At 35.6% G+C, this 1,153,433-nt stretch overlaps 1 protein-coding gene and 1 long non-coding RNA gene across 2 annotated transcripts; one reads left to right on the forward strand and one right to left on the reverse strand.

Moving 5' to 3' along the window:
• Positions 1 to 189,666: 189,666 nt before the first annotated feature.
• On the reverse strand, positions 189,667 to 191,947 carry LOC116790676. Its single transcript, XR_004358455.1, has 3 exons — positions 191,863 to 191,947; positions 190,498 to 190,606; positions 189,667 to 190,111 (listed from the first exon to the last, which is right to left on the reverse strand). It is a non-coding gene; the product is annotated as an uncharacterized LOC116790676 (long non-coding RNA).
• Positions 191,948 to 330,690: 138,743 nt separating this feature from the next.
• On the forward strand, positions 330,691 to 936,605 carry CSMD3 (CUB and Sushi multiple domains 3). Its single transcript, XM_032696902.1, is given in 78 exon segments — positions 330,691 to 331,565; positions 407,423 to 407,645; positions 435,904 to 436,016; positions 478,476 to 478,670; positions 514,919 to 515,126; positions 554,804 to 554,916; positions 579,154 to 579,459; positions 589,961 to 590,038; positions 594,838 to 594,925; positions 603,070 to 603,194; positions 609,384 to 609,505; positions 628,968 to 629,071; positions 635,000 to 635,112; positions 679,926 to 680,108; positions 681,216 to 681,542; positions 686,921 to 687,115; positions 694,170 to 694,308; positions 699,191 to 699,378; positions 701,244 to 701,432; positions 709,619 to 709,735; positions 714,500 to 714,715; positions 715,337 to 715,525; positions 724,167 to 724,336; positions 732,432 to 732,588; positions 735,432 to 735,623; positions 736,352 to 736,478; positions 737,160 to 737,362; positions 749,516 to 749,707; positions 756,745 to 756,883; positions 759,036 to 759,223; positions 762,878 to 763,072; positions 787,665 to 787,781; positions 810,348 to 810,461; positions 811,188 to 811,283; positions 812,165 to 812,368; positions 815,595 to 815,719; positions 820,211 to 820,307; positions 821,228 to 821,332; positions 823,472 to 823,590; positions 825,617 to 825,686; positions 827,668 to 827,784; positions 833,871 to 834,080; positions 835,069 to 835,257; positions 838,646 to 838,823; positions 840,373 to 840,518; positions 843,403 to 843,483; positions 844,655 to 844,768; positions 848,450 to 848,638; positions 849,045 to 849,191; positions 851,704 to 851,892; positions 859,432 to 859,617; positions 860,902 to 861,096; positions 862,762 to 862,935; positions 875,333 to 875,506; positions 876,895 to 876,994; positions 876,996 to 877,063; positions 878,769 to 878,954; positions 882,059 to 882,232; positions 887,672 to 887,695; positions 887,698 to 887,832; positions 887,835 to 887,852; positions 890,396 to 890,572; positions 898,872 to 898,899; positions 898,901 to 899,049; positions 902,594 to 902,767; positions 908,122 to 908,295; positions 908,554 to 908,627; positions 916,861 to 916,972; positions 918,270 to 918,298; positions 918,301 to 918,372; positions 918,374 to 918,452; positions 919,476 to 919,493; positions 922,090 to 922,137; positions 924,206 to 924,364; positions 929,756 to 929,868; positions 931,796 to 931,883; positions 932,940 to 933,075; positions 934,461 to 936,605. Coding segments are annotated over 78 exon segments (11,103 nt in total). The 5' UTR covers positions 330,691 to 331,387; the 3' UTR covers positions 934,621 to 936,605.
• Positions 936,606 to 1,153,433: the final 216,828 nt, after the last annotated feature.

Below are 1,153,433 nucleotides of genomic sequence, written 5' to 3' on the forward strand. Positions count from 1 at the left end.
AACTTTTTACCACTCTTACAATTCTATTTGGCATTATAAGCTGATTGTCTGTCTTTTTTCTTAAGCTAAGGAGCCAATGCCATTGATGTCAAATGCATTGAGGTAATTATTCCCAGATTCTTACATCTGATACTTGTCTTAATACATCCCAGGAAAAGTTTTTTTCTGCAATAACACTTCAATGATAAATCACATTTAATCCCTTTGCCCACCATAGTATAAGCTCTTTTTCTGAACAATATCATTACACATTAATTTAATCTCCTTTTCATATTTGTTAACAACTTTTTTTTCCACAAAATCTTCATTGAACTGAATAATTCTGGCAGACCACCTCCTGTTATGTTTTGCAATTTGAGAGAAATATATTGTCACTCATTTTAAAGTAAGTTTTATGAACTGACTTGGTAGTATATATGTGAAGATTTTATTTTACTCTGCCTTTCATAATGTTATTTATCAGAAGTCTAATAAAATAAAGATATTTCACACTGGTTTCTTTTCTGTCCAGTGAGACATGTACTTGTCAGTGAAGTAAATTTCATTCAATTGATTTCAAATTATCCTTATTGACTAAGAGGCTGTATAAAAGTATAACACTTGAATACATCATAGAACTCTTCTTTTGTTTGTGTATAGCCTGTTTAATGCAGAATTATAGCCCTTTATCAACTGAAAATTTGGAAGTGATGAACAAAATATTGTTATAAAATTTAGATTAATTTTGAAAAATTGTCCATAGAAATGTATTACTATTGGTTGAGTTTCTCAGCCAATGCTCAATCTGTGCTATTTTGGCCATTCTTCTGAAAGATCTTTGTTTTAACACTAGTGAAGATAATGGGTCTATAGAAACCACCATCATGATAGGAGTTTTACCTTATCTTCAGTCTCCTCATTGATTTCCCTACCAAGACAAATAAAGTGGTCATGAAATTTAGGTAATGTATATTATTTTTTATTTAACCAGGAGATTTACAACAAATTCTACCTGGTGGATTCTGTTAGTTTATGTGATTAAATGTTATTTTTGCCCAGAGGAACCTCTTTACTCTGGGTAAGAGACATGAGGCCTTGCTCCCGCTACGGCTATCCCAGGAAAGTATCATGAGCCCTACGGGCTTGGTGAGACACAGCAGTAAGAATCCACAGGGGTAGCTCTCTGGGGCACCAAAAGGCATGGAGTCCCGATATGGGGAATGGCACTAAGAAGGATTTCCGTGACTGCACAAGACTTGTATGAAATGTCTAGGGAGGAGCCAGAGATCAGCAAGGGAGGAATCGAGGTAAGTTGAAAATTGTGGGAAAACAGAAGTAGTATAAGGGATTAAAAATGGGTGGATCTTGTTTAAGAAAGGATCTTTGCTTATCTAGCCATGGTCTTTTCCTGGTCAATGAAGTCAGTCTGTGTTCACAATAAAACTGCCTTTCTATCTGCTTTCCTGAGTGAGGGGATTCTATGGGGCATGTGCACACATGGATGCCCAAGTGCAGCCTGAAGTGGTCAGAGATCTTTGTATCTGTGGAGCCAGAACTGTACAGGAGTGCATGTGACGCATGTAATTTCCTAGAGAACTTCAGGTTGGATTAGACAAGGAATGGAATAAAAAGGGTGGGAATCAGCTATCAGAGATACCATAAATTTACAAATGTTTGAAGAGTTCAGAGGGTTGAGACTGACTATTGGAGAGATAGCTGACCCAACCTGGCTCTTGAGAAACCAGGGTAACCAGGGAGGGCTACTATAGGTCGCAGATATGAACCACATACTTGGACTTCCATTTTTGCACGTGTGCATATCTGGGTATGAGGCAAATAGGCATGCAGGGATCCATGTTCCAGCTAGATGGAGTGTAAAGGTTTGTTACTGGGGGAAGTAGGGGCTGTGCATCTCTTCATACATGTGAGTGGGGTTTGTGTGTATGTCTGGGTATCAGCAACTGGAATGGGGCTGTGAGCATTAGGGGTTTTGTGTTATCTGCTAGCCAAGCACTAGCCTAGGATCCAGACCCAGATACCATATACATGTGTATAATTTCTACAGTTGTTTCCTTCTTTATCAGCCAAGAGGGGAACAGGATCAGGCCATTTGTGCTATTTGGTGTTTGAGTGAGTATGATGTGTTTTGTATCTGTATTGATCTACCTGTGTTGGTCAACCATGCAAATATCCCCACAGAGGGGGAGAGTATACATACTGAGAATACAAGCTCAGCCTCCACTGTTGACTGGATCTATGTTTATCAAGTTGGAACAGCCTTGCCTCTGTTGGACTACCAAACTTGGCAGTTTCTAAAATACCACCTTTACACAGTGAGATAAACAGTGTTACAATCAGCATGAACAAATATAGCTGATTACTCAGCAGCACAAAGTAAACTTCATTGGTAGAAGAGGCTATTAATTCTTGTTGCAGATTTATACCAGAGAGCATCAATAAAAAAAAAAAAAAAATTAAAAAGGTGTTTATTAAGGTTTTCAGTCTTGAATATGCAAGATCTCAGCTGGAGATCTTGCAGTGGCAAATGCTGAATGCAGTAATTCTAGCTCCATTGAATACTATTTTTGGGATATTTTGTTTCGGTGCTGGATAATTGCCTACATGCATATTGACCGGGCATTTTCTGGAATATCTCAGCTTTGAAATGTGTAAGAAGTTCAATAAGTAGAAATGCAAAAAGTAAAAAGGGCTATGTAGAAAATTCCATAAAAAGATGATTCAAAATACTCTGAAGGAGTAGAAACCAATTGAAAGTAAGTTGCAAAATGATCAAACTATGGAGGTCATGGGAATTAAACTACACTTAAGAAACTAAGTATTTAACTCTACTAATATAAAAGCAAACTCAGTCCAGATTTGTTAAAAGGTCATGAACCATTGAACTGGACTTCTGCTTGATACAAACTAAGCTTTTGAAAAACTCTATATCTTCCCGGGGGTAGGGAAAGAGGATTGCATTAGCTTTGGTATTCTTTACTTGCTATCAGCAGGGATTGGTAGGGTCTCGGTAGTTTTGCTTTGAATTTCTCATTTGCTTACATGCTTCCAAAGGAACTAAAATTCCCATTTTTCCTTTTCATAAAGATTTATCATGTTCTCGTGTAAAGCTTGGATAATTGATATCAAAAGGTTTAATCTTCTCTGAGAAGTTGCCATAGATAAACCTTTGGCACTACAAGCTCCAGCATCTGGCTACTTCTTTTTGAAATAGCACAATGACAAAGCCAGTGTAAGAAACAAAGCAGCAAACCTCCATATTCTGTAGAAATAAAAAAAAAATTGCATTTAAAAAGAAGTTGGACTGATATGTATCTAAGAAGAACCTTGGAAACTGAAAGTATCTCAAGATACCACTTTAATGAGAATATTGAAACATATAGGCAAGGAGGTTGTCTGTCTGCTAGCTTGGATAAAGCAGTTCTATGTATAACAGGTAATATGTGCAAATTTCTTCAAGACTGAGACTTTAATAACAAACAATATAGAAAATGGCAATTATCTTCAGTTCATACATTTACACAAAAGCTACAGCTGTAGCTACTCCTCAAAAGTTGGTAACACTGCAAATACCAAAACTGGGAAAAGATTTCAGAGTAAATGGAACTAGGAAGAGACAACTCCCCCTAATTATAAGGAAATAATGAAAAATTCATCAATTACAGAATACTAAAAATTTATAATATTATGAATTCCTTAAAATTTCAAATAAAAACTGGAAATTTATTCCAAATCTGGGAAAAAAATTGCAAATACAACAATAATTTAAACTTCAGATGTGTTTCAGGTATATGTCTGAGTTTCGTCTGTGATGAATCAGCTGTCATATTATGGAAAATGACTTGAAGTAAAGCCAAGAATACAACAATTCACTCAGCCAAGCTGAATGTCACTGTTTTCCTAAGTGGGAACATGATAAATTACTTCAGTACTGATAGTAGCCAATGCTGCGAGTGAGCATAGTTGTAATCCTGTGTGACATTTTATAACTTGGTTTAATCCACATTGGGAAATTAAACCCATTTAATTATGGCCTTTTTTTCACTTAAATCTTACAGATGGCTCAGAATTTCCATTCCAAGATACCCCAGACACACATTATTATTGGAAAGTTTCCAGTTTTATGTATTAATTTATTAATTTTGCTTTTTCTAAATAATGAAATTAAATATAATTAATTTTTGCTGCTTCTTAATTCATACACATAATAAAACTGGGAAAAAAATAGATATGACATGGGAAAAAAAAATTTCAATGTAACCTAGGTAGCCAAATGATAAAAAGCCAGTCACTAAAGCACTAGAAAGTGCCACTCCACCATATCATACACACTGGCCCACCTGAACCACTGTCCACCTTACACACATGTAATTTTTGGATTGCTGTGGTTGCTGTGCTCGAGGCATGTACTACAGGGTTCTCTATAAACTTTGCCCTGAGAAGAGACCTTCCAGGAAGCTGCTGAGCTCTCAGACAAGCTAGATCTGCTCAGAGCAAGCTGCTTATGTGGACAACACCTCTAAATCTGTTTTAGATCTCCTAAAACTAAACCCATATAGGCCTTTAAAATGTAGCCAGGAATTGTGGCAAAGAAGCCTTCTCATACATAGTATAACAAAGACACTGATTAAACCAAATCATGTGAATAGTGTTGGATGTGATTATACTGTAATTTATTATTATTTCTGTAATCTTTTTTAAAAATTATTTTCAATCCCAAAAAGTCACTATATTCAGAACTGGCTTGCAGGTTGTTGTGTTTGCTCAGCACTAGAGTTAAAATGCTGAGGTATAAAATAGTTTCATGTTCAAATTCAACTTATGAACTTTCTAGAAAGTTTCATACCAGTTCTTTATAGATACTCTGGAATCTTTGGAATGAAGTTGAGATTTTTAGTTAGTGGTCTTCTGCATCATGTCAAGGGTTTTCAATGGTGTTTAAACCATTTGTCCATTCACATACTCATAGGCATGCACACAGTACAAGGTAAGAAACTATATTTCCCGTTTTTTTCTAGAAAGAATCCTGAAAACGATTATGTGGCAACTGTGTTACCTCATTCCTTACTCAGGAGCTATGTTTTCTCACTTTTCTTCTTCTGTGTCCAGGTCTCTGGTTCCACTCCTCAAGGTTTCCTTATCATGACTATGTATACTTAATATATTAAAATATATTAGAGAAGTTTCAGCTGTCATATTTGTTAAGCATTAGTTTAAGGCTAGAACTCCTGAGATTTGGATTTTCTCCTTTACACATAGAAAGTGAGAAACAATTTTGTGAGTCAGTACCCATCAGTACTACCCAATCTCAGGCTATTACAGCACTACATCTGGCTTAGTTTTTAATCTGTGCACTGACTGGCAGCATGATTTCAGTATTTTAAACTGTTTTCAAAACATATGTTAGTTCTACTCCTGCCTCCTGTAAGTGCACCTCTGATCTTGCTGAACTTTTTCTTTCTTCTCCTCTCTAGAAGTTATTTTTTTCTTGTTCATTTTACATTTGTGAAAGTGAAAAAGGCAAGGCACTAAGGTGGTATATTAAATGGACATCACAAAAAAATAATGGGGCAATTTAAATGAAATCATCTAATTGGAACCTGGAGAATAAAGATTATAAAAATTTAGAAATCTAATTTAAACTTAAAATTATGTATACAATTAAACATTTTGTTGTTGACTATGATCCTGAACAAAAAAAAATAAGAAAGAGAGGTTTTATCCTAAGAATGAAAAAATATTTCATTCAACAATCCAGTTTCATTAAAAAACAAGTATTTTTTGACCATCTTTCATTTTTACACTTAAATTTTTAACATGATTATACTATAACAAATATATTCTGGAAATATATTTCATCTGCTATCATTCTACTTATTTTTCTCTCCAAAATTCAACAAAAGTTGTTCTTATTATTCCTTAGAGTTTTCTAATTATGATTCAACAAAATAGTACCAAGATGATTCCTAAAAACTTGTTTACATAAGCAGTGTTAATAGCTATTTCCAATTATTTTATACATTTTGTGCAAACTTTCTGTTCATTAACTGCTTATGGAATTTAAATAAGTAGACAATAATCTGATGGTTGTGTTGACAATCATAGTTCACCAAATAGATCTTTGGAAGGAAGCACTTCCTCATGTAATTTTATTGTCAGAATGCTCAAAAATAAAGTGCATCTGAAGACAACAATTTCCCAGGAAAGACAAGATCACGAATATGAAATGACAGGCTTGTTTTTGGCTTGTTGCCCTCACTCTCTTTAACATCTTAAATCAGCCTCCAGTTTTTCTTTCTGACTAAAAGTTTCAGTTTGCTCTTCTTTCTTTCCCTCCCCCCCCCCCCCCCCCCATGTTGGAAACTAGTTATTCATGATCTTTTTTGAGCTTTAATTCGAATATAGGCAGATAGTCTCTTTCTTCAGGCAAGAACTGTAATTAAGATTAAAGGGTTTGCAATGAATGTAATCTCAGTTCCACCAGAAACCTAGAGCTCAGTCCTACAGAGGACTTTGATACCACAAATATAATGCAGGTGGAATTGAGCTGCCTATATTTAAACTTGTTATATTAAAAGCTTGGAGCCCCGCATCTTAGCCTACTCAAAGGGAAGGAAGGAGGTGTACTTTTGTTTAACGCCACTGTGGGGGCTGAGCTGCTCCTCAACTCTTCAGTACCTTGACAGGTTCCGAATGGAATGACAGCCTATTTTAGCAAAATGGTGCTGATGTTACAATCCTCCTTTTAAATAACTGTCTCAGGTCTAAAGTAAGATTTTAAAGCAGGCATTAAGGACCAGTATCCTTCTCAGTTTAATAAGCCCTGTGAAAAAGACTGGAGAGTAGTTCTATATTCTGGAAGACTGACCTGCTCAGCAGGTATTTTTAAGTATGTGAAGCACCCAACTCCTGACAAAACTGTGCAGCAAAAAAACCCCCCAAATTATGCAAAATTGATCAGCCCTTACATTGTCAGAAATGTAAATCCTGGGATTTTACTCTGGAGATTGTGATCCCTGATACAGACCTGTTTGTGCATCTCATCAAATGGATGTACATCAGAGAAGAACGTTCCTAAGTGAGGTGGAAACCCAGAACCTTTCCCTTCATAAGTGCAGAAGACACAATGTTAAAGAATAACATATCCTCTGACCTAGAGAAGAAAATATCAATTATCTAAAAATGTTTGGATTCTTTACTGTACAGTGAAAAAGCTACAACAGAGGGAATAAAGAGTTGTCCCTACTTCTGACACTAGTCAGTTCATTTGAACGTAGTCATTGATAAGAGTAGATTTGAGTTTCAATGTTCATTTTACACATTTCAATTATCAACTTGCCTTCAGTGCAGCTCCATTCTGAGTCTAATTCTTAACCATGTACCTGACTTGATGCAGAAAAGTTATGCCATTTAGTCTCAACTACAATTCCAGTTTGGGAAGTAAAGTGGAATGAATCACAACCTATAACTGGCTGTGAGCTGACTGTTTAACCCCCCATTATATTTTTTTTTTTAGGTCTTGCAAAACATAATAGAGGGGTCAAAGGAGAAGCACGAAAGTGGCAGAGTTCTCACACTCAAGTAAAACCTATGTCTTGATAGAAAAAAAAAAAAAGACTTACAGTGTTAGGTTTGGCCATTTGAAATGAAAATAAATGCCTAGTATATTCTTTGCTATTAACCAGAAATTCTATAGTCATTATCACTACAAGACTTTTATCTTTACTATGAGTACTCAGAACTATTTTCTTTATAGCTTCTTATTTCTTACAGTTGTTTCCTTGTCTTATGAAGACACAGATTGAGAATATTCATCCAATGTGAGAATTGTTTTTAATGAATGTCTATTGAAATGAAATTTTTATTATATGTACTATTTGTCAGAAAGTGCATGTTTGTTTTGTTTTACTTGCCACCACCTATCTTATTTTAAAGAGACATCTCTATAATTTTCTTTCAAACTAGGTTTTAAATGACTTTATATAGGATTTGTCTTGTAACAAATCAATTACATCTGAATGCCTTACTGATTATTTGGAAGCACATGTGACTTCAATTACCTTAAGATCTATCTGTTTACCTTAAAATATATCTTAGGATCTAGAACTGTTTCTCTGTGATCTAGAGTTGAGGAAACAGATGTATTTATTATTCAACAGAAAAGCCCTTTCACTGAGCAGTAACTTGCAGCTGAAAGCTGTATTTATTTGCTTGACAGAGGAACTGAACTTTTGAACAATACCACCTCATCTACTATAAGGTTCATTTAGAAGTTGTTTTCCTATGTGCATCTGTGGCATACTTTTCAACATACAGAGGTGGGGAGCTCTCTAATCTGTGTCATGGTTCATTTGTATTGCTACAACTGCAGTGTACAGCTCTGCTAAGAGAAAAGCTCTTTGCAAGACCTGTTCTATCTTTCAGTGAGTACTACTCTCCTAGTTTCACTATTCCTCTTGGTTGAAATAGAATTATGGCAGCAGTAGTAAAAAGTCAATGCATGGCCAAGAACTAAAAGGTTAATAACTAATATCATGATCACTGCAATTATGGCAGTGACAGAATTCAAAGCAGTAATTAAAGGATAATAATTAGGAAAGCAGCACACACAACCTGATATATTTTTCACTTATATAATATGTATCATATTTTGCATATTTTTTCATGGTCATTATACTTTCACCAAGTAAATATATCTGTGAAATAAAAAAAAAAAAAAACAAAACTTTTCTATGGGAAATTCTACCATGCATTTGCAAAATAGTAAATGATGTTGCACATACTTTTGCATGAGAGGCTAAGGAGGAGGTAGGTAGGGTTGTGAATGGTTCTCAGTTCTAATTTTTATCAAGTGTAATATATGAGGTGGGACAGAAAAAAATAGTTACTACATTTATTGTTGTCATTGTTTTTCAGTTGGATTTTTTTTTTAACACTTGACTGCAATAATTCTATTGACTTGAAACTCAACTCTGAGCAGTCAGCTGAGTTTATGTTGCTCTATCATAGCATGATTTTCATCAGAGGAAAAACTAATGTTTCTGTAATCAAAACCCATTCTGACACTCGCTGAAGAGACCACATGAAAGGGATGTTTTACTCTGAAGTAGCCTTTTTTCTCTGTAAATGGAGATAACACTCCAAACAATGAACACAGACCAGCAAATGGAATACTGAGACACTGTGCTTTAAGTCTGTTTTTGGGTTGGCTTTTTTGTCAAGTTTTTTTGTGTTTTTTGTTTGTTTGTTTGTTTGTTTGTTTTGTGGTTTTTTTTCTTTCTCTTGTTGTAAAGCAGAAGGATGTTTTTAAACTGTAACATTTAGAGTTCATTTTTAATACTTATGTTTCTCTCTGGGGGAGTTGGGTAGATAAGTTACTCTTTGACTGCTTCTTTCCTCTCTACTGATTGTTCATTAAGCTCCCCTGAGTCTGAGCTGTTCTGAAGTTTTCAGTAAGCAGTATTTAAGAGTTTACAGGTAAGATCTGAGAACATATTTAATATGAACACATGCTGACACATCTGTCTTCAGTTTTATTTGTGCAAATAAGTGAAATATGAATGATAAACCACTAAAATATGCATTTGTGTATTTTATATACACCAACTTTACTTTTAGTGTGAAGCATTTGGGGCACAGGTATGTAAAAACTAAACTTGCTTAAAAATACCCCCTAGTTAGAGCACTTTCTCATATAAAGTATAGTGCTATTTCATTGTCATTGAAATAAAAGTTCACTTTTCATTGCTCAGACAGTTGAAAAATCTATTGCAACCTCAGGTACCCAGATTTACACAAGTTGACATTTACATTTGCCATATCTTGGTTAATAAATTTCAGATTCTGACTTTCCTGACATTTTCTCACACAAAGTTACTTTCCTTACCTAGGAGTTTAGCAGGTGTGCATTCAAGTCTAAGAAACTGTAGGTGTCAAGTTTGGGGGGTGAGGTGTAGAAAAGAGGGAGTGAAGACAAAACAGAGAGAAAAACTTCTTGTACAAACATAAATTAATAAAATGAGAAGTGGATTGTCAGGGAGTTTATCTTTGAAGAACCATAGTTACACTTCAAGCTTATTTTAAAAAAGTAATGAAAAGACAGAAAAAAGTTCTTTGCAACTTTATTTGTTTTGTTAAAATTATAAATCTACTGATGAGATTTAAAACTCTTGGGTTGTTTGTACTTGTGCAATCAAGAGCAGTCTGAGTCAAACGATGTTTTATATAGTCTAACAAAGAAAGTTCAAAGACACTTCTGAAGTTATTGTTAGCACAGGGTCTAACTTAGGTTGTCATATTGATTATGCCTCCACTGTGAAATATACCCACAAGCAATTGTATGTGTTTTAGCTGATGATTCATTTTTTAAACATGTGTTTTGTTGCATAAATATTCACTTTACTGCTTTGATCTCACTTGACTCATTTTCTGTCTTGTTGAAAACATCATGCATTTCAAATTCTTAAAACCATCTCTTTTGAGGGTCTTAGAGCAATAAGACACTGTGTGACCACATTTAGTTTGCCAGTGTTCATTGTAAGATGCGTAAACTGCAGACAGAGTATTTCCATATTCACTTGAATTCTCATATTAATTAGTGCTTGCCAACCTTTAGGTCCAAAATGTGTCTGTGCTTTTATAGGCAACAGCTTATTCAATTCCAGTTACAGTTTCAGAATTCCTTTGTATTCAAATGCTAAAAATGCAGGATCTGATTGCAATCTTGCGTCTCCATGGTTCTTTAACTTAAACATACCTAAGTATTTATATCTAAAGGTAGTTATGAAAATAAAATCAACAGCTATTTTCCTGACAACACTAGTTACTGTTAAACTAAAGATTTCATTTTTAGCACACTATTTTCTCTCATTGAAAGCATTTTCTCTCTAGGTACAATTCTGTAGGCATCCTAATGCTAATAGGCACTTATAAATCTCATGGTTTCAACATGAGCTTTCATGGTCATACTAAAAAAATATATGGCTCCATATTGTGCTACAAACTGTAATTGCTCTTTAAACATTCTGTGAGTGACTTTGGAAATGTCTGTGCAAGGTCTACTTCTTCTGAAGAAACTTTCTGCCTCTCATAACAGATTCCCTGCCGTCATCATCACCAGTTACCTTCGTCTACCTGAGTTTTTTGACATTTCTATTGTGGCTTGCAATCAATTTTCAAGGTCATGTAGCTCTCTAATGGAATATTAACACCCTGAGAGTAGACTTGTCAGCAGGAGGTGTGTCAGAGCAATTTGACAAACAGTACTTTGAAGGACTATGACCTTGGAAGCCTCTAGCAGGACAATCTATGAGTTTGGAGTAGCTGTCAGATTGAATTGTAAAAGGAGGCATGTTAACGCACAGGATTACAATGAAGACTCATTCATAAACACCGACATCCTGCCAAAGAATGGATCACACAGAAGTTTAATAGAGTATCTTTTATTATGAACATATAAAACCCCCAAATGATCTATTTGCATTCTTGGAGCATCACAAATTGTACCACAGTTTTCAAGTCCTTACTTTTTACAATTAAGCATTTTCCTTGTAACATTCCAAATCGCTCCACAACTGGGCACTGGCACAGGTCCCACTGATTTAGCAGAGGTAGCCACGCCTTCAAAAGACAGTTATAATGATGCTCATGTTAAAATTGGGAACCACAACACAATCTTTTAGGCCACAGCTAAACATCTGAAATTAGATTTTTAAATCCATATTGTTACTTCTGCATAAATTTGGCCTGCATTTTAAAGATGGTCGATGTCAAAGACTGTGGCCGTGAATCAACTGAAAAGACCTAGAGGAAAGAAAGTTAGATCTTATTTATCTATGAGTATTAATAAGGATTTAAAGCCTTAACTGCAGACATCCAGGTTTGGAAATCTTGGCCTGTGGTTGCAGCTCAAACATCTCCAGTGTTTTCTGGGAATGATTAGACAATTATGCAGCAAAGACCATTTGCAGCACTGTTGACTATGGCATAATTAAAAAGAGAAAATAAAGCACTGAGTGCTCAACTTAAAAAATATTGTAAAATTACATGTAACCACTGAACAGATTGGTTTTAGATTCTGTTGAAGAAAAACCTTCTCCAAGAACTAAAACTACAGAAATAAAATATAAATTATAATTACTCAGCCTAAGTATACATTTGTGAGGAACTATTGTCAGTAATTTTGCATTTATGAGCATCATTTAAAAGTCAAATTCAAACAGCAGTGAATTCTCAGCTACAAAAAGAAGCTTCCCTTTTGCAAATAGAAATGTGCTGCTGCTAGACAGAAGTACTTATGTTCTCCATGCTCAACATTACAGTTTATCTCCTTATTAAGTGTTCAGAAAATTTGAAAATGCTAATCCTACTAGCTTGCACTGCTACTCAGTGTAGCATAGTAAGAATTTGAGCCGGTATTGTCTGCAAAAAAACCCCCAGAGCAGTCTAGTGTGTGTAATTGGTGTAAAGAGAGATCTCCTTTTAGCTATTGTCCGAGTTCAGTGCAACATGTCCTGTCAGCACAAGCAAGTCACGCAATTCTGAAACTGTATCCACAGACTGAAGCAATAACCATCCTAAACCTGATCCGAGGCCAGACCAAATGAAAAGGCACCATCTTATTGCTTTCATTGGCTTTTGGATCATGTAATCCTTGACAAATATACACTCCACTACACCTTGACATAATCCTCGTATCACACAAGGCAGTTGGACACAACAAGTACTAAGATATCAGCAGGTATAAGATTTATTTCTTCAAGAAAGTTATTGAATTATGTCCTCTGCATGTCAAGGTTGATTCCCAGCCAAATGTGGATATCTTGCTTATTATTTGTCATATGTCCACTTTCAGTAGAAAAAAATAAGTCCTCTTGAATTAGAATGTTGACTCCACTAATAATTTAAATTTTTTTAAATTTTTTATTCCTCCAGAGTTTGTTTCTCACCATTCTGTAAACACTGGTGTAAAACCACATAGGGGCAGAGGCAGCAGTGCCAGATTACTTGCCCTTCATGATTCTTCACTGGCAATATAAAATTGTTTTCCTTTGCTGTGTTTTTTTCAACTCTGTCTGTCTGTCTCTCTTCAAATTCATATGCTATAAACTGAACATATACAACTTATGATGAACTTTCTTGTGAAATTGTGGTTCTATGTGCTGGCATGAAGGCTCTGCTATTACCCTCAGCTTTTCAACACAATAATGATGAGCTGTGTAGACAGTTCTGGGCTAGCATTAGAACATCATTGCTCATAACTTCAAAAAGCGGAGCCAAGATACTTTTTCCTGCCACCACACCAGTTTGTGTTCTTATAAACTATACACAGTAGGAGCTATTTTTATTAGATTATAACTCAATAGGTGACACACTCCAGTCAGTGAAGAACAATTTTCTAAAATAATGTTAAATAATGACGTATTAAAAAAAAACTTTACCTGTTCCATTTGTAAGCATATAGCCCTCAGATAAAATACACCATCATGAAATAGGGTGGAAAGAGTGAAACAAAAAGAAAAATGTTGCATCTTTCACTGGCCTTGAGTCATATGTTCTGCAGCAGATTTATGCTTCACTGCACCTCTACTCCTTATGCTGGAGGTTTATTTGAAAATAAAGCCAAAGATAACCCAAATAAGAATTGGAACCAGAATTATAGTGAGAGTAGCTATTTAAATAGACTGAACAGAAGGTTGTGGGGGATAAAGGACAGTGAGGCAACAGAGAGGAGTGTGGAGGAGGTGGCTTATTTTCCATCACACTATCTGAATATTCAGGTAGTTGGCACAAATCACTGTGAACTGTAGCCACATTATTATGCCTAACAAAATGTATTCAGCAGATTATAAACATGGAAATGGAGTACCTGACTGTTTTTTTGAGATACAGCTGGGAATTTTACTCCCTGACTGGAGTTACGCATTCAAGTTATAATATTAAAAAAAAAAAAAATAGGGTTTGGTTGTTGTTGGGTTTTTTCTGTATGTAATGGGCTACTCCAGCGGAGTCTCTGTTAACACAGAAACCTATTTCAATGCCCAGTTTATTTCTTGTAATAGCACTGTAGTTTGCATTATGTACCTTTTCTCCCTCACTGTTTATTAGTTCTCATTTTGGTCACCTTGGTGTGGAGAATAGCCTGATAAACTTACAAAGAAATGACTGGCTTGCTGGGTGAGTGGACAGCAGTCAAGATTGTCTACCTAGACTTCGGTAAAGTTTTCTACACTGTCTCCCATAAGATCCTCAGAGAAGCTGATGAGCTGCTCCAGAGAAGTTGGATAGGCAGGCAGTGAGGTGGACTGAAAATTGGCTGAATGACTGAGCCCAGAGTGGGATGATCTACAGCATGAAATCTAATTGGAGGTCTGTTGCCAGTGCATACTGACAGTGCTGGCTGTGATCCTCTTTTTTATCTTCATTATTTATCTGGATAATGGGGAAGAGTGTATCCTCAGCAAGTTTACTCATGGTACAAAACTGATACACCAGAGGGTCATGATGCAGTTCCAGAGAGACACCATTAGGTTGGAGAAATGGGTCCACAGCAATCTCATTAGATTCAATATGGGAAGGTACAAAGTCCTGCATCTAGGGAAGAACAACCCCATTCACAGAATACACTGGGGGCCACTCAGCTGGAAAGCAGCTTTGTAGAAAAGGACCTCAGTGTCCTGGTGGACATCAAGTTCACCATGTTAGCCAGCAATGTGACCTTGCAACAAAGACAGCTAAAGATAACATGGGATGAGTATGAGAGAGGAGATCTTTACCCTCTATTCAACACTGGTGATGCTGCACCTGGGCTACCCAGTATAAGAGAGACATGGAAGAGTTCAGTCTTGAAGGACCACGAAGATTAAGAGACCAGAGCATCTCTCATATAAGGATAGTTTAAGAAAACTATGACTATTTAGACTGAAAAGAAGGCTCAGGGCAAGTATCTTAAAAAAACCGAAAATATCTGAATGAAGGGTGCAAAGAAGGCAGAACCAGGCTCCTTTCACTGATTTCCAGTAGCAGAAAAAGAAACAAAGGACACAAACACAGGAGCTTCTCTCTGGACATTGGGTGTAGCAGGATAGACCCTCCCTGATAAGACTTAAAATCCAATCAAGCTATTATGCAACCTATCAGGCAGGATCAACTGTTGGAGCCGGGGTGTCCTCTTGGTGTTAATTATGCTAAAACCACCCTGGTTCATCAAACTTTGAATACACATCCTGCTTTTTGAAGTCTCATTTGACAGATAAGCCGATAGGTGGCCTGTAAAGATGTGACTAGCAGTCAATCACTTTATAATAAGAGTCCAGTCTCCTCTTATGCAGTCAGGTTCTTCTAACATAACCCTTCTTAGACTGTATGTATGGAGATTCCTCCCTTGGGCTGTGGATGCCCCCCCAGGATACTCCTCGATGTTGAGAGAAAGACATCTCCCCACGAGCATTGGTGTGGGTGAGTTACATCAGATCTCTACTTAATAACTATTTCTTTTTGCTAGCTTTAATATAACTTCTTCAATAATTGCAGCAGCTAGAGTGTTGCAGTGTAACTGCTTGTTACAGTGCACTGTGCTACTTTATGCAACACATTTTTAGTGTTTATATTGTGTAGTAAATAGTTCTGATTAAGACCTTTTGTTTGATCATTTGTATATAATAAATTATTTATTTTATAGAAATAGTCTCATTTTGCCAATCATTAAAACCTGCAGGGCAAAAGTTGGTCAATCATACCTCTATAATTCCTTAAATTTAAACCATGAACATATTCCAAAGCTAAGATTGGGTTTAGCCACACCTAGACTCCTCTCTGAGAAGGGATTTAGAAAGCAAGGGAGTCCTTTCTGTACCTCGAGACTTATCGGCAAGGGTTAGCTTTTTAATAACTTTGTCTAAGCCTTCCACTCTCCCATGACATTGGGAAACACTTCTTTATGCATATATATTCAAAAGACAAGGACATGGGCATGGGTAGCCTCTTCTAGATGGCCCTGTTTGTGCAGACGTGTTGGACCAGTTGGCTTCCAGAGATCTCTCCTGACCTAAACCAGTCTGTGATTGTGTGAGCAACTTTTATCTAATTTTTAGAGTTTATAAAGTCAAGAGTGAATCTGTACCAGCATTTTAGTTCAGATATACCCTTGAAATGAATCTCTTCATTGTTTCCAAAGTACATGAAAAGGACGTCTTCTAGAGTACAAACCCACCTGACGCACCCTCAAAAGCTAATTTCTTTCTTGCCAAGTAAGAGCAACCTTGAAGTAAAACTTTTCAAACATTGGTAATGTGGACATTGGGTCCTCAGCAACATTTTCTTCTACAAATCAAATCCAGTTGGGATCTACTGGATTAACATATAGTTTTAAATCATCAGATGAAAATTCTTGTTTATGTTCTCTCTTATGCCCTAGAAATAATAGAATCATAGAATTGTTTGGGGTTGGAAGGAGCCTCAAGGATCGTCTAGTTCCAACTTCCTCACCAGGCGCAGGAATGCCACTCACTAGACAAGTTTGCTCAAGTCCCATCCAGTCTGGCCTTGAAAACTTCCAGGGATGAAGCAAGCGCAACCTCTTTGGACAGCCTCCTCTGGTGCCTCAACACCCTTACAGTGAAGAATTTCTTCCTATTATCTAATTTAACCCTATCCTCTTTCCATTTAAAGCCATTATCCCTTGTCCTATCACTACATGCTCTTTTAAAAAGTCTGTCCCCATCTTTCTTGTAGGCTCCCTTTAGGTACTGAAAGGCTGTTATAAGATATCCCCAGAACCATCTCTTCTCCAGACTAGAGAACCCTGACTCTCTCAACCTGTCTTAATAGGAGAGGTTTTCCATCCCTCTAAATCATCTTAGTGATCTTTCTTATACTGGGGACCCCAGAGCTGGGTGCAGTACTCCAGGCTGCGTCTCACAAGGGCAGAGTAGGTGAGAATCACTTCTCTTAACCTGCTGGTCATATTTCTTTTGATGAGGCCCAGGATAGTTGACTTTCTGTATCACAAGCGCACATTGCCAGGTCATGCTGAGCTTCTCATCTAACAATCCACCACAGCCTTCTGTTCAGGGATGCTTTCAATCCATTCTGCACCCAACCTCTGTTTGTTCTTGGGATTGCCCCAATGCAGGTGCAGGACCAAGCACTCGGCCTTGTTGAACTTCAGGAGGTTTGCAAAGGCCCATCTCTCAAGTTTGTTAAGGTCCCTCTGGATGGCATTCCTTCCTTCCAGCATGTCAACTGCACTACACAGCTTGATGTCATTGACAGACTTTCTAAGGGAGCACTTGATCCTATTGTTCATGTCACTGACAAAAATTTAAACAGTGCCAGCCCCAGCTCTGATCCCTGAGGAATGGCACACATCGCTGCTTTCCACTTGGATGTAGAGCTGTTGACTGCAACTGAGTGCAGTCATTCAGCCAATTCTTTATCCACCAAGTGATCCATCTGTTAAATCCGTGTGTTTCCAGTTTAGAGACAAGGATGTTATGTGGGACAGTGTCAGATGTTTTGCACAAGTCCAGGTAGATTATAACAGTTGCTCTTCCCTTACCAATAAGCCCTGTAACCCCATCATGGAAGGCCATCAAATTTTTCAGGCACAATTTGCCCTTAGTAAAGCCATATTGGCTGTCACCAATCATTTCTAAGTGATATAAAATAGGCATACATTCCTTTTTGATTATGAGTCTATTTGTATGTCCACAGGGGACAGACTAACCTTATGACATACATTTACTATCAACACCCTTTGGGCAACAACACATATTATGATACTGTTTCAGTCTGCAGCCAAAAATATCTACCAAATGCAATCAGATTTCTTTTCTCTTTCCTTTCACTTCTGTCTTCAATACATTTTTGCTATCACTCACATATTCCTTAAATAAATCAGGGTGCAGACTTTCCATTTAAACACATCTCTTGTGATCCTGTCAAGGTCAGCCTCACTTTTGTTAGGTACAGCTCATTAGGGGTACTAGAGAAGTTCAAGTCCTAAGAATAAAAATGTAAGAAGGTAAGTTACCTTCCAGTTATCTAAAATTTAATGATTAATTTGTTGCAAAATCCAAGTACCAAATGCTTATATGAAGAAACATTTCCTTACATTATTTAGTACCATGCTGCACATATAGTCTAATGCCTTAAGTAATTCACTGCAACAATTTCCAAGTCTTATCCAAGGCTGTCTCATGGTAGCTCTCACTGATAGCCTGTATAAAACATCAAGGTCATGAAGACAGCCTGCTCTGTCACTATAGCATAACTTGTCTGTCACAGGAAATATGCACAAAGCATCAGGATCATAAAAATCTCAGACAGAGTCTGCTTATTTGTATCTCCTGTGAGGACAAGAAAATCATGTTTTCTGAACAGTAGAAGTGTCTTACAAAAATCAGAAGCCTACAAAGAGAGACAAAACAATTATTTATTTTAAAGTAATAACATTAGGTTCCTAAGTGAAGCTTATATTGAGAAATTTGTTAAGAAGAAGAATGGAATCCCTTTGTGTATAATTAGAGTGTATTATATGTCGAATTTTTGGAACTGCTGAAGCACATCCTGTTTCAAATGCAATTGCGACAGACCAGTTGTGATACCAGACATTAGAAATTTCCTATGACCAATAGAGTAACTTTTTTTCAGCCTTTTTAAAGGAACACATTATTACAAAAGTATTTATGAGAATTACAGCAATATGAATTTCCAAAATAATTGTATTTTACAAATATTTACAAATATGAAGCCTCAATGTGCTTTCATTGAAGTTGTTCATTGTTAGATGAACACAACTAAAGGTATGTTTCCTCTCCTATCCCTGGTGTGCATACAGACATTTGCTGACAAGAGAGCTGAAGTGGTGTGGAGCCTCAGGAAAACACATCTAACCGAGAGTCTACTTCCTGGTTCTGAATCTGTTCTTGTTTCTTTTTCTTAAGTATTTTGGCTTCTTTAGTAAAGTGCTCAGTAGTATCACAGGTTTAGGTATGTTTAGGGGTTTTTATTCCTTTTTCCATGAAATTTGTAGTGGCTAAATGGAATAGTTCACGTTTGGGCAACCATTCTTTTGCCTCTCAATACATACACATTTAGATTTCTAAAGCACAGATTGGCCTTTATGAGTAGATTGGATATTCAGTCTGTTAGCTTTTTACCTTCCTTCTCATCTCTTCTCTCATGAATCCCTTCTCATGCTTTCCAGATAATGCATCTTAGACTTTTCCTGTTTTTCAGTTCAGCATGTGCATGCCTCGGGTGTCAGTTCACACAACAAATTAGGTATGATCCTGATGAAGCCAATAAAAGTTATGCAATAAATTCATTGAAGTCAGCACGTCAATTGATGTCTTGAAGTTGTTTAAAAAAAACCAAACACAACAAAAAACTGAACAAAAAAACCCCTTAGTTTTCTTTTTTCAGTTTCAATGGGACAGCACAGTACAAAAGGGCATAAAAGAGAGACTAACATTACTGTTTTCCTCAGCACCCTTGTGGCTGGATGGAAGTATTCTATATTCCCTATGGTTTAGGAAATATGGTCTCATAAATTTGTATAAGAAATTGATTTTTTAGGGGAAGACTTTATGATTGAACCAAAGGTTGATACACTTTCTGAGATCCTGTAAGGTAGTGTTTTCCCCTCAGTTTCAGTGTTAGCACTTCACATTCAATCTTTGGGCTCAGCATATAAAGAGTCATTAAATTCACCATCAACCATCTATCGTTTGAGACCATTCATGTCAAATGACTGCAGCATCAAGGTACAGAAGTTCTCTTTCTTCCTCTTCACATGATCATTAACTAAGAATACAAGAAAAGTCCTGGGGAACCAGCTCATGTGGTCTCCCAGTATGATGTTGAGCTCTCACTGCTCCAAAAAAGTAATGATCATTAAGTTGTCTCTGGTACAACTCCTTACCTTTCTCTAAATGATGTCCTTTTGCAACAAGAAGTAAACTTAAACTACATATGAGTACTTTCTCAGTCCACTCTGATTGCTAAATGATTATACTTTTTTGCTTTTTGATTGTTTGTTTATTTGAGAAAAAAAAAAAAACAACCAAAAAAAAAACCTGAACAAGGCATGAGAAAATTCTAACAAGGATCTAAAAATAATCTACTCTCTTTTCAGTAAATATCTGGTTATCAGTTCGAAAGCAAAAAACAATACAAGGTCTATGAGAATCAACACTGTTTTCTAGCCTTCTAAATTGTCTAAAGTTTAATATCCAACAGACAATATCAAAGCAAGTTTTAGTTATAGTTCAAGAAAATGGCATGACAATGGCAGACATACACTGCAGGCCTGATTATCATGATTAAGTGATGACATAATGAAAGTCTGGCCTGAAGTTTCCAGCTTCACGGTGGTTAGGGTAGCCTTAAGCTTACCACCATGTTGCCCACTGTGTAAATTGGATATGAGTAATGGGCCTTTCTTTATGCTAAGGGGTTTAGAATCTATGACAAATCTGGTGCTTCAGATAAATTACATATGCACTGAAGGAGTTATCAGGTTGATAACAGCACTAACCTGTATTATAATTACATCCATACTATAAATTGATGGCATCATAACAGCTGCTAGGGAGCTGATACAATATCAGTGCAATTAAATTGGGATTTTGTTGGCTCATCATTTTAATGTGAAGTATCTGTCCTGGACAAAACCCTGTCCAGGAAAAAGTGGCCATTCTTGCATTATTCTCTTTGAACAGGAATAAGGAAAAAATAATATGGCTAAGTCCTTCAAGCAAGAAAAATGGGGTTACTGAGAAATATTTCTGGAGAAACTAAAAAACAAGTTCCTTGGCAACAGGTAATAGCATTTCTGAAGAACCCACCATGGCTCAGATGTTCCCACAGAAGGTTTAACTTCATTTATGATTTCTAATGACCACAAAGTTTTGCTTATGCTCTCACTTGTGATGTTGTTTACAACACAAGACTTTTTAGTCACAATGTATATTCATGTGTGTATATACATATATGCTTACAAGTGTATGCACATACGTACATAGAGACAGTTTCTTTTATTGCTGTTACTTTATATTGAATTTCTAACACAAAAATAAGAAAAATTCTGATAACGTGAATCATACTTTTTATTGTTCCTAAACTCATCTCTGCCAACCAGTGCAGAATTCTAGTATCTGTGTGATTCTGGTCCTTTAATAATCTATTGTACATTCAGAAACAATTGAAGCCCTTTTTTGTTTATAACCTTTTCAAAGCTTGACCACAATCCTATTTTCAACCTGTGTTTTACTTCCAAGGCTTTCTGCTAGCAGGTATAACAATTTTCTAGCCCTCTGCTTCTCTCTTTGATTGAAGATAATGCTTCTAACACCTTTTTTGAAACAGAAATTTTGGATCCAAACTTTTGGTCAAATTTTTTTTTATGTCCTTCTTTGAATAAACAATAACAACAACAACAATAACATAACAATAAATACAGCACAGATCATAGAGGTAAGCTTAGATATGAATGAGAGTTTGTGTTTAAAAGTTCCAATAGACTATTTTTCCAAGAGGTATTAAAGACTATTTTTCTCTCAAGACCATCCAGAAAATTTAACATAATTTGCTACAATCACTTTGATGGATAAATCATAGCATCTGTTTTATAAATGAGAGCTTTCCATGGAAGTCATTGTAAAAGTGAGAAGAGACTAATGTCTCAAACAGGTTCAATTAATTAATAATCTTGAGTTCTTCTTACAGATGGTATCACTGTGATTAAACGGTGGTATCCATCGTCAAATTGAAATACAGTCTAAGAATGAAACATTTTAGAGAGGAAAAAATTAATTCAACCAAAGGTGACAACTCTTATCCAAAAGATTTAGTTCTTTTTTTTAATACCACATAAATCGTTAATTATTAAAAATTATATAGAAAAAAAATATACCGCAAACCCACTGATTGGATTGTCTGTGAAAAATTAGACTGGCTTTATGCACAGTGTCACTGATCTTTGATTTTAGACCATATTCTTCTCACTAAATTTTTGGAGCATTTATTCTGTAGAATCCTCAGCGTCTTTGTTATTACTATATAAGGAGTCTTTTACAAATGACTGTCTCAACACTATAAATAGCCCCACTGTGTTACAGTTTTCCCTTGAGTATCCTCACTATTGAGTAAATTGACCTTATAGAGGATAAGTCACTCACGACTGGGAACCTTAAACTACAGAATAAGATTTGGAATCACTCAGTTCCTAACTAGACACTGTTTAGCTTCACCATAACCATAAATATGCTGTATAAAGTATCCAGCTGAGATCCTAATTCAATTAGTCTCCTAGTCAAATCTGTATTTCATGTATTCCACTAAACTGCACTTCCATAAATGCACTCTCAATGTGGAAAAAAATACTGGCAGAAGACATGCCCTGAAGTGTAATCTTTCTAAGTAGAATCAAGTGGTATTTTATAAAGGCTTCTTCACAGTTTTAGTAATGGACCTAAAGTTCGTGGAAAGGTCTTGTTCTAGTAAGAGCTTAAAAATAAGCACAGTTTATTTCATCTGTATTTTAAGAGAACAAAGAAAGTTAGGAAAGTAGTTCATTCTCCAAATTCTAGTGAAAAGTCTGGTGAGAATTCTAGTTGCACAGCAACTTTGTGATATGTGCTTAGCTTGAAAGTCCTGGTCTTGACAAGGACTTAAGTTACTTACACACTGGGTCAGTACCATCCTGAGAAAGGATGGCTGTAGGGATGGAAAAGGGTCATTGAGCTGTTTCTAGACCACAAAATATAAAAATCATCTTGCTGAGTGTGACTTTATGACTATTTAGATTTAGAATTGATCTTGCTAAATGAGAAAGATTAAAAAAAGAGTGATTATCTTCAGTATTATCTTATGTACTCCAAATCCTCATCTCCCCCTTTGCCCTTGATATAACACAACCAAATCACTAGTAAATTATGCCACTGCATATAATCATCCACAAATAATTCATTCTTCAGGCTCTGCTAGGCAAGATACTTAAAAATAACCCATAGGGATAGAATCTTTCATTGTAAAATAGATCTGAATCCATTTTAGTGCATGTGGCTCTATAGGCAGCTTTATTAACTCAGACAACATTAAAGTGCTTGGTGGAACACTTTCTTAGAAGGAAAATGAGGTTCCAGCTCCTTTATTTGAAGAACCACAGTTATTTTGCTGGACACTGCTGACTATGGAGATACAGCAATGTTGGTGTAACTGCTCTGTGCCTCAGGTCTCTTCTCCTTCCTTTGTTCGAGAACTGAAAATGAAAAACACAAAGTACTGTTCAGAATAAAATGCAGCCACTTGAGGGATAGCTGAAAATGCTCGATACACATCTCAGGGTCAGTTTAATGCCCTTCAGTGATATAGGAAGAACTGCATTTTTCTGCCCTGGGTGTCAAGAATGGAGTAAAAGAGAATAGACTAAAGTCAAGAGTCAAGCACAGGTAAAGAACTGGGAGAGAGAATATACTGCTGGAGTTTCTTCTACTGGGGAGATGGATGTAGAGAAAGGACTTTCCAATGAAATAGGAATTACCCCCCTGAAATGGCTACCCTCCTCCAAACTGAGCTCTAGAACTGGTTCATCTATGTATTTCCAGACCATCTGAGAGACCGAATGCAATGTCCTCCCTTCCCTTGCTTTAGACTAAAAGAACCATCACAATGATATCGTTATAAGCATCTTCTATTTTGGTCATTCTGTTCTGAGATATGAAGCACAGACTGGTCGAAGACTATATTTAGCCCATGCTATCCCAATATATTTGTTTCTCCTCTATCTCAAAACAACCCATATAAACCAGAAGGAAAAGCAATAATTCCTGTCACAAAATTCCCAACCTAACTTTCCCTAAACTGCCAGAACAATCTGAGTCTGATATAAAGTTCACTCTAAATAAATTTTAACCAATTTATGGTGTGATAGGTAATGAGGACTTCTCAAGAAAAGTTAAAAGGTGAGCAAGCGGATGGGTGGCGGGATGGATGAGTAGACTGATGGATAGAATAAACAGAAATAAATATTCAAAGTAAGTAAATGAGGTTGGCAAATTTCAGTTGTGCACCAATTATGCCAGTTCTGCTTGCAGGCAAAATTAGTCTGGATACATAACAGGGTGGACCTTGCAGGAGTGTTACCATCTTTTTTTTCCTGTATTTAAACCCTTTTCTTAATGTAAGGAGGGCTATAGTAACTGAGCAAAATAATAGACCTTCCCATACTCTAACTTCTCTAAACCCAGATCTTGTCACTTCTTTTCACTTCTGTTTCAAATTCTCTTGCTACCCACCAGAAATCTCTCTCTTCCATTAAATTTGGACTAATATTTCTGTTTGTATCTGCTATAGAGCACCAGCTGCAGTGGAGATGAGAAGGAAAAAACAAGAAAGGATTCAGAAATACACTGGCCCATATAGAGACCTGACACTGTTACAGGGGTCTGGATTCCTGAACTGCTGGTGGTAGTGTCTAGACCTAACAGGTTCTCCTGATCTCATTTGGAAAAAAATTATGAGATGGAAGCTTCTCCAAGCCCAACTTGTGCAACACTGTTTCATCTGAATTCTAAGCTTCAAGTCAAGTACATCTTCTCTTCTGTGCAAGCTGTTAAACGTTCAAAGCACATCTCATTCTCTCCTTCTTCTGGAATAAGAGACTGAGAAAAGGGGAGTGAGTAATCATCACAAGAAAGCTGGATCTTGAGGCTTTAGGATCAGGTAACCTTCTCCTGGAGCAAAGTCTTGAGAGAGTAGAGGAGACAATCAGAAACAAAACTCTGACCATTAGCATCCGCTGATTCTGCTTAGAGTTTGAATGTTTGGAGTATGTCATTGCCTTTTCAGAGTTGTTTCCATCTCTTTACTCAGAGGAATGAACTCTACATTGACCACTATAATAATGTAGATAAATTCACCACTAGTCTTGATACTGTACTCTTAGCAATGCGTAAAAGGTGAGGGGGCTGTGAGTATTTTCCATGTTATAAAAGGACACTTTCCCTGTGTGCAAGATTTATTGGCCTCAAAAAATAGAAAAGAGAGCCAGAATTAGCTTGTGTGCGTCTCATCCCTAAAACCTCCCTTTGCAAATTGACCAGAATTTTGACCCTAATGTTTGAAATCAACATCATACTAATGGCTCTAGAGAAAGTATAATATCACCTGCACCAGATGAAGTACAGAGTTACTCCGTGGAAAGTAATTTAAATCAATATACAAAATACCTCAGAATTCTCAGGGAGACTTTGCCTTCCTACCTGCTCTCTCCTTTATTGATGTACTGCTAAACGAAACTAAGTAGTACATCAATACACCGTTTTAATTAGGATACCGGGGCTTGAGGAGACGACTGAAATTTTTTTCGTGGGAGAAGAAACCATCAAATTTAGCAAAGAGTAAAACAGAGCTAAAGGAAAAATCAGTGTCAAGGGAATAACAAAAAAAGCTAACAAAATCACCAGAGCTTGAACAAAGAAATAGAAGATAGTACAGGTGGAGATCAACGTCTCAAAGTAAACAGAAGGGAAAATATAGACTGATGCTATTGACAACAATAAAATTTCATGGCTCTTGTTATTTTCTAGGTCTGTTGTAATTTTTTATAACACAAATGCAAATATAGATTTAAAAACAGAAAGAAAATAATGTTAGTTGGAAGAATAGAGGTTTTTTCCCTTAGGTCTGTGGGATAAGTTTTCCTCAGGGAATTGTATTCGAGTTCATTATGTACTTTTGGATAGTAGATTTTTCTGCTGTGGTAAAGATGACTGGAATAAAAAGAGAAAGAAAACAAGTCTCAAAGCAAGCAGGTAACAAATAGTATAACCCAAGCTAGTTACTAAATTATCATTAAGATTTACAAACTACATTTAGTGAAAAAAAAGTACCCAAGATCTCTTTGTGTGTGACCACAAGCATGCTGTGGATGTTACCACTGTTATGTTGTCTTTAGAAATAGTATTCAAAGAGAAATAAAGATATTGAATTTTTATGAATAAGTACAAGAGACAGTTTAAAACACCACTAACAACTGTAAAATGTGTACATGTATATATTTTAAAAGACAGTTTCTTTTCAACAAGAAAATATTACTTAAATACTTTCTGAAATAATATGCTTTTAGATTAGTAGATATTATAGATAGCAACACATTAAATCAAGAGGTGTAAGGATATAGATTCACACTAATGCAGTTTTGGTGACTTAAAAACAATTTTACTTCAATCAGCCTGAATGCTATGATTAAGTAGAATCAGAAAAAAGGTTTTCAGTTTTATGAAATAAAAACTATGGGGAGAAGTATTTTTTGTTTATGTTTGTTTGTTTGTTTGTTTGTTTAACAACAATTCTGTAAAAAAGACTAATTTCCTTGTGTTCTTTTCTGAGACTTAAATTTCTGGGGTGACTCCTCCCCTATGACACTTGACTTACACAATGAACAAACTCAAAGACATTTTATTCCTGGAAGTAGTGTAGAATGAAGTCAAGTCATTCAATATTTTAATGAGATGAAATTCCTAAGCCTTTTATTTGAGGAAAAAACCAATAACAATAAGAAACAACAAAAAGTAATCAAATTTGAAATTCATTTTTTATTTTAAAGGTATGAAGTCTTTTTCTTTTAAATTTACATAGCTTCAGAAATCCATTAATTTTATGTTACGTTTGATGTTTAAATCAGGATTTCAGAATATTTCAGAGAAGATGTTAAGTTGTTAGATATTTCAGATTCCTCAGATATGATAGGGATATAAGGATGAAGACATATTTTGAGAGTCCATAAAGAAACAGAACAGCAAGCACGTAGCATTTTAATTGTGAATTGTGTGGAGAAAATACAGATTAAAATATCAAGGTTATGTTTTGTGACAGATTGTCAGGCATGCAAGAATTCTACAGCAGGATAAATAATATCACTGAATGATCATCCTGAAATTATGGTTATTCATTCCTCGTTGACTACTAAAGCAAGATACTTTTCAAGGACTGTTTCAGTTGGAATGTGTGAGGCTTTCCAAATATTGACAATTTCCTTATATAGAGTTTAAAAGGTTTGTAAAATGAATTTTTAACTCTGGTATGTGAATTTCTGTTATGAAGATCTTGAGATGATGGGTTTTTTGTTGCTTTTTAGTTTTAGTTGTTTGGGATTTTTTTTCTTTTTATTGTGGTTTTTGTTATTGTATTGTGGTTTTTTTTTTTAAACAAACATGTTTCAGTATTTTTCTCACCAGGATCACCGTACATTTAATAAATTATGTAAGTTAAGTTTAAAAAATATATTCATCACCTGCCTAATTCTATTCCTATGAGAGTATTTAATAAAATTTCTTTAGCTTCAGGAGGAACATTAGGGTAAGGATTTACCTATTCTTTTAAAAGTATCCCTCTTGGTTTCCACATTTACCAGTAGAAGAAAAAACAGTAGGAAATACAGCAGGAGCAGAAAAAGCAGAATTAGAAACATAAGTAAGATTGAGGCTTTTTTTTAAAGTCTTGTTCTTATTCTTTAGTAAATCTACAGTAAGGATGAATAGATTTGTTAGACAAATGAATGACATAATATAAAGAGATCTATCTCATCAAACCTGGATGGGTTTCCTATGTAATTTTGGACAGTTTTTTAAGCATTCTTTCTCCAACCTCTCTTAGGAGAAAAAAAAAAGAACAAGCAAAAAAATAAACCCAAAACCTCAAACACAAATGAAATATCAAAACCTCCTAAGAGTTATTATAATCTCTAATAAAATGGAGCAGTTCTAATGAGATCCATTAGTGTCTTTAACACTCTTGGATTCTATTGCCATAAAGAAAATTCAAGCATGGTATACAGGATGTAGTCCCCAAACAAACCACAGCAAATACTGCGTTCCTTTAATTTCCAAAATTCTGTTCAGCAATTAATCACTCACACAGTTAAGGATTTGAAGACAATTGCTCTTAGGTGTTGTCACAATTTATTGCATTGACTGCAATTGCTTATTGGTTAAACTGGAGATAGATCCAGTGATCTTCTAACGTTCAGTTTAACAGGGTTATAAGACCCAAGAACACAGTTCAGTTTAGTTTGAACACCATCAAACCATTTTGTCGTTAAAGGCTCATCCAGTGCAGGTCTACAACTGTAGTTGGTATGTGTTTAATAATTGATGAAATTTGTATGTAATCCTTTATCAGTGTAAGAAAAGGAGAAAGAAATGCTATCTATACTACGGAGACAGTGATTTTATTCTGGAGGCTGATTCAAAGTCTCATTTTTTTCAACTATTCTCTGTCACTAAATGTCTCTTCAGAATCTTGTTTACAAGTTGCACTTACTTGCTAAACATATGGCTGTATAAATTTGAATTAAGGTAAAAAATCATTTCCTTTTCCTATTCAGTTGCCTTTCATGTGCTATTTTCTTACTTCCTTTTATTTTTTCCCCCGAAGTTAAAATACTTACTTTGCAGACAAGACTATCCTGTGTTGCTATTAGACTTCTGCTCAGAGTAAGACTTAGTAAGTGTACAGGTTTGGAGGATGAGGAATACAGTAGGAAAGCTAGAATAGCTCCCAATTAAAATGAAAATCCACAAAGGAATAATAGCTATACATATAGTTCTATTTTAAGCAATATATAATAAATACATTGGCTTAGTTGCAGTGGTGATTAAGGAAAGAATAACATCATGTCTTTAAAGTTTCTCCCATTGAGTAAAACCTAAGAACAACTAACCCCCCAGCCCACTCCCCACCCCTAAAACCTTAAAGGAATTAACATACTGAAATAGCAAGCAAAATATCAGACATATACATTTTCCTTTACATTCACATTTACAGAAATGCTGGAAACTGTTTCAAATCCATTTAGCAAACGAAAGCCTAACTGGGCTGTAATCAGATTTTACACATATCCACTCACGTTTTCCTACATGTTTTATATATTTGATGGTTACTCCAGGTTTTAGATGGAGAAGCAGAAAATCCTTAGCTATTTTTCCTTTGTTTCTTGGTCCTTCCTCTTCTGTCCTGCTTTACTGAGTGTTCTATAAGGCTGCTTTTTGGATCTTACTTTTCTTTTATTTAAGCACCACCAAGGCCCTCCTTCAAAACAGTTAACGATTTCCTCAGAACTATTTCACAGGCTGACCATCCAGGGAAGAATTAGTTGCAGGTAACAGCAAATTCTTTTCCCAGAATCACAGAATCTGCTGAGTTGGAAGGGATCCACAAGGATCATTGAGTCCAACTCCTGGCCCTGCACAGGATAATACCTGAGAGTCACACCATATACCTGAGAGAATTGTCCGAGAACTTGAACTCTGTCAGGCTGGTGCTGTGATCACTGCCCTGGGGAGCCTCTTCCAGTGCCCAACAACCCTCTGGGTGACAAGCCTTTTTCTAATACTCAACATAAATCTCCCCTGTTTTATTGATAGTGTTTTATTTCTTGGAATAGGAAAAATCAATTGGAAATTAATGGGCTACCATAACACAAGGTCTTCTTAGCTTTGACTGATCAAGAGACTGGGAGATATCTCCACCCAACAACATCTTTCTTAGCACCAAATTACCCTTTCTTTTTTGTCATTCTTTTTGCAACTCATTGTATTTTTGACCCAGGGAAGCTACATTGTTTACAGTAGTGGATATTCTATGGAACTGGACTGCCTGAATTTTGATAGCTTGAATACCTGCATACAATCTTGGGAGATTCAATTAAATAATAGGGTTGCATTTAATCAAATGAGTCTTCAACTATCTAATGACTTTTTCTTTTCTGTCTCTTTTCCAGGTGCATCAGAAACACCAGGAAATATTTATCACATACACAGCAACAATCTTTTTATATCTGTTGGTGCTAAAAGTATGGATATGTAGAATTTTACTAAGAGGAAACTCAGTAACTCAATTCAGTTTCCTGATAAATAATGTTGACAGATTTATTTTTTTTAATAAAAGATGGACATATTTATGAACAGACAAAAAGCAATTAGCTTTGTGCAAAAATTAATTAAAAATTGAGCTATTTTAGCTGGAAAAGGTGTTATTTCTATGACAAACAAGGTTTACCAATGTGAATTCTGTTGATGTGAATGATGAATAAAAACTGAAACCTGAGCTGTAATTGGATTTTACCATAATAACATAACATAATTAAATGGAACCAGTGCTGTTTTGCCCGCTTTTCTTTTCAGAAAGTGTCAGAATCATTACTAGTAAATGTTTTTAATTAAAAACATCATTTTTATGCCAGAGTTAATCAAACATGGCATTGTTTGAAAGATCCAAAGGAGTATTCATGCCTGATGTGGAGGAGTGTGTCCCCATATCTCAGACATGACTCAATAATGAGTGTGATGAAGAATTGAGGGAGAAGCTGCCCCATGAGGGGATCAAGCCCGGTGCTGAAGGTGACCCCTGGTAACAGGGTCCATTGGCAGCTGCTGACAAGGCAAGTGATGAACCAGGTCTGTGATCCTTTCAGGAGCCAAGCTGGGGGCAAAGGAGAAGTGGCCTGGAGAGGAGCCTACAGTGCAGGTTCAAGAGGTCCTTCCTGGGGACAGGAGCAGTCACACTCATAGTGTTGATGGGGCAGAGTAGGGGGAGTCTCCAGGTGAGGCTGGACAGGGCCAGGGAGGTTTGTTAGCATCCTTAGGACCCTGAGAAATTTGGCCAGTGTGCACCTATCATTGTCACATTGCAGGATCAGCCCTATCAGCCTTTCAGGTATAAATACAGTAAAGATGGTGTTAATATGGAAGGTATCTATTCCCCAAACCCACAGGGTTTTTCATTGGAACACTATAAAACAACCTCTGTTTAAAGTCGGGGCACATGGACCATATTTTGTGGCCTCAATTCCCTTGCTAGCTAATGGATTTGTATTCAATTAATACAAATTCAATTAATACAATGGATGAGGAGGGAAAGCCAAAGAGCACCACAGTATTTCAGTTTTCAATGTACTCTTTAAAAATATTGTAATAAAAATCTCAGGTACTTAAGACCATTTGGTTGTTAAAAGAATTAATAAAGATAATTACTTAGAGCAGTGGCTTGCCTGTTATTACTCTGAAGATACAGAGCTTCTTTCTGTTGTCTTATTGTTCCATAGACATAAAAGACTGGCTCCAGCTTCCTGCTCCATTGGCATTAAAGGACTGGTTTTCAGGCTTGACCGAATAAGATGCAAGTAAGCAAATCCCCAAATTAGTGCTTAAAATGATATTTAGGTGACTAAATAAGGATATATGTCCAAAATATTTATGCTAGACTGCCTAAAATTAGGAAGGGTAAATAAATCCCTAGTTAAGAGGCAGTTACTCAAGCAGAAGTGGATTGATCTTCAAAGCTGGAAAAAACCCCAGTGAATGTCCCTGGAAGGGTTCAGATATGCATGCACTTTGCAGGATTAGACCTTCAGAAAATGAAAAATTTTGTTGTACTGCCTGCATTTGACTCCTAATATTATCTTACCTCAGGTATTTTTTGAAAACAGTAGCACAAAAGATACAAATGCTGAAATAGGGAAGTAATATGAGGTTGCTATAATGCGATATTTTAGTTATTTTCTCATGACATGTAAGCATATATGAATTCAGATTCATCTGTGGGTGGGATTCATTTCACTCAAGCCCATGTATCGTAACGCAGGCTCGTTTGGATTTAGTTGCCTAGTTTCCATTATAGATAACAGAGGTCTAATCAACATATTCACTGGAGTTTAGTCTAAAGTCCATTGCCTGATTGTAGAGGTTTAATTTAGAAAGAGGTGAATTATACCTTAGCTTTCACACTGATCAGCTCTTTGCCAACAGTGAGGGACCGCAGGTGATTTTAACACTGCAGTCACCATCATTTAACCAGATTAAACCAGTCAAAGCATAATACTTACAGCTTAAAGGAGTTATTGCTCAGTGACAATGGATGAGAAAAGAAATTATAGTTCTTTGTACATATATAATGTAATACTGGATCTTTTCCTCTTTATTTTATAACAGTTTTTTGAAATGAAGTTCTAAAAGAAATCAACTTATGAATTTCACTTTTTCATTTTTTTACCCAAGTGTATTCTCAACAAGTGCTGAGCATATTTGATTTTAAGAGGAACTTGAAAAAAATCAATATTAATTTGTTCAGATGTTTTTCTGATTTTTAACAGCTTTGTGATGTAGTCAGCATACTAGACAGAGATAATTTTTTATTCATCACTGCACAATTGTTTGAATGTTGGACCTTGCCATACCAGGAATTAACTACTAGATTCAGGCTTGAAAATTGCATTTATTTTTCCTGTATCCAATAATATAATGGTAAAATGGTGTGATCTAGGACAGTGATGAGTGATATCTATGAGGATAAAATAGCTTGCAGTCATTTTTATCTTGGCATTTGATTTGCAGAGAGGAGAACGTGAGCTCTGGAGAGAATTTATGCCATCTGGCATTAGTTTACAGGTAAAATAACTTCATCTTGTGCACATTAATGGTTTTCTATGGTCCAGTTTTCATTTGAGGATTATCAGTTTTTTCTACTGGTTGGGCTGTGCATATCATCATGCTGATATACTGCATACAATTTATTTTTTTTCAATCACAAGACATGGAGTAGAGACATATTTGCAGTCCCTAGACTCCACGATAAGCTCAGAGTTTCCTTTTCTGCTGGATACAGTGGCAGTATTCCAACAGGACAAATACCAGTGATCAAGATTTTCTGCTTCAAGAAACATGTTTTATTCACCAGTTGTCAAGGAACTTTCTGAAGGCAAAATATAGAAGAAAGGCACTGTAAGGAGCCTTGTTAGCAAATCCAGGTCTTTCAAAATCTGGAAAAATTTTTATGATGTCTTACATTAACAGCAGAGCTGCTGGAAGGATATGTTTTCTCACATTGAGGTTTGCAGCCTGCTTATGACAGTCATGGAATACTTGGTTGTCAGACAAAGCATCCCATCCCATGTCATAAGTTGCTAAACACTGAGAAACACACTGAACAACATTATCTGCCAACACCAGAGGGTAGTTTTTAAGACCTTAAAATCTCAGCACAAAAGTAAACAGTGAGTGCTCATATAGTATTTTAATTTTAGATAAGGACAAATCCAACATGACATATTAAAAACGCTCCTTAGAACTGTAGGTGTAAAAACCGTAAAAAAATCAACCTCATTGTTTGGCTACAAGCTGTCTGAAGAAGATACCTTATTTGCAGTCAGATGATTGAATTGCATAAGAACTATAGGACACTACACTAAACACTACACACTACACTTTTGTCCACGTCTGAGAGACAGACCAGACGACTGCCTTCATACTCATCTGCAATGATCTTATCATTTGAGGATGATTCCTATTACAGTTACTCATGAGAAACAGGTGGTCTTTGCAGTGCAATACTTCTGCCTCAATTTAGACATCAGCAACAAAATGAGAAGAATGTGACTGTAAATGGGCCAATTCCTCTTCATGTGCTAAGAAAGGAGTCTTGAAAACTGGCTCAGCTCTAGATATCTACAATGTAGGGATGGATCATAAAATATTTCCTAGCAGAGGGTAGACCAGGCCACAGATTATCTGACATCATGTACCACAATTCTATTTCCCTCAGATATCCATGTGTGACTATTTCACTAGCTCATTTCATGACCATTTTGTTTGCTAGTTAATATTTTGAATGCAATAATAATAAAAAAGTAGAAATATAAGCAAAAAGACATTTGAAGCAGAGATTCAGGTTTCATTGTCACAATATTTGTGTGATTAACCTGTGTAAATGGTACTCCATTCATGTTTATGCTATGTAAACCAGATTTTCCCAATTAAGACTGCATTAAGAAATAGTGCATCAGAGTTTTTACTTTTTCATCAGTTTCTTTCTTACTTTTGACCAAGAACTTTCCTATTAAAGGAATAAACTTTTTAAAAACCCCATTCTTACTGGTAGTTAGTTACTATAAACTGCTATTTTAATTCATCATTTTCTAGTTCAATGCCTAAAAGCTGAGAGTTTTCAGCAATAATAACCTAGATGAATCTGGATGTGTGGAACTGAAGTCCAAAGCCCACAAGAGACGGACCCAGTGACTGCTCTTTGTGTTGATAGAAAGTTACAAAGAATTACAGTACCCTCTAGGCTTCAAAGTTATGCACTGAATTTGCTAGCATTTTTAACTGAAGTCTGGCACAGGTTTGAAGGGAACATGGGAAGCATCTCTATTCCAGTTTTGTAAACCACAATGGTTACAGCAGGTCTTCTCTGACTTAAACGCTTTAGCTCTGTGGCTGCAGGTGGCCAAGAACTGGACCATGCTCTTTGTGACCATCTGTGCTACCCTCTAAACTACTGTTAAAGGGGTAGGGAGCAAGCCTTCCTGTTTTTAATAAAAATAATTTTGACTATTGTTAATGCTGCCAGAAAGTAATACGTATGAAAAGAATGTGCACATCAGCTTTGCTCTGTTGGGGTCTGAAGCCAGTGACAGCGGTTCTGTGAACCATGAACAACTGAAGGCTGGATGGAGTCCTGATCTGCTTGGTTCAGTCAGGGTGGCAGATTCTCCAAATAAGTACATTGCTAAACTTTGGACATCAACATTTTTTCTGGCACAACTTAGGTGCCCAAAAGCTTTCATGCAACCAAAGTAATTAGGTGAGAACTGCTTATCAGATTTTTGGACTTTAACATATAGACAATTATTTTACTTTTTGTCATATAAATGGGTTTATTTGATCTCTCCCTGAGCTCTTCAGAAGATAAGAAATTTTTTTTTGTGCAATCATTCAGTAGAGTAACTTACTGCAAAGAAAAAAAAGGGAGAACAGTAAATTTTTTATGTAATAGTTTCTCATTTTTGTTTGTCAGTGGTTTAGAACTGGAAAAAACACCCTGTGGGGGATTGAGTTCTCTGCCTATTGCAGACATCTGCTTCATATAATTTTATTTTAAGATGTATTAAATATTATTATAAAATTAAAATGTTTGATCCTTTTTTTTTAATGTATAAAATTATGCATGTGACCAATATGTACATCTGCTATTTCCAATTTTCAAAACCAGGTTATAAGCTCTGCACTGGAAACTGTTCACAAAGACAAAAACAATTAAAAAAAATCAGCAGGCAAACATATTTTTAAAGTTTTTATCCCAAGGGAAATCAGACACCTTCTTGAATTACAAAATCTTGACAGTGCTAGTGATGTTTAGATAGTTTCAAAGTATCTGACACTCTAAACCAATTGAATTATTCTATTTCTTTTGGATTATGCATTAAGAATTGCAGTGTTCTATTGGAAGAAAAGCTCTTAGAATTTAATAAGATTTAATTCAGTGATTCATATCCACTGTTGTTTTGTGCTGATGATTAACAGAAGAACTTATCTTGGCTGAACTGCCTCTCCTGAAAGGAAATTATTTGATGCTACAGTGCTTTCATGGTAAAGAAGGAAAAAAAAAAAGCTTTAAAAGGTTTAATAGTTAAACTTTTTAAGAACAGGCACTGTTTTAAATTTATGTACTCAAATGTGAGTAATTTTTTCCATTAGCAGAAGATTTCCCAAATAAGGCACATCATTCCAATACAAAAAAGTAAGTTAACTGAGATGTTGCAAGAGGATTTTCTCTTTGTAGATGTCAGACAAAGAATACATTAAATTGTATCATGGGCATTAAATTTGTACAAACGTACATGCATCAATTTTTCCCACAACAGAGAAGCTTAGAGTTTAAAATAAATTCATGGGCAGAGAAGCTCTCATAAAAGTTTTGAGCAGGATGTCTTTTCCTACAATATCTGGACAACTTGGCAATGGGTAATGATTGATCAAGACATAGAAAAAAAGCAAGATGGCAACTTACAAAAGTTACCTATGTATTTTTAACGTCAGTACCAATTTACCAATAAAGGTAGAGTCTTAAAAACATACTGTTGCAGATTCTAGACTCTGAGGATGAAAACGCGAGAAAAATGAAAAAGAATTATTGCTTTAAAATAGCATTGCAGTGCTCTCTGGAAGTTTTGAAGTTGAGAGCCTTTTGATGAGCTACTTACTTTTCTGCAATCAGTGCTAGAATATCTACCAATGTGGTAGATATTGGTGCAAATTAACCAAATGTTAAAATCAAAATATCCTTGATAAATATTTATTTATTGACAGGGGTTATTTTGCATTGCAAGAATCATATTTGAGAAGGGTAAATTCTTTCTTTAGTTATTCCTGCCCACCACCATTTCAATAACAATGATCGGCTCCATATACTTTTTGTGTCTCTATAGATTTCTATAATGATCACATGAATTACCATGTCATATATTCTGATTTCATAAACTACCAGTCCATGAATTTCTGTTATAGACCCACAATAGTAGATCTTTTCATGTTGAAATGTGAAAAAATTGAGACCATTCAGAGTCTAATGGATATTTATTAAGCTTGACAGAAAATTGTTTTCTTTTTACATGGCAAAATTTGAGACTTTCCATTTAGTCACATTTTTAAATGGAACACAAAGTAAACCAAAAACATTTTTAAATGGAACACAAAGTAAACCAAAAAATCTCTTTCATAAGTAAAAGAAGAAGGAAAAAATATATTTCACTGGAGATAGTACATAAAACTTTGGTTATATTGTTGTTTTCTAATTTTCTTATCAATTGTAAAGTTAAATTAGTTCTTGTAACATTCAATAAAATTTTGAATGTTTAATTAATTTTATTTTCCCCTTTTTATAATATTCAGATATTGTTAAAGCTATTTCTATGAAAAAGATAAAAATGGTACATTTATAATGAAACAATTATAATCAAAGGTATTATTATTATACAAATAAAGATATAGGTACATTTAGAATCAGGAAATGAAGCTCCCATTTTCCCACTGGATACCAGGGGTAATGGAAACTTGATTTCCCATTTTATCTCTGATGTAGACTTTTCATATAGCATTATTTAAGCTACATAATCTCTTAGATACACTGCAAGTGCAGTGAAAATTAATGAGCTACTACTTGCTAAGGGTAGGAGGTTGAAAGCCTTTTAAGAGCAGGACTACATTTGGGTTTGGATAAAATATTAATCTTTCCTAATTTGTCTACAACAGTAACTGGCCTAAAGATGTCTTTTGGATTTTGTTTACTAAGAGTATATTCTGGGCTCAACCTGGGAGAGAGTAAATTACTCAGAGGTTTATGAGAAACTGTTGAGAACCAGAGTGGAATTCTGCTCAGTTCTCCTCTGTGAACCACAGGAGTAAATTAATTCCTTCCTCTGACAGCACATCACAATTTTTAATCCATGGGTTCTTTTTTTTCAGTTCAAGACCTACTAGGTGTGCTCCCTCCCTATCTTCCTTCCTTCCTTCCTCCCTTCCTTCCTTACTTCTTTCCTCCTTTCTTTTTTTTCTTCCTTTCTCATGTTCTCAGAACATTACCAGGCCATGCATTCTCTGTATATTAAGAGTGAGCAAAGGTTGAAAAGCTTATTCTGTGTATGAGCAACAAATGAAGAGTAGAAAGGCAGAGGATTTAGGAAACTATATTTTCTCTTTTTAGTTCCTCCCTATCTAGACAAAAGAGTACTCCAATTATTTAGGCTTTATATAAGATGAAAGTCCACCAGACGTTGGACTTTCACGAGTTTTTAAATCAGGATCAGCATAACATTTAAAGTGTTTGGATTTCTACTGGTGTAAACAAGAGAACTTTCACCAGTTTTCTTACTTCAGGTCTCTGGATTCCAAATTTTTAATACATGGTGCTTTGGTGGAATACTGATAAATTTGGTCAACAGTGAACTCTCCTCTTGACAAACTAGATTCAGAGTTGGGAACTCATCTGTTTTTATTTTAGACTGTATGAATTTATTTTTTTTAAAGGATGTTCTCTGTCAGAAAGTTAAACCTTTATTCATGACCTGATTTAACAGTACACAAAACAAACTGCACCCATTAAAAGCAAATCAAGCACAATTTATAACATGAACATCTTCTGCAACAAGCCATTTGTATGGAAGTTTGGAGCCAATTTGCACAATATACAATTCAAAACAACCATAGGAAAGCCAGTCCTAGTTAAATTTTGACAATTGTTGAAGAATTATCATTACCTTACCTTGCTTTTAAAACTGTGTAATTGCATCAAATTAAAGAATAAACAAAAGAGATAGCAAAGAGCAGTAAGTTGTACTTAACATTTCAGGTATTTATTAAAATTTCAGCACTATTTATTAATATACAATGTGATTTACAGACAAATACAGGAGCAGTAAGGAGAAAAAATGTAAAACAGACAGAAGCAATATACACAGTATTTTTAAGTGAACATAAGTTAGCTTAAAAATTCTCCATCTCTAACGAAAACTAAGTTTCTGAGCAAGAATTCTAGAAGTTAGTATGAGTGGTTTTATTGGCTATAGAAGTATTTTTAACATGACCATATTATTATTTAGTTCTTGTATCCAGGTAGTGCCTAAGGGAGCAGCTAGAATCACTGATTTCCATTGTGTTAAGTATTTTACGGATAAGACGGAAAACACGGTTCCTATCTTAAGAACCTGACAACTCACTTTTATATTCAGTTAAAATTCTGCATAATTTACAATGACATTGAATACAACAGGAAACAAATTTTAAGCCTAGGGTTGCATATTTTATCCTACTCTGGCTGAAATTAATGAAGCTTCTGCAAATTTGTCCAGGGTGAAGTATAATGAAAAACTGTTACATAAAGAAGAAGCCACATCTGTTTCTAAGAAAAATGAGACAGGAATAAACACTGCCTACAACAGAAATCCAGAATGTTGCACAGAACTCCCCAAATTTAAGCAGAGTTAGACAAAGTCTATTGTGCTCTGGTTTTGCTGGAAGTATGATTCACTCTAAAAGGAAGTTAGTTTGGGAAGTGTCCCAGAGGGAGTAAGGAAAGGGAATCTTTGCAATTGTACTGTTTCATGTACTGGTGGCCATATTTTCCTCCTGGGCACATAAATATAGAGAAAATGCATTGTGGGACTTCAACTGGAGAGAAACAAATACTTTCTGTCTGTGGCACAGTGCGATATCTCTCCTGCTCTGAAAATTTCGATGCCTGTGTAGCTGATCAGGTGATTGATCTCTTGCATCTCACACTACATGCTAAAAGGCTAGAGAAAAACTGCAGCATTGTAATGGGAATGTAGGAGCTGGCAGAAGCACAGCAAAGAGACAAGAGGGTAATGCCTGCAGGAAACCTTGGAGTAACACGGCATCCAAGAACAGTTGCAAGTGTCTTTCTGTCCTCATACTGCTATCACTTTCCTAGCCACGGAAGCCTGAGAAACACTGAGGCCACCAGCCTCTTGGATCACAGCTGTGGTACATGACACTTTCATCATCCCAGAACATGCTGGCAGCAAAGGCTGCTTTAAAAGCTATTCATATTATGATATATTCTTGCTTGTTGCACGTAAATTTTGCATGATGGAAAGCATGCTGTGGAGGCATTCCTCAGTTCTCCAAGGATATCTACTTCTCTTCCTTTTAACTCTGTCTGCTTGGCAAGCTTGCCTTTGTAAATAAGAAGCAATATTGAAAAATACCTATAGAACCCATGACAAGTGATTTGTTTTTCCCTTAGTTATTTCTAACTTGAATTTATTTCTCATTGTAGTTTTACTCTCTTTTAACTAGGCAAATGTATGTATGCATTTTTCACTTTTTATACAAGATGTAGAAGAAAATAAGCAACAATCTGAATAAACACATTGAGCTAAAACACCTAAAACATTTGGACTGAGCCCAGGAATCAGGCTCAGCGCTACTGTAGACTAGAAATACATTTTTGATGTTAGCATGCCAAAGGGCATATGGCTGGATTTTAGTGATGTATAAGAATTCTTTGGGGTATTTCAGTCCCTAAAAATACAGCTGTTAATACTGCAGCAGGCTTTCTCAGGACAAATCTATACTCACATATGTGTTTCACTATTGTACAGAAAATTGGCTTAATCTAGTTAAAGCTCATTTTTTGAATCAAGAAAACAGGACAAAATAGGAAAAAAATTCTGTATCTTGGGCTAAGAAGCACATAATTTTTCTGTTTTTAATCTTAAGACTTTGAGTAACATGATCAGTGTGAATTCTCATTTATAATACATATAACTATAGCCTCTTTCCCTTCTCTGACAGAAGCTGCCCTTGATTTTCCATTTCTTGAGAAGTAGCACTGTGAATTTTTCCATGTCTTCTTAGAAGAATTCACAGTTCATGTAAGCAGATATCCAAAGAAGTGTTAGGCTGTTCCCCTTTAAATCTCTTTGCAATAGACTTGTGATATAGCCAAAAAACAACTGTCCATTGCTATGGATTCAGTAAAACTGAGCATAAAACTTATTTTGAAGATCTGATTGTATGATACTCATCATCTGTCTTAGCTATTCATTGCTTGCTGTCTAAAGAGTAGGGAATTAGTTGTTCTCTGCAAGAGATATTTTTCTTACAGTTTTAAGTAATGTTTTGTACAAAAAAAACCCCACCATATTTTCTGGTACAACAGGATTGTGCACAGTCAGACTTATATTACTGTTCCATTCCTAATGATAACCAGTATGTCAGTGACAATAAGTACTCATTTTAATCAAAAAGCTTCATGCATAAAGACAAAAATATATTTGAAACAATTTATTTTGCTTCCATTGGTTCCCACAGGCTTAGCCACAGAGTTCTCAGAAAGACTGGCAAATGAAATCCTACCATAGCAAAGATCAGAAGGAAAAAAAAAAAAAAAGCTATTCTTGGATAGTTCTTGCTCTTGCTACTCCTTCTGCTATGCATTCTTCTCTTTCCCCCATCTGGTCCTTGCTTTCCCTCCAAAATCTATATTCTCTTCACTCCTACAGCATAGGACTTTCTTTGAGGTACCATACCAAAGTAGTTGGACAGTGAACAAATCCATAGCCCTGGTTTGGAGGACCAATACCTAAGACTTTTTATACAGGGTGGTGCTGGGACCTTCAGTTGATGTGAAAAAACAAAAATACAGAACACTAAAATTTATGTGAATTACAAAGGCGCCATCCTGAATAACTAGGGATTGTAACTCTATACTATCTTAAATTGTATCAGATCAGCTTTATACTATCCATTAGGATTAAACTATAATTAAATAATTAATATGTGCATAATTTTACATATATATGCACGTATATGTATCTACACAGATACATATGAACACATATATACATAAACATAAAGAACTGTGAAAAATACTTTGTGTCCACTGGTCCAAGTAAAGACCATATTCTACCTTTTTTCTTGCCTGTTATTGAGATTTTAAAATTATGCCCCTGGAAAAATAGTTGTTTCTAGGTTTATAGCAAGATGAAAGTTTCAGTGATGGTGTAATGTGGAAATTCTACACACAAAATATAAACATCTCGTGTCTTAGGAGGGCTGATTTCACCAAATAATTCTGGAAAAGAAAGACATTTTGTCGAAGTGTTTGGTTTTATAGTTAAAAAAATATATCAATCATTGTTTTTAGTTCCACCATCTTATAATTATTGCAGTCAATGTTCAGCAACAGATAGCATCAGAGACATATTTCCACTCATGTCTATAGTAACGGGTTATCAGCTACTTCTTACGTAAGTAAATTATTCATGTTCCCTATTTATAGGATACCATTGTACCAAGGTGGATGAACTCAGCAAATGCCTTTATCTCAGCATCAGTACTTGCACTGGGCTTCTGCATCAATGTGCCCTTGAAGTATAAAGCCTTCATGTTTCAGCTCAGTTTTCCAAATGAGATGATTTGGTCTTACATCGACACAAACTTAAAGTATTTTGTCAGGGGAAAAGTGCAGAAAGGGGAATAATTTTCACAGTACATAAATAATAATAGTGATTATTTATAAAAATATCTTGGAAAAAACAAATGCATTACTTTCTCTTCCTTTCTTCTTTTGGTTAGTAATAATGAAATTTATTCCAGGTTTGGCATCTGGATTATTGGCATATTTAATTAGAGAATTTTGTAATTTCCATAGGTTATTCATATATTTCTAACCATTCCCATTTCCATTTGAATTTATTGAGCCAGATACTCTTTCAGCAATGAATTCTCTATCTAAAGCCAGCTGAGTTCAGTGGAAAGTGTACTTCTGACTTCTGTATTGGAATCAAGTCCCATAAACCTTACAAATCACTCTTGCAGGCAGTAGGGCAATCTTCTAATTGAGCTTAGCCATCAGCTGGTGAACAGAAACAGTTCTGTTGAAACCACCAACTGCATCTCGCTATAAAGAGCAAGCAGGTAAGACAGGACAGTTTTAAAAAGTTAAGTTGGCTGAGAGAGATCTATACATATGGTATCTATCATCCAAATCTGGTACAGCAATTCTCTATTCAGTGTGAGAATATAACGATGTGTAAATATTTCATTAATTCAGCAACATGTTTTTAGTTGATTTTACTGCATGAGGTGTTATTATTTGGATTTGAAATTTTGGAAAGTGCTGTCTGTCTGTGTATCTTCCATATTAATTAGAGCTGTCTAGATAATAGGAATTCTTCATAATAGAAAAATAATAAAATAAAATAAACCCCAAACCAAACTTCAGGTGTCACAGAAAATTATTTAAGATTTTTTTTTTAATGACATCCCAAAAAACAATCAAGCCAATGAGACTGCCTCCTCCACACCTCTTTCTTCTTTTCTTCTCAGAAGAAGGTGGATGTGTGGTTAAGCCATTTTTCTGGCATATTACAGACCAAATTTAAAGCCCCTCCAAAAGGAATGCATCTACCAGAGGTGCCCACATCTGCAGTGTGGAGGGTTACGTAGCTGTATGCTCCACAGTCAGTACTGAGACGTGAGGAATAAATTGCCTCTTTATCCCCGTCTGTGTAATGTGAGATGGGTGGGAACGCAGTGCTGCAGCTTCTTTCCTGCTTCGAGGACAGTGCACCAGGGGAAAAGCAGAGCTGCTGTGAGCTGTCGGTGATAAACAGGGCAGAAGTCTCATGCCCACACCCACACAAATGCACTCATGCAAGTTGTGATCATTAGGGTACTTCTTCCAGAGTAATGAATCTCATCTCCTCTCTTTCTGACTCCAGACTTGGGAAGTATTCTAGTGAAATTTTTGTGAAAACAGACATGTTGCCACTAAAAGCTACAGTTGATGTATCATTGCTATTTAATGGAATTCTTTTTTCTTTTTAAATTCCATTCTGCTTTCATATCACAGTTTTTAACTGTTAGAGGAAGTGGTGGGTGTAGAGGGACAGCAATCTCAGCAAATGCTCAGAGGAAAATCAGTGAAATTAGCTGTGACCCCAAGAAAAATCATGAGCAAGTAAGGGAGGTTTTTCAAAAATAAACAATAGGAAGTCAGTGTGACTTCTGCTCCTAAATATTTTAGTCTGCTTGATACTACCATCTTAAATCTTTCTGCTGATCAGCTTTCTGTCATCTGAATGTTTACACTATCGATGATGGTTTCACTTCACTAGGAAATATTATTCTGTTGCTAGGAAGTAAATGTGGTAACCAGGATAAACTAGGAGTTTATAATAATTTTCTTAAAGCAGGATATTCACATAGTTAATATTGTATGCTCACATGGCAAGTCTGTAATCATTTGGTAATGGAAAAGCCTGAGAAATTTCTCTCCTGAAATGAGAAACTGCAATATTTTCTTGCAAAATGATTACAAAAGAAGAAACATCTGAGACATTGGCAGGCACATTAATGTGCTGGCTTGCATAGTAGGTGATTCTGAGAATGAAGTGGGTGGTATGCAGCAGAAACTTTTGGAGAACAAAGAAAAAACCTGTGGAAATAATCCGTATTATAAGTATAAAGATTCTAATTCAGGTACTGTACTTCCTTAAAAATCTGATTTAGTGTCCCTCTACAGACAGAAAACAACTGCATGGTTGTTTGACACTTCTGTCTCTTACGCTTTGTCCAGTAACCATATGAATCAACAATAAAAAATCCTTGAGTTGGAATGGAAACTTTTCCACTACCACTCTGCAGAAATGTCAGTAACTTCACAGGTACAAGGCAAGCAAAACCTCACATGCAACTTCTGAGTCTGACTTCTGTGGGAAAATTGTAATTTTTTCTGGCTAGAATCTTGCATGGTCCTAAGGGAGAGCCAAGACTATTTACGTTTTAAGCTTTATTAGTATAAGATGTAGGATTATTATTTTCCTGGAAGAATCTTGGGGTAGGGCTTTGTGGTTGTTTGCTGTTAAGTGGAATGTCTAAATAAAAGTATAGTGGTTAGACAGAAATAATGGAACGTGATATTTGTCGTATAAGGATTTCTTTTTTTCTCTTTCCTTTTCAATAGTATTGTAGCTAAATTTCCACTTTTGTGTTTGTATTTCCAAATCTGTAATTACTTGAGGGCTAATTTTATCATAGATTTGAGTCTAATTACTTTTTTTGTGGGTCCAATCTGGTATTTAGACATCTAGATGCTTGAGAACAATCACAATTATTTAAAAGCATAATTAATTGCAATATCAAAAAGGCAAGAAAAAAGTGAAATTCTCTTTGGAAATTAGCACTTCTATATTATCTATTTTTTTATAAAATACACACAACAGGACATTCACTTTTGAAAAGACAAAGTGGAATTCTAGGAAAATCACAAGTCACTCTTTCTCTTTCCTCACTGATGATGTAAGAAGCAGTCAAAAAGAAATGTTTAGAGCAGGCAATACTGCAATGCGTTTATGTATCACAAAAAATCATTATACACAGAAGTATTGAAGATGATATTTAAGTTCTAGACCTTTTTTCTGAATGTTTGGCATATATGAAATTTTCATAGAGAAATTAATAGAAAAATCTTACTAAGTGTTCTTGCAGAGTGGACTGTGAGGAAAAAAGAAATTTTTGCGGATATTCCTTTAACTATCCCATAGAAATTGAACACACAGTTATATATATTTAAGCAGACCTTTTTTTCATAGTTCAGCAATTGCCTCTGAAATTGCTTTGTCATATATTGAATTTTATCTATTTTTTATTGTATTAAAGAGCAGCTTTCCTATTTTACATATAATGACTTCCATTTAATCCACTTATTGGTAATTTGATCTGCTGTCCAAATATCTGGAACTGCATCATGAGAAAATAAATATTTTTATCTATGTTAGCTTTAAGCAAATATTTCTAGAAAAATTAAGAATACTCACCAGATTTGAATTTGTTTTTAAGGGAAAAAAAAGAGAAAATACTATTGCAGACACAAAAGAAAAATAGCTAATGCAAAATAAATGACTATTTAAAATAAATTATTATGCAGAACATTATGATCCCTTGGATAACAAGATCAGCTGTTTATTTCAGCTTAAGGAGCAAGAACAGACTTAATATAAACAAGAGACAGGTCATCCTACAGATGCATTATTGTTGTACTAATTCTGTAGAAATTACTGCTAATTGAACTTAGACAAATATTACTGCATATTATTCTTTGTTTTTAATAGAGAGATTTGATATCCTGGCATATAACTGGGTCACTCAGAATGGGGACAACAGCAAATTAGTCGTGTCTCAGAAATATGTCTGAGGAATTAACAGGGGAGTAAAGATAGGAAAAACTATCTAAGAGTTTTCAGGGTGCAACAAAATGTCAGAGAGAATTAGACGCATTGTGTACATCTTGAACATGCAGGTGACAAATATGAGTCCTACATTTCCTCCAGAGCAAAACTCAGATTCACGTTTTCATCATAGGTTCTGAATATCTGGACATTTACACCATTTGCACTTGCATCAGTCTCTTTTATTATGGACATACAATTCCCTGTGAAGAAATCAGAAATTACCCAGGAGCATTTCAGAGGATAACCATCCAGTACTTTCCATACCAATTATGTGTCAAATTCATCAAGGTCTGATATTTTAGTCTACCTATCTTGAGCCAAGAAAAATTTTTAATTTATACTGTCATTGCTATCTTCACAAGATGGAAAGGTAGGATAATCAAACATAAATTTTAATCATTATAAGCATTTACAAGCTTTTACTTGTTAGTTGACCATCTAAGCTATGGAAGAACAGCCAGAATTTAGCCCCCATTCACCACTCATTCTTTACTGGAAAGCAATTTAAGAAAAGAAACACAATAAAGTTTCCGCCTATATCGGTCTGACAGTCTCAATCTTCTATTGAAAAAAAACCACCCAAGCCATGCATTAGATGGGGCAAATTTGAACTATAGAGGGGGAAAAAAAAATCTTTAAATGCTTGAATTCTCTTACCCAGTATCTCCCTATAAGGCACACTGAATAATCACTGCCTAAGGAATACTGAGGAATATCTTTCTGGCAGAATATATTATTGACTGGGTCATTTTAAGTCCTGAAATGTATTAAATGGTCACCCAACAGGCATGAATGAGAACCAATCCACATATGGGGTGTTAGGGCCCAATATGAAATGTGAGAAGAACTTATTCTGAAACCCTGTTTCAAGTTGAAGAGAAAATGGGTTTAAATCATGACCTTCTTCCACTTCTGAGAATGACCTAATTTTTGAGTTATGTTATTGTTATCTACTTTTGTTGAACCAGGATATTGACCAAAGCTGGTGTAAAGGTGAGTTTAGAAAGATTTTGGACCATTGCTCTGTCAGAGACAAGAAAGTAAAGTAGGAACTGAATTAGACCAGGCCATATTCTGGTTTTAGGTACTAGAATTGTCTTTGAAACCTTTAACACCTCCCAAAGAATTTTCATGTCATATTCAGTTTTTTCTCCTCTGTGAATCTTGAGTGACAGCATGATGCTGGAGGTTTTGCACTATTTCCTTGAGACTATTTCTCTCAGGAGAAGAAAAGTCTTCTTACTGCATCTGGTTAAGAAGTGAACAGACTGCAGTAGACAAAAATCAACATTAAATAACGAAGTATTATCTCTTAGTATGTTAAAAGAAATTATTTTAACAATAGCAATTCTTCAGTCAAATATATTTCTAAGAAGTATCTCATGGAAGCAGAAATAAGACTAGGAACATCAAATAATAGTAGCATAAATTTGTGATTGCCATAGCTTGCTTGGGTATGAAAATTCCTTTTCCCAAGCCACTACTGGCCCAAGAGATGTTATCAGCTAATAATTGTTTGTTCCCTAGAGTTGTGGTAACTAGTGCTGCATGACTCTAAAGGAGCATAGGTCCAAAACAGTCATTAAGCATTCCTTTTAAGTAAAAAAATGGATACTTGTTTTAAAATAGGTACTCGGGGAATATTTATGCTTGACTGAAAAATAGAGCCAAAGTAACTGACAGATATAAGAATAAATCCTCTTCGTGGTTGACTCACATAATGTTCAGGTTTGATTTAAGATTCATTTTGAGAACACAAAGAGTTTCAATTTCATCTTCTCTGCCTCCAGACCACACATTATTGCATGATATGAGACATCACCTTCAGATTTACATATTTTAAAGTATGGGTGGGAATCCTTTAGTATGTGACAACATGTAGGTTTAAATTTAATCTGAATAGTAGCAGAAATGCTAAGATTAGGCACAGCTGTTGTATAAGTTTATTTGCTAGGTTTCCTAGGTTTCACTGCCTAGCAGGCAACAATACATACTTTCTAATTTCACTATACTAGTGCACCGATTTTTTTTCTTTCTTCCTTCTTTTCTTCTTTGTTTGTTTGTTCCCTCTCTGCATCCTTGAGTAGTTCATCACTTAAAATGTCTGAAAGAAAAAGGAGTGGCTGCTTGTCTTTCACAGCTGCTGAAACTGATTGTCTTTTGCAGCCCAGGCTTTCTCTTTTTGGTGACCTGACTGCTTTGGTATGGACTTCCTTGAATAATTAGCTAAAGATTGCATACTTCACAGGAATGCACTAGGGACATTGGATGTATTTGATAAAGTTCAGTCAAATAATCCATTAGAATGATAATGGCTTCCAAAAATGCTTGCTATGCTTCTGAGCTCAGCTCTGCTCCCTGCCTCCAAGCCTAATACACTTGGTTGTCATCTCTCACTGTCACAAGTTTCCTCCAGCTTTTTGCTAATACAGCATGTAGGAAAGATGTCCAAGTGACAGCCTTATAAGACAAGGAAAGGAGGAAAAAAGGAATTCCATGAGTTCCTTTACCTCTAGGAAATCTGCAGCTGGTTCCTTCTTTTCTCCTTCTGACTAAATATATAGAAATCTATTATCAAGTCAAATCTTGCTTCTGGCATGTTAAAAATATACACTGCAATTAGACAGCAGTGAGTAAAACTGATCTAAACAGAATGGAGTCAGTTTCAAATCTTATGTAGTTTGGAGTGATATTGGGATGACCTGACATCCTTGCCTAAGGTATCTATTAAGTTTGGCATGAACAATTTTGGGCATCGCAACATTTTTACCATATTATTTTAGGACTTAAATTGCATGACTGCACACAATGCCTGAAAGACCTTAGAGCCAAGGAGGAAAACTGAGTGAGGCAGTTAAGACCTTTACAGGTGAATGTTTTACTATTTTCATCTGAAGGGGACTGTCCCAAATGTGGCTGTTAACAAATGGCTGGTAATCTAATCAGTGTGTAGTCGTGGCTGTGGTTAATTCTCCCCATGTGCAGAACTCTGTATTTCCCCTTGCTGAATTTTATGTGATTCATCTCTGTCTGTTTTTCAAATCTATTGAGCAGGTTGCTGCTCTATATGGCAGCATACCAGCCAGGAACAAGCTGGTGTACCAGCCAGTTCCCTCAGTTCTGTATTATTTTTGAAACTGCTGAGGGTGCAGTCCGTCTCCTCCTCCAGGTCTTAAGTTTCAATAGTACTGGTCCCAGTATCGACCCCTGGGGTATACCACCAGTGACTGGCCTCCAACTGAACCTTCACTGCTGTTCATACCTCTCTGGACCTGGTTGTTCAGTGAGCTTTCACTGCCTCCTTGTCTTTGTCAACTTCTCTACGAGGATTTTATTAGAAACATGACAAAAGTTTTACCAAGTTGAGGTAAATAGCATGAACTGCTCTCCCTGTGTCTATCAAACCAGTCGTCTCACTGAGGTCGTTAAAGTATGATTTTTCCTTCATAAATCCATGCTGACTACTATTGATCAGTCACCTCACTGAGGTAGGTGAAGTATGATTTATCCTTCATAAATCCATACTGACTACTCTTGACCACCCTCTTGTCATTCAAGTGTTAGGAATTAGATCCCAGGCAGATTTTCTCTCACATTCCCAAGGAATGAGATTAAGCTATCACCTCTTAGGATCCAGAACACCATGAGGTCATATCTAATTCTTCTTGCTCAGGAGATCTATATTGGATAGTGACTACAATAGCACCCATGTTGGTCTGCCCACTAGTTTTTATCCATAAGCTCTTGACTGATTCCCGGATGCATCATGGAGGCAGACCTTTATGGATTCCAGCTGTTCCACATAAAGGGCAACTCCTGCTTCTCACCTTCCCAGCCATTCCTCCTAAAAAGCCTGCATCCCTCCATTGAAGTGCCAACCCATGTGCACCTTTCCACATGTTCGTGCAGCGTCCATGTATTACAATAACAGAGTTGTAAAGAAGAGGAAGATTGGAGGGAAATGGTTGCTTTAGCGACAAGAAAGAAAACCAACCTGGCTTAAGGCAATCTTTTGCTTTACTTATTTATATGATCAAAATAAGATTTCAAAAATGGAAACAGCTAGTACCTGTTTTGTATTAGTATGACAGGTTTAAGATGTAGGGAGTGCAAGAATTTGGCTCAAAACTGACTAGCTGATTAAATTTTATAGCCTTGTAATAGAATTGTATAAGACTTAGTAGAGGTGTATAGAATTGTGTAGAGGTATAGAATTGTGACTGCATGTTGAATAAGCTTTTAGCCCTCTCTTTTCAAAATACCAATGCTGTGCAAGCCAGGCTCTGAAGTGTATTCCTTAACTAAAGGATTTGCTATATTTTATTTATGCAGAGGGATAAGAACATGGGAAATACCAGACTTTTCAGTTATTTGAACCAAATTAACTAATAAAATGTGCACTTTGCGGACTGTACAGATGCTTGTGTCCTGTCTTTTGAAAATTGCTTAGAAGAGCTGAACTGCTTCCCACTTTCTTCTTTTTATCAGCAGTACTGTCTTACTCCAGTGTTGCTAAGCATAAATCAAGTTAGCTTTTGCCAATCAAAGTTTACTTAGAGGATATTTCAGCTACAGAGGTAAAAGACTAAACTGAGGTTAATCCAATCACTTCTGAAAGAGATACATGACATTTACAAAATTATTTTCTGTAGGTATAAGACAACTCTTTTTTGCTTTTTTAAATCTAATATTTCTCCTCTATTTCAGACAGATTTTGCTATAGAGGAGAACTCAAAAAGGAACAAAAAGGAACTCAGTTTTTGATAACATGGTTTTTATAGCAACATATTATTGTGATGAGCATCTTAGTTTGACAATTAGGGACAGTGAAAGAGATACTTTGAGTGACTGTGTAATATATTCAAATATAAACAAAATACAAAATACTGTAATACAAAAAATCTATTCCTGATCAATATAGGCTGCTATGTGTTTTGCAATACTAGAAAATTTAAGATGCAAATAGAGTAATAGTAATAGAAAGCAAAACTGACATACTTTCTATTTAGATATTCCCACAAAGAAAAGAATTTAGAAAAAAATACTTGTATATGAAATTAATCTTCATCAAAACTACTAATAGGAGCAGTGTATTCCATGAAGAACAGAACAATTCATATTGAAAGATCTAGTAGAGAGAACCCTGATTCACCTGGACATTTTTCTTTTTACAAATTGGTATAAATTTAGTATAGGAATGCACACATGCGTCAACATTTCTCTTACTGGAATAGTTAATTAAAACCAGGATACTGTAACCCAACACTTTTTCCGTCACTTGAACATTTTATAAACTTCCACTGTGCTATATATATTTAGCCAAATTTGAAGACAATGACAAAACCCCATTTACAACAATGGGGAAATCAAGGGGGAGGAAGCCAGATTTTGAGAATATTTAGAGAATATAGGATTCGTATGTATCATGAAGAACCAAAATAATGTTCTACAGCAAATGTTCTTGTCATGTACAAAGTCAGTTGTAGCTTTACACAATCAACTATTTTTCATTGTCTGGTTTTAGAGTCATAGCATAGGAAAATCATGGTGGGAACTGAAAATGGGAGTCATTACTTACAAAGAGCATACTGGTAGAAGCTCAGGGATATTACTAAAGCTCTAAATTTCCCTACTTTATGGTAAAACAGAGAAAGGCATTATGGGAAGGGTTGAATAAACTCAAATGGCAGTGAAAGCAATTTCTGTTGTTAAGTTTTGACTTCACTTTGTTTAGATACTTGTACTATTAGTTCTTACTAGTGTAAAGGGATATGAGTTTTGCAATGAAAAGCCATTTTTAAAGATACTGTATGTTTCTTGGCCTTCAGTAATGTGACATGTACCATACCTGCAGAAGAGTTTATCGCAAAAATAAGGACAAAAATCTTTGAGATACTAGATCACTAATCTGAAAAGAAGTCAAAATGACAATCAGAGACACTGAATAATAAATTGAAATAAAGGATCATGATGTCTCTTCTTAACCATCTGCAAATTAATCACTTTGAACTTCAACAGACTATTGACCATTTCTGGTAAAGATGTGTTTCCACTCCTCCCTGGAGTTTTGCCAATGTGGAACATTTTATTTGAAGGCTGAAAGTTTTGCAATGAGTACTTAGCTTTCCATGATATACAGAAGTCATATGTGTCAGAACTTTTTTAAGTCTTGATTACAAGATGCACCAGTTACCAAATGCCTACCCAGTTGCTCTCTCACTCATCCTCCTCAAGAGGACAAGGAGAGAAAATAAGATTAAAATGTCATTGGTTTCAAGATAAAGTTAGAGAGATTAGTGACCAATTACTATCCCTGGCAACACAGACTTGGTTTAGGGGAATTAATGTAATTCATTGTCAACTAAAATATAGATGCATGGTGAAAAATAAAGGCAAATTAAAACAACACCTTACCCCTGCACCCACATTTTTATTAAGCTTCACATCACTCCTTCACTCCCAACTCATCTTTACCCTTCCCACAGCTCAAGCAACACAAAGGGGATGGGAATACAGTCAGTTTGCAACTGTTCGTCTCTGCTACTCCTTCTTCTTCACACTTTTTCCTGTTCCACTCTAAGTCCTTCCCATGTCCTTCAGGATAAATCTACTGCAGAGTGGACTTTCCACCAGATGCAGTTCTTGCAATATCTACCTGCTTCTGCATGCAGTCCTTCACAGAGTGGATACTAGTCAGCCATGGACTTGGCCATGGTCTGCAGGGAAACACTTGTTCCACAATGGTTTCTCTTTCAGGCTCCATGGCCATCTCTGCTCCTGTGCCTGGAGCACCTCCCCCCACTTCACTGACCTTGGTGTTTTTACTGTTCTCTCTAACACTTCCTTTCCTCTCTACTCTCTGGTGTTTTGGCCCTTTCTTAAATGTGTTATCATTAGAGGGACCACTAGTCTGGCCTATGGGTTTACCTCTATCCTGCATTGGGTCCGTTGGAGCTGGCTGCAACCAGCTGTGTCTGGCATTGGGGAGCTTGTCTCAGAGAGACCACTGCAGCATTCCCGCTGCCCAGACCTGGACATGAACATACAATGTACACAAACAAAATGTTTGCTAAAAAGTCTTTAAACTTCCACTATAATTTTGTACTTGCACTTGAATGGCTTCAGTAATATCTCAAACTGAACAGTCGGCAGTAAAACTAAAGGCATCTGAGTTTGTTAAAGGCATGTTATTTAAGAGGCTGTGATGGCAGAATATCAAACCACAGCGGTGAGCCAGAGCCTCCTGCTGTGTTTATTGCAAAGACTACACCCAACCTATGACTGTTGAACTGCTGGGGTAAGGAAAAAGACCCCAAAGTTGCCAAGTGTGAATACTGTTCCCTTCTGTGACCTTGGCTTCAGACCCTGCTGTGTTTTAGCAATGTTACCTAATGATCTCTGCAGGTTCAAGAAAGAATGGCTATTGCTTATTAGAAACAAAAAATAAATAAGTTTTTCAGGTAGTTTAAAAACATCTGCCAATCACTTTTAAAATGTTGCTCCCATGTGTACAAATACCACATATTTCACAAGGGGTTGTGTGCATGGGAGAAGCTAATTAAGCAGTGGCTTTGATTATTACTTGCTTATAGGTTTTTGTATATCCTTCCTGGTAAATCTGTTTCCCTGAGACCTTAGGCTAAATTTCAAGGGCTTCATAAAATAAAATAAAATAAAATAAAATAAAATAAAATAAAATAAAATAAAATAAAATAAAATAAAATAATTCACTACCCTAACCCGTACCCAACTATTTCTTCTCTCTGTACTGTGGAAAGACTCACAGAGAACAGCATTCGCAATCACAGTATTGGGTCCCACTGCAAGGGTAAAACTCCTGTTTTTCCAGGACATAAAGGTCATGGCTAATTATTATGAGTTTGAAGCTTCGGCCTGTCACTGGTCTATTGCTACTGCTCTCCTGAGCTTGCAGATAGAGTGGCAGTAATTCCTTATCAGAGGGGAAACAGGAGGGTAAAGAGAAAACTAGTACATATATAAAAGAAATTAAAGGTAAAAATTGTTAGGTATATTCCATTGCCTTCTGGTACATTCAATTAATTTCTAAGTAATTTTCTTAGTGTAACTTTTCACAGAGATTTGATTAGGAGGGTTTGGGGAGTTTCTGAATATGACTGACCAAGATGAAGAGAAAAATATGAAAAAAATTAAACATTTTTAAAAAGGAAATTGTTATGCCAATATGTTGGGAGGGTGTGGTTTTTTGCTTGTTCGTTTTCAAGAAAACAAGCAAATACACAATAAACAAAATACACAATAAATAGCTCCAGAAGAAATTGAAATATTTTGTGTTTTGTGTTCCATCATCAACTTGAAAACCTCAGACCATGATTTGAAACCGAAGTGCCAGCCTTCTGACCAACGTCAGATATGATTAAGTATTTCAGAAATGAAACATACAGTAGAACATAGTGTTTAGCATGGTTTTATAACACGTAACATACACAACAATTGTTTTCACAGTGAATGTCATAGATGTACTCATAAACAGCAGCACCATTCTTTCTGTCCTTCCATTCCATTTCCATGATTTCTGTTCTTTCTTAATTCCTTTCCTCCTTCCTTCTTTTACAAGTTTTGGATGGAAATCCTAAAAAATGTATCCCAAGTTTCTCACATCAATCAAGAACAATTTCTACATAAACCCCAAATAAACATGGACAAAAATAATGAAAACATGGAATTAATGTCTTGCAAAATTAGTCTTGGAACCTTCCAGTGCAGCTGGTTTATTTTGATTCATTTCTGATTGCCTGGTTACTTTTTCCTTGGGAAAGTGAAATCCATCCCTAGCATGACATTATAACCCTTGGTGAAATCTTTCTTAATCTGATTTCCGTCCTGCACTAAGCAGAGAAAACTCAAATGCCAGCCCCAATCTTGGCAACACATACACAAAGAGAAAGTACATTCTGAACCAGGAAAGATATTGCCAGCTGAGATTTCCACCAGCTGGAAAGCAGTGGAGCTGCCACAGCGCAATCAGTACTGGAGAGTTAAACAAGTTTATTGATCATTAGAGGAATTTTACTGCTATATCTCAAATAAATTATAAGCCATTAGAATGTACAAAAAAGAAAACCCAAAAATATGTTGTGTGGATACACATGAACATGTTATGCAAATATAGAATAAATGTTGTTGAAAGATAATATAATAATTATATATGCAATTTACTGCATATGCAATTTATCATATAGCAATATACCTTATAAAAATATACATTATAAACATGTTCTACATTTATATTTATTATTTTTGTGAATATTATATGTTCTTACATGCACTTCTAGAGAAAATAGAAACATCTTCTGAAAGATATGAGCTTGGTGAGAATTCACCAGAGGTTGGAATGGGTTGGATTTGCATCAACTCTAGATCAGTCTATTCAACTGATTCAGTTTAGTCTCTTTAATTTACATATCCTTAGCTAAGGGTTTAGTCTCTTTAATTTATATATCTTTAGCTAAGTATTTATTTTTTCTGTATGTTACTATTCTCTTTTACCATGGATCCCATGGAAAAACTTCTTCAGTCAGTTCCTGTGATTTTTATTATGTGCATTCAGGTCAGTGACTGTTATTTTGTTTATTATATAGATTCTGCTTGTGAGTAAAAAGACCAAGTTGTTTTTTATATTTCCCATTAACTTCCTACCCTCAGCTCTATTTCACAAGAAATTCTAAAACTCCCAAGGTATTATAAAATCTAGGTAAGATCTTACTCTTATAGTTATCATGTATTTAATATACTTTCTTTTATTCTGACATAAAGAGGTGATCTTGCGAAAATCGAGTCCACTGGCAGCACATTATGTATGCTGAAAATAAAATAATTTTTCTTTCCTTATATAAGCCCATAATGTATCAACATGTCGAATAGAAAATGTTCTGATTATTTCCTCTCCCAGGATCACCCAAGGACAGAGAGACAATGCAAAGAGGGTAAGTTAGTTAGCTGGAAGTCTAGGATAAGTAAAAATTAAGTTATGATTAAATGGGGCAGCCTGAAAATAAAATAAATGAGTAAAAAGTGAGATGTGAAGCTGATCTCAAAATCAAGAAGGTTATAAATAATTTGAATCAGCAACAATCAGTATTTCATCAAATGCAAGAATCAGCATACACACAATGAAATTTATAGAAGAAATAAAAAGGCACATTTCATGTGTTTCATATCCTTGTAGTGTCCTAAGTCTAAAAAATGGAAATGAAATTGGAAGATAATTAATGGGAAAGAGGTACAACAAGATTATTGAGCATGGTGAGTGCTTATTGCAAGTGGTTAAAGGATACAGTGGGGCATGTATCCCTTTATATTTACCCTCTTACACTTTTTAAGAAATACATCTGTTGGTGCTCTTGGAGAAAGGAAACAAGGTTAAATCTTTGGCCTGACTTGGCGGTTCCATCCTTTCAAATTCTTATACAGAGCCATCACAGACTATTTTCATTAACTGAAAAAGTGTTGATCAATGATGATGTAATTAGAAGGCTTGAAAAGGTCTGTAAGCATTTTTTTGAATATGAGAGCTTAAATAAAAGATCAGACTGAACCCGTATAAGCCCGAAATTAATTTTTTTGTTTTATGCATGCATGTTATTCTGTAGTATTATAAGTATTCACATATTTAAAAAGTCAATGATATTTAGGAAAATGAAAGGAAACTGAAGGAAAATAAACAAGCAAACCAACAATTTTTAATGGGTTACTGATGTCTTGAGCTTGCTTTTCTAGAACACACAGAGGAAAAATAACCACTAACTACTGGTGAATCACTGGGAGAGTTGGGCTTTCTTAAAAGTAGATCTCTTGTTATGGTTTGCTGTTTCTCTGGACTTTCCTGGATGGTGTACTTGTTCGTTCTTTGATGCTCATATGTCCAAGATTCACATGTTAATGCTTTTAAAAAGCAGTTACCATTTTCCTGAGGCATAACAGGAGAAAAGTTGTTTTTAACAGTTTATATCTCAGCAAAAATCCATACAAGTGACAGTACAAGTAAGGATATTTATTTTCTCTAAACATCCATTAGTGCTATAGGTTTTATTTTGCATACATTCTATCACATCATACCTAAAAACCTTAATCTCATATGCAGTGTTTTATCATCCATCCACTCTGAAGGTTTTAAAATAGAACTGGAATCAGGACTCAAGTGCTTGTGGCAGCTCACAGTTTTACCTACTACACATTTTTTCTGATCAATGACAGAGTCAAGATAATTGGTCTGGTGGACATTAGATCTGATACTATAGCTACTACATCTTTATTTGTGTTAGGCTGAGCACGTGGGAATTCCAGGCAGTAACAGTGATGTTATTTGTCACTTTCAGTTAAGGAAGGTGCAGACAGGATGGTTCAGCTTGACGCTGTTTTTCCCGCATTCTCAGCAGAAAGACTGAGATGGAGAGTGACCTGAGACAGGCCCTGGTCTAAGACAAATTCTTTATACTTCCCATTAGCCCTACTTGTGCAAACACATATCTATGTGTCTTCTAATTAAAATATAAATAGATTAACTAAAAGTACCTGTGATTAAAATTTGATGTTGGACTGCAGGAGGGGAACAATTACTCTTCATATGACCAGTAGCAATCTTTGGCAACCCAATGAAAGGTTAGTCCAGTGCCTGCCAACACTTCCTGCCAACTTTAAGTCAAGAAAGTCAAGCAAGTGTGCTGACACCCTTTTCAAGGCCAGATTTTGCCTACGATTTCATTCATCTACCTCTCTAGGCTCCTTGTGATATTGATTTGGTAATACCTTTGTACAACTCGAGCTCTACGTGGTTTAGACTTTCCACACTTGCATAGTTAAATCCCAAAATCACTTTCTCCCCACCCCTCCCTTCTTGAGCTCAACTTCATTCCTGACTTCTCCACCTCCTCCCATCTGAGTGGTGCACAGAATGGGGGTTGTGATGAGTTCATTGGATGTCTTTACTGTTCCTCCTCATTCTCTTCTTCCACTCCAGTGTGGGATTCCCTCCCACGGGGGACAGTCCCCCATGAATTTCTCCAATGTGAATCTCTCCCATGGGCTGCAGTTCTTCACAAACTGCTCCAGTGCAGGTTCCTTCCATGAGGGTCAGTCCTTCAGGACCAGGCTGCTCCAGGACGGGCACCCTACAGAGTCAGAAGTCCTGACAGCAAACCCGCTCCTGTGTGAGCGCCTTTCTCTGTGGGTCCACAGGTCCTTGCCAAGAATCTGATCCATCATGGGCTTCCCAGGGGGCCACAGCCTCCTTTGGACAAATCCACCTGTTCTGATGTGGAGTCCTTCAGTGGATCTCTGCTCCACCATGAACATCCATGAGCTGCAGGGGCACAGCTGCCTCACCTTAGTCTTCACATTGGGCTGCAGGGGAATCTCGGCTCCAGTGCCTGAATCAGCTCATCCCCCTCCTTCCTCACTGGCCTTAGTTGTCTGCAGGGCTGTTTCTCTCACATATTCTCAGTCCTATCTCCCAGCTGCCATTGTGCAGCACCTTTTTCCCTCTCCTTAATTGTATTACCCTAGAGGTGCTACCACTGTCACTGATGGGTTCTTCCTTGGCCAGCAGCAGGTCTGTCCTGTAGCCAGCTGGCATTGGCTCTGTTATACACAGGGAAAGCTTCTGGTAGCTTCTTGTGGCAGACAACCCTGTAGACAGCCCTCTACCAAGACCTTGACATGCAAATCTGCTACAGATACAGAGAGCTACTTGTCACTCCAATTTTGTCGTATGCCTCTACTGTGACACAGTTAACTCTACATTAATCACAGGCAGAATCATTATGCTACATGGTTCAGTATGACAACATACATGGTAGATACAAAAAAAAAAAAGGGAATTCTCAACTTGCAGGAAAGAAATGTTTCTGATCATAGGTAATGGAGAGCTAAACTATGATTTCTTTTCAATTTTTCCTTCAATGCTTTTGTCTTTAGCAGATCCTCCATAGTTATATTTGAAGGAATTTCTTCAGAATTAATACATCTCTGTGTTTTAATAGCTTTACGGACTACAATGAGGCTTCTATTTCAAATTTTTTTTCTTTATGTCCTTTTTTCCTTGTAGTATGAATACCATGTGTGGTTCTCCTTGTATTGTGCTGGAATAGTGTGCAAGTCCAGAGTGATTGTATTACCTCTTTCAAGGAGTTCCTTTCTCTATCCTGTGCTTTTGTGAACCTAATCTTTATTTTGTTCTTCAAAAAAGCAAGCAAGCAAAACAAATATATAAGTATGGGCACCCTAAATTAGACTTTTCGGCTATTGTATAAACATTGCATTCTATCAGCAGTCCTGTTCCAGAATTTTTCTGCTGCAGGATAGATACCAGAGAGTCTGGCACACATGCAGTGCTTGGCATTAATTATTCGTTCAACTCCTGAATGTTTATTAATGTTTCTTGACTGAATGATTAATAACACTGAGTCTGTTCCAGTATGAAGTTTAAACTGTTTATGATTTATTTCCTTTATACCCACTCAGCTTTAAGCTAGTCTACTTTTACATCATATTCTCACCAGCTTAGAGTGTAGGAGCAAAAGTACAACTTGACCTGGGAAATCTAACTCCTTCACTTTCTCATTATAAAGGTTTCATGGACAAGAAAAAACTTTAGGAGGTAGAATTATCAGCATATGAAGGGAGTCCAATAATAGCCTTGGTACAGCTCAGTGAATAAATACTGGCTATTCCTCAAAGGATGAAGATCAAAAAGTGATTTTCTCTTTAAAAAATGTAAAAATGCATACATTTTTAGGTAACTAGGAGAGCAATACATTAATCTTGTCATTGATCAGAAAAACATTGGACTGATTTGTGAAATTTACATCTGTATTCCCATCTGCAAGGTACTCTTATTCCAAGCTTGCCTAAGTCTTGGAAACAAACTAATCATTATCCACTGTAATTACTCTATCAGAAAGAGCATATCAGATGATAAAGTACAAACATCTTAAGACATAACAAACATACAGTCATAAACCAAGTAATTAAAATGTAAGTTTCATTTCTTGGGGATGAGTGGTAGAAAGTGCTCAGATACTCAAAGTATGTTTTTATGAGATTCAATTCTACACTTTAAATTGTGTAAAATTTGATAGGATAAAAAGTTAAGTCTTTTGTGTGAAACAAAGAGCTTGATAGGACTAATTTACATTAGTGTATTCAATAACCCTTATCTGTCATACACATAACAAAATTAATTATCTGGCTCGTGTTTCAGAAAAACATAGATAAAAAACTATGAAGTAACTGAGTGTAGTGTCAGGTGGAAGAGAAGAGAAGGAGAAGAAGGAAAATAAGAAAGAAAAGTGGATTAGGATGAGAGGGCATGTAGGATACAATAGCAAAAATAAGGTTATTTGGGAAAAGAGAAGAAGCTTACAGGGTTACTGTCTTTTGATTTACTGTCATACATGACAGAAGAACATGTAGGGTTAACTAAGGTTATGCAACATCTGAAACCACAATACATCACACTATACTATTGTAAGCATATTTTTCAAACATTAAAAAGCCACAAACCTAAAACACATTGTGTGTGTGAAACTGAAACTGTTTTACAGTTTGCAATACAAGAAGAAGTACATCATTCCAACTAACATTTGGACTAGCAGTCAACCAGAAAGCTCTTCGTATCAGTTGCAGTATATTGGATCATCCTTTATTGGCTGCACCCAGGGTGATAAAATTTATAAGCAACAGCACTAAGAATATGCTTCTGTATTTTCTGACCAATTTGATATCAGAAAATATCCTGAAGGAGGTGACTAGAATTTACTAGCTTGTATCACAAAAATTTGTTCAGAATTTGGAAGTTGCTGTCAAATCTGTGTGCATATGTGATATAGCCATATCAACTGCTTTAACTTACTCAAGCTTCCTCGAAGAAAAGAAGCATTTCATGCTCTTTTTATCGGTACCACTATCTATCTAGTCACCACAAGTTAAAAATTACACTAGGACAGATAGAAAAGAAATAAACTTATGTGACAATATTTCCCTAACCACTGCAATTGGTCTTTAATATATCAAAGAACTTTCATTATATAAAACTGATAGTTGTAATGAGATTTGTAGAGTTGTAAATGGACAGTGCTGCAATTATAGAACTTTTCACAGAAACCTCAACATAAGGTCACAGTTTAGAGAACTTTAATTTAGTGTTGCCTTAACCTTTGTTGACCTGAATTCTGGAAGACCAAAAAGTTTTCTCTTTATCTAAAAGGTGTATCAGATATGATTTTGAAGAGATCACTCCAAAATTCTATATCTAGAAACCTAAGTTGCATAAAAATATTTAAATAAATGCTTTTCTTCTACTAAATGCATTCTGTCACCATCATGTTTTAAGAGATGTTTTCACAAACATTTGGAATAAAATGTTGTTTTCTATGTATTTGTTTTCTGCTTTATTTCAGATGTCTCTGCCACACCCAGGACCTGAAGTAAGACATGAAGTTGCTTTATATATTTTTTTTAGTATTTTCTGATCTCAGTGCCTACCAATGCCTATTCATTAAGTTATTTAATTTGGTATCTAACTCTTAGATTACAAACTCTATAGATGAGACTTTTTTCCATTCTGACTGTTATTTCTCTGTAACATAGGTCTAGCTACTAGTGTATGTATGCAATAATAAAGGTTCTGTATCTGATTACTAGTCCACATTCTACTCCCTATACCATCCCCTTTTATAAAGATAGCTGGCTATTATTATAGTCATACTGCAATTCTATGTGCCATATGGTTTGTTAGTATATTCTTACAACTTGAAAACAAATATTAGGAGAAAAAGTAAAGAAGTAGACTCCTATGTGATTAATAGTTCTTATTCAGCTTTGTAGAGATTCTCTGAGAGTGACCTCTAGGCTGTCCTAAATTATTGTTGGTAGCAGTGCATGTCAGACAGAATAAATGCTTTATGTGTGTGCCTGAGGATTTGTCTTGAACATTTTTACACCAATAATTTTCTACAGAGTTGAAATACTTTTATTATTTTCAGAAAAATCAATGAATAAACAAAAACTTTTTACCATTCTTTCCTTTATTAATTCTCAAGCAATATGAATACTTGAATTATGAAGGGATTTAGGGTTTATTTAATACAGTATTTTTGTCTGATTAAAAAAACCAAAATGTTGTTTCTCTGTACATGGATGACTAAACTGAGTATCTGAACTTTTGAGGAAATTTAGATTTAGGATAAAGCATGTGAAGTTTCTTCAAGCTGGCTGTTACTACAATGTGACTGAAGACTAACATCAAAGCTAAAGAAGTGCTCAGAAAATTTGAAAATGGTGATACATGGACTGTGTCTGAAAGATTGTCATGGGAAGAAGCTTTGTGGATCTCCTTCTCATTGCTTTCCCTTCAACTCCGATCAATCAGTGCTTAAACAAAATCTTACTGAGAGAGATTTTCAGGATTTGATTTTCAATAATAAGAAGAGAATACTAGTGGCAATTTTTCATGTTTCTTGGACTAGTTAGTTCAATACTATATGTTAAAATAAATCTCTAGTTGACTTGGAACATAACTGAATCTTTATAGTTTGTCTTTTTTCCCTGCGAGGTAGATTGAAGCAGTTTCTTACATGTAACCCCAGTCAATACTGTGGGATACTTCCACTGCCTGGCTGATAGGAGTTGTTAAAACAGGTATATGAATAGGGCTGTGAAAGGGACATCCTAAACTTCCTGAGAGTACTTTTGCCCAAACTGATCAATCTAAAGATGAAGATGACTATCAGACATTTTAGAGTAGTCTGGCTATTACAATGAGACTTTCAAAATGAAGAGTGATTGAGCTGGAAAAGAAATATAAAAGAAGCACGAGAATTTGCAAAATTTTAAGTTGTAAAATTTGTGAGGGAACAACCTAGAAATGCAAACAGCAGTTATCAAAATCTGTTCATGCAGTGGTAGAAATCTCTCAATGACATCAGGACCTCTGACTTGGTTATCCAGAGCCATTGGATGCTGTGACGTATCCGTGGGTGGATATGGCCTCACTGGGGGGCAGCCCAGGTACACATAAGGGTGGAACAGCCCCATCACCCACAGAAGGTGTATGGAAGTGGGAGAACCCATACAGCCAGGAAAGAGGGCATGTGCTTTAGCCTACTATAGTGGTTTAGTCTAGGCCTTCCTGGCAACTGTGTTGAAACTAGGGAACTGGCCATATACCAGTATTCCATTCTATTTCTTTATGTAAGCAAAAGTATTAATACAAGGAGGAAGGAAGTTAGAGGTCAGACCTCTTCCATTGGGGTTGGAGAGGAGAGTGTAGCTTCGCTGAGCTCCTGGTATCAGAGTGTAGGCCTTGGGAGGTGGCGGTAGCAGCAGTGGCGCGGTTCTGCTTTCTCAAGGAAAGAATGAAGATTATTTTGTTTGCTAGCTCTCTATTAGCTGTGTATATCTCTGTATATCATTGTTGGGTTTTTTCCCTGTTTTGGGTTTGGGGTGTTGGGATTTTTCCCTTTGTTATATATAAATGGTGGTTTTTTTCAATTGTAAATAAGTTTAAATATATATATATATACTGCTTTAGTTCAGTTTATTTCAGGTCTTTTGCTATTTTTTTCACCCCTCTTCCCTTTCCTTTGTATAAGGGGAGGGGGCTTTCAGTGTGGATTCGGGGACTTGGTGGGGAGCCAGGTCCAAACTCTGACACCTACACCGCCTGTGAGACGATGTATATGCAATTCGATGCGCACACATGTGCATGGGTGTGAGGTTACATTTTGGAATTGGTTATAAGGAGTGTTTCTTAGTATTTTGTAAGTTTCTAATACAGAGATTTATATATTGTATTGCTGATATTGATCCTGAATGAATCACTGATTGACTGTTAACTAAGCATTATTCATAAATCAATAAATCATTTTGACATTGATTTGGTTTAAAACACATTTAAAACACATTTTCCTTATGAAAATTTTCATTATGCTGGTTGCATCAATGCTTCAATAACTTCGTGTACTCATTACAAAAATGTATATGTATTTTTATATATAATATAGTCCATCAGTTTTATGGATGATCCTTTGTGGAAGGATCAAAAGTTATGCAACAGTCCTCTCTTTGCTTTACATTTGATTCGCAAAAGGAATAAATGCCTTAAACAAAAGAAAACCAAGATACATGGTGACACTTAATTGTGTCCTAGTTTAACTGTTAGGTTTTATTTTATCCTAGCAGCTGCTGGAAGTACATTTCCTTATTAAATTTGTAAACTCTTTGAGACAAAGGTGCTTTCTTTCTGTTTGATTGTTGGTTTTTCTTGTTTGGGATTTTTAATTTTGTTTTTAGGGCACTGCCCAATATTCTGAGGGAAGTATACTGCAATTTTAGGCATTCCTACATTACAAATAAACAGCAATAAAAATATTAATTCTAGAAATATATATAAAGTGTAATGAAGTTTAATCCCAAATTTGGTAACTTTTAAGTCAAAAGGTTAATTGAAGTCCAAATCTAATCAACTTAGGCAGTACTGATTTTCATGACCCAAGTGAAAATTTTGTGTAGATAACAGAATTAAATTCTCCATTTGCTGTAAATGCTGATAAAGTTCACTAATATTTTAAAATATTTCTGAAGGTAGCTCAAATCATCAAGAATTGGAGTAACTGTACACCTGTTCTATAGGTCCCCCGAGAGTGTCTTGTTTACATACAGGCCAGAAGGGGTAAAATGTATCCCATTCTTGTCATGAGAAATCATAGAATCATAAAATATCATGTATTGAAAAGGACTCACAAAGATCATCTATGTAGAGCTGCTGGTCCTGCACAAGACCACCCCCAGAATCACACTATGTACCTAAAAGTGTTGTCCAAACGCTTGAACTCTGGCAGTTTGGTGCCATGAATACATACCTGAGGAACCTGTTCCAGTATCCAACAACACTCTGGGTGTAGAAACTTTACCTAATATCCAACCTAAACCTTCCCTGACACAACTTCATGCCATTCTCTTGGGTCCTATCGCTGGTCCCCAGAGAGAAGAGATCAATGCCTGCCCCTGCACTTCCCTTCATCAGGAAGATGTGGACCGCTATGAGGCCTCCCCTCAGTGTCCTCTTCTGTAGGCTGAACATGCCAAGTACGGCTTCACCACAAGGCCCTTCACCATCTTCACAGCCCTTCTTTGGATGTTCTCTGGTAGCTTAATATCTTTCTCCTATTGTGACATTCAAAACTGGACACAGTGCTAGAGGGGAGGCCACAGCAGTGCAGAGCAGAGGGGGTCAATCACTTGCCTTGATCAGCTACCAATACTTTGCCTGATGCCTCCCAGGACACAGTTGGCCCTCCTGGTTGCCAGGGCACTGCTGACTCATATTCAACTTGTCATTGATCAGGACCCCCAGGTCCCTTTCTATGCTGCTGTTCTCCAGTATCTTATTCCCAACTCTGTACAAAACAAAACCAAACAAAAACCAAAAGCAAAACAAAAAACCCAACCAAACCAGATCAAACCCAAACAAACCCAAACAAAACTAAAATAAATAAACAAACAATTTATCCAAAATAATGGATCCTTAAAATTTCTCTTTTTTCCTTTTCAAATCAGAAGAGTTAATTTTATAAAATCTTTCCTCAGTTTGAAGCATCCTTTTTCACTGGTTCATTCCAATGGGTTCATCTTTCTCACCTTTGAACAATTTCTAAAATTTTATTGAATTAAATCTACTGAAGGCAAGAGATTCTGTGGTTCTAAAATAATTATCTTTTTATGTTATCTGTGAGGCAGTAATAGGAAATATATTTTGGATCTTTGTGAAAAAATTGTGGAACTATAAGCATATACCTGACTTCATTTCACAAGGGTTTGTTTCATAGTTTGGTTTCTTCTTTACTTGCCTCTGTTCTGTTTGTGTCAATTGTTGTATTTGGCTAAATTGTTTTATGTATAGCAAATATATAGTACATAGGGAAAAAGGAGAAAAATAATAGTTAGCCCTTCTTTCTCAAACTTCCCAAGAAATAAAAGTTTCACAGGTACAATGTATCTTTATATTTCTGTACTTTCTTAGAGTAACTTATATGGCTTAACACTAGGCATCAGATATTTTACTATCTCTGAAATGTGATTCTAGCTTTGAAAACACGTGTGTTAGCAGACATCTCATCATATGACAAAACATACTGCAAATTTAGTGTTACTTTCCCTGATATAGCATGTCCACTGTACAAAGTGTTAGCTTGTATTTTGCCAGGTGTAATCTCCTAATATTTTTATAAAGGTACTTATGAGGACATGTTAGGAACTTAAACCAGGCTTCAGACTGACAACAGTGAAACTAGTCACGGAAGAGTCTACCATATTTAGGATATGATGAACATTAGCGTTAATTGTGATTTAGAGATTCTGTGTCTTGGAAACAGAACGAAATAAAATATCACTTTCATTCTACTTGTTGATAAGGTTTCTTTGCATATTTTCTGGAATGATACTATTGCATGCAATAGGAAAAAGCTCTGGGGAACTTGGCCTTCACTGAAAGTTTTAGCAGTTTCTTTCTTCCCTTAAGATGAGAAGTAACTGATGAACCATTTGTTGATTTACACTAATCACATTTTGAAGATGTCTTTTTTTGATAGTACAATTAAAAAAGCATTGTACTTTACAGAGCGCTTTTGTTTCATTCTTACACAAACCAGATCATTGTTTTTATGTTAATCACTAACCTTTTAGTGGAGAATAATGGAAGAGAAAGGGAAGAAAAAAGGAAGAAAGACAACAAATAATTCTCTCAGATGCTGACACTGAGTATATTAATATATGAATGTTATATACATATATTGATGTATATGAACATTCAGTATTTAATTGAATATATTGAAAAATATACTCAATGTTGTGGTAGGAAAACTGAATCAAACTAGTTGCAGAATTTTCTTAGAAGTGAAAATATCACTTGGAAGTGAGAAACTAGCTCACTTGAGAAGAGAGCTTCCACCTTGGAAGATCCAGACTGAAAAGGACAAAACTTTTTGGCCCTTAGAATAATTGAGTTTCTAGAAAAATTCAGAATGTGTAACTGATTGGCCAAATACAAAATAACTGTATTTATTCATAAGAAAAAACAGCTATTAAACATATTTGCACTTCTACCTACTGTCAAAATGAACACAGGGTCTTAGAGTTTTCTTGCACATGTTAAAAATATTCCTACCCACATAGTACAAAGGCCACAAAGCACAATGTTGATATATTCTTATGATTTCTTGAATGTAGCTGTTATTTTCTTATAAATCTTATAAATATCTTGTTTGTATATAGCCATATACCTTATTCTTCTCTTACTCACGCATTTAATATAAATCGCTTATATTTATAATTTATTTTCTTAAGGGAAAAGGAATTTTTTCTTTTTTTATTTTTTTTGCTGTTTTTTTTTTTTTTTTTAGGGAACTTCAGTTCCACTGCAGTACTTCTTCACAGTACACTTGTTTTCTGCACTTTGAATGACATACTGGATGATTCCTCTAGGTCAGTAAATGAATTCTGAATATACCATCATCTAATTCTAAGTTTCCTGGCAATTACAGAGTAGAAAAAACTTTGCGAGGAAAATGAACCCTAGAAAGAATGTGTAGGAGGACTGACACACAGTAAAAAGACCATAAGATCACAGCTGGTAGGGAGAGGGAAGTACTACATTAGCATTAAGTGATTAACTTGCAGCAGATTAAAATGACTAATATGACATTAGCAAAGAAAACACTGTTCTGTCATTTATATTGAATGAAAATGTGCTTGATGCCTCAGAGATGATTCTTATAAAGGAGGCTTAGTGACTTATGCCAGATATTATGCTGTTATATATCATTAGGACAGGAAATACAGCATAAGTTTCTCACTAATTGTTTTTGATTGAGAAACTGTGGAAAAGAAGAAAATGGTGTCTTTCTCAAAAGTTAGCTGAATCAAACTGGTAGAGGTGTAAAAAGACCAGTTATAATATTGAGAGGTTTTGTAGAATCTTGATATTTAAGAAGGATTAAGGGATAAAATTTTGATAACATTAACTCATTGGGAACCTGTGGTGTAATCCAGAAAGATAATGAGGATGACAAGAGGGTAAAGCCAAAGAGATTACTAATTTTTTTTAAAGTAATGACCTACATTGTCCTTATATTCATTTTGTATCCCTGCGCTGAGAAGGAGACAAATCGAATTTCTAAAAGTAAAGCAGAATCCATTTTTTTTGAATTATAAAAAATAAAAAATATAGTTTTAAATTTATTTCTTCTGCTGAATTTCATACCATCTTATGGTCTCATGTTTGCAATCAATATGAAAATGCTCTGTGAATGAAATGGTGATGCTTTTGAGGGAGAAGATACTACTAAAAATTTACTCAGGTTACTGTTATTTCTTTTTGTAATTCTAGCATTTGAGTTTGAGTTTGGCTTATCAGTTTCTCATTCATTGTGGTGGGTTGACATCAGCTCCCACCTACATGCTCACCTAGCTCCTCTCTGACTCCTCTTCCTAACAGGATAGGAGGAGAAAATAAAATTAAAAAGCTCATGGGTCAAGATGAAGACAGGGAGATCACTTAACAATTACTGCTGTGGGAAAAACAGACTCAACTTAGGGCAAAATAATTTATCGCAAAGTATAGTATGGTGAGAAACAAGAAGAAAAACTAAAACATCTTTCCTCCACTCTCCTCTTTTGTCAGACTCAACTTCACCCCTTCATTCTGACTCCCACTCTGAATGGCACTGGGGAGGTCTGAGGAATGAAAATTGTGGTCAGAGGCAGTTGGAAGACTCTGGCACCCTACTTGTCCTATGATTTTGTTGTATGATGATCTGTTGTATTGTATGATTGTTGTTATTTGATGGTGTAATTGTGTTCTGTATTCCACCATGATGTTACTGAAGTAGGCTTTTTTAGTTGAAAAGTAGGTTCAGGAAATATATTACAGAGTTCCTATGTATTCATGTATCTGTCAGTAACCTTCAGTGAAGATTTTGCAAGCTATCCTCAGGCTTGCATGGATAAGCTGTGACATCTTGTATTGAGGGTAAAAAGATTCACACAGGAGCAAGCTAAAAAGTCTTTTGGAATTTTTTACTTTTTTTTCTTCTGTTTCCCAATGTATAACTACTAAATATTCTTTTATTGTTAGTATTGTCTTGATGTTGAATAGTTAATAATGATCTTTTGAGGTAAGCTATTATTCTTTGAAACCTGTGTTGCATTGAAGACACTTCTCTTTATCTGCTGAGGAAACAAATTTACATGATACATAAAATTTGTATGATTCATAAATACTGTCGTTCACACCGAATGATGACTCTATACTAAAACTAACAAAGCATTGTCAGAACCCTCTATAATCAAAGGAGGAAAAATGTAAGTTATCATACTTCAGCCTACTGTAATGAAATTCTACCAAAAGATAAGTACTGTTTTGTAAGCAGCTGCAGAAATATTCAACATATGTGATAGTCATTAAGAGGATAACTGAACAACCTGAATTGTCTCAATACCATTCCATACCTAGTGCTGAGATACATTTGAGAAAGCCTAGGATCAGTGATTAATAATATGAGAAAGAATTTATTTTAATTTTCTGCTTATTACAGGCTCTATAATTTTGACAAGTGATTCTAACAACAGTTCCACGACTCTGGCAGAAAAATACACAGACACTAAAACAGTAAATGAATATTATGAAAAATCCAGTATAACCCTAGCAAAACTGTTTCATTAGTTAACACCATCATGGCTGGGCTTCGCGAACGAAGATTTGGGAGGCTTTATCCACATTTGTTACAGGCACGTTGGTGACTTATGAGGCCAATACGTGACAGACATATCCGGTTGCAAAAAGCACAACAGAAAGACTCCTTAGATGAAGTATTCAGCAAGACACGGTTCTTCCTGCGTTGCCTTTTCTCCTCGAGAGAGATCCTGCGTGTGTTCTCAAAGGCTTCCGCAGCGTTATAGATGCTGTGTCTCCAAGCCTCCCGATTTGAGGCCAGAGTGGACCAATTATGGTGATCAATATGGCCAAGGCTGAGATGTTGTTTCAGGGAGTCCTTGAATCTTTTCTTCGGTGTGGAAAACCTAAATCTCACTGTACCACTTCTCATGAGTAATGTCCTTTTGGGGTTTTCCTTTTTTTTTCTTTCTTTTTTTTTCACCTTAACTTCACCTTCCAGCTAATTTTTAAATCTTTTTTTGTTTCATCAGAATATTAGAGAATTTTTCCATGTCATCCATAGTGTATTGACTCCAGCTGGTAGCTAACCCCCTATCCAGTCTCTTATTCACTTCACAGCAGTTGAGATTGAGATAGGAATACATCAATAACAAAAGGGAAAGAAAAGAAATAAAAAACCCTCACAAATAATGCAAAGGCAATCACTCATCCTCTTTAATTGGCAAACTAATGTCCAGTCAGTCCCCAAGCAACAGCTACTTTGGAAAAAAAATACATTAACCTAAGTTTGACACAGATTTATTGTTTATCATTGTGTTATATATCATAGAACATCCCTCTGGTTAGTTTGGGTCAGTGTTCCCTCTTGCTCTGGGGGCAGAGAGAGAAACAGGTTAAAAATCTAAATCACACAGCCCCATATGGGCTACTGTGAAAAAAATTAACTCCATCTGAACCAGATATAATATAAACTTTCCAAAATATATACTTGCTAAACTGATTGAACTGACCATGTAAGAGGTCATAAATGGCAAGTTGGGCTGCTGAAGAAGACAAAGGGTATTGTAGTCCATTCTCCTGTTCCCATCGAGTTGCAGTTTTACTGAATAGCCCCACTGGATCAATCCTACAAACCGATCTTTGATACTGCCTGTAATCTCACTAGGAAAGATAATACAGGGCAACCAGTGAATTGCTCCTTCAAGTTTTCTTGCTCGATGTTACACTGATTATTTTACTGAATATGAAGATGCCCCTGTAAGACTCATTTATTTGGTTTGTTGGTAGAGAAAGAAAAAAAACCAACACCCCCAAACTTCTGCTTTTTGTATGCTGCTCTAACTTCACACTGAAGTTGCTCTGTAACTTCCTTAAATATAACTTATGAATATTAAATTTAATAAATTATGTTTGTATTTTCACGTGTTCTGTCTGAAAGGTTGTTCTTTAAATGAGCGTATTGTCTTGTGTATGACTCCATGTGTAAATTTATATATGCATAAATATATATATATACATAAATATATATAGAGAGAGTATCATTACAGGACCCATGCTCACAGCTATTTTTAGGCTTTCTACATCATACAATTGAAGAATGTCTGCAAATTAATAGCACAAAAATCTAAACAAGAAAATGAAAGACATTTTAAAATCAATTTACTAATTGGATCATAAAAGTTAAAATTTTATCAGTACTTGTGAACAGAAAAATAGCTACTCAAAATCTTTTCTATTAGAATTCAATGTTTGCAGTGTATTACTCACTCTTTAATATCTATTCTGACTGTTCTCAAATTGATTTCTGTTGTTTTCTGCCTAAGTTGTTCCAGGGTTGATAGACGGCCCTCTGATGAGCAATTTGAAAGTCTTCCAAATAAAGACTTGACTTAACCAATGTTATCTTTCATAAAATTATTTACCATATCATGGCTTTAATAAGATTAAGAAATTCAATATAGCTGATTTACATTTCCAGGTTCAGGTTTTATTTTTTTGAGAATGGCGTTTCAGAGAGAAGGAACAGATAAGAGAGAAAAGAGAAAATGGAGACTTATCAGTCTGCTATTTACCATAGAAACTGAAGAGTCTTTTCAAAAATTAATATTAATAAACATACCTGCATGGCATTGTAGAAAATGGCTTATGCAAGTAAATTAACAATAGTTATACCTTTAATTATGTGGAAAAAATTCAAACTCCAGTATACAAAAAATGTACCTGAGGCTTTTCAGTATTAAGCAGTTTAAAAACAATAGGAAGAAAGAAGAAAATTGAACAAATGACAATTTATGCTTTGTGGGTTTCTTAAAAGCAAGAAAAAAACTACCAAATGTGAACTTAACTTGTTTCACATTGATGAGGAAGGCTTCTGGTAAATTGAAGTGGTTGACATCAACAATAAAGTCAGAATCTTTTCAGTATTTTTAATTTTTTTTTTTGGTCATTAATTTGGAAAAGGTTTCATCTAGATAGATATTACTGAATTTTTATTTGCATGAATAGCTGAAAATAGTGTTTTTCCTGAGTGCAAACAAGGTCTTAGAAACAGTTCTGTGCTGAAGGTAGACTATACTTTTTGTATAGTCATTAAAAAAGGAAAGGCATTCATGAGATTGACAAACATCATAATATGCCAGCACCTCTGAGAGTTCACAAAGGTCTTATGATTGAGGGATCACACAGAGGTGCAGAAATGGGATTATCTGTAATCTCTGCCGCAGTCTTTATGATCTTGAATGAGTCACTCAAGGTGCCTGTGCATTAAGCAGTAACAAGTCATATTTCATATTTCATTTGCTTGAAAAGTAAAATTGACATAGCTGTAAGGATCATGCTAGTAATTAGCTGTAACAAGTGTTGCAGTGTACAGCTACATTAGCTAACATCTCTGCACAGAAATACTGTTTGTTGTGTGAACTCATCCAGTGATGAATTTACCATGACTAAGGCCATTCTCCATACATGCGCTCCTACACCACTCTTTGAACAGCAGTCACACCACTAGACACTTTTTCCTCTACTCCTCATTTAAGTTTAAATAGCTAATTTACTACTAACTAACCCATCACTAACAGGGGACTGTGATGCGAGATGTGGACAGAAATAGTCACTCTGTTCCTTAACTGTAACAGTGGGAACACACCGACTTTCTTATTCTTCTCTCTTTCTGTCCTTTCTATGCTAATTGTAAATTGATTGAACCGTAATTTCTACAAATTGACTTTTATTATACAAAAAGCTGTGGATCTAATCTGCAGCATAGCTGGTCTACTGTGAGTGTGACAATGTATACTAGAAAAGATATGAAGACAGAAGTGGATATAAAATGTCCAGCTGGGAAAAAAGATAGCAAGAGTTTTCTAGATTGAAATAGCTCTGGTATAATTTTGCTTTGAAGATTTGGTATTGAATGTGCACCCAAATAAAGAATTTCTTTTTCTTTTTTTCCTAGGAGGTTTTCGTATTCTTTACAAATTAATTACTTCAGCAGTACAGGTATGACATCACAAATTTGCATATTGTCTAAGAATAGAAAATAATTACTTTATGTTCATCACATAAACACTAAGAATTATGAAATGTGTCTGAAATATCTGCATAGGGAATAGGAATAATCTTATCAAAGATTACCTAAACAAAACCAGGATAGATGACTCTCCAGAGTTCCCCACACCATCATGTAGATAGTACTTGCTTAAACCAGATGTCTACATTTTAAATGGATCAGATTGGATGAGATTAATCTCATCTTATTGTACTCTATGTCAGACTGAGAATTAGTAGTAAAAATGTTTAAAAAAAAATTAATCCTAGATTAGTTAAACAGGATGATATAAATTTCTTTCATACTTCATCTCCAGAAAACCATTTCTGTATGGGCAATTTCTATCAATCTCTTATCTCCTACTTATTCTGTTTTACAAGAATTTTCCTTTCAGTCACTTTTTACTATAATCGTTTCTCAATTACTTTTTTACTTTTTAAAAGAGGACCCTTCCTCTAGATCATACTGCATTCACTCCAATTTTGAGTGTACCTGATTTTTTTATCTGCATTCTCATTCGAGTAAATAATGGAGGTTCCTTGGACCACTTCTTTTTCTCCACCTCCCCTCATCTTTTTCTTCTATTTGATTCTTTCACTCTTTTTTTTTTTCTTTTTCTGACCATATTCTAGCTTTTCTACAGATAAAATTCATATCCCTGAGCTTTAAGAGCTAGGGTGGAATTTAGCTATTTACTTAGAGCTGTAAGTGTAGTTTAAGTTAATAGGCTAAATAGTTGATAAAGGTAAATAAAAATCTTCAGAAGGAGATTTTTTCCACTATTAATTTTCTCAATCTTTAGTAAATGGGTAAATTCTACTCAGATGCATGTGTCTGCTAGTAATAGGTACCTAGACCTTTAACTTTAAATAGGTGTTTAGACAGCTTCTTCTCTCATGACTCACTGTCAGGCTAACAGATGGGCACTTTAGTGCCCCTTAACAGAGAGTCAGACAATACCAGCATTCATCCTTTCCTTTAACAGTATCTGCTATATGCTGCTGTTCTCCTTGCACACCCTTATCATGGGGTGTGCCATGATAATAGTCATATAATAACCTATAGCTATTAAAGCTTCATACCTGGTTTTGGCTGTGGTGCCAGAAGGTGACCCTCCTGCTCTTGAAGGTCACCAAGGTGCCTCATTTTCTGTGGTGTCCCCCACAGAAGTGTGGTTCAAAAACCACCCATCTATCTCCATCTTGGGTCCCCTAGTACTTCACAGCCTTTTAACTGTTTCATACGACTCAGCCCCCTGACATAACAGGTCATCAATCTGTGCACGTCTTATGCAGGAACTCACCTTTTCTCCAGAAAAAGGGTCTATGCACTCACTACAATTTACTGCCTGGACTGAGATCCTTCTTTAGCAGTTCCATCTGTGTGGAAATATGAGGCATCTCAGGGCTTTCCTTGAAGAAACACTGATAACTCTGAGGTGGGATTCAATGCGATGTCATCGTTCCTGGCAATGACCAGGCTGTGTCAGCCTCCCACAAGAGCCGCTGGCTACTGGCAGGGTTCTCAGCTCTTGTTCAGGTTTCCCTGGCTCTGAAAACCCCCCTGTCCACCTGGATCTAGTGCTCAGCCACAGAATTTACCTCTGCCGCTACCGTTTACCTCACTGACTGAGTGCTGCTTTTGTGCTTTAAAGTACTGTTTTATGTGTGCATCTGCATATACCTACATTGAAATACTATGCCAATAGTATTTAAATAGTATGTAAACATTCCATATTTACATTTCCAAGTACATTTATAGATATATATCTATATAAATATTTGAATTATCTACAATCAAACTAGTCCAAATTTCAGTTCTTTATAACTTAACTGATATTTCAAATTCCTTGAGTATAAGGAAAATTAATCTTAATAATAATTACTGATAGGAGCATCAATTTAGTAATTCAGAACATCCATGCCAGTTATCTTATTACCATATTGTTATATTACTTTATTGTGTTATTGTCAATTACTGCAATTATATTACTGAGTAGAGCTGATGTTGCTCAGAAGAATTTAAAAGAATTTGGTTTAACATATAAACATTTATCATTAGCACCTTATTAGGAAGTTTTATGTAAGAATTAAAATACACACAGAGTTTTATATATAAAAACCTCAAGCAAATAAATATTTAAACTTTTTTATATGTATGACATTTTTTTCAGAAATGATTGGATAGAGTGTTGCTGGAATATTTATTGAAGGATTTGGTAATTATTCCAAAGAGTTTCTAATGCTTATGACCCCTAGCTACTAGTTACTGGTGAAATTTAAAGTTTTTGAGGGCTGGCTTGTAGATGTCCTTGGCACCCACACTCCACATTTACCTAACAGTACAAGCAGGTGCTTTTTGTCAGTTCCTGTGAGCTCAGAGTGGAAATTTACCTCTGAATTTAGTATTACCTCTTGTGTGTTTTTTCACGCTTCGACTTTCCAGTGGTTTTGGTCACTGTAACTGAAGTAGGTAGGAGAGACTGATATGTCCTCACTCTTTTGTAACAATCAAGCTGGAGTAAAGTGAAAGGATAGTTACTAGAATGGTCAGTTAAATAAACAATTTATTTTTTTGAAGAACATTAAAAGAAAGCTTAGGAAAAGAAGATCAAGAGTAGGTACAGTTGAATTGTTCCTTGGGGGTTCTCCAGGAATAAAACCAGAAAGAACAAAAAAATCTCAAGAGATAAATATGTAAAAAACAATGAGGTTGAAATTTAAGATGGAATTCAGAAGATATTTCACCAGCAAGGTGACACTCTAGGACAGCATTCTACGAGGAACAGAAAGAATGAAAATACTGCAGGATCAGATTTGATCTGCAAAAGAGATGATATGTAAATATTTGCTACCATAGTAGAGAAATGAGCTTGGCATGGTCCACCATCTCTTGAATTAATTTTCTTCAGTTATACTATTGAAATATTTTCAATTTCAGCAAATTTGTTTCTTATTGATGTCAGCAAAAGGTAAATTCACATGCAATATTCTTCTTGTACTTGTACAAGCACAAGGAAAGAAGCTGATGCAGGCTTTCCTTCATCTTTCAGCTTGCCTACCCCACTGTCAGGATTCCTTCTATGAAAATTTTATAAATAATATAGTTTTATGCCTTGACCTGAGCAATCATGTAGAATACCTGGACTGGTAAAATATTGATGTTTAAACAATGGCATTACCATAATTGCTGAAAAGTGAATAGGAAGTTTAAACACTTCCCTCCTGCTCACTTATGAACTAAACAAAATTCTAGAAGTTATAAAAAATATACTCAAAACCCAAATATTTTCATAATTTTATAAAATATTATTTTATTGTGTCAAAGATAACCGTGTGGCTCAACTTTTTTCCTCTAGCTATGCTGCCTTCTGCTCTGAAATTGGTCTGCAGAGGAGGAATTCTCTAAAGTTAAGAATAATAATATCTGCTCAAGCTAGTGTGTTGGTAGGTGCTTCTTTATCTTTTACCAGTGACAGTCCTAGCTAAAGAAGGTTTTGAAATGCTAAGATATGAATGTGAACTGGCAAGAACACAACATTTTGGAGACAGGAAAGCCAAAAGTTCATTTTCCTATGTTTAATGAAAATTGAGTATAAGTAGATAAGAAGAAATACAGCAGTAAAAAAACGAACTGAACCAAAACAAAAACAAAATACCAAAAAACCCCACCAAAATAAACAAACAAAAAGACCCTAAAAACCAACAGATGAACAAAGGGAAAAAGAGGGAGCAGGGGAAGACTAATGTGGAATGTCAGGGAGGAATGAGTTTGTATGTAAGTTGATACAGTAAACTTAACACCTAGGGACATGACATGAAGCAGACTCTGTTGGCCTCGTCAAACATATAATTTAACCAGCTTTATCTGCATTCCTACTGGGAGCATAAGTGCCTGCTTTTTAAACTATGCAAATTAGATATAATACATTTATTATAGCCACATTTATCCATAGACCCATACATTGAATTGATATGCCATTTATTTGATTTAGGTAAACATAGTTCTCAGTCAATGAAAAAAGATTAGATTAATAATTATTTTCTAAATTTTTATTTGCTTTTTCCTTAAGCTACAAATCTTGACAAGCTTCCCTAAAACTTCACAAAGAAACCAGTAACTCCTCTTTGAAGTCATCTTATTCTCTTGTCCGCTGTCAATGTTTAGCCTTCTAGCAAAATCATAGAATCATAGAATCATTTAGGTTGGAAAAGACCTTTAAGAACATGATTCACTCCTGGCAAGATTTCTCTGTGAAGGCTGGTTCGTGACCTGTATTTAAGAACGGTACTTTTCTGGCAATCAGCACAGATTGCTCAGTGCTTCTCTGCTTCCAGATTCAGGTCTTGAAATCTCTGAGGTTTCCAAGATATAATTTCCTGTGTTTGGAGGGTCAAGTAGTGAGTTACTAATATGCTACAATACTGAAAAACAGGCTGGAGCACAAAACATATTAAGCAGCTACAATTTTCAAGGAGCTATTGATTTTCCACTGAGCAGTTCATTTGTCAGTACATTTTGTTGTATGGTTTCCTTTAGCTAGTACATGTGGGTCATATTCAGTAGTGGGTGAAACTTCAGAACAGATTTTATTTTATCCAAATTGTTAATACATCTTTCTACCTACAATTATCAAAACAGATGCTAGATATCCCGATATCATGCAATATGAAAACCTGATAGAAATGCAGGATTTGCAGACCACTTAACACATGTATTTAATAACAAAATGATAATATTTTCCTTTTAAAAATAAAATTTTAAAACTGAAATATTTTTTTTGAGTTTTCAACATGTATCAATCAGGAGGTAAATAAATAAAAGCTTTTAAATCCAGAAGAATATAAGTAAACATTTGAGGTACATTTCAGGTTTCAGTAAAATCTGTGTCCTTCCATTAAAAGTATTCTAGCTTCTGGGAAAGATATTACAGGAACAATTAATTTTTCAATTAAGAAAATAAAAACACAAACTGCTTTTCTTTACAATCTTTACTGAGCTTGGACATGCTGGGTGTGGAAAGTAACACAAGAATGGTGCCTAAAAAATATATTCTGCCTTATGAATATGAATTGCATGTTATCAGGCTTCTTATTCTTTATAAATATAATAATCCAACCCAAAAAAACCTATAAAAAGATTATTTTTCTCTTCTTGAGAACTACACAGTCTAAAAACCCCATAAAACTCAACTGGGTTTGGCTCAAAATATCCAGGTAAATCAGAGTTGTTGATAATCCATATGATAAAATTCTTGATTCCATTGATCATAGAACATGCACACAGCAACAACCTCTAATAACTAAACATCAGATTTAAAGAAACAGAGACATTAGGAAAGCAATTATATTTGACATACAACCTAAATTACAAGCTACATTAACTGTTTGACATTTTCCTATAATGACTTCTGCTTTTTGAACAGGTTTCTACTCTGGCCCCATCAATATTCAAGCTAATACAGCATGTCCTTATTCCTAGTTCTGAGATAATCTGCGTGAACAACTCCTACGAGAAAAAAAATTGAATTTTCTTTTTGATGAAGAAGCTGTCCATCAAGAAAAGCTGTTTTATCTAAAACTTACTTTTTTGAGAAAATATGTCAAATTTTGACAACATGATTTACAGGAAAATAATTACATGATATATAGCTCATAGATTATATGAACAAAATCAAAATATTTTACTCCAATGTTGTTAGAACTTTTCACTGCAATTTATTTTCCAATTCCACTGACTTATACTGCATTATATTTAACAAAATAAAGACATTTCAGATTTTGCAACAACCTTAGAATATATTGTGATCTCTTCTGACATATCAAGAGTTTTTTTGCTGTTTTGTTAGTGTAAGCAAAAGACAAAGCAGAAAATAATTTTGTGAGGTGAAATTAAAGGAAACACTTTTTTCAGATCATTAGTACTTTCCTCTATTCATATTCTCTTTCCTTGATTTGTTAAACTTTCAGTTCTTCAGCTATGAACCTGCTTTACAATTGAAGAGCCTAAATCAGACAACCGCCCAATCATAGAATTAAAGAGTGGTTTGAATTGGAAGGGATATGAAAGATCATATAGTTCCAAGGCCCCTGCCATAGGCAGGGACATCTTCCACTAGGACAAATTACTTAGGGCCCCATCCAACCTGACTTCAAAAACTTTCAGGGATGGTGAATCCACAGCTTCTCTGGGAGCCCTGTTTCAGTGCCCCACCACCCTCACAGTAAGGAATTTCTTCCTAATATCTAGTCTAAATCTACTTTCTTTCAATTTAAAGCCATAATGCCTTGTCCTATCAAATATCCTGTAAAAAGTACATCTTCAGCTTTTCTGTAGGCCCCATGTAGGGGCTGGAGTCCTGCTATAAGATCTCTCCAGAGCCTTCACTTCTCTAGCCTCAACAACCCCAACTTTTTCAGCCTGTCTTCATAGGAGAGGTGCTCCAGCCCTCTGATCATCTTTGTGGCCCTTCTCTGGACTCACACCAACATCCGTGTCCACAGAGCTGGATGAAGATAGGGTCTCAGGAGAGTGCTGTAGAGTGCAATCACATATTTGGACTTGCTGCCCACGCTTCTTTAGATTCAGCCTAAAATAGAATTAGCTTTCTAGGCTACACATGGGCATTGTTGAGTCACATTGAGTTTCTCATCCACCAACACGCTCACATCCTTCTCTTCAGGTCTGCTCTCAATCCATTCCTCTTCCAGACTGTGTCTGTGCTAGGTGTTACCCTGACCCAGGTGCAGGACCTTTCGCTTGGCCTTGTTGAACTTCAAAAGGTTTGCACAGGCCTACCCCTCGAACGTGTAAGACAACCTTGTAAGACAAAATTTGATTCCATCTCTCATAGCTGGTACATAACTTGTTTGTCTTTTGCCCTTTGTGTCTTGTTTATTCCCCACCTCCCCACAACTAAAAATTGCACCACCCCTGAAAAATAGAATATAGACACATCACCAAAATCAAACCGGACAGAAAACACACCCATCATTTTTACTCATATGTTGCTTTTCTACTATTTGATAACCTTTCTTCAGCCCTCTTGTTGCTGAAACTGTTAGTTTAGACATGTTACTCAAACCCTGATTATCCCACTTCAGCTGGGACTTGTTAGTATTTAGTCTTGATAACTGTATGGGCATTCAGGTCTTTGCCATGAGCTAATAGTACTCTTTTTTACAGGAAACGTCTCAATTTTTGTGCTTTATGAAAGACAGCAGTGAGGATATTAGCTATCTGAGAGATTGTTGGAGCCCATGAGGTTAGGCTGCAACTAAGTGGTAATTTTTGAAATGTGGATGTCTCATAGATGCTGGATAATGGAACCTAAAGGATTTCAATTCTAGGAACAAAGTCCTCAGAACTCTATTTATATTGTAATTTCTTACTACTTAAAATCATCAGGAAAATAAGTATACCAAACCAAAAACAATTCTAAGCATTAAAAAAAATAATAAAAAGAAATTATTTTTATTTCCACATCTTTTGGGGTTTTTTTAAGTGAATACATTCAGTGAAGAACTCTTCAACTGTTACATATATAAAAATATGCAAACATTTTAGATAGTCAAGACTCAAAGAATAATTCTATCTAGCTTAGAGCTGGGAATATGCATGACAGGAAGAAATACCAATTGTCTAATCAAAATTAAATTTATCAGATAAAACTCTATGAATCACAGAAAGCTAACAAATAGGTAAGGGCAGTCACAGATTATATTGACCTTTGTTCCTCAGCCTTTAAGAGACAAACCTGGGACCACATTTGGGGATTCATTTCTAATAATGTCTCTTCCAGTGACTGTGCTCTCCAGACTCCTTCAGAGCACTTACTCTGAAGCAGGGATGTGACAGGGTTGAGCTGCCGTTTGTAATTTATTCGTGAAAGTAAATAGGATATGTTAGGTGGAGATATGCAGAACATGCAGAGACAGATAATGATCCGTCAGTCAGCTGTAGTCTGTGGAGGGAACGAGGGCATCATTGTTCCCCTGAACGTGTGCACCGTGCTCTATAAAGATCTGGCCAGAGGTAGGAGGGAGAATGGATCTACTGTCAGTCCCTCTGCAGAGTACTCCCAGCTGAAGGTACCATTGGAAGGAAAGAGTCTCAGGCAACCTTTGGATTTAATAAATCAAAGACTCTGAAAATGCTGTCACTGGCCTTAGGGAATGTAGCACAAGATATTTTTTTTTCCCCTGCAGCAAGAAGCAACCTATCTACCAAATAAAGTAAGAAGTATGTAATCAGTCTCCAGATGTTTCTGCTTCAACTAGATCTTCCCAGTTATGCCTGTGGTTTGTGCAGTCATTCCCCTGTGTTAGTACCTTACCTATTCAGCATGTGATGAACTTTGTATTCGAATTTTGAATTTGAATGGGATTTTTTCTTTCTTTTACTGTATTTCCTGACAGAAAGATTCAAACCTCTTCTTTGTTATAAATTAATTATATAAACAAATGTTATATACATATAATCATAAGTACTTTCGTTTTGAAAAAATATTTATATATCCATTTTTAGCAGTAGTTAAAAAACTAAATGTTTTGCATATTGCAATAAGTCTTCAGTAAGACTATGTGAAAATCCTTAGTTATAATAGATTACTGAAGTTACTTTAAATATTTACAACCATTGCAAACATAATTAAAGCGAAACACCAACATGCATAATATTGAATTCTTGATAGTTTGCAAAATATTTCAACAGTTTTTATAAATAGGCAGACTTTAGATTGCTTTGTAGTAGACCCTTGCTAGTTTGCTCATAGTACCTAAACAGTTCTACATCTTTATATAAAAGATATGAAACAAAGTAATAAAGTCAAGATATTATCAGTAATACTGTTATTTTTAATTTTATTAACCTCACGGTTTCACAGAGAGCACAATATACCCAGTGATAGCTACAGAATATATAAATTAATTACTGTTAGACCTCTACCCTCAACTTTTTCTGACCTCTTTACTTAAGTCAAAATTAATAATTTTGGAAATTTCAACCTCATATTTTGATGACTGTGCAATGAATTTGATCAAGACAATGTTATGTTGTTTCTCTGAAAGAAATATTCATATATAACATAATAAATATTGGGGTATTTTTGGATGGTGCATTCACTGTAATTCGAAGACTAAAATATATCTTTAGTTCAGTTTAGTAGATGGTATGTCAAGCTTTTCAGCAGCAAGAAAGGTTGGAGAGTATGAGGATAAGTAGATTTAAGAAATAGAAGTAATTTGGACAGGAAAAATTTTCTATATCTGTGTGGACTAAACTAAGGAGATGTCTGTGGGGCTTTTATTCTCGCTAATGTGATCCTACAAAGTTCTGGAGGGTACAGTGGGCTTGAAATATCTGGGTACAAGTCAGATTCAGTCTGGAAGAAATATAGCTTCATTCACGCAACCCTGCACCAAAACAATAAATCTTTTCTCTCCAGACTGCAGTGGTTTTGGAGCTATACTGGCTCTCATCTCTGCAAGCCTTGGAAACTACATTGTGTTCCACTGTATGGTCTAAATTTACCCTAAACATTTAACTGCAGGGTGATTGTAAGTACCATCATTTTCAGTACATTTCAAAGACAGAAGGTATGTATATATTGCTTATTGTGTCAGGGGCATTTACTAAAAATGAAAAAATTAGGCAGCAATACTTTCTTTGACTGAACTTGTTTTCAAAAACCTGCATTCTAATGAACCGAACTTTAGTGGCACACCACAAGACATCACCTTTGTTGAGCTGCAATTCAGCATTAATGAAGCACCAGTAATTTTCATTTCCAGTTAATTTCTTCAAGGATTTTTGTTTGATTTAGCTTTTATTTAATTGAGACATTTTTGTTGTAGGAGGATATTGAGGTCCTGGAGTAGGTTCAGAGGAGGGCAACAAGGCTGGTGAAGAGACTGGAGCACAAGTCCTATGAGGAGAGGCTGAGGGAACTGGGGCTGTTCAGCCTGGAGAAGAGGAGGCTCAGGGGAGACCTCATCACTCTCTACAACTCCCTGAAAGGAGGTTGTAGCCAGGTGGGGGTTGGTCTCTTTTCCCAGGCAACTATCAGCAAGACAAGAGGGCATGGTCTCAAGTTTGCCAGGGGAGGTTTAGGTTAGATATTAGAAAGAATTTCTTTACAGAGAGGGTGATCAGACATTGGAATGGGCTGCCCAGGGAAGTAGTGGATTCTCCATCCCTGGAGATTTTTTAAAAGAGACTGGATGTGGCACTTAGTGCCGTGGCCTAGTAACCGCAGTGGTAGTGGATCAAGGGTTGGACTTGATGATCTCGGAGGTCCCTTCCAACCCAGCTGATTCTATGATTCTATGATAGCTGTTTACATGATTAATGTTACTAGCTAGCCGGAAGTTGAGATATAGCCATAGCTAGAGTCTTAGACTCCTAAATGCTTTCTCCTAACTTGAACACATAGGTATAAAAGACTTTGTTATTTATGGTAGAAATGAGCCAGCAATGGGCCCTTGCTTCAAAGATGGCTGATGGTTGCATCAGACCCAGCACTGTCAGCAGATTGAGGGAGGTGGTCCTTCCACTCTACTCAGCACTGGTGAGGCCACACTAAATGTACTTTTGCCAGTTCTAGGATCTTCAGTGCAAGCGAGACAGCTACATATTGGAGACAGTCCAGCAAAAGGACATGACAATGGCCTGGGTGATCACTAAGTGTGCACAGTTTAACAAAAACAAGTGATGGATTCTACACCTGGACAGGGACAACCCTGGATGTACGTTCAGTCTGGGGAATGAGGTGCTGGAAAGCAGTGCCGCAGAAAGGGACGTGGGAGTCCTGGTCGATGGCAAGTTGAATATGAATCAGCAGTGCCCTGGCAGCCAGGAGGGCCAACCGTGCCCTGAGGGGCATCAAGCAAAGCATTGCCAGCTGGTCAAGGGAGGGGATTGTCCCTCTCTGCTCTGCACTGCAGCAGCCTCGCCTTGAATATCGTGTGCAGTTTTGGGCACCACAATATAAGAAAGAAATAAAGCTATTAGAAAGCATCTAAAGAAGGGCAATGAAAATGAGGAAGAGTCTAGAGGGGAAGTGACTGAGGTCGCTTAGATTATTCAACCTAGAGAAGAGGAGTTTAAGCAGAGACCTCATTCCCAGTTTGCAGCTTCCTCATTAGGGGAAGTGGAGAGGTAGATGCTGATCTCTTCTCTGTGGTGACCACTGATAGGATTCAAAGGAATGGCATGAAGTTGTGTCAGGGGAGGTTTAGGTGGTATATTGGAAAGAGGTTCTTCACCCAGAGGGTGGTTGTATCGGTGGAGGGGCACAGATAGACTGCTCATAGGACAATTTGGTCGGCAATATGTCGGTTTATTACAAGAAGAACACACTTTATACACTGCTTATTACACCCAGATGCGTGATTCTTCTTCACACAGCATTGCATACATAAGGAAAACATACTTTCTTGTCCACTGCTAATTGGACCACAACAGGTGTCCATATGAGCTGAGGGCACACGTTCACCCTCTTGAAACTCCAACTTAATCTTAACCTTGGCAGGGAGCCTCCTTTGTTCTAACTTCAGTGTCTGTAGCCATATCAGCTAAGCAGTTCTTTTACTGTCTGCACTCAGCCATGCCAAGGCAAGGCCTACAGAAATGCAAAGGAAATTGTTCGCATAAGATCTCTATACTCCCAACAGTGGCTGGGCACTGGAACAGGCTCCTCAGGGAATTGGTCACATCACCAAGCCTGAAAGAGTTCGAGAAGTGTTTGGCCAATGCTCTCAGGCACATGTTATGGTTCTTGGAGTGGTCCTGTGGAGAGCCAGGAATGGGACTTGGACTATCCTCATGAGTCCCTTCCGAGTCAGAATATTCTATGATTCTACGATCCTATTATTATCAGTCTGGAGCATCTCTCCTATGAGGAAAGGCTGAAAGAGTGGAGAGTGTTGAGCCTTACTAACGCGTATAGGTACCTGATGGGAGGATGCAAAGAGGAGAGAGCCAATCTCTTTTCGGTGGTGCCCAGTGACAGGACAAGAGGCAACAGACACAAACTGCAACACAGGATGTTACATCTGAAAAAGAAGAAACACTTCTTCACTGTAAGGGTGAATGAGCACTGACATAGGTTGCCCAGGGAGATTGTGGAATCTCCCTCCTTGGAGATATCCAAAGTTGTTTGGACCTGGTCTTGGACAACTGGCTCTATGTAGCCCTACTTGAGCCAATAACCTTTAGAGGTTCTACCCAATCTCAACCATTCTGTGATAATATGAAATCTCTGGTTCTATTTCTATTACTTACTGATAGAATGCAAAGAGGAAATTATCATGATTATGTTTGCTATGATCTGTTATGACTCCGAGGCTTTATTTCCACATTGTATGTTTAGATGGAACGAGTCTTCCACCAGGTGCTACTTCTGGTCATTCACGATTTATGCAGAGAGCCAGCTGCTGGAAGTCCTTGGGTCTGCTTTGCCAGGAGGTGCTCTGGATGTGCACCATTGAATGACTTTTGACCAGGACACTGAATGCCTTGCAAGTGTTCCTGAATGTGTACTACAGGACAGCCAAACATAGACAAAAGGCAAGTTCATGCCAAAAAGGACCTGTTCCACTAATTTGTTAATGTGGAGCACCCAGGGAGCTTAATCTGGGTGGAAGTGGTTACAATCAATTATGAATGTGAATTAAGACAGATCTGTTTATTTTTTTTCCATTTGTCCATCCCTGAAAATCAAACCTTATTCGTCAACTTGTCCAATTCTTTCTAATTTTATTTATTCTGATGACTCAGCAAGTCAATATACTTAAAATAACACAAGCGTATGAAGAAGAGAGTTGCTCTTTGCTTCATGACACCCTTTCTGCTCTGTAATCTTGTTAGAAACAGGAACATGTTACATGTTAGTGTAGGTCTTAGATGCTGCAGTACTCCTCAAGACTTTCTGTTATGAGCTTAATCTAGCTGGACTTCCGAACTTTACTGCAGCTGGACCTTCACAGCTAGGCTTAGGTCTTATTCTCTCAGTTCCTGTGCTGGTCCCCTACCCTCAACCAGTTCCCCCACTCTGTATGAATCACACGTCTCCGCTTTACATTTGAATGTTTAGGCCTTTCAGAATTCCAATCAGTCACGACCTAGTCATTGCCTTTTCAGAGACAAAGAATTTCTCAGACCCACTCCAAATGGTAGCCCTCTACAAGCCCCTTGTTTGACTTACAAAATTTAGGAAAAGAAGAAAAGGCCCACATTCTTGGAGTCCATAAGGAAATCCAGCTTGTGCGACATGAAGGAAAAGCAGTTTGGCTACAGTCAGGGAATCCCTTTTTCTCCCACAAACCCCTATGTTTAGGCTGGTGCTTGCCTAAACAGTCTGAATCTTTTCTGTGGTGACATGTTAAAAATTTCGCCAATGGAAAAACTAATGACCAGAACACACCAAGATAACTGTCTTGTGGCAAGTATTTGTGGGTAGTCCAGTCAGTGACATGGACTGAATTAACAGCATCAATCACTGCTGACCTTAAGAAGCACCACATATCCAGAGTCATGTGTCAAATAATCTGGTTTGGATACTTAATTTTATCTTATTCATGAAATACATCAAATTACAGTCAACTCCAAATAAAATCTCTATTACTACAATAGAGAACTCAATAAGATTTTCAGCTCAAGAAAATCATTCCAGAGAGATGAAGATGCTCTGAAATACAGGTCTGAAATATGTGACATCATCTGTACTATTTTGTGTGCTCCCTACATTCTCTGAGAACATACATTCACTTATCACACAGAGGTTCAGGACTTACAAGGTAGATAGAGAGGGAAGATCAAACCCCTAACATTGAAAAATATTGAAAAAAAAAACAAAACAACGACAAACTCTTCCAGAGGGCATATATACCTTCCAGTTTCTCTTGTCCTACTGCATTCTCCACCCTCACCTGTAGGAAGAAGCCTATTCCGGAAGAAGTCTGAAGGAACTGCAGGAAAAATGCATCCCTTGAATTCTTGAAAAGGGCCAGGTTTTGTCCTTAATGTACCTAACATTTTCAGTTGCTAGGAGTCTTGGTAGTTCAAAATTATTTCTGCAAATCAGTCCCTCCTTGCACAGTGTAATCCATCTGATGTGTAAGAGCATACGTGCACACAGCAAGAGAGCTGTGCTTTGCTTTTCCAAGGCTACAATTTTAAATTCCACTTTCTCAGAAAAATAGTGGTGCTATGCAAAAGCCACTGATCTCAAATAGTGTTAGCTTAAAGTCTGAGGAAGAATCTGTTGACCTCTAAAAGGCTACTTATTTTTCTCTACCTAAATTCCTGTATTTCAGGAACCTTTTATCTATACTTAATGTATTGAATCTGTGAGCTCTTAACTTTCAAAACAACCCAAACAAATGTATGGGATTTTGAGCATAAGACAACCTTGACAATGAAAGTACTCAGCCCTCACTGTGGGAGACTGATAAGCCACTGTCACAGAGAGAAAGATCACCAACACAAATCTAGCAAGACTGAGGTGGTTGAAATGGCTGAAGGATGACCAGTACTAGACAAATATCCTCATGGTTTACGTGCAAATATACTGAGATGACCCAAACTTGGAGAGAAGACCTTTCGAGACTCCACTAGGTGGAGCTAAAAAACTAGCCCTTATGTCGCAGGGGAGTGGGGCTCTCTCTGCTCCTGCTCGTTACAGATGTGCAGGAGCTTTTTTTCTTTGGAACCCACCTCAAGGACAGCAAGGCGGTTTCTTAGCTAACCCAGCTATGCTGCCTGAGTACACAACACATCCAGCCTAGAATTTTTTCAGAGGTCTAGGTCTGGTCAGAAAGTTTAATGATTTTTTTTCTGTTCATTTTGAAGGAGTAGAAAACCCCACCTCATTTACTTACATAAATGACACAGGATTAACTTTTAGGGGAAAACAGAGAATAATATCTAGAGAAAATTCCCAGGAAAACTATACTTTAAAAATGATGAAACTGAGGGTCATGTAGTTTGTCTATAGTTAACATTGTATTCTCTGTCATAAATATTGTAATTGCTGTAGACATACTTGCCCAGATTGTGAACTTACTGTAAGTATAAGCAGGAACTGGTCACTGCATAGAATGAATATACTTTGGAAAACAATTTTCTTTTTTCTTTGGGTTACAAAGTGTCAGAAAATTCTAATAGAGTGATATATTTAGGTGAGACAGCAGTGTTTTAAGAAATATTGTTGGCATGGAACACACATCACATCTGAGAACCCATTGGTGTTATTGTATCATCTACTGATTGTGCTGCTACTTCAGAAAACAATGCATGAAGTCTGGTTAAATTGTTTTTGAAATATCATCTTGGAGGCAGTTTTCCTGTCTTAAGACCCCAAGTGGCAAAAGCAATTGAAGGAAATATAACACAATTGAATAGAAGTAATATAAAGGCAAATAGGCAGGAGAACTGATAGTTTTCTCTCCAAAACAGCAGGAGATGGTAAAAGATTACAGAAAAGGAAGAAAAAGAAGTGAAATACAGGTGCAATAAAAGGTCATGGATCCAGTGATATAACTTGTAATTGCAAATTATAGACCAGTAGGACAAAATCAAGGACCAATTTTCCAGAAACCAAGGGACGAAACTGTTTTGTCATTTTCCAGTACTCTTTTAAATAGGTAGAACATGAAAAAAAATTTAATGGAGTGATATTTTTGAAGTTTATAACTCACTCGGGACCATAGTTTCTGCTGAAAATTACTGTGATATATACTCTCAAAATTAAAAATATTGGACATTCAACTATTTTTAATACTCAAGTGTGTGGGACATTTATTACATACTGTTACTTTCCCTTCATATCTTGTTTTCCTTCACTCTTTTTAATTCCTTTTTTTTCTTCTATCAGTCTTCTCTTGAATGTTTTCATTATTTTTTTTCTTCATACACTTTCGTTGACTGTATTCAGCAAAAGAAGAAAGAACATTTCTTTTGGGAGTTCTTTTTAAATGTTTTCTCTTTTTATGTATAATACTGATTTGGGCATTTTGTATGCCAGTTTCTTACATAAGCATTGACTACTATGGCTAATAGGTAATAAGTGTAGGCTACACCCTTTGGAAAGAATACAGTTTTTATGAATAACATGTGGCACATAATTTTTTTAAAAAAATAATGTAGATGAATACAAATTAAAGTAAGAATGAGCAGTAAACTTAACAGCCAAAATGGGTCAATATTCCCTGCAATCCTTGTTTCTGAAACATCATCATAAAAATTGTGAAATTTGACCATAAGAAGCAGTATTTTCCAAACAAATTTCCAGTTTCATCCACGCTGGTTCTAGCTATTACATTAACGACTTAGAGACCTGATCTGTTTTCTTTGGAATCAATGGAAAGCTGATTTTAATGGGCAACAGAATACTTCTCAAAATTCAGATACTACTCCAGTGCTTGACTGAAAACTTTGTTTATTGTGCAAACATCTGTCAGTGACAACAAAAATTAAATCAGAAGAAAATTCACGTTACCCTAAATGAATACGAAAAAATCAAATCTTCTGTATTGTAGGTAGCAGCTGCTCTTACTCATTTACCTCACGGCTAAAAGGAAGAATATACTTGCATTAGCAAGTGTTCTTCATCATACTGATGATCCTTTCCATTTGTAGAGGAAGCGATTATTTGGGAGTTATTTATTCCACTTTTACCCAGATTTCTATAGCATGACAGTGATATCAGCTCGTAAGCACTGAACATGCTACCTAATTACATTCCAGATTTCTTTTTTTCTGTCTGCTCAAAGCTCATTCTGTTTTTTTGGGGAGTGGTGCAACCACAGAGCAATATTTTCTCCTTGAAGTGACAAAGCTGCAGAGAGTTGAAGGGTGAAAAGTTTGAGAATAGCAAAGTGAAAATCAGCCATTTTTTATTACTGCCCTACAATGTCAGTTCTTAATGACAAGAAGTTATTGTCAATTTTGCTAAAAGAAATCAAGGAAGAAGAGAAAGCAGGCTGTGAAGTTAAGAGTGCTAGAGACAAACTGTTCAGCTCTAGAGAATAACGTGACAAACACAAGGTCTGTGGAAAAATGACTTTGCCAGACACTGTGATCACAACTGCTGCCCAGGGAAGCTTGAAAGTTACAATGCTAACTAGGCAAGAAATTGTACTGACCTTTTCACTGTATCACAAGCATAACATTACAACATAAGTGATTGCTACTGAAATTGATTTTGGTAGCAACACAGAAGACTCATTTTTGTTGTTCATTGTGCATTTGTCTTTTTAACAGTTTAAACTCATCTTAGCGCCATGTAACAATATACCTTTCCTAAAGCTGATTAAACTATATTGATTAATCATGACCTTAAACCAAACAAAAATAATCCCTCCTGAAAAAATGATTCAAGGTTCGTATGCTCGCTGCTGCTTGTGCTGTTTTCCCACTGCAATCTTACCTTCCACCATATGCTCTTCACCAACAAAATAGCAAAATGCCTCAGTGTAATATTCATAACATCATTTTTTTTAAATGATCATGTAATTCTGAAAATAAAACAAATAAAGAAGGATTATGTTAAAGTCATTTCAAACAGCTCTAAGTATAATGTTAACTGAAAATTATGCAGAGTCAACTTATCATACAAGCAACTATTGAAACAAGCAATCTCCCTGTCCTGATGGGAGCTGGCATTATGCTAAATGTAATTGTTGTATGTAGTTCTACTATGTGTGATAGCCTGGTGACCTACTACTTTACTTTGTATTTGTAAAGATAAGCAGAATCCCTTTATAATGTGATTTTTTTTTGTCTTTCTAATATACATAACAATAAAGTAAAAATAGTGATGAAATTTAATTCGGCAGCTGAGTGCATCCATGTTTTCATATTTTTTGTGTAACATAATGAAGTACAAAATATGGTGGGGAAACCCCTTGGAAGTTTCACATTTTAAACCCTGTTCATGAGAAAATTCACATCTCCAAATGAAAAAGATCTCTCAGACTCATTCATAACCTCCTACTCCAGCCACCACTACCCTGATGGATCCTCAAAAATAGAACAACTATTTAGTCTTTTTATCTTAAGACCACCTACAGAAGCCTGAGGACTAAAATAAAGTAAGTGTTAACCTTTTTTGCATTATTAAGAGATGAAGTGTAACAAGCTATTGAATGAGTATTTCTGAGACTGTTGTTATTTGCCTTATTTAGTGTAACTATACCAGATTATGATGTATTCACTGTGGATTCATCTATTATCATATATACTTAATTCATGGTGTTACAGTCAGGAAGAAAAATAATTCAGTTTACAAAGCTGAATACTGCAGCATAATAGTAGCTCAAGATAAAACCTACATATGGATTTTGCCATTAGCAGAAGAGATAAATTCTTATACTGTGAGACTAATGGTCTTGGTTCTAGTATTATACTGAATGAACAGCATTACATGATGGCTAATAAATTTTACAAGGCTTTAAACTACCCTGGGCGTTGTTAAGATATTCACATATCAGGAGATACCTGGAGTACTTCCACAAAGAGAAATATAACTGCCTATGCAAACACAGCTATGTGGCAAAACAGAAAAAGGTATTGGGAGGAATGAAGAAAGTTTTTTGTGACCTTGTAAAAATTATAAAATAATATTAATTTTTGTTGTTACTTTTCACTCAGATCTTGCCTGTTACTGTCTCTATAACTATTTGATTTGACAAGGAAAGTTGTCATTGTCCCAAATTACAATAACAGAATGGGCAGATTGGGCATTACTGACATAATAATTTATGAATCAAATAAGAGCTCATAAGCAAGTACTGCCAACACTACTTCATTTGCAGCGATGGAAACCAAGAGCTGATGACAGCTGCTGCCTCAACTATAGGGTGAAATTCCCTACAGCATTCTTTTAGGAAGCACTAGGGGAAAAAATGCTTGTAAAAAGAAAATAACAAAGGATTTGATCCTCCTTTCCACCAGAAAAAAAATCTTCTCATTAATTGCAACAGAAATCATAAATGTGCTCTTCAGATAGCTATTGTTGATGTTTTAGACTAGGATAAAAAAATTCAAAATCACAATTTATAAATGTGATTTATTAATGGGGATAATATATTAACTCAAAAGACTCCATGGAACCTAAATTATATGGTATGTGATTTAAATATTTTATAGCCAAACACTTGGCTTGCATTAAGAAGTTTTATATAATTGACATATGACTCTCTACAGACTAAGGAAGAACATTTCAAAATTCATACTTTGCCCATGAAGAAGTATTTGCTTATTCTGAGCACGTTAAGTTCATATAGTAACTGTAACTCAATTTAACACTTTAACTGTGACCCTACAGTAATGATTAATAAATTGCTCTGGTTTAATTACTTTCAAATTCATGAAAGTCTTCAGCATACATAGGTCAACTTTCATCTCCAAAGATTCAACAGAGAACAACAACAGTTGAAGTTGTTTCATTCTTTTGCTCTTCAGTTGATCATGTCTGGCTGAAAAAAATCAAAAACCAGAATTCTCAACACCAGATGATTTCTTTTTTTGTGTTCTCATCTTCTTTCCTGCTTGAGCCAATTCGGAATAGTTTTATTTAGATTTAGAATCACAGTATTAAAATATTAATGATTTTTAAATTAAAAAATTAATACAAAAATCTGCCAATTTCAAAGAAATAGTTATGTTCAGGTAAAGATTTTTTTTATTTCTAAGAAATAGTTGATTCAATCAAAATGGTGGTAAGCAGAAAAGTAGTTTCATTAACGTAGGAAAAAACATAGTGAGAACACCATGATTTCCTCCTAATTCATCAGCATAATGGTTTGTATCCATATTTAGGTTGTGGAAAACTGTTGCTTTTCTCTTATGTCTGAAGGGATTTGAAGGAATTCATACCACTTTGAAGACTGTTGTGCATCTGCATATTGCTCTTTCGAGAAGTGATTCTCTCAGTTCCTCCTGATAAAGAGGATTTAGTCTCTGATTTAGTCTCTGATTTTTAAATATTCATGTAGTGAGCAAAATAAAGAAACCAAAGCCTGTAGTTACGTTGGGGCAGTCACTTGCTCCAATGGGAACTTCAATTTGAAACCTAAAACTGATGATGGAAAAGTCTGTTTTCTACAGCCAGGATAATGGCCAACTCAGTGAAACAGACTTAATTTTTAGTAAAATAGAAGATTCAGTTATTTTCTTTTTTTTTTTTCCAAAAAAATAACTAGGATAGATACGTAACAAAAAAAAAACCCAAAAAGGCAACAAGCTACTTCTGAGTATGGACTAGGTCTTCTAATATAGGAAGACACAGAAGTCAGTCAGTTGCCAGTTTCCTCTTTTCTTTGCTTGTTTTGAATCATTAAAAGATATTATATCACTTTTGACACTTAAAAAAATACAATAATTGATTGAAAGTCCTCTCTGCCCGAGATATATTTCCAACAATTATTGACTATGATAATTTCATTATAAGAAGATAATTTCATATAAGAATGTTGCCTGTGAATCCCAGTTCAGCATAAAATTTACATTCTCTACTAGTTCACAAAAAATTAAAAAGCAACAGAGTGGTTGAAGTACACAAGCACTTATCCCCAAGAGCTTTTCCTTGATGAGTATCAAGCACAGCATTTCTTAAAGAAGACTTAGGATCATCTTAATGGTTAATAAATTCAGGGGACTGTAAGAAATGAAGGTAAAAGAAGAGATTTTATTTCTAGTGCTGAAGGCAGGTATGATTGGAATCCAGTAGTGGTAAAACCTTGGGAAAAATTAACATACTGGAAAACAAAGTATGTGAATAGAAATACTTTGTTTTGAAACTCTGACACAGCGTTACACATTTCTTGTTCTTGCTTTGTGAGTACCTCTGGTATGCAGAAGAAACCAGATTTCATGCTATGGGCCCAAAATACATTGCTGGTATACATTTCCCAGTACATGCTCCAATTACTTGATGACATTTCTCAGCACAAGAGTGTAACTGAAAAGTAATTCAGTAAAGAAACAAGACTTTTATTAAACTCATTCAAATATGCATCTACAGTCATTGATGTAAATGAGATGAATAAACTCAGGTAGAAATAATCAGGCTCAGTGCAATGTTAAATATGAACACTAAAAATTTGTCTTTATTGACATCCATAATTTTCAAACTACTGATAGCTTTTTTATTTTTTCCCCATCTTGGTCAGAAACTCTTAATTAAGCTAGAATTCATTGTAGATACATTTAAATTAATTCAAGGCAGAATTAGAAAGTCAAAAGTATACAAGTACCTAAAATTTAGGACATTTGAAAATCCTCATCACTTTCTGTTTCTGGTAGACTGCTACAGACGGTTAGAAGTAGTCTTATATTCAAAGGCACTGGTCTCCATCCTATAAAACTGAGAAAAATAATATATTAAAGTAAGATTTATTTTACAAAACCAAATAAATCAAATAGATCAATTAAAACTCCATCAACATTTGAATACAGATTTGTAATCTCAGATGAAATTCCTGCTAATCAGAATGCACAATCACTCATCCAGTAAGGCAAGGCCTCTCAACTTAAAGGAATTACCTGAGCTGGTGACCTGAGCCAAGGGGAGAGTCCTCAGCTGCAGGCACACTTCTCCAAGGAGGACTGACTCAACTGATCCTCCTGCAGGACTCCATTTATAGTTCATTCAAACGAGATCTGTAGTCAAATATCATCACTTTAGCCCTCACTGGCCAGGTTCTTACCTGCCCCCACAACAGTCACTATGCAAATGTGGTGGAGGTTGAGCTGTACGGGGCCAATTAGTGCCACATACCCGAAGCCAGCCAAGACATGACTGAGGTCGGTCGCAGGTCACTGTCTGGAAAACCTGCTGGGCTGGGTGCACCTGCTACAGGAAAGATGTTCTACTGGATCTTATGCTCATGACATAATCCCATTGCTGCATCACTGTTAAAATGTGACTTCAATTTAAATCTGGACAAACTATTGCTTAGTCAGCAAAATGAGCAGTTTCTTGTCTGCTTTTTCATATATGACAATTACTGAAAGAAATATTAAGCACTTGTTTTCTCTACCTTAAGACTAAATAGGGAGAAGAGATCACTCATGTTTCTAATATAGGTTGCAACAAAGCAGGACCTTGGCACCAGTTCATTCCTCTCATAAATGCAGTTTGGCTGCACCACTAAATTCAGAAAAAAAAAATCCATTTCTTAATTAAACCATCAAATAAACAAATCTTTCTCCTTTTCCTTCCTGACCTTATGGTTCCTCCAACTCTCACTTCTTTTCCTCAATCAGGGAAGTAAAAAGTACTCTCATAAAACTATTTAGGAGACAGAAAGCAACATAGTTAGAGCTTAATGTCATTCATCAGTGTTAGTTTTGAACTTCACAGTGATTTTGTGCCTCTTTTAATAGGTTCCTGAACTTCTGTGTATAAATCAATTAATGTGTGGAAGCTTATTAGCAGGCATATTTCAGATTTCTATACAAGACACAGACGGTGAAGCAGATGCTATGGGCAACCCTTGAGATCTGAAAAGTACAAAGGTAGATTAAACAAAAGTGGGAGACAACATATACACAGCAGTTTAGTTGCATTCATTTAATTTTCAGTTCATTTTATCAGGAGTCCACATATGCTTTGAAGTACAAACAATGACCCCAGTTCAATAGAGAACTTAGCCATCTGCTATGCTTTCAGCACTCTTTGATTTTAAAGGAAATACAGAAGTGCTAAAGTTAAAGAGAGGTTTGAGTACTTTGTTGATGAGTTCTCTGGTGCTTTTAAGATCTCATAGTGTCTGTGTGGTTGCGTATTGAACTGATTTTCCCTTAAAAATGGGGTTTGACATACATTATTACCCACTAAAAAAAAATTACAGTTTTTTGGTATATTGTGTTCAGCCAGAGGACTTTATTGGCTGACACTTACTGACTATGAAAATATTTTCCTTTTTTACTGCTCTCTCTTAGAGATCTCTACATGTCCTTCCTGGATACATTTTATGACGGAGGATAGATATACCATTTTTTTTTCAGATTTTGGCAAATTATTTGAGTTGCCAGCATTCAGTGTAAAGAAAGACATTTAGCAAAATTATGATTCAAACACAAGTTAAGATACTGAAAACAGGTGAGTACTTGTGCAGTGAATGTTTAAAACTTAGCTCTTGTCAATAGAGATATGGACAGTGCAGCCAAAAGAGCCTGGAGAGCAATTTTGCTCAACAAATTATCCATCCAGAGACTTAGACCTCCAAGTACTGTTGACTCCATTGTCTAAAACCAAGATTTTTGGAAATCTGACACACATAAATTTAAGGTTCTTCACCTTCAACTGAGTCTCACTTTTAATTTTGCTGAGATGAATCCCACTCTAAATCTGTCTGTATAAACACAAAACTCAGTAATATGCTCTGCCCACAGAAATTTAAGTATTTACAGTGTCTATAAAGGGAAGCTAAGCAAATTCAGCCCAATAATAGCACTTTTAAATTTAAATTATGATATAATTATCTACCAGAGTAGCTTAATTTAATTTAATTTTGCATCAAACACAATAATAAAAATTAGAGAGGTTGTTTCTCTAGTTCACATTAGCACTTGAGAATACTAATCCTAGATTTTACTGCAGGTCACATTTGGTATCCCTTCTGGCATTATAATCTATGATATTTGATTTATCACAAGACTCACAGATTTACCTCAGCAGAATTTAAAGACCAGCACTGGTTCTTAATGCCCAGTCATAACCCAGTTTGCAAAAGGGTGTTACTTGTTTTGTTTTGGTTTTATTTTTAAAATACATTCAATTTACACTTTAAGGTTTAAAATACAGACTTATTGCCTTAGAAAGAACAACCCATGCAAACTACAAATGTCTATTTCGAGCAATCCACCAGGTGCTCATTCACAGCATTTCTGACAACAGGACTACAAGTTTAAGCATAGATCAGAGTCGTTAGTGTAGTTCTGAGTCAAGACTTAATGTCATTAAATGATCAATCAATTGTAGGAGCTTCTAGCAGTCATGAAGGGAACTATTATATGAATAAATCTGAGCAGTCAAACCCAACTCTTTCCCTATATTTTTTGTTCAGTTGGATAGTAGCCTGCTTTTTTTTTTTCCTTTCTGCTTTTCAGAGGTGATTGATGCTCTGAAGAAGGAGAATTGAGAAAGGCTATCAGACTGACTGTCAGAACATTAGAAAGGTCAGAGTTGCTTAGTTTGTACCAATCACTTCCAGATTATATGGAACATTATAACTGGGCTCTCTCTTCTTTTTCTAATGACTGTGTCAAGAGAAATAAATAGCTCAACCTAAATAGCACAGACTATGGTAAGGAAAATAAAACATACCTGTGTAACAGTTTTCATGAATCCCATCCAATAACTACAGATTTTTTTTTCCAAACTTTGTATGATTCCATGTTTTTTCACTTTTCACATCAATCTTTTTTTCTATATTCTTATGCTAATAATGATCACTAAAGACCACTGTTTTTCTCTGACTTTGAGAAGCAGGAGTGGCCATATTCTTGACTCTGACATTGTTCTGAGAAATAATTTGTATTTTTCCACTGGCAGATAAATGTTGCAACATTGCCTGCAAATTAAGTGAGAATCATAGAAGAATGCAGATTGGAAAGGACTGCTGGGTCTCATTTGCTTCAAGCCTCCAGGTAGAGCAAGATCAACTTACATCAGGTTGCTCAGAGCCTTGTACCATTTGGTTTTAATTACCTTGAAAGACTGAGGTTCTGCAACCTCTCTGATGACACATTCTGATGTTTTATGATCCTCATGTAAATTTTTACCCTAAATTTGTTCCTAATCAGAATTTTCCTTGTTGCAAGTTGTTCCTATTGCTTACTAGAATTTTACTTTGTATCTTTTAAAAGTCTGTCAGTTCTCTACAACCTCTCATTAACATAGTTGGAGATCATGATAAGTCTCCACTAGTGTTCCCTTCTTGAAAAAACACCAGTTCTCTTACACTTTCTTTTGTGGTATGGGTTCCAGATGCCAAAATACTTTGGTCCTCCACTGAACAGATTTCAGTCTTTCAACATCTTCCACCTACAACTTCAAAGGTCCTAAGAGAGAGGACAAGAAAGGCTTCATACCACCTAGCTACATCCAAATGAGGAGACAAACTATTTTGGGGAAGTTCACCCTGTTATGTTATCACTGAAACCTTGTTCTCCCATCCGTTCCTTTTAATATGCCAAAGAGTGATTCTGTCAGACACCAGTATATATTGTCATACTCTGCAGTGTTCTACAGAAGTAACTCATATGAAAAGCTTACTAGGAGCCATCACGTCAGCTATGGACAATGGATAACTACCAAATTTAATATCTGAACATTTTGTTCCCTGGCTGAAAACTAAAAGAATCCAAACATGGAGCATTATAAAATACATTAATAGTTTGACTCACACGCATACACTAGACTGTGTTTTTCACTGCACGCTGTCCCCTGCCTGGTAGATGGAAGTTGGTCCCATTTTAACGATGATGAATGTGTTTGCAAGAGTAATACAACTGGGTGTGGCTTGTATGGGGCGTGTTTTGGATTTGTGCTGAAAATAGTGTTGATAACACAAGGATGTTTTTGGTGTTGCTGAGCACTGGTCACACAGGGTCAAGACCTTTTCTGCCTCTCACTCCACCCCACCCCACCAGCAAGGAAGCTGGGAGTACGCAATAAGCTGGGAGGGGATGCAGCTGGGACACCTGATCCCAATTGACTCAAGGGATATTTTTCACTTACAGCATCATGCTCAGCACATAAAGCCAGGAGAAGAAGAAGGAAGGGGTGATATTAAGAGTGATGGTATTTGATCTTCCCAATTTACTGTTATGTGTGATGGATCCCTGCCTTCCCTGGGATGGCTGAACACCTACCTGTCTGTGGGAAGTGGGGAATTAATTCATTGCTTTGCTTTGGTTGTGTGTACAGCTTTTACTTTACTTCTTACACTGTCTTTGCCTTAGTGCATGAGCTTTCTCCTTTTTACCCTTCTTATTCTTTCCCCCATCCTACTGGGGGAGAGTGACTGAGTTGCTCTGTGGGGCTTAGTTGCCTGCTGTGCTTAAACAATAGTTTTGTACAACATCTTCCCTACAAACTCAGAATTCATATTTTATGAACATAAATTTGTAGGCTTTGTTCATGGTTTAGGGAGAGTCACATATGAGAAAATATAGTTTGCTCTGTATCTCCTTTTCATACCTGAAAACTCTTGGAGGAAAATATTGTCTAACACTGACTACTGGTTATGTATTTAATGAAAAAGATACTTTCCCTTCTCAAGGTATCCTAAAAATTAAATGTATGGGTGATTCTGTAAATTGCTTATGTTCAATAATTTTCCAAAAACAGAGAGGCAGGGAGGAAGAGAATTAAGGAGATAGAAAAGCATAAGAAATACTATATTTTAGTAGAAAATTCTCTGTGTGGCCAATGCTTTGGCTATGTACTGCCATTAATCTTTGTGTACTAAACATCAAAAAGTTTATCTGTAATGGAATAAAATTAATTTTAAACTTACTCTTAGGGGTGGGACTAATGTCAGTTTTAATGGCAATGAATGCTAGCACAGTGAAAATAGATGGTAAAATTTGTAGCATGTTAGAACTTGTCAGTTTAGTTTAAATGTTATCACATTATTTATTGTAGTACTGAACTTATAGGACTTGGTCTGAATTCTCAAATCTATTGTAAAAACTTTGTATGAATTTAATAAAATTTGTTCCAAATGCTTATTCTCTCCACAAAATGGTAATTTTTTTTTTTTATATCTATCTGAAATCATCAGTTCTACTTCAATGTTACCAATGGTTTGAAGGGCATAAATCTGGGAGTGGGGGTGTCAGAACCGATAAATGTGGGTTTTATTACTCTTTTAAGATGTGGTATTTCCTATTAAATTATTAGGGGCTGTAAAGAAAGCCCAGATTCTACAATTAATGTACATACTACAAGAAGCAAAACAGATTTTCATGACAGTTAACAACAGCTTCAAAAACAGGCAAGTCCATGACTACCATCACAATAACACCTGGGAAACTAAAAAACATGAATACACTTGCCACCACAGTAACCAGTAAAAACCATCAAAACCATTGCATTCTACGCTTAGAAACTGATTATCACACAAATATGTGAAATTTCAAGAAAATAATAAAATATAAATTTGACCTATGTCTCCTAATCTTTGCCATAGAGTTTTAGAGATATATGTGTTTTCCTGTGCTGTATGACAGCGTTCACTGCACTTTGGTGGACCTGGGAAAATTCTGTTCTGGTTCCTATATTTGGTATATTTTTGGTTGCATGAAGATATTTCTAAAATAAAGTCACGATGCAATGAGGCACCAGATGAAGGATAATACTGTGGAGCAGTATTTCTGCAGGATTTAGATTACAATAATGAAAGTAAACAAATAAATTTCATAAAAGCCTCAATATAACTGTTACTTCTTTTCAGAAACACATTCTCTGATACAGGGCATGTACTCTGAAGAACTACTTTTGAAAGGAAATTTGTTATATTTAACTCTTCAGGATTCATACTCTCTGCTTATTCTTTCTGGTAAACATTTATCCTAATTTTTTTATGTTACCGCTCTTTATTTTTTTCTCTCCATCTTTTCCTTATTTATTGTTTGGTTTCTTTTTTACTATTATAGTCATATCTTAAGCCTAGAATATCTGCTCCTGCTAAGTAATGTTTTACTAAAGAAGTTGGATGCATGGAAACTCAACCTAAACCTCTATTATTTTTTCTGTTACTTCCACTTATCTGAAATGAGGAAGGGATGCTGGAGGCAATCTGTCCCATAAGACAGACACACACATATGACCCAAAAGAAATTAAAAGCAATTTATACATTCCTTTATGCAACCATTTTCAGGTAGGGAATAAAGTAATAAAACGCTCTGGATTCAGAATGTCAAGCTTTTGTACTATTTGTGTGTGATGACTAAGGCACAGACTACAGGATGTTTAGGAAAAACCCCAAACAGTAAAATAGTAATAAACACAAAAAATTATTTCAGTATGGTCCCTGAGACCACAAGTAACAACTTTCCTGACATGATACTTTGCCACTCATCCAGTGTGGAAAGAGTTTTGAGCTTTGATTTCACTTTACCCTGAAGTGGTAGCTAGAACATCTACTTTGAATTTTTCAGAGCATACAGTAAATTACAGGAAGAAATTGCCTGGTGCAAATTACCTACCATTTTGATCTGTTCATTTTCTTTCACATTTCATTTCACATTCTATTCCTGTGTACAGGAATTATTATATTCTGTTTCTAACTCAGAGTTGCCTGGGTCATTCTGACCCAAGGAATTTTATTTGGATTTTCTAAACTGAAGAACCCCATGCTTTAGAAATCTAGATATAACGAGAAGGAGTTGGCCTTTTAGTGGTTTCTTGTTTGTTTGTTTTTCATTTATCACACTCATAAACACTGTGGTCACAAAGCCTGATCTATCCTGTGCTGTTTCCTGTTCTTATTACAATCTTTGTCAGCGAAATGAAACATCAGAGAATTTGAATACCCAGTACAATCTCTGAAGACAGTAATATACTGTGTAACTCTGACCTTTTCAGTGTTCTATAATTTGATTGGCAGGAAGCCTTTCTTGTTTTCTGTTACATTTCTGGCAACCTAAATCTCAAAAGAGAGGCTGTATGGACAACCAGTCAAAATGCAAAGTGTGTCAGATGCAATGAGGCTCAGTAATGTAATTTACAGATTACATTAGACACCACTGAGAAATTAAATTCTTGTCACCAGTCAATTATTGTATGATAATAGTGTTGATAAACAGCCAAAAGCATAAAACAATTCACATTTTTTTAAAAAAGGGGTCAAAAATGTTTTTTTTCTTTTAATGCTGATGAAAAGGATGGTGTTACCAGGATCAATAAAGAGAGTGCAGTAAAACCCATATGGACAAAAAAGATATATAAAACAATATCATCTTATCATTTTATAAATACTTTTGATCCTTCTTTGTTCTGACATTAAAGGAAAGTAAAGGGGAAAAAAAGAAAAAAAAATGCTGTGAAAGTTAATTGCAAAAGAAAGAAGAGCAACTATTCTCTTGCTAATGATTATTACAGGAAACAAAGATAGCAAAGTCTAAAATCCAAAGACTTCATATTCTCTGACAGCAAATCAAAGTCGCTATCTGGAATTTAAAAGATAGAAACAGATAGAAAAGAAGACGTTTAAAATCTTGGCATTTAAGACTGAGCTGGTCACTCCCAGGTCTCCGTCTAATCAAGGTAACATTCACTTCAGCTCGCTCTTAGACAGGTCAGACGCATTTCCTTCTAAAGGTGCCTACTTTCATCCACTGTTTATAAAGTGAAGCCCAGTGAGACAAGAAAGAGATTAGATATTTGGCTTTCAGCAAGGTTTGTTGACCTTGTCTGGATGCCAGATGTCCACTCAGCTTCTTTTCTCAACAGCACAGGGCAAAAAAAGTAAAAGGAAAGAGCTTGTAGGTCTAGATAAAGACAAGGAGATCACTTACCAATTACTATCATGGGAAAAACAGACTTACTTGGTGCAAATTAATTTAATTAATTGTCAATTAAAATAGATTCAGATCTTAAGAAATAAAGATAAAAATCAAAATACCTCCCACTAAACTTTTTTTCCCAGTCTCAATGCCATTCCTTCATTCCTGATTCGTCCATGTCCCTGGACACTGAGCAGTGCATTGTGGATGGGAAGTAGGAGATTGCAGTCAGTCTATAAAACTTCTTCCTCAAACTTTTCTCCAGCTCCAATGTGATTCTTTCCCATGGGCTGCCTTCAAGAAGTGCCCCTGCCTGCAACCTCTCCATAGGCTACAGTCCTTTAGGACAAACCTGATCCAGAGTGAGCTTTCCACCAGTTGCAGTTCCTGTTAGGAGAAGCTGCTCCAGCATGGGCTCTTCACAAGCTGCAGATTTCTTCAGGAGATATCCACCTACTCTGTTATGGTTCTCTCCATTGTCTGCAGGGAGATACCTGCTCTGCTGTGGTCTCCTCCACAAGCTGCAGGGGAGCACCTGGAGCACCTTTACCTCCCCTTCTACTCTGATCTTGGTGTCTGCAGGGCTGTTTCTCATCCTTTCTCCCTTCATTCCTCTGTCTCTCACACTGCTGTGCAGTGTTTTGACCTGTGGTTTTGTTGGGGTTTTTTTGCTGATGTGGTCAGCTTTGTCCTGGGGTGAATCTGTTGCAGAGATGGCTGGAACTGGCTGCATCCAGCATGGTCAACATATGTGAATCTGACAGCATATGTGAATTAAATGTGGTTTATCACTATTAATTGTGTCTTTCAGCTGTGAAAGAATCACATTAATCTTTTATGCAAATAGTTATACCTACAGTAAAGACAAAGATCCTTCTGTACTTCTTAGACACAAGAAGAGGGAAGGCAGATTTGCTTTGCTCATGAAAAAGGACATTTTGTTCATGTTAGAGGACACCAAACATTCCCTTTTTCCTTCTCCTCTTCCCCCATTTCAATTATGTTTGTATCATGTTTCATTGCTGGATAGTTCCCTGTATACAACTACAAGACACCCACTCCAAATGGCAGTGACAGGGAAGGAGCCCAAGGCTCTGTCCTTCTGTCCTGACAAGCACACATGCTGTACCTCCCCGAACAGTATTAATCAGCACAGCCCCAGTGCCTGCATGTTACTTTTTACAGTAGTAGAAACTGACAGTGGTAATAGCAGAGAAAACTGAAAGCTGCCTGTCCTCTTGCCTTTGTTAAATGAGCAATGACTTATCTCACTGGCATCGGTACATCTACTTGTCAGCCTGGTTAAATGGAGGAAGCATTTAGAACAACATACAGGTGGAAAGCGGCTGAAAAAATTAAAGTCACTCTCTCAAACCAGAGTTCAATAAAACATCTGGGAAGAAGTTCAGAATAAGTTTCCTGGAGCTGTATAAAATATGTAGGAGCTGTATCACTTGTATTCTCGCCGTGTAATAGTGTATGTTTGTAAGCGAAAAGATGCCAAAGGCAACAGGGAATCAGAAGAAATGAAAGATTGATGAGGACCCAAACAACTGTGGACTAGTGCTTGTATTAGCTGAAAAGACAGGTTAGAAAACTGAGAATGTGCAAATTGATTCCTCTGATTAGATAAGACCATTTGACTTGATTGTGAAAATCAACAAAACTGAACCCAAACTAACTAAGCTCCATTAGTAGTTTTTCTTACCAATGGAAGCAACCCACAAGTCCCAGACTATTGCCTACCTGCTCAAGGAAAAAAAAATAAATTGCACCCCCCCCCCAAACCAAACAAACCAAAACCCCACAAGTTTATTTAGCTTATTTAAAAAAAAAAAAAAAAAAAAAAAAGGAATAACATGCTATATCCTTCCCCAAAATTATTTTGAGTATGTGTTGTAAAAAGAAGCTACATACTTTCCTCTAAATGCTGCTTTCTCCAATGATAAGAATTTCTTACTGCTGCAGTCACTGCTATATATTCCCAGTTCTCCTCTCCTTTCCCCGAAGCTGTCTGCTATAAGCTAGGAAAAAAAATATCTCAAACATATCTTCAAGGAAAATTTGCCTTGGTGATAGTCTGGTAGGGGAAGAGGCTGTTTCTATACAAAAATATCTCAAAAATCTTAAATATTATAATTAATCTGACTTTGAAATTAACATTTTAGTGAGACTGACATTATCTTCATTTTTTTAAATTTGTTTCAACATTTCAGTCAGCTAGAAAACACTTGTTTTTTCCAGCATACTACAAAAAAATCACAAATATTTCTGAAGCATTGAGGATTGATAGAAAATCTGCAAAAACCTCCTACTGAGTCATAACAAAATCATACCAGTTGTATTCCTCATACAATAGAGATCTTCTTCATCTCTTGGATTTATAAAATATTGTTAAATTGTGCATTATGGGAGTTGGATGAAAGACTACAGTGCTATAACTGTATTTCCTTTATAACATTCAAACTGAAAATTTCAAGTAATCAGGGAAATAACACAGAAGGAAAAAAAATTGAAATGCAAAATTAACCAATCTAGAAATTGTAGCTGTGGGCTTTTCCTTTTGACCATTTTTTGTTTTACTTTACCCTGCTGCATTGTTTAGTTTTCATATGTATGTAATGACCACATAAAGAATCTCCTCAACATTGATGCTTACAAATTCTTGACCCACATAACTTTCTGTATATCACATCATAATTCTTACTCATTGCTCCTGAAACTTCCATGCCAGTGAAATCACAGAATACACCAGGAACATGACAGTGTGTTTGTGCCCAAAGGCTCTGTGGCCTCTCAAAGTGAGGTAAATGTCAGCAAACACCAAATCTTATGATTATTTAATCAGGAATTAACAATCTGGATAATACAGACTTGCTATTTCCTAGATTAAAAGTATTCAATCAGAGTAGATTTAAAGCAATAGGGAAGGAAACAGTCAATAGAAAATCTGAACTTGTTTAACAGAAGACAGATTTAAAAGTCTGTCCCAGAATCTGGGATCTAACGTTTTTCTTTTTTCCATTTTATTTCCACTTCTTTTTTCAAAATATAATGACTCCTGTTAAAAACTGTGTTGGACTTGCAGAGCCAGGTTTTACTACAGGGGTGGCTTCTTTGAGAATCTGCTGGAAGCTTCCTCCATGTTCAGTAGAGCCAATGCCAGCCATCTCCAGGATGGACTCACCACTGGCCAAGGCCAAGCTAATCAGAAATGATAGTAATGCCTCTGTGATAGCATATTTAGGAAGGAAAAAAAGTTACTGCTCAGATGTAATTGTGACCAGAGAAGAACTGAGTGAGAATACATGAGAGCAACAACTATGCAGATGACACAGTCTTATACTGTGTCATGGGAGTTTTAGGTTAGATGCTAGGAAGAAATTCTACACAGAAGGAATGACTGAGAACTAAAATGGGTTCCCCAGGGAGTCACTGTGTCTGGAGGTGTTTAAGAAGAGACTGGATGTGGCACTTAGTGTCATGGTGTGGTTGACAAGGCAGTGTTCATAGGTTACACTAGATGATCTCAGAGGTCTTTTCCAACCTGGTTGATTCCGTGATTCTGTGATACCAAGGTCAGTGGAGAAGGATGGGGAAGAGGTTCTCCAGGCACCAGAGCTGGGATTCCCCTGCAGCCCATGATGAAGACCATGGTGAAGTAGATGTGCCCCTGCAGCCCATGGAGGTCTATCGGGGTGCAGAGATCCACCTGCAGCCCATGGAGGGGACCCATGCCAGAGCAGGTGGATGCCTGAAAGGAGACTGTGATCCTGGGGGAAGCCCATGCTAGAGCAGGCTCCTGGCAGGGACATGATGATCTGTGGAGAGAGAAGCCCACAGTAGAGCAGATTTACTGCTAGGACTAGTGACCCTGTGGGGGACCCACTCTGGAGCAGTTTGTTCCTGAAGAACTGCACCCTGTGGAGAATTTACCCACATTGGAGCAGTCCGTGGAGAACTGTTGCCCATGGGATGGACTCACATTAGAGAAGTTCATGAAGGACTGTCTTCTGTGGGAAGACCCCCATGCTGGAGCAGGGGAAGGACTTTTCTCCCTGGGTGTGATGACCTGACTTTAATCCCCACTCCTCATCTCCCTGTGCCACTGTGGGGGAGGAGGTAGAGCAGGGAAGGAAGGAGAGGTTGGTGGAAGGTGTTTTAAGTTTTGTTTTTACTTCTCATTATCCTGTTCTGACTTTGTTAGTAATAAATTCTATTAATGTCTCCAGGTTGAATCTGTTTTTCCCATGAGGGTAACCAGTGACTGATCTCTCCCTGTCCTTGACTTATGAACCTTGTGCTGTGTTTTCTCTCCCCTGTCCAGATGCAAAGGGGAATGATAGAGTGGCTTTGGCATCCAACCAGAGTCAACACATCTCAAAAGCATTGGAGAAGTTTCTTTTCTTCCTTTGTCTGATACTTTCTTTTCTGTTATCACTCTTATGGGCTTAGACTCGACATGGATTCACCAATGAGAAATCATGTTTAACTGACTTGACTACCTTCTATGATGGGAAAACTGTCTGGACAGATGAGGGGAGAGGAGTAGCTATCGTCTACTTGGACTTCAGCAAGGCTTTGACAGCATCTCCCATGATATCCTCGTAGGAAATCTCAGGAATTGTGGACTACATAAGTGGATGGTGAGGTGGATTGAGAATCACAGAATCTCTTAGGTTGGACCTCTGAGATCATCAAGTCCAATCTTTGACCAAACATCACTTTGTCAACTAGACCACAGCACAAAGTGTCATGTCTAGTTTTTTCTTGAACATCTTCAGGAGTGGTGACTCCACCACCTCCCTGGACAGTCCATTCCAAAGTTTAACAACTCTTTATGTGAAGAAGTTCCTCCTGATGATTCTGAGCCTCTCCTGGTGGAGCTTGAGTCTATTTCCTCTTCTGTCTAATTGCCTGGGAGAAGAGACCAACCCTCATCTTGCTACAACCTCCTTTCAGGTAACTGTAGAGAGCAATAGGGTCACCACTGAACCTCCTTTCCTCCAGCCTCTTTTTCTCCAAACTCAGCTCCCTCAGTTGCTCCTCATAGGACTTTCCCTCTAGATACTTCATCATCTTCGTTCCCCTTCTCCAGATTCACTCCAGCACCTTGATGTCTTTCCTGAGTTGAGGGGCCCAGAACTGGACACAGTATTCAAGGTGCTGCCTCACCAGTACGGAGTACAGGGAAAGAATCACTTCCCTAGTCCTGCTGGCCACACTATTCTTGATAAAAGCCAGGATTCCATTGGCCTTCTTGGCCACCTGGACACACCACTGGCTTGTGTTTAGCCACCTGTCAAACAGCATCCCCAGGTCCTTTTACACTGGGTAGCTTTTCAGCCACTATTCCCTGAGCCTGTAGTGCTGCTTGGGATTGTTGTGACCCAAAAGCAGGACCTGGCACTTGGCCGTGTTGAACCTCATACCATCAGTTTCAGCCCATCAATCCAGCCTGTCCAGATTCCCCTGCAGAGCCTTTCTACCCTCCAGCAGATCAACACTCCCATCCAACTTGGTATAATCCACTAACTTACTGGGGGTACACTTGATCCCCTCATCCAGATCACCAATAGAGATGTTAAACAGAACTGGACCCAACAGTGATCCCTGAGGGACACCAGGAGTGACCGGCTGCCAACTGGACAAGGTTCATTTCACCACCACTCTTGGCGCCTGGCCATCAACCAGTTCTTAACCCGGAGAAGAGTGTACTTGTCTGAGCCATGGGCTGCCACAATTTTATGCAGAATGCTGTGGGAAACACTATCAAAAGCTACCAGTATCAAAGAAATGGTTGAATGGAAGAACTCAATGGGCTGTGATCAGTGGCACAAGGTCTAGTTGAAGACCTGCAACAAGGTGTGATACTAAGAGTTGCTAGTGCGTTCAATGACTTGGATGAAGGGGGAGATGCCTCCTCATCAAGTTCACTGATGACACAAAGCTGGGAGAAGTGGCTGATACCCCAGAGTGCTGTGCAGCCCTCCAGAAGGGCTCAACAGGTTGAAGAGATGGGGAGAGAAGAATTGTCTGAAATTCAACAAAGGAAAGTGCAGGAAGAATAACCCCATGCACCAGTATGGGCTGAGGGGCCAGCCTGCTGGAAAACAGCCCTGTGGAGATAGACCTGGGGGTCCTGTAGGACTACAAGCTGCCCATGAACCAGCAGTGTGTCCTTGTGGCCCAGAATGGCAATGGTGTCCTGGGAAGCATTACCAGTAGGTTGAGGGAGGTGATACTGCCCCTTTACTCAGCCCTAGTGAGGCCATATCTGTCGTGCTGTGTCCAGTTCTGGGCTGTTCAGTACAAGGGAGACATGGAGACCCTGGACCAGGTCTAGTGGAGGGTGACAAAGGTGATTAGGGGACTGGAACATCTCTCTTATGAGGAGAGGCTGATGGAGCTGGACCTGTTCAGCCTTGAGAAGAGACAACTGAGAAGGGACCTCATCAATGTCTGTGAGTAACTGAAGGGAGGATGTCAAGAGGATGAATCCAGGCCCTTCTCAGTGGAGCAAAGTAATAGGACAAGATGCAATGGGCAGAAACCGATGCACAGGAAGTTCCATCTGAACATGAGGAAGAATTTTATTGTATGAGTGACTGCACACTGGAACAGATTGCCCAGAGATTGTATGAAGTCTCCTTCTCTGGAGATATTCAATAGCAATCTGGACGCAATCTTGAGTAGTGTGCTCTAGGACAACCCTGCTTGATGAGGGAGGTTAGACTAGATGACCTCCAGTAATTCCTTCCAATCTTACCCATTCTGTTTCTGTGAGTCAGAAAATTAGAGGGAAAAAAAATTCTCCTTTTTTCCACCTTAGTAAGGGACAAGGTGTTTGAGACTGAAGCATGGGAAATGTCATGTTATATGAGGTGTCTGGTAGCTGTTAGATAACACCTTGCATTTATCTGTTGTTATGTAATTAAATATTTCAGACTATTTTCTCTTCTTGGCTTCTGTCCCAGTTACACAGGACATGTTTATTACGTTATCATTTAAACAAACTTGCTAACTTTTACTCTACAAATAGTATAATTACATTTATGTAAAATGTGCTATATTTCTTTTTTTCTATCTACATATTTCAATACTGAGAGCAAGAAACCATGTTTTTTATCAGTTTCTAGAGGGACATGCCCGAAAGATTACACTGCTATAGAATGCAATACAAGAACCTGAAAAAATCTTTTATAATGGAGGTGTAGTGGTATGAATGGAGTCATCACACATATCATGTCAAAACATCTTCACTTTGACACAAAGTTCTTTCCATTAGCTGAGAGTCCTTTACCCACTGAAGCCATTTGAACTGGTTCTTTGATCCTTGAAAAAATTGTATCTGGTACATTCTCTCCTAGAGTTATTCAGGCTCTAGGAGAGAATCACAAACAAAACCCTTTTTTTTTTAAAAAAATCATGTCACTGGTCTAAAGTCTAAAGTAAAATGACCTATCTTCTTTGATTTTCTACAGTTATAATTGGCCAACAAATATAATTTTTTCTTAAGAGAAAGAGTCATTAGTAGAAATATAAAGGTTTAGGAAAATATCTGTAATCCAGCTATACCCTTCTTCTAAAAGGTTCAAATAACCTTTTAAGGCCTGAGTCAAATCGGAAGGCATTTTGTAGGCTGAAAAAGCCCTTGATATTTGCAAATTCCTAATAGATATCAACAGATTTTAATCAACAGTTGATTTGAAAAAGAAAAAGAAGATTCCAAATACTTCTGGATATTTTCATACAGTGATTAGTTACAGTATTTTGGAAAATTTATATCATGCATCTTATCTCTGAGTATTTTAAGTTTATAGGTTTCAAGGGTCCATTTAGGAATAAGAAAGCCCATAAAAGTTATATTTTTATGTGTCAAGGGTGTTACAGCATATAATATTAGTACTGAAATTTAATGCCAATATGAAGGTTGGCCAACCAAGCTACATTTAACCGAGGAAACCTGAAAAAAAGAGTCACAGAGAATTTAAAAACAAACCAAGCAGAGCACATTTTAAACCATTTACATCTGTGAGGGAGAACCTCTTCTTAAGATACTCTGACAAATGCGGAAAATGTTTCAGGAAATCAGGTTTTTACCTGTAAGGAAAGAGCTCAGTATAGCACAGGCTGTTGGATCAAAACCTTTTAGAGACCTGAGTTATTTCATGCTTTTTCAAGGAGCTCTATTCTCTCTTTCCCGTGCTTTTCTTTCTCCACAACACTTCTGCTTTGTCATTTTGCAATATGAGTAACAACTCAAACATACAGAGAAAACAGTTTAATTAAAAAAAAAGTAAGGCATCAAGCAAGACTAAACATGCAACATGATGTATCCTCTGTGTGTTTTTCATATTCCATAGAAACTCTGTTGGACTCAGAGGTTCTGTCAAACAGAATTAAGTCATAATAGTATGTAGTTACATAATCTAGCACTTTACAATTTTCAGGCTAACATATACAGTTGTAAAATATGTGGCTTGTTTTATACAGTTTCCCACACTGTATTTTGATAATACTAAAATACTTTTAATTGTATAACTGAATGGGAGACAGGAAAGAATACTAGAAAACAAACAACAAAATCAAACAAACAAAAAATAAAGAGAGAGAAAGGGGGAAAAGGATCAAAAGGAGATCTAAAACTTTAAAGGTAAGAAAATCAGAAAGAAGAACAACGATTAATACTTTTTGGGACTGATTATAATTTACCTCAAGTCAGTCATAAACCTGAGAATGAATATAGCAGGAATCAAGTCAGACCTTAAGTAAAATAAGTGACTGGTTCTGAGTTCACTGGGATTTTTTTAGTTCTCTGTAGGCACTAACAGGCTACCAACCTTGGTCTGTAAAATTACTGTAACTCCACGTTTCAAAAAACTGTAAAACTACTTACTATTCTCTGAGGATTTGACCTATTGTTTAGAAATTCCACAGTTACAGAATTAAAGATGATGGAAAAACAAACAGAAAAACCTGAATCACTCTGAATTTCCACTATGTCACTGAACTGTCTCTTTGAAAATCCCAGGAAGAGTTAGACAAACAAGCTTAGTAAGGGATCCCAGTGGAACACTCTCCCTAGCAACAATAGTCATATAAAATGAGTTTCTGAATCCTCTTCTTGTTCATGTAGCTATTCCTGATTTAGAAACATTCAAATGCTACAGTCAAAGTAATTTTTGAGTCAATTGGTATCTGTAAAGATACAAATGAGAAAAAAAAAGTTACACAATACTGTGCTGTCTTATAATGTGTACATGAAAAAAAGAGTTTGTGTCACTCTGCACATTGGAATTGTCTGTATTTTTAATATTACCATCATAGCAGTTTGTATTTTTATATTTTGTTACAACATTAAAGATTAGAAAACTATATATGTTGTTATTGAAAACTATATATTTTGCTTATTTTGTAATAAGCCCCCACTTATTAGGGGCGGTTTCAGGTCAAGTTTCTGTCGAGTTGAATTCCCACTTACACATGGGTGAGGGCATGTTTCTATTATAATACATGCCTATGGCATTTGTTTCTTTCAGTTTAGTCAGCCCTAAAATCTAAATAAATGCACTCTCTGTTCTACCAAATTCAGGCTGTTATGAAGTACTTAGATCTTGCAGTCAGTGTATGTATGGTAAGGAGAGCCAGTGGCATCCACAGTGGGTGAATGTGACTAGTGGCAACAGCTGAATGGCAAGATGTCAGAGATGGTAAGAGTATGAAAACGACTCCATCCTGGACTAAAAGTTTCCAGAATAAAGTATCTTGGAATTCACTTTCAATAAAAGGTTATTTTTCTTATTCTATTCTATTTCTTGATCTATTTGCTTACCAAAACATGCAGGAATAAGTTCTACAAAGTTATATTGCACCATGTGAAAAAAAATCTATTTGCTTTAAAACTAATATTTTTTTAATTAAATTCACTCTTTTTTTTTATTCATGATTTTAAATGGAGCACATTTTTCCAATTTTAAATCTTGTTTGGTCTTGTATACTTTTGATCTCTTGCAGCCTACACTAGAACATTTTCCAGTTCCACTATTGTTTCATCTTCTTGAGACAGTTTGATGTAAACTATGAACAATGTTTAAGCAACACTAAATTGGACTAATCACATTTTCATTTTCATTTCCATCCCTAGAATTTCTTAGCTTGTCATTTTGGTTTTTTTCACATATTGACAGACTTTACTCCCTTTTTGACAGAGCCATGTCATTTCTGGTACATGCAGGAAAACATGCATAATATACAGAATAACTTTCCAGAGTATTAGCTTATTCTCACATCCCAATACTCAAGTCCCCGTAACATCTGCTATAGACACTTAGGTGCATTTGGCTGTGGATCCTTCAAGATGTTTTTTAATGACCTGAGATCTGCCTGAAGCCCAAAGGCGAGGAAAATAGAATTATTCCATATTGAAGAATGCAACCAGGAGCTACTTTCCTGAATCTTATCTATACTTGTTTGTATCTAGAAAATGATATCATCTTTATTTTCCTAAATGCTGCTTTTCAAGGTTCTTAAAAACCAGTCCAGTTTGTTTGCATTGTGGGCTACTGCACTGGATAATAGTATTTAAGGATCAATGACCCACATATACATTTAATTACTTCATTAAATATTGGTCCCTGATTTCCGGTTATTCCTGCACCTCACTCCTTTTGTGTTACCTGAATATTATCAGGCTTTAATTGATTTTTGTAAAGTAAATTTCTGACCTCCTCTCCTCTGGCCTGGGTATATTTGTAATGGCCCTCAGAACCTTAAAGGAGTTTTTCAGAATCAAAAGACACCTGAAGAAGGCATAAGAAGGTCTTTTCAGGTTCATCTTGACCTAAAATGCTTTCTGAAAAGTTGCTTAATGCAGTTGCATCTCCACACCATTGTTAAGGTTTGCATCTTTAACTTCTTTGGTAAGAATATCATCTGCTAGAATCAAGATCCTTGTACTTCCCTTCAAAGCCTAGTTTATTTTATGTCAGTATTGACTTGCAGGCCCTTTCATACCCAAAGCCCTTTGTACCCAACAATACTTGTCAAGAGGCATGAGAAATATTGCCAAGCTGTTCCAATGACACTGATACTTTGCATGTAAAAATACACACAGTCAGCAGTTTAATCTGGTAAATCATCTAGAGTGTCCTCAATAGCTGGCAAAAATTAGTAATTCTTTTTCATTGCATTGTTGGGTGGCCTTGCATGAATTAATCTGAATATTTTCTCACAGTACAAAATTTTTATTTTTATCTATGCTAGTTTGGGTTGGGATGTTGGAGGTTTCTTGGTTTAGTATTATTTGTTTGTTTATTTTTAGAGGTTTTTCAGATCTTTTTCATGACAAAAATCTTCATTTTGTATATGATATTTTGTGTGTCGATACTTTCTATTTTGCCATAATTGTATCTACAATGCCTAATGAGTGTTTTCCTTCCTTTCTCATTCTGAGGATATCTTCAAATTATTCTCTGGTCGTATCTATATATGGCACCACTTAGTTGCCCAGCAACTCTATCTCACAGTACAACATTCTTGTGTTCGCTTCATACCGGACATTTTATATTTGCAAGATTTGTCTTCACTATTGTCATGGTTTGAGATAGCCCAAATTCCAATTCCCTAGCTCCATCCCCCCTCCCACATCTCAACTCAATGTGAGATGGGTTTTTTTCCAGACAAAACACAACCAGACTCAGAATGGGGAAAGGGAATATATTACAATGACTATACAAATAAATACTACAATACATTATACACACGACTACAACTATCTCTACCATGACATAAGTATTTACAATGGATCAGATCTCTTCTCCCCTCCAAATAAAAGTCCAGGAGGGAAAGAAGGACAGATCCCTTCCAGTCCCTCAGAGCAGCAGCTTCTTCAGAGTAGCAGTCACTAAGCAGCAGCATCTTCTAAGGCAGCAGGCTCTCTCTCTCTCTCCTGTTTCTTGTAGCAGCAGATAGCTGGATCTCTGCCAGCACACACGAGGGGGTATCCCCCTCGGCCACTCCTCTCTCCAAACGAGTGGTCTTCCATGGGCTTCGTCACCCCAGACAAAGGTCGTATCACCACGTCATATCACGAAGCACAGGGGGTCTTCGTGACGGTCTGGTATCTTCAGGAGATTCAAGCTCCTTGCAGGGCCTCTGTGCCCTGTCTCAGGCTGCGAGCTTCTTTGTAGCTTGCAGCAAGGGAGGGCCTCAAGGCCAACCTCCCACACTCCGTCCTGGCTGAGCTCTCAGGACGTCTGAGCTTCTCAGCTCCTCTCTGCAGTGCATGTTGCACTTCAAGGCTCTTTCAAGTAAGAGTCTATCAACTTCCTCCTTCCAGGACGTCTCAAAGGAGTTATGGGGGGTCTGGTATCAGTTCTTACCCCCAAGAACTCTGTAGAACTCAGCTGCTGACTCTCTTTCCCTCAGGTCTCCTTCCAGGAGTCCCTTCTCTGGTGCTGCATGTCTTTGTTGCTTCTTCGGTTCAGTTCTTATCTGTCCTGGCTCTCTGCCACCGTTTCTCCGGTCAGTGCTGGCTGCTGCTCTGCGTCCATGGAGAAAAACATCTCCCAGCATAACTATAGGCACCTAGCCCAGCATTATGCTGTTCCAGGTCCCCACAGGCCCCAGCTGGGGCTGGGGGCCAAAGCCCCCCTGTGGGGCTCAGAGCCCCTTCCTCGTGGCTCACAACATGGCCACCTTCTTCTCCCTCAAACTACAACTCTTCTCTTCCGGTCTGGTTGTGATATGTTTACATTTTTTGCAGGAGCGCTCATTGGACAGAAATTCAAAACTTCCAGGGGTTTCCACCCCTTGGGGTCTACCACTTTTCTTATCCTCTGGGGGAAAACAAAGTCCAAACCACTACAACTATTAAAGTCATTATGAGACATCGCAAACCTTTTTTCCTCCTTTTTGTTCAAATTACTATTACCGGGTTTCAGCACTGCTTGGATTAGAGGTATTCCTGAATAAGCCACCAATATGATAGCCTAGCTACAGATACAGCATTTTAGTGGTCTTTGCAATATGTGTTCTGAGGATCTCTGGATAGAGTCTTAGTAGGCCTATATAGTCTCTTCTCCACCAGAGCTCTGAAGCTATTCAGGCGATACCTGGACTGCAGATGACCAAGTGACAGTAGACACAGATGAGACTGAGATCACTAAACACCTTCTCTTTGTCTAAGTCTTCACCAGTGGGAACTCTAAGGCCCCTGTGATCAGTGAAAGGGTTCAAGGCTGGGAACTACCAGCAGTGGATAATAGCTGAGTCAGGGATTACTTGAAAGGATTGAACCCATACAAGTATTCAGAAATAAAAATCTGCATGCACTAGCTCTGGGAGATCTGACTGGTCTCGTCTTTAACAGGTCTTGGAGATAGTGGCAATATTTCCAGTAACTGGAGAAATGCAAATATCGCACTCATCTTCCAAGAAGTCCAAAAGAATAATATAGGGAATTACAAGCCAGTCACAGTTTACTCCTCGTGGAAATCATGAAACAAGTCATGTTGGAACAAATTTATGGCCATACAAAAAAAGGTGATTGGGAGTAGTCAGCATGGATTTCCAAATGCTAGATCGCACTTGACCAGCCTGATCACCTCCTATGATAAAGAGAGCATTGAATCTCATCTAGTTCGATCAGTAGAGCTTTCAACATTGTTTCCCATACTATTCTTGAAACTTTATGGTCTAGATGGGTGGATAACCAGATGAGTTAACTGATTGCATGTTCAGGCTCAGAAGTTAATGACTACTGGGTCATACTCTTCCTCAAGGTAGGTAACATAGAACAACATAAGAGTCTATCCTGGATCATTTCTTGTTTGACATCATTATCAATGACCAGGAGGAGGCACTTTCATCAGTTTTGCATAGGACACTAAACTGAGGTCAACATTTAATACTACTCAAAGCAAAAATGTCATTCAGAGAGATGTCATCCTGGAGGAGTAAACCAACAGAAGTCTCATTAAACTTGTCAAAGACAAATGCAAAGTCCTGCAACTAGGGAAAAAACAACAACAACAACAACAACAAAGAAATCAGACAAAAACCGAAACAAGCCCTTGCAAAAAAATTTGGGCACTGATTGGCTGGAAAGCAGCCCTGCTGAAGTGACCCGGGGGTCTTGGCTGGCAGCAGGACCAGCATAAGTCAGAAGTGTGCCTTGAAAGCAAAGGCTACCAGTGCATTCTGGGCTGTATTGGCAGAGGAATTTCTGGAGATTATGGCACTGACTCAACATTAAGAAAAATTTCTAATACTTCATCCAGTTCTGAACCCACTGTATGGTAAAGACTGCAGTAAATGCAGCAGATAAGGAGGGAGGTGGCAGGGAGGTACAGGTCTTGGTCTGTGAGGAAAGATTGAAGGATTAGAGCTTGTTCAGCCTGGAGAGGACTTGGCTTCAGAGGAACCTTCCCATATTACTTAAGAGGTCATCAAGAAGACAGTCAGTCTTTTGAGGTCTCATCGCACCAGAATTTTCCCTTGATCTTATGAAACTCATGGGGTAGCTGCCATATTGAGATATCAGACAGTTTAGTTTCAGTTTACCCAGTGATTGGACAATTGTTTTTTCTTACTCTGCTATATGTACTCTTAGACTGTAGACACTGGACAAGAAAGCTCACAGTCTTTGTCCTTTCTCTGGTTTTCTTTTGCCTAAACCTGCATTTAGTGTTGCAGTAGGAATAATTGTTTGAGTTAAAAAAACTATTTTAAGCAAATTAAAATACTTGAAGTTCCTTTTATACAAATATATATTTTTAAAATACAATTATAAAAATATAAATAATTCTTATTATAATTTTATTATATAAAAAAGTTTTTACAACTTGAATGATTTTCTATGTGACCCCTTCATTTCATCTTTCTTTAGAGACTCTGTTCAACTTCAATCACACCTTTAGGTTTAGTTCACTGTAGTGAACTGTAGTTTAGCTGTACCTGTATGGTCCTTTATTTTCCCTCTACCTTCTAAAGTTATTCTTTGCCTTTCTGTGGATCACTACTTCTAATGAATCACAAGAGATTCCATGGATACATCCACAAGACATAAGTTAGCTACAAATATTCACTTATATCTACATGAAATAACATAGCAGTTGTGGAAGAACTATTTCAGATTATCACTTATCTCAAGCCTGGTTTCTCAGCAAGATTACTGATTACTCAGTTGATGTAAGCTCTGTACTAACTCAGCTGTAGCATATATAGTTATGCAACTATCTCATATACAACTAATTTAATGTATCTGAATAGTTGCTATGCTACTTGGAGCAAATATTACCAACATTTCTAAAACTAAACTGGTTTATAGGTTTTACATAAAACCAGATCAAACAAACAGTCTTAAGGAGAGTTCAAATCATGCAAAGAGCATCCAAATCACAGTAGATAATATAGATAGTTTTAGAAAAGTAAAGCAAGAAGTGAAATAACCATACACTTTCATCACTTATTGTAAAGATGTATGGTTCAAATTTTTAAAAATAATAAAATATATCACTACTTGATGAGAGGAGCATTTAAAAATATACTCCATTCTGTTCCCTACTCTATGCCTTCATTCCTGTGTTAAACCCATTTTACTGTTTTCCAGTGAATTCATAAATCTTGAATTGAAACAATAAGGAGAACCATGTATACAAAAAACCAGAAATTTCTGTATGAAGTAAGTCAAAAAATCTAGCTCACAGTGTGGGGTCTCTGTTTTTTGTTTTCTCATGACTACTACCACTTTCCCCCAAGGAACTGTATAAATAAAATGTAACAGAATAGCAAGAAAGGTTTCAAAATGTACAGTAATTAATTGAAAGCAGGCAAGTCCTTCAATATTTAGGCTGGGAGTCAAGATGTTTCCATGTTCCAGTTTCAGCTATGGCAGTGATTGACTTTGGACAACTTTGCTGACGTTTTCTCCTTGTTCCTTATTCATTTCAGCTGCACAGCTGAGTAAAAAGCAAGTTACAGTGACAGCCAGCTGCCGTGCTTAACCCAAACTCTCTGGGGAAATAAATCAAAAAGGAATAGGGAGGGAAGAGAACACACTAAACCACCCACCATTTCAAAACAGATAATTACAGGTAGCAAAGAAGTGTCTAAATAATGTGCACATTCTGAAAGTCCATAGTGAGCATCACCACGATTCTTATTGAAGAGGTTTTTAGTCTCATAAAAAAAGCTGTTGCTGACATTTTATTGTGAGATGACAAAGCACTGTTTAATACCTGGCACTTGCATTCTACCTTCTCCACACCCTGTTTTCTGCTTATGATAATAAACATGTTTTATTCAAAATTGTATCAGGGCAACATTAAACTTTGCTAGTGCTTGTCAGCCTTATGTTCAGTCAATAAGCTGTGAGCAGTAAAAGTTTGTAACAATGTAAAATCTTGCTAAAGTTCACACCATCTCTCTAAACAGAATTGATTAAAACACTGGGAGTGAGAGCAGTTTCAATGCTCCATCACCGAACAATGTCAGGATTGAGACATACTGGCACAGCAGTGTGGAAAACACGCTAGTGCTGATCTCCCTTTTATAGCAGACACCATTTCAACTTCGATAACATATCATCAGATTGGCCTCATGAACAGTGACAGCTTGTGTGTTTGGCAATGGGATTAATAACACCTATTTTGGGTTCTGTGCAGAATGAGGAGGAAGTGTAGCCTGCTGTTGGAAATTTTGTATATACATATAACTTCAAGCAAACAAATGGAGTTACATGCCTAAAATTAGGCATCTGAATTACTAGTTGATAAGTGACTACACAGTGTGATGCTGTGCTGCTCCAAGACAAGGTAAAACCCCTAAATCTGTTACAAAAAGCAAGAAATCAATTTTTTTGTGTTTTACTTGGTACAGTTTATTTCCCAGTCCATGAGGAGTCTGTTCAGTGAAGAGGCCAACCATAAGGTCCCCATGAATAAAGGGTAGTAGGCAGTCTTTCTCATAGTGTGCCCTGCAAATGTTCATAGATTTCACGCTCCTCTTAGTCTTTAGGTTAGTCACAAATGACAGGTCACAACCGTAAGGACATCTGTACTTCAGCTTGGTCCCTAGATCAATCCTCTTTTTTTTTTTTTGAGTACCAGCAGTTTAATTCTGGGATTTTGCCCAAACACAAAATGTTTGTTTACAAAATAGTTTTTGGAATAACCAAGGTAAGTAACACACTTGCCCTTTATCTCAAACTGCTTCACAGCACTAAACATAATTCTGAAGTTTATTGCAGAATTATTAGTCTTACACACTTAAGACATCAGAAGACAACATATTGCAGTGAGGCATCTTGCCAGAGACTGGTGATTTAAATGCTCTGATGCCAACAAATTTTAAAGCACACAGTTTAAGTACCATTGTTATCTAACTCTTATTTATGTCTTTTACACCCAGGTACAGAACAGAACTCTGCACATCACACAGGTACAGCGGAAAATATAACACAGCCCAAGTATTGTCATTTCTGAATGAGCTAGAAACCTGATTTATTAAAGGTGCTCTATCAGTTTTACCAGGAATGGAGTGGTTACAGAATCCTTTTCATTGTAAGAATGTATAATTATGATTCCTCCTTAAGAAGAAAGAGAATTTTTTTACAAAATACTTAGTGTTTTTCAACATGCTGGGCTGTGTAAAACTGATAATGAGTTGAAAATTAAGACTGTCAGCGGTACATTTTACAAAAGAGCACATAAACCAGTCAAATCCAGAAGTTATAATGAACTTTTTATTTGGATTCTTCTGGAGAGGATAAGGAATGAGCTGGGTGGTTTGGGATTGGGGTTTTTTTCCCTTGTTTGGGAGGAGGAGTAAGGAAGTGAAGAACATGAGGAAAGGAAATTGATTCATTCATTACAGCTTTAGAAAACATCCCTAAAATTACTGTGACAGAAATAAAAATATGCTCTGCCATTTTCTTACAATTTAAACTAGTATCATAAACATCAATATTCAAAAGACAGAAATCTAAAGCCCTTCATCAGCACCAATTCCCAATGAATTCAATGGTAATCTTGCATTTGTAAGGCAGAGGGTGACATACACCTCTCTCTGAAGGAAGCAAACACAAATTTTATGCAGAGATAAAATCTATCATGAATGTTGTTTAGAAGGCTTACGTCCAATTTTTTAATCTCAACTTGCAGAATTTGCTTAGAAATTATTGTTGCCTTGGAGGTTTTTTTTCATTTTTAAATTTTTGTAGATTTTAGAAGTAGCTGTATTTATTATATCCCTCACCCTTCAGCACAGTAGTTATGTATACCCAACCCTATTACCCCATTCCATACCAATTCCCCCTAAGTTCCAGTAGCATATTTAGTCTCTTTTTCAAGGTACACCTTCATTCCATTTAAGAACATCTGCACCCTGACCTGGACAACAAGATATCACCCAGGCAAAACAACCTTCAAATCCAGAACTTTGGAAAGCCTCCAAGGACTGTACGTGTTCCAAGGAAGATGAAGATGAGGAAAAGGGGGTTTTAAAAACTCCCCCAGACTCAATTCCCGAGGGGTGTGGGGGGGTGTGAATGGGACAAAGGCCAGGGGGTGGATGAACAGGGATTGGATGGACATCGTTATAAAAATTGCAACACCTGGGTCAGGGGGCGTGCGCGTGGTTTGTACTCCCAGCGCCTGAGAGGCTTCATTAAAACCTTCCCTTGTCTTACCTCCTACTCAATTTGCCCTGGAGTTTTTTTTTCCTTAGTCTTTTAAGCAACATTATGCTTACCTCTCATATTATAGTAATCATCACCTTTTCATAGGTATTTAGTTAGCATTGCAGCATTGCGTCACGTGTGTCTCACTTTTCTGGTGATAGCAGTCTCCTTAGACATAACTTACTAATTTAGCATTTAAATCACTTGTGCTATGTTAATGTAAAACAGGGAGGAGAACAAAAATTTTGATAGGATAGTTATATGAATGATCAGTGAAAGATTTCACCAATTCATTCATTAATAATAATAAAATGCAAACCAGTTTTACAGAGACAACTGCAACAAGATAAATGTTCTTGATATTAAACACAGATGTCCAACTACTTTATGAGAAAAGAAGTCTTAAAGTTTTTTTTTAGATCCATCTGCAAGTGTAAATTATCTTAACGCTCATGTTCGTTATTTTCAGTTTTTAGTTACTCAAATATTTATCAAATATTTTCTTTGAAATTGGCAGCATGTTTTACTGCGGTCATGTTCTGTTTCACTTATTCACAGTTTCTGGATATATTCTCTTTGCTTACTTTATTTGCATTGAGCTGGACATCTTGAGGAGTAAGACACTATTCAATGAAATGAATAAGTTGCCAGAACATGTCTCCAAATGCTCAGGTAATTTGACGTTTGGTCATGGTTTAGCAGAAAACATTTTCAGAGAGATGATAAATAATCATGGCACTCACATTTTACACTTTTATTTATGTCAGATGCAGAGCATTATTCTGAGAGAAGTCAGGGGATTAGTAGGAAAAGAGAACTAAGTATCTAAGGTAAGAAAAAAAACACCATCCACCTACAAAGGATAGGAATATTAGGACTGGACTAATGAATAAACAATACCTGCCTTTTGATTTAACCTGTAAATGATTAATATATACTATCAGGGAGATAAGTAGAAGCAATGTTGTAACATGGACAGGAAATCTGAACTGATGTGAACTGGACAGATGAATAGACTAAAAGGTTTTGGTAGTAGTTGCATGTGAATATTTTTTGTTTTCAGAGATATGGAAAGAATCACAAAGACTGCTGTGTAAGTGGGAAAATTAAATAAAAATGTACAAAGAATATTTTGAAAACTTGAAAGATCTGAGAATTGAATCAATATGGGAGAGTCACTATGGAGAAGAATACATGGAAAAAGATTACCAATAAGAAAATACTTGCACCAAAAGGTCAGGCAAAGTATGTAGCAAAGGTCTTAACTGCTGTACCACCCTATTACCCAGGATATTCATACGAGATGGAAAAAACAAAATTCAGTGAACAATTTATATGTGTAAGCATATGCAAGAAAAATGCTCACTCTTACCTACTTAATATTTCTAAATCCAAAAACTAGAAAGATCTCTAAATCGAGTATATAAGAGAACTATGAGTGCATCTGGGATTCAATGCATTATGTCCACATACATCCCACAATAACTTTTTTTAGTCTTATTCAGTGCTTCAGATGCTGTCATATATGTTGTAATCATAGTATGACAGACACCCGTGTAGTGATCAAAAATAAATAAGTTTGTTAAAACACACAGGGGAGTTTCTTATCTTTTATATCAGTGTGCATGTTTGTCAAAATGACAAGTTAAAAAATTACATTAGAAATAAAGATATTAGAATAAAGAAATCATCAAGAGGACAGGAAAAACAAACAATAGAGAGAAGTCTAATACATTCAAAATTAAAGACTGAAACGGATGAAAGTGATCTTTGGATGTTAGACATGTGTGAGGCTTATGTTGCTTTGGTGGAAATGTTACCCCCCAGTCCCTTGAAGTTCTAACACTTTATAGAGGAGAATGATATTCATATTTTGGTTTTTAGTCCACTATAACTTTGGTAATCTCTGAACACTTGGGTTTGTCTTCAGTGGGACATATACAATAAGATGCAAATGAAATAATATTGAACTGAGGGACTAGATAAACACATATGACAAAGCATATGGTTGGCGTAATATTAGTGTATCACACCATGGAAATATTAGATCCATTTCATTCAATAACCCAAATAATTTATGATGAAACTTTCTGTTGCTCGTTCAGCCAGAACATATTTTTGTTTTGCTTATTTAACACTGTAAATTGTGAAAGTATAGAGAATTCGTAGAATGGAGATCATTGACAAAAAATGTTACCAACTTTCAAATGGAGCATGTAGAAATAAGCATTATGCTGGTGCTTATGAAGAACTTCATACGCTTTTTCTGAGGTAAACACCACAACAGAGTTCACAGTTGCACAGAGATCATAATTTTCACCTCTGACCCTGCCTCCACAGCTCAAAGCTGTGAGCACTTCATGTGGTTACCTTTCTGAAATCAAATGGAATTTAGGAACCAGGTATATTTCCAGCTTTTATTTCAACATACTTAAGGTGAATTCTTTTAAGATTTTAGTTCTGAGTCCCTTAAGTATGCATTTACAGCATACCATGATTTAGAAGAGCTACAAAATATGAAATAAAGCTGCTTATGACAGAAGTGTAAGTCAACCTGCAAGTATAAAACGTATTGGAACTGATAGCCTTTGAATCTTTTTTCAGTTTAGTGATTTATTCATTTCTGTACACACCTGTTTTTGTAACCTCGTATGAATAAATATATGGGCATACTACTATCCCTGAAGCTTATTCGAAGCTTTTTGAAGCTTATTAATAATGGGATTTGTAGAGAAGCATCTCTGTTGCTTGTTGTTAAAGAGTAGATTGATCAAAATATATATGTTTCAAGGAGAAGACACACATATAAATCCTTCTTTTTACTTGCATGCAGATACTATTAGTGGAAGAGATGCATCTCATCACTATTAATCCTTGCTCTTATAATATAAAATTATAAACAGTTCTATCTATATTATACAGATAGGGGATATTTTTTTTTTTTAATGGTAACCAAGACAGACATTGAATCAAGTTTCAAACAATTTACACTGAAAAAGACAACCATCTCTTAGGACAGTCTTCTGACAAAACCTAGAGAATTTAAGCTACAGCCGGGGAAGTAGCAGGTTATCTGGGTTGTGCCTGTGTATGCTCTCACTGCTCTTAGTCATTAATTTCCTGTATGATCTAGGAGCTTCCAACTTTTTCTGCATAGAAGAGACAACAAACTGGCTTGAGACAAAGACTCGCAACAACCTGAGATTCAGGCAGCCACGAAGATTCACCAGGCAGTTCCTGCTGCACCTGAACCAACCAACAGGTGCTATTTTCGTGGTTGCTGTGTTGATTAACCCTCTGGATGGAGAATGTGGCCAGAGGTAGCCCCAGGCCATTCCTGATATAAAACTGATAAAAAATGTACCTAAAAAAATTCTTGTAAATAACCAGTGGAAACTGTTCTTGCAGATGCAAAATTTCACAATCCTTCGTGAAAAAGATGAGATGGTTTAAAGATGTTTTGTACACAGTTTAATACAAATAACAGAAGTGAATCATGCATATGCTGAGGAGGTCGTGTGGGACCATGGCCCAGCTGGACATAAGAATTGAGCAGATCAGCAGTTCAAGGAGCCCCATTCAATCCAACTGGATGTAATCTCAAGGACTCTCGCAACAAAGACTCCCATCATCCTCTGGGCTGTGACCAACCCTCCTGTCACAGAAAGTCAATTCCCATTACAGTATTCAAAAGATTGCAATAAATTAGTTTTTGTTTGTTGGTTGGTTCTAGTTTTGTGGGTTTTTTTTAAATAGGTATTCTGACCATGAGTGCAATTCAAGTCTCTGAAAAATGTAAAAAGCAGAACACTTATGCAATACACACTCATAGACATGTAAATTCCTGTACAACCTTTTTTTATGCCAACACATTTTCCACTTCACTTCCTACCTGTGCTCAAATTGTTAAAGTAAATAGCAAACAATGGACAGCAGGTAAAAAAAAAGTATGAAATTAGGAACAACCATTCCTAAAGTGTAACATCTAACTGTGACAATTCAAAATTTGGATACCAGAAAAAAAAACTGCTGGACCTCAGCAGAAAGTCTTAGCTGGGGAAAAAACCTGCATTTAAGGACTAGACAGGATGTCACCTTTTTGGAATGTCCTGCCAAGACACAGAGGCACGGTGTTGTGGTGTTATCAAGCCTCTGCATAAAATCCATTGTTGTATTCCCCCTCCCCGTGTATCCTGTGTATTCTATAAACATTGGATATCCCTCCTCCATGTAAATCCCCAAAAATGTAATCCTAAAATAAGTGTTTTTTCCCCATGATGTAAGTGCTAAACCCAAAAGGTGTAACTTGGGTTTTTCCCTTACCTCATCCTTGTAAAATGCTCTGTTTGTAATAGGTCAGCCCCCCTATGAATATGTAGACCCTAGACTCTTAAAATATCAACCTACACGTCCAATAAACCATTCCAGATTCTGCCTCCAACTGGGATCGTGTTAGTTTATTGACCCTTACAATTTAACATAATTTTTAAAAAGAGCTGTACTTCTCTCTTTTTTCCTTTTATGAGGAAAAAAGTAGTGATTATTTGTGCATTCAAATTAGCAGATTTTTTGCAGCAAACTTTATGTAAATAGCTAGTGCTGTCATAGGTCTTTATGATGACTCCTTTAGAAAGAATACAGATGAAAAATTCAGCACATAGGAAAGTGAGATAAGACCAAGTGCTGGGTCCTCCACTTTGGCCATAACAACCCCATGCAGCGCTACAGGCTGGGCACAGAGTGGCTGGAGAGCAGCCAGGTAGAAAGGGACCTGAGAGTTTGGATTGACAGGAAGCTGAGCAGGAGCCAGCAGTGTGCCCAGGTGGCCAAGAGGGCCAATGGCATCCTGGCCTGTATCAGGAACAGTGTGGCCAGCAGGACCAGGGAAGTGATTCTGCCCCTGTACTCAGCGCTGGTGAGTACTGTGTCCAGTTCTGGGCTTATCAGTTTAGGAATGACATTGAGGTGCTGGAGCAGGTCCAGTAGGCTGGTGAAGGGACTGGAGCACAAGCCCTATGAGGAGAGGCTGAGGGAGCTGGCGTTGTTCAGCCTGGAGGAGTCCCAGGGGAGACCTCATCACTCTCTACAACTCCCTGAAAGGAGGTCGTAGCCAAGTGGGAGTTGGTCTTTTCTCCCAGGCAGCTATCAGTAAGACAAGAGGGCATGGTCTTAAGCTGTTTCAGGGGAGGTTTAGGTTAGATATTAGGAAGAAATTCTTTACAGAGAGGGTAATCAGGCATTGGACTGGGCTGCTCAGGGAGGTAGTGAATTCACCGTCCCTGGAGGTTTTTAAGATGAGACTGGATGCGGCACTTAGTGCCTTGGTCTAGTAACCACAGCGATGTTGGATCAAGGGTAGGACTTGATGATCTCAGAGGTTTTTTCCAACCCAGTTGATTCTATAATTATGTGATTCTATTTCAAACTAAAGTTCAATAAAATAACGACCAGTATTCCAGAAAATATATCCATACATTTTTGGAATAAGTTATGAACGTTACTCAAGAACTAGTCACACTTCAATGTGAAGTTGAAAAATCATACCACAGTCTTATGTAGTACGATTATCTATCAGACTATAAGAAATAGACTGATAAAATCACCACGTCACAAAATTATCCACTGGTTAATTCATTGCATCTATATTTTTTCTGTTTCTCCTTTTTTAAGGTCTTCATAGCATACAAAAATAAATGAAAAGTAGTATTTCAGACTCCTTCATTTTTATTTAATATAGTACATTAAATTGTATTTTTTACCACTGAGAAAATTCCAGTAAAACGAGGGATTTGAATGGATCCAGTAATTTTATAACATAACCTTATATATCATAGGTTGCAGTTATAGATATGCAGTCCAAGAGATGCAAAATTTCTCTTTTCTTGTAGACAATTTTTGATCTGAAGAACAACCCAAAATAAAACTTAGATTATTTTGCTTTTGCAGGATGGCTGGAATTTTTTGGTTGTGGTGCAGTACATCCTAGGGAAAAAACTTACAGCTGTCAAGCTTTTTATCCTAAAATTTCTACATTGAATTTGAAAAGCACTTTTCATTTTGTGAGTGCAAGTGTGGGCAAAGAGGACCCCAAACCCTTGTAATTTTTATTGTTGTTATCTTTATATCAAGAGGAGAGAGAGAGAAAGAGAATAAAAATTATTAAAACTCAAATTGAATTACTGATTTAAAAAAATGAGAAGGGGGGAGTGGGGGTGTTCCAGTTCAATATCCTGGTCATAAAACGAATGTGAATGCTTCAGGGATGAAATATTCTTGAACATACAGAGAGGTTAGAAGTGGAACTTACAGTCACGTTTGGACTTAAATTTATTATTCACACCTGGAATCTCCATCCTCTATTTTACTTTCTAAGCACCTATGAACGGTACAACACACTAACCAAAGGAGCTCTTGGTTTCACATGTACACAGTTTCTCATCCAGCTGCTGTTGGCACCTGGGGGGTCATATCTGTAACAGCTTGATATGCAACACCTTGGTGTATTTCTCTATTACTTCATCAACAAGGTATCTTTAAATTTTTACTCTTTCTCTGTGTCTATCAATTCATCAATAAATTGATTTAGTTTACTGACTGGGTGTAATCATTTGGTACAATTTGTGGATTTCATAATTTCTTTGCCATCTTGTGTCATTTTGTTACATTGAGTTACCTGTTACTCTCTATTTGGGTTTTTTGTTAAACATTCCATTTATGCTAGTGTTAGTGTACCCCTTTCTTTCAAAATCTCATTTCCTTGTCTACAGAGTCTTTGCTTAGACTTCTATTTTTCTAAATTATACAGGCAAACCTTTATTTGTAATTCAGACTTGTAGACCTGAATCATTTCGTCTGCCCTATGTTGTACCTTTTCAATCTCAACAATGTACTTCTTCTATTGAGAAGAATAAAATTACGTATGATAAAAAAAATAATCAATTCAATCTTTAAACCGCTGTCTGGGGACCAACACAAAGTGCATTATGAGCAGTGTATTTTTTCTTTGAAATCAGAATCTATTGTTAGATGAATTTAGGTCTCCCTGACTGCAGTAAAAATAAATGGAATATAATGGACCAAGGTGTTATACAGTATAAGTTTTTCAAGCTAAATTTTATCTCACTGTCAAGTGAGCCTGACACGTTACTACAGACATTAGTATTTGTAAGATTTATAGTCAATGCAAACTCCAATAAGAGATAGAATGCCAAAACAAAAGAATTGTGCACACCTGAAATAATTCATTAGATATCTACTATGGTCACCAGCTGCAGGTATGTGTCATCATTAACAGTAGGTTTTAAAGGTTTCACAGAACAAATTAAGCCAGGAAACTTTAAATTTTTTGAAGTCTTTGACTTCAATTATACAGACCCTTGGAGCTGAAATTTATGTTACGCATTAGATTGAAGTAACATTCAGAAATGTAGAAAAGGGTGGCAATTTAAACGAGAAGAGAAAAGGATGATGAAGGAAAAGACAGTGAGATTATCCTACCACTATTCTTATTTCATTTTCATATTGTAGTCTTTTTGTTTCACTAAAGTAGCAGATGATTAATTATTCCAATGAAAAAACAATATGAAGACTGGATCGCCTCATGTCTACCCTGCTCTACTAGCTGAACTAATTGATGGCTGTATTCCAACATAGTGATGTAATTCGTTTGTATCTTGAAATCTTCAGTATGACCCACACTGTTGGGTTTTTTTTCATCTGAGACAACAGTACCATTAGATGGCACTCTGGGTAAAGTGGAAAAATTACTTTGTAAGGCTCATGTATTTAATCAAAGCATAGTAAAAGAGAGGATAGCAAATGTCTCATAAAATGAAAATATATTTCTATTTGTTATGCTTTTAACAGTCTATAATGAATGTCAAAGAATTATTTAGATATTACATTTGAAATCAATATTTTGTACATTTTTTTTTTTAGTTCAAAGTTAGTGAATGTTTCCTATAAAGAAGAAATACTAATTTGTTCCCTTTTAGTACTATTTTCATATTTCTATAGGAGATATTAAAGGCAAAGGAAAGAATGTCAGTATCTAATAATGTAAGGCAAGTATCTCACGATATGAATGCTTCACAGTATTTGAAAAAGCAAGTTACCTTTTAGTTATGTGTGATTATCTCATACATATTTTATCTGAAAGTGAAAGCCTGAAAAATTTTTACTAACATCAAGTTTGGCTTTCCTTACTTTGTATGTGTAAGTATTAGAGTGCAATAAAAACATGCTTTTGAAGGACATTCCAAGATGTTTTGGTTTTGGTTTTGTTTTGTTTATTTGTTTGGGGTTTTTTGTTGTTTGTTTGTTTGTTTGTTTGTTTGTTTTTTATTGACAGGGAAAGTTTCTATGTGAAAAAGAAGCAAGAAAAATTTCTGAAACTCAAAGCAGTCAATTATTTGAGGGGAAAATACTGCTCCTAGAACTTCTAGACCAATCTACCTTTTTGTCTGTGTCTACCTCTAGAAACATCCTAAAATCCAGTGGAAACAAACCCAATAGAATGTTTAAGTGATGATACACAAAATGAATATTTTAAAAAATGACCTTTAACTCCAAAATTTCCCTGAGTTGGACTCAAGCAACCGTAAACCCTGTGGAACCCCATACAGTTGCAAAAGTACACTAATGCAGAGTGGGGTGAAGGCCTTAATAATAAATTATTACCTGGCTTGTTTCCTATGCAAATTTAGATTACCACAGTTAGAAAAACTTACACTTCAGATGTTCAATTTTATTTTCAAACTGTACAATAACTTGTTTTCACCCACTATTCCAAAATGTTCCAACAGCTGTAGATTTAATCTCTAGACACCTCTATCCCAAATAAAGCATCAAGTATATTTCAAGCAAGTGCTGTGAATTCCAAATTAGACTTTTTATTGTCAACACTAGCTAATGTGCTTTACTCTGCTCTATGTTGTAAAGAAGAGCAAATGAAAGTTAAAGGGCTGGGAATGTCCTTCAATATGCATTTGGGGAGCAAAACATTCTCAGTAGTCTTCTTCTGCTTCAACCATGTGAAGCTAAGTTACTAGAAAATCACATTTTGGAAGCTGTCCAAATTTTTAGGGTCAATTTGTCAAATAATTTATGCCATGTGGATTTCTGTGTGCTGAGGAGTTCCTTAGGAAATTTTACATGGTTGATGATGAGAAGTGACACTGTCTCCCTAACATAAGATGAGGAAAAAATTAACATGTATTAGTATCCATTAGTAGCATGTGTTTAGTATTAATATCCACTCACAGCATGACATATAACAACCCACTCATGGCTAGGCTTCGCGAACGAAGATTTGGGAAGGCACTATCCACTTTTGTTACAGGCATGCTGGTGGCTTATGAGGCCAATACGTGACAGACATATCCGATTGCAAAAGGCGCAGCAGAAAGACTCCTTAGATGGTGTGTTTTGCAAGATACGGTTCTTTCTGCGTTGCCTTTTTTCCTCGAGAGTGATCCTGCGTGTGTTCTCGAAGGTGACAGCTGCATTATAGATGGTGTGTCTCCAGGCCTCCCGATTTGAGGCCAGAGTAGACCAGTTATGGTGATCAATATGGCCAAGGCTGAGATGTTGTTTCAGGGAGTCCTTGAATCTTTTCTTCGGGGCTCCTCTCATGCGGCAGCCAGTGGCAAGTTCACCATAGAGCAGGATCTTAGGAAGGCGGTGGTCCTTCATCCTTGAGACGTGCCCTGCCCATCGCAGCTGCGTTCTCAGTATCATGGCCTCAATACTAGTGACAGCTGCTTGTTCTAGTACAGATGTATTGGTCACATAATCTGACCAGTGGATGTTAACGATTGTACGGAGGCAGCGCTGATGGAAGCGTTCTAGGAGACGCAGGTGGTGCCGGTAGATGACCCATGATTCGGAACCATATAGGAGAGTAGACAACACTATGGCTTTGTAAACACCGATCTTGGTGCTTTTTTTCAAGTGTTTATTACGCCAGCATGACATATAACAACCAATCTAATATTAAAGGAAGATCTATTGAGCCCTGCATTTTATACCTTCTTTCTATCCCCACTTTTGGTAAATGTTAATTTCTTCTCCTTCTTACCCACTAGTACATTGTCACGAGAAGTCCCATTCTCCAGGAATGTTGGTCTTACTTGATATTCAGACACAGGTGTGAAGCTGCCCTTCCATGGGAAATCATCACAAATTATGTTCCATTCAATTCTCTATATAGGGGGCAATTTCATAATTCTGCCTCCACTAGGGCACTATATACTAGACCCAAGTCTTTAGTCATTCCCAGGTAATGCAGCCAAGCTCTATAGTGTTGTTATTCACTTTTCAAGTCTGTATTAAAAAAGATAGGTAGTAGATAAATTAAACTACAGAAGTATTTCAAGGGAAAAGCTTTTAAAATTGGAGAATTTTCATTCACCTCACAGAATTGTTTTCTGCATTTTGGTTATAAACTAGTAAGATATATCTTCTCAGAGAATTTTTTATTCTTCCTTTGCAATAATCTTTTTGACGTCTTTTGTGAGGACCTCTTCTTTTCTTGCCCTTACACACACTCGCAGGTCTACCATCTTATTGGCATCATGGAGATGTGGTGGAACGACTCCTATGACTGGAATGAAGGAATGGAAGGATACAGGAAGGACAGGCAGGGGGGATGAGGAGGGGATGTTGCTCAACATGATGGAGAAACATGGCAGGAAGCTTGGAACTAGATCATCTTTAATATCCCTTCCAACCCAAACTATTCTAATAATGGTAGAACACTACGAGCTAAATGTCTGCTACAGAAGATCCTCAAAGAAAGGGAGCAGTAGGAAGACAGCTGCACCACAGTCTTACATGAAAATATAACAGAAAGCAATTGACTTTCATGGAGTGTAAAAAAAAGAAGTTATCCTAATGTGACAGACAAATCATACTTAACTGTGAAATACTCCAAAGGTCTTTTACCTGGTGCCTACCTCTTTCATGCACCTCATACAACTGAATATCCATCTGTGTTTGCTGAACAAATAACATTATTGTGTCTTTATGTTCATATCTTTCCCTTATCCTTTTTCTTTTACCCACAGTAGACCAATATGGCTATGCAGAAAGACTTGGAATGGAAGTATCAAAAAGTCTTCTAATGCCCTTAACCCTTCTGCATCACCTCCAGCAACTCACTGAGTAGAGCAGCAAACATATCAGGAATGCTTTTTTACAAAACTCACAAAACCCCACATGTATATTGGTACAAGGGTAAATTAGAAGCTTTTCTTACGTTGCATAAATGAAAATGCAGAGATATTAGCTTACTTAGACTAAGTAGAGCTTAAAATGACCAACAGGAATCAGATGGCACCTTGTCTTTGTTTTTGAGGTGGAGTTTGTGTATAGTTTATAATATACAGCTGAGTAGCTTGCAACATATGCACTTCTAACTACTGACTGATGCTTAAAAAAAAATTTAAAAATCTGCTTTTGTTCTCCTGTTTTTAGTTCAAGCATTGACTCTTTTTTTTTCCCAGGCTGATCCACATATTAGAGAAAGCAATTAACATGCTAAACAATCCCCTCTAGTATCTCAAAAAAAAGGGCAACATTTTATTATGTCTAATCATATAGAATGAACTGCAAACTGACAAACTATCTGGGGTTGTCACAAATCTGTACACCTAAATTGCACAGGAGTTCAAATACTGTAGCTTTTTACTGTGTACTTTTATAATCAGTGAATATAGCAGTGAGTTGTCAGCACTTGTTAAGGTAAATATATTTCATTATCTTTTTCAAAATCTTCACTGAAACTATATGCCAATTGTCAAGTCTTGATAGACATTTACTGTTTAACAATTTTTCTTAGGCAGGTGGCGTAATCACCATCATTATTACATAGTCATTGGGATTTTTATGTAATAAACTGTATTTCTGTTGTACCTGTGACTAGACTCCCTCAAAAGCAAGAATTTTATTCCATAAAAAAAGTCAAGGTTTGGAACAAATTTTCATTTTACATTGGGAGAAAACAAACCAACCAAAAAAGCCCATATACAAACAAAACCAACGAAAACAACAAAATCCCCACCAAAAATAAAAAAAATCCAACCAAGCTAACAAACTTCTACGAAACAAAACGTGAGAGAAATGCAAAAGGAGTCCAAAATGACAAAAAGACTAAGGAATTAATACACCTACAAACAAGCAGCTGGGATAGTACTGATGTTACTTATCACGTAATACAGCGTTCCATCTAACTCCTACAATACATCTTGTCCATTTCTTTTTCCTACATTGCCACAAACAGGAAAAAGCTGTAGAAACAGTAGCAGTGACATGAGTTTATAACTGGAAAAAAGTACAGATACTACTTTCTCTCGCTGCTATCTCCTCTCAAAGTAGTTACAATATGTTGATTATCCAGCCAGCTGGAAGGAATATTGATTATGTTTGGTTAATCAGAGACTTATGCAAATCCTGGTTGAATGACCAGAAAGAATACACGGGGGGATGGACCAGCCAACTTAGAGGTCTGAGCTGTGTCCAACCTGCTAAACAGTCTCAACAGCATATATGATCTCCTAGTTATCAGTGGACCCAGAAATAACTAGTAAACTGTATCCATGCACAGAATTATGCAACATAGAGACTATTCCTCTATCCAATAACTGGAATGATGGAAACAGATGTTAAGGGACTGGGTGAAAAGAACAGAGGGAGAAGAAAACAAAACCTTAGGATATGTCTATATTAGAGTTTAGTTTGGCCCTTGAGCAAAAGATCTATACAACAAAACAAATGGTGCTCAAGATCCAATATTAAACATCTGCTTTTCAGGGGGCTTCTTCAGATTATCTGTTTTCTGATCCTAAGAGATGAATGTTCATTAATGCCAAGAATGTATTAGTTGTGCTCCTGGGGTGCATTATCGTGTTTAGTTTCATCTAAGAGGAATCTGGTTTGTGAGCTCCAAGCCTGCACTGTGACACAATCCAAAATCCAATGGCTGGGAACAATAAGCAGAGTTAGTTTTCACTCTTAACCTAAAAGAATTGTAACCACACTTCTAGGCATTAGAAATTACTTATTCCTTTCTCTGTCTTTTATCCAGTGCTTGTAGACCATGTATAAATAGTACATTGACTGTCAATGAGTATTTAGAGTATCAGTAGGACTAATGGAAATATTTTAATTCAAGGTAGATTCATTAAGAATTAACTTAGTAATTAATTTTTCATCCTATGACTAAAAAACTGGTAGATGATAACTCTCTACTTCTTGCTTCAAAGATCCAGGTTGTGAAAGAGCAACTAAAATGTTCATTTAGCATCATTACCATTTGTCTCCTTGTGATACATGGAGAAATGTGAAGGATGTGTTCATATCCTCTTAGTTCACTGTATTTTTTCAGTGTGGGTATTCCCTCCCACATAGACTAAGTTTTGCTAACTAGGTCTGAAATTCACAATATGTGATCAGCTTGTTGAAGTTATCTGAAATGATCTGAAGAGTGTTCAACCCTAAATTTCTTGAAATACTGTAACAGTTCAGAACTAAGCAAGTGAATATGGTGAGAATTGGTTACCAACCATATTTTATAATGGTAGAAATATGATTTTATTTTATCTTATTGAAGAAAATAAATCTATGTCAACATGTTTGAAACTTTCACTGAATTGGCCCTGACATGAGCGTCAGAGGTCAGTGCTTTGTTGTGAGACTGTAACTCCTTGAAATATTTTGCAAGAGGAGCGATAGAAAGCTCCAAGAGGATCTTTAAGTTCACAAGCACAGGATTCATAAACAACTTTAGAGATTCTGAAGATGAACAGTGAGTGCTTCTCAAGTATTTGCAGTGAAAAAGATTTTCCATTTAACAACACAAGAGTATGCAGCTTCAGAAATTTTTATTAAGGATTACTGGAAACTTCTTAAACCTAGTTAACAAAGAGATTTAAAAATAAGCAATGTGATATTTTTTAATGTTCAAAAAATCTTTTTACATTAATAAGAAGAAGATCATCACCAATACAGAATATACTCCCTTGAGCATTTTACTGTATAAAAAACTATTATCCCCACACTAATAGTGCAGGAATATATACAGAGAAGCTAAGTGACTTCTTTATGTGCAAAATGAGAAGATAGAAGCAGATAGATCATACTTAAATGTATTCTTACTTTGTTAATTACACTATGTCTTTTGGAATTAAAATGTCAGGTTGAGTTGCACAAAGTTAACAAAGTCCTCAAAACATTGCCTAAGATTTGAGCCTTAACAAATGAAACATATTGAGACTTGGAATAGCTCCTTGCTGGAAAATTATATTTTCTCAAACAAACAGAAAAAAAAATCAGAAAAGGACAGAAGTCGACAAAATTACAATCTGATGTTTTCTGTATTTATCCATTCTTTGGTATTAAACTGGTCTTGGAAGTTTAATTGATAAATATGTTTTCAAAATATCATATTAAAGAATTCTAATCAATTCATCCTCTCCAATGCTTAGGAAAGTCTTCTCCTTACAAAGATAGAAAAAATAACCAAATGAGAAATTCTTCTCAGAAATTCATCAAAATGAGGAAGAGAAAGAAAATAATCTAAAAGAATAGGGGGAAAAGTGAACAAGTCAAGGACAGTATTTGATTTCTTATCTGTAAATGTTTATACTCTATATTCGGTATTTTCATTTAAGAAATACAGTACCAGAGACATATATAAGCAAAATGTGACACAGACAACAGCTTAAAGCTACTTGCAGTGTAGAATGCTATATTCAAAAAAGTAAGATAACTCTTATGTAACCAGACTGATCTGCTCTTCTACCACATCAGAACATACTCTAGATTTTTACCAAGAGAAACACATACAGGAGAAACACATTTTCAGGAGAGTGAATCAGGCAGAACATAGACCACAAAGGACCTGTAGAAAAAAAGTAAAACAAGAGTATAGGATGTTGAGGTTACAGGTGAATGAAGATGAAGACATGAAGATCTTTGTAAGCCATACCTCGTATATCCCTTCCTTCTAACTTTGTCAAACAGATGTGAGTTCCTAAATTTCCCTCTCAGATTTAGTCTCCAGCACCAGTTCTAAATACTCTCTACTCATTCTCCCCATCTGAAAATTCTCATTAAGGGTGTTAATTTAATGAGATAAGTATAAGAAAAACTATGCACTTTAATTTAAATATATTTGAAAGAACTGTAAACAAAGTAACTGTATAAGAATTACTCTGGATGTATCAGTGAAGTAGGTGTGAACAGTAGCACAACCAAATAGGGTTTTTTTCTTTTTTTTTTATCTTAATAATTTATCTTTAACACTAGCCTCTCTATAGTACATGGCATATTCCATATAAACACAGCACTGAGGTGTTGGACCCAGAGGCACAGACCTTTTTTCCTTACAAGGATGTCCAAGATCACTCACAGGCAGGACTTAATTACTGAAATAAATCTGGTAGAATCTAGTAGTACACACTTTAAGTACTGGTTATATAAAATTAGCAATATACATACATATTGCAGACAAGATGATATGTGTCTCAATTTTAATTTTAAAGGAACTTAAAATTCTAGTGAAATAATAATAAGTAATAATTTTTAGGTAGCCACACAAAGATAGGTGGTGCTAATACTCACTGAAATACTTTATTTCATTCAAAAGGTTTTCATGAACAGTACAATACTCACACGGTTATGACAGCTTCCCTTTTCACACATGGTGTTATAAATCAATTTTCATTCAATATTCAAAATATCTTGAATAAACATTAACAGATATTCAAGAATTGTTTTGACTTTTGTGTATGAGATGATAGCTGGAAAAGGAGCAATCCAGAAGGTATCTCCAGAAGGAGATATGCTAGAGTTATACCCGGGATGGGGCAATCCCTGTTGTGTGTATAGACTAGGGAATGAGAGGCTGGAGAGCAGTGGAGAGGGATGTGGGAGTCCTGGTCAAAGGCAAATTGAATATGAGTCAGCAGTGCCCTGGCAGCCAGGAGGGCCAACTGTGTCCAGGGGGGCATCAGGCACAGCATTGCTCTGTTCTGCACTGGGGTGGCCTCACCTTGAATATTGTGTGCAGTTTTGGGCTCCACAATATAAAAGAGACATTAATGTATTAGAGAGCATCCAAAGGAAGGCAACAAGAATGGTGAAGGGTGTGGAGGGGAAGCCGTATGAGAAGTGGCTGAAGTCAGTTGGTCTATTCAGGCTGGAGAAGAGGAGACTGTGGGGATACCTCACTGCAGTCTTCAACATCCTCCTGAGGGGAAGAGGAGGGGCATTACCTGCTTCTCATCTACATTTGTTAGACAGCAACATCTAAGACTGTTATATCTGTGTGATATAACATTTCTTGTTCTATGTAGCAGATAACTAACAAGATTAAAATTCATGAAGGAAGCAAAGTAAAGGTTAATTAGGATTATTTTTATCAATAAGTTTACTATTTTATATAGTTAATAATTTCTTCAGTATTATTTGGCAAAGTTTTTCATTTAGGATACAATACCTATATTCTTAATAATACTAGAAGCCTATATTTTAAATAATTAATTTATTTTTACTCAGGTTATTTTATATTCTATTTTTTTAAATGTAGGTAATTTCTATTTTGTGCTAACTAATTAGCATAGAAAACTAATTTGGTAGGAATGCATAAGACTTTTTCCAAGGTCATTTAAGTTCAACATATATGGATTTAGTGTAAACAACAGATAATTGCATTGCCTTGAACTTGACTGGGAATGTAGAAAGCAGAAATTTTACATCCAAAAGCCTATTTCTCTGTTGTTTATATTTGTGTTATTTAATAGCAATAGTCATTGCAAAGATTGCTGCCGTGAGCAAAGTGAATTTGATTCAACTGGTGCTAATGTTGTACAAACACAAACCTACTAATTGAAAAGCTAATTATGATGATGGAGTGATGAGAAGCACGTTGGGCAGGATGACGTAAAACCCATGAAACATCTATTATAAGCCAGCTGGTATTCTTTGAAGATAGAAGTATTATAGATTGCTTTCTTGAGTTAAAACAGGGATATTAATGTTATTACTTGTACAGTTGGCCATTTTTTAGAATCCAGAACTCTCAATAACCACAAAGTGGACTTTAAGCAGCCAGAATAGTCTGTAATAATAATGTATAGGTCAGTTTTATCAGTGTTGATTTTAATAGAAATGTTGAATAAACAGGAAAATGGGAGGCATACGAAGCACTGATAAATATGACAAATGAGAAGACATCAAGCAAGAACTCTATATTTGCTTCAGTTATTGAATTTTTGGCAAGATGCTGGTTTATATTTGAACATTACTGTATAGGAAGGTCAAATGAAGAAGGATTTGAATTCTTTTCTATTCAGATGTTTGAAAAAGTGCTTACTAGGTTACAGTGGAAGTCTGTGCTAAAGAAGCACCTACTTGCGAATTTTCTGACTTGGTGGGGTAGTTATTGGATGAGCCTTTTTCCCACAACATACCACCTAATTGTCTAAGTACCTCCATAGTACTATAAATCAGTGAAAGAATAGAAATAGAGATCAGGTTCTTTTTCTTTAAATATTCTAATGAAAATAAAAAAGGCTTTATAATTTAGATGTTATAAATAAACAACTGTAAATTATATTTATTAAAAAAATAAGCTTTTAACTCTGGTAAAATTAATAGTAAAAAAAAAATAAGCTGCATAAGTAGCCATGTTAAAGACTAAATTTTAGGTATATAATCTGAACTGAACAGTGAGTATTACTTCTTGGTATAGCTCTGCTGAATTTTCACCAAAAATTTATTTAGACTGTCTTATCTGGAAAAAAACCCTTGTTAAATCTTTTAACATCATCAAGTAAAGTCTTTCTGTTTGAGGGGTCACTGAGGTTACTTACACATACTCTGCCACAAGAAGAAACATTACTGTTGTGGATATTCTCATAAAGCCACAAATATTCTTCATTTTCAATATATTAAGCATTTTTATTGGAAAAAAACTTTGTCTGAAAAACTTAGTAAGAAAATATTTACCAGAAATTATTGCAACGTCATATGAAAAAATTGTGACTAATAAACATCTAGACAGAAATGAGAAAATGCAATTAAAACACCTGCGGAAAGATTTCAGGCTTTGAATACCAAAGCACATCATATTTTCCTATGCAGACCCAGATCTCACTTAAATCAGCATAAAGTTGTAATTCAGTAGCTACTGGTAGTAACATGTTTAATAGAATTAAGAAATGTGTAACAGAAAGCATAAGCTAAACCAGAATCAAACCCGAAATTCAGTGTCTTCTTTAGTTTTATACCATTTGCTAATGCAATTAGCAGTTACCTCAATTTATATTACAATGTAAGAGTTTCTCTGAAATAAAATATGTAATTATGAGAGGCATTCAGCTTTTCTGATAAAAGCAGTCCAGTTTTACCTAGTTTACATGCAATATTTTAACACCCATGTCTGGAGTGCTGTGTCCAGTTCCGGGTTCCTCAGTACAAGAGAGACATGGAGCTCTGGGACCAGGTTCAGTGGAGGGCAACATAGATGACCGGGGGACTGGAGCATTTGTCTTCCAAGGTCAGGCTGTTCCAAGGTCAGGACTGAGAAGGGACCTCATCAATGTCTGTAAGTTCCTAAAGGGAGGGTGTCAACAGGATAGATTCAGGCTCTTCTCAGTGGTGCCAAGCAATAGGACAAGAAGCAAGAGGCAGAAAGTGATGCACAGGATGTTTCACCTGAACATGAGGAAGAACTTCTCTACTGTATGGGTGACCGTGCACTGGAATAGGTTGCCCAGAGAGAGAGTGGAGTCTCCCTTACTGCAGATATTCAAGAACTGTCTGGTTGCAACTCTGTGCAATGTGATCTGAGATGACCCTGCTTGAGCAGGTGGAAGCACTGTGGTCCCTTCCAACTTACCCATCCTGTGATTCTGTGACCCCATGTTTTAGTAATAACAACTATTAGTTTACCAGAACTATGAATTATGGAGTCCGAGAACATACATCTGAGTGCAACTTCTGCAATTCCATTGCCCAATTCTATGATTTTATATTTAAGGTTCAAAATGTGTATTTCCAAATCACCATGAGAACAGTTCTGTACAATACTATCCATGAAATATATTTTATAAAAACATTTGTGCATATGCCCTCCCTTTTATCCACAGATTTTTGCAAGAAGGACTGAACTTCAGATGTACAACTTGAACTCTTCCAATCTGTGTGATGTGATTTCAATCATTTCCCTGGTACGGAGAAGCTAACTCAGATCAAGTAGGTCAAAATCATTGAGAATTGTCTCCTTCACCCAGCCTCCATAAGGATGAAGGTTTCTAAGTATGAAGGAAACCTTCAGGGCTGACAGATAATTTCCTATATCTGTTTTACTCTCATACAGAAAGCATTTTTAGGAGATCGGTGGTAAAACTAATCAGACCTACAAGCTATCACCTGATTCTCAAGGAACTAGAAAGTCTGATGGACAGATTTTGATGGGAGTAGTTCACTTAGTCCTTTTGAAAGAATCAATATTTAATTTTGCATATCAAAAAAAAATTCAGAAATTTTGATTACATGTATCATATTTTACTTCTCTGAATTCTCTGTGAATGTTTGACAGCTGTACAGGGCAAAGAAAATTTTGTGGATGTACATCTCTAAAAGAAATTGAATATTCAAACTTACTGATAGTAGACCATAAAAATCCAGTTTCCTAAGAAAACCCCTTTTAACCTATCAAATTTCATGAGATTACATGTTCTGTACTGGTATATTTATACTTAGAACTCTTTATCAAACTTTTTCCAAATATATCTGTTGTTCTGTCCTTGATGAAGGCACAAGACTGCCTGAGTCTAATGAAATTTGATTGAACTTTGATTAAATTAATTGCATAGGGCTCTGAAATGCTAGCCTTGATAAAAGGACTGGATCTATTACCTTCAGTGGTCTCTAGATTAGTAAATATTTGTTCAAAATAACTTCAAAACAAAAAGGAGAAAAGGAAAACTATAGCCTCATTCTCTGGGGAACAAAAAAAAAAAAAAATCAAATGCAGAGTTTTTTGTCCAGAAGCAGTTTCTAAATAAAATAACATCAAAAACATTCATTTCATAAGAGACAGATCTGCTGAACTCTGTTCAGCGACACCATAAGAGAAGTCAAGAAGATTGGTGAGAAAATGGAATTTCTGTCTTATATTTCATAATGTTCCACTATTTCTGTAGAAATCAATGAATTATTAGTGCTATGCTAGTAGGGTCAGTTGGGTCATCTGAACAGTTGGGTCATGTGACCAATCTACTTGCTATGTAATAAACAATATAATAAATGAGTAAATTTCATTTATTTAGCTAGCTGGTAATTAACTGATATCTAGGCAAGTAATAAGGACTGTGCTGCACAGCCAAAAATACATGAAAACTACCAATGTAAATTCTTTAGGGAGAAAATAAGGGAAAAAGATTTCTAATCAGTGGCATTCTGAAACAGTCTTTTAAAATAATAGGATAAAAAAAAGAACACAAAGAAACAAAACCTGACTACTTTTAAGATATAAATTTACCAGTCTGTATAAAGAAATACTAAAATATCGTCTAAAGTCCTCCTTGTTCTACAGTTTTCAGGTTTTTATTCAATATATTCTTAAAAATCAAAGACGTCAGTGTATTCTCAACTGTTACTGAATAGAATTCTACTGTACTCTGTTAGAATCTGTTACCGAATAGAAGTTATTCTTTAATAATGTAATTTCTACAAACATATATTCTTCCTGAAATTGCAAAGAGATAAGGTACAAAAAGACGTAAAAGGTGACCCATGATATTACAGTACTCAGAAGAAATGTCACTTTTCCATTGTTTTTGTACAAAATATTCAGGTTTTTACAGTTACCTGAAAAAAATCCCTTAAAGTAGTATTTAAGTTCTGCTTTTAGCCAATTGCTAGTAACTAATAGAACTATGGTACTCTACTGTAACTTCCAAGTTAAAGTTGGGTGGTGGATGCCACATTAAATTTCCTTTGGAGGTTTTCTTCTAGAGAAGGGTTATTTATTTCATGTATGTAACATTCTCCAACCTTGTTTGCAAGGTTGCAAACTCTCCAGTCCCTTCATTGCAGGGACTGGAGAGTTCCTGAAATGCAGAGTTTTAGCCAAGGAGAGCTTTCTGTCTTCTTCATCTCTGAAGTAGGTCAATAATTGAGTAAGGCAGCAATTACACTGGAGGTTTCAAGTTGCTCTGCCACTTCTGAGGATGCATTTGCTGTAAGCAATTACAGTCATCACAGATTACAATTTTCACTTTGCTTTTCACAGGTAGGTACAATATTGCTGTTTTGAGAAGGTGGTTTCTGAATATTGAATGAGAAATATTCCCCAAACAGTTTTTCTTTCATCAAGCCAGAAGTAAGCTGAAAGAAATACATATCACTGTCAATACCCAAAGCTTCACTTTGACAACATGACAGGAGTATACAATCCCTACAACAATCTTTCCAATGAATGAAGAACAGAAAACAATAATATGGCTTATTTTTTGCTATTCTGAGTATACATTTTTCTATTATCTGGCAACGGCAATAGTAGTAATGTCAAAGCAAAAAAAAAAGGGTGAAAATTCAATTATAAATAAGGTTATGAAATAGTATCTTTTTTTTCCTCTATTTTTCCGGATGAATACTTTCTAGATATCATTGTACTTGCACATTCCTATATGTATCACTTTGTAAGCCCTAAAGAGATAGTAGCATCATTATATGCTGGTATATTTTGTAAGAGTAACAGAATTCGGGGGAAAAAAATGTTCTTTTACAGATAAAATACGATTACAGTGTGTAAGGAATACAATAGAGAGATAATCAGTATTCCAGGCCAAGGTTTATTATGTAATTAGTCCAAAGTAGAAATGATCACCATCTCACAAGGAAAATTTTCCTCATGCATTTGTGGTGGGAAACATGAGCAAGAACCAGCTGAAGTTACGTGCACATTCCACCCCTCTCCTGTTGAAGTTCAGTTCTTTTTTTGCAGCCTTGAATACCCTCTGATTCATCATACCTCCCAGGAAAAAATCACAGAATTGCAAATTCAGGTGGAACTTACTGCTGATCTCAAGGCCCCGCCAAGAGTATAGCGGGGATGAAACAATCTTTTTGCAACATGTATATTGTATTTTTGAATCGTCACTGAAATTCCTATGACACCTGGAAAGGGCTGTGTGAATTAGCAGAGGTTTTCTGAAGAATGCAACCTGTGTTGTAGAAGAAAACTAGAATCTGGAGGGCACAAGTAAAAAGGAACGTATACCGATGGTCCTATGAAAATTATTTAATATTTTTTTAATCTGGTTTAAAATATTACAGAATTTTAATACCTTTCTTTTTTTCCTGGTAATGACTTGTCAACATTGATTTTATCCTTCCCTGACACTTTCTATTTTGGTATAACAAAAGTCTTGCAGTACATCAATCTCTGTACACTCAGAGCAAGCACATATATGTTCAAACTCTCTCGGTTTCCTTAAAAAATGCAAGAGCTCTGTGCGAGAAGGGGATTTCTAGTTAATTGCTGCAACACGATGTTCTACTGGAAGAAAGGTGTGGATGAAAAAATAATTTGATTTGCCATGTTTATTTTTTTAATTTTAGTCTGCATTTTCTTTTCTCTGATGTTGTCAATGTTGATGATGATTCGGTTTGCAAAGTGCACTTGAGAAACACCCAGTTCCAGTTAGATTTATGTGCATCAGCTCGGTACTACCTCAATCCACAAAGACAAATGAGAGAATGTTACAGCTGCCTTCTTTCACCACTGCTGAAAGTTAAGGTCCCACATCCTGGTTTTGATCCATTAGCTATGTCACCTTTGCTAACTATGGCACCAGATACTAATTATCCTTTGTGTTGTCCAAGACTTCACCCTTCTGAAGTCTTAAATATGCATCTAGGCCAACTTGAGCATGTCTTTCCACTGAAGATGCAGAGTGAGAGAGTGAGCAGTTACTGCCTGTCTGTGTTAACAGGTTATTGCCCTCAGATCTGGCACAAGAGTTCAGTCTGGTTTGCCTTCTTTTCTTTCTAATCCTTACAAGCAGTTAATGTCCTCTCAGACAATTTATTCAATCTTCTTTTGATGTGCACAAGAATGTGAGAAGGATGAGAGAAGGGAAGATTAATTTACTGCTCTGTGTTTGAAGTAGATTTAAAGATAGGTCTTCTTCCAAATTCAAATGCACATATATATATATACATATGTATATGCTTTCCAATATTAGTTTCTGCTTGTGTACTGTCATGCACATCTACTTTGTCCTAACAAAACTTCTAATTAATATTGGAAATGCATGAGCCACTCATTACTGACCGTGATTCACATTACTTGTAAGTATTTACCCAGTTTTAACTGTACATATTTCTTTTGATTAAATTTCTACCAAAATAATAAGAAGCAATGGCTCAACAGAAATATTTCTGATTAACAAAATCCAGCTACAGGAAGGACAAACACTAGAGGTTAATAGGGTTTTTATTGTTTGGATTGATTGAAAATGTCTCCCAGGTTTTTTCAAATTCAATCAGGGTTGTGGGACCATGTTTATTGCAGTAGACTTCTGTGTTGTCTTATTCTTACGAATTCATTTAATACTTGATAGTAAAGCAACACTAGACTTACTAAGCCTGACATGTACCCTCTTTCTTTGGTAAAAGATGTTTTAAAATAGCAGGCATACTGAAAGTCTAATGCAATAAAGAAGTCTACAGACGAGTAAATTCACAGTACTGATGATGAATGCAGATAAAATGAGCAGAGATTGAAATGCAGCCAAAACAGTGAAACAAAAATTGAAATTTTCTTTGAAAATTCTCTTAAGATCTATTCATGTTTATCATCATATGTCTCATTGAACAGAAGCGTTTTCTATCTCAGACTTCATGCCTATGGAAGAAAATATTGCTTTTCTATTGTTAGTCCTGAAAAAAACCCTAAAATGAATAATTACCAATAGAGAAAGTAGTTTAATTTCTAGATTATCAGTGAGAGAAACATAAGCAGCTTAAATCTGTCTCAGTCACCAAGTCAATCAAAGTGTAAATGAAATCTGATGCTATCATGGATAGCTATGGGGTTGTTTTTTAAAATATATAATGTTAACTATTGTCACATTATCTACATAAATATATCTAGGAACAATCACCTTGAGATATTATAATTATGACTCTCTAAACAATCCTTGAAAAAGCAGTTAGTGTTTTTCAAATGTGCATATAAAGATAATGCATTATTCAAAATGTAAAAGGGTATTTTATTTCATTGTGTTCATTCTATTAGTCTGAAAGTAAAGATAGCACACAATTTAAAATTCAAGGATTGTAAAATTATGTAAACACTAGGAAGGTTGCAAAGTTTCAAATGTCTCACATGGTGTGCAAAATTTTCAGCTATTATTGGCATTTTCAAAGGTGACTGATTATATTAGTTGAATTTGTAATGGGCACCACTATAGGATCAGATGTTACTAATTAGGAAAAAGTCAAGATGAATCAGACTCTGAAAGTGTGCTTTAAGATCAGATCATAATTAGTATACAGCCATGATTATTATGGTAAAGGGTGACAGATTCTGCTCTCTCACACTATGCAAATCTAGTATCATTGCATTTTTGGTAATGCAGACCTTTATTTTCTCATGAGCATGGAAGAAAACAGGATACTGACCAAGAAAAATTAACTGAAAGAGGGAATATAAAGTAAATATGCCTCAAAGTGAGAATGACCAATATTATAAAAGACAATGAAATATTAACTAGGCAAGGAAATAAAAAAATGGTTCTTTGAATTCAATATCCAGAAAATAAAATATACTGTAGGAACTGACAAAGTGAAAGACCACAGTTTAATAAGCAGGTGTTTCACAAAACTCAACAGAACAAAGTGATCCCAGGTGGAAAAACTCAAAATGTTTCAAATATTAAATAAAAATAATACAGATCCTACACTGAATGCAAATTACAGAAAATACAGCATTCAAATGACGGTCAGGGTGAAGTGATAGAGCATGCCTTGAGAGGATCTGGCCATTTATTTTCAAAAGGATGTCAGAGAGATAGGGAAGCCACAGAAAGGGACATACACTGGAAAATTAAAATCTTCAAGAAGACTGGAGAAAGCAGGCTTTATTTTTAACTTTAAGAAGGCAGCTAAGTTGGGATCTCACTCTAGACAGCTGTCTAATGCCGGGTGTACTGTATGTGTTATAGAATCATGGAATGGTTTAGGTAGAAGGGACCTTTAAATATCATTTAGTCCAACTTCCCCTGCTGTGACAGGTACAAGTTCCACTAGATTATGTTGCTCAAGACCCCATCCAGCACTTCAATGATTAAGGGGCATCCCTAAGTTCTCTGGACAGTCTGTTCCGGTGTCTCACCGCCCTTATCACAAAAGATTTCTTCCTCATGTTCAACTAAACTCCATCCTTTTTTAGTTTAAATCCATTGCTCCTTGCCTTGTCACTACCAGCCCTGGTAGATGTCTTCCTCCAAATTACTTATAAGGCCATTTTAAGTATTGAAAGGCCACAACAGGGTCTCCCTGGGACCTTCTCCTTTCCAGTCTACACAACCCCAACTTCCTCAGACTTTTCTTATAGTATAGGTGATCCTCTGATCATTTTTGTGGCCCTCCTCTGACCCCATTCTAATCAGTCCCTTCATGGATGTTTTCTATGAAAGGACAAAACCCAATAACAAAAGTTATCAAAACAGATACTCAGGAAAAATTATTCACTGTGAGGTTGTCCAGTGAGGCTGTGGAATCCCCTTCTTTGAAGATATTCAAAATTGACTGCCCAAGGCCAAGTGGAATCTCCTCTGATTTGACCCTGCTTTGAGCTGAGACTTGGACTAGGTGATTTTCAGACAGCCCTTTCGACCTGTCTTTTTCTGTGAGTGAATGGAACTGAGAAATGGGTGTGTCAAAAGAAGTGGTCAGATTCTTCTACAAGAATATTTCCTTGTTCAATGACCACCCAAAAACAAGAAGAAAGTTGGTAGAGCCCAAAGTTTTACAATGCTAAGCTCTGAAATCCAAAACTACTCCTCAAACTAGAAAGCATGATTAAAGATCTTACTGCTCATGTGGGAAATTGGCCACATTAAGTATTTCTCATGATGACTTCAAAATGTCTGAGTTACGCTTTTGAACCTGAACAATATTTTCTTGAGGATATTTATAAAATGAGCCAAGTTCAAGTTTCTTGCTGCAACAATATTTCAGTTTTCTGAATGCAATTTTCTAAAGTAAAAGAAAAGCATTTTTGATGTCAGAGAAACTTAAAAATTATTACTGTTTTGCTGAAAATTTTCAAAAAGAGAATCCATTTTTATCATTGTTAGTTTGAACTTAATAAAATTTTATGGTAGTATACTTAATATCAACAGTTCTTGTCCTGTTAACAAAAATAGAAAATGAGATGGAGTATGTTCTGATGGATACAGCTTTATTCTGGCTGTCACATCATCCTGACTTGTAAATTTATAGATTTTTCTCTACACACTTGATTTTTCACCTTTTGTTTGTTTTGTTCCTAGTATAATAGAGCTTCTGTGGTTGGAACATCTAAAAAATGCTGTAATGAAAATTAGCAAACAAGAATAATGTCACAATCTCAGATATTTTTCAAGCACTTGCACAAACTCCGTTTATCAAGTAAATGTAGCACAATAAAATTGTCCTGTGAAAAGAGCTTTTGATTTATGTCACTGCATTACCTGAACTCTTCAGCCAAATAAAAGAACTGTTTAAAATTTTCTGTTGCAACTGTTGTTAGAGTTCTCAATTTGTTGTTTAGGCACTATACAGACACGTAACAAGACTATATGCCTGAATAACAAGATCTCTGAAGAGCCTGATGTCTAAGTGAATTAGGCAGATAATATTTAAGAGGAGTCAAATACAAAATTAATAGATGAGGAGTGGAAGAACACAAAAAAAAAAAGGTCAGATCTAAAAGACACTGAAGTCAACGATCCAACATCCCATGCAAAATAGACTTTGGATCAGATTTTTAATCAGCAGAGAAGAAAATCTGGCTCTCCCACATCCCATTCACTAATGAGTATGTCTCCCTTGGAAATTCTAAAATAATTTTATAGGATACAAATATATTGAAATAATCCTGGTTGGTCCATAAATTGAAAATACAAGGAAAATATATATTTCTTAGGAGACTGAGCAATGAATAAATTTATGAGCAGGCAGTCGTAAGTGTAGCAGAAGCATAGAAAGTCCTCCATGATGTCCTCTCCCATGTTCCCAGTTTCCTCTACCCACTACTGAGATAAGCTGTCAGTCAAAGACTTTCAGGTTTCAGTGAATTGGTCACCAGTTTGTCTTTATAATATGTCTGCAATGATCTATATCTGCCAGCAAATACAAGAAACAACACTAGACCTCTGCATCTAAGTGTTTTGGAATACGTACATGTCAGTATCACTCTCTTTCTTTAGCAGAACTGATTTTCTTAAAAGGATTTCTACAGCTTACAAATTCTTTTGAAACCTCTTATTACCGTGTATGGCATTTTTTCCCCCATAGTGTTTAGGTGAATTTATGTGATCACTTTGAAAAGCAGGATATTGGCTTAAGATGTAACTTCATTCTCACACCTACAGCTCTGTTGTGGTAACTGATTTTAAGATCACCCTTAATCCCTCGGTACAAAGCAGGTTTTTACAGCTTTATGGTACAGTTGTTGTATATTTTCTTGGATGGTTAAGCTCATATGTGAATTCCTGGACCTCTCTTCCCCTAGCTTTCCTTTCTAGTTTCATTCTGCAGTTCCTTATTTCTTTAGACAGTCTGATAAAATTTGTGAAGTGCCTCTGAAAAGCTTGTTGCTGATATATTTTGGGTAAAATTTTCATAGTGATTGTGTGATGACACATTTAGATTATTATAATTTTTATGGTGTGATTTTTTTTCATTTATAGATAAAATTGCTTGGTAACTTTTCTAAGCACTAACTTACATTGTGCTTTTGCCCTGAAAACACACCTGCAAAAAGGCACTTTGGAAGTTGAAAAGAGGCAATTTGATCAGGTAACAAAAATGTTCTGTAAAACTCCTAAAGCACAATTTTCAGTAATAATATAGCCAACTAATTTGCTTGATTACTCCAAAGGGACATCTGAGTGGGTGGAAGTGGCTTTCTGAAAAATCTTGCTTCAGAGGAGCTCTCCTGTTACTATGAGGATGCTCTGTGAGGTTGTCTCTTAGGGTATGTAGTAAATTAAGGAGGTCTCTATTTGTGTGTCTCTTTAGAAACTCAGTCACATTCTTCTGTCCCAGAGACTTACCCAGTTATAAATTTTTATTTCAATGATTGTGATCTGTGCTGACTTTATTTTTTTATTTTATTTTTTAATATTTTATTTTATCCCTGTTACAGAAAAGACTTACGTGGTTTGTATGGAACATATGAAAGGTTTAGGTGTGGAAACAGATATGGCAAAGCTGGAAAGCAGACAGCGGGAGGCTGACAGCTGCCAGTGTGAAAGGAGCAGAGAAGACAACAAGAGCTGCACTAAGCAGTGCAGATCTCTAGGGTCCAGGAATCTTAAGGACATTCAGGCCCTGAAAAAGTGTGAGGGATTTTATATAGCGGGATTGAGGTGTTTGCAGTCCTGGAGTACAAGAACGTCCAAAAATTCTGGGGCATGAAGAAGCAAGGTGTCACCATGACCCTTTACCCTTCCCTTCTCAGAACATTTCTAATAGCTCAGTCTGGGACACATATGTAAGTCACTATTGCCACATTCTCTCTCACACTGATCCTCATTCAGGTATCAATATGATGATTAAAAATATTCAACTGTTCCATTTTTTTACAAATTTATTTTCTATAATGCCTAAGGTCTGTCATATATTTTATTGGAGAGGCCAAGAGCATAGATGCTTAAAATATTTAAAGTGAGCTAAACTTTATACGAAATTGTAATGAATTGTGTTGTTACACCACATATATACAAACACACTGTTACAGGACAGGTCTCTGCATACTAAAGTGAAGCTTATTCTTTGTTCTCTCTGCAGAAGGGGAACCCAGACCTGAAATAGCAGTAACCATAATTTTATGTGGAGATGAAGATGGATACATACTTCATCCTACAATTTTTATGCTGTGTAAGAGGTTAGTCATTTGTTTGTTACCTTTGTTGGTTTTGTTGTAGCATTGTACAAAGAACTTTTCACATTTAGTATCTACCAGAATGATAGTAAAATCTGTTCCCTTATCTATCAGATAATCGAAATCTGCTATATTCTATGGTGGTCTCATTGACATAGTCCCATCTTAATAATATGTTTGAATCTTGCACAGAAATTCTGATTTTTCACACAAATAGTAATTAAAGATTCCATATAAATGCTCTAAATGCACGTAGATACAGTTTTATGCACATATGTGTCCATGCAATAGAATAGTAACACTTAGAATAAACTCATAATGCTATAAGCACTTTCCCATTCCTGAAACGGATTTCCACATTTCAATTGAAAAAAAAAATAAAAAAAAAAATTAAAAAAAGTTAAAAACTGAATTGACTTCCTATAGGACTAAACATTTTAAGCTTTGAAGAAGAGGAGTAGGCACTGATCTGTTCTGTCTGGTGTCTAGTGACAGGACCCAAGGAAATGGCCTGATGTTGCGTCAGGGAAGGTTTAGGTTGGGTATTAGAAAGAGGTTCTTCACTCAGAGGGTGGTTGGGCACTGGAACAGGCTCCCCAGGGAAGTGGTCTCAGCATCAAGCCTGACAGAGTTCAAGAACCATTTGGACAATACTCTGGGCACATGATGTGACTCCTGGGTATGGTCCTGTGCAGCGCCAGGAGTTGAGCTCAATGATCCTCATGGGTCCCTTCCAACTTGATATTTTCTGTAATTCTGTGATTTTTTTTTTTTCCCCTGTAGAATATAAGAGAAGAAGAGATGACTCAAGCTGTTAAGTTTCACATAAATCTCGTCATTCAGTATATATTACATCTGGAAGTAGCCAATTATTTTTATTCTTCATAGTCACGTTGTGATACTGATTCCCAGAAACTGTTACAGATTGTAAACCTAGACCAAAGATCTCAAGAACCACAAAATTCCACAGGGGTAGAATAGCACATATTCAGAATCCCAGTGTCCTTGCAGTAGCAGAGCGTGTCTTAGTTAAGAAGACCAAAAGGCATGGAAGAAAGATTTTATGGAAAAAGGGAATAAACTTACCAAAAAAATAAAATCTTCCGGGAACCAAGTTTTATATTCTTATTCCAAATTAAAGCATGTGAACAACAGTCAGTTAGGCATAGGAATGATTTCTCAACAGTGTTCATTGTACGTGACAGGGTTTTCTACTTCATTTCTTACCTGCAGCTATGGAACATGGCCTTGATATATGGCCTTGAAAAGAAATGTAATATATTTTCAACTCAGTTTTCTATTAGGAATTAATTACGAATCAAAATAGTTCAGCAAAATCTCTCATGTTCCCAAGACAGGTAAAAGGAAATCCCCAAAGCTTTTTTCCTTTTTCCAAAAAACATCTTCCTGGGGACTGCGTATAATCAAAACAAGTATGGAAGCATTGACTCAGAAACTGAACTTTTATGTTGACATAGAATTCTGAAGTTTCATTCATAAACATTATAGATATAATCATATCTATGATTTTCTTTATATTCTAAGACATTGTTAAAGATAAGTTTGTGTTTCTAGGAAAAACAGCAGGAAACTATTTGCTTATTAAATCTGTTAACTTATTGTGTATTTCACAGTATTGCTGATATGAGCAAAAAGACAATTCATCATTCAGTTAAAATAAATAGATATTTGTTCAACAAAGGATATTCAGTAGTCTGACTGTCTAAATCTGCTGCTGTCTAAATTCAGTGAACCAAATATGAACATTAAACTTGATTTCGGATGTATGGTTAATCCTAGCAGTATACAATTGCACTCAGATCACAGAATCACAGAATGGGTAAGGTTGGAAGGGACCACAGTGGGTCATCTGATCCACCTTCCTGCACAGGATTGTGCCCAGATGGTTCTTGAATATCTATGGAGAGAGAGACTTCACAACCTCTCTGGACCATCTGCTTCAGTGCACGGTCACCCACACAATAAAGTTCTTCCTGATGTTCTGGTGGAACTTCCTGCACATTAGTTTCAGCCTCTTGTCCTGTTGCTTGGTACCGAGAAGAGCCTGACTGCATTCTCCTGACACCCTCCCTTCACATGCTTGTGTACATTGATGAGGTCCCCTCTCACTCAATTCTTCTCAAGGCTGAACAAAGTGCCTCAGCCTGTCCTCATAAAAGAGATGCTCCAGTCCCTTAATCATCTTTATGTCTCTGCATTGGAACTGCTCCAGGAGCTCAGATACTCCAAGTTTTTCAGCATTCATTTGCTTTTAATTTAAAATTTTCATCCCCTAAGAAATCCACTAAATAAATAAAATCACCTAAATAAATAAAATGTTCCTTTGCTTCTTAACACTTACAATGACTTTCTAATCAACTGAACTGTTGTCTTAATTAAGAATTGAAGAGTATGTACACCTGTTTAATATAAGAAAAAAATTATTGAAAATAAAAGGAAAAAAATCCCTACTGGTGTATTGGCAAGATATTTAGGTAGCAAGGTGGATACATACATAAATTTCTTACCCTGTTGCTCACAATCTTATATACTGGCTACTAGCATAATGCCTAATTCTATTGATTTCAGTTGGAGGGAGAGTATTTTTAAAGATGTCAGATGTTAATCTATTAATATGCACAATTAAAAACCTTAAGATATACCTGTAAGTACATTTTAAAAGATAGCATTAAAAATTATTATTTTTTCATTCTTTGGCTTAGGAATTATATATGACGTAGTTTGGATTTTTACCAAAGAAAGTCACAGACTAGCTTTTTTTTTGTGAACTTTCCATCCTTAGTTGCTTTCAATCTACCAAGAGAATGTTGGCAGTGACTTTTTTTTAGCTTACTCATCAGTCTCCATAAACAAGTTTCTGTAACTAACTTATTTTAGTGACAATTATCACGTTAATTAGTAAGCCTCTGCAACACTTAAATTAAAAGAAAAGAGGAAAAAACAAAAACATTGTGTCTTTTACTTGTGTCTATATCTACCTCAAAGGGATAAGACCAAAATAAGATTCTATCATAGGTACAACACTTGGGAAATAAAAGTAAGTTTGCTGTTAATCTTTCTTCCTTCTCTTTTCCACTATGTATTAAACATACAAAAAACAATGAGTTTTCATCTACAAATTTTGTACACATGCAACTAGCTGCAAATGACAGCAGTAAGAGTTGCACTCTAGAGCATAAAATAGGAGCATGACAGTCAAGAATGTTTTATTTTCTTCATAAAAATGAAATTTATCCCAGGTTGCACCTAATTTGCTTTGGTCTTACTTGCATTTGAGAAGCTTTAGGAAACGAAGACCACGAAATATTAGGGAAACATGAAAAAAACAAACACAAAGAATGCAATAATCATTCATGTATGTTCGCATTCTCTGCAACAAAAAGTAATACCAAGCAATATTAAAACAGAGCCATTGTAACCTTTTTCATCAGCTGTCACTCCAGAAATCCCCACCCAATTGCAATCCCAGTTTCAAACACATAGACACAGCAAGAGTTTCTGCACAGCCCTCTTTAGCCACTTCGAACCCACATGCAGATGTCTGAGCAGCCAGGAGCCATTGCTCTACAGGAGTTTATGTGTCAGGAAGGGCCTGTTCTGATATATAGTTATTTGATCCAGTTATTTGATATAAACTCTGAAATCTCACAGTCATGTCATGTTTAGCTCTACAATCACATATGTTGTATATTTACTTACAATGTTAGATAAGATGAATAGGCAAAAATCCTTGGAGTTTTTTACTGAAACATGCATTTCTTAGTATTTATTGGCTCATGGCAGAACCAATGAAAGAAGTCTCTGCTTTTTAATGAATATTTGGTGACTGGAATAGTTTGTGTATGAAAAGAAAAGAGAAGAGGGGAGGGGAGGGAAAGAGAGGGGAGGGGAGGGGAAGGGAGAAGACACATACATAGCACAATTGTTTTCCTATGGAATAAGATCCCCCTTCACCCTTCTCTTTCCTAGGCTGAACAATCCCAGTGCTCTCAGCCTCTCCTTATAGGGCAGAAGCTCCAGTTCCTCAATCATTTAAGTAGCCCTTCACTCAATGCACACTTTTACATCCGTGTCTTTCCTGTTGGGGAACTCAGGCCTGTTTACACACATTTGAGTGCTGTGTCCACACAGCACCTAAATGCATGTAACAGGGCTGAGCAGAGGGGAAGGATCTCTGCAGTCAACCTGCTGGCAAAGTTCTGCCTAATGCAGCACAGGAGACCACTGGCCTTCTTTGCTTCAAGGACATATTTCTGGCTCACAGTCAGCTCTTTGTCCATCAGTACCCCAATGTTGTTCTCTACTAAGTTGCTTTCTAGATGATTAGACACAATGTGTATGATAGCATGGGGTTATTCTTCCCAGTTTCATGAGGTTCTTATTGGCTTATTATTCCATCCTGCCCACGTCCCTCTAAATGGTAGCACAACCCTAAACGTACCAGCCACTCCTCCCAGGTTTGTCTAATCTGCAAATTTACTGAGGATCTGCTTGGTCATACCATTGCTGTCATTAATGAAGATGTTAAGAAGTACTGGCCCCAATATTTTTCTCTGGTATATTCCAGCTAGACTTTATGCTACTGATCACAATCCTATTTGTGTTGGTTTTCAGTACACTGAAACTTTGAGATTTTCAAAAGATTGGTTGAAGACAGGAGGAAATGAGAAAAAAAAGAATGGCAACTTTTGATTTTGAAATTTTAGCTCATTTATTTAGTAAGGAAGGAAAAATGTCAACAATCTTTAAATTTAGCTGTTCAAATCAAAACAAATAATTCTGAGTGTTTAAATAAATATTTTTTTACTAGTTTTAGTGTGATATATTAATTATATGATAGCTTCTATTAGTACCAATATATTAAAATTTCCACAGAACTAAACACTTATTTTCCTTTAAATACAGAAAAGGGTGGGTTTGAAGCATGCTTACTTCCCTTCTTACTGGTATCTATCTTATTATAAAGATTTATGAACAGAGGTAATTTAGGAACTGAGATAATCTTGTTCTATAAAGTTTATAATTTAAAATAATAATAATGGCCCTACAGTGACACATGCAGTTCTTGTTAAAACTTGGAACTGAAAACAAGCACTCTGCAGAATGAGATCTTTTAAAGTAAACAAGTGAAACCAGGGAGCTTCATTACTTTTAAATCCTGTTTTCTCATTAGGACTACAAGTCCTTGCCAGCTGGAAGTGATAAGAGTCTAAGAAATGAATTTGTTCTTCTACTACTTTAATTTTTATTTGTCAGCTTGCCAAGACTTACCTCTGACTGCAGCCACAGACCTGAGAACAGATAGGACTTGGCCCTGGCTACCGTAGTAAAGAATACCTCTTGTCAAGACTTCTTGAAAAAATTTAGTGCCAGAAGAATTTGCCAGGGAGCAGCTCATGCCCTTTTCTTGATTTTCTTTGTTTAAGTTTCCTACTATTTTCATCCTAGGAGAACAATGAAGAAAATAAACCTTTCCAAAAGTATGATGAGAAAGGCAAGACCAAATACAACAATCAGCTTAGGAACTTACCCAGTTGATCAGAGGACAAGAGTCTTATTTTATAAAAATTCTGAAGTATTGCAATTTGTTTTTATGTCACTTGAAGTAAAGCAGAGACATTTATCCTTTTTCACCAGGGAAAAACAAAGAAAAATTAAGGAGCAAAGAGTACACACCAGAACAGCAGACCTCAAATTGGTATACCGAGAAGACTAGTTGTTTCTGCAACTACATTTTGATGTATGAATTAAACTGTGATAGAAATTGAAATTTGGATCTCTTACCTCTCAGTGAAGTGCTTTTTTTTGGCCTTTTGTGAGAAGGAATATTGAGCAATGAAAGCACTGCCATAAATTACCTATGTCTCTCCCTGTAGAAGGAGAATTAAGCCACAATCCCCATGCTAGGTTCAGTTTCGCAATACGTATGATTTGTCTCCTTCAGCTATAAAAAGAATCACTGGATCTGCTTTAGGATTAACTGCTTTAACAGCTCCTTCTGCCAAGGCATAGGATGCATGAAAACGGATAGATACGCGTGGCTAGCACACTGACAAATGAGGTCACACCCTACTGCCAGAATAGCCAATTGGTTTGGGAACATATAGGATAATATGCCAGGAACCCAGTACCCATCTGTAAGCCATGCAATTCAGAGGCATGAAAAAACTAAACCTGTTTTTGTGAACTGTTTGTCTGGCACATAGATTAGCTGGCCCTGAGAAACTAGCTTTTCTCTCCATAGGAAATATATTTGTCCCAGCTTTGCTGGCATTTTTTTCTATTCCCATGGTACCAACTTTCTGTTCACAATTTTATTCAGATCTTAATCAGGAACACATGATTGTTGTTGTTGTTGGTTAACACGCTATGACAGATAATGTCTAGCAGCTATGGTGAATAACAACCTGAAGTCTCACAATCTTTTAGGATATCGCTACAGTTAAGTGATTGTTCTCTCACATTCTTTACCTTATCCACTTCTTATGGTTTGCCACTACTATGACTGTGTTCATTGCTGATCCAGAAAAATGTGCAATACAAAAGTCTGAGCTAACCAAAATGATGTTAATATTAAATGTATATTTATGTGCAACAGGTTTTTCACCTATAAATATCACTTAATTAATAATTAGTGGCTAATAATAATATAATCAAAAATAATAATTTTAACCCTCCCACCTCAACAGATGATATATATATAAATTGATATAATTTGTTAGACCAGTTGACTTAGTTAAAATATATAAAATCGAAAGCTAAAAGGACCTTTTATTTGTAATACATTTGTAGAATTGTAAGTGTTGTTAGCACTTATGACAGTGATTATACTGGAATTAGACCAGGGATAAGCTATCCAAAATACAAAACTTTCCAATTCTCCTGCCTGACTGTCTAGGCATTTCAATCTTTAGTTGGCATGCCCTGTATATTACAGATCCATACATCTTGAGGATGAGTTCTGACAACTTTGATGGAAATATAAAATACATCTTATTCCAAATATCTAGTATGTCATATATCAAATTTCCCTAAAAAAGGCAGTCAGCCAAACTACTGTACAATGTCCAGCTTTGTGAGTTCTAAACTTGAAGGCAGAAGTCATTGAAGGCAGAGGGTGAGGAAGAGAGTAAAAAGTTTACCTAAGTATGTACTGGGAAGAAAATGGACTGTGCAGCCAGGTCTGGGAATGTACTTTTGAAAGACTTTTGGTCTTCACTATGGTTAGGACAATTAGGTGTAAACTGCTTCTACAAAGCAAATGTGCCAGTTGGGAGGACATAGTCGAGAATTTCAGAGTGAATGGTTACTTGGATGATGGTGAAAATAGAATGAGAGCTTTCATGGTATTTAATACAGAAAGTAGAATTTTATAACAATAATAATAATTTTTAAAAGTCTGATTATATACGTAAAAACTTAGTGCATTTATTTGAAAACTGTTATAATGGATCCGTCTAAAACAAATCTGGAATAAATTTTAAAAGTATAATAAAAGAACATTCAGCCAAAAGATGAGTTCAGTATACTATACAGTCACAAAGATTAAAAATATGATTGCAAATGTTTACTACAAGCTCTGAGAGAAAAAATCAAATGAGGCATAAAGATATAACAATACCCAGAAGCCAATTAGTAGCAGTGGAGGAAAGCTAAAATAGGCTCATGTGCCGCTCAGCGGAGAAGGAAAGCTATCGATAGTTGATGCCAAAGATATGAACTAATTTTCCCATTATTTTTTATTTAAAGGCTAACTGAACTCAGTTATGACAATTATTCTCAGTTGAAGAAGAAGACTAGAAAAAAAAATAAAATCAGAACAGGTTAGAGATGTTAGTTAGATAAGTTCAATATATTCCAGTGGACTAACCATTTCATTGTAGGATGTTTAAGTGTCTGGCTGATGAAATTGAGGAAGGCATGGCCAGAAGAGGACCACAGAGATGGTTCAAAATGTGGAAAACATGACCAATGAGAAATAACTGGAAGGGTTAGGTCTTTTCTTTCTAGAGAAGAGAAGGTTCAGAACTGACCTAATTATGACATTCCAGTTCTTAAAGAGCAGCTACAAAGAGGATGGAGGCTCCCTCTTCCCCAGGAGTCACACAGAGAGGAGGGGGGGCAACATGTAAAAGTTGCATAGGGAAAGGTTTCGTCCCTACATAAAAGTTATTTTTTATGATAAGAACAATCGTTCAGTGAAATGGCACAGAGTCCCTATTACTGGAGTTTTCAAGATGTGATTGAACAGGGTGCTGGATCATCTCATCTAGGCTTCATTTCCCATGAAAAGCTTGATCAGATAATACCAGGTTACCTCCAGCCTGGTCTGTTCTACAATGTTATAATACTTTGATTCTGTGGTCTTATGAATCTCAATTTACCAGTGATTTTCTTTACAAAATTATGAAGGACAGGTGAATTTCCAGAGAACTTGGAAAAAAGTCATAAAGTAGTGTCTTTAAAAAAAAATAGCATGAACAGACCACTGATATTAATTTAAATTTTGAAAGAAACACTAGATAGCATTTTTTAATTAGAAACAAGTTAGCAAACAAACAAATAAACAAAACAAAAAGCCACTCATCTTTAAATATTTCATATGGGACAAGGAACTAAGGAAAAGAAAATAGAGATCTATTAAGAACAAGGTTGGTCAAATCCTGATTGCTTTACATAAGAGAGTAACAGCACTACACAGGAGGAGGAATGCAGGGGTGGGGGGAGATAAAAACCAAAACCAAGACCAAACACAATGATTCATGTACTAGATTATGTTATTCAATAGAAAGAAAAATTCAAGATATTACATGTAGGGGGGGAAGACTCTGAGCAAACACAAGGTGGTGAAAAATTAGCGAAGTATAATCCAGTGGTTAGAGCATATCGTATCTGTAAACAAGCTGACAAATGAAATTATGTTGCTGAAAAGGAAGAAGTGCTGGGTTTTGTAAACAACAGTACAGCATGCATGAACATAAAGTAATATTTCTATTTTGCTCAACATTAGTAAGACTCAAATAAAGTAGTTTAGAAAGATGTAGATTTACTAATCAAATTGTACAAGAGATTGAAAAAAATGATCAAAACATACTGTCTGAAAATTGTTATCCTAAAGAAGATCAAGGAAGGATATGATAACTATTCCAAATCATGTAAAAAGTGCCTCTGAATGGTTTATTTTTTGATGTTTACAGTGGAAAAGAAAAAATAGAGATTTAAACTACAGAAAAAATCCCTATAAATTAAACTTTAGGGAATAAAACTTTTTAGTGGAAATGCCGGTGAGACTTAAAAAGGGATTGCCTGGGAGGCTGTATAGTCCTCATTATGGGAGATCTCTAAGAACACATTAAACAAACATCAGTTAGAAACAGCAGACGTGTTTGATCCTTTTTTGTGTTGGAGGCAAAGCCTTTTCTGTTGTCTTGAATGACACTGAAACTCAAAAAGTCATCCAAATCCTTCAGTCTAAGTACATCTATGCATGCTATTGAAATTGGAAAAGAACTACTCACTAACGTAAAATTCTGATAGCTTCAAAGGATGATATTCTTTGCTACACTGCATGTACTTTGTTGCTATCTTGATAGATCTTTATAGGGACTGAAAATACTAACGTGAAACTGTAGTGTAAGACTGAACTGTTAATTTGGAAGTGACAAAGTTCTTCTTTGATTCCTTTGAGTATGTTGCATTTAGTTTTCACAGAGCTGGTGGAAGTTGTGGTCACATGTTATACTAGTATGAATGTCCTGCTGCTGTTCCTAAATCCGTAAAGATAGATAAAAGAAATTTATTAGGTGACATAGTATTCAGGAATTTTGATATAACTCCATGCTCCAGAGAAAATCCAGTTGCTTATGCATTGTTCAACAGATCTAAGAAGAGTAAAGGAAGTCTACATATCAGCAAAATAGCCAGCCATTTTGGAAAGACCATGATCCTTATCTCAGAAAGGAGAAATAACAAAGATGAATTGGAAAGGACTTAGGTATGCAACTGGGTCATTTGGGGAATATTCCCTCATCTGAGCGCCTTAGTATTTCTCTTTGTTCTAAGGGGTACTCTTATTTTCTTCTTTTTATTTTGCTCTTTCCTGACCCCCCAAAACCAAACTACATTCCCCGAAAATCACAAATCATAATTGTAGGAATGAAGATAAGAGTGACACATATTAACTCCAATATCTATTTCTAGAAGTATATTGGGGCAATAACTCCCACATATTAGTAAAACTCTGATTTGAAATTCTCATCACATATCAAAACAATAGAGCAACACAGGAAGTTTAAAGTTCTGTGCTAAACTTCTCTCAAAGCTCTAACTAAACAACACCCCCTCCAAAGTGTGGAAGAAAAATACTTCTGAACATTTCTTTCAGTATTGAGTCATTTGAAATCTGAGCTATTCAGAAACACTGTACTTTATTAGATGAGTTGAATGGTTGGGATTTTTCTGTGTGTTTTAGTTGTGTGTTTTGTCTTTTTGGTACTGCTTTCCAATGCTTTCTACCAGTTCTGCTCTTTCCACTACCCAAACTCCAAATTTTACCTTCACTTCCCTGTCCTACCTGAAACACTGTTATTAAAAGAAAACAAACAAACAAAACCAAAACACACCCAAACCCCAAACCCACACACATATTAGTTATTGGGCAAACAGTTCTGTCTCTTCTCAGTAGAATCTCAGGAAAAGTGGAAAATCCTTGAATTTCCCTATGTGCTACCTTTTAAAATGGATTTTATAAGTGTCATGGTATAGGAATAGTATCCCCCACTAAAAAGACCACACACTGCTCCCCTCTCCCCTCTAATGAGAGGTGTAAAAGGTGGAGATCCTGGGTTAAGAAAACTGTACTGGAAATAGCAACGAGATAAGAAAATTAACAGTAATAGCAACAATAGTAATAACAACAAAGAAACTATTTACACAGAAAAAAACCTGACAAGGTAGCCTGAGATTAGCTCAGTTGGTTCAAACAAGGTACTAAAGGAGTCAGAGCATGGTGCCAAGGATGTGGGTTCAATCCCCATATGAGCCATTCATTTAGGAGCTGGGCTTTCCTTGTGGGTCCCTTCCAACTTAGAATATTCTGTGATTTGATAAAAATAAATACTGGAGTGTTCTGCCTGCCATCTTTCTCCACCAAAAGGAATACCCTTCCCCCTGGAATGAGAGAGAATACCTTTCCTTCGCCCCCGGCAATGACATGAGGTGGTATCAAATAACATTAGGATTCTTGCCGTGCCCCCTCCTGGCTGTTGTAAAAAAATTAACCTGTTTTGACTGAAACCAGGACAATGGTTTACTGCAGTTGTAGCTGCAGTAAATGTGGATTTTGTGCAAAGTGAGCAATAAAATTCCATCAATAAAATCTCATTAAGTTGTTCTCTATCTGTTTGTGATTAAATTCCTGTTGCAGTCTGAAGCTACTGTCGCTGCTGTCTGCCTTCAGATATTTACAAAGGATAATGTGAACCATTTGTTAATAAAGTAATACAGTTAAGATAAGCTTTCCCCAAATTTAAAAATTATTATCCATCTCAAACATGTAATATCCAGACTTGGCTTTATGGAGCTGGATTAAAAGTGATAATCCCAAACATGCACATTATTTCAAACACTTGTGCCTCATATCTGAGTTTTCTTGTATGTCAATTGAATAATAAGTACTATAACATGTGAAATCATACTTGCTTCTTACATTCATACAAGATTTCAAAGCTTTATTGAACAATATGATAATTCAGTCCAAAACTGAGTTTCTTGCTGCAATGAAAATATCTTTCACAAGTGAACATTTAAATATGTATATGCCTTTGTTATCATTTTATAAGACTTCTTTCTAGGAGGTTCCAAATACTTTCCCCTTTAATCCAAGGAAATATGTGATGCACAATTCAATATTGTGTTAATCCTAACATATAGGTAATGCTGACTGAAAGACTTAAAATAAGGTTTATATTTATGTGATTTGTTGCACTGAACTAAACCCCTAATGCCTCAAAAGATAGTGTTCTCAGTAAATTATTTCTCAGAGTGTCAAAGGTTGGAGGACTGGTATTGGAATATACTGATAATGATGGAAGTTTGGTCAATAATTCATACTTTTGTTGATATTAAGAACATTCCCAGCTGAAAGAAATCAAAAACTAAATTTGGCTTAAGACGATAAGTCTTCCAAGGCTTTCTATACTCCTTAGAGAGACATTCCCTCAGAGAAAAACTCAAAGCCCCCACATCAGTTTTGCATTTTGAATCACTCTCCCAAATAACAGATTCTTTCTATCTGTATTGTCTAGCAGTTCAACTCTTTTAGGCTAAAAATAGTTTCTGTGCACACCGTGATGCCAGTTGTAGAAGAAAATTACTGAATATTGCAACTGTTGAAATAATTTTGCATATATTTTTTTTCCTGTTGAATTTTTACAAGATGTTAGATCAAATGTAGTAAAACAATTTCTTTTCCCTTTTCATCTACAACTACCCAAAATGCTGAGGAGAAAAAGATTGGACCAGTGTCAGGCACTTCTCTAACCTGATTTCTCCTTTAAGATCTTTGTTTCTTTCCATGTCCAGTGGTTAAAGTTTGGACCCTAAGAGTCTGGACTGCATTATGTAAATACTTTTCAATGCATCAAAATATTGCTAAACAGAAATGGCAGTGGTAAAACTCTTTATGCAGTGTGACAAGTTTTTTGCTTGCTTGTTTAGTTTCTCTCCTCTCAAAATGGAGAAAAGACTCATTGAGAATACAGGTAGAGATAGGACATTTTATTACCTAGAATTTTTTGGGCACTGGGATTGACCCACATGTGAGGAACCTTTTGAAAACAAGGAACTTTGTGAGAAATCACCATTCACACAAAACTGAACTGCAGAATTTTTTTTCAGCAATATTTAAAATATTATAGTTCATTCAGTTAAAAAATTATTATTCCTTCAACATTTTTTATTACTACTTTTCCTTCATTTTTCCTATAAAGTTCCTCAAAATATGAGGAATATTAATTCATATTTTTACTTGATAACAGAAATTTCTCCTCTTCCTATGTTAAAAATGTCTCAGTGCTGGTTTCTTTATTCAGGGGTTCACTCAGAGCAGAAACAGTATCGGAATCCAGCCATCACTTCAGCATTTATGTACATCATGGTAAATTCCCACCTAAATACTGAAACTCAAGATAACAAAAATCACTCATTTTTTGAAGATTTTCCCAATGTAATTTAATCCCACTCTGCCTGCACTAGTTAGCCTGTGTGTCCAAACTATCAATAGGTCTGTAATTTCCATCTAAGTTGCATTATATTTTTTCTCCTTTTAATGTGCTTTTTAAATTTACTTCCTTTTAATTTTTATTCTATGTGTTAAACTCTTGATTTCCTTACAGGATCTTAAGATTCCTTTCTTTCACTTGTTCTTTTAACACTAAAATTAGTGATAACTCTTTTTAACTGGCATCCTGAGAATTCACTAGCAAATTTACAGGTTTTGATCTGAAGCTTTGAATCTCTCTTTTGACCTTCAGAGAAAGAGATTTGCTCAGCAGTTCCTGAAAAATAAGCTAGCAAAAAAAACTATAAAAAAAAAAAGGTGATGGTGTGTGGATTTACCACAGGTTCATCCAAAATAATTAGTCACTTTTTAAAATCTTGATACAGGAATCTTATCTGAGTTATCCAGATGATTGAGTCTACTACTATGTGAGAGATGTTAAGCAAGATAAACATCTTCCATTCTAAGTACCTTGACTATCAGCAGAATCACCAGCAGTCACAATTCAGCTGTCAGGCAATGACCATAGATATAAAGATTCTATGTTCATGAAATAATTGATCAATATAGCAAATTTTCTTTTTTAATTTACTACAGCTGTCATTTAGGTGAAAAACCAGATACATTACAAGTAATTTCAACCTCAAATGCTTGTCTTCAGAGGACTTGTCCTTGAAAAGACAACAGTTCAAAATTTTTTTATCACAGTACTATTTGTTAATTGTAGTGTGCAAATCACTTTGTTACAGTCACTGGCTTTCAGAAGCCATTTAGAATTATCCAGTATTTGATATAGAAACTTCTCTGGCTTCCACCAACTTATCAACACAGTCAGAAACAAAACAAAAAAATCCTCTGAGAAGTGTTGAGGTCAATTGTTGTGAGCAACAGTTCCACTTCAGTTAATTCAAGCTGTCATCAAGAACACTTCAGTTTGATCCCTGAGTAAACAAGGCAAAAAAACCCCATAGAGCCTTTCATGAAATATGAAAAACTTCATCCGGAATTTTAGTAGGAAATTATTATTTTGCAAAAAAAAAATACTTTTAAATTTGAAAAGTAACTGTGAATTTTCACAAAATTCAACAAGAGACTAAGGAAGATCAGAAGAACATCCTGTGACAAAGCACCCTGGATTGTAATATTAGTTTTACGTTAATGGTCAGGTCTTAATTTTTACAAAGGTATAGTCACTTAAATAAATTAATAGTGAAATGCAGAGAGGTAGATACCATTTCTTACAGTTTCAAATATTCTCATAAAACCATAAGAATGACCTCACGTTTACATAACACTTTTCATTCAAAAGATTCCTGAAGCTTTTATCCAGTGTTTTCAGAAAATAGCTAAAAATTTATATTCTTGACTGAATGCACGTTGAATACTCAAAACATCTAACTCATAGTAACAGCAATTAATGGATAAAGAAGAAATCAACAACGTACACAATTTCATCGTACAGGACACAAAGGTCTATTTGCACAGTAAGTGCATAACATTATTTGAAGGGTAATAGTTTCTTAACAGTGTCTTTTACTGCAATCCACTGAAAAACTTAAGGATTTTCTGAGCCATCCTATCAGTGACCAAAAATCTTGTCCCCTAGAAGTGAAAGGGTTGCAACTACTATTTATGCCCATGTTACAAGATAGAACAGGAGTTGGGGCAGCTATCTGTCCCTGAGGCTGAATGGCATCCAGTGTTGTGGCAAAATCTACAACACTCTTTTGCCCTGGGCCACCACTGTGTCATGAGTGACACAATTGTAACCCGAAGGCAAAATCCTCTTGGTTCAAAAAGTCTGAACGTTCTGGTTTTCACAGAACAGAAATAATGCTGTTGCATGATCCAAAGACAAACAATTGAGCATTTATAAAGGGTACAAACCTCATTAGGATAGCATTTGACACTGAATAGCCAAACTAAGCCCAGACCTGTCCCCGCAACATCATGGAAACAGTCTGTGATTGGATTCCCCAAACACTGCATTGGCACCATCACTTAAATCCTCATGTTTTTGTGAATTTTAGAATGCTAGTAATTGTAGAGGTGTGGCTAAAGGCACAGAGGATGTGCCCAGGTACAGAGCCAAGAGAGCATGCCCCAGAGTTAGTAAACTGATTGGTTAAGAAAGTCACGTGGTATGTAGGGATATAAGGACCGGGAAATTTGAAATAAAGTCTCTTTGTCCACACCACCGCACGAAGAGCGTCTTATTCCTTGTTATACAAGGACCCTGCCGCTACAAGTAATAAGTGAGATATAAGAATAAGATTGAAATTTATCCTGTAATTACACTGTCATTCGGTATGAGGGTATCATGGATATCAGACTGCGTGCACAGTGCATTTCATTCCAAAAGTAGTTTATGAACTCCTTATCTTGTCTATGAAAAGATGAGACAATGAACTAATTTGGCAAAAGGGACTCACCCAGGACAAGGTAATTACCTAAACTCCCAGCTACCCTCTCAGCAAAGCATTTGATGTGTTGATTAACCTCCTGGGTGAAGAATTTATCAATCCCAGGAATTTATTGTTTCTGCAGACTCTTGTTGATGAAAATTTCCTTTGTTTCTTCTTCTTTTGATGTCTCTCTTTTTTTTTGCCAAACTTTGAGTAAAAGACTTACAAGACATAATATCTCTAAATTATACAGGCTTTTTAAAATACCTCTAAATATCTATCATTATCAACAACAGTTTATAGTAATATTGATATTCATCAACAGAAACACTTGTGTTGTAATATTAATTAATTAATTAATCAACATAATATTAATAAACTAATACAAGAATAATACTCATTATATATAGTAGCATAATATTTATAATAACCAATAGTCAAAAGTAATATAAATAAACATAAACATTATGATCTAGAGAATGCATTTGGTGTTCGACCCATGATGTTTAATTTTGCAGTCCATTCTCTAGTGTGGTTGTGACTAGAATTAATTTACCTTTCAGATGATATTTAAATTTGGAATATGAGCTAAGAAAAATTATCTTTTACTAGCATTCTAAAATTTACAAAAGCATGAGGATTAAGAATCTTTTATTTCTATGAAATGTATAAGATGTTAGTTAACTATTCCTTTCAGGTAATAGCTATGCTTTTTAAATTAATCTGATGAGTTCTATCTATGTTTTTGATAAAGCGCTTTTAAACTTAGTTGTATGGATTCCTTTATTTTGGACCAGGTTCCTTACACTGTCTGGAACTCACTTTTGGTAGCCAAATTAATTTGGCTATACAGATTACAGACTATAATAGTCATCTCAAAAGAATATTACAAGAGTATTTTCCTTTTCTGGCTATTCAAGGGAAACATTGAAGTCATAATGTATAATTAGATTTGATATATGTAATGTACATCAATTTTGCTGCTCTTCTAGTAAATTACATCCCGAGGACTGATCAAGCATTTTGGCTTCTCTGATGAGACAACTGCCACAATGGAAGAGGGAAGTACTGGGTATGTTATTCATCTTGATTATAGAAAGGGTTTCCACTTAGTATCTTGGAATGGAAGGTTCTGGAAGGTTCTGGAAGGGAAGGGAAGGGAAATAATCAGAATTACCTCTTTTGTATGTGTATGGGCAAAGCAACATATTTTTTGCTATCCCTTTTTGGAAACAGCTGAACTATTTTATCTGAAACATCTCCAAAAATAGTTAACCTGAGGGAGACATACACCATGTAAAACATCAGCCAAATGGTTAGAGATTGGCAAAGATACAAGCAGTTGTATGAATGGTCTGGGTTTTAAAACAGACTATTAAGAATAATGGAGTGGGGAAAAATATCTAACAGTTTTTGAGAAGAACTTGATAAATGTGGAATTGTTGAGTTATGATATAGCTTCTTGCAAAAGCTAAGCCCTGATTTTGAAGAGCCACTGAGGTCTGGTCAGCTATTAAGTCACATTTCAGTGTGTAGTTATAGAAAGTTTTTGAAAACCATAGACATTGGTAACAATTACCAGCTCCCTTCATAAACAGTATAGAATATCAATGTTCTCATTTGAATATATAGAGCTGTCAGGGAACACTTGGAGGAAATTTGAAAAAAACCCAAGCATATCAAAACACACACAAAAAAAGGCAAAACCAAATTATGTCTTGAGATGTAGAAATTAGGAAATTACCACAATTATGATTCTGGCCTTTCAATTGCTTGTGGAAAAGCATTAAGCAGCAGATTGAACTGTTTGTTTTCTATTATTTTATAGATTTTAAAAGATGGTCAGTTTTTGGGCCACATAAAAAGCACTAAACACCTGAAATACCATAGGAACTATCAAACAACATTTATTTATTTATTTATTTTTACAATAAATTGGAAAGTCAAGATTTCTAAAGTGCTAGCTAGAATGGTAGTAAAACAAAGTTTCTTCTAGGTACTTGTGCACCAAATGATATATATGGGATTCAATGAAAATAAAAGTATTTTGTTCATTTTTTGAAATCTCTATCTTTAGCCTCGACCTGAAAGAGATAAATATATATTCAAAGCACATTCTAAACAAAACGTGATGAATTTTTTTTTCCCCATTTGAAAAAATGAAGCCTTTTATATTAATGCTTAGGAATTACTAGTAAATAATATTGTCTACTTTCATTATTTCTTTTGCTTAAGTGTGAGTACGGCCCATATTAGCCTGAGATAACTAAAGAGAGTAGCTGAAAATTTGGCATTACTGATCTTGTAAGGAACACATCAGCAATATTACTTCTTTTTCTCCAGTTAGCACAGTTGTCATTGTACGTTGTCACAGAGATTTAAATGTATTTCCTTCCATTCTTAAAAAATACTTAGGAAGAATTTATTGTGTGTTGTTGTATAATAGTTTTTCATTTTTACTTCTGTCAACAGATGCTATTCTAAGGATCCGACTACAAGGGCTTAGTACGCTCCAGCTACATTGAGACGAAACTTGTTTACCTGATAACACTGTAACTACTGACCCGTAAAATTCCTGACCAGAACAATATCAGCAGCATCTATATACAAGTTACTAAACTAGTTTTAAGAATCCAGTACTAATTATGATTTCCTATTCTACACATAAATAAATAATAAGTAAAATATTTCCTCGTCATTTTCAGCTAACAACATCACACACGTAATCTTGTAACAAATTATTTTTGTTTGCTGCTGAGTATAATCTCTTTAATATCTGAAATGTGATGTCTTTTTATGTGCACTGGGAAAAATTATTTACAATACTAAACAAACAAATAAATTGGCAGACTAGCAAAAGCTGGGTGCATTCTTTTCAATGCAGATGATGTTTAAGGCACTCTAATTTTCATTCCTCACCCCTTCCCTCCCCATTTAAAAAAAAAACAAAAACAACCGCCAAAAGTACTTGTCTAACACCAAATTCAATTGTCTCCCCTCACAGACTTTAGAAAATGGTCTAATATTTCTGTATTGATATTTTCCATTAACATTTTTCTTGTACCTTGCTACTATTGATTCCTGTAATAAATCATTCTTTCAATTAGCAGCCAGTAGCGTTCTTGCCTTCTTATTTAATGATATTTAGTTTTATATCACCAGATATTAAACAAAGCATTCCCTTGGCATAGTCAAATACATCTTAGTAGTTTGTGGTTTGATCAGCATTTTGAAAAGTAAAATTAAAGTTGGCATCTGGAATTTTTCTTTTATTCTAGATAAAACTAATAGATGATGTTCTGGAAAAGTATCTTAGACAATCATAAAACACTATCTACTCCAGGGTTTAGTTTTCAAAATACTGAGCAGAAGATGATGGTATCCTAGTTGTTCTCTTCTTGTATATTGCAGTGCTGTCAACATTGTAGTCAAAGCCCTGAAAAATTGCTAAGGCTTAAAAAAGAAACAGAGGAAAATTTCAGATTTGAAACGGGGACCCTTTTACCAATAAAATACAGCTCCTTGACAACAATGCTGTACATTGAAAGATTGATAGCTTTCTTAGACTGAATTCACATCAAAGTGTAGATCTACTTAATTAAAAGAATGTTGTTTTAAAAAGCCAAAGTCAAACCATGGCATATTTGATGCTACAGGGTACTGACACCTTTCTATAGACCCCGAATATCTCAAATTCAAATAAAAAAGCTTGCAAAAACAGTTCAGAAAAATTGAATTGCAGATACTTATGAAATAATCATCAGTTACCTTAGTGTTTAGTCAGAATCAGGTAGAAGTATACTCTGAATTCTGATCTATAAAGCAGACAAAATAATTACATTCATTAATTCTTGCACCACGACCCTAATTTCTGGTACAGTTATAGTATGGTACTTAAGAACGCAACTAATCTTCAACCAATTTCAGTTTTAAAATTTCACTTAATTAAACGTCCTCTAACTCTCCAGGTACACTACCCAAAGGTTAATTATATTCTTTGTTAAAGTATACACTGTATTTCTCAATTGAATTAGTTTCTCTTCCATTTCTACTCATTCACCCTGTTATGTTGTTGCACATATTCAAAAGCATATTAATATTCAGTTTATGTTCTGCACCATTTTTATGTTTTGTTTGTATTATATGTATGTACTCCTGACTACATTTGATGGAATCATCTTAAATATGAGGCTGAGAACAGCATCCAAGATAGCTTGCACAGTTTTAATTAAGAACTAGTAAACCAATTTTGAATACAAAGAATAATATTTTCTTGTCCTAACAATCACAAAGCTAGAATTTAAGGAGACAAAATTATTTCTTCACTCATCCTTTTTTGTAATTTGTTGAAATAGGATATGTTCATGATAACAAAACTTTTCCCCTTGTGTCTTCATGAGTATATCAGAATGTATCATATGACCACTACATAAAAATACCATGTTACAGGTCAGTGGATTTCCCTCAGTTCATAAGCTAAAACTGTGGATTGGAAATCTGGAATTACTTTTATAGTTTTTATTTTTTTAAAAAAGGCAAAAGTTGGTAATAATTCTTCCTCTTAAGGCTAACCTTATGACAAAGCCTGAATTTCTCTTAATAGTAAAATAATGATTGCTTAGAAACCACCTGAAAGAGACCTCTGTCTATGTCATTGATGAAGATATTGGAGAGTGCCAGCCCCAAGAAAAAGCTCCATGGGACACCACTCATCACCAGCCTCTATCTGGATGTAGAACCATTGACCACAGCCCTCTCACTGCATCCAGCCAGCCAATTCCTTACCCACTGAATAGTCTATCTGTCAAATTGATGTCTTTCCAGTTTGGAGGTTGTTATTTAGAAGAGTCATTTATTTACACTAAAAAGGAAGAAGGTAAGAAGAAAACATGACCTATCTGGGCCTGTTTGCTGGATATATCAATTTGAACTCACTGCACAGAGAAATAAAGGAATTTTTTTACTGCCCCTGCAGAATGAACAACGGTAGTTAGGGACGAACCATATATTGGCACCACCAGACAGATGCTTCCAGCAAACAGTAGAGAGGGTCAATAACATATGTTCAGAAAATGATTTTTCTTTTTTTTAAAAAAGATTTTTTTATCTTTTTTTCTTTGAAATGTCTAAAAATAAGAACTTCAAAATAAATTTGACTCCATCTCAACCTGAGATTAGACCAAATATCATGTAGCCTATCCAACTCATATAAAAAAAACCAGTAATCAAATGTGTGCAGTTTCTTGCTTTTTAAACAAAATCCTGATTTTAAAAGTAAAACCTTTGCTATCATTCCCAGAACAGAAATAGGAAAAAAATTAAACATTTTATTCAGCAGTATTTCTGCTGGGTTTGAACTGTTTAAAAGGAAAAACAAAAAACGAAAAAAGAAAGTTTAATTTTTATGAAGTATCTTCATTTTATAGGAAATTACTTTTTATTTAAATGATAAATTCTTACCTACTTTTACTATCCCTACTTAATTTATTTTTAAATGCTAATGTTTCAACTTACATTTAGATGAGATACTTAAGTCTTATTGTGCAATCTACTCATCAATCACACAGCATTTGTAACAGTGATGCTCTGAAGCATACATTTCTAAAGTAATAAATGGAAACCTCAACAACTGAAAACACCACAGAACTTGTAGTTTTATTTGAGTAATAAAAACAATTTAAAACCACAAGTTTCACGTATCTTAAATGAATTTCAATTTTCACGGTAATGAGGCTTGACATAAACAATGACTAAAGATGTAATTATTACCTACTACCAAATAAAGTCTTTCCACATATTAACTACATGTTGGGAGTTTTCACAGAAGCTCTCAAAAATTCAGTACTTTAATTGAGTTTAGATCCTTTCCCTAAAGTATGATTATTAACAGCACAGAAACCCTTTCCCTTGCACACCACTGTCCACGACTCTGGAAGGTTTCCCCTCTACCCCTCTATGGCAGAAAAGAAGTATACAGTATAACACACCTATTCTGGATTCTGTTGCAAAAGTGCATCTTCTTTCCACATCTTACTTCCTGCTAATGTCTAAACTGCAAATACTAAACACCTCATTCGTTCACAGTTTCAGGAGAGAAAACAGATGATTTTTCAAAGGGGGTAGACTGAATACCATTACAGAAGAGTTATTTCTAAAATATATAGTAAGAATCTGTCCCAAAATATGTATCTTTTGCATATTTCTTCTTTTCTTCCTTTTTGAGGAAAATATTGTGTTCTATTCCTTAGGTTATTAAAAAAAAAAATCTAGGTTTACTGCAAAAGATACACTTGGTTTAATATTTATGAAACTATCTTTGGGAAGAAAATAAAGGAAACTTACAATTAAAATTAATGATCTTAATGATAATTAAAATAAGATGTTTAAATCATGATTAAAAATAGTATATTTAAAATTAAAAAATTAAATTCTAGACTGGCACAAAACAGTTTTGTTCTACATAGAAGTCTCACACATAGCTAAGCTCAAATTAATTAAAATTATTCGAGCTAGAAAACTCATCCTCAAAGAACTGTAAGTTTCAAACATCCCCACTCGAAATTATGATAACCAGAGCAATAAAAAGAAGTAAATATTCTGGTGGGCAATGGAAGAAGACTTTAGTTTATGTTCTCTTCACTAACGTTTTCTTCAGTCCTTCAGCAAAAGAAGCTATCTTCAGATTTTACACACAGAGGTGGAATTTGGAGTGCGAAGATTTATTGCATTGAAGTCATAACTGAGACAAACTTCGCTGCCTTTTTCAGATATTTAAACATAGTATGCTAGCCTAAAGACACATCCACTTAAGGATTATAGACCTGAACCTGTTCCTGTGTAACCTGCTCTAGGTAGCCCTGCCTTGGCAGGGGTGTTGGACTAGATGATCTCCAGAGGTCCCTGTGATGACCCACTCTTAAGGAGAAGGAAGTACTTCCCTTCCAATCCCAACTATTCTGTAATGCTGTGATTCTGTGAGCTTGATGACATTTTACCTTTTCATATTGATTTTTGTCTTTGAAATGCAGAATATCTTTGGAGTTTTGTTAAAATAGACAACCTAAAACAACGTGAACCATCTTTTAATCGGTTCCTGTTGACGAGTCTCATGTTTTGAATAGTTCCTAGCTTAAAACTTTTATCACTGGTGAAGGATACACAAAATCAATGCTCAGAGTGGTAAGATTTTTGCTCTATCTGCCCAGTCCTAACTCATTCATATGTTTAGGTATTTGCTGGAAAAATAAAGTACAGAAAATAGTTATGGGAAAGTTTCATCCAAAGTTCTGTAGTGTACATCTGCTTTACTTCAGTTGTGGAAGTTATGGATGCCCCACGCCTGGAAGTGTTCAAGGCCAGATTAAATGGGGCCCTGAGCAACCTGATCTAGTGGAAGGTATCTGAGCACATGGCAGGAGATTTGAAACTACATGATCTTTAAGGTGTCTTCCAACCCAAATCATTCTTTTATTCCATGTACTATTGAGTACCTTACCAGATGCAACATGTTATTCCCTTGAATTGACAGTACTGCTCACAGTTGGACCTTGACATGTGTTTGCTCTGTACAGTGAGTGTGACACACATGCATGTGTTTTGTAGAGCAGAAGTGAAACCCCAGCTAGTATATCTCCCATTCGGAAAGCAAATTTTGAGAATTTTTTTGTTAATGACTGCTGTGCTCCTGTTCTTGAGGTTTCCTCACTCCTAAACTCCCCCAGGGGAAACAAAAACCTATGAGTTATTTGCACTATTCACTCAAAAAAACAGAGCAAAGTTTCTGAAGCAGTCTCAGAAGGGTGTTTCTACATGCACACATTTTGGTATCCCTTGATGGCACAAGAGAATGCACATAGCTTTCGTTAATGAAACTGCCCCTCTTGCTGCCCAGTTCAAGTCTGTGATAACAGTTATAAGCTTATATGTTACTTTAAACATATAATAATTAGCTTAACATTGCTATCTACATACTTTTAAGAAATTTATGAGTTGAATTAGAATTTATTGTCTGTGTCAAATGCAGGGTAGCAGGAACACAGCAGGAGTCTTCAAGAACACAGGAAAAAGAATTAAATGAAGATGCTTGAGACACAATCAGATGCTAACATCTCCTCATTCAGCAGCAGTAAAAGAGAGAGATTGCTTCTCATTTTAAAGGTCAGCCTGTTTACCAGGGAAATAAAAACATTACTTTTCATTGGTGTTTGATTTTCCAAATTATTAAATACTTGGTTAAATTGGGACAGTTTATGTTTACTGTGAAATTAAAACAATCAGTGTGCCTATAAATAGTTCTTACATTAACACATAACAGTGTGACTCTTCTAAGGACTCTCTAGCACTTGAATGATTAATGTGCCTTTTACATATTAAAAATGTAGTTATGCTTTGTGTAAATTATAAGCTTTCATTTAAGTGCAAGTGTGCCAAGGAAATTTTTTATAGTTTAATCTTCAGTTTCCAATTATTTATTTTCAGTATACAGCTAACAGGGTTCAAATATCTCTTCAGAATTTATGTAGATATTTGTTCTGAACTAGTAAAGTTGTTTGTGTCCTAAACCAAATAACCTTTTTGCAGTGTTGTATATTTGTTACTATGATTCTCTTCACACATTATTCATTTGAATTTTAAAGTTCTCATTACCTTCCAAATGATAAATCACATTGTGTTCTTGGCTTTTCAAACAGATCTGCATTGGCATATATTGTTTCTCTTATTCTCTTTATTTAGATTTGATTAAAGACAGTTTTGCATGAATAAGATCATAGAGAAAGTGTGCTCTCATGTGTATTTATGACTTTGGGGTACTGGTCTTTTATATTAGAACTGATGAAACAAAATACAGAATTATGATTTACTATTTTTATATTTTAGTAGAAATGACACCAAAATTAAGACAAGATTGAGGGTTTCTTGGAGACAGATAAACACCTTAACAGCAGGAGCAAATAAGTGAAAGAAAAACAAACCAAAACCAAAAAGCCTACCAAAAAAAACAGTCAAAAACCCAAAACAAACAAAGCAAATACCCAAACAAGTGAAAACCCAAAACAAAATGCATTAACTTCAGAAAATCTGAAATATTTTTTCTGTTTTATAAAATGTTACCTATTCTGTCTCTGGAACTGTGATCTGGTATGGTCAAATGATTGGCTCGATTTGGAAAAACAGGTGATTAGATATGATTAGATTAAGTCTCATAATAATCACAAAAATATTTTAGTAGTAAATTCCTATTGACTGAATTTCAAACAAAAGGATGTCATTGTATGTCTCCACACAAGTGGACTTCTTTTTCTTTTGTCTCTCACAAATCACAGGGAACTCTTCCATGCTCTAAGTTATGTGAAGATGAAGACTTTCTGAGTAGCAGTCCTGAAACTCCATTTAAGGGGAATTAGCCTGTATATGAGAAGCAAAATAGTGTATATGGACATATATAGATATATAGATATATAGATATAGCATGCTGAAAATTATGAGGCAATTATCTTGGCATATGAACTATATAAGCAGCCAAAGTGGTAAAGAGTAAAGAAATACTTCTGACTTTCTACATAATTTCTGCTCTTGTCCTGAATCCTGGACCTTTTATTTTGGAGTTAGGCAACAGTCGCAGATAACTCATCAAGCTGACAACAGAGAGTATTTTACAGAAACCACTCAACCTATCGACTCTGCTGGGTACAGTCCATTTTGATTTAGAAAAGGAGATGTGAAACTTTGACATACAAGAGTTACTTTCCACAGAGTAAGAAAGGTTAATTTTTGTCTGCCTAGAAAAAAGAGATACAGAGCACCTGTGGCTTCAAAGGATATCTTGATGAGTTGGTTCATTGTGTAATGGTATCTCTGCTTGAAGGTTTTGGAAACTGAGAAAGCAGAGTCTTCCTCTCTTACCCCCCTCTCAAAACTAGTAGATGTCGACAGGACAGGGACAGCTTGGATAAGTGAGAAGACAGCACCAGAATCCACTGTCCTGGGAAAGACAACAACTGTTCCTAACTCACCAGATATACAGAGCTACCAAAAGACAATCTAAATTTAGACAGTACAGAAAGTTGCTTTCTTTCTTCATGAGATTCTGCCTTTGCTCAAGAAGTTTAAAGTGAGTGTTTTTGGTAACCCACTCCTTGTTAGTTAAAAAATTAATGCTGAGCTGAGCTAAAATGTGGTAAATATGTGAACATCTGTGATTTTTACAAAATTGCACAGCATTATAACTTCTGATACACTAGGAGTCAGCCTAAGTGGCTGCTATTGCTTTATTGTTTCTATCTCTCACCATCAGCTGTTTAATTCCTTACACCAAGGTTATCAGATATTTAGAGGCAAGTTTGCAAATTTCATGCCAATTTTATTGAATAATTCTCAAGCGTTGTAATGCGAAGTATTATTGTTGCAACTGGTGTTTAATGTTAAATACATATTTTATACTTACAGTTTGTCATGAGTGCTTTTATCCCATTGACTTTCAGAAATAAAATTGCATCTTTCATGTTTTTTATAATACATGTATCTGCTGGTATCACAGTAGGTTAATCAGCCTAAAACATCTGCATAACCCATGGAGGACACAAAGAATTCTTCTCCTTTTAAAAATGATACCTAAAATACGTCAGATATGTGTACTCTGAAAGTTTGTATATTTCTCTCTACTGATTTTGAGAGACTCTAGGAAGAACAGCTTAGTCACTGTTGAGATCTGAGGGTAGGTAGAATAAAGCCTACCTACATGATGGAGATTGTGATATCGAATTTCTCCTGTGTTGTCATTAGCCTTGTTGTAGGACACTGATAATATTTGTTTTTTAAAAGGAACATGATTTTTGGGTAGTCAATGATCATTGCTTTGAAAGCTAATTTAGTCATTAATTTATTTGCAATATTTTTCTGAGTAATGTCTTAGTAATTTTTCTACTTCTCTACCAAATAAATGAGCACCTGAAGAAAGACTATCTTTTATCATCTAATTGCCTTAATAAAACACATTAGGCACATTCTTTAGGTAACTTTCTACTTTAGGCATCTCTCGTATTGGTCATCTTTTAAATCAGCTTAAAAGATGATATGTTCTCAGCACAGAGGCTGAGTCAGTTCCTTCTGTGTTCAAGACGTACTCAGATTCTTCGATGCTGTGGGATAATGGGAGTTAAAACAGAAACAAGATCCTACAATAGAAATTATGCTCTTTTTTTGCCTTTTTGTTACAAAAATAGTATCATGTTACAAAGAATATTCATATCAAATTAACGTACGTGCTCTGTTACATGATATTTTTAGAAAAAGAATTCTACTGTACAAATGTTTATAATATAATACTGAAGAAAATATTTAAAGCCATCAAAAATAATCTTTCATTTCTAATGTAATATTTAGAAATTTTACCCTCAAGGTATAGTAGAGATGTTAATAGAAATGTTTTATTTGAGACTTCAGAGGGACAAGGTTGCAAAAGACAAATGCAAAAAGCATTTCTTAACCACTGAAAGAACACTTTAAAAATATTTAATGCATGACTGAGTACTCTAATATTAAAAAATATTTGTATATGTAAAAGTACATACACATATGTTTCACTGTATTAGCATTTATAAATTGAAGTAGAAGTTTTAATAAGCGTAGAATGTAAAAATATAAACCGGAAAGATATGCCATAAAAATGGTTTGTTCAGCCCATGGATGATGCATTAGTCATCAAAACTGCTGTGGGGCAAGTGAAGTCTCACAGCTAAAGTATTAAGAAAAGAAACTGGTGTAAATTGGCTTAACTGTTTTGACTTCAATGTTTGAATTCAGAAAATAGTTACTGATGAACAAAGATCAGTAAAGGAAAGTCTTGTGAAGTCCAGTAGAACATTTCAAAGATGTAACTTTTATGATTGGTCATCATAAACACTTCGTTCTTTCCAAGCACTAGTCAGACAAAACTGTTACAAATTGTTTTGAATATGGTAAAGAATAGGATTCAATACTATAGTATCTGTACTGCACATTTTCCTCTATTGGATTTAAGAAAAACTTTGTTATAGAAATGTTTTTTATTACCAGTTGAGTCACAGAAGAGGGTAGGAAATTTCACAGGATTTTGCAGCAAGACAACAGAAAACAAGGATATTAATTCAGATTTTCTACATTCCAGACAATTGTACTACTAAAATGACAAACTTGTACTGCAACTAGAGCACACATAATTGGAGATACTGTCCATTTATCTTCCTGGAAAAATGTTTCTTAAACTAGACTAAATAAACCTATCTGATATTTCATTTCCTTTGACTCAGTCTTTAGTATCAAAACCAGTTGTCCTCAGGATATTCAGCCCCCAAAGCTAGAAGTTAGAAACAGGGAGATAAGCGAAGCCCCCATCATCCAGGAGGAGATGGTTAGTGACCTGCTATGCCAATTAGGCACCCACAAGTCTATGGGCCCTGGTGAGATCCACCCCAGAGTAATGACAGAACTGGCAAAAGAACTTGCCAAACCACTCACAATCATCTACCAGCAGTCCTGGTTAACTGGAGAAGTTCCAGCTGACTGGAAATGAGTGAATATAAAATCCATCTACAAGAGGGGTCGGAAGGATGATCCGGAGAACTACAGGCCTGTCAGCCTAACTTCAGTTCTGGACGAGGTTATAGAAAAGATTACCATTAGTGAGATTATATGGCACATGCAGGACAACCAGGGGATCAAGCCCAACCAATATGGATTTATGAGAGGCAGGTTCTGCTTGACCAACCTGATCTCCTTCTACAACAAAGTGATCTGCTTCGGAGATGAGGCAAAGGCTGTGGATGTAGTCTATCTAGACTTCAGTAAAGCATTTGACACTATCTTTCACAGCATCTTCCTAGAAAAACTGCTTGTGATTTGGATTGATGGACTCTTCAATGGGTAAAAAACTGACTGGATGACTAGGCCCAGCAAGTTGTGGTTAAAAGGGCTAAGCCTAGCTGGCGGTCAGTCTCGGGTGTTGTTCCCCAGGGTTCAGTATTGGGGCCAGTCGTGTTTAGTGTCTTTATTGGTGATCTGGATCTGGGGATTGAGTGCACCCTCAGTAAATTTGCAGATGACACTAAGTTGGGTGAGAGAATGAATCTGCTCTACAGAGAGATCTGAACATATTCAATCAGTGGACTAAGGACAACTGCATGTGGTACAATAAGGCAAATTGCCTTGGTGCACATGGGTTACAACAACCCCATCCAGTGCTACAGGGTGGGGTGTACTGACTTGAGAGCTGCTTGGTAGAAGGGGACTTCAGTGTGCTGGTTGACAGCCAGGTCCATATAAGCCAGCAGTGTGCCCAGGTGGTCAAGAAGGCCAATGACATCTTAGCCTGTCTCAAGAATAGCTTAAGAGCAGGACTAAGGAAGTGATCACCACCCTGCACTCAGCATTAATGAGGCTGCACCTTAAGTACTGTGCTCAGTTCTGCGCCCCTCACTTTAAAAAGAACATTGAGGTGCTGGAGTGTGTTCAGAGAAGGGCAAAAAGGACCACTCGTGAAGGGTCTAGAAAATCTTCTTATGAGGAATGGTTGATGGAGCTGTGTTTGTTTAGTCTAGAGAAGAGGAGGCTCAGGGGGGACCTCATTACTTTCTATAACTACCTGAAAGGAGGTAGCAGTGAGGTGGGGGTCAGTCTCTTCTACCAGGCTTGAAGTGAGGAGACCAGACAAAATAGCCTTAACTGAGACAGGAGAGGTTCAGACTAGATATTAGAAAAAAACCTTTCACTGTTAAGGTGGCCAGGCATTGGAATAATAGTCCAGGGAGGTGGTGGAGTCACCATCCCTGGAGGTGTCTGGATCTGGTGCTGTGTAATGTGGTTTAGTGGTTTAGGGGTTGCAGTGGTAGTGCTGGATTTGTGGTTGGACTGGATGATCTTGTAGGTCTATTCCAACCTTGATGATTCTGTGATTCTATATCTGCATATTTGTGTAAGCTCTCATGTGTAATTTAGACTCATGTTTTCTTTGTTTCCCAGAAACCTTTTTTTGTAATGTGGAGGTTTTTTTACTACATTTTAATTTTACCTCTTCTGCCTCCTTATTCTTGCATATATTTGGTAGTCTAATAAAGAATAACATTAAGGGCAGGGTTCTGAAGATGAAAGCTTTTCCATCTGTGCAACTGATGGAAACCCATGAAGTTTTCTATATTGCAGCAGGACATAGAAAAGGATCTACAGTAAGAGTTTCAAACACAAAGCAAACTCGAGTTTTGCTACTGAGAAGTGTCAGTTATCATAGGCATGTTGGTGTATATGTTGGTAGACTTGCCACCCTCTTCTTTTTCCCACTTTCTCCTTTGATTCTTCTACACTAGTTCTGGGATTTGGACTTTTCTTTGAAAGACATTTTAGTCATTAACTTACTTATTTTTCATATTTTTTCTGAGTAACGTCTTAGTAGTCTTCCTACTACTCTGCCAAATAAATGAGAATCTGAAGACAGACTGTCTTTTGTCACTTAATTGCACCAATAAAACAGGTTAGGCACATTCTGCAAGTAACTTTCTATTTTGGACATCTCTCATATTGGCATATTCTTCACTATAAACTTGTGAAGAACAAAGAGAATAAGCAATAAGTAGAGATGAGTTTACAGATATAGTTTGTCTCTCCTATCTCAAAAATATTCTTTGGCTACCTTTGTATTAATAACCACAAGAAGTGAATATACTTCAGACAGTTAAAACATTCTCTATCCTCCAGTGAAATTTTGTACTCAGAATAGACAAGGATTTTCATTTTTCTTTGTCTTAACATTTAATTGTTTTATTGACTGTAACAGTCAAGAAGATATTTTTTATATGTGGTTGCAATGACCAGCGGAAAACTGCTGAGGACATAACTTACTGGAAGCAAAGCCCATAATAAAATAGAATTCCTTCCCATTTCAGCAGCAGTTGCATAATATCCTTAATTCTTGCATAGTTGCATTTATTTAAATTTATGCCATTATTTTGCCAAGATGTTTGTGCTGGTTTTGTTACTTATGGTCTGAAGCTTACTGACAGCTGATCCTGTAATACTTTTAAGCTTGCTTTAGTACCACGATTGACCCCAAAACACAGAGATATTTTTTCATGTGAAAAAGTCACTTATATTTGTGAGAAGAGTTTAATTTGACATCATAGCCTAAAAAAACCTCACAATCTGAACTTCCATGTAGATGTAGCTACTTAAGTTTCCTTTTTTTTTTCCCTTTTCTTACCTTTTTCTTTTTGTTTTTTAAGTTTAAAAAACTTCTATAAAATGCAAAAGGTATCAAGATGTTTTCTTTAGGAAGGTTTTTAGAGAGAACATAAAAATAAGCTATCCCTGTACATGGAATGCCACTAGGGCAAAGCGCTGTGTCAAAGACTTTTATTTGCCCAATTCAACCTGATCATGGATGAGAAGGTCTGCCCTAGATAAGTCAGGAAAGATATTGAAATAAGAGGATACAATTCTGGATCAGTAAAAGTATCCCCCAGCCTAAAGCTGAACACAGGCCACTTACATTTTCCAGACGCAACAGCTCAGAGTTCAGTCAAAATTTTTCACAAAATTCCATTTTTCTGAGAACACTGTTTCCAGGAAGGTATTCTCATTGTTCTACTGTGGAAAAAAAAATAAATCAATACATTTCAAAACCCAAAAACTTGCTTCAGAATGACATTGATTCTCAAGTCAGTTCTGGGTGCAGCACATGTTCTGTAGCAGAAAGTTTGGGGGAACTTACAGTTGTTGTCACACCAAATACAAGGCTTTGAAAATCATAAGCCAAGTCTCTAAATTCATTGAATGTTTACATGTCATCAAGTTTTTACTAAATTATTTCCTGAGCTGTGATTTTTGTGTTTTCTGGTTATTTTGTACATTGCAACATGTTTTTGAATAATTACTAGAAACTTCAGGAAATATTTTAACCTTTAAGGGGAGATTTCTTAGAGAGAAGATGACATTATAATTTGGAAACTGTCCTTACAGACTCACAGACATTTTGGTAAAATCCTAAGTCCAATTACAGCAAAATACTTAAATAAAAATTTCCTTTTCAGTATCATCGACAGCTGTGAGTATCAGATATAGACTTTTTATCCTGGTCCCTTTTGCTGTACTTTAGGAATTGGAGGTGGTAAGGCACAGACAGGCTGTGTGGTCCATCCTGGGAGTGTGGCCGCAAAAAGGTATCTCCAGAACTGGGAATGACCTAAAGTGAACTTTTAGCTCCAGTGCACTGAGGATAAAAAATTAGCCACAAAAATTCACCTCATCCTGCATCTTATTTCTATTGATTGAAATTCATGGCATAGTTGTTCTCTATACATGTTTTCCTCTGAACATGTAAAGTTGTATTTGATTTTAGTCTCTAAGAGAAGGCATTTATAAGAGGTCTCAAAACCACTCACCCCTTTGGTTGTGTCAATAAACATAATACATAAGTTAATTTGCACATGTATAACTTCATTATTTACTTTGGAGAAACTTAAAAGTTTGACTGTACAAATATAAACCAAGGCAATGATTGTGTAACTAAAACAACTACATCTTAAAGACTTCAAATGCTGATGAAAACAGTCATGAGTTTTTTAAAAATTATCTTAATCTCTATCAGATGATTGATCTACAAAGTAATAAAAGGTTCATTTTACAAAGGTTAAAGGAGTTAGAACCCCGCTCCACATTTTGAGTTATCATGCAATTCTTATTTCATTACTAAGAATATAAGGATGCACTCTTTAGTTAGTTTGAATTTATAAAAAGGAAAATAAGAAGTGTAAGGAGATAATCAATTTCAGAGATAATGGAAGGCAGTAAAGATAAGATCATTTGTTACAACTGATAAAACTACAATGATTCTATAAAGTGTTCCTCTTCCCAGCTGACAAGTATGTAAAATAAAATAAACATGTGGACCGTAATTATGGCTATAAACCAGCTGAGAGTGTGGTATGATTCACGACTCTTGTTGCATAATCAAGGCAAGGCCAGATGTAGTTACAATAACCATATAGATACTATATAACCACAATGATATCATCGATCCAAGCATGTGGAAGCACTGAAAGCTGGTGCTAATTAATATTTAAACTATCACATCCCCCCGAAGACACGCAGGGGAATAGTTATTCTACTCTGCCCCTTCAGGTATGAAAAATGGTACAATACTTGATATCCATAGGTGCCAGCCCCAGTAGTAACTCTCCTACATATATGGAGGAAGTAGAAAACATTCACTGCCTCCTCGTCTGTGATAATAGACTAAAGTCCAACATAGTTCCTGACTTTGTCAGCCATCTGTATATTGGGACCCTGCACATGTATCCTTATTCCACTTGTATAGAAAATAACTCATCTGTCTTTCCCCACATACCTCTACATGCTGTACCATAGCTCCCATTTACTTTTGCTCACTAACACCATATCTGTTATCTCAATTTGCCTTAGATGTGTTGGTGCATCCTTAGCAGGGCAAGTACCCTGTAGAAGACATTGAATCAGTGAATCCACAGGTGGAGGATGGAGGAAAATGATGTCTAGAGCCTACTCCAGAAGGATAGAAGTCTTTCCTACAGCAATCATATGCATGTTATGAATTCTTAACATTCGAGTTTTAACATTGTGGATGCCTCAGCAATTCTCTTAGAATCTCTTATGTAACTCAGTCATTACACTACACAGATATGAAACTCAGTCAGCCAAATTCGTGAACTGGTTCAAAAAAAACAACCTCTGAAAAAAACCTGGATTCCTGCAGATGAAGCACTAGGGAGAGATCTGAATGAAATTAAATTTATGGTGCACCCACATGAGTATGAAAATGAGCTATGGCAGAGTTTGCTAGGACCTTTGCACTTCTCTCTCCTCTAGCACAGAGTTGAAAAACATTCTTTCTGTAGCAAATGTTTTGTCATGCAAAAATCAAACTTGTCAAACAGAAGTTCCTGTGGAGCCACAAGCAATCCCCTTGAAATACTGAGCCCTAAATAACTGTTTTTATTTCCCAAGCGAGAGTTTTTGTTATTTTCTTATCTTTTATTTCCATCCAGCGGACAATGCAGTGCTCCCACTAAAAGAGGTGGTGAGAATGGAGATAAATATGGAAATAAATTACAATGGATACACATATCTTCCCCCAACTTTTAGAATGGGGAAGATATGTGTGTGTATGTGTGAGCCCTAGTGTATTCTTCCACTTAAAAAGGAGGTGGGAAGTGAAAAAAAGAGATTTAGTGTATTATAAATCATACTTAATAATAATAATTTTAAAAAAATAGCTTCTAGCTCTAAGTTTTAGGTAATTTGAAAAAATACAAATTAGAAAATGGTAATATTAACCACATTTCTACTCTTAGAGGCTCTACTTACCATATTATTATTTCACATAGAAATCACTAAATAGGCACTATCAATACAAAACAGAAGAGCTCAGAAAGTCTAGATGGTTAACACCTGCACGTGTTCTACACTACCATCTGTGAAAAACAGTACAGCCATTCCAGGACTATGGCAGAAAGGAGTTATCTGAGTTGGCTATCTGAGACAAGAAAAGAGAAATGGGGTACTTCAGAAGGATCTGACATCAAGGGAAACTCCATGAGGATTGCTGCTTACAGCAAATATGATATCTACTTGAAAAGATTGCGCTATGGAACTATAGAATCATGGCTTGGAAGGACCTTAAAGATCATCTGATTCTCCCCCCTCCTGCCATGGGCAGAGGTAAATGTCATGAACTGGAGTGCTGTAGGGGGTCTTCAAAGTTTGTTTTTATTTGTGGAAAAAAAATCATAGAATCACAGAATCATTTAGGTTGGAAAAGACCTTTAAGACCATTGACTCCAACTGTTAACTCAGCACTGCCAAGTCGACCTCTAAACCATGTCCTTAAGTGACACATCTACACAACTTTTAAATACCTCCGGAGATGGTGAATCCAACACCTCCCTGGGCAGCCTGTTCAAATGCTTGACAACCCCTTCAAGGAAGAAATTTTTCCTAATATCAAATGTAAACCTCCCCTGGCACAACTCGAGGCCATTTCTTCTTGTCCTATCACTTGTTATTTGGGAGAAGGTACCAACCCTCACCTTGCTACCTTGAAGTAGTTGTAGAGAGCTCTAGGGTCACTCCTGAGCCTTCTTTTCTCCAGTTTAAAGAACTCCAGCTCCCTCAGTGCTCCTCATTAGACTTGGACTTCAGAATCTTCACAAGCTTCATAGCCCTTTTCTAGACTGATTTGAGCCCCTCAACATCTTTCTTGTAGTAGAGGCCCAGAACTGAACACAGGATTCAAGGTACAGCCTCACTAGTACTGACAGGGGGATGATCACTGCCCTAATCCTGCTGACCACACTAATCACTATTGATGAACAATTAATAACTCCTTGACTGCACTTATCACCCACTTCAGAGCAAAATGTAAAGAGAATCTGTGATTCTTTCATCCTTCCTCATAAAGAAAATAGATTAGGTTGTAGATTAGACTTCCCAATAAAGAGAAAGAGAAAGAGTGAGCTTTCAGGTGAGTGTTCAAGAGAATACATTGTATTAGCAAAACAAAGAAAGTTAAGTTTCTCATTTGAAAGAAAATTATATACCAGTCTTCTCCAAACTGTGATCTTGATGGAAACAAGAAACAGTGTGATACTTTCCATTCTCTCTGCTTTTGTCTCCGTATTTTTCTCCTATTCATATGACAAGTAGACAAAGTTAATTTTTGCAAAATGAATCTTCATACACTAGTAAATGATTAGTAGACCACATCAATATGCAAACTTTGTGTAAAACTCTTCAATGAAAGGTAAAGGAAGATGAGACAATGAAATTTTAAAAGTAAACCAATTAGACCTAGATACAGTGTAGGATTTCTGGGTTTGTGACCTCTGTTTAAATAAATTCCAATTTTCTTTGCCACTCATCTATGAACGTATGCTACTGTTTATGTTGCTTACAGACAGATGGACTATGCATTTGGCTACAGGAATGGACATATAATAAGAAAAACTGCTCCTGAAACCTGTACAGATTCAGGATTTCTTTTCAGAACTTTTTATTTCAACACCATCCAGAAACATTAATTAGGTCACTGGGCTGGATTCTGTACTAAATGTGGACAGAATATATTCAGTGAACAGCTCTATCCATGAATTTACAGTACAATAATGACTACATTTTTTATATACTTTTGAAAATCTATCCATATATATAAATTTACAAGCTGAGGAGAGGTCAAGAAAAGTATCTCTATAGCTAACTTTCTACATTATTATTATTATACTGTGTGAATAAAATAGCTCATATTTTCATGAAAATACTGATGAGTCACTAGACATGAAATTCAAACTTAGAGAATCAAATCCAAAACTCTTGACTGTTCTGGAAAACTGTTGTCAGAGCAAAGTACAGTCAGATAAAGTAATCCAGCAGACTGATTAGCATTAATCAAGTAAAAGTTTGAAAATTTGTGTGATTGAAACAGTACAAACAAGATATGAAGTCTTGTTCAAGGGTCTTTTGTTTCCAGATTATGTATAACCACATCTCTGGCAATGCCTCCTCCAGATACAAGTGCTGACAAGGCAGGAATCCATCACTATGTCCAGCCAATTCAATAAGCCAGAATCACTAATGGTGGATGAATGCATATGTTATGCTTTTCTTAAAGCCAAGATTTCCAAAGCTAGCTGCCTAAAGTTTTGCTTAGATATTTGTTTTCAGGTGCTGTTTAACTCAACTCACATTAATACCAATAAGTAATCAGAAACTCAATTTATGCATGCTGTTTTTAAAAGCTTGGGTCTCTCATTTTTGCTTCTTTGTGTGGATGCTAATATAGGAAAAATATATGCTTTTCCTATAAAAAAATTGAAAGTTTGTTTCCTGTGCAAAATAAGAATACTATGGAGATTTACGGTTTTGTTCTCTTCTACACATTTTTAACATGAGCTTAAATTATCTTCACAGCTACGTTAGCATTATTGTGTTTTATCTAACTAAAAATTATAAAGCACATGAAAGAAAAAAATAAAAAATTGCATACATATGAAATGGCTATAAAGACAAGATTAGGTAGGAAAATTGAGTGAATTGCAATTCCGCTTGCAGTGTTCTGTATCTTGACTGAACCTGACTAATTCCCTGCTTTTGGCCAGAGGCTCCAGATTTCCATCCCCACCTTCAGGCTTGCCAAGTCTCGTTCATCTGGCAGCTCTGCCATGCATCCTTCTGCCCAGCCGAGGTATCGCGTGTCCCGCTGACAAAACAGCAATTGCAGCCATTTTTTGCCAAGGGCCTCGATGGCACCTGCTCAGCCTGCAGCCGTCTGACCTCCTTTCCCACTGTCCCCAATCCCCTCCAGCAAACCCCACAGAGCCTCAGAGTGGGTTTAAGGCTGTCCAAGATTCTGATTCCGTTGGTGCAGTCTTATTTCCAGGCAGTAGGTTATATATCAGTTAGCCAGCCTCGCAGCAGCCCTGTCAACCCCTTTTTTGTCTTACCAGGGCTCTGTTTTCCCCACAGCTTCCAGTTCACCTGATACAGAGTGTGCCTGCTGAAATAGCACTGTGTGCACAAGTTGCTCAGCCCTGTTGTCAGGTTCACATCAGTCACAAGTTTCAGTCTCTGAAAACAACCATACAACAGCTTCAGTTCCTAGTGGATTGTCAAAAGTAATTTGTCAGTCTGTTATTTTTCATTTGGATTGCAATGCTTTTGAACCTAAAATTTTTGCATTTACTTGATTTCTGATTTCTAGATGTCCAACCTCAAGTTCTTTTCTTGTTCTTATTTTAATTGGGATTCTCAGATAAATTCCAATCCAAACTACTTCACATTTAATAGCAGGAGAAATCATTCTTTCCATTTATTGTATGACAGTGGGTACTATGTTTAAACTAGCGGCAATTACTTCTCCATCATCATACAGAATTAAGAAAGAAAACTTCTTCCCAGTGAAAAAAATGCCAAGTAACCCACCTAGAAATGAAAGCTTTTCTATTCCTGTGAAGGAAGATATTGATTATAGAGACACGAACACCAGCCACATGCCTGCAGCTGTGTCATATGATGCAGAAGGGCATGTATTACCCCGGCTGAAGGATGGGGACTCCCTCTGCAACTTGATAAATCTGAGTCTGATTGATGGTACCTGAAGCATTCTTCTGTATGTGATCTCATGCCAGTGTACTGATCACTGCTACAACTAGCTCTTATTATTGACCAGAGGTAGTGCTAAAATCCTTGATTCAGCAATAGCTTCATTTACAGGTTTTCATTTGGCTTTACGCCAAATGAAGAATGGGAGAGGGTTAAAGATTGGTTTAAAATGTCTTCATGTTTCACATGTAAATAATTGTTAATTAACCAAAACTCCATTAGGAAGTTAATAGTGGACAATTAATTTAAATGGAAATGTTCTCGCTACTTCTCAGTTTTGTCAAGGCGCAGTACAGGCAGCATGTTAAATCACCACATTTTTCCAACAAGCTATTTGAAATCTATGGCAGCCGGATTTGATTGATGCAGTGTACCAGAGAGCATAAGTATTGCAGAAAATGCTATTTCAGAGTTCAAAGCAGTTGAAAAATTGCTGTTTAATAATTTAGCAGTGAAATGAAAATAATGTAAAGAAGATTACCCATGGTCTTTTATTGGGTGTTATTCATAGTAACATTCTCATTTCTAGACCTGTTTTTTTTCAAATTATATTTTTAATCAAATTCTTTGAATGAAAGCTTTGTTCTTTTTAGAGAGAGTGAGGCCAGAGGGGGGACCTCTTCTAAAAGAACAAACTATCTTTTGTTCAGCAATATGGCAGAACTAAAATTTGCTCTGTGTATCTGACTTTCCTTTTGTTTCTGTCACAATGATACACAAACAATTCAGCAGAAATCTCTGTCCCTCTGGAAGCTATTGTTTTCTTTGTGTGAACTCTTCAAAAGCACTTGCAAACATTCAGCTGCATCCTGTTTTAATATAGCACAGATGAGAAGTGGAGTACTAGGATAACTATTACATTTCAGTGTTTCTCCTGTGCCCAGGGCTTCCTTTACACTCCAGATGAGTTGCTTTGCCAGAGTACACAATGTCTCTTACACATGCCCATTTCCACCCAGTTACAGTTCTCCTTCCAGAAATCCTGAAGAATAGGAATCCCAGGACATTTGAAATATAGTAAATTCAGGCTGCAAACCCTTATATTGGACACATAAAGTAATAGATTCTTGTGTCAATAATATTCAAATCTCATATTTCCAGGAAGATCTAAAAATAATTTAAATGCATATCTTTGAAGAAGAAAAACATAGTATTATCTGTTTGCAGTTTTTTTCTGTACAACTGCCTCCACTAAAATAAATATTCAAAGCTTATCAGGTGGTTGGACAATCTGGTGAAATATCAGTTCTAAGAATTTCCACAATTGTTCAGCAAATTGTTCAGTTTCAAATGTTGATTAATCTATTTGAATATCCTGGCTAATGGAAATCCAGTTTTCAATAGAGATTATTTGCTAAATCCTCTCTATATCTGAGAATACAAACACAGGTTGCAAATGTATTTGGGTCATTGTCTCATCCTATAATTTTTCCAGCATTCAGCATACCTGGCCTGATCCTTTTGCTTTCTATCTAAGCACAAAAGAACAATTTCCATAAGAGTAATAATTCGTGTCAGAGTGTTTTTAAATTTGAACTGGTGAAAACATTCTGTACATTAATTCAGACATTATTTTACTTGACAACAGGTTTATTGATGAAACTGATATATATTGCTGGAATTCCAAACACAGCTGTAACAATGGAGATTTTTTTGCTGCAGTGTATATCCCCTATTGTGCAAAAACGTCCACTAAGACATTACAAAATTAAGCCAGTCTAGAGCTGTTGTTTAAAGAAAATCACCAGCAGTCACTGCTTTTTTTACAGAGTCTGGAACAGCATTATCTAGCAACCTCTAGTACTTTGATGCTGCTCAGAGATTGGAGGGCCCCATTCGTTACATCACTCGTTCTAGATTCATCTTTTGGCTCATTGTGCTCTCTGATTCCAGAATCTTCCAATTTCTAAAAATCTTCCAGTTTCTAAATACATTTTCAGTAGGTTTTCAAAAAATTTTCAAAGAGCTGTTTTTTTTTTCTTAGTTCCCATGTTCTGTCTTCCTACATACTGCAGATTTACTTCTGTAAAATAAAATTAAGAATACAATTTTATATATATTGTTTACGTATGGAAGGTTATATTTGAAGAAACCATTTTGCTTTCTGTTTTATAATGAAATAAAAGAATAAACCTTCTTTCCAGTCAAAATACAAGATATCCAACATATAAATTGCAAAGCTGTTTCCTCAGTTCTGTAAGCAGCAATGTATACAGGTAAAGCAGTGCACGTGTAGCAGTCTGAAAATATCAAGCTGCAGAGGACCTCGTATGTTAATCTGACATAAAGTGAAATCAAACAGCAACCAGCAAATACTTATTCTTATCACAGATGCTATAGCATATCTTACAGTTGCTAACAAACAGCTTACATTTTCTTGTAAAAGAAACAGGGAGAAAACACGCTGACCTTTTTAACAGACAACAGAATCACCTTCTGCTGGGAATATTCACACATTTAAATTTACCAAGGCATTTAGTTGCTGTCCTGGAACCTTGTCAGCATGTCTAGCTTCTTTCTGTATTAAGTACATTGGAAACACTGCCCCAGAAATTACTTAATTTTTAAAAAGAGATGAAAACAAACTTAAGGAATTCTAAATAGAGGTTGTCAAAGGGCATATACCACCTTGTGTTTCTTAGTCATGTATGAGAAAACACTGAGAAACATGATCAAGGAACAGACATCAATTTAAAAGAATCACTGATTTAAATGAACAAGAAATACTATCCACAGTATTACCCACCATAGGAAATTATTTAAGATTTTAATTAAGAATAAGTCTTATAGGAAATGAATCAGAGAATATAAAAACAGTTGTTCATAAATCACATTTTTTTGCATTGAATTTCTTAAAGAATTACATGCTGGATTTTTTAACATCAATTCTTGGAATCCCAAAACAGTAATAAAGTTCATTTTTGAAGAATTCAATTTGTCATTTTCCCTATATAAACTCTACTAAGCATTCCCATAATGTGAACTCCTTCTTATTTAATTAATGTCTGTTTAAATCAAAAGGAATTACTAGTTTGGGATTTGGGAAGAAAAATAAAAAATAGTTTATGTAGACAAAGATAACTGTACTGTGCAGAAAACAGATGCAAAGTATTTTATTCTGATTTTTATTAAGACAATACATCAAGGTTTTGTAAACCTATGCCTACTAAATGGGCCTTTTGAAGCTGAGACTAGGTAAAGACACTGAAATGTGAATTAGCATGGGAATTTAATCACTGCTGTGGTATATGTGGGCATGTGTTCTTCAGAAAGCTCGGAAGAACTTTTAAATGCCACAGATTTTACATCTGCAGAAATAAGCGCTGATTTACTAAATTACTGATAGTTGTGAAATATTCAGTTAATGGAAGAGAATTACAAAATTTCGTTTTCATGGCCAGTCTTCGCGAACGAAGATTTGGGAAAGGTCTTTACCCTTCGATCCTGCGCAGTGGATTTTTTAGGTGAGACACAGTGTGCGCTGAGCTGAGCCCACCCTTTAATCCTAAAGTTCATCTGCCGGGGCCGAGCAAGCTTGGACAGTGGCAGTGGGGTCCTCAGGACGTGGGTTTGTTTAGAGTGACCTTCTCTTAGACGGATGACCTTACAGGGCTGATGAGCTCCATCTGCCCGGAGGAGTTCCCTGACCGGGAATCGAACCCAGGCCGCGGCAGTGAGAGCACCGCATCCTAACCACTAGACCACCAGGGGGAATTACAAAATAACTTTGAAATTACAGTATAATTTGTTTTGAAAGCATCCTGTTGAGCTTACCCAGACCAACCAACCTGCTCGAGCAGGGTCAGTTATAGCAGATTGCCTCAGATTTTGTTCAGGCTTTGAATATCTCCACAGATGGACACCTCTCAACCATTCTGGTCAACATGTGCCAGTGTTGTACCAACCTCACAGTTGATTTTCTTGGATTCAGATTAAACTGCCTATTTTTTAATTTGTGTCCATTGTCTCTCCTGCCACTGCGTAGAAGTGAGAGGAGTCTGCCTACTACATCTTCAATTCTCCCATCAGGTGATTATAAGCATGGGTGATAACCAGGTCAAAGAGTCCCACCTCACTCAACCTGTCTACTCCAGTATCCTAATAATTTCTGTGGCCGTTCATTGGGTGTGCTCCATAAAAGTCCACATCCTTCTTGTACTGAGAAGTGCAGAAGTGGCGCTGCACTCCAGACATGTTTCATCAGGGCTGAGCAGAAGAAAAGGACGACCCTCCTCAGCTGCTGGCAACAGCCCAGCAGGCAGGTTGTTGGATTTTTTTTTTCTTCACAGGAACATTGCTGGCTCAAGGTCACCCTGTTGTCCACCAGGACCCCAAGTTTCATCTCTGCAAATCTGCTTTACAGGTAGCATAAAGTATGTATTAGTGCACGGGGTTATTCCTTCCCAGGTGCAGGATTTTACTTTTCCCTTTGTTGAGCTTCATAAGATTCCTGTTGATCCATTTCTCCAGCCTGTCTAAATCTATGTGAATGGCAACACAACCTTCTGGTGTCATCATACATACAGCTTATCTCACTTTTTAAACCTCTGGGATTTAAGGGATACATCTCTGAGACATTACTATTTACCTAACTTGGAAGATAGTCAAGTTTTTGGACTACTAATCCAAGGCAGTAATCTATGTTACAATTGTTAAAGTTGTATTGTTTTAATCTTATTCAATGTCCTTGTCTGTATGCAGAAGCTCTGAACTCTTCCCTTACCTAAATCAAGATTACTGAGCCTAGCATAAAGCAGAGCTTCAGCTGTGTTTCAAGACATTGTGGGGGGCAAGAACAAGCCTGCCAAAAAAAAGAGCTGACTTTTGTATTAGTCTGGAAATTACAGTAATCACCCAGAAAATGGAGAGGTCTGGTCTCTTGACCTTTTCACTCCAAAATGATTTATACCAGCATTTCTCCTTCTTCAGGCAGTCTCATGTTTTCCAATAAAACCTTGACCAAATAAAAAAAATACAAATCAAGAAAGAAACTTAGCAGTAGAGCTGAGGTCTGTCCTTTTTTGATTTTTTTTAACAGATTTCAGCCTCTAACTAGATATTTCTCTTCTCTTTCCATGATAAATGAACTCTCAATGGTTACTTGATAAGCTATTATTTAGGAAACACTCTAGAAAAATGGTTTGGCTGCTTTTAAAATGAGACAGGCCTATAACTAGTCTTCATTAAATGACATTTGAGTACTACAGAAGTGATACCTCCTGGAAACCATACTTAAATCCTACTCAATATATGCACTTGCAGAGAATTACTTCAGCAGTATGTTCCAAGGGGATGAGCATATTCATCTTGAAAACACCATAAACTTTCAAGGAAGCCAACCTTTAACTTCCAAAATTGAATTCAACAGTACTGATATAGATAGCCCTGCATTTGGCCTTTCCTATTGATTAATGCTAGGTCAGCCCTTCCACAGTGTATTCATCTTTTTGGGTTGCACTTTGGAAGCAATGCATGTTTCTAAATGATTGTGTGGGGAGCACAGAGGTCTAACCCTGACTTTCTTGGAGCATTACTCAGAGGAGAATGTCGAATTAGTCTCTGTGGATTTCACCTGGAGTTCAAATTTATCAGATGCAACTCTTTACCTTCTTACCTTGGGATTTAGGCCATTGTCAATATTTAACATCACTTTTAAATGTAAGGAGAAAAAAAAAATCATTATATATATCACAAGCCAAGCAAATAAGAAATGTCCAGAATACTAAAATAGTAATTATTTTCTGATTCAGAACATAACCTTGTAGCACTTACCTAATAGTTTTGACCTTTCTTATACTAGTATGATCACTATTGTTTTTATAACCAGAAGTTTCACAGTGCCAAATTTCATGGTTTTTTCATGATGCATTTATGTTAAGTTCACTATTAAGTTGAAGCAAATAAAATGTAAAGGTATATCAAAGAACACTGAGGGAAATAATGGCAATTTATACGATAGGAGTAAATAAATCTGTGCCATGAACACGTCTAAATAGCCAGGTCTTCTCTTCATAAACCTGCATGCTCAGGATGAAGTCCTGCAACAGTAGAACTTCAAATATATTAAAAATTAAATTTAATCTTAAATGTTGCAGAATTGTTTTGGATCTCTAGTTTATCACTGTATAAGTCTGTATTCATACATGTTCATACTTCTTGAAAAGGTACATGAAAATTGTGGGAAAGCTTGTCCTTCTCATGGAACGCTGTCAAGAACTAAGAAAGTTCTGGAGACTGCAGAATGTAGTTGGGTGACGAAGAGCCCTAGCGCAGTGCTGAAACCCATGTCTGAAATGATGGAACATCTTGCCAACCCACGGGGCCTTAACAGAGTTTGCTGCTACTCAGGAAAATTACTAAAGCTATGATGACTTGGAGACAGCATGCCCATCTGAAAGGACATGGATAAAGCAGGAGACATTGTGTGCCAACCTTTTGTTCTGTTCTGTCTTCCCCGGTTGCAGAAAGTGGTAAACACTTATAGCAGGTAAGTCAACAATTTACAACTGCAAGCTTTAGCCAGAAATTGTATTTCAGTCAATGCTCTTTGTTATCACCCATCTCTGATGACTTTTTTCATTTTCCCAAGCAGACTCTGATACATGGAATGACCTGCCAGGACTAGGTTTGCCTATGCCAAGAATTCTCATATCTCTACCTGTGCTCCTTTCACTGCAATACTCACATAAAAGCAATCAACTTTTAATAACAAAACCAGCTGAATTGGGCTTATAATTTTAATTATTTGTAAATGTGAAAAAAGTTTTCAAATTATTCAAAACAATGAATTTTTGCACATAGCTAATCAGTGTAACTAAATACTAGTACTACAGTCACTGTCATCTGCTTTCTTTCCTTCCTATCTCCTGTGTTCAAAGGGCACATTTCAAATTAGGTGGTAATTCCTCATGGAAACTTTTCCTCATGTACAAGTCTTCACCTTCAAAGGGTCAATATGTTCTGTATAGGCAGAAGCTATGTTTTTAAATGCAGAAGCAAGTCTTTCAGGATCAGAGAATAAAGAAGAGAGACATGAACATATTTTTTCCTGTAATGATAATTCAGTGCTGATTCCAGAAGAATATACTAGATACTTATCCTTACAGTATCAGCTCTTCCTATTAGCAAAGATTTTGCTTTGGCTTTAAAATTTGAAGTTGTAAATATTTTTTGGACTATACATATTTATGATATGTCAGTGGAAAAACTATTCACATGGTAAAAATAATTTTCATAAAAAGGGTTGAATAATAACTTTGGTTGAAGTCTCAGAAGTATGTATAGGAGCCTCACTTCCTATTCCTTTTATCCTTCACAGAATGACTCCACGTAAGACAATTTCCTGATGTCTTTGTGTGTACTCTCCTCAAAGAAGCCAACCAGTCTTTGTTATGCCAAAATCCTACTCACATTTATCTATCTCATTCCCATGAGATGAAAGTATTGTTTACTTCCACAGTAAAACAATGTATATGTAATTTATGGCACTCTCTACACTACATTTCCAGTAACATAGTCAGTGTATAAACTCTCTTTCTAAACCTTCCTGGATTTTTATGACTGTATCAATAGATTCATACCCTAGCATCTATTTAAGGAAGATCTGCAGTCGGGGATAGATCTTAAATTCTAATTCTGTCTGCAGCTTGGTGTCTACCTCGGCAGTTCTTGAAGGTATAGAACAGCCATTTACTCATCACTTCCTGAAATCAATAGTTTGTTACCTGAAAATAAAAATAAAAAAACAATGTCAGATTGCCAGCACAAGGAGAAATGTTCATGAATCTATCTCTGAAAAATACCACAGGGGCAGCTACTTTCATCTTTACCCACCTCTCCATCCTTCTCCAATCTAGCAGGTCCAAACTCAGAATAGGTAATTGGGTTGTAACGTAGCTGGATTAACATTTTCTGTGCCTAACGGAAATCAAAATAATTTTTTTTCTATAGGAATGTTTGGAATAGGTTTTGTTCTAACTGATCAACAGAAAACCTAAATGATAATAGAAAATAGGCTACATGAGAGAAAACAGCCTGTGACATTCACAGTTTACCATGTGCACTGATGTAATTTTATTATATGCCACATAGAAGCAGCTGTCCCTGACATGACTAAGTGAAATCTTTTAATCTTCGATATTTAAAGATGTCAGCCAGATGCAGGGTATCAAGCCATGCTACAGAAAGGCTGAGTGCTCACAAAGAATCTTGTTCGGAATAATTAGATCTTGATTCATTAAGGTAGACACTAAGTAAAGTAGAGCTGTAGACAGTAAGAATCATGTTTTATGTCAAAAAGTTTGACTAGACTTCTCAGTACATGTTACAAGAAGAGAAATGTCTTGAAACATGGATATTAGTAAAGCTTTACGTGGTTTGTGATGTTCATGATAGTTGGAAGCCAAATAACTTCCCTTATGTTATCCACTTCCTAGTATATGTATTTATTTACGCACACATACATGCACACACGTATATATATACACGCAGATGCATTTGTGTCTTTCTAAGGTCTGAGCAGAGGTAGCACATATAACCCTTTTAGACAAGATCTACTTTCCAGCAAATAAAATTACAGAAACGTAGCAATGAAGCAGATTTTAGTCTTATGTCCAAATTCTTTGATACCTAGCAAACTGATGCCTAACGAATTCAGGAGCACAAATCCCATTTGTTTAACCCAAAGTTTATAGAATTTCAGAAAGAAACCACTGTCAGGAATCAGGGATACAACTCAAGCTTGACTGTCAACAGGAAAAAATAAGTGAATGGAAAAGAATGGCCTCCTGGGGAAAAAAAAAGTGTAGAGAAGTTCAGCAAAAAGTGAGTCAAATGAACACGAAGGTTGTAGACAACTGTTTCAAAAGTTCACTCAGGACAAAATGAACCTTCCAAATTAATTGTAATAATTCTTGTGATAATATCAATTGAAATTTTCAGAAAGGACAAATTTGAACATTTGAATAGAGTTTGATTTTCTGAGTATTCATGTATCATCTACTGATTCCCCCCCAAGACAAAAAATAAATAAATTCTTGAGATATCTCAAAAACACACAAAAATCAAATAATTAAATATTCATGAAAATCTTTGTCATACTTTTGCATTTTCTGAGTGAGCTACAGTACCAGACCTCCAAAGAACATGATTTAGATTGATTATTATTATAGTAGCTTCCATGCTAACACAGATCAGACTGAAAAAACCTCTCTTTCTTACCTGTCCATCCTAAAGGCTGGAATGTTTTTACATGGTGTACCTAGTATTCCAAAATCTATTCTGATTCATGGACTGTCCAAATGTTACTCTGTGAGTGACATAGCTATTTTCTGAAGTTTTATCACAGTAAAGTCTTAGAAATATATGTGAATGGATAGATGAAAGTAATTCACTGCAAATACAAAAGTTGCCTTTCTCTTTAAAGAAAGGTTACTGAAATCAATACATCTTTTGTCCATGTACTTCTCCACAGATAACACTGGGAATTCAGCTCATTATAATACATGACTTTGGCTCAGGTAAAGGGTAGATCGTGGTGTGTGACAGGTAAAAACGTGGCATTAGAGCACAGTGAACACAGGTCAACATCTTATCTGTGGAGCACTTGCATCTGCAAATCAAAATATCTGTTGGACTTCTCTTATAAGTGGAAAATGGAAGTAAGATAGAAAAATATTTTAAATCAGACTTCCCGTCATAAATTCAAAGTAAGCTTATTTTTAAAACTCTTCCTAGGGTTGATGCTCTGAGCCTGAGATGCAGTGCTTGCAAGTATCTCCACCAATTCTGTAAAAATGCTGTGAAAACTCTCCATTCACACTTGATAATGCTTTCCATTTACTTGTGAAAAAATTTCAAAGTTTATTCACACATTTACACATCATCGTTGCTTTTTTGATGAAAGAAACACCATTCATAAAGTTGCAGAATAAATATTTGGGCAATTTTTTTAGTTGTCTCAGACCCACATATAAAGTAAATGTTTCTCTAAAATAAAATTTATAAACTTCTTTTTCACTGTTCTTTTGAAACCTTTGGAAGTATTATTTCTAATAACAACTGTATTGATCAGAAAAATATAATGAAGTTCTTTGGTCTCCGCTTCTACTTTTTGGTCTTAGTTGCCTTTATAAGCTTAGAGGTATTCAGTCTTTCTCTCTCACTAGGCTTCAAAGTAGAAAGAAAAACTACAGTCAAAGACAGTATCTGGAGAGTGTTTCCATTTCCAGCTAATGCAGATAAAATAAGTACTTCCGAAAGTACATCTAAAACTATTTCTTTTGGAGCAATGATTTATACTGGAATAAAAGGGAAAGTCTCCAGTAGAACTTTACTGGTAAAGGTCAAGTCATGGCAGTTGGAACACTCTGTAGATGAAGATAATGTACATAATGAAATACACATAGATAAATATATGTATATACATACACACAATCATGTTTATAATAAAAACTTTTTTATTATCTACTTATAATTAATAAAATGAAATTTATCAAATTTTTATTTCAGAATTTTTTTTCTTTTAAAGTGTATTTATCATAGATTCATAGAATCAGATAGATGTTCTATCTAATGCATAAAAAGAATGACTGTCCAGACAAAAACAAACACACAAAAATAACCCCAAAAAAATCAACAATAAAAACAAATCTCAAAACAAACAAAAAAAGCAGATCAAGGCAATAATTGGGAAAGGGAAAAATGGCATAAATCCATGAACTGTTAGGAAGAAAGACAGAGAATACAATGCTGGTTCAATTCTGATTTTTCCCATCAGAGAGCTGCCACACATGACCACCTTGACTGGTGACTAAGAGCCACCAAGGCTCTTAGGACCACAGTCATCAATTCTCGATGAATGGCATCAGCTGTGGGATGTTTCACTATCACAACTAAAATAGGATATGATTCCAAAAGAATAATACTTTTGTACCAATAGCGATGATGTTCAATAGAACTAAAAACTATGAACTGACAAAGTATGCTGCTAAGGAATTAATTCAATAACATTTAGTTATAAACTGGACTGATTTTTCAGTCATTCCCACTCAAATGACTTCTAATTTCTTAACTGCCATATAGATAAATTCGTATATATGTATACATACATTTACTTGCAATACCGGGGAAATACATATAAGTACAGAGGAGTTTGGTGACAAATGGACTGACTTAGTGTGTAAAATTTATTTTTACTCTTTTTGTCATTTTTCCATGGTACTTTACATTCTTGGAATAGATTCCTAAAGTAAGGCATGCCTTACTCCCTTCCTACATTTTATTAATACATTATTAAATAATATAAGCTCAATGCACTTTTATAATACTTCATTCATGGGCTCTAAAAGGTAATCAAAATTGATACATGAAGAAACACAAAAAGAAACAATCAGAAAACAGATATTTTGAGTATAGATTCCCGTTCGCTGCAAATGACTGACTGATAAGCATTGATCTCTTGCTTCCTCACATTCTGTATTGAATGTCTTGCTTGCAAATCATGTACAACTGTGTATAAACTGTATGACAGTTGATTCTTGGTCCTGCTAAAGTATTTATTCCACTGGGAGAAAAAAGTCAGTCCTGAACTCATTTCTGGCGCTTTTCACCTGAACCATTTCACAATTTCATGGAAGGATGATATCAAAAGCTAACATATTATGACAATGACTAACTTAGAAAAAGTTAACATATGTGTTGGGTATGCATGGCAAGGTTTAGGTAGCAGGGAGACTAAAGGGGAGACTTCTGTGAGAAGCTGCTGGAAGCCTTCCCTATATCCAACAGAGCCAACACCAGCTGGCTCCAAGAAACGCTGGCCACTGACCAAGGCTCAGCCATTCAGCCACAGTGGTAGTACATGTGGGATAATGTATTTAAGAAGGGTGAAAACAAACAAACAAACAAAAAACCCAAACTAAACCAAACCTGCACAAAAGCACTTGCAGCTATAGAGAGGAGTGAGAATATGTGAGGGAAACAACTCCACAGACACCTATACCAGTGAAGAAGGGGAGGAGGTGCTCCAGGTGTTGGAGCAGAAATTCCCCTGCAGCCCATTGTGAAGACTATGGTCTTGGAGGTTAAGATTAGAGCAGATACCCATGGAAGACCCCACACTGGAGTAGATGGATTTGTCTGAAGAAGACTGTGACCCTCTGAGGTTGCTGGTAGGACCTGTGTATCCATGGAGAGAGGAGCCCACACTGCAGAGGTTCCTGGCAGGACTTATGGGGGAACTACACTGGAGCAGTTTGTTCCTGAAGGACTGCACCCCATAGGGGACCCATGCTGGAGCACTTTGTGAAGAACTGTAGCCCATGGCAAGGACTCACATTGGAGAAGTTTGTGGAAGACTGTCTCCCATAGGAGGGACCCTACACTGGAGCAGGGGAAGAGTGTGAGGAGGCCTCCCCCCGAGGAGAAAGGAGTAGCAGAGACAACATGTGATGAACTGACTGCAGCCCCATTCCCATCTCCATGTGCCACTGGGTCAAAAGGATGTAGGGAATTTGAAATTAAGCCCAGGAAGAAGCGAGAGGTCAGGGGAAGATGTTTTACAATTTGAGTTTTTTTCTCCTGCTCTAATATTGTTTGACAATAAATTAAATTAATTTCCCCAAGTCAAGTCTATTTCTTTTGTGACAGAAATTGTTGAGTGATCTCTCCCTGCCATTATACGGACTCACAAACCTTTTGTTACATCTTCTCTCCCCATCCAGCTGAGGAGAGGAGTGATAGAGTGGCATTGGTGGGTACCTGGCAACCAGACAGGGTCAACCATACACTGTATAATTTCCAATTGCAAGCACACTAAACTAGTGAGGAACTGACCTCTCATGTTCCAGCTTCACTATCATTTCCAGTATAGGGTTAAAAGTCAGAGTTAACCATGACAAAGTCTTCTGGATTCTGGAATGAGATATAAATGTTCTTTGCATTTTGCTGCATCTCAAATATTTCCCTCCAAAGTGTAATCCACTACCTGGATTATACATGCTAACTCCACAGAGTTTATGCTATAGAAATAAGCTTCTCTCATTTTGTTTTATGCCTTTTTGGAATGAGGTGCAGAAGACCTTATTTTGCAACAGATAGATGTCAAAATTGGCACTATTTGCCCTTATATCCATTATCTGAATGCTCATCCAAGACCTGGATCAGGTGCCAACAACTCCCTGATGAAATAAAAGTCACATCTACTATCCATCAGAAGCCTGACCTAACTACAGTGGTGCAGGTTACCCTAGACTGCTTGGGAAGATGATCCACCTTCTCTAACATAACTAAATAGCTTTCAGAAAGTGTGACACTGGAGAGATACTCGTTACTCAATGAGTAATTGGTGGAGTCACCATCCCTGGAGGTGTTTATAGAAAGAGTGGATGTGGCACTCAGTGCCATGGTCTAATTACATGGTGTTGTTCAGCTGTAGGTTGGACTCGATGATCTCAAAGGCCTTTTCCAACCTAATTGATTATGTGATTCTGTGAATTAATGGCTTGATCCACAAATGAGCCACAGCATTTCTAATCATCTTTATGACAATTTTGATGGCAAAAATAAATAAGTGACAAACATCTTTTGAAGTAACAGAGATCTTATTTGTTAGTTAAGTAGTCCAAGCAAAGTTGATAGACCCTGGTTAGTGATTGACAGGTATATTTTTGTAAGTGGTAAAACATATATAAAACTATAGATACACTAAACTTGAGGAGGTATTTTGAATACTAGACAATTGTAGTGGGGGAAAACAGTTTTCCCCCCTGAAGTTATAAAATGGCAAAACCCCAGGGGGTGGTGACCCTTGAGGTTTTTACCCAATGAGCGCTTTTGCAAAATATAAACATATGACAACTAGAAGGGAAGAGAAGGTTGTTGTAGTGGTGGTAGAAGAAGTAGCCATGTTGTAGAGCCACAAGGAGAGAGAGTAGGAGCCCCCCTGGGGGGGCTCTGGCCCCCCAGCCCCCAGCTGGGGGCTACAGGGACTTGGAACAGTGTTAGACTGGGCTAGGTGCCTGTAACTAGAAAGCTGAAAGAAGTTTTCTCCACCGTGAGTGAGCAGCGGCAGAGACAGCAGTGAACAGAGGCTATGGTTGAAAGCCAACAGATAAGAACTGAACTGGAAAAGCAGCAGAAACAAACATGCAGCTGAGCAAGGAAGACACAGTGTTGTCTGAGAGAGCTGAGAGAGACCCAGCAGCAGAGAGAGAATTCAGAGAGAGAGGGGAAGTTGGGGTAAGAACTGAAATAAAACCCCATACCCCTCTGAGACCTCCGAGAAAGGAGGAGGATGATGGACTCCTATTTGAAAGAGTCTTAAAGTGCTACAGCACTTGCAGAAAGGAGCTGAAAAGCTCCAAGAAGGAATGCGGAGGGGGTGACCTTGGCCCCCCCCGCTGCTTGAGACAGAGCACAGAGCTCTGCAAAGGGGACTTGAATCCCCTGAAGATACAGACCGTCATGGAGACCCCCATGCTTCGTGGTATGACCGTGGTGACGCGACCGCTGTCTGGGTGAACGCAGCCCATGGAAGAAGACCCTCACTTGAAGATGATGGGCCGAGGGGCTTGGATACTCCCGTATGTATTGGCAAGAGATCCAGCTGCAGCTGCTGCATGAGAAGAAGAGAACCTGCTGCCTTAGAGACATTGTTACTCTGAGAGTAGAAAGGGATCTTTTCCTTCTTCCCGCCTGGACTTTTATTTGGAGAGGAGAAGAGATTTGATCCATTGTAAATACTTATGTCATGGTAGATATAATTAAGATTGTATATAATGTATTGTAGTATTTATTCATACAGTCATTGTAATATATTCCCTTTCCCCCATTTGAGTCTCGTGTGGTGTCTGGAAAACCACCTCAGACTGGGCTGAGATGTGGGAGGGGGTTTGGACTAGGGAATTGGATTTTGAGGCTCTCAAACCATGACAATAATTTATATTTAATTAAAAATAAATTTGATGCAGACTGAAGATGATTGACTGGGAAGTTTGATTTCATAGGCCTGACTGAATGAAGGCTAACATAGGTGATGCTGGTGCAGGTGTTTACTACAGGCCACTTGGTCAGGAAGAAGTCGATGAGGTCTTTCACAGACATCTGGATTTAGCCTCATGATCACAGGTCCTGGTTCTCATAGAGTACTTCAACCACTCTGATATCTGCTGGAAAGACAGTGTGGTTGGGCACCTCCAGGAGGTTCCTGCAAGCATTGACCATAGCTTCTTGACACAGGTGGTTAAGGAGCCGACAAGGAGAAGTGTTCTGTTCGACCTTGTACTAACAAAGAAGGACTGGTTCGGGATGTGAAGGCTGGGGGACAGCCTTGGTTGCATTGACCATGAGAGGGTGGAGTTTAGGATCCTGCATGGAGGAAACAGGGTAATAAGTAGGATTACTAACCTGGACTTCAGGAGAAGTAACTTTGGCCTCCTCAGAGACGTATTTGGAGGGATCCCATGGGTTAGAACTCTAGAAGGGAGTCCAAAAAAGCTGTTTAATATTCAAGCATCACTTCCTCCAAAAAATTGAGAAAAAAGGGAAGGAAATCTGTACGGATAAGCAAAGAACTTCTGAAAAAACTGAAACAGAAGAAGAAAGTGTATGGAATGAAGAAAAAGAGACAGGTAACTTGGAAGGAATATAAAAACATTGTCAGAGCATGTAGGGATAGAAAGAAGAAAGGTTGAGGGAGCTGGGCCTGTTTACTCTGGAGAAGAGATTGTTTTAAAGGGATCTTATCAATGTATACAAATATCTTAAGGGTGAGTATCAAGACAATGGGGTCTCTTTTCAGTGATGCCCAGCAACAAGATAAGGGACAGTAGGTACAAACTGAAACACAGGAAATTCTGAATGTGAGGGAAAACTTGTTTACATTGAGGGTAACAGGGTACCAGAACAGGCTGTCCAGAGACGTTTTAGTGTCTCCTGCTCTGGAGATATTCAAAACCCACCAGGGCTCAATCCTCTGCAACCTGTTGTGGAGGACCCTGCTTTGGCAGGAGGGTTGGACTAAATGATCTCCAGAGGTCCCTGTCAAACCCAACCGCTCTGTGATTCTCTAATGGTGTGACAAGTGGAAAGAAAGCAAAATATTTTCTGTCCAGTAGCTGATTGTTTGGCTGAGGGAGGAAAACAGGTAATATTTATATTTTATGCTACCTCGGTTATTTATGGCAAAAGAAAACTTCTTTCTTTAAATCTGTAGAGGGATAAGAAGGACATCTTTCCATATGATGCCTGTAGCTGATGTTAAAGAAAAACTCCGAAGCAGTTAATTGAGGGTGAGATAAGAAAAGGGTTTAATTTGTGCCTAGGCGTACATGTTACAGATATGTGCACAGGTTGTACCTGAGATGTTACACTTTATAACATCTTTATAACTTTATATCTGTCCAATCCCTTGTGTTTCCACCCCGTAGCCTTTGCTCTGGTCCACCCCAGGCCCACACCCTGGAACTGGGTCTGGGGACCTTTTGGGACCACTTCTTCATCACCATCACCATCTTCAGAGCACAAAGGGTACACGGTCACCCAGTTTTTGACTGTGTTCTGTTGTTCAGGCCAAGATATGAGTGTTCTCTAAACAGTATAGGCCTTGCCTTGACAAAAGAGTAAACATTTCTACTGAATTCAGGGGTAGAATTTATATGGGGAGCATGGAACGGGGTAAGAGGGTTGAGGAATGTGTAAACTGCTTGTGCTATAGGGTGAGGGAATAATATAGTTGCTGCTTCTAAAATCTAATTCTACTACTTATAAAAGTTATAAAGCTTACAAAATTAGAAAAATAAGAAACTAAAAGGGTCTTAAGGCATCACATAGGTTCAGTAGAAAGTTTTCAGAGCTATGTATGCAGTGTGGTTTTTGTTCTATTAGATAAACTGTATTGTATGCTTAAAAGAATTCCAGAGAATTTTGTTCTTGCTGTTATAAATTAAATACAGAGTAACTCTTCAAAAGCTGATGATACTTGGTGTCTGTCACTTACCATACAAGTACAGCAAGTAGTTAGTGAAACTTGGTATCAATATCATAGAGAGAAGGAAGAGTATGAATGTTTTCATAAAACTGTATACAATCTTAGAAAGAAAATTACTAATTCTACCTACATTTTTGAAAAAGTTAATAATTTGGAAAAAAAAAGTCACAAGCAGAAGTCCAGAATTAAAATATCATGCAGGAATTAATGTATAGGAAAAAAGTGATTTTTTAAAGGAAGACTCGAATAAACAGTGGAATGAATACAGACTTTAATACAGCAAATGTCTAGAAAAAAGATGTAACAATTACAAAACTATCTTTTTGCAGTGTAAATGTCTAGAAATTACTTATGTTTATCAGTTGAACACAATACAGAGTTTAATGATCAAAGTTTTCTATTTTATCTTGCTGGTATAACTTTTTTTTTTTTTACCCTTCAGGTAAAAGTTTGGAAAGGTACAAAATTGCTATAAACAAGACTTCTTAGTTGTTCCTAGAAAATCTCTTTCCTTGATGGCCCCAAAACCCCCCTGTAATCCTGAAAAGAGTGTGATAGGAACTGTTTGACTTGATCTCATAGAACTGATTGGATTTTGTGGTTTTACTGTGTTTTAAACTCACTACAATTAAAAAAAATGTGTGTGAGTTTGGTTTTATGTATGTGTGAGTTTGCTTTTACATATGTGTGAGAAATTCAAACTACAGTAAGTGATGTAGTATTTTCTATTAGTTCGGTTTTCTAGCTTTTTTAATTGTGATTATTACATGTTATCACTTAGCTTACTGAGCAATTGTAGCATATGGTCAGCTCTTTATGCAGATCTGCACTGGTTTATGTATATGTTTTGAAATTTCTGAATCAATAACAGTAAATTAAAAAAAAATGCAACAACCACAATACCATAAAGCATCTTCCCCTTTATTATTTTTACATTCGTTCTCTGAAAGTTTTCTAGAAAGTAAACTTTTCCAATCATTCAGTCCCAAGTGTAAAGTAAAACCAATGAGTATATTAACATCAAGTTGGCATTTAATCTCTCAGAAGCATGGTAGACTAGTTTGCAACTGTGAAAGCTTAGCAAGCTCACCTGGCAAATGATTTCTCCTTTAAATAGTTAGAACATCTTAAGCTGTCCAAAATCATGAGCCAATTGAGAGATTAACAATGTTTGTGTCTGTTGTTTTCAAATATTCATTAAATATATTAAAAGCTTTTCAGTCTTATTCACTGTGGGAGTGTTGTTTGTTTTCCTCTGGATGATACAAACAATGTTCTGCTATATTAATTGGAAAAAAATAATATATATGATGTGAGTCATCTTCTACTGTAAAATAGCAAAGGCTCCTGTTATTGTTCAACTGCCAAAATGTTTATAGAAAATGCCTGATGCACATTTACGAATCTATCACTCATTCTGAAGTAGGTATGCTGAATCATTATCAATCTTTAATCAATGTAACATTTTGAGATGTCAGAATCCAGTACAACTTGGAAATATATTAAAACACATTCAAGGAAGGAATTCTAGGGCAAAACTAGGTTTTAATAAGAGTTCTATCACTGAATTTTGTTGATCCTTGTTTTCCTCTTCCAAAAGAATGTAAAATATATGAATTGTAAATTTATGGACCGATGAAATAGGTGACAGGTCAATATTATGGCAAAAGTATTTATCAGAGAATACAGTTTTGAAAAAGGTATGATAGTTGCTGGTGGCCACTTAAGTTTATGAAGATAATGTTAGTCTTCTTCATTGTCTAGAGGTAATTACCAATGACAATGAACTGAGAAGCTTAATATAAAAAATTAAACATTACTGTAGAAGTGGACTGCATAAAATTGAGTGTCTTGAGAAACAAGAGATTTCCTTATGCAAGTACACCTGAGTTATAAATCACTAGATACTTGAATTTTTCACTGTAGTTGGAATCCAGCTTGGGCATTCAAGGTAATGTTGAAACATAGTTATGTTCCTATCACACTGTGCAGAAAAATGAAATGTCTACCTACTGTCATAGTTGGAAGTAGAGGACTAACTATTGTGCACGCAGCCAATGGTTCACTCACCGATTTTCTTGAATACTGAAGGTCATAACACGATCAGAGCTAACAAAGGTGGTGCTGTGAGGGTGGAGAGACACTGACACAGGGTGTCCACAGAAGCTGTGAGTGACCCATCCCTGTAATTCTTCCAAGGCCAGGTGGGAGGGAGTTTTGTGCATCTTGGTCTAGTGGAAGGTGTCTCTGACCATGGCAGGGGGATTGGAACTATGAGCTCCCATGGCATGATCTTTAAGATCCCTTCCAACACAAACCAGTCTTGAGGTTGCTCAGTCTAGAAAAGAAAAGGCTTAGGGGTGACCTAATTGCTGCCTTCCAGTACCTGAAGGGAGCCTACAAGAAAGATGGAGAGGGACTTTTTACAAGAGCAGCTAGGGACAGGACAAGGAGGGAATGGCTTCAGACTGAAAGAGAGTAGGTTTAGATGAGGAAGAAATTTTTTGCTGTGAGGCTGATGAGGCAGAAATTCTTTACTGTGAGGGTGATGAGGCACTGGAACAGGTTGCCCAGAGAATTGTGGATGCCGCATCCCTTGACGTGTTTAAAGTCAGATTGGATGGAGCCCTGAGCAGCCTGGTCTGGTGAAAGGTGTCTTGGTCCATGGTAGAGGAGTTGGAATTACATGATCTTTAAGGTCCCTTTAAGCCCAAACCATTTTATGATTCTTTGATTCTATGATTCCATGCTATGAAAATATCTAGGATTCTGTGAAAAATAGTAGCAAGGGGAACAATGTAGTAAACTTTTTTTTTTTAATTTAGACTGTTTTTAAAAGTTTACTGGTTAATTTCATGCAATTTAGAATTCAACAATCAAGTTCACCCTAAGTTATTTGAATGAAACTAGTCTACTGTACAAACATTAATGTTTTATGCTAGTTTGTGTCTTCCAAATAAGGAGTTAAATCACAGATTTCTGAAAGAGTCTTAGCGCTCCCTAGGTTTGTCGTGTTGCTCCTGAAGGTGTTCTTCAATCAAAGCACTCATCAGTTTATATAGCAAAATGTTTACTAAGCCATACCCTGTCCTGTGCAGATCCATGAACATGTTGGTTCATGGATAAGCATTGGCTTTCCTAAGTGCATACCCATCTTGTGCTATCTAAACCTGAATTAATTATGTAGTGTTCTTAAGAAAAAAATATTGGGCCAGATACAACAGCCCAAGAAAGGTGTCAATTGCCTCATTTCCATCACTCCTGGTTAAATAAGTGATGAGGCTGAAAATGTATTCCCAGAAGACATACGCAACAGAGCACATGGACATACCACATCCATACCCTATACACATGGCTGGCCACACAGATAATGAATAGACACATGGAGTGTTTGCACAAACACAGACAGCATCAATGACCTCATACTTCTGTCTCTTGTTAAGCAGATGGAGACCTACTAGTGAGAAAACATAGACATATGTACAATTTGTACCCCTCCCAAAGCAGCTGCTGGAACCCAGGCCTCCCTTGCTTCAGTTCCTGACACCATAGACACATGGGCCCCTATGGCCTAGTGAACCACTCCAATTGCTGCCACTTGCATCCACTCTCTTCAGTCTCTCCAGCTGCTGGCACTGCAAGTACACTGACACTCTGACTCACAGCCCAACTCCAGTTGTAACACTGATATCCCCATACATACACATGCACCTAGAATAGAGAGTCCCTCAGCAAGGAAGGAGTTAGAAAATAATTCAGTGAGAAGACGGGACAGATGGTGTATATCAGGTATGATCAGACAAGCGTATTGACCACTGAATTCCTTATATGTGTCTTGACCTTTTTACTCCCTTATCTTCTCTTTTCCCATACTTGTTTTCCTCCAAATCAGCTGATTCTATCATTTTCCCCACCTTTGGTTCCCTCTGTAAACATTCCTATAATAATACTCTTCCAAAATGCTCTTTCACTGCATCCTACAATGTGTCTGGCATTGGATCATTGTGACAGATTTTGTACCCAGTCACTGAGGCTGAGGTAGTCCTGGGACTCATCTGCAAGGCACCCAAACAGAGTGTCCCTTTCTCTGAATCCTTGGGTCAGAGTCCTATCTGCCATTGTGCCTCTGTGCTACTCTGGACTTGTGAAGATAAGCCTGTGATAAACTTAAAACTCCTGTTGTGGGCCTGGTAATAGTCTGTCAGAGTACCATTCAGGCTTCTTTGTTCCTGTGTGAATTTATAGAAGAGCTTTTATCACACGGCCTAGCATAAGCAAACCACAAGAGGTAAGGAAAATATTTTAAAATCTAAAAACCTGGAAATAAGTAATTTAGAGTCCTCCTTTATTGCTATTGATCCTGTTCCCTTTGTTATTCAATAACTGTTTTAATGGAATAATCACTGCAATGGAACAACCATTTCTTACAAAGAAATAGATATATATATATAAGGGGCACTTAATATGAAGTTAGTCAGAAATGCCATATTGTCTGTGTAGGAACCAGACATTATTTACTGGATAGTCTGTGAAAACTGGAGGAATTTCGTATAATTTTAGTCAAATATGATGATAAACCAGGTCCACTTCATAGTTATCAGGAACAGACAGGCATCTCTAAAGAGCAGATCATTCTGTAATGAGTGGAATAGAGTTAATTTTCTTTATAGTAGCTGGTATAGTCCTGTGCTTTGGACTTAGAGTGAGAATAATGTTGATAACACCGTGCTATTTTAGCTGTTGCTAAGCAGTGCTTACACTGTCAAGGTTTTTTCACCTTCTTATACCATTCCACTGGTGAGAAGACTGGGAGAGCACAAGCAACTTGGAGGGGACACAGCCAGGACAGCTGACTCCAGTTTATACCACATGTATAAACTATAGGGAAAGCTGGCCAGTAACTACTGCTAGGAAAGTGGCTGTGCATCAGTCAGCGGGTGGTGAGCAATTGCATTCAGGCAGCACTTGTTTTGTATATTCTATTATTATTATTATTGTTATTGTTATTGTTGTTCCATCCACCTTCATTTTCCATTCAATTAAAATATTTGTATCTCAATCCACAGATTTGAAATTTTTTCCCAGTTCTCTCCCCCATTCTACTGCAAGAGGGAGTGAGGGAGTGGCTGTGTGGTATTTAGCTGCCTGACAGGCTACAGCACAATACCTGGAAATCTACCTTTTGGAAGCTAGAGATTGGTGTATTTGTTTGCATCACAAATGCTGATCCTACATGTACATTGTGTAGGGGTTTCTTCAGAGGTAAGTCAATGCCTTCCTGGGAACGCCTCTTCCAACATGGATGACATCTACTGGCTCAGTTCTGGGTGCAGGTAGGAGGCAAAACCACACCACTTTGGGGTAAAAATAACAATATTTTTCACACCTAGTGATGTTTGAAGGTTGTAAAATAAAATAAAATGCCATCTCTGCCTGAAGGGGGAAAACAGTATGTGATTCTAGTCTAGTCAAAGGGGTTTCCATGAACAATGTTGGAGTCTTAAAGCTTCAATTTTTCCAGTGATTTACAGAAAAAATATGGTTCACAAAATCCTTAAGGAGTGTGCTACTATTTAAACTAAACTTGCAAATCTAGCCTTCTGAGGATTCAGTTGGTTTCTTTTCTACTTATTTGTTATCAATAATATTTCTATTAGTGTTCTGCGTTAATATCCGTAACAGTGTTACCATTTTGCATAGGCTGTGCTTTTACAGAACACTTCTGAGATGCTATTGCTCTCAGTGAGTAGGAGTAGTGATGTACACGATGAACAAAATGCAGGAGATTCCAATTAACTTTCTTTTCTATTTTATTGGCAAAGCTGTGCTAACCGTAAGTAATAAAGTATTAAACTTATTTTCATGGCTACAGTCAGTAATTATGATTCGGAATACACCACGGGGCCAGTCCCCTCATAAAAAATGATTCCACTTTAATAGATAGGTTTTTGGTTTTTTTTTTAGAAATAGAGGTACTCTTTTAATACTAAGACTTTTAGAATCATAGAATCATAGAATCAACCGGCTCAGAAAAAAACTCTGAAATCATCAAGTCCTACCCTTGATCCAACACCGCCATAGTTACTAGACCATGGTACTAAGGGCCACATCCAGTCTCATCTTAAAAACCCCCAGGGACAGTGAATCCACCACCTCCCTGAGCAGCCTATTCCAATGTCTGATAACTTTCTCTGTAAAAAATTTCTTCATAATATCCAACCTAAACTTCCTGTGACACAGCTTAAGACCATACTCTCTTGTCCTACTGTTGGTTGCTTGGGAGAAGAGACCAACTCCCACCTGGCTACAGCCTCCTTTTAGGTAGTTGTAGAGAGTGGTGAACTCTCCCCTGAGCCTCCTCTTCTCCAGTCTAAACAACCCCAACTCCCTCAGCCTCTCCTCATAGGACTTGTGCTCTAGTCCCTTCACCAGCCTTGTTGCTCTTCTCTGGACCTGCTCCAGCACCTCAATGTCCTTCCTGAACTGAGGGGCCCAGAACTGGACACAGTACTCCAGGTGTGGCCTCACTGAGTACAGGGGAAGAATCACTTCCCTGGTCCTGCTGGTCACACTGTTCCTGATCCAGGCCAGGATGCCCTTGGCCTTCTTGGCCACCTGGGCACACTGCTGGCTCATGTTCAGCTTCCTGTCAGTCCAAACTCCCAGGTCCCTTCCTGCCTGGCTGTTCTCCAGCCACTCTGTCCTCAGCCTGTAGCACTGCATGGGGTTTTTGTGGCCAAAGTGCAGGACCCGGCACTTGGCCTTGTTGAACCTCATTCTATTGGAATCAGTCCAACTCTCCAGTCTGTCCAGGTCCCTCTGCAGAACCCTCCTGCCTTCCAGCTGATTGACACCCCCCTCAGCTTGGTGTCATCTGCAAATGTGATAATGGTACACTCAATCCCCTCATCCAGATCATCAATAAAGATATTAAACAGAACTGGGCCCAACACTGATCCCTGGGGGACACCACTAGTGACCGGCCGCCGACTGGATGCAGCACTGTTCACCAGCACTCTCTGGGCCCAGCCATCAACCAGTTCTTAACCCAGCAGAGAGTGTCCCTGTCCAAACCGTGGGCTGCAGCTTTTTCAGGAGTGTGCTGTGGGAGACAGTGTCAAAGGCTTTCCTGACGTTCAGGTAGACGAGATCCACAGCCTTCCCCTCATCCACCAGGCGTGTCACCTGATCATAAAAGGAGATCAGCTTGGTCAGGCAGGACCTGCCCTTCCTAAACCCGTTTTGGCTGGTTCTGATCCCTTGTCCATCCTGTAACTGTTGTGTGATTGCACTGAGGATGATCTGCTCCATAACCTTGCCAGGCACTGAGGTCAGGCTGACGGGTCTGTAGTTTCCTGGGTCCTCCTTGCAGCCCTTTTTGTGGATCGGTGTGACATTCGCCAACTTCCAATCATCTGGGACCTCCTCAGTGAGCCAGGACTGTTGGTAAATGATGGAGAGCAGCTTAGTGAGCTCTTCCGCCAGCTCTCTCATCACCCTAGGACAGGGGGTTATTTTAGAAATAATAGCCAATAATTAAGGATAAAAATATATGGCACAGATATTGTTTTATTTTTCAATTTATCTTCTAGCAAATTGCTAAAATGTAACTATTTGGTAAATATTCAAAGAGGGAGTGAATATTGAAAATTTTACACTTACTTAAATGTTTAATTAATGTCTTTATTGTGACAAAATACATCACAGCCTTATCCTTTAAGTAGAAATGTGGGCTCAAATTAAGTAACTATACTTATGTGAAATCATCACCCCATACACTACAGTCACAATAACTGATGTTGTTAGACATATCAGTCTCATACCAGATTCATACTAATTAGGTACGTTTAGAATGAGATTTTTACTGTTGTCACAATGCAGGCTACAAAAATATATAATTTTAAATGACCTCAGCATTGACTATATTTCAAAAATCATTTTCCCATCTAACAAGTCCAATTGAATGACAGATTTAAGGTGCATAAAGCTGTTGATTTACCAATACAATGAAAGACAGGCAGTGTTCAACTATGAAAATGGGGAAAAATGTATCGAGGATGAATTATTATGTGGCTGAGACATGTTCCTCTAATCTATTGTGGAAATCAAGTGTTACCTTCTCCACCTAGCAATTATCGTAGTACCATTTTATATCCAAGGAGGAAGAATAGGTGTAAACTGAAAAATATTTATTTTTCATATATTTCATATTATCCTAAAATGCCCATGTAAAACAAGTTCTTTTAATCCTTAGGTAAGGATTCCTCCTTTGACTATAAACGTAGCCTAGTGACCTTCTTATCTGTTTGCGCCTGCATTGCAAATATCGTGTGACAAAATTCAAAATTTAGAGTGGAATTAACTTCTCCAAAATGGAGGTAACAGGTGACATTTGAGGCATTCAAAGCTTCTTTGTGAGCCTGGAAGACATCACAGAAGACATCCTTGAGGATCTTGGGGTCAGGCTGCTTGAGGTCAAGCAGTGTACATTGTACATCTAGAGTTAACATATCTGCATGTCCCTGTGCAGGAAACAAAACCTCATCCTTTTTATTTTTTTATGTTCTATGATTTAAAATGTAATAAAAAGAAAATGAAATTATTTGGGAGACTTTGTCAATAGTTTCATCGTTTCTCAAGTTAGCTCTGCATGGCAAAATGTGATGAGTAAGATTTCAGAAAAAAGTTTAACTAAATAGATATTCTCATACCAACAAGGTTTCTTTCGGTGGTAGAAGCTCTTATACTTTGTCTTTTGCCAAAAATGGTCTGAATGTTTTCATAAAACCAGTCTAAACTATCCTTCAAGCCTTAAAACTCAGCCGACCACTGACACATCACTAAGGACTAAATTTTAAGATTACTGAAACTGATACTGATATACACATATGTAATAAAAAGAATCTTTCTTCTTTCCTCTGTATGTGCTGCCTGTGAGAGAGAGCTCTGGAATTCTTCTCAAGAGAAACTACACCAGACTCTGACACCTGATTTCTTATGTCTATGTATTACCTAAGAAAATGCTGAATATTTAGTGTTGCAGATGAAAGTGAGTCTTAAATTAAAGGTAAAATTATTAAAGGCAGAAACACGCAGGTGACAGAACAAAATCCTGATTTATTTTAAGGTAAATAAAAAAAAGGGTAGTTATCTCACTGTAAAGGATGTCTAAATGCAAACTAAAACCTTGAAATTCCCCTCTGCCCCCAGGGGAATCCCCTCAATCCCCAGGTCCTAGGGAGACCTGACCCTATGCTGGGCCTGACACAACTGTACATTGACATCTGCCTGGATTTGAGGCAGTATTTCACAGTTCAAATACCTAAATATCTATCAGTAGAGTATGAAATATTTATTATTGTTATTATTATTAATTCACATTGATCCCATAAATGCCATGTAAGCTTTATGGAACAGATAAAAAGACATGGTCCATGAAATGGAAATCTCACCATCTAATTTTAAAGAAGAGAGAGTACAAGTAACCAAATAAGTCATACTGCTGAATTGAGTCATGAGGAAAAGTTTCCAGCAAAAGAGGTAAGCTGGTGTGAAGCAGAGCTGACATCAGAGGGAGGAACACAGAATAAGACAGAAAAATCTGGCAGAGCCAACAGGAAGAGGTGAAAGGGATAAAAAACAGGGATGCGCATGTAGGCTAGGAAAATGACAGTATGAATCTCTTTATGATGAAAAGGTATACTGGCTAAGACTCAATAAGAATTAAAAAAATAATATATTTTCATGTGGTGGCACTGAAATCAAGAAAATTACTCTTTGTATGTGAACATCATGCATAAAAATAGGATTAAGGGAATGCTGACTGTATCATTCTGACTTCATAAATGTGCAAATTAAATAGTCAAACACAGCAATTTTATTTTAACGGAAATACACTGAGAACACACAGGGTTCATTTCAAGACATAACCATTGGAGGAAATACGAAAATCTTCCACAACTGGCTCTCACTAAGTACCTACATAATGCCAGATTTTTCATATCACACGTTAAATAGTTTTTGGCAGCTCATACTAGGCAGCATTATTAAGGAAAAGACTGTTTTAAAAATTGGCAGACTTGGTGTGAAAGTAATCATAATGGTGTGCTGTGGGAATTATTTCAAGACTGCCAGAATTGCATTTGTTTTATTAGCAGGGAGTAATATTAAAAGACAAAAATACACAAGAAACATTCTTGAAATAAATTAATCCAGTAACCAATTAGATGTGACAACAACTTCCTGTAAATTTGTAGTTTTATAGACACTCCATACTGAGAAACCTATAAAAATATGACATGTATTAAACCAGTTGTATGATTTCCAGTAACTATTCCAATTTTCCAAACATTTTTCTTATGCAGACATTCCCTTGCCCTTGTTCAAGCTCTCTCCAATTTCTTTTCTACATCATATAAGAATCAAGCTCAGTTCATGCTTCAGGATAGAGACCAATTCTTTGGAAAAATCTGTGGACTTGCTTCTGTTTATATACTGAGTAGTATGTCTGTGTGTTATAGGTAGTACTCACTGCATGAGGAGCAGATTTTATGTTTACAGCAATGGTGAAAACAAAGCAAAAACACTACCAGGGAGTGCTGGAAGTGGAGATATTAAAGACAGGAAGGGCCATCCAGTCTGTCACTTTTTCAATGTACATTGCCCACTCCTGCTATTTTCTATAGGTTTTCCCAGTTTGGTTTTAACAGATAATTGTAGGTTTTCTTTCAGGTCATTATTCGGAACATCATTTTCCAGTAAAAGAAATACATTCTTCTTGAATCTTTCCCATTATTAACTTTAGCATTGCTATCTTAATAAAGTACTCATTGTATCTTAATGAAATACGTACCTAAATATTGTACAGAATATGATCCAATCCTGGATCCTTTAAGACACACCTCAGCTGTGAAGTCCAGATTTGCCTTAGGTCCCCAGACCAGACAGTAGTCTTTTTCAATCTCTGGACTGCTGTAGATGTTGAAATTAGTGTTTTATTTCTGTTTTTGTTACGGGAATGTATTGCAGTGAAATATCTTCTGCAGTCTTCTTCTTGGTTAGAGAAACCTGAAGTTGCATCCATGTGTGCTTCAAATGAAATATTCTGTACTGCAAATTGGTCAGTTCCTCATATACTATCTACCACATTCCTGCTACCACATTGCTGCCAGCCTGCCCACAGCTGCAAGGGGGAGCAGAGCAGCTCCTTCTGGCACTGATGAAACAATCTTCAGCATCTGCTTGCTCCTGTAGGGCCCAGCAAACTACAGCCACAGTGGTGACTTACTAAGTCCTGCAACGCTGAGGTGCACAGAATGTTCTGTGGTTGAAGGGTCAAGATGATACATGTTTTACACATATTTTCTCCTATATGTGAGGAGGCTTTATTGTTTCTTTGACTGTCTCTCACAGTTTCTGTATTCCTGATGATATTTTGTCCTGTCCAGACGACTTGAATCCAGCACAGTTCTCATATGCAGTCCTGATGACCTACAGTCTAAACCATGACTCCCGGTGATTTCCAGAAGAAGATATTAAGTCTTTTAAAGGCTATAGAGGGATACTTCGTGGCATGTCCCTTTGGGCATCTGATTTTTACTGAAATAATGGTTTTACAGATGAAGACCACAGTACACATTTTCAAGAGGAATTTTGTCCTTCTCTAATATTGCAATATTTCAGAGTATTTACATGATTCCTGCTGTTCTAAAGATGGTGTGTTGGGTGCTCTTTCCCAGGTGCTGGCAGAGAGGACTGCAAGGGAGGTCTCTGTGAGGAGAGGCTAGTGGCTGTCTCATGATGGTCATAGGTGCCAGTCAGCTCCAGTGAACCTGCAGCAGGGCATAGCTGAGCCCATTAGTGACACTGGTGGTACTTCTGTGATAATATAAAACCCAGCAATTAATCTCAGGTCTAACATCTGAATATTGATTAGGTCTGTACATATGCACTGTAGGGCAATAATATGTCATTTTGCCAATCATTGTGCCATGGCAACAATGAAAAAAAGTGTAATTGAGTAATATGCAAAGTCTACCTCCTAAGTTCTTCCTTTCAAAAGTGAGATTCCTTCCATTTCATCTGAAGTACTTAAAATGATATGAACTCCTAAAAGAGCAGGTATGTATACAAAAAAAAAAAATTTTTCTTTCCATAGTGTGAGCATTTAAGTTTATTCCTTTCAAAAGATATGTACCAAGTTCTGAAACAGACATAATTTTACAGTCATGTTCTAGGTCACTAGAAAGACAAAGAGTTACAGTGGAATTGCTGACACTTAGATTGGCATAACAGTATTGGTATAATAACTAAAATATCTTTGTAGTGAATTCTGAGAAGCTTTAGTTTTTCACTTAGTATTTCCAAGAAAAACTGAAATGGACATATTCAGTACCCAAATATTTCCCATTATAGAGGCTAATACTGTTTATTCATGAACACTTCTGTTGATTTATGGTATCATATAATGCAAAGAGCTTATATTCTTCTGATAGATTCAGATAAAGAATATTGGAGGCTAAAGCATTTTAAAGCATATCTTGAAAATGTGCATAAGCTTAATGAGAAGAAGCTGAACATTTTCGCAATTGCAATCTGAAGAATGAAGGATGAGACCCTAATATTATATATAAGATTCAGTAATACATTTGGTGACCCTTCCTTACTTTTTTAAGAATCAGTATTTTGCCCTTGTACTTTAACTTCTGTAGACACAGACTCTTGAATAACCTCCTTCTAAACTTACAAAATTATGCTAGGGAACGGAACCACTCTGCATACTACCCACCAAAACGTAGGGTCTCAAAGGTTACATGGTGCCACTGTCAGAGATTTTGACAAGGGGCAGCTAAATTCTGATTAGTTTTGGCTCCCCTGTGGTCTTACAGAGATTGCAGAAATGCAATTTCAGGTGAAAAAAAAGCATGGTGAGATGTATCAAGATTCGTATGTGGAATACAATTCTACATTATGTATATCAGGGAAAGATGGAAAATAGAATAAAAAGCAATTTGAGCTGAAACTACCACTGTCCAGGAGTAGCTGAAGGTCTAATAATACCTGCCTACAGGAAAACACCGTGTAGAAACTTGCATGCAGAGAGCAAGGTATCATCCAAGTCCTCATTTTTGTCTTTCAGCATACCAATAGCATTGCTAGTTCATTGAGAACCAGCTATGGACTAAGAATTTAAAACCATGAGACACGATTGTAAATCAAGGAATTAAGAACATTAGCTTAAAATTTAACTCTGTCAAATCTCATTTCGCATAATACAGAATCACAGAATCACTTAAGTTGGAAAAGACCTCCAAGATCATTGAGTCCAACCTTTGACATACCACCTCTTGCCAACTAGACCATGGCATTAAGTGCCACATCCAGTCATTTCTTGAACACCTCTGGGTATGGTGACTCCACCACCTCCTTGGGTAGCCTGTTCCAATGCTTAACAACCCTTTCCATGAAGAAATTCTTCCTAATATCTAATTCAAACCTTCCCTGGCACAACTTGAGGCCATTTCCTCTTGTCCTATTGCTTGTTATTTGGGAGAAGAGACCGATCCGATCCTCACTACAACTGCCTTTCAAGTAGTTGCAGAAAGTGATAACATCACCCTCGAGCCTCCTTTTCTCCAGTCTAAACAATCCCACCTCCTTCCATCACTCTTCACAGGAACTTACTGTCAGGACCCATCAGTAGGGAGTGTACTGTTTGTTGTATATTCTCCTCAGGCTGAACAAAGGCACCAGACCACGTGTCAGGGAACTCTTGTGCTTTTACTGTACAGTCACCTTAACTTGGACAACTAGCTCACTATTTAACTGTGTTGGCTAACAAGTCCCTAAATTCTACAATCACTGTGTCAAAAGTGGAGGCTAACAAGCCCTTGGATTTTGTGCAGTACACTTCAGTATGTTCTCAACTCCCACAACACCACTTCTCAAAGGTGCTGGCTCACAAGCCACAACACACCACCAAATATGCTTGCCAAGAAGCCACAACACGTAGAGGATATGGCTAAAGCTATGGACAAGCTGTTAGAGTATAGAACACAGCTTGTCTAGGCCGATGAGAAAATCTGAGAGAGCAAGGCCATGGCAAGACTACAGTATCCTTGTACGTGCTAGTTGGCTGGTAAACAGGACGTTGTGATTAGCAAAACAAAAGCAACTGAGAGCCACCTGTGTCAACAAAAGAAGAGAGTAAAAGGCAGAATCAACATTTAAGCAAGAACCAATAATGAGCTTAGCTTTGCAATATGTATGAGCTAATTATAAAGCATATATTAAGCTGTTAGCAGTGATCAATAAATGAAGCTTGCTGATTCTCATATTGAGCATCTCTCTCTTCCCTCGTCGCAACAACAACACACTTCTACAAGCTCCCCACTCCCACAACAAAGTTCCGTTTGGTGTATAGAGTAGAATACAGTAGCTATGCTTCGCCCAGGAAAAGCAAGGGAGGAGAGAAATAAAGACAGAATAGGGAGAGAGAGTACAAAGAGCATCACCAATCCTTAGATGCAATGTTGGTCCTGCCATGTGCATGGTCTGGAGCTGGGATTGCAAGACAAAGAAAGTGAAAAAGTGAGCAAGGAGGCCTGATCTTTTTCATTTTATAATTAACCTGGTGTACACCTCTTGTTACCAAATGAGTTATATTTTTTAAAGAGGAACCTATGCAGCAGCAGGAGAAAATACTAAGACTAATCAACAAGAGAGGAGATTTAATCTGTGAAATAGATAGCGGCTAACAAGCAAGCTCTAAGTGATGTCCATTTGTTAGAAAAGCAAATTAGAGTGTTGGACTTTCAGACCTGGAGGAGGAAGTTGGAGGAATATACTACTGATAATGAACAAAAAAGAATGCAGAATTTATGGGCAACCAGGACATCTGGCAGGACTGTCAAGATAAGGAAGAAACTAATAAAACCCACTCAGTAATTATGCTGAAATCAGCTCCAGGTGGGTGAAAGGTAACTCTGGTAGGGGTATCCCCAAGCACTGACCCACAGACCACCGACCCAAGAAACCCTCCAACCCAAAAGAGCATGCAGACTAATTAGCATGAGAAGTGAGAGAATCATTTACCAATAGAAGGTAGAGTACTAATTAATAAGAGAAGTATGTAACTTGTAGCCAATAAACACTAAACTCATTGTTTGTTAGAATGTACAGTCAAAAGTTTTGAAAACTGATGTATATGTTTCATGGAGTTATCCTCATGTACCTTACATATTGATTAAAGTCATGTCGACATTCTAACCTAATAAACTGGTTAGAGAGTTTATTTTGCAGCTTTTGGTGACACTTATGCAAATTAGATTTTTCGTGCTTGTTGTTCACGCATGCACAGCCAGCCCTTTCAGCCCTCTTCCAGGAAGTGAGGGGGCACATACACGCACACACACATGCATGACTGAGCACATGTCTCAAAGCAAAGCAGGAAGTTGGCTCAGAATAGCGCTGCCCTGCCTCCACGGGATCCTCTCCTCCACAGAATGACAGAATCAACTAGGCTGGAAAAGATCTCTGAGATCATTGAGTCCAACCTATATCACATCTTTCCTGTTGTAACAGTCAGAATGTTTGAGACAAAACATGCTTAGGTCTGGTCCTCCACTTACCCTCTAGACCCTTTGCCAGCTTCATTGCCCTTCTCTGGACTAGCTCAGCACCTCAATGCCTCTTTTTGAAGTGAGGGCTCCAAAACTGGACACTATACTTAAGGTGCAGCCTCACCAGTGCTGAGTACAGAGAGACAATCAATTCACTGGTCCTTCTGGCCACACTATTCTTTATATAAGCCAGAATGCCATTGGCCTTCTTGGCCACCAGGGCACACTGCTGGCCCATGTTCAGCTGCTGTCAACCAGCAGCCTCAGGTCCTTTTCCATCACTCTTCTCTCAGCCTGTAGCACTGCAGGGGATTGTTGTGACCCAAGTGCACAGACCCAGCGCTTGGCCTTATTGAACCTCAGACTACTGACCTCAGCCCATCCATCCAATACACTAAAGAGAGTCAAAGATGCACAGTGTATTGGGGTAGGTTGGCTATTCCATGTAGACTCATTCACTCTTCTGCACTACCTTTCCATTCCAGATGTTAACCATTACCAGGGCTAAAAATATTTGTATATTTTTGGTTTTGATTTTTCCAATTTTAACCTTAGGCTCTTTTGCTAGATTAAACTGACAATTTACAATAAGGTATCTCCTTCCTACATATGTGTTAGCTGCTCAGGTTACTGAATAAATCTTTGTTCAATAAAATAAATGGATTGCTTTCTTATGTTTGCATTAGAAATTTTGTTTTGGCAACCCAAATACTTAATGTTGCAGTTCTCTGCGTCTACGACAGTATCAAAAATCTGGCCAAATATGGTCGTCAGAACTAGACTGTTCTAGTGTATTTGCACATAAGCATTGTTTTCTCTGTAATAATTCTTAGGTACTTGAAGAAGAAGGTGTGGAAAGATTCCTTAGTCTGTCTATTTTTCCTGAGTTGGATGTCAGTAGTAGAAATGATAAATTATCCAGTTCCCTTACAGGGTACCAGGTAGCTTCTGTCTGCTACTTTTTGAATTGTTTTAAGGTTGCTTATGCCATGGTTATTTCTGAAAGAAAAATAGGCTTGTCTTTGCACAGTAACCTGACAGAAAAAACCAACTTGCCCCTTGGAATTTTACTTTGAACTGAAATAGCTGAAAGAGAAAGTAGGTTTCAGTTCAATTTTTGTCATGAGGAGATTTTTAGGGTGCTAAAATCATATTCAATGCATTTCTTTTGTTGTAATGTGTAACTACAGTTGTATAATTGTGCATTCAGTTCTATCTTTTTTTTTCTCTTTTCCTTATTCTAAATGACCTTCATCTAAATGGAAGCTTCATTAGACGCTTATTAAAAACTTTATCAAAATATAATGCACATTTCAGAAAAGTTTTCTTTTCTAGAAATGTACTCAAATTTTGAATATTTGCAATAAACATAAAATATGACAGACAGTGTGGTATTTCCCTTTCAAAAAGTAAATCTTTTTATTTCATTATAATATTTTGCATCAAAAAGCAAAATCAAATATTACCAAAAAGGCATTCAAAGTCAGTTTACAAGAGAAAAAAATAAAATAGTAGTAAATATCACAAATATTTAATGTAATGAAGTCTCTTACCATAGTTCAACAGTTTTGCCAACGTCTCACATGTATTTTAAAGTTAACCGGAAGTGGTATAGGCAAGCTAATGTTCAGAGTTAAAATATAGCAAAAATTATTAGGTTTGCCTTTATTCTTCCACATACCTAAAGGTATCATTGTCTGATTGATTAGCTGTGGGAACCACGTGACATCAAGCCTTTATGTAATAAAGAAGGATGTACGCTCTTCTGAGGTGGTAATCAAAGAGGTTTATTTCAAATTCGGCACTTCCCTTTATACCCTGATATCATGTGACCTTCTAACCAACAGGGTTATCCATTTAGATGCATGCTCCTTTGGGCTTCTCTGCCCTGGCACGTCCCCATGCCTTGGACATACCTCCTACAATTAGCCATTTAATGATGGTTTATGGTAAGTAAGCTCTAACACAAAAGATCTAGCTCGGCAAATTTGATGTGGTACTCCCTTCCTGAACTTCTTTACCAAGCTGCCTATAGGCATTCAAAAATGGAAAGTAACTGTACAAAAGGGCATACACACACAGCATGGAAAAATATTTAATTACTTCAGCGGTGGTTTTGACCTTGATGGACCAGAAATGTAAAGCAGAGGATGATTAATACAACAGAAAGAATTGACAGCAAGGGAACTGCTATGATGTTTGTCTTGCTTGTTATTTCTTTTAAAGAAGATGAGTATGTGATTCACCTGCATCCTAGATGCATGAGGTAAGAAAGAATGATGGTGTAATAAAAGTCAAGGAGAACAGTAAGAAGAAGAAAGAAGATGTGCAACTTCAGAAGGATCAGGCTGACATGAAGATACTGTATTAGGGGTGGTGATCAGGAACTATATTCATTACATTCGTAAAATTGTAAAGCCATTGCCTGTGGCTAAAATACAAATCTAGTAAAATCCATTTACAATAATTTTTTAAATAAAGGAGAATACTTTTTTGTAAAAAAACATAATTCTAAATAACTCTGTGACTGTTCTGATTTGAACCAGTGAAAATATCATCTAATTTCATTTGGAATTTAAAAAAAAAAGGACAAGAATGGGCAAGAGAGAAGAATATAAAAGCACAGGCTTGTGAGTCTGGCCTAGCTTTAAGACCTATTTAAATGTTGATATAATCTATCTCTGAATTTAATATATTTACAAGATAGGAGTTTTGATTTAAGGAAAGATAGATGTAAAACCTATGTAGTCCCTATAACTGCATGAAGAAATACTGAAAAACTGTCAGTAATTCTGGTGCAAAAGAAGAACTGGAATTATTTTCTTTTTCTGCAATATGTTTCAGGTTTCCATAGGAGGATCATATAAATGTATGAGCTACAGGCTCTTTTACCATTTTGAAATATTACTCTGATAATAAATAATGGAAAATCTCATAGCAGTAGCTTGCAACATTCTTCAAAAATGGATGTAAAGGTATCAAGTGCCACTGCACCTTGCTAATAAGTCATTCAGTCTCTAAGGGTAACTGTAGGTACAGAATTCAAGCTCTTTGCCTGAATATTAAATACTTGTTAAACAGACGTTTACAGACAAAGGAAATTCACCATGTGTTTCTGAATTACCAAGCATGATATTAATATTCAATTGGTGAGCTGCTGTGTAGAAAGAAAGACCTGCTAGAGGCTTAAAATGCTAAATGCACATCTCAATCTACTGTAACTGCATACTAAAAGCATTGCTCTGTTATACATTAGAAAGAAAAGTTCAACAGCTGCTATAATGTAGGAGAAGTCTAAATGTAAGGTACTTGGTTTGAGTTCTTAGAATTAATTGAAGTCATAAGCACACTAAAGGAGGGGGAAAAATTCTTTGACTATGTGAATCTACTGTACTTTTCTTCTTAAAATTATATTTCTCCTAGGCTTTTGTATTAATCAGTACCTGAAAGGATTTCTGTTAGGGTAGAGTGAAATGTTCTGGTTAAATTAAAAGCTGATTCAAACCTTTTGCCATTACTTGCACTTTTTGAACCATACTTGGTAACACTGAAGTATATTGGCTACAGATTTCTGCTTATTCTAACCAGGGAAAACAGAAGAAAATTAGAGTCTTCCTACCACATTAAGTCAATCCAGGTGAATTCAGTAAGATCATATGATCTCAAAATATGCTCGGGGCAACCATCTGAGCTGAATTCAGGCATATACCATGAAAATAATTATATATTTTTTGTATGCAGCCAATCTGGGAATGGGGTCAATGTAAAAGATATATGACAACCAACACCAGGAAATTGACATTGATAGGATGTGAATAGAACCTAATTCTCCATCCCCTTAAAGACAGGGGGTATTTGCAAAAGCACTGCACTCTTCTGTTCCTTGCTCTGTGCTCTCAGAGGAGGAATTATGAAGGGTGGTTTGTCCTATACAAAGCAGGATCTGAAAGCTGATGCACTGCAGCCTCTGTCACTATTACAGCAAAGAGCATCATAGCATTGCAGGCTCCAAAGAAATGTCTTGAAACCTACAGTGCTTCCTGGCCCATGGCTGAAGTTAGCTCAGACAGTTGCATTTCCTGTGGCTGTATGCCGTGGCACTATGGCTCCTGATTATCGAATACATGTAGAAGGTTAGGATGTCATACGTGTGGTCTGGCTCTCTGCAGAGATCCCAAAATGGCTCAGGGCATTGTGGGCCTCTTTTCCTCATCCCATATTCAATAAGGTAATGGGTTATTATGTGGCCCTAGCAGCTGTAATGGGCAGTGCTTCCAAGTCAGGAATGTGAAAAGTAGCATGAAAAATTTGTTGAGTGTTAGCATTTGTATTGAGCTTGCTGTTGTGTCATAAGACATGTCTGAGGCAGACAAGTCAAGCTGGTCACATACACTGGAAATCAGTGCTGAGTAAACAAGGCCACTGGAGAAATCTTTCAGATAGTGATAGGTAAGGAGGGCGGTTCACGGACATAAATAACTGACGTTCTTCTACTTATAGGAAGGAAAAGGTTAGGTCATGTTATGTCATGTCCTGCAACCATTTAAAGCTGACGACCTTAGCAAGCAGTGCTTGCTGATCACTTTGTTTCTTAGGATTTCATTACCCAAACATGCACTCACAAACATGTTCCCTGGGATGCCAATAGGACATAACTATGAACTGGGAGGTACATCTAAATTTTGTGCAATTCATATGCAAAAGCAAAGTCTGATTAATCTACTTTATAACCAAAATTATCCTTCCAGATTTCCATCATATAAGGGTTTAGTACTATAGTAGTGGTAGTGACAATGTTATTATCATCAATGCCGTTCTAATTGATCAGAAGTTTACAGCACACTCATCAGTGCATTGTGCAATTCTATTCAAATATTAAGGGAGACTTTAACAAATTTACTTTCTTTGAAAAAAAAAGAATGGCAGAGCCTGAACAAAGCCAGCATTTTATTTCTTCTGAGGTAGCTTGTCTCTTTCTCTGTAGTCCTATTTAAAAAGAAGCATATAGCTGTATTGCCTCAGGAAGCACCAAGAAAAGATATTATTCTATCACAAAGGCGTGATTTCCTCCCTGTTCTCTCATTACTCCCAGAGGTTGACAATTTGTTACTAGCTCTGAACAATGTCAAATGCTGTTTCAGCAACACCGAATACCACATGGGACTTGGAGAGAGGGAAGAGGGAAAATTGGAGTTCCAGTTTTCCTTTTGTCCAGTTTCCTTAGAGATGTAGAGACTAAGCAAGTTCTAACTCTGCCCTTGCTCTGCCCGGATTAGTTGTTGCAGCTAAGAGACTGGGAAGAGAGTTTGAAATTTTATGTCTGAACATAAATATGGATAATAACCTGAGACCCAGAAGTATTATCAGTCTGTAGATACTGAATGAGTAATTCTGTACACATTTGACATCAAGCTAATGCCACAGAATCTTTGCACTTTATTTCATGATACTTCTATCTTTATTGAAATTTCTCTAATTCAGAAAAATTTTTACTTGTAGTCGGTTGTTTGAGGAGTATAACTACTCCTTTCCTTCTCCTTCCCCTTCCCTTTCCTCTTCCCTTTCCTCTTTCTTCTCCTTTCTCTTGGTTTTGTTTTTGGTTTTGGTTAACTTTTTTTTTTTTTAATTTGTTTTCTCCTATAATAGATGTGTCACTTAGCTATTTTTTGAGATAACATTTCAAAGAACTGTTAGATGTGCTGTATAATTTAAACTTTATGGTTAAATTTTACAGTTATTTATTTATTTTTATAATGGTAGACCAGAAAGAAAAACCTAGAATTTCAATTAAAGTAGTCTTAAATACAGAAAACTTGTTATGAGGTAATAGTTTATTGAATTCCTTTAGAAAAAAACAAAGTATTAAATGGGTTTGTATCTATAATATTGGCTCAATAACAAAAATGGGAGGAGTGGCTGATTCTCCAGAGTGCTGTGCTGCCATTCAGAAGAATCTGGACAGACTGGAGAGATGGGTAGAGTGGAACATTTTGAAGTTCAACAAAGGCCAGCACAGGATCCTGCACCAGGAGACAATAACCCATGGACCAGTATAAGCTGCAGACTGACTTTCTGGTGACCATCTCTGCAAGAAAGGACCTTAGGGTCCTGGTGGACAACAAGCTGTCAATGAGTGGCAGTGTGCCCTTCTGGTCAAGAAGGCCAATGGTATCCTGAAGTGCACTAGAAAGAGCATTACCAGCAAGGTGAGGGAGGTGATCCTGCACCTCTAGTCAACCCTGGTGCACCATATGAGGAACAGCTGAGGTCACTTGGTCCGTTCAGCCTGGAGAAGAGGAAACTGAGGGGAGACCTCATTGCAGGTACAACTTCCTTGTAAGGGGAAGAGGAGGGACACAGGGAAGTGGTCACAGTACCAATCCTGACAGAGTTCAAGAAGTGTTTGGACAATACTGTCACATGTGATTCTTGATGTGGGCCTGTGGAGAGCCAGGAGTTGGACTTCAGTGATCCTTGTGGGACCCTTCTAACTCAGAATACTCTATGTTTCTACAACAAAATGAAGTACAAATCACATGCAAAGGCTCAGGCTTGGCCTGTGCAAAGCAATAGGTCTGTCTAATGCCTTTTAAAAATTTGAGCGATTAGTGTAAACTGGAGTCTGAAAGTCAAGATTAATTTTGTTCAATGAATCTACCAACAGTAAATACACCAGTAAATATTTAGTCAACAGTCCTGTTGTCTATATGACCAGAATAGAATACAATTCATTTTTCTACATGTATATTGGTACCATCGTTCTGACACAGTAAGAAGGATGCTAATTTGATGTCGATCACTAAACTTGTGGATATGAAGCTGAACACACAAGAGGATCAGACCATAGTGGAAGCTTTGCCATTTACATTTTTCCAATCAGCCTAGTTAATCCGCTTTCTTCGTAAATATCTATGTAGGAACAGACTCAAATAGTTGCCACACTAAGTGTTTCGAAAAGCATCTCACATTTTACAAAACGTGTCAAATCATTAGACTGTTCTAAGCAGAGCATATAAGAACAAGGCTGTGCTCTAGACCTTAGAAATATTTCACTGGAACTGCACTGTCAATATTCAGTACAGGTTTTAGTGACAAGTGATTAAACCATGACAAAATACCCTTCTCCAGAAACAGCATTGCATGGAAACATATTATTTTTTATGATTAATGCAGTGAAGTGTGTGCTGTAAGATGCCCAATTCAGTTGTGTGCATTCAGAGAACTATCATTACTGTAATATATTAAGAGGTTTAAGCTGCAACTGAAAAATTGCTGTGAGTTACAGGGGACAGGAGCTCTTACAAGTCTTTTATACAAACAGGAGAACTGAATGCTGCTTCTGAAAGATGTTCCTTTGAGCCATACTAAACATAGGTCTATACATCAGGGTACACTGCACAGAACTTTCACAGACAAGCAGCTGTAGTAGCAGACTTCAGAGGAATTCAGTTTCATTTTTCATTGCGGTTGTAATGTCAAAGAGCTGTCAGCTTAACAAATTTGCAGGTGTTACAAAATAACATAATACCAATAATTAAAGAAGATTTAGAGACATTCCTATGCTCATATTAGTATAGGTAAACCCATCATCTTCAAAAGAGAATTCTTTTAAAATAAAGAATTACAAATATTAATAATGGGGTTTTTTAAATTCTCTGATGTGAGTCAGAGTATTCAGTCCCACTTCTATAGTTGTAGGAAAAAACATAAAATGTAGCTTCATACTGACAACAGCCTTTGAATAGGTTAGTCTTACAAAACCCCCATAATATTGCTGAACTTCATGGTACATTGGTCTTATAACAATCTTTTACTAAAGGCCCAATTTTCTCACAAGTCTAACTTTTCTACAACAATTTTAGAAAGGCCTGAAAAATGAAACAAAACTTAATTTTATTATTTATCATCTGTTCTCATATGACTTCTGTAACTTATATTATGCTTAAATGACACTCAATCTGAATCTGGCTGGGATGGAGCTAATTTTCCTCATAGCAGCCCGTATGGTGCAGCGTTCTGGATTTGTGACTAAAACAGGGTTGATAACACATCTATTTTTTCACTGTTACTGAGCACTGTAATGTCTAGATTTTCTCTTTTTCTCACTCTACTTCTATACCAAGTGAATAGGCCAGGAGTGGGCAAGACGCTGGGAGAGGACACAGCAGGTACATCTGACCCGAAATGGCCAAAGGGATATTCCAGGATATGTGATATCATGCTCAGCAAGAAAAAAAAATGGGAGCAAGGATCATTCAATGTAGTTGCTGTTCAGAGACTTCAGTTTGCTAATGGGAGATAGCTATTGCCTTTGCATCACTTCTTGTGTGTTTCAGTTGGGTTTGATTTAGTTTGTTGTGGTTTGGGGTTTTTTTGGGTGGGGGGAGTGTCTCTCCTTCCTTTGCTTACTAAATTGTCTTTATCTTAACCCATGAGTTTTCTTGTTTCTAGTCTTCTTATTTGCTCCTGAGTCCAGTAGTGGGTAGAAGTGAGTAGTGGCTCAGTGAGTGCTTAGCTGCTGCCCAGTCAGCCCGCTGTAACTCTTCAAATGTTAGTCAGGGTTGCAGGTAGGAGAGTGGACTGTTGACCTGGCCTTTGGCTGAAGTTAACTGTACAGGATGGGAGAAACTAGACATGACAAACAGCAGTCTGAGAAGCTGCCATGTGTTAAAGACAGTGCTGTGAAGCAGAGATGCAGCTCTCAACTGTGTAAAGACATAAACAGGAAAGGGTTCACAGATCCCTCTGATGAACACTGAGTCCCACTGGGAGTGTGTTTGCCCAATGCCAACACTGCTTTGCATGAGGCTGGCAGGTACACTCAGACAGCATTTCCTACAGTTCTATCACATTCCCAGTGTCTACCATTTCTAGCTATTTAACAGTAATTTTTATTCTGACTAAATATCCTATTAAAGAGGAAATATCTGCTATCACTTTGAAATTGTGTTACAGTGGTGTGGAACAGTCTTTCAGAACATAAGACATTAAATAAAAAGCATTGAAAATTTTATATTGTGCAGGTTTAAATTAAAAATTCTGTTTATTTGTATTTGCAGAAATTACTAATTAAACCTTCAGATCAGAATTTCATTGTTCACTAATAACTATTACTAATAATGTTTCCTTAGACTTCTTCTGAAGTGTATGCAAGTTTAGTAGTTACAAAAATGTCATCTGTCATTCACAGCAAGAAATATTATAACTGTTGTGAGTTTGAGTAAAGCTAGAAGGTGAAAAATTATTTGATGAGTTTCTTTTTTTGTTGTTTGTTTTATGTTTGTCTTTTCTAAGGCTCTTTTTGTTTTCTTCACATAAATTTGCAAGGTTGATGTAACAATTAGCCAGATAGGACAGAGGCTAATAACTCTGATTTCCTCCTGAGAGATTGCAGAAGTTTGTAGTGAAAAACAGAGCCAGACATGAATGTGGAAGAAGAGAACTGAAAAATCAGCTTTCATGAGTTGAGAATGAGTTTCAAAAAATCACTGGAAATTAGTCCTGAAATAATATTAGAATTGTAGGATGGAAAAAATGCTGAGAAGTGAAACTCCAGAGAGAAGAACATAGGTTTCACCTTTTGAAAAGGCTACTTCTGTGGGGTATTATCAACTTCTTGTGGAGGACAAATAAGTGAGGAATTGCAGTTACAAAACAAAAAAAAAAAACTGAGCTATTGCTCAGACAGTGAAGTGATAGTGATGCTCATGAGTAATTTTTTTTTTCCAAAAGAAACATCTACAGCCGAGAGTTCGTGTAAAGCATAAATAGTAACTTTTCTCCATAGCCACTGAAATTCTGAGGGTAGGTAAGAGAGGATGCTAGTAAGTTGAGTAAATAATATATGTTTTCTGTTAAACAGCTCATTAACATGGATCAAAATGTTAAAAAGCTTATTAAAATATTACTCAAGAAGGCATATTAATAAAGACAAATATTTAGCCAAAATCTTAGTGGAGCTGGATGGAATTTCTTCTTTTCGGCATCATGAGTTGGAACCAAAATGTGAAATTTTAATTTTACTTGGAAAAAATCCAACTATTATATATTTCATTTTGTCTTGTCAAAACATTTTTGTTTGGTAAGGTCAAAAAATGTTGTATAGAAAAGATGAAGAAGTTCCACTTCATTAGTATAATTTAGAATGTAATATGTAATAATCTAAATCATGATACCAATAATATTGAGTCATAGAATCATAGATGTTAAAAGATATTAAACAGCACCTCTCCAATACTGATCCCTGATGAACACCAGACATCACTGTTTTGTTTGGTGATGATCAAAATTCTGTGAGTGAGACCATTCATCCAATTCCTCATCCACTGAGTGGTCCCTCTGTCAAATCCATGTCTCTCCAATAAAGAGATAAGGATGTCATTCAGAACAGTGTCAAATACTTTGCACAAGTCCAGGCAAGATGACATCAGCTGCTCTTCCTCTATTCACCAACACTGTAACTCCTTCACAGAAAGGTCCATATTTGTCAGGCCCAATTTGCCCTTCATGAAGCCATGTGGAATGTTACTGATCACCTCCTTGTTTTCCATGTACCTTAGCATAGTTTCCAGGAGGATCTGCTCCATGACCTTGCCAGGCACAGAGGAGAGACTGACTGGCCTGTAGTTCCCCGAATCTAACTTTTTAAAATAATAGTAATTATTTTTGTAGTGGTTATGCTTCCCCTTTTCCAACATGTTAGTGCTTTGACACTATTGAGGCTTTATGTTACAAAAATTCTGCCTATTTGTTTTGCAGTTTGGAGATGTGGGACAGAATCTGTTAGAGTGCAATATAATAGTAAGAAAATAACAGTCCTAAAAAAAGGTATCAGCTAACAAATACTTTTATCAAAAGTTTTAAACTGTGACATGGCAATTTCTATCAAAGTTATCAAAACAGAAGTGCAGGTGTTTAGCATTATGAAGTGTTGATATTAATAGATGGAAGTTATCTTTTAGGCATTTATTATGCATTCTGTGATAATTAATGAGAAGGAGATTGGGTAAATTTGGGAAAGAAATGGTGTATGTTGGTAGAGTAGCGATTGTCACCATTCAAATATGAGTTCTTTCTCATCTCGATTTACACAATAAAGTTTACTAATGAATCTTAATAGAAAGCAGCAAAAGAAATATAACTGTCCTGTTTCAACAATTATGTTATCCAAATCACTGCAGATGAACTATGGATCACCACTTTATTTTAATTTTTAACTTAACTATGACAGACATTCCTCACCTCTCCAGGTGAGTAGAATGGCCAGTGCAATGGAGAGAGAAAGGAAGTACTGCTTCTTTTAGTCATATCTGATGAGTCAAACAAACATAAAAATCTAGATGAATGAAATCATTGTCTCTCTTAAAAAATTGAGTCACCAGCTCTCAGATGAGTCATCATTGTTCATAACATTAATATAACACCACAGATGTGCATAGCACTTACAGCGTTCATTTAGAAAAATACCGTTTCATCATGATCATGCTCCTAGTTTCACAACATCGAATGTGTCTGCATGGCATTCTAATCAACCTTTGCCCAGAAAAATTAGTAGCATGTTTCTCAGAAGTGTTAAGAAAGCATAATTCTTTTTGGCTGATGCTAAAACTCCTAGCAAAGCAGAACTACCCTTGCTATCACCAACACATTTCTGGAAAGATAAAAAAAGCCAACAATATCCAACTTCACAATCCAGTTACATGACAGTAGTATTATTCTAAGAGAAGAGATAAAATTTATTATTGTCAGCAGTGGCACTGTCTTCATGTAATCCTTTTCATATGTGTCTTTGAAACCCATATACTGAATGTAAGTGAACTAAGAATATTTATTTTCAGTTAAAAATACAGATAAGAAAATTGATTGAACACTGATGATTGAAATTTTAGCTTACATCCTGGGTAAAAAGAATTGGAAATATAAAAAATAAGTTGTAGCTGTTGTTGATTCACTTTATTACCAGAAAATCCATCTGAACTGATAGGAGGGCTGGCCACAAGGCAACTAAGACTGCTGTCTGTTTGATGGGTAGGGTAACCTTCCTCCAGATGGAATAGAATTAATTACAATCTGAAAAATGTTCTTAGTGAAGAGTATTATACTAAATTAAGAGATTTGGTAAAAAGTACTAGATAAAAAATTACTGAAATTTCACTAAAATACTATAATGTCAATACCAAAAGTAAAAACAGCGTGACGATTTTATTTGAAGTGTGGAATGCTGCTTCTCAGAAGATTCAACATCATTATAAATGATCATGAAGACTGAGAGTTATCTGAGAGTGATATCAAACTACTGATAACCGTTGGCAACAGATATTCTGATAGCATTTTTATGAATTTTCTGTGACAAGAGTAAGCAAAGTGTATATGAATTTCATGACCGATTTTAGATTTTAATCCCAGATTATGAAAAGGTAGAATAAAGATGGACATATAGTAACAACAAATATCAATAGTCAATCATATTGGTGGTGGTTATCACTGAGAATCATTGCAGCATTGCTACCAGTTTTACACTTTATGCATGAAGAAATCTGTCTGCGCATTGCATATTGGCAAATATTGCCTTAAAAATGAAATGTAAAATAGTTACAATAAAGACATGGGCAGATAAAAGAAATTCACCTTAGAAAAATGCAAATTGATATAGTTAATGTGGAAAAAAAAAATCTGAAACCAAAGCAATAATTGTACTATCTCAATAGGCAACTTTCTAAGAATTTTTTTCCTTCAAAGATGCCTTAATTTGGTATTCCAGATGAGCATTGTCACTAGCTGGGCTTTCAGTTCTGCTGACTAATACACACATGTTTGACAGGGTATTGATTCTGGTAATTCCTTTTCATCCCAGAGACAGTCATAGAGAGATATCCCTGTGCTTGAAAATTGCAAGGACTGTGTTTCTATCTAGGAATTCACCAGAAGATGCTGATCTGACAGTGAGATCTGAGGCACATACCTTGTGAAGAAGGAAGGGGAGAGACATTTACAAAATTTTTATTCCCACTGAATTTCTCTGAACTAAGAAAAAAACCCAACACAACTAAACAAAAAAACACTTTTACTTTACGTTCAAATAAAAAGCTTAAAAAAATGTGGAATTTTTCTGTTCTTTTAGGAGATAATGTAAAGAAAAGGTGACAGAAACTTTGGCTTAAAATGTTGACTGACTTGGAAGCCAGTTACAGAGGTACTAAGAGGTCTGCTCCTTGATGAAGACGATGGTATCTACATCCAATATCATACTGATGGAAGCCTATTCAACCTAAGGCAACTGAAGGCCCACACTAAGACCTTAAATCATCTTGTCCAGGAGCTGCTTTACGCCGATGATGTCGCCCTTGTCGCCCACACAGAAGTAACTCTACAGCATTTAACATCCTGCTTTGCAGACACTGCTGAGCTTTTGGGGCTGGAAGTCAGTTTAAAGGAGACAGAAGTCTTCTATCAACCTGCACCTCAGGAAGTTTTCCATCATCCCCATATCACCATTGGCCAATCAGAGCTCAAATCAGTCCAGCAGTTTAATTACCTAGGTAGCCTCATCGCCTCGGACAGTAAGATTGACGGAGAGATAGACAATAGGTTAGTAAAACCACAGAGTGCTTTTGGAAAACTCCATAAAAGAGTTTGGTGAAATAAACACCTGAAGAAAAGTACCAAGATCAGTATTTACAGAGCCATAGTGCTGTCTATGCGTACAAATCATGGTTCATTTACCGCCACCACCTGTGACTCTTAGAATGCTTCCATCAACACTGTTTCTGTAGAATCCTAAACACCCACTGGTCAGATTATGGGACCAACACATCTGTTCTAGAACAAGCAGCAGTTATGAGTATTGAGACCATATTGAGTATTGAGGCTGCGTTGGGCAGGGCACATCTCAAGGATGAAGGACCACCACCTTCCTAAGATCCTGCTTTATGGTAAACTTGCCACCAGCTGCCACAAGAGAGAAGCCCCGAAGAGGAGATACAAGGACTCCCTGAAACAACATCTCAACCTTGGCCACATTGATCTTCATCACTGGTCTACTCTGACCTCCAATCAGGAGGTCTGGAGACACACTATCTATAACGCTGCTGCTTCTTTTGAGAAAGCACTCAGGATCACTCTTGAAGAGAAAAGACAATGCAGAAAGAATAATGTCTTGACAATACCATCTAAGGAGTCTTTCTGCTGTGCCTTTTGCAACTGGACTTGTCTATCTCGCTTTGGCCTCTTTAGCCACCAGCGTGCTTGTAGCAAATGTGGGTAGAGCCCTTCCCAAATCTTCGTTCGTGAAGCCTAGCCATGATGAAGAGGTCTGCTGTACCCTCTTTCCATAAGTTCCTTTTATTTCTTGAACTGGACAGCCCAGAACTCGACACAGCACAGCGGATGCAGTCACAACAGGGCAGAGTAGATGGAGAGAATAACCTCCCTCAACCTTCTGGCCACACTCTTCCTAATGCACCCCAACAGTCAGCCACAGAATTTACTGCTGTTGCTATTATCTGCCTCACTGACTTTGTTTCACTGAATTGATTTTAATTCCATATAATCAAAAATGTCTTCTAGATTACTCTTCATGTTATTGATATGCTTGGGTTTTGTAAGGCTGAGACTTAAAAAAAAGATCTTTCATTTTCACAGAATGATTGTTTAATTTCAAAGGCAATAGTTGATATAACAGACTTCCAGTATCTAGAGGGAGCCTACATGAAAGCTGGAGAGGGACTTTTGACAATGGCATGTAGAGATAGGACAAGGGGGAATTACTTCAAACTGAAGGGATTAGGTTTAGACTAAATGTCAGGAAGAAATTCTCTATTGTGAGAGTGATGAGGCACTAGAATAGGTTTCCTGGAGAGGTTACAAAGTCTCCTTTCCTGTAGACATTCAAAAGCCTTCTGGACACAATCCTGAGTAATGCATTCCAGTGGGCCCTGCTTGAGCAGTGAGGTTGGACTAGATGACCTTCCAACATAAACAATTCTGTGAATCTGTGATTCTGTGACCATGATTTTCAAATAGCAGACAGATCCATCCATCTGTAACTAAAAGTGTTGTTAGTGTTGTTTTTTTTTCACTATCCAAGTATTTTGAGAAACCAACATACTACTAAATCACTTTGTAATCAACATATCAAATCCAATACATTTATTCTGCAGAAAGGTGGGCAATTCACATGCATTTGTCTAATATTACTCAATACAGTTGTGCTATTGATTGTAAATTTTCAAATTTTATGGGGGTTTATATCTATTTCACTCCTACTAGGAAGAATGACTAGGATTAAGGAAATCTTTTAGGTAGTGTGTGCCCAGCTCAGCTAGTACAGTGACATAAAGGATACAAACTTCTAACTCCATTAATCCCTTCAAAACTCCATTAATCCCTTGCTACCATCCACAGGTAGCAAGTACAATGTCTATAATTAACTTTAAAATAGTTTCACATACTTTTTCATTTTCACATTTTCATAAACTCAAGCAATTTTCTTAAGACCCTATAAACTACCAATTAAAGCAAAAGACTTCTGTTGATACAGCATTCCAGACAACAATTCAAGTCAGCTCCCTTTACAAGCAGCACAACATGCCATCCATCTTTGCTGTACCTTGAGATACAATTGCACTTGACAAGTGCCCCTAACTAACTACTCTGAATGGCAGTAATATTTTGAGACAGATATTTCTGGATGGCAATGAAAGGGCAGCTGCCTTCTGCCTTTTGTCAATGTGATTCAGCCTGGAGGCCCAAGTGAAATGTTAGCTTTATTTGTTTAGGAGCGCAGGCAAATGAAAGAAAGCTAAAGTGTGTGTCATGAATATAACAATACACTTTTTTGGCATACTGAATCTCTTTTTCTATTACTACTTTTATCCTGTGTGTGGGTGGATTTCCCTTACATCACACACGATTTTCAGATAAATCTTTGGACTTTATCATTGTTGTCATATAAAAAGGCACTTGTTCCCAAGAAAATCACCTATAAGGAGACTTCATATTTATGTATCTTGTATCCTTGGCTGTATTCTGTGCTATTCCATGGCCAAAGGAGAAGGAAAAAGAGAATATAAATGTCAGAGCCCTTGTCTGAGATTAGGCTCCTGAGAGAGATTTCTAAGGTCTTCCAGTGTACAGACATAGTGAATGTAGTTAGAGAACAAAGCAGCCATGCATATTCAACATAAACACATTTTTTATATCTGGAAGAGCTAGATTTGATCAAAACATGTTCAATGTCTGCATTTTCAGATATGGGGCAGCTGGGTCAGGGAAGATTGACATGTTACTTTCAACAAAATCCTGTATAGAAATGTAAACTCCTTAGGAACTGACCAAACACAAATTTTGGGAAAGAAAAAGAAGTAAGTGGATACTTAGTCATTCCCATCACCCTGGAAAAAGTCTAGAAATAGATTGGAAAAAAAAAGGAAAATGAAATAATCTGCATATCCTGAAAATTTATTAACTTAATTATTTTAAAAATTTTCTGTTACTGAAAGCTGAAGCATGAAAATGTAATTTTCCAACAGCATTGCATACAAAATCATAGTTATTTTAAAACTTAGGAAATTTACAATACATTTTGTCTGCTGAAGTCCTAGTTGAAGATTAGGAATAGTAGATGCCAGTCAGTCAATTGAGAAAAATCTTAAACACAGTGTGACTAAGAATTCTATTTTTTATTAATCATCATTTTCTGACCAAAATTGACTTCAAGTAAATTGATTTAGAGAAAAAAAAACAAACAAAAATACAGTAAAGCACTCTCACACTGTATAACACTGAATCAAACACTGAATTCTCTTAGCATTTTTTACAAAAAAGGAAATATTGCCAGAAAATCATATCTCAAAGAAATTAAAAGTTTATATTTAAACTCAAGTAATTAAACTCTTGTAAACTATTTAAGAAAAGAGTATTCAGCAAATTTTCTCTCATGATGAATATCTGTACATGCAAATAGAACTAGTAAGATATGTGTCAGAATATCTGGAAGTATTAGCCAGAGGGTGGTCTTTTCTGACTAGTTCTTCTTCTGAAGTTCAGTGTGCCTTATTTTCTTCATCAAATTTGTTAAGTTCTACTTAAACTACTTTAAATTTACTTTCTTAAAACCTTCCCAATTTTTTCCTGAATTCTGAAAAGCAATTAGAATGTTTATGATAAAAGACAGTCTTTATGGCTTACTCAATTTTTTCCCCCTACAATGCACGCCTTTAAAAAAAAATTTGAGTTCTTATACTGGATATTATATTCTAGATGCTTTAGAAAATAGTTTCTGTGATGTATTCTATGATTTATTGACTCAAGATTTGAAATTCTTGTAAGTCATATATCCATATTATATTTACAAACTAAATTAATAACATTCCCAAGAACTATAACGAGAATCTCTTAATAGCATACTACATTATAATTAGCTGTTTATAATTGAACCTGAAGGGAAAAAATAATAATTTCACACGTTTAAATGAAATTAATCTGATCTGTAAGCAAGTAAGAAATCATTGTAAAGTTTAGATAGCCATAACTGGTTATTTTATCATCAGTTATGTGAACAGATAGTTTAAAAATTCAAATGGCATCACCCTTCAAAGAATTCATTCCTATTGTCCAAAATTTTATCTCCAGTTTTATTTCAATCTTTTTTTTTTTTTTTTGAGTGTCAATGATTTTAGGTAAAACCTCATATTACAAATGCAAAAATACCAACTCATATGAAAACTTATAATCTTTACCTGTTAACTATATTTCTCTTATTTCCTTCCATTTGTATAATTCATTAATTGAATCATACATTCTTGTGGCAGTTTAGGTTCTGATGGATCATCATCTTTACAAAACTTTTCAAAATTCTTAACCAACTTCAACTCAATAGCACCATACAAATTTACTAATGTCAAAACATATTAAATCACAGTAGATAAGGTAATAAACATATTATGGCATCAGCTAATGTGTTTAATTTAAAATAGCTTTTACTATTCGTCAATCAAGGTTTTACATGACTTCCTTGTGGAGCAGGAGTTTGACATTGAGTTATGTTTTTGTATTGTGTAGTAATGAAAAATGTTCAGAGCATTTGTATCCATTTCAGACAACTGTCCATGATATATCTATTGACACTGGTGTTCTAATACAGCTCACTCCTGCCATACCCTTTTAATCCTATCTGCCTGTATTGAAGAAAACATTTAAGAAAAAGTATTCATCTTTATGCTGGCTCACACTGCAATTATTGAGGGGGAGAAATTGTAGCAATGTGCTGCAGCCCAAATGTTATATGTTAGTCATCAGCTTTGATCAATGTTTTAAAGCTTCACTGCTGACAGAAGGGATGGAAAGCAATTATATAGCATTACCATTGAGGTCCTATTCTAACTCAATCATGTTTTTCATTCTTTTTTTCTTTTGCTCTAGAAAATAATAAGTTTTACAAGATCCAATGTCCTTTTACATTGTAAAAATCTTTCTTTTTCTTTCAGTTATAAACTATTAATAAAAGTGTCTTTGTTACTTAATGCATTATATGAGATATAGGAATAAGATATAGAAGACAGATACATGTTTCAAAAGGGTGAGGACATTTTTACATCTTCTTAAGGACCCACAGGTTCTTCTCCTCAGGGCTGCTCTCAATCCGTTCTCCATCCAACCTGTATTTGTGCTTGGGATTGTCACAGCCCAAGTGCAGGACCTTGCTCTTGGCCTTGTTGAACTACATGACATTTGCACAGGTCTGTTTCTTAGGTCCCTCTGGATGGCATCCCTTCCCTCCAGTGTGTCAACTGCACCACACAGCCTGGTATTGGTAAACTTGCTGAGGGTGCACTCAGTTCCAGTGTCCATGTCATCGACAAAGATGTTAAACAGTGCTGGTCCAATACCAACCCCTGAGGAACGTCACTAGAATATGCTTAATTGTTCTTCATTGTTCTGCACCTTTAGAATGTGGCTATCTTTTCCCTACTGTTTTGGTTACTATTTTGGTTATTGTTTTGTATGACATACAATCATCATGGGTTTTTTTGTTTCATTTTCAGTGTATTCTGCAATCTTGCAGACTTTCGAACACCTCTTTTCCCGTTTAAACTTTTTATTTTTGTGACTTCCAGGAAAATGTTGACATTCATACCATGGAGGATCTGTCATTCACTGTGGGATTCGGTACCATGAAAGCCTTCCCTCCCATGCCATTCCAGTACATAAGACTGAGTGAAAAGATAGGCACGGCTTCTGTGAGAACTTCACTTTGTCAAGAAGAGAAATGAAAATTAAAAAATGACCACAAAGGACATACATTATGGCTAGGTATCTAAGGCCAAGAGTCATCATTATTGAAGGCTCAACTCTCAGCACAGTTAAAAAGTCATTTCAATTTGAAATGCCATATCATCCTCCTTATATCTAAGCCAAAGTAATTCTTGAAACAGTACGATAAACCACTCCAACTGTCTGTCAACAGTGAGTGCATGTTTCTAAGAGACTTGAAATTTTGTTGGGGCTTTTCCTTGTAACCTAGATCTTCTCTCTGTTATGTCCCTCGGAGCTCAGAAAAGTCTCATGGGAGAGAATCATAAAGAGATTTTAGGATAAATTACCATTTCCAACATCCAGGTAGTCTTTATAACTCAACTGTTTTGTTCTTTGTCTCCTAAGGTGTAAGGAAGGTGAGACTGTTGTGAGAAGAGAAATTCCAAGCTCAGATATTAGATTAGAACCCAAATCCTGCAATTACTTTGAAAAGATTAACATCATCATCATCATCATCATGGCTAGGCTTTGCGAACGAAGATTAAGGAAGGCTCTATCCACATTTACTACAGACACACTGGTGGCTAATGAGGCCAATACGAGATAGACATAACCAATTGCAAAAAGCACATCAGAAAGACTCCTTAGACGGTATATTCCGCAACACACGGTTCTTTCTGCGTTGTCTTTTCTCCTCGAGAGTGATCCTGTGGGCGTTCTCAAAGGAGACAGCAGCGTTATAGATGGTGTGTCTCCAGACCTCCCAATTGGAGGCCAGAGTAGACCAGTTATGATGATCAGTATGGCCAAGGCTGAGATGTTGTTTCAGGGAGTCCTTGTATCTCCTCTTCAGGGCTCCTCTTCAGCGGCAGCTGGTGGCAAGTTCACCATAAAGCAAGATCTTAGGGAGGCAGTGGTCCTTCATCCTTGAGACATGCCCTGCCCAGCGCAGCTGTGTTCTCAGCAACATGGCCTCAATATTTGTGACTGCTGCTTGTTCTAGAACACATGTATTGGTCCCATAATCTGACCAGTGGATGTTTAGGATTGTACGGAGGCAGCGTTGATGGAGGCGTTCTTGGATGGTAAGAAAGATTAACATGATTTACACATATACATCTTTGGGGCTCCATGTTTTCTTTATGAAGGAACATAGCATTAAGAAGGAAATGTAAAGGTTATTTAAAGAAAATTATTTTTTTTCTTCTTCAAAGCATATGTACTTTTGCAGTAAATCCAAGAGAAGAAAATAAATCTAAAAAGGGATTTTCTAAATCGTTACTTGATATAAATACTTTGGAACAAATGTAAAAAAAAATCCATTTCAAAAATGGGATATGAATGAATGTCCTAAGGTTCATATATGTTAACAAACGATATAAGAACAGCTTCATTAACATTTTAATATTTTTATAACATATACAAAATTTCTTCATGATAGCTATGATTTTGTAAAAATTTTAGTTGAGATACCAAATAAGCTTAATAAATTTGTGTGAGAATAAGAATAGCTGTTAGGTTTCTATTTCATTTATATTAAAAATTCATGCTACAGCGAGTTCATACTTGAGTTTTTCCAGGTTTTATCTTTGACTCTCAAATGTCTGGGCCGGCTTGATTTAGTCCTTGCTCTTCCACTTATGGAGAAACTCTGCAGATGTTCTATCATAGTGGCAGACAAAGATATTTTTCAAAGAAGTGAAAGGTCCATCAATTTGGCTAGTAACTCTATAAATACCTCAAAACAGAAACAGTGAAGCAGAGGCAAAAATACCTGAAAAAAAATTGTCCACGATAAAACAAATGCAAAAATACCTAGAAATAAATTTACTAATTGGCATAGTATGCAGATAATTGAGTTACCTTTAGATGAGATGTTTTGGGCAACAGAAGTAACATACTCTATCCTGGAGTCCATGTTGTTCCAACAAGCTTACTGTAAACTGGTTAGCTAGTTCTGGTGTTTCTTATATCATTCTGTAAGATTCTGGTTCTCAAACTGGATCTCTTGTTTGTGCAAGTCCATCTCTGGGCAGGTGATAACTTGCTCATCATCACATGCTATGCCCTGGCCTGTCTCAATTACCTCTCTCACTTCTCTCCCATTATCTTTGTGTCTGACAGCTTTTCCATTGTTGCATTTCATTCTGTGAAGACTTCCATTTTAAGAAGTTATTTCACAAAATATGAAGAAAAAAGTGGGAAAGACAGATTCAGGGCAGTTTAATTCATTTAGTACATATAACAATAATATTCCTATTATAACTAGAAAGTAATAAATACCATCACCTCCTAGACAGATGGAAGACTCATGAAGGAAAATAAGAACAATATCAAAACATGGAACTGAAATTGTGTCTTAAAAGAAAAATGAAACGCACTTTTCAATTACTGTTTTCCTAAATGCCTTTTCAACTGGCGCCTAATGGATGGTTATACATCTGAAAATACTACTATTCACCCTAAGCAAGACATAAATCACTTTTCCAGAATGGAAGTCTGATCCTTTCAAGTATGGGCCATACTTTTAGTCAGAGGAAGATATATTTCAATAAAATTGATTAGCTCATGAAATCCCCTTGTTGGGTCAAAAATATAATGAGATGTCATCTTTTATCTAAGTAGAAACATTAAGAATTGACTCATGAATTCTAATTTACAAATAATTTGATGCCAAATCCAAATACTGTCCCTAGTTATACACTTGAAAACACCCTGAATAAGACCGCCATCCAACTAAAGATGCTATATGTGGATAATGAAATACATTGACAAAACTTAAGATCCAAAACTTTAATTAGAATTTATTAGGTTAAAAAAAATGCTCTTCATATATCTTTAAAGTGACAATTTATTTTTGTCCTATAGACATGGAGTGTGACTAGATCACCCTAAAAAAATGTAGTTTTTTTACGTCTTTCTTTATATTCTTAAATGTTGGATAGTTTTAATTTTAATTTTTTATATTTCACTGTTGATGCAACAAACAATGAATTTCCATTAAAAATGCATTGTTAATACATCTCTCTGTATTTCCAATCTTACTTTCTGATAGCTATTATACATTTGCTAACCCTTAGTGAGTTAAAATATCATCAATTTAAACAGTTTGTTCAGTGAAAAAAGATAGCTAATACGTGCTGGGTGAAACATCGATTACTATTTTAAACTTGGGCTTTATTTTGAGGTATAATAATATTAAATAGTAATACCTACATAAAGTAAGTTTGAATAAACATCACTGCTGTTTTAAAACAAAATGGATTAGATTTTGAATGTGTGGAGCACATTTTTAAAATGTGAAGATACAAAACTCAATTTTTAGTTTTAAACTCATGTCCATTTAATACTTGCTCCATAATGTCTACACAAGATGGGAGATCAAGAACTTGAAAAAAGTCACCTGGATACCTCTTGGAGGGAAATGCTAAATTATAACAAACCTGTCCAAGTTCCACCAGCTGCTGCTGCTTCATTATGGGTGTCCTGTTGTCCTAGAAAAGAGGTGTTGACAGCCATGTCCGTCAAACATTTTGTCGTAATTCTTTGTTCCTAACCAATGTGTCTTATTTCAACATTTTCCATTTTTCAATGCAAATAAAAAAAAAAATAAATCTGTCATCCATCTATGCCAATATCATACATCAATGAAAATCCGCATATTCTTTTAATTACAGTTGAGAAAGTGTTGTCATACAAGGCCAGCTACATGGTCTCCTAAGAGTAACTTCCAGTCAGAACACGGCTGAGATATTGTGGGTGATAAATTGCAGTCAATACCATAAACCAAAATGTAATTCTTATTCTGCGGATAAATATCCAACTTTTGAGTGTATTGCTCTCACACCGCACATAGGAACAAGCCAGACAACACTACCAACACATTTTTAACAGAAAAATTTCAGAGGAATGAAAGAAACTTGTACAGGGGAAAAAACAGTGGAAATCTACTCATTTCCTACTTAAGATCTCTTGCTTGTTGAGCCTTAAGACTTAATTTTCTGCAAGTCTTGGTAGAATTCTAAACATACTGGTACTCTAGACAAGTCAGAAAACTAATGAAGAGAGATATCCTATGAAAGAAACAGTTTCACATCCATATTTTTGTCTAAAAAATATTTTTAGACTCCAAAGGAGTTTACCAACTTTTGTTGATTATACAGTGAATATTAATAACACTGAAAACACATTTTTGTACTAGATTTACTATGCAAGGGTGTTTCATTTGGCCAACAATTACTTTAGACAACAGTGTTACCTTTTAATAACTTATATTTCCATTGTTTGAATGTTATTTTAAAAGGATGTGAAGGTCCTTGGATGCCTTGAGACCAAGCTGGTGAAAGGGCTAGAAGGCTGTCTGTGAGGAGCTGATGAGGACTTTGGGCTTGTCTAGCTTGGAGAAAAGGTACCTGAAGGGTGATGACATAATTTGTTACAGATTCCTGAGGAGGAGAAATGGAGAGGGAGATGCTGAACTCTGTTCTCTGATATCCAGAGGGAGATGTGTGGGAATGGTTCAAAGCTGCATCACAGGAGGTTCAGATTTGATGTGAGGAAACGTTTCTTTACTAAGATGATCATCAAATACTGAAAATGACATCGCACAAAATTGACCAATGCCTGTCAGTGTTTAAAAGTGCTTCAACTTTTGGTCAGTACTGAAGTGGTCAAGCAGAAGGACTAGAAAATCATTGTAAGTCCTCTCCAACTGAAACTATTTTATTCTATTTTTTTTTAAAATAAATTTGCAGTTCTCCTAGATTCAGAAAAAGTCTTAAATGAATACTCATAAGCTCAAAGGTTCAATCCTAGAAGTCATTGAAAAAAAAATCTGTTATCAATTCATTCTTTCATTTATTCATGATTTTTAAGACTTTTCATAAATTTAGAGACTTGACTAATAATGTTTTAAGTTTTGGTCCTGGAAAAAGTTTAAAATTATCCTTTTAGAACACAATATTTTCCTGAATTTTAGTTGAAGATGTCTAATTTTAGGCTGGGTCACAAGTTTCTGACTCATATGTTTGATAAACAGTTCATATGTTGTGCACCTTCTGACACATGGTAGGATCCACAAGGGGAGAAATATGTTATTGAGGCATCTGTGGCAGCTACAAGTTATCACATAATCTTCCCAAGCAACCTGAGTTTTCTTAAAAGAACTATTATACAGCCAAATATCCTACAAACATTTGTCCTGTGTTGCTCTCTGGATTATTATGGATGGAGGTTCTTTAGATCACAATAACCTTCCCCCCTGGGCATTTGATCACTGCAACACAGTGACTGTGTTAATGCTTCTTCTCAACAGGACTGTTTGGATTTTCTGAGATGTTAAGAAATTCTTCTTAGTGTTACTCCTTTGTTCTTTATACAACTGTTGCTATAGGAATTATCTAAAGTAGATTAGCTGGTTGATAAAATTTTATACTATCTTAGAAACAATTATAACACTTTATTTTCTTCTTTTTATTAAAAACAAAACTTAAAGATTTAGAACAATTGCTTTAGTGAATGTCCCTGTATAATCTTGTTTTATACCTACCTACTACTGTCAGCCAAGATTTTAAAGAAAGGACATTTTTTTTTAATGATTTGTATATTGCTTTCATTTGTTTTTCTTTTTCTGTCTCCCTATATGTTCCTGTAGAATTGCAACCTTGATTTACAGCTGGTTTGCATTGATTAAGTCTTTTTAATATTCTAGAATGTGTGGCCCCACAGCTTAGATTTTTTTTCCCAGTAGTGAAATTTGCCAGCGGAAATTCTCATTTTTTATTGCATTCTGCCTTTAAACACTTGCTTCTGGGAAATGCTTGGATGCTTTTAAGCAAACTTCATCACATAAAAGACATTTGTAGTAAAAAGAGTGACTTGTCTCAGCAGGAAATGCAATTTTCAAAGACATCAACCATAGGATATGCCTACATTCAACTATGTGTTATGACAAAGAATTTGGTTTCTACCAGCAGGAACATCTCTGAGCTATAAGAAATCACAATGCTCTTTGAAACTGGAGAATATGCAATCTGTCCTTTGCTGGAGATATATTTAAGAAGTGATTAGGCTTCTTTGTATTAAAGGGTAGTTGAAACAATGTCTGGCACCATATAAAAAGTGAACAGACTGTGAAGCTGGCCAAAAAGTAAGTATATGGGATAAAAAAGGTTTCAGTCAAATGTGATATTAAAAATAATGGATATGGATATGTCTGAATGAGGGAAATGCTAAAAGCACCAAGAGAAGTACAGAGGCAAGTAGAGAAAAAAACTAAGATGAGAAAATCCACAGTGTTCTGGGGGGGGAAAAATTTGTTTGCAATCCAGGAAGAGGGTTTTGGCTTCCTTTACACTACATGTTCTGAAGAACTGAATTTTATACTTTTATGTATATGACAAGAACTGTGCCAAACATATTTCATCACTAATTTCTTCCTTTATTCAAAGATATTTCAAAAGGACTTTCTTCAAAGGAACGTTGACTAATTAGCTCAGTTGGTTAGAGTATGATGCTAATAATGCCAAGGTCTCAGGTTCAGTCCCTGTACAGGCCACTCACTTAAGAGTTGGACTTGATGATCCTTGTGGGTCCCTTCCAACCCAGAAAATTCTAATGATTCTAATGATTCTAATGAAATAGAGCGAGGTGATGTACTATCTCACAGAAAGCTGAACAACCGCTCATGTGGTTTAATCGTTAGGGCTTCACTTGCATGACTCATCCCACGTCCAACCTCAATCTCCCAGACAGTGCCTGAGCATGGCTCAGGAGAATAATGTGCCAAAAGGTAGGCAGAATGAATGAAGTTACATTTTTCTACTGTGAAAGAGAATATAACCATATGGAGATGCAGTAGACTGGATCACTTGTTCTCTAACAAGCAACAGGGCCTTTCCCCTTTTACTTAGTGGAAGAAGCATAACCTATGAGTCTTCACAGGAGTCAGCTGAAACTGTACATTGTGCTAGGCACAGGGTTGATATCGCACAGTGCCAACCAGTTACAGCTAAAAACATTTAAATTGTCTTCTCCAAAACTATTGATACTGCACATTTACTGTATAGAAAAAAAATTTAAGGTTTCAAATCTTAATTAGCTAATTAAGTCAACTTTTAAATGAACACCTCTAATGACTGTGTAATTCATCCACCCCTTTTTTTTTTTTAATTTCAGGATTTATAAGAGTTTAAAAAAAAAATAAATTAAGAGAGAATAAAACAACAAACAAATTAGTTGGGTTTTGGTTTGTTTTGTTTCTTGGTTTGGTTCTTTTGTTTGTTTGGGGTTTTTCTGTTTGCTTTTTGTTTGTTTGTTTGTTTTTTGTTTTGATTTTTTTTGTTGTTAATTCATTTGTCCTCAATATATTCTGATATTTAGTTTAAGGTTGTTTTATGCTACAATATTCCTGAAATAAATCAAATCAGTTTTCATTTATAGTAAGCAATGTGCATGATTTAAAATTATATGCAGAATGCAGCCCTTTTTGTTCCAAAGAGATCCCAGAGAAATGTGTGTCATTACTGTGATTGTGGACTTGTCATGCAGGAGCTTCTTAGTCTTACCTTGCAGTATTAACTCAATCAACTTTCTCGGTTTTTCCCTGACATGAGAGTCTAATGATCACTCTCCTATTTTTTTCTTACCTACCACTACTAATATTTATTCTGACATAAATATTAAATACTTTGGCACCCAAAACATTTTTGACTGGCCTTTTTCCAGTAAAAAAAATATGTAGGTCCATTCTGAAGAATGCAGAGAAAAGAATGATATCACAGAAGAGCAAACTAAAAAATGCAATAAGCTCTTGTCCTACTGGATAAATGCTTTTCCTAAATTTAAATTCTTTAAGTGTTCCTTGCTACATTCATCACTCTGCTATATATAGAGCTGCCTTGCAATGAAATTTTCTTAGTTGGATGACCAGAAGAGTTCAGCTGCCCCCAGTAAAGCTTCATATATCAGAAATTCTGGTGATGACTGCAGTAGAACTTGGAAATCCAGTTGAATATATTTTATGCATATATAATGTGGTGACAGCCAAAGTTCTTAAAAGGTGTTGACATAAATCCAGAGAACTGAAAAAAATAGTTTGTTTAGTCTTTAAACCAAACAGTCATTGCCTGGCATCACAGTAAATTCGTTGTTTCCCAGAAATGCTCATTGGAATTTCTACACATGCATTTGTCTAGTGGTTTGTGCATAGAATTAAACTTCACTCTTCACAGAAATATCATATCTACTATTGCATGCAGAACAAATGTAAAGTATATTCAAACATATCCGCACCAGAAGTAGAGGAGACCTAATCAAATCAACCTCTTTTCTGGCTAGTTGTCCTCATTTCCAGTTCGCTTTTATTTACAGCTCTCTTGGTGGGTTAAGTAAATTGCAAATCAAATCTCTAAAGTTGATCTAGTTGACAAAAACAGTTAGCAAATGGCTAGAAGACAAATAAGACATTAGAGGTACTAATTTTTTCTTTCTCTTGCTTCATTAGATTACAAGATAATATCTAATTCCAAAGAAAGCATAGAATTGTTATGAAGTTCCATGCAAGGTTTAATACTTATGGCATGTATAACAGTGTCTCTTTCTCTATCTTTTTTTTCTCTGACAATGAAGTACAGAAGAGTTAAGTCATGCTTTTCTGACCCAACAGGAAGGCAGGAGGTCAGGGAGGCAACTGAAGGCAATCTATGACATTAGCAAGATGAACTCTTTAGACAGTAAAGCAGCAGCTCTGTTAAACTGGAAGGCAATACTGTTTCTTTTAAGCATATTACTAGTTTAAACAGATGTCTTTTAAATAACTGAAAAGGAATTCTTAATTTTGTATAATAAGGAACCGCATACAAGCAGTATGTACTGTGTTGGAAATTAATAGAAAACATCATGTAGTTCAGTATCTTACACAGTACAAGTTATGACAACTTGAAAATTCTTGCAGCCTGTCTCACAAGCCAGGCAATAAGCAGAGATCTAAATTAATTACACCTATTTGATATCAAATACGACATCACATTGTGTTCCTTGTCTGGAGGTTGATGTTCTGAGAATCTGATTAGGGCCTCTGAAAAAAAACCCATGGAATGTAGGCAATTAAGTCCCTGAAAAAGAGAATTCCAACATTAATGTGTTAGCCAGGGGAGTCTGCAAATCAGTCAGCATTAGCATTTATGACCATCAAGAGCTATAAGCATATGGGTTATTTTTATTTTTACTTTTTTTTTTTTTAATTTAATTAATAGAGTCCCTAAGCCTTTATGTGTTTCAGCTTTGCTGTCATCTTCAGACAGAACTTAGAGAGATTTTCAATTCCCAGGAGAGTTTTGATATTATCTGAACCTACCTAAAAGGTATTGAATTAAACAGAAAAAGTACATTAGTTATGGTTTCTTTCACTATCATTACAGGCTAGAGAAATACTACTGCCTATATAAAGCCTATAAAGCACTGTAAAAATTTTGGAGGCCGGACTTCAGCTGTCATTCCTTTTTAAAGTGTTTTCCTTTCTTAGGATGTCTCAAGCCCATAGTTTTCACTTCTTACACGAGTCTTCTAACCATATTCTCCTTTCTGTTCTTTCTCTTAGGCAAGGAACAATGAAGAAATAAGCAAAAGAAAGACTAGTTCTTTAGTTCTATGACTACCCCTTTGTTCCTTTCAGTGTGGCTTACTGTATTTAGGTTCTAACACTTCACTGACTCAAATGGATGCTTAGTTCTGGGTTCAGAACCAGAATGTAAATATACACTGCTGGAAAAGTGTCATAAATATTATTATATATCCCTGGGTTGGTACTTCTTTGCTATTCTATTAGACTATTGCCTCCAACCATCACATCTTTAGGTATTAACTGTCCCAGAAAAATACAACAGCTTTTTGTCCTTCTTATCATTTTCTTTGTCACAGCCTGGTAGAAAAAGCTCTTTTTTTGGCAAGAATTTCAGGTAGATGGTAAACGATGTTCATAGCTAACATTTCTGATGAGTAACTGTTGCAATCTCACTAATCAGAGTACTAGAACATTGAATCACCTTTCCAAAGTACCTCTCTCCATCCTTCAGCTGCTTTAATAATCTAAACAGCAAACACTCTGAATCACTCAGTCATACGTAAAAATGTGCATTTTGGTAATGTCCAAATTGGTGTTCTTTATGGAACAATTGCATTGACAGTAATAGATTAATTTCAGAAACATAGTCACGATCAAATATATAAATGAGATTGTATGAATAGAGCTGAGTATAACATTTCAAGAAAATGCAGGCAGTATCAAAGGTCAAGACAGTATCAAAATCAGAATTGATATTTGAAGGCTAACCCAAACATGTCAGATAAAGCAATGACAGGCATCTTCAAAAAACCTGTGCTTAGACATGAATTCTGATTAGTTAGCATTTAGAAGAAGTTCCTAAACTGTTCCTAACACAGTGACTAGAACAAGAAGAAAACAGAGTTGGAGAAGATTGCAAAAACTAATTAAGAGATATCATAATATAATGTGAAGAAAATACATTAAAAACTAGGCGGAGAAATGTTCATAGGCATACACGTGCATATGCATACACACTATATCATGTGCTCATTAACCCCTGTGAAGCCTAAGTGTAACATCAAATAGAATAAATGTCCATACATGCAGTATGCAGGAATTTCCAGGCTCAGTTTTTAAACAGAAATTTCTAAATATAATTTCGTAACTGTATATTTAGGCATCAACCGTATGTTTTGCTCATAAATTAGCACTGACTAACTATAACATATATTTGGATACCTAAAAAAAATACCTGCATTTAATCTCAAATACAATGTGAACCAAGTATGATCTGAATTTTGATTAAATTTCACTTAAAATAAAATACAGCTATCTGGAGCTTGGATTAGAAGGTGTCAGTGAAAGCACTCATCCTTATTCCTTCTAATTATTCTAAACTCAATTAAAAAAATGAAAATAAGGAAAGAAGATGAAGGATCACTATAAATTGTAGACATTAACAGTGTCCTATGCAACAAATATTTGTAAAAATATCATTAAAAGGGCAAAATATCACAATAACGTTCTATAAAAAAGAAGTCCTAGGGCAGAACCAAGGATGACTGCAATAATCTTATGCCTTTTGATATTATCAGAATGGTTTTCTGCATCATTTTTATTTTTCTCAAATGAAACATCTCAATTGTGTCATCTCTGAGAAAGTTCAGTTGGCTGAGAAAATTGTTTTTCCAGTGCAAAGGTTTCATCTTTGCATCTCAGCAAAAGCTTTTGAATTTATCTAGTACGTGATCAATAAGACAGGAAACAAAAGACACTACCCTTTCTAAACTGAATCGATTGTGTACTATTGCATTAAGTATTAGTCTCATTCTCATCTTAAAGTGGTGCAAAGTTATCAATTTACAGCATATTTAATTTTATAAATGTTACTCTAATTATATATATTAATGCCAATGAAGCAGAACTGTAAGCACCTAGAAAGCTGTGTCAGCAAGGGAATCATGCTCAATGTGCTTGAAAAAACAGTACGTGACACATCTGGCTAAGTTACAATACCAATATCACTTAAAAGATCTTGAAGCAGGGGACAATTCATAGCGCATTAACAGCTTCTCCTGGGACCCTCACTGACCCCTGCACACAGGCTTAGGACAGCATTTCATCTCAGCTCCAGGGCTGTCAGTCCCTGCCTGTGCAATACTTTAGAAGTGCTGGTCTGCAGCCCTCTCCTGTTCCCTTGGATAGATCCCACAGCCCTATGATTTGGCTTACCTTCATCTGCCCCTGATACCTTCTCCTTTTGCTCTCAGGTGAGGTCTTGGAGGGAAACTGGACCTGGTTCATTGCTTCACTTGTGGATGGACGCTGTTGCTTTCACTCAGCTCTGCCTCTCTGTTCAGTTCTTGTAGGACTGTTCCACCCTGTCAGCAGGGGAATAACCTGCACAGGGTCAGCCTTGGCTCCTAGATTCCCATCCCTTCAGGAGTAGCTGGCCCTCACTGCTCCCTGGCATTCCACTGTTAAAAACTCTTTACCTATATGTAGTCCTAATTCCTCTAATTTCAGATTTTTGATAGCAGTTTTTGCAGTTCTGTAGTCATCTAAGCTGTCTTCATTTCTGTTATACGCAACTATAGATCATAGTCAAGTTACTCTTTAAACTTAACGTTTACAATTTCAGACTGCTTAAAGTCTGAACAAGCCTTACTTGTAGGTTAAAGAGACATAAGCATTTTTCAGAAATATGGGTTAAGGCCTTTGTACTCCTGACAAACAGTCACCTTAAGCACCATGAGCTGTACATGGTGGTTCCCCCATCTCTCCTTTCCACAGCACGCTTTCATCCAGCAAATTTCACAAACATGTCACTTCTCTTGTAGGTGAGGCCTCCTCCAGTTAGGACCTTGTGTTCTTTACCTGCCATCGATAACCTGAACCAAAAACCAGTTAAGTTAATTCTGTCTCTCTTTTCCACTTGTAAAACATTAACACATTTAAGTATGGTGCTCATAAAAATAATAGACACAGTCTTCAGGGTTGGTAACCTAAAGCAGAGAAAGAAGTGAAGAAATAAAAACATAATTAAGACAAATGTGGTAGGATACAAGCTATGATGCTTATTTTGCATAGAGGTACCAATAGCAAACACAAAGGTGGAAAAACATTGCATTGATGATCTGGCAAAAATATAGTTCATACCACTTCCCTGGTTGCTTAAAAGAAAATAATACCACTCTTAACAAATTTTTCAAGGTGGAAAGACACCTCTGGAGATTGTTTAGCCCATTTCTATGCTCAGAGTAGGTAAGATTGGCTACGGTGGGTCATTCAGGGCTGTGTTAGTGGGTTTTTAATATCTCCAAGGATGGACATTCCACCAACCACTCTGGGCAACCTCCTCCAGTGTATGTTTTTACTCTTTCCCTTAAATAATAAAGCAGAGATAGATAAATAAAAATAGATTTTTTTTCCCCTTGTGGGTTTGTTTTTATTGATAAAGCTTCCATGCTACCGATTTTGCAGTACAACCTGATACAAAATGTTAAGAATGTTTCTAAGAATTGAATTTTGCTTATGGCTATAGATGTCTGAGTAGGATTTTTGGAGGACTTTCCTACAAAAACACTTCTGAAAGCAATTATTTTCCAATGACATTGTAAGGATGAGAAACACTTGCTTCTGCTACTTCTACAGACACAGGAAGTTGGTGATGCATTAAATGTTACTAACACTTTTGAATCTGTACTAAGCTAGCAACCAAATTATGATGCTGGAGGGTACAGACTTGCTAAAAACATCATATTTTGCATGAGGCATAAAACCTATGATTGTAAAAGTCTCAGATTTGTGCAGACATGAGGAACATTTAAAAAAAACACTTTTGAAAAATATTTTAACTTCTTATATTAGAAAAATCCATTTTCTTCTTTTTGCTAGGTTTCTGGAATCCTAGAGCATTTAGGCGACATCTTTATTAACTGAAATTCTAATCTTATTTAAGGACATTAATTAAGATTTCCTCACAAGTCTCTCTCTGGTATTGAGCCCTTTGTATAACCCAAAATAAAACATATGTGTTCAGTCGAGAGGTAAGGAACTTCTCATAATTGAGCAATGCAGGTGAAAAAGTTCTGCTGTGCATTCTCACCAAGTATTTTCTCTGCACTGCAACAGTACAAGCACGTTCCTCACTCAAATGAGACCCTGAGTACTTATGTGGGTCCTTTGTTTAATCAAATTATGTACATCATAAATCTTTTCTGTAGAAATTATTCTCTTTCACTGAACACATGAGGGAATGTGGGGAGACACTGCAGAACAAAGCACGGAGGTCTTGGCAGTGCCCAGCAGGCAAGGCACTATACCTGGCAGAAGTAGCCCTTGAGTTTTCACATTAGGGGTGAAGACTGAGATGGATCCATTTGTTGTACTGTAAAACATCATCTTAGGTGGTAAATTTAAGAGGGGAGGAAGGGCATATTAGGAAAAGCTATGCTGGAGTCCTGTCTGCAGGCTCAGACAGCACAGAAGTGGTGACAGAATAAAGACAAAAGCTAATGAGAAATAATAGTTTCACATGAAATTAAATAAATTAAAGAAGGGAAAATTAGTGGGCTTCACTGTAGTCATCTGTAACCTAAGTTTCTTCTATGTATAATTGTCAATGTCATGATGGTCATTATGGAGAAAGAGGTGAGAGAAAGGGAATGGGAAACTGATAGCAAAAAGATATTGTAACAGCATGCTAACAAATAAAATGGGTCATCAACCTTTCTGATAGTTTATATTGCATTGCCAGTTTAATTTAAAAGAATTTGAGGAAATCCTGTTATGAAATAGTTTCTAAAATTCATTTAAATTTTACTGTGCCAGTAAGGACAGAGATCTTCTGTATTTGCAACTACGCACAACAGTAATAGAAATTACTCTATTCATTTTAACCAGAGATACTGGTCATATTCATAGCTCTGTAAAATCAATCGAAAGGGTGTCATTAATTTTAATAAGAATTGGACAAAAACTATGAACTGTCAGCATCTGTTTCATATGAGACAAAGACTCACGTGTGATGTTATCTGGTGTTATTTCCCCTAAATCATCTAGCTTAGTTGCTTAGAAGTTGTCAGGAAGGCCCTCCTTGGTATATTTTTCCAAAACATAAGTCATATTTCAACTAAAAGTTGATGTTAGTTGACATAAAGTTCTTCATAGCCTGGTGAAGATACAGAAAATTTATGCCCTTCTTCCCTTCTTAATATCCCCCTTTATGTTGTAAGTCCCAGTCAACTTTTTCTTTACATTATTTAATCCATTAACATAATGAAGTTAAACTTACAATATTTTTTACTTAAAATTTCTTCTACTTGACTTTAGAGAAGTGGAAAGGGTTGTTTGTTCAACCTATATTTTTTTCCCTCTTCCACCCTGCAAGATATATTATTTATATAAAAGCTATTATCTTCTTCTACAAACCCTGTCTCACTTTTATCCATAGAAATTCATGGCTTTTACAAGAGCAGAATTTAAAATCAGACCATTGGTTACATGACTACCTTTTGAAGATCAAGTGAAAAAGCACAGAGTATAGTTGTCAGTGACCACTGGTACTACCCTGCTGATCAAATAATTGCATATTTTTTGCCTGTATTCACAATGTGTCCCTTTTAAATCATAATAATTAAAGAAATAGAATTTTTAAATTTTTGAACTTTTGGTATTATTTCCATGGAGAAAGAAAATATTTAAAGTGAGCAAAAGATAATGACAAAACTGTATTAAAACATGTCAGAAATTCATTCTCCAATATGTTCCTTATATTATTTCTGGAAAAATAATGCAAGAATTTTTGATATACTGTAGATATTGTGGATGTTATACATTTCTTGTAAATAGTGTAATGACAAGTGAGAACTAATTAGACCTACTAATATGGCTTCATTTTTTTTTCTTTTATGTCATAATTTGTCTGTAATTGTAGAAGAGAAAGAGAACCAAAGTTAGCAGTGTAAATAAATAGGGATATTTAGATAAAGATTTAGAGAGATGAAATTAATAAGACTGAAAAAATGTAGCAAATTTCAGGTATTGGAAAGGACAATATAAATAATTAAAAAAATTTATTTAGCCAAAAACTGTTCACAGGATTTTCACACTAACATTGTGGAATTTTCCATTAAACACTTACAAACAATTTGATTTTAAATATAAAATGCGAAGTTACTTAGATAGGAGGACTATCCTCCCTTAGTGGCCTCAGCATTGAATGGACTTCAGCAGAAGAAATTAATTGCAACAATAAGTTTTCAGCTAATATCATTCTGTGAAGCTGTATCATAAAGTACTTTTTTGAGGATGAGTCTTCACACATAAAAATGTTTATCCTTGGAGAACACTTATGTAAAATTTATGAGATTATGGTAGACAGGCCTAGTACATATTTTAATATGAAAAATAAATCCTTTATCTGAATCCTCATGGTGCTGTTCTACTTTCAGTTACAGTTTTTATTGAAGAATTTATTTTCCTTTACTCCTTGTATATATATATATATTTAAGAGAGTAAAAACCATAAAAACAACACCTACTTCAATGAAAATTGAAGCCAAAGTTTATCTAATGGCCCTTAGTGGCCAGTGCTATGAAGTTTGATGTCACAATTTACATGTTAGGATCTGGCTTTGGTTTTAACAGTCTTGACATTTCTGACATCCAGTGACATTCAGCACATCTTCACTGAATTATGACAAGAACTGACCCATAACTGAAACTAAGAGCACATGCCAATCATTTATTGCCTTTTTTACCAGTCCATCTTTACATGGATTTTGACAGCAAAATAGCACTAATTGAATATGGTCACTGATACAAGTACCATTGCATTGGGTTTGCATGGCAAGGTTTTGTTAGTGGTGGGGCTACAGGTTTGGCTTCTATGAGAAGCAGTTGGAGGCTTCCCCCAGATCTGACAGAGCCAATACCAGTTCCAAGATGGATATTCTGCTGGTCAAGGCTGAGAAGTGACAGTGGTAGCACCTTTGGGATAATGCATTTTAGAACAGGAGCTAAAAGATATGAACAACAGGAGTTGAATGAGAGTAGTGAGAATATGTGAGGGAAGCAAGCCTGGACACAAGATCAGTGAGGTAGGAGTAGGAGGAGGTGTTCCAGTCACCACAGCAGAGCTTCCTCTGCAGCCTGTGGTGCAGACCATGATGAGGCAGCTATGCCTCTGCAGCCCACGAAGGGCCACAGTGGAGCAGAGATCCACCTACAGCCCTTGGAAGACCCCACACTAGAGCAGGTAGATGTGCCCAAAGGAGGCTGTGACTCCATGGCAAACCTGTGCTGGAGAAGGCTACTGGCAAGACCTGTGATCCCATGGAGGGAGGATCCCACTCTGGAGCAGATTTGGTGGCAGGAGCTGTGCTCCAATGAAGGCCTCACACTGGAGCAGCCTGTTCCTGAAGGACTTCACTCAGTTGAAGGGGCTCCCGCTGGAGCAGTTTGTGAAGAACTGTCTCCCGTGAGAGGGACACCACACTGGAGCAAGGGAAGAGTGTGAGGAGGTCTCCCTCTGAGGAGAAAGGAATAGCAGAGAAAACGAATGATGACTGCAGCCCCCATTCCCTATTAGAGCCCTCTCCAACCTGACCTTGAATGTTTCCAGGGCTGGTGCATTCACAATTTCTCTGGGCAACCTAGTCCAGTGTCTCATCATCCTCACCATGAAAAGCGCCTTCTTATGTCCAATTTAAATCTACCCTTTCTGTTTAAACCCATTGTCCCTCATCCTGTTGTAGATGTCTTGGTAAAAAGTCTCTCTCTGTCTTTCTTATACCCTCTTTTTGTATATTGTAGTCCCCTTTATACAGACAACAGCAATGTAAACATAAATGCAAACCATATTTTCATTTTTAGTCTAATACTTAGTCCAGTTCACAGTTAATAATTCCACATCACAGTTTTGCAGAGATCTGATTCCGGGGTTATGGGTTTGATTCTTATTATCCTCCATTGTCCTTCACTTCCACGTAAAGTACAGAAGCTTTACACATCAGAAATGAATGGGTAAATCATTGACATAAGAGAGAAAATGTCAGATAAATATAGGGAAGTTGGTCTTTAAGTTTTCTATCAAGTAATGTTGGTTCAGAGTTCTCCATAATGGACAGAAGGTAGGTAGCTGAAAAATCCAATTAAACAAAAGACAAAACAGAGATTTTTTTCTTTTTTCTTTTTTTACAAGGAGAAAAGATGAGAGAAAGAACAAAAAGAATCAGACTGTAACAGAAAAATATCCTTAGGCTGCAAGACAAATCAGCTACCTGTGTTACACACAGAGCACAGAATGTCTTCATATTCACACTTTGTTTTAAGCTGATAGAATTTATGAATTATTAGCTTGACTCCCAAGGACAATGTTTATAGAATTACTCTACAAGGTGAATCTCAAGACGTCCATTGACCTTATTTGTTTTACTCTAATAGGGTAATCTCAGTCATAATATCAAGTAATCTACCAATTTAGAACTTCAATTTTTTCACGTCATACTAACTTTGAAACTTTGTGTATTACTAGAAAAGTAATGCTTAATGATATAGAACAGTAATTACTAGAAAAGCATTACTAGAAAAGAACTTATTAATAAACATACCAAGGTGGATGCATTAACAAAAGAACTCCATGTTTATATTATTTTCTTTATATTTATGTTATTTATAATTTGTGTTTATTATTTATACCTATATATTTAATATCATTTTGCAGTCGATCATACCTGTCTCGTATTGGCTTTTTTAGCCACCAGCGCGTTTGTGACAAACGTGGGTAGAGACCTTTCCCAAATCTTCATTCGTGAAGCCCAGCCATGACATAGACTATATATTAGCATCAGATTTTCTAATTTGGCATTGTTATATATTAGTATCAGATTTTCTAATTTGGTATTGTTTCTAGGAAGCTATTTTTCTAATTCACTCAGTTAAAATTGAAATAGTTTGAAAAAATTTATCAAGTCTAGTAAATCAGAAAAATAAGGTTAAATTCCTTATAAACTCTCTAAATTGCAGGTAGTGCATTTGTGATTTCCAAGGTGCTGACCTTCAGAAGAAGTGTTCTTACAGGTACTAATTCCTTACTCAGCTAATGCAGCAAAAATAACTTTGTGCTGGTTTTGATTGTTTAAGTGAGCAACACAAGTAGTGGTAGTGCTCTTCTTCATATTTATTAATACTATTGATCCGTCTTAATGTCTTGCCATACAATTACAGAAGCTTAAAACTGTGCATTGCCTCTGATGGACTTCTTATTAGGAATTTTTTTGTTAATTTTGTGAAGTTGGAAAAAGCAGTGTAAGATACACTAGACCTAAGGATAGAGTTCTTGAAACTGTCTGTATTTGAGACTTGAAATGTTGTCTTTTTTTTTTTTTTTATGAGGGGGAGGTCTGTCTGCACTTATTCGTTGTTCTCAGTTTAGCAGTTTTATCTGTTTCTGTTCATGCTAACCAGAATTATATGTATCAATTTTTAAGGAACAAGCCTTAGAATAATGTTTCTCACTGAACAATTTAAAACATGATAATAAAGAATCCGGGTTGTTTCATTTTTTTTCTTTTTAAAATGTACTTTACAATTTATATTCTGTTTTGGAAGACACAAATTAAGTCAATGCGTAGAAGCTAATTACTGAAAAATTGAATATCAGAGGAAAAAAATCAATAAACTTCAATATTTCTCATTTAAAATACCATATGAATTATTATTTGAACATTGCTAATGGAAAATGCCTTTTATTTTACAAATTTGTGGATTTTTTCTTCTATGTTATCTTTGTGATATTAGTTTCTGGTAAGTAGTTTAAGAATCTACTGAGTTCAATTAAACCCTTATGCTTGGTCTCTTTGAGAAGCAGATTCTCACAATTTTTTTCAAATATTTAAGAAAACATGCTACCAACACAAGACAGATATAAAATACACCAGTCATGCTTAGTCCTGCAGAAGATCTTGAAAAGGACTTTGCAGATGCCAAAATTGTCAGAAAACAGCTCGAGATCCTGCAGAAAAATTATGCCCTACTTGCTACTCGTAATTCCTCTTCACTATACATAATACTTTTCAACAGCTTTATTTTTTTAATACAAGAAGAAATGACATGACTTCTTGCATTTTGAAGGTATGGCCCACCTACTGCCATTTTCTTAACAAAGAAATGACAGACGAACATTGAAAACTAAATGAAAAGTGTTCAAATATAACTGGTTAGTCCTTATAAACAGCAATTTGAAATAGTTTTATAAGAAGCTTGGAAAAGTTAAATCTTGTACATAGTTACTTGCTTTTTAATTCATCCAGAAGCAACAATGAATAGCCAAGATATCAAAATCCAAAGAAATAGCCTATAATGGATATTCAAGAAGATTTGCAACTATAAAAGCATTAATGGTATGGCTGGAATAAATTCATTAGAAATAATATCTCTCTTATTTCTCAGGATGTAATGCTGTTAGTATCTTCACTGTCCATGTCCCTCCATGATTGATTACAATTTAAAACTTCTAGCTAAATATTATTGTACTTAATTTTTTTTTAGAGATTGAGTAGGCTGACAAGTGTTGCATAATAGCAATGAGCATTAATAGCAATGAGCATTTTACAGATGCAGTGTAAACATTGTGTTCAACAGTTGGATATCAAAACTAGAGTCTACAGAACAGAGATAATCCATCTTTTTACACTGGCTAAATCCCACTGTTACATCATACCTCTCAGTGCAATGATTAATGACTCTCCTGTTTATCACATGCATCCGAATAATGATACAGATCTATAAACAAGTTATATGAGGAAAGCTAGAGATGTCCTCTACTTCATATCAATGTCTGTCTGTTTAGCTAATACATAGCAGAGGACAGTTTACTCCTAAACAGAGTCTGCTCCTGTGAGCTTACAAATAATAATGCAGAAATCTGATGTATATTTATCATATATGTGTGATTAACTATGTTTGTTTGTGTATTTATTGACTGAGCTCAGAAGACATGTCTATATCACCATATTCTTCTAATTTAACATGGATTTTCTTAAGTGTTCTATGCTACTGTGTAATGCAAGTATGACTGTACAGAAATAAGAACAAAGTAATTTGCTTCTAGAAGGACATTGAAGTGATATTTGGTAAAAAAGACTCACAATCTAATCTGGCTTGCACAAATCACTCAACAAGGCAGATATCAATTTTGTTTCTTTTGTTTATCCATAAAATGCTGTCTTGTATGTTCATTACCTCTATGCTTACCAGCTAGGTTGAATTAATGGATTTAAATGCCATTTTTACATGGTTTTTTGGTTTTGTTTTTTGTTTTGTTTGGGGGTTTTTGTTTTGTTTTGTTTGCTTTGGTTTTTTGGGTTTTTTTTTGTTGTTGTTGTTTGGTTTTTTTGTTTTTTAATGTATAGTGATTCTCTTTTTGGTATTGGATAAGACATTGCGTTATCTCTTTCACCTCTCAAAAATGTGTTTGATTAATACCCAATTCAACATCCAGGATGATAGACATATATAATAGATATATGATAAAAACCAGTTTACATATTAGAAATTATCTCCATGACCATAGAAAAAAATACTTCACTAAAACATTTCATAAAATTATGTCCATGGTCACATACAGTCTGTAAATGGTAACAAATATTTGTCTGTATTCTACCTAGTAAGTGGAGCACTATATTTTATGTAAATATATGTATATACATATATATATTTTGCAATTCTTAACTGTTCAGCAAAGGTATAGTAATCTGAGGAGGGGCAAGGGGGAGAAAAAACAAAACAAATAAAAGAAAATTGGCAGGAATTCCTTCCACATGCTATCTGCATTATACTCAGCTTGTGAAAGCAGGGTTACTTACAAAATGTTAGAACATGTGAAACGAAAAATAGGCACAACTAATGGTCACAGAATCAAAGAGGTGTACTCTGTCTGTTGCCAACAGGTTTGTTGTCTTGTCGCATCTGACCCAAGAACCTCAAAATTCTGCTGGTGACACCAGGCATTGATCTGCTGGCTCTTTCTGTTTCCTTCTACATCATTCTCTGCAACTGGAAGGATAGAGGAGAACACTAGTTGGGCTCTTGGTCCAACAAGGCCCTGAAGTTTCTCTTCATCGCACTTGGACTTCTTAACGTAACTTCATCACTACCTACCTGAAAAATCAATAATGCCTGATAACCTGACTTCAGGCCACTCCAAGACAGGAAGCTTTCTCTTCAAATCTTCACCTGGGCAACAGGGAGGCAGCAGATTTCCCTAAGAAATGGGTCTGGTCTGCATATTTGTCCTTCTCTTCCCTTCGGAAGGGAATCTGCTTTCACAACGACTGATCTGTTTTTTTCTTAATGGGAGCACTTTTCACACAGAATATATGGTGACTTGACCTCAGAGATGTCTCCATGATAGATGAACCATCATCCTCATAACTGTTCAGTTTTGCCTGCAGAGCCTCATACTATAATGACAGGGCACCTGAGGAAGTGAGGCAATCACAGAAAAGATGTGCCCGCTAAGTTGAGCAGGCCCTTGTTGCCATTGGTTCCTATCCCTAAAGTTGCTGTGTTCAGGTAGGCAGAGAGAGCGAATCCTCCATATCCTGTGCCCTGTCTGCCTGTGGGGCTTGTACCAGGCAAGGTACAGTGCCATTCCAGCAGCCTATCTCACAGAATCACAGAATTGTTAGGGTTGGAGGGGACCTCTGGAGATTATCTAGCCCAACCCTCCTCCCAAGGCAGGGTCACCTAGAGCAGGTTACACAGGAATGCATCCAGCTGCGTTTTGAATGACTCCAAAGACAGAGACTCCATGACTTCCCTGAGCAGTCTGTTCCAGTGCTCTGTCACTCTCCACATGAAGTTCTTACTCATGTTGAGGTGAAGCTTCTTGTGTTTTAGTTTATGGCTATTGCTCTTTGTCCTGTCACTGGGCACCACGAAAAAGAGCCTGGCACCATCCTCTTGGCACTTGCCTTTGAGATATTTATATGCATCTCTCCCTTACTGTCCCTGGTTCTCCTCAACCTACTCAGCCTCTCCTCAGAGCTCAGTCACTAAGTAGAGCTCCTCACTAAGTAGAGCTCCTCTCTCCAGGTGCAATTCCCACAGCTGTGCTCACTCCTGCTATCCTATACTGCCATCAGAGCTGGACACACCCTGCAGCTGGCACTGAGGTGTCAGTGTATTTCCACTGGAGCTTTCTCTGAGCAGGTTCATCAGTCATGGTGGGTGCAGATCCCAGAGAGGCCCTGGCTTTCAGCTGGATGGATACCATTGTTCCCTGGTCAGGCTGGTAGGCTTTCAGCACCTGCCCTGAGCCCCTTCTGCTCCGACTGCTGATATACCACAGCCTGTTTTCCCACCCTCTTGGCAGCACTCCCGGTCATTAGCATTTCCCAGAAGCTGCTTCTGTGTGGGATGGGGGCTTCACAGCCATTGCTCCTGGCCCTTATCCGGTCCCATCAGCCACTGCTGTGCAGGCTGTGAAACCTGGCAACTCAGCTTCCCTGAGGTTCCTCTGGTACAGAACCTGCCCTGTACAGCATGAAATGCATGCTGAAAATCAAAGAAATATTTTGGTGTTGTTTCTGTCATTTTAAATCTAACTAACTCCCATATGGTTCCAATGCCTTCCATTATTATTTCTTTTAAATATATTTATCAACATACATATGCTGCTTTGCCCCTTTGTGAGCATCCTGTCACAAACTCACAAGACTTCCATGACAAAACGTCCCTATGAGCAAGGTACCTTGTTACTGTCATAGTAAAAAAAGATTGAGTCTAGTTTCTCTTGGTTGAAACTCTTAGACAGCATTTATTCTCAAAAGTGTAGTTACTATTTTACATAAGATGTTAAACTTTCATAGCACCTGGTGATAATACTTTAGCAGAACCAGACTGCATAATTTACATCAGTTAACTGTATTGAATTTCACAATATTTTTTCACCTTTATTCTCATTATGCTTCCTTCTCTCATATTTCATCCTGAAATTGTTGACGGGTTTTATGGTATCAAAGAAAGGCATTTATCTTTATTTTCTTCCCTCCCACCCTTTTCTTTCTTACCTTTATTTCTTTACCTTCCAACTTTACCTCCCACTTTTCTCTTCATGTTGTCTGTGTCATTTATCAATTGCAAAATAATAACAAATGAATTATTGTGTTAGTATAGAGATTTGTGTCCCTGACTTGCAGTTGCACAGGTTTATGTTTCCAGTTCTAGCATAAAATAATGTTCCTGAAGATTTATATCACTTATGCATCACAAGAGAAGTCTGAATTGGCTGACTGGTGATGTCAAGCTCAATTACTAATGTCCTCCACACAGCTTGTTCTTCATAGACATTATACATGTCTGATGATGTCTATACTGTCATGAAAAATATGCTTAATCCCAATTTAAAGGATACTTGACCTCATCTTTACCCTAATTACATTACATTTCATTAAATTTTACTCATTTATACAGCGTTTTTAATACCAAGCACCGAAAGTCTTTTTCATTGTCAGAGGCTGCCCTTCCAGCATCAAGCTACATTACTTTTTACCTTACCAATGTCTAGTAATTGTCTGATTAGGGATACTTTCTTACTGAGCCATGAACTTTTATCTTCAATTATTAAATATGCTAATATGAACTCTCTTCTAAGATCACAGGTATAAATTATTTAATAAATATATGGAAATAGATCAATACTCATATACAAATATAAATATTTAAAGTTATATGGTGAAATTCTGTTAACAAAAAGTGGTTGCATATGTGGATAGGCTTGTGTCCTGATTTTGGCTGGGATAGAGTTAATTTCTTCTTAGTAGCTAGTACAGCACTGTGCTCTGGATTCAGTATGAGAATAATGTTGATAACACATTGATGTTTTGGTTGTTGCTAAATCATGTTAATCCTAAATCAAGGACTTTTTTTATTTCTCATGCTCTGCCAGTGATAAGGCACACAAAAAACCCTGTGAAGGATCACAGCCAGGACAGGTGATCTAAATTGGTCAGTGGGATATTCCATACCATAGAACATCATACCCAGTATACAAACTGGTATATAAACATGTTCCCATCCATAAGGGGACCTGATCAGGATTTGACACAGGTTCTGGCATCGATCAGTGGGTAGTGAGCAATTTTATTGTGCATCACTTGGTTTTCCTTGTTTTCTTGTTTGTTCGGGTTTTTTTTCATTATTACAATTTACTATTTTTATTTATATTTTACTTTGTTTCAATTATTAAAATGTCCTTGTCTCAACCTACAAGTTTTATCTTTGATTCTCCTTCCCATTCCACCTGGAGGGAAAGGTGGAGGGGTGGCCCAAGTGTGAGCAAGCAGCAGCATGGTGCTTAGTTGCCAGCTGGGCTTAAAACACAACAGTTCTTTTTGGTGCCCAATGGGAGGCACAACAGGCTGAGACAATGGAATATCTACAAGACTGTGTTAAAAGATAATTGTTATAAACATTCATTGTATTGGTTTAATAGTTGCTGGTTACAATATTGATTTATTTGCTCTCACAGTTGTGTTTTATCTCACAGTTGGGTACTGTAATATTAGTAAAATCTTACTTGCAGTATTCTGCAGTGTTCCCTGCTTTAATGTTTATTGTCCTTGGGGCCTGGGCTAAGACTATCATTGTGGGATATTTTGTAGTACTGGCTTATGATATGATAGCGTCACTGATCGGTAAACCAATCTGGTGAACGTATTCAGTACTGTACTTTGGGAGTCATCTTCTGGGAATGATTAACAATCACAGCTGTGGCCTTTTCTCCTCAGAAAGACAACCTATGGGGAGATACATTCCTACTTCTTCCTTTCTTCTTTCCTTCCTTCTCCTCCAGGCTGATTACAGTAGCATTTGAGAATTTTCAAGATTTTGAATATCCTTTGAATACCCTTGAAACTAATCTGATCTTTTTGCTAGGAACCAGTACGTGGCTGCATATGGTTCAGGTCTTGCTTAAGGTCAGACAATTCATTAAGAACATCACACAGAGATCTGCCCAAAAGTTGGATAGTTCTGAGTGATGGGGTGTGTGGGATGGTATGGGCAAGTACCTAGGGAAGTGGACACCTCCAACGTGTTTGCACCTTACCCCTAAATAAATGCATAATCCAGAAACACTAGTAAAACATTTTAAAAAGCTGTGCTGTCACCCTGGTACCCCCAGGGAGATATAAATAATTGCAACATACTGGGGCCTGGCCCAGGCCTATCAAGCCACTGTTCAACAATGTTCCATACCCTCAGGGGAGAAGGTCTCTGGAACTGACCATAAGACAACAGACATTGCAGCTGCTCCAACTGTTGTGACAAACACTGTGGCTGCTCTAACCCTAGCGACAGACACTGCCACTGAACCCGAGAACCAACATAAGCCAGTGTCAGTTATCCCCTGTACAGCAGAAGAAGAATGCACACCAAATTCACCCTGTAAAAAAGCTTTAGCAAGGATGGTAAATGAGGACAAAGAGGTCAGAGAAGAAGGAGGGCCATCACAAGGGCCATTATCAGTGCCGTTACCAAGGCCATTACAAGAGCCATCACAGGAACAGAAAGAAGAGACAGAAGAGACAAGCACCACTTGATCTTTCCCTTGAGTGTGCTCTGGGAGATATGAAAAAATTTGTGACTGGCCCAGAGGCTCCATGCATTCTTGTTATAGACTATCTCAGGAGAGGGTACTTCAAGGACCCAAAAGGGTATCAGGGAGCTTTTGGTATAGCTGCTTTGGAGGCAGAGGAGATTAAACAGTGCCTATCTTACCTGGTCTCTTAGACGACTCTTCCGTTGTGCGATTGGTAAAGGCTGAAGGACAGCAGATGACAATCACTACTACAGTGGTGCACTAGAAGCAATATCATACCAACCAAGACTCCATAATTCCCACCCATAAACTAATTCATTGACTGAAGAACCAAGGAGTGATCAGCAGTACCCATTCATCCTTTAATAGCCCCATACGACCGGTGCAAAGGTCTAACAGAGAATGGAGGATAACAATAGACTGTCGTGGCCTGAATGAAGTCACACTGCCTCTGAGCACTGCTGTACCAGACATGCTGGAACTTCAATGTGAGCTGGAGTCAAAGGCAGCCAAGTGGTGCCACAGCTGATATTTCTAATGCATTTTTCTCAATCCCTTAGGCAGCAGAGTGCAGGCCACAATTTGCTTTCACTTGGAGGGGAGTTCAGTACACCTGGAATTTACTACCCCAGGGGTGGAAACACAGCCCTACCAACTGCTGTGGACTGATTCAGACTGCACTAGCACAGGATGAAGCTCTGGAACACTTGGAACACACTGATGATGGGATTGTGTGGAGTAATACAGCAGCAGAAGCTTTTGAGAAAGGAAATAAAATAGTCCAAATCCTTCTGAAAGCCAGTTTTGCCATAAAACAAAGTAAAGAGTCCTGCACAGGAAATCCATTTTTTTGGAATGAAATGGCAGATCTTAATGGATGTTATTAATCAGATAACTGAAATGTCTCCACCAACTAACAAGAAAGAAACCCAAGCTTTTTCAGGTGCTGTGGGATTTTGGAGAATGCACACTCCAAATTACAGTTATATTGTTAATCCTCTCTATCAAGTGACTCGGAAGAAGAATAATTTCAAATGGGGCCCAGAGCAACGACAAGCCTTTTAACAAACCAAGCAGAAAAGAGCTCATGCAGTAGCCCCTTGGGAGTCTTAACCCACGCCCCAACCATGACAGCTTGGAAACAGACTGGGGTTCAATATAGAAAGAATATATACCATTATACTTGACTGTGAAATATGAACCTTTACCTGTATTCTGTGTAACATTTTTCCTGCGTAGGAAGTAAGACTTCAGACTACTTTGGACAGGGACATTTTTTTTCTACTCATTTGTACACTGAATAACATGACGGCACTAAAAACAACAACAATGGAGTCCTAAAATTTCCTCATTCTCTCAAACATAAATTATCATAATGAAGTTGATTACTTCTTAAAAAAGAAAGCACCACAGTAGAAATACTTTATTTTCCTCTAGCTAGAAGTAATTTCACTCCTCTGTTTCATAGCCAAAAATTAAGGCTATAGATAATAGGAAAAGATTGTATGACTGAACAGAATGAGAATTCACTGATTTACTCTGTAAGGATTCTGACCAGATTTTTACCATGGTTTGGGAGTCATGACCTCAGAAGAGAGGCTAGGAGTACAAGTGCAAGTATCTGGCAAGAAATTATAGGTGGAATAGGCAAGATAACAAAGAAATAAAAAATGTGCAACAAGAAGGAAAGATTAAATAAAATGATAAAAACTTAAGAGAAAGTGATGGATGTCATAAGTACAAGTACAACCTGGAAACAGTCACAGGAAAGAGGACATGATTTTAATCACAATATAGCAGCATTTGCTGTTCTGAGAATAAATAAATTATCTTTCGGTAAAGTATACAAAGATGAAAAATTATTGAGACAATAGAAAAAAAAATTGAGAAAGTAATATCAAACAGGTACTAATGTGGAAGTTAGTGTAAAAGCAAGGTTAATAATTCAAGGAAGTTTTAAAATTTAACAGCAGATTTTATAATTTTCGTTATACTCCCGCAATTTTTAGCTACATATGTGAGTAAGGGAAGAGATTTCAGGCATGAGGCCCAAGAAGACACCATGATGTGGTATGACCAGGTCTCTGGTAGGTCTGAAAAGACTCATCTCCTGGATAAAACCACCAGGAAGAGAATCTGATTATTTTAAGACAGAATTTGAGACTACATTTGCAGCTATTTTTGCCTTTCCTTTCCAAGACAATTTGTCTTACTTGTAGGACTTCTTCAGCTATGGGACAATAACAATTCCATTCAGTTTACATCCTAAATAAATTTGGATTAGGAAGACCTTTCCTGCAAAAATAGTCTCTATTAATATAGGTCACTATAATGGAGCTAATATGTATTTGAAGGCACAGTTTTATATATTTTGTAATACAGAGGAGAAATAAACACTATAAATTTGTTGACTCCAGAACAATTAAAATTTATGTGAAAAAAGATTCTTTCATACTTAAGTAATTATTGTCTTACAAAAGGCAAAATCATACAGAAAATGGTTTGTGAAAATGGAACAAAACTTATACAAAAATTTTAACTTATTGTAAGTGGTTAGACAATATATCACATAAAATGTAACATGACTACCTAGAAAAACTAATAAAAATGAGATTCTCTTTTGGATTTGAGCAGCCCAATATTAATTATTTTTACATTAATTTATGTCATTTTTCTTTAGCTGTCTGTTGATAACTCCAGATAGAATCTTCACAACTAATTATTTTTGACTGATTTTCATAAGTCCTCAAGTAAAATATCACTCAGTGACTCAGTATCCTCCACAAAGCATTGTGAAAGCTGAGAGTTATTGTAAAAAATAATAACAGAAATTTCCTTGCCTGAGTTGTCAGGGAAATGTTCATGGTAACTGAAATCCTATTTTGACCAAAATAATAGTGCTTCTTATCATAATTCTTACATGAAGCTTACAGTAGACATTATATATAGGTCAGTATTTTATCTTTACAATTTTAAAGACAGGAAACAGAGAAACTGAAAACTGACTCACAGTATAATGAAATCAGAGACACTAACCAAAAATATATGTCAAAATTAGGATGGGTATTAAAATGCAGTAAAACCTTGTTTTCAAATAAAACAAAATTTGAGGGGGTTCATATATACATTTTTATTCAATCTGTTTATATGTTTATTTCCAGGACTGGTAACTTTATTTTTATTTAAACATTCTCGAATACACTGGTAATTTACAAAATAGGCAAGTCCCAGTTCTGTACAAATAGATACACACCATGAATTTCTATGTTTAGATAAATCTTAAATCCAATGTAAGAAGAATTCTCTATCACCTTTCTTGCAAATATTGTTCATTCATTTCTGAATAGAGTCCATTCTGCACAGTTAGGTGTGAGGCTTTCTGAAATGTTTATTTGCATAATACAGTTCACTGGCTGGCTAGTCTTATAGACAAGACATAAAGTAATTCTGAAAACATTCTGGATATCCTGATTATTAGAAGAATATAACATTATGGTCTTTCACTAGATCCAACTAAAATCCTTGAAGGATTAGAGTCACACGGTCTTGTAATGACCATTAATAGGACTAGCAAAAAAAAAGGCAACAACAACTAAAAAACCAAAACACAAAATAAAACCAAACAAGAATAAGACTAACAACAATCAGAATGCTAAAAAGGAAGCAACTGACATCACTTCAATACTTAGATATATAATAATGTAGTTAAACACCTCATTCCTCAGAACTTCTTAACACACCCATTTCATCACCATTAGCCATTTCTTACCTTCATATTTCCTCTGTGGTACCTTTGTGCTACACCCACATGAGTGTGAACAGGTTTCACAAAATGATTGGAACAGGGAGTTGACTTGAAAAATAACACAACAAAATACAATTAGCCCCCACAGAATTTCTCCAGCTTTTTAGTTTGTGCAATTTATAGTTAGTTCCACACTATAAAGCCTGAGAAATCCCAAAATACCATATAATAAGGGCATTAGAGAATTTCTATGTGCAACATGAGCCCATGTTTCCTCAGACAAATAAAAGATTTGAGTTTATATCCTCCATGTTCCATCTGAATATTCTTTTCTTCCCTAGAGTAGGTGATGACTGGTACAAATTCTTCTCAGAAACTTCTTGCTAAATGGTTTTTCTCTATCTGTTTTCTTTGGTTTGTTTACTAAGCCCCTGACTCTTAAAAGGAGTCTCCCTCTGGAGAAAAGAGTTTAGGCCAACCCCAAAATAATCTCTTTTCTTAATAACAACAATAACAAAGACAACAGCCTTCTCAATCTATTTAGCTCTTTTAAAAGCAAACAGTTTTGTTGTCTGTTTGTTTAGATTTGGTAATTGCTATGTATAATATATAGTCATTTTGGTCACATCAGAGCAATTTTATTGTCATAGTCTGGCCACCAAGAATTTCTCTCTGTGAAAAATGTAAAGATGTGCTATACTTTTTCCAGCAGTAATCTTTACTGTTTAATTATTCTGAGTATTTTAGGGAAAATATTGATTGGTGAAAATCTATATTGCTATTAAGAGATCACAGTGAAAACTAAAACTTCTTACATTGAAAGGTTTATTCTACTGAATTGTTGTCTGCGTAAAGTAAACAAGCTTTGATCTCCACATTATTTTAAGTAGTTTTATCTCCATTGTAAGATAAGCCAGTCCAATCTGCTATAAATAAACTATTTTACCTCTAAGTGAATTAAAATAACAATTAGGCAAAAAAGCAAACAGGAAGAAAAAAACCAGAAAGCTCAACCAGACCACTATTTCGTTCCTCAAGGGCACATCCGCCCCTGAATCATATCAGGTTCACATCAGTAGAAAAACACCATTTTTCTTACCAGTCACATGAGATCGATTTGAAGATCCATATATCCCATGTTGGAGGTTGCTGCATTTTGTAGCCTGATGGAGATGAGGCTGCTGTGCTCCTTGTTCCCACAATCCCAGCAGCAAGGCTCAGCACACAATCCCCAACAGGAACACACATGCTCACACCACACTCACACTCGGCTGCATGCTCAGCCTGCCACACATCCACACATCCTGCATGCACACAGCTGCCTGCACAGATAACACAGAGAAAGCAGTGTCTTACCAGCACCTATGAAAATGTACAGCTTTCACACAAATATGACCAACACAGATGGCTTGATCTTTTTCCTCCACAGAACAGGGTTTGGGAAAGTCTGCAGGTAGGATGTATGTGTATAAGCACTATTGATCCTCATTATAGCTGGGACTTCTGGTCTTAATGAGAGAATTGGTCTCTGATCCACTTTGTATGCATCACCTGAGCCTTTTTCTGATATCCAAGTCAAATTGGATCCTTCTATAGGCATTTATGGTTCGTTTCTGACAATGTCTTCTTCTAACTAACATTTTAAAATTTCCATCTCTGCATATGCACCTTCCGGAGCAGTAACGAATGATCCCCAACATACAATTCCAACATACAACATACATGCCAAGCATGTAATCTGGGCAACAAACAGGAGGAAGTGGAGCTTTATGCTCAGTCTGAGAGTTATGATGCCGCAGAAGGAGCAGAAACTTGGTGGGAAAAAATTACATAACTAGAAGACTACAATGAATGGAAAGGGAGCTCAGATCATAGGACCCCATAGTAATGACAACATATTTGTTGATCCACCAGTAGTTGAGGAAGGGCTAGTCTGTGCCTCTTCAGGGGCTCAATCCATATAAATCTGTTGACCTGGACAGAATCTGTCCCAGGGTATTAAGAGAAGTGGCTGACCCTGTTGCAAAGCCATTGTCTATAATATTTGCAAAGTTGTGGAGATCAGGGGATGTCCTTGATGACTGAAAGACAGCAAATGTCATACTCACCCACAGGAAAGTCCAAAAGAAGACCCAGAAGACTACAAGCCCATTAGAGTTACTTCAGTTCCTGGGAAAGTATCAGAAAAACTCTTCCTAGAAACTATTACAAACCCAATGAAGTAGTTGATTCGGAACTACCAATGTAAGACTCACCTGATAGCCTTCTACAACAAAAGAATACATTCTGTCAACATGAGGAGAGCTGTGGATGTTGCTTACTTGGACTTCAGCAAAACATTCAACATCATTTCCCACAACCTTCTCCTGGACGAGCTCAGCAGTGTGCAGTTGCAGCAGCAAAGGCAAATTGGCTCTTAGGCTGCATCTGCAGAAACATTATTAGCAGCGGTAGAGATGTGATCATCCCACTTTACCCAGAACTTGTAAGGCCACACCTGAAGTACTGTGTCTATTTCTGGTACCCAACATTCAAAAAAAATGTGGACAGACTAGTGAAGGTCCAAAGGCTTTATTTTGCATTACAACAAATGGCTCAACACCAGAGACAGACTTGTAAGGTAATCATAATTAATGATCTTAAAAAAGATTAGTAAGAAATTTTTGCAGTGAGAACAGTCAGTGACTGGAACAACCTCCCTAGGGACATGGTAGAGTCCTCATCACTGGAGTTTTTCAAGACGTGATTGGACAGGTTGCTATATAATCTCATCTAGGCTGAGGAAATTTTGTATAATGATCTCAAAAATTTCACTATGAATATCCTGAAAAGCAGTACTTAAAAGTGTGAGAAACAGAAAACACTTGTAAACTCACATATCTGTGGAAAGATACCTTGAAAAAATAATTATTTGTATTATATATTTATTTTCTATTATTTTTCATAATATTTGAATTTTGATTAAGCTTTTTCATTAGCACATATCACATCATATTAAATTAAATTTTAATCTTTTTATTCTTCTTAGTTTTGTTTACTTATAGTAGAAAAAAAATGCTGTGTAATAAAACTATTGTACTTTTCTGATGAAAAGAGTTGCTTACAAGTTAGACAGTTTGAATAGTACTATATATTGATATAAATGTGGCATAAATACCACACTGACTTGCTGAAATCACTAAGTGCACTCAAGATTCATGAGTCATTGCTTTATAAAAGTACTTTCTGAGAAATCAAAAAAGCTACTTAACATTAAGGTATTGCAAAAACATGGGAATCTTCCAGATCATCTTTCCAAGACATTAAAGGCTTCATTTGTTACTAATAAAAATTGAGGCAAATGACAAATAAAATGTTTTCTCAGCTCTATAAAGAACTTTCAGTGAAATTAAAACTGAAATAGAACTGAGTGCTGGATATTATGATGCACTTATTTTCCTCAGTGCTTTAGCCTGGTGGATTGTTAGGAAATTAACAGATTGAGAAATATATTCAATAACTAAAAGTATTTCTTAAATGATTAACTGCCTAGTTTAAGTCTAAATCTACAGGTATCAGAAAGAGCTGGGAACCTACAGAAACCAGCTTACCACAGTCATCCAAGTATGTCTCAGTTTTATGGAACATTGTTTCCTTAGATCCTCACTGTTCTGTAGCCATGCCAGGGGTAGTCTGGGTTGTCCTTCCCCTGAAAATGTAAAAATATTTATCTGAGTATGTGGACAGTGAAGGAACCAGTATATACCCTAAGGGGACTGTTAGGGAACCAACACAGGCAGGCACATTGGACAGCGCCCTGGACTATACTATGAAATTTAGATATCCATTTTAGGAAAACATAGTTATCTTCCCAGTGGGAGTTCTCTCGTTCCATTAGTCAAAGACCAATGGTTTCATTAGATACGTAACTTTTAGATAATCTAATTTTTAGGCGAGCTGAATACCACTTTAAGCTAAGCCACTGCAAAGCATTTCAAGGCAAGCTTGCTTAAGAAATTGAGCTTTATGCAGATACATTCTTGAGATATTAGGTATCCTCTGCAGTTGGTTGTCCGAAGTTTCTGGGTCTGCCAAGACCCATCAATATTGTATCATACCAGTGATATTCATCAAAAGATTAAGAGACTCTGAGGAAAGAAATTACCACATTTTTCAATGTTAACAGCTATTGCATATGTATTATGTAATATATGACTATTCTGGATTAATATACAGTATTGCAGAAAACTAGACTACCCAAAAAGAAGTAATAACAGCAGATGCAGAGAATGAATTTAGTCACTGAACTGCAGAACATGGGAATTTAAATCCAGCTTCAGTGGAAAGATCTAAAAAAAACGTAAGGACCTATTAACTATGGATTTAATACTTATGCCTACATGTTTTTCTTTCTAAGTAGGACATTTTTTCTCTGTGTAAAGCATAACTTGATACTGATGGAATACTGTGCCTTTACTCAACATGCGAAATTTTAATGGCAAAAACATGATTCACAAATTAGACATCTATGCAGATGTACATGATTTATGCATTGAATTATTTCTGTGTTACACAGAAAGGACAAACAGGTCCTTTTGACCCAAATTTTACTTTGATTTTGCTATTGTAGCCATGACCTAATTTAGAGCTGCATTAGGCATGTTTATAAAATACTCAGCATTTAGACCATATGGTGTAGTTAGAGGCACAAAGCATCATTTGAACCTTCCTTAGAATTAGACTTCAAACTCTTTGTAGTGTTAGCATTAAAACTTAACTTTTTAATTTAGTAAATACTATACAGCATAGATATAATCCAAAAAGCTCCTCACAAAGCAATCCACCATCAAAGCTTCAAATTCTCTGTAAAAAAGTCCATCTCTTTCTGATCTCTATAAATAGCATGTTCATGAAAACAGGAGACTGATATTTCTTAATTTACGTCTGAGTAATTAACCATTCATACGACTAAATATCTGCTTCTGCCTTTGACCTAAGAATTGCCTGCAAGTACTAAATCACACATTATCTTTAACCAATAATTAGATGTATTTACAAAAAATCCAGTAATGAATGCACTTAACTGCAAATAATCCTATTTATACCAAAACAGTTTACTACATAAATGAATAGAGAAATAAAACCTGGAAGTCAAAAAATTATTGCCTATTCTCACATACATTTAGATGTGCAAAGGAACAAATACATGGCAGGAATCTCAAGAGATTATCCAATCTTTCTGGCTGTCTCTGGTAGGACATTCTGTTCTATTACGTATAGACTATATAGATTTAGACTTGTGAGACACTTTTTACTCCACAGCTGAAGATCCATTGAGAAGAATCCAACTCATTCCCAAGCAGAATTTTTAGTTCTTTGTTGTACTTACTGATACTTCACATTCTTTTGGCAGTGAACGCAAGGCTACAACATAGACAAAATTTCCTTGCCAGATTTGCTGGAATTCCACCCTCAAGCTTTTCATTCAAACATTTTTTCTCAGCTTTCTTAGTACTATCATGAGGCACAATGTTAAAAGTCTTTAAAAGCCAAGTTACATGACTCTACTACTTCTATTCTGTCTACAAGGCCTATTATCCTATGGTAGAATTAAATTAGATTGCTTTAAGGTGGTTTATTATTGATATTTTTTTGATAAATCTTTTTCTTATTTATAGGTGCTATTGCTCCAGTCACTATTTAAAAATTAAAGTTGAAAGATGCATAGTTCTGTGGCCCCGTCTCTTCCATATCTTTTTTTTAAATGTGGCACAACAATTGCCTTTGTCATCTTTGATCCATAAATTCTCAAAATAACTACTATTTGTGGTCTGATTTCATCAGTGAATTCTTTAACTGCATAGAATAAAAACCATCACTCTTACAATACGAGAAATTGATTATATAAGCAGTGTCTAGCCTATTCTTGATTTATTCAAGGCTGAAATCTTTCACTATTGGTTTTATCTATATTTACTTCTAGGTTACAGCTGGTATTTTAGCCAAAAATTATAAAAAAATTACTTAGTATGTGGACCTTCTTGTCATCATCTGCCAACAGTTTCATACTCTCATAATAGTGGACCCACTATTAACAAACTTTTTCATTCTCTGTATGCCTCCTTGTTTTTGCAGTCAGTTAAAAGTCAGCCCAGTGATCTCTTACTATATTTTGGGAAGAAGTAATTATTTTGACCACATACAAATATCTACTATATTACACTTTGCTGTGTAGTTGATGTAGTGAAACAGATACTCCTAGAATGCAATTCAGCTCGTACTAAGCTGCAGCAGATAGTGAAAACCAGTTTTCCTCTATTACCAGGGAGAGTGTTTAGAATTAATTACCAGCTCCCATGCAACGGTCTCTATTGTATACATATATATATCTGTAGTGATGTGAGGTAGCTCACAAAAAGCATATTTTGTATGGTCTATGGGGAATCCTATAATGTTAATGTTCCTATTGCTTCTGCCCTGAATTATTACCCAGAACCTTTCAGAAAGCTCCTTTGAAGTTTCAGTGTCAGAATTTGTCCTTTATGTTAAAATGCTTGGCTAGACCCTCTTCTGCTGCCTTCTTTCCTAGCAAAATATACCTCCTTGTCGACCACAAGGACACACTTCTGGCTCATGGACAGCCTGTTGCCCACCAGCATCCCCAGCCCTTTCCAGCAGCCCTGAAGAGTCCCCAGCCTGTACTGGTGCATGGTATTATTCCTCTCCAGGTACAAGACCCCACACTTGCCTTTGTTGAAATTCAGACAGTGTTTCTTTGTCAAGGTCCCTCTGAAGGGCTGCACAGCCCTCTGGGGTATTGGTCACTCCTCCCAGATTTGTTCCATCAGCAAACTCGCTGAGGAGGCATCTGCCCCTTCATCCAAGTCAAGGGTGAATTAGTTAAACAACACTGTGCCCGGTTCTGAACCTTGGGGAGCACCACTAGTGACAGGCCTCCATCCAGACCCTGAGCCACTGATTATGATGCTCTGGGATCTGCTGTTCAGCCAGTTCTCAACCCACCTCACTGCCCACTCCTCCAGTCCACACTTCCTGATTTTGCCTATGAGGATTTTGTGAGAAACAGTGTTGAAAGCCTTTCTGAAGTTGAGGTAGACGATATCCACTGTTCTCCCCTCATCCATCCAGGTAGTTGGTTTATTTTAGAAGGCAATCAGGTTGGCTAAGCATGATTTACCTTTAGTGAATCCATGCTGACTACTCTTGATCACCTTCTTCTCATTCATGTGAACTGAGCTGCTCCATTACCCTTCCAGGAACTGAGGAGAGACTGACTGGCCGGTAGTTCCCTGTGTCATCCTTCTTTCCCTTTTTGAAGACCAGGGTGACATTTGGTTCCTTCTAGTTCCCAGGCACCTCTCCATACTGCCACAACCTTTCAGAGATGATCATGAGTGGCCAGGCTATACTGTCCTCCATCTCTCACAGCACTCATGCATGTATCTTGTCAGAACCCATGGACCCAAGGACCCATGGTCCAAAGAAAGGAAGAAAAAATAAGAATATAAAATTAATTAAAAAACTCCAAACCCAGTAACAACTTTAACTCAACTATATATTGATAGGAATAGTAAATAAATTATCTATAGTAACTTTATGAGATTTTCACGTTGAATTCTCTACTGATACTATAAATGTTCTGTAAACAAGCATCCCTTCCACACCTTATTCTCCCTCTGATACTTATTTGGCCTCTGATACTTCTCATTCATAATTAATGAATGGTTACTGAATGTTTAGTGTCATAAAATAGTTGTTGGTACTTAGTTGCCATAGAAATGAGAAATACATTTATGCAGGTTTATCCCCAGTCTCCACAGAAAAATGAAGCCAGCAGGGGATGGGGGGGAGCTTTTATCTTGTTACTTTTCACAAACCAAATATTGTTAATGATTTTTCACTGTCTGCACTAAATCTTACTAGTTTTCTTCCTAAAGCTGCTTAGAAAAACTGATTTTTTAAAATTTATTGGAATCTGTTTCTGTTACTTTTGACTTTGGTGAAAAGCTTCTATAATACCTTATTCAAGTAATGGATGCAAAATATTAATTCCTTTGTTCCACTGAAAATAAAAGCCAAACCACAAACAAAACCAAATGGAGTCCCTGAGAAAAGTCTTGGTAAAAATTAACCTGATGTCCCAGGAAAGTAAGAGTTCTAAATTCCTCCCAGTAGGCTGTATAGTTGCTTTCATATGTATTAAAGTAGCAAAGAATGTATGACTGGAGTTTTGGCTATAATGAATTCATTATCCATGGTACATTAAGTACCACATTTCCCTTTATTCAAATTACACAGATAATTTTATGTGTTCCGGACCTAAAACCTATGAATTATAACTAGCATAGATAATCTTTTCACTAGCACAAATGAATACTAACCATAGAACTTATTCTTTTCCAGTCAACCTCAATTTCCTCAGAGTTTCTTCCCGTTACTATTTTACTAGTTACATGAAATATCTGTGATGACAGATCTGAGAAGTAATTGGACATAGAGTTCAAAATTCTGTGAAATAACAGAAAACTTTTTGTTTGTTTGTTTTATCTTGAACCCACTTTATAACATAACTTCAAAAACCATTTGCAAGCACAACTTTCCCTTTTGAAACACTCATGCTAACAACTCCCAATGAAAATCTTCATTGTATACATTGCTTCAATCAATGTCAGACATGAATATATGAATTTCTCTCTTTGTGTATTGTGTTTGGTATACTGTGTTGGATTTCTATAGGGAGATAAATGTTCATGACTTGTTTCCAAATATCTTTTAACAAACAGTTTGAAACATCTGCTAGTGATATAAACCTAACAGGACTCAAAGGGCCACTGCTGAAAATTCTCTTATATTTCAAACGAAGGTGGTTATTAGGCACACATTTATTATGTTTATACAAGAAACTGATGCAAGAACCTTTACACGAAGACCTTACACTAAAATGTTTCAACTTTTGCAGCAGATTAATTTTTCTGATGAGAGCTGAGATTTCTCACTGCATTTTATAACATTTTTGTACTATTTCAATATCTCAGTAGGAATCTGTCACGTGAGCCAAAGTAGCTAAGGATCTTGATGTACTGCAAATGTCACTGCTTATGAATTTCTTTTGAAAAATCTATTCTTCTTTGATATGTAGAACAGGTATCTATATACAGAAACCAAATAATATAAAAATACTTAAATTATATTGCAAAATTAAACAGGCTTTCAAATTTTCCAATACTTAAAATTTTTAATTCACCCTGGTAACTGAGAATGAAGGAAAGAATGATGGACAGAGATTACCAAAAAAGACTCCCTCACTTTTCGATCTTCCTTAGGAAAATGTGGTATGTGATGTTACTACATTTCCAGGGGAAGAGTAGGAAAAACTGAACCAAATGAAAAGGTAACATTTCTCTTCTTGGAAAGAAAAAAAAACCAAGGTGCTGAGTAGATTGAATATGGACAGAGTGATAACAATGGAAGATGACATAAATGCTTCTTTCTTGTCTTCCTCATTTGACTTATCTTTGCCATATTCTGCAAAGGAATGGGCCAATATAAACATGCTATAAAATTGGTATAAGCCTTTGCATTCACGTGAAACAGCCAGTCTTTAAAGACAGGCAGTCTTGTCAGAAACCCAGTGACAAAACTGTAGGGCAAATGCCCTACAGTTCCCTTTAATGGCAATGCTCACACAGGCAGCAGTGCAGTATGAGACAGGAGTGATCAATCTGCATATGAGTTTCTCAAGCATGTTACTAATCATCCATCTATTTTCTGTTGAAGTTTCTTGTAGTCTTCTACAGAATTTACAGACAGCTCTGCCCGTAGTCTCATGTATAGTTCCTTCATTAGGGTGTGACACAATTTTATGTTGGTAAAAAGTAATTTGCAAGAACACCTTCAGAGCCTCCTGAACTTTCAATATCTCTGGTTTTGGGGTGGGAGAAGTCCAAGCAAGAGCAGATGTGTCTGCTATAGTCTTTATATAATTTGGTTACATGTAGTCTTATTCCAAATATATTAATAATCGACAACAATAGAGTTCAGAAACATCTGTATATATATAATTTATATACATATATAACATATATATGAAACACATATAGTATAATACACAATATACAGTAATGTGTATAGCAATTCTGTGACTTTGATATTGGTATCTATTTAGTTTATAACCATGTATTGATACGAATTACAACTTTGTTGTTTTTTCGATGTAACGGTGCTGAATGTATCTTGACAAATAATTTCTTATTCCACTAAGACTTAGCATTAGTAACACACACTAATTTTAAAAGAGGAACAGATCACACATGGCTACAGTGTCATACATTCTTTTATTGGAGATGCTGTGGAAAAGAATTTTTCATTACTTCTTTACTGATAGTCTTGAGCAGTGAGGTAAGCATCCTAAGAGACAAAACAAGATGGTTCTGCTTCCTTGGTACAAAAACATGCTTGTTCTTCTTTCAGGATTAGAAGACAGCTTCCCAAGCAAAATGTCAAACATTCTTGAAATAACATATATTCAGAAATTTGCTACCTCAGTCATAGTGTATACTCCAAACAGGCACTGCTAGACTCCTTCTGAAGGGTCTACCCAGAAACGAAGAGTACAGAGTGCTTTTCTTTGCTATTTTTCAAAACTGTTAAAGTCAAAGACTGAAGCAAACATAAAAATGCTAATGCAGCTGCTAGTTCGGCAGTTAATTTTTGGCACCATCTTGCTACACTTATTTCATCATCCCAACTGACATTTTATTCACTTAGTCACAATTACACTGGAAGAAAACTGTAACTGTGATAACTTAACTTAAAATGGAAAGACACAGAGTATCACACATTTTCACCTGTTAATAATCAACAGTTGTTGGTTCTTTCCACAGTGCTAAATGCAGAATCTTTAATTCCTAAATTGTATAATATGCTTAGTCTTTGCAACATGGCACATATGCATATTGCAATGGATGGAAAATAAGAATAATAAACCCTGCTGGGAAATATGAATATAAAGACTAAGGAAATGTTTAAATTCCTTTATTCTTCTAAGCCTTTCAGGATGTAGCTTCTGTATAAAATGGGGGTTTTTTTGTGACAATCTATTGAATGATATAGGTTTTAGTAGACATTTAGACATGTCCAGATTAGACTCTAAAAATTTTCCATTAGAATGCAAAGCCTTTATTCATCCTGTGATTACACTTTTTTGTCACTTTTGGAGAAGGATTTTCATTTAGCTCTTTTCCAACTGTTTCAAGGTTCATTTCTGCATAGCCTATGATAAAATTTCTAGTTTTTAATTTCTAAATTTTTCTGCATATCCCTGCCCAGTTTTCCTCAAAATGATCTTTAGAGGTAGCAGATTACTGTTTCTCTACTCTTGATCCAAAACTATAACTAAAGCAAACTTGATGCTAGAAATAAGAAAACAAACAAACAAAAGCCAAAAAAAAAAAAAAAAAAGGCAAAACCTAAACAAAACCCCCACAACTTGAAAAGATTTTTTCCTCAGATAGAATAACATATCAGTTCATCCCTTTTTATTTACACTGCCATCACCTAAACCTTCTGGCAATTTGAATGTATGCCAACCATTGCACATTTTCTGCTGAAACCTTCAGATGACCTACTTGCGATCCATAAAACCACGACTCTTAAGAATGTGGACTCCTTTCTCCTCCTTCTTGCATTACATATGTACCACCTAGCACCAAAATTGTGTTTTCAACACTTCAGTAAATGGCCAGGTTGCTGGGCTCCACAGCTCCTACTGCTGTCAAGGTTAGTTACCTTTTACATTGTCCTATTTCTTTCTCCAATACATTTACATGGCAGTACTACAACTTCATGATCATTAATAACAGTTGCAACTATGGAAGCTAACATAATTACAATAAAATCGTATGCTTCAGGGCATAAATTGATAATCTATGGGAATCAGGAAAGAACTTTTCTTCTCTCATTATGACATTAAACAATGGACAAGTGCTTTATGGTGGCTTTTGTTGTTACTTGAAGCATCAAGTAGAGGTAACTGCTTATGGAAACAGAATGCTGGAGTAGGTTCAATAATATCAATAATCCAACATTACCTTTTTTGCAATCTGATAAAAAAGCACCCATTATGTGTTTTATTGTAACAAATAACATTGATATTACAATGAACACAGAGGTGATTTTTATTTAGTAGTTCCTATGTTAAAAGGCTATTCCAGGTTGTTTGGGCTTCTTGGTTTTTAGTGGGTTTTTTTGAATAAACAAATTCCAACTGATTAATTCTGGAAGTAAATCTTAAAATGAAAAGTGAAATGTTGCTGTGAAGTAATGAAACTAAGAGTGTTAATTAACTACACATGATAAGTCAGTCAAATTGCCTCCGAAGAATGTGCTCCAAAGCCATGTTTTCCTATATTCCATTTCCTTTAGTATAGAGGAAGAGAGAGAGCCAAATACAAAAGAAAACAACCTATTAAAGACATATAAATTTGACTATAGAAATCATGATACAATGAGACAGTAATACAATAAACAGACTTTATGAAGTTCTCTGGTTCCTTGGATGATCCAGTCAATTGTTCAGTGAAAACTGACAGTTTATTAATTCTTTTTGTTCTAAAAAATATCCTAAATTTTGAATAATGGGGAAAACAAAACTAAACACTTCTATATTTTTTAAAATATTGATTTGTATTCCTTCTTAATTATTATCCTATAATATTACTTCACAGCTTTGGTCAAATAGTCTATGAAATAAAAAAGTAAGTTTTTCATCTTCAAACTAATATTATTAACGTGATACCGAGACAAAATTTTTCAAATCACTAACTATATTCTCCTGGTGCCCTTAGTAACTGACTGTCCCCACCTCTTTCCCTTGGGATAAACACCTAGTTGTCTTCATCAATTACAGAGGAATCAGAAGGAGACTAAAATCACTGGGCTACAGTTACCTCAGATCCTTAACTTTGTCATTAGAGTCGGGTGAAGCGAAGTCTGGTTTTGTATATGCAGCAAAGAAAAAATTATTATTAGAAAATGAAGCACATTATTATTGCATGTGGATCCATAATAAATAAAACAATTCTAGTATCTTGGGGCAGGAGATGATCAGGAAACTGTTACCTTGGTTCCCTAGCAGCTTTATCTAGCAGATAAACAGTCCAGTACCAGACCATTTACCTCTCTCCCATCCAGAAAATTGTTCTCATATCAAAGTTCGGTGTTCAGTTCCCAAATGAGAAATATATTCAGCCAACCTATCTCAGGTCTCTTGAGAAATGTTACCGAGTGCTATCATCATTCATTGTCTTCAATGTGTTATAATTTCAATTTCAGGTAATGCTTGAAAAAAAGATATAATGAGAGTTTGCTTTATTTCACTGACCTATCTAAGCACCCAGATCCCAAATTTCTGTGATACATTAGTTGTTTAATTGCTATCAAGGTTATCTCTAACAACTCTTTCCACTCCACTTCTTTTTTTTTTTTATTTTTTTTTTTCCACATCAGGCTGCCTACATGGAAAAATTTGAGTTTTCAGAAAGTGTTACTGCTTTTAAAAATGAGAAGAATTCCTGGTCAAAAACCTGCACAAATGAAGCTCTCTTGATAGCCCTATTTTATGTTCCCCTCACATAAAGAGAAGACAGGGGTTTCTTTCTTTCTGAAGCTCTGTACATCTGTGTTCTTTGCTAGATTAAATAGGCAAATAAAACCCTCTGGGCCATTCTTCCAGTGGACCCACCAAAGAGAATAGTCATTCTCATTCTCTAAAACTTGAGAACAGAGATATAGTTACTTCACAAAATTGTACACTCAAATATCCATACCATAAATAGTTAAATCAAGAAATAGCTATAATGTCTCTATAGAAACACAGTATCTATCTGAGTTGCTTATTCCTTAAAGGAATATTTTATATTAAAAAATCCCTTCAGAATAAAATCTGAAAGATCGGATGGAAGAAAACATAAAGATTCTCTTTCGCGTTTTGTTTAATTATCCCTGCTTCAAGCCAGAAAAATTAACTATTCCCTTTAGGATGTGATCTTCAATGTGAGCTATGCTAATCTGAGAAGGCTACTGGTGCAGATCTTTAAGGCATGACTAAAGAAATGTTTTCTGAATTCAGAAAAGCTGAAATGGAAATCATTTGCATCTGCGATCTCTAGAGGTTTAATGACGAGCTTATTTAGTTAGAAGGTATTGCTGCCCACTTTACATTTTCATTTACTTTTTTTTTCTTTAACATCAAATACTTTCATGCACCGGTGCAACTCAACCTTGAGAAGACTGCTCAACTGCTTCATCTATAAATTCATAAAGATTATTACAGACTTGTAATTATCTTCATATATATTTTTTTACATAGATGTAGCACTAATAGCCCCTCGCATCTGGAACTCTGTCAAATTTAGAGGTCGAATAGTTCCCCAAAAAGGTTCCACCATTGCAAAGAAAACTAAGAAAAGGAACAATGCTGCAAGTAGCTGAGCTATAGCTCAGCTGGAAGACTGTCAATCTTCCTTTGGGATTACAAAAAATTTCTTTGGCGAAGACAAGAGTTGAAAAACAGCAATTGTTAGAGAAAGTAAGATACGTGTTATGCATTGGGGCTTTGATATGAATACTTCAAGAAGAACTAAAAACTGACTGAAAGGTAATCTAATCTTTAAAAAAGAAATCATATTTGCCCAGAGAGGTTGTGGAGTTCCCCGTCACTGGAGATATTCAAGAACCGTCTGGATGCAATCCTGTGCATTGTGCTCTAGGATGAGCCTGCTTGAGCAGGGAAGTTGGACCAGGTGACCCATTGTCGTCCCTTCCAACCTTACCCATTCTGTGATTCTGTGATATTAGCAGGAATTTTCTAATGCACAGAAAAAAAGTCCTTTGAAATTCAGGGAGGGAAAAAATAGAGAGTAAAGAAAGTTTCAAGACATTTCAGCAGAATCAAAATATTATCGCAACGAACTTGGAAATGTGTAAAGGACCACCTATAAATAAAAACTATTCAGATGAAAAATTAACTCATCCAGTTGAAGTAAAAAAGGGTAAATGTCATATCCAACATAAAATGGCTGCAATAAAATAAAAGCAAGTATTCTATTGACAAATATTTTAAGGTCAGTACAATTGTTCATTTGTGTATTGCAATCTATTTCTGGTTGAAATGACCCATTCCTGGGAGCTGGCCCAATGAGTTTCCATGCAGTAATACATCATGAGCAGTACGATCAAGCAGTGAAATGAAGTCTTCTGGAATTCACATAACAGGATGGGGAACTATGGAGGGACCCAGCTGTCACTGTAATATTAACCATGAACATTTTTCCTTTGTTTTTGCACTCTGGTGTATCCTGTAAAACAAAACAAAACAAAACAACAAAAAAACCTCTAACATTTTTTTAACTCTTTTCCTTTCTATTTCACAGAAGTCTTGTGGTTACATAATGGGCATCAGACATATTTAATAGGAAATATGCTAGACTTATTCAGTTCATCTGATTTTACTGTTGTTATTCTCAATCTCTTCTCTGTATTGCAGAAGGAAACAACAGAAGAATAGAGTTATTCTTGTTCAGTGTAGTATCCCCTAGAATACAAATAGATTCCTCAGTGTTACCTCATTACAAATGATTATTATTATTCTCAAACAGAAAACTGAGTTGATCTTAAATGTGTTTTAAAATTTATATCTTATGAAAAATGGGGATTTTTTGTTCTTTTAACAGCTTTCATTGAAATGTAATACAGATTGTTGTGTTCAATTGCAATATATGACAAATCCAGTATTTTTGTCATGACTGAAAGAAAACCACCAAATCTGCATATTTTACTTGATTTTCTATGGGTGTGATTAACACTGCTACATTTTTGTGTCTTTATTTAATAATTTTCTATCTTCTGCGCTACAGACGGATTCAACTACAAAAACTCAGGAACTCATTTAGTAAGGAAATGACTCTTATGGAAAACTACCCAATCTCAATAACATTATGTTTATTTTATTTTGTATTTTGAAGAATTAAAAAATACAATAGCTTTCATACCAAAAGATTGATTGTTATTCCTACAAAAATCTGCAGAATGTGAAGGCAATAGGAACCTTACACCTTACTCTCTTCTTTTACTGGAGGTATATTTTAAAGTAAAATATTCTACACTCTAGTCACCTTTCTGTAACTGATACAGAATGTATCTGTAATAGATACATTTAAATAATTTGAAGTCAATGAAAGTATTCTCATTTTCTTTAGTGACTTTGTTTAAGGCTCAAACCTATGTGTTTTCACCATTTCATTTTTTCATACATTTTACATTTCCAGTTTAACTTCAGAACATGACCGATTGCAGCTAACATTAGCCTCTTAAAGTGTTAGGTACTTAGGATGCCTCTGTAGTCAATTAAGACACCTGTCTGGGAGATATATCACAGAATGATTAGACGTTCTTATCTCTTGCCCCTAAAAACCTAGGGCAATCTCCTAAACTCTCTGAAACCTAGGTAGGTATGTGTTGTTAGATTTGTGATAAATAAAAAAGTTATTAAAATGAATCCCAATCTGTTGATTTTAGGGTCTTCTGTGTATCTAGACATTATGTATTCAGATTCCCTAAACATACATCCTAAATTTTGGATCTCCTTCGTAAACTGTACACTGATAATAGCACTGAACTATCGAATGGGTAATCTGCCGTACATGCTAAAAAAAGTGTCTTATTATTCCTAAGGATGGCCTTTTGATTAGCATGCTAGACAGAGACTCGAGCAATCCTTACATTCACAGACAGCTCCACTGAATAGGAAGAGTCTTTTGTTGGTCTTCTTTAAAGCAGAATGTTTTAAAAAAATTTCCCTTCCCTCTTTCCATTTCTCTTAACATAGAGCTCCTTACAAATTCAAATCCTTTGGCTTGTGGCATTTTTATTAGTGCCTATTACATTAGAACTAATAACACTTGCTAATATATTATAATGAATAGTTATATTGGCATGTTCTCCGGTTTTACAGATATAATTTCAAAACCATGTTAAAATGTATACATTTATTCATTAAAATATCTTCTGTTTCAGATATTATCTTCTATTTATTTATTAAAATTAGGATAGAAATCTTCTTTTATACATGTTTTCTGGTATTAAAGCACACAGATAATGTACCTCAATTCCATACATATATGTACATAATTTTTTTTTTTCTCACAGAGTCATAAAGATTAATGCACTTTTTTTCCTGGAATAATGGTAGCAAGTTGTAAATGATGTATGAAATGAAAAAATCTGAGTCCATTGTGCAGACAGAATATGGACAATGCTAGGCATTCTTAGACAAGATATGCACAAGAAAACGGATATGTGAAATAAAAAAAAAAAAAAAGAAGACAAAAAAAATACCAGAATAGGTCAGAACACTTAAAGGAACAACTAAAACCCATTGTGGTAACAGAAAGACTCTTATTAACCTCTGTAGATTTTGGATGTAGTGATTCTAGACGGCTTCTTTGAAGGAGTGTCTTTTTTTATCCCTCCTGTCAGACTTCTTTCTGTGAAACCTCAAAGCTTTTTGCAGTCATATAGCTCTAATACCAACGTTCCATCAGACCACGTATTTCAAATCACCTTCAACTGAAATATATAAACAAGAAAAGTCATAGAAAAATGGCAGAATCATAGAAAAGTCCAGGTTAGACGGGAGATCTGAGATCACCTTTCTGTTGAAAGAAGGCATTAAATTAGGTTATTCACAGCTGTGTCAAAACTGTCTTGAATATTTTCAGTGAAGGAGATCCTATCACTCCTCTGGACAACTTATAGCAAGATTTCATTATTCCCATAGGAATGATTATGTTCCTTAAATCCAGATGGAACTTCCCCCTGAAGAAACTTGTGCATGTTGTTCTGCCACTATATATTCTTGTAAAGGAAATATCTCCATCTTCGCAGTAATGACATTCTAGGTTCTGGAAGAATGTGATTAGACTCACACATGTTCCTCAGCAATCTACTCTCCATAATGGATGAACACAATTTCTTCAATATTTTTACGCATCAAATTCTCCAGTCCTCTAATAATCAGTGGTGGGCCTCCACCGGGCCTTTTTCAATATTACAGTTTTTCGCCTTATTTGAACTGGGGGAAACACAGCTGGACCCAATTTTCCAGGTGTTGTCTATAAATTTCCAACTAATCACACACCTTTATCTGCTGAATTTTCTCTTACAGATGCAGCACAGGACATGATTTGCCTTCCTTGCTGCCCTACTACACTGCTAACTGATGTTTATCTTCCCGTCCACAGAGGCACTTCAGCAAAACTATACCTCAACCTGCATTGCCACTGGAAATTATTTCAACCCCTGAGCAGTACTTTCCCTTTACCTTTGTTAAACCTCATGAAATTATTTCTAGCCCAATCTTCCACCCCACTGAGGTGTCTCCATATACCGGCTCTTCTTTCCAGTGTACCTACTTCTTCTCCCGGTCTGATGCTGTCTGCAGGTTTCTTGAGGAGGCATTCAGTCCTGTAATCCAGATAATTTACAAGGCCTTTGAGTAGAATTGATCACTGGAATTTGACTGTGCTCCAAACACACAGAGTAATCCTGACTAATTGTCAGGAAATTTTTATTTTTCCCAGACTATCTTAGTTTCTCCCACAAAAAATACGTATTATTTACACAAGTAGATGGATCGTAAAGCATTTTACATAGAACTAATGTAGCCCTGTAAATATAGTATCACTGGCCACAGAGTCTGTGTAAACTCCTCAGGGCCTCAGGAGTAAAAATTGCCCAGATTGGTCTTGGCCTGCCAGGAGCTTTGGCTTAGCTTATTTCTCTGCAACAACTGTCTAACCATCAGCTGAATATTACCTAACTCAATCTTGCTCTAGCTGAATTTTCTGCAATTACTACACCTCTTGTTATAAAAATTTTGCTAAATTTCTGTAACAAATGGATCTTCACAGCAAGTAGGGTTTTTTATAACTCTAGAATAAAAATGAAATGCAGAAAATGACAACTGTAAGCTGCTAGCAGAGGCTTTGAAAGTGAGAGCACTACCTGAGCCTTCAAGCTTGTAACATCTAAAAAATTATCAAACCCTGTTCAACAATAGAATACAGTCCTTGAGTAATTTCCTTGAAGAAATAGCTGAAATATTTTCAGCATACCTCCCTTTAATTAGTTCAGATCCCACATGCTCCATTTTGTAGGTCTTCTCTGTGGCAGAGGACTCTAGGGCTCCCCTAAGCACTTTACATCTTTGAAACATAGAATCATAGACTAGTTTGAGTTGAAAGAGACCTCTTGAAGGTCATCTAGTCCAACCCTCCTGCAGCAAGCAGTGACATCTTCCACTAGATCATGTTGCTCAGAGCCTCATCCAACCTGACCTTGAATGTTTCCAAGGATGGTCATCTACCACCTTTCTGGGCAAACTCTTCTGCTCATCGTAAAAACCATCTAATCTAAATCTACCCTCTTTCAATTTAAAACCATGGCAACAGGCCCTACTAAAAACTCTGTCCCCATCTTTCCAATAAGCCCCCTTTAAGTACCGAAAAGCTGAAAAAAGGTCTCCCAGAAGCCTTCTCTTCTCCAGGATGAATAACCCCAACTCTCTCAGTCTGCCCTCACAGGAGAGGTGTTCCAGCCCTCTGGCCAGTTTTGTGCCCCTTGTCTGGACAACAAGTCAATGACTTCCCTTAACTGAGGGCTCCAGAACCAGATGCAGCACTTCAGGTGAGGTCTTACCAAAAGGAGCAGAAAGGTAGAATCACCTCCCTTGACCTGCTGCCCACGCTGCTTTTGATGTAGCCCAGGACATAATTGGCTTCTGGGCTGTAAATGCCCAGTGCTGGGTCAATCCAATGAAAATACTGGTGAAATATAAATCTGTGGCCAAGAGATTAAAGATATAGGAGCTAAAGGAGCTTCACAGGGAGATGCTTTTACTTGGAACAGCATAATTTCATTATGCAGCATAATTTGGAACATTCATAGCAACATGTTATTCCATAAAACTGGAGGAAAAAAAACTGTTTTGATAACTAACAAGTCAAAATTTTATGCAGACTAGGCCAAAATTAGTATAAAACATGAAAAGTTGACTCCCAGGTTGAAAAGACTAATCTCTTCCTTGAGGTTGTAATTATGTAGATAAAAGGTTCATGAGGTTATACCAATTTCTTTCTTTTTCCAAAATAGAATCATAGAATCAACCAGCTTGGAAAAAACCTCTGACATCATCAAGTCCAGCCCTTGATCCAACACTGCTGTGGTTACTAGACCAAGGCACTAAGGGCCACATCCACTCTCATCTTAAAAACCTCCAGGGACAGTGAATCTACTACCTCCCTGCGTAGCCCATTCCAACGCCTGATTACTCTCTCTCTAAAAAATTTCTTCATAATATCCAACCTACACCTCCCATGGCAGAGCTTGTCCTACTGCTGGTTGCTTGGGAGAAGAGACTGGCCCCTATCTGGCTACAACCTCCCCTCAGGTAGTTGTAGAGAGTGATGAGCTCTCCCCTGAGCCTCTTCTTCTCCAGGTTGAATAGCTCCAGCTCCCTCAGCCTCTCCTCATAGGACTTGTGCACTTCCCTGGTCCTGCTTGCCACACTGTTCCTGATACAGGCCAGGATGCCCTTGGCCTTCTTGACCACCTGGGTACACTGTTGGTTCATGTTCAGCTTCCTGTCAATCCAAACTCCCAGGTCCCTTTCTGCCTGGCTGCTCTCCAGCCACTCTGTCCCCAGCCTGTAGCGCTGCATGGGGTTGTTGTGGCCAAAGTGCAGGACCCGGCACTTGGCCTTGTTGAACCTCATCGTGTTGGAATCAGACCATCTCTCCAGCTTTTCCAGGTCCCTCTGCAGAGCCCTCCTGCCTTCCAGCACATCAACACTGCCCCCCAACTTAGTGTCATCTGCAAATTTGCTAATGGTACACTCAATCCCCTCATCCAGATCATCATTAAAGATATTAAGCAGGACTGGCAATATTTATATATATTCATATATATTTTTATATAGCAGTATTTCTCTTTAGAAAAATGTATTTCACTGTACATTTTAATGTCATACATGTATATGATGATATACTTCTCCCAGGAGTGTTTTATGGATATCATTATTCTGTGTCAGATCAAGTGAAATCCACTTCCAAATTAAAACATTTATTTTTTTGCTCTCTAAATGTCAATTACTTTGTACGTCCAAACCCACGTGACAGTCGATATTATATATATATATAATATATGTACTATAGTCAACATTATATATCTCTACCAGCAGAAACTGCAGAAATACCTTAGATTAGACACCTATATTTGCTCAACCAAATTGTTCTCTGAGATCTATTGACTGTCCTGATTAGACATAAACATAAATGAGACTAGACATGTATTGCACCTCTGAGAGACATGTAACAAAGTCGGGTTATCAGATGTAAACCTGGAGATTAATGCCTCCTGTGAGGATTTACAATATGTTCTTCATTTTCCCATTTCTGATTTTTTAGTAAGACTTTGGGCTACATTTACTGTACTATCAAATCATGGATTTTGCACTATTCAAACCTTTTTATCTGAACTTTTTCTGATGTCTGCTTTGTATTAAAGAAAATAAATTCTATCCATTTGTCTGAAACTGACTCATATTCTGACTAGATGTTTGCAATAGTTTCTTCATACTCACTTTCTTGTTTTGAACTTGGAAAGTTTTATTCTTCTAAGTATTAATTAGAAGAGAAGGAAAAACTGGAAACAGAGCCCACAAAACATATTTCATTAACATGGTTGTGTAATTCCATTACAAAAGATTTACCCTATTCTGCATCTAGAAAAAGATATACTCCTACTTTCTATGCACATACTTCTTACCTGAAAGTCAAAGCAAATGATCCAGTAAAGGAAAAAAAAAAAAAAAAGGAGAGAGGACAAAACATTGCCTTTATTTATTCATGGGTCAAACTAAGCTTTTCTCTAAAATCTTTCCATATCTGTAATACAAAAGAATATTGTGTACCAGCTCAGCAGTGTGACTCTAACAAGTAACAGCTGGCTGTGGAATAGGGTTACTGGTATTTTTATTACTAAAGAGGTGGAAGGAGAAAAGCCTCTCTCTCATAGTAATTTGATTTTCAATTTAAGGGTGAAAGTTACTGGAAGGCCTGGGAAATGTTGAACATAAAAGTAGCAAATGGACATCAGCATTAAAAGGCTTCACATATAATGCTGGTCATGCTACTGTATTCTGTTGGGTCCGTAAAATGATTTGAGTAACAAAATTTAGGTTGAGTCAAAATCTATTTCCATAATATCAGATTCTAGAATCTGTGTATGGTTCCTTATAAAAGTTTAAGATCTCACTGTTTTCTTATTACGCACTTTGTAATCCATGTAATCCATGTGTTTTGAGAATACCTTCTAACTGAACGATGCAATAATAAGAGACAACCAGGTGATAGGAGTATTTTTTTTCCAAATGATTACAAGTCTGAAGTAAGCTGCCTCTTGACAGTTAATACACTGGCACTCAAAAGAAGGACTGATTATGTTTTATTGCATAAAATACTGTTTGATTTTTCTCCAATTATATTTTTGGCTATTTTAACATTTACAATATAACTTTAACAACTTTTAGCACAATGCAAATTCAGAATCATGTCACATACAACAAAGATATGGATCTGATTTATATCACAGAGCAGCTATTTTATTAGGCTGACCACTTTTTTTTCCAGGTTGAATTGTAGTTTAACAACTTTTATTTTGTTCAACAAACTTTCTTGAAAAAGGTACACGATAAACATGAAATTCTGGGATTCTAGTTTTCAAAGAGTACCCACAGGGTACTGTACCTTTCCATCCTGGGTTTATACTGTAAAAGTACAACAACATCAAAAGGTCGGAAAAGAGGACTAAATCAACAAATTATAACCCTGATTCCTAAGACAGATGTCATAATTTTCAAAAAGGGATGATTCAAGTTCCTAAATTTATGTTTAAGGCTATTAAATCCCAGGAATTTCTAAGAGTTTTATTTTCAGGAATCCTTGTCAAGTAAACAGGTAAGCAGGTAAGCAGGTAAAAAAAAAAAAAAAAGTAACTGCATAAAATGAGTACCTATTGATTTTTGTCCCCTCTACAACATATGTACAAGCTGTTTCATTTTCCAAAGATAGTAGGTTAATTTAAGTAACTGAAAAGTTTATTACTTTGGGGTTTTTTTCTTTATTTTATTTTATTTATTAATTATAGCTGTTCTTCCTACCTTGGTTATAGATACAGCTCTGAGTTGACGAGGACTTCTCTTGGCCATAGTTCAAGTGGCAAAGAGCCACCAAACCCTCCATGTCACCTTCTCTTTGTAGCACCAGCTGTATTGGTAGGAATTCGGGGGGGGCTCCAGAAATGCCAGCTGAAGGAACTGGTCTTCATAAAATTAATTTGGAGCAGACAAAAAAAGTGAAACCAAAAAGTATTTTAAAATTGAGTCAATTCCATAATCATTCCCTGCAGATAGCTGCATCAGTGGAAATAACTGGGGCAGGGCAGCTCTAAATGGTAGCAATGGAACTGGTTGAAGAATCCATGTCAAACCATATCCTGACTGTAAAAGGTTCAGCCCTTTGTTGTAGCCAGTTTATCGCTTACTTCCCCTGATATTTCAATTTTCTAACAGAGGACTCTATACCATAAGCTTTACTTGGGCTAAATAATAGCTATCAATTCAAGCTTTCATACTGAAGTGCCATTCTAAGTTGGTGCCAGTAAATGCCACGTGGGTGTATTAAGGATTATGGCAACTGGCCTCTCTTCCATTTGTTCAGAAACTGTTCAGTCAGTTGACATTTCTGACATATAAATGACTCTGAATCTCAGGGTTTTGTTTGGTTTTCATTTACTGAATGCATTCAAGTAGATACATCTAAGACAAACAAAATTAAAGGATAATGTGAAACAGTTAGTGAGTCATTCACCTTACCCACTCAGCAGCCCTGGAAATAGTAAGCATTAGTATTAAAAGGCAATAGCAGTAGGACTTCTTAAGTAGTATAAGACATCTATCTAATTTTTTTAAATAAGGCATTATCTTTAGAGTGCTCCACTCAAATGAAGGGGAATGCTTGAAGAGGGCGCCTCCAGAATCACAAGAGAAAGGAGACAATGGAAATTTTACTCTGAATAAGACTTTTTAAGAATGAGAATTGTTAAGATATGGAAGGTAGAATCTTAGCAAATTCAAAGGATTTCACCATATTAAAATGAAACATTTGAAATTTTCCTACTGCTTTGGATTATTTTGCCTCCATGGACAGAGAATAGATGAATTTAAACAGATGACTAACTTATTGACCTAATAGTGTGAGGAAATACTGAATGCTTACCTCTTGCAGTTACTGGTCATTTAATAAGGGCTTGGTTGGGGATTTTAAAGCATTTTCCATAAACAATAGCTTAGCCTTACTTTGCTGCCTCACTGTTTCACTTTATATAATTTTACCACATAAAGGATAATAAAGGAGAACATAATTTTGTGGTTCTTTGTGACTCTCACAAGCTAAAAAAGAAAAATACTGGCCACATCCTTAGGGCTGACCCATGCAGACTTACCTGTGCTGGATATTGTTGACAATTTATGGTGAATGAACCATTCCTAGAGGTAGTTTCCTGTTAGTTTAATCTGAATTGTGCTTCCTGAAGCCCTGATCAGTTATTGATCAGACTCATGTAATCTTGGAAAATTAATCTCATATGCAACAGAGACAGAAGGGTGAGAAGGACAGGAAAGACATTTTGGCAAGAAAAAAGGGCAACAAAAAAAGAAGACAAAAGACTGTAATCATGTGAGAAATAAACACTGGGAACAAATGGGAAATTTTGATAGAAGGAAAATATTATTACAAATTAGGTATTGAATAAATTAATGTTTTTTAATAAATCTATTATTAATATAACTACTTACCTGAGAAATTAAAGAGTAGTGAAAATATACTAGCAGTATCTCAGCGACAATGATGAAGGAGATGCAAAAAGTACTTTAATGACAAACTTTAATTAAGTTTAATAATAAACTTCAATTTGTTAACTAAATAACTTATATGACTTGGTTATCTATCATAGCAGATGACTCTAGAAACAGAAGGTCCTTCCCAGTTAAATGCTCTGATCTGATGAACACAGAAGAAAAAGGACATGATCAGAAACACAAAAGTTTTCTGAACTGCTTTGAAACATGTTCATGTGTCTTATTAGGCAAGCAGTCTCATTGTACCAGACCTTTGGTATCTGCACAAACATGAAAATTATTAGATTAGATGAGAGAGAACATTTTCATTTCTTTTCTTACTATAATGCAACTGAAATGACAGGGAAAAAGCTACATTACAGTTCAAGTTGTAACTGAGGAGAATATATACCTTGAATAGGTTGAAAATAATTATGGGAATTACAACACTGTTCCAAAATATTAGGAGGAAAAATTACACTGAATTTTATAAGCTTTTTAATAAGATTTTGAAAAATGTTAGTTTTTCTGACACATTTGGCATCAGCTTCATAATTTTATTTTTCTACCATTGCAGGATGTGTAATACTCAGGTAATGTTATTAAATAGCATGGATTTTTAGATCACTTGCAAAGACCACAAATGTGGGGCTTGATCAAATGTACTTGCCATTTAAAGCCTGAGTTTATGCTTTTGGGGACAAGGATATAACATGTAGACATATTTTTCAGCAAACCGTGTTGCACATTTTCTTTTCATTCATTTCAATTTAGAATTACTTTGAAAATTAAAAGGAATTTTTAAAATCATTATTATTATTATTTGAGGGTAGTAAGAAAAGAGTCTGCTTCTGATATACATATAAGTTACATCTTTCTCACAGAAGTATGACCAACAGAATAAATTAAACTTCTGTATTAAATCTATTAAGAAACTAATACAATTTTGTTGTCTTTTTCCAAGCACTACATGCCAGGAACAGTCAAATTTAGAAGAGGCCACTCACAGTTTCTGTTTGTCCTGGAACACAACAATCAGGCTGACCCTCTAACCTGACTATGATGCAGTTCCTCTTATGGAAAACTGCACTGTTATAGAATACAGTGGGAGGTAAGCTAGACCACAGAGATGAAAAACAGGTATGAAGGAGGCAGAAAAATGAAATCTTCCTCGATACAGAGGCATTAGTTAATTAAAGAAGTTCTAGGATTCCACTTGTGAGGCAGAGCAAGCAAGAACAGGAATTCTCCTGGACAGGCAGAAGGGAGGTGGGTTTGATGGTCTCTAGTCTTGTAGTATGTGCTGTATTGTCCACTGTGTATCATGAAGGCCTCTTAGCAATGCCCCTACTTAATTCTTCACTCATATGAGACCTCTATCAGTTCTTCATCACTGGAAGCAAAGCACGGTCATCTATAATTCACTTATTTCCCTTTATCACCTGCAGTCTCCCCACTCCTCAGGGAGCTTGTTACAGTGCCAAGGAGGCAAATCACTCCAAGTGCAGTGCAGGTCCTTTCTACTTACAGGTCTTGGTCTTATTCTGGATGAACACTAGTAAAAGTAGTGAAATATTTCCAAGAGCAAAACCCATTGTATTCAGAAAGAAAGTTAGGATTTAGTTCACTTTTAGCTCTTCAGAAATTAATTCATAGTTGAAATGAAAAGGCACATGAATTCAAAAAACAATGAAGATCAATATAAACAATGAAGAGGCCTTTCTCTCTCTGAAGCACCATAGGAAAAAGTATGCCAGTAAAATAAAAATTATACCAGAGCTTAATTTGCTTATTGACCTATGCAATAAATTCATCAAAATGGGTATTTAAAATTAAAGGAAGAACTATTTCTCTCTTTTATTCTTTTCAATAATAATAGTTGTAGTATTTTGTTTGTTACTGATTGTATAGTTTTCATAGGCTGCTTGAAGAATTTCCCTGTAAAGATTCCTCAATATTTCATGCTTTGTGAAAGGCATAAAAAAACCTGTTCACTTGAAACTGGTGAATAAGAATTCAAACTACACTAAGAAAAAAAGAAAGAAAAAAAATATTGTTGTATAGAGTAAAGCAAAATGAAGAAAAGATAAACAGCTTAAGTTACAAAACACCCATTAAAAAGAAGAAACCATTTCAATGAAAATGGAGATGAGAATGTGGATGTTTTAAAAGAATTTCACTTGGTGGAATTTGCTGCCATGAAAATCAGTATAAAATACAAAAGGAGTTTTATTTGGTTTCCTTTAGCATTGAATAACCATTGAAAGCAGATGAGAAAATACAATCTGAAAAACACGTTATGTGCTAAATATCACACAGCCTGCCATAGTACACTGAAAGGTGTAATATCCCTGCAGATAAAAAGAAAAGAAACATAAAGATGTCAAGACAGAAATGAGAAATAAGATAGTCTGGAGATTTTGATAACAGAACATATAAACACTGTAGAACATACAAGGCCAGTACATCATTCAGGATCAAAGTTCACAAAAAAGAAAGGAGGATTTCCAAAATGAAAGAGGAGAAGTTTGTATGTGTTACACTACAAGACGGATTATAAAATGCATCCACAATAGCTATAGATAGTTATGTTGGCTAGACTTAGTCCAGTTCAAGTTTTGAATCTCAATTCCTTTTCTCTTTTCTCTTTTTTTTTTTTTTCCCTATAAAGATAATAATTACTGAAAATTCAAGTTTTGAATGCTAGGCCATTATAGAGAGGTCATAGCTAAACTCAGATATGCAGACACATCTACTTTAATCAGCATTCAGACTGTTGTACATTTTGCAATCTCTGTGTAGATAAGTAAAGATGGTATATGAGTGCCGTCTATCTGGCACTCAGTATGAAAGTTGAACAGAGAAAAAAGTCACTAAAAAAGAACATGCAACAAGCAACAACTCCCCCTCCCTCCCAATAAATAATTCAGAAAATAAAATCCTGGGCAGACATAACACCATTATTTATCCTACTTCTAGTAAAGCTCCCTGGTTACATAAATTTTTTATAGCTTTGTCTTAGCATGATGTTGAAATTCTTTGCTGATTTTGGTATGCCTGACCTTTTGGAATCTTCACAGCTGCCATATTTTAGTCCTACTCCATAGGGTTCTCTGATTTTCTTCGTGGAGTAATTATTTCTTTCTTCATCCATAAAAGAAATAGACTCTTAAAAAGCTTGAATTTACACTTTACGTAAATACCTTAACTGGACATGCAATTAAATGCTTAGTAGTCATTTAAAATGCACTAAATACTCTGCATTACATTAACCACATTGCTTATAATAGTCCTTACAGAGTAGACAGCCAAACTAGGAGATATACAAATATCAACAGGTTTCAAAAATCTCACAGAGTGAATTCATATATCAAGAACAGGTTAAAAGAGAGGCCCAAAAACACAGGGAAAAAAAGGCATTAAATGAGTCCAGATTTTCACTTTTGTGCTACTATGAACATTTTTCATCTGTGTTGTTTGTTTTCTTCATATTATCCACTCAACAGCTCTCAGCAGAGAAGCCAGTTTTTCTCCCCCAGCTTTTGGGAGGATACTTTTAGGACTTTTGTAGTATTGGTTCTGACTTTTCCCAACTAATTTTCTAATTATGTTTCTGCTTACAAAGGTAAATACGACAAAGACAACCGATAAGTTGTCATTTTAAAATGACATCTTTCAAAAGGTGTCATTTATGACTTGCACAACTTACAGTGCAGTACAAATAAGACAATACAGCTTTAGTTTAGAATACAGAGTGGAATTTGGAGATTAGTTCAGTTCTCTAGATGTTTGAATTCAAAGTACCAAAAACTAGATCCGAACAGCTGATGAATACTAATTTCTTCATTGTGAAGTAGTAAATTAAGACTAAATCTTCCTTATTTTTATAAATTTTATAAAGACACTGATAAATCTTCTTGAAATATTACACACTGAAAAAAACAGAATAATCACTTAAAAGTTCTAGTCAAATAATCAATATTTTATTTTCCTTGTTTGAAAAAAAATTAGTATTGCATTCACAATCTTGTCATCAGCATGAAAAGAACACATTTTATTTGAGAATCCAAGAACCTAGTCAATTAAAATAATTCTAACAGTCTAATCAAAACATGGCAGTTATAAAAATACAGCAGAGCATCACAGTAAGCCATCAGAGTCCAAAGCTGTCTACCAGCACCTTGACTGTGTCAGTCAGGGGTCCTCTACGTTGTCCTCTAGGTGTCTTTTGTTCAGGGATTCCTGATTGTTCAGGCTTTCTATCCTCTGTTAACTTTAAAACTGATTATACCTTTAACAATACCATGTGTGATTTCTGATTTCTGTTTGTGAACTAGGACTTTTTAGCTCTGTAGTCCAGTAAATACACAGTTGACATTTTCAGCAACAGGCTGTGTAGTGACTTAGTTGGGGTCTATGGACTGATGTCTGTAAAGTTTACTTTGTCTGAATTTGCTTCAACACACTGGGAACTTTGCTTTTATTTGATTTGTCTGTAACAGCAACTTTTCAAATGACTGGGGCTAAGCCCAATTTTGTTTACTTTCACTTACATTTGCACAGTGTAGCTGCAGTTTTTGCATAGACAGAAGTACAAGCATGGGATGGTAAAGAGACAGAACACAGGCTCCAGTCCTCAGGGCTATAAACAACTCAAAAAATACAGACATGGGAGCTGTTTTGGGGGGTTATTCACAAAGAGAACAAAGAAAAAACTAAACTATATATACATAAAATGCACTATATGTATGAAATGATTACAGACCACAGAAGAAAGCTCAAACTGCAAAATGGGTTTAACAAAGGCATAAAAATAGCCCTAAGTAAATCCTGGAGAGAGGAGGAAGAAACCATCATAATTAACACCATACTCCTCCATATGAAAGGACTTAGGATACTGATGGATTGCAATACCCCACTTCAAACTGAAGCCATTTACCCAAGGATACAGAGAAACAATGAAAAGACGGGCATAACTCCAGAAAAAAGGGCTAGGTACTAGGATGTGTGCATAACAACTTTAATTGTATTATAACAGAGAATATTCTTGGGGTTTTTTTATAATGGTAGTACTCTTTATTTTCTTTTTTCTGTAATAACTGAATCTGGGCTAATAAAAAAATCTTTGAAGAGACTGCTAAGATTTTAACTGTATGAACAGTAAATTTTTGGCTGCATATATGAAGTGTCCGTCCATAATGAAATTTCAGTGCTAGAAACAGTCTCTGGTATCATTCTGTGTCCACTCAAGCATATCACTTTTTATTCAGAGACAACTTAATCTGCACAGACTTGATCTCACATTTTGCTAAAGCAAAATTTTTAGAAGTTACCTGATCATTAGACAATTGCTAATGTATCTAAAAGAAGATAAAGACAAGTACAAACAAATTCTGAGTCCCCAAAACCTGGGACCCTCTGCTTGTAATGACAATAACCTTATTTAAAGAAGATGATTAGGTAAAGTGGAAAAAAAACCACAGAAGAGATGGATTAGTAAAAGTCATTGATAAGGAGAAATAGGAGAGAAAGGGTGAAGGGTGTGAGGGATAGGAGTAATGTGAGGGTGAGCTGAAGAAACAGTGAAGAGTCCTGTAAGTAGCTCTGATACTGGAAGGAGACCGGTCTTAGTGCCCTACACCCCATCCCTATGTCAAATGCTACTACAAAAGTCAGTGAAGAAGAGGGCATTTTTTTTCATTCTGAATTTGCTATCTTCGTGTGGGGGTGTCACCAAGTGCTATCTTCATAATTGTTACCTTTGTCACTTTAGGAAATCTTACCATTAACTTGACAAATTATCATTGTTTTATATAAAAGATCTACTTGTCAGAATCTTAGCTGGTCACAAATAAAATAAGACTGGAAATTTAATTATTTTATCCCCACAGTATGTAAGGTATCTTAGACCAGTGTCTGGGTTAAGGTGTAATCTTTCCCTCTCTCCAAAGGAGTTGGAATTCAAGACAAGTGACCTGAAATAACTAAATGGCAAGGTGACTGGTTATTCCTTAGTCATACAAAGCACATTGATTCTCCAAAGGCTATAGAAAATGTTTAGATTTATTCCAATCTATATATTGAAAGGATAAAATATACCTATATAAATTCCTGCACTTTTTAAATGTAGCTCAATATACAAAAGACCTCCTAGCTAACAGTGGGAGCTGAGTCCTTCTTTTTGATTCCACCGAAGAGACACATAGATAGTTCTTGGTAGTGATAAATCATTTAATATCTACTCGGAAGAACTTCACAATCTTCTCTAAATTAATTTAAAAAATCAGTAAAAAAAGCCAAATGTAGGTCCAAATACCGAAATTGATGTGTCACCAGAAGAGAAAGTTAATGAAGACAAGATACCACTAAAAGGATTCAAGGTGTTATCAATGAATATTAAAGGCTCAGGCCTGACATCATCCAGACTTACATCAGCTTTTTATCAGCTTTGAGTCTGACCATGAACTATAAAGTAACACGGGGCCAGATGGAGTCTAGCTACCTCATAAAAGTGGTTTCCTAGCTCCACCAGAATCTCCTAATAAGGCAGCCCTATTCCTTCCACAGTTTCCACAAGATCTTCTGGAAAAGTTACTTTTCTCCAAATCATGTATCAACTAACAGAATCATGCAAGAGAAAATGTGAGTCACATCAAAACACTTTTTCAAGAATAGATGTCAAGTACTTTTCTGATCAAACAGGACCACTGGAACAAACATACAATTCTTTCACGTAGCAGTCTAGTGGTAACAGTACCTTAAGTACTTGAAGTAACAGAACTGAGACGTTAAGCCTTGCCTGCCCTTGAACCTACAGCTCTGCTTTCTGAGAAAGTGTCTGAACTTACAAACTGCAGAGCCTGGGGCTGAGCAGTTAGCCTTCCTGAAGAAAAGGGGATACTCTTAGTAACCAAATGCATTATTAGGAAAGTCATACAGAGAATAAGGAAAAAGAAGCCTGATAACTATATGACAAGGTCTCTTCTAAGATTTAAGATCTTTCTTTCTTTCTGATCAACATTCCCAAGGGTAATAATGCATTTTATCCAATTAACTTAAAATGTAAAATTCATAAAGAGTCTTTGACATAGAGTTCAGACTCTCAGTCCCTCCCACCTCCTCACCCACCTAGTTGAGTGACACTGCAGCTCAGTACGAAAACCATGTTGGGACGTGTAAAATCAAACTGAATAGCACAATCAAGGGCAAATTAAGAGTTTCCCATTCCAGATTTTTTTTCCAGGTGACACTGTTTATTCGATTTGTTCCAAATTCACAAATTTCACTGCTTAAGTTATGTTTTTAATATCAAGCACATTGTTTAAGCCATTTTTTTCTTGACTGTAATGTAATCTGATTAGAAACAAAAATTATAATAATAACATACATGGATATTATGTATTTTATTTGGACTTTAGCTTTGGGGGCAGGGGTTGCAGAGGTTTGTGGGTTTGGTTGGGTGGTTGGGCTTTTTTTTTATGCAGCATTCCTCATAAATTTAAGAACTTATTTTGGCATATTTGAGTACATTTATAAAATGTCATATCCTTTGTATAGAGAAATATTATATTAAAAATTAGGCAACAATATGGAAAGGGAAAATTGACGTTTTTTCATTATAATTATCAATTAAAGAAGCTGTAGTATGCAAATGTATTTCAATGGGTAACATCCTTAGATTCCAATAGTCTTCTCTCAATACATTTTAAACAAACTTCTCCATACTATATCATGCACTCAGTGAATAATATACAATATATATTGAACATATATCTTTTTTTCACATAATTGGAACGTGAACAATACATTATAACATTTTTTTATTCCTTGAACTTCTTTTGTGCTTAAAGCCATTAATTTAATTTTCTTGTATTCCAGATATGAAAATTAATCGAATAATGCAAACTTATAGCACAGTTTGGGTGAAGTGTTTTGCATTTTTTGTATTTTGCATTTTTGAAGTGGTTTCTTGGTGACATCACGGTCATTTAGATCTGTTCCTATTAGAACTGGCTATACTTCTGCATCTGCACTATTATAAAAAGGTATAAGCAATCAGTTTGTAACTACGAATACAGTCACTTCTCTGGTTTGCCTGGTTAGAATAAGGAACCTCTCAAACCAGTGTAGGAAGTAGGAGGCATAATTTCAAATACTTGCTTTGCCCCATTCAGTTCAATAGGATATACCAAAATTTCATAACCCAACCATATGTTATAACCAGTGATCTATGGGTTTCTCTCCTTCATCTAGTGATTATGTTCTACTGAACAGGAAAAAAGACTGAGAAAAGCAAAATTAACCAATATGCAAATGGTCAAAGCAAACAAAAGATATTTCATGAACTGACCTTCAAGATTTCATTAATGTGAGAAGACAAAATAATGGGAAGAATTGATCTAAAATTTTCAGTTATTCCAAGGTTTTCTACAGCTTCACTGTTTCATGACATTGAAATTTTTTGTTCTCAAATTAAAAGTTTATCTTAATTACATTTCATATAAAGTCAGTCTGCTTCTCTGAAGATCTTTTGTCTTCACAAAGCTGTATTTTCTAATAAAGCACATTCTGTTATTATACTAATGTCTGCTTATAATATTATGCCTACCAACTTTAATAATAAGTGAACTCAGGATGATGTTTTTGATCAGGGAACAGGGTCCTGAAAGAACAGAGCTGAAAAAATAACCACCTCCATAAATAAAGAATCCCTACTGTAAAATATTAATTGTTCAGACAACAGAAGAGACTTTTAGAGGAAAATAAAAAATATGCAAATTAAAAGTGAATCTAAATGACTGTTTTATATACAGTATGATATTTATTCTTGGAACTCTCATCTTCAGAATTTCAAGACATTCTTATTAGACTGTATGATAGAATTCTGTGTACAAATAGACTAAACTCTGATAATCTGTCTAATATGAATTCCCTGTTCCCATGAAACAGCTTTAAACACTTGTAAGAAAATGAGAGATTTACTTTTGCAAAGGTTCCAACAGCAAAAGTTATTCTAGTTTCAGCAATATTCAATCCTAAATCCACTTCCTAAATTCAATCCACAGATTGAATATTTTAGCATTATATCCTAAAAGCCAGATTAAATATTCAGTATCTTTTACTTACTCCAGTATCTTTTTTCAGACTAATGTCTTTATCAAACTATATTTAATGCTGAGCAGCTCTTTTCACGGTGGTCTGTTAAAACAGATTGTTTCCTCTTCTAATTAGAGTTTCATTTGCATGAAGAGTATCTTTGATTAGAAGCATTTACATCTTATTTTTTACCACAGCCTTCATTTTCATAGGAATCATTTGAGACATCACAAACAGAAGATTATTAATTCAAGTAGAGACAATAAGAGGCTAAGATCCTGTTTTCATTCAAGGTTCTTGGCCATATGGAAAATAAGAAAATGGGTTACATCAAACTGCACAGCATCAGCAGATACTGCATTGAGAGGTCTGAAGACTGATGTTTATCTGCAGAGCAGATGTCTCTACTTTTAGATTCTCACACAGACATACTGGTAGGTGTTCCAGCCTTGTTTTGGAAGAAGCAAATCTGAGAAAGAGCAAGAAGGTTGTTGACTTTGTTCAGCAAGAAAGGGTGACACAGAGGCCAGTTATTGTATGAGAATGACAGCTTCTGAAAAACATTTGATGAACCATTGCATAGCTTGAGAGAAGTAAAGATAATATAATAATTTAGAAATTCTAATTTTCATCAGTACAGGTGCATCTTAGCACTCTTTAGACAATGCTTTGTTTATAAAAATATAAACATTTTATTTCATTTCTTTTTTTAAAAAACATGTTGCTTCATGCAGCATTATGAACCACCTTAAATGTAAATGGGATCTTTATTTTTTAACAACTCATCTTTTCAACCTGAATTTGAAATCCTCTGCCTGTGGCAACATAAATATTTGCTACAGGTTGTAGTTGTGAACTATCTTATACATTTGCACTACTGAAAAATATTTTCATTGTAGTGCCTGTATTCTGGAATTTTGAGCCCTTTCTGATCAAACCTTTTAATTAATTTTATGTACCACTTAGGTCATCTTTTAAGAGAAAGATGTTTCTAGAAGCTCACAAGGAATAGACAGTGGATTTAAAAAAAAATTATTTTAGCAAAGATCTTAAAGTGTATCATATTGCACCAAATGCATAGCATTATTACCAACTATGAATCATATCATGATTTTCACAAAAACTCATCCTGTAACTAATTAAATAAGGACCTACACTGATTTGCACTTAGAATTATAAAAGCATAGAATTGTTTAGGTTGGAAAAGACCTCTAAGATTGAGTCTAACCATTTATCTAGCCAAGGACTGCCAAGTACACCACTAAACCATGTCTTTAAACACCACATCTATACATCCTTTAATACCTTCAAAAGTGGTGACTCAACCACTTTCCTGGGCTGCCTGTTTCATTGCTTGATAACCCTTTCAGTGAAGAAATTTTTCCTAATATCCAATCTAAACCTCCCCTGGTGCAACTTGAGGCCATTTCTTCTTGTACTATTGCTTCAGAGAAGAGATTGACCCCCACTTGACTACAACCTTCTTTCAGGTAGTTGTAGAGAGTGAAAATGTCTCCCCTGAGACTCCTTTTCTCCACACTAAACACCCCAAGCTACTTCAGCCTCTCCTCATCAGATTTGTGCTCTAGATCCTTCACCAGCTTTGTTGCCCGTCTCTGGACACACTCCAGCACCTTAATGTCTTTCTGGTAGGGAAGGGCTCAAAATTGATTTGTACTCTTATTTTAAAAAGTACTTATTCCCACCAGAAATAAAGATCCACCATGTTTCATAGAAGTGTTACTACCCATGGAGGGCCAAACTCTAAAAGCTTTTAAGTATGGAATATTTCCTGTTCATAGAAGCATAGGGGCACAGAATCAAAAGCTAACAATTTATGGCAGCTTTATAACTCGCTGTTCATCAGCAAGTTACAACAGACCATATGTGCACACTTAGCTCACCCTGTCTTCTGAGGTAAAAGGCATTAGTTTAAAGTAATTTCATGGGGGTATAAATTTTACCTTATCTTTTGGCTAGGTTAAGACGACACGTAGTCCATTGCAGTGACATAGCATCTGTCTGCTGACTTGTTGGAAGGCTGTAACTCAGTCTGGATTGATCCAGATAAAGCTCTTAGACTACCAGCTTGACTTCTGTAAAAGGTAATTTTTATTGATGTCAGTGATTGCATAATGATAAATCACTTCTTTCAAAGAAAATCCAGTCTTTTTCAAAAAGTTGGAAAAAGGAGGCCTCTAATTTCATTGATTTAATTGCATCCTCCCTTCACCAAAAATGTGCCTTTTATTTCTAATTTCACCAGATTTTATAATTTCATACTACAATTCCTCTTATACCTATCTCTACCAGATTAAAAAAAAGCCAAAAAAAATTACTGGTACTTTCTGTACATTAAGATATTTATACATGATTTGCAGTTTCTTTGAAGACTGCCTTGTGATACACGTAATTTCTACAAAAGCATCAGCCTCAGTGAGGGAAATTACTTTCAGAAATGCTTAGTAATTAATTTTTCAAATCTGTATTTGTGATATACATCTTCATCTCTCTTCATCATCAATACACATTTTTTACATTTTGCTAAATACTGGCTACAAACATCAGTCTGCTACATTATCATTCTAAACACATCTTTGCAGTACAACAGCAAAGAGGCACCTGTGAATAGTTTATCGAATATATTTGTAAAATGCAAAATTTTCAACAAATACAGGAACGTGACCAAAAAATTCCCACTTCTTCCTGTCCTCATTTTTTTCTGTTTTCCTACTTTTGGAATTAACAGGGTCTTGTTATATCCTGTTTCAAAGCAGAATATGAATGCAGTTACTATATCTTCCATTACTTTTACCTGTTACTCTGGTATATCCAATATAAACTTTCAGATTCCATAATAACACAAATAACAGCAGATACTAATTAGTCTAGGCACACCAATTAACTTGCAATTTGCCACTTTGCCAGATTTCTCTTAAAATAATGCAATTTTCTAGTCTACTCTTATTTTCACTCCAGGATCTTACAGTCATCAGAATAATCAGATTTTTATTCCTAAAGCCCTTATACAAGCAAAGGAATAAGAATATGAACTTGTGAGCAATATTACATTATTCCTGAATGAGGTAACGTGAAATTCCTTCAATTTGAATAAGAACAGTTTCATTTCTTTTTGATATTCAATAGCCTACAAAAGGAGTTTCTACAGTAAATTGAAGATGGTAAGAATGCAAATAGCACATACAAATACGGTTCTAATGATAACTAAACCAGGTATGAGTTCAGAGAACTGTTTGTCTGAGGACTGTAATCAAAGAATAACTGTTGTCCTCTTCTAAATCCAGTTATTCCAGGCAGTTAAAGGTTTTGTTAATCTGCCCTTTGTCTCCTCTGTGTATTATGACTGTGTTTCCTCTCATGATGAGAGCAAGGAACTGAGAATGCATTAATGCCATGTTACTTTCTTTCCATGTTACAATGAACACAACATCCAGCTCAATAAGTGTTCATATACTTAATGAAAGTGTACTCTGGTATATACTGCAGGAAGTATGTTATGAAACATGAAACCTATGTTCCTACAACAAAAGAACAAATGTACAATATGTAGACAACATTTTTTTCTTGCTCCGCTGAGATACTATGAAGTCTAACATATACTGCTTCATGACACGATAAGTTCACTACTTCACTAAATATGAGTTGTATTTCTTTATTGCTCTGGACAATGACCACTAAAGACTTGAGAGCTTTCAGAGATCTACTGAATATTTAAAATTTAGATTATCTTACATTTTAGATACTGGATGTGTCCATGATTTGCTTTATAATAAAAAAGGTAAATTATTTAGAAGAGTACCTAGAGTTTTGAAAACTAATTGTCATTTTGGAAAACTGCCTTGCCTTCCAGTGTCAAGAGACTTATGTAAAGACAAGTGTCTCTAGAGAAAGGATCTTGTAAATCATTAGGGTTCTTAAAACTTTTTTTTCTTTCAGGCATCATACTGAGTAAATCAACCAAATAACTCAATGTTAGCTCTCTCCCTTACAAAATCCTGGGGTATTCTCAAGAACTGTGAGAAAATACATAATTGTGTGGTTATATAAATCACCTGGACACCTAAATATTGTCATCACATGTCTTTGTGTTAAATACTAAGATAACAGACATCTAAAGATTTTACAGGGATAGTGATGACCTACAAGTAAGGTATGAATATGTGATATAATAGGGATATTTTTTTTGAGGAATTGAGACTTATGGGTTGAAATTACTTCTGATTAATTGGAAAGTAGTGAATAGTCTATCCTTAATGCCATTCAAATCAAACCATATCGTTGGCATTCATGATATATACTAGTTTCAGCAGAAAGCTAAGCATATCCTTATGTGTCTTATTGAGTTCAACAAGGCTACTCAGTACAACACAAATGATACTCAGCATATCACAGAATTTATCATTTTGTAAAACAGAGAATAACTATAATATTTGAGTATTGTCAGTCATGTTAACTGAAAACAATTTACAGGTACTCCAAGGAATAGATTATGAAAATTACATAAGAGATTTCACTTTGGGTTTCTTCAAAACACATGTGCCTCAGGAAAAAAAAACAACAAAACATCATTAGGTGAAAGTAGAATCAATAGTACAATAAGCTCTGCAACAATATCAAGTTTTATGTTTTGAAGAAATAAATCAGAAATAAATTAAAATGAAACATCAAAAATATATTTTCTAAACAACAACAAAAAAGCCATCTCAAATATTTTATAATTTTCCATATATTTAGAGGTCCTGTAATTTTTTAGTGTTTCAAAAAATTATCGGTTGAGAGGGTCCTAGTAAAGAAAAAAACAATTTCTTAATATTAATGGCCATAGGAACATAGTATTTGATACTTTTGTAACCCATATTATTTGCACAAATTAGTAACCTTCCTTAAAAGTTTAAGTCAGCCACTTACATAGTCCTTATACACATAACAAATTGATTAGCTAAACTACCCAGAGATGAAGTAAAAGCAGTGAACAGGGAAAAATTAATCAATAGTATGTGAAGTATCAATTTGTTCATCTGAATTGTTCAGCAAAGGGAAGAAAGAAAAGATATTCAGTGACCTCAGGCTATTTAAGCAAATAATCCTCAAACACAGATTACAGGAGGGTTTGGTTTTTTTCTCTGCACATAACAACTTATTCTCTCTTACTTAACAAGCTTTTTTTTTAACAGAACAATTAACCTTAATAAAAAGAAAACCATAGACACACTGAATAGTCTTTATACAGAGACTGTATATTGATTCAATTCACAGAACATGTTGTTAGCAAACAGACACTCCAAAGGTAGCTGGTTCCATGCTTACATTTTTAATATCCTTAGAGCTACTGGACCTCTAATTACAGCACTGTTGCCTGGATTTCTAAAAAGCAGTTACTTATTTAAAGGTTGCCCCTACAATTATACTGCCTTTCATCAGATTATTAGCTGTATGGATCATAACCTCATGGAATAGAAGAGCTTGTTTTATTTAAAAGTTATAGGCTAGCTTTAAAGCCCTTCAAACAAATAATAATTTATGATACACTTTTTTTATGCAGGTTGGTCTATTGATTTCATAAAGTACTCTTTAAGATCTGGCTAAGCAAGCCTTGAAGAAAAGAGAAAAGAGGTATATTTCCACCTTTAAGAGAGTTTCTGAATGAATGTGTTCCAGCAGTAAAGAAATAGATAATATAATGGTTACAGAGGTCCCCATTCAGGGAGTTTCTTGGTTCTCCAGACAGAAAAGTTAATGTTCCTCTTGACTTTTTATGAAGTGGAAGTCTCTTTTTACTAGAATGTGTGTATGCATATGCTTGTGTACAATTTACTGTATCTGATATGAAACAACACTTGACCTATATGAATTACAGATGCAAGAAGAAAAGTAAGCAATCAGTTGATTAGTTTCACATGTTTAATGTGTGCAAGGAAATCAGATGTATCTTAATGTCATCTAAAGACTGAAAATGTTTATTTCACTGAAATTTGTATCATATTCAGTAACTTCTGAAAAAAAAAGCAAGGTCTTATAAGGTAAACTTCTTCAGCTAAACAAACCTTAATAAAAATAAATGTCCATTTGATAAAAAGTCATATTATAGGTTCTATGATTTGTGTCTGGTAACATTTAGGAACATAATCTATGCCCTCCTTACAATTATTCTGTTATGCATCAGCTAACAGTACTATGAGCCCAGAGGATAACTTAGGTACCCATCTAGAATTATTTCCAGATAAAACATATTGATCCATCAAAGATGTACTCCTGGAAAGTACACACTTGGCTGGGCTGCCCATATTTGGTATGCTAATTAATATTTTCTTTCCTCTAACTTCGTGAATCTCTCTGTTTACACTCTCCAGAGAAAGAAAAAAAGTCAGTATTTTATCTAAGCCAGAAAAATAAATCAAGTGGATATCAAAAGTATTCAAAGGACATCTTCAAACTATTTTAAAGGATCACTTTATATTCCAGATTTTTGATGACTGATTCGTATTTTTAAGTAACAAAAATTCATCATCTTTGCAATAGGAAGACTTTGAGCTCCTAGATGAAATTTCTCATTGAAGAAATACTTTGCACTTAAAGGCTTTAGGAACTTAGATGTTAATTCTTTTTAAACAGTTTCCACAGATGAAAGTATGGCCTTTGTAGCCCCTACTTATGTGAAAAAAATTTCCAGTATCAAATCAAAGCAATTATGGTGGCTGCCCAACAAAAAAATCTTCTGAATTTCCTGCATTTGGAAAGTCACAGGGTGTTACTGAAGATACGGATGATGTTTTACAAGAGGAATACAATACCTGCGTCTTCAATAAAATCTGAAAAATTGTAAGCACAATTAAACATATTAACGCAGAACTGAAAATGTACTTACCAGCTATAGATCTGACATTAATTCATTTCATGTGTATAAAATGGGCTAAATCCATTCTAAAAAGGAAAGGGAGTGTGAAGATTGTTTCTTACTATGCAATGTTTCTTATATTTCAATTTTCTGCTTTTTTCATTGTCTTTTCTAAGTTTTTATTTTCCAATTTCATTTCCTTTAGCTCAATTTTTTTAAATCTTATTAACTAACCCTGAAGGGTTCTATGACATCTCTACCTCTTTACTAAACTTTAAAAAGTTAAAATAAGTCTTTATCAGCCTACATATTGATTTTTTTTTAGTTTCCTGCACCCATTTCTTTGATTTATCTTCTCCAATTGCACAGTCAATTTCTGAAAAGAAACAGGTGTTTTTTTTCCCCACTCTGTTTTAAGACAAATAACATTTGCATGATTTTGATGAGGCCTTCAGGTACAATAATAAGATAAACAATACAATTCACAATAGCACAAAGATATTAAGCATATGACCTTAAATAATATTTGTGTGTTTTCCTCTGCATTCAGTTTATGAGCTTCACATATTGTGTCAAGCAAATTTTACTCTGTATTCTGCAAGACAAAGATAATTTATTTACTTGCATAAGAAAGATGATGGCAACGTAAACTACTTGAGTCCTAAGAATAGATGATGAGAAAGGAGTTGTTGCTCTGCATTTTAGATGGCATGATACACTATGGATTACCATGTATTTTTTTAAAAAATGGTATGTCTTGCATTCTTTTTGCAGTGTGCTAAACTGAAGCAGGTACAAATAAATAAAATAAATCAAATACTTGGAATTAAATAGTAGTTTATCATGAATGATTGAATGGATCTTGAATAAACGTCTTCTCTCAAGGATACATATATCTACAGCTACATATTTATGTAAGTACACACAGAAATCTTAACAGGTTGACCTACGCCCCTGCTTGTGGTAGCAGTCTTTTTGCTATACCAGACCATAAAGTTTTGCAGGCATATTTCAATGAATTCATATAAATAGCTGTTTAATATCATTAAAAAGCACACATTGGTATTCTGAAGGCTTCAGAACGGAATTCTGGTTTCATTCTACTAATAACACTGGTCTGTTAGTAAGTGATATTTTTAGGAAAGGAGTGAGGATGATTCTTCCCTCAGAGCTCTAAAATGCCTAGTTATTATCAGTTTAGCATCAGCAGGTAGAATCCATCCCACATAGATAAAAGAAGAAAAACTATTAATTTGATTATGTGCTTCTCTGAGATACTCTGGGAGAGTTTTTCAACATTGCTTCATTTCCTTAAAAAATTCACACATTTCATTAAATCATTGCTATAACTGCAATGTAACTCTAAAGAGTTCAGTTATTGCAAAGGACAAATATTTCATCTTTAGCTCAGTAATATTTTACTTTTAACCCCTGTAATGTTTTTTAATTGCTCCACAGTTAGGTCTCAGCAACTAATACGTCTTTATTCTGTTACATTGTTTTCTGGTTTAACTTTATAAAGACAATTACACAATTCCAATGACCAGTGGATTCAAGCCTCTTCAGTATTTTAGATATTGTTTCTTAAACTCTGCAAAAGCTCACACTCAGCTGGCATTCATTACCTGATAAAATATTATGTTTATTTTTAATTAAAAGTCAGTGGAACCACAAACTACTCTGCATTCTGGAAACTAGTATATTTGTCTGAATTCTCAGTCATTACTTCTGTAAAAGGAACATATCAAACCATTTCTTTCAAAGAACAGAGCAAAGAGGTATCATTAAATATACACCTAAAGAAAACTGCTGAACTCACATTGCTTTCTACCACAAAGGTATGAAACACATTTATTTGTGCTCAAGTAGCAATCTTAACCAGAGCTACCATTCCTACAAAAGATATCATCTGAATCCTGAACTACCGAATTTAGCTTCGCATGTAAACTCAATCAGGTTGTGTTACAACAGCTAAATTGTTATAAAAGATATTGATTGTAGGAAACCTCCAATATTTTTGGGCACATACTGAAACACAAAGCTCTATAGCTAACACTGTTATGTGAAAATTTAGGAGCAATTTAAGAATTTAAAATACGTCTTACTGAAAACTTTGATAAGTGTTGTGCCTTAACAGCCGATGGCAACTCAGCCCCACACAGTCACTCCCTCTTTCCTCCCATGGTGGGATGGGGGAGAGAATTGGAAGGGTAAAAGTGAGAAAACACATGGACTAAGACAGGGTAAAGGGAAAAGTAAAAGCCATGCACACAAGAAAAGGAAAGCAAGGAATTAACTGACCACTTCCCACGGGCAGGCGGGTGTTCAGCCACTTCCAGAAAAGCAGGGCTCCATCACACAGAACAGTGACTTGGGAAGACAAACACCATCACTCTGAATGTCTTATATTTCTGTCTTCTTCCCCCAGTTTTATATGCTGAGTCTGATGCCATATGGTATGGAATATCCCTTGGGTCAGTTGGAATCAGCTGTCCTGGCTGTGTCTCCTCCCAACTTTTTGTGCACCCCCAGCCCCCTTGCTGGTGGGGTGGAGTAAGAAGCAGAAAAGGTCTCGGTGCTGTGTAATAAACTGCTCAGCAATAACAAAGACATCCTCGAATTATCATCAAATTGTATTTGTACTTGCATCTTCTTTAATCAGTTTTCAGTGTTTTGTCAAGCCATTATAAATCAGGTTGGAATTCTCTTTTCTTTGTCAGTCTCTGAGGAGAAAAATAGTGGGAAATAGTTTCTCAAGCAAGAGAAACGTGTGAAACACACTTTTGACCATTTTATTTGAGTCCTAGTTCTGTCTTTTTGTTGCTGTGGAAGGAAAAATGAACAGTCAGTGTCCCCTCTAAAGCTCAATATATAGAAAAGCTAAATATTCAGCAACAGTTGCTCTTTTTTTTGGCACATGCTGTCTCTGTACTGAGTAGAGGTGTTTGATAGCAGATTTTTAAAAAAATCACATCCCACAGTGAAATAAAACTTTCATAATTCAAAAATGTCCATGGGCATAAGAAACTATAGCATGACATGAACTCCATGGCATCCAGTAGTTCAGAGATTAAGAAGCTGGTGAGATACACACAGGTTCAAAAGTCAGTCCAGTGTGAAAGACAGAAAAGACCCAAACCTCATGTCTTTTCCGATAATGTTAACAAACATAATTATCCACCACTGGATTATTTTTTTCCCATGATTGTCACTAAAACTTTCTAAAAATTCTTTCCCAAATAAATTTTTTTTTGAAAGCTGAGCACTATATATAAAATTTTAGTTTACAATAATTTTCTGTTAAAAATCTCATTCATTCTCCTACAATTTAAAATGAGAATTGAATGACCTTTCATTACATATAGGTCAGCTTGCTATCTAATATGGGTGTACAACTATTTTTTCAGTATATATGCCCACAAAATTGTTGCAGAAAACAATTAAAAAAAAAAAGATTGTCGTGATCAAGTCGTATCAGTGTAACACTACAAACAGAAGAGTTTCAAAGAAATGTTCATCTTACTGATGTATTAGATATAGCATCATCAAGAACTTCATATTATTGTACCCTCTCTGGCAAAATGAGTTTATGATTGATCTTATATTTGGTAAACAGAATAATGCATTAAAAGGTTCAATGAGTTTATAAACAGTTTTCAGGCTGAGATACAGTAGTATCTCAGCAGTAATGTTGGCTCAGTCTTTCTACATTTTTCATTAGATGTCTATTTAGCCATAACAATATCCATTCCACTCAATTAAATGCAGCAGTTACACCTCTAACTAGCATTTTATGTTAGTGTTAAAAGATAGCAATGCACGCTTGCCTGTTGCTTTATGCAAGAATTTGTATAACAGCAAAATTAATTTTGTGCTTGCACTTTGAGATCAATTAATTTAGCACATACTATATATTTTCAATTTATTAGTTTATAATTTATTACATTAATCATAGAATCATAGGAAATCCGGAGTTGGATGGGACCCAAAAGTATCACTGGACTCCAACTCCCAGCCCTGCACAAGACAACACCAGGAATCACACCATGTTCCTGAGAGTGTTGTCCAAACACTTCTTGAACTCTGTCATGCTGTGACCACTTCCTTGGTGAACCTGTTCCAGTGGCCAAACACCCTCTGGGTGAAGAACCTTTTCCTAACATCTAAACTAAATCTCCCCTGACACAGCTTCATGTAATTCCCTTGGGTATTATCATCGCTCACAAGAGAGAAGAGATTGGTGCCTGCTCCTCTCTTCCCACCATGAGGAAGCTGCAGAATCCTATGAGGCAGGCTGAACAGAAAAACATCTTTGTTGCCCTTCTTTGGATGCTTTCTAATAGCTTTATTTCTTTCTTACATTACAGTGCCCAAAACTGCACCCAATATTCAAGGTGAGGCCGTCCCAGTGCAGAGCAGAGCGGGACAACCTCCTCCCTCGACTGGCTGGTGATGCTTTGTCTGAAGCCCCTGAGGACACAGTTGGCCCTCCTGGCTGTCAGGGCGCTGCTGACTCAGATTCATCTTGCTGTCAACCAGGACCCCCAGGTCCCTTTTTGCGGCACTGCTTTCCAACATTCCATTCCCCAGTCTGTGGGGTTGCCCCACCTCAGGTGCAGAATCCAGCACTTGTCTTTGTTGAACTCCATACGGTAGCTGATTTCCCAGCCCTCTAATTTGTCCAGGTCTTCCTGCAGGGTCTCCCTGCCTTCCAGGGAGTCAACAGTTTTTCCCAAATTAGCATCATCAGCAAACTTACTTATGATAGAGAATCATTTATTTTGATTGTCCTTTAAAATGCTTACTAGGGAATACCTTTTTTTCAACTTAAAAAAAAACCAAACCAAACAAAACCACAAAACACCGCAATTAAATACATTACGAAAAAGACCATCTAATTAGGGTCTACCTTCTTTGACTCTGTTGGGAGCATATTGACTTATACAAGTTATCTAATAAACTATCTTAACTAAATTAGTATGATACCATCTTAATTTAAGAATGTACATTTCTTTGTATGGTTTGAAACCTTGCAGTAAGTAGTAACTGACAGCTTAATATGGAGAATCAAGGTTTTTATATACTCAATATGTGGATGCTACAGGATGAACATATGTACCTATGCTAAAAAAAATCTTATGAGTATCAGCTCACACTGCAAAGTCTGTAAATTATGAAAGAAAATAAAAAAAACCAGAATACTAGCACTTTGTATTAGTTACTGAAAACTAACTTTGTATTGAACAAGAGGGAAATCATAGTTACATATAGTAATAGAATCCTTTATATAAAATATACTAATCTATGCAACACAGTGTAGAAATTTCGTAACATCAAAAGTTTGAGCTAGTCTATTTTTAATTTTCTGTAGACATTTTGCCCTGTTTACCTTTTCTGACAATTTTTCACATAAAAAGTAATTTTCCCTTCATGTTTAGCCATAACCAAGGTACACTACACAAAATTGTATGAAATTTTCACTTGCTTTAAGACTCTTGAATATCATACCACAGTATACAACAACCCGCTCCAGAAAACTGAGCTGAATTCTGAATCTGTGTCTAAAATATATTTGACTGAACACTACTTGCCATGATATTATTTATTTCTGTGGTTTTATTTTTTACACATATGCTCTGGTAAAAGTATTCAATAATGGCAATCTCTCATTAAAATCTACACTTAGGAATTGCAAGTACTGGATAATTTCATTTTTTATTATATATAAATGTTTTTATTATTTTGTTGGTTTAGAAAGCTCTCCCTAAAGAGCATCATTCTCACACTTGGGGAAAAGGCATGCATAACTCTAAGGTTTACAACATTGGCTTCAGGCATTTAAAGCAGAAGATTTTTTTTTTAAATCACTTGTGGAAGCCCTTTTTTTTTTTTTCCTCTTTTTCTTTAAACTATTTGAAGAGAATTTAGTATGGATGAAAAGATGCATTGTGATAGTAATGGAAAATGGGTTTCTTCGATGCTTAGGGCAAGTATACAAAGACACTAAAAACAATGTAAAATTTAAAGCAAATAATTTACTGAATGAAGTAATTTCATATGTCAGTGTTTAATGACTTAAATCATGCCCATTTAAAGTTTCCTGTTTCTTCTTACTTTTTTCTCAAATATGGAATTAAAAAGATCCCTTGTTAATTAGACTCAACAATTCCTAGCATTTATGCATCTAAAAACATCTACCTCAAATCCACTGAGGGATTTATGGTCCCTTTGAATTTGACATTTCCTTTTATTTTTCTCCTAAACCAACCATCAACCTTTGTTAGATTTACACCAGTAGAATCTTCATAAATGCTGATAATATTTGCAACCAACCCAAAACTAAATGAAAATCTATGTGTTTGGTTCTTCTTTCCCACCCTAACCCAGAAAGGCAAATTCTGCATTCTTCTTGTGGTCTACTTTTCACTGAGCATCCAATCAGACACAAAAGGCTTTGTATGGATTCATTAAGGTACTAAAAGCTGTTCCAGTTCCAAACTGGAAGGCAAGAAATTACTGTGGAAAGATACAACAGAAGACTGAAATAATCATTCTTCATTCTATGAAGTGACACAGAGTCAGTCCATGATCACTATATGTTGACCTAAAGTTGAAACAAAGGATAGATATATCCTGCACTGCATCCCTAACATAATCTCTTCCATGCTGTCCCCATAATCATGGCAAAAGTTAACTAATTTCTTGCTCAAAGGCAAAAAGGAGTCAAATCAAATGATGAAATCATTAACAAGCCAAACCCCTTCTCTGGAATTAAATCTCACCTTCAGCCTTTCCTGGAAATAATATATGTAGTCAGAAGACTATGTACTCTTCAACAAGGACTGTAATAACTTATTTCAATTTTTCTGCTATTCAGATCTCTTATTTTCATCACATGAATTTATTAATCCTTTTCTTAGCTAGTTTGTCTGTGTTCTCTCATTCTCTATCCTGTGTGTCAGTGCTGCACACCATAGGAGTGGTAGCAACCAGAGAAGGCGCGGTAGGTCACAATGTCCACAGTATGTGTTCCAGCAACTAGAGACTTGGATGTGTTTATCTTTCCCCAGTGAATTTAATCCTGAATGTGCATGTGTACACATCATTCCTTAGCAAACATTAGAGTCCTCTGTGTGTGTGTGTGTGTGTGTGTGTGTGTGTGTGTGTGTGTGTGTGTGTGTGTGTGTGTGTGACTGTGCACTCACACATGGACTCTCTGGGACACAGGCTCAGCCTCACCGGCTGCCAAACCCGCAAGCAGGAACAGCAGGAACATCCATGGGAGTGGGATGGAGGAACACCTGGGTTTCCAGGCTGCACTTGACCAGGCTTCAGCAACTGTAAAGAAAAACCCCTGGTCCTGGAATCCTCGGACTTCAACAACTCATAACTTGCTCAATATTCTCACTTTTACTACCTTTGAGTTAGATATGTTTTGATTTGATTTGCTTTGAACAGCTTTTACATAGATCCATTAAAAATGCAAAACAACATTATTTTCAGCTGTTTGACTCATATCTTTTTCACAGGAACACAGTACCTGATGTAGAAGATCAGAGGTCCATTTAATCTAATTTTCAAACACTTTGTGCAGTGAGATGCTATGAAAGCTGTTGTGTTGAATGGTTCTGTTAACAAAACCCTCGTTTTAGAAATTTTAAATTATAGATCTAGGATCCTCTGAGGACTGCTGAGAATAGAAAATTCAGCACTAAGCATGGGACGAGTGTCCTTCTGAGTAAGCAACTCTCCACAAGTCGAACAGCTGCTGCTTCAATGAATGTTGCCAACAAAAAAAAAAGAATTTTCAGGTTTCTACTGACAGCATGGGGAAGAGGTGATAGCAGCAATGAAGATGAGAAAGCAAGTGAAGAGAACACCCTCAGAACTGGGGGTTTGAGAGATGGAAGCAATGTCTGCAGAAGATTAATTGGCTGAAAGGACAAAAGAGTGCTCCTTCTCCAATGGTCAGAGCTGCAACGTTCAATTTTTAGGCCATTGCAATTGAATATATATGTGTCTATATATATACATGTACGTATGTTTCAGTTAATTAAGAGATTACCATATAGTGTTTAGAAGACTGAAAACTCAGGTCAGTTTTAAGCTTCAAAAAAAACTTTACTATATTTATTCATTATCAACATACTTTATGCTAATAATTAGTTTTTCATTGTTACTGATCATGACTACTATAGAAACAAAACTGTCACTCAGCAACACTTATATGCTACATTAGTTATGAGTATACACCATCCGAGATCTCATCATTGGCTATGGGCCTTGCTAGTTCTCAGTTGTTGAGATTAAGATGATTAAACCCAAGAGACTTTGATGAGACAATTTAGAACTGAAAGGGGTTAATTTTCTTTCTTCTTTATATTTCCACTATGTTTAATGTTTCTATGCTATATGGTCCTCCCAGGGGAAAGCTGGGGTCTCATCTGCTTCTAATACTGTTTATATTGGTCTTTTTCTCATCTTGCAAGTCATGGTTCTTTTCCCCAAATCAGCCTGTATGCAACTACACATATCTTTGTCCTTTTGATGATCATAGTCCTCAAATACTTTGTGTTTATGCATTGTGTCTACTTCTGCCATCACATTAACCAATACATAATATTAATGCTGGTTACCTTATTTTAGTACCCTTATATTTGAGTTCAAAATAAGTTCATACTGATTAGGGCACTTACAGTTTCTAGCTGACATAGGCCTCTGCATTGGCTACAAGGTATCTGGCACCAAGAGAAGTTATTTAAACTCTAAGTCTTAGCTCCAGGCAAAATGTGCACCGAGATCTAGGCATTCAGTAAGCTGATGCACAACAGCCAGTCCTCTGAGTACAGACTTTCCTGAATTGGCAAATAAACAATGATGAAAAAAATGTGTCAAGAGTTTATATACCTGATTCTTGGCCAAAGGGAAACTATTTTATTATGAGGATTATCAGCCTAGAATTCTCTCCTGGACTGTGGTTCTTAAATAATTTCTTTAAGAAACAGAGCCATTTGTTCCAAAGGAAGCCTGGAAGGAATTCTGCTTAGTAAAAATCTTGGGAGCAGACAGTTTGCCAGGATTTGGGAGTCAGACTGGATGTTCAGTATAGGAGATAGACCACCTGGAAAGTATGGGCACTGATCAAAGGAGAAAAATATGCGTCATCCCCTTGAGAAAGGCTCTTGAATAAATATTCGATGACTAATACATTCTCTTAAGAGAACAGAAACATGTGTCTAGTCCTAATAAGTATGACATAAAAATCTTACTAAATAGCCATTAAAGAAAGTAGAATTTAGTAAGTTCTAACTTCTTTGTTGTATTCAGTAATATTTCCTCATCTCTTGTACTTTTTCCATTCTGTATTCACTGTTTCCCCTTAATTCTATATGTAATGATGTGAGAAGAGATGGATATAAGGGCCATTATAATCTTTTAATGTGAAATGGCATAATTTTACTTATGTCAGTTAAATGATACCATGGAAGAGATCCTCCTAGAAGCTACGCTAAAGTACATGGAGAACAGGGAGGTGATTAGAGCCAACCAGCAGGGATTCACCAAAGCATTCTATGACAGAATACTACATCAGCGGACAAGGGAAGGGCTACAGATGTCATCTATCTGCATTCTCTGTAAGGCCTTTGACATGGTCTTCCACAACATCCTTCTCTCTAAATTAGAGATACACGTATTTCATGGGTGGACTGTTTGGTAGATAAGGAATTCATTGGGTCATATCCAGAGTGCAGTGGTTAATGGCTCAGTGTCCTGATGGACATCAGCGATAAGTGGTGTCCCTCAGTGGTCCATATTGGGACTCGTGCTATTTAACATCTTCATCAATGATATAAACAAAGGGATCGAGTACATCCTCATGAAGTTTGCAGATGACACCAAGCTGAGTGGTGTGGTTGGCACTCATGAAGGACGGTGTCTATCCAGAGGCACCTGGACAAGCTTGAGAAATGGGCCCACATGAACCTCATGAAGTTCAACAAGGCCAAGTGCAAGGTCATGCATCCGGGTCAGGGTCATATCGAGAGAAGCTCTGCTGAGAAGAACTTGGGGATGCTGGCTGATGAGAGACTGGACATGAGCCAGCAAGGTGTGCACACAGCCCAGCTGGTCATACTGTGTGCGATGCACAGGACGCAGTTTGCTCTCTTGGCTTCCAGGGCACACTGCTGTTTCCTTTTGAGTCAGCAACCACGGATCTCTTTCTGCAGGGCTGCTCTCCAGCCACTACTCTCCCAATTAATACCTGTGTCTCATGTTACTCTGTCCTAGGGGCAGAATCCAGCATTTGGTCTTACTAAACTTAGTGCCACTGGTGATTGTCCAGTGCTCCAATCTATGAAGATCCCACTGAAATCCCTCATGTAAATCAAATCGCTCCCAGTTTCATATCATCAAACTTACTAGGGATGTATTCAACTCCTGCATCCAGATCACTGATAAATATATTGAACAAAACTGGCCCTAGAATTGAAGCCTGAGGACCACCGCCGGTGACAGCCAAATGCAGCCCCACTCAGTACAACCCGCTGAACCCCATTGTTCAGACAGTTCTTCACCAAGTTCACTGTCAACTTGCTTATCCTACAGTTGGACAACTTGTCAAGAAAGATGTTGCTAGGGAAAGTATCAAAAGCCTCACTAAAATCCAGAAAAACTACATCCACTGTGTTCTCTTCATCCAGTATGTGGGTTACTTTATCATAGAAATAAATTAGGTAGGACTTTCCCTTTGTGAACCTAAGTTGAATGTGCTTGATGATTGCATTGTTCTTTAAATGCCTTTCAATAGCATCCAGTATAATCTTCTCCATAATTTTTCCAGAACCTGAGGTTACACTAACAGGTCTGTAGTTCCCCAGGTCTTCCCTCACATACTTTTTGTAGACTGGAATAACAATGGCTAACTTCCAGTCAGCAGGGACTTCTCAGACTTCCAAAACTTTTGGCAGATGATCAAGAGGGGTCCTTCCATAACATGCACTAGCTCTTTCAGTACTCTGTGAGGAATCCCATCAGGGTCAGGGACTTATGCACATTCAACTGATACAACTGCTCCCTTACACTGTCAGTGTCCATCAATAACAAAAGTCACTGTTTCGCAGGTCCTCCAACTCAGAGGACCAAACAGCCCAAGGTCTACCAGTATTATTAAAGGCTGAGGCAAAAAACCCCAAGCAAACTAACACTGAATGCCTCCAACTTTTCTTCATCTCTATTTGTCAGGCGACCATCAAGTATTGATCAAACATTTTCCTAAGACCTCTCTTGCTATTAGCACACTTTAAAAAGCCTTATTTGTTTTCTGACACAACACCGTCCAGTTTCAACTCTGAGCTTCGGCATTTTATGTTTTCTCCCTGCATCTGTGAATTGTATCTCCGTAATCTTCCTGCAAAGCCTGACCTTGCTTCCAGAGATCATACAATTTCTTTTTCCACTTGATCACCAGGAAGAGTTCCCTTTTCAGGCAAGTTGGTCTCCTACATCACCTGTTTGCTTTATTATACTATGAATTAATGATATCAAAAAATTATATAGAGTTCATATGGTATATATTGTATTCTGTTATTTATTTTCCATCTTATTTTAGGAATATTTCAACATTTTACTGTGATGAAACCAAATTAATTATTTCAAGTAGCCTTTCAAATATTCAACATTATGTCCAATGTATTTTCTTGAAATAACTCTGAAACATCTACAAATAAATTGAACTTTCTCCATTTAATGATTGTAGAGCTATTAAAGACTTTTTGCACTCACCTGAGTTCATTGTCAATTTTTCAACATATTCAATAGTCAAGGATCTCATTATTTTTACTTGTAACCCTTCAGTGTTTCAAGTGCAAATCTTATTTCTCACTTAGTATAAAACATTTGAATGCCATTTATTGTATCTCTAAAATACTTTTGCCAGAGGCTATTACAATTTCAGACAAGAAACAGCTTACAAATGAAACAATTTTCCTTAAAAAGATAAATATACTGAGATGCATACAGTCATACATTCAGTAAGATGATACCCCACAGTCCATTCTTCTTTGTTTCTAATAATGAAAAATACATATATGGATAGACAATATGCCTGAAATAAAAATGTATCTGATTACTGTTTCAGAACTGTAGCTAACACTTTCATGGGAAACTGAAAATCCTAAAGTAGTAAAAATACATCAGAAGATATAAAATCAGAGGAACTTGTTGATAGAAATTGTTTATATGTGATAAATTGGCACAGTACAGAAAATAAAAAATTAGTGCTTCTATATATTAATACTATACTTTCTATTTATTTACATGTTTTATTTTTAATAACTGAATTTGGAGGACTTAAAACACATAGTCTACTCATGAAATTGAGTAATATTAAACATCCTATATTTTAATGTAAAAAACAGTAATTACAGAACAGTTCTAGAATCAACACTAGATATCGACAAATTTTGCTACCTATTAAACCAAAAAAAGCAGCACGTTCAAGTGCATCAAACTACATAAATTATAGATGTCTAGGGCTGGAAAATGTAGCCCACCACCTGAAATACAGACTAGGGTGCCCATGAGCAAACTGTCAAGAGGTGACTGGTCCCCTCGATCTTCTTCTCTCTCCATTTTTGCGTATTTATTCCTCCCCAAATCACCCTCATCCCATCATTTCCCCACCTTTAGTTTCTCCTCTAAACATCCTATAAGTCGTCTCACACCATCCCAGCATGCTCCCTGCATGCCATAATGAGCACTTTTCCCCCAAGGGCAGGCTCCCCTGGCCTGTGTTTTGTCCTGGAGAATGAACCCCAGGGACTCAGGGTGCTGTGTCTCACCTGGCCTGTGGGGCTGATGCTCTCCCAGTACTGCCCTGCGGAGCTCAGGGCAGGGACTCCTGACTCTGTGCTCCTCTGTGTGGGGGAAGGTGAGCTCTTTATCACATTCCTTAACACAGGTCAGCTCAGAACTGCCTTTAAGCTGCACAAAAAATTATAGCATCACCACATCAACACTCATTACTTTTAGCTTGTCATTCTCCAAGTGTTACATGATGCCCATACAGAAAAAGAAGCAAGTGACAAAGCTGGTTGTGAAACACTCTTCAAAATCAGCACCAATATACTCTTTGCTGTAATACTGCACTTGGCTAAACAGGGGACGGGATTCAAACATTATAAATCATTTGAGAGTGGAGTACAGAGAGAAATAGATAGCAAAAGGGTCTAGTTATGTTCATGCATACCAAATATCTAGCTGAAACAAAATAGCATGAAACTCGTCCAATATTCTTTCCACCCACTTTCTTTAACTCTCCCTCAGCTTCAGATCAATGTCTAACATTAAATAATACAAAAAAAAGTCTAAAATATTTTACTAGGTTACCTTGAACATTGCAACAAATTAATAATGCAGTCATGAATCAAATGTGTCAGCTGTTCATCAGATACACCTACGTTCCATTTTTGCCTGTCTTTTCTTCACAATTAGTAATTGTAAACACTTGCTACCAAAATTTCCTGACCTATCTATAACTTTATAACCTCAGCATATGGCATCAAAAAGTCATCAATATATGTTAGTTGTGTGTCTAGAAAAATGTCTCTAAACCAGGTTATCAATTTTGTCTGCAATGTCAACAGTCTCTATAATCTTAACTGTTTATCAAAGTATATATGGCAGGCACACAGAATGCCAGTCTTCTTTCTAGCTCCGAATTACTTATAATTTTCATTACATAATTTTCAGTCTGAAATTAGAGTCAAGGTTACTTATATTTTACAGGTTTGGTTTTTCTACAGCTGTATGCACAGAATTCCTGTTCAAGCCAAGGAGAATCCTTCATGAAGAATCATGAACAGAAAAACAGAGGTCTGCTAAATTTGTTCTCCTGCATATGCCAGAATATTTATACATGTAACTCCTGCAAGTATCATTAAGAATAATGATTAATTTGATATCTAGAGTGCTTATCTTCCCTCACACTTCAAGAACCAAAGACATTAAAAACATTACAACGCATAATACAGATAACAGTCACAGAAATAATTAAAACCTGAGATGCAAGAAACATTTTTTGTATGAAGAATTCTTTTCACCCCACCAGCTAACAAATAGAATTTTACTGAGAAAATATACCCTCATCAATGGAATGCATTTCAGATTTTATCAATGAAGAATGATAGTACATACATGGCATCTGATTATCAATGAATTACAGTAAAATAACTGACACGTTTAATATACCTTTATCTCAACCCAATGCAAACAGAAAAGCAAAATTTGGAAGGATGTTTTAATGTCTTCCCGCCAGCTCACCCACTTTATTATCTACTCAATCCACTAAATAAACAATTTTTTTTCCTTCCTATTTCAGCACTGCACCACCCTTTCCTGACTTCTTTTCCTTTACATATTGCAGTAGTACTGCTATGACAGAAGGATAATATTTGATGTAATTCTGGACAATTCCCTTGTGCTTATTACTTCAGTGACAAAATATAGCAATTTCTTAACACACTTTTTTCCCTACAATACTTACCTTTTCTTCTCTTTTGTTATCTGACACTGTGTGCAGTCATTCCCTCTTGTGGAAATTTCCTTTTTTATGTCTATGGCATACAGAATTCCAGGTGATAATCTGCCTTTAAGTACACACTAAACAATTGTATTCAATGCAATGATCACATTAAATATATTTTCTAAATTTTGGCCACTCGGGTGTCCCTTGGCAAGTTCCCACTACCCAATGCTAGGTAGTGTCAGTGGGAGCTACCACATCCTTGGGAGCTACTTATGTATCTCAGAACAGCAGACTAAGCAGAATAGACAATGACATCTTTGGTCACGGACTGAAGGTCTTAAACTGCCCGACCCATGGGGAAATACAGCCAGTGTTCAAATAGGTATCTGAACACACACCACTCCATTACTAAGGACAGGAGTCAAGTTATGAATTCTGCCCAACATTGCACTGCATGTCATTGCACTGTAAAAAGTCATTCTGCCTATGTATAGCAGACACTTCTGCTTTTCACATACCTATAGGATGACCAAATCATCAAACTCTGCTGACAAGAAACAGAAGAACAATACAGTGGTGACAGCTTTTGCTGAGAATGCCAGTTGTCTAAATCTCAGACAAACATAGAACTACACACCAAGATCAACTTGACTGATCATGACTGTTAAAACACAATAAATTTAGTCACTAAGATAAGCAAAATCTGGTAGCAGTAGACCAAAACTAATTCTTTGAATTCCACTTGAAAACTAAGTGTTATATGGTACAATATCTAAATCAGGAAATGTTGCATAAAATAAAATTGCATTCTCTCTCTCTTCTCCAAACAGATTTCAGCTGTGGCCTCTAGCAGAATACAAGGAACATTTAACAGGGAATTAACAAAATCATAGCTAATTGTGATACTGAAACATATGATCTCTGTCTCTCTGTGAACAGTGCATCTGAAAGAAACATTCTTTTTTCATTATTATTTTTAATTTTGAACTGAAGTGGGTGCTCTTGGATATTGCTGCTATTCAGTTTCCTTGAACAGAGATATTTTGTGTTAGAGGCAACGTAGAACTTTATTTATGAAAACTTAACTAGTCAGGAGGAGGTCTGTGTTATGACACTTTCCCCTCCAGCTATTTCCATCCCTGTATTTGCTTTAATGCATTTTTCCATTGTTTGGGTTGTATTATACTTAATATTCATAGCATGGCTGCATCCTGTACTGTGAATATGTCACAGTAACAACAGCATGTTAGTACCCCAATACTTGTCAAATAATTTCCACCTCACTCTTTTCCATCTGAACTTCATTACCTGTTTCATGCAGGAAAACTATTCTACTCTGAGTAAAGAGACTGAAGTGGGGGTGGTACAATCATGTCCTCCTCTTTGTAACCTCCCTTGAGGGGCTCCAACACCTGTTGAAAAGCATGAGGAAATGGAAGTTTGCAGTATATCTGTAACACTATCCAACTGTTTTCAACATAAGAGAAGAATGTTCTGACTGATAGACAAGCAGTCAGAGTCAGGACTAATACTCATACTGGGGTTTATAACCAGATGGACTAAGTTATGGAAATTCCGAATATTCTGCATTCTGCATTAGCTCAGGACATTCGAAAGAATTATGTGATATGAGTGAACGAGGTTTCTATCCTAAGTCAAATACTCATTTTTAAATATCACTGCCTATATGCTTTACACATGCCTACACATGCCCACAGAAGCTGTCTGTGCTTGCAAGCATTGTGTACCATATTATTCACAGTATTATTTGCACAGAAGACCCCAGTGCATTTCTTTAAGCAAAGCAATCAGTCTATCTACAACTAGAGTGCAAAGTTACCTGGGAGCTAAATGGAGGAGCTATTTAACAAAATACAGCTACCTTACACAAAAGTATATGACAGTGAATGAAGAATAACAAATGCACCTGAAAATGTAGGAGGAATTTGTAATGTAATTATCAAACTTAAATTTGATCTGCCTCCACAAAGTGAACAGGGAACTGTGAAGGGGGGAAATGCAAATACCAATAGTAACACATTATTCCAGAGCACTATTTTGTTGTGTTTATTTCTTGGGGATTCTGAGGCAAGAGTGCCTGTTTACACATAGTATAACCAAGGCATCACAGCTTATGAAGCATCCAACAATAATAGCATGAAGGAGCACCATCACTGTCAGGTCTGCGATACACATCTTCCACTAGCAGTGCTGATGTTCCTGTGCCTGACAGGTCAGATAGTTAAGTATCTGCCTAGTTCTGATTTCAGCACATTTTAAAATTCTTGGGAGTATTTAATCATAGTGATTGACTTAATGGTCCTTGCCAAGTCACTTTCATCCTTGACTGATACCCAAATGATCAATAAGCTTGACCATGCCAAAAGAGGGGAAAGAGACAAAGGATAGAGGACAAAGTGGAAAAAAAGGAGGGTGAGAAATAAAAAGAATGAGGGAGAGAAAGTAAAACACAAAGAGAGGAAGAAAAACAGCATAAGGGAGAACAAGAAGGAAAGAGAGAAAGAAGAGAAGGGGAGGAATGAAAGAAGTGGAGGGGAGGAAGGAGAGGAGGAGGGAAGAGAGAGAAGGAAAGCAGAAAGGAAAAGTAAGAGGGAGCAGAAAGAGGAGACAATATGAAGCACACAGCATAATCTACAGCTTGAACCCAGAATCACTCAGAAGGTTATGGGATGCTATTATTTACCAACAAATCAATCACAAGAAAAATGCAACATTACAGTAGTGGAGGGTTGGGGTGGGGAGTGTTCTATAAAGGAATTCAAATAAGTCCCTAGCATTAATACTACTAAAATGTGTCTAACATTTGCTTTAGTAGCTGAAGTGCTATTTTTAAAATGCATCTAAATTACTTGGAAACCTAACGGTCTTTGAAAATTAGCAGGAATTTCAACACGAAAAATCCTTGGGCATCCCATTTTTAACTGTAAGCATTTCTTCATTCACGTTTAACATCTAACTGATGAGCCAAAATTTCATTTTCAGAAATAATACAGATAACACACAGCATAAATCTTGCTCGATGTCAAACAGACATGACTTCTAATGCCATTGAAATAAGCCCTCTAAATAAGTCAGGTATTGAAGTACTGAACAGTACAACACATGAATTAGAAATAATAAGTATGTCTTCAATATCTATTTCTTATCCTCTACAACTGTATTTACCCAAAGGGGATTTTGAATTTCAGAACTGGAAAGTGTTCTCGAGGGAATAGAGGCAGAATTTTATTCCAGTCACATACAAAACAAGATGAATACTAGAGGTCATCTATGATGTTCTGAAAGCACAGGTCTCCAGTTTTGAATTTCTCTTGAAAAAGAGATTCCAGTTACATGCACTCATACATGCATAAATGTAAATACATGTATACAGTAATGAGACAGATACCAAAATCAATGAATAGAGTAGGCAGGTTTAGAACAGAGTGATTTTCACCCATTCCACTTTACCTAAACCAGGAACCACTGAAATTTTGCCAGAAAGCTGATCCTAACATGGCACTGCCTTTAACACCAGCACAAGGTTCACATCACTTGTGTGAACACATTCTTGTACCGCTGCAAAGGGAACGGGCCCGCCAAGTTTCAATTACAACAGTCACACTCCAAGAATTATGTGTCTGCAAGAGAAGGCTGTAGACAGTACACAAGGCTGTGAAATATATACCTCTGCTTCTCCCCAGTAAACAAACCTGTATGGATCCGATGGGGCTGGTTAGTGTCAGCACTTGCAGTTATTCTTTTCTCACACCAGCTACATGCAGTCTTACAGTTACAGAGGCGAGTTCAGCCAGCCGTATGCAGAGCCACACTGTGAATTGCTGTTGGCCTCACTAAAAGAGAGTATGGTTCTAAGTACAGGTGGAAGGAGGGCACACACTGCTCACTCTGATACCCACATGGGAGCAGACTTACGGTTATACAAACTTCCTCTTTTGCACTGTGCTTTGGGAGTAAAGGATGAATCGTTACTTTTTCACATTTCCTCAATATTATTACTTATGCTGTTGTGATACTACTGCACGTATATATAAGCCATAAAAGTACGGGTTCGTACAAATTCATACATGTGCCTACACCTACATAGAAAACCTCACATCACATCCACACCACAACTAAAAACAGTTTTCAACCAGGACACATCTTTCCACAACTGCACTTCACGCACATACAATTCCCACACACACAAACTGTTCAACATAGGGAAATGCAAACCTCTGTGTGGACATGTCTGGAAAGATCCATGCTTTGTGACTGGCTGCCAAAATTTCCCAGCTCACACACTTGCGTCCATGAGCTCTTCAGACTATACTTATGAGTTAGCACACGGGCACATGTGCACGCATGGATCATATGCACATCCATGCAAATACATGCACACAGAAACCTCCATGAACGCCTGTGTGAACGACCGCCCTGCACACACACATTCAAGACAAAAGCATGTCACAGAGGCACAGACACATGTAAGAACACATATATACACACACAAAATACACATATATGCAGATGCACTGGAAAGGATCCATGCACAGTCTCTCACACACACACACGAAACACGTGTGTGCACACACCTGCCCTCATACGCACAGCATCACACAACCCCATGCACACACACAGAGGCACACACACAGAGGCACACCACACGTGTGCACACGTGCACCCACGCTCAGCACGGCAGCACACGCGAGCACGCACACACACACGTATGCTCACACAGACACACGTGCCAGCACAAAACCCTCACAGGCACACGCGCACCCAAACACACACTGCCGCCCCCAGGAAACCTCCCCCGCATGCACCGACAGGCGATGCCCTGGCGGATGCACCCGCACCACGAGGCCCGGCACGGCGCACATCCCCTCAGGCACACAAACGCACCAGCACCGCCCCCGCACACGCGGGACAACACCCCCGCACTACCGCCCACGTGCGCACCCCCGCACGCCCCCGCACCGCAGCCGGTGCCTGCCCGCCCCCTCCTCAGCGCAGGAAGCCGCCGCCCGCGGCCCTGGCGCGGTGTTTGGGCGGGTAGAGCAGTGCAGGGCAGCGCAGGGCAGGGCAGGGCAGGGCAGGGGAGCCCCGGCGCGGGAGCCGATCCGGGTCCCCTCAGCGCTCCCCGCCGGGCCCCCCCCGAACGGCGCCCCCGCCCCCGCGGAGCGGCGCGCGCGCGGCGCGGCCGGTAGGTGGCGCCATCGCTCTTCTGGTGGAGCCGCGGCCGCACCGCCCCCGCTCCCCGCCCGGCCCGGCCCGGCCCGGCCCGGCCCGCCGGGAGCCGCCGCCCCGCCCGCGGAGCCCCAGTGCCGGACCCCCTTACCCCGCCCGCCGCGGCAAACAGCCCCCTCGGCTGCGAGCACGGGTAGCGGGGCTGTGCCCGGCTCCCCCACCGCGCCCGCGGCGCTCGGCCTTGTAATTAACGTTCCCGCGCAGAGCCATCAGCCCGCGCCCCCCCGGGTGTGTGCCCGAGGGCGCGGGCGGGCCGGACGGTCGGGGCTGTGCGGCGGTGACAGCCCCGGGCACCGCATGTGCGTGGTTAATAACGAGGCAGCAGCGATCGGGATGGGCGAGCCCGGCCGCCCCAGGCTCCTCCGGGCGGGGGCGGGGGGGACACCCGCCACTCTGTTATCTCCCGAGCCGCTCTCCCAGGCACAACTGATCCTCTTGAGGGAACGAGGGGGTGGGGGGAGAGTCTCGACTGCAAATACTGTTTGGAGTTTATTGATGAGGGCGTCTGAGCGTTGAGGTGCTCTCCCGTGGCTCCCGGTGGATGCTGTAAGGAGCCAGGATTGTGGTGGGTTTCGGCTGTGCAGGGAGTTGGGGTAGTGGGGGGGTGGGGGAAGGAAAAGACACGATCGAGAGTAGCTGAGACTTTGTGCCCCCGTTGGAGAGATGGTTGAGTCCTCGTCAAGGTTGCTGTGGTATCCCAGAAACACCATTCACTCCGAGCTGTGACCGCGCACCATCAACAGCAACAACTCCGCTGCGCCTGGCCGAGGAATAGGAATTAAGAGCTTTCAAGAATAATATGAAAGGGATCTGCAGAGGGGAAATTCGTGCAAAGGAATCGAAATTAGCAGACTTTTGGGAAAGGGGATGTACTAAATGTGGCCGGCTGGACTTCATCCTGCTGAAGAAAATGGAGATTAAAAGTGGATTTACATTTTGGAACCTCGTCTTTTTATTGATGGTTTCGTGTGTGAAAGGTAGGGTAGTATTTGAGGGGTATATTTTTAGGGGTCCATTTGCTTTCGGTCAGGGCGTTGCAAGCTCTCGCCTTACACCAAGGGATATTTCAAAATATATTTATCTCCTATTTTATATTTTTATCCTGGGTACTTTGCAATGGAAATATATAAACGATCGCTAAAGCGGGGAGGAAAGAAGGAGTTGATTCAGAGCTCTCCTCGGAGATAGAAAATGTATTTGCTTGCCAGGGTTGGTGTTCAATGCAGTGACTGAGCTGAGGCTCAATAAATATTCTTGCAGTATGCTCAAACGGAGACGTGAGTTGGTTCATATAGCCTCTAACTAGTGCATATTCAAACAAATCCCACGGGATGACTTTTTAAGGTGACGATGATGATCGTGCGGGGTGGAGGGGGGATTACCTACAATTCTGATTTTCGGTCGAGCAGCGGGCTCTTTGCGGGAATGCCTGTATCGATGCACTTATTAGTTTAACCCGTTGCGTGGGGAAAGTTACGGGGGAGCCCAGCGTATGCGTAGCCGTCTCACAGCCCGAAATGCGCTTCACGCTCGGCTGTCTGTACGCATGCAGGGCTCCCAGGCTGTCGGAAAGGTGCGGTGGCAGTTCAGCCTTGAAGGCATGGTGTGTCGCTGGGTGCAAAGATCGACACCTTTTTTCTCTCCTCTTTTGGTCCCTTTTCCCTGATGTATGTGGGGGGTTCTGGCTTGGGCTTTTTGTCTCTCTCTCTTTTTCTTTTTTTTTTTCATTTTTTTTTTTTTTCCGGGGCAAGGGCTATTTTGGTTTCTTCTTGCTTCTGCGTTCATGAAAGGAGAGTAAAAAGGAAATGTCTAGTTAGCGGCATAAATATCTCCTCTAAGTCTGTGCTTGCAGACAGTTAAGGGAAATGCTACATACAGAGAAAAGAAGAAATATGTGGCTTGAATAATGTGCACCTGCAGAATTACACAGGCATCGCTAAACAGTGGAGTACCGATCCCATCACGCGTGCCTTCAGTAAAAGGATCTATTCTGCAACTCCGAACAGTCGGCTGCCTACCCGAAATAATCTCCCCTTGTTTGTGGCCAGTGATTAATATCCGATTAATCACCCTTTTATCCCCCTCCTCCCTGCCACACTCATACACTCCCAGAATATTTAGTAGACGTTATCGATCCTCTCCGAGTTTTTAGACTTGGTTATCGCCTACAGAGGTTGCCTGCACGAGTGGGAAGAAGATGTTTTGAGGGGGGTGGCATTCAAAGGCGTGCCTTCCGAGCTGGCTCTGGCTTGGATGAAACAGTTTATTGTAGAGCTTTGCAGCTGCTTGTCCCCCAGTTTGCATCGCGTGGAAAAGACATTTCGCGTTTCACGGGGAGGGGGCTGTCGAAGGCTTTTTACCTCATCCCACGTTATCCTGACGCGGGGTATCCAAGAGGAAGGGGGCTTACCTGCGACATTTATGTACATTTTAATTACAGGCACATTCTCTCTGTTTGCATCTATTGAAGGGAGCCGCTCCCAGCGCTCTGCCCCGGTCTGGAGATGCTTTGCTATGAGCGCAGACCGGGGGCTTTGGGGGCATTTCTTTTCCCTGGTTCGGCCCCTTGCTATTAGCGCGTTCTCGGTGCCGGGTGCCAGGGTTCGTCAGCCCCGGGGCTGGCGGCCGGCCCAGCGCGCCGTGCGTTCCGCGGCGCCCCGCGGGCGCGGTGCGGGGGCGAGCGGGGGCTCCGGCGCCGCTCCGAGGCGGCTGCTTTGTGAGCGAGAGTCGCGGGGCGGCAGCATCCGACCGAGGGACGGGCTGGCGCGGCCGCGGGAGCGGAGCGGCTTCCCCAGCACCTGTTGAGAGCCGCCTCGCTTGCCCTTGGGGGTGGGGGAAGGAAAAAAGCTGGGCACTGAGGGCAAAAGCTGGGATGAAGCACCAGAAAGAGCCCAAGAAAAAGAGGAAAAAAACGGGCTTAGCAAAACTGTCCCTTTCTCTTCCTCCCCATTGTCAGGGCCTAAGCTTTCCAGGTGCTGACGAAGGCAGTTTCCATAGACTTCCCTCGGAGTGGGGCGCTTCTCCCAGAAACTGCAGAGCCAGTAGGTCAGATTTTACATCCTGGATGTGGGTTCCTTTAGGCAGCCAAGCTCCACAGAGCTGGCTTAGACTCACTGCAGCGCAGCATCTATTCTGGGCATTTATATTTAGTTCTCTTCCCCACTCCCATGAATGAAAGCATTTTACTTCGATTCACATTCCCTTTGTCTCAGCACACACTTGTGCCCCCAGAAAGCAGAAGCAAAGAATGAATGAATACCTGCCCATTTTCCTGATTTTGGGAGCAAGATGACTCCCCAGATTCTACATCTGCTTTACCATTGACTGGCAAGGCCTTTTTACCACACCCCACCTCCACAAGCTCTAGCCCATACCCTTTCTTGCTTAAACACTTCTGCTGGTCTACAGCACCACATTATAACACCCAAACTCTTGCTGACATTCCTGTCATCGAGATCACTTCCACAGCTTTGCTTGATATCTGTCCCTCAGGCCGTTCCTACTTTTGTCATTGTCCTGTCACCATTTCTCCAGTCTCGATCCACAGCTCTCCCAGTGTTACAATTGTCAAACTGTCTCAGGATGCTTAAGAAACCATGCTCATATCTGATCAATTAAGCACTCCTGGGATGTATTAATAGAAACAAAAAAAACCCTTGACATTTATCTATAAATTCGTGCCTCTTTGAAACCTTGCAAAAATACTTGGAAGGGATTAGAAAAAGGAGAAGAACGTAAGAGAAGACGAAGGGAAGGAAATTGTCAGAACCTCTGAGGAAGGGGTGATATGAAGAGCTAAAGTAAAAAGGAATTGTACTTTCTTCAGTGAAAATCCTGCTTACACAATATTCCATCATGCCCTGGAATGATCTCCCATAAAATCTTCCTTGAATATCCATGGAGGAAAAAAGCAAAGAAATGGCACCATTGGAAATTGAGAGAAGGCACAGAAGGCATTAGAACAAACGAATCCACAATCCAACCTTAGAAAAGGCCAAGCAGAGTGGTTTCTGGCCAGCTACAGTGGGTCATGAATCCTGTGGTCTTCCTTCTAGATGTGTGAGACACCTAGCAAAGCTCCTTCCCCTTCTCCCTCACTCCCCTACCATGGGAGAAATGAGAAGCACCACTGAGGCACGGGAGATAGAAACCAAGTTTGGAGGACTAAGGATAGGAAACCTCCACTGTCAACTCCCCCTACAGAAAGGGAAGGAGAGGGCATAAGTGAGGGGGAAAAAATTAGGCAGCATCAGTGAGCTTTGCCTTCTGGGATTTAGTAGAGGAATCACTGATAGTTGCACCCCTTCGGTTTGGCACCTCCCTCCACCAAAAAAAAGAATGCTTGCGATATGTTAGTGGAAGGAAATCAGAAAGGAAATCAGGCAAAATGACCGCAAGACTTCTCCCTCTCTTCTGTTTAGCTTTCACTCCAAGACAGACAGCACCAAGGTCGGCTCTTTTGTCTGCCTGGCTAAAATGAAGCTTTGCCGTTGCTGTTGTTCCTCCGTTCCCCTCTTGCAGTTTTGACAGGCAGCTTTCAAAATGAAAGGGACACGAAGCACTGAGATTTTAAATGGCTCATTGACAGAAGAAAAAATAAAACATTTCCATTTCCAGTGATCGGTACCTGGCATGTGGGAATATTTAGCAGGGACAAAGCGTGCCCCGTTTCTTTCAGCCACCTCTGCAGTATCCCTTCTCCCCCATTCCTACCTCAGTCCCACTCCCTTCATGCTCCACCGGCCCCTCCCCACCGCTTCCTTCCCAGTGACTGGACTTAGTGTTACTGGTGATGGATATGGGGTTACTGGCGGATGGCTTTGCTCAGTGGATGGGCGCAGCGAGTTGCTGGCTCTGTCCCCGAAGTGGGAACGGTCGGGGAGTAACAGCAGGTTTAGGTTTCCTTATTTCCAGATGGTCGATGCTGCTGCTGCATCTTTGTGTGTGTGTGTGTGTGTGTGTGTGTTGTGTGTGTTTGTTCATGTGTTTGTGTGTATGTACCTATGCAGGGGGGCAGGGACACGCTGACTGGAGAAGGGACAACGCCGTCCTTCCTTTTCAACTCTTCCACACACGCTCACCTCCTCTACGGTGCCTCTTTGCCATAAGCCCCCGCAGATGACACAGGGCTTGCTGTGCTGAGCGGGCACCGCAGCTCACCGTTCTTCAGGGTTGCGGGCAAAGTTACCTCTCTTCCCCCCCGCCTTTCTCAGGGCTCAAACAAGGCTCCGCTTTGCCCCCGATTGGCGCTCGGCTCCTCCTCCTCTTCTGCAGGGCGGCAGTGAAGAGGCACAAGACCCCTCCCAGCAGCATCGGCAGGGACCGCTTTTGCCTCCCCTGCCTGATGCCATTAGGGACCCGCATAGGGGAACCTCACCTTCGGTCTTCGCATTTTCATTGCCAGAGGCAGCAGTGGCAAGGCGGAGCCGGCACCGAGCGGCGGCCGCCCCGCCAGGAGCCTCCGCCGGGCGCCTCCACCTGCGCCCGGCACCGGCCTCCGCAGCCGCCCGAGGCGGCCGCACCTCCGGGCAGTCCTTCTTAATGCAGTCTTCGGTCTTTTGGCTTTCCTTCATCTCGGTGACTCCTGTTGGCAAGTCTGAGGCAGCATTAGGGGTGTCGGTTGGTTGGTTTGCTTTGCTGACACACAGAAATAGCCCCTCGCTCGCTGAGCGCTACCAGCCCGCTCCTCGACGAGCAGCGGGGTGCTCCAGGCAGCCACACAGGCTGAAAGGGACAGGTTGTAGCTTCACCTCTGTTATCAACATCTCGATTTGCAAGCACGAGGTCAGGAGACTTACAGAATTCCGTAGATGTGCCTTTAAATCCCTCTTTTTTCAAGACTTGTGCAATAAACATATCAGGAACTTGTAGTGTACCTACGGTTTTTTACTTGCTTGTGTGTGTGTGTTTTTGAGCAACAAGTCAAACAGGATCAATTACCTGTCTAGCGTAGTGCCCTTTATCTTCAACTGTGACTGGTAGCAGCAGTCTAGTGAAAGATTTGAGAAACACAGCAAGTAGAGTGACTAGCACATCCTGTATCTCAGCAGCCAGCAGCTTTGGGTCTCCCAAGCTAGATGCTGTTTTTGAAACAACACATTTTAAAAGGCATGAACTGGCCCATGCTCCACTTATTTGCCTGTTCTCTCTCATTCTGCTGCCCTTTCCATTTCCCTTCCCTTTTCCTTACCTTCTCCCTTCCCCTTCCCCTCCCCCTTTGCCTTCCTCTTCCTATGCCCTTCTCTTCCATACCATTGCATTCTTATATATCCTTCATTCTTTATAGTCTGCATTTGGCTGAAAGCACTGAATAATGTGAACACTTGTAATAAAATCGGTTTTATTATATCCAGTGTTGTTGATGTACTGCGAAGGTCAACTCCAAAAACTGGAGATTTGAAACCATTGAATGCACATGTATTTAGTAACGAGAAAGAAAAGCACATACTTGTTCAAAGAAATTGGAAAAGGTTTTGAAATATCCTGTGGGGATGGCTCAATTTGCATGATTGTAACATCTTTTCAGAGGAAAATGTTATGAAGAATAACATAGCCTTGTATCCCTTCCTTTTTAAAAGCAAGTGTCTTGGACCCACTGATTTTCAGAGGTATTGAGCATTTACAATTTCAGCTGGCTCCAGTAAGAGCCTGGGGAACAAATAAGCACCTCTGAAGCACGGCCAAGTGATTCCATCATGATGCTGAGACAGAGAGAGACAGTGTAAATAAGGAAAACATCTATAAACAGAATTATATATAAAATGTTAATTCTACAGAATCTGATAAATTGGAACGGTAGGAGTAAGAAAGGCTTTATGATCTGCTGTAAAATTGTTTGGGGTTTTTTCCTTTTCCACTAATAGGAAACTTCAGTTCTAATTCAATGGGACTGTGACATCTCAGGTTCAACTTCCTGCTGATGCGTAATCATTCAGCTTGTATTTCTGATCATAATGGTTAAGGTTGAAAGGACAGAACAAAGCCTTTGTGGGAAACTAACTTAGCAGTTACTCCAAAGCAACTTCCCAGGAAAAGAGCAGTCAGAGAACAGAAATTTTGGTCTAAGTTGTTTTTCCTTAGACCTCTGCGATTTTAAGACAGCTCTTAAGGCATGAGATACTTGAAGAAGCAATATTTAAGTAATAAATCAGAAAGGTATCTGATAAAGTAATTATTAACAAGGCCGTATACTTTACCTCATTATTTCGTTTATATAATTTCCATGCTAAGGTTACTGCAAAATTCCAGAACTCTTATGAGCTTTAGAACAGGTGCCTTTAAAACAACTTCACAGATGAAGTTTTCCTTCTCAATTAAATGCATGCCTGTATCTAAAATTCAAGGGACATTATTTGGCAATTATCTTGGACTTAAATAGAAGGGTGCATGATATGTAATGTACAGGTTTTCACCTGCCTGTTTCAAGAAAAAAAATGTAGTAGTATAGTAGTAGTAGTTGGAAATGTTGAAGATCTCCTTGCCAATATCCAGCTTTTCTTCTGGGAAATGGAATGGACAATCATATTGGACTGTAAGTAAGATTATGTAAAATAACATACACACACTGACGTACCATTTACATTTGTACATATTTACATTTAATTGTTTACCTTTCCTGGGCAGATTTGCATTCATGGTTGCACTGCTTTACTCTCACAGATCGTGTAAGATTTACTATGGCTTCATACTTCCAGCATTACAAACGCTGAGTACTGTTATAAATGTCAAGAAGGAAGTGGTGTCAGTCATCATGTCCTTCTCGGGTCTGAAATCTTAGTTGGGCAAGTTATAGATTTAGGAACAGTGTTACTCAAGAGGAGTGAGCTCCAAAGTATTGGAAAATAGCATACAAGGGATTCCACCGGGGCTGGTCCTCTCACAGATCTGTGTCACTGAACAACAAGAGGGATGCAGACGGACAGACATAGAAGGACAGACTGCCCATTTCCCTTAGATTCCACAAAATGCATCTTAGTGTCATGTATCATATTTTCATTGTATCATATAATAAGGAAAATAACTGTAAGTAACTTAGCCACAGAAGCATCATGGCATGATGAATTCTCTCCTCCCGAGGCCTGTAAATAACACAGATTATCTTTGCAATAGAACTGAAGGAATCTGGAGGCTTGAGGCAGAAATGACTGAGAGGTTACTGATTATACAGATGTTGAATCACTGTTTCTGACCTTGCATTCTATTTTGTCTGTTTCCCATATTTACATATCTTATTAGCTTTATATCTTTATGCATGTAAGTTGTTTGATTTCATTCTCATGGAATTGGGTGTATATATATCTGCACACGTGCATATATATATGCACATGTAGAAATTATATCTATATATTGGTTATGTTATGAAAAAATTCAGCAGACTGCATTGTTAACTTACAAAGGTGCAGCTAACAACTTGAAACTTATGGGCTTCCTAAGTTATCCATTACCTCTTAATTTATTGTGTATTCTCAGTCTCAGAATGAAGTTCTACTATAATATGTAACTGATTTCATTAATAGAAGAAGAGTGATAGTAGTGATAACTAGGAGGAAATGTAGGGAGGAAAGCTGGATGAAAACAAAAAACCACCAGTTAACTAACCCAACAATTAAAACCTGATCCTAGCACATTAAGAATTAACTGACATATTTATTTGTACTGATTTAAGGATCTTTTACCAGATGTAGTTTCTATAAACTGCTATTTATAGGTTGAAAACCTCTAATCACCTTTCTAATACAGAAAAAAAGAGCATTTCTGTGCTATTTTGTAGTTTATTTTAATACTGGTTTTATCATTTAAAAAGGCTGACATATATCTCAGAGCTAGCTGTATTTCAGTGGCAGTTAAAATGAGCCCTCTGCAGTCATTATCTCCTTATAGAACTGTTTTCAATCCAACAAGCGGATACTGTAAGTGTAGTTTGGAGTCCTTAGCAAAATTGAGTCACATAAATACAAAGTACAGATATTCTTCTTGTTTCAGTGTTGAGTGTTGAGATGGAACTTATTGAATTACCAAACCTTTCATCCACTGTTTAATCTGACCCTGAATGAAAACTTCACAGTCTACTATAGTTATTTTCTTGATTGCTGTGCAGTTTTATTTGGGAGCCCAAGCTTAGTCTAATTAAAACTATTCTTCTAAAAGCCTATACTAAAAGTTGCATTTTTGCTTCTGTATATCAGCTTTGGTCCTAAGTTAAATCGAAGTTATAAACAGGATAAAAAAAGAGCTTCTAAAGTGCTTGTTGTTTGAGCCCATTGAAAGCAAAAGTAGAGTCCGGAATAGGACCTTTGAGAGTAGATTTGCCTCTTTTTTTTTCATACTGAGTTTTGAATTAGAGTTTTCTCTACAAATATTTTGTTTGACTCAGAAATATTAATTATAACAGAGGCCATGTATTTCATAGTACACTAGAAATTTTCATTAGAAGTGCTATTTGGAAAACTCACATTATAAACTTAAAGATTACAAAAGTAAATTGCTTATGATTAAGGGAAAATAAATTCTATATTTGGAAACAGTCAGAAAATGCTCTTTCCACATTTTATTGGTGGTCACGTCAGCACCTCTGAGGATCAGTCCACTGGGTTCAGTGGAATGGTGGTGTGCTGATGCACACCAGCTGTAGTCTTTAGCACCGCAGAATACTCATGTCAGGACATAGGCTGAATTACAGCAATTTTATAACCTGGTTTCAAGATTCCTTATTAATTTTTTGTCTTCTTGTAAAACGTTCTGGAATCTGCAGAAGTCTGCTAATGGCTGCAGAAGAACTAGGAGGAGCTGATAAAAGAGATTTCAGTTTAGAATGCTTCAAATTTAATTAATAATGGAAGTTGGTTTTACTTGTGTTGGGTTATCATATATTCCCATATGTAGTTACATTTGAAAATGCTGAATTAGCTACCAAAACCAAAGCACAAAATAGGGAAGTTTCCATATTAATTTTATTGTATTTATTTTCTAGCACATTCTTTGTTTTTACCACTGTCTTAGTTTAAATACATCTAACATGCTGAATCAAAATCACAGGAACTAAAATATAGTATAAAACAAGGGTCCAAATCCTGGCTTTTGGAAGGCCTACCTCGTTAAACAAAAGTGGAGGGAGAAAAAGAATAGGTCTTTGGCCACCTCACATGGTCAGGTCAATCAGCTTGTGGTAATAGATGTTTTTTTCTTGCATCTCCAGGAGCATGCAGGAAAAGAGATACTCTAGCACTTCTGGTAGCAGGCATCTGTAACTGTGTGTTATATCAAGAGGAAACTATGTTTAATTCATGATTAGGCCCATCTTGTGTGATTTCCCTTGAATACATCGGTGGTAACTGGTGCTTCAGTCATATGACTTCTACTGACTTTAGCAGTGCTTGTTGCGTAGAATCACAGAACTGGTTATGTTGGAAAAGACCTCTAAGATCATCAAGCCCAGGTGTTAACTCAGCACTGACAAGGGATGAGATGATTGCCACACATGGCATGCTAGTTTTAATGACCACAAGAGAAGAAATACATATAATTTGTAATTCTTAATAAAAGGGCCAGATATTTTCTCAAAAATCTTTGCAGCAATATAATGCTCGCAAAAGTGGTCACCTGATTAGAGAATTTTTATCAGTGTAATATATTGAAGTAACTTGATAAAATTTTTATGTTATCAGGTGAATGTTTAGCAGTGCTTAAGGCAACATCCTGCCCTCTTCAAACTGTTACAAAATGGCTAAACTTTTAGAGCATTCCCATTTATTTACTAAATCATTTTACATGAAACTGCTAAAGATTTCCTCTTCAATTCTACCCTTCAGTAAAGGGTCCTGGAACTGAGAGAAAAAAAAGTCAACACTTTACACTTGAAGGGCTTAAAAGATGTCCTCTTACAGCAGAAAGAGGAGAACTGGCTATTCAGCCCTCAGTTTCTTGGTGTCACCTTCAACTTAAAAACAAATGAGAACATCATTACCTATTCGTTTCCACATTACTATTCAGCATATCTGCCACTTTATTCATATTCTTCTCAATAGCTGCCCCTTTCTTCAAGCTCTTTTGAAATATCCCTCACATGATTGTCATATTTATTAGCTTTAGAGACTTTGGTAATCTCACCTCTTTACCCTTTATTTCAGTCTTGTCAACTCTTTCCCAGGAAAATAAAATACCTCTGACATTTGGGAGAATATTTCTTTCAAGGTTTTCATACATTTTGTGTCATGAACTTTCATATATCCTAAATGCAAACATATTCTCCTTATAGCAATTATAGATATATTTTAAGAATCTGAATGTTACTGTAGTTCTTCAGTGGCCTAATTTCTTCCCAATTACTTAAACATTCTTGTGAAAGTCTAATTTTCAACCCATTCAGTGGAAAGAAAAATAGTCTAGACGCTAGACAAGCAATAGCATTCTGTGTTTTTTATAGAGGATATGTTGTGAGCAGAACCTCCAATGTCTTCTCACAAAAGGATAATAATTTTCACCTGACAATAGTTAGGATATATTTTATTGGATATATTTCATTGTCAGTAGTGGAAAGTTGCACCAATTAACCATGTAAGACACAGTCATTTTTGAAAACATCCTGGCAAACATATGCTTTTCAAAGCTGTTTATCTGAAATAGCAATGTGCAACAGAATCAGTGTTTAATATACAAGTTCAGTGGTGTTGCTGACTCCTGCATGCCTACCTCCCCAACTTTCCTAGGATATGCTTTCAAAATAACTAAATCTCTAGTACTACAGTTGCAGGCCATTGAAATTTGTATGAGTTTCTACACTATTTTCGGCTAGTTTTAAATTAAGCTACCCTTGAAAAAACACCATTCTTCTAAGTTCTATCTATATATTTTTTACTACACTCAAATTCTAGCTCATCAGCTAGCTCCTGTAATTTTTCCCAATTTATCCAGCCTCCTCTGCACTTCTGGGCTCCCTTCCCAAATTCTCTTCCCACTCCACAAGTACGACTGGAGAAGTCCCAAAAACATAAAGCCTGCAGTAAAATATAGAAAGTTCTCTTCAGTTTCCATGTCATTTGGTAAAGTCCTTTTTTTTTGGCCCAAAGTAATACCATGTGAGTGTAATATGCTAGGAAATGAAATATCCTCCCAGCTTTACAGTCATAGATTACTTACTAACTTTTCAGAGAGTTCTTTGGATTTTATATGATCTGCACCAAATCAAGATTGGAAGAGTAGTATTTCAGTTATATTTCTTTTCATTCTTCAGTATACTGTGCCTTTCTACATGATTATCATGATTATTTTTTCATAACCAAAATAATACCCATTCACCCCCAAACAAAAAATTTCGAAACACGTGATTAAAAAAGTTCAAACCTAATAGCAACAGAAAAATAACATCCTTACTTGTGTATAAATAAGCACTATACACTCAGATATTTAAAATTTGGATATTTGGTATATTTTGGAAATGCATGATATATCTCCTTGGTTTTTCAAGCTCCAGTGTATACAGTTAAAACTGTCCATGTGACATAGTAAGGGAAATTTTACAGATCTAACGTAACTCCTGTATCCTTCACCAATATCATCATTATGGTATGGCCATAACAGACTAGTTAGGACTCGGATTCTACATCATATTGTAGATTAATAAAAAAAAATTAAATAGAAAAGGGAAATAAAAATCACGTATGATAAAACAGGCCTAGATTTGTAGGGATACTGTTACTCGCTTGTTCCAATTGACTTTGAGCATTTCAGTGAAATCAGGGGAGTTTGCTGTGTATTGACTTGTGAAAGGTTCTGTTCCAAATTGCTCCCTTTGGGGCTTCCTGTATTCGTCATCTCTTTGAAATCCATTGACAGCTGAGTTAACACGAATGTCTAATCTAAGAATCAGTGTGTGTCTCAGATACCAGCTAAGGAGAGAATCTGCTCAGCAGAACTTTTGTAATTATTAAGAAAACATGAATTACCTGATAGAATTTAGGGTAAATTTGAGGTAACTGTAAGGAAAATGGATCATTTATTTTGAAATCAATACAATGAGCATTGAATCATCACTTCTGAATACATGAGTGTACTTTAATGCTGCAGTATTTTCTGAAGAATGTTTTCTTCATTCTTACAAGTTTTATTTTTTTTGCGTTATTAAGCCAGTACAGAGTGTTCTGTAGGTAATCATCCTCTGGCCAAACTTAGTTGGTCAATTGTTTCATCTGCTTCCTTCATACTTCATGTGCACAAAGTTACTTGCACCGTCTCTTTTGTGCCATACTTTTTTTGGTGCTTTCATTTTACAGATTGCTTTGGGCAAGGTTCATATTCTTGGGCCACTTGGATAATTGTGCATTTTTTTAGAAGTTGTAGCTTTTTTTTTTGTTTTGTTTTCCCATCTCTTTATCAGTATTTTAAATATGCCTGTTAACTACTTTAATATCTCAGTGTGTTTTTTTCCCCTACCTGACAATACTATTTTTTCTATCTCATTTCTACTGATGGCTCAATTATGTTTCTAACAGTGTTTCTATTTCACGCTGCTTGGTGGCTGTAAGTCTTCCCACTCAAAGCTTCTTACTTCTCAAGTGAGAAGTGTATTTTTGAATAAGAGTGATCATCCATTCAATTATAACCTTATTGAAATATTTACCAGTAGATTATTTTAGAGCTTGTCCCCACTGAACTGAAAAGAAGATTTGTCATTGACTTTTAGCAGAACAGAGCAGATTGATAAAAAAAGCAAAATATCCAAACTGTTTAAACCATTCATAGGACTAAATTGATGAAATTGAAGAACTGTAACAGTTGAACTCCATCAGATTCTTTTTGCCAGTACCCTAAAATAGTATTAGATCTAGGTGTCTAAGTTACTGACACTCTCAAAAACCTTACAGGCTTTGGTCCTTTTCTGTTCACTGTATTATGAAGGTGAGTGAGTGTTTCAGACTTCAAGATTGCTATCATGTTTTATTATAGTTTCAAATCCTATTCTAAATCATCATTCATTTACAAAGATGGCAGGATAAAGGCTAGAGTTGCAAGATGAACCGGAAATCTAAAATCCATTTTAAAGCTTAAATAATATAAAAATTTTCGAAGAAAATGTGTCAACAGGTAACCAATCACATTTTTCTAACTGTTATTTGGTCTAAAATTTGGCAGAAACACATGAGAAACCCTGAGAGTTTAAGTTTCTGGCTGATCTCTAGATCAAAACAGCTGAACAGATTTAAATATTTGTGTAAACAAATTTGCATCCAGGCTGCTAATCTGCATACCAGCTTTCAGCTTGACATTTTCTGAAATGATGGAAAATGCTAAGCCCTTAATACTAAATGGAGTTCATAATGGAAATGCTGACAGACCCGTAATTACCTGTATTGTAATTCTGCTGAAAGCTTCTTTATCTGTCTCAATCTTCACAATGGAGTTAAATATATAAATTCTGGAAAGGAAGAAAAAAGGAACTTTATGTTGGAAATGCTAAACTGTAGCAATGCTATATTTTCTTCCAGACATCCACTTATGGAGGCAGGAGTGACAAAAAATTATTTGAAGAAAGATGTAGTATCCTCTGTGGAACTGTAAAAAGCAGCCAGTGGTGCTTAAAAGTTTAACTTACCTCCATTTTTCAATCTTTTTGAGTCACCTTTCTTTTAAAGTATGACTGAACAGATACAATCAACCATTTCTAATATGTCAATGAGGCATTACCACAGAAGAAATTTGTCATTGACTTGGCACGGCAAAAAAATCCCACACCAACAAAAAATACAGAAATTGTCATTTCACTGCCCTAATACTGTCCCCTGTGCTAAAATGTTCTGCACCTGAAGGGAGGAGGAAATACAGGATGATATGTTTAGAAAACTTCTCCAGAAAATTAAGGGGAATAATAATAAAGAGTAATTTTATGGACTCTAATTTACAAATCCTTAATGTAGAAACTCCATTATCTACCAGACTTTTGATCATAGTCTTTAAGATTATCTGGAAGAGCTTTTTCTCAATGTCTTTTTAATTCCCCCTCCCCCTACTCTGAAATCTTCCCCAGTGTGTCCAGGCTATGACCACCTGAAAAGCTAGAGAGTATTTGTTCTGCAGACGTTGCTTAGGATGGATGATTCAGACATACCAGCCTTACTCCATCTCCACATAATCTCTGTGCACCAGCCAGGGCACACAGCTGTGCTATAGAACAGCTTTCACACGTGACAGTAGCCCTTCAAGGAAACAGAATATCCTCTAGCATTTTTGCCTTTGTGGTTTGCTATGAGAATGCAATCCATTTCTCCAAGGTTCCCACAGCAAGGAGTGACAAAACTTAAAGAAATACCCGGACTGAAAACGAGAATATACCGCTCTGATACCTTCTTTCCAAACTACTACCTCTCCAGAAAGAGACCTGGAATTTTAATTTTGCTTGTAAAGCAACTACTTCAGTGCCAAGATCAGTTATTTGCCCATCTCTGTATCTTCTTTAATATCACTCTGCCTTTCTTGACACATGGCGATTAGAATTCCAGGCAGTGCTGAAGATACGGGTAAGGGATGAGTTTCACTTCATCTTACTCTTTTGTCTTACTCTTCCTGATTGTGGAAGTGCCATGGAACACAAAGTCAGTAATTTCAGTGGTGTGTCTGAGGTCAGAATTCTGAGTTCCAACTTCAGCATCATGGAGGTATCATTTAGTTATAATTTCCTATATGCATATTAGTCTCTAAAACTCATCTGCTTATGCATTGCACACTCATCCAGTTTGTGAGGACATTCTGGAGTTCCTCAACATTGGTGCATCATCAGGGATCTTTAACAACATCTCCAGTCTTTGAAATTTCACTGCACTCCTTACTCTGTTGAGGATCCTCTGTTGAGAATTTCCTTCCAGATGGGAAGGAAGACTGATCCCATCCCTAATCCTGGGACAACCTCACTCTTGATTCATCATCTAAGCAAGTGATCATTAAGCCCTACTCTGTGTCTTGTATTTTGACCATCTTTAAGTTCATAAAAGGAACTTTCATCTGTCCTGTGGTAAATTGTTTTTAATAACCTTTGGTGGGAGTCTTGTACAAAAGATTTTTGTATGTTGACAGTGACTAAACTTAAAAAGATTATTTTTCTGATTAATGGATCTGTACCTAGAATTCCTTTTTCTGTATGGCAGCTTAAACTAAAGACCCAAAACCACTGGAGGAGAGGGCAGCCCATATATTTGCCGTCTTTGTTACACAGAAGAACCATGAATATTTTCTAAATCAGAACGCTGTTCATATTACTTTTGAGGTACTACTTTTACAACACACTTAAAAAATGTATTTCTGGAGTTTCAGGAAATGGTCCTGTTTCTGTTGGAAGCACTTTCTAGAATTTGAACTAAACTACTATTCCAAGCAAAATGTTAAAGACACTGAGCTCTTGTAGTTGCCATGTTTCAGAGAAAATGTTTCTGGCATGTCTTGTCCTGGAAGATTGCACGGTATTTTTCACAGAAGATTGTTATTAGCCTTCATCTTCTGGCTGAATTCTAATTTGAATAATTACAGTCTGCTGTCTGAATTCTCTAAGCAGAGTGTGTTAAATAACCTCCTAGACTTCCTTTTCTAATCTTCTGAGGGGCATTTCTGAGAATTATTAAATAATAGATCTGTTTAATCTAAAAGGCAGCTGCTTCTAAATGCTAGTGTAAAGTGACTGTTTTAGAAGGTGTGTTGACTACCCAGTGCTCAGTGATAAATTACACAGTGGCATTGGTGGTGCTTGCTGTGTAGGAAAGAGCTCCTTAGCACTGTAGAAAACCAGGAGGAAACTACTCCTTTATAAGACTGCTGCAATTTAATTAAGAGTTTATAGAAAAATTTAGATAAATGATACAGTATTTTCTTCCAAGATGAGTGTCATGGTTTGAGATAGCCCAAATTCCAATTCCCTAGCTCCGTCCCCCCTCCCACATCTCAACCCAATGTGAGATGGGTTTTTCCAGACAAAACACAACCAGACTCAGAATGGGGAAAGGGAATATATTACAATGACTGTACAAATAAATACTACAATACATTATACACACGACTACAACTATCTCTACCATGACATAAGTATTTACAATGGATCAGATCTCTTCTCCCCTCCAAATAAAAGTCCAGGAGGGAAAGAAGGACAGATCCCTTCCAGTCTCTCAGGGCAGCAGCTTCTTCAGAGTAGCAGTCACTAAGCAGCAGCATCTTCTAAGGCAGTAGGTTCTCTCTCTTTCTGTTTCTTGCAGCAGCTGATAGCTGGATCTCTGCCAGCACACACGAGGGGGGTATCCCCCTCGGCCACTCGTCTCTCCAACGAGGGGTCTTCCGTGGGCTTCGTAACCCCAGACAAGGTCGTAACCCCACGTCATATCACGAAGCACAGGGGGTCTTCGTGACGGTCTGGTATCTCCAGGAGATTCAAGCTCCTTGCAGGGCCTCTGTGCCCTGTCTCAGGCTGCGAGCTTCTTTGTAGCTTGCAGCAAGGGAGGGCCTCAAGATCAACCTCCCACACTCCGTCCTGGCTGAGCTCTCAGGACGACCGAGCTTCTCAGCTCCTCTCTGCAGTGCATGTTGCACTTCAAGGCTCTTTCAAGTAAGAGTCTATCAACTTCCTCCTTCCAGGAGGTCTCAAAGGAGTTTTGGGGGGTCTGGTATCAGTTCTTACCCCCAAGAACTCTGTAGAACTCAGCTGCTGACTCTCTCTTCCTCGGCTCTCCTTCCAGGAGTTCTTTCTCTGTGTGCTGCATGTCTTGTTGCTTCTTCGGTTCAGTTCTTAATCTGTCTTGGCTCTCTGCCACCATTTCTCTGGTCAGTGCCGGCTGCTGCTTTCTCCGGCCACTGCCACGGCCACTGCCCACGATGGAGAAAACATCTCCCAGCATAACTATAGGCACCTAGCCCAGCATTATGCTGTTCCAGGTCCCCACAGGCCCCCCGCTGGGGCTGGGGGCCAAAGCCCCCCTGTGGGGCTCAGAGCCCCTTCCTCGTGGCTCACAACATGGCCTCCTTCTTCTAACCTAAAACTACAACTCTTCTCTTCCATTTGGTTGTGGTATGTTTACATTTCTGCAGGAGCGCTCATTGGACAGAATTTCAAAACTTCCAGGGGTTTCCACCCCTTGGGGTCTACCACTTTTCTTATCCTCTGGGGAAAACAAAGGTCCAAACCACTACAATGAGGAATATGAGCCTGGAGAAATCTACATAGAAAGTTTCGGAAAAGTTACAAGATGCTGAAGATTAAAATAAAGACTTATTCAAGATGAAGGATAAATACACACAACTGTAGTACACAGGAGAATATAGAAAAGTGCAAAGCTGTGCAAAGCTTTGAACTTCTTCAGATAAGAAAAAAATCAAAGGGAAAAAATAGGTCAGTTGGACCAGTCATGAAGTCAAGTCCCTGTTTTGCAATAAATGGATGAAAACGAAACAGTTCAGATGTAGTTGAGTAAGACATTTCTTGTAAGTTTGTACTAGTTCAGTTGTTTGTTTCAATGTGGGAAGAGAAAGGAGAGGGGAGCAGAGAAGAGAAGGAAATTTGATATTAATCACAATTGCTCAACGTGTTTTGAACACTTGTAATTGTTGGACTAGTTTAAGGATAATTCATGGAGCTTCAGTGCATCAATCCATCAGAAGTGTTTGCTTCTCCCTCTCTGCCCCATGGCAAGTGGCAACGTTCAGCAAAATAAAAAAAGATAGGAAGCACAGAGACTCCTCAAAAGATGCTCTAACATTCACTATCTCCATCTTTTCTCTGAGCCTGTTTCCACAGCTGTGTTAAACTAGAAGAAACCCTCTCCTGTACCACTTCTTCCAATCTTATTTACCTCCTACAGAATAGCCTGTATCAATCCAGAAGAAGATTTTTGCTCTCCATGAAAAAAGACAACAGTGTTGACAGTTTCGCTCATGTTTGTTCTACCTTGTATTTTGCAAACTCTGTACATGCTCACAGGAAAACTTTATTTTTGTGTGTTTTACAGAGAACAATACAACATAGTTATGCAAAATCCTAATTCTATGACAATCCGGGTATTGTTTGGCATTATTTTAGTTCAAAACAAAAACATCATACCCACTCATCTCTGCTTAAGCTACATCTGAGCTCAGTCTGCTTAAAAGAGCAAGATCATTTTACATAATATTATGTGAAAATTAGGTATTCACAGGTTGATACATATCTGGACTGAATGGAAGCAGAGGTTGTTTATAGCCCTTTGAGAAACCATTTAAATCTGATTCTAAGAAAACGCTGTTATTACAGTGCAGATGTTTGACCTGATTGCGATCTTGAAGATTGAGGACATGTATTTCTCTGGTGTTACAGAAACACAGAGAACTTTTTGGTCTGCTTATCACTATGACTTACTGTTGCCAAAAACTGCATTAACTACTGCTTTGGAGTCTCCTCAGTATAGAATTTTCATGAGCTTAGTTTATTGTTTGAATACAAAATTAATAAATATGAGTGAAATACGATATGCACAGTTCCAAACCAAAAAACAGCATTCTTGAAGATAATGATCAGGAGAAAAACAGAATAAGATAATTTCTCTGTTAAACAGCTTAATTATCTGTGGGTTAGTAAAACTTCAGGTACTTTGGTATGCAGTTTATCACTACATTGCCAAAAAAAGTCAGTATATATATTGCAGTTCGAAATGCACTTTGAAGTCTTCAGTTCTTTACAGTTCTATAAGAAATTGGCTTCAAGGGAATTGCTACTGTCCTTTGCTAGAGAAAAACAAAAAATAAAATCTTGAAGTTAGTGGGTCAAATATCATCTGCTTTAATTACTTTAAACAGATGGAAATCATGAATAATTATTCATAAAAATCTATTTATATGCCCTTTCAAGGGTTAGTATTGCAATATTTTTTCAGTTACATAAATAGCAAAGTGAAAAAGAGCAAGTAATATCTTCTCATATCTGCACATTAGGAAACAGTAATAAATGGTTTGTTTTATAACTATTCTGAGAAGCTGGATGAGTCCAGATCCATGCAGACAGCACAAAAAAGCCAATCTTCTAGATCAAACTGTATTGAAGGCTGGTGAAGGGACTAGAGCACAAGTCCTATGAGGAGCAGCTGGCGGACTGGGGCTGTTTATCCTGGAGAAGAGGAGGCTCAGGGGAGACTTATTGCTCCCTACAACTACTTGAGGGGAGGTTGGAACGGGATGGGGGTTGGTCTCTTCTCCCAGGCAACCAGCAGTAGGAGAAGACAGCACAGTCTTAAGCTGTACCAGGGGAGGTTTAGGTTAAACATTACAAAGAAATTCTTTACAGAGAGAGTAATTAGATGTTGAAATGGGCTGCCCAGGGAGGTGGTGGATTCAGTGTCCCTGGAGGTATTTCGGAAGAGACTGGATGTGGCACTTAGTGCCATAGTCTAGTTGACTGGTTGATGTTGGGTCACGGGTTGGACTTGATGATCTCAGAGGTCTTTTCCAACCTGGTTGATTCTGTGATTCTATGAAACTAAGTTTCTGGGAATTAGATTTTTCACTAGGAGGAAAAAAACACACCACTCTTCAAATAAACTTTCAGATAATGCATCATTTCTGCCAGCTTCAATGAGATTTAAGCACACATTTTACTGATGTTTCAGTATTGGGGCTATTACTGTACAAGTTGGGAATGAGACAGTGAAATATTTTCAAAATTGCCAGAATAGGAGTTCTTTCATACATAAAAGAGATACTTTTTTTTCTCTGAGAGTTATCCCACTTTCGTAACTGTATTACATTTCATTACATTTATTTATGGCTTATTTCTGAGTTTGAGCTCATTAATATATCATGTTTTGCATCTGAAATCAGACATTTTCCTGCTGCCTAGTGGAGCAAATAATCTTATTTAAAATGCTTAAATATACAAGAAATTAAAACCGCAACCAAGCAACTGTATCATCATGGCCATTTAGAGCCATGAGTCTGCTCAGTGTCTCATCCTTCTGTGCTTGCTGACTATCTGTGTCAACTTCTGCGCAGAACTTTCTCCATGTGCATTCTTGCAATTCAGGGAATACCACAGTATAAACAAACTTACACAGTTAAAAGTGCTGAAATAATTTACTTGCTACAATCAGTCAGCACATTTCAGCTGAGGGGCAGCAGGTTCTTGAATTGCTGTTACACAATTACAGAATAGACATACGAGCATGTCTGTTTCCTCTTGCACTTACTCATGGTTGTGAACTCAATCTGCTGTAATAGCATATTTTGAAAACTTATTATTTCTATCAGTTCCTAAAAAAGAAAAAAAAAAGGTCGAGTTTCAGAAAATGAAAGAAAAAAGGGAGGATTCCCCAAGTGCCTTTATACTACAGATTTCAAAGACTCATACAAATTTGAGAAATAAGTTCTCTACTCGCAAAAGTAGTAGGAAAAAGTAATTGTTGATTGTTTCTGCAGTTTGAGAAAATGCACTGTAGGTTGTGGAACTAAATTAAGAATCTTAGTTTTGCCTTTGAAATATTCTTCTCCCCAAGGCAATTTGAACACCTGTGTATTGAAACTGCTTAGGCAACCTCACTAAAATCAATATTTGTTACTGTTTCCATTATAAACTTTATGGTAGGTTTTTGATTGGTTGGTTGGTTGGTTGGTCTCTTCATATTTGAGAAGAGATCTAAGGGTTCTTTTTGCCTCAGCATAATTATGAGCTTTTGCAAACAATGGATGACTTTCCCTGTTGGAGTGAGAAAGAAGGAAAAAGAGCCAAATAATCCTTGTGTGAGCATTTAGGGCAACATGTTCTGGCCCGACTCCAGAGATGTGGCTCCATAGAGACAGTATGAATTTCAGTTCGTTATACCCTTTGTGGTCTTTTGGATTAAAAGTATTACTTCCATAATAAATAGCAAGCCATACAATTCTTTTAGGTATCTTCCTCTTGTTCTGTCTCTTCAGCAGGGAGGTTTGTCTGTCATGAACTAGCCTAACTGCTCACCTGTACAGAGCGCGTGGACCTGCGGGGAGCTTGGATGCTCCTGCGCAGAGCAGAAAGCAGCCATGCAGAGTGGAGCATCCTCTGTGCTAACTAGGCCGTTTCCCACCGTATTATAACAATTTCACACTACATTATATTGTGAGCCTTAAATGATTGAATGTCTCCTTTGAACATTCAAAGGTTTTCTACTATACTAGCTCACTGTTATCACTTTCTACATTGCCTCATGGCAAATTAGCTGAATATAGTGTAAAAAAGGAAGATCATCAGTATCTTATTTGCATACAAACATCATATTATTTTCAAATTATCTTTATGCTTTTCGTTTTCCTAGGATGTTTTCTTCTGCCTGTATGAAGTTTGCCCATTCTATCTGTATTCTCCTATTAGTGTTTTGTTGTATAACATAACAGATTTTTTTCTACCTTTATTCCCTCCCTCGATATAAGAGCTAAATTACACCATGGTAAGAACATCAGCAGTAATTCACAATTAAGTTTCACCAGTTTATACCAAGCTAGTCAGAAAAGTTAAGCCAAGAGTGATACAAAATTTCAGTAAAAATCAACTCTTCGCTTTCTCACTGCATAGGAAATGTTTGAGGATGGCTTTAGTAGTCCTATCATTGTTACTTTGCCTAAAACTTACAGAAAATTTCTCAGGCTAATAATGCTTTTGGCAACAGCCCCTATACTTTCTCCTCCAATAGACAAGAACAAGAAAATGCAGTCATAATGAAGGCCAGTTTCTTTAGCAGCCAGCTGCCTTACCCTAGTGTGTTCACGGATCTCTGTGGCTCATGCCAGTTATTGTATTGTATGAAAATATTTGTACGTTGAGGGACCTGTGAATGATAAGGGAGTGGGAGGTTTTTTCTAAGAGGAACATAATGAAAAGAAGTTAATCTGTGTGCAGTTACAAGTGCCTTGGCTAGTGAAAATGTCTGAACTGCAAATGTGTTGAGATGTAATGGGGAGTTGGAGCTTCAGGGAGCCATCTGTAGATCTCAATGCAAAGTCATTAAAGCAGATTTATTGTAACTTTTTAAAAATTATTTTTATTTTTTTCTCTCCAGCTGGCAATAGACTTTCTAAAGAAGTTTACAGCAGAATTACCAGATTTCAATTCTACCTTAGTTCTGCCTTATCTTGAGCAACCTCCTTTAGATGGTGATCTGGTTTTCATGCAGTACATAAATAACATATTAATATATCTCATAGAGAAACTGTTCATCCTACAAGGACATTTTCATTGCAGCTTTTGAAAATAAGGACATATGTCATTATGACATTTCTTAGCTTATATATTCTTGAGTTTACTATCTGGAAAAATATCTCAGGCAGCTGGTGTTATTAGTCTTTATGAAGGGAAATGCCAGAACCTTACTGTCCTAGCAGTGACAAAAAGTTAAAATGCTCTTTGAAGCAGAATTCTATCCATGTTCATATATACCTAAATATGTATAGAACAAAGGAAAGCGTTTCTAATGAAGCTGTTATTTGCCTCACATATTCTACACTAGGTAAAAACTTTAAAGTGAGTCATTAAAGAAATTAGCATATCAATCAGTTTAAATTATCATTTGCTATTTCAATAGGGGAAAATATAATTAAATAAAATAAATTATTAAAAATTTAAAATAATTAAGTAATTAAAATAATAAATAAATAATAAAATTTAATTATTTAAAATAATTAAATAAAAGTTCCCTGACAATTGTCTAAAACATAGTGTCTCAAAGAGTGCCATACCTACCACTTTGTTTCTGGATTACATGTAGTTCTTTTCACAGTCAAATACTGAACCAAACAGCACTATACTTCAGCATTGCACAGTTCATTGGGCCCATTGCTGAGTTCACAGGCTTTCAGGTCCATAGCAAAACAGACATCACAGATGTGAGTAGTGACACATGTAAATCCAGCACTAATTGCTTAAAACTGTAACACACAGAAATATTCTTTTTCATTGCTAAAAAGAAATTACAATATATGATCATATAATCATGGTCTGACATTCAAAATAAGCCACAAATATTCTATGTTTGAAGTCATGGAAAGGAAAATAGAGTGTAGGGGAGAAGGTGACACCCAGGCAGATGATCTGCCCAGTGATTTGTTTACTTTTATTCCAAAAATTCAATTCTCACTTCTCTCTACCACTGATAAGGAGCAGCATATTTAAAAGCTGCACTTCATGTGGTGTCACATAGTAAATACTGTCACTGTTTTGAGATGTTAGTAAAGAAAAATTATCCTCCACAGAATACTAGTTTTCTAATAGTCTCTGACAGTTAACTTTTTTTGATAATGCTGCTTAGACATAAAAAATGTGATAGTCCTTTCTAGTTAGTGGATGTTGAAATATGTTTCAAAACTTTCAAGCTGACTATGAGGATTTTAGTTGCTCTTGTTTTTCCAGTCAATACATTAACTGTCACATACATTTATTCTGTTAGTGGGATGTAAAAGGTTTTGTGGTAATTAAGACTTGGGTCCAGTTTTCTCAGTGGTCTTTCTTCATAGTATTATCTGTTTCATAGTGATTATTAGAATGGGGGTTATTTGTTAGACTCACTCCCCTTCCTATAATAGTTGCCTTAACTTACCCATTTCTAATTGAATTGCTTTACTCACATGCCAAAAGTGGGCTTCTCTATTTTGGGATAACAGGCTTACTTTCAAATACAACAGTGCAACAAAGATCCTGTTGTGGAAAATCCTGGTCCATAAGTCCACTAAGATAATACGAAGTGATAGTAAAATAGAAATGCAGTATATGTGAAGCAGAACTTTTAGGGAGGAAAAAGGAGAGGAAAAATGTTTCCAGAAAAAATTCTAAAGACAGCTGATCCAGAACAGCAAGATTAGACATAGTCCGTCATGTTGTGAGAGTATTTATGACTTTTTTAACTCTATCATGCATTGCAGAACTTTGGATTATCTTCTATCACACAGTTTATTGACAGTTGGTACTTCATCAGTACATTAAGTCCATGCAAAATCTTCAGTCATTAGCAGTGCCATACATTAAATTCAGATGTATTTCAGTGGACATTTGAAGTGTTCCTTTGATCTATTCAGTAGCTATAGAGAACAGAGGATAGCCAACTCAGGACTAACAAAAAGAAAAAAAAAGAAACAGAGAAAAATATATTCTGAAATTAAACACATACAGATATTGAGTTTTATTATACCTTTATTACTACGAAGTATCTGACAGATAATGCATCAGAAAAAAGGAGAAAAGCAAAACAAATAGAGCTAAGACATGTTAGACTAATGTGTGAATTCAAGTAAATTGATAGAAAGCACAGGGGATCTAGAACAGTGAGCAGACCAGATCATTTAACATAAGATCTTGTTTGCAAGTTTGGTTGCTTTTTTGGTTTTTCAGTCACTGAGATTCTCTCAAGTCTTTTCAAGTTCCATTCAAATCTTTTTTTCAATGCAGTTAATCCTTTTTGTCGCAGTCTTTAAACCACCTTTAATTCTGCAGTGTCATCTCTGGGACAGGCTGGGCACTAGGTATGCAGTTTTCCAGATGTGACTGCACCATTAATATTACGCAATGATATTTCTTAATGATCTGTCTTACACATTGATATACCATCCCATGCTTTAATATCTAGCAGTGCTATAATCTTTAATGCATGTTTCCTTATACCAATGTCATGAGGGAACGCTATTACCTATTACCTTGCTTGCAGATAGAAAATCTTTCTGCAAGTCAGTTATGGGCCAGATTTTTTCAGGGTATTTAGGTACCTAATGATCCAGGCAAGTTCCTAGCGGAACTGACAGAAGCCTAAATGTCTAAGACCCATTATTTCAATAGGTATTAGGTACTACATTTTTCAAAGTCGTGCTGTGGCCTGTCTGGAAATACCTTTTAAAAATCTTAAAGAATTTTTAAAATGTTCGAAGTGACTTCTCAAAGTTACAGAAGTCTTTGGTCAAGCAGGAAGCTGAAGCCATGTCTCCTGATTCCAGGACAACTCTGTTAACACTGATCCATGATAAATCCTTTCCTTTTCTATGAGTAAATGTAAAGTACTAGCCATGTTGTCTTACATATCTTACTAGGTATAAGGGAATAATCTCCAAGAGGTGTTTTGTATTATTGTAAACTGCTATTTTTTTTCTAATAAGATGTTAGGTTTTATGCTACTTTTCAGTACTGATCTGCCTTCCATAGAAAATAATCAGACTAGTGCAATAATGTATAAAATGAAAGTGACACAAGCCTTTAATTTTTAAGTTTTACTTTTTCTGACAGACTTGAGAAACTTTGCCTTTACTATGTGAAACATTAAGTGGAGCTAGTTACTAGGGACATACATGTACATAGAGTCAAAGCCATTGGGAAAGGACACATATACAATAAATGCATATGATACTCATTTGTATTGAGAAAAATATACAAATAATTGTACTTCTGCAGCATATGTGGGAGGTCTGGTAAATGAGACTGGTAAAGAAGGAATCCATATAAGGTTTTTGACGTGCTCTATGAATGATTCCTTTTAAGATGCTCCTTTGCTGCAATTTCTCCAAACCTGTTACCTGTCAGGCAGATGATGAGCTGAGAGCACCACAGTTTATGGTGATTAGTACCATCTCGTTGTTTCCTTGTGCTCCCTAGTCTCCACACTCTTGTGCTCCCTAGTCTGCATGCACTTGCAGTATCGTGCGTTCTGTTTAGACTGCAGTCTTCTCAAATTGAAATCGGTGTCTTTCCTGTCTGTGCAGCGTGTAGCACAAAATACACCTCCTATATGTCAGTATTTCAGAAATATCGTCACATAATAATGGTGGAAACTACATATGTAGTTGATTCAGTGGGTCTAATTGTCAACTGCTTGTTGCTTTTGAAAAGCAGTTTCTATAAATAAAACCAAGTCATAATTTTGCATTTCCAATGGCAATAGTAATTTATGTCTATTTTCAAGGACATTAATGGCAAAAAAGCATTCACAGAGATGAAGAATCAGACCTCATCTCTGTGGAGTTCTTGGCCTGTAAATAAACTGGACTTCAAAAGTTTTTAATCTTCTAAGCATGTTTCAATAAACTGGCTAATGATTAATCAAAATGCATGCAACAATAACCTAATTATCTTCAAAGTCTGTTTGTTTTTTGTTGGGTTTTTTTTTTAATATTAAAGTCCAAAATGGAAAATATTTTGCTTAAATGTCACAAACAACTTCATACTTTTACTGGAACTTTTTCATATTTAATCAATTATCAGTCTGCAATAAAGAAAAATTTTGTGGTTTCTTGAAGGATTTTTTTCTAGCATGAACTAAGGAACAACAAATTCTCACATGATAGGTTAGATATCCGGTAAAAATATGCCTACCAGTCTGTAAATATCCTGATCTTTCTCAAATATGCATTATAAAGGTCTGTAATCTTGTCCACATTCCATTTAATAGAAGTGGAACGCATGTCTCTACCAAACATCAGAGTGGTAATTTTGACATCTACTCACTAAATTCTCTCCCCTGGATTGCAGAAAAAAATAACACTAGCTGCACAATATGCTGCAAAATTTAGAAATCCAGAAAAATAAATGGTCCAAACTTTCTTTACCCCCCCCCATTCTAATATGTAATGATCAGTGCTGTAATAAATAACATACTAAAGTGTTTAATATTAATATGTTTCTCCGCTACATAGCTGTTGTTAATTGTGAATAAATCTGTAAGATACTAATGATTTTTTACCTCTGTCCTCTAATTGTTCTTGTAATACTTTTGCAGTGATAAAACGGCTTGCAAGGTTGTAGAAAATCAAACCAGATGCAAAGTAATGGAGATATAGGCTCTGGTATTTGTCTTGCACTTTCACATTTCAGTGTCTCAGTTGTATGTAAATATTATGTCCTGGAATGTATTTGCTATATTCAGTACAGGTTCAAATCAATATAAACTTTAAATTTACCTCTCTTTGTTTTGTTTTGTTTTTTTTTTCTCTGTGGCTTGCAGGCAGTTGTCCATGTTTGCTATAGTTGTATTGGCCGACAGCTATTATAAGACTCAAGGCAGGGAATTCTACTTAAAACTTTATATCCATTATTTGGTTTGATGTATAAGTCAGAAAGAAAAATTATTTCAGTGGTTATTACTGCATGAACCAAGAATATTTTATTCTTGATCTTGCTCTATTCTTGATCTTCCCTCCCATCTGAATGTATATTTATTTTTTTTTTTCCTCCTCTTACCTTTTGCCAGATAACAATAGAATGACTACAAATGGGGTACTGGAGAATGTCCAAGAATCACAGTCTGTTAGGTAAATCTAGAAGAAAACTGAATTCCCTGAAGAAGAAGTGACAATTTCTGAACAAGGAAGAATACTATAATTACAATCTTCATTGTAGTATTTCTGTTTATTTTTTTTTTCTCTGGGAGGTTTTTGAGAACAGAAAGAGGAACAGAGCATCACGTTGAATTGATGTATTTTGAGTAAAGCTGTGACCCTGATAGCATTTTATAAAAATCACAGAATCATCAAGATTGGAAGAGACCTTTAATAATTTAGTCCATCAAACCAGTACCACCATAATCACCCCTAAACCATATCCACAAATGTCACATCCAGACCCCTTTTGAACACTTCCAGAGATGGTGACTACATGACATCCCTGGGCAACTTAGTCCAGTGTCTAACCACTCATTAAGTGATTTTTTTTCTTTCTAATAACTCATCTGACCCTCTCCTGGTTCAACTTAAGGCCCTTTCCTCTCACCCTTTCATTTGAGACATGACAGAAGAGACCAAACCCTCACCTCACCTCACTACAACCTCCTTTCAGGTAGTTGTACAGAGCGATGAGGTCTCCCCTGAGCCTCCTCTTCTCCAGGCAAAACAATCCCACTTCCCTCAGCCACTCCTTGAAATAAATGTTTTCTAGAACCTTCACCTTCTTCACTGCCCTTCTTTGAACACAAAAGATTAAGACAGAGCAGAGATCTAGTCTTTTAGAGTTTTTAGAATGCCTACTAGATGTTCTGAAGGCATGAAAAAAAGATGTCCTTGATCTTGTTTAGGTCAAGTCCAGGCTAACCTTCTCAGTGTCTCAACACCATCATACTGAAACAAAAGACATGTTCAGAGTGGGTTTTTAGGCATCCATGGAACTTTTAAATAAGATATTTAGTAATACTGAGTTGTTTTCTTCCCCAAATAAGATATCAGTGAAAAAGGAGATTTCTGGATCATAATTTTCATAGAGATAAAATTTATGTATCCAAACCCCTCTTTATCCAACAGTGAGGATAAACACACTGAAGCACAAGGCAGAGGAGAGGCAGGCACTGATCTCTCTTCTCTGGTGACCAGTGACAGAACCCCAGGGGAATGGCCTGAAGTTGTGTCAGGGAAGGTTTAGGTTGAATATTAGAAAGAGGTTCTTCACCCAGAGGGTGGTTGGGCACTGGAACAGGATCCCCAGAGAAGTGGTCACAGCACCAAGCCTGACAGAGTTCAAGAAGCATTTGGATGATACTCTCAGACACATGGTCTGACTCTTGGGGAGGCTCCTGTGCAGGGCTGGGAGCTGGACTTTGATGATCATTGTGAGTCCCTTCCAACTCAGCAGATTCTGTAATTTTGTGATTCTGTGATCTTACCACATAAGTACACACAAGGTAGTTCAATGGGTAGCTCAGATGCCCAATCCATTGCTTCCTAACCTTGTCCTTATGCAGTGTTACTTATATGACATTTTCTGATCTACATAAACAATTTCATTTGGCAATTTCAAAAGCATTAAATAGAAATAATAAAACCAAATTCAGCAGTGTTATGACTGATGCTGATTCAGACCAGGTGTTACTGGTCTGTGTTACTCTCTTTCGGACTTTCATGCAAATCTTTTTCTGAATATAGTCTTCATTGTTCTTGATTAAAGGAACCCAGGCTTTTAAGTTTATTTTGAACAATTTTTTTTATGGTGGTGAAGCAGACTTTGAAGGTTTCACACTTAACATGCTCAAATCTTCAGAGGTACTTTGGTTCGAATTCCAGTTGCTTTAGTGGTTTTCCAAGTAACTTATTTAATCCCCAACTTAGTGTAACACTTCTGTGTGCCCAGTACTTTATAAAAAAACCTGTAGGTGAAAGGAATATTTCACCTACATCAACACTTATGCAGTAGACAGAACAAATCATGGACATGTGATTTGCTATGTATGGATGCATCACTATATGTTTGCGAGATCTGTAGTGGAAGGACTGGAAAACATTTTCTTAAGGGTCAAAACAGCAGGTAGTAAAGATATATCTTAATAATTATGAAAACGTATTTGAATTGAAATACCTTGGCCTAAGTTTCTTACTAAGTTTCTTGGGAATTTTTTTTTATAACCAGGATTAAAAAACTATTGTCAAATAAGTATATGGTTTGTTCAAGGAATTGCACTTACTTCTGACTTTTCTTGGTGTGCCAGATAGGCATTTAAAAAGTGTGTGGATCTTGTTTTCCTGTGGATATCTATCCCTTCCTTCCCTCTGTTTTTGTAAATTCCCCAAATATGAATGCCTCAGAAGTAATTCACTGGCCATGCATGAAACGGCTACGTGCAAAAACACAGTAACTGCTCTGTTTCTCATAGCTGAGTTCAAGCCAATGCAACTCTTTGTGCTATAAGGGATTAAACGTCTCTATTTTGTGCTACAGCGTCTGCAGAAAAACTTGGCATGCACATGGACCTTGTTTGTCATCTATATTGCTGGGAGAGAGAGCTGCTTTCATTTACTGTACATGACTGCTGAAACTAAACCAGCTAGACCTTGGTTTTGGTGTGAGTTTGTTTTTTGTTTTTTTTTTTTTTTTGTTTATTTGTTTTGCTTTTAAGAAGAAATGCTCACAACAATAATGCTAAAATAATATTTTAGTATTCAAGAAATAGTGGATACAGTTACTGCTCTGTTGTCAGTGCATTTTGATAATGGGAAGTCAGTCTCTCATCTCTTTAGTCTGCTGCTCTTGGCAGGCTTCTGATATATTTATCCTGCATTTTATAATTCATTCTCATAAAGCTGACATCTCTAAAAATCTTTGTGTGTGGGTCTAAACTGCATGAGATTAGTTCAGCATGTGAATTCTGAATTGCATCGGTTTCATCACATATAAAACATTCTTTTACTAGCCACATGTAGATTTTCTTCATGTTTAAAATTTCTAATGAATAGTATATAATAAAATAAATGTTCAAACCTTTATTTAAAATTCAAATTCATTGCTACAGCTTCACTTTTACCAAAAAAAAAAAAAATGTTTTGTAAGCAGAGAAAACTCCTTTTCATTCCCTAAAGGAATATCATAGGGACCAAATAATATTTGCAAAGGATTCTATGATTATGAGCCAAAATATTAGGGAAAATGATGAAATATCTGTACATTATGCAGATAATACCTATCTGTGTGTTTTTACTTGTATGTCTGATTCTGCACCCACAAGTTTAATTTAATTTACAGGGAAATAATCCTGTTAACTCTTTCCTGTTCTTTTCCTGTTGAACTGAGTGGCAAAATTCCCACAGGACTTGAAGAATCAGACAAATTTCTTAACATGTAAAATTAATTGTGTGGCTGGATTCAATTACATGGGTATCACAGAACAAACAACATTCACTTGCTCCCTTAGTATTGTTGCTTTCCCTCCCTTCTTTCCAGGGGCCATCTAAAAAAAGCATGTTGTAAGCTGGAACAGAGCTGTTCTACTCCTGTCTGTGTGTGACTTGTGTTTAACTTGGGTAAAAGCTTAGATTGCCTCCAGCATATTTATTTTTTTTTCAACAATTCTGAAGTCCTTTCATCCAGATTTTGTAGATTTCACAGAAATCACCTTGCAGTCGGCACATCCACTTCTCCCAACCACTTATAAGGAGCAGGAAAATGTGTATGCAATAAGTGCATATGTTTGGAAGGACTGGTTTTTCTTTCAGAAATTAACCAACATAATAGGCAAAAGGACTGACAAAAAAAAAAAGCATTGAGTAAGAATTTTTTTCATGTATACATCAATTATACAATTATATATTGCATTTGATGTTTTAATTATTATACCATAGAACACTTCAGCATTGCATGCAGTAGCATATTTCTCAGAGACTATTTACCAGAATATTTTAAAGTAAAAGCAATTCTATCTGAAAAAAAAAATCCAATTTCTTTCTTCTTATTTTTAGAAGATGATTTTCAAAGCTTATTAAGTAAATTGAGGATATAAAAAACACTTGAAAATACAAACAATGAACAAAGAGGAGAAAAGCAAAGGAAAGCAAGGACATTCAGCGTAAACAAATATTAACTCTTTATAGGAATAACCTTTCATTTGGCAGCAGAAAATGTCTTCAATAGCCTTATGCATAAAGCTGAAGTTTCATTAAAATAAATGACAGTTCAGCACATATTTAAAATTAGGCAATTAAATTTAAGTACTTCCTTGAATTACAGGGATTTTTTTCTTCTTTTTCCAGGTGTTTCTCAGTTATTATTATATGAAACATCCCCTGGGCAACAGACAACTTTTTATAGTCATATGGTATTAAAATAAAGCCTGTGGTGGGTTCGCCCTAGCTAGACACCCGGCATCCACCAAAGCTGCTCTATCATTGCCCTCTTTAACTGGGCAACAGAGAGAAAATATAATAAAAGGCTCATGAATTGAGATAAGGGCAGGGAGAGTTCGCTCACCAGTTACCATCACAGGCAAAACAGATTTAACTTGAGAAATTATTATAGTTTATTACCAATCAAATCAGAGTAGCATAATGAGAAATAAAACCAAATCGTAAAACACCTTCCACCCACCCTTCCTTTTCCTGGGCTCAATTTCACTCCCAGATTCTCTCCCTGCTTCCCCTCAGTGGTGAAGGGAGGCAGGGAATGGGGACTGTGGTCAGTTCATCACGCGTCATCTCTGTGGCTCCTTCATCCTCAAAAGGACTCCTCACGCTCTTTCCCTGCTCCAGAGTGGAGTTCCTCCCATGGGAGACAGATCTCAAAAATTCCTCCAGTGTATGTCCTTCACGAACTGCTCCAGTGTGGGTCCCCCACAGGGTCACAAGTCCTGCCATCAAACCTGCTTCAGTGTGGGCTCTTCTCTCCATGGGACCACTGGTCCCGCCAGAAGCCTGCTCCAGTGACCCACAGGGTCACAACCTCCTTCAGGCACATCCACCTGCTCTGACATTGGGTCTTCCATGGTTATCTGCTCCACCATGGCCCTTCATGGGCTGCAGGGGGACAGCATAGAATCATGGAATGGTTTGAATTGGAAGGGACCTAAAAGACCATATCCTTCCAAAACCCCTGTGCTGTGAACAGGGACACCTTCCACCAGGTTGCTCAAAAAGTCCCATCCAGCCTGGCCTTGAACACTACCAGTGATGGGGCATCCACAGTTTCTCGGGGAAACCTGTTCCAGTGTCTCACAATTCCCATAGTGAAGAAATTCTTCCTAATATCTAAACCTACCCTCTTCCTGTTTAAAGCCACAAGCCCTTGTCCTATCACAACATGTCCTTATAAAAAGTCCCTGTCCAGGTTTCTTGTAGGTCCCTCAAGGTACTGGAAGACTGCTCTAAAGTGTTCCCCTGAGCCTTCTCCAGGCTGAACAACCCCAATTCTCTCACCCTCTCTTCATAGGAGAGGCACTCCAGCTCTCTGGTCATATTTGTCTCAATATCCTTGAGCATTAACCAATTTTTTTGGGCCCTTCTTGCCTCCAGGGCTTTCTTCCATAGACTCTTCCAAGCAGATCCTTGAAGAGGCCAAAGTCTGCTCTCCTGAAATACAGGCTTGTGGTCTTGCTGCACATCCTCTTCACTGCCATAATGATCTCAAACTCCACCATTCATGGTCAATGCAGCCAAGGCTGACTTTGAGTTTCACATTCCCCACCAATCCCTCCTTGCTGGTGAGAACGAGGTCCAGTGTAGCACCTCTCCTTGCTGGCTGCTCTATCCCTTGGAGAAGGAAGTTATCATCAACGCATTCTAGGAACCTCCTGGATTCCTTATGCCCTGCCATGTTGTCCCTCCAACTGATATTGGTGGTGAAGTCCTCCTTGAGGACTAGGACTTGTGAATATAAGGCTTTCTATCTATCTATAGAGGGCCTCATCCACTGGGTCTTTCTGGTTGTGTGGCTTGTAGCAGACCCCCACAATTATGTCACTTATCCCTGCCCTGCCTTTAATCCTGATCCATAGGCTCTTGGTTTGCTCCTCACCCATCCCTGGGCAGAGATCCATTCGCTCCAGCTTGTCGTTGACAAAGAGGGTGACACCCCATCCTTGTCTCCCCTGTCAGTCCTCCCTAAAGAGCCTGTGTCCTTCCATTCCAACACTTGAGTCATAGGAGCCATCCCATCATCTCCTTGATGTAAATAAGATCACAGCCCTGCAGGTGTGTGCACATCTCCAACTCTTCTTGTTTATTCCCCATGCTGCTTGTTTCAATAGAGGCATTTGAGTTGGAGTCCCAGTGGGGCTGCCTTACTGGCTGGAGTGGCTGGACTTGCTTTGTCCTGCTCATTAGATATTGTCCTGCTGACCTGAAGCCCCTCTCCAGGCTCTGGGTATCTGTTGCTGGCACTGGCATCAAACTGTCAGGAATGAGATGGACTGAGGTTCCCTTTCCCCTGGTAATCTCCATTGCTGAAAATCAAACTGATTAATTCGAGCAAATCCTATTATTTCATTTCACTGAAAACAGCCAAAAAGAATGATTGAAAAATGCAGGCTACTTGCTTATGTGAACAAGCTAGTTTATAGACTACAGAGGTTTTTTTTTTCTTTTAAAAGAAAACATTATTGGCTTTGTGGATACAAATATGAGCATGTAGATAGTGTGCTACCTTTTTAAAAAAGATGCATCCTTTTTTGCTTGGCATAATATAGAAGGTGAGATTTTGAAAGCCCTTAGTATTGACCTAATCTTGTTCTCATTTAAGATACTTCTAGTGACTGCAAAAGAAGGAATTTCTGTCAGGCTGTTCAAAACCCTACCCATCCTTTTTAGTTGCGCTTATCACTTGTGTTGTTTTATGAATACAGTCTCATATAAAAAACTTAATGGAAAAATCCATGACTTAGGAGTGAGAATGTTATTCATTTCATTAGTGCCAACAGTGAGTGACAAGATTTAAGCCAAACATCTTCAGACGAACCTTAACAGTACTGAAAGTGCCACATATGCATTTCTGTTAAAATTACCTGTACTGATTGAGGAGGAAAAAATTAATATGGCTTTGAGAGTGACAAACAGAAAAGACACTTGATGATTGGTTGCCACAATATAGGCTTATTCTGATCACTGATTTTATAATCAGTAATTTTTGCAGATACAATTTTAAATTTTAATTTTTACATTTTTAATTTAATTTTTAATTGACCTTTTATACTGTAATTTCAGTGAGTAATAAATTTCAAGTAAAAATATAGAACTTCTAAATCTCTTAATCAGACCTAGGCACTGCGTTTCCCTCATGAATTCTTATGTTGTGTCCTAAGATCTGCATTTTGAATGAGTTCATTAAAAAATATGTTATGCATATTGAATTGGAAAACTGTTTAAGTGGATAAATATATAGCTGCTGTGCTTGTTAGAGATTGTCTGGATTTATCTCTCTAATTTAAATTTAATTCCACTGTCCACTGGCCTGTCAGTTATATTTACTTCTTCTCTTCCTTCTTTCAGTGAAAGTACTTGAAACAACATTAATGACAAGTAACTTGGTCTTTCATAAGAAAGAACATTTGTATTATTACAGAAGTTTGTGCATAGGGGAGCTCTAGATAAATGTTCTTTATAATTTTCAACATTTTGAAATGTTTCAAAATCATAAACACCAAACAGAGAGCCTGAAAGTAATTCTTGGGAGTTGAAGTATTTAGGGAATACTGAGCATGACAGCAAGCACAGGGAGAGAGTAACGATGGTGAGCTGCCTGTGTGGTTCTGCTACATTTGCAGGATTATTAATGGAAAAGACCCTTTCAGAATTAATTCCATTTTTTTGCTGTTCTTGTGCTTCTTGGTAGTAAATATCTACCTTGTTTCAGGTTTTTTTTCCATTTGTGCCATATTTTGGATAATCTAATTAAACATTGAGAGCATCAACTGCACTAACTTCATTAACACAGCCTATATTGCTATTGCTGACAGGTCCAACATAAGGAAGAATGGGCTTGTGAGGTTGCCACTCCAGGTCATACTAATGAGGATAGGATCGAGAAGTTTGAATTGCTGCTTTTGTGTAGAAAAACAGAAGCATGTAGCTTGCAGAAGAGTCAGTGTCTTTTAAGCTGTAGCACTCACTTTTAAATTATTCCTGTTTTTGCTTAATTCTCTTTTTCTGTGCTGCTTTATGTTTGTGCTTCTCCTTATCCCCTTTTCCTAATAAAAACAGATTAATTTATTTCAGAGTATTTATACAGTTTTCCAAAGGTGAAGATACTTGGCTTTGTCTTAAATCTGTGTTGTAGAAGTGACCCTGCCAAAGACTGCTGGGGCAACTGCAGGCAGAGTTCCTTGTGTGTGTGCCAGGGCAAACTGTCAAGGGAAGAAAGAGAAAGCTGCAGGAAATGGGAAGAGAAGCCTTGGCATTGTCTGAAATGGAGTTTCATGTTTGCTCTACTTGACAAATACCTTACCTCTTCTAGTTTATCTGTTGTTTGTGTGTGTGTGTGGTTTTTCGGTTTTGGTGGTGTTTTTTTTTTTTTGTTTGGTTTTTGTTGTTGTTGTTTTGTTTTGGTTTTTGTTTGTTTGTTTGTTTGTTTACATTTATGTGTTTATTCTTATTTGGAAATTGAATAAATGAGAAGAGAATATACTCGCAACTGTCATTTGGATAAAACAATATATAAAATATTCTGGTTATCAATATCAACTTTGGAAGTCTAGATAAAAGAATTAAAAGCTAGGAATTTTTAAAATAATTCACTGACTCTTTAAAAATAATTGGTAAAATTTTTACTAGATAGAAATCAAATCAAAAAACAAGTGAATCCAGGTCAGTTACGGTGTGATAACAAGGAAAGCTGAGGCAGAAGAAGGAAATCAAATATAGTGGGTCCTGCATTGAATTTATTCTTTCCCCTGATGGAACTGGTTATTAATCTTTCTGTCTTGGAAATAAAAACGTTCTTTCACAATTCACCAATCCACCAGCTCTGCTTTATTAGCCAGATTTGTCCTATTATTTTGTCATGTATGTAATGGTGCTGCAAGCAGCACACATATCACTTGCTAATGACATTAATGACATTACTAATTTCTTCTTACTGTGGGAATCCATCAGGACCAGCTTAATTTAATGCAGGTTGGATTCCACTATTGATATATTCTAATTTGCAGAATAGAATTGTAGCATTGTTTCCAGAAACCACCTCATTTACAATTAAAAATCAGTTACAATCTAAGTATTTCTGAAACTTAGTCATAGATTTAAGCACTTTACTTTAGCTGTCCCATTTGAAATATTGCCTATGCCTAATTTTAATATTTTCAATGGTTTAACTGAATAACATATTAAAACACTAACATTAAATTGCAAAATGAATGGCAAATCATTACATCTAAAATTTACTTTCATTTTTAATGATTTTCAGTTATATTTACTCGACAGTAAGATTTTTAAATATAAACTAGAAATATCCACTTGTGTCTAATCTTTACAGTCTTTTTGGTTACCTATTCACTATGATTTATTTCCCTGAAACTTCTAGTATTTTCAAGTCATAAAGGGAAACAAAGGTTCCTTTGAGTGTTAGAATGACTTCATACTCATGCAGGTAGTGTTTATGTTTCTGATTGCCAATGTATACTGTATTGGAATTAAAGTGATCATGTTATATATTTCAGAAGGTTGTTGCTTTTACTGCAACTTATTTCACTTCCATTATGGAAATTTATTAATGCCATTAAGATTACTTTGTTCTGGATTCAGTTAATCTTCAGCCTGTATGAAATACTGCAACTTTACACATAGCAGTATCCTTGACATAGCTGCAGAGCTGATATAGGGTAATGTAATTGTTTGTGTGCAAGACCCTTGGTATTGACCTCAGAGGCATCAAATTCTGCCTTTAGTAACACTGGTATAAATCAGGAGTAGGTCCTGATTTCAATTACTCAGTATTTACAGTCAAATGAAACTGAGAACATAATTTGCCCTATACATCTAAATTAACCTTCCCTTTGCCTGCAAAAAAATCTTCTGCTTTTAACTTTCCTAATCTCGACTAGATGTAGCTGTGTTTAGAGTCACCCTTTTACCTGACTGTCATGCAGTATGGATTACTCTTAATTTTGTTTTAATGAAGAACTATTCTAGATGATGTGCTTTTGTGTTCACTTTTTGCTACTTAACTCCATGAAAACAGAAGAGTTAACCTCTAGTTTCTTAGGAGAGATTGCAAGTTCATCTAAGACAGAAAGGAGTATTCTTAACATGGGGTTTTATTATTTGTAGAGAACATTGGTTAATCTAAACCTTAAATAATATATAGAAAAACTGAGATTAGGAAGATGATTAAAATGCAGCTTCAGGTTTATACATTATTATAAATAAATCTTTATCAGGTTTTTATATCTAATGAAGCTATAATAACTAGTCCTTTAAAATATTAAACTTTTTTTCAGGAAAAGAATTCCAGACTTGCCTTATGCCTGCAAAGAACCATGTAGTTCACAGTGTTTTATAAGTTATGACATTGGTTGTTCTTTGTGCCTCAACTTTGACTGAAAGTTTATTTTAAAGTCCTCAGTATTCTCCATAGAAATTGTTTTATGTCTCCTGCTTTCAAAATTCTATTTATTCCCTGTTCCATAAATAACAATTCCTTATGATTTGGATATAACGATGTCTGCTAAATTTTCCTATAGGTGGTAAATATTTTCCCATTTTCTGTAGCTGTCATTAAACTGTATTCCCTGTCAAGAAAATAACAAAAGATGATAGCATGAAGTACCTATCTGGGTCATCACAATTAAATTGTATAGAAATAGATAAAAGAAAACTTTAAAGAAAATGGTTCCTTTCCTCTGCAGAGACTTGTTCCTCCAGGGTTCCTAAGGTTGGGCATCTTTATCTTTAAAACCAGACACTGTACTGAGACTGTCCAGAATAAAAATATTTTTGTACAGTAAATACATTTTGCAGAAGCGAATATTGTAGTTGTCATAGAAAGCATTGTTTCTCTGACATTGAGGCTACACTTGCATTCACAGACACTCTTCTGATGGGAAATACGAACTTGCACTGCTCAACTGGGTCGTGTGGTTTTTTTTTTTTTTACTTCTCTCTCTTGCACATAGAAATAACTTCTCCACTGATTTATTATTTTGTAATAACTGACATATTTTGTTCTGGAATAATCCTCTTTAAAGTAAAAACTGTAAGTTTTTAAAGATAGAGAAGTGTCAGAAGATACAGATGTGCATCTAGTAATAATATCAATGGAGCATAAATAATTCATTTATGGATCTATCTGCATCAGCAGATGCCTAACCTCAATTCAAAGGTAACTCAGTCATCATGATCAACATCACTGAGCTCTTTCTCTGATTTTTTATGGGTACTGATAAGCATTTTCACTGGTATTAACATTGCAGTCCCTGTTATACGGGTACAGAAGTGCTTCCATTTTTAGAGCCAGGTATTTAATCTTGAAGAAATATGTTCTGTATATCTGATGTTATACATTTGACCTTATAAACCATGTCAAATTAGGATTAATTAAATTTGTGCTTTTATATTTACTCAGTCCCTTAGAAGTTTAGGATAAATCCCTTCTACCTGCTGCAGATTTTTTCATCTCTGTGTGCCTGTGGTGAGCAAGGTAAACAGAATTTCTAAAATATTGCAGGCTCCTTGAATGAGGAGAGGCTGAAAACTCAGAACAGAAAATTGGTACAGGACTTCAGAGGATGCTAGATTGCTTTCTCATGTGGAACATCCTACTAGTAGGATACCATTTTCAGGCTGAATGAAGATAAAAGATACACTTAGTTACACTTCTAGTTTATAGGTGATATATAGATAACAGCTGGCTGGTACCATATACATATATGTACTAACTTCATAATAATTTGCTTTGTAAATTTTACTGGCTAAACTTGGGCTGAAATATGGGACTGTCTTGTAAAGTACTGATTTCATCCTCTAAGGGGAGTAATGCAATATGAGAAATCTAATGCCAGCAATCCCTTCCAACGCAAATCACCAAGAAATAATTCTGGATGTGCTCACTAGTCCTCAAAACTATCTGAATTTTAATAGGACATGAAATGAGCATATTAGAAAGGAGTAGATTTTTGTCCAAACCGCTGAACCTGGAAAGTAACAAAACGCTGAGAGGAAAATCGAAGAAACAACACTGATTGCATAGTGGATACAGTGGAAAAGTTTTCAGAGTTGCACAGCAAGGTTATGAGCTTAGCAACGTTTTCATTATTCATCCACAAGGCCTATGATTAGGGATAAGTAGCCTTCAAACTACTGCTCAAGCTGCAAATAACATTACAAAGAATTTTCCCATGAGTATCTACTAACTATATGAGAGATGGATCTATTGCACATGAAGTCTTGAAGAAATCTGCAACTTAGGCATTTCATACTAGAGAGTTAAAACAGAAGGATATGAGCAGAGAAGGAATACATTGTTCAAAAAAGCTACACTGCAAGAGACTTTACTTTCATTTCCTAACCATAGAATCTGTTTTTCATCTGCTATGGCAATTATACTCAGTGTGAGAAGAACTCGGAACACACTCCACTACTGGGGTGTTTCCCTCACTAATTTAATGCCCACCCTATTCAAGCATTTACTGTCATCCATGGAAGAATGAACTGCTAAATAAACTATGGAAACTAGTGTATCCCTAATGTATGTAGCTGTGGGATACAGATGCTCTACGCTTATACTAGCTGTCCTAACGATGTGGTGGGTGTAGGCAAGGAAAACTAATCTAATTAGAGAAAGAATTAAAAATTTACCATATACTTACTGTCACCAGCTTTAATTCGAAATCATATGAGTCTTTAAAAGCAAAATTAGATAAAAAAATACAATAATATGTGATTGTTAATTAAGGAAATGGAGGGGAAAATGTCATGTAGTTCATTTATCATGAGTCCTCTTGTCTTTTAGCATTTTTTCCTTGAACTGGAATCTGTGTAACTTTTTTTTTATCATTTCTTCTTGATTGATTTCAATGAAATAGATGTTTTCAATGCAAAGCAATGCTCTCATCCAAATACTTGGACTTTTATACTGAGAAAACCAGAACAAAGATAGCAAAATAAGAGCAAATTTGAACTTCTAATAGTTTCAGTTTTTCATGGGAACAATTAAAGGAAATCTTATCAATTCAGCAGTAGCTAGCAACAGATTACTTGCTGTGGTGGTTTGAGTCTGGCATCCAGTGCCCACCAAAGCCACTCTATCACTCCCCTTTACAACTGGACAGGGGATGAGAAAATATAACAAAAGGCTGGTGGAGTTAAGGACAGGAAGAGATCACTCACCAAGTACCATCACTGGCAAAATAGACCTGACTTAGGGAAATCTAGTTGAATTTATTACTAATCAAAATCAGAGAAGAATAATGAGAAGTAAAGCAATCTTAAAAAGACTTTCCCAAAAACCTCCCTCCTTCCCGGGCTCAACCCACCTCCCCCTCAGTGGCACTGGAAGACAGGGAATGGGGTTACAGTCAGCTCATTATATATTGTTTTTCCTGATGTTTCCTCCTCAGAGAGTGGAGTCCTTTCCCCCCTCCAGCATGGGGTCCCTCCCACTGGAGGACAGTCCACCCAAACTTCTCCTACATGATTCTTTCCCACAGGCTGCAGTTCTTCACAAACTGCTCCGGTATGGATCCATTTCCACAGGGTGCAATCTTTCAGGAACAGGCTGCTCCAGCGTGGATCCCCCAGGGGGTCACAAGTCTTGCCAGCCAACCTGTTCCAGTGTGGGCTCCTCTCTCCATGAGTCTGCAGATCCCTGCCAAGAACCTGCTCCAGCACGGCTTCCTGTGGGTCACAGCCTTCTTGGGGCATTCCACCTGCTCCAGTGTGGGGGCTGCTCCAAAGGATGCACGTGGGTCTCTGCTCCACCATGGACCTCCATGGATAGCAAGTGCACAGCTGCCTCACCATGGTCTGCACTACAGCTGCAGGGGAATCTCTACTCCTGTACCTGGAGCACCTTCTCCCCTCGTTCCTCACTGCCTCTGTTTCTCTCACATGTTCTCCCTCTTTGGCTGCAATTACTTCTACACAATAACTTTCTTTTTCCCCCTTCCTAATTATGTTACCACAGACACATTACTACCATCTGTGATGGGCCCAGCCTTGGCCAGAGATGGGTCATTCTTGGACTTGTCTGGCATTGGCTCTGCTGGACATTCAGGAAGCTTCCAGAAGGTTCTCACAGGTCTTCTTTTGAGAGATTTTAAACCAGCTTTTCCTTATATTAAAAGCAGTGAGTTCATATATATTGCATCTTTACCGAATGCCTGTCTTATGTTAAAATTGGGTCTTCTCTTCCCCCCTATAAAAAATAATGGGAAATAAAATCTTTGAGAACTATTAAATACAAAGAAACATATCTTAATTTCCTAAATTTCCAAGGAATTCGACTGCAGAAAGAAGTTTTATTGCATACTACCTGTTCATACTCTTCTCTAAGAATTTAATTTTACTGACTAATGTAGCATGCAGGTAGGCCAGTGTGACTTTTACTGTGCTTCATTTTTAGGGCTGTAATTGTAGTGCGAGGAAAATTACAGATTTTAACAAATGTATGATTTCCAAACAGCAAAAAACATAGGTGTAATGTGACTCATGCCCCAGGCTATATCCATGGTGGTAAGAAAACTTGCATTATCTTCCCATAATAAAAATAGAGCTGAACTGAGAACATAAATTAACACTTCCTAAGAAAATAATTACTGTAAAAACTTAAACTGTTGTAAAGGAATCCGTGCAAGGCCCATTAAAGGAATTAACTTTTTTTCCCAATGTACACTCGAGAGGATCTGTACATTTATGTGAACTTGTTACGCAAAATTTTTGCTTTTGAACAATGTGTTGTTATTAAGACAGTGGTGGCAGAGTATTCATAAATGTAGGAAGGGTAGTTGTTAGCCATTTTATCTTTCGTGCTGAAACTGGTGAAAGCCTAATATTACGGCTGTTAGTTCTTCTTAGGTTATTTCCTCTGGTTCTTCAGGAAAGATTGTGATGTACAAACACCCTGAAAAAATAAAACTCTGTGCTTTTTTATGTTTCTTTGTGAAAAGAAGCGAATGTTGTGTGAACTGATGTGCTGATGTTTCGTTTGTGTTCCTTGGTACTACAACCTGCCAAAGCTAATGAAGAAATAGTTTCATTGAACAGCTCTGCATGCGTTGGAGTTTTTCTGCCTTTTCCTGCCCTTGTTTTGCCTTACGATGCCTATAGAAATGGTCTATGCATAGTGTTATTTCCATTCATATTCTTTATTCTATTCATAATGTTCCAATTTCTTCCTATGATTTCCTCTCACAATTTAGTGAAGGAAGAAAGACAATATATAGCACTGCTGGTGGTATTCCATCTGCAAATATGCTGAGGGTATACTCTACACCATCATCCAGATTGTTAATGAAGATGTTAAACAGAATTGGACTCAGAATTGAGCCCTAAGGTGCATCACTGGTTACTGGACTCCAAGTAGACTTCATGCCACTGATAACCACCCTCTGGGTCCAGCCCTTTAATTCACCTCACTTTCTACTCATCTAGTCCATACTTCATCATCTTCTCTGGAGGACTGTATGGGAAAGAGAAGTATTTCAGGAATACCTTACAATGAGAAGACTGTACTGCAGAAAATGCAGTCACTATATTGTAATTCTTTCTAAATTGCGTGAAGTAGAAAATGAAGAGTAATGGCTGCTACCACCCATCAGCTATAAAATAGAAGAAAAAAGAAACTCTCCTTTATCTCTACTGAAGGTCTGTTTAAGAACTATAATGGGAACTTTCCGCATTCCGGTAATTTCAGATGTAGAGGGATTTTTAGTAGTTTCTTTTTGAAATAGTTGCTAACTGTAACAAAAATTACTGAAGTTCCATGGTCTTTCAGGAAAGCATTAAGAAAATCAAAATTTAATATTCAATGTAACAAAATCACCAAAACCTTCTAAAGTAGATTAATTTTTAGAATTCAAATTTATAAATTAGTAAATTAAAATTAAAATCTAAATATATTTTTCTAAATAATAGGATATTTTTCCACACCAGTAACCTCGATGCCAGTGAATGGCATCTTGTTTCTTGAGGGAATGTTTTCAGATTGCTTGTTCTTTCTTTGTACATTTTTATTTCCTGCTATGGTTTCTGGAATTTGTCAACAAGTAGGTAATAGACAAGGAATTTTAGGCTTTAATAGGAAGATAGTAAACACCTTGTAGTAAATATTAACATCTTCGACAGAGTTGTGGGTGAGTATCTTTTTGCACGCTATCACAATCCAGAAGAGCGAGCATGTTCTGTATCTTTTGGACTCCCTCTGCCAGTTTTATACCAGGAAACTAAATATGACAGATGCAAAACAGAGAAAAGATTTCCAAGTATGTATGAACGCAGTTAAAAATACCCAGACATCTTTAATTTATGGAATCCCAAGCAGATGGTAAAATATGTTTACTGAACTCTTGTCTCTTTTTCTCTAAAGAACCAGAAGCTTTAAATATCACAGCCTGTTTCAGAATTTGGCAGTGAGGACGTGAGTTTTCTCTGTTTTTTTTTTAATTTTTTCAAAGTCCTAATAAGATGTTCTTAAATTTGCAGCACTTTTAAGATTTGTGATAGCTACAAATCTGACTCAAATTACTTATTTGAGATCTCAATGTGAAAAAATTATTTAAAAAATATTATGGAAGAAAAAAATATTGTCTTACTATTTTCAGTGGTTTGTAATACAACTTGATTTAGGAATTATAATTTAACACTGTCAGAATTAGGCTGCTTTGAAGGCCAACGTTACAGTTAAATTATGTAGTCTTTATTCTTGTATAACAGGATTAGAATAAGATGATTTCATTATTTTTGCACATAAGGACAATGTGGTGTTTGTCTGAAACTTGTCTCCCAGATAGATATTCATTCCTACTTAGAGACAACAAAAATTGGAGTCCTGCAGTCACTGATGGTTTGTTTAATTTGCTTACTAAAGATCCACTTAGAACTTTCCTCTCTTTTTATTCCTTCAGTTCAGTTTCTATCCCGATTGTTTTAATTTTCCTTCACTTTTACTGTTTCATTTATTGTTATTATTTATTTTCTTGTCTAGATTCCTAATCATAATTCCAGTTTCAGAAATTGAATTAATATAATAAGAAGAGTAGTAGGAGAATCAGAACTGCTGTTATCTCATATTAGTAAGTGATATCAGATGCCACATATCAGGTATCTTTTGTACTGCATGTGGCTCCATGTTTCAGGTGGTTATTTTAATAATATGTTTGGTAATATTCTATTTGAGGACAATATAGTAGTAGTGTTCTACATACCTAGGTAAATATTTGTAATTATACTGTGCTTTCATGTATTCCCAGGTAGTCATGTACTAGTTTTAAATTATTCTGAGAACTTATTTGATGTTCAGAAAATCCAAATTATTCAAAATTTTTTATTCCCACAGTCTTCAAATGCACTGTTGGCCTTCTGCATGAGGTTATTGGTTTTTACAAAGTGATTAGATGCAACATGTGTTAAAGGCTGTGTGTACAACCTGTGTGAATCTATCTGAAAAGAACAAATTACAGTCTAGATCTTCTGAATTCTTTAAAAAAGTGCACGACTGTGACAGCTTCCTTAGAAGCTTGTCTAAACCAGAACAGGACAGAGAGCAAGCTGTGGCTGGACAATGTGCAGGAAGGAAATAGCAGGCAGTTTCTCAGATGACCATTCTTAAGAATTATTTCTCTGAATAAATTCCTGAAGCTCAGTCTCAGATGAAAGACGGAAAAATGGGGTTTTGAACACTACATTTTTATGGGCTTTTTAATGGATTCTGAAGGAACAGGCAAACTAAACGTGAAACAGAAGCAGAGTACTACTGTCATGGCCTATGTCTCAAAACTCCTGTCCATTTTATGACTCATGTTTCAAAACCTTGTGGCTATTCTGAATTTAGATTTTTTTTCTTCCATCTTTGAAGGTAGATAGTATCATAAGAATAAATGACAAGGGAAAGTATCCTCATGCAAGCAACTCTGTATTCTGAGTGTTCTGAATGAGAACTATAGTAGCAACTCAGGGATGACTAAGCCTCAAAGTTTGAGTAAGGAATGCATGTGTATGTGTACATATCCCATTTTATATATTGAAAAATGTGGGGAACTGTGTGAAAGTTGAATTTGATCTACCTCAACATGAAGATTTTTCATTCATCAAGTATAATCTTAATAAAGAAGAAGAGTACATTTAAGTATGTAACACTTGACAATTGAATTTGACAGAAGAGAACAAAACAGTGGTTTGAGGAAGCAGGTTACAAGAATATGTAGATGCACAAATATGCACTTTTAGGATGGAGGCATATATATTTCAATATATTCTTTAATATATACATTATTGTGGTCTGTTTAAAAGTTTCATTTTTCCTCATACATTCTTAAAATTTGCATTTCTTTGGTTCCACAAATAATTTTTATAATTAATTTATTTATTGATAATTATACTGTTTCTTTAGAAAATTTTCAGACCTTCTAACTACCTAGAATAACATCAAGTATGTATAAACATAGTTATAAATAATACTTGACGTTCTTGACATGTATAAGTTAATTTATTCCTTTGAACAGTGACCTCTCAAACACTGACATTCTGAGCTTGTGAAACATAAATTCTGCTCTGCGAAAACCTCTAAATAATGGTTTTGAAGGAAGTGAAGGTGTGCAGTATGTATATTTAAAAGGAAATTTGGAAATGGTCCTCTAGAAAAATCTGATTGTGAGTGTGGTGTTAATTGTCCTCTTGAATGTTCCATTAAGCATAAGGATGAGAATTCACATCTTTTATATGCATTGAGCACTTGTACTACTCTTTTGTGATTGCTAGTTGTAAGCATTTGAGCTGCACACACAATTAAATATTTTTTACATTAGCTGTTCTGAAACTCCAGGCTTGATTCTCAAAAATTTCTGGAACTAAATGTAAACAAAATAAAGATAGGGATGTGAAAATTGTGCTTGTGAGAAGTATATTTTCAGCTGTGTCCACTTGCGACAGGTATGACTCGCTTGGTGGTTTTAGGATGAGGAAGTGTTTGGTTAAATAACCTGTATTTTAGTCTTTCTGGAGGAACCAAAACACTTTTATGTGGTTATGAGTTACTTCATAGCAAGGCTTTGTTTCAGTAGAATCAAAGTGGAAAAGTAAGCTTGTCAGAGTCATTTAATGTCTTGTCCCTGGCTTGCCTATATCTTGCACAAGGGTTTTGACCAGGACTGCTGGAATTCCTTTCAAATAAGTTAAAATTATAATAATATTGTTTATGAATAGTTTACCTATACAGTCAAATAAGTTATGAGTTCCCTCATTTGCTTTTGAATATATCAGTTTGTAATTCTGACGTATCTATTATCTGTACACTGTCTTTCTGGTCCTGAGGGTGTAGGAGCCAGAGCTGAAATAGCTATCAGAATACATTTTCTAAACCTTTTTTTGTTGTTGTTGTTGTTCTTTAGCCTTTTTCCTTAATGCACAAGTCTTCAACAATACAAGAAAATGGATCTAGTCAACTGCTTATTTTCCTTACTTAAAAGTAGCTGGTTTACCCTTAAAATAGTCATATGAGGGGAAAGGAAGGAAGCATCCTCTGCAACCTGGTCATCTGACAGATAACAAAATTTCACGTAAACGTTTTCTCTATTCCCATATAGAGAAGCACTGTCAAAACAGGACATAATGTTAAAGCACTAGAAGAAAAACAAAGTGTAATGCTAGAAATAGAACTCCAAATCTGTTGTGAATAGTATGTCTAAATATATGGTAGACAATAATTTAAACTTGTACACTTGTAAACCTGTACAGCACACCTCAAAATCAAGTCAGCAGATATTTTACATCTAATCTGTATAGGACAAAGTTCCTCCCAAATGCTGACTTTGTCCCTAAAACTCTATTTGTTTACTTTTTTTCATGTCAGTTCCTAAATAATGATGCTAATTAAATGTATTCCTTTTATTTTTCTCTGAAGGTTGTAAGAAAAAAACTCATTGCAAATCTACCTTAATTAAGTGCATTGAGCATTGTTATACAGGATTTACACTCTATTAGAGGAATTGCAATTTGTTGGTTTCTAATTTATATTTTAAATTTTGATTACATCAAAGTCTGCAGTAAGGTGTCTTTTCCTGCTGTGGAAAATTCTCTCTCTATAAACATATGTTTATGTGAGGATATAGCCATAGCCTGAAGTGCAGATATAGTTCGGACAGCAAGGGATGCAACATCAAATAACAAATATTTTCTGTGAGATTAAAGTAAATTCAGCAACTATATACCCAATTCTGGGTTCAAATGGTCTGAGAAACTTTTGAGGGGAAGATGAAAAAAGGAGGTGTTCAGGACTGCCAGAAGCCAATTTCAAAGAGGCAAAACAGGATGTGCAGCTCAGCAGAGAATCTGGGCCATGATTACAGAATCACAGAATGTGCTGAGTTGGAAGGGACCCACAAGGATCATCGAGCCCGACTCTTAGCCATGCACAGGACCATCCCCCAAGAGTCACACCAGGTGCCTGAGAGTATCATCCAAATGCTTCTTGAACTCTGTCAGGCTTGGTGCTGTGACCACTTCCCTGGGGATCCTGTGCCAGTGCCCAACCACCCTCTGGGTGAAGAACCTCTTTCTAATATCCAACCTAAACCTCCTCTGAGACAACCAGGGGTAAATCATACCTTACTGATCTGATTGTCTTCTATAATAAAATGACTGGGTCTGAAGACAGGGATAGAGCAGTGGATGTAATTTACACTGACTTTAGCAAAACCTGTGATACTGTCACCCACATTAAACTTTATGATCTGGATGGGTGAAAAAGCAGATAGGTAAAAACTGTTTTGATGATTGGACTCAGAGACCAGTATTTAATAGGTCAGATACTGTCAGGGCCTGTCTTATTTGACACCTTTGTCTGTGACTGGAAGGCAGGTGTGGAGTGCACTTTCATCAAGTTTCTGAGAGACACCAAAGTGGGAGGAAAATTAATGTAAAAATTAATACTTAGTAAAATGTCTTTTAAAATCTGTAATGACTTAGAAAGGATATATGGGGAAGAATAGAGTGAATTAACCTGAATGTCAGGTTAATTCATTAATCTATTATAAATTACATCCAAATGAGTATTCAGAAAAATACAGAATCTACGAAAAGATTAACACAGTACAGCTACAACTCATAGGTCATTCTCTGTTTTATTTCATTAGTAACAATGTAGGAGAAATATCTTTCTAGAACTTTATTTCAACATTCTGGAAATGTGAGTAAGACCTAAATAAAACTGTCTTCCAAATACGTAGGTAATGATCTGAATATATGAATTACATTTTCAAGATGGGAACACTCAGAATTTCACACCGAATTTGCAGATAAACTTCTAAAAATATCCAATTTTTTTACTCTACTTTTTAAAAAAAAATCCTTTGGAATTTACCACATAAAATCTGTATCTGGGTTTTACTCCTCTATCAGCAGAGCTGTTGTTAATGCAGTCCTTGTTTAAGAACCTCATAAACTTTTATGAACCAAAACCTGCTTCTGACTGACTGGACTCAGTGCATAGTCTTTCAGTGGAACATTTCAGTATGAAAGCTTTTTTAATGGAGGAGAAAACTGAAGGAAGGTGTGCTGGCAGATATCACACAATTAGTGATTATATAGACTGCTAGGTTTGAGCTTTAATCTGCTATGCTCTCATAAGTAGGGTAACACAAAGCTAAGTAGCTTTTTTTTTCCCCTTGGATACCAATGTTATGCTTCTGAAGTTAATTTTTGATTTTTTTCAGTAAGTTTTATGCATTTAATTAGGACATTCTAAAGCCAGATTTCTCCACTATCATCTGTGTTATGATGCCATAAACCACTCAGGTTTAACTACGCATGGAGTTACTAACTTTGGTGCCAGTTCTTGATAACACTAGATGGTATCACATAATTTCCTATAAAATAGTTTGTTGCCAAGTAGGTTATATTATTATTATGAATGCAGGTGAACTGAAGGAACTTAAAAACTGCATACATTACTATAAAGTTAAGCTGCTTGTAAAATTGTGTGTAAAAACACCAAAAGAAGCAGAAGCACAGATTAGCCCTGCAAGTAGACTACCCCAGGCATAACAGAAAGAAAAAAGCTTTCAGTTCATAATTCAGCATTTTTTTTTTTAAATGGAAAAAGTATGTTTCATTTCTACTTTAATTAGGAATGTAACAGTCAATGAAATGGAGACTGGGTAGCAGGAGATCCAAATAAAGCTCCTGTTTTCCTTTCCTTGTTTTCCTATCTTATTCTTGCTCTTATGTTCCTATTTTCAGCTCAGGTTTGCTCTCTTTACCCAGCAAGGATTCAGGAGTACTCTGAACAAAGTACTATTTGGCTATTCATATCAGCTATTCATAGAGATTGTTTTAAGATCATGTTGCCCATTGTTAAATTTTCTTTTGGTCTTTATTTTCAGTTTTTCTGGATCTTTCTAGACAAATTCCCTCAAGTGAATAGTAAGTGGAAAATACTGATAGAACCCCCAAAGCTGACAGCTCTTTTCCCCATTTTGTGCATGAAGTACAGGACAGAGACATTTGAGCTCCTGGGATTCCACAGGGGTTGCATAGCAACGGATGCGAGAAGCAGCTCATCTCTACTGACTGTCAGACTCCCAGGACAGCAGAGGAAGTATTTCAGGGATTGCAACTCCAGATCTTTTATACTCTTTAACCTTTCGTGTTTAAAAGAAAAAACTATTTTTAAACAGCATTGAATAAGCATACATAGCTTTTCAGGTTCCACTGAGACAAGGAAAGTTGAACTGGTATATTAATAATACTTTTTTTAAAAGCTTTTTCTTTTTCTTTGTACTTCCAGGGAATAAAGCTGTGTATGGGAGAAAAATATGAAAGGAAAATAACATACTCTACTGTCCATTGACAGCATGGTGCTACAATTAATTTTTGTCAATGATAGAAAACCACTAATTGCTGTATTTTTCTGCATCAGTGGTTCCTTTGTTGTGTAGTCAGAGCAGTAAGAGATGCATGATACACAGAGAATAAAGAAAGGGTTGGAAAGAAGGATTGGTAGTTAAGGGTGACAGTGAAATGGTTGCAGTTGGGATAGATAACGCTGGTCACTAAGTAGGCAGTGTTAACATTTCTGATGTTTTAGTTTCAGGATTTTCATACTTTACACAGTAGAAGTGGGACTTTAAAAAGTATTTTCATTTCTTTACAAAGAAAACATGTGAATCCCAATAACATTTCACACATCTATAACTGTTCCTTTAGAAGATTATAAAGTCCTTTAACAACACTAAGCAACAAAGCTTTGTGCCAAATTACTCCCAGAAATAAACAAAAAACAAGTATGGCTCCACAGAGAAATAATTAGGACAAACTGGCACACTATTTAGATTGGAAATCATCATAGGATAAGTTTGCCTTTTTAAGCCTCTGAAGAGCTTGAAGTGATAAATTAATTTGTCAATGAAATGTAGACACCTCCTGTGTTAAGCTGAGTGAGGATTTTCAGGATCAGAAGTCTGGATTTAGGTGCTGAAAATCCACATACCTTTCTTCTGATCAAGGGTCCTTAATGATAAGTGACTTAAACCAAACCTTTAGGTAGTCAATAGTTGTATGTTTGTCAGTAACCAATCCAAGGACCCAGAGGGTGAGTTTTCAGGAGCACCAAGGCTTACAGTTCCCAATGGAGGCCAGCAGTAATGTGCTCTTGAACTTGTATGAACTAGAGAAGTAGTGTGAAAAAAGAGATGACTAAGTACAAACTTGGTAATGAATTTTGGATTTGAAGACTATATGATTCAATTCCTCTTCTGTAAAGTATGTTAACTAATCTAGCATGGATATTTTTTGGTTTACATTGGTTTACATGTTTACATTTTTGGTGACTGGATACTTGTAGAGAGGGTGCTCTATCTGAGGCATATGCACTGTATTTCCGTAGTGAAATTGTCTGTGCCATTTCACATGCAGGTTTTATTTCTAATCTTTTCATATTGTTTAACCATAGGATTAAAAAAAATACCTATTCTTAATGTTCACACCTGATCTTTGCTAAAGAAGAATGGCATGCAATGCAAGAGGTGGCATTTTGTTATGATCCCTGTAAACCCAAGACTACCCCGACTGGGAATGGTAATTCAGTGGTTGAAAATGACAGGTTTTGAATGGCTGCTGAGCAGACACAATTCCCATCCCCATATTTCAAGATGAGAAAATTAATTTCTGTGCCTGAAAGCAAAAGTAGTGCCAAGTATTAAAAGTACCCCAAGGTACAAAGACTCCAAGGCATTCTTACACAGATAAACAAAGCCTGGGATTCATTACATTAATTACATGAAAATAGTCTTCTAAACAGAGAGAGTAACATTCTTGCCCACATAAGACGTTATATATTTTTAAAGAACTATATTAAATAACATATATCAAAAGCTATTTAAGAGAAGGTCATTCTACCAAATACATTAGCGTTGCCATTAAAAAATGATTTGGAAGTAAATACTGTGATTTCAGAACCTGCTTCCATTTTGGAAAGTAACACAAATTTAGAATCTCCAGTTTTCATAAAATCCATTGAATAAACTAAACTAAAATTATTAAATCATTTCACTTTTTAAAATTTTAAATTACTGTTAGTATTCATCTATGGCATTGAACATAAAACTACCTATGCTTTCTTAAATATAAAAATATTTGGTAAACCTGAACAATTGATCTTTGTTGAAACATTTTTATTGCCAACATGTTCTACCACATCAAAAAAAACACACAAAAAAAAAAAAGTTCATATCTATAACTTGGAGCTTCCCGTATGTGACATTAGATTGTCCCAAAAGACCTGCTGTATATTCACTTTACTACTGTCTAATGACAGGAACCTCTTCAGGAAAAAAAAAAAAACAAAACCAAAAACTTATCTGGTTCTCATTAAATAGAAGTTAAGATTTCTTAAAATTTTAATGTCAGTCTTGAAACTTATTGAATTTTTAATATGAAAGTTGAGTTCACAAAAATTTTTTCATAAGAATTAAATCACATACATGTTTATGGACTTGGATTTTCTTGAGTTTCCAATATTACTTTCCTAGCATCAGATAATTTAGCAGTAGTGACCTTTAATATTTGGCACTGTTACCTTTTTTTTTCAAACAGTAGCAGAGGAAATGAAAGACATGAAAAAATACTTAGCTTGTGCTTTGTGGAACTAACAATTTAAATATGTAAGCCTGAAGGAAAGATTTATTTTTAATAATCTATTTCTCTAAATGGGATACAGAGTCACAAAAGTTTATTTAAGATCACAACACTGTATAAAAAGTGATGAATAGGAACTGAGAGCAAACTTTAAAGAATCTGTGATTTCAACATTACTAAGTTCTCTTAGTTATCAATATTTTCTCCTATACTCAGTGCTCTCCTTTTCTAATCCTTGCTTCTACTCATAGCACTTACTCTATTCTTACATTGCTTAACTTGTTTTCATATTTGTTGTGATTTCTGTCCACTTCTGCAATTGCTGACAATTCTATAATTGCACATACACACAGAGAGAAGTAAGCACTTGGCATGCAGTAAGTATATATGTAGTATTACATAACTAACTACTCACATTTCCTAGCATTTAATGACTAGAGTAATTGTGAAAATACTGTGGAATTTTTGTGCCATCCATCATTAGTATTTCAGGTAGAATGAAGGAGAAAAATACAGCTTTTTCTTTCCTTTTGATTTTTTGTCTTAAAGTTAGTTCTCAAATATATGTAAGAAATATGAATTGTTCTTAAAAGCCTTGAAGTATTTGCAGTTTGTTCATGTAAAGTCAAACCTGCAATGATTTCAGTGGAACAACTCAATATGATTATGAAGAGGAGATTGGAGGTCCATACTGAAACCCCTTTTCATACAATCCTTGTTTATTGTTTTCTAGCATTTGCTGCATATAGATAAATAAGTATGACAGCTTAGTATATATCATTTCACCATATCTAGGTTTGCAAGTTAGAAAACCTATAGTATCAGAACAGTTTCTAAGCATCTATATGCATTTCCAGATAAAGTTTGGTTTCAGTTTTAAAAATATACTAGGTAAAATAATATGTAGCACAGGATTTTTATATATTCTTTTTCAATAAATATTTGAATTAAGTTGGTGATGATCTGTCTTCAAAGGAAAATCAGAAGAAAAACACTAGTATATTTCCTATTATGAACTACTAAAATTCAAACTTATAGGATTGTAGTTGAAATTGCACAGGCATCTTTGTCAGAATCTTTCTGTAAAATTAAGACTCCAATGTAGATAGATAATGATACTTGCAAGAGTGCAGCAACAGCATCCTTCTCTGGTATTTAGCTGCTTCCTACCTCTAAAGTGCTCTTTACATCATGTCCCTTGCTACACGACATGAAAATTTGTCCTCTGTACTTGCCTGGACCTCAAAAGTAGAATCTACACACAGAAACTTCTGTCTGGAGATATGCTGACCTTTGATGTTACGATGTAGATCATTGCTTGGCTGACCAATGCAGCTCTTTATTGCTACCAAAACTATCTTTTCCAGAGCTCCATACGAGGTCATTCAATAACATTTATTCTTCTTAGCAGATATAAAAGAGAAAGAATGCAATGAAGGCTTTCATTGGTAGAAGACTACATGGAACACATCTGTTCCCAAACATTTTGTATTACACAGTGGGGTTTGCTGCAGTTTTACAGCCATAACAATTTATTACATACTGATCAGGAAAGATACTGTCATAGAAGCTGGACAGAAGGAGTACTAAAAATAATTCTGGTATTTTAGACCCTGTTAACTTTTCCACGACTGATTAACATTTGTGGCATTACCATATTTCTGTAATCCAGAAGTCCATAATATTTTCACTTCTGGAACATTTAGAGAGATTAGCCAATTATGAATGGCTAAATACAAACTATTTGACTAATATGTGATCACATGAATGGTAGAAGTTATAGATGTCATCTCGGAGAGTGTGGCTGTGAAAAATATTACTGCTGCTACTGCTCAGTGTATGTTTGCAGAGGAAAGTGTGAGAGCCCTTCGCTGAGAACCCGCGCGGCTCTGCATCTCTGCCGTGCGCCCGGGAGCCACCAGATGGAGCGTCTCGGTTGCGCTGGTGGATGCGGCACTTCCCAGTTCCATCGGAACAGCTGATACCGAACCCTTCACCACAGCACTTACACTTTGCCTTTTGAGCAATAAACGCTTAAAAGCATTCAGATGTGAAGCGACTGTGATGCAAAACATCTAACATTTCCAAATAATATTTCTATATTGTTATTGCTAACTGTGAATGCAGTTCACAGTTATGTGAATGAAGTATATTCACTATACATTCACAGCCCGTTTATGGAAATGTGATGCAAAGAATCTAGTCCCTTGAAAAAATACGTCTTTCAATCATACTGCATCCTTTATGGAAAGGACTATATTGTTTGTGTTTGTGGTTTTTTTTTTTTTTTTTCCTATTTATATCATATTGAGTGTGCTCTATTTGTAGCCTTTTGTACTCTTGATTATTTTAGGAGATATCTTTCATGTGCCATCCAGCAGAAATTATGATTTGTTTCATTTATAGAGACTAAAATAGGCTTTACCTTTAAGATAGAACTACAGTAAAACAGAACAATGAGCAAAATTTAATCTTCATCCTTCTGTTGGTCCCACCTATAATTTAAAAAAAAATAATTAATACATTAAAAAAATTAATCACACTATGAATCCCTCTAGTAGCTAGTCTAACAAACTCAGACATCGAGTTGTTACCCCTATCTTTTTTTTATTTTTTAGCTACTGTGCCTGTTAAGACTTACAGACTTATCAGAAAACATGCAAGTGCTTGGTGGCATTAACCCCACAAAAAAACCCCCTTCCAAACAAATAAAGACTGGAACTTTTTAAAGAAGTCAGTCTAAAAGGCAAAGGCCCTTGTAATGATAGAAAGAATTATGTTTATGTCTCATTTTCCTTATCTGACTAACAGTAATTTTATCTGGAGGAATATTTCTGTGAATAAATCTTGTATTCGATGTTCAGCAGAAATATTTTCACAATACAATTTCTCTCATGTCAGATATTTTTGTTTCTCAAGTAAATAATTTTCTACTGCTATTTTTTGTAAAATTTACCATATTCATTCACAATATGCTGTTTTATCTCAAAAATATTTTTTAAAGTAACAGTGATAACAAAACAATGCTGCATCAAGCTTAACACCATTCAGGTCTCTAAAAAGATTTTCTCATTCAATTTTGAATTAAAATGTTGCATCTTCTCTTGAGTAAAAATAAATCAAAACAGTAATAGCATAAAAAGATGAATAGCAAGGTTGATAACTATAGTTTTTGTGTAGGAAGAAATGAGTTGATGTCTTTATCATCGTTCATTGGTGAAATTATTACTTGGAGAAGAAGCAAAACAAAAATATTCCTATTCTACAGGAGTTGCTATGCAATTGTTTTTTCTCTCTCTTTCAAACCAGAGAAGGAGTTGTAGAAAGATAATGCCGACAGCAGGTTCACAAACCAGTTCAAAATTATTCATACTGAAAAGGTCAAATCTTATCCATTTTTTAAAATACATGTTCTTGAAAAAAAAGCATATTAGGACTCATCAAGATTTTATAGAGAGGTAAGAAGTTGGTATAACATTTTATTTTCTCACATATGTTTATGAGAATCTGGATGAAATCAGAGATACAAGTTTTGTTATTATTTCAGCCAAACCAAAAGTCTTTCACTCTGCTCTTTATTTCCTTTCTTGTTTGAGGCATCAGTGAGAACCTGTACTGTTTGGTTGAGAGGCATTGTATGCAATAGTAAGAACAAGAGACAAGCATCTCTGTGTGTATACAAGAAAGTCATCTAGAAAAATATAGATCAATGTATTTTGTTAACAAAAGGGAATCATGACCCAAAAAATCTAACACAATATTTACTAAGAAAAAAATAAATCTGGAAGTAATAGGTGTGCTAATCTTAAAATAACAGCGACAGTAATCAAAGTGAGTCTGTAATCTGGTAAAGTGATATCACATTAATCTACAAAAGAAATATAGGATAAACATATTTAAGATGGTATTTTATTCCATTGTTTTTCTCTACGTTGATTAGCAATATACAGAGATTCAGAGACTTTGATTAGTCACAATAGGCATGTTTCATGTATTATTTGGACTGTATAATTTCATACTCATTATCATTGTGTAGTTGGGAAAGGAAAGAATAAATCATGGAAAGGTTATCTTTCCATCACAAGTGCTTTGTGATGGAGCCAGTTTGACTTTAGTTAGTTAGTAGTTCATCCATTTGTAGGATGCTATAGGTTTAAGAAAGGAAGAGATGTCTGAAAAAAGCTCTTTGGTATCTCTTTTAATCTTAGAAACTATAGAACTGGAGAAATGATATAAGAAAATTCAGTATAATTTTAAAATCACATAATGTAGTTATAGGTATTAGCATCTGGAACATAACTGCTTATATGTCTATGAAATGTAATTGTGGGAACGCTTTTCTTTCCATTTTCTTTTCATCTTACATTTTTAGTAAATTCATGTGCTAAGTCTTTTCTTGTGTGAACAACTTCTACAGAACACTGGTTAAATAGAGCTTTACAATGTATAATTATCTTCTTTTAATATTCAAGAATTACACAAAATAATCATTCCAGAGCATCTTATCTGAACTGTCTGACCTATCATTTAATCACTCCATCATTTTATATATCCCATTCTTATTTGTCTCTTTTAAATTGCTTCTGTTCCTTCACTCTCAGCGTCTGCACGTTTTTTTCTCATAGTTTCTGTATTATTTTTCTTTATGAATGTAGTTGAATAGTTTTCAGCTGTCTTATATCAGTGTAACTTGCTGAGCTTCATTGAATTTATTCCAATATGTATCAGAAGAGGATGTGATTTACTACTTCAAGGGAGGAATCTTCAGGTGCATTGATTCAAAACAGAAAGATTATATGAATTTTGCGTGATCACCCAAATTTTTAATTTTTTTTAAAAATGCATTTTAGATAATTGCTTCACCTAAATTAAGATTTTATTCAGTTAAACGAAATTATGTCCAGTTAAACCATTTATTTTTCATTTAGAAGTGTGTTAAACTGTTCTTTTTCACCCACTGTCATTTTCTCAAATGTTTTTTTATGGTCCTTACAAACATCTTCCTGATTTTTTTCCATCCTCAGATCTCTCAAATGATTTCAACACTGTAAAATTCTGATACCTCTTCCTTTGCCCTTTTCAAATATCATTAACCATTTAAAGAAAAAAGAGCTGCAGTACAATGTTCTTTCTCTCCACTCTTAGCACTCCACACAACTTAGCCTAATACAGGTACGTTTTTTGTGTAACAGCTTTCGAAGGTATTTTGTATTCATAGAAATGTAGAACAATGAAATTCAATGTTTGTTGTGTTCATAGAAGGCTATAAACTCCTTAGAAGGGATAGTCAAGGGAGGAGAGGCAGTGGGGTAGCCCTATATGTCAAGAAGTGTTTTGATTTTCTAGAGCTTAATGCTGGTGACAGTAGGGTTGAGTGTTTCTAGGTAAGAATCGGGGGGAAGGTCAACAAGGCACATGTCATGGTGGGAAGCTGTTGTAGACCACCCAACCAGGATGAAGGTGGATGAAATATTCTATGAGCATCTAGGAGAAGTGTCACAATGACTAGCCCTTGTTCTTGTAGGGGACTTCCACTTGCTGGAAATAAAATACTGCAGAGAGGAAGCAGCCTAGGAGGTTGCTGGTGTCTGTTTAAGATAACTTCCTGACACAGCTGGTGAGAGAGCCAGTTAGGGAAGGTGCCCTGCAGGATTTGGTGTTTGAGAATGTAGAATTTGTGAGGGATGTGTTGCTTGGGACCATCTTGGACACAGTGATCATGAAATTCTAGTTTTTGATTCTCAGAGAAGTAAGGAGCAGGGTCAGTAGAAAAACCACCTTGGACTTCCAGAGGGCAGACTCTGGCCTGCTGGGGAGACTGGTTGACAAGAGTCCCTTGGAGGTAGTCCTGAAAGGCAAAGGAATCCAGGAAGGCTGGACATTCTTCAAGGAAATCCCAAAGATGCAGGAGCAGTCTGGCCCCATCTTCTGAAAGAACAGCTGGAGGGGAAGACCATCTTGGCTGAATAGAGAGCTTTGTTTGGAACCTAGGAATAAAAGGAGAGTTTATGACCTTTGGAAGGAGGGGCAGACAACTCAGGAGGACTACAAGGATTTTGTGAGTTTATGCAGGGAGAAAATTAGAATGGCCAAAACCCAAAGAAAGCTTAACCTGGATACTGATGTAAAAGACAATAAAAATGTTTCTAAAAACACATTAGCAACAAAAGGAGGGCAAAGGAGAATCTTCATCTTTCACTGGATGTAGGGAGAAACCTAGTGACAAAGGATGAGGAAAAGGCTGAGGTAATTAATTACTTCTTTGCCTCAGTCCTTAACAGTAGGACCAGTTGTTCTTTGGTACTCAGACCCCTGAGCTGTAAGACAAGGATGGGGAGCAGAATGAAGCCCCCATAATCCAAGAAGAAATGTTCAATGACTTACACCACAGCAAATGTGACATCCATCTACAAGATGGGTCAGAGGGAGGATCCGGGGAAGTAAAGGTCTGTCATGACCCAACATGTACAGGGTAACTAGAGGATGAGGCCCAGTCAGTGTGGGTTTGTGAAAGGCAGGTCCTACTTGACAAACATGATCTCCTTCTGTGACAGGGTGACCTGCTTAGGGAATGAGGGAAAGGCTGTAGATGTTGTCTACCTGAACTTTAGTAAAGCATTTGACACATTTCCCACATTATTCTCCTGCAGTAACTGGTTGTTCATTGTTTGGATGGGTGCACTCTAAACAACTGGTTGTATGACTGGGCCAAGAGGGTGGTGATGAATGGAATTAAAGAGGTCTTCCAAATCTAAACGTTCTAATTACTAATCAAGTCCTTACATCCAGACTCTGTAAGATTGCAACACATGCAGTTATGTCTTATTCTAAATATAATTTAGTTTCAATAATGAAACAAATATCATGCATTTTGTACTGTAATAAAGGAATAAAAATAGTAGTGGCAGAAAAGGAAAGCACATTTCATTTGGAAGTGCTTTGGGATTTTGCAGGTAGGAATCTCCTTTCCTTTTTCTTGGAGGATTTTTTTTTTTAATGAGTCATTTACAGCTGTTTGAAGGGCAGTGCGCTTTATAGATACCACTAAGCTGTAGTATATTTTTTTCCTATGGCTAGATTTTCAGGTGGTAATGGTTATCTTAGCTCAAAGTCAATGTCACTGTGTCATTCTATAATCAGTGAGGTCTTATTCTCATGAATTAATGATAATGATATATGAACCCTTTTCTCTAACTTTATATTTTGCCATAAAACATCCAAAGAAACATTAAGTTAGAGAAAATTAAAGGGAAAAGTGACCAGGAATGTCAGAATTTGTGAAGCCAGTAACAGGTCAGTGTGAATCTCTAATTATTCTTTCATCTTTCTTGAGCTCATTAGCTGTAATAATCTTCCTGATTCTGGGTCAGTCATTGAAGTGTAAAACTCACAGGGATATGATTATATTTACCTGTTGTTAAGACTTAATTTTTTTTGACATCCAGAGACTGATGAGAAGGGTAACTGTACCTAATGTTTCTGCATTATTCCTTAGGCATTTTGCAAATCTTGTAACTCAGCCAGATGGAATATTCCAGCATGTTTCTCGACAATATCTCAATGTCATCTTCCCCTGTAGCAGGTAATGCAAGCCACAGAAAGGTTACTAGCTTAAGCAGGCAATAAATTTGCATAACATGAAGTTTAAAAGGCAGATCAAGAGATGTTTTCTCTGATTATATGTTTTAAAATCAATTGCTAGTGACAATCAATTAATGTTTTATCCTATTCCTAAAACTACTTATCTCCAATTTTTTTCTTCATTTTACGCAGTAATGTGAAGATTAGAGAAATAGTACTTAAACAAATTGTCAAAATATGCAGCATACAATTTATTGCAATGAAGACTTGTTTAAGAAAAGAATGCATGCAGAAGCTAGAAGCAAATACTGAAAACCAGAAAATATTGAGGTTGTAGCAAACTGTAGCAAATATTTAATGAAACAAAGTAAAGTAGCAAAAATGAAAACATATTCTTAACAAGATGTTAAAATATCGTCCATTGTACACTGATGCAAATATAGCAATGTTTGCAATTTTCTCCTTACATAGGAATTTCAGTATTTGGTGTCCTAAGTGAAATTAATTATAAAAGATAAAGATACATAGAAACTTTCAATAATTAATATAATTTTTTTTCTTGTATTTTTAAATAGTATATTAAGGTAACTGAAAGCATGTTTGTACTAAAATGCTCATTAAAGAAATGAGATGCTATGTTATTTCAAAAACTGAGATGTATTTACTGCAGTGCTTAACACTCCGAAGGAAATCTGTTAAGCAGGCTGGAATTACCTAATATTTTTTCCAAAGCATAGGTTTGATATAATATTAGAACCTTCTATATTTATGGATTTAAAATTAAAATAAAATCTATATCTTATATCTTTATAAAAACAGAAGCTTTATTTTGTTGTGAATTGCAAGAAACAAGTTGTTTTGATTTACGCCTGCGCACAGGAAAAAAAATCAATTCAGAATTTCATAGAGCCATGAACAACTTTAAATAGATTATTTCAATTATTCTTGCTGTTTATTACTCTGCATGGGGTCATTAACCCTATGAACATTTATGATTACAGATTTACACAAGGAAAATATTAATCAAATCTACAGGCAAAGCAGGACAGAATGTCTCATGTTGAGAATGTGCATAATTGTTTTGCCAAATAGGACCATCTAGGAAGGCATTACCCACAATTAATGATAGATTGTCTTTGACAAAGCATGGTAAACGAGAATAAATACAGATTTTTTTGTAGTGTTGACAAAGAATAAAGTACAAAGAAAGGAAGTAAATTAAATCTTCAGATTTTCTCCATTCTGAATATAATTTTGAAATATACCTCAGTGTTAAAATACATATTTCATTGGATGCATAGGGTTGATGTTTTTTCATTGTTTTACAATTTCTGCTGGACTGTCACAGGGGTTTTTGTTTGCAAGTGAAGAGTTTTTGTGATGTTTTTGAACAGAATCACAAAGTGAAAAAAGGAAACGATCTAGAGAACATGTCCCATATTTTCTAAATGAATTCTAAAAATGTATTGATAATTCATGTAAATAAATATTCTCAGCATTTCTGAGTATTAGGACATATTTTTGGGTATCTAAACTTCTATTTCAAATCAAAGCTGGTGGGTTTGTTTCATTTGGTGGTTAATGCATTAAGTCCAATGGCACTTAAAAAAATTAAATCACAATTAGAATTAATTCTGATTCCCCCTTTAGTTCCTAAAACATTTATCAGACAAATAAAAATGCAATGTACTCTAACATTATTGTTTTCGAAGGTAACCTCTTGCAGCGGTCCCCATGATTTGTTTTGATTTTCACGTACTGAGAAGTCCTCTCTGAATTTTCTTTTTGCAGATATGATGAACTTTCAGAGAGCTTTAATGAACTTCTGAGCTTTGAAAGAAGTCTCAGAATCTGCGTATAGATATATCCAGATTCTTTAAATGGAGGTCTGCTCTCTTTGAGCTTTCTAGTGAGTTCTAAGAGTTACTCTGTTAATCAACTCAAATCATAACAACGTTTTGCCTTTATATACCACTACATATTACTTATTCAAAGAGCCTTTCCAGTGTTAACAATTACACTGTCTTAGAGGATGCAATTATAGCCTAGCAATCTGGATTTTTGAATGCACTGAGAAGCAGTTGTATTCCCCCCCGCAGCATGAATCATATGCTGTTTGCCACAAAAATTCAAAGAAGTCAACACATCCTTTACATCCAAGAAGTAAGTGCTATTTTTCAAAAGTTTTTGGGTTCACTTTGCATTGATTTCAGCTTATTACGGTGCATTATTACCCTAGTCACATCCCTCAAATTATAACAAAGTAATTAACAGAAACATAAAAATATAATTATGTTTTGTTTGAAAATTCTGTAATTTCCATGCAGACTGGGTAAATTATGCATATTGGGTGTGGATTCCATTCTTGCTTCACTGCACTGATAGCATAATCACACAGTCCTAATTATAGAGATAGTAAATAAGAGAGAAAAGAATATACCACACCTTACTTCTGTAGAGACTTCTACTGGCACACTAAGCACTAATTAAAATTCATGATTGCATCACATTTTGCACTGATACAGAAGTTTTGTAACCAAGGAAAAGATTTTGTGTGGGAAGGAGGCAGACAGAGGGTTACTGTTGGGGTGTTTTTCAGTAAGTACTGTTCTTGCTCTCTAGCTCTTGTTCGAATGCTTACGGTTGTTCCCATAAAGCTGTTGCTGTTGCTCACTGGTGTGATGTGAGCTGAGGCACTCTCGAAAGAAACCCAGTGTGGAGCATTCATTTGCACCAGCTGCAGAGCTAATACAATTTTCGTCACGTTTCTCTTGATGAGCTGGTTAAGCAGTATTGCTATTACACACTGTTCTCTTCCTCTTCACTGCCATCTCTCCATTAACTCCACCCCGTGCACAGAAATATCTGATTTTAGGATTTGAGACTCTCTGGGATTCCCTGCATCTGCCTCTCCTACATAGGCAGGGAGCAGTCAAGCAGCCTATTTACCTTCTGCACCTCTTGGATCTGGGGGGAACCTGTTACAGAGAGTTGAAACAAACCAGCTTGATGCTCCTGCCATTACCAAGGAGATGTGATGGCTTCAGTTAGTACTGTTGGAAAGTGCTGACAGATTTCTCCTTGCTATGCTGGCCATGTTACATTCTTCTGTACATGGTACAGTGATGGCAGCAATGATGCCAAATCCATTTTGTAATGTGCAAGTAGGAAGTGGAGACCAGATGTTGAGTATGCACTGCTCAGGTACCTGGCCCTCATCTCTTTCAGGAAAGGCAAAGAAAACACTTTTGAACCTTACGGGTAAAATTAGAAGTAAATACTGAGGATTGCCCAATACTAAGTAATTTCCCAATTTTCCCTGAATTTGCTACTGTCTTTGTCTTGCTTCTCAAGCAATGCAAAAAGACGTTAATATAATGGTTGGAAAGGACTAAACTGCTGATGTATCTTAGGCAGGATTCTTTCACTTGACATTAGGCACCTGCAGACATCTAAGTTGATCTAGATACTTAAATCTGTGTTGTAGCCAACAGAAACTGTATGGAGTAATTTTATTTGATTGCAGTCTGATGTATATGACTAAGCGTTGCTGAATCTGTTGTCCAGGACTCCACTGATAATAACAGAAACCTTGCTGTTAGAACATTGTAAACGCCCACATTTAATCAAATTCTGCTCTTTGTATCTCATTTGTAAGCAGATGAGAGAAGAATAAATGTCAGTACTGGAACATAAAGATGACTTAAACCCCTGGACTGCATTCAGTAGCTAGAGGACTGTTGGATACACTGGCACAGAAGTCACTGGACATGCAATTAAGGCTGGAAAATAAATCTGCTTTTACAGAAACAGTTTGCAAATTTGGCTTCGATCTTCAGTAACAACTTTAATGAGAACTAAGACACTCTAGAAGATACAGCATGAAGCTGACTTGCAATTAACCTATGTTCAATACTCGGTGGGACACACAAATTGGGAGAACACAGAGATCGAGGACTTGAAATTGAGTTTAGTATACCCCAGTAATTACTGTGAACAGCTAGCTATTACATGGGATGTCACTTTTAGTTAGGCCAGAAGTTCACTTTGGCACTAAGAAACCCTGATCAAAATGTATTTGGATATACATTCAGAGATAGTTTGATTTAACAAACTCATATTATATGGAAAAAAAAGGAAAAAAAAAAGAAAAAAAAAGAAAAAAAAAGACAAAAAGTTGTATCCAAGCATTCAGATCAATTCTGCTTCCAGGTGCGCCAACCATTACTGAAGAGACAGGGCCACACAAGGTGCTCACATCTCCTCTGAGACAGGTACTTTGATAACAGTGAAAGCTTTTTGACTCTGATGAAGTCTTCTACCATGCCCCAGTATTTTTTACCAAAACTCAATCCAAATTCCACTCCTACACCTTGCACAGGATGAGACTGAGCATTTCCTTATCACAGTGATCAGTGTGGGTTAATAAAAAGAACATTTTAGTTTCCTAGAGGAGTATTATAGGTATGTGTGTTGCCTACCTTAATATCTATCTATCTATCTATCTATCTATCTATCTGCATTCTGATACATGCATATATTCAGAAATCAAATATTCTCAAAATGTTTCCCATGTAATAGGCTGCCCGTGTATTCATATTTGCTCTGTTATAAGCAGATATTTTCATGTACCGCAAAGAAGTAATGAATCAGTAACCAACAATGTCTTTGGTTTAGGAATGAAAAAGAGCATAAAAAAAAGAGGTGAGCTCCGTAATATTTTTACTAAGGTGCCAAGCGGATACAGTGCTGCTTTTTTTTAATGCTAAAATAAAAATAAAAGTAAAAAAAAAAGTGTCTTCCTTCTGAAAATTTTGTTAGGTAAGACACTGCTAATATCTAATATTTGATAAAGAGGATATGACATGAGAAAGACAGTAAGGTCTCTCTTCTCTTTGTTTGGCATTGAGCAAGCTTTAATACTGTACTGAGATTCTTTACTACTGAGAATATTTCAATGCAGTACAATTTGTTTCAAAGTAATAGCTTTCCTGTTAGAGCTAGTTTGTCATGTCAGAGGGGATGATTATTCATGATAAGCCACTGGCGATATTACCAGCAATTTTTTAAAAATGTAGGGTACTGATTAATTTCAGAGATATTAGCTACTGAAAGCAGACATCAGTACTGCAGAATGGATGAGACACTTGGAGTAACAGTTGCCAAAAGGTGAAATAAGCTAAAACCAGGGAGCACATCAATTAAAGTTGTAAAGTCACACAATTTAATAGAAAATGACGTGTTTTGCTTACTTGATCAGAAAAGACACTGGCCCCTGCTGAGTATTAATGACTGGGAGAAAGGAACTGAATGTCCAAGACTGTGCCTGGGGCTATTACATAACAAATTGTCATTAAGTCTCAAGAAATAATTAGCACTTTATCCTTTTTTTTTTTTTTTGTGCTGATATAAGCTGAAACCCAAGAAGAAAGACTCAGTCTAGACATCTGCATTTTTGCCATGCATAAATTGTTTGCATGGGAATACTAATAGCATAATAGTAAGTAAGATGCATTGGTGAATATGTAATACCTAGCACATTAGTAAAGTCCGTCCAAATTCCAATCAGTAAGATGCCAAATTCCTTTGTCCGATAAAAATGAACATGAAGACATCTAATCAACAATAATATCTCAGTATTTACCAGAATAACTTAATAAAATAGAATGGTATAACTGTTCTCTAAAACAGTTTTATGTGTCAAGTTAAAATATGCTATCCAAGTCAGATAGTCACAGTTTCTGTGACTTCTGTGCTGCACTGTTTTCCTTTACTGTTTTGGTTTGTTTGTTTGTTTTTCTCCCATACATTTTGTGTAGACTCCTTTCACAGTTCTTCAGTCCGGCTTTTCACATAACCCTTTTCTCTAAATTTATTCTATATCCCTAGTTCAGGTGACTCAGCATTTTTGTTCAGAAGATGTTGGCAGGACTATGGAAAAGGTTAACTGGTCAGTTCTGGAACAGAAATGGGTTTTTCTTTGATGCTGGGCTGCTGTGGTTGTGTTTTTATTTGTTTATTTGTTTGCTATTTTCAATGGAGGAGGGAAAAGAAGATACCAGTGACATCGTTAAATATTTATTTCTCCTTCTCCTTTCTGCAAATGGTGACAGAGTAGCATCAAGCTTTATCAAGCCAGGCAGAGAGATAATTCATCTTTTCCTGATGATGATGACTCTGTGTGTTGGTGTTTACCTCACATGATAGGATAGCAAAATCAGCTGGCATGGATAAATCAGTTAATATTGTCTTTCTTGCCCCTCTGTAACTCTCTGCCATAATGAAGACAGCTGCCCAGGGATGCTGCTCATCAGCTATGTTTAAAATATAATTATTGACATAAGCTCCCAAAAGTTTGCCATAATATAACAACTTGGGGTTCACCTGTTTACCTCTACAGAAGCAAATTTTCTCTGGAAAGGACCAGAATAAATATATAGAGTAATAGCAACAGCTTCAGTGGTCCTGTGACTATTGGGACCAAACTAAAGTTTGAAACAGCACTTGGTTGTATTACTTGGCTCTGTGACATTTTAGCATTGTTATCTCTATTAAATAGTCTAAAATGTGAGATCAAATCAAGAAGCTATCAATGCCAGAGAGTTGGACACATTTGTTCACCTATTTTTGTAGAACAGTATTATAAGCACTTTTAATACCTTGTCCAGAAAGTTTTTCATGACTTTGAAGTGTTTTCTAGTGTACGGAGAAGGAAATCTCTGATTTTCTTTTTGGACAACTATTTTATTTGTTAAATACTAAAAATTTTAGGGTCAGACCCTCTAGTAGTGATATTTGCTTTTTAAATTGAAATCATTACCAGGAATAAATGTAATATAAAAAATATTGATAAAACTAAATTACTGGTTTTATGCTATCAGTAAATGAGGGATCATTGAAAGTCTTACAAACTCAGATATCTCAGTAACTTACAACACTCTAACTTATTTTTTATCCTTCCTCAGTCTGAACTGCCTCAATGGACTACTGAAACATAGATTCTGGCTTATGATACAAAATAAATATTTATGACACATGGAAGGACATGGTAAAGAGGTTAATACTTTGCCCTACTGCAAATGTAGAAATGTACAATACGAATTAATTGAAAATTAAAAATTGAGCAGAACTGACAATATCTGAAAAATGACCTTTGTATTCAGCCACGCAAAAACATGGAAAAAATAGTAGTGGTCTGTGGATTTTTAGATCAGAAGAATTATTTTTTACTATATTAAAAAGCTACTTAGATTAAAAATTACCTTTTTTAGAAATTTTTTTAGTAAATGAAGACAGAATTGTTTTCTGTTAGTAAAAGATGTTTACATTTTTTCAAAGTGTTTAAATTGTGCTCCCTTCGTTTTTAAGAACTGCCAGAAACTGTCCTGTAGTGTGAAATCTTTCATGCGAAGTGCTCCTGATCTCCTTGCATTCACTTGACCCTTATATAGTCTGTGTCTCTTTGAAGTGGCTTTGGCTTTTTTTCACTGTCATATGATCTAGAAAATGAAAAACAGAAAACTCACTGAAGTTTGGATTGTATCAAAGACTACAGTTGGCTTTTCCAGCTGCTGCTTCCTTTAATTTTCAACCCTACAGTAATGGTACCACAAAGCAACTATTAACATCAAATTTTATATATGTTTCACTGGGAAGCGTAGTATTTCAGAAGCATGCAACACTAATTATGCATTTGTTTCTTCTCAGGCTTATAGAAGAGTTTCAAGGGTCTGAAATTCCATGTTATCTAAAGCACGAATGTGTTTGTTTCATTTTTTTAAAATTACATTTCTTCTGAAGGTCATCCCTCTGAAGGAATGAGAAGACTTTATAGACTGTTTACATCTGAAGCGATTTGAGTTGCCATAGAAGGGTGTCTTACTTTTTTAAAAAGAAAACAGAATAGGAAGATGGTCTGTGGTAGTGTACAGTAAATACTGAGCCATTCTATGTTTAATTACTATTGGCAGAAATTTAAAACAGAGCCTTAATTTTGTCTGGATCTTCCGAGCACTGAGTCTTCAAAATCTTTTCTAATCTTGTTGAAGTTGCTTCAAATCAGCATCATATTTATTGATAATGCTTATTTCCTATCTGAATGCTTACTGGAACTTTTATCCTCATTCGGACTTTTCTTAACCCTTCCACCCACTCCTTTTTAGAATTTAACAAAATCTATGATGTTTTAGAAGGCTTATGTGAACTTTCTTTCTTTCTTTTTTTTTTTTTCTTTCTCTCTTTTCTTTCTTTCTTTAAAACTGTATTTGAATTTCAAGATGGTTACTTAGATTTACAGTAATCTGCTTTCTATGACTTGTCTGAAACTGCTGGAACATTTCAAACTACCAGATGAAATATACTGTAATTGTACTTTCTTATTTTTTTCTTTTTTTTTTCTTTTTTCTGCCCAAACCTGACCTGCCCTACCCAAACCTGCTCTTCCCAAACCTTCCCAAACCTTCCTTGCCCTGCCCTGCCCAAACCTGCCCTACCCAAACCTGCCCTGCCCTGCCCAAACCTGCCCTGCCCTGCCCAAACCTGCCCTTCCCAAACCTTCCTTTCCCTTCCCAATTTTAATGAACCAGCTACATAATGACAGAGGTTTACTGTGTATGCCAATGGGCTTTAAATTTAGGGAATTCAAGTCAGCATTATATTGACTGTTCTCCTGTTACACTACAGTTAATTTGAAAACTAATTAATGTTATGGGACATTTCAGCTTTAATTTAAATGTGTAGTACTAAATATATCTTGATTTTTTCCAGAGGTTACTTTTGTTTCAATCTTTAATTTATAGAGAGTATTTCCTTATGTACTTTTGTTACATGAAAACCAGTTGCTTCTTTTACCATCTTTCCATTTTGAGTCTTCTGCTCCTCAAGATGTATTCCATGTGAACAAGAGCAATCCTGTTGTATTTTAGACCTTATGTTTCTTTAAACAAGTAACACACTCAGTGTTGACATGAGGGAACAGAATCTTTCGTCCTTCTACTAGTTTTCACAGCTGAGACAAGTGGAAGACAACACTAAAATATTTCTAAACCTCTTTCAGAAAAGGTGTCTGAAACAGAGATAAGAAATTTCTCTCTGAAGAAAAAGCAGTACCTCCATAAAGTGTTTCAAATGTGGTGATGATTTACAGTGATACCTTCTGTTTGGCTGGTATTCCATACCAGTTCCATTGAGTTTGTTATAGAGTTTCCAGTCAATCCTACCAAAAGATTAGAAAAGTCATTTTGATACCTTATTATGGCTTATACAAGGGCAAGGCAATCTATTTTACTCAGATATTTGCCAAAAAGTATCACTATATTTTCTCATAGCATTAAAATGATACTAATCATAGATTGAAAAGTTTAAAATGGACTTCTTTTGAAAACTTCATAATGTCTAAACTTCATAGTGGCCCAATTTCCAGTAAGTTGTGTGAAGATTAGGCATCCATCTTATTTGTGAAAGAAAATGCTTTTAAGAACAAAATGAAATGAAATGGCAATTTAGTTAAGAAGTCCTCAATTTCCTGGAACTCCTAAGAGCTGATTTTCACCAAGGTGTTTCAGTGTTTTTCTTACTTTATGCCCTTCACAAACACAAGATTTTTGTTGTGTTTTTTGGTTCTTTTATAAGGCTTTATTAAGCATCTCTGAGACTAAAGAAAACAGTCTAAAATGAAGGAAATAAGCATTATATGTAAAAAACAATGATTGACAAAAATAGAAAGTAAAAAGCAACCCACAAAGAGAGACATAACCATGACAGAAGAGTTGGAACTGAGTTGGAGTTGTTCAGGCTCCAGGGATACCTTACAGCAGGTACCTTCTAATACCTACATGGGGCCAACAAGAAGGCTGGAGAGGGACTTTTTAGAAAGACGTGTAGTGATAGGAAAAAAGAAAATGATTTTAAACTGACAGAGGGCAGGTAGGTTTAGATCACACATTAGGAAGAAATTCTTTGCTGTGAGGGTGGTGAGATACTGGAGCAGTGTTCCCAGAGATGTTGTGGATGTCCCATCCCTGTAGTATTCAAGGCCAAGTTGGATGAGGCTTTGAGCAACTTGATCTAGTGGAAGGCACCCCTGTCCACAGCAGGGGTTTGGAACTAGATGACCTTTAAGGTCCCTTCCAACCCAAACCATTTTATGATTCTATGATTCTAAATTTTTATTACTTTGGGAAATTATACATAAGAAAATAACAATTATCTGTGGTCAGACAAAATATCAAATGTTGGCTTTGCTCATCTGGTAGAAAGCTCATTGTAAAAGCTGCTATTGGAGCTGAGATGGAGGTGAGAATTCTTTGAAGTAGAGTTGAGTTAAACAGGCATAGAGATGTATATAAATACAAGATAGATTTTTCTGAAGCAGCAGCAGTTCTAATGCCTTGTAGCTGGCATGGATACCTATCCCACTGCAAACTGCTACCCAGGTGCAGTCTACTTATGTTCTGGTGTGCTGTGCTGCAGGGTTGCTGCTGGTATGTACACCTTCCATGCCTAGCACAGGTGAAATGTGAGACTCATGAAGAAGGAGGGAGTTACAACATAGGAATGGACACCGGTGAGTGTCCTTAGTGTAAAAGTCAGCAGTCTGTTCATATGAAAACACAGTAGAGTAAGAAAGAAGCATGCAAGCTACTGGGCATTTGAGGGAGGCAGAGAAAAAGGTGGAGAGTAAGTAGGAACTAATAAGTCCAATGCAATAGAGACGATTGCCTTCCAGGTTTGTACTCATGTGAAAAAAATTCAACAAAACTTAGTGTTGGAAGTTAAGATTAGAGAAAGGAGATTTGTTTAATGCAGAAAAGAGGCATAACGTGAAATGGAAGAGCATAAATTAAAGAGAATTAAGGCATGATGAGAAGAGATAAAAAGATAAATTTCAAACACAGTCCAAAGTAAAATGCAGTCATTACATCTGGAGAGTGTCCTATTCTCATTTTCATAATTGGATTCAAAGATCTTCATGTGAGGCATGACAGGACAAGTAAAATTATAGAAATGGTAAGATGGTTTAGAAAGAAATATTGTGTATATATTTTCCAAAAATGAGAAGGATTGACTGCAGGAAGGAAAGGGTTCACAAAATAGGGATGGGTTCACATCACAATGAAATCTATCCCTGTTGCATTCCAGTATGTTCTTAGACGTGCTAACAAAAAGGGTGAACATATAGAACCATAAAAACTAAGGTGATGATAACATAAGTGAACAGAAAGAGAATGCAGCAAAACAGAAGAGAATTAGGAGAACAATCCTTCCTGATTTATGATCACCATAAAAAGTAGCTGCTCCTTGCTGCTCAATACAGTCAGGTGATCAAAGATCGTAAACAGGAAAGGTCTTGCAGAAACATGTAATGAACAGGAGAGATAAATGAACAAAGTTGATGGACTCTGAATGGAATAGAACCACCAACTAGGGGGAAAAGAATAATGTTGCAAATAGGTTTATTGCACAAAAAAGGGGAGGTGAACAAAGATGACATGGCTAAGGAATACTGTAAGATACTATTGACTGTGCTTTAAGATAGGTGCAAGTCAAAGAAATGAAAGGAGATTGGCTTATCAGAAAGGATACTGAAGAAAAAAAGCAATGTATGAACAAATCATCTTCCATTTTCTCAGTTTGCTTTTAAAACAAATGACAGCAAGTATTAAATACCTCTTTAAAAGGAAACACACAAGCAACTTAGAAATGTGAGAGTGTGTTAATCAATGCAGACTCAGTATAATTATCTTATGATAATGACTGCTATTAAAGAACACATTAAACAAAGAAGATTAAACAAAAGATGTGGAGTACTAGGGAGGTGAGAGGTGTGGACATATGTTATTAAACAGTATAATTGAATGGTCAGAAGGAAGAGAAAAAGCCAAAGACAATCTTGTTGTGTACTGGGTGAGCATAATTATGGGAAATCCAAGGGCGAGGGGTGTGGATATGGTGTAAGTATTACTTGCTTTGCTAGAAGGCAAGGAAAGTTGAATAAATAGATTAAGAACTGATGTTACTGATGCTTACTGTAATCCCACAATGAATCAGAGGATGACTGAAATCAGAAAGAGTGGCTGTGGTTTTTGATTTCAAGAAATATTTATCCATGTAAAATTGATGACAATTAAACATCTGAATTTTAAAATCTGGTAAAAAACAATGCAATGGAAACTTTGAATTATACTCACTATTAAAAGAATATCATGAGTGGTTTTGTTCATCTTCATACTTGCTTCAACAAGAATTTTTCTTTTCTAGTCTTAACTTAAAGCTATTCAAAATTCTTCATTGTGTGCTTTGAATAAAACCTTCCCCTTAATGAAAAGCAGTTTGCAAGTAACTTCTTTTTGGAATGCTAGTTCTGAAATCTAGATGAAAAAGATCACAGTATATGTTACTGGTTATTTCAGCATGAATTTTACCTCGTGAAAATAAATGTCATGTTTTCCTCATTTGATCAGACCAGTCAGTTAATGCACGCTGTTTATTTTGATCATAACCAAGTTGGGCTGCCAAGGTGAAGAACATCACAGAATGTATTAACATATGAAAGCAGAGATTAAAGTGCATGTTGTATGGAGTCTGTTGGCATGATTTTTTTTTATTTTATAGACTAAAAAAGTAGGCCTATCAAAATCAAACTTCACTGTTGGTTTGTTGGTATTTTTTCCATTCTTGGAATTAAAAGTGTATCTTCTGACACGTGCATAGCTGTGTTACATTCTACTAGTCATCTCAGAAAAACATCCAAGTTATATCATCATGCAGAATATGAAGAATTCTCTTTTGTTATGGTTTGGGTATGGAATAAAAGAAGTAAGTGGAACTTTTATAAGTTGTGAAACTTTATATTTCATATATATTTATGGATAGGACCAATTATTGGATCCAATATGAAGCATTACATTCCTTAATAAATAGTGTGTTATCTCACAAGGTTCTACTCACTCATAGTTGTGGTTCTAGTTTTGGCTTTGGTTTTTTAAAATATAATTTAATTTTGGTAACAGAAGACTTATTATATTTGATTTTTTTCTTTGTAATTTGTATTGAATTAACAGAACAGTCCATATGTAATTGAAAACTTTCATGACATAAGTACAGCAACAAAGGTTCTAAATTATGGAGCTATATTATGATGCTGAGACAAAGTTTACACTGTGCTTTCCACACTTGGTATGGGGAGATGCATAAAAATTTACAGCATATGCTGTTTAGTTTTCAAGTCTCTCTCTCTCTGTAAGTTTTTTGTCTAATTCAATTGAATATGCCTCAGCAAGAGATTTCTAGGAAAAACTAAATTGATAAATATGTGCACACAGCTATTTAAAGTCTTATTTCAGTGACTGTATTTTGTAGGAAGTGTTAGAGTTCTAGGATGAAGAGCTTATGATGTAGTTTAATTTTGTAAAGTGACTTGTGCACAAACTGTATTCCAAAAGACTTTTAAAGTGCTAAATAAAACAGCTGAGCTTAAATAATAAATAATAACACATAAAAGAGATTTAAAAATAGTTCAAGTATATGAGGGAGATACAGAAAGAGATAAATAAAACAAACTCCTAACAATGACAGTTGTGCAGGCACTGATATGAGAATGAATTCTCTAAGCTAATTCACAGTAGAAGGTAAAATTTGCTATATATGTCAGATGAGGCAAACAAAGGTCTAATTACTTTCTAAGAGGATCTTCCATTCCCTTTTTGTCCTATATATCTGATACAGTGATATTTGTATTGGAACAGTAGTCATACTTCATAAGAGGCATCTTTTCTCACCACTGGAGATAAACATGAAAAAGCCGAGATAAAAACATTGTATGTCTCCCTCTTCTGTTGTCAAGAAAAGTAACTTTACAATGTAGCAACACAAAGTGTAATATCTTAAGAGATTTTTGCTTAGTACTTCAGAGAAGGGGGTCTCTGCACATATAAATGCTCAGTGCGAAGACAATCTTGTGAATATGCCATGAAGAAGATGATTTAATGAGCTCAAATATATACATGTGTGTATAATTAAAGAGTCGGCATCTGGTTTGTTTGTTTGTAGTTTGTTGTGAAATGTATATCGTGTTTCTGTGAAAGAGCAGCTCAGTGTTTTGTGCTGTCTCTCAGTTGATGAAATCCCCCCCCAGCAGAGGGGGCTTGCTCTGAGTGTGCTTCGGAAAGAGAAGCTTTGGGGGTGCAAAAGGCAAAGCAGGAAAGCTGATCTAGTATTTAAGGAGTAAGAGAGCAAAGGGCCTAGAGAGAGGATGCAGACCTACAGTCAGACTGCAAAGCTGGTGGAAAGAAAAAATATCCTAAAGCCCCAAATGAATTAGGAACTGCTGTAACTGAGCATTAGAACTTGGAACAAAAGTTTAGAAAAGGACCTGTCCTACCAGGACACAGTGACTTGAAGGAGACCTTTTTATAATTATTCTTGTTCTCTTATTTTTCTCAGAAAATGGATTTTCTATATAAGAAGAAAATTTGTTATAATCCAAGAAAAATCAGTGTTTGAATGTAGGGGCCATTTCTGAAATTTGGTAACGTTCATTTTAAAAAGAATCTATTGGCAGAGCAACCTTTTACCTTTGACCACTGTACTGAATTTGGCTAGGATAGACTTAATTTTCTTCATAGTAGATCCTATGATATTATGTTTTAGATTTGTGACCAAAACAGTGTTGATAGCACAAGGACATTTTATTTATTCCTGAGCAGTGCTTACACAGCATCAAGGCCTTCTCTGCTTATCATGCTGCCTGTCGCAGCAAATCAACTGGGGATGGGCAAGAAATTGGGAGGGGACACAGCTGGGACACAGATGACTCCAAACAATGACAGGGATATTCTATAACATATGAAAGGGATATTCCATACCACGTGGTGCCATGCTCAGTGACAAATGCTGATGGAAAGGAGGAGGAAGGGACCGTGTTCAGGGTTATGATGTTTGTAACCATTCGGCATGATGTAGCCCTGCTTTCCTGGAGATGGTTGAACACCTGCCTGGCAGAGTAGCAAATGAATTCCTTCATCTTCTTTGTTTACATGTACAGCTTTCACTGTACCTGTTAAACTGTCCTTATCTCAACCCACGAGTTTTCTCACATTACTCTTTCCATTCTCTCTCCCATCCCACTGCAAGGGAGCAGACGGGGGTGGTGGGGGGGTGGTGGGTGAGGGAGTGGCTCTGGGGGGCTTCCCTGACTACCAGAATTGAACAACACCCACTTAGGGTCAGTCAAAACACGTTCATCTTAATATTTACATGACATAGTATCATGATGGTGGTATTTCAGATTAAGTCTTTTAAGTAGACAGCTTTCATGACCCAGAATTATTGGCTGGGAAAAGCTTGTTCATAGTAAGTAGCCTTTTAGCCTCTTACAGTCCCAAAATATGTGGAGGAGGAGCACGAGATTAATAGGTTTAATCTGTATCAGACCTGTACCAAAAGAGATTTGTTTGCTTTGCTCTGACTGCTTCTCTTCCTTTTGTCAAAAAGGGGAATTGATGTGGATACTTTACCTCATAGACAAATTTAGTCATAGATGTTGTTATATATATTTATTTGCAAAGATGCTACCATATGCCTTTACATAAACAGTATGGAAAACACATTTGTTAGGTGGGTGGGGTTGTTTTGCATTAAGTGGCCAGCATTTGTATTAAAACATTGGCTTTTTCTTTCTAAATGCCGTACTTGCTAAGAAATATTTTGATATTTTTTCAGAAATCATGAATTCTAGCGATGTATTCTATTGAAGATTGATATAAAAATGGATTGCTGACTTTTGTTTCCTTGGTATCTTTTTTAGGATTTATTTATACCTGTGGTGGAACTTTAAAAGGACTTAATGGCACTATAGAAAGCCCTGGCTTCCCATATGGATATCCAAATGGTGCAAACTGTACATGGGTTATAATAGCAGAAGAAAGAAACAGAATACAAATCGTCTTTCAGTCTTTTGCTCTAGAAGAAGAATATGATTATTTGTCATTATATGATGGGCATCCTCATCCTGCAAACTTTAGGACAAGGTAATGAATAAATATTAATAAAATCTAATTTATACTAATATCTTAAAAATATATGAGAATATAGTTAAAGCTAATGTTTTTAAATTATTTCTTTCATATTTAGTCTTTAAGGTGAACTTTAATTAATTGTAAGTGCCAAAATCTAGATCATGTGCTTTAATTTTAGTTAAAGTAAGTGCTGAAATTAATCTAGCCCTCATAAAAGTTGTCTCAACAAAATGTAATTAATTAAGAAACATATGAGCATGGATAAATGAATGTAAAGTGAGTATGAGATTGTAGAGGTCTCAGTTTGTGTGATCTAGTAGCAGTGAAACTTTTGTATTCTTTCAACAGGAGGCTTTTGATGAAAATCAAGAAAATATAACATTTAAGATGGACTAGATAATTATTTTCTTGCAATTGTAAATGAGCATCTTCTAACAAAAAGGGATTACAACAGTGAAAAAATCAGTTTGAAATATCAAGAATGTGATGGGTCACAGAACATTTTTTATCTGAGTCTATTTCAGAGTCATGGCCCAGATTTTCAGTTCTGGGAGGTTGCAGCTTGAGGAATACATAATATTTCAGCAATTGCAACAGATATATTAGTCACACACTTGCTAGTTATTTTTATTATTATCTATCTTGACTTCTGTAAGTCGTCATCTGCCTAGACTTCTGTAAGGCCTTTGGGGTGGCCCCACACAACAGCCTTGTTGTTAAATAGGAGAGATACGTATTTGATGGATGGACTATTTGATGGATAGTGCAGTGGCTGCACGGCCACATCCAAAGGGTTGCAGTCAAGAGCTTAAAGTACAGAGATCAGCAACAAATGGTGTCCTTCAGGGAGTCTGTACTGGGACCAGTATCTTTGTTAAGGATGTAGACAGTGAGACTGAGTGCACGCTCAGCAAGTTTGCAGATGACACCAAGTTGAGTGGTGCAGTTGATTTGCTTGAGGGAGGGGATGCCATCCAGAAGGACATTGACAGACTGGAGGAGTGGGCCCAGGAGAACCTCATGAAGTTCAATGAGGCCACATGTAACATCCTACACCTGGGTCTGGTCAATTCTCAGTGTCAATGCAGATTGGGAGACGAATGGATTGAGAGCAGTCTTGAAGAGAAGGACTTGGGGAGATAGATAGATAGATAGATAGATAGATAGATAGATAGATAGATAGATAGATAGATAGATAGATAGATTAGATAGATAGATAGATAGGTAGGTAGGTAGATAGATAGATAGATAGATAGATGGATGGATGGACGAAAAATTGGACACAAACCAGCAATGTGCAGTTACAGCTCAGAAAGCCAACTGTATCCCAGGCTGCATCAAAAGAAGCATGAGCAGTAAGTTGAGGGAGCTGATTCTTCCTCTCTGGTTTGCTTTTGTGAGACCCCACCTGGAGAACTGTGTCCAACTCCAAGGCTCCCAGCACAAGAAAAGCATTGACCTATTGGAGCAGGTCCAAATAAGTCCACCAAAATGATCAGAGGGCTGGAGCACCTCTCCTATGAAGAAAGGCTGAGAGAGCTGGGGTTGTTCAGCCTTGAGAACAGAAGGCTCCAGGGAGACCATATCGTGACCTTTCAATACTTAAAGGGGACTTGAGAAAGATGGATAGAGACTTTTTACCAGGGCCTCTAGTGACAGGACAAAGGGCAATAATTTTAAACTTAAAAGAGGGTAGATGAGGACTTGAGCACCTCCCTGACAAAGACAGGCTGAGAAAGTTGGGGCTGTTCAGCCTGGAGAAGAGAAGGTTGTATAGGGACCTCACAGCAATCTTCCAGTATTTGAAAAGGGCCTACAGGGAAGCCAGAAAAGGACTCTTCATCAAGAACTGTAGTGGTAGGACAAGGAGTAATGGGTACAAACTGAAAGAGGGGAAATTTAGGTTAGATATTAGAAAGGAAAGTTTTACTATGAGGGTGGTGAGATACTGGATCAGGTTGTCCAAGAAGCTTGTGGATGCCCCTACCCTGGCAGTGTTCAAAGCCAGGTTGGATAAGGTCTTGAGCAACCTGGTTTACTGGGAGGTGTTCCTGCCCATGGCAGGAGATTTCGGACTAGATGGTCTTTAAGATCCCTTCCAACCCCTTAACATTCTATGACTATATGATTAAGATAAGATATGAGGAAGAAATTCTTTACAAAGAGGGTAGTAACATACTGGAACGAGTTCCCAAGAAATCCTTGGCTTTGAGTAACCTGATCTAGGGAAAGATGTCCCTGCCCACAACAGTGCGGGTTGGAACTAGATCATCTTCCGAACCAAACCATTCCATGATTTTATTATTCTATGATCCTGTGATGAAGAATGTGATATCTGTTCTTAATCAGGGAACATCAAGTTTCGTTTTGCTTTGCGTAATGCTGCTCAAATAAAGGGATTTGTGTTCATAAGGTTGTATGGTAAATGTTGATTCACTGGTAATGATTTTTTTTTTTAACTACTGCGTAACAATGCAGCATCTGTTCACTAGAAGGAAAATGTAACTTGGTACTAGAAGGAAACTAGAACAGTAAAATTCTTCATCTCAAATCTGTGTAGGATGTGAATTCTGTTTGTCAAATGGTTAATTGTTTCTCTTTGTACTTCTGTGTTTCCATTTTTATTTCCTGTTTCATGAATGTTTGTGTGCAATTCTGATATCAGCTGCAGGAAAGAGGGAACCCATAGATAAAAGATTTGAGAGTTGTATTTCATAACAACAAGAAAAAACAAGATCATGTAGTTTTCCTCCTTTCTACCCAGTCCTCAAAAGATAAAATTGAGATTTTCTCAAATGTAGGAGACCAAAAAGGCTCTCACTGGCAGTCAAAGGTTCTATTGGTGAATCCACTCTAAATTGTAATCTCAAGGAGTATGTAAACAATGTTCTGGACAAATGCAAAAGAATTAAACAATTACTACAGTTAGGAACCAATGGTCTTTACTGAGTTACAATTTTAATGAGCATCAAGAAAAAGGGGTTAAGGAAGTTAGGAGGATGGAAGCAAGAGGAATGTAATATCTTGGAAAAGAAGAATTGTTTTTCTTTATGTCTTGTTCAAGCTGCTCAAAAGGTTTATATGTATTTGTATGCACATGTTAATTCATACATATACATGTATATGTGTCTGGACATACAGATATATAGATATCTATATGCATTTATAGATATATGTGTGCAGGATTCTTTTTAAGTTAAACTAATCCTTCAATGCTGGAGCTTTGGGATTTTTATTTTTTTTTTAAAGGTCAGTATCTTGAGGAGAAAGTCAAGGAAACCTGTCATGCTTAAAAGTTTTGGTGTGGTGTAATCAGGATGCCATTACATTCTGGTGAAGAAGTATAAGCAGTTCTGTGGAAGAGTAGAATAAGTCAGCACTTTAAAAGGAAAAGGCGATTGAGCCTCAATATAAGTCTTGAAATAGACTCCTTTTGCAAGATTTACAAGATCTTACCAGAGTGTGGGTACAGTAGAAGGATAGTACACATTTGTATGAGTGGAGAATTGAGTTTTAAATTAAGAAAGGATGACAGTGAAATTATGCAAGCTTTACTAAATCTTTCATGATTTAAAAACATTTATTTTCTCAGATTGCTGTAGCAAGTAGTGTGGTGGTTTCCTAGAGTTTTCTTTTGCAAAAGGTTTTTATTTAAACAAGTGAAGCTTGAAATGAGGTACAGTTGCTTGTGAAAACTATTGTTCCAGCATGACAATGGATTTTGTCATTTTACTTAGTGACATTGATGAAGGTGTAATCAGAATGCACTTGTTGCCTTCCCTTTAATTTTGTAACAGGCAAAAATATTTTCAGGGGACTACCTAAAAAAATTGTGTCAGGTAGACAAGGACACTATTTCTTTTTTTTTCTTCAATAAATTTCTATCTAAATTAAAATGATTTTGCAGTTTGACTATTTGTGAAGCTCATGTCCTCTGATTCCATCCTTGTCCAGTTTTGTACTTCTTTGTTTAATTGGTCTCCTCAGAATTGAATCTTGTTGAAATTGCAGTCATTGACTGTTTTCAGTGAATGCTTAACAGCCTGAACTGATTTAGATGGCACTTAAATGGCAGCTAAACAATAACAAATGGAAGAGAAGCATGTCAGATAGGGCCATTACGGAAAGTGTAGAGTCAATATTGTACTTGTATCTTTGTGTTACTCCATATGCTTGATTTAGTATATTTCATATGATAATCTTTGCCTCAAACTATAAATAAACTATAAAATAATTTAAAGCTGTGAATGATATGAAAAAAATTATGTCTTTCCATAAATTATATTTGTAAGTACCTACAAAAAATATGTTTCCAGAAAGACAGTATTAATTCATGTATTTGAACCAAGCTTTCAGCAAAATTTCATACTTGGAAGTCTTTCTGGGTCATGTCATAGACACTATTTCTAGGGTTTTCTTGTTGCCTTCCTTATGTATATTTGTGATTTTTGTGTACCCTTTCTTTCACATTTATACAACTAGCACCCCCCAAAACAAATAAAAAACTCAAACAAATAAACCCACCAAAAAACCCAAACCAAACAAAAAAACCCAAACAAAAAGAAAACTAAAAAACCTCCCACCCAAACAAACAAAACAAAACAAAAAAACCCAACTAACCAAACAAAAAAAACCATTGGGTTTGATTTTCTATAATTACTTTCAAATTGCAACTTTGGACAGACCTTATTTTGACAAGTAGCTAATACTTTGAACTACTATTCTGAGTGAAAGTGTTGCATTTCCAGATAAAATCCTCTTCCATTTTTTCAAAATTTTTGTCTTTCACATTATTTTTGTGTGGTGCTAGATGAATCATTTCAGTCAAGAAGATAATATGTTTTCAGTTTTCTGGGTGCCCAGCGTGAGAAACTAGAGTTTTGTTTGCTCTAGTGATAAGAAATCCCATGCTTTAATAAAATTAGCAGAAGGTATGTTTGAACTGATAAAACATCACATGAATCAACTGCTTTGCAAAAGCCAGTTGGAGTCATCTGATGATACCTCTTCCACGTTATGAAAATATTTTTTAGTGTAATTTGTAAAAAATTTACTGTGATAGCCACTGCCTTTTCTTAGGGAGTGGCATGGAAAGAACTGCTCCATGGAGGGCACAGGTCAGGAGTTGGGGAGACCCCACTCAGGCTGTGCTCTCACTTTTCTTTAGCTACACATGATTAATTTTCTCTTAGGAACTTTGAATGGAAGAAAGCTTGAAACATCCTCAATGTTTAAAAGGGGAGTTAATAATCATAGTTTCTAATCTCTTGTATTTAAGCAAGATAAATCATCCTTTCATCTATGCTCCCTGCTGAGGCCACCAAGAATCAAACACACAGGTAACCTGATCGGTGCTGCCGAGCTGCACAGGAGAGATTAACTGAAATTACTGGAGACATCCATCTGTTGATGAATTGTTCTCCTGAAATATCTGACTCCCTAATTATGCCTACATTTTTAACCTTTACTCTTCTTGAAGAGAAAAAACATTTTCAGTAGATTAATAAGTAGATCTTCAAAATTTCAAGATGTTGTATTGTATCCTCACTCTAGTACTTCCAAAGGTTTGAATTTGGTACTAAATGAACAGACTCAGACTGACTATAAAATTAATTTATTTGATCCAACTAAAGAAGAGGAAAGAGGAGAGGGGAAGGGAGGGGAGTAAAAAAAGGGGTATTAAATCCGTAAAATTAAAAGTGAATCCTTAGTATCGATTAATATTAAATATTGTTACAGTTGCAGGTAGGTGAGTTGGTTCTGGGGCGAGGCTATGCTGACTGTAAAGGGCATGGAAAAACATCAGACATGCCAGAACAAGAAGCCAGACTGGCTTCTCTGACCATCCTGTAAGAGCTGGACCTTCTTCAGTGGTCCAGAGAACCACAGAAGGAGCAGAATGAGTTCTTTCCCTGGCTGATAAGGGAACACCCATGTAGATGGCTTGAGCACCCTGCTGTCACCCCATTAGTGCTTGCTCCTGGCCTGATTATATTGTCAGGTACCAGTCTCTCTATCATAAATGTGCCAGGTATTACAGAAACATAATCAAACATTGTGTTTTGACTCAAAACCAGTCACAAATATAAGGTACATTTTCTCAGAATAATTTTCATTTGTTGATTTGAGAGTGTTGAAATCATAGAATTATCCATCCTTTACATCTAAAATTTTTTTGAAAAACATTCAGGTCATTTAATAATTTAAAACAAAAAAAACCAAATCAACAACAAAATCCAAAGTAAAACTACCATTTTACTAATTTTATGTTCTTCCTTTAAAAAGAAATAGTATGAAGTAAAATACCAGCAATTTTCAATTTTAAAAGGGGAAAAACATATTTCAGGGCGACTAGATTTTGCCTATAAAATTTCCTATTTTTAAAGTGAAAGAATTGTAATTTACATCTCACATTGTTAAATTGTCATAATTATCTTACAGAAACGTTACAATGAAAGAAGGCTAGTAAAAGAATGAGTATTGGCACTAGCAGAAACTTCCAGTGCCCTCATTTTTAATACCTCTGCTTGCTTTTGCATTTCTTATTCTAACTATGCTTCATATGTGTTTCTCCTTTTAACAGATATGAGTCTGTGTCAAACAGACAGCTATTAGGTTATTCTGCTATGTTATTAGTGCAGCCTTCAGCTTGTTATGTCAACTAATGCCACCCTAGTAGCTAATCTTTTTTTTTGACTCATATGCCTTCTGTCTCCTGGTCCTTTGAACTTTATCCATATGTCTTTGTGAACATTTATATGTCTGTTACATCCTTTACTATTTCCCAGAAAAATGCCTTAGCTTAAGTTTTTTGGGAAATTATTATGCTGTTATTTCTTTGTATATATTTGCTATATATTATCCTTGGAGCAAGTGCTCCAATCTTTCTCATATTAGTTCTCATCAAAACCAGAGGGCAAAAAAAAGCCCCACATTTTTTTCCTTGTGTTTTCCTCCCTCTTCCCCCATTTCTGCTATGTCAGTGTGTGGCGGTTTTACCACCAGCCAGCAATTAAACTCCAAATAAGCCACTCCCTTTCCCGCACTCCTTCTGGTAAGGGAGAGACAAAAGCAGAGGCTGGGTTGAGATAATTTCCTGAAAGCACAAAGCAATGGAGTAAGAAGTGCACAATAGCAATAACAATATTAATAACAAAATTATATAAAAAGAGAAGGTGTTTTGCCCACAAAAAGGTGTTCACCACTGGGAACAAAACCAAGATGATGGATGATCCCACTGGGTCGTGTCCCCGTGGCTTCCCCAGACAAAGATAGGATGGCAACTGTTCCCTGGCACTGAACCATGTGTAGTGCATGGAGTGTAGGGTGCCCTGAGCTCATGCCAATGTCTTGTCTGAGGAAAATGCCACGAGGGTGTGTTGATTCTCCTTTCTGAATCCAAGTTGTTTTGTATGCAGCTCCATTTTACTTCATACATGTGTATGCTTTGGTTCTTTGTAATTTATTTCTCATATGACCAATTCCTTCTTTACTTAAACTACATAAAAGACTCTTTCTGAGTATGTTATCACTTCATTTAGATTATTGCCATTTCAAATGGAATTTGGAGTATCGAACTCCAAATTAGATCTGTACCTTTATTTTACTAATAGAACAGTTCCTTAAGTTAGCAGACAGCACTAATAAAGAAAAAATATCAACTCTGTGAGGTCCTAGATAGAATCTGACAGAGATAAGATCTCCTTGACTATTTGCTGTTAAGGCTTTAAGACATGTCAAAGTGCAGTATTTGCAGTAATTTAGGTCTTCTTTCACAACTAACCTTGACAACTGGAACTTAAAATCTTCTTTTTCCCCTGCTTGTTTAAGTCTTTTTGCTTATTTATGTAGAACAGGAGTTGTTGATAGGGCAACAATGGACCATTTACTGAACTTCAAAACATTTCCTTTGTCAGCAGTAGTCCTTTTTGAGCTCTGACTGTTTATTATGTCCTAAGTATACACATTTTCCTTCCCTCACCACTGTTCACTTCCTACCCAAACTGTCAACCAGAGAAGATACTGGGAGCTGATTAGGAACAAATTAAGGATTCACCACTTTGGAAAACACCTTCAAACCTTTTATCACTGAGCCACTGATTTTTATTTCAACTGCTCCACAGTTCTCTAGACTTCTCCACTATTTACACAGAAAGAGAAGGAGGGAATTTCACTTGAGAATTTAGGGACCAATGAACAAAATTAAACAGAATGACACTCTCCCTTACAAAGAAAGAGAAAATAAAAAAAGGTATAAGTGCTAGACAAAGACCAATGAGGAGATAAGGATACAGAAAGCAACAAGAATGAAGAGGAAGGCAGATGAAGGAGGGAACAGTGGCAATTAAGAAAAAAGGAGGGCATGGTGAACCAGCAATCAAAGCAGAAAATGATGAGAACAATAACAGAACTGAATGAATCTTAAAAAGAAGTTTTTCATTGCATGAATAAAGGAATAAATTCTGTAAAAGTGTAAATAGGAGATATATAGAATGTTGAACTGAAAATCGGTAGGGATACACAGCAATAAATAAGGCAAAATTAGTAGATAAGAGAAACAGACAACTGAAAGAAATGTAACAGAAGGTAATGGTAAATGTAATGGTACACAGATATTCAACTCTCAGGCAGATTCTGAGCAGACAAGATGTTTAAATGGAATTTCTTTTTTTTCAATTGGAAAATTTTATTTTTTATGAAAAAATATATTGAAGCAATAAAATACTTGTCATTATGCTAATAAATGCAAAGCTGAAAGCACATATAATTGTTCTATACTCTTGGGAATATTTTGATATGATGTTAGACGTCTAAATACTCATTGAGAGAGAAAGGTAGATAATTAAAACTGATAAAAGAATGTACTTGCCCAGACAAGATGCAACTGGTCTCTTGAATTCATGCTTATATTACTGCAAAAGAGCCAAGATTTTTACAGGCTGGGAAGAAATGCTTAGCTAGCAAGGAAATCCAAGGTTAAACCGTAAGGTTTTAAAACCAAACACAAAATTGAACCAAACAAAGCCAAACTAAATCAAACCCAACCAACCAACTAAAATTTTGGCAATTATTTGAAGGTGGAGGTACCTTTCTACTAAGTGATCTTAGGAAGAGACTTTCCCATTATCAGCCTTCCATAACGTATCTTTCTTTGAATTGGATGGTCAGTTTGGCTACTTTGAATTAGCTGATGGATATAGGACTATGTTGTTTGCTAACTAATTTTCTTACTAATGCAAGAAAAAATTCTTTTACAGTCTCTTAGATTTATTATCTATCTCCTTTGGAAAAGTGAGTAACTAGCTTTAACAGGTAACTGATTCCATATGAAGAGTGCACATACCAGTTTTATAGAGTGGTGGTCTCTGAGAACCAAAAATGTTACTTATTCTCTTTTTTTTTCTTTTTCGCTAAATTGCTAAATTGCTTTATGGGATTTGAAAAGCCTAGGAAAGAAAGATTTTTGTTGTGGAGGCCACTTATATATGACAAACTTATATGACATTGTAACACAGCATGCTAGCACAGTTTGTGGCCATTAGTCTTCCACCTGTGTTTCAGTTATAAAAAGGAAAAGAATGATAGTTCACAGTAATAGTCTTGTCCCAGAAAGTTATAGTCTATGGGAAAGGCTTGTGCTGTTACGGGGTTGTCTAACTTCTAGACCTGTTTACATGATAGAAAGGCAACTCTTAAACCAGTTGTTAAATTCACCTTGTATTGTTGCAGTTGAGAGTATCAATAAACATACCTCATAAAGTTGATAACTGAATCAGAATGTATCTGGAACAACCATATACTATTGTTAAACTAAGCCCTGAACATGTAGTTCCTATTGACTATTTCTGTTGTTTTTGAAGAAAGGCATCATCCTTCTATTTTAACTGGTATGTCTGCAGAAAGCCAGAAAAGGATATGAGTTTTTGTGCAAATATTTATATGTCTGTGTGGGTATTTACATATACACTAGAATAAAGTAATGATCAGGCATAAGGCTTGAGCTAGAGAACTTTTCTCTCTGTCTCTCTAATATTTGTCTTAAATTGTAACTGTGGTCACTTGTTACTGACTCCTGTAGATTCATTGCACAGCTGGAAGTGAATATTTTATCATCCAAATTATTTACCTAAGAACAAGTTAATGTCAAAAATATATTGGAATTCTCTGAATATATTGATATGGATGAGTGACTTTTCCTGCCAACCCCCCCACCAAAAAAAAAAAAAAAAATGCAAAAAACCCTTCCAGAGTTTCTTTCTAAGTGTTGGTAGCATCAAAAAAATCTCCAAATTTGCCATCGGTTCTTCTGCAGTCAGTGAAAGTCTTTGGGATCTAAATATAGTAACACAGACATTTATGCAAAAGTGTCTTTTTTATTAGGATTTACAAATTCAGTCATGAATTTATACAGGTTTCTTATATGGTCCAATATGCTTTGATTTTTGCATTGTGAAACATATATACTAGACATCTACTCTTCAAGTTGTATGGGAAACTTAGCTTCTATACATCTATAACATCTGTTCAAAAGGCTGAAGTAATTTTGCTAATTAAATGCTGCTGCCCTATAGTATGACAAAAATCGTGTGAAGACACAAATGTGTATTTTGTCCAGTTTTAAACAATATTAGAACTTCCTTTAAGATGAAATAGATTCACTTTTCTTGCTGGCAGTTTAAAGTCACTTTCTATATATCCACCATACTAAAACTATATAAGCAGACTAAGTTTTAACTGAGATTTTCTAATACTGTGAAAAAGGAATCTCGTTTTGGACAAATGCTATTTATTCTTAACTGTGGTCTGAAAGAAACCAGTAAAGACTTCTAGTGCTAAAGCCTGCAGATCAACATTTTTCTAACATTCTTTTACAAGGTGATTTAAATTATTGATGAGAAAGCTTCTCTAGAGTAACCAGCACCTATCTACAATGAATGGAGCTCTTATTTTTGGGTGGAATGTTGCGTGCTGCTGAAATGAAAAGGGCCTAGTGTAATGATCTAACTAATGAATACTAAATGCAAAACTGAGGAAGGTTGTGGAGAGAGAGTATATATATATATAAAATCTTTATTACACCAGTTTAAAAAAAAAGACAGAGAGTAACTTTAGTAACTAAAAAGTGAGATATAAGAGGAATGAAAAGAGATAGATGCTGTAAAGGGCATAGTAGACCCATGTAAACTCCCAAATGAAACTGTACATACACAAAAATGGTAAAATCTGAGTGCTGATAACAGCTGAACTTTTAGTACTTTTAGGCTACTTTTGTAGTGTAAGTTTTCATATACTGAAGTGTTTCAGCTGTCATTAATAAAGTAGCTGTTGATAAGTTGCAAAAAGATTTCTACTATTTGAAGGAAACAGTAAATATTAAAGGACACTATTTTCAAACTGACAAAATGAGCTACCACGGTAAAATCTGGAATTAAGTCAAAGTATTGTTTGGGTTTTTATTTTTCTAATTTGAAGCTAAGTAAATTCTTGGGTTCCTGCCTTCATTATGTACTGTGGTGCTTGATAATCCAAGTCTATAAATATAACCTGGATGAAAAAGTCACAGTGACATGCAAATCAGTTAATCACCTTTCATAGCAATCTGATATTGAAAATTGCAAAAATATTCTTTGCCTAGTCCAAGTGCTATTGTAAACTTGTTAACCCAGACCATGAGAAAATGAATCATGGCAGTAACAATCTCTATTAATTATTTTTCTTTCCTCTGTGATTTCAAGTGAATACAGGAAGTGAAAATATATTTAAATATAGAATTGAAAAAAAATACTTAAAATATAAAAACGTCACAAAATCCTCCATACATTAAAAAAAAAAAAAAAAAATCAAGTAAACCTCTTGGCTGGCCAACATGCAGAACTCAGAGATAGGAAAAAAATATTATTCACTCTGTAAATGAGTTAAAGTTGCTTTTTTTTTTCCAAATTAAAGACTATAGAAAGTATTATAAGTATGTTTCCACATATCAATAATATGGACAAGTCTCATTCTCAGTATCTGTATAATAAATTCCATAAGATATTATAAGCTTACAGTTAGGGCAAAAAAATTAGAATGAAAATGTCTCTCTTTTCAGAAGTTAAAGTGAAAAACAATGGATTTGACTAGTGTTTCACATGAAAAATAAGTACTGGATGTATTTGTACCTTCCTCTTTTCATAATATTGCTTTCACTATTTATCTATTTTCTACAATTTATCTATTTTCTACAATTTATCTCTTATTCCATTCCATTCCACACTCCTCAGTGAAATTGTTTTATCCATCTCTGTTCTACTTTTCTAAGACCACCATGATTAATCATAATCTCATAATTTTCTTTTTTGACTTAAGCATTTCCTGTTTGCTCTTCTATCTCTTTTGAAGATCAATTTTTTTTTAGGATTTCACTAAATTACCAAATTTACAAAATCAAAAAAATTCCTTAACAACAAATACTCAAGACAAGTTTCTATTTCTGGCCTAGCACATATAATTAGCAATATGACCTGTGTTTAATCTTTCTGTACCTACGATTTTCTTGATGATTGTCTAGGGAAATTAAGCCTGGGCTTTTTTCTTTTTTTCCCCCAGAGTGTTATTGGACATTGTTTGCTTGTTGTTTAGAACCACGCAAGGTTATTGATCAACAATGCTGTAATACCAGGTTTCATTATTATGCTAATGTGATCCAGATTTACATGGCAGTGGTTCTTAATACTGATTTATGTGATGCAACTGTTGGAAATTTTTTAACTGATAGTAAGCCATGAAGAAGTCATATCAAAAACAGGAGTAACTTTTTTCTTTTTTTTTTTAAATAATAATTATAACCTTCATCACACAAACAAATTTATTTATTGTGTTTACTTGTTTCTAATAAAAATATGTTTGCTTAAACAAAGTGGTTTTTTCCAGATTGGTATTTAGAGTAGTGGTCAGTTCTTCTTGCTATTGAGTTCAAAGGTAAAATTTCAAGAAAGGTACAGAGGACCAACTTTGAATGTTCTAAAAAATCCTATTCTCTATATGCTATCATAAATGGATTGTGTACAAAAATAGTTTTGAATTAATTTCACATTTTGGATTATATGACTCACTGGTTTGAAAAAGTCATATTTAAAATTTTTATAAAACACATATCCCAATAATACAAGGACAATGAAAATGTCTGAAACTTCCTGCATAGGCTTTTTATTTTACTGTTTTTATCAGTTACAGTAGGAAAAAGTAAGAACTGTAACTCCTTATGTTGGTATGAAATGTAAGTGCCTCAGTCATTCTCTTTTTTCTGTGAGATATTCTGTTTGCATGAATGATTATTTCCCTTAAAAGTCTTGTTTATTCCACTGTCTGATTCTGTTAATGTCAGTCAAAATGGCTCTGATATGGAATCCATATAACACAGACTAACCTATTCTTTGATGATTGCAAAATAGATCAGCTAAGTGGACTCGTATTTCTATTATAAATTTATTTTTATTTAAATATACCCCCATTTATTACAAGGCACATGCTAGTTGCATATCTATAATTATTTACAGATGAGCATTTTATAAGCACATAGCTATTATCCAAACCTAAATGAAGAGACAAACACTAGCTGTATTTTCTTACCTGATTTCAGCAAAAGTTACGGAATTTTTGAAAATTTCTTTCATCAAATGATTGAGGTACATCTTTGTTAATTTTGGCAATATTTCCTCTTGGTTGGATCAGTTACTGGAAGATTATAGAAAGTGGAGGTTAGAATAAGGTACCTGACACTTCTGTTATATTATACTAGATTAAAAATGTTTCACGTAATAAAAATTACTCTTATAACTGGTATTTTTTAATTTTCATTTCATATCATAGGAGATGTTTGAAGAGAACAGTCAATTAATGTGAAAAATTACACTTAATTATTGAAATATTTTTTAGGACATCAGAAACTTAATTATAACCTGGATAGTTTTTTCATTCCTTGAAAGTCATCTTCTGGTTTTGTGGGCATAGAAATGGGAAAGGCTACACATGCATTCTGTAGGAGAAGGAGAAAAATTGAAAAGGAAAATAATCTACATTTTCCAAGTCCAAATTTTTAATTCAGATTTCTCTCCCTTGGAAGTGGGACCTTATCTTCTATTTTAAACTCAGGTATGATTTCCTTAAAAAATACTTTTCATTTTTCTACTAGATGTTTTGCTATGGTATCTCATGCAATAAACAGTATTTAATTAATTACTTACCTGCTATGAGACTGAAAATCATATGTTTATAAAATTTATGCTTACATAGTGTATGTATTGAGCTTATTTAATAGATACATTAATTTAGAACCCTTTGCTTTTCTGGGTTCATAAAGATTGTTATAGGGTCTCATTTGTGGTTTGATGGGATAAATAGCACCTCAAGTGTCACAACTTTTTTCCCAGATCTGTCTTTTTCAGAATTTCAGATCTGTAAATGTAAAATGTTTTCCTTTATAACCTATCTTCTATTAAACTTTACGTTTAATTTGGTTGTCTGTTTTGTTTCTTCTTTACCCTTCCCACCCTCAGGGGCATTTCAGAATGGATATGGGAAATTGAGAGCTTAATTTCTCCCTCCAGTGGTCAAAAATAATACCTTTATTCATACTTTCTCTACTGCAGGGGATTCAGGCTCTGCCTTGAAGTATCATGTGCTCCAATCTCTAAGTAGAAACATAGTCATACCCAAAGTTGGAGGAGAGACGTCTTACTCTAGCATCCTCTGGACTTCCTCTCTTACTCTTTTCTGCATACTCTGCCTATATTTTCTTATTTTCTCCTTTAAAGTGAACAGGGGGCCTGTGAGAAAAGTAGATTCTTTTTGACTCAGAGTGAAAGTTTTCTGGAAGGAAAGGGATGAAATAAAGTCCATGGTGGCCTTTTCATTTGATTTTGTTTATTGGGTTTGGTTTTTTGTTTGTTTGTTTGTTGTTTTGTTTTGTGTTATTTGTTGATCGGTTTTGGAGGGTTTTTGTATTTTGTATTTTTTAGCTATTGCAGTCAGTTTTCTAGCTAGGTAGGTTTTATTCTATATGTTGCAGTTACTCAATATTATAATACTGACTTTTTCATATTAAATGCATAGATTCTGAAATGTATGCAGATAGTTTTTCCTCCTTCACATGTCTTTCTACTACAACTTTATCTCTGTACCAGAACAGAAATAACATGTGTGGTGATAATGTCATAAACCTTTCGCTTGTGGATGAATTCCAAAACTCTACAGAATATTTAGTATAAGTTGAGGCTGTTCTGGAAGTTCCTGGCACTTACAACAGTGATAAGCAAAATATGGCATCTCTCCTTTCCATATTGCGCTATTTTCACACATTAAGGCAAAGTTACAAAAGATAGTCCAACTGATCTAAAAGCTTGTTGTCACTCACAGAAGCAAATCCGTCTCCCATGTTCCTCTGAATTTGGCAGTGTTATCCTTCACTTTTTTTCCATTGGCTTTGGCAGTCCTCAGGCATATCATTTTGTAGATTTGCTTCCCTTTGATGACTGAATTGATGTGGGTTTATTTTGAAGCATTAGCTCTTCATTGGAGTGGTTAAATGAATTCACATCAAGAGAAGTGTGCAAATCACTGGAACTGGTGTGAAGTCAGTGTCAGAACTCTAGGAAAACTGGAAGGAGCAGGTTCCTCTTCTTTGATGTTTTGAAAGCTCCAAGATCTGCTAAAATGTACTGTACATTTTTACCCAGATTTAAGAAGATGAGGACAATAAACTATATTGTAACAATGTTCTAGCTGCTAGAGGCTAAAAATATGTTCTATTTGTTTCATTTTTTTTTTCATTCTAGTTACTTTAAGGACCTAGGATGCTTTCAAGTACTTTCCAAGTTATTATTTTGATAAATTTTGTTCTGACCATTTTGTTTTTCTCCCCAAGAAGCAGTCAAATCCACACCCTAGAGATTTTTAAAGACTATTTGTATGGTAGTGGGATGTCTAGTTTTTCTTATCATTTGAAGTTCTTCTTGATATTTTTATATATTAAAATAAATTGACTGCTATAGGAAAGATAATAATTTATAAAGTCTATTCCATTTCTGATGCTAAAAAAAAAGTGGACAGTTGTATAAGAAAAGTTTCACGCTAATAATGGATGATGGCAGTTTTTAGAAACTTGTTTTATAAAGAATATAATGATGATACCAGAACCTGATGAGTACTTTATTGTTTAGTTCAAAGCAGTTGTTCAATTTAAAATATTCAGTCTTGACCTATGATCATTATTTTATAAAATAATAGATTGCATGAGCAGTTTTGCATTTTGACAGGGAAAAATTGTCATTTGACAAAAATAAATTAGTTCATAAATCATATGTCAATTTGTTAATGTATTGTTGAATAAAGTATAACGTATTTTTATTACAATTTTCAGTGAGAGTAAAACTTGAAACCAGTCAACCACTTCTGCTCAATTTAGTTTCTTTTGTTTTATAGACTATAAAGACAAATTCTGTTTACTTATTTTAAACTGATTGAATATACATGTAAAAATTGTGGGAGTTACTCCTATTCATATTTTAATTGGTATGCTTTTAAGGAAACCATTACATTTCTTACTTTCTTCCTGATTCAGTGGGTAAGTGACTGCTTCCTTGGAAGGAAAATCTACTAGGATGTTGCAGTTCAATCTTACAATACTCTCAGCTGCAATTCAACATCTTTAATTACTTGTCAACATGTACACATGAATGCACACAAAGACACCCAAAAACTTAAACCCTAGACAGATTCAAGCGTAATTGTCTATTATTCAGTAGAGAAGTGTTATCTCTTTCCAGTACACTTCTGGGATTTAAAAAATGTTTGTTCTGAATTGGCATGTAAGAAAGAACATTAAAGGTTGTACTGAGTTGACCTTGGCTGTCTGCCAGATGCCCACCAGCCACTCCATCTCTCCCCTTCAAGAACAGGACAACAAGAGAAAATAAGATGGAAAAACTCCTGGGTCAAGATAAGTCCAGGAGATCACTCACCAAATTACTTTCTTGGTTTCAACTGGGATAGAATTAATTAACTCTATTCCAACCCAAGCCAGGACATAATCACAGGCAAAAATGGCTCAATTTCAGGAAAATTATTTTAATTAATTTCCATTTAAAAAGAGAGCAGGATGGTGAGAAATAAAGACATGAGCTAAAACATCTCCTCTCCATCCCTACCATTTTCTTCTCAGGTTCAACTTCATTTATCTCTCTACCTTCCCCTTCCCTGAGCAACACAGAGGAGATGGGGAATGTGGAGTTGTGGTTAGTGCCTACCTATCTGCTGCTTCTTTTTGGTTACACTTTTCCCTAGTCCAGCCTGTCCTCCATGGGCTTCAATAACTTCAGGCAATATCCATCTGATCTTGTGTGGCTAGAGAGGGCATACATGCTCTAGCATAGTTCTCCGTAGGATGCAGAGGAATCTCTGCTATGTTGCCTGGAGCACTTGTCCTTCTCTGGTGTTGGTGTTCACAGGTCTGTTTTTCACTTTTTTCCTCAATGCTTGTGCAGCATTTTACCCCTTCTTAAATATGTTTTCATAGTGATGCCACCAATTTTGTTGATGGACTCAGGTGCATTCTGCAGTGGGTCCACTGGAGTTGGCTGGAACTGTCTCTGTCCAGCACAGGGCAACTCCTGGCCTCTCCTCACAGAGCCTTCACCACTACTGAAACCTTGACACCTGCACCCAATGCACGCATGAAATCTGCACATTACAGAGCCTCAGTTTAACTCACTGCCTACATATTAATTGATTTCTTGAATCACGAGATTTTCATATCCTTCCTAAATCTCTAGCTATTCCATCAGTGATATACTGCTTAACTCTGAATGTACTTATCAGTTACATGTTACATTTCTGAATGCTTTTAAACTTTTGGATTAATTAAAGAACTAGTTCAGCGAGGTAATTGAACTTCACCTTGCCAGTTTTAATTTGACACTTTTCAATTTGATTAATCGTTGTGAGTGTATATTGAGTGAATGACTTGGTTACCATCATGAGTGATTGTGTGATCCAATCCACCAGAATTCTTTTGGGGCTTATTTGATCCTCATTTGAGTTAGCTACTATTGTTTCTGGACTTTTTAGCCTTGGACATTCTTGGAACTTGCTGTTAGGACATTGTCTGTTCTGCTCAAAGCTCAGAAAGGCATGGTTGCATGGGTTGGTGCATAGAATAAGGATGTGAGAAAAGGCCACAGCATTGAAAATCTGATAAGAAATTAGTTTTACTTTGACAGTTAATAAAGCAGTCAGAAATATATAATCATGGAAATATTGTTGATGTTATCCATCAGGTTAATATAAGATTCTCACATCTTCGGAAACTTAAATTCGTATTCAGGATGTAAATAGTGTTCTTTTACTGTAAGAAACATTCAGGTGTACTATTTTTTTTTTTTTTTAAATGTGAGAGTTCTTTTTTTTATTCCATTCTTTGATCTAGCCAAGAAATAAAAGTTTAAGAAGTAACTCAGAAACCCCACCCCAAATGTATACTGGAAAATAAGGAAAGTAGTGTGCCTTTGTGTGAATGTGGAATCATAGAATCATTGTGTTCTCTTGGGTCCTATTGCTGCTCACCACAGAGAAGAGATCAGTGCCTGCCCCTCCTCTTCCCCTCAGGAGGAAGTTGTAACTGCAATGAGGTCACCCAAATGTGGCACCCAAACTGCATATAGTACTTGAGGTGAGGCCACACCAGAGCAGAGTGGGACAATCACCTCCTTCAACTGGCTAGCAATTCAGTGCTTGATGCACTTTGTACATCTGCTTGATGTAGAAATGATCTTGTAAGATCTATATAAAAAATAAATAATGATAGTACTAACAAAGGTTTATAGCATTTTTTTATGTGGGAATAAGTTTGCTTTCACTGCTGTGATAATAAAGAGTAAAACTCATTATGAGTTCTACAGTGAAATTTATCTTTCACCATCAGTTTAGCAGATTGACATATTAAACATCACGCTTCTCAACTTTGGCAACCTCTATATTTCCTTAGTTTTTTCCTCTGAGGTTTGATTTTTTTCCCATCCTCTCTGTTGGAGGTTCTAGAGACACCTTATTGTGGCCTTTCAGTACTTAAGGGAGGTTTATAGGAAAAATAGAGACAGACTTTTTAGTAGGGCCTGTAATCATACAACAAAGGTTAATGGTTTTAAACTAAAAGATGGTAGATTCAGGCTAGATATAATGAAGAAATATTTTACAGTGAGGGTCCTGAAACAGTGGACCAGGTTGCCCAGGGAGGTGGTAGATGCCCCATCCTTGGAGTTATTCAAGGCCAGGTTGGATGGGGGTCTGAGCAGCTGCATTTCTGGTTGAATATGTTTCTGCAGGGGACTTGGACTTAAAGGTACCTCACAACCCAAAGCTTTCTATGCTCCTTGATTATATTTAAATTAAGGGCTGTGAAAAAGAACTGTCTCTCTACAGAGGTTAGGTCTTTTAAAACAAACCTGAATACTGGTATCATATTCTTTGGACCTGTTCCTTTACTGGGAGAACAGCACTTTCTGACTTTGGTGTGTGTCATCGGAGTAAGCATGTTAGAATTGCAAGGTCCTCTCTCCTGTGGTATTTGTGGTTGCTTAGGTCTGTTGGTTAGATCAGGTGACAGAGGCTGACAGAGTATGTCTCATGGACAGTTAAGGATTGACCCTGACTGCCCAGAGAGGCTAGGCCATCTCTCTGCTTGTAGATTTAATTGTATAAATCCCTGAATAACTTGGACTGACCTCACACCTGCCCCTCCTTTGTTTGAGCAAGAGGTTGGAATAGACACCTCCCGAGGTCCCTTCCAACCTGATTTATTCTGTTTTCTTGTGCTGTGGAATGAATATTTTTGGATATCCAAGCAATCTTTTTACAGTAACTTTCACATGTATTTTTCATATTTTCAATGTGAAAAATTTTCTATTTATTTTTTGGGGAAGATTAATGCAATTTTGGTAAACTGCATGGGAAAACAATAACAGGAGTGAAAAAAAATCTCCTTTTGCTTGTGGCATTCATGCTACTTTACAGTGGATACTGATAGAGTAAAAGATGCTAAAATGGTTAGAGCTGCATCTCAAGCATTAGGCTGTGGAATTTGATATAGAAATCCAACAGCATGAGATATACTTCAAACTGAATGACCTGTATGCCTTTGTGTGTGAAATATGAACTATCCGGTTTCCAAGAAGGAGCAGAAGCATTGCTTAATATGTTCTGGATCACTTTAAAGGTGCATGGTGTTATTCAAAAGCAAAATATATGTAGTTAGAAGTTGTACATAACTTTATGTTTTAAAATAAATTATTTAGTTACTCTTTCATATACTTAAAAGCACCAGTGATGTTTAAATAATGTATTTAATGACATAGAAGACATTTTGTTTCATCAAAGATCTTGGTAGTGAAATATATAATTTAATGTTTGAAAGCGTATTTCCTTGACTTTCCTAGCCTTTCTGTCGACTACCAACTATGGCTGACGGCTACTGCTACTTTAATAGTTTGCAGAGCTTTTGAAACTTTCTGCTGGTAGATGCTCAGTTTGCTCTTCAGAGATCAGAGAGGCTGTTGTGGTTTAACCTCAGCTGGCTAAAGTAAGCACCGCACATCCATTCCCTCACTGCCCCATCAGGGAGAAGGGGAGGAGAAATAAAAGGGTAAAAGTGTGAAAACTCATAGGTTGAGACGAAGACAGATTAACAGAGAAAGCAAAAACTGCACATGCAAGCAAAACAAAACAAGGAATTTGCGGCTTCCCATGGGCAGGCAGGTGTTCAGCCACCTCCAGGAGAGCAGGGCCCCATCACACCTAACAGTGACTCGGAAGACAAACGTCATCACTCCAAACATCTCTCCTTCCTTCATCTTCCCCAGCTTTGTATAATGAGCATGATGCCATATGGTACGGGACCTCCTTTTGGTCATTTGGGGTCAGCTATCCCAGCTGTGTCTCCTCCAAACTTCATATTCACCCCCATTTCCCTCACCAGTGTGACAGTACAGGAGGCAGCAAAGGCCTTGGCTCAGGGTAAACACTGCTCAGCAGTAACAAAAGCATCTCTGTATTATCAGTGCTGTTTTCAGTACAAATACGAAACATATTAGTCACTGTGAAGAGAATTAACTCCACCTAAGTCAAAACCAGCACAGATGCTTACATGTCTGATGAATTATTATGGAAGAGACATGGGCAAAAAAGACCACAGAACAGACTGAAGAGAAACAGATGCTAGATTTTACATTGCCATGTAAGAGGGCAGCTAAATATATGACAATCAAAATATGGGGTGTCAGATTGGATACACTGAGAATTCAAAATTCATACTTTGTTAAGTAATCACATCTTCTTTTTAATATCTCAGTATTCAAAATAAGAAAATGCCATGAATTGTAGAAGTATGGGAATAGGGTCCTCAGAACCAAATATTTGATGAATATTAAACCAAGACAAAATTGTGTCTAGAAAAAAATACTGCAGAACCCTGTTATTTTGGTCAATTAGAGACTGATCATAACAAATGCAGTAGCAAATTAAGTGAGAAGATCATGATTTTATCTTAGAAAATTGAAATAAACAATGCCTTCTGCTGAGGGTTTGTTTGGGGTTTTTGTTTATTTGTTTGGTTTTTATGGTTTTTTTTAATGAATTCATCAGCATGTGATCCAACAAAACCAAGCCCCAGGAGCACCTCACTGAGTTTAGGATGTTTTTATTTGCCAAGTATTAAAAACGAGATAAATAATAACAGCATAAATAGCAGATACAAAGTTAATGGACATAACAAATGAAACAATTGGTAGTAGAATTATAGTTACCTTAACGGGAGAAATCCCCTGGTGATGCAGCTTCATTTGTTTATGTACTGTGGATTTCAAGAATTCTATTCTCTGAGGTTTATCAATTTGCATATGTGGCACTGAACCCAAAATTTCATCATGGTAGGAAAAGAAAAATTACATTGATATTAGAAAAACAAAAAATATAATTAGAAATATTTCCTGTAAACAGCTAACTATGGAATAGCATTTCTGTTGTCTTCAGAAAGTTTGGCTTTATCTGTGGGGAAGATTCTAAATGAATGTATAAAAAAGTTCATTTTACATACTTTTATATTTGACATTTTTCTTATTATGCATATTCTTTTTCAGAATCCATCTTCTCCTTATGACATTAAGAATAAACAGTTCTTTGGAGATCAGACTAAAAGTGAGAATGGATGGGCTTTGACACTTTAATTTTACAGTCAAAGTTATGATTGGTTGACATGTCATGTTTTGCATTTTACACTTCTGCATTATTTTATATACATTAGAGACAAACATTTCTTACACTTTTCAGATCAGACTAAAGCTCTTCCTGCTGTAAAATTTCTATAATCAAAAGTTTATTGTGATGAAGTGAAAGACTACTATTCACTTAAAATCTCTTTGTATACTATCCAATCCAAGCTAAAATCTTCTAGAGGAACTGTATTTTCTTTGGAAATCACTAGCACACTTCAGAGAAGCTAGAATTTTGTGGACCTGAAAAAAAAAAGAAACTAACAGCGAAACAAAGAGCTGTTAAAATAAATTTTTAAAAGCTACATATTTAAAGGAGTGATCAATGCTTTGTCAAGCAAGAAATATCTAAGATCTACAGATAGTGAGGAAATCCAGTCATCTTCTTTACCACCTCACAATCTCAAGTAAACTATTTATCTAGGAGCACTTTTGTATTACTAATTGAGATTGCTTTCCATAATTTTAACGTTTCATGAAAAGATTGCTCTATTTTGATCCCTCAACTGGGCACTGGTCTTTCCTTAAGGCCTGATGAGTTTAAAGTCCAGCATGCAGGTAACGTTCACTTGATATATGGTTTAAGATTTATCTCAAGAATCAAGGTAAAAGCAGAAAACAAATGATAGATCAAACTTCAGAAATTTCCAGTCAGGACTCTAAAAGCTTGAAAACCACAAATCTAAGATGATTTGTCATTTTAAAATGATTAAAAAAAAGAGAGTGAAAGAAATTATAATGGAAATATTGTAATTACTCTTGGAGTCATAATCTTTTAAAATAAAAAAGAAAAACAGATCAACTGTAGGTGCCTTTTTTTTGTGAATCTACAGCACGTGACAGAGTATAGTAACTCACAGGAGGAAGAGGCAGAGTGACACACTCTGTAAATTACGTTTGAAAGAAAATAATTATTTTCAATTATGTCATTTTCAATAACTTACAAAACAAAAAAATATTGCTATGGATTTTTATATAAATGCAAACATATCAGTATTTGAATTAATGGGGACAGAATATTAATAAATTCTTGCATCCATAAGACAGTGTTTTGTTTCAGACTCCATTTGACTTCTTCCCTTACTGAAAAAAATAAATAAGGATGGGTTCAGAGAATACATATGACAGAGAATCCTTCAAAACTAGTCTCTCACCTGAAAACAGACATCCTTTAGTCACTTTATTTGTATATCCAGAAATTTTCTGCACTTGCATCCTGAGTAGTTAGAGACATCTGAGGACTCAAATAAAATCTGTCTTATTTTCCCAAGAATTCTAAACAAATAAAAATATAACAGTGAATATAACAGTTATTATTACTAATCTGCTTCCAATATTGCTAACACTCATGCTTCAAGTAATTATTTAAAAAAAAAATCCCATTGAAAATACAGTTAAAATTGTACAGAATCTTCCAAGAATCTACTTTCTCTGGTGGTATTCTCATGCTTCTGATGTCCTTTTGGATCCTCAACTGCTTTGGTTTTCCTTGGGAGGATAAAGTGGCACCACAGGGTAGTTATGGCAAACAACCTGTAGGATTAATTCTTTGCCAAAAAGTATGATGGTGATGATGGAGATTTTCTTCTCTGCAGTCTTGGGTCTACTTGGAGTAATTTAATGACATATCTCATATGACCTTTTCTCTGGCTCCAAGGTAATCCAGATTTCTGTTCTCCATTCTTACACTTCAAGGTGATTAGAAAAACGTTGCCAGATTCACGTTACTGAAACTACTTTACAAAGCATCATAATGTAACATGCAAATAATATCTAAATTCTGAATGTATATTGTGTCTCCAAATGACGTAATCTTTACTTTCACCATATTTAAATACTGGAGTTTTAGAATTTCTATAGACAAGTTTTTCAGGATGAACATCTGATCTTTCTACCATAGAAAAGCTAATAAATAAAAATATCTCTCAACCTTTTCCTGTACCCCCAGAATTGTCTGTAGTCTCGGACACACATAATGTGTCCATTTGTTGTGGGTGTTAGGTGCCTGACAAGCTTGTAAGACACTAGCAAGAACAAAGCAAACATAGTTATTAGTATGTAGTGTATTCATTTACAAATTTTTATTCTGTGTTTCATGATACTTTGTAGCTGAACTGCATCACCTCAATCAAATACTCAAGTAGAATGTCACAATTCAAAATTAGTTTTTTAAAGAATTGAGACAGAAGGAACTGTGTTTTCTTCTCAGACTTCTGTTGACATTGACTTTTAGCTCCCATGGTTTCTGGCTACATGAGCCAGTATCAATTACTTATAGGATCTCTTTATGAGGTCAGGGAACACTGAATGAGCCAATTCCCAAATCAAAAAGGGAAAGAAGGTTAGAACCAGGTGAATGAAAATCCCACCCAAAAATAGAAGAAGAAAGTCCATCTGTCCTAGTATAAATTTCTTCTGCCAAAGTGGTAGGTTATAAAGGAATGATTGAAGAGCGTAACATAAGATGTAGGCACATATAGAATCCCTAAGGGATCCTGCCTGGCCTCCAACTTTCCAGAAGTACAAGGATCTCATGTGGGTCTAATGTCATATCTACCAACTCTGAGCTGATGTTTCAAGTACCTCAGACAGTCTTCTGAATAAATCCATTAGATATTTTAAATTTTAAAAAAGTTGATACAAATGGAATGAAATATACAAAGAGAAAGTAAGATGGAAAATTGCTGTAGATAAAAAAAAACCTCAGCTTCAATGGGAAATTTAAATTTTAAACATGTTTGCTATGCAGTTTAAGGAGATGACTTCTTGTTTTGCATGTGTTCCACCTTTTTTTTTTACTTTTATGGGATACTCAGACATTTAGTTATGACTACCTTGTCATAACTAAAGTGGCAATCAGGTCTATGCACGTACATTATCTTACTGGTATTTTGCTACTTATCTGACATATCTGTGCTGCAGTTATGATGTGCTTGCTAAGTTTCATTTTAAAGGGCAGTGGAAACTATTCTAGCTAACATTGTAGAATTTAACATGCAAATGGGACTTAAGCTCTGAGGTCAATGCCTTGTACCCAATGAATATTACTCAAGTATTATTTCAGTTGTCTGAGTGAATTACATTACATTCCTTTCTGAAAATCTTTGGTGTTTTACTGAGTGATATTTGCATGTGAATTTTTTCTTAATTAAAAATTTTGATGAATTTTGCATCTACTAAACCAGGAGTAAAACCTCTGCATTTCTTCCTATCAATTTAAGTGTAGCAACCAAATTAAGGAAACAAGCTGATCCTAAGTGCAGCATAATGATGGTTATAAAAGGCCCACCCATGAAAGCTAAATGGTATCAAATGGCTCTTATAATGATCTGTTTTTCATGAGGAGCTGTACTGTTTGCTGTGTTAGTAATATATGTGTTCAGTTTAAAAATCCCCTACCCATCTAAGCTGTGCATATGTACCACTCATAAAATTAAATACTTGGGGATAACTATGTATTTATTTTCTGCTGGATATGTGTTTATATCCACAAGTCTTTAAAAGTATTGAGTAGCTAAATAGATACCAGCAAGATCTACTGTGTGATGCAAGTTAAAGTTTTATTCAAATTATTGGTTTTGGTTTACATTAGATCAACTTATTTTGAAGTGTTGATATTTACCAATGGATTAATGTATTTTTTGGTTAATGACCAAGCTGTTGAGAAAATTGCATTGATACTAACTTATCAAAGAATTATGTATATGCCTGTTTGGGAGACGTGATCATTTGATTACTTTGTTTTACTGTTAGAAAAAAAAATCTCATAATCAAATAAAAAATACATTTCCATAATCCTAAATATTCTGTAAATATTTCTACATCTTTTCATATTAACATAAATTCTTTAATCTAGTCTTGGTTTAGTGACATTATTCATAAGATTGCCAATGATAAAACAAGGAGTATGTTTCTAGATGCACACACTGATGACTTGCTACATATAAAATATGTATAAATACTTCTTTAGGCGCCATTGCTTCTTTTGTTCATTGTTTTAAATTTTCTGGTTATGTGATATGAGTACTATTATAATTTGGCTTTCATACCTGTCATGACTATAACCAGTGACATACATTGGCTATTGTATTGTGGTGGAGTTGTCATGTTTTGGTTTGGTTTTTTTCCAAAGATTGCTTAAGAAAGAACATCTATAGAATACCATTAATTTAGAATATCAAGGACACCAGGTAGATAGGCATCAAAGAACAATAAAAAACTTTTTAGGATCCCCACAGCAAATAAGTCTCATGGTAAATTACCGGTACACTACATAGAACTCATCTGAAGGTATCTTAAATCTAAAAATAAATAAAACATTAAATAAATGTTAATATTGCAATTACAATTTTTTTTTAGCAAATAATTTCCTGACCTTTTGAATTCTGGGCTTCTCATCACTCTTATGTCCTTCACACTGATGAGATTAGAAATACTGATAATGGCAGGACATAACTCATCAGTTAATTTTCAATTTCAGAACAAGACTGAGACTGAATTTCAGTACAAGCAGCAGCAAATGTATTAAAGCACCAGTAAACAGCACTGGTGTTTGTAATACTTCTATCAAGCAAAATTAAATATATATGCCATTTATTCCAATGAAAATATCAGAGTTTACATTTTTTTAAGGGTCCTCAGACCAACCTATGTAGCTATTTATATAGTTGTATTTAAAAAAAAAAACAAACCAACACCAACCTAAAAAAAAACCCAAGAAAACAAACTAAACCAATCCCCTCAAATCCTAAACAAACAAAAGACCACAGAGAATTTGTTCTAAGAGTGGAAAGGGAAAATGTAAATCTTGAGCAACCTGGACTAACTGACTTTAAGCCCACTTTGAACAGTAGGTTGAACTACTTGAGCTCCACAGGTCCCTTCTGATCTAAATTTTTCTGTAATTCTAAATTCAAAGTAAAAAGTACAATAAGGGATCATTTTCAAACACATCAAAATAATTTTATGTCAATCATTAATAAAAGAATTCATCCTAATCTACTACACAATCTTCCACACATGGCTAACTGGTCTCTAAAGGCATGTCTAGATTTCACTGGTGAGTATATACAGCTAAATTCTTCAGCTTGTTCTTTAGGCAATTTCGACAGGTAAATACTATGGGCTTTGTTAGTCTAGTATGAACTCTGATGAGGTTATTCTCCTAGACTTGAGGAAATTAAGTGTTAGCATATGTACATCAAATGAAAAGAATGTGTAGAAGTGAGTATCAGCAGAGCATATCAGCAGTGCTGAGTACGCAAAGACTTTCCTTGCATCTGTGTCTCAAACATAGTGGTTTTAATAGAACAAAACAAAACCAAACATACAAACAACAACAAAACCACAAACTCTAACAACACTGCAATTCCTTGCAAGAGAGCTTTCTTTATGAATGTGTGATTTCATGATGATGTTCCTTGCATTTCCTCTGTCTTGAAATCAGAAATTTCTTCTCTGAGGTTAAAGTGCATAGTTTAAATAATATTAAATTCCCTCAGTAAAGTGAATCATGATCCCCTTTCTTTCATCATATTACTGTGTAAAAGTTCAACCCCTATAAATTTTAACAGAGACTTGTGTAAAATATGCACTGCAATACAATTTTGAACATAACTCTAAGGAGTGTAAATTGTCTGGTGGTTTGTGATTTGCTTGCTTGTTTTATTTCTTTCATCTACTGATAATCTGAACCATTTTTAAAGTTCAGTTTCTATATCTTACTGTCATCTGTATTAAATATGTTTTTCTCAAACTGATGTACCTTACCTGGTTCAGTGTCCATGAAAGACGGTCAAATTTAACATGAATACCTCAATTACCATATAAAAATCGTTTTTTCAAGTAATATAAACTATATACTTTTAAGCCAGTTGTCCTTTTGATGATTGAATATTGTTTGAAAGCAACCTGTCGCACACATTTTTTTTTTTCAGACAATTAACCATGAGTTGCACTTTTTTGTTTCTTAGGTTAACAGGATTTCATCTTCCTCCACCTGTGACAAGTACAAAATCTGTATTTTCACTTCGCTTGACAAGTGACTTTGCAGTTAGTGCTCATGGGTTTAAAGTTTACTATGAAGGTAAGACATTCTTAACAAAATATTCTGTACATTTTTTCTTTCTGAGCTCATAACAAAAACTCTTTCTGAGTACATAACAAAACAAAACATCCCACAAAAATTTATACAAATACACATTTATAACCTTATCCAAGTTGCAATATTTGCTTTTCATACAATCATTCAGATGCATAGATTCACATTGGAAACTAAAATATTTAAAATTCTACCATATATAGTGCCATACAGGCACAAAATATTTTATGACATTACCTTTAAAAATGGAAAATTATTTAAGTTCTGAAAAACTTAATCATAATCTATCTGGTCCTTCTAACAAAAGCTTATTCAAATTAACATCAACACATTGCTAGTTACCCTTGAATTTCTCTAGATAGTGGAATTTATATCTGCAAGTTTCATGGACGGATTCCTTCTCATCTGTTGACACAGGGGACATGCTGACTCAGTTCTGTGAAATGACACAAAGCTACTTCCCTATTGGAATTTTCACAATTGTCTGCAGTTTTCACACAGACATTAAATAAATGAGCTGGAATATGTATTCCTGAAGTCCAGAAGTTCATAGTATTGTATATATGTTGCAGGAAGGATCTTGTTTGTAATCAAGCTCACTTGAGTAGTGTTTCAAGAGTTGTTTATATCGTGCATTTTCTTTTTTAAATCTGTTTCTTGGTACTGGGACTGAGAACTCTAACTTGTGTTTATAGGATATACAAAGAAATTGTTGTTTCTCTCTTTTCCTTTGTTATTGTTCTTTGTGGTTTGGTTTTTTTTGATTTTGCATTTCTTTTCCCCATTTTTTTTTTTAAGACACTTGATGTAAAGACACTTGCTCTTTCTGCTTCCAGTAAGTGTCTCCATCATCAAGACCGTAGCTATAATAAACTGCCTGGAGAAGTTCTGAGGCTGTTCTTCTTCCCTGCTTAGTCCCATCTGCAACAGAAACTAATCTCTGAGAAAGTAACTAGCTGAGTAACACTTTGATAGCTAGGAAAATATCCAAAAAGTAGTAATGCAATGGAGGGTGGCCACAGAAATACAGCCCAGAGTCACTCTGTAGTAAAATGTCTTCAGCCATTGATATAGTCTACCTTCAGGTGTGATGCATTAGAATACTATTTAATATAGAAATTCCCTCCTACATATCAAGATATGAAATGAAAAACAGAACATAATATTCAGGCTTTTCTTGTCCCTTGAGTTATAGAAAATAGCTGAAATGGTTACGCACTATCTTTTTTTTCTGGCTTGCACAAAAACAAGAGGTAATCTACAAAATAGAAATTCAGGCTATGTGTGACTGGTTTTGGCTAGTTTGCAGCTACTCAGCAGTCTATTAATTTTTCAAGTATTCGGTAACTTTGTTCAGCAGCAACGTTATTAAAACATGTTCTATTAAAATGTATCTATGCAACTCCTATGGTTTTTCAACTATGAAAAATGTATCTCTCATGCATGTTGAGTTCACTATATATGGTATCAGCTGTTGTTCTTATAAACTGTTTGCCAAAAGATTTTGCCCTACTAATGCTAACAGACAACATAGTATACATCTCAGTTATGACAAAATAATTAAATCTAAAATGGAAGATCAGCAATAGACCAGTTCGCGCATATGACTGACTCCTCACATAGTTCTTTTCTAGGTTAAAATAACATGCTGAGTAATAGAACTCAAGCTCCTAAATTGATGTCAAGTCTAGGGAAATTTCACCTTCAATCACAGAAATTAGCATTTTAGAACAAAATATAATTTTTTTTACTTGAACTTGATTTTAATATTTTTTGAAACTGAGGTTTTATTTTGTGAAATTAAGAATTTGAAGAAGTTAGACTAGATCCCAGAGTTTTAATTCAATGATCCTTCCACAGCCAGATCTACTGTTTTAAGACCTGCATCAAGGCAACTTCATTCAGCCAGAGAATTTTTCTGTAAATACCCATTTTTCTGATTTCCTGTGAAGCTACCTGTCTTTATACCCAGACAGCAAAGAAACGAAAGCTCATTACATTACATTCATTTCATGTATCCTTCCTTGACGTGAGAGAAAAGATGTATTTAAATGAGAATCACATCAGGGCAATTTCCATTTCTTATCTTATACTCTTTCTGAACGTGTATAACCCTGCAATCAACATTTTAAGTTCTGGTTCTTCCTAGTATCCAATTTTCAAAAATTTTGATTGCCCAGTAGCTCCTTCTTAGCTTCCTGATGAAACATCTGCATACTTAGTACCCCTAAATATCAGACCACATAATTTCATGCTTCATTATGGATTTGTAATTTGAAATTTAAGACAGAAATAATTAGCAACCTGTCATTGCAGTAAAGCAAAATGATAGAGGTGGAATGAGAGGATAGAGTGAGCAGTAGAGACAAATATATGAAGGGATTAGACCCACTTATGATTTGAAAGAGAGGGAATATACATTTCATAATCAGAGATAATTTAAAACACTTTGCTTTGAAATGCTTGAAAATAGAAAACATAGGTAGATGGTTATATGGGATGCATTACTGTTCACTATTAAAAAAAAAACAAAAAACAACTAAAAACAAAGCCTGCAAACATCTCTTTCTCTAACTTCTTATGCCCTTGACAAATTTGCAGTTGAGCTGAAAGTTGACAAGAAACTCCAGAGTACCTGACAGAATCTGTAGGAAATATGAATATGTGATGAATTTTCTTGATCATAACACAGTGGAACATAGTCATTTTCTAATCTCCCGAGAATAAAAATGTGTATGAAAAGATATAAAATTATATCATTAATAGAAAGACTATGCAGATTCACCATATGAGAGCCACTGCAACTGCATTTAGTCAAACCAAGTGCACGGGAGACCACAGAAATGCCCACTCTAGCTTCCTAACATCAGTATCATAAGCCTTAGTCTTTATTTTGTGTCCCATCATCCATGTCTCTTCTCCTTCCTTTTCTCCTCACCCTCTTTCTTTCCTCAATATCAAGTGGCATATTTGAGTTATCTTTGGTACACTATGCACATACTTCTTTATGTTCAGTTTCTTTATTATTTGGAAAAGAACACATCTGATAAATATACCTCTCTATCTAGCACAATACCCTTGGAGAAAAATGATTTTATGAGAGAAAAGTGGAACAAATTACCCAAAAGAAATAGACTTCACTTACAGTGAGAACAGAAAAGGAAAAACTGGAGCTACAATAATTACCAGCAGTAATTTATAATTTTATTTCTGTCTAGTGACACAGCATTGCTGGTTGGGGTGAGAAATGGGGAAGTTCTAAGTTTCTGATCCTGTGCCTGATTTTTTCGGGAGAGGTTTCTGGCACTTTTTTTTTTTTTTAGTATCTTTCAGGCTCTGTGCAACATGTGTAGGTATTAATGTATGGAGGAGAAATGCTATACTTAATCATCTATTTGATAATTTAAGCTAAGTCACAGTGCAGCTGTGTCCTTTTTATTTTATTTCTGATGAGATTATTTGGTTTCGAAATAGAAGAATTTGATGCACTTTTCCATTTCCTGTTGTCCTAAGATACATAAGCAGCTTTATTCATTGAGAGTACAGGAGGGGAAATACAGCTGCTGGGAAAGAAAGCAGCATAGCAGCTTGACCCATACAGCAAGAGGCTTCAGTGGACCTAGCCCTGCTTTGAACAGTGCTTCTTTTGTTCTTACTGTGTTATTTTACAGCTACTAAACAGGTAGCTGACATTACTAAAATCATTGACTCCATTAAGAAATTTACTGCTAGAATTTACGATAATCTTTATTCAAGGTAAATATGATAGACATGTTTGTGCCATCCTAGTGGTCATGGTAAAGAAAAGAATTTAATATATAGGTTATCCTTATAGTGAAAACTCTGAATGTCCCGGAGGTGAATTGAAATTATTGATAATAGTTGTATGAAATGTAACTTTTTCTGGTCTCTACTGCTGCACATAATTTTAAAGCTGAATTGTAAAACTGAATTATTAGACACTGTATAAATAATGAAATGGTCTTCGTGTTTGTACTGGACTGTTGCTATGGAATTCAGCAATTCTGCTGAAATGTTTTTAAGAGGGCTTTGAGAACAATTTTAAAAATTTCAAGAAAGATCATGTCTTTATGGATAATGGGAGATGAGAGAAGGAAAGAAGGTAGCAGATGGTGTTTATTAACAGAACAGGATTTCCATCTAGTGACTTCTAAGGACCTATCATGCATTTCTTTCAGCAATATAAAGAAAAATCGGTAGCTGATGTACAGGATTATTGAAGCATGTAGATCAGAAATACTAGTAGGACTTAAATGTGCCAGGATGTGGATGCTAAAAATAATTTTGGCAGTTGGTATAGAGCTAAAGAATGAACAAACAGAATAACCTATTTTTAGCTCTCCTCCATATCAGAATTCAGAAATGTGGCTACACATAATCTAAAGCTTGGATTTAGGTAAGGTTCATGAAGTATTAGATGTATTAAGCTAATAATATCACTTCCAACTTAGTATAAAATTTAAAAGAATACTAATGAATTATTGTCTGGTGTTGGAGTGCTCTCTACAAAAGTCCACTGAAGAATTGTTTGCCAGTTTGGAGTTATAAAAGCCACAGACTTTGAGCTGTGAAGTTGTCATCAGGCTTACTACCTGACAATATTTTAGGCTCTTTTTGTTGCTGTTGTTTAGGTTTTGCAATAACTGTTGTGGGTATGGCTGCCCTCTATCATTACATTGTTTCAGCAACCCCTTAATAAAAATGGAATCAAATTGAATTTGCCTAATATTTTGGAAAGGGAAGGGAAAGGAAGGAAAATTTAAACAGAGAATGATTAAATTACATAAGCAGATACATTTCTAATGGAAACTCCTGTTTTAACAACCAAACTTACTAAATCTAAAAAGAAAACATGCTAAATATAAGGCAATCTATATTATCTATTTTTGCTTCCTTTCAACCTGTTGGATAACAAGAAGAAAATAAAGCTCCTGGAGTTTCTGTCTTTTGTCTGAATGTATGAATATCTACCACACTGTCTACAAAGTCCCATAAAATTATCTAACATATCCTTCTGATCTTGGAATACTAGCTTGGATGGAAAACATTCCACTAATGCTTGTTCATGGACTTGTATCTACTCTCCACAGCACATGATACGGTGATAAAATTACTGTTTATTCAGGGAAACAGAAAACATGAAAGGTACTTATCAGACTTTGACTTTATTGTACCATTCTTCAAGATAGTCATTAATGTGGTAGGTAGTTCTGAACTCCCTTTTTATAGGGAAGGTAAAGGGAAAGTTAACATTTTGCAGTATTTAAAAATTAATTTAGCAAATGAAGGGAAGTTAAAAAAGCATTAAAAAGTTTACAACAAGATTAAATAAATATTTAAGCTATAAGACATGGTGCTAGTTCATGTTTTAAAGTGATTTTTTATAATGATGTGTTTGCAGTGTAACTCATCTGAGACATAAAGTCGTACAAATTTTATGTTATGATAAACAATAGCAGGATATTGCTCTGGTTTGATCCTATTATTAGTACTTCAGCATCAGTCCAGACAAGAACAAGCAAAACAAGAAGTCTATTAAATTTTTTGAAATATCTCAGGTATTTTATGTGGAAAAACTATACATCAGTATTCTTTTCCATGTATTATACAGAGATGAATAGCCACATGATATCTTCCTAAACAGTGTTTTCTTAAAATCATAACTAACTTTTCCAAAATACACTCTGTCAGTTAATAGTGTCACTAAATGAAATAGATACTAGCTGGGAAAATATGGTTTTTTTCTTTCAGTTCACCCAGTGTCGCCTGAGTGTCACAATATGTTGTTGCCTCAGGACTGTCATGCTAATCCTAGTGCCAGATGTACCTGTAAAGCTGTAGCACAGAAGACAATCATCCTTTATGAGACCAATACTAGGTTGCCTTGGCAATTCTACCTATATTACCTACATATTATATTGGTACCACCATTCCTGTATAGATCCAGAGGGAGTAAAGAAAAGTAACCTTGTGGACTTAATCTGTTTAATTTTTATAGCATTTCATACCAGTTTCTTGATACTGAAAATACTAATTTGGATTTGGCTAAAGAATAACTCCGGGAAACAAATTTAGCTCTTGACAATATCAAGCTTTAGGAAAACTTTCTTTGATTACACTGATCACTCTGCCTCCCTTCGAAGTAAGAGTTTTTAATTCTGATTTTGGAACTTCCAGCCACTGGCTTTTGTTCTGCTTTTATCTACTAAATTACAGAGCCCTTAGTATTAGCATCTCTGAGTTCTTATGCAGCTTCTTAAGTACTGCAATAAAATCACACGCTTCAGAGTACTCTCTCTCTTTAATATGGGCTTTTAAAGTCTTAACATAAAGTGATTTGTTCCAAATACTGAATTATTTTGTGCCATTCTTCTACATTTTCATAATTTTGTGAGTGTTGTGTGAAAAAGAGCTCTGGTCAGTACACTCATCTGGCTGAGCCCTGCACATGATCGCTACTCATCCTATCTTCTTGTTAAATGTTTTTTTTTTAACTCTCAGAGCAATCTTACTCTCTGTCCTGTGTGTGAGGGGGTTTAAAAGGCTGAGTACCACTGGAGTGAGGGCTACTGGAGCCAGCCTGGGGGTGTAGGTGACCCTGGCCTGTGGTATCAGCTGCTGGAGAGGGTAGGGTCTCAGTGCCATCTACTGGAGTGGGTGGGGGTCTCATCTGCCACCAATGGGGTGGGAATGATATGAATCCCAAAGAACAGCTGTCGGGAGGATACAGCATGAGTGAAGCAAGTGAGGGGCTCAACACCAGCCCTTGGAACAGATCATGTGACAGGTACTGAGATCCTGTGACAGATACCGAGGCAGTGTCAGGGCAATTGCATGTGTCACTCACCAGCAAACTTCCAGGTGGACTCACCAGTGGGCAGGAGGTCGAGATTCTGGATCTGGGATGAGGTATCAGGTGGGCTGAGAGTCTATGCTGGACAAGCATGTCAGTACTTCATGTTTGCTAGTGGGCATCAAGCTGGACCAGCCAGTGAGCGGGGGACCCATGGGGACAGTAAAAGGGCCTGGGGTTTGGGCAGGGGCACCAGGCAGACAGAATGTACATATGCTTGTGAACTCAGGTTCACAAGCTGCGTGTGCACCTTCATGAGTGGCCTACTGTGTCTGCCAGACAAAGAGGGGACTTGGCTTCCAGTGCTCAAGTTGAAGTGGATGCTGTTGAAGGCAGAGCCTGGCCTGTGCCAGTCTGTAGCCTGTTGCGTCAGTGTCTTGTATGTGTCTGTGTGTTTCTCTGTGATGTTTGCTCAGCTGTGTAACTGGTTAAATCTACAAATGGAAAAGCAGCAAGGAGGTCCATTGGCTTGAGTCAGACATCACCAGGTCTTAAGATGCCCCAGAGTGGGGTCCTGTGACCAGGCAAGATAAATATCCAGACCCTAGAGCTGCTGGATTCAGGGATCCTGAAGGATCCCTTCGGATCCTTTAATGTCATTTGAGTTCATCAAACATAATTGACCCTTGGTAAGTCTGTGTTGACTATTCCCAATTAACTTAATCTTTCAGGTGATGGAAAATGGATTACAAAATTGTGCTCTTTAGGCTACTTTAGGCTACTTCAGGAACTGAGGGAAGGGTTACTAGTTTATAGTGCCTGTGGTGATCCCTCTTGCTTTCATTAGGACAAGTGTATCACTGGTCTGTCTAATCATGAAGGACTACCACTGATTGCTATAATTTTCCATGGGTTACTGGCAGCAGCTTTTCAGTCGTGGTGGGACAGCTCTTCTGGTACCCTTGGGTGAATCTATGAATGTCAATATATTCAACTTCTCAATGTAAACCCAGAACTGACTGCCTCTCTCCTTCACAACTGGACTGATACATTCCTTGTGAAGAATGATGCACATAAGGCATAGAGTTCTTTGGCCTTTTCCATGTTGTATATTGTTGTCTATTCCACTCACTGGTGTATCTGCACTTTTCCCTGCCTATTTTTTGCTGCTAGCATACTTGTAGAATTGCTTTGTATAACCCACAACACCCCTCACTTGGATGAATGCCCCTTGTACTTTGACCTTCTTTATTTTGTCCCTAGGTACTAAAGCCCCACTTCTATACGCCTTTCTTGTTTTCTATCCTCTTTTTTTCCAATTTTTTTGGTCTGTTCTTCTTTGCATTGTAGTTCATTAAGAATCTCCTGTGTTAACCTCATGAGTCATTTACCAAAGTTCACTTCCCCTTAAAACAGTTGGGATACCATTTAAAAAAATCAGCCATCTCTCTGCCTGCCCTTCCTCCTCATAATTGCTTCCCAGGAGACTCTGCTTAAAAATTCCCCAAATAAATCAAATATGATGTCTTAAAGTCTAGTGTCCTAATTTTAGTACTTACTTCTCAGCCTTCCTTCTAAACCTGAGCTCAATTTTCTTCTCTTCTGCTCTATTGTTAGGTCCCTGTCCCTTGATAGGACTATTTTTAAAGGCTCTCCTTTGAGTTAAAGCAGTCCAGTTGCACTACTTGCCTTGGTCAGGTAGTTTAATATCTTCCCAGCAGCCCTACATCATCTTCAGATGAGGTACTATGATTAAGAAGGCCAAACCCTTGAAGCCAACTCTGCAACTAGGCATTGGTCTGCTGAATGCACCAGAAGGATTGAAAGGGATACCAACACCATCAGGGATCACATACCCCTCATTCTTCTCCTCAGAATCCCTTACCAACTTTTGATCTGCTTGAGGTTTCCTTTGGCAGTGTTATTACCCCTCACACGGGTGAATAGCATGAAGTAGCAGTTGTGAAGCTGAACAAACAGCAATTGCTCTGTGAAATTATTTGTCTGGGCTCCAGGCAAGAAGTACCTGGTCCAAGATTAGAAGCTTGGTTGCAGGTAGGGAACTGTATCATGCAGGAGGAAGTGTCTAATCACTAGTACCTCTCAAAGGTCATGTGGATGAGTCTCAGTATGGATGGCTGTATCACATTATTATCAGTATGCAAAGTAAGTTAAAGATTGCTTTTACTGCCAAATATTTGTCATCCTATTTTTGAGAGAATACATGATAAAATCATCTAGATAGACTTCTCCTTCCCTTAAATAGACTTCTCCTTCCCTCCCCAGTCCTTTCATTTAAAAAATAACGTAATTTTTAGGAAAAAAACCTCATAGACATGTGCTCGATTATAGACTTAGTGTTTTATTCTATCATAATTAGCAGTTAGACTTTAGTGGTTATCTGTTCAGTGCTAAATTTTCTTTGATAAATCTTAAAAAATAAAAAAATAAAAAGGTTGATTGATCAGAGAGCCACAGAACATGCATAATTTTGTGCCAGCTGAAATGAATGGAAATATATTTATTTGTTTTAGCATCTGCAAAAAAGTCATTCTTTGAAAGTTGAAAACCAATGACTAAACTATCATTTCTTCTGCCTCGAGAAATGCTTAATTATTAGAAAAACAAGATGTCTCTCCCTCAGTTGGTAAAAATCTGCATACTATTTCAATGTTTTCTGTTTAATTTCTTTCTTTCAGAATAATGTTGTTAAATAAGCCATATTTGTCAGCTTATTGTACTGTAATTTGTCATTTTGATACATACCTCATATTGAAGTTTAACTAAGATAGTGATTAATTTGAAATCTTAATTATATGACAGACTTCAGTTTTTTTCTTGTATTTTCAATGTCGTTTTTCATTAAAAAACTAATTGAATACACACTACAAGTCTTGAAAGAAATTTCCCGAGAGATTCCAAGGTTTTCTTGGTGAACTTATATTCTTCAGCTACTGGACTGTCATATTATTAAGATAAGTACAATACTCTGACAAAATCTAATTTAAGATTCACATTTTGATCCCATGTCTAGACAAGTAGTAATAACTGTAATCTAATATAGCTGAAACAGTACTCTGCAGGAACTAGTATATTATGCTAATTAAAGTATCAAATTAAATGCAGCTCCATGTTTATAAGCAGTTACTTCCTTCATGCTTTTTCTAAGTTAGAGTTCAATGAAATTTTCAAATAGTAATACACAATAGCAGACTTTGAAATGTCTATACAGTTTATAAAAATGGAGTTGCTGAAAAGTGGCACTTACACCTCTAGAACTAGATGGCTGAATCCTTCAATCTGCATTTGATATTTGATGGCATTTTTGCTTTGATTTATGTTAGCTTTGATAGAACTTTTTAATCAATAATATCAAAATACACAGATCTGCAAGAACAGGTTCAGAATGCTCAGCATGCTACTTAAAAATTCTTCAAAAGTAAGTCAGTAAGAACTCTACAGATGGAGAAATTTATTCATGAAGAGAACATGCATTTCGACAATAAAATACTATAACCTAAGAGGAGACTCAATTTGTCATAAACAGATTTTCAAAGTTTGCCGGTTTTTCACATGTATGTTAAATTTATATTTGGACACTTTAATCAGTAACAAGATAGTCATACTTATCTGGATACTCATGATATCCAGAACAATACTACTATAACCATTTAGGGGTGATTATGATGGTGATTTTATTTTAACAGGAAGTGAAGAACAATTGCTTACTCAGCACTGAAAATCTCTTCCTATTAAAATAAAATAAAATTTGTTAAAATTGTATTTTGGAAGATATTTGCTTTTTTGATCAGCTCTTAGCAGAGAATTTCTCATTAGCCTATGAGGTCATACAGGAAAAACTCTGTAAATTTAGACAGCTTTGAGAATGGATGGATAATGATACTGTGAACTAAACAGTCAGTCAAGTGCCTTAAAATCTAAAACCAAAAAGTTAAAATAATTGGAAGCAATTTATTATTAAATAAAAGTTAAATTTTATATATATGTAAATAAAATAATTAAATAAAAGTTAATATTAATCTTCTGGCTGTTCTCCCTTGAATCCTTATCTGAATAACATAAAGAAAAAGCCATTCCTTTTTCAGGTGGTTGGCAGCAGGCCACTGAAATCTCATGGACCATAAGTAGCACGTTACAGCTAAAAATTGTTTATCTAAGCTACTTATCTAGGATACATACTATAGATGTACTTGGAAAAGTTGTTGCAAAATATTGGCACAAGTTTAAAACTGCTTTTTTTTAAATGCAGCTCTACATTAGACATGCTTTAAAACTCAAAAGCTAACCTATTTCCTTTAAACAGAGAAAAAATCTAAGAAAAAATCATAATGAATTCTTGATTTTTGATGAATTTACTAATTCTTGATGAATTCTTGATACATTTTTTTTAGGTAAAACACTAGAAAATTACGTGCTTTAAAAACATCAATTCAGTATGTAGGACATTTTTTAAAGAACTTTCTGAAAATATTAGCAATGGAATAATTAAAAAACATATGATTATCAGCTCAGGTTTTGGTGCAGAATTCTTGTACCTTTTTTCATTTGGTTTTCATTTTACATTCTGTAGTTTCCCTGCTATAAAAAAGCATCTGAAGTGTATATTGAGAAAATGAACAAACCTGATATCAGAAAGCAATCCTACGGTTTTCATAAAAAAATATAGAAGATCAGGAGTCTTCCTGATATATATTTATTGTGTGATTAAAGAAGAAAATAAAACATTAGGATCACAAAAGTTGGGGTTTTCTAATTGAATTTAGCATTTACATTGTCCTTCCCCTACTGTTCTGTCAGTATGCTTTTAAGCAATAAATGTTCTTAGTTCTTTTAGGACCAGATATCATTGTTACTTGTAGCATTCAATTCCCAGTCTCTCTAAAGGAATAATCAATGCCAATGCACTTAGTGACAGTTGTATAGCTGATTTTGTGATGAAGATATGCACCCTATGGGAAGTGATTTGAAATCACAGGATAAGAAAATACTACTAAACTATGGTGTCTCAACATGAACATGTTGAGTCAGGGTCTGAACTGGTGATGCAGAAATTAAAGTCGGTACTAAATGCTTATTCCTCTCAGCAGTCTGTCTCTCTAGATTACTAGTTAATAGTAAGTAGAGAGATGACAAGAATAAGATGTTTATAGACAAGTATTGCTGTTAAATATCAACATGCTATGTCATCTTTAATTACAGTATAGCATTGCTCAATTCTGTACTTGTCATGAGCTCTTGTTGCAAACAATAAGAATGTGTTATTCTGGGCATGAGGCACCTTCATTTGGAAAAACTTTCTGCTTAACACCCACAATTCTGTTGCTGTCACACCTAAAATACATTCCAACTTCACCGATTGGTGAGATGCAATGAAATACAGACTCCTAGTCTAGTTCCAATCCCCTTGCTGTGGGCAGGGACACCTTCCACTGGACCAGGTTGCTCAGAGCTCCATCCAACCTGACCTTAAACACTGTCTGGGATGGCACATACACAACTTCTCTGGTCAACCTGTTCCAGTGACTCACCACCCTCACAGCAAAGAATTTTTTACAGAATCACGGACTGTTCTGAGTTGGAAGGGACCCACAAGAATCATCGAGTCCAACTCTGAAGTGAATGATCTGCAACCTTGACATTATTAGCACCATGCTCCTTTTCATAATATCTAATGTAAACCTACTTTCTTTCAGTTTGAGTCACTGTATAGGGGCTTTTTCTAAAGCCTTCTTTGTAATTTAAATGTATTTATTTATTTGTTATTCATAGGATACCTCTTAAAGTTCAGCATAAAATAATATTCAATAAATCCAGGGAAAGTTACTCAAAAGCAAGGAGTTAATTGGACAAAAAAAATGCAAAGTTTGTCATGTTTGGATTTGGGTCTTTCATAAAAAGGATTATATAGTGTGCCTGTTATATTCACTTGAATCCAGTTTGATCACTATACAGACATGAAACGATAGATTAAAAATGAAAAAAAATAAAATCCCAAAGATTAAATTTGTATTACAGACTGGTAATAGCTGCAAAAGAGAAAATTAATTTAAGAACTTGAAATCTTTACAAAACACTGATTTTTCTCCTGGACTACTTCAATTTCCCCTAAGATTTAGGTCTCTTTTTTTCAACCTCTGAGCTGTAAACCCTTTGGGTTTAAGGTTGGCTTTTCCATATGAGCATACTTTCACTGCTCCCTTTTAAGGGATGGAATTCTTTTCTCTTAATCTGCCACTGTGGTTTAGGAGTTCTATCAAGTTCATTTATTTGATTGACAGAATGTTCTGAACTGTCCAGGAAGATCGTGTCTTCACTGCCGGTGCTACCTGTGGTAAAAATGCAAGGGAAAGGAAAAGGATACTGTCCTGTTTTTTGGAATTGGTTTCCTTTCTTGAGAGTTGTTTTTAGCTTTCATTTTAATGTCTAATGAATTCTTTCCTTAGCTCTTTCCTTTAATCCCAGTACTACCTTGTAGGTGACATTTTTAAAGACTGCTACATCAGTTTATAAATCCTGTCACATGTGAGGGATTAGGTGCTCAGGATTCACTTCACAAGACTTCCAATACACGGTGCTGATGTCAGTATCCTGTACTGTCATTGCAGACTCCCTGGATAGCAGAGGGCAGAGGTAAACAATTCCAGAGTGTCATCCCATTTCTTTTCTATGACTATAAAGTAGGCATAAATGACTAGGACATGTACTTGTATATGCAAGCCATACCTAGGCACACTGCAACACACAGGTGTGTGTGGGTTTTTTCTTCTTTGACAGAATGCATGGCAAGATCACAGATATTACAGTACTAGCATTGTTTCATCCTGTTCCCCAGAACTGTTAAACAGTTTTAAACCATTGTCATATAAGTGTGTGTGACATGGTGAAAAACATAAGTACTTGTGTCATTATTACTGTTCCTGCCCTTGGGTCACATCTGTTGTCTTACAAGTAGATGAACACTGACTCCTAGGATACCCAGAACTTTCAACTGGTGGGACTGCTGAAAGGTCACAGCAGTATTTCAACTGTATTCACCTTTTCCTCATCAGAGCACTAGGATGAGTCAAAAACCTTTCCATACTGCTACCCACAACCAATTTGTCTGATCTTTGCCCCTGTTATTTCCTGGTGGATTTTTCCTGTGGTTTTAGTCTGTTTGCAACAAAGACGAGAGTAGCTTTGAGCCTATTTCTGAATTTGTCCACTTCTTTGGAAATATGAAGCTAGGAAACTTACGCACAGAATTTACTTAGTGTTGCTCGAGATTTAATGATATGGTCTGCAGATCGGCCTAAATATGTGTGTGTCCATTCCTGATCAGAAATTAGGGCTTCATGACAGTTCGTCTGATCCATTGACTCTTTTTTGTCTTGGAGTGTAACTAAATAAATAATAATTATATAAACTAATTTTGTTCATAGATCTTTCACAAGCAGGAGAAACTGAAGAGTTCAATACATTAGTGTTTAAATTTTCCCTAAACTATTTAAGAAGTGCAAAGCCAAAGTGACTTTCCAGCTTACTTACTTTATTTTGTAAGGAATATTGCTAATTATGCTCTCACCATTTTAAGAATAAAAATTTAAGATTAACAAGTATCATCTTCTAGTTTTAATCTGTGTAAGTATAGCATAGGAGAACATAAACATTACTTTGCATTTTCCACAGAAATTACACGAAATTCTAAGGATGGTCATCAACACAGAAGAAATTTTATATTTAGGAACAATCTAAGGAAACTAATTAGTAGCAACAGACTGGGCATCTGTTCAAAGTCACTTGGTTTTTATTCTCTGGTAACAATTCAATCTGTTTGTTTGGTATACAGCCCAAACTTATATATGCTTATATATCTAGATGATCGAGCAGTAGGTTTGTTGAAGGGCAATACTGTTAGAGTTTTGAAGCAAATCAGAGGCTTTATTTCAAGGTCTGAGCTACAGATCTTTCTTGTCTTTTCACGAAATAACACAATATACATCTAGTGTTGATTTTCACATCACAGAGAAGGTCACCTTCAGGGAAAAATAAACCAATAACTTTTCTATGATTCCTTTCAGACTCCTTTGAATATTTTTCTTTCTTTAAACACTCATAGATATTCTGTACTACCTTTTAAAAGAAAATGGAACTCCTGTTCATTTCATGTCATTGCTTTGGGCCTGAAATCATCTTTTCTGTTAGTGGGTCTTCTTGGGAAAACACTAATAAAATGTTCTGCTCATGTCGCAGAATAAAGGTAAGTTTCAACTACTTGTTACATGAGTCAATAGTGCACCCTGGAAGCAATGGTAGCTAATGACATACTGGGCTACTAAACATCGGCAGTAAATTGTGGGAAGCTAATAGTTCCCTTTCCACAGCTCTTAAATCTGGAATATGGCATTCAGTGTTGGATCCTCAGTGCAAGAAAGATGCTGATAAATTGCAGCAAGTTCAGGGAAGGGTAGCCATGGAGCACCTACCTTCCAAGGAGAGGCTAAGGGAGAAGGACTGCTTCAGTCTGGAGAAGAGTTGGCGGGGGATAGGGAACGGTCAGAGCATTCTTCAGATACTTAAATGGAGACTAGTGAGATTGGTCTTCACTGAAGTGAATAGAAAGCCAGACATACTAACCAAAATTGCCCAGAGGGGTTGTGGAATCTCCCCTCTGAGATCTGATCTAATTGACCCTGCTTTGAGCAGGAGGTTGGACTACAACCCTCCTGAGGTTCCTCCAGCCTGAATTATTTTATGAATCTATGCCAAGTAACCCATAGAAAGTAATCAAGAGTAATAATTTTAATGTCCTAGTTTAATATGAAAATCAAATGTGCATTCCTGAAGGATTTATTTCCCTATAAATACAGACAGATTTTGAAGTTGTCTTGAAATATATCCAATTAAATGAAATTTTATTATCAGGGAACAGCAAGGGCTGGAAGACAAGGAACTTGAAACTGGGGGTCACTTTCACACAGACTGTGCCCTCCTCAATGGGACACAGTCCCACAGGGGCTGAATATGGGGGCCAGAGCCAGTGGCTGGTAACAGGATCCATAAGTAGCCATGGTGACATGGCAAACAATGAACCAGGGCCAGACTGCATGCAGGGATTAAAAAAGAAATGGGATGAAGGCCAGGATGGAGATAGGCTACCACCATAGGGCTGAAAGTCCTTACAGAGCTAAGCCTACTACATCATAGGGCCAAGGCATTCATTCAACAGACGTTTGAAGAATGGGTGGAGGGCACTGACAGCTCCTGGCTGGATTGAAGTGGGACTCCAGGGCCACGTGTAGAAATGAGGTGACATCAGGTTCTGTTGCTGCTTTCAGTGCCTTGACATTTAATCCATCTCATGTTATTGAAGAAATTTGTGCTTTGTGCATATATATTAAGTCCTTTTTTAAACTGTGATAGCTGCAAGTGTGCAGACACTTCAGTTTCACTACGTATCTTGTTCATGAAATCTCTAAGTAAGCAGACATGCTCTGTTAATCTTTACTATATAATTTCTTCTTTATATTTCTGAATTAAAATAACGTCATGTGAAGTTCCACAGAACTAGATTTTTAACATTAATTTATCTCAGAGCATTTTAGTTGGACTCAAAATTGTGAAAAGGAACTATTTTTTCCCATTGATTTTACGGAAGGCATTGTCTCTTAATTTTGAGAACCAAAATAAGAACCTGATTCTGGACACCATGAGTGTCTTGAGAGTAGAACTCCCCTACAGAGGAATATGGGCAGGCTGGATTGATGGCCCAGCACCAACTGTGTGAGGTTCCACACTGGGGTCCTGCACTTGGGTCACAACAACCTCATACAATGCTATAGGCTTTAGAAAGAGTGTCTGGAAAGCTGCCTGGTGGAAAAGGACCTGGGGGTGCTGGTCAACAGCGACTGAACGTGATCCAGCAATGTGCCCAGGTGGCCAAGAGGTCCAGTGACATCCTAGCTTGTGCCAGTGTGCACAGCAGGACCAGGTCAATCAATGTCCCCCTGTACTTGACCCTGGGGAGGCTCCACCTTGAATCCTGTGTTCAGTTTTGGGCCCCTCACTACAAGAAAGACATTGAGGTACTGGAGCAAGTCCGGAGAAAGGCAAAACTGGTGAAGGGTATGGAGCACATGTCCTTTGAAAAGAGGCTGAGGGAGCTTGGGGTCTTTAGCCTGGAGAAAAGAAGGCTTGGGGAAGATCTAATCACTCTCTACAATTACCTGAAAGGAGGTTGTAGTAAGGTAGGGGTCTGTCTCTTCTTCCAAGTAACAAGCAGTAGGAGAAGAGGAAATGGCCTCCATTTGCACCAGGAGAGGTTTAGACTGGATATTAGCAAACATTTCTTCAATAGAAGCGTTGTAAAGCACTGGAACAGGCTGCTCAGGGAAGTGGTGGAGTTACCATCCCTTGAGGTATTTAAAAGACATGTAGACATGACGCTTGGGGACGTGGTTTAGCGGTGAACTTGGCAGTGCTGGGTTAACGGTTGACTCGATGATCTTAAAGGCCTTTTCCAACCTAAACAATTCTGTGATTCCATGATTATATGAAACCAATCAAAAAAGCTCTTTATATGCACATGCTCACCTCTAAGACTTATGAATTTATACAACAAGTTTGCCTCTTGATTGCATGGCATGAGCTTAAGTGAAGAAATATGTGTGTGTGTGTGTATATGTATATATATTTATATATATGCAGTGTAGCATTTTGGCCAATGAGAATGTTATTGCACTATGGTAAATCTCTGGTTATTAAGGCCTCTTCTAAATTTGATGCAGTAGATACTGAGTACAAACAAAACTCATCATTGATATTGATAGTGATTTTCCTTTGTTTTAAAAACACAAAACCACTTTGTCATCTGATTAAATGAACTTTGTCCTCTGATTAATGAACTTAATTATATTTTGGATATTTTAAAAGTATCATCAAATTACATGTCACTTTTTAAAGCTGTGTAAAACACATTTCCTACCCCTGAAAGGTTTGCAAGTTGAATGTGTTGCAGACCATACACAAGACAAAGTGCTAAGAGAGTGTATTTCTACTTCAAGTTTATAAACCCAGATTAAATGTCTAAATTACATTGCCAATACAGAATACCTGCTTGAATGTTCATTCCTCTTGGACCAGCATTAGAAAGTAACTTAATTAAATTCAATTAATTAAAGATGCATAAGCTCAATGCAGCAAGCTATTTGCATATTTTCTGCTAATTTTTCTAGCCGACTATCAGTTCTAAAAAACATAAATGTGTTTAAGTGGTTATTACTATCAATGAAGACTTGTGCCTTGTTCTGTTTAGACACTATTATCTTTACCCTGTGGCACATTAGCTCCTTAAATAGATGGTTCTTTCTTTTAACTTTTCTGGAAGTGTTCATCTGCTTCAATGAATCACTGAGAGCTCATTAGCAGAACTTATTTGTCTGTGACTTGTTTCATAAACAGAATCATTTTAAAAAGTAAAAAAAAAAAAAAGGCAATTCTATCATATACTATAAAGTAATCCTAAATTTAAAGTTTTTTTTTAATATTAACTTTTTTTTTTTCCCTTTCCTTCCTTTTTTTTTTCCTTTTCATTCATTTAGTAATGGTCAACCATTTACCAGGAGTTATATTGTCATTGATATGTTTCAAATTAGAAAATCTTTGTAACTCATAGTACTACCATTAGAAAATCTACTGTAATATTACAAAGATCTAATTTGCAAGACCACGGCTTCACAGCCTGAGCCAGGAAAGTAAGGGAGTTGTCAGAAAGATTGAAATATGACAAAAGGAAACAGTATCTTGGCTTATCAAAGTGCCTCAGCTAGTGAGAGAATTGTCACTGAACTGAGACTTCATGGAAACACTGAGCAGTTCAAGGAAGATAATTGGATTATTGTGAACTTGAAAGAGTGTTGAAAAAGATAATAGGAATGGAAGAAGTCTACAGATTGTAGGGGGGGAAAAAAGAACTCTTCAGTTGATTTGTTTAAATTTTAAAATAGAAAATGAGAATTTAAGTCTTAGATGAGTAACTCATTTTTTTAATGAGGCTCAATCTTACTGTAACATATGGAAATGTCAAAATAATTTCTTAGAAGCAGATGCAGTAGATGAATAGCTTTGCAATCTGCAAAAGATACCTGTCAGCAGGTTGGGAATTCCTTGTATTGATAAGAAAACTCCTTCTTAAAGAAAAGATCTAAATTTAAATTACCACCCTGCTTGCAAATGTAGCTAAATTCAAACTGGGCACTTATTCAAGGTCTAGACTATGTGAACATGCTAATTAACAGATCATCTGTAGTGGTGTCTCTCAGTCTAGATTGTTGCAGCTGTTCCACTTGTATGGACAATTAAGTATTTATTTCATCAGGAATTTCAATCTCTTCTGTTGCAGGTGATAATTCAAAGAAGTTCACTTTCTTTCTCAGCAAATTTGTATAACCCAGTTAAATACTGGCCTTTATATCTTCTTTTTCAACTTTACTTTATATCTTCTTTTTCAACTTTACTTTAAAAGGCAGAAAGTTTTTCTCTTATACAAAAATTTGGTATTAAAAATACTACTTTTTGCAGCAAAATGGTTTTTTTGAGTTTGTTCTTCTCAATTTGTTGTGATGAATTCTAAGCATTTTAAAAATATGTAGTTAAAAGTCTGTGACAAAAAAGCAATTATTCATATGATTGAGTAATATTACAACAGAAGAACTAAATCCTTTGTATATTTCAAACATTTAGATAATCTTTTTTTTTTGTGGTGCAGTAAAAAAAAAAAAGAGAATTTCACTGTGGTGACAGAATTTGCTCTTTTATTGTCTTTACAGATATTCAATTAAGCCTTGAATTTGGAAGCTGGATTTTTATCAGCTAATGAAAGTAAACTTTATTAAAGTACCTTTTTTTCAAATGAAATGTTTGTTACATTCATTAAATTCTTGCTGAATTCTATTAACCCTTCATATATTCTCTTTAATGTATTTACCTATTTTAATTGAACTTTCCTGTCCTGGAATTTAGTGAATAAATAGGAAAAACAAAAGTGAACAGGTGGGATTTAGCTATACTGACTGATGAAAAGGTAAAACTGAAAAAATTAAGTACTCACTGAAGTCTGCGTAAGAAACTCAATATTGAGGCTAAAAAATTGGCAAGATTAGGAAAAAAAAGGACTTAATGTCTATAAAGACATCCCCACCCCTACCCAAAGTCTGTAATAGACCAGGAGGGATCCAGGACATTGTAGTATTTCATTTCCGATACAGTGATTTTTTTTTTAAATAATCTTTATGGGTCTGTAACTGCAGCATGTCTGCCGTAGAAAATCTAGAGGTTTCTAGGTCACTTCTCTGCTGTGAACTGTTGAACAGAAGCTTTGAATTAAAAATGTTTCTTGTCAGCATTTCTGCTGCCTGCAACATAATAACAGCAGCAAAACTTATGAAATACTTTTTACATTGGGAAGGAGAAACCATTCAGGCTCTTTCAGTTCAAGTGCCAAGAGTCCCAGCCATTCAGCTCCAGGGCAGACTGGAACCTTGTATTTTTAATTTCTGTAATCTAGTTGGATGGTAGAGGATCTGTGATATCTAGGAGCATTTGCTCAAGCTGACAAACACCAGTAGAAGTGGCCTTGTAAGAGAAACAGGAGAGCGAGCTAAGAGTAGTCTTTAAAATCTTCATTTTACCAACTTCTTTTGTAATTACCATTTTATCTCCAGCTTGTATTTGGACATATGTACAAAAGTGAGAATACAATACTGACATGCAAAGTTAATGACAACACTCACACCTCTTACCACTTTGTTCTTTGCTCAACCTCTATTTCTGTGAAAAGCAGGCTTTGAGCTGGCATAAGCCCTTCCTATCATTGCCACTATCAGAATGAGCTTTAGATGTTTTAGTGTGCGTGGAGGACTTGAGGTAGTTATTGAGATGCATCGACTAAAGCTTTCTAATACAGTAGCAAGGTAGAAATGTAAATACAGCCTGTGTGCAAAGCAATCCCCTTTTCAGGATAAGTTGTTTATTTAGGATATGCATAGCTGGGGTAGCCTCTTTGTGAAGGTGACTAGGAACTAATTCTACTTATATCACTCAATGGCAAAGATGGGCCTTTTGATAGGACAGTATTAGTACAAGGAACCTTAAGCAAGCTGGGGAAGTGGTATTTGATATTTCAATAGAACAATATGCCAGGTAAAGCTGAAAGAAAGTAGAAAAAAAAGAAGAGTAAGTAAACTGATATGCTACTTGCATTCTGTTTTCTCTTTGCCCTGCTTCTGGATTACAGGATTTTTGCGTTGGTTTATCTAGACACCAGTCAAATTTTGCCTGCAGGTTCTGGCATAGTTTCCTACAAAGTGCACCTGAGGGCAAGGATAAAATCTATTATCTAATTTGGAGTGACTGACCACAAGTTAGGATGACCAAATTATACTTTTTGTTTTGACAAGAAATGTCAGAATATTCAGCAGTCAGTATCATGGAAACAAAACTTTGCTTCTATAATTCAAATTTTCTGTCCTTTCAGAGAATACTGAAAACAAGGAAATATCCCCTAATGCAAACTTGCAGTTTCACAGTGCTCCAGAGAGCCACAGTAATCCTTGCCCTTGCTTCATTTGTACACCTCCCGATTACGTTAGTATGAGTTGTGTGGGTGAATTAAAGGCATGATTACAGCCTAATTATCCTGACACTTGCACTGTGTATAACTTCTGCTGCACAGAAGCCATACCAATACAGTAAGTTAAACGTATGTTAAAAAAATTAAATGCATACATAAAGTGGAAAGAATTTTTTTCAAGTAATTCATCTCTTTACGGCAAAAGGGACTAAAAGCAATCTAGTTCACATTTTTTGCTTATTCCTGGTTTCAGCTTCAGTTTTATTTGTTTTTGAATATAAGGGAAAGGGAGAAATATTGCATTTTGTATGTTTTCCTGAATATTCTCATTATTAGTTTTATTATTTTTCATTATTTTTTATTTTATATTTTTCCCATAGTGAATCAATCATTTCCTATTTTTGTATATGTTAAAAATTCAGCGCTCATGCATTGAAACCGAAAGGTTTTTTCCAGCTTTATTAAAAGACAGTTATCCCAAGGAACGGAATATTTTTGACCCTATTCATTTCATGTTTCTGCATCTGTCTTGTGGTGTTTATGAATCCATTAAATATGGATTCATTCTTCTTTCTAGATATCCAGCTTTGACCTCTCTCTCAAAAATTATAGAGGTCAAAATAAATTTTTATACATGGCAAAGTTATAAAATCAACTTCCAACATTATCTGATGAAGACAGAGATGCATATCTAGTTATAAAGGACACAGAACAGCCATTTTTAATTTAATTCAGATTAAATAGAAAATCCTATCTGCAGTATCTGTAGTAGTTATTCTCATGGATGGAATAATTGGAAGTGGAAAACTTCTAATCTGTTCTACTGTGTGGTAGCTAAAGGAGTTTATTTGACTTCACTTTTGAGCAATTTAAAACCTGCATTATATGCAGAAAAATTTAACGTGTAATTAAAAGTTTTACTCGTGGAAATAAAGGACAAAATAACATGGGAAAGATTCACTTTTTATATTCTAGTTTAGGTAAACAGTGTGTTAAGGACTGTGATTACAGAAATGCTTATGGGTTGGGTTAATCTTGTTTAGTTACAGTTGTTAGAAATATTGATGTCTGAAGGTGAGCTAATTACTGTTTTTTTACTGTAAGTGAAGGGAAATAAAGCATGAGCCATCCACCTTGGTATAACACTGATGTAATTCATTAAGCTGATTAACTGTTCTTTAACGATGCTGCTTTTGACTAATTATAAATGGAATAGAGATGAACAGTTCATAGATAACTACACTATAGTTGTCTGCATTTATTATAATCATCTGTTGTTCTGGAAAGTCTGTTTTTTGCTTCACAGTGCTGTATTTTATTTGCTTTATTTTGCTTTCACACAAAGGCAATATTTTAAGCTCTTGATCTCACATAACATGACCCATGTATAGGACTGTGGAGTAGGAGTAGTATTTTCATCTGTTGTGTTGTGTCTGTTGAGCAGCACTACTATCAGCTTTATTACTCATGACCTGGGAACCAACTTAAATTAAAGAGAACTATTGTGGCATGTTCACCTTTGGCTATAATAAAAGGATAATATTTGCCCACCTTTCTAAAAGGTTCTTTGGGGCTAGTAATGTTCCTCAAGTGACTTGTTTGTCATCTCTGTAACTCAGGTCATGCTGGCACAGTCAAAGTCAGGAAGTATAACTAAACAAAAATTTTCACAATGAAAGAAATAAAAATTGTCAGCTGGGAGTCACTTAAGAGTTCTCGAACATTTAAACTAGGGAAGCTCTATTTGGGTTACCAGTATAGTTGGTAAAATTATACATAGTTTAAGTTTCTTCTGCAAATGTCAGCCGACTTTAGGCATCTACAGTACATATATGACCTAGACACTGTAAACTTCCTTTTTTTAGTTGGAGGAAAAAGAGGTATGCTTCAAGTATATGCAATTTATCTGGTCTCTGTAGTCATTTACATTAGGAAGGTGAAGTCAGAATCTTTCATCAGCCCTAACAGCAATCTTGCTACCACACTGATTTGATTTCCTATCCAGGTGGTGTCAATACAAATGGAAGTATATCTTGCTTTCACATGGAGTGCTTCTTAAAAAAAATCTCATTATTCTGGAAATTTAATTTCAAATTTTTTCTATAGGGGCCTGCCTTCTGCTTATACTGCTATTAACAGTGATTCCTAGAGCCTCCTACATAGAGCCCTCTATCAGAAGATGCATTTCCTCCATCCACATCTGCCCCTTGCAACTGCATCAAAATTAAAGATAAGACAGTGATCCCAGCTTGAGCTTTGAAAGAACAGTTCCACAGGTTTAATTAACAAGGATCCTGATTAGAGCAGATGGAAAGGCATTTATGCATCCCCAACTGAATCACTGCAGTCGTATATATATACTAGTAAACCAAATGTCTATGGGATGGGTCTAGACCAACTCTAGCAGGTGATCATCTCTGCCATTTAACTGTAAAAGTGTTTATTCCCTAGCATTTTTTCTGTTTGTATTAATTAGCATCCTGATACAATTCATAGGCATGATGTGGGGGATTGCATGCATGGATGAGGCTGTCATGGTTTGGGGAAAATATTAGGACATAAGGATTTTTGTCATGGTTTTCCACTGGCTTTCAGGGGTAGAGGGAGGTTGCTGACCTATTTCTTTACTAGCATATATGTAGCCTCAACCTCCCTGTAAAAAAAGCACATGCTGTGCATATTTTTACCAGCTACCTAGTTCTGTATATTCCCATGCTCAGTAGCCAAATCTAGGAACTACCTTTCCTTGGTGCTTCACTTTTCCATTGTATAAACATGGAGCTAAGACATGGAAAGCAGCTTTTCAGATTTTACCTTGGAAGATGGGCGTTTAAAATCTAGGTAAGGCAACACAGGTTTTGGCAACTTTTTGACTCTTAGATCATCATTGGATCAAAGCCATTTAAAACATAACTAGTTAACAATTTCAAACTTACGGCAAGTAAAAGGAAAAGTCACTTTTAATATGATTTGGTAGCATTGAAAAAAAACAATCATACAATCACAGAATCAAGCGGGTTGGAAAAGACCTCCAAGATCATCAAGTCCAACCCTTGATCCAACACTGCCATGGTTACTAGACCATGGCACTAAGTGCCACATCCAGTCTCATCTTAAAAACCTCCAGGGACGGTGAATCCACCATGTCCCTGGGCAGCCCATTCCAATCTCTGATTACTCCTTCTATAAAAAATTTCTTCCTAATATCTAACCAAAACCTTCCATGGCAGAGCTTGAGACCGTGCCCTGCTGGTTGCCTGGGAGAAGAGTCTGACACCCACCTGCCAACAACCTCCTTTCAGGAAGTTGTAGAGAGTGATGAGGTCTCCCCTAAGCCACGTCTTCTCCAGGCTGAACAACCCCAGCTCCCTCAGCTGTTCCTCACAGGACTTGTGCATGAGTCCCTTCACCAGCCTCACTGTTCTTCTCTGAACCTGCTCCAGCACCTCAATGTCCTTCCTGAACTGAGGGGCCCAGAACTCGACACAGTACTCAAGGTGTGGCCTCACCAGCACTGAGTACAGGGGAAGAATCACTTCCCTGGTCCTGCTGGTCACACTGTTCCTGATCCAGGCCAGGATGCCCTTGGCCTTCTTGGCCACCTGGGCACACTGCTGGCTCATGTTCAGCTTCCTGTCAATCCAAACTCCCAGGTCCCTTTCTGCCTGGCTGCTCTCCAGCCACTCTGTCCCCAGCCTGTAGCACTGCAGGGGATTGTTGTGGCCAAAGTGGAGGACCCGGCACTTGGCCTTGTTGAATCCCATCCCATTGGAATCAGACCATCTCTCCAGCTTTTCCAGGTCCCTCTGCAGAGCCCTCCTGCCTTCCAGCACATCAACACTCCCCCCCACCTTGGTGTCATCTGCAAATTTACCAATAGTATACTCAATCCCCTCATCCAGATCATCAATAAAGATATTAAACAGAACTGGGCCCAACACTGATCCCTGGGGGACACCACTAGTGACTGACTCCCAACTGGATGCAGCACCATTCACCAGCACTCTCTGGGCCCGGCCCTCCAGCCAGTTCCTGACCTAGTAGAGAGTGCCCCTGTCCAAGCCATGGGCTGCAGCTTTTTCAGGAATATGCTGGGGGAGGCGGTGTCAAAGGCTTTGCTGAAGTCCAGATAGACCACATCCACAGCCTTCGTCTCATCCACCAGGCGGGTCACTTGGACATAAAAGGAGATCAGATTGGTCAGACAGGAGCTACCCTTCCTAAACCTGTGCTGGCTGGGTCTGATCCCTTGTCCATCCTGTAGGTTTTGTGTGATTGCACTTAGGATGATCTGCTCCATAACCTTACCAGGCACTGAGGTCAGGCTGATGGACCTGTAGTTTCCCAGGTCCTCCTTTAGCCCTTTTTGTGGATTGGTGTGACATTCACCAACTTCCAATCATTTCAAGGCACAAAGTCTTGGAGATGAGATAAAATATATTTTATATTAAGATGAAGGGTTTTTATAAATGAAGTTTTGTTATTCAGGAACAGTCTTCAAGCCATTAGGAAAGGTGCATCTTTATCCTGGAAAAATGGAGAAAGTACATGTCCAGCTGAGAAAAAGAGCCCTTTAAGAAAAAAGAAAAAGGAAAGATTGTTAGGCATACAGTAGTTTGGCTTTCTGATTCTTAGTTTAAGTTAATTAATATGTTTCTAGGTCATTAGGAAACTTTGCTTTGTCTGTAACGTTTCACATGATATACATTAAATATGAAAGAACAAACAATTACTGGTGTAGTGTCACAAATCAATTGAATGTCACTTACTAATCTTAATTTCATGCAAATCACCACTACTGGTGAATGAATAATGTGTTAAAATAACCATAATTGTTTATTAAATAAACCTTTTAATTTCAAAATTTTTGTTGTTATATTTAAAGCTACCAGATGGTATCTTAAAATACATCAACTCTGTTGATCTGAGGTTTAAAAAAATGAAGTTTTAGAATGTTCGTGACATGTCACTTCTAACCTTAGCCTCTGATTTCTCAACTCACTCAAGAGATGACTGTTCTGGAAGACATATAAAAAGAAGCAAATTAAAAAACATGAAGAGGTAAATGAATGGGATAAGGGCAAATTATATACAAACTGCAGAGAAATAACTGAATATTATATTAAGATACTAGCTTCTCTTAGTCTATAAATATATCAGGCAAAAATCTGGCTTAATATGAAATTGATATAAATGCAAAATACTCTACTAGTTAGTGATGCTGTTGATATTAATTTAACCTATTTCCTGGGGCGATTGCCCCAATTTGAAATCAATGCATCTACATTATTTCAAATTTACTGCAGCATTGATCAGATCTTTACTTTGCTGTTTAGCATTATATTATGAAGCATATTGCAATAAGTGTCTTGAAATATATAAAGATCTACATGATCACTAATATTGCAAGTCTCTGACATTGAAGAAAATGGAAGGAAAAAAAAAGCAAAAGAAGGTTTGCATGTTAGGGCGCCATGGCTCCATTATTTCTCTCATAACCAAAGTTACTTTTCATTATGAAAACATCACAAAATACCAATAAATATAAGCAATGTATCCTTCCTCTGCTTCTTGCAGGAAAGAGGACATTGTCACTTCTTTCATTCCTGCATTCAGAGAAAGTAGATCCTGACTGCCACTTTCGTGCCTCTGCTAACAGAAAACAAGGAGTAATGCTAATTGACACCAATGAAAAATACAGGAAGACAGCCAGAGAGACTGTAGTAATATTGTGCAGAGATTCAGTTCTGCTGCTTCTGCAATAGACCCTCTTCTGCTGTGGTTTTACATACTTAGTACATAAAAGTATGTGCATTTGATATTAGAAATAGTCCCTACATTAAAAAAAATACTCTGTGCACTCAAAATCTCTTGCTGATTCCTGCATAAGCCTTCGTGTCTGTGGCAGCAGGATGGATAGCAAGTTACAATGAATAACGTGGCCTGATGATAATGTGAGAGCTAACAGCAAGCCTTTGTGTGTCTCAATTTATATGCAAAATCTCTATATTCTTCCAGATTGCTGCTCAAAGACCCATTTGCAATAGTTCTCCTTAGCTGTAATTTTTCCTTGGAGATAGCACTAAATTATAGGATTGCTAAATTATTGTTATAATCAGAAAAATAGAAGTAGAAAACAGATTCCAAGGAAACCATTAAAAATGTCATGATACCTTCATGCCACTACCAATATTAAATCCAATATCCTGGTCAATTACAGTATGACTGATTCATTCTGCCAACCTATTTTGAAATGAAAGATATTAATGAAATGAAAGATACCATGCATTGATAATGTACTTCATTTTAAGTACTATATTTTATCAGTGATTTCAAGATATTATCCTGAGTTAAAACACTTTGGAAACAGACAAGTCAGGAAAAAATGAGATATATAAGCTTCATGAAAAATTATTTAGTTAATTACTTAATTCAAAACAGTATATAAGTAGAGCACCATACAATATAAAATGCTTTCAAAAGAGCAACTGACAGAATGAGAAAGAAGTGGGTTTTGACCAAGAAAGGTTTCTGAAAGCAAAACTATTGAAAGCCAAAACATAGAGGTGGATAAAACTGCAAGTAAACTCTAAATTGATTAAAAAGTAACTCTATATTCTAAGAAGATGTAATTGTCAGTACAAATAACAAAACACCTTTAACAAACTAAAAGCTAATTAATTTCACTAGGTAAACATTCTTCAAATTAAAATCATGTCAAAATAGTTTGATTTGAATCAAAATAGTAATCTTTTTAAGAAATGGGCAAGGTCAGCTAAGAAATATTTTATTTAATGAAAAGGTTTGACATAATCATATATCACTACATGAAGCATGCATTTATAAAGTTAATTAACAATGCAGACTTATCTTAATACATCAACTATATACATATACATGATATATTTAATGATTAATTGAATCTACTTGCCGTGGTGTGCCATGTTACATCATAACTTCATGGAATGCTTCTTCAGCAGTACCTTTGCAGGTGATTTTTTAAAAAAATTGTTCAGGTTATTTGTAGCATTTAATATTTAATTGAGGAATATTTCCTTTGAAATATTGCAGAGTGGATTCCTTATAATTATTTAAATGTGTTTGTTAAAGTTGTCTCATATTTTATACACTCTCAGAGAGGATCTTGCAAATTTGACAAGGTAAATTTTGTGCCTTTTATTACCTTGTCTAATTATGGCTATCATACAGAAAAACTGTAGAGAGGCCAAGCTTAGTGAGACTATCTAGGCAACAGGGAAGTGCTTTAACCTGCCAGAGACTGTGGTTATGAAAAGGTCAGCTACCAGAAAAGACTGTATCTTTTGAAACAATTGGAATGAAACTTCTATGCTTTATGATAAAGGCTTCTCAGTGCTTCCCCAGTGTTTGTAAGACCAAACACTGGAAGTGAGATGAGGGTCCTTTCTTTTCTCTGGTCCCAAAGGTTCTACTGCTGACACCAAGTGAAGGACACAATACAATACAAGGCCTATACTTGTTCTAATTGTTAGAAAGTACTTCTGGAGTAAAGGAGGATGCAGTTGCAGAAGCGCCTTCTTGTCTCTTACAGAAAGGAGGAAGATGATTAGTAAATGAGAAGAAATGGAATAAGCTTCTTTTGAAAGATTTTTTATTTTGTAAATGATATTTTTCCCTGCCAATCACAACCTCTTTGTACTTCATGCAACTTAAAAATAATTTCTTCTTTCATAATTCTATGTTTTTGTTTTCTTGAAATTCATGCCTAATGTGTAAAATTTATAACTGAATAAAATTTTTACATTTCTTCCAGTAATTTTACTCTCCAGTTATAAAATCATTAGATTTTATAGTACAGTTTCAAAGGCATGTGAGTAATGTCTGTCATCTACTTATAGTATGATTAGCACTACAGATCTTAACCAGTCATTAAATAAGCAACATCATCCTTGAGAAATTAAAATATGAAAGGTCTTGTAGAAAAAATCCACTATGTGAGCCCTCTAGACATTGCAGTAATTGTGTCACCATTCTCTGCTGTATATCTTGGAAACTGTTGACTCAGATAATTTAAAATAATCTAAAATGACCTGAAGCTAGTGTGGTTTTCACAGCAGAAAATAGATAACCAAAAAGAATAATATGAGAAAGAGCTGATATGAACATATGGATGTACGGATTTGCTTCATAAATTAGATTTTTTTTACTGTTCTTTTTGTAGATGATATCTTGTCAGAAGAATTTCTTTCTGGTTAATGTTAAAAAGGAAAGCCTGTGTTGTGAAGCATGTCTGTTATATATTCCACATACTATGTAGGCATATTTCACTTGTTAAGGATAGGGGGATGTTTAAATAAAAACTTTATTTCTTAAACTAGAAGCAATCAGGATCCCATGAATTAAGGAATTTTAAGGTGTAGAAATATAAAAAGATATTAATTTTATTGTCAAGTGAAAATTATATAATTATCAATAGGTCATTCAAATGGATACAAAATTAGTCAGGACTAAAATTTATAGATTGGATTCATTATTAATTAGAAATGAATGGCATTTAGGAAATTATTTCACTAGCAATTGAGGTGATGTAGTTTGATTTCTTGAATTCAATATGTGGATTCATATGTATTTGAGGTTGCCTTGACATCCGTTTCTAAGCCTTTGTGAAAAAATCACCCTTTAGTCTGATGCTGTGGTGAAGAAGGCCACTTCAGTGTAATTTGATACTCTGATATGTTCAAATTGAAAATATTTATAAACAATAACTGGCATTTCTGGACACTGCTGATACTTGGAATTTGAGTTTCGGCCATGAGCCAGAGGACTGCAATGCTGAAAACAATTATTATACCAATTTGATTTTGCATAACCAAAAGTATACTTGACCTGTCTATATTCAGAAAAAAACTATGTCTGAGACATTTTGTCTTATCTTTAAGTTTTAGATAAGTATCTAAATACAATCCCTTCAAACGTATACATGGAAATATAGAAAATAATAATAAAAAAATATTTATTTATTTCTTCAGTCATAATGATCTTCATCATCAGGAATGGTAAGTCCTTTTTTATGTGGAGCTTGATATCTATTCACATAGTTAAGCTTTCTTTCAAACACAACTAAATAACTTAAAAGTTTTAATAGCTAAGTAATCCCATAAATTGTAGTTTGAGGGAAGCTGTTACTTATATCAGCAATGCAGTAATACCATGAAACAGATTCTAAGGAGAGTTTGTAATTCCTGAATTTTTAAAACTGTGAATAAGGGGAGATCACACTATAAATTTGCCATGCTAATCTACAATTTATCTCCAGTTTGTAGATCTTATTACTTAAGGTTTTGTTACCTTTTTGTAATTATGCTGTTAACTATAACAGTAGTCAGCTCTACCATAACTGTAGACTTTATACTCAAATTCTCTTGTAAATATAACATAGGAAAGCCAAAATACACATACTCATTGCAGTTAAGAGATTATACATTTTTGCTTATGTCCCAGCATAATCCTAGTAACTTTGTGCAAAAGTTGCTGATGTAAGAGAAGGCAGAACATTACATGACTTAATTGAGAGATTTAAAATGGAGTAAACTACTGGAGAAAAAAGAGAGACACAAAAGTATAGTCAAAAGTTTCAGCTTATATAAACACACTATTATAGTAAGAGTTAATACTAACTCAATTTTCTTAATGTAACATATATGTAGAGGGAAGAAAATAGGTCATAATGAAGACTTGTTTGATTTTCCTTGAAATAAAGTAGACAGTACAGAAATCATATCAACACTGTAGTCCTGTCTATGTAGTATCTTATATCTGTTAGTAAATGATTAAGAATAAAAGGTTTTCAGAATTTCCAGATGTTATCTCAAGCCACCACTAACATCCAGAAAGTTCTCTGCCAAACCAATCACAGCAGAATGTTGGGTTGAACACTGAAAATGCTGAGATGCAAACCAAGAAGTCTGGACAACTGTAAATTTCCGTGCTCCTGACTCAATCTGTTTTTTTTCTTATAGCCTTCTATTTACTTTTGACAAATATATTAATGCCGAAAACATCTGATAACCAAGTCAACACTGATTGCAAAAGTGTTGCAATTGTTACAAATATGTCTGATGAAAATAGACTTTTTTTCTTGAATGAAAACAGGCCTTTCTAAACTTGTTGAGTAACAAAGTAAAAAATGGATTTTTCTGCTCATTTTTCTTGTTCGCCTTTATTTTGCAGGAGAAAAAGGAGGAAAACCCAGAAATGTTCATCAGTTGATTAATATCTGGGGCTGTCAATTGACACATAACTTTTTTCCCTCCTCATACATTAAAGTAGAATTCTATATCCCATGATTGAACATGTCAGATATAGACCAGAGGATAGATTTCTGCGTATTCCTTACCATTTCACACTGTGTTAACAGCCTACTTGTATAACATATATTTCTTTGACGCTGTTTAGCTCTTCTAACATACCAATCTGTCACTCTTTAAAGAAGTTTTGCAAAGATCTCTATAAGATATATGATCTTTCATTGAGTTAGCACCGGAACGAACACTTCATAAGCTCTGTCAAACAGTGATTGGTGCAGTACTGCAGCAGGCTTTTCCTAGAACATTTTTCTTTTTCTCAATAAAAGCAGAGAATATTGAAAGTAGTTAAAAGTGGAACCTGACAGGGTGTTGTTCAAGTCATTTCTCAGTATATAAATACCAGTAAGTTCAGAGACATGACTACCATGAGCTCTTTCAGTATTAACCTGTCATGTAGAGATAGCCAGAGAAAAGGTAGCCTACACAGACATTCAATGAGAAGTTGATTGAAATCTTGAATTATTTTAATAAATAAAAAACCTTTCTCTTCCCTCAAATTTTGACCTTTTCTACTCATTCCAATAAGAAATTAATCAAGAGAGGAATGACCCAATGCAGGTAACATGAAGGGATAGGAATAAAAGCACCTGATATTCTGGCTGCCAGCAAGAAGGGTGACTATACTTATTTCAGGTTTATATTAGTTAAAAAACAATACTTTGGAGAAAGAAAGTCAATATGTCTACATCACATGAAATACTCAGCAGATGCTCTCCATCATTATTTCTATAAAATAAGATTAAATGCCTTACTACTTATGTCTCAAAACAGTTATCTTAAAGCAGCAATAACAAAGTAAATTGTTTGCTCTCTGCTCCTACAAGACTCAGACTAGAAACTGCAAACAGCACTTTGTGACATTAGAATGTCTGGGGGGAAAAAAGATACCCATAATAGTCCACAGCCCAAAGTCAATAGTGCACTGAATCATGCACATTGGTGTGTTATTTACTTCTTCACTATTAGAAAGAAAAAAAATGGTAATTAATGACTTTTCCCCAAGCTCCACAAAGGACAGTTTATATAAAGCAGTGCCCCCTGTGGTAAGTGATACTTGCTTATAGAAGAATGTTGGTACATAAATCAGCTTGAAAGCTTTTTTATCTTTTTATTTCTGCATACTGAAATCATGTTTCGTCAGATAATACCCTACTTTCATTCTTTCATGCTTCAGAGTTCTGAAAATGTTTTTCCAAATGTGCCAGGGAACTTGTCTCTAGCATAAGGCAAAGCACACAAATTTTGAGACTCGAGTGATGTTCTCTAAGAACTGTGCAAGCCCATGCAATGAAGGTGATAATAGAATGCTGAACACCAACACTAGGAAGAAATTCTTTACTGTGAGAATGGTGAGGCACCAGAACAGATTGCCCAGAGAAGTTGTGGATGACCCACCCCTGACAGCGTTCAGGGCCAGTTTGGATGGGGCTTTAAGCAACCTGGTCAAATGGAAGGTGTCCCTGCCCAGTCATGGTGATTGGAACTAGATGATCTTTAAGTCCCTTCCAACCAAACCATTCTATGATTCTATGATTCTAATGTTAATTCTTGCAGTAGGAAAATTATAGCATTATACTGAAATAAAATAAGAACTACAGATAACTGTTTCTCAAGTGAAAGACATCTGAAAATTCTTACTAAAAGTTAAAAGGAAAGTTGGAGTACATGGGAAAAGCAGACTTTAATTTTTTGTGTTAGAAGTAGAATGAACCTTTTCTCCCACGGGGAAAGATGACTGTTTTGGAACGTACAGTATTGTGGGTGCATAACTCATCACTGATATATAAACCAAAATTTTTACGGAATACAAGTTATTCAAAGGTTTATGCTTGGTCATGTTGAGTGGTCTGTGGCAGATGTATATTCATATCACTATCCATTAATTTGATCATACTGTATTTTCTGGTTAATGAATCATCATGTAAGTAATTTGGACAAGATCATTATTGTTCTATTATTTCACCTTATGAAATGGAGTCAATAGGTCATAATGCATTTCAGCACTGTGGAATTATCAGAGTAAGTACCATTAAAAGCAGAATCATGAATATATCCTTGACCTAGTATTTTTAAATGTTCTCACGTCTGGACATTTTTAATGAAAAAGTCATATTATACCTGAGATGAACATTAACCAGAGAGACCTTTTCTAGTAAAAAGGACTTCATTAGGTATACATCTACTTCAAACCTTGAATGGATGATTTTGTTTAGAAAAATGACTCTGAGAATACCACTTTATTATGCAAGGTCTTAATTTTTGATGTATTTCTGAGTTGCATCATAAACACTGAGAGAAGTGAGCAAAATAAAGGAGTTTTAATACTATTAGTTGTAGACTTTCAATCATAATTTTTTTCTTGCTTAATGTATCAACAATGTTTTCAACTATATTCTGAACGCACAGTCTTTGAGTACAGTTTGATGTAAACAATCCTAATCTAGAGTGGAGATTTTATTTCAGCATTTATATAAAAATATTTTGATTCACAGTAAGATGTTGTATTGTTTTCTACCTTACCACAAATTTACACTTCTGAGAGTATGAATACTTATTAATGACAGATATACGATGTTATAAAACATGGCTAATTTAAAAAAACTGTATCATAGCCATACATGGTCTGAAAGATTTACTGGTACGCCATGAAGCATTCACAAAAATACTTTAAAGAGAAGCCTGGAGTAAGGATTTTAAACTTCACCTGATGTTCTGAGAGCTTGAGACACTTAAATGGATAAAGAGTTTGTGTTTTCTAAAGAATTTGTTTTGTAAAGATAAGAACATTCAAAAAGTAATCTAGCATTGACTGAACAAAGGCAATGCCCAACCACCATATATCCTACCTATTGAGAAATATTCTCAACATACTAGGTGAGGTGCACTACAGAATATAAAAAAGACCTCTGGAGAGATGGATGATGTCCTCATGACATCACAGAAGGCTGATTATAACTGTTTGCCATCAAATACAAGAAGGTCATTAATTCCATCAAGAAATGGTGTGCTGAAAAAACAACTGTGATACAGATTTTGGAAAGAATAATAATTCAATATTCTAAAGGAAAATTCTAAACTGTAAAACTTTCTAAATGAAAACTAAATTACAGAACTAAGGCCCATCTTTCTTTTCTTAAAATGGCTAAACCAGGAACATTTAGAAAGCAAATATAGGACTATAGACCTAACTTTGTTAATATGTCTTCTGTAAACAATATTGTTACATGTTTTTCATACCAGAAATAATGGTGGAAGCCAGACTGAAATTTCACTGTAGGAGACAGCATGTCCTTTGAGTAAAAGAAGCAGGTAGTTAATGAAGTGATCCAGTTGCATCAAACATTTGTACTTCTAACAGGGCACTGCAGTGTCTCCTAATAGCAATTCTGTACATAAGCATTTGTGCACCAACGCATACATATACTAGGCATATGCAACATATATATAAAATTGAAATGTTGTTACCTCTGAGATATATACAGAAGGAAATGTTGGTTACTCTGCCAGGTCATACTATGGCTCTCTGAATGTTTCAGGTGCCACCTAGTGCCCAGTTCTCATGTGTCGAAGTCCCCTTCATGAGAAAACTGGTTTTCTTTGTGCCCTTTTATGCCACTGTCTAATGATATGTGTACGACACATCCCATATCCCCATCTTATGCTTTAAGTTCCAATTTTTTACCCTGAGTGATTTGCACTATCAGAAATAACCTTCTTTTTTCTTGTCTTTTTTAAAACAAGTTGAAAGGTTCAACTTACCAAAAGTTTTCTGCCCTCAGTGTTCACTTCCTTCACGGGACACAGCTTGTAGTAGGGAAACCTAGGCTAATAAGTCAGACATGAAGCATGATTGATTAGCCCCGTGTACGTATCCTCAAACTACACACTGGTCAGTTCAGATGATCTTTGCCAACAGGAAGCTGGAAGGGATGTTATATTCTTTTTAAGACTAGCCAGTCTCTACTTTATAATAATTTAAATCATAAATATTTCAGATTAGCCTTTATGACTGTTTGAGTCAATTCACTAATTATTAATGCCTATCAGTGCTCTCTGACATTTCTATTACATTTCTTTTCCTCTCCTTTAGAAGTCCCATTACTTTTCCATGAAATGTGTTTTATTTTGTTTTGTACTCTGCTTTAGGTATTTCTATCATCTTGAATATAAAAACTATGCATCTTACTAATATTTTGAATACATCTTGAAAAATGTAATCCTAATTTCAGTAGATATATTATATCAAATATATAAAATTATCGTCATTTATTAGACATATGTATCTATTCTTGTCTGTGTAATTTGTGTGGAGATGCTGTCTATATGATACCACACAACTTGCTTGTGCTACGACACCCTCCTTCAGTGACTAAACTTACTTTTCCTAAACTCAGTTAGGTTTTTATATATTTGGTTACTGTAAATTGTCCAGGTGAAGACAGCCAGAGAACAACAATGCAACATTTATAAATATAAATTCTTTTATATAACTCTAAAAAGTGTAGTAAGAAATACATGTTACAGAACGAATATCAATATGGTATAAGTTTTAAGATTATTTTTTTATTTTATTTTAGATTGTCCTAGGCTCTGAAATATTCTTTACTTTGGAATTACAACAGCCTCTCCCCAGCTGCCTACAGAATACAGCCATGTTAAAAAAGTGCTCAGAATCACTGCAGTCTAAATGAGCAATTCCATTATGACACATACATAGGCATATCTACACAGCCTTTGCATGGCAAGCAAGGTGCATCTGTCTGGGTTTCAGCCACCTGAGAAGCTGAACAACCATCCCATATGGCAGATACAGTACCTCAGGCTTCAAACTATACTGATTTGGTTGAATAGTTTCAGAGCAGTGTGGTGGAGGGATCTCTGTGACACTTGCAACTCTGTGCACATGACAAAACTTTATGTAGTCTCCAGTGGTCTTTCTCAGTCCATGCACTATTTGTATTTACCTGCCAGCCACACCTGAGGTTTAATTGGTGCCCTCAAGAGCTGTACAGGAATTTACTGCAGATAAAGCTCTAATCAAAGTCAAGTGGAATTTGATAAAGGCAAATAAGCATGGCTGGTGCTATTAACTGTAGGGCTTTCCTAATTATCTGGTCTTCACCTGTTTTTCATTCCCTTCAGGTAACACTTCAGAAGTGTGTTTGGTGGGGGAATGTCAGATTTAATCATATTTATTGAAGCAATATAGTGGTCTTTCTGTTGATTTCACTTGGTTCCAGGTTGTACTGTCCCATGGTAAAATTAGTGACTGCCATTGTTTTTTTCGCATGGTCTCCAGTGCTGTTCTGTGTCTGCAGCTGATTTAAACAGATATTCTGAACAGCATATTACATGAGAAGGGAATGTGTTGCAAACCCTGGACCGTTTACAATGTATTACATTTGTCCTGCTCACTGTATCAACGTTATTACACTGTTACAATTATGACTGTTTTTCCTTCACATATCCTCGATGGTTTTTTGCTGTCCTACTTGCTGATTCCTTGCGTGTAGAAGAATTATATTCAGGAAGTTTTAACTTACTTAATGTTGAAACAAGTTGGCTCTTGTTAAAATAGCATATGACTTTAAAGCTCTAAATAGAAACATTCTGGTGTTACTAGCAAAGAAGATACAACCAGCGATTGTTTAAATGCACTTATAACCAAAATCAAATTCAGTATAAAAATGTACATTTAAAGTTCCCTTAGGAGAGTCTTAAACTAATCAGTGGTTTTACTTTAGATAATCAAGTTCCTTTGTCCTTTTTTTGACATGCAAATAATTTCAAAAGGGAGAAAAAAGCAAAATTATGTCATTCATTAAAAAATAGGTAAGAAACTGCAATGTAATTAGCTGTATTATCTTTAGTGAACAGTAGAGACCCTCAGTGAGGTAACTATTGCAAAGCTATTTGTCAAGAGAGAGCAATTAAGAACAGGAAAAGAAAAAACATGCTTTACCTTGTTTTCCTTTAGGGGAAAAAAACCCCAAACTTCTCACACTTCCTCTTCCTTGCCTATTTATAGTTTAACATCAGAATATGACAGTCTCTTCAAACTGATCCACAAAAAATGCAGAAATTAAAATAAATACTTCCAATAAGTTTTGATTGTTAGAAAAATCGTTTCTGCCATTGTTGTAAACAAATGTGAATTTCAGCATAGTGACTGGCACTTGTATCTTGAGGTGCCAGATTTGTTGGAATCAAGGGATAACCACTTTTGTTGCTGAACTTCTACAAAGGAGAGACCTGTATTTTGGGGAAGGGAAATTTATTTAAATCAATACCTGATGTCTTTCTTTGCTCTCTGAACGCTACATATTTGTGCAGTTAAATTGACACTTAGATACTGAGTTTTTCATTTTTTTTTCCTTCACTGCACTGATATTGCCTAGTCCAGTTTTTTTCTGTGGTTTCCTTCACTCTGTAATCTCAAGTGGAAAAGCTGTGTATATGTGTATGTCAATATGTATGTAGGGAGACAACAGTATACTCACCAGTTATTTCTTCTAGTCGCTATTAGATCTACATCTAGACTATGCTTACTCATATATTCAGAGCAGTGTGAATAGAAAGTAGGAAAAATATACATTTTGAGAAAAATAAGCAAAGTATTATGAGGTAGAAGCTATGTATCTAAGTTACTGTTTTAGTTTATAAAACCTTTGGAAAACTATGTGCAACTAAAATAAGCCATTATAAGATTCGATATAGATGAATTTTGGACAATGGAATTTCAGGCAACTTCATATTGTTACAAATACATCATCTGTCCTAATATTTGGGACCCTTGGAATGTATAGCCCTCCCTATTGCCACACACATGCTACATGCAGCACTTCTGAAATCAATCTTGAGTCTTCAATACCAGAGCATTCTTGCTTGGCAATAAGACAAAGTACATAGGCGTTGCTTTTCAAAGGGATATCTGTGTACAGATAAGCAGTCTGGGAATAGAGGGAGATATCCAAACTGAGAGTGTAGGGATACCAGAAATATTTAATTACAAGACTACTAAAGGAAGCAAATATTAGCCTCTATTGGGATATTACAGAGGTCTTTCAATGAGTGAGTGCTCATGAAGATGTACGTATTGACAGTATTTTTCACTTTATGTTGGAAGAAATGAGATCATAGTGACTTGCAATAGCTGTGAAAAAAATCTGAAAATATATGGATCAACCCTTTAAAAAAGACAAAATTAATTATTTATGTTCCTAAATTTCTAATACCATATTTAGTGTGTGAAGAAGCTGAATAGAATGCAATGATACGGCAAATGCTTTTTTTACTGGATTATTAGAAAATAATTGTTTTGGATATTTAGACATGAAATGACAAATTTTATGTTTAGACAGTTTAGGGAGGACAAGTGCTACTCTTGATATCATAAATATCATAATAGAAAAAAAAAAACTATTCCTGACTTAAAATCTGAGTACAAAGAAAGTAAATTTGAAATTTGTATATTTGGTCCTGATTTGTTTCTCCTTGAGTGAATACTGACAAAGAGAGTCTAAACTTCTGTCAACCTTGTTTTTGGAAGAATTTGCAGAAGTTATATTTAATGTGATTTATTTTGAATAAGTTATTAGTTAGTATTTATAAGTGGCAGAAATTCTGCTAATTAAAATCTTTAAAGACTTAAAGTCTTTAAAGACTCTAAAGTCTTAGTCCATTACTACTAAGCAGAACTCTCTGAAATATATTTACCCACAGTTTTTTAACAGGATTTCTATTTACAATAATAAGCATTAATGTAATAGAAACTTATTGAACAGCATTGAAGGATATTCTAATCTTAGTGGTTTATGATTATGGAAAAAAGAGGACAAATAGGTTCATACATATCTTGTTTACAAAATTAAATCTAGGACAAAGAAAATTCCTACTTGGAAAGAGATTGAAACAACTGGGACAGCTTACTTTAAAAAAAGACATGAGAAATAATACAGAATAAAAATGCAAAAAAGTAGAATAGTGTAAAAAATTCAATTACATTTATTTTCAGAGTACATGAACCAGGAGAAGTTCAACCAAATTACAATGTGGCAAATTTGAAAGGAAGTACTTTTCCAGCCTTCTTATCATTAGTGATTATGAGAATATCACTGAAGTCAAGAATCTGTGCAGAGCTGAATAAAAATTACAGCCTAGTTTGGCAATTCCTGTGTTGCCTGACAGATGACTATCTCAGAGTAAGAATTTGTAGCTTTAAATGGAACAGAGTTGGTAGTACAGTGTCACATGCAGTTTGAAAATAGATACTGCCTGTTAAAGAAGACAAATGCAGTTACTTAGTGAATTATCTCCTCCCTCCCTCCCCACCCCCCCAGTAGTGCACTTGTATATGTTCAAAATGAAAATACTCACAGAATAAACTAATGCACTTAAAAGTGTAAAACTTATTTTCTACTTTATTATCTAGAATCAGGAACAAAATGGCTTGAAGGGTTAGAAGTAGTAACTTACTCCCTACCCAGTTTCATAATGTTAAAAAGTTAATGAAAAATGCCAAGTATTCCTTTTAGATGAGTCATAAAGTATTGCAACTGGAAAATTAGTTTTATTTTAGGAGGAGGGTGATTTTTAATTAGTGCTTTAAAATATAATATAATTTCATAAGAATAAATTGCCTTCTGTGGGTAATTCTTGGTGAGACCGCAGTAAGAGTAAAGGAAGCAATTTTAGGCAATAACAGTTAAAGACATTGGTAATCTTTATATTTTTTATTTCAAAGGACAGGACGTCTTTCTGTGACCTTTTTACAAAGCCCTAAGAGATACGGGATTCTGAAAAACTTCATCTTCTTGGAGAAGTGGAAAATGAAACCACTGCATACAAGCAGAGTTTTCAAGTTAATATAATATGATTCATATGATAACCAAAATCCATAGGATGATATTCTTACCTCTATTTTGACACGCTATGATAAATAATAAATCGAATGGCCTTGAAAACAGTAAAAGGATTTAAAAGAAATCCATTTGCACAAGTATGCGGGAATAGCTGCAACATTGCCTTCTTTGTAGAGCTAGCAAGCACCTTTGAGGCCAGGAGAGTGTTGCTTCAGCACAGAACACTTTGATAAAGCACTGGTGAGAATATCAGCTCCTTAGGTGAGCTTTAAAGTGACCAAGATGAGAGAGGCCACATTCTTACTTTTGCGTTGTGTCATTGTGCAAGGCAATGAAAGTCAAATCCAGAACCACAGAGTTCATTATGTAAGAGAAAGCCAGAAATAGCAGCAATGACATCAACAACTAATATGCATGTTTAACACATTCATATCGAAACCTGATTGGTACTTCAAATCTTGCAGATGAACTCATTGGGATCATATATTTTATTCATAGTGTATGTATATATGGATGTATAGAGATATATATTTATGATTATGTTGGATTATGCCTTTTGATAATTGTTACATAGTTTCGTTTCATGGCTGGTGTCAGAAATCTAGTAGTATATCCCGGTTCTTGGCATAAGTGTTTCAGAATGTAATGAATCTCATGAGCCATACTGCTTGTTTTGATAAGCATTTATACCTTTTTTCTTTAATTGAAACCTACTCTGACAGTTTGGGTATTTAAAGGTGTTGTGCACACACTCATGAGTACATCAGGGGTGCTGAAGAATAATTTAGTCACATGGAACTCAGGAAAAGAAATTGAAACCATACATACATACCTTTCTGTCATTTTCCTTTGTAGATTCGGGAAATTTGATATGAATTCAAATACAGGTTTGCATGACTTGTCTCTTCCATATTAGCATTAGGCTAGTAAGAGCTTTGAAGAGCTCAGGATGAGAGTGTGAAATATCTTTTGCTCACACTTGCACAAAATCTATCTTTTAATGTCCATTAATCAAAGGACTTCATAAGGAAATGATTGAAAATGTAATCACGCTATTTATGATGCTGAAACATCAGTCAAAAGAGTACACAGTTGGTGTATGAGTACCAACTAGTAAAACCGAACTCTAATTAATGCCCTCAGAGATAAGACTAACAGCAACCGTGAGTCATTTTGGATTCTCAGTGGTTTAAAGCTCTGCATTAGAGTAGAAGTCACCAGATCTGTGGTGTTTTACGTGGTTAAATGAACTAATCTTTTGCTCAGAAATCAGTTACCCACAGTATCTCGTCACTTTTGCCTCATTATCTAAAAACTATTAAATCATTAAACAGATTCCTGATCATGCTTAGGCTTATGCTTATTAAGATTTTCTCTTGTCTTGACTATTTTTTTTCTTGCAAGTTTTGTTCAGTTTGAATCTGATGTTCTTTCATGACTGTAGTACAGTTTTGTTTATTGTTTTGCATTTGTATACATCAAGTTCCTTTGCTTTCTGTTCCTATGTAATGAATTCCTTGCTGTCAGTTTAACAAAGAAACATAGGAATATATTTATAGATGGAGATTAAGAAAAACCTCATGCTCATTTTCATCTACTTTTGCATATGTGGGTTCATAAGCAGATATTAAATAGACTAAGTCAGTAATGAATTTTCAGCGTTGAGTTGTATAATATCCATGAAAACACTCTGTCTGTCCAAAACTGTCTTAATTTATGTGTTCTATATTCTCAAGCAAAATGAAGCATTGATTTGCAAAAACCCTATAAGTAATAAATATATATCTGCTCCAGAATTACAGAGTAGTTCCTGTGGCAATCCAGGCGTTCCACCAAAGGGTATCTTGTACGGTACAAGATTTGATGTCGGTGACAAAATCCGATACAGCTGTGTAACTGGATATATTTTGGATGGACACCCCCAGCTTACTTGTATAGCTAACTCTGTGAATACAGCATCGTGGGACTTTCCTATTCCTATCTGTAGAGGTAAGAGAAATCCTACAGCAAAGTTCTTGAAAATATACATTAGTATGAAAAGATTTTAATCTCTGTATTAACTATTAACTTTTAAGCTATGATTAAAGAAAAGCCCTCTTGAATATTTTGATCTCTTGCTCACACATATGATGTATCTCAGCATATATACCTACTAATTTTTAGGTCGATATTCTATGAAAATTATATTTATCATCTATTTAAAGATATGTTGTGTAATAAGAACTAGAAACATAGTAATAAGTAGAATATAAATGTGTACAACATATTTACAACTATGAGAATGTCAATTAGGGATTTATTAATACTTCCTAGGGACTGACATTTTGTGTAGCAGTAAGTTGGATATTGAACAAATAGAAATTTGAACCTGCCAGAACAATTGAACTACAGGGTCTTGCCTCATTGTCAGTCAGGTTTGATTATCTTAAGATTTCTATACAGGATATCCCTTGTATTCTAACAAATATAGGTCAAATCCTTTTTCATTGCTCATATTAGAAATATAGCAGTAGCAGGGAATCCTGTTTTACAGGTAAATCTTATTTTCTGAGACTATTAGATAGAAATAATGTTTACAGAGTAACAAAAGCAGCCATGTTGATAAAATGGAGACATTATCAGTACTATACCCAACCAAATACAATTAAGATAGTATTTTGATGAAACATTTATGTCAGGCAAGCTTAAGATCAGTTTCTAGATTCTCAGGTTAATTTTACAGAATGCAACATTTATATTTGTTTAAAAACATTGATACAATCTTGCAGAGGCTATAAAAACATTCCAACTGAAATGACCATTCTGAAAAATTCAGTTTGGTTAAATATGGTTACCCACTACCACAAAAGAGTAGTATGAGAAATGTGTATCATTGGAAATACCCTGCTATCATTTCCTGTTTTTGGCTTAGAGTTATTTAATATGTTTATCCATGGACTTGAAGGAATTACAAACTTATTTTTAATAATACTATTTTCCATTAAAATTATAACGTCTGAATCTTCCCCTCCTCCTTCCCAGAAAAATGCTAGCTGATAATGAAGGAGATAGACAATCGAGACATAAAGCTAAATTTTGTTTCTGGAGATGATAATACAAAAGATTTTATGAGAATATGTTAACTTGCAAAAAACTTACATTTGTAACAAAGTAGAAGTCTAACAGGCTTCACTGCAGACCATTTTTCAAATTCTAGATCTGCCAATTTTGAAATGAATTGATATAAAAAATTGCAGTCATAAATGAGGAATATGAGAGACTGGAACCTGATGCTTCCTCTCACCAGTCAGTCATCACAGTCACAATGTTACAGTTTTCTTCTGATACAATACTTTTTAGTAGATCTTTTGATATATTTTGTTTGTTGTTTTGTTTTTTTTTTTTCCAAGGGGACATGAAAATATACAGTGTGTATTTTAAGTGGAATAATAAACTCCCAAAGTAGCCCTGTGGTTAAACAGGGCTAAGCAAAAGACTACCACATAAGAATATGAAAAACATTCTTTTTTACTCATAATCAGAGAGGTCATTATCTGAATAGTGTCACTTTTTCAGGCAAAATAGAGTTAACAAATTGGGAATTATTCAGAAAAAGAGGAAAAAAATTCTGATAGATTTAAAAATGGTCATTTTGTCTATAGACTGAAGGAACTCTAACTTTTCAGTGTATGTGAAAGAAAATGAAGGGATGGCTTGATTTACTGCGGAAACTCCTACAGAAGGTAAACATATTTTTGAGAAGAAAATTCTCTAATCAATAGCAGTGAAGAGTTTAAGGGGTAAAAGCTTGATGAATAAAGAATAAAAACCCCCAAGGTACACACTTTAACAGTGGTGAACACAAGTTACTGAAACAGAACCTAAGAATGTGACAGATTCTTGATTTCAGTCTTAACATAATGGCTTAAAGGCTTAATGCACCAAATTGCTGTTAAGATATTTTTGGTCTATGTTCAAAAAAAAAAAAGAAAAACACCTAATTATTTTCAATAGTTCCTTCTATGAGTCTATGTTTGATATCAGAAGCATCCAACTTTACGTTTAACACAGACCCTTGTGATTCCATTCTAATGAATCTCTCCTAATTTTGCCTACCGCAATTATCCAACACAGAATTCTGCAGAAGGTTACTAAAGGTGATTACCCACTAATGAGCTTCTGATCTCTTTGTCACTGTTTGGCATGGAGACTCTCTTTGATTAAACACTCATCCTTAAAGATTTCCTCTGATAAATGTCTTATTGTACCCTACCAATGGTCATTAAATCTAAAAAAGAGAATCCTCACATGAACAAATGGTGTATAGTTTTCAGATTTTGAGGGTATATGCGTAAGAATTAATGTTTCTCAACACTAAAGAACTTGATTACTGTTTTTTGGGTTGGTTTGCTTTTTGGTTGGTTTGTTTGTTTGTTTTGGGTTTTGTGGATTTTTTGTTTGCTTTTTTTTGTTTTGTAGATGGGCAGGTCTCTCCAGACGTGCATATACTAGTTGTCCATTTTAATATAATTCATTGAATTGGTCAAATACAGAGTTTTTCACTGCTATGACCTAGGAAATACCATTGTTTTGTTAGAAAAAAAAAAGCCCCAAGAAAAGAACAAAAGTATATTTTATTCAACATTAAGTTGGGGTTTGTTTGTTTGTTTTTACCTTTAGAAATCAAAATTGTAAAGTTCTGAATTTACAGCATGCTTAGAAGTCAGCAGACTTAAGCTCATAGATGCCTGTAAATCATCTGTATATAAATATCATTGTCATCTGCCTCTTGTAATTCAGAACAAGTACATTTGGAGAGTATTTTTTTTCCTTATTTTTTTTTTAATAGATCATTCCTTTTACCTTGCCTTCCCTTTGAGGGGGTCATGCTTGCACCTTAGCAACGTGATTCTTACAGATTAATGTCGCAAAACATTATCGGAAACAACAGTGTTTTGTATTTCCCCAATCATACATACTGCTAAATGCTTTTCAGATGTTGTTGTTATGTCATTAGTAATAACATCTCCTTTATGGAGATGTGAATGCTAGGGGCAGCCTCAGCTGTGGCGACCATGAAAATGTGCAGTTCAGTATCGGCTGAGGAGGGAGCAGGGCAGCAAGTAAGATTACAACCACGGTCTTCAGGAAAGCTGACTTTAGCCTCTTCAGGGATCTTCTTGGAAGAGTCCCATGGGAACAGGCCCTGAAGGGGAGAGGGGTCCAAGAGAGTTGGGTGGTATCCAAGGATCATTTCCTCCAGACTCAATAATGATGATGCATGCCAATGAGCAAGAAACTGGACAAAGAGAGAGATATGCATGGATGAATAAAGAACTCCTCTCATTACTCCAGCATAAGCAGGAAACACACAGTAAATTGGATGCATGGTTGGGCCACTTGATACGAATATAAAGAGTTGTCAGAGTAAGTGGAAATGAGACAAGGCAGGCCAAGGCCCATCCGGGTTTAAATCTGGCCAACAATGTCAAGGACAAGAAGAGCTTCTTCACATCATCATGGCCAGGCTTTGCGAACGAAGGGAAGGGCACTACCCACTACCCACGTTTGTTGCAAGCACGTTGGTGGCTAAAAAGGCCAATATGAGATAGACATGTCTGGTTGCAAAAGGCACAGCAGAAAGACTCTTTAGGAGGTATATTCTACAAGACACGATTCTTTCTGCATTGTCTTTTCTCCTGAAGAGTGATCCTGCATGCTTTCTCAAAGGCATCAGCAGCCTTTGAAGAGAATGTGTCTCCAGACCTCCCGACTGGAGGCCAGAGTAGACCAGTTATGATGATGAGATGTTGTTTCAGGGAGTCCTTGTATCTTCTCTTCGGGGCTCCTCTCTTGCTGCAGCCGGTGGCAAGTTCACCATAAAGCAAGATCTTAGGGAGGCGATGGTCCTTCATCCTTGAGACATGTCCTGCCCAACGCAGCTGTGTTCTCAGCAACATGGCCTCAATACTTGTGATTGCTGCTTGCTCTAGAACAGATGTATTGGTCACATAATCTGACCAGTGGATGTTTAGGATTGTGCAGAGGCAGCATTGATGGAAACGTTCTAGGAGACGCAGGTGGTGGCAGTAGATGACCCATGATTCAGATCCGTATGAGAGAATAGACAGTACTATGGCTCTGTAAACACTGGTTCAGTACTGGGCCAGTATTGCTTAACTTACTCACCCATGACTTGGATTAAGAGGCAGAAGCCTCCTCAGCAAGCTTCCTGATGACACAAAGTTGGGAGGAGTGGCTGATACCCCAGAGGGCTGTGCCCCCCTTCAGAGGGACCTCAACAGGTTGGAGAGGTGGGCACTCTGAAACTGTCTGAAGTTCAACAAAGGCAAGTGCAGGGTCCTGCACCTGGGGTAGAATAACCCCACACACCAGTACAGGCTGGGAGCTGACCTGCTGGGAAGCAGCTCTGCAGAGAAGGACCTGGGGTCCTGGTGGACACAATTCTTCCTACTTGAGCAGGAAGGTTGGACCAGACGACCCGCTCTGTTCCCTTCTATCCTTAACTCTTTTGTGATTCTGTGAATTATACTGTGCATAACCCATGACTAGTTTTTAAATAAAACCTTCTTCCCTGGCAAATAATTTTTGATAAGGTTCTTTTCAATAGTGAAATATGCCAGCAGCTTTATTATATCACCTGTTCCTGAGCTAATGTTGCAGCTTGCAGTTCCTCCATAATGCAACACGCTAGGAATAATTTTCTGAGGGTAATTTATATGTAATATTTTCACTCTATAAAGATTAAAACAATTCAACACTTTCATAATCAGGGAAGTATTCTGACTTTTACATTTTTAAAGATTTTTCTATTACACAGTAAAATGACTGTCATAAGAATCTCTTCTAAAATTTACTGGATTTCTTTTGGAATTCAGAAATTTCAAGAGCAGAGTATGGTTGTATTTTTGTTCTTAGAAGTTCTGTTAAAATATTTTCACTATTACCTGTACATATAGCTACAAGATATTTTTTTTGCTATAAAACTTCTGTTTGTATTTTTAACTTGAGGCCTTGTTTTTCTACTAGTCTAAACTGACATGCATTTTGATCAGAGAAATACACAATCCTCTGACTATAAGTTCCTTTTTTCCATGGACAAAATGCATTTCTACTTTTTTTACTATTTATCTGGGAGGACATTGAGGTTTTTTTTCCATATTTTGTCATGACAGGAAAAATATTAAAGAGTTTGTTACTAAATTCCAAGTATGGGAATTCTGTAATTTCTCATTGATATATATGTACCTATGTACGTATAAAGATATGTTTATTGTTTATTTCTACCTATCTGCATACTTAATTTCTTCTTCTTTAGTGGATTTACTGCGATATTTATAAGATCATATTTTAAAATGTGATCTAACAGGTGTCAAACTTGAATTAGAATATTCAGCTCACTATTGAATTATTTTGCCATTTCCTCTATGAAGAACCCACTGAATTGGAAAATTTGTTAATTGCAAGTCACTGGTTTAATTGTGTAACTACATAGATACATGACTATACATATTTCAACTACAGAAGGTAAGTTTTAGGTCAAATAAAACAGAAAGTAACTTCAAATGAAATTAAAGTGTCTTGTAGACCTTCCAGTCCATTTTTCTTGAGTAGTTGTATCTGTTTATATATGGTTTGTAGTAGTACAGAATTTTGAAAAGAAAAAAAATTAATAAACTTCACATAACTACCAAGAAGTAATCATATAGCAATGTAAGCATTTCACAGACAGATAAATTTGTCTGCAGGTAGATTTTTGGTTTTAAGACATCATGGCAAATAGAACCTAGTAATATAAGCAGTAAATAAGCTGACTGTCTTTGTATCTTGGTCTTTGTAGGCTGTGGAGAGAACAAAGCAGGAGATAAAGTCAAAGTATGCACTTGATTCCATGTAGTGCATTAACTACTGGAACTGACAATATACACAGAGGAATATCGAGTGCACTAACTTAAAAGCAGGAATAAATTACATCTCACAGGGAACGAGCAGCTTTTTGCCTGAAGCCAGTTCTTTCATACAAACAGTTGTTACTGCTTATTCTTGGGAAAAAAACCAGTCAAGCTGTGTAAGTCCGGATAAGAAACATGTTGGATTAGTTAAAAGAAGTCATAAAGAAAAGAAAACAAAAAGAATATTGTAGAATGAGGTATTTATATATAAGCAATTATATATATGAGCAATTTTTCAGAGATTGTTCCACAGATCCTGTTTGGGACGTTATACATCAGTGGCCTAGAATGGCCAAATTCTTATAGGTGGTACATTCAAAAATGTAAATGGTCTACATATGGAAATTACGCTCTCTAAAATTAGAAATGTTAATTAAGACTGGGGGGAACGAGGAGGAAATTATGAAAAAGGTGTACCATTTTATTGAAATAGTAATATTATATGAATGTTGTGTGGTTTCAAGTATCATACTGTGTCCTTTCAAGTAGGGCTCAGAAGATCTGCAAAATAATACCTGGAATGTCTTTTTGAATGAAGAAAGTTACATTACCTTTTGTTGCTTTGATTTTTTACAATAAAGGGACTTTGTGAGCTCTTTATTTTAGCCATCTTTAAAATGTGTAATTTTTCAGACCAATGGAATCAAACTTCTGCTCTTATGAGAGGCATTGGAATTGCTCTCTAGTGTACCCTACCATACTTGTCTTTTCTTATTACATTAGTGTTGTTCTCAGGATAGTATCTGATACTCATTACTGGGGACATTTCACATAAATGCACAATGTGCTTATGTGAACAAATATACCTAATCTTGAAGAATAGCAAATCCCCACGTGAATGTGTGAACAGATCCATGTATTTCTTATTGTTCTAAGTAGTGGTGAAACTTTACTGAATTATGTGAAGCTAATCTAAGTCACTGTTGGTGTGTTATAAACCAGGAAGTTGGTACAGAAATATAAATGTTTTTCATTATAGAATGATCATGTATTCCTAACACTAATGCTAAAATACACTAGTTTTACTGTACTAATAATAACAATATTGACATTACTAATATATATACTGTCTGTTAAATAGAACGCACTGAAAATATACCAGCAGCAATGATGATCTAACATTGTATGCATTCCTTAATGAAAGAACATTATTCATGAGAGTTCCAATAGGTTTTAATACATTAGATTCATATCTAAAACCTGTGCTGCTTTATTTTGATAATGGTGGTTAAATAACTAATTTATGATGGGTTGAGAACCACTCACATGTGAAAACTTACAGTGTGCAATGATGTGCTAATGTAGTAGTGATGATACTTGAAAAAAATTACTAATTTTCAGAAAGCAAACTTAGTATGGAAACCTTTTTAACAAAAAAGAATTCAATTTTATTTGTCTTCACTTTTTAATCAAGATTAAATTTTCAAAATATCAAATATTTTAAAATGTTTTTCTCACTTGTCTTTTTTTTAAAAATGTATATATCCTCATCAGAATATTCATCAGAACATTAGAATCATACTTCCATTTGGTTTACATAGTTTGGCTTTGCATATCTTTATGTGATTCAGGAATTCCTATCAGTAGTGAAGGGAGTTGTGCTAATTAGAAACTTACAGTAACAGTGGGCTAACCCTCAGTTGGTGTGATATAGTCCAGAATAAAAAGGTATTTGGATCAAAGTAATTAACATTCATCAGTGCAGTAACCATGTTAATTTTGAAAACAGGCCTCTTAAATTACATCTGCAAACAGAATATAGAGGACTGGGGAAAGGAGCAGAAATTAACTGTCTCTAAATAAATTAAATTCTGTTTAGAAGAAGAAAGACAGTATATATAATTATTACAGAAAGGGAATGTTTGCAGGCAGTTTTAGTTTATACCAATCTAAGAATTACAAAAGATTGTTATAACAATTGATAAAGGCGATGAAGAGGAAAAAAGAAAGATCAGATTTTAAATTCAAGAAATCTAACCCAGAACCAAACAAAATAAAACTTAAATACCAATTTGTTCAGTCCTGTCTTGTGTTCAATCTGGGAATTAGGACTTCTTACACAAGCAGGTGAAAGTTAGTCAGGATGGATAGTGAAAGGCTTGAAACACTGCTTTTATCTCCTGTTTTCTTAAAAATTTTCTTAAGCAAGGACAAAGGACATAGAAGTTAGTGATGTATAGACCATATTAACATATGCAGCTGAAATTATGATGCAAAATTTTGACTGAGGACAACATAACAATGAGAATTATGCCTGCAACTGAAAGAGGTGAAGGATCAAGATGAATAAATGGGAAAGAGGAACCTGGAAAAGTAAAATAATAGTTTAGGATAATGTTTGTCATCAAATCACAATAATAGGGGTTTTAAGTACAGCATATTATTTAAAATTAATTTCTAATAAAGTTTATTTTTTAGAAACCTCTAAAGACTAATTCAAAAGTGTGGGTGTTAAGTGTATAACACATAAGTGTTAAGCTCAATTCCAGTTTGGGCTAATAAATTCTCCCTTTAGCATCTTATATTCTTCTTTGGTTCGTTTTCTATATGGTATTCCTGGATAAATCCTTCATAGTTATCAATTAGCAGAAATAATATTTATAAAATAATTTGAGATACTTTGAAAGTAATTACTCAGATTCATTAACTCAATTTACTGAACTGCGTAATTCCAAAAAGCTTTGCCATGGGTTTTTAAATAGACTAGTATATTTTCCTCATATTATTGAAATTACAGCTTGAGAAACCTTTCAGTGTCTCTCAATTTCTGCCTAAAATGAGAATTTACTTGAGTATAAATAGAATTGTGAAAATATTGTTCAGTATTTAGGTATTACTTTGCAAAGCCTGATTTATAACTCAGTTGTAATTACATCTGGAAAGTAGAAGTCATAACAAATTATTTTTCTGGGGAGTCTTAAAAGTCCTTCAAATATTTATCCAAAAGAATAACTGATTGCCAGTAGTATTTTTTTCAGGAAAATATTTTGTTGCTAAAATTATAGCACATTTTACCATTTTTCAAGACTACATATATCTAAGACTGCATCTTTCTTAGGCTAAAGAATAATTATTGATTCACCTATAGAATATGAATCTTGATCTTCAGCATTAATTAATCTTCTTGTTCTCATCACTGACAGGAGTGTTGCTGGTTTATTCAAGTATTAAGAGATCGTTGTGGGTGTCTTGTGAGATGGTTTTCAGAACTGTAACCTCTTTTTAAAGTTGCAATATTTACAACTGCACACTGATGAAGGAGTCTGAAGATGGTTCAGTTGTGTCACAAAAATAAATTTGGATTTTCACACAATTTATTCATATTTTCATTCAGCTCTGCAAATTCAGAGGCTAAAACCAATCTGCCTTAAATTCCACTGAAAATGGAAGGGCATTTAATGTAAAAGAAATTGTAGCAGAATTTTGCTACATATGTATGGAAGAGTCCATCAGCACAGATTTAATCTTCAGCACAGATTTAATTTCTCACAAAACTGACTGTAATGAACATATAGGTAAGAGGTCTGTTTTGTTAATTCATTCATCTGGTATAATGGCCTCTTGAGTTTTGTTCAGGATGAAACTTTTGATTGTAGATCTGTATGAATGTAGCACATAAAATTTCTTTCACAGTTCTGTCAATCAGGAGCTGAACTTGTTTCACCAGCACAAAGCAATTTATGGGCAGAGTTCTCTGTGCTGCACTGTATCATAAAGTTGATTCTGAATTCTTCTAAAACAGACTGAGAGGGGGTCAAAAACTTTAACTGTGAGAATTTAGGATCACTGGCTGTTTCATCAGTTTAACCTTTCTAATACAAATACTCTTCACACTGGCTGGTATTTTGCAGTTCAGAGAAAGAAACCTCCTAGTGTGCAGTTATGCATTAATTCTTTCCATGTCACAATTCCCTCTTGTCTTTCATTTTGAATGTTTGACGTTATATCCCAACATTATATATTTCACAGAATCAACAGAATCATCAAGGTTGGAAGAGATCTTTAAGATCATCTAATCCAACCATCAACACACCACCACCATAATCACCTCTAAACCATATCCTCAGGTGCCACATCAAGATGCCTCTTGACCACTTCCAGAGATGGCAATTCCATCACCTCCCTGGGCAATTTATTCCAATGCCAACTACTCTTTCAGCGATTTTTTTTTCTAGTGTCTAATCTCAGCCTCCCCTGGCACAACTTGAGGCCATTTCCTCTTGAGGTACAGCAGAAGAGACCAACCCTCATATTTCATATACCTTCTATAACTTTTTTCCGCATATCATTAAATTCCCCCTATAATTAAAATTTTTATATATGTCTTAGAACTTCTAAAAATTCTGTAACCAATAATGAAAGAAAAAAAGGTAGTTTTTTGGGTTTTTTTTGCGGCCTGCTAGTTCCCAGTTTTCTATTCTTCAGTGAACCATTAGAAAAATAGAGAGCTTGTTCAGTATCAATACTTATATAATCAAGTTGAAAATAAAATGACTTTATAAATCCTTGGTGTATGGATAATGTCCACATGACTTGCATAAATGACACAAACAAACATTTGAGAATTTTCCTGCAACTGGGGATGAAAACTCAAAGGGTTTGTGTCATTTCCATTTAATATTATTAGAAAGGACTTTTATAATTTACTCCAAATGAATTTTTCTTGCTAAAATTTAAGTGTGCTATCTTTCCCCGCCCCTCCCTCATATGTAATTTTGTCCTATGCACATTAAAACCCAATTACTTTCTTCTTCTTTTAAACTTCATTTTACGTATTTAGTTTTTGGTCTTTAACTGCATTAAACCTAATGCACTCTTACTGCACAAGTCATGCTCAGAAGACCACTGGTAATTTTTGTTTATTTCCTCTTGATTGTTTTTAATTTATCCATACTTTCTTTTGAAGTATTTAGCCCCAATTAGCAAAGAATTTTTGTGTTTCATTGATCACAGCTCATAGTTATTGCATGCTCTTTCTGATCTCTGTCCAGTTATTCACCTAATTAGTCTATGAGGGTTATTTTAATTCTTGTTCCATGGTTTAAATATTGTTCTGGGTTTTAAATAACATTTTTAATAAAAAATACTTTGGTTTTGGTTTTTTGGTTAATTGGTTGTTTGGGTTTATTTTGGGGTTTTTTTTAGAACAGATTAATTTTGAATTCCAGGTAGGTGGGCAAGGCCTTTATCTTTCTGTATTGCCCATGTAAAGAAGCACTTGTGGTAAGGCACAAATAAAAGAGTTCCAGTAGCTGTAGACAAGTCTGTCCAAAGTCCCAGAATACTGTAGTCTTTACTGCAATCTATAAATCTCCAGGCTGGCCAAAAATATGGTGCCAGATTCCAGTTTTCTAACTCTATGAAGTAAAAGCAAAGTGCATGCATTTATGGGAATAATGTTGTAGTTTAACTCTTCCTTTACTCCTATTTCATTTCACGCAAATACTGAAAAAGCACTATTTGAAGATTCAGTCCTCCTGCATCTTTGGGTATCAAGTGAAAATGCTGAGGCGCTGTTTACTTCATGTCAAACTGAAAGAATGATGAAAATTGCTTTCTATGTGTTTGTTCATTTGAACATGATTAGAAGAAGCAGAGGTTTATGGATAACAATAATGATTGCAATTTCATAAACAAACATTTGAGAATTTTCCTGTAATTGGGGATGAAAACTCAAAGGGTTTGTGTCATTTATTCAAGTCATGTGGACATTATCCATACACCAAGGATTTATAAAGTGTTCAGTTTCTATCACCACTAAGACTGAAGTCAAATTTTATAATCATTAACAAATGCTAGCACCCCGTCACCTGGTAAATCCAACTGAGGTGACTGATACTCACTGAGCTAGAGGTTATCACCTATAAATGGTACAGCAAATGGAAGAAGAGTAGTCCACAGAAGGCAGAAAGCAAAAGAATGAACAGCAGAATAACCAGTAGCTGTCTGTCTGTATTCTCGAAGTACAATAATGACAGTTTTTCTCTTTTCTAATTCCCTGATGATGTAACTTGACAAGGTAGTCAGTTCTTTTCATAGTACGTGCAGTAATGCATCACTCATAGTACAAGATTAATAACTCCAGGGTGTTGCCATCTTCCTTGTTTAATTGCAAAGCTGCATTTAGAATGCAGCTAAGTCAGCAAAGTGACTTGCCAACCATTTCTCTTTCTAAATTTTCAGGCAGCCATGCTAGCTCTAGTTATTCTGATATCTCTAAGTGTGTGGTGATTCCATTATCCTCCTTTACTGGTCACTGTAGCAGCTCAGGAAACTTGAATTGTGTAAGAAAAACAAGTACATATAACAGCTAAAAATTTCTGCTATTTAAAGAGGCCTCTTAAAAGGGACTTTGTTCCCCCACTTTGCAAATTTATGTCTTGCTTTCTGAGTCTGTAAACTCTTGTCTGAAATGAAAGGCAGCCTCACATCCCTCACACTCAGGTGTAATTTGATGGCACTTTGGGGTACTGTTTTTCATGTTACTACAGGTATAACATATTCTTTATTACAGTCTTAGGTTATTTTTGTGGGTTTTTTTAGTTTTTTAGGGGTTTTTTTGTAAATAGAAATGTACTCAACTATAATCAAAATATAATTCAAAATATAAATTCAGCATTATGCAGACGTTCACGGTTTCTTTCCTTCTGACAATCATATATCTATAGAGCTAGATCCTCCACTTTTGATCCTGTTTCATCTGGAGCTGTCTGGAAGACTGACTTGATATTTCAGTTTTGTATAATTGACACAGTAAGCTGTGTTTTATTTCACTTTCAAATGGTCTTACAATTATCAGATGAAAGATATTGTAAGTTAGATATTTTTGTGAAATATATGGGACACTGCCTCATTACTATCATTCTGTTCTTTTTACTTTTGTAGGTACTAATTAAAAGACATTTACTTCTCTGTGCTAAGGATAATTCTCTTATATTAAAACCAAAAAGGAGTCCCTCCAAAATTCCCTTACTGATGCAGCTGTTTGCACACAATATTATACTCTGTTCATTAGCAAAACAGAGAAAAAACACCAACCATCTTAATGATTTTGATATTATTTGTCTCCAACTCATTTCCAATATGATACAATTTTCTTTTATCCAAAAAGGCTTGATAAACCATGTTTATTTCCACATATGTAATCATTTCCCACTGTTACTTAAAAGAATTGTAGTTACCAAAGAGTCCAGAGTGCACTCCATCCTTCTTGGATTGAATTTCAGATATTTCAGGATGACAAATTGACTCATTCATTTTATGTGAGAATAAAGAAACTGCAACTAGGACTGAGATTTTTCTAGACTTTGAAAAGTTTAGGATAGTTTTCAATGGCTTTTCTGCGGTGAACATATCCATTCAAAAATTCATAGAAGTACAGGTGCTCAAGACTTTGGAAACAAGTTATTTCTTTTCTTCTATTCCCCTACATACCTAGTCACTTGTCTTTGGAGATGAAACTACCATATTGCATTTAAGCAATATAGTAAGTGTATGAATTTAGACTCCTGTAAAGTTTAACTAAGCAAGTAGTTTCCTTGGAGAGAACTTGATTTGAATATCTATTTTAACAGCATTAAAAGCTAAAAAGAAACTAAGGAAATGGGTTTCACATATCTCAGAGTCTAAGAACCATAGCAGGAATGTATTTTTTAGCCAAACCTTTTCTACATTTTTGTGCTTCCTTTTTTTTTTTTTGAGGAAGGTGATATTAAAAACCATGAATACTAAATTAGTATGTTTTCCCATTCCTAAAACAGGATAAAAATAGAATTTGAACTCATTAGATAAGTAATGTTTAATGAATTTAAAATGTAAAAATATATTAATGGATTTTTAGAATATAATTTTCATATTTTGGATAATTTGTTGAAGTACCTGACATTGTTTCTTGGGAGTTGGAGTTTTCCATAAGAGTCAAGCTATCCAATGATTACATTGCTTAGCATGTTAAGCTTAGCTGGTTCTTTCAGTGTTCTGTTACTGTTAAAAGCAGCATTAGCATTTTGCCTGACATGATATTTAATTTTTCCTCTGAATTGTGACTCTCCTTAAAACATTCATGTATAACTACATGAAGGATTATTCATGTTCTGCCATGCCAAGCTTCCTGTTGATTGCCTTTAGTTTTGACTGCTAACACTTTCTGTATCTTTATTTATCAAACATATTTTAAATAGTACATAAGCTACCAGGACATTATCTAAATGTAAAAACCTGCAGAATACATAGCAGTTAAAACCAGCTTAGGATGAAATGCCCATATAACATAGATATGTTGAAATGGTAAGGAGAGATTACTCAGGATAACATTTTTTTCTTTGCCTCAGTGCAGTGACACAGCATTTGTAGCAGAGATTTATCCTTCTGATTTATCCTGCAAGAAACTTCTATTAATATGTAGGTATTGTAAAGTTTTGCTGTCTGTGGCACTCTACCATCTCCCTGGGAAGTGTATTGCAATGCTTGACAACCCCTCCCATGAAGAAATTTTTCTTAATAGCCAATCTAAACCTCACCTGATGCAAATTGAAGCCATTTTCTCTTGTCCTAGCACTTGATAACAGGAGAGAAGAGGCCAACACCCACCTCACTACAACCTCTTTTCAGGTAGTTGCAGAGAGTGATGAGGTCTCCCTTGAGCCTCCTTTTCTCCAGACTAAATAATCCCAGCTACCTCAGCTGTTCCTCATAGGACTTGTGCTCTAGACCCTTCACCAGCTTCGTTGCTCTTCTCTGGACCTGCTCCAGCACCTCAATGTCTTTCTTGTGGTGAGAGGCCCAGAACTGGACATAGGATTCAAGATGCAGCCTCACCAGTGCTGAGTACAGGGGGATGGTCACTGCCCTGGTCCTGCTGGCCACACTATTGCTGATCCAGGCCAGGATGCCACTGGTCTTCTTGGCCACCTGAGCACAGCGCTGGCTCATGTTCAGCCACTGTTGACCAACACCCCATGTCCTTTTCCACCAAGCACCTTTCCAGCCACTCTTCCCATGAAACTGAATAGTGATGGTAACAGGTAAAAAAGAAAATAAAGAGGAAGTGGACAAGAAATACTATACTACTGAGAAAGGGTAATATATATGCTATTTTTGTAAGGCAAGACTATCTAGGAAACCTACTACTTGACTTCCCTTTTAGTATGAAGCTATAATAACATTGTTGGATCATCATGGCTGGGCTTCGTGAACGAAGATTTGGGAAGGTCTCTACCCACGTTTGTTGCAAGCGCTTTGGTGGCTAAAAAGGCCAATACGACATAGGCACATCCGGTTGCAAAAGGCACAGCAGAAAGACTCCTTAGGTGGTATATTCTGCAAGTCACAATTCTTTCTGCATTCTTTTCTCCTGAAGAGTGATCCTGCGTGCTTTCTCAAAAGCATCCACAGCGTTATAGAAAGTGTGTCTCCAGACCTCTCGATTGGAGGCCAGAGTAGACCAGTTATGAAGATGATTCTGGAAAAGCATGTGCAAATCCAGGATGATATGCATCTGCACATAAATCTGTCTTTCAGAACTGTAGTTTTCAGGCATTCATTCTATCAGATTTCTACGTCTCTTAACTCTGGAGGTATCCACAAGAAATGCAAAAACATTTTTTTAAGTATCATAAGAAAATGTTGCATTACAAACAGTATTTCCTCAACAACATTAATCTAATTCTTAAGATTCCAGATATAATTTCTAAGTTTTGTGAGTGAGGGCAATTATTTTACAGTTTTTCCAAGCTCTGTTTATTGGAAAAGCTACAGGTTATTCTGGTCTTGCAGTATCTTCTTCAGTCTGTGATAACACATTGGTGTTTACATGCCTTGTTCCTCCATTATCTATGCTACCTCTGCTCACCAACTAGAGCCTTAGATAAATTGCTTGACCTAAGGTTCACATGTGGAGAGAAGAGCCAGAAAAGTGTGTCATGTATCCTGAAGTGCTAAGCCTGACACTGAATGTTAATTCTGTTTGTTTTGTGCTATTGCATATGAATTTACAACTATCCCAACTGAAATTATCTTTGGATTGTATCTGTTCGTGTTTTCTGTCTACTCTGCTGTTTGCAAGACTACCTGCCATTTTGAACAAGGATGCTATAATGATCTTGCTGTTAGCCAAATAATTTTCTCTCAGGCATAAATTCCAACACTGCATATTATCTGCTTTGTGCCAGGACTATGGAAGTGGTTTACAGACAATAGTGATTTTTGTAGCCCTCTTGTCCCAGAATAAATTAATGTATAATCTGCACAATGTCAGAACAGGTGGGCTCGGTAGATTCTACTGCACTTCAGCCGTTTCCTGACTAGAGTAGCACATAGATGGTCCAATTAGATTTTCTAAACGTGCACAAATATTTACACTAAAAGCTCCCTTTTCCATCATCCCCAATATTTCACTCTTTCAGTATGTCTAAAGATCAGACTTTTTTCTTCATTGTTGTACAATCAGCTGCATAACAGTCTGAAAGATCTATGGTCCACATCAAGAATTTGCTAGCAAAGAGCTTTGCCATCAATATTTAGATACACTTCAACAATAGCTTGAAATTTATCAGCAACTCCTAGAATGTTAAGAGAACACATTTATTTATGGACACTATTCAGATATCTCTGTTAGATAAGAGCTTTCAGTTAGAGGATTAATATTACACACATTTATAGAAAAATATGTAAAAAGTGAAGATATAAATATAAGCACTACAATCTTATAAACAAGTAAAAAAAATTTTGTGAAGTTAATGCTGTCTGACATATTACTTGTAAATTGAGGGATGAATATGGAATTCTGGAACAAAAATACATTTGTCCCCCTCCCCATCACCTATTTATTTAGGAAGTTCTGAAGATAAACTTTTCATGTCTAAGCATATCATTTGTCATAGCTACCTCCAAAGATTTCATGTTGTTAAACTACCATTTCATCTTCATATCAAAACCTAAGCAAACCCAAATAGCAAATGAAGATAAATGGACTGATTAAGTCACAGACTCTTCTAGCACATAGGTAAACAGTCAACACATAATTTTCAAGGTCTTGTAACAGCCTGGCCCAAGAGGCTGCAAACCTTGGTGAAATTTATTTTGTAACACGTTAGATTAAAAACTCAGAAAACAGTCAACAGTATTTAATGTGAACAAATATTTGACAAACAAAGTAGGCCTGTGTAATCTGAAGCCTTATGTAGAATCTGAAAATGAGGAGCACGTAAAAACTGTTTTCCGAACTGGTTAATAAGGCCAAGTATGAAAGTCCATCTAAGAATAAGACTGAAGCATAGTCAGTCCCAAAGAAAGAAAGGAACTCAGGACAGTCCTGTCTTAAGGCATAGGCATCAGACATCTATTTGAAAGTGCCTGAAGACCTGGCATGTGCTATGTTTTAGGACTCAAATCCACTGACAGCGATTCTAGGTTCAGTATGTATGATGGGCTGTTTTTCTTACAGGAAGGAAATCTAACATTTTGTATGTGCATATGCAAATATGCAAATTATCTCTTCTACTAAATATTCAGATAAATGCATAAAAATGAGTGTATTCTCACTGATCTTCTGTAAAAAAAGAAATGCTGTACTGTTTGCATATATTGTCTTGACACCAAATGTGTCAGATGGCTGGGTTCAATTCAGCTTGAGTAGATTTAGGAGGTGTATTACAGTGTTGCTTGGAACATTGTGTATTCTATTGCTTCTAAAAACTTGGATTATTTTTTACCTATATTATTTAATTTATTTTTTTCATATATTTATGTTTATTTTTGTGTCTTTAACATATGGAACAGAAGGATTGGCGTAAGTCAACCAAAAACATTGTCTTGTCCTTTTGTGTAGGGTAATTGCATGTTATACTGTTTTCCTTTTTGTTATGAAATTTATCCAGTATCCTTCTTTGGGAATATAAATGTGGTATTAAGTGAAGAGCTGTACTTGAAACATAAAACAAGTTGTTGCTAAACAATTAGGAAGCATTATGTGATCACCAGTTCCCTAGAGGATTCTATCCAGCACACTGGCAGGGTTTCCATGGAAACAAGAACCCTATTAAAGCCAAAAAGTCCTGTCTCTCTCCAGTTTCTCCCCCTGCCTCTTTTTCAGCTAGTTTGTGTTGTGCATAAGCATTTCATTTCAAATGGTGCAATAAATGGGAGGATTTAATCCCCTCATTAAATGGAATGTATTCCTTTCCATAATAAGTTCTGAAATTCTGTGAACCTTGTGCTGCTGTCCTAATTTTAGGTAGTTTTACATTAAGGGGATGTGATTATTTGCTTACTGAGAGTAAAGGAGGACATGTGATCAAGACTCCTATTTTTCTGTCATGCTTACTTTTTCTAGTAGCTTTAAGAAAAAAGAAAAAAATTGTAAGATGGACGTGACATGTGACTTACATCAGCTTACTAACTTGTTTACTCCATATCTGAATTTCTGTAGTTCTTAAAGAATACTAACACTCATAATGTGGGTTTTTTTTCTTGGACTGAAATATTTGCATTTAAACTTTCTGCTGGTCTCTGAACTATGTGTATGCATTTGAGATGTTTGATGACAACTGCAGAGAAATCATACTTGCAAAAAAACATCATTTAGCCGAGAAAACATTTTAATGAAAGATTCGTTCAACAGGACAGCAGTAAATACGTTGTTAAATCTGTCTTTGTAATGGAAATGAAACTGTGTTATCTTAATATTAGAAGCCTCATATTCTGTTTTGGGATTTATGAAAAATAAAGAGTTTAAGTGAAACTGGGGGGGGGTGTGTCCATTTCTCATATGTCCCTTTCTTCTCATGATAATTCATTTTCATATTATGTGACTAATTCACATTAACACCATGTAACAGTTTTAATTCTTTTGATGACAGTTCTCAAAATTTTTAGAAGTTAGGAATGCTGATAGATGAACAAAAGAGTTAGAAAATTTCTTTTAAGATCAACTTAAGTGAACTTACAAATCAGAGGCGTATTTCACTGGATTTGGAACAGGTAGAATGTGAAGTATTCCTCCAACCATCTTCAGTATAGAAGTCCAGGTAAGGACAGGAAATTAGAATTACTGTCACTGGCAAAACAAACTCGACTTGGGGAAATTAGTTTATTACCAATCAAATCTGAGTAGGATAATAAGAAATAAAATCAAATATTTAGACACCTTCCCATCATTCATCCTTTCTTCTTAGTCTTAAGTTTACTCATGATTTTCTCTTCCTCCACTGAAATAGTGCAAGGGTGACAGGGAGTGGGAGTTGAGGTCAGTTCATCACATATTGTCTCTGCCACTCCTCCTCATAAGGAGGACTCCTCACACTCTTCTGCTCCAGCATGAGGTCCCTCCCATGGGAGACAGTCCTCCACAAGCTTCTCCAAACTGAGTCATTCACATGGGCTGCAGTTCTTCACAAACTGCTCCACCATGGGTCTCTTCCATGGGGGTTAGTCCTTCAGGAACAGGCTGCTCCAGTGTGGGTCCCTCACAAGGTTACAAGTCCTGCCAGCAAATCTGCTCCAGTGTGGACTCCTCTCTCCAAAGAGCCACAGGTCCTGCCAGGAATCAGAGTCTCCTTCAGATGCATCCAGTTGCTCTAGCATGAGATCTTCCAGGGGCTGCAGGTGGTTGTCTGCTCCATCATGGACTTCCATGAGCTGCAGGAAGGCAGCCTCCCTCACCATAGTCTTCACCAGAGATTAGAGGGAAATCTCTACTATGACATGTGGAACACGTTTTACCCCTCCTTCTTCACTGACCTTGGTGTCTGCAGAGCTGTTTTTCTTGTGTTTTCACTCCTCTCTCCGGTTAAAATTGCAGTTTTTAGCCCTTTCTTAAATATGTTATCCCAGTAGAGCACTACCACCATCACTGATGGGCTTATCCTTGGCCAACAGTGGGTCCATCCTGGAGCCAGCTGACATTGGCTCTGTTGAATGTGAGGGAAACTTCCAGAAACTTCTCACAGAAGCCATCCTTGTATCCGCCCTGCCCCCCCCCCCAAAACCATGCCACTTCACACCCATACTAGACTTCTAATATGGTGTACCATGAAAGTGTCTATTTCTCATAAATTATTATGAAAAGAGCCTAAGATGACTAGCCCAAATATAGAAGTCTACTATAGGAAAAGTTAGGTGAGATTTCCAGTTCCGTATGTTAAGCAGATCCTGCAAATGCAAAGTGGAAGAAATTGCTGGAAAAAACCTATCTCAAAGTACCAGACTATGAGTAAGAAGAAACATGAGAGAAGACAAGATATAGCAGGTAAGAAGATTCTGAGAAATGGAACAGGCAATTTTGACACTGTTAAATCCTCACAATTCAAGAATGGGACATAAAATAAAATAATACCTAAGAAAAATACAGTGATTATAGAGTGCTGTTAAAAGACCAAATAAGAAGGTCAAAGCTGGGGAAATGGAAAAGGTGCATGTAAGGATATAAATATATACAACTGGAAACAAATTTTTCCAGGGCAACAGCTAGTTATATGTTTCCTTGCATGTATATGAATCTGTTTTGAAAAAAACAACAAACCCAAACAACTTTTGAATATTAACACTGTATAGTCTATATTTTCTTTTCTTTTTTCTTTCCTTGTCAAACCACTGTAGTGTGTCCTACCAAAAATGGTACATTTCCTTTTGCTGAATTCAAATAAAGAGTTTTTCACTCTGTCAAGAGGAGAAACATGAAAATTTCCTTGTTTACAAATTAACAGAACGAAAGGCAAGTAATCTAATTGCATCAGGGGCATGTAAAAAAGTGGCAAAATAAACACTTGAATAAAAGTACAAAGATCAGTGTTTACAGAGCCATAGTGCTGTCTATTCTCTTATACGAATCTGAATCATAGGTCATCTACTGCCACCACCTGCGACTCTTAGAATGCTTCCATCAACACTGTCTCCATACAATCCTAAACATACACTGGTCAGATTATGGGACCAATACATCTGTTCTAGAACAAGCAGCAATCACAGGTATTGAGGCCATGTTACTGAGAACACAGCTGCGTTGGGCAGGACATGTCTTAAGGATGAAGATCTTGCTTTATGGTGAACTTACCACCGGTTACCACAAGAGAGGAGCCCCGAAGAGAAGATACAAGGACTCCCTGAAACAACATCTCAGCCTTGGCCATATTGACCAACATAACTGGTCTACTCTGGCCTCCAGTCGGGAGGCCTGGAGACACACCATCTATAACACTGATGATGCTTTTGAGAAAGCACGCAGGATCACTCTCAAGGAGAAAAGACAATGTAGAAAGAATCGTGTCTTGCAGAATATACCATCTAAGGAGTCCTGCTGTGCCTTTTGCAGCTGGACGTACCTATCTCATTTTGGCCCTTTTAGCCACCAACGCGCTTGCAACAAACATGGGTAGAGCCCTCCCCAAATCTTCGTTTGTGAAGCCTAGCCATGATGATGAAAGTATTTATACATATGTTTATATAAATGCTATAATGAAGTGACCTACTATCTATAGTTTTGTGATATTATTTTTCAGGTAATTTACTTCACTCATATTTTTGAGATTGTATACCACAGGTTGATAACTACACTTTTAATTTTTCACAAGTTCTAATATTTCAAAAGCATAACTCTTTGACTTTAATTTTTAATAATTTCTGCAAAAGTATAGGGAATTTCAGCATTAGAGAATAGGGTAGAGAGAAAGTAGAATATGGTTTCAAAAATAGTAGCAATAGTTGTAGGCCCTCAGTACCTAAAGGGAGCCTACAGTAGAGAGTTTGGACAAGGGTGTATAGTGATAGGACAAGGGGGTCAGCATGACGCTGAAGGAGGGTAGGTTTCAATTAGATATGAGGAAGAAATTCTCTCCTGGGAGGGTGGTGAGGTACTGGAACAGTTTGCCCAGAGAGGTTGGGGGTACCCCATCCCTGGAGGTGTTCAAGGTCAGTCTGGATAACCTGCTCTAGTGAAAGGTGTCCCTGTCCATGGCAGGGGGGTTGGAGCTAGATTATCTGTAAGGTCCCTTCAAACTCCAACCATTCTACGATTCTGGAATTCTCAAAGAACCTTGTTTAGCTGAAGTTATTGTAGAGGGAGAGAAATATATTCACTTACAGAAACAATTTCAGTTTAAAATATGTGACAAAAGCAATTAATGCAGTCACAAGTATCAATGTTTTTCTCAGCATTTGAAATATAAAGTAAGAAATTTGCTGAGTTATATTCAGCCTCTAATCTAGTCCTTCAAAAACAAGCAAAGAAAAAAGACAAGGTGAAAATCTTTTTTTTCTGTGGTGCTGGTTGGATGTAACACAAATATTGGCTTTCTGGTGCTGTCCCATCTCTGAATTTTCATTGCCTAATGGTATGATTGAATTCACTCTCTGGTGTGTGAATTTTGCAATGGAAGAAGTAATTTATCCAGTTACTTATTTTCATGAAAATTTTAGCAGTGTTTTTAAAAATGTGTCACTACTGCAAAATTTGCTAAAAGCTCAGCTATAGATTCAAGAGGTGCTGTAGAGGGAAGAAGCCAAACTGTAATTCTTAGTAATTGTATAGTTAATTCAGTATCAAGTTTCAACAATGCAGTCTGGGACTTATCTTGCATTTTGCTATACAAGGAATCATATGCACTATGTTCTCCTAAGTACGATGTTTAATTTATATGACAATAATTTATGCTGTTGTTGAATTATTTAACTTTCAGGAGTCTGTGTTGTAATGTAAGAAATGTGGTTTTCTTTGATTCTAACTTTTACACTGACATCATGATGAAAATAGTATGTTATGCATTTTATTACCACATTATTACATTGTGTGTGTTGAGAATTGTCACTTAATGTAAATACTTCGGTAGCCAATTAATTGTATGACTTTCCTCAGCCAATTTGTTTTTTCTTGTTGATTTTCCTTGCTGTTCCTTGCACCTTTGCTGAAGGTGCCTAGACACGTAAATGGAATTCACAGTGTCAACATGATATTAAAGTCCAGTTCGGTTTAGAATTAATCTTTTAAAATTCTTTTGATATCAATTTAGCCTGCTGACCTTGGGTTTTTTCCTCACTTACCTCTAAGTACTTTTCCTGAGTAAAAATATTGCTTTAGTAAATCCTATGTAATGCCAGATGGAATTGCAAACCCATCCATCAGTACACATCCCATCCCATCCCGTCATCTTCATAAACAGTGTGATGTATCAAGTCTTGGATGAGAAATGTTACAACTGAATATATAAATACGTCCACATGTATATATCAGGGTGCTGGAGTCTTGAAAACATATCCTTGACAGTCAGTCTCATGTAATGGTCAAGACAGTACTTTGTAGTTACTTGTGTTTATCTTACATTGCAACTTTTTTATGTGGATGCCTCCTATGCACATCTAAAAACATCTTTGTTCCTTTGGTGATCACATGGCTCACATACTTCTCAAAAAAGCTTGTGTATTGTGTCTCACTATGGCATCACAACATCACAAAAATGCTTGTGTACTACTGGTTATGCTGTTACATTGGTTACACTGTTTCAGCATGCTTATATTGGGATTCAAGGTAAACAAATATTAATTATATCCTGATTCACACACTTTAATTTTTGAATAATAGATCTCTACTCTGGCTACAGGAGTCAGAGTGTGAAGTTGGGTATATTGAGCTAAGATGTCCATATTCATTCCCTTTTGATATTTATTTCATCCAGGCACTTCAATAGCATTGTAATCTGATATTTCATTTTCAACATGATACAAATAAATAGTGATAACTTATCACACACATTAGCAGAATACTGTAAATCCTAATTTTAATTACCTTTATCAGGACAGCACTTTTGACGACAACAACATGTATTCGGTTTTTTTGATACCCTGAAAAAGTTTTAAATTTAATAAGATTTATAAATTATTAATAATAATTAACAATTAATAAGGATTTATAAAAGAAAAGAGTTCAATGTCTTCTATTCTGAAGGTATCCTTGCCTGTGGCAGGGGGTTGCAACTAGATGATTTTTAAGGTCCCTTCCAACCCAAACCATTCTTTCATTTGGAGGATGAATAGGGGGTAAAAGGGTGAATATGACAATAAAGATAAGCTTTTTCAGAATTCAGAATTCCTTTCTGTGTTCTTTCAGGAAGGTGGTCTCCTATGATGTCTGTCATCAGGGACCTCAGAGCTTTAATTCTGAAATCGATGCCTCTCTAGATACTTGCTCTGCAACTCAGCTCTATTTCGGTCTGGGAAGTGCCTCTAATAACTGTAGTCAATCATAGAGAGTGCTGTGACTCTTTATATCAATAAATGTATTGCAACACTCTTATTTGAAAATAGTGCTGGAAAAGTGTTTGTTTTGTTTTGTTTTGTTTTTTTTTTTTATGATTAGCTCGGTTCTGCTATTATTGTTTTTTTCAAAAGGTCATTATTCCATGTTTTGGCATGTGTTTAAGTCTTGGCAATTGAATTTTTGAAATTTTCAGTAACTGATAACAAGCTACTGAAAATAAAAGGTAAACATTTGGACCAAGATCTATTCACTTTCTAAGTTTGAAGTAGTGAAATGGCCACCGAACTGGAATTTTGGGTTGACTGCTACACATTGTAATTTTCCAGGAAAAAAATATCTGATTTTTGGCACATATCTTTAATGCTTTGGATCTCTATCATGAACCAGAATGACTCTGAAGATGCCATTACTACCTGATGAGTGAATGATGTGGGAAATAAGAAGGATATGTGTTGTAGGCCTCCATGGCTCTAAAGACAAACCTCTTGTAAAGAACCATTATGTAAAACTTTTTTCATTATGTTGAAGGGACAAAATGCACAAATATAAAGATAGAAAGAACAGGTGTGTGCATGTGTGTGTATTCACTTTGCAATTTGTCAGGGTGGGGAAAGGAATACTGAAAAATGTACTTGCCAGAGCTCAATCTTTTAAGTACAAAATCGGAGGGATAGATGTGTCAGGTTAAAGCTTTTATCTTACTCTCACTGAGATACACTGTGATCACCACTCCAGAGTGGATCTCAGTTGTGTCCAGGGAAGGCAATGCTCGTTGCAGCCGTTCTCAGTACTGGTGCACACGCAGTGGCTTGGCTTCAACACACAACAGTGCCACTGTGAGCACTTTGCTTCTATGTGATTTTGTATGGCTGTATTAAAATACTTCCATCAGATCTCTACAGATAACCATATTTGTAGAGAATCAGATCGGTCCACAATGACCTAGACTCTCCACCTTTACACCATTTTCTAGTATTGTTGTCCAGACAACTATTGATCTGTGGCCAATGCCAAAGCTTGTTACACTTAATTCTTGTTTACAGTATCCTGGTTTCCATGGCTCTCCACAGTCTGCAATGCACTCAGCTATTGACCTAGGTGAGGGCTTAATATTCCCATGTCACAGAATCACAGAAACAGGCAGTAGCTGAGGCTGGAAGGCACCTCTGAATATAACCTAGTCCAAGTCCCCCTGCTAAAAACAAGACTACCTGGAGTGGGGTGATCAGGGCCATGTCCAGTTGAGTTTTGATATCTACAAGAATAGAGACCCCACAACCTCCCTGGAAAACCTGTTCCAGGTTTTAATCAACCTTACGATGGGAAAAAATATGCTTAAATTCTACTTCTTCTATTTCTGTTTGTGCAAATTTTTCTCTTGTTATTTCACTTGATACCACTGAGAAGAGCCTGACTCCAACTTCTTTATTCTTCCATCAAGTATTTACGAGTATTGATAAGATTACCCTTAAACCTTCTCTACCACAGGTTGAACAGTCCTAGTTCTCTCAGACTCTCCCAATAATGTCTGGAACCCTAGTCCTTGAATTATTTGTGGCTCTTTGCTGGACTCTCTCTGTCCATATCTCTAATACCAGGGAGCCAGCACTGGACAGAGTGCTCTAGATGTGAGGTGATTGGCCTCTATCTCAACTTCATGCTGCTTTATGCATTTCACCACCCTTTGAGCCCAGCTGTTTCAGTCAATTTTCAATACTCTTCATCTACCCTGTATTTTATCCATTTGTCTATGAGATTTTTACAGGAGACATCCTTAAAAACTTTGCTAAAGTGCAGGAGATATATTCAACTTCTACTTGAAAAACTTCATACATCACTCAAGCAGAACACTGAAACTCTTATTTCTACATGCTTCTGTGGTGTAAAAATCTTTTCTTTCAATTTCTGATTTTAGTTTTCCAAATTTGAACATGTCTGTGAACTTCTCAAGTGCAGGCAGACTTAAGTTTGATAAATTTTGGCAAACAAGATAATGGAGCTGCCAAAGCAGTCATAAATTGGCTGAGAAAATGTCTTCAGAAGAGGTTAAGTCCTGCTTCTCTCTTCTGGTGAAGCAGTAGTCACAGTTCACATTCCAGAGTGCTGAATTTTAAGGTCTCTGCATAATTAGGCAACTACAGAAATCTTGACTCTGAAATCTTGAAAAAATTTTGTCATCCTTAGGCATTTTGTGCTTCAATAAAAGAAAAATTCTTGTAGAAACATAGCATTACAGGAGTAAAGAGATCACAAATGTGCCACAGAAACTGTGCTTTCTGTTTTGCATGATGCTTAGTAATACACCCTCGTTTAGTTGTTTTATAAACATGAACATATGGAATTGTACATTTTAGAAAGAAATTTTGATGAACATTTGCATTTTTCTTCATTGCATAAAAGTAAATTATTTTAAACTGCACATTCCTTGTAATCCAGTTGTCATTAGGCCAGAAGGTTCAAAGGACTAGACAATGAAAGTTATGACAGACTCTTGTGCCTCTAAGGTCCAATACTGAATGTAATGTAGAAAATTACTATGAGTTGCTTGCATGATGGTTTACATAAAAAGACACCCCAGGAGTCTCATTCCAACATTTTTAAAGCTAGGGTAAAAATGACTGAAGAATGACTGCAATCTTTTCTCCATTGGATGGTATAAAACTTAAAATCAATGCATGTGTTCTGAGGTAAAAAATTCAACTTTGAATAAAATAAAGGGAAGTATTCTTTTATACCCTGATCTTGCTCTTGATCTGACTTTAAAGGCAGATATGTTTTCTTAGGGTCTTGTGCAGCTCACTTTTGAAAACTTCCAAGGCTAGAAGTTCCACAGCCTCTTCAGGCAAACATGAGCTCCAGGGAAACAACCTCCATCGCCATAGTCTTCTCCACTGGTCGTCCCTTCAGGCAGTGTTGGATGACACTGGGCGCTGTGGCTGGTATTCAGCCTTCCTCCTGCCACACCACCTGATTTGCATAGAACAGAAACAAATGTCTTTTATACAGTAAATATTAACAGATAAATAAAACAAATGCCACTTTGAATACTTAGGTATTCATTTGGAGTTAGCAGCTGTGCAGTATTCAGTTGCCAGTAGTTTTAAAACACGTCTTCACATTCTGATTTTGTACATTAGTGTAATCCTTTTTCTTTTATCAATAACAGGTGAATTAATAACTTCTTTGTGGTTCAGAGGCAAAAATGCAAAACCGGGTGTAAAAATTGGCCATTGCTAAACTTATACTTTGACGTAGTTTTTTTACAGAGAAATAAAAAAAAGACCCAAACCACAAGATCCCTAATAATTTCTAAAATCTCAAATATGTTATTTATCATCTCTTGTATTCATCATGTTTGGTATAAAGACAAGACAAATTTTAAAGACAAAATTACATTTTCAATCTATAGTAGAAAAAGTTTGTTCTTTGCAGTATTAAAAATAAGTAGAAAGAAAGATAGTTAAATTTCAAATTGATGAATTGAAGTATTTACTGCTAGGTATATTTTTTCCTTTTCGTTGTCGGAACAATTAACTAAAGTAATTTCTGCTCTCTTTTGTATTCCATTTTTAATAAATTTACTCTTATGCCCTCTGCCCTTCAGCAACTCAAATAGCAAGTATCAGGCTTGAGAACTATGAAATCTGAATTAATATCTTAACTTTGCAGAGCTGCTAAGCTTTATTGTTTTACAAAGCAATAGAAAACAGTTTGAGCAGCAAGAAATCTCTATAATTTCTTCTGTTATGCTCATGGAAGCCCTGTTCAAATATTTTCATTTAAATTACCTTAGTTTGTAAGCAATAAAAGCATCAATCCCTCCCCAAAGTTCATTTTTATGTGAGAAAAATATGTATTACATTCTCTTGCTCAAGTCTTAGTCTAGTAAAACAAAAAAATTAAAAAAAAATCACATATGTACATTTTTTAATCAAACAGCTTCTGATGCTTTCTAAATATATAGGTAAGAGTTCAGCAGGCTGCACACCATTTTTTTTTCTTTTTGTAAAAAACCCCAACTATTGGATTTATGTGCCAAGATTTTAACAGTGTTTAAATGTTACCTTCCTTCTTTATAGATAAAATAATAAATGAGACCTCTGTGCACTGTTTACTAGAAAACATTTACTTTTCCTATCAGTAACCCTTCAGGAGAGCCCAAGTCAGCTAAATCACACCCACAACATGATGTTTCCTTGGGGAAAAAAACCCGCAGTTCTGAGGAACTCACTGAAACTTAATTTATGGACAGGTAACACAAACATTTAGTTACTGATTCAGGATTTGCAGAACAATAGAAGACAAAAGTTTAAAAAACTTGGAGAACAGCCCTTTTTGCTCGGCCTTCTCCTGCCACAGCCTGACTCGTGCTCTCCACTCTCTCGTTCATGCCGCACCTCACCTTCAGCCCACCAGCGACCTACAGAGGGTCTGCGAGGGGACAGAGCCTGCTGCTTCCCTCTGACTTCCCTTTGACCCTCATCCTTCTGTGCATCCTCATCTGCACGTGTCCTCCTGTGCTCCCCTTTGTGCCTTTCTTTGATTGATTTTTTTTCTAGCTGTCAAATCTGTATAAATTTTACAGGTATGTTCAGCACACAAGTGCAAAGTGTAAGATTTGAGGATGTGACCTGTGTCAATTTATAATCATCACTGGGTTTATTTGGAATTTAAAATCCATGAGTTTTACAAATCGCCATTGAAAATAAGACTTCCATTTGTCCTCAAGAAGTGTTTTATGTCCCTCTCCTCAAAAGCTGGATGAACTTCATGTAAGTCATTGATGACAAATCTTCTACAAAGCTTTCCTTAAAGATTTTCAGTTGATGGATGTTTTACAATCTTTATATTTCAATTTCTGGAAACTGTAAGGTTATTCTTATGAATAAATTATGAGGAGAGGCTGACATTTTTTATTACTTCAGGTTTGTAGAAAAAGTCAATATATAAAATGTTTCTCAGATACTATCTATGTCTATATCTTTTGTAATATTTGGACTTCTTAGAATGTATCAGAATATTAAATGAAAATAAATATAATATGCATTATACTACATATGCTGTTCTCTATACTGTACAGACCCATTCTTTTATTTGTTGACTCTGAACATTATTGAGACTAAGTTGGAGAGCTAGTTTTTATTTAGTAGGAAAAGATCTTGCTAACCTAGTGAGAAGTCGTTGGACTGGGGGTTTTGTGGTTGGTGACCAAAGCTTGCAGGTTAATCAAGGAACAGGATCAGGCAGATTATGCACAGGACAGAGTGATGAGGGATTTTCTTACACTCTTTTTGAGGAAGTGAGGTGACCAGAGACAGCTCTTCAGTGCCTGTACACAAATACGTGTAGCATGGGAAGCACATGAATTGTAAATTCATATTCAGTTGCAGATCAATGATATTTTTAGTATCACAGAGCCACAGCAAAGCAGTTGGCACTGCTGGAGTCCTGCAGTAGACATATACAGACTGTCCAAGAGAGATGGGCAGGAAACAAAAGGAGTAAGTGTTGTTCGTGCAAAGGTGAGAGCTGAGGGAACTTCAGCTGCCTCTGGAGCTTCTGAAAGATATTTTTGTGACTATGCAATCTAGAACTGTGTTCGTTTGCAATTTTCATAATCAGACTATTATACTACAGACTTTAAAATTAAATTTAACTTTTTAAGGGGCTTTCCACTTCAGGCTAAATGGTTTCCATTCTGCTGCTTGTCTGTAGCATAGCCAGTGAAGAAACTTAATAAGAAACAAAATCTAAGCTGTTTTTTATGAAAGCAGTATAGGATGTGCAGAAAATTGCATAGCTGGAGCGTATTGGATTAAGCACTGACCAAGTGTGACATTGGAAATTTGTGAAAGTTGCTGATGGATAAAGCAGCAAATTCAGACTTGTGGAAAATTAAGCTGAAAAAGTGTTATGAAGCTGCTTCTCAATGCTGTGCTCTGTAAAAAAAAATCTGAGTGTATAAACATACAGAGGGAAATATTAAGCATAAAATGCTTCTGTAGTAATAATATTTAAGATAATTCTGAGCTTCATCCAAAAAAACCCAAAAAACCAAAAAACAATAAACCAACCCAGTAATTATTTCTGTATAATTGTTATAGGCATATTTGAAAACATTCATAAGGAGTGCATATTGAAAACATAAAAGCCCTTCCCTAAACAGTCTTCAGTGGGACTGCTATTTGGATGAGATTTATTATTTGTTGTTTAGACCTAACCTCTGGCAAACTTTCTAAAGTAGCAAAAAAAGACAAGGTTCTTGGAAAAGAAACTACCTTCTGGTTCATAAATGTTTTTATAAGTTGTGTTATAGATAAGATAGTGTGCTGCCTTTTTAACTGAGAATGTTTGCTTTATTATGCTAAGCTACTGCTTGGAGAAGATAAACTCATTTTCTTTACCCTTTATTTCGAGAATGAAGTTAATTTTTTTAAAAATCTTATTTAGAAAACACTGGTAGAATTTTATCGCAATTTTTTTTTTCTGTCAGAATTGGGACTACAGGGTTATAGTTTTGGAGAAAACATCAAGGATTTTTGTCTCAAAACTAATTTCAGTTTCCCTTCTCCTTTATTGCATCAAATAACCATGAGTTTTTTCAGTAAGATATAAAAAGGAATATCTTCCATTCAGAAACATCTAAAAATATTTAGCATTACATTTCACTTTCCACATAATTATTTTATGCATTTAAGTGGTTAATTTATTTTTAGTGTATTATAAAAACAGGGTGATGGAGTAGAGAATGACATTTCTAGGGCCTCTGTTTTCTTCAGTTGTCCATCAGAAATCCTAAAATTTAGATACCAATATTTAAGGTAGTAGTTGAGCCACAAATAAAAATCTATAGATAGAGTTTGTGTAGACACACACACACACATGTGTTTGTTGTGTAGAAACAGTAAAGTTGTTTTTCTCCATAGTAATGGAATCAGTAAATTGTGTTATGTGTTTGCCTATATAACATTCTTTGTAAGAGCACTCGAGTTTCTCAAAGAATGGATTGTTTTCATGATCCATATATGAAAGGTAGTTATTAATGTGTATATTTAAGAGTAATAATTAAGAGGACTGTAAAATGCTTGAAAAGGGGTGTTAGGTTGCTGATTACTTTAAATCGCTCAGATAATTTGTCTGAAATAAAAATGTCTAAAATTTGAAAGAGCAGACAACAGTATGTCTGGGATTGTACCTGAACTACAATGTGAAGAGTGTGCCAAGAATTTCACAGAGCTTGTGTGACTGAGATCAAGGTGTAGAGAATTACTGCAATTTGTCTCAGCTTTCTGTTGGCTATATTAAAGATCATTGTTTAAACTTGGAAAGTTGCTGTACTCTTTTTTCTTGCAGTATTTTCAAGAATGGATATCAGATGTCTATTACTCTGTGATGAGTTAAGCACTTAAGTTTAACTGTTCTGTTCACTATAAATATCTAGATAGATAAGATGATGCCATATATTGTGTGCCAAATTGAAGCTTGATCTACCATGCAATCTCATTGAATTCTTAATGGAAGCAATGAATTTGCATGTCCTACAAATCACTGATAACATTGCTTGTCTTTGATCATCTATCTTATTGAAATTTACAATTCAGTATTTATGTAACATTATTGTGAATATCAATGAAACCTACAAGAAAAAGCAGAAAATTAAATAAGACTTAACTAGAGAAATGTATTTTCAAAAATTGTTCTGAAAAATGATCAACAAACAGCAAATCAAGAAGAAAATAAAATATAAAATGTTATTAAATTAATTTTCACCAGAAATTATTTGAACATCCAAACATTTCACATTATTTCTTTTAATTGGCATTTGGCCATAACATTGTGTAAAAAAAAAAAAAAAAGAGAGAGATAAAAGCTGTAGGTATCTATGTCCACAAATAAAAACAATCTATGCCCACAGAAAGAAAAAATAAAAATCAACACCAAAACATTACTCTCATAATCACCACTCATTATATCAGTGATACTCCCTCTGCATAAAAGCCCTTATGCATGTTCAAACATAGATCTTCATTTGAATTCATAATATCTTGCAAAGCTTTTCTACGCCAAGTCCCCACTTGCATATCACTCTGAAAAATCTTCCCCTTTCAGCATATGGTTAAGATCAGAGAAGTATGTTGGGAAAAGTGACATCTTGGCAGTATGTGTATTTTTTGCATTTATGCCTTCATATCACATTTGCAAGACTGTTGTTGGGTGAAATTTCCCACTACGTGACAAAATACATTTAATTTGAAAATATAGAGTATGAATTTTAAAAGTAGATTTTTTAAAAAAATATCATCAGTATTAACTATGTATTTGTAATTGAACCAAAAATGTTGGATTCTTTCAAGTCTTAGCTGAAGTGTTGTCTTCTCACCATTCCTGTGAATGTTTTACTTCATATTTGATAACTGGAAATTAAAAGGACAGGGACACACATAATTCTTTCAAAGCATTTATGTGCTTAACTGCTGTTTACATAGTACATTTTATTGCAGTGATTTTAGTGTGTATTAGGTCTGAGAACATAAAACACATACACATACAACGTATACTACAACCTTAAAGGATCCTTATACCCAACATACAGATTAATAAGTTTTCATTAACTAGTGTCCCCTGTCCTTTCACATATGGATATTATTTTCCCATTTCATGGTCTTCTTCCACCCCTCCAGATGTTCAAAATCAGGCCATGATTTGGGCTCCATTTTATCAGGATGGGTGGTCAGGACAAGAGAAGCAGCACACTCTATCGTTGGGCACCAACACCAGCCCAGCCCATGTCACTGTTGCACTCTCCTTGCTCCTCACAAAATTCGCTCTCCATCGGTTCTTGTATTCCTGCTACTTCACTTCCTGCAACATACAATTTACACCATGAATTATTTTCCCCCAATATTAATACCCCAAGATTTTTCCCCCCAAGGGTAAATCTTCTTGAGGCACACACCGGGTCTCCCCATCCTCCTGCATTACCCATCAAGTGCACCCAGGTCCTTGGGCAAAGACAGTCCCACAAATGGGTTTGCCTGTCCCTTTGGGAAAAGGGGGTTAGACACTTAAATATCTTTGAGGATTCCTACCTTGGTGGTTTGACAGAGTTAATTCAGAAAGTTATGGAAAGACAGGGAAAGCGATTCTCAGGGCTCTGTACTAAAATCACTGCAAAGATTATCTTTCCTCTCTTTCTTCCTTGTTTACCTATCCTTATTGGGCTTGTTGCACATTGATGGAGATCAGCCACTGTTACTCTTCCTAAATGTTCCCTCGCCAGTTTGTTTTTTGTTTGTAAAATTTCATAGCTGGCATCTAAGCATATATGCTATTTCAACGTGATGGAAATACAGGTGCTCTTTCTGTGCAGATTCCACAGAAACAATTACTGCATTTTCTTTTATTTGTTAGCGTCTTGTGCACTATGCATTAAGTCAGTGGTAGAATTGCTGTTGACAGTGTGACAATTTAGCTGAAGAGCAAATCTTTTTTTACAATGTCTTCACAATTTAAGATATCAAGTATTTGCATGGGGATTAATGTTTGTAAGCCTTCTCCCAGATGGGAGTTTTTACCTATGGGAATCTGATCTGGAACCAATTAAATCACAAGCAAATGATATTCTAAGTGGAGGAAAATAGGACCACAGCACAGTAATTCTGTTGTTTATTGGTCTAGTGCTTGCATTACAGAGGCTAAGATGATATCTAGTGTGTGCTTGACTGTAGTGTGCTATATAAATGTAGTTAATATTGTATTTGTAGCAGATTTTCTGCATGAATCAGAACAAAATACATGATGATTTGTTTGGACCATTTTGCTGCTAGTAGCAAAAATCTCAGACGTGGCAAAAATTTTGGCAAAAATCTCAGATGTGGCTCAAAATAGCAGATTGACACTGTCATTGACATTGCCTGTGGTTAAGTTAGTGCTGCCACACTAATTTTTTAAGTGGTAGAATATAGCAACATAGTTACTAAGCAATTTTTTATATTGCTAGGAACTAAGATTATTCGGTAACTGAATTTTGAAAAACAAAAGATGAGTTCTGTAGTACAGTATTTTTCAAAAAAACTTCTATTTTTGAGTCTGAGAAAGCTGTTCCAAAGTGTTTAGTCTTTCATGACACTCCTAATGTTCTGCTTTTAACTTATTACATGAGCTGAAAAGCTATTCACATGCAACTATTTGTCTTTCAAGTTTGCACAAGCTTCAAGAATTTAGCTATGAAATTTTACCTGTAAGAACTTTTTTTCCAATCAATATTTAAAAATCAATACACGGTTCCTTCAAAATCATTGAACAAGTAGTTACCCATTCTTTTAATAGACATTTTACTGCTGTCAACCGGCAATTTAAAATTATTTTTCTGAATGTCCTTAGTGCACGAAAACAGTACTGTTATTACTACTATTATTCTTATTTTTTTTATTCCTTTCACAGTAAAGGACCAGAACCTGTGATATGATGATGTTTCTCAGTTTTGTTGTATTTAATGTATTCAAAGTGCACTGGCTAATTAGTAAGATTAAATCTAAGATATGTTTTTACTTTGCTTTTCTATCTGTCCATGGCATAATTTAGCAGAATTTTTTAGAGACAAAACCTAGTATTTTAAACTCCTAAACTGCTGCAATTAAGAGATTTCTTATGGTCAGGCATTTTTTTCTTTCTGTTAGAAGTGAACAATATATATGTGTCAGAATTCTTTAAAGTTTTTTTTCTGTGATGTTATACTTCTTAAAGGGTTTTTTCTATCTTTATCATTAATTTTTCATCAGTATTGACTGGGTTTTCAGACTCTAGGGCAAGTTTTATTCATGTTAGCACTCTAATTAAGCAGAAAAAGAACTACTTTTCAAGTATGCTTCAAACATTTGGCTAATAAACTGAATAAGCAATGCAATATTTCCATGTAAGTTACTTGAAAGGTATTTCCATTTTTGAAAGTAATAGCACTACAGTACTGAACAATTTTATTAACTCAGAGAAAAAAAAATTACCATAAGATCCTCAAAAACAATTTTTTAGTTATTAGGCATACACACAATTAATAAAGAAGATACATAACATCAGTCATTTGAGAATTGTTTTCTCGCAGAATTAGTTCTATTAGAACTGATTTTATAAATTTTATAAATCCAATGTTTGCCTAGTTTATTGAGTATAAGATTGTATCACAAAATATGCTGAGTTGAAAGGGACCCAAAAGTGTCATTGAGTCCAACTCCTGGCCCTGCCCAGGACCATTCCAAAAAGTCACATCATGTATGCTAAAAAATAGAGCATTCTTGTATCAAGAGTCACCCCCCCCAAAAAAAAAAAAAAATAATTGGTTGTGATAATTGGTAAAATAATTTTGTGATTATTTACGAGCTGTGAGGAATGTATTCCCATGGTCAAATTTGAAATATTTGATTTATTTAAACTTGTACCCATTAAAATGACTCTGATGTAAACATCTTATTTGCGAAAGTGTCTTGCATCTGACATTAAGAAATCACTCATGAATGGCTTTGTTTTGAAAACTGATCAGTTGTTTGAAAACTGGAAAAAGATTATTGGAGAATGCTCACTAAAATAAAATATAACAATATAATTAGCATAAGATGGGTAAGATTCTCATACTTCTTTTCTCAGTATAATGTGACTGCTGCACATTACATTTCAGACTGCATATGATAGGGATTAAATGCAACTTGCTTTATGGAAACATTTTTGGTTAAAGAGGAAATAATGAAATTTTTGCATGCTATTGTAAAGTGAGTGAAACAATACTAATCAAGGTTTATAATCTACTACTAAGGACTAGATTATAAAAATATGTGCTGGTAAAAGTATTATAATTCTTAAATAATTGAAATATGAAGCAATTACTTCTTTAACACCTTAAACTTGCAGCTACATTCCAAGTCAAACATTTTACAAAATCTTAAGCAATTGTTCACCTAAAAGGCAATAAAATTCTGTCCTCAGCAAGAAAGTATCCAGTTTTAAGGAGTGATTTTAATGATATTTATAATTATTTGATTTTTTAACAGCTGAGGATGCTTGTGGAGGAACTATGAGAGGATCCAGTGGAATCATCTCGAGCCCCAACTTTCCTAATGAATATCATAATAATGCAGATTGCACATGGACAATTGTTGCAGAGCCTGGTGATACTATCTCACTCATATTTACAGATTTCCAAATGGAAGAAAAATATGATTATTTGGAAGTAGAAGGTTCTGAGCCACCTACAATAGGGTAAGTCAAATGTTGCAATTTTAATGTAAAAAAAATATGGTGAAATGTGGAAGTACAACTTTGTTACTTTTCCTTTTGTCAATAGGTAGTCTTGCTGATTTAAAAAAAAAAAAGAAACAAAACAAAAACCCCCACATTAATGATTCTTACCATGGTATAATTGTTGATATTCCAATTTCAGCTGTAAAATTATTTCCAAATATAGTCCAACCATTTAGCATCAAGATGAAAGGCACTGTAGACTCATTCACCTCATTGTATATCTAACTGTTCTAACCATTATTGTATTTAAAATGTACATATTTAGAAATAGAATGGAATGGACTGTTGCCCTGGTAAGGATTGGTGAAGCCTACAGAGAATTTCATAATGTCAGAAAGTGAATGGCGTGGTGGCCTTTTCAGCACAGAGCTGGGGGGATTTAGAACTGGCCACGCCTGTTGGTCACAGATTCTTTCTGGAGGAGTTTCTGTGCGGAGAACTGTACACAGCACTAAATAATTTGCCCTGAGTGTGATTGGTGATACACTTACCTAGAAATATCCATCCTGAACTGTGGCTGAGTAGTCACAGTACTCTTTGAGTTTGGTTTTACTCCAAATATACTACCTTTAAGGAGTATTTATAACTGTTTGTTTGTTTGTTGACTTAACAGTAATAATAAAATTTTTGTTATTCTGACTACTCCAATTTAGCCTGGAGAAGAGGAGGCTCAGGGGAGACCTCATCACTCTCTACAACTCCCTGAAAGGAGGTTGTAGCCAGGTGGGGTTGGTCTCTTTTCCCAGGCAGCTATCAGCAAGGCAAGAGGGCATGGTCTCAAGTTGTGCCAGGGGAGGTTTAGGTTAGATATTAGAAATAATTTCTTTACAGAGAGGGTGGTCAGACATTGGAATGGGCTGCCCAGGGAAGTGGTGGATTCTCCATCCCTGGAGATTTTTAAAAGAGACTGAATGTGGCACTTAGTGCCATGGTCTAATAACCACAGCGGTAGTGGATCAAGGGTTGGACTTGATGATCTCGAAGGTCCCTTCCAACCCAGCTGATTCTATGATTCTATGAATTCTTGATCTTAGTGTAGATGCATTATGTAGATAATGTCAAACAAGTCCAACAAATAGTAGATATCCAGTTTCAAGATCAAATTCACTTAAGTAGAAAAAATAAATCATGCATTCTTTAGTTTTCTGGTGTGGTAGTTTTGTGGTAACCCAGAACCACGCTACTCAAGAAACATGTCAATATGACAAATCCTTGTGTTTGTTTTATTGGTTTAAATGTACTATTGATTCACAAAAAAGAGGATGTATACAAACCCATAAATGGCAGTTATGATCTCCAGTAAGATCTTAAGCTCTTAACTGGCTCATAAAGCATTATGGGGGTTCTGCACAACAGACAGGTGTGTGAACAACAGGTGATACAACAGGTGGTTGTCTAGACACATTAAATTCAGTAGAGTCTTGTTTTTTTAATATCGATATTAACCCTGCTTCAAACATAGCATAGACCAAATAAACAAAATTATTTTTGATTTTATCACAAGAAAATATCCCAAATTAGATAATTACAGTGTTTTGAAAGCAATCAGTCTTGGTTTCTATAAGTGATGCTTATAAGTAAAATATTTTTTATTACTTTAGGGTGTAGTGGAAGTCTATAGACTAATTCTAAGCTTTAGCAAACAGTGTTTTACAATTTGATTTAATTCATACTGCTACCTACATAGTTAATTACCTCTATTAGAATATTACTTAATTGCCAGTGAGTTTTTCTAGTTCTTAAACTGAAATCTTTTGAACTAGCTGTCAGCTAAAATAATTTTTAAAAAATAATTTGTAATAATTAGTGAGATATCACCAATGACATTAGTTCATGGCTAGGCTTCGTGAACGAAGACTTGGGGAGGGCTCTACCCATGTTTGTTTCAAGTGCGTTGGTCCCGTCGCTACAGGGCTTTGCAAATGTAAGTAAGGCCTTCGAGCCTGTGCAATGGGTTTTTTAGGTGAGACACAGTGTGCGCGGGACTGACCCACCCTTTAATCCTGAAGGTTCATCTGCTGGTAGCAGCGAGGTCCTCAGGATGTAGATTTAATTAGAGTATCCTTCTCTTAGATGGATGGCCTTACAGGGCTAAGCAAGCTTCATCTGCCCAGGTTTGGAATTAGAGTTGTCCTTCTCCTAGGATGACTGCCAGAAGGCTAACGAGCTCATCCTGCCCATGGATACCAATGACATACAGACATTAATCACTTGAATAGCTAAATAGGCATTTGATTTTTCTTGAATGTGTTTTATGTATTCAGTCATGAGCTTCATACAATGATTTCATTTCTTGTTTTGCAAAAGGCTTTGGCTATATTCAAATGATATAATAAGATTACTTTATATATGGAAATTCCCATTATCTGTTTACAAAACATAAAAATTTACAAAGCTAATTTAATAATTGCTCATGTAGAGAAGCAGACTGGAAGCATATTCTTTTTTTAGCCTGTCATTTATATTCCCTAAATTAGATTGATATGTTCAATTATGGGAAAGTATCCCTCCCATATGTTAGGAAAAACAGATTTGGAAAGCTTAATTAACAACAATTTGTTAATTAGATTTAGAACGGTAAACTTTAAATCCCCTTAGACTTTTACTAATCTAAAACCAGGCTCTTTAATTTTGGAAAAAAAAAGTACATAATTTATAAAAATTACTAAAAACTTATTGGTTGATCTGGATAATAAGTATTATTATAAAACAATTTCTTAGAAACTTGGTTCTTTACGTGAGTATTGCACCTATTGATTTAAAAAAAAACCTCAATTTTTTTTTCTTCTGCCCATCTGCTGTGTAACAAAATATCCCTACTTTTTGATTCAAAGTAAAACAATGAGCCAGAATATACATCAAGTAGATGGGTTGGAGTTATCCATGAGACAAGACTTGGAATTCTTTATGAAGTGTTAATTTTCCATGGTCTTCCGGTCAGTTGTTACAATATTTCAGATATACCAAGTCTTTTCTGTAAGAAAATCTTGGTAGGCCATTTTCATTTAAGTAGTGGAAAAAAATTCTGTAGATACCCTTCAGGGTTCTTGTCGTCTTGTTGCTTATTCTGACGTTTGGTAACTTGAGCTGAACTAAGGCATGTTTTGAACTTTGGAAGTGAAACAGAAAGAAAATTATTAGTTTGAGGAAATTATTTTCACCATTTTTTCTCAACAGCAACAAAAATTAAATAAGATCGAGTGAAATGTTCCTTTTTGCCTAAGTGAAAAGTTGGGGTTTGAGACATTAATTGGTGAAAGAAATAGCAATGTCATTATGGGATATCCAGCATGTAGAAGTTCAGAGTTAAATCTTCTGAGAATATCTGAACATGTAAGAGTTTCCAATGCCTCTAGGATGCTCTGGTTGGAATGTTTCCCATATTTTGCTGTTGGTCACTTTTAGTGGAATATTTACTAATCACTGAGCAGAAAACTAGATTGATTCTCTAGGCTGCTTTGACGTAGGTAACCTGGATTCAAGTATGTACTCCAGTCTGAAATATTAAGACAATTGTTAAAACACTAGTTAAATAGTATAGAAGAAGTGTTAGAACCTCCTTCCCAGAACAGTCTCTGAAAGAGGTGCTTAGAGCACTCTCCAGATAAGAGCTGGTGAGGATAGATGGTATATATATCACACTTTCCTAGGCGAAGACATTACCTCTATATCTTCTGTTCCCCATTACCAGCTTAAATTAGCTCTTACTGGAAAACAAGTTGACAATTTTCCTTCCTATATATTTGGAGAGCTTGGTTATGATAGCAAAAAACACAAACAAACAAACAAGCCTAAAACAAAACAAAAAAACCAGCAAAGGTATTAGATTAATTGAATTTGAAATGTTAATAAGTTTTGAATTGACTAATGTATTTTTGGTAGATAGATTGGAATTGATAGAAAATAATGGTTGTCATAAAATATGTGCTTAGAACCTTTACTCAGAGAACTACGGATGTAGTCTTCTGGCAGTTTGACAATCTCAACCTATGACAAGTCTGAATAAAGATCACATTTTCTTTACAAGGAACACATTATGCAAAATTTTTATTGTTTACATGTGCCTTAATGCAAAGGTGCTTTGAGAGTGTAACAGTGTCTGAAATGTTGTTGGGTAAATGTACTTAACTTGTAGCATGATAAAACAAAAAGTCCAAAGATTTCAGCTCTGTTCTTTCTGGGTAAGAGTGGACTTCTAAAAAAATCTTTGTGTAGTGTTCTAATAATTGACCTACCACTGTCAGGTTCATACAAAGTAATAGGGCATCTAAAGTACTCTGTTATCACATGTGAATTTGAAATATGATATGATTACTTTTTTTAAAGCAAAATAACTCACCTCGCTTCTTTCTTACTGATACTGTATTCCTGGGTATTTAAAGGTATTTCCTGTTATATTTTCCTAAAATGTAAGGGAAACATAGAATCTTCAATAATAAATTGAAGTATTGTCTAGACTATCTATTTCTGATTTTAGCCAAATTATAATTTTTTCATATATAAATCTGCTGCAGACACCACAGCAGGGACTTCCTTGCAGCACATGATGTAGATCATGGTGAAGCAGGCTGTCTCCCTGCAGCCCCTAAAGGTTCATGGTGGAGCAGATATCCACCTGCTGCTTGAGGAAGACCCCATGCTGGAGCAGATGTTGATGCTCAAAGGAGGCTGGGAAGCCCAAAGGCTTCTGGCAGGAACTGTGACCCCATGCATGACTCACACTGGAGCAGTCTGTTCCTGAAGGACTGTACCCTGTGGAAGGGACCCATGCTGGACCAGTTTATTACAAACTTCAGTCCATGGGAAAGACTCACTTTGGAGAAGTTGGAGAGGATCATACTGGAGCACGGGAAGAGTGTGAGGAGTCCTCCCCCTGAGGAGAAAAGAGTGGCAGATACAATGTATGATGAACTGACATCAGTCCCCATTCCCTGTCATGCTCTGCTCTGGATAAAGAAGGTGGCGAAAATCATGAGTAAAACTGGGGAGGTGTATTTAAGATTTTTTTTTCCTTCTTGTTATTCCTACTCTGATTTGACTGATTTCATTTCCCCAAGTCACATCTGTTTTGCCTATGATGGAAACTGGTGAATGATCTCTCCCTGTCCGTATCTCAATCCATGAGCCTTTTATTATGCTTTCTTTCCCCTGTCCAGCTGAGAAGGAGAATGATAGAGAAGCTTTGGTGGACTTCTGGTGTCCAGCCTGGGTCAACCCACCACAGTGACATACCTGATGAACTTTTCAGTGGATATGATGTGTTTCCATTCATTTTTTTATATTGTGGACTTAATTTGTTTACTGTGCTTTGTAGGACAGCTAGGGAAAATTTATTAAGCACACTTTATTCATTACAAATTTACAGCAATCATAATTTCCCTGTAAGGGTTTTGCGAAGCTATTTCTCATTTTAAAAAAAGTGCATAATTCATGAAGGTTGGAAGCTCAAATAAAAAACATGAGAAAACATTTAGTTTTAAATTAATAGTATCAAAATACTGATTGGTCAGTAGCTTTAAATACACTGTTCGTGAATGTCACAGTAGATTCTCTTTTTCATTTTGTAAGAAGATAATTATATTTTAACTTCCGGTATTGTCATAATGTTGCACTTCCGGTATTGTCATAATGTTGCACTTACTGGCTTTTTTTACCAAATCCAATCTTACAAACTCTGTTAATAAAGTTTCAAAATATTAGTAGTATGTTTAGAAAGGGTTTAGACAAATAACTTACAGTCTTTTATAGAGAAACAGTATGTTTAAATTAATATTCATATAGAATAAACTTTACATTATATAAACTAAAGGTAATTTACCTCTAAGTTATATAAATTTCACAGAGGAAAAAATAATTTTGTAAAGTTTTGGTGATTATGTATATGGTATTTCAGTAGAATGTGAAAATTATTTGGAAAAGCCATTTTGGATCAGAAAATGTTTATGCCACAATCAGTGTCTGATAGTGGCAATAACTGTTGCTTAGGGAAAGAATAGAATACACTGGGATGATGCCTTTCCCCCTTGTGTAGACATAGCTTCTGCAGTTAGTGATTTAGGAACTTCTTGAAACAACATTTTCCTTAAAATCATGTGTTAAATAGCTGTAAATAAATCTTACTTTTGTTAATTAGTCATTTTTCAAGGTTCATTATTCAAGACCCTCTGGAGAGTACCAAATGAGTTTTAAAAAAATAAAATCCAAACAGCTTGTATTAATGGGTTCCCCATTACCCACACAATCACGTATTCCTGAAAATAACCTGAATTGATGAGTCGGTCATATCGTTCCTCTACAGAGGATATATTATCCCTTTCCTTTCATTCATCCCTGTATATACAAAGTTTCTTAATCAACTTAATCAATATTTCCTTATAAATCCTGGAAACCTGGTCATATGTGTTGTGCAAGGATCTGTTTTTCTCAAGATTTCTCTCTCCCTGAGACTGAATTAATTGTAGGATCAATATGTCCTAGGTTCCACCTCAGTTGATGGTATGAACAAGAATGTGTTGGGTTCACCCTCATTATTCATGGAGTAGTCATTTGATCCCTATTCCAGGATGGCACTATGCATTTTGAAAGCATCCCACATTTTCACATTTGTAGCCTTTATACCATGTTGTAAATCCATCACCCTGCAGGTATACAATACACATGGCAGCAGCATGTTACATCAAACATTTTGAGCACTAAGAACAGGCAAAATATATCTTAGAAAAATGGAGAAGGGTCATAGGAAATTTTGTCCAAGTACTACTCAACCTGGTTGTTGCCCATTCACTCTAGAAGAGCCTTAGTGTCATAGCATTCATGGTCTGATACCTTATCATTGCTTGGGACAAGTGGTTTTAGTGCTATAGAACTCCTGTAGTATCTAGAATATGAAATCTCTCGCTCTTGTGTTCCTCATGATGCTATGTCTAAAATACATGTAGCATCTTACATGTAATTTTCTATGCTTTTGCTGTCATTTACAATTTAATTATGGAGAAAATCATAGAATCATAGAATAATTAAGGTTAGAAAAGACATCCAAGATCATCAAGTCTGGCCTTTGACCGAACAAAGGTTATTTGGTTATTTGTCATTAATTAGCATTTCCTGACTCTTAAGCCCATTTTACTAGTGCTATGAAAGAACAATATGATAAATAGAACCTTTAAGATATAGTACTGAAGAATATATCAGCTAGTGCTGATAAAAAGCAAAGTGAGGATAATCAACCAGATAATAGTTATTATGGAAAAAGGTATTATTTGGGGTTGGGGTTTTTTTGAGAGGAAAATGCAGTTATCCATGCTAGACATCTACATGGTAATTTTTATTGACAGTTCAGTTACAATAGAAATTAGACTTCAGGAGGCATTTAAAAATTAAGTATACTGTTGTTGACAATTAACCTACATCAGACACATGCATTACTAAAACAACTTCCCAATCAGATCTTTTTAACAAAGTGTTTATTTGATTTATGCAGCCATCCAGTGTCTGAATAGGCTAGATTTATTTTCAGTCAATGTACTTCATTAAATAATGCTCATATCTAAGGCTACAGGAAAACCTCTGCCTGACATAAATGTGGCAGCACAGGGATAGACAATCACATCTCGATAGTGCAAGTACCAGTGAAAATAATAATAAGTTGAAGAAAAACCCCCCAAACAGACAAGACAAGGAGCAGAGGTGCTCATAAGAAGAGATTAAAATGGAAGGAAAAAACCCCACCTCAGGTCCAGTAATTATTTTCTTGAAAAATCACTTCAAACGAGAAAGTGAAAAGCAAAATTGTTTCTTTTTTATAAATGAAGACTGGTGACACTGCTTTAGATATTAAAACTGTTTTCTCACTAATACAAACTTTCAAAATCTGTGTTTAATGCTCAGAGGGAGGACTCAGGAAAGCAATGTTTATGAGTAATATGATTCTAATAAGGATGTTAAAAGATCTAGATGATGGACAGATTGTAATCTGATAGGAGTTCAATTAAAATTTAAAGAATAGTAGTAAAACTCATATTGCTTAACACAGGAAATGCCTTCAGAAGAATGTTGTGATTGTAGCCAAATAGGTGGAAAGATTTATTCAATTAATATAGTAAACAAACTTCAGTCATAAAACCCTGTTGTAATTAGCAGAGTATTTGCTTACTGATAGTGGATAGAATTAATTTTTACTAGATTTAATTGCAGGGAAAAAAAAAAGTAACTGCAGCTGCCAAGTTTTGGAGTGCCTAAGTCCTTCTCCCCTTCTAAAGCAGGGAACAGAAGGTAACAGAGATAATGCTTAACTGTGGAACAGGGTGAGCAGAAAATAAAAAATAGGAAGAATACTAATGCTAAAAATATTGTCTGGTTTGAGCCCTTGATAATCCATCCATTGTGTGTTATCATTTTCATCTTTTTCTGAAGGACTGAGAATAAAAATGAAGTGTTTGCTTTCTTTCCACAGAAACCAAGTATTTCTACCCTTTAGTGTTTGCTTCTGTGGTTTAATTTTTTGCTTGGTGGATCAGCATTTCACCTGTGTCATTTCCATGAGGTCATTTGGAGCCATCCAAGAAGCAGAGTGCATTCCATATTGCGTAGGATCAGGCACAATGGTAATGTCAGGAGGGGAATTTGTTACAGTGATTGTGGAGGTTAATGGAACATTTTTCATTGTTCTGTTGTGTGATTCCATTTGGAAATCATCATCTGAAAAGGACTTTGAAACTGATTTTACATCTGTTACTTTCAAAATTCTTACTGAAACGTGAAAAAGATTTAAATCTAAGAGAGGAAAAAATATGAAATCATATGTTTAACAGTAGAAGTGGAGGCTTCTTGGTGTCATTTTGCACTATTTGTTCTATTTCTGAAGAATCATAGAAGCATAGAATCAGCTGGGTTGGAAAGGACCTCTGAGATCATCAAGTCCAACCCTTGATCCAACACCACCATGGTTACTAGACCATGGCACTAAGTGCCACATCCAGTCTCATCTTAAAAATCTCCAGTGACGGAGAATCCACCACTTCCTTGGGCAGCCCATTCCAATGCCTGATTACCCTCTCTGTAAAGAATTTCTTCATGATATCTAACCTAAACCTCCCCTGGCAGAGCTTAAGACCATGCCCTCTTGTCTTACTGATAGTTGCCTGGGAGAAGAGACCAACTCCCACCTGACTACAGTCTCCTTTCAGGGAGTTGTAGAGAGTGATGAGGTCTCCCCTGAGCCTCATCTTCTCCAGGCTAAACAAGAAATAGAAGGCCCTTCCATAGTACCCTGTTCTTGTGGGATTTTCTGTATTAATTTCTCAGGTTGTAGTTCAAAGTGTGGTGCACAAACATGACTCAAACTTTTCAAGCAGAATAGACACATACGAGAAATGTAGTTACTTTGTAGTTTACACTAAATAGACTCAGTGCTTAGTAAAGGAAGATTCTGACTTTAGGAAATTGCCACATCCATGGAAATACCAATCAACCAAAGGTGTAAATCCAGAGTTTAATCCTGGTACTCAAATTGTTATCTGTGCATCCATATAACTAGGTAGTAAGGAAATACAAGACAGAGTGATAAAACCTTATAAGCCAGATCAGCATTGAAGGGAACTCAGGAGCTGTCCTGTCTGATCTACTGCTGAAGGTAGCTCTGAGGTGAGACAAGGTTACTCAGTGCTTTATCCAGACTGGTGTTGTAAATCTCCAAAGATGGAGACTGAACAACCTATGTGGGCAACCTTCTTCAATGCCTGACTGTCCTCAGGGGGGAAAAAGCTTTTCCTTTTTTTTCTTTATTTAGAAATCATTTTTTTCAGTCATAATAAGCACATAAGAATTCATTATCTCCAAACATGTGTTTGAGGTTCAAAAATCTCCTGTGGTCTCTTTTCTTCCTTGTGGATAGGCAGTGGTATGACCTTTCCTCTGAGCAGGTTGACTGATCTTGCCAATCCTAGCTCATGAGTTGTAGATACATGGGATCATGTTGGAGTCCTTCCTTCCTGAGGCTGATGTTGTCCCACTCATCTTATAGGGATATGTACATGACCAGAGACATGAGTCATCCTATCTTCCTCCAGACTTCTGAAAGTTAAAGCTTATCTGGCACATGTGATTTATTACTATATAATAGAGTCAAGCCTCAGTGAGACACTATCAGTTAAATTACTGTGTACTTACATCAGGCAGGGAGTCAGATGCAGTCAGAGAATCACCTTGGCTCATTATGCTGAAAATGAATACTTTACATGGCCACTGTGATGCTGCTTCCCACTTTTATTTCCAACTCATCCCCTACCTTGTGTTGGCTCAGATGTTTACCCAGTCACAAAGAACTGCACCAGGAAGTGATACAGATAAAACCCAAGGTTTTTTTCATCTTGCGTTAGTTAGCAGGTAACACAAGAGTTGAAGAGAACGGTGAGGCACATAGGGAGTGAAAAGTGTTTCTTGAAGGAGTAGGAACACTTTATTGTCAAAATAAAGCCTGAACTGTTTTCTTCTCAGGTATTTGTAGATTAAATGACAGTATCCATGCAAGGATTTACTTTTTTTTTTTTTACATTATGTGCAGGCACTTCACAGAGTTAGTTGATTTCCTTTATGTTTTTTTTTACTGTATCCTTAGTTTCATGTATTCCTGTGGTGGTGTAAAATATTCCATTTTGTTTAATGTGCACAATGTCAGGAAGACGGTACTTCATTGTAGCTGTTGCAGAAAATAGTGTATCCTGGTGGTTAAATGCGCTTGTTCTGAGGAACCACTTCTGAAGCTGCTCCTAATTTCTTACCTTTCCTATGTTCATGAGTACTGCAAAAGTGAACATTTGAAAGCCTTTTCTGAAGTTGCATATTTTCATTATTCTGATTTTTAATATGTATGAAGTTATACTCACCTGGAGTCAAACAGATATCCACCAGCAGTTATGAAATGAGCAGCTATATATTGGATGGGCTTTTTACATACATTCTTCTCAACAGAGATAAGATTATATTATATTACTTCACAAAGTCTTATCAACTTTATTATTATCATCAAAGTCTTATCAAATTGTTCAGAAACAAATTGAAAAATAGTTCTCATGACTCTATATGCAAGAAGAGTTCAGGTTTTTCCACCATCCCTCTTGAACAAAGATTTACTGAATACTCTTTTTGTGCTTCTGTGACTCACTTTAACCCTCTTTGGATGGAGCAACCCAGAGTGCTTCCAGTGTGGGTTATTTGTAACTCTATTTTGTAGAAACCCAGTAAATAAAAGTCTAAACCTTGTGGATTTTACTAATGAATACTTAAAAAGCATGATCAGTAATAAAAATGAACAAAACCAAAAAAATCTGGAGTCTCTTCACAGCAGTTTCTGGGAAAAAAAAAAGAGATAGGAAGATGGGTTGAGGATTTAATGGAGCACTTTCACTGTGCTTACTCCAGCAGAATAGTGCACTTGTTTTCATGTGGTCATTTGCTGTAGTCTCAGGATGGCAATTGTTGGAGTAGTGAGGGAGATTGATTGCTCTTATCTTGACTGAAACACCAGTGACTGAACTTGCAAGTAAGGCTGAAACAGCCACATTTTATCCTGCATGAGTCGTATGGTGGAGGAAAGTGTATTAGGACAACATAAATCTCAAAACAAGGCAGGGAAAAGAAAAAACTACAGCCAACTCAAAAAACAAAGAACAACTAAACCTCAAAACATATTGCCATTCCAGAGTAATTAAAACTTCACACTTTCTTGTCATATGGTCTGAGTCCCTGCCATGTTTACTTTATTCAGCAAAGTAAGTGGTGTGTTGTGGGAGAACAGTAATCCCTGAAGAGATAATCCCAAATCACTCTTGTTTCTATATTCTGAATTTAAAATTTTCATATGTTTTGTACATTGGGTAAACTATATGCATTCATATTTCCAACTTTTATGTCTAAGGCACAAGAGCCAAAATTACAATATTTTGAATACATGAATGAAATCCTTTGCATTCATGAATAAATCCTGACAGGATAAAGCGTTGCTTATATTGGCCCTACAGAGTGATTAGAACTTCAGATGCTGATGCTTCTTTTTGTGATTGTCCATCTGTTTTTCTTGCGGAAATCAGTTTAGGTGATTTATAGTGCAAATTCCCTTTTAAAATGAACCAGTGACTAAAACAAACCATTATGCATCTTTTGAAACTGCTAATGCAATTCTGTTATATTAAGGATCAGCACAATGTCAACCAGTGTCAGAGCAATTTTTTATAATTGCATGCCATCCAATATGCAGGTGCCCAGTCACAACCCACAGGTTCCTGGTCATGACATAACAGTCAGTACAAAAAGAAAATAAGCCATTCATGTATACTTACTGTATGTTTATTTCTTTTGCATACAGTAGGTCATGAAAGTGACAAAACTCCACCAAATGAAGCAATCTAGAGTTTCAATATGAGCCTTAAAGAAATGAATTGTTCTCACCCCACCCCAGAAGTTAAAAAAGGCTACTCAAGTCATTGTGTTAATTGCAAAAACATTTTTATCCCATAAGCTTTTAAACTTTTTCTAAGGTTAACACTTTTATGTGTTTCCAATCGAAATACAAGGCCTTTTCATTATTTTGAAACCCTGAGAGTAAAGTAATCTAAGTATATTTGAAAAAAAACAATATTTGAAATTTAAATGCAATTTTCCTCTATCTAATTAATGAGCCATGTTAATATTTTGGTACCCTATGTTAAGATAGGTATAAGAAACATGATAAACAGCACAGAAAAGGAGAAAAAGTATGGAAAAAGATATGGAAAAGAATCTATGAAGAGGAATAAAATAGGCTAAAACTTTAAAATCTTGAAAAGAAATAAGTGGGAATGGATATGAAAGATTCCTAACATTATCAATAACATATGTCAGTTAAATAAAGAACATTCATTCTTCATTTCTTATGCTAAAATAAATAAGGATGGTCAATGATTTATCAGACAGAAGATTTAAAACAAAAGGTAGAACTTTTCTGTTGTATACTTAATTCAGCTATGGAAGTAAGTTACTGGCATGTGATGTAATGGAGGGGCTTTAACATATGTACTTTGCAGTTGGCAAAGGCACAGTTGAGAGTCTCTGGGTAAGGACTAAGGGACAAACAAATAAAGTGGATGATGTTGTGGGAGTCTTCTATAAAGAACCCAGCCAGGATAATACCAGTGATTTATTCTATAAGGAACTAGGGGGTACCTCTAAATCAAGCAGTCTTGTCCTTGTAGGACTTCATTTGCTAGATGTTAACTGTGAGTACCACACAGCTGGTAGAAACAGGCCCAGAAGATTCCTAAAATACCTGGTTGGTACAGATACTAAGGGACATGCTCTCCTTGATCTGTTTGTTAACAGAGAGGGGCTCATGGTGAAGTGACAATTGATGACTGTCTTGGGCACAGCGACCATGAAGGAATCAAGTTTAAAATCTCTGTTGACAGGACGAAAACCTCCATCAAAACTTCAACTCTGTCCCTGAGGAGAGCAGACTTCAGGCTGCTCAGGAAACTAATTGATAAAGTCCCCTGGGAAAATGCTTTTGAAGGTGTTGGGATTCATTGATGCTGGTCACTTTTTAAGTGTCACCTACTAAGAGCACAGGAGCAGGCAATTCCAAAAGGTTGGAAGTCAAGTAGGTGAGGCAGAAAGCCATTTTAACTGAGGAGTGATCTTCTTTAGGGGCTAAAGCAAAAAAATAAAGTGTACAGCCAGTGGAAACAAGGTCGAGTGAGATGGAAGGAATCTGGACATCTCTCCACTTCAGGGAGAATATTTGTGTGGCCAAAGCTCAATTAGAGTTGAAGCTGGTCAGTACTGTGGAGGACAAGAAAAAGGACTTTTAAAAAATGTGTGAATAGCAAAAGGCAGTGCAGAAATAACATTGACTCATTACTTGATGAGGATGGTCACCTCAAAAATAGGGACACAGAAAAGGCAAAGATGTTTAATGCTTTCTTAGTGTTTGTTTTCAACACTGATTATGGGCTTGGGGAGTCCCAGTGCCCTGACCTGGAGGACCATGACTGTGAGAATGATCAACTTCCAGTAAGATCAGAACTTGTGTGGGATCTGCTCCTCCAGCTGGATCCCGATACATCTATGGGACCTGATAGGACTCATACAAGTGTATTCATCATGTCATCATGAGACCTCTGTCAATGATTTGGGAATCTAGAGAGTTCCCAGTCAAATGGAAGCTTGCAAATGTTGTCCCAGTTTTCAATAAGAGCCAGAGGTGTGACCCTGGTAACTTATAGGCCTGTCAGTCTCACTTCAGTGCCTGTTAAATCACGGGAAGATTATTCTGGGATTTATTGAAAAACACCTGAAAGATAATGCAGTCATTGGGTATAGTCAGCATGGGTTCATGAAGGGAAAATTCTGTTTGTCAAACTTAGTTTCCTTTTATGGCAAGGTAACCCATCTACTTGATCAAGTGAAGTGAGTTGATGTAGTCTTTTTGTATTTCGGTACAACTTTCAATACTGTCTCTCACAGGATCCTTCTTGCCAAAATGTGCAGCACACAGCTGAATAAACACATGAGATGGATGAGAAACCAGCTCATGGGTCAGGCACAAAGGGTTATAGTAACTGGGGTAACATCAGGCTGGTGATGAGTCACTAGTGGGGTTCCAAAGTGCTCTGTTTTAGGCCAATGCTCTTCAATGTCTTCATAAATTACTTACAGGTAGGACTTGAAGGTGTACTAAGTTTGCTGATGACACTAAATTGGGAGAAGCTGTTGACTCCTTTGAAGGCAGGGAGTCCCTGCAGAGAGACCTTGACAAATTAGAGGACTGGGCAATCACCAACCATATGAAGTTCAACAAAGGAAAGTGCTGGATTCTGCACCTGGGATGGAGCAACCCTGGATGTATGTACAGACTGGGAAATGAGAGACTGTAGAACAGCACTGGGAAAAGGTACCTGGAGATCCTGGTTGATGGCAAGTCAAATATGGGTCAACAATGTACCCTGGCAGCCAAGAGGGCCAACCATATCCTGGGGTGCATCAAGCAAAGCGTCACCAACTGGTCAAAGGAGGTGACTGTCCCACTGTATTCTGCTCTGGTGTGGCCTCAGCTTGAGTACTGTGTGCAGTTTTGGATGGCACAATATAAGAAGGAAGTAAAGCTATAAAGTGTCAAAAGGAGGGCTAGGAAAATGGTGAAGGGCCTTGAAGTGAAGCCATACAAGGAGCAGATGAGGTCACTTGGCTTGTTCAGCCTGGAGAAGAGGAGACTGAGGGGAGATCTCATAGCATTCTGCACCTTCTTCAAGAGAGGGAGTGGATAATATCTTCTCTCTGACCAGTGACAGAACCCAGAATAATGGCATGAAGCTCTGACAGGGAAGGTTTAGGTTAGATATTAGGAAAAGGTTTTTCATGCAGAGGGTGATTGGGCACTGGAACATGTTCCCCAAGGAAGTGATCACAGCACCAAACCTGCCAGAGTTCAAGAAGCATTTGGACAACACTCTCAGGCACATGGTGTGATTCTTGGGATTTCCTGTGCAGGGCCAGGAGCAGAACTTGATGATCCTTGTGGGTCCCTTCCAACTCAGGATGTTTTACATTTCTATGAAGACCTGCTTGAAGGAGCCTATTCAAAAAGCCTGAAGTCCATAAAACTTCTGGAAATTGTAATGGTGTATGAAATGATGAATCTCATTATGTAGAATCAGTTTCTGACACTCCTAGTGAATTACCTGTTACTTCTCATTGTCAGAAATAAAATATTAGTCTTATTTAGCACATCAGCACATACATTATTAGATACCATCAAGGATATGATAGGTATTATACAGGTGTTATAATTCCAATCGAGCCAATAAGAAATTTTTGCATGATTTATATAAACCACAGAAATTATCGTATCTGAGATGTATCAAGAGTTTTTTATCTGTAAAACATTTTGAACGCTGAAGTTCAGAATTTTATTGTTTAGGTTATGAGAAAGTTCTGCCTTCATTTAAAGCTTGTGATAAGAAAACTCAAAGCTACCAAGCCATTATTTAAGGCATCAGCAAATATGGAATCTAATATTCCCACCTTGGACTTCTGGCAGGCAGGCTTTGGCCTGTTTAGGACTTTGATTGACAGAGTCAGTCCTGAAGGTCAAAGGAGTCCAGGAACGGTGGATGTGGTTCAGAAGGAAGTTGTTAAATATTCAGAAGCAGGACAAATGTGTAGAAAAACCGACCTCGTTAAACAGGGAACTTAGGCTGGAATTTAGGGAAAAAAAGAGAATCTATCACCCCTGGAAAGAGAGTCAGGTAACTTAGGAGGACTAAAAGGATGTAGGGAAAAGATTAGAAAGGCCAAAGCTCAACTAGGACTTTATTTGACTGCTACACTGAAGGAAAACAGAAAAAGTTTCTACAAATACATTGGCAGCAACAGGAGAGTCAAGGAGCATCTCGGTGATTTGTTGAATGCAGAGGGTAGCACAGAAGATGAGGAAAAGGCGGAGGTGCTTAATGCCTTCTTTGCCTCAGTCTTCAATATTGAGACCAGTTGTCCTCAGGACACCCAGTTCCCTCAGCTGGAAGGTGGTGATAGGGAGATGAACGGAGCCCCCATATTCCAGGAGGAGATGGTTAGTGACCTGCTAGGACAATGAGACATCCACAGGCCTATCGGCCTTGACGGGATCCAACCCAGAGTAATGAGAGAACTGGTGAAAGAACTTGCCAAACCACTCTAAATCATCTACCAGCAGTCCTGGTTAACTGGAAAAGTTCCAGCTTACTGGAAATGAGCAAATGTAATGCTCATTTACAAGAAGGGTCAGAAGGACAATTCCAGGAATTACAGACCTGTCAGCGTAACCTTGGTTCCAGGCAAAGTTATGGAAGAGATCATCCTCAGTGAGATTAGGGGATCAAGCCCAGCCAACATGGATTTATGAAAGGCAAGTCCTGCTTGACAAGCCTGGTTTCCTTCTATGACAAAGTGATCCACTGAGGAGATGAGGGAAAGGCTGTGGATATAGCCTATCTAGACTTCGGTAAAGCATTTGACACTATCTCCCACAAAATCCTCCTAGAAAAACTGGCTCTTGTGGTTTGGATCGGTGGACTCTTCAGTGCGTAAAAAACTGGCTGGATGGCTGGGCCCAGAGAGTTGTGGTGAATGGAGATAAATCCAGTTGGTGGCCAGTCTCTAGTGTTGTTCCCCAGGGCTCAGTATTGGGACCAGTCTTGTTTAATGTCTTTATTGGTGATCTGGACCTGGGGATCAAGTGCACCTTCAGTAAATTTGCAGATGACACTAATTTGGGTGGGAATGTTGAACTGCTTGAGGGTAGGAAGGCTCTACAAAGAGACCGGGACAGTGAGCTAAGGACAACTGTATGAAGTTCAATAAGGTGAAATACCAGGTCCTGTACTTGGGTTACAACAATCTTATGCAGTGCTAGAGGCTGGGGAGGACTGGCTTGAAAACTGTTCAGCAGAAAGGGACCTGGGAGTGCTATTTGACAGCTGGGTCAATATGAGCCAGCAGTGTGCCCAGGTGGCCAAGAAGGTGGCATCTTGGCCTGTATCAAGAATAGTCTAGCCAGTAGGACTAACAAAGTGATCATCCCTCTGTACTTGGCATTGGTGAGGCCGCACCTCAAGTACTGTGTTCCGTTCTGGGCCCGTCACTTTAAAAAGGACATTGAGGTGCTAGAGCCTTTCCGGCAAAGGACAACAAGGCTCACGTAAGGTCTAGAAAACATGTCTTATGAGGAGATGCTGAGGGAGCTGGGTTTGTTTAGTGTCCAGAAGAGGAGGCTCAGGGCTGATGTCATTCCTCTCTACAACTACCTGGAAGGAGGTTGTTGTGAGGTGGGGGTCAGTCTCTTCTGCCATGCCTGCTGTGGACCAGAGGAAATGGCCTTAAGCTGAAATAGGGGAGTTCATATTAGATATTAGGAAAAAAAACCCAACAAAACCAAACCAAGGAGGGTGGTCAGGCATTGGAATAGGTTACCCATGGTGGTGGTAGAGGCACCATTCCTGGAGGTGCTTAAGAGTCATCTGGATCTGGCACTTGGTGATATGGCTCAGTGGTTTAGTGATTGCAGTGGTAGTGGTGGGTTGATGGTTAAACTTTGTGATCTTAAAGGTCTTTTCCAACCTTGATGACTATGTCATTTCACCTGGTATTGTGTAATGTTTAATCAAAATGAATGTTAAGATGTGAACCATACTTTTAATGTCACTTTTGTATGGCTGTTTTGTGAAGTTTTTTTCCAGCCAATTAGGAATTCTCACACACTTCTCTTCCTTCTACTGAAAAGCTTATTAATGAAGATATATCTTGATTAAGTTAACTCCTAGTCTTCTTTCTTTGCTAAATAGACTTTTTGGATCTTTCTATGAGAGCCAATAAGTTTTTGGCATCTTCACATCTCTCAATCAGCCTTTTCTGTGTCCAAACTTGTAGAATTGGACTAGTGTCTTTGAATCAGCAGAAAAAGTACCTACTGCATAGTACATACTCTCTCATCCTTGAAGCATATAACACAGGATCTGACATCTTTCATATGGATATATCGCTCTGCTCAGAACTTCTTTTCTCCATTATTTTTTATGTCAGATGACAAACTTTTACCATCATCTCTATTTGCTGAGCATGAATATACTGTCCTGAATGTCCTAAGGGAAGTGAAGGGTAGGGTGAAGGACTGTTTGAATAAGCCTTATTTTCTCTTTAGTAGCTGACACCATGTCTTTCAAGAAAAAAAACCAAACAACCCTGAACTGAAGCTTTCAACTTTCTAACAAAACTTACCAAATCTGTATAGTTTATACAATCCGAGAGGCAATCCCAAAATTCACACATCTTTGCTTGTTTGTCTTTTTGTTATTTTTGAGGTGTATGTTTTCCAGGGAGGTAATTATAAAAGGGGAATTCCTTAGTAAGATGGAACTAGGGAAGTGCTACAGTGTTGAATGCAGTTGAAAGCAGAGTTCAGCTCCTGTGGGAGAGAAATGAGAGATGATTATGACAGCAGCAAAGGCTAACAGTTCTTAGAGTATTATTTTTTTCATTTAGTTTTGAATTAAAAATGAATCTGCTAGCAAGACTTTCCACTAACCCGTTAATGGATTTAAACTATCTAGCTGAAATTAAAGTTTGTACTGAAAATTTCACTAACCGTGATGCTATAGCTTTACTAAATGTACTGGAAATTATTTTTATTACTGTATTCTATACATCGGGCATTTATAGACATACGTTGGAATGTTATTGAAATATTGCCATTCCATTTGGTTTTGGGGACTTTGGACACAAGATCCTCGAAACTGTGAAGTAGAGCAGCATACTGTACTATTCTGTTCTAGAAAGATTCAATACATATAAATAAAGCTGAGATCCCCAAACTTGTTATTTCAAGTATGCTGTTTAAAAAATAATGCAACTTGAAGTACTGGGAGCAGAAAAGGTCTATGGCAGATTTTGGAATGCTTAGGTTGTCCCCCCAAGTTCCTTAAAATGATCATCTTACTCCATGAGGATCAACATGGCCAAGTCAGATATGGCAATGCACTTTCTGAGCCCTTTCTAATAACTGATGGTGTGAAACAAGGCTGCGTTCTCGCACCAACCCTATTCACAGTCTTTTTCAGCATGATGCTCCAAAGGGCCACGGCAGACCTCGATGATCAGGACGGTATCTACATTCAGTACTGTACTGATGGAAGCCTTTTCAGCCTAAGGCGACTGAAGGCCCACACCAAGACCTTAAACCATCTTGTCCGGGAGCTACTTTATGCTGATGACGCTGCCCTTGTGGCCCACACAGAAGCAGCTCTGCAGCGTTTAACATCCTGCTTTGCAGACACTGCTGAGCTCTTTGGGCTGGAAGTCAGCTTGAAGAAGACAGAAGTTCTCTACCAACTGACACCTCAGGAAGTCTTCCATCATCCCCATATCACCACTGGCCAATCAGAGCTCAAATCAGTCCAGAAGTTTAATTACCTAGGCAGCCTCATCTCCTCGGATGGTAAGATTGATGGAGAGAGAGACAACAGGTTAGCAAAGGCATACAGTGCTTTTGGAAAGCTTCATAAAAGAGTTTGGCGAAATAAACACTTGAAGAAAAGTACAAAGATCAGTGTTTACAGAGCCATAGTGCTGACCACTCTCTTATATGGATCTGAATCATGGGTCATCTACCGCTGCCATCTGTGACTCCTAGAACACTTCCATCAACGCTGCCTCCATACAATCCTAAACATCCAATGGTCAGATTATGTGACTAACATGTCTGTTCTAGAACAAGCAGCAGTCACAAGTATTGAGGCCATTTTACTGAGAACACAGCTGCATTGGGCAGGGCATGTCTCAAGGATGAAGGACCATCACCTCCCTAAGATCTTGCTTTATGGTGAACTTGCCACCGGCTGTCTCATGAGAGGAGCCCCAAAGAGGAGATGCAAGGACTCCCTGAAACAACATCTTAGCCTTGGCCATATTGACCAACATAACTGGTCTACTCTGGCCTCCAATCAGGAGTTCTGGAGACACACTATCTTTGACGCGGCTGATGCCTTTGAGAAAGCACGCAGGATCACTCTCGAGGAGAAAAGACAATGCCGAAGGAATTGTGTCCTGCAGAATATACCACCTAAGGAGTCTTTCTGCTGTGCCTTTTGCAGCCAGATGTACCTGTCTCATACTGGCCCTTTTAACCACCAGTGTGCTTGTAACAAACGTGGGTAGAGCCCTCCCCAAATCTTCGTTCGCGAAGCCCAGCCATGACAGTGACAACTTGAATTAAATTAAAGTTTGATTTATTTAGTATGACTATTACCCTTAGCTTTTGCAAAGCTTGCTACTGATGCAGGAAAAGGGTAAAAATGAACCCAGTGGTTTCAATTGCCTAGTTAGGTTTACACAGAGGGGTCCAGATTACTTTGCAACATATCCTATATTCCTGGTCTCTGGTTTTCACTTGGCTTTACCCTGAAACATGGCACATAAACTTTAGTGCCTAGAATTCATGGCAGGAGTATCTGTCATGGTGGTCATACTGAAAACCAGTTGATACAACCAAGTGGGTCATTCAAGAGAATATGTATATGTATTTTCCATTCAAAAAAGATCTGGAAACAAACACCCTTAAGTCTGCAACTAACCCTGAAAGAAATCAGAGTTCGGAGTAGGATGCCATTGGGGAGAATAATATTCAGCCAGCTAAATAATTGGTATTTTTTATGGTACTACATCAAATAGGCAAAAAAAGAAGGTAGAGGTACTGTATAAAATACTAGGTATATATATATATATTTATTTGCATTGAGCTAAGCAAAAATAAAAATGGTGGATTTCTTGCAGTATATGCTTTGGTATTGCATTTTAATATATGTCTGCATTAAAAAAAAAAAAAAAAGAAAAGACTAGTGCTGCCATTATTAAACGTTAAATTAGTAGAGGGAGGCATTATTTGTACTTTGAAAAATTATCAGTAAAATTGTATAGGACATGTATAGGACTATTTGATGAAAAGGAGGACTTAATTTATCTGGAAATGAATTGAAAGAGCAGAATGACCTACTAAGTTTTTAGAAATAGGCTCTTTTGTTCTTTCCTTTGTACAAAACAAAAAGATTTTTTCTAAAATTATGAAGGATTAAGGTACTTTGAATGGAATTACATTATTATTTAAGGGTAAATAGATATCAGTACTAAGGAAAAAGACAATAGACATTAATAAACTCACCAAAACAAATTTAAAAAAGAATAGGGTTAATATAATCTGCAGATCTGGCAGTAAGTGGAAGTGAATATATCAAGCGCATAATAACAGACTATCCTAATTCAGGAGCAATATATAAATCATAATAAGAGACCTTTAGAGCTCCTAGTGCAGTCATAAAGATATACAGAGCAGAAAGGAATTTTGCAAAGGATGAGAAAAGATCCACACGACTAATGAATAAAGGCCTAAAATAATAAGAAGCTGTAAGAATATAGTATGAAAGGCTATTACAGTTGTTGAATTACAACTACCAAAGGATATAAAAGACAGTTATAGAGAGAGTTTGTAAATACATTACAAGTAAAAAGAAAACAAGAAAAAATGCAAAGGAAATAAAAGAGGACAAAGGATAGGAACACGTGAGAAACTGTAACTCAGACAGTTAGCTCTGAACCCTGGAAAAAATAATGGAGTAAGTGATGAAAAATTACTTATTGCAAAATCTAATTTTTTTTACTAACCATCTTTTTATTAAAACCAGTGGAAAAAAGACTCAGTGTTGTCTCTAAATATATGGTGTACTTAATTTGGAAAAGGCACAAAAGAATAGTTACTGGTTAGTCTCTATAAGTCATGTGTTGCATCTTAGATGTCTTAGTTCTAGGCCTGGTAACGTTAAATATTTTTGCAGTATCTTGGATAGTGGAAGAAGAATTATACATAAATATCATTAGTGACGCTGAACTGTGGAGTGTTGCAGGCTCTCTAAAGAACAATAAAGAAATATGCTTCAGAATGACACTGATAAATCAAAGTGAATTTGAACAATGTGAAATTTATTTCAGACAAGTACGAAATGCTGTAGACTTAGTGAAGAAGACAAAGATGTGTCAAATAATGAGTTAGTACCCAGACAGAGGACTAGTCTCCAGCAAATACATCAAGAAAGCACAAAATAGTAAATAGCTATAAGAAATATTGTTAAACAGTATGTCCTTGTTTCACAAGTTTGTGTTTGTGCAAAAATGAATTGCTATTATAGTATTCGCCCTTAATTTTTGCGGGCACACAACCTTCATAAGTTGCAGATAGGATTAATAAGGATGCTGGAAAGTGTTGAATTCTTAAGTAGCTGAACAAAATGTACCTTGAACTCCATTTACAAATGTAAATGATATTTGATATTTACACAGCCTTTAAAACTGCATTGGCAGTTACACAAATCTTTTCATGTTTTCTAATCAGGTATTTTCCAGTATATCTTAATAAAATCCCCCCCCCCCCCAAAAGAAAAAGAAACTATTTTTTAAATCATCAGGCGGTGGTGTGGCTCAGTAGGCCTAACATTTGTTCACTACGGCGTGCTAGGATAGGTATTAAAGGTTAGGAGTAAAGTATACTGACACAGCTGTGGAGCCCAAGCTTGCTTTCACCTGCCCACGTCTATGTGTAGTCTGTTCTGGTTATCTTTCTAGTAATTATATTCTTATAAATGCAATATTTTAAAGCTTAATCTTAATTTATAGCAAGCGGATTAGTGACCTGCTATCTTTTATCAGTTATTAGATCTGAGTATTTGCAAACTTCTCAACTCAGATATATCAGGATAATGGTCTCTCAGAGTGCTCAGATAACATTATCTCATTACCACTAATATCAGTCAAAGACATCATATAAGAATTTAATAGATAATAGGCTCTGATACAAGATATTTTCAAAGTAGTGTTATTGGCTTTTTACTGCATAATTTAGATTATAGCACTCTCCAGTCAAATGTCATGAACAAAGGTAAAATTCTTTTGGTGAAATACAACTTAAATTTTTGAAGTAATACTTTATTTATATGGTAAAGTAAATCAAAATCATTATTCTAAGTGATGTTTACTCACTATCTGCTCTAGTCTGGAAAATCTGCATAATGAGCTGGCTGCTCAACTGGGGCACCAGATTTTCTTTGAGTATAAGATATTTCATTCTAAAAACACAGACTGTTAGTAAATCTTCTAAACTTTGTTTTTGTTCTCTAGCAAAGCTTTTTTATATATTAGTCAATATATTAAGCAATTACATTAATTTTATTATAAATAAATACTTCAGTAAATATTTTGCATTCCTTATAAAAGCCAGCATTATTAAGCAGGCCTACTTTCTTCATTTTTGGGGGAAGAAGGAGAGGCAAATAGGTGAGAATTAAGAACAAACTTTATTTGCTTATATCACAATAAAAATATTACTTTTACATTCTAAGACACAAATATTTATTTAAAATGTTTTTTAGATTTTTAGCAGCTGTAAATTGAAGACTTCTGAATCCAAGGAGTTTTATAAGTAACACAGACTGATCTAGTAAAATAAATTTTAAATATTTCCAATTATCACCTTTTGTTATTTTAAATAATGTTAATTATCTGCAATTAAAAATAGACTAATGGATGTTATAGTATTCAGGAGAATCGGATACCTTTGTCTTAGTTCATAATTTATTGTTTATTGGGTTTTTCGACATTTACTGCTCTTTAAATCTTCGGTATGGCACGTGTTAACAGGGACAGCGATATGTTCTTAATTTGGACAAATTAACCTGCAAATTTTCGGCTTAGAGACGTGGTTCCAAATCATGGAGAGGTTAAACTGCTGTGACATGGATCACTAGTTCACTGTCTGATTTACTGGAAACAGCAGGTGGCTAGCAGTCAGACCCATGCAGTGGTGCCCCAAAGCGTATACTCATCTCTGAGAGCAGCACTTAGTTTTAGAAAGAAAATAATGACATAAATTGTGACTTTACACACACTTGTGTATGAAGAATTGAAATCAATAAAAGAATTTTTACATGTATATATGCTTATACTTCAAATTAAGAAGCAAAAATTCCTTGTCTCATTACCCATAAGATTTGCCACAGATGTTGCTTTTTAAAATTCTTTTTATAATATCTATTTTTCTGAAAAAAATGTTAAACACACTGAAAAATTGTATGTGTCTGGTTTTCTGGATATCTTAGCATATGTAAACTCAATAATCAGTAATATATCAATACTACGCATTGGTGCATCCTTTTTAACATGATCTCTTGTAAGTAGAGGAGTTTGGCTCAGACTTTCTTTACACACACACTGTGTTCATACCAGCCTAGGTCTAGAGTTGGAAGCAGTACAGCTGACACAATAGGAATCCTTGCTCAGAGCAATTATTTGTGCTTCTGTGTTCATGAATATCTGTGCAAATTGTTTTACTTTGAAATACAGGAGTGTGTTAATTTCTGCCAGTTATGTGGCACAAAAGGCCTAAATATGCTAGTAACCTACAGAACATACCCAGAACTGAAGAGGACATTGATTCTCTGAAAAGAACAGAAGAGATAATTTCAGTCACTAATCTCTGGAGTCAGTAATAAAGGCATTATTTTGCACGAGAAAAGTAACTCTTCTAATATTTTAAGATTCAGTATGTGTTTCATAGATACAGGGTTTAGTGCCAGCAACCACTAGTGGATAATCTAGTGCCTCCTCCCATAAATGTCAGCCTCATGCATTTCATTTGTTTTTCTGTGCTAACTAAAAAAAAAAAAAACCAAACAAACCAAAAACCAGTCTTCTCCAGTCTTCTCTTAAAAGTGCTAAGTAATAAAAAAACCCAACTATCTCATTTTATTTGTTTTAATCTGTTCTAATACTCACCATAGTTTGCAAAAATAGGGTGAAAAATACACTTAGTGTGTGTTTAACATTGACTTCAGCTGCTGTTTTTTAGAGAAAGAGAACTGTGTTTTTTAAATTCCTTTTCTTTTAAATTTGATACATTAGGAAAAGCGGGTGCATCAATTTTGAGGCATCTCTTGAAGCACCTGGAACACTTCCTCTCCCTCCTTCAGAGCCCTCGTGTTTGCACAGCTGTTTCTCTCACATATTCTGACTCCTGTCTTCTGGCTGCAGTTATGCAGCAGTTTTTCCACTTTCTAAATATATTTTCCTAGAGGTGCTACCGCTGTCACTGATGGGCTCATCCTTGGCCAGCAGTGGATCCATCTTGGAGCCAGCTCGCATGTGCTTTGTTGGACACAGGGCAAGCTTCCAGCATCTTCTCACAGCAGCCAGTCCTGTCGCCATGCCTCCTACCAAAACCTTGGCACTCAAACCCAGTAGAATCCACCAAGTGCCATGGTTTCTGTTAGAAGAGTCTCCTTCAGTGTGGTGCTCTCTATGGTAATAGCTGGAACACTTCCTGATCCTCCTCGTTTTATGACCTTGAAGCTCACAGGATTAGTTCCTCACATACTTTTTTCCTCATTATGATTAACTGTGTAGTTTTTGCCCTTTCTTAAATACATTTTCACAGAAGTGACAGCAGCTCAGATGTGGGCTCAGCTGTATCCTGCAGTGAGTTCATTGTGGAGCTGACTGGAGCTAACTGTGCCTGGCACAGGGCAAGCCCTGGTCTCCTGTAGAGGCCACTCCTGCAGCTCTTTGTGATAAAGAAATGAAATGTTCTGAGATTTTTTTTTAGGAGGTGTTAATCTACAAAAACAAGAAAAGAAAAGCAAACAAACTGCATCCCCAGAAGAAAACACAATATAGTTTACTAAACTTCATATAAACAGAAACATCATGTGTTCTTAACTTCTCACTTTGCACGTTTTTATGACCCATCAAACTGGGAATTAGAGTCTAAAATCTCTTTGTAAAGTGTAAAAGTAATTTCTTTCAAAATGAGGTGTTTTACATGAATGCTGATACTACTTGTCCAATCCCCTTCTCCCTTTTTAACTCTTCTAATGAGGCTAAATGTGAGCTGTGCTGTCCCTTATTACTCAGATTTTTCAAAGCTTTCATCCTTAGTTTTAAAGACATTCTGTTGGTTATATGCCTATGAAGTAAAAGTGATGGAGGTATACGATAGCCACATCTCAATTTTATCATAACATCTTAAAAATACTTCATGCAAAAAATAAGAAAGATTTCCCTAATTGCAGTCAGAGAACATGAATGTGTTAGAGAATATGAATGTTACAAATGCAGTAAGAGAAGTATGATCAAGTACACAGAACAAAAGCAAATTCATAGTGTTTAAATGAGATAAATTATCATAGAAAACTAGTGCAGTTCTAATGATTAGAGCAGTTTAACTTGAGAGATTTGAACTCTATTTCTGTCTAGGAGTAGCAGGAGCAAGGAGGTGGCAATGGGGAGCCAAGGATGACTCCACACAGGACACACTTGCTATGCACTCACCAATGATATGCAGTCTTGCAGGGGCTGAACACAGGGGTCATAGCCAGGGACTTAGATAACAAAGTCCGTTGACAGCCACCAATGTGGCAAGTGATAAACCAGGTCCAGGGTCCCTCCAGTCACACAGAGACGATCAAGGACAGAGCTAGAGCAGTCTTAAGTTGAGCTGGAATGGGGTTCCTGGGCCCAAGGGTAGAGACTTAACAGAGTCCCCAGGCAGGGCTAGTCAGGGTCCAGAGGGTGCCCTTACAGCCCAGGCAGTTTCTGATTTTGTCTTAGGTTTTTGTGGTGGAGAACAATATATTGTCTCTTTATGAGTTGGATTTTTTTTAATTATTGTTACTATTAAATAAAGAATGGTACAGCTTCTTGATATTTGTCAAGCACTTTGAAACAAAAGTTCTATGGAATTGAGGAAGAAATATATTTGCTTACAGATATATTGCTGAAGGAGGAAAGTCACTACAGATAAATGTAATGAATTTTAAAATGTAAATGTCTTATGCGATAAATTCAGTAGAATTAGAAGGAGCCCAGATGTTTAAGATACGAAAGTTCTTGCACAATATGTAGCTGAGCAAAAGATTAATTTACAAAAACTGTAAGGTGGAAACTAAGGTGAATGGTTCTGTGAGCAATCTGCATGGATTCCTTGACAGATTTTAGAATCTACCTTGACACCATTTTGAAGGGAGAAGATAGGAAATATGAGGAGATGAAGATTTAGAAAAAGATCACCTGTAGTTTGATTCAAGCTTTTTAATGTTTATCCTCTTACTTTGTATTGATGAGTTGTTCTTTAAAGGCATTTCAGGTCCTTTGTCTTATTATCACACCTAAAAAGACAAAATAATATAACTGACTCAGACCTAACATGACAGCATTTTGAATTTTTATTCTAACGTTAAGGAACAACTCTTTTAAGATGTATTTGCATTTCGATGTAATATCTAACTATGAGTGACTAGAGTGGCAGATACTCAGAAAAACTAGATTCTGAAAGTATTCTTTCTAATAAGACCCCTGGGGTTCTTGATTTTGCTGCGGAGTGGGAGTAATTTAACTTATATTTTAAACTTTATCTCCATCTAGAGTTGCATGTCAGTTTCCCTTCATGCTCTGCAGCAAATATAATTAGAGTCTTTTACTGGTTTGAATACTGCATACCTGTATGTGATTTTCATTTTAACTACTGTAGTTACATGAAGTACTAAGGATTAGGGAGAGAAGTTAAATGAGAGTTAACTTCATGAAGAAGTAGTCTTTGCTTCCAATTTCCAATGCCTCCAAGTTTCTTTAGTATGAATCTGATCATACTGAGAGCAACTGACAACTCAGTAAATATGACTTTTACCTTATTATTGGGAAGTGGCCACAGGCCTTTTATTAATCTGACAGATGGATTGACTCTTCTGAGGTGTCGTGGCCTGGGCTGTTTTTGGCTTGTCTTTGAGCTCTGACAATTGTCTACTGGTCAAATAGGTCAAGACTATGTGACTATCATGTATACACAAGGTTTGATGACCCCAGGCAGTTGCTGTGTAACACATATTGGCCCTCTTTAAATGGGGCTGGAGAAGGCTGGGAATCACTGAGAGAAACAGAAGGTTCTGTATAGGAAACAATAAAATTACCCAAAGATTATTCAAGATTGAGGAAGGAGAGTTGTGTCATTATAATTTCAGGATACTGATCATAGAATCTTAGAATGGTTTGGGTTAAAAGGGACCTTAAAGATGATCTAGTTCCAAGCCCTTTGCTGTGAGCAGGAGTACCTTCCACTAGACCAGATTACTCAGCACCTCATCCAGCCTGGCCTTGATGGGATGGGGCCCCCAGGGATGGGGCATCTACAATTTCTCTGGGGAACGTGGTGCTGTCCCTCACCATCCTCACAGTAATAATGTCTTTCTAATATACAGTCTATATCCATTCTCTTTTAGTTTAAAGCCACTCTTCTTGTCCTGTCACTGCATGCCCCTGTAAAAGTCCTTTTCAACCTTTTTTGTAGGCTCCCTTCAAGAACTGCAAGGCCACAATTAAGTTACCCTGGAGTCTTCCCTTCTCCGTGCTGAACAATCCCAATTCTCTCAGCCTTTGCTCATAGGACAGGTGCTTCATCCCTCTAATCATCCTAGAGGCCCTCTTCTGTGCTTGCTCCAACGGGTCTATGTCCTTCTTGTGTTGGGCATGCCAGAGCTGGTTGCAGTACTCCAGGTGGGATCTCAAAAGAGCATAGTAAGGGTAGAATGACTCACAATAAACTTTTTTTTATTTGGAAAAGAGCAAAGATCTCAGAACACAGAGGAGCTATGGACATTTAAGCATAACACTGGAGAAAAGTGATACATGTTAGAAACATTTCTTTAATTAAAGAAGTTACAGGTAGTATTAATGAAACTTTCAATATTTAGACTGTTCATCTGTTATAGCATCAATTGGAGCAATAATAAGTTTTGACACCACATATGGGACTATTCTCTTCTATCCCAACACGACTTTGTGTGTAACAAGCTATATAATAGTATTGCATATATGATCTATTGACCATCACATTGGAGTACAGTCGATGTTTTTGTGATTTTTTGTTTGGTTTATTTATTAACACTTACCAGAAAGGCTCAAGAAGAAGCTTCCTTCACCCTTTCAGGCAGTATTTGTGAGTATAACAATTTGTTATATAAAACTGAAAAGAGAACAGCTGGTTCTGAAATAGTAGAATTATGGCAACATTTTAAGAGAGGTAAACTATATAAGCCTCTCACAGATAATGGTCCCAGTTATTCAATTTGACTATTGCCCAAAGAGGAAATTGGTCACATACAAGTTGTATTCAATTTAGTTTTATTTAGAGTAACAGTAAAAGTAGAGGGAAGAAATGTGCAAAATTCGAGGGAAAACATTCAGATAATCACACACATCTTTATACCTGTCCAGGGTTCTCAGCCTTGGGATTCTTGAAAGAGACAGATTTGTTTTAGCGTGTGAAGGAAAAAAAAATCCTGGGACAGCTCTTGGTGTCCACAATACCCTAGCCTCTGGGCCACCAGGATGAGTGCCTTAGGGGGATGCCTCACCTGCACAGCCTGCAGTAGCTGGGCCTGTATCTTCTCAGTGGTGCATTCAAACTCAGCCACCCCTGCTCCTTGCTGATTGCCCTGACCAGGTCGATCTCATCAGTTACACCAAGGAACTGCTCAGGTTGCCACAACTTGTGTGGTAGAAAGACTCATGCATTAACCATCATGTGCAGCCCAGTTGAAGTTGATATTTATATTGTTTCTATGATCTGCTCAGGGAGTTTGAGTGATAAGTGCAAGGTCACTTTGCATATGAAGTATTTGCATCATATTTATGAATAATGACTCCTTTCATAAGACCCTGACATCTATATGAAAATCAGCAGCTTATGCTGGTCCTGCAGGCAATCAGGACAGCAACACTGTCTATCAGTGTTATTTACTTTTGTCACAAAGACCAGATTACTTATATCATAGGCTAAAAATTCACAGTATGTGTATTTGGAAGGTTCCTTTTACCTTTCATCATACTTCATTATTCTACCAAGTCAAGAGCTTAACTGGAAAATCTTTGACATATGAACAACTGACTTTATAAGCTGCAATCTACTTTTGAAGTTAGAAAGTACTTCTTAATCTTGGCACTTTTCAAAATTTCATATCCATGGTACTACAAACTTTCATTAATCATCAGCTGGACCTTTATTCTGTCCTTAATAATCATACAGAGGTTTCTCATAGACTTGCTTTATATGACAGTAACTTTACTCCAAAATTGGACTATTTCCAGCATTGCAAAGGCATGACAAGGCTTTCATATATTTCAACACTGACATTTTAAAAACAAAGACTTTTTTTTTGATCTTTCAGACATTGTAATGTACTTAACAAAAAGTCATAGGGTGAATTATTTTTATCACTCTAGATGAATAACTCTAAAATTAATCAATAGATTGTTAAAATAATTTACAGAACAGTGTTTTTTTTAGGTTATATAATGCAGAACTTTTTTTCCTCTACTTCCCAAAGATTGGCTTATTTAAGTTTTCCTTTGTTTGTTTTACAAATCAGAAATAAGTAATTGCAGTGGAGTTTCTACCTAAACCTCTAGTTTAGTTGTAAATAGCTCATGCTAAATTTGAATAATGGCAATTTACTGTTCTAAAAATAAAAAACCAGCTTTTTGCAGCTTTTTGTCATTCATTTGGCTGTGGTTCTGAGATGTGGAAAAAACAATCAAGGCTATCTTCAACCTTGTGAATGTCCTGATTCTCAGAAACACAGAATGCTTAGTCCCACTATAGACAATATTACAGGAACTAACAATAGGAATTAGGTCTTTTACTAACTTCTACCTTTGTAACCGCTTAAAACTTAGGCTATATATTACCCTCAAACTGCTAGTAGAGCATTATATTTTAGATTCTTTTCTTTTGAACATTTTCCTTTTACTTTTCTACTCCATATTTACCTTTGAGAAAGAGCTAGTTTTAGGGAGAGAAAACTTTGCCTTCTTTCCTCTTTCAAGACTGAATTAGTACTGTTTACTTTCTCCCTGGAAGGATGTGTTCTGTCATTCCTTATGACTGGACATTGAACTATGTCACTGCAGAAGATTAACTCAATTCCCTTCCTGTTTTATTTTCTTTATTCATATGCTTTTTGTGTTTCTAAGTTAATCTTACTGTGTCATTTTTTGCTTTCGTCATTTGAAGACTCAACTGGGAAACTTTACTTATTTTAACACTGTAATTACTTTTAGTCTCTTTTCTGAGGCCAGTCTGTTATTTCACTAGATGGTCAATTCCTTAATCATCTAGAGAATTAATTGCTCAAGTGTACTGGATGCATGCACAAGAGCAGCCCTGATAACCATTTGCAGCTTTGGTGTCACACATACAATTAAATGAAAACTTACATAAAAGTTCTATAGCTTCTGTCACAGAGATGTCTCATCAAGTCTTTTTCTGTAATTTTCTGTAATACAGATATACCAATGTTAGATATGTTAATACTGCATAAGTGCAAGCTGCAATCAAAATTCTAGGAAATTCACAGCTCTTAAAATACTTTTATATTACTTGAATATCTATATTAGAAATACTTTCACAGAAGCAAAATTTACAGGCAATAATCCATCTTGTTGACCTATGCTGTTACCCAAAGATAACTGAAAATGCCTATTAGGATTTAACTTTTATTTCATATCTTCAACAGAATTAAAATCTTGAGTTCTCAGTTTAGACAGCAATAGATTTTGTAAAAGATAGAAGAGGTTGGGGTTTTTTTTGCTTTTTGACAATATGTGTCACAGTGTCCTTGCTCTGAAATGATTTAATAGAATTTGGATAGAACACTTCCAGGAAAAAAAAAAGGCCAGTACCCAAATTTGTCATGCAACAGACAGTCACATCTATAATGACTGCCATTAAGACCCATTAATATAATCACTGGAACTGGAAACATAAAAAATATTGATAGACCTAGTCATAAAAAAAAAATCTTACGTTTTTAGTGGTTTACCAAAGTATCGATGTTTAGGTTAGTGTCTGAAATTCAATGTAAATATCATACAAAGTGGGTTGATGGAACAGGAGAGGTATGTTGACTTAATCACTGAATCCTTCAGGATCTTTCAAATCAAACAATGTGTTAAATATTCAATTGTTTTCAGCTTTGCTTCTCTAGTGTGCAACTGGATGTTTCTAAACAGATCTGTATTTTTAAATAAGAGATCTGAGTTTTAATCTTGTGCCCCACATTGTGGGGTGGATCCTTTTCCAAAAGATATTTATTATGAAGCTTGCTGCGAGAGTTATTTCGTGGGATCAAGACAGTCATGGGGAACAAAGAAAAAGATGCTAGAAATCTTTTCTAATGAGTATATGTTGTATACAAGTATAGGAAACACAATGAACTGTGAGTGGTTGATACTTCAAATTTCTGTTTAATACAAGTACTGACTCATTTAAGCAAAATTTAACCAAACCAGACAGATCATTGATCAGATGCTGTTCTATTGGGTACATCTTTCCTTTCAAGGGGCAGGTGGCTGCTGTCTTTTCTAGTGCATTATACTGTGTAAGTATTAAGCCCCACTAGCATGTACATGTACATGGACAACACTCAATAGGCCTTATCAAAATATGTGATGCTTTGCCCTTTTTTAATCAAAGCTTTTTATATAGTAGTTTTATTTCAACAGACAAATAATTCCAATGAAAAAGAATCCGCACAGCTCCTTTGCATCAAAACAAGCACTTAGGTTTTTCTAGTGCATATATATGAGTGATGAGATCTATGTGTGCACCCAGTCATGCTATGATGAAAGTCTGTGTTAGTCTAAAGCTTTGGTAGTATTAGAATGTGTTTCAGCACTGGTTTTAGATGTGGTATCAACCTGAAATTCTTTTTTTGATTAATTCCATTTCTGTGAATCCCCTGGCACATGAGGAAATGTAGGAATCATATGCTTAATAAAAAGTTTTGTGTGAAAAACTTTGCTGTATATTTTAAAACAAACCCAAAACTTTTTTTTCTGTTAGGAATATTTTTGGACACATTGAATGCCTAAATTAAAGCTTTAATTAGCAGGGCTTGTGCACTTGTTACTTGATAATAATCAGTGTATTGACAATTGTGACAATCAGTGACAATTTGTTTGTAAGAACTGTGGTTTTGGATGATTTTTAGTAATTAAAGCTATCTTGGTACATGAACAAGACAGGAATTTTTGAACCTCTTCTGATGATTATAGCTAGAAGACAGTGTACATTTCAGATGTCCAAGTAACTGTATAGTATTCCTCCTCTGGAAAAATGGAGGATGTGCACTATGCTATTAAAAAAACCAAAAAAACCACTTTGCAACATAAGGTGGGAGTTATTTGTTAGAATTTTGAGGGCAAATAAAATACTAATTGACTTCACTGGATGGTTAGCCTGAAGCAGAGTGATTTTTTTTTTTAATTATTAGCTAATTAGTGCATGAAGGAGTGGGATGGAGCCATGTTCTTGTAATGAAGTGCAAGAAGAATGAAATTTTGATTCTCAGAAGTGTTAGTGTCTTATTTCTCCTGTAAACTGTGATTTACCCACAAGCAAATAAAATGCATAGATGGGAACTTTACTGAACATCTACATGCACAGTCTTACACTTCTACTAATCCCTTGATTAGCAACAAAGGTGCGTTATTTCAGTAAGCACTTCTTTTTTTCCAATACTTTTAAAGTAAATAACAGTAAATGTTGTTGACTATACACAGTGGTGAGATACTTTAAATCTCTAGTTTAAAATGAGGTTCTCCATTAACATATTTAAGAGTTTGTCAAAGACAGCTGCGGAAGGGAATCTTGCTCTCTGTTGACTGAAATTTCCTATGCAGGATTCAGTGCAGCTGAGAGGGAGCTTTTGAATTATAAAAGAAGATGAAACAGCTGCATTTCCTTTATGGAAGATATGGTGTTTGAATTTTAGGAAAATACTGTAAATGCAGCATAGCTATGCATGGAATAGTAGCTGGCACAGAAGTAGGTTGGGCTGCCAATGCATTATGGTAATGGTGAACAGCTTTATAATTTGCTGAGAAGATAAATTGACATGAGAAAAGGGGCGGTTGTATAAACAGAATAAATTTTGTCAGTATGCAAATCTACTTTATGGGAACAATCTGACAGAAATCATGAACTGTAAAAATCCAATTTTAGGAACTGTGAATTTACTTAGAACTCAGCATGTGCTTGCTTAGAATCACCTCAAATATAACTTAGAGCTGTCAATGATAGATGTATTAATAAATATTTGATTTTTTAGGTACATTTAACTAGATATTAGCTATTTTAGAAACAAAATTAGTCTTTTACTGTGATCATATTAAAATGCCTAGTGCAACATTTTCTCATGCCTTGGACAATACACTTACTTAAAATTTGTTTTTCACATGTTTTTGTGATTTTTAAAGAGAAACCTCATTATAGGCAGAATATATATATGAGTCAAAATAGGTGTTAGGAACTGTGCTTTAAAGCCTTATTTTTGTTCTAATTGTTCAGTAAGACCTCTTCCAGTAACAAGATTATTTTAAAATATGTAACCAGTGACGAGTTGTTGCCTCCATATCACCTAACAATTAGTTGGAGGGTGAGAATTTAAGTAAAAGAGCTATTTTCTCTTGCATCATTAGGTAATATTATTATACAGAGAAATAGTTGTACCAAAAAGGACACCTAATTAAAGTTCTACCTTCCAAAAAACAAGCATCAAACTAAAGTATACTTCTGACATTTTTAATAAGAAATTTGTAGCAACTGAAGTCACTTTATGGCTGGTAGAAAAGTGCATTTCATGATAAAATTCAGAGTGAAAATTCAGAAATATTTTATGTTTTCTAATCAATAAGTTTAGGCTTCTGCCTCTTAATGCTGAATACATGTTATTGTGCAGTTCTGACTTTAATTGGTACAAAGCAATGTGCAAATGTAATTTAATATCTAGCTGGAACCATACATCATGTAGTAAAGCTAACCAGAAAAGGAAATGAATTGGTTTTGGGTTTGTTTTTTTTTTTTATTTTGTCATTAAATTCCGAATATTAGTATGGCATATAATTTTATGAAGTTTCTAATGGTTTGGTAGAAAAAATTTTTATACTGACTGGGAGGCAAATCAGAAAAAGAGAACTGAAAGGTCCACTGAGCCCAGCAGCTGGGGGCCCAGAGTGATCCTGGAAGCCACATAGCAAAGTACCAGCAGCTGGAAAAACAGGTTTTGTCAGAATAAATATTTCTATCAATCTTAATGACTGTAACAATTTAATATCACAATACAAATTTAATATTAGAATTATTTGATCATAAAATGTGAAATAAAGTATTTGTTGACATAAAAACTAGTCTTTCCCTTTTTAACACAAACAAGAAAGGAGTACAATTAGAATCACCAAGATTGAAAAAGACCTCCAAGATCATTCAGTCCAAATTCAGAAGGGAGTTGGAGAGCTGAGGTTTCCTTTCTGTGTCTTCTGCCTGCACTCTAACCTTTACAGACCAGAACACTTTTCATTTTCCTGCTAGGCTGATGAACACATTGATCCTTGCACAGAATGGCACTTTAGTAATATGAATGGTAGATAGAAGACATAAATGAATACATATATTTGTATTAAAACTGCCTCTCTATACATGTCATGTTGTATCGAAAGTGATGAACTAAATGACATTTTTGGATCCCTTCCCCTTTGTCTGAAACAAGGATTAAACTGATATGTTCAGTTTCCTGTAAAAGTGCTGTAACTTCTTAATTTGCAATATATGTTTTAAAAATAAATAAATCAAGAGAGACTGTAAGTAGCAATTCTGACTGATTTTTGCATATTTTGTGTTAGGGATAGTATTAATGGCTTGAACCTGTCAGAGAACTACAGGGACTATCTAGATTTTTAAACCCCAAATACAACTAATATGAAACCACTGTTTCTTGGAGTGGTGTTTTTACAGGCCCATGCAGAAATGTGTGACAATTCTGTGAGGCTGAGGTGAGAGGGTACTAATATAAGAGGTATTAATATAAGAACTAATACTAATACAATATTACCTAATCCATTTATCATGTCCTACTGCAATCTCATAGTCCTATTTTTTTCTTTCTAGGATCTAGAATTTGGAGTCAATTTCACAAGGTTAAAGAACTTAGATTCTCTGTGTTCTCCGACTGAAATGAATTAGATGAATTAATGTGTCTCCATAGTATAAAATAAATTTTTTGCAAGCATTTGAAGGAGTTTTTATAGCCTGTGGTAACCGTCAAGCATATTGTCATTTATATTAGTGCCTGAGGGAAAGAGGGTGCTAGAAAAGTTTCAGAAATTTGGAAAGTGTTCTTAAACATATTCTGTTTTCAGATAGAGTGGTTGGGAAAAGATCAAAAGAACACTACCTCCAAACTGTTATTCTTTCAAAAGTCTTCCTCACAAAATAATACTTACATAGGCTTATTAGTTATTTATTTAAGGAAGGTTTGGGGTTTTTTCCCACTTAAAAAAACACTTCAAAATTAGTTGCTTTGTTATGAATACAGTTTATCACAAAATAGAAGAGGAATCCTCTATGTCTGAACATAAAATGGTATACTTGTTGGCTTGTATTTTATTCTAACTACAGGAAAAGCTTTGTTTAGAAATAAACGGAAGGACATAGATAATCCTGAAGATGTGACTTATCTTTCTGATTTTGGTGAGAAATATATCTTGGATTACTGACTTGATGGAAGAATTTTTTTTGTGTAGCTTATTCACCTTCTTTCTAACATGACATCTCATCTAAAAATAAAAGTTAAAGAAAAAAATACACAACAAAAAAAACCCAACCAACCAAACCAACAAGAACTTAAATACAAATATTTCTAATGAACAAGTCAAGATGAAAGACTACAGTAATTGGAGCAATATCCTGATGTTAAAAATAATAATAATAAAAAAAAAACAAACAGAAAAAAAACCCAGTAAAAAGTCAGGTAATTTTGTATACTGAGTCTAGTGACTCAGAGTTAATGTTCTTTGTAGAAGCCCATATGATGCTGTAGTTTGGATTTGTGACTAAAGCAGAGTTGATAGCACAACAAAATTTTGGCTACTGCTGAGCTGGGTTTGCACAGCAATCAAGGCTTTCTTTTCCCCCTCTTCTGTCCCCATAGACCAGGCATGGGCAAGATACTGGGAAGGGTCAAAACCTAAACAACTGACACAAATTGACCAAAAGGATATTTCATACCATATAACTTCCTGGTCAGCAATAAAAGATGAGGAGAAGGGCTGAGAGACAAGTAGTCATTGCTTGGAGACTGGTTTGATTATCTATTTGTGCAATATGGTGAATTATTGCCTTTGCATCACTTGTTTTTTTTTTTCTTTTTTCTCACCTCTTCACTTATTAAACTGTCTTTTGAAGAGTCTTTATTTTGGCCCAGGAGTTTTCTTGCTTTTTCTCTTCCTGTTCTCTCCCCTTTATGCTGTTGGGGGCAGAGAAGGGAGGGAGTGAGCAGCTGTGTGGTGCTTGGCTGCTAGGTGGGTTCAATCCACCACAGTTCCCTTCTCTTCTTGTACTTTTAATAACTGATTTCAAAGTCACTCAAGTGATGGAATATTTCTTTTTTCTTTGTACCCTGAATGTAGAAAATTACTTACTCTTGAAAAACAGATGTCAGTATTGTAGTTTCAAAGAGTGGTCTGCATAACCTAAACTCTCTTATTCCATATCTGGAATGTGAAAGTCACAGGGCACAATCCTTTCCCTGGTGCCCAAAGCAAGGTTCTACCTAGCCTGTGTAATGGATTGACCCTGACTGGATGCCAGGTACCCACTAACGCTGCACTCCCACTCCCCTCTACAACTGGACAGAGAAGAGAAAAAAAAAGCCAGCGAAGGATTCATGAGTTAAGAGCTGGGAGAGATTTTGTGATCACCATCACGGACAAAACAGACTCAAAGTGGGGATATTAATTGAATTTATTACAAACAGGATCAGAACAAAAGAGCGAGAAGTAAAATAATCTTAAAAACACCTTCTCCCACTCTCCTTTCTTCAAAGTTCTACCTCCTCCCCTGCCATGGTGCAAGGAGACAGGGCATGAGGATTATGGCAGTTGTTTCTGCCACTGCTCAGGGAGAGGAGTCCTTCCCCTGCTCCCATGGTGTCCGTCTCACAGGAGACAGTCCTTGATGGACCTCTCCAGTGTGAGTCTGTCCCACAGGCAACAGTTCTTCCCAAGCTGCTGGCTCGTGGGTCACTCCTCCATGGGGTGCAGTCCTTCACGAATGAGCTGTACTGGCGTGGGTCCCCCACAGAGGCCACAAATCCTATCTGGGAAAAACCTGCTCCAGTATGGGCTTCCCTCTCCATGGGCTGCAGGACCCTCCTCCATCTTGGGCCTCCCACAGGGTCACAGCCTCCTTCGGATATCCACCTGCTCCAGCATGGGCTCCTCCATGGGCTGCAGGTGGGTCTCTGCACCCCAATGGTCCTCCATGGGCTGCAGGGGCACAGCTGCTCCACCATGATCTGCACCATGGGCTGCAGGGATGCAGCTCCGGTGCTGGGAGATCCTCCTCCACCTCCTTCTGCACTGACCTTGGTGTCTACATTGTTGTTCCCATGTTCTCACTCTGCTCTTCCCTGGCTGGAATTCTTCCTGCACCACAACCTTCTGTTCTTAAATATGTTATCTCAGAGGCATCACTGTTACTCCTAATTGGCTTGGCCTTGGCCAGCGGCAGGAAGCCCGTTCTGGAGCTGCACGGAACTGGGGAAGCTTCTAGCAGCTTCTAACAGAAGTCACCCTTGTAGCCCCCACTGCTACCAAAACCCAGCCACAGAAACCCACTATACCCATTATCCAACCTGGATAGACACAAATCCTTGCTAGCCTGAGTGCCATTGTAGTTGCATCTTGACAGTGCTGTGTCTGACCAAGAACATGATTGTGTGGTTTCTGGATTAGCACTCATTTGTATCCCATCATTTGGTCATGCATCGTGGACAACTTTGACTATTCATGCTTGTTAAAACTCTACTAACTGATAAATAAAAAGTTCCGTAGGGGGCATGTCAGTGAATACTATTTTGAATATAAAGGTTTTCCTGATAATTTTTAAATCTTTTAATAATAATCTTTATTTGTTTGTTTTGATTCAGGCTGTCTGGAATGAATATACCTCCTCCAGTTATCAGCAACAAAAACTGGCTCAGACTACATTTTGTAACAGACAGCAATCACCGATACCGTGGATTTAGTGCTCACTACCAAGGTACATTTAAAGAAATACATTTTTTGTTGTGGCTGTTTTTGTTAGGATAAATAGTGCCTGAAGTTTTAGAGGAAATGGGAAGTGCCCCTTCTAAAAAATCCTCATAAAGGTATACTTTGCTGTACAACCTGCTATATCAAATTATAGTATGTTAGAGTATGGATATTTTATTATCAGGAGATATCTGCTTTACTTTAGCCTGTGACAGTACTTAGCTTTTAAAAAAGGTCCCAATATTCTGAAGAATAGTGTGTAACAAATACAGAAATCATGGTTTTATAATTAAATTATGTAATTGACTCTATAGTTGTATAAATTATGTTTATAAAACAGTAAGTTTCTATTTACTAATGTAGTATTTAGTCACTATTATCTCTTACTACCTATTTCTGAATGCTTTGCGCTATTAAAGGTTTAATTAACTTGTAAGATTCTACCCACTGTTTTTATGAACAAGCAGTATTTTGAATAAGAGTGAAATCATCTGAAGCATTAATTTGAGGATTCACCATTTGGAACAAGGTCATTCTGTTGATGAAGTGCTAATGAAAACTGAACTTCATTAGTGTATGGGAATACTGTAAATAATATTTTTCAATATCCACAGTGTACCAGTGGACCTTCAGGGGACAGCAACCCTTTTTGTGTTTTTTCCATTTATCTGATGAAAAAAAAAATCATGGCATTCTTGTCAGGATTTAGTTCAAGAATTTAATTTATTTCTTATAGAAAATTTATCATAGGAAGAGATTAGCTACATAAAGCACAGTGCAGAATCTGATAAAATTAGTCAACTAATGTAAAAATTGCAATTAACAAAAGCCTATGGCTGTTTTTTTCATGAAATTGATCTTTGATAATAGTAAATTTTACAACTCTGTAATTGTCTCAAATAGCCTATTTTACACAAGAACAGAAAATATTTGATTACTATTTTCAACAAATATTGTATATCTCTATTTGGACTTCCTGATTCATAGATCTTCTGGAATGTGCATTCTCTGTGAGTTTACATGAAAGAAGCTTTCTTACTGTACCTCCAGGGCTGCTATAGCTGTGTATGAAAAGCACTGACTTGTTTTTTGCATGATATCTTTCATATCAAATATGATAAATCACACTCTTTACTAGGAAATTTCTATTTTACAGGACTGTTAAAAAATAGACAGTAGGAACTTTCTCTATTAAATCTACCCCGCAATTGAGAAATCGCATGATAACTATTTTGGTGGTTTGAGTGAAGTAGTTTGGATTGTCGAGCTGTTCATTTTGAACTAGTGAGAAAAAAAAGAACAAACTATGTCTCAGATGGCACACGTACATGCATTCCTGCTGAAAGTGTGAGGTAATACGTAAAGAGAACAGACTTTCAAAAATGTGTTTTATGCAAGACACATAAAACCTGTGAGTTGGTAGGTGTAGGAGATTTGAATATGCTGTGTGTCTTCTATTTCTCTTTACTACCTATGAATGTAGCGATTACATAAAAGGGGTTTTTACTATTGTTTTGGTTTGCTCATTTAATTTTTAATGTTATATTGCTGAATGTATATTACTAAGTTGTCAAATGATTCAGTAGCCCACCATATGTAAAATGAAAGGAATGTCTTTTGCAACTCTCTAAAAAAAACATAGGCAGGAAAAATATTCAGCATGTTAAGGCATTAAGTGTGCGTACTTAAGCCTGTATGATCAATAAAAAATAGCCTTAATAGTAGAAATGTAAAAATGCATGGTCAGGTAGTAGGGATGAGTAGTTTCTGGGTCAATGATAGACTAAAGGAGAGACTGTGACGAAATTAAATAAATATCATAGAATCATAAAATGGTTTGGGTTGGAAGAGACCTTAAAGATCATCTAGTTCCAAGACCCCTGCCATGGACAGGGAACCTCTCACTAGACCATGTTGCTCAAATCCTGCCGTGAACACTTCTAAGGATGGGGTATATTAAAAGTCTTTAATATATTTAGAAAACAAACAAAAATATATAGCACAAAGTATTTAAATTTGTTAAGAAATGAAACCTTACCTTTTTTCAGTTAGAGACGACTTTAGCCTTCTTATAAAGACCATTTTCAAACATTAACCTCACTGATGTGCTGGCATGAGTTTTCAGAAAACCAAATACCTGATAAAAATCCAAAAGAGATTCACAAAAAGCCACATAGTACAGGTGCCTCTTTTTCTTTCTGCATCACTTTTGGGAGGGCATCTGTTAATCCTTTCAATAGCCTGTATTGTCATTGTATTACACAGTAATAACTGTAACTTCTTTCTGAGTTCCCTCCTTGAAACTTAATATTTCCTACATAGTACCATTGTAACCAGAATTACTAATTTCTTACTGTTTCCTCTACTTTAATTTTCTTTAACCTAGAACATTTTGAAGAGGCCAGATGCCAAATTCTGAACTTCAGAACAGTGCATTATTTTATTCTGTTGCTCCATGGCATTTCATACACTTTTCACCTAATTACTCCCTTGGCTTGCTGATTTTATTTTCACATCTAGGCATTTTGTGCTAGCATATTTGGGTCATGGTTTAATCCTGAGTAACAGTGAAGCCCTCCCACTACCACTCACTCACTCCACCCCCACAGTAGAAGAGGGCAGAAAATAAGAAGAACAAGAATAAAAAAAGTACATGTTTGAAAGGAAGATGTGGAAGATCAATCATCAATTACTCTCCTGGGTAAAACAGTCATATTATAAAACATTTAATGACTGACTGGGGTTTTGGAAAACAAAAACAAATAGGAAAACAAATACAAAAACCACCCTGCCTTGTCTTTTGTAGGCTTAACTTCATTCCAGGCACTTCTTCCCCTTCTTCTATCTACTCCACCGCAGATTACACTTTGTCTCTGATGGTGGGCAGTGCAGGAGGTTCAGGTCAAGGTGTAGGAGTTAATTTCTGATACTCCTCGTTTCTTACTCCTTTCTTTTTTCATTTATTTCTTCTTACTCATTTCTTCTGCTTTGATGTGCACTGGCCCTGGACTGCAGTCTCTTAGGGAAAGAACCTGCTCCAGTGTGGGTTATCTGTGGGCTCCAGTCCCCAGAGGGTTTTACTAACTCTGGAATGGAGCACTCATGCTCTGACCTTGTTCGTTTTCTTCAATATTTGTTGCCTTATCTTAAATACATCTTCACAGAGATGCCACAAATTCTACTGGTCGGCTCAGTTGTGTCCTGTGGTGGGTCCATTGTGGAACCAGATGTGATAAGCATGGGACAGTTCCATGCTGCCTGAGGGCAGAAGGCACATGTGCAGCCCCTTCACCCCCCTGCTTCCAAACCTCTGACATTTATACTAATTACAGGCTTATTCCTTTCTGTTCTCTTAAGTTTATGAAAGCTGGTTTTTTAAGATTCTTTTTCATAAGGCAGCCTCACATGGCCAAATATCAGTGTAATATATGAAGCTACTGTAGCCTAGATGTTTGAAAAGGAGACTAAAAGTGACATAATGCAAAGTCAAAACATAGTTGTCTATGAAAAAAAAAACACAACAAATCCACAACAGAAAACCTAGTAAATTTTTGTAATTTTTTGTAAACACCCTTTTAGTTAAATTAATTAGCATATTTTCCTAATTTTCTGTTTAAGACCTTGCAAACAGGTAAAGGCCTGTTCAGGCCTTTGAAAATTTTTAAATTGATTTATACAGAACAAATGAAATCTACTGAGATACATGAAACTGTGGGAAACAGCTTCATATAAGAATATAGTAATGAAAGTTATGCGTATTACTTTCTTTTAATAGAAATTTTATATTCATGAAAGATAATGATTTATACAATATTTAAAAGATATTGGTAAACAATAATCAAAGTGATATGTGTCAATTAGAAGAGAATCAAAATGTTTCCCTACCCAAGACACACTTATTCTTGCTTGTCTGGTCATCTGTGTTTCAGTACATCTTTCTATTCACTGAGGGTTCTTTGTCTCCATGTTTTCTCTTCTCGTTCCTTTGTTAAAACTCCCTTTGAATCAGAAACTGTTGGCTGAAGTAGAACAAAAGCTTCTTTGGATCCTCCTGAAGCAGCTGCTTCAGTGTTTCTTGGCAATGGTAATCCTCTTTTGCTGTTTCTAAAATTAGTTGAGCTTTTTTACTCCATCCATTTGCAGTTTCTTTTGGTCACTGCTTTCTGTTGGCTACTTTTTGCACTCTGTCTCTTATGTATGAACCCATAATATTATCTAAGTGGACAGAAGGGATTAAGTTAGCCTCACAGCATCTGCTCTTACAGACTGGCATACACAAACTTCAGCCTTCTTTATATCAAGCATACCCAGGCTCTGAAGGGGTTTCAAAAAAAACCAAAACCAAAGCAACTTCAGTATCTGATAGTTAAATATTACTTTAAACATCACTTTAAACATCTATAACTTTGCTATCTTTTTAGATCCCACATCCTTTTCCTCTCACTCTCTACCTTCTTCCTCCTTTAAAGCTCTGGAAGGTTTCAATAGTAGCCCTACTGTTGCTATTTATTTCACTTGTGAAATCCATTTCTAAACTGATTTTGCTTCCTTCTCCTGTTCATTTGCTTCTGTTTAAACCATATGAAAACTAATGCCTCCACTATGAAGAAAATAGTATAAAATATGTAAAAAATGTAAATTGAGTGCACAACTACATTTGCCTGCCATTAGGAATTTTGTCTTATAGGAAAATACAGATGAAGAGCTGAAATATATCCATCAGCTTTTCAGAATAAAATAAAATTTAATTGTCATGCTCATGTCTAAAAGTGTGCAAATGGTTACTCTTCTTAATACTTGACAGCCAGCTATATAAAGCTGAGGTTGGATAAATGCAAGAGCTTTGAATGTGGGATGCTGCAATATGGAGAAAAAATGTTGAAAAGTTTCCTCTTGCTCTGCTTGATTTTCTGTTTTTATTTTCTTTCTCTTTTAGTTATTTTGTATATGAACAGAAATATATTTTCGTTCAGAAACTATTTATGGAGTTAGACTTCTCTTAATTTTTTTTGTTGGTTTTGCTTTGAGAAAGAATTTGAAGCAATTGGCAATCAGGTAAAGAACAATAGCTGAGTTGCCTCAGAACATCATGGCTAGAGTTGCCAGAAGGAGAAAACTTTTTTCAGAACATTTAGCAATTTAAACATATTTTGTCATTCATTCCTCATCTCAAAAGCTATTGCAACAAACAGTACACAGTACCACTGCCATAAAACTTAGCCGTTTTAACATAGGTGAGATTTTTATGTTTAGACACCTATAGGTATCAAGATATCCATTAAAGTTGGAGAGCTGTGAAGCACTGTGCATGAATATATGTGCACTGATATATCACTGAAATCGCCTAGGGTACCCAAGATGTTTTTATAGCAGTGACAGAAGTGCAGAGGCTCTTTGGACAGGCAAACCAGGAAGTTGCAAAGAGATACATAATGAAGTTACAAAATTGCACCAAGTCAAATTAGGTATTGGTAACTGAACCTTCCCCATACCTTGCTAATCCTGCTAGTGAGGGTTGCAGAGTGATACGGCTGACCCAGCTGGCATTGGGTAGAGGTACTCTAGAGTGAAAGATACATCTGCATAGTGTTGGCAAATTTGAATTTACAGAACATATGGTGTGGTTTAGTGTGTACCTAAACACTAGGCAGCTGTTTGTTCCCAGTGAGGCAGGGGAGAGAGCTGGAAAAAAGGTAAAACTCATGGATTGAGATAAAGCCAATTTAACAGCAGAAAAAGGATGGGAAAATAATAATAATGATAAAAGAATATACGAAACTAGTGATGCACAAAGCAACTTACCACCAGCTGATCAATGCCCTGCCAATCTCCAAGCAGTGGCTGCAACCACTCAGCCAAGTCCCCTCAGTGTTATTGTTCAGTATGATGTCACATGATATGGAATACTTCTTTGGCCACTTGGGGTCAGCTGTCCTGCTGTGTTCCCTTTCAACTTCTTGTACACCCCCACCCTCCTCATTGGCAGAGCAGCATGAGAAGCTGAAAACTCTTTGACTCAGGGTAAACACTGCTCAACAACAATTAAAATATCAGTGTGTTGTTCTCATCCTAAATCCAAAACATGGTGCTGTAATAGCTACTAGGAAGAAAATTCACTCTATCCCAGCAAAAATCAGGACAGCATGCCTTTCTGGCACAGAAACTAGAAGATGGGAGAATAAACACTTATAGGCAACTGTTATGTCCTTAAGTACATGCTTTAAAACTAATTAAAGCACTACAATGACTAAATTTCCATTTCTTATAATAGCTTGTATGTCTAGTGCAACTACAGACACACTCATGTAGGTATCTTAATCTCAACTTGCACCTACTACGCACTTACTGAAATGTTTTTTTACTACCAGAAGACTCATGGTCTTGAGATTCCCTGAGAGAAATAAAGGTGTTGCATCACTTGAGTCACATTTGTAGAAGTCTGTCACTTGAACAGGGCTGTGCCTGCTTCTGCTCTGGCCAGTGCAAATAGGTTGCTGCTTCCATTGATAATTTATTTGACAGAAGATAGATTTTTCCTTCCTTTTTTTAGACAGATACTTAGTTATCAGAATTGTAAATCTGTGACTTTTAAGACACTGAACTTCTATTGTCAAAACAGCCCAGATGTCTACGTGATTTTTCAGTGGATGGAAGCAAAAGGAATCCTTTCTTCATAGACTGAAAGGAAATTACTAGAGCTTCTCAGAAGATTTCTTTTTTTTCCTCCAGACATAACAAAAACTTAAATTGCATACGTTGTCACTTAAGTCAATTTTTGGAGTGGATTTTCATACTTGTGGGTCTTTTAGCTGCACTTCATGTTATACTGAGTTATATTTTGTAAACAGATTATTTTTCACCTTTGCACCCTTGAGATGTCTTTTATTCACAACTATACACCCATACAATAACGGTGCAAAGAATTACACTGATTTTGCTCTAGTCAAATCATAGAGGAGAAAAAGTGCTGCATTTACTTGGCCCTCCCCCATTTTAAAGAACTTATTTTTAGAATTCTACCAATGATAACTTTTAAAAACATCATTGTTGACAGTTAGCTCTGTGTGCCCACCCAGAAAGATCTGTTTTTAAAATTTTAACTCACCTTTTTCTACTTCAAATAAGATAATGCTTCATTTAAAAAAGTCGATAGTACTAATGTTAAATGTTAAAACTTGGCAGACTGTGCTAATGTTTAAATTGTTGGATTGTAATTTACTTCTGAAATAAGCATTAAGTGGTGCAGTAAAGAGTCCTTTCCAATTTTAATGATTTAACAGATGCATCTTCTTAATTTCATTCTTGCCATAAAGAAAAACCTCTAATATTTTAGGTGCATTCAAACATTTTAATAGCTTTCTGTTTCATTTACTATTCTACGCACTTATGGTTTTGTTTACAAAAGAGCAAATGATAATATTCTAGGTACTACTGACTGTAAATAATTCCATCTCCTTTGTAGAAGACAAGAAAAATATACTGAGATACTATTTATTTCAATTTAGGTAATACTTAGAAAGCATTTTCTTTGGTTAGGTCAGTTTTGTTGAAAGTTCAGTAATTTATAAATTTAAATGAAAAACGTAATTTCAAGCAACAATAAAAACCAAGGAAAAGATATATTGAAACTATAAAATCTGTAGATAATATGAATAATCCTGGTTTATGGAAGGGGAAAAAGTATTTAAAGCTCAGTGTGGTTTTAGTGATCCTGTTAATACATATATAAATATTATATACAGTGATATATAAAACTATTTTTATATAATATATAATATATATTTTATATAGAACTGCATATACTATTTATAATTATATATACATGTTTACATATAGTAATATATATGTGTATATGTATACATATACATATTTTATACATATATTAAAAATATTTCATCCAAGGAAATCCATTAAAATTCAAGAAAAATTAACTATTCTCTAGCAATTGAACACTTCTATTGATAGTACATAAACTATACAGTGTATAGGACTTTCAAAATACTTAATTTTGATAAGGTCAAAACACCGATCCATTAACCTGTACATCTATATGCTTCATAGCCTCCAAACACTGTAATATATTGCACTGATGATCTGTTCGTGTCAAGATGATGAAACAACTGAGGGAAGAACCTGGAATGAAACACTTGTTTACATTCAAAATATTTAGTGCTATTGAAATTAACTGTTGGAACATCTTGTTTCCCCTTTGAAAATTGTTGACCTGCAAATGTTCTCATAATATGCTTGGACTTTTTTTTAAGTGATTTATATTTTTCTGTAGTGAAAATCATTTTACCATGGTCAAACGTGACAAGCCATTCAAGTTAGTTTATTAACAGTTTTGAACATCATAAAGTTTACTGGACACTAAAGGAAGCAAGCCTGAAGTGGTCAAACTTTAGAAAACATATTTTAAATGTTGAATTAATACTCACTGACATCATATGTATTGGAATTATTTCTGCTGGAAGATTTACTCCCATTTCTTTCCCCCCCTCCTCCCTCACCTAGAATTTTCAAGATTTCTAAGCTCTAGGAGGTAATTTTTTATTTTAGGAGGGAGCAGTCTTCTATCATTGGGGGACACAGACAGAATGAAAGAAATCATTTTGATGAGAAAACAACAGTCTGATGAAGAGATAATGAAGTAACTGAATATGGGATTTTTTCCCATATACTTTCTAAACAGACTATATAAATTATTATGCTGAATTATCTCTTCTTTCCATCTCTTCAGCCTAAAGAGAGAATCATTTGTTATGTAGTTAGAGAGAACACTTGCACTTATGACAGAAAGCGTATTTTCATGTCTTTGAGGATATAAAGGTGGAGTAGTTATTTAATTTTAATCATATAAACTGGCTAGCTGTGTGTTGAGGCATAAAGTATGTCAAATATAGCTTTTATGCTCTTTTAAATGTTTCTTCCTCCTCTTTTATTTGTGAAAACTCTAACCACACCGTATATGTGACAGTAATATGCTGAATAACCTCCTGCCTAAAGATAGGAAAGTTATTCTTTTTCCAATAGAAAAAATAGATCCAAAATTCTGCTTTTGAATATGAATATGGAAGTGACCCATGCAACATGTTATATCAGAAGTTATTTCTTAGTCTTAAGATACTTCAGTTTTTACTCATTCCCAGTATAAGTAAGGTTGAGGACATTTGGTATTGCTCTTCAGAATTGTCTAAGATTATCTAATTTCAGAAGTAAAAGTACCTTTTGCAAATATTCCCCAGTAAATAAGAAAGAAAATCTATTTAATGAAAAATTAATTTTTTAATGAATGCTTTTTCAAGTAAGGAAGGAAATTTTCTGAATTAATATTTCAATTTCCAGTTGCACTTTCCCCACCTTAGTTCCTGCCAATGAATACTTTTATACTTTAAAACATTGACCCTTTTATTCATGTAATATATCAGTAGCAGTATGAGAAATCTGAAAGAATTTGACTTTTCTTCTCCATTCACAGGCACCTGGAAATTATTAGAATATACATCTTCGTTCAACAAAGTATTTTCACTTAAACGCAACTGAGGCAATAAACTTTACATACTAGTGAATATTATTCTATGGAGTTTGTTAATCTGCAAAATCAATAACTACTACCAAAGAGATTCTCAGTTATGCAATTTCTTTAGATCTTCGTTATGTGAAATTTCAGTACTGTTCATATCTGAAAGAAAACTTAGTAGAAGTCTCCTGAGAACCATGGTGGTCAAACCTTCTCTGTTTCTAAGTCTGTTTGAAAATTGCAAGAACAAATGTAGAATAGCAGTGTGAATACTAAAGTATTTGTAGCATTGGTGTTTGTTGTTTTGTTTGTTTGTTTTTAATTTACTTAATTGCTTGGTTTTATAGATGTCTATATATATATATTTTTTTTGTCTGAATCCTGTAGCAATGAACATTGGTTTACCTTTTCAGAAAATGAACTTTTCTGAATATGTAGGAGAAAGATAGAGAGCCAAGTAAAGTGGTTTGAGTGGAGAGTGAGGCATTGTGAAGGAAAGATTTACCTGACAGGATGGACAGTAATAAAGAGATGGAACCTGTAGGGAATCTGTTGAATAATTATGACTAACCAGATAAGAAAACTTCTTGTATGATACATACCCTGGCTGGAATCTAGTATGTACCAGTTGGATTTAACAGTTAGAGAGGACAAATCTTAGAAGATACAAGATGTTCAAAAATGAGTTTGCCAGTATCCTTGAATTCGAACTGTGAAAATTCACCTTTCCAACATGAAATATCTGAAACCTAACATAAAGGTATGGGTTAACAAGGTGTTTTTTGGATTGTATAGAGTGGATTCCATCACGAGCAGTTAAAAATAGTGTCACACAGAGTTATCGTGGTTTAAAGACCTTAGCTTGTGTGGCTTCTTTGTCTCTCTCTTTGCATAACAAGAACTGCAAAATTATCTTAATTTCATAGGATCATAGAATAGCTTGAGTTGGAAGGGACCTTTAAAGGTCATCTACTCCATCCCATCTGCGGTGAGCAGGGACATCTTCAACTAAATCAGGTTACTCAGAGCCTCATCTAACCTGGCCTTGTATATTTCCAGGAATGGGGCATCTGTCACCTCTCAGGGTGAGCTGTTCCAGTGTTTTACAACTCTTGTCATAGAAAGTTTTCCTTATATCTAGTCAAAATTGACCCTGCTTCAGTTTAAAACCATTAGCCTTTGTCCTTGCTAAAAAGTTTGTCCCCATCTTTCTTATAGGCCCTCTACAAGTACTGAAATGCCATAAGGCCTCCCCAGAGCCTTCCCTTCTCCAGGCTGAACAATCTTAATTGTCTCAGCCTTTCCTGATGTGAGAGGTGCTCCATCCCTCTAATTATCTTTGTGGCCCTCCTCTAGACCTTCTCTAACAGGTCAATGTCCTTCCTGTGCTGGGGACCTTGGAGCTGGATGTAGTATTCCAGATGGGATCTCATAAGGGCAGAGTAGAGGGACAGAATCACCTCTCTTGACCTGCTGGCCACGCTGCTTTTGATGCAGCCCAGAATATGATTGGCCTTCTGGGCTACGAGTGCGCATTGCTGGGTCACATCCAACCTCTCATCCACCAGCACCCCCAAGTCATTCTCAGCAGGGCTGCTCTTGTTCTATTCAACCCCCATCCTGTATTGATAGCAGGGGTTGCACCGACCCAGGTACAGCACCTAGCACTTGATCTTGTTGAACCTTCTGAGATTCTCATGGGCCCACTTGTCCAGATCCCTCTGGATGGCATCCCATCCTCCAGGGATGTCAACTACAGCACTTAGCTTGATGTAGTCTTCAAACTTGCTGAGGGTGCACTTGATCCCTCTGTCTATATCATTGATGAAGACACTGAATAACACTGGTCCCAGTGTGGAACCCCGAGGGACACCACTTGACCGTAATGTCCATCAGGACACTAAACTGTTGACCACTTCCTTCTGGATGCAACTGTCCAAACAATTCCTCATCCATTGAACAGTTCACCCATCAAATCCATCTCTTTCCAATTTAGAGAAATGGATGTTGTGGGTGACCTTGTCAAAGGCTTTACAGAAGTCCAGAGAGACGGCATTCCTTTGTCCGTTGTTGCAGTTGGTCCATTGTAGAAGGCCACTAGGTTGCTTAGACAGTACTTGACCTTGGTGAAGCTGTGCTGACTGTCCCAAATTACCTCCCTGTTCTCCATGTGCCTTAGCATAGCTTCTAGGCACAGAGGTGAGGCTGACAGGTCATTAGTTCCTGGGGTCTGACTTTCTACCCTTTTTAAAATGGGTAAAATGTTTTTCCTTTCCCCGAATTCCTCTGGGATTTCACCTGACTGCCATGACTTTTTAAATATCATGGAGAGTGGCTTGGCAACTACATCAAATTCCCTCAGGACTCTGGAATAGAGTTAGACTTATGTATGTGCAGGTTCCTCAGGGGATGAACCTGATTTTTTCTTACAGTGTAAGGGATTTTGCTCTTCCAGTCACTGTCTTGCAGTCTGTCCACTCAAGAGGTGTGGGAAGAGAAGTTGCCAGTGAAGACTGAATCAGAAGAGTTTGCAAATAAAATTATGAGATCTGTTGATCATTACTCTTTTAAGTAATATCAGCAATCTCTTATGTTCTAACATAGTCAATATACTAGGAACACTTCATAGTCCTCAGGTCCATACTTAAAATGCTTAAAAAAAGCACTCAGTGCTTTTTAAACTAAATATTAGGGAAAGAGTAGAGGACAGAACAGAAAACCCACTGCTGTATAAATCAACCTGCACCTTGACTCCAGTTGGTGCTCTGGCTTCTCTGCATTTGAGAAGAATTTAGCAAAGTTGAAGAAAGTTCAGAGGAAGAAAAGATCATCAAACACATGGATAAGTTTCTGACTGAAAAGTGATTGACCTGTGTGGGACCCTTCAGCTTGGAAAATAAATAGAGCTGTGGGAGGAGGGGAGATACACAGATTAGAAAGTCATGAATCACAGGGATAGTATTTGAAATATTTATTAGGTCTGTTTTGGATTCCAAAATTCAGGCACATACTTCATAGTGACTTACCCAAAGTCACCCAGAAAGTTACCAGTGGAGTAGCTTCCACTTTTCACAGATCTGGCAGAATTGCTCTGGTAATGTTTATAGTTTAGTTTATAGTACTACTGTGATACAGTTTGATATATAGAAATAGTTGTGAAGAGAATTCTTGACTCAAAGGACATATATTCAAATTCAATAAGGTTGACTCAAATTCAAAAGGGAATATTGACTTTGTGAGAGTAAAACAAACTGTTCTTCTCATTTAATTGGGATTAAAAGCAATACTTTTTAATTCCTAAAATATATGTCTAGTGTATAAATGCAACAGGTAAATAGCATAAGCAGGTTTATAATTGGAAATATAAGAAAATATATATTTCATTTATAGACAGCATGGTGTTGGGTAGTTTGCCTTTTCATGAAAGGTTCATGTTTAAATAATATTCTTCCATATATATTTCTCAAACCTATATAATTTAAGTAAATTAATGATAAAAATATAATTATGATTTTGAAAGAAATTTCAGTTAAAATAAATTGACCTTATTCTGTTTGTTGAAGCCATTTGAGCACACTCTTTTGACACTTATTGCAAACTGGTCAATAGTACTTAAGCTAAGAATCATTCAAGTTCCCAATGACAGTAATGGATGTTTTTGAATGTTAACCAATGTGGAAAAAATTGATAGAATAACAAAATGGGTATCATAGAATGGTTTGAGTTCAAAGGGACATTAAAGATCATCTAATTTCAACCCCCTACCATGGTCAGGGACACTTTTTACTAGACCAGGTTGCTCAGAGCTCCATCCAACTTGGTCTTGATAAGGGTAAGGTTGAAAAGGACTCCAGTGGGCCATCAGGTCCAACCTCCCTGCTCAAGCAGGGTCTTCCCAGAGCACATTGCACAGAATCATGACCAGATGATTCTTGAATATCATATATTCATCCTTATACCTCTTGTGGAGGCTATCACAATGTCATTTTTGAGTACAATTTTGATATTGGTCTTTGTACAGAGGCAAAATATCTCTTTTTTTACTCAACTTTGTACTCACTTTTTCACAGAATTAGTGTAATGTGGGGGGGTTGGGTTTTTTTGTTTGTTTGTTTGTTTGTTTTTTTTAATTTATTATTTCCTGAGGGAACAAATTTACTGCTGAAAACTCTCAGTCACTACTATCCAATAACTTTTTCTTACATTTGAAAGAAGTTGCTTTGAAACTCTGTAGAATCATTTGGAAGCTCTTGCCTCTACAAACATGGGCATAGTACCATTTAATTTAGTTTAAGTATCTAGCAATGACTGTAAAACTGCTCATAGTTTTGACAAAAGCCACATTCTAAAGTTCCTTTCAACCTCAGCCATCCTGTGAAAGTCTGAAATGTTCTGGTGAACAACCAGCCATCTCAAAATTTGACATTACTAAGTTCTATGACCCAAGAAGTGTAAGAAGTATCCAAATCCAGCTGCCATTTCTGAAAAATCACAGAATCACAGAACTGTTAGGTTTGGAAGGGACTCATCTAGTCCAATCCCCCCTGCCAAGGCAGGGTCACCTGGAGCAGGTTTCAAAGGAGTATGTCCAGCTGGGTTTTGAACGTCTCCAGAGAGGGAGACTCCATGACCTCCCAGAGCAGCCTGTTCTAGTGCTCTGCCACCCTCAAACTAAAGTTCTTCCTCATGTTGAGGTGAAACTTCTTGTGGTTTAGTTTATGGCCATTGCTCCTCTTCCTGTTGCTGGGCACCATTGAAAAGAGTCTGGCACCATCCTCTTGGCAGCCACCTTTGAGATATTTATATGCATTAATGAGATCCCCTCTCAGTCTTCTCCTTTCTAGACTAAACAGGCCCAGGCCCAGCTCCCATGGTTTCTCCTCATAAGAGAGATGCTCCAGACCTCAAAACATTTTTGTGGCCTCCACTGGTCTCTTTCCAGTAGTTCCTTGTCTTTTTTGTACTGAGGAGATCAGAACTGGACACAGCACTCCAGAGCTCCACAGCTCTACTCTAGAGCTGAGTAGAGGGGGAGAATCACTTCCCTCTACCTGCTGGCCACACTTGTCCTGTGGAATGGTAGCACAGCCTTCAGCTGTATCAGCCACTCCCCCATTTTTGTGTCATCAGCAAACTTGGTGAGGGTACATTCTCTCCCTTCATCCAGGTTATTGGTAAACAAGTTGAATAAGACTGGACTCAGTATTGATCTGTGGGGGATGCCACTGACTACAGGCTTCTAACTGCTGTTCATGACCCTCAGAGCTCTGCCATTCAGCCAGTTTTTGATCCACCTCACTGTCCATTCATTTAACCCACATTTCATACAGGGATATTATGGGAGACAGTGTCAAACTGCCATGTTTTTAGAGATGCTTTTTCCTGTAGAAGATTTCTCTTTGTGAACATTTATCTGTACAACAAAAAGATAAGGGAAGATACTTGCAGCAATGGAGGCAGCTATTTTGGATATTAGTCATTTCAGCTATTGAGTGAGAACACTCATTGCTATCATTGTGTTGTGGTGCAAAATTGCTTGAAATGCTCATTAAGGCAATGCATATGTAACTCTTTTCAAAATTATTTTGAAATTTATTTTAGTGTGTAAGCATTTACTTTAGGGCATCTTGAAATTGTTGGCTAATGGATTACTGGAGGCATCTCACAGGGAAGCTTTTCCTGAGGCAAAGCTCTTGTTTTGCACTGGATGCCACTTCATAGCTTAAAAGTTCACTTACTGCCCACTTGGTGCTGACAGCACGTAATGTTCTGCAAGAATAGCTTTATCTCTGTAAAGTCTAAGTGGTTTTTGAATCAGTTTTTATACTGAAGAAACATTTTTGCTTCCCAGAGAATTGTTTTCATCTCACTTAGGACCTGACCTTTCTTTAAAAGTATTATTTTTTAAACTGTCCTGACCTTTTAGATAAAATCAAAAAATCAAATATGGTACAGTTTCATTTATAAATCATTCAACTTTGCTTTTATTTATAATTAACATTTATACTGCTTAGAGATTAACTTTATTTTTTTATTTATTCTGAGTGAGTTAAAAAAGGGAAAAATAATTCTTCTTTTTAAATGTAATACTTTGCTTTGTTCATAGGCATTTTATAAGAGACAAGTAAGGGCCATTGGCTCCCTGAAGGCTGATGAGCTGGGGACCACAGAGAAATGGGGTTGAAGCCAGCAGTGCTGGGCTTTGCAGCCAGTGCTGGTCCCACTGCCCCCAGCCAGGGAGCAGAGCAGGCTGTGGGGGGCACCTGGAGGCAGACCCAGGCCTGGGCATCAGGCACCTCCATGGGAAGCAGGACAGGCCGAGGCCAGGCAGGGACATTAGCCCCATGGCTGGGTAGGGCAGGGAAGTGGGGAGCAGAGGACCAGTACTGATGTGGCATCACTGGGGCGGGGACTGATGGCTTCACGTGTGGTCCTGGACCCATGGACGTGGGTGGGGGGAGGCCCAGGGAAGGATGGGCAGTGCTGTTTAGGCCTCTTAGAACTCTCAGAGTCCTGACAGTGGTGTACTTGAGGAGTACTTCAGTGGTGTAAAATACATTGAAAGATATTGTATGTTTGGTATACAAAATTTCAGACCTAAAGTTATTTGGATTGTAATGCACTTACATAACATAATATTAGCCACAGGATTTTGTTGTGGCTGAAGGGAACACAATTTATATGGAATTGATAATTTATTGTTATTCAAATAAAATTTTAATGGCCTGGTAGTCTAAATTATGTAATACAGAATAGCATCAATAATAATAATAATAATACACTTATAAAAGTTAAGAACTGCCTTCCTACTCTCCACTGTATTTCTCCACTGTATTTTCACCTTTTTTACTGTGCCCTCGGGTGGAGATTACAATTAATTGAGATCATCCAAGGGGTTCTGTTAGAAGGAATTTGATGCTCCTGGAGGTGGCGGAGTGAGCTTCCTCTTCAGTCTTGGAGTTCAATTATTTCTTTTTTATATGTTTTCTTAACACAGTCTGCCTCTTTCTCATTGTTGTTTATTAAAATCTGAAAGTTGCACATTAACCTCCCTCAGCCTCTCTAAGTATAAAGGGCTGTTGCTTGCTATGCAGGGATTATGTAGCTTTATCAGACCATTGCTGTATGCAGTATTATCAGAGCACAACATTTCTGAAATAAAATCAGGTCAGGAAATATTCACTTGACAACTATGAACTACCAAAAATAATGAAAATGTCCTCAGGCCAAGGCCAACCTACATGGGGTTAATATAAATCCCGTGGCCTTGTATTACTAATGGTAAAACTATACTTATTAGATGGCAATCTCTGTTAATTTTTCTAGACACAGGTAGGGTAAACAATGCAAAAGATGTGCTTAAGTGTTAAAAAAGCTCTTAAAATAATCTTCCCTGTATTGAAGATGACTGCATTGGATAAATTTCTGGACTCTTTAATAATCTTTATTGCTAAGTTGATGCCTAACACTGGATTTAGAATAGAAAATTTGGGCATTTAGCCTGCTTAGGGCAAATGTTAGATACCTGATGTAGATACTCAAGAGCAATGGTACAAAGATTTTTTGCTATTAAGAATAAATGAAAGATGATTATTACTGGTTTTAAGATTCATTAGTTTTCCACGTATCTGAAATTCATTGAAAATGTGAAAAAAAGGAGTGTTAAACTCATATCATTATATAGTTCAAACTTTGGCAAGTATTGTTCTATCTTGAACTGTATATTTGATTTAAGGATGCCATTTTACTTGCTAATAACACTGAACAGATATTAAGCAACTAATATTAATATCTTTCTGGCAATAAAAGGAAAGTGTGGATTTAATTTTGTTGAAAAGAAATGAGAGAACTACAATGTGATGGCATGTCCATGGTGACACAGGAAACAGAATTAGAAATCAGAACCTTTAAATTTTAAATTTATCTTTTTGTTAAATGGTTTCTATATACATTGTTGTGTACATAATCTGTATGGTAATTATTTAAGAGTTGCCTATTTGATTTTATCCTATCCTTTAAAAGGGGAAATAACACTTTCTGTTGCACTGTGATTCACAATACCAAGTTAGAAAGAAAATATATATATAAGACAATATTGGCAAGGCTTTGTAGTTAACAAATACAATAAAGGCACCCTTTTTAAGATGTCTACAGGTAATAAGGCCAGTAGACATGAATATTTTCCATTACCAGCATTATATAATTCATTTAATATATTCCTATAGTATTGTTGAAGAATTTATAAGCTGGGTTGTTTGGGGTTTTTTGGTAGGTTATATTGGATTACACAGATTTATCATTGATGCACACGTATTTTGAAAAGAAAGCACAATATAACTATATGAATATAATTATTTTGTATTTCAAATCACTGATTTCTCATTTACTAACATTCATTTGTGTTAAAATTTGGTTTTGGTTTTTGTTTTATCTTAAAAATAATAGATCTTTCAAAAAGTACTTTGTAAGTTAAACCAACTGGAAACAGTATCCATATGTGGGCCTGTATTGGTCATTTTAATATTTTTTTTTCTATTAAACAAGCATATATTTCTGCAATAAAATCTATTATTTGGATAGATATATGTAAAAGAAAAAAAAAGTAGTAGTTCTCTGTTTATGTCCTTAGTTTAGTGGAGAGGAGATAAATCATGTTAGAGATGTTTGGCATGTTTGTGTTATCAAAAACTAGCAGGTCGACTTCGTCTGGATTTTCAGATTTTCAAAAGTAATCAGTTTGATAACTTTAAGATGCATAAATTTACTATATTTTCAGTATCTACTTAAAAATGTAAAGTGATCTTAAGTTCACTGAGAGAAGCATTTGGAAGATCATAGACACATGCATTTGTGTGTACTGAAGGATGACATATCTCCTGCATCACTGAAAATTTCTGGTTGATGCTTAATTGTTACTTTCAGACTTTTCTGGTATACATCTTACTGCAGCAATTGATTTATATTTGAAATTGATATAAAATAGATAACAAAAGAAGAAAGAAATAACAATAGAGAGGTTGATAAAAAGAGAGAGGGGAAAAGGAAGAATAAAAAAAAAGTCAGAGAAGAATGCAGTAATGCAAAGAAGTAACTTCTGGTACCAAAAGAAAACAAAAATTAAATTCTGAATCAATTCACACAGTTGTGGACAACACGAAAACAAAAGGAACACAAAGTACTTTATTAAACGTCTGGCTAGACAGCTTTTGAAGTCTTTGCTATTTGTATAAATCCAGGGATCATTGTCTCTTTGAACTAAAGTCTAGGTTTTGAACCATATTTTTTTTCAGTCATGTATTTCTTTAAATCCACAGTTTTATTTCTTTTCTAAATAGCTGGGAACTGAAAATCGATTTAGTCAGAAGAATGTTTTATGTCAGCTGTTAACACTGATTTTATGTTCTCAAATGTATGTTTACGTATCTGATTCCTTTCTTTTCTATTACTTTCTTGTAAATCAACAGAAGGAGAACTGTAATTTGAACTTAAGAATAGGTAAAGATACTAGAAATTTCTGAAGAGTAAAAAAAGTGATTTTTTAAAATAATAAGGCTGGAATGACATATTTAAAATATGTTAAAAGAGTCAAATAAGCTGTTATATCTACACTAACTTGAACAGCCCTTTAACAGATCCAGAATATATTCTTCTAATTAGCTTTGTAACTTTATTGGAAATTTCTTGCTAGCATTCAGATATTTAGTGACAGAGAATATCAAAGAGAACAGTTAATTAAGATAGGAAAAAAAAAACCTCTTCTTAATAGGATGCACTGGTCACTCCAAAGTTAGTTAAGCATAGGAAGTTTATAAGGAAGCTAAATAAGCCTTGACTAAAAGTCCTTGAACATGTGAAAGAAGAATGAAGATAGTTATTACTAATTTTTTAAATTCTATATATAATTTTAAGCAGCTCTTTTTCTCTTTAATGAGATATGCTTTTTAGTTTTTGCTGAAGACAATCTAAACTTCTTTCTCAATTACCCATTGCAAAACGATAGACTGGCTTACTTGCTAATAAGATACACAGGAAAAGTCCCAGGCTGACTTCACAGTCAGACACCTCATTAGCACTTTACTATCGTCTGAGTTCCATTTAGGGTCATCTGCATTAAGGACCTTTAACTTTGCTTGAGAAGTCTGTGGCTGGATCATATGTGTCACAAGGACTGATAAAGTCCTGGATCTTGAATTCATCCTGAATAAATAAGGTAGTGAATATCCCTGTTCGCTTTCACATTTTGAACTCAACCTGGTTGGTAGGAATTAATCAGCAAAATTAATTCTAATTAATTAGAATAGCTGTTGGACCGTAGCCTTAGATCCCATTTATTTGGTCTTATAAACAATTTACTTATTTTCATCTGTTCTTTCACCACTGCAGTTAAAAAAATTAAATTTAGAGAATAGTCATAAATGGGTCAGACTCTCTACCTAGAGTCCAGTAACAAGTGTAGTACTACAGGGGTCTGTTTTGGTTCAAATTCTGTTCAATGTATTTATCCATGAGCTTGAATGAAGGACAGAGTGCATTCTTATTAGATTTGCAGATGACACCAAAATATCCGTCATTATAGCTGAGGACCAACAGTCAGTATAGTTGAGGACAGAGTTGCCGTAGGGACATAGACAATCTGGAGGAATGAGCCAAAAGGAATCCTACAAAACTCAACAAGGGCCAGTGTAAAGTCCTGCACTTGGGTAGGAAGAACACCTGGCAACAGGATTGTCTGATAGAAAGGAGCACTGCTTAATAGACCCTGTGTGTTACAGCAGACAGCAACTGAGCATGGCCCTGCAGTGTGCCCTGGCAGCAAGAAAGGCCAATAGCATCCTGAGTTACATTAATGAGATTGTGGCCAGTAGACTAAAAGGAAGGATTACTGTCCTTTACTCAACATTCCTGTGACCATAGCTGGAATAATGCATCAAGTTGTGGGCCCCATGACAGGGAAGAGGGTTTTTCACTGAAGCAAGTTCAGTGGAGGGCCACCAAGATGATTGGGGGCTGGAATATTTGCCCTGCGAGGAGAGGATGAGGAAGCTGAGCTTTTTCAACCTGGAGAAGAGGGGAAATGGAATAAGAAAACTTCCCCCCCAAGTTATAGTCTTCTAAAAGGGAAAATAAACAGATAATTTTCAACAAGCATTTTCCCTCTATTAGATATCATTTTTTGCCTTAATTTTTTTTCTGGTGAGTGCTTCTGCAGAGTGGGCAAAGGTATTTATTATCTTCCTAGTTTATTCCCCCAGGAATTTTAATAGTTAGTTCATTAAATTAATTTAAATGAGAACTTCCACTATGAGTTTATCTGGGGTAAATTTCCTTTGCTATCATGTTTACAACAGAAGCCATGTGTATACTTGAAGTATATTGCATATGCAAAGTGTGTGTTTCTAGCACAGATTCATAATCTATTTTTGGAACTTTGTTTCAGGCAAATGTCAAAGGCTATTGCCTCTTTCCTTTACTAAAAATGAACCTGTAATCAAGAACTTCCACTCATATATAAATAGAAAGACTTATGGGTCTCCCATATGTTTGCATTATCCTAAGTTTTAGCAGTTACAACACTTTTGAGTAATGTTTTGTTCAGACTAGTTTTCTAAACTGAATTGCTCTGTAGATCATCAGCTTGATCTCTTTCCACTTCTACATAGTTACAAATTTTTATGTGTAATTACTGCTTCAAATCTTTCCTTGTGTAAGCAGGCTAATTTAATACATAAAAGCTCCTCAGTTTTACTGATTTTAATCTGTTCTCCTTCCGGAGCGACTTACTTGGAGAAGTGCTTGTCCAGTCTACTAGGTTGGTCAGGTTCTCTTTCTTTGTGCACACATACCCTGAGCAACAATTACTCTTTCTCACCCCCTTGTCCTTATTGCTTCTTTGTATGGTGCAGCCTGGCAGTTCCTCAAGCCTCAAATTTTCTCAGTTGCTGATTGTGAATTCAAAGCTATGACCTACCTCTGAGATGACTTCAGCTGACTGCAAATTGTTGGTTTAAACTTTTCCCCAAAAGCGGAGTTCAGTCTTCCTTTCTTCTGTCTTCTGCCATTTATTATTGCTAGATTTTATTTTCTTTTTTTCTTTATTTTTTTTTTTTAACCGGAATATTAAAGTAAAATAATATGTGAGTATATTTTGGATCATACAGGAAAATATAATTTTTAAAGTAATCTCTTTGACAAACTGAAATGTTGGATGTGACTGCAGATGACTGAAGTGGAGAGTATGTTACAACGCCCATACAACATAGGTGTTTCAATTAGTCTAAAACTTTCCATAAAATATTAAGACATCAAAGTTCATGCTTTTACAGATTATAAATTATATTTAGAGAAAGATCAATGGATCTCTTCTATACAGTAGCTGATATTTACAAGATTGTTTATACATAACATACATTAATTTTCTCTCAAAAATCCTCCATGTAAATTAAATCATACTGTTTGCTGTTTGACTTTACTGATCTTCTTCATCGGTTCTTTTCTGCGGAGTAAGTGGATGTGGAAGCCTAGCAAGTTAGGTGTTCTGCTTGAAAGTTGCCTCTGTATCAAAGTAGTACTTTTCAATGTATAAGCTCTGCAACTTTAGTTAAGTTTAATTTTTCTTGCTTTTTTCTTTTGAGATGGATTTTCTTTTAAGTTGTTTTCATTTGAAGTGCTGTACCTCTGTAAATCAATTGCATAGAACAGGTCATTTGACTGAGATTCTGAATCTAATTTTGCTTCGAGCTTGGTATTGGAAGCAGGTGACTGCTTGTTCTTGTACATTTGCTTGCATGATAAAGATGCGTCCACATAGATTTTACTTTAATAATAGTGGTTATGTAACATACATTTAAGTTTTCTTTCTTTTAATCAACATTTTTCTGTTACAAAATATCTCTTGGCCGTGCATTTGTATTTTCTGTGTTTTAAGCTTGGTACCAGTCTGTCAAAATTTATTGTATACTGAATCATAAATAGACTAGTCCTTTGATATTATGCATTGTTGTGACAGTTTTCTTCTTTTATTCTGAAATAAAGAATAAAACGTGTCTAGGTCTATTTTAGTTACTTATGCCCCTGTCATCATAGGACAGTAAGAAGTTTTTGGTTTGGTCTCTGATACATAAATCTGTAGTCTTGCATTGTGCTTTTAAGGTTTTTTTAGTTGTGCAGAGGAAACCACCACTGTATGATTTAGAAGTGCTGTACTACACAACAGATCTTAAGAAAATAAATGTAAGACAGCAAAAATAATGTACCTAAAGCAGCTTTATTACTTGTCTATATAACGCTAAAGTTTTCCATTATGGTAGTATTTTTTAATAGTATAATGAAATAAAACATTTTTAGCCTAAAATTTCTACAGTAAACAATAGAGGCTTTATTAGCAAGACTGAGTATTTTCGACATGAGGATCTGTTCCATTTATTTATACAGAACATCGGAGGATTCTGATCAGAGATCTGATATGCCTTGTGCATGAAAAATGATATATATTGCTTAGTTCCTCTGGGAGTATTATTCCCATTTTCTAGTGTATAGGTGTTTCTAACAGTGGGAAAACTTCTTTTCATCCTGACATCACCCACTACACGTTAAGGGCGAGTCTCAAAGGCTGTATGATAGAACGACTCAAAAGTAAAAAGAGTGGAACATTATTGTTTGAATGACTGTTCAAGAACTCCTAATCATTATTATGGAATAAAAAAGCCATATTTTAAAGATACTAGTATGACATAGTACAGTTCATGCTACATCAAGTTTATTTATGCAAATTTTTATGGTGAATTTTGTTGTGCATTGCCCAGTCATTTATTCGTTCCAGTCAAGATGGAGTTTCTACTGTGTTAGATGTTCTAAATGCTCACAGGTGAGAGACTTGGCTTCCAAACATCTGCAGCCAAATGTGGGGAACGAGGAAGGATGAAAATGCTAATAAAATATTGAAAAATCCTACATGGGTTATATATTTGAAGTACAAAAAAGTTAGAAATGCTAAGTTAATGTTTTCATGGACAATTTTTTAGCTTGTCCAACATTTTGTGAGTGAGGTTTTTGAGTAAAATAATCCAGCCTATTACAGTAATCAGAGAGCAAAAAGAGAATTACACATGAAGCCTCTGTACAATCTTAAATATAAATAATTATGCTGAGATGATTTGTTTAAATGTGTACTTTTTATTATCCATCTACCCTTGGCCTTGTGTCAAGTCTAAATGGGCTTTTAGAGCCCTGTCAAGCTTTGATGAAAAGAATGAACGTATTTGGCAGCCTTATTAGCAGTTGGAGTACAGTGGCTTTGCCTGCTGCCTAGGTTACTATATAATGCTGCTGTTTCACTCCTCAATAGGATGGTTGTCACTTTTCTACATATGGGGGTCCTTTTAATGATATAGCTGTATATTTTGCTCTAGCCATGCTGATTTCAGGACTGCATTTGCAGAGGTGAAAATTACGTGCTGTCATTATGCCTGGTACAAAAGTTTATAGTATAAGTTTTGAGAACATTTAAAACTTAATATGCAATATCACTATAATTACAAAATGTTCACTAGCATTAAACAATGTTCTGATTGCTGCAAATTTTTGAATAAAGCATATTGACCTTCCTCTTTTTATGTCAGTTGTCTTTACTATGTTAAACAGAAGGAAATTTAATCTTTTAGATTGATCAGGAAAACACAATTCAAAAGAAAGAGTTAGCATCCAGTGCTACTGTGTGTCCCACAGGTTCTTCTTTCATCAAAACTGCCTCCACTGGTGAGTTAGAGGAGCATATTGCGGCCACTACTGGTGCCATTACTGTTGCTAGCACATCTGCTGATGTTGCTGTATCCAGTGCAGTGACCACCCATAGACAACCTTCTGAAGAACAACAAGTGCAAGCTATGAATATAAGAAAATCAATTCTGGAGTCGACCAGTTACAAGGAAGCACTCTCTCTTCATCAAGCAAATTTACAAAGCACAAGAAGACGGCCAAGAAATGCTGAGCAGATAGAAAGAACTAAAGAACTTGCAGTTGTTACTCATAGAGGTATTGGATATTATTTTACTTGTGCCCATGTAGTTATGCAAAAATATTTTGTATAAGTTAAAAGTGAAAGTTCAGGTATCCTTTCAGGAAATGTAGTTGAACCAAATGGGAAAGGGATTAAGTCTGCCTAAATTTGCATTCTAATGGGGCAGCCAAATGGAAAAATGAAATTAGTAATAATATTGTCTTGGTAATTTAAATTGATCTGATTTATAAAAAGACAAAAGGGAAAGATATGGAATTTTCTTTTGATGCCACTTTATAGCTTATATCATTATATTTCATAATGCAGCCTAGTGTAAGTAACATGTGATGAAAGTTTAGAGAATTGAGATTAGGATATTAATCTATTCTGCATATGTGTTTAGGCATAATTAACTATAGCATAATAAAATGTACTTTATAAATAGCTGCTGTTCTAAACTAGTAGGTGATGCAGTTGTACTCCTCTCCCTTCTGCCTAAATTTTCAGCAAAATTTTGGCTTTTTAAAACATCTGTACATTTTCATTCCATCAAATATGAAATCAATGATCAAAGAAACATTTAGAACACTAGGAAATTCATTTGCAAGTATTCAAGTGGTAAAGCTAAGAATTTTGTATATTCCTATGCTCAGATTATTTAATCCATATGCTAAAGTGTCAATAATGAACAAAATTTGGAGTATAAACCAAGCATTATTTGCTATGTTAAAAGGTAAAGGTCGATATCTGAAACATGAGGATGAGAAAAACTAATGCTGGAATGTCTTAATTTAATCAGCAGACATTCAGAAAAAAAAATAATGTGGTGGGGTTTTATACATACAGAAGTTCAGAGAAGGATCATCTTAATTTTGCAGGGTATTTGTTGAATATCATTTATTATATTTTTTGAATTTTTCATGTTAATCAATTGTATGTTAAGAATTTATAAACACAAATATGAAATATATGGAGGAGAAACATCTTTTATAGCAAAAGCAATTTGCAGAAATTTCATTATATGACTGATATTTTGTAAAGGCTTCTTTAGATTGGAATCTATTGTCTTACTGGATAGTCATCTAGTATAAGTTTTGTAGCTTCATTTACTAACATCTTTTGAAACAGTAGAGCTGCAATTCTTCAGAATTTTAAAATATGTAATTTAAGTAGAACAACTAAAACACAAACACAGTATTTGGTTTGCATATGAAATATAAATCAGATGTTTATATTTAATTTGTATTAATTTCAATACAAATGTGAAGTACTTTCTGGTTATTGACTGGTATAAATTAATCAACAATTTGATTTGTACTGGTTGTATGGATATGCATTCATTTCAGAACATCTTTGATCCAGTTAAAAAGAGCAGGCTTATTTTCAGTTAAGAGGGAGTATCTGAGGGCCTGTAATAATATGGTTTATTTTAAAGATGTATGAGTGTACTAATTTGGCAGTTAAATGTGATATGCAGGCAGTTGTTTCTATTTCCTGCTTGTAATCATTAGACTGCACTGTCCTCTCCACTTTTTTCTGTGTTCCTCTCTTTTCTGACCTATTCTTTAATACAAGATATAGGTAAGGCACATATTTCTAAGTTATTTTGTCATTTTAAAGTGCTAAACATTAAGTTATGAAAAGAAAGAATAATTTAGAGACAAGATGCTGCTAAATTAATGTTATAGTGCTTATTTGTCACATGATAAAATAGTACCATGGGTACAAAAAGGTACAACAATCCACATACAGGTAACTCAGAATTGTATAGACCTTACTGGAGAATAAAACCCACACCTACTTCTGTGTGCATTTTGTTCCCTCATGACATTTAAAGTATTGATTTTGCTAACACTGTTTATAGAAAATCTTTAATATCTTTTTTATTGTGTCATACTCACAGAACACTATATGTGTGCCTTCTATTAAAGTGGTATGCATATACTGAGGAAAAATTTGCCATTTTTACTTGGCAAACACCAATATTTGATAATATAATAGTCATTAAAGCATATCAAATGACCCTCAATAAATAACCAGCAATTGTCTTCCATAAAATATTCTTTATTGCAAAGACAAAGACATATTTTGAAGGAATTTTTGTGAATGTGAGATCATTGTTATTTGACTTGAAAGAATTTCCATTATGGAGGGATATTCCACAGGTTTTTCTGCAGTTTCCTGTAGGTTACTGTTGAAGTATTTAACTTTCTCTTTGACAATGAAATGTACCCAAAAGTCTACAAAGTACTTGTCTTGCTCTGCATATTCAATTACTACGGAACTATATATGAGCTACTTAAGAATTTTATATAAATTGCTATTTAAATTATTTCTCTATTTAATAGATATTAAAATTAGATTTTACTTTAGAAATGCATTTTTTGCTGTACTCTTGATTGTAATTTAAGAATTACACACACAAATTATGCAAATTAATTAATGCTTGAGAAGATAAAATTTAATATATTAAATATAATTTACTAAAAATTACTATATATATGTGCAGATATTTAAAATTGTAAAAATGTACTGTACATATAGTTTTAATTGTAGGTTTTTTTGAGAATATTGCTAGTAAGATCAGAATAGTGGAGTTTTATTAGCACTGATGCAAAATAACTACAGAAAAAGAGTAATACTCTTGCCTTCCATGGGATTTTTCTGGCAATAAGGTTTTTCAGAATGAGTAGATGATAACAATATTGTTTTGGTTTGTAAACATATTTTTTGAAGTGTATGCATGAATGAGATGTGGAGAGAGAACTAGAGGTTAATATGTATCCAAAATTCTGCTACTACATGTGAATTATTGTACCAAACTTACTATGTCATCCTCAACAATAATTTTAATTTGTGTCAAAAGCTGTCTGAAGAATTTCTTCTCTAAGCTTATTAGCTGGAAATCACAGAAGAGGACATGACTTCGAGTTTTGATTATTTAAGAGAGGTAAAAGAAATCCTAGGTGCATTTGGTGAAATATTAGAGGTAGGGAAGTATAAGTATCATTTTACAAGGCAGTAGTGAGATCACATGAGGAATACTATAAATGATTATAGTGTCCTCATCAAGAATAATTCAGACTGAATTAGATGAATAAAAGTACCATAATGATGTTACATTTTTCTGATCATCTCAACTTAGAAAATAAAATATAAGACAGGATGAAAGGATAAATTTTCAAGAAGTGAATGCCAGTATATGGAGAACCTAAATAAGGACAAGTTAGTATATAATATATACAACTATATTATATACTAAGATATACTTTTAAATGAAGATATAGTAAGGAGATGAGCAAGAAGAGTTCTTGTTATTGGAACAATGAAGTCTTCTTGTGGAAGGAGGGAGTAGATGAAGGACAAGAAGCTTTCAAGATGCACCTTTATAGTCTAATGAAAAATATAATGAGATAGGATAGCTGGAAGAAAAACACAGAGCACCTCTTGGGTATTAGTTCTAAAGAAACCAAATGGTCAAGCTCAGGAAAATTTATCCTCTCCCCTATTCCGAAGTAGGGGGAAAAAAAGAGAACCCTAACCACTTTCATTCAATCAAATCTAGGAGCTTCAGAAGCTGAGAATTTGGTAGCAACTCTTGTAGATACTACAATCACAGTTTCTAGTATGATCTGTGTTTTTCAGACGTCCAGGAAGGAAATTAAGCATGATGTAAACATGGTATTTTCTCTTTTTTTTTTTTTTTTTTGGTTGTTGGGTTTTTTTTTGTTGTGGGTTTTTTTGGTTTTTTTTTTTGTTTTTTTTTTTTTGTTTTGTTTGGGGGGTTTTTTGTTGGGGTTTTTTTGGGGTTTTTTTTGGTTTTTTTTGTTTTTTTTTTTTTTTTTTCTGTTTAAGCATTTAAGTACTGTTGGTTTCATCATAACTAAAGTAGTGGAGGATAATCTGATATTTTTGGTCTTTTTTACTATTTGTGTTTCATGCAGTGAGAATTGAGAGTTTAACAATACTGTTAGTGCTATTGACTTGTTCTATAATTTATTTCAACTACATCTTTTACTTCTTAAGGCTCTAGATTTTTTAAGTATATGTAAACGTCATGAGAGATATTTTAGCACTTTTTCTTGTGAGTGCTTTTTTAGCATACTTTTACTGTCTAAAGATATGCCAAGAGGCATATGTCCAAATGCTAAGAGGTCTTTGTACAGCGCCCTGAATAATGCGCCTTAAATTTTGGTCAGCCCTGAAGTGGTCAGGCAGTTGAACTATTGATCAGCATAGGCCCCTCCAACTATTCTATTCTAGTCTACCCTACCCTACCCTACCCTACTGTACCTTATTCTATTCTTTCCATGTTCATTTTAATATGGAAGTACACATACATCGTAATTATATACCCCTGAGAATAATGAGTATCTTACTTTTGGTTTCAGTGGTAATGAAAAACAAGGAATACAAGGATTAATAAAGAAATCTCAAGATAGAAACAAAGAAACAACAAAACAAATGTGAAAGCTGGTGATGTTGATACAGCAGAGCTTTCTATTCTCTCATATAATTGAGAAGAATCTTTCATAGACCAGTTTAAAACATAACCAAGCCTGATACTCACTTTTATTTATGATATTACACTTCTAGGTGTTTTAAAAGACCATAAAGTGAGTTTAAATAATTTTTAAAAAGTGAGTGTAATTTTTTTTTAAGAAACTTGATAACTCTACTGAAGCCTTAAGTGCCATCACATAAAAACCAAATAGGTTGCTATCTCTTCTCTCCCATTCCCACCCTATTTGTGCAATCCCTTGAGGTGGTGATCCCTAAGGTATCTGGATCTCTAACACTTGTACTGTTAGAGTTTGAAAATTCTGGATTATCAGTTGCATCACATGCATAACGAACACGACATTCATGCGCAAAAAAAAGAGAACTGACCTTTATGTGAGTAGTAAGTTCAACACATTCAGGCTGTGGATGTGCTCTGCATGTAGATCAACTTCTAGTGGAAATACAGTGAATTAGATGTATGCCAAAGATGAACTGGAAGTATCATGCATAATTTATTTGGCATATCTGCACATGAGCAGCAAATGTTGGAAGTCCAGAGTATATCATGCACTTGTTTCCGTCATTAGAAATAGCAGTTGCTGCAAGTAAAATCTGCCATCATGACATATTTAAGTTTTTAAATAATTAGTGAATTACTGGTTCTGCACAAGTTAAAATCAGTTCTACACAGTATTCCAAACAAATGTTTTCTGTTACTTCAGAAAGCAGTAAATGAGTTTACTCTTTATTTCTCAGATAAGTTAAGGTGAAGGTCATGTAATTCTGAATCTACCACTGATTTTATTGTCAGCTTGTATCCCTAGCATCTGGATCCAATGCAAAGTAAAAAAAAAGGTATTGATTTCTGTTTTGCAAATAATAGCAGTGTGGTGGGAATAATTTTGAGAGGTCAAATTTATAGGAAAGATTAACTTTTCTCTCTCAGCCTTGTGAGAAAAAAGAAAAAAAGTAGCTTAAGACTACTTTTGTTTTTTTTGTTTCAGATATGGTTGAAGAGAATCCTTTGCAGTTGATTTTAAAAAAATGTCAAAGATGAGAAACAGAGCAATACAAAGATTATGAGGAAGCAAAAAGATGTATATGCAAAAAAAAAAAGTTTAGGCACAGTCAAATAAACCATCTACTGCCTTTTCTTCACATGGTATTGTATTTTTACAGATGTCAGTTAAATAGGGCTTGAAATAGTGGCTTGAAATAGTGGCTTTGATATTATGATATCGTTCTCTGTCTCCACTAGCTGAGTGGTAATGAATATAAAGTGAGAACAGTTCTGGAGAAGGGAAAGGCTGTTTCAGTTCTTGAACTACATTGAGCTACACCAAAGGAAATAAATATATAAGGTCAGATGAGGCCCAAGTTTCCCTGGTTAATACTCTGTAGAGTTACTTATAGTAATGCAACCCAAGTGCCAATTTAGCATAGAACAATGCTGTTGTAGCCCTCAGCATTTTAAATATAGTTTTTACTTGATTTGAAAATTTACAGAATGTAGATATGACAAGATGGAAAATTCCTTTATAAAATAAAAGCAAGAATTTGTAAGTTGACGGTGTTTTAAATGAATATCCTTCACATGGCTCTATACCCCGATGCTTCTGTATTGTAGAAGAAAATTTTCCTTCCTGAAATTTATGTCTAATGTAGCCCTCATGATACACTTTTTTGATGAAACCGGAACTGTGTCAACTGAACAATCTTTTCTTTATTCAAAATTTTTTTTTTCTAGTGTATGAGAGTTTGCTGCACTCAAGGTTGTTAGTCAAATTATACACCTATCTTTTTTTAATGATATGTATGCTTGAAACTTATTTACCTGAGGTCCTTTTTTAGTGCAACATCTATCCTGAAGAGGATATGAAAATATGGTACTTGTCTGGATTAGTCGTCTCTCACAAGTGTTTGTATGTAGTATTTATGTTTATGAATATGCATAAATATACATAATTACACAACCTTTTCTTAAAAAAAATAAGAACATATTTTTTTTTATATGTGTCTAAAACTTTGCCTGTAAGTATTTGAATCTCCCTTATCTTACATGAGAGACCATTTTGGTCAGAAACCTCAACAAAATAATTCTGAATACATTTCACTTTACATATAAATTAGCTACTTGAAAAATGTATGTGACTCTGGTTTGACTATTGACTGAATATTAACACACACATCTGTCATGCAAAACTTCTTACCTGGACTTTTTTCGTTACTGGGATTGTTCATATCCTTCCCCCCTCAATAAAGCATTCAGTTCCATTTTTCTTATTTACAGAAAACATTAGACCTTCTTTACAGACAGAGAGTGAGTTGGGGCTGTTCAGTATGAAGAAGTGAAGGCTTCGGAGAGACCTTGGAGCACCTTCCAGTACCTGAAGGGGGCCTACAAGAGAGAGGGACTTTTTATAAGGGCATGCAGTGACAGGACAAGGGGGAATGGCTTTATGTTGAAGGAGGGTATTTTTAGATTGGATATTAGGAAGAAGTTCTTTACTGTGAGCGTGGTGAGGTATTTGAATAGGTTTCCCAGAGAAGCTGTGGATGCCCCATTGCTGGAAGTATTTAAGGCCAGGTTGGATAAGGCTTTCAGCAAACTGTTTTAGTGGAAGGTGTCCCTGCTCATGGCAGGAAGGGTTGCGATGAACTGATTTTTGACGTCCCTTCCAACCCAAACCATCATATGATTCTATCATTCTAATTTTCTATTTGTATTAAAGTGACTTAAACTGGGAAAAAAACCCAACATGAACAGTGTTGAGCAGAAGTCCCAAGGTGGATAGCTAAATTATTTTTAGGTTTTCAGGGTTTTTTGACGTAATCTCTGATTTGGTGTTACACAGTTCTGATGCTACTGTTTATGTTTCATCAGGTCACATAGTCAAAAATACATTCAGGATTGTCAGAGATGTATTTGGATAGGAGATGTGTACCAGTGTTCTTTCTCCTCCAAAAATAAACAATAAAAAGAAACAAACTTGCTGTCTTTATCTATAAATTTAAAGCAAATAACCCAACTAACCTAAAAGCCATATGTATTTGAAGTAGTCTTAAAAAAATTTTAAGCCTCTCCTTGCTCTATACACTGCATAGATGGTTATGTTAGATAGGTTTTTATAAATTTATATTATTTTTAAAATATACTTTTCTGGTCTTTACAGTCACATAGTTAATAACATGAATGATACTGAAGATTTATTCTACTGCAAATAGAATTTAGCTCAGTTTGATCTCAGCATTTTTATTTTCTTGATCTAATTCTTGTATTTTGGTTGATTCTGAAAGGAACTGAAGGACAGGATATAAAGGAAGCTTTAGGTGCACAATTAGTTTAAGTTATGAAATATTATTCCCCAAAGTATTGGAGAATGTTATCCCTATCTTCCTATTACATTAGTATGCCTCCACAGGAGTATCCTACTTTTTTTGTGTAATCTATTTTCTTCTGTTCAGAAGTATGAGAATATCCTAATCTTACCATATTTAACTATTTGCAGCATTATTACATCTCAAGTATTTATTTTGAGACAAATGGGCATATAAACTCATCTCATGCAAAAGTAGGTATCTTAAGGCCAGATGAATTGAATTCTCTAAGTGTCTGTTTCCCTTTGTGGACTAAGAATGTACAACTGCTCTGTTTTCTGTCACGAGCCCCTCCTCTGAGACTTCTGAGAAGTGAAATCCACATTCAGTACTTACTGCCATGTGTATGACGTGCAAAATAATGCTTATTTTGCCAAGTATAAAATATTTATTGGGTAGGGGATTTTTTTTTGCGATGGTGGGGTTGTTTATATGTATGTACATGCATATGCAGCCTAACACCAAGTTTAGTGATGGTATGTTTGGACCAAATAAATTTCTATAACTACTCTTTCAGTGTATTCAGAAACTATTGGTCAATAAATCAACATACAGTCGATTTAACATCCAGTTAAAGGTAAAATTCTTCTCTTGTAGTATAAAGATTCTTCAGAGAACTGGAATTGCTTGCTTTCCTAGTGGTATTTAGTAGCCTTGGCAAAGTGATGCAAATTATTATTAAAATCTCTGATGTGTTTAAATGTCTTCACCAAGACAGTCCTGTAACTATTTTGAGTTCCACCTTATATCTTATGAACTCTTCTTGTGTACATAAACTGTGGATATGCCATTCAGGTGTTTGAGAATGAGTAGAAACAAACAAAAAAATACAAAGTAGTCTTCCTTTTTCCGTTTGTTCTTATGATGATTTCTGAAAATAAAGGAGAGAGTATTTAAACCCATCCCAGCACCTGAGATCATTCATTCAAGCCCACTCCCATTTTAATTAGGTACTGGAAGAATAATTCAGTCTATCTTCTGATTCATGAGACTTATTTTATATTGATCCTCAAAGCCAAAAGAAGGTTACAGTTATACTCCAACATTCTTATTTACATAGAAATAGCATTTTAAAAAGCTAAGACAATGACTAGAGAGCACTGCTGTTATTCCAGCATGGCTCTGCTGTGGGAAGGTACAGTTCTAGGGCCCATGACTTCCACTAGACTTGGAGGGGAAGGATGACTTCTGCTACTAAGGATTAAAAATAATCTTGTATTTTGTGCAACAGATAAGTTCTGCTTCTGCAAATAATGTATTTCCTAGAACCATTATCAGTGTTTATAAGTTACATTGTAATAATACACAAGGAAATTTACATTTTGCCTCTTGAGATAGTAACATCTCTGTATTTATAAGAAAATACAGTGTCTTCCATCAGAAGTGTAAGAATATTTATCAGCATATCCTGTTATCTATCCTATAAATTGTCTTTCTTAGTAGTATTCTGTTTCTCCCAAATCCTGTTCTGCTCTTGTGTATGGTAATGATTAATTTACTTATAAAAAGATATCAATAATATTTTTCTACTTTGGTATTTATGCCTCACATCAGGGTTCTTTGAATATCCATCAATTTTCTGTAAGAAGTTAATGGATATGAAAAATTCTTTGATGATGCACAGTCTATCTTCTTATGTTAACTTCTGCTAGACCTAGTTCCTTTAATCTATGCTGTCTCCATCTGCAGTATTTGCTTGTAGTTAATAAAAAACATCTTCTTCCGTATAGTTTTTAAATATATATGTTCTATAAAGCCAGTCAAGTACACTGTACCTAAATTAACCTATACTTAAAAATTTAAAATACTTTAGGAGGTCCATTTTAGTATATGGTTCATTGCTCACAGGCCAAGTGTATTAGAGATGAGACCCTTAGTTTAATGACTGAAAATGAAAGTTTCTTGTGGTGCTTTTGCTTTACTCTTGCTTACATTGCTGATATATGATAAGTTTTGGGTTTATTCTCTTTTTATTGGTTGTTTTCTTTCAAAGGTATATTGAGGCCACAAGGTTTGCCTGGATTAACTATCTTTATCATAAAGCCAGACAAAAATAACAACTTTTACAGAAACAGATGAGCTGTGGGCTAGGGGGAGAGGAGGGAGCCAGCTACCTTCCATATCACACTTTGAAAATAACAATTTTTATGGTAGAAAGAAGACCAGCTGCAGAATCAACAATAGACTGTATTTTATTTTTTGTATTCAAATATCTTTTTTCTTTTTTTTTTTTAAATGGAGAAGGCAGGGGACAAAGTAACTACATTTTCTCAACACAGAAGAAACTACTGGTTTAGAGCAAACATATTATAATTCTTTTCATTTTCCAGGTTCCATAAATGTGTGGCAATGTTTTACACAATTATATGGTCCATGGAAATAAACACTTTTGGCCATACTTTTTTTTTCTTATTATGGACGAGAAAAATAAGTTACGAATCTCATTTCTTTCCTTTGTCAAGTATACAAATTGGTCTCAATATTTATTTTTGTAAATTGTTTCTCACCAGAAGTACACAATCTGAATTTGTTAGGTAGCCAGTACTCTAATTTGCGTATACTTCCATGATAAAATTTGTCAAATGAAATGAAATATTTTAGACTGTATTACCTGATACATGTTTTTGTTTTTTTGTTTGTTTTTTTTTTAACTAGTGAAAAAGGCCATAGATTTTAAATCTAGAGGATTTAAATTGTTTCCAGGGAAAGACAACAGCAACAAGTTTTCTATCTGTGAGTGTACTCCTTTTTTGTTCCTTTTTTCTAGTGCAAGAGTGAAGTTTGTGCTGTGTTGTTTGTGTGTTTTCAAAATTATTTATGTATTTCTAATAGAACTGGTTTCTCCAGTCTGCATGGTGAATTTTTAAATATGGTTCTACTCTAAAGGCAGTCTTTCTATAAATCTGGCATTGCAGAAGGACATGTTATTTTGTCAGTCATTTCAAACTAAATTTACAATATTTATAAGGAAACAAATATTCAGCCTGCTAGGTGTCAGTTGTAAACTTAGCTCCTATGAACAGATCTGTTATTTTAATTGAACATTAGCATCAGAAGGCTGTGCAAAACAAAGCCTATCCTCATTTGCAAATGCACAACCACATATTTTTTCAAGAGACATATATGAGGTCACTCTTTGAATTATTTTTTTAAAAAAGTCATTAAGTTTGACATTTTTAACAGATTAACTAACCAAAATTTTAAAAATTCTGGAGGTGCGTAGTACCTTTAATTTTAATTAGAGAAATTAAAAACTGAATCAGGTGACTTTCTAGCACAAATTAAATAGGTGTGTCACTAAATACATTAAAAGGATACTGTTGTAAAAGAATGTGCCATTTTTATAGAGTTTCTTTTTGGAATAGAACCACATTTTAAATATTAGAAGTAAATAAAATGGACAATGTTAACCTATGTCTGATTATACTACATTTCATTATTCTTCACAGGAGTGAAAGAACTTGTTTATGAAGCACCTTAGGTTGGACATGTTTGCACTAATTTTTTTGTTAAACACTGTCAGTGATGGATTCAGTTTCCAGAATTTAGCAGGACACGTTAGCATAGGTTTTAATTTTAGGTGTTAGATTTTAAATTGTCAATGTATTAGATACGATTTCTTTTTTTATAGAAAGATGTCTTCAAGCAGCAAGACCCTTTAACATTTACCAAGTCAGAAAAACAAAGCAAAACACACTTCTACTCAGTTTTGTAATGTATCGTATTGCCATATTCAACTTCTCTGTAAACTGCATCACCTAAATAGTTCTGTAAGGCATTTCTGGTTTATTTAAAAAAATTGTATGGAGATATTTTAAAAAAAATATTCTTTTTATGAGTACCGGGCGAATGGAAAGTAGAGTGATTTTACAATATGAAATAACAGTAAGATAATTACAGTAGTGTTTATAAAGTACATCACTGAGGTCTCTGTCTGGTGGCTCATCTGTGGTTTTATAGTTAAAAATGATAATAATACGATGAATGATAAAAGAGACTGTTTCTCTATACATGTATTTTGCACTAATCCTTACATTTTCTTCTATATAAACTTTAATAGAAATTCCATATTTATAATGAATTACGAGAAACTTTTGATATCCAAAGTTGATTATTATGAAATTAGTGATGAAATTTGTCAATATATTTTTGAAGGTCTTTATATAATTTCATAGTTATGATATTCTATGTAAAGCTGAAAACTTCTTTATCTTTTTTAGTGATTATGCAGAATAGATTACTTATATGAGTCAATAATAAGTGAAGGTGAAAATCTTGGTAATCGGTACCTTTAGTCATCATAACCTTGTCATAAATAGATACCTAAGATTTTATATCATAATCTAGCATTTAGTTAGCTAGTCACTTTGGTAGCTGAGGAATTGAAGAACAGTATTTCATAAGACAGTTATGTATTTGGCTGTTGACTAGACAATTTTTGCAGTGTGGTCTCAACTGAGTCTGTACTTGCATTACAATGACAGATAAGGTCCTTTAAAAATACAACCTACGTCATTCAACTGTTAGTGGTAATAAGATAAGGATAAGTGATCTATTTTACATTATGCCTTATATTAGCAATGTCTTTAGAAATTTTCATTTAGCATTCTCATCTGTATGTCCTTTCATTATTTTACATCTTTTTTTTCAATGTTATATAACATTCAATACTAATGCATAGGTGATTTGCACAAAGGAAAGCCAGAATGGTGATATTTGGTATGATGATACACTTTGAAACAAGTATGCATCAACCTAATTTTAGAAGTGTTGACATTACCAAATGAATTCATTGGGGAACTAATCAACCAGGATTAGTACTCTGGAATTTCTTACTCCCAGTTTCTTGACCATTGACATCAATGAGTGCTTTCCCAAGATGCCTTTAATTTACTACAGGAAACCCTTTCTTTGCTTGTTGTCATATGAGCATCTGGGGTGTAAAACAGATATCTGTGGAATTACATGGAGCTGTAGACTGAAAAATCAAGCATTATGTCTGTAAAAGTAACATCAATACAAAAATCTTAAAATGTGCAGTTATTTTTTACTAAGTACTTAACAGAAATCAGATTGGTTTTAAAATTGTGTAAATGCATTTTAGAATTGGGATCAAATCAGAAATTTGTTTAATGACTTCTACCTATTCATTTTCTTCTGTATTTTTACTGTAATATATGTCTTCTTTTTAGAATTTAATTATTTTATTGATTTTCTTTAACATAAGCCTTTATATTTTTATTTATGAATATTAACAAATCCATATCTTATAATTTAAAAATCTATTTTGTAGATTATTTCTAGGAATGAAGCTTTTTACAGAAGATATAAAAAAGCAATAAGATTTTCAAGCTTCCATTTTCTATAGAAATTGAAGTGTATAATAGTGTATAATAGTGTATAATAATACCTTGAAATCCAGTAGAATATTCTTTTTCATATTAACATTTCCTCCAGCACCTGTGTATGGGGAAACATAATGTCCAAATATAAAATATTTATTTGAAATATAAAAACATGAATTATAATAAATAGAAATAAATCAGTTTAAATAATAGTTTTACTTTATTTTTTATAGTAAAGAATTTCTTCTGTGTGCATTGTTATATGATGCATGGCCAAATGGCACTATTATAATTTGTATAATATTATTATCAGGCATCATGAATAATTTCCTAACTATAGTTTTAATATATATTTAATGTCAGAATTGTCTTCTCTGTATATTCTGACTACTTATGATGATTCTGGATTTCTCATGTCTCATAATGAACCACCCAGATATTTCCAAAGATATTTAGTTAATTCTAAATGCTTATCCAACAAGATGGCCTTGTGAAATGCAGTTTTTTCAATTGTAGTTGTCAGATAGATAGATAGATAGATATAGATATATATATATTCCAACATTAGCATGAACTTGGGTTTCTGTAGCTAATGTACTTTCATCACATGTACAAGCATTGGGGGAGGAGAAGACTGAAACCTGAAACCCCGAACCAGGAGGAAAAGTTATCCTGTCCCCAAAGTCCCCTGAACATAGAGATGCAGATGAATAGAGATTGTCTTGGTTTGCTACTAGAGCAACCTTGAACAGCTAACAGGTATTTTGGGACAGAGGAGGGTAAATACTATGGATCCAGCTGACAAGGGCTGAGCTTGATAGGTTTTTTGAGCAGCATGCTAACGTGAGATATTTTCTTTTTAAGCCTCTGCAACATTTGCATTTGGCCTTTGGCTTTCTCAGGGTTATTAAACCAATTTTTTCCTCTGTGTGTGTGTGTAAGACAAATCTCAAGGAAGGGAAAACACCCAAGTATTCTGAATTATTTTCTTCTTCATTAAAAGCTGAAATTTAATGAACACCCTTTAGAAATATAGTTAGAATATATATTTTTCTATTCATATGCATTCTATTTACAGTGTAATGTGGTTGCCCTAATTATATGCAAACTTTTTCCTTAAAGAAAAGTAAAAATCTAATACTGCAAATCCATTGATCTAGTTCTGTAATGAAAATGAATAAATGTTAAAATCTTTCTACCTAATATAAATCTCTTGGCTTCATGTAAAATTGTTGGTTTTTTTTTTATATTCTTCTATAAGGCTATGAGTTTAACAAGTAATAGCAGACTAACCTCCTTTGCTAACTTTTTGGCTTTTTTGAACTCCGCTACTTCTGGGTTCAATGAACTTGAAAAATTAAGTGCAAAAGTTAGTAGAATTATTTTGACCTAAAATTATTTTTATAAGATATACTTTTGCAAGCTGTAAAAATTACAAGAAAGTATATCATTCAAAGAAAAAAAAGTAAGTGAAGAGGTAGTTGAATATGTTGAGGGATATGCTGAGGGTTAGGTTGCTACATACAAATTTTGAGAAAAACACACAGAATGTTTCACAGGAAGTTTCTCTCTGAAAATCTGTTTTAGTTTATTGTAAGATAAATGTATGCAAATCAAACTGGCATTTTGAGTTTACCTTCAGATCACCATATTTTGGGAATATATACATTTTCCATACTGATTAAGGACAATTCTCTCAGCAGGAGCTTATACATTCAAGTTTTATTAAAATTGAAGGAGAAAAGGTCAACTCTTAGTGGAGATGACATTTATTAGTGTATATTCAGAATAAAATCTTAAATCCCTAAACCTGATGAACACTCCTTTAAATGTTAATGTTTCTAAGGAAATAGCAATAAGTTTCTATATGGATTCAATAATATTACAAACAAAAAAAATAGCTAATTAATACATCCTATTAAAAAGTGTGGGGTTTTTTGGAAAAAAAATCAGAAAATACATGCTTTGCTTCTTATAGGGAGGACAAACTTATGTATTGAAACTAGAGTTTATATTGGTGATCATATTCCCTAGAAAATCTGTTTTAAAAGACCTAAAATGGAAAGAATATACTTTTTCATGTTTGTCAATTTTAATTGCTTAACTCTGTATTTTGTAAAAACTATATTATTTTATCTCTTTTTTTGTTTATTTTATTTTGCTTTTGTTTTTGTTTTTTTTTTTCAGTAAATGAGGGAGGTATTAAACAGGCGTCCAATTTGTGTCCAGATCCTGGAGAACCAGAAAATGGAAAACGGATAGGCTCAGATTTTAGGTAAAATATAAATCCTACCATTGTATCATTTCTCTAATACTGAACTTGGAAAATGTATCTGCTAAAAATGTATTACTGTTGTTGAGTACTCTTTCAAAACTGACCTTCTCAGTAAAAAGTAATCTGAAGTTCTGTGTAAAATTATGTCATGCAATATAGCCTCTATTTAGTATGCAAAGAAATATAATTCCTACTTGGAAGAGAGCATATATCTCTGATAATCTGGCAAAAATTGGATTGAAGGTAAGTTGAAGTAATTTTCTCTGTAAATACTGTATTAGATTTACAAATATTGAGCATACATGTGGTACTGGAGGTTTTTGTGAAGGACAAAGCAAAACTGAATGCAATACAAGAAGAAAAATAAAACCTCAGAGAAGAAATTTCAGATATTATAGAACTATTCATTGGACTATAATAGAGAATACTGCATTTTCTACAGTATGTTTTTGAGGAACCCAGAGGTTTGATACATGCAGATATATTTCCCTAGTAGTGGCTTCGCATCTTTAATGCAGACTACATTTTTCATTACTTTTTAAATATTCTCCTCTATTCTCAGCTATCTTTCAAATTCCTTATCTTGTAAGGAGAAAAGGTTTTTAATACTCTTTCAAAACATTCTACTGTCTTTTTCTCAGTGAACACATATGACTCCTAATTTCAGTATCAGCAGTGGTTGAGTAGAGAGACACATACATAATCACTTTTTGAAAATGTTTTGAATTCATTTTAATCTCTTTTCTGAGTTTCTCACTTGCTTCCTTTTCAATTGTTGAACATTTTTTTTTAAAGTGGTAACATTCAAATTATTTTATATTTTAACATTCAAATTATTTTATATTTTATATGTAGACACTTTAGACTGTATAAAAAGAATAAATCTATGTTCTAGTTTCACATCATATGCTAATTTCACATTATCATTATGTTTACAAATCTTTTTGAAACACCTGATTGAGGAAAAATAAAAGGAAAAAATTATTAAAAGGAAGATTGATAACTTTTAAATTAATTGTTTTTATTACATTTAGGTTTGTTATTACATATTTTGTATTTTCCATATCACATAGCACACTTCTAAGCATTTGAAGATAATAACTGTTAGAGTAATCTGGGAAGATGTACAAAGATATAAGAAACTAGGATACTTCATTCTTTTACGTAATTTCTTGTACCTTCTTCTGTGTGTTTTTTGTTTTTTCTCCTCATAATCAAGCAAAACATTAAATTGAAAATGACATCCTAAGTAAATGTGCTAGCTAGCAGTCAATCATTATAATTTCAGTTATTATAGTCTTCCTATTTCTCTAGTTTTGAGAAAAGAAAAAGTTTAATGTGCATCAGAGAAAGCTTTATAACTAATTTTATAAAAATGTCATTTCTGATGTCTGCTGGCAAACAAATTGTCAATATTTTCAGAGAAATAAAAATAAATTCACTGTGTTTAACTACCATGCTCTCTAGAATCATTACATAGGTCAGTGTTTTATATTTTAACTTCAAAAATACTCCTTGAGAATGAAAGCCTTTGACAGAGAAGATTCCCATCCTTTTCTAGTGTTATCTCTGCATGTGGTCACTGAAAGACCTACTTGCCAAGATTATTCTATGTGAAGGGCAGTACCTGGAAGAAGATATGATGATTATTGTCCCACTCTACTCTGCATTGTGGCCTCATCTTGAGTACTGTGTGCAGTTTTGGGCACCTCAGTATATAAAAGGTATTAGGCTATCAGAGAGCATCCAAAGGAGGGCCACAAGGATGGGGAAGGGCCTTGAGGGGAAGCCATATGAGGAGTGGCTGAGATCACTTGGTCTGTTCAGCCTGGAGAAGAGGAGACTGAGGGGAGACCTCATTGCAGTTACAACTTCCTCCTGAGGGGAAGAGGAGGGGCAGGCACTGATCTCTTCTCTGTGGTGAGCAATGACAGGACCAGAGGGAATGGCTTAAGTTTTTTGTCAGGGGAGGCTTAGGGTGGATATTAGAAAAAGATTTTTCACTCGGAGAGTGTCTGTGCCCTGGAAGAGGCTCCCAGGGAAGTGGTCACAGCACCAAGCCTGCCAGAGTTCAGGAAGATGTATTCTGAGTGTAGCTCTCAGAAACAACCCAAAAAAGACTAGTTTCCTTTGAAAAGATTTTTTTCCACTATTTCTTGGTAGCCTCTCTTTATAACACAAAAACATTGTGTTTGGAAATAGTGAGAAGAGATATACATATATATGCACAATTTCTAGCCACTTTGTTGACAGGCTTTGAAAAAGGTAACAATTACTCTTTGGGTTGTATTCCTCTTAATATGTTAGGGATAAATAAAGTGGTTTTCTATCTAAGGCTTGTTAAATATCTTATGAATGTGAATGTTGAGATTCGTACTTGTAAAGATCAGCGTTGGTGCACGTTAATAAAATATGCACATTTATTTCATGTTGAACACTTCATGCATTGAAAAAAGATCTTACGGGGAACAAGAGCAGACTAAAAATTTTCAGCAGACTCATTAAAATTCCTTTTTAAGTTAACATGGTTTCAATTCTTGCCACTATCATAATGGTTGCTCAATAACTTCATAAGCTTCCAAAGTAAGAATGTTACAAATTCTTTAAAATGAATAAATAATACATTTACATTTGTTTAAAAACATCCAGTACTATAGAAAATCTTTTCCACGCTGTCTTATATCTGACAGAGGGAAAAATAGCACGCTTTCACCTTTCCCTTCTTGAAGTCCCTCTCTCTGTAATGAAGGAAATAGCTTTACTTTAGCTCGTCTTTCTTCTTTTCCCTTCTGAAAAGAAAGAGAAAATTCCAATTACAATACCTTCATTTTAAAACACAGTATTTTGAAGAAGGGTTTAGTTCTATCTTTATTAAGATCAATCAAAATCTAATTTTGTTACAATTTAATCTATTTTAGAGAAGATCATGCTCTTTTCACTTCTCTTTAGCTTTCTTCAAAGTGAAGGTGCAGGTTTGGAAGCATTTTATTGCAATTTCAGTCCTGTTCTGATTGTAAACACTACCTACTCTCAGCACATTCATTTGGTCTTACATGGTTCTTATACAGACTTAGATAATCTGTAATGCAAGCTCTAAGAGAAATATCAGCATTTCATGACATTCTTTGGGACCTGGAGCTACCTTTTGGATATTTTTTTCTAATATGAAAATTCAAATGAAAATATCTAATGTGAAAATTCGCCATCACTACATTTTGAAGTTGTAAAGACTTTGTTCCTGATGCTAGATGCCCATTTGAGCATAACAGGTTTTGCAGGTTGAAATAAAGTAAAAAAGATGTACTCATTTCCTGTAAAAGAAAAATATTTTACCTCAGAAAGAAAACTTCCCTTTCCCATAAGTTTGTTAAAATTTTAGATGTACTACTGAGTATTATGCTAGACTTTCCTATTTTGGTTTACCTGTCATACAGTAAAATACACATCTCTTTCACACGTGTCCAGTTTTAGAACCAATGCCGCTATGGAAAATATAAGAAAGACATAATAGATAAAGAAAAAAGGTTTTCATGTGATATTGTTGCTTTTTTTAGTTTTTGAGTTTTGAAGGGTTTTTTTCTTTGCTTCTAGTGGAATAAACATATCCAGATTGAATTATACTTGCACAGGTGTTTTATTGAGGCAAACATGTTCCTCCACTGCCATCCCAAAGTTCTGTCTTCATGAAATGAATGAATGAGCCCATCTCTATCTCTCTACCTCTGTAGCGTGATACAACTGGTATTTAAAGTTGAGATTCTGATCAAACTTGGATCACAACAAAACATACTCTTGGACAGCCACAAAAATGCTAGTGTAGTCTTTAAAATACATATTATATTGAGAGAAGGAAGAATATGAAGTTTATATTAAAGACAATTTATTTTATCAATGGCTTGACTTACAGTATAAATAATGATAATATCTTCTTTCATTTTATATTATAAATTAATTTGTAGTCATTCTTTGGAATTTATCACTATAGCTGAGTTTGAGGTTTTTATTCCTTGAATAATTGATTCTTGTTCAATAATAATTTAAAGAATATATCAAATAATGGAGGAAAAGAACCTAAAATGAGGTAGTTTGTCACATGAATGCCAACTGTTAAAAGAATACTATTCAGTATAAACTTCATATGAAGTTCAAAATTTTAGGCTTACTCTTTCTCATCATTCAGAGATTCTATAGCTTCATTTTAGACTCCTTCTTACTGCTTTCAGTTTGTGTTGTTTAAAGAGGGGTTGAGGCAGATGATGGAGACTTTAAAAGAGATACGAGATTAAAGTTTTTACAAATTTGTATAACTTCCTCATTAATATTTACTCATACTTTTTTTTCTAACAAAAATATATCTAAAATTTGGAGGTTTTCATGAAATTCAAACCTAATGGCAATCCTCTTTTGTCCTATTAGAAAGAGAAATTTGCAGATAAAGTTACTGAGAGTCAAGCATTCAATTGTGGAGCTCTGAAATGCTTTAGCACATTATGTTATATATGCAAAAGCTTTGAATGAATTCAAAATAAATTGAACAATTTAAGTGAGTCACAAAAAAATGATTAGAAGGGTCCTTCACAGGGCATCCACTCCAGCCTCCTGCCCAAAGCAGGACTAATCAGATCATCTGTGGCTTTGTTTAGCCAACCCTGAAAACTCCTAAGACTGAAGAGTCCACAGGAATCTGAATATGCTGTTGCAGCTCTGCCCTGCTTTATTGAAAGAAGTTCCTTCCAAAGTAAAATCTGAATCTTCTAAACTGTACCTCTTATATTATTTGCCACATTTAGAAAAGTTTGGCTTTGTAATGGTTCTTGAAGTGGTTAAGGCCTGCTATTAGATAGTACCTTAGCTTTACCTTTGTTAGACTAATTAAGGCTAACTGCCTCAGTTTTTTACTGTAGGTCACGTGCTCTATGTCTCTGACTAACCTCCAAATGCTAGAGTTCTTAGGAATCTCTGTCTTGAAGTGGGAGGCCAAACATTGGGTTTAATATTCCAGACACAGCCTCACCAGCTGAGTAATAATTTCACTTGATCTGCTGCCACCACTTGATCTGCTGCCACCACTTCTAATGTAGTTAAGTATATAGTTTATTTTATTCAGGATGAGAACACATTACTGATCAATATTGCAAAACTTTGTACCTCTACTTGTTGAGTTTCATGAGATTTCTGTTGGCCCAGTGCTGAACTTTGTCAGGTATCTGGATTGAAGCTCTGCTATTCAGTGTGTCAACTACTTTTCCTACTTTTGTATGATCCATAAATCCATGGATCCATAAATTCTGTCTCACTGTCAAAGTTGAGGATGTAAATATTAAACAGCATAAGACTCCGTATTGATTTCCTAATGCTCAGCTTATTACTGGCCACCAGCTGAATATGAAGCCACTGATTCCTACCCTTTGATCACAGCTGCCAGGCTAATTTTGGATATATATTTATTCAGTGTATATTTTGTCATCTCTCATAAGACACTGCTGTAAGAGGTGCTGTCAAAAACCTTGCTGATGTTGAGCACTGTTACACTGAGCACTAATAGCTCTACCAGTGGTCCATGTAGCCTGTCATTTTGGCATAGAAGACAAGCAAGTTGATCAAATACAGTTCATCTTTTGGTAAATCTGTGTAAGTGTTCTTAATTTCCTGTTCATGCTTTCCTAGAGTACGTGTTCTTTCTAAAGATTGATGTAAGGTTCCTAGCTTCTCCTTGCCTTTCTTAAAAGTTCATATAGTGATAGCCTTTCCATAGTCACTAGGAACTTCTCATCACCATAATTTTTCATAGATGATACCAACCTTGCACAGACTCAGTCAGATTTTTCAGCACTCTTTGGTGAAAGTTCTCTGGCTCCCTGCCTTTGAGTACAGACATCTTCTTTTACCTGTTGCTCCTCAATATTGGCTGTCCCTCTTCTTCAGAAATCACGTTGGTACATACAGATACCTGGGAGCACATGTGCTGTACAAATTGATGCAGAAGAGACATTTAGTATTTCTGGCTTTTCCATATTGTATTTCAGCACCACAAAGTTGCCTCATCCATTTATTAATGAACCCACATTGTATATGAACTTTCTTTTGTGACTGATATACCCACAGAAGCTCTTTTCCATACTAATGTGCCTTGCCAGTCTTAGCTCTAGCAAGGGGCTCGTCCAAAGAGTCTAATTTAGTCACCCAGGGACTACTAAATTAGTAGCTCTGGTTCAGAAAGTTCATTAATCATAAATGATTGAAATATGGTAATGATGAGAAGATGAACTATAAATGTTTGCTGTATTCTAAAGATTTTCTCTAAGCATTCACTTTTCATCACTTTTAGTGTTAGCATACTGGACTAAGTGAACCCAGTCTGACCTTTGGCTGCATCCACAGACAACTGTTTTTTTGCTGAATATCTTTTGCTTTTGAAATTTGTGAGAGATTTTTCATGCTGTTCTTTAGATTTTTCTTTTTTTTTTTGGTTTATGTATGTCTATATAAAATATAAAAATTAACAACTTCATAGCTGTATTGTGCTTCAGTTCTCTTGAGATTTACACAGCAGATACAGTCACACATTTAGGAGGGTTCATCTGGTAAAGAGTTTGGGTCAAATGTAAGTCAGAAAATCAAACTACCCTTATTTTTTCCACACTATTTGTGGTCACTTGTTCCCACACACTGTTTTTGAAATAGTCTGCCAGTTTTCTCTAAAATAATACCGGCCCACAGTTCAGAGGCAGACTACTCAAAGCTTCCATGATCTGATTTTCTCACTCCCAAGTTTTTAGTTCTCTAACATATAAGCAGGCTGTGATCAGGACTCTCATATGTCCTCCTACAATACCTCTGGATATGCAATAGGTATCATCAATTTTATCCTATCAAGAACCCCTCTTTGTCCTATAAAACCATCCTCAAATTACTTGGGATTCTGTTAAAAAGAAAATGAAAAACACTCCAAACTTTAATGAAGTTGCTGCCTCATCAAACCCATGGCCAAGTGCTCTAGAGAACACTAATTTGCGTGTCCTTTTTGAATCTTCATCATGTTCACCTCAGGTATTTCATGCACCCTCCTAGGGAGGGAGGTGACACTATCCTCTTGTACTCAAATTATGAAACTTTTTTAAGGGAAAGATGGATTTTGAACTGAATTCTTTTATGTCACAGATTAAAGTCAGTGGAGAAAAAAATATTGTCATCAGAAACAAGAAGAATCTCTCCTACTAGACAATTTTGAAAGAATTACTGTTTTTCCATTTTTAAAAAAGGGTATAGATAGATAATGACAGCAAAATATTAAAAAATGGTAATCTAGACTAGGCTTTTAAGTTACTTAACAGAGACAGATTTTAATATTTCCTTAACAAGCTCTCTTATTATTGTCTTTTTTTAGTTGATCTACCATGGAAATCGATCTCTGGCTCTTCTATTTTCTTTCTTAGACTGGTGTTTTATCATCTCCTTATCTAACTGCCCTTATTAGGTCTCAAACACATGGCACATATGTCACAGATTTTGTAAATTACCCAATCGCACTGTGTTTATGAGTCAAGTATGCTTACATCATATACTATCAAATATCAGTTTAATATCAAAACTGATTTGGACAAGTAAAGTGGACTTCATATTGTAAGCGTTATTTATACTTCTGGAGGTGATAAAAATAATCATCATACTTCTACGGTCTTTATAATCATTCAGACCTCTGGAATTTTTGCCAGTTACAGTTTGGTTACCGTGAGTTCAATGTAATTCATAAATGGTGTACTTTCTGCTCAGTATTTCCTCTTTAAATCAGTCTGTGGTTAGTTAAAGGAAATATATTTCTTTTTTTCTTAAGTTTTTCACTTTTATATCTTCCTCTGTTTTTTGTGGACTCTGCAGTTCTTTATCCCACTCTTTCACTTGACCTCCAAATGACTGTTAAAAAGAGGTAAACCAGCTCATGCCAAAGTGAGCCCAGAAAGGGCTGAATGCTGTGCACCGTCAGGCTGATGCATAGCCTTCAGCCTTTTACTACTGAGAGCAGAAATTACTGGATTATGTGTTTGTATTGTTTGTCAGGGCTGTCATATCTAAAAGAATGGAAAAAATTGACTGGTATCCATTTGTAAAAAAATGCTTCTTTTTATGTCATTGTTTGATTTTAGCTTGGGAGCAACAGTGCAGTTCTCCTGCGATGAAGATTATGTGCTTCAAGGTTCCAAAAGTATCACCTGTCAGAGGATAGCTGAAGTTTTTGCTGCATGGAGTGATCATAGACCCGTGTGTAAAGGTAAAGAGGAATTCTTACCCTTACGGTGATTTTTCTATGTCACATCTATCTATTGTTTGAAAGCCAATCCTATTAAATTAGTATTTTGTAAGTACCTGAAGTTTTAATCCCAATGTCTCCACTGTCTTAGTAAAGAAGGACACACCTATACTGTTTTGTCTGTGGATAGCTCACTGGAGATGGTTGTCAGACACAGCTAATTAACCAAGGATCCTGTCTCCCACCTTAGGTGTCTAAAGCTGTGCCATATGAGTACCCCAGAGTTTCTCCACTGTGGAAATTAGGTCTCAAGAAAAGTGTGGACCAGTGAAAATGGGACAGAAGAAATTTTTAAAATATCAAAATTCTCTAAAATATAACAGTATAAACAAGTGTAAAAGAACTGGGTTGTTTTGATCTGAAAAATAAAGAATCCAGTGAAAGAAGAGGGAAAGTATAAGATATACTGGGCTACAATTGTGCAAAAGCAGGTTTACAGTGGGACACTAGCAAAACTTTCTGAACCAAAGAAATTTAGGTACATGAGCAGCAGTATTCCGTAGCATATGAGATACACATATACACCTCATATGAGATACACATATTGAGGTGTGGTAATGGACTAAATACCACTTCAAAGTTCTTCCAATCCCTATTCTCTGTGTTTTATGAGAAAGAACACTTAAATTTCAAAACTGATTCACTTAAAAAAAAAATCGTGAAGATCATATGTAGGTATGGCTGCACAATAGGATTTATATATTTACTGTATGATAACCATGACAAAATGACAATCCAAAGATACGTGGCTTTTATATCCCACATAAACAGTAATATAAATGGTAATTATATCACAAATAGAATCACAGAATCATTGAGATTGGAAAAGATCTTTAAGATCAACAAGTCCAATCGTCAACCCAAAACTAGAATTGTAACCCCTAAAACACTGAACCGTATCACCCAGTGCCAGATCCAGATGCCTCTTAGACATCTCCTGGGATGGTGTCTCCAACACGTCCCTGGGCAACCTATTCCAATGCCAGCCCACCCTAGTAGTGAAAAATTTTTTTCTGATATCTGGTCTGCATCTCCCCTGTCTCAGCTTAAGGCCATTTCTTCTGGTCCTCTCACTGCAGGCAGAGTAGACGACACCAGTCCCCACTTCACTACAACCTCCTTTCAGGTAGTCGTAGGGACCAATGAGATCTGCCCTGAGCCTCCTCTTCTGGAGACTACACAAACCCAGCTCCCTCAGCATCTCCTCATAAGACATGTTTTCTAGACCCTTCATGAACCTTGTTGCCCTTCCCTGGACATGGTCCAGCACCTCGATGTCCTTTATAAAGTGAGGGGCACAGAACTGAACACAGTACTTGAGGTACAGCCTCACCAATGCCGAGTACAGGATGATGATCCCCTCCCTAGTCCTGTTGGCTAAACTATTCTTGATACAGGCCAAGATGTCATTGGCCTTCTTGACTACCTGTGTACACTACTGGCTCATATTGACCCGGCTGTCAAACAGCACCCCCAAGTCTTGCTATCCTCTGCATATTATGCATTTGAGAATACAATTTAACAATCTGTCATTTAAAAGGCACTTTAAAAGGAAAGCATACTGTAATTAGCAGTTAATTTATCAATAGCACACACACTGTCTGTTTTTTACAGTATCTCTCCTAACAGACGATAAAGTGTTATCAGCAGTACTGTGTCACGACTGAGATGTATGCACAGCTACTTGTAAGTTTTGAAAGGTAGCTTTTGGGGAATATGGCCTTCAAGAAAAAGTGGTTATTAAATACATTGCTTTTCACTTCTGCGTAAGTTTTGACCTCTAAATAGCAGCAGGTATTAAAGTACTTAAATATAAAAGAGTAACCACATTCTTCTGTTCATTTTTTCCACTTTTCCTTGTGATTAAGAACTAATCATTTTATAAATCATAATTTATAATTTATAATCATAATTTATAAATCATGTTAGTAAATGTGTCTAATTATAAAGTAAGCATTAATTATTCATTGGTGGTGGAAACATGTTATTCAAACCCAAAACCACAGCGTTTCACTTCTTTACACTCACTAACTTCATAGAACTAATTTCACCTTAGAAAGCAGACAACCAATATTGAAAAAGTTATTAGGAATTGATACAATGCCACATGTTAAAGCCAGACACATGGTATAGATATTCTATAGTTTAGCAAATATGAACTGCTTTAGAGTATCATTACTTGCATTAAAAATACTGATTTAAGTACCTTAGGTGTGCTATAATTTTGGTTGTTTTCATTAACAAGGTGTTTCAATTACACTCTTAGATATAGTAAAGCTGGAATATAAGCATTTTTTCCTGACTAGTAATGATGTCTTCTTTACATTTCATGCACAGAACACATGATAAACATTTTGAAAGAATTTTTTATAAGTAGCATAAATATCATATAGAAACATGAAGGGTCTGGAAAAATGTTTTCGTCTTTTAGTTGAACTTGCATGTCTGTCTACAAACCATTTGGGAAAACAAATTAGGCAATCATGCACAAATGTTATTTTATGCAAGAAATTATTGTTTTCTTGTAAATTGATGCAGCTTTGCAGAGAACGAGGACACAGGTGGTACATTAGATACTTCTCTCTTTAGATACAACATCTTTAGAATAACATCTATCTGTTACTCTCTAAAATGTCACTTGAAGTCCTGTTTTTTATCATGTGCTTTTTCTTATTTGAACAGTACAGCTTGCAATTGTTTTCATTCACTTATATAAATTATATTGAGGACGCACCAAAAATCCTATAGTAATGATACATTTTTCAAAAGTGGCTTGTGAATATCCATAATTAGTTACATTGAGATACTGCAATTGGGTAGGAACAGGAGCTTTTCAATTCTGTTAGTTGCATTTGATTTGACATCATAAATCCTCAGGACTTGTCCTCATACAGCATATGAGCGACTGAATATAACATCCCGCTAAAAATGAAAGATTAACTCTCTTAAGGAATTATCATGCAATACCAGCTGGAATTGGCATAAGATCATATTCATGAAAGTGAACCTGGTATAAGTTTGAAGCATTTCTACAGGAAAAATATAGTAGGACTTTGAGAAGGAAAAGTGGTACGCCACTTCCAAAACACAAGCAAACCTTGTAGATGATCAACATCTTTTAGACCTTCTTCTCTCGAGTTTTGGCTGATAAAGAAATATGGCAAAAAATCAAGGTATTTGCCCTATTTTGATTTACAGACAAGTGATATTGAAACGAAGTTAAAATTTAGGACTATGAGGAAATAGCTTTGCTGTAGGCAAACAGATTAACATAAGTAACAGCTGAAAATTAACTCTTCAATTGCTCCATTTTATTGGAATTTTAAATTTGATTCATCTTCTCAGACATTTGTGGTTTCTGTAGCTTGACATTTTCAAGATCGACGCATCATATAAGCCTAAAATTCTGATGGGGATACTTAAATTTGTTCCAATCTAATTGGCCTCATATAAATCTTGTAACATACCACTGTTAGAGGACAGCAGAACAGGCAATGTCTTCCCATCCTTCCTGAGAAAGAAAAAAAAATGTTAAAGGGAATGACATGAGAATCTTTGCCCAGGCATTCATTACATATTGAGTTATGATTGAAATCTGTCATTTGAAAGATGAAAATTTCTTCAGCTGTTAGTTATTTTGTATCCCAAGAAATGCTTAATATATGTAGCTGTAATACCATGTCTGCTTTACATCAACTTCTCTGTGATTCAAGAGAGAAAGTTTAAACAGTTCAAGATTGAAACCCTACTTGTTTGTCTGCCATGAGATTCAGTATTCCCCTACAGGTCAATGCTGTTATTACAAAGTCAGCTTGATTAAGCAGACAATTATCTACTTTATGAAACTATTTGTGAGTTGATAAATCTCTTCCTCTCATTTACGTTTCAGGAAATGAATCACATAGTTCTATTCACATTTAGTTCATCAGCCTTCTTATTTTCACGCCTGCCACTTCTGTTTTCTGCTTGCTTGTTTTTTAGTCCCTGTCCTGTGAAACATTTATGAATGCTGCCTTTTGTAAATCTACTGGCAAGTCAGAAACAAATACAGTATTTTGAAAAAGCTCATCTAATCTGTAGAAGGAAAAATTGTTTTCGAAATAATTCTTTATAACTGAGAAAACTGAGATACACGATTTGTGATCTTTATCATGATCATCCAATTAATAATCATGCTACAAAGTAATTTGGAATCTTAGTAGAAAAAGAATCAAATGATACTATGTATGTGAATTAGGTTTGTGCAAATTTGGAACACAAGTTTTTTGCTTTGTATTGCTATTTTGGTCAGTTCATTTCACTGACTAAAGTGATTTTCAAATAGGTTGTAAACATCAGTCTGATTAAAATGTATAAGCAAGCAGAATGTACATTATGAATTTTAGATCTTGCTTTTACAAATACATTTACTTACCTATAGTGCATTTTTGAAAAATCCACCTTTACCTCACTTCTCTCTGAAATGCAGCTGTGTATCTGGACCTCTTAAATGTCTTGCTGACTAACCATGTATGTGTGTATATGCACACACACACATAGACCCAGGTAATGCATCATAGATAAATAGGGACAAAAGTGGTCCTAACTGGTCAGTTCTATTTCCTTACTGCTCCAGCTGTATTTATTCCCAGAGGGTGTTTGTCTAACATTATGTATTTCCAAGAGAAGTGCTCTTAGATCTTACTCAAGCACTCCAGTGCTTCATTAGCCTCGCAAGTAGAGGATTTTCTAAATCAAATGTGAACATTTGTTGCTGTACTTAAACAACTCCTTTCAATAGGTGCTTCTATATAAAGGGCAGGTTTTTAATTTGTCTTTTCAATGGCTTATTGTATACTTCAAGAATACCTGATCTACTTCAAACTAACCAACAGCAGTTCGGTCAGTCCTTCCTCATGAGTCGTATACATATAGACCTCCAGCATTTTTCATCATTTTCTCAATGGATCCCTGAGGAACCTTCCTCTCACCTCCATATTCTCTCCTTGTTTTCAGGCTTCTGGTGTGTCTTTGAACAGAGTTTTCACCAGAATATAACTTCTTTGAGGGGTAGAAGTGGTGCGGGTTGGGTGGCAAAAGTGACATTTTTTCTAGAGGCTAAGGTGAGGGAAGGAACAAGCCTTCATCCAGCAGCAGCTGAATCTTCCCGTGTTCAGTATTGATCAAATAAACATGCTTTGTGAAAGTGCAATGCAACTGAAGAGTAATTTCACATATTTAAGTGTGATTTTTTTTACTCAGTTAAGCAAGATGGTCTTTCAGAATACAGTGGAAGCAATAATTCTTTACCTGTGCAGTTTCTTTGTGATATCATAATAATCACTGGACATATCACTGGGATAAAGTGAGGTTGCTTGTCAGTTCTATATCTTCATACAGGAAAAGTTAACCAGTAGAACATTCAGCAAAGACCTGAATATCAAGGAACCATCCATAAAAGTGTTACTGACTTCAGCAGACCAGGAATTTAGTGCCTTAGAAGTCTCATTTGCAAGCAGAAAGGATATCCTTTGTATTATTTGTGATGCAAGATGCAACCTACAGTAAATAAGAATGTGTTTGTTTTTATTTAAGATATGCTATTGTAAATAACTATACAGACTTTGATTTATAAATAAATGTCCTTTGTAGTCTTTAGAAATAGTTAACACTGTTTTGTGTAAGTCTAACTTCTACAAGTTTCCTTTAAAGTTTTCAGTGCTTCAGCCATGGGTTTAATGAGTTATACAGTGGTCATAGCAGAAAAAATGCTGACATGCAATACACCAATACATATACACAAAAAACCCACAGTGATAAAAGTGATCTTTTTGTTCTACTATCTAAACTAGTCTTTCAAGACCTTAGTGAAGGTGAATAAGTTACTTCTCGAAGTTTTAAAAATAGGACAGTTTCTCTTAGTGTAGCTATTCTTTTTACTGCAAATACTTTTTTTTTTTAAGATTATAAGCTTATACACAAGAGAAAGTCTATTTTATTCTGTCAAAATAAGTAAACATGAATGTTCGATTCTTTTGTAAGAGTTGGTTCTATTTTTGGTCAGTGGTATTTTAATTCTTCAGATCTTGATTAGAGTAAGTTAGAGACTGGTTTATGAATCTGCTACATATATTTTCTATGTGAATTAAAAGATAAACTTTCTTTTTGCAGTCAAAACTTGTGGATCCAATCTTCAGGGACCTGGAGGCACTTTCACATCACCTAATTTTCCATTTCAGTATGAAAGCAATGCTCAATGTGTGTGGGTCATCACGGCTGTCAATACCAATAAGGTAAGTTTAAAATTTTGTCTTTCCTTACCAAAAAAAAAAAAAAGACAAACAAAAGAACATGCAGACCATAACATTTTTGACTAATATGATTTATCTCTGCAGTCCAGCTGCTGTACTAGGTGCATTTCAAACATTTTAAAGAAATGTCCGCTCTTAGATAAGTATGGACAGATGTTAAAACTTCTTGTTTCCCTCAAGATTGTTTTGCTTTTTGTATGCCAAATAGATGCTATCATGTTTTTATGTGATTCTCTAAATGAATTCCCAGAAGCAACTACTCAATGGTATGAAGCAATGTCATGGGTCTACTAATATTTTGTTACAACCAGAAGAACAGTTTTGTGTATAAAACTGTTTATATCATGTTTGGCCTTAAACTATGTAAGAAGTCACTGAAGTTAACTTTCTCTTCATGAGGGACTGTTCTGAAGTTGTTTATTTCATTGTCTGAACCACTGTATTAAAATCCCATATACTTTATGCCTCATTTTAAACCAAGAGTACTAGGAGTTTTGATAATGCCAGATGAGTCAAAGTAGAGCAATAAAGCTAAGTTATGACACAAGTTGTCTTTAATTTCAAGAACTAGGCACCTGGCAGCAATGGCTATATTCTATTTCCAGGTGTATCATTTTATCTGTACTGAGTGTAATGGACTTGTTTAGATGTAATAAAACATAAATTAGCTGTGCAGCTCAGAAATGTTTTATAAAGGACTATCAACATCTGTGTTTGCTGGTACAGGGATATATTCTACCTCTAATTTCTGCCTTATATTGCCATCTGCATCACACTCCATTAACTGATCAGACAGGCCTAGAAGGCCTACCTCTTTGCACCTGAGTTCATCAGAGGACTCAGTGAAAACCGGATTACATTTCAGAAACAATTTAGCTACACTGGTGTATTTCTCCCTCTAATTTTACAAAGTCCCGTGTGGAAGCCATCCTTATGTTTCACTTTGGTAGAAGATAGAAGGATATTTAAACAGTTAATCATAATTTGATAATGGAAATTATAGTCATGTTTTGGTGGGGGACGGGTGAGGAGCTATGATTGTTTGTTTGTTTAATTCTTATTCCAAGGACTGCTAATCCAATTTATCCAATTTATAAGTCATTAAAAATGTGTCAAGAGTCTTTGAAAAATGATGCAATCTCTGTTCTACAGATGGGCAAGAAGTTCAAAAATAATAGTTAAGATCCATTTCATTCATATTTTTATTTCTTTAATGAAAAACTATTGGTAAGATGAAATCTGTGCACATCTAGAATTTCTGAAAGTTTTGTCAAATGTGACAGTAGATAGAATTTAATATCATACTGTGTGAGGAAATGAAACACAGCTATTACACTTTAAACAAGTTTTTTAAATGACCTGTAAACCTCTATTGAGCCATTGACTGAAATTAAGACTCTTTTTGCCATATTTTGTATAAAATGGTTTCCTTTCTTAAATGCAGCAAGAGCATATCTACATAACAAAAAAAAAAAAAGATTTTAAACATTCTACGAATGGGAGAGACAAAACTTTAAGCTGAAAAACAAGTATGTATTTACTGGCAAGTCACAGGTGATAGCAGGCTTAAGATATTAGTGACTTGGAGATTGTTAAGGATTACACTCAGATGAAGATATTCATGTCTTAATGCTGCCTTCCTCCTCTGTCCCTGCCAGTTCACAAGATGGTTATGCAATGTTATCTTCAAAACCTCCTAATTTTGTTTTGATCAAAAATATTCTTTGCGGGAGTATTCAAAAACATTATTCCTCAGTATTATTTTCCCTACAAATGTACAGTTTCTGCTTTTAAGAAACTTTGAATTTAAATCTGATTGCAGAAAATTAATTGAACAAATGATTCTGGTTGTTGGTGTGGTTCACAGAGCTACAGAATGATTAAGGTTGGAAGGAACCTCTGAAGATCCTGTAGTTGAATTCCCCTGCTCAAGCAGGGCCATCTACTTGTGCTTGGCAACTGCAGTTGTTTTCCTTTCTCTCAAAACACAAGATCAAGTTTAAAAATTCCAATTCTAATGAAAACAATATAAACCCTCTCTTTGTTCATAGATTGTACCTGTAATAGGTCAAATAAAATGCATTTAAGTTATTTTGTATTGATTTTTTCCCCTGAAACTGTAAATCCTGCAAAATAGCAAATGAGCACAGCATGAAAACTGTTCCAGAATCTGATAACAATATATAAGTATACACCCAGTTTTAATATTTGGGGATGAACCAGAATTCATAGGTTGAATCTCTGCACTGGTTCAGTAGAACATTTCAATGCACTCGTACTTCAGTTTTATTTGATTAGTACTTATGTTTCGACTGTATTTACAAGGTAAGATTTTGGTAGCAGGGATAGCTGCAGGGGTGACTTCTCTCAGAAGAGATCAGGAGTTGTCCCCATATCAGACAGGGATAGTCCTAGTCAGGTCCAAAACAGACCCACTACAGGTCAAAGCAGAGCAAATCAGGCAAGCTGGTGGCACCTCTGTGGTAACTTATTTAAGAAAGTGGAAAAAATGCTGCACAACAGCAGCTAAAGGAGACAAGTAAGAATATCTGAGAGAAACAAGACCACAGACACCAAGGTCAGAGCAGAAGGAGTGCAAGGAGGTGCTCCAGACACCAGAGCAGAGATTCCCCTACAGCCTGTGGAGAGGACCATTGATGCAGGTTGTACCTACAGCTTGTAGAGGTCCCTGGCGGAACAGAGATCCATCTGCAGCCTGTGCAGAACCATGTCAAAGCAGGTGGATATGCCTAAAGGAATCTGTGACCCCATGGAGACCCCTTGGGGTAGCAGGTTTCTGGCAGAACCCATGACACCATGGGGGCCCATACTAGAACAGGTCTTGAAGAACTGCAGCCTGTGCAACCTCACGTTGGAGAAGGGTGTGAAGAACTATTTCCTGTGGGAGGACTGAAACTGGAGCAGGGAAAGAGCATGAGGTGGAAGGATCAGCACAAAGTGTTACAAACTGACTGCAACCCCCATTCCCTGTTCCTCTGTGCCACTCTGGGGAAGAGTAGGAGGCAGAAGAGTCAGGAACAAAGAAGTGAATTTGAGCTTGGGAAGAAGGGGAGTGGAAAAATGGTGGGTTAAGTTTTGTTCTTGTTGGTCACTTTCCCACTCTATTTTTAATTGTCAGCAAATTAAATTGATTTTCCCCAGATCAAGTTTGTTTTACCCATGACAGTAATTCGTGAGCAATCTCCCTGTCCTTATCTTGACCCATGGGCTTTTTCATTCAATTTTCTCATCCTGTCCTGCTGAGGGGTATTAACGGAGTGACTTGGTGAGCACCTGACAGACAGCCAAAGCTGAATGCATATTTATCTGTCTCCTATGTATTTAAATATTGTGAAAGTGTTGAAGATATAGTAAAAGAGAGAAAACAATAGTTAAGAACAAGTCACTTATTTAAAATTAAATATGAACTTTTAGATAAGGCCATAATCAAGAATACCTGTTTGTTGATGGTACATTAGAGAGTTATGCCAGTAATAAGAATGCAAAGGAGTAATGTTAGGTAAAGCAAATGGTTTTATTTCAAAGCATGAGTGTTGGATGTTGTTTCTACACTTCTATGTTGTACCACTGAAATTACTGGACTCTGAGAAGCGTTAGATTCATCACGAGCACATTATAGTGCAAGGAATTGTATCATAATTGCTTCAGCATTACACAGAAAATACTGTTCTTTGCATGGTATTAGTTGGACATAATTATAATTCTTTAATATTGCAATGAAATGCAGAAACACAGGTAATTATGGGGTTTCTAAACTAAGGAATAGATAAAACGTTTACAGTGTTATCTGGAACAACATTCAGATATGTTTATAGTTTTCAGAAAAGGTGTCTAACGCTGATTAGAAGAACATAAACTTGTTGAGGTTAAAAGAAAATGAGATCTTTTACAAGTTAGATTTTTTTTAATCGTATATTGAGGAACCTGCATGTATAAAGTCTTTGCTTATATCAGTGCTTTAATGTGTTCAGTTTTGATTCATGCTAACATTGCCTTACTGTTCTGAGCACAATACTGCTGCTTTGCATGACTGCTAAAAGGCATAACTTTTGATTTTTACCTTGAAGTCAAAAACCTCATTGATGTATAAATGAGGATTTGCCATTAAGAATTTTTTATAATGGCAACAACAAATAATATGATTGTATTCATTATAACATGACAATATTTACAATATTTTGTACCACAACTGTGAGAACCATGAGAACTTATTGATCTTGATACTTCAGAGCTTCTACTTATTGCAACAAAATAGCTCAGAAATTGAGAATCTTTTATGGCAGAAAACAACAGATGAAAGATCCTGAAAGGATCTTTAACTCTGGTGTCAATGGCCTAGTTCCAGGACTAATTCTAGCTAATTTTCTTCCCTAACTGATTTCAGAAATAAGTTTGATAACAGCACAATATAGATGAAAGAAATATTTTCCCAGGAATTTGTCTGCTTCTTTAGCTTTGTACTGTATTATAGTTGATCTCTTGCCTCATACATTAATCAGACATACTGTTCATGCCCGAGCCTTGTTGACAGTAGAACCATGATTAAATATCTCAAACATGGCCAGAGGTGATAGTGAGTTCACTATTGAAAAATAGAATAAAAATTACTTGTGAAAGGAAGGTCATATGGATGGGAGACAATAGAAAAGGTGCACTGATATCTGATCATATCAGTGAGTTCACCATATGTTCATTGTTCTCATGCATTTTTTTTGCATTCTTATTCTTATATCAGGATCCTGTTCTCTGGAGTTCATCTATTCCAGAGAAAAAAACCCTTTTTCGATAATTAATATTATAATTAGAAATAAATCTATGATACACCAAAGCTCTGAATTCAGTGCAAAAAGAAATATGGGCAATCATAACTTTGTACATAACTTTGTAACAGTGAAATATCTATCATTGCCTGTATGGTATCACAGCCAATAGACTCTTTAAACCTCCTTGATGGTTTGTACCTTGCTTAGGAGATACAAGGGTGGTTGAAATTCCCTGTGATCAGTACCCTCACATGTGAGGCTTCTCCAACAGTATATGATGGAGGAAATTCATGGACAGTTTTTCCATTTCTTGTTTGTCTCAACATGGTTTCCATCTATTTTTTTATATACGCCAATCAAGTGATTGTTGTCACTGTTTTATCCATGGCTACTCTTGACTCAAATAAAGCTGTGTTGGTCAAAAATAACAAACCTGTAGTCCCAGGGATATACCTGAAAGAACATCCAGGAAAATCATTCCTTTATGTGGAACTCTGAAGATGCAACAACTTTTAAAGTTCTTTGCTTTGTTCTGAACTGTGATGCACATATTATTAAGTCCTTGGGTCCCTTGAAAAAATTCTTGTAAACAGCTGCTCAGAAATGAGAACAAGGATTTCTCAGTTTTTGACTTCATTTCATTACATTTCTCACACCTCATAAGGGAAGTTATACCTGAACATCTCATGAGATGTTGTATAAACTCATCAGTTAGGATCTGGACCATGCTGTGTATTGCCAGTAATGTATTCTGACATTAGGTAATGGGATAATTTTATGTTAACATTTTGAGTAGTAAATCTTTGTATTTTCGTGAGTTAATTCACATCCCCTGCCCATTGCATTTTTCTACAGATTTTCTCCTAAAAAATTAAAAATTGTTTTCCTTTAATTGTTTCTGTATAAGATCAGGTGCTTGAGCAGTATTTCTTAGTAAGAAACAGCTGGAAATATTGTTTATAACTGTTCTGGTATTGCATTTGGTCTATTTTATCTCAGGTATGGACTGTATGCACAAAAAGAAGAATGCAGGCTGAATTTTAAAGTTATGTGCATCTTGCTCCAGACTGCTCTTTTTCTCAGGTCCTGTTATCACAGAATCACACAGAATCAACCAGATTGGAAAAGACCTCTGAGATCATTGAGTCCAACCCATGACCCAACACAAAACTGTTAACTAGACCATGGCACTAAGTGCATCTTCCAGTCTGTTCCTAAATACCTTCAGGGACAGTGACTCCAACACCTCTCTGGGCAGCCCATTCCAATGTCTGATCACTCTCTTTGTAAAGAATTTCTTTCTAATATCTAACCTAAACCTCCCGTGGCACAGCTTAAGACTGTGCCGTCTTGTCCTACTGCTGGTTGCCTGGGAGAAAAGACCAACTCCCACCTGGCTACAACTTCCCCTCAGGTAGTTGTAGAGAGTGATGAGGTCTCCCCTGAGCCTTCTCTTCTCCAGGTGAACAGTCCCAGCTCCCTCAGCCACACCTCATAGGTCCTGTGCTCCAGTCCCTTCACCAGCCTTATTGCTGTTCTCTGGAACTGCTCCAGCACCTCAATGTCCTTCCTGGACTGAGGGGCCCGGAACTGGACACAGTACTCAAGCTGTGGCCTCACCAGCGCTGAGTACAGGGGCAGAATCCCTTCCCTGGACCTGCTGGCCACACTGTCCACACATCCAGGCCAGGATGCCCTTGGCCTTCTTGGCCACCTGGGCACACTGCTGGCTTATGTTCAGCTTCCTGTCAATCCAAACTCCCAGGTCCCTTTCTGCCTGGCTGCTCTCCAGCCCACTCTGTGCCCATTCTGTAGAACTGCAGGGGGTTGTTGAGGTCAAAGTGCAGGATCCGGCACTTGGCCTTGTTAAAAATCATACCATTGGATTCAGCCCACCTATCCAGCCTAGGTCCCTCTGCAGAGCCCTTCTACCCTCCAGCAGATTGACACTCCCCCCCAACTTGGTGTCATCTGCAAATCTACTAATGGTACGCTCAATCCCCTCATCCAGATCATCAATAAAGATATTAAACAGAACTGGGCCCAACACTGATCCCTGGGGGACACCACTAGTGACTGGCTCCCAAGTGGATGCAGCACCGTTCACCACCACTCTCTGGGCCTGGCGCTCCAGCCAGTTCCTAACCCAGCACAGAGTGCCCCTGTCCAAGCCATGGGCTGCAGCTTTTTCAGGAGTGTGCTGTGGGAGACGGTGTCAAAGGCTTTGCTGATGTCCAGGTAGACACATCCACAGCCTTCCCCTCATCCACGAGGCGGATCACCTGGACATAAAATGAGATCAGGTTGGTCAGACAGGACCTGCCCTTCCTAAACCTGTGCTGGCTGGTTCTGATCCCTTGTCCATCCTGTAGCTGTTGTGTGATTGCACTGAGGATGATCTGCTCCATAACCTTGCCAGGCACTGAGGTCATGCTGACTGGTCTGTAGTTTTCTGGGTCCTCCTTCCAGCCCTTCTTGTGGATAGGTGTCGTATTAGCCAGCCTACAATCATCTGGGACCTCCCCACTGAGCCAGGACCATTGGTAAATGGTGGAGAGCAGCTTGGGGAGATCTTCTTCCAGCTCCCTCATTGCCCATGACTTGTGAGAATCCAAGTGGCTCAGCAGATCACTAACTTCTTTCTTCTGGATAACAGGGGGGCTATTTGGCTCCCCATCACTGTCTATCAGCCCAGGAAGCCAGTTGTCTTGAAGACTTATGACTTATTCTTCATTGTAACATACAGTTGGTTTATCCATGGACTAAAAGCCCTTCTTAAAAGCAGATAGCAGTTTGCATTCCCTGAAGTGGAGTAGAGAAGCCTAGAGTAGAAGAATTATTCTATTTAGATATTTGTGTAGAAAAACCATAGGTAGAGGAAAATAATGATTTCCAGTGGGCATAACAAAGCCCAGACTCTTGATTTTTCCCTTCTAAAGGAAAGGCTACAAAATTAATTTAAATTTAACTACAAGATAAAATACCAGTGAAATCTGAATTAGGGCTAAAGTTAACCAGAGTTCAAGGCTTGTAAATTATACTTGCTGATTTTTTTCTAAGCCCCTGACAGAAACACTGTGGAAAATATCAGTGCTAGAATGACAGACTTTCTGACAGATCTCAGCCGCATTCACACCCCATATTGTTCATCACCGTGCATCAAGGAGAAAAACAAGCAAAAGGATTCCTTTAAAAAAAAAAAAGATCAAGCTGTTTTTCCAAAATTGTAAGGAGAAATTAAATATGTAAGCTGACTGTTAAATTTAGGTGGATCTGCAAACTAGGCCTGATTCTGTTAATTTTATATGGTAGAAATTTAAAAAAAGAGAAGTTTTATATGATCATGTGTTATTTTTTGTTTGTCACCATCATATTCTAAATTTTGCATTACATGTATTTTAGGCATAACATATTCTTACTACTTACATAAATATATTCTTTAAAATGCTTTCTTTAGAATATAGGTTTCCGAAGTTTGCCAGTGTTCACATTCTTATATTTTTATCTATTTCATTTTGAAATAATTTTGAAATCAATGATGATTTATGCCTGACAGCTGGGAGACAGTTGAGTTTTGATATTAGTTTTAAAGAGTTTTTAAATTATTATTATTTTTGTTAGAGAGTTCTTTGGTTGGTTGGTTGGATTTTGTTTGCTTGTTTGTTTGTTTGTTTTAATGTCAATTACCTGTTAGGAATTCTGTTACCTGAATTTTGCTGTAATGGCAGGGCTTACTGAAAATTTATGACATCTATTTCCAAGTGCTGTAGTTCCTTACTTTCTGAGAAACTTTTGAAATAGTTCAAAATATCTGAGAAACTCCTCACATGCTATTTTCTGCCAGTCTGAAAAATTATACTGAAGGAATAACTTGCAACTGTTACTGAAATAATGGTTCTTATTTAATCACTCTGTATTAAAATAATCTTTTCTAATGTGTTTTTACATTTTATTCTTCACTTCCTCCTTCCTTACGTCATTAAGTTGCTGTTTTCTTCCTGAAAAAAAATTAATCTTTTAATTTCTGAAGTTTTTTACTTTTTAGGCCAAATCAAAAATGAGCAAAACAAATTCAGCAAAATGCTAAGTATTTACATTTAATTTATCACAGCTATGTTATTTTGTTAACCATGTCAAAACTGTCAGTGGAACATTTCCTAAGCTTGCTGTTAAGCCTAAACCCAGTTGCCATTCATATATAATCATGTTAACAGTATAAATCTCAAGCAGGCTGGGTGCTTCAAAATGAACTCAAACGCTCATTTCATTAAATTTGTTTTGGTCAGGCCTGTTGGAACAAACTGTACTGCACCTCTTTTTACAAGCAAATGTCTCAAACTTGGCTTTCCCTAAGCCTAGTGTGAAACTGTGCCACGGGTCATCCAGACAGTGAAAGGATAAGAAAGTATGAGCATACTTAAACTCACCCTAAACTATATATTTTAAACATAATCCTATTTTTGATCCATGTAGATTAAAAAAGCTTGTACTGTATTTATCAATAGGAGATAATAAATTTTTATCCTATATGAAAATAGAAAATGTAAAAATATTTCAGTTCTGATTAAATTTCTTTGTAGTGTTAGCTACACTATTCTTCCATATTGTTCACGTACAAGTTAAAAATATCTGAGTCACATATATACTACAGTTAAAAAAAATTCTTAGAAATATATGTGGACAGAAGTGCAATTTTCTCAGCAGAATAAGAGCCCAGAGGAAATCCAGCTATTCCTATGACAGGAATTTAGCAGGTTCATCTGTGAAGGATAAATTGTTGAATGATAGCATTTGGAGTCAGGAGGTATGTGCAATTGTAGAGTGGTACAAGACTTTTCCTTCCATCCTGAAATTTTGCTATAGGTATACTTTCATTATGAAAGGAGGAGAGGTTCATTTTCTTAAATATTGTAAATTTTACTTGGCTAATTTTTTTCCTGCCATTTCTGTGACTATAGGAGTGATGTTTCACACTCTGAAAATAGAATCTACCCATAGGGAATGGGTGAGATTGTACCTATTGCAATAAGTTCAACAAAAGTAATTATTTCTGTTTCAACCATCAATGATTTTAGATTCTAGCTCTTGCCTGTATTTCAGATATTGACTCCACCTTTAGATAAAATTTTAGGTAAAATTAAATGTTGAATTTTAGTTTTAGTTCTGTTTGACTTTCTTTAAGTTCTTAAAATTATATCTTCCATCCACTTTGAATGCAAACATTTTTTCTAATTTGTACTTATGAATATGTACGCCCAAGCTAGAACTTTTAAAAAGACATATGCGTATGACTAAGAGACTCTGATAGAAAATTTCCAGTGCTCTTGCACTGTGAATATTTGAGATGTTTCAGTCTTTTTTGTTTGATGAATTTTTGGCAGAGACTTGTCACTTTCCTCCATGGTTGAGTTCACTTGGTTGCTCTTGAGAGTGATCTTTATAGGAAGTTGTTCTGCTCAATATATACCTTTTCTGTTTTCTATGACAGAACTCCTTTAAAGGTTCATGGTACCATTCTATGGTGGGCAAACCTTGGCTGCTTGATGCCCACCAGGCTGCTCTATCATACTCCCTCCTCAACAGGATGGGGAGAAAATACAATGAAAAAGATCATGGGTCAAGATAAGGACAGGGAGATCACTCAGTAGTTACTCCCATTTGCAAAACAGACTCAACTTGGGAAAGTGAATTAAATTTATTGCCAATCAAAATAGAGTAGAATAACAAACAATAAGAACAAATCTAAAAGAAGCACCTTCCCCTTACCCCTCCCTTCTTCCCAAGCTCTCTCATAACTTCTCTACATCTCCCCCTGAGGGGTGCACAGGGAGGACAGGGAATGAGGGATGCAGTCAGTCAGTAACAGTGCATCTCTGTCACTCCTTCCTCCTGATGCCCTTCCTCTGTTCCAGCATGGGGTCCCCATAGGCTGCAGTTCTTCAAGAACTGTTCTAGTATGGGCCCCCATGGTGTCATGGGTTCTGCCAGAAACCTGCTACCCCAAGGGGTCTCCATGGGGTCACAGATTCCTTTAGGCATATCCACCTGCTTTGACATGGTTCTGCACAGGCTGCAGATGGATCTCTGTTCCGCCAGGGACCTCTACAAGCTGTAGGTACAACCTGCATCAATGGTCCTCTCCACAGGCTGTAGGGGAATCTCTGCTCTGGTGTCTGGAGCACCTCCTTGCACTCCTTCTGCTCTGACCTTGGTGTCTGTGGTCTTGTTTCTCTCAGATATTCTTACTTGTCTCCTTTAGCTGCTGTTGTGCAGCATTTTTTCCACTTTCTTAAATAAGTTACCACGGAGGTGCCACCAGCTTGCCTGATTTACTCTGCTTTGACCTGTGGCGAGTCTGTCTTGGAGCCACCTGGAACTATCCCTGTCCAATGTGGGGGCAGCTGCCAATCTCTTCCCACCAAAGCGACTCCTGCAGTCCCTCCATACTCCCAAAACTTTATGATGTGAAGCTATTACACATTTATGATGCAAACTGAAGGTGATACTTGCAAGAATGTCTGCTGAGACTTAAGTCACCAGTATGATTCCTGTGTTTCCTTCAGGATATGTAGCTGCCCATTAAGTTAGACTGACATCAGTCAGTGATCTCTCTGCTTTTTTTTTTTTGGAACAAATGGCTTATCCTGCATGGGATTAAGAAGGGTAGACTTCTATGCTGGATTCGAGGATATCCTTTCTGAATAACTACTGGAAGGAAGAATAGAAGCAGGGGCAAGTTAATTAGAAGTCCTCAGTCCCTTCCTATGATTCTAATCACCTTGCTATTTAAGAACAATATTTTTTTTCCTTTTTTAAGTTCTGACTGAGCTTAGTTTTATAAGGGAAGAATGATCATGAGTTTTTTCATTGTAGTTTTACAGATCAGTTGAATTTTTTCCTGCTTATTCCTGTTACTATCTGTTTATAGTGGTCCTGGCCAATCATACTTTTTTTTAGGCTATCTAGAGCATCTTTTTCTTCCTGTGTGTGGAAATTAAAACAAAAAAGTTATTAGAGCAAAAGAACACAAAAATATTTCAGTTTTTTTCCTAACATATCTCCTTAGAAAGTGGTAAAATGTGTTGATGATAATTCTTTATTTAATGCAGTTGAGGATACTGTTTGCTTTCTTTGCAACAATGGCACGTTGCTGGCTCGTGTTCAACCTGATATCAACCAGAACCCCCAGATACAATTCCGCAAAGCTGCTTTCCAGTTGGATGGTATACGAGGTAGTTCCTTCTCAGAGGCCCAACTTTGTACTTCCATTTGTTGAACTTCATAAGATTCTTACCGGTCCATTTCTCCAGCCTGTTGACGTTCCTCTTCATGGCAGCGTGATCCTCTGGCATGTTAACCACTACTCCAATTCTGGTGTTGTGGCAGACTTGCTGAGAGTACACTCTGCCCCATCATCCAGACAACCAATAAAGATGTTAAACAGGACTTGTCCCATTGTTGACCCCTGTGATACACCACCAATTACGGCCCTCTAACTAGATTTTGTGCCACTGAAAAATATGCTCTGGGGCCAGACTTCCCACAAGTTTTCAATCGACTTCATTGTCTCTTCAACCCACACATCAACATCTTGTCTATTAATATTTTGACAATGTCAAAGGCCTACATGAAGCCCAGGTAGAAAATATCCACTGCTCTCCTCTCATCCACCAGGTCAGTTATTTAATCACAGAAGTCTTTCAAAGTTGGTCAAGCATAACTTCCCCTTGGTAAAGCCATGCTGACTACTCCTGGTGATTTTCTTGTCCAAAATATTTTCCAGAGTTAGCTGCTCCATTGGTAGTATTAATGTTAAATAAAATTATACCTAGTATAAATAATTTAAATAAAATTATAACTCAGTCGTATAATAAATGATGGGTTCAATATATTTCCCTTCTGAAACTACTCTTCTATAATCAAATATATAATAACACAATTATTTTGATGGAAGGACCTGTGATTCTGTGGAAAATTAGGGAGGGAAAGCCTATCAATCAGACAGCAGCATTTCATTAGCTTATATCATCAGATATAAATGCATATCATTTACTTACTGGGAAGTACTCAGACACCCTCATCACAAAAGCAATTAACCATCCTGAGGGCATATGAGGACACTCAGATACAAACAGAATGTATTTTCTTCTCCTTGCGAGTTTCTCTTCTACCAGTGAAGAAGGTGACCAGAAAATTCTTTTTGATTGATGAGCAAAGGGTGGGCAAGACATTATTAGCAGTCTTTAGGTGCTTTTTTTTTCCCCTAGAGTTAGCAGTGCAAATTAAAGAAATTAGGTATCTTGAGGGTATATTTCAGTGAGGTGGATTTCTTGCTGCTGCTAGTATGTTTGGATCATTCATATCATGGGATTTTGCAAGATAAGGTCTGGAGAAATAGATTTCTTGGTAGATCAATAACCAGTGTTCTGGCACTAGAGAGGTGCACAGAATTTTCAAGTTCAAGCATTTCTTCTGTTGCTATCTTTTAGGTGCAACTGTCATTCCTACACCATTTTAAAGTTAGTTACTGCGGTGGATGCCAAGTGCCCACTAAGGCACTCCATCTCTCCTCTTCTCAGCTGGAAAATGAGATGTAAAACAAGTTCTAGGTTGAGATAAGGCAGTTTATGAGAGAAAAAGAAAAGAGAAATCAAGGAGAAAAAATAAAAAGAAAGAGAAAAAAATGCATTTATTCTCTACTTCTCATCAGAAAACGCTGTTCAGCCACTTCCCGGGAAGCAGGGCTTCAGCACACGGAGCAATTGCTCCAGAAGGCAAACATTGTAAATAACAAATACCTCCCCTGCCTCCCCCTTTCCTTACCTTTTATATCTGAGCTGATGTCATATGGTATAGAATATCCCTTCGGCTAATTTGGGGCAGCTGGTTTACTTGTGTCCTCTCCCATGACCTTGCCCACTACCAGCCCCTTAATGGGGGAGGAATGTTGAGAGACAGTGCTGATGTTGTGCCAGCACTGCTCAGCAGTAGCCAAAACACTGGTGTGTTATCAACACCTTTCTAGCTACCAATGCAAAGCACGGCACTTTGAGGGCTGCTGTGGACAAAATGAACTCCCATCTCAGCCAGACCTAATACAGTTACTATCTAGTAATTTCCTTCAGTGTCTAGATCAAAAATTTTATCTTCTTCTCTCATATCTTAATAAAAAATGAAATTAACTTGATTTTATAGAAAGCCACTAGTAATTTTTAGAGGTAGAATGTAGCTCATTTAAGCTGTATCTTGGCTTAATTTTTAAGTACTCTTCTAAGGAAAAAAGATTCATAGCACCTTTAGAAACTTCATCATTATTTTCCTGGTAAAATGTCATATTTTATGGAGTGAAAACTGTATTATACATCTGAAAATATTTTTAGAGTTACATTTGCATTGGAAGATTCAGGATAAGAGATGAACATATGGAAATATATGCAACTATATAATAAGGAACTAGATACACATATTGAACAATTGTCTGGAAAGCCCATTTTCTGGAACATATCCTCCTGAGCATGTGCTCTCTCTGAAAAGCTCTAGGAAGTTCTTGAGGTAGTCATTAACAATTCAGTAAAACCTTTTCTCATTTTATTTCCGAGTTGGATAATAGACTCAATTTTACCCAAAGATTGGGTTCTAAAGGGTATACTCCAAGGCTCAGAAAAAAGATACATCTACTGAAATTTATTAGTAATTGGACCTCTGCTCCCACTGATTCCTTTGAAAAAGTCCTTACAAAATTATTAGAGACCAAAATGCATCATCGTAATTTTCAAAAAGTTATTTTCTGAATAGGCCTTTTTTTTTTTTTTCTGTTGAGATTGGATAATATTATTAGTATTACTGCCTTTTTATTATTATTTATTTCTGGGTTTATAACTTAAATCTAAATCAGGCATTCAAAGCTGTTTGTTGTTCTGGATTTATAAATAGCAAGAGCAGACTGGGATGTCGAGAGAATGTTACCTCCTGTTTATCTACTTCCATATCTTTTTTAGGGAATAAATAGGTCAATATTTTTTTTTTTTAATAATTTGGGGTTTTATATAGATGTGTGTATATGGAGGAAGAGGAAGTACAAGATTCCTTTATCCTCGTAGTAGTGTCTAGGGACATATTTATTTTCATCCACTGAAACAAAGTTCAAAATATTATTAGCATGTATCAGATTAGTTTTAGTAGTCTGATATCTGCTGGATATATCACAAAGGCTACTGTAAAGGCACAAAATTTTGGGGACTACTGAACGTCTCTTTCTGAAAAAAGAAGAAGATAGTACATATTATATTGCGTAATTTAAAGATATTCTTCTCAGTTCTGAAGCTGTACAGATACATATCTGATATCATTACTTGACTCATAATGTGTAAAAAGATAGATAAAGACTATGGTGATAAAATGCCTGAGGTGAAATTCTCCATCTTTGAAATTTTTCTGGTGCCTGTCTTCCAGAACCCGCTTTTGATAGTATCATCCTCTTATTAAGAATCCTGTAGCTCAGGTGTATCATTGGTGAAATATTTTTGTTCATGGTATTGTTAGCCGACATTATTCCTCACCACTGAAAAACATTTTGTGGTCGCTCTGCATTTTTAATTTATTTTTTTCATCTTTGAATGAGATTTTGGGGCAGTGAATAAATACAATAAATGCATAAATATATTATAGCACGCTTGCTGCTTACATGGATCAATAAAAACAATGGGTCTTATTTCATTTATATTAATGATGGTTTTGTCTTGCTCTGGGAAACTGGAAAAAAAGATTTTACTCGAATTTATAGATCAAGAAAGAATACTTGCCCCTGTGCTTCTGATTACTATGCATCTACTAACCAGATCAATAGCAGAATTTAGTAATGTTAGTCTGATTTAAAGTATGTGGTATATAGTAATAAATCATCACAGTTTTCCCTGAAGTGTTTATTCTTATGAACAACAGACTAAAATCTAGAATTACCTTAAGGTTTTTCTCTAATGTTAAACTAATTCAAGGATGCCACCTACCTTTGTTTTGCCATTTTCAACTTTTTCAGAGAATGAACATACAGACTGTTAAATGACTGGTAAAAACAGAATTTTTGGAAATTTTATTAAAATGCTTTAAGTTATTTACTCATCTTAGCTAAATTTCAGTTTTTGTTTTTAAAGGCTCCAGTACACTCAGCTTTTAATGCTGGTATCATCAAACACCTTTTCAGTGTTCTAAAGGGAATAGTCAATATAATAAGCACAGCAAATCCAGCTGTCTTTGAACGTGATCAAACTAAATTTGACATTGTAAAACAAGGACTCTGAAAACGTATCACTAAGATACCACTTATTTTCTTGCTTGTTGGCATATTTGCAAGGATGTCAAGTACATTTTGTATTGTACATTGTGTGCGTACTTTACGTGTCAAAGGTAAACAGCAAAGGATGAATTTCCAAAAAATACACAGGTTTTTTAGAGTTGCAATATGAAAATATTTGCTATGTAGCAAATTGGTTTTCTGACTGTTTCATGTTGTATATTGACAACTTTGCTCTTGCTCCATTTGTGCAAATTCCCCTAAAACTAAATGTCTTCAATATCAGTTAACAAGCATATTTGTTAAATAAATGGCAAGCTTACTTTACCAGCTCCAAAGTTTGTGCTATAAATCATCTCAGGTTTGGTACGTGAAACCTCAATTGAATTGGGTTATGTAGTAACTTTTACATACACCTTGCTTACCTTTTAATTACCTGGAATCGTGAAGTACTTCATTCATACTATAGAGTAGCTATTAGTATTGATACTATATAGTAGCTACTATAGAGTAGCTATTAGTAGTTGGGTTTAATCCTCTTCTGTCAGGGGTATACCTGGTAAACAAAATTATTTACTGTCTCAAGGAATAATGTTTTATTTTTTACTATACATAAAATATGGTCCTATTTGGTGATTGCTGTTTCTGGTTCTGATTTACCACTGTCAGTTTTGCACAAAGTTGCAGCATTCTCTAATTTTCAGTTGACATAGAAACTTTTAAGAAGAAATCATGGTAATAGAACTACAAGAATAAGATTATCACATGTTAATATTCCAGATTTATAGTCAGTTGCTGTAGCATATTTCGGTTTTTAATATATTTTTAAATTGTTGACGTTATTAATAACATCATTGCTACTTCTTTCTCAAAAATGTGACTGTTTCACAGAATATGATATGAGACAGATATAGACTAATCTATGCATGTGTGGCTTTATGGAACTACACTTTTCAATGTCATACCTATCCCATTATCACAGTTTTAGGTGAGTTACAAAGAGAGTGAGCCAGAAACCTTGTAACAAAACATCATTTTACTGAAAAATATTAATCGAGAAAAAACAAATAATAAACTTTTTTTCATGTACATTTATTTTGATTAAAAATAAAAAAGCTTTCTTATCTCAGAAAATAATTTCAGAGTGCAGAAAAAAGAAAGATTATATCAGAGCAGCCAGATCACAGCAGAATCATCAATAATTTGAGAATTCACTAGAGAGCAGTGGAAAAATTGAAGCTGAAGCTTATGATTTAAACACAAAATCAAATTTAGTTATTTTTTTCATGTTTCACAGTATTCCCTAATGAGTCAGATGTTTTCATGGAGTTCTGTTACTTTTTTATTTTTGAGCATTGCTAAAAAAGAATGAAAAAGGTCTTACATTTCTCCAGTGAAATGAAAATTTTTTTTTTGTTGATCCTAATCAAAAAAAAAGGTGTCTTGAAACTGACATTTTCCTTAACCTCTATCTTCTCCTTTCTGATGAAATACACGTAGTATGGGTTATTGTTGATTGTGCTAACAAAATCTGTTTTAGCTTTCTGACAAAGCTTATAAAGACAAGTACTTCAACTACAAAAAGGCAGATGCTTTGTATCAATTTGGTGGTACTCAAGTAAAATAAAACATCTGAAAGGATATTAATTAAAAAAAAAATACTGTTCCACTTTCCAAGAAATATCTGATAATGAGATTAGATTTCTTTGTGTGTTTAGTGGAAAACATGATTAAGATTTCAGAGGATGAATTAATTATGCAATTTTATAACATCTTGGTTTTCTTACTATTATGCATAAGTATTGATGTTTTTGCTGCTGTGTTATTGCAAAATGTATTTTACATTTAATAAGTGCAATATAATTTCAAGTTGAATTCAATACTACTAGCACTATTTGCCTGTGTATTATTGTGGAGTCTTTGTTCTGTTCTGATGTAACTGCACATCTAATTACATATAATTGTAAAGTGGATCAAAAGTAAGACACTTTTTTTTTTTAAATTGTGAATGAATATGTGTCAACCTTAAATCTAGATGTTTAAATTCTTATGTCTAGGCTTACAAATTTTGTGACTAGAACAGCACAAACTATCAAAAATATTTTTTTAAACTAAGGTTAAGAAGATTTATGAGTGGTTTTCTCTGCTTTACTCAATTAAAGCAAGTCAGCTTCTTCCCTACACAATTTCCCGTGCCCTGTCTGTCTGTGCCCTCTTGACTCTCTGTACTTGACTGCACCTCCTGGGCTACGATACACACATATACATGGACACACACATTTATATATGTGAATATGCCAAACTGGCTGTTCCTCAGTGTACTTATATTCCTATTTACACCTCTAAAGGAAAGTGTTTCTCTTCCCTTTGGAACAAGTTACAATCCTCATAACATACATCAGTTTTCCAACTTTCCCGTCGAGGCTTTTGTTCATAGAAATATGTCCTTCTTTAGTTACAAGAACCCCTGTGTAACAAAGTAATATGAGCTTTAAAGGACTTGATATTAATCCATCAGAATGGCATCCACATCTTTAACCACAAACACTCTCAGTTCTCAATTATAACTGTCAATAAAGAGAATTTATTAAAGCATTAAAGATTCCTGCATACAATTATTCTGTCATTTTTATCTATATGAAAGTTTGAGAAACTTCTATTATTTTACATAGAGACAGAGTAACCATGATTACTACTTGGGTAGCAACAATGTGCTTTATTTTCTTTTCTAATAATATGGCTCAATTTTGCTCTAAGTGAAAAATTCATTGTTTTCTTAAAATGCAGCTGAATTTTTTATCCTTCAACATAAATATGCATACAGGGATTTAACTTACAGGATATTAAAAATGGCCATGTTTCTGATACTTGTATTTTACTAAGAAAATTACTTTTACCTTTGATGCCTCTCTATCCTACTTGAGCCAGATTACAGATGTCAGGAGTAAATTATATTCTTCACCTTCGCTGTATTTACTCAGTGAGGTACAATTATTTAGTTGGTATTTGAAGACAGTTGTATTGCACAAAGTGCAATTAGTTCTATTGCCCTTTGAGTATATATTAATCAAAATCTAATGCAATTATCCAGAACTGTAATAAACATGTAACAACTACATAAATAAGTAAAATTATGGTGCTTTAAGGAAGTCAGCAGAGGGATGATGCCTGTAAGTTATTATAATTCATATTTCATGAACCAAACCCTTTCAGTTAATTACAATAATTTATTGTATAATATGCTAAAGTTGCATGTAATTATTAATTAGAAGATATATTTTATTTATACTGATGGAAATCTTATTTACAGACTCATCTCTCAACTACAATTAATTATTTATTTCTAAAATATATTTATTTTATTTCCTAGGTTATTCAGATAAATTTTGAAGAATTTGATCTGGAGATTGGTTATGACACACTGACAATTGGTGACGGAGGAGAAGTGGGTGATCCTAAAACTGTGCTTCAAGTGTAAGTCTTTTGCATTTACAATTTGTATGCATTGAAGAATGTAATTAGTGTGTTTTTGGTGAGACTAAATAATTATTAGGATCAGGTAAATAACAAAAACTAATCTTAATGAGTTTCTAAAATTACTGAAGGTGACAGTTTAAATACATTGTTACATAATTACTGCTCTAAATTCAGAAAGAGATGAGCTAGACATCACAAAAGAAAAAGATAAGCTAAAATTAGAAGCTTTTAAGATGCATAGTCTGGACATTCACGTGTAGAAGTAAATTTTAGGTGCTACTGTGCCACCTTTATAAGTGTGTTCTCAAACTGAAAGTGTGTAAGAACATAATTGAAAATAGATAAATGGACAACTTATACACAAACTTTTACAATCTCCTAACAAGGTTAACATGACAAAAGATATGCTATAGAATGTTGACCTTTAAGTGCTTCTTGACTATCATAGATAACTCAAAAAAGCAAGTTAATATAGTGATGAAAATTACTACAGAGAAAGGTTGAATAGGATATTACCTAAACCACATATTTCAAAGAAGCACTGAATATTGAATAAGATTCTTATCATCCATTGACATTCTTTTAGAATATGTGAGCCCAGATATATAGACATACAATATACTTAACAATCACTGATTAACTTCAGAATCCATATTTCTCAAATACTTAACTTGTGGCACTAATTTTTGTTCATTCCACAGTCACTTGAAAATATGCAGAACACTGTAATTAGTATTGTTGTCTGTCATTTTATGTAGCTCCAATTCTGTTCTGAGTAAATAATTCAGTATTTTCTAGGAGAAATGAATGCCTCTTAAATTACATTGTATTTATTTTTTTTCAAATGGGAATCAATATTATGAAAAAAAAAATCCAAACCGAAAGTGTTATTTATTGCTTAGAAACCATATTTTGCTTGTAAGGGATTGTCTAATATTTAGAAAATATTTTTTTTAGAGGCCAAATATTCTTTACTTGTTATTTTTAAATAAACTGACCTCCAGGAAGTACCTCATGTTATCATTAGTTCAAATGAGTTAGAAATTAAAACACAGATAAGAACAGAAGGAAATGTGATAAATGTTTAGTACAAAATATATTTAATCATAAAAGAAAAGAATAGCAAAATTAGAATTCCTTAGAATTATATTCACTATGGTATATTTAATGGAAATATATTAAAACAACTTTGTGTATTGCAGTTTTCCATTATTCACCATTAGAATGATATCAGGAAGTAGTTTGCTTGAGTACCCTGAAACCAAGGTTTACCTCTTTCTCTGTCCTAATTTCACCTCATTAATATTAGTAGTTTTACAGCTTTGAACAGAACATACAGCTTTTTCAGGATTTGCAGATTTTTATCATGAATTCCCCCTCAGATTTGTCATTCAAAAGATAGATTATCTGACCTTCTAGTTTTAATTGGTTTTGTAATCATTCTGTCTTTTCTGTTCTGTTCTATTTTGTTTAATATCTTTGTGAATGGTCAGGACAAGGGTTTAAGTGCACCCTCAGTAAGTTTGCAGACAACACCAAGTTGGTCAGGTGTGTTGATCTGCTGGAGGTTAAACAAAGAGGTGAAGCTCACGGGTCTGTAGTTTGCTGGATCTTCCTTTCTCTCCTTTTTAAAAATGGGAGTGATGTTTCCCTTTTTCCAGTAACCAGAGACTTCAGCTAACTGCTATGACTTCAAATATGATGGAGGGTGGCCTGGCAACAACATCCACCAGTTTCCCCAGGATCTTGGATGCATGTTTTCAGGCCCCATAGACTCTTCAGGCTCTTCAGTTTTGTCAAATAATCTCAGACCTACTCCTTGCTTACAGTGGGAGTGACCTTCTCCCCCAGCTCCCACGTAGAGGGCAGGGGAAAGAAATGGGAAGCCAGACTGCCAGTGAAGACTTAAGTCAAAGAACTCATTGAGTACCTCAGCCTTCTCTATATCCATTGTCACCAGTTCTCCCTTCTCATTTATCAAGGTGGTCACACTCTCCATGACCTTTTTTTCCTGACCAATGTTAGAAGCATTCATTGGACATTGTTCCAATGTCAAATGATGGAAGAAGCTGCCCAGGGAAGTGGTGGAGTCACCATCCCTGGAGGTGTTTAGAAGATGTGTAGATGTGGTGTTTAATTACATGGTTTAGTGGTAGACTTGGCAGTGTTTGGTTAACAGTCGTAACTGATGATCTTAAAGGTCTTTTCCAGCCTAAATATCTGACTCTTAGCAATGAGAAGACCAGGATTTGCACAAGTATTTCAGGTTCAATTGCTTTAAGATAATGCAAAGTCTCTTCAGTGGATTGTAGATGTGTTAATTGCTTCTAATAATAAATGTGAGAAGTGGGGAAATACTGTAATTTCTATTTTATAGCCAGTACCAGTCATTAAAAATATATTTCTGACAATGCTGGAATTCAATTTCTGCTATTCTTAGATTTCTAAACTATATGGAATCTTCTCTCATGTAGAAAGAACCTTTATTAAGTACCAATTCACCAGGTCTCATTAAAATTTAACTGAAGTATTATTACTGAATTGCAGTATGCATTGAGGCACAGTAAAATATTTTAAATTTTAAGTAATGTGGTAAAACAGTCTGTACAGCTTGTAATTCATTGAATATGTTAGTATTTTATAAAAGTATTTCTGATAACAACACTTAGTTGGGGAGAAATTATGAACATACAGTATTAAACTTGTCACAAATGTAAAGGAATTCTGAAAAATTTTCTTTAATAAAAAAGTTAATTAGAATTTTCAAGTGTTAACATATGATAAGAGAATCTGTTCTGTAAATAACTAGGTAAATAATTTTAAAGAATTATTACTATAGTGATCCTGGAAAAGTAGAAAAGAGGTACCTCATTAATTAATGGAGTTTTAATATTAAGTAACATTGTATAATCAAAATGTATATAAATCACAAGCATATTATTTTTGTTTACCAGTGGAATGATTATTCTGTGATCAGAAGTAACAGTGGTGAAGTTATTAGGCTTGAAATGCATAAAAAAATTACATGGAAGATGGAACATAATTGAGTACTGTAAAAAGCATGTAAATCTTTTCTCCTGTGGGCCATGCAGACTTTGTCTGAGATATGATGCATAACAAATAAATCAGCCGTTGTATCATTTAATTTTTGGATTTTAAATTTTAAAATAATTATCTTTCCTCCAGAAAATTGCTGAAGAATATTGGTTTGAATATGTCCGGTTTACATGTTGATAATGTCAAAACATTTATCTTCCAATTTATCAGTTAATCAGGGAACCTATCCAAGTGCTTAATCCTCTAGTTTTACTGGGCACTGCTTGATAGGAAGGTTCACAACTGAAAACTGAAGTTAAGTGGCATTTCAATAGAACTATGCTTCCTAAATTGATAATTGCAGTCCTGGTTATTCCTACTCTGTGGATGTTAATCACAGAAGTAGCTAAACTGCAAAGCCTTTTCAGTACTTGTCATTAAGTTTCCCTCAGTGCCTGTAGTTCTGAGCCTATGTATACGTGGACCCAAAAATGTGAATTTGCTCCACCCTAGGGTGAGTCTGGCACACAGGTGAACTGAAAGCTATACATTTTTTTGTCTCTGTGATAAGATGACTAATATGAAGGCATGTGTTAAGCGTTATTACCAAGGGATAGAGGGGTAGAAGGAAAATAAATGGTGGATCCCCTTTCATACATCAGTCCCAGCACTTTTTCAGGATGCTTGGAAGTTTGTTTTCAGCAGGTAGTCTGACAGTTGCTGCAGGTGACTTTTAAACGCAATATGCATCTGGGTATGGATTCCTGTAACACACGTTTGGAAAATCCAGTGCACAAGACATGAAACCCATTCTTAGTCTTTTTGTATGCTTGTTGTGTTGGGTGTGCATGCATCCAATCTCCCATATTACACACTGTCTTCTGCAAATGGAGAGTGTTGGAATCTTCTGAATATCCTCTAATCCAGCCTTCAGTGTACTCTCTCAGGGGGAGAATGTGTGTCACTAGCATGAGGGAGGGGTAGTTCTGGAGTTGCAGAGGAAGAGGTGGAAAACACCCTGCTGAGTATTGTAACTGTTAGGCTTTTTAATAAAAAGAGAGACTTCATAACCACATACTTCCATTTCTACTGCTCACAGTGTTCACTGTTCGCCTTTTGAAAAGGAAGGTGTAAGGACTTGCTTCCAGGAGAGAAATCCAGGTAGTGAATCCAGGGTAGAGGAAGCCACATAAATCCATGGAAAAAAAGAAAGAATAATTCACAACTTAAGAATTGTGTTATTATCTTAAATAATTCTAAAATACCATTTTTTCTGAATCTCATTACTCTGTGGCCCCTTCCCAACTCTCTTGCATGGATCCTGAAGGACTTAAAAAAAGAACAACAAGTGATTTATGTGTTTTGTTGATTTATTCTTTCTTTTTTAATGCATTTTCAAATGATATTTTTTTTCCTCATGTACTATTTAATTGGAAAGTATTGTTTGTCGAAACTAGGGATTTAAAAAAATGTATTTATAATTCATTTCAGCAAATAGAAATGTTAAAAAGTGTGATAAGTGTTTATCATAGGAATTATTCTATCTGACATGACAGAGAGATAAATATTCTCAATGGCCTTAATATTCAAAAAATATACTGTCAACCACCAGTTACAATTACAAAACACTGTTAGCCATTACATCAGTGTTGTTTCTGAGGAACATCCTGTTAATCTACTAGTTTGGCAAAGACTGAACTCACTGAAGACACTTTCCCTTAGTGCAGGAATGAGCAGTTAATACGTTTTGGCCAGGCATTTACTTGTTCTGTTCTGGCAAGAGGCTGTGTAGTAGCTCCATCTGTGAACACAGATGTGGGAAACAGACATGAATTTCTCCCACAGTAGAGTATTTCATACAGAAACAAGCTAAAAAAGACCAGAGGGGAGAACTAAAATTAACTGCAAAATATATTTTAAATAGTCCATTTGAAGTTTCAGCTATCTTTAAAAAATGGTTACAACTGTGAAAAAAATTAACTAACAGTTTGCACTCTTATACAGTCTTGTGCTTATGATCCATTTTACAAGAATGGAAAATGTTTTCGAACTTTTCAGCATTCTGTTTCAGATGATAAACTCTTACCAAAGTTTTGGGAAAAAAATGTAATATGACATAAAACTGCAGCTTTCCCAACATTTCCTTTTTGCTATCATATTATTTCATTCAGCAAACAGAATGAATATTTAGAGTTGCATTGACTTGCAAATTTTTGCAAACAATATGAAAAGTGGAAAAAAATAAAAAAGAAAAATCAAGTTTAATTCTTTCTAATTAATCACCATCCTGCAACCAACATTAGAAGGTTTTAAAGTTTGTTATTTTTCTTAATGAAGAAGCAGATGTCAGGCTGTTCTTCCATTGCTGTGGTAGAGGTGATGAGGGGAGGAGAGAGAGTGCAGCGAACACATGGACCATCATAATAGTGTTGCTATTTAAGAATAGCAGCTTCCTTTTCAATATGCAAGGCATGTATTCCAAAGTGAGTAGTTGTATACCAGAGAAATCAAAGAATCAGTGTAATGCCTCATTATGGGCTTCTAGTGCCTTTGATATACCTGCATGTACCCGAGTCATGCACACAGGGCTGCCAGATAAGGTTCAGGATTAGGGAAGTTACGTGACTTTCTGGACCAGCAACTGAAATATTTCAACACAACGTGAGTAGTAGTTACGTGTGTTTATAGGCTGCAGTCAAATTCTCAGTCATTGGAAACTTGAGAGCTGTCTTGGCTAGCCAGCCAGGAGATAACTAAATTAGTGTGAGCTGAATGTGATGAATTTATAAAACATAAAAAATGCTAAGTAGTTATTTAGATTCCTTACAAAAAGACAAAAAAATCTAGTTACTTAAATGGCTTTACAGATTTTTTTTTTTCTATCTATAGGTTAACTGGGAGCTTTGTACCAGACTTAATTGTGAGCATGAGCAATCAGATGTGGTTGCACCTTCAAACGGATGAAAGTGTGGGATCAATTGGTTTCAAGGTTAACTACAAAGGTAATGATACAACACTGGAAGCACATGTAACGGTGTACCAAAAATTAAGACAATATTATGAAATGTTTTTCTTTCATATTAGTGGATGAATTCTATTTCCAGTTCTTTCAGTTTTAAAAACAGGAAAATGCAAGCTGAATTTAAAAAAAAAAATAGAAAAAAAGTTAATTTATTCTCTTAAAGGTCTTATGTCACATGAAACTGCACAGCTTTTATTTGCTGTGTTCTTACAGCAGTTGGGTTTTGGCATATAATTTTACCTTTATTTTATGGTATTTAATATTGAAAAATATTAAAATGAAGTAATTATTTGATTATTTAAAGCTAAATGTGTAAAAAAATGAATACTTCCTACATTTTTTTGAAAATTAATTATGCCTATCACAACAGAAAAAAAAACACTTCAAGTGAAGAACTCGAATTTCTGCTGAGCTTGAGCCAAGACAAAGGAAAACTTACCTAATAATGTTCTTTATGATCTTCAAGTGCATAATGCACAATATAAAACAGCTGTTGCTGTTTGACATTTCTGGGAGAATAGGCAGTTTTTATAGACTATGAACAGCAAAGTCAACCAAAGTACAACATATACATACATATATATGCAGTTCTATATTATTACAGAATTAGTTATGTTTATTATTCTTATACTACATTTAACAGAACTGCATGTATTCTTGTAAGAATTTTTTTAATTGAATGGTTTCTGCCTACCACCCAAACCAGATAATAGAAAGTGTGATTATTCAACAGAAAGGAAGAGAGGAAAGACAAAAGTTAAACCAGTGACTGCCTGTATTAGAAATGGAGCTGATGTTGCTGAGAATGGGAAAATGGGGTGAATAAGAGTACTGAGAGTAAACCTGTACAATGTGACTTACTGGCTTTTTTCCTGTCCATAACTTTCCTTTGGCTTTCCGTGTCTATTAAGCCCCATAGTGGTATGGCATGAGTGCACTTCGCTCTTAATATCTTGTAGACTAAGACAGAAAGATCTTAGTACTTTGTTGTATGGTGGCCATTAAGAACAAGGATTTCCACATTCCAGCTGTTGAAAGGGGCAAGAAAAATAAATAGTATAAACAAGTTTAAGAATTTGTTAATATAGCAAAACTCGAAACATAGCTGAGTGAAAAAGGAAGTGTTTTAGATCTGAACTCCAAATAATCTGCACAGGTTAAGTTGTTGATTCTATTATTTACAGGATTCTTTTCTGGTAAAATTAATTTTGCTTGCAACAATTTTAGTTTGCAGAAGGCACAGGATTATTGTCTATTCTTGTAATGTACTACTATGTCTTGTTTTATTCATGAGTTACATTTATTCTTAGAAGCTATAGTTCTGCAAGAATAAAATTAATCGAATATGAATAGTTAGAAGGATACAGAAAGGGTGAACATTCATAACAGTATCTCCATATAATCAATTTTGTGATTGCGTACCTAGATATTGAGTCTATATTTCTTTCTTGTCTTACAATGGTAGTTTACACTAGTTCACTGAATAGCACTTGAATGCATCAAGCTTTCAGTGGGATAGATACTGTGTGGTGGGGCTTGTTTTGGGGTTTTTTTTGCTTTGGTTTTATTTTGTGGGTTCCCCCCCCCCCAATCCAGAATATGAGATAATTTTTTTATATAAATTGCCTTCACTTAGATCCCTGAGATGATGTATTCATTAGAGAAATATTGGGCAATGTTCATAAAACGAAATGGGAGGAGTAGCGAAGGCAAGTCAGGTTTGAAGCGGTTGCTATTTCTGTTGTTTTTCCTTTGTGTTGAAGTTCTTTCTTGTAAAGATGGTAAGCTCTGAAAATGTGTAAATAGATAGTTTTTTAGATGATCAGCTATTCTGAAATTTAAGTTTTGGAATTAATGAATTGGAAGATGAGAGAAAGTCCAGTGAGGTAAACTGAGCATTTATGTTAGAACAATGCATTCAGGGCTATGACAGAACTCTGAATTCTTTATAGAATCAAAGAATTGCAAAGAATTTTCTCTTTTCAAAGACTTTTAAGAATTGCTTGAAAGAATCATGATTTCTAGGAGTCAGGGTCAGAAGACATTTTATTTTAATTGATTCCATGAATTATTAATTATTAATTTTTTTAATTACTCCCAATTACTAAGTTAAGCATACAAGTACAAGTACGCCCAACTTGCTTGTACATCTCTTGACTAGATCAAATTCTGTTCCTTTAATTTGTCCCACCTCACAAATTTCACTATCCAATTAGACACCTAATTATGACTGATTCTGTATCTATTTATGTCTTATGTAATAAGGTCTTGCAAGTTTCTGCTTACATCAAAGGTACAATTAAATTAGCATTTTAGATTAGATTCAGCAGTTTGATTTTTGAATGGAATCTTCTTCTGATCATTCTCACTGTCCTTGTTTTAGTTTCCATCATGGAGCAATCTTGAAAGGCACAAATTACACTTGTTTGAGGTAATTCATAATATGCAATTTAATAGCATCCAACTCCTAATGGGCATTTATCAGGACCTTATAAAGCTTTTCCAAAGTAAAACCACTAAAACATAATTAAATGCTCGTAGATAGTATAGATACTGTATCTTTTATTATTTCAATTTACAGACCTGCTTATGTTGGAGTTAATTAGTTGATATTGTACTTGATAACAGTACCTACTAACAGCTAAAATAATTTATCACTAAATGGTTTTGATGCCTAAATATCTGCTTTAGCGCTTCTGAGACTCAGCTAACTGGAGGTAGTGGAGATGTACATGCCTCATTCCATCAAAATTCATAAGGACATTCTTCAATGTAATTGACATTTAGTTCTGAGTCTGGCAGACATTTTTAAAATATAGGTTGTTCCAAATCCTACATGGAATATGATGCAAGGAAGTAAAGGTCATTACCCAGTGCCCCTCAAAATGGTATACTTGCTCAAGGTGTAAGATAGAAGGTCACCTCTTTTCTGGCTTGAATAGAATTGAATATGCCATACCATTTTTAATTATAGAAATAGACAGATAAATTTTTTAATACCTCCACATTTATCAGTTTTCAGCTGAGTAATTCCTTTAAATTTATGTTATTATAGGAACTAATATTTTATTCACTTTTATGTATCTGCCATTTGAGATAATCTAGTAAGTTTCTCTGAAATAATAAAATTAAGTGTCTACTTGTACATTATTATGTGTCTACTTGTACATTAAGATGTTGCATATGGAGTTATTTTATGGTTTTAATAGCTAGATCCCATTGTAATTATTTAAATATAAAAAATAGACATAAGTATTGGAGAAAGTATTTTAAAGTAAATAAGTTTTCATTGTTGTTTTGAAATTCCTTTTACAGTAACCCATAGAATAAAACTAATTAGGAAGGTAGAATAATGAATATCAGGATTGGGCAGGACAGAAATACAAGCACTGACTTACTAGAGATGTATTTTACCTGTTATCTCACTTGTATAAGCTGGCTTTGTTTGTTTGTTTATACGGTTCAAATATATATGTAGTTTTATTAAGTAAAAGCATGGAATATTTAGAAACCTGAAATTTTAAGTTAAATATTTTCAAATCATAATTTTGGGGATTTTTTTTTTTAGTTACTGTTCACAAGTTGCATGAATACTTTGGATCCTTCAATATTTCAGGAAAAGATGCCATATTGTCACAGTAGCACTTCTATTCCCAAATCCATGATGAATAGTTGATGGTGAACAGGAAAGAAACACTTATCTAAACAATAGAAGAGAAACAATCTCCAGCATATTTAAACACTGGAACTGAATGGTCTTTATCTATAACTGAATTAAAAAGAGCTGCAAAAAGTACAAGACAAACAAATAAAAACATGGCATAGTGTTCAAACACTAGAAACCCAATTTTGTGAAATAAGATTTTGGAGAATTGTAAATATATTTAAATTCACAAAAAGCCTTGAGAATCTAGCAATGGAATCTTACAGTTCTTGGAAAACTATAAATGGGAATTTTAAATGCAAGAACTTTCATATACACAAGCTTCCTTTTGTAACTTTGGACATATGTGCAAAATTAAATTCAAAAGATTCCTTATACAGTTTTTCAAAAAACCCCGTATGACCGAATTTGTGAAATTAAAGAATAATGTAAATAATGATGATGTAAATTAATAGAAAAAAGAATATTTTAAGAAATAAAATCAGTAATGTAAGCACAGTGCATAACTATTCTGTATTAGGACCATGTGGGAAAGCTGAACTTCTGTTTAGGTCAGATTTGAGTTCTCTGAAACAGAAGAAACTATCCTCAGGGCAGTCTAATTCTGTTGGGTCCTGATATTAAACCCTCTGTTTCTGAGCTGTGGCCAAATCTGAGGGATTTTTTTTTTGTGTGTGGTGTCTTGGTTTTATTTTTCCCTAAATAACTGGCTACATGCTCTTTAAGACCTCTTAAATCAGTAGGTTCTTCTGATAGTTCTACCTCCTATCAGGACAAAATCTGTACAATAATACACCAGATATACTCTAATCTAATTGCTTAAGAAAATAAAGTTAAAGAAGGTTACGTTGACTGGAGTGTAATGATAAGTTGTAGAAGAGGATTGTTTAATATGTCAAGTTAGGTGGGAGTGTAGGTAAAAAATGAATTTAAAGCAAAGTAGACGTGCTTATTCAATTTTCTGCATCGATGATCTAATTTTAGGATATGGGATTTACACTCTGACACCCAGTATTTCAAAAGATTTCTTTTTGCTTAAAGCATGACTTTCATGTTGCTTCAACCACTGTGGCAGCCTGGGGTAGCCTTCTGGAGTTTCTGATCCGCATTTTCATCCTATTTTCCTAGCAGTAAGCACTGAGTTGCAGACACATCTGAGGTTTTTTGTCCCAGATGGCACAGAGATATTTTTCCATTACTAACTGCTCAACAGCCTTTGCTTTTTTACTGGTGACAGAATACTGAATGATCTGAATTATGCAGATAGTTTAATCCATTGTTAGTCCTCTAACTAAGTCTGGAAACATGAATTTCAGACGTATATGTGAAATTTGCCATAACACGGGCTTCAGAAAGGTCTCACAAGTTGTGAGTAACTTATCTATGAAACATATGTCTTTGTGTTCATTCTACCAAGAAAAATATAGCTTTAATTCTTGCTGTTAATATTACCGTCTAACTTTAAAAAAAAAATCTCGGTGAGATTGTGGACAGTTTCATTATGTAGTTTTTGTTTTGGGGTTTCAAAGGACATTTGATGTGGTTTTCTTAGTTAAATACTACATAGACCTCCTTTTGTGAGAAAGGGGGAAGTGAACCTTTTGTCCTTTCTGCACATCAAAATCAGGAATTAAATCTATGACAAATTTCTCATTTCTGAACTGTTCAGTTTATCAATTTCAGTATATATTCTCTTGCGATATTTTCACTGTTGTGATGATTTCTGTTGCCTTTGTACCCACACTCCTCTGTGTTTCTCATCATGTGTTGTTCTCTTTGTGTGTGCTTTGTGGTGCAGTAACTAGACAGGATCATATCAATGATTTATGTAATTGGATTCTGATACCCTCAATTCTATTTCTTGTGCATCCTAACTTCATTTTGCAGAAAGAATGACAAGCAGAGATTCATAGTAATGACAAAAATCCCTGCAAATTATTTTAACCCATGTAAGCCTCATGATTAGTACAAATTTTAAAAGATTTAAACACTTCTTTTTGTGCAACCCCACTAAGCAACAGTTTACTGATATAGCACAGCTTTCTTTGTACTGATTAAATTTCTGCTGAAAGTGTGTTATTGACAAGTTTTGTAATTCAAGATTGTTAACTTTCTGCTAAGATGATAATTGGTGCTGTATTTTACTCTTGAGTTTTCCTGCTTTGTTGGCCAGAATTCACTGCTACCTTTTTCTGACCCTACTCAGACAGTATTATCCAAATATGTTAATAATACTTTTATCTAATTCTCAACCAATATATTCAGCACAAAATTTCCTTTTTTATAATCCTTAGATTATAATAATATGAGAACAGCTGTACAGAGTCATGATAAAGATTCATTTAACTGGGTATGACATAAGGAAAAGAGAGCAAGCCATGATATAGTGATATTTCTTCAAAATGTTTTTTACTCCCTAACAGTTTGTGGCACAGAGACTTCCTAAATCCAGTGTATTTATAGTAGTAAAACTTGATGGATCTTTTTTCATCCATGACTTTGTCTATTTTTCCTCTCAAGTCTACATACACTTTAGTATTTTGAATATTTTATGTCATGGACATTTCAATTAAGTATCTCCTTTTGTTCACTATAGTTCTACTACTTTCATCTGATGTCTTTTTATTGTTTTCCTAGAAAATACCATATATTTAATCTCCCAGTTTTGCAGGACCTTTGTTTCTTCACAGGTGATTGTCATCGTTGTTTCATCTAATTTAGTACGATCAGCAAGCTTTGTCATTTCACTGCTTGCCTTGTATTCTATCATATCTACCAATATATTGTCCAACAATAACTTTAACTACCCTGACATCTACTGGAAAAGCAACACAGTAAATCATAAACAGTCCAGGAGGTTCCTGGAAAGTATTGACGACAATATTCTGACATGGATACTGGAATGGTGTAGTGCTTGACCTCATACTAACAAATAGGGAAGGTCTTGTTGGAGATGTGAAGGTTGGGGTCAACCTTGGCTGTAGTGACCATGAGATTGTGGAGTTCAGTGTTGGTCGAGAAGGAAGCAGGGTAACAAGTAAGATTCTAACCAGGAGAGCTGATGTTAGCCTCTTCAGAGGTCTTGGAAAAATCACAGGGGAATAGGCACTGCAGGGAAAAGGGGTTCAAAAAAGTTAGTTGATATCCAAGGATCACTTCCAACCATCCTTGAGAATGATGCATTCCAAAAAGCAAGAAATTGGGCAAAGGGGACAAGAAATCTGCATGGATGAATAAAGAACTCCTGTCATTACTCAAGCATAAGCAGGAAATACAGATGAGATAGAAGAGGGTCAGGCCACTTGGAGGGAATATAGAGAGTTGTCAGAGTAAGTAGAAATGAGACAAGGCAGGCCAAGGCCTATCTGGTATTAAATCTGACCAACAATATCAAGGACAAGAAGGGCTTCTTCACATATACCAATAACAGGAGGAAAACAAAGGATAACATGGGCCCATTTGTAAATGGAGGGGGGAACCTGGTAACAGAGGACACAGCAAAGGCAGTAATTAAATGCCTTGTTTCCAGTGGTCTTTGCTGACAAGACCAGTCCTCAGGGATCTCTAACCCAGGAGACTAGGGTAAAGGGATCTTGGAAGGAAAACTTTCCCTTGATTAAGGAGGGTGGGGTTAGAGAACACCTGAGCAAACTTGACATGCACAGGTCCATGGGTGCTGATGGAATGCTGAGAGAGTTGGTAGATGCCATAACAAGGCCACTCACAGCCAACTTTGAAAGGTTTTGATGATCAGGAAGGTGCCTGAAGACTGGAAGAAAGCAAATGTCACCCTGGTCTTCAAAAAGGGAAAGAAGGAGGACCAGGGAACTACTGACCAGTCAGCCTCACCTCAATCCCTGGAAAGGTGATGGAGTGCCTCATTCTGGAAGACGTCTATCCACATTGATGACAGGAAGGTGATCAGAAATAGTCAGCATAGATTCACTAAAAGTAGATCAGACTTGACCAACCTGATGACCTTTTATCATGAAACAACTACCTGGATCAATGAGGAGACAACAGTGGATATTATCTACTTCAACTTCAGTAAGATTTTCAACCCCATCTTTCACAAAATCCTCATTGATAAACTCAGGAAGTGTGGGCTGGAGGAGTGGGCAGTGAGGTGGATTGACAACTGTCTGAGCAACAGATCCCAGAGGGTTTTAATCCAGGTCTAGTTGGAGGCCTGTCACTGGTGGTATCCCCCAAGGTTCAATACTGGGCCTAATATTGTTTAACTTATTCATTAATGCCTTGGATGGTAGAACAGATGCCTCGTCAGCAAGTTTGATGATGACACAAAGCTGGGAGGAGTGGCTGATACCCCAGAGGGCTGTGCAGCCCTTCAGAGGGACCTCAACAGGCTGGAGAGATGGACAGAGAAAAATTGTCTGAAGTTCAACAAAGGCAAGTGCAGGGTCCTGCACCTGGGGTAGAATAACCCCATGAGGTACAGGCTGGGGGCTGACCTGCTGGAAAGTAGCTCTGTGGAGATAGACTTGGTGGTCCTGATGGAAAATAAACTGTCCACAAGCTAGGAGTGTGCCTTTGTAGCCAAGAAGGCCAGTGGTATCCCAGGGGGCATTAGGAAGAGCACTACCAGCAGATCAAGGGAAGTGATTCTGCCCCTCTAATCAGCCCTAATGAGGCACATATGGAATGCTGTGTCCAGTTCTGGGCTCCTCAATGAAAGAGAGACATGAAGATCCTGGAGTGGGTCAACGTAGGGCTGCAAAGGTGATTAAGGGACGGGAACATCTCTCTTATGAGGACAGGCCAAGCAAACTGGGCTTCTTCAGCCTGGAGGAGAGACAACTGAGAGGAGACTTCATGAATGTCGATAAGTATATGAAGGGAGAGTGTCAAGAGGATGGAAAAAGGCTCTTCTTGGTGGTGCCAAGCAGTAGGAAAAGAGGCAGTGGGCAGAAACTGGTGCACACTATCTCACCTCAACATGAGATAGAACTTCCTTACTCTGCAGTAACCATGCACTGGAACAGATAACCCAGAGAGGCTGTGGAGTCTCCCTCACCGGGGATATTTGCGAACTGTCTGGGTGCAGTTCTGTACAATGTGCTCTGGGATGACCCTGCTTGAGCAGGGATGTTGGACCAGATGACCCATTGTAGTCCTTTCTAACCTTGCCCATTCTGTAATTCTGTGAAACAGATTAGATAGTGAAGAAGTCTATTAGTGAGTTCTCTTCTCTGGTAGAACTGACCACTTACTTTTACCATCAATTAACTATATTTTAAGCAAACATGCATAAAACCCCTGTCATTTTATAACAGAGATCCTAATATTTGTAAGAACTTTCCATTTGCACTTCCTCAAATGTGCTTTTAGAACTACAAATAGTTCTAAATACCCATCATGGTTTAAGTAGGTCTTGTATTTTATTCCCTTTTCCAACATTGCTTTGGAGGAACTGTTTCCTTATAAGCAGACCCCTCCCTGAAGCTATGGCCAAGATTGGGTGTGGGTTGCGTGGAGATGCTGCTGGGCAGAAGCAGAACTCTCTCCATCTTGTTTGGAACCACACTTTTCTTACTGGTAGGGTGGAGAGAAAGGGAGCGAGACACACCGGCTGCTGCAGCCTCTCAATTCAGGAAGCCTCACTACCAAGAACTCTTGGACTGGTACCAAGAAAGGGACCACCACCATCCCGTGTCTTGGGAGTTATGAGAAGTCGTACCTGTACCTGAATCATGTAACTGTTGCCACGTTTCAGGGGGTCTGAGCCACCCCTGGGGAGCCATCCCCAGCACAGTGTGAGAGAAGAAGAGAGTAAAACTAACTGTGTGACTACTGCAGCCGCTCCTCCGCGCGCTGCGTGCTCGGGAACAGCCCCTGCATCAGAACCAGTGTGGAGCTGAGCCCAAACCCCAGGGGTACTGAGCCCAACTGAGCTGCATGGAGTTCCAGACAAGTGGAGCCAAATCAGAGCACAGGCAAGCCTCAAGGAGCCACTGGGAGTTGGACTGGATTATCTGCAGAGGTCCCTTCAAACCCCTAACTATTCTGTGATTCTCTGCATGTTAGTGTTGTTCAATATTCTCCAAGTTGATTTAAAAATGAGGTTATTTGTATTGAAAAAGACTTAATTTAATATTCATATTTCTACTTAATGGTTTTGTTTGGTTAAAAGGAAGGTAATTATTTTCATGGCATGCAACTTATGATCCATTTTCTACAACTCCCCTCTTATCAGTGGAGAGCTGGTCAGACAAGTTGTTGTTTGAAGGTGACTCCCAGGACTCTTTAATTTTGTTCAATAAAACTATAGGTCTTCTGCTTTATAACATTTAATTAAAAGCATTTAACAATCCAACCTTTTGTAGTCATGTTATCCATAAAAAAGAGAGGAAGGATTTTCTCTGCTCTGACCTTAGTCTGCTGGGCAATATGAATACATTACACGTGGAAAGGTCATCTTTTGCTATGTCCGTAAGTATTAGCTACTGCTTAAACCAGGACTCTGGGCTAAATAGCTGTTACTCTGACTCGTCCTCTTCAGCACTTGAATGTATATTTAACTGCAATTAGTTTTGTTGTCTAATGCATTAAGTATATATGTTACATTTACCTCTGATTTGGGCGTACAAATCTACCCAGACCTGCTTGTTTATTTGTGGGAGTTAAAATTTTCGTAAGAGCATTTTTGAACTTCATCTCTATAACTGAAAGCAAGAACACATATATATAAATAATAAAGCAATTCATGCTTTGGGAAGATTCTCCTGGGCAAAGCGTAGAATTAGAAAGCCCAATATGATAGAATAGCAGTTAGGATATCTTAACCTGAAGAACTCTAAAAAGTGCCATGCATATGGAGTTCTGTCGCAATATTTAATATCTTTCTTATCTCTAAGTGAATCTATCTCATTGTTTACAATACATAATTTTTGTGTTCTCCACTAGCTGGCCATGATTCCCAAGTTCAAACCTGACTCTTTACTCCACATATTTTACAACACTGAGAATTTGCGATGCCTGATTAATCTCCTTTTACCACATTTGAATTTGAGTTGATGGAGGTCCCCCTCCTGGCTGCATTGCACCAGCTTTCTTGCAGTGGTGAAGATCTGTGTGTGGCAGTCTCTGGAGGTGTCTGCTTTCTAAACAATAAGATATATTTCCTGCTACATCAGCCTGTGAAAGCGTGGCAGACACAAGATTTCCATCTGTTTGTCTGCTGATGTAACATCATGGCATAGTGGTTGATTAATTTCTTTATCTGTTGGCATTGCATGAAACAGAGGGTTAAAAATTTATTTTACTTACTTGCATTAAGAGTGAAGCTTGTTGGTTTGATTTGTATATTTCAGTATGTAGGATAGCAACAAGCAGGTTGACACTATATTTAAAATACACTGAGAACTTAAATTTAAAATGTATGTATGTATGTAGGTTTTTCAAAATGCTCCAGCTAAAACACTCCAAAGAATCAGCATAACTGGTTGAGATTTTTCAATTCTCTAGCTTGGACTTCTCAGTGTTCCATATTGCCAAGCATATACCCTGAGAACATTTTTTTTTTCCCCTTCTTTTTCCTCCAAGCCAATAATTAATTTCTGTAAGTGCTATTATGCTAGAAAACAACTACATCAGCAGTACATTTTCATCATATATTTTCACGTTCTGAGAAACTTCTATTAATTAACTATATTGTATATTAGAGTAGACTGTATCTTATATTTATTGCTGGCTTTTTGTTTGAGTTTGCTGTTGATTAGCATTTTCTGTAACATATTTCTAGAGAAAATACCATTTTAGTACACCTATTATGGATGCATTTGGAATAGAAATAAAAGCTTGCATCCTTCAATTAAAAATCTATAATCATGTTATGTTATAGCTTATACTTTTGAATAGCCATTGTAGTCTTTCTAAGAACAACTGCCAGAAAGTTGCATATTCTTTTCTTTTTTTAGCTTTCCCTTTCTTTCAGTCCTGCATGGTGTATTTGTGTACATAAAAAATTTCATGACATATGGAAAAAATGCTACAATAACACACTGTAGATCCCCATGATGCCACAAATCTGTTATTAAAGTGAGATGTGTAATGTGAGTTTGAATTCCTTAAAACTAAGGGAAAAATCCAGTGTCTAATATCGTGAGAGAGAATGCCTTTGTCTCTGTGTTGTCACGTCAAAAAATAGACCATCATCTTTCTCCTTGAATTCTAAATCTTGACTTCTTTTTTTTAATAAAAGAAGAGGGTGGCAGCTGGATAGCTGTCCTTGGCTTTAGCTTTAGCTTTCTTTTTTTTTTTTGGGGGAGGAGGGGTATTTAACCACTAGCAGCTTGTGCAAAATGCTAAAAGATTTAATTTTGTCAGAAAACAAAATACTGCATGGACTGGTGAGTGTTCCAAAGTGGTGTTAAGATGTCTAACCACTGAGTCTTTCCCTTGTTTTCTCTAAACAACAGATCAAAATACACAGGGTTTTTTATTATTATTATTATTATTACTACATTTTCTATGTTTAATATCTGGTCATATCTTCTCTTGTTTTCAACCCTCCAGATTGTCCAGATATTATAGAAAATCCTTCCATGTACACAAAAAGATATGTTTTCTGGGGACTTCTGTTCTTTGCTCTTCTCCTCTCCCCCTCTCCCTCTCCCTCTCCCTCTATCTGTCCATCTCCCTGTTATTCTCCTCTCCTTTTCTTTTTTCCTCCCCCCTCCCTCTAGGCTGAAATATTTTGCATATTGAAACTCTTGCAAATCATGTAAAAAATGAACTTCTGCTAAGCTGAAGTAACACAGGATGAGAGTAGATGATCTAAAATTCCTTGTAGATTCAGGAACATTTATGAAGTCTGATTGAATACCTGAAAAAGTGAGAGGCCAAGAAACCCTAGGAAGTTCCAAGTTGATATGACTAGGCAAACGTAATGATCTTCCAGAAAATATGCTGTGGAATTTAGTGCTTCTGATGTGTCTTTGGTCCCAGTTACTCTTAAAATACAGTAAATATTTTATTTTCTAGAGTCTCTAAGTTCCTGTGCAAGCTTCTGGACTTGTGGATTTAGAAACTAACATTACTAGACTGAGACTATGATAAAATCAGAATTTCATATTGCCAGATAATTTTAAAAGGTATTTTCACGTTAATTATGGCACTTCCTTTAAATAGGCCCCTAGTGAGAATTAGAGAACAAATTAGTGAATTATCACTTTTTATAATTATGATAAAAATAATAATACTAAATTATTATCCTCTGATGAAAACAATTAATGAAATATACCCAAAGGAATAATATATGTCTGTTTACTTATATATACAAAAGCAGCTTAAGCTTTCTCTGCCTGTCCAAAACTTGTGGATTATATGGTTTTTGAATTTTTACATCTACAATAGGGAGGAATTCTGTGAGTTTCTCTTACTCACTCAAAACTACCCAGTGCACGAAATGTATTGACTCAGTGAAGCAAGTCAAAGGGTCATAAAGATGATTAAAATGCTAGAACAGCTTTCATATGAGAAGAGAATGAGATCACTGGAGCTCTTAAGACAGGACAGGAGAATGCATATGTATAAGAGTCAGACTCTTCTCAGCAGTTACCAGAAGAAGCAATTGACACACATTAAAATATATAAAATTTCATCCGGATCTAAGAAAACACTTATATCGTGAGGGTGATCAATCACTGGAAGAGGTTGCCCAGAGAGATTGCAGAATCTCCATCCTTGGAGTTCATTCAAAACTTGACCAGACATGGTCCTGGGCAAATTGATCTAAGGGTCACTGTTGTGCAGGTGGATTGGACTAGACGATCTCTAGAGGCTCCTTGCAAACTGCAAGTTTCTGTGAATCTGTGATTCTATTATGAAAAAAAAAAGCAAGATGCGTATTTCTTGCTTTTGTACGTGGGGGAAAAAAAATTATGGCGGGTAAAAAGCTTTTTCCATATGCTCTCCATGATAGTTTCATTCTGTTATTCTGATTCTAACTTTAAGTATTACAAAACACCTAATTTTCAATAGAATTGTCAAAATTTATAAATTATATACTTTTGAAAATAATCTGGGAAATGAATGGTGTGGTGGTTTGAGACCCTCAGAAATCCAATTTCCAAGTTCAAGCACCCCTCTCACAATTTGCCCCAACGTGAGAGGGTTTTCAGACAAAACACAACTACTCAACATTGGGGGAAGGGGAAAATACTTACAAAGGTTTATTTACATACGTATATGTATAGGCAACAACTATCTCTTTTACGATGAAATAATATATTCATATCAGATTAAATTTCTCTTTTTCTTCAATAAGAGTTCAAGAAGAAAAGAGAAAAGTCCTTCTGTCACTCCTCAGGTCACAGTTCTTTCATTTCAGTTTCTATGGTATTAGTTAGTGTCTTTCATTTTTAAGGCAGCAGATTTAAGTATTGCAGTCAGGGTTTTCTGTTCTTACTTTGTGAAAATTCCCCTGAGCCTGAGCCTTTGGGGGACTTTCTTGGAGATTTTCATTCCTCCTGAGTTAGAACATTTAGGCTGCCCTAAATGTTGGGTTTTTTAAGCAGAAAAAAAGGAGGATTTTGAAATGCAAAGATACATATTTATTCTTTTTTTAATGTCATTCTTCTGTAATCTTGTCTGGTTCTAAATTGCATGTCGTAAGTCTGGTAATAAAAACATTTTATATCAGCTCAGTGTGCCTTGAATACAGTTTTCTGTGCTTTAGTTTTGACACATTGAAAGCTACCAGGAAAATACCTGTTCCTTTATGGTTTATAAGAACCAGGGTATTATATTTTCCCTTTACCAATGGAATAGAAAATTTGACTCCCTGAAGTGGGAACACCTTTCAATATTTAAAAAAAAAATGCATATACAGACATATTTTTTCCAGCTGGATAGTCTAGAAGGATCACACATATATGAAATTTAAATTGTTTGTCAGATTGACCAAAGTGCCATTTTGTCCAGCTTGTAGCTAGAGAGCACCTAGGAGCTGGTTTCTGGAACTGTACCCATATGAAGGTACAGCTGCATCATGAAGGTACAACTGAATGAAGTTGTTAATTCTATGGTGAAGGCTTTATCAGTGCTGAGTGAGGACTGATGGCTAATGAAAGAAGACCACAGCTGACTTCTCAGCTAAGCTGGATCTGGGGACACTGTTTTGAACTATTTATAACTGGGACCTATGAAAGCAGGATATGAGATTACCATGTCTTGGAAATTTAAATTGCTTCAAGAAACTTCAGTGATACAGAAAGGCATTTAAGGTTGTTTTTTTTTTTTTTAATTTCTGCAAATTGTAGTTTTCTTCTTTTTAAATGAAACTGCAAAGGCACTAGATGATAGGGGTTTTTTTTTGTTTCGGTTTGATTATTTTAATGATTAACAAAATTGGAAAAATGCCTTATAAGATCACAGGGTAGAATATAAATTAAATCTGCATTTTAAAGTACTTGGTAAAATACAGAGCATGTGCCTGTAAACTAACAAATCTTGATTATTGTATTTGTTAGTCACTTAAGACTTTTCATTTGAACTGTTTGGATTGTTACAGAACCAATTTGAGAGGAAAATGAACTTTACTAAATAGATACATAGCAAATATCTTAATTATATGGTAATTAAAGAGATATTATGACAACTTTCTCTGATTATTAATGTAAATTACTAAGCAAATGGAGAAGTTAACCTGATGAGATTAATAACATCACATTAAACAAATGAGTTCACAAGTCAACCTTAGAAGGTGATTGTAGTAAGCATTTAATAATAGTGGAAATTAGAAGACCTGTTGGTGATATTATTTGCAGCTCAACTGAATTCTTGGGAATAGGGATACAAAATAAGCTTATTCCAAATTTAAAGAAGGAACTTCAAAAATTTGTACTTGCTGTAATTTTGAACACCTCATTCCTAAAATCTTCTTCAAATCCAGAAAATGGGGCCTGAAATTCTTCCTCCTTGAGGAAGCATTTTGGAGAGATGATCTAAAGAAACTAGGATGATGAGAGCTGTGTCATCTGGACATAGCCAAAGTGTGGGATATAAGAGCAATTCGCAATTCAGTGGAATCTGTTGGTACATTCATTCTAGGTATGAGAAAAAGGGAATAAATATAAAAAATAAAAATAATTTCTTCTTTGTCTAATTCACATTTTAAATCTAGTATTCAGAGTGTCTAATTAACACAGAGGAACCTTGTTAACAATACAGATAAGGTGGCACATAACCTTCCTCGTATCTACTCCTTTTCCCTGGAGTGATGCTCACCTTTCCAGCGTCTCTTTGGGACTGAACATTAACATTTGCCTTCCTCTTACAGAGGGCAGTGGGGAGGAATGTACTACAGTTTATCAGCATCCTGAGATCAGTGCTTGGAGGAGTATGGTGATCCCAGTGGGATTCCCTTCTCCTTTCGGTCTTCTTAGGCAGTTATCCTTATATACTTCTTCAAACAGCCTGGTTGTGTGTGGTTGGTTTTTTAGGGCTTCCTTCCTTTCCTTTCCTTTCCTTTCCTTTCCTTTCCTTTCCTTTCCTTTCCTTTCCTTTCCTTTCCTTTCCTTTCCTTTCCTTTCCTTTCCTTTCCTTTCCTTTCCTTTCCTTTCCTTTCCTTTCCTTTCCTTTCCTTTCCTTTCCTTTCCTTTCCTTTCCTTTCCTTTCCTTTCCTTTCCTTTCCTTTCCTTTCCTTTCCTTTCCTTTCCTTTCCTTTCCTTTCCTTTCCTGAACTTTCCTTTCCTTTCCTTTCCTTTCCTGTACTTTCCTTTCCTTTCCTTTCCTTTCCTTTCCTTTACTTTCCTTTCCTTTCCTTTACTTTCCTTTCCTTTCCTTTCCTTTCCTGTACTTTCCTTTCCTTTCCTTTCCTTTCCTTTCCTTTCCTTTCCTTTCCTTTCCTTTCCTTTCCTTTCCTTTCCTTTCCTTTCCTTTCCTTTCCTTTCCTTTCCTTTCCTTTCCTTTCCTTTCCTTTCCTTTCCTTTCCTTTCCTTTCCTTTCCTTTCCTTTCCTTTCCTTTCCTTTCCTTTCCTGAAATTTCCTGAAATTTCCTGAAATTTCCTGAAATTTCCTTTCCTGAAATTTCCTTTCCTTTCCTTTTCCTTTTCCTTTTCCTTTTCCTTTTCCTTTTCCTTTTCCTTTTCCTTTTCCTTTTCCTTTTCCTTTTCCTTTTCTTTTCCTTTTCTTTTCCTTTTCCTTTTCCTTTTCTTTTCCTTTTCTTTTCCTTTTATTTTCCTTTTCTTTTCCTTTTATTTTCCTTTTCCTTTTCCTTTTCTTTTCCTTTTCTTTTCCTTTTCCTTTTCCTTTTCTTTTCCTTTTCTTTTCCTTTTCTTTTCCTTTTCCTTTTCCTTTTCTTTTCCTTTTCTTTTCCTTTTCTTTTCCTTTTCCTTTTCCTTTTCTTTTCCTTTTCTTTTCCTTTTCTTTTCCTTTTCTTTTCCTTTTCTTTTCCTTTTCTTTTCTTTTCCTTTTCTTTTTTTGATTCCCAGTTACTGTTTTGAACTTGAAGAATACATCCCCACTTATTTTCCATTAACACCGGGGGCTGTTGAATGCTACACAGTGTCTACCCCCATGAGAGATTCACGACGTGTGATTGGCACATAAGTTAATCACAGACAGGATAAGTAAAAGATCATACCTTTAGCAAACAACTGCTGTTTTGGCTCAAACCAGCTAAAAGCAGCTCTGGCCAAGGCAAACCCAGCCAAACTCTGAATCCTGCCATGGCAGGTCACTACAATGCTTGTGGCTAAGTGGAGTAGAAATAATATTTACTGTACTACAGAACTTGCCTAAAATAAGACTTTCAGTGTTTTCCTAGACTTGGGATCCAGAATCCAAAATTCTCTCCAGGCTATTGCTTATGTGATGTTAATAATAGACAATGTGTAAATCTTTTTTATATGTAATTTTAATATATATATAATATAATTTTTATATATAATAGGTATATATTATTTTGTAAGATTTTGTAACATATAAGTGTCTGAATTAGTTATGTGGGAAAAAATTATGTTAAATTAATCCTTTCTTTAGTCTGAGGGGATAAAAAATTAATCAATATTTCACATGTCATGAGATAGGGATAAGGGAAAGGCCACGGAAATGGTAAAGGTCACTCTATTTAAAGAAAGAAATTGTTATTTTTATAGACCAGGTTTACAGTAAATATAGAAAATGATTGCATTAAGAATGAGGAGTTTTAAAGGGGGCAAAATTATGCTTGACTATCTGAAAAATAGTGAATTAAAAACTAAACTAAAAAAACTTTTTAGGTAGTAGCATTGTCAGTAGTAATGAAGGAAAAAAATTAAAAGCTAGCTTTCCATTTAAAATTTTGGCTGAATTGAGGAGAAAGCGAAAAGTGATGGCCTTCATTGTCAGGGACAAAGATCAAGTGAATATTTCACACTGTTGAATACAATAATTTCCTTTTTTGTAGGTCCTAGAGGCTGTCACCAATTTATTATTTATTACATACAACCATGCATTTTCTTTTATACAGCTATCTTGCAATTACTTAGAACAGATATAAATGTAATAGATGTGGGTTATACACATAACTGCAATAATAAATCTTATAAAAGACTTAACTCTAAAAAGAATGAAAAAAAAGAGTGTAATTGATGCTTCCTATATGATTATTGTAGATGACATTTAAGTTTAAAAATATGTTCATGTATGATGATAGAAACCATTGAACACTATGGCTGTCTAAAGTTACTGTGTTGCAATTTGTTTATTGAAACTTACTCTGCTAATATTATTTTTTCCTCAAATTGCTTATTTTTCACCACATTCCGTTACCACATAACTGTGCAGTGAGAAACAGATAAGTTAAATGGAGAATAATCCTGAAAATGTACATTGTGTTAGTGTATCTATAACATAGGAAAATAAATCTTATACTTGGATAGTAAGAAGATACTATGTATTTTGTTAACATGGCAATTACTGCATTTAACTTTTTATAGCAACCTAAAGGACACCTGTAATCTGACAGTCCAGCCGCAGGCTTCATAAAATGAAAGCACAGACACAGTGTAATAAATAACATTTGGCATAACAGTATGGTGCATTATTTTCTACTTTAACATTACATTTAAAAAGGCTAAAAGCTGCACATGACAGAATTTAAGCCCTGGGCATAGTTTTTTATCAAAATAGAAAAGTGTCTCTAAAATACCATCAAGAAGAATAATCCAAAAGCTTCAAGGCACCTTTTCTACAACTCTGTAGAAACCAAATCACTTCATCTAACGTGACATATGTACTATAATATATAGTGTGCCAAGTCAATTAAATTGCTAATTGTCTGTTTTTAAGAGAAACAGATGGTGGGTCAAATTTTATTCACTTTCAACAATTTGAGGCCTACACCTATTGGTAATATGCTCATATTACCCAGCAGGGAGTTGAAAAAAGATTGTCAATGCCTTTTTCAATCTGCTTGCTTTTCCTTCCCCCTCCCACCTCTCGTTTTTAGGAGTATTTAAAATTGTAATTTTTATTTTGTGGTTTTTTTACAAATACTTTTTTTTTTCTGTTTCCTTTTCCAAAATGCAGCTACAGGTTAGAAATAATCATATAAAGATGTAGAGTAGTGATTGGAAGTTTGCCAGTTTTGATCTGTTCAATCAGTTATTAAGGATTATAAAATTAATTGGCTTTAACATGGCCTTATTACTCAGCTGACTGGTGCCTGGAAATCTTTTCCCCATAATTTCTATAGTTTATTTAGTTCTTTTAAGTGTCTTTTGCAATAATCTAACAATGGCTATATTTAGGACACCTGGCTAGACACGTGAAAGATCATTAAAATAATTAAATTTTTGATGTGTAGTCAATTTTTAAGAGGTTTGTTCTCTCTGTTCCTTAAGTAATGCCTAGTTATTACCTTCTACGCCAGGACAGCATTTTCTTAGAATAGAAACATCTCTTGGAAGAGACCTTCAAGATCATCCAATCTCTCTGTCAACTCAGCGCTGCCACTGTAACCCCTAAACCACTGAACCAAATCATCCAGTGCCAAATTCAGACAACTCTTGAGAACTCCAGGAATGGTGACTCCACCACTTCCCCGGGCAACCTACTCCAATGCCTGAGTGCCCTAACAGTGATTTTTTTTTTCTAATATTTAATCTGAATCTCCACTGTCTCAGATTAAGGCCATTTCCTCTGGTCCTCTCACTGCAGACGTGGCAAAAAAGACCAGCCCCCACCTCACTACAACTTCCTTTCAGGTAGTTGTAGAGACCAATGAGTCCCTCTGAACCTCCTCTTCTCCAGACTGAACAAACACAGCTCCCTCAGCCTTTCCTCATAGGACATGTTTTTCACACCCTTCCTGGACCCTGTTGCCTTTTGCTGGACATGCTCCAACACCTCAATATCCTTTTTGAAGTGAGGAGCTCAAAACTAAATACAGTACTTGAGGTGCAACCTCACCAATACTGAGTACAGTTCTTCCTGCAGATGACCTCTTTTTTCATAGATATGTCTGCTAAAGTAGAACAATCTGTCAGGTAAGTTCTGGAGTAAATAATTTCATTTAAATATTCTAATAAAACTGGAAAGCTGAAAAGGTACAAAGAATTACATTGCATTAATGTGAAGCTTTGTCCAGGTAGTCTATGCAGAGCCAACAGAAAACTAGCTAATTCCTTTTGTTTTTGTGGTTAGCAATCCAGAGCTAACCTGAACAAAGGAATCATCACTCCGTAGACTTCAGTGTCTATAAGCCTCCTATTTCCAGTGAGCTCAACAGTTCTGAAGAAACTTAACAACTCACCACACCATCTTACTTTGTATTTTCTTCAAAAGAAGTAGAAATCAAGCAGAAATATCATGAAAGCATTTTGTCCTTTTTTCTATTTCTTTTTTACCTCATGAATATTTTCCATTCTTTTCCTCATAAGAAGTATTCAGAAAATCTGGGGTTTTCTTGATTAAAATATGTTATGAAAAATGTTTTAAAATAATATCTTTATTTTAAAATATGGTGATTTAGATATATTTTTAATTCAACAAGTGTGTGACGGGGAAGCCCAGACTTAGTCAGTATCTTAAATTAAAAATAAAAATAAAAAATAAAAAAGTTGTTGCTTGCACAGATTGGGCTATTTAACCCTAAGGCCTTTGGAGAGACACAACTTCATGTTACCTAAGACACTTTTGGATCAATTAGGTTCTGGTTGGATTCATGCCCATGGATGATTTGATCATAAAGTCAGCATTACTGTCTCTAGTTTTCAATCTAATGCAGCCAAAATAGTTGTATTTATGTCTGCTCTCTCTGTGCTAAGGAATGTACATATTATCATCTATCATTTTTTTTATTAGTTATGACACTTCTGAAAAACCATGTTTATTGTAGGTTTCATGTTATTTGCTGACACATTTAGTAGTTCTGTTTTATTAATTTATTTTTCCGGAATTAAATTATTTTTCTGGAATGTGTCAAGTGAGATCATTGCCAGACATAAATATTTCTTTTATAAAATTGTCATAATTATAGGGTATGATAGAATTGAACCCTAGACTGATTCACTGCAGGGAGGTAAACAAGATCACAAAGACTTTGGTAGTGTGTTGTGACCCAAGATGATAGTGAAGATAAATCACAGAAACATAGAGTAATCTGGGCCAAGTGCAGCTTCAATTTCACATTACTCTAGTCCCTCTTCCACCATATATACATATATATACCACCAATAATATACTTGATGTACTTAAGAAATAAATGTGGTTCAATAATGATAAGTGTTGCCACAGAAACGTCTTTCAATGATCAGATTGCTTATTGTATTTCAAGTAGGAATTTTCTTTATATCCAAGTTTATTTTCTTCACTGAAATACATGAATAATATGAATACACAGTTTCCCTACTGGATAAGAACTTCAGTCACTTGACTAAAAGAGAAAATGAGGTAGCTGGTTTGTTGGGTTTTTCTTAGCTTCTTTTCAGCTTTTTATGGTAACTTAGAAATCTTGAGAATTTTTCTGTGAAATTATATGTTTAGTGTTAGATATTAAGTTTTCTAGAAATTATGAACATTTGACTTAAAACCTAATTTCAAATTACTTTAGTTAAAATACTTGATAGCAAGTGAGCATCAGTGTAGAGGAAAGTCAACTCCTCCAAAAGTAATGGAGTTGCCGTGAACAATCAAATTTAGATCATGAGCAGTTTTATAGAATTGTCATCTTCAGAAGCAGGGATGACACCTCATCCTAAAGCACAACCTCTCCAAATCATATTGTGGATGTGAAATGGAAGATGTTAGAGACAAGGTGAATTATCAGTCAAAGGCAGATCACAAAGGGTGTTATGCAGAGAAGTGCTCCATGTCCACCATCTTGCAGAATTCAAATATATTGGGTGTTTTAGTGAAATAATTAAGTGGGGATAACATCCCATGAGATCTCTTCTGAAAGGATTTAAGAATAAATGTCACTCTTTACGCTTCTCATTTTTCATGATTTCTAGTGTTATCTCATTTTTATTACTTTCCTACTTTTAAGCACCACTTACAGCACTACATTCAGTAGTGGCGGGGACCTGATTATTGATGAAGTGAACATTTATTTTTCTTGCTAAGTGGTTCCAAACCTTGTTGGAGGTTCCATTGTCATTTGCATTAGTCAGATATTTCAAGTGAAAGTTTGGCCTGTTCAATACTACCATCATGAGTTTGCATTTAACGCTTGCATTTATGAAATTAAATAAATGAATAGGAATATATTTATGTCAGCAAGACTTGCTAAACCTGCTTTTGAGTAACTGGCATCTGCTAGAATTTATCTGACTTGCAGTTTTTTTCTCATACCTATCAATCTTCAAATAGGAAAAAAAGTTTCAAGCTGTAGAACTCAAAGACTCTCAAATTTGATTCCTCTCTGTCCATAGAGGTTCCCTTGAACAAATGACATTTCTTATTCTTTTGCCAGCTTCATAAAATACTCTTCCTGTCTTGACATAGGGAGTGGAATTATGTCTTGCAAAATTTGTAAATGACATTGAAGACCAACTTATGATCATATTATGTATTTCCTTCTGTCACTCTTTCATTTTATATTTCTTTAGTTCACATTCAGGCTTCCATTAGATGACAGTGAACATATACATGGTATGTTCATAGTCTCTAAACCTATAATGAGCTCAATTTTCATTCAACCTCTTGAATCAGAGAATTTAATTCAATAAGACTTAGGAATCCCAGTTTAACTTCTGTATCTGGAAATTGTAGGGAGCTGTCTCTAAATAAAACTCATTATAATAGAATGTTATAAAGCATTACTTAAGTGCAATACTCTACTTAGCACTTGCATGTTTTCTGGCTGGTTTTAAATATGTTATTTTGGTTTAGACTTGCTATGCATGTGTTTTCAACCACTGGAAACAGTAAAAGCATTTAAAGGAATTCCAAGGAATGCAAGGGAATTTAACTTATCTGAATTTAAATATCTTTCTTGGTGATCATTAGAGAAGTAGTTTTGTTTAGAAGGTGAAGTGGAAGTCATGCTATTTTTTGGAATTCATTGTTTTATATGCTTTTCCCTACTTCATCATTGAGGCCATTCTCTGCTTGGACTTTCCTTGCCATGACTCCATAACTATAGTAAATACTAGTGGTCTGACTGTGATATTGGAAGAATGATACAGAGCTAATTACGTCACACTTTTTTTTTCCCTGATCCCTACTGCAGTCCCAACTGATTTTTCTGTTATGTGGTATCTCAAAAAATTAGGCACAGAATTTTGATTTAGTTTTTGTTTTGAAAAATGTATGATTATGCAAATGAAGATTTTCAGGCTGCACAGTTTCTGAAGTACCTCACATATCCTTCTTAAAAAGTGATCAGTTAATCTACTTAGCTTCCATGGAAACACGGAGAAGTTAAAAACTATGGTGGCTCTTTGATAGGTGTTAAGTATGGTAATAGTCTTGCCTGCCTACCTTTTTGGCAAAATTGGGATACTCTGACAAAGAATGAATAACTGGATTCTGCCTATGATTGAAAAGGAACAGTTACTCTGGTTTTAGTCAGTTTTCATTCAAAAGGTAGCCCATAAAGGGAGATTCTGTCCTGTTGTAGTAAAATTTTTATACATGACTGAAGAGACTGCATATACCACATTATGCATATCAAAAACTATAACATTCATTTAAAAAATCCCAATAGCACAAGCTAAAGTTAAAATAAATATTCTGGCAGTAGCTGTGATACCTGCTTTCTCTTAAGATTTAGATGTGTTTAGATTAGCTTCTGATATAAAAGTATTTCTTTCATGTTTTTTTTTAAAAGTATTTCTGTCTAGAAAATGAAGCTCAAGTGTAATTAATATTTTAAATTCTGACTGAGTCCATAAATAAGTCTTTGAGGTATTTGAAGTAACCTTTTCATTTTAGTAAGGAGCTAATTCATATACCCAGTACTATTTCATAAGTTAGAGTAATTTATGTAGAAAGGAAAGCATGAACCAGAAACCTGTCTAGTCTCTCCAGACTTCTATTTGATTTTGGCACCTGAATGGATGGTGTTTGAGAGATGCACCTGCACAGGTCCCAGTGGTCCTTTTCCAGTGTGCTGGAATCAGGATTTCTCCACACCTTGTTTAACATTAGATCAGTGGTTTAGTCTGTGCTGCAGTAGATAATTTTCAAAAACTACTAAAGCAACATAGTATGATGGAGGTGAAAAGCTTATCTAAACAATATGTTGTTTCTTCCTTTAGCTTAATCTACCTATCGAGTGGATTGAATTAAAGAACTGTGGGGTTTTTTTTAGAAGGTAGCCTTTTTGCAAAGTCTATTTTTCAAAAATTAAGAAGTGTCACAACATAAATTACTCATGAAAGTAAAATTTCAGCCTCTCTGCGCATGTTCATTAACATATTCTTTAATTGCACAGGCACACAATATTTCCCTTAGGCTCCCTGTCTTGTTCATCGCATTAGGTGAATGTTGCCTTGAATACGTAGCAGCCATTTAAAATTTTTAATTTCATCGTCCAACTGTTGGCCTTTGCCTTATTTACAGCACACTCTTTAAAATCTTCAATAAGTACACAATGATCCTCTATTAGTTTCAACGTATATGTGATCTTATATTCTAATCATAACAAAGATTGTAATACTTTTTTCTCTACTTCAAAAGAAAAAAAATCATTATTATTCTAGTGTTATAAGTGGAGAAAATCAGATAAAAATAAATCAGAATTAGTGGCAAAAGTATTGTTATAATTTCTTATTGCATGATGCACAACTCAGTGTTTATTACTGCTAACCAGACTGCAATACTTGGTGATGCATTGCATCTCTCATTTACTTTCCTGATAGTTTTTATTGCTCCCACTTTTTACTTTTCAGGTACCAGGATCTCAGCCTAGACACTCCATAAATGAAATTCACATAAGAGGTGGCCAAATGTTAAAATTGTGGTTTTTCATTCTCTCCAGGCATATGCATTAATTGTTGTCATCCGTTTCATGGTGTTAGCATTTATATCACATTACAGCCTTTGTAGATTCTTCTCATCACAATTTTAACTGCAACAGCATGCTCTTGTCTCCAGGTAGCTCAGATGACATTTTACTAGTTACTTTCTCTTAGTTGATAATATCTCAAAAATGGACATCTTACGATGATTTATATATAAACAGTCCAAATTTTGAACAAGAATAACGGACATAAATAAACTGTTTACCCAATAAAATAGTATTTGAGCAACTGCTATGAATAAATTTATTCTATTAACATTTTCCCTACAATAATCCTTTCTGACTTTTTTGTTATACAGGTTTAACACCTAATTGCCAATATGTTGGTCTTCTTGCCTAGCAGTATCCCTCAGGGACAAAGTAATTCTGCTCTCTTTGTATTGCAGGTATCTGTTAGTTTTTCTATATGCTTCTTTCTTAGCCTAAGCTTATAATTGCAGAAGCAAGGAGTAAAACATTGTCCTAACCTGACAGCTCCTCCCAGTTTAGTTGTCCTTCAGACGCTTTTTTAATGCTTTTTAATAACTCCCAAAACAGTCTTCTCCTTAGTTTACCAGTCACCGAAGTGAGACTGACAGGCCTGTAGTTACCAGGATCATCCTTCTTGCCTTTCTTGAAAATTGGGATGCATTAGCCAGCTTCTGGTCAACTGAGACCTCTCCAGATTCCCAAGATCATTCAAAAATCATTGAGAAAGGTTTAGCTATGACATTAGTCAGTTCTTTGAGTATTCTCAGATGAATCACATCAAACCCCACAGATGTATATGTATGCAACTGGAGCAGCAGATCCCAGACAAGCTGAGGTTTTACTGGGAGTTTATCATCCTCACAGTCATGTCCATCCAGCACAGGGGCAGTGGGAAACCATAATCAGTGTTTAAGGCTAAGCAAAGGAATCGCTTAACATTTCTGTCTTGTCTATGTCACTGTTTGTGAGGTGACCATCCTCATTTTGTAATGGGATGATATTATTTTTGCACTGCCTTTTGCTGTGAACGCATTTTAAAAAGCTCTTTTTACTATCCCCCATAATACTGACCAGCTTCAACTCTAAATGAGCTTTGGCCACATGAATTTCCTCTCTACGATGGCGAGAAGTATCTCTGCATTCCTCCCATGTCACCCACCTTGCTTCTACCTGTCATACACTTACTTTTTTCACCGTAAATTTAGAAGACCCCTGTTCAGCCAAGCCAGCCCTCTGCTTTGCCTGCTTGACTTCCAACATTTTGGAATTGCCTGCTCCTGTGCCCTTAGGAGGTGGCATTTACAAAGTGACTGGCACTGATGAATCCCAGCACCTTCAAAAACATCTGCTCTACTCATGTCCAGAGCTGCAGTTTTGCTGGTAGTTTTCCTCTGTCACCAGGCATGTTAAACCCAACTTCTTCATTGTCACTGTGGCCAAGGTAGCCACCAGTCACTACTTCTGCCACAAGCCCCTTTCTGTTAACAAGCAAAAAATCAAAGAGGGTAAGTTTCCTAGTCATCTCCCTTAGTGCTGGTACCAAGAAGTTATCAACCAGGTGTTTTAGGAATCTTCTGGACCTAGTTTTACCAGCTGTGTGGTATTCACAGGTAGCATGTGGCAAGTTGAAGCACCCAGCTACAATTTGGTTGGAGAGATGGCCTTGATTCTGTGCAAGGACTGTTCAACAGTAGCCAAAACAGTGGTGTGTCATCAGTAGGTTCTAACTACCAATAAAAGCAAAGCCCTATGAGGCCTGATATGGGAAAGGTGATTCCATTCTAGCCAGACCCGATGCACTTTAACTGCTTGTTGTTGGTATAGTATGTCTGTCTTGCACTGTTTCCTCCTGAGATTTTTCCATGTCAAAACTGGGAGTAGTTTATTCTGCTGCACTAGAAAATAACTTGTTCCCAAGTTACATTCTTAGGCAATTCTCTTTGGAAAATGTGCATTAAAGTGATAGCTAAGAGAAGATTTAATTCCTTCCTAGAAGAGAGAGAGACAGGAAAACATTTCATTGTTCTGAAAAGCGTGAACTTGTGGGGAAAGCAAATAATTTTCTGATGCATGTCTTACAAAATAAAAAAAAAAAGAATACTGCTGCGGATTATTAATCACTGCAGGTGAAATCATGTAACTCAAATATTTTTTCTGGAAAAAAGGGGTGTAAATTGTTCTTTGCAGTTTTGTAGCACAGAGTGAACATTAGAAAGTCCCATCCTAAAACTTGCTTGACGACCTTTGGCATAAAATGTCACTGTCTTTATTTTACTTTGTGCTGTGGGCACTTGCATAAATATTTTATCCTGACATGCACAGCTTTAATTTTAGCTTAGTGTTAGCGTTCTTTTACTGTTTTACCTAAGTTTGCTATGCCAGTCTTCAACAGCCTAACTCCATTGAAACTAAGTTTTAAGTTTAGAAATAAATATTATTCACCTTTATTAATAATTTGGTACATTTTAAAAATAATCTCTAACTTGAAAATATTTCTTGAATTACTGATTTTTCCTAGTGGAGAAAGAAATTCCTAGGTGTAATTTAAAAAGAAGCCTATGGCAATGTAGAACGTCAAATTGCAGTGAACGTCTTTCAAGCTGTTCCCTCTGAGTTTTTATTTTGTAAACTTTCTTTCAAATCTCTTGTGCGGTTTTCAATTTCTGCATTAGCTTGAGAGTAGCACAGTGACATGCTGCTGGAACAACTCTCATTTTCAGAAAACTGTCCAGTTCCAAGGAGGCGACCTTTGAATCATTGTTAGCTATCTAACAATGGACTCTTTTGAATACAATGCTTGGAAATAATGTAGCAGATGAGGTAGTGACAGAAATACTACTTCTAACCATTTATGGTAAGGCAATAATCAAATGTTTCATAGTCAAATTGTCCTACAATGCCAGATTGTAAAGGCAGTACAGTCACTAGGTCTTGCATGAGATTGGAAAGTAAAGAACAATTTTTATCAGCTTCAAGTTGAACATCCAGTTCTGACAATGAGGATAATTGTTGCATAATTGCTGTTTTGTTCTAAGTTTCAAGGTCCAGGTGTTTTATATTTGCTGACATATCACTTGGAATAATAAATCTATAATTATCTCTAGCTACTTTGTTGAGAAAATTCATGCTGTACTGTCAGTATTATAGCAGAAGTGGCCCAAGGTGTTTGTTAGGATACCTTGTCAGGAAGTCATGCTCTTTCTTTTGAATCAGAAAGGGTAAACAAGAAACTATCATTGCTCTTTTAACTTCTTGACAAGAAGCTATAGTTGCTCTTGACTCTGCTTGTAATATTTATCACCACTTTGATATTGTCAAAGCTTCTGAGAAAGAGAACAGATCTCTAAGTGCTATTCATCTTCACTTTTTTCACTTCATCATCTATAGGTGAATGAAAATGGTAATAGGCAGCTTAAAGTAATCTTTATGGCCAGAAGGCTATTCACATTGCAATTTGCATGAATTCTTTTAACCTGGCTGACAAGTGACGTTTGCATGATTTAAATAAAAGTTATTGCAACTTCAGGTACTTTGAGGTAATTCCTCTAAATGCAAGCATTTCGTAGTATCACAGTTTGGGTTGGAAGGGACCTTAAAGATCATCTAGTGCTGACACCCCCACCATGAGCAGGGATGCCACCTACTAGATCAGGTTTCCAGGTCCCCATCCAACATGACCTTGAATGCTTCCAGGGATGGTGAATCCACAGCTTCTCTGGGTTACTTGTTCCGGTGCTTCATCACTCTCACAGTTAGGAATTTCTTCCTAATATCTGACCTAAATCACTCTTCTTTTAGTGTGAAGCCATTTCTCTTTGTCCTGTCAGTACATGCCCATGTAAAGAGTCCCTCTCCAGTGTTCTTGTATGCCCCTTTTGGCACTGGAAGGCCGTTATAACATCTCCCTGGAACCTACTCTTCTCTAGACTGAACAACCCCAACTTTCATAACCTGTATTCATAGGAGAGGTGCTCCAACTCCTCTGGACTTGCTCAGGTCTATGTCATTCCTGGGCTCACAATCTCAGAGCTGGATACAGTACTCCAGGATAGGTCTTACAAGAGTGGAGTAGAGGGACAGAATCACCTCCCTTGACCTGCTGATCTCATTCCTTTTGATGCAGCCCATGACACAGTTGGTTTTCTGCGTTGTGAGCGCGCTTTGCTGGGTTATGTTGAGCTTTCTTTCAACCAACAGTCCCAAGTTCTCCTCAGACCTGCTCTAAATACATTCTCTGCCCATCTGTATTTGTGCTTTGTGTTGCCCCCACCCAGGTGCAAGACCTTGCACTTGACCTTGTTGAACTCCGTGATGTTCACACGGACCCACCTCTAAAGACTGTCAAGTCTCTCTAAATGACATCCCTTCTCCCCAGCACAGTGACCACACCACACAGCTTGGTGTTGTTGACAAACTCGCTGAGGGTGCCCTCATTTTTGCTTTCCATGTCATAGACAAAGATGCTAAAAAATACCAGTCTCAATAACTGACCCTGAGGAACACCACTGACACCAGATAGTTAGCACTACTGTGCATCACTAAGGCAGATGAAAAGCTATATCTAATAAGCAAAATGAAGTAGCATGTACAGGGATTTGGACCAAAGGGAAGTCAGAAATCCATTGTAACCTAAGATATTCTTTGAATCTGTGTTGTAAGTTGTATGTGATGTACTTTAATAAGCTTCATACATCTATAAGATTCCTGAAGAATATGTCCTGAAATATATGAACTCTTTTCTCTTTTCTTCTCATATTTAATGGAAATGCCAATAATACAGACTATGAAAAATTAGGTTGGTGCATTAAACCTAAGAGAAAGGCATGGAACTGTGTATCAATGCAAATTAAAAGGTACATGAATAATTATAAACTGCTCTTGAATATATTTCAAATTAGTCTGAATCAGTCCTCCTGTTTATTGTGATCTTAATTTCTTTTATATATCTGTTTCAATAAATAACTTATGATTTATATTCGAAGTTGTATAAGCTGTCAGTAAGGTTCCATACAGTAAGGGGGTGGGACAGAACATGGGAAGGAGAAAACAACAGGAAGAACTGACATGCTTCTATATTCTGTTATGGTGGTTATGTTCAGTGGCCTGCAGTTGATCTAGAACAGTCATTATTTCTTTTAATCTTTAAAAATTTGGTATTAAATTGAATGTACAGGTAGTTTGGAATGTTACACCTTTCTTTCATGCTCTTCAGATATTTCTAAGTCTTTTTTCTTCATGTGGAAATCTGCACTAAAAACAGATCACATGTGTCTTATAGACAGATTTATTTCAATACATGGATTGGAAAATTTACTCTTATAATCACATTGACATTTTTCCAATATTTTAATATTCTTTCAAAGAACTTGGACACACAGTCACAGCAGTGATCTTTCTGGTATAGTGGGAAAGTTCCTTTCTTAATTTCACTTACTCTTCCCACTCGTATGCAAATAAACTCTTCTCTCTCTATTTTGTGTATTTTAACAGAGAGTGATACAATAAAACATATTATTGGTGAAACTGATTCATTACTTTGAGGTTGAGTCATCATTTCCTAAGTAAGATAAAAATTAGTTTAATTATTCTTTACCATTTAGAAACTCTGAACTTTGACTATTTCTTAAAGGCTGAAATTATCTGTACTAAGTGGCTGTCTCATTTAAAGTGCTTATGGGCAAATTCAAGCAAAACACTTAGCAGCTTTGAAGAACATCATTTCAGGAAAATGCATTTCATTGTCTCCATTAAAAAAGAAAAAAAAGGCAACCTTTTTGGTAAGTTCTAACTTTCTTGCACATTGAATTGATGACCTGAAATTTGGCAAGGTGGTATCTAACCATATTTAGTTTGTAAAATTCCAATTTGCATAGGCTTACTCACTTGTTTAAGAGGATTTATCTTACAGAAACTGAAATCCCCAAGAGCTTGGTCCGAGTTGTAGTCTTATCAGAGCTCCTAGCAATGCTTCTCTCTCTTCTTATTTTTTTGCAGGGGTAGGGGATGTGAGAGCACTCCATTTCTAACTTGGAAAAAGTCCATTCAACAACAAACTTTAGATGAAATTTATGTGCAACTCTGTGCTGAACAACAACATTGGCTGACTGCCATATGTCCACCAGGCTGCTCCCACTCCCCTCCTCAGTAGGACAGGGGAAGAAACTAACATGAAAAAGCTCATGCGTTGAGATGAGAATGGGAGATAACAGTTACTGGCACAGGCAAACAGACTCAACTAAGGGAAGATTAATTTTATTTATTGCTAAATAAAAATGAAGTAGGATAGTGCAAAATGAAGACAAAACTGAAAACATCCCTCCACCTCCTCTTTGTCCCAGACTTACCTTCACTCCTTCATTCCCAGCTCTTCTAACTTTACCCAAGTGATACAGGTGGATGGGAAACAGGGAATATGGTCAAATCATAACACTTGGTCTCTGCTACTCCTTATGCTCTTCCCCTACTCCAGCATGGGGTCCTTTCCACTGTCTGCTGTTCTTTTAGACCTGCTCTAACATGTGTCCTTTCCATGGGGTGTGGTCCTTCGGGAAAGGACTTCTCCAGTGTGAGTCTCCTATGGGCCACAGGTCCTTCCAGAAAACCTGCTCCTGAATGGGCTCCTCTTCGTGGAGTTGCAGGACCTGCCAGAAGCCTGCTCCTGCATGGGATCTCCACACGTTGCAGATTTTTTCAGGGTATATCCACTTGCTGAAGTGTGGGGTCCTCCAGAGACTGCAAGTGGCAATCTGGTCCAGCACAGACCTCCAGGTGCTGCAGGGGTACAGCCTGCTTCCCTGTGGTCCTCACTACAGGCTGCAGGGGAATCTCTATTCTGATGCATGGACTTCTCTTCCTTCTCTGACCTTCATGTCTGTAGGGCTGTTTCTTTCATAATTTTATTGATCTTGTGTACAGTTGCTTTGCAGCAGTTTTTTACTTTCTTTTAAATGTGTTATTACAAAGACACCACCAGCATTTCTGGTGGGTTCAAATTTGGCCAGCAGCAGGTCCTTTTTGGAGTTGGCTCTGACATGGGAACAGCCTCTTCTCACAGAGATCACCCCTGCAGACCCGTGGCTACCAAAATCTTGCTACCCAAATCCAATACAAATGCACTATATGACTTTTATGGGAGCAAATCCTGCTTTGTGTTTATACCGTTGATCTGGGAATTGTGCTGTGTGTGTGTGTGTGTGTTGCAAAGGATGGTATTTGTTCAGGGGTTTTGGGGTTGGGGTTTTTTCTTTGTGATTTTGGTTTTGGTGTTAGTCTGTCCTAGCTTCCTTTAGGAAAGATATGATTGTCTTGTGTCAGAAGGGAATAACTGATCTAACTAGAAAGAAACAGGATGAAGGATCATGGGACCAAAACCCTGGGCAAGAAAACTAGTCACATAAATAAATCTAAAACCTTCTGAAGCCAAAGTTCTGTGTAAAAATAGAGATCGCTCTGAAACTGCAATGGAATAGAAGAGTTTTATCACTTAGGTAAGTGAGATACATGAATTAAACCCTGTATAAAGAATACATGATGAATACAAAATTTTGGCATGGATAGTAACAGTAATACCTCATACCGTAATATTATTTGTCATAACATAGTGTAATAGAGACCAGAGTGATTAACATAAGCCGTGAACAGGAGGATTTTGCTGGTATAGAGCCCCAATATTTGGATATTTTACAGTAGTGTGCTTACTCTCTGAGAAAATGTCTGTAGAGAATAGACATATGCAGATAAATTGAAGGTTGATATTGAGCAACAAATATCACTATAATAATTTTCAGTCTCTTGCCACATAATTCATGTTGTCAAATTCTAGTTGAGAAGGTGTTCAGGGTGTTCCATCATTTCCCATAACTACTCTTTTTTTTCAGTGCTGTTTAGGTATTTATTTTTATCGTTCACTTTATTACTCCTGTATGAGTGGATAAACACACACTTTTAGCATGTTTTGTTTGAATTTTTTTTAATAGGAATTTCTAACTATTTCTCTATGGACTTCCTTTTGCTCTGTTCTGTGACCTTCTGCAAAGGCAAACACAAGGTGAAACTAACAGTCTTACACATTGATTAAATGTTTAGCTCAGCAAAACTGAAAAAGTTTTAATGACAATAAAGTTGCTACCATATGAAAACGTTGGTGCTGTTCTATAGTCAAATGTATATTCAGAATATGATGCAAAGAACATTATGGAATCATTCAAGGTGTCGGAGGATAGAATTTATTGATTGTCATTAAAGAACAGTTGCAGAGCTGGTGCAGGTTGAAAACATGTGCCTTGATATTGTAAGACATCAACAGATTTGAAAGGTTCTAGAGATAATGTACTAGCTGCAAATAGATTCACAGTTGTCACAGAAAAACTCAGTGTGTGTCGAGTGATACATTCTTGATGATAGCTTCAACAACCTTGGCTTTGAGCTTCTATCTACACGTATTTACCATTAAAGAAGAAAAAGAAAGCACTATTCATAACAAAAGAGTCAAAATTCTCTGTACGACTCTGACTCCCATAGTGCCAGAAAAAAATCCCTTGAATTAGTTCATTTCTATTTATATGATCTTCAAAAGCATACTGGCAGATGGAGATGAAACTATTTAATCTATTGAAACATTCTATTTTCCTGAAGATTGTCTAAAGATGAGTGAAAGTTAAATCATCAATTACACAAATGGGGTTCCTGTTACTACTCACATTATTAAAATAGTGTATTGCATGTTTTTATCGTAATGTAAAATATATTGTAAACATCAAAGGACCACATTCTCTGCAGGTTCAATTTCTTTATGATGATTAACAACATGCTTATACTTTTCTCATTGAAATCAAATGATTTAGTGTATTGAAGAAAAACATTCTCATTTTAAAATGAGAAAAGCTCCATCCACTTAAATAAAGAGTATTCAGGCACAGTAATTATAGAATTTATGTAACTGCTGTTAAATGGATTTTAGGCTTAATGCCACCTTGAAAATTATTACAGACATTTCTGCATGTGGTGACTACACATTCACATTGTTATTTCCTTTTGACAGGTCAAGCAGTAACTGCTGGTTTAAGGGATATTCTGTGTATTTGCATTGAAACTGTTCATGTAAAGCATGCAAATTTAGACATGATTCCTTGGTATTTTTTTTCCATCTATTCTTTCTTGCTGGTATCTAGTATCTCTAGTTCCGTAAAGAAAGCTAACAAGGTAGTTGTCTGCTATTAAAAATTATATTAAGGGAGAGCTGCTAAAATTCATAGATATTTTCTCTCTTTAACAAAAATACTTTAGTTTTCAAGGTTTAACTATGTTATATAGGACTCAAAAATGTCAAATTATATTTTAACCTTTAAAATAAAATAGTTACGCGAAAATTTCTTCAAATTATTCAGTGATCCACCTTTAGTCAGCTTAAGTCAGGTACATTAAGCAAAAGCCATCCCAAATTAGTTAACTACACCCAAATGCAGTTCCTCCAGGCTGAAACAGCTGTGTTAATAAAAGCAAATATAACATGCCTCCTTCCAACCTCTTCTCTAGATTACTGATAGAGGGAAATTAGCTAAAGAGGAAAGGCGTTGTAGATTAAAAGCTGTAATGGTTGGGAAGCAAAGAATAGGCAAACAGGAATGTAAAGATGTATGTACACACTGCAGTTTCAGAAGAACATAATGGGAACATAAAATGTCTCTCCTGACATGCATCGTCACATCAAAATTATACTGAGACAAAGCAAGCATTACTGCAATAAGGCTGAAGGAGGAAAACCATACTAATAAGGTTTGGGGCAATAAAATTATGCAGGGAACAGAAATCTCTTGAGGCAACTTTAAGTGAAATTTCATCAAGTGGTAAAATACCAGCTGTTTTTGCAAGTAAATCTGGAATTAATAAAATAGTGGGATTTAGCAATATTTTGACAGAAATTTGGGAAATACCGCATGTTTGTGAACTTTTGTATGAATGAGAAGTCCCATGGTGTTTTTAAATTGTTTGTGTGCATAGAGTTCTACATACCAGTTTATTTTCTAAACGTAAATTAAGAGAGTAACTTGTTTTATTGGAGGTGCAGTTATTACGTAAAGCCCCAGAGGGCTCATTCATTAGCTGGGCCAGCTTATTGCTGGCTGAGTAGTAAATAACTCAACTTGAAGATACAGAACATGGTCCTGAATAGAAAGAGAAGGAAGTATGCATACCCATAAAGTCTGTAAGTACCTAAAAATATATAACAGAACATAATTAGGAAATATTTTATGCTGATAGTAGAAAACTTTAGATGAAAAATGCAATAAAAATCATGCTGATATTGTTGCTGTCCCTCTGAAAAATCTATTATCATGGAGAATGGTGTAACTGGTTTTTCTTTATATTAGGAATGTTGTGAGCCTGTGCTATACATAAAATATTACTTTTAATGGTGTCTGCTATTGTTTTCCCACATCATTCTCAGAGGAACCTCATCTGACTTTCCTATAAGTAACCTTAGACCAGTTATCCTCCCTCAATTAATTACCTTTTTTTCCTTTGTGAAATGTTCACATTCTGGCTCATCAATTTATATGATCAGGAAATAAGAAGTACCCTGACAATTGGCACAGTTCAGCAAGGGTACAGAAGGTTATCACCACCCACATGGTAGGGAAAGAACATCTTTTATAGATGTTTTTTTTCTCGCCATAGAGTTTCACTATACCCTTGAATGGCTGTTCTGTATAACACATTATAGACTAAACACCTAGTGAATTCATAAAGGGATAAGACTGTATCCATAAATCCTCCTTCTCCTCTCCTTTTGTCCCTTTATGTACCTGTTTCTTCTGTAATGGAAAGGTGCTACAAAACACTGTAATGGGTGTCTCGTCTGGAGCAGTGAGGAGCAACTGGAGGTCATGAGGAGTGCAAGTTGTCGTAGGTTTGCTACAAGCATTGTTCCATCGTATTTCTCTTTGAAATCAGGGCAAGATTCATTCCCTATCCTCACACTTCCTAATTGCTAGAAAAATAGCCACACCATATCTTAGAGGAGATTTTCCTTTCCTGTATTTTAGGCACACAAGGGGGGGAAAAAAGAAACAAAAATAAATATAAAACCTATTGTAGTCAGAATTGAGGCTAAAAAAAAATCACACTAGTTGTTCTGGGTAAAAATAGTAGAAAGAGTGAAAATTTTTTTCAATATATATTTGGACTCTCCAAGACATGGAACCTAGAGATAAAAATCTGATCTTTAGAATGAAATAAAGGTATCGATAACCTTAAAATATAACTGAAAATCATGTGGCACTAGACACTTGATTCTTTTGGAAAAGAACTTCCATCCTTTGTAGAAATACTCATACTTTAACAGTAAGGCAAGAAACAAAACTGTCTCATTTATTTGAAGATATATATAAACATTGTAGTATTTAGGAGAAGGTTTTATCTATTAGGTGATTCAAATTTCTGTTTTGTTTACTGATAATAGCAATACCTAAACCCTATTGCAAATAAATGTAACAAATCTCCAATCTATTCCCATGTAAATTGGTAATGATAGCCTAAGATTGCTGAAATTGGTCCAAAACTGTTAGTCTGCTATGTATCTTTAAGATCATGTTTCTTGACTATACATACTATGAAGACATATGGCATAATTTTCCAATTGTTTTCATTACTGATCATCCTGATTAATACAGAGAAAGATATATGTTCTTGATTTATAAATTATTAACTATTTTCCTACTTCCTCCACTTTCAGTGTGTTTTCGCCTTATGATTTAAGTTCTAATTTTCAAGATAGAGGAGATGATGTGGTGGGTTGACCCTGGCTGGATGTCAGGTGCCCACCAAAGTGGCTCTCTCATTCCATGCCTCTGCAGAACAGCAGAGATTAAATACAGCAAAAAAACCTTATGAGTCAAGACAAGGGCAGCTTACAGTTACCGTCGAGGACAAAACAGACTTGTCTTGTGGAAAATAGTTTACTACCAGACAAAGAGTGGTCTTCCCACAGGATCACAGCCTCCTTCAGGCCTCCAGGGGCTGCAGGTGGATCTTTGCTCTGGTGTGGACCTCCATGGATCCTCCATGGCAGCACAGGCACAGCTGCCTCACCATGATCTCCTCCACAGACCGCAGGGTATTGAGGGTATGAATCCCTGCTGTGGTGTCTGAAGAACATTCTTCCCCTCCTTTTTCACAGACCTTGGTGAGGCAGACCATTTTCTCTCACATATTCTCACTTCTCTCTCCAGCTCCAGTTTGTTGAGCTTTTTTCTCCCTGTTCTTCAATACATTATCACAGAAGTGCTACCACTATGGCTGATGGGCTCATCCTTGGCCAGCAGTGGGTCTGTCTTGGAGGCAGCTGGCATTGACTCTGTCAGACATGCAGGAACCTTCCTTCAGCTTCTCACAGAATCCACCCTGTAGCCTCTCCACTATCAAACCCTTGCCACACAAAACCAATCCAGATGATTATACTACCAGTGGTTCCTTAGCCTTTGCAAGCAAGTTATACACATTGTTTCCCTAACTGGAGATATTCAAGAACTGTCTGGATGCAATTCTGTGCGGTGTGCTCTGGGATGACCCTGCTTGAGCATAGAGGTTGGACCAGATAACCCACTGTGATCCCTTCCAGCCTTACCCATTCTGTGAAATATATAATGGCATATTTTCCTAACTTTTTGAATAAGCAAATCCTGCATTGGGTACACTGGCGATTTCACAACTAAGTTAAATATATGTATTCAGTAATGTGTGTATAAATTGTACATACCCTAGTGTTTCAAACTGGGATTATATATATTTTTCCACATTATCTTGCAAAATGTCAGTGTGTCAATATATGATGCTGAATGTCTGTAACTTTGACATAACAAATTCAAATATTAAACAGCCAGCTTTATCCTTTCTGAATCATACACTTAAACACTGTTTCTTTTCACATTCTAGTATTTAGTTAATCCTGTATTCTTAGTTTTAAAAAATAATATATAATGAATTCAAATTCAATTTTACTAATGACTAAACAAATCTAGTTGTATTTCATATATCCATTGATATGTTCAATAAAACAAATAATTGGCATTGTTCTAAAATGTTGCTAAAGTAAACAGTGATTGGTCTTTGCCTGATGTTTCTCTGAAGGACTGTAGATGTTGAATCTCTGCTGAACTGGTAACAAGTCTTCAGTATCATACTTTTCCACTGTGCACCAGTGATCACTTTTCTTTCAAAATTGTTTTCCTTGTAAGAATCACATTCTGACCTTTTATTTTCACTTGAGTTACAGAAGGGAAAAGATAGACAAGTTACCTCTGCAAGCTGTAATTCCAGTGTGATTCTGTCAAAGTACATTTGTGCATTTCTTTTCCCCAAAGCCCCATTTAGTCACCTCCAAAATGGGCCTGTCCTTCACAAACACAGAGGGTAAGAGAAAAAGAGCATTCCTATCTTGCTATCCTATACTGGTGGCTACTGTAGCCTTGGGCTCTCCCTTCAGTACATCACTGGTTAGAAATATGTGAAATCTTTCAGAGCAATATACAAAAATAACATAAGGATAATTTAAAACAAAATGAGATGGTTACTTTATTTTTCTTTATATTATTATTTTATATTCTCCCTCAATTTGATATGTTTTCTAGACATTTCTTGTTGGAGAATACTTTGGCATTTATTAACTGAATTTAGTGTTGTGCAGCCACAAACTACAAACTTGTACGCTGAGTTTCCGAAGTGAGTATCTAAAATCATCAGTGAGTACGACCAGGAGTTAGTCTTTAAAAAATTATAGATCTCTCATATCACCAGAAATCATGCCTTCTTTTATTGTTAATGTCCTTCTTCATGAAAAAAAATCTGAAAACAAAAATGGATTTTTTTTCTGTCTCAAAAGCCTTAAACCACAAAAGAACATGCCTGATTAATTTTTAACACATTTACCAAATTTTATTTTTGGTTAGATGTTCTTTTTTTCCTTTTATAAGACTACAAAATAAAAAGGCACTATTTAATAGAAATAACATTAGCATGTTGGGTTTTTTTTCGTTAGGCATAAATAGCTATGTTCATCTTTTGTATCACAGATTTATTAGCAAGTGGTAGTGACCACAGGAAAACAAATATCCATCCTAACCATCTCTTAATGTAGGCAACATGAAGTGCAAATCTCAAAAAGCAGACTAAATCATAAAAGAGAACAAAAATCAATATGTAAGACTACAAAGTAACCAAAATATAAAATACAAAAATGTGCTTAACCAGTAAATTTACTTTTGACTTTTCAAGGTATCTATTATATAACACACTTATTCCAAATGCTTATACCATGCCATATCCTGTAGAAATAGTGTTTCCACTAAAATATACTCTATAATAATTTCTGCTGTGAAGTGCAACTTTGTTTTTACATGTGCATGATATGAAAGAAGGTATTGTAATTAGTGACATTTTAGTCCAACTAAAACATTAAGCAGTGGACTCTTACACACAGTTTTTGATAGGAATTGAAGTTATGTTCCAGAAAAGTGGTCCAAATGCCATTTCTCTTCACTGTTTGGTGCCACACACTGAGATTTCCAATTTTATAGTTGTGGGATTTTTCTAAGTTTGCATTATGGCATAATAATTGCACTGTCTGAAAATTTACTGTTTTTTTCTGCTAATCTTAAAACAACTGTAAATTATTTCTATTTATCATAAATTAATTATTTACAATGAGGGACTAGAATGAGTTTATCAAGAAGAGAGGCTCTGTCAGGCTCTGAACCTAACTTCTTAGGAGTTTTTGAAACAAGTATGCGTTGCAGGGAAGCTGAAACACAAGTGGTAGAGCTAGTAGTAAAAAACGTGAATATAATTTCCCCCTTAGTGAATTCAAACGAATATGAATTAGATTTTGTTATTTAAAATGTGATTATCTGACAAAAGCCCAGAAAGCAGAATGTTTGTTTCCTGTTTTAAAAGAAGTTTTTGTTGTTCTCTAAACAAATCCAAAAGCTATTTGCACTTCAATTAAAAAAAAACAAAAACAAAACAAACAACACAAACAACAACAACAAAACCCCAAACAAAAAAAAAAGCAAACCCTATCATTTCTGCTCCTGAGGAGAGCTAAGTAATGACAAAAATATTGTGTTTCAAATTCAGAGATGAACTGATGCTAATACAAAATTTACAGAGAAGTATATAAGAATGTTGCAAGCAATGCGAGCAGGACAAATTTAAAATACTGAGGCAATATTTGCTATAAACGTAAATGGATACAAATGAGGTTTAGAGACACTTTATTTTATTTCATCCTGTTGTTCATATAGCATTTTGTCCAACTTAATTTCATTTATGAAAGCAAATTCAGTATAAGGCTATGGATGTAATCCTTCAAATACAGCAATCACATAGGATAAAGGAATTTTTTTTTCCAAGTAGCTCCTGTAAATGACTATAGTCTACCTAACAATTTTTGAATGCAGAAACTGTTCCTTTAGGTCCTAACAGGGATAGCTCTGCTCATATATATATATTTTCAAATTTGACAAAACACATGGAAACTTTTGTTGTTTGGGATGAAATAATAATTAAAGAGAACCATTTGCCCAACTACATCAGATTAGTAGCCCCAAAGGAGACTAAAGTTAAGTAGGTATAAATAAATTTACTGTCTAGCATGTACTGTTTGAAAAAACTATATTAAGATACTTAATGTAATCACTTGTTGGAGAACTAGTTTATAGAATGCATTTGTTTTCCTAAATAAAATATGAAGTGACTTAGACACTTAGAATAGTATTAGTCCACAAGGACAGCCTAGGAAAACTTTGTATTTCTTTGGCAGTTAAAAACTGAGTAGTTCTGTAGGTTTGACATTAACAGTCTCACCAACACTGAAGATAGGAGGAGTGAGTTCATGTGTTCTTTGGGATATTTTACGTTGTTTCTTCAGGACAGCTGTAACTTTTGTTGGAGGTGATCTCAGGAGAGTTTGAACCTGGTTTTATTTTTTAAAAATTATGAATTATATCAATCTTCTCCTAGAACTGTTTTAAAAAATACAAATAAAGCAATAAGAAAAGTTAATGGGTTTTGTGCTTATTATTGACTGGTTTTGTTTTGTTGTTCTTGATTTTTCTTTAACCAAACAGAAAAATAAAGCCTTTCAAAACTCTATGAAGTCTTTTTTTAAAAAATCTTCAACACTTTTTCATTTTCTTTTTAAAATGGAATGTTCTTAATTTGCTTTTTGTCACATTTTAATTGTTTTTAGAGCCTTAATAGCTGAAAGCTTTGAGAAATCAAGTGCATGCTGCTGAAAATATTACTCCAGAAAAATTGAGTTGAAATCAAAATGCTATTTGTTTGGTTTTTTCTCATAGTCAAAATATATGGAAATGTAAAAAAAGTAGTAGCAAGACCTTTAAAGGGAAATTTTCAAACTATGGTATTGGGATATTTGTTGCTATTATTACATGCGATAAGTTAATTTTATTTTTAAGATTTCTGTCTTTTTTATAGTTATCATCTCTCATGAAAGAAGTTTGTGATAGTTGGACTAGACAAGGAAAAAACCATTTTGTTCTGAATTTCTGTTACTTATGTACCATATTTTCTCTATTTGTGGATGATGAGTGCATTCCTAGGTTTATTATCTTGAGCACAATATTTTCTTTACAAGTTTCTAATACATAACAGACTGCACCCAAGGGTGCTAAAAGAACTGTGAATCTCCTTCCAAGGGCATTTTCCTATCTTTGGTGGTTTGTCAAGGTTATGAGAGATACACAAAGACTGGAAAAAAGTTTTATGACCTTTAACGAAAGCCTGACCTATGCAAATGCAGGCTGACCTTTATTCAGTTCTTGGGGAAATCATGGATCAAGTCTTCTTGGATGCCCTTTTCTGGCATGTGAAGAAAGTGATCGTGAATGCCTAATTCATTAATTAAATTAGTAAACTGATTGCTCTGTTATAGGTTACTTGGTCACTGGACAGGGGAACAGCAGTAGATGTTGCCTACCTTACTAGAACATTCTTCATCCTGGGAGGTTTTCTGGACCCAAGTGGATAAATTCCTGAGTACCTGGTCTTAGCTCAAAGCTGGGCCTGCCTTGAGCAGGAGCCTGGGCACCTCCTGAGGTCCCATCTCAGGGAGAGGATCAAGAAATCCAAGGCACAGCTGGAGCTGAGCCTGACTAGGGAATGAAAAATAACAAAGAGAGTTTCTTCAGATACACAGGAGAACAAAGGAAGATGGAAGAAACTGTACCTGCAATAATGAGTGAAACAGGGGACCTGGCTACAACAAACAAGGAGAAGGTTGAGGTACTCAGAAATCTTTCTGCCTTGTACTTCACTAGCAAGTGCTCTAGCCACACCACTCACCTCACAGAATGGAGGCATGGACTGGGAGAATGAAATGTCTCCCACCACAGAAGACCACCCAGGTTAAAGACCATCTAAGAAACCTGAAGGCATATAAGTTGATGGGGCCTGATGAGATGCATCTGAGTGTCCTGAGGGAACTGACAAATGAAATTAGGCCACTAGCCACTGTCTTTGAAAAGTTGTGGCAGTCTGTTGAAGTTCCCACTGAGAGGAAACGGAAAACAGAACCCCCATTTTTAAAAACTTAAAAAGGAAGACCCAGGCAACTACAGACCAGTCAGTCGCACTTCTGTGCCTGGCAGGATCACGAAGCAGGTCCTTCTGGAAACATGGAAAATAAGGAGGTGATTGGTGACGGCCAGAATGGCTTCAGTACAGGCAAATCGTGCCTGACAAACTCAGTCTTCTACATTGGCACTACAGTGTTGGTGAATAAAGGAATTGCATGACCTGGCATGACCTACCTGGGCATGTGCAAAGCATTTGGTACTGTCACATACAACATCCTTATTTCTAAAATTGAGAGGCATGGATTTGACAAATATGCTACAAGTGAATAAGGAACTGGCTGGATGATGACCCTCAAAGTTGCAGTCAGCAGTACAATATCTGGGTGAAGACCAGTGATGAGTGGTGTCCCTCAGGGGTCCATACTGGGCGCAGTGTGATGTGTTTCAGTGACATGGACAGTGGGATTGAGTGCACCCTCTACAAGTTTTCTCATGACTCCAAGCTGTTTGGTGTGGTCAACACACTGAAGGGAAGGGATGCCATCCAGATAGACCTGGACAGGCTTGAGAGGTGGGCCTGTGTGAACTTCATGAGGTTCAACAACACCAAGTGCAAGTTCCTGCATCTGGATCAGGGCAGTCCCAAATATGGCTATAGACTGGGTGAAGAGTGCATTGTGAGCAGACATGCAGATAATGATTTGAGGATATTGGTGGATGAAAAATTGATATGACCTTCCCATGTGCTCTTGCAGAGCAGGAACTTAATTGCACATTAGGCTGCATCAAAAGAAGCATGACCAGCAGGTCAAGGGAAGTGATTCTCCCCCTCTACTCCATTTTTGGGACACCCCACTTGAAGTACTGCTTCCAGCTCTGGGGCTCCTGGCATAAGAAAAACATGACCCCAATAGAGTGGGTCCAGAGGAGAACCATGAAGATGATCAAAGGGTTGGAGCACCTATCCTATGAAGATGTGTTAAGAGAACTGGGGTCATTTAGCTTAGAGAAGACTTTGTGGAGATCTTATAGCAGCCTTCCGGCACCTAAGAGGGCTTACAGGAAAGATGGGGAGGGACTCTTTATCACTGAGTGCGCTGCTAGGATGAGAGCTAATGTGTTTAAACTGAAAGAGGATAGACTTTGATTGAATATAAGTAAGACATTTTTCATTATGAACAGGTGTCCCAGAGAAGTTGTGGATGCCCCATAATTCAAAGTAATCAAGGTTATATTGGACAGGACTTTTAGTAACCCCATCCAATGGAAGTGTCTCTGGCTACGGCAGGAGAGTTGGAACTAGAGGATATTTAAGGTCTCTTCCAACTCATACCTATAATTATGGCTTGAATTGCCCTGTGAACTTTTGAAAGGCATGAGTGGAAATGCTTTTAGAAGATCTCTCCATGCCTCTATCACTGAAAGTTCAGAACAGGATACAATTTGAGAGAATATAATAGCTCTAACAGTTGTACAAATAGGACAGAATCATTCAGATTCCTTGCAGTTAAGACTATGAGGTAAAATGTTATTTGAGTAGAGCTGTTTTTTGCATGTGTTTACATAATGTGCGTGTATATAAATTTGTTTATATACCTACTTATTTATGTCTAGCCTCTTTTTGACTCTGGGCAATTCTTTTCTGTCACTACTCCCTTTCTTTACCATTGGTTCGTCAATCTGACCTGTATTGAAATGTGGACAGGTCTCTATTTCTACTTTTAAGAGCTCATGTACTACTGGTGATATTTTACTTAATGTTATTATTGTCTAAAATTTTACAAAATAAAATTAAATTTCAAGTAGTCTATAAACATAAACAGTTCTGATTTTTCTAAGGCGCTAGTCTTGTAATGGTTTAACCCTAACCAGCAACTAAGCACTACACAACCACTCACTCATTCCCCCTGATGGGATTCCTTACACGAAATTTCCTCCTTAAGAAGCTTGAGTATAGGATCAGACTCAGTGGTGCATTTTGGCAACTGTTCTTATGTAGAAGATTTTAATTTGCTTGAAGTTTTCTAGATGCAGCATATACCTGGAAGAAGGTTTTTTTATTCTATAAATAAATTTCTTATTTATTTCAACAGAAATTGAAAAGGAAAGCTGTGGGGATCCTGGAACACCATTGTATGGTATCAGAGAAGGGGATGGATTTTCTAATCGTGATGTTTTAAGATTTGAGTGTCAGTTTGGATTTGAATTAATTGGAGAGAAATCTATCATTTGCCAAGAAAACAACCAGTGGTCTGCAAACATACCAATCTGTATTTGTATGTACCAAATATTTTCTTATTATTATTTTTAAGACATAACATTATGATAAGTTTTTACTTATAGGTAATAATTTGTGTGGTTGATTTCAGAGTTAGCATAATACAATTAATTCTGCTAGCTGGATTAATTTACTTTTGTTCAGTAGTGGGTTTGCTTAATGATTATGCCCAAGACAGGTTCTAGAACTGCTAAAATATTTTTTCTCTTATAGCAACTATTAAAGCATTTCTCTTTATGTGATTTGATACAGTGTTTTATTATTGGCTTTTTTTGGTAGGATTCTGTAGATTTTGTATGTATGATACACTTTTTATAGCTAGTCTTATATGTTAATATATTACCTTACATTAGAAATTGCTGAATTGAAATCAAGGTTTTAAATTATTTACATTTTTTCCATGTATTATATATGAATACCTTTTAGCACTTACATTATCATAGACATTTATAGCTCTCTTCCAGTTGCATTATACAGCATAAGTAAAACCAATGTTGTGATACATGTTTGTGGCAGCATCTGTCTTAAATTTTCCACTAAAATAGTATGGATCAAATATACTCAGAGTGCAATCAGCTGCTTTCATCTCTGCAACTCAATTTAGTATGGCTTAACTGAATTGATTTAATATAAAACATTATCCTGATAACAACAAAACATCTCTGTTGTCTCTTTGAGGCTTGTTAATTTCTGGTGCCACTGTGTGAACAACAAATGATAAGAGTACTGTTGACTTTCTGCCCCTTTAATGTGCTCAGTGGGAGATCTGCTCATCTAAATACTTTCCTACAAGAGAAAATAAGTGGTGCCAAGTGATTGTTATCATGGCTAAATTGTAAGGACTGCCGTGGATTTCCAATGCAACAAGGATGTTCTTTATTTCTTGGGGACTCTACTTGAGAGGTAGTTTTATTGAGAGGAAGGGAATACGAAGATTAAAAAAAATAAACCACCTTTCTTTTAGATTCACAGATCATTACAAATAATGAATTATTCAGTTGAGGTAATCAGCAAGTTTTAAGATCTCTTACAAAAATTTAGCACTAAAATAAATCCTTATTGGAATGTGTTATTCTGTTGTCTAACCTCTCTCTCTTTTTGGCAGTTCCTTGCCTTTCCAATTTTACTGCACCGATGGGAACAGTTCTTTCACCTGATTATCCAGAGGGATATGGAAATAATTTAAACTGTATCTGGACAATAATTTCAGACCCTGGGAGCCGAATCCATCTCTCCTTTAATGACTTTGACTTGGAATCTCAGTTTGACTTCCTTGCAGTTAAAGATGGTGACTCTCCAGATTCCCCCATAATAGGAACATTTACTGGTGCTGAAGTTCCTTCCCATCTTACCAGTAATGGCCATATTTTGCGTCTGGAATTTCAAGCTGACCATTCAATGTCAGGACGTGGATTTAACATCACTTATAACAGTGAGTAATAGTATTTTTTTATTGTGTATGCATCTTTTTCAACATACAGTTTAGGAGATAGGCATAAGTATGTAAACATGACACTGTGGTAATACACCTTCAGAAAAATGCTAAATTAGGCATTTGGATTATTGTATAAATTCTGTGCTAGGGCTGAAAGTATGTGTATATTTCTCATTTGTGGCTTTAGAGATAAATATGTGCATATTTCTCATTTATGGCTTTAGAGATCATTGATGACTGTCAAACCGGGCAAGTTTCAAATTGTGCAACAGGACTTTACTGAACTTGCTGATAGTGCAATTTGTGCTACATACTATTAATTGCCATCATTACATGTACAAAACAGTTATTCTTTAGAACTCATATGTTAGTTTAGCTGTGAATGTATATATTATCCTGGAGCTAATGGTTGCAGTGTGTGGTAGCTCCTAGTCAATGCAGTTAAAGTGAGCAGCCATAGGAGCTCTTATCTAAGTTAAACCACAATAAATTTGTTTTCTTTTTCTCTGTTTTACCTTCCTTACATACATTTACTGACAGCATAATAATAATTGAAGGTTATATTAAATATCTTCTCCAGTACTAAATACTATTAGCACTTATCCACCTTAGTTTTTCCTGGCAGAACTGTTACATTTCTTCTGAAGGACATATGAAGAGTTGCCTATGTTGTGTTTCTATCAAGTTATTTGGCATTTATCTCACACCAAAACCCAGGGTAGATGTGGTGAAGCAATTTGTAAAGCCACAGCATGAACAACTGCAAAATACAGTGTGAAACTTTCCTGGGAGCAGCAGTGAAATGAGGAGGATTGAGTTCAGCCAAGTTGTTCCTTTTGGGTAGTTGGAAGGAAATTGGAAGGACTGGAAATGCCTGAAGTTCCAGTCTTACAGCTCTGTGTAGAGGATGGTAGGGATAAGAGAGTGTCTGCTGGGGGGATCTGCATATCCTCCAGAGTTTCTCCACCTCATCCACCTCACACATTTGTATTTGTTTGTTTTCTTTTCTTTCTGATGGTAGAGGCTTTCCATGCCAACAGATAGACAAAATAAGGAAAATATGATGGATATTTTCATATTCCAAAAAGTCTGATGTCATGAGCAACCAGTACTATTCCTGTCTTTTTCCCTATTGTCTAAGAGTTTATTATATAATTCCAGAGGCTTACTTAAGATGTAGGAGAATGTTCAACTGCATCATTGGAAGGAGAACTGTGTACCTACATCTCCCCTCCCCAGAATAATGTGTTACCTGCTTGTCTATGTGGGAAAAACAATTAATTGTTTAAGATGTTTTACTTAAAAAATACCCAAAACCCAAAAAAACCCCAAAATTAAAACAAAAACCACAAACAAACAAACAACCCCCCAAAACAAAAACAGACAAAAAACAACCAAACAAAAAACTCAAAACAAAACAAAAAAACCTGCCAAAAAAACCCCAAAGAGGATCCATTTAACCAAAGAGGAAATGAGATTAAGTGAGGTTTGTCATTGAGAGAGCCAGAATCCATATTTTTTTTCCAAGGAATGCTAAGAATTAAAATTATTTTCATAATATTTCAAGGACTAAATTCCCCTATGGATCTCTGCTTTTCTTACATCATCTTTCACTGTCCGTCTTTGATTTTTCTCTCTCTTTTGTTTTGTTTTATTTTAGGTTGTCAGTCTTTCAGAGAAGTATTTATTAAGACTTAGAGATGAGCTGACACGAGATTATTCTGCAAACATTCTTTTTCCAATTTTGTCTCGTATTTCAGCTCCCAGCCCTCTATTTTATCTGCTTCATCCTCAGGTCATTTCTCACAAATGTCGAGTGCAAATATGAAGAAAATGTGGTGACTTCTTATTGGTTTCTATACATACGAGTTATCATTGCAAACTAAACTTAGAGTGGTAGCTAAATATCTTAGTAATTTAACTAATTATTGGAAAGTCAGTGGTTATTCAGAACTACTGAAATATACAATCGCTTATAATTAAAATGAGATATTGAATCCATATTTCTTTACAGAAGTTGTAATATTTGCTCTATGTTTTCTTCTCTTTCATGTTCTTTTAACATATTTAAGAGTTTTTGCTTCTTTTCATGATTGTATTTAAGCTTGAATAGAGGTATTCATGTGTCTGTTAAACTCTGTAGCTAAAATCTACTAACAAAAGCAAAAGAATCTCAAAAAAAAAGTGTCTACTCTTTCATCAGTAAGGACAGCTGCAGTCTGATAAATTACAGAAGTAATCTTTCCATAATAAAGAGTTTAAGGGCAAGAGAGATGATAAAAAAAAGGAACTGATAGAATTCACTCTGTCTTAGCATTTATAAACTCAAAGTTAATTAAAAATATCCATTGTCTTCTAACACACCAGTTGGTATATTTCAAAGTTATCAGTCTCTTTTTGCCCCCTTCAAGAGTAGGAATAGTATATCACAAAAACAGTACTTGATTACTTCTTTAAAAAGAATGTAGGCTAGTGCTGTAAATATCTTCATTGATGTGGAGGGGAATGGATGTTTCATTCCCATGACAAAGGAGCTGATGCAAAGGAGACTAGAAAGTTATGAGGTCCTCCATGAGTAGGCATTCCACATGCCAGCCTCCCTTTGGGCTGATGTGGATGGATGTTTTGAGGTGAAGAGCTTCTTCTAGATTGATTCAGGCTAGCTGGTGGACTGCTTTGAGCTGTTTCTCGTTGACTGGGGTATAGGTGGTGCTGGGCAAATATTTTTGTATAAGTTTAGAGCTGCTGTTTCTCTCAGTTATGCAGATATTTCTTGTTGCTCTTTTCATAACAACTATTTAATTGTGCTTTATCTAGCAAAAGCTACAACCTTAGGAGTTGCATAGCAGCCTGCTAAAGGTCAAATGATGGGCCTCTGACATCAGCCTATTTAATTCAGTGATTTCAGCTCTGTAGACCAAAACATTGACAATCCCAGATGATGAGTTTATATTTAAAGAGCGCTTTTAGTGTGTTTCATTGCTGTGATAGGGTATGTTCATTACAGCCCATTTTTCCTGGCACTCTTTCCTGCTAGACTTTTTCAGTCTCAGTACTTCTCAAGATAGAATTCTTCAAACTGTAATGTACTAAAAAAAGTATGAGTTTACATGTATATACTGAATAAGCTAGCAGTTGTTTGCATAGCTTTAAATAATATTTCACAATAATTTTGAGTATGAAGTATCTCTTTGTTATTCGATATTCTCTTAACTTTGGTTTATTCTCTGATATTTTCCTCTGAAAGGGTTACCTTTGCTAGCTATTGCTAGACTTACCAGCTGAAACTCTTCATAGGGCAATCCACTAAAATAATTAATTATGCCACTGGACCACTCCTTGCTGGTGCTATTTCCGAAGATGTTTTAAAGCAGATTTTAGACCAGATGAGTTCTGATTAACTTCATTTCTGCCTTCCAATCTCATGAGATCTCTGAAGTTTCTCCCCTGCACTGTTTTTTTTTTTTTTTTTAAATACAAAATGCATACTTTAACATCCTTTAGAGTTAATATCAGAACATCAACATCACTCTGATCTATCACTATGCTTCCTGGCATTTTTCCAGATATTGCTTAGTACACCTATACAGTCATGGTAGTTGATGACTATTCAAGTCAGGAAAACTATTTGATAAGGAACCATGGTTTCTTGATTTATTGTTGATGAGTAATATATAAATATAATTAAGGATGTACCCATGTGTTCTTTTTCTTTTCAGCCTAAGGCTTGTATAATAGGACAGCTCCACCATGAAGCTTTTTAGAAGCATCAGCAGACTGTATTTTGCCCATCAAGTAATGTAACTGCAGCCAGGCTAAGAAAGTGACTGCCGTTGTTGGGAAGGATTATCTTTCACTATCTTGCCTCTCAAAGTCATTCTGTACAGTACAATTAATTCCATAGGAGCAGCAGTTCCTGAGCTGAAATATAGAGCAATGAATTGATTTTGCAGGCTTAATAAACTGGTGTCATACACTAAATCTGGAGTAAAAATTTATCTACATTTACAGATAACAATATTGAAAATCTACCTCTGTGTTGTCTGAAGGTAGTAAGAGAAACAGACAATCAATTCCCTTCCTAAAAGTGGTGACTGTGCATAAAGTATTGGAAAAGTTTTTGTAACCCCTATGGAAAAGTATGGGATTGCATCATTTTTAATGTCATCCTTGAATGGTAGACAACTATTCAGTGAAAGCATGATTTTCATTCCCAATATCTGTGGCGTTTCCTAAGTCAAAATGTCAATAAATAAATGCTTTCTCTTGTCTGTTGCTATGATTTGTAATACCTTTGTAATGCAACATCTGAGAAATCTTTCTGCTAAGTTAATGAAATATTACTTTTTTAAAAATTTCATGGGTATGTTTTGTCTAGTAGACACATTAGTAAAACTACAGGGGAAAAAAAAGTGAAAATCATCTTTTTAGGCCATAGTCCTTTCTGATGTCTCCATATGTAAGAATATTTCTGAAGATACAATTTGAAGTCATCATATGTGATGAAGGTGGATATCATGTTTGTAATATTTGTTCTCACTGAAAAATAATCATTCTGAAGAATATAGGATATATGCACAGTGTTCATAAGTAAAACATCAAAATACAATAGCAAACCAATACATATATTTCAATGATAGTGTTAAATATTATCTTTCTTATCCAAGTTTAAGATGTGTTCTGTAGTAAAAGACATGGACAAGCTTTGTTATAGTATCTAGATGTATACACATAAATTAAAATTTTTCACTTTGTCCACAGATAAATGTGAAATTTTGTACATACTAGGAATTTGTTCGACCTTAAACAAAATGTTATGTTTAAAGTTTAAAATTTTCTTTCTTTTGCGAAGAAAACCCCGTTTGTCACTGTTCATGAGCATTCAGTACAAGAAACAAAATAAAATATGGTAGTATTAGGCATACTGAGGTCAGTATGGCTCAGATGGTGTGACAGTGAATTGGATATGCAGAAGATGACTAAAGTTATTATATCATAGATGCTTGTCCTGCCTTTCTGAAGGATGCTTCTAGCCCATTGTAACATTAGATAGGATGGACTGTTGGAAAGGAGAACTTAGCCATCACTGAAATCTGCCAGCACCTAGCTGTCCAAGATGAGATTCATGCTGGTATAACTCTATATTTTAAGCAATTTTTTGTACCGGTGTACGTTTTTTGATGTTGATTAATTTTTTTTATTTCTTATTTTTTTTATTTTTTATTTTTTATTTCTTATTATTTCCTTTGTTTCCTAATATAATTTTTTTGTTCTTATTTGCAGAACAAAATCCTAAAAATGTCCTGTTATTTGCAAGAGTTATCACACTATTTCCCCTTCCCCTCGCCCCCTTTTTCTTTTCTTCTCTTAAAAAGCATTTGGACATAATGAGTGCCCAGATCCCGGAGTGCCAATCAATGCTCGGCGCTTTGGAGACAACTTTCAGCTGGGGAGCTCAATTTCTGTCATATGCGAAGAAGGATTTATTAAAACACAAGGAACTGAAACAATTACTTGTATGCTAATGGATGGAAAAGTAATGTGGAGTGGACCTATTCCTAAGTGTGGAGGTATGTGTAATATTTCTTTCTGGTTCAGGAGAACTTGATGCAATGTGTTTTGTCACCAAATGAAGTTCAGATTTCTGCAGAAGTGTAGCACAAAGCTCCTGTAAAACCTAGCCCTTAGTAAAAGAGTCTAGTAAGGCATGAGTTTTTATTATAAACCTGTCTGCAGGAGTGAATTTTTCTTATAACGGTGATAAGGGTAGAAGAAAAACATGGAAAAAAATGGCACATACATCAGTGATGTAAACACTGCTATATAACATCTGTAATGATGAAGGCTAATCTAAGAAACTTAATAGAACTGGAATGGGAATATTTTACACTTTTCATACTTTCAGATAGCTCCTGTGTGGTGCTGGAGGAACTATCATTTCCCAAAGACATTTTTTGCTTGAAAGGATTACTCCCGCCTTTTTTTTTCCACTTCTTTTTAAAGAATATATTTGTCTCATGTGAAAAAATGTTTAAAGTAAAGAGTTTCAGTGCTAGAAAAGCATAATATTAATCTCTGCAGTTTGGAATTCCAGTCCAATCAGTATCATGACTGGCCTAGTTAATACTTAGGAGAAAGAAATATCAGGGGAGAAGAAAATAAGAAAATCCTTCTGTTTTCCCCAAACTTTATTTTAGTATATTGAAGACTCCTTTTCTTCAGCTATGATATTTAAATCTCCTCCCAACTTGTCACTCAATGTTCTTGAGCAGAAGTCTGGGGGTTTTGTGGGGGTTTGTTGCTTTGATTTTTTTTTAAATTTTTTTCACCTACTTTCATATAGGTTTTCTTCAATATACAGCTATTGACTTCCTGATTCAAACAGATGAACAGTTTAAAATCATTTGAGTGCTCAGTGACATTTGTTGATATAATATTAGATTAGAATGAAGATGCTGATCTCTTTTGGATCTTTGGCCATGCTATTTAAAACTTCTTGAGGTGTTTTAACCCTCTGTTGCAGTGCTTGTGTTTCTTCCATCAACAGTGACTCCTAGGCTGGGAAAGATTACCTTAGCAACTGATCTTCTTTCTTTATAGAAATGAAATACTTCATACATCACAACATATAAACCAAAATATAATTTTTACTTCATTGCCTATAGCTGAAGATCTCTTCTCCTAAAGGGGAAAAATTAATTCAGTTGCTTGTAATGATTATATTTAATCAATAACAATATAATCTCTGATTTATGGTTTGTGAGTTTTTATTTTAAATGAAAACTTAGTTTTTGTTTTCACTATGTAACTGCCTTCCTGAAAAAATTTACATAATTTCAATACCTTAATGTGACTGCTTATAATATCCTTCACATTCAGTTTAGTTTCTGAGATAAATTATTATTGTTTCATAGATATAAGGTGGGTCAGTTTCACTAGACAAGATTAGTATAGGCTATAATGCCTCTGCTTTCATATAGGCTTCATGGAGCTGTCCAACACTGCTAATAAAATATAAAGTTGCATTTTTAATGTTACATTAAAAACTTAAATTACTGGGAATATTTTTTAGTGTCAGTCCATGCAGAAGATAATCTGATCCATAGGTGGCTGGATACTCTGAATGGAGCATATATTGGAATCCTAAAGGTTCAGACAAGGGTATATTTGTATTAGATGTTTTATCATATTTAGAATTAGATATGCTTTTAAAATTTCAGATAAAATTGGAAGACAAATGAAAATATTTTCAAACTAATAATGTAATTTGGTCTGTTAGGGTGTTCAGAATTTTTAGTGATTGTGTGCACATTTGCCTGTACTACACGGTTATTTCATATAAGCTCTACACACACCTCGTAATTTCATTGTCGTATATATCAAGTCAAAGGCATAACCTCCACATTCTGTCTAGGAGACGCTGAATGTCACTGCTGTGCACTTTTCCTTCCACTGCAGAAATGTCAGCAATTACAATTTATACCAGAGAGCTATTTGATAATAAACGTGGTGCAGATGGACAGGGTGAGCGCACTTATTTTTCAGGGCAGTCCTGACCAGCCTCTGCTGGGACTTCCTCCCAGCCCTGCCCATGGCCCAGGATCCTGTTTTTGCTGACTGTGGGGCTGCGATTCCAGCCTCAGCAATGCTGCTGTTCTCGGCTCAATGCGCCCATGTGACTTCCTGGTTTGGCCTCAGACCGAACCCATCAAATTGCATCGTCTGATGGTCACTTGGTTGTTACCAGACCCTTTTCCTGTAACCAGTCCAGACTTGTTCACCTTGCTCAGGAAGAGCTGGATCTGTCTGTGAAGGCTCTAACTCAGTGTATGCTTGTGTATGTGTGCGCATGTGATCTTCCTTGGTTCCTGGCTTCTCTTCTCTAGTGGAGTGGTCCTGCTTTTGCTGCTCTCTGATGATTTTAAATTTGGGATTCCTGTGCCTTTCATCCTTCCTGTGAGGGTTATATGGAGGATATTCCCATAATCTATTCTAATATTGTGCTGTTGTACCTGTGCTGAAGCTCTAACCTTGGTCTTCCTGCATAACTCCTGTAATGCTTAATATCCTGTGGTTCTGTAGCATTGGTGATAAGCTCTTGAAAAAAACATGACTAAAACTATGAATCTACAAGACATTCAGTGATTAGCCTGTCATCCTCAAAGCTTTTTTCATACTCACATACAGAAATTTCCTGTCTCAACCCCTGTACCTTACTATACAAAGAAAAAAATACAAATGACTTTGTAAGAATTCTTCGATCAGACTAAGATTAGCTTTCAGTATTTGGCATATCCCTGTGTTTGACAAATAGATTCTGGTTAATGACAACCTCTAGTTAAGTTATATTTCTAGTGTTTTGTTTTGAAACACAGACATTGGGAATGAATCTGTCAGGCAACCATCAAATATAGCTAGAAAAAAGAATAGGGGATGAAAATCAACATAAAAAAGCTCAGGGAAACAATCCTTTGTCAAGATAAGAGTTTTATTTTCTAAAAAACAAGGCTTTTTGATATGAGCCAAATACCCAGCTATTCTGGAGGCAAGAACTCCTGGGTCTAGGAAATCGGTTTGTGATGGTGAAAGTCAAATGAAAAAAATCTGTGGAATCTCGCACTGCAAGCATCAGAAAGAACCATAATCAGGAGATGGGTAAGAAAGATGAAGACCTAAAACAGCAGCAAAACATTCATTATTGTGAGACCCCAATTAGAAAGAGAAATTATTCCAAATTTAGACTATCTTATAGTATGAATTATTTTTAATGTACTATACATACGAGTATTTTTGCAATAGAGGTTTTTGCTGTATTCTAAATATAATCTTTAACAGTTTCATGAAAATGTGATGAGAATATGGAACTTTGTACAAGTTTAGCAGTAATGTATTCTAACTATAGTAGTATACTGGCTCAGAATAAGGCCATCTGGTATTCCTATTCTTGTTGATACACTTTGTAGTTTATAGGCTCTCTATACATTATGAATATGCAGCTATATACAATAAAATATAGGGATGATGAATGCTGGAGAGTTAACCTTCTGGTTGTTGAAGTGAATAGGAATTTAAATACTTTATTACTTGACTGATACTGTTTGCCGGAGGTAGTATGAAAAAGAGACTTTAACACAAAAGATGAGAAAGCCCATTTTAAAAACATCAGTGATGAAAACAAGTCTAAATCTGCATATTTAGAAATGTTTGTAATATATTGAATTCTGAAATCTACATAACTTTTAGAAACCCTTTTTTTCCCCCCTACATATTATGGGAAACATGGGCTAATATGTCCTTAAAAACAAAAAATACCTATTTATAACAGTTCATCATTTTAATATAGAAGCTTGGTAATCTCCTGAGAAAAAATGAAGATCAGACAAATGCATAATAATTCATGGTCTTCAATTTGAAACTGTGTCAAAGAGATCTATTTTTCTATTGGAAAAGCACAGAATAATATAGAAAATGGTATCTACTATGCCAGTACCAGTATGAGGGGCTCTCACAAGGACAGAGCAGAGAGGAAAATCACCTACTACTGACCATACTTCTTTTGGCACAGTCCAGGACACATTTGGCTTTCTGACCTACAAGTGCACACTGTTGGCTCATGTCATCTACTAATACCCACAAGTCCTTCTCTGCAGGATTGTTTTCAATCCATCATCTTCAAAAGGTTTCCTGACATATCTCATTTGCTTTGGAAGTGAGTATTGAAGTGTTTTGATAGGAGGCCAAAGTTTTTTCCCTATGTTTAAAAATTAAAGGATTAAAGCAGTTTATTAGTTCTTTTCTAAGATACTTTGTTGAACAATAAAAGAAAACCTTAGCAAAATGAAAATCTTGGCCTACATATAGATGTCTATGATGTAAATAAATACGTGTATGTTTCTAGTGAGTGAATCTGGCAAAGAAACAAAGCAAGCTCATCTTTCCCTTCACAGAATGAAATTGGGGGAAAAAAATTTCAACTTGATTATGTCAACTGTATATGAACTTTGAGGCTTGGTGAAATCCAAAGTAATTTGGTGAAATTTTTTCAGAAAAGTGTCATAAAACTAAAAATAAGGAAATACATTAAAAAACAAACAAAAACCCAACCAACCAACGAACAAACAAAACAAACCTATAAGATTTGCCTTTAGAAAATGGTTTAGTCCCTGAGGTTTAAGATCCTGAGGAGCTCACCAAATCTAATTTGGTCTGGATCAAATTCTTGATTATCAATTAAACAAAGAATAACAATAAGCCCATGATAACAATAAACTGGTCATGCCTTCACAGTTCTACAGTCTAATGTATTTATTCCAATATTTATGAGAACCAACAAAGTATTTAAGCGTAGAATGGTTAGTGTTGGAAGGGACCTTAAAGATCATCTAGTTCCAATCCCCCTGCAGTGGGCAGGGGTGCCATTCACTAGATCATGCTGCTCAGGTGTCCATTCAATCTGGCCTTGAACAATTCCAGGGATGGAGCGTCCACAACTTCTCTGGGTAACCTGTTCCAGTGCTTTCTTTACTCCTCTGAGTAAAGAATTTATTCCTAAGATCTAATCTAAACCTTCCTCCTTTCATTTTAAAATCATTGCCCATTGTCCTGTCTCTAACTGTATAAAAAGTCCCTCTTCCTTCTTTTTACAAGGCCCCTTAAGGTACTAGAAGGCTGCAGTGAGGTCTTCCCAAAGCCTTCCTTTCTCCAAGCTAAACAATCCCAGATCTCTCAACCTGCCTTCAGTGCACCACTCAGCTTCATGTCATCTGCAGTCTTGCTGAGGGTGCACTTGATCTCATGTCTATGCCATTGACAAAGTTATTAAAGAGTACCAGTCCCAAGATAGAGCTCTGAGGGACATCACTCCCTAACATCCTTTTAAATGCAGAAATAATGTTTTCCTAGTGTTTGTAAGTTACCATGTGGCCTACCTGATTATAATGTATGATAAAGTTCGTATGTATACATATATATATACACACTGAAGCTGACTTTTTTCTCTAGACATCTAGATATTTTAAATTGCTAGAAAAATATTATGATCTTTTTACCTCTTTTAAAAATGGTAATACTTCTAGTGATTCAATTACTGCATTTCTTAGATAACTCAAGATAATTCTGTGAATTAATTTCTCTAGGGAATATCAATCTACTACTGAAAATAAATAAATGAAAACATGACAAATACTCCTACTGTCTTTCCCTCACCTATCCATAACGCAGAGGTGATGTTGATCTCACAAAAGTGTGATGACACATGCACTTGACTTTCATAGGCATGTAGATCCGTCAGATGAAACGGGTTTGCATTCAAGCATGAAATTAAAAACCCACACAGAGCTTTGTAAGACTAAAACCTAAAAGATCTGTCCTTCAGCAGTATTGGTCTTATGGTTCTTACTCTACCAACCTGTAAGATGATATCATCTTTGGGATAGCCTAGCACTCTCCATAGCCAAAATCAGCTTCAGTCAAACCTAATTGTTACTTCTGAGAATGTCTATTCTGCCCTATGACTGTCTTAACACTGAAGAACTAATGGAAAATTCCCTCATTCTGTACCAGATTTTCTTCAGCTATTTGTTAACTCAGTTGGTTAGAACTTGGTGTTAATAATGCCAAGGTCATGGGTCCAATCTCTGTATGGGCCATTCATTTAAGAGCTGGACTCAATGATCCTTGTGGGTCCCTTCCAACTGAGAATATTCTGTGATTCTGGTCTAGTGGAAGGTGTCCCTGCCCAGGGCATGGGGGGTTGGTATTGATTTGAGAATTGTTTTCAGAAATGCTCTTCATCCTTGTAATTCTTACAGTTGTGAAGATTCTTACTGTAATTAATGTGCCATTAAACCACTGAAATACTTGAAATTACTCACTTGTTCTAAGAGAAAAATTACGTGTTATTTCTGGTAATTCTACTTGCAGAATATTTATATATTTGTATATATTGATCTATATTTTCCAAGTGCTTAAAAAACATCAACTAATCTTGGAAGAATGGTAAGTTGGTCTTTTTCATGAATGAGGAATAAGAACTGCCAACGTGACAAGCAAAATGCATACGCTGTGACAGTAGATTTATGTCAAAGTTAAATAACACTTCACTGCTTCCCAGCTTTATACTCAACTAAAACTTTTTCAAGTTTTTCAAATCTCTCTGCTCAAAATTAAAAACAAAAATAATGATATATTGTAGAAATTATGCTTTGGTTTATGTCCTTTATTGCAGGAAAATAGATTGTACTGTAAGGATACAGTAGAAAAAAAACCTGTTGTCAGAATTATTGAACAGTTTATTTTAAGTTTTTAGGGTCTTATTTGAGTTAATCTCCATCTAATTCTGAACACCATAGAATATATCAGCTTTGAAACCTTTTTTTGAGTCTTCTTGAAACTGAATTTTTAAAATTTGTTTATTATAGTTATCCTATATTGAAAATTGCAGTTGTGAATTACATATAAGAAGTCTATGTTATTTACCTTTCTCTTTGCTTCATTTTTAGCTCCATGTAGTGGGTATTTTTCATGGTAAACTAATGGAAAGTGACAATTGTGATTGAAAATGATAATTGTGAATTACATGTAATAAATCTGTGTTGTTTACCTTTCTCTTTGCTTCATTTTTAGCTCCATGTGGTGGGCATTTTTCATCTCCCAGTGGAGTAATTCTTTCTCCAGGCTGGCCAGGGTATTATAAAGATTCCTTGAATTGTGAGTGGGTGATAGAAGCTGAACCAGGACACTCTATCAAAATTACATTTGAAAGGTCTTTGCTAATTTTTCTTATTTAATGTTTTCCAGTTTTTACCCAGAAACAGGAGTTATTAGCTTTGTCATAACATTATTTTCACTATCACTCAAATTAAGCAATTGTATTATCAGGCAGGACTTTCCAAAACACCTTCAGATCATAAATATTATCTTCAGTGAAATTTCTACTTGATGTGCTGAAAAGCTTTTGAAATTTCAGCCCTCTTGCACATATTTAAACCTGTCTGGCCCAGTTAAAAACTTTGTGTATTTTTGAAGATTAACTTTTTGATTTGCTTGTAACCATATTGCTATGATAATTACACAGTTCTTTGTTTCTCTCAAAACCATGAAATCTTCAACTCTAAAAATCTGAATCAACTGTGAAAACTGAATTGAATGCATTCATATTTTTATCTATTCTGAATATTTAACTATCAAATCAGATAATCTCTTTTTGTAAAAGGACTGTGTACTTTCAGGATGGAGTTCCACTTTCCCCAAATTACTTCAGCATTCCACTTTTCCTACATTACCGTCTCTTACTAAGGTCCATTCCCAATTCTAAGGATTGAAATGTGCTGAGCACCTTACATTTCTCATGACATTTAAACTCTTTATTAGAAAGCAAAACAAAAAAAAAATGCAATCAAAGAATGCTTTTCTACATATTTTCAAGGATGTTTTAAGTTATTTTTAACTGTAAATATTAATAAAATTATGTGAAAATCCTGGAAAAAAGTGCCTTTGATGATCAAAGTTATAGTGCACAAATATCATGCAAGTACTTTTCAGTTGATCTTTATGCAGTATATTTTGACTACTCCTGGGCACAGGATTAAAAGAGAAGATATTTCTTTCTTTTAATACAATTCAAAAGTTGTTTTTAGCAGGATGTGAACTCCATCTTCTCTTAGCAAAATTTCTCATTGTGATAAGATCGTTTAAAACTTTTTTCTAGTACTATTGCTTACACTATAATAAAGTGATCGTGGAACATTATATACAATCAAAGGACAAGTAATAAAGACATTTCAAAGGTATTTTCTATTCTTAACATGAAATGAAATCTAGTCTTCCAAAATCACTATTGCTCTTTATTACTTAAAATAAAGACTTACCAAACTTTTTGCCAATTAGAATACATAAAAAGGTGAATAACTCCCTCTTGCAAAAACTAATCAAAACTCATATTAATTCAAAATTAAGAGAAAATTATTCTTTCTTGTCTTGTAAATCAAAATGAAAACTAAAAAAAATGAGCTTTCATTAACCTAAATTTTTGAAAAAAGTTATAATTTCAAATAGTTTATTTTTAATTCAGCAATTCATTTAAACAACAGATTTGATGTGGACAGTCATTTCAAAGTGAAAAGCATTTGCCTTTATATTTGCAAAATGCTAAGCCAGCTGCATTTTCTTTCTTTACACATGCGTTTTACTGAATATGACGTTTTCTTGTGTACCCTTTTTATTTGTAATGCATTAATGCTTTATCATAAAATTGCACAAACTCTATTCCTCTTGTAAGAGCAATAAGAACAAGATGTGGTCTCTTCAGATCAGAGAGCGAGCTTCTATCCTCTTTAAGATACTTCCATTGCTGCCCATTTTTGACACTCTTGACACTTGCCATAAATTGGGCTGATATGCTTATTGCTCAGATGCAGTAACGCAGAGAGGCTCCACTCACATATAGATGTGTGTACTCTTATGTGTCTCTGTGCAGAAGTGCATGTAAAGATACATCTTTGTATGTTTACACAGATGCATTTAGATATATAGTTACATGTTTGGATGTAAAAAAGAAATTATTTCATAAATCAAATAATGAAACAGATCTTTATAGTGTACTGAACGAAAAGATTTTGTAAGCTATGGTTATGCTTTTTACTTAGACATTTTCCACACCGTTTAAATTTACATTCTGAGTCATTTATAAGTTAGCTTTTTAAGAACTCATTCTACTCTTGGCTATCGTTGTTCTACTCCTTCTGCTTGCTTATCTTCCACTACATTTTCTTAAGACAAAAGGATAATTTTGTTGAAATATACACTTGTAATACTATAGCCAAATGGCTTACCTATATGATTAAAAAAACCACAAACCCTCAAATTTTTCCCAGTTCTTTACATTTCACCTTTGTCCTTAAAAACACATATACTTTTTCTTGTTTTTATCGTTGCAAGTATCAAAACTTCCACAGTATGAGTAGTTATTTGAAAGATTTTTAGTTTCTCAGTCAGGGAAAAATATTTATAGTACATGTCTAGAATCTTTACATACTTTTTTGGATTTTCTAAGAGGAGGGGAACAGTTTGTACTAATACACATTTTCTGCAGAGTGACAGCTTAACGTTGCATCAATTTTCCATTTGCAGAGTAGTTTATTTCCTTTTAATCTCACATCTTCCTGTCTTTCAATACCTTCTCTCTTATGACAGTGGATAGGTGCCAGGTACTGCATTCCATGACTATATGCCACAGTGTTCCTGTGCCAAGGAGCCAGACACATACAGGAAAACAAAGAGATCTACAGACATAGGGAATAAAAATAGCTATTAATTTTTGTGCTTTCACTATGCAAAAATATTTTTTTCATATTTTGTTTTATGATTGTGCATGTATACTTTAAAAATTTATTCCCGTTCTACAGGCATAAATAAGATAGATAATCTTCTGGTATTTTGTTATAAATCAGTATCTTTTTAGGCTCAATTGAAATGACAGAAGTGATAAATGGCAGTGCCATTCTTCATTGTAATGAAGTGTTTATCATGTAGCCTAATTATGAGTATTTAAATGCAAGGGATGCTGATAGCAAACTACTGATTGGAGTACTAGTCACGTTTGTCTAATGAGTATACACTGTGCAGCAGGATGTCCTGACATCCCATTGAATTGGTAGGGGGGCTCTTAGAAACAAAGATGCATGTTATAAATATTAAGGCAGCTTTATTTATTCAAATAAGACCTCTTCTAAAAATTGTGTCACCTCCCGTCTTAGAGCTTGCTTCACTCCTGTCTGCTTCTGAGTCCTCCATAAGAATAGACCTCACATAGCAATGATGAAAGGACATTGGAGCGGTCTTACATGAAACTTATTCCATTTCTATAAACCCCTACTGTTTTCTCACACCAGAGAAAAAAATAGGTGACATGTAAATATATCAGATAAGTTGAGCATTGAGAGAAAAAAATTATATAAGCATCACACTTACAAATTAAATTTAAATTGATCAGATTTTGAGCCAAACAACCAAGTAAAGGCATTGTACGTAATCCCCCCTTCAAATTTCTTTCAGTTCATCTCACTTAAAAATGGTTCTTACTTTTTTTTCTCAGGTGTTTATTCATTTTTTTCATCACTGTATTTTTCTGCTGTCTGTGGTGTACGTAGTCTTTGAACACAAAGTATTTACGAGAGGATTTCTTTTATATCTTTGGAGATTCAACTTAATTTCAGTATGACTTGATTAGCCTGATGGCTGCATTACGTTTTTAAGGTCCATGCCTTTTTACACCTTCGGTCTCAAGTATGTTTTTGATAAAGGGACTAAGAAAGCAGAACAAGACTAAATGATCTGTTTCCAAGATTTCTTCTATTTTGTATGGATTACTGGGAAAAAATATTAGAAAAAACAAGTTATTGGTTTTTAGCAATATATCACTTTGAGTTCACGTGGAAACTAGTAAAACACAAAATATTCAGTTCTCCTCCTTCTAGGATTATCCCACTTCATTTCTGTAACTTCCTATTACTTTATTTCTGTGCTTTTTTAAATGTTATTTCATGTGAATGGAACACTGATAGAAGAAAACATGTTTTGGAGGTTTAATTTGTCTTCTCGTCTTTTGCCAGACTCCTTTACACCTTAAAGCTCAGACTCTTGGGACATAAATATTGAAATATTGACTTCCTCAGTGCATTGGCATTAGTCATGCAGTTCTTTGAATGAGTTTCACAAAGCCGAATTAGGCATCTAAGTAAATCAGAGAGAGAATTAAGAATATCTGAAGGGTGCTTATAAGATCCTGCTGTTAATCGTTCTTTTTAATTCTAGAAGGGTTTTTTCAATAATACACCAGAGTTCCTTATAGAGCAGTATGATTGATCTAAGGTCTGTCATAGCAAGAAAGAGAGAAACCACTGTCAAAATACCAAACACAAGTTTGGGATTGCTGATAGCATCTAAAACAAGACAAGCAAGGAGATATCTAGCAGCACTGTCACACTCAGCTTTTCCTTGACAAGGACAGCACACATGCTGTCTTTAAACACTCGTTTTCTGTTACTTTCTAAATAGGATTTTTAGTTGTAGGTTTGTTTTTTTATTTCCCCATAACTTCTGTCACCACTTTGGACCGAATCTCAGCTGGCATAAAACCACTGGAGTCTCAGTGCAGACTCAAATAGTTCTATCGCTACTTATAGAGGATTTTAAGAGAGTAGAAACTCAAGAGTATGATTCTTTGATAATATAAAGTACCTTGATGATATTTGTGCCACATAGAATAGATAAACTAAAAGAATATATCAACATATCCTCCATATAATTTACTTAATTATTAAAAAGACCCCATAATTTTGTGTTTTAAAATATCATATGTAAATAATATTAATCTTTATTAACAAACTGTGTTTCTGGATTTTTTCTTCCTGCAATACAAAGCTACTCAAGAAGTTTAAACTTATTTCTCATCTTACTAAGCCACTAACCTGAAATTTTATTATTATATTAATTATATAGGATAATTGATTGTATTGATATTGTAAAATAGATATGTGGAGAAAAAATATTATCAAGGAAGGAGCATAGTTTTAAAATATGGTGTTATTGAATTTGTTGTAACTGTCTCTTTAAATTTGTGCCTCTGGGTGTTTCCTCAATTGCAGATTTCAGACTGAACTCAATTATGATGTTTTGGAAGTTCATGATGGACCAAACTTATTATCTCCACTTCTGGGATCTTACAATGGTACACAGGTCCCCCAATTTCTGTTTAGCAGTAGCAATTTTATTTATCTTCTCTTTACAACTGATAACAGTCGTTCTAACAATGGATTCAAGATTCACTATGAAAGTAAGTAATTCTGTACTGTATTATTTGATTTCACCTCCCTCTCAATGCTTATTCTTGTCATAAATATATAAAGATTTACAGATGTCATCTTTGGTAAATTCCTGTTATTTCTCAGTCTGAGAAAGATTTAGTGATGTTAAACTGCAAAAATGATGACCAGTAATTTTACTTAAAATTTAATCTCATTGATGTACTACTCTGTGCTTTAAGAATCAAAAGATGAGAATGGGAAGCAAATGCCTTTCTTCTGGATGCTGTTTTAAGGCTTGATATTCTTATATTTTATACAATACATTTTTGTGTGTGTAAAACTGCATGAGATTAGGAAGATTATGGAAACCTAAGCAAATAACTGAATTACTGTTCTGATTGATGTATCTGCAGCTCTAACTGAAGGTAAGGCGAAATGCACTTTACACTAATGAGCTGAAAATCAAGCTATGGAATTGCTTGCTTATGGATTTTAAGGGTTGTAAAAACCTACCTATGTGATTTTTTCTGATATAGAAGTATTCTTTTGCCCTTTTTAGAGTAATACAAACAACACTGAAGAAAGTATATGTAAGATTTCATACTTTATGAATTCTTAAAATTCATTTAAGTTTATATATCCTAATTCAATTTACTTTTTGCATTTCTAAATATAACTTTTGTTGAAATAATTAAAATTTTTAAGAGAAATAATATTTCTATTGTAATCACTATCTGATTTGCTTGGTAAAAGTAATAAGCACATTGTTGTCTGTCCATTTCTGTTTCATACACCAACTTGTTGGAACTACCACCAAACTGTTTTCAGTTTTTTTAGCATTATACACTAGTGGAGAATAAAATTTAAAGTTATGATGTCAGAGAACATTGAAAATATGCATTCTTACCGTTTGTACACAAAATAAACAATTTTCAGTGCTTACTTTTCTGTTTAATAGCCCCTGTTTATACACAGACATCTAATATTAATTTTATTTTTTCTTAATTCTTACTGATTTCTCATCTTCCATTATCCAGTACAGCACAATTCTGATTTCCCTTTTGGGAATAATAATGACTAATGATCTCCTCCTCATCATTTCTCCCTTCATATATCATAGTGAAAGCTGAGGTCTTTTATATGTTCTTATCTTTTATGCTAATTATTTCTTTTCACACAATTTCTTTGTAAGGAAGGATATTTTATGACTTCTCTGTAGGAATGAAAAGAATAAAACCCATAAAACATTTAACAGTGAATAATTCTTATAATTTTTGTACTTCAGTATTATTCCTAGAGGGTTTTTTTTCTCATGATTGCTTTATAATGAATTTCTTTGTATGAACTTCATATGTGAACTTCTCACTGGGAAATAATCTAAAAGGTTTAATATTTTAGCACACATTGAAATTTCCTTTATCAAGTCAACTTCTCTTTACTCTATTTTCTGCCATTCTTTGTCTTCTTAATGTCTCATGTATCAAATAGCACTAGGTATGAGAGTTATTTATGTAAATAGTTTATCTATGTAAATATTTCAAGGATCAATATCAAAAGAAATGAAAATCACTTTAGCTATGATAAAAAATTTTGATCCAGAAAAAATAAAGGCTGGAAATCAGGATTTTGAGTGATCATCAAAGCTTTTCAACATCAGCATGAGGTACAAAATCACTTAATGTTACTAATGCAAGTTGTTATCCATAGCATCTTATAATGATAACAGAGAGAAACAGTGCAAAGATAATTCACTGTAAATGCATGATAATGATGCCCTCACCCCCACTCACAGCACAATCAATTACTTAAATGAATTTAAAAAAAATCTATAGGTTGTTTATTTAACCTTTTCTTTACATTTTCTTTTTTTTTCTTTTTTTTTTTTTTAATCCAGGTGTAACTGTTAACACTTACTCTTGCTTGGATCCTGGCATACCAGTGCATGGACGTCGTTATGGACATGACTTCTCTATAGGTTCCACTGTCTCATTTAGTTGTGATCCAGGTTATAGGCTGAGTCATGAGGAACCTTTGCTATGTGAAAAAAATCACTGGTGGAGTCACCCCCTCCCAACTTGTGATGGTAAGGATGAATGGATTAAATATAGAGTACCTTAAAACATACGGATTTTACTAAACTATTAATAACTACAATGAGTTAAATGTTGGAGCTTGGAAAACCTCTGTTTTTAGACAAAAAGAATACTTAGAGGAAATAAATGTTATATAACTCTGTGATGAGACATATAACCATTAAAGCAGAGAATGATATATAGTTATTTAGCTCTGCAGATTACTGAAGATATGTCTATCTAAAAATATGTTACTGTGAACTGATTGCAAAGTTAATGTGTATCTGCTTGTAAATCACTCATTACAAACTACAAATATTTGTGTTTGGGTACCTATCTATGGACACAGGTGTGTTGACATAAAAAACATGGAATGAAGTTTATTTATACCTGACTCAAGACCAGCATTTCCTCCTGTTTGATGCTGATCACTGTGTTCCTAGCTCGGTAACAGAACTTGACACCTTTTAATCACTATAGGAATTTATTAGGGCCACATTATACCTGATCATTAAGCATATGATTATTAAACCAGGCAAAAGCGGGATTGTGTAACAGTTCTCCAACATATCATTAAAAATTCTGCTTGAAAAATTATATAATATTTTCAGTCATCTCTTGTAAACTGAATTGTTCATTTTAGTGTTTTCCCACTTAGGGTGTTATCAATTGTATGTAATATTAAGAAAGTAGATTGTAATGTTCATTACGTTGTGTTGTTTGAGATGTTTACTTCTTGAAATAATTTCCTTGCTTGGAGCATGACACGCGTTTTTCTGATGATGAAAATTCTGTCAGGAATAATATTACCATTTAATTCTAGGGTAATATTTAACAAAAAAGTCTCCTGAACTTTTATGAGTTACAGAATGCACATGATAGTATATTTTTCTAAAACAATTCTTAGTGTCTCAGGACACTCATTTAGGAAGAAAAAGATGAGTCTGAATGAAGACTGATGAAGAAGTTCACTGATCCATGAACTATATGGATATTTCCACTTGCTATATGGAAATCTATTAATTTTCAGTGTATTTCTTTCTTTAAAAAATGGTAAGGATTTTCTTGGTCTTCAGTTTGCTTGAAGAGGAAATTCTTTAGTTTTTTATATTTCAGTAAGTTGAAAGTGTCAGTATATAATGATACATAAGACTCGTGGTGGTAAAAAGGGATGTGAATAATCACTTTCTTGAAAATGACACTCTGTAGTTATGCAAGCCCAATTCCTAAGAGATTCTACATCTCACTCAGGCTTTGAAATGAAGAATTACAGGGTTCTGCAGTTTGCAGTCAAGGGGACTACACTTTGCTGAATAGACCATAAAATTAGGATGTATTTTCTCATGGTGATAGGCACTAGATGGTAACAAGGTGAAAAAAACCAGTATTAACACACTCGCTATGAATACTGTGCTCTGTTGTTAATAAACGTACATATTGTCATAAATTTTTTCTTAAAGATACTGAACTAACATGCAATTCATTAAGTAAATGAGGTGGGGTTTTTTCTCCAGAGCACATTGCTAAATGGCAATTGTCCATTCAGTAAATATGCTCTGAAGGTAAGTTTAAGTACATTTATTCTATCAAATTTAATCAATTAATGGTTGAAATAATTTTAACTTCATTGCTGATTTTCTTTTCTGGTAGAATGTTTTTTAATAGGATTCAGAGTCCTTACACCCTCAGGAAAAAAAAGGACATTTGCTAAATGTTCTGTTCTTTGCATAAACTGCAAGCATGGGTTTGTATTAATCATGCCATCAATAAACACATCAGTCGCTCCTACTGCTCATTCAATATGTTACTCTGATGGTTTCTGAGGAGCAGAATTGTTTTTTGATTGTTCTTTTTGATAATTGCATCTCTTTTTTATAATTGCATCACGTAGTGATATGGAGACAGACCCTGATAATTATGCAGACAGATCATGACAACTCGTGTGTGTGTTTCGGAGGAGAAGTATGTAGAAAAGAAAAAGGATTAAACTTAGAACAAGTTCTTCCTCAGAGTAGAAGATGGTGTTGACTGAAATTCTATTCATTAAATTCTAGTCATGATGCGTTTGGATGTTGCACAGAAAAACATCACACAAAAAAAAAAAAGAAATAAAATAGATTGTTTTGAGCTTTGCTGAGAAAATATTTCTTGTATTACATTTATACCATTCCTATCTAACAACTACATATGATACACTTTGTACCTATATATCTGGAAAGCCCTGAATTTCTTGATTGTAATCACCTTCCGATTCTTCACTAATAATTTTGTCTTATCATGTCCTCTCTGTATGAATATTATAAGATAATTTTGCTTTTAAGCTTTGAATAGATATGAGAAAACCTAGTTTTCTCAATATATGAATTATTGTATTAATCTCATTAAAAATTACAGGTAAAATAATGTAAAAGTTAGATACCTAATTAAGAGTGTAAAGCACTCTTTATTCCCTTCATCATAACATGAAATTGAATTCTAATAGATAATAATACTTATTCAATATTTGAATTAAAAATAAATATTGTCATTCCACCTGATCTTCATTTACCCAAGAAAATTAATAAATAGAATGAAAAATATTCAAGCAAGATAGAAAACATTTAATGTTTACTTTGGAAACCCCTAGATGCCCAAACGAATTAAGAAATATGACTTATGCAGTACCATGAGGAACTTATTCAGGAAATATGGCAGAGATGTTATGTAATTTCTGTTGATATGTCTAAGATAAAAATAATACTTCTATTAAAATACAGCTGTTAAAAAGCCTGCTGCAAATATTCAATGTGGTAGAGGCCAAAATTGGAAATGGATAACATATCTTGGTCTATTTTAGATTTAAGTAAGAGGGTAAAAATACAAGTTTATATTGTGAGTAATCTAGGTTACACTAGTTTCTATTAAGATAGTCTTTTGTGTATTATAACTCAAGTCCAAGATTTCTTTCTAGAAACTGATTATGATAATTTGATGTTCATATTGGTAATTTACCACTACTGAACTGCATCCTGTTGTAAGATTGCATTTTCTGTAATTAGGGAAGACAAATGCCAAAGTTTCTTGGTCTAGGAAGTACAGTATACAAGATTCAAAATCTAATTCACTGTTTCAATAATTTTAAGTTATGTTTTACATGTCACTTTTATTATCGAATTGCACAATAAATGAAAACCACCCTAGAATTATATTTTTAGTTGGAAGTTAGAGTTAATTAAGCAAATGAATGTAATGAGACCTCTGTGTGTTTGTGCACATATATATTCATATCTGGAGTTATATATACACAAATACATTTACGTATAAATAGGTTTTGCTTTTTGTTTCTCTGTGATTCTGTCTGAACTAGAATATGTTATTAGTCTTTTTCAATGATACTTGAAAACCAAAACTAATCATTATTACAAATCAATTAAAATTGTGTGTTTTCTCTTCCCATCACCTCTGAAAAACAAATAGTTTTCAGTTATTTGTACTTACAACAAACTGAACTCACTGAAAAAAGGTGGGGTTTTTTTGAAGACTTCTCTTCTTATGAGTATTTTCTCTTTTCTGAGAAAATTGAGTTACATCATTGTATGTTAGTGTCTAAGTTGTGTTTGGTAATCCATGGCTAGTCTCTTGAAAAATTTTATATAAGAAAATGATAGTTGATTTAAATTGAAAATGTGGAAAATGTTAATTTCCAAGATATCTTCAATCAGACTAAAAAGATAAAATATTATAGATTTTTTTTTTTTCATTACTTGTTAACACCATTTGTAGAAATACATGGATAAATGCATTTCTATATGTTTGTACCTATTTTTATATATATCTTTATTATTTTCACCTGTTTTACTAAAATAACTCATACATTCTCTTGATAGTTTTCTGTCCTTTTTGGATATGATGACCCCCTTCTTCTCACATCCAGGTTTCTTGAAATTTCGTATTATTGCTATGCTCTACAAATTCTGAGACTGACTGGTATTTTGTCAAAAAAAAATAGTTTTAAATAGATAGTAAATTGTATTCATAGATCTCAGGTGTCAGAGAACATAATTGTTGAGTTTTATTTCATGGTATAAAAAGCAAAGTTTAAGAGAGTTTTCTGTGGATAAGTTTTAAACTAACTATACAGGATGACCCCAGGAAGAGAGGATATGTGAAAGTAAAATGGAAAAAAAAATCGTGAACATCTGTGAACAAAAATGTCATAATCTAATGTGAGTTGTCCCAGCAATATGTTTCTGTAATATAGCTGCCGAGACAAGACAGGCTGGTAAGAACTTGCAATTGTTAATAGTGGTCATAGAGATGGAAAATGTAACTTACAGAAGTAGATCACTTAAAAGATCCAAAATCATAGATTCTTATGCAGTTTGCCAGCTTTCCAAATTGAGACCTGAAGAGGGAATAGAACATAATGACAGTTTAGCAGACGAACAAATGGGTAAAAATAAATAATAAATAAATTTAGGTTAGAGATTATAAGACTATTTCTAGTATTGCAAGATTGATTTCCTTTAGCAGTTTTATAGTAGCATAAAATATGGCCTGAAATGGAATTTTGCAATTTTATGAATGACACAAGTCAAGTGTTTTCACTACAATTTTTCATGTATTTGAGGGATGAAGCATGGCCTACGTGTCTCCCAATGAGACATTTATGAGTAATCAGACTAAAATTTCTGAACCTGTTTGGGCCAAAAATTATTTTCCATGTATATAGGGCCATTTTCTAAGCTAGGCTTGCTTGCTGTTACTCTTTTTTGTGATTGATCATGCTACGGAGCAAAATAATTTACAACAACAGAAAGTGTAAGTAATCAATGCAACATTGTAAGAATTTATTTCAGCTGAACAACTGATGTAGTCACTGAACTCCACTATTAAATTAGAATCTTCATTCGTAGTTATCCAAGACTTGCTTATTAAATTGCCACATCATTTCTGATCACCAGAGTGCTGGAGAAGTACTTTTTAATGCATTTCTATGTACTTATCTGTATTTCATAGTCTCTTTTTTATTTTGTTCTCCTTATTTTTTGTGGGGTTTTTGGTTTTGTTTGTTTGTTTGTTTTAATAATTATTATTATTTTAGGGCTTCTTTCTCCTTATTTAAAAAACACTGTAGTGGAGGCAAAAAATTAGACATATTTCAGCTTCTCTGCTTGCATAAAAAAGAAATTATTAGTTAGTGTGTTAACAACACAATATTCCATTTTCCACATAAGAACTCCAAAATAGTGCTTCAGTTATTTGCTCAAGAATTCATTCTACTTTTGCTGTATAATCAGATAAAGTGAAAGAAAGGTTTCTTGTAGAGTCTGGAAATACATATGTTTATCATATATATATTCTGTGTTTATTTTCATGTCTTTCTGTTTTCCTTTGCACTCTGAAACAACCCGATACTAGTACTGTTATTATATGCTTAGGCTGTTTGCCATCTTATCAGGGCCAGTGCACATTTTCTATTTCAGATTTGTCAACTTGGCTTTATTTTCTAAAACGCTGGGTCCTTGATGCCTTTTTTTGCCATCTGCTAGCCTTCACAGAGTTACACTGAGTGTCTGATGACATGCCATGGATGTTTTATCACCATTTGCATTCCTGAAAGGTTTTCCAAACACCCACTGTAAAATATATTTTTTGTTTGGTCTATTTCCCATGTTTATAAAAACTGATTTTCCTATTTAATAGACAAAATAGATAGTTACCATCAGAAGCTCCAGTAACATGCTGTCACAGCCATGATTCTGTTTTGCTAATGTCTAAATATAGCAAGATCAGGTGATAAGTGTGAAGTGTTTACCTTCACTGTCTCTTCATCAGAAGTGAGGAGGAAAATTAGTATGGATGTAAGTTATTTACCTGTGGCAACAATAAAGAGATTGGGCAATTGTGGTCCTAGAGTGTCCTATTTCAGCCTATGGTAGTGGATTTGTAAATTTTCAGCTTACAACTAGGCCAAAAATTCTAGAATGCTGGCAGGAGAAATAGTACATAGAAAACAATCATGAGGCTATCCAGACAAGTAAGCATGCTTAAAACAGAAATATAGTGAGTTAGAACAACCAAAGAAACTTAAGGCAAAATAAGGCAGTCTTCATCCTAGAATGAAGGATGAATTTCCATTTCTGATTTATAAGAAAACTGTAATTACATGTATACTTATTTTCAATCAGTGCCCTAGGGAGAGTGATGGCATGCAGTGCCATAACCTCATTATGAAAAATTATTGATCTTTGTGAAAACATTCCACAGTGCTACTAAAATTTCTGAAAAATGCATATATCTCATTGAGACAAATATCTGCTTAGGTACAGGGTAGACAGAAGGTGCATTGTAGACATTCTCTTGATTCACTGTCTGGCTTGCCCTCAAATTAGTTTTGAATGTACAGCTACAAACAGAAAATGATGACATGTCAACATATTCATTCTCAAATATGTAACATTAATAGCAAAGGCAAAAATGAGTATAACTGCCATCATTTACCCACCAATGCGTAGCAGAAATTGCCATAAGTAGAATAAATATCAAGATATAGCAGAAAAAACAGCATGATGTAACAAATTACACAACATCTTTCTCCTGAAGAAATATGTAGATGTTTGAGCACATATTGAAAGGCCAAACTTCTCCCACCTTTACAATTCAACTGCATTAGCAGTTGCTTTGATGTTACAGAAGGAGTAGGAGCAGGTTAAACCTGCTAGTGCAGGTGGGGCAGCATCTCTCAGAAAGCTCCTCCAGCCTGTACCAGGGTCCTTCTCTCATTCTCATTGATGTGGCAGCAGGGTGAGAAGCACAGACACGAGCAATAAATAGGTGAATGACAGTTTATACAGTTAGGAGAAAAGGGATTGATGGTTGTATCAACTGGAATTACAGAAAAGTAGCTGCCACTTGCATATCTCTAAAACTACCTTTCAAGAGCTTTAACATCTGCTAAAGAGAAAATCTTACTGTTAAATACAGGAATGGTGAATACTGGCTTAGATTAAGGTGAGGGCTCAAAGAAACTATGGCTGACACCAATAAAAATTCTGAAAGGACATCGTTTGACTACTTATGGCTGGAAAGGAAGAGATTGTGTTAAATACTTTGGAAGGACTGCTCATATGAAGAACTGCAATCAGTTTTACTAAAACAGTCTATATTATTTGACCTACAGGTGACAGTAACATAGTTCACTGTTTTTCTTTATCCTAAAACATTTCTACAGAATAGTTTTGGTAATGCATATAATTAGGCCAAGAAAAATAAAAGGGATAGATATTTTTAATCTTAACAAAAAAAAATAGAACTCCTCATTTGTCTTATAATATATGCCTTTCTGAGATAATCTATATTCAGAGAACTATGATGTAATAACTTGCTTGGTACTGAATATTAATCACTGTTATTGATATATGATAATTCTAAGGTATGAGACTCTTCATTACTAAAAATAACTCATTAATTTTGTATTTCAAAAGCTCTGCAATGGAAAATCAACCGTTAAACTGTAATGGCGAATTGTGAAGTTATTTTTGCCAGTGTTGTAATGACTAGTTTTTTGTATTTTGCATTAATTCAAGCTGTAATTTAATTTTTGTGTTACTCAATTACCAATTATTTTTATGAAGTTTCTATTGAAACTATGTAAAAACTTGTTCGTATATTGGTACTTGTCATTATCACTTGCATTATAGATATAAATGCGTATCCAATAATTATATACAGGAAAGCATGTCATGCTTCCCTGCAAAAATATTTTAATTAAGTAATTCTTCAGTGGTGAGATCCATTATATGCCATTTTAAATCTCCAACCTTGGCTTCTGGCTCGAGTGATATTGTTTGGCTCTGTCTTTTCTGCTTTCATCTCTACTGACCTTAAGACTTTCACAGTCTCCAAAAAACATGAAAAAACAGCCAAGGAAACTTCATTTCCATTTTCTTGTGTCTTTTAAACACATATTATTTATTAATTGGTTATATTTCTTTTTATATTGTGTAAAAATGACCTGTAGTTCTATCTGAAATTGCTAAATCATTTGAGCAACTACTTTTAAGTCATTTTAAAATCAGAATTTTTAAAAAATTTGGTTTTTTTCCATTTTCCCTCATATGTAACTTTTCTATTCGTCTATTATTATTATTATTATTATTATTATTATTATTATTATTACTATTACTATTACTATTATTTTCTTTGCTTTTTCTAGCTTTATGTGGTGGAGATGTTAGAGGACCTAGTGGAACAATTTTATCACCGGGTTATCCTGATCTATATCCAAATTCATTGAATTGCACATGGACTGTGGATGTTACCCATGGCAAAGGTAAATAAATCCTTTTCTCTACTTCCAACTTGTGTTTTTTTTAATATATAAGTCCAGTATTATGTATTATAGATGTAGACTTAGGTTAGCAGCAAAGCACTTAGAATTGCATTGTTGATTTGTAGTTTCATTTATTTTTGTTGCAGTAGCTCCTAGAATTCCATAAGTGGAGTAGGCCCTTATGCTTCCCACAAAATGGAAAGTCAATAAGAAAGAATTATATAATGACTGATCACAGAAGCTGAAGGCCGGGAGGCTTTCAAGAAAGAGGTGGTTATTTGTTGAAGGTAGATTTCAGAAAAAAGATGTAATACTGATTTTAACTCTTCTCTGAGAGCTTGAAAAACACTTAGGACACAAATGGAAGCTGCTATTTCCAGGTAGCAAAGTTTCCTAGAAACAATATGTCCTAGTTGCTTTCAGGTGAAAGGGTTTGGTAGTAGATGAGAAGAGTTGGGTCATACTTTTAGATTTTTGTTGGTATTTTATTTTAAATATGGGAGTGACTGCATAGTACTCTTGTACTATGCGTGAAAAGAGCTAGAGAGGTATAAGATTTAATGTTACAGAAGGACAAAAATAAAAGGTAGGCACCACAAGAGAACTGAGCATGGAATAAGCTAGTAAGAACACAAAAAGGAGAATTACATTTTAATGCTGCTAAGAATACATGGAAAAGAGTGAAAGGGAGAAGAAGAAAGATGGGTTCAATCCTTAATTTCATCAGTTTTCTCTGTGGGGGCATGAAAAATGTGGCAAAGTATACTGATGACGTATTCCTCTATTTAAGAGTTATTGATGGCATAAAAATAAGACTACTGATACAGAGAATTGTGCTGATCTGTGATCCCCTTATTCCATTTTGTACAAATAGTGTGATAGTTCTTCATCTGGATGTTAAATCACTCTGGTTGTCCCATTTAAAACTCCTTAAAGTGGCAAAGTGTATCTCTCAAAACTATTGCTCCAGCTGTTCCATAGTCTCTCTTACTACCAAGTGATGCCATTGTGTCAGTTTGATTCTAAATATCCACAGTGAAAAAGCATCCTGAAATTACTGATCCTACATCAAATGCTACATTTGCCCTTGTTACCTCTAGGTATGATACGTGGCTTTTAGAGTTACAGGAATATAAGGTACTGTGGATCTTTTGTTCTTCTGGATAAGCAAGAAAGACTTATGGAAAGTGTAAAGAAACTGTTAGATCTGTAGTCATTTAGCTTGCAACCTGTCTGAAAAACCATTGGTTAACCAGCATAAACTTTATATAATCTGAGAATTGAAGACAAGTAGCACAGATGGATAAGAGTTTAGCTTCATGGAGTAATTCATGCCAGAAAATTTTGTGAATTCTGCAGTAAACATGAGCTCAGATTAAGCCACATTTTCCAGGATTCTTTTAAGACATTTTATTAACACTTTGATTTCTCTTAAATTATTACATTTTGTCTGTGATTAGCAGGCAATTCAATATATGGTGAAATGAAATCTGTAGAGTATCAGTGGTATGTTTTACACCATCTATCAGTAGAACAGTTAATTTACCTATCCCCCAACAGTCTGGATTGTAATATTGAGAAGTGACATTTTAGAGTGTTATGTCTTCCTGTCTGCATTTCAGATTTTAAATATTCCCCTTATAAAGAAAGGGGTATGTGAGGCAGAATAAGAAGGAATCTACCTGAGCAAATCTTTTAAAATTCTTCCCAGGAGAAGACACAATCTGTCACACAGCATATATTAATGTGATTAGAATATTTTCTAAAGAAAAATAAATTGTACTGCTACTGCTGGGATATACCTTTGGGTTTTGCTTAGAATGTCATTGCAATGTGGAAAATTGATTGAAACATTCCCTTGAGTTAAATCTTGAGTTTGGTGTTTGAACAATACTCAGTGAAGCTCAGCTGTGACTCACAGGAATTTCATTATTTTGGGTTACTACCATGAAATTTTCTTTGGCATTTCTGATTTTGTTGTGGCAGTATACTTGCATGCATAAAGGAGGCCAAGATTAACTTGGAGTACAATACACAACAAATATGACCTCTCATTCTGTATATATCTCAGGGTTTTTTAAGAGCTCTCTTTTCATGTCGGATCAACACTGATCCTATATAAAAATATGTTAAAACCCCCAGACATTTAAGAGTTTATCAATTCCAAATCTAAATTTATATACATTAGCTCAAAAGATATGCAACCTAATCTCAATTGCAAAATTCTGTGTGTGATTTTTGCCAATTTATTGTCACACAATCTGGGAGAAAAAAAAAGGGTGATCAAAGCAGATGAATGGCTTTGCTCATGTAATTAGTAAATTAAGAATTTTTAAAATCCAGAACAAGTTTTTTTGATAACTTATTTTTTCCTAAGCAGAAAATACAATCAAATATGGTAATTTCTATATCAGTTCTACTAAGTAAGGATGTGTTTTTTGGGATCTGGTGCAGTATGTGATGTGTGTGGAGTTATAAGAAGAGAAGGAGATGTCTACTTCAAAAGGATGAATAGGTCTTCAATCTCTTTAAAAGGTCTCCATAGATAGGTAGAGGTCTCCAAGATCCAAGGGATTTCTCTCATTGCTCCCAGCTGTATGTCCAGCTGATCACAAGACTAAGCATATATTCCAAAGATGCCAATATCTACATACATATGGATGGCTGGTCACACAGACTAACACGGATAGAGACAAGAGTCTTATTGGCACCCACAGAAACACCAACAGCCCTGAAACGGACATGAAAACCACAGGCAACCAAATCCTGTTTCTGCGTTTGGGTCGATGGGAAAAGGAGTTTTCCAGAAGTGACACAGACTCACACACGCACAGGCATGTGCTCCTACAACCTTCCATATCCTGACCCAGGAGCTGGACCCCAGATCCCACTCCTACCAGGTGCTGCCCACTCTGTGACCAATGGCCCTTTTTCCAGCTGACCCCCATCTCATCCTGCTCACCAGGCAATCCATACTAATGTTCACTAGTGGTCACACACATGTTCACACTCTGGACAGAAGACACACTTGCACACTAGTCAGGAACAGAGTTTTAAAGTAATAGAGTACAGGCTACAGTGGTTAGGTGCAGGGATTAGTGAGAGAGGATTAACCCTATCTCTATTTCCACAATTTTTTCTCTCTTAACTAGCATGATCCACACCGTTATCTTCCTTTGGCCCTCAATATGCCACAAAAAGTTTCGCAGTCTCTGACTTCCATTTAAAAAAAAAATCTCATCTTCACTTTTACATAATCTCGCAAATTCCCTGTAATAGTCCACAGTATTCTAATTTTCATGAGACCAAAGTCAATATTCTTTCCCCCATTGTAATTACTTACTAAGTTCTAATTGAAGAACTTTAAGATTACAGTGATACATTTAATTTCTCATCAGTCAGAAACTGAAGAGTTCTAGTCTTTTTTAGTATCTCCACTAAATCCTGCTCACTAAAGCTTACACATGTGTGTATATCATTCATTACTTCACTCATCTCTTGTCTTTGCTTCCTGTACTGAAAGGTCCTTGGCTATGTTCATAAACCAAGTGTCCTTGCATTCCAGATACCCTTACAAGCTGTATTTCTTAGGTGTGATTGAGTTGCATTAATGTAAATATTTAATGCAATTCAGACAACCTAAAGAATACTGTAAAAAAAACCACTATAAGACAATTGTACTGAGAGCTTCTAAAGCTGCATGTGAAGTCATGAGGTTTCTGTGCTTAGATAACTGAGTCAAGCACAGTATATGTAGCTTGGGTTTTGCTTCCCTGTTTGGGCAGCTGTGAGCTGGTGGTAGTGGGAGGAGGGTGCAGTGTTGAGGGTTTTAGGCAGGGGAAATATTCTTTGCTTTTTAATTAAATTATGTCTGATATTAAAAATCTGTTGTACATGAGAGTACCCAAAGATCTTCATCTACCATGTTAATCCACAATCACATGGATGGATCTTACTAAGTATAACATCATCAGATATGTTTGACAGAGCCTGAATCATAGGTTTATAACTGTCATGATAAAACTGAAAATGATATTACACTTGAGGTCTCAGTAATTACTTAAACTAGCTGATGGATTCTCCTGTTTCTTTTTCTTGGCTCTTCTGTGCATTCTACCTGGAGATCATGGTCTGATTCTCAGTTAAAAATGCAAAAGTGATTTAATCGTGTGTCTTGATCTTTAAGTCTCTTTATTGCTATTGTGTTATTATGATATATCTTCCTTTCTAAATGTGTGATTTATGTCTGATAGTTGGCAAAAAATCATACTGTTGACATATACCACATCTTATTAAGAGACCTCCCTTTTTTAGGTGAAAGTGCTGCTGCTACTGTAAGTGCCATTAGAATATAATGTAATATATTTTATAACCTTTCCTTTCACTGCTGCTGTGCAAGGATACTGATGACTGCAAGAAATAAGGTTAATCTTTCCCATTCCACCATAAACAGTTTGTAGTTTTGAGCATACATAGTGCATCATTGGATTTTACACAAAAATTCAAGCATACATCTTTGAATTCTAGAAAACAAACATCCGTATTTGGCAACTAAAGGCAAAAGTGAAAGTGGTGTCAAAACAAAAAGACCTCTTGCAAAGATATTTTAACTCTAAAATCTGGAGAGATACTAATTTTTAGAAAATTTAGATTATCCTAATTTTCTGAACAATACAATAATGAAATGCATGAATTTTAACCTTAACTTAATTACATTGATGTTAATAGGGTGATATGTAAATCTAATTCTACTTTTTCTAATAGGAGTGCAGTTCACCTTCTACACCTTTCACCTGGAGGATCACCATGACTACTTACTGATAACAGAGAATGGCAGTTTCACACAGCCATTAGCCCGTCTGACTGGCTCAGAGCTTCCTTCACCAATCAATGCTGGTCTCTATGGAAATTTCAGGGCTCAATTGCGCTTTATTTCAGATTTTTCAATATCGTATGAAGGATTTAATATTTCTTTCTCTGGTAAGGACATACCTATAATACCTGGCTCCTGAAAAAGTTGGTGGTTTGGGTTGTTTTTTTGGTTGGTTTTTTCTGTATTTTATATAAAGAAAAGAAAGGTTAAAAATTGAAGTGATTTTGGTGAATACGTATACTGAATAGTTAAATTATATAAGCCGTTTCCTAAGCACAATAATTTCAAAGCAAGCAAACCTTTCTGTCTCTGTAGAGGCAGAGGACACATTTCTGCTACACGATAAATAAGATAGTGAGGGGAGGAAACAGAACTAGTCTAATTTCAGCTAGTGAAGTTCCAGATGATCCAAAGTGTCAGTTATTTATGGTTGTGCTGTGCCATTGTTTTAGTTTGTTTTATATACCTGAGATATTTGTGGCTCTTACAAGAATGATAAATAATGTTGTTTTATGTATCTTAAAAACATTGTGAATGTATTAATTTGTCTTACTTTTTGATGTAATATAATTGTCCATTTAACATTCACACATTCATTTTGTTTTAAAACCTAGAGTCTGTGTTAATAGGTGGAAATATAGAGAAATTACTAGACTGCAAGATTACAAATATGACTGGTAGAACACATGTTCTCACTTGTACGAACTGACTTGCTCTCTTGTTTTCAGAGTATAATCTTGAACCTTGTGAAGATCCTGGGATCCCACAATTTGGTAACAGAATAGGATTTAATTTTGGAGTGGGAGATATTCTCACATTCTCCTGTTCTTCAGGATATCGTTTAGAAGGAGCTTCAGAGGTTATTTGTCTTGGTGGTGGACGACGAGTATGGAGTGCACCTCTTCCAAGGTGTGTGGGTACGTGGTCAGCTGCTTTCATTTGCTTGTATGTGTAGTCATTGTCCATGGACTTGCAGATTTACAGCATGGAAAAGCATGGTAATGCACCTCTTACTTTTTGATGTTCTCTCATATCCTCCATATCTCCTTAGTAAAATTTTTTTTAACCTTTTTGTAATATATTTAGTATTATAACTATCAGTGGACTTCATACTCTATGTTGGAAAGCAATTCAAATTGTGGGCACAATGCTTACTCTTCTTATTTTGATTCATAGGTTAGGAAACCTGGGTAAAAATTAAAATCAACATTTACCTGTTCAAATGTCTAATAATTGTTTGTTTGTTTGTTTGTTTGCCAATGCAAGTTTCCAAGTGATACCTGGGTTATAAAATTATGTAAATGTAGTTAGACCACTTAGACCAGATTTATTTCATACAACTAGGTCCTTGTTTAGAAGTACAGTCAACATGTCCTTCCTATACAAGAACCATATCCTCAGAATATCCTTAGAACAGTTCTGGTTTTAAAATTATAGCTAAGAGAACTGAGAGGAAACACTTTCTAATGGTTCCTAGCACTCTCCACTCACTGTAGAGGTAGCCTATTTATGTAGCTTTGACTAGGAGCTTAGCTTTTAATAGCTAGAGAATATTGTTTGAGCTGAATTCTTCCAAAATTATTTACTTTTCAGTTCTGTTGAGAACTGTTAAAACAAGATCTTTAAAAAGTAGAATAGTTACTTAAGCATCTGTATTAGTTTTAATTTATTTGAGTGTATATATTTTGAAATTTGTTAAAGAGTATGTGCTGTATGGAAAGTTTTGCACATGAAAACATCTGTATCACTGTGCATTTGAAATATTTTATTTTGTTCGTACTAAATTGTATGATAGTAAAACATAAGTGTCTTTCAGATGCTCATTGTATAATATCTATGTATTGTTTCTGTGCTTCTTCTTATTAATTTTTAGTTACTGTGTCATAATTTTTGTGTCTAAACTATTTCTATGCTTACCTTGGTATAAGAAAAAATATGAATTTAGCATTTATGTATGCACCTACAGAAGAGAAGCTTTAGAAGCTGAGACAGAGTAATGGATGAATAAAAGTTATTTTTATGTTGGGGTTGATAAATTTGAACCAAAAGAATAATAATGAATGCATGCACAGTCATGAAGAGAGGCTAAATTTCAGTGATATATTTCTGGAAGTGTTAGTATACTGCAAACAAATTGGTAAATTATTAGTAAAGGGGAACTTACACAGCAACATGAATGAAAAAAAAAATGTTATTTAGGTTTAATGGCATAGAAAATAGTGTTTATGTTTGCATGTTGGGTGGGGAGAAGAGAAAACCTATAATGTAGGGAATAAATTATTTTCTAGTTGACGTGTTTTCTCCTTACCTTTGAAAGATAGTCTCGACTAGAATGACTTAATCAACAATTTTACCCCCATAAGTATCAAGCCTTTGTCAATTTTGTGCTTAATTTATATGCTGTAATAATGGTAATAATGGAATCCAAATAAGTAGAGATTAGAAATTCCTGTTGACCCCTTATATTGGATTTAAAGTTTATGTATTGTTATTGTTGCTCATGCTTGGCATTTTCTGTCAAAATGATTAAGGAGCTTGAATGCTTCTGATGTCATCTACATTTTCACATGCACACAACATCAACTGGGAACCAACCACTGCTCATAGTATTTGTGTTCAGCTTGTCAAAACAAGAATAAAATGCAAGAAAGACAGATAAAAGGGAAGAAGTTTGGTGGAAGGCCAGGCATCCCTTTCTGGATACAACAAGGGCCAATGTGCTGAGTCTTGAAACAGAGTAGTCAATCATAATCAATTCTAAACCAAATATTTTACCAGTGAATTAGAAACTGTCTTTCCTTTTCTTATTGAGAAGCTGGATAAATATTTTTTATTTATTAATTAATGTTATAATTATTCATTTTATGAAGTTTTTTTCAAAATATTTTGACTTAAGAAATGAAATTTTGAAATTAAGATTCAATAAATGAAAAAGTAATGTTCAAATAGCAGACAAATTTTTTTTTACTGAATTTTTAAAGCCGAATTCTTAAATGATGGCATTATCTCTATTCCATCAGGCTTGATGTTGTGCTGGAACAATTTTTATATCAAGTATTTTCTAAAAAAGCATAAAGATCTTTCATATTTCTGTCTACCATATGATGATTCAGCACATTCTGGGGTAGATGTCTGTAGTTACTCATGAGCAAGCACTTTTTGGTGATAGCTGAAAACACTGGCGTATTATCCATAATGTTTTGATTCATAAACCTAAAACACCCACTGTATGAGTCATGATGAATTAACTCCAACACAGCCAACAGTACAAACTGTTAATAAATGGATGTATCTAATGATTAAAGAAAAGAGTCGATAATCTTCAAATTGCTTGCTTTGAACTTCTCCATGGACAGTGAAAAAATTTCTCTTTTTGACTCTAAATAATAGATTCTTTAAAAAATTCTTATAGTAAGTATGAATGCTTGTTTGCTTTTGGCTTTTTATAGAAGCAAAATCTATAGTCCTAAGGAATCAAGATTTTCATCAATATGGTAGTGGTTAGACTCCATCTTGTAACATAGAGCAGAGGTCTCATCTTAAGTTTGTGAATAGGGAGTTGTTTTTGTAGAGTTGTAGTGCCTCTGAAATGGTTCTGATGCATTCAGAGTTCAGGTGTCTTTGCCTAGTTATCTTTTTAATTTTCTATGCCATAGTTAGATTACAAGACACTAGTTTGAATTTTCCCGTAACTGTGTTACAGACAAGAAAAAACAAGAGAAATTGTTGATTTCAAGGGAAAAATAATGAAATAGATAAAATTAAACTTTTCTTATAATCAATAATGGAATGGATATGATTAAAGATCTGTTTGAATACTGTCATTCCTTTGTTTCTTGGTTTATTTTCATGCTATATTCAAATGATAACGAAAGACAGTGTTCACACTCAGCACACACTCTGTTTTCTTGGAATTACTTCTCTTTCCAGTGAAATGTAGAAAGTGGTCTCTACTATGACAAAATTTCTTCTGTCTTCATAGCTGCCCAACTGTATCAGGCCTTCTCCTTTGTCCGTCTTTGAGCTGTACAATTTCTTTCCAGTCTAATAAACTGTAACTGGAAGACATTGACTTTAAGGCTTTTTTTTTTTTCTTTTCCTCATACTTACACTTATATTTCTCCTTATCACATTTTCTGTCCATTTTTCTCAGTAGGTCCTAAACAGTCTCTGGTGTTCTGAACTTACAGATTTCCAAGGAACTATGACCCTTGCAAATATAAAAACCAGAAAAACAAACACAGAAAATCTGCAGGCAAATTAATTAATTTCTATAATGTTGGATACTTTTCAGATAATATTTTGCTGGTAAAGATTTTTGCCAAGCTGTTCAGTGATGTAGTTTCTCAAGTTAGGGTACTTTTCAGGGAATATCTGGGGAGGAAAAAAAATATTTTAAAGGTTCTATTGTATGAGAGAAAAAATAAATTCAGTGTTGACTAAAGCACAATTATGCAACCAATGAAGTGAAAGCTCTACATCAGATGCATCTGTAGTAAGTTCCTTAATTAACAGGACAGCTATTAGCTACCCTCTGCACATCTTATTCCATATGCCATTAGAGTCTTGCTGTATAGCTCTATCCATTTCTGTGCATACAAAAAATTTTAGGCAAAGATTGCTTTTAATCTATTTTGTTTGGAAAAATGTCCTTTTACTAGTTTTGAGATTTCTTTTAGTATGAGGAGTGTCTTAGCAGCATGAAGTCTAAGGGCTGTGATATCCACTTATTGGATATCGCAATTGATTCATCTCAGAACAAACTAATCCTAATCTTTCTTCTGTTTGTAAGAAGTAAAATTATTCCTTTAAATATTTCTCCTATCATATCCTAATATGTTGTATGTCTGTTGTATGTTTTCTCTATTTTTTTGTGGTTTGGGATAATTTTTTTTGTGTTGGTCTTTTTTCATAAGATTGTTAGGTTATTTTAAAGAAAAATCATGCACCTTGGTACTTTAAATTGTCCTAATATAGAATATGGTTTTGTTAATACAATTTACCTTGTTAATACTAACACAGAAACTTGTTTGTCATGCTATTTCTTTATTATCCTTTGGTCAAATGCAGTGCAGGAGCATACTGTTTAAAGTGTTTGGGACTCCTCCCCATTTCTTGTCAGCTGGAGCTATTAGATATGAAAAATAATATTATTAATGTATGTAATTCTTTATAAGAAAGGTTTATTTTGTATTTGACCACTGGCCATTTGGCCATTGGTGTAGAACCATCATCTTGCTGTAAAAATATGTGTAGATTTTAAATACAGGATCTTCACAGATCTGGAAATACTGTCTTTCATTATAACATAAATAATGTAGTCATAAAGCAACCAAAGAAGTATTTGCAAAGCATATTGAAAGTAAGTTTAATACACAAACAGCCACACGAATCTTTTGATGTTCAGATAAACTCTGATGTAGTACATATGCTGCAGATACATAATAAGAAATTGCTGTTATTAATTTTTGTCTCTATGAAAGGAAGTCTTGTATTTTTGAACAATATGAAATAAAAGTAATCCCACCATTCCCACTGATTGAAGAAGACAATGTTCTTTTCATTTTCTTCATCAGCATATGGTTCCTTGTACCTAACGCTGTTAATACAAAAACCATCTGGAAAACTTGTGATGGCCTTATAACTCATGCTATTCACAGAAAGAAATCTTCAGTAACAACCTAAGCCTTTCAGGATTTCCATGTTATCCTCCGTTTTGCTATCTTGTTTTGACAAGAGTCTATTTTCCAGTTTGTGCCAGGCATCAGTTGAAAAGGTAGAAATTCTAAAGGCTAACAGCTTTATAAGATACAGTTTGTTGAGCACAGAATTTAGATACAGTGTCTGAAGTAACTGTTGATTTACAGTCTAATACAAAGTTTCTTAAAGATAAAATCCTTTTTAGAATGCTTCCACTTACTTGTCCAGTCAAGCTGTTGCAATACAGAGTCTCCTAACCAAGAGATAAAATCTTTTCAAAACACAGAACTGCTAGATGAAGCTCTTATCTTTTGATTCCAAGGGATTGTATTGAAGAAAATTTCACTCTGGCTGAATTTCAATCTGTAGCAGCACATCATCTTTTTTTTATTGATAATTATTTATGTAGAGAATTGCAATATTCTCCTAATATTTTTTTTTTTTAAAAGCCATTCAATTCATTGAAGCATTGTATCCAAATGGTTAAGTTACCCAATCAGATGCATTTCTTTCCTTGGTTACACTAACAGTGACATTTTACATGATTAGAGAATTTAAATACACTAATAAACAGCAGTTTATTACTCATCTGTGTTATAATGGAAATATGCAGTAAACACACATTCATAGCTAGAAGTGTATTTATTATAAATATCTCACCATATAAGTTTTTACCTTTCATTATTTTTCTTTGAGTTTTTATTTTCCCTTCTAATACTAAAATGATTCTATATTGCTCCCAAAGTTCAGAAACAGTGATTTAATTCAATCTTACTGTTACATCCTTGTACTTTATGTAAGGTTGATTAAAAGTCTTTGGGAAAACATAACTGAATGTGAAATATTTTTTCCATTTTTTTTTTTCCTATAAGAGTGTGTAGCATAGGTTCTAAGTTTCAGCTGAAGCAAGTGGATTTTTGTAAAAACTCAAAACGTTGTAGTTAAAACAACATAAATTTCATCTCTGTTGAACAGGGAATGCTACTAAAATGAAATATTAAGGCAGTAATAATATATTTGTAATTTCTGGTAATAGCTCTAAGTATGTTTTAAAGGATGGTTACAGACTCTCTGCTCCTCTGTAAATTTTCCCTTACTCTGAAATAAGGTTTTGTTACTTCTTTTCTTCCTTCTGTGTTTCCCTCTTTACACATTTTCCCTTAATTTTTTACTGGTTTGCCTCTCTTTTTATCTGTCACTCACTGTAATGCCTGCTAAAATTATTTTTCCAAACACTTTAAATCACGTATGTTTAATATTTGAATTTATTTTAAACTTAAGGAATTGGTTAACATTATTTTTTCCTAACACTTTTTTACTCAGTACATAATTGCATATAGAAAAGTTATGGTCTCTTTCTATTGGTGCTCTAGTATTAACATCAAAGAATAGAAAGAAACTGTAGGTTACATGAAGTTCCATGTGATTTTAGACAGCCTGTTCATGTTTATAGATAGAAGTGGAGATTGACAGTTAGAACTATCAATGGTATAGTTTGGGAGGTCTTATAATACTAATTGTGTATCTTACCAGTTTGATTCAGCACTTATTCAGAAATATACTCCTGGGGGGTTTTTGTATGTGTGTGTGTGTTTGATTCTTTGTAGTTAGTTGTTTTGTTGTGGTTTTTTAAGTCATAATTTGCTCTGACAGGAGGCAAGAAGAAAAGCTGGGAACTAACTGTTGATTTTGTCAGAATTCCTCTGAGAAGTGTACGAAGGAGCCACTGTCGTAGGCTGCACTGTGTGCTTCCATGGAACTGTGGGGATAGAACTGAATGCTATGGGAGAAATTCTATTGTACTGTGGTTTTCAAGACTGTTGTTGCTTAACTAGCTTTCTTGTCTGCTGACACAAGGGTTGCAATCATACAAAGAGTCACAGAATAGTTTGGGTTGGAAGGGACCTTTGAATATCATGTAGTGCATCCCTTTGCCATGGGTAGGAATATTTTTCACTAGATCAGGTTGCTCAAAGCCTCATCCAGTCTGACTTTGAACACTTCCAGGGACAGGGTATCCACGACTTGAAACACCATACTCTGTCTCTAAATTTAGAAAATTCAAATCAGATTGATAAATATTATGACATGAAAAAATTCCTTGTTTGTAACAAAATCTAGCATGATTCTGAAATATTAGTTAAAAATCTCCTAACAGTTAGCTCTCTACTGGGATCAGATTTTAAAAAACTGCTTTGAATTATAGTTCTGATATAACCTAGGGTTGTTGGATCAACTTAATACCATAATTACTTTATGCCTTTTGACTCTTATATCTCTTTGTAACTGGAAAAGATATCTCACAAACTTGAAATTACATTCATCTTACTCATTCATGTTATAATTCAGAGTGACCTATGCATCTTCAGAGTAAGCAAATACCCATTTATTTGAGAATGAAATAAAAGGATAGATGTGATCATGTGGACTAGGAGGTTTTCCGCTTCTGCCTAGAGTACGTGTATCCAACTATTCTAAGAGAAAGTAATGAATTATTTGAGTACTTGTTCTGTATTGCTGAATTAAACACAGTCATCAAACATTTGTTCTGCTTTGATCTGTACCTGGTTTGGCTTTCTGCACGTTTGCTTTAGCAATACAGAAAGCATAGTTAATTAAGTTGTTTGTTTGTTTTTTTTTTTTTGTCATTTGTGGTACAAAATTCATATAAAAAGATATATATTTCAATATACTGAATGTTGCTAAAACAAGTCTGGGATGGGAATTATAATAATATTAATAAAAAATAAAAGGTTTTAGAATACACACCATCGTTTGTTTAAGCATCTTTTCAAATCATTAAAAGTACCACATAGTTTTGCACAACAAAGTGTCTTATTTGTGTAATTATAAACTAATGAAATTCCTGGGTTAAAATAACTGAAGTGCATTCTAATAAGACTGGGTAAAATAAATGGCAAGAATATTGAAATGATTCTGAAAACAAACATAAACCCCAAAAATTTAGTGTTACAGTTAAATTTAAAATTAATTTCAGTCTGTTAAAAAGAGAGGAAATACTCCTGTGCTTGCACTATATTGCCACATATCAAGACTAAATAAAAAGTGAAGGAAAGAACTGTAATAGTTTCTCAGTGCTTATTAAAATACCTGGTACAAAATACCTGCTACTTAATTGCCAAAATCTTGAATTATAAGGTTTACTTTTTGGAATAATATCAGTATTACTTGGGAATACTTTTTTATTTTTATTTTTAAATCTTAAATCTATTTGATTTGTTTGGGTTTTTTTCCCGCAAAGTTATGTTTTTCTACTTCTTTATTCTTGTAATAATTTTTTTTCTATATTTGTCTGATAGAAATAACATAACTATTTTTCAACTGTATCATTGACTATGTTAGTTATTTTAATAAATTACTATTAGAGACAAAAAAAATCTCTTTTTTCATTAATCTATGTGAAAATATATGTATCTGCATGTATGTATATTTATGCACGTGCATGTATATATAAATAAATATGCATATAAATTTCTAGAATTCTTTTATTTTCATTTAATTTGCAAGTCTTCATGAATTTCTGTGTTGGAGAACTTAAATATATTTTCTCCATAATAAAATTCAAGAAAGATCCTTTAAAACATTAAAATTATGAAATGTGCACTGTTATGATTTTAAGTTTTCATGTTTTTTAACATGCATTTATTAAAGTGTTGAAATAGAAATATTCTTACAGCCTCCAATCACTATCATGGTCATATACTTAGAACTACATTTTGGATATTAATAAATGTTATTAATTTTGAACCAGGTCACATTAACATTACCATTATCAACATTACAAAAATATTTATGTGTTTTATTAAAATATGGCTTAACGTTTTCTTTTAATTGCAGCTGAATGTGGAGCGTCCACAACAAATAATGAAGGAATCTTATTGTCTCCCAATTATCCTCTTAACTATGAAAACAACCATGAATGTATTTATAGCATTCAGGTACAAGCAGGGAAAGGAATCAATATTTCTGCCAGAACATTTCACTTAGCCCAAGGAGATGTTCTTAAGGTATGTAATCATGTAACGTATCTTGTAGTTCCTCATAGCACTGAAATTTATCTGTGATAGTACAGTATCAGGTAAGTTGATATTAAGCATCTCTTAGAAAATATGTTTCTCAACTGGTTCTATTTTTAAAAAGTTAAAAATTAGACAACCTGAGGTGTCTTAATAATCTGTTTCTTAAAAAATCATTTTCTGACCACAGATAATTAAAGAGATGTAAATCATAAACCTGATGTTGCCTTAATGTGTATTTGTATTCTATTTTTAGTGTTTAATATTAATCAATAACATCTTTTGATTTGTTTACTTGCTCAGTATCTTCATAACTTCAGCTGTGATCTAAACATAACAAATATAACACCCAGTACTTTAATTTAACACAGGCTCCATTTTGTACATGAGGTTTACACTTTAAATGCCTCTAATCTTGAGTAATGTCCTGTGAAATGGTAAGCACAGCAATTACATGTGAATAGAATTTTCACACTGAAAAAAGAAACAACAGAGGGAAAAACATGGTACTAGAGCCTACCAGAGTTTTATAGAGTGATTTCACCTTATAAATTCAGTAGCTTTTTCAGTAGATTTGTTCATGGATTTTATAACTACACTCCAAAAAGTATATTTCCAGATGCATATATTGCTTAACCAACTACACATTTAAAGATTATGTTGATCAGGGTGAGTCCCTTTTTAGCACATACCATCTGCAATAGCACACCAATGCAATAAAATATCCATAAAGCAATTAAATAATTGTCTGATTGTTCAAATATAAATCAAATGGTTAAAAAAAGAGAAGTATTATGTTCTTCTTAAAACACAAGCAAAGAAAAATAAACCTAAGGCTACTAGGTACCCAGAATGCACAGGTATGTTTATTTTATCTTGAACTCACTGCTTACTTCAGAAGCAAGTAGATACCTTTTAATTGTTACATTAATCAATACAGAAAGATTTAATTCAAAAGTTACATAATATTTATTAATATATAGTTATATTAATACTATAAAATTATTTATTAATATTTATTTATATAGCATGAGGAAAAAACCCAAAACAATCAACCAACTAACCAACCAACCAAAAAAGTTGTTCAATTTACCGTTAAAATACTCAGATGGTGTATGCAAGTATGTAATTTCAAAAATTTTGGAATTTCCTAATAAAGTAGCAAAATTAGTGAAGTACTGGTAAGATCTTTAAATTAACCAAAATTAGCATCAGATTTGAAGTCAGGTCTTTCTTGCATTTGAACTTGAATCATTATCCAGTCAAGTCACTATCATATTTCTGTCCACATGTTTTATGCCCATCTAATAAAAGTATAGGGCTGCATTTTTATCAAGACTTTTTAGGTTGAAACCATTCAACTCTATTATATTGGTTTAAAAGTCATAGAACTGTAGGGATGTTAGCTACAGTTATATACAGTTAGACAAATATAAGTTAATATGAATGTAAAGCAATTCAACTTTTTTCTTCTTTTTCTTTCTTAATCATTTAATGCACATACAATTTTGAAAGATCTATGACTTATGATTTTTCAAGTACCATTAGTGCCATGTGCACTGCAGATGTTAAAGTTAAATTAGAAAATGTTAATTCAGAGGCTTTTAAAAGAAAATTCTCCTTTAATACTGCTACTCAATTAATGTGAAATTAAGAGTAATACATATTACTTATAGATAGAGGAAGGCCTCTATTCAGCTATAAATGTCAGTGGTAAAAGTATTAGCTGTGTTTTGCAGGTGCATTTTTTAAGTGAAACTAGTATTGTGTAATTAAAGTGTTTGTTTTTCAAGTCAGCAGCCTTGAATCATAATAAGAACCTGGAGTTCCTCCCAAGCTATTAAAAGAAAAACAAACCCACCATAAAAACCAGCTACAAGAAGTAGTTCTTCTAATGAAGAACCCTTTTTCAGCCTATCTGACATCATAGCAAGAAAAAGGCACTTGACCTTTGATATTGTGGGAAGAAATGATATCTGTGGAACCCACCATGTCTCTTTCTACCTCCTTTCTTAGATGAAACTGTCTTAATTCTGTCACACTCTTTTTTCATGTGTTCATTTGATAGAGGAAAGTTCTCCAGGAAATACATTAACAGTCACACATTCCAAAACTTTTCTCACAGACCCAGTTCTGCAGTTTCTATTGATCCCTATGATTATTGATTACTTCTCATCCCCAGAAGCTGGAAAAGAATCAGTGGAAGATTTTGTGTGCGACTGACTTGGGAATATGCCTAACATTTATCATTAATATCTTCAAGATTAGGAAAGTAGTCTTGCTTACCCACATATTTTTTTCCTACATTCCCTTAGACTGATTTGTGTTAATGCCAGTGAAATGTTTTTGAAGATAAGTTTGCAGGAACTTCCTTTTATTTTTGTAGAACCGGAAATGAAAATTAAAAAAAAGGAAGGAACTACCTGATTTGCCTATTTTGCAAATCAGAGAGAATAAACTGTAGAGAATAAACTCTTGACTACAGGAATAGGAAATTAGGGTTATACTTTAGTTTTAAATGAATCAATAATAGTCAACAAATACTGTAAACCTAATATGTATCACTACTTTGTAAACAGAAGGAACTTACTTTAAAAAAAAGGGAAAAATTATCATTCAGTCTTACAAAAAACAGTCTTACAGAAAACAGAAAAGGGTAATACACAATTCCCATTTAACTGTGAACTAGGGAGAGTAAGGAATTCACTGTTTTAAAATCAAAATACTTAAAACAACAACTTCCAGACAGGTCTTCCTTCCCCCAAACACAAATAAGACAACCCCATAATATTTTATAGTTAAAGCTCGGGTTTTTAGTAACAAACTTTGGTTAAGAAGTGAATAATGCATCTCTTCTCATCAGAACTGACATATGAAAATTTTGACAAATTAATCATGTACTTTGTGTTACTTTTTCTTGCAGCTAAGATTTTACATTACTAAACCTATGCAGCTAAAATTCCATTCAAAGTCTGAATAGACTGAGTATTGTAATCAACTTTTGATATGTTCTTTAATGAAGTCATGAGGTCTGCTACTTTCCACATGACTTAACTGACCATGGATCACATTTATATCTGACAAGCACTGTGATTGAAACAATGAAACAGCAATACTAGGAATGCAGCATTAGAGGGAAACAGCATATTTAACACAAATAAATCACCACCTTACTGTTACTCCACAGGCAGAGAAGAGGGGTTCCTTTTTATCAGTTTTGAAATGGTATAGAAAAGAGGTTTCAAAGCATATAATTTTTTTGTCATTTTCTTCACTTAGCATACAATTCTCTTGTTCTCTTTCTAATGTAACTGTTCTGGCTACTTACATTAATGGTGTAGTTCTTGTTGTTTTTTATTTCAAATTAAAGAAATATGTAACTCCCACTACATTTTTTGAGTAGGGAAATAACCTGCTCTTGATAGTGTCACATCTTGTTTTAATATTTGTAAAAGTTACATGAAGACATATGTAGAAGATACATGAAGAATTTAAGATCTGTACGGTCATTATATGCCAATACATTTAATGTTAATCTCAGAAACTCTGTAACAGTTGCTTCATTCTGTACAATTTTACTGATAACTGAGTTTGTGCACTATGTTTCCAGAATCCAGAATTTTTTAATTTAAACTACATACGTGGGAGGCAAACTAAAAAAAAAATGTTGTTTCCAAAGTATGAGAATATTTCTACCTACTTTTTTCCCTGCTTTTATCTCCATCTGCCAGTTTTTCTTGTAAACTCTGTAGTCTGTGATAGCTGTAAGCAAATCCTTTAGATTTACACAGAAAGGAGCACAGTTGCTATTCTTCTTTTTGCCTGAATAGTCCATTGTTAGTGGTGAACACTTTATTTGTGTTCAAATCAGTTGAATGTAGAAAATATTCTTCTGATTCAAAGATATTTTAATATGCTTCTTTATTTTACGGGGGAAAAGGTACTTTTATTAAAATTGAAGCTTGAACAAAGCTAATATGACTGTTTTATTTCTTTTCAGTAAATTTCAATATAAATAAAAATGTACCTATGTAGGGTACTAATTAATAGGTAGTTTACTGGTAATGTTTAAAAAAGAAACCAAACCTCCACCCTAAAAATTCAGCAGGTATATTCCATTAAGTAAACATAAAATAAAAGACAGAGGAACAGAAAGTATGAAAAGGACTGAGATGGAAAAAGAACATTAGATGTTTCTGCAGATCTTTTTTATCTTTTGTAGTGGATTCTGTGCTTGGCCTTGTGTAGAGTGAGAGCTGACGTACCAAGTGAGATTGCATCTGTGTGGAAAAAATAGATTCAAGAATTATTTTGATACTGTAATGAAGCAATCTTTCTTTCTTCTTTTACTAGAGCACTCAGGCCAGCAACAGAAAGGTAACAGTGTGTCAGTGAAGAAAATAGAACTGGCAATCAGGATTCCCTTTTCCTGTGCTTGGCCCAGCACTGTTTGCTCTCCTGCCAAATATGGAGGATTCAGTTTTACTGCATTTGTTTGCTGTCTCATCTGTGGGCCAGATTTGAAATGTGTGCACATGATTCAGTTTTTGAGGGGGTTTGGGCAAAGACTTTGAGGGAACGTGATTTTGGGGCCTTTTTGCTAATTTGTTTCTTAAGAATCTCTATGTTTGTTATCATAATACTTCTAGCAATGTCACTGGAAAACATGAGTGAGAAATAGGTAATAAATGTAGGGAACCAAAAAAACCCCCCAAAACATATGGGCCCTTTTCTGTCTTTATATTAGTGCTTCTATTTGCATGTGATATACATTTGACAGGGTGTTGACAGCCTCAGTTCTGAGCTGCTGATTTTATGTTATTTCTTCTCTTTATGAAGGCACAGATCATCATATCCATATGTCTTTTATGTTTCAATGGAAAATCTCAAAAATAGTTTGATTAAAATGCACAAATTTAATACATTCACTTCATGCTACTCTCTTGCTAAAATTTTATATAGTAAAAAAAGTTAGCAGAAAAAAGACATTAGTTTCCATTTAAAATTTGTTGATAATGGAGCCACTCAAAAGATTAACAAGGTTTATTTGCTCTCTAACTGTAAATGCAAACATAACTGCTCCTTCTCAAATTGAACATAACATCCATTAGTTCAAATCATATTTATGTAGAGTGTTCACTGTTATCATCCTTCTCTATAACATTTCAAAATATTATTGTGATATGAAGAAGTTTAATATTATTTTCTGTGTCTTTACTCCTCTTTATGAATTAATCATTTAACAGATTAGGCCTTTAAATAGCTGATAAATATGGACCTCTGTTTTCTGAATAGCTTGTTACTGCTTATTCAGGCATTATACAGTCATGAATCAATTATCTTTACACTAATGTTACAGGATGACTTTAAGAAAAATATATCCAGCCAAAGAATATTTTCATGATGATTATTCTTGGACTTATCTTTAGCACCCAAGTGACTTAAATCAAGGTCTGTTGGCAAGGCCTATAAGAAAGAATATTCCTATATTAAAAATAAGCTAATGGTGATACCTTAAGTCATATATAATATAATTCACATTGTCTCCCAGAACAAATTATGAAGCTGAATTACTAACTCATTCAAAATCTTTAGCTCCCACCTAGTTTTAAAAAACCTCCACCTAATTTAACAAGGTTAGAAAGAAAGTGCTAGTTCTGCAAATCTCAGAAGGGTCTGTTACTATTTTCTTTGCAAGCTAAACTGTATCATTCAAATTATTCTGTAAATTTCTGTTTTTTTCTATTAAATCAAACGCACAAAATGATGATGTGACATAAATTGAAAGTTGTACTACAAAATATGCGTTCATTTATTGTCCTAAGGGAGACCCACTGTCTCAGGAAAAGAGGTATATGTTACTCTGAATGTCTGAAAGACAGTAACCAGAAGAAAAAAATTATTTCATTTTCATGTTCAAATGAATCACAATCCTGCCTCAGCCAGATGCAGTTTTCCTACTCAGAAGAATCAGTTTCAGAAGTGTGAGGGTACTTTAAATTCTGTTCCTTCATAGAAATTATATAGGGTTAACGGCATTGTGCAGTGGGACAGCTGGTTAGCCCACGAAGTAGAATTAGTGTTAACAAGAGATGACAGTGCAGTAATGCGAAAAGTTTAATATGGTAGGACATCTAACAAAACTGGCAATGAAATATGTGTGGGGAAATTCTAACATGAAGAAAATTTGTATCATGATGTAGCTTGTTGGAAGTTCTGGTGAGACATTGAGAATAAATGGTATAACTTATTAACAGCTTCCTTTGGTTAATTATTAGTGATACACACATAGCATGAAATGGATTACTCTTATAGAATGTTTAAAAATAAAATAAATCCTGAATCCTTGGGTATTATTAGTTATAAGTACCTTGGAGAAATTAGGAGAAAGAGCATCAAATTCAAGCTGGATTTTCTCTAAGTCTGTCATGATGTAAATATCTTTTTTGGATAGCTGTAATTCTCCTTAAATGGGCATTTTTCTTTCAGTTACTAAAACAAAACTAAGTACTTTCAGATTAATTTTCACGGGGGGGAGGGCATTGTTTGTTTTCGTTGTTTTGTTTTGGAGGTTTTTTTTGCTTGTTTTGTAGTTGTTTTTTATTTTTCTGGGTTGATTACTGATCTCAGTATAGTTTTACAGAAGTTTTTCAAAAACATAAGAAATCTATTTTACAACTGCTGTACGTATTTTGAAATTACTTTTTATTTGATAAGCATTAATTGCATCTTTTTTTCTTTTCTGTTATTTCTTACATTTACTCCATTTAAGGACACTGGCATTTAAATTGAACTTTGTTTGGAATTTATTTGCTTGTGTCAATAAAAAATAAGGTATGATATCAAGTAATTTTGTTGTGGATCTTAAACTGCTGTACAATTATTTACTCACTAAGATAGCTAGAAATCACTTATTTGTTTTATTTCAGCATATGATTAAATGTAAAGTCTTTGTTATTACTAAAGACACGAGGATTTTTGGAAAATAGGATTTATGTGTGTGAGTCATTCTCACAAATAGGGAACAGGCATCATAATACCTCACATTCACTTTGTTGCCTTACTACTATTGCTGGTGTATTTGATTTAGTTCTGATGAAGATTCCTGTTTACAAATGCAAGCTTTAATTAAATTTCTAATTAATACAATTAGAACTGCAGACAATTTCATATTTTTACTGGTTTTACAATTTTTCTATATTGCAATCTGAAAATTATTCGGAGGTCGATTTACTGATTTGTAAGTGAAATTTTTTGTAAACCCCATTTATCAAAGTTTTAGTTGTTTTAGAAGTCTCTAAATAAATCCTATGGGACATAATGAATGGGTTAGTGATTATTGTGAAGTTTATAGGTTTTTACGGGAGTTACAGGAATCCAACAACCTGTGATGCTTTAAAGCAATCAAATTTGTAGGGAAATTTGCTGAGATTTATTAAAAAGATTGTTCTATATATTTAGTATCTGATGAAAGTTTCTGGTTCAAATGTGCAAAAGAACAACACTTGAAGAAGAATAAATAATAAAAGTGGTGTATTCCAATTTACATATAGATTACATTACTCTTTCAACTTACAGAAGCAGTTGCTAAATTTATTTCCTACTCTCCTTATACTTTATAGTTGTATTTTAACCTCTCTTCATATGGAAGAAAACCACCACAGGTTTATATAAGCCAAAACTGGAGATATGGGAGCTTTTCTGTTATGCCATCTCAGTGACTTGAGGCAGATACAGCTACACAAAAAAGGTGTTTGTTGATAGGCTGTGATCAACATTACATTACTGACAGTGAAAGAGAAAACACAAATTAAAAAAGATTGAGATGATATGGCACCTCTGCCCACTTCTACTGTTATGTGAAAAAGGAATTGACATATTTTAAACTCTGCAATTGAAAAATCACCAGAATTAAGTCAACTTAAGAGAGGTAAATAATATATCCAAATAGTACTTTGGTTTGACTGACAATAGATCTCCCTTGGCAGAGTTATCTTCCCTCTAAATGGAGATGTACAGAATTGTTTTGTAAATGAAATGGAGCTTTTTTTTTCTTCATAACTGTAAAATTCACATTTTTTTACAGATCTATGATGGTAAAGACAACACTGCTCACCTGCTGGGAGCATATACTGGGGCATCATTAAGAGGCCTGACACTAAGTAGTACTTCAAATCATTTGTGGTTGGAATTTAACTCAGACACGGAGGGCACTGATGAAGGTTTTCAGCTTGTGTATACCAGTAAGTATTCGAGAAAACAGTAATAATAGACTTATGCTTTTAAAGGAATGAAAATCATAAGATGAAAATGCAGTTAAATGACAAATACTGAAAAAATTAACAGCAGATCACTTATCAACATAATAAACTTTCATAATCATACCTCAAAAGACCCAAAACGTGTAGCATACTGAAACCTTGCTTTGACAATCATTTGTATAGTCTGATACTTAAATCACTGTCCTTTTTCTAGAGGGTTGTTTTTTTGAAGTCGTTTTCAGTGTTGGAAAGCTTAAGAGAAATAGGGTAAGTTTCAGTTAATTGTGTTAGCACATAAAAATATTGAAGCATGTGAGTATTTTTAAACTGTAACCAAAACACTTTGTTTCATGAAAATAATTCATAACTAAAGGACATTCTCCCTCTTAAGACTAATGTTTGATACTTTGCATTTGTTTCTGAGCTTGCATTGTTGTTTAGAATCATCCAATTTGGAACCAAAATAATAAAGAAAGGTTCCTAATAAAACCTTCTTACCTATATGTGGACTGACAAAATTAAACTCTAAACATGAGGAGAGGGAAAACCTTTTCAGGTCTCTGGCTTAGAGGGTGTATAGAAGTAGCTATACACATCTATTTTATCAAGTGTCAGCTTCTGAAAATGTATGTGATTGTTGTACGTGACTATTGACATGTATTGTATATGACTTTTTTTAGTGTCTAACTATTTCATCATCACTGAATTATTATATAAACTGAATTTTTATCAAACAGGACAGTATTATAAGGTAACTCTGCAGCTATCAACATCCTTTTTTGTTCCTGTGCTTAAATAATTCATTTTTCACTTGTAAAACTGTTCTTTTGTTTCAAAAACTCTTCATCATGTTTTTAAAACTAATTCTAATAAAAAACAACATGTCTTGCAAAATGAAAGGAAAATGTTTCAAGATACTGGAGAGTATGTAATTATTTTCAAGGTGAAAATTGCATAATTATACCCTGTAGTAGCATGTGATAGCATAGGACTGTAAGCTATGATTAAAGATGGGCCTTTTGGTGCTGTGTTACCATATAAGTGTCAAGCCCAGCACTTGAACTTTATCATTAACACTTTCTGTCTTTTGAAACAGACATTCTTATAGAATACACTTTCCTAGCCTGAATAGTTATTAGCCTGAAGAGTGCTGAATCTTTTTTTTTTTGTTGGTATTGGTAGAATTGGAAGAGATAAAGTCCAGATGAGGGCCATGAAGATGATCAGAGGGCTGGAGTACCTCCCCTATGAAGACAGGCTGGGAGAGATGGGGTTGTTCAGCCTGGAAAAGAGAAGGCTCTGGGTAGATCTTATACCACCTTCCAGTATCTAAAGGGAATCTACAGGAAAGCTGGAGAGGGATTTTTCACAAGAGCATGTGGTAATAGGACAAAGGGTAATGGTATTAAACTGAAAGAGGGTAGGGTTAGATTAGATACAAGGAATAGTTCAATCTGAGTTCTGTCTGGGTGGATGCATCAGCCAGGGTGGATGGTGCAAACCCTCTTCTCTTAGATGAGTACCCACCATTCTACCTTGAGGGTCAGGTAGGATGAGTGCTTTTGGCTTGTGCAGATGGTCACAGAGTGGTGCCAGTTTGCTGGGTTATGTGGGTTTCAAGTCTCTCTACTGAGCCAGTGGAATGTTCACCCTTTCAAAGAAGTGTTCTCCCTGTGTGTCCTCCTGCACAAACTGCCCTGCCATGCCCTGGTTGAGGCCTTACGTCCCCTTTGCCTGCTCTGGTCATGGTGCTCCTGATCATACACACTTAGGGTAGCAAAAGTGCTTCCACTACCCACAGTTAGGAAATGCAGTTACATGTTCACCTTCAAGAGGAACTTGATCAGTTATTAAAAAGTTTACTTTGATTCTGTCGATAAGGAAGCTGTCCAGAGATGAGGAAATCTCAGGGATCAAGGCAGATTTTAACTTCTTTTCACACAGTGTGATCAGCAGTTTTCTTAAAAGACAGGAAATTCTAACTGATCAACATTATCAAAAATGGTTCTTCATCTGGAACTCACTTTAGCCTCTTTCAGAGCTTCTGCAGCACACTATGTACTAGGAAACAATAATTTAGGAATGAGAAGAGTATAGCTCAAAGGTTGTGAAGGCTCTCCAATAAGTGAGGCATTTTCAGTCACACATTAAATGAGTTGAAGGAATAACTGTAAGGATACAGAATTTGACATACCTTTTTTTTTTGCCCTTATGTAAGCAAACATTGTCATCCAACATGAAGCATTTTCTCTGTAAAATAAAATAAAGAACATTTTTTTAAATCAATAATTCTCTATATCTTCATTATAATTGATTCCTGCATGTAGTTCTTAAATTTACAATCTACTGAACACAAAATTAGGGTAGGGATTGATGAATATAACAGTATTTCTTTGGTACCACAGGTGCTATTGTGCTGCTGTTGTTACTCTGCAAAATAATGACAAACAAATCAACTGTTCAATTTTATTTATAAGCCTTTAAATGTCTATTCACAACTAAATGGGCAGTCACTTTAACTGCCACTTTATCATATCATTTAAAACTGATTGAAAATGATAATGAATTTTCTTCTCAATCTTTAATTAAACTCAGAAAAAATGAAGTTCTGAGAAGTTCTGACACACTTTGTCTTCCATGTTCTAAGAAAGGTGTATAGACAGTTATCCTGCTTAGACTGCTCAAAACCGTAGAAGTGGTTTTAACCTAAACATGTTGTTACAAGGAGTTTGGAAATTATTGATTTCCACTGTAATACAGAAAATCTGAATTTCATTAAGTATTTATCTGTTTGATTTTGTAACTACAAATTTATTCTCCCACAGGTTTTGAGCTTTCACACTGTGAGGACCCTGGTGTGCCACAGTTTGGATATAAAGTCAGTGACCAAGGCCATTTTGCTGGAAGTACTATAATTTACGGATGCAATCCAGGTTACACACTCCACGGAAGTAGCCTGCTAAAATGTATGACTGGGGAAAGAAGGGCATGGGACTATCCTCTGCCATCATGTATTGGTATTAGACTCTTTTGTATTATTATCTCTTTATTTATTTAGGCTATTTTTTGAATACAAGAAACAAAAAATTGTAAGAATCGTTAGATCTATGATCTGTTTACACAGGCATGTGTGAGTGGTGTTGCCTTTTTTAGGTTTAGAAAAGATAGTAAATTTTAAACATTTTTGCATACTGAAAATCCTAATGCATGAAAATCTAGTTATACTCAACAAATAATCAATATAAAAAGACAATTTAATTAGAAAACCAGGACCATGTATGTTTCATAAGTTTGTTTTTTTTTTTTGCTAATTATATATAAATATCATTAAGCTAGAAAACTTTTCATATATTTACATAGAATACTGTAAAATAAATAAAACCAAATACATTAATATATGAAGAGATATAGAGTTGTTTTGTGGGGTTTGTCATTTCTGTTTCTTGACAATATTATTATTATAACTTTATAAGTTTTGGAAGTACCTACAGGCTCAATTACTCCCATGGGAGAGTGAAGAGAGACAAGTCTTAAATATTATAGTAGCTTGCTTTCTTTTTCATATCCTTTTAGAGGAATATGAGTGAGTAGGGGAAGCAAAAGGTGTAATGCAGTTCTTTAACACTCTCTTACAATATTAGAGTATGCAGTCATTAATTGTGCTGTTCAACAAGAGAGTAGATGTATAAATTGATTGCTCACTTGATTAGCTGGAATACCATTACATAATGGCTTTTTTTGTTAGCTGAATGTGGAGGCCGTTTTAAAGGAGAATCATCCGGAAGAATCTTATCTCCTGGCTATCCTTTTCCCTATGACAACAACCTGCGTTGCATGTGGGTGATTGAAGTAGACCCAGGAAATATTGTCAGGTACTGAAAACAAGTCTTACAATTATAACAAATGTTTTTGACTACAGTAACCAAATCTTAGCTCTAGAATGGAGAAAAAAAGGGATTTTGAACTTAAAATTTAAGGTGCAACTCAAGGCCAGTGTTTTTGGCATTTTAGGTTTGGGTTGAAACTGTCTATCTTTCAATAAAAATTTACTAAAGAAGATCAAGTTTAAAAACTGCTTATAATTTTCTGAAATGCTGGAGGCAACAGAACTCTTTAGTGAAAGACTACATTAAAAAAAATACCCTGCAATTTAGCAGTTCTTTTTAGTTGGACATTTATTCATAGTACATTGCTAATTGCATGATTTTACAGTTCTAGTTAATTGGTTTTGATGGGAATTTGATACATAATATTGTCTTAGGAAAACTGAAACTCTTCTGAAAAGACTGTGTAGATTACTTATAGATTATACGAATGGCTAAAGTAATACTTTATTTCGTAGTGGATAAATTCAAATATTGTTAGGTTTTTTTTCTTTCAAATGCTTTTTAGTATTGGCCTTTCATGCATTCAAAGATAAATGTGTGAAGCATTATAGAAAATCACCCTTAGAAATTAAATTTTATTTGCTTTTTTCTTTGTATAGTTTTGTTGTTAAAGTTGTATTGTTGGGTAATATGAAAGCTGACAATGAAATCATGGTATTCTTTCAGCCTCCAATTTCTTGCTTTTGATACTGAAGCATCCCATGACATCCTACGAGTTTGGGATGGTCCACCTGAGAACGAGATGTTACTCAAAGAAATTAGTGGCTCACTTGTTCCTGAAGGCATTCACAGTACACTCAACATAGTAACTATCCAGTTTGACACAGACTTTTATATCAGTAAATCTGGATTCGCCATACAGTTTTCAAGTAAGTTGATTAATTTAATTTTAAAATTATTTTATAAGATAGTTCACTTACAGATAATCGTAGTGCTGGAAACACTTAAAATCGATGACAACATTTCTGACTTTTTTAGGGAAAGAATTGGCACAGGCTTATAGATTTGTTGTAAAGCTATATTTTCATCTTAAAAAAAACCCCAAAACCAAAACCAAACCAAAACAAACCCCCAAAACAATAAAATACCATGTTCTTTGCTAGTTTTGGCTTTGTTTCAAGAGCAGCTGGGGCAGTGCCAGAATGCTCGTAATTATGACTAGTGTTTTTCACAGAGGAGGTGATGTAGGCATGTTAAAAGCTCCATCCTTTTCTAATCAATAAGAGTTTTTGCTTTCAAAGACATCTGTGGGGAGTTTTCATTCCTGTTGTGCTTGTGTAGGACGAAACAGGAAAGAGCACTACAGGAACAGCAGTACCCTTCTCCCTTTTGCCTTCTGGTGCTATATCATCTTATTACAGGCAGCATGATGACAAATCTAAACAGTTACTTAACTGTTATTAAATCCTTTTAGACATTTTATTGCTGAAACAGAAGAAATCATTGAGCGAGGTCCATTTTGACCTGCTTTTTCCTCTGGTCAGTGAAATTTATATATATTTTTTCAAGAATAGCAAGCTCTATTCCAATATTATAATTTTGTGTAGCAGTAACAATGTTTCTAACATGGGTTGACACAGAGACTCTTAATGTTAACACTGTTCACCTCGTTGTGCTTTCTGTGCTTGGTAGTTGTATTAGCCTTTGTTTTACCCTATCCTTATTCTTTCTATGTGTATGACAAATACATGTGTGTGCATACAATAATTTGAAGGAAGATGAATTATGTAAATGAAAGTAAAAAGTGAAAGAGTGCTACTGCTCCATCACCTGGTTTTTGAAGCCATGAATAGAGCTTTTACTCCCTTAGTTCCAAGGTATTATTACCATTTTACCACCTTACCCCTTCCAGAGCCTGTTTGGGAGAGTCTCACATATCTGCTTTCCATTCTCAGACATGCTCCTGTTTAATGTTGAGGCCAGAGAGAGAGTGAGAACACCATTATGCACAGAACTTATTCAGGCAGTCATTAAGGTTCAATGGAAAAATAAATTGATATAGAATAAGAATGGAATTAAGAATAAGAACGGAGTTAGAACGAAAAATGGATGGTACATGGGAGTAATGCTATAAAACAGCTACTGATGCATTTGCAGTGATTTATCTTAAAAGAGGGTTGGAACTTCATCTGAACAGAGAGGTTTTTTATTTAATTCTCCGTGCTGTTACAGTCTGTTGAGATCTAATGATGACAGTTTAAAGGATCCATGAAGTTTTACTGCCTCAGCATTTTTCTTACTCTTCAGTCCAGATTTTCAAAATCACTGTGATCCTTCTCAAAATACACAGGTTTGGGTGTATATTCTTAGAATAACAGAGGTTCTTTTTTTTTCCCGTAAGTTAAGGTTTTTAAAAATGATGTGCAAATAGCTACACAACCTGAATACTACTGTTGCTGTATGGACAAATTATTTCACTAAGAGGAAAAAATATATCTGAGGAGATGGGGGAAAGAGACGTGTAGTTCTTTGCAACTTTGTTTCAAGTATTCATATACTTCCTTTGAGTGTGTAATGTTGTCTGAGTGAAACAGATGGTGTCTTCGTACTTTAGCTACAGTGTAATTAACAAACAGAAAGCTCACACAGGGGAGGTATCTGCTTTTACTTTCCTCTTGCCATTTTGTGAAATTGGATAAGAGTATTTAACAGGATTATCGGCCCTTTTACCTCTAGAGGAATATCATTCAATGACAACAGATATTTTATGTTCAAACCTTTTTAAGACTTTGATTGCATTATTTTTTCTCTATTATTTTCTTTTTCTTAAACAAAAAATGTTTCAAAAGTGGATTAACCTCCTTATTAGTTCCTTACGGTTTTATATTTCATTTTATCAACTGTTCTTACACAATTTTGCATCTGTCATTTATTGAAAGAGTGAAAATTTTCACCACTGACGGCATGGTATAATTTATATTTGACTATTTTATAAGCCATCCAATACATGCAGAAAAACTGTTTGTATCTGGTAACACAGAGGAGGGATAGCATCCTTCACCAAATTAAAGGGGAAAAAGTGGAAGAGAAAGCCTAGAGGAGCTGAAACTTTGTATAAATAGTAGAAAGAAAATTATTATTATTTTTATAAATTACAACTGATAATATTAGAATTCTGTCTATCTAGGGCTACCCAAAACAATCCTTTAAAAGGCATGGAAGTTATTAATTTTGTAAAATTTAGTGCATCTGAAGGAAAAAGGTTTCACTATGAGATTTTTCTTGCCAGTTGTGTCAATTAGTGTGTTTTGTTTCTTTCTTTTTGTTAGGGTGCCTTTTTGGGGAGAAAAAAAATCAAAAGGTTATTTTTGTTGCTTTTGTCTGAAATAGTAGAACTATCTTGATGATTTAAACATTCATAATCTCTGTAAGAAAATAATCATAGAATTATAGAATAGTTTGGGTTAGAAGGGACATTAAAGATCATCTAGTTCCAACCCTCCTGCCATGGGCAGGGACAGCTTCCACTAGACCAGGCTGAACACCTTGAACACCAGCCTTGAATACCTCCAGAGATGGGGCAGCCACAACTTCTCTGGGCAACCTGTTCCAGTGCCTCACCACCCTCACAGTAAAGAATTTCTTCCTAATACCTAATGTAAACCTACTCTTTTTCAGTTCCAAACCATTCCCCCTTGTTTTGTCATCACATGCCCTTGTCAAAAGTGTTTCTTCATATTTCCTATAGGCTTCCTTCAGGTACTGGAAGGCCACAATTAGGCCTTCTGGGATCCTTGTCTTCTCCAGGCTGAACAATCCCAATTTTCTCAGCCTTTCCTCAAAGGGGAGATGTTCCAATCCTCTAATCATCTTGGTGACCCTTCTCTGGATTCGGCCCAACAGGCCAATGTCCTTCTTGTGCAGGGGACCCCAGAGCTGGATGCAATACTCTAGGTGGGGTCTCACAAGAGTGTAGTAGAGGGGCAAGAGTGGAATAGAGGGGCAAGAAACTATTTTATGCTGAACTTCTAAGAAATATTGGAGACTGTTTCATGGTTGACAAGGACAGGTTTTCTTATTTAATATAATTGTACATTACTCTGAGGGCAAGAAGGGAAAGTGATAAATTTCAGATCAAATAAGGGAACTCAGCCTGATTGTGCTTCTGTACTTTCCACCACTATCAAGTATCCAGGACTAGTGGAAGTACGGCTTGGTATACACATCTAATGTAAACAAAGAAATAAATGACTTTGCATCTCATCACTAGGCAGAGCAGCCTCGTGGTCTAATGTTGTCTTTTATGTCTTTCATTTTCTTGTTGGACATCTGCAAATGATCACTACAGAATCTCTTAATTTAAACTGTACTCTCCTTTGAGATGAGAGTGAGGTAGCATGTTAAAAAACAGAGCCCACAAATCCTGAAAAACAAAGTACCAAAAGATATGTAATAAAGCAGAATATTTTAAAAACTTTGTATATATATGTAAAAGGAAAATAAGAACCTCTGATAATTCAACAGTGGGATTGCAATGTGAGGATTTTGGAACATGTCTAAATGGCATGTATAGATTGAATAATGTAGCTGTAGAGAAAAGGTGCCAGAGGTCTATCCTTAAATTGAGAGAAGAGTGAGAGACTGACAACAGGCCAGAAGCAATATGCAAACAGGAAGTACCTGTTACAGCATATTTTCTCTGAACTGTCAGAGACAGAGCGTGAGGAGCCCAACAGACACTGGAAAAACACCAATGAAATCAGCAGTAAAATCTTTGGATCAGTAAATTCTGCACAAAATAGAAAGTTAGACCATCAAGAAAAGTGAAGGAGAAAGAGAAGGATACAATGATGTATTTGCCAGAGATATGAGTTGTTGGGATATGCCGAAATATTAGACATAATGAAACATACCTAAACAGGATGAGGCCAAAATATTAGGCATATTGAAACATTTTTTTTAGCTGACATTGCGTCATGTCAGTCAGCTGAGAAATAAGACAGAGAACTGAAAATAGTTGAGTAAGAACACTAATGTGCAAAACATTCAGTGATAATAATTCTGTATATGTTTAAAATAATCTGTTTAATCCCTTTAATATGTGTGATGTGTGTAATATGAGAAGAAATTAGTGAGATTCTTTCCACAGATTGTAAGGGCCTTTGAATCTGGTATTACAGGGAAGTTTCCTCTCTTCTAACTTTATCATTTCAGGTGCCAATTATCTTTTATTCAGAAATGAAGGATCTGTATTCATCTTTCATAGGCGGTTATTTCAGTGCTAATAGCTGCACTACTGAGTCCCTCGTCATTACAGAATACATTCGGCTCAGGTCTAGGAGTGTAGTCACGTTTCTGCCCAATTAAACAGCACAAAATATAGAGCATTTTTTGAGCATTATAAGGCAACCAGTGCAAAACTAACCTGTAAATATGTTTTGAGTGTTGGGAGGTATTTGTAAATAGATGCTCCAGCAGTATTTTATATCATGTGACAGCAATTTCTTATATAACAGGATATGCCTTAAAATGCTTGGATTTACTGTCAAACTACAGCTGTCCCTCCTCATTTTAAGAGTGGGTGAATAGCCCTTTGGAATTACTTGTCACTATACACTACAGAAGTAAGCCTAGAACACTTGAGACAGATACCTACATGGATGGCTTAAGTTTGGCAATATTAATTTCCAGTCTAAAATTTAATGCATTATATTGCTTACTTTGATTGCTGTAAAGATTAAATGCTTACAAGTCAGCTTTCTATATTTATGGTTAGTGGTGATTTATAACCACAGTGTCTTCTAAATGTTTTGTGTTCAATTTTTTTCTGTTTTGCTTGGCTGTTTTCTTTGGTGTATTTTTTTGGTTGGTTGGGTGGGTTTTTTATTGTTTTGTTGTTTTGGCTTTTATTTTTGTTGGGTTTTTTATTGTTGTTGTTTTTTCTTTGTTTTTTTTTGTTTAAAGACAGACATATTCACCACAGCCACATTTGGGAAGATTCTTTTGACGCTGAACACCCTCCTGGTTTGTTTTTTTTTTTCATTTGTTTGTTTGGGGTTTGGTTTTGTTTGTTTGTCTGGAGTTTTGAGTTTGTTTTGGTTTTTTGTTTTATTTTTGTTCTGTTGTTGTCATTGTTGTTTTGGGGTTTTTTTTGTTTGGCTTTTTTTTTGTTTTTTTTTTTTTCTTCAGCTTTTGAGTAACTAAGATCTCTACATCTGGCACTTTTAAGCTTAAGGTGATTTGCATCTGGGGTATTTAACTGTTTTCTAGAGTGCTGTTTCCTAGCACTGCTGATATAGAGATCACTTCCTTACATAATTTTTCACTTTTCTGAAGTCAGTAAGATAGGATTTATTTTTCCTGATGTCTATTCCATAGCTGAATGAGTTTTTAATCTGAAATGTTTTCATACTCTGGTTTACTGATTCCTTTCAACTTTGAGAGGAGTCCTTTGACTTTAGAGACTTCAGGAGGATTATTTTCCTGTCAGAAATAAATATGAATGTCCACAATTAAAAACAAAAAACAAACAATAAAAAAAAAAAAGGTTTAAAGTAAAAAGTTAACAAAAACCAGCTAATTCAGGCAGATTAAACAGCTTCTTACTTTATCGAGTGTCAGGAGCTCCAAATTTGGCCCTATCTTTAAGAACTACCAAAATATTAATAGGGCTATGAAACTGCAAAGCTATAATGTAATATATATACAATTTGTGATATTGAAATACAAAATAGAAAATTTAACTTTTAAGATAGAAGCAGTCTCCCCTTCTCTTCAGACATCTTCTATTCAAGGACAAGACTAACCAACAGTGTCCTCTGTTGTGCAACCATAACCTTAACAGTTGCAACAAAGCAGGTTGCACACTATTCTGAAAAGAATCAAATTAAATGAGATTTTTTTTCACTCAAATCATCTTAATGATCTTTTCAGTAGAAATGGTATTAAGTACTGAATGACCATTGGTAAGATTTTTCACTGCATGAGTAGCCCTTGTGTGTGGTCCAAGATCCTCATCATTTCTTCTTTTTGAGAAGCTATTTCTATCTCACTGTATTCATATGCACACATAAAGAAGTATGCCATCTGACATAGGGATGGATCTAGTATAAAAAGCTTTAAAAACCCTATAGTTCCAAAAAACCCTCAAACCCCAAACATGCAATTTAAATGAAATTAAGATTTTCAAAACATTTCTTTCCATCTGGAATGCGTTGCCTGCATGATTACATATTGTCACTGTATCCATTTTCTGCTGAGTTCTAGAAATTATCTGAAACCATATGTCAATTAATTTACTTGGGGCTGGATTTCATACTCAGTGCCAAAGCTATGAGTAAATGCTTAAGAAATAATAAATGTTCTGAACTGAAGAGTTCATGTTTATGGAAAAAAGATGATAACTTATGAACTGGGAATAAAATAGTTCATGAGGTTGTCCAGGAAGACACGGTAAAAGAAGTGTAGTACTTTGGATGGTTTTAACAACTAGTATAAATTGACAAAAGCAAAAATAATAAGAAAAAATAAAATTATGTTATCTCATAAAACCTGTGTTTGTTATCTGTCTAAGAACTAAAATGGATCTGGTAGTAAGATATATAACCTGTCCTATCTGGTAACCTGTCTATAAACCTAACCTACCTGATAGTGAAATTGGTCCCTTAAGAAGAACTGATGTCCACTCTTCCCACTCCCAAAAAAAAGATATGACACTATACCAGGTTACAGTGTAAATGAGACTTTTAAAACAAGTTCAGCTGACATCTGAGACTCTACTACAGGAAACTCAGGGTTGAGCCAGAAAGGAAACCTGGTCTGACTGTGTGAGTGTGGGGTGTGTAGCTTCAAAGGGACCTTGGTCCCAGCTCTGGTGGTGCAAGTGTGACTGACTGAGTGGCTCCTTAACACAAAGACCTGCCCAGACAACATAGAAAACCCTGGTTGTGCAAGATGTTAAACTTTGTTTCTCAAAGGGGTACATTGTCCCAAATGAAATTCAGATTCTGTACTTTATTCTTAATATTTTCCCATTTTAATCTTCAAACAATGACTGACAAACTTAGATAGAATCTATGAAGTCATGAAAAATCAACAAACAGAGTCTGTGGTTAGAATTTACTTAAGAATTATATCAACTATTCTCCTAAATCCCTGTTAGATCTACAGCAGAAATAAAAGTTAAAAATAGATAAAAAAAAATTATCAGAAATGTTTCTGTCGGTAGAAGACAATGAAAACGCTGTAGATATTTTATTATTTCTTTTTCAGGAAAAGTTGTATAGAAGGTTGGATTTGAGGTAGCAAATACCAAGCTGACCTGGTTCTCAAACAGCGTTAGAGATCCAGGGAGACTGGAGTGTCCATACGGGTAAAGGTATTACATGGATTCTGAGGCAGCTCGAATTTTGAAGGTGCAATCTGTCAGGATTGGTTCAGGCTGGTACAAGTTTGAAAGAACATCAATACTGGAAAGTCTTTATTTAAAGTGATAGGAATTTGGAAGAACATGTTGGTTTAAAGAAGTTAATAATAATCTTTTTTAACATGCTGTGTGCTACGGAGAGCTTGAAATTTGGAAGGCTTAAAGCTTCTGGCCTGATTCTGTGTTGAGAAGAATCTTCCCTAATTCTTCAGGGCGGGGATTAGGACTCCTTACTGATATTGGACTTGGCATGAATTAGAACATTAAATTTAGAAATCACTATTAACAGCAAGAAATTCCAAGACATTAATTATATTGATCCCAGCATCGGTGTAGTCTATTACAACCTTGTCACACTTTTAATGCCATGTTTCAAAGTATCTTTCCTACATGAAAATGGAAATGTCCTTTTAGGACATTTCAGTCACATCTTAAATTGCCTGGGCTTATAAACTATCAGAAACCTTTTGAGTCTGACAGTAACTTATTTTTGAGACAGGAATTATCAACTTAAAATATTTAATTATCTGATTTAGGGCTTAAATGTATTTTTGTGCCTTATTATTAAAAAGATGTGTCAAAATGTTTTTAAAGACCACATAAAGGACATTTGTAGATAGATCTGTGTTTACACCTTTTCTGGGTTTAACAACTTCAGTGGCTCTGTAGGAGCATTTGCACAGTATTGTACAGCAAGTAAAGAGATGCTTTAAGATACTCCCTTCTCTCAGCTGCTCAGAACATATGCATCTGTTCATATGAATCCTCTTAGGAGAAATCCAAACAAGTGTGTGTGTGGGGGGGAGCTGAATTTTTTGCATGACTTGGCTGACATGAAACTACTAAACAAGGTTCTGCCCCACTTCCTTTGAGTCATATAGCAGGAATGGGATAAGATAAGTAACTCTCCAGAGTAAGTATTACTTCTACCTGAGCATTGGCACATGTTTTCTGTAGGATTGGTGGTCTCATATTCAAAGTCTGCATTAGAGAATGTGTTATATGAATATCTGAGATATTAAGTCTCACTTGTGGGGCCTTTGGTTATTTCTCTGTTAGCAAATAACGTAGGCCAAGTGGAACTGATATATAGATTGAAACAGCTGGTACTGAACTACTGCTGGCAACACTGTTCACAGATAGTTCAAAGTGTTCTACTGTAGTTCAGAAATGGATCTTCCAATTTAGTTTTATGCAAATAAAAACAATTCATTGCTCCAAAACCATGCCCCATTGTAAACTCAGACACAATCTGAAGTTATATTTCATGAACACATTCAGCTCAGAAGTGTGTAATAACTACACTGAAACACTTTCTGTCACTCTGATCATGTGGAAAGTCATACAAGCTCTGTGTGTCTAATATGTTCAATAATCTCTCACCCATTGAACAGTTTGAAAATTAGTCCCACTCATCCCTGTCATGATACTGGAGTTTTTATCAAGAATTGTTTCTTTGAATTCCTAATCTAGCACAAAAGGTTTTGCTTATTGTAGTGTGATTATTCTAAACTAGCAGTGCCCAAAGAAAAAATAAAACAGGTTTCTGCATTTCTCTACCTTCATTAGAGGAAAAAAGCTCTCATATGTTCACACACAGGTTTATGCTACACACAGAGTTACTCTTGCACTGATCATGCTGCGTATACCAGGTAATAGACACATTTTGGAGTTTGTCTATTTCCCATCAAAAATGTATTTTAACAGCAATGTGATTGATTACATTTACAAATCATACCTCACTAGTTATTCAAGGCAATTTGACCGTAAGTCTTTTCCATACTCTCAGTTTCCAGTTATTGTGATAGAATAAGTTGTGATGTATTCTTTTTATTGATTTAATAACAAAGAACTCTACCACTTATGCTCTAGTCAAACAAATCAACCTGTGTTTGACTTTGAATATCCCTAAGGTTGGACATAGAACAACCCATCTGTAAAAAAAAAAAATAATCAAAAATCATGATGTTTGACCATGCTTACAGTGAACCAGGGTTTTCTTTTATGCAGCTGGATTTTTGCTTGTTGTAACTTCTAAATGCTGTGCTTGTACTTTTGCTGTAAACACACTCCCTAGAAGAGTTCTTGTCTTCTCTATTCCTTTTCTGTAAAGCTGCTTTCTAGTAAATTGTTTCTTGGGAATGATTTGCCCCAGATGCAGGATTCTGCATTTACTTTTTTGAATTTTATGAAGTTTCTATCAGGCTTTTTCTCCAACCTATTGAGACTTCCCTAAACAGCATTCCTGCACTAGAGCATATCAACTGATCCTCCAGTGTCTGTAAGCTTGCCAAGAGTTTACTGTGTCTCATTGTCCTCGTCTTTAATGAATATTGAAGTCAACATCCACCCCTGAGGGACACTGCTGCTAATCAGCTCCTGCTTAGGGTTTGGATTATGGACAGTCTTTGAACTTGGCAGATCAGCCTGTTTTCCATCCTTTACATACATCATGTATCCAATCCATGTTTCACCAATTTGGCTACAGAACCAAAAAAGCAAGAGGTAGGTTGAGCAAGCATGCAAGCATGCAAGATGGCAAATAAGGGAAAGGTTATAAGCTTGGCATATAGATCTCATATTATAAAGTTAATTTGCATAGATATTACTAAGTGATTAAAACACCCAACCAGATTGTATCAGAAATTCTAAATAGGTTCGTGTGCCCCCTTAACATCTTTTTCAGCCATACACAATTTCTTTGCAGAACAATGCAATCTAGTAAGAGCAGTGTGATTTACAGACAATAACAAATTTTATAACAACAGCTTTGTCTCTTTGTCCTTCCAAGACTGATTACAAATTCTGGGTAAGTATCAACCCCCATTCTTCTGGAATTGATACCAGCATGTTTTAGATAAATCAGAAGAGTGTTTTTCTTGTTTATGACAAAATTCAAGGCAGGTAGTATTTAAGTGGGCACAACACAGTTTCTTTCCAATGTGGGCTGCTCTGACTGGCCAACAACAATCAAAAAATGCAGTTTGTCTTGTGTTCTCAGCAGGGAGGGATGCAGATAAATATATGACTGGTTTTACTACTTGCTTCAGTCTAAGTTTATTTCAAGGTTTTTTTTCTTTTACTTCTGATCTGACCCTTTTCATATTTGATGACATTTTATTCCAGTGTAATCTAGATCCAGTATCTTATTCTGCTACTATAGTGCAATGAATTTAGTAATTTTATATTTCAGTAATATTTTTTCTAATTTAAAACTCAGCAGCATATTTAAAGATATAAACAATAGTCATGACCATTGCGTCTAAAGTAGAAATTTTAAAAAATTACACAACAATTTTAAAAAATCTTTATCTTTCATTTATTATCCAGTAGTTAACATTTTAAAGAAATATTTCTTTAATGTTTGGGAACTAAGGAGGAAAAATTTCCCTTACTTCTGTTCATACTTGATTTTTTCTGAGGATGTTTTTGTGGGGACTTTTTCCCCCTGTAATCAGTATTTGTTATGTGGAAAAACAGCTCCATAAAAAGCCCCATGACTTTATAGATCTTATTCTTTTATGTTGTGTTAAGTATGTTTTGGAAAGAAAGTTACTTGTGTTTTTGGTTTTTTTAAAGAAATAACCTATATAGACCAAGATTTGCTCTTCAAAAAAATTGTAAATACATAACCCCCACACATTTTGGAAAAATAGATTACTGTCTGCTGGTATTACCTCCCCAGAAAGAGGGCATCTGAATTAAATCTCAGTACTGCCACTTTGTATTTATGTTGCACAGATTGCTGAGCTCAATGGGACTAGTTCCACAGTTCCAAATCTGACATTTGGTATTTATTTATAGTACATGTTTCAGTTCTATAACGTAAGTAGGAAATAAAATTTACTTATATAAACATTGAAGTGCTTGCCTTTTACTTAAGCTTACATATTTTGGTACATAATGTATTAAATAATATGTTGATCAGAATATATTAAGTATGGGGATAATATCTCTAAATTTCTCATATTTCCCTTGTAGTCATTGTGATTGTGTGTTGTCTTACTAATAATCTGCATTTATGCATTATACATAGCTGTCTATTCTATCAGACTAAATCCATGTGTATTTTTTGTGTGATTTCTTTGATACTATTATAAAGGTCTAGCATTGTAGATAGGTCCTGTGCAAGGGTATAGATATGAGTGATCAATGAAATTTACTTCCAAGGTCACTCCTAAATGTTACACCATACATATATTTATAACATATATATATATATGTGGAGAATTGAAGATGTATACAAGCGTACCTCTTTGGAAAATCTGAAAATTTTAATCTGTTTTTTCAATTATTTTTTTTCCATTATTCATATTATAAATCACTAAGTTAAAAGTGGTACATGTCCAAGGTACTAGAAAATCTTTCCTATCCTTTCCTTTACTTTCCTTTTTACATACTGCAGTGCTCCACAGAATTTAAACAAAAATAATTAAAAGAAAAATTAGGCACTTTTAATACCTAAAGGAGGCAGCAAAAATTAATAGTATAAAAGCAGCAGATTTCTCAGTTTGGAGGATTTATCAAAATTTTAGAAGTGATTAGGAAAATTTTGAATTTGCAGAGGCTCCTGATTAGAAAAACGTAATGGGGCAAAAATGCATTTAAAAGATTACTTTTTTCAAAAATTTATTTTTATTTTTTCTTTTGCTGCTAGGTTCTGTAGCCACTGCCTGCCGTGATCCTGGAGTCCCCATGAATGGAACTAGAAATGGGGATGGAAGAGAACCTGGAGACACTGTCATTTTTCAGTGTGACCCTGGCTATGAACTTCAAGGAGATGAGAGAATAACCTGCATTCAGGTAGAAAATCGGTACTTCTGGCAGCCCAACCCACCAGTCTGTATAGGTATGAAGAAAAAAATCAAATAATGCTTTCCTAAAAATAGAAATCCTGATGTAATGAGTCACACTGCTCTAGGAACTTGCTTTGATGAACATACAAGTACTGCACATCTGAGAAATTATTTTGCATAAAGCCCTGATGGACATAACCAAAACCTTTCCTCTGTAGTTGTTAGTATAATAGTTCTCATCCTTTTCCTCTCAGGACTGTATCATTTATACTTTGATGATCTGTGACAGAGAAAACAAGAAGGTCTATGTCAATGACTACTATTCCTGCTAGTCTTGGACAAACATTGCAGGGAGGAACTTGCCAGAGATTGCAACTGCTAGGAGCACTGTTTAGCTTTCAAACACTCTCTTTCCTTTAACAAATTTAACTTGACCCTAGCTGTTGCAAATAAAATCTACATTCTATTTTCATATGCATGCATGCACACCACCTCCCCTGTTCAGGCATGGCTGCAGACAGGTGTTTGCAAACATATTACAGTACTGACTTGGTGTCTTGGCTATTCTATTTAATGTGTTAAAGTGTTATTTTCTCTATTCTTACTCTTCTTACTATGCTTTCCTATGCAGTGTGAGTGTATGGGCTTGAGGAAAGAACTATCTAGACTATTTGCTTGAAGACTTCAGTAAAGAAATATTTTATTGTTCATCTCTTATAATTCTTATATCTGAAAATATGTATTTATAATACCAACTGAACATCTGTAAGTGTCTAAGTGAAAAAGTAAAATGAATTCCAGGGCTCTAGGAAGAGGCCTTATAGTTAATATATTCTATCATGCTGGCCTTATTTGATATTGCTGGGTTTAAAATACATTTTTCAACTGAAAAATAATTACCCTTTTATAAAGCAGTACTTGCAGTTTTAATCACTATCACTCTTGAGTTGATGATATCATTAAATACATTAAATGTAAGCATTCACCTGACATTCTGTCCTTACCACATGTGTAAATATGCATACACTTGTTTTTTAACTGCACACATCCATTTACCTAATACTGGTAATTTCCACACTTTATACACAAACACCTACTGTGTATAGAGTAGCAAGAATGGTTATTATGATGATTTATTTGCCCAAATATCAAGCATGAAGTTATCTTCTATTGATTTCCTATAATGATACATTGTTGGGGAATATGAACTGCTAATAGACTGGAGTGTGCAAATCTTGCCTTAGAGCCAAGAGATTTCAAAATTGTGTGTTGTAGTTCAGTACACCTTGAAGTTCATTGATTTTTTTTCCCAAACTTGTAATGTTCTCGTTAATGTTCTTTCCATGCCTGTAAATCAAAACTGTACGATACTTACTCTACACATAACTTCAATATCATCATGGTTTATCAAAGCCTTAGGAAAAAAGAAACATAATTTTGATGGAAGAATAAGAGGCAGGGATAATTCCTGAGGTGTACACTTGTACCATGTTCTAGATTTACTTTATTAGCTCTTCACACTTCAAAGTGTCTTTTCAAACCTCCTTATTATTAATGCTCAAAACTAAAATGTACTTGTTTATTGTTCCTACCTGTGCGAGTATCTTGGTTGTAATAAAATTTTAAGAACATCTTCATTTTAAAGGTAGTCGCAATGGGAAAATTACAAAGAGCTATTCATGCATTTGAATGAAAGATAATAATTAGAAACTCTTCTATACTGAAGATATTCTGAAAAACTATAAATTTGAGAGCATGTCTCTGCCAAAAGACAGTCCTTTGGCTTATGCCTGTGGTGCAAATAATAGCTAGATGTCTTCCATTCCAAAGATTTTCTGGATCTTGTCTAGATACAAGAATTTTAAATGATTATGTTTGCTTAGTTTTCTCAGTGACAATATTAGAAATAGTACCTTGCAAAAAGTCATTTTGGGATTCAGGTTAACTATACATTTAGGGGAGGTATAGACTGTCTCCCAGAAACTTCAGACATTCTTCAGAAATTCATAGGCAATTATATTTCTTTTTTAAATTGTGGCTTGGTTTTGCTTGTTTCTGTTGTTTTTCTCGGTAAAAGACCTTGTAAACAGTTTATTCCTGTGGTGCTTTCCTAAAAATGTGATCTGTATGACACTAATATAAAGTAAAATTTCAGCAGTTATTTAATATTTCATTATGATTATTTAAATTTATCTTCAGACTAGATATATGGAAGAAAATTTTTACAGTTAGGATAGTTGAAGCACTGAAACAGGTTGCCCAGGGAGTCGTGTATTCCATTACTGGAAACATTCAAGATCAGACTGGACAGAGCTCTCAGCAAACTTATCTATTTGAAGACATCCCTACTCATATCAATGGGTTTTGACTAGATGATGTTTAAAGTTCTTTCCAACTCAAACCTTTCTATGATTCTTTATTTAATATCTCTTATTAGAAAAAAAAAAGAAAAAAACATACATTCTGTTTGTTTTGTTAAGAAGTAATTCAAAGAATAAATAAATAAATAAAGGACAGAATGCTGGTGAATAATATTTTCTTTCCTTCTAGAGAAATTAAATAGATTTTAAATAAAAGGAACCCAACCTGTACTTCCTCCCATAGAACAAATGAATACTAAGATCAGCAGAGAGGCAGGCACAGTGCTTGCTTACCACTCTGTCTACAAAGAGGTTTATAAAGAGAGGTTGACATAACCTACATCTAGTTTTCACTACATAACATAAAAATTATATTTTTCATAGTGTATTGATATTTGCCTCTCTTTCTAAAGGGGTTGTTGTATTTGTTCAGTCTTATGTCTTATGTCCAATACCTGTAAAAGGTAGATGTTCTTTATTTTCAGAACTGGTCTCTCCTCAGTTAAAAATAAGGTTATGGCACTTAATAATAGCTTTCCACACATTAAACCCAGAAAATTATGGATTCTGAAGCACACGAAAATTTAATTAAAGCACACAGAGAAAGCTAATATCTATGAAAAACTTTAGAGAAGATGATAAAGTGGAAAAAGAAGCATCATGTAATAACATTTTTCATTAGATGGTGTTAACATTCTCAACTTAGTATCTAATGAACTAAAAATTAAAATAACTTGAAATTGATGTATCTAAAGAAAATTCTATCTGAGAGATATTCTATAAAATTGAAGATGGGGTTTTTTTGTTTGGTTGGATTTTTTTTACTACTGTTAGTGGCATAGCTTGAAATAAAATACATTTTCTCTGTCTAACTTCATTTATTCCCTGGAGAGACTTTTTGACTATCAACTAGACCTTGGGACAGTTTAAATGAAAGAATCAGTCTCACTGTAAACAGAAAATGTAACTGCTAATGTGTATAAAGAAAGAATAAGTACATAAAAAAGAAGTTACTAATATGAAAATATTCTATCAATGAACTAACAGATAACTAAACTAAATCAAGACATCAGGAAAGTACCATGAATGCAGACATTGGCAGAAAATAGTGTGACATAGGACATAGCAGTTTAACTTCTTTATATCATCATATATCCGTTCAAGATACCTCAAAATTATCATCAGACTCATACAGTTTAGTGGTCATTTCAGTGAAGCTTGATTACAGTGAATGACCTAAATATCCTCTTTGGTACTCTTTAAATTTTCATTCCCGAGATATGCAGATAGTGCAACCAGAACTATTAAAGTACTTGAAGGGAAGGAGTCTACAGGATTATACTGAAGAATAGTAGTTGCAGCTGATGAGCAGCTTTTACATTCCATACAACCTCACAGCTCCTCTTTTGCATGAACTTTTACTTCAACAAGAGAGAAGGTTGCAGGGACCTCTTTCACAGTTAAAGGATGCATATTGTTTTGTAATAATTTCATTTTACTTATTTCAGAATTGTGACTAAAGAACATTAAATGACAGATGTTCCTAAACAATACCAATTTTAATTTTTTGAAGACAAAGGAATTGCAATCATTATCCTTTTTGTAAAACTGTTTCATACTAAGTGAAACTTCTCCAGTCTGTTACCTTGTAGCTAATGAAATTTTCTCCAGCAACTGAAAATATCTGAGGGATTTATTGTGATAAAAATTGTATTTGGCAGCTATTAAGAAAAACAAAACAAATTGTACTAGACCTAGAAGATATATTTTATGCATTTACTAGTACTATTGATTCATGATATTTTTGTGTTCTTCGAGCAAGGAGTTGTTTCAGATTCTAACTGTTTTTACACAAAATGATGATTTTGGAATTCATATGACTTTTAATAAGAAAATGTAAATGAAGATTCTAGTTTTTTTTTGTTTTGAGTTAGTTTCACTATTCATTACTCCCTTTTAATATAAAAACATATGTAAAATATAGAAAGATTACACTCATATGGACTGCAACTGTGGATGCATTAATCTACTAAAGTGTTCTACTTGCAGTATTTGAATTCATAAATGACTTGTGATTTAACTTATAGAATCATAGCATGGTTTGGGATGGACCATCTAGTTCCTACCCTCCTACCATGGGCAGGGACACCTTCCATTAGACCAGATTGCTCAAAGCCCCATCCAGCTTGACCTTGAACACTTCCAGGGATGGGGCATCCACAACTTCTCCGGACAATGTGTTCCAATATTTCACCACCCTCATAGTAAAGAATCTCTTCCTAAACTCACCTTTCAATTTAAAACCCTTCCCCCCTTGTCCTGTCACTGAATGACCTTGTCAAAAGTCCCTGTCCAGCTCTCTTGTAGGCCCCCTTTAGGCACTGGAAGCCTGCTGTAAAGTCTCCTGGAGCCTTCTCTTCTCCAGGCACAACAATTCCATATGTCTCAGCATGTCTTCATAGGTGAGGTATTCCAGCCCTCTGATCATCCCTTCTCTGGACTTGCTCTGACAGGTCAATGTCTTTCTTGTGCTGGGGGCCCCAGAGCTGAAAGCAGTATTTTTCATAACATAAGGAAATATTGTGTGTATTTCCCACTAGGTTGAATAATACCTGTACATATCATCTTGTTCTGTATACATCATCTTGAGTGCCATCACGCTGCACATACAGGACAACCAGGGGATCCTGCCCAGACAACACTGGTTTATTAAAGACAGGTCCTGAACGACTAACATGATCTCCTTGTATGACAAGGACCTTGTTCAGGGAATGTTGACTACCCAGAGTATAGTAAAGACTTTGATACCATTTCCTACAGCATTCTCATGGAGAAACTGACCATGGGTTGGACAGGTGAACTCTTCACTGGGTAAACTGCTGGCTGGATGGCTGGGCCCAGTCATGGTGAATGGATTTACATACAGTTGGTTGACAGTCACTAGGGTTGTTTCTCAGGACTCAGCACTGGGGCCAGTCCTGTTTAACATCTTTATTGATGATCTGGAAGAGGGGGTCGAGCACACCTTCAATTAGTTCACAGATGACACTAAGTTGTGCAGGAGTGTTGATCTGTTGGAGGCTAGGAAGGCACTGCAGAGGGGTCTGAACAGGCTGGATCAATGGACCATGCCAATGGTATGATATTTGTTAAGATGAAGTGCTGGATCCTGCACTCTGGTCTCAGAGGCTGGGGGAAGCTGGGCTGGAAAGCTACCAGGTGGAAAAGGACCTGGGGGCATTGATTGACAGCCGACTGAACATGAACCTGCAGTGTGCCCAAGTGGCCAAGAAGGCCAATGGCATCCTGGTTTATATCAGAAATAGCGTGGCCAGCAGTGTGAGGGCAGTGACTGTCCTCCTGCGCAAGGTTGCATCTTGAATCCTGTGTTCAGTTATGGGGCCCTCACTACAAGAAAGACATTGAGGTGCTGGAGTGAGTCCAGAGAAGGGTAGCAAAGCTGGTGAAGGGTCAAGCCTCATGAAGATCAGCTGAGGAAGTTAAAGTTGTGTAGCCTAGAGAAGGGAAAGCTCAGGGAAAACCTTCTTGCTCTCTACAACTACCTGAAAGGTGGTTGTAGTGAGGTGGGTGTTCATTTCTTCTCTCAAGTAACAAATGACAGGATGAGAGGAAATGGCTTCAAGTTGCACCAGGGGAAGTTTAGACAGGTAGTAGGAAAAATTTCTTCACCAAAAGGGTTACCAACCATTGGAACAGGCTGATAAGGGAAGTAAGTGGTTGAGTCCTCACCCCTGGAAGTATTTAAAAGATGTGTAGATGTGTCACTTAGGGACATGGTTTGGTGGTGGACTTGGCAGTGTTAGGTTTACAGTTGGACTCGATCTATATGATTCTATAAATGATTTAAATAACCTTAGAGCTCACAGTTTCAGAATCCTGGTTACAGAAAACCTGAGTGATCAATTACTTACCTGGGAACTGCAGGTGATCACTTAGTAGAATTAAAGTTTGCAAAATAAATCTTTATAAATCTTATCTAGAATTTTTTGAAAAAAATTTTAAGAATTTCTTTCAAAAAAATCTTTAGAAAACATGCTCATTCTCTTGTTGAGACATGAAGTCTTCCATAAGGAATGCTGAAGAACAAGATTTATTTATACTTTCATTCTTTTTACTATTTATACTTCTGGACCAAAACCCCACAGCTTTTAGGAACCTCAAAATCACATAGACAAATGTGATTGTTTCACTCTGATTGTGCTTGAAAGCTATTTTATCTATTTCTGAGTTCGAAGACTGCAATTATTTTAATTTTTTTTTAATTTATATTATATCCATCTGGATCTGAGTTAATAGTGAGTGTTGTCTGGTGAAAAGGCAGGTAATTACATTATCGATGTAAGTAGATCATATTTCATAGCCTTTAATAAGTAGAAAGTGGAAAGCTTATCCAGTCAAGTTTTTGAAGTCTGTAGCCAGAGCATTTTTCAAGTTCACAGTATTTTCAGAAAAGCCTTGACATAATATTATACAAGGAAATAAAGTAACACAGAGTTCAAAAACAAGTGTTTCACTTAGTAGTATTACAATTGGTCTAAAGCAAAATGTGAATATATGGGGGTTTTTTGTTTCTATTAAAGCTTTGTAAATCCTTCCGTTGTTTTTTATTTAACTTTTGGAGGACATTAAATGTCAGTGAACAGATTGCTGTTACTTGCTTCTTTATTTCTTACCTTCTTTTCTCAAATTCAATCTATTTTTATTCACAGCTCCCTGTGGAGGAAACCTGACTGGCTCATCAGGTTTTATACTTTCACCAAACTTCCCTCATCCTTATCCCCACAGCAGAGATTGTGACTGGACTATCACTGTAAATAATGATTATGTTATATCATTAGCATTTATCAGGTAATCTGCTACTTACTCATAATTTTTAAAGTCATGTTTATAACTTTATTATTGCTGGTATTCAGAGTATATGTATACTTAATATGACTATCAAACTAATTAGTAATTGCTATCTTTGTTAACAGTCACAACAAATACATAAAAGTACTCAATACACAGACAAGTGGAGCTTGGGAACTCATTGCTCCTGTTTACTTAAAAGTACTCTGTTTGCACTGGCTAATGTTGAGGTGGATGGTGTTCAATTTATAAGATTCAGTTCCTGAGAAGGCAGAATGGATGGAGTAACTCTGAACTGTCTGCAATCCAGGATGGTCTTTAATGGTGAAACCTATTGGTTCACCATATGTTGTTTAAGACAGCAGCTATATAGGTAAAATTTCACAAACTGTATTTAAATTTAGTTTTATTAGTCCGTATCATTTCAAAATCCTTCAACAAGATACTTCCTGATGTTCTGGTTATTAGATGGAATTTTTCAAGAATTTTCTTTAATTACAATGCAAGATTAAATTGACCTTCATAGTTCCACAGAGGAACTTTTGTTGTATGCATTGTATGTAACACAGGATGCAAATTAATATATCTATTATGTATGAAAACTATGCATTCCAACTGGGGAATATGTCACAGAAAAGGTAAAAATGGTACTTGTGATGTCCCATCAAATTTAATTTCTTTTTATACTGGATGTTCTATAATAGTGTCTTTCTTGTTCTGATCAGTGCTAATGTGATGACTTCTTTAGTGAGGTAGGCCATATAGTTTTCTGTTCTTGGTGCTCAGTGATATAGTATGTGTTTTAGTGAATTAATTCTAGGGAAATAACTGTTCAATTATATTTACATAATTTATTATTTAATTTTGTTGGTGATTTCAGAATGTAAGTTACTAAAGAACTTTCTATTGTGCAGTAGCACATGTTGTTTTATTTGGTTAAACATTGTGAGCTTAAGATATTTAAGAATATTCTGCTCTTTATATTGTACATTTAGATATAAGAGAACCCCCACTTTAGAATAAAAATAATATTTTACAGTGTGACTAAATATAGTATATGAACAGTTTATAAATCTCAAATATTACTACATTAAAATATCTTAAAATCTGGTCAATTGCTATGGTTTTTGACAGAAGCTGAGAAGCTTAGTCTTGGTCAAAGAAGAGTGCATCCTTACTGAGAATTGCTTCATTTATGACACACAGACAGTTTCAGAGTGAGAAACTTTGAACACTCTACTAAGTGATGTTAAACAGGCTTTTGAGTGGAACTTACTCCAGCTAATCCTTTTAAACTCAAGACAAACTATGGCACTTTAACAATCAAAAGTGTTAACTTTTGCATTTCTTTTGTAAGGAAATATTTTGAAATAACCCAAATATTGAAAAAGGAGCTCTGTGAGGTCTTCAATGCCTATATTTATTTCAATCAGGGGCTACTTTCAACTAGAGACAACATAGTTTGGATTTTCATTCTTTCACTAGGTATCTTTTTTTAAAAATATTTTTTTTATAAAGGGACAATCTTATAAGTAAAATTGGTTAACTCTCACCCTTGACTTAAAATTAAATTCAAACTTAACTAATTACGTTAGTTAACTAACCATAATTTCTTTCAAAAGAAAAGATGAGGTTTTAATACTACATCTTTTTATTTAAACTGATTATAGGCAAAATGCTTTCTGCTCTCAGAGTTAAGGGAAGATCATCCCCTGGCTGTGTGAAAGTGTTTCAGTCTGATTAGAAGCTGTGTATTCTCTACTCTGCAACTGACTGCATTATATCATAAAGCATTTCTGCAAAGAGTTCCAATAGGTCTACATTGTTGTTTTTTTTTTTCTAAAGCTGTAGAAATACGCTATTAATTTTTTTTCTATTTGAAAAGGTTTGGGTTGTGGGGTGTTTTTTCTGGTTAGCAGCAAACAATCAATTCTAAAGAGAGAAATGAAAAATATGGTATTTCTTTGGTATGTGTTTGTTTTTTACTAAAACACTTCTACAAACCTTTTTTTCTGACAGTGGAGACTTTGTTTTCCTTTTATGAAAATGGTGATAGTAAACTTCAAATTTAAGCTAATAAGAGTGAAAATCTTAAGCAAAGCATATTCTATCTAACATTTCTCTTTCTTTTTTTTTTTCTTTTGTTCTCCAGCTTCAGTATAGAACCAAATTATGACTTTCTCTATATCTATGATGGGCCAGACAGTAATAGTCCACTAATTGGGAGCTTTCAAGATAGCAAGCTGCCAGAGAGGATAGAAAGCAGTTCAAATACTATGCATCTGGCTTTTCGGAGTGATGGATCTGTTAGTTTTACTGGATTCCATCTAGAGTACAAAGGTAAGTAAAATTATTTTTCTTATCTATTTGAAAAGTTCAATGCATGAGTGCAAATTTTAGTCTGTCGGAATTTCTTGTAGTTTTCTACCTGGTAATGTTTTTGTTTTGCCTAAGAGTATGATAATGTGTATAATGTTATAACCTTACTAACTTAAGATAAAGCTTCTAATATGATTTCATATACCTGACACATGATAATGTTGATTACATGATTCCTTCCAGTATGCAAAGGGGGCTTACAAGAAGGCTGGGAAGGCCCTTATAGTGATAGGACAAGGGAGAATGACCCTTAACCTGAAGGAGGGTAGGTTTAGTTTAGATATTAGGCAGAAATTCTTTACTGTGAGGGCAGTGAGGCACTGGAACAGTTTTCCCGGAGAGGCTGCGGGCTCCCCATCCCTGAAGGTGTTCAAGACTAGACTGGATGGGGGTTCTAAGTAAGCTGGTCTAGCAGAAGGTTTGCTGCCCATGGCATGGGGTAATGGAAGTAGATGATCTTTAAGGTTCTTTCCAGCCAAAACCATTCTATGAGTCTATGATTCTATGAACATAAAAGAGACAGTAGTTTATAGTTTACAGGTTTCAAAAATAATGATGCAGTGGCAAAACTTAACAGCATATATATGTGTTTTATCCAGAATTTAAAATTTGTTTTTATTTGATATAGTAGGCCATGTTGACTTATGTGCATTTAGGGTCCTGCAAGATGAAATGATGTGCTAGAACGTAGGCGTCCAATATTGGAAATGAAAAAATATTTTGGCTGAATCTTTGTATAATAGACCATAGTAGAGCTGTCTGCCTGTCTCAGACAAATCTATCCAAGGTCATAACACAGTAAAAAGGAAAATATAGACTTGAAAATATATAACCAATAGTAACTTTCATAACTGCCTCTACATGGCTCGAGGAACAGAAATATTTACTATTAACTAAATATGAAAATATTCAATAATCTGTAAAGATAACCAGAGGGAAAATATGAATGTTGCTGGTATAGACCTCCTTGGTCTTATTTTCTTCTCCATTTATTCTGATAGCAATTAGTAAGGAAGGGAAAGACTTATGTATTTGCTGCTTTGGCAAACCCATGAAGTTTCCTTATACTTTCCTAAAGTCATGAAATTCTACTGATGTAAAGGAAATTTACACAGTATGAGCTAGTCCTTAAAAGGGATATTCCATATGATATGATGTTGTCTCATGCTCAGCATGAAAACTAAAGGGAAATCTGAAAGGGACATTATTTAGGAACCAGCTGGACATAGGTTGGTTGGTGGTGAGTAATCGTTTTTCATTTACATAACTTGTTTTTCTGGGGTTTTATTTCTCCCTCTCTTTTTTTTTTTAATTTTAATTTAAATTTATTATTATTTCTATTGTTATCTCTAATATTATTATTAGAATTTATTTAAACTATTTAACTTATTTCATTATTCTTATTTCATCCACAAGTTATTTCAGTTTTACCTTTCTGATTCTCTTCCCTATCCCACCGTCAGGAGTGACCAAGCAGTAGTGTGGTGTTTAGTTGCCAGCTGGGGTTAAACCACAACAGACCTTTTTGATGCTCCACATGGAGTTTGAAAGGTTGAGTTGATTGCAGGTCAACATGATGTTCATGGTGAAAGATTTGTATTCCTGTTTCCTGGCAGCACTTACAAATTTGCTAATACAATCTTATTTTCTCTTTTTGTCACTGGTTCTCAGCCAGACCTGATGAATCCTTTTGCCACCATTTGACATAATTTTTCTCATACTGTGACGTAGTCTGATGACTTTTTTTTACAAGTTCACTTAGCAGCTGCTTCAGATTCGCAAAAGTAATTTTAAGATGCTAAGTATTTCAGGCTTTATTTTTCAGAATGGTTATTAAGAAACTGTATTTCTATAGTGACATTGTAACTGTTTAGTCAGCAACTTCAAGAGTCTGTCACAACTATAATTTTGGGGAAAAGAAAATTACAGGGCTGTAACTTTTCCCTAGAGATAATTTGTGCTGTGACAGATCATGTCTTTCCTCAAATTTTGATTTATGCACCAGGCATAATAAATTATTTTTTTCTCTCTTTATCTTTTCATGTAGTACTAATATCTACTTTATCCAAGAATTTTCTAGAATTATGAAATATTTGGAATTATTTTTTGGAATCATAAATTCAAGAATGATGATCTCACAATATCAGTTGTGAACCAATACAGATATATCAATTAGTTCAACAAGAAGGAAAAATAATATTTTATTGATATTGTAAAAATGCTAGTTATAATCCTAAATTAAATTGTCCTTTTTTTTCCTTTCTTTTCTTTCTTTTCTTTTTTTTTTCCTAAATTTGATAATTTGGACTTGAAAGAATTTTCAATTTGCCCTAAGACCTGCAAGTGAAGGTGTGGTTGGCTTACATAATAATTATTAGTATCTGTGTGTTATCTTTACAGACTTTCTAGTAGATTGCCTCTTTTAACTTTTCATTGGTCATCCAAAGTTTTGAATGAACGTAAAAAAGTTTTAGACACCACACTACAACTAGCTAAATGAATCAATGTGAATATCTAATACCTCTCTTAAAAGCCTTTCAGGAATTTCAAGGCTCATATAATCATTTGTTAACGATACTTACCTTTAGCAGAAAGTTACGCAGTGCAAATATACCTGGTAAATAAACACTTCTTTTGATGTATTAGAAAGTTGACACTGATCTTGCAGAAAATGAAGAAATGTTCCCCATTGATCTTCTCCACAACACCCTTAAATATTAAAGAAAATCTGAAATATCTGTCTTCTGCTTGATAAAATATATTACTCCAGACTCTATCCTGCACAGCACAAAATCATCTGCTTCATTATAGCTTCTGTCTAATATATTTACTGGTTTTTTCCTTAATGGAAATTGCATTTTTTTCAAAAATGTTTAACTTTTCTCACCTTCTGCATAATAATGTCGTTAATTAGAAGTACCAAGTGCTTATTTTTGTGCAATTTTTTATTGCACATTCCTGTTATAGAAATAAGAGGGAAACAAATATAAAAGTATGTGCATATGTTTGAATTTATTTCAATATTTTGAAAGAAATAGCTATAAAAAATTAAAAAGTCAGAAAAATTTAAGGAGTATTTTTGTACTTTGTCCTCCAGTGAGGGAAAAGAGCTATATGAAAATATACCATTATATCATAAGTAAATAGGTATTCATTTAGAGTTTATTAATGTTGAAGAAATTCTTGTTTGCATGCTTCCTATTTTATAACAAACTACTCATATTAATTTCCTCCATTTACAAGTTTTCCCACCACAGATTTTAAAACTAGGAGGTGTCTTATCTACTGGAAGAATGTCCATGGATCTACCTTCATCTAACTACATACCTACATCATTGGTCACAATGAATTTTATGATAAAAACATAGTTCTGTAATGGACCACTATAGAAATTATCTGGAAAAAATACAGAAGACTTAGTTTTGGTCATTACATAGTAATTTGTAAAGGCTTTAAAAAGAAGGAGAGAGAACATTTGACATAGAAAGAAAGGCTTCTTAAAAAAATCAACAGGGTCTACAGGGTGCTCAAAGAAGACCTTGAGAGAACTCCAGAAAATATTTGTAACATTTTAGATTATATTCAGAATTATATGTACATTTGTTTCCTCTATAGCAAAGCTTCGTGAGTCTTGCTTTGATCCTGGAAATATAATGAATGGAACAAGACTTGGAATGGATTATAAACTGGGTTCCACTGTCACATATTACTGCGATGCAGGTTATGTTCTTCAGGGATATTCTACACTAACATGTATCATGGGAGATGATGGAAGACCTGGATGGAACAGAGCCCTGCCCAGTTGTCATGGTAAGAACAGTTTTTAATTTATTTTAGTTGCTGTTGTTGTTACCGTTTTTTTTAGTCATATAGAAAAAACAGGTGAAAAATTGGAAGAAGATTTTAATAATATTCTCTTTCAGGAAAAAGCCCTTTTCAACAACATAAGTAATAAAATATATATGTAATAATAGGAGAAGTATTGATTCAAGTTTCTATTAACATTGGATAAGTAGAGCAATGTGTTATTACTGGGAATAGAAGGTTAGTAGTAATGTCATTCTCTATGCCGACAGATATTCTTGACATAATTAACAGCAGAGTATAGAGATATATGCCATATATATGTATTTAAATACAGCATTAAATATACTTTGGATGTCATAATATATGTTGGTTTCTTTTCTGTTATTACTAGTTTTGAAACCACGTAGATGAAATATTTTGTATATACAACATTACATCATTAAGTTGTTCGACGTATGAGCTGTAGAAAAATTAAGCCTTGAAATGCATGAAAGATCCAATTATTCAAACTTTTATCGATATGAAGAACTCCACTCATTCCAGAAATCTCCTGACTTCAGTTAGATTACCAGTCTCAAGGATCAGTATTTTCAGATTTAAACTCTAAGAAAAGATTAAATTGATAACCACTTTAGACTTTTCACTTTGTGAAGTCACATATTCTGTAAGATTAAGCATAAAACCTCTCCCATGTATGCAGATTTTAATATCAGAAAAATGCCAAATTACAAAATTAACTTTTGCTCAATAAATTAGAATAAAATTCAATTATCATGTTATTTTCAATTCCTTTTCATAATCTGAAGACAAAAACCCTATTGAATCCATTTCCAATTTGAATAAGTATATATTTTAAACAGAGTTCACTATGTATTTTAAATTTCTATCACAAATTTTATGGTGGAGTACCAACAAAGCAGAAAAAAAATATAAATTCTCCAGTCTAAAGAATAACCATTATTATAAGCATTTGAAGAAGTTTAATATTTTCCTTGTCCACCAAAACTACCATAGGGCTGAATTCCAAAATTCAGTGGCATCAAATTGGAAAACTGGCCCTAGTAAATGTTTGGAAGTGTGGAGTGTGTACAGTGGAAGTCAAAAGTTTTTTCCTCAATTTAAAATGAGATGTGAAAGTTGTTTCCTAGAGAAGAGTTGGTGAGGAAGGTGGTTGTGTATAAGAGGGAAAAGCTTCCCTTTTTCTGGAAGTTCTTTTTCGTAGGTAATGAAAGATAAAGAATTTCTTTATCAATGCAATAATTGCATCTCTTATTGTCACTTATAATCTACTTAGCAATCTTCCAGTGTTATCTATTTTAACATTCACTAAAGGAAAATATTTTGCTTGGAAGGACTGCCATTGCAATTAAAAGAGAAAAAAAAATCTTGTCAAGAAGTAGTGGATATGTCTGTTACCGGTTCTAACTGGACCATTTTCTTTCCTGGATGAAAAAGGCCTTATTTCAAAGGTGGAAAACCCCATACTACTTTAAGATATGATGTCACAGAATAGACCCTCAAAAAAACACACCACCCCCAAAAAACCCCAACAGACAAACAAATCCCAAAAAACCACCAAACCCTGGGCATTAGCTTTGTAATTTTCACTTGTTTTCCTTATATTGCTTTTTCTTCCAGTTAAGAGTTGATGGAGTTTTGTAGTTATGTTGATGTGATATATTACAGTATATTTTGACCATGTAATCAATGCTTTCTACTTTTGTGGAATTTATCTCAAGAAAAACAGAGCTTTTATATAGCTGTGAGAAAGATGATATCAGTTGATTAGCTTTCAGTTACATGGAGCTGGCAGAAACAGTTTGAGATTTGAATTTTGCACCTGACCACCAGTATCACTTACACAATAAAATTTGCCTAGTAGAAAACAGATTCCTCCATTCTGCCCATTGTATTTTTTAAACCTCATTGAAACTATTAGTGTTATAAAGAAACATAGCATAAAATATCACCTCAGCATATATGGGGGGGTTATGTATTTATTTATTTATTTATTAAAAAAAAATGGGGCCTTTATACCTGTAACATTTTGATCTGATGTTTTAGGTATGGAGCAAAAATAATTTTTTTTCTTAAATTACTTATCGTGCTCTCTACATCTTCACATTTTTAATATCAGTTTAGAATCTGGGTTCTTTTTTTAAATTCTTTTGAGCCGTAAAACTTACAGATTTATCGGAAAAGTGAGGCATCTGAGAATATTTAAGAGAGAAATATTACAAATGGGTATTCTGATTTTGGTCATAGTTGGAACTAAGTAGGTCAGAGGAGTGGAAGGGAAAGCCTTCAACATTCCAGGTGGCTCACTCAGCTCAAGGGACATGCTTTACAACATATACAATTGGTCTTGTAAAGAGTATAAATCAAAACACATATAAAACCTTTTCCTAGTCTATGAGAATAGAATTTGATCTAAGATAAGAGAAGAAAACTTCATAATTTCCATGAAGAAAAATATTAGATAAATAACAGATACTCTGAGGGTGAAACTGATATAAGGGTCCATAGTCAGACTCTATCAAGTAAAAAGTCTTGTTGCAATAATGTGGATATTTTCACTGAATTTTAGAATCTCAATAAAGGAGATTCATACACCTTCTGAATAATATGGTATTATTTAACATACTCCTGAGAGATGAGTTTGGCCCACATAGAGAAAGGAGTTAAGGGTCCTACTAGTTCAGAAGTCTAGTCTTTTAGATAAAATATAGTCAAATATACATCCTTCATTCAGACTATCAAAAATAAAATGAAGGCCATGACTCTATTAGTTTGGGAGGACAACCATTTGGGATGACTTTAAGTATTCTCTGAAAAACTAGTACATCAAGTCCCATATGAAATCTTTGTTGAGGAACACTGATGTTCTGTGTCTGGCCAGGCTTCATTATAAACTGGCTGGTGAACAGCTTAGTCCATCAAAACTTGCTTTCCTGAAATGTGCAAAACTAGACTCTATGAGTGTTTATAGACTCTAAAAGACAAAACCTGATGATTTTGGAGTTAGATAAAAGCTGGATAATTTTTTATGTTCTACCTTTATTCCCTAATATTTTCTATGACCTAGTCCTATGTGCATTAGGTGTGACTTACATTTGGTTGAAACAATTTTTTTTAAATGACCTTGAGCCTCTCTAATAAGTGTGGGAAGTGAACTAAATCATTGGCTTCATTCTTTTATGAACATGTGCAAAGATTATCCAGGCTGATATGCTAAGCTATTTGGTATTTCATGGTGGATATCAAGAACAGGATGTAATTAACATATGCAGATGAAATATTAGTATCAGAGACACAATGATTAATGATTTCTCTTAGCTACACATACTATAGGTAATTTTAAATTTTTGGTAGCAAAGAACAATTATTTACAAAGTAACAAAAAGCTCTCTAATGGGAAATCATATTTATGACTAAGTGTGAAAACATTGTTCCTACCAGAAGAAATCCTTTATTGATCACTAAAAATATTACTACACTTCATTACAGCATGTTGTTTAATCCTTAGAAATATTTGAATCCAGGTTTCAAAATAACTCCATCTGTAAGATATATCTAACAATATCCAATATTCAGAATATTCATTCAGTTGTTTCCATCTGTATTAAGTTGTTACAGTTATTTGACATAGTTCAAAGCAGGTTTATATCTGAAAACTTAAACTAAGCTTAATCTTAGTATTTATTATTTTGTAATATAGTAAATGTTGACAAATTTTTCATCGATTATTCAATATTGATTACTTAATCAGAGGTCACATTTTTTATGTATTTTTACAGAACAAAGGTGTAATCCTAACGTGGTTACTGCATACTGGCATGGCCTTTTGAAATCATGACTTTAGTCAGCCAGGTTTTTTACGTGATAAATCATAGTCAAACTTCAAACTAAAGTCAAACTTTACATTAGAATGTAGAAACTTTAATCAAAGTATTTGGAATCTTCATTAAATTTTTCTGTCCCATTCTGCATTTTTGGAGTACAAATATAGAATTTTTGAATATATTTCCAAATACTCAACTGTCATACATAAGCAATGAAAAAGAAAATTTTGAAGGGCACAAAATAGTTATTAGAAGTCCAACATTGATTAACTTCCATATATGGCATTCAACATTTTCATAATTTTAAAAAAGCAACCAAACAAAATACGTTTCTGGACAATACTGCTTGTTTTGAAGAGACACAACAGGTCGAATTAATACCTAAAGTGTAACCGAGATCAGAATCAGACATTATTACAGGGATACTGTAGATGGATAGTAGTAACTGTATTTTGGGTTGCTGCTTATTAATGGGGGGGGGGGGATGTTTTTGCTAAAAAATCCACTTATATTAACTACTTTTAATTATTTTATGAATTTAACATGCCAGGCTGATATGTACCTTTGCAGTTCTCTGTCAGAGGCTTGTTCCTCAATGATATTAATTTTTTTTAAATCATGAACCTGTGGCAGAGAATTGAGTCTGCAGTAAACACATTACCTTCGTACTTTGGAGGTGGCAGAGGATTCAGTGAGATAGCAGAAAAGAAGCAGAGATATAGTGAAGATACAAAGCCAGGATGGCTTATAATCACTAAAGAATTCTTGCAAAATCTGAAAGTAATTCTCTGAAATTCAATGTTTATCTTTCTCGTGTTAGGAAAGGCCCTCAGATGGAAGCTCTGAGGATTGCATGAGTTTAAATGGTTGGTAGTTATGGTATAAAGAGGGGAACAAAGGCGTTGAGAGACGTGATAAGACCAACTTCAGTTAGCATTCCATTAAGGTAGTAAAGATACTGAAGCCATTAAGACACACTTAAGAGGTGGCAGAGGTGATGCTGCGACTGTAGTCAACCATTTACCTCCTCTTGATAACACTTTTGTTTAAAAGAAATTAATAATTACTAATTTCATATTTGAATTATGACTAGCTAAATGATATTGCAGACTGAAAATCATTAATTACCATGGTCATGTGAACAAGTTGTACCACCTGCTCTTGGATTTTCAGTGTGAGTCACTCTTCTGACTAGATTTCTTCACTATCTACTTCAGAAATCTTTCTTAAATGATCACTCATATAAGGTATAGCTATTATTTTTCTCATATTATGCACTTTTATCATGTACCTGAATGCTTGGAAATCTTTGAGTAGGTAAAGAATTCATGACATTTGCACCATAAAAGAAAAACACAAAATTGATGCTTTTACTTTAAAACTACTCAATAATTCTCTTAAATATTTATAAATAAAATCTCTAAAATCAGTAGTGGGGAAAAAAAAATTCATAGCCCTTTGAGGATGTGTTTGGAACATCTTCAACAACGATCTTACATACTACTGTGGTAGTAGGAGAGGACATCAATTCTTTTTTTGATCTACTGATGATAAAGAGTTGCTTATGTTTGTAGTCACCACATGAAAGGCTGCTATTTAAATCTATTTCGAAGTTTGAATTAAGGCAATTGCAGAAACCACAGAGAATTCCTACAGCAAATAAAGCTGTGTTACTGAGAAGGAGGCACTCTGGTTTTCTTTGTTTTATAGTTCCCAAGTATGATCAGTTTAACCACTTCAGCAACAGGCTTTACTTAAAATTGTCATATGTTGGCTACTTACAATGTATTTATGATTTTCTTTTTGCCCAAAATAACACATTGGCTTTATAGAATCACGTGGACAATGACCTGAGTACTTAGAATTAGAATTGAAATCAATTAGGATTGCATTTTGAATATGAAAAATGCTATTTAAATGCAAAATACTCTGAAAAGTTAGTTATTAATAGCCAGACTTGAAAAGGCAATTGAAGATCTTTCGAAGAAATTATAAAGGATTTTATTTTATTGTGATTGGAATATCTTCTGAATGCTTAATATTTTTTCCCAAGCTTCCACTGTCATTTTTCATAAATATTATGTCCATTGCTTTACCATTCTAAGTTTTCCTCACAATACAGTCAGTAGAGAGAGACAGGCTTCTTAAAAGATCACGGGGATTCAAAGAGCTTGTTAAGAAGGTGTATTTTTCCATTTACATCTGGACTCCATGAACATTATTTACCCTGCTTACATGCTCAGCAGGGTATGACTTAGAACAGCAACACAGGAAATAAAAGATCTAGTGAAATATCTCAACATACCACATACAACAAACTCCATTTTGGAGGGATGTATGTGTTAAAATTTAGCACTGAGATTTCTGAGAAAGTAAAAGAGTAGGCATCTGGGTGTACCTTAACCTATTAACCTTGCCCTACAGACCCTTTTCAATATGACTGCATTCATTACTCCTCCTCCATGGACAGGAAACCATTGTCCACTGAGAACTGTCAAGTCAAAAAGCCAGAGAGACAAAACCTAACTTCCACATAGTAGATTTGGAAGTAATTGAGACTTAGTTACTAGTATATACTTCTGGGACGTAATAATAATCTCATTTTTCCTAGGACATGCGACTGATCGGTTATTATAAAGTATGCAAATAGTTTTGGGAATAGGAAACAGAAATAAGGTCTTTCTGGATGGATATGCAGGTAGCTGGTACTTTGGTGAAAACCCCATAGTTTTTTGAAAATGTGATTGAGTTAAAATCTCAGCTTTTATTGGAGATGTTTTCTTCATGTCAGACAAAGTTTAAAAATTTTACTGGAATTAACTATATATATTAATAATTCTAAAAAAGTTCAAAAACCCATTAAAAATGGACACAAACACTCACAAAAAGCATTACTCTGAGTGTCTGACCTTTTGCATATACATTTGGAATTCATAATATGGCATTGAATACAATGTCCATTGAATAATAAATGTTGTGTATAATTATTTCAAGCTTTCTTGAAATATGTAATATAATGGTAATATAATGGTAAATAAATTATAAGAAATGTAGAAAGTTGTTAATTACAATGATCTCATTAAAATCAGCTGCCAGAGAATCCTAATTCCCCACATATTTAAGGGATTAGTTAAATAGAGTGCATCATAAAACCAGGCACTTCATCTTCTGTTGAACTAAATCTGCAGCCAATTTTTAAAAGCATAGCTTAATGAAGGAAATGTTAAAAAGAAGAAGTAGTTAAAGATATATAAATTTTATTTTTTTCATCTTTAATCTTTTAATTTTCTTAACAATTAAAAATTGATTTGAAATCAAGCATGTCTATCCAAGCCATAATTTTAAATAGGTTTACTTATATGCAACTGTTAGTTTGAATAAACATTATGAAGAAGCAATGAAAATTAATATTTTTGTGAATAGCATGTAAATGACAAAATATGTAAATTCAGTGACAGAGTTACCAATTTATTTGGCAATAAAAGTACATAGAAAACATGTGAAAATATGGAATAATGCATGTGATTTTTTTTCTTATTTAGGACATTTAAAACTGACAATTTCTTTTTGCTTTGAATATGTAAATTTTCAAGTAAAAGATTGAAAAAACATTATTTTACCTCAAAAAAAATTTTCATCATGTATTTTGAGGTGGAGAGAAACCCACTTTTTAGCACTAGTTTACATAGATATATGCTTGTTTCTGTATTATAGTGTTTGCAATATACATGTATATTTTTCTTTGAAGTTTCTTTAGAACAGACAAGGTGACTTTCTGTTCTCAGAAAGAAAAAAAAATAACTGCCATTTATTCACAGAGAGAAGCAAATATTTATTTTCCGAAGTCTGCAAGACACTGAAGTCAGATAGGATTATGTAGCATCAGTTAGTAATCATGGTAAATCAATTAATTAATAACTGGAATTAAAGAAACTGATCCAGTCAGCTGCACTGGCTATAGCTGACAAATATGCATATTTCTAACTTAACCTCAGGCAGCAGTCAGAAAGTCCTCACTTTTGTCTAGTAAGATTTCAGTAATCAACTGGAAGCAGACTTATTAGGTGAGATATGCTGCTGGTTACATGTATAAGACTCATATTTCATTCTTTGCACAAGTTTTGTCATCTTCACATTGTCTATCACAGTGGGAACTAGGGGAGGGTTCTGAAGAACAAGAAAACCTGCAATTAAGAGACTCCGTTGTTTTAAATTTTAGTTAAATTTTCTTTTCCCTCTTGACTGAGATACATACAGCATTTAGTCAACATACTATAGGAATGGTAAACAAGCTTAAAGAGGATATCTGCCTCTTTCAGATCCCATGTTACTTGACATTTGACTCAGAAGCTGCTTGTGTTACAGCTTCTCTCTGAAGCTACAGTCTTTTGAAGGAACAGTGTCTTCTACAACAAAATTTTGCTCTTAATTTTGAGGTATTCACTGGATCCTTTTCATAATGTATTTCTCTTTTAAACCTTAAAGAGTAACTGTGTGTGAGGAAGTTAAAATAATAAATCACAACACTGTGCAACACACATCTGCGTATTCCAGAAATTGTTTCATTGTTATAGACTTAAAAGATTCCAGTTTCTTCCCTGTTGAACTGCACATTTTATATGTTTCTATTGTTTTGTCAATCACTTACTGATTAAGCTGGTAGTTCAGAGCTTTACTTAGGTAGCATTCCAGGAAATACACTGGTTTGATTTGTGGGAGAATTTTAAATAAAACGTTTTCAGATATTAACCTAAGTAATGGAAGGCCAGAGAACATTAATTACAGTGGTGTTTTAATTATCTTCAGTTCAAATAGTGGTGATTCAGTTAACATCTTTTATTTCAGCATAAGATAAAAGTATCTAATGAATAGCGAAACAGCTGGCTTAAAGCAGAACAGATTTTCTCAATGAGAGGAAATGTGACAATAATGTGCTCAGAATGTGTCTGAATTGTCTGTAATACATTAAAATTGGACACACTGGGAGGAAGGGAAAAGCAACTTTTTTTTTTTTTTTATTTTGCGTGGGAAAAGATATCAAAATAAGAAAGCTCATTGAAATAGATTTGAAGACGACAGCAAAAAGGTAAGTATTTACTGGTGACCTGGAATCACATAAAATTGCCATTTTAGAGAATTACCAATCAGAATCAAAACCCAAGTGAATCACCAAGTCAGATGATGAAACAACACAGTTAAGGAATCTAATAGAAATTAAGATAAGTATTTCGGGAAAAGGAATCATGTTCAAAAAAAGGTAGTAGAAAGTGTGGCCATCAGGATTTTGAGAATTAACTTCAAAACCTGATCTAACCAGTAATACACTTTTCTAGAGATTAGAAAAGTGGGAAACTTATTAAAGTGTCAATAGCAGATCAAAAATGCATTCAAGGAAAATGTTATTGAAGGTAGGGGAGGGAAAGTAAATCATATGTTATCTTTGTTATATTACCTCATTGAGGTAACCAGAGAGGTTGTGCATTAGAAGCTTTCCTTTGACTTGAAGGAACTGAGTCAAAATAAAGAAAATCAATAAACAGAAAAATAGCAGATTGCTAGGATGAGACAGTCTTTTCTGTGTAGTTCTGAAAGAGATTTATATGAAGTGTTTGAAGTACAAATGTAGACCTTAAGGTTAAGTTAGCCTTTCTACAGAAGTAGTGTGAGGTGATGAACCTGTCAAAAATCTTCCATGATGAGTAATTGACCAATTTCCAGTTATAAAATTGGTAGAGATTTAAAAAAAAAAAAAGAAATAGAGCTAGGAGTCCTAGGAGATGCATTGTTCAACATGTTGAAGAAAAATCAATGTAACTTTTGAAGAAGAATGTGAAATTTTTTGGGAAGTCTTGGAAATCAACAAGCATTGAATTAAATTATAAAGAGTTGATACTGTACCGTTGAATTTTTAAGATGTTTGGCAGTGTTTCATGAATAAAAGTCAACTTTTGAAGGAAAAGTAACACAATGTGTTAGGATAATACATGGTTACAAGGTAAGAATTGAAAGTTGTTCATGTGATGGCATTTTTATATTACCTAGAAAAAAAAAATAAAGGAAGGTTACCACAAAGATCCCATACATACTTTTGTTGGAAATTGTACTATCCAATACAACTTCACATAAAATTTAGAAGATAAAGTTCACACTATCACAAAATTATATTGTATAATCATATCTAGAGTCAAATGTACAAAGGTTCATCCTCAGTATTATGTGACTTACAGAGTACAATATACATAAATTTCATTTTTGCTAAGTGCAGACTAAATGCTCAAGAAGAAATAAGTATAAACCCTACGTATAGGCATGTGATGATAGACAATTAGATTTTGGTTGTGAGGTATCACAGTATGAGTAAGGTTGGAAGGAACCACAATGGGTTATCTGGTCTAACCTCCCTGGTCAAGCAGAGCACATGGCACAGGACTGTGTCCAGGCGTTTATGGAATATCTCCAGTGAGGGGGACTCCACAACCTCTCTGAGCAATCTGTTCTGGTGCACAGTCACCGGCACAGTACAGAAGTTCTTCCTCCTATTCGGGGGAACTTCCTATGCATCAGTTTCTGCCTGTTACCTCTTGTCCTATTACATGGCACCACTGAGAAGAGCCTGGCTCCATCCTCTTGACACCTTCCCTTCAGATACCTCTAGACATTGATGAGGTCCCCTCTCAGTCATCTCTTCTTGAGCCAGAACAGTCCCAGCTCCCTCAGCCTGACCTTGTAAGAGAGATGCTCTAGTGCAAGGTCAATCACCTCGAAGTCATTTTGACCAGTCTTTTGCAGATCAGCAAAATTCTATCAAGATTGTGTTTAAGGAATTTTTTTTCTCACAGAGCAACCTTGCCCATGAGATATACTCTGATGAGTCAGTGTTAACAAAAGAACAAATAAATATAACATGAAAGGCATTTGCTTCTTGCCTTCAGATATAGGAGAGTTTATTTCTCAGTGCTTAGAGTTCAAGGAGAAATAAAATTGAAAATTTTAAATGTAATTTTTATTACAAGGAAATAAAACAGTATTAGATTCCTGAGAAATACAATTAAGAATGCTTTTAAACAGATGAATAAAAGTTCCTTAAATCTATCTTTTTGATACTGAGAAATAGATCTGTACATTATGCTGTCTTCAGCTTGGTGATTTGAAATGTAGTAAATAAGATTTTCTGTGTTGCTGATCACTAGAGAATCCGAGCAATACACGTGAAGGTCTTCCAGACACAAAAGCCAGTAACCTTGCTTTGTTTTTTGTCTTATGGCATCCCTAGGGGTTGAGATGTTCCTCAATTAACATAATTCAGAGATTATTAAAAATCTTAGCAAAAAATAGCTGCTATGATTCCTCTTGGGGTTTTTTTGTGTATCAATTAAATACTCGGTTTTAAGAGAATTAACAAATATAATTGTAAATAAATATTTAATTGTGGACAGTTTAACTGCCATAGACTTGCCCCAGGTATGTTCAGAAGTAAAGGTTGCTAACTAAAAATGTGCGCAAACTATTATGTGGGTAACATATATTTTCTTTCATTTCAATCTAGAAAGCAACTGGACTTAGAATGCTGTTGCAGTTATGCAACTAAAAAGTATAGTTGCAATTCAGAACAAAAATAAAATTACCTTTAATAACTGTTTTTCTTAAACTAATCAAAAATACAAAATATTGGATTTTTCAAGGCACAAAGGGAAATAGTTCCTTTCTTATTTTAAAACAATTTCTAGCCAGTACAATTAATTGCAAATCTATCACATGGAAAATACTGAATTAATTCCATTAGAAATTAGAAATGTCATTGTTGCAATCTTGCTTTAAATATAATCAATCTTTCAAGAATTAATAAGAGATACAGTGTAATCAAAAAGTAGTTACACATAAAAGAAGCTTTACCTCACCCAAGAAGTAAGAGTTCAAGATTTTAATGCCTCTGAAATTCTGTACTTGATGGATGTTGACAAAAATGGTCATTCTTCTTATTATATAAAACTGTAAACTGTGCTTGAAACATCTTCATATATGTTGATATTCCAGATTCAAAACCAAGTAAAGACATTACTAGTAATGTCAGAGTAGTGTAACTGGCTTTTACAGAGATGGTATTTCTTTTGTATCTAGGATCACTTTCACCAGCTGTAGCAAAAGTCTAGATAAGATTACTGAGTTCTGTGGGTATTTCCATCCTTTTTTTTTTTTTTGAATGCTGTTATGGTTTGAGATAGCCCCAAAATCCTAATTCCCTAGTCTAAACCCCCTCCCACATCTCAACCTAATGTGAGATGGGTTTTTCCAGACAAAACACACCAGACTCCAAAATGGGGGAAAGGGAATATATTACAATGACTGTACAAATAAATATTATAATACATTATACACACAATCACAACTACCTCTACCATGACATATGTATTTACAATGGATCAGATCTCTTCTCCCCTCCAAATAAAAGTCCAGGAGGGAAGAAAGACAGATCCCTTTCCAGTCTCTAGGCAGGAGCATCTTCTAAGGCAACAGGTTCTCCTCATCTCATGCATGCAGCAGTAACTGGATTGTTGTAGCTGGATCCCTTTTCAATATACACAAGGGGGTCTCCAAGCCCCTTGACCCGTCGTCTCCAAAACGAGGGTCTTTCTCTTCCGTGGACTGCGTAGCAGGGACAAGCTCGCGTCGCCACGTCATACCACGAAGCTCAGGGGTCTTCGAGGCAGTCCCTTTCCTCAGGGGATTCAAATTCCCCTTTGCAGAGCTCCTGTGCTCTGTCTCAAGGCAGCGGGGCGGGGGGGGGAGCGAAGCCCTCCTCCACATTCCTTTGGCTGTCCCGGTCCAGCTTCAGGATGCCTTTTGAGCTTCTCAGCTCCTCTCTCTCTGGTGCTGCATGTCCAAGACTCTTCTCCTTAATAGGAGTCCATGTCCCTCCTTTCCAAGAGGGGTCTCAAAGGAGTTTGGGGGGTCTGGTACAGTTCTTACCCCCAAGAACTCTGTCTCTCAGTTGCTGGCTCTCTTTTTTTCCCGACTCTCATTCCAGGAGTCCTCTCTGCGGTGCTGCATGTTGTTTCTGCTGCTTCTCTGGTTCAGGTCTTATCAGTTGGCTTTTAGCCGTAACCTCTGGATGCTGCCACCGCTTCTGCTCTGTCTCTGCTCACTCACGATGGAAAACATCCCCCAGCTCACAGCTACAGACACATAGTCCAGCTTAACGCTGTTCCAAGTCTCTGTAGCCCCCAACTGGGGCTGGGGGGGGCGGGGCAGAGACCCCTGAGAGGGCTCCTGCCCTCTCCTCGTGGTTCACAACATGGTCACTTCTCCTACAACCCAAAACTACAACTCTTCCGTTTGGTTGTGGTATGTTTACATTTTACAGGAGCGCCCATTGGACAAAACTTCAAAATTTCCAGGGGTTTCCACCCCTTGGGGTTTTACCATTTTCTTAACCTCTGGGGGAAAACAAGATTCAAACCACTACAATGCTTAAATATTTAAAATGCCAATTCTGTGTTATTATTTTATTTTATATTTTAAGTTGATGTTTGTGTTCATAACTGTTCATTGACCTGTTATTCTATTATTTATTTTACTATTAACAGTTCTTTCTTACCCTATTTTTCTTTCCTGTGTTTCAGGAGATGGGTACCTGTTCCTAAATTTCTGGGATTAATTAGTTATTTTTATTTGCTTCTAATCTGACTGTGTTTGTAATTATGGATAGTATATTGTTTTAGTCTTTTTTTTTCCTCCTTTCTCACTTTCCTTACTCAAGTTTGAAAAGTGGGAATTTCTATCTTAAAATTAATTTAAAAGTCTGTGTTGCAAACCTAAACAACAATGACAGAAAACTGACTGAGACTGAGGAGATTATAATGACAGATTAGTTAATTTATCATTAACTCTCAGATTTTAAATTTAAAATTACACTCATTAACTGTTACTGCAGTTTCCTTTCAAACTGCTGATGTGCATACACACTGAAAATATTGAAAATCATTTGGAAACAAAAGTGATCATTGCTTGAAAACCTTAAATTTCATTCTAGTATTGTAACAATCTTTTTAGATGATTCAAGAAAAATCTTATTCTTTGTACCAACTGTGATTCAGTACTAGTGCTTAAAAACTCATTGGGGTGAGGGAACATTCTTGAGACATGCAGATAGGCAGCATACAACAACAAGGGGTTTTGAATGGGTAATACACACATTACAACTTCCCTAACCCTAAAACAGTCAGTGTCTTATTATCAAAACAGGATTCAGGAGCTGATATCACTTATGAGCTCTCTAATAATAAGTAGATTACTTGTTCTGTGAAGTTCTAAATGAATTCATGAAGTCAGTGAGTTCTAAGAAAGCTCATGATTTTAACTTTCATCCTCAGATTTTGTAGGGTCTTTGCCTGCTTTATGAAAAGATAAATATCTTTTAGTATGTCCTCGTCCACTAAGGTTATGAAACAAAACAGATTCTCAGTGAGAACTTAACTTCATTGTCTGTCAAATGACTTAGAAGCCATTATTATGCTCTTCATCATATGGTAGGAGTGATTCTTTCTTAAACCAAATAAGTAATGAAATTTAATTTAGGTTTGGAGAGTGCACAGCTGAACAAATAAATAATATGTAGGCTATATGGCCTGCAAAAAAAAAAAAAAAGAAAAAGGGGAAGTTTCTCATTGGAAGGGATGATTATTTCTTGTAAGGAGATCTGTAAATCCTTGCAGATCCTCCATTTTTGATTCATACTTTCTGATGCATCAATGTCTCAATTCTGGTATTGTAGCTAAAACGTGTTAGGTTTGTTAATCCCTGATTTATTTTTACTTCTACACGTCTGTCATATAATGCTTCTTTCCTCTTGCTATCTAAATACACCTGAAAGACTCTGAAACAGTCTTCTTCAGAAGACTGCCAATTTTCTTTTCTTTTTTATTCATTTGTTATGTTGACAGGTAAATTGTTTTAAAATGATTGTTCATTTTCTTTCAGAAGTTCCTTAAATATCATGTCAAGGCTTTGCTGCAGACAGTTGACTTGAAAAGCATGTTTAAACTTTTATTTAGCTATTTCTTTTTCATCTGTGTAAGTTATAACACTGGTGTGCTCTTTCAAAGGAGTGAACCTGTGCCAAGGCACAGGCTGACTACAAAGACCTATTCCACCTCCATTTATCACTGCAAAGACATTTATTCTAGCACGAAATACGTTAGACAGCATTTTCTCTTATTTGATGGGCTCCATTCTCAGAGCCTGCTACTTTAACTCCATTTTATTGGCCAAGACAAAATAAAACATTACATGAATGAAAGTGCACAACCTTATTAAATGGGTGCTTCAGAAGTGAGACAGAGTCCTGGAAATGGACCACACAGTGTAGTGGTTTTATCATCTTGAGCCAGAGAACTCTGGTGCAATGAGAAACATGAAAGAGTGGAGACACCTCACCATCCTCCAGCTTGCACTGAGACACTGAGACAGAGAGAACTCATAGCCCATCCCTTGCTCTGGGGCTAAGGAACATGGAAAAAATCTTCATGAGCTGCACACAATCCCTTCAAAAATTAGGAAGAAAAATATTAATGCATTAAACATCACTTAAGAGTCTAGAAGACTATACCACACTGGAAATTAGTTTAAGATACTGCTATCTGTTGAATTATTGTTCTTACTGAAAGATTTTATTTTTTTTAAATAGTAGAAAAATGAGGAATTAAGATTAATAATTGTCTATAATTCAGCTATTTTAGATTCAAAATTTGCTAGTGTATCTGTTAAACAAGGATTTAAAAAGTCACATAACTTAAGACTAATTTGAATCTGAGTATTTTTTATTTTTATTTAAAAGTTATTAATATATTAAACATATTTATTTGATATCTGATTATGCTTAACTATGAAATATTTTGACATCACCATACCACAGGATTTGATAATAAATAATTCATGATGTGTAGCTCTACCCTGACATTTAAAAATGGAGTCATTATATAGAATTAGATTTTGGGTTATAAAATTGGAAATCTTGACTCTTCAAATTTATTTAATATTGTCTCTAAAGCTTCAATAATTTAAATAGGAGCACAAGGTTTTGCTTTCATGGTTCTGAACTTTACTACCCATCTAAAATGGGCATGAATTAACTGAGATTGGACAGAAAGAGAAATATGTCTAATTTCCAGTTAATTGCATTTGTTTGGAAAAATATAGGAAAAAAATAAGGAAGTAATACTTTTGCAAATTGATATATTGGTTATTTGAATAGCAGCCAATATTATGAAGAAGCTATCAGATATGAACCCATTCTGAAGCAGAACAAAATGTAGGATTTTGACCTTCTCTCACATCTCAGTTTCTATTAGAAAATTCATTTCACACTTTCCTTACACTCGGCTAAAATGAGTAAATTTATTTAACTAATTTTAGGCAATGCATGATTTCAGTACTTGAGAAAACTATATAGAAGTTTTTTAAAACTGTATGCACCACAGTTCCTTAAGGAAAAAAATATAATTGAAATTTAATAATCATTAATCATTAAATTGAGAGCAAACTTTCTTTCTAAAGTTAGGCATTTTCCCATGAATCTAAAAGTGTGTCTCATACTCAGCCCTATAAAATCTACCTTTCATATCTTCAGTTTTGTTTAAAAGATTTCAAGAAACAGAAACTGAATACACAAAGTCATTTGGACCTGGTTTTCATGGTTTTAAAGGAAAAAGGTGATGAACGGTTCAATAAATTTACATAGAAATAATTTGATATTGTGTTTAATTGAAATTTATGTATTTATATAAAATGTATTAAATAACAACAATATTTATTTAAAATGAAGAGATACTTTCATCTTGAAATGTAGTTCTTAAAATGTGTCAAATTACGTTTCTCGGTTACACAGTTTTTGAGCTCCTTGATTTTCTCCTTAAAAGACATACTTTATTGATTATACATATTTTAGAAAACTTATATTTTTTAATAATTCCAGTTTATTATATAATCTTTTTTTATTTATTTTTTTTTGGAAGAGTTGACTTTTAGGTGTTCTCCCATTTTGTACTTCTTTATTCATAATCTTTTTTTTTTTATGGGTTCCTTTTCTAGAAAATATAAAATAGCCCATCAGGGATTCAGTTTGTGGGTTTAACATTGCTAGCACAATAAACCTCTTTCTCATGGATAGATACATAACCCATTATAAGAAATACTGTCTCTTCTCTGCTTGGATATCCTTAACCCATTATGGCAGGTATTTATATCTCTTGTTTTTCCAGGAATCACCCAAACACTTAATAACTTCCCAGAAGTAGTTACGAGAATATCTAAAATTAATTTATTATACTAAAATTTCTGGCAGTTATTTCTTGTTCTATCATTTATAGAGGAAGAGAAAAATTATTTTCTCTAATCTTAATCTCAATCTACCACATCTTCAAAAAGTGACCAGTCTGCCCATGTTCACATTCTTCTATTTTGGAGATTAAACAAAACCTATTATTTCAAAATGTCCTACTATATGATAATAGAACCTTCTTCTTGTTTTTCTTGTCTTCCTTTTTTTTTAATACCAAAAACTTGCTGTGATATTCCTGCTGAGACCTTACTGCTCTTGAATGGAGCAGAAATATTACTCCCTCATTTTTTTAATCAATTTTGATTTTGTAATTAAACTATGTTGTGAAAACTGAAGAGATGACAGCACGGACACCTTCCATATTCTCCATTATATTTTTTATTTGTTACCGTTTTCCAGTCTTGCGATGGTGCACTGTCTCTGTCTCTGTTAGTGTCTTTTTTATTTCTAATGTATTTCTGTATTTTCAAGTAGTAACTAAGATATATATTTCTAGATCAGATTGTCTTTCACATATTCACTCTATTGTCAAAACAGTTTTAAGTGCTCCATCACTTTCACATATCCAGACTGATATCCACAATAAATATACCTTTAATTTGGAACTTCATAATAATTTTCACTACCATTTTATATATGTTATAATTTCCTTTGCATTACTTTTTAAATTATTCTGTATCTGGAAGGTGATATATCTGTCACTATACTTACTTCCTTGTTACCTATAAATTAGTGTTTACTTAACCACTACAAGAAATCATTGCAACTGAAAATCTCATAATTGGACTGCAAAGGATAAGTAGAATTACATTGCATATTAAATCACAGTAAGAAAAAGAGAAACCAATGATTTAATGTATGTGCTAGTTTGGGCTGGTATAGGGTGAATTTTCTTCACAGTAACTAGTATGGTCTATGTTTTGAATTTGTGCTGCGTTGATAATACATTTTTGTTACTGTTTACAAAGTGTTTACAAAGAGTCAGGGCTGCTCCTCCTACCATCCCACTGAGAAACAGTTTGGGGGTGCACAAGAAGTTGGGAAGTGACACAGCTGGGATAGCTGATCTCAAATGACCAAAGGGATATTCCATACCTTGTGGCATCATGTTCATCAATAATCTAGGAGGAAAGTTGACCCAGGGCTGCTGCTCAGTAACTGGAAAGGTGTTGGTTGCTTGGTGGTGAGTAAGTGTTTTCATTTTCATCACTTGTCTTTCTTGGGTTATATTTCTCTCTTATTGTTATCCATTAGCAAATTTGCAGATGACACTAAGTTGGGAGGGAGTGTTGATCAGCTGGAAGCCAGGAGGGCTCTGCAGAGGGACCTGGACAGGTTGGAGAGTTGGGCTGATTCCAACATGATGAGGTTCAACAAGGCCAAGTGCTGGGTCCTGCACTTTAGCCACAACAACCCCATGCAGCGCTACAGGCTGGGGACAGAGTGGCTGGAGAGCAGCCAGGCAGAAAGGGACCCAGGAGTTTGGATTGACAGGAAGCTGAACATGAACCAGCAGTGTGCCCAAGTAGCCAAGAAGGCCAAGGGCATCCTGGCCTGTTATCAGGAGCAGTGTGGCCAGCAGGACCAGGGGAGTGATTCTTCCCCTGTACTCAGCACTGGTGAGGCCACACCTCAAATGCTGTGTCCAGTTCTGGGCCCCTCAGTTTAGGAAGGATATTGAGGTGCTGGAGCAGGTCCAGAGAAGAGCAACAAGGCTGGTGAAGGGACTGGAGCACAAGCCCTATGAGGAGAGGTGCAGGGAGCTGGGGCTGTTCAGCCTGGAGAAGAAAAGTCTCAGAGGAGACCTCATCAGTCTCTACAACTCTCTAAGGGAGGTTGTAGCCAGGGGGGGGTTGGTCTCTTCCCCAGGCAGCTATCAGTAAGACAAGAGGGCATGGTCTTAAGCTCTGCCAGGGGAGGTTTAGGTTAGATATTAGGAAGAAATTCTTTACAGAGAGGGTTACAGGCTCTCTGGAGCTACCCAGGGCTACCCAGGAAAGCGGTGGATTCTCCGTCCCTGGAGGTTTTTAAGATAAGACTGGATGTGGCACTTAGTACTGTGGTCTGGTAACCATGTCGGTGTTGGATCAAGGGTTGGACTCGATGATCTTGAAGGTCCTTTCCAACCTGGCTGATTCTATGATTTTCCTTTTCATTATAATTCTCATTTTCACCCTTCAAATTCTCTTCCTTCCCCACAGTGGGAAAGGAGCAAGCAGGACTTTGTGGTGTTTAGTTGCCGGCTGGGGTTAAAACACAACAATATATTAAATTCTATAAACATACATCATGTCGTTAACTAATTATTTTTTTTTAATCTTCTCATTTAGACCAATTAAATACTAGGTATCCTAGTTTGGATTTTTATAAAGTAGTCCATTAGATTAAAAATCAGTATCCCATTACCAATTCTTCAAGACATGTTTTTACTCCTTTTGCAGAGTGTATACACTGTTATTCTTAATTTTTTATTGTATTTGTAACTGTGTAATCAAATTTATCTGAATGACATAAAACCATATTGTGCCATTCATTTTTAAGCAGTATTCCCTGTTGATTCCATTGAGGACTGCTGCTTAAAAATGGATGGTGCAGTATGGCACTTAAATCTGCAAATATAATTAAATTATATTAGATCTTAGCTGTAGGAGCTCAAAAGTAGGTGATCTGAAAGCAGCAGTAAGAATTAAAAACTTCAAGTTGTAGAAAAAAATTTCATAGCAAAAATATTAATTTCCTTAAAAGTTGAAGATATTTGAGATTGCTTCTTATACTTATGTAGTCCATTCTTCACACTTCTTTTACTGAAGTTTTGCCTTATGTGTTCTTTCTTTTGGTTAAACTGCAAGGGCACAAAGGAAAACATGAGTAATAAACACATAACAGGGGCTTTTAATCCTCTATTGTTTTACTGGAGGTGCAGAAAATTTTACTTTATAGTACTAGTTAAGCATAGATTATAAAGATCTGTTGTTCGGCTGGGCGATTTTGCCTCTGTGGTTTTCATCTACATTTCTTTTACAATTAGTTAATGCTGAAATTTGATAAAAGGTTTCACTGATGATGGTAATGCATTTTATATTGTATTCTCCATTTACTAATGCATTACCATGAAGGGGTAGAGTTTAGTTCTTTGACAAAGGTGCATGAATACTAATGATCAAGGTAGGTAATCTTCCGGATAAAAAAGCTCGCCAATTTAGATACAGAATGGGTGATACTTCGTTGTTGTTGTGATAGGGCTTTTTCAAGGGTTGTAGGGGATGCTATTTTACAAGGCAAGGTACCATTAAAGTTCAGCAGACAGAGGAACTTTTTGCCATTAATGCTAATAATGTTTCAAGGAAACAGTGAGCAATGCATCAACACACTGATTCTTATCACTTCTTACCAGAGCCAAGTCCCTTTTTCGCCTACTGTTCCATTGCTGACCCTGGAAGGCAGGATAAGGACAGCATACTGGGTAACATTTTTGTGAATAAACTGGAATAAGCTAGAGCATAAATAAATACATAAAGTGATACAGTGTTTCAGTGTCTAAGCAAACATTATTAAAAAATAATGAAATATTATTGTAGAATTACATTAGAAAATATAATTTGACTCCTGAACTTTTTTTTTATGCTAGTTGGTTGGTTTGTTTTATTCTGCAGGATATTTTTCATTCCCAGAGAAATGGTTCTCAACAATTTTTGCTTTTGTTTGTCTGTTAATTTGGTTTTGTATAACAATTTATATTTGTGGGTGTGATGGGTTTGCTTGGCTTTTTACTGTAGGCAGACTTTTCAATGCTAGCATAATAATTAGTCAAGTTGATTTTCAGAACTTACAGTTTTTTACTTTTTTAGGAAACTAAATAAATCATTGCACTATAAAACTGAAGGCAATGGGGTCTACTTAGCTCCAATAAGAGTAAGTGAAAGTCAATGGCTAGCATGCTGGTAGTGGAACTTCTTCATCCATCCAAACAACTACAACCTGATGCTAGGTGTTTTTCAGAGGCAAAAGTACATTTTATTTTTGTATTAGGTTAAGATTTTCAATTCACTGTACCTATGGTTTCATGTTCATCTTTGATTTCTGAGCATTAATGTTTAGTGATCGTAAGAGTAGAATCACCTCTTCTTGAAACTTCTGGATTTTAAAGTAAACATTTCCCAAAAGGTAAGAAAGGAAATATACTCAGTGAAATCTATGAGTTTGCTAAAATAACAAAACAACCTTTTCCTTCCCACAAATACTTTCAGAAATGTCTTACAGGGCAATTTGGCTGCTATGAGAACTTAATGGTTTACCACCTAATGATTTAAGATTGAACATTTTCTCAGCTTGCAAAAGTCAACTGGGTGCTTACATCTTGAAGCAACTTTCCTTTATACTAGTTGTTTTTGAGACCCAGGAATGTGAATTCTTTGGAAGGTAAAGAGCCATTATAGAAGCAGTTGGAGAATAAGACAGTAAGGGAAAAAGTAAACTCAGAAGGGCCAGAGGGAAAAAGTCCAGAAAGAGAAGACCAAATAAGAAATTACTATGAAATACTTAATGCAGGTATTTTGTTCTTGCTGCAAACTAAATGTTGCATATGTCAGAGTGACAAATAGTTCATGCCTTACTCCAGCCTGTACTGAGCACATTGTAGCAAAGGCTGCAGACACCTCTTGTTGAGAGTCTTTGTACCTGAAAGATCCCTGCTGGAAATCCTCCTTCCAGACTTGCACTTCATCTCTTCTCGTGTGAACAGCTCTGTGCCAGATTCACTTGTGTGAACGGATATATGCCCACTATAAATCCAGTGCAGATGTATGTTTCTTTCACGGAATTCAGTGTGTGGGGAAAACGTTTAGATGTTTGAAAGTGTCATATAAACATTTTAATTATTATCAACTGTAAAATGAAATGGTATTATCTTCACCTTTTAGAGACTCTTAAGTTATTTTTACCAGACTTCAATATAAATGAGAACTCTCAGATTTTTAAAGGTACTAGATCTTATTTTGTGGGCTATTGGTTTGTTTTTTTGGTTTTTTTTTTTTTTGGTTTTTGTTTGGCTTGGGTTTTGTGGTTTTTTTTAGTGTTTGTTTGTTTGGGGGTTTTTTGTTTGGGTGGTTTGGTTTGTTTGTTTTTTTTTTAATTTGTGAAAATTGTTCGGTTTAATCCCTTTTAGAGATCTTTATTCATCTGTCAGTGAAATTATTTCTGTGATTTTTTCTTTATACCAACTGTGATAATACCACCTTTCAATAATCAGGAAATATTTTGTCTAGTTTCATTATAGGTGAAATTCTGTCCCTTTTTGTTTTCATGGCCTTGACTTTAGTGGAATCATAGTTTTACCTTAAATTTACACATTATTTGTATCTGTGGATTAGGAAAGTATAATAGTGATATGACTGCTGGAATGGGACAGTGTTATTGGTCTTTGTTGCAATGGCTTATTTATGCAACTCATAAACAGTAAGGAAATGGAGTTAAAGATAAGTAATAAGCTTTTCTGACAGTCTTACTTCACTTATTTTAATGCTTTTGTTGCTTATATTCTTTCATATTCTCTTCTGTTTTATCCAAAATCTGGAATAGAAAATCTTGAGTACTTAGAAGATGGTAAGCAGATCTGATTTCATCAGAACTACCTGCCACACTCAAGTAGTGAAGATTTTCTACTTTGTGTTTTTCCAGTAACTCAAGGCAAATAAGTCTCTGCATATGAGGGTTAGCTAAGATTCTTGCTACTTTTTAGCAAAAAGTCCAATAGTTCCATTATCTAAACATGTTTTCAAAGGAAAGCATGAATTTCTGATATTTTACATGATGGTGGACTGAGGGAAGATGCTGAGATAATTCTTTTAACCTCAGAACTATATTCTGTGTGCATGTGATAGTCTTGGTGCTCACTCGTGTCTCGGAGTGTGCCTGTCCACTGTACTGAGCACTGTGTCCTGCTCTGGGTCCTGACTGATTTGCTTAACTCTAATATATGTGTCACATCTATACACACTTGTGCAAGCAAAAGTTGAGACCCTTCTGTTGACATATTTCAAATATCATGACTTTCACACTAGCCCATTAAATCATTTCCAAATTGTATATGCAGACCGGAGCAATAGGTGCCGTCTGCTCCTGTTTCAGGTACAGTCTGTCAAACTCTGCAGCTACACCATACTGAAAGGAATCCATGTTAATGCAAATTGCAGAAATCCATTCTCAAAGTGGTGGGGCCTTAAGGTGCTACATTTTAAAGATGTGCTCTTTTCATGGTATACTCCACCAAACATTTTGTGTGAATTAAGTAGTCTTAAAACACGATATGTAGCTACACTAAGAAATATCTTGTATTTAGTATGACAAGTAATGAGATAAAATCTTATGCAATAATAGTAAGAAAACCACCTTTTTCTTATTTAATATAATGCACAACATATTAATATTTTGAGAGAATACCGCAAAAAAATCCCAGATGTGTTTAGCAAATAAAACATTGAGTACTACTTTATTTATAAATTCATGTCTCAACAGGAAATAAATATGTTAAATAGATAAGTTAACACTAAACTAACTAAAAATTGTTTTATATTCCAAAACAGTTAGAAAAATATTCCAAAGATATGCCACAGTCTAGACAACAAACTCCTAAATCACTATGTGTGTGAGAAGCAGGTCATAGACATAGGAAAGCACTAACATTGAATAATCACCCGGATATCTGATGAAGAAAAAGAAGAAATAACACTGTTTCTGCTTTGACAGTTTTGAATAATGACAAATATTAAGTTTTGTTGTAAACCTTAGAAAAATACATTACTGTGGTAAATAACATTGTTATTTATCTGCCATTTTATCAAGTATTATAGCTGTTAATGGTAGAATAAACATGATGTTTGTGTGATAAAGAAAAGTGTGTGCTCATAACCTTATATATATAGTTATAAGTAATTGGGATATAAATAAGTGGTACATCATGGTCAGTCAAGAAATCCTGACTTTCCTATTTCAGTAGTTGTAGATATTATTTTGAATTATGAGTCTATTGACATGAGTAAGAATTTACCAGTGTGCAGAAGGGCTGCATAATCTATGTTTTATTATAGTATAAAGCATCATATGAATGAATAATAGTTTTGTATGCTGTAAATAATAGCATACTGTGTATAAAGCATATAATTTATTTATTAAGATGGTTGATAAATAGTAAAGAAAAAAAATTGATCTGGAAAACTTCAGAGTGCCATCAATTCTTTTTTGATATATGAGAAAGTTGCACATTCTCAGTATGTCACAGGATGCAAAAATTTAATCCAGTGCAGAATTGTAATAAAATTTCCTGCAACATCATATACCAACACACAAAAAATCAATTTAAACTGATTTTTTAATATATATAATATTACATTATTAAAAACTGATTTCCTTCACTTTCCAGCACCCTGTGGAAGCCGGTCAACAGGCTCTGAAGGGACTGTATTATCACCAAACTACCCCAAGAATTATAGTGTTGGTCACAACTGTGTTTACTCTATCACTGTTCCTAAGGAATTTGGTAAGTAGATTTGGTCTCATTCCTATCTTTTTGTTGCTCGAATACATTCTGGATGATTTGTATGGTTACTTTTACATAAAAAATATTAATGAGAAAAAGCTGTTTGATACTTCTGTTAACACTTTTATCATTTTTATAGTGCACTATTTCCTCTAAATGCTTATATTTATCATTATCTTTTGAATTTCTCTTTACTGACAAATGAGATTAGAGCAGCATGTGTCTGCCTGGTTTTTGTAGATTACCAGATCTTCCATCAAAAGTTTACTCCCATAGTAACATTTTCTTCTGCTGACTAGACTAAATTTTAGCTATGTCTTCTGTCCCACACAAAGACAGGACTTACACAGCACTGTTGTATCTCTCTGGATGTATGAATTATTTTATCTCACTTTATTATGAAACAATGTTTAGGATAGCAGTTGATGGTTGTTCACTTTGGCTTCTTGGTAAGCAGTATGCCACATACTGAATATCATTTTGTTCTTACGGATAGCATAGAGGTGCATAGGCTACTACAAAATAAATAAATTTTTAAAAGTACTGTCTTCTAAGTCATGGCAATCTATCCTTATTCCTCCAGAATATTAAGGAAAAAATTAAATACATTTGTACAATACTTGATTCATTTCTAGCTGTTAGAAACATGTGCTTTTGATATAACTAATTTGTTTTAGATAAACTGGAAAGTTTATGTCCTCCCACTTCCATCAAAATATACAGGAATTCAGTGACATGTTCTGAAATATGATTATGATTATGATAGACTGTCTGTCCTATCTTGGGATAGACCTTTACTCTTTTTCTTGTATTTAAATAGTGTATTTTGACAATTCAGGTACCTGTAGAATATATAATTTTTTTCATCCACTTTTGTGCATACAGAAAACAAAAATGCCTGTGTGTTGAAGGAGAAAGGTAAAAAAAATACCTGCCAGTCAAAAATGAGAATGACATGATGCATTGAAACAAGTACCAAAAGAAATATTTCCATTTTAGATGCTGTTTCTCCAGTGCTACTTCTACAGTAATCAGAAGTAGTATTCCTTGCACCCAAAACCTCAAATTTTAAAATACAAATCTTTCTTTGAATTGTACAGTGGTGTAGGAGTTAATATTTCTTTTGATCTATGATCTTTCTCTAATCTATCATCACTAGAATTATTCCAGTAACAACCATTGAGAAAGTCAAAGTCATTTTGGCAATTGATTTAAATGAAGTTTTTTTGCATTCAATATAATTATTTGTCTCAGTCTGAAATTTTAAAATAATTACCTATAATTCTGTTATTTTGGGTCCTGATAGAAGACATTACATTAGGAAAAGAGTTTTCACTTGCAGTTCTTGATATGTAGGGATCCCTCACTGACAAGAGGGTCACCAAATACTGCTATGGAAAAAGACACAGCATAACATCTTCAACTCACCTACTAGCATACATCACAATGTGTAGATTTCTCAGAGATTATTCACAACAACAAAAAGTCAAACCACATTTTTTGAAAATGAAGGGGTACTTCAGTAAAACTGCTGACATAAGATAAAGTAATTTTCTTAAAGCAAACAGTAAAAAATCTTCCATAATCTTCTCTATTGCTCAAACCTTCAGTGTGAAATATAGCAATCAAATATTTGCTGAATGGAAGCTCTTCAGGAACTATTTTGGCATCCAATACAGTATATGGGATCTTATAACAAAGAACAATTTGGGGAAAAAAAAAAAAAAGCTAAAACCAGGTCAATATAGAAAAGACCCACAAACAATGGAATAGCATATTTAGTGTGTAGAAGGGAACTCATTGGCCTGGATTAGTTTTGATGGAGTGAAAAGAAAAGCTATTTCATCTGCAGCTTCCCAGGTTCTCAAGTCAAAAATTCTGTGGAAAAGTCATTTCAGAGTGGACTTTTTTTCCAGTGTTTCATTATTCTGTCATGAAGAATCACAGTTGCAATATTTCATAGCATGACAGGTTTAAGCTACAAGATAAATGACTCACAAAGGCACACAGTGTGCCACAGAAAAAATCTTTTGTAAACATGGAAGACTCATCTTCTTTGACACTCTCCCACTGATATTTTAAAGTGGTGTAATGATCATTAATTGTTCAACACTGAAATCCAGCACTGGTTACAATTAAAATGCAGACATTGGAGATTTTTTTTCCCTGATGCACATAAACTAATTTGTATTCTCTGCTTTGCATAATGGTGTCATCTGTACTTCTATTTAGGTTAATATTTTTAACAGTAAACTAAATTTTATGTCAGCTTGCTTCTTTCTGTTAGAGCAAAAGGATAGATTGAACATACACGGTAAGGTATGTAAGTGTGGCTTTGAGCTATGCTAACAGAAAATTAGGTATCAATTCTCAGCTGCCATCAAAATGTATAAAATTTAAATTAGAACTCTCTTTTCCTACCAAGAAGCTAGAAAAATTGTATACAATTGGGAAAATGTCTAGTTTCCATGGAAACATTTATGGTTTACATTGACAGCGAAATATAATATTAAAAAATTGCAAGAATTTTATTACATGACATTTTGCAGCAAGATTACTTAGAAATTTGGCAATGAAGGTAGATCCAGTTTGCTTACTGTAAACATGGAAATTAAAATCCACTATTCTCTTCAATTCTTGAATAACCAGCTTGTATTCACAGACACATTTCTATCACACACTTATGCTATTTTCAGCTTTTGCTTGTGTCTTTTCTTGAATTCCTGGAGATAGCCCTGAATAATTGTACACAGACAACAGAGAGAAGAAAGAGTCAAACAACAGAACTTTTGGATTATTATTAATAATAATATCCTTGAAAGAATAATTGTTTGCCAAAATTGGAATGTCAATATACAAATTTTATTCTGCCAGTGAAGACACACATAGAGTAAACAATGGTGTCAACATGTGTTTTCTGTTAGACAGCTCACTGCAGCTAGAATTGCTAGACAACTTAACAGTCGTGTCACAGTAGAGTTATTTCAGTACTGTTTGATTTGATTTCAAACTCAGTTTACATTTGGAAAGAAAAAGATAGGCAAGGACAGATTGCAAGTAGCAGAATGTGCCAAATAACAACGTCACATCAAGAGGAAATTAGAAACAAATGATACTTACGATAATACTTCACTGCATTACAGTAAAACATTTGTTTTAATAACTTGAATCCATCATCACTGCTGTGCACATCTTAATTTCATTTAAGAAATGGGGCAGACGTGTATGGACTGATATTTTTTTTAAATGTGGAGGATTTAACTCTGCATCTTAAGTTAAAATGGATGGGAATGCCTGGTTGAATATCTAGCTTCAATATTTTTATACACAAACTAAGCAATTATTGAATTAAGTAATAATTTGCTGAAGGGGAGGTAGAAATGATAGAGTATGATCTAAAATATCAAAATGCTACCATAGGCAGGAGTCTGATTCTGCTTCACACCCTCTTTCTATACAAACAACAACTTCAAAGTGGTTCACTTCAGTGAGACTACATTGTTCAAACAATGATTACTTGTCAACAAGATGGAGTGAAAGCACAAAGACTGCTCCAAATACTTGTATGTCCAACTGTATAAAGATTCAAGCCACTAATTTTAGGAGAAAGAGACAACAGTGATCCAGCTTGTACCATGTATTTTATAAAAAGTAAGACAGCCCACCTTTCCTTTCCAAATGACTTCAAAACAAAATGACTTCCAAAAAAAGTGACTATTTATTTATTTCCACATTTTTATTTTATTTTAGGTAACCATAAAACTGTTTTTTAAGACAAAATCTATATTTTGTGTATTTGTTCACCAAAAGTTTGCATAAAGACAGCAAAACCAACTCTATCACAGGACACTTCTAATAAAAACTGAAAATATTTTAAAAACATGAATTAATGAAGAAATTTAATGAAATTCAAAATCATGCAATACTAGGGATGCACATACAAATATTTATTATTAACAATAGAAAGAAATACCCACTGTATAAGTAATCCCCTTCATTCAAAAGTACATAAACTGGAGTTTTATCTAAGATAGACTTCAGAAATCCTGGCCAGAACTAAGACATCATTGTGAATAGAATATCAGGCAGATACAGAACTAGTTTTCATCCCAGAGACAATAAACCTAAGAAAGGTAATATTTAATTGTAATTTTTTTTTTAAATTATCTATTATCAGTATGGAAAGGAAACATTCACAACATTCATGTAAATGATGCTTTATGTTAATTTAACTCATTGCAGAATATTGGTTTGATTTGAAAATTTTCTGAGTGGACTTAACTGTGGCAGGTACATGTCTTTTCATTTGACTCTTTTTTGAATTTAAATTTGAGAGTTATTGAATAAAACGGAAGAGGGATAAGGACGGAGTCAGGTTACTTTGAGCCAGAAAATATGTAGGTTGCATTCATTGTGCTAGAAACACATAATGCACCCTCCTACCACAATAGAAATTAAATATTCTCAATGTGCATTGAATATGAATATGAATTTATTTCCCATAATTATTTTAATTAAATATGAAAAATAAACTACTTTTCTGAAATTTACAATGCACACAATTAACCATACAAAAGTACAGTCCATTTCTCCCTTAAAGTAAGAAGATTGTATAGCTATATAACAAATACAATAAAAATGGGTAGAATCTGGCTCATTGTATTGTGTGCAATTTAGCAAGAAAAGAATGTACAGGTGGTGACCCAGAAACAGAAAACTTAGAAGCATATCTTCTGCATATTAAATGGACATGAAAATCCAAATGAAAAAAATCTTCATCCATAAGTGTGTGTTCTGGACCTTTAGAGTCAGATGCAGTGACATGATTTGTGTTTTAATCTGTATAATCCAAGTGAGGATGATCTAAATACATGAATGTTGTCTTGAAGTGCTACCCTTAAACACTGCTGATTTATGTGCATATAAATTTTAGGCTTGCATGCAAAGCAAATAGATGTGTATGCATGTCACTGAATCCTTTGCTGGAATACATTTCCTCTTGTTTTAGTAAGGCATCTAACTGTGGAAGTTAGATACCTAGTCTATGCCATTGAGATCCTTGCTCTAATCAACAAAGAGAAATACATATTCCCATGATGTGATTCATCCCATCTAAAACATCTAGCTGCAATTTTTTGGAAGAAGATAAATTCTTTGTAATGTAAAAGAAACAGCACAGCCTTATTTTATCATATTCATTCTGGTGGCTACCATGGGTTAAATGAATTAGAGAACATTGCTGCAAATGTAGTCTACATCCATCCTGTAATTACGTTGTATACACATAAGTTCATGATTTTATCTTATGATTATGTGGTAAAGCTGACAATTTCAGATATGTTTCAGTGAGTGGCCATTTAGTGGCTTGAACTTGGATGATTCAAGTTCAAGCTTTACTTAGGATTCCTCACTCTTAAATGTTTTAAACCCAACACTGGACATGAACAAAATCTGTGTCATGTTATTAAGTGTATATTAGACAATAATCCCTGCTTCTTTAAGTGTTGTTGGATCACCTACTTAAGAAGAATTTCACATGATGAACTGTATTAGATTAGTTATTCTACAGGAACAGGAAGCCATGGCCTATAGACTGTCTACAGAATGAATTCCTAATGGATTTATGTTGCCATCTGGAAAAGGAAAATGAAAGGCAGGATTAGTTATATGCTAGAAATTATTTTTTTGTGATTTTGCAGAGGAGTTTAGTGAGTATTAAGTATTCTCTTCTCCAGAATATATAATAAATGTACCTGAAAGTGCTATTTAAAATATAAATATTTTCAGAATTTGGTGTAAAGTTAGTTTTAATGCAATAGTTTTAAGTTATATATACTAGCTATGAAATTATTTTCTCATTGATGTAAGAATTTCTTCCTTAGAAGAATATTTTGCAAGTTTTAACAAAGTTGTGCCAAATATTTTTATTTGTCATTGTATTTCAAACACAGAGCAGTAATACTGACTACTGAATTCAGTTATGAATAGGATAGTAGCAAAACATTGTATACCGAACATACCTAGTGGATAGTGAATATATTTTTTGTCATACTGCTAAATACACATGAGTTATTGTGCTACAGGCTTTCCAAAAATAGCTGAAGCTTGCAGTCTCAGATTTTTTTTTAAGAATAGAGGTGAGTGTTATTTGTATAACTATTAACTTCTGGTTTGTTTTTCTAGTTCAAGGCCAAGTTTGTGTCATATAGATGCTGACTATATAATCCTCAGAAGGACAAGAAGGTCATTTCACATCACTTTCCATTTAACTATGAATCTCCTAGGTTTCTGAGAGGAAGGACTAGCAGGTTTTATATACTCCAACTCACTGGGTAGTATTTCATTCATTGGTTCAGTGCTTAACATACCTGCCAAGCGAGCAGATGCCAATAAAAAAGTCACCGTAGGGTGACATTTAAAGAAAATCAAACTATTCAATGTATTTTTGAAATAAAATGTAAAGAGATTTACTATTTTAGTTGCTTGATATGATTTGAAATCACTTTTTCAGTGCTCTTTTTAGATTTTTGTCAATAAAAATGATTAGTTTTGGCTCAAATATTAGTGATGTGTTTGAATATAATAATGACCAATTTAATACAGACTGCTAAATAGCTTAAGCTATTGAGTTTTACTATAAACATATGGCACCAGTATAGCTGTCTTTTTAATCACCTAAATTCAAAGCAGAATGATAAGACCACATCTACAGTCTTCAAAGAAATTAATAGTTTTAAAATAAGTAAAATAATTTTACTATAAGAGTTTTAATTGATGAAAGATTTCTAAAAATTTTTTTTCTTTTGTTATTCTGAGAGGTGTGACTCCAACTGCTTCAAATATTAAATTGTCAAACTTTGTTCACAGAAAAGGCTGTTATTATAATAGCTGAAATTAGTCTGGGTTCCTGATTCCAAATAACAGAGAAAAGATTACATTACAATTGTTGCTTACATGATTTTCAGTACTCCCGAGGATGAGATTGAGTGGTGGCATATTTTCTGAACAATTCTGGGTTTTTGTTATGTTCACTTCTTACGGCAAGTTTAAAGTACTTTAGCAGGACAGTACCAAAAGCTTGAATCACCATTTTTTAGGTTGTTTTAACATAAAGTTATATTAATAATGAAGGTGTCATTTTTACCCTTAATCTCTGTATGAGTGAAAAAGCTGCTTTCTCACTCTTCAAGCCCAGCCAGCTGGGGAGACCAGGCCTTTTTTTCTCTTGGGGTTTGTGGTTTTTTGGTTTTGGTGGTTTGGGGTTTTTGCCATGTTTCCCCCCCACCCTGCATTTTCCCATTTTGTAGCTCCAAAAATCAATAGGAAAGTCATCCTAACAGAGCAACTGAAGTCCCTGATACATAGTTTTACTGGTTGGCAGTAAGAGACAGAGAAACCTGGGCAGGGAATCCATGACAAGTCATTGTGACCATTGCCAAGTTTCCATCTTGAAGTATTCTAATATATTTCAGGGAAGGAGCTCATAAGGATCAGACTAGGATCAAGGAACTCCAGAAAATCCTTTTAAAAACATCTTCTTATAAAATGGTTCATTATTAGACCCTGCTCATACAGTTATAATCCATACTTCTCACTTTTCCTCTTTGTTATATTCCTTTGGATATAAGCTATTGCTCTCTCTCAAGTAAGCTTATCTGTATTGACTCAAATATTGGTGTTCACTACTGAGTACACAGATATAATCTTTCAAGAGTCAGGATTTCTCTCTGATTTATTCTTAGTTATTTTTGTTTAGAAAACAAATAAAAAGGTCTTTGCAATCCTCACTCTTGTGTTTCTTCCATTTGCACTCCTGACTGCAGAACTGAGTGATTATTCCACACACTTAAATCAGAATCTCTGAGCACTCTGTGTCACTGAAGAAAGGAGTTGTTTGGGGTTTTTTAGCCATTTTCTAATATCCAATTTATATTTATAGTAATTTAAAAAGAAATTTTCTAGTTAAACTTGGGATAGAGCTAAATTGCATCTACTCTGATAAAATGAGTAAATTTCAGAAAAATAGGATTAAATTCTCTAAGGGGAAAAAAACAAACTTGGTATTTTGCAAAGTCATTAAAAGTCTGTCAAAATATGGCTACTTGGTGAGAGGAAATTGCTTTGATTTGCCACTTAGAGAAAATGTTGAATTTCTGTTTTGGGGGCCTGTGTGGAAACCAGTGAAAGGTTCCCTATTGTTTCTGATAGGTTGCACTTAGGGTTTGTCAGTCAGACATAAGATTGGAAGGGGACCATATCATTTGATGATCACAAAGGATGAATAGCAGAAGAAGGAATGGGAAGAACAGGAAAAGTAGTGTGTGAACATACATATGGGTACATATACATATATGTTGTGAAAGGGTAAAGCCTCTCTGAAAGCAATGCTCAGCTAAAGAGACTTGCCTAACTCTAATTATATGAGTGTTGCGTGAGAAGAAAAAAGGTAAACACAGACTTTGTTACTGACATGGGGTGAGACCTACCCAAGAGCGCTGCTGTGATAAGGCACCTGTACAACATCTGTCCAGATTTTATAAATATGTTTGAGATTGTGTCACTGAGTAATGTGGTTCTCTTGTTGTGACTATCACACCTGAAATTCCATTCTAACAGTGTACTTATTAAATGTACCATTGAATGGACTACTATGCTTTTTGTTTTAATACCCAAGGTCTGCATAGACCTGTCATTTTAATATACGTGTGATGGTAAACACCCACTTGCATTGTCAATCAGAAATAAGTATCTAAAAAATCTGGGTTTTGTGAGGTTTCTCATGATTGAATCACCAAGTCAAACTTTTATTTTTCCAAGCCATTGGAGAAACTGTATATACTTTCAGCAGCAACATCAAGACAATAATAAAATCCTCAGCATATTAATATACACTGTTAAGAGTTATTAAAAGTATTGAGGTTTCATACTCTTTTTATAGAGAGAGTAAATTTTGTAAGATGACATTGGTGGTTATTTTATATAACTGCTGTTGATCAATGTCTGGTAACGTACAGGAAACAGTTCTTTAAGAAAAAGGTCAAGTCTTCATTTTTTACGTCATGTCCAAGTAAATATTTAATTTTAAATTTATTTTTAAGATAAGATCAAAGTTCACAGTTAAGTCCTTAAATAAGTTTAATATACCTCCAACATAAGCTAGTATATTTTTATTTACAATCTTATGCTACTGGTCCGTTTTTCTCTTCTTTTTCGTAGAAACACAGAATCATTTAGTTTGGAAAATACCCTTAACAGCACTGAGTCCAACCATTAACCTAACACTGCCAAATCTACCACTAGACTATGTTCTTAAGTGCCACATCTGCATCTCTTCTAAATACCTCCAGAGATGGCCATTCCTCCACTTCCCTGGACAGTCTGTTTCACTGCTTAACAACCCTTTCGGTGAAGAAATTATTCCTAATGTTCAATCTAAACCTCCCCTGGCACAACTTGAGGTCGTTACCTCTTGTCCTGTCAACTGTTGACCATTACTCCCAGGTCCTTTTCTGCTGGGCAGCTTTCCAGCCCTTCTTCCCAAGCCTGTAGTGCTGCCTGGGGTGTGGAAGAGGAACACAAGTGTCTTGTATTATTTCTTGTAGTATGGCTTTTCTTTTCTTTGTTTCTCTTTCCTTTTTTCTTTTGTGGTAATGGTCTTTCACTTGCAAAACTCTTTCTCAAAGATAGTCTCATAGTTCTGATTTTTACAAGTACTTAACTTTTCTGTTCAGTCTTATTTATTAATTTAGTTATTGATAAAATAAAAATATTGTTAGCATTGTAAATAAGTCCAAATCTGTGCTTTAAAAAGTGTGACAAATCAATTTTCTTGCAATTTTAATGTTCGTGCCTAAAGTTTTCCATCACATCTGTCACTACATCCTGAATATGTTGCAGATATACATTACTACAGTTATCAGACGTTTTATATACTTGCAGTTGGACTTTTGTAAGCTCAAAATATTCCTTTTGGTTTGGTTTTGTTTCTTTTTGGGGGAGGGGAGGGTGTGGGGGGGGAATGTGTAGGTGCAACCTAGCATTACGTCATAATGTCAGTGAGATTTTCGATTTCGTTTCTCTGGTAGTTTCATTTCCTGTCTGACTCTCCAAAGCCACATCTCTGAAGTCTCAGCTCATGCTAAAATTTAGCATCTTTCTGTTGTAACCAAGGAGAATAAAATTTCTTTAATCTCACAGGTGAAGGAGTTATCTAAATTTTTAGCATTTATTGATTTTAATGGTAGTTTAAAAGATCAGACTCTGAACTGAAACAGGAAGTGCACTTAGCACTTGGTGGGATGGTAGTAGTGAACCTCAAAAATGTAAGTCACTTAAGTTTGGTTCACAGCCAAAGCAGTATTATGAATTTTAATAATCAGTATATGTTCTCGCACTGAAATTTGTGGTAAAATCCTCAGCTGAAAGACAAGGTATTTGATTATGTTGACTGTAGATGAAGACCATTTCCACTAGACACTCAGGATTGTAAAACATTATCACATACCACTTTGATAAATGCAGAGTAATAAAAATTAATTAAAAGAAAGTAATGAATTTCTACAACTTGTAATATTATTAAAATTATTTCTTATAATTTTATTATTTTATTATTATTTATTATTTATGTGTTGTTCATTAAATTATTTATTATAATTTATTAATTAAATAACAAAAATAATGTAATTTCAATAATAAAAACCTCAGTAATAACATTATTGTAACTTCAATAATAAAAACCTCACTATAACATTCTCATCATATTTAAAATGCATTTTTCATCACTTCTGTGTTGTTGCTCTGCTAAAAGAAAGTGACAAGCTGATTGTTATTTAAGATTTATTTTCTTCACAAACAAAAAAGTTTCTTATTTTACTCTTGAAACATTTCCTATATTTAGAGTTAACATTTCAGTTATAAACTCAGGCAGACTTACAACACACTTGCTGCCAGACTGGTAACTCTGATAAGTGGCTACATAGGAATCATATTGATGAAGTCCTGTTTCTCCTGTTTACTGGTATCAAATGGCTGGAATATTTTCACTTTTTCCTTTCACAGGTTCTCTTTCTATACCTTTTGATAATTTTGATAATGAAGGATTTTTTTTCATGTTTTTAATATTCCACTGGGAGTTCTTTTCTGTTTGTCTACTAATGAAAAGAAAAAAATAATTGCTCAAATATTAATTTCATCCACATGATTCCATAAACTGAAGTGATAATTTGTTTCAGATGAATGAACGGGTTAATCATCTGATCTAAACAATAACATTTACTAGTAGGATCATAAAAGATAATTATTATACACAGAAAGCTCTTGTACTTTTAATTAGTAGCTCTAAATTATCTGAGAGGTGATTGAAGAAACAGAGCTTTTTCAAAGTGACTTTGTCATTAAATCTAGAACCCTTAATACATAATAATAAGATGGCTTGAATTAAACCTAGTTTCTTATTAAGGGTTTTTTTCTTATTTGTGGATTAATATTCTTCTATTATTGTATTGTTCTTGTTCTTCTTACTATTACTCCAAATTTTAAATTGTTCATTCCTTCTATTATGTGTATTACTTAAGAGGGTAGTGTCCCTGTGGTCCCTACATAAGCATTAGAGAGAGACTTAACCACAAGTTTATTAACAGAAGACCAGCCTTCAAATTTGGGCACCTTATTTAAATACCTCTTTATCTTATGTTCCTTTGCTACATTTTTTTTGGTTATAATTTTCTTGAGTTAAAAAATCAAGTTTTCCCAGAACTATAATGAAGAGATTTGTAGAATACAACTAATTCTAACTTCATGTTATTTGTGTCTTTTTAAATAATAGCTTTATTAATGATTTTGGGATATGTAATCACAAGAGACAACAATAAAAATAACTTTTCTTGATCTGTTATCTCTTTGAATATTCCTTCTGTTATATATAGGCTACTGTTAAGATCTACAGGAAAACAAACATTTGCAAGTGTGTTACATTCTTCTTCAGCTCAGAGACTGTATAGAAAATTAGCAGTAAACAAAATTCAGATGTTTTAACAGTATACTCCTCTTTCTTTTCATACAAAACTTGCTTAGATAGTCAGATGCTATGAAAGTGCCATTCAGATTTGTATAAGAAAGCAACACAACAGAATTAGAAAATGCTGACTGTGCTCAAGATTAGTGAGATCTTCACCTTTCAAAGATGCATCCACTGTTCAGAACACTCTTGCAGTATGAGGACAATGGCCCCCTTTATTCTTTGCCTCTTCCAAACTCTTCCACTCACTTTTCTCAAACAAATTGGACAAAAGCGACCACAAATCATACAATGTAAACAACTGGTCTCAGAATATTATTTTCTGGGTAGTAGGTTTTTTCAGCATAAAGTGTCAGTTGTTAGCTGTACAGCCTTGGATTCTTTGTTCTTGAATCCTGTTCACAGACTATTTTACAGGAGACTAAAAAAAATAAATTAGTAAGTTACAATTACTGGCCCCTAGAGCGAAGCATGTCACCTCATTGTCTTTTCCCTTTCAGAGTATTCTGAGTACTTGCACATCTTAACACTAATGTCTTTTATTTAGAAGAAGAAAGATAATAAAATTTTATAATGTAACATTTTGTATAATAATTGATTTTATTTTTCTTGGTTTCTGCAGTTATGAATAGTACTTTATAGTTTCATCCATCTAATTAGATATTAACCTGAATAAGAGCGAGATAATTAAAAATTTTCTCATGCTTAAATATTGCTTCTAATATAAAAAAACCCTTAGATAGAACTATTTATTGCTTTGAGTTTTAAATTTAGCAGTGTGTCATGTTCATAATGTATTTGCTAGTTATTTTGTGACCATTATACCTCCAAAGATAATTATATTAACTTTTTTTTTTTAAAATGATAAATTTTAAAATTTAAAATTAAAAAAACAATAAATTAAAAAGATTTGTATTTAACATGAGGACTTGTTCTAATCTCATTTCATCAGTTTTTAACTTTAATTTTCAAAATAAGGCCACTTAAGTATTAGACTAATATTATCAGCAAAGTGGTAAATTCTATACTCAGTGATAAAACTGAGTCTACTACACTTTTCCTCAACTGTATTATTATGAATTCCTCGTAGCAATTAAAAAAATAAATAGATATGCAAAAAACACAATAATGTTAACAAAGAACTTTACAGCATTAATGTCAGTTGTTGATAACAGTTTAGCTAACAGACAAATTAGAGAATGGCTTTCTTTGGCCAAATATCATGTGGAAGCAGTCCTAGTCTAAATGAAGAAGTGCCTCCCTTGATGTACCGGTTACTGTTTATGAAGGTGGCTGAAGACTCTTCCACAGTGTTGGTAAATCCATTCCACTATTTTTGTCTATGTGATTGCCCCACTTCCATCAGTGATTCTGTACATGCGTCTGTATCTGTAGATAATCATGTAGTCTCTTACTTATCAAGGAATCATAGAGTCATTAAATGGTTTGGGAAGGAAAGAAGCTTTAAAGTTCAGAGGATGTGAGACTTTAAATTAAATGACCTCTATATCTCTGTTTATTCATTTGTAAGACAGAATAATATCATTAACCTCAAAGAAACGCTATGAAAATTGATCGGAGTAGCACTTAAACAGTCAAGTACCTAAAGGTACTTTGTAAACCTGAAGTAAAATGCAAATCCTATGTTTTATGTTACACCAGGAATATGCATGAAACCCAGAAATAAGCACTGAGAAGCTCTTTACAGTCCCACACATCCCCTTTTAAGTATTACCATTTTCTTGCAACTGACGTACCATTGAGTTGCTACCCATGATGTGTCATAGTGTGATACAGGGTTTGCATGCTAATAAAAATTACATGGAGATGGGAGATACAGTTTTCTATCAGTTGGTAAAATTTAATGCAATTTACTAAGGTAGAAAAATTGCTATGCTCTTTAAAATCTTATCTTTAAGTAATAAAAAATGGAATTAATGATACTTTCAAAAATTTATTTTCTCACCTACTGCATTGCTCATTGATGGACTTTCAGAGAACTGAACACATAACTTTGTCCCCCTTGCTATTCCCCTCAGAGCAGATTTGAAGACAGGAGCTTAAACAGAAAGCTCTACAAAACAGTTAATTTCAAATTAGCAGCTAGGGACAACTTTTATTTAAAGTTTCACAGTTCTAATAAACTATCAGCTAGTAGTTCTGAAACATATGAAATCATCTCATCTACCTGCAATGAAAGATAATTTCTTGCTAAGAGAAAAGTGATTGAAAGAGATTCAACCTTCTGATTGAGAAAACAGTTCAGAATGTAATTATATGTATTCTATATTTTAATGTCTTCGATCAGGTATCCATTTTTAATGTTTATAAACTGCCAGTTACTAAGATCAAAGCCTTCTGCATTTTGTAATACCATTTGAGAAAATTAAGCCTGTCAATAGCATAGTCAAATATGAAATGATGTTATGCTCTCTGCAACATATGTGATTGTAATGTGCATATATAATGAGTTAATATAAAGTGGAGCATGAACATCTTTGATTCTATTCTTTTTGGTTGAGTGCATGCTCCTTTCTGCTTCAATAAAATAATGTACTATGCTATGTATAATAGAACTGAAATAATTTCACATTTTGAAACTCGATACCTTTATAAAATAATATTTCTTAAAAAAAATGCTTATAGATACCTACATTAGAAGCCACTGTTTGAAATTATTATCACAGTTGAAGTCTGAATAAATCATTATTCATATTTAAATCATGAAGAATGAAGATTTAGTCAGGTGCATACTGCTTAAAATTTAGACCTAAACAAATGATGAATTTATGGAGGGAAAAGAATTAGGGCAGTAAAGGTACTGAACGATGGAATAATTTGCCTAAATAGAGACTACAGTTCTATCACTTAAGGTATTTAAATCAAGACTTTCCAGTCTTCATAAATACAAATTCTGAATCCATAGACCTAGACCATAAAAATCATCATAATACCAAGTCAGAAAACAAGTGTCTGCCCAACAGTGTCCTTCCAGCAGCAGTAAATGTGTCAATCCAGGTAAAATACAATCTTAGGACAATGCTTACTGGTGGATCTCAGAACTGCTTTCTCAGTCTCCATTGATCTGTGACTGAAGGAGTTTTTGATCTGTATGTAATACCTTTGGTTTTAGTACTCCATGGGTTCTTCAATTAATTTACAACATTGCTTTTTCAGTCCATTTAAGTTTAGCATTTATGACATCCTGTAGCAAGCGCTGTCACTCTGCAAGAATGTTTTGTATAAAGAAGTGTTCCCAGTTTAAAATGTGCTGTTGTCTTTTCACTTGATGGTCTTCAGATTTTATACTTGAAAGGACTGTAAAAATAATTCCCTATTCAGTTTCTCCATACATCTCATGATTTTATAGATTACTATCATAATCTTATTTTCAGAATAAAGAATTCAAATCTACTCATTATGCAAAACAGACCATTACATAATTGTTATTATCCTCTATGTATTATTTCTCTACGTATTTTCTGATTTCACTCATGTTTTTACAGAGGGCAGACCAAAATGTCTTGTCCCCTGAACCCTGGATATTTATGTTTGTCTTATAATTGCTTGTTGTTTTCTTTTCTTTTCTTGATAATTGCTAATATTTTATTCCCTTTCTGTCACTACTGAGCACTGAACTGATGTTTCACAGGAATTACCTGTTATAATCTCAAGATGTCAGTCCTAGGTGGTTGATAGCTAATTCAAAGCCCATCACTGTGAAGATAAAGTAGGTTTATTTTTTCCTCATTTGTAGTACTTTACAGTAAATTTCATATAATATTTAACCACTAGTCATTCATTACCATAATGTCTTCCTGTAACTTTTCAGTTCTTTCTTTTATTTATTTGATAACTTAATACCATCAAAATATTTTGTAACCGTTACTAGCATTTTTTAAAAATAATTTAAGAATAATTGAAAATCACAATTTCTGACACATATCCATGAGTAGGTCTCTGCATGAAGAAAACTATTAATGCCTACTCTTTTTCCCCTAGATTTCCTAAACCACGTACTTTTATTTTCTTTTAAATATCATTTGCTAAAGCACTTTTTAGAAATTGTGGAATTATATTCTTTTAATAGTTAACATATGTATTATTTCCTTAATATAAAAAATCTAACTTGTGTCCTAAATGATTATATAGAAATGTCATGTAATGTAACTCCATGTAAATAGAAAATAAAAGATTTCTAACTGATAGCAAATCATAGTGATTTTGGCCAATATACTTGGAAAAGTAAACCCATGCTAGATAAGGACCTGATCAGTAATCCTGCAGGGTCGCTTAGTATGAGTAGCAATAATTTATCCGATGTCATAGACAGCTAAACCCTGCAGCTTTACCTACTGGCTTGGTAAAACAACCTCAGAAAACACAGTCTGTGCAAAGTAGATATGACATGGAATTCTCTCATTCTTCTTTTAGTTAGGATTATAGCATTAATCACTGATGGATCTGGGAGGCATTATCATAGATTTGTGTTGTGTTATATACCAGAAAAATACCTAATTAAAAAACCACTACTAGTCACCAAAAACTGCTGTTAAGAAAGCTTACACGTAGGACTGAAATAATACAGGAAAATGTCTACACATCTATTCATTAAAGTGTTTCTGTAGGATATTTTGAAACTAGTGTACTTTTACATCAAACAATATGTTGCCTAACTTATCAGTAGGCCTCTCTGTGCAACTTTTATTCAGATTAAATTTCTAGTTCTCACTCTAGTCAATGATCTGGGTCCCTTAACTCACTCTCAGTCCATTAAATAGAAGATAATTATTGCCTATAGCCATCTATATTTTTTGTCAAACTCTCCTACTTCAGCTATAGTATCACTTCAACCCCCTTTCCCTGGTTTAGAAATACAGTGGTAATATATGAGAGGAAAAGGTACGTATTTCATGCATAACTTTGAGACGGACATTCTTTCAAAAATAAAAAAAAAATTGCAAAAGTAAATCTTAAGCAAATGTCACAGGAACAGAGGCCTTTTTTCTCTTTAAATAGGGTGTTACAATCTAAATTGAAAAAAAGATACACCATAAATAATTCAAAAGCTTGCCATCACACCACATTTATTAGAAAAAAATATAATCATCATATAGGTAGTAGTGTCACATTTTTTTCTTTTTAGTGTATATGCTTGTATCTTGGTTTTTAATTTATTTTTCTTCTGTACTCTTTGCTAGCTTTCACAAGTGCTCTCTTTTCCCTCTTTTGGCCACATTATTATTCTGTCTGTAGTTCAGTAGCTATAGAAAATGTATATAAGTATGTATTTATGTGTGTTATATGTATGTATGTGTGTTCCTTTTACCTTTTGACTGCTTTAGTATCCTTTCATTTTCAGTTTTATCATTTTTCTCCTTATTTTTATATCTGATTAGTTTTTGTAACATTAATATATTAACTCCATTACTTTTCATTGCTCAGTCACTCAGCACTTCTCTATCCTTACTCCTGTCAGTAAAAATACCCATTCTAATGGTTGACACATAAGTCCAGCACTAGCCTCATTTTGACATCTAGTCTGCAGTGCACTCAAGAGAGTTATGTTGCTGGAATTAATTTTTACTTCTTCCCAGTTCAGGAACACTAGACAACTGTTATATTCTGTTATTTGATTTGAAATGAAATGAGATTTACCCAACAGAATAATATCAGCAGGGACTCTACTTTGTATTCATAAACAATTAATATTTTTCCTGTTACAGCATATGCTAAAAACTGTCAGCCATTACAGAGAAATCTAAGGGATATCACTAAAGATTACTGTTACAGACACAGAGTAAACTGAATGTATTAACAGTAACTGGCAGACAACCAAATGTTTGAAAGTGTAACAGGAGAAACATGCAAAAAAATGACACCTCTGCTGCTATTTTCATTTAGAAACTAAATTATGACAGTAACATTGCTAACTCAGACATACTGAGTGTTATGTCAAACTGAAGTGTTCCACTGAATAGTACAAAATCAGATCAGATCTTCCAATTCTTTTATGTGAGATGGTAAAAATTTATTGACATTTCCTCACCAAGAGCAATATTCCCATGTATGGATTCTGTAAGATCATCTCTTTAGGATGTCATCTTTCAGTATTTTCCTTCAAAAACCTTCTCAGGGATTACTGAAAAATTTCTCTTCAAAAAGCCCAACATATATTCAAATTATCTTGCAGTCTAACTGGTCATTTTTCTCAGGTAGAAGGGGGTGAATATCAGTTTATTTGGTGTCTACGTGAATATAATTTAATTTTAAAATATTGAGTCAGTCCGTCATTTGAATTGCTAGTTCAGTACACCACAGTGTATTGAAGTTCATCCTAAACACAAAATAAAACTTCATACGTTTTTTCTTATCTGCTGCTTGTTATGAAGCTAAATACTTAAATACTCTGCAAGAAAGCTAGTTAAAAGTGATTGTCATCATACTAGTGTAGTCAAATCTTAATGCAGGTGTCTGATTTTACGAAGAATTCGTGTCTGTCTTATGAGAATAGGTACAAGAGTTTCTCCTATCTGGTGATCATTTGATTAATGACACCAATATGATCAGCCATAAAGACTTGCTGAGTCTTTCTCATTGAGAGAGAACGTCACACAGCAGTTTCCTGCTTCCTGTAGTTTTGCCCGAATCCTGCTTATTTAAAGCACAGATTTTCTCCATTGTTGTTTTTCATTTAGCTGACTGACCATGATCCACCACTTAAAACAGTGAATGTGGTCTCGAGACTTGGGAGTTAAGATGCGTGGGAAATTTTTCTCTTTCTTAGTGTGCATTTCTTCTTTCTTAGTGTGTACTTGTTATCACCATAGAGACCATTTCTCTAATGAGAGATTTTGCTTTCCCTGGTTTTTAAAGAAGGGCATAGCTTCTCAAAAATGTGGATTTTTTTCCTCTTTTTTTTTTCTCAAAAAAAGAATTAAATATGGTATTCTAATTCCTTTATAGGACTTCATAGAAAAAAAAAATCACAGCTAAATCATAAGCAAAGAGAGGGTATCGTCAGTGGAGACGATGGAGCTATCAGTAGAGGCAGATGTTGGGTTTTTTTTTTACTGTGAAATAAAGTTTTCATGCTGTTGTGAGCAAAACTCTCATTTGTAAAGGTTATTTATATTGATGACAGAAATGATGTTTGAAACCATGAGAAGTTAGCTTCTGCAGAGTAGCTTCAAATTCTGAGGAAGTCCTTTAGCTCTACAATTAGACCTATGTGTATATCACAACTGTTAGACACCTGAACACCTTTACTTTTTATTCACAGTTAGAAGAAACCTATTTTAGACATAGTAGAAAAGACTTATTAATATAAATGTCATTATAAATGCTGATTCAGCCTTGAAACAAATATCAGGAGCTTCACCAGGAGGGCTTGTACAAAATGCATATTTCAGTTTATGTAATAACAATGTTTAATCCGTGTTAGTTCTTCTGGTGTGTTATCTTAAAGGTGAGTGAATTACATCAGTAATGTACTTGATTTTACACTAGAGCTTTCTGAGTTTAATAAATGATTAGGCATACGAAATATCCCTAAAAACAGGAGCCTCAAGGTGAAGAATTATATTATGATCTAATTCTATTGATATCCATGTAAATTATTCATATTTCTTTAGAAACAATAGCTGGCCTAATATATAAAATAAATATATTTTACCCAGGTATATATTACTTGATCAGTACCAGTGTTAATGAGGATTATATTCTATCTGGAAAGATTTAAATTTTGAGTTGAGTTTAATTACTTAGTGGGTCAGAAGTGAGAGGAATTCAGGGACCTCTTTTGGAAGAATCTGACTATATAAGGCCCTGAAAAGACGAGAAGTCCAGGAAATATAGTTAATTTTCAGGGATCACCACTTTAGGATCATGAATGGTCTATCCCAATGATCAGGATATCTAGCAAAGGTGTGAAAAGTAGCAAAAAAAGAAAAAAATCATAGGTGAACAAAAAAAAGAAAAAGTGTTTAAGAGGTACCTCTGTACCTGGGAAAGTGATAGAGCAAGTAGTCCTGGTTACCTTCTCCAAATATTGGAGATGGTCAAGATGAATGAAAGTAGTCACCAGGTTTAGGCTGGATGTTAGAAAGAGGTTCTTCACCCAGAGGGTGGTTGGGTACTGAAACAGGCTTCCCAGGGAAGTGGTCACAGCACCAAACCTGACAGAGTTCAAGAGGTGCTTGAACAATACTCTTGGGCACATGGTGTGACTCTTGAGGATAGTCCTGTGCCAGGCCAGGAGTTGGACTCGGTGTTCCTTGTGCGTCCCTTCCAACTCAGCGTATTCTGTGATTCTGTAATGATCAGAATTTCTCTTCTTGTGATGTAATCTGAGCTAGTCAGGTGTTGGTCACTATACAGTACAGTATTCGACAGTTTAATTAATACAGTCAGTATCCTGGCACAGAAAGAGAAAGGAACAGAATCTAAATTCTGTCTCCCCTACTGGCTAGGCTGTATTCCTGCTTGACTTGAAGCAGCAGCTTGATTCACTTAAACTTATATTGATCATAAAACTGTGGGCTCAAAAACCCTTATTTGAGCTTTCGGCTGTTTCATATTAAACACATCCTGCCACTAGGTCCTATTTGTCATTTCTTTTGATGTCTCAGCCACACTAATCATCTCAAATTTCTTCTTAATATATTTTACCTTAAGTCAATGAGAACTTTTGTTTACTTTCTCATATTTTTTTCTGTATTTTATCAAGAAATGCACAACTGATATTGAAAAAACAGTTACCACAGTTTTAAGTAACATGTTAATTCACTTTCTTCAGTGTTATACTTTTGGATAGTAAAAGCTGCAAGGCAAAGCTGGAAGCAAAAACAGTCTTGAAATACTTATCAAATATAGAAAGCCTTTGAATTTGACTCATTATATGGTATAATTGCTGTGTAAATATTTTATAATAATTCATTAAAATACAAATATAACTTATCAATTCTATTTTTACAGTTTTCCCAGTAACAGTTACATGTGCTTGTTATGTGTACCTCAACACTTGCCTGAATTTTCTGTACATAGTTTGAAACTTAATTCAAAATGGGAAACAACAATAGAAGTCTCAAGGAACTTTACTTGGTTCAATGGCAAAATGGAATTCATTGAGTACGAAAAAAAGATTTGATAAAAGTAAAAATATGAGAGAAATGCTTGGCTGGATTAAAAATTTTGTTAGTTGTCTTTAGCAACATCAAGGAGAAGACCTGTTTAACCTGAATCCAGTTAAATATTATTTTGAAAACAAGCAGAGCTATTAAAAACATCAATTATTAATTTTCTGGAGATTGGAGAAAAAATAAGGAATATAATTTGACATCTCACTTTCGGTTCCTGTTAAAAATGCACAAAAATCTTCCAAAGTGTCTCAGAAACACTTTTGTTGGAACCTTTTACAAATGTAACGTCCAGTCTTTTTCTTCAAAAAGAGGTTTTCTTGGATTTCTTTTAAAAATTGAAAAGAGTATGTAATAAGATGATGAGTTAGGAAATTGGAACTGCCTTTTTAAAAAAAAATTAGTGTAAACAAAACCCCCAAAATGAAAAGTCAGCAATTTGAAAGCAATGCAGTTTTAATATACTGTTTTTAAAGGTTTAAGGGTGTATAAATTGAAAGAATTGTAATTGATAGCTTCATCTTTTATAATTAAATATACCAGATGAAGACATTGTAGAAGTTTTGGCAAACAAATATAATCTAGTAGCAAGGCATTGAAATATTTATCCCAAAATGTCTAACCTGGATAATAAACCAGAACTGATTTTTTATAGGTGTTCCTGTACCTAAACTATCTCATTACTTCCACCTTTAGACATGTATAGTCCTTAAAAAATTTTCCCCTCCATTGCCAGTGATGTAGATATAAATGTTTTCGAGGTACTGGGGTCAGAACTAACCCAAGGAATTCTTTTTCTTTTCACTGTTTACTTATATTGAAAGTGAAAATACCTGTGATGTGAATGTGCTGCGCAAACCTTTGAACTTAAGTGCAAAAATAAGTCTTGAATTGAGCTGTTTTATTACTGTGACTTTAAAAATAGTATTATTTGTCATTCAATAGATATGTTCTGAAAAGTATTTGTTACCTTAAATCAGTTATTTATTTCACAAAGGTAAAAATGCATTGAATGTTAATATTCTTAAGAAAAATTAAACTTTCTAGGGTAAGTAAAAATTACATAGGCTTATCAACAAAGTAATTAAAAAACCACAATATATAATAATATGCCTGGATTATAAAGAACATTGCACTGAGAATTTAGATGTGTTGGATGGGGGAGAGCACAGAATGTGAAGGTATATTCAACAGGCGCAAAATTGTTTTGTTCCCTTATTATTAGAATCTTTTATATTCAGCAAAAGTACTGCTGATTTAATAATCTTTAAAACAATATATTAATGTATATTTTGGTCTCTTTTTTTTTTTTCCCCTTTCTCAATCTGTTCCCTGTGTTTGGCTTTGATTTTGGTTTTGGTTTTTCCCTTGGTTACTGGTGCCTCTTGCTTCTTTTCCTTTCTATTTGGTCAGTTGTTTTTGGCCAGTTTGTGTTTTTCCAGACATCACTCCATGATGTGGTTGAAGTATATGATGGTCCAACTCTACAGTCATCTTTGTTATCCTCTCTCTCAGGATCTCATTCAGGTATCTTTTAATAGAACTGTCATTAAACTGGGTTTTTGTTGTCTATTTTTTTGTTTACTTGTTTTTTTTTTTTAACCTAGAAAGATATGTATTTAAAAAAAAGAAAAATATGCTTGTTGTATTTGCTTAGATTCAACTCAAGCAAACATATGAAATCCAGATATTGAACTAAAAGCCTAAACACTATAATAAAATGAATTACAATTATATTTTTTTTTTTAAGATTTTTTTCCTTCTGATTAGTTATTTAGCTATTATTGTGGATATTTGGGATTTGCTACTCTGTGCCTTTATGACTTTTATCTAATGAGTAGTTTGAAATGGATATTAGATATTTTAAAGGAAAAGTAGTGGCTATTTATAGCAAAATAAAATCATATAGATTAATTGCATATTAACACAAGAAAGCTAGGGGGTTGTTTTTTGTATTTTGGCTTGTTTGCTTTTTTTTATTTGGTTGGGATTTTGTATGTTTGGTTGGTTTTGGTAAAGAAAAAAACATCAACTATTCCTAGTAACTGAGAGGAGATTTAGCCCCTCCTTTTCTAAAATGACGTAATACTGTCAACATAAAGTGTTGAAAAAGCATATATCTTGCAAAGTTTACTGAGGCAGAACAGGGTTTGAGGAGTATTATTTCTAGCTGCAAAGAAGTTGACAGGTATTTTGAAGTCATCTTTAGTAAAAAGTGGTTATAATAACTTTATATTTGCTTTGTTTGAGTAGGTGAATCCCTTCCACTGAGCTCAGGGAACCAGATCACAGTTAGATTTACTTCAGTTGGACCAATAACAGCTAAAGGATTTCATTTCGTTTATCAAGGTGAGACAACCTAGAAAAATGTGTACATATATTCTGTTCGTTATCATTCATTTGTAAATCATCAGAGAGAAACAGACTGAGAATGCAGAGGGAAGCAATAGCTTATTAACAATATATCATTGTATAATCTACATATATTATATTCTAATATATTCTAAGTATTTTTATATTACAAAACATGTATTTCTACATGTTTTTTTCTACTTAATAAGCATAAGAGTAGTTCCAAATTTAAGAAGGCACATACAAAGCTGTTGTTTCCGTTTACTAATCTGATTGACAAATTTTAGATCCATCTGGGTGTTCAAACTGGTTTATCTCTCGATTTAAATGTGAATAGCTGTAAATATTATTACCTGTGGGTTAAAAGTGATCTTACTCTTATTAAGATACTTTTCTTGATTTACATTATTTGCCTTTTTATAGGTCAAATACAGAAATCGTTATATCTCAATACTTGCAACTCCATTCTTTCATTACATTTAAATCCTGATCTGACACTCAGAATACACATTTAGAAATTCACATGTATAAATATAAATATCTATCTGACTCAAAATGTTATTTTGAAACCCTATATTAGCTGAGTGTTTCTTGGTAATATTTCTTATCAGTGTCATTTTAGAAAGGTTTTGGTGTGGATATTATGTATTACTTCTAATCTTGGCAAGGATGTCTGTGCTATGCTCTTCTAAATAGTAAATCAGACATCAAAAGTATGCAATCTCTATTGTGAAGATTCATTTGGGGATTATGAAAACGTTCTTAACTAGGAAATCATTGAGTATTTCTTCTAGTAGTTTTGAATGTTTGTGGTTCAAAATCTGTATTCCTTCACCAAATCTAAAATTAAGAATCCACAATTGTTTGTATATTTGCAGCTGTTCCAAGAACAAGTGCAACACAGTGTAGCTCTGTGCCTGAACCAAGATTTGGAAAAAGGATTGGAAATGAATTTGCAGTTGGTTCATTGGTTCTTTTTGAGTGCAATCCAGGCTATATCCTCCATGGTTCAAGAGCAATTAGATGTGATACAGTACCAAATGCATTGGCACAATGGAATGATTCACTCCCTACATGTGTTGGTGAGTTCTTAAGGCTTTTTAATAGAACTAATTACAGCCTAAAGTGTAGACCATTTTTGTATGTATTTATTCATTGACATCTGTACAGTATTCTTCCTTACTTTCATTCACTTTCTTCTTCATTCAAGGACAAGTTTTATTCTCCTTTCAATTCTAACCTTGCTGTGACATTTCACAGGTTTCATGAACATACTCTGCTTCTATAAATTATATGATAGCTTCTCTTATATTAACATCGCTGACAGTCCCTGGCTGTCCTTTAATCAAGACTCAGAAATATTAGTTGGTGCCCTGACTTGCAAGACTAAGATACTCTCACATTGCAGATCTCTAGCAAGACATTTCAAGTTATTAGAAAGAAACTACTACACTAAAGATTTGGAAATAGTAACACTGATATTACATTACTTGCCAGGAAAGAAGCAGTAACATTTCAGGAAATATGCTTTAACTGATTCTAGTTATACAAGATTAAAATCACAAAATTAAATTCTTAAATTAATAAACATCCATTGACATTTACAAGCTAATTTACACCAAGTGAAAATCTATTAATAGCAATGAAAATCCCTACCGTAAAGAGATAAAATTATAATTTCCGTAGGTTTATGTCAAGGGCAAATATGGTATATTTACATGTTAAATTTTATTAGAGTTTGGATTGGTTTTTAATATGGAAAAAATCTGTTGTTTAAAAATTAATCAAATTTGGATATAATTTGCACAAACGTTTTTGCAATGCCATCAAACTTTTCCACTTGTACTATGTGTTGCACTACTTAACTGCATTATACATTAATTTTGTGCAAATTGAATACATTGAAAACTATTAATTTTGAGGATGAAGACATCTGAAGAACTCTATTCTCAACCAAAACAGTAAATATATGTATGAGTTATAGTTACTTTACTTTTCTTGATAGATAACAAATTTTTTTATAAAAATTATTGTAACCCATTACAAAAAAGGCATTATTATGTTGACTCCAGCATTAAGAAGTACATAAACAGAGTTTTAGGTAATTAGATGAAAATAAAATGAAATAAAATAAAGAACGTATTTTCATTTGGTTGATTTTTAATCTTCTGTGCTACTCAGCTGATAGTGCATGGTAGAGTCTGAGTGGTTTTCAGTAAAGTAAAAGATTTTCTACAAAGTACTAAAATCTTGATAAAGATCAAGGTTAAGTATCAGTGGGGTAATATTTATAAAATATGACTAAACAGCTTTTATACACAAATATTATTTATTTAGACTGTTTCAGCCACAGCAAGAGAACCGCAATTTCTATATCAATAAGAAGATGAAGTATATAGCTGTATTTAATTTATTCTCAGGGATTACAGTTTAATCAATAGAATTGTTCTATTTTTCCCCTTGAAATGTATTCCATTTGTTTTTTCAGATATAACAACTTGACAAAGTGTTGAAGTAGTTGTTTTGAACATTGATCACAATATATTATTGATATTTTAGCACATGATTTAGTCTATGGAAGAGAAAGCAAACTGGACTAGGAAGGGTTACAGACCACCTTCTGTATGAGAATCCCTATGCCAATAAAGGTAATAGAATGTATATGAGGTGAAAATTGCATTAAACTAAATCAGTTTAATAATTGAAGAGGTAGACATGACCATATTAAATTGCCTTAATTCTAGTGAATATTTCAATATTTCCTTACAGCTAATAAACATAAAATCATCAAATCATAGAATCATTAAACTCAGATCATTGAGTTTAACCTTTGCCAAACACCACCATGTCAACTAGATCATAGCACTAAGTACTGCCACATCTATTCATTTCTTGAACACTTCCTGAGATGGTGACTCCATCATCTCCCTGGGCGGTCTGTTCCAATGCTTAGCCACCGCTTCCATGAAAAAATTCTTCTTGATGTTCAACCTAAACTTCCCCTGGCACAGCTTGAGGCCATTTCCTCTCGTACTGTCACATGTTGCCTGGGAGAAGAAGCAGATCCCCAACTTGCTACAACCTCTTTCCTGATAGTTTTAGAGAGGGATAAGTCTCCCCAAGAATCCTTTTCTTCAGACTAAACAACCCCAGATCTCTCAGCTCCTCCTCATAGGACCTACTCTTTAGAGCCTTCACCAGCTTTGTTACCCTTCTCTGGACTTGCTCCAGCATCTCCATGTCTTTCTTGTAGTGAGTGGCACAGAACTGAACACAGGACTCGATCATTTTGTCTGTTCAATTTTTTAAACACTTTAAATGACACTAGCCTTTAATTTATCCAAACAGATTCTATCAATTATATGCCACACAAAATGTAGCTACAATATTTATTATTAAGATAAGTTGTATTCTTCCATCTCCTAAATTCTTGTATCTGCAGCTCCTGAAATCCCTTCAGAATTTAGTAGTGTTGCATAGAAGTGATACATTAGCTACTAATGGATTTGATAAACCATCTCATCAATCTTTTCCTTCAACTTCTAAAATACCAACAGAATATCTGTATGCAGATTAAGCTTTAATATCCTTTGTCCCTGTTAGAGCATCTAATGATCTAGACAAGATGCATTCAAGCTGAACAAGAGAAACTTCATGGTACTTAATGTGTCTGTCCTGTTTCATGCATAACACTTCCATTAATCCATGGACATGGATGTGATGAATGCAGTCTTGCAAGGATTTTGCAAATTCTTTAATGATGCAATAGATCCACAGTCTGTAATAGAATAACTCATACAAGCAGAGAACAGTCAAGGAGTCGAGACTGGTGTTATTAATTATTTAGACAACAAAGTAGCAAGACTAAGAAAGAACATTACCCTTTTTTGTGACACTTTTATCTTTTATACAAATACAATACAGAACTGTTCAAACTTCACTGTTAACCCCTAAAAAATGCTTTAGTTTTTGTAAGATTACTAGGAGATAATGGATAATGGACCTTTGTTAAAGGTCAGATAAATAAGGGAAATATAAGTGTGATTCTGTCCGGTAGGAAACTGACTTAATTTTAATTTTCTCTTATTCTTTATTAGTCAAGAAGGTTTTTGAGATATAAAGTTTTATATTCCTGAAGCAAATATAATTTTTTTAATGTAGCTACAATTTAAAAAGTTTTGAGCCGTGGTAGCTGAACATTGTATCTTTTATAATAACTCTCACTCTCACTTTATAATCTTTTTATAATAACTTTTCTCACTTCTGAAGCTTCGTACTTCTTTTCTTGCCTTATGCATTTCCTTTCAGTGCCCTGTGGTGGTATTTTAACAAAGCGCAAAGGGACCATTTTGTCTCCTGGTTACCCTGAGCCTTATGACAACAATCTGAATTGTGTGTGGAAGATCACAGTACCAGAGGGAGCTGGGATTCAAGTAAGTATAGTTACTATTTCCTTGTTATCATCATAATTAGAACTGCTTTTCTTGATGCACGAGGATGAAAAGATTGTTTATTCACAAATTTTTCAATGTCTTTAACGATTCTTAAAATGGAATTTATTACACATATTTTTATTTACACAATGATTAAAAGTTAAAAGATTTTTAACAATCTTAAAAGATGCACTTGTAACTTTTTACTTAGAAGACAGTAACCATAATTTTAAAACGTGTTATTTCAATAGATCAGTGACTTCTTGTAAGCCAAAGGAAATAAAGAGCCTTCCTATGAATTCTTTTTTGCTCTCCCAGAATTGATATATCTCCTTTAACAGAGTGAAATTAAGTAAACTGCTTCCGTGCACAAGTTATATATGTTTTCCAAGAAACTCTGCTATTTATTCTATGTTTACGGAAGTTCATTGTGATCTAAAGATGTTTCAGTGTTTTTCAACATGAGATGGGAATTGATCCTTTAAAACAGTCTCAGAATTCTCTTTACTTGAGTAGATTAAGAACTTCATTGAACACATAGTAGGAAAGTATCCATTAAGCTAAGTCATGCATATCTCACTCTAAAGAGTTCATTAAAGAAACTGACAGAAATCTGCTTATTGGAAAGGTAGCTGAGTTTAATAAATTAGGCCTTTTAAGAATTATCTGAAAAATTCCTAGCAAAATGCTATTAAAAAAACCTTGATAGCAAGATGCCACTCCTCAGTTCAAAATGTAACTATTGTAGTGTCCCTGTTCTGGCCAAGATAGAGGTAATTTTTTGCAGCAGCTGTGAGGGACCAGAGCCTGATCTGTGTGGGCATGTCTAGGAGGTTATTTGATACCAGCTCACATCATTGCTGGGGGCAGAGGAAGGGACTCTCTGGTCTCTGAGAAGAAGGGTGGGGCTTCTGGTCAAAAAAAATGTAGTGGAGTAGGAAACTCGCCTTTGTTCATTGTCACAGAGGACCCTGGTGAGCATTTTTGCATGTGAATCACTCTCTCTTTTGTATACTTTTGTTATTAATATTGTTGCTGTTACTGTTTGTTTTCTTATCTCATTGTTATTTCCGGTAAATTATTCTTATCTCAACTCATGATCATGGATATAGATATATAAAAATGTAATTATTACTGTCAAAATCAGTTACTTGTGACCACATTTGAAAACTTGGTTGACTGATTTCTTCCAACCTGAGAATGCATCCAAGTGCAGATATTCAAGATACTGTGATAGATAATGCTTTTTTGTTATGTAAATGTGTAAAATATCTGGACATTTTTCCTGACTGATATTATTTCCTCAAAGTAACAAAGGCACTTTCTCATCTATAAAGGAGATAAAATAAAATATCCCTAACACATATTCTTCTGTGAAATTTGGATATGGAATTTTAGACTACTTAGGTGGAACAGCTCTCTGTGCGTATGATTACTTTGTTGAATTTACTGAAATATTGTGATCAGATGTAAATGCTGAGCTGTCCCATATCAAATAAAAAAGCAGACATTTAAAAGCATATTTAGATAAATATAAAGTGTGCACCAAAAGCTTCCCTTTGGGCACATAACTGAAATACCTTATATCAGGAAATTAATTCAACCGTAGTTCTTTCTAAGGTTAGGAAAGAAAGTCACTTTGAGTAGGTAATTCAAAAAGCTAATACAGACTGACTGCAATCACTGCCTGAAGGGATGTCTACTTATTTATTGACTGCATGTTAGGGCAACTGCTAGTTAGGGCAACTAGCTTCAGTTTCACTGAAACAGATGTTTTGAATTAGGTGTTCTGAAGGTTTCCTATGTGCCTGTGATCCCCATTCTGTACCTCCTCAGAAATATTCTGACAGAGACAACACCTATAAGTTTCATTCTAAATCCCTCGTGAACCAAACAGACAAGTATCAAAATTTTCTGGGAGACCAGACCCAGTGGGCATCCTCCATGTATCTGAAACCTACCAACAGTCAGGGCCTCTCCAATGCTTCACTTTAAAAAAAAAGAAAAAGAATCCTTTGACTGTAGTACATGACCAATTCCTACAAAAAAGAACAGTATTTAAGGCCCCCATCCAAGAAATAGGTAGCCAGATTAAACATTCCTTTTATGTAGAAGGGCCCAGTCATATATTTGACATAAAAATATAACTTCATTACTTAGTTTTACTGGAACTGCTGCTTATTTCTTCCACTGAAGCTATTCCATTTTGAGAAAAAAAAAAAAAGGAAGAATAATTGAGGCAGAAGAAATATAATTTCTAACTTAATGATGAAGGTACTCATTTCTGAGAGTGGTTGAGGTTTCATCATGCTTTTGTCACTCTTTAAAAGCTTTTCAGTTAACAGTTTCACTAAAAAAAATAAAAAAAACCAGACTCTTTCCCCTCCAGAAGAGGAATCTAGTATTTCTCTACTTTGTGAGGTGTAATTTCACTATATGAGAACAAATATATCCTCCTTCTTGAAGTCTTACCACTTTGCATGTCCTTATGAGAGGAAGCACGTTGACACCTTGTCACATGAAAAGGAGCAGAAATGAAGGATTTTCTATCCTACCTGTATTAATATATTTTTTTGTCTATTAGTGTCCCCCTCCTGGGAGTTCAAAGCCTTTAAAGTCTGAAAACAGTCAGTCAGCATCTTGTTAGGGGGAGACCCTTTGTTTGACAGATTGACTGAGATGGACAGGACTTTTGATACCCTATTTCTGGGGGCTGCACTTAATAGCAATGGAGAACCTTCTCAGCAAGTTTCTCCTATGAGTTATGCTGCTCTCGATGAGCCTGCCAGCACTGAAAAAAAAAACCCACACCAAAAAATGGACTAACTCTTAGCAGCTCATGAAATAAACTTAATTTATTAATACAAATATGTGACAACTTATAGGTTTCACATGATCAGTGATAACACTTAACTGCAAAATTCCACTTAACTAATAAAACCTCAAACCAGAAGCATGCTCTCCAAAAACAATACAACTCCCTAAGAAGCAGTAGATCACTATAACACCTCAATATAAAACTCAAGCAACCCACCTCCATGACAGACCAATTTACAAAGACTAGTAAAAATCTAAACACACTCACTAACACAAAGCAAAAAGGAAAGAATATTGCTGCTTCTCACTAGCACACACTTTAACTCACTAAGACCAAGAAATACACACTTTAAGGCAAACCACATACAATGAGTCAGAATATATGATCTAAGGCAATAAAACACGGTAGTCTATAAGGTATAGGGCAAAGTAAAATTGGTAAGGCAGGGTAAAATTAGTATCTATAAGGTAAAGGTCGAATATCGAAGTAAAGGTAAAGGGGAAAGCAAAAAAAGCAAAATACAGTTAGTCTGTAAGGTAAAGATAAAATATATATAAGGCAAGGTATAATGAAATAAAGTACAATTAGTAAAAAAGCAAATTACAATTAGTCTATAAGGAAGCAAAGTACAATTAGTAAAGGTGAAAGCAAAGTAAAATATAAAAACGATTGCTCACCCCGCAGCATCCTGAGAAGTGGAAGGAGAAAAGGTAGCTTGTCAGTTACCCCCTCAGAAATGATGGAAATTCTCCCCTATTTTTGCTTATGTCTGATCTCTTTTTATACTTGTTTTTCTTAGGCAGTTTGAGTGACTATAGTCAATAAACTAATTTTTGGGGTGATAGACAAATGACATAGGCCTGCTTCCTGAGTTCCCATCAGGTAGGATGTTTGTGAAGAAAGGCCATGCAATCTCCATACGATTCCATCCTTTGTTGATCCTATCAGTCTGTTGCTGAGAAGTCTCACCCAGGTGCTAGGGTCTTTCGGGAGACCATCAGGAGTCTCTTTGTCCTTTTTAGTGTAGCCTTATCACCTTACAGCGGGTTTCTCAGAATATCCCTTCCAGGTGCTGGGGGCTTTCCAATAAGCGCTGAGGACTGTCATTGTGGCCTTAAATTGGTCTATCACTTTACAAACCTCTGGAAGAAATGAAATGACTATTCTGCCTTTTGTTTGTAGCATTCTGGTGACTACTCCTCCACAGGGGATGAGTCAGTGATGAAGGTAACCAAACACAGCAGGTTGCTCTTACCTGGAGGCAGAATTGAATAATATAGGTGAAGAAGCCAATATAGATGAAGAAGCATGCATCAGGATAGGACTGCTTTAGTCATGGATAGAGTACAGAGAAACAAAAAGAAGTGCAGGAATTGAAGATATCATGTTTTGTCTTCTCCTCAATGTCCTCCGAACAAGGAAATCATATTCTAAACCCATATGATTTTCACAGTTGTCTGACACTTGTCACATGATTTGCAGTTTGAATTGGCAATCAAATTTTAAAAAAGCTGTCTTTTTATTCACTTAGTGGTGATTTTCCATTCTCCTTGACAAGGAAAGCAAGACAACTTTTCATGACTGAAAGCAAGAGAGGCTACAATTTAGAGTCTTCTTTGAGCTTGAATGCAGAGAGGAAGTTTGTGTTCTTTACCTCACATTTTTCTTCATAGGTCCAAGTGGTGAGTTTTGCCACAGAACACAACTGGGATTCCTTAGACTTCTACGATGGTGCTGACAACAATGCTCCAAGGCTTGGAAGTTATTCAGGTGACTGAGAAGATTTTACAATAAGTGATTCACAGATTCAACTCTTTATTGTAAACACATAGCTCTTTCTGGTTCTTGGGTGTGTGTGTACGTGTGCACAAGCACAGTGTGTGTGTTTGTTTCTCCTGTAATTCACTATAGGTAATATTTCTCTTTTAATCAGTCATCACTTAGCAGACTTTCATAAAGCTATATATTTGAAAATGTTAGAAAGGAAATAACAGTCAGAGACTCCCACGCTAGATCTCTATTAATCCTATTTTTTCCCAGTCATATAGTAGGGTCTAGAAACACAAACCTCAAAAATAGGTTTCTCTTGAAATTTTACATGACAAAAGGATGCATCGTTTATCCTTATTTTAAATAAAGGAGACAGTTCTGTTTGCCTTACTTTTTCTTGTTTTCTTTTGTTTTTCTTCATTGTACTTCATACAGGTATATGGTATGAGATCAGAAATGATAATATTGTCTTGTGCTGAAACACAAATAAATATTCACATTTCTAAGAACAGTCCTACAACATATTTTCAGAGCTGCTTGATATATGTGACTGTTATGTTTAAAATTATTCCTGTTACAGGATTTGCTCTTACTTTTAAGAAAACCCTAGTGAATATTTCTCCTTTCGTGGATAAAAGCATGTAATATAAATTTATAGTAGACTTTGCTTGTCTACAGTTCATGTCTCTGATATTGTGGTGCACTGAAAATGTAATAAAAGTTTTATGTGGACAGGTGTTTGATAGCATCCATGATGACAAAATGTTGTGGAATTGGTTATGTGACCTATCTCTCTTCCATCCTCTCCCACCTCTTTTCCCCACTTTTCCTCTCCTTTACTCTCTACACATACACACACTTATACATGTATTTATTTCAGTTTCTGTGCATTTCAATAATGCTTTGAATTCTCTTTTCAGGAACAACCATACCTCCACTTCTAAACAGTACATCAAATAATCTGTACCTAAATTTTCAGTCTGATATCAGTGTTTCAGCTGCCGGATTTCACCTTGAGTATACAGGTAATTCAGAAATATTCAATTAATACAGAGTGCTTGCTAGTTGTATCTAAACTATATGAAATAGGAATATTTAGGACTACTGCACAAAATGAGCTTTCTTTCTGAACGACTTTGCCTTAGCTGACTGACAGAAATTCTGGCAATCACTGATAGTTTGTTGCAGATTTGCGGGTTTGGTTTTTTTTTTTTTTCCTTCCCAGCTGTGCAGTTCCCTCTGCTTATATTGGTTCTGGTGTCTGATCTGCATAATTGTGTCATGGTTATTTCTTGTCAGTTTTACTGTATGCAAATCCCATGCTCTGGTTGTCTGATTAGCCAGCTGGAGAACACAGCCTTGCAAAATTGTTACCTGATCTCTTGTCTATAACAAATCATTAATTATAGGTAGAATTATCCTGCCATTTCCTTGAAATGCAGGTACTCTCTCAGCTACTTACAACTTCGAGTGGGGAAAAAAAGCAGGAAGTTATGAAAATGAAATAAAATAAGACCAAATCTAGTAAAAGTGAAAATACATCTTTGTATTCCTATATGTCCAAATAATGTGTGTAGTGTACTATCTGTATACAATTTTCTAAAAAAAAGAAAAAATTCACAGTATACTATTTATAGTATTGGTCCATGCTGAGAATAATAGCCAAACATGCATGTATGGATTTATGCAGAGGTGTATGTGTATGAATCTGTACAAAAGTAATGTTTTCTGTGTGAATGTTTAAACCCAAAGTATATGTTGAAAATTTCTGATTCAGGAAATAATATTGATGTCCCTCAGTAGATACCAAATTAACCAGTAGCTCAATGAAATATGCTATTCTACAAGATAAATGAAAAGTAACTTTTCATAGAATCACACAGAATCACAGAATCAACCAGGTTGGAAAAGACCTCTGAGATCATTGCGACCAACCATTGACCTAACACCACCTTGTCTACTAGGCTGTGGCACTACGTGCCACATCCAGTCTCTTCTTAAATACCTCCAGGGACGGTGAATCCAGCATGGGCAGCCCATTCCAATGCCAAATGACTTTCTCTGTAAAACATTCTTTCTAATGACTAAACCTCCCTGACACAGCTTAAGACTGTGTCCTCTTGTCTTACTGCTGGTTACCTGGGAGAAGAGACCAACACCCACCTGCCTACAATCTCCCCTCAGGTAGTTGTAGAGAGTGATGAGGTCTCCCCTGAGACTCCTCCAGGCTAAACAGCCCCAGCTCCCTCAGCTGCTCCTTGTAGGACCTGTACTCCATTCCCTTCACCAGGCTCATTGGCCTTCTTTGGACCTGCTCCAGCACCTCAGTGTCCTTCCTAAATTGAGGGGCCCAGAACTGGACACAGCACTCGAGGTGCGGCCTCACCAGTGCCAAGTACAGAGGCAGAATCATTGCTCTGGTCCTGCTGGTCACACTGTTCCTGATAACAGGCCAGGATGCCATTGGCCCTCTTGGCCACCTGGGCACACTGCTGGCTTGTGTTCAGCTTCCCGTCAATCCAAACTCCCAGGTCCCTTTCTACCTGGCTGCTCTCCAGCCACTCTGTCCCCAGTCTGTAGTGCTGCATGGGTTTGTTGTGGCCAAAGTTCAGGACCCGGCACTTGGCCTTGTTGAACCTCATCCCGTTGGAATCAACCCAACTCTCCAGCCTGTCCAGATCCCTCTGCAGAACCCTCCTGGCTTCCAGCAGATCAACACTCCCCCGCAAACTTGGTATCATCTGCAAATTTGCTGATGGTGGACTCAATCCCCTCATTCAGATCATCATTAAAGATATTAAACAGGATTAGGCCCAACACTGATCCCTGGGGGACACTGCTAGTGACCGGCTGCCAACTGGATGCAGCACTGTTCACCACCACTCTCTGGGCCCTGCCCTCCAGCCAGTTCGTAATCCAGCTGAGTGCCCCTGTCCAAGCCATGGGCTGCCAGCTTTTCCAGGAGCACCTTTTTTTCTCCTTATATAACAGTTTTTCCAAAATAATATACCACTTGCTAGTCCACAGACAACTACCAGTACCCAAGAGCTCCCTAAAACTTATCAATACAGTGTGCTTATATACAGTGTACAGAGAAGTTCTCTGCGAATCTAAACCCACATTTTATGTTCCTTAGAACATTTAAACTTCTCTGCTTTTCTCAGCTATAGGTTTGGATTCTTGTCCTGAACCACAGACCCCAAGCAATGGAATTAAAATTGGAGACAGATACATGGTTGGAGATGTGGTGTCTTTCCAGTGTGATCAGGGTTATTCTCTTCAGGTAAGACAAGTTTCCAATTTCAAATTTCTTTTAATTGTTTAACGTGGTTATGTTTGCGTCTGTCACTATAAAATGGACAATGAACTCTTTGCGAATTTTAAACCCATGATGAGTTTACAAGACTGGTAGGCTTTTCTGCTAGATATTAAATTAGCAGCTATCCAAATATACACGTAGAAGCTCCATCAGAAATGTATGGCTTTGTGCTTCCTCTGCATTAGTGATTATAAGTTATCATCTGTTGATGGCATCTTTGGTACTCATAGCTGAACCGTGAAGTGTTGGCAAAAAAAGTTTAATCACTTTATGAACAATTAACAATAGTTGTCTATGCACAGGACAGAAAAGAAAGAAAGTAAAGAGTGGGAATAAGAACAAAGGCGAAAAATTGTTTTTCTTAGTGAATCAGATAGTGTCAGTTATTTTCTTTCAGTAATATCTTGAGGATTTTATCCAAAAAGTTTATCAAATAGGGGTGTATTTTTGCCAAGCAAATTTGCTATGTCCTTGCATTAGCAAAAGTTATAACCGAGGCAATGTAGTGATTGTAAATCATCAATAGGAATATGTCTGCCTATAGGAAAGACCTGGAAAATATTTTCTAAAATTTGTACAGTTACACGATAGAATCAGATCCAAAACTGAGTATTGTTTTCTCTTGACGCACTCCCCCCAAAAAAACTCGTGTGACTCTGTAGATTCTACAGGCTCCCCTTCCTCTAGCTCTTTGAGAGCCAAAAAGAGAGAAAATAATCACATTACCTATGCATAGCAAAAAGAAAAGTTTTTAACAGGGGGAAAATATTTTTTATATAACAGCACATGATTAACCACTAATGGAGTTATTGGTGCCTTTGAAGCAAAACAGCAAAAGGAAAAGTTAACTTCCTGAATATCTTCATGAATATCAGTCTCATCTGTAGCACGCTGATGAGTGTCAGACAACTAAATGAGGTTTTAAAAATGCTAATAATTTCAAATATGTCTTTTACATAATTCCCTGAAGACCTAAATACTAAGTTCATATATGTACTGCATCAAAAATAGAAACTAAATTATACTTTTTGACAAAAAAAACCAACAAACAACCTGCAGTTTATGTATAGTGATAGAAGCTAAATACACTTGTCTGCTTCCAGATTTCAGCTGCCATTTGGATTTGGAACCTGTATCACAGTTGCCCCTTCAAGATAGAATTCCTAATCATGCCTGTAGATTTCTAGCATTCCAAGAATAACTGAAATAAATGTTCTGTGATTGCAGCTCTGATAATGACTATTGAAATTTATTTCTTATGTTGCCTGATTTTAACTGATCATTCTTGGGAAGAACTTGATGGATTTTTTTTATTCTCTGCTTTAATTCCACACTTAAATACAAGTTTGTGAGCAGATAAGCCACTGTAAATGGGTGAAATAAAGAAAATAGACTGTGCAAACACCCATGTAAAGCTTCTTCACTACATGCTGTTTTTCTGGCTTGTGCAGTGTGACTATATGGTGTTGCAAGATATCCCAAGGACAGTTTTCTCTTAAGATTTTCTATTTTTTTTTTGCTGTCGCTGGAAGACAATTACAATTATATGAGTCTGATGAACAACACAGACGGTGTCCCTGTTACAAATTTAAGATGTAAAGTCAGTAGTGTATAATTTATATAGTTTGTGTCTTTTATCATGTTCAACAAATAAAGCAAATCAATACTATGTAAATATTGCTTCAGTTAGACCTTCAGTTTCCAGACCCTTGGTTTATACTGAAGTGTGTACAGAGGCCAACTGCATATTGCTATACTTTTAGAAATAATATGAATGGCATAGACTCAATTATCTAGTGGACTTACAGTCACAGTCTTCTTTGTTGTATTGAAGGCATGATACAATTCACAGTGTACAATTATTGTTATACTTTTGGGTTTATATATTTTGATGATGTATTAAATTATACATTATTTTTGTTGAGATATTACTGTTGTGCTGTATGCTGTATAATTTTTATATGAATTAGCACATATTGTGTCATTTTAGGGACATTCACATATCACTTGTATGCCTGGACCAGTAAGAAGATGGAATTATCCAATTCCAATATGTTTAGGTATGTTCAGTTTACATAACGTTTCTTAAATATACCAGAATGAGAAAACCAGAGAACACAAAATAGATACATGTAGGAGAAAGAATAGGGACAACTGGAATAAATTAAATGTGAAAATGGTCAAATTAAACTAAAGGTTTTCAAAGGTTGTCTCAAACTTATATTGGCAAATCTTTTCTGAAATGTCGACGTAGGAAAAGAAAGAAGTATGTTGTCCCTTTCGATCCAAACTGTTCTATGATATGATTCTATATGTTTAACCAGAATCTATCATCAATTCATTATCAGAATTGAGACCTCCAGAGAGCCTCAAAAACATAGGTAATTTATTTAGGACTCATTTCCACAGAAAAGTGATGGCTATTGTAGTACATACTAAAATAGAAATAACATTGCATTTTCATCTCTAATGGGTTCAACATAGGCATGTCTACCCAATATCAGAAAACACATTATTTTTCAAGTTATATTATATACATGTCCATATTAATATTACTGAAAAAAGCACTGAAAACCTGTCATAAATGGAAATGAAAAATCTGAAGTGTATTTAAATATACTCTCTTTGTATGAGGAATAAATGTGAGGATTTTAAAACTTCTAGTTGTATTCTCTTTCACTGCATAGAAATGCCTTTTCGTTTGGGTTCCCTAACACTAAAAGTTATCACTATTTGTAATCTTGAATGTATGGAAAACAGGATCCTGCTCATTAAAGATTTTCTACTTTGCTTTTCTTGAAGACAGATTATATATCCTCTTGAGCAACCTCAGATAATCCTTTTCTTAATCCTGTGGGGTGTTAAAAACCTCCTATGAGGTACTGAGCTCCCTCAGTTTAGAATTTATAAATATTCAACAAGATTGAGATATTTGTAAGAATTTTTTCAGGAGTTAGTCTTCATTGTCTGTCATTAAGCATTAACATATGGTTAGGAAGTCTGATATTATAATTGCACTGCTCCTGGTAAATTCTGAAGACAAAGACACTGTGCTGAAATTCTAGGAGGTTTTCTTCCCCTTTACTTTCCTTCTTTTTTGCAAGTAATGATTTTTACTTGTGTTTCAAATGATGTAGCAACTCTTACATGGACAAAGCTGTTAAACAAAAATTCTATTTATCATAATTAACACCTTTAAATGTAATATGGAAATCTAAGTTACTTTATTCAATGATGTCATGCCTTAAAAAAAAATTAAGTTGAAATATGGATTTAGTTTGATTTCTGGAAGTATGTGTGTGTGTACCTTTTCTAAGCCTGTTCATTTTATCTCATTTTTAGAACAATAGGATACAGATGCAGTTTTTAAAGGGCCTCTTCAAACACTTTGAGTACAGAGTCTTTAAATTACATTGTTATATTATTCAGATGCTCCTTTACAAACTGCTGCCTCAGTGCTGCTATGAGCTGATCTGCACCTCTTTCCTGTCACAGAGTTCACACATAGTGCAGAGTAAACATTAGTACAGTGAAACTTGTGAAGGGTCTGGAGCACAGGTCATATAAGGAGGGGCTGAGGGAGCAGGAGTTGTTTAGCCCTGGAGAAGAGAAGGATCAGGAGGAGGCATTTCAGGTAATTTCTGGCTGCCCAGGATGGTGCTGGAGTCACCATCCCTGTTGGTGTTCAAGAAGTGACTGGACATGGTACTTAGTGCTATGGTCTAGTTGACAAGGTAGTGATCAGTCAGAGGTCGAACTAAATGATCTTGGAGGTCTTTTCCAGCCGAAATGATTCTATTCTCTTGTCAGGTAAACGTGTTCCCTGAGTTAAAACCTAGTCAATTCAGATACCTGTTTTTAAAGTACCTACTTGTAAATTACTTTCTTATAGATATTTAGTGGTAAAGGAATATTTGTATGTTTTTTGAAATATAAACCTAGCTATTGTTATATTATTAATGTGATGAGGATCTTCAATGCTCTGGATTAGTTTTTAACTCATTTCACTCCTCTGAAAAAGGTCTTTGCTTTTTTTTTCAGCACAATGTGGTGGTGGCATGTCAGACTTCAGTGGAGTGATCCTCAGCCCTGGGTTTCCTGGCAACTATCCTAGTAGTTTGGATTGCACATGGACAATAAAGCTGCCTATTGGGTTTGGTATGTGTTCCTTCATAGATTAAAATTGGTCAGGCTTTTTTATGAATTCAAAACACTGAACATAGATTTTAAAATATTGTTAATCTTTATCCTATCAAAAACCAAAATTAATTATAATTCACTGAAAGAAGTTATCAAAGCCTTAAAAGAAAGATATAGAATAGAAAAACTACAAGGTTCTTGTTTTTTTCATTTAACATGTGCCATAATTTTCTGATAAAGACAAAATTGTTTATAAGAATTAAGCACAATTTTCTAACTTAACAGGATTGATTTCTTTTTGGGAAGTCATAAACCCAACAAAAATAAATAGTTATCATGAATATTTCAAAGCAAGTCAGCATCACTTTAGAAGTTAAAGCTACATTTGAATTAATTATCGTTTGCATATCCTAGGTGAATATCACAGCAGCACAAAAATGTTCCTTGAAAGGAACTCCAGAAGCCTCCCACTCAGAGTTGTCAAGCTTCCCACTCAGAGTAAAATTGTTGGTAACACTTAATCAAGGCCACTACAACGGGCAGAACCTTCTAATTGGGGCTGCTACTCACCTATTCAATTCCCAGCCTGTAATTACATGTAAGAATGTTGTGCTCCAGATGTAGAACCTTGCGCCTTTCCTTGTACATGCCTTTAAGAAGGGTTTGTTTACTCCATTCTGAAGTTTTTCAGTGTTCATCAGATGTACTAAATCGTGCCATTTAGTACATCATCCATGCCCCCTAGTTTAGTATCCTCCACATATTTGTTGAGAATGCATTCTCATTTTCTAGGTCTCTCCCGAAGACACAGAACAGTGTAATTTCCCATAGAAATCTGTGGAATATTGTGCTTGTTACTAGTTGCCAACTACTGAATGGCTAATTGTCACCCTTGGAGCCTCAAAGTTATGTTAATATTTAACATACTTCCTTTCCATTCATCAAATTCATGTTTGTTGAGCTTCCAGATGAGACTGCTATAGACTGAGTCAAAACCCATAGCAGAGTGAAAGTATATTATATCCACCACTCTGCCTTCGTCAATTTAATAATAGAAGGAAATAATGGTTGATTGGCTGTTATTTTCTTTTAGCAAATCCATGTTGACTGCTCCTGAGTCCCTTTCTTGTCTTTTATGTGTTTGGAAATTGTCTCCAATTAAACAAGTTCCATAATCTTCCCAAGGACTGCAGTGAACCTGTAGTTGCCCTTGCCGAGGTTTCAGGCTTTTTTGAGTCACCGGGACTTCTCCTGTTCACTATGATTTTGTAAGGGAATTATCAGCATTTTAATTACACTGCCTAAACCCTTGAGCAACTTTGGGTGGATCTTGTCTATATTTTATTGTGAAATCTTTATTCAAAGCTAGCCAGTACAGTTGTCCTATCTAATTTTTTAACACTTGTGGAACTTTTTTAGGAGTATGTGCACTTGGATTTTTTTCTTTATATGCTAGTTGAATGGCATACTGGTTTTTTTAGACATGCCTCACTGTTTCCTATTTTATACTTACCATCTTCTGTCATATTCATTTCTGGGTCTTCCAGAGTAAGTGAGTGTGACATCCCAAACAGTGTTCCCTTCTGCATGTTCAGATTTTTTCCCTCCTCTTTTTAAAATCAATTTTGTGATATTTTTGATTAGAAATCCTATGAGCTTTGTTCACTTATTATTTAAATGAAAGCCAATCGTTCTGCACGGGTTGCCACAGTATCTATCTGTGGGAAATAAATTATATTAGAATATAGAATTATTAGAATTAGAATATTTGAACCCAATTTGTATGTTTGCATTTTGTTCAAAAGACCAGTCAATAATTGATTTTTTTTTTGTATTATCATTTTATAGAAATAACATTTGACACTTTAACTCTGCCGCTACCTGAATTTCTAGACAGCCTGGTGGGACAGTTTCTAGTGTTTCATCATGAGTCACAATGCTGTCTAGAATCTTCAGCAGATTCCTGCTCAGTGAGTTATCACAAAACCAAAACCAAAAACAAAACAAAAAACCAAACAAAAGAAAAATATTAGTAGATACATCCTCCCTGGGTCAAATCTTCAGGAGAAAAGAATATTCAGAGCTATTAGGGAACAGGATACTTTGTCAGATGGTTCCAAAGACAATTGCTAATAAAGAAAAAAATAATAAAAATCTGGAATATTGGTTAAATTTCACATTTCATAAAATGGTGTGTTCGACTGCATTTAGAACCTGCTGTCTTTTTATCTTTTTATGTTGCTTTCTGCCTCTTGTCTCACTTTGCTGCTGTCCTATCTCTTTTCCAATACTGACTCCTTACTGCAATCCATTTTTTTGCTTACATTCTCTCAGGCATATGTTTCCAATAATTCTAATTTGACTCTTCAGACTTCTATTTAAACTTTTTATTATTAACATACTATTTAGTTTGACTTCCATTAGGCAGGAAATTCAACTATTCAAGTTTTGGAAACAGTTTCTTTGGTAAATAAGTTTAGCTTCACCAGAATCAATAGTTTTGAACTGCTTTGTTCTAACTGAAGTTTATTCACTGGATTTATCAACTGTTTTCCAGTTCATGTATAGGAAAACAAAATGCTCCTTTTTCTAGGAGAAAACTAAACCTACACAGATTGAACAAGTGCTTGACATTTTTGACCTTTTCTAAATGGGATGTGATTAAAACAGGATTGAAAATTAAGTAAAATTTCATTTTAAAAAGAAAAAATATGACATTTGAAGAAGTGATGGCTAAAACTGGTTTTAGTGATCCTGTGATTCCAGTCCGGTGGGGGCACTTAAATCCAACTCTTCTGAGTAGTAAATAGAAAAACACAAAAACACCATCGTGGGAAGCTTCTGTAGACTTTCACTTGTTTAACTGTTTCTAAGAATATTTTTTCTCAGTTATTAATTACAGATCATAAGCTTTTCCACTGGATGTCAGCTAATAGTGTAATCTAAACCAACTGTGTTGATGTACATATACAAATATATTTGTATATCCAGATATTTTAAATGCTCTTTCAAGAGGGTGTCCAAACTGCAAAAAGTCAGAGAAAAAATCAATCCAACAAGCAGAAGTCTCAGACAAATAGAGACAGGCTGAGGAAAGGATGAATACTTGGGAATACTGCTACGGTTCAGGAACTTGTAGAGAAAGATAGTAGAGTACAGAGAGCAGAATGATGGGCAAAAATATATTAGACATGGTCTTGTATCAAAGAAAGTGGGTGAAAGAGGAAAAAAACCTGACAGCAAGATCACAAGAGTCGGCAGTTATTAATGGCAGCTTAGACTTTGGGCAAATGTTTGGTTCACAGGATCAAATGAAAGGCCAAGCCTACAAATATCACAGAAAAAGAGAAAAGCTTGGATATAAGTTGATTTGGAAGGCTGGCAAGGTCAAAGAATGACACTTATAAGAAAATGTTTTCTTATCAGGCTGTCTTCTGATAAAGAAAGACAGAAATTATCAGGTTAATAGTAATTTAATTGTGCACCTATCTTTTTTTTTGTGATAGCATATAAAATATTCCATGTTTCATAAAACCATTCACAAACTTTACATGGTATCTAGGTAGAAAACTCTAAAAGACAGTGACAAACACTATTTAGCTATTACAGTCTAGGAGTTACAAAATTATTCATTACTTTTTCATAATTTATCTGATATTATATCTTTTCCTTTCAATTTTATATGAAATCATGTTGCTTGTCTTTGCCAGAAACACCAGTGGAGCTCAATCATCTTTCTAATGAAACTACTCCATTATCATTCTGTATTTGCACTAGTTCCTGACAAAATAGAAATTCTACTTTGTTGTAATTATATAGAAATTTGTATAAACAGGAAAATGTTCAAAAGACCAATAACTACTCAGCTGCTGAACATTTTCTTCTCCTCCTGCCACATAATCATTGTAATACTCCACCTGTTTAGGAGAGATAACATGCTAATGGATGGTAAGCTGCCTCCCTGTTCCTTACTAAACCAAATAATCAGAAATTTCTGTCGCTAAGACCATCATATGCCACAGTGTGTGTATGAGAATTAAATAATTGAACTCCATGTTTAATGGGAGAGGGACTGATGAATGATGGTTAGATAACATGATTTACATTTTTTTAGTGACTTAGAAAGAAGTGTTATAAGTGTAGCCACCTCCAGCTGAGGATCCTCCTGGCTCTGGATCTCAGTCTGGTTCCCAGAGACACAAAGTCTCTGCCCAAGATGAGTGGCAGCCATGTACCACTTTACTATTTGCAGATTCAAATAGTAACAAAGCTGAGCACTGACACACAAACACAGAGGACACTGATGTGGCTGGTAACACACACTGACACTGAGAAGGGTACTGCCTTCAACACACTTACAGGGCTTACTTAAAACACAAACACAGGCAACCAAGTCCCCTCCTCCTCATGGGCTGGCAGAGACAGAAGGTCACTAAAGACTCACACACAATGTTCTCTAGGTTGACAAGCACACATACACTGTGGATGCTTAGAGCATCTGCTTGCAGCCCTATCTGGATCTCAGACTCCCTTACCTGCTTTATGGGTCCCCTACTCGCCAGCCAGTCCAGTTTGATGCTCGCTGCAAATGCCAGCACTCACACTCATCCCTTATGTACTCCACTTCTTCAAGTCCTGAGTGTACCAGCATGGACTCACCCTGCCCAATACCCTGAGCTGGACCCAAGGCCTTTCTACTCACTGTCTAGTCCAATTGAAAGTTTGCGAGCAGGTGACACATGTGCATCTCTACACTCACTGGGACTGGGGAAGATATAGACACTTACCCCTCAGCAGCCAGCACCAGGCACAAGGCTGTGACCCGCAGCCTCACAGCTCTATTACAGCCACCAACACTGAACTCTTCATCACCCCACTACTAGTCCTCCCAGTAGTTGGTTTCAAGAACACACTGTTCCCACCCCAGTGACTGAAAGTTCCTTGTAAATACTTCAGGCCAGAGGCTCCCTGCTTTGACTTCAGAACTTGGCACCCAGTTCACTCACACTGGTGCCTCCATTAGCTGACGATCTAGGAATGAGGTCTGTAGGACTATCCCTAGATCCAGAGAGCTATGACCTCTTACTGCATCAAGTAGTCGGCACCACTGGCTGGAGGCACCCACACCACTCCAGTAACAGGCACCAAGTTCTACTCAGGTTCAGGTCTCACCGGTAGCTGGCACTTAATCCTTGCCAACACATAAACACAAGATTACGAGTGAGATTACACAGATAGATAGCTAAGAAAAGATTTAATAAGAAGATATGAGATGATAGGACAGATGTGACCAGGTGCTCAACCAGACAAACATACTGACCAGCCCCATTTTACATGAAATACGTTCCTTTTATTCTCTATTCTCATCACTGCCTCACTTACTGTTTGTCCTTCAGGTTCATGTCTTGGTATGCTCTTGTTCATGGCTTCCTCCTCTTCTTATTTTTTCTTGCTCCATTGAAAAAGGTCAGTGACCAGATAACCTTGAAGGAGCAGATACTTTACATCCACAATACATATAATCCATATAAGATGCATTTTTTTTTTACTGTGCCTCATTATTTTATGTATATTAATGTTTTTTAAAAAATAATCTGAGAGAGATCAGTTTATGTGCAACTACAGTGGAGCTATCTCTGAGATAGAAGTCTGTCACTTTTTTTTTTCAGGTGTATACACAGAAAGCATTTTTTCATTTAATAGAAAAGGAGATTATGCAATTGAAAACAGGAAAGATTTAGCTAAATGGAATGTATTCAGAATTCAGAACTTAAATTTGACCATAATTCTATGATTCTGTGATTCTAAATACACAAAGAACAATGTTTTCCAAAAAGTAATATATATGTAACCTACAGTTTGATGCCTTGGATTATGTCAGTATTTCAATACATTAGCATTTTTTACCTTGTCAGCCTCTCAGAGTTAGTAATGTGTATGGAAAAACAATGCTTCAAACTGAATTCCATGGATTCTATCCAGTGGTGTAACACATGCATTTCCAACTGATTATTTTCTGTGATTATCAGTGTAAGATATACATACTTTATTTTCTTTCCTGGTATCAATACTGGTGGCTTTTATTTACTTACAATATTTTTCAGGTGTCCATTTGCAATTTTTGAATTTCTCAACGGAGACCATACATGACTACTTAGAAGTTAGGAGTGGATCTACAGAAACTAGCACGGTTATTGGGAGACTAAGTGGCCCTCAGCTCCCAGCCTCTCTGTTCAGCACAACTCATGAAACCAGCTTATACTTTCACAGTGATTACTCACAGAATAAACAAGGATTTCATATTGTATATCAAGGTGAGATTTGGATATTCTTGTGAGAACAATATGGCTGCTGAAGGTTTTATGGGCTTTTGGGGATTTTGTGTATTGTGTTCTGGAAGGATATGATCTAAAAACTGGTTTAGAGTACTGGATTGATGTAGACTAGTGAAAATTAATACCAACCCAGAAATCTCCAAACCCATTTCCTAGTTTGCAATTTCCCTGAAAGGTTCTTGTTCTGTTGCACCCAAGTAGGTCATGCTGAGCTCATAAAGACTGCAAGATCATAATTCTATTTATAGAGTTGCATATTCATGTAAAAGGGATTAGATCACCACCGTTCACAAAAAAAGGTCAAATGTATATTTTAAACTAGACCTGCTCTCATTACTTGAATAACACCAAAGAAGGATTTAAAGAGTTTTTACGTTAGAGCAGTCTCCTATTACTGTTTTAATAGTAACAAGTCCAAATTGACTTGAACTCTGTAACATTCTGGAAGTGAGCCACTGTAAAAAGTATTAGCTTTTACAGATAAAGTCAATTTATGACTTAAACTGCTAAGAAGGTCAGACTTAAGAGCTTATACTATTACTGCTATTAATAGTAATCATTTTGGAAATGCTGTTATTTGTCACAGAATGAAAAGTTCCTGTCTGTGTTTTAATCACACAAGAGAGAACTGCTTCTTTGAAACATATACAAGCTCTGATATTCTGATGCTGCAGACTGCTTATTTCTTCTCAGTTCTCTAATAAGATGCCAATGCTTCAAATCTTCTAGCTCAGTTTGTATCTTCAAATACAAAAAGAAATGTTATTTAGTAGCACAGCAGCCTAGCTAGTGTCATTGTACCTATTCCAGGTGTAGGATCAATGATTTGATCATCACTATCATGGAACTTTAGACATATGGGATGTCCATGATTATTAAGTTTATTCTAATTAAAAACTTTTATTTTTGAAGTAATTAGAATTTGTGTCTTACTTATTTTTTCCCCCATTTTTAATACTTATTTCAGCATATCAGCTGCAAAGCTGTCCTGATCCTCGACCATTTCGGAATGGTTTTGTTATTGGAAATGACTTCACTGTGGGACAGACTATTTCATTTGAATGTTTTCCTGGTTACACATTAATTGGAAATTCAGCTCTGACTTGTCTTCATGGAATCAGCCGCAATTGGAATCATCCTCTCCCCAGATGTGAAGGTGACCTATGAACCCTTCATTATTTGAAAGTCTTCCTAAGGACTGTTAACTGAAGTAGTTTTCAGCTTTTCAATTTATAGGGACCTGTATTTTTACACTGTGGTCTTTGCACAGGAGGTATTCGGTTTTGCACAATAAAATTTTAGCGGAGAAGCTGAAATGTTTCATGGAAATATGAAATCTCTGAAAACTTATCTGAGGTAATAAGTTTACATTTGGAAGGTTAGGCTTAAAGTCTGGAATGTGGAGACCCATGCTGCTTTTAATCTAGGTGATGCAACACAGTGAAAGGTCTGGACTGAATCAGGAAAAAAAAGAATTCAAAAATTGAATTTACCAATTCTGTCCACTTATGTTCTCTCTTATCAGTTAGAAAGAAATATCAAAGGTGGCATAAAGTGCAATTGTCCTCCAGTCAATGCTGTGTGAAATCCTTGTACATATATTTTTTCTGAATGGGATTTTATTTTAGATTACATTTTTTAACCTTTCAGATTTTCTTTTCATTATTATGCTTGCAACAGGTAAGCAGATTCAATGAACTATGACTTGCACATAGCTTACGTTTTAAGGAGACAGTATTAATGTATATGATGATTCTGTAGAAGTGCCTATCTTATCCCTAACTATGCTGAAAGAAATCTGTACCTAAGCAGCAGGCCAAGGAAGGTCAGTCATTTTGTGTTGCCAGATTCTGAAAAAGAAAAGAAAGGATGGGTGTTTTGGTAATACAGAAATCTCTTTGAGAAATAGATGTGCACCACAAAAGCTATTTGTTGAACTGAGGACTGGATTTTCTTCCATATGAAATAATTTGTTTCTTGTGGAAGGTCCAGCTTTGTCACAGTTGTGGCAGCATTTGGACACCAACATTAGATTCCTGAAAAAAACCCCCATAGACACAGCAAAGATACTTCATATTTAAAATTGTCATCCCAAAATCCTACATTCCTGGGACTTCAAGGTCCAAACACCTTTAACAATTAAGTTATTGACTGTAAAGTTCTCTGTATGCGTAAGCAAAGATGAAATCTGTACAAGATGTTGAGTGCCCACTTTCATATGCCATAAGACCCTTCACAGTTTCAGGAGAGGTATTCAAGATCCCAGTTAAAGGCCTAATTTCTCTATATATTGAATAGTAAAAGCTCAGCATTAAGAATGGGATTGAACGTGTAGAAGAGAAAAGCCTCGAAAACCCACAACAGCAACCACCTCCCCCCTAAAAAACCAAAACAAAATACCCCCCCTCCAAAAAAAAAAGCCACAAAAAAACCCCCCACAAAAACAAAAACAAAAAGAAAACAAAACAAACCACCCTAACAGAAAATAAAAAGCTCCCCTATTTTCTGGATTCTTGAATTGTATTCTGAACTGTCTTCCCAAATTTAGGTTTTTAAATGAAAAGCCTTATTACTCCAAATTCCTTTTGGAGTCAGTGAGCCACAGGAAATTCTGGGGGAAGTGGTAGCTAAATTAAGACCTAACTGATACTGAATTCAGAAAGGGAAGCCTCATCATATAGAAGAGAGATGACACCTACACTGTCTGCTTTTTGAAAGGCAAAGAAGTTAATTCATTTCAATTAAGTTTTAACACCCATTTTCTGGACCCTGTGGGAATAATAATAGTTCATGTCTTAACTGCTAAACACTTAGCATTTCCCTATTACTTAGTTCTAACTGTATTTTCTGTGCCTCAGAATCAAAACAAATAATTTACTGAATAGAGTGATTCTGCTTCTTTGAACTACCTTAGTGGACCCAGGAATTTAATTAGTAAATTTGAAGATGTCCAAAGCACATTGCTGTTCTGAGTATCAATTTTGATGAAATTCCTGAACAGTGGCTGGATGTTCTTGGTTTCTACCTAATGTCATATGAAAAGATGAAGATTAAAAAAATCAACCAAATTAATAATGGAGATCTAAAATGTGTGTTGTGCTGCATGATTACAGATTGTCAACATTGCTCAACTCCTACAAAAATTTCTTACATTACATGGGGGTTTGTGCAGTTATTTACTGTGGTATTTTTAGTAAAGAGTTTGTAACAATCTGAATCAAATGTTACTAAACTTGCTTTCTGTTTAAACAGGTTTTTTCTCTTTTTGCATCCTCATGCACCTAATATTCCTTTAACGTGTTCTCAGCATCATCTAATACTCTCTGACCCTTCTTAACTCATCTCCCTTGCTTTCATGTTTGGATTCTGTTCCTCTCCTTTTCCAAGAAATCTCTTTGCCTGACAGTCATCAGACCATTTCTTCACTCCCCTAAGACCCAGCTGCAAAATCAATTCTGTCTGCACTGCTCAAACCCCTTTGAGACTTTGAAGCTAAAAGCTGAAGAAAAGCAGTATGCCAGCTGTTCAGTCTGAACAGATGAGGTGTGACTATGAAAGTCTCCTTAACCTACAATTCAGCACCAAAGTGTATATATATATATATAAACCCTAACACATGCTTTAGCTAAATACAATGCCTATAATTCCTATATGAAAAACTTGTATTTCCAACAACGTGTTCTCTGGTTAGAAATTTTTAAACATAGTTTAGGGAATCTGGGTCGCCATGCAATGTGCATTTTGGGGTAGAGTGGGCAAAATAAATGTATGCAAAATAAAGCAAACGATACAGTTTTAACCTTGCTCACTTTTCCAGAACTAGGTTTCTATAACATAATTTCTCTTCTGTAATAACAGGGTGGTGTCATAGTCAACAGCATCTGAAACCTCTGAGGAGAAAATCATGTAACTGGACTAAGGGTTTTCCAGAAGTGAAAATCCAGAATCTGTATGGTGATTCTTGCACTATATGGCATCTAAAATTAGTACAATTCAATGCAAATTACAGAGAGAACTCTTACTTTATCTATCAGAATTTGTTTCCATAAGTGCAAAATTGCTATTCATACTGCTGGACAATGTTTTTATTTTCAAATTCCCCTGTAATTTTCACCCACCTATCAACCAAGCATATCCCTTCTCTCACATGTTACTTTTGGTTGTCTATCTGACAATAAATGAAAGCAATTAAGGGGATTCCCAACTAATTGGTAGCTAGCATTTATACAAAGCCCTAACAAAATCATTTTCAGTTGAGCAGGAAATTTTACCCAATATCTAAATTTGGCTTTAGTTCCAGTTCTGATAGTATTTATAACATCAGAATTAATTTTTTTTTTTACTTTTTTATTTAACCAATAATGTCAAAATGGACTTCTGACTCTTGGCACAAAGCTCAATAACATCTGTTTCTTTACACAGCAATGGTCATATGCAATGTAGTTATAGTGTACCAAATGTGTTTAACAGTACGGGTTTTACATAGTCTAATAACCCAAAAAGAATTTAATGTTTTGGTTTTTTTAAAATTGTCTTTTTTATAGCTCTCTGTGGAGGAAATATAACTGCAATGAATGGCACCATATACTCTCCTGGATACCCTGATGAGTATCCAAACTTTCAAGATTGCTTCTGGCTTGTAAGAGTACCACCTGGGAATGGAATCTACATCAATTTCACAGTTCTTCAAACTGAGCCAATATATGATTTCATAACTGTCTGGTAAGGAAACAATGTTGGCATTTATTTAATCTTCATGTGACACTATAGAACAAAGCATGAATTTAAAAGAGTATATTTGTGGTTTTACCCTTGAAATTGGTGTTCTCTGTAGGCCAAATGAGTGAGTTGTAGCAATCCATGTTTTCCAATGGACCATTCTCTCTAGATAGCACTGGACAAGAATTCAAAATCAATAATAGTGTTCCTCAGTTTGTCGACAAGAGCATACAGAGACGTGCTATGACTGCTCATCAACAACCAAGAGAAATAATGCTTAAGGAGTGATAATAAGAGTTTACAGATATTTGTGTTAGTGGTTTAGAGGGTTAGTACTAGAAAATATGGTAATACTTTCTTAATTTCTTCCAAGTTGGCTCTTTTTACTTTTAAGAGTACATAAAAGGAGAGACTCTATTTGTATCTAGCCATGACAAAAGGAGTTGAGCCAACAGTAGCCGTAAGCAAATTACATTCTCTGTATACCTCAATCCATGTCTATCATGGCTCTGCATGATAACCTATCACCCTCATCAGCAGCTTATCACATTAATCCCTCCACCACGTATCTGAAGACATTTCATGGTTTTAGACCTCATTTCTATACATGTGGAAAAATTGTATTATATACATGATGGCTACAGAATTATATAGTTTATACCACTTCTGGGATTATAATTGTTTACAGAATTGATCAAACTTTTTATAGAAGTTTCCAATGGAAAAAAAATCCATTTTATTCCCAATTCAGATGTTTCAAAGCATATAATTTCTCTGATAAAACAGAGGGGGAAGATTCAATGTGTCAATTTGGACAAACATACTACTACAAAATTTTCAAAATAAAAAAATCCATATTTTATTATATATTGTATTTTTTCAGTTAAATATTATATATTTTCAGTTAAAATAACAGTTGAAAAAATTAACTTTAAACTTCTATTATTTAATGTTTGTCAATTCTGATCCAAAAGGAAGCAAATATGAACATTTAATGCCCTTATAGTCTGATTCTGTCCTCTGTACAGTTCCACTGTTGTTAAGTACTAACTTTGATTTAATTTTTCTACTGAAATTAGAAATTTCTACTGAAATTCTTTTTTCCATAACATAGCAATGATCTTACCAGCAGTACATATTTTGTCTAAATCTTAATAAATAGTGCAAAATAATATCAGTAAATGCATGTGAAGGAGATTTTACGTATTAGATTTATTTATTTTCTGATAGCCACATTTCAAAGTATAAATACACAAATGTAATCAGAGGTTGTGGCAAGAAGATGAAGAAAAATTATAAATTCAATAATTTTGAATTTGCTTCGATTTTTATTTGAAAATAAGAAAATTACTTTCAAAAGGTGGTTGAACTAAGATCCAATCTACACAGGATTTGAAAAGGCCTTCAACCCTTCACATCTATTTTATCTTATTTTAGTTGTCTTGTGCCTTTTAGAGTAATCTAGAGCAAAATTACTGCAATCATTTAAAAATTAGAGAAATTATATTTTTTGGTTGGAAAAAAAAATATTCCTGTGTTTGTTTTTTCTTAGGGATGGACCAGATCAAACTTCTCCTCAAATTGGACAGTTTAGTGGCAACACTGCCTTAGAATCAGTCTATAGCACTTCCAATCAGATTCTGATCAAGTTTCACAGTGACTTTACTACCAGTGGCTTCTTTGTACTCAGTTATCATGGTAAGTGTGACAAATTTCTCTGTTTCATTATCTACACTGGTCACTGCAGGCAGACAACTCATGAGAAAATTAATTACTTTTCCTAAGAGGAATTGCTATTATTAGTATGACTGATCTGCACTAGGGTAATGCAAACATATGAAGGAATAATACGAATGATGAAAATAAGCTATTTTCTTGACCAAATATTAAATTTACTAGTAGTCAAGCAAAACAAACAAAAAAAAAGAATTCACTGTGATGAGACAGGAGCAAAGAATGTAGCATCAAGACCCTAAAGCTCAAGGTGCACATCTTCTTACTGCTTACGATGCTTCTAAACTTCCTTTGAAATCTGAATGTTTTTGGAGGACATTAAATTTTTCTTAGATATTGGGATATTTTGAAGAAAGTACTTTTTTTGTAGAGATTCCAATGATAGTGAACTATACTGTGTAGTTAACATTAATCTACCCTGGAATTAACTACTGACTGAATGAAAATGGGTAAAAATAAATGCACCGAATTCTACCTCTTTTCATAATCATTCAAACCCTCTGTGGCCAAGTGTGTTTTACATTCCTATAATTACGAGGAAACAGATCCATAAGTAAGGGTGCTTTTAGGTGCTCCATGAATGCCTATTGGAATGACTATTCTAGAAAACACTGACAATCTGTTTTCTGGATCCTGATCAAATGTTGGGACTAGAAGACTTTCTTTTCGGCTTAGTAGAGACCATGGTTAATATAGATAGACAGAATTGAGGAGTAGAGGAACCTTAATCTAAGCAAAACAAAGCAAAACAAAAATTACCTAAATCTCACAATGAAAAAAACCCCACCATCAACAGCACTTGAATTGATTGCAGGATATAGACTCCAGTAGGGCTAGGTAGAGAGGGCTAAAAATTTCTATTCCGAATCTTGGCATCTAAGTTGAATGTATCAGCTTGTGAAGGACAAAAATGACACTTCGTATTCATTAATATATAAATTGATATTTATTGATATCTACTAATATATCGGTATTTGACCAAAAATATGTAAAAACACTCATGGAACCATAGAATAGTTCAGGTTGGAAAAGAGCTTTAAGATCATTGAGTCCAACTGTAGACCCAACACTGCTAAGTCCACTGCTAAACCAGGTCCACAAGTGCCAAATCTACACGTCTTGTAATTACCTCCAGAGACTGTGACTTCACCACTTCCCTGGGCAGCCTGTTCCAATGCTTTGCAACCACTTTGATCAATAAATTTTTCATCATATTCAATATAAGCCTCATGTGGAGCAACTCAAGGCTGTTTCTTCTGGTCTAATCACTTGCTAGTAGTGAAGTGTCTCTAAGGAGCTTATCTTCTTTCACCTGTTTCTTTTGCTGTGAAAATTGTCATTCCACAGATGTGGGCCCTAATGTGTAGTAAAGATGCAAACTGAGCAGCACAAGGATTACTCATGAAGAAACTTAAAACAATCTTTGGATTGATGTTGTCAAGATAATAAAAATCTCTCAGTATCTTGGAGGCTATGATCCTTCATATCAGCTATATAAAATTTATAGCAGTAAAGGAAACACAATGAGAGGAGTCAAATCTGTTTAAAACAGATAATTTGGGGATTAAAATTAATGATACTCCTGATACCCTCAAATGAGAGACATTTGAGATAAATTATACAATTTTTTTATTGAATCAATTTTTAATTATATTGTGATTCCTATTATTAGTTTTCTTAGGATGCAAATAGCACAGTTGTTTCATGTTTACTTGGTATGTTTTACTTTAAATTGCTTTATCCTAATGTTAGCTTTCTGACTCACTGATTTAAGTAGATCTTCATTATATGATCAACAAAAAGGAGTATAATAGGAAGATATCAAATATGGGTGACTCAATAGTAACAAAAGGTCTTACCTGTTACAGTATAAATTTCATGACTGACAAAAGTTTGGCAATTAGATTGCTACAGGATCTAATCACAGGAAGCAACCGAAAATGTGTATTACTGAAGCTGAACTGTCATCTGTCATAAGTAGATAATGTTTCAGTGCTAAAGGGAAATGCTATAAAAACAATGCTATATGAAAATGTACTATCAGTCCTGACTGTACACTTTAAAATAGGGAAGGCTATACTATCGGTATCAATATATCAATGTGATTTCTTTGGCAGGATTTCTGTCCTAATTGCATTAAGATTAAATGGAATTTTGTCTGTGTCCAGATATGTATGAGGACATACAATCTCTGAAAAAAAAGTCTGTATAGCTTCTGCATACTCTTCCTACTTATCTTTTTATTTGTTTCACCTAATTATTTTGCCTGGCTGCTGCATCATGTGTTAAATCATAGAAAATTATTTCATGTGAGACTTCAAATGAGAATTTTGAAAGCTGACCCTATCTGCAGGTGCGGTGTGCTCCACAACTATTCATTTACTGGGAAATTTCACATTCAAAATACTTCTGTCCATTAGTTATTCTGCCTCTGAGTAGAGTCTTTGAGATTCCAAAACTTGTATTTATTACAGAAGAGTCCAAGAGTAAAATTGTATTGTAAAAAAAAAAAAAACAAAACAAACCCAAAACAAGCAAAACAATAGTTTCACAATACAAAAATATTTATTTTTTGTTTGAGATCACTTAACTGAGAAAATTGGTAACCAATTCTAGGTTTCTTAGGTTATTTATGAGGGTTTTGCAACTAAAATAAATAACTAATCAAGAACACAGACACAACTTCTGATGTTTTCATTTCCTTTCTTTTGATTCTCCTGAATGTTTCAAAATACATTAATAGAGTTTTTACTTTTATCCTGTTAATATGGGTATTAAATCAGTTAAGTTTGCATGGCTCTGTTAACTGTGTTTGAGAATGTCAGCTGTGCTTTGTTCCTGTTTATAGCCTATCAGCTCCGGGTCTGCCAGCCTCCAGCAAATATACCAAATGCAGAAATTCTAACTGAGGATGATGAATTCGAAATAGGTAATATAAGAGAAAACGAAAGCAACATTTGTTTCAAAAATAAGCTTGCTGTGCATGGGATGCTTTTCAGGATGAAAATCATGCCTATAATACATTAGATTTTTATTTGAAAATATGTTTTTTAAGAAGTCATTGCTCTTCCCTATACCTCCTGAATCCCATTCAGAGATGACATATAAGTAATACAGTAACTCTTTGTAATTGACTTCATTTTAAAATACATTTTTCATACTCTCTAATATAAAACATTGTATTACACTGAAACAAACAAACAAAACCCAGAATAAAACGTGTAGAAAATGGTATATTCTGTATCAGAATTAAGGTCATTTGACCTTAAGAGTAAAATCAAATTTGTGAAAATTATGAGGATCAGAGAAGGGGATGACATTCTGACCTTCTGAGACGTGTAATAATATTACTTAGCCACCTACAATTCAAAAAAAATTGATTTATATGATCAGGCGTCTGATCATATAAATTTCATTCATATGTCAGGTGTCTGAACAGCTAATTTTGCTCATATGATGGCAAAGAAAAATAAATCTGTTTTTAGTCCATATCAATATTTGATTAGTTATATAAGTAACAAAGAGAAAATATTTTTTCCCCTTTCTTCTCTGTAATCTGGACCAAAGAGACCTAACTTCTGGGATACAAAAATTTCACTTTTATTGGTATATAAAACTATATGAATTATTTATTTCTTAATTAAAAAATGAAAATTTCTTATTCTCACCATGCCAAATTTAGATATAATCAACTAAATCTAGTTCCTATTTAATTTTTTCACCCCTCAGGATTGTATGAGTTACTGACTTGATCTAATACCTTTAGTTCCATAATGGTTATCCTATAAATTATATTGCTTAAAGCTCTGTGGACATGTTCACACAGCATCAGTCAAACCTAGACAAATTAGCAAACTATCCAACAAATAATGTGGTGAAAAACAGTGATAGATGCAACACAGTGTGCAACACAGAGCTCATTTACCACATTTCTTAGACTAATCAAAGTTGTTTATGCCAGAGGTCATTTAGCCCATTTTATGTGGTGGCAAGAAACTTCATTAATCAATAATGTTTTCAAAGCTAAAAGTCTCAGTTAATTGCTGTTTAATGTTTCTTTTGTTTGTTTGTGTTTTGTCTTGTTTTGTTTTTCCAAACAGGAGACATAATAAGATACCAGTGTCAACCAGGCTTTACTTTGGTTGGTAATGAGATTCTGACATGCCGACTGGGTGAAAGACTTCAGATGGATGGAGCACCACCTTCTTGTCAAGGTTTTTTCTCGTTTTTATTTTCCTGCTGCCAGTCCAGCTGAATGGTGATTCCTCACATACCCTCCTCTGTCTCTTTACATAAAATGGCATACTGAAACTATTTCAGATTTTTTATGCTATTCCCAGTATATCGTCGTTGTGTTTCATGTATGTCAGATATTAATGCAAGATAATTAGTAATCTTTTAGTGAATTTCACGAGTTTGAAGGACTACGGCTCTACTTTGTGAAGTATTGAAAACTGCAAATACAGATATAATACCATCTCATTGTTAAAGTCAAAACAAGATTACAGTCCTGCCAACCACTAACATCACAGTTTAAACCAGTCTTTATTAAGCTGAAAGTTGATGTGTTACCCTCTAATATAATTTTTCCATAATTTTAAAGAAAATGTGAGGGTTTTCTTTCATACCGAACTGATGAAGAAGCCAATGAAGATAAGTCTTGCACATACTCTATTAAAAGACTGGGATCTCTTTGAAGTTCCAGTGATGAGTATGTGTTTATGTTTTCTTAATAATTTTTCCATTTATTTCCAGAAAGATGAATAAGGACTTTCAGTTATAAACATGTATGATAAAGTCTTTTCTAGAAAAAAAGAGCAAAACAGAACACCATAGCCTCCCAAAAGCATAAGTTATGTAAACAACAGTCATTTTGGATTCTACTGGTTGCTGTAATATTCCTTTGTGATCCTTCTACTCTTGAGCTTAATATTCTAACATCTACTGCAGAATTAACATACTTTCTCAAATCAGTCATAATAAATACATTTGATTTACATTTGTATTATATGAAAAATATTGCTTTCTGTTTTTTCTACCAATCCGATATTTTGGTGTTCCTTCCCCAGTAATTTTAATTCACTGATGTTGAAAGATTTATTTGGCAATAGTAAAATAACTGGCAGTAAATCTACTACTTTTACAAGTTAAGCTTTAATATCTGACTGTTTATTGGAAATTGGTGAAGTTTCAAACTGGTGCAGAGTATAGATGTTAGGAAATTAAACATCAGTATATTAATTTTTAGAACTTAATTATCTCTATAATCTCCACCTAGGTTTTCAGATGAGAGTTAAAAAATTACTGTCTTATAAATATATCCTTTTCCTGCACTCCCAAGAAAAAAGAAGGGTCTACTATTACAACTGAATAAACTATTTTCCTCTGATTTTATGCACAAAACTATGCTAAAGTCAAACTCATTCATAGCAGTCTAGCTCTTTTAAGAGTCTAGCTCTTTTAAGAGTCTAGCTCTTAAAAATGCAAAGTGATCCTGAAATGTGAGCTTCATAAGAACTTTAACACTGATAATTTCTGAAAATTCATACATTTATTTAGGCACAATTACTTCCAGAAATAGCCTCCAACACCCCAATTTAAAGTCCTAACTTGGCAGACTCATAGAATTAAATAGGTGGAAAACCATTAAATAACCTCCAGGCATTGCTTTAGCTGTTAAAATGATGTAATATTAGATAGGGCAAATAGAGACATATGTGCTAATCCTGAGGCATTCTGTCAGCATGTGTTGCTGAAGGCATATTTGTATTCAATGCAAGACCAAAGACAAAACCTCAGGAATGATGACTTCAGTTACCACAGTTAAAAGATTAACTGTCAGATATAAATGCTAAACATTGGATCCAATACTGAATATTAAGTCAGTTCTTTTGTAATTTCTGTTTAAAGCAGAGTGAACTGAATGTAGTTTTTAGGGTTAGATCCAGAAAATCAAAAAGAAAAATGCAAAGGAATTTGTTAAATTGTGTTAAAAATGACCAAACTCGACACATAGAATAAGCAGCAGCATAATTTTAATTTGTATTTGTTTATATAATATCCAAGTTTGAAGATCACAATAAATAAGTAAAATTTCAATGATGACTGGAAAAAAATAACTTTTTGGAATCTAGACGCAGCAAAATTACATGCCTAACATTTCTGTTTTTCGTGATTTTAGCATATCACACTGATCTATGGATAAACCACCATACTTTAATTGTGTAGGCTATAGCAATCACTCTCTAGATAAAAACACAGTTCTTCTGTTGGTTCTTAAATGATTTACTAATTCTTTTCACCAGGTAGAGCGGAGGTTTGTTGTTAGATTTTATCGTGTTAATTCCTGTTGCCTGAACTTTGTACATATGTTGTATGCTTTAGCTGGTGTAAAATGACTTTAGGTTGAATTTTTCTTTAATTTTTAACTTAAAATAAATTGATCAGTTGGATGATAATTTCTTAAAATTCTTGAAGATTTCCTTCTTTAGATGAGAAAATAATCACTAAATTACACAAGCTTATGCCAATGGCTATCATTTTATTTTTTTTAAATAGAGTATTTTCCATATGCAACATGTAACTTTGTCCTTAATTTTGGTTTAAATTATTTTCTACTTTTGGGATAAATAAAAACTTCACAGTAAGAAGATCCAAACTGTATTTTGCATCATAGTTAAGGGACCCTGAGAAAATTCTTGAGTGATGTCTCTTAACTATATCTCGGATACGTTTTCTCTGATTCATAAAATACTTTGCTACTTGACTCCCAAGGGAATCTATTTTACAGAAATAGGTCTTTAAACCATCTATAAAATTCCTGAGGGAAGTTTAGCTGAAGATCCCTAAATTAAGGACAAATTTGCAAAGCAGAATAATATGGAGGCGGCAAAACTAGCTGCAAATAAACAAGTGCAGCCAGATTACTATTATGCTCTTTCTGCCACACATTTTTGTTTATATATAATTTATATATATGTACATATATGTACTATAACGCTGAGTGGATCAGTTCATTCATTTGCTTGAGCTTTGTGTCACAACTGGTACAGCACTGTAGTTTGACCGATTCCAGCCATATGAGTTTTCTCAGGTGGCATGGAAGTGTTTTACTCAGTCTCTTCTTGAAAACAAACACAGGATATGAGAAACAACTTCTTAAATTTAGCAATTAGATGCTAATTTGCGAGTGAGAGATTAATATTTTTAAAATATATTGGCAGATTCTTTCTCTTTTTCAAGTGTGGGTTGGATGGATTTGCAGGGGGTTGTACTAAATGACCTTCAAATGTCACTTTCAATCAAAACATTCTATGATTCTTATGATTTTTTTTATGGAGACAATTGTTCTTTTTCTCTCTCATCTCTGCTTTTCTGTGTTCTTTATCTCTCTTCATAGTCCAATAACTTTTTCTACATAAAACCTGATTTTTGTATTTAATAAGCCAATATTATTTTCAGTGTTCTTGAGAAACCTAAGATCCTATTATTTTTCTTGCGTAACTTTTAATAACTCAGGACTAACTAATTTTTTTGTAAGAGTTAGTTGTCAATATAAAACCAGATTTCAAAGCTCCTGTTTAGCAGTATTCAGTTCTGAATATACTGTAGGCACTTGTTCCTATATCATGAAGCAAAACCGGTTTTTGAAAAAAGTTCTGATAACATGGTAATATCAACTATTTCTATTTACTGAGATTTTTATTTTATGTAGACCTAATGAATCCAGATAATTCAAAATTAAACCCCTGCATCGTATTTTTAAACACCATTCTGCTCAATTTATGTAAAAATAATGAGTAATTAAGTTCTTTTGAACTCAGAAAAATCTTGACAATCACATGAAACAGAAATAGTGGGCTTGAGATTTTTTTGCCAATCTTTGTGCTTCACAGTGCTCTGCCCAGCCAATGAAATGCGTCTGGATTCAACAGGAGTAATACTGAGCCCTGGATATCCTGACAGCTACCCCAATCTCCAGATGTGTGCATGGACCATTACCGTGGAAAAAGGCTATAATATCAGCATGTTCTTTGAATTCTTCCAGACAGAAAAGGAATTTGATATACTTGAGGTGTTTGATGGTAACTATAGGATGCAAAACTTTGGATTATACTTTTTTCTATATAATTGTATTTTTATATTGCATCTGGGTAATCACTACTGTTTATGTACATCATAACTTTTCAGTATAAAAAAATCTTTAAAAAACAATTATTTTGATTCATTGTGCTAAAAAGAATTGTTGGATTACTGTCTTTTGAAATTGTACTGCATAAATTATGTTTAGAAATAAATTTTCTTTTGAGCAAATATATGCTGTCTAGTATATAACATGTAATGTCAACTTCTATTTTTAATTCAAGTTAATTTGCCATTTACTTGGAGGAGGCTTTATACATATATAGTTATGTGCACATAATTTATTGTATGTTATTTTAAACTTTGTAACTCCTTTTTTCTTTTTTTTCCCCCTTCCTTTGTACCAAGGACCAAATAGTCATAGCCCATTGCTCATATCTCTCAGTGGGGACTATTCATCTTCTCTAAATATAACCAGTAATGGCCATGAAGTATTTCTCCGTTGGTCAGCAGATCATGGCACCAATAAAAAAGGTTTCAGGATAAGATATATAGGTATGTAACTGTGACTCTCTACAGTGTGTATAAAATTCCAATACGGAAAGTTTATGTATGTTAAAAGGGTAATATAAGCTATGTTTTGTATCTTTAATTGACCAAACTGAAAGGAAATCCAATCTGTTCTATCTATGAACCTGATGATACTGAACTTGTGAAGAAAAAATACCTCACACATGTGCTCTGTAGAGATTTAAGAAAATGCTTCACAGGGTTTTCAAATGGCATAAACCAGCACTAAAGATGAAAGAAGCTTTCCTCTTCTCTCTCCCAGCATTTATTTGCACTTGTGTACCTCCTGGGGTGTTTTCCAAACTGGATCTTTATGCAATTCATTATTAAAAATTTTGGTGGGACAGAGAAAGACATAGAAACAAGGCAGGAGTGAACAACTATAAAGAAGAAAAATATGAAACCCTGAGGGATTGAACTCTTTAATTTAAGGTTCAACAGAAGTAGCAAACAGTATTAGAAGAGGTCAATTAGTATGTAAAAAATACCAGTATTGTATGTGTTATTAATTCAAACTAACATAATGATGAATAGTGTGCGAAAATGGTACTTGACAATGATAGAATTTTGTATAATTTCTTTTACAGAATTATTATATAATAAGAATTTCACTGGAAAATTATATTAGTTAATCGAGCTAAAGTAGACCTGTTGTAATTTGCAGCAATTGCACAAAATCTATATTTGATTTTCTTATGATGACCAAAGATATGAAATATACAGAATGAAAAGTACTGCAGATAGTATCTGTACATGTTAGAGAAGTTATTGACATAAAGCAATTTTGCTTTACAAAGTGAAGAAAGAAATAGAGAATAAATATAAAATTCTTTCTGCTGTTTTTTTTTGGTTTTCCTCACTCAATTTTTGGCTCCACCACAACTGCAATTATGAGCCTAAAAATAATTAGGCTCATAATATTCAGTGAAACAACATCAATGTCATCTTTCCCTTTAGGAGAGGATAGTTTTCTCAGACTTAAAATGTTTGTTGTTAACTAGATAACATTCACTGTTGACTAGATGGTACCTATTTTCATTTCCTATAGTACCTCTTAGATCCGTTAAAAGAGAAAGAAGAAGAAATTCTTCTCTTTCCCTACAAGTAGTGAGAGAACTATTGAGAGGTAAATAGGAAATATTTAATTGTGATCTGTATCTCTCAGAAAACACCAGTGTATTTTCTTATACACTAAGTAGAGCTGCCTGTATCTCTGATTCTTCCAAGAGTGTAAGGCAGGAGAAATTTAGTGTAAGGAAGAAAATATTTTCATAGTATGTGCTCTGAAAGATATGGTAGTGCTTCTCATTTTGCTCTTTGCTTTAATATGTTTAACATATTTTTGTTGTAAACAAACTCTATTCTGTGTAGTGGAAGCTTTCACCAGAGAAAAACATTGACCTAAAGTAACTCATGGAACATGGAAAGGCTTAAAAAGCAAGTGAAGCAACACTTCTCTATTTGCCTGAGAAAACAAATGCCTATAGTTATAAACATTCTTCAAAGCCTAAAGGAAGCACTTGGAACTTCCAGCATAATTTTCTTTTGTACAAAAAAGGAAATTGGCCATCATGGCTAGCAGCCTTGAATTAAACCAATTAGAAACCAAGTTAAACTCTTACACAAACAACATTTATCTTAAACTAGTTACCAGGTTACAAGAGCCTTCTGGTCCGTAGCCAAACCCAAGTGACTTGCTACTCATGGATTTAATAAACAAGGGAGTGAAAGGAAATATAATAAGCAAGTAGTATTTAATGTCAGAGAGTGTTGAAGTACATAAATAATTTCAGATTATGGCAATTGTATCTGTTAGAGATAACTTTTGCTCTCACAAAGATTTCTGGTTTTTTTCATAGTCTCTAGATAAGACTTCTGTAGGACTTAATGTGTTCTAAATAAATCAACAACAACTAGAAGCAGATTTGGTATTTTTGCCATGGATTTATGGTGGCACTAATATGTATGATTAAAATCTATATTAAATGTTTTGCTTCCCTTCAGTTCATTCTATCACAGAACTTGAAAGAAATAACTTATTTAGGACCAGAAAGAAAAGATTATTTGAAAAGAGTTATGTGCAGGATGCACTAGATATTTCCTTCTTTCAAAAATTTGTATACTACTGAAATGTATACAGTTGCAATAAATTTCATCATAAACTAAAATTCTGTAGCTTACTTGATTTAAAAAGAAGATGGTGAAAAAATAGAACAAAAACCCAAAATAATAGCCAGTTATAAAAGTGAGCTATCACTCTATTTCTTTGGAGGCTACTGAAACCTGAAGCTTATAAAGAGCTTAAAACGGTTTATTTTTTCACCTTTCTATATTGTCATATTGTTTGATGCATGCATGATCAGGACACAAAATAAAACTTTTAGTGGTGGTTTCTCAGCTTCTTATCAGATGTCCATTGAAATCAACCAGAATTTTTCAAGAATTATCATCTGAATTTTAAATGCATATTTTATTTATTTGATATTTATGTTTAAAGCTCTCTACTGTAGTACTCCAGAGTCCCCTCCACATGGTTTCATTGTCAGTCAGACAGGTGGACAGCTCAACAGTATGGTTCGCTGGGCTTGCGATCGAGGGTTTCGGCTCATTGGGAAAAGTACTGCTGTATGCAGGAAGTCTCCATACGGTTATTACTCGTGGGATGTTCCAGTCCCAGCTTGTCAAGGTAAATTCTTTCATTAAAAAAGAAAATACTCTAAGAAACTTCCCTTTTCCTTTTCTAAGTTTTCTGACTTAAAATGAATAGCAGTTAAATATTTCGTGGTCATACTTCTGTACCAAAATTTTTCTACCTTATAAAACTTATAAAAACAAATGTGTTTTTAAGAGCCAGTATTTCAAGAGAATTTGCTAAGACTGGCAGATACTAAAAATAATCTATCTCATTGTGAGGGAACTTTCCCCCCAACACACATTTAAAATATGAAATTATTCAAAAAGTTAATTTAAAACTGAATGTATTTAAAGTTCATTTATTGTGATTCAAGAATTACATTAAAAATAATAAAAAAGAAAGACCTGAAACTTGCTACATTTCCAAGAACAGGAAACTGGACCAAGTTTTGCCTATGATGCAATATTTTGCCTATGATGCCATTCTAATATTTTGTGGTTTAAATTGAAATCTAAAAGATAATTAATCAGGTTAGCCATATATTTAATTTCTTCTGTCTTATAAAAAACCAAACATATTCTATCTAACAAGGAAAAGAAAATGATTATTTAATACTCATAACAATTGTATACTAATTCTTCCTTTCCTGAAAAGAATGCTGTTGTTCTGATAATTTGCCTGTGTCTCTATTCAGTGAACTATTAGAATGACTTTTTTTTTCATGGAAATTTGCAGATGTGCTTATTCAAAATGTATGCATTTTGTTCCAAGATAAATGCTATCGGAATGCTCCATGTTAATTTCCCCACAAGGTTTGTTTTTTGACAAAAGGTCTTTGAACTGTATGTTTCTAAAGCAAAAGAAAAAGAAGTTTGATAAACTTCTTACTGTATGTGCCTATATTTTTTAAAAAGCTGAAAGTCCTCAAAAGAAAAATGCAGTCATGCATTTGCTACATATAATTCTTTGTCTTTTTCACCAAAGGACTACCATTACACTTATTTGCAGAACTTGGTCAAACTCTTAATTAGATATATAACATAATGTGGAAAAAAACCTCAAAACACCAAACCAACAAACAAACCCAACTCACCAAATTCAAATACCAGATGATTATTCTCAGCATACTGATTATAGTTCAGTAAGGGAAATTGTTGCAATACTCAGGTAACACTTTAGGAACAAGTGAAGTTAAGCACTTAGTAATTTCATGATGTCTGATCAAGTACAAAGACTGTTGGCATACTGGAAATTATTTAAAGTATTTAGTAATTGAATAACAGTTAATTATAATTATGGGGCTAGATTTGATACGTTATATGACCTTAATTTGATTCTTCCTGCAAGACCTTGTGCTGGAAAGTGGTTTCTGGCCATGACATGTAGCTGCAACTCACAACAGCAAACCCTTTGGATTCAACCTAAAGACACATTACTGCAAAACACTGCAGGAATAAACTGTTTCCATACATCAGTTATATATCTAAGCTTCCTATTGTTTTGTTGAAGTTAAAATTATTCCACTGTGATGGGTTGACCTTGGCTGGCTGCTAGGTGCCCACCCAGCCATTCTATCACTTCCCTTCCCAGCCGGACAGGGGAGACAGTAAGATGGAAAACAACTCATGGGTACGAATAAGGCAGATTATTAAAGCAGAAGCCGGGTACAAACTTGTGTGCACAAAAGCGAAGTGAAAGATAACACGGTTTATTCTCTGTTTACCATCAGCAGCAATGGTCGGCCACTCCCGAGCAGCAGGGCTTCAGCACGTGTAACGGGCAGCCATTGGACACAATGAATACCTGCCTTCCTGCTCCTTGCCTTAGCTTTTATATCTGAGCTGACATCATATGGCATGTAATATCCCTTTGGTTAGTTTGGGTCAGCTGTCCTGGTTGTGTCCCCTCTCAGGATCATGCCCCCAACTGAGGAAGGAATGTTACAGTGCTGATGCTGTGCTCAGCAGTAGCCAAAACACCAGTGTGTTATCAACACCCTTCTAGCTGCCAATGCAAAGCACAGCACTGGGAGGGCTACTGTGGGGAAATGAACTCCAGCTCAGCCAGACCCAATACACCCACCTGTCCAGATGATACAGAAGGTTCACTCTCTTGTATCAAAAGATTCAGAACACCATCAGTAGATATCCTTCATGTTCTTTCACAGAGGACACTTACAAGGCACGAGCTTTGCCATTCCCCCTACTGCTGAACAGTACAGCTTCACCACAAATTCTAAATCTTTAAAGTGTGGGCTAGCAGGTTTTAGAACTTCATGATATTGAGTGTGAACCACTTGTTGTAACAAGTATTATAATTGTCAGTCAGAATTTGCCAACTATTTTTCCAGGTGATAGCAGCTGACAATGTCACAGTCCTAACTTCTACTTCCCATTCTCTATCATTTATAGCATAAATTTCAAAGCCATTTTAATCAGTCCTTTCACACATCTGAATGTAGAATTGCCACAAATGACCATTTAACACAGATAAGAAAAAGTATTAGGCTTTCTTTTTTTATATAGTATTGCAAGTTAAAAAAAAATATATTTGCAATTTTGCAGCTTCTTTCAAAGCAACATGTCATTTTAATCTATTTTTTTTCTGTTTCCAAAATTAAGATTGCCAGTCAAATCACAATAGTAGTAATAGTAATTACAACTGTTTCCTATAGGAAATAAGATATCTCAGACCTCAAAATTATATATTCTTTAGTGATACCTCTACAATCTGCACAGCTAGTGGATTTTGATGCTTTGCTGGGTTTTTATAGCAATACTAATTGCATTACCTGGCAACCATTTCTACTTCCTTCAGAATATTTCATGATTTTCTAAATTAATTCTTTGTCTTTACATTTTTCATTCTGTATCTTTACTATTCTTGAGAATTATCTTCTGTAATTAATGGACATCAATAGCCTTTTTCACTACAACTTTTTTTTCCAAGCTAATGAGTAACGTTAGAGCAATTTTTAATGTTCTCATTCTTATACCTATATGACTAGAAATCTTGATCTCTGAACCTCTAAATAGATAATACCAGCCATTCTTCATATCACTTGCACTACAGGACTGGGAGAACCCGAAACATCCAGACAATGTTTAACCTTGGATGAGAGTTTTTTTACATTATTTTTAAAAATAAATAAATCTCAGTGGAAGAGACTAAATGCAGTAGTAAGGAATCAAAGAGAAATACCTCAAACCAGACTTCAGCAATTAACTGAAACCTGTTTCAAAGTTAATACAAAAGGACCCTTTATCTGAAAAGGGTCTTCAAAATCTAATATTATATCATATAATAGTAAAAATAATACAAATTATTTATCAACTTTAATGTTCTAACTTTTAGATATTAACTATTCTGTTTATATAGGCATCCATTAAATGAACTATAATGTGAAATTGTTGTTACCTATGTATCCATCTCAGATTAATGATATTAAGTCAACAAAAGTTTCCCATGGTAAATTATAAGGTCTGATCATGATAAACTTTTGAAAGAATTAACAGATTTGCACTAGTCTATCTGAGTACAGGAATTAACATGAATTCGTATAAGTGGTTGAATATTTATAACTGATCATAGATCTCAGAAGATTCAAAGTGTTTTAAAGCATTTGGTTTTCTTTCAGTTATTTTTTACATTTGCATTTTTATCCCAGAACTATATGATTCTTAGTTTTTAATTATGAAATATTTCTTTTGCAAATAAATATTGTCTCACACAGGTCTCATCGGAAATCATTATTAGTACTTTATAATATCATGTATGGATAGTGGGCAAATGCTTTTACAGGAATTTTAGGTAGAGATTTTAAGTAAGTGAAGTGTAAAACTCAACATTATATCCAGAAAAGTTGTCTACCTCAGTAATCTAAATTGTCCACAAGAGCAGACGTATTGTTGTGTAAATGGTGATTGTTATGCAAACTATACTAAATTATTAAAAAAAAATTAAAGATAAATAAATGAATAATTAAATAGAATTCCAAGAATATATGCTTACGTATGGTACATGATGAGTTATGCTTTTATAAAAAATTAATCGTGTGAAACAAATATCTGATGGGTAAAGCATAATCCTTCTACTTTTAGATTTTTTAGACATGGCTATAGGTTTGAGATAGTCATATTCATGCACATTAGAACAATTACTATAGGTATTTATAAGATAAATAACTCATGTTTATTATAAGTTTTGTATTTATTGCACAGACAAGGTGATAGCAAATTAGTAATAGTTTTCTGTGATCTTTTCAACACTGTGCATCTCTACTGTGGTTTGTTTTGGTTTTTTTTAATTTACATCTTATATGTAGGGGTTTTTTTATGGCAATACAAGCATATTCTAACACTGATACTACTACACCTGGAAGTTGTTATAGCATTGATGCTTTACCTGTGTCTTAGCTGTGATTATTACCTTTGGTATTATATTGCTTATGAAGCAGATAGGTTTTACGTCAGATCAGCTCCCAGTAGGGGCAAAAAGAGATTAATTTTTTTTCCAAGTATTTATACGTAGTCTGAGAGGATTAACTTTCCTGTGTAGGCATGATAGGTACTTTCTTATGGCTCAAGATTCCAGTTCAAAGTAAGGTATTTCAGAATTAAGTGCCTAAGCCTTTTTCTTTCCCCTTTTTTTTTTTTTTTCCTCTGACCTACATTAGATATATTGTGTTAGAAGGTGGAAAAGGTTTAGAGTTTTTTTTTTTTTGTTCCCAAACAGTCAGAGCACTATTTAGAAGTAGATCTTCTCTTGGTATCTTCTTTCTGGTTAAAAAAAAAAAAAAAAAGAGAGAGAGAGAGAAGAAGAAAAATAGCATGGCTTACATTTTTATTTGCACTTTTCAATTTTCTTCTCTAAGTGGTAGAGGATCCAGCAAGGAGAGGTGCTATGCTGGACCTTCTCAGCAACAAGGAGATGCTGGTGAGGAATGTGAAGCTGAAGGACAGCTTTGGGTGCAGTGACTGTGAAATGATGAAGTGCAAGATTCTTAGACCAGTGAGAAGGGCAGAAGCTTGCTAACTTGACTTCAGGAAAGCAGACTTCAGCCTCCTCAGGGATTTGCTTGGTAGAGTACCATGGAATAAAGCCCTAGATTCATGAGAGGACCAAGATATCTGGTTAATATTCAAGGATCACCTCCTCCAACCTCAGAAATGTTGCATTTTGACAAAGAGGAAGTCAAACAAAACTCAAGGACACTTGCCTGGATTATCAAGGAGCTCCTGGACAATGTGAAACACAAAAAGGAGACCTACAGAGAGTGAAAGCAAGGGCAGACAACCTGGGAGGAATACAAGTTGTCCCAGCAGCTACAGATCAGATTGGGAAAGCTAGAGCCCTGATAGAAATAAATCTGTCCAGGGTTGTCAAGGGCAACCAGAACAGCTCCTAAAAGAAACCTAGGGAAAAGGTGGACCCTCTCCAGAAGGAAACAGGAGACGTGGGACATGGAGATGGCTGAGGTACTCAGCAATGTTTTTGACTCAGTCTCCACTGGCAAGTGCTTTATCCGCACCTCCCAAGCAGGGGAGGCAAAGAAAAGGGCTGAGAAAATCAGTAACTTCCCACCATAGGAGAAGATCAGGTTCAAGACCATCTAAGAAACCTGAAGGGGCACAAATCCATGGAACTTGATGAGATGCACCTGTTGGTCCTGAGAGGCACAGTGCACAAAGTGGCAAAGCCACTATCCATCATATTTGAGAAGTTGTGGTATTCCAATGAAGTTCCAATTGATAGGAAAAGGAAGAACATAGCCTGCACTCTTAAAAAGGGAACTACAGGCCAGTCAATCTCACCTTGGTGCCCGGCAAGATTATGAAACAGACTCCTCTGGAGACTGTGCTAAGGCACATGGAAAATAAAGAGGTAGCTGGTGACAGCCAATATGGCTTCATTAAGGGTGAATCATGCCTGACAAATTTGGTGGACTTCCATGATGGGATTACAGTGTTGGTGGATAAGGGAAGAGCAACTATGTCATCTACCTGAACTCGGGCAAAGCATTTGACACTGTCCTGCACAACAGCCTCATCTCTAAAATGGGGAGACGTGGATTTGTTGATGGATCACTCAGTGGGTAAGGAATTGAATGGATGGCTGCATTGAAAGATTTATGGTCAGTGGCTCAATGTCCACTGTGAAGAGCAGTGATGATTGGCATCCCTCAGGGCTTGGTATGGGGACCGTCCCCATTTAACATATTTGTCAGCGACTTGGGCAGTGGTATTGAGTGCACCCTCAGCAGGTTTACCAGCAACACCAAACTGTGTGGTGTGGTCAACACACTGAAGGGAAGGGATGCCATTCAGAGGGATCTGGACAGTCTTGAGAGGTGGGCCTACATAAACCTCATGAAGTTCAACAAAGTCAAGTGCAAGGCCCTGCACATGGGTTGGGGCCAAAAAAAAATTCAGGCTGGGCAGAGAATGGGTTGAGAACAGCCCTGAGGAGAAGGACTTGGTGTTGTTTGATGAGAAGCTCAACATCACCCAAAAAGCCAAGAATACCCTGGGCTGCATAAATACAAGCACAGCCTGCAGGGTGAGGGAGGTGATTCTCCCTCTCTGTTACACTCTTGTGAGACTCCATCTGGAGTACTGCGTCCAGCTCTGGTGCCCCTAACATAAGAAGCACCTGGACATGTTGGAGTGTGTCCAGAGGAGGACCACAAAGATGATCAGAGGCCTGGAACACCACCTCCTGTGAAGACAGGCTGAGAGTTGCAGTTGTTCAGGCCGGAGAAGAAAAGGTTCCAAGGAGACCTCAGAGCAGCCTTCCAGCCTAGAGCAAGCCTACAGGAAACCTGGAGAGGGACTTTTTACAAGGGCATGCAGCAGTAGGACAAGGGGGAATGGCTTCAAAATGAAAGAAGATGGGACACATCAGGAACGAATTCTTCACCACGAGGGTGGTGAGACGCTGGAAAAAGTTGCCCAAAAAAGTTGTGGATGCCTCATCCCTGGAAGTGTCAAGGCCAGGTTGGATGGGGCTTTGAGCAACCTGGTCTAGTGAAATGTGTCCTTGCTGATGGCAGAGCGGTTAGAACTGGAGTATCTTTATGGTCCCTTTCAACACAGGCTGTTCTAAGATTTGATGATTCAGTATTTTCAACAGAGTATTTTCTGCTTTGCAGGTGGAAAAAATAGTATGTTCAAAGTTACTTTTAGTGCTTTGCCAAAGGTCACACAGTACATTTGATGGAAGAAATCTGAACTACCAACCATATTTGTAGTTTCTCAGATGGTGTCTTACTCATTCAGCCATGCTGGTCATATTTTTTCCAGATATTCTCTATTCTCTTTTCTTTACTATCTTCTGCATTTTGAATGGTTAGCTGCAGAGTTATGAACCATTTTTCTTATTTTCATCCTCCTTCAAAAGACGAAATCTTTATTTGATTGAATTCCCTAAAATTTTAAGAGTATTTATTTTCATGCTTAAAACACATATTAAACAGTTAAAAATTATTTTTTATGTCTTTAAAACCATTGATGTTGCAATGCATAAACCATTTGAGGTAAGTGGAAACTTTTATTGAAGGTGTAAAATAACTGTGTCTTTCTCTTTACTCAGCAATATCTTGTGGAATTCCTAAAGCTCCCTTAAATGGTGGGATATTAACTACAGATTACTTAGTTGGCACCCGTGTTACTTATTTTTGCAATGATGGATATAGGCTTTCAGCCAAAGAGCTTACTACTGCAGTCTGCCAGCCGGATGGGACCTGGAGCAATCACAATAAAACACCTCGATGTGTAGGTAAGTAACATGTAAAAAGTCTCCAGTAAGAACCTGTGTGTACATTTTGTTTATTTATCCAGGCCATAAATCTTCACATTACTTAAACTTTCATCTTCAGGTTACTTTAAACTATGAATTATTGATGGTATTAAATTGTTATGAAATGCATATTTGCAATGTATGTAACTAAGACATGCTGTGACAGCAGAAGAAATATACTAGAGCTTATAGAATACAATCAAACTAATAATTAATTTATAGCTAAATCAAAGTTAATGGTTGCAGAGGTTAATGCAAAAGCCATCTCTTCAGTGAGAGTTGCAAAATTCATGTACTGCTAGCAAACTCTATTTACTATCCAGAATTGCAAAACCTCTGGGATACTTGTTGGAAACTGCTGCTTATTATTTATATTCAGCCCATCATTATAGTCCTAAACCATCTGAACTTGGGGGAACATCACTGCAGAGAAAATGCATGTTTACTACCAAAGAGAAGTGTATACCAGCAGTTATAAATGGGACATGAAAACCCAGGTGATTGTAAGACTGATACAGAAATGTCAGAGTACCTGATGCACATTAGGATTTGAATTATCTCATCCGATGAATTTTGGAAATGAAAGAAAACATACCCTAAAGTAATTTTTAAGGGTGTTCTCTTTCTCCTTTTTTATTTTCTTGTTCTTTTAAATTGCATTCAATCATGCATTTTCCTCTTTCTAAAGGACCAATCCAAATGGAGAAAAATAAAGTAGGAAATATTGTTATGCATGTTAAACTTTTTTTAATTATCTTGGAGTTATACAATATTTTTGTTCCATTTCTGGAGGAAGAACACATAGAATTAAGACATGAGATTAAAAATGTATAGCTTCTGAAAAAACAATTTCAACATGGATATTATTTTATTTGTCACCAATGTGCAGCCTCGCAAATTTTATGGAGTTTTCCTGGGTAGAAAAATACTTGCTGCATTTAAATGTAGCTAACACTTTACTAAAGATTCTGGTGCCTGATGTAAAGTGTCACAGGAGGTCCATCTACAGTGAATTCAACCATGCTATAGCTTCTATCTACACTGCATCACTCTGAATACACAATCCCTGCTCTGGCTAGATCATTATTAATTACATGAGAGAACTCATACCTGCTAACAAAAGGCAATTTCAAATACAGCATTAGTCTTCAAAGATTATGTCACTGTATTTAATAAATATTTTTGAATTAATAACAGTACAGATTTTCCCAATTTGCCTGTACTAAGCCACAAATAACTATGTGGGTTTTTTTATTTTGGCAGTTGTTACATGTCCAAGCATCAATTCTTTTACACTGGAACATGGAAGATGGAGAATAGTGAATGGTTCACATTATGAGTATAAAACAAAAGTAGTTTTCAGCTGTGATCCAGGGTATTATGGTTTGGGACCAGCATCTATCGAGTGTCTTGCTAATGGCACCTGGAGTTGGAGAAATGAGAGACCTTACTGCCAAAGTGAGTACATGTTGCATTTTCGTCTGCTGTACAGACATCAGAAGAAAATATTTTATTGGGTGAATTAGAAAATAGCTAATTAAATATTTAAAACAGTTAATTAGAAAAAGTGTTTCTTGATTGGAATTCCTGGGTATCCAAAAGGCTATTATTGACAAATATAATACATTAGGTTTAGTGACAAGGACATATCTGTAAGCACACTTCTGGATTTTAAAGGTCCATATATTTATAAATGTAAAAGGAAGTAGTAGAGAACATTTTCCTATATATTTTTTTCGGTCAGGAATGCTGTATGGTCTAGAAAAATGCAAAAACCTTTGTATATTGTCTGCATGCTTGGTAAATAAAATAATCTCTCCTTTCAGCTAGCTGTCATGTAATGTGCATTTACACACATCCAGATCATTCCCACCATTAGCTGGTGTGCTGATAACCTGCAGTAGTTAATTTTCAAAAAATAAGTAATGAATATTGAGATATTTAAAGCAATTAAATGTGCTTCCTGCACCCACCCCTGTGAAAAGCAAGTTTCTTCATACATTTGAATTTAGGCACCTCTTTTTCGAAACTGTAGGGTTTTGGTTACACTTTGAAGTCCCAGAACTCTTTCTCTTTATGAAACACCTTGTGATGTGGGACATGATTGAGCTTTTGGTGCATGTATCGAAAACGTATCTGCATATTCGTGTAAAAATCCAAACATACCTAAGAAGTTTGCAGATGAGTCAGATAACTGTGGCTTTAGAATTTATTGACAATAAACACAAACCTAATTAAAAAAAAGAAGTTAAAAAATGCAGTTTCAAAACCAGGTATTATTACATTGGAAATTAACCTTAATTTTGATTTCTTTGTAAGTGGAAATATAATTTATAATTTAGAGTATTTTTAAAAGTTAATTGCAGTGTTTCTCGTCTGCTAGTATTAAAAATTCTGTGTATATGTTTGTATCTATATCTCTTTGTGTATATAGATATTTTACATATAAAATTTGTATTTTTAACCCTTTTGTCTTTAAAAGACAAACTATTTTTCACTGTTTTGAGAAGTTTTGTTTGAAGTATTACCACTTTTTTCCAAGCATAAAGTACACTAGCTGCTTTCACCCTCTTATTTAGTAATAGTAAAGCTATTTTTATTATTAAAAGAAAATCGATAAAGAAAAAATATTATTTTGAATGAAAAGATGCTTTCAATTGTAAATAAATAGCAAGGAATTCCATGAATATAATTCATTCCTTTTAAAAATGATATCTGTGAATGCTGAGGTAAGCATGTCATTATGAACTAGAAGAACAAAACAACATCTACCCAGAGAAACATAATTTTAAAACTGACAACAATTGTGGTATTCCCATATGCAAGAAAAGTACTTAATAAAACCAAAATTAAACTTAATTTAATAATGTTCCTAATGGCTTTTTTAGGTTTACAGTAACAATTTTAATTGGTTTACCCCCCTCTCTTTCTTAAGTATTATTTCTAGGGAAGTAACAGTTTTTATTTGCAATTTTTAATCTATTTTTTCTACAGAACAAAATGCTTCAAGGTGTGAAATCTGGTTGACTGGTTGATAAGTATTACTGGTAGACAAGTATTATTTTATGTGTGTTTGTGATACTTAACTGTACATTTCTGTTTTGTTTTGGTTTTGTCATGAAGTTATTTCTTGTGGAGAACTTCCTACACCTCCCAATGGAAATAAGATTGGAACTCAAATCACCTATGGATCTACAGCTATATTTACCTGTGACTCAGGATACATGTTAGTTGGCTCTGCAGTGAGGGAATGTCTGTCATCTGGACTCTGGAGAGGAGTTGAGACGAGATGTTTAGGTACAGATACTGTCATGACTTGACTATTTTCTTTCTCTCTAGCAGACAAAAGTAAGCAAAGACAAGCAGCTTGTCTCTTTCTGTTAGCAGAGACATTGAAGAGGGATCTGCATGTGTGTGGCTGGGTGGGTTGTTTTTCTTACCAAAGTATAAGAAATTATCAAATTATATAATTACCTTTTCAGAAATTTTAATATCTTTCCAACATGCAAAACCTGTGTTACTGTATTTATGTATATGTCTTCAAAGTAGAACTATACATAAAAAGCAAGACAGACTGATTCCGTGTGTGTCAGCATTAATACATATCCTCAGTAAAATATCTACATGGTAGCCTGAACTCAGTGGTAGTGTTATGGAATTAAACTGTACACTTGAAAAGACACAGAAGGAGATAAAAAAAAGTTTTTGCAAACTTTGACAGGACCACAGGACCATGTTTCTAAGAGAAAGTCACTATCCAGCCACTATTTATGCAATTTGACACCCTTTACTTGTACATGTTTAGGTATCTTCACCCATTTAAAATACTCAGACATCACTCCCTGAATTATTTATGAATGAGATGAACACATGAAACCATTTCAAGGCTTCTTTCTGATTCATCATCTTGTGTACCTTGAGCTGGGTTGTTGTCTTTATTGTAGAGACATTGATTTTAACTCTATATGCAATCAAAATTTTAATTTCAGTTGAAATCAAAACTGTGATAGTATTCTGATTTAGAATGAAATACGTAAGACATATTGTATTTTGTCATTTGTGGAGGCATGAGTATATTACAGAATATCCACAAACAGATACTTTCAGAAAACCTGAACTAGTATATATGTTAAATATAGGGGTTTGTTGCAATACCGCTTTGTGCAGATTGCCATTCACCTTTTTAAACTACTCTCCATCCAAAATAATTTTCCTTCTCCAGTACAGGTTATTTGGCGCAAATCTGCACTAAAGTGAATGACTCATGAATGAGCAAAGGTTTTGCTTATCAAACTATAAGTCTGAAGCTGGAATGTTCCCTGACATACAGCTGAGACAGGCAGAGTCCTTGTTTATTTTTCACTTTTACAGTGGAAACCATTCAGCAGAGGAGGGGGAAAAAAGAAACGATCTTCATGTTTGATAATTTTTTTCTTCTAAATTATCGGCAATTATAAGACAGGTTGTTTTAAATATAAAAGTTTTAAGGCCCTATAGTATATATGTAATCAAAATGTTCTGCTTTTGTTGTTGGTTTGTGGTTTTTTTTTTTTTTTTCATTTTTACTGATTTGTCTGCAAAAGTTACAGCTATTGGAGTTTGGAGAAACGTAAAAATATTAATCAGAGAAATATTAATCTAAAAACAGCCAAATTGCCTTTTATTTGTGAATAGCATCTTGAAAAAATACTTGCATTTAAGAATTTTGCCAAAATAACTTCATGCCAAGTGAAGATCATCACAGAGTGAATTGAGTTTCTCTTCCGTTTGCTTGTAGAAATAAAAATGTAATACAATCTTAATAGTACTAATAGGTTGAATAGTCTTTACTTGCAACTTAAAGAAGACCCCTGCTTCTCAGAAAATATTACTTATTATTAAGTTCATATGCTGTAATGTTCAGGAACAAGAAATAGTTAAGAAAACAACTATATGACTGGAGGGGAAAACAGTAATCTAAAAGACACCTTTCGTATCAGACATAGGAGCACAGTAAATCTTTAAATGTATATCTTCAAAGCTTTATTGATGGCAAATTGTTGAAGAGAGCATGAATAAATGTTTTACAGAGAGAAATAGAATGTAGTATACTTCATATATATAGCAAGCACAAAAGCATGTATACCTTGGCAAAAAAAAAAAAAAAAAAAAAAGAAAACTAGTGACAGAGCAAATTAGTAAAAGGGAGCAATGGCTGCCCTAATTGCTTTTGCAACAACACTGCCTTCTATGTTATATCCCTGTGCAGAAATCAACTTCTTGCAAAGACTCAGACTAACTCAGTTCAATTCTTCTTTCTTCCACAAGTAATTTAAGACTTAAGATAGAAGAATGGGTTGAGCTAATGACAAATCAAAAGTCAGAAATATTTTTAAGAAGGAAGAGAAAGAAAATGCTGTTGGAAGGTTGAGGAAATGGTGGACATTAAAGAAATATTAGAATGTGAGAGAAAAGGAGATAAAATACAGGAGGTAGATCTACAGAGTGGGTATTTTAATGGTTCAAGAAATTAATTTTTGTGCAACTTATCAGTAAATTCTGGTGTTTGTTTTCAAGAACTGAAAAATAGTAAGAAAAAATTTATTTTCACTTTCTACTTCTAAAGTTTTTCTGCTCACAACTGTAAATATTTTCTATCCTTTATCACTTTTACTTGCTGAGAACTGTATTTATACTTGGACTGAGATGACTACCAATGTATTTCTGTTTTAAGTTTTGAAGATGGCCTGCAAAATCACTTAGATGACATTAATGAAATCCTATACGATAACAATACCCTTTTCCAACTATTTTGTTTAAGAATACCAGTTATTTTTTTCAAAAGTGTTACTCAAATGATTTCATTTCATTGCTGTGTTAGACAACTTGATTTTCATTCCAATTATGTGTAATTTGAAAAATTATGAAAGTAAAATAAACAGGAGTCTAAGTATCTGCAACAGAACTTAAAACTAGTTCATGTTGAACCTAATCAGATAGAAATGAGAACTAAAACAGAGGTAAGCTTTATTTCATTGATCTTTTTTGTCTTTTCTTTTTTTCATTCTGGTTTCTTTTTTAAAACAAGAAGGATAATACTTTATGAGTATTGAATCTGTTGCAAAAATTGGAACATTTAACACAATTGCCCTCCTTTCTGAATCTCACTTTATTTTTCCTTAAAGAATACCTAAATAACGATGTAGTACTCCACATAATAATCTCAGTTTTGATACATTGAGTTCTGAATCTTGTTCTCCCATAGCTGGTGAGAAGAAACAATGTTCAAATTGAAAAAATTAACAAACAATAGAGAGCTTCTAAAGTAATTCCGTTGTCAAAATTTTCAAAACAAATATTTCAAAATATTTTATTGTGAAAAAATACAAGAAAAAATCATTTTAGTCTTTCAGAATAAAATAACAGGCAAAGATAAAAATCAAGGACTGTTTGTGTCTTCAAGGTTACAGACTGCCCCTCACAATTTATTGTGCGTGATCTTTTTCTATACTGAAAACCTGGAAACAGTTTCTGGGGGAAAGTCTGTGTAATAAATCCTGGTGAAACATTCAGAAACATAGAACAGATTTTTGCTGAATATACTACTTATAAAAAGAGAGTGAAAAAATCTGTGATTTTGTTATACACTTTCCTCTTGGAAAAATATTTAAATATGTTTCCTGTATTATTTCAGTTAACATTTCAGAAAGCCTAGTCCAAAACACTCAACAAAGTAAAACTTACAAAGAAAAGTATAGCATGCTTTGAAAAGTCTTTCTGTTGGATACAATTCTTCTTATATATAATGGAGCACCTGTTTTCTTAGATTATTCCAAAGCATTCAAATTTCATACTTCTCTTCTGGAGGTATGTAATTTAATTGAGTTTCTCTCAGTTATGTGACTGATAGCAATTTTAAAAGATGTTTAGACATCTCATCAATGAAAACCATGTGAAAAAACAGGGAAAATTATTATTTTTAAGCAATAGTTAAATTCATTAGAGAGGAGGTATCTTATGCACACTTTTCTTTTTTGTTGATTGGTAAGCTTACTCCATGTTCTCACATTTCTTGAAGTTGTGACTCTGTCCTCTTCATCTCAGGTATACTGCACTTAAAACTTTTTACCTAATTCCTTCTTTCTCCATTCCTCATGACATATTGATAAAACAGATTGTTTTATATAGTCTCCTTTATTTACCAAAAGTTATTGCTGTTATTTCCTACAGGGAAAGACTCAGCAACTGCTGGAACAATAGTTTTGTTCAGTTCTGCAAATTAGTATTAAATCTAAAATCAATATAAACCATGAAATATAATTACATTATTTTAGTTATTGCAGTTATTTTAGTTCACTTGGAGAACTAAAGATGCCTTTATAAAATACTGTGTCCATATGAATAAAAATGCAGAAATGAAGAATGGAGTTTACTTGATGAATAAGGCATAAAGAAGTGTGGTTCCAATACTGGACTAATACTGAAAATATCGAAAATTGAGTTTTCAATACAGACAGATGGGTAGCAGAAAAAAAGCTATTTGGGTTAGAGGGTACATTAAATGTCAGCATTTGTACTTCCTATATAATAATATCAGGAAAACCTTTCATCTGTTGTCTTAAGAGAAATATTAAACCTGTGCCTTTGTCTGCATTAACACATAATCCAGCAGAAAGAATAGATCACGAGACAAGTAATTGATTCTGAATTTCTATATCTGTATTACATATGTTTCAGATAATTGTCCTTGGACTGCATCTTGTCTCGTCCTCTGGGCTAAATTCATCATTACTCATATGATTCTGACTTGTCAAAAAGACCTGTAAATAATGTTGATCACTTTGTCTCCAAAAGGAGATGGAAACACTTGTTTTGTGCTCCTAGAGACTTCTCAATGTACTTCCTCTGAAAGGAAGCTAATTTGTTCATAGTAAAACCACTCCGCACATTTAAGAGTTAGAAGGAAGAGATGAACCAAAATGCTAATGCATACACAACCTTTGACTTGTTAGCTGGGGAATATTTATCCCAGTTTTACTGAACTTTTCGTTTTTTCATACAAAAATACCAGTTTTAAACACTAATGAGTCATTAGTGGCAACTTGTTACTCATAAAGGAAAGACTAGTTATCAAACAGCTCTGTACAGAGCAGTGCTGTCAACACGGTCAAAAGAATATCAGGCTTACTGTCTGGGGCAAAAAAAACCATGTAAGCTGACAGTGAAAAATATTCAGTGCATTAATTTACCAGTGCTAGTTTTATATTTTCCCAATCAGCTTTCAGTCACTGAAAGGTTCCTGTGGGTATGTAACCTCTGAAGTGTAACCTTCCTACCACTATTTTCATAGTTAAGACTTCTAGAAAAATATATAAGAAACTAACTTGTCTTTGCTGTTTTTAAATATCTTTCTTTATCTTGTTATTGCAATTAAAGGAGAATCTGTATCTCCAGTGATACTGAATTAATATATCTAAAGTTAGCCATAGGCTTCTCTTTATTCTTCAGTGCTACCTCATAATAATAACAACTAGACTTTCAAATTAGGTACATGATGTTTCATCTTTAAAAAAAATATTCAGTTGTTTCAAAGAATTCAGCAAAAACTTCCCTCTATGTGCCATGGATTAAAAAAGATTTAAAAGAACTTTACCAGTCATCTTGAACAGTTTAATTCAACTGAACAGCTGTCAAGATGAGGATCTTCTGAAAACAGCAGGAGAAATACCCCAAAGCCTGCTTTGTCTGGGGTTGCACCTTCTTATTTCCTTATAAAAAATGAAAGCCCTGTAAAGAAGAAAAAAAATGCCAGGAAATAATTCTTCCCTCCTCAGCTGAGGTCATCTTGACAGGTTAATTAAATTGTTGAGTAATAACCTAAATCTCTTTTTTCAATAATACATTGGTATGTAGTTTTCTTTCACTACTATGCTCATGTTTGACGCTACTGACAACAAAAATAAGCACAGGCACATTTTTGCCATTTAATGTAAAGATTCTGTATTCATTTATTCCTACTCTTTTCATCTCAGAGAGCAACCTGCAGAAAAGAAACATCATTTACAGCTAAGGTTTCAAAGGTTCTGACACGAAGTTATTAGGCTCATTCTTCATTGCTAGAGCTGGGTTTCATGTCAAATTAGATAATTTATTTGGTGCTCACAGGTTATTAATATCTTTCATTCCTAATTTTTGACTAATTCTGTTTCTTAATAATATTTCATGTAGTTATTCTTTATTTGTTTTGCTGGACTGGAAATGGAGAATGTTATACTGCTTATTTCCCCTCTCAAATCTGCTACTCAGTAAAACCTTCACATTTAGTACCTTTTAGTCTCTTTTTTTTGTAGTTTTCACTTGTTGTCTTTACAAGAGTGACATCTGTTGATTCAGTATTATAAATTATAAGTTACATTAAGACCTAGGGGTCTCATCTGAATTCGCAGAACTGCTGCATAGGTCTTTTATATCTGTATCATAATAAAAATGAAACTACATCCGGTCTTATGGTACAGCATCAAAATAGAGACACTGACAATGGACAAAGCTATCATGAGAACAGTCTAGAATAGCCTAATCTAAAGTAGTAGAATCCTAACCTACTGTGAAGTCAGCTATTTACTACTAGTGTATTATAATATACTTTTTCCCTCAGTAATAGTAATTATGATAATCAATTGTTGAAATTGTTGAACGGAGATTTTGCTTAACATTTGTTCATTTTTTTTCAGCTTTTCTTCTATCCATTACCCAGCCCGTAGTGCAGTGGAATAAACGTTCTGTTTGTTATATGTTTATATTTGTCCATGTATCATGCAAGGGTTTATTTTTTTCTGTCTCTTTCATTCTGATAAATGCAGGTCAGAAGTACAGCATTGATGTTACTGCTTGAGCCACTCCTTCTGTCCCATATTTTCTGCAACTCTTTTATAATTGTTTTTAATTATTTGTTTTCAATAACCTTCCAAGGTGACCCCAACAGTTTTGGTTTGGCTTGTAATTGATCTTAGAATCTGAATATTACTTTGGGCATAAAAAAATGTATTCCATTAGGTAAAAATAACATTACCATTAAAGTCTTTTACCCATGATACTTAAATATTCCATGACTTATTGGTATGTCAAACAGGAGTGTAAATTAATAACAGAATAAGTATTTCCTAAATAATTTCTCATCTATTTGCAAAATATGTTTACTGACAACGAGAAACTAAAAAAGGAAAAAAAGGAGACAACATTGCTGGTCAGTATTTGATCCTTTGATTTCCCTGCAGTACTCTTAGTTTCTTTTTCTTCAGCAGTCCTGTTCTTTTTACTTCCTTATCTTTTTGCATCTGTTTTCCACTTTTTGCCATAGTTTTCTGGCATATTTTGATCATACTCACAGAGAGTTCTGTCAATATGATATTCATTTTGCATTATTTGCATTCAGTCCTCATTGAAAACACTACACCTTCAGAGTTTAGCTCCTGTGCAGTTTTGTATCTGAATTGCATTTAGGAGGAATAATTTTCTGTCTTATTGCAAAAGACAGTAGCCAGATCTTATGGTTATTACAAATCAAGGCTATCTATACAACAATCAGTGCTATCATTTTATTGAATTTCATTATATCGAGTTCCATAACTAAAATTTTCATCTTCCATATCCTATCGCATTCAACTGGGATAAGTATGACATGTCTCAAATGAGAACAGATTTAAAATTATGTTCCTTTATGGGTTTGCACAATGTTTTTGCTGTGGTAAAATTGTGTGTTGCTCCTTGTTTATACCAGTATGACAAAACCTGACATCAGTTACATGGCAGATGAGAGATATGTATAATACAAGCAAGTGACAAAATGTTTTAGGATACACAGGAGATAAACTGAAGGAATAGAGTTGATCTTTGATGCCATTTAACACTAAATGTGTCTCATTCAGAAACAAATTCAATTTCTCAGAAAACTATACATGTGCAGTATCATTTTCCTCAGACTAATAAAGAATCAGTAGTAATCTGAAAGCTTTGAAAACTTTTCACATCAAAAAAACCCCTTCAAACCCCAAACTCACTATTTTTATATGTGTGAACCACCTATATATGTTGCAAACACGTATGCACAATGGAAAGCAGAAAAAGCTACTGAATGGCACTTCAAAAATTCATTTTAGAATCTTAATAAGGGAAAATGAGTTTATTTGCCACAAAGCCCTTAAAATAAGAGTTTAAATTGAAGTCCTGAAAAACAATTAACAGCAGAACGATCATGAAAACTACCAGAATATGCATTAATGAGTATGAGCAAATCTTAATGTATAATGATCATTTTGGAATTCTTTTCGTCACAGGTATCTTACTAGAAAATTGTCAAAGGGAAGAATTCTACTAATATTCATGAGAAAAATTAATAAACACCTTACTTTTGGAAAGAAATGCAACAAAACCAGAATAGAATTGAAAAGAAATTAAGTAATAATTACTCTTCCACATATAGGTGTGGATGGTGATAGGAGTTTTTGTTGTTTTATTTTTTCGTCCTCTATGTTTTTTTTTCCCATGATATTAGAGAAGAAAGATAGCAACTATTATAACCTGAAGGTCTTTATTTCCTCTGACAGAGAAACATCTCTGTAGATATGTGAAACAGAGTGGGAAAATAAACAAGCAAGAATAAAAGTTATGAAAATTAATTAATGAGTTCATGACTTTATGGCATCTTAGGGAATTTACTTCAGCTGCATAAAATTAGTGGAAGTTCCAATAATATTCTCAAATGTTCTCTTAACAGGACTTTGTATACCATTATATACACTTCCATAGCAAACACAGTGAACTGCTTACTACATGCACCTGACAGATGGTATTTTGAAAATAAAACAAGTGAAGCTGAACTCATCAGTTTGGGGTGTGGCTTGTTTTTGTTGTTATGGGGTTTTTTTTTCTGTTTTGTTTGGTTGGTTTGGTTTAAATGTTCTTTTATGTCTCTCAGTCACACAAAACATCCTCCGGAAAGCAAAGTGAAAACTGGACGAATATGCTGCAAATCCCAAATGTTTCTTATTTCTTTTTAGATTTGCAATGAAAAATGTGTCACAAATCTGGCATATTCTGTTTCTAAATGATGTTTACTTTCTTAACACTGTCACAATAGGTTTACTTAGAATTCTGTACTGATGGAACTACAGTCTTATAATACAGTTTTATAATAATCCTTCATGCATTTAGATTTATTTATTTACAGTTTAGAAATCTGACATGGGGATAGGAGTAGGTTCTAACCATTTTAAAATATCAATTCCTTATAGTAGTGAGAAGTTTATAGTTGGTCATGAAATTATAGTTAGTGCTCCAAAGATGTAACTCTTACAGAGTTGGAGGACATAATCAAGACAGAGGATTGAAGTGATGGAATCATAAAGAGCTCAATTGGAAGAGAGCTTTAATATCCTCTGGTCCAACATTTCCTGGTGAAGGGAGATGAAATGGAATTATCTAGCCCCTGTCTGCAACACCTGTTTGGTTTCCCACACCTATCCAGTCACATCTTGAAATTTCTGGTGATGTGGAATCCCATCACATCCCTGGTGGGTGTTCCAGTGAATGCTTGTTCTTATTACCAAAAAAATTCTTTCGTATGTCAGGATGAAAACTCTCCCAGTGCAACTTGTACTCATTGCCCCTTGTCCTCTCCGTGTGACTCTGTGGGAAGAGAGACCCTCTATTTTCTTTATAGACACCCTTTAACTACTGGAATACTGTGATGAGGTCCCCCCAAGCCTTCTCTTCTTCAGGGACTAACACCTTCAGCCTTTCTCACAGATAGGTTTTCAGCCCCTTTGATTATCTTCAAAAGCCCTCCTTTGGACACTCTCCCGTCTGTCTGCAGTCTTTCTGAAGTGGTGGGGACAAGAATAGACACATTACTTCATGTGCAGCCTGACAAGCACTAAGTAGAGTAGGATGATCACATCTCTACTGCTGCTAGTAATGTTTGTTCCAGATGTAGCCCAAATCCAATTTGCCTTCACTCCTGCAGCTGCACACTCTGACTCATGGTCCACTTTGTTGTCCACCAGGACCCCAGGTCCCTTTCAGTGATGATGTTCCCCAGCCACACAGATCATGGCCTGTTCTGGGTTCTTTGGTTATGTTGTCCCAGGTGCAGAACCCTACATTTGTCTTTATTACAAACTCATAGAGTTCTGGCTCACCCACTCTTCAGCCTGTCTAGGTCTCTCTGTAAGGTGGCTTGTCCTTTTCACATGTCCACCTCACTATCAGTCTGATGTCATCAGCAGAATTGTGAGGCTGATTTCAATCGCATCATTAATCAGATCATTTATGAAGATATTCACGTCACGTGGTCCAGTATTGATCCCTGGGATCCCTGCCACCCTGAGTGGAAAAAGCATTGATCATCACCCTTTTAGTGCAGCCTGTTAGCCATTCTCTACCCATCTTACAGATCCACCCACCCAACCTGTATCTTGCCGTTTTGTTCAGGAAAAGACTCTGGAGAATGGTATTAAATACACCATTTTGCTGAAGTCCAGGTAAGCAACATCCACTATCCCCCTTGTCAACAGAAGGTGTTGAAGAAAGTCAAAAGAAAGAAGAAATTACAAAGAAGTCTTGAGAGGTTTATGACAAGGAGAGAAAGTAGTTTAGGAGGATGAGAATTTTAAATGACTTTAAATTTTCTGGAGAGAAAGAGGGACATTGATGCAAGAGGTACAGATGATTTACAATGACTTTTCACCTGTTGAAGCTGTGGTGTTTTTGTAACATCTATGCACAGTTGCGAAAACTGCTGTCTGATCTTAGTTGCGGGCTTCACATATTGAATTGCTTCTCTGCACATGAAACAGAACTTAACCTTTCTGGTTATATATTCTGCTTCCATTCTGCCATAAAGCAACTGCCATAAAGTCATTCTGATTAAGAACCAAGCCATATATTGTAATTAATGCAACTAGAAAAATATTTCCTTGAACATGGTCTTAATCACTGCAGACTGTCTGGTTGCACTTTTGACAGAAACCAATCTTTTCCAGCTCAGTTTTTATTCTCATCTGCTTAGTCCTGTTTATCATGAAAATGTGGTAGGATAGGGAAATTAGTCCCTTTGGGGCATGTTCAAATAAGTCTGCTACTTACTGAATGGATTATGAACTTCCAGGAGAATCAAAAACTGCTCTGACAAAAATTTATAAACATGTATTATGCCATCTAATGCTAGAAAACATAAACAAATTTCAAGTATGCCTGGTCCTTACATAACACTGAGGGAAATGGGGAGGGGACAATGAAGGCAGAATACAACCTTCAACAGTACCAGATTTGGACTCCTACTAACTCTAAAGAAGTCAATTGCAATCACCAATTTACTAAGTGTGAAGGCTCGCATACAACCTATATTGTAAATTCTGATGTTTTTGTCAGGAATCATGCAATGAAATACAATACAAGGCTCAATTGATAAGAAAATGTAAGATTTTCAGTTTTTTTTAAAGACATTTCTAGTCCCAATGAATGAGGCAAAATGCTGAAATTATATCACAGTATTATAAGCACTTAAAATTTCAAAGGAAAAAAACAATCCAAACCATATTGCTTCTAAATGTCCTTTCTTATTTGCAATTCCATGCTCGGGTGTTTGTTTGTAGGGGCTATTTGAGGAGAAGTAGAGGAAAAAAGAAGAGCAGAGGAGTTTGGGTGGCTGGTAATAATTTTTTTCACAAAAGTACTGCCTGTTTTTCCTTGCTTGTCTACTCTTTTTTTGCAGTGAATTGTCTACTGTGTTTCATAGTCTTCATGAAGTCAATTGTTCTTAGAGGATTTTTCCATCAACACCTTTTTTTGCTGAATCACAGTGCCCATTTTCCGGGATTCATTAAGAAAATAGTAATGAATGACACATGGTTCATTCATTTTCCCAGCTTCTCTCTAGATAAAATGTCTCTTTGTGACTGTCATAGTGCTTCATGGCATAAATACAGTATTTCTCATATTTTGAGAGTACAGGGTAGAAGATTAGGCCTAGACAGAAAGATTTTTGATTGCAGGACATTTGGCAGCAGTTGTGCTGACTGCCTTCAACCAAAACACGTTAACATCTTTGGGATTCCCCTGGGATCAATAGGACAGAAAGAATAGAAAACAATCCAGAGAGTCAGATTCCAGCAACAAAGTGTCCAAGTTGATTTTTTTACATTGTAATGAGGCTATATTTATAATGTTCACATGGTTTGATATCTATAATATTTATATTATTTTATTTGTATTTATATGAATTTTTAAATATTTATTTAAATGTATGATGGTTAAATGTTACCTGTATTAGGTTTAATCATAACCAAAATAAACGAAGGGAAATAATATAGATTTTTACAGGTTATAATAAAAAGGACTTATTCATATTTAAAAAAAAATTGTTAGCATATATGACGTTTAATCCCTTTGCTGTGTTGTCTATTTGCACTTCTTTATATGTGTACAATTCTACCTATACAAATACAATACTACAGATTCCCCCCAATTTAATAAAAACAAAGCTTTTAATTAAGTCAATTAAGAAAAAAGGAAAGATATTCAGCATTTCTTTGTTTTAGTTAAGGAGGTTTATTTAAAATTTCTCTGGCATACTTACTGATTTTTTTTCCTTTTTTTTTTTTTTTAATTTTAATTTATTAATTGTTATTTTTATTTTTTTTTACTGTGAAAAATCTAGCTGGTCACTGCGGTATTCCAGATCTTATAGTCAATGGACAAGTAATAGGAGAAAATTATGGATATAGAGATACAGTTGTATACCAGTGCAGTCCTGGTTTTCGGTTGATTGGCTCCTCTGTAAGAATATGTCAACAGGATCACAACTGGTCTGGTCAGCTTCCATCTTGTGTGCGTAAGTAAGAATGGCAACACATATGGATTTATGTTGCAGGAATATCTATGTCAGAAAGATGAGGATTGAATTTGCAACTTAGTGTTCATTAAAAAAAAAAAAAAAAAGCAGATCCTCAAAAGTGTGTGGCTACACAAAACTTATAACTCATGTATCAGGTGAAGTTAAGTGTTATCAAATTTCCACTACATCTTTTGGCTGCTAAATGCCTGGTATTTATACATGGATATGAAACTTCTTCAAAAATTATAGGATTTAGGAACATCAGTACTCACATTTGAAAATGGCTTTATGACCCACAGTGGCTTTTGGAATATTTAATGAGCATTTACTATCACTACTGATAGTTAGATAGGTAAATATTCTTGAATTATACTGTCAGCTGATGATTATACTAATAATCATTACACCGATTATTAAAATATTTTCTTCAAAAATTATATTTTTCCTTACTATTCCTCACAGAGATACTTGTATTTGTTTTCTTTTGTGTGAGAGGTGTGCCAATATATCACATAAAAGACCTTTAAGTAATAACAGAAAATACTGTATTTAATTAGGAAAATTTGAGATTTCTTAAAGGACTCTCAAGTAAATTACAACTATGTTTCAGATTCAGCAATATTAGTGTATTGAAACTGTATTAATCTGCCTCTAAGTATTCTATTTATATATCTATATCTTTGTGGTAGAAACTCTCTCAATGATGAATCATAGTATTCAATGCTAGTAATTTATTCTGTGATTTTTTAAAATTTTATTTTAAATTAATAATGAACATTTTTTTATCAACAACTGGAATTTTTACAGCATAGAAGAAAATGCTATAAAGTATTTTGAACTAATTTTATGAAAATTAATTTATGTCTGATTTTCCTTACTGGTTTTTTCATCTGTTTTTTATGGGCACAGAAATAAACTTTACGTTCTTTAGTCAGTTTTGTATAAATATGAGAAAAGTTCACCGTACCCAAATGTTTCATATATCCAGTCATAAATTTATAACTTCACTAATATTTAGGCCTCAAAGATAAAATATTGAGTTGATACTAAGACCTATTTGTAAGAAATAATACCTGAGGAACTGAAATGTATTTTCTTAAATGTCAGACTATATGTAATGAAAATCTAGTGCTTTCTCTTCTCCTGCGTCTTCAGAAGAGTTTTCTTCATTTGTCTTCATTACTGCATGTCAAATTCTATTCAGTTTATTTAAAATAAGTTCTTGAATTTGAATCCATCATGGGAAGTCCTCAGTATCTGATAATATCAAAACTTGAAAATACTATTATATGATACTATTATATAATTATTATCTATTACATAATAAATAATGAACAGTGATAACAGCACTCTCTTTTTTGTTTCTTTGCTTTGTGCTTTGTTAGCTGTTAGCTGTGGTCACCCTGGTAGTCCTATTTATGGAAGAACAAGTGGAAATGGTTTCAATTTCAATGATGTTGTGACATTCTCATGTAATACTGGGTATTATGCAAGGACCAACCAAAGCACAGTGCCAAGCTAAAGGCAGTGGAGCCATCCCTCCAATATGCAAAGGTAAGAATGCAGATATGCAGTTTTCCAACTAAATGTTGGAAATTTAAAGTAGAAAACAGAGGGTAAAAGGACACTGTCATGACAAAGTGATCTCCCTCTTACTGAGAGACTGACTAGCATACTAATCATATTATTAAGGATATTTTGTGATTCTATGATTTTTCACATTCAGCTTGCCAGGATAACTGTTGCAGAGAAGCTTTCTTATGTGTCTGTAGTTTGTATTAATTTTTTTAGAACCATTCCTACAAGTTCCTTAAGCAAAATTATGCAGAGATAATTAAAAACTTAAATCCCGAAATAATGTTCTCTGCATTTTTGCCAACACAGTTCTAATGGATGCATAAAAAAAATCTATATTTTTCTTCTCTTATGTTTCCATTGATGCTCCATTGAGCATCTTGATTTTTATTTTTTTTTTTCTGATTTGTTAGCCAATTTGTAATCCATTTGTGTTGGCTCTCAATGATCTAGATAATATTCTAAAAAAAATAGTATTGTGGAATTAGTTCTGTTTGAGTTTTCATAAGTACTTTTAGAAAAGTTTTGCCACATTGTCTTTAAAATCTATTGTTATGATTTTTTTAAATATTTTAATTGTTTTTATTTCGAAAAATGTATTTTTTGCTGTAACATGCTTGAACATATGCAGAAATGGTGTTGCTTTTCAGCATCTTCTCTACAGCTTCTATGGATTTTTATCTGTACATTAACTAAGTCATATTATGTTTTATAGGAATTTTTTTTACTATATTTTCCTTCTGATAGGTGTTTTCCACTTTCGTTTGATCACTTTGCCTTTAGTGATGTTGCCAAATAGTTTACAGAACTTAAGTTTCCAGGGAGAAGATATTATTTTTAAAATTTACAGTATTAAACACTGTGTGTTTAGGGTACCTACTTAATCTCATGTTCAGTCCAGTTGTTCTCAATCACCTCGGTATTCTGGTATTGCAGAGTAATATGTCAATGTATCTGATAAGTTATTGATCAGTAAATAAGTTGATCGGTTATGCTTTGAAATTTTACACAGTCCTGAAATCTTATACTGGTTTTAGAAGAGACTTTAAAGCTAAAAAGAACTAACTTTGTGTAGGGCATCATTAATTGTGTCTGTCATGTGCAGTGAAATCAATTCTAATGAAAATAATTTTATTTGCTTTGAGGTTAAATAACAATAACAACAATACTACTACTACTACTAATAACAATAATAATATGTTACCCTGCATATTTTAAACTGCCTAAAGTGAAATATTATAGCAAAGGCCACACACCTTTACGAAGACTGAATTTGCAATTGTCATATAAATTCAACAGTGCACTTGTTGTTATACTATTTGCAATATGCTAAATAGCTAGTTTCCTAGCCAACTATAATAATGGTGGAAAACTATTGAAATGGTCAAAGTTCCTTCTATTTTATTTCAAGTGCTCACTATTCCAGATTAATTAATAGATTATTTTCATTGCTTTAAATACATGCTTAATAATACGAACGTAGACAGCACATGGTATGATTCTTGGGGCTGTCCTATGCAGGGCCAGCAGATGGACTTCAGTGATTCTTGTGGGTCCCTTCCAATGCAGGATATTCTATGATTCTATGGTTGTTCAACTGACATAAGTGATAGGAGACCATTTAAAGACCGTTTAGGAGACTGTATTTGTATGACTCTCAAGTCTATGCTCTTTTTCTTTTTAGTGGTCAATTGTTCTGATCCTGGAATTCCTGCAAATTCTATAAGAGAAAGTAAAATAGAACATGGAAATTTCACATATGGCACAGTGGTATTTTATGACTGTAATCCTGGATATTTTTTATTTGGCTCTTCAGTTTTAATTTGTCAACCAAATGGCCACTGGGACAAACCTCTCCCTGAATGTATTAGTAAGTAGATAATGAGTTTACTTCTGCAAAGAATGTGGGCTAGACTGGGTACTATTTTACACAACATTTCCATCAGTCTCATGACAGCAATTACAATAATCATGTTTAATATACATTTGTGTGTGTGCAGTACTGATGAAAGGTCTCAATAGCAGCTGAAGCAGCAGTTAGATTGTTATTGCATGTGGCAAATGGGACAAGCAATAGTCAAAACAAACACCTCTAAATGCTCCAGTGTAATAATCCCTGATAGCAGAAGCACAAGGACAAAATGTATCTATTGAATTTGCCAATACCTGGCTTCCATTGGCCACAGAGTTCTTATCACACTGAAACCTAAAACCTACAGTATACCTTATATCAATACAGTAATTTCTGGACTTCTCTCGGGACAACAGTTAGATCGGACTATCTATGAAGATACCAAGCACTGTAGAACTCCTAAAGTGTCCTCTGGATAATGTCCTCAGTTTACCACAGTAACAGATGTACCTGAACATCATACTCATATGCAACCTATCCACTAAGGCAAGTGGATCAACACAAATAGGTTCTTTCTATTCTGGCTTGTCATGAACAACTTTCTAACTGTGACGTAGATATAGCCAGAGATGTTTCTTATGTTTTTAATTGGCTGGGACAGCTGATTTACCTGGTTCTCTATTAGTGTATGAAAAGGGTTTGGTTTAGGGTCAAAATTTTTCTGAGAAAGGCTGAAAGCTTTATTTTCTAGAGAATAAAGGGAAAACAAGTTAAGAGTTTTTTATTTGAGAATTATGGACTGATATTGTAGATATTTGTTCTCAGGAGGCTTCTCCAGTTCTGCTATTCTCTCTCTAAAAATAAAAAAAGTATGAAACTATTTTGTTATTACTGCTAAAACTTTCATTTATTGAACTTTTCCCTTTCTTTAATGGGATAAGTAGTTTGATTACAAGTCACAGTTAAACTAAAAAAGAAGTGTCTGTTGGTTTCACATTAAATTGGTAACATTACCATTTCAGAAAGAGAAATGTTGCTTAATAGCAACATATCTACAAAGAGAGTGGAATTTTAAGGTAAAGTTGCAAAGATTTCTTCTTTCTACATTTGTATTTTTATCTCTCAGTCATTTTTTTCCGAATTGTCACAAGTAATTTAATGATACAGCTTTTATTCTTATTTTAAACTGAGCTTTGGGAGTAAGAGTGCTATCTGTGCTTTTGAAAGGGCATCCTCCCCTTTATTTGTGTTGTTTATATAAAGAGGTCAGTGAATTCTACCTGGGCACTGTCCATGATATTTTGTAATCACAAGCTTACCAAAACTTATTCTGTTGCAGCTACTCAAATTTTTTGTAAAAACCTTTCAGCCTCTGAAGTATTTTGCAAATTATTGCTGGAGAGGGACTTTTTACAAGGGCATGTATTGATAGCACAAGGGGTAATGGTTTTAAACTAAAAAGGGTCAATTTAGATTATACATAAGGAAGAATTTTATATTTTTTTCAGTGAGGGTGTTAAAATAGAAAAGAAGAACTTTTTGGAAACAAAATGGAGAATGAATTAACATTAGCAGAAAAAAAAAAATACAATCAAGTCTTCATATGAAATCCTAGCCTGAAAATATGAATACCAAATTAAAGTTTGTAGAATGCATAATCAATTTAATGGTAGTGTTAAGGGTACTATACTTTTTAAGATCAGTTATTAGGGATTCAAGACTTTTAGGCATAAGTATAAACAAAAAAGGGAAGTGTGTATAGAAAAACCCAAAGCTGGAAGCTGTAAGGTACCAGTATGGCATTAACTTTTCCTCTGTGACATCTGAATAGGGCAAAAGAATCAATCAAGAACAATACAGATAATAAAATATTCTGAAAAACTGTGAATGTTTTTCACAAGAAGAAAAAGTCTCATTTTGTTGAATCCTGCATGATCAACATGTCTTTTTATTAACAATGTTCAAAGTTTGTAATCTCTGCAGTAATACATAATAATAGTAGATTTTAGTTATAAGGAATTGGTTAAGAAATAACATGCTGACATCAAATGCTCAGTATGTAAAGCTGACTATTCTGATCATTTTACTAAAAGTCCTGCAAACCTAAAAGTACACAGGGGTCAGTGACACTAGGTAGAAGCAAAGTCATTGGCATACCACATTCCTAAATCCTTTGTGGGGCTGTCGGGAAGGTTCTGAACCTTGGAAGTTGGACCCTTGGAAGAACATAAGTGCAGAGCAGTATATACATAAATTAAAGCTCTAAGACCAAGAATAACTACTAGAGAAAGACAAATCACACATGATTTTGGTTATATGCTGTGTTGTACAATTCCTGTACTGTTACCTATATCTGAAATGCTATGGAATTGAATACATCCTCAACCCTGATCAGGCTTCTGATCTGGATTCTTTTTTAAATAAAAAATCTTGCTAAAAATAATATTGAATACAATGAAGTTTCGATTAAAACTACAGTTGTATGATTTAAGGACCTTTTCTACTACCCTGATATTTGCAGGTCTAATTTGTGGGTTTCATGATACATAAATACAAATATCTTTGGCTGAGATAAACCACATACCATGGACAGGTGTAAGGTAACAAGAAATCAAAGATGCAGGCCTAGATTCATTCTGTGAACATAGTGAATTTGGTTTATGAATTTTAACTGTGCATTTCCTGAACTTGACATATTTAGTTTGCTTTTAAATTAACTCTTTGCCCTCAATTAAGAGAGATTTCTCACATTCTCTACCACAGCAGTGACTTGGTCAGATACTGTCTACGTGTAATTTTTCTCTGAAGAATACAAGCATGAATGTATGTTTGTGTGCGTGCATGTTTCATGCCATAAAGATCAACTTAGTGAATGAGTGGTTTTGGACATTGATATCTGTATCTAAAATACCTTTTTTTTGACATCTCCAAGCATCTGTTTCACAGCTTTTGGTCTGAAGTATATTTTGCATTCTAATCCCGTGATGTTACCCCTTTCCCACATACCCAAAAAATGTCAACGTTTTCACAAACTTTATGTATGCAGTTATGAAAATGAAAATTGCAAACTGTTTGATCAGTGATAATAACCTTTTTTTATCTCCAATAATTATGCATTGTAGTGATTGACTGTGGACATCCTGGAGTTCCTCCTAACGCGGTCCTGTCTGGTGATAAATATACATTTGGGTCTACTGTCCATTATAGCTGCACAGGTAGACGATCATTGTTAGGGCAGTCATCTCGGACGTGTCAGTTAAATGGACACTGGAGTGGATCTCTCCCTCATTGCTCAGGTAATATTTCTGAATTAATGATTATATCCTGAAGTTGTTTAAAATTTATTTTGATTTTTTCAGAAGGTCATTTAAAAATCTGGAAAATCACATATAGAACTAAAGTACCATCTCAGTAGAAGTAGAAAAAGTAAACCCAAATAAGTATAAAGTATCCAAGAGAAAATAATCTGGAAGAAGTAGTCTTTCTTGGTGACATTTAATATGAAATTCACAGACTATGGAAAGAAACTGGTACTTGAAAAATGCCTACTGATTTGATGACACCTCAGGTGTAACTTGATTGTGTAATACATTCCTCTGTATGATAAGGCCAAATGGGCTCCACATAATTTCAAGGTAGGATGCTTGTTTTTTTAGGAAACACTATCTAATCCTCATAATAGATTAACCCTCACCAAAGTCAAGATATGTTTTCTGAACCACTTATTGCTTAGGAATATTGTGTTTCACAACTTCAGTTTGATTCACTTTAACAGCAGCAATCAAGCGAAAACGTAAATCCAAGTCACACGCTAATTTGTGATTTGGCTAAAATCCCATTTGTTTTTGTAGACTATGTAAACAAATGTTGTGATAAATGTTAACCTTGTTATTAGTTTTAATCCTCAGTAAATACTGGGGGAGGTTCTTTCTTGTCATGTTTCATTCTATAACTTAAAGAATGGGATTTCTTTAAGTTACGTAATTTAGAGCACTTAGATAACTTCAGTGGCAGAAAATAAGTAGAAAACAAGTGATGTTTTTTCTTAGATTACATCTATGCCAAAGCTAGAGGTGAAAATAAATGATTTGCAAATCTGACTACTGCTATACCAGTTTCACACTAAAAATCCAAGGTTCTTCACAGTATTAAATAATATAGAATCATAGAATGGTTTAGGTCAGAAGGAACCTTTACAAATCATCTAGTTCAACCTAGTGGGGACATCTTCCACTGGTTTCATCTAATAGTTTTTATTGGAAGGGATCTCCAAAGATCATCTAGATCATCCAGCCTCACCACAATGACAAGGGACGTATTCCACTAGATCAGGTTGCTCTAAGCCCTGTTCAACCTGACCCTGAATACTTCCAGGGATAGGGCATCCACAAGTTCTGTAGGCAACCTGTTCCGGTGTCTCACCGAACTCACCATAAAAAAGTGTCTTCTTTATGCCCAACCTAAACTTAACCTCTCTTAGTTGAAACTGTCGCCTCTTGTCCTGTCACTACAGACTTTGATAAAAAGTCACTCTTCATCTTTCTTATGTATTTTATACATTGAAAAGCTACAATAAGGTCTTCTGGATGCCTTCCTTCCCTTTTTCAGGTTGAACAGCCCAAATTCTCTCAGCTTTTTTGCATAACAGAGGTGTTTCAGCCCTCTGATCATATTTACAACCTTCCTCTGGACCTGCTCTAACAGGTCCTTGCTCCTGTTTTGTAGGGAACTTCAGAAATGGATACAGGAGTCCAGGTGGGGGTCTCACATATTCTAATCGTATTTTTTTCTCTGCCTTCATTTCTTCAATGTATTTAGTTATAAACTGATTATGTCAGCTACAGTTTCAGAGCGTGCAATTTTACAGCCCATGGCAGAAATAGTTGAAAATTAATATAAAATATTAAAAAAACTTCTTGGTTAAAATCTTGCATTAAATTGTAAAGCACTGAAAGAATTTTCAGTATCTGAACCTTCCTCTGCAGATTCTTAGGAAGCTAAAATATGACAGAACCTAGAAAAATGGTATTCTATAAATAAAGCAGAAGGAAATTTGACATAATTAGAACAAAGATCAAGTTCTTATAAGCTTTGATGTTTAGAACTCTGCACTAGAAATCACACCTTAATGTAAAATAATCTTATTTAATAATAATTATATATTAATGTAATTTGCAAATTCGAACTCTGTTAATAAAAAGTGAGTTTACAGTTTACGTGCATCAGTATTTGTTTTGGAGAAAAAACCTACTCTTTAGATAAAATCTAAGGCTACTTATTGCAGTTTTCCATGGTCTTCATAAGAAAAAAAATTAAAAATCTAAACTGTGAATAACAAAAATAATTAAAGAAGTAGACAAAAATATCAAGGAACAAATAGGAAGCCTGAAAATGCAGATGAAAATATCAAAGAAGCCTCACTGAAAATAGGACTATTCTTATAGTAATTCTCCTATTGAGTTAAATAAGTGTTGAAATATCTTGGGTTAAGCATTTCAAAGTGAGGTGCATTATTTTTTTTCCTAATGATGGCTTTTTTACCCACAGATAGGAAACTCTAATCAAATCTATGTAATCTATCTCAATACATGAAGAAACATTTCCTTGACATAGATTTAAATGTTAATTATAATTAATCAAAATGTATAGAATACAAACTCCTATTCTCTTATTTTCCTTAACTGTAGCATACCAAACTATAATTCTGGCATAGTACAATTTGAGATTTTGTATTCAAATTGTATATCTGAAATGTTTTCTCATTATAAATAATTTGCAGTTCACTATACAAACTTCCATATTTTGTATCTAAAATATGTAAAATCATCAGCTAATGCATATTAAAGCATTAAAATTTGCATATTTTATATTATTGATAATAAATAGCATAGAATGTTCAACTGAAAAAAGGTACAGCATGCTTGACCTTTTCGTATATGAAAAATAATTCAAATAGAAAATGCTAAGTCAGTGAAATAAGATAATCAAATTATTTCACATCAACCCTATGACAGTTTCTTTTTTGTCACATGACATTGAGCTAGAAGGAATTGTCATGTCCCATTAATATATATTGGCATTCAGAAACAGTTTTCAATCATCATGTGCACATCAGATCAAGTCAGAAATTTTCTGCAAAATAGAATTCCTCATAGGTGCAGCAGGGTTTTATACATACTTAAGTAGTTTAAATACCCTCCATTTCATTAAGATTAAACGTCAGCTAAGAATTTGTTACACATGTGAGTGAAGGATGGCTCATAAATTACTGTAAAAATCACTTAGTTGAGTCTGCATGAGGTAATAAAAATATGTTCTCTTATGATATCATTGCTTAATCACTGTCACTTCCTGATGTGATTAGTCATTTAGAAAGATTATTTCTGTAACCTTCAATCAAAAGAGCTGGTGGTTAACCTTCCTAAGATTAAAAGTGTAATAATTCACAGTAATAATTAGGCATTAGGAAAGAACACATGATTTCATTTGGAAGAGGAATATGTGATTTCTACTTGGCTTAGCAAATAGCCTATTTTAATTTTTTCATCATAAAATTATTTTAGGCATACTGCCAAATAACTTGTCACAAATTAAACTGTTATTGTGAAGACTTTGCAAGTATAGAAAAATGAATAGGCCCTGTTCAAATTTTGTCATAGTCTAAATAAATAATACTGGCAAATGTAAGACATGGATTCCCAAAATAGCCTTGATATTTTAAAAAGCAGACTATTTTCAAACAAGAGGGGTGTTTGGTTGGACACAAAGTATTTTGAAAGTTTATAAAATGTTTTACTTACTATAATCTGGAACTATTTATGATTTCTTTTAATCAGGTTTGGCAGACTACTTTACTGATCTGTGTCACATAATGAAATGCATAAACAGAGAACAACCTAAACTTTTGAGTCTGTGATTTTGAACTAGACAGTTCTTATACTACTTGAGTTAATCTGCTATTTCTGAAAGCATTAAAATATATACCGTGTACTCCTTGGATATATTGGACTAAAACAAGCATTTGTCATATGTGACAGTTATAGGAAAGTAAGCTAGTTCTATTCTTCTTTTTACTATCCAGTTCTGTACATACTTTTGTCAGTAAAGAGATGTGTCCAACCCTTCACTCTTACCAGCATTGGTTACACACACGCAGTGCCAACGAAGGCAAGAATAGCTCTGTTTTTCCCTCCATGTGCTACTTCAGGCTCCTAACTTCTCACAGAACCTCTAGATAGTGAGTTTTGGTCTTCTGCATACTTGGAGTAGGCAACTTTATGTACTATTTCTATGTAAGAATTTTTCTTATTATGCTATTTAAACTTAGATAAACACCAGAAATGTATGGCCATTCTACATAACACAGCCTTTTATAATTGGAATAATTCTTTCTAGCTGATTCTTGAAATATTTCACCTTTATTTACAATAGTGTAACTAATTACAAAGTAGTGCAGACATTCTCACAAAATATCATTATGTTTTACTTATTTTTTGTATGGAAAACATTTATTTGCAAGTTGTTACAGAAAACTGTAATCTATGGGCAAAAACCTGAACAATGCAACTCCTAGAATTCTAGAATTCAACTCTTTAGTATTGGAACTCAGTATAATATGCCTTCATCTCTTATGACATATAAAACTGTCTAAAGATCTTTAAAAAGATAAAACAGAAGATCCCAAGTATGTATTAAGGATTCAAACAACCGACCTACTGTTCAAATAGTGTGTTACCTAGAGCTTCCTAAAAATTATCACCATAACTAAAGATTTAGATACACAATGTTTTTGATATTTTTCTTCTCCTCCTTCTTCTCCTTTTCCTTTTCCTTTTCCTTTTCCTTTTCCTTTTCCTTTTCCTTTCCTTTTCCTTTTCCTTTTCCTTTTCCTTTTTTTTTTTTTTCCTTTTTTTTTTTTCCTTTTTTTTCCTTTTTTTTTTTTTCCTTTTTTTTGTTTTTTTTCTTTTTTTTTTTTTTTCCTTTTTTTTTTCCTTTCCTTTTTTTTTTTTTTTCTTTTTTTCCTTTTTTTCCTTTTCCTTTTTCCTTTTCTTTCCTTTCCTTCTTCTCCTTCTTCTTTGTTACCGGTTGATCATGCTAAGATCTATTACAACAGATAGTTGAAAACATTAATGCTCTATCTTGGAAGTTGCTTAAAAATTTCTATCTAAGGGAGAGTATCTAAGGCAGTTTTGAAGGGATTTTTCAACATTTCTGTAAATCAGGGAAAATGCTTCAGGTTTAGTATGCATAAGATTGTTGACTAGAACTTTCATTCAATTGTAAAACTGTTTCAATTCTAATTATTCCACCATAAAACTGTATTTAAAAAGTATAAAAAGCATTTTTTGAACACTAGTTATATGCAAATAAGAAATTGTCTTACAATCAGGACCTTGGTTTTCCTCAGAATTCCCTATTATAATAAAAATTGACCAAAGTTTTGTGGTTGTCTTTTTTTTTCCCTATTCTTATTTGATTATGTTATCAGAAGTTTAGTATTAAGGGAATTTGAGAAAATTAAAATTCTTTTTCTGTACTTATATAAAATAAATAAAAAGAAATTAGTGGAGAATCAAGTACTTTTGTAATTACAGGGACTTATTCTCACTGATACTATGGAGGTTTTGTCCTAAACTATAAACATAAATTATTTCTAAATACATAGAAACCTACATTTTAAATCCAGTATCATAATAACATTTCATATTATTCAATCTTTGTACTCTAAAATCTAGGTGATACAGCTGGTTCTTGTGGTGATCAGGTATCCCAGGTCATGGGTCTAGAGAAGAAAACAATTTTAAAATTAAAAGCACAATACATTTCAGCTGTGATATTGGATATATCCTCCATGGCTCAGAAGAAAGAACATGTCTGGCAAATGGAAGTTGGACAGGAAACAACCGGAGTGCAAAGGTAAATCAAGGAAGAGCCATTCTAAAGAAGATTCATTCTATTTTTAAACTGTATTTTGAATGTTAATCAGAAAACCAATTTTACATTGCCAGCTTTGTATTGTGAATGTTAAAAGAGGCAAAAAAAAAGAATTTTCTGTCCAACCTGTGTTAATTTATTTTTTGTCTATCAATGTTCCCCCACCAGAGATCAAAGCCTTTTAATGTCCGAAACAGTCTGTTAGCACCTCACCTAATGAGACTCTTCCCTTAACAGATTCACTGAGACTGACAGGATATTTGATACCTTTTTATATAAGGACTCCACTTACAGCGATAGAAGAACCCCTCAGCAGATTTCTCCTAAGAGTTATTTTGTCGTCGACGAAATTGTCAGCACCTAAAAATGGACTCACTCTAACAGTTCACAAAACACGTTTAATAATACAAATTTGTGATAATGTGTGGGGTTCTTTGTGTCTGGAATAGGGTCTAGCTGCAAAACACACTTAAACTATGTAATAGTAATAATAAAGCCAAGCATAGGCACACAAGTTAAAGCAAAAGCAACTTAAAAAAGACGTAAAACAACTTACAAAGAATAAGTAAAGCGAAAAAACTTAAATACGCCCTATAAAGCAAAAGCAACTTACAACAAAGTAATAAGTAAAATTTTAAAGTACTATGGAGCAAAGGTAAAATTGGTAAATAGTATAAAGTGATCGCTCACCCCAAGGCGTCTCAAGAAGATGGAGCAAGAAAAAGGTATCTCGTCAGTTCCCTCCACAGAGTTGATGGAACTTCTCCTCCACTTTTACTTGGGTACAATCTCTTTTATACCTTTTTTCTTTAGGCAGTTTGAGTGACTATAGTCAATAAACTAATTTTGGGGTGATAGATGGATGAAATAGGCCCAAGGGTCTACTTCCTGTGTTCCCAGCATCCAGGATGTTCACCAGGAAAAGGCCGTGTTATCTCCTTTCTTCATTTTAATCCTTTTATCATTTTCTGGGAATGTCTCCCCAGGTGCTGGGGTTTTCCCAGAAACCATCAGGAGATTGTTTTCTCCTTTTGTGTGGCCTTTCTATCACCTTACAAATGGTATGCAGTTGATTTTGGACTTAAATTTTTTCAAATAAATTGTTAAACTGTAGCAGTGGCTTGACATCAGGTGACAAATTTGAAACCAGTTCTTGGCACCCATGAAACTCCATGTTTTCTAGTTTTGAGAAAAAAAAAATTACATAAACCTCTAGAACTCAATTTTTTGCTGAAGTATTTTTACGCGTAAAAATCTCACCATAACCTGACCTTTAATCACAACCATTATACACCTGAATTTCAGACAAAAGAGCTCAGTTTTACGAAAATGTCAGTGTCAGGATTTCATTAGATACACCTATGTATAAATAATTGGTTTAAAATTTCAATTACTGGTGCTGTTGACATTATTATTTTTCAATAGAAAACAAAATGCAGAAACAAATTTATTTGTAAAAATAATTTGGAAATTTAAAGGAAGAAGAATTACCATAAAAGAAAACTCCAACAGGATATTTATGGAGAATAATTTATTACCTAAATTTTCTTGCTTCAAAATAGGAGATAATTCCCAACAGATTATTTTGCAAATAAAGCTTCCTGAAAAGCATAAATAATTGAGAACCTGTGCTCTTATTTTCCACTTTATCACTGTTGACTTTGTTACCTCTGTGAAAGTGTCATGACATTTTAAAAATTTTTTCACAAGCTGATTTTGTTATGTCCTTTCTGCTGAACAATTGCTGTCCTGACACTGCAGAAATAAATAAGTAATAATATAATATATATTTATATATATATATTTATGTTGGTATCTGAAGGGAAATGCTTAGTCCAACTGAACCAACTGCTATTTTTCTTTGATCTCATCTATTACAGAGATTAACTAGCTCTTTTACATTTCAAGATGCTTTGGTGATTTTTTTTTTCTTGAAATGAGAAATATAGTTCACAGATATATAGAGATATGGGTGCTACATGAACAGGTATATAGTTCTAGTTTAGACCATATAGTTTAGATGTATATATATGTAATTACATAAGAAAGACCGTTCAAATTCCCAAGTCGAGTGTTGAAGAACTGGAAAACATCAGGGTTCCACCTGCCTATGAAATAATATTTAACACCATCCTGTGCTTTGAATTAGGAAAAATATTCTGGTGATGCTAGAAATGCACACATATTATAGATAAAAATTAAATCTACAACGATAAGATCAGGTATTTTCTTATAACTGGGAGTTTGTTTTTGCAGCTAAATTAGCTTTTCACTAATGCAGATTATAGAGCTAAATTTCTAGTTTATGTTTCCCTACATACAAAAGGGTAAAAACTACTAATTCATGTACACAACTATTTACTGTACAATGTGACTTATCAGTAGGTGGTAAAACATACATTTTTCGGGACAACAGTGTGGATTTCCACCATAACACTGCTGGCAACAGGATTATTCCTAGATATTCCTATTTCAAAAATCACCTTTACCGCATTTTGAAAAATATTTAACATTTTCCTTTATAGCTGTGCAGTGTGGTAATCCAGGAACGACTGCTAATGGAAAAGTACTTCGTATTGATGGAACTACATTCTCTAATTCAGTAATTTATTCGTGTGTGGAAGGATACATACTTTCTGGATCATCTGTAAGACAGTGCACTGCCAATGGAACATGGTCTGGATCCTTGCCAAACTGCACAAGTAAGACACATTTCTAATGAATAATCTCTGATTTTCCTCTCCTCTGAAAGACAATAAAGTAGAATATAGAAGTTACTTACCAATAATTAAGTTTTCAGCTTTTTCTTGCACTATTTCCTGCATAATTTTGTACATTAAATACTTTAAAAATATAATGCTATGCAAATGTGAAGATTATGTTTTTTTAAAGGCAGACACAATATAGTAATATATAAACTGTAACTGCTGTCACAGTTTAAGCAATTGTACAGTTACATGATGTACCTACTTGAATTCTTTCCTAGTAGGTATATTTTAAATCTTTTTTGTGTTTTGTGATACGTCATATTCAGACATTTTTATTTTAATTGCTTTACTCATCTTGAAAACTTATAATATTCTGGTCTTTCAGAGGGTAGAAAATAAAACCTTGTCATAAACACCTAAGAATTATTTTGTAGTGACTCCAAGGTCAAAACTGTTGTCTTGCTTTCACATGTCATCTTCTGTTTGGCCTCTTCATTAACCTTAAACTGCTTTGGCTACTCCACTAACAGAAGCTATTTCAGCATCTCTCACATTCATAATAAGCATTTTGCAACACTTTATTTTCAAGCCCATCTGTTCCTGCTTTATTACATGTCCTAGTTCATCTTTTAGTAACAATTTTGAAAATTTTACATTTATGTGACTCATGAGACTGCCTATCGTTTTGAGGAAACTATCCTCATCAGAGGTATAGCAAACTGTTGTTTAAATTTTGAACATACTTACAGCAACCCAAATAGAGCCCAAAATTTAGATGATAAAACCTCTTGTGTTATTTTTAAATCTGTCTTTATTGGTAAGCATGTGAACAGCTATTTTTGCAGTCATCAAACCTGTTTTTGTTTGTTTATTATTTTCCAAATTATAATGAGAATCAGATAAATTGTACTGAGGATAAAGATGTTTTGTGATGTCAACTGCATCTATATTTTTTTGTTTATTTTAGAATAGCATGCCAAAGCAGTCTTCTCAAAACACACTGCTCAGGTAGAAAGAGATTTTTTCTTAAAACCTAGAAAAGTATCTTAATAGAAGAAGTATCCTAATGAAACAAGGGGAAGGAGATTCAGGATATGCCAATTTTGTTTAGTCCAGATGTTATCAAAATTTACAGCCAGTCCATACTTATTACAGCTGCTTCTTGCATATCATTGAAAATACTGGGTTTTAGAGCTAACACTGTAAGAGAACAGCATAGATAATCCTATACCCTTTAGATGCTGGGAGCCCTGGGCAGTGTATCATTGAATAAGACTGTCCCATGTGCAACATGTCATGCAGACCTATAGCAAAGATTCTCCCCTTTCAACTCTGCAATTTATTATAGGATTTTCTTAGGAAGGAATAACAATATAATTTCTGCAGTCAAACAGAAACAATGTTCTCATGAGAGCTTCTTATTGCACTGCTAAATAAAAAGCAAGGACAGCAGTCAGCAAGGTGTAATCGTGGAGTGGGGGCTGCCTGCAGCAACTCTGCTGCCATGAGTTGTCTGAGGCTGTGCCCTGGCCCAGAGATCTGTGTGGCTCAGGTCTGAAGGCCACGCTGGATGTGCAGCACAGGGCAGCACAGGCCTGGGGCTCCTCAGCTTAAACGCAGTGGTTCACTGACTCGTCCATGTGCAGTGGTCTTCTGGTCAGGATCACTACAGAAATTTAAGCTCCTTTTTGCCTACAATAGTGACCTGAGTGGTGGTGATCCAACTGAAATGAAACAAAGATTAGAGAAAAAAAGGATAAATGCATTAGCTTTATGTTTTAATTCAGTCAAAACAATCATCATCATGGCTGGGCTTCGCGAACGAAGATTTGGGAAGGCTTTATCCACACTTGTTACAGGCACGTTGGTGACTTATGAGGCCAATACGTGACAGACATATCCGGTTGCAAAAGGCACAACAGAAAGACTCCTTAGATGGTGTATTCCGCAAGACACGGTTCTTCCTGCGTTGCCTTTTCTCCTCGAGAGTGATCCTGCGTGTGTTCTCAAAGGCTTCCGCAGCGTTATAGATGGTGTGTCTCCAGGCCTCCCGATTTGAGGCCAGAGTGGACCAATTATGGTGATCAATATGGCCAAGGCTGAGATGTTGTTTCAGGGAGTCCTTGAATCTTTTCTTCGGGGCTCCTCTCTTGCGGCAGCCAGTGGCAAGTTCACCATAGAGCAAGATCTTAGGGAGGTGGTGGTCCTTCATCCTTGAGACGTGCCCTGCCTCGCAGCTGTGTTCTCATCAGCATGGCCTCTACACTTGTGACTGCTGCTTGCTCAAGAACAGATGTATTGGTCACATAATCTGACCAGTGGATGTTTAAGATTGTACGGAGGCAGCGCTGATGGAAGCGTTCTAGGAGACGCAGGTGGTGGCGGTAGATGACCCATGATTTGGAACCATACAAGAGTAGACAACACTATGGCTTTGTAAACACTGATCTTTGTGCTTTTCTTCAAGTGTTTATTACGCCATACTCTTTTGTGGAGTTTTCCGAAAGCACTGTATGCCTTTGCCAACCTGTTGTCTATCTCCCCGTCAATCTTACCATCCGAGGAGATGAGGCTACCTAGGTAATTAAACTGCTGGACTGATTTGAGCTCTGATTCGCCAATGGTGATATGGGGATGATGGAAGACTTCCTGAGGTGCAGGTTGATGGAGAACTTCTGTCTTCTTTAGGCTGACTTCCAGCCCAAAGAGCTCAGCAGCATCTGCAAAGCAGGATGTTAAACGCTGCAGAGCTGCTTCTGTGTGGGCAACAAGGGCGGCGTCATCAGCATATAGTAGCTCCCGGACAAGATGGTTTAGGGTCTTGGTGTGGGCCTTCAGACGCCTTAGATTGAACAGGCTTCCATCAGTACGATATCGAATGTAGATACCGTCCTGATCATCGAGGTCTGCTGTGGCCCTTTGGAGCATCATGCTAAAGAAGATGGTGAATAGGGTAGGAGCGAGAACGCAGCCTTGTTTCACACCATTCTTAATTAAAAAGGGCTCAGAAAGTGTGTTGCCATACCTGACTTGGCCGTGCTGATCCTCATGAAGTGAGATGATCATTTTAAGGAACTTGGGGGGCAACCTAAACGTTCCAAAATCTGCCACAGACCTTTTCTGCTCACAGTATCAAAAGCCTTGGTGAGGTCAACAAAGGTTACATAAAGACCTTTGTTCTGTTCCCTACATTTCTCTTGCAGTTGTCTGAGAACAAATCATGTCTGTGGTGCTTCTGTTGGCTCTGAAACCACACTGACTTTCAGGTAGGATCCCTTCTGCTATAGTGGGTATTAGTCTGTTCAAGAGTATTCTTGCCAGGATTTTGCCAGCAATGGAGAGCAGAGTAATACCACGGTAGTTTGAGCAGTCAGATTTAGTACCTTTCTTCTTATACAAAGTGATGATGACAGCATCACGAAGGTCTGATGGTAGTTCACCGAGCTCCCAGCAGCAGCCACAAACTCGTGAAATTTGGTGTGGAGGGCAAGGCCCCATGTTTCCAGACTTCAGGTGGAATTCCATCAACCCCGGCTGCCTTGCCGATTTTACCTGCTGTATGGCCATGAGGGTTTCTCCTAAAGTGGGGGCTGTATCCAATTCATACTTTACTGGTTGTTGTGTGATGGACTGAATTGCTGAGTCTTGGACCACACGGTTGGTACTGAAAAGAGTTTGAAAGTGTTCAGACCATCGATTCAGAATGGAGGTTTTATCTGTTAGAAGCGTTTGGCCATCAGCACTGAGTAGAGGGCTTTGCACCTGGTATGTGGGCCCATATGCTGTCTTCAAGGCTTCATAGAAACCTTTGTGATCACCCATATCTGCGCATAATTGAGTTTTTACAGCTAGATCGATCCACCACTTGTTCTGGATGTCACGGAGTTTCTGTTGGAGCCTGCTGCATGCGAGACGAAAGGCTGTTTTTCTTGCGTGACAGGATGGCAGTGCAAGGTGTGCTTGGTGGGCGGTTCTCTTCTTCCTCAACAAGTCCTGGATTTCTTGGTTGTTTTCGTCAAACCAGTCCTTGTTCTTCTTGAGGGAGAACCCTAAGGATTCTTCGGAGGATTGCAGAATGCTGTTTTTAATATGCTGCCAGGTAGTTTCAGGAGAGGAATCTGCAGAAACTGTGGAACGGTTTTCGAGCCTAGTTTGAAGGTTTGCCTGGAATCTCTCTCTTACTGTGGCTGATTGGAGATTGTTAACTTGGAGTTTTCTCCTTGTGATGTTGCCCATTTTGGGTTTGAATTTAAGATTGAAGCTGAGTTTGCAGCGCACAAGCCGATGGTCTGTCTGGCATTCTGCACTGGGCATCACGCGGGTATGGAGGACATCGCGAACATCTCTCCGTCGCACCAGGACATAATCGATGAGATGCCAATGCTTAGATCTGGGGTGCATCCAGGTTGTCTTCAGACTATCTTTCTGCTGAAAGATAGTATTAGTGATGGTGAGCTGTTGCTCTGCACAGAATTCTAGCAGGAGTCGACCATTATCGTTGCAGTTACCAACACCATGTTTGCCTAATATTCCTTTCCAGGCACCAAAATTCTTACCTACTCTGGCGTTGAAATCACCAAGGATAATGATCTTATCATCTGCGGGTACTTTTTGGGTAAGGTGGCGCAGGTCAGCATAAAATTTGTCCTTTTCGGCAGGGTCAGCTTGGAGAGTTGGGGCATATATACTAAAGAGGACGACGTGTTGGTTGCTGTGGAGTGGAAGGCGTAGGGAGATAATGCGGTCAGAGTGACCTGTTGGCAGATTTTCGAGTTTGGGAAGAATAGAGTTTTTGATCATGAAGCCGACACCTGAGAGATGTTTTTCGGTTCTGGGCTTACCTGACCAGAAGAGAGTGTAACCAGCACCATGTTCTCTGAGGCTTCCTTCCTCGTGAAGGCGAACTTCACTGAGGGCAGCTATGTCGATGTTGAGACGAGCCAGCTCATGGGCAATTAGGGCAGAACGCCGCTCAGGACGTCCACTATCCGCAGAATCAAGCATGGTTCTGATGTTCCAACATGCTATAGTTAATTTAGGTACACCTTTGGAGGCAGGTGCATGCCTTTGTCTTTTGCTCTTTGTGCGACCGCATTGAGAGAAGATGCCCGTTGGTCTGCGGTTAACCAACCGGGTGAAAGTGGAGATGAGCTTTGTTTAGGCCACCTTTTCTAGGCCCCTCTCCGAGTGGAGCAAGCAGTGCTGTCCTTGAAAAGGCTGCTTGGTCGTTCAGGGTGCTGCCCCAAGAGACTGTCATCTCCGATCAGTCTCAAATGACCAATATCCTGAACCGCCTGCATGTGGAGTTGAGTCTGCGGCTCCCAGTGCACCTTTCACCTGCCGTTTCGACCCTCGTCCGTCGCTACAGGACTTTTTGCATGTGGGTAAAGCCTTCAAGCCTGCGCAATGGATTTTTTAGGTGAGATGCAGTATGCGCGGAACTGAACCCACCCTTTAATCCTGAGGTTCATCTGCCAGGGCCGAGCGAGCTTGGACGGTGGCAGTGAAATCCTCAGGACGTAGGTTTGGTTAGAGTGACCTTCTCTTAGATGGATGGCCTTACAGGGCTAAGCGAGCTCCATCTGCCCGGGTTTGAGATTAGAGTTGTCCTTCTCCTAGGATGACTGCCAGGAGGCTAACGAGCTCATCCTGCCCATAGATTTATTGTATCTGGCCCTGCTGTTTTGACCTGTCTGGCATGGGCGGCCCTACCGAAGGCATGTACCATCGCCAGCATAGCCCAAAACCACACAGGGACATACAGGCTACGTTTCTGTTAGAATGGTTTGGGCAGGTCTTTGATTTTCTGCTTTACTATCACCTATTTATATACAGTCATAAGGAGATGCCCAGGAACAGCCCTTTGTCCTGCCCACCCTTTACAGGACGTAACAGAGCAGAGCAAACTTATCTGGAACATGCTGAACCTGGGCAGTAGCAGCAGATGAGCCAAAAACAAACAGAGACAGAAAAACAAACTGACCAAGTGTTCTGGTCCTTGTACCCATCCAAGGCTGAGGTGCTTTTCAAGTCCCCAGCTTTGCTGGGACCCCCATCACTCTGAAGGAACCCCACTATTCTCCCTGACCATGTCCTTCCTCCACTTTGTTACCAGGTATTTGCAGGTGCACTGCACATCTGTTACATTTCATACAGGAGTGCCCTGCTTCCCCCCGTCAATTAGAAGCCCCCCATGGCCCGCTCGATACCCCCCCTCTCTTCCCCACTCCCTTCCCCAGAACCCCCCCTCCCCCTTCCCCCCAGACCTGAAATGGCAAACCTCTGTGTGCTCCGAAGCTGCTCTATCCTCCTCCATAGGTGTGTAGCAACTGCTGGCAAGGCTCCCTCATTTTCTCTCTCCCCTCTCCTGCTGAGCCTGCACCTTGAGACTAAACCGCGGCGCGGAGCGCGCGCGGCACGTAGCCTGCCCTCCGACCCCGCGTGAGAGCCAGCCCCCAACCCGGCTCCCCCAACCCTGTACCTGTAGCCTTCCGGCACGTAGCCTGCCCTCCGACCCCGCGTGAGAGCCAGCCCCCAGCCCGGCTCCCCCCAACCCCTGTACCTGTAGCCTTCCGGCGAGTCAAAACAATAGTATACTTGGAAAAATATTGAGGATGATTTTAGCAAAATTTGAACATTAAGGATAATAAATGGAATATGTTAAATAGAGAAAGGTAGAATGTACAGAATATTTGAATATGCTTGTGATTCTGTCTTTTCCAGATTTATATTATTTGAAAAGTGACCATGAAAAATCTATGACTTTTTAGTTTTTAAAAAAAAAAAATTAAAATTACTGTGTTCCCAGGTAAACTAAATTAGACTGATCTCGATTTTCCTTTATCAGTGCACTAGCTACTTTTAGACTAACCCAGATAACCCTATGATATGTTTTCTAGTGTCTTCTGTATCTGCAGACAGTGATTACATGTGACATCTTAAGATTTATGATATATGCCACACAGTTAGTATCTGATCACTCAAACTGTGATAAACTGTAGAGCAAGGTATATATACTATATGTACCTTGGATTCTCAAGTCCTCAGTTATTAGGTCGAGGGACCTGGCCAGAATACATCACAAATATGTAGTCATGGATTTTTGTGATTTTGGAGAGCAGGATACAGAGAGGGTGCCATTCACATCCATCATGCTTTGGCTTTGGCTTAAAAGTGGACATGATATGCTTTCTGCCCAGGAAACTGCCTCCCATGGTTTTCCAGGAGCACTAGCAAAGCTGTAGGGGCATTGTCAAGTTTACTATAAAATAAAAAAATAAACCGAAAACCATATGGAATACTATATTTTGTATAAACTAGATTTCCCCCTCTCCCCCCTTTTTTTTTTCCTGAAAACAACCACTTTTTATCAGAGCATTTGGACAACACTCTCAGGTACATGGTGTGATTCTTTGGTATGGTCCTCTGCAGGGCCAGGAGTTGGACTCAATGATCCTGATTGGTCCCTTCCAACTCAGCATATTCTGTGATTCTGTGATTGCCACTAGTATTGTCAAGATTTCTTACTCTGAAAACAGAAGTTGATAGATCCAGTTGACTGGATCTGAAAGAACCTTATCTGTTTTAACACTATTTTCAGATTACAACGATATAAAACTCTTTATTAACTCCTTAGGAATATTTTATTTCATTAGGAGATTATATCCTAACACTAGAAGTCACAAGAGGTCTTACAACCACTCCTACTCATTAAAGTACCATAGACCTAGTTTTTACGTAAGCCACAGTCCATGTTTGGGGGTTGGCTGAATATTCTCATCTGTTTATGTACATAGCAACCATGTGAGCATTTCTGAAGTTTTTGCAGACATATATCTTAATTTTTCCAGGTTGTATTTTCTTTCAGAATGTATCCATGGAAAAGTAAGCTAAATAATAGGTATCCGCTTTTTTTTGTAATGAAACTGATCTGATAGGAAAATTTTAGTCTATCAAAGGGTGGCAGTGTCATATGGATAATTTCTTGCCTTTTTTTTGTCATTTTGTAATCTTGAAATTTTGTTAATGAAAATTGTACAGCCCTTTGCTTCTACTGTTAAACAAAAGTGTTTATGTTCTCCGAATATAATTGTTATACAGCTCTACATAAATTTGGCAGCTAATTAAGATGACATATGTCTTTATTTTCTCTTGTTGGAGATAAGATTTTTGATACCTTTTCTTCTCCTTCTTTTTGCCAATAAATGCCTAGTTTTGTCCTGTGTTTTTCCCCTCACATATAGATAAATCTCATTTAGATTTTCAAATATGTTACTCAACTATTTACTTGCAGTTATCAGTTGTGGAGATCCAGGAGTCCCCCAATGGCATGAGATATGGTGATGATTATGTTGTTGGACAAAATGTTACTTATATGTGCCAACCTGGTTATACAATGGAAGCAAATAGCTCCTTAATTCGCACTTGTACTAGCAATGGCACGTGGAGTGGAGTAATCCCAACATGCAAAGGTACAACACTTATTTGCTTGTCAGCTATTTCTTCTATTACATTTACATACACTGTTGATTGTAAATTGTTAATTTATTGTATATTCCAGAGAAAGCAAAACTTACTGTAAAACACTTCATTATTTTGTCGCTAATCTTAATTATCCAGTATGAAATGATGGTTTATAAAGTTAGCATGTCATATAAAAATAACCTTTTATATGTCCCTGCATTTACAAAACCAACACTCAAACATGTGAAAGACACCTTTGGGAAAGGTATGCATATACTGAACTTTGTCAAAGGCAAATTGTTCTGAGTTACCCTATCTATAATACTAAGATTTTCCTTTGATCCCTCCTTTATTAGATGGGCACTTTTAAGACTCATCATGCTACAAAAAGACTAAATTCTTCTAGCAAATTTCATAATAAAGATTTTTCTGCTTCATCTTAGTTTCTCTACTGTGAAAACTGAAAGGATTAATTTCAAGACAATCTTTTTCTCTCTTCTAATTGCATACCTGATTTTTCTGGTTTGTTTTTTTGGTTTGTTTGTTTTTACTTGTTTGTTTGTTTTGTTTGTTTTGTTTTGTTTAATGTACCCTGTTGAAATTTAAACAGCAAAAATTCTGAATATTGCTGAAAGACAAACTTATCTGTCTCATCAAAAATACTTTCTCTGAGAAACTCACTTGCTAAACCTTAAACTAACTTCTCTTGAGTAATTTTCCTCACTCTTCCTGATACTACACCTGTAGAGAAGCAGCATTACCATTTTGGTGTTTCCTTTCCGGGTTCACACTAAGCATGTCTGATCTCTATTCTTTCAAAATTTAGTCAGTTAACTTTGTGTCTATTTTGTTCTTATCTATCTTCCTTCTGTTTCATTTTCAGGAAGCACAGTAACATAGCTTTTCAGCAGTTCCCATTTTCCCCACCTGAATTCATTCATCAAAATAAATTAATTTCAAATCTTCACCCCATTTGCAATTACTTTTTTCCTGCTGAGTGCAATTCCCCCAATATCTTACCAACTACAGTTTAATGCTAATTCACCTTTGATAATATCAATTTTTAAAGTTATTTTCCTGACATATTCTTGAGGACATCAAACTTTGAGATCTTCTTAACATTACACTTTTTTTTCTATTTGCACTGTGCTCTTAGCCTGCCTCAGTTTCAATTCATATTTATTTTAAGAACAGAAGAACAGCTATAGTGGTACTATTGACCAAGAGTCTGTCTGTCTCTAAGAGTGGCTGTAAGTGAACAGCTAGAAGATCATAAGACAGAAAAAGTATTTAGGATATAGTCTCCCATCCTCAAATTCTTAAGGTCTACAGGGCACCTAAGTGGGAGCAGAAGACCTAACTATGATTTGATTCAAACAGAACCATACAAAGAAAGAGTTATACTGTCAGTTTTAACTTTGAATTTTTGAGTCTTTCTGGTTTTGCCTCATACATATTTAAGGCTTGTATAAATACTAAATAATAACCATATAAAGGATCTCTTGTGTTCTAAGAATTTCATTCTACTTGTGTGATAAGTTAATAGCGTAATGAAAAGTAATATATTCTATGCAGTAGGGTGTTTGAAATGTATAACAGTTGGTTCTTACTGTCAGAATGAAGTGCCAGGGTCCTTTGGTACCATTTAGTTAAAATAATTGGAAAATGAACTGGGCAGAAAGTGGATGTATAATTGTCTCTGTGCCATTGAAAGAGAAGATATAAATAATTCTCTGCTATGCCTAGTAGGAAAAGGATGTGTGTTCGTCTGCAACTAAATGTTCAAATATTCAAGCATTGTCTTTTTTGCAGACTTGCATTTGTAATATACTTGTCCTTCTTAAACTGAGAAACATTGCTGTACATATTTATGCCTAACTCTGACCAAAATAGAGAGGCATTCTGGCTTGTTGCTGAGTGTTGTTTTGTTTTGCTTTTCTCACCACAAAATTCTGGTGTTGCACCTATTTTCATGCTACTTCTTCTCTCTTCTTTCCCAATTATTCACTGGTATTCCCTCCTTTATTGATCACCTCAGAAGTTAAAACTATATAAGACCCCTATAAAAGAACTGTTCATGAAACTTTTGGACAATGAGGACAGAGTTCTGCTTCTTGGAGTACTTATTTTGATGTACATTTATTGAAACATCATAAAAATGAGGAAAAAGCTATCATGTCCCTTTCTGGGACAAAAACAAGGCCTCAAAATTTAGATTCATTTTACTGGTTGGCAAAGGATTATTTGGTAACAGTACTACTTTCATCCAGCATTCTCAAACAGCTATGAATGGTGCTGCAGAGTACCTTTATGGTTCATATAGTTGAGATTCTCTCACTGAAGAGTATGATAAGAATGGCCAAATGGTGCGTGGTGAACCGTCTGCAGATCACATTCACATACACAATGCTCCTAAACTAGTTCCTCTAACTTCTTTTGAGCTCTCAAGCTGACAGTTGTCTAAACATAAGTTTAAAGGATATGGGGTGCAGCATTTAACTTCCTCCATCCATTTTTAATCACCACATCTTCTCATTTACTCCACTAAATTAAATCATATTAGTTTTATTTGCTTTCTTTCTCTTTTACCAGCACAGTTTCTCCAAACTTCCTCTGTTTTAACACTGTTGTCTGTCTGATTAATTCTAGTCACTCAGTCTAAATTTTGCCTTTTCTCATTTTGCTTGAGTTTCTTTAATTTAACTTCATTAATACTTTTTTCCTTTCAGCTTTTATTAACTATTTTCTTTTATTACACCATTATCCAGTGAATGTCACTTCTGTCTTCATCAAAACAGTTATATCTCTTTATTTCTACTGTCCTCCTGCTGTTTTTCAGTCCTCTTCCCTACAGTTTAGTAGATGTATCTATTTTTTTCCTGGGAGGCCTGGAAATTAGAAACTATACTGAAATACTTCTTGTTGGCCGCCTTAGAGGTAGCAACACTAATAGTTTCAACGGGTTACAAATCCTTACATTTTCTCCCTCTAGCTAGAAGCTAGATGCTTTTGGATGAGGTGCTACTCACAAAGCAATTACTAACTAAACTGTGGTAATTAGAAACAGGCTTTCAAGTAATATTTTGGAAAAGTTGTCCTGGAGTTTCATTCCTGAGCATTAATACCTGGCAAATGCCTAAAATGGTTAACAGGAAGATAATATTTAATTATATTACACTAATAAAAGATAATTGTAATCTATATTGTCTTAACAGACAAACAAAATAATTTTGTAGTATACTACCAGACATATCTTAAATGTTGTACACGTCATAATTTCCATACCGATTTTTAGGTAGTATTCCTTTTTGATTTGATGCAGCATCTTGGTTTGTTTAAGACACTTCATCAATCATCCCCTGTGTCCTAAATGGAGGAAACCAGAAATACTAACTTCAGGATATGTGGCAAGAATACAGTGAGGAAGATAGCATGTCCTGACTGTATTGTCCTCTAAAAAAGGTGAAATTAGCCCATATGGTTCTTCTAGTAATTGTGTACACCAGGGATATTTACAGCAGCTGGGCCTAATTATATTGAATATTATTGCAGCTGTTACCTGCCCAACTCCTCCGCAGATCTCTAATGGAAGGTTGGAAGGAACAAACTTGGACTGGGGATTTAGCATTAGCTATGTCTGCTCTCCAGGATATGAACTCTCTTTTCCTGCTGTTTTGACTTGTGTTGGGAATGGAACATGGAGTGGTGAAGTACCTCAGTGTTTACGTAAGTATTTGCTTTATAGTCCTGTATTTTGCTATTCAACTATAGTGGGTTTTTTAAATTTTCACTTTTTTTTTTTCCTCAGTCCCTTCTCACCTCTCCATCCTGCAGTGGTTCAATTAATTTTAAACCTGGGACAAGTACAATCCTTCCAAAAATTCCTAAAATTCCTACAGTTTTCCAAAATTATAATGTAAATAATAGACTGAGGCAGTTGTAGGAATATCTGTGTGTGCATGTAGGAGTCCTCAGACAAAAACACACACAAAAATGTTATTGGCAATGTATACAACATGATCTAAGGCAATCCAAGATTAAGAGGTGCTGTCTTGTTTTCAGATCCAATACTATAGAATAGAATAACTTTCATTATAATTTCTTTTATTTCCTCATTACTCATCCTAAACTTTCTGTGATATCACAGAGAAATTTTTCTACCTGTAATGTTGACTAGGCCCCAGGGTGATTCTGTGGGAATTGTCTATTTTTCCCCACACTAAATTAAGTTACATATTTTATGCAGTAAATTTTGTTAATCTGAAAGTTATAACATTGATGGATTTTTGTATTGCTACAAATTTCATTACAGAAGCAAATTCCACTCATTATTTAAGAACTCTTTTAAAAGTAATTGTAATATTCAGTTGATTGCACTGAAGAAGGAGGTACTGTAGTTATTTTTAGAATAGCTATACTACCCTGTAGTGGTATTGAGAAAGGGGTCTAACTGGAAGAGGATCATATCATATTCTTGGCTTTACATTTTCTGCAGTTTAATTCAAATTTGCCAAGTAGCTGACCTTTCCAGGTAGCTTGCTAAATGTTGCAAAATGCCCTTCTCTTTTATTTTACTATTTTTTGCATTTTTAATCTCTCCCTTTCAAAAATGTTCTCTATTTTGGCTATATCCTACTACTGTAAAAGCATATCATATAGATCATCTTTTCTTTTTCTTATTTTCCCAATTACATTTCTATATCATTGACAACAGTTTCTTAGTGCTGCTGAAACTGCACATGCTGGAGGTGGAACATGATGAAAGCCTTTGTTTTTTGGAAGAAAAAACCCCAACGTTTGTTGCTTAAGTTCTCTATGTGGAGCTCCTTTAGAGTCCACTGTATTATGAACAACAAAGACCATGAAAAATCATTTTCATCATTTGTTCTTGATTGAAATATGGTATTCTTTATTCATTTTTGGATACCACAAGCTGTTTGTCGTTTTTGAAGTTGGAGTACTCAATGCTGCAATATACTCTGAAAAAGTAGGCTCCACCTTTAAACTTCTTAATAGGTATATTTGCCACAGAATGCAGCTGCCTGGGACTTAAAGGCTGTTTCATGCAGAGACTACATTAACTGAATGTTGTTGATGTGCAATGGTTACCCATTGGCTTGCAAGAGAAAACAATTGGCAGCCAGTACTTGTCAAAGAGCTTAAGCTAGCTGCCATCTGGCAGAAATGAGAGGGAGCTGGTGAAAGTCATTCTCAATGAGCAATCTTTAAGCAGTTCTTGACATCAGAAATTTAGTTCCCAGCTTGGTTCCATAGAGCCTATAGCTGAAGAGATGCAAGGTCTAGTTATAACATGGATTAATTATCCAGAGCGGAATATGGTCATGTCCCTGGTTGAGTATTTGTCATCTATGACCCTGTAAATTTGTTTGCTTAATTACTCATGCAGTAATTTCAGTAAAGGACTGCTGGTTTTATAAGCTTGGCAATAGATGGCAAAAACATAGGCGTATGCCAGAAAAGTCCTAACTACAGATATAACTTAGAATCATAGAACTATCATGGAATCATATAATATAATGAATTGGAAGGGACCCACAAAGATCATCAAAGTCCAAGTCCTGACCCTGCACAGATCAACCCCAAGAATCACACCATGTACCTGAGAGCATTGTCTGAATGTTTCTCGAATTCTGTCAGTTTTGGTGCCATGACCATTTCCCTGGGGAGCCTGTTGACCCTGAGATTAGCTCAGTTGTTTAGAGCATAGTGGTAATAACGCCAAAGTCATGGGTTCAGTCCCTGTACAGGACTAAATTAATTTCAGAGTTGGACTCACTGATCCTTGTGAGTCCCTTCCAGCTCAGAATATTCTGTGAAGTCTGTGAAGTTCCAGTGCCCGACTACCCTCTGGGTGAAGAACCTTGATATATGACCTGAACCTCCCCAACACATCTTCGTGTCATTCCCTCATCATCCTTGAGTCCTGTCACTGTCTCGCCAGAGAGAAGAGATCAGTGCCTACCCTTCCACTTCTCCTCGGAAGAGGCTTTAGACCATGATGTGGTCTTGCCGCAGTCTCTTCTCCTTTAGGCTGAACAGACCAAGTGACCTTGGCCACTCTTTGTATGGCTTCCCCTCAGGGCCCTTCACCATCTTCCTGGCCCTCTTTTGAACACTCTCAAATAGATTAATATCCTTCTTATATTGTGAAGCCCAAATCTGCACACAGTACTCAAGGTGAGGCCACACCAGTGCAGAGTAGAGTTGGACAATCACCTCCTTTGACTGGCTGATGCCCACCAGGACACAACTGGCCCTTTTGTCTCCAGGGCTGTGCTGAATCATATTCAACTTGCTGTCAACCAGGACTCCCAGGTCCCTTTCTTCACTGCTGTTTTCCAACAGCAGTCCTCCAGTCTGGATATACATCCAGGGTTGTCCTGTAATATTCACAGTTAACATCTGGCAAGTTGAAGTCCGTATAAGGACAAGAACAGTTGATTTAGAGGTCTCTCTTAGTTCATTAAAGAATAATTTGTGAGTGTTGACAACCTGGCTGTATGTAGACTCCCATGACAACATCTGCTTTATGCGTATTCCTTAATCCAAAGGCTCTTAACATGCCATAATGTCCAGGTTTTGACCGGGACAGGGTTAATTTTTTGCAGTAGCTGGGAGGAGGTGTGGCTAAGGCCCATATGTTTTTCTATACCACCTGAGGAGAAAGGGACTCACTTCAGAGAACAAGGGCAGGGCTTCTGGTCATGAAAACTGCCGTGGGTTGGGTCAGGCTCCGAGGTGAACATTTTGCATGTAAATCACCCCTCCCTTTTGTACACTTTTGTTATTAATATTGTTGCTGTTACTGTTTGTTTTCTTTTCTCATTGCTGTTTCTAGTAAATTGTTCTTATCTCAACCCATGATCTTTGCCTTTTATGCCTCCAATTCCCAATTCTATCCCCCCCACAGCAAGAAGGGAAAACGGGTTTGGGGGGTGGTCAGGGAGCAAAAGAGAGTGGCAGTATGGTTTAGGAGAGTCTTTGTGAGGGCATTTAATTGGAGTGTACCATTCCTAAACCATGACACATAATCAACTGCAAGTTCCACAACCCCTCCGCCCCCCATAGTCTCCCACCTCACCTGCCTTGCTTATCCCTCCTGAAGAGTGTGTAACCCTCCATCCTGGCACACTAGTCACAGTACTCATCCCACTAGGTTTTGGTTATGCCAAGGATGTCATATTTCTGGGATTGAGTCAAGGCTTCTAGCTCCTCTTACTTGTTCCTCATGCTGCATATGTTGCATGTAGGAACATTACAAATATTGTTCATTGCACCCAGTCTCAGTGTCAGAGCTCTCAGTGTCAGAGCTCCATGGTCCTGCCTTGTTAAAGGCTCCCAGAGTCCTTGTGAAAATAGTTCCATTGGGAGTGGAAACACTTATAGAACTTCCAGTTTGCTGCAACTTTATTTTGTTCTGTAGTCCTCTGTTCCAATATCAGAGGAAAATGGCTGTGTTTTACCATGATGTCTGGTTTCCATGGTTACCTATATAAACGGCAGATATTCAGTAGTTATTCAATAACTAGGTAAAGTTGACTGACAACTAAGTGGTGGATTTTACCTAGTTTAGAAAAAATGAATAAATTTATGAAACCCCTATTTTTGAATGCTAGAATGGTTTTTCCCTTGAGAATTGCTACTTCATTGATGCAAAGAACTGTTTAGGGGACAATTTCAAGCCACTGTGTTAAAAATTTATGAGTGTTTCATGTATTTTCAAATTAAGACACAGAATTTTCTAGTGAAAGCATACTACAACCATGATCTGTCATTCATACAATGAGGTACACTGCATGGCACTATCTCCAAATGATAGGTTCTGGTATGCTACATTTTTTTTTTCACCAGTGTTTGTGAACTATATGGGTTTCCTATACAGTCAGTGCCAGTGGTAGAGAAAGAGCAGGAGCATTTCATGTGAGAGGGTCATTTGGAAAACATAGGTTAAAACATAGGTGACAAAGATAGAGATATTAGAAATACATTTTGATGGTTGTTGCTTGAGAGATGTAATATAAATTTTGTTCATAGAAGAGAAAGATGAAGCACAAAATTCCACTATCTGTACAGCATGCCTTTTAGAAATACATCATTGCACACATACAAGTTAGGTTTTTTAATGACTATTACAGTATTTTATGTTTGATATGAAATTAGACTCCACAATATTGGAATCCGTAGTGTGTCAGGAAATAATATAGTCTGATGACCCAGAGTTTACCATAACTGATTTAATTTCCTGGATCAATTATTCAAAATCCAACTTCTGACAATAATCAGTACTTTATACCAGAGAAGGCCAGTAAATTTGCCACCAGCACATTTACTGAGTTATGACATGTTATAGACATAGGGACTCTTCAGGTGATAGGTATAAAGTAAAAATATCAATTTAAAAATAGGTTTTTATCAGTGAAATTTACCCTGTCTAATAACAGTTTACTAGTATTTGATTTTTAAATTGTTGCAGAAGTTTCTTTAACATGTATGTTAGTTTTTTAAATTTTATTATTGTTAGCTGTACTAACTTTCAAGTGTTGTACTTCCATACATACCAAGCCTTACCTTTCAATGAAGGATGAGAAAGCAAGACTTCACAATTCCTAAAATCTATCTCACAAATATTTTAATTGTACAAAAACGTTCAGCACTGGGTAGATGTCAGAAAGGAGGAGGGGAGGGGAGATTGAGAATGTTTTGTATAATCTCTGATTGCTTTCTGTAGACTGGCAGATTGATGTGGTTTGGGGCAGAGGTGAATTGTGGATGTTTGGACATTAATAAACAAGTTGTCAACTTGTTTATAAAGTTTCAGGTATTGGCCAAGCCCACTACGAAGGCATTTTGAACAACTAGCAAACCTACTGCAATCAGACAGACTAAAGATTGGCTATCTAGTCTCTCTGAACTCCTATGAAGTGTTTCCATATTTGATCTGTGTTTAATAAAATAAATATAAAATTTGGAGTAATTGCCTGACTGTGTTCAGCTAAATATTAATTTTATGTTTTTTAATTAATGACATATTCCATTTCTATCATATCTTTTTTTCACAGCAAAGTTTTGTGGTGACCCTGGAGTACCTGCTCAAGGGAAAAGAGAAGGCAAAAGCTTCATCTATCAGTCAGAAGTCTCTTTCAGCTGCAATCCTTCTTTTGTTTTGGTTGGCTCCAGCACCAGGATTTGCCAAGCAGACGGCACGTGGAGTGGGTCTTCTCCTCGATGTATAGGTATGGTTAAACTCATGTACTGAAATTTTTTTAAATGCTTATTCCTTTTCTAGATAAGGAACTCAATCTAGGAGTTTTCAGTTATTTTAAATTAACCTGGAGTTATTCTGTACTCTGTAAGAATCAGGTCACTTTATTTTTGTCTCTGTGTTGACTTATTGCATGTTGTTGAACAAGGTTAATGTTGTGATACATTCATGTATTTAATTAAAATGCTGTAATTTGTTTTGTCTTTAATGTATTGTAATTTTTTTTAAGAACCTACTCGCACAGCATGTGAAAATCCAGGAGTCCCAAGACATGGGTCACAAAACAACACATTTGGCTATCAGGTAGAGTATACTATTTTTTACTAACTTCCACATTAAAATACTTTTATACTACCTCAAAGTCTAGAAGCTTCTGGTTATAGGTTCAGAAACTTCTTGTGTAAGAGCTCTTTGCTGCAGTGTTGCTGTTTCCTTATTTCTCGCTGTTGGATTACACTGACCTTGTGTCCGTATTAGCAATTTGCTACATGAAAAACTGGTGATCAAATTCTGCTTGAAGCCTTGAAGGCTTTCAGTGTCTCCTTCAGTATCTCCTGCCATATATATAAGCACTCCCTAAAATTTCAATTAGGTTTTTTCTGCTTAAAAATGTGTATACTGTGTGCCAAATTGCTAATGCAGATGTACTCTAAAAAGCAGAATTTTTATTTTCCTGAGAACAATTGTGTTGATACACTGGTTTTGGAACCACAAATGAATTACAGAGTCATGGAAGCTGTTGGACACCTCTGGAAACCTCCTAGTCCAACCCTCCTTCTCAAAGTAGGATCTGCTAGAACAGGTTTATCAGGGCTGTGTCCAGGTGGTTTTGAATATTTCCAAGGATGGAGTCTTGACAGTGTGTCTGGGCAATCTATTACAAGTTGATCACCCTTAGAGTGAAAATGAACATATTTTTCTTGAAGAGAATTGCCTATGTTTGAATTTCTACTTATTTCCTTATTTCCTGTCATTGGGCACCACTGAAGAAAAATCTATCACTGTTGCCTGTCCTGCCCCCAGATTTTTTACAGACTGGATAATCCCAGCTCTTTCACCTACTCCTTGTGTTCCAGATGCTCTAGCCCCTTAATCACCTTTGTGGCCCATCACTTGACTCAATATAGTACTGTCCATGTCTCTCTGGCACTGGCAAGCCCAGCAATGGACCCAGCACTCATTTGTGTCTCACCAGGGCTGAGCAGAGAGGAAGAAGCACTTCCCTTGACCTGCTTCAATGCTCTTCCTGATGCATCCCAGGAGACTGTTGGCCACGTTTTCTACAAGGCTGTGTTGTAGCAAATGATGTTTGCATATGTTTCTGTTGGAAAAAGAATTATAAAATTGAAAATGATTTTGAACTTCTTATTTTCCAGTTCGCACGAAACAGTCATGTCAGTGAGACATTTTCATGAGTGAATGGTTTACAGATGCAAAAATGCACTCTATTATTTGCTAGGAATTTTGCAAACAAAGAGAGAGCCTATTCTATCCTGCTACATCCATGTTTGATGTCAGGGTAGAAAGCTCTAGATCTATGAGAAGGACTGGACAGAAGAGTACAGTAGCAGCTCAACAGATGTATGAGGTGCCTGTCTAATAGCAGGAGAATAAAATCTGCAGATTGCTAGAAATGCAAGAAAGGGTCGAGTGAAATTTAAACAAATTTACAAAATGTAGTTAGTTTTTAAGAGCAAGGATTGTAGCTAAAGACTTTTCAAAGTTCCATGGCTAAAAATTTCTTTGGTTTATCCCTTTTGGTGGCCATTATGCAGTGCTACTCCTGTTTAGTGATTATTTTAGCAATATTTAGGTTTTCAGATTGTGCTAGATCACAATCATATGCAAGTGAAAATAAAATTGTCTCAGTTTTCTTTAGGGACTGGAGTGCTGTTTCATGCCAAGATAGAATACGCAGGAATAGTCTAAGGTTAACTTCCTTTGGTTATAATACAATATTATGCTAGAGGGCAACTCTTTATTCAACTATATAAAAAATAAATCATCGTAATGACCATTTTCTATGATTTTATCGTCACAGTTTCACTTGCATATTAGTGAGCTTTCTCGCCTTGACAAAGCTAGTGCAGTCTTTCTCATTTGTTGTGTAGTTGTAGTTGTGAGTAAAAGCATCATTTACAGAGAGCATGAAAATATCAGGCAAAATGTTAATTGACAAATCATTTCTAAAAGAAGTGTACCTCTTCTCAGAATGTACAACCTTGTAAATTCTAGAAAAAAATAAATTGTAAACAGCTGTAAGGTTAGTGCCTAGCATATTTAAACTATATGAGCTATAGTCTTCTTACCTAGCCAGCAACTTTTTCTCACACTCACGTGTAGTAACTAAACATCTAATTTCTGGTTATTTAAGTAAGATTGCTTAGTTAATACAGAACAGGGTAAAAGTATCATCATCAAAAATGAAGCTGCAAAACAACAGTGAAAATGATTGCTTCTAGACAAGTTATTGTCCATAGATCCCAAAAAGAAATTGCATTATCATATATACTATAATGTTATGATTCATTTAAACCACAAAAATATTATAAATTAATTTATATGCTATAATTAACTTCCTGCATGAATGGGATAATAGTGACTTTTGCTTTTATCCATAGCAGAAAGGTAAAGAATAATTCTAAATTGTTCCAAAATACTAAAGATGAGATGGCTGTGATTTTCATTTGTCTGATAGATCCAATTATCTACCATTTAAAACAGCAGACCAAAAGAACTTACATAAAATTAAGCAAAATGTTGCATTTGCAATTGGCAAATGCGTAATAAGGAGTTGTTATTGCTGAATATACGATAGTTTTCTGACCAGCACAGGGCGAGGAGGTTTTTGTTTTGTTTGTTTGGGTTTGTTTTTTGTTTTTTGTTTTTGTTGAGGGTTTTGTTTATTTTGGGGGTTTTTGGGTTTTTTTGGGGTTTTTGTTGGGTTTTTTTTGTTTTGGTTTGGGTTTGGTTTTCTTTTTGTTTGTTTGGTTGTTGTTGTTTGGTTTGTTTGTTTGTTTGACTCTCTTAAATACTTCATATTTCAACTAATATTCATAGGGTCACTTAATTGACTTAATTGTCAAGGTTTAAATTTATGTCTCTGTCCCATTTAAAAAATAAAAATAAATCGAGTTTTGAAAGTTCAGGCAACCACAACACAATTCCTGGCTTGACTTAAAGGTGTATCTAAACCTGACCTCCTGGAACCTACACTAACAAAAGCACAAATATCACCGTGTCACATTTGAATGGTGTTTCAACTATTAAATGAGGATTTTGTAGAAAAAGAGGCAACAGAATTTTGTATGGATTTTATTGTTCAGTATTGAATTCTTCGGGCAGAAGCAGATCACGTTCCTGTGTGTTCAAATGACATCAAAATACCAATTTAGTGCTCCTTGGATATGGGGCATGGCATGTAAATTAGTAGCATCACCTGCTTTAATTTTTATGAATACATACTTCTAGGATGTTAACTTCCATCTAGCATTTTTTATTTGACAGATCTACCTTAACAGTGTGTCACAATGGAGACAAAATACCTTTAGAACTCAGTGAATACTGACTTCAACTGTAATCTGGAAAATAAATTGCTCCTTGGAAAGAAACTGTTGGATTTGAAATATTTCTTTGGCTATATTGCTGGTAACATAGAAAATTGCTTATAGCACTTTCATCATGAGCTATTGTAACACAAGATACTACTGAACTGAAGAAGCAGTTTAGGACTGCTCAGAGCAGTCAGTCAAATATGTAAGATTTATTTCTTCTCATATTTTTCCAATATATGTTTTTTTTAGAAATTCAGCTATTTTTCCCTACATTAAGGCCTAAATTGAGCAAAAGGGTTGTCTGAATTTAGAAAGGAAAATAGACACATTACAGTAGTGGTAGCCCTGTACTAGCTCTTGATTTCTATTTTATGAAATGCCGTATGAAACTTGATCTGCAGATGTTGAGCAACCTTGCAAATAATCTGCTTCTGTTAATGTAATGCTTATAAAATCTTCAGTGTTGATTGAATTGTAGGATAAAATTCCAAGAGAAATGCTCTACTACCACAGTATAACTGTCTCCATTAGCAGAGTTGGCACCATCACTGCATCAATAAAAACATAATTTAAGCCTTATCAGACACCACGTAATTTTCCTGGTTTCTTCTGCTGCTCATGGTCCTGAGGTCTCTGGTGTCAGTGAGGTAGTTTAGTGTCACAGTCTGGAGTGCTTCACTGGCAAGAACGTGATTTTTCCTTTTTTTGCACACCACTGACACTGTAACCCCACACTATATTTCAATTTACACAATAAGATACATTTCACCTATGTTAGATACTTCTTTTTTTACTCCTGAAACCTGATTCTGTCCAGTGATCGTGAGTGAGTTGTTCACAGCAATGAGTTCTCCAGGGCCAAGCCTGTGTTGCTTCTCTTATCGTAGTCACACCTGTAGTCTTCTTCACAGCATCCCTTTGTCTCCATTTCTCAAGGGCTTTGCTATCATTCCAGCACCAGGCCTGTATTTCTCTGTACCACATCACATTAATGGGAAATACCTCATTCTGTACATGGTAGATTCTTTTTTTTACTGCTATCAATAGCAGTAAAACTGTGGTTGTACCATTACAAAGATCAAGAAAAGCATAAAAACTAGTCATAGCCATTTACTGATCACAACCATTTACTGATCACAGTAAAATTGGGTTTTACAGCTAAATCGAGTTTAAAAAAAAAAAAGCCAAAACCAAATACAAAATTCCAAACAGTTCAAGACACTTTCAGACAAACGAAGCCTGACAAGCCTCTGCTTAGAAGTCTTGGTAACTCAAAACCCTGTAACTAATAATGGCAATTATCTAGTACTGGGCTACCAAACTATAGACATAGCAAAGACTTAATGAGGTGTGTTTTCATTCACTTAAAATGTGATGCTAAAAGTTAGTGAATAGAAATAACTGACATTCCTTTAGCTTCTCAATCTTTTAACACGAATTGCTGGAGTTGAAGAAGTTTGTTAGAGTATCTTCAGAATCTCTGGTAAACGGAAATCTAAGGAAAACCTTGATTGTAGAGTAACTCATAACAGAAGTATCTTCTATTCCTACAAGACATATAAGAAATAATAAAGATAATAGCTTATTATTATTTTGGTAATTCTTATACATTATTATGATATTATTTGGTGAAAAATTATCTGGGATACTGTATAACCAGATGCAGGTTGATATTTATGCATTTTCTTCTCAGATTGCTATTTCTCCTGTTCAAGAATAACAAATATATGGTCTTTGGGTTTTTGTAAAAAAAAGTTAGCAATGTTGATAGGGGAATATCCAAACCATAACTGACACTACAGAAAAAGCTAGGATAGGATCAAGCGTTATACAAGGAAAATTTTTTGGGGACTGGATGCAAACACTGTTGCATGTAGAACAGTTCTTCCCTAACACCAGAGTACTAATGCTTCTATTCAAGCTGTAGAACAAAAAATTAAAACAAATCAGAAAATCTCAAGGCTGGGAATCTTTTAAGAGCATAGAATCCTGTATTGTAGTGCCACCTGGTGTCTCCGATACAAAAATTGCAAAACAGACTTCATGAAATATTTTAAAATTACTTTTTTGTTTAATAATTATTATACATAAACTAAATAATTAATATAATATATAATTATTACATATTGCTTGCAATTTTTTTCTCATTTATTCATTGTCTTGAATGACAGCAACTTTAAAACATCCCTTGGGCAACTGTTGCTTTTTTGGTGCTACTTTGAGGCTTACACATATAACGGTTGTGTTTCTTGTGAAATCATAGATTAATAAAATCATAGAATCATAGAATGATGGAATAGTTTGGGTTTGAAGGGACCTTAAAGATATTTACTTTCAGCCCACCTGCTCTGGACAGGGACACCTTTCACTAGACCAGGCTGCTCAGAGCCCCTTCCATCCTCAACTTGAGCATTTCCAGGGATGGGGAATCAGCAACTTCTCTGGAAAACCTTTCCAGTGCCTCACAATCCTCACAACAAAGAATTTCCTCCTAATATCTAATATAAACCTACTCTCTTTCGGTTTGAAGCCATTCCCCCTTGTCCTGTGACTTCATGCTCTTGTAAAAACCTTGTAGGTTCCCTTCAGGTACTGGAAGGCTGCAGTTAGGTCACGCTGAAGCCTTCTTTTTTCCAGGCTGAACAAACCCAATTCTCTCAGCCTTTCCTTGTATGAGAGATGCTCCTACACATATCATGTGGGTGGCTCTCCTCTGAACTCATTCCAACAGATCCATATCTTTCTCTGCTAAGGGCTCCACAGTTGAATGCAGCACTCCAGGTAGGGTCTCACCAGAGCAGAGTAGAGGGACAGAATCACCTCCCTTGACCTGCTGCCCACGCTGCTTTTGATGTAGCCCAGGATGCAATTGGCTTCTGGGCTGTAAGTGCTGATTGCCAGCTCGTGTCCAGCCTCTCATCCGTCAGTACTCCCAAGTCCTTCTTGGAAGGGCTGCTCTTGATCTATTCATCCCTCAGCTTGTATCAGTACTGGGGGTTGCCCTGACCCAGATGCAGCACCTTTCACTTTCTCTGATAAAACCTCATGAAATTCCTCTGGACCCACTTCTCAGGCTTGTCCAGGTCCCTCTGGATGACATCCTGTTCTTCAGGAGTGTCAATCACACCACTCAGCTTAGTGTCATCTGTAAATTTGCTGAGAGTTCACTCAATCCCTTCATCTATGTTATTAATGGAGATATTAAATAATATTGGTCCCAGTACAGACCCTTGAGGGACACCACTTGTCACTGATGTTCATTATGACTCTGAGTCATTGACCACTACCCTCTGGAGGCAACAGTGCAATCACTTCTTATCCATCTAAAAGTCCACTCATTGAATCCATCTCTCTCCAATTTAGAGAGAAGGATGTTGTGGGGGACCGTGAAAAGGCCTTACAGAAGTCCAGATAAATGATGTCTTTAACCCTTCCCTTTTCCACTGATGTAGTCACATGAACACATCTTTCATAAGGCTAGTACTTTTGTAAATAAGATATTTTTGGTGGTTGTTTTAACTAAGTTCTTTATCAGAAAACAAAACAAAAACAAAATACTTCTATACCTATTTGGTGCAACTTTCTAAAACCTGTAGCATTTACTACTTTGTGCTTAATCATGCAAGTGATTTAGCATATTTTCTTCAAAATCTTTTAAAAGTAATTACATAGTCCAGTGAGCAGAGAAAAGAGCAAAAAAAGGGAAATGAATTTTAAATCACATCCTCTGTTGATGAGCTACTATGTGTAGTTCATGGGTTATTATTAAATTTCATTCTGATGAGCAGCTTGAGCTGAAATGGAACAGCATTATAAAGTTTCAAATGAATACTTGTATCAGTGAAATGCCATTTTCCAGGACTAAAGTATCATGAAAGAATCCACATTTTACTTTTGAGCATCAGTCTGAATAAAGTATTATGCATTTAAACAAAATAATGAAAAAACCCAAACCCAAACCAGAACCATAAATGGGCTGTCACAGATAGTTTAAATGTTTCAACTTCTTGTTTAAACATGAGTTGATAAATATATTAACACAGGTCACTGCAGAACAGTAGATACGATCTGTGCACCGTAATATTTGAGTTAACCACTCACAGTATGTAATAAACTGCTCTCTGAATGATACCCTTGTAATCTAATTTCCTTGCTTTTGATAAAAACTAGGTAGTATTTGCATTTTCATCAATTTTACCGTGACTGGACATCCTTAACAGGTTATTCCATTTTATTTGGAATATTGATTATTTGTTCCGAAACTGTAAGAATTCTATTTTCCTTTTTATGCAACACATATCCATAATAAGAATAATAATTAAAAAGTATCTCAGATAAATTGCTATTATAATTGTAGTGTACTTGTGTTCCAGTTTCTATTATCTATGTGGTATAAAGAGCAGTTATTTTTTATCTCCTGTCACCAAAAAAACAAAATTAAAATATTATGGGAACATTATAATTTCTGAAGCAGGAGACAGTGTTGTTGACCAGCCCTATCTGTTCTAATCAATATTTCTCATTATAACTTGTGAATATCAAGCATTCCACAACGGGGTGGTCTAGTTCAGCAAAATCCTGTAGAATCTAATGCTCATTTCAGCTCTGGGAGTTCCACAGTTTGCTACAATTTTACCTAACTGTCTCCTCCTTGGTCCAGAGTTAGAAAGCTGCCATAAACTTTGTTTCTAAAGTCACAAGGCCTCAACTGTTCAAGGCCCAAAGCAACACACCAGAGACACCACAGAAGACGAGGTTTTGATTTTCTTCCAGAGGGGATTATCGGTTTGAGGAGAGAGTAATTTTACTGAGAATTTTTTTATTTCCTATCAAAATGCTCTTTGAAATTAATTTACTTTCTACAGAAAGAGAATCACAACTCATCAAGTATGTGTTATGTGAAGGAGAGATCAAATTTGGAAACAAAATCTCAACTGATAGTTCCTCATAACAATAGTACTGTGTTTTCTACTTTTCAACAGGTGGGAAATGTTGTTCAATTTCAGTGTAAAAAAGGACACCTTCTCCATGGTTCAACAACACGAACATGCCTTCCTGATCTTACATGGAGTGGAATCCAGCCAGAATGCATACGTAAGTAAATGGTAGAATTTTTTCCTATCTTTTTTTTTTAATTTAATCTAGACTATTTAGTTGCAGTAACATTGTTATAAAGTTAATTTATTCTATATGATTTATTAATTGAAAGTTAATAGAAATTTGCATTACTAGCTTACAACAGCTAGAAATATGATTTTGTGAGTGAATTTTTATACAATACACTATAGAAATAAAAAATAAAAAAAAAAAGAGAAAATAAGCAGGTCTTCATCCACAGTCAGTTTCTATCTAAGAGAGTGCAACCCTTCCAATGCATAGAGGAGGTAATGAGAACAGGACATATTGGAAAACCCTATTCTAAAATATATAGGAAAGCATATAATTAAAGTCAGTTCTACCAAAGAGTTTGAACTGTTTCTCAACTGAGGAGTCATGGCATTTCAAAAGGGGGAAAATGAGTTGGCAATTGGAAATTTTTGAATCTGAAATAGAGAGAAATCTTACTTGAGTATGGAAAGTAGCCCTTCATTTCATAGATCTTTTAGACTTTGGTAAACAGTGATAGTTTACTGAATATAAAACATCATGGTTAATTTTTTCAGTTCAGCTAGTCAGCTGTATTTTTTTGGAAGTCATCTTACCTTATATGGTTTGACCTTATAGAATCACTTCAGTGAATGGAGAACATATCCATAGAAGAAAACAACATTAGTATTATTTCAGTTGATGCTCATGTTAATCTTAAGCAAACAGCAAATCAGTAGCTCAGTGTGTTGAAGGGTGAACTCTGCTCTTGGAGATATTCTGTCCTTGAGATGACACATAACTGGCAGATTCTGGTGGTTGTTAAATATATAAGGCTCTTCACATGAGATTAGAAATGGTAATTATTTTTTCTGTCTGATATTATGACTCCCCTTCAATTTCTCCTTGACCTTTCATAGTGGTTTTCAACTGACCCATTTATTTACTGTTATTCAATGCTACGCAGATATCGTAAGTGATATAAATCACACGACATGATTGCTTTTAAGTCTGGTATGATGTTTGCTGTTTCTGTTCTCATATGCAGACAATTAATTTTGTTTATGCAAGTGCATTTCAATCAGTTCTTGGTCCCTTGGAATTGAGAGGTCCATGTTTAAGAGTGTAGTTACAGGCTTATAGTGATACTTTATATAGTAACTTATAATGTGAATTAAAATATGTTAATGTAATTTTTTATTGATTTCTTTTTACTTTGTTAATTAACTGTCAGAATGGACATAGATTATTTTTTCAGAAATATTTTCCCCATTTTGACTGAAGGATATTTATCTTTTCTTTGTAGCTCACAGCTGTAAACAACCAGAAACGCCCAAGGTCATGCTAATGTTGCAGGAATGGATCTTCCCTCACTTGGTTATACATTGATTTACACTTGTCAGCCAGGCTTTTTTCCTGGCAGGAGGTTCAGAGCACAGAGCGTGTAGGTCTGATGGCACATGGACTGGGAAAGTTCCAGTTTGTGAAGGTAAGCTCTTCTGTTTCCCACTGTACCTGTCATCTATCATATTTCGGTAATTTTCTTTATTTGCGGTTGGCATATGCAGGCCAAGAAGTTGATCGGGCCCAGTCAGCGTGTTTTTATGGAACGTAGGTCCTGCTTGACTAACCAAATCTCCTTCTATGACAAAGTGACCTGCTTAGTGGTCACTCAGTACTTGGCACTAGTGAGACCACACCTTGAATAGTGTGTGCACTTTGGGCCCCTCACTGCAAGAAATGAAGGTGGTGAAGGATCTGGAGCACAAGTCTTATGAGGAAAGACTGAGGGAGCTGGGGGTGTTTATCTTGGGGAAAAGGAGGTTCAGAGGAGACCTTATTGCTCTCTAAACTACCTGGAAAGAGATTGTAGCAAGGTTGGTCTCTTTTCCAAAGTACAAGCAATGAGAGAAAATGGCCTAAAGTTGTACCAGGAGAGGTTTAGGCTACCCAGGGAAGAGATGGAGTCATCATTCCTGGAGGTATTCAAAGATGTGTATGTGTGGCATTTAGAGACATGATGTAGTAGAGGGCTTGGTGCCATCATGGCTGGGCTTTGCAAACGAAGGTTTGGGAAGGGCTGTACCCACACTTGCTACAAGCGCGCTGGTGGCTAAAAAGGCCAATACGAGATTGACAAATCAGTTGCAAAAGGCACAGCAGAAAGACTCCTTAGGTGGTATTGGCAAGACACGATTCTTTCTGCGTGTCTTTTCTCCTCGAGAGTGATCCTGCGCGCATTCTCAAAGGAAGCAGCAGCGTACAGATGGTGTGTCTCCAGACCTCCCGATTGGAGGCCAGAGTAGACCAGTTATGGTGATCAATATGGCCGAGGCTGAGATGTTGTTTCAGGGAGGTCCTTGTGTCTTCTCTTCGGGGCTCCTCTCTTGCGGCAGCCAGTGGCAAGTTCACCATAAAGCAGGATCTTAGGGAGGTGGTAGTTCTTCATCGTGGAGACGTGTCCTACCCAATGCAGCTGTGTTCTCAGCAAGCAGCTGTGTTCTCAGCAAAGAGGGCTTGGTAGTGTTAGGTTAACTATAGGACTTGATGATCTTAGAGGTCTTTTCCAACTTAAATGATTCTGTGTTTCTATACTAATATTTGAGAAGGATGCCTGAAGTCCAAGAAGATATCTGAATCACTGTGTGAAACTAAACCATAGGGTTTAGTAGCATTTATATTTTTATGTAAGGAACTGTATGCTACTTGAAAACAAAATGTAACTACTTTGCCCTTGATATTCCAACATTTTGGAACATTTTTTTCTAATTTTATTACCTACTTTGTCATAGCAGGACATGAAAACATCATAGACAAGTCATGGTGAGAAAGGTGGTTTCATATGCGATAAGAAACATCCTCAAGTATAGGAACCTGTTTGGGAATTGATTTTCTGAATAATTAAAGGCCTTTTCAGATTACAGTTACCTAATGTTTCAAATGTAGTTATCCCCAGGGCTCTTACAGAGGCATTCAAAGCCTCTATACACAAACACTACTACTTGGAAGGAAAATAGGAAATGAATATTTGTATTACTAAAAAAACAGGTGTCCTGGCATTACATGCCAGGCAAGTGCTGAGGGAAAATAGAGCAGAGCATTGGGAAAGTACTAGAAAGCTAGCAGCCAGGAAGCTTATTACTTGTTGAGTACTTGGAAAGTGTTATGGCAGGCTAAATGGACTCATGGGTTTGTATTTTGATCCAAGAATTTTTGCTGATGATATTGAAAGAAGTAGCATTAGTTGTACTACCTGATAGTAAGGAAACTTTTTAAAATACTAAGTAGTTGCTATGAGTGTATCCACATTATCATATAACTTAGTTTCCCAATGTCCTGAAAAAATGTTACAGAAATTAAAAATTTTAGGATCAGAAGTCTTTATTCTTGCTCCTTAGCAGTGGATGAAGCTAAGAATGAGCAACATATTGCTAAGTGTTAACTCTAATTGGGTAAAGTAAACATTTCTTAATAATCTCAGTTTTGCCTATACAGAGAGGTGAAATCCCTCTCCTATGGAACAGAGAAGAGCACTGGCTCAGATTGTTCATCTCTTATTGTGAACTTCACAAAAGTAACTTGGAAATGGATGAAAAGGAATAAAGTATTTGGAGCTGAGAGCTCTAAAAGGATATTTAGGGGGAATTAAACTGGAATTTGATACTTTAAATGTAAATTGAAGTCCTATTCAGAAAATACCTTGACCTAGAAACTTCATAGATAACTGGTTTTAGTGTTGGATTTTTATGTAACATTTGTATTTAATTTTATTTTGTATTAAAATTTAAGTTCTGAACTTGACTAGAAATTTATTCAACTTGACAAGGTTGATTGACTCGCCTTTTTATGCTAAAGCCCAATTGGCAAGTATGATCCAGATATTTCTAACCTAAACTTAATGCAGTCAGAAAGCAAATGCTATTGAACCATGCCCTCAAGGTCAAACATGTACAGTGAAATTCAGTAAGTTTCTTTCAAAACAGAGAAGAGAGATTAATCAATCACTAGTAACACTCCATGAGCACTTTAGGTTGAATTTCAACCCCTGCCCTTGCTTATTTATGGTTTTAACATACATGATAAGAAAAGACCTTTTGAAAAAACTAAAATTTATTATCAAGAAAAATATTCTCAGTCCTTCTTGCTAAAGTTTCCTTTTTATGCAGAAAAATAATCCGCTCAGGGGAAAAGTAGTTTCCTTTCTTGTGTAGCTTTTTAGAGTATGGATCAGAGAGAAAGGCATGGTTTCAGACCCTAGACCTAAAATACAAATATTGAAATCAGCATTAGAGCAAGGAATTGAGCCTAGTGCTGCATGAGAGTATTTACATTAGGAGACAGACCTATGTGTCTTCTTTATGTTCCAGTGAATCCAAATTAGTTTCAGCAAAATAAATAGCTTCATCTACAGGAAATTACACTGTCCTAATGGCATTTATTTCATCATCTTCAGTGGTGGGAGAGTTCCTGCTCTAAGCAGAGAAGATATTAAATTCTCCAGCTTGCAGTTCTTCTGTCACTGAGCAGTTGAAGATACTGTGGACAGCTTCTTTGTTTCTTTTTTTCTGTTGTTATTCTTTGAAGAAACCTTCTCTTTCAATATTAAGAGATTAAGCCAGCATCTATGGGTTTTCAGTCTCAAACACAAGATGTCTCACTCATACTATTAGAAGATAATTAAGTTCTGGAAAGAAACATGATTTGAAGCACCCTTGTTATGTGTGTCTTCACTCTTTGGTGTTACCTTGCTTCCAGTCAAAGCACTGTTCACAGTTCCTGATCTAAGTGACATAAGTGGCATTAGATGATATATTAGAAGGGATCTCACATGTTTGTGCATAGTCCAGGACTGTAAATTCTGAAACGTGGATTCTGAACTGAAACCCTGCACTGTTTGACTACTGCAAATTACTTGATAGCATCCAGGTGACTGACTTAGGACAAAATGTGGGCAACAGAAGAAATCTGTGGTAAGTGTTCCTCTGATACTAAGGCTTGATACTGACTAAAACTGTTTTTTAGCAAATAAATTCCATTATGGAAATTAGTCTTCATTTCTGAGTAATGTTTTGCTACTCATTTATCTTTGTCATTCATTCTTTCTAACAGCTGGTTCCAAATATTAGTGAAGGATCCCAGACCAGCTTTGGGAACACCAAGTCCCAAACTAAGTGGTAAGTACTTCAAGGTATATATAGTTTTAACAATTTTTATAGAAAAGACCAATGAGGAGCAGTTTAGTGAGATTGGACTGAGTGGCTTAGGATGAATAAGGGCATTATATTAGGCGCTAGATTAAAAAAAATTAGTTTAAATTGTTCCCCAGTGTTTGAGTTCATCTAGCTTATGTGGTATAATTATATCTGTATACAATTTCTGTTGTGTTTCACTGTAGTTGCTGTTCTGTGTAAGATCCTATACAATTACCCATTCAGAAATTATCCTACTGATGCAGAAATAATTTAAAAAATGTTTCACAGGCATTTTCACAGTCTTGCACTTCTTTTACATATTACTAATTTAAATTGCTTTACCTAAATACTTGGTGTTAGCTTTCAACTTGCCCTTCAAAAAGTTAATTTTAGTTGACACAAGGTAATCTCTCAATTCTGCCTAAAGTCTCCAGTTTTAACAGATTTGCTGAAGAAGACTGTCTTTGAATGTCCTGACTAGAGAAACCTTTCTCTGTCCACTGAAGAGATTTTTTGAAAAGAGTAGTCTCCTTAACTAAAATTAGCCTTTGATTATAAACCTATTGAATTTCTACCAATAATGAATAAGATTTAAGAGTAGTTCCTTAGAATAGTAGTTAAGAGTAGTTCCTTAGCCCCCCTTGGGGGGCTTTTTTTTTTTTTTTTAATTTTTTGCACTACTTCGAAACTGTGTTTGTCAATGATGTAGAGCTGCATGGTAGTCATCAGTTTTGTCATTCAGAAAATATTCATCATTTTGTGCAATCCCCAATTAACTGCAAGATCAGTTTTCCTAAAGTAGGGAAATAAATTTCAGACAGGTAACAAATCAACAGCATCAGACCATTTGCATCATGCAATTTCTTTCCTTACCAGTTTGCAGGTCCAGTATCTATATGTTTTGTCAAAAAAACATATGCATATATATATATATATATACACATACACAGATAAAAACCTAGGAAGGCTCTTTTACCCTCCATGGGGAAGACAACTTGTCTTTGTGATGAAGGAAAACTGTGGTCATTCTGGTATGCCCCAGTCTTGAATTTAGAACCATTCTGAGAGAGAAAGGAGCAAATATTCTTCTGTGCTTATCTGACATGAGATGCCAGTGCACACACAAACCTTTAAGCTCAGTGTGAGTACTACAAATAATGCGAAAGTGCTGATTTTAAATAGTGATTGTTTTAGGGCTAAATTTGCTACATTACCTTAGAAAGTGTAATAAACCCATCCTAAATCACCTTCCATTTCATGGTTAAATGGAATCTCATGCTAAGATTTTACAGATTTGCATGTATTTGTTTTTGCTGGATGGGTGGCTTTTTGTGTTTTGGTGGGGTTTTCAGTTGCTGGAATAGCATTACTTAAATTAATAATTTTACAGGTTGATAATGATAAATGTGAAATGTAAAGGTATAAAATTTAGCATATTTGTTCTCTGCCCTGCAGACTATTATCTGGTTTTAATTTTAAATTAGAGAATTTATTTTTTTCTCCTGGTGAAGTTCATAATGTTTTTAAGCATTTGAAGACAAGGCAACATTTCTTTTATAAATTTTCATTAGAAAAAGTGACTGGGTAATAAAGAAAATGCTTATACCATTCTAGTGTCATATAAATATGCTTATGAAAATGATGACTATCTAAACTGATATTAATTTCTACAAAATTCAATGCTGGCTGTATGTTCCTAGCTGTCTGTGCTGGCATAGACAACATTCTACAGGGAGAGGAATATGAACTTCTGATTAAAGCTGTTAGATTTTTATGGAGTTGGTTTAATTTTAAGACAGGTCCATATTTGAGGAAAAAAAACAAATGAGGGTATAGTTGTGCTTTTGTTCTTCAGTACAAACACATTTCTTTCATTAAAGTTCATGCCAGGTTTCTGTGCTTTATATGCTGAAATTATGCCTCCTAGCCTTAAAAACAGAAAGAGCAAAGGAAAGAAAATGCTAATATTTGTCACACATTTTGTTGTATATTTGACTTTGAAAGTACTAAATATTGCAATTTGTATTGAAACATGTTTATGTCTTTATAGTTCCTGATGATGTATTTGCCCAAAATTATATATGGAAAGGATCTTACAATTACAAAAGCAAGAAACAGCCCATGACTTTGACAGTCACCAGTTTCAATGCAACTTCAGGAAGAGTAAATGCAACACTTACAAACAGCAATATGGAATTGCTGCTATCAGGTATGGCCTAAGAAATAGAAATTTCCTTTTTTTTTTGTGCTTTATATACATTGGTTCACTGTAACTTTATGCATAACACTTAAACTTTTAACATCTTCTGGAAACTTTCTTAGCTTATCAAAGAAATTTTCATTCTATTTCAGTACCTTTTCAAAGGTAGAGATTTTCCCACCTTTTCTTTCTTTCCCTCCCTTTCTTTTTTGTTTTAGTTTCCCAAGTTTTTATTATATTTGGAGTTAATAGTCAATAAGGAGTAAAAGAATAATCCTAATTCTCATGGTAATTCTTCAATATTATAAATAAACTGAAATTGCTGTTTCTGAGATTTTATTATTATTAATTTTAAAATTTCTCTACTGTAGCCTATTAATGAGTTATTGTCAATATGATGAGATTGATATGTGTTGACCTAGAAAGCCAGAGATACCTACTGAACATGGAAAGAAAGTAGAAAATGACAGTTTTTAGATTATCTTTCATTTTCTCTCATCCTACCACTTGCTACTTGAGAAAAGCAACCAAAACCCACCTTGCCTCCAACCTCCTTTCAGGTAGTTGAAGACAGGCTATGGTCTCCCTTCATTCTCCATTTTTTTCTAAACTAAACAACCATTCCCTCATTATCCTCATAAGACTTGTGCTCTAGACCCTTCTCCAGCTCCTTTCTCTGGACATGCTGCAGCACATCAATGTATGTCTTGTAGGAGCCCAAAACCGAACACAGGATTCGAGGTGCAGCCACACCAGTGCTGAGTACAGGAGGTCAATCGCTTCCCTGGTTCTGCTGGCCCCACTATTTTTTATATAAACTAGGATGCCAGGCCTTCTTGGCCACACTGCTGGCTCACGTTCAGCCACTGTTGACCAGCACCCCTAGGTCCTTATAAGCCTGTAGTGTTGCCTGGTGTTGCTGGGACGCAAGTGTAGGCCAATTGATACAACCTGTCCAGATCCCTCTTCAGAGCCTTCCTACCCTCCAGTAGATCAACACCTCTGCCCAAATTAGTGTCATCTGGAAACTGACTGAGGGTGCTCTTGATCCCCTCGTCCAGATCGTTGATAATGATATTAAACAGGACTTGCCCCAGTATTGAGTCCTGGGGAATACCAGTTGTGACCAACCACCAACTGGATGTAACTTCAATCAACACAACTCTCTGGGCTCATCTGTCCAGCAAGTCTTTTACTCCGAGTCCACCTGTCCCACCCATGAACAGTCAGTTTCTCCAGAGGAATGCTGTGGGAAATGGCATCAAAAGCTTTACCAAAGTCCAATTAGACAGCATCCACAGCCTTTCCTTCATCCACTGAGGCACCTTATCATAGGAGACCAGGTAAACCTATGTGGCTAGGCCTGATACGCTGGTTGTCCTGCACATGCCATGTGATGGCATTCAAGATGACCTGCTCAGTAACTTTCTGTGGCACTAAGGTCAGGCTGACAGGACTGTACTTCCCTGGATCCCCCTTCCGGCTCTACTTTTAGACAGACATCACATTTGCTACCTGCAGTCAACTGGGACATCCCAGGTTAGCCAGGACCACTGGTAAATGATTGAAAGTGGTTTAGGGAGCATTTGGGTGAATCCCATCCGGGCCCAAAGACTTGTGTGTGTCTAAGTGGTGGAGCAGATTACTGACCCTTTCCCCTTGAAGTCCCCTTGGGGACATCAGTCTGCTCCCCATGTCTGACTTCCAGCAGGCTGGCTACCCAGAGACATAGATACATACCCACAGCCTTCATGCTGTGGCTGCAGAAGAAGTCCTTGAATGCAATATTGCTTTGTGATATTCCACAGTCTCTGCCATCCACAGCACTGTTGTCATGGTTATGTTGGCACAGTAGACACAGTTCTCTGTGCTGTAAACCATCAGCAGAAACTACAGATATGGCTGAAAAGATACTAGAAATGTTTGGATTTAAAGTTTGGGGTTTTTTTTTTGTTGTCGTTGTGGGGGTTTTTTTGTTGTTGTTGGGGGTTTTTTTCCGAATCTGTCAGTCCCTTGATTGAAACATTTCAAGCACACAGAAAATGGGTCTGTCACACCACAGGAATGGCAGGCTATTACACAAGGGGGTGAATTGGCATAAAAGAAAGACCTGAAATCAATATTATCACTCAAAACTTAGTTTCTTGAAATTTCATCCTCTGTCTACCACATTGTTTGCAAGGTTGGAAAAAGCCTAAAAATTTCATTTATGTATAGGCTGGACACTGCTGTTTTTAATCTTCCTCATCACTCTAGGACTCCTTTATCTGAAGTAGTTTCTTGCCACTCTTTGGTGTTAGCAAGGACAGAAGTGAAAAAACATCACCACCCTGTTGGAAAAAAAAAATGGGAGGAAAGTTCAACCCATAGGTTTCTGAGAGGGGTGATCTACAGGAAGGATGTAATGGGCCAAAGAATCTCTGTTTCTGTTGAGGTCTGATTTTCTAATATCAAGTAGAACGGTGAATTTTTATCCCTGGATTTGTCTGTTGAAGGTACTTTGTAGGTGTCCTTATAAGAGTCATACTTCAGAGGCTGTAGATGGACTGAATGTTTTCTGATTAATAATAATGTTTACCTTTACTGTGTGTGATTTTTTTGCTGTTGTATGATGTCTCTTTAGTTTCAGCCACGTAATTTCTGTGAGGGAATTAAGAGCAGCAGATGTAGTATTTTGTATTTTTAGAATTAGAAAAGTGAAATGTTGTGTTCTCACCCAAAAACCACCTCCTCCAAATAAAAGGTTCCTTCAACTGCACACAAAGGTGATTACAAATACCCTTTTTCACTCTACATACACACATTAAACTCACTCACCATTTTCAACTGACTACAGATACAAAACTCTATTAGTCTGAAAATTGTGCTGTCTACTGTGTCATCTCTTTGCAGCACTGGGGTCCAATATTAAGCTATTTGGTTATGGCAGCATTTCTTCCTTCTCTACCTGTAGATGCAAAGAACGTGAAGTATCTGGACATTTTCTTCCTTCCACTACAGTGTTAGCTAGTGGTGTTGTGCAGCCTTAGTTATTTTTTTTTTCCACTGGACAATGTGGTGGATTGACCTTGGATGGGTGCCAGGTGCTCAATAAACTTCTCTATCACTCCCATTCCTCAGTTGGACAGGGGAGAGAAAGTATAACAAAAGGATAGTGGGTTGAGATAAGGACAGTGAGAGATCAATTGTGATTGCCATCATGGACAAAACAGACTCAATTCATGGCAATTAATTTAATTTATTGCCAATCAAACAAAGGTAGGATGATAAGAAATAAAAACAAATCTTAAAACACCTTCCCCACACCCCTTCCTTCTTCCTAGGCTCAATTTTACTCCTGAGTTCTCTATCTTCTCCCCTCCCAGCAGCACAGGAAAATGGGGAACGTGAGTTGTGGTCAGTTCATCACATGTTGACTCTGCTGCTCCTTCCTCCTCACTCTTTTTTCCTGCTCCAGTGTGGGATCCCACCCCCAGGATACATACAGTCCTCCACAAACTTCTGCAACATGGAGCATTTCCACAGGCTGGAGTTCTTCACAAACTGCTCCAGTGTGGACCCTTGTCAACATATGCTTTCCATGAGGTGCGGTTCTTCAGGAAGAGGCTGCTCCAGTGGGTTCCCCACAGGGTCACAAGTTTTGCCAGTGATTCTGTTTCAGCAAGGGCTCCTTCCTACATGGGTCCACAGGTCCTATCAGGAACTTGTTCCAGCACAGGCTTCCCATGGAGTCACAGCCTTCTTCAAGGCACATCCATCTGCTCCGGTGTGGGATCTTCCACAGACTGCAGGTGGACCTCTACTCTATTCTGCATCTCCATGGGCTGCTCGAGCAGAGCTGCCACATCATGGTATATAGGAGGATCTTTGCTCTGGCATGTGGAGCACTTCCTCCCCTCCTTCCTCACTAACCTCGGTGTATGGAGGGCTGTTTCTCTCACATATTCTCACTCATCTTTCCGGCTGCAGTTTCACAGTATATTTCCCCCCATCTTAAATCTGTTATCCCAGAGTGGCTACCACCATTTTTGATGAGCTTAGCGATGGCCAGTGGTGGGTCTGTCCTGGAGTCAGCTGGCATTGGCTCTGCCAGACAAAGGGAAAGATTCTAGCAAGTTCTCACAGAAGTTGCCTCTGTACAACCACTGCTACCAAAACCTTGCCACACAAACTAAGTGATCAAGCCCATCAGCCTGATGCCATCCACATCTGTTAGTCATCATCATGGCTAGGCTTCACGAACGAAGATTTGAGAATCTGTTAGTCAGTATAAACTAAAACCCCAAAAATATGATGCATAAAAGCCAGTGTTTAAATCAAATTAATTTACAGTATGAAGTCTGTTCTGTGAGTTTTAAGTTAGGTTTGATGAAATTTTCTATGTATAATTAGTATTAATTCTTGGGGTTTGTTTTTGTTAATGTTTTTTCTCTTGTTTGGTTTTGGTTTTAGTTTTGTTTCTGTTATAATTTTAATTATCATTAGCTCTCTCTCATGTAAAGTGCAGTATAACCTTGTGTGATTCTACAAATAGGGGACTTTGTATGAAATGAACAGCAGCTTTGGTGGTCTTCTAGAAAGAAAATGAATATACTAGAGAGATCTATTTAAAATCTGAAGTTTTAAACCATTAATTCATAACAAAGTTTAAAAATGTGGGGGAAAAAATCATAACTGTATTTTCACTATTCACTACTGTCTTTGTAAAGTAAGATTAAATCACTAACCGTACTGTAGCATTTTATTTTAATTTCCAAATAAGGAAATAAGGATATTTATGTTCTAAATATTTATTCTACAGGAACAACAATGAGACAGTTAATTATGCCTATGAAGTAAATGAGGTTGCATATAAGTCTTCTCATTGTCTGGGAGAAACTGTGTAGTACTGACTGTTGAAGAAAATTTAATTTTTTCTAAATATTTTCAAATTTAGAATTTTTTAAGTTTAGCTCCAGCTTTTGGAAAAGAATTTGTGTGTGGATGTTCCTATTATCACATTCGTTATGTGATGATTAAATTATATATATGGAAAGTGGGGATGTGAGGTTTAAATACACTCTGTCTGACTCAGAAGTCTTTTCCATCTCAAATCAGATTACTGTCAATGTTTGTTCTGTCTAAGACTTGTTACCATAACTGTTAAGTAACAGTTGTGTGTAAAGAATTTCCCTTCTGTCCTTTCTACAGGCTAAGCTAAAAAATGGTTTCTATTGAAACCGTATTATTATTCAAATAATTTCAAGAAAGAATGCATCTTGCTAAACTAATAATGGTAACAATTGGCACCTATTCTTCCTGCTTTCCCTTTTTATGAAAAGAGATTAAATGTTTCTTCTTAAAGATGAAATTATTTTTCTACTCAACACAAATATGAATTTTTAAAACTATATTCTACAGGAGTGTATAAAAGCCAGGAAGCTCGGCTAATGCTCCACATATATCTCATTAAAGCACCCTCCCATACATCTGCAAGCAAGTTGAAAGAGGAAAAATGGGCTATGGATGGTTTTGTGAGTATATTTGGGTTATAAAAGAGAGATAACTTTTTTTCTTTGTTTGAAATCATGATGGTGTTTTACACCCAAAAATCCTGAGACATATCAAATAGAATCTTGTTAGCAAGGCTGATGCATTAAATTAAATGAAAATTTTGTTGTAAGATATAGGAAACCAGTCTGAGGGAAAATATGGGAACAGTCATGCAGTGTAGACAAAATTATAAAGTGTGCTAGTACAGAAGTATTGCTTGTAGGTTTCTTTTCATTTTATTCTAATATATCTACAAGTTTCATCATACTTATAATATCAATTTATTGTTATATTAATAAAATAACAATTTTTATCATTATGCTAGCAATCATGTTTTACTTTTTGGTGATATTTTCAGGAATACCATTAAAAACATGAATGGTTACATATACAGGGAAAAAAAATAGATTACTCCAATTAAGCATTAGGCCTCTTGGAGATTCTAGGTCTAAGCTTATTCTTTAAAAGAGAGAAGAGAGCATATAACTGAGAGGAGGAGAGGTGAAGGAGAGGGGTAAATAGAAGAAACAACAGCCCACGTGGCTGGGATGTGTTTAAATCATGAACAGGAAATGCTTTCAAAGAAAAGATAAAGAAAAAAGTAGATCTTTCAGAAAAGAAAGGGCCTAACATAGTTTAGATTATTATAAACACTCATACATCCTTACTACACCATCTAATTTTTCAAGGAATTTGTCTTTTTCCTTGTGTTTTACTTCCTGGTAAAACACTACAGTGACACCAATATGGGTACCTATACCAAACAAAGAGAACAGGTGTATACTGAAGTGTACTCACAAATTGTGGCACTGCTTCAATATTCGTTTTAAAAAAGGTGCAAAATCAAAACCAAAGCACAAACAAACCCTAAATTGACCAAGCAATAAATGTACTGGTAAAAAGGCTTAACTTTCTTGGCTTGAACAAACTTTAGGCTTCATGAGCATGCTCCTGAGGTGACAAAAATATGGCAAGAGCAAGGAAATTGCTTTCAGACTTCTGAATATACAAAAACAGACTTTTTTTTTTTTTTTTTTAATCTTACAATAGCTTAAAAAGGCTGCTTTACTCCAAAGTAAGAAATTCACTTGAGAAAGGCGCTCTTTCTTCAGTGAAAACATAGCTTCAGGTCACTGCTGAAGGCATACTGTGTCTTGAGAAAGGGAAACAAGGGAAAAAGTTGAAGGGACCTGCCTAGGAACCACTGAATTTAAACCTAATAACTATCCTTAGAAGCAAGTATCTGTCAGTTTGTATACAGTGCATTACTTTAGACTGTACTTACTCTAATTAAGAGAGATAATCATAGGATCACAATCATCTCCTCCCTCCCACAAGTATTTTAGTTTATATTATTTTGCCCTTGTACCAAAGCCTTATTCAATATTCTTCTGGTTCACAGCTGCATAATTCAGTAATTATTGGGATAAGCACTGAAAAAGATCAAATAAACTGTCAATTAATGTGAGGTCTTTTTTATTTAGTTTAAAAGTAGTTATTAAAACCTCAATACTTGCATCCTTAGGATTATATGCAATATAAATTTTTCCATCTACCTCCTAAACAAAACAGAAAATTATGACGTATATAAGATCTTAGAAATACTGACATCTGAACTCCCAGAAACTTTATGTTTTACTGTTTTTTAAAAAAATACAGTTAAGGGTATGAGGTATAAGGTATCGTATAAGGTATCATATGTGACTATAAGCCACCATATCTGAGGTATGCCTTTTTATTTGAGCTTTTTATAGAGATTTTCTAGAAAAAGAGGGTGTTTATAATGGGGAGTAACAGCTATAAGTCAAGCATATTAGGATATAGAATAGAATAACTCCCTTTCAAACAGATGCTTGTAACTTGCAAAAAACTTTTCCAAATTTAATTCAGAGTACTTTTTGTTTACAGGTTTCTGCTGAACCTGATGGAGCAACATATGTTTTTCAAGGATTCATCCAGGGTAAAGATTATGGCCAATTTGGACTTCAAAGATTAGGTATTCAGCAAATTCTAATTCTTTGCCAGTTCGTTGTTTTGTATTCTGTATGTTATCAGTATTGACACTGTAGTTAATACAGCTATAGAGAGATTTACAATCTTTGAACAGATTTTGTTTAGCATGTTTACCACTTCACTATTTCATGCACACAGAGACAAAAATAGCTTCTCTGAAACAAAACGTTTTGAATGCTGTTCCCACACAATTTTCCTCAAAACATCCATGGTTGTTGGTTTTTTTGTTTGGTTGGTTGGGGTTTTTTTGTTGTTATTTGGGCTTTTTTTTTTAAATTTCTATATATTGCCTTGTAAAATAAAGAAAGCAAGATGTTACGATGGATGCCATTCTTAAAAGGTCCAGTTAAAAGCTTAAAAATTAACTTTGAAGATGCATTGTTATTGCTTTCCTCACATTTAAAAGTTGTATAACTTGTCTGTGTATATAATGTAGATAATGTATTCCTCAACCATGCAGAAGGTCATATTCCTATTTTTTCATCAATATCTGGCTTTAGCTCTTCACAGTTGTTCCTACCTCTTTCACTCTGTGTATCAATACAATGCCTAAGGAAATAATGAATTTTCAGTTTGCCTCTTCAGATGATTGACCGTTTCATTGACATTATGCTTGGTTTTTATACATGTAGTATTTATTAATTACTGAAATATGGAAATATAATCAACAATATAATCAATATAACATATGTGTTATTATCAATTTGACTTTTTGTAACACAGTACATTAATGTGTGTTAATAACATCCAAAACTTAAATCCCATGCAGAATTATGCTGTAAGATATTTACTATACCAGAGCATATGTATTGTTCTCCCAACATATTGCATCTACTTATTAATCAGAATATGATATATATATATATATATATATATACTTTCCAGATGGTCTCAGCATACAGCTGTATCTATGCAGCTGAACACATTTTGATGACCCAATAACAAGGCGTTATTGAATTCTGAAGATTATGGAGTAGTATGTGCTGGAGATAACAGACACATATATGATATTACTTGTTTTTTCTTATTTTTTTTTTAGGTCTCAACATGTCTGAGGGTTCAAGTTCTTCTAATCAACCACACGGTACAAATAGTAGTTCAGTGGCCATTGCTATCCTTGTGCCTTTCTTTGCCCTTATATTTGCTGGTTTTGGCTTTTATCTTTATAAACAAAGGTAAGTACTAATTATATATACAAAATTCCTCTAATACTCTATCTGTTGGTGATTTTATTGCCTTCAATCTTTGCAAGTGAATAAGGTTTTCTGTAAAACCACAAAGTGTTTGCAAAATATGGAAACCTTCTTCCTACCTCCGTTAAGGTCTAGTGTAATGATTAAGGGACAAGTTTATTGTACTGCGCTATACTTTCATTCCTACCTATTTAAAATTTTATAAATTTCTTCCTTCATTATAATAAAATAGATGTTATAAATTATTGGCATATGGTGAATAATATAATTTGTAGACTTTATGTGTATTTACAATGAATTGCCTATTTTTCTTCGTGTGACAGAACTGAATCATATTCTGAGTAGTTTATTTTAATACTTACTCTTTTTATTGGCATACAAGTATATGCAAGTATGTCATTGAGAGGTTTCATTGTGGAACTGTTTCTATATCTGAAATTATTAGTTCATATGCAATTATGTTAAACAGCCACCAGTCTTTTCAGTTTCATACTCTGAGTTCAACAATTTTCTTCATGTTATCGAGACCAGTATTAATTCTTTGGATGCAGTGTCAAGTAACCTTTTCCCATAGCTTTAAAGGATTAGATAACTGAAGAAAATTTAACTGCTTTAACGACAATTCATTGCATATTAACTGCCAAAATGTTAATTTACGTCTGATAATCTGACAATAATACTAGTAATATACTCTACAGGATAACGGTATTTTAAAACACGTACCATGATTTTTAAACAGCACTACTCGTTTTCAACTGCTTCAGAATATGAAAAATTGCCCATGTAATTTTTTATGTATTTGTTATTACCTGTATGCTGTAAGCACTGATCTTTGCACTTTATACTGATGATTTACAATATAGTTTGCATTTTGTATAACAATATGGATGAAAAGGTTTTAAGAGTTTGAACTCTGGTATTTTGAGTTATTTAGTGAAAAAGAAAATGTTTCAGCTATATTTCTTGGTAAACTTGTCAAGTCTCCAAATGCGAAAGAAAACCTCAGTCATCTGGATGGGGGAATTGTTGTGTCTTTACAAGATTTTATTGTACTCTTTGCTATTTATCATCTGATCGTCCAATTGTAATGGATAACAGCTTGGATAATGGATCTAATAACAATGGATAACCTCTTCTAAGGTTGTTAACTAAGTTTCTAGGTGAACACCATTTTCAATGAATCATAAATCCCTTAAATTTAATAAAGACAGTACTAATTCTTAGCATAGATATTGTAAAAATAGCCCCAAGATGTTATATTTATCTCCTATAACTGGAACTGGGAGCTAAATTCTGTTCTGATTCTTAAACTTCATTAAGTCAGTGAGAAAAACTGCAGTTACAAATGCTCTGTTTTTCTTCTACAGGACTGCACCTAAAACACAGTATACAGGATGCTCTGTACATGAAAATAATAATGGACAAGCTGCTTTTGAAAACCCCATGTATGACACAAATGCAAAGTCAGTGGAAGGGAAAGCGGTACGATTTGACCCCAACTTGAACACTGTTTGCACAATGGTATAATGTGGTAATGATTTGTCTTCAAAGTCTGGGAATTGACACACAACACAGTGCACACACAGTTCACTGATTGAAAAAAAAAAGAAATTAAAAAAGTTAAAGCACACTTTTCAGGATGTAGTGGGTCACCTTTTCCTGAGGATGATAGGCAAGTATGCGTTGCAGTTATTTTGTTTTCATTTTGTTTTTCATAAACTGGATCAGAATTCTTCATGTATGCCATGGAGAGTGTTAAAAAAAATTGCTGCACTCCATGAGTGCTACTCACAGTTTATTTGCTTTTTTAAAAAAGGAGGTTATTCTAAAACATAAAACGTATTTGCATATATTGGAGGAGCATCCACTATCAGTATTCTGTGCTTTATAAAAACTATAATAGAGGGACTGGGTTAAAAAAAAAAAAAGATATAGGTAGAAAATAAGAGCTATACTTACAGGAGACAATAGGTCACTGATTTCTCTTTAACAGTCATATGCTACACCTTTCTCATGAGTTGGTACCTCTTTTCCTTTTTCAGCCTGTTTAGTATTTTATTTTTCTCAGTACAGTTAAGTTTTTAAGTCCAGGATGTAGTATTTAGAAATCAGCAACTATAACTTTCTCTTTTCATGCCACAGAAAAAAAAAATTGAATCCATATTCTTATTTAATGAATTTCCTTCCCTGCTTCACAACTTGCTTCATTTTCATGTTCCAAGTCAAACCTATTTTCTGTGTTTCCATTAACAATACCCACAAATGTTAATGTTTATATATTTCTTTTTTCAATCATACATCTGGACAAATTTTACAATGAAGAAGCTAATACGAACTGAGCTTTGTATGTGACTACGTTTGGTAATGTTGAAGAACATTCAAGAGTGACCATCTTACATTTTTTCAAAAATGAAAACATAATTTAATGATATTTCCTATTAAAAAATGCAGTTTACAGTAACATTAGTAATGAAATCCATATATCAAAAATTTAAGAGTCCATCTTTCAATCCGTGTTAGTTAAAACTAGGCCATATCACACCAGTTTATTCCTTCAGCATTTTAACAAAATGCATGCACAAAGCATGATAAAATCCCATTGAAGCTGATGGATTCTAAGAGACTTCAATGAACTTTGGATCAGATCTACAGGGCAAAAGGAAGTTATAATTTGAAAATACTGTGTTTTCACATCTATTTTGTCTATATATTCCGTACTTTAGGGAAAAAAATCCTTACAGCTCATTTAAAATTAAATATATTACCATAGTGCAATGAAAAAAAATTGATATATATATATATATATAAAGCCATGATTTTGTTAGGGACAATCCATTCATTTTAGGGACAATTCAGATTCCACAGCCCTCAGATACAAGTTTTAGACGTTCCAGAATCACTTCTAAGGAAATGCATTTTTTAGTTTTACAGTTATTTCATATCAGAATTATTCAGTGGGAACCCAGTAATTTATTTGATGTAGGTCATTGTCTTCCATTCATAGCATGACTCACAAATGCTGTGTGTTAGCCAGTGTGAATTATCTGTTATTGTCCCTTTCAGACATTAATGATTCTGTGAAAATCTAAACTTTTTATTACCGTAATAGAGAGTGCCTACCAAAAATCATTGTACCCAGGATTGCTGCTTGGATTTCTATAATGTTTGATGAATTTCTTATAAACCATTTTACAACACTTTGTTTTGAATATTCATACAACTCTGTCAAACTGTATTCTACTAAAAGGATGCTGTTTTATATTTTATACCATTGGTTGTTATTTATTCTCGTTTATTCAAATGACTGCAATAACTATGATTCATTCATTAATGTTAAGGTTAATACATTTGAGATCGTTTAAAATGTTTCTTCTGCAACTGGCTACTCCTCTTATATTAATGCATACACTTTTGTAAAGAAGTATATTTTTATGAAAAAGGATTTGTAAAAGTATGATGTAAATTTTCAGTGCAATGTAAACAAAATAAAAATGGACAATTGCTTTTTTAAACTGTGTTTCTTCTTTGGAAGATGAGCTTTAAAATTATTTCAGTTGTGAAGATGAGAAAACAACCAAACTAAGAATTCAAATTTGGTATTCTTTTGGGTTTCTAAAATCATGTTATTTTTCCTGAATCTTTCTGTGAATTTTAGGTGAAACTACAAGATTTAGATTACTTTCAAAAACAACTGATAAGCATAATGTGTAAAACTATTTTTTTACTAAAATCAATTTTCTGTTTTACTTGAAGAAGCAGATTTACACAACAGAGGCCTACAGTTGTCAATCCAGTGAAAAGCACTAGGAAAAAAATTACTTTAAAAGAAAAAACTAATTTAGAAAACTTTAGTATTCCTCAAGGTTATAGACAGCCTACTTTGTACATTATTTTGCTACCTTTTTGCAGAAATATACAGGACATACATATTAACAGGTAGTACCAGTACATACAGTATTTTCTGACATTAAAAAATCCCAGTGTTTCTTTTAATCACATTCGACTGGAAGGAGGGATCTTAGTTATATTACTAAAGTGTTGAAACTATCTTTTAACTATCCCTTTTACTTAAAAGCATGGAAGGTGGGTGACGAATCCTGATCTGAAATGCTATTCATAGGATAACTTGGGGACAAAATAGTCTAAAATTCATTTGTGAATTTGGTGCTCTATATAAATTGAAAAGACCCATTCAGGTCCATGTTGAAATCACTAAAATTTGTGTTGCTAAATACATTGGAAAGAGAAGCACGGAGTCACTGTAAAGTGATATCATGAAGATCATGCACTAATGTTTTGGGGGGGAGGGGGATTCTAGAGCAAATTACTTAATTCTGAAAAGCAAGAAAAAGCCAATTTCACAGTGGCCAAATTTTCACATGCAACCTAGAATCTGAAGTTAGGCTCTTCCTTTTTTTGTTTATGCATTATATGTTTTTACATACAAAAGTAAATAAAACTTACATTGAATTAGTTCCACAATCCTGTTAATTAGTTTAAGCTAATATATCCAGCTTGCAATTTTCAAGAATTATACTGACTTTCTTGTAATAGAGAGTGCATTCAATCATAATAGATTGAATTTGGGGTTTGATTAATTTGTTTTAGTTTTGTAAATTGGATCAGTTTGTTTGTTTAAGGCTTTTTTAATTTTGATTTGGTTTGGGGAGGTCGTTTGGGTTTTTTTGGCTTAGTTCCTGAGCTTTTTGACTTATAAAATGTGTGTGAACTGTTCAATTTCTGAGTAGCAGAGTGGTCAGTTTTCACTGTGGCAGATGGAATTCAAAGTTTTGGTTGTTTAATTGGAGTTTGTTAGCCCAGTCTACTCACTGTTTCTTATTTTTCTTGGAACGGTAGCAGAATGGAAGATAGCCCTTTGGCTACATTATTCAAGCAAACACAGTATACAGAGAAAATCTGTATATCAGAAAAAATCAGAATAAAGAAATCAGAAAAAAGAATTGAGATTGCCATGCAACTCTGTGAGTCTTTCAAGATGAACACAGCTTCTGCAATACTACAGACTGAGATTTAAAATTTAATTTAAGACTGAGTCCTTTTTATTCTACATTATCTGTGTGTCAAGACCCATTTAGTCCACTACAGGTCATTAGATCATACTACAATCTGGTTCATTACTGGAATCCAGAAACTGTATAGAATCAACTAAACTCACCAAAATAGCAGTTCTGGTAAAACTCCTCAGAATCGTCATAAAATTGAGCTAAAAATGTCATATTTTACTTTATTTTGTGAAACAGAGCTGGCATTAATATGTAGACATCTTATCCTTGAGAAATTCCGTGACTAAAGTAGAACAAGCTGTTCTTGTCAAGGAAATGGTTTAATGGCTACACCTATTATTGCTTCATATAGAGAGCTAATGAGAAGTGAGCCTGTAGCCAAGTCATTAAGCTGTTAATCTAGGTGAAAGACAGATTTCCTTTTCCATGCCTTAAAAGCATGCACCTCAACCCACTAGTACAGTTGGCTGAAGTGTTATGAAGTATTCCTCATTTTTTCCAACATTAGTGAAATTTGGGGAATTTAATATCTTGGATATCACTGCACAAAGATATCAGCAGATCTGTATCCCAGTGTGTAGATTCAGTGTGTAGATTTACTACTTAGCTACTACATTATTTCAGTAAAGCATAGATGTCTTGTGACAGAATATACTTTTTTTTTTATTGTTATTGTCCAGATTTCTGCCCGTGGTCTGTCTGTAAAAGATCACCTGTTCCACAATGGAAGAGTCAATATGTTTCAATATGTGTTGAAACATCCTTATTTTTAGGATGATCAGAGTTGGAGAAAAATATATCTTTTATCATTTGTCATATTAAAATCCTACAATCTTTGAGAGATTAATTTATGGAAATTAATTTATGATTTCAGATTTTCAGTGGGAATTGATATAAGTACCTGAAACATCTAGGTGACCATTCAAGCAATGGTACATTCAGCAACCAAGTTCCAGGGCTCGTCTCACACACTTTGCTAATAGTCTTACTAGCCTTTCATGGTACATCAGAAAGTCTTCTTATGATCTCCCAAAACCACAAAATTTCCTTTCATTTCTTTGAGTTTCTATGATTTAATTTTGATTTGGTTACCAAAAATTCAGTCAAACGTGATAGAGGAAGATACACTAGGTTTGTTTTCTGGTAATCTGTATTACTGGTTAGCAAATAAACATGTTATTCTTTACTTCCTTTTATATGTTTCTCTGTGAAAAAATTAATTCTTGCACGAGAGAGTGTTCACATGAGACAAACAAGATACAGTGTTTAGGAATGCAACTGGGTTTTAAGATTCCTACTCGGTATATTTATTTTCCAAAATCTTTGTGTGATTCCATCTGCCCTTTTTTAGACAAATGAAGCACTAATTTGGTTTTATCTTTAGTTCCAGACTAAATTTCCCACTGCCTGATGATTTTCCCCATCATCTACTATGTACCACTGTCCTAAGTGACAGCTAGGACAATTGAAAAATTATTCATAATTTGGTTTCCTTGTGTAGTAAAATAAGTGTAATAAGTAAGAGCTTGGGCAGATACTTTTGAATAAGATTTTTTAATGTCATGTATTAAGCAGGACCAATTAAATGAACATTTGATTACACAAAAAATATTTCAATGAAGTCGCTGTGTTCCCATTTATTATCTTCTTGTTTCTGAAACTAAGGCAGCATAACATGCTGACTTCCTGAACCAGGAATAAGTATAGTAATAGTTCTGAAATGTAGGTCCCATCATTTTATGAAAAATTGTGAATGTTGAAGACATATATCATAATAAGTGTACAGGTAATATTTGTCAGTACTGTATACCAATTCATGCCAAATCAGCCAGATGAAGCTGATTAAGTCAAATCACACTTTGTCTATAGTATATTTTAGAAAGTGCCCTAGTGGCAAAACAGACTGGAGAGAAGGCAACTTCCAACAAAGGAGTTGCACATCCATTTTAAGTTAAAAAACATATTAACTAATGTCCAGAATTTTATGTTCCAGCTTCATGTCCACATAATGTTTGTGAAAATGAACTTGGATCTCAGTTATCGAGTGCTAATACCATAATTTGTATTCCTAAGGTAAAAGATTCTATGTAGGGGCAAAATAAATTATATAGTTATCTTTTCCAATAATGTTCTGGTTCTGGTTTTGGCTAGGCTAGGTTTTTTTTCCTTCACAGGAGCTGACATAAGCCTGCGTTTGGATGTGTGCTGAAAGTAGTGGTGATCATATTGGGAAGTCTTTGGTATTGCTGAGCAGTGCTTACACAGTTTCAAGGTCTTTTCTGCTTCTCAACCACCCCACCAACGAGGAGGTTGGGGGTGCTCAAGAAGTAGGGAGGTGACACAGCTGGGACAGCTGACCCCAACTAACAACCCTGAGTTAGCTCAGTTGGTTAGAGCATGGTGCTAATCACACCAAGGCTGTGCGTTTGATCCTCTTATGGACCATTCACTTAGGAGTTGGACTCAATGATCCTTGTGGGTCCCTTCCAACTCAGAATATTCTGTGAAATTTCTGCAAAACTGACTGAAGGGATATTCCAAACTATATGGTATCATACTAAGCAAATAAAACTGGAGTAAGAAGAAGGAAGGGGGGGATATTTGAAGTGATGGCATTTGTTGTCCTGAGTAACTATTCTTGGATAGTGATGGAGCTCTGCTTTCCTGGAGATGGTTGAACACCTGCTTACTCATGGGAAGTGGTGAATTAATTCCTTGTTTCACTTTGCTTGCATGCGTGGCTTTTTTGTTACCTATTAAACTGCCTTGATCCCCACCCACAAGGGTTTTCACTTTTGTTCTTCCAATTCTCTCCATGACCCTGTTGGCCGGGCAGTGAGCAAGCGGCTGCATGGTGCTTAGTTACCAGCTGGGGTTAAGCCATGACATTCCTTTCTAGCACCCAACATGGGGCTGAAAGGGTTTGAGATAATGACAGGTTTTATTAGAATGTACTAGGTTCAATTTACAGCTGTTACATCTGTTAAGCTGTTAATTGTCAGGCTCCAGAGGCTGCACCCCATGGAAGGGAAACACACTGGACCAGTTTGTGAAGAACTGCAGCCTATGGGAACAACCTGATCACAGGGATGCAACACATCTGTGAAGACAGGCTGAGAGAGTTCAGGCTGTTCAGCCTGGAAAAGAGAAGGTTTTGGGGAAACCGTAGAGCAGCCTTCCAGCACCTAAAGGGGGCTTACAATGAGTCTGAAGAGGGACCTTTCACAAGGACATGTAGCAATAGGACAAGGGGGCAATGGCTTCAAACTGAAATAGAGTAGGTTTAGACTGGATATTAGGAAGAAATTCTTTACTGTGAGAGTGGTGAAGCACTGGAGCAGGTTGCCCAGAGAGGTTGTGGACTGGAGGTGTTCAAGACCGGGCTGGATGGGGGCTCTAAGTACTCTGGTGGAGAAGCGGATAGAAACTAGATCATCTTTAAGGTCCCACCCAACCCAAGACATTCTGTGGTTCTATGACCCTCATCAGAGAAGTTCGTGTAGGACTGTCCTTTCTGACAGAATATTATATCTAAACGCTCTACGTCTTCTGTGGTGATTCTTGTGAGACATTCTGCTTTTTCATTTTATAACATTCAGCAGTGATAAGAGTTTAGTCACTGAAGTGCTCAAATTCAGAAACTGGGAAATAAGAAATAAAAGCAACCTCTTCAAACTGTGAAGAACAAACTTCTCTCTAAAGAAGCATAACACAGAAGGATTCTGCTCCCATGTATCAATTAAAGAATTTAAATATCCATAGGAAATCACCACATCTATGGTTAGCCCACCAAGAGTGGACCAGTAATGTAATCTGAGTGGAGTCCCTATGATTATTATTTTATTTTCCCCATAGGCATTCAGAAATAGGTTGATCCTAAAAAACTGGTCTGTTTGATCTTTGATTCTGAAACCAGAAGACCAATATCAGACTGATGTGACTTTACCTTTCAGGCCGTTAGAGCAACTTAATCTGTTTACTCCACCTATGATCATTACTTGGCAGAAGTTTCTGTTCTTCCATGTCTTATCTGTTGAGTTATTTCTTAACAGTTCGATCGAAATAAAGTTTAGAAGAGCACCTCACAGGGACAGGAAATTAGAAAATCTTCGTGAACTGGGTCATCCTTGTTTTAATGACCTATTAACAATATGACTTACATGCTTTTTGATAACATTTCTGGGCTTTATTTTTCTTAAGGTAGAATTAATAAATATATTTTATCTTTAAAAAATCAGTGTAAAATATTTTGACACTTGCAAATTTATACTTATTTTATTTGTAAAATATATTCTTAAATTACATACATAAAGTCATGACAGTGTGTTACTGTCAATGTTATGTAAACTTCAGTATTTATCCCTAAACTCATGGACAAAAGAAAATGACTGAAAAGTTGTCACTGCACTTACTACTGCTGCTTTTAAAATGCCTACAAGTAAGTTTAAGATTGCCAAAGGTGAACCAGGACCTATATTAGATGTAAAATGGACTAAATAAAACATATTTCCAATAAAGTAACTGTGTTTCTCCGTTTTTGTTATCTTCTCTGGATGCTGAAACCATGTCAATGTTTTATAGATTACCCACACCTAAAAAAGACTAGTTGTGCAACATCAGTCATGTCTGTAATTTAAAATAAGATCATGGTGGATTTTGTCATTACTGAAAAGGCAAAATAATATATTTGGCCTGGTGTACAGAGCTTTCCTGTCAATAAAGAAATTGATACCACATGTGAATAAGCTGAGATGAGCTGTCAATTTCTCTCCAAGAAAGAGAAGAAATAGTAAAAGAAAAATTCCTTAGAAGAGGCAAAAAGACAAAAGCAAATCTCTTTTTTTTGCATAGAAAAGATTAAAAGATTCATGGTAAACCGTTACCACAGCTTTAGCTCATGAGACTGTGGAGTTTTTGTGAGTTTTTTTTTTGTTGTGGTTTGGGTTTTTGTTGTTTTGTTTGTTGGGGTTTTTTTTTGTTTTGTTTTAGTCTTCTTTCACAGAGTAACCTTTTCTGAGAAGACAGATCTTTTCTTTTACTTCATGTAGGTGTGATCTTGCAAGCTCTGAACTTTCATGACAGTATCTCTGCTCCTCTTGACTTCTTTCTTAGTGGCAACTGAAGAGTGATGCTGACCACCCACAGTGTTTTATGAGACGGGAGGAAAAACTGAAAAGTTCAGAGACCAGAGACAGATGCATTTTTTTTTTAACTGTACAAAGAAAGAAAATAAATCGAGCAAACAAAATGTCCGCTGTAGAAAGTCATGTAGAAAAAAGTTCTAGTTGCATGAACAAAGGTCCCACCCTAGTTAACAGAACTATAATTCCTCATGTTGATTCAGCACATTCTGCATTCATTTCTGGATCACATCTGAAAAACTAACAAACTGGAGACAACAGAGGCAAAAGCAAAGAAAGTGATTAATTGGACAGGGAAGGTACTTCAGGCAAAAAAATTAAGGGCTTATGCGATTACAAAAGCTGTTGCAAATGTTTCTTTTTTAAAATAGAAGAATAATTAATGAATTGTATCTGTAAATTCAAATTACTACAAATTGTACATCCACTAAATTTTGTCCAAGAGCAAGATTAATTTAATTATTATAGTAAAAATTACCAGAAGAAAAATATGTATGTTGATGAGGCTACCGATATAAATTTTTCCCATCTCTGGAACATGAAACTTCATACTTTAATTCATGTCCTCATAGCAAAACATTTGCTTTATAAAACAGTGGATAAAATAACACAGAGAACATTTATTTGTTCTCAATATATCAAGAAATATATTTTTTCAATTGGTATATAACGTACATTTGAATCAGACAGTTTCTCATTGATATGAAGATATATCATGGAAAAATGAATTACTCACAAGTAGCTGGTATCTCTTTTGATCAAATGGTTTGCCCCTCTCCTGCAGAGAATTTCAAAATTTAGGACATCAGGAAAATCTTTGCTTACTGTGACTGTGAAAAAGAAATGTATCATTGCTGATCAACCACATCCTTTAGACTGAGAACATTGAAAGAGAAAAAATAATTAGGATTTTTCTGTGACATTTTTGAACATTTATAAAAACAGGGAATGTGTAAAGCAAGAGTCCATGAAATACAGCATTAAAGATTTACATTAAGATACCTATGCAATATTTCTTCATTAATTCTTTATCAGTTGCGTTGATCAGAAAGTAACATGGTTCTAAGCATTCTTTCTGTAGCAAAGAACCCAAATACTTGTTTCTTCAGGGAAATCTGAAATTTTTATTGGTTTTTTGTTCCATATGTCATTATGGCTGGGCTTCGCGAACGAAGATTTGGGAAGGGCTCTACCCACGTTTGTTACAATGTTCCATATGTATTATAATGTTAATGGTGACACATTAAACAAATTTTTCTACCAAAAGTAAATCTTTGCAAATTTACCTTCCTCCTTCTCTCACTCCCTGAAAATTTGAACAAAGGATCAGGAAAAATATGGAGAGAGCAGCAGTGTTCCTTTCCTGTCCCTCCACCCTGCACCTCAATTTTTCACACCAAACTAACTGACTGTTGTCAGGTATGGTTAGAGTACTAAATAAAAGAAATGGATTATAGGCTGTTTTGAGTAATTTTGTCTAGAGAGTTGTTATCTATCTCATTATTATTATTATTATTATTATTATTATTATTATTATTATTATTATCATCACTGCATTTGCTTAAACAGATAGGGAAGTTATTAGCCAGTTTTATGTAAATATTCATTTTATGTAAATGAATATTTAGGATAAATGAGTAGTTTATATGTAGAGCAAAGTACATGAATTCATATGCAGTTGCTCTCAAAACACTACAATACTGGATTATCTACTGTCTATACAGAAATTTCACGTTCCAGGAAGAAAAATTCTTAACAGAATAGGACTTTTTTAAATTTGCATGATTATTTTTGCCATTATTTCTTATTATTACATTTTTTTTTCTGACCTTCCTTAAGCTGTGAAATCACTGATCATTCTAAAACAAATGGCTCTGTGAGTTAATTTCTGTTAGTTTTACTCTTTATTGGTGAATTCAGAAGGAGAGAGACCCTAGGTGTAAATAGTCTGAACTAAAAATTTTGTTTTATACAACATAGATAACAATTTCATGTAAATGCACTCATTTTTCACCATACAGAATCTCCTAATAGGGAGAAATAAGGTATTCTCTGCCATTTTTGAGACTTATCCATACGATTCTGTGCTTTACTGAACTCATTTGTGGAGTAAAAGCCTAAGAATCCAAACAAAAATAGATTTAGATCCAGCACACTGTAATATTTATTTGCTATTTAAAAATTTGTATTAAATATCCAGTAAAGGCTGCACACGTCACACAGATTGCTTTGGTAATAAATAATGTGAAGCTTACTAACAGAGTGAAACTTATTACTTACCATTAAAAGAAAGGTCATCCCTAGAGAGTGGAAAATCTTATTCTGTACAGTGCCAAGTTGGAATTATCAGAGGAAACAGTAATATGCAGTTTCTTGATGACTTAAGACTGAACAAGTGATTTTGTAATGTGCTCAAACTACTGTCTTGTTTAAACAAAAGACTTTGTGAGTGCAAAAGCTTCAAAGCTCACAAAACCTTCATGTATGACTGAGGCATAACAGTCTTTTAAATAGAATTGTTTTTTATAAATAATCTCAGTATAATCTGTTCTGTGAATTAATGGATCCATATGCTTAAGGGCATCAAACAAGCACATCAGAAAAGTGTTTCAAATTGTCCCATCTCTAAATTAATCAAAATAAATTTCTCTGACATAACACAAAGATTCCGCATTTCTTGAAAGCAGAATAATATGTTTCTTTTAGGTGCATTGTCTAGTTCATGTTTTATGGTAAAACATACTGTGAGTGTTTTAATAAACAAATTAAAAGGAAAATAATTTACCTTGCAGCAACATGCCCTGTAATTAACCTCATCTTGCATTGTGTACTAATGTGCAATGGTCTTGGAATCTTATTATTCTCTTCTCACACAGAATGAATAAATCAACTAATTATAGCTCTATTACTTACTAAATACTTCACTTACAATACATTTGTAAGATAAAGAAGTTATTAGTAACTAAATACACCAAACTAACTCTAAAAGAATTTATCATTTAGCAAAATAGCTAATTAAATTGATTATAAAATGTTGATCCACATAACAAACAAAAATAACAATGAAAAAATTCCAGTGGATGTCAATCACAAAAACATTTAGGTAAATTTTATACAATTATTACACTAAAACTTAATGCCCACTTATTTTTCTAAGAAATAGAAATACAGTTATTCTGGAAAGCACTTTTACTATTAGATAGGTAAAATGACATCTCTTTTTTGAAGTGCAAAATTCTCATCAAATTTTGGAGAGCGTTAATGAGGAATTAATGTAAAGACTGTATAGATTATATTATGATGTATGACAAGACCTGTGGTATATTCTCCTGTAATGCAGCTGAATTCAAAACTTGTATTCGAAAAAACTGAACATTCTTTATTTAAACTTGTCTTTTATTCATTTGCATAACCCAAATTACCTTTGACAAAACTTTTTCATAGAGTATTTCTAGAATCAAGCTTTTTCACCCTGTGCTACATTTTTTTATTCAAAGCTACAAAGGTCCTGATAAATTTTTTATAAAAGTGTGATAAATTTCTCAAGGTGTCTCTATTCGGTGTGTTGCCAAACAGTCTTTCCACTACTTAGTCTTTATTTTATATGCAGAACATAATTCTGATTATAAATACCACTTGATTAAAAAAGGTGCAATTGTCTTGATTTCAGTTATATCAGTGGGGATCTACACTGCTGTGTGGAAGACATGACCTTATCCCTGAAAATAATCCAACAGCTTGAGTCATTGTTGATATAGACAGAAAAGAGCAGGATAAGTTTCCATTAAGAACATTATTATGATCTTTGATTTATTATTTTGTTTCATTTTAGAGAACTCTCTTAAGACTATAGTTACAGAAGGAAAAACTAAGACATGCTGCCCATGAAGATAAGCAATAAAAGCCTTACACTTATGTCCTTACACTATGCTGGTATTCTCCAAGTAGTGGACTTTTTCCAAAGGTCTGTATATAAATGCAATAAGACCTTTTTGCTGTGAGGATACATCATTGGGAAATACTACAAATATATCATGCTCACATTTATCAAGATCTTTAAGAAAGTACACTATAAATTCAATCTTACAAGATAAAAGGAAGTGGGAAAATATAACTTGCCATGACGATTGCAAATTGGTCTTTCTCTAAATATGAAAAAAAATCCCCTATCAGGTAGTAATTTAATACAGACTTCATGTTGTGTGGCTAGAAGATATGCTAAGGCACATGGAAATGGGAAGGTGATTTGAGACAGCAGGGATTCACCAAGGGCAAGTCCTATCTGATCAACCCAGTGGCCTTCTGTGATAGAGATGAATACATCAGTAGGCAAGAGGAGGACTACAGATGTCATTTATCTGGACTTCTGTAGAGCCCTTGACACAATCCCCCACAACATCCTTCTCTCTAAATTGGAGACTGTTAGGTGGACTGTTAGATGGATAAGAAAGTGGTTGGACAGTCACATCCAGGGGGTAATGGTCAATGGCTCAGAGTCCCAATGGACATCAGTGATAGGTGGTGTTCCTCAGGGGTCTATATTGGCATGAGTGTTATTTAATATCTTTATTAATTACATAGACAGAGGGATCAAGTGCACCTTCAGCAAATTTGCAGATGACACCAAGCTGAGTGGTGTGGTTGACACATCTGAAGGATGAGATGCCATCCAGATGGATCTGTACAAACTCAAGAAGTGGGCCCGTGGGAATCTCATGAAGTTTAATAAGATTGAGTGCAAGGTGCTGCTTTTGGGTCAGGTCAATCCCCTGTATCAGTACAGGCTGGGAGATTAAGAGATTGAGAGCAGCGCTGCTGAGAAGGACTCAGCGCTGGTGGATGAGAGGTTGAACATGAGCCAGCAATGAGCACTTACAGCCCAGAAAGCCAAACATCCTGGGCTGCATCAAAAGCGTGCCAGAAGGTTGAGAGAGGGGATTCTGCCTCTCTACTCCGCTCTGGTGAGACCCCACTTACAGTGCAGCATCCAGCTCTGGGGTCCCCAGCACAGAAGGGGCGTGGATCTCTTGGAGCAAGTCCAGAGGAGGTCATCAAGGTAACTAGAGGGATAGAGCACCACTCTTACAAGGAAAGGCTGAGAGAATTGGTTTTGTTGAGCCTGGAAAAGAAAAGACAATGAAGATGATGAAGGGCCTTGAGGTGAAGTTTCTGTTGTTGCAGGGATAGGTTTAATAGAAATTTTCCAGAAGTTGTACTTTATGTCTTCTAGAAATTCTGATTAAAATTTAAAAACCCCAAACTAAAACCAACAGACATTCTACATGTAATGCATATTTTTTCCTAGAGTATTTAACTTCATTAAATATTTATATTACTGTGTTTCCATTTTTTTAAATCCATGGACCAGGAGAGGCAGATGGCTAAATGGTTTGCAGATGGCTGAAAATGATAAATGGCTGTGACAAGGTTAGCAATAGTACTTTTGTTCACTGTATTAGTGCAATCTGTTTCTGCCTAGGAAGTAACCTAAACTATTAAGTAAGTGGACTTAAATTAACAAAATATATTCCTCTGTTTTTTGCTATGATATTTTATAGTTTTGTTTTCAATATAATTCCTGTTTACCCATATTGAATGCCATTTTAATATCCTGTGTAGTTTTACAGCTATTAGATATGCCTTGGGTAACACCTGCTATTTTGTCTGTTTATATTATATAAACTTTTTTTCAGACATATTTACAGGTTTTTGAGTTTATAGCATGTAACTAATGAAAAAAGAAAATCCACATGGCCTCACAGATGCATACTGTAACTATCCTATATAACTGGTAGAGGGAAGTGCTTGTATTTGGTTTTGGTTTATTCCCTTGAATTAACATGCAAACTGTGATAATTGGGAACAGCAAGAGCACTACTAAAAAGAAAAATATTATGTAACCTTATTTTTTAAGTGTATTTATTGTTTATTTTCCCTTTCTCAATATATCAGACTTACAATGAAGAAACAAGCAGAAGATAATGAACATTAGTCCACAGTAGCAAAAAGACTACTATAGGAATATGAGAATGGAGGTTCACTGTGATCCAAACCAGTGGTTTGTCTGGTTAGGTCTCTTTTACATGACAATATCCAGCACCATTTATTTTCAGAATAAGGCGGAAGAAAAACATTGACATTCCCACTAATTCAATGTGGTCTTAATTTCATCTCCATTCCATTTCTGGGCAATGGACTTTTTTCCTGGAGTAATTTCTCAATAATTTCTTCATTAAAAACCAAAACAAAACAGCATATAACAGATTTTGTCCAGACACTACTTTGCTTATTGCAAGGTTTTATTCTAGCAGTTTATGAGTGGCCTTGCTATTTTCAACAGGGTATTCTATCTCCAATTCTACTGTCCATAGCAGAAGTTTTACTAAATTCTTCAAAGATCTTGACCATCTTCTCATATTTATCTAAGTATTTTTATATGCAAATATTCCTAACATCAATTCTATTCAGGACCCACTACTATAAACATATCACAGTGATGCAGTTAAAACGATAATTTTGATTATGTTGGGTTCTTATATGTTTACGTGACTTCTTTTGACAAATTTATAGCTTTCTCATTTACTAACCTGTCATCAGTGATGACCTACTCACCATGCAGTTACCAAGTTCATTCCCTCAACTGCTTTAAATATCATCTTCATTTTTCAGTCTTCTGGTATTTTCATGCTTTCTCAAAAATAATTTCCAGTGATTAAAAGGTATTTCCAGAAAGTTCTTGAAATACTGAATACAGATTTTCCAACCCTTCAGATTTTAAATATTTCTCCTGTATTAATAAAACGTATTCTTTACTCATTAAAACTAGAAAACTATCTCAAAGTCACATAAATATCCTGCTTCACTCTGAATATAGGATAGAAATAGTTAATGGATATTTCTGTCTTTCAGGAATACATCTGAGCAACCCTATCACGCTTGGCTAGAACAAGATATACTGGAATTTGGTAGCTTATTCATAACCTCAGCTTTATCCATCATAATAGTCTTATATAGTACTGTGATAGGACCACAATTATAAAATATGCTTAAATAGATTATCCCACAGCATTGATACAGCTTTGTGCACCCTTTAAAAATGAATATTTTCAAAAGACTGCTATGTGGAGGAAATCCAGGAAGGACTGACTGAGTAATGCAAACCAGAAATTGTTTTTTTGTGAAGACAAAAGTTAAATAAGGCTGCCCTATGGAAGAACCGAGACTGCCAATGAGAATGGACTTTTAAAAAGCAAACTACTGATGGATTATTTAAACACAAATAACATAGAGTTGTAATTTTACTTTGGAAAATGAGGAGACTTAATTCAAGCTACAATGTCAAGAGTCAAAATCTGAGAAGCTGTAATTCCAAGAGATTCAGGACATAGCCATTGAATATTGTTGATAAATATCAGGATCCTTAAAGCTTCAATGTTGAATGACAGGGAAGAAAATGAAGTATTTAGTTCCTAAATGCAGTAGTATAATTTACGTTAACCAGTTTTAACCAGTTTTTTTTGTGACAAGAGTTTCTGGTGATCAGATCATCTAGTGATAGCTAATACAAAAGGAATTAACTGTCCTTCCAAGGGCAACTTTTCTCTTGTAGAGTTACACTCCATTTATTCACACACATACGTTAAATTCAGGCCCTCTTATTCATAGATAAATTCGAACTTGGTTAGGCACCATCTATCTTATTCTTCAAAAAAACCCCAAGAAACAAAAACCCAAATCGAATCTGTGAAATTTATTGAAATATAGATTTATTAATATAAAATCCACCTCAATTTTGAGCAAATCTCACCACCTAGATTCCCAGTCTGTGGGACTATTTCCGCTAACATCTCCAGGAGCTGATTGTTGCCCTGAAACTGTGAAGGTAATTACTTTAAAAAGCCTTTGACCCCAGGACTCCAGTCATCAACAGATAGTTTACATTCCTTCTTCCATCCTTATTCCACACATTTACTCCACAGTGATAAGTCTATTTACATAGAAATTGCAAAAATAACCTTTTATGAATTTAGCACTTACTATGTGCTTTATTTGTACCATTCCCCCTCTCAAGTCTTGTGAAGGATGAACATTACAATAATGCATACATATTCATAGAGCAATATTGTAGGCTAATTCTCACAAGGCTGCTATTATTCACAACTTGTAAATGAATCCTTAATAGCCACTCAAATCTATAAATAACCATCTTACAGTTGGTCAAATTAAGTAATTTAACTGCAGTACAATGACCAAAGAATATGAAGAATTTACTGTGAAGGGTACTTTCATTTAATACGTAATTTGAAAAAATATAAGAACAGCCAAAAATATATATTTGATGTGGAGCCACCAAATAGTATTGTGTGCATTATTTTTTTTTATTCATGCACATGCATCTTACTAGCACACTACAATGGACATACATTGTTGTAAGACCAATCAGGAATGCAGCTGACCAAATCCAGAGCTCAGGCTTAAAACTATTGCAATGTACCAATGTTAGTGTTCATTATGACCTCAGTAAGAAAGTCATTCAGATTTGTACTCATTTATGTACCATTTATTGAAGCAAATGCTATAAAGACAAAGAGGATAGATAATCATGGTATCATAGAATGTTTTGGGTTGCGAATGACCTTAAAGACCACCTAGTTCCAAGCCCCCTTCCATGAGCAGGGACACCTTTCCCTAGACCTACCTTTTCCTAGGTTGCTCACAGCCCCATCCAACTTAACCTCAACATTTCCAGTGATGGAGCATCTGTAACTTCTCTGGGCACCTGTTTTAGTGCTTCACCACCCTCATAGTAAAGAATTTTTTCCTAATAGCTAGTCTAAACCTACCTTCAGTTCAAAGCCATTCCCCTTTGTCCTATCCCTATTTGTCCTTGTAGGCCCCTTTTAGGTACCAGAAAGCTGTTATAGGGTCTTCCTGGAGCCTTCTCATCTTTACAATGAGCAATTCCAACTCTTTCAGCACATTTTCACAGGGGGGGTGTTCCAGCCCTTCTGTCATCTTCGTGCTACAGCTAGGCATTTTAAGTTCCTTCATGTATAGGAGGGAAAGTGTCACATTTACACAGTGATTTATTTTATTGCAAAGTACAAGTCTATAAAAGGTCAGATTAATTTCTCCTCAAAGTTATGTCTTTACAGTAATTATAAAGGGAATATGAAAGACAAAAACTCAGTGTAGATATTTACACTGCAGATTTTTTAAGTTTCTGTGGTAGTTAAAAAATTTGCTAGTTTATGTACATGTTACTAGAGATGAACATATCTGATTGTTTATAACTCCCCTAGTTTCATCAATCTGAGAAGAGTTAGTGAGTTTGTTAAACATCATAGTAAGCACTCATTAAGCAAAGCACGTAATTAAGCAAGAAATTAATCTTCCATTTCCCATTAAAAAATAGTTTCTAGAGCTCATGATTAAATAATTGGAAGTGTAAAGTCAAAACATAAAAAAGTAAATGAAAATAATATAGTTATTATCTTCTATATATTATGATTTTGCATAGGTGAGATCAGTTCATTTTTAGGGCTATGCCTGTGTCAGTAAATTGAGAGGTGCTGTGACCCTTTCTTGAGTTAAACTGTTCCCACACAAACCAAGACAATCTTTTCCAGAATGTATTTTGGGAATTCTTGACCAGTTTGTTCCTTAAACTGGAATTTAGGAAAGTGCTGGCTGACCTGGGATGAAACTGTACCAGAGGTTAAGCGATTAAAGAATAGCCTGATTGTATATTTTCTTTTTGATTCCATGAAACATAGCTCTGAATCCTTGTCATTATCATTGTCTCAGACAGTGGAAGAAAATTACATGTACAGGAAAAAATAAATATTGATTTAATTACTTTAAACTATGTAAATCAATTATGAACAGTATTTTGGAGCTTGTTTGTTTACATGTCATTGATGTGAATTTCAATAAGATATCATGCTCTCTGGAAGCTCACAAATAACACTTCACGTCTGTGGAACCTTTTCTAGTGACAAAATTATAGGCTACACAGTTTTTATCATCTAAGTACTGTAAATATGTTGCCAACATAGAGATGAAAGAGCCTAGAAAAAGTGTAAAATTGCAGTCTGCTACCTCATTTGTACATAGTTTTCATAATCACATGAATTTTACCTTATATTCACAGTCAAATCTTTATCAGCAGTGTTAAATGCCCTAGAAAATTCTAAACTGTATGCAATGTAATAAGGTGGGGCTTTAGTAGACTCTCTTGAGAGTCAGAGGCAAACTAAGATTGCTTATTTGGATGACTTTGTGTATATGTCTTCCCCATGGATTAAAAGGAGAATCAAACAGAAGTCCTAAGTACTTCATTATTCTAAGATGATGAAGGGACTAGAGTGTCTCTAATATATGGGAAGGCTGAGAGAGCTGGCTGGGACTGTTCAACCTGGAGAAGAGAAGGCTCTGGGGACCTTATCATGTATGTAAATTCTTAAAGGGATTCTGCAAAGAGGACAGAGCAAGAGTCTTCTCAGTCCAGTGACAGTGCAAGAGGCAACAGGCAAAAATTGAAACACAAGAGCTTCTGTTTGAACACCAGGAAATTGTGAAAGTGACCAAACACCAGCACAGGTTGCCGAGGGAGGTTGTAGAACATATTCAAAACTCATTTGGATGTGGTCCTGGGCAGCCTTCTCTAGGTGGTCCTGCCTTAGCAGAGAGATTGAACAAGATGCCTTCTTGACATATCTTCCAACCTCGATCATTCTTTAATTCTATGAAAAAGAGGTATTATAGCTCCCCTGCCCACCTCCTGACAAAAAAAAACAAATGGTGAGATCCTACCCTAATCTGATGTCAGAGGCAAACATTCACCTTAATGAGGAACAAGCTATATTTTCTAAGACTCCTATATATGTCTTTGTGGGTTGGTTTGAGGTACCAATTTATTTTGGTTTACAAACTCAGTAGAATTGGCTGTAAGTTTGGCATTTTCTTGAGATCACTTTAAATACTTAGGAAGTCTTCAAATAATAATAAGCTGCATTCTGACAAAATAGTCCATTTTGTTCTCCCTTACAGAATTAGAAAGACAAACACTCTTGTTCCTTCCACCTAGCACCCTTTTAAATGAAGGAAACTCCAAACAAGACTAAAAATAATTTCTTATTTTGTGTCTTGTTTAGAATTTCTTGAAACATTCTGTAATCTACGGTAGATAATGGCCATCAAACTATCTTAATTTAAATATAATCTTCATAGCTGGACCCTGCCTTACATCTCTTTATCATCTGAAATTAATCTGTAAAATAATTCTTTTTGTTTAACTTTCATCTGGCTAATCAATGTGATGAAATAAATTGTATTAGATTATTTGATTGACCTGTCTTCAGGATGTAAGTAAAACATTGCCTAGGCTTATGTAGGGGTGGAATTTATACAGCTATTTTTACTATGTTGGTTTCCTGTCTAAGAAAGTTATTGCAATCTCTTACCTCTCATTTTTAAAAACTTAGATTTACACTAAATTTTTTTTGGCACATTACATGTAATTCATCAGATGGCCAAGACAAGGGTTCAGTCTCATCAAATACCTTAGAAAAGGTACAGTCAGTCAGTCTGTGTCGTAATATTGTATGTAATTATAAAGTGTAACAAAAGGCAGGACATTTTTGAAAGATTAATGTTAGGAGAAAAATTTTAAAAAGGACTCTTATAAAGAGGCTTTTTTCCCCTAAAAATTACATACTAGTTGAAAAAAATATTAAAAGAATAGGTTAATAACCCTGAAGTGCTGAGAGAGTCTGGAGTCAGAGCAGTAAGGCAGACAGAAAAACAGGTGAAAAAAACCCAATTATATTCTATATTAGTTAGTTTATTATTAGAATATGACTGTATTCTCAAATAAAATAGATAGTTTTCTAATATTTAAATACATTTTCAGGAAATGAAAATACAACTTTATTGAATCCAATAGAAAACACTATAAATCTTAGGGCAGAAACTGGATCATGGAAATCAGAAAACCAAAGTGAACATTTGAAATGCAAAGATGCTAAAAGGAGAAATAAGTGCCATGAGTTACTCAGTTTAAGAATTAGGAAAATTTCATGAAGATTAGTTTACCACTTGACTCAATGCAACAAAAAAACATTCCTGACCAATACTCCCTGAAAATAGCTTTATACAGATAAGTTATAACTCTGATTAAGAATAATAGTACTGACAAGAAACTAAATTATTTTTACAAGGGCACAATCTATCTTATCCTTCTTTTTAAGGGGTTATCAGCAACTGAAGCAAAAAAAAAAAAAAAGGATGAGACTGAAATCCATAGTTCTACATGGATGTTAAAGTTGATATTTACTGCTTTTTATTAATCTCAGAAATACCAAACTTTAAAGGAAATTTTAAAAATCATTTTCACACACACAAAGAGTTGAACACTTCCGAGAATCTATACTTTTATTGCATTTCTTCGTAAGATTTAAAATCTATTGAGATAAATTGTGACACTCTCATTTATTTCAAAAAGTATTGAATTATCTTTGTTGCAGGTTATTTCTTTTGTACCAACCCAGTGTACAATGTGTAGATTTGATACCAAAACCCTGTAGATAATAACTATAGGCTATATTTATACAGTTATAAGCCAAATGTTTTTTTGGTGTAAGGGAAGAATGAAAATCTTTAGGGAAGGCAAAATACACCTTTTCAATGAAACCAGACCTGTATTCGCACTTCAGTGGTGGCTGTGAGGCTGCACTGCTTTGCACAGTGTGAGCTCAAAATGCTGCACATTCTGGCTCTCATTCTGTGGTCTCTTAGTCCTAGTTATACAATATAACTGCATTTGGACCATCTAAATGCTGTAACTTCTATTACTAACTGCCTTAGTTGTATCACTGGTCTTTCTTCCCTTGCAGGGCACGTAGTAGAGGTCACTATGGGGTGAGAGTGCATAAGCAAAGGGACAATATACCTGAAGGGTTTGATCAGCAGAATGACCTTCAGGCTGGAGAAAGGGAAATGGAGAACACCAAAAATCTGAGGAGATTATGTCATGATGAAGCCAAGACAGTGAAGAAAACATAATGGAAGTGCTGCTCTACTTGAGTAACTAAAGTCAAAATTACTTACTTACTTTCTGTTTTCAGTACTATAGAGTTTGTTGCTTTTTGGATGTTTTATCCCCTGTAAGTTTTGAAGAGTTTATTTTAAATGAAATTGACAGGAACTAAATGATACTACTTTGATTATAATGCTCTGGCTTACGAAACTTTGCTCTGCACTGTTTACAACTGAATGTGCATTCATAAAAAACAACAGCCGGGGCAAGGAAAGGTGGGCATGTATCATATTTGCATTTGATATCTAAACCAGAGGGAATTGCATACTAGCCACCATTTCAAATATACAGATCTGTTAGAACATCTGCTGCATTAAACCAATAATGGTTTTATCTTTCCATTTAAAATTATTCTGTACCATTTTACATTTTTACTGGGTTGTATTCTGCAGTGTGTCAAATCACAATATAATTACATATTTCAGAATAGTTAAAAGCTAACTTCTTATTGAAAATTTGAAAGATGCTTATCTGTTTCCCAATAGAAAAACAAACAAACAAACAAACAAACAACAAACCCTTATTTCACTAAATATCTTTCCAAATAAGTCTTGTAAAAGACTTATGTGGACAAAATGTTCAAGCTATTCCATTAAAATTCAGGATAAAATAACAAAAATTACTTTCCAAACTGCAGTCTGGAAACTTTACTTTCATAGAAAGTAACATCATCAATTGGTCGGATTCTGTAGAGTTTACATGCAACTTTCAAACTCTACCATGAAGGATTCTGGTGCAGTTATGAGATGAAATATTTCAGTTTACTCTCTGTATTTTAAAAGATGTTAAAATGTTCCTGAAAGTTACCTCAGGAATTTCCTATAAGATACCCACTTAGAAATACATCCTAAGGATATATTTTGGTGATCTTATGGAATTTCCCATGTGACTGCAGCAGCCTCACCTCCATTGGGCTACTGGATTCAGTAACCATTAATAATTGCAAATGATATCCAGAAAAAAAATTGTAAAAATATCATAAAATGTACTGAATATAACAAGGGAAGTGTACAAAAGATGATTTTAAGACTTTCACACAGAAACATCTTTTCAAAAATACTAACATTATATATATTCAATCATTTCTAATTTAACCAATTTAATTGCTCTGTACAGCTTAGTTCATTTCTTGTTACTAATAGTAAAACCTTTTTTTTTTTTTTTACCTAGAGCTGATTTGTAGTTGCCAGTACCATTCATTTGCAAGAAATCTTTTTTTTTTTTAAATAATAATATTCCTACTCTGTGAATTCAGGTTAATAGTCTTTTATTAAGACATCAGGTAAAGGTCTTGTCCATCCTAGAAAATGGATGTGTAACCAAAATATTACATAGCATCTCTACCTCATGTTAACATCAATTTATTTCCCATGTGACAAATTTGTCTTTGGCTCTTCTGGTTCCACTTGGTGTGATAAAAGGTAAAGCTTAACTTCTCTAGCTGCTTGGCCACTGCTCTGTACTGGAAGCTCCCCAATTTTTGACTCTGCCTTATGAAAAGAACATACAAGAATTTAATTTACTTCAAAGAAAGTAGACATTTTGTCTTAAAATATCTTTTTAGGCTTCCAGACTTTGAAAGAGTAGAAGGATGCTATCATTACAGAACCTGTTAAATGAGAAAGTTTCTTCTTTCTCTTTATAGTTCACTATCAAACCTTGCCTAGGTATTCACATAGGGTAAGATACAGTAAGTAGGACAATTTTGTAAATTTAAGCACAGCAAACTGTAATAATGGAAACAGATAATATATGATTTTATTTTCTTTTCTGTAAAAACTTTGAACTTTATTTTATTGAGAAAAAGGTATAAACAGACAAAACATCAGTAAAAGTGTACTTAAAGGTCAGGATCGGCCTTTCTTCTTTAAAGTACCATGCAAGTACCATGTACTTGTCTGTAAAGAAGACTTGCATATGAAGGAGAAAAAGGAAAGGGGAAAAAACAAAAATGTAATCACTGATTTTAAAAGACAGCATCTTTGATGCTAACGTGGAAACAGGTTGATTATAATGTCAGGTGTTGACCAGGCTGAAATAATACCTACACTTGATGTCAAGGAGTGAATATGCTGCCCATACTTGAACTAGATGCCAATCCTCCCCAAGCAGAAATACTACAAAGCCAGCTAAAAAAGAGTGCCTTGCTGGCTTTAGGCACAGTAGGAAATTTACTTTGCTTCTTTCATCTAGAAGTCACTGTTTCATACATCACACGCATTGCACTTGGCAGTCTATAATCAAATGAGAACTGTAAAACCAATAATTTTAACTGGCTGTTTTTGAATGCACATAATACAATTTTGAAATATGTTCTATATAGCTTTATAATTTCCTCTTACCAACTGATGTACCATTAACATTTTTTAGGCCTTTTCAATAGCCATACCCTTAATAGAAGACCTGAAGGAGAGTCTATTGTGACTTTGTATGACTTTTCAGAAAAATATTTTTCTCTAGTCACAGTCCTCTCTACTCTGCTTCCAAAAGGGTCCACAACCTATCCCTGCCTCTTTACTGAAACTTTGAGGATATTCTTATTTCAGACTTTTCTGGGTAGTAAAATCACTGGTTGAGAGAAAGAAACATTTCTTCTGTTCTGAATTAGTTCTGAATACTAATTTCATTGACTTTTTTTTTTTTCATTATGCATAGAGAGTCTCTAGACCAATGTAATAGTGAGGACACTGTTGCTCAGATTTAAAAAGATTTCAAATTATTTAACATTATGGATATTGGAATATAGGTATAAAAATTGCGGGTTTTTTTCTCCTTTGCATTAGACATTCTTTTCTTGAACTGAGCAAAATTACAGTGAAGACAGATTAAGATAATAAATGCAAATGTCATTCTTTGTTTCTCTTCAGATATATGTCAGGCTGACTATCAGAGCATTCAATGACTCCTTTCTTACACTAGTAAATTAAAGACCCATTTTTCTGAAAATATGTGGTCCTCTTCAGTACCATTACTAACCTCATGAACAGCTAAAGAACAAAACTTAATTTTTTTAAAAAATATGTATGTAAATGGATGAGTGAATTCTAAATTTACTATCCTCATCTATACTATTAGACCCCCTTTAAAATCTTCACATACATTTCACTGAAAGTTTAATTTTTTCAAAGCCAATCTCAAATTACTATCTTTGACACATCCAAGTGTGGCAGATGTAGAGCAGAACCATGGAGTCACAGGCACAGGACAAATAAGCTTATGCACACACTGGTTTTTTCTCACATTCCACTTACTGTTTGGACCCCCATGTGAATACTGTATGCTGACTTCTTTACTGCCACAGAATTTTGAGTTATTTTTTTCAGTTATTATCCTTTGGTTGTCTTCTAACTAAAATATAAGCAGCTCTATATTCAAAGCATAATATGCTTCAAATTCATTGAGCATTTTTCTATCAAAGCATTAGGAGTTGATTATGATAAATAAAGAAAGATAGTAGAGTTTGCGCATTGAATTTTTTATTAGGTCATTAGGCAAGTATAATTCACATTTGATGGAAGATTTTTAAATATGCAAAAGAGCAATCTCATTAATTCTACCATTTTCTTTGTATACCTGATTGCCAGTGTAACAGAGGTAATTATGAGAAGAAAAGTGAAGGTACCTATTCATATAACATAAGCCATTTGAATTAAGCTAAACCTTATCTCTGTTCTGCACTACTTATGAAGCTGCTCTGAATTTGAATTGAGAGTTCTTCATATCAACTGAAGAAGGTAGCAATCACTGGTAAAGAATTTGAAATTATATTTGGCTACTGCTGTTCTGTAGCCCATGGAAATCATGTTAAAAGGCAATATATAAGGAAACTGTACATTTCACCTACAAAATAGTATAGACTGAGACTGAAGGTCGTGGTCTGGGCTTACACAGGGAGTCCTGTGTAAGGCTGTTCAGGGCAGTTAAGGCCTATTGGTGCACTCCCAACTTTGAGAATACTTTTATATAGTACTAGAATTGAAGGACAGTTTTCATTCCTGACAGTAAACTGAGTATTACAGCATTTTTCTGTAATTTTTTCTATGGAAATTTAGAAAGTCATACAATAATTTGGGATGAGATAGACCATGAATGGCTGTTAGGTCCACTTCAAGCTCTAAGCAGAGTCAACCATAAAGTCAGACAAGGATGCTCAGGGCTGGAGGCTGGGCAGACTCTCTAGATGAGCTGTACTAGTGCATGCTCATTACTTCCCTGTGCTCACTACTTAGAAGTTTTTATATACAATCTGAACCTTTCTTCTTTTAACTTGTGCCTATTTTCTCTGTCCCATCAGGAACCCATGAAAACACATTTTCCTATCTTGGTGACCTCCCTATAGATCTTTAATGGCTTCTATGAGGTTTCCCCATAGTCATCCTTTCTCCAGACTGAATCAGCCTCACCTCACGAGAAAAGTGCCCTGACCAGCATAGTGACTTTCCACTATACTCTCCCTGCATTACTGATTTCTTTCTGTTTGCAACCAAAAACTAGACACAGTATTCTAGATGCAGTCTAATGAGAGCTGACTAAAGAAAAACAATAATTTCCCTTGATGTACTGGCTGCACTTCTGTTAATAAAGCACAGAAGGCTCTTGGCTCTCTGTGCTGCCAGGGCACGCTGCTGGGTCATGATCAGCTTGCTGTCTGGCAAGACTCCCAGGGCCTTTTGAGAAGAGCTGCTTCCCAGGCCATCACACCCTACCCTATAACACTGCATGGGATTCTTTCTTGCCAGGTGCAGGACCTCCTGTTGAGGTCAACCTGTGGCTCCTGTTAATCCACTAATCCAGCCTGTCTAGATCCTCCTCTCCCCAAGCATAGTGGCTAGTGCACCTACCAGTTTGGTGTTATCTGCAAACTTGATAAGGGCACACTGACACTCCTCTCAGTCTTTTGTAAAGAAGTCAAATGGGATCAGTCCAATGACAGATCTCTGTGATACTCTGATTGTTACCAGCATTTAAGTAGAGTATCACCCATTAAACATTTCCCTGAGTATAACAGTTCAAATATTTTTTTTTTTTCCTTTTTACTTTTCCTATCTGGTTGTCCATGCATCCAAGAATGGTGTTGAGACTGTGTCAGTAGGCTTCCTGAAGATTAAGAAAATGGCATCCAGTACTCTCCTCTTATCTAGAAACCCAGGCCTACCATAGAAAGAAATTGAATTTTTCAGGAATTATTTGTTCTTGACAAGTTCATGATGAATATTCCTAGTCAGTTTTTTCTTTTCTAAGTGCTCAGAAATTTCAAAAGGACTCATTCCTTGATTTTCTCTGGGACAGTGGTAAGGCTGACCAGCCTGTAGTTTTCTAAATTATCTCTTCAATCTTTTTAGAAGATAGCTGCCCCATTTTATGTTCCTTCATTCATTGGAGATTCTCCTGATAAATTTTCAAAATGCGAGAGTTGCCTTGCAATGACACTGGCCAGCTCTTATCACCCTTGGATGTAAGGTGTCCATCCCATGGACTTACATGGCCCAAGTTCTCTGGAGTGATCCTTGACTCACCCCTCATTCACTGCTGGCAGATCTCTTCCTTGAATCCTGCCCTTTAGCACAAGGGCCAGGGATGCCTTATAGGAGTAAGGCTTTCCTTTACATGTCTTTGTTAAGGCAAAGAACACATTCACTACCTCACCCTTATCTGTCTCCATTATTTTAATCTAGTCTTACAATACAGTCCAGAAAATTCTTCCTTTAAAACTGGGGCTTCAGTAAATATAAGTATTAAATGCTTAAACAAATTTTTAAAAATAAATATTACTTTTAATAATTTTGAAGTGGAAGCAGTTTGAGTTTGCTGTAATAGCCTACTGGAATACTAATTTTAAAAAGTGGGGGCATTATACAGATGTTTTGAAAATGTACCAACTATGAAACTTATGAAGCTTTCCAAAAGTGTTGGCACTAATAAATCATACTTGAAGTAAAATGTCATTGTGGTTTTGGAAAACCTACGCTTAATAAATCATTGCTCAGTAGAAAGATTTTCTCCCTGTGTGAAAAAGAGGACAACAGGTACACATCATATAATTGTTGTTCCGAATTCATAGGGAAGAGGGAAACAGAAGGTTCGTAAACCACACCCATTGTTGAAGAGTGTGCATTTGAAAGAATGCTGAAAGTAATGGACCTATTTCATAATGATTAGACCAAGTTACTCCACTGTTGAAACTTGTCAATTTTTATTGCCTTTGGTAAAAAAATAAAATGCACATTTTGATTTAATGGGACCATCTCTACAGTGATCACTTTTCACTTTTTCAATTCTATTAAATTTAAAAGCATGTTTACTCGCATGGAAAGTGTATGACTGGATGCAAGGAAAAGTTTTCTCTCAGCAACTTTCTGTCCTGTTATTTTGTACATATAATCAACTACAAAACTTTTTCTATAGATTTACTAAGAGTTTAGGAGCATAGATTTCTCATATCTACCTTATGAAAATTAATACTTGAGAATGATTTCTTGTGCCATTTACAATATATTACCTATTTGGTCATGTGGCAAAAGGTCATTTCTTTAACACATTCTAGTACTATTGCTCATTGACTCAACATAATGATACTTTAAGATGAAGAAAATTAGTTCAGAACTGAAGTGGTATAATTGAGGCAGGCAGCTATTAGGTCTTAGCTGATGTGTGATAATTCATTAAACCATGGTAACTCAATAGCTTTGGTTCATTTTTTAATAAAGTATATCTAACCCTTCATTGTGTTTGTGCAAATTAAAACCAATGGGTAATTCTTTACAATTCTACCAAAATATTCTTCAGTATTGTTGTTGTGATAGTAAGAAACAGGGTTTTTTTCTGGATCCCTTTCCCCACCCACGGCGTGGGGCAGCCCAGTTCTAGTTCCATTTCCATCTGAGGAACCATTCCAACGTCTTGAAGGATGGGGAAAGGGAACTCCAGGGGTTTCTTCAGGGGTTTCTTCTGGCCCTGAGCCTGGAGGGGAGAGGTGCCCTCCCCTCCCCCCACACACATGGTCCCATGGCAGGCACAGAGACAGCACACCGGGCGTGGAGAGGAGGCAAGAGAGCATTTATTGTTGGGGATGTTACATTTTATAGGGTTCAGGAGGATTCACAGAGTAACCAATTAGAAGTCTCAAGGGGCTTACAGGAACACCCAATCACAGGAAGAGTTTGACAAGGTCCAATGAGAAACACCTCAGGACACCTTCCCAGGACATTCCTGAGATAACACTACTGTGGGGGCTGCTGGGAAGAAGAAGTATGTGTTTGCAAAGAGACTACAAAAAGCCATTTTAAGACATGTTTAAACAACAGTTTTCTCATATAATGCAGGTTTAGTGCCACAGGGGTTTTGTTGTCATTTTTTGTTTTTGTTTTTGTTTTTTTTTGTTGTTTTGTTTGTTTTAATAGAGAAGCAAACTAGATCTTAGTGTTAGGAATGAATTACTAGGAATTGATACAAATTTTGGTGAAAGTCACCCTCAGTCACAGCTCTATAACAATTCTGTGGATGTAAATGGAACTTTTTCAGTAACTGCTGTAGGTAAATTCTTCTATTAGGATTATGGTACCATACACCTTAGTATAGCGAAGTTCCACAGTTTTTTTTACTAGTAGGAAAATGAAATTAATATGTATGCAATACTGTCTCTCTTCATTATTCTTTTCTTGGGAAAAAAAATTACGTAGTTAGCTAAACTTCCATAGCTAGTATAAAATATTGAATTCAATGTTATTTGAGGTACATTTAATGCTCCAGTATTATAATGTCTCAGGAGGTACAAAATTAGGTTTTCTAAAATTTGATTCAAAAAAATCCTTATAAGAAAACCTTATGATTTCAATGTTCCTTCAAAGCTGGATAAATGTGCAATCTAAATAAATTCTTGAATAAGAGGTCATAGAAGGATAGAACATTTTTGTGTGTTAGATCTTTGTAACTTCAAGAACAATGCATCAAAACTATAAACATGGTATCACCATGGCCTTATTTCATTTTTCCTCTGTATAATCATTCTACAAAGGCAAAGACAACCTACTTTAAGTAGTTTATTTTCTCCAATATCAACACCTCCACACCTAATTATAGTAAAAGTGTATCTTGCTGCTGCAGAGTACACTTAAAACACTTCTGCAAAAATAGCTCATGCTGGTAATTTTATCTCATTCTTTAAATATTCTTCCCCTTTTTTTTTTGCTTAATCTCTCTGTTGTGCAATTTCTTATTAAAGCAGCCCTCCTGCAATTGCTAGTGAGGAGAGTTTAAATTGATATATATACTCAGACCAAGGGCTTTACCTGACCTGTACATGTCAGAGGAAGGGGATGTACTTCTGAGTGTCAGAGAAAAACCAGAAAACACCAACACTTTAGGAAGCAGCAGGGAAATACCTGTAAATTAGGCAGTGGCTTCTCCCAAAAGGTGATATCATCATGATCATCATCAACAACAACAACAGCAATAAAAATAATCATAATCACAATAACATTGTTGACACTGGAACAGGCTGCCCAGAGAGGTTGCAGCTGCCCCATCCCTGGAACTGTTTAAGTCCAGGTTGGATGGGGCCCTGAGTAACCTGATCTAGTGGTGGTATCCCTGCCCATGGTGGAGGGATTAGAACTAGGTGATCTTCAAGGTCCCTTCCTACCCAAACCATTCTGTGATTCTATGACACGGACAGATAGTAACAATGGTAGTGTTTGGAATAAAGAATTCAGCATATGGATAAAGTTTGAACAAGTGGGGAATTTTGTATTTTAATCTTTGCAGACGGTATAAAGTAGTCCAGAAGAAAGTGACACAGGCAAGTAAAGTGAGGATAAAACAAGTTCTAGGAAAACCCAGTAAAAGGTTACCTTCAAATAGAAATCTTCCAATTTATATTCTTTTAACATTAGGTAACATTAGTTTCATTTTTAAAATTGCAAGTAGTCTTCTTCCTAAAATTCAGATGCAGATTATTCATGTGTCTATTGCACCATTTTCTGAAAATGTTGCCATTGCTCATATTCCTATAATTGTTTCTAAAATGCACCTATTCAGCAGTGCAATGCTACTGCTACTACCATCCAAACATTACTCTCTGCGTAATGTGCTCCATATTAGCCACCAGACAGGGAAGAGAGAGCAAATAAAGGAAGAGTTTTATAAAGTATCTCTAATCGGTAATCAATGTCAGACACTGTGTGAAAATAATGAGGAAAAGTGATATAAATTGTATTAAACAGTTCTTACATGCGCATTGTGGGCCTAATCTTGAAAATGTTAGCTGTTCATAACACTCATTATCTTTTATGGACGTTTTGCATTGCTAGGGATTGCAAGTTCATGTACTGCTTACTAATTTATGAAAACAACAAAGAATATGCTCAGAAATAGTAGAAAAATCCCCATATTTCAGGGAATTAGTAGTGAATAATGTTTACTGTTTAAAACATGCAGAAGTAATAACTTACACTTAAATGATGTACAACTTCAGCTTTAGTCTGGGGTTGGAATAAATTTTTAAGAAACATTAAAAATTAAAGGTATAAGAAAGACAGAAAAAGTGACAAAGAATTAGCTGGTGGATAAGTGAAACTTGTGAAGAAAAAACCAATTGGACAATGACAACAGAGGAGAACAAAAGAAAATGTTATGATTTTACTGGGAACGAACTTTGTAAAATTCACTTATTTAGCTTGTCCAATTAGTTCAATTCATAGTAGTATAATCAGCATATTTAAGAAATAGGTTTATTTATCTATTTCTTTTTGCACATTTACACTAATCTCTACCGTGGAAAATTAATTTATATACTGTGTTCTATAGTACTACATATTACACAATATCAAGTCATAAATCCTTGATGTTTATCCCCAAACTATGTGTATTTACAGGCAAAACAGAGGTGTCTCTCAAAGCATAATTACCCATTTCAAAACAAATATACAGACCAGGCACAAAGTAACAATCAAAAGTATTTTTAAATGTTATTGGTATTATTTATTAAATAAAAAGCAAAGATTAAAGAAACTTGTTTCTTTTCAAGAGTTGATTATGTAACAGTGTTATATAAAACACTAAGGTGTTTTTTAAAAAAAAAAAAAAAAAGAAAAAATTGGAAGATAGGTAGCTTCCAGTTTAGGTTGCTTTCTATTATTTCTTAAAGTTAAATATTTCCATATTTCATATTTTCATATTTGCCTCTCTACTCTGTGCTGGTGCAGCCTCACCTTGAGTATTGTGTGTAGTTTTGGGCACTGCAATATAAGAAGGATACAAACCTGTTAGACAGCATCCAAAGTGGGGGGCTGCAAGGCTGGAGAAGGGCCTTGAGCTGTATGAAGAATGACTGAGGTCACTTGGTTTGTTCAGCCTGGAGAAGAGGAAGTTGAGAGGAGACCTCACTGGAATCTGCAGGTTCCTTGCGAGGGGAAGTGGAGAAGCAGGCACTGATCTCTTCTCTGTGATGACCTGCAACACAAGGGAACGGCAGGAATCTGTGTCGGGTGGATTTAACTAATGTATTAGGAAAAGATTCTTCACCCAAAGGGTGGTTGGGCACCGGAAGAGGCTCCCTGGGGAAGTGGTCACAGCACCAAGCCTGACAGAATTCAAGAAGTGTTGGGACAACACTCTCAGGCACATGGTGTGACTATTTGGTTTACCTTGTACAGGGAGAGAAGCTGTGCTTCAATGATCCTTGTGGTGCCTTCCAACTCAAAATATTCTATGATTCTACAATTCTATGATTCTACAATTCTGTGATTAATCATGTATTCCAAACTATGATTTTACTCATCTTTAACTAATTTTTATTTAAATAGGAATAAATTACAAGTATTAAAATATTTGTAGTGACATGCTTTTTGACTTAGATTATGATGATCTTTGTAGTGGGTTGCTGTATTAACAGATTGCTACACTTAGACAGCATGGGTTTTTTATTTCATTTCTAACTTCCTAAATGCCCACACATTTGAGCAGCTATCACTTTATCCCTTTTTTTTCCACTTTGTGTACCTAAGTATAGAATCACATCAGAAAATGTGTTACACAGTCTTTGCTATAAATGCCGTGAAATGGATCGTGTTCGCAAATCATTGATGCTCAAGAACAAAGGAGAGTTCAAGTTACATGGGAAAGAGAAATTTTTTGAGAATTGTTGACTATTTATCATTAAACTTCATAAATTCCTGAGCAACTTAGGAAGTATCTGGGGGAATTGCTTGCGCCTCTGCTGTTCTTATACTCTTCCAAAGCCATCTACTTTTTGCTTCTTCTAAAGACAACACAAAAAGGTGAGTGGATATTTGATTTAACTCTATAAGGTTTCTCTGGTAGTCTTACTTATGTCTGCTTCCTTCTAGTCGTTTTTGCTTTGTTTTTTTTTATTTGTTTTTACTGGCAGTACTACAGCAGTTCATTGCTTTAATCCAATTACTTTGATAATAACTGTATTTTGGTGTAATCCTACCCTTAAAGTGTAACCATTTAAAGAGATAGCTTTCCTATGACATGAACTTACATTTGAATTATCTTTTAAAAATGAAAAAACATTGTTTTTTGATAGTAATGAACTTGCTAAAACTATTATTAAAAAAAAAAGCACACAGACCAGAAAACGTGGTGGTTTATCTTCTCTTAAAATTCACCCTGGTTAGACAATTTATTGAAACTTAACTAGTTCTTATACTGATTTACACAAAAATCAAACTGTAAATCCTGCAGAAATGTGTAATCACTGATTTTTACTATGAGTGATTATAAAGATATTGTAAAGATGATATCCTGTGTACAACAATTAAGTACTTAACAAAATAATATATAGAACTAATTGTTTAGAACAAAACAGACAAAAAGAAGGCCTTAACAGAAGGGCATGGTAACCTAGACAAATGATAAACATAATGATATGAGATGTGCAGGTAGTGCAGAAGATGTCAATGCAACTGCCTGAAGAGTTTGCCAATGAACCAGATGCTACTGGAGAGAAAATATTTTTCTCAGATGGCATCTGGGTACTGTTTGTCATCTGAAAGTGAAAACAACTCATGGTTATAATGTGATAGGGCAAATAGCATTGTTCAACCATCATACCCTCAACTTTATTAAGAGTCTTTGGAAATCCATTCTGTAGGTGGATTTTACATTTCATATTTCACTTGTGACAGAAGTATCTCATCCAAGTAGTAACAAGAAAAGTATTTTATTGTCTGATATATAAACGATAACAGAGCCAAATATATTTTCTATTTTATTCATAGAAAGAACTTCACTCTTCCTTTACTCTTTGCATTTCAATGCATGCTTTTTCAGACTGAGAGCAAAAAATAATATTCTCAAGACTGCACAAAAGTGAAGTTAAATGTGTGTTAATGACATTGAGATTCAGTGAACTTTTTTCCTTAGTTGAAAAAATTCAGAAAGGATACTTCAGGGGTTTTTCCTCTCTCTCTCTCTGTATTTATCTATCTATATATATACATGTATCGATAGGTAAATATAGACATATACTGATTTATATAAAACACATCCCATCTTACTCTATTTGTGAAATGATCAGACTTCACCTTTCAAACTTTTTCCTGCTAAAAGACCTTCAAAACAGAATTATCAAAGACCAAGCGGCACCTACTTCTGACAGTGTGACAGGTCTGGAATTCTTTGGACTTCAACAGAATCTTCATATCTTAGCAAGAGATTAAGAACGTAAAAAGGGTAAAAGTGTAGCTTAGTGATATATAAAATTTCTATAAGATATATTTGTTTTTAATATCAGCATAGACAAATTTAAGGGGACATTCTGTGTTCTTTCACTGTAAGGAGATTCAGTAATTACAAGCAAAAAAGGCAATAGACAAAGGGAAAAGGCTGTTTTTCCTGCTGGATTAATTGTAATAAGTGAATATACAGTATATAGTCAATTTTAAAAAATATTTGTGTTCCCATACGCCTGGGAATTTTTAAGAAATTCATTGCAAAGTGCAAAATTGACCATGTTTGTTTGCAAGAATACCTCACATCCTTAGTTAGGTTGCACCACTTCTGTGTCTGAATGTTTGAACATTTGTTTTAGTGAAAGTGATACCTTTTGCATTTCCCCAACACTGAGTTTTTTTGGACTACTAGCAAAACTAGAGTATTCTGCTTAACAACAGAGAGTCTGGAATTGAAATAAGCTATTTAATCAATAGGCATTATAATACCTTGGTCTAAGGGCACTGGTCACTGTAAGACCTTTTATATTAAATATAGAAACAGAGACAAAAGCAGAAGACACGGTAGACTGAACTTCACTGGGACTGCCCTTTATTTAGACAATCTTCCAGTGGCTTTAGGGATTTTTTGCTCTTGAACGGTGACTACAGGATGAAACCATGCCCACTAACCTAGAAGATCAAATCTAAATTTGTTAGGATAAATTTCTTACCATATTTTCTTTCCATTTTGAAAACATATAGACAATAATGTTACCATCTGAGAGACTCAGTAAATTAGATCTATACTTTACCATGCTAATATTAAATGTAATAAAAATGCTACATTCCAGAATTACATGAAGTAGGTGAAAAGCACAATTACTTTTGTACTAGATTGCAGAATCATAGAATAGCCCTTGAATGATCATCTGGTCCAACACCTCAAAGGAAAGGGAGTGTAGATGAGAGTATCCAACCCCCTGTTCAATCACCTCTTTAACAGGGGTTCACCACAGTGGGACTTTGCCACATCCCTGGGGAAGTTCTTCCAATAATTAATTGTTCTCACTGTGAAAAATATATTTCTTTTATCAAGATGAAACTTTGTGCAGTGCAACTTGCACTCAATGCCACGTGTCCTATCCAGATAATGATCAGCTGTAGCAGAGCAGAACAAGTCCACTGAAGCATTTGCAACGGCAGCATATAGGTTTCCAGTAGCCCTGTTAACCTATATACTCACTCCAATCTCCATTCAATAGTTACATCAGGATCTGAGTCTGGTCTTTAAATTCCTAGAAGATTCCTCTTGGATTAGTGAGAATTCAATGACTCCAGTGAAGATTTCTACTTAAAGGCTGGTGTTGCGATGTGTTCTAAAATTATTTGGTAGAGTTCATTCTGTTGATAAGGAAGCATCCATGGAAAAATTAGTGCTTCTAAGGCTCTGGGGCTGTAAATAATGTATAGTACTTATGGGGATCTCAAAATTATTTATAAACATGAGATTCTGTGTTGAAATTTAAGGAAAAGCAAAATATAGGAGCCATTGAATGTTTTAAGGAAAATAATATTGTCATTTACTCATTTATGAGTTTTACTGTTTGGCTTGTATTTGCATGTCATCCCACAGCTAAATCACAACAGCTAGGGGAAATAAAAAAAAAAAAAAGAAGATAAAATCAATAATTGTGATTTGGAGAATTAATTTTTATATTCATCAGGGATAAAACATTTTCAAGTCCATCTGTTCCATCCATTGTTCAAGTTTATAAATGAAAAAATAAATTCTTTTAGTTTTTTGCTGTATTTATCCTTTATTATAAAGCATCAACTTTTCAAAAGCAAGAATTCTGTTCATCTGCATACAGTATTGGTCCTTTCACCTATACTGTAATACGAAAAGAATGAATTGTATTTTTTATATTAGTCACAAATGTTGGCAGTGCCTGTGTTACAACATTTTCTGGTAAATTAAATTACTATATAGCATAACTGTTGCCACAGGTATCAGGAGATTTCAAGGATAAAACAGGTCAATCTCAGTTTAACCATCTGGCATAATTAATAAAGTTAAAACAATTTCATTAAACTTGTGTTTTTCAAGTGTGATGATTGCAGTGCTCCACCTAGAGTAATGTTTTGTGAAGTCAGTCATGTTCAGAACCTGATAAAATACAGGTTCGTTGGTAATTTTTCAACTGACAAGGATTCTACTTTTTAAAAAAATAAAAAACAAAGAAACAAAAAAATTCCACAACTGTGTGTGGGTCAGTCCCATTAGAACGTTTGATTGCTCTAGTGTATTACCAAAAAACACACCAGAGATTTCCAGAGTAGACTGCTTGGAGTAATGGGAGGACAGAAATAATTTATCTTGTACATAATTTAAGAATAACAACTAATTGTTCATGCATTATTTCCAGAAGTATAATAGAGTGTCTTCTGGCCAGTTTGTATCATAATCCACTGACTTACCACTAAAATCTGCTTTAAAAATTCTCCTTAGAGATTTTTAAAAAAAGTCAGATTAATGTTTACATTATTCTAAATGAAATCTAAATCATATTCATTAAAATTAATAATGATAAATGTCCTTGTTTGCATTAAATGGAAATGCATAATCAGAGAAAATTAAAGTCAGACAAATTAATTAGTTTACAAAACTGGGAGATGGTGGGGATGCCAAACAGATGCAGATAAATAAATGGTTGAATGAATTGTACATTATAATTCGTATGAAGGCTCTTCTGCAACAGGCATAATCATCTCTTTCAGTTCCATAGGGAATAATTAAAAATTTAAACTAAATAAGAAGTTGATGTGTTGTTTTTAAGGAAAAACAAGTATATAAATGAATCTCACAGAGTATCTGATATGTCAAAACCCAATTTAGCCTTATCTTTTTGACATTTTTTATTAAACACTTAAGAAAATATATTAAAATTGGAAAAATATTGATCAAATGTAACCAGTTTTTCTTTAATAGAGGATCGTAAAATTTCTCGAATTTGGGGTGCTTATTTCTGCAATACTTAACATACATGATTACTTCCAAAAAAATGTAATTCAAACCTTGAAATTCCTGCTGTGTGTGTTTCTATGTACTTTTTCTGTTCTCTGATGAGCTGACTCTGTAACTAATGAACTCAGTAGGAAATTTGATTATCATAATCAAAATACAACATTCCAAATTTGCTTTCTGCAAATACAGGGCACAAGAGTTTAAAATCCCCACAAACACTCATTCTAATAATAGTTACTCTACCTAACAAGTCATAATTTGTCACCAATGGCAATATTTTCTCACTGTATAACCTTGTTACCATTTTGGTTTATGTATGTTTCGTCCACTTATTTTGAATCCTCAAAAAAGTTTATCAAGTCCAGCACTGCATGTTATTTGGTGAGTGTTCATTATCTCATGCTGCATGGAGAATACTGTTTGCTGCTGCCATAATGGAAACACTAAATAATAATTTTAAAATTATCTTCAATTTCTAGGAGTACTTGACACAGTTTACATATGAAAGAATATGACTGGGGTTATTTATTTATTTATTTATTTATTTTTATGTGATTGAAGTTCAAATGAGAATGAGGCTCCACTGTTCTAGGCACTATACAAATAAGTGAAATATGAAGGAAACAGTGATTTGAATGGAGGTGTTTGACCACATTTCCGTTTTAAGCAAGAAGAAATGATCCATCAGGCAATGACAGAAGCAGGACTGCTGGCTGCTCTTTCTAGACAAGAATGTAATGCAATGGCAAAAGAAAATCTTTATCAGTCCAGTAACTAGAGTTGCAGATAGAAATTGCAATATGTGAATTTCTGTGCTAGTGGTTACACTAGGTTCTAATTTTTCCACTTCCATAGCTGTACTTCACGTTCCCCAAGACACGAGATTTCTCAAAGCACGTTTGCAAATACGGGCTATATTGATGGGACGGAGAACTGAAAGGTTACTTTGAAGTCTGTTTTCAGGAACTCTTTGGTCTTTGATTCATTAATTTCCTGCAAGTCAAGAATCCAAATATACTATCAAACTCAGACAGTGGAAACAAAACCTACAGGACTAGGTTCTTATAGAAAATAGTCCATTCATTCAATGTAATAGGATTTTGCAACAGGTGTGCCAGGTCATTTTCCATGACTAATTTATACCCAGGCTTGGTTTTAAAGAAACTGTTCAGGTTTCTTTAAGTAGAACTTAGCTGATTTTCTGAAAAGAAAACAACAGAATGATAACTACAGATCTCTTTTTAAAACTCATTGCCTACCAAATTATAATTATTCTGAATAAAATCCTTAGAGTTATGAAAATTTAAAACCAAAACCAATCACACTCGTGGTTTAACCCAAGCAGGAAACTAAGCACTGTGCAGACGCTTGGTCTCTCCCACCTGATGGGATGTGGGAGAGAATCAGAAGAGTAAAAGTGCAATCAGAAAGTCTTCTGTAGCTTATTTCTCCGAAGATAATATTTATTACACTGAAATTTATTAATGATTTTTTCTTACTCAAGCTTGGGGGTTATGATTTGGTAGAAGTTCAAGGATTTTCAAAGCAAAGAGGATGAGTCACATTGTTCAGATATATATTGAATTTCATACATTTAAAGCATGTGTTTATCACCCAGATATAAAGCACAAGGAAAACATCTTCATTATAACTAAAAAATTATATATCTGAGTCTATGATTCCTAATTCATGGTGTCTGCTCTTTGCAAAAACAGAGAAAATTACTTCAGCAAGCATTTCTTTGTGGGAAAAAAACATTTAACTGGGATCAATAGTGGTCCAATAGAGTCAATACAGTCTGATTGAGTAGCTGTTTAAGCTGGGACTGTTTGCTACAGCACAGGAAAAAAAGTAAATAAAGGGAGATGTTTACGGCCCTGGCAAGCAAGGAGAATAGCCCCAGAGCATGAATAAAAATTACAATAATGTGATCATTTATATGAGAAAAATGTCATGGAAAATATATTGTATTTACTTAATCCTGTCACCCTGGGCTTGCAAATGTAGAGAAAGTGACTTAGCGCTAAGTGATTTGTGTTATTTGGTGCTGTACTGTAGTCAAATGGCTGATATTTAAGACAGATGTTGAAAGACAGCAGCATTAACCTTGTCCCTTCATCCCAGATCATGCAAGATAATTAGTCTTTCTGCTTCATTAGGTGCCTAAATCCACTCCTTTGGCACCTGTGACATCTTTCAAGATATATGTGAGCTATCACTAATTCAATAGGTACTTGCCTATTTTGTGCATATGAAGCAAATTACTTAAGGTTAACAAGATGATAGAAATTTTAGCTGAGACCTCTCTGGAGAGAAAATTTCAAGACAAATGCTCCCCAGGTGCTAGCCTCAGAAAAGACTCTTCCATCTGCAACTATCTAGCACATGTTTGGCTATTTGAGGACATATTAAAAATATACATTTTTCTGTGAGCTGAAGCTTAACACAGATGTCCAGGGTAACTATCAGGCTATCTGTTCTGAGATATCTCGGTGTACGCCTCTGGCAGATATGTTCTGCTCTATAATTGAAAGACTAAAGGAATTTTGAGATGGAAGAAATTGTTCATACATTTTATAAAAATGTTTTGAATCTTGGTATTTCGTATCCCTTTGGGAAGATGCTATCTCAAGGTAGTGGGTATTCAAAGGTGGGCTGTTGGCTCTGTTCTTTCAAAGACAAGACAGATAGGAATCCAAAAGCTGTGTAATGACATCTCTGAAATAGAGAACAATCATCATCTTTGGCCTTGTCAGCAGCAATTTCCCAGACGCAGTTTGGCCAGGATCCATTATCAAAAAGCAGTTTTCATACACTAAATTTTTTGTTATGCAAAAAAAAAAAAAACAACCCCACTTTATATATAAACATAAATTTATTCTTGCTACAGTTAAAAATCTTAGGAGCTTGACCCAGGAATCCTTATCAGACTTGCACTTACCCTTGCATTACATTTCTGAGTATTCCTCCTTCTCCTATGCTAGCCTGGAAATGCTTATTCATCATGGAATTACAAAGTGCTGATGAGATAGGCATTTCATTCATTACTTCAGTAATGCTGCTTTGAAGAGCAAAGTTATGTGACTTTCCTGTTTGTCAGCTTCCTTTAAAGCTTGAGATGACATTTTTTGTCATCTCAGGCTTTGTTTCAATAATTTGGCCTCGTGCAAGCTTAGTCATCAGTTGTGTTATCCTATAATTACATGGGCAGAGTTGGAGCACTGTGGAGGCAAGGCTGGCAGCCAGAAGATGCCAAAAGAACCTGAAGGTGTTGACAAACACTCAGTAGTCTGGCTCTAGTGTTCTACAATACTTACAGGTTGTACACAGTGGAAATGATGTGCCACTCACACATAATCTTCATGAACTCAATCCAAAAACTACATAGCATGAAAGGCAGAGAAGTGTTATATAATGCAAGGCAATAACACCAGTTGCAACAGTGACAGATACAGTAGCCAAGTTCACAGTGAGCTGTGCGTGTTCTCAGACTTTACGGGAGGATTTCCAGGCTTTTTTTTGTTTTGTTTCTACATTCCTGGGAAAACTATTGATATTTGATGATCTCACTACGTGTGCATCATTTTACATTATGTTAGACCTCATTATTGGTCAGCCAGACACTGAAATAAAACATTTTCAATATCTAAATTATTATCTGTGCGAATAGCTTTAAGTATGGTAACATACCAAATAGTGTATTGGATGTATCTTGAGACCACAAGTGTGCAATTTTAAGCTTAAGGAAGGCCTAAAGAATTGTCAAAACTTCATAAGGAAACAACACTAAGCTTTAGAGTTCGATTTCTGGTACACTCTGGATTGCAACCCTTCATAGACTTGAACAACTTTCATCGCTGTGCATGGGTCCTGCTCAGCACTCATTTCCTGTGTCCTGCTGATGCCTGCATTTGTAGGGCTTTTTATTCTGCTTCAGTAATTGGAGTGTGGGATTATGCGCTACAAGTACTGAGCTACAGCTGAGATTGTATTTATTCATGGAATTTTGCTTTCTGACAGGCCCTGTTATTACCTGGCATGCACATTTTGTGGTGATATGTTGGCCACAAGGTGTTCTTCTACAACAATCTTGTGATCAGACACAGTCTTCTTTCAAATGAGGGATATGCCCTTGTGAATCCCTTGGGTGCATTTACCTAAATGGCTAATTAGATTGGGTTTCCTTCATTAAAGGCAGAGAAAGGAAGCAAAAATCGTCCTTCGCACTTTCTACAATACAGGGAAAGATGTTTGATGCTTCTTAAAACTCTGCCAAGGGAGAACAAAACTGTAGGTTTTTTCCTTCTACTCTTGGCTTTTCTACATATATTGACATAGAAAATTAGTCTTATGGGAATGATGGTTATCACAACTGAATTTGGCACATTAGTGTATGTTTAGGATGCAATCTTTCAAGTGAATTTCCAATAATATTTACAATCTAAAGATCAAGTTCTTGTGGAAAATATGATAGCCATGAATACTAATACAGCTTTAACTGTATTCATATTTTAAGATAGTACTGAAGCATGGACGAATGAGGAGCTAAGGCACATAGAAGTCACCTCAGAATAAATCAATATCTAAAGAAGAAATCATTCAAGTCCAATTATATTGGAAGTTTTAAACAGAAGGCAGCTCGGAAAATATTGTCACTTCCTACAGTTTGCAAGTTAACCTTCTGTCTTCTGCAATATTTCCAGATACTAGAATAAATATGAAGATAAGATGAGAAAAGTAAGTACTTTGGGTTCTTTCCTATTAAAATCAGGTTATAAAATGTTCAAATACCACAATTTGTCATTCGTTGAACCTGCAAGCACAAGTTGAATAGATACATGTAGAAATGTGCTGACATTTACATACAAGCATAATTATGAATTTTTTTACACATACTCTATATAATTCTTGTTTGACATGCCTCACAACAGACCCTTCCAGAATCAGCTCCTCCTTAAGTGAGAAGGATAACATTTTTTCACTTATGCTTCTGTACCACTTCAGACATGAACTGAATGTTACAATCATCTTTTGAATTTTCTGATCAGTGAATAGTGATAAACTTACACAGAACATCTGAGACTCCAGACATTTGGAGGAGTATAATATGTCAGTTAGGTCTTTATTATTGTTAACTTATGATCCAATAAGCCTTCATCAGAGAGACTGTTTTGGGTTTTTTTTTCCCCCTACAGCTACAACACCTGGTCTCTATTGGCAATAAGTTCTATGTGTTATACAGCAATTACCTCTGATATATAAAAAGCTTCCCTGATATCTGGAGAGGAAAGCTAACTTCATCAAATCTTTTCACCGTCATCAGAATTATATATAAATCTTATTGAATATTTTGCATAATTTATTTTTTTATTAATTCAGCATCTTTAAACTGTAATTTTTAATCTATTTGGCATTTTTTACAGGCAATAGAGGAACTCAAAAATGTCTAATTAGAAGAGGACAAAAAACTCGACTCTGGGACTTTATACATTGCACTGACTTTTTGGATTCAGTTCACAAAAGTAATCTGACAAAATATTCCTGTAATATAATATTTTTAGGTATTTTGTTTGTTGGGGGGTTTGGTATTCTAGAAGAAATTCCACCATTCCACTAAGTCACATGATGGTAAATATGATGGGAAACTAACATAAAAAATTACAATGTGGAATACTAAAACTTGTTCCCAGAGGACTGGAAGAAAAAATTCCTGAAAATTTAGAAATATATGCTTGCCACTGGACCAAAAAATAAATTACTCATTTCCAGAACTAGTATTCTTTTACCATAAATACATACTAAAATATTTCTGAGATTTTATATGCCTACAATTTATGTATTGTATTATTATCTATGGACAGTGACACGATGATATTGTGCTTAATGTGACAGTTCCTCTGCTATTTCACCAAGAATCCCTTTTAATTTTGAAGACCTGCAGTTTGGGTGAGCTACCAGGGAATGAGAGCAGGGCTAGAGGGCAGGAATAATATCACAGGGAATCAAGATGATCCCAGAAAGGAGTGTTGCAGTGTTAGCAATGACATAGTGCTTTCAGTCTGAATATAGAATAGGCAGAAAGAATAAGGAATGACTGTTAAACAGTCAACGAAATATCAAATCAAGGTCAAGACTAAAGACACCTCTTGGTGTCTTAAGGGAAAAATCCAAGCTATTTTGCTGACATACTAGAATCTCATAATTTATTTCCTTTATTTTAGTCATAATATTATTAATTAGCCACAACAATGTGGTCTGGACTTTAAAATTCTGTTTAAAGGATAAGAACATAGCAAAAACTGTCAGAGCTGAAGTTCTGGAAGTCTTAGGATGACAATTTCTTTCTTTTTGTTCAGTGGTGTGTTAGTGTTAGGTAATTTGTCACTTCTCCCTTTCTGGTCCATACATAAATTGTGGAATCAGAAAATCTCTTCTCAACATTATACAGATGTGGCAGATGTGACATATGCATTGAACGTGTTGTTAATTTTCTGATCGCCAATAGTCAACTAAGCCTCAGTGTGGTGGTATAACAGAGCTATCTTCTTGGAATCTAGATGTTGCAAACAGCAGGTAAATGTTTTAAATTTGGCAAAGTTTATTCTTTAAATGGGCTGACAATTTTGTCTCTAGGTATAGACAAAATTGGCAATAGGACACCCTCTGACAACAGATCTACTGATTTATGATTTATCTAAACTAGACTGGTTGCTTAGTGCCTGATGGGAAAATTCAAATCTTAGCTTCTCAGCAGCAGTAATTTGTGATCAAGAAGTGATCTGGCATGGAGGTCAAGAAGCTCCACCTGTAAAAGGGCCTAGAAGCAGGATTGCCAGAGACAGAGAGTTTCAGCTGATGAGACAAGGAACAGCCAGTATTTACATATCCTGTAGCCATCCTGGAATATGAGCATTCAGGACCTACCTTTGGGCAGCAGAGCTGAGCTGGGATTTGGACTGCGAGCTGAACTAAGGTGCCTCACATCAATGTTCACAGAGTTGGTGTTGATGCAACTGTATATAAGGAATCAGGTCATGATGGATCTTTACTGCCTATGCTGGTAGGACTCTGTTCAATGCATTGTTATTTTTTGAAATCTATATTTATTTAAGCACAAATGTATGTTTAACTCACCTCAAGGAGTGCAGTAAAAGTTCCCCACCATGTTTATATTACTGATGTCAACGAAAGGTAATATGACTTTTGTATGTTCCTCTGTATATCCCTATAGCAGCGGGGAAAAAGTCCAATTCTTGTACTATTTTATGTTGTCTGATATCTTCTTATTACCTTGTAACAACATCTTGAGGACAGCAATATTCAAATTACCTATATGAAAGAGCTGAAAAAAAAGGGAAAGAGGTAACTATGAACAGCTTCTGAAGCAGCAGAATATACAGTACAAGGCTTTTGGGAACCAGTAACTAGGGTAAGACCCAACTGCGTAGAACTAGAAATAGTGTAATATTTTTGCATAGCAATAAATTGAGAGTATTTGGGTTTACATGTTCCTTCCTAAGAATGCATTAATAGTAAAATATTTATTAGGGTAACAAATTACCTTGTGACTGTGAGGTATAAAATATGTAATTATATCATACTTCCAAGCAGAAATATGAGGCCTCCAAAAGCAATGAACACTAAATATTTTTAGAAGTTACATACAAGTATTTGTGGCAGGGATAGCTTGAGAGTAGGACAAGTTCAAAAATAATGTGCCATAAGATCTTGAATCCTGTCCTCATTTTTCACATATTGACGGCAAAGAAGTTTGTAATTTAAAATGAGTCTCAAGAGAAGTACAGTTTCTGGGGTGCAACTTAAACTGAGTCTATCTTACATCAAACAAACTGAAATATCTTTAGCACACAGAAACCATCTCTCCTAGGTATAATAATGTATTCTACATGTCAACCTACTCCCCCCAATGAATGCATATTGTCCCATTTATCACTTGTATTATTTAGGGACTTGGAATCAAAAACAGATATACTACTCTTTCCTTGGTTTGTCAGTCAAAATATTGAAGAATTGTATTTTATTCAAAACCAACCAAACAAAAACACAAACCAAAAAAACCCTGGCAAACCCACAAACAAACAGTCAAAACAAACAAAAAAACTCCAGATAACCAGTTCCTGGAAGGGATTATACCTACATCTTGAAAAAAAATACTATAAATTAAATGTGTATATGTTTTATTAATAACAATAATTCATTTTAATCAAAATTACAATTGGTCGTTTTTACTGGTGGAGCCAAATTTTTCTTGATCTAGGACTACGAAAAGGCAAGGACGAAGCAAAGATGCATTTAGCACTGTGGCCCACATTTGCCAATAAACTTTTCTGATCTTCTAAAAGATTGATCAATTTGCATCATGGACATATTGTATCAGTCAGGCAGTACGAGAGCCTGAAGGCAGAAGACACCTGACTATTCACAAGGAAAAACTTTCACAATTCCATTCAACAGGATTCTATCTACTTTGAGCTGTTAAGTATCCTAGAGATAGTCAGACCTAAACTAGCATTATATCTCAAACTGATGGTTTTTACTTTGTGGGACTATTGTAATGTGGTCATATCACAGAATCATAGAATCATAGAATGGGTAAGGTTGGAAGGGACCATACTGGGTCATCTGGTTCAACCTGCCTGCTCCTGCATGGTCATCCTGAAGCACTTGGCACAGAATAGCATCCTGATGATTCCTTAATAACTCCAGTGGGGGAGATTCCTCAGCCTGTCTGGGCAATCTGTTCCAGTGTACAGTCACTCACATAGCAAAGTTATTCCTCTTGCTCAGATGGAACTTCCTGTGCATCCGTTTCGGCCTGGTGCCTCTTGTCCTGTGACTTGGCTCCACTGAGAAGAGCCTGGAACCATCCTCTTGACACCCTCACTTCAGATACTGATAGACATTGATGAAGTCACTTCCCAATCGTCTCTTCTCAAGACAGAACAGGCTCAGCTCACTCAGCCTGTCCTTGTAAGAGAGATTCTCCAGTCCTTTCATTATCTTTGTCACCCTCCACTGGGCCCGCTCCAGGATCTCCATGTCTCTCTTTCACTGAGGAGCCCAGAACTGGACACAGCATTCCAGCCCTCACTAGGGCTGAGTACAGTGACAGGATCACCTCCCTTGACCTGCTGGCAATGTTCTTCTATTCCACCTCAGAATACCAAGAGCACTGCTGGGTCCTAAACAGCTTGTTGTCTACCAGGACTCCCAGGTCCTTCCCCGTAGAGTTGCTTCACAACAGGTCAGCCTCCTGTCTGTACTGGTGCACGTTTATTTCAACTCTGAAAGACTTACACTATTTCCAACTCTTAGAATGACTATAGACTATTTTTAGATGGGGAGGAGGAAAAATTAAATTATAATGATAACAGAAATTAAAAAGTAATGCATATTTATAAAAGCTGGTTAGAATTGAGATAATAAATTTAGATTTGGATGAAAATTGGTAATTACATTTATTCATATGCAAAGTAGATTTTCATATGCCAATCTGCCAGCTGAATAACTAGCTTTAGTATGTCCACTAATCTGAAATTCAAATAACTAAGTATTTGAATAAGACAAAGTAAGCAAACAGATAATTTTAGAATATAGTAAAAAAATTATAGGAAACATTTGTCTGAGGTCCTGGATCTCTTATTTTTTTTAATAAACTGAGGTTCGGACAATCTCAATGTAAAAACTTGATCCAGATTCTTAACACTCTTTTATCACGAATGATGGCATAATCCCATATATTGCAAAAATATGTTATACAAATGGATAATACAAATATTAATATGATATGAAAACCATTCTACAATTCTATAGTAGGTAAAAAAAAACCCCTGAACATTCCAGAAATTATCAGGAGCACCTGCACTGGATTTCTAGTTGTCCTGTTGCTTGAAAATATGCTATGAACTTTTTAACATTAATCATATAATGTTAACTAGTGTCAGTTTTCTGTGGTGAATGATTGTAATAGCCGTTTGGGAAACTCTTCAATGCTAAATTGAAGAAGGATTTAGTCATCTTTGGAGATATATGTATGCATTTTTTAATCGAGTATGGTGGGTTTCTACTAAACTTGTGATTGAATTTTACAAAAGCTAGTGAAATAGTCAGCCCAAGTAAATTTCTGTATTCTTTATACAGACATTGGAGAGAAGATAGTTAAGGCAGCTGAATCTCATCTGGAATTCTTTATAAGCATCAGTCTTATCCATTGAATTCAGACAGCCTGAACTATATAAGATTATTCCAGTGCTTCTAGATATATATTAGAAATAGTTGTGCCTTTATAGTTAGATAGGAAGACGGATTATAATTTAAATTGCACTTGAAATTCAAAAGATCGTTTTATAGTTGACTTTGCTACACATTCTTTTGTATGGTAATTTTTGTCACTTCAGTCAGAAACACAAACCACCTACTAACTGCAGTATTGATTTAGATATTTTAGATGTAGTTGAAATGGTTTTGTAATTTGCAATTTTATACTCCTAAAATATTTTTCTTCTGCTTTTAATTAAATGGATATATTTTTCATACAGATGATTTCTTGTTTTAAAGATTTTATTATCCGTACCTAAACATTTTTCATCCTAGATCTATGCCTGAAAAATTATTAAACTTTCACGTTTTCATTTGCTGCTTCTAGTTTCAGAAAGTTTTACCCTTTTTATGTTTGGATTGCTGCAGCATAGCTGCATATTTGAGATACAAATTTAGAAGGCCTTTATCTGATATATGCCTTTTGAGGTCTTCCTGGAGTCTGCCATCATCTGATGGGACTCACAAGCAGCTTAGAAACACAATTATTTTTCCTCAGCAGAATAGCTGAGGGTTTCACTGCAGTTTCTAAGCATTCTCAGAACTCTTCTGTTCCCCAAAGCTCTGTAAATGTCATTCCCTACTCCAGCACCACGCAGCTCCTTCAGAAGTGTCAGTCCACTAAGAATGTGTGAAGACGCAGGGACAGTGAACAAACATGGGAGCTGAACACTCAGCTAAAGGCAACTGTGGGAGTTCCTGTAACCCCACCAGAGTCAAAAATGAGAAAGAGATAGCAGGGAACATGACCTGGTTATGGCTCTTTGTCTCACTTCTTTCACTAGATACTAAAAAACTTGCACATGTCTCTCCTATCTAAGTGTTGTCCCAAAAAAAGAAGGTCCCTGTGACCTGACCTTGGGGGATATGAGTTTTTCTTCCTAGAAAGAAGCAGAGACTTCTCAGAAGATGCAGTTTGGATGGCTGATGGAGGTGAGCAAGGTGAAGTTAAAGCATTTTAACTCTAAAAAAAAAAATAAATAAATTAGGCTTTCCCCTGCTTGTTACCCTTGGCTGTATTAATTTATGGTGGGTACCTCAGAAGCATTTGTGCATAAAGGCATCCTCAGACACATGAACAGGTAATCTGTATAAGCACAGTAATTTAGATAAAGCCAAGCAATGGTTACTATAATTCTTATAATTGAAATCTTAAGAGTTTAACCAGTTAACTAGTTCATACCAAATTGTTACACAAAGGAAGAATAATAGCATGGTTCAAATTATTATAAAGACACTTAGTATCTATCCCTTTCCTTTTATTATGCTCACCCTTGGCTTTCTTTGATTTCTAAGATTGGTGGTTTCATTCTGATCATGTTGATGATGGGGTGTTACAGTAAGTTGTCAGCTCCTGGAGACCTTCTGCACCAAGTGGAATATAGTGTGCAAGTTGATGGTTTCTTTTTCCTCACCCTAGGATCCACTTAAAACAATTCTTCTGTTTGTTTCCTAACACAGTTTTACACTTTCACTCTTTTTATGTTGATCTGCATTTCTATATCTCATTCAAATTTACTAAATATAGTGGCTTTTACCTGTGCTGATTATTACTTCATTGCTCTCCTTGTTCCTCCTAAAATAATTTTTCTCATATTTTCAATCTGGTTTCATATGAATATGATTTAATATAACAAAAAAAGTGTGCAACCATTTTAGCACTATCCACCTGTGCAATGAGATCGTTCAACTCAGTTTCATTTCTACTATTCAAATTCCAAATTACTTATAACCATTTTGGGAGGACCATCTACGTTTCTTATCATGGCTTACTGTGTATTTGCATCACTTTCTCTGTTTGCTTTTGGCTCACAAGCTGACGAAATTTGTTTCAACTTTATAGTCAATACTTGAGAACCTATACTGAAACTTGGATGATATTTTAAGCCAAATAACACTAATGTTGAGTATAATGCCCAGCTGACTAAGGATACAAGGATGGTATAAAATGGCTATGTCAGGTATCTACTGACTCTCTTGCATCCTTTCATGGAACAGAAATGGAGCACTCTTACATCAACAAGAAAAACACCTACATTTTCTCCTCCCTCGTATGTTTTCCCATGCCTGCAGGGTTTTGTTTTGTTGGGTTTTTTTCAATTCCTATTTAAATGCTTAATTATTTTACAAATTACTTTTCCCGTCTTCATTTAAAAGTATACATTTCCCACACAAATAAATGTTTTAAAAACTCATGTGGAAATTTTGGAAATTAATAAGCAAAATTTGTGTTAGAACATGACTATTAGTCATGATCCTTTTCTTCTACCCACACATTTTACATGCTTGTGGGAAAAAGGGGCTTTTTTTCAAAAGATTTATTGACAAAAAAAAAAATTTAAACCTTGTAAATATAAGCATGAAGACTTTCTCTCTTTAGTAATAGCTTGCTTCCAGAGACTGGAATATTTTGAGAAAAAAAACACTAGAAAATTCAAAATATCTGAACAAAATTGACAGTTGTATACTGGGAGCTGGCAACATTCCAAGCAACACCCTCTGGGCAAGCAATTATGATGGATCAGAATTAAAAAAAATGTAACACGTTTGAAGTGCCCTCTTCCTCAGAGATCCATCTGTTCCCTGATGGTGGGAAAGTCAGGTCTGGAAGAGGTTCCACCTGTACAGTTGCTTACAGAAGAGCTTCCCCAGCCAGCATTTGATACAAAACTCAGTTAACAGAGGTTAGCATCTGAAAATCAGCAAGTAACCACTCTCATTTAATCAAAATAAAACTTCTATTTATTTCTGCTTTGGCAGGATTTTTTTTTTTCTTGCTTGCTACTTTAATTAATATTGTTTCCACATCTCTTTGCATTCCTGTTACAAGAAAAGTAATAATGCTGGTAAACACTACATTAATATTCATTTCAATATGTATACTATTTTTTTTCCCCAAATATGCACAGGTGGAATACTCGTATTCCAAGAAAATCACCATCTAGAGATAAATAAAAGTAAAGATGTGGTGTAAAAAACAGAAACAGGAAATTCCCAGGAGGAAAAAAAAATAGAAAAAGAAAATAATAGTTGAAGGTACGGAGCAATTTAAATTATTAAAGCAAATCAGTGATGTATTGGAAAACCTCATGCATGTTATAGGGATAAATGAAATAACAACAGTGAACTCTATATATTTCCAGTGTGAAAATTTATTTTTTTTTAATATTACATTTATGTCTTCCATTTACATTAGCTATTAAAATCCTGAAAGCTATTAAACCGCTCAAAGCACCTGGCACATAGCCAGGTTTCACAGAGAAATAAAGATTGACACATAGCCCATAGACTGACAAAAGTGATTATCCTTCATTACTCAGCACTTATTAGACTAAATCTAGAATACTCATTCAGTTTAGACTCCCGATATAGAAGACATTAAGAAACTAGAGTGAGGTTATTGTGGGGCACCAAGCTGGCTGAGACTGCAGCACCTCTGCCTTGTGAGCAGAGGCTGACAGACTTGATCAGTCTGCAGAAGGGACAGTTCTGAGGAGGTAAAAGGACTGATTAAGGATGGGACTTTACCTCAGTTTAAAGAAGCTAAAGTGTTTTGTTAAGGAGGATGAGTTATGAGGTGGACCAAACTCCTCTCCCCAGCAATTGTAAATCCGAAATTAAGAGGCTCCAATCGAGGAAGTATGGAAAAAAGGAAGAAATAACAACCCTTTCTTAAAGGATATATGTATATTGGCAAAACCAGTAAAAGAACACAAAAACAACCAAACAATAATCCTGTACCCAAAAGTCCTCTTCAGAAAGGAAGCAGTTTGATTCTTCTCTGTCCTCTAGCGCGGTTCTAATCACAGTTGGCAGGAGCGCTGTTGGATCCCTAGAGGTGCAGAGTCTGCAGTGCTCTCTGGTGGTCAGCAGGGGGTGCTGTTGGGCTCTGGTGAGGCCCCAGGTGCATGAGAGAAGCCGACAATGGAGATTTCCTCCCCATCGAGGAGGGGAAGTGGAAAAAAAAAAAAAGAGGGTAGTTTTTTCCCATGAAACTCACAATGTCTGCAGCTGGCTGTGGTCAGGATTCCCCCCTTTCCTCACTGAGCACAAACTCTCTGATGAAATCTGAGCGCATCCGGCTGGTGACAGAGTAGACCGTAGACCAGCTGAGGCCAGAGAACAGCCAGATGACCAAGTCGAGAGCAAAATGGCCTCAGAGTTTTTCCAGCATACACCTTGCCCCCATTAAGGCAAAAAGTGAAGTGTCCCCTGTTTGCAAGGAGAGGAGGAGAAAAACTCCTCTCCCCTCACTGCAGTTTTGGAAGGGCCATCAACCTGGAATGCAGGTCTACCAGCTAGTTCTTTTGTATAGTCAATTATCCCTTCCCCCTCCCTCCTTCAACAGCTTTCTTTTACAGCAGGACAGGGGAAAGGAAAATTTCTGCTTGGATTTTTAGAACAAGTAAACCTATGACATACCTGATAAGGACAGTTCATGGTGGGTGGATGAACAATGGTCATATGTGATTTTTTTTTCCCCACCACTGGAACGAGCTTCCCAGAGAACCTGTGTAGATCCCATCCCTGGAGGTTTTTCCAGATCTGATTAAGCCAACTGGATAAAGCCCTGGGCAACCGGACAGATCTCACATCTGACATTGCTGGAAAAAAGATTTCTTGATTTCCCTTCCAGCCTAAATGATCCTAGATATGCTATCTTTAGGCTGCTGTGTAAGTTAAAAGCAATATTCTAAAACACCAGTCAGGTTTTTTCTGCTTATTCCAATATCAGCTTCCAGTTGTTAATTATGTACTCAGCACTTTTCCTTTTTAATGTATATTAACTGGTATGAAGTCAATGTCATCTTTTCCATGACACAATTACTCTTCTGTGCAGCAAGAAATCTCTGGCTTCCAGCAGCCTGCTGTAATGAACAGTCAAGTAAAAGACAAGGAATGCAGTAATAAACCATGACTTCTAACTTTTTCTGCTCCATTTTCATTAAAAATACAATAAACAGTAGGGCTAAAAGCCACACCAAAGGAATGATACATAGTGTTTCATCCTTATCATATGTTCTCTACTATGGTTGTTAATCTAGATTTAAACATTTAACCTAGTTTGTTTAGAGTATGTGAGATGGAATAACAGGTTTAGTAGCTCTTCTGGTATCATGAGGTAAAGACAGATATAATTTTAGTATAATTCGGTGGAGAGGTCAGAAAATATAGTGTAACCTATATCTTCTTTATGTTGCAATAGCACATAGATGTTTAATCCTCTTTTAGAAATTCAAAGAATCAAAACTTCCTGAAAAAATTCTACTTAATATTTTAATTAGTTCCAGAGTTCTAAAAATGTAATCAGCTATTTGAAATTAAAATTTATTAAGATACTGAATAAAAAAAAAAGAGTAGTTACTCAATTACAAGTTAAATATATTTTTACCTGTTAAAAACCATTAAGGCGCTTTAAATACAACAGTTCCCTGAATGGTGTGGTGTCTCATCCTTGAGGGGAATGGAGTACCCAAGATTTGTAAATGCTTGTGATTGGAAGGAACGACAGATTAGAGGGTCCACAAAAATTACACACATTATTCTCATACTGAATCCAAAACACAGCACTGTGCCAGCTATTAAGAAGAAAACTAACTCTATCTCAGCTGAAACCAGGCCAGTGTGCTTGTGAAGCAGGAGGATTTCTAATCATGTTGTATAACTGTTAATGTTTAGGAAGGCTGATACTCCTTCCTGAATGTCAAATTGCTGTATACTGTGTTTTAACAAATACTGAGTAGGTGGTAAATGTCCTATCTGCAGCCAAAAAAGATGACTGTCACCTAAATCCTCCCAACTTCAGTTTTGTGCCTGCATGTAGCCAAGTTTTATGTAGTGAATATCTGAACCCATTGCAGTTGATAAGAATAAACATGAGATGAAGTTTATTCTTCAGATTAAATAAGGTATGTGTGTCTGAGGGATATAACCTTTCTCATCATAAACTTAACTGTGTTGATGCTTTCTTCACCTTTTTGAACACACCAGTATCTGCTCTGTATTGAAAAAACACCCTCTTTGGCAGGACTTTTACTTTCTGATGTAACCTACAGCATATACCATGTAGCCACTGACAGCAGCATCAGCCTGTCTTTAGGAAAGATATTACATTTTGCAAATTATGAAACTGGTCCATTATCAGGGATTTGATTTAACATTAAACATTCCAGTATTCCCAGAGGTCAATAACTTTCCAAAATTCTGCCAATGACAAGAGTCAAATAGCCAGATAAGCTGTGTCTTCTTGTTTCTTCCCTATCCATTCTCTGCAACTGAGAGAAAAAAAACACTACTTGTGCTTCCAATCTCTTAATCAGCTGTTGCAAGGCCCTGAAGTCTCTTTGATCAACCTTAGTTTTCTGCCTTAACTACTAGTCAAGGAGTCATTCCATGTGGTTTAGAATTAATCACATTTACAAATTAAATACTTCCTTAGGTCAACTAACTTACCATCTAAGAGTTTATTTTATCTACATGTGAATTATTTTTCCATTGTGCATGTGATTTTTGGTACTTGTCTATAATTTACTACATCTAATATTTCAGTTCTAATAATGTGATGAAGCCCCTGAAAGCACTAAATTTTACTAGGGTCAGACATAACTCTCCTTTGGTTTTAGGATGAAGATCACTCCATGACTGCAAGGACAGGGAAATGTAAGAACACTCCTATCAGCAGTTTAAGTATTCATGCAGTTATGTATTAAGAAGCTTTTAATATGTCTGAGCAAAATGGAGATCATTACAGGTTGTCTGTAATGTTTATGATAACAAGTTTTGAAGATTTAAGTATTTCTGAGAAAATCAAATGTGACTGTTATTTGAGGAGAGCACCCTAAAACCTATAGCAAAATTTAGGAAAATACTATATATGTAAATTGAGCAGTTCCACAGAGTGTTTTCTGGTACTATTTAATTTAATAATCTAAAAATAGCCTTAATAGGTTGATTGGTTGGGCCTGAACTTTTCAAAGGTTTTGATCTGACATAACTCTATACACCTAACATGCAACTATACTTAGGTTTAGTGAATTCAGGTGAAGTATGTGAGGTAGCTGAAGATACAGAGGACAAAAATGCACCTACATTATACAGACAGTAGGAGACAGTGCCTACCAAGGTATATATCAGACGAAGAAAAATAAAAGCAGATGCTATTCCTTTTGCATGTGAAATGCAACATCTCTGACATCAAGTCATTTGAATGGTAAAATGAGACATTTTTTAAAAATATTGCGGGCTTCTTATGAGACAATGCCAGCTTTTTTCTGCTTATGTTTGGTTTTTATATACTTTGAAAGCTTAAGTTCAGCTTTTCTATCTTCGAGCATCTCAATACTCACTTCCTCAGAAGGTTTTTTTTTTAATGGATAGTGTTCTGAAGAACAATTATGTGAATTATACACAATTTCTGAAGCTAGTGAATGGGTCCCACTGAACTGCCAAAGCTTTGGAAATACATCTTTAAAATGTCAATTTTCAAAAAGTATAATTATACTGATATGAATTACTACATAATGACACAATTCTATGAAACAAAAAAGAGAATAATGAAAAAAGTGCTGAGGACATATTTGTTTCTATCTATGAGAATCACATTGAAATTAAATAACATGATGTCCTACCTTTACTAAGCTATATGTCATCTACCTCAAGGCAAAATAAAGTTATAAAATATGTAATAATCTTTTAAACAGATCATAAGAGAGAAAAGTTTCCTATTAGCAACATGGGCTGATTTAATTTGCCAAAAGTATTTGAAATACAGTGTTATGATATTTTGGACTTTACTCTTTGAAATGTCCTCAAGGATTAGTCATCTTCAGTTTCAACCTGCTGAGGGGAGATTAATGTCTAAGTAAAGTACGTGGAAGAGGAGGTCACAGCAGTGAATGAACGAAGCTGCAGTACATTTCCTCTGATCATCCAAAGGTTTCAGATATCTCTCACAATCTTCAGATAGTCATAGCTCTACTCTTGCATTGCTGGTGTATAATATCAGTATCATTGTATGCTCCTCTACCTTTGAAACGGGAAATCACATATATTCACACCCACAAAATGCATTATGGCTTTGTGTTGTTTTGTTGTTGTTGTTCTGGTTTGGTTTTGTGTTTGTTTATTTATTTATTTGTTTGTTTTGTTTTGTTTTGTTTTCTTTTCCCCAGCTTGACGGGAGTAGCAAAACACCATTTGGTGTTAATCTCCAGCTCTGATTGATAAAATAATGCAGCACCTAGGCAAACCTTTCTATTAAATAAATACTTCAGCGATACAAACAAACCAACACAGGGTAACTTGACACAATATAATGTACACACCAGTGCTCCAAATGTGGGTGTTTGGTTTTTTGTATTAAATGGATGAAAGATATATGTTCCTTGACCTAAAGTGAATTAGAGTTTTATTAAAATCTTAGAGTCAAACTCCCCTTCTAGAGCTACCAGAATCACTCAAGAGTGATTGAACAGATTGCAACAGAAACAGTATCTGGCCTTAAGGAAAGCCTTATGGCCCTATGGTTCAGCAAGATGCTGGACAGGGAAATGATAGCTTATTTCTAATCCTGCTTCTGTAACTATTGTTGAAAGAGTAGAATCAATTACTAGATTACACAATTTTGCAATTAAAATAGAGAACTCATGCTTTATAAATGTGCAATTTCCATCTCTATTTATTGTTATTTTTTCTCTCAGTCATAGTAAAAACTTCTAAATCTTCTGTATTAATTTGATGTACCAAAAAGTAATTTTACAGTAATAAGAGTAATTTTGAGACAAATATTGCAGTTGTCATTCTGAAGGGCTAACAGTGAAATAATCAACTCTGCCTGTCAAAATCTTGAGCTTTGAAGGTAATGGAACACAAAATAACTTTTCATTATTTTTAAAGTATGATTTTTTTTGGTATTTACTTGTTTGGGTTTTATCTTTTTATTTCTAAGCTGTCAACAACGTCATATTTTCAAAACAGTAAAAAAGGTACAACTAATTTATTTAGTAAATATTTTTAAAATATTTCTAATGTATACTGAAAGTGGAAAAAAGTAAACAGGTTTTTAGAAAGAGTGTGCTCAAGAAAATACAAAGGAGGGAAAAATGGTATTGTACTTTAAAAAAATTGCATGAATATAGTGAAGGATTAGCTAATGAGTTAGCTTTAGAAATACTAAATATATGTATGTATAAAAATATATATTGTTCTTTAAAATCCAGTTTAAGTATCAGCAACACTAACTAGCAAGGTTACTTTTTTTCCTTTATTTTGCCTCCCAAGGAAATACATTATTGTTTTATTTTTCTGGAACACAATATTTAACACTTTCACTAAATACACAGAACTTTGGGTTTTTTTCAGGATTTCATAGATATGATGCAACTATTTCATGTCACCTGGGAAGATAATACTTGAACGCCACGGCCTGAATCAATCTATAGATACATATTTATTTATTTAATTTTGACATATGCATAAGTCAATTGACTCCTATGAAACTGAAATATGTGGTTCATGTTAAGCATGTTATTAAGTGTTTTTCTGAATGGTCTCATGAAGAGGAACATCTTTGCTCAAAATCTTGCTTATTTCAACACTCCTTTACTTCAATTTTCTCTATTTGGGCAGGAGGAAATTGTTTATTGTGCATTGTTGATTATAGATATGTCTTAGAGAACTATGCCATCAGATGATTTTGATGACTTTAAAATTTCAAATATTGATATGAAGTCTGAGGACATCAGACTAAGCTTTGTTTTCTTTTCTGTACTGTTCCTGGAGTCTAGCCCAGAATTCTTCAAAGGGCATGTATTTGTCCTGAACAATATTCACATCTTGAAAGTCACCAAGGAATAGCATTGAGACAAAAGGCAAAGTACACGGCACGCAAGTATATAGCATGCTGGAATACAAAATCCTTAGACAGATACAATGCTGTCTGCGAGAAAATGAAATGGGCTTTGGATCATTCACTGAACTTGAGGGCAGAAGCCTTGCAGTCATTTAACTAAACTCTCACCCTGCTTCAGCCAGGGATCTGTCACTCATGCTACCTGAGAGGAACAAGGACTGGAGCGCAAAGTCCCCCAAAGTCCCCGAACATCATCTGGAAGAGCATTAGTTGATAAAGGCCAAAAACATTTCTGGAACCATTTTGAAATGGTATTTAAAACGTTCATCCCTGTCTGCTTTATTAAAATAGAAATAGATATTTTATAGAACGTATGCTGAGAATGGAACCATAAAAGCCAGACAGTAAGTTGAGCACTGCTTGATTGCGCATTCCTAGCCAAGAGGAAACACTAAGGAAAAGGGTACTGTGGCTAATCAGACTCTGTTATTACAGTGCACGCCTCTGAACTTAAAAGAAGCATTTTTCTGGAATGAGAAGGTAAAGCTCCACAATCCTACAAGGCCATGGGCTTTGTTGCTCCTAAGACAAAGTGCCATAGCACTTATTCAGGAGGTCAAAATCTACTGACAATTTTCTTCTTGTGTGAAAGAAATCGAGTACAAGAAGTTGTAAAATATACACTAGTGTATGTTTCTTTATTTTTGTCATACTTGAAGAATCCTAACCTGAATAAATTGTCAAAATTTATTTGGAGAAGGAAAAAAAAAAGGCAGATAAATGTTTAGTATAACTTACTATACAGGGTAATTGCTAGAGAAATAATAAATCAAAGTTCAAGTTAGCCTTATAAACCAGGAAATTTGATACTACATTAATGTCTTAAGCCATAGCTTAGTGCGATGAAGATTGACAGTGCTACAACTTTCTGTATTTTGCAAACAGTGATTAAATTACTGTTGTGAGTTATCTGGAGAAACTGTAAATTAGTAAAAGGATGCAGATAAACCATTACAGCATTTCAATTGTTTCTTCTTTTTGGGGGGAGAGGGGAAGGACTGAAATTCATGATGTCTGTTCCTTGGTTTGTGTATGACATTGCATAAAGACTTCTTTTTTGGTGAATAAATATTTTATAAAAAAATATTTAGGCCAGTCTGTAAACATAATATTGCAGTAACATAGAGTAATGAAACAGACATAATCTCTTTAAAGTGAGACTTCACAAAAAAAAGTAAGGGAGTCAAACTATAAATCAGCATTTTCTGGTAATAGTGCAAGGATGTTGGTTCATAGGTTCACAGTTCAGAATATTTTCTCTATTTTTCTATAATGCTATATATTTACTTCTGCAGAAAAAACCAAACATTATCTTATGGAAGAACAAAGGCCTTGTAAAGAGTAGTATAAAATCATGATATTTGTATCATAGTCCTTCCAAAACTTTTGATTCATGCTGATTTTAAAAATTCATTTAAAATTTCATTTTTACTTTTTAGTCAGTGAATGTATCTCTTGCTTTAAAAAATATAATAATACTAAGAAGGGCATTTATAAACACTTGCAGAGTGACTGCAGTGGCCAGGAATGCCACCTATTCTTATTTTTTTTTTTAACTACAAAAATATATGGCTAAAAACTTACTTTTTTCTTAACATTTAGAACCCAAGTAGAAGAGGGACAATAAAAAGGAGATGAGCAATGCACATCAATAACATATTGTAAAATTACTTCAAAACTCATTTATTATATATTTCCTCATTAAGAATTTCCCAACTAGGGTAGAAAAAAATAGCTCTTTTGAGGTAAAGGACAAATTAAAAAAAAAAAGAAAAAAAATTAAAAGTTCTGAGAAAGGCATGACCTTTCTTATTCTGGGACAAAATACTTAATTGGGAATTTGTTTTGTGGGGACATAAAACTTTCAGTGAGCACTCAAATACCAAATCACAGTCTGCTGATATATTTTAGTAGCACATCTGAAATATTTGAAATTTGACAAAGCAGAAGATAATAGTCTTTTTTTGTAATCCCTTGTTTTAACTTCCTTCAAGATATTAACTTTTGAAGTCTTACACAGCTCTCTACTGTTATGAAACTTAAGATCTTTTTCTCCTTGAATATTATCCTTTGAGGCTTGATGGCTATCCTCATTCCTACTGTTCTTTAGCCAAGCTTCATCTGGGCTGTTAGGTGACTGTCCACACTCAGTGGGAATCCATTGTGTTATTCTTCTACCCTGCTAACAGTGCTGTTCTCCCGAATATATTGTAAAAGATATTCTGCTATCCAGTACTGCCTATTCTGCCCTCTGGTAACAACTCTCCTCCCTCACTATTCACAACAAAGACTCAGTGTGTCTCCATTCTGGTTTTAATCGCTATTCTGTTCTATCCCTCTGCTCCAAATTATTTCATTTCATTCCCCTGTTATCCCTGTCATCTCTGCTTTTTATCTTGAACTGCTCTGCTGTGCTCTCATGTTCACAGTTCATTTCCCTTTGACTCGGCATGGAATAAGGTTCCACCCATTGTCCAGTAGTGAGCTGGGATTACAGCATGAGGCTGACATATCTCTGCTAGTCTGCCATTGAAGTGTATGTCCAGATACTTTTATGGTGGACCATCTATTGGATCATATTAAAACCACATCCATCTTCCAAGAGGTCCCTGCTTTGGGGTTTTGGTTTAGCTTGTTTTTTTTTTACTTCCTGTGGAAGTCTTCAGTTCTTACAAGTTTTTCTTATTTAAAAACAGTCATCAGGACAACAGGTTTGTTGTGTATATCTCCATAAAGACTGATCTGAGTTACATGGTCTAAGTTCTACATTTTGTTTGAAAAATGTCACAAAAATATCTGGCACACTTTGAGTGGGTTCTGTGCACAATACTGTTTAGGTAGCTCTTTTTCCATTGATAACAGTTAAAGGACTTCATCTTTCAAGATACAATTCAAAAAGGATGAAACTCCAAGCAAACTTTTGTTTGTTTGTTTTTTGCATGACAGTTACGCATAATAGCATGCCCTGAAACCTCAACAATTAAAGAACTGGTATGGGGAATGCTTTGGCTGAGAAAGGGTAGCATCATCAACATGGCCACTGTAAACACCACTTTAAAAAAAGTAAGATTTTTATCTTGAACATCCTGGAAAGATAGGGGTTTAATCAAAAGAAGAGAATGAGATGAACAGAGAGACACCAAAAAGAATGGTTATAAAATAGACATGACAGATGTGCTTTTTAGAGCACGTCCCTATTAACAGGTTGGTTATTTTCATCACAATTTTTGGACACCTGAAATGGAGTTTCCAGGAGGGAATATTACCTAGACACACCACCATCCTCAGAAGGTTATTGGGCATTTGGATCAGAGCTAGTTCAGAACTCAGTCAGGCTGAGCTCAGCTGAGGTGCATGACCACATAGTTGTGACTATGAGTGATTTGGACGAACCAGCCTTATCAGCCAGGTAGTTTATGGGCTAGTTAATTGTATGTTTTTATTGAAAGTGCATTTTTGTCTCAGTGGTTACTGTTAAGCTTTCAAAGCATTCTAAAATGGTTACCTTCATATGTAGAAATTTAGCAAATTAATAAATATCACTATCTTTGGGAATCTGGCAGACGATAGTAATGCATTATCTGTATGGCTTCATCCTAAAATTATCCTCCCTCATTTGCTTTGATATGAAAATAGCTTGGGTTATGTGTGCTGCATCTTCCTTAGGGCTTAAATGTGAATGTCATATTCAGATAAAAGGAAGAAAGAAGTAAAGTTGAATGGTTATTTTCTTATCATATATTAAACTAATGTGAATGCTTTCTTTTTTTCTCCCAAAAATAACTATTATCACTGGTTTTTTTCACTCCAAGATATTCTATGTCCTCTGTTCTCATTATTTCATACCTTATTTTTTGTTAAGAAATGTTTGCATACGTACTCAGGAAAAGTATTCAGTCTAAATGCATAAAGGTCCCTGGTTGCCTAACAATCTATTGAATTACCACAGCATTGGGCAGATCTGTTAGAGTTAAGATTTCAGATGGGGATATTTACATTTGTAAATCAGTATATGAAATGTATTGAAAATGTAGCAGGGACAGTGGTAAATTCAGAGAGAACAAATTAGCCACTAGTGATTAGAAGTGAGTAGGTCATCGTGCACTGGGGTTGTGGGCCCCTCAGGCTTTTAAGGTCAGAAGAATCATACTGGTCCTCTTACTGAGATGTTATCTTAACACTGTTGTATAGTTATGTTTGAAATTTCAGTAAGAAGAAATGTGGATTACATTAAGATTATGGGGTTTTTGGGGGAGGAAACTTAGCTTTTTATTTAGCTATTCATGATTAACACAGCATTAAAAATCTGAAACTTATTTCAAGTTGGTTTTCTAATTCCTAGTAAATGGATTTTGTTATGTTTTTGTATACCAAATTAAATAGCTCAATTATAGAATAGGATCCATGGGGACTGTTATGAAGTTGCTTCTAAATCTTCTTTGCCAACAAACTACATAGTGATTTCCTTATGTCTTATTAAGAAGTGAGCTAATTCAGACCACAAAATACCCTAGAGACAGTTTTCAGATACTATTAAACATTTTCTTAACCCTTTTGTAACATTGCTTTTGAACTCTCCTGCTTCCTTTCTCCTGTGCTTTACAGTGTCACAAGTAGAAAAGGTCCTAACTTTCTGATAAAGGGCTGGAGAACATTTTATTTTTTTATATTATGTGAATATATGCAAACTGTGATATTCTGTCTTCTCTTCAGGACTAAATTTCAGTTACCCAGCAAACTGAATTGCAAAAATCTTGCCTCAGTGACCTTGGTAGTTCATTATGTTTTTGAATGCCTAACTGCATCCACTTTTCAAGTACTTGTCAATGTCATGTAGGTAGATATTACCTTCATCACTTAATATTGTCCAATTTTTTGACTTTTTAAAAATCTCATTTTCATATAGAAAAATATAGTCCCAGAGTCAACTATACAATCATGCCTCTTCCCACCAAAATTTTCAGCCTATAACTTCTGCTGTAGTAACTAGCAACTTATCACTTCTTTTTCAGTTTTGTGACGAATGGTAGCTGGAAAGTCAGGAGAAATGAGAATACAGGATTTTGGAAAGTGTCCTTTGATTTCTGATCCTCTGAAATTTCTTTCTAAGCTTTACTCTCATGTGTTTTGGCCAAATAACAGAGAAATAGGAACAAAATTTGTCTCAGCTGAATTCAAAGAGAAGTTTGATTTTATGGGATTTCTATAAAGGAAATAAAAATACTATAGCATAACTCAGATCACCAGTCCAAAAATGCCTCTGATAGAAATAAGCCCTTTCCCAGGCTTTAAAGTCTTGCAATCAAGCTTTAATCTGGGAATATTCTTTGAAGGGAGGAAGTTGAAAGAATATTTAATAATCCCTTCTCAGATACACTAAACTCTTTTATTTCCTTGCTGGATTAGCCCAACTACCCAATTTTGTTTTTTCTTTTTTCCCTTCCCCATAGCTAGAAAGGTCCTCAGGTGTACTGCATTTCATCTTGTTCTGTATTTATATCTCTGAAACTCAGAAGAAAAAAAAATGTACAACCTTCCTTTACACACATACAGGGGAAAAAAAAAGTAGTCATATATAGAGTTTAGGCTGAATAATTTGTATTCCTCTTAAATATAGAGCAGATTTTATTATGCCTTGAAACTCTTTTTTACACATTTGACTTTCATTGAATGTGAGCAATGTAATCATATTTTGACAAGAAATACATTAAATGTACTTTAATATTTAAATTCTACTTTTTTTTAATTAACAATTTTCTCATCCAGAAAATTACACAAAACCTAGGATGGATTTATTTATGTGTAGGGTTATCTGAATTATTTAACGTGAATTAAAATAGTTTTCTTTACCTAGCATACATATTTAGTTACGAAATTCATTCCCTTAATGACAAAGCTAACAGCTTCAATAAGAGTATAAATCAGTGATGAGGAAAAAAATATCAGATTCTGGTAGGCCATTTAGTCCTTCATTCACCAATGAATGTTTTGGATGTTTTATATTCTCAAGTATAGCTACAGGCATAGTTACATTTCTTTGTTTGTATTTCTGCCATTATTCCTTGCTACACCTCTCTGAAACCCTTATGCCCTGTTTCAACCTACTTTATATTTGCTTTATTTTTTACTTGAGATTCTCATCCTTCTGCTTTTCATTCTTCAGCTAAGTAGAATAAAACAATGCCAAACTGTCATTTCAGGCCAGGAAGAATAGAGAGAAATCTGACTTTAATAATTTTCAGTATGATGAAAGGCACAGGCTATTCTGTGTATATGGCTGTATCTGGTTTTCATGGCAAGTTTTTGGTAGTGGGATGGATGTAGGAGTGGCTTCTGTGAGAAGCTTCTGGAAGCTTCCCCTATGTCTGACAGAGCCAATGCCAGATGACTGAGATGAATTCTCCACTTGCTAAGGATGAACCCATCAGTGATGGTGGTAGAGCCTCTGGGATAACTTATTTAAGAAGGGGAAAAAACCTGTGCAACAGCAAATGCAGCTGGAGAGAGGAGTGGGATTATGTGAGAGAAGCAGCTCTGCAGACTCAAAGGTCAGTGAGGAAGGAGGGGTAGAAAGTGCTACAGGTGCAGGAGCAGAGATTCCCCTACAGCCTGTGGTGAAGATGATGGTGAGGCAACTGTGCCCACCAGCCCACGGAAGTACACGGTGGAGCAGAGATACACCTACAGTCCCTGGAGGAGCCCTTGCCAAAGCTGGTGGATGCACCCAAACATGGCTGTGAATGCATGGGAAGCCTGTGCTGGAGCAGAGTACCAGCAGGACTTGTGGACCCATGGAGAGAGGAGCCCATTCTAGAGTAAGTTTCCTGGCAGGATTTGTGACCCTGTGGAAGGAATGCATGTTAGAGCAGTCTATTCCTGGAGAGCTGCACTTCGTGAAGAACTGCAGTACATAGGAAGGACTCACATTGGAGAAATTCATGGAGAACTGTCTCCCATGGAAGGGACCCCACACTGGAGCAGGGAAAGAATGTGAGGAGTCCTCCTCCTCAGAAGGAAGGAGCAGCAGAAACAATATGTGAGGAACTGACAACAACCTACATTTCTTGTCCGCATATGGTGCTGTGGGGGAGGAGAGAGAGAAAATTGAGTGAAGTTGATCCCAGGAAGAAGGGAGAGATGTGGGGAAGGTGTTTTATGGTTTGTTTTTACTTTTCATTACCCTACTCCAATTTGACTGGTAATATATTAATTTAATTTCCTCTAGTCTGTTTTGCCCATGATGATAATTGGTGAATGATCTGTCCCTGTCCTCATCTTGACCCATGAGCCTTTCATTGCATTTTAATTCTCCTGTCCAGCTGGAGAACGTGATTGAGCAGTCTTGTGGACAATTGGTGTCCAGACAAGGTCAAGTCCACTACAACGACCTTTTAGAAATCAAACACTTCCTATTTTCTTAGCAGTTTGCAGTTCATTTCTACACCCAGATCACCTTCACTGCATTCAAACTTCTGACTAGCCAGACTACCACAATTCCAGTACTACACTGCTATGTACTTTTGGAGTTATGCTGGCATAAAACTAAAGTTACAGGGTGGGAACACAGCTAACACAGCTGTCGATAAATTTAAAATTTAAGGAAGGAAAGAGAAAAATAAAAGAAAAATAAAAAATGAGAAAAAAAAGAAGTAGTAAAGATATAATCTTATTTACCAAACATTTTTGGTTTTTTGCTTATTACTAGATATTAGTTTTAAGGAAATTAACATACCCAGGATTTGAATTTTAAGTCATTACGTAACAAATGTAGCTCACAGTTGCATGTATGCACATCTCCTACAGTCTTCTGTCTGGTTTAAGGAGGATTTGAAGCAGTTATCACAGAACCATAGAAATTCTCAAGTTGGAAGGGACCCATAAAGACCATCAAGGTCAATCACCTGCTCCTTGCAGGACTTCCTAAAACTAAACCATATGACTAAGCGGATTGAGATGTTCCTTGAACTCTGTCAAGTGTAGTGCTGTGACCACTTTGCAGGGGATGCTGTTCCAGTAACTAACTACCCTCTCAGTGAAGAACCTTTTTGTAATGTCCAGTCTGAACTTACCTTGATGCAGCTTCATCCCATTTCCTCATGTCCTATTGCTGGTCGCCAGAGAGAGGAGATCAGCAGCACCCGCCTTATTGCTCTTCTTGAGGAAGTCAAAGACCATGATGAGCTCATTCCTCAGCCTTATCTTATGACTGATTCACAAGAGGATTCAGTTCATGTCATAATTCTGGAAGTAAATAAGCAATTTCAGAAATACTTGAATCCAAGTTGAAAATCACGACACTAACTTTCACAGGGAATTCTGCCAGAAACACAGGCATCTACTAAAGAATGTATGATAACAGAAAGTGTTAACATTCGTCAATTGAAGGCTACAGGTCAAAAGAAAATTAAATTAGGGTGCAAGAGGCACAAAGGATGCAGCAGAACAAAATTAACATTAGAAAGAGAACATAAAAAAAGAAAACACAAGGAAAAGAAGTAATTAGTATGGGTTTACAAGAGACACAATCTCATTAAATATTATTATGCAGAATGTCACATTTGCTGCACATTTCTTGTTAAGTCATAAACAGAAAACAAGGAAAAGACAAAAAGAAAATAACAAATAGTATTATTGAAATGATTCAGGGGGAATACACAGGAAACAATATCAAAGGTGGGGGGAAATATTTGTAACAATTTACTCTGAAAAATGTTAGACTCAATGGTCCTTAAAGGTCCCTTCCAACTTGAGAGGTCCTCTGTTCTATATACTTTGATATAATTTCACTATTATATTCACACTTACTAGTTCTTTCCTAAAAAACTCTTTTAATATAATTTAATAATATTGAAAATGAAAAAGTAAACATAAATAAGAATGAAAATTTATCTGTAAGTACTATAAAGAACTAGAATAAAAGTTGTAAAAAAGAGTTCACAAGTATTTACACAAATAAAAGTGCCTAGCTGTGAAGAGCAAACCAAGTAACAAGCCATGTTCATAAGAAAGCACTGGAGCTCTTGAGAAAACTCTTGGCATGAAATAAACAACATGGTACTTAACTTTCACTACAGTAGAAATGAAACTTGAGGTGTCAGAAACTCATGAAGAGCTCAGTTTCCTGCCCATAGTTGCGTACATTCCGACTCTAGTAAAACAAACTATTAGGAAGGAAAAGAATGCTTGAATGTTAAAACAGCAGCAACATGCTGTGTAAATTTACAGCAAATGTTTTTTTAAAAAATCCAACTCTTTCCCCCTCAGATTTTAAAAGAAGCAGCGTAAGAGATTGCATATGGGTAATATGTTTAAATTTTAATAATATTTATGATAACACGAGACGATATGTGAGAAAAAACCCTTCTGAATACTGCAAACAATTATTTATTTGGTCTGGTGAAGAATCAGACACTAATGAAGGGAAGGGAAATAACAACCAAGAATGTAGTGATCAATAATAGCTACTGTTGTGCTTCACAGAATAATGATCTGGAAAGAGGGAGTAAACAGCCTGTAATTGAAAATCACTGATTATCTCAGAGGAAAAAAAAACCAACTAAAATGCACCAACAGAAAGAGCATCAAGAAGGTTAAAAATTGGATAGGAAAAAAGTAATATGTCCCTCTGTGTATGTATAGGAGTGTACAGGGGCATACACACACACAAAAAAAGAAAAACTAAAACTAACTAAACACAAGAAAAATCAACAACCTTCTCAAATCCCAAGAAGCACTTTCACCCTGTAAGATAAGACACTCAGAGACACCAAGGAGTCAGAAACTGGATTCCTACAATGGTGATAAAAGAAAATAAGATTTAAGCAATTTCTCTCATAATTTCACTGGTTTTGGTTTTCCATTGTATAAAATGGAATATTGAAATTCCAGTTTCCACTTAAGGTAGACAAATGAAACAAATTATGCTGGAAAATATATCTTCTCCTGGCCCTAAACTTACTGACAGGTCCACTTCCTCTCACCAATCCATTTTCCAACCCATCAATAACTTCTCTAATGAACTCCAGTCTCTCAGGAACAGGAAGTTTTGCCATAACTCTAAGACTTGAGAGAAGGTAGAAAATAGAGTACCAGAGAGAAAACAATGGAGAGATTCAAAACTTGTACACATAGTGGGGCTCTTTCATGCCTGGTAAATTCTTTTGAAGTCATATCACAAGGTATGTTTTGACTCTTGGGTTTGGGAAGATTCAATACTAAGAGGTTAAGCTAATGGAAGTGAGTATCAGTTGGGGATCTGGCAATACCAAATTAAACAAAAATCAGTGTTTGGCTAAAACAGGTCTAAGAGATTTTGGAGCACTAGCACAGATACTAATCTGAAACTGCTATAACAGTACTGCATTGAACAGTGGGGTAAGACTGAAAACATGGGATGACTCTGACAGAAATTTTGTTTCTCTCAGTGCCATGTGCTTTCACTCTCTGCAAAAATGATATGACAAATACTCCATATCATCAAGAATAGAACTTTCCTTATCATAATAAGGGAAGGTTGTTCTCTGAGCACTTTCTTTGAAATACTGGAAAGGTGACATACCGTGTATTCCATGGTGGAGTCTGCTTGCCTTCCATTCCATTTCTTTTTATTTTTCTTTTAACTGACAAAAAATCACTGGTTAATTGAGATACTTTGCTGAAGTGTTTTTCCCTGAAACAGTATAAGCATAACACTCAATTATAACATAATGAGTCTCAGTCTAAAAATATTGAAAGAAGAAATCTGAATTAACCATGGACAAGAACTGTCCTTCACCATGGCTGATTAGGATATAACTATGATTTACTATGTTTGGCAGTAGGATTTATACACCAAGTTGCCATTAAAATCTTATGATGTAAGATCTCAGGAGTCAGCACATTAGTCTTGCTAATGTTATAACTTCAATAAGCATAAAATGAAGACAAGGTCTTGAAGTTCAAGTAGAAGTTTTTTCCAAGGTATTTAAAACTGAAACTTAAAGTAAATAAATAATAAAAAAAAAAGATGAAGACTAATCTTTTCTGAAAATTTTGTTAATCACTGGATGAAGTCTGATTATCTTAAGATATATAACCTTTTGGTCTTAACCAGGTTTTATGGACTACAGATTAATTACAGACTATTCTAGGAAGTATTTCTGAGTTTATATTCCTGGATAATTCAATATTAAAATTCATTCTCCACTCATTTTTTTGAGGATTTTTCTACATTTCTGGAATGATTATCCCTCGGTTCTTGCTGCAGTCTCTGGAAGACAAACTTACTCAAAATGGATGAGACACTTCATTATTATATTAATTATTGGCTGAAACCAACACAAGTGTGTGCATGGTAGGGAAAAGACAAGTTGAATTCAACAAAGATGGTTTAGTGCCCTGTTTCATACCCCAGGCCCTGATCCTTAGGCAGCCCCGGAGCAGCTGTCAGCCACTGGCACACCAGGATCACTCTCCCCTGGAGCCCCTAACCCAGCCCCAGAATGGCTGGCACACTGGAAGCCCCACCTAGGGGGGTTGGCCACAGGGGCCAGAGTAGATAAAAGCAGCACCATGTGGCCATCGTGTGGTCACAGTCCTGCCATTTCCTGGACTCTGTGTAGCTGGATCTATGCTGGACCTAGGGTGGTCTCTTTTTATCTCTCTTTCTTTACTTCTTTTCCTAATCCCCTTTCTTGAAATTTGGGTAACTTAAATTTGCATGGGTTGGATCTCGCTAAGTTGTATGGGTTAATACGTGCTAAGTCATTGCTTTGTGAAATACTTTATTTTGGTTGAATGTTGCCCTTTACACTTTTTCCTAGTTCCCTTATTTTCTAAAGTTTGCCAGTAAAAGTGTTTTATTTGACCTCCTGAGAAACACGTGCAGAGTCTTCTCCCATGCATTCTCCCATGCATTCTCTCTAGGTATAAAAGAACTTAAGGGCCTTTCAATAGATCCAGTGGGGGACTTTCGCATCCTTGTATGTTTTTAAAGTAAAACCCCTTCACTGAGCTTGTGGCTCAAACCTGGGCTCTTACATTTTCTGGTGTAGTCGTAGCGGGATACTTTCGAGAAGCAAGAGGGTCTCTGTTGTTTGGGGATAGCTGCTTGTTGCAGACAAAGGGAGAAACTTTTGTCAGTTCCCCAGTAGTAATATGGCAGCAAGAGAAAATGCTCTACACATCCAGACTGTGACCACAACATCAACAGGACTACAAGCACCACTTTGACCAACGAACACCAAAATTGCAACTACCAAGTCTTGTCGCTGGATCCAAGGTGTATCTTGCGGGTCCTTCTGGTCATTTGGGGGGGTCCACAGCCTTGTTCTAACTGCCTGTACCAGTGCTGCAGCCCCATTTCAGTGCCACAAAAATGTCTGCCAGTATTGAACCCCAGCTTTCTGTCTTTTACTGCCAGTGGTAACTCTCCAACCATTCCTGTAAGGTTTTCCAGGTGTGGGGGAGGGTTAGGCTGGAAGGGAGGCCATTTTGTCTCTGTCCGGTGGCCACATGTGTTTTTTCCAGGTGTAGGAGGTCAGCTGCCATCTGAATTTGGTCTGATGGGCGGGGCTTGGGAAGTTTCTCCTCATCGGTTGGTTTAACCCAGTTTCATCAGTATTGTTATTGGCATTCTTCTTAGTAAAGAGTTATTTTTTCACTTACATCCAGGCATATTTGGTCTCTCTCTCTCCGTATTGGAGAAAGCAGGGGTATTGAATCCAAGGGAGGAGACTTCTGTTCAAGGTCTCTGCCCCTCCAAATTGTCTCAAACTGAGACACAGAGACAAAGGCAATGGATAAAACTGAGACAGTTTTGAAAGATTAAAGCTCAAAATCCACTCACGTCAGTGTGATTCAGTCTGTACAGCAACAGCACAGAAACAACAGCTAATTGTGACATGGCTCCTTCAGTTAGCCTGAAGGATTTTTGTACCTGGATTAAATTTGTACTTGTTTTTTAAAAAAACCTATAGCTTTTAAAAACTATGAAAGAAATCTCATGTATATATTTTCAATGGACATTTTCACTCAGCTAATGAATTACATCTTGTAGATAGTTTCACAGAATCACAGAATTGGCCAAGTTAGAGGGGACCCACAAGGATCATTGGGTCTAACTCCTGACATTGCACAGGATTATCCCCAAGAGTCACACCATGTGCCTGAGAGGATTGTCCAAATGTTTCTTAAACTCTATCATGTTTGGTGTTATGACCACCGTCCTGGGGAGCCTGTTCCAGTATCTAACCACGTTCTGGCTGAAGAGCCTTTTTCTAATATCCAACCTAAATCTCCCCTGACACAACTTCAGGCTGTTCCCTTGGATCCTGTCATTGGTCAGAAAAGAGATCAATTTCTGTCTCTCCTCTTCCCCTCACAAGGAAATTGTAGACTGCAAGGAGGTCTCCCCTCAGTCTCCTCCAGGATGAACAGACCAAGTGCCCTCAGCCACTCCTCATACAGCTTCCCCTCAAGGCCCTTCACCATCTTTGTTGCTCTCCTTTGGGGCAACAAAGTTTAATAGACTTTTTAAAAGAGTTTAGTATCTTTTTATACTGTGGTGTCCAAAACTACCACAATATTCAAGGTGAGGCCTAACCAGTGCAGAGCACAGCAGGACAATCACTACCCTCAACTGGCTGGCAAGGCTTTGCCTGATGTCCCCCAGGATGTGGTTGGCCCTTGTGGCTACCAGGGCACTGCTGACTCATATTCAACTTGCCATGAACCATGACCCCCAGGTCCCTTTCCATGGCACTGCTTTATAAATTCGTTCCCAAATTTGGAATGTCCTTTATGTCATAATCAATAATCAACATCAGAATATTTAACCATAACACAGTTGGCACAATTAAAATTTCAGGAGGCAGAACAGAGTTGAGCAGAGACTGGTTCTTGGATCTTCAAAAACTCAGTAAATCAGCTCTAATACAGTTGAGATACCTTTTTCCAAACGTGTAAACATTCTTTCTCCTGATGATACTTGCAGTTATTTTCTGTACTACCTGGGCTGCACTTTCAAATCAAAAGAGTTCCTGCTAACACTGTTGCTGTTCTTTTTTACCATTAATGAATTATCTACCCTGCCACAGTTTTGTATATGGTATATTTAACCTAAGAGTATTCTTAACATTCTTATTTAAATAATAGTACTTAAAATTATTTTCTGAAGTGCTGGTTTGCCACATTTATGCAAAATGATTTTCATTTGCTTCTTTCCAAAGGAATCTAAGAATTTCTTAGAATGTCTTCTGTCTTTGACCACCAGCACAAAAGGCTTAGTCATGCACCCTGAAAATTTCAGTTTATGCTTCTCTGCTGTAATGTACAAGGCAGAAGCCTTTTCTCTATGAGGGTCTCGTGCAGTACTTTCACTATGACTTAGAAACTACAGATATTTAGCACAGAATTAAATAAGGAAAAAAAGTATGTCCAAAAGAACTGTTGATTTCTCTCTACAGAGGAATAAGCCTGTAAGGCACCTCTAAGATGTGTGTGTGTTTCAATGAGAAATGAGAGGATGGGCGTCTTTGGCAAAGTGTAAAGATGTCACATGCTATTTAAATTATATGATGAACAAAGACACATTACCATCCAGAAGATGCTCAGATGTAACCATAGAATTTATAGGCATCAGCAATGTAATTTCATTGTCACATTGCATCATTTAAAATTACATGTTCTGGTTTGGGTTGGGTTTTTTGTTTGTTTGTGGGATTGGCTTTTTCCTAAGTTGAAAAGTCAGAAAATAAACTGTAATTATGTCTGAGGAGATTGGAGCCCCCACAAAACCCATAAAAAAACCCATTTCTGTGAAATAAGGAGTTGTACAAAAGAGCTTCATGTGTATGATACTTCTGTGTTTCTATGCATTAATGTACGTCCTATGTCTCAGCACTATATGACGTGGTGTTTTGTTTGTTATCTCATACTCCTTATAAAATCCAGATATAAACACAATTGTAACATAATTCTGTCTCTGGGCACAAGAAATAAACAGTTTGGTCTGAGTTTCATTTCCAAGTTTCTCACTGCTTCTTGAAAAATGCTACTCTTGCTTTTTAGATTTAAAATTTCCTACATATCAGGATGGGCTATACGACAGTGAAAAAATTCCAACAAAACAAACCCAACTTTTACTAGGTCATCAGCAAAATGTGAAATATATTCCTCCAGGTTGTTATTTTTGGAACTTGCAGAATGTTAAAAAAAAAAGTGACTGAAATTGTAGAATTACTGTTTTCTAAAAACTGACTCCTTATTCAGCTGTAACTTAGCACTCATTAGCTTAGTACTCACAGACAGTCTTGCTCTTCATTAATAAATGCCTTTCTATTTCTATCATTTTGTTTAATTCTAAATATATGTTTTTAAACAGTCCTATATTTTGTCTCTTGCCTGTCCTGAAAAATAAAGGAAAATACTACAGATTAAATTTTTATTTTTATTTTATTTTTAGATTTTCTAAAGCATAATAATAAAATCAGAGTATTCAGACAGTTTTGCCTGGAATTTTCTGGTACTTTTTGCTTGTTTAATTCCACATGATCCTTCACACCATATTTATTCCCACAAAACAAGCATATTAAAATAAATTAGATTTTCAAAAGCAGATGAGGGGAATTTTTATGTCCTTATTTTGAAAAAGAAACGTTCTTAATTTCTGAAAAAACAGATATACATAAATTGCTATGTTAGAAGCAGGACTAATGGGGACAGAACAGTTCATAGCATGAGAGAGATGCACTTTTTAAAAAAGAACTGAGAATAAGATTCACTGCTCCTGTTATTCTGTTTGCCAGATTTCTTTTTACTCAGAAATCAACATCTGTGGATTTTGCCAAGCCTACATAATCTCAGTAGGCATAATAAGAGTCTTTGTCACCTTTGTTGTGCTTTGCATGAGACTGGACTCAGCTTGGCTGTGTCTTTTATTTGCTTCCTGATCTATAAATGGCTGTCTTCTTCTTCGTTCACCATACCTAAAGTGATTTGTGACAAAAATATTTGTTCTTTGTTAATGTGAAGTAGTTAAATGATTTTGAACTGTCTCATGTGAGAAACATACTTGCTAGATGCAATTTTGCTTTTATTAAATGATATCCGGTCACTGACCATAAAAGAGATCAAATGGATGCCAAATGCATTGCAGTACATGAGAAAAGTATCTACCATAGATTGGAGAGCTGAACTAAACCAGTCAAATTTAAGCGAGAAATAAAGAATACGTTTTCCATGCAAGAGGGTATTGGTCATTAGAACAAATTAGCAGACAAATGGATTCTTAAACATCCTTTCATCATGAGACCATTTTCAGTAATGTTTTATTGTGGGATCCTGTACAGAGGTAACAGGATTATATTTTATGGCTTGATCAAGACAGAAAGCAAAACTACAGTCATTAATTTGTGTGACCAGCAAGGGTGTTTTGATAAATAGTCCGCACCTTTCAAAGATTGTTGGTCAACCAATAGAGAGGTAGAACCATGGAATTAAAAATAAAAATAAGTATACTGAGTGGTATGACTGCTCAGAGGTCCCCTTGGATACCAGCATGATGGGGTATCACAGTCAATCCTACCACCCCAGACAGGGAGCAGGACAGGTTGGAGGCAGCTGCAGCCCAGGCATCAGGGATAGGGCAGGCTGAAGCCAGTACTGGCGTCCTGATCAGGCCCAGTGAGATAGGAATGAGGGTCAGAGCCCTTGGACCACTGGGTAGAGCTGGGGGGATGGCTGAAACCAGGCCTGGATGTCAGAGTGCAGGTGAGGATCAGGATCAGACAGTCCCATGGCTGGGCAGGGTCAGGCTGCAACATGGCAGGAGCTGTATCTCAAGGGAACCATGTCCAGGACCCTGGTAGGATATAAAGCAAAGACCTCCACCTACTGCAACCAGGCTAGTTGCAGTGTTGTCCATTTTCAAAGGCTTTGCTTAACAAATACTAAATGGTTTTTTTAATGTCTGAGGCATTGCCCACACCTGGTCATGCTGTGACCTGGATTAGAATGACCTAACAGAAAAAGCTGAGGAAAACAGATGCCAAAATCAGGACACATAATTATCTTCTTACCAAGTTAGCTGTAGCAACATGGGGTGATTCTATATGAGCCCTTTGAATGACTGCATTTGCCATCTGCTATTCACTTGCAAAACATTGTGCTTCTGCTTAGCACTCCTCAATGCATGCAAGCAGTATCCAGTTACCTTCAACCATAAACAAGAATGGTGTGAGCCATTCCTCTGTTAAGAGCAGCTCTATTCGGTAGCATGGCACCAGCTGGTGATGGTAATGAGCAGTTAATGTTAACATCGGTAAAAAAAGGTCTATTTTGACTCTAGTTTCCCAGTGTAAGGAAATGGCTGGCATTTTGTTGTGAACAAGAGTTCTTGTTTTTTTACATTTAAGCTGGTAAGACAAATTCCATTCATTAATTATCATAATTTTAGCTATTCTTTGGATTATCATTTATGGCCATTTTCAAATAGGTAGTCTGCTTAAGGCTTCTGTTCAGTAAGCCTTTATAAATGAAGAAACCTAAAGTTTGCAGACTCCAAGGTGATCAGAAGACTGAATACAGAGAAAGAACCTTCTCTGCTCCCTTGACAAGACGTACACTTGGATGGGATCAGTTTACTGAAGCACAGATCAACATTCTGACTTTCCAGAATGTATTAAAACGGAATCAAACCTCAGGGTAATTATAAGCATGCAACAATAGTTCCCTGCTGCCTTTCAAAGTATAATTTTTCCCTGTCAAAAAAAAAAAAAAAGAAATAACCTACATAGAAAATATTTTTAGTACTTTTAAAGATGTTTTGTATTATAGAGAATAAGGTGAATAACTCTTAAAATAAAAATTATTTGATAGCTTGCCAACATTCCTATTATACACTACCCAGCCTTCTTCTGATGCATATCATAATCTAAGATTTCAGTAAAAAGTTTAAATTTGAAAACATCTAAAATACAGTTTTTATGGTTTGTTTTGGTTTTTTGTTTGTTTGTTTGTTTTTCCCCAGGACTGATTTCTCAATCTGTTATTTCTGCTCCCAGAAACATTGCTTGCATATTCAGATGTTAAAAATAACTTCATAGCAACTGACTTGTCTTCACATCCTGTGCAAGACCACTCTGAAAACCATTACTGTCAGCGTTCCAGCTCTCTTGTCAACAACTAACTGCTCTCAGTTGCTGATGAAACCATCTAGAGCAGTTCAGTTATTAGAGTCTGCATGTAATAATGTCAATATCATGTATTTTATAGGTAGAAACCTACAAGATAGAAGCTAAAAACTGTTTAGAAGATATTGTCACATTTGATGCAGAAGAGAAACTAGCAAGCTCTAAAATGCTAACTCGAAAAATGCATTTTCCAGAGTAGAAGGATATCATAAGTTATCATTTAATTTTGAAACACAAGAAATAAACTTCTGGAGTAGATTAAACAAAATTTTCCTGACAGTTTTCTAGTCAAACAGCAAAAATATATAGGCCTCCAAATGTTTTGTAAGAGAGGTATTCTGTGAAAATAAACACATTATCACTACTTTTCTTTGCTGTTAACAATAATGACAACAATAACAAGAAGAGTAAACATACCTCAGTATAGAATTTTGCATTAAGTTATTTGTATTTTTAATGGAAGATGATATTTGAGATATGACTTCAGTAATTTCTCACTTTAGTTCAGGATCTTCACTTTATGAAATTTAAAAATACAAAAGTTTTTTTAAGATTAATTGCCTTCATGCCTCTATCCGGTGACAACATTTTCACTTTATCTGATTTACTCATAGATTTTAATAGGAGACTTTAGATGTAAATGAGGAATTTAATAGCATTAAGCACTATAACTAAATAAATAAATCAAATATACTTTTAATTACAACAAAATCAAATTAACAATTTTGTTCTCAACGGTTGATGACATGCCATTTCGACATAATTTTGTTTGGCTTTGCATATTCATGTTATTAAACCAAAGAGTCATCTTCTATGACATAGGATGTAAATCACCTTGAGTGAAGTTCTTGTTTTGCTCGTTTTTCTGAGGTCTGAACAGGGAATACTGGGAGAAATAAGATTTGCATGTGTAGTGTACTGGCTGCAAACAAAATTTGCCTTCGTCACCAGATGCACAGTTTTATAAGAAATGTGGATCCATGAAAAGAAATGATGATCTTAAAATTCTGGTAGTTTGGCTGGGTCAAAATTTGGTAATTACTTTTTAATATTCTAGGAGTTAATTGTAAACTCATTCTGCCCCTCCCATTGCAAAATGTTTGCACTACTTACACATTTTTTCACACTTAAAAAACCAACATATCACTGGGGTTTTTTTCCTGCTAATTGTATTTTAAGATGATGTAGATGGGCATAATTTTTATTTTTTCACCTCCACCCTCCCTAGGTTAGAATTCCCTAGAAATTACAGAAAGCTAACTCTGAGTCTTCTGAATAACTGAGCACATAATCAGCAAAAGTGAGTTCTGTGACTTTGGTTATGCAGACTATGCAATTTTGAACGGAAGATGAAATGTGATTCAAAATAATCTTTCCACCTTACACCTTTTCACTTTAAATAGTGACTGCTGGAAATTTCTACTTGCATAATAGAATGGGAAATTTACTTTTTCTCCTAATTCTTAGATACTGAAGTTAGCAATAAACAGAGGTTTTCCTGCCTGACCAGTTCAGTGACTAAAGGAGGACAGGCTTTGTTATTAAAAATACAATTAAACATATATTTCTGAGTGGTTTTGTATCACCTTGGTTTCTTAGAGTTATTTGAATCTGGCATAGACTCAAGTAATTTTGAATATACCTGCAGGTCATATACAGCTGAAAATGAAACCAATAGCTGATCTAATGAGGCCTGTGGTTAATCTGTCATGGATAAACTGGCAGAGTTGCACAGCTACTATATAATCAGCAAAAGAAAATATGTTTAGAATAGGATGTAAACAGTCCACAGTAGTGCTGAATTACCAAAATGGGATATGAAAATGATTCTATATTGGGTTATTGTTTCCAGAGTGAGATAACTAACCAAAGCATAAGTGCAACGATGCTTTAGGATAAAGCATTATATCAGCCTGTCTTAAAATGAATGGATGTTTGAAAGGTGGGTGTATATTAATGATTCCATGTGATAAACCTGAATTAATAAGCATAGTTTCTCTGTCAGAGGAGAATACTGTGCAAGAAGACAAATTCAGCATCTAAAATTCTGGCCTTCATTGCAGTAATTGGGTCAGCTTCTAGAAGAAGATACAAGGAGTCTGTAATTGAACTCAGTTACTTCAGTATTTTGCTTTGCTGTTATACTGAGTTTTCTACATGCTACTGCATTTATGCCTCATATAATTTTGGAGTATTTTCCTACACACAACTCATGTATGGGGATACAGTCCTTTTACTGTGGAAATCCAGGTTATCATGTCTAATTAGGGCAAAGATGGGAAGCCTTCTGTATGTTATTTGACCAAACTATCATAAGGAATATTCAAAGTGTCAAACAAGTTCTGGATAAAAGGGATAACAACTTATCTGTGGAGAAAATAAAACATTATTGGTCTACTTAAAGTGTTAAGAGTCTAATCAAAATAAAAAAGTTAATAATACTAAAAATGCAGGTGATTTCCAGTTACAACACTCCATTCAAATGAGTTCAGGAAAAACATCTTCAATAACACAGTTAAAACCGTAAAAAAATTAAGAAAAAACATCAAACAAAACCCCGAAACAAACGAAAAAAAAAAATCTTTTTAGTTTAACCCACTTTTCTCTTGTGTTACTTTTGCATATCCAATATTCTTCTGATCCTCATGTCAACATTATGTTTTTAAGAGAAAGATGAGGAGTTAAAACCAGGTTTAAACTAGATTATAACATTTTAGGGCAAGACAAATCAAGAAAGTTCATGTAACCCAGTATAGCCGGGTTAGTACAATGCCTGTGGCATTTTCTTAGGGATGGAACAAAAAATCACATTTAGTTGTCTATGCTGGAAAAATCCTTGGAGTCTTTTCTTCCCAAGTAACAAACTAAACCGATGATAAAGAGAGACTTCAGGTGAGATTCAAGGAAGGATCAGGGAACTGTAATAGTCTGTGGGTAGGGATGTGGCATACCAGTACTTTTTTCACAATTCAGTTAAAATTTAAATATAAACTTAGTCTTGATGAAGGTTTAATTTGATCTTTTTACACGATTTTATTTAGAACTGGCCAAATGTACATCCTTACCCTAAGCCCCAATCTTTAATTCATGCATATTTTCTCTTAAAGTTTCAAGATCTGCATCTTTCACAAAAAATAAAAGTTGCTTTTGGAAACTATAATCTATGATTTAAAACCCACATCATACATGTCAAGTAAATGTGTGTGTATGCATATGTGTGTTCTGGTTCTTGATATGGAAATTTGCACTGATACCACTGTTTGCCAGTTGCAAACCTAAGATGGCTGCAGTCTTGAACCATGTGTATTTTGACTTCACAGCTTTTCTTAATGGGTTTTCCATGTGCCCAGTAGAATATATTCTGCCTCACAGGCAGCTGCATGCACATGTAAAATCTATCTTTTTGACTCTGATCTATTGAGGTAATTTTATTTTTTTCTGGCTTATGCAAATCAAATTTTGTCCAGAAGAAATGCACTTGAAATAATGAGGCAATGAAGTCTCAAAGGAGAGAGCTTCTGCAGAACAGGGGGAAGATTTTCAAACAATTTGCACGTTAAACATCTAAATGCACATTGTCTTGGCAGATATCTTGCACTGAAATAAAAAAAAAAATCTATTACAGTCACCGTGCCACTGGAATGATGGACAAGTGAGGTGGTGAATAAGGTACAAACACAAGAATGTAGATAGACAAAAGATGAACTATGAGTGTACTGTAGGTTTACTAAACATAGGAGAATCTTGCCAGACCCTCACTGTTCACCCTGAGGATATTGGTTTTATGAATGTCAATATGTTATCTCTAATCAAGTTCCTGAATACACTGTACTTGTTATTGCCAAGTGAAAATTGCCGCCAGCATTACATACAGTATTTCTGACTCTGTCAAGATGTGGGTTTTTTTGAGTCATGGTTTTATGTTGTGGTGTAAAGCTGTCATTTCATAGGCTTTACCTTAATGTGTGTATATATATATATATGTGTACATATATATATATATATAGCCATATGGAGTTCCCTGAGGGGTAACAACTCCTTCTCAGATATATTACAGTGCAGACTATAAAATAATTATTATAAAACTTTAAAAAATTGAGGAACTTTTTATATCTGTGATTGCCTTATTCACCTTGAGGACTTAAAACACTAAGCAAACGCAAAAGTCAACTAATGACAATGCCTGTCACAAAACAACTTATTGTCTAAGTGTAGTTAATCAAGGATAGTTAAGTAGTCTGCGAGAACAATATATCAGTATAAACACAGGAAGATCATGCAGTAAAAGGTATCCTCACAGCCTAGCTTGGGAAGAACAGAGGAGTTTCCCTAGGATTTGCAATGAGATTTAAAAGGACATTGAAAGCTGATGAAGACAGAATGAAGGAAAAGACATCTCTGACTAAGAAGCAAAAGGATTGTATAAAATTCATCTTATCCATCTGTTTCAGTGTGTGTAGGTGTCTCTCTTTAATGAGTTGTTGTGCTCCGTTTTATACTTTGGCATTATATTAAACATCGTGCTAAACAGATGATTGGAAACTTTTTATTAAGCTTTCTTTTTTTTCATCAAATGTGTGCATATATGTGCATTTGTATGTGATATGTAAGGGATGGAGGGGGGAATTTTAATGTCAAGAGTTAAAGATCATATCATGAGGTCTTCAGTATTTAGGATTGTAGAGACTCATAAAATATTAAGTTTATGTAAAATTTCATTTTTCACAGTATGCCTTTGATCAAAATAAGGTAAAATTCTTTAAAAAACAGTTCTGTGGGTAAGACATTTCCTAGTAGCTGGTTAGTAAAACTGACCTCATTGTGAATGTTGTTGCTGCTAGAAGCATTAGTGGATCGGAAGAGAATGTTGTTTTCAGGTAGCTTTAAAGAACATTCCCACATTTATGGCTAATTCTGTTAATTTAAAGAAAGCTACAGAGTTTGATCTGAGGTGAGAGACAGTAATTTTGGCAGTGGTAGGTCCAGATAGCTTTTCTTCAGAGACTTAGAGATGAACCAAGCTCCAAATAGAAGATGAATTCTCAGAGCTTTCAGATGCCAAACATCAAGGGAAACAGCTTAGGTTACAGATATTCAGGCTTAGAAGTAGCCAGAGATCTAGAAGTTTAAGAAAATCCTTGTAACCTTTTGAAATCTGAAAAAAAGAATGTATTGCATTAAGAGCCAGAGGAAGATACCTTTTATATTTGAAAAACTACTTTTGACAAGATAATAGAGCATATTATTGCATGTAAGAACTGCAGATAGACCTTTCCTTGGCTAAAGATCCAAAGTTGCTAAAAGCCTTGATGGTAAAGTAGATATGTTGAACTCTGTTGGATATAGTTTTTTATTACAGACCTGACTTAGGGATCATCAATTTAGCACATCTCAGAATTTGAAAATTTTTTGGGTTTTTTTTGCTTTAGGGTTTTGCTTTCGGGCAGGTCCAAAATGTGATCCAAAGAAATTAATTGATGTAACACGTACTTAGGTTTCAAAGTAATTGGTTTTTTTGGGGTTTTGGGTTTCTCTTATCTGATTGTCTGAGATTTAGATTTATTGCGTTCTCTTAGAAGCTTGGTAGAAAGAACAGAAAGTTAAGTATTTACTTACCTAAGGAGTAAAATACATACTGATCACTTTCTTATTTAATCTGAGAATTTTCTAAGCACTTGAAAGTAAGCAAGTCTGCAGAAATGCCCAAAAATATATATACATAGTTGTTGATATGCTGCGTTATGACATGAACTCAGTTTTCTGTATGTCTAATTTTTTTTTCTTATTTCTGAGATGTGGCTAATTCACCAGGCATATTCAAAACACATCTGAAAAAAGTTAGACCTCTTTCAATTGATTCCCAAATATTTATTCCATGCAATTACTGTCTAATAAAGATGTTGAAACAATGCTGCAACCACGGCCACCAAAAACTGCCCTTTCCTCTTCAGTGGTATACACCCTGTTTGTAAGCTATCAACTCACAGAAGACACTAATCATGTAACCACAACTCTTAATCTCCATCAGTTAGATCATCTCTGACTATATATTTAAAAAATGAGTCTAAATCTATAAGTAAGTAAAATGAAATAAATCTTTTTGGAAAACAATCAAACACACAACAAAATCAAAAGCTCCAGAATGTCATTAGTTATACAAAGAATGAAAAAATGCTCATACATATGCTATTATTACATAGTAGTCAATAAATTAGGTAATACATAAAATAATCAGACTATACTAACTTTTTCCATTCTGTATTCCAGTATTGCATTTTAAGGTTATCTGGGTCAGAAAGCTGTCAGTGAAGTACTTGTTATTGTCTCCATGTGTAACTGATGGCTCATTTTAAATAAGCCAGCAGCATGATTCTACAAGCAGTGACACAAGATACATCAGAATATTTTAATATTATACACTGGTATTTTTTACTGCTTTGAAAAAAGCCGTGATGTTCATTTGATTTTTAGCACAGAGCCAAACAGAAGAAGGATTTATAAATTAGGCTATGTCATTGGCCTAATTTACTTGCCTAAAAAGTTAGGAACTGTAACTTACCTAAAATAGTAAATCTAACTTACCTAAAATGTTACTAAATAGCAACCTATGTAAACAAACAACTGAACCCTATACATCAAGTATGTGATTTAAACTTGAAATGAGAAAATTTATTCCTGGAGGTTAAATAAATATAGATGATTGACCAAAATTAAATTCCTCAGGAAAAAAGGAAAACCCAGGACTATTTATTTATTTTTGTTATGTTCTTACGGATTATACAGTAGTGGAAATTTGAAGAATTTAATATATTATGAATCGTTTTTTAACAGTCTTGAATGCTTAAAACCCATGAAACTCATAGATATCAGATATGTAAAGAAAATAGTAACTTTTAAGTCCGTCTTACTGAAATTTCTATATCCTCTATACTACCAATTACCCAGAAGTACTGCTTTGCAGTCCAGCTGCTACTTTAGTCCAGCTGCTGCTTTCTGAAACCTTGTCAAATACTTGAAGTAAAAGTCCTTTCTTATTGATGTGTGTGTTGGTTTTTATGCTTGACTATTCCACAACGAAAAAAAAAAGAGAGAGAGGTCCTAGACACAATATTTTTTTTCAAAACACAGCTGTAACCTGTTCAAAGCCATCAGTCATGAGTCCTGAATCACGAAGAGTTCATGTTGAGACTTTCTTGCTCATTGATCTTGGGCCACTTAGGTCCATTTTCATGCTTGCTTAATGCAGTCTGTTTATGTTGTCTGTCTTTGCTTTCTAAATACTGAGTTCTGTCTGTTATCAACAAAACTGTTTTTACCTGATTCACAAAACTGCACTGCTAAAGGAACAAGATTGATCATAATAATACATGGGACCATCTAAGACCTACGGTAAAATCTCATTTCTCTGCAGTTTTGTTCTAGGGTAACAGCTAGTTCATTCTACAGAGATTAATTACCCTTCCTATAAACTTCTTACAAACTGAACCAAACTGAAAACAATTAAGGCAGAAATTTCCTAACTGCCACACAGTTTTTTTTAACACAGATAAGTCAAGTTCAGATCAACTATGGCCACAACAACCTCATGCTCTCTGCTAAGAAAAAACACTGGTGGGTTTTTGAATCAATTTGAAAAGTAGAAATTCCTACTGGCTATATTATATTTGCGTTTCAATAAACTTCCTAGGAGAAATTTTGAAACATTTTGGTACACCAGACATCAGGTCAATTTGTTTAATGTAGAGACCAGATTTTCCTCTTTAAGTGGAACTATATCAAAAGGATAATTTTTCCTATTTGTTTCACAGTTCCTATCTGAAAATGGAATAGTACTGAGGCTGAAGGTTTTTGGATGTCACTTAAAATTTTACAGTCTCTGGGTGTTGTAGGTTCATCATTATTTTCATGGCTACCTTTTCTAACACAACCTACAACATCCTTCTCTTCCGTTCTGGTTGTGATATGTTTATATTTTACAGAAGCGCTCATTGGTTAAAACTTCAAAACTTCAAGGGTCACCACCCCCTGGGGTTTTACCATTTTATAACTGCAGGGGGAAAACTGTTTCCCCCCACCACACAAGATATATTTACCTGAACACTGTTCCTTCAATATTAATTTGGGTATTTTCTTTCTACTGTGTCAGTCACTAAGAAGTCATCTTTAGTTCTGCTGGGTAGTATTCATGATTTGGGCTTCTGATCAAAATTGCCCTTCCTACTTTCACTCAATTTTAAATTTTGATGTGCTGTCACTTCTCAGATCTTGAAATAATTAAGTAGATAATAGCATTTTCCTGTGATAGATCTGTCATATAAAATTAATAGAGTTACTTATAATGAACTATATATAACAACTAATAATTTTCCTTCACCTCATCATATCCTAAACAGCATTTTTGTCTTTTAAATAATCTCGCAGAATATCGCCACTTTGGTAGTCCCCTCTATTTGGACTAGACTAGAATATATACCAAATAAAGATGATTCTACTTCTCTCTAGGTCTTTTACTGGAACATTGTCTAATGTTTTATTAGCCAAGTTAAAAACCCTTTACTAAGACTTAAGGGAAAACTCAGAATTAATAGTTTATTCATAGCATCCATGCCTTTTATGCCATCGGTTAAGCACAAGCAAAGGCTTTGGTAATTATCTGCTTAATCACCTTTACCAGTTTTCCAATAACTCTTTAGCCTATACAAATTTTAGCAAATTGAGTGCTGAATAAGTGTTTTTGATGCCTTTAATGTGAGAGATGAAATTTCATATCATTTTATCAGAACTGCAATATTAGTCACTTTACCTTCATGATATTATTTCTGTTGTCTTACATAATCCTTATGGAAATGACTCTGTGAAAACACCATCTGTTATCAGAGACAAAGTAATGAACTCAAGAGACCTATAATGTGAGATAAGACAATTTGAGTGTTCAAGATGGGCATTATGCAGTCAGAGTGCATTATTTTGTTTTAATTCTGCTTTATTTAATCATGATAGAAAATTTTACTTTCTGGATACCATTTGAGGAATTACAGATATTAGAGGAAAAGTAAACCCTCACTGGAGACTGAAGAAGTGTTCTGACTTCATACACTCTTGTTAATACACATTCTTAAAATTTTCAATGTCCCAGAATAAATAACATTTCTTTAATTTTTTTCCATTTTTTCACTAGTCATGATTAATGTTGCTGATATCTGCATTTCTGGTACTTTATCTGAAGTTTAGTGGGTTGATACTGGCTAGGAAGAGGTGATTTAAATCTACAAGACAATGAAAAAAAAGCAAAAGAAAAAATGGAAATAGATATCAAAGAAAGAGACACAAAGATGATATTTTCAACAGTGGTGAGGAAGCAGGGAATCAGATGATACTGTATCTTGTTTTATGAAAAACAAACAAATGAACATGAAATTAACAGTGATGTTTAAACAGGTCATAGGTTGAATCCACTCTGCTGAATATAGACAATTTAATCTATTTTGTGAAGCACTGTATTCTTTACTGCAATTCCTCATGCCTCATCTGGGAAATATGCAAAATAGTAATGATTCCTCCTTTCTTCCACCCATCTGTTTCTGACAGTGGATACCACTGGACAAGCAGCTTCTACCATCAGCCTGCAAGACTTTTGAAGTAACCCTTACTAGAGAAGCAATTCAGTCAGGCTGTTTGGAGAGCAGTTAATATCGTCTATGGACTTCAGTGGGAGATTTCCACGATTTCTAAAATTCCAATATTTCCTGTAGTAAATAAATAAACAAAGAAAGAAGTAAAGAAAACTCTCAAAAGATAGAAATGATGACTAAAGAAATCACCTGGAGAAAACAAATCAGCATCTTAAAAAATCGAAAGGAAGGATTTAAATTGTCGAAATTTCTAGGTGCTGCAAAAAAGTAGCAGAAACTTGAGAAAAATAAAACAGAAAACAGGCACAACCCTAATTAAGATTGCCCCAGGAGCTGTAGAATTTGTATGGGCACGGACCAAACAGATACACGTGCAGCTGTTAAATCAACTATTTGCGTGCTAACAATTCCTACTGTGACATCCCATATTTCCCACAGTTCTTAGTCAGTCCTTTCAGTGGGCGTGCTCCATTGAGTTCTCTCTCCAGGGGGCTTGCTGTGGAGACTACATCTCCCATAGTTCCCTGCAACATCCTTCCTATACCGTGTTAACCCTTTCTGCCACAAGGAGCATCTCGTCGTGTAACATACTGAAAAGGGCAAAGAGGTTCACATACTTCTGCAGTGCTGATTTGGCCTCAGGATATAACCACATGTGGAGATCTGTTTGGGCATTCTTTCTCAAAAAAATCCCAAATTCTTCAAATGATGCCATAAGCAGTGGAATCACTGAAATGTCAGGAAACATAACAAGTAATTTAATGTATGAAATGAGTGAAATATTTCTCAATATATTTACTGTATATTGAGACCAAAGTACTGCAGAAAATTAGTTGTGGTGGTACAAGAAGGATACTTTTGCAATGGTTATGTATGAAATATGACATCAATTATCAAGTCCTAAGATATTATTTCATTCTAATAAATAAGAGTAGGATTGGATCTACTTCTTGTGACTGTTCATCACAAATTCTTGAGAATATTTCTCTCTCTTACCCTTCTTGTCTAATATTTCAGTACTTTGACCTCATGTCATTAGCATTGTCCCTTTTTCATGCAGTTGACTGTTTGCTATTTCATAAGACTTCAAATAGAGTAACTTAAAGTATTAAAATGTGATGCTGTGTATCTTTAGTAAAATCTCATATCTCCTACAAAATTTGTCCAGGTGGTAAAAATGTTAAGTATAAGCTCGACCTTCTAGAGACAGCAATATTGCTGCAGATCTATACCAACTCCACTTTCCTACCAGTGGGATCAAGAGTGTAGTCTGCTTTGTGACTTTTACAATGCTGTTACACTTCTCAACTTGCAATTAAGAAGCTATCTGTCCATAAAGATCTCACTGACGGATAGGCCATAGAGGAGAAGCTCAGGCACTGCCTTGAAGAGGGTTGGCCTGGATTTGTGACTGATAAAAAGGGTGACATGAGTATTTTGGGATATTTGCTGTTTTATACTGGAACTGTATAAAACTTACTGTTGGATGTTTGAGGGCATTTGTGGGATATTCAGATAAAGTACAAGTGTGGTAAAAGGAGGACAAAGGACCTAAAAGAGTTAGTGGTTTTAAAGCCTTTAGGTCAGTCAATAAACCTGTCTGACGAGCTCTACACCTGTGGCCCACAGTCTATTCTACCTTGTGATCTATTATTAACCATTTCTTAACTTTTTTTTCTGTGTAATCTTATTCTACCCCTTCAGTGAGAGCTGCAAAGTGTGTGAGTGGTAGGAGGTGGAAGAGAGGCCTCACGTTACGTCTTGTTGATCTGTACACTAATCAGCTTAGAAGACAGCTATTAGTGATCCACATAATGGCTAATCCAGGGTCCTATCTCTGTGTGGTAGCATCTGACCACTACCTAATCAAGGTATATTTATTCAGTAGCATAATTAATTGTTGTATGCACAGTCAATGTACATACAGTCAACGCACATTTAATCATAATTATATGCACAGTGTATTGTATTGTCCTCTTGAACAAGTAAGAACTTGTTCATCACCTCAAACTTTTTTATAGGAATGTTAGAGCACTCTTCAAAATTTTGCCCATAATCCATATTAACTGATGTCTGTGATTGATGGATCTGTATTGTGAGCAAGGACCCATCAATATACTAGTGAATTTAATGAACAAATCACATCACAGATGGAATCTGTGCAGCATGCTGTACTCTGTTCAGAAGTACACTCAATGTTTTAGAATCTTGCAATTCCCATTGTCAGAAGTTAAGTCTTTTTCATCTTTGAAATGACACCCAGTGTCAGGGTCTACACTCAAAGCTTTATCATCCTGGGGTTCCCAGGATCAGAAGTGATGTAAGACTTTACAGCAACCTGTGACCTTTTCTGGGTTATTGATAAATAGTTGTCCGCACTACAAGTTTTTATGCCTTTCTTATTGACATCCAAAAAGAACCAGACCTTCCCCAGTGCAAAACAGCCTGGGTGATAACAAATGGAGAGACTGGGATGTCAATATATAGATGTTGAAAGCTACAAGTGCAGGCAACTGAGGACACCATGGGCCACAGAACTCATAGGCTTGTGTCCCAACACTGGACAGGCCAGGATGTATGTGCACTTCGCGAATGAAGATTTGGGAAATGAGAGATCTAAATGCCAAGAGCTAGGATTACCTGAATGTATGTATATTTCCCCAGTGCATTTGATCCTACATGCATGTCAGTGTGTGTTTAATTCACTACCAAACTTCAAAATGGACTAACTGAAGAGTGGGAAAAGACCTGTACCCGGAAAGATGCAATTTCTGAACCAGTGACTGGGTGAGAACTCTGTCTCTGAGAATGGATATTAGGCAGACTGAGAGACTGTACTAACATATGATTACAGAAGTACTTCTGAGATGAGTGTGCAGCATCAAGCTGGACCATCTAGAAAATAGAAGACCTGCACGGTCAGTAAGGCAGCCCAGCCTCTGGGCATGAGTATTAGATGAAATTAGAGGCTGTGATAATATCTGAGGAATCTGTGAAGGTGTTTGTATAGTGAATCAAGAAAGAGAGGATATGTGACTTTTCACTTGCAAACCTCATTCCAATCAGTGAGAGGAACAGAACTTTGTTATCTGTACCTAAGTTTTATATGATTTCTGGTATTATTGTACATGGATGCTGCTAAAGGCAGTGCCCTGTGTGAGTCTGTGTGGCCAGTTATGGTAATGTCACCTATGCACTTGTGTGTATACATATGTGTGTGTATGTACCTCTCTGAGATGCCAGTGCAGCCTTTGCACTGACTGGATGCACAAGCAGGAACAGTGTCAGACACATCCTTGGAACTGAGATGAAAAGAACACTGGGGACACAGCCTGCAGCTGTCTGGGCTTCAGAAGCCAGGAAGGAGCATTCTTCTGTCCTTGGAGTCCACTGGACTCAATGATTCCCACACCATCTCTAACAGAGGGATTTAGCTTTTACAGCCATGGAACAGGCTTTGAACTTTGAGGAACTGCTAGGAAGAGACAGAATCCACCTGATAAACCTAGGTAAAAGCATCTTTTCTAATAGGCTATCCAATATGGAAAGGAGACCTTTAAATGAGTAACAATATAGGATGGAATAGAACTCACACCAGAAGAAAGCAAACAACACTCCCATCTACAAAAAGAGTAAGGAGAAGTACCCAAGGAACTTCAGACTAGTAAACCTTACCTCAGTCACTGAAAAGATGATGGAGCAAATTCTTGTTGACACCATTTCCAAGGACAAGAGGCAATGGGCTCAAATGGAAATGCAAGGAATTTCACTAAAATTTTATAAAAGTTTGGATGATTTTTACTGTGTGGGTGGTCAAATCCTGGAATAAAGTTGCCCAGAGAGGCTGTGGAGTGTTCAGCCTCAGACATATTGAAAATCTCCCTGAACATAGCCCTGAGCACCCTGCTGTAGTTGACTAGATTGATCCACAGCTACCTCATTCACTTGGTGATACTATCATCATTATTTTTATTACTGTTTTTCTGCTCCTAATAAAAGTGCTGTGAAATATGAGCAAGATCTTTCCCCTGCCCTATGAATGTAACAAAGTTATTCAGTCTTTACAGCACAGACAGGTGACAATAGGTCTACTAATAACAAAAAGTTATTGGAATTGAAACAGAGGAGTAAACTCGTAATTTAAAAATTAATATCTACTCAAAGCAGACAGAGGATTGTTCTTCCCTGTATTTCCTAAGACATATATTTCTAGGGCTTAGCCTGAGCAAGTCTTAAATTGTTTACTAGAACAGGAGTAAATATTTGATGTATACTATTTTTATGCTTAATAAAACTATCAACAATAAGGACAAACAACTCTTTATTCAGGCCACACATAGAACAACAAGTAAGCCAAAAATTTTAAAATCAAATGCTTCTTTAAGATTATTATTAAATATTACCTAAACATAAAGTTACTGAATTCTAATTTGATTATAAGTAGTTGAAGCTGTTCAGTTTATTTATGTCTGTGTGTTTGTAATCTGGGTTTCAAAAGAAATATCTTCTATTAATCTGAGACAGTAAAAATAGAACTGTTGATGTCTTATGTCCTTCACAGTATCTAGTATGGGGCTATAGGTTTGGACTTGGGCTAAAAATAGTGTTGATAACAAGTATCGCTGAGCAGCACTTACACAGTACCAAGGCATTTTCTGTTTCTCACCCCCACCCCGCACCAGTGAGGAAGCCAGGGGTGCACAAGAAGTTGTGGGGGGACACAGCTCAGATCACTGATGTCAACTGACCCAAGGGATATTCTATAACTTGTGGTGTCATGCTCAGTATATAAAGTTGAGGGAAAGAAGGCAGAATAGTAGAAACGTTTGGAGTAGAGGTCTTTATCTTCCCAAGGAACCATTCTGTGTGATGGAGACCTTTTCCAGGGCTTTCCTGGAAATGGCTGAACAGTGCCTTTTCATGGGAAGAAGTGAATTAATTCCTTGTTTTGTTTTGCACAGCTTTCATAGAATCACAGAATCACAGAATCAGACAGGTTGGAGAGGACCTCTGAGATCATCAAGTCCAACCCTTGATCCACTACCACCACAGTTGCTAGACCATGGCACTAAGTGCCACGTCCAGCCTCATCTTAAAATCCTCCAGGGATGGAGAATCCACCACTTCTCTGGGCAGCCCATTCCAATGGCTGATTACCTTCTCTGTAAAGAATTTCTTTCTAACGTCTAACCTAAACCTTCCCTGGCACAGCTTAAGGCCATGCCCTCCTGTCCTACTGCTGGTTACCTGGGAGAAGAGACCAACCCCCCCTTTATCTGAGTCCATAAGTTTTCTCACTTTTACCTCTCTTATTTTCTCCCTCATTCCATTGGAGAAGGAGTGAGCAAGTGGCTGTGTGGTGTCTGCTTACTGGTTAGGGTTAAACCACAACACCATTTAATTTGAGCTAATAGATTTTGCATTCTTCAACTAAAAAAAAAAATTAAAAAAAAATTAAAACGTGGGAGCGAAATGTTCAGTATATACTTGCCTCATTATATGCTTTCAGTTACTAGATGATTAACATAAATGCTAGTGTCATGGGGGATGAAAAACTTCACAGATTTTTACAAGTTAACTACCAGAAACTTCCATAGCTTTCAACATATTAAAAGCCAGAAGTTTCCTGTAGTCATACAGGTGCTCAGAAATAGAAAAATGTTGCCTCCAGTGAAAAATTTCTTTTTTTTTTTAAAGAAGTTTTTACCATTGTTCATACTGCATGTAAATGGAAGGAGTTTCTACGGAAACTGTAATATACAGTATCTACTTATTTCTAGTGATTCTACACTAATTTGTATCTAAATAATCTAACTTGTTAAACATTTAATGTATGAGCTGTAATCTCTCTCAAACATCAGAGACATTTGAAAAGAATCATTCATGTTAAGTCCTTTCATATTCACAAGAACAACTACTGGGTTGTTCTTAACATTTTAAGGAAAATTGTATTCTGATTATCTTCTGAATAATACTATCTTTTATCCTGACAATAATTATTTGTAATATTAAATTCCAAAGCCATTGATTTAAAAATTTAGGGTTCTTTTCAAAAATTAAACTACTTGTTCTACCTCTTTTCTTTGGTTATATTTGGAACATGTTGTAATTCATCAGTCTTTGCTGTGATTTCTTCAGTGTTAAGTGGCAGTAACTGAAAGGCTTCAGAAGGCCAAGAAGAAAATTAATTCTGAGATCAGAAACTGAATACGTCATTTTGTTTGCTTAAAACACAACACAACCTATTATTAAATAATAAATATTTATAATTTATTCTTAAGCTATGTAATATTTCAACCTTTTAATCAAAACACTTTAATCAGTTATGATTATGTTAACTCTCAAAGTCTAAAGTACTTACTAATACCAAGTAGATCTCTTAGACATTGTTGCAGTGAAAAGTTGTCTGTCCTTATATCTCTTACGTTTTCTCTTTTTTACATTCACTCTTCCATGTTCCTAGGAACCCACAAAAGATTGCGGAGCTTGGCTATGACAAATTGTGAGCCTCCTGGTGTCTTTTCCAGGAAGGCAATCATTGTCATGGTGAAAATTTCTTCCAACTCTTTGTCAGGATATCATGATGTCAATAGTGATTATTTCATCTTTGCTCACTTAAGTCCATTGTTAACCGCTCTTCACACACATAGCTCTTTCTCCATTAGTCTGCAGTTCTCTGTTATTTTCAACTTTACTAATGTATGGCTTTTTAATATGTTACACACTTATCTTTTTTTTTTTTTTTTTTTTGGTCCCTAAAAATCAGTTTTCCCCACCTCCTGAGTTTACATTGTTATCACTAACTTACCATGCATGAGCTCTTGGTAATTCTGGGGCCTTTTTTCATCTCTGGTGTCATCTGGCCCATTAGCTTCAAGATCACTTTCCACCACAGTCTTGTACTCCTTTACATGCATCATGATGTGTGCAGAGGAGAGGGGAAATGCTAAGGACTTCAGTAAAACCTTTGACAGTTTCCCACAACATTCTTCTGGAGAAACTGGCTACTCCTGTTTACATAGGTGTATTTTTTACTGGGTAAACAGCTGGTTGAATGGCTGAGCCCAGAGAGGAGAATGGACTTAAATCCAGTTGGTGACTGATCGTGAATGACGAGTTCCCAGGGGCTCCTTACCGTGGCCAGTCCTGTTTAATATCTTTATCAATGACCTGGATAAGGGAATCAAGTACACTCTCACCAAGTTCACAGATCACAGGAAGTTGTCTGCAAGTGTTGATGTGCTGGATGGTAAGAAGGTTCTACAGAGGAATACGGACAGGCTGAATTGATGGGCTGAGGACAATTTTAAGAGGTTCAACAAGGTCAAATGCCGGGTCCTGCACTTGGATCACAACAACCCTATACAGCACTACAGGCTGGGGGAATGCAGGCTTGAGTCCTTGTTGCAATTCTTGACCTTTCACAGTTATCTCTTATTTTTCTCTTTTCCCATCAACCACAAAACTAATGTTTTTTTCACCAAATGCATTGGCAAAATTAACTTCTCAGTACAGCCAGCTGAAAGAAATGAAGGTTTATTAATGCCCTTTTTGACCTGAGAGGTTTACAACAGAATACAATGCAGGACAATTTAACTCTCTCTTACCAGTTTTGTCTGATCTTGTTCAAATAATAGGGAATTAAAACATTAAAAAAACCTACACAAAATAAAACACCACACACTGTAATTGTTTCACTACTTTCTATGTCATACCTGTCCAGTTTAGTCAAAACCATTTTGGCTGTAATGCAAGTTAACAGTAAGTTTTTTAAAACTGACCCAACACACTTTTAATATGGCAGTTGTATCCTAGAGAGACTATAGCACTCAACAGTATCTGAACACGGTGTACATACAAAGGGAGAAAATTATATCATTTAACTGGAAACAGGAAAATAGAAGAGATATGTATATATATATATCTATATATATAGATAGATATATATGTATCAGGACAGGAAACTTGTCTTAAAAAAATGCAGGAAGTCTGCAGAAAGGAGAAATTAAGGAATATGTCTTGTGAATAATAATCCTAAAAGCATCCTCCCTTTGTTTCTGTCTGCTATGTGTATTTTTATTTTCTGTGCATTAATACCAAACACATCCACCACAGTTTAAAATCACCAACTTTTTCTCCCAATTTTCTGTATGAAGAAAGGATTTTCTAATATTTATTACTTCCACAATAACATAGTTCTTCCACCTACAGAGTTTAATTAGATCAATGTCATTCATCTTTTTCATTCTTTCTCAAAAAATAAATGCTTCAATTTTTTTTCAAATTCTCTACCACAGTAATTGAATTCTGCAAAATTTTTTTCCTGTCTGTATATGCAATACTTTCCTTGTTTTTAAAAAAAACCCAAACAAACAAACTTGTGCCTCATTCTTTTCTGTAGATATAATAAAAATCACCTAAAATAATAATCAACTTTGTGCCAGGCTGAGATGCAGAGAAACTGCTACTTCTGTATGTTCTTAAAGTTTTCCAGTACTTAAGTGGTTATCCCTGGAATGTTTAATGAAATTAAGCTATAAATTTTCTTTAATATTTAATATTTTCAGCTATTCTGTGGTAAGTACATTTATTGTAAAGTCTGTTAGTGTCAAAGAATATATCTTTGCATCTTGCATTTAGAATTCAGAATCAAGAACAAAGGTAAAAGATAATTACATTTTCTAAGCAGGGGAAAGGTCTCTGAATCTTCGAACCAAGGATTGTAAAATCAAGTTCCTAAGAGGAAAGTTTGGAACGTAGGTTAATAACCTGATTTTCAAAAATGGAGATATCAGTGGCTACCACTGCTTTTCTGAGAACACTGCAAATGTGAAGGCTGAAATTCTGCCCCATATAAATATGAGGAATCGATATAAAGTGAATAGTATGGTCATTGATTCATCTCATCTTTGCCCCAAGTCTAAAATGACTGCCAAAATCAGCCCACATATTCATCCACATTTGCATTGGATCCTATGTTTTTCTATTTACTCTATAGTTGCAGAGTATATGGTCTGCTTGTGCAATGCATATGTCATACAGAGTGGAGCTTCTGAGACAAGCAATGGACTTTGGACTTTCAAGATGGCCCTTGTGACATGCTGATCAAACTTATAGGTGTATCTCACTAAATATGATTTTGCCATCACTAGTAGAATATCACAAGTGTTTCACTGTCTACTGGGATTTGTCTGGGCTCACCTTGACCAGGGTTCTTTGAATATACTTGGTGATAAGCTGGTGTTTCAACTGATAAAAAAAGAAACCATTTATTTTGTTAGTTGTTTGTAAATTTGGCAATTCTTAATTTCATCAAAGAGACTATAACCCCAAAACTTCACTGACAAATGGGTCTGTTAGAGTCTGGAAGATTATCCAGTTACAACCCTAAGAAATTTGCAGCATAGGTGATTGAATAAAAGTCTCTAAAAGGATTAGGAAAAGAGAAGGTAAGAACAATTCACTTTCTAATGTGCGTAAAATGAGGAGAATTATATCAGTCCTTCAGTGTTGCGTTGAATTTGAAAAGTTCCCTTCTTTCTCTCTTCCTCTCTCTTTCACTCTCTTCCCTCCCCCACTTTTCTATGTGCCAATACCATACTTATATGAAAAACTTTATATTTACATATGTTAGCCAAAAGGCACTCTTAATTTAGAAGCTCTATTTTGGGTGCTATTAACAGAGAATTAAAAGTTACTGATAATCCTGAGCTGAGTCAAGGAAGTGGTAGATGGTTTCTTTTCCTGGGAACAGAAAAGAAGAGGTTCCACAGAACCACTGCTGTGGAAACCTCATCCAGATCAGGATTACCAGAAGCCAGCAGCTCTTTAAGAGCTAACAGTTCTTCCTAGCTCTGTCTAGGTACTAGGACCTGTCCATAAGTAAACTGTATTATCATACCTGAACGGAAAACTGCTTGATCATGCATTCCCATCCTATGTCCATCACAGCTACTGAGAACCTTGAACTAGCAGAGGAGAGTGTCCTGTTGATTCAGAAGTGTTTGAGATTGATTGCTGATCAAACTCATTTGTTCTTTATCACTAACTCCCATCCAACTCATCCTTAGGCATGAGTGGACTGACATTACTGTTCAACACTTGCAGATTCAGCTCTGAACTTCTGCTTCAGCCACTGTCTCTGTGAGTCGGTGGATCACCTGGGCACAAACAGGGAGCACTCCTCAACAAAAGTAATCATGAGTCAGTTGTTGCCAGCAAAAATTGTTTCCACCCCAAAATGTATAGACTCAGTGTAAGGAAGTACATACCAGTGGCCTTTGAAAGCAAGTTCCACATTTTACATAACTTTCCTGTAATAGACTTTCTATAACTTCATAAGAAGATGTTGATCTCTCCAGTACATGACATGTTGCCCATGCCTAGTTTAAACCTTGAGATGCAGTCATTAAGATGAACACACTAATCAAACAAGTTTTAAGAATATGTAGAACAAAGAAACTGGAAGTATTCTGAAACACTGCCATCGTGAGATACTCAAAATAAGAAAACCAGAGATTTTTCTGTCCTAAATACTCAAGAAAAAAATGCTAATGTCTTATATTTCTCTTCCTAATGTATGCCTTTTTATCCTTGTTAAGGTTCTGAATACTGCTCTCAGTAAAATGAACGTAATTTTCTTTTAAAGTAATTTACTATCCTATTTAATGGTTGGAATATAGTCTGATATTTCTTGAGAAAAAGAGAAACTCAGAAACTTTTAGAAGATTATGCTTTTTTCTTTAAGATCACGATTGTACAAGTCATATTTGATTTTGACACGCTTTGATTTTGTCCCATAAAAATTTTTTTTTATGTTTCTTCTAATCATTTGGAGAGAAAACCAGACACAATTTTTTATAGTTTTGCTTGTTGGGTTTTTTCATGAATAAAATAAAAAAAAAAAGCATTGCTTGCCATGAAATGCAGCATGTTTCACACTAAATCACAAAATTAAGTATCTCACCTTCACAATGTTTTGTCCTTTTGAATTGATTGTCTGTGTCAGCACTTGGAAGTACAAAATATGCTCCACCATCCTACTTCAAATAATGGAAATGCCAGTAATTTCCAAGATAATGGAAATAGTGTTTTACTCTCTCTGTGTTTCAATAATTCCAATTATTGAAAAAATAATCAATTTCCTATTAATAATGTTAACATCCAGTTTTCATTTGCAGTTTAAGCTGCTTACCGGTTGTCAACTAAATATACTGCAATGATTTATTTACTACCTTGTTTGCATCATAATGTACAGATGTACGGGGATCACCTGCTGAAATATAACCAATTTTGGCTTGGAATTTAGTGTCTACTCAAAGCAATCTGTCAAGAAAGCAGATTAATTTAGGGACATGAAGATATTTATAAGGAAGTACAGGGAAAAAAAATAATGTGATATCAACTGTAAAGTTTCAATAGAGGTATATTGGGATATTATTTTTGGCAGGGTCTGATCAGAAGAAATAACTAGAATATAAACCTTCATCAGTAAACTTGTAACAGACATACCAAGAAGGAACAAAAACTATGACAAAACTTTCTTTCCTTAAAAGCCAACCTCAGTTAAACTGGCACTTATATCACCTTCTGAAAGGGGATCAAAATATCTTGACTAAAATTAAAAAAAAAAAAAAAAGAAAAAGAAAAAAGATTTTTTTTTTAGGGGTCAACTCTTCCCTTATCTGACATGTTTTAGGTGTCAGTAGGAGATGAAACTATGCATAAATTTAATCCTATAGACAGGACTTTACTGTCATTACCATCACATGGAGAGGAAGTGCAGAAGCTCACTCTAATATCTTACGGTCAAAGAGATTTTTCTAGTTCCATGACCTTTTGCAATCTTGCAGATCAACAGTCTTGATTACTTGTACTCTACCAATTCCAAAAGGTCTGCACTGACTCTTTCTACTATAGGAAATAATCACAAACATGAATATTATTCTACAGGAGTCATGTAAATGTCTCAAGTGGCTATAACATACTGAAACAAATAACAGTTCACTTTAAAAAAAGGTGTGAAAAATAGTTATTTTAAAAAAAGAAAAGAGTAGATGCAAAACAAAGACAGTCAACTGTTGGTACAATATGAACTTTCTTTCCCATACTAACAAAAATCTACTTCAAAAATATTAATGAAGATATTTTTTTCCTAAGGAGTTGAAAACTCTTGTACGCACTTTCTTTTACAGAAAATCTGCTTCATGTTAAAGAGGAAACTGCAGTCATGGTACTCTGAGTAAACATGAAGATGAAATTATCTTTTACCCTTCTTTATCTGCTATACCTCTTAACTGATAGGATGCATACATATTGTCTCTACATTTAATCACTTAGATACGTTAATATATTAAAAAAATAACTAGAAGAAAAGAGAAAAAATAAACCTTTGGTTTTCACATAGCTCAACTGTAAAGGAAGTTTAATACAGCAATATAGGACCTACAGTTTTTCATTAGAGAAATCATTGAGTAAGCATTTTCTCTCTGACTTCAGTATCTCACATGGGGGTCAATCTAGCCAGAAAAATCTTTCATTTCTAAATTCAGTAGTTCCAAAATGCCTCTGATCTGGAGAAAAGCCAACTGATTCAGCACAAGTCTTAGACCCCTGTGGAATTTCACTCCCTAAAGTAGATAAATGAAAATTTAATGTGTTTCAGCATCAATATCATTGCAGACTATGAGCCACCTAGAAGATGGGTTTAGGAAAAGCTTTTTCTTTGCAATTCTTTCTGATTGAAACTCCCAAGATACTGCTAGCAGTTCAATTCCCAAGCTCCTAGCAGGTCCCATGTGAAACACAAGCTTCATTCCTGCTCAAAATCAGATTTTCCACAAGGGTTGCTGCCTTTTTCATTTATAACGGAAGAAAAAGTCAAAACTTCAAAGATGGCAGAAGCAGCATGTAGCTAGAGAACTTTCATGTACTTTCATGACTTAGCTCACTAAAATAAGTTGCTTCCAAAAATTTCTTAACAAATGTGATGTTGCCAGGGGTTTGAAGAAAAGAACTTTGTTTTAGTTTATGCCATAGGACTGTTAACTAAACTGTTAATAAGGATAAGCTTAAAACATTTTCTGGTTGAAATGATTAGTGGGCTTGAGTATTTTTTCTTTTAACAACAAAAAGTAATAACTTATATCAGAGTTTTTAGCAGTTATAGGAAGGCTGATGCTTTTCATGTCTCTTGCTTTCACTCAGAATAAGTTTTAAATTAACCCTTTTCTTCTTTTAGGATAATAAGGGAATTTCAATAAATTCCTTTCCTGATAGGTCTATGTTTATGCATTAGATATAGTACACATGTGTAGATCCAGCCTCTGACCTGTGGTTTCCTTTCTTTTCTTTCTTTTAAGTCAATATAAATTGTCTTAAGTGCAATGGTACCTTTAAAAATTCCTACATTTACAATACAAGCAATGCATATTCATACACTCAAAACCTGACACATCTTTCACATTTGCTTAATTTTTAACATATTATAGCTTCAATGCCAGGGAATCACATACATATAACAATAAGGAATATACAAATGATACAGTGACGAAATATGAAAGGTTATACAGGTGTAGGAAACTGGTAAATTATGATTTATCTGGTGGTGCTCATCGAAATTCTGACTGAAGGAAACTGTAAGGTAAATTTATCAGGGACATCTGGTGTTATATAATGAAACCTGCAAAGAAGTATTTTTTGAAGTAAATTAATTTCCATTATAGTCTTTATTGATTTTTCATGACAAGAGAGCAATTTTTTCACAAAAAAAATATTTGGAAAGTGAAAATCTTAAGAATCGCTGTAAGAATGTGAGAAAATGGAGACAAATTTGATTACTGAATATTTGGTGGGCCACATGTGAGGATAAGAAGGTATTTGTTTTCCTTGTAGACCTAGGAAAGTTTCAATAGCCATCCAACTATAAAATCAGTGGAACTAGTCAAAAGTAGGACAGTGGAACTAGTCAAAACTAGGACAATGAACATCAGAACGGTCAAAGGCAATGTCAAGGTGCTGACAACTCAGAAAATAAGGGCACTTTCACTCAGGTTAATGAACTCCCAAACAGATTCTGTAGAATTAGGTTTTCCAGTCAATGTACTTCTGAGATTTAAAAACAATGATTCTAAAGAGACAAAGAATATATTATTTTCCTAGAAAATGTAAAATAAAAGTTTTAGAAAATTTTAAATATTTCTTATAAATTCTTCAAAGGTGATAATGTTTCAATTGTAAATATATTTATACATATATTTGTTTGTTGCCATGGGATTTAGGTGCTGAAAAATCTCCTGGAGCAGTTAATTAGGGGTGAGATAAGAAAGGTTTTATTTTGCCAAGGTAGAAGATGTTACAAGTTGCGCGCCCAGGTCGTGCCTGAGAGGTTACATTTTATAATACCATCCATCCAATCCCAGATGTGTCCACCCTGTGGCCTTTACTCTGGTCGGCCCCGGGTCCACCCCCTTAAAATGGATCTGGGGTGCATTTCGGGACCCCCCATTCATCACCTTCACCATCATCAGAGCAGAAAGGGTACATAGTTACCTAATTCTTGACTTCATTCTGTGGTTTAGGCCTTGATATGCTGTTCTGCCAACAATCTAGGCCTTACCTTGACAAGAGACTAAACAGTTCTGCTGTATTCAGAAGTAGGATTGATATGGGGAGCACAGAATGGGGTAAGAGGGTTAAGGAATGTGTAAACAAGGGTGTTAGAGGGAAAAGGATAAGGGACAAGGGATAAAGCAGGGAGGGTTGCTGCTTTTAGAATCTACTTATAAAACTTATAAGGCTTACCAATATTAGAAAAAATAAAAAACCATTAGGGGCTTAAGGCATCAGTTAGTAAAAATATAGATAACTATATTAGCATTGTTTACTGTTAAATAGAAAGCTTCTAGCCACAAAAGTTAGTTTCACTTTATTTTTGCAAAAACGAATACCATAATTTTTGTTACTTTTTCATATTTAAGGGTTTTTTCTTTTAAATTAATTGGGAAGTATAAGTTCAATTACATCTGTATTTTGAAAGTGCTCAATTTATGAACTGTAAAGGAAAATAGAAAACCCACTGTAACTATGCTGAATAGATGAGACAAAAATTTTGAAGAGCAGTAGACATGCAATCAGTACAACATTCATAATGACAGGGTGACACAAAATAAAATAAACAAAAACCAGAAAGGATAGAAAACATATCAAAAGAGCAAAAGATGAGGTTTACTTTAAATAAACAAATGTCTCAGGGTAACACATTCCAGTAATGAACTTGAACTAGATTTCAGAATTTAAAAAGGTGGATGCTAGATCATCCATCAGAAGACACCTGACAGGTGAAGAACAGTCAAATACAAAACAAAGAGAAAGGAAGACGCAGGAGAGTCGGGAAATGCACAGGACATGTCAGCAGGGAAAATTCACAAGAATAGTAAATAGACCTGTGATGGCACTTGAGAGCTATAAGGCTACAACTGACTGCAAGAGGATAGCTGCTGATGTTAATAAAATAACATTGAGAACACTGTTTAAATTGTCAAAAGTTCTGAAAAAATGAATAGGGTTTAATCCCAAGGTCATCTTGGAAGTTCTTAGAATTTTAGATATTAGGGATACTGCTTCCTATCCAGACAGGTCCTGTATATAGTAACCTTTTCTATCACTATTCATTCAGATGCTGCAGTGACTAACCCTTGGTGACAGACCCTTGAAGCCTAAAATTAGATGTCCCGGTTTAACTTCTGGCATGTGATAAGAAATAAGAATCTTGGAACAGCCCACAAAAGAGGCATTACGTTGAAGAGTCAGGTGCTGACACCAAGAAATATGAAATGATTGTGACAAAGATTTGACTGAAATTGCTTTTTTACCCTGTGAATGAGAAACCACAAGAGAGACTATTTGCGTGATGTCTGCAGTCAGAAACAACAATTCTGGCACTCAAAGTTTCTACCTTATTTTAAACAACGGCAAATAGGAGGTACTTTAATTTCATGGGAATTGCAGCAATTTTGAGGGATGGGTTTGTTTGTTTGTTTTCCAGGAAAAAGAAGGGTTAAAAATATTTTTTCAAGAAATAGAAAAATCTACTAAATTTCTTTTTTATCTCCAAGGACTCAACTCCATATTTTTTGTTGTTTTACAGTGTGCCCTGAGAACCTGCCCACAGGATGTGTTGTCCTGAATGTGGGGACGATGCTCAGCCACACCTACTAAGGTGTGCTATAAACTATTTGAGATTAACTGGCTCTGGAAGAGTAAAAAAAGTTAGGACTTTAACTCCAATTTCAGGTTTGGAGGGATTTTTTAATCATTGACATTTTAAGAAAGGGAATTGATAACATGCAGAAGTTTTAAGCTAATAACAATTTTGATTTCTATTTCTGGTCCATGTATATTCCACGAGACTAAAAAATAAAATTCTTCCATTTTCTGATAATTTGAGAAAATTAAAACACACGTGAATGAAACCAGACTAGTGCAGAACTTAGGAAAATAAAAGCTTTCTGGTTGGTTTAGACACCTCCAGGTTAAGTGGTAACTGAAAAAGGAAATTTAAGGTTTGAAGTTATAAGTTTAAGAGATCATTGAAGAAGCATCTAAAAAAAAAAAAAAAGTCTTATCAAATGAAATGCACACAGTGAAATTTTTAGTGAAAACTAGAGGTCTTGTTCTTTTCAATACCTGACCTATAAAGGTCATGGATTGTTATTTCATCTTTTGAACATGGATACATTTCAGATAAAAATAATTCCCAAAAATTGAATTTACTATTCAAAATATATTGTAATTAGATAATGATTTTATTATGTAGTTACATATTGTAAACATTCAAAAAATTATATTTTAACTTCAGAATTGAGACAGCTACTCTAAAGTATTTTTTTCAGGTTTTTCCCTGACAATGTCAAGATTTCCAGGATGTCACATAAATACCAAGAGAAATCAGCAGGAAAAGAAGTAATCTGGAAGTTTAGATTTAGGAGGAATATACCAAGATTTTACCCTTCCAGTACTCATGTCAAGAAAAAAAAGTCTAATCAACAAAGGGATTTTTAGTACTTTTGACCTCATGAGAATCCATTTGCTAGCATTCCCCCTATATTACTGAGAAAAAATAAGAAAAGAGAACAAGGTCCACACTTGTGCTGACACCATCATTTAGTTGCATGTCACATCTCTAAAGCAGCAGATAGTAGATATCACCTTTTTTGGAGTTTGGGTTTGTTGTTTGTTTGTTTTGTTGTTGTTGTCATTGTTGTTTTTGGTTTTTTGGTTTTTGTTTTTTGGTTTTTTTAAGATGAAAAAGCAATGTTTTTAGGTTAAGGCCTGCTATGGTTCAAAACGTTCTTCTTGCATAGCCAGTCAGCCTGCATGTGGCACGTATCTATGTGGCTCAATCGCTCTATCAACTGGCATTGAACAATGACAAGCAACCTGAACAACTCATTTCTGCCTTAGCAATCTGTTTTCTATAGTGTCTTCTAATCACTAATGTAGCAGACAGGTTTTATGTCTATTTTGTTGATACATTTGTACGTGTTTAACAGCTTGAATGACAGGAAGGTCAGTGAACAATCCAGCTATCCTTCATCAGTTTCTAAACAGACAAAAAAACTACCTGTGATTCAAGTTTAATTTTCGTGCCAACAAAAGCATGCAGAAAAACTGCAAATAAGCCAGCCCTTAAAGGTATCCAATCAGCTGTTACATCACTTGGGTTACATCCCTAGCTACAAGCTTCCAATTAGACTTTGCATCACTGATCACCACACTCTGACCTTGACCATTCTGTCAGTTCTCAATTCACTTTACTGTCTGCTCATCTAGTCTATACACTAACAGCTTCTCTATGACTCTGTTATGGAAGACAGTGTCAAAAGGCTTGAAGTCCAGGTATTAAACATATACTTCTCTTCTCTGATTTACCAGTCCATTTTCCCTCTTCTACCACTTCAACATAGAATTTTATCAAGATCATCAAACAGATTTCTGCTTGCTGAAGTTGTGCTTATCCATCCTGAGTATTTTCTCATCCTTAATTGGCCTGGAAATGCTTTTCAGGATTAGCTGCTTCATCAGCTTCCCAGGGAATGAGGTGAGACTTACTGGTCTGTAGTTCCCTGAGTCCTCCTCAACTTTGCTTTCCTTCAGTTTTCTAACACTTCTCCTAATCACCATGATCAGCTCCCTCAACTAATGGGTGCATCCCATCAGGGCCCATGAACTTAATGTATATCCATTTTGCACAAGTATTGCCTGATCTGATACTTTTTCACCCACTGTACAACTTCCTTGCTTCAGCCTTTTTCCTTGCTCCCTGGGATCTTGGTGTTCTGAACAACAGTCTTGCTAGTAAAGACTGAGGGAAAGAAGACCTTCAGCGCCTGAGCCTTTTCCAGGTCCCCTGTCATGTTGCGCAATGGGCTCACATTTCCTCTAGTCTTTCTTTAATTACCTCTGTGTTTATGGAAGCTCTTTTTCCTTTCTTTGACATCCTTGTCCAGATACAGTTCCATTTGGGATTTAGAGTTCCTTAATTCATCCCTGGATGCTCAGACAATGTTTCTGCATTTCTCACAGGTTGTCACTCCCTATCCCTGTAGGATTCCCTCTTCCTGTTTGAGGTTGATGAAGAGCTCCTTGTTCAGCCACACAAGCCACACGCTATTCGTGCCCAACTTCATATTTGTTAGAATTGTTAAGATGCCATTGAGCATCAGTTGTTATAAGCATAAAAACTGTGTAAGATACTGAAATGTTAATGTCTTAAACATTGTAAAAATCACAGAAAGACTTTTTGTCAAACTACAAAGAAACAACATCCATCTGCAACCACGGAAGCCTATCCCCCCTTCATCTCCCCCTCTTCTGAATATACCTCCTGACTGGACTTTTAATTGTGGTGGGAACCCGAGATAAGACTATTGTCCAATTATCTCGGGTGTAAGGAGAAGTAAACAAGGCTCAAGGAACAAGAATGTGTTCACAAAGAAAGCCAAACTCAGTTGCTGTGCTAAGAATCAGCTCTAGCTGGGCTCAGGGGATGGAGGAGGAAGAGGGGTTTGGGTGTGGCATGGTGAAATCTCCCCACACAAACCAGGAGTAACTCCCCCCACTATGGGAAGACCACATACCCACAGGACATTCATATGAGAGACAGTTGAGAAGGGGTCATAAACCATTAAAGACCCCCAAATCACTCCCTAGACTCAGTCGTGAGGCCTTTCACCACCAGAGGACTGCATGTGATCCAAGTGATGCAATAAATCCAGAGCCTGTCACAAGAGACTGTAAAACTTCCCCTCTCCACCTCAGGAAAGGTGCCTGGGCATCTTCTGAATGTATATAAATATGACTGGACTCTGTGTTTTACGGGACCCTCACCACTGAGAAGACTAGAAGAACAGAACTCAAGGGATGCCGCCCGGTTCCACAGTTCTCTCTGTCATTCTCTTTCTTCCCTGCCCACTCCTTTTTCTTATTTCTTTCTATCTCTGTCTGCCTCACATTTACTGTTAAATAAAATCCATACTATTGACTTTGGCATATGGTCTCACTTGCACCTTATTTCGGGCAGAGTCATCTCTCTAATCATTTTAATAACTGGATCTTAACTAACAAACTACATTTTTTCTTTTATTCCTTCTGGACAACATTTTGTTCATTTGGAACACTTAGAAATCTTTTTTCCAAAGTTCATATTTGTGAAGCAGTGTGGCTTTTTGTTTTGTTTTGTTTTGTTTGTTTGTTTTATATATATATATATATATGATTTTTCTGGCAATAGGAGAAGACTGCTCTCAGCAGTTTATTCATACCTCCTCCGGGTGGATAAAAAAAGTATCTTCACACAACTACAACCATGAAAATCCTATAGTGCTAGATCCTTTGTATTAAGTTAATAAACTGTGAAGATACCTGGCAGTATTTTAAAAGCATTCATCAAATGAAATAATACAGTTGAGGAAGTTTTTATACATGATTCATCTCTTTTATTATGAGGTATTACAGAATTAAATGCACTTTGTGCTAGGTGTACAATGACTCAGTATTCTGCATAAATTAGACTATACAGTGCCGTGTGCTGTCACAGAGAGGAAAAGCAGCAGTGAACCTTCAGGTGCTTTCAAACATTGTTCGTTCAGCATGAAAAAGATGATGTGGTTACAGCGTTGCTTGTGTATTTTCGTCTTCTGGAAAAGATAGACTGTATCCAATTATAACCTTGCCATAACTTTCATCTGCAGTCAAGTCGTGAAAATATTTAACCACAGTAGTATGAGTTACAGAGTGAGTAGTTTAACTCTTGTATATGAATGTTCTCTTACACCCACATCTCAGAACAACCTGCTGGATATCAGATATCTTAATAGTCTGCTGCTACATGTAAAGAGCAGTCACACTATAGAAGTGATACAGAAGAGCTTGCAGCAACAGAATCTCTAGCGAAAAAATTTTCAGTACTTTTGATGTCTATCTTTTTGAGGCATAGACTTACTAGGAGGCTTGGAAGAAACAGCCCTCCTTTTCTGCCTCATGTACTAATAAGACTTGTGAAAAAAAACCTCTCACAATTAAGCAGGCATTTTTCTTCTTTTTTTCTCTCTCATACCCACACTGTGCTTACTTCTCTGCTACGAAAAGTATTTAATTTTTTGAGAACTTGTTCTACCTACAGCTAGAATTCTCCATATAATTTGCTTGGAAATCTTTGACAGGGAAAATGAACAGTTAGAATGAGATTTTTAAACAAGTAGACAAAATACAGTTTAAATTTTAATTTTAATTATATATGCATGACAATGATTTTGATCAGCATCCAAATCTGAAGTAAGTGTTCCATCTTCCCTTTTAAAATATATGTCATAATGACATCAGTTATGAGATATTAGATAAAGTGAGCATTTTTCAGAACAGGCACTTTTTTCTGGGCTGCAACCTAGAGTAAGTATGGGCAGTAAAAGATGACATCACTTAGACTAATTTTATACATATATCTTGAGTGATAGGATCCTCTCCTGGAAGCTAGAAGCGATTCAAGACCACCAGCTCATACAAAAGAGAGAATTAAGTACAAAACAAAGTCTTTCACAGCTACATTGACAAGACTCTTTTCTCTCTTTAGAAATTTTTAGGAATAATAAAGTCACAATTCCTTTTTTGAAGGAAGGGACAGTCCTAAAGTTTGTGTTACGAAGAGCCTAAGCATATGACTGTATTCCTGTGGCTGTTTTCCAGCACAGGGAATACAATCTGGGTGAAGGAGCTGGCTATGCATCCAGCCACAGAGGTATTACCCTTCTAGCCCTGTCAGAACTGGACTGATGGCTAATGCAGTCAGTGGCATTTGAAACGAGTTTTCTTGAGACATGCTTTTTATGTGCTTTTTACAGTTCAAAGCATTTAACATAATGAACGAGTGATGCCTTTAATCAGAGGGCATCATGTGTTGCCTCAGGGCACAGTGTAAGGACATGTTGACATACTGTAAGGTGCAAGCCCAGTTCAGATCGTGGTAGAGGACTATGACAGGGGAAGAATTCATACAAAACATATTCATAATATGTGTTTGGGTCAGACTAAGGAAAAGCTATTCTTCCAATTCTTACATGACTTTGTTTTGCAAGAAAATATCTGGGTCACTCCTAGGGGGAGTATGTATACATGAGGATAATTAAGGGAACAGGACACTAGGAAGTAACAGGGAGTAAGGCAAGCAGGCGGTGTGAAAACATAGGCCATATCCATACCACTAAGTTAAACATACTAGTTCTACATACCATTACTTCATGTTATTAACTTCACTGAGAACAAGTACCCTGCTTATGTAGGTATTTGTAAAACAGAATTTCTCCTTTAAAAATGTTGACCCTTGGATTTCACTACAACTGTACCATGTTATATTTTTTATAATTTAAAACAATGGTCTTCAGGAATAATATACTCAAGTGTAGAATAAAGTACTAATTTTGAAATCTGAAGTCCATCATTTTGCCATATTTCTTTCGTGTACAAAAGAAATAGGTAGCAAAAATGTATTCCTTTGACAGAAAAAAAAGATTTTTTTTCCCCCTTGGTATGATGGTTACATAGGTATTAATAATTCACCCTAGAGTTATCTACTGTTTTGCTTTATTAGGCTTTGCTTTTTAATGGTTTTTGTAAAAACCCCATACAAATACCAAAAAGCGACAATTCTCCCCTCCCCCCTGAATTTAATGAAGTACTACAATGGTGTTAAAATGTGCTAAATATGTGTAAGTGATTTAGAACAGTGTCATGGTTTAACCCCAGTTATCAACTATGCTCCACACAGCTGCTTGCTTACTACCCCCCCACAGACACACGAGATGGAACAGGGGAGAGAATCATGAGTCAGAGAATCACAAGAGTAAAAGTGAGAAAACTCAGGGGTTGAAATAAAAGCAGTTGGGTACATAAAGCAAAAGCTGAGGACACAAGCAAAACACTGATGGGATATCCTGCCTGGGAGTGAAAACTGAACTCTACAAATACTCAAGACTCCATGTGATGCCTTTGTCTCTCTCTCTCTCTCTCTCTCTCTCTCTCTCTCTCTCTCTCTCTCTCTCTCTCTCTCTCTCTCTTTTCTACCTCTCCAACCAGTACCATATGAATCATGGAATCTTGTTGGTAACTGTTCTCTTTTCTCTCCTTCTCCCTTTCTTCTCTCTTTCTTTACCCCTTTTAATCTGTTTTCTTCCATTTCTTTTCCTTCTCTTGTGGGTAATTTAAAACCAATGAACTGTGTTTTACTAAAGCTTGGATTGTTTTAGTGGGTGTTTCCTGTGGAATGGGTCTTTGTGCTGAATGTTTTGCTGAAATGCTTTTTTCTTGGTTGTATTTTACTCCTGTAAAAACCTTTGGCAAAAATATCTTATTTTTCTTACTAAATTAAGCTTATAACTTAATCCTGAGTGCAGCAGCAGGTGCTTGGTCATCTCCAGGAAAGCAGGGCTCAATCATGGAGAATGTTCATAGGATACTTATGAGTAAAAAACCAAACTGAAAAAAACCCACAAAACCAAACAAATGCAAACAAACAAACAAAAAACAGACCCCTATTATCTGAACAATTTACCTAAAGGGATGTAAGATTTAATTCATTATAATTCAGAAACTGACCACACAGGGAAACAAAAAGCCAAAACAGCAAAATTTTGACATTTCAAAGGTCATTGGAGATTATCTACAGTTTTTCTAAATGTAAGTCTCTCTGAACTTGGCTGAACTTTGGATGAAGTTTGTAGAGCTGTCTTTTCTTAGTACATATAAAGGCATTTTTTTTCTTTTTCTATTTCATATTTTCATTTTATTTTGTTACTTGAATGGAACTCTTAGTTTAACAGAGTTTAAAAAAAGCCTAACCTAGGTCTCTAAGTTATAGAGTCATTCTATTTTAAAATAAGAATTTATAATCTTATTTCGTATAATTTTATACATTAAGTACATTACTGAATTGACACTCCTTCAGACTTTTATTAGCTATTAAATCTAAAGAACATTTCAGCAAAATTGACCTAATCCAAATAGCTGGAGTCCTTCACTGATGTCAGGTGAGTTCATTAGTCAAAAACATGAGTAACTCTTGCTATCCTTTGCAATAAATTGGAAGGAAACCTGTTATAATTGCTTTGAAAAGATTTACTGTCGTGGGGTACCTATCGTAGTAGTTAGGTTTGGCATATATAGAAATGCACATACCTCACAAAAAGTTGAGACAAGTGCTGTCTGTCAGCGCAGCAGTATCCTTTATTAGGACAGCTAGCCCACATTTTTTCACACACTTTTTGTAAATAATATAATTTCTACAAAACCACCACCATACACCTGCACCATGAACATAGCCAACATTTTTGTCCTTGTACATTTTATCCTCCCTAAACCTACTTCTCAACTTTCCAATTAACTCCCAACTTCTCAAGGCTGCACTGTTCATGGGAATGGTCAATTAGCTTCTCTGCTCTCAGGGGAATGGTCTTATGCAATCCAATATATTATGCTCATTCTATGGGTTCAACTTCTAGGTGCTTAACAGGCCTGCTGCTTCCCCCCACAATTTTCTTCTGTTATTCTCAGTAGAAATTTATATAGTTCGTATATTTGTTATAAGTATATCAGAATTCTTCTATTCAGTGCATAATTTGACCAGGCTTTCTGCTCTTCAGGGGAATTCCATTCTTATTAATCACAGTTTAATTTTGCTTTCAGAAAACTTTTCATATTCATGTACACTTCCATATTTGATTGTTACTGATAAGAATTATATGACAGAACATAGAACAAACTAAAACTTTTTTTCCTTCAAATTCTAGTTCCAAATTAGGAACATTCCCACTTCCATCCATTATTTTAATAAATTTTGTTCTACTATGAATAAGTGAACTTACATTGCTGTGAAAATGGCTTGGTTTATGGATGTATCGTTCTTCCATCTGACTCTTTCAAACTCAGTTTTATTTTCTAAGTTCTGCTTCTCTTTCTTTTCTGAATACCTTTCTAAGCCTTTTATTACAAACCACTCTTGAACTATCCTTCCACTCTTTTCCAGTCTGACAATTCTCATTGTTAGATCTGATCAAACAGTGATATACCTGACGAATTTCAAAAGTAAGAAATACTGTTTTTATAATGTTATCATTAATTACTTTGTAGAGAATTGTAATGGATCATTAAAATCCTATGAATGGAAAATTAATGTGAATATCTGGATGCAGGAGCACCAGAAGAAATTACAGAAGCCTACAATAATATATATTGATGCCAAAGAGACTAATAGGTCAACAAGATTGCAACACGTATTTGTGCAGCTTCTTAGGACACGCAACCTGGGAAAGAAGGGACTGTGGCTGCTGATGCAGGATGAAAAGTCTCAGCATTGTCATGTATCAAAGATTACAAAAAACATACATCCAAACCCAGTACATTATCATCAATTTAAGAAGAACCAAGAAGATACGATCAGAACTTGATCGATGCCATCATCTGCCTTTCATTTCATTACAAGGCTGTGTGTGTAGACAGCATGAATACATATATCTCAGGGCCTGAAGGCCAGACAGATCACTTGGTGATACATACCTTGGAGTCTGAGCACTGAACAAACTACTTAGGCGTATGTTTCTTGGTGCTTATGAGTGAGTAGATAAGAGAGTGAAAACAAGTTAAATCAAATAAATAAACTATAATACTTCACTGCTCTTTTCTAAAATTTAAACAGTCTTTTCCACTACTAAAATCATAGGGTCATATGATGATTCAAATTCAGAGGATCTCTAGTAAAGGTGGAATCAGGTATGAGGTCAAACCAGTTGCCATTTGAGTCTTAATCACCTCCAAGGATGGAGACTGAACATTGTCTCTAGAGAACCGGTTTTCAGTGCTTGACTCTCCTCATGGTGAAAAAAGTTTCCCCTTAAATGAACATCTTGTCTGAACAACTCTTGTTTCCAGTTACACTCATTAGCTTAATCCATTAATGTGGATCACAGGAGCTAGAACCAATACTCTGTGTAGCTTGGACACAAAATGCATAGGTCCTTAGATTAGTACAAGTTCTTATGTTAGTTTTTTGTCCTTTGAATAGGTTTGTTATTTAGTAAATAACTCTATTATGTTTCATATCTGGACAAATTCATTATTTCCCCTAGTGAACTATAAAGTGGACTTGGGTTTTGTTTTTTTCTTTTTTTGTCTATGTTCAGGCATTACTGTATAAACTCAGCAGGAAAAAATTCTTTGGCTTTGTCTCAATATGTTGCTTAAAAAAATCTACTCCTTTAAGTACCTGCTTTTAAAATACAATGCCAATACCGTGCATATTACAACTTCACTCACTCCTCACTCACTCCTCACAACTTCACTATCAACTCTTAAATATGAGTTCTTTAAAGAATTCAGTCATCTATATTATTATTATATTATTAAAATGATCAGACTGGTCCATGGCACAGGTCTGGACCACAAAAATTTTTGAGAATTAGTACAGGGAAGAAAACATTCCCAGTAGGAGTATTGGTGGGTAAATGAATTATCCAGTATGAACACAGGTAATTCTTTGCCATCCACTTCAGTGCTAGAGGATGGCCCAGGCAAGTTTAATATTTGCAGTTTGTGAGTCTAGTAATTTGGTATCCCTTTAGTTAAAAATATAATATTCCAGAGAACATGGTGAAGCAAAAATCAGACATCATGTGAGAAAACATATTTATAACCACAGTATATTTTACTCTGATGCAGAAAAACACCTCAGCATTTTTTTTCCTCTAGGTACAAGAGGTCAAAGAGTCTAATTGTGCACTCAAAGGTCTCCCTGTATTGACTTGTTATGGTGTTTTTTTCTTTTTAATCAAGTAACAGTTCTTCATTACCCAGATTTATACCAGAAAATGTCCCTAAATTTTGCTTCCTATCTTTCTTCTCCCCTTTAAACAAAAAATGGAGAGATCAGATGTTTAAAAAAATAAAAGGACTGGCATACTTTATTTGCTTTTGAGTAGGAAGATACTGCATTCTTCATCAAGCTAGTTTTGCTCAGGACTGTGGTTGTAAGGTATTGCTCTGAACCTTGTTAATTTGATGCAGTGTTGCATATTTGCATATCTATCAACTTTGACTGTTTCCTCTCTTAAATGAACTTCTAGTTTTGAAAGCTGAAATCAATTTTATTTTATTATAGACCTTCAAAAAAACTTTGAATAACGGGGAGAGGAAGGAGAGAGATAGAAGAATGTTCCTTGGACATGGGTAGAAAATGTGCAGTATTATGTATTGCTGTCCACCATTTTCTTGTATTATTTTCATTATAATGTTCAGATTTACTAAAATCAAACAAATTTTTGCCACCATGCTCTACTTTCATTTCCTGTAGCTTTCTGTCAGAACTCTGTATTTTTCTCTATCTGTCTTCTTGTTCCGCTCCTCAAGTCTCCAGAAGCTCAGAGTGTGGCACTTAGCTGAGAGTCTGAAGGACATAAGTACAAACATCTACAATGTTTAGTTTCTCAGAATGTTCTGGTAGTCCTTTGTAGGACACTATACATTACGTGCATAACAGTAATATAGAACTGGTAGCAGATACAGAAAAAAAACAAAAGCAGATAAAGTTGTATTTTTGGCTATTTCAAACAAAATCTTACAGGACATAAATTGGGGTAAATCCAGTCAAGGATGAACTCAAAAGAATTTAAATAGCATTCCTCAGCCTGTTTTTAAAGCTCACTATGTAGCTAAAACAAGTCAACATCTGGAGAAAAAATAGACTGATGATTTGAATATTGCTAGAAAACTGATGTGGGTGTTGTTAGGAGGAACGAGAGAAGAAATTTATGACCTACTGTCCTTTCCCTTTAGCTTATACCAGAGCTATTTTACTTCCATAGTTGGATGCTTAGCAGAGAGGTGTGGGTCCTGAGCACTTTCCTAGACTTTACTCAAGTGTGAGGAGCTTTGATTAACCTGACCAGCCAACCATAAAGAAGAGCAAAGTTCAATTAGTCCCCATTTTCTCTAAGCTGTTTTGCAATGAGATGTCCATACCTGAGATGCCTGTTAACTCCTGCTGCTCTGGAAGCTGCTGTAACTGCACACCTTGTGCTCTGCTTGACAGATTCTGCTCTGCCCCCAGATATGATTAAGGCTCTAAGTGGGTTCAGAATGTCTATGGAGAAGAAGTTTCATTAATTCAATTATGTTGTGTTTCTTATTCTGTTAAAGCTGATCATCCTTATGATGAGATCTGTACATGGTTATGTGCTTTTCATTTTTCAGTATTGACAAAAATAATTAAAATGAAAAATACAAAAATATATCCAGGGAAAACAATATATTAGTTATTTATGAGAAAACATCCTTAAAATTATTATGTCAAGATAAATGGAGACTGGACCTTACAGGGCCTTTCCAACTCAGGATAATCTATGATTTTGTGACTATAATATTCTATGACTCTATGACCTTAGTACCAGCTTCCAGTAAGGTCATGGTTATGGTTACAGTTAGGATTCAAAGAGCCACAGAGCCTACAGCTCAGGGGACACTAGTGCTGAAAAAGGCATGCCAAAGGGACTACAGCAGGGCCCCAAAATTGCTGCCTTCACACCTTTCTAGTCTGGGCTACCCATGGTGATGGAATAGACATACCAAGGAGATCTCTGCAGGGCCCCAATAGTCCTCCCTCCACAGTTTTGTGATTCCTTTGCAATGTGGACCTCAGACTCAACACCAAGCTAACAATAAGTTTAGGGTAGGGTTCAGAGGGTCAATAAGCCTCCAGAAAAGCAGACACTGCAGGTGGAAAAGTCATGTCAAGTGGAACATGGAAGGGCACCAACATTACTGCCTCCACACTTATCTACTTTGAGCCACTCATGGTGGTAGGGAACTCCATGCCAAGCTGTCAGCAGAGCTAGGATTAGGGTTTGAGGAGTCAGAAAGACTACAGCTCCAGAGACCCCAGGGCTGGAAAAGTCATTCTAAGGGAAGCACAGCACAGCAAAAACATTGCTGCCTTCACACCTTTCTCATCTGGGCTACTCATGGTTATGGGGACCTCAGCCTCAAAACCAAGCCACCATTACAGTTAGGGTTAGGATTCAGAGACCCAGAAAGCCTACAGCTTTAGGAACACTGAGGCTGGAAGAATCATGTCAAGGGGACCACAGCAGGGTATCAACATTTCCACCTTTGTTTTCTGGGCCATGCAATCATGTAGGGAACTTCAGCTCCAAGGCCAAGCTTCTATTACATTTACAATTAGGGTTCAGGGATCCAGAAAGCCCAAAGCTCCAGGGACACTGGGACCAGAGAAGGCATGCCAAGTGGAACATTGCAGAACACCAGCAATACTGCCTCCACACTTTTCTGTTCTGAGCCAACCATGGTGATGGGATGAAGAGAAGCCATATGAGGATTTGCTGAGGTCACTTGGCTTGTTCAGCCTAAAGAAGAAGAGTCTGAGGGGAGAGAGATCTCATTGCAGCCTACAGTTTCCTCACAACAGAGTGTGCAGGGGCAGGAGCTGGTCTTTTCTGTCTGATAACTAGTGATAGGACATAAGGGAATTGCAAGATAATGTCAGGGGAGATTTAGATTAGATATTGAAAAAAGATTCTTAACCCAGAGGATGATTGGGTGCTTTGGGTATTTTGCAGGGAAGTGATCATGGCATCAAACCTATCAAATTTCAAGAAGCACTTGGATAATGCTCCCATGCACGTGGTGTGATTCTTGGGGATGGTCCTGTGCAGACCAGTAACTGGCCTTCGATAATCCTTGTGGATCCTTTCCAGCTCAGGACATTCTATGATTCTGTGATGCTGTCTGTTAAAATTTATTCTGATGGAAAAAATAAAGTCTTTGTTTTCTGTTTATTAAAAAACTATATTTTGATTTTTCATTTTTTAAAAATTAAAACCAAAGCAGATTGAACAGCTATAGGCAGGTAGAAATATGCACACACAAAGTATTAATCTCAAGTCTGAAGAACACATCTCTGAAATTACTATTCACCAAGATGTAAATCTTGAACAATATTTACATCTTGGGTCAATATATCTTAATTTTCATCTCAGCATATGCCAAAATGTTTCTCTTTTTTCCTCTTTGTTTTCCAAGATTGTTGTCAACTATGGACATGATTTGTTCCTTTAAAAAAGAACACAGAAACTTACAAACAAATGTATGTATATTTTAATTAGTGATTTTAGCTTTGTAAAAATGCATTTCAGAGAGCAGCATGATGCAGTCATTTGTCAGGAGTGTAGAGAATTCCTACTGTGCAAAACTAAACCGAATTTTCACTGAATAACTGTTCTTCTGGGAGAGAGTAATATACTCAAATGTTGAATATAGCACATGATAGCACATGACCATGAGGAGCAGAAAACTGGTCTTTCCTTTTTCAGTCAAAAATATTCTATATTGTCACTTGTTCAGCAAAAGTTTTCTCACATGAGCTTCATAAGATGCATAATAGTCCTTAGATCAGATACAGCAAGAACAATCGGTTAGAAATTTGATGTAAAGATATACTTGATATAGTGTTCATCAATTCAGGAATAAGTAGGTTAAAGTTCTATCTTAGAAGTGCTCTGTTAATTAGAAACAGATTAACCAATTTAAAGACTAACAGAAGAGCCATCTTCAGAACTTATTCTTCTCATTATAAAGAAGGACAGGTAGTTTTGCCACATGTGGTAGTGATTTTCAAGAAAAAATATTGCTTTCTTCAGAATTTAGATTGTTTGTTTATTCTTACATTCCTTTATAGTTTTTTATTGAGTTCTTTTCATAATGTCTTTTTAATAATTTTGTTGAAATCATATTCTCAAAAATAAACTTTTTATCTTATAGATAGCTTAATATTCTAAATTCCACTTACTATTTCCATGTACTTGAATTCCTCTGAACACTTACATTAAGTACAAAAAGGTGACCTGGAATACCCTCCTTTTCTCTGTTTTCAATTATTTTTACTCTGTAGATTTCTTAATGTCTATGGAAAATTATACATGAGAAAAAAATGTATGAGCTGCAGTAGAACAAGTAGTATGAGGGCAGGGCTGAGAAGACTAGAGTTCAAGACTGAAGTACGGAAAATAACCATTTATGATGATAACAGGGTTGTCATAACCTTTTGTCTCTACATAGATAGGGTGATGTCGGCATCTTGCATCCCTCAATGTGTGAAGGGCCAAAAAAGTCAGATTAAATGCAAAATACTATTGAAGAAGGACTGTTATAATTAATAAACATTTATAAGATTTAAATTAGAAAGAACAGGCCAAAATTTAGTTCCTGCCTCCTTCTTGATTTTATTTTATCTGAGGTTGTATCAGAAGACAGGATGACCAACAGATGCATTCTCAAAATGTACAAAGTTTTATCAGTCTTTTGTCTGTCTTTAATATTCCTTTCTTGTTTGTTTGCCTTCTTAGAATTGAAGAATAGTTTGGGTTGGAAGGCATCTTTCAACATCGTCTAGTCCAAACCCCCTGCAATGAACAGGGTCATCTTAAACTAGATCGAGAGACTTTTGAAGAAAGGAAGAAAATTCTCTCCTTACAAAAAGGGCAACTTAGACTTAGTTTCATATAGCCTCGGTTATTTATCTTAACTAACACACTGATTCAGCATCCGTGCAAAAAGAATATAAGAATGCTTGGGTTTATGCTTTTTCTAATTTTCATAATGGACAATCGATTTGCATTACCCTTCCATCCTTCTTTCTACAGACCACCCATTTAATTGACTTTTTATTTGTTGACTGCTTTCCAGAATGTTTTCATTGCTGGGGATATTGGTGTTATGATCCGGTTATTAAATTATTAGAAATGCCTCTACCCGAATTAACGTACAAATGAGACCAAATGCCGAAGTCAATAGTACGGGTTTTATTTAATGGCAAAGATTAGAAATAGGTAAAAGGAGCAGGGGGAGGAGGTAGAATAAAGAAAGTGACAGAGAGAGATTAAAATAGAAAAAGTATCACTACTCAGTGTAACCCAGCGGCATCCCGTTGGTCCGATTCTTCTGGTCTTCTTGGTGATGACAGTTCCCCAAAAAACATAGAATCCAGTGGATTAATGTATGGTCAGGAGAAACCTGGAATCTCCCCTTGGGGGGGAAACTTTGCAGTCTCTTATAACAGATTTGTTGCCTCACTTGGATCTCGTGCAGTCTTCTGGTGGTGGAAGTCCTCAGGAGTGAAATAGGGGGGCACTTTGGGGGTCTTTGGTGACCCCTTCTCAACTGCCTCTCACGTGAATGTCCCGTGCGTATGTGGTCTTCTCTGGGGGGAAGCAGGTTACTGCTTTGGTTTGGTGTGAAGAGATTTCATCATCACACCAGAAACCCTTCTCCCTCCCTACCCCCTGAGCCCAGATAGGGCTGATTTTTAACACAGACACATTCTTCTTTCCTGAGCCTTGTTTACTTCTCCTCAGACTTGAGATGATTAGACAATAGTCTTATCTCAAGTCCCCAGCCACAGTCCAAATTTCAGTTGGGAGGCATTGGGAGGCATAGGGAGGGGAGGGTACTTCGGTGGCTACAGACTGTTGCTGCCTTACAGTTTGACAAAAGGTCTTTCTATGATTTTGACAGTGTTTAAGACATTATCAACATTTCAGTCCATCACAATTGGCCCACAAGTCCAATACTTTAATGGTCATGACTTGGTGGAATAGTGTGAGAGCTCTTCCTACATTTCTAAATCATGTCTGGAATCCCGAAGAACTTGAATCTAGCAGTCCATGGCTTGTTCCTATTATTATTGAGCACAAATGCAAGTTCCGAAGAAAACCTTTCCATAGTTCTGCGATTATTCATCCTCTATTTTGTTTCAGTCTCAAAACTGCTATTACTAATAGTCATGATAGTAAATCAGCTTTTTTTCTGTGATTTACATTCATAGTACAAAGTACAGATGTTAGACTCTTTTTAACATCCTCTACTCTTTGTCAGATGAAGTAGGACAAAAGGCAAAGCTAACTAAAATAATTAAAAAGTTCAAGTATGAGATTTGTACTAAATATCACAGAAAATCCCAGTCTGCAATAGGATATTGATATGTTAATTAGCTTGTACTTTTACTAAAAGAAAATGTTAAATAAGATCTCCACAGACTTTTTAAGCAAACAGCTTGACTAATGCTTATCCTTAATCTAATTTTTCATTAAATAATCATTTGGGATTTATTACCTTATTTTTACAGTAATATATTCTTATATTCTACAAAGGTAAGTAAAATTATTATTAAATTTAATATTTAAATAGAAATATTTCTTTTTAGTTATATAGAGGATTAATCATAGTCCTTTGGCTGAAATGAGGATGTAGAAATTTGGAAATAATTTAGACATGAGGCTGGGAATGTCACACCTTTTCATACTGAACTTAAGACATAAATCAGGTTTCATGGACTACCCTTTGACCTGCCACTTTGAGCTGATCCAGAATATTAGACATTTGTATTCAATTGAGGTAAGAGTTAAATTTATAATGCCATCACTTTTGTTATTTTAAAGTCCATTTGCCTTTATTTAAAGAGGAATTTAGAATTTTTTCTGGAACTTCAGAAGTAGATAGTGCTAATGTCTATGTACACAGCTCCTGTTCCAGCCAAGAAAGAGAGCTCCAAAAATGTCTTCTTAGTCTTAGCAAGTCATTTTTTTTAGCAGGCTCAGAAACAAAATGGAAATAAATCCAGATCAAAACACCCTTAGAAATGTAGGAGAATATGAAATAGCTAAGCCTGCATAATGCCTCTCCTGCTCTCTTCTCATCTTCCACCAATATCTGTAATTATGGATCTGACTACATTATTTCTTTTAATATTTTTATTGTTATTAAGTAACTCATGCTTCTATTAGGATTTTCAGACAAGTATCTAAACATTATATTTATCTATATCATAATTTTATGATCATGGTTATTAATGCTTGTTTTACAGTGAACTTAGTGCTCAAACTTCAAGTCAGAGAAATAATAATAAATGAAATCTCAATTTATTCTTGAAAGAGCTACAATATAAATAATCTCTCTGAAACATTCCCCATGGTGCATATGCCCAGTGTCGGAAACATGGGCACTTCATAACACGGTTTTTATGAAGTGAAACCTCCTTTAGCCTGCCAACATGTAATAACATAGAATCACACAATTATCAAGGCTGGAAGACAGCTTTAAGATCAAGTCTAAATGTCAACCCAGCAACATCACTATAACCCCTAAACCACTGAACCATACCACCCAGCGCCAGATCCAGACACCTCTTAAACACCTCCAGGGACGGTAACTCCACCGCCTCCCTGGGCAACCTACTCCAATCCCTGGCCACCCTAATAGTGAAATTTTTTTTTCTAATCTGATCTGAATCTGCCCGGTCTCATCTTAAGGCCATTTCCTCTGGTCCTCTTACTGCAGGCACAGCAGAAGAGGTCAGACCCCACTCACTACAACCTTCTGTTGGCTTGGTGAAGTCCAGGAGTTTTTGAAGAACAGAATAAATAGCTAAGTAGGGGTGTTGACACACATCTGAATGTGTGTGCTACTGCCAATCTCTTGCAGTTTTGAGGGTTTTTCTGAAATAAAATCTTTTTTGAGAAATGTTCTATAAATCAAATTATAATAGCTTACATTGTGATAAATGTAAAGGAAATGATTTAACAATAGGAATACCATAGCATTTAAAGCAAAATAAGTCATCACTTTTCCAGTGAAATAACTTTCATAAAAATACGTCCTTTTTCTATCAAAACTCAGTTTTAAAATCAAAATCTTGATTGTTTGCACTACACCCAGAAATGCTAGTAAAAAAGGAATAAAAAAAAAATAGTTGATACTGTAGCGGTATCAGTAAATTGACTACCAGAAGAGAAAAAAAAAGAAAACTATGCTTTGCTATAAACTACATTTTTAAGAGATTTTTTTCCTTTGGCTTTTATTTCTTGACAAAGCAGCATTTCTTCTTGTTGGTCTTTAAAAACACAGAACAAAATTCAGAGGAGTAAAGATGCATACAAACAGGCACACAGATAAGATACTGTTATCTCTTTTTTAGGCTTTGCTATTAATATCTGTTAGCTCATTACTATCAGAAGGGCATCTACTGGAAATTAACTCATTCTGAAAATATACAGACAGGAGTTACTTCTGTATTGTCTTATGAGAATGGTTAAGTCTCAATCCAATTCTTTGAATCTGTAAAATCTGCCACACAAGCAGTCACATTAATAACTTCTGTAATATTGTAAATTATTTGCGTTATTAGAGTATGACTTTTTTTCAATTTTAGGCAAATCCACATTTAACATTAGTATATGAATGGTAATTCAACTGTGTCTCATATCAGTGTCTCATAAGCATTGGGCAAGACATATAATATTGGAACAATTTTACCTTGTCTTTTATTCTAATGAAAGTCAGGGAAATATCCATGCTCAATCCAAAAAGATTCACAATAGATCATGAAAACTTCATGAGACACTGTGGATGTGACATTCTAGCTGATGTTTCTTTCATGCCACATTTTCTGATCTGAGTGAGAGTTAATTTTACAATTATATTTGCTGTTGCTCATAATAAACCAAATCCTGCAAAGAGATGTCATCAACTTACACTGATGTCAAGGGAATAACTCAGTCTCTTAAGAACTAGTATATTTTCTTATAAACATAAAGATGATAACTATCTTTTTTCTCTGTTTTCCAAACACTGTGCTGACTTTAGGACCCAGGACTTAGAATCTTCTGGCAGAATGTTGTGTCTAGGACTTAATGACTATGTCCTTTGTAATAAAAATATCCTCTGTCCTTTTTTTTTTTTTTTTTTTTTCAATTCCCGAAGTGAAGCTGAAACATGTTTGAAGGAGGAAAAACTGGTATTGATTGATGCATGCAAGTGGATATCCAGAGGCATCATGCTCTGGATCAAACAAGATAATGGTTTCTGTGTGACCATGGCTAGATCACTCCTGAGGGCATGCAAGTCTGGCATTAAATTACAAGAAGGACACTGGTAAACTGGAAAAATTTAGATTAAGTAGAGAAGATAACTATTGGAAGGATTACCATAGAGACGCAAGTGAAGACAGATTGTTCGGTGCTGTAGGAAAAGTTGCAAAGTTTTCTATGAAAAGTAAAGTGGAAAAACATCAATTTAAGGCTAAATACTAAGCTTTTCATAACAGTCTTTAAAAAAATTGAGGTCTTATATTAAGTTGTTTCACTGGGACTCATTAAAAACAGCTCAGAATCTGGTGTAAATATATGCTTTCTGTCTAGTAAATCTGTCAGTTGAGGAGATTATATGTAGAGAGCTTTATTATAATTTTATAATTATATGTTTAGAAGACATTTTGAACTACTTATTTATCTTGTATTTTTACAATAAAAATAGAATTAATAGATTACTCTTGCCCAGCATTATGAGTAAAAAAAAAACATTCAGTTTAAAACTTTACTAAAATTGGTCTAAAATCTAAAGGTGTATAATAGGTGACTATTTTAGTTTTAGAGTGATGATTTAATAACCAAGATGGTAAATAGTTTTTCCTGAAATGCAGAAATCTGACTTCTCAATCAAATCATAATTGTCACTTCTTTTTTTTATTTATGTATTTTTAAGGTCCTTCATGCTTTCACTCAAATTATAACTTTACACGGGTAGGTCTGCTATCTACAAATCTTTGCTTTAAACCTTTAAATGCCCAGAGTATGCTGCTTAGTTTCCTTTAAGGCAGATCAGAGTCCAAAAACACTCAGGGGTGTCAGGGCTTCTAATTACAGGATGCGAATCAATTAAAATTTTCCCCCCAATCATACTAGCTATCTGCAGTATTCAGGTTTGATTCGTGTCTGCAGTATTGCTTATTTCTAGACATGGAGTAATACTGGATTACAATCTGAAATGAGAGGACTGAGAGTCTCCTGTGGATCTGTTTGTAGACCCCATGGAGGGTGAACAGATTGGTGACTCTGTAGCTCTATCAGAGGTGTGAAACAACCAGGCCTCTCTGCAGGCTGTGTGACACCATTTTACCAGCGCTGTGTATTGATGGGCAAAACGTAGAATTGGCTCAAATAAATGGGAATTCTGTGTTGTGACTAAGGGAATGTAGGAAGGACTAAATAATTTGCATGTTTCAAACTCAGTTCATTGAACCTGATAAAGTTTGTGTGATTTTTATTTTTTTTCTAAAAGAGAATAAAAAATCCTGTAGCATGCATAATAACTTGAATATTCCAAGTTTGGAATCAGTTTCAAGATTTATCTGATAAAGCCATTCTCATTAGTCATAATAATGTTTTAGTGAATGACAAGGACACATTTTTGGAGATTCATGTGATGCTTCTCTATGTGTTACTACTTAAACTAGACCAACAAAAAACAAAACAAAAATGATAAAAAATATAATTAAAGGGAACTGAATAAAAAAAACAACATATAAAATGAAAAAATAAAAGGAGAAATTCAAATTTCTTGGACATACTGTATAAAGACTTCTTGATTACAGGGAATCCCCTTCTGCAATACAGCATTTATGAACAGTGCATTTGTAAGACTGTCTACAGACAGTTCACATTTAGAGAAGGATAAAAAAAATAACATATGTGTTGAGTTTTGCATCTAAATTTTATACCTAACCTTGCATCTTGTTTCCAGTAATGGCTATATAAGGTCAATTCCCAGGGAAAGGTATCATCATAGAATGGTTAGAAGGGACACCTTCCATAAGACCCATCCAACCTGGCCTTGAACACCTCCAGGAATGGGGCATCCATAGCTTTCCTGGGCAACCGGTGTCTCACCACCCTCTCAGCAAAGAATTTCTTTCCAATATCTAATCTAAACTTATCTTCTTTCAGTTTAAAGCCATCACCTCTTGTCCTATCACTACAGTCTGTGATAAAGAGTCCCTTGTCATCTTTCCTCTAAGCCCCTTTTAGATATTATAAGGTGCTCTAAGGTCTGTCTGGAATCTTCTCTTCTCCAGGCTGAACAGCCGCAACTCTTTGAGCCTGCTTTCATAGGAGAGGTTCTCCAGCCCTCTGATCATCTTCACGGCCTTCCTCTGGACACAATCCAACAGGTCCATATGTTTCTTATGCTGGAGGCTCTAGAGCTGGATGGAGAAATCCAGGTGGGGTCTCACTAAAGGAGTAGAGGTGGAGAATCACATTCCCCAGCCTGCTGGCCATGCTGCTTTTGATACAGTCCAGGATTCATTTGGCTTTCTGCACTACAGGCGTACGCTGGAGGCTCATGTTGAGTTTTTCATTCACCAATATTCCCAAGTCCTTCTGCTCAAGGCTCCTTTCAATCCACTCTTTGCCCAACCTGTATCCGTGTTTGGGATTGCCCTGAGTCAGATACAGCCCTTGGCCTTCTGGAACTTCCTGAGGTTCACACAGGTCCACCTCAAGCCTGTCAAGGTCCCTGTGGATGACATCCCTTCCCTCTAGAGTATCAATCACAGCACACAACTTGGTGTCATCCCCTTTTCCAGTCAGTAGGAACTTCATCAGTCTGTCATAACTTTTCAAACATGAAGGACAGTGGCTTAGCAAAGTCATCTGCCAGTTCCCTCAGGACCCTTGGATACATCTTATCAGATCCCATAGACTTGTGCACCTTCCAGTTCCTTAGATGTTCTCAAACCTGGTTTTCTACAGTGGGTAATACTTTATTCTTCCATTCCCTACCTTTTAATTCAGTGAGTTGGGCAGCATGGCTGGAACACTTGCTGGTGAAGACTGAGGTAAAAAGTCCTTGAGTACCTCAGCCTTCTCCATGTCAGCTGTAACCAGGTCTCCTGTTTCCCTGATGAGGTAGGGTACAATTTCTCTCATCTTTCTTTGTTGTCCTTTGCACCTAAAGAAACCTTTGTTATTTTACACACCCCTAGATAAGTTGAGCTCCTGCTGTGCCTTGGCTTTCCAGATCCCTCTCCTTGCACTCCAGAGCCATATACCTCTAATTTTCCGCAGTGTTGCGTTGGACAATGTAAAACCCCTCCCCAGGGGAGGTGTCAGGGCATTCCTATGTAGACCTGAATGTATATAGCCTATCAAACTCCTTGTTGCTTGGGACTCCACACCAATGGATCAAGACTGCGACTGTCACTCTGATGACAGACATTAAAATTTCAACGATCAAGTCTTGTTGCTGAATCCACAGGAGGTGATCTTTCCACTCTCTTCTCTTGTACTTTCCTTCTCTTTCTTTTGCTTATATATTCTCTTCATGATATTTTTACATTTTTATAGAAAAGAACCAAAACAGCTACATAATTCCTTTCTGCTACAAACCAAATTATTTTAAAATAAATCTGCTTCACATATACATTGGTCACTCAGTGTTGTTTCACTCTAATCCACCCCAAGGGCTCTGTTTACAAGAACCTTAGTAACCCTTCATCAGAGGTGGGTTGTAACACCTCCTGAAACCCTACATCAAGATTGAGAGCTCTTGTGTGCTGAGAGAGGTATTTAAATATCTCCCATCTCTGTTTTGCTCCTTTGCCTCTGAGGGCAGGTTCCCAAGGGATCCCAAACACTAGGTCCCTAAATAGTTGAAAGTGTGACTTTCTGAGGTTTAGAATCCTGGCTCTACTTCTCAGACTAAGGGTGGGGTTTCAGTGGGACACCTGGGATGCAGAGGAAGAACATTTTGAAATCCCACAGGACTTACAGGAGTATCCAAAAGCATGAAAAGATGATTCAGTTGATTTGAAGAGGGAAAAGCACAGTAAAATAGAGGCATAAGAGAATAATTGAAATCCCTCTTTACACTCTGAGCAGGTTACTGCTTTCACAGGGTGAAAACACTAGAACCAGGTAGCTACAAAAGTAAGACATATTGGTAAATGAGGCTTTGGAATTCTAGAGAAAGTCAAATAAAGAGTCTTTGTTTTTTACAGAGTAGATGATTGGCTTCATAATAAAACCTGAAAAAAGGTGGCAAAAAACTAGAGTCCTTCCCGCAAGGCATGTCGAAGGACAGCACAAGTTATTAGGCAATAATTTGATTCAGTGTTAAATTTCAATAGACATTTGAACTGAAATATGCATGCTTACTGCTGAATATTGGTGTGGTTTTTAGGGTTTTTTTTGTCATGTTAGGTACTTTTTTAAATTACTGCAGCCTTTCAGAAAATATAATGTCAACCGGGATCCTCAACACCACCTTCAGAAACTGTTTCTTAATAAGACACTTTTACATATTATATAACAGCTACCCAAGAAAAAATTAATTTTTTTCACATTGCAAATAAGCGAAATAAATCTTATCTACAATGTTATGCCCTCCAAATGCAAATATTAGGAGATCCATTAAAGTGCAAAACAATTTTGTTAGTTCATGGCTATGAACTGCTGTTACCAGACAAGTACAGCACTCTCATGGAAGAGATGAACTGTTTAATGATTTATCTGACTTGGTTACTGTTTATCTTGTTTTAACTCGGTGAGTGAGCTAAACGGCAACTGCAACCCTGATGTGATACAGACTCTGCATGGCATCAAATCTCACCATAAAATGAAAACCGGGTAAATTTGTCACAAAAAGCTTGATGCTAAATGAATATATCTTGGACACCCAGCATCTAAAGAAAGGCAAACCCTCAGATGTGTGTGCTCTGCCAAAAAATGGTATGAAATACTGACCAGCAAATATCCTTCATGAATACTGATTATATGGCAATCCTGAAAAACATATCAGAAAGTTAAATACAGAAAAGTGCTGTTACTAAAGAAAGCACTTCAAGAATAGTTATTTAATTTCAGTTAGCTGACCAATTCTTTCAAGCTCTTAAAAAAAATTGGTTGTAGCAGAATTTCAAACTCAGGGAAAAACATGACATGTATTTGTAAAAGAAAGGCAAAAAGTGAAGGGTGAAGGATGAAGGATGAAATACACCAGAGTATTTCATTAAATGAGTGGTGTCATCAAGTTTGTAACTAAAGATAACTACACATAGACTCGTGCATTCGTCTATGAAGTCACTAAAATTTATTCCATTCTCACCCTGCTGCAGCAATTATCACTTTAACCATACTACTGTAAGATGACACTAATCCCTTTGAGGAGCTCCAAACTCTCAGCAGATAGCACGCTTACCCTGAAAATAGGACACTTGGATGCAAACAATATTTCCTCTCTCCCAGGAGAGCTACTTTAAACATCAGGTCATAGCAGAGACTGGACTGGAAACAGTGAAGGAAGACAGAAGAAACTCTAAACCCCTCTTGTTTAAGTTCTGACATTATTTAGGAAGAAATAACTATTCATGAATTCTGGAAGTGATAGAGAATGATTTTATTGACTCTTGGTAAAGAAACTTGTTTGGGAAGGTGAGTGGCTTGACCCTAGCCTGAAAGCTATTTCTGAATTTTATCCATTCACTTTTATTGAAAAAAGTCATGAATTCAAAATGAAGATGTCAAGATTCACTGTGGAAAGAGCTGATTCTCTCTAGATATGGTAAATAATTTAGTGATACACTGCTGAATTTGGGTCCTAAGGGTTCTCAAGTGCCTCTGTGCCAACTTTCTGGAGTCTAAGTGAATTTGACAGAGGTTAAGTATCAAGTTCCTCAGACTGTGGAAGTGGTTGATAATGTAGAGGTACAACCATTGAGGATTTCTAAGTCAAACTGAAAGATGTCTTTGAGGCTTTGAAATATTATGGCTAGGTGTCAGCAGACTTTTTTGTTTAAACTTTATTGACATACTAATACAGTTTTTGAAACCATGGTTCTTCTATAAAAAGTACACAATGTAGAGAGAAGAAGAGAGATGCAACATAAAGTAGCAATATTCTCCATCAAAACACTGAGAATAAAATGAAATATGCAGACATTAACTTTGTTTTTACCAGAAGTTTGCTACAAGGAAACAATGACAATCAATCAATAATTTAATGGTAAATAATAGGTATGATCTTCTAAAAATTGAAAAGGTTAAATTATTGCAGTTAATCTCATAAAGTATGTTAGTATGTATAGAGCTGAGGTAGATGCAACTGAGGGGGCCCCCTGGTGGTCTAGTGGTTAGGATGCGGCGCTCTCACCGCCGCGGCCCGGGCTCGGTTCCCGGTCAGGGAAGTCCTCCGGGCAGATGGAGCTCGTCAGCCCTGTAAGGCCATCCATCTAAGAGAAGGTCACTCTAAACAAACCTACGTCCTGAGGACCTCACTCCCACCGTCCAAGCTCGCTCGGCCCCGGCAGATGAACCTTAGGATTAAAGGGTGGGCTCAGCTCAGCGCACACTGTGTCTCACCTAAAAAATCCACTGTGCAGGCTCGAAGGGTAAAGACCTTTCCCAAATCTTCGTTTGCGAAGACTGGCCATACTTACTTATACTAGATGCAACTGTGATGGATGGAGTCACATAGAGCAATTGTTGCTGTGGTAAAACCCTGAGTGCAAACTACAAGACAGAACTGAGACAGAAAACGCAGAATATAAATAATTGTTCTGCAGTGAAATAAAGATATGAAAAAGGAGACATGGATGGGGATGTCTACAGAATCATATGAGTATAATCACAGTTTTATTTCACGGTAGGACAAAGATTTACTATAATCTTCTTTCTTTGTGTGTGTTCATTTGTAATTATGGAAGACAAGCATCTAAGAAAAAGATCCTAGAAAAGTGTATAAATGTTGGTTTTAAAGGAAAAATTAAATTAGATTTACTTTATATGTTGTTAGTTTTGGTTCAGTTGTTTTGGGAATGGAAGACGAGAAGAGGATGTAATAATTTCACAATGGAGTTTGGTTTCAAAGCATTCAGGGAAAAAATGTTTCTTTTAGTTGATAACTATCTTTAATTAATTGGTTTGGTTTCCCAAGTCATCTTTCTATCCCAACAGTCTCTAATTATGTTAAAAGTCATGACTGGGATTTGCAGAAAGATCAGAATGCGATCACAGCATCTACTCCTGCTTCATGATGGAAGCTCCTCAACCTTTAATGAAGACTCTTTTCTGCTTTCTGAATACAAGTTCAAAAACAGATATCTTAACTCACTATTTGACTTCCATTATGTGAGCACTGCATAATAGCAGTAGAACACCAAAGTGATTAAAATTAGCCATTATTTTACGCTCTTAGTCTAGCAAAAAGAGACACACTGTGGTGTGATACAGACTACATGGTTTCAACAATTATATTAGTGTGTCTTCTGGTGAAAAATTAACAACTTAAAATTACTTCATATTAGAGGAGTTTGGTGCTGCAGTAACATGGTTATACGATTAATCACTTCCACATATGTTTTGGAAAAAAAATTAATCTGCTCTCATATAATTCATAAGGTAAACTAGTATAAAACAATGCCCTCTAGCCATTGAATTTGTTTTCTTGTAGCAGCTTTTGATTTCACCTTCAGCAAAGCTGTGTGAAAGAACATATGATATAGTAGGATGGTGAACTTTCATAAATGTAAGGTCTATTATATCCATTACCTTTCTATCTTAACAAACATAAAATTAACATACATAAAATACATTATTTCCCCCGACATTTTGCAGTTTAAAAAACACAGCCCTAGCTTAGCAAAGTAGTACGGTACTTCTTAAATTTGCTTCAGCTGTTCCATAGAGGCCATGAGTTTTACCATGCAGAATGTGTACCAGAGAATGCATGTCTAAAAAAAATCAAAGTTTGGGATTCTGACTTTACATTGGATGGAGAATTGTCACAGTGATATGCAAAGGTCAGGATTAGAACTTCTTCAGCTCACTAAAAATGACACGGGAGACTGTTAGTAAGAATTTATTTTGGAAAAGCTGCTTATACAACCCAAAATCTTGACTACAAAGTCAGAGACTGACCTTACAGATCTTTAGCTTATAAACATGATCTCAATTCTGTCAAATTTTCTTAACTAGAACTGCCTACCCAGTCAAAGACTGGAATTGATTTTTCTCTAAATATTACTAGCTGCTATGTCTCTTTGTTACAAAAATGATAGATGGTGTAGAACCTGATGGTTGACCAGTTTCCAACCCCGCTGTGCAGAACACTGGAAAAATTTCAACCAGTACCTGTAGTTATTCAGATTAACTGACTACATGGACAGACAGATCTTCAGAGAAAATATTTTTCGTTATTTCTATTGTCAGTCTTTTAGAAAATATATTATATATTCCATGTCTGCAAGTTACCAAGACCAAGAAGATGGTAAAATCTCCTGAAAGAAGCACAAGTAGCTTATAGTAGCACTGGTTTCAGCTGCAGCATGTAATAACCATCAGAATGCATGATCTCTTAGAGCACTCAAGTTTCTCTACTTTTTACAGGCAGTAACTGAGGTGAATGGAGTTGCAATGCGCTTTGGAAATAAACCGGAGATATTTACTTTCCAGGTGGTGGTGTTTTGGTTTGGTTTTAGCTTCTGCTGTATGTGGTCACAGAAACATTTCTGAACATGTGTTTCATAAACTGATCAAACCAGGACCAGCAAAGTGAAAATGATCCTATTGAAATGTCTGACTTAGCTGATTTCTGTGTGTAGTGAGTTGTTGGTATTGTGGTCATTCTCAATTAGAAATACATCTTTTAATTTCTGATGATAAACTGTTCTTCCTACCAGAGTCTTCTTTACAATCAGAATAATAAAACAGTCAATCCTTTCCGAACGAAGCTTAGTGACAGAGGAAGTTAGCGACCCTCAGTGCTTAAATGAGTGTTTCACCAGTATTCTAAATGGAAGCAGATGGTAACTTCCCAGAGACTGTGCACATTCCCCGGGGGAGAGGAGAAATGTTACAGCACTCCACCACTGCACTGAAGCAGATAATTAGGCAATTAGATCTATTAAAAGCTGACAAAAGGAAAAGTATGGATGAACCTTCTCCTTAGGCTTCAGCATGGCAGCATTTGAATTAACTATAAAGAAAGTCACAGGGAGTACTTGATTTATGAGTTTTAAGACCGATTTATTGTAAATTACACATGTATGATCACATGTACACTTAATATAAACCAGATATATTTTACATATATCCATATGTGTTTGCACATATAACATGTGTGATTACAAATAATTGCCTTTTTTTTTTTTTTAGATAACAGTGAATTTGTTAAAAGTCCAAGGCAAAAGTAGTTTATGCTGTAATTTCCCCCAGTGGACTTGATTCCACACAGATCTGTTCCAACATGCCAAAATACGAAGACTGTGAAATATTCTGTCCCTCATGGAGGCTAGTTGTCTTTTCTGGTGCATCTGGAAAACACAAATGATTGCAATATTATGAGTGAAGAGAGAGCTTCTCCACTTCTTAAGAAAAATATTTTCTAGGAAATTAACTGATCTTCAGAATGGACTCTGTGTGTTTGTGCACATCCTTGAGAAACAGTCCACTAAACCTATGATATAAACCTAACTTGAAAACTCATGTAAGAGAATAAAAGACTGTTGTGAAGATTTACTGAAAAATATTAGTTTTGAGATGTGGCATAAAGCTACTTAAAACCCTGTGAAAATAAGTGGATTTAGGAAAGGGGATCTTTGTGGATGTAATGCAGGAAGAATTCCACAAATGAGTTCTGATCTATGAGACAGTCATGCCAGCAATTTTCTGTTAATAAGATTTTGGACTTATTAAATAAATTGGTGGAACTGGAACTAATGTCACTCTCATATTTTTTGGATAAAATGCTAACATTATAAATGTTGCAATTTAATTGTATTGGTTAGACCTGTTCATTTTTGGTGCATAGGTGTAAATAATAGATTTCACAATTTGTTTTTTGTGTGTTTCTTGTGGTAGAAGGAAAAAGGCATATTCAAAGGCCTTTCCCAATCTGCTCTTACATTAGCTGAAAAATGAAGATGCTGCTATAAATCTCTCTGTCTCTTTCCATATATTCAGGTGTGAATAAGCATTTTATTAAAAATCTATTGTTAATTAGGTAATCATATACTCTCTAGAATTTAAATATATTATTTAATAATAACATATTTATAATACTCTTTTCTATGTATATTATGTTATGCCATGACTCAGAAATCCGTCATTATGACAGGTACTATGTAAACATGGGAGAAAAAAAAAAAGGGATTAATCCATACTTTAAGAAATCTATACTAGGCAGTATTTTAAGAAATACATGTAACAATAGGAACAAGAAAAATAAATCAATTACAGATCATATAATCAAGTAAAATCACATCAAATAAATTTGAAAGATCCTGCTCGCATGGAAATTGAAAGATCCCAACGTAAAAGTGACATGAAGTGGAATATACCTTTTGATATCTGATGCAGAGTGACACAGAACAAAGAAATGAAAATATAAGAAATAGTACAAAAGCTTAGAAGAATAAAATAAATAATACAAAGATGAAGCATTAATAGAGGAAGAGATAGGAAGCAGTCACTAGGAGACAATATCATCAGCTCCTTAAGACATTTCAAAATTAAGCTAATTTAAAATAACTTTCTTCATAGGAGGCCTGTAGCCTTTTTATTGCTTGAGTGCTTGGTTTATTCTACATCAATATCCTCCCTCTTGTGTTGTTCCTTTACAAGAAAAGTGGAAAATTCCTTAGCTTATTTCTCTGCAAACAAGGAGATCTTTTTTTCTAAATTCCTTCCCAGTTTTATTTACTTTTTAAAACATAGTCTCCTTGAACTATTCCTACCTTGTTCTGTACATTGGTGACAGTTTTACATTCTCTTCCAGTAATTTCTGGATAGTTTCCAATTTCTATGACTTATCTGTGAGGCCAAGAATATAAATGTTCTCTCACCACTGCATTGTAATTCTAATGCCCAACATTTTCAGGTTTCCTATAGTTCACTCCCATGAGCCCACAAGTGGGTGTTATACATATATGGTTGTCACTGAGGAAAGAAACTAGCAAGGTCTCATTGTCCTCCTTGTCCTCCTCCCTTCTTCAATGAAAACTGTTCATTGCATTGACAAATGTCATCTTTAATGCAGGAAATCTAATGTCTCTGTACTCCCTCAGAGCACCTTTTGAGAGTTTGATTTCCTTTCATCCAAGGAGACTGGGAGATTGACCTTCATCAGATAAAACCAGCATATTTGAAGTTTCCTTATATGACTTCTCACGGGAAAAAACAAAAGAGAAAAAAACTCTAAGACTTTACAACTAATTGGGCTTCATGCAGATTAACTAGGGGGAAAAAAAAAAGTAGTTCAGTCACACAACCCGATGATTCCTTCTGGTATTGAATTCAATGAGTCTGTGACTTGCTTGTTCACTGTTTCTCCTTTCTGCTTAAGCAATAGGAATATATTAGTGAACAATTGAAAAGGTGCAAATGGAGTGAAAATTCTGTGTTAAAAACAAGTGGTTAGTAAGACATTGTTTTGGTAGAATTAATACAAAGTTGTTCTCTGAACTTGTACCAAAGTAATAAAAGTTGTTTGTCTACTATATGAAATTTCTAGCAAAATGATAAATAATATTTGAGATGCCTCAAGGGGGTTTATGATTTCTGAAGCCAAGGAATCAAGATAAAGAGAATTTCAAGCATATTGAAATTAAATAATGTAAAGTGTCAGTCACCTAGATTCTCCTTATAGCCTGTAAAGAAATAACAAATACAATTTTAATGTCATGAGTGATGTGATCTAAGCTAGTGTTTTATTCCTCCAGAACCAGTTTAGGTCATGTAGCTACTCAGAAGTAGGTGAGGCAAAGTCCTACCCTATATGTCATGCTCTCCTATCTCTCATGTACCATACCAGGTAGCTAAATTATCCTAACACTGGTAATGCCAGCCCTTCACATGATTCTGACAGTTTCTCAAGCAAAGCTGTATCTTCCTGACCATCTAAAGTTGCCAAGAATTCTTGTTATACAGTAATTTATTAATTTTCTTCTGAAATATCTATCACTCTCTATTTTAGATTCAAGAGGCCTTGTATTTGACCTTGACATATGAGGCAAACACTAGTTATTTATGAAGTCATCAAAGTCCTTGAGTGACCCAGTAATAGACTTTCATCTCCATTATTTTTGGTGAATTTTTCTTTAATTTCACTAGATTTTTGTTAATCCTGTTTTGCTAACTATATAAAAGGAAAAATATAATTGTTCTCTGTCCTTCAATCAGTATTTCATATGAATGCTGATCTGTCACTTGCTTCTCCCCTCGTATCAATGATTACAAACATGTCTGTCATCATCTCCATAACTTCATTTCTACTGTATTGTATTTCCTCATTCAAGACTCTTTTTCATCTCACTTTCATGATGACAGATTTCTTCTTCTAGCTTGCTTAGCTGTCCTAAAGGTAAAAGGTATAAAAATTTAATGCCCGAATGCTTCAGTATCTGGCTACATCTCTTACTTTGTGCTTAATATATATGCATAAATATATAAAGCTTAAAGTATTTTATCCTGTCATATAGTATATATCATGGTATATTATAATTTTTCATGTGTGTATATATATATATTTCCATGCATACATACGCAGATGATTTTTGTCTTATTTTTACTTTTTCTAGCTTTTTTCCCTGTTTTTCAAAAATTTCATGTCATATTCAGTTTTTCACATCTTAAAATTTGAATTTTATGACCAAGCCATTGTATGCCTCTTTTAGACACTGAAAATAGTAAGGATGAGTTAGAGATTCAGATTCCTTTTTCCATAAACCTGTTAGTACTCTAAGTGAAGGGCTAGTTTATTAATTAAATATTTTCATGCACCTTTGAAGGAAAACGTAGGTTGATTTCAGGCAATGAAAGCACAACAATTCAGAAATAAGCTTACATCCTGGGGTAATTCTTCAACTCATGCTAAAAATTGAAGGTCTTTGGTGTGATTCCACTCATGACATTAATATATATCATTGTTCAGAGGTTATCAGAGGTGTTAATTTAAATGGAAAAATCAAGGAGATGAGAATTTTTCCTACCTTAAATATAATTCTTTTATTTTCAAGGTAAAACTGAAGCCGTTAGAGCTATCTTAAATCATGATTCCTGACTTAATGTTGTGACCCCAAGGAGTTTTTGACAAAAGCTTACTAGATATCCTCTGAAGATCTCATTTTCTAATAAAAAATTAGACGTTTTGAATACATTTTCATAAATTACTCACAAAAGAAAACAAGTTTAAGTGTTGTCGTTTACAAGTACTGATTCATCTGTAATAATATTTTCTAAACTAACGTCATTATGGAATGTTACTTTTCTGAAATACAGAAACTTTGTTGAATTTTAAGGCAACTATTGTTATTATTACTTTTTTTCAGCTAATAGGTTTCTATAGCTGTCTTTTTCCTGAAGAAAAAATGTATTCTGTCAATTAAGTCTATGTAGTAATTCCTTGTCACAGGCATCTGAACAAACTGCCGTAGAAAAAGAAAACATTAAACAGAATGTAGAGGAGCTGCTTCTCTCATGCATTGCATTCAGAATATATATGATACATAAGACAAAAGCTTCATATTAGCATGTTCTACAAATGGCTCTGTTAGCAGCTTTAAAAGAGGTAGCACTTTCATCCATATAGCATCAAAGTGCTTCATTTACCCCAACTTGTCACAGTACATTAATCACCTCAACTATCATTTTCTGACCTCATTTGTCAGTTCCCGACATTTAAGCTGAGAATTTTTAGCAGAGAATACTATACTAAACCAGAATTTCTTTATTGTATACCTTGATATTTGGGTTTTATAGTGTAAGTGAATTGTTCATCGGAATATACACAATTTTCCCTTGATCAAAATCTATTATACACTTTAATCTGAAAACGTAACATCAGCCAATATACCTGTGATGACTTTAAACACCAAAATTCTATTTTTCAAGCTTTTAACTTTAAAAATTAAGCCCTCAAATTTCATTTATGTATTTTTCAATTCCTTAATTTGCCTACATATAATCTGTACAATACCATTTTACTGACACCATAAATTTCATATTTTCTACAATATCTCTGTCTTTTTACCTGCAGAAATAGAATTGTTCAGTTCATGAACCTTGATAGTACCTATTATCTGGAAGAACAATGAGTCCCTTTGTTACTGAGCCTTAAATTGAGCGGTCAGAGCTGGGACATTATAGTACTATAAATTAACATTTATAGTTAGTTGAATATTATTTTTGGAACTATATATTAAGCTTGAATTTGCTGCAGAGTTTGCACATGATGCTGGAAAAAACAGCTATAGAAGACTTGATATTTGTGTTTGGAATTTTGTGAATAATTTTTTTTAAAACCTACTAAAAAAAAAGACAGCTAAGATATTTATTGAAATGCTATATTCACTGCTTCCTCTGAAGTGAATTTGAGCTGGCTGGAGAACAGCCTATACTTCTAAGAGTATGCGAAATTAAGTATAGAATCATGTAATTGTTAAAGTTGGAAAAGACCTCGAAGATCATTAAGTCCCACCAGCAAAGTGTCACTGCTTACCAATAAAACATGTCCTCAAGTGCCATATCTAGATACATTTTGAACACTTCCAGTGCTGATGATTCCACCACATCTCTTCACAGCTTGACTACCCTTATGGTGAAGAAATTTTTCCTAATATCCAATCTGAACTTCCTCTGAAATCACTTGAGGCTGTTGTTTCTCCTCCTACTACTTCTTACTTGGGAGAAGAGACTGACATCCACCAGTCTTTATCCACCTTTCGGGTAGTTGTAGAGAAAGAGATAAGGTCCTCCCAGCCCTCCTTCTCTAAACAACCTTCGCTAAACAACACCGGCTCCCTCAGCTGGTCTTTATAAGATTTGACTCCAGAGCTTTCACTGTGTCCATTGCCCTTCTCTGGACAAGCTCCATGTCTTTCTTGCACTGAGAGGGCCAGAACTGGACACAGGATTCAAGTTGAGGCCTCAGAAGTGCCCAGTACAGGCAGGTGATCAGTGCCCTGGTCCTGCTGGCCACAGTATTTCTGATACAAGCCAGGATGCCATTGGTGTTCCTGGGCATACTGCTAGCTCATGCTCAGACAGCTGTTAACCAGCACCTTCTCTACCAGGCAGCTTTCTAGCCACGTTTCCCCCGGCCTGTAGCACTGCATGGGGTTGTTGTGACCCAAGTGCAGGACTCAGCATTTGCCTTGTTGAACTTCATGCCTCAGCCCATCCAGCCAGCCTCTCCAGATCCCTCTGCAGAGCCTTCTTACTCTCCAGTAGATCAACACTCCCACTCAACTTGGTGTCGTTTGCAAACTTACTAAGGGTGAGTTCAATAACCTCATCCAGGAATAAAGATATTAGACAGGTTCCAATACTGAGCCCTGGGGAGCACCACCTGTGACCAACCAACAACTGGATTTAATTCCATTCACTGTCACTCTCCACGCCCTGTCATCCAGCCAGTTCTTACTCAGTGAACAGTGCACCTTTCCAAGCCATAAGCAGCCAGACTCTCCAGGAGAATGCTGTGGGAGACATGTCAAAGATTTTGCTAAAGTCTAGGTAGACAACATCCACAGCCTTTCCCTCATCCATCAAGTGGATCACCCTGTAAAAGAAGAAGATCAGGCAGGACCTGCCTTTCATAAATCCATGCTGCCTGGGTCTGATCAGCTGGTTGTCCTGTATGTGCCCATGGGATGGCATTCAAGATGACCTTTCTTGTCACTGAAGTCAGGCTGACAGGTCTGTAGTTCACAGATCCTCCTGCCAGACTGTCTTGTAGATGGGTATCACACTTGCTAATTTCCAGTCAACTGGGACCTCCTCAATCAGCCAGGACTGCTGGTAAATGATTGACAGTTAGCACTTCCACAAGCTCTCTCAGAATCCCATCCTGCCCCATAGAGTTCCATGCGTCTAAGTAGCATAGCAGGTTTCCTTGCTGTGTTATAGGGATTTCATTCTGCTCCCTATCTTCCAGCTTAGGGGACTAGGTACCCTGAGGATGACTGGTTAACATAATCCTCTAATGCTATTAAGGCAGAGGGAAAGAAAGCATTAAGTACCCTAGCCTTTTCCTCATCCTATGCTACTATGATTATCTCCATATCATGTAAAGGTTGGGGATTCATCTTAGCATTCCTTTTGTTGCTGATGTATTTATAAAAACATTTTATCTTGCTTTTCACAGCATTAGCCAGATTAAATTCTAGTTGGGTTTTGGCCCTATGAATTTTCTTCCTGCATAACCTCATGACGTCCTTTTGAGTTCTGACTCATGCTAGTCCTTCTGAGTTGCCTGCCCTTCCTTCTAAAGGTGATAAAAGAGAGGGAATATTTACAGACACTGGAGCTTTACGTCTATATGATGGGAGAATTTCCCCAGTTAGAGTACGGACTTAAAACTCACACTTTATCTTTGATTTGTATTTGCAAAACCTTCCTCAGGCAAATCCCAAGTGAGGCTCAGAGGTTACTTTTGTTTAGAAATAATTTTCAATAGGTAGTTTTGATGTGATAAAATGCTATTCAGAGAAATAGGATGAAGTAGTTTGGACAATGGATACTCTCAGTGACAAAGACTAATCCAAGGTGTGTACAATTTTCCTGTTGTAGATACAGGATACATTTACCATTTCCTGTTATTTAAAAATGGATCCAAAGAACACTTCAAGCTGAAAGACAGACATTTTTGACCATGGAAGAAAATGAATAGTAATAGTCACAGTATGCTAATTTTTTCATCTAGACTGGCATTACTTTCTTTGCTTTCTTCTGGATATGATAAAAAGAAAATATAATCCTCTAATGAAAGACCTCCTAAAAAAGATTCAGTTTTCCTGGTCTGGCCCAGTAGCTTGACAGGATGTTCATTATCCATATCAATATTGTCTGGCTCTTTTTATCTCCCTTATGTCCAAGAATAAAGAAGTTAGGTGTTCATAGCAAAGGTAAGAACACAACACTACAATGGAAAAGAAAACCACTCCGTAGTAGTCAGCCTCAAAGTCAGAAAATAGTGCCAGTTATATTGAATTTACCAATACAAACATAGATAATTGCTGCCTACTAATGCAAAATTGGTTTGTCAAGCCTTCAGATCATAAAAAAAAGGATACTTTTAGTCTTAATCACTTAGCACACAGATCTAGAAAAGGACTTGTTCAGGCCTTAAATAAAATAAAAGCTGAGCAGTCCCTCTGCTCAGAAGGTCCATGACCTGAAATTATCTGAGCACACAGCTGTTCTCTACTTCTAGCCATCTTATCTTCTTCAGGTTATATATAGCTCAGCAGACGGCTATCTACATCCTGTCTGAGTTACAGAAAAAATAATAAACAGCTAAGCAGAGTAAAATTACATTCTCTCATATGCCCTATTTATTCAGATGTGATTAGATGATATATACAGTGTGCCAGAAGATTCAGAACATTACCAAAATGAATCCAGTACTGTATTTGCTTGTATATGAAGCTCATTGTAGAGGAAGAAAGGCACCATTTTCATAATGACCATATGTTTAGATCCTCTGTTCAAGAAGTAGGAGAGCAGAAAATTCAGTACCCTTCCTGGGTTCAGACCTGTCCAGCTTCTTAAAACATCTTTTGAAGCACTTCCTTGAGTGCGTTTTGTTTTATTTTTGTATTTCTAAAAGTAAAGGCTTTTAATCCAAAGTCAAAGGCAACCCAGGGACTGGAAACTCTAAGAACATATGAATAGTCTGAACACATGAATAGTCTGATGAGTACTACTACATTAAAGTCATGTTGCCTTTTGCTTGTTCAACATTTTACGCTGTGAACCACTTCTTTTTTTTTTTTATTATTTTATTTTGTTCCTGTGTAATGGTACAACTTTAGAAAGATACAGAAGAAAGAATCAGGTGGTCCCAAACAAAAATGGGCTAATATTTAAAGTGTGTCTCCTGGTAACCGCCTGGTAACCTCCTGGTAATTAACTTTACCTCAGCTAGCCAATGTTTTAAAAACATTTTATCATGGATAACTCCTAGGTTGTTGGATATGAGACAGGATCCATCCATAGCTCCTGCATCTGTGTGATTTTAAACAACAACTAAAACAATGGAGTATTTTTGCAGTAAATGAACTGTTTGAAAATTTACTGGGCTGAACCCCAAGATTACTTAAGTTTCCTTAAGGTTGTGTAAACACTTAGGATTACATGAAAGGTAGTTCCTGTCTTAAAAAGAACCTTAAACTTAGTCTATTCATCTGTCTTCTTCTGATTTTGCTTTTGAATGGAATGCAGTTGAAAAGCCTTAAAGATTGTCTTCTAAAGAAAAAAAAACAAACCAAACCAAAACAACAACAATACACCAACGCCCCCCCCAAAACAAAAAATTGAAAACCAATGGCTTGATATTATTATGCATCATATAACATCTCAATTTGAAAAGTTAACATCTGGAAAAGTAGGAACCAACTGAAAATGAGATCTTTCAATAGAAAATTTGTGTGTCCCTCAGTGTTATGTGATGCTGCTAACACTACACTCAACATGTGGGATTCTACACATAATTTGATAGTGAAAAGTGCACTCATAAATATTGACATAATGAGTATTGCACATACACATTGAGATAAATAATTGAGTAAAAATAAATATACCCACTCCCTTGATGAAAGGAACTGGTTAGATAATAGTTTTTCATTTGTTTTTGAAGTATTTAATCTAAAAAAATGAACAAGAAATTGTACTTTACAACATTTTTTCTGAACTGGCAATCAAAAATGAAAACTAAATGTGTTCATTAAAGAATAGAAAACAAGAACATAAGTTACTTATAGTATTACACTATAATTTTGCCAGCTAAACTTCTTAGAGCACTTGTTTCAGGCTGTATTGAACCAATAAACTGTAATTTCACATTTGCATATTTATTACCTTGGAGACTTCCCCACAAACACATGTTAATTACTGTGCTGTATAAACATGAATATACCACCTAACGAGTCCTTCTGCTGTGCCTTTTGCAACCGGACTTGTCTATCTTGTATTGGCCTTTTTAGCCACCAGTGCACTTGTAACAAGTGTGGATAGAGCCCTTCCCAAACCTTTGTTCGTGAAGCCCAGCCATGATAAACATGAAATCAGAACATGAATCTTTCTTTGCAATGTCCTTACAATTCTGATGTGAGTAAAGAGATAGAAAATGATGCAGAAAGATAGGCAGGGGGAAAAGCAGTTTGGATGCCGGTCTTAGGACAGCAGTACTGTCAGGGCTGCCAAACGCTTTCTAGATAATGCAGCACAGGTGGAGTATTTCGTGGAGAGCAAAAAGAGAGTAGACATTCCTTTTGCTATACGATTCATAGCATACACCAAGAAATAGTCTTTAAAAAAATAGGTCACAAGTTAGGCAAAAGGCAAGATTCATGGCTACATCTCTCAGGATTTAATATTAAAACCTCTGGATATTATGAGTCACCAACTCAAACCTTCAGAAGTCAAGAGGCTGTGATATGTATACCTTAAAAAACCAGAGTTGCAAAGTCTGTACTGGTTTTTCATAGGTCCAGCTAGTGTTCTCTGGGTCAGTGCTGGTGTCATTAGTCATGTTCAATGCTGAATATTCACTTCCATTAATGATAGAAGCCACACTTCCCAGATATAACACTGATTACCTTTCTTTATGAAAGAAGACTCTGTAAAGACCCAGATAAAGATTTCTAAAGAAAATTTGTCAGTTTTCATACATATATTTTCTTTGATTTTTCCTTTTTTAGTTCTTTTTTGACAAAAGCAATATTCTTTATATAATTCAGGTAATGCAAATAACATTGAACTGTCATAACTTTGAATAAGAAAATTTCAAAATATTATGGCTAAAGAAAAGTCCTCTTTATTCAGATGTCCAGCCATTAGCTTCTGAATTCATGCAAGGGAAAGATTAAAACTTATAGGAAAGAAGTAACAAACCATGCATAATATTTATAATGTTTTTGTAGAATAGATAAATTATTCATAAAATATTTGTAAGCACACAGTTTCCCTCTTCCTTCTATTGGTTTATCCTACAAAACAGTTCAAGGGGATGTGAACTTAAATGAAACTATCTCATAAATATTATTTCACATTTGCAATCCAACATCTATTAATGCCCTTTGTACTTCAATTATGCTCATTCTTGTACCAGATATCTTTCCTCTTTCCTGTCACATTTTTCTCCACTTGGAAATTTGATTTAATTTTTATATTGGTTTGACTATATTTCTACAAATATTTCCAAACTTTCATTGTTCTATTCTCAAACTTTCATTTTCTTCTAAATTAATAAAGGTTTATGAGACTAGTCATTGAGATATCTGATCATTCAACAAGTAGGTCGTTCTATTCCAACCAATCATTTTAAACATCATTCTTTCCATTTCCCTATTTCTGAAATGTACCTTTCTGTAAACTGTCAGGATACTTTAATGGATGTCAGAATTTTTTTTTAAAGTTAATAGGTAAATCAAAATGATTAATAAAATTATTATTCTATCTAGTAAAATTATATTCTAATTGTTCATACAGAAGAGTTCATTTTTTAGATTCTTGTCACTAAAAGCTTCTGTTTTTGAATATTTCTCATGAATCTATGAAAGCATATTGTACATGTAGGAATACACATCCTTCCAGAGTACTCAATAGCACAGTAATAGAAATTCATAGTGATTCATGTTTCAGGTCCTGTTAAAGGCCTTTCTCATATGCATAAAATATTTCTTGTCCTTCCCTTTCAGAAACCTCAAGTTTCTTACAATAGTTAACTTTACATTCCTAAATCTGAGTACTTTAATTCATTCTCTCACCAGATGCATTTTAATGTAATGTGGTCACAGTGTGGTTTTTGATTTCATAAACAAAAATTGTAACTCATGTTTTGGTTTTCTCTTTTTATCAAGATCAGAATTCTACGAATTTTCTGTCTCTTTTATTATGCACAGTGACATGCATAGTGCATAAAGAACTCTGGCAATTGCGGAGTTTGAGATAGAACTTAATAACTTTCAATAAGGATGAAAAAATCACATAGAAGTGTGTGGGAGACAAGAAGATAACTACTCAGACATATATGATCCAGTGACTAAAATTTAAACAATCATACATTGCCTTTCTTGCAAAACTGTCTGTCTCTTATTCATAAGGAAAAAAAGAAAAAAGAAAAAGAAAATCCCACAACCTCTTACCTTGGGCCACGTTGGAAAAGTTTTAAATTATAAATGAGACTAAGAGACAGTATGTGGTGAGCTCAGCTGATTCCTGAAGTTGAAATGGAACACATTGCTGAGTCCTGAAAAATTACGGACTTGAAAAATTAAACTTGTGAAAACCTGATTAATTTTTCTTCTAGAAATGTTTTCTGAGGATCTTTAAATCTCTTTGGCAACCAAAAAATAAGCATATATGCCTATTATTCAGTTGTTAAAGATATTTACACTCTTAGATCCTGTTTAAATCAATGGGAATTTATGTTTTTTAAGTACTTTGAAATTATGATTACATAAATCTCATTAAATATCTACTTTTTATGCAGATTAGTCTCAAGTCGTCATGATATTCCTGAGATTTAATTCCACTGTTCAGTCCCAATCTATTGTGTTCAGCAGTTTTTCTGTGCCTAGTCACTGATGTTGACTGATTAGTATACATTCGTTTTCTCTTCTAGAAATATTTATTTTAATTTTGTTAGAATTTGACCCACAGTCAGGCAACAAGAGAACATCATGTAGCTTCATTTGTTTATAATGTGGCAATTTCACTCCATGATAAAGCTAAGCTAAATTTGTCATAAGGTTTTTACTTTTCAATTCAGATCTGCTCCACTTCCCACATTATAGTGGTTCGTGCTCTAGTGTTCCTCCTACAGCAGAGGGTCAAATCTGTCTACCCAACAGCATCAACAGTGGAGATGAACGTTTATCCAAGGATGTTATTTCAGATATCTGTTTCAAATCCATCAGAAAATTTAGTGACAGAGATTTTAAACATTGGCTTGACTATTCATTTCTATTTTCTTTCCTTTCTAATTACCTTCTTGGCTTAGTGAGTCTACCAGGATTATCCTCATTGTTGAAACAGCTGAGAGAATATCTTCAACACACTTGTGTAGATTTTCCAGGACATTGACTTGAGCCTGGGTTTTTTAGTAGACTACAAGGTCATCCTAAGTTCTGTATAAGTACTTCAAAAGGATTTTGGAAGGAACACAATGGTGAAATTCCTAAAAAGGATAGTGAACAGTAAGTAAAATTTTACAAGTATTGATCTTAGGCATCTGAGTAGATTTGAAAACTGAGTTGAAGAATTAAGAGGTCTTTGAAAGCAAATGTTTAAACATTTAATTTAAATAATTGAATATTTTTCGTATAGTAAATAGTGAAAAATTAATCACTCCATATTTTAGTAGCACTAATTATGGACCACAGGTTGTAGACCTCTCTAGATATTGGGAAAGCATGTTCAGGGACCATTCATACCTGAAGGATTGGAATCTGTATTCATGCTTCATTGGTCAGCACTATTTACACCAGAACTGTGATCAGTAGGTTGAGGGAGGTGATTGACCCCATCTGTACTTCTTTTGTGAGACCTCACCTGAAGTACTGCATCCTGTTCTGGGGTCACTGACACAGGAAAGACATTGACCTGCTCAAGCAAGTACAGAGGAGGGCAACAAAGATGATTAGAGGGATGGAGCTCCTCTCCTATGAAGACAAGCTGAGGGAGTTGAGATTATTCAGCCTGGTGGAGAGAAGGCTCCAGGGACAATTTATAATTGTGTAAAGAAGACCTACAACAGAACTGGAAAAGAACATTTTACAGGGGCATGTAGTGACAAGACAAGGGATTATGGCTATAAACTGAAAGACAGCAGGTTTAAATTAGATGTTAGTAAGAAATTCTTTACTGTGAGGGTGGTGAGGCACTGAACGGATTGTGTGGCAAAGTTGTGGATGCCCCATCCCTTGAAATGTTCAAGGCCAGGTTGGATGGGGTTCTGAGCAACCTGGTCTAGTGGGACATGTCCCTGCCCATGGCTTTAAGATCCCTTCCAACCCTTATTCTGTGATTCATGAGCTTCACACAGATACACCCCTCAGGCTTGTTCAGGTTCCTCTGCATGGATTCCCTTCACTTCAGTGCGTTGGCTGCACGACACAGCTTGGTGTTGCCATCAGATTGGCTGTGAGTGCATGCAATCTCACTGACCGTGTCACTGACAAAGACCTTAAGCAGCTCCAGTCCCAATGCCATCCTCTCAGGAACATCTATCATCATTGGTCTCCACTTGGATATCAAGCCATTGGCCACAATTCTTTGAGTGTGACCATCCAGACAATTCCTTATACACCAAGCTGTCCATCTGCCAAATCCACATCTCCCTCTCTGTTTTAGAGACAAGGGTGTTGTGTGGGACAGGGTCAAATGCTTTGCACAAGTCCAGGTAGATGACATCAGTTGTTCTTTCATTATCCACCAACAATGCAATTCTACAATGCAACCACATTGTAGAATTAGCCAGACCCATTTTAGTTCACTACAATAAGCATATTCCAATTTATGTCTTCTGGTAAATATCTGTAGAACACATACTGCTGAAGTTTATTTATAATTATACATATATGTGTAACCTTTTCAAATTATAAGTCTCTTTATTTATTTACTCAGTTTCTGCCTGCTAGCAGTCATTCCAGGGGTCCTCTGTCTCTAGTATTGTATTTGACTAGGAGAATACTAAAAACAATAGAATATCTAGCTATCACATCTATTTCTCATAATAAAAACATAAATGGACAGACATAAAAGTTTCATGGTTTCCTATATGCATTCAGTTTTTGTAATTTTCTTTTTAATTTAATATTAACTAATTTATGGTTAGGGACTTGCCAGTTATTTGTTCGTATTTACACACTCTCATCAAGTTAGCTACTATGAAAGAGAACCAAATACAAACCTAGGTACATAAGGTTGGGTCAGTTTACTTGGCTGTATCCAAATGTTTAAGAAAGTTGCCTTTAAGAAAGGTTCGGATCTAAGATATAAACTAAAGAAGCAACTAGAATGCAATATCATCTAAAATATTATTTGTTTAAATTAAGTTGAGACATAAAGTTCTATTTATTGGCAGTTTTGAGCAACACCATGCAATTTTAAGCAATATCACGTTTTGATATTAAAATAGGGTGCATTGGTATGAACAACTTAGGTGGTCCTCTGCCCAACCCTTTTGAGGATGTTGACGGTTCTGGATGCTTCAGAAAATATGACTGTGGTTACTCTACGCCTTTGACAGGTACCTACAGTGGATACAATTGGTTCAAAACACTTTCAAAACTGGGCAAGCAAAATCCCATTTTAGGATTACTTGAAACCCATCACAGGCCTTTTCCCTTGTTTAAGGTGTATTTCTGTGCATGAAAGTCAACCTATAAATTTTAACACTGTAGAGTCATTTTAAAGGAATGTGAGACGATAAACTATACCTGAAGCAAGATGAAGCCTCTGCCTCCTACTCCCATGTGACTCTCTGGACAGCCTGCTAGAGTACCAGATATTCTCTGCCTCTGTGTCTTTAATTATGGCATGTATCTGCTTCCATGTTAATGAGATGATAGAAGAATTCTTTATAACATTATAATGAATAAAGAACCTCTGAACCATAAAAACTGGTTCAGAGTTCCTGCAGAGGTAGAAGAGAACAAAATATTTATTCAGGGTCTAACTGTTCTGTAAAACCCATCTAGCAGTGCCTTAAAGAAAAAGGATTAGTAATTATTTCAAAATGTGGTGCAGGTGTATGTAATTAGGAGAAAGACTGAAATATGAATACGGAGATTTATGACTAGGACGGATGCTGATGTGTTTAACTCCTCTTCATATTGTTTAGGTATCTAACTCATGCTTTTATAGTCAACTAAGGACATTGATTTCTAGGGAAATTTTTAGAATTTTAGCTTTATTTTCTTTTACTTTTTAAAATTATCTTCTTAAGAATTTTTTATAGAAACTATTAGAAAAAATTAAAATCATCATGTATGTATTGCTGTGTTCCTATAGCATATCCAAAAGATCCACAGGAATTTAGCTGCTATCAAACTGTTGAAAATATCAAGTTAAAAATTCATTTCTTTCTCAATGAGGCAGAAAGTTTTAGTTACTTACTATCATACTTGCAAAGCTGTTCAATTAATCAGCACAAATATGTAATGATATGATCAAGTGTTGATAATGCTGATTTATAATTTTTGCTGATACTCACATTTCACAGCATGATATAGTGCAGCTTTTTTCAGGACCAGAAATAGTGGTTTCATTAATATTGCTGCAATTTATACTATGACCAATTTAAGAAGCCAAATCTCTTAGATGATTTCCACAGTGTTTTTAACCTTACTTTGTCTCAGCTAATATTTTCTCATGATACAGTAGCCAGACAGCAAAGAGCACAGTAGGAGAAATGGCATCAACTACAAGAAAAGAGTACAGCAGGAAAGCACATGTCAGGACTTAGCCTTATATAAAGAATTTTCACTGCCTACAGATATTTTAGAAGCTGATATTCTACAATTCTTTCAACATGTTGTAGCTCTTCTTATATGTTTTGGGCTGGGGCCAATAATCTTATCTTTCTTTTTTTTTTAATGTTTTTGTGCTATTTACATGAGAACATTTGTAGACAATGACAGATGAATTCTATATTTCTCTGTCTATTTGAAAAGTAGTGACACTACATTATCCCTTCCCAGTTAAAAAAAAAAAAAAACCAACAAAAAAAACAAAACAGAAACCCTTAGTGAAAAGTAAATAGTGGAAAAAGAGATGAGTAGTTTGTTCTGTTAGGTGATACAGACACATTTAATTACACATATCAGCTGCTTCCAAAAGACCCCAAAGTATAAGCCACAACAGGAACTGGAAGCTGTATCTGTTAGTTTATAGCCTAATCATACAGTATTGTCATTGTTAGTAGCAGTCTTTGAACAAGATTGCAAGGCTCAGGACTGGGGCTGATCAGATTTGTTCTATGCAAACCCACAACTATTCCCAAAGTCTTTCTTCACAGGGCTGCTCTCAACACATTCATTGCTCAGTCTGATTGATACTTTGGATTGATTGCCCTGATCCAGGTATAGGATCTTGCACTTGGCCTTGTTGAACTTCATGAGGTTCACATTTGCCCATTCCTCAGGCTTGTCCAGTTCTAGCTGGATGGTATCACTTCCCTCAGGCATACTGACTGCACCATTCAGTGTCATCTGCAAACTTGTTGAGAATGCACTCAGTCGCACCATTTGTGTAATGAATTAAGATACTGGTCTCGATATGGACCCTTGAGGAAGATCAGGGTCATTTTGGGCATTTCCATTTGGACATTCCATTTGAGCCGTTGACTGTAACTTGGATGCATCCATTCCGCCAATTCCTTCTCCATAGAATATTTTATCCTTCAAACTGATATCTCTCCATTATAGAGGTAAGAATGTTGTGGACAACTGTTGTCAAACTAAATGACATCAGTTACTCTTCCCTTGTCTACCGATGCTGTTCACTCCATTGTAGAAGTGATGTAGGGTAGAGAAATACAGGCTTGGTATGAAGCACAGTCCTTGAAAAATGCAAAACCAGGATGCAGTACAGAGGAGTATAGGCATGGGACACAGGCTTTTCGCTAGACACCCCTTGGCTGTAAAAAACATGAGCAGTTGAAGAAATGCAGCCTTGGAGCTGGACAAAACTGATTCTGAGGGTAACAAAGAGAACAGACAGTACGTATTAACATATATAAAAAGTAGCATGTATAGCTAATTTAAAAGTAACTTGGAGCTGCAGGCTACTAAAGAAAGATCATACCGAACATGAAAATGACTCCTAGGAGACTATAGAGAGAGGATGAAGAAACTATCAACATATCTTTCTGTCTTCACAAAGTACCTCAGAGGCTAAGAATTCCCAGTAGCACTCCATCCCGCACACCAACACCAGGAAAAAACTTGGGGTAGAGGAGCAGGGGAAGGGTAAGTATAACACCAGAAGAAGCAGTAAAAGTTGAGAAATATGTATTTTACAATTTTAAGTGTATTAGTATTTTTTATTTTTCTGTAATAATTATTTGGTTAACAATTATTAGATTTCAATTATAACAATAAGGTATTTGCTTTATATGGATATAAAGTGATCATTGTCCTTGCTCATAAACAAGACTTTGAGTGTAACAACCTACGAATTTCTCATTCTGGCATTGAAATTCTTGGACATATTTTTAGAGAGTTTTTTTAGAATGTCTGTTCCTTACAAGACACGTAAACATAGAAGAAAATGTGGAAGTCAGGAGAATGGATGAAGCAGGAACACAGAGAAAAATAATTTTGTTGTTTGCAGAAACATATCTCTATGCTGTAGAGATATTGGGTAGCTATATAAAGGTTTTTCAGTGATAATTTCACATGTACCTCTGTGCCAGAAAAGACTCTTTAATAAAGTTCACAGCATATATTCAGTGAGTTTCTTTCTGAACTGAGTTTAGCTTTATACCATGTCACTCCAGTGTGTGGACTGGAGTTACTCTCGTTTTACACTAATTGAGATTACAGTTTGCTCCAGTGCTTAAAGTAAACATTTAAAAGGAACTAAGCATGCAGGAATAGATTCAAGTGACATCCAAAATATCAACAATGTTATGTAGCTGGAAAAAGCAACAGTTAAAAAGCCCAGTGAAGCAATAATAAACTGGGACTTGACATTCCTCCCTTGTCTCCAGGCTGTTGGCTTGTGCAGTACAAAGCACTAACTGTCCATTCACTGAATTTTGTCAGTCTGATTATCTTTTTTCACCTGCAGGGACTATCCAGTGTAACAAGGCCTTAGAAAAAGATCACTATTCTTTTAGCTTTTTTAAGCAATTGAAGAGACAGCTTCTAGATGGTTTAACCCCAGTGCCCTTTCACAAGATGAATATGTGGATGCCAGTGGGTCTCTGTAGTTGTATGTTGCTCTTTCATTCTGTAGCCATGTTATAACTCAAAGACTAAGCTCCTTGAAAAATCATTACTTCATTGTTCTTTTCCCTGACAGTAATTTAAGTGTTTCCATTATTCCCTTCAGTCTTTGTTCCTCTCTAAACCTTATTGCACAAGATGGAAAGTATAAACACATAACACTCACTTCCCAGTCATCATCCAGCATGGAACATTTATATCTGTGGGGCACAGTCCCTCTACCCTATAGTCAGACTCTAAAATCTAGACAGTAGACCTGATCATAAATATCTTGACAAATAAAGCATTTGCCTAAAGGCCCTATTCAGAGTGGCCTTATCAGTTTCCAATTAATGGTGATTCATTCAGAGTTCCTCAAATGAGGTTTAGTCTAGCTCTGGTGTCAGTGAATATCTACTTAACTTGTAATATCTCCCCTCCTTGCAGCTTTTGAAATAGTTTATTTAATTCTAGTTTTGCACTGTTGCTTACCAGGACTTTAAATCCAAGACTTTGATTTCCTTGCTTACATTGTCTCCAGTCTTATTTTTCTGTAGATAACTCTGTTACTGAACACTGTTTGTTATTAGGCTGAATTGAAGACTTCAGTAATGCTTTGCTCAGCTAAAGGAAATTGAACAGTTAATAGGTAATAGATTCCCATACTTGGGTTATATTTTCTGTTATATTTTCACTGTCACCTGTCCTACAGGTAATTTCTAAAGAACTATAACAGCTCATAGGATAATAGGATAGTTAAATTAGAGTGGACATTAGAAAATCTGATGCCATACTTTCAATTATGTTTGTTGACCTTCTTACTTTCAATAGTGCTGCAGAATGTATTCATTTGGAGGGAAATTGTGTGTTTATAATAATTATATACGCTGCTTTTTTCAATTAACTTATTATTTACTTTATTAATTGACATTGAAAACTGAACTGATGTTTATATGAATAATATAAAAATAGATAGGTATTATATCCCCAAGGTTTCCCTTCTGATTATTAATGATCACATCATTTAAACACATGCACTGATAAGTCCACTCATGAACATAGAATCATTGCATCATAGTATCATAAAACAGTTTGGACTGGAAGGGACCTTTCTTATTGGCCCCCTTTCTGGACTCCTTACCCCTGGTGGGCTCTAATTAGAGAGGAGCAGAGGGGAATAATCCCTTCCCTTGACCCACTGGCCATGCTGCTTTTGATACAGTCCAGGATACAGTTGCCTTTCTGGGTAGTTAGCACACATTTCCCAGTCTTACTCAATTTTTCATCCACCACTATCCACGTACCTGAGAAGTGATCAGAGAGATCACTGTCTCCTTTAAGTGATTCACAAATCTAATTCACCTTCTCCAGGACTCGTGCAGTAACTTAGAACACTTTGCAGCCTGCTAAACATATATGAATGAACTGTACCACCTTTATCTTGTTCCCTTCTGCATTGGAAAGGTCCTTTATAATCTTTAGCAATCTAAGTTGTGCCACTTCAGTATCCTATTTTAGATTATCCTAGAAGCATTCAAATCATAGTTTCAGGAAAATTATGCTGAATGCCTTATTTTAAGGTTAAAAAAAAGGCTGCAAAAGTGACTGACCATACAAGAATAAGATTCAAAGGCAACTTCACTAGGAAAATTGAAATTTTACATGCAACTTCACTAGGAGAAGATCAGAACATGTGCGTTCAAGGTGTCACAAGAACCTCGTGTAACATATTTCACAGTGGCTGACAAAACAGGAAAACTGTGGTCATGGATTCTGCAAGATAAGTGTCTCAGCAATATATTCAATTCCTGATTTTTTCAGCATTCCCCCATTCCCCTTAAACACAAAGCCTGACAAGAGCTCTGCTCTTATTAAATCTACTGCAGGAATGCAGCCACATAAAATGCCTAAACCATCATACCTAAGAACTTCCCAAGTATTTTTTTTTACTATTTGGGCTATTAATGGGTATTTTGGTGTTTTGTAGTGTTGCTGTATGTTCAAGGATCTGATTATAAGCTTATCTCATAATCACTATCACACTATACTCATTAATTTTTGGTTGCCTGGAGTTAGGAGCCAGAATAAATTATAAACATAAAAGTAATTTCTGGAAAAATACCTATTAGTTTTAATATAACTTCAACCCTTCCAAGGCAAGCAAGACTGGACTGAATATGAGGGATTTTAGATTTTAAAAACCCCAAATTTAAATATTTTTAGTCTATCAAAATGTGAAATTTGCATTCTGAACTAGATTTGTTGGAAAGTGCTCAGAGGGTTATACTCTACACACTCTTCACTCTTCACTCAATGAACAAATGTCTGAAAAATCTTAAACCATTTTCAAATTTTAAATACAGTGACAATATAGAACTTGACTGTTTACTGGCATTCCACTTAGGAGACTATAATTCAGAACATTGGACTCTCTACTAATTTCATTTTCTTGACTGTATTTTAATAAATTAGTTTATTGTCCAAGATGTTAATCTCTTTCCTGTGATCCACAATCACCCATTCTTTCCTTTCTCAATGCTAACTCAATTGTTCACATGACAACACTATATTTGAAAGAGTTTTAATGTACTTGTCTTTTCCTAGATGTAAGTAACATTTTAAACCAGACTGCAGTGACAAATATTCTGGAAAGGAAATGTATTTATTCCTGACATTTTTAGCTTAAGCAACGTAAAGTAATGTTTAAAAAATCCCTAACTAAAGTCAATGATGAGTTTATAACAGATAAAAGTTTAGTCCAATAACTTTAATTATATACTACTATTTGAGGGTAGTTTAGGAGTTTAACTCCAGTCAGCACCTAAACACAAAACAGTCACTCATTCATTTCCCCTGGGTAGGATGGGAGAGAGAATTGGAAGAGTAAAAGTTAAAAAACTTGTAGACTGATATCCTGGTTTTGTCTGTGAAAGTTTTTTCACAGTAGATGTCTGTGGGAAGATGGCCGGGGGTAAAAATTAGAGGAAACTAAGAAGTTACATTTGCATCCTAACAGAAATTATAATGCTACAGAAATTTTAGTGTGAATTGCAGCTGTTAGTCCTGGATGTAATGCAGTTGGCAGCTCCACAATTGTTTCCCATATGACAGTCAGCACCTGCTAAGAGGGTGGCGCAGAATGGAGACACCGTGGCCAGGCTCTGTAGAAATTCTTGCAGGGAGGGGAACTCAGTGGTACTTTGTAACTGATAAACCTACCTAGCACCTGTCAAACAAGGGAGATGGGAGAAGATGCCCTGCTGCTGAGACAACAGCTGTGGCAAAGTCTCTCTCCTCAGATGAATTTGGTTCCTTAAAGCATAATTGTAATACTAATGCACACCTCCATCCCAAAGTTATCCACCTCCAAGGTGCAATCACCCCCCACTAGGCATTCGCCCTGCATTTTTTTGACTGTATATTTATAAGTGAAACAAGAGAATTTTACACCGATCAGTAGCAAGGGTATTTATGACTAAAGTCACTCAAGCTCCACCTAAACATAAAGAAATAGTATAAAATCAACTCAAGAATGGGGAAAAAATTAGGGAAGACTTCGTTGTAACTACTGGAATCAATCAAAGGGCTAAACCTATCTTCTCCCCAATGGGAATGTCTACTGGGTAAGAACTGTACTCTATGCACACTGAATACTTTTATTGGGGATACAGCTTGTCTATATATTGCTTTAAATACATTTTTGCAGTCAGATACTGTCACTGGAAATCTTTGAACCTTTACCTGTCACAATTTTCTATTAATAAAGACTGTTATTCTGTAAACTGTTAGTGTGAGTCCTTCCCAGGCACTGGCAGTCACCAGCAGCAGGTAACACACTTGAATACGGTGGGAATGCCCGCTGAGGGGTCTCCCCTATGCTGTTGGCATAGCTCCCTGAAAAGGGTAGTTGAATCACCTTCTAATCCATTAGGATGGATCAGTGAAGGGGCCCCATAACAGGACACTGATAGACTGGTCAGCCACAAGGGTCTCAGTTTTCCTGGGTCACTGACAGACAAATCTCCCCTTTTCAAGTGACAGCACTGCAGTGCTTTCTCTCAGATTTAGTAAGAGAATGATGCTGCTAACACGTTGATGTGTCAGCTGTTGTTGAGCAGTCTTTGTACTAAGTCAAAGACTTTTCAGTTTCATGTGCTCTGCCAGTGAGGAATTGTACCAGAAGCTGGGAAGGAGCATAGTTATTAAGGTCCAATTAGTGCCTGACTTAAAGTGCAAATGAGACCATATGCCAAAGTAAATAATACAGATTTTATTTAAGAATAAATATGAGGTAGAGAGACAGAAAGAAATAGAAAAGAGGGGAGAGAGAGAGCAAGAGACCAAGCAGAGTATAGTCACCATCTGTGGATGAAGAACCGTCCTGTTGGTTCATCTTCACCCTGGGCTTCTTGATGGTAGGCGTCCCAGAGTCATTCTTCGGAGGATACCACCTTTACACAGTGCAAGTTCCAGGTATCCACAGGGTGTAGATGCCATTACCATAACTTAGGGTGATAAATGTATGAGCAGTTGTTTCCTTTCCCAAAGTTTGCCGCAGTAGGCATTTTTGTCCAGATGCTAAGCAGATCTCACCTCCACCATGCCTGGAATTAGTACCTTCTGGTCTCAAATTCTTCCCTTCTCTGCTTAAGTTCCCACTGTGGTGGCTTATCTTACAACAGGTTCCTTCTGTGGTCTTGGCAGTGTTTGAGACAGGTAACTGTGTTCTCTAAGTCCTTACAATGGTCAGGACAGCTGACCTAGACTGGCCAAAGGGATATTCCATACCATTTGACACTATGCTCACCGTATGACACCATATGACAACTATATAAATTTGTGGAAGCTGGTCAAGATGGTTTAATTGTTGCCTGGGGACAAGCTTCCCATTGGTCTGTGGGCGGTGAGCAATTGTATTGTGTATCACTTGTTTTTCTTGGGTTTTTTTCTCTCTTTTTTATCTTCCTTTACATTACTCCTTCTCCTTCTCCTTCTCCTTCTCCTTCTCCTTCTCCTTCTCCTTCTCCTTCTCCTTCTCCTTCTCCTTCTCCTTCTCCTTCTCCTTCTCCTTCTCCTTCTCCTTCTCCTTCTCCTTCTCCTTCTCCTTCTCCTTCTTCTCCTTCTCCTTCTCCTTCTCCTTCTCCTTCTCCTTCTCCTTCTCCTTCTCCTTCTTCTTCTTCTCCTCCTCTTTCTTTTTCTCCTTCTTCTTCTTCTTGTGGAACAGGAAAGTCCATTCCCTGTGCATCAGATGAAAGAAACCAAGATTTCCCATCCATATCGTTGCTATCCTAATCACTGACCCCTCCCTGTCTATCCTGCTGTGAGTTGCCCTCCTTAGTCTCCTCATTTTGCATAGCCACTTCTTGGTGTAGTTGTGAGTAAGCAGAAACAAGTATGTGAGTATGGAAATGAAAAGCTGTTTGTCCAGATTTTTCTCCGTCAACTTATAAAATCCCTAAACTTATGTGTAGATAGAGTATGCCTATAACATCAAGCCACATGAGGAGGAAAGAAGGTACAAACATATAATTTTGTAAAATACTGCTTCTATATATGGACATTGTTTTTCAGCACATCGTTTTTCAGCACTGGATATCAAGACAACTTAAAAGCATCAATAACCTGAACATGGGCAAAATAAGATTTCATCAATTATGTAGTTTAGAATTAAAACTGCATTGATGTGGCTTACTCTTATTACTGTTTGCTTCCTAATATGCATTCCTCCTAAGAGTGGTATATGCATTGTAATCACTTATAAAATGTATGGTTGGATTATTTTTGAAACAATAATGCAGATTGTGAAAATGAAACAGGCATTCAATTCTGATCAGTCATGCAGCTGGTATTTTTTTCATAAAAAATTACAGTCTTACTAAATTTGATTTTTTATTCTCATTTCTGTTGGCAGGTTTTCTATGCTCTGTTGAATTTTTTTTTTTTTGAGATTTTGCTATACATTTACACAATTCCAGCTTGCTTAACTTAATTTTGAACAGTTTTATTTTGAAAATTGAAATATGTTTTCAGGGTTTTCTGATTTTAGGATAATCTTCAGCACAATTCTCTTACCTAACAAACAAAACTGGTGTACTTCTGCGAAAGAGTCATGAGTTCAGAGCTGGTTAGCTTTCACTACATATAAAGACTGAAGGAGATATCTGTAGTCGCAGACTTCCCATGGAATTATCCTGAAGATTTATTAACTTTAAGATTCATTGTAGACTTCTTTAAGCATGAAGTTAAGAAAATAGGTCACTCTCATTTTTACATTTAAATTTTAAACAATCTTACTAGTTTAAAATGCTAATATATTTACTTGAAATTGATACTTATTTAATTAAAAATATTAATTCCATAAAACCATCTGACAGTTACTATGAGTCTTATAGGAAAAAATAACATATGACACCATTCCATGTGTTGTTTAATTCCAAATGCTAATATTGTTATATAAATAACATTTAGAAATACAATAGTCATTTATGTTTTTAGATGAGGGAATTATGATTCTTGTATGGAAAAGAATAAGAGACTCAGACATTTAGGTAACAAGGCAAACAAATGCACAATGTTCTTACCCACAAAAGCTTTTTTCTGTGCAAATTCACCATATGATAGTTTTGTCTGTCACAGAATTACTGCCCTTTTCTTTTAAAGGTGATTTGGACAGTCTACTTGTACATTTACTGCTTAGAATGTAAGAGAACTGACAGTCAGGGACACTGACAATATCTGAAAAGTAATGTAAGATTAACATGCCCATTCTTCCATATCCTTTCCTTCAGGCCAAAAGTTGGCTTTTCACCTAGTTTTTTATTAATATCCCAATTAGTCATCATGGTACAAAAGTTGGTAGTATAGTAATGAAATCTGCTGAAGGCACTAAGTTGAGACACTATCAGTACAGAGAAACAAGATATCACAGAAGAGAAACAATTGCAGAAAGAAAGGATGAAAATTGCAAAATATATTTGCATAAGAAATGCAAAATTAGTCTTAAATTCTATTAAAAATGCTATAAGCCATTGCGCTCATTAACTGGAAATAGTTTAATAGAGCGTGTGCATGAAAACAGTTCATATGGCCAGAATACTCCAAGAGAGATACTTACCAGGAATTGAGAAGTACTACGTTTTTAATAAATGAGACCACTGAGAACTCATTTGAAATTCTGTGTACAGCTCTGGTTCTCTGTGGTCATGAAGATGAACTGAACTGGAACAAATGGAAAGACAGGCAGGAAAATGAAACATCTGTCTTATAAGATGACACTAGCAAAAAAAAAAGAAGTCTAAGAAGGCACAGAATATATGCTAGATATAATTATTCATTACTTTAGTAAGGTAGTAACAAATCTTATTACTTAAAAACTACATTAGAAACCTTGGGGGATGGCTTTATAAAATGTTCTTTTCAAACATCATCTACCTTTTTTTTTTCTATACCATATATTAGGTTAAAATGTCCTACATGGTAACAATATTGTTAAAATATACTGTGTCTAGATGTTATCTGTCTCTTAAGTCCTCTTTACAATCCTGTGCAGAAAATACAAGAAAAGGTAAAACTATCTGAATCTAAGCCCGAGGATATTATTTATGTTTTGCTGTAACTGCTGATCAAAGACCAGTATTATGAAAAAAACCCTTAACTTAATTAAAAGTGCTACACTTCCTCTATCTGCTTTAACACATCAAAACTAATTATTCAGGTACAAGCTTTTTTTCAAACTTTGAAGTTTCATTGTCCTTTGTTTCAAAGACATGCAATAAAATAACACTTTTTTAATGGTAGGCAGAGTTAGGAATATCACAATCCAAACCAATGGTAGCTAGTTGTTACAAGTCAATTTTTTCACTAGACGTTACTGTCTAATTAGTAGTATAGCACTGACTTAAAATTTTTGCTAACTCCGAAAACTGGGATTAAATTTGTTTATGTTTTCAGGAATGGAAAGTCTTATTTCACAAATATTTTAATATTTTCTTGCCAATTCTCAGATTACAGTTTTCATTTAAATTAAAGGATCTTTTTTTAATGAGTATTATACCAGTATTTCATCATGGCTAGGCTTCGCGAACGAAGATTTGGGAAGGCACTATCCACTTTTGCTACAGGCATGCTGGTGGCTTATGAGGCCAATATGTGACAGACATATCCGATTGCAAAAGGCACAGCAGAAAGACTCCTTAGATGGTGTAATCTGCAAGACACGGTTCTTTCTGCGTTGCCTTTTTTCCTTGAGAGTGATCCTGTGTGTGTTCTCGAAGGAGACAGCTGCGTTATAGATGGTGTGTCTCCAGGCCTCCCGATTTGAGGCCAGAGTAGACCAGTTATGGTGATCAGTATGGCCAAGGCTGAGATTATGTTTCAGGGAGTCCTTGTATCTTTTCTTCGGGGCTCCTCTCATGCGGCAGCCAGTGGCAAGTTCACCATAGAGCAGGATCTTAGGGAGGGGGTGGTCCTTCATCCTGGAGACGTACCCTGCCCATCGCAGCTGTGTTCTCATCAACATGGCCTCAATACTAGTGACAGCTGCTTGCTCTAGTACAGATGTATTGGTCACATAATCTGACCAGTAGATGTTTAAGATTGTACGGAGGCAGCGTTGATGGAAGCGTCCTAGGAGACGCAGGTGGTGGCGGTAGATGACCCATGATTCGGAACCATATAGGAGAGTAGACAACACTATGGCTTTGTAAACACCGATCTTGGTGCTTTTCTTCAAGTGTTTATTACACCATACTCTTTTGTGGAGTTTTCCAAAGGCACTATATGCCTTAGCTAACCTGTTGTCTATTTCTCCGTCGATCTTACCATCTGAGGAGATGAGGCTGCCTAGGTAATTAAACTGTTGGACTGATTTGAGCTCTGATTTGCCAATGGTGATGTGGGGATGATGGAAGACTTCCTGAGGTGCAGGTTGATGGAGGACCTCTGTCTTCTTTAAGCTGACTTCCAGCCCAAAGAGCTCAGCAGCATCTGCAAAGCAGGATGTTAAACGCTGCAGGGCTGCTTCTGTGTGGGCAACAAGGGCGGCGTCATCAGCATAAAGTAGCTCCCGGACAAGATGGTTTAAGGTCTTGGTGTGGGCCTTCAGTCGCCTTAGATTGAATAGACTTCCATCAGTACGGTATCAAATGTAGATGCCGTCCTGATCATCGAGGTCTGCTGAGGCCCTTTGGAACATCATGCTAAAGAAGACGGTGGATAGGGTAGGAGCAAGAACGCAGCCTTGTTTCACACCATTCTTAATTAAAAAGGGCTCAGAAAGTGTGTTGCCATATCTGACTTGGCCATGTTGATCCTCACGGAGTGAGATGATCATTTTAAGGAACTTGGGGGGACAACCTAAACGTTCCAAAAGCTACCACAGACCTTTTCTGCTCACAGTATCAAAAGCCTTGGTGAGGTCGACAAAGGTTACATAAAGACCTTTGTTCTGTTCCCTACACTTCTCTTGCAGTTGTCTGAGGACAAATACCATGTCTGTGGTGCTCCTGTTGGCTCTGAAACCAGGCCAAATATTAGGGGACTAAGGGGACCTCTCATTCTCAGTCTATTTGCTGCTGTTCCAAACCCTGACAAGCCTGTAGCAATTGTATCTGCCCAGAGTCCCAGCTCATCTTGGGCTCTGTCCAGCCTTCAATCCTGGTAGACAGTTAATGAAGTAGTACATTATTCATTTTCACCTAGACAGGAATCCAGACACAGATGCCTACAGATAAAAAAACCCAAACAAACAAACACCCAAAAATACCAGCAAACAACCACTTGAGAAACTGATCACATGAAGAAGCAGAGAGAAGTCACACTCATCCTCACGTATTTCTGATCATGTCTCAAAACATATCTTTTCTAGCTCACTCTAGAAGTGCTACTAAGAAAAACAAACAAGAAACCACTTTAGAATACTCCATTATACATCAATTTACACTTATTAAAAAAAAAAGAGACCATAAAACCACAAAAAAACCATCTACATTTCAAATTATCACAAGTTCATGATTGTATAAATACTTTAAATATTTTACACTCAGTTAATTTGCCTCGGGGGTAGAGTCCTTTTGTGATTATTTCTGCTCAGACTTGATCATTTATTTTAGTTTACACAGGGATACCTTTATATCAACCCTGCAACAAAGCCTGCGATGCGTAGTGTGTATGCCCATAATGAGGAGAATTCAGTCATTCGAATTCCAGTATTTTGATATTGTCATAGTAGAAGCTGATGAAACCCTTCTGACCAATTTTTTGATCTTGAAGCTGTTGATTTTGCAGTCATCTCTTACAGACAATGTATAAAACCTCTTTTCATATGTCCTATGCTAAAATGATCTTCACCAGATTCTTTCAAAAGGAAAAAAAGACCCTCTTTCAGTGCTACTTTCCTTTGTTTTTTTGGTATCTAAAGGATGTAAGTTTACACCTACAACAGAGTTGCATTTTGTCTGTGTCATTTTGAGCACAAAAGACTGTTTCCTCCCCTTATTTCCTTTATCACCAGCAAACCTCCATTTCAGTTTTTTCCTCTAACAGTGTTAGTTTCTCAGTATTTGTATCAACATTTCACTATGAAATCCTAAAGTTAAGGAAGGCTTTTCAGCTATGTCATTAAATGGCTAAAACTGCATGTTAGTAAAATAGCAAAGAGCATTGTGTGGGAGCCCAAACCCAGCTTTCAGCAAAGGAAAACAAGGGCTGACAAAAACCTCGTGATCTGAAGGAGCTGGACCCTTCTCACAAGAACTGTTAAAGTTCTACCTTATGGATCAAACCTGGCTCCAGCAGAAATCAGAAAAGACTTTTGAGATGATTGTATCAAACCATGTCTAAACCCCTTAATCCCTTTTCCCCTATGTAATCTTGGTTGAAGGAAATATTTAACCCATTGGGCAACGGTAGTAAAAACTTGTGTAATTCCATAATTAACATAACTCGTCCCCTTCATTAACATGTCCAACCTCAGATACTTTTAAAATAGTATTCTCGTGTTCAATAAGCTATTCCAGTTCCCCCATACTGGGATCGTGTTTAGCTTTTATTTTTCAGACCGCCACTGCATTGGGAAATTATATATGACCAATTAATCCTGGGATTTTAACTCAATTAACTAAGCCTGACTATATTTCTGATATAAAAGAGTAATTGACTTAAAAATGTTTTTTTACTGAAAACGTGGATACTATTTGCATCAGTCAAGGAAAGCAAAGAGTGATGTGATATTAGTACCATGATATTTATGTAAGTAAAAGAAGTAAAGAGATACAATTACGAAATGGAAAACGGAACCTGCTAATAGAATTCCAGCTAAGTCCTGTGTCTGAGAACCTGTCTCATGAGGAGCAGTAAAGTCCAGTTAGCTAAGGTACTTGAAGCTAGAATCTCTAAACAAATGCTGGGCAAAACCTTACTCAAAGAAATATGACAAGAATCTGGCTTATATGTTTCTTAATTGACTCAAATATATATTGGTACTCTACTTGATCACCAAATTGTGTATGGCAATTAGATAAAGGATCAACTGCAGTGTCTGCATGGTAGATTGCAGAGCTGAGCACATAATTTTTTTCTCTGTTTAGCACATATGGATGATGTGTAAGTAGCAGAAATTGCAATTGGCTTTTAAACCAGTCTCAATACATATATTTCATAGTGGTAATCAGTTATTTGGATTTAAGTAATTTACAGGTAAAATACTCATTTTTTCTGTTCATTATTTTAAAATATTTCTAGACCAATAGGCTCAGCTCTGCTGATTCATTATCAATAAAAAGCTACTTCTGTTCTGGCAGAATGGAAGCTTTATTAAGGAATTCCTTTCATGTATTATTCACATTCATCTAGCATTCAACAGCTAAATTTCCTGTTATTTAACTTGAGCCATGCAAAAGCCATCCACTGCTCTCCCCTCATCCACCAAGACAGTCATCTCATTGTAGTGAGGTAAATGGTTGGTTAACCACAATTTCATCTTTGTAAATTTGGATCTCCTTCTTGTGTTTAATGTATTTAGAAATGGTCTCCAGGAGTATTTGCCACCACCTTACCTGACAATGGTGTGATGCTGACCAACCTGTAGTTGGCTGACTGTCCCCACTGCCCCCCACCATTGCACGTCTTGAAGATAAGAATGATATTTTGTTAAATTTCACTACCTCCACATTTCATTCAAAACATCAGATGAAGAAAAGAGGTTAAAAAGAGCCAGAGAATATCAACACATTCCAGGAGTGGAAAAAACCTTATGCTCTGCTCCAGATGCTTCTAACATTATAGTCACAGTTTCATATTAATATTAAAGGAAATTCTTGTTGTGGTAAATGAAGCAGATCAACATAAATTAAAGCAGTCTCCAATTTCTCTGATAATTCTAAATGGTAAAGATTGGGTTTTTTATTTCCAATGTAAACAATCTATGCATTAAGATTGGACACATGTTGCAAGTCTTAATAGTAAGCCATTACCTATTGAGACAACTTCTTGAAAAATTTGGTGTATTTTCTGTCCCTTGGAGCATTTTACAGAATTACAGAACCACAGAATGTGTAAGGTTAGAAGGCACCACAGCGGGTCATCTGGTCCAACCTCCCGGCTCGAGCAGGGTCGTCCTAGAGCACACAACACAGAACTGCATTCAAGCCATTCTTGAGTATCTCCAGTAAGGGAGATTCCACAACATCTCTGACTCCGGTGCTCAGCCACCCAAACAGTAAAGAACTTCTTCCTCATGTTCAGATGGAACTTTCTGTCCACCTACTTCTACCTGTTGCTTCTTGTTCTATAACAGGAAGAGGAGCCTGTTTCCATCCTCTTGACACCTCCCTTCAGATACTCCCGTCAGTCAGCTCTTCTCAAGGCTGAACAGGCCCAGCTCTCCCAGCTTGACCTCATCAGAGAGATGTTCCAGTCCCTTAATCATCTTTGTAGAATTCTGGTGGACCCAGTCCAGGAGCTCCATGTCCCTCTTGTAGTAAGAAGCCCAGAACTGGACACAGCGCTCCAGATGGGGCAGGGCTATCTCCCTCAGCCTGCTGGTAATGTCCTACAGGATACTATTGGCCTTCTTGGCCACAAGGGCACACTGCTGGATATGGACAGTTTGTTGTCCAGCAGGACCCCCAGATCCTTCTCTGTAGAACTGCTTTCCAGAAGGTCAGCCCCCAGCCAGTAGCACATGGGGTTATTCCCGCCTAGGTGCAGGACCCTGCACTTGCCTTTGTTAAGTTTCAGACTATTCTCCTCTGTCCATCTCTCCAATCTGCTGAGGTCCTTCTGAAGGGCTGCACAGCCCTCTGGAGTATTGGTCACTCCTCCCAGATTTGTGTCATCAGCAACTTGATGAAGAGGCATCTGTTCCTTCATCCAGGAAGGAACAGATGAATAAGTTAAACAATACTGGGCCCAGTATTGAACCTTGGGGGACACCACTAGCGACAGGCCTCCAACTAGACTCTGTGCCACTGATTATGACCCTCTGGGATCTGCTGTTCAGTCAGTTCTCACCTCACTGACTACTCATCCAGTCCACACTTTCTGAGTTTGCCTATTAGGATTTAGTGAAGGGGACAGTGTTGAAAACCTTGCTGAAGTTGTGGTAGACAATATTCACTGCTCTCCTTTCATCCATCCAGGTAGTTGTTTCATCACAGAAGGCAATCATGTTTGTCAAGTATGATTTACCTTTAGTGAATCCAAGCTGACTACTCCTGATCACTTTTTTGCCATCCATGTGGACAGGTATGGCCTCCAAAATAAGGTCCTTCATCACTTTTCCAGGGGTGGAGGTGAGGCTGACTGATGGGTAGTTCTCTGGGTCCTCCTTCTTTCTCTTTTTGAAGACCAAAGTGATATTTGTTTTCTTCCAGTCCTCAGGCACCTCTCCTGATCACTACGACCTTTAAAAGATGATCATGCAGGTATGGAATGTCCTCTCTGAATGTATTTGATGAAGAAACTACTCAACGTGAATTTTTGACCTGTGTTGTATACAAGAATGGATTATATGACTGGATTATCTGATCATAATAGAATTTTTCAAAGTAAATTTCATCATTTTAATTGTTTTAAATTACACTTAAGGAAATTGCCAACAAAACATTGAAGTATCTTGGATGAACTCTTGGAAAAATATAACAGTGCTACTCTACAGTTACTTAAATTCTCCAGATGTTGTAGACATAAGCTTGCCACAAAATTACTTGTTTCTCTCCATGTTCCACTGCAACAGTTGTTCCTTTATTCCACCAAAGCTGTCCAGTCATTCCTGATCAGTTCTTTCTCCTTCAAAGTTTCATGATCATCTGTGAGTATCCAATAATTCCTTGCTAAAATGAATAAGTTATTGTAGAATTTAGGTATAAATTTTAGACTAAACTAATGTGGGTCAGAGTTGTCCACTTAACTTTTTAATAACTCAGTTCAGAAATCTATTTTTTGTAATGGTATTTTCAGTTATTGGGGTGGAGGAAAATGGATAATTTTAAAACATTTTCTCTAGCCTTAATTTTCAGTAATAATCTTGCTTAAGACTTCTTGCTCTCTGACCAACTAACAAATGCCTAATTCAGGTATGAGGCCTGATTGGCCCAACTCTTTTCAAGTAAAATGTAAGAGAAGGAGTCCCTCAGCTTTTCCTCCTATTCAGAAATGTCATTCTATATTCAATTATTATCATGTATAAAAGGTGATATACATGTTAATAACAATAAAAACCATAGTAAAAATTATAATAACAATAATAACAACAATAGCAACAACAGCATATATATTCACCAGCATTATAGTGTGAAGATAATTTGAGAGGAGTAGTTGGTATGTATAGAGACTAATAAGCACCTTTGACCTTATAATTTATTGCTCTAGAATATGGTTATTGCCTCTTAAACAAAAAATACCCTCAAATTACCATAATCAACTGTGCCACTTACCATGAGTAGAATGCTAAAATCTTTAGACTGATTCAAAGCAAAATGAAGCATAAATTCATCCCTTTTGTGGTTTGGATTGGGTTTTTTGTATTTCTAGAGAGAAAAATCTGTGCACCAACCACCAATTTATTGGAGCATTGCTAATTTGCATATCTAATTTCAAGCTGTGCTAGTTGCCTTTGAAAATGCCAAGCTTGTTTATTAGCCATTTCTTATTTTCCTGAAGGAAGTCTATTTACACAGAAACATTCTCCATAACTGGTACCTAAGGAAAAAAAATATACCAATATTTAAAATGTATCATGGCAAGGTACAGGTCTTTTGTCTTATGTAATGAAATTTTACAATTAAGTTAGCAGATGCCTTCAGGCATTTTGAATTGGGGTGTTATTTCTATTAAACTTTTAATCTGATGTAAGTATAATAACTTTGAATATTTACATTGTTTTTGTTTTACAAACAGTGCATAAATAGTTTTCTTTTTTTTGTTTTGTTTTGTTTGTTTTTTTGTTGTTTTTTTGTTGTTTATCATATTCTGTGTCTCATTTGGTGGTAAAGGTCCAGACTAAAAGCATTATAAAGTTTAATTCATGTGTGCCTATTCCATTTAAAAATAAATAGTATAATTAATAAGGTGTCTCAGTCATGAAATGAATTTCCATAACTGCTCTCTGTGGTTAAGCAGAATTCCTTTAGTCATTTATCCACTAAAAATCCCAACCCTAATAAAGTTAGTTTTACTATGTCTCAAATAGAAATAATTAAGTTTTTAATGTTTAAGGTTTAATTTTTTCTGTGGTAAGAAGATATAAACTGCTAAATTTAACACTGTTGTTATTATACTAGAGTCTAACATGTAAATAGGAGCAACTGTGGTAATAGGGAAATAAAACATTTAATAGACAACGTTATTCTTTCTAATCAAATTTGAATAAGTGCAATACCAATATTTTAGGGGAATCTAGAAAGCTTAATCCTACACTATACCTTTCAATCAAAAAATTGAAAATTCACTTTATAATTGTTATAAGACCATAAAATGGAAAATTCTGTCCAGATTTTTAAAACTGTGGGAAAAAGGAACTAAAATGAGAACAGTTTTTGTCGAGAATTTTGATATTTAGCTTTACATAAAATCTAGAACATATAGAGAAGTCAGTCCTTATTCACCAGTTCTAACTATTTGGAACATGATAAGTGAACAAGGTGGTAGCAACTAGATTTAGATGGTTTTTTACTCCTCATTCTTAAAGTAAGATATTCACCCTTTTTTGTTTTCTCACTCACATTACTAGAAAAGCAAGAGAGAAAAGAGAGAAAAGACAGAAGGCAGAAAGGTAGGAAGGCAGGAAGGAAGGAAACTGAAGACTGTTAGTTTCTTTCATAATATGAAGGTTATACAGTTAAGAACTCAGAGAACTATGTACAACAGTATTAGCTGAGGAGTTAGAAGTGAAGCTCATGAGTACTCTTCCAGATGCTACCTAGATGTAGTTGCTTATCTTGCTTCTGTATCTGAAGCTGTGAATTCTTTAAAATATATCTTATATTTGAAACTGTTGCAGTAACCTTGAGAGTGTAAAGATTAAGGTAATTTCAGTATTTACAAAATTATTCTACTGAAATCAATTGCACACAAATACTTATTATTATTGCTCCACTGTCTACTACAGTAACTTAATTAAACATGTCTTAAAAAGGGCATAAATTGCTTTTTCTGAGCTTGACAAATTATATTATTAGCATTTGGGAATGGGACACATGCAAACTAGGAATACTGTGGATGGCAATAAAATAAAACTGATACATTGGTAAAAACAACTAGCAGTAATTCAGGCATAATTTTGTTAATTATTGCTATGTATAAATATTTTCATGCTTAATTAAACTTACGTTATTAGTGAAACTCAAAGAGACTTATTTTTCATGGTAATGTTGCCTATTTTATAAAATGCCTTTAGTTAAAAATGTGACAATTGGCCTGAATAGGACAGTACGTTTTCATAATGGCAAATTAAAAATAAAGATATGTGCAAACAGATTCACTTGGGCAAAGTTACCTGCTCGATTCTTCATTCTGTTGGTAGGTATTGAATATAGTAAGGAATTTCTATGATGCATTTTTTTTTACTAAAATATAACATATCATTCCAACAAAGCCCTTAAGCCTATCACATCAAATAGCCATAATATATCAGTTTTGAGACCACATCATGCATACTAAGTGAATCTTATGTATCAGTCTTTCCTCACGTGTCTGCTCAGATTCCTAGATGAACATGTTAGAATAACTAATAATGCTTCAAAATATCTAGGATTCTTGAATGTCTCAGTCTATAGGCATCATTCCTGAAACAACTTAACAATGGACTAATATTCCGAGAATATGCCCCGTACTTTATTCATCACTCCTAAGTATCTTGATCTTCATTTATTTGTCACTGAATATTTTTTTTTTTTTTACTGGATATCCTGCTTTGAAATTTCCTTTCTCAAAATTTGATTAAAAAAAATTAATTAACTGTGCAACTTGACTTCTAAAGCATGGGGCAAGATATATTATCATGCCTTTTTGTAGGTATTATCAGAATGAAACCTACCTGCAGAAAAATATGCAGTTTCCCACAAATATTCCTTTGCTATGAACACCATCTACTGAAGATTCTTGCAAAGTATACTTGTAACTTTTGTTACAATAATTGTAAGTGATCATTTTCCTAATATTTACAAATCAAAAATTCCACGGGAGAAAGGTTTTATGTAGGATTTCTCACTCCAAGTCTCTAAATGTCACAGAATATGGTGTGAAAATTCATTAAATCCATGTTCATTAATGCAAACCAGATCACATTTAAGAAGGAAGAAGGAAAGAATATGTTTTTTTCCTCTATTGAATGCAACATTTGTCATGGTTGACCTTTTTGTCCTCCTCAATGTAGTCACCAACAGCCATTTTTCATCACATATCACCTTACTCTAGGGGACGAGTCAGACTCTGAGCTTTTGTACATAACACACATTTTGTAAAAATGGGTGCTGCTTCTCCCTCCAGTTGGTGCTGTACATTAGACGTTCATCTGCAAACTTACTAAGTTTCTGCTTTCCTTTAGAAAAGAATCATCTATAGACCCATGGAATGTTGATTATTTTTAAAAAATTCACCACATTATTTAAATATTTCCATCCTTACTAAAAAAGAAAGTTTCTGTAAAAAATTGTGATGAAACTACGTCATAGCATGTTTTGAGCTGGAAGAGACCTCTAATGGTCATCTAGTCCAACCTCCAATAAGTGAAGCCTAGCTGGATGGGTAACAGATTTAGCTCTTCTTGTTTGCTATAACATGAATGCTTGAGTGGATAACTTCTCTGTCGGTAATGAGTACACATTTCTGATGCAATGAAATCCCTCAAACCATAAAATTAGTAACGATATACTGCACTACAGCAAAGCATATGCATTGAGCCATCTTTCCTCAAAAACAGAAAACAAAAAGGAGAAAACCAACTTTCATTCTGATGTTATTTTCTATGTTTGTAACCTTTTTCGAGAGTGTAGCAAGTACTTTCAAATGATTGGTTCAAAAATGGAAGTCTGTGTTTTCAAAGATTTCTTTTGATGAGAAAAGTTTATAAAGTCCTCACCATTTTGTTTCTGTCATCAGTTCACTGGACTAGGATCAGAAATAAAGTAAGGATCCTATCTTTGTATATTTTATATCAGTAAATCAATATCTCCAAGAAAGTAGCCACATATTCAACCATGAGTTGGACTGAAAGCGAATAATTTTTGTATGAAAGTTATCTCTGTTTTGGATTTTTGCTGGTATACACTTGAATTGAACTTGGTGTTCTTGCAATGACACATTTACAGTTAAGAAGATTTTTATAAGAGAGCCAACAGGAAGAAATCCCTTCTTTCAAATGTCAAATTGCTACTTTGAAATACAGCACTGTTACAATTTGTAAAAAAGACGCACAGAAAAAAGATACAAACACAAAACTAAACAACACAACAAACCCCAACCTCCCTATTATCCTCCTAAAATAGTGTTATATATTCACAGATTGGTTTTGAATTTTTACATATAAATATAATTTAACCTGGTACAGAAATGCAGTGAAGAATTAAATCCAAACAGATTTTTAAAGATAAGGTTATAATATATGGAAAGAAAAATTGTGATATCTTTATGTTGTTGTTCCAAAAAAAAAGGAAGGTATCAGACAAGCTCAGCAATGAGTAATAGAAGTTATTTCAAATGATAATAATTCAAGAACTTTGAGAACATAGTTTGCAATGCTATGCTGGTATTATTAAGTAAATCATAAAATGCCACGTTGTTTTCATGCTGAGACTGCCTTTATAGTTACTGATGGGTTAGTATTTCATTTTAATTATATAGGTGAAAATCTTCAATAATTGCTAGCAATGACAGGAGTGAACTTCAGATAGCTCTAAATAAAAAATTAATGCTGCAATTATTCAGAAGCATAACAAAACCACCTTTTCAAAATTCTCACAGGATTTATGCTCATTATCATCAAATTTATGATTAACAAGAAATGCCACCACTATTAATTCATTATCTAAAATTCCTTATTTAAATACCTGTCAAAAATTTTGAATTCACATATCGTTTACAACCATTTGTCTTAACTTTTTAGTATTTGTGCAGTTCTAAAATTATATTTTAATATTGAGGATAGTAAAGGGAAATCTAGTTTCAGAAAAGAACATTCAGTTTGACCAGGTATCGAATAACTACATGCATTCCCCCTTCACAGAGTTTAAAATGTTCAGTCTTTCAACTATAAATATGATATGAAAAATATGCAAGTGTTTTATGAATCTATTTTAACTGTATTTTTAACAACAACTTTTGCAGGGAACTTGATACTCTAATACTGTCACTCAAAACAACATGGAATTTACCAGTATATTCCATAGATGTATTTATGAGCATTTAGTTTAACATTCTATATTTTAAAGATCATAGTTATTGAAAAGGCAGTAAAATGCACAATAAAAGAACATCAGTCACAGGAATGTAAAGTAAAACACTTTCTAATGAAAACATAAAGTAGTCTTGTTCAAAGTCAGAATTTAGAATGAGAAAAATTCAACACATTTGCAAGGACACTTCCTGCAGTTGCTCCACAACTGTCTGTAGTTACAGTGATATATAGTTCTACATTCTGATCTTGACATATTTCTTTGCCTAAATTCCCATGATCATCTGCTTTCTTTTCTGGAAGCCAAGGGTAATATAATTACTATAGATTTATAAGGGTATATGTATGGCCAGTCTTCGCGAACGAAGATTTGGGAAGGGTCTTTACCCTTCGAGCCTGCGCAGTGGATTTTTTAGGTGAGACACAGTGTGCGCTGAGCTGAGCCCACCCTTTAATCCTGAGGTTCATCTGCCGGGGCCGAGCAAGCTTGGACGGTGGCAGTGAGGTCCTCAGGACGTAGGTTTGTATAGAGCGACCTTCTCTTAGATGGATGGCCTTACAGGGCTGACGAGCTCCATCTACCCGGGGGACTTTTTCTCTGACCGGGAACAGATATGATCATCATCATCATCATCATCATCATCATCATCATCATCATGGCTGGGCTTCGCGAACGAAGATTTGGGAAGGCTTTATCCACATTTGTTACAGGCACGTTGGTGACTTACGAGGCCAATACGTGACAGACATATCTGATTGCAAAAGGCACAACAGAAAGACTCCTTAGATGGTGTATTCCGCAGGACACGGTTCTTCCTGCGTTGCCTTTTCTCCTCGAGGGTGATCCTGCGTGTGTTCTCAAAGGCATCTGCAGCGTTATAGATGCTGTGTCTCCAGGCCTCCCGATTTGAGGCCAGAGTAGACCAGTTATGGTGATCAATATGGCCATGGCTGAGTTATAAGGGTAATGTAACATATATAGAGTTAGAACATAATGAAGTTCAAATTAATTGTCCTGAAAATATAGTGTTACATGCCAGTCTCCCTCTTTTTCCAACTGCTTCCTTGTAGAACAGTTTTGTATATGGTATGGGGTAAGTTATTCAGAAGAGGAAGAAAAAAAAAGTGTTTTATTATAGGCTGAGTAACTTGATAAAAAAAATAACATGAAAACAGAAATAATAGGGAAAAGAGGTAGGTAGAAATGAGAATTAAAATAACTGAGTAGTTCCTCAATGAGGCCTTTCGACAGTTTCCTACCCCAAATATTCAGTTCCTGTCAGGAAACTATTAATTTGTGACCAGAGCTGGGCTGACTTCTTTTGAGCTCATGCCGATATGCTCTTTTGCTCATAGTTTGAGCTTGATGACATAAGAAAAAGAAAAAAAATTACTCAACCTAAATCATACCAAGGGATTTACCACATATAAAGGAAACCAGTTTTAAGCTCTTCTCTGCTTGTCATTAGCAATAGCCTGAAAGATCAGTTTTCATTATTTCTGATGGTTGTGTTAAGCAATAGAGTGCTATCTATAGTGCCACAAGTATCTTTCATTTTGAATTGGCCATGGTTACTCCAACTGGAGGCTGGATTTTATGAAGTTTAAATTTAAAAACTTAGTCAAGCATATTCAATAAGAAAATTTCCTGTTGGTTAAGGTAAAGTCCACAAGTTTCTCACAGTGTCAGATACTTATTTTTAATAGATTTTTATTGTTATTAATATTGTTATTATTATTGTAGTTGTTGTTCCCCATCCAAATGTAAACCACATTCTCTGACTTCCCACAGCTACTTGCAGAGGTAAAGAAGGAAGTTCCTTCATTATGGCTGTCATAATGAGTCACAGGACTCTGTGATTATGTAAACTCCTGTCTTGCTTTTCTTGCTGCTGTCTTGTGAAGTTTCAGCCTGAGCATTTTCTTTTGGGAGCCCCACATAAAACTAGCACAAAAGGACAGCAGTAGAAGGCAATGTAGCAGTCCCCAACTCTCTTCCATCAGACCTCTTTCCCACTAATACCATTTCCATTGTTTTTGGAGCAGCAGAAGAAAATTTTTTTTTAAAGAAGTGATTTTTTCCAACTCCAACTCCAGACAAATAGTCTGAGTTTTATAGAAACAAATGTGGCCAATATTTTAAAAGGTTATTGCAATGAAGCACTTCCAAGGAATAGGTATAAGATGTCTGTATGTCAGGCAAAAAATTAAGAAAAATATTGGGTTAGGGTGTAAAACAGCAAAGAATAATAAGAAAAGATCAGTGAAAAGGAAAACTATTAAAACTAATTTCCTAGCAATTGAAATTTTCCAAGGGGATTACAGTTTTCCAAAGGAAAATTAATTCATTTTACATGTATTTTATGTGGTGTGTTACCATTTCATAGTTTCAACTAGAAGATAATTGCTGCATACTATTAATTTCCAAATCAACAGCACAGCATGTATGAGTAGACAGTAATTCAGTATGAGGAAAAATGGACTGCTTGAATTTCAAGTTTCAGGAATAAAAATGTGATAAGTAAAGAGCTCTTTAAAATTTAAACAGGTGCTGTAAAGTATGTCTTTGAAAAAGGTGCTCAACAGCTGCAGGCTATTTGAGTGAAGATTAAAAAAATGACTGTAGACTCATGTTTTGCTGTGAATATATATTAACTCAGCAGAGGATAGTATATTATATTTGCAATCAAAGTTTCAAGTGACCTTATTTGTCCCAAATCCTTCATCAGGTACAAATAAATGAGCTTTTACCACTCTTGATAAGAAAGATGACAATTCCAAATCAACTACTATTTTGCACTAAGTAACTCTATTTTTATATTAGCTTTTTCCTTAGTACATAGTCTTGTGAGAAAATCTTGAAGTGTGAGGCACTGCTGTTGATGCACCATTGCATCATGATGCATTACAAGATATCAAGGTGACAAACACATGAAACTAAGGCTGGGCAATAATAACGATAAAATGATCATTAAAATAATCTCTTGTTCATGTGATGCTCCTATCTTGCAAAAGAAAGCATTGGGAATTATGATCAGAGGTGCCACTACACAGAATTCTCCTTCCTCTATTCCCGAGACAAAACAATATTACATTTACTAAGGATTTATTGACAATGACAGCTAGACACAGACCTCCTGCTACCTACTTGACACTAAGTCACTATGTCTCCTGTGTGCAAACTGAGTAGACAAAAGATGTGTGGAGACATAGTGAATTCCTAACATCTATTAATTTACTCCAGAACTTGTCATTTTTTAAGACATAAACATCTCCCATCCTCTTTGTCCTGACTAGTCTGACAGGGAACTGTGGAAGACTAATGTGCTTAGCTTTGGGACATGACCAGCCTGTAGAAGAAGCATTTCTAAATCTTCTAATACCCTGGGATTTGGCAATTTTGGGGTTTTCATTTAAATACATATTTGTGGGTGTTGTTCAGATAGTTTAAATCAGTTAGTATACTTTGTTCTGATCTACAAAGTGTTCATTTCAAGCTAATGAGTCTGTTTATATTGGATACTATCTATTGATAATGGAAGACCATACTAGCTGTAGACAACTAGATGAAAGGCTAAGGCTAGCATTTTTATCTGAAAACTGATGATTATTATTGTTACCTTAAGAGATCGCAGAGAAAAAAGACTCCAGGCCAGGTTAATGTAGGAGATAAGATAAAGAGAGCAGGTCCTTTAATCAGAGGCCTGAGGCCCAGGGAATATCCACGACATGTGCCTCTAGACAGTGGTTCTACGATTTTATAATAAGGTCCATCCAATCCCAGATTTGTCCACCCCAGTTCTGGCCCTTCTGCCCCTGGCACGCCTCTTCGGGAAATTGAGGCAGGGGGGTCTGGGACCCCTCTTCCCCATCTTCCTCTTTGTCACAGCACGTCCAGTCCTTGAAGCTGCTCCAAAGTTCTGGGTTTTGAAGGATGCTTTGACTATGATGTATCTTGTTGTTCAAGCCAGGGTGCAAATATTCTTAAATAGAAAGGCGGCCTACCTCAAGGGAAGTCTAAACAAGCTAAGGGATGTAGAAAGTTCGATATGAAATGGGGAAAGGGGTTGGGTAAACGTGTAACTACTATGTTAAGGGTAAGGGATATAATACAGCTACATTAAAATCTACATTCACTACACAACTACTTCTAAAATCTGCAAAAGTTAAAAAAAAAGCATCATTATGACATTGAATAGTGTTTTTACTCAGTTTTGCAGATGATTAGTATACTTCGAAAAGTACTAACTAATATTAGCTAACATGAAGGCTCATTTTCTAATACTAACATTTTAAATTAAACTGCAAATGTCCTTTCAGAATTAAAACTGCATGAATTTTATTATTGAGAAATTAAAGAAGGTGAAACAAATTTTAGCTTGTGGGTTCCCTCTGGATTTTGGTATGTACTTGATATCAATCAGATCAGAAGATGGATCTGACAGACATAAATTGATAAAACAGCTGTTAGATTTTTTATCTGTTGAATTTCTTTAGTAGCCTCTTGAGTAACTGCAGTGTGATACACAGAATATTGAAGTGGGTGGAAAAATAAGCTTGGGATGTGACTCATGATTCCTGGACACATTTAAAAATTGTCTGGGTGATATAACAAAAATATCCTACAAATGTTATCTTTATTGCTTTTGTTGGGTTTTGCTGTGTGATTCTCCACATAATGTATGCCAGAGATCTGCTAAAATCTATGCGACTTTTAAGACTCATAGATTCAAGACATCCAGTCCTTCTGATTGCAAAATGTTTATTCCAAACAGACATCATCTAATAACCTTCTGTATTGGCAAAACATTTCATATGCAAGAGAGAATTTCATGTCATAATGTTACTTTTCAAAAACAATGATTTTTAACACAATTCTTAGCATATTTTCTATTCCTTTCTGATAATTGAATAAAAGCATTGCTATAACTTCTTGCCTAGCGAAGAACCCTCCTTTTTGTTATATCTAGTTAGAGTAAGATGTGAGTAAAGCAGTAATTCACAAATTTTCAAGGTCAGGGAAAATAGTGTTGAGTAAATAATATGCTGTAACAATTTTGTATTCTATGAATATATGTATATATACACACTTGTCTTAGAAGAACTCACAGACCACATGTCTACCACATCTGGGGAACCAGAAGCATAAGCAGGCATAAACAGAGTATCCATATGGCTACACAGTCATATTTATTTTCTCTCTGGCATAATAAATCATAAAACCACTGATGAGAGGTCAGAGAAATAGTCTAAGAAATGAAAAATGTATTTCAATCCTCTAAGGAAAGAGAACATCAGCTTTAAATCTTCCACACCCTAAAAATTTTTCTAACATGTCCCCCTTTGCTGTGTTTTAAAAGTGATAGTCAGTTCTCTTTTTAAGCTTACTTTTATGTGACAAGAAACAGTTGAAATGGTTACCCTTTCCCAATCCAGAATTGGAATATATATCTGAGGAAGGATGATGGACATATTTCTTCTATTAAGTTCTTCTATTAAGTTTTCCTAATGCGTTTTGTGGAGATCTATTTTCTTTTAGATTTTGGTTTTGTATGTGTATATGTGTATGTATTGGTTTTTGGTTTTGGTTTTTTTTTGGTTGGTTGGTTGGTTGGGTTTTTTGTTTTATTTTAGTGACTACAGACCTTAAAGACAAGCCCAGAGTTTAGACTGACTCTTAGACTACCTAAGCTGCAATTTAGTTATAGTATGGCTTCTGCTGTTCAGTAGAACAGGTTAGAAAAGCCCTGTCTAAAACTTAAGGATTTAAAGCTGTGTTAGACACCTAAGGTCAAAGCTGTTCCTGACCATGCATCTAAATCCTACCGAAGCCATTTAGGATCCAAAAACCAAATATTTTAACTTTTGAAACCTCTTTGTGGAAAACCTGTTCTGACTCATGGGATAATATAGGGTGAAAGAGAGCTGGAAATTATCTAGTCTCTATTCTTAGACTAAGGCTAGCTTGAAGTTAGGTAAGGTTTCTCAGCTGTCTAGCTGAATTTTCAATATTTACAAGGATAGAAATTCCACATACTCTGTTGCAGTGCTGCCTCTGTGATTTAATTTTCCTTATATCTAACCAAAATGTTCACTGTTGCTCCTTATATATTTTACATTAAACAAATAACACTAGACTCACTCTTTGGTAAGTAGTGCTATTTTCTACTCACCTTTGGTATCCATGAAATTTGCCACCCGATTTTGTAATGACCCAGCATCAGTGGGAAAGATTTAAAATACTTTTCACTCTGATTACAAGGTCAGCTTCAAAGCACACATAGGGCAGTGAGTTGCATAAAGCAACAAAGCGCCAGAGGCCTGACAAGCAGCAATAACAGGCCATTTAGGCCTTTATGCAAACCACTCTTTTAGATTAAAATAGAAAACTACATGCCTAAGTCAATCACAATGTTTGAGATTCACCCAGTTTTTCAGAGAGGCACACAGCAAAGTAGTGAAAATCTGTTGTTTCTTACAGGCTTTTTAGTAGCTGATAGATGCTGGAAATCACAGTCAAAACATTTTTTTCTTTGCTGTTCTTTTAATGCAAAGTCTTGTGTCAGCTGAGCTTTAGGCACTGCAGAGCTGAGAATCAAGTTATCTAAATTCATTTGATAAATCTAATAATTTTTTATTTAGTTTTGAGAAGGAAGATTAAGACACTTATTTCTGGAGTACAGATGAATATCACCAATATGACACGTAAAACTAAGTGAACTAGTTTATGCCTTCTTTTCAGGGGACGATTCCATCTGCATTATGGAATTGGTTTATTTTGCTTTCTCTTTGCTGATGTGCATTACACAGTACATTTCTCAGACCAAACTTTTCATCATTTACTGGACAGAATTCACTTTTGTACATCATAAAATGAAATCTTTTAAGTAAAAAACTCATGTTCCAATGAAGCAGAGTAGAGAAGAGGCAGGAGGAATAGTTTCATTCTTGTATCCACAGTGATAATTTCCTTCTTTGTCCTGTCCTCACTCAATGAATTTTAACAGCTCACATTTCAGACCTTACTGAAACATAGTTCTTGCATATAGACCTTACTTTTATTCTACATCCATTGCAAAGATTGAAACTGAGATAGGTCAAACCATGAAAAAAATTTTTGAAATATTTTATTTTTTCTGCAAAAAAAATTGAAAAGGCTGATAGAGAGATTGTACAGATCCCTGCTGGCAAGTCACCTGGTGATAAAAGAAGATTACCTACTAAACTTCTGTATGATCATCTGAGAAATACTAAATATTAATGAAGAACAAGACTCAATGAGTGTATGTATGTATAAGATTCATTAATTTTGACTTGAGCTGCAGGATATTGCTGTGGCTTAGATTTGTTCTGTATTTGGTGGGGGCAGTGATTTTTTTTAATTTTTTTTTTCTGTAAGGAATATTTACAGGCATGATGATAACTCATGTATTAGAGTGGTAAGGCATTGGAATAGTTGCCAAGGGATGTGATGCGTCACCATTCCTGGAGGTGTTTAAGAGGCACCTGGATCTGGTCCTGGGTGATATGGTTTAGTGGTTTAGGTGTTACAATGGTAATGCTGGGTTGACAGTTGGATTTCATGATCTTAAAGGTCTCTTCCAACCTTGAAAATTTTTTATTCTATGTTGCATAAGAAATATGTCATAGACACCATGACCTAGAATCATCAGATTTTTAGTAGTAATTTTAAAGGTTTTAAAGACCAGGAAACAGAGAGATTAATTAAATTGGGTGCAGGATTCCTCATGAGTACAGTAATTTAGTTAATGTAGAACATTTTTCATGAGGAAATTTTCAGACATTTTATAAATAGGATTAATATATTTATTCTGATTTGAAAATACATATTTATATTTTAAGGCCTGATGTAAAACTTTTGAAAATTCAGTTACATCACATATATGTCAGACTTTCTAGTTTGTGGTTAAAATTACAATGAAATCTTAAAAGGAATGGTTTGACAGACATTAAGACATCCCAGAATATTCAGACTATCATACTGATCCTGTAAACACTTTTAAGAACCTGTTACTTACTGGACTCAGAACAACCAACTTGCTTCAGCAGATTAAAATCAGTTGGAGACAATCCAATTAAAAAATCCAATACTTCAATATTGTTAAATAACACATTTTTAAAGTTGCATTCCCTTCCCTTTTTTAAGAGAAGGAAAAAACCTCAATGTTATCTAATTTGAGTATCCTGAATTTACAGTTCAGCCAGTACTGACCAACACTGACCAACACTATCTGATCCTGAACTAATAAAAAATTCCTTAGAACTATTCAAGATTGCATAAGAAACTAAAAAGACCACAATTAGATGACTATTGGTACACAAGACAGATATCGAAGCAGTTTATAATTGTAAAGTTACATTGAACAAGGATCGCATTAATTAATAGTATTTTCCATAAGAAGAGAAGTTCCCTCTGAACGTCAGAAAACTCTTGTTCTTTCCCTGAGTATCAGTAAAAGAACATTCATATGAAGTTCATATTTTCTGGTATCTGACACTAAAACAGTTAAAAGAGAGTTCATGAGTTCTGATGAATCTTCTGTTTATCTCTCCCATTCACAAAGTCTTCAGGCAAGATGTGGGTTAAGAAATGGAAAGGTCACAGACTTTTGTATTCCAAGATACTCTGAGGTTCCTTTGGTTCTTTCGGCAGGTTACAGAAGTTGTGATACACATTAAGATACAGGCCACATTACCATGTCTGCTTTTGGTTTTTTATTGTGTTTGCCTAAGTGGATTACATTTCATTCCTCTGTATATTCTTAGTATTGAAGTTGTGAGAAGTTGATGAAGAAATTCAAGTTTTATTTCTTTGATAGTCTTGTTTTTCTTAGAATATAAACAGTTGTCAGCTCCACATAGCCAATACTGTAGAAATCACAATAGGCATCACAGTGCGATGGAGTATAGTGTCAACAACAATCTACAAAAAAAATTGCTACATTAGATAACCATTTTTTTCTGCATGTATTTACTGTAACACGTTTATAATGAACTGATTTTATGATGAACTTCAAATAGAAATTTTCTGAGACATATGTAAGCTATTTGTAATACAGGTAATAACAGTTCTTACAATAGGAATGGCACCTTGTGACTTTGATAATAAATACACACATTGAGGTGATGAAGTGCAATCTGGTTTATTCACATCTCTGTTCGGGTGCGCCATTTATAGCGTGAGGTACCTTTATATGATAAAGAAGGATGTACACTCTTCTGAGAGAACAAAGAGGTTTATTTCAAATTCGGCACTTCCCTTTATACCCTGATATCGTGTGACCTTCTTAACCAATTGGGTTGTCTATTTCGGCACATGCTCCCTTGGGCTTCTCTGCCCTGGTATGTCCCCTGTGCCTTGGACATGCCTCCTACAACTACAAACAACCTAAGCCTGCTTGCATAGCTTCTTTTCCAAGGATTGTCTACTGAGTGCTATGCTACTGAGACAAGTAGATACTGCTTATAGTGCTAAATTTTACTGGAAATGTTAAGTACAGCATCACAAGCCAGCCATTGAGCACTGTTTTTATTCTTAGAAAAACTTGCAAAATATGAAAGAGGATGCTTTGTGATGAAGGGAAGGAATATATAACAAATAAATAGTCTTGACAACTTTGTTTTTATATAAGAAGATCTGAAAGAGAACTTGTAATTATTCTAAATATATTTGTTGAGGGGAAAAATAATTTTTTTCTATGATAAATATGACACATAAATACTATTAACATTGTAAGTTTGCTGTCGCAATATATATCAGATGTCAGGTTAAAAGAAGTAGTGAGTAGACATTTTATCTTAATTATAAACAACAGATATTTGAAAATGAGAGAAGGAAAGAGATAAGTTTGTTGGTCACTTATGATTTCCCCTCAGCAAAATTTAATATAAAAGAAAGAACACTTATGATATTTAAACATAAGTGACGCAAATATACATTCCTAAGGCAGTCTGTTTGCAAGCAAACTGTGACAGAAAAAAGTGCTATGAAACAAACTGGAGTTGACAGTGTCCATAAAACAAGCCGTGCACTTGCCTGAAGATGTAAAGTACCAGACAAAGGTCTGTAAACACTGAAAGTCTAAATGTAGAGCACTATGTCCTATGCTTTTAAAGAAGCATACATACATACAGAAAATTTTTTGTGTTTTCTTCAGAAACAAGAAGGAATTTTCTCTCCTCGGTCAGAATGTAAGGTTAAGAGGAGAAAACAAAACTGAAGTTCCCAAAAACTAGGGAAGGCTTGGGTCAACAGGGACTTGTTTAGTCAATGCAGACACCTTGACTCTCAATTAAGGAGCATTTCAGTCTTATAGAAGTGATTACTCTCAGCAATTAGAGACTTCTGTGAGAGGTCTACTTTTCTGAAGTCTTCCTTAAACACTTTATGAAAATCAGAACTTCAAAATATTGTAAACTGAACATATGCATACTGATAAAAAACACTGCTGACTCTTTTTTACTTCCTCTCCAGCCTTAGTGCAGCTGGAAGAGACCCCCACTGTGTTTTTACTAGCCTATACCCTACTCAAAGAGAATATTGTTGAAGATAAATACATGATAATATTCTATGAGTAGGACTCATTATGGTCAGCTTTCAACAACTTTCTTGCCTTAGGCTTCTTTTTGATATTGCTCTTGCAGCTGTACAAAATCCTAAAAGGAAATAATTATTTTTGGATTTATTCCATTCCATTAGGGGTAGGAAAGAACACCATTTGGAGTTTTGTCACAAACAAATAGAGAGGAATTTGGACTTAAAATCAGGATAAGGCTCTGAATTGGTGTGATACTGGAAGCTAATAATAGGCTTGCTGAACAAATCTATTCAGATCAGTGTTTGGTCTAACAAGTGTTTCTACTTATGGTGGCTGTCACAAAGTTTGAAGCAAATTTCATCACAGAATCACAGAATCACAGACTCAAAGAATATGTCAGCTTCGAAGGGACCCACAAGGGTCATTGAGTCCAACTCCTGGCCCTGCACAGAACAAACCCCAAGAGTTCTATCAAGTGCCCAAGAGTATCGTCCAAACACTTGGACTCTGTCAGGCTTGGTGCTGTGACCACTTCTCTGGGGAACCTGTTCATGTTTTAACATATGGTGAAATAGTAAACTGGGCACAGAGCAGGAGTCCTGGCACAATCCTACTATATGAGAACACTGCAAGATTCAAGACCAACTTGACATTTTCAGGATGAAGTATTAACCATAAGCTGAGAAGAATGTATAACTACAGCTGCCATCATAATTTCTTGGTGTACATAAGAAGCCCTGCTTGTTCCCATAATACTTCATTCAATATTACTGCTTTTATTGATTTTCAAGTCACATGTAATTTACACACAGTCGCTTTATAGTAACTACATTCTCTTGTAATAAGTGACAATGACAAATATACTATTCTGATTTTTTATATAATCTGTGAAAGGGAATTCTGGTGAAGGAATGATGACCAACATATCCTTTCTTGGAGAGAGACTATTTACAAGAACTTCAGATTAAAAAATGTACTGAATATTGTACTCATCATTGTACTTTGAATAGTAATAAATTTTTAATAGACTATTAATAATCTAATAAGACTATTAGTAAATTTATGAATCGATGAGTGAAATATGTTTCTTTATCCCATGTAAGTGTCATGTCTTTTGGCCTGGCACTCTGGAGACCTGGTTCTAATTTGGATGCAATGGTTGCACTACTCTGAAGAGGGGTTTTTTTAGTTTTGTTTGTTTGTTTCCCTATTTCATCCTTTTGTAGTGACTTGTTCAGCTGTTCAGCATCCCATCTGCAGGAATAGTGCAAACAATGGAGAAATAGGGTTAAGCAGTGAGTAAAGAAAAGAGAGATCATTTAAGGCATTGATTGATGGTTCAGTTTTCAAAGAGCTGTGGCAGTAGATCCGTGAGTGCAGTTAGGTGGAGAAAAGGATGAATATATTAAATGGCCTTTCTTAAGAAAGTTGATGGATGGGCTCATCTGGAAGGACAGCTCTTTTGCTGGAGTCATGGCTAGACTTTTGTGGAAGACTTATAACTAGGGAACTAATGGCTTCTATAGCAAAAGAGTGTTGTATTTTTTTTGGAAGGCTATCGAAGTACGATTGTGCCTCATTTCTTCAATCCATCTTCTATGAAAATATGCACATTGTTCCACTTTATTATTGCTTCCAACTACAAAAGAGAAGAAAAAAAACAAATACATGAACCAAAGCTCCACCTAACCAAACCTTCAAGGAATAACACAAGGTTTACTACAGTGATCTTTGTAGGTAACTGTGTTAAAAAAAATACAGATTTTTTTCATAAATAGATCAGAAGGATATTATAGATATTTTTATGTTTTGATTTCACTATAAAGCTAAAAAGTGTTCAGAGTTCATTATTTCAAAGTCTATTTTTTTTTATGGGAGACATTTTGTGCACTCCATTGATAGAGTTCTGTTTTCAGTCCATTTATTACCTGATGTAATCTAGATATTTCACCTCCACTTTTGTCAGGAGTTCTTTCCTCTCCATTACCTTCTATCTGGCTTGTTACCACATACACTTGCTTTTCCCTCATGAAATCAGTGTGCATCAGATCATTAGAGGCATGGTTTTCTATTCTAAATCCTTACCCATTTTTTCACTCCTATGAGATCATTCTTCCAACTATTTCTCCACTGTCACATCCATTTTTACTCATTGGGCATGCTAGACAAAGTAAATATTACAACATTGCCCATGAAGACCACCAAGGAAAGATGCTGGGCAGCATTTTGGTGACAGCCAAGAAACTTGTTCTATATACCACAACTTCGAAAACAGTCTGCTTTAATGTGTAGAATTTAAAAAAGCAAATGACAGGCTTGATGAAAGTAAGTCATACAATAAAAAAAAAAAAGTAGATTTCCTACCCACACAACAGAAATATTCTGCTTCATGACCTGAATGAAAAATTCAGTTCTAAAAAAACCCCAAACCCCAGTACAAACAAACAGGAAAAAAACCCCCAAAACCTCAACCCCACAAAACTCTCAACAAAACAAATCCTCTGTCTTTTTCTTTTCAGATAAATATTTCAGGGAATGAACATTCTGCCCTGGTAAAATTTCTCTGGGGAGAAGATGATTTTGTTTTCTTAAAAAGGGGTATTGATGGGTTTAGCACAGATGGCAAACATGACAGATATTTATTTGCTCAGTGTGTTTACATATCAGGAACAAAGTTTATAGAACAACACACTTGAAGACAGATTTACAAACCCCATGATGCTCATATTTTTTTTTTTTAGCTTTTCTTGATTTTATAGGATGTTAGATACGAGAGACTGTTTCTCCCTTGATTATAATCTTAGTTTGCAGAGCTACTGTAGCCACTGAAAGTATAGTTAACCAACATTCCCAAATACTGCAAGAGTAATGACACATAGTAGTTTACTGAAAAGAAAATCGGAAATTAAAAATGAAAAAAGAAAGAATTTAAAATGCTGTAGCCTGACAAAGAAAAATCAAAGAACTGATTGCATAATCTACTGATAGGTGTACATTATATGTCTCTTTTGTGGTTTGACCACAAAACTTGGATATGGAACACAGAGGAAGACGGTATCCCTCAAATATTTTTTTGACACTAATTTAGTTTAATATTTCCAATGGTGATCTTACACAAAGGACATATAATCAATATCTTAAAAAAAATTTACAAAAAGTTTGTATTTAAAAATGGGCTGCATTTGAAGACACAAAAGAAATAGAATAAATATATTAAATGCCTGTCTCTCACTGTTATAGACTACTAAGAATTTCTCAGACAAACTGAAATTCCATGTTCTAAAATGTAAGTAGGAGAAGAAATCTGTGAACATATTGGTTGATCACAATATGACCATAAATCGATAATACTATGCAGTTATGAAGAGGAGAAATTTAAACCTGAAATGAATTCTAGTACACATATCAAAGTATTGATTGCAGTATGTGATGTTTTCTGAAGCTTGTATTTTTAATACTTTATTTTTAGGAGAAATAACTGCCATCTGAAAATTTAAGAAGCCATATATAAAATGAAACAGCCCCTGCTCAAAACTTACCTGCTCATTCTGCTCAAAGCTCAGTGACAAATAGATTGATTATGTGTCATTAACATTGTTCAATCTTCATAACAAACTCTTTCCTTTAGATCTTTTTATTGTTGTTTACTTCTTGCTATATTAGAGACTTCATGTTGAATTCTTAGCTAACGTGCTGTAATTTTTCATTATGTTCTCTGCTATATCATGGACTGGGGTGTATGTAGTAAAGTAGGATAATAAGTTCTTCCCTGAGATTCTTTGTAATTTCTTTGTGACAGTATTGCGAAAGGCCATACAGTGTGGAGTGTGGCTTCTTCTGTTATCAAGAGTCATCATTTCTTTGTTTTTCTTCACTTACAAGTGAAATGTTTATCTTTTTGCACAATCAAAGGGAATACAACAAAATATATAACAGAAGTGAGCCAAATACACATATCAAACACATCCAAGAAGTTATGTTTATCTTCTTTAAAAATTCTCTGAAAGGAAATATATTAGAGATGGTGAGGGATTAGCTGAATTAGAAAACTGGAAGGAAAAATAAAAATAATAAGGAAAATATCTCTTCAGTCCTTGAAACAGAATGCTGTAAAAAACCATCTGATGACACCCGTGACCTTATACAAACTATCTTTTGCATTCCCTCCTGCCAAACTTCCGTGTCTACTTGATCATTTCCAAAATTTAATTTTAAGCCCATGGGAAGCTTATGACTCCTAGATGTGTGGGTTTGGCTTTGCATAACAGGTTTCCAGTGATATTTCTGGATTTTGTGGTATGAGAGGGTATAAATACCTTTTATTTACTAGAAATCAAACGAAGTCAAAACTATATTGATATGAAATAACCCCGAAAGGTTCTAGAACGTATCAGTGAAGCATTAATACTCCTATATTTTGTTTGTCTGAAATGGAGAAAAAGATCAAGTTAGTTCCATTTATCTTGTTTGTTTTTCCACTTGATTTGTGCTCTTGAAAAAGAGAGTTCTTACATTTTTGACATATCTGATTAACTCTATTTCTAGTTTTCAATGATATCTCATGCTACTTCTCAGGATCCATCTGATCCACCCTTTGAAGTCCTGTATTCCAGTATCCAATATTTGTTTGGTCTCTTCTTCAAGTCCAGATGGTTGAGTTTATTATTCTTTCTATGTGTCAGCCAAGGATTCCTTCATTTATTTCTCTGTTATTTATCTTTTTTCCTTAAGTTCTATTAGATATGAGCTGATACAATTATGCAGTGTTAGGACATTCACCTTGTTGTGGCTGTCTATATTTTCTGTAGTCTTTCAGAGAAAATAAAGGAACTAGAAATACAAATAAACAAGCTCTCCAATCCCTAAAAATCTTGTTAGTGATGAATATATACCAATGCAAGGTAGTGACAGATCTGATTCTGAGAGCAGTTCAAGCCCTTCCTTTAAGCTTTGGAGAGCATCGATATCTCTGAACTTTACTGGAGTATTAAGGTTGCAGACAGATGTCTGTGCTGCTTATTTGGCTCTCGACTGAGGTTAAGCTAATTGAACTGGACATGAGAAACTACTGTACATGACATGAGAAAACCACTAGATAAAACAGACGACTGTGAAAAGCTGACAACAGATAAAGACAACTCTGTGAAGGACATCTGGATCTCACAAGTGAGCAGGAGGAGCTACATGAGAAAGGGGTAAGCCTCTGAAACCCTTGCAGGGATTGCTGAAACCCCTCAGGGAGTGCAATTCACAGATTCACAGACTATTCTGAGTTGGAAGGAACCCACAAAGATCTTCAAGTCCAGCTCTTCAGTCGATGGCCCCTCCAGGGATTCAACCCACAACCTTGGCATTATTAGTGCCAGGCTCTAACCAACCAAGCTAATCTCAGGGTTATTGCTCAAGGCCAGCAGCACCAGGATAACCATGCCAATATTGCAGTGCATTGCCAAGATCACTGATTTAGCGTTACCAGAAACACTGAATTTGGGTATGCTGGAACCAATGGAAAAAATAAAAACTAATTGAAAGAATTTATTTGGCAGGGGATGAGAGTGGTAAGGGGGCAAGAACCAGGGAAAAGAAAGGAAGGAAAGGGGGACTATAAAGAGAGGTCAGGCAATCTATGCTGTTTGATGGTCCATTTCAGGCAGCTCTGCATCTGAATATAGCAGTTTGGAGCAGGACAGTAAGTCCACTGTTTCACTCTGTATATGCCTGACATATTTCCAGTATATGGAGGGACTTGGCATGGCTTCCCTGGCATGGTAAAATGATTAGGACAAGGACCATGAAATACTACAGGAGATCAGATAATCTGCCAATGCTAAAAACAAAGTAATAACTGTAGACTGGCACTATAGAGGTCAGAAAAATTACACATCAGGACACAATGAAGATTAAATATTTTAAAGCTATGGTTCGTTGTTTCTAGGAGTAATTATTTGGAAAACTCACATGGGAAAAAATACCTAATTTAATCCTGATAAGTGCTAGTTCAAGATGTTAGAATATAAAAGCCACTTCACATTAGAAAAAAAAAAGTACATAAAACTGGCTTTCTCTCACTTGGAAGGTAAAAAATTCTACTTTTGAGCTTTGGAGATGAAGAGGTGCATTAGAAAGAAATTAAATCGCTCACCTGAAAGAATAAAATGCTTATTCATTGCATAGTTGCAGAAAGATGCAATATTAGAAGCTTAGGCTAAACATAGATTGCCATTCAAAATGGACTATGAAAAGACCACAGAAAGAAGGAAATAATTCCTCACCATGATTAGAGAGCAGCCTAAAAGAGGCCATTAGTGGATAGAAAGTACCCTTCAAAAGTAGAAACCATATCAAAATGAGTAGAATAGAAAAGAACCTTTTAGAGTTTTTGAGAGGCAAATGCTCAAGGCATTAAAACTAATAATAAAATGTTTCAACTTATAATAAGCAAACAGCTTTCTACAAGCTAGCTCCAACCCAGTATATAGTTAAGATGAAAAAGTAGCATAAATAAGAAAACCCATCCTCAAGGAAGATAATTTCAGTGTTTACTACAGGGAAATTTAAGGAGTTTCTACAACAAAGAAAAGAGAAGAAATCTGAAGAATTGTTTCAGATAGAAGTGTCAACAGAAGGTATTCAAAGCTACTAATTCAAATAATAGTAACGTGCCACCACTTGAATATATTCACTGAAAAAATGCTAGGGGAACATGAACCCATCAAACTACAAATTATGATGTACAAAATACCTTTTAATTATCTTCAAAATTAGAAGAACAGTATATGGAAAAAAAAAAAAAGAGGTTTCATAAAGATCTCCTGGTGCTTGCTGGAGAATTATAGACCCACAATTTCCACTTGAAACTAACTCGTAGTCCTAGAAAAAGAAATTAAATTAGAAGACACATAAGTGACAATTCCATTTTCAGATCTAAAGCTACCTATAATAACTTCCAGAAAGATTTCACAATACTGATCCATTGGTGAGAAAAGTCACTAAAATGGAATGTGGATAATGATAGTTGAGAATGTGAGTAACAGGCAGGATCCAGGAGAAGCCAGTTATGCAAAGTTGGTCCATCTTTCAACCTGCATTAGGACCTGTGCCAACAGAGAAGCGCATAAAGTATTAGTAATAAGAGATTCCTTACTGAGAGGCATTGAAGCACCCATTTGCCATACAGACAATTTCTCTTGGGAACACTTCTGCCTCCCAGGATCTCACATTTGTGACACCACTGATAGGCTACTGAGGTTGGTGAACCCTACAGGTTATCATCGACTCCTACTATTCCATGTTCAGTCCAATGATACTGGGATGAGGTAACTTAGCACTTTCAAAAGAGACTATATGTCTCTTGGAACAATGTTAAAAGTGTCTGGAGCATTGGTGATGTTCTATCCTCTATCCTCCCAGTCACAGGAAGAGATTTAGGAAGGGGATGAATTGAACAGCAGAATGCCTGGCAGTGTGATGGTTGCCATACTCAAGTTTTTAGCTCATATGTTCATGGATCTATGTGAGAGAATGTGGGTCTGTTGTGAGCAGGTAAGATTCATCTGACCAAGTGGGGCAAAAGGGTCTTCACCAAGGAGTCAGGCAGACTTGGATAGGGAGCTTTCAAATAAATTTTTCAGGGGAGTGGGGTGACAATTTGTATAGCAGAGAAGAGATTGATACTGCTGACATGTTAGGATCCAACAGGGAACCCTGGTGAAATGCCTCAGAGGAATTACAGTGTGTTCCTCTAAAACTGACCTTGATCTCACTGTCTATGTCATTGATGAAGATATTAAACAGCATTGGTCCCAGTACAGACCTTTGTGGTCTGACAACGCTTGTTGTCACTGATCTCCATCTGGACATTGAACTGATCTTTCCAATGAATCCATCTTTCTCAAATTTAGGGTAAAGAATGTTGTAGGGGACCATGCCAAAGGCTTTTCAGAAGTTTGTATGGATGACACTTGTAGTTCTTACCTTGTCTACTGATTTAGTCGCTATCACAGAAGGCCCCTAGACTGGTGAGGCAAGATTTGCCCTTGGTTAAGCCATGCTGGCTGTCTAGAGGGCATTTGAGGGGAACTTGGGAAAAATCAGGTATTGTGAAGAACTTTTATCTTCGTCTATTAATGTTTTGTCTTTTTTCATACTGCTCCAAAACCTAAATTTTGCATGTGTATAAAGATGCTTAGAAATCTGAAAGCAGTAACAACGTGCTCAAATTTGACAGTTTGTCCTTGAAATAGATTAATATTTTCAATGTATGTGGCTTCCACAGTGGATCAGTGTAATTCAAATGCTGAGATAAATGACACCTAGAATAGGGTATCCAGAATAGCTAGTTTATTGGTAAAGCAATATAGAGTTATATCACCGTGAGCATTTGCTCTACTTCCTGATATTAAGATTATCCAAACTACTACAGTTATTGAAACTTTATGGGCTTGTATTGAAGGATATTAAAATACAGTTCTGTTGTTGTATCTCTCCAACCTAGAGACATACTTAAGCATGGCTTAAGTAAACCTTTTTGTGCCTTTTTCAAGGTTGGGAATACTCACATGAGAAGCTAGCAGACTTCATTTAAGCGACTTCTCTATCACTTCTTCAGTCAAGTAGAGGTTCCTTCCTTGCTTATACATCATAAGGCCTTTAGTGTTGCAATTTCACCCACAGAAGCAGGCACGGAACAGTCTATAAGGTCTTTATGATGAATAATTCATCAAGCATTTGTGTTTATCATCACAGAAAACAATACTTGCAGAAGTGGTTGCCACAAGAACTAATTATCATCATTTATATTCAGAGGTGGATCAGGGCTGTAATCTGTGAAACTTTTTTCACATCATAACTCCGCATCACATTCCTGAGGTACTAATTCTAAGATTTCAATTTAATTAAAGTGCAATGGGTCTTCGTGTTTGTGTCTGCTGTGTCTGAGCAATGGCATCAACTAATGCCGATACTTGCTAGATTTTCAATTACTACAGGACAGAGAGGAGACTATTTGGTCAACTTTACTTTCATTGCCATAAGGGAGAATCAGATATTTACTTCATTATATCAGATTTTTAAGATTCATACAATATTACAAGAATTAGATCTCAATTAAGTAAATTTTGTTTACTTAAGTTTAATAATATGTTCAGCTCTTCCTGAGCATATTATTACACATTTAAATAATTCCATTTATTTTAGAATATGGGTGGTTTGACTTCCTTCTAGACATTCACAAGTTTGCCAGCATTCTACTTAGACGTCAAATTACAGACACTGCACAGTGATAGTTCCAATTACCCAGAAAAAAAGTTGTGTTTTGAGATTGATTCTACTCCATGAGAAAAAAAAAAGTAAAACGTTGAAGTGTGCTTTTGCATATTTTCTTTTACATATTTTCTTTTTAAATAAAGTGCCAAATCTGAAGACTGAATTATTGCCTTCTCAAAATTGTCTATATTTCTAAAAACCAGATATGATTCTATTCATTTTAAAACCTTAGCATACAAGATTTAGTACTGTCTTCGTTGCTTCATGCAGACTTGAACATCAATCAGATGAGATGTTTGAAATACAATTTTTTTTATCTTATTCTAGTGTGTAGAATTATCTTAGCTTCTCAGAAGAAATGCAAATTTGTCACTGTCATAAACATACAGCGTCATCCATCAAAATACGTAATTCACCCCAAAGTATCCCATATTTAAAATATAGGAAGAGATCTTACAGACCATTTTTGGCATACATTGGCAGAATGCTGGAACTCATCTTGCTGGTTTTTGCTGGCACTATCATTTATTAGAAAAACACACCACACTGCAAAACATCGTAAACAAAGGAAATGCAGCTGAAGCTATTGGTAGCTACTGGATTAGCTTTGTGCATTCTGTCTGCCTTTGCTACATGGCCACTTGAGAAACAAACACTTCACTATATACACCAAAAACATGAGAAACTCCAAGTGATGTATACAGACCAGAAATCATTTACTGTGAAAGAAAAAGATCCCAGCATTTTAGTGTTTAGGGGTTTAGTTTTTTTAGTTGTTTTTGTTGTTGCTTTTTTTTTTTTAAGTATTTCTTTAGTGTACCACTGTATAACAATGAGAAAACACACTCATTGCTACAGTTCTGTAGAATGTTTGGTACATATTTTTTGTCTATACACCTGGACTGGAACCTGGTATATATTGGAGCAAAATGAGCAAGTGAAGTTAGTGGACATGAAGAAAATTATTTTATTATAAGAAAAATGTTAATTTCAGAATCAGATGTACAGAATTAGATTTTTTTAATGCTATCCTCTTGTATCTAATGGATTGACATAAAGGTGCAAATAGCACTTCAATGTAGCTTTTACTTCTGTTTTCAGCTGTAATAATTGTTCCTGAGAGGATTTTGTCAATGGGTTGTGGGTTTTTCCAGTTTGTTTGGTTGTTTATGGACAAGTTTTGAGGTGTTTCTAAGATTCCTAGAATGAAGGTTTTCCTTTTTCATTTACAATGAACAGACCAAAATTTTTCATGCCATTCACAGGAAGGATTTTCCTCCGTCTAAAAGCAGCTATTAGCTTCAACACAAATTAGTTTAACACAAATACATGTATAAGTTGTTTTATTGCCCATTGTTCTCAAACAGTTTGTAAAAATACGGGGAATATGTATGAGGCAAAGAAGAAACATTCAGGGAAAAAGTTTCTGAGGAGAGTTTGGAGGCTAGATGCTCTGAAATGAGTCCACAGTAGTGAATAAGGGAAATAGTTACTCAGTTCCTCACATATTTTAGAATATAAGTATTACATGAAAAAAAAATACTTTCTCCTTCCACAAATTTCTAATTTTTGAGGAAGTTAATGATAGAAGCTCTATTTTAAATTGCTGGTGCAGAGTAGGTACCTATCTACTTAGTAATTCTAAAGGCATCACAAAAGACTGGAAACTCAGAAGTGAGAAATACCTGCTGGGGAAAAGGTAAGAAATTAATATTTGTGATCAATGTTTTGCAGCAGCATTACTGTGATTACTTAAAACAAACAATGTTGTTCAAGAATTTCTCCTAAAAAAATCTAGTTTCAGTTCAGAAACATTGGGTTTTGTTAATCTACATTTTGTTTCTAATTTCCTGAGGTCTTTATGTAAAAAGGACAGACAATACTAATATTGAGAAATTTAATTTCTGGAGGAAAATGAAACAGCCTTGCAGATGACTCAGTAAAATGTTACGGTTTATATTTATCAAATAGATCTATGAAATCTAGAAATATTAGTGAAGAATGGAAATCACACCTGCAGCTAAACTGCAGGTCTTTTAAAAGATAAATGAAAATCCACTCTCAGAGAAGTGGCAAAGCCTAAAGCTAAATCATAGTCTAAATGGATAAATGGAATTTAATTACATCAGATAGGCACATTCCAGTGCTGGAACAGTACATTATATTCTCTCATCTAAGAAGTAATTTCACAAGTAGCTGAAAAATAACTAGCAGGAAAATCTTACCTTATCAAAGTTACAAAAATGATGGAAGTTTTGTGGGTTTTTTTCCTCTAGTTGGAGACAGCAGGAATACTCTGTGTATAAATAAACATGACGGGGAGTGAAGAACAGGAATTGTATATACCTGTTGTTTGTTCTGTGCAATACCATGATTGCCTTTCTTGCTCTGGTGACAGTTTCATCTTGGGAATCATTAAAGGAATTCTCTTCATATGAGTATTTGAGTAATTCTATAACTAATTTACTGTTTTGTGGCACTGACTTAGCTTATGCTTCCTAAAAGAAAAAAGTTGTTTTCATGTCTTTTATGTCAGTATCCTTCTGTTGTCTTAGAAGATATGGTAATAAGGTGATGAATTTCAGCAGCTTAAGGAGGAATATTTATACGATTTTCTTTCCCTCTGTGGCATAATAGTTGAAGAAGAGCTGATACTGACATTCTGAACTGATGAGGCAATACAAGTTCCTTCCAGATAAGCACATTTTCCGAAGAATTAGTCCATGTCTGCCTCAAATATTCAGAGTTCTTTTCAACACTCTAAACCCAGTAATTGGATCAATTATGAGGAAAGAAAAGGAAAAGGTAATTTCATTTTAATCAGAATTATTCCCCAGTAGCCTATTATCTAAAGACGCAGTGCTCTCCCACGGTAAAAGCATCTACCAGGGCAGGACTCAGGAATGTCTTGGTTCTGCTTGAACTCTGGAGAACACATGTCCCCTTTTCACTAGCTGCCAAGTCAGCCTAGCTCATGGAATATGACTTCCTTGGCTGTCATATTCTTGATTATTTGCCCTTCCACAGGGTTGGGGGAGTAAAAGAAAAAGAAGAAAGGGTTGAAAGGATTCTTAGAACAAAAAACCAATATATTCTGGAATTAAAATCAATCTTTCTTAGATCATGTGCCAAAAGAGACATAGTAACGTAAGACATAGTAACATTAAAGACCAAGTATGATGAGATTCCTCTCTTCAATAAGAGTGATCAAATACCTCATTAAGCATAGTGTGTAGTGTAATAGCAATGAACTATGGTAGCACAAGAAGAATTCAGTGTTACTTTGCCCATATAATTTCAAAATATTTCTACATGTAGACTGAAAATATTTTCTGTAAAAAAATTCCTATTACTTTCACAATATTCAACTTTTTACTTGACAAAATCCTCACTTCATTTTAATTTAGAATAATTTTCATATAATTTGGAAGAGACCTCTAAGACCATTGAGTCCAAAAATCTGAGACTACCAAGTCTACCACTAAATAACCATGTCTACATGTCTTTTAGTACCTCCAGAAATGGTGATTCAACCACTTCCCTGAGCAGCCTGTTGCAATGCTTGATAACAATTTTGGTGGATAGATTTTCCCTAATATTCAATCCAAATCTCGCCTGGTACAACTTGAGACCATTTCCTTTTGTCTTATCACTTGCTACTTGCACTAGAAGACCGACATACACCTCCGACATACATCTCATTATAACCTCCTTTCAGGTAGCTGCGGAGAGTAATAAGGTCTCCTTTTCTAAGGCAAAACAATTCTAGTTCCCTCTTGTACTCCAGACCCTTCACCTTCCTTTCATAAATCCATCCTGACTGGGCCTGTTAGCCTGGTCACTACACCTCATTTTTTACATAAAATCCAACACAGATTTTTTTTTAATATTTATTCAAAATATTTTTTGTTGATTTATCGATTAATCAAAATCATCGTCTATATAGTATGAGCTATATGACAGAAGTTACTAGTCATCGAGCTAATAATAATACCAAAGTGGTATTATTATATCTGCACAGAAGGAATATATAATGATATACCTTACATTAAAATTAGTACTGCTCTCAGAAAACACTGATTAAAAGATTTTTTGGTTAAGTGGGCTTCTATTCCTGCTCCAGTGTTGTTGCTTGACATTGCGTGAGTCACTGAGCCTCTTTTTTCTTCATGTCCAGTCCGTAAAGTGACCAGTATTCACTTTTTCATTCTACATTCCTTTCAGTGCAAGGACATTAGTTCATTGTAGTTTTCTGCATCTTAGAGTGTGGAGGTTCCCGGTTTTAGCTACGTATTCTGAAATCTGACATATGGCAGCAATGATACATGAAATCTTTCGTTCTGACTTGAATCTGAGAATGACCTCATCAAATCCAATCTTTATTTAATTATTCCCCTAAATCACTAAATCTTTACCAATAAATGTTAGATATACTCATGGAAATAGGAATTATATTTGAGTTCTGTGTGTGTTGACATGTTGAATTAATTTCATATTTGTATGAAACTACTAATGAGCCACTGGAAAGAGTTGGAGACTTCAAGCAAGTCACTTACTTTTTCTTGAAATCTGCCAAGTATGGGACTAGCTGCATTTATTCTTCTAATGGGAATCCTCTTTAATAAATGCCGGATTACTAGAATGTAATTTGTGATCATATTAACATGATTACAGCACTCAGAATCCCAGTGGAGCCTCTAGAAATATTATTAGGATTGTCAGTAGAAAGAAGTGTATGGTTTAAAACATTCTAAACTAATCATGTACTTATTAGTTATGGCCAAATTCCTGCTACCTCCCAGATGAGGGAGAAAACAAACCAGAACTAATTACTACAGTTGTGCACACGGGGGAAGTTGTCTGTACTAGAAAAAGTAGAATAAAATAGCTCTCATGCTTATAATTACTTTTTCCATTATGTCATTTTGAATTATTACAGAAAAAAACATAAAAGTAGCATAGTAATATTAGGTGTTGATGGGCTACAGCAATATAAAAGTGAGTATCAAGACAGCAGTTGCAGAATGTTACCTGTGAAATAATCCTTACAGTTAGCAGAAACAGATTTATGAATCTGTTTAGCAGGAAAATAGACGTAGCTGTGACTTGAAAATAAGCAGATTCTGCAGCACTAAGAATCTGATGATTTCAGTGTTCAGTCTTTATACTTTTAAAATGTCAGGATAACAAAAATTTTTCTTTCAGAATATGAAAAAAAATGTTTATCACAGAAATAACCATTAAAGGGAAAACACTCTTTTCAGAGACGATGATAATTTTCTATATGGCAGTGCAGCTTTTATAACTGCACAGAATTTTAAACCAGCATCTAATCTTATTTTTCAACAAAACTATGATACTTTAATAGAGGTTACTTAATAATAATTAGCAATTTAGATTTCCCAGGAAGACTATTCTTAAAACTTTGTCTAATGTCCTTGTTTCAGCAGGACAGGGTTAATTTTTTGCAATAGCTGGGAGGGGACACAGCTAGAATCTAGAGATTATTCTATACCACCTCACATCATTGCTGGAGGTGGGTGTAAGGGACTCTTCTGAGCAAAAAGGGCTGGTAAGACCCCAGGACCAGAGCTACAAGCTCAACCAGGAGTTTTATTTTAAAAATATAGAAGACATCAAAAATTTACCCACTGAATCTTTAGAAAAGTTGTTGATTCTTTTAATATCTTGAGGTTGTGAATAGGAGAAAAGCTGCACACATTTTCTCAGAGGGTACTTTTACTAGTAAACTTTAGAAAATAAGGCAGACAATAAGGGAACTTGGCAAAAGTTTAAAGGGCATCATGCAACCAAATCAAAGCATTCCACAAAGCTATGACTTAGCACATGCTAACCCATATTCGGCAAAATCCAACCCATTTGGTGCCACATTACCCAAAATATTAAGAAAGGACATTAAGAGTGTCAGAAGAAGAAGGAATAAAGAAAGAGAAAAGAATAAGAGAAAAATAACTACTACCAGAGAGTCCTGTGTAAGTCCAGCTTCCACCAGGCCAGGTGGTAGGTCTTGAGTAAAGATGGAGCCAAATGTTACTGTTTTTATGTGTTTTGGTTCTCTGTGGCCACCTCTTCCAGGCAGGACTTCCAGCCCACTGGCTACTCTGGGCCTCCAGGGCAGGGTGAGGGGTGTTGTTCCCTCTATACGAGCCAATATAAGGCTGGGTTAGGGCCACCGGGGGGTGTGGTATGCTGAACTACTCCCAAGGCTGCCTTTGACTCACAGCTGTCCTGGGATTGCCCAAGCAGACTCCAAAGAGCTGGGTCATAAGTGTGCTTCTATTGTCCAGTGACTGACAGCTTCTCCAAGGTCACCCCAGGAGTCTTGTAGGGGCTGGCATACGGGATAAGGCATTACCTCACCTCTGTGAGATTCAATTTACCTATTCCCCCCCCTACACACACACACTTGAGTTGCTTTCAATCCAATAATTAATATAATAATCCAATACCTCACATGGGTTCCATCTGGTCAAAAAAACATGGCAGAGGGAGCCACCTAATATTGTCTATTATATTTTTTCCCATGTGAATTGTTTCTTGTCTTATAACTTTTATAATTAATATTGTTGTTGTTACTGTTCATTTTCTTATCTCATTGCTGTTTCCAGTAAATTGTTCTTATCTCAACCCATGATCTTTGCCTTTTGTGCCTCCAGTTGGAGGGGTGGGGGAAGGGAGTGGTGTATGGTTTTAGTGGGAGTATTAAATTGGAGAATATGAATCCTAAACTACAACAAGTTGTCTAAAAGAAATTGTTCTTAATTTTATTCTGTACTGTATATGTTTGACATTAGATAATCATTCAAGTGTATAGTTCAAAAAAATTCTGAAATGAGGCTGCCCAATAATTTTTTCCCTCGTCTCCATTATTAGATCATTGCAAAAAAGAGCAGCTACTTCACAGAGTATCCAGACCATCTCTGTCCAGAACATCCTGTGACTGGGTGGTTTACATCCTCCTCCAAGAAATGTGGATATGAAACTACCTGAAAAGCTTCACTCCAGAGCTGGATGTCATTTTCTTTATTTCAGTCATATTCTGTGGTCTCAGGTATTAATTATTTCACCAGAAGGTGACTGGGTTTTTTAGGTGTCTCCAAACAGAACCAGAGCTACAAAGTTCAATCAATTAGGCATACAGTGCAACTGCTCTCACTCCTCCTTCTTCTTTGGCCCTAGTATCACGTTTTCTGCTGATAAGGTTCCTTCTTATATCAGACATTCAGCTGCTTTTCTCACTTCCAGGAATCAACTTCTTATGTAACTTTATGTTCTTGATGAACAGGAAAAGTGTCTTTCAGAGAAGATGGTAGTGGTGACTTTCTTTTATCCAATACTTGATAAGAGCGTTCTGAATATCAGTGCTTTGCATTCAATTTCATCCTTATGATTTCATTCTGTCTGGAACTGAGTTCTCATCTCCTGATTTCAGTTGAAAGCTGGTATCTATCCACAAACAGAACTGATTAGGATTTAACTGTAAGTGTAGGCACTGGATCTAATACCAACACATGACTCTGAAAGAGGCTGATCTTAGCATTTATAGAGTGCACCTGCACTCACTGGATCCAAAACAGCAGTAAATGAAGTCAGATATGTCTATAACAAAAACACAACCTTTATTAGTAAACATAGGCCTGTTTTCTGTAAAGGCTACTGATTTGAATATTTTCAGAAAACTTACATAATGTCTGAGTTGAAGTTCCAGCCAATCTGATGATAAGGACTTCTCTGTCTTTCAAATTCTAAGAATCTTTTACCCATCAACCTAAAATCCAGCATATGAGGCAAAGAAAAGAATGCAGAATTTGTCTTTGCAGGAGCACAAGTTTGAAAGTGTATGGCTCTGTACAGTGTTATAATAATGCCGTTCCATAGGTTGCTCAGGACTCAATAAATGAACACAGCCTAAATTAAACAGCTCATTTACAGATGTTTTCTTATAATTGTTGTTTTAAGTGTGGATCACTGGAAAACCTGCACCACAGCAAATTTTCTACTTTGGATTTTAAAGCTCTCTATATAATTGTAAGGAAATGTATTAAATGCTTTGAAAATGGATATTGTACTGTCTTCTTAGACACTCATCATAACATATTCCAACTTTAAAACCTGCAATTAGCTTAGAATAAAATATTTGCTTGCTCCAGTGATGCTCATTAGGACATGTGTCAGAATTTCTCTTTTGGTAACATAACCAAAACAAGACCTGACGTTATTTTAGCTAATTAGATTATTTTAGCTAATTGGTTTTGTCTTTGACTTATTCTGGGTTTGCTGCTGCCACAGACAGTCTTTTGAAGATATTCATTAAAATAAGAACCTGATCTCGGCTCAATATGAAACCTTTGATTTCCATCCAAATTTAATGCTGAAATTTAAACAATTAACTAAATAAAAATAAGTATGTAAAAAATAACTAAAAACCACACCTATTTTCTTGTATGCCATAAACTGGATTAATTATAAGCAAATTTTTCTAAACTTCAGTGAAGAAAGGTCAAGTATGGGATGTATAACTTGCAAACAGCAAAAATAACTTAAAAATAAGTAAAAACCATAAAAATTTATTCCATACATAAAAATGAAAACCATAATTTGTCTAAAAGACCTTTCTAATGTTCTACTTCACTGTTTTCTTTCTGATAATTAAATATATAGTATGTATTTTAATACAGAAAATAATACCTCTTTTTAATTTTTGTTGGATATATAAAATTGATCCTTCTTAATTTGATGTATATAGACAGTAGAATAAAGACTGATACATTAATTCCCACCATATGGTAAAGCATGACAACACTGTAAGTATATTTCCTGATCTCTAATGGCAATTTTAATTTCTGCCTTTGTTCTTATCTTTATCCTTGTACGCTCTCTTCCCTACCCCTTCCAAATCCTTTCTTTTAAAAGAAGTATATGAAAGTATTAACCTCAAAGCAATTAAATTAAAAAGAAAATTAAAAATCCCTGTTTACTTTTTCAGATAACTTACTATTTCCAGGACAGACCTATTATGAGAGAATTTAGTTGAATATTTATCTTGTGTATATAATCTCTGTTAAGCAGTAAGACCAGCTCTTTGCTTATATTACAGCATAAGCTACTCTGCTACAGTATTCTCCAACATTAGCCTATTTTTTACTGATCTGCTTTAAAATTCCTATCCATTAACTTAAAAACGGAACTGCTTACACAAGAATTATTTCAAGCTTTTTTTCTCTTAAAATTTATCAAAGAGCATTATCCAATGTATTTTTTTGCTTAGAGATTTATACTGTGTAAGATTATGGTAAGAAGCATGGCAGAATAACCGCAATAAGAAATTCGTGAGAACAGGCCACAAAATAAACCTAAAGGAACAGTTGAAGCAGTAGCTCAAAGTGGCATTAAAAGGAAATGTTCTAACGAACCCATGATGTACTATCATATACTAATTGCCTAAAGCTTTTCCAGATGAGAACAATATGTTGAACACGTATCTGACAGAGGCCTACACTGGTACAATATTACTTCACAGTTAGGTGATCACAAGCTGCCAAGTAATTTTAGAGATAGCCAGGGAGCAGGAGACAGACATGGTCTTGCTCTAAGGCTTATCAGAAAGGCAGAAGAGTGACATAGACAAAAACCCCCACATTAGTACTAAAAAGTATTTTCAATATATTAGTTGCTCAATATTCATAAACTCTCCCCTTGCCCAGTGACTTGAAACCAAATATGCTGCAGTGCTCAAAAGGAGAAGGAAAGCAAGTGGCATCAAGATACTCTTCAGAGTTTACTTGTTTTTGTTTCTGACCTTTTGGGTGCAGGAAAATCACAGTTTACCTAGATTTTAAGATCAGCAAACAGACTGATATGTACCCAAAACTATCAGTCAAATGCATAAAGGTTAAATGGAGAGAGAGGACATCTCTTTGTCCATTGGTCAGAAAAACAAGAAAAGCAAACAAGAAATATAAGCCAAGGTACACATATTAGATGTGATTAGTAAACCCAATATGTAAAAAAAGTAGATTAAAGAGTCAAATTATCTCTTATACTAAGGAAGAAATATACATACGAATAACTGAAACTGTGTAAGAAGAAATATATGTAGCTGTTTACGGAGAACTTACGAACACTTGTCAAACAACTGCCAAAGTTACGAACAACTGTCAAAGTTTTAAATAGTACTTTAAATAGTATTTTAAGTATATTTTTCAATTTTTTTTGAACAGTTCCAAACATAAAATTCCCCCAAATGGTTTATTTTCATTATTTGTTTTTAAATTTTTTTCTGGAATTTATGATGAATTTTAATTATTTCTATTATTTTCACATAAGCTACTACACTCACTATCAATATCTTAAGAAGAAAGAAAAAGACAAAAAAAAATTAGAGTTCCTTTCTTATGTTTTACTCCCTCCATTTTTTTTAACAGAAATAATAAGCCAAAATATACAGCAGAACTTCAAATTAAATGTAATGTCAAACTCAGGCAAAATCGATTTTATTTGCAGCAGAGAAGTCATATGCCACCACTCTCTTTTAAAGTAGAAGCCAATGGTTAGAGCAAACACTAAGAGCTAAAGTAACATTACCCTGATCTATTCTCTTGCCCTAATATTTTGCAGCAACAAAGAAGCAGTATCACTATTTTAATGATAATACTATTTCAACTTCAGTAAATATTCCAAAACATACTCAGGTTTCATCCTACCTGAACTTGTAAGTTAGATGCAGAAAAATGAGCAATATATCCCCTCAAAAAAACCCCAAAAGAAACCATCGAAAAATAACCTCAACCTTAGGGGTACAATAGAATTATTTTAAAATAGAACGATGTAGTATTTTGGTGGGGAAAAAACAAAACAAATATGTGTGCAAAAGCTTAACTGAAGCAAAAGCATCAAGTCCCAGTTTTAAAAAGGGAGGTTTCTTTTTATCTCTGGGGGATTTTTTTTGTTTTGTTTTGTTTGTTTGTTTGTTTTCTTGCTTGTTCCTAAAGTTCTTATGATATTTAATGCTTCCCGTTTGTCTGCCTTGAATTCTGGCTGTACAACTAAAAGCATAAAAAGTTACCCTGTAACACTCCCACATATTTTAACCTTTGTCTAACTCAGGCAATCTCTTTTCAGTGTTAGTGATCATCTGGTTCTTATGGTCAAGTATCCCTGAACAATGGAATAGGACTCTGTGTGTCAGTGATCTGACTGATGACTAACTATATAATTTTCCTGAGGTGAATATATTTAAAAAAGTAAAAACTATTTGACATCTTTTAGCAGAGGTTTTTAATTAAATCATGAGCTAGAAAAATCTGGGTTTTAAACAGAGATACAGAAAGAAACGTGTGTCTAGTAGTCAGATAAAGCATTCAGATAAAGCAGTTAAAAAGAAAGAAGAACCTTAAAACCAAATTTTTCCTCTTCCCTTTCCTACTGCATCTTTCAAGACTTTACTCAAACCAGTGAATTTCAGCAATTTTCTAGGTAGAAATAAATTGCGTTTATGTTAAGTATGGGTTTTCACTGTTATAGAGTTAAATTTCTTCATGATAGCTACTATGTGGTTATTTTTTTGATATGTGATGGAAACAGTGTTGATAGCACACCTATATTTTAATTATTGATTAACAGTGCTAAAAGAGCATCAAGACCTTTTCCGCTTCTCACATTACTCCACCAGCGAGCAGACTGTGGGTCCACTAGAAGTTGGGGCAGTACATAGTTGTGGAGAAGAAGGAAAAGCAGAGTTGAAGAGTTCATCTTCCCAAGTCATCATTTTGCATGAAGGAGCCCTACTTTCCTAGAGATACTTGTGAAATAATTATTTGTTTTACCTTGCTTTTGCACACAGTTATTGCTTTACATATTATATTGTCTTTATCTCAATACATGACTTTTTTCAATTTTACGCTTCTGATTTTCAATCCCACCCTACTGGGGATGAGAGAGCTAATGGCTGTGTGGGGCAGAGTTGCTCACTGGGGTCAAACCACAACTACAGAACTTCTAAAGTCTTTCTTTTAACTTTCTGATCCCATGGTAATGCTCCCCAACCCTGACGTGCCTCATGTCTCTGGTCTCTCTATAGCACCAGGAGATACTGGTTCCATATCAAGTGCAGAGGTTTTTCCCAGGCAAGCATACATAAATCTCTCAGGAGGGAAGTAATGTCATCCTCATCCACTAGAGAATGGCCTTCTATAGCCTTCTTCTCTACTGTTCAGCTTACTATTTTATTGAAAAAAATTAATATAAAACTATATACAGCAGATAGCAAGTAGGTCTTATCAGTCACAGGTGCTTAGACTGTCCCTTGCTTGACAGTCAGGAGAAACTGAGAGTAAATTATACTAATCCTGACTGACACAAACGTTAAGACGTTTTTCCCTAGTTCTCTCAGTGCACTGGATCCTATAGCACAGCTACCACATCAGGCACATGCTAGTTGCTCACACATCACACAGTCTTGAAATTGGATATTCAAAGAAAGCACACACAAATATATATCTCCCACGTGTTAGTAATGTTCAAAAATCCTGCCTTCAGCGTTTCCTATTCCCAGCTTTTTGAACTTTTTGCTTAGAGAATCTCGGAATTGCACAATGACTGAGGTTGGAAGAGAACTGTGGAAGTCATCTGTTCCAGCTCCTACATTGAGCAGGGTCATCTACAGCAGGTTTTCCAGAGTGGTGTACAGATGATTTTTGACTATCTCCAAGGATGGAGATGCCACAAACTCTGGGCATTCTCTTCCAGCCATATTGTTCTTCTTTTAACCAGTTCTTGATATATAGATAATGCAAAATTTAGATTCTGTGCTGAGTATCACCACTTAAAACTATGAGTGGCAGAGCATACCATTTAAAAGTCGTCTAAAAGCTTTGTTTCTTAAGGAATTAATTTAATATTCTGATAATAAAATTACGAGATCCTGAATCAAGATCCTCCAAAATATATAGGCACTTCAATGTTATTTTGGGGCTACATTATTCAGCTGCTGTAGGGATAGGTGCAATTGCGCAAGAATTTGTAACAGAAAGCTAGAACTTGTTTTGCTTGGGAAAACTGCAAAATGCCTTTTCAGAGGGGTTAGATTTTTTTAATCCTTCCACTGCCTTGGCATTCCGGGGAAGAATACCTGCGTATGTTTACCATAGAGCTGCCGTAATTCCATATTTATAGTCATATAGAAACATAGAATCATACGATCATTTAGTTTGGACAAGACTTTTAGAATAATTGAGTCCAAACGTTAGTGTAGCAGTGCGAAGTCCACCACTAACTCATGTCCCTAAATGCCAGAACTGCATGCCTTTAAATTACTTTCAGGGAGCGTGACTCAGCCACTGCCCTGGGCAGTCTGTTCCAACACTTAACAACTCTTTCGGTGAAACATTTTTTCCTAATATCCAATGCAAACCTCCCCTAGTGCAACTTGAGGTCGTTTTTTCATGAGAAAGTGGATCAAAATTATCTTTGAAAACTGGATTTATGACTTCTTTTTGAGTACCTCGGAAAATATGGCTTAGAGAGTTTAACAGAATTTTCTGATTTGTGTCTGGACTGTTTTCCTTCTATCAGTCATGTGGTACCTGAAATTTAAGCAAACAGCCTCAATTCTGCAATATGGCCCATGGCCTTGTTATTTAGAGAGTGTGTTTTTTAAGTGTTTGATTGTTAATAATGGGTGGAACCTGTTTTAATTTTCTCTGAACTCTGGAATCGCATAACTTGCTCTTTTCATGCAACCAGGGACAAAAGTTATTCCTGCTTCATGTGACATTAGCAGCTACTGAATAATTTCATATACATATTAAACACTGCATTGCAATCCTCTGCATGCCTAGAATACCAAATAACTAAATGCCTAATCCATAACTCTGACATCCTACAAACTGACACTTAAACTATTGAGTTGCCCTATGTGCTACTTGAGGTAGTATCTATCTGTTATTACAGACTATTATATAATTTTATTTGTATTGTTGTTCATAAAGAGACAAACAGAAAGAGTATTGGTAATTACTCCTGATCTGTTCAGTATAGACAGTCATTTCGTTGAGGTTGTTTGGGGTTTTTTTATGTGATCCTCCTTTTCAAGATTCATTTGCTAAAAATCAAGCATTTTCTATACCTTCCTTTCTTCTTCTAATCAATAAAAATGGATGATTAATTAAAATGTCTTTACGTCTGATTTTTTTTCAAACATAATACAAAACTAAATAAAATTACCTGTCAGATTATTGAAATTTATCTCAAAGTCTCCAAACTCTTTCCTAGGTGAATGCCAGTTCAACTAATATCAAAAAAACATTCAAAAGATGAATTTTACACTCGACCATTGTACAGCCATGGATATACAAGATAAATAGCAATAATTTCGTATGAAGTCTAAATTTACCAACTGTTGTTAATACTACCTCTAAAAATATTACAGACAATCTTACAGCAAGTTTACTTTTGATGTGTTTTATTAATACAAACATTCATTCATAAAATTACAAAGGAAAATATTTCTTGAATAAATATATAATATCAATTCTTGAAGGCTACTTAAAAAAAAAAATCTTCATGGAAATCTGTGGCTGCACCAGAAGTCTTCCAAAATCCATATTGTCTCTGGCATCAAAGGTCTTCTCACTTTCATGTATCCAGATATCAATACATATTTCTAAGTTTGCTCCTTTGAGAGTTACACAATTACATTGAAATCAATCAAATATAGATTTCTTCATCCTGTAAACCTTTAAAAAATATTTTTCCCTATAATGGAATAAATGCATGCTTATGAAAGAATGTGATGATTTAGAATATAATTAACTCAGCCTACTGTAAGACACAAGATCATTTTCTAATATCTCATTTTCTAACCACTTTTCTCTATCTGAGTTTCCTGTAGGATTGAAACTGCAAACCATTAAAAACTGGGAACTTTTGTAAAATAAAATAGCTTTTTGCAGCAGTTTGAGGGAGAGTTCTAAAATTTCATTAATTTTCAGTCCTATAGAAAACAAGCTGTTAAGCAATAATGAACTAATTATTTCATCTAAACAGAGAACTGCAAGAGAGACATCATGTCAGCCTTACAGTTTAATTCCTCCAATTCAACCACTTGTTTCTTCAGTTTCTTTTAACTAGGCCATTAGGGAATCTTCTGAGTTTTGAAGTGCAAAGCAATGAGGTGTTGAAAAATTATCTGTTCCCCTTCTTACCTTGCTGGCCTTCGAGTGACATTTCCAAACCAATCCTCAGTTATGATGGAGGAAAGAAAATCTGGTACCTTACTCAAATTGACAATTGGAATTTTGGAATAATCATATTACTGGACGCTAGGGTTAGAGGGCAGTAAAGAGGAGGAAAGATAAAGATCAGTGTAGGCACTAATTCAGGAAGCATTGGTTAATTCTTTCTTGAGTCTCCAGGTAAGCGGCTTTTCCATTTCCATTGACTCTAGCAACCCAAAAAGACTGCCCTCCATTTTTTAGAGACCTTAGATACCTAACTTTATTTATTCTATACCTTTACCACTGTTGCCCAAGGAATAAACAGATACAAGTGACTCTCCACTTCATTTTCAGTGAGAGTAGCCTACTAAAGCAGAAATTAAGAAAGTGCAGAATTCATTGAGAGAACACAGACAGACACAGTCCTGCTCGCCCTGATCCTGTGCAGCGAGCAGGCTGGGACAGAGTCCTCAGGAGCTCTGGGATTCCTTAACCAGGCAGTCAGATCTCACAGCTATGCCTGTCCTTGGACTTCTTTATCTTTCAGACTGCCATGCCAGGGTCCTGATGGAAGCTGAGGGCTACCAGGTCAAGAGTTGTTAGGGGTGGCTACCCTCACACATACCCACCAGACACTACCGGTCCTGCCTGTGCTGGGCAGCGTCCTCCAAGCAGCATAGTCAAAATTCTCTGCCTCTGCTCACTGCTCCCAGTGGTAGCCAGGTCTTTTCACCCTTGCTGATAACACTTTGTCAAACTACCCAGCAGCTCCAGCACTCTTCAGTCGTATGAAATTATTGAATTTCCAAGGACAGAAACACCAAGGACCCTTAATGAAAAGTGGGTACAGAGAGAAAGACTTGTACATGAGCTCGATCCAGCTGCTGCTGAAGTAGAAGAGAATTTCCCCACTGATTAAATGGGGAGCTAGGTACTTTCGTCCCTAGCTGGAAAGTTTGAACATTACATTTAATCTCAATAATAGAGAGAAAATTTACTGTCTATATGATGACTAAACCTAAGAAAAGCACATAATTAAAAGGAAAAGACATTTTAAATCTGTCTAAATAGGTGGAGAATGTTAGAAGAAACTTGTTACTCATTCCTGGGTGCATGTGGGAAGAAGTACACTTTTCTACCAGAGAGAAACAAATATGTTGTTTTCAGTTTCTTCTGGACTTAGCGATAATGTATGTCAGCTCCCAAGACACACATTGGTCCATCTCTGACTGTCTCCTGTAACATTTTTCAGTTCTTTAATGAAAAAAAAAAAAAAAGATTATGTAGCTACTGTGTACTCCATTTATAACTGTTCTCTTTGTATTGACTTAGAATTAGCCTGTTAACATTAACATGTTCAATATCAAGACAACTGTCCCCATAGGTGAATATCACTTGACAATTTTTGTTTCAGAAGTTCTATTTCAACTGGAGACAAATAGAGATGACAACATGAATCTTTGGCCTTGAACCACATATAGTTAAGTGCTGAAAGGACATAATATCGTGGCTTCCATTAATAGGAAAGTCTGAACCTCGTGGATGCTGTAGCCAACGTCGTGCACTCCCTTTTCAGTATGTATCAATATACTAATTCACTCTTTCCTTATCTGACATTTTAACTTTGTATGCAAACTTTTATGTTCATACATTCTTCAAAGAAGATTTAATCCTAGAAATAGATCAGATTTAATGCAGCTAACAAAAACTTCTAAGCAACAATACATTCTTAATGCACAGAAATATGCATGCTGCAATGACAAATGAGTGATGTTCTTAAATTTGTGTTTGTTATAAAGTTGTTAAGCTTTCTGTTCTTATTCTTGCATTATTATCCAGTGTAGTTTTTCTCACATCTATCTCTCTGTGGTTTTAAGAATATAGAAATAAACCATAGTATGGTTAAGAAAATACTGTGATGCTTATTTCCAAAAAGAGTTCATAAAGTTATTAGTACATCTTATTTTGAGTATTCCTCAGCATTTTAGCTACTTTCAATATTACTTTTCATTTTTAGCATCAGTGAAGTTCTGTGATATTTTACATTTTGGATTATTTTATCTACTTCCATAATTCCACAGCTAAAAAGAAATATAAAATAAAGCAGGAGGGGTTTTCAACAAAATCCTTATGTTTTAAACACAGTCAGTACACAAACTCATGTGCTTTTTGCAGGAATAACTGTGAACTTCATTTACATATGTTTTATCTGTAATTATCTATGTAGATTGGATAAACTGCTCTTGCATATAAATAGGCACTTAAGCCTACAGTTGCCTGATTGGCATGTGCAATCAGGGTAACTGATCTTGCAACTGCATGTCTAATATATCTATAATGCAGGTCAATAAAAATCAGTTAATTCTCAATAATCTTTTGATGGTGGAAGCATCCTGACCCTTTTCTCAAGTAGCAAGCTGACAAAAATAGAATATCTGAGCTGCGTTTTCTGCATAATCTTGAAAGAAGAGGCTAAAATTTCTTCCCTTCAGCTCCACGAAAGAAATCAGGCCTACCCTAAGATTGACAGCAAAACACAAGTAAAATCAGGAATTTCTTTTGACTGAACTGCTTTATCTGATTTGCTTAACCAATTTTTCGACCTTTACTGCTGAACTTTATGGTGGTAAAATTCACACAGAAAGGTACTACATTTATATTTTCACCTTCACATATTACTTCACAGCAAAGGAAGTTTTAAATATATGTGTTAAAAACTTGCAAACTGTTCTTATTACTGTTAGCATTGATTAAAAAAAAAGAGTGTAAAATTTCACTTTCAGTGTATCGCCAATAGCTAAAAGAGTATTGTCAGTAGAAAAAGAGTTTGTCTAAGACATCTCAGGTTAATAAACCTTTCATTTAAAAAAAAATGTTCTTCAGAAAGAAAGAGTAAGTTCAGTCTGATGCTACTTCTCCACAAAAGCACATTTCCTTTAGATGCTTTGCTTTTTGAATACTGTGCGCTAGTGGCTGATCAGATCACTGGGGGCAAGTCAGAAGGAATGTGAAAATGTGACTTTTAGCTCACTTTTAGCCTTCTCCTCTGAAAAGTCCTCTTTCTTGCTGTCTTTAAAAAACTTGGAGGCTCTTCCTCCTAACGCTAGGATGCAGAGGCTGCTGAGTATAAACATTGTTCAGGAACAGGATAGGGTAAATTAAAGTAAAATATGCTCCTTTTTCTTCATCTGAAATGCTGAGAGAGTGAATTAGACATAAACCATGTGTCATTTTCATGCTACTACACCAAATGAAATACGATAAATTTTGGGCAGTTAAGTAACATACATTTTAATAAAGTACAGAATAACCAGTATATATTTAATATTGTCCATATATTTATAAGATTTCCCACACATCCTCTCCTTCCATAAAAAATGTATGTGTACTCATTGAACTAGTGAAACTTTATATATTTTCTAAGATCCATGTTGGATCTTCGATTGATATTTCCTACACCTGGGAAAGGATTGTTCCTGAGGCATATGCACTCTGGTCACATCTAGACCTTCCCTACATGATCAGAGCTATTGGACCTTTTACTGTATCACAGAAGTGAAAAAGGAAGATTAACACGTCTGGGAAATGGGTTTGTACACATGGGAAGGATGGCACAATGCACGTATTTCAGTAAAGGGAATTCTAGACAGAAATATGCTACCTCTAGTCAGTGAGTTAACAAAAAAAAACAACTTACCAAAACTGTGATGATGCGGAAACACTGTATGTTTTCTTATATGCTTTGGTGGGAATTACAGCATAATAGTCCATTAGGCCAGAGTCTGAACATTTGTTTATTGAATCAAGTGATGCCTCCTGCAACATTTAATTTCTTGTTGTTCAACGGAGTGTACTAACTTTGTAGTCATTCAGAAAGTCCACTTTCAAAACACTCAATGACTGTTTAAAATACTGTTATAAGATGTGAAAAGGAAGGACATAAAGACATTTTGCCATATCTAAATTCAATTCAGTACTGCACTATTGGATATAAGAAGGGATTCTTTCTACTGCCCCATGCCACCATTCCAAGAGAAGTCTAACTCAACTTGATGTCTTCTGGGAAAAATGTAAAAGTCAATTTTTACATTTTTTTTTGTTCTTTCCTACAGTGGATATAAATTTTTCCCACCATAGGTACTTTTTCTTTGAAGTACTCAGCTGGAGTGTAAACTCATCTAGATAGTAAAATGCCTAGAAATGGATATTTTATTATTTTCATTGACTTTCTTAAGTCACTTTTCCAGCTGTGGGAGGATATCTGACCTCACTCTTCATTCATGCAGAGACAAGTCTTGCATTCCTCAAGAATTAATATATCTGTAAGTAGCTGACCCATCTTACGTTAAAAATCAATAGAAAAAGCAGATATGTCAGACAAAGCACTGAGCATAAAAAACCAAAAATAGTTTTGTTGGTGAAAGAAGCTGCATATTACTAATTGCAAGGCAAGCATCCTGGCAACAGGCAGAGGGGGGAGTAATACTTCTATCTCTGATTTTGAAGTCAATCATGGATCATCATTATATGCTGATCTTTTGTTTGTCTCTTATGTGTTATATTAAGACCTAAAAAGGAAATGTATTTGTACATGAATAACAATTAATTTACTTTATAGCATATTTCACTGTGTTGTCAGCTAATTAAATTCTGTCACTGAACCAAATATGATTGATTGTTACCTGCATCTGTTCCCTGTAAATCTGTCTACAAATACCTTCTCCGGGATGGTAAGCATTCTGACACTCTCTAAAATACAGTCAGCAACAGAAACAGACAACCGTTGAAAATTTAATCTTATCAAGACTTGCACTGAACTCATGGGGATACCATTTTTAATTAGAAAGAGAATGCCATGCTCTGAGTAGCTTGCTTAGCAAAGTTCACTAAGTAACATCTGATTAAAAGATGTAAGGTGGACAGTTTTATTTTCCCTCTAGGAAAGCCAATAGCTACAGAAATCATTATTTTCTTTGTAAGATGCATTTAGTCATCAAAATGACAGGCTTGTCAAACCATGTGGCAGATTACCTTTTACTTTTTTATTTTTTTTGAGTTTGTTTCCTGCAGATGTGTCAATAAAGAGAACACATTGCCAGCCAGTGAATTTTGCTACAAAAAATATCAAGTCATGTATGACAGTCTGATGTGACAGAATGCCTTCTGAGAAATACTGCAATGATACAAAACTGGAAAGTAATTCACTAGTGATGGTGCTGCCACTGAGAGGCTGTGGAATTGGGCATTGTGGAACCTCCTTGAGTTCAACAAGGGCTACTAATTGAAGAATCACAGAATTATGGAATGCCTTGGGTTGTAAGGGACCTTAAAAATCACCTAGTTCCAACCCTTCTGTCATGGGTAGGGATGCCACCCACTAGATCAGGTTGCTCAGGGTCCCATCCAACCTGGCCTTGAACACTTCCAGGCATGAGCAGCCACAGCTTCTCTAGGAAACCTGTTTCAGTGCCTGACTACTTTCACAAGAAAGAATATATTCCTCAAGTTTAATCTAAATCTCTCTTCTCTTAGTTTAAAACCATTCCCCCTCATCCTATCACTGCATGTCCTTGGAAACAGTCCCTCTCCAGCTCACTTGTAGGCCCCTTCAGGTAGTGGAAGGCCTCCTCATAACCTTTCTTCCCCCAGATGAACAACCCCAGCTCACTCAGCCTGTTCTCACAGGAGAGGTGCTCTGGTCCTCTGATCATGTTTGTGTCCCCCCCCGGACCCACTATAACAGGTCTACATCTTTCTTGTGTTGAGGACTCCAGAGCTGGACACATTATTCCAACTGGGGCCTCTGAAGGGCACAGTAGAGGGGGAAAATCACCTCCTTCAACCTGCTAGCCACCCCTCTTTTGATGCAGTTCAGGATGTGTTTGGCCTTCTTGACTATGAGCACACACTGATGGCTCACGTCCAGCCTTTCCTCCACCAGTATCCCCAAGTCCTTCTTTGCAGGACTGCTCACAGTGAGTTCTTCTCCTGGTCTGCACTCATGAATGGGATTGCCTCTACCTAGGTGCAGTACCTTGTAGTTGTTGAACTTCATGAGGTTCTTGTTGGCCCACTTCTCAAGTTTGTCCAGGTTGCCCTGGATGGTATCCCACCCTTCTGTTGTGTCAACTGTACTGCTCAGCTTTGTGTCATCTGCAAACCTGCTGAGGGTGCACTCAATCTCAATGTCTATGTCATTACATGTCTCTATCACTGATGATATTGAAGAGTATCAGTTCCAAGACAGAGCCCTGGAGGGCATCACTCATCTCTGGCCTCCACCTTGACATAGAGCTATTGATCACAGCCTCTCAATCTTTTAATTGTTTCTGATCCTCCCTAGCACCCCTCCTAATAAGGATAGGAGTTACCTTCAAGGGTTCCTGCTGAACTATTTAAATTCTGGAAGATAGAGAAGTTGATCACAATATTCACAGGTTCCACATTGTACTATAGTGTGGTTTAGTCTCCTCTGCAAACTGTGGACAAACTCTTAGTGATATGACAGCCTCCATGAAACTGGTGAACTTTGTGGTGGGAATGAACAGAAGGAGGATAAAATATAAAGAAACTGCATTTTTATTTTTGAAAATAAGCATCAGATGAGGCCTCTAATTCTTGATACCACTGACTCAATTTGGTTAGCATTAATTGTTCACAAAACCTAACAGGAATGGACAACTAGCATCTTTAACATGGAAAGGTGGAAGTTTCAAAAGTTTCTCTCTTACTTTAAATACAGAGCAGTGTGATTCCTGTTCCATTTATTCTGGTAAATGTAATTTCTGGGCTCATACAATATAAATAATATATGGAGACTGGCTCCTAGGTACCAGAAAATAACAATAGTAATAATGAAGTGTTAATGTTGGCATTTGGCCTCTTCAATGTCTGATTAAACTGGAAATGGAAATCAAACATACATATTTTTTCTCAAAATGCAGATTTTTCAATAGGTAGCTATCTTTTTCTTGGGTATTTTCTTCTGTATTAAGTTGAAGGACTCTTCAGGCTACATTTGATAACCTTTACCAGAAAAAAATAGCTAACTCTCATATTGACTTAGAAAGTTTGCTACATCCTTATCAATCCAGTACTTACTTATCCAGAAGCAATTCAGACCTGTAGCTTACTCATACAAAATTGTATTTTACTCCCCAATCAATTCCAGTGTTTAATAGTGGTATTTCCAGAAGTAAATTATCACTACCTAAATAAAAGGAAAAAAGAATTGGGACATCTGCTAATCTGAACAGTTGTTTTATTGAAAATTATTTTGTTTCTGTCAAAGTAATTGCCATTTCTAATTTAACAAATAATTATCTGCCTTTACTGAAGCAACCATATTCTCTGATGCAAAACTGAGTGTGTACTCTGTCTCTATGTGTGCAAAGGTATACCCATCTCTGTATTTTAAAGACTTTTATACAATGTGGAGAAAAGGTAGATTTCAGCCCTGTGGATGAAAGCACCGAGGGTATTGACACAATCTATGAGCATGTTCATATGAAGAGAATAACTAAAAGCCTATCTTAGATGCAATTATGTGGACTTGTGAGGCTGAGAGTAGTTTCAAGGATATTCTTGTGGCACTAAGCAAAGATGACAAACTAAAAGAAGGCACAGATTGTAGAAACGCTGGCAAATTATTTCCAGATTGCCTTGTTGCTAGGAATACACCGCCCTGCTTACTCTGTACTCCACTCTGTTTAGTTCATGATTATGTATAAGTAGCAATTTTTAAACAAGAAGTGAAGAGGTGAGAAGCAACCTCTAGACGGTTAAGTAGATCAGAAGGCCATCAGCAGTTTTAAGGTTGCTTAACTGCATGGTGAATTGAAACTGGAGTACTTCTTCCCAAAATGGATACATGGCATCACTTTCAGCTCACTTATTTGCTCTTACAGTTATATTTTTAACTTACCTTCTGTATATTTCTGTTTCATGTAGCTTGAAGTTCAGTTCAGAAGCTCCAACACAGAAACCTATGACCTCTCACATCAGCCCACCCTTCTGTAGAAATCCCCAAAGTCAGGAGCTGAAAGAGGAACTCCATTACCCCTGAAATTATAGTGTAAATGCAGTTTACTCAATACTAGAGAGGTTTTGGTCTAGAAATAAAACATGTAAGTTTATGCTGAGGGAAATGAAGAGAGGCATGCCTGCATAGCAGCTGAAACACAAAGCTGTTTTGAAGCTCATAGCTTTTAAAACCAGAAAGACCTGTGCTATTTGTCCATCTGCATGCTGGATTTGGCTGGCATAGAGTTAATTTTCATAGTAGCTAGCAGGAGACTACGTTTTGGATTTGTGCTGAAATAGTCTGGATAACATACTGATGTTTTGTTATTGCTGAGCAGTGCCTACTCATCAAGGCCTTGTCTGCCTCTCCCATTGCCCCACCAGTGAGGAGCTTGGGGTGCACAAGCAGTCAGGAGGGGACACAGCCAGGACAGCTGACTCAAACCCAATGGATATTTAATATCATATGGCATCATACTCAGCATATAAAACTGGGGAAAAAGAAGAGAGGGACATTTGGAGTGATGGTGTTTGTGCTCCCAAGTAGCTGCTGTGCATGATGGAGCCCTGATTTCCTGGGGATGGCTGAACATCTGCCTGCCCATGGGAAGTGGTGTATGAATTCCTTGTCTTGCTTGAATTCCTTATTTTTCTTTGCTTGTGTGCATGGCTCTTGCTCTACTTATTAGAACATCTTTATCTCAACTGTTGAGTTTTCTCACTTTTATTCTTCCAAGTCTTTCCCCCATTTCACCAGCAGGTGAGTGAGAAAGTGGATGTGTGGGGTTCAGTAGCCACTTGGGGTTAAAACATGGCAAACTGGATTTAACCCTTTCTCAGCAAAGGCAAAAGATTCCACATAGTGATTTTTCCATTCAGTCAATCATCCTTTCAAATAAAAACTACTTATTTTTCTGCTGATAGAAATGTTGTTTTCTTCCTTGAAGAATTTGGTGATATATCTTTTGGTCTGTTTTGTTTTGTCTACCCCTCAACACTTTTTAAAAAGTACAGGTTGTGAATCTGAATCTTCAGGAATGCCCTTCCACTGGTTAAAAAATAATTGTCATAAAGTTATTATTTCCTCTGTGTATTTTTACTTAATTTCAAAATGTCTTCATTTTTGCTTTTTTTTCAGAGAAATTGCTACCTTTTTCTTCCTTCACTGTTAAAATAATTCACAGACACAGAAAATACAATCATTTATAGTGCATTTTCAGTAATCTTCTGTGTCTATTACCTCAACATATGAATTTCACTTTATTTTTCATATACTTTATGTTAAAGTTCAGTTCTACAATGGCAGAGAGTTTTGAAGTTAGAGTTTCTACCCCAAAGCAACAATTCAGTATTTGTTTTATTGTTTTAACATTTGGGAATTCCAAAGCTGAAGATGACTCATTTGTCTTTTCTGAGTATTACCTGAGTTTGAAAACTAACTTAGGCTAAAATCAAATTTCTTCAAAAAGTCACTTAAATACATTGAATCTTTACTCTTATTTTCAGGACACTTCACCATAGCCATCATGATAAATCATTTCAGTCTTCAGTTTACTCTCTGTCCTGCTTTGGATTACTAGGACATATTAGTGGGACACACTAACTTAAAAGAATTTGACCATGACCCACAAGTCTTGCTCTACCAAACTCCTATTGTTCTTTCATCTCAGTTTTAGTAATGCTGCTGTATGAAATCAACATGACCTTGAATCTTAAAAGAGCTGATCAGAACTTCCTGTGAATGGAGAATACTCCAAGAAATCATAAGGGCTTTTTCAACAGTAACTGGAAAATAAGAAAAAAACTGTTCTCCCAAGATCCCTTTGTCCTTAATTTTCAAAGTTTTTCCAAGCCATAGGTGTTTAATTGGACCATACAGCAATTTATGTCTGATATTCTAATAATCATATGTTAGCATCTTACTGGATATAGTTAACCTTCTTATTCATAACAGTGGCATGAAGTTAAAGTCTGAGAAAATATGATAAGAAATGAAGTCTTGCTACCTAACTGATTTTCAGAAAGGATTAAAAGTATTGTATAGTAAGTAGGAATAGTACAAATGCTGATTTTTTTTCACACATACCGAATGTGCATCTATAGAATCTTTAATTTTTAATCAGCATGTATCAATTTGAAATACTGCTACAAAATGGAATTTTGCATATGCTTACTAGTTTTCTCTTTAAAGCAGATGTATAAAGCAAATACAGCAGAGTTAATTCTTACCAAGCAGAAGAGAAACATTCTATTGAGAAATATTTAGAAAATATTCAGAAATAATTAACTGGAATAATAGCTAAAAGTTCATCTTATGCTAGCTAAAGTATTTGCTTTTTCATTTCCTGCTTTTGTGCAGATGTTTGGTTGATATGAACTTTAAAATTGCTTTCCATTGTATTTCACACTAAAACATAGCAATTTACCAATTTTCTTTTTCAGAAGAAAAGAAAAACATTTTAAAAAATTAACTCAACAGTATTTATGAAAGCTATAAACTGCATATATTATAGATAAATAGTTTTATAATGAAAAGTGATAAGGGGAGGACAGAAGTGAAAGTCAAGGAACTACATTCTTCCACTACAAAGATAGGAAGGTAAACTGAAATACCAATCATGAGAATGGAATAAGTATGATATTATAATAGCAAAGATTATATATAGCCAATAGCACTTAATGCAGAGAAAACACTCATACTTTAAATGATGAGCTGTACATGTTTGATTTTGTGATTCAGCTCAATATGGTATGTAGCTGCTTTAATTCTCACTGATGGGTGTTGCCACCGAAGGCATCCGGTATGTTGCAGAAACATTCAACAAAATCACATGACCATGAGTTCATGAAGCAGTAATTGGACCTCTGAAGGTCCAACCTTACTCAATGTATGCTCTAAAAGGGTGTACTGCTTACCAGGGGCTCATATCAGAGAGGTTACCCAGAGGTTACCAAGCCTCACTGAGCCCACTGATCGTTATCTGCTGCTGTTGTTTTATGTGAGCACAAGTAATACAGCCAGGAACAGCCTGAGGAGAACCATTAAGGATTACAGAACCCTGGGAGTGGCAGTAAGGGACACTGGAGAAAAGATAGTTTTTTAATCATCTTCCTGGGCAAAGGAAAAGTGTTTGAAAGGACCAGTCAAATTTGGTTAATCAACAAATGGTTACAGGACTGTTGCCACAGTGTCAAGTTCAGCTACCTAAACCATGAGTCTTGCTTTGAGAAATCTGTTGTGCTGGGGGCAGGTGGGGTCCATCTGTTGGAGAAGGGGAAGAAAATCTTTGGTCATAGACTTGCTGAGCTGGTGAAGAGGGCTTTAAATTAAAATTTCTGGAGGATGGCAACCTCAATCCATCCAAATCCTACCAGTTTGATATCAGTTCCAGAACAAGATGCCAAGAGCCTGGAGAGGGGTTGCAAATCAGCAGGAAAACATCTGAAGGGCAACAGAAGGTGCTCAACCCAAATGCTTTTAATCAAAGGCACAAATCATGGGAAATAAGCAAGACGAGTTAGAGATGTGCACACACCTGCAGAGCCATGATCTTTTTGGGATCACGGAGATGTGACGAGATGACTCCTATGACTGAAGTGATGGAATGGAAGGATACAGACTTTTTAGGAAGAACAGGCAGGGAAAATGAGGAAAGAACATCTATGTCAATGACCAGCTGGGCTGCATGAAGCTCCACCTAGGAATGGATAAGGAGTCAAAGAAGGTCTTATGAGTCAGAATTAAAGGTAGGGCAGGAACAGGTGGGGGTCTACTACAGGTCACCAAGCCAGGTAGACAGACAGTAGCAGCCTAACATTACCAAGATTTGGTCTTCATGGGGAACTTCAAGCACCCTAAAAAACAGTAGGGCATAAACCTCCTGGAATGTGTTGATAATAACTTTCTTTTCCAAGTGATGGAGGAACCAAAGAGGAGAGTTGCTATGCTGGATGTTGTTCTCATCAACAAGAAGGAGCTGGTGCGGAATGTGAAACCCAAGGTTAGCCTTGGCTGTGGTGACCATGAAATAGCAGACTTCAAGACCCTTAGGGGCAGTGAGGATGACTTGCAGCAAGCTAACTATCCTGGACTTCAGGAGAGTAGACTTTGGTCTCTTCAAGGATCTCTTTGGTAGAGTGCCATGGGATAAAACCTCTGTAGGGAAAAGGGACACAAGAGAGCTACTTAATATTCAAGGATCCTCCTCTAAGCTCAGGAATGATGCATGCCTCAAAGAGGAAATCATTGTCCGTACAGATGAACAAAGAGCTCCTGGACATGTTCAAACACACACACAAAAAAAGAAGCCTACAGAAGGTGAAAGCAAGGAAAGGTAGCCTGTGAAGAATACAGAGAAATTGTCCAAGTGGTCAGGGATCAGGTTGGGAAAACTAAATAAATAAATCTTGTAGGGGACATTGTCATGGGTGAGTGGAAGGCTTAGACAAAGTTATTAAAAAGCCTTGCTGGTGAGTCACAAGGTGCGGAAAGGACTGCCCTGCTTTCTAATCTCCTTCTCAGAGATAGGTTTAAATTTAAAGGAATTATAGAGATGTGATTAAACCACTTTTTCCCACAGGTTTTAAATATGGCAAAATAGAGATATATATTTATATAAAATGATTTATTTATTTATTATGACAAATTAACAAACAGGTGAACAAATGAAAAGATCTTAATCAGAATTATTTACTACACAGTGTAAAAGCTAAATATCTACCAGTAGTTTACTATACAAAAAAGTAATATCGTGGACTGTAAAAAACCAATTATATTAAAGCAATTGTATAGAAGCTAGTAAAAGAAACAATCTTTAAGTAGAGACTGATATAACTCACCATATGGGATAGTGAGCAGATTCCTCTCTTTCTCTCAAACCCTGGGGAGCAATCATGAAGAGGCATCCCTTCTTCATGTGAGAAGATCCATACTTCAAGGAATTATGTAGATCTGCCCTATGGAAGTTTGACTGGGCTTTTCTAGTTATGAGGTGATGGACTGGTAGTCACAGATTTACAAGCTCTCAGACTAGCTTATTTGTCACACCCTGCTTCAAAAAACAGGATATATATTTGAAGTCTGGGGAACCAGGATGGTCTTAGCATAATTTAACACCAAGACAGCACCCTGGTGCCAGCAGCTGACCTTGCATGATAGCTTGCATGAAGGCCTGCATGATGGCTTGCATAGTATGCATTATTGGATTTTAGGTCTGTTCAGGGTGGGTTGTCCTGCCACAGATATCAAGGACAACAAGAAATGCTTCTATAGGTATGTTGGTGAAAAAGGAAGACTAGGGAAAAAACAGGCCCCTTTCAGAAATCTGATTACCTGAGATATGGAAAAGGCTGAGGTAATCAATGACTTTTTTGTCTCAATCTTCATCAGCAAGTGCTGCAGCCACACAGGCCCTGTCACAAAAGTCAAAGGAAGTGACTGGGAGAATGAAGAACCTTGACATGTAAATGAAAGAGTTCAATATTTCTAAAATATGTTGTATAGATGGCCTCTCTCTTGTTTCACCAGATTTTTTATTTTGTGGAAGAGTGGCTTTTCAATCTCATTTATTAGCACTCAACACAAAATCAAAACTAGAAATTCCCCTTGGAGATAAATTAATTGCATTTTGACATGCCAGCTTTATGATATTATTGATGTTCTAAAATTGTTTTTTTTCTTACATTATTAATTTAGATCTATGTTCCTAGTTGTATTATTGAATCTTAAAAGGTCCTGACTAACTTCTTTGAACTTTTTCATATTGCATGTCTACAAGTGCCTAAAAATTTATTACTGTTCATGTCACACATGTCCCAGTTTTGTCATTAAACTGTCACTGGATAGAATACAAAAAGAGTTTGAGTAGAAACTTGAACCCTGGTTTCTTTAACCTTCCTGCAACTGTGTCCTACTTTCTAGCCAGCATGCTCCATTTTGTTCTCTATGCAATATTTCCTTCATCCTTTCTCCAAATCTGACTTTAGTTTCTTTATTGAACATGATTTATTTTCTTCATAGTGCCAAAGCTTTCTTTGAAGAGATGGATAGTGCTTCCTTTATGAATCAGACAAGCATATATATATAAAGGTGATGGCATCTTATAGAGGGGGAAGAGTACTGGTGGAAATTCCTTCAGCTGCTTTCCCAAGACTGAACTCTAAAATAATGCTTTATGAAAAAAATGTATGTGCTATTCTGGTTGCACTTTAAAAATAAAAGATCTTTCAAAGAATTATCACAGTCCTTTGATAAGTCTTGTGGAAAAAAGTCAGGGTGCACCCAGGGTGAGTAGGATGAAATACCTATAAAAACACTCCAATTACCTGTAGGAGAGATACAGATAACCTACGAGGATCAGACTTTGAGAACCCTAAATTTCAGCATTAGATCCTATATTTGGTATTATTCATTTGCAATGAGCTGTGTAGAGTTCCAAGTGTCCCAGAACCCAGCTCATAATTGGGATAATTTGATACATATCTGAAATAAAATGTTTACATATTGACACCAAAGGAAAAGAAAAAAAAAAAGAAAAAAAAGGTAATTATGTATAATATAATGCATTTGTTTTCCTCTTTTTATTTTATGAGAAACCTCGGTCAACAGTTAAGTTATAATCAAGACCAAATTTTCCTCTGAGAAGGTTTCAGGTCCTGAATAACATATACGAATGCATATGAATATGCATTTTTGTAGAAAAAGTCGAAAGAATAAAATGCATCTGCATTACTGAAAATATATATGGCATGAAAATTCAGCATAAGTTAGTCAAGCAGATGAATGTCAAGGACATATTGATAAATGAATTTGTCAATGACATAAACCTCAAATGAAAATTCAGCCTTATTGCTGTCTAACACTAGTAAGAAAAAAATCTCAAACTTTAATACTTTATAGCCTGCTCATTGAAAACACAGGACAGACATCATAATTACATTGCCAGACTATAGCAAAAAAGCATAATTATGATCATGCTTA

This window comes from Chiroxiphia lanceolata, chromosome 1, assembly GCF_009829145.1.
Source record: "Chiroxiphia lanceolata isolate bChiLan1 chromosome 1, bChiLan1.pri, whole genome shotgun sequence".
Taxonomy (NCBI): Eukaryota; Metazoa; Chordata; class Aves; order Passeriformes; family Pipridae; genus Chiroxiphia; species Chiroxiphia lanceolata.